At 41.4% G+C, this 1,153,433-nt stretch overlaps 7 protein-coding genes and 1 pseudogene across 18 annotated transcripts; 1 reads left to right on the forward strand and 7 right to left on the reverse strand.

Moving 5' to 3' along the window:
* Positions 1–38,855: 38,855 nt before the first annotated feature.
* Cdk14 (cyclin dependent kinase 14) lies at positions 38,856–656,546 on the reverse strand. 5 transcript variants are annotated; one of them, XM_057758883.1, is made up of 16 exons: positions 656,518–656,546; positions 647,563–647,656; positions 550,561–550,592; positions 441,277–441,522; positions 428,207–428,301; positions 384,622–384,701; positions 336,054–336,148; positions 301,496–301,558; positions 290,309–290,432; positions 258,192–258,312; positions 234,580–234,673; positions 175,899–175,962; positions 146,405–146,453; positions 117,947–118,086; positions 111,850–111,993; positions 38,856–42,183 (listed from the first exon to the last, which is right to left on the reverse strand). In XM_057758883.1, the coding sequence occupies exons 4-15, from the start codon at positions 441,505–441,507 to the stop codon at positions 111,878–111,880; spliced, it is 1,272 nt and encodes a 423-aa protein (XP_057614866.1). In that variant the 5' UTR covers positions 441,508–441,522; positions 550,561–550,592; positions 647,563–647,656; positions 656,518–656,546; the 3' UTR covers positions 38,856–42,183; positions 111,850–111,877. The 5 variants fall into 5 exon arrangements, with proteins under 5 accessions (XP_057614866.1, XP_057614867.1, XP_057614870.1 ...); XM_057758884.1 differs by lacking the exons at positions 647,563–647,656; positions 656,518–656,546 and adding an exon at positions 557,143–557,442; XM_057758887.1 differs by lacking the exons at positions 550,561–550,592; positions 647,563–647,656; positions 656,518–656,546 and adding an exon at positions 550,251–550,320.
* Positions 656,547–685,249: 28,703 nt separating this feature from the next.
* On the reverse strand, positions 685,250–694,906 carry Cldn12 (claudin 12). 2 transcript variants are annotated; one of them, XM_057758889.1, is made up of 5 exons: positions 694,767–694,906; positions 693,300–693,374; positions 692,806–692,942; positions 691,176–691,223; positions 685,250–688,625 (listed from the first exon to the last, which is right to left on the reverse strand). In XM_057758889.1, exon 5 carries the CDS (start codon positions 688,594–688,596, stop codon positions 687,862–687,864), a length of 735 nt encoding a protein of 244 aa, XP_057614872.1. In that variant the 5' UTR covers positions 688,597–688,625; positions 691,176–691,223; positions 692,806–692,942; positions 693,300–693,374; positions 694,767–694,906; the 3' UTR covers positions 685,250–687,861. The 2 variants fall into 2 exon arrangements, with proteins under 2 accessions (XP_057614872.1, XP_057614871.1); XM_057758888.1 differs by lacking the exon at positions 692,806–692,942.
* A 6,646-nt stretch (positions 694,907–701,552) lies between these two features.
* Gtpbp10 (GTP binding protein 10) lies at positions 701,553–724,855 on the reverse strand. Its single transcript, XM_057758873.1, has 10 exons — positions 724,747–724,855; positions 721,614–721,807; positions 720,248–720,339; positions 719,612–719,756; positions 714,898–714,971; positions 712,770–712,822; positions 709,556–709,663; positions 708,790–708,867; positions 707,735–707,858; positions 701,553–704,223 (listed from the first exon to the last, which is right to left on the reverse strand). Exons 1-10 carry the CDS (start codon positions 724,777–724,779, stop codon positions 704,015–704,017), a joined length of 1,110 nt encoding a protein of 369 aa, XP_057614856.1. The 5' UTR covers positions 724,780–724,855; the 3' UTR covers positions 701,553–704,014.
* A 14,037-nt stretch (positions 724,856–738,892) lies between these two features.
* On the forward strand, positions 738,893–740,552 carry Fam237b (family with sequence similarity 237 member B). Its single transcript, XM_057758293.1, has 2 exons — positions 738,893–739,016; positions 740,132–740,552. The coding sequence occupies exon 2, from the start codon at positions 740,133–740,135 to the stop codon at positions 740,550–740,552; it is 420 nt and encodes a 139-aa protein (XP_057614276.1). The 5' UTR covers positions 738,893–739,016; position 740,132.
* A 7,711-nt stretch (positions 740,553–748,263) lies between these two features.
* On the reverse strand, positions 748,264–826,645 carry Cfap69 (cilia and flagella associated protein 69). Of its 5 annotated transcripts, XM_057758875.1 has the most exons (23): positions 826,374–826,645; positions 817,011–817,070; positions 814,570–814,635; positions 805,806–805,915; positions 803,065–803,141; positions 796,961–797,059; positions 790,821–790,970; positions 790,543–790,720; positions 787,644–787,767; positions 779,184–779,232; positions 778,972–779,093; positions 776,227–776,443; positions 773,827–773,991; positions 769,145–769,263; positions 766,481–766,599; positions 763,646–763,727; positions 756,707–756,899; positions 754,656–754,793; positions 754,012–754,088; positions 752,394–752,591; positions 750,102–750,188; positions 749,094–749,198; positions 748,264–748,561 (listed from the first exon to the last, which is right to left on the reverse strand). In XM_057758875.1, exons 1-23 carry the CDS (start codon positions 826,491–826,493, stop codon positions 748,394–748,396), a joined length of 2,823 nt encoding a protein of 940 aa, XP_057614858.1. In that variant the 5' UTR covers positions 826,494–826,645; the 3' UTR covers positions 748,264–748,393. The 5 variants fall into 5 exon arrangements, with proteins under 5 accessions (XP_057614858.1, XP_057614859.1, XP_057614862.1 ...); XM_057758876.1 differs by lacking the exons at positions 749,094–749,198; positions 750,102–750,188; XM_057758879.1 differs by lacking the exons at positions 803,065–803,141; positions 805,806–805,915; positions 814,570–814,635; positions 826,374–826,645 and having other exon boundaries at positions 817,011–817,054.
* An 8,759-nt stretch (positions 826,646–835,404) lies between these two features.
* Positions 835,405–860,606, reverse strand: Steap2 (STEAP2 metalloreductase). 3 transcript variants are annotated; one of them, XM_057758789.1, is made up of 5 exons: positions 860,431–860,606; positions 847,826–848,347; positions 844,376–844,903; positions 842,872–843,036; positions 835,405–840,402 (listed from the first exon to the last, which is right to left on the reverse strand). In XM_057758789.1, the coding sequence occupies exons 2-5, from the start codon at positions 848,312–848,314 to the stop codon at positions 840,115–840,117; spliced, it is 1,470 nt and encodes a 489-aa protein (XP_057614772.1). In that variant the 5' UTR covers positions 848,315–848,347; positions 860,431–860,606; the 3' UTR covers positions 835,405–840,114. The 3 variants fall into 3 exon arrangements, with proteins under 3 accessions (XP_057614772.1, XP_057614773.1, XP_057614774.1); XM_057758790.1 differs by lacking the exon at positions 860,431–860,606 and adding an exon at positions 860,011–860,125; XM_057758791.1 differs by lacking the exon at positions 860,431–860,606 and adding an exon at positions 859,776–859,895.
* Positions 860,607–897,127: 36,521 nt separating this feature from the next.
* Steap1 (STEAP family member 1) lies at positions 897,128–907,183 on the reverse strand. Its single transcript, XM_057758800.1, has 5 exons — positions 907,120–907,183; positions 903,055–903,169; positions 900,763–901,269; positions 900,193–900,357; positions 897,128–897,385 (listed from the first exon to the last, which is right to left on the reverse strand). The coding sequence occupies exons 2-5, from the start codon at positions 903,136–903,138 to the stop codon at positions 897,128–897,130; spliced, it is 1,014 nt and encodes a 337-aa protein (XP_057614783.1). The 5' UTR covers positions 903,139–903,169; positions 907,120–907,183.
* A 41,841-nt stretch (positions 907,184–949,024) lies between these two features.
* On the reverse strand, positions 949,025–949,919 carry LOC130866781 (peroxisomal membrane protein PMP34-like; annotated as a pseudogene).
* Positions 949,920–1,153,433: the final 203,514 nt, after the last annotated feature.

Genomic DNA, 1,153,433 nt, shown 5'->3' on the forward strand with positions numbered 1-1,153,433 from the left:
ATCTTCCCAAGTCTGCTGCAGGATGGCCGCCCTCACTCAAGGTGGAGAACTGCACCTTGAGATGCCAACTCTCCTGTTGATGCTAGAACATTCGAATGTTCTTATCGCATGCACTGACCACAGCCGCACACAAAGGAAAGCTAATACATTCCATAGCCTTTGTAGCCTAATTAATGAAAGCTCATAATCAAATTTTTTGTCCCCAGGAATATAGCTCTGAGACAGTCATTTGAATTTTTAGTATAACGATAGCGAGCACCCTAAGGGCAGTGTCAGAAGGCTGTTCCACAAGACCACGACAGCAGCCGGGATACCATAGTGAGTCAACCGCAGCTTGAGAGAGTGTGCCTGTGGGGCGCAAACACCCCGTTCAGTACAGGGCTTTCCTGTGAACGGTACTTGCCAAGGGTAGACCGTTAGGTGATCTGCTCTCCATCCTCATGTTAATTCTACATTGAAAGGAAGGACGAAACACTAGAGAATTCTCACTGCGGGGATAACAGGCACGCAGTCTTCCATCACGGTGAGTGTACAGTATTTTATTCAGCCTCAGTTTCTCCGTGTGTTACTCCATGACCATTGCTTATCTTCTTACTGTCATTGCAGCAAGGTCTGTGTGTTTACATTTGAAAGCCAGACTATTAATGAACAGGCTAGGACTCTTGTAGCTCTCTGATTTCAGGAATTTCTCTTCATGGTTGGTCTGATAAGACTGAGTGATTGAGTGCGATAAGAGTCTGTTTAAACCAAGTTCTTTCATTTCCACTCAGTTCTCGGGAGCACAGAAGTAAGAGAAATCTGATTGCAGGAGCTGGTGCGCTTCCCCTAGAGGCCTCTCAGGTCATGTGACTCCGTGTGCTTCAGGGCTCTCAGATTAACACAGACCATTTGGCACAGACAGAAAACAAGCTGCAGTTACTACCAAACGCACATGGATTGGGAAGTGTGCACACAGATAAAGGTTTGTTCTGATGCTCTGATGTGCTGAAAATTTCCCCTTAATCTCATTATTGCCCCACATTCATTCATTTCCAAATGTTCTTCATATTTCTACAGAAAAATGTTCCAAATTTAGAGGTCAAACAATGCATCCTCTCATGTATCTCACAACTGCGGAGATCAGCAGTGTAGACAGAGATCCAGAAATTACTGGAAACTAACAGAGAGGACACTAACAGCCAAGAAGTGTCTTAGCCAGTCGTGAGTTCAAGCAAAGAAGGGCAGAGGGAGAGTTTCAGGGTTGACTTCCCACATGAACTGTTCTGAGATTGTCACCCAGAGAATATGAGTGACCTCACAGCGTGGCCATCTCTTCGTACACAGGAGTTCAAGGTTTCAGCAGACGAGGGGGAGCTGGGCATGCTTTCATAACTGAGGCATGGATATTGCATGGTGTTGCTTCCAGAGCGTTCTCATGACCATCCTTGAGCAAAAGCAGATGCAGGGAGCATGTACCATGTCAGTGGGAACACTGTACATGTGTATAGCAATGACAAAAATCTGCAGTAGCAGGAAATCCGAATTTATACTATATGATGGTGTAAAAGATGGAGCAGTGATGAAATATCAATTGCTTACTGTGCTCTTGTTGTCAATTTTTAATAAAATTTTTGGTATCACCATCTCTGTAGAGTGGGAATATGAAGCATCAAGAGTCTGAGGATCTGGTCACACCCTGATTAACAGGACAATGGAGTACAAGCCTGCCTGATTAGAGTCTAAAAGAGCTTAACCAGTAGGCTGAAAAATTTCTCTCCAGATAACTATATTAAAGAGCTGTTCAAAAAATTTAAAGATATGACTGCCTTTATGAAGAGAAATCTTGAATAAAATCATTACAAAACAGATTTAGTGGCTTTGGGCCCACATAAACTAAACAAAAATACCTCACCTCTACACAGACACCTGTACCTTGGCAGAGCGGTTTCCTGACAGGACTGGGCAAGCTGAGACTCACAGAACTGAAACCTTCCCCAAGAAGAATGAGATGAGTCACCAGGCCTGAGGCTTGCTGGCCTGGGACTGCTGGGAACTCAGGCTTTTGTCCTTGACTCTTAGTTGGATATCATTCCTTAGTCCAGAAATGGCTTGCATCCAGAATTGGGCTCTTATTGAGACATATTTGAAGGCAAAGTTACTGTACCTTTCAGGACAATTAGAAAACAGATAGCTAATGTTCAGAATGGCAAAGCCCCATTCTTAAACTCAAATTTACACAGAAAACCAAGTTATCTAGCAAGTTCACTTTCTACCTTTCTACCAGAAACAAAGTTACTAATAAATATCTTTATTGATAAATTAAAAGTCCATGTTCTGAGGGAGCCTGCTTTTTACTAAAATACCTCCATTTGCAGGTAGAAGAGTATAACAACCCTTGTGATGCCAACCGTGGAAGGGCTAGGGCTGGCGAAAAAAGGAATTCTTGGGAGCTCTGCATCTTTAGAACCAATTTGGATGCCAAAATTTCAACCCACTGGCCATTTTTCTCATTTTTCTAGTGTATGGGATTGGTCCAGGGAGGAAATGGTATTTTTCTTATCCCCCTACTCCAACACACTTGCTACATGTGGCTGTCATGGCTGCTCTGGCCACCATACATTGGAACCATCAGAGGCCAAAGAATATTCTGGCTGCCCTTTCATTGTTTCTGGAGTCAGTCACAACTTGTCCTGTGTTGTAAGAAGCCACTTGTTTGTTCCTGGTTGCTCAACCCTAAAATAATCAAACAGAATCCATCTTAATTAAATCACTGTTTGGCCTATTAGCTCTAGATTCTTATTGGCTAACTCTTACATCTTAATTTAACCCATTTCTATTAATCTGTGTATCGCCACAAGGCTGTGGCTTACCAGGTAACATTCCGGTGTCTGTCCCCAGCAGGGCTACATGGCTTCTTCCTGACTTCGCCTTCTTTCTCCCAGCATTCAGTTTAGTTTTCCCCTGCTTAACTAAGTTCTGCCTTGCTATAGGCCAAAACAGTTTATTTATTCATTAACCAATAAAAGCAACACATAGACAGAAGGACCTCCCACACCATTTCCTCTTTTCTGTTTAAATAAAAAGGAAGGTTTTAACTTAAACATAGTTAAATTACATATAACAAAAAAGAGATCAAGCAAGAATTAGTTACAAAATTCATATCTACTTTATCTTCTATCATAACTATATATTCTTTAACACTGATAAAGACTTTAGAAGGATATAATATTACCTAAGTAAACAGGAAGTGCATTATAAGCAACTTCCAAAACTCTAGAATTGACAAAGACAACTTGCTGCCTGGACAGTCACCCAAAGTTCTTCTATACTATTGCGGCATCCATCTTCAGCCTACAGGTCCATAGTATCTAGTAGACTTTTCTACAAAGCAGGAAATTTCAAAGACAGTTCCACATATATTGGCAGTTTGTCAGTCACTTTTTTCTGTGTTCTGCAGAATGTCCAGCAGACTCTTTCATGAAGTAAGAATCGCAAAGAATCATCTCATCTTTAAGCAAGTTCAGCAGTCATTTCTCTGTGGGTCCTGCATGTCCAGTTCATACAGCAAAACATCAAGCAGTTTAGGTAAGAATAGTTTCTTGCCCAAATGGATAGAAAACTCCATTAGGAGCCTCATCGGTGCCCATCTTCTTCTTGAAGTAGATTGGTGATTCCCAGGAGCAGATGTGTTTCATTGTTACAAAAAGTCCTGAGTTATTAAAACATTTTAACTGTCATATTCTGAAGGTCTCTGAAATATTTGAAGAATACCTATCTAAATGAAATATATCTAGAAAACCTAACATGACTACAAGCTTGACTATTATAGATGACTATCTATTAACCTATATTTCTTAATTATACATTACATTTTTAAATAAGTTTTACAAACACAATACTTTAATCAAGAACAGAAATATACATACAATAAAATTGACCTAAAATTTGCATAAATAAACCAAGACTCATATCAATGCAAATGATTCATCTCTATAGCATATCTCCCTTTAAATGTAAACAAACACTTATAAACAATCATTTAGGGAATTTGGGCATAGTTCTCTCCAAACTGCTTCCTGCTTTTTGTTGGGTGAAGAATTTTTGTGGGTGTTCATGGTGACCTTTTGGAGGGATCTTTGTCCATCAAACCACATTAGTCTGGAAGTATTCCACAGACTCTCATCCTCTGTGGAAACAAAAGAAGAACCTCTTTTTCAAAGAAACTTATCCATAGATCCAAATTTTGAAGTCAAGAGACTTTTAGAGTATATATGTTGGTTTAGTTTAACAGTCTGTACAATGAAATGTCTCTCTGTACTTAGCTCCTTCACGGTCAAAACATTCAAAGAAAACACAACAATATACACAATCAGACTCTTTGTGTATATTCCATCTTTACATGGATTCTTTTTCTTTACTCCTATTATTTTTTTACAAGTTTACTCTGTCTCTTGAAAGACTTTATTTTTGAAAACCACTTACTCCTTTTTATAACTCTCTATTTTTGTTTTCCTCTCTCTCTCTCCCTCAAGCCTATGTGCATTTACCCAACACTGTGACCCATTTAGAGGTCTTTTCTATCTGAATTTGTCTTTATTGTATATGTGTAATCCTTTTCTGACCAGGAGTGCTTCTTAAGATGCTAAATGCTTCTTAAAAACCTAAGTGGAGGCATTGCTAGGACAAATGCAGCCCTGCCTGCTTGCCCTGCACAGTCCAACATGGCAGAAGTCCGCTCACTGCCTGAGACTGCCAGATGGGAGCCACACTCACCACCTCAACTCTGATAACTAGTTGGCCCATGCTGACACCAAGTAACTCACAGCACACTGCCCACAAATGGCATTAAATGCTTGGCCTCCTGAAAGGGCCAGAGTTCATGATGGCAGCATGGCCCAGAAAGCCACTGTTTCAAAACTGTGCAGCTTTTTTTCTGCCGCTCCTGAATCAGAAAAACCTCCCTTAAAGGAGCTACAGTGTTAAGTTGTGCTTAACTCTGTTTTTTATTTGTTTGTTTGCCTAGAATTTCTTCCCAAACTCTCTCAGGTTTCAAGTGGATTTTAGTCAATCATGTTGGGCACCAATTTGTTGTAAGAGGCCACTTGTTTGTTCCCAGCTGCTCAGCATTGAAATAATCACACAGAATCTGTATTAATAAAACCATTGCTTGGCCCATTAGCTCTAGTTTCTTATTCACTAGCTCTTACATCTTAATTTAACCCATTTTTATTAATCTATGTATTGCCATGAGGCTGTGGCTTACTGGGTAAAATTCCAGCATCTATCCCCAGCAGGGCTACATGGCTTCTTCATGACTTCACCTTCCTTCTCCCAGCATTCAGTTTAGTTTTCCCTGCCTAGCTAAGTTCAGCCTTACTATAGGCCAAAGCTGTTTCTTTAGTCATTAACCAATAAAGCAACACATAGACAAAAGAACCTCTCACACCAGTCCTGGTTAGCTTCTTGTCAACTTGACATAGCTATAGTTATCCAGGAAGAAGAACCTCAACTGAGAAAATGCCTCTATCGGTTTATCTGCAAGCAAAAGTGAAAACATTTTCTTGATCAGTGATTTAAGTTAGAGGGCCCAGTTCACCAGCTTCCTTCTACCCCCTACAAGGTGGTCTTGGGTTATATAAGAAAGCAGGTTGAGCGAGTCACAGGGAACAAGTTAGTAAGCAGCATTCCTCCATGGTCTCTACATCAATTCCTACCTCCAGATTCCAGTCTTGAGTTCTTGAGTCACTTTTCCTGGTGATTGAGTGTGACCTGAAATTTGTAAGATGAAATTAAACCTTTCCTCCACAAGTTGTTTTTGGCCATGGCATCTTATCACAGCAGCAGAATCTAAACTAAGACACAACCCTTTGATATCCAATGCCTCACAGAGCTACCATCTCTTGCCTCTGTCCTACTTAAATTCAGAGACCTTTCCTAAATCCTGCAGGTAAGTTCCCTCAGCCAGTCTTGTTATGCAGAGGTCTGCAGGATTCACAAACCTCACTTTCTGCCTTTGGGTTGCTTCCCAGTGGACAGCGAATGAAACATCTAATTGGTCAATAGAGTTCATGAAAAATTTCAGTTCAAAGTAATACCATCATCCAATCCAAATTCACACCATCCCCTTAATTATTCTAACATATAAAATGACGTCTCATTTTTCCCAGGGACTTTTCAAAGAGCTATTTATATTCTATATTTCCACAATGTTTACTCATTCACTCATTCATTCACTCGTTCACATCCAACAATCATTTATTGCTTCAAAAACTATGCCAGACAATGCGAGTTACTTTCCTGTCTTTGCAGACCTGTCATTGTATCAAATGACACAGGAAAACAAACCAAAAATCAATATATCTATACTATTTCTCCACACACACACATAAATCCATTCCTATACACATACACATACATATATATAAATTGTATTAAGTTTTTGACTCTGGATACTTTCATCAAAGAAAGGTATGCATGGGAATGGCATGGCAATGTCTAACAGGATCTACGGAAAAGACAGCAAAGTGCAAGGACCGAATTGGCTAAATCTCTTTGAAGTAGTTTACGAATCTTTCTTTTCATATGCTTCATTCACATGACTTCATTATCAACAACCCCAAATCTTGCCCTTAATAAGGGGACTTCTCATGTCTCATTTGAGTGTAATGCCTGCTCTTGGGCTAATTAATGCAAGCTAGGGATAATAGTTTTAGAGGACAGCTGTGGTTGTCTGGGTCTGCCTCTGGACTGAGGAGTCAAGCAGACTCTGTAAAGTATTTGTACAAGAAAAGGAGGAATGTCTCAAGAGCATCTGACCTAGTTTTGGGAAGATGGTGCTATCAAAGTTTCACTGTGCATGAGAAAGGCGATCTTGCAATCCAAAGCAGGAAGAGAAATTAACACAGTCGGGAGGAAACGTGGGCTAAGGAGAAAGAGTAGGATACCATGGATAATGTCTGGGAGATCCCAGATGCAAGGAAGGGACTCATCAGAAGGCTGTTACTCAATGACTGAACACCAGAAGGTGACGATCTCACCTCAAACCCCAATTCCCTATCATCAGCTCTCCCTAGAAGCCTGTGGGAATCCTGGTGGCCATACGGGCAGTCAGGGCTGGGCAGCAAGAGCTGGACTCTCATTACTGTTAGTGAAAAGGTTAGTTGATGTCTTTGTTTTATAGTCTGTTTTCACCTTCCAGAAACACTCACTTTCTTACAGAAATCTATTGGTTTTTCTATTGGTGTGGATCGGGGAAGAAAAGGGTGGTTAAATTTTCTTTCCCTTTTTTCTCCAGATTTCATCTGATGCAGCCCTATATAAATTTGAACTGAATTTTAAATGGTTGTCAGGCAGCTTTTCAATCCCTGAAATTAGTTTTTTTTTCTAACCTAAGGCCGGAAATTGAGCCATTTTGTTCTTTTGGAGAAAGGTAATTACTATAAGTCATATGTGGTGAGATTCTGACCTATAATTATTAAAATTGTAAAGGGATAGGGGCAAATAGATACAGTGGTAGCTTCAGGGATTTGAACTGAGAAAACCAGCAAGTCGGAGGGGAAGTAAATACGATCAGACAGTTCTTGCCATTTCTCGAAAGCTGAGGTAGTTTATTTTCAAACCTCTTCTGTTGTGAGAGAATGAGGGAGAAGTGATGCTGCCCTGGATCCATTCCTAAGTCTTCACAAGGAAGGTAGAGCCCATGTTTGTGTCCTAGAAGACAGCTCCCATACTTTTAAGAAACTCCAAGGAACTACTGACCCAGAAAGGGAGCATGCTTAGTCCTACAGTGGGGTGCCATCTTGTGAATCCCAGTGCCAGCCAAACTCTTCTAGCTGAGTGGAGTTCATGAACTCAGACACACCGTGTGATGCAGAACTGCCCGCATGGGTCCAGTCCACCCACAGAATGGCCAGACACACTAAGGTTTTTCTTAATGGAAGCTGTTTAACTTGGAGTGTCGTGTTCTGAAACAGTAAATGTGTCAGCAAGATCCAAGGTAGGTTTCTTTTCCATTTCTTTAGAAAGATGAAATTTCTGTTATTTTCTTTATTTTGTGTCTTAAAAAACTTATTTAATACTTAAAGCATTTGCTGCTGATAATTATTTCCAGAAATTGTATAGAAAAAGAAGATTTCCTCTTAATCCCCTGGTCACTCAGTTCTAAATCCAGGACGATCACTTTTGGAAGTTGCTTTTGTTATTTTGAGATAGAATCTCACTGTATAACCCCAAGATGGCCTTGAAATTCCAATCTTCTTCCTCTGCTTCCTAAGTGTTGGGATTATAGGAACATGTCATCATGCCTGAGAAGGTATTTGAAGCACAAACATTGGCATCATCTTTTTTCATTTGGCTACATACCTCCATTATTCACTACTATTTTGATGATCGCTTCATATTTGATTTACATAAAGCTGCCTTCCTTTTTAAATGATGACATCATATTCTGTTGCACAACCTTAATTTATCTGGTGATTCTCCTATTCAATGCTGTTTGCTTCTAATCACAAATAAAGCTGTAGCAGGGCATTGTAACACATGCCTATAATCCCAGCACTTCAGAAGCAAAGTTAGGACCATTATGTGTTTGAGGTTAGCTTGGGTTTCATAATTGAGACTACGTTTCAACCAAACAAAACAACGAATAAGCAAAGTTGTAACAAATGTATTTGTACATTATTTTGTATATAGGCAAGTACATGAGCATAATATTACCAATAGAATTGTCTGGCCAAAGGGTATGTCCATTTTTAGTTTGACAGCAGAAACCAAATCTTTGAGCTAAAGTGTACCTAATTAAACTTCTTCCAGCGAACGGAGAGAGTGCTTACTTACATCAGTGCACCATGCTTAAAATATTCCAAAAGAGTCCATCTGTGGTTTGCTATAATTTTGCAGTTGATTTTTTAAGATTTTTGACAATGATAACTTTCCTCCTTTCTGTTATTATTTTATATTTCATTTCTTTCCCTCTTCTTGTATGTGCTAGCATTTTCAGAAGAATGCTCATCAGTACTGATGACATGGAACATAAATGCTTCATCCTTGATCTAATGAGAAGGATTTTACGGTTTTCTCACTAGAAGGCTGGTACAAAAAAAGACTGAAATTTGAAATGTGACACATTAATTTTATCTTGTTAAGAGGCAATATCCATTTATTCCCACCACTGAGAGCTGTTAGTTGGAAAGGATCTACCTTCAGCATCTACAGAAGAGCCAGGCCATTTTTGAATCTCTTTCAGTCTATGAATATACACAGTGGGTTAATATAATTATCAAAAAAATCATTAAATATGTATTCTATCCTTGCTTATAAAGATTACCCTTCTAGATTTGTTAATTTTTATTTTCTTTTTTAAAAACTTAGGCATTATGTCACATTTTATTTGGGCATTCTAAAAAGAAATTGACCTGTTGTTTCAAAATCTTCTTAAGAAATTATTCCACCAGACACAAAAGTGTAACAGTGTGACTAGATAAACCCCAAGGTGAGAAACTCCAGTGAATAGAGAAAATGCTAAGAATGAGGGCGACCACCTCTCTACTGAAAGAGAGCCTGGGAGAGAAAACCCAGGCATCCTAAGTGGGCTGGGAGGAGAGTAAAGAAGCTTACATCAGACTATTGAATTCTAGTCAAGTGGAGACAGGAAAGAAAGTCGGTGCTTGTAATAACAACTCATATTGGAGAAATGCCAGGTTGCATATGGAAGTGGGCATATTATGTATAAAAATATGTTTAAATTATATCTTAATTCACTGCAATTGTCCTGCACCTAGAGGAGAATAAGAACGAATTTTCTTATGGAAAATGTTTCGCGAAGAAAGTGAATGAAAGTGGTTGGTTCTGACCTGTAGGGTCATTGTCTAGCTCGTGCCTTATTCATCCCTGAGAAGTGTCTTTTCACTCCTTCTTTGGTGGAATGATTTCTCCAGCACAAGGTTTATAACCCAGCAGAAGGGACACACTTCTCCACAGGGGCGAAGTCTTTTGTTGAAACCTAGGACTTCCTGCATTAGGGCAGTGTGTGAGCAAGCAGGCAAGTTCAAGTCCTGCGTGTGGAAGAGGCAGCTTCTGGGAGCCCTTTCCTTATGGCGCTGTGAGTCTGCTTTCTGTTTTCTCACGGGAAAAGGAAGCTGAACTTGAAAATCATTGGATGTTCTCAAAAGTTCTGGGTGTCTACAGACTTGCGCAGGCTTCGTTCTGACTTTTATTTGTTTAAGTGTTTGAGCTGAGCAATGATATCACCAGAAGTTATTAAGCTTAAATAGGAGATGAGACAATTTACAGACTTTATTAACACACGACACAGACATGCTCTGTTTCTGCATCTCATTATGTGGGTGATGCTGGGAAAGCTTATTGAGTGATGCCGAGCCTCACTTTTCTCATCTGTGAAATGGTTGTTATGAAAACAGCTTCTGCAGTGACCTCACTGGGCAGTTGTGTAAGGACCAAATGAGATAATGAACATACATTATGGTGAAACTGCCCTCCCGACTCGAAGAACATTGCATAAGTCACTTGTGGAAAATAACTCTGCTAACTATGACTGCTTATCCCAATTCTAGGGAAGAACTTCGTAATTCCTTTTTTTAAAGCAAGAATAAGGAAATAATTTCCTTTTTAGGGGTATTTTGTTGGAGTCCAAGTGGAGTGGGGAAGTCTGAGACGTTACTGAGCTTTTGTTGGTCTGAAAACCGCCTGTCTAGTCATACTGTTAGAATTCTGACTAGCCATTACCTAGACTTTAAGAATCACCACCATGGACAAGACTGTTAGCTGATTAGACTGTTTCTCCCCAGAATGGCAACAGGCCACTCACAGGTATGGGGAAAGCCCTTAAGTAACACGAGGAAGAAAGAGAAAGTACATTTTCAACAAGTAAGTATTAAAAACCCAATGACTACAAAATATTTCTTAAAGGAATGCGCACAGGAGCCAGATTACATGGATTTGATTCTAGTATATGCCACTTAAGAATGGTGGGACCTGAGGCATGCTTCGAAACGTCTCTGCGCTTAGCTTCCTTACTATGTACGGAGGAGGAATATAAAGGTATCTCCTCCCCAGGGTCTTTATGGGGATTTAATTAGTGTTTACAAAGCACTTGAAACTGTGCACATGCAAGTTCTGTGTAAGGGTGTATTCCTGAGGTATTTGTCGGGTACTGGCTGCCGTGCTGGACTCCCGAGTGAAGCCTCCGTGTTTGTTTATCGGAGAAGGTATACACACCAAGGATTCTATTCCCAAGACAAGGTTTAAAGGGCCTTTGAATTTATAGACCTAAATGTAAAACTTTTAGAGGCATTTTTAGTATTTATTGTAAAAACTATGCCTAAGTAGTTCACAAATGCTTTCTTTAGACAACATCGAGCCAGTTTGAGAGTCTGGGATGTCAGATCTGGTCTCAGTTGAGACAAACCATTTAACTCTTCCCTGCCTCAGCTGCCTTCTGAAGAAATGCAATAAAGAATGCTGGCTTGACAAGGAAGTCATAAGATGGAAATGAGATAACGTTGGTAAATTCTGAGCGTTTGCCAGGAAAGGCGGCACCTAAAGCAAATTGTAATTATTAACAACATCTCGCATCCCACTGGAGGCTGCTTTACACATTATTATCTTATTAAATGACTAAAGCCAATCTTAGAAATTACAATGTTGGGGGTTGGATCATTAGGACCGTGGTGCCAGACAGCCTCTTGCAAGAAAGTAGTTGGGAAGGCGCCACAGAACTGCTGGGCTTAAACTCACATGGATCAGTACCAATGCACTCTGCTTGGGTCCAGCCTGAGGGGCGGGTCTAAGCGCTTCCCCAAATATGGCTCCCTCGGGTTTCCGTCTGTGATGCGATCCGCGAGAACAGAGCCGAAGATTGAGATGCTGCGTTTCCTACCTGGAGTTCATTAGCCGCTTGTACGGCTCCACATGCAGTGGAGCTCCATGGCTTTAATATTCTGACTATTCTACATTTTCCTGAGGATGCAGAGCAGCTGACAAATGCTTGTGGAAATTAATAAGCTGAGTTATGTATTTTCCTAAGAAATTCTACTACTTCTTGGGGACAGAATCTCCAAAGAAAATGCTACCAGCAAAACAATACAGGTAAGCCAGGTGATTTTAGGTAATGCACAGATAAATATTTTCTGCACATACATAAATGAGTATGTGTGTATATAAAAACTGAATATAGTACAAAAAACTACACATTCATAGATAAAATTACTTAGGGTCAAGTTTGTATTTGAAGAAGATGTTTGCTGGTGACGAATGGTTTTGGCTTAAGAAACCAGGCAATTTACAATAACAAAAATTATAACTAAATTTAAGGACACACATCTTGGAATAATGAGAGCATCCGTTTTGTGTTTTCAAATTTTTGCGTGTGGGATTTAGACCCTAGAGCAGAAATTAGAGGAAAATGATTTCTTCCATCTGGAGCAATCGGCACTGCTTGGGAAAAACTTTTTCATGTTTTCAGGTCGAACATAGTTGTCGCTGTGTAGTAGATGGAGAAACAGATTTACTGTCTTTGGAATATTGTGCAAGCTGGCAAGGAAGTTCGATCTGCATATGCTGTAATGTTGTTTAGGGAAAGGATCACATGCTGAGTGGTTTCTATGAAATAGAGACCTGTTTGCTGAAACCGGTCGAGACCTACTTAACTCTTTGTATACACACACACACACACACACACACACACATACATCTATTCATGGGCCTATCTTTCCAGGCAGTAGAAGACAGGGGATGGAGGTGCTCCAGGGAAGTCCAGCCTTGGCCTGAATCCTGGAGGGGGCCATGAAGCCTCCTTAACTTCAGCACCCACTAACTATACCATAGAATTACCGTTTGCTGAGACCAGGGGCCCAGGCTTTTCTACATGTATCAGTTGGTCATTAGCTATGTCTATCCCTACTAGCTTCCAGGGTGAGATGGTTGCTCTAATTGCCCAAGGCAGGTTTACCAGAAGCAGGGACATGTAATAAGTCTTTGGCATGCTACGTTCCAAACAGCTGGAGGAGGGTACACTAACCCAGTGAGTGGGATTTGGATTTGGGAGGGACCACCACTGCAACATCAGCTCAATCCTGAGCAAAGTTACAATGACATTCAACTGCTATCTCTGTACCCCAACACATGTACACACAAACACACACACACGCATGCACACACACACACACACACGACAGTAGCGAGTTGAGAAAATATATAAGGTTCCCTTCTCAAATAACAAAATTGGAAGCTAATATTTTTAGAACAAATACACAAAGAAGATATGAATACAGATAGACATACATAAACATGCAAAATACAATATGTGTTTAAATATAGATATGATTATCAACATTTGGAAAAAATATTTTACCGCAGAGAATGGAAACGCTTTCTATTCAAAGGGTTCAGAAAGTAAATTCTCCTTCCAGAGAGCTTATCCTCTTGGGCTTTGCCGTAGCATGAAGAAGACTTTTCAAGAAATATCAGGTTGTCCTGGTATATTCCCACTTTGTTCTGAGACAATCTAAGGACTACACGTCATCAAGGCTAGACGTATAGGTTTTGATAAAAGTGAACAGAAGAGGGAAAGGGAGCAGGGAGCTATGGTGGTATAAAGCGGGGGTCTGGTTTTAACCTTTAGAAAGATTGGGATGAGGATCCTACTAATTCTCCTTATCAAAGGATGTTAATTGTGGACACAGCTCTCATGGTGGGAGACATCAGTGGGGACCTCTGAGGCTGGTTAAGAAGAAAGGAAGGAAGGAAGGAAGGAAGGAAGGAAGGAAGGAAGGAAGGAAGGAAGGAAGGAAGGAGAAGCCCAAGCAAGTGGAGGTGGTCTTACTATCTTTCCTGATCTTGTCTCACACCGCCTTCCAGGAGATGTCATCCCAAAGCCATTAGCATAACTGGTATTTTACATAACAGAAAGCGCAGGCATCTCAGACCGTCTTCTGCATGACAAATGTTTAATTGGAAAAATAATAGGATGGAAATGAAATTGATATTTGCTATGACTGCAACAGAGGCTTGTCCTAGAGAAGAAAACTCAGTTTTCACTCGCCAAAGGCCAAATACAAAAGAGAATCCTAAATTCTATCTATCTATCTATCTATCTATCTATCTATCTATCTATCTATCTATCTACCTACCTATCTATCTATCATTTATCTATCTATCTATTATCTATCTATCTATCTCTCACTCATTTTCTCTCTGTGTCTTTAACTCCCCACAATAGTAAAAATGAATGCGACGTGTATTCTGAAAGTTCTTAAGGTAAGGAAGTCCATATTAATTGCTTATTTTCAAAGGGAAGGCTCTCTAAATGTTGTGTGTCCATCTATAGCATATATTTTATCTTTTTAGATAGATAACTAAATGCCAAATTAACAAGCAGTTCCATCCTGCATCACATTAATAACCTAATTTTAGCTGCAAAATAACTCGGTGTGGAGCCATACGTTAAAATATGGTAATTGATATTGTATGGTTTTGGAGAAACAAGTTGTGTTTCCCAGCGTCTCTTTCTTTCATTGTTGATCTGTTGCCTTTGGGTGTTGAGTCAGAGGCCATAAGACTCATCCTCATCATAGACTCTGACAACTATAGTAATTCCCCCTGCTGGCGTTGACTCGTAGACTTTCCTTTCTCTAACAGGAAATCCTGTCATGAAAAAAGGAATAAGGTTCTCCAGAAGTTGGGACCCTGAATTTTCTGCTCATTTCAGTCCAGCTCTGCTCTGGGTCCCAAGCTCCTGCATTTCTCTTCCATGACAATTGTTTTGATGATCCGTGCTAAAGGTCAGGATCCAGGGGTCAGGAGCCAGTGCCCTCGGGCATGAATAGCTGTCTTTCTGCCTAGATATTCCCAATTTGGCACTCTGTGGGAAATCCAGTGGTTGGTACAGGAAAGGTAATGGAACCAAGAAAAGAGAGGCAGTGGATGGGCCATCAGCTCAAGGGTGACAGCCCTCAGCAATGCCTCTGGGTCTTACCAGCAGCATTGCCCTCGGTGGCCACCGTGGAGAGGCCCTCCTCTGTGTTTCACTGCATGTGGATATGACTTCAGGTGTACTGACCTTTGGCAAAGTCCTCAGTCTCTATAAATCTGAAAAATGGAGCTACGTTACAGACAGCATCCTCCTCGTTTGGTACAGATTCACCAAGAAGATAACGGGCACCAAGCTCTCCGTTAACTGTCGTTCATGTATTTCTCATCTCATGCGGAATCCTAGTTCAAGGGCTATAGCAGGAGATCTTGAACATAATCTCACATGAATTACTTCAGATTTAAAACCTGTCACATAGAATAGGTTTACTTTTTCAAATCATATTAATTTATCATTCCGGTTACAATCCAGTTGATATTAAACATTTCATTCTTTTCTACTTCTAATCAGCAAAATTAATCTCATTTGGATTATTTAATCTCATTAGGATTTTTGATGAAAAAAATTAAAATTGAAACATTTCAGAAAAATGGAATGGAAATATTTTAAGTGGGTCTTGTGGTTGTATATCTTTGCCACTTTGATAAAAATTAAGACAGATGGCCAATACAACCGATAAAATCTGAATGGAATATATACATAGGTTTTTTTCAATTAAAAAACAAGCATACAATTTTTTTTCAATGAGAATATGTAGAAAGAGTGGGAAGCCCTGAGTTACTTCAACTCCACAGTTGCTACTTCCAGAAGTTCATCTTTTCAACATTTCTACTGCTTCAAGGGTCAGGGCAAATGAAGATCATCATCCAGAAGAAGCTACAGAAATTGTTATATGTGAACTGTTTACCTGCAAAGAGACACACAGTAGGTCCTCACGTTGTGTCTTGTGTGCACACACAATGCCACCTGCGACTGTGCCAGCAGAGTTTGGCCCAGTCAGTACCTCTTGGGGTGCTGGGCACAGAGAGCCAGGCTCAGCTGCTTTAAGGGAGCACAGTCACTGTACAGCCCTAACCCAACCAGTTCTGCTCTCTAGCTACGGGGTCTGTGGGAAATAAAGTTTGCCACGTGTTAAGCCCTTTCTGTCATTTCCAGGACAGAGGAGATAACACCGCATATCTCCCAACAGTGGCTGCATGGCGACGGTCAGGTGATTCAGATCGTGTGCTTGATGGCCGCACCTTCCCAGGTTCCCTGTCACCTTTACATGAAGGCAGCTACAGGACTCCTACGGTCAGGATCTCAGATAAAATTAAATGAAAGTAAAAACAGATGTGCTCACAGCCCAGTTTTCTTGTTACTGTTTTAAGAGGAGAGAGAGTTTCATTTACATAGCCCAGGCTGGCCTCTGACTCAAAATCCTCCTGTCTCAGTCTCCCAAGTATGGGGATGACACGCAAGCATCCACACGATTCATTGTTGAGTCTGTGGCGCTATCCTAGGCCTCTGGGACTTGAAAGGAGCATGGACTACAGTGGAAGGAGTGGGAGGGTGTGTACTTCTGTGAACCTGGGTGTCAGAGAGGAGGCCCCTTGCTCATGGGTCTGGGTGACAGGTGCACTTGATAACTGAGGTGTCTTTGAGCTGGTGCCGTACGGGAGAGTATCCTAGGGAGTCCCTTTCTGCCCTTATCGATGATGCCCCAAATCAAACCTGAACCACCTCGTAACAGAACTACTGACAGCAACGGGCTCCTAATGGCTCCTTGCCTTCGGTTCTGTCGTCTCAAATTCAGTCTCATAACAGCTAGGGTGAATGTCCTCCTGTCGTCCCCTTTGCATTGGGAACCAGAGAGAAGCTCCCGAGGGAGGCCTCCAGGAGCGAGCTCTGCCCGCCCCTTTGAAGGCTTCACCATACCTCACTCTCGGAGAAGCACACTTCTCTATGTATCTTCATACCACAGCGCTTTGATTCTTCCCTTTACTCCTGGCTCCCTAACGTCTGCAGGATACGTTTGCATCTGGAAGCCTCAATGCACGAGAGACAGAGCATCTAAAATTGGTGGATGCTTCTGGGAGGGAAGCAATGAATATATGAAACATAGAGCTCCAAGTATACATAGGAAGTTTTCAACACAGTTAACTATTTCACTATTGTGATATATATTTCTAAGACATTATCATGCATAAGTTTTCTTGTTGCTGCCTCCGATTCTACAAGGCATATTAAACCTCCTTCTCAAATGATCCTTACCTGGGCATAGCACCTATCATATAGCCCTAAACTCTACTCAAAACAAAGCTTCTCACTGAGACCCTCCTAAAGACAGGGGCCACATTGTCAGCCGTTCCTGTCAGCTACTCTGAGCATCTGATATTGTGCGTAGTACCAACGGAAGGCTGTGTTTGGTTTTGTACAATGAGTAGACAGAGCCTTAAGAAGGCAAGGAGACAAGAAGGAGTAAGCTTGCACCTGGCACAGGGAAGGGATGTTTCTGAGGCCACCACTGGGAATCCAGGTGAGGTGGCAGACTCACAGAGGGTCAGGAGTGTGACCAGTATGTGACCAGGTGGTCAGACTACAGAATTCTGTCAAAGGAGCCTGGGCAATAGGTTGCAGACTTATGCAATGGGCAGTAAACCTATGATTTCCCAGGAAACATTTGCTTTTGGTACCTCTAGGGTCCCTGGACTCATCCTCTCTAGAACTGAGACAAGAGGAAAGATACAGGATCATTTATCACTACAAAAAGGCAGTCATAAAAGGCCTAGAAATCAACAGATCATTCTCATCTCCATTAACATCCTTTTCTGATTTGAAACATTGTGGGAAAGAAGTGTTCACTTTTGTAAAACTCCATGCTGGTGACCCATGGTGGAAGGGACTTCTTATTGATGTGCTCTGAATCATACAAATTTCTAACCATCGTGAAAGGAAGTGTGGAATACCCTACAGACCTCTGAGGGTGCCAGCCTTGGCCCCGACCATATAGAACAGAGCATACTGAGAAACAAAATACAAAATCGATGGGTACCAGCCTCCTTCCTGCTTGTGAACTATAAGACTTACAGGCATGCTTATTGGGCAAGCTTTGTTGAGGGCCTTTTCCATGTAATCAATAGAAAGAAAACAGAATCCGGCAGACAGAAAGGTAGGAAGTTTTGAGTCTGCCTTATGGTTACTGTTACTAGGGAAACCAGTTCTTTAGTATTCATGTGTTCAGCTGCTGGCCTCGTGGAATCTCTGAGGCCAAGGAAGCATCTGAGGTGGGATAAAACGAAAGAAGGAATGAAAACCCACGTAGACAGCTGAGCAAGGTGTTAGTGATTTAGCCCTTAACTGCATTTCCCACTGGCTTTCACAGTGAGATCATGGCCAACATCAAATGATTCAGTGTGTGCTCAGGTCTTGCTGTCGCTGCTTTATGCTGTCATATTCGCACATCATCTGCTCAGAGGGAGGAAGAGCTTCTCTGAGGACAAAAGTTCTTGAAATCTAGTTCCATTTTTTTAAAATAAGTATTGCTTAACACAAAGAGCTGCCTGGATTTAGGCTGGTTTATTCTTATTCCAAATTGCGTTCCCCTTAATATATAAAGAAGGTGGTAAATGCAAATTCATCCTTAGTGACCTTGAGAGTGACATTTTCCCTACCAGACAATAGGTGCATCTATCACTTCCTGATCATTACCCCTAATATACGAAAGTAAGCAATGACACAGCAATCAGAATTCAAGGGGACACCTTGTAATTCCATTCAACAGCCTGTGGTTGATGATCAAATAATGAGCAACAAAGGTACTAGAATGTGAAAGGCCAAGCCAGGGAATTTAGAACCCGAGTCACAGATCAAAGATTGGGTGAAAGAAAGGAAGCACAAGGGATCAGGCGAATAAGAATCTACTTCTCACGGCCATATTGCATTCTTGAAATACCTGAGATATAGACGGGGGGGGGGGGGGGGGGAGAGAGAGACCATTTGAATCCAAAAGTACTTTGGTTCCAGTGCTTCTGAGGCCATGTACAGTAGAGCAGGACATCCCCATGGACCATCTGGCTCACTGTGTGTTAGATGTTAGGAGAGAGGAATGGGAAAAGGGATGATACATTTTTCAAAGGAAGGCATACTTGCAGTAATGTATTTCTTTCAATTAGACTCTATCTCTTAATATCTTGCTCATAATAAAGTTACCAATGGGTTGTGCTTATTGGTTAAAGAGTAAATGCCCCCATGATCCAATCACATTCCAATAACGTCACCAGCTGGGGCCCAAATCTTTAACATATATAACTTTTGGAGGGACACATCATTTTCCAGCCATAACACCCCCACTCCCTCCGACCAAACATTAGAAGAAAGCTCAGTGATATTTATAACCAAGATTGTGTCTGACCAGTGATTTTCCTACTAAGAATCTGGTCTAGGGGATAGCTAAGAACTCTTTACTTCTACAACGTATCTAAACTAAAATGCTTGCTGAGTGAAAATGATAGTGTCCTTGTCCCTTCATCTGTGGTCTGCAAGGCAAAGAAGAAATCAATTGATATTCTAGGGGTCACCAACTGGCTTGGGGTTGCTAATGTCCACTAAACTAAGTATATCATTCTTAACAGCCTGTTCATAGTCATGGCAGGATGAGGGAAGAGATGTAAAAATCATTCAAGTTCAACAATTTCATGGATGGTTCATAGCACTGAAGTATAAACATGAGCTAATAATATCCTCATTTAACACTTCACATGTAACATGAGCCAAACTAACATGACTCTTGCCCAACTCTTCCTCTTCATCAGCTTGGGTCTCTAGTCCATTCCACTTCAAAACCAGCTTCATTCAGTTTACTTGTGCTTCCTCTCGCCATGAAAGCTCAGTGAGAAGGCTCCTTCCTAAGAAAGTTTATCCAGATCTCCAGTTCTGGCACACTGCTAGGCCTTCTCACCATGACCTCCTGCTTCCTCAGTTGCAGGAATTGTAGTTTGGTTGTGCATTTTGGAGTCTGTTTCAAACTCGGCAAATTCGCTATTAACCCCAAGTGTCATCCTGGCTGAGGCAGAGTAAGCTTATGTTCATGGCTGAAAGTTCAATACCCATCATAGGGCTTAGCACAGAGTTGACAATCTGTAAAGATTTCTTAAATCAATAAATACATGTCCACAAGGACCTAAGTTAGAAGGTGAAAGAAACAAGATCCACACACCAAGAGTTCTTAGATGAGGTGACTGCAACAATTGTTTCTCCCTCACACATTTTCTGTATGTGTATGCCTTGCATACAAAATATTTCAGGAATAAATAAAATGAATGAATGATGGAATGAGTCAACACAAAACCATGTCTCATTCATCTTTGTTTGTTTACATAAATCTACTTTACACCAACAGTGAAGTTTAAAATACATTTGTTTCTGTGTGTCTACCACAGCTTTGTGAAGGGTGGGTTACAAAAAACAAATACACATACAAAACAAACACAAAAACCTAAGTTACAGGAACAGGGTAGAGATGGCTTAGTGGTTCAAGTACTTGCCAGGAAAGTTTGAGGTCTGGAATTCAGATTCTGTGAAACCCACATCCATATTAGATGGGCAGGGTGATTTATTGGTAGCTCTATCCTTGGAAGGTGGAGATAGATAATCCCCGGGTAAGCTGGCAAGCCGGACTAGCCATATTGGCAAGCTCTACATCAATGAAAATGTGAAACTATGATTGAAGATTCCAACCTCCTCAACCTTGGGTTTCTGCATGCACGTGGACATGTATTTATACACAGTGTGACACACACATTCAAAACATGCAACACATACACAATGGGAAAAGGAAAAGGAAAAACCTAACATGCAGCTGAGAGACAAGCATCATCTGTCATTTTTTAGGAAAAACAAGTGCTGAATATAGAAGAGATCAATTGGGGCTGCAATGTGTCAGGAGAAGGCTTCCAGATGTTCTCTTGGCTCCATTGTGAAGCAGGGTAGGGGTGAACCTTGTGTCTTACAGAGATAATGATTATACTCTGTGTTCTGTGAGACCGAAATGTTTTAATTTAACTGGATTAATCTCTATATAGCTTCAATCACCTTTCTACCCACAGAACATTTCATGCAGGTTCTGCAGCTATTCCTTTCAAACCCTCAGAGGCTTGTGTGATAGCCTTGACTTTGGTTTCCAACTCCAGGACCACAAAATTAAAACAAAACAAAATAACTTCTTTGGATATGTTCAAATTAAGTTGAGGTTCTTCTGCAGTTAGAAGATATTTTTAGTTCATGAGACAGAGGCTTTAAACAAAGATTTGGGAACTCCATATTCTCTTCTAAATCTCCATCTCTGCTTCCCAGTACCACACCCTTCCAGTGTCAGGAATATATTCTGGCCCTTCTTTGTGTAACATGATTGACTCTCTTGAACTTCCTCTGTTCTCTCTCCTATGACAAATAGGAGTAGATTTACTCCCTGTTGTCTTTCATGACCTTTAAACACCTATAAACATCCTGGTACCAGAGATCACATCATGGAGCCAATTCACACTAGTGGTGGTTTTAGCATCTCTCAAGATAGGGGGAGTGAGGTAAATTCATTAATAATTAGTGAAGATAGGCAAACTTACGTTTTAAAAATCAACCCAAATGAGTGTGTCTAATAATATACCTTGTTACTATCATAATGTATTTAATGAAGATCAATCAACCTGAGGAAAGGTTACCATGGAAAATGGGGCATTACAGAAGTTAAGACAACTCAGACAAATGTATTTTTCTCAGCACACAATCATGGATTCAAAACATTCTTTGAAATTTTCTGACCAAAAACAAGCTTTGGCCACTAGCCTTCCTCTTTCTGTAATTAGGTGACACATAAGCCTGTTCCAATTGTGCCATCATGAACAAAACTTTAGAGAGAAGGAGCAGCAGTTGTGATATGTCTATTTGTTATCTTGGTGGCTGAGCAGAAACAAAATGGTGAGGTCCTGAATTGTGACTGTAAACAGATGTTTATGTCCCACCTGATCCCATAGTCATTCAGTCCCAAAGAAACACAGAGGTTTATAATAATTATAAACCGTTTGATTTATTAGCTTAGGCTTATTATTACCTAACTCTTACAACTTAAATTAACCCATAGTTCTTATCTAGGTTTAGCCACATGGCTTGATAGCTTTTTTCCTGCCTGCCTACTGGCCAATCAGTGTTTTCTTAAACCAAAATGAGTGATAAATCTTTTCAGGGTACAAGAGCTTTATCCCACAGCACTGATGGAAGTTAGGAGCAATAGTGCTTCTCCCAGATCCAGATGATTAGGTTTGAGTTCCAATTCCTAGAGCTGAAATTCCAATTCCAGCTCTGGCCTGTGCCAGTGGCTAAAAAGTCTCAGGCAAAAGGCTTTTTAATAAAATTTTACCCCAAAAGTTGGATACCAAAATGAAGCATAATTAATGTAAACTCAGAGACAGATATTGGGTTCAACCTGAAGACTAGAAAAGCAAAGCAGTCCGCCAGTGGCTATTACCTTTACCTCAGTCCAACAATGGCAATCCTGCCTCCAGGAAACCTCAGAATGAGACTGAGATGGAGAGATGTCTCCTCCCAATTTATAATCCCCTCTAGCTCTGGGATTAAGGGCATGCACCACTACCACCTGGTTTCTATGAAAAGCTAATGTTGCTACTGGGATTAAAAATGTGTGTCATTGCTGCCCAGTCTGTAAGGCTGGCCAGTGTGGCTGCTTTACTTTTCTGATCCTCAGGCAAGCTTTATTAATTTATAAAATACAAATGAAACACCACTACATGTGACTTTCCTACAAGTGTGAATGAGTCTTTCCTGGTTGCTCCAGTTCCAAGAACTTTAGCTAACAAAATCCTAAATATTTTACTTTTGGAAGTTAAAGAAAACAAAACAAAACAAGGCAACAAGAATAACAGAAAAAGCCCAACCATCTTTGTGGGAAGTTGTTTTTAAGATCCCACTCATTGTATAACAACAGCAAATGAAATACCTGTTGCCATTGGCGATATTCTTAACTGTAGGATTTTAGCTGTAATATTGTTGACACCCAGGAAGGAAAGGTGTGAAGAAACTGAGACCCGAAAGTTGATCTGATTCACATGAGGCTTCGTTCCTGCAGTCCACTGTCCTGCTTCCTCCTTTCATGTTGGTTCTTCAGCTCTTCTAAAGAAATGGTCTCTGGAATTCATGATGCCTGAGTGTCTGTCAAAGTTTTGTGGACTCCACATGAGAGGGACTCTTCACCAGTGGGGAGGAGATGAAGGACTCCCCTGGAACAGGATGACAGGTACTGAGCATCCAAAACAGCGGTGTTCGGGCACTTTAGTCCACCCCTTCTGTTTCAAAATGCAGGCTCTTTGAATAACTCCAAGGTTGTTTATGTTTTTGTACAATTTAGTTTAATAGCTTAAATTATTCCCTGGGCCAAAAATGTAAATAAAGCTCTACTTTTTTCCTCTCCAAAGTCACTCTCTCTCCCTAACGAGTCAAAAATAGGATTTGTGTTTGTGTAAGTTATGAGAAACAAATCTTAAGCTTGAGGAATGAATCACATGTGGCCCTTATTCATAAACATAAATGAGTAGAGCTTGGAGAAGGGGAGACAGAGAAAATGGTCTACAAGGGAGAACAAGTAATGCATTTCTATGAACTCTAAGGAATAGTCTAAATATAGAAAAGAAGGCGCCAATCATCTCCCATGACTGAATATTTCCTTCTGCTGAACCATCCCTATGCTCATAGACACACTGTCATTTGTCAGTCAGCAAATAAATATCTCTGCACACCCAGAGTTTCTTCACACAGTTAGGATTTATTTCTTATCATCCTAGTAATGGTTACAAAGCTTACTGTTTCTAATATCAACAATACCTAATACAGATTCCACTGCCTTGGATGGGGTGGAGTTGGCATCTCGATTGTCTGTCCAAAAGGATGTTGTATTTATTCCCTGTGAGACATTTAAAGCTAGATGATATCTTATTTAATTCTATGGAAAGCAGTGTTTTAAAGAATTGATATTGAAAGCTCCTTGCCTTGTCTAAGGCAAATCCAAGGATTATGAGCAAGTCTCAGAGACTAAAGGAGGAGTGACCACAGTTTATGGGAAGGATTACTTTCCCTTGGGATAATGGCTACTTGGCTTTGGGATTCAGGAAGCCAAAGAAGGACAGAGGGTAGTGTTGGAGGGAGGCCTGTTTGTTGGTTTCTGGCTTCTCAGCAGCTCAGACCCAGAATAATCACACAAAAACTGTATTAACAAAATTACTGCTTGGCCCATTAACTCTAGCTTCTTATTTGCTAACTCTTACATATTAATTTAACCCATTTTTATTAATCTGTGTATCGCCATATGGTTGTGGTTTACTGGCTAAGTTTCATCTGGCTCTGGTGGGGCTACATGGCTTCTCTCTGACTCCTCCTTCTTTCTCCCATCATTAAACCTAGCTTTCCACACCTAACTAAGTTCTGCCCTGCTATTGGTCCAAAGCAGTTTTCTTTATTAATTAATGATAATCACAAAATACAGGTAGAACTCCCCTGTGTAACACTGAACTATATGTGAGGCAAGGGAAACACTAAGTAGTTAGCACCTTGGGATTCAAGAGCAATAAGGTAGGCAAAGGTTTACTAGGTGATGATGAGGATAATAACAATTGCAGACAATTTCAAAGACTTGAGAGATGCTCTCCAAAAGCACAAGAAAATCTCCATCTGCTTTTTTCATCATTCTGGCAAGCTCATCTTAAAGAGTAATCATGTACATTGCTGTTCAATGTGGCTATTTGGTGCTGCCACACCAAACAAATAAAGATATTAACTTATCTTCAAATTCTTTAAAACATTGCTCATTGAGGAGCTGAATCTACTTGGTAGCTCAATTCTAATCTAGGGAAGGACTCATTCTATATGACTTTCAAGGTTAGTTATAAAAGGTATCAAAACTAGTGGTTAGTCTCAGTCTCTCTCTCTCTCTCTCTCTCTCTCTCTCTCTCTCTCTCTCATGTTCATATATTTCTTTGGAGTATGGAAATCCCACATAATAGAAAACCAGAGATTGAGGAACCACATTGTTGGCTACAGAGTCCTCATGACTTACTATCATATGCCATCCTTTCATATGGCGTGAAGAGAGGTTTGGCTATACAGTCCAAGTGGACTTATAAAGTTACCTGCTCAAACATGAAACAAAATTTATTTTTGACTGGACATTCTATACTTTTGCTTATTCAGATATATATGTTACCTTTAAAGATTTATGTTTTCAGGGAAAAAGGGACCAAACACCAATGAAGACAAATAACCCAGATGATTCGGCCTCTCAGCATGATTCTGTTGCAGTTTCCTCAAAATTCTCCATCCAGAACAACTTCAAAGCTGGTAGTTGAGATGGTTCAGCCTCACAGGCTATCCAGTCAAGATTTCAGATATGTCTTACACTTTCCTATCACACAGACACTAGACAACAAATGATACAACTAGTTTTCCCAGGGACTTGACCATTATCTCAATTTTCTCAAGGTCCCCTAAAGATGCTGTCATCCACAGACAACAGGAAGCAGTCTAGAGAATATGATGCCCACATTCCTAAGAGGTGGGGTGGGTGGGTTTTGCTCATTTGGTGGGTTATAGATGTTTGCCATTTTTTAGGGGTGTTGGTTGCAAGTTGTTATTGGTCATGGTCAGGAAAAAAAGCTAAACAATGGAGATTAGACTCAGACTCAATCATCTCTTTCTGGAGGAAAATAGAAGGATATAGTATAGGAATGATGGAATAAAAAGGTGGATCATTGAGTCTACTTTTGAACTAAAAAAACAACTAATAGTCTCAAATCTTTTACATTGGTATGGATTTTTGTATATTGATACAAATTTAAGGCTATTGTTATACTGGAAATATGTTTCTATTCTTAGTTAAGGTATTATACTTATGCATCTTATTTAATAATGTAATGTAAATTTCTAGTCCTTACAAGCTATTTAGGATAATAAATACAGGTTAGTAGTTAGTCATTTGTAATGATCAAACTTATAGTCACATTAGGCACATTTTTGAGGTCAAACAGAGATATATTCTAAATAGATAGATGCTTTTCAAACACTTCAAAGACCTACAGAATATGACATTTAAAATGTTTTAATAACATAAGACTCTTCATGACAGTGAGACATATCTGCTCATGGCAGCACTAATATACTTCAAAAAAAGATGATGGGCATCAAAGAACCTCTGTATGGAGCTTGCTTTTATTGTGGTAAAGTTAGCTACTGGGCAAGAAACTGCCCTTGCCTTGACTGCTGACAGTATGCTGTCCAAAGTGGACAAGCAGGACACAAAATAAAGTGACTGCCAAACTTTTCCATGACAAGGTAGGACAGTCCTTCAAAATTCCCACTTCGCAGAAAAGTCTGTCAGATATTCTAGGATTATAGGACAAAGATGACTACCCTAACATTACAGAGGAACCTTGGGTGACTGTCCAGACAGCCACCTGTTTCTGTCATTTTTTAGTTTTGGAAGTTGTTTGCTCTACACTTTCTGTTTATTTAGGTAATATTATATCATTCTTGAGTTTCTGTTTGGGTTGAAGACTAAATAGTTGTAATTATAGTTTTCCTTGTTAATAAATTCAGAAAAGACACTCACAAAAAGGTATAAAGTGCATAAGCTTGAGAGACATAAAAACTTAAGTTGTTTATCTAAGAAAATGTTTTAAGGCCTAACAGGATATTTTTAAGATAACATGAGCAAGGAAGTCAGGACCACAAGGGGTGCACCCACCCACTGAGACAGTGGGGCTGATCTATTGGGAGCTCACCAAGGCCAGCTGGACTGGGACTGAAAAAGCATGGGATAAAACCAGACTCTCTGAACATGGCGGACAATGAGAGCTGATGAGAGGCCAAGGACAATGGCACGGGGTTTTGATCCTACTTCATGTTCTGGTTTTGTGGGAGCCTAGCCAGTTTGGATGTTTACCTTCCTAGACCTGGATGGAGGGGGGAGGACCTTGGACTTTCCACAGGGCAGGGAACCCTGACTGCTCTTCGGACTGGAGAGGGAGGAGAAGAGGAGTGGGGGGAGGGGGAGAGGGGCGGGAGGAGGGGGAGGGAAATGGGAGGTGGGGAGGAGGCGGAAAATTTTTTTTCAAAAAAAAAATAAATAAAAAGTAAAACAAAAACAGTTTAAAAAAGATGATAATACAAGTTATGATTAAAAGCGATTTAGCATAAAGCATTGCGATTATGTATAAAAAGCTGGAGGACCAAAGAAAAATCTGTGTACACCACATAGAGAAGTGCCTGTAAAGACCAAATAGTTCCAGCCCTAGCTGTTTGAGTTATTGTTGCCTGTATGCCAGAAATGGGTGAAGAAGGTTTGCATTGGTTCTGATCCTGGCAGTATCGGACAGCAACAGATCCTGATCCAGAAACACTCAAATCAGACGATTCAGAATGTGGCATCACTAGGAATTATATTAAAAAAAACAGTTGAATTATGGGTGTTACAGGCTACTGTTTTGTAGATGTTCTTTAACAAAAAGTAACTTTTATTACCTATGTGAACTATTGCCATGAGAAAATGGAAAACCTCTCTCAGTGATTTGGGTTCCAGGTCAAGGCTTTGAAAGAGCTGTGGATGAGAGATTAGGGTAAAATAAAATATGCTTGAAGCCAGAGAAAAGGAGACCTTGATGGAGAAGAGGTGCAGCATCTAACATCAATGTCTTCTGTAGTGGCAGAAAACAGAAAAGCACAGAAGAAAATGGTCAGGATTTAGTAAGGAGACTTCTGCATAAGATGACCTACTAATTAGGAAAAGAAAGAGGTAGACCAAATAAGTGTTAATTAATATGAAAGTGCCAAGACTTTGGTGATTTAAAGAGTAGACTATTTCTTAGCATCATCCTCTCCAGGAGGCAAATGAGGCTGAAGCGAAGATGAACGCAGCACTGTGACCCCAGAGTCTGTTCTGTGCCCCAGCTGGGTTGAAGGTGGTCCCTTGTGGGTTTCAAACAGTTGGAAGCTCCTCGACAGATTTTAAGGACATGGCCACCAGACGTGTCCATTAGGCAAAAATGTTTCTGTGAATCTAAATTAAAGGCACAATCTCACAGCAGCCTTTGTGGGACCTAAGAGAAAAGAGTTTTGACTGAAGGAGAAGTTTTGACTGTGGCTTTCATGGATGAGAGAGGCTCTCAATAAAATCGTCAGGAAACACGGAGTTTTAAAGTGATGTTACGCCCCGAAATGTTGCCAGTTAACACTAATGATTACAGAGTTCATATAAAATGAAGAGGGGCCTCAGCCTGAACTCACCTGAAAATCATTCAGTCATAATATTGGGGTAGACCAATAGGAAAGGAGTATATCTCAGAGGAAGAAACCAAGAGCTTAGAGGAAGAAACTAAAAGCCGTGGGGTTGTTGAGCCCTAATCAAGGAGCAGGCCACACTGTCTGCAAAACTCAGAGTGGTCCCAGACTGCTGATTACTGCAAGTGTTTGAACCATTTGTATGGGTCATCCCTGCTGACCCTACCAAAGTAAGATAAATGTGGAGCAAATACAATGGCCTGCACAAGAGCAGCCTCGGGTACAGTGCTTTGGCTAAATTTAGTGAGATTCCAACAAAATCCTAAGGCCAAGACAGATGCATGGCAGCTGATGTATCTGAGGACGCTGCGCATTGTGGAGTGTGATGGTTGATTATTATTGTCAACTTCACAACCTAGCATTGTCCTGGGAAAAGGGAACCTCAGCTGATGGATGTCCAGACAAAATACCCAGTGGTCATGTCTGGAAGAGATTGTCTACGATGGCTGTGGGAGGGCCCAGCCCACTGTGGGCGGCACCACCTCTAGGCCTATGTAAGAAAGTGGAATAAGCCAGTGAACGGGCTAGTAAGGAGTCATCGAGTTTTAGCTCTGAATTCCCTTCTGCAATGATGGAGTGCTGCCTTGAAATGTAAGACGAAATAAATCTTTTCCTCCTCAGATTCCTCCAGGTTGGTGTTTTAGCACGGCAACAGAAAACAAACTAGAATGTGTTTCTAGTAAGGGCGTTTTGTATACGGGATCAGTATCCATGACTTGTGATCAGCAGTGACCTGTGTATAGCTTTATACTATGGTCACAATTTCTATTAAGAGATAAGGTCTGATTCTCTTTCCTTTCAAGACAGATTGGCTCTGATTTGTAACAAGCCGGGTGCTACACCATAAAAAGCAGTGCAACTTCACTTGGCTGTCTTGTTTGTGTGTGGAAAGTAGAGCCCCGAGTCTCTATGTACATTATTCAGCTAACCCAACGCCATCGAGCTTAGGAGACCTTGTGGGGAGCCATGTTAATTTAGAGAGCTCTAATCCAGCTGCCGCTGTTCAACTCAGTGACCGGTTAAGATCAGGCACCAATAATAGCACAGCCTTAGCCACCACCAGATTGCAGCCTGATTTCATCAAATGTTGCAAGTCATAGTCATCAAGATAAGTCCTTCTGAACCCACTGAAAGTACGAGATAACAAATGTCTGTTGTGAGATATGTCATGCGGGAAGGGAGCTATCACGTAGAAATGCACGGCCGAACAAACAAAACACCATGCTACATTCTGCGGGAATGGAGTGATGGAGGAAGGTCACTGGTTAATTAAAAAAGAAACTGCTTGGCCCTCATAGGTTAGAACATAGGTGGGTGGAGTAAACAGAACAGAATGCTGGTAGGAAGAGGAAGTGAGCTCAGATACAGGGCAGCTCCTCTCAGAGACAGACGCAATGCAGCTCATCGCCAGGGCAGATGCCATGAAGCTCCGACCCAGGATGAACGTAGGCTAGAATCTTCCCGGTAAGCACACCTTGGGGTGCTACATAGATTATTAGAAATGGGCTAGTCCAGGTGAGAGAGTTAGCGGAGAAGAGGCTAGATATAATGGGCCAAGCAGTGTTTAAAAGAATACAGTCTGTGTGTTGTTATTTCGGGGCATAAGCTAGCCAGGCGACCAGGAGCTGGGGCGGCAGGAACACAGCCCGCAGCTCACACTACAATGGAGAATCTTGGAGCTCAGAGAAGCTCAGTGTGAATTCTCGCCACCACCTGTGGGCTTCATACCAGCACATTTTGGCCTCACAAGACCGTATCTTCCCATCCTCAGGTTTTCTGACTATAGGTACCCAGGGCACCCCTGTCAGCCTGCCCTGTATCCAGGCTTTATTTTTAGCCGGTGCAAACTGCCTGCCTCTCCTTTGCTGAAGAGGCTGCACACAATGGGAGCAAACATGATGTACTTTCAGAAAAGCAGGAATGAGGCCTACCCGGATCCTTTCACAGACTCGGGGAGGACTCTTAACTCTGACTTTCCCAACCCACAATGTGGGAAGGTGCCCGTCCCAGGAGAGTGAGATTGGGGCTCTCCAAGGTGCAGGGCCCAGAAAATGCTACCTTGATGAGTCCACTCACCAAGACTGGGGTAAATTCTGTGTCTAGTGCTCACTGAAAGCCTTAAGGCAGCTTAGCTAGAGACAGACTGTTCCCATCCATGAGTGGGGGGCAGGGGAGGGGGCACCGGGTGGTGAATCTTTGGGTGTATGGCTTATTGCTGCTGCAACTCTGAGAAACTGCTACTTGATTTCCTCTGTTGTTAAATTTGGGAGCATTCCATTGTCATCTCTGAAAAACATGACCGCTCTAATAAGGCCTTCTGGAGCCTTGAAGTAACCCTCAGAGGAGAGATAATTTCCCCGAGTTAAGCCCCCAACACAAAGGTGCCCATTCATGATCTCTGTCCCAGAGTTTGAATATGAGGCTGACATCATTGTCATCAGCAGCTCGGGGATTTAATTTGTGGCTGCAGTGGCAGCATTTGCATCACATTTCCACGGTGCAGTCTAACCCCCAAAGGATCAGAGGGAGACGCCAGCTGCACCCCATACCAGCATGGTGACCTTGAATTTTCTAATTCATCACTCAGGCCCTCATGTTGGCTTAGAGTGTGGGCATGCACCGGTCTTCCCAGTGAGCCCTCCCTCCCAACAAAACTGCAGCTGGCAGCCAGAGCCTCCGAGGAGAAAGAGCAGCAGCTCAGGCCACATGCAACTGCAGGCCAGCACGCACTGAATTTCAGAATAAGCATCTGGCTAAAACTTGAGCATTAACTGACACAGGATGGCCAGGAATGGGGGTCTTTAACTGATCCTCGAGAGAACACTGCATGGCTTACTATTTTGGCAGTGACTGAAAGCACGCGGGCTCACTTGAATATGAACCCAAAGACCGAGGGAGGATTCAGCCCCCTTTCCCAGGTACAGCTTTCTGCTAGAGCTCCAGCAAAGTAAATGTATCAAAACACACGTGTAACTATTCCACACAGAGTCGAAGCCTGAAGTTTGAGGAGTGCTTCCGTTACTTCATAGAAAACGAGAAAGAATTGGACCTCTATTTTTTGTTTGGCTTTGTGGCGATACAGGGAAGACCCTTGCCAATAGGCTCCTCTCTGTGTGTTTTCTATGTGCCTAAAGCTAAATTCTCTCACTGCAAATATCTGAAGACCACAGAATTATGCTAGGTACAAGCTATAGAAATGAAATAGGTAAGTCTTGGTGGAGCTCGGTGTCTTGAGGAACATCAGAAAAGTACTGGTCTAGAGAGTACAATGTGTGTGTGTGTGTGTTTGTCTATATGTATGTGTATGTCTCTCTGTGTGTCTGTTTATGTGTGTTTGTGTGTATATATGCATGTGTATGTCTCTCTCACTGTGTTTATGTGGGTGTATATCTTTCTCTCTGTGTGTATGTATTTATGTGTGTGTGTATCTATCTGTCTCTGTGTCTCTGTGTGTGTGTCTGTATCTACATGGTGTGTGTCTCTGTGTCTGTGTGTGTCTTGTTTATGTGTATATGTATTTGTATGTCTCTCTCTGTGTATGTCTGTCTCTATCTCTCTGTCTCTGGTTCTCTCTCTGTGTGTGTATGTGTGTGTGTGTGCAAGAGCATGGATATGGGAAGGCCTGTGCAGAGGGCCCTGGGTGGATTTGTTATTTTAAAACTTGAGAGTCACATTGAATTATAACACTTAGCTTTGGCAGAGGAAAGTCAGAAACCTCAGTGTTTCTTCTGCAGAATTCCAGAGTTGGGGCTGAACTAATAGGAGTGAAGGAGGTCATGGCACCATGCGCTGCTCTGTGTTTACTTTTCCTTCCTTCCAGAAAACCCTACCCATGTTCCCTTGGAGACTCTCTTGTGTCATTTCCAAGGCAGCCTCCCTTTTCCCAGCCCCAGTCCCAGCTCTGGAACCTAGGAGAGGTGACTGATCTTCCATAACTTTCCCTCATATCCCTGCTGCGTGAATACAATGTCTGCACAGTTGTTTGACCCATGGAGGCTGAAGGCAGGGCAGTGTCTCCCGGGTTCACTGCCTGATGAGCCCAGTTCAGTGTCAGACTCACAGGAGGCATTTCAAAGATGTTCGGAGGAAGGAATAACACGAAGCAACTCGGGCCAAGGTCATGGTTCTTGAAGGAGAGTCTTGATTGTGTCATTCTTTGCTGGGCAACTCAAGATACAATTCCTACCTTTTGGTACCTGCGTTCTGGCCAGTTTTCACCTCCTATTCCCCATTACCGCAGCTGAGGTCCTTACTGTTTCCCCAAGTACCCTGCACCCCTAGTGCTTCTGTTCCTGTGTTCCCTTCAGATCAGCATGACTTCCTCCCCTACTTCAGCAGCTCATGTTAAGATGGCAGTTCCTTTGTTGAAGTTCACTTAGGATGGTCATCCTTCAGGAAATCTTCCTAGGTACTTTCAGGTAGCAACTTCCCCGACTTTCTTTCTTTCTTTGAATTCTGTTTCATTCACCCTGCTGTCTTACTCTTGGGAATTCATTTACTCTAACAACATTGATACAAAACCTAGACAGGATAAAGCATTATTCTAGGATGTAGACATGGAAGCTGGAAAGGGTCTAGAACTCCCCAGGGAACTGGAGCCAAACATGTGGACCCAGGAGGAAGTAGTTATGGAAGATGGAAACCGTGCAACAGTGGAGATGCCAGCACTCGCCTCTTCAGCTCGTCAGTGCTGGAAACGGCTTCCTGTGTTTTTATTTATTTCAAGTGCCTGAGGTTGAAATATGGCCTGTGTATGCACTCTGCCACTCAGCAGCGTGGCCCCAATTCCCAGGGTTTGCCTCTTAAGCATTGTTGGAGAGAAGTGTTGTTGATAACCCATTTCCAACACTCAGCACATTTGTGATATACATTGTAGACCCTCAATTATTAGTTATCAAACACATTGTTAGCGTGTACTGTTTTAGCTCTTCGTTAGTTCATATTGATGTCTTGTTCAAAGTCACCAAAAGATCTTTTTGATTATTTTATCATTCCATTCCAATCAGACATTCTTTCATACTGTTCCCCTTTCTTCTTAACCATATGGCTTACAACACGGTCTTAGTAGACAAAGATCGGTTCTTATGGCCAGACAGGCCTTGCACATGATCCTCAACACTGCATATGTGATCCACTTACTACACTAACATATGTGATCCACTGACTACACTAACATATATGATCCACCGACTACACTAACATATATGATCCACCGACTACACTAACATATATGATCCACCGACTACACTAACATATATGATCCACCGACTACACTAACATATATGATCCACCGACTACACTAACATATATGATCCACCGACTACACTAACATATATGATCCACCGACTACACTAACATATATGATCCACCGACTACACTAACATATATGATCCACCGACTACACTAACATATATGATCCACTGACTACACTAACATATGTGATCCACCGACTACACTAACATATATGATCCACTGACTACACTAACATATGTGATCCATCGACTACACTAACATATGTGATCCACTGACTACACTAGCATATGTGATCCACTGACTACACTAGCATATGTGATCCACTGACTACACTAACATATGTGATCCACTGACTACACTAACATATATGATCCACCGACTACACTAACATATATGATCCACGGACTACACTAACATATATGATCCACCGACTACACTAACATATATGATCCACGGACTACACTAACATATATGATCCACTGACTACACTAACATATATGATCCACCGACTACACTAACATATATGATCCACTGACTACACTAACATATGTGATCCACTGACTACACTAACATATGTGATCCACTGACTACACTAACATATATGATCCACTGACTACACTAACATATATGATCCACTGACTACACTAACATATATGATCCACTGACTACACTAGCATTCATTGAACTTTCCCTTTTCTGAGAAAAGAAAATGCTATCTCCTTTTCGGTCTTACTTAGGCTACACTATCTTTTAAATTCTGCTAACCCTCTGTTACACCCTGGGCACTGTGTCTAGCCACAAGGATGTAGAGATTAAAAAGAAACCTCAACATTATCATTTTTGAAATGATGTGGGACATGAGAGGAGGCAGTGCTGTGTTTTGGTGAAAACCTCCAGGGCCAAGAATTCTAAATACGAGCCTGGTCTTCCTGTTCATTATGAAGTCATATTCCAAAGTTACAGTGTGGAATCCATAATAGTTTTATTAGCTAGGGTTGTATCTTAGGATTTACAAAAACGGTTCTTCACTTCCACTCCCATCCTAGATCTTGCAAATGTTAGAAGTGGTCTGATCTACCCCCTTGCTAGGGCTGACTTCTAAATCCCAGCTTCTCTAACTATAGTCTGTAACCTCAGTTAGGATCTTGTAGCTAAATTTAGTGTCCTACGAACTTGGCAATCGTATTAGTTTTCTGTCTGAGTGTATGATCATAAATTGTGTCATAAATATTCAGTAAATCCAAGATATTTTTGGCAGTGCTCATCTATGTTGCTCCACGTTCTGGATCCATGCACACTTTGTATGGCATAGGCCACTCTGCCATCCTGGCTAGGGATGGGTACAACAGACCATAGTGCTTTTACTATCCACAGAAAACTTCCTGCTTTTTAAGAGCCACATGGTTTCATTATGAAAAATACTTTTAAGGAGCTAGGAAAAGGTGTAGTGATTAACATCACATATTGTTTTTCCCAGCCGACCAAGTTTGCTTTCCTGCACCTAACAACTGTCTATAACCCCAGCTCCAGAGGACTTGGCAACCCTCTTCTCTCTTCCTGGGACCTGAATACCCACGGTGCACAGACACAGACAGCAAAGCAGCCATTTGCATAAAATAAAACTTTAAAAAATATTTTTAATAATTCCCTGTCATGATTCTTCAACATGTAAGTATAAAATGAGTACACTTAAAACACATGATGCTAAAAACATTGAATTTTAACAATTGATGTCCAAGTTGCTAATTTGAGTTTCATGAATAATGACTAAGTCTTGTCTTGGGATTACGGCAGACTTTCCTTTTCTGAGGTGCCACTCTTCTTAGCATTGGCAATGTAGAATCAAAACACTGATATCTGGAAGTCATTGAAGAAGCTCTGTGTCCCGTAATATCAAATATTCCACCAAAATGTAACTTTCACTGTCAAAATAACTAACCACATTCACCTCACTAGTATGCTCATTTCCTTTTGTTTTTAAGAAAAGGTAAAATTATTTTTATACTGAAAAAATTTAATTAATTTTTAATTACAATTTTTTGATATTTATTTATTGTGTATGTATGTGCAATAGTATGCACCATGGGCCACATGTTGAGGTCAGAGGACAACTTCAGGCAGTCGAGCATCCACTCCACTTCTTCCACACTTGAGTCCCAGGGATGGAAACAGGTTGTCGGGTTTGTCTGAGGGTACTTCTGTCAGATGAGTCACCTCTCCAGCCCTAAAATAAACTTATTTATGATGTACTATGAGCAAATGTTTGATTTGTGTATCTACTTTCTATACTTACATTTCCAAAGCACTGTAAAACTTTCTCACATAAAAGGGGTCGCAAATAAAAGGAAGCCTGTATTTAAATGGTGTGTTTTACTTGAGGCGCAAACGGGGAGACTCGCAGGCATTCCCATGAGTGAGAAAATTAGCTCCATCTTAAACCAAGATTTAAAGATTTGTTTCCATTGTATTTGCATGAGTATTTTGCTCGCATGTTTATGTGTGCACACTGTGAATACCTGGCACCCACAGAGGCCAGAAGAGAGTCACATCCCCTGGAAGAGGAGTTACGGATGGTTGTGGGCCTTCATGTGGGTGCTGGGAACCTGTCCTCTGCAGAACAGCAGTTGCTCTTTCTCCAGCCCCTATTTTTATACTTCTAAATGCCTTTTAAAAATCAAGACAATATTTCTTGTAGGTGAAAATTACATGAAACCCAAGTCTGAGTGTGCAAATCATCTCCTCTGAACACTGCCCCTTGTGTGTTGAGAACGGCCACTTTTGCACCACAGTGGTAAAGTAGGTAGCTGTGGCGTATTGAACAGGCTGGAAAGACAAAAGTTCTTACTGTCTGGCCCATGCAGAGAAAGTGCCACCTGCCTCTCCAGGGGACCACAGACAGGAGGAAAGCCAGCCTGGCAGTTCCCACGCTGGCTGCACAATACAATCACCTGTTGAGTTCCCCAAACAAATCCTTGCCAGGTCCCCACCCTCAATAGTTCTGGAATGAATTGGTTTGGGGTGGAGGCACTTTTAAAACTTCCTGGTAATTCCAGCGAGAGCCGGGGCTGAAAGCCACGGGATTAGTGAATGACTGCAGGAGGGTCTGAGCTTCCCAAGCGACTTCTAGGCAAGACAGTCGCAGACCCAGGTGGGCTTGGAGTACAGTAAACTGCAGTCTGTCTTTGGAGGGAGCCAGGCAGTTACTGAGGCTGACAGAGAGAAAGCATTGTTCCTCTCCATGGCGTTACTCGGAAAGTGCAGTTTTGAGCAGGCAGTTCACACGTGTCCCCGAAAGTCTTGGGACTGTGTACACGTGTCAGGCAGGCCCCCTCGGGCTGCAAGGCAAAAATCCCTGTGGGATCCCTGTTCAGGATGCACTCCAACAGGCCACCTCTCCTTTGTCTTTGCAATATGCTTTCCATAATTATTGGTGATCTCACAGGGAAGGGGGAAAAAGACAACTCTATCAGAATCCTATTCTCGGCTAACTCTGTGGGCACCATTGGCACAGGATGGTTCTGGGGCCGCGAGGCTGCTCTGAGCTATTATTGAGCCCGGCTCCTTCTCAGCACGACTCACCGCAGACAATGCAGCACACGAAGAGCATGAGGATGAACAGTAAATACGAGGCCTCGGATTTTTTTTTAATCTTGTCAGTTTTCTCCTGATTTGTGTCCTTTATCCTAGCCCCTCTGCTATATAAGCTTCTCAGAGCTAATGCCCATAACGCCACCACCCACTGGTAGCAGCAGGCTGCTGGGCCACTGTGGGGTCCTCATTGCAGGCATTTACAGTGCCTGCCATTATTCAGCAACTGTATGTGTTAACCCGGTGGCATAAGGTTGCTCCAACACCTTTCCCTCTGGTTGCTTTACACTCCGGGGGCCAGAAGCAATGGCGAGAGCGCTGTCCTCCAGACTCTACCTGCCCGGCTCAGAAGGCACACATCACATCCTGCCAGAGATAGAACAGCCCCTGCTGAAAAAGAAGGAATGCTGGGTAATTATGGAACTCAGAGGGTGCTTGACACCTCTGCCACCACTTTAAGAAAGTTAAAAATATTTCTCAGATGTATTTCTTTGCCTTTGGTAGACTCCAGTGCCGCATTTCCCCTTTGGTTTATGAAGAGCTCCCGTGATTACGCCAACGGCGGCAGGCAGTTAAGAGCTGCAATGGACGCTAGCTGCTGAGGCTGCTGGGAATGACTGCCGATGGAGGCCACAGAGCTGTTGGGGAGTGAAGATGGCCCTCTGCTTGGCTCCTTTGAATACCTCCCAGGACAGGTTATTCTTTTTACACTTATGTGACTTGGGTTGCTTTCCACAGTAACTTATGGATCCCCCAATTTGCAAACTAATGCTACTTTGGTTATTTTGAAGGCCACCTGTGCACAGACCCCTATCTCAACATACAGAGGTGGTGATGGAGCAACTGTCTCAAATAGAATTTACCCAGGTGCCTCTGTGCCTTAGAGGCAGCAGTGGGAGCAGCTGGGGGCTGAGGAGCTGTGGCTCACCTGAGCTGGAATACACATAGGCTAGGAACTGTTTTATTCAACTGTGGGAATGTGGCTTTGTGGAGGACTTAAAACAGAAAACCCAGGGGCTACAGAAGAGCAAAAGAAGGGGAATCAGCTGCTCCTGTGGTGTAGAGGGTCCTGGTCATCTCAAATGGAATGCAGCCTTGCAAACACTTTCAAATGAGCAAGTACCTTCTGTACACTGAAAACTGTATCTGCCATGACCCTCATTAATAACTTGGGAAACCATGTGGGCATGTTTGGGGGTGAGACAAAAGGGAAAGGGTGCATCTCCCAAGTTGTTGATATCCAAGTGTGGGCTCCTGGTACTGTCCTGGTCACGTGGGCCCAGGTATGTCACGTGGGCCTGGGTGGTGTCACAGAAACACACTAGCTCGGCCTATGAGAAACAGTACTGCCTCTCCCAGCATGTCGGCAGAGTCTGACTGACTGCTGGGGGGGGTCACCTAGTCATCAAACACATGAGGTCACATGGGGATATGTCGAAGGTCAGACAGATGTGGGTAAAAGATAGAGATGACCGCAACCAACAAACAAGAGAGGCTCCAGATGTGTGGGCTAGGAGAACATGTGGGAACATGAGCACGGGGCCAGGGGAAGCCCTGTGACTCACAGATTTGGTGCACAGGGCCCCCGAGTTTCTACCCCAAATTTGGCACAGCAAAGAAAGAAAGGGGAAGGCTTGCAGGATTTTTAGAATCCTCCAGGAACCCACTTGTTCCCATACACTGCACATGTGATCTCTTACGTCACTTTTTCAGAAGAACCGTGTTGAGTCTTCAGCTGCTTTGGACACACAGGGCTATGTACCAAGATGACATCTGCAGATTTGGCTATACTTTATTCCGTATCATGTTACAGAAAACAACAATGACAGTGGACAAACCATTACATCCTTCATAGTACAGACAAATTACAATTGGCAACACATATGTAACATGTAGTGCTCCATTCCCCTTGCTATGTGTCATGTTGAAGCCTGATGATTATCTGAGGTGCTAACCCCATTAGGAAGCGCATGACTCGGCGCCTCGTATAAACAAAGGCGGGGTGGGGGGGAGAAATGAAAGGAAATGAGAAAAAACCCGAAAGTCCACTCACAAACAAAGAGTGTCGATTTAATATGTGCCTCTAACACACGCTGCTGTGAGAGGGGGCGTGAGAATAGGAAATTGCCTACTTCGTTTGAGATTTAGAATTTTCCCGTTTGGTATATGAGGAAACGGAAGACTAACGTACGGTTCCCCCTGTGTACAAGCCGGGGATGGAGAAGGAAAGTATGCACGAGTATGCAGCATGTTTCTATGTATAGGGGCAGGCAACGATCTACCCCAGTATGTACAACCTAAACATCCTCTTATATAACAGAAGATTACAAACTGTACTATTCACAGATAGGTGTCTGCCATGGACGCACACATAGGGTACTGATTACAGTGGCTGTCGCATACACACAGGGGATAGGGCACCAAGAGGTCCTGGTTTTCCTACATTCCCATAGGCTCCCTCGGAAACTTCTAGTCACTTGAGAGCTAGAAACAGATTCTCATCCTTGCACGCTGGGAGACGACTGCCCCTGCTTCATACCCCTCTACTTTCTGGCCTAGCACAGCAAACACATTTTTGCGTCCTGTGTGTCTTGTATGTCTTAATTAAGCTGTTTCCCTTAAGAAGATGGAAACTCAGTCCCATACTTCCTTTCCAAATACTGTGTGCAGTGAGGTTGAGCTGATACAATCACCACGTCAAGGTGTTCGTGCTAATATCAGCTGTCCAAACTCAAGCGAGTCCTTCATAGAAAAATAATCTCTCCAGCATTCCAGCGCTTTCTCAGTTGTATACTAACATGCTAAAGGATGCCGTCTGCACAGATTTTCGTGATGCCCTCAGAGAGGGCAGGAGAGAAAAGCAGGGTATGGGGGACAGGACTGTGCCAGGTTGGGTTGGGGGACACTTTGGATGTCCTTCCTTGATGACAAGGACATGAAACTCAAACCCTTCTAACCTGAGAGGTGGGCGTGACTTGGGGCAGACCCCACACTGAGCAGCGCCATGCCTTCCTTCCCAGGAGACGCTGTCTAGACAAGGGCATGGATCTCTAGTGGCCTTTACATTGCTCATTCGAAACCTCCAGCATTAGCATGGAGCCCTGACTTTTGCTGGGTAGCATGGAGCCCTGACTTTTGCTGGGTGAAATAGACACACGATGCCTCCTCCCCGCCACCCAGATGAATGGAGGATTCTAAGCAAACCACAGGGGAGGCTGTTTTTAATTACATGTAAAGTTTTCTCCTCACTTAAAGAACTCCCAATTTAATTATATTTTAAGTCAAAATACCTGCAAAGACTTCCCGCGGAAGGAATGTACGAAAGAGGTATGAAAATGATTCCCAGGCAGCAAACAGTACACGGGGTCACCTTGAGAGACACTCTGCCTTCTTTCAAACCATCCGGGAAGCAATTCCTTGCTTTGTGTTTTCGAGATTTTAAGTACTTCTCCCTTTGGATAGGCTAGATGGTTGGTTATGCCTATTACTCAGAGACAACGCCTTTGAAAGTTTTAAGAACCTGGCCCTACTTCCAGGGACATACTGGGTTTGACTACTGGCTTTGATACTCATTCGAGAATCAGAAAGCTCTCATCAAACTGGATCATAATTCCTCATCTTGATCCTAAAAATGTGTGACACATCTCAAGCTTGTACTTTCTTCTCTTTTCTCAGGAGTAGTAGAACACAGAGCAATGTGTGGAGATTTGTGTCCAGAGTTTCAAAGGGCATGCTTTATGTGACGTTTCCTAACTGTCCCCCCCCCCCCCCAGCTCTTCCTTACTGGGATTCTGTAGTGAGGCTGATTGTGGAAGACGCCTGCCCTGGGCAGCTCCCCCCAGACCAAGGAGCAATGAGTGCCTGAGTCCTCTCTCCCAGCGACACAGACTTGCCTTCATCTTCCAAAGCCCCAGAGTGCCTTAAAACAAGGGAATCCAGGCCTTTCTTTGCCATTTCTATTTTTAAAGCAAAATTCCCGCATTGTTTAAGAACTGAGTTTGAACACTTACTACAGGAGAGTGGTTTAAAGTCTGGTACCCAGCGGTGCCTTCTGAGCGGCTTGGAATGTGTCTGAACAATCCGATTCAAAGGTGCTTTGTTGTAAATGAGCAAAATTTTAACTCTAGATAATTTTTAAACTTGCTTTTTAAGCATTAATTGGCAAAGACGGCTCCCAGGACTCGCCCTGACAGATTTTTTTTTTTTTTGCACCCAAGTTTTAAGAAAGATATTCCTCACTATTTTCTCCAGTTAAAAAGCACAGAGCATAACAGAGCTGATGGGGAAAAAAAATCAGATGTGGACAAGACCCAGAACACATGTAAAAACTGACTTGCTTTCTACGGGTTAAAAAAAAGAAAACAGAAGCCTTCATCTTCATCCTTGTTCTTGGTGCTTGTTTCTCTAGCTACGGCCTGCTCAGAAAAAGCCATGCCATTGGAAATGCTAAGCAGTTCTGGGCGCCCATAAAAATGTGGGGACAATTTCAATAAAAAAGGAAACCCCACATTTCCAAATGTCCTCGAAGGTAAGCAACAAGTCGCCGGGTCCTGCTATCTGGGACCATGGTGTCTAGTCAGTCAGAACATGGGGTTTGTTTTAGCAATAAGAATGCCCTTCCTGGTGGTTGCACAATGTATTCTGTTCTCAAAGAAAACACACATTGTTTCACGCTAGTGTGTGGCTTTCAAGTGCAGACATTACAAAGGAAGTGTGAACAGCAAATGTGTTGTCTTAATGTGTTTAAGACATGGCTGGTGAAAGCATAAAACCCCTTCACAGAGATACTGTGCAGCAGAGGGAAATCAAACAGAATCAAACACAAAAGACTGAAAAGAATACATGCCATGTATCAGTAAGCAAAGCGTAATCTTCACATAGTTCTTGGAAATCACAAGGTATCCAAATGCGTGCAAGGTTTTAAATAAATTGCAGAGAAAACAGGGTCTTGCCAGTTTCAATTTTCTTGTAAGTGAACTCCACCACAGGGGGCAGAAGGGAACTGGTCCAGGAGCCCAGCACTGTGGGCCACTTCATTAGTGCTCTTTTCTTTTTGTATTTTTTCTTCTTCTTTTTCTTCCCAGATTGATGACAACTTAATCCTGGAAGAAGGAAAAGAGAAAACTGTTGCATTAAGAAAAAAACTTACATCATTCATTTTTACTAAATTGCTTGAGACATTAAAATTGGTCAGGCAGGAGTGAACCACTGCTGCTCTCCGCAGCTCCGCCAAGCACATACACTGGAGGCAGAACAATTTCCTCTATGAAAACCTCTCTTAAAAATGATAAACAAATGTCCTGACTGTTTTCTTCCCTTGAAACACTGTATGTCCATGCATTTAAATGGGCTAAATTCCTCTCGGACTACTTAGAGATAAATACACCCAACTAAATTCCTTCCCTAACCTATTAGAGGCAATGCTACTCTGAATTAAGTGCCCGGAGCAGCAGATCATTAGAAGGACAGACCATCATGTTTGTTTGTATGAATGTGAAAGAGAAAAGTGGATCACACACACGCCTTTAAACCTTGGTTGCATATTTTTGGTTACATTAGATCACCAGCATGGAAGCGGGCCAGTGTGGCGCCCCTTCCCAACTTTCTGCACAAGTCTTCAAGCTTCCAAAGACATTGACTCGAGACTGGGAACCCATTGTAGGCAAGGTTGTCATTGCAAATGAAGGAATCTTCCTTGTATATCTCTCCATACTTTTAAAAAAAGCTCTTATTCATCTTTGTTGAACTCTGGGTAGGAAAGAGGACATCTGGGGGGGGGGGGTTCATTTCAAGGTCAAGTCCCACAGTTGAAGGAGTTAATGCTTCAGTTCTCCTTCACCCCAGAACAACTAGGCTTGGAAGCTTGTTGGTGATCCCTGCCTACCCAGGGCTGCCCCCAGAGATCTATTTCAGAGACCCTTGTGCTGATGCTGTTCCCATGGGCTGCAGCATTGAGGACATTCCCTGCCCGGTAGGAACTAGCGGTATATGAACCAAGAGAGCAACAAGTTCCATTCTTATACTTAAGATACACGAGAACATCACTCCTACCCCTCTACTGATCTTCACTTACCCTGAAGATGTTTTAAAATTTTACCCTCACCTTCAATTTTACTTTTAATGGAGATGAAATTCGTATAACACAAAACCAAGCATCTGAAGGTATAACTGGGTGGTACTTGGTCCAACCACAATCCTGTACAACTGTTTTCTCTCAGCACTTTCAAAGGAGGTGATGCCATTCCCAGCAGCCACCCGCATGGTCCCCCGCCACACCCATTGACTAGCACCAACTATCTGACTGTCTGTGGGGCTACCTGCTTCGAGAGGAGTCAGGCAATGTGTGATGTGTTGCAGTTGGCGGCTCTCAGCTAGCATTATGTTGTTAAGGTTCACCATGTTGTAGTATGGACCAGTACTTCATTATCTTATAAAATGTTTAGGTAATGTCTCACTATATGGCTATATCACATGGTCCTTACCCATCAGTTAACACAACTCGAACTGTATTACCCTGTGGCTGCTGTAAATCTGATATGGTGAGTGTCTGCTCTAATACCAGATCTGAATCTTTGGTTACACACCTGCAGGTGTAACTTCCGGATCAAACAGAAATTCAACTTTTCAAGTTTTGGGAAACGACACAACTTTCCATAGACAGGGCACTGTTTAGCTTCCCACCCACGGCAAAGACATGCTTGGATTTCACCAGGCCCTTGCCCACGCTTGTTATTTCTTTATTTTGAAATTATAATTATTTTGTGATGGCTGACTTACTCCTATTGATTAGCCTTTCCTAATAGTGAGTGGCGCTGAACATAGCTTTAATGAGCTTATCTGCCATATGGAAATGGTTCTTCAGAGTAATATCCATTCAGTCCTTTCCTCGCTTTATAATTCATTTTGTTTTGCTGCCGAGCTGCAGTTCTTCGTACACTTGGGACATTAATTTCTCATCAGATAGCTTTCTGGTACGGATTGCCAGTGACGCCATACTTTGGAATCTGAACGAGTTCAGCTTACATATTTTTATTGTGTTGCTTATATTTGGTGTCATGTTAAAAAAAAATGCAAAGTGGAACCGAAAGATTAGATCCTATGTTTTCTTCAATGATCTCCCGCAGTTTCAGTTCGTTCACATATTTTGGGTATGGCATGAAGTCGGGATCACCTTCTGTTCTTGAGAGTTCTCTGCCACCTGAGCGGATGAGACGTAAATCCTGTTTCTGGAGAGGCCTTGGCTGGCTGCACAGACACCGCACAGATGCTGCTCTGGCTAGCATTCTCTATCCATAGGAACTTGCCCCTCATTTCCACTCATAGATGCATTTATTAAGTCTCTTCTAGAAGAAGTCACAACCACAGCACAGCAATGATATGGAAACACCCCTAGAGCCCCACCCCACCCCCTTCCTCCCAGAGAAATAGAGAAAATGCACTTTGCTCCTTTGCATTGTTACGTCAGTATACATTCTGAGGTCCGCATGAAATTTCTTCCTGAGGTCCTTGAGAGCAAGGACAGAGAGCACGTGACCCTACGGTATTCCCACAACACTATCTCACTACCAATTCTGACCTTCTTATTAAGTGGATGACAGAGATGCCCTTTCTATTCCATGCATGGGGACTAATTATATTGCCGACTAAGCCGAGGTGTACCCGGAGCAGGGCACAGGCATAACCCAGGCACATGGTAAGCGGTTGATGAAGAACTGTAAACGAGAAGGAAGGGTCTGAAAGCATAGGGATGGGTAGGAATGGCACACTCCCTAAAGCTCAACAGTTCTTTCCTGTGGCAGCGACAGTCGATACTAGGCAGCTACTTCAGCCACAGTGCCCACTTGGCTCGGTATAGAGAAGAAAGCTATTGGCAGACACACCACCAGTCAGTCAGGGTAGAGGGAAGGATTTATTCTTTGGTATAGGAAAAACATACTTTTTTACTCTACTATATTATATTCAAAAGGAATGTTTTGATTTCAAGTATATGTTACTTTACATGACAATAAGTTATGTTAACACCATACACTTTACTATCCCCTTGAGTTCATTAAAGATGTTTTCTACACACTGATACTATTTATTTGGTCTTGCATTGACCTGACTCTGGCTGAAATCTCTAGGAGAATCATAAATGCCTAACCTAAGGTATAGCAGAATTAGATAGCAAGGGCCACACACTAGCACTAATTGGCTGGTAAGTGATCGATGCAGGGGTTAGTTTTGAGTTCTGATGTTTGGTGGAAGAATCTAAGAACAAGAAAACAGAGGCAGCGCCCATGACAGCACACCTCCCATCTCTGTGATGACTCTCAACAGCTCATATCGCACCATCTCCCTGCCTAATGCTTTCACAGAGAACGGGATGCTCATCCTCTTGCCTTGGGCATCGTTAGGTTCAAGTTTTACTGAAAGCACATAAAACATTTTTAGGAATCTAAGTGCAATCAGGTATTTCACGGGTGGGGATTTAGGCTGAAGGAATGAAGATTTGCTTTGACAGACAAATAACGATGTGACTGTAAATCTCCTTTACATTTGGTTGTTAATAAAGCACATCGGACGCACAATGCAAATGAACAGTGAATATGAAGGATAAGCTGGATGGATGGCCAGCGAGCACAGCCAATCCTAGTACGTAAATCACAAAGCAGGTGGGCGCCATTTTTATCTAGTTTCCACAATGAGCTTTCTCTAAAATGAGTGTTTTAAAGACGATTCGATTGACTCGATTGATAGAATCCTTACTCAGAAGTATCTACATAGAGAGTCTCAGCTATAAATATTAATTAATTGAATCACTGGTACCCATAATGCAACTTTGTTCTGACCCATGCGCCCTATGAACTAGATATTTTTTGGATTCAATTTTCTTAAAACCAACTGTCCGCGTCATGTGATGGAGGAGATGAGAAATGAAAATGAGAAGCCGTGCTGTGCAGGTGGGTGACCTGTGGGAGAGAGTCTGCCTGCTAGGATTTTTACACCAACCATCAGACACAGACCAATTGATTAGATCATCTCGTACCCGCCACCAACTAGGCTCAAGAGACTAATTAGAGAGAGTACTGCCTGCGCGGGCACCCCATTGACACCTAATTTGCTCAGCCAAAGCCTTTGGGGAAAATGTATTATCTCTGCAGCTGCACTTCATGCATTTCTGATTTGAGGCATAAGCAAGGAGTGCGCCATCACTCTTTTGAGCAAGCTGAATGTAGAAGCCCTTAAGTGCTAAACGCAAGCAAACAGACTCAAATTAAAACCAGGCCAGGCGCTTTCTAATTCCCCCTGTGCTCTCTGATAAATCTTTGTGTGTACAGACACACACCACTCAGTACACACATGCACACCGTTTCTGTGCCGGAGGGAGAGCAGAAGCAGCCGAGGCCCCAGACCAGGGTGTTCAGATGGCCTGTGGTTCACACTGGCCTGTTGACCTTCTCCATGGCTTTGTGTTTATTTTTACTGCTGGTTCTCCTGCTCCCCCACTCCCCTTGTCTGATCACCGTCCAGCCTCAAAGTAGTCTTTTCTTTACAGGGAGACTTTTAAAAATAATTTCCCTCTAAGCCTCATCAGAGAAAAGTGGTTATTTCGATTCAAAATTAAAACAACTATGTTTTCTTTTAATCACCCAAGTTATGGACAGGATGCTATCAGGTTGTAGATGTGGCTGAGGGGTGACTGCTCATTTCCTCTATTGCTAAAGACTCCTGAAGAAGTCTCAACTGAGAAGACACACCAACTTTTGACAGAAAGGAAGCTCCCTCATGCAGGATTTATCTGACAACTAAGTCCTCTTTTAACAAAGGAATATCATTTAACTGAGTTTCCTTTTATCTGCTTCAGAGGTAAAGTGTCACTAATGGTTACCCCCTCTCTGATGGAGAGAGCCACGTAGAGGCACAGGGACATTTAAAGATAAGTATCTAACTACTACATGTTTGGAAAAAGAAAGTAAAACAATTCAGCTAATATGGAAAAATTGGGGTGACTTGGCACCAAATCTGGAGGATTCAGGCAATGAACTTCTATGGTAGACAAAGGAGAAAAGAACGAAGCCCAAAGGGCCATGTTGTGGTGTGGTTTCCTTGGTGGACTCAGCGGACCCACGCCTCCCTGCTCAGAGCTGCATGGATTAATCTTCCTATACGCTCGGAGAAATCCCAATAACTGCGAAGTTCTTTATGTTCATTTAATTCCTAACTACTCAATAAATAATTTCTAATAAACTGCTTTACCTGCATGGCTTTTAAACATGTGTTTAAGATTGGGCTCCTGTCAGTGGAGTCTTGTGCCCACCAGACTCTTTTCCTAAGGGCATTGAGGGAGGGGCTTGAAAATATTTAGAAACTGGAGCCTTTACAACTGCACGTAACCATCTGTAGAACTTATTCTGGTTTTCTAGAGAAGAGAGATTAGAATCTTTCTTGTCTACAAGATTTCACATGGCAACTGTCTAGGAAGGGTTGATCTCTAAGGCTCTGTTTGTTTAAAGCACTAAGAAAACCAAAGTAAATCTTTGTACGCTATTCATCTTCAAACACAATGTGCTGTTGCACAGAATTAAATGCAAATGACAATAATTGCAAAGTACTGGGGGTAAGGCCAGATAACCACACACACACACACACACACACACACACACACACCATCTCATTTGTGTGCACGTACACACCACATGGACAGGTTTTATTCTGAACATTTTTTTTATCAGTGTTGGAATCAATTCAGAAAAATCTGCTGACAGTTTAAATAACTATCTTTTTGAGTGAGTTCAAGTTATAATTTAGCTAGAAATACAGGTTTTCTTTCAGAACATCTGAAATCAGAGTTTTCCAGTTTCTCTTGCCCTGTGCTGACTCTCCCGGGATGGGAGAGAGTGTAAAACAGACAGAAGTGGGAACTTAGCAAACCTACTTCAGAAACTTATTTCTGGTTTGTGAGAATCATGCTTCTCTCCTACAGAAGAGAACATATCTTTGAGACCAGCAAGATACTATTAATTAAAACGAATACAGAGAAAGACAGGCTTTGTTTTAAGCTCACCAGAAGGTCCATCATTCGAAATAGCCCAAATCCTTTAAGTTGAAAGCTGTTTGGTAACATCCATATGGACTCACAATTCACTAATTGCAGCAACTTTGCACATTTTAAGCTTTTGTGCCAAAGTGGTGATTTTAATTAGAAAACCTTCAGGCAAAGCTGCAAGTCTGACATCTCAAAACAAAGCATTTCTCAAATGCGGAGACGGGTTTAACATATCATTTTAATAATCATCATTATCAACAAACATTTACTGAGGTCCTCATTAAAGGCCAGGCATTATATGATGTATAATTAGTATTGATTGAAAGGATTGTGCTATTTTAATGGTGTGACTGTTTATTAAATCGAGTTTATGTAAACGTCAAACGCTGGTCATATTTTTGACACATATAGACAAAAGATTGACAGTTTTGGGATGGCTTCCCACCCTAATGAGAGCCAGGAGGGCACAGAAGTCTTGATGAGATCTCCTTAGAACCAAGTCATTATTCATGTCTTAAACACACATATTTATAAAAAGTAAGTAATACAAATACATTAAATTATAACTGGATGTATATAAAATGCAAAATATAAAAAACCCTGTGAGGCCTAAAACATCCCACTGGAACCATTTTAATGACAAAGCTGACAGAAAGGTCGTCACCAAAGTCGGCTGATTCTTCACAAGGATTTCTTGTTATTTGAAGCTTTCTATTTGCTCAGCAGACCTTTACAAGTGACTGGGTCCCAAGTGAGTGTAAGTTAATTAAGCAGGATTCTGATGCTGTAACCCTCCTCATACATTACAGACCTATCAAGATATGTTTAAACAAATCCAATGCAGCATCATGGAACTGAGCGATGTGAGCATTTTCACAACTTACACTGAGCACACACACAAATCCCATAAGACTGCTTATCGTATTTAGTGGGCAGACAAGCACAAAGGTGCGCGTTAAATTTTAATTAAAATAAAATTAATTTTATTTTGAGTAAGCCCATTATTTTTTTAGAGTACTCACGCAGCATTATTGTCAAAAAAATGTTTTCACGCTTAGGGTTCTGAATTTAATATGTATGATCATCTATAATTTTGAACCCATTGGGTGAACTATTATATTTAGTAAAACTTGCAAAGATAAAAATTGACTTCTGTAGCATATGATTGGTCAGCAGAGAACGATGCCAGTATACCAGGATCATGGGGCATTTCTTTCTAATTCTATACTTGTCAAGTATGAACTAACAACAGCCATGTGCTGAATACATAAATACAGTTGCAAGCCAGCCAACGAGGCACATGGCACTGTTCACCCCATCCTCCTATGCTGCGTGCCTCCTTTCTGCTTGCTTTGGCTAGAGGCTCTGTCTTGGGATGAGCTGTTAATTGTCCCGATTGTCCGAACCCTCTGGCATTTTCCCCTCTCTACCAGTTTTGGTAGCTCAACCTTTACTTCAAGCCCCGCTCACTTGTCAGCTGTGGTACTCTTTAGTCCTTGTCATGAGGGAGCATGACGCTGTCAAGTTGTATAAAGTAATAATGGTCTGCCTCCTACTCTCTCCCCAATGGCCCTACAGCTTTTGCTGTAGGATTTCCCTCAGCAGTTGGGAGCATGAATGTCACACTGCACTAGACATGTCTATTCTTACGGGAACACACCATGACACTGTCACGAGACACCAGGAAATGTTTGCAGAGATGTTTGCTGCTCACCTGCTCAGGGCTACGGACGGGGAACAGGTTGCTCAGCTCCCCAGCATTGCACCATGATGAAACTTCCTCCATCAAAGGCAGATCATTGAATTCGTGGGCGTCTCAGGCGGGAACCAGAGAACTACAAAATCCTCCAGTGTGCAGTCCCCACCAAGTCACGAGCTGTTAGGTTTAATTGTTCAAGTACTTTCGTATTTTGCACCATTAGTTGCTACAGTTTTATGATATTCAAGATCAACTATAAAATATGTCCTCTCAGAACATACACACTAGTGTGAGATATAAACACTAGTATTTTGTACTCATGGACATTGTCTCCTATTTTTATTCTAGAGAAGGAATCCAGAACGAAGACCATGACCCATGGAAGAGAAAGCTTCCATAAATGCGACTTTAAAAAATAAAGTTCTGGTCCGTTTCACCATCAGCTGCATGTCCTCTAGACCACTGTCTGCATGAAGCCTGTCACAGGGCTCAGTACTCAGAGCGCTGATGACAGGACTCACACCCATACAAAATGGAAGACACAGAGTCCAGTTTGCCCGGATGGAGGGGACGCCTATGAAGAGAGGTTTGTTTTTAAAACTGAGGCAAGTCAGAAGGAGTTGGGGACCCTCGAAAGAGCACCAGGATTAATAAGTGGGGGCCTCCAAGTGTACTAGGAAAAGAGAGATGGCAAGATTGGTTGGTACTTTATTATGGTTGGTACTTTATTATACTTTTGGTTGGTATTTTTTATATTTTATTATTGGTTGGTACTTTATTATGCTGAAATGAGAAACATGCTCATTTCTTAAGACTGTTGAGCATGTAGCAGAGCTGTATGGTACGTAAAGAACCTTAGAGTTTGGCCAGGACAAGGATGGATAAATAGGATGTGTAATTGTTATTCTAGAACTCATCTACACAATGAAGAAGAACTGTGCATGAGAAGATGGCATGTACCCCAGGGTGACCAGTGCCGCTGGACAAAGTTCCAGCATCTCGACTGTGATCACAATTTTTGGTACCTTTTACTTTCATTTTTAATGATTCTCGCTACACGCCTTTCCCTTTGGGAAATCTTGGGGGGGGGGTTTGAAGGATGAAAATGTGTACAATGGCAGCCTCTGTAAACAAAATAAATATTTAGAAAAAACTCCCTGCCACTGTGTAACCAAATAGCCCGATAATTCTGCCTGTTCCCATACAAGTTAACAACAGGCCTCTAGAAAATTTAGAAATGTAACATCTGCTTCATAAATAAAGTATCTTTGATAATCAAAATTATAAATTCCTAAAGTCTACTCAGGTTCATAGTAGTATTGTCTAGCTTCATCTTGCCTCACTTTGAGCTTTAGCTATTTTTGGATAAACTAAGCCATTTAAAAAACTACAATATTCCATAAAGGAGTGTCAGATCCTCCGAGAAAGCCCCTTTCCCAAGGTCTAGCATTTAGAACAAAGTCTCCATTCCCTGGGGGCTTGAAGAAAGTTCTGCTTGAGAAATAGGGACATTCTTGTCTCTGGCAAGAGGAACTCATAGCCCTCCATTAGTATACGACTGGTACCCATTAATTTGTCAAGGTCAATGCTAATTTCCTCAAACACTGATTTCAAGCCACACCCCAGTTCACATACTCCTTTCTCCCATTTAATCCAATGTACTGCTACAGAGTATAAAAGGTGTATTCTTTTTCAATCACTGGGCAGCCATCCTGATTCACTCTCCAATCCTGTGAGCCTCCTCCTTTCCCCTGCTGACCCGACACCTCCTGGTTGGAATTTGAACCCCACCAGAGTGGGTCTCCAGCAGAAAGACTGGGGATGACAAGATGCCGCAGCAGATAAAGTGTTGGCCATATAAGGACAAGGACCGGACTTGAGACCCCTAAAACTCATGGAAAATTTGTGTAGACATGGAGGCTGCTTGTAGTCCCAGTGCTTGGGGAGCAGAGACGAGGAATCACTGGACCAAGCCAGCTAGTTATGAGTAGCTGAAATCGGGGAGCTCCGGGTTCAGTGTGACCCAGCCTCAGCAAAAAATAAAAAATAAAAAAAAAATGGAGGAGAGAACAATTAATGAACACATCTGTATGTGTACACATCCGTGAACCCGCACATGTGAACATGTCTATACGCACAGGCACACCACCATACACATACACATAAAAACCAAGAAAGACAGGTAAGTCCAAACACAGTGTCTGGAGAAAGAGGAAGGTGTTAATCCTGCCAGTCAAGGACTGGGAGGCAGCAAGTGGCCACTGCCGCAGGCAGGTATCTGCTGCATGCCAGTCTGTGGATGCAGATGGAGGCAGGGGAGCTGAGAGGCTGACCAGGGTGGCAAAGCACAACTCTGTAAAGGCCTGCCTAGGAGTTGAGACTTAATGCTATGTGTAGTGAAGTGGTACAGGGCACTCTCATGCCCCAACCCAGGGAAAGACGCATGCTCCTCACACTTCTGAAGTCTTGGGTGACTGTTTTAAGGGCTGTAAGCGACCGATGTCCTCTTTAAGATGTGACCAAATTGGAGGGTTCATCTTCCAAGGACTACTGCAATTGCTAAGTACCAGGCTTTGTAACACTAAATGCTGAAATGTTTTATTGTACCCGAGAGAAATATTCAGTGTTAGGGATGAATGAGGACATAGAAATTAAGTTTCCTCCCAAGGACCATAATTTGTAAAACATAGCCCTTGGGGACAATTTGGAGATTTCCATGCCCTGGGAAGATGTATTAGGTGCTTGGTAAATAGCTTGTTCATTCATGTCTTTGCATTTGTCTGTGTAGTTAGGCAGAAACTACAAGAATAACTCCAATCTTTATTGCTCTGCTATCCTTCATAATTCATACACGATTGCCTGTTTTTGATTAACGCACAGCCTCAGACAGACTTTCAAATTGCAGCATTTGGAGTTCGGAAATGCCATCGCATCCTGGAAAGAGCAACTGCACCGAATTAGAAAACATCGTCACTTTGTCTTGATTCACTGTGGTTGTGCATCGTGCACGAGGAGTTGCAGCTCATTAGAAACGTGAAGCCTGTAATGTCTGGTAAGTGAGACGTTCACATTAGCGCAACTGCTTTCCTCCCGGCATAAAGCGGTTGACATGCTAACAACTCAGCGTTCTAGTGTCAGAGCAAAGAACAGCACTTGCAGACCTGGGGTCGATTTCCCACTTGCATTAGCAATAGAGCAGGAGAATGCAGTGAGCGGAGCAGCGTGCTCCAGGCTCCTGGGATTAGGGGATGCTCCGTGCCTTTGTACTGTCCACCGGTGGCAGACTGAAACAAAGCCCCCAGCGCAGGCCATGAATGGAGCTTATATTGTGAGAGTCTCTGCACCAGCGCTGCACACAATGCAGTGGGGCAGGAATGTGACATTTCCTCCTTCACACCTGTGAGTGGGGAGCACATCCCAGAAAGATCTCATTTCCTCTTCACAGAGATGCTGAAGAACAAAGCCACGTCTTGTCTGGGTTGCGCTGTTTGTTTTCCAGTCTGCTGGCATTAAAATGGCACCCTAAGCACCTAGCACGTCTCATGACTTTCTGCTAAGTCCTTTTCAAAGGCTCTGGCTTTTCAATACTTGGTGTCATTTGGAATTAAAGGGGAAAAAAATATAGTCGCTTGGCTGTTTCATGCTATCACAGGGAAAAATCATCCGAGTTCCATTTAGAAAACAATGATCAAACAGACAGTATATTGCAGAAAGTCTATTGATTAAAAAGAGGATGAGCCCAAGAAGCTTCAGGAGCCATATTGGTTTTATTCCTTTGGCAAACACTGGAGTCAGTTGTCCTGAAATGGCAGCTCAGAAACACTTTCATTTTTAATTACTAACCTCCCATGTTTCAGCACTACAGTCGATAGAATTCTCATAACCAATCTTTGACTATTTTGGGGCAAACAGGATATAACCCCCACATGTTTAGACTAATGTAGTAAAGCTAAATTTGTCTCACTCAGTACTTTCTTATCAAAAACCGACTCTAATAAGGTTGATTTTTAGACTTTGATGCATGTAAAGGAGAAATTCAGCCTTCTCCTAGACCGTGGGATCTGACAGAAAGGGCTATTCAGCTAAGAGAAGGAATCAGCATCAGGGGATTGCTCTGAGCCACAGTTCATACAAGCAGAAAAAATGAGATGCTTCAGAAACAAGAGAAAGAAGAGCTTTCTGTGAGAAGGGCAGTCGATGACATTGTACAAACACTACTGACCCCAACAAAACAGCCAACCGTGGTGAGTACTTGGAGGCCTATTATGCTATGGACATACCTGTACTATAAGAATATCTTTACCATAAATTCTTTGCCTCTGAAATCCAAGCATGTACAGCCTTAACCTCTGGCATGAATGGCTTCCAAAATGATGAATAAATATCCAAACTGCGAAATTGAATTCTTGAATATCATCTCCTTTTCTACTGCCACCAATACCTCAATAAAGTGACCAATAAAGCTGCTAGCAGTGAGCGAAAGCTCTCAGCTCAGCAGATCAATGACAAACATGGGAACCAGATGAACACAAGACAACTTCCTCCAGACAACAGCATGTTTAGCTACATGCAGAGTATACCATACAATTTCAGTTGGTTCATAGACCTTCTGGCACTATGAACCAACTAAATCTGTAGACCACAGGACAAGGATCTCTGCCAGGATGCCATCCTGCTGGAGCATCAAGCAGCCTTTCTCCTACTAGACGTCAGCCCCCAGCATAGCGCCAGGGAAATGTCACCATGAGATGTACATGAAGGGACCAAAGGGAGCATTCTAGGGACATTCCCCTTTTATGATAAAAAAAAAATACAATTTTAAAATCCCAGGCTGTGCAGCACATTTCCTTCTAGACTATTCTATCTAGTATAGGCGACAGCAAGCAGGTGAAGTGACAGGGGTGGCGTGGTCCCTGTTCACATGATCCTGGGAGTTTGAGGAGCTGAGTGGAAAACACCTTTCCCCAAGTAGAACCCTCACTCTCCCCTCTTTTCCTTCTTTATTAATATCAGTATCAGTGAGGAAAGATTGTAGTATTAGGAGCGGCGGGCTACGTTCCGCCACCCGGCCGCCCGCATGGCTAGGTTATGCCCCGAAATAATTACACGGAAACTGTATTCTTTTAAACACTGCTTAGCCCATTAGTTCCAGCCTCTTATTGGCTAGCTCTTACATTTTGATCTAACCCATTTCTAAAATTCTGTGTAGCACCACGAGCTGGCTTACCAGGAAAGATCTTAACCTGCGTCTGTCTGGAGTGAGAGAATCATGGCAACTCCTGACTCGGCTTCTTTCTCCCAGCATTCTGTTCTGTTTACCCCGCCTATCTAAATTCTGCCCTATCAGAGGCCAAGCAGTTTCTTTATTAATTAACCAATGAAAGCAACAGATAGAAAGATGACCCTCCTCCATCAAAAGATAAATGGAAATGAGCTTTACTAATGTTGAATCTCATTAATCACTTCCTTTAGCAAGCTGTATTTTGTACGTGCTTATAAAAATAAAAGGTTTTGCATAGTTTTGCCAATGACCCTGAACTGTTACTTTCCATTGGGGAGGAGGGGTAGACTCAACATTAGCTGAAACTTTTAGCTTTTCTGAATCTGCCCTCCATCTTCCTCCTCCTCACAGAGAAGCTTACAGACACAACTAACATGAATACTCATGGCGATCCTACAGAGCAGGGACTGCTAAGCCATTCCACAGCTGAGAAAGCAGGAAGCCAGGCAATGCAAACTGAGAAGCGTTCCCATTCATCCTCCTGAAGCTCCGCTTCAGTCAGCACCGCCAGGGCTTCTCCAGCCCTCAAGAACTCAGCTTTTCGTTCTCATCTGCTTCCAGGGGCTTGGCTGGTTTTCATGGCCTTACTTTGGTTCTGTCGTACCAGAGTTGTGGCGTATCAGGATGTGGCTGGGAAGCCTGGCATCTGGATGATCCTTGCTCACTCTCACTTCCCTCATAAACTTTCTCTCCATCTAATCTAATCCTGCTCCTCTCATGCACAGCATTAGCTGTGCCTTTCCCCGCAGGGGACAGCGACTTCTAGGTTCACAGCAGCTCTCTGTGAGGTGCTTGATAGCATGGAGACTCCAAGGACCTCAAACCTTCAGGAGCCACGCAAGAAGAAGGAGAATGTGGAGTCAGGTATGAATCACGAGTTCCAAAACATTTCAATCAGCATAGGGTTGCCATAGCAACCTCACCTAAGTGTTCCCCTATCTTGTCCCTCCTGCGGATCAGCTTGCTGGCTTGGGTGTCCAAGGTAATTTGCACAGGCTTGCTTCAGTTCCCTGATTCACACATTTTCTTTACAAATGTATTTCATCCCTTCTCTTGAACACGAGACTAAGAGTTTTCAGAATCAGAGCACACAGCCGTTTCTGAGTATTCTCTCCCAGCCGAAAGGCTCATTTCTCTTTCTCAAAGCTCCCTCCTCCTCCTTTCCTGTGACACACTGCCAGCCATTTCTACATGCCCATCCTCTGAACAAGTTTGTGAGGCGCTGAGGAAATACTCTGAAGAAAGATTCTAACTATGCAGATGGGGCCGCTCTGCACGCTCAAACATTGGTCCCTTCTACAATTAAGGCAAAGCTGAGGGTATTTAAGGGAAAAGTGGACTTTGCACAATGAAGTCTAAACTTTCTACACATTTCTTGCCTTGCTTTTCAATGATGGAGGCTTAGTCTTAAAAAAACGAATAAATAAACAAATAAATTTTAAAAAGCTAGAGGAAAACGGAGTGCTCTTTAGAAGTCCCGGCACAGGATTGGAGGAGAAGGGGCACAAAATTTACCCTGGTTGTCTTAGTGGTTTGTGCCTGACAGCCATGGTGTCCATAGCCTTGGACTGAGCCAAGAGGAAACACCAGATGCCCTACAAGGTCAAAAGCATTTTCTACTCCAGGGCTGAGGATATACCAGACACTGGGAACTAAGCAAACGGCGGGTCCAAGAGGCTTGCAGGATTTTTAAGATGGGGGGACTGCTATCTTTGATGTCCACAGGCACCTGGGGATGACGTCATTTAGGTCGCGCTTAGACCCTCTTCAGGCCTAAAAGTGTGTGACTGATGTCTAGTAACACACGAGACAGCTCACTTAGCCGTGGCGCCATCCTGCCCCTGTCCGCACTTCTGTTTTCACTGATACCTGCGGGCTATGCTCCTTTCCATGTAAGAATATGAGGTTATAGCTTTGTTTCCATATTTGTCTTCCTGTCTTGCTTTCTTGCTTTCTCTGAGATCAAAGAAAATAACAAAGAATGACTTTCTGCTCATTTCTAGAAAAGCATAATGTCACCTCTAGAGCCTGCTCACAGTTCTGTGCTGGTCAGTTGCGGGGAGCATAGAAAGTACTAAGTAAATGTGTATTGTTTGACAGGGGCATAGCCATGTCAAGAACCCATGAGAGTCACAAAGGCTTCTCTGAGTGGGGCTCAGGGGATGGCAAAGTCTTCCACTGATGTGGGAGTTCTCTGTGTATACACTGCTTTTATTGGTTAATGAATAAAGAAGCTGCTTCGGCGGCCAGAGGTTTAGCAGAATAAAGCAAGGCGGGAATTCCAAGCAGATAGATGAGGAAAGGAGGTGGAATCAGAGAGATGCCATGTAGTTGCCGCAGGAGACAGATGCAGATGGTGCACAGAACCTTACTAGTAGGCCACAACCATGTGGTGATACACAGATTAATAGAAATGGGTTAACTCTTTCTGTTGTTAAGATGTAAGAGCTAGCTAGAAATACGCTTAAGTTATCGGTCAAACAGTGTTGTAGTTAATACAGTTTCTGTGTTATTATTTCAGATCTGGCCAGTCAGGAAGCAAAAGAGCAGTCTCCACCTGCATTCCAGAGGTCTGAGTGTGACTGTTGATAGTGAAGAAAGTTATGTACACCGCAGCCTTTTCCCCTCAGATATTTCCTGCTGAAGACTGCTCTCCACAGAGACTGCTCCTTACCAAGACGACCTAAACCTGCCTGCCTCCTACGTAGCTGGATATAATAACCCTGCCTCCTTGTTTATGTTTGTAATAGCCATACCTCGTGGTTATACTATATGTAAAAACCTTGTCTCCATCCCTATTCAACTGTATATAGGAAACACACTGAGTGCTGTGGTCTCTCCAGAAGAGAGTCCAGGCCACCCAACCTCAGATTTCCTATCCATATATCCCCGTCTTTGTCTTTTTAATATATATATATATTTTCATTTCCTCTAAACCTCAGTCAGGTCAAATCCCCGAAAGCCATGCAATTACATTCAGTAATTCCCAGATCTCTGACTCCTGGATTCTATTGGATGCCTTCTCTCGGAAGTTAAGCAATGGACATTTACCTCCTAGTAAAATGCATTTATACACAAGACAGAGCTATGCACTTGTATCTATACTGGTAAATCTCATTCTCAAGGGGACAATGGCAGCACTTTGTGAAGATAGAGACTGAGCTGGTGTCTTCTAGACAACAATGAGTACTGTGGTATAATGATTCATCATCATAGAAAAGCTGAGGCTGTCTGAATGATTCAATACCCATCATGTATAATTGAGATCATAAATTCTTAGAGAAAAAATGCATCTTATCCATACTCTTGAAGTCAACTAGTGATGTAACTGTCTACTTTTAACCCAATGAAAGATAACATTGGACAACACACACAGTGTTCTTCGTCTCATAAGTGACAAAGCTGAAACTTATATTCCGGTTTTATTGCTCCAGATTCTACTTTTTCTACTTAAATATGATGCCAGCCAATTTATATTGTGAGTAAGAGGTTTCATTTTGCAAAGCAATAGACTACAACTATACTCAATATATCTGCTATGGCATTTTATTTTGTTTTCTTTGGTTTCTTTCCTCTAGCAATAGGAAGGACTATAGCAATCCATTAAAAAAACGGTTGAACTGCCTATGATTTGAATTTTAATAAAATTCAGGTAATGATAGTCAGAGAGATAGAATTGGGCCTGAGCAGAGAAAGTGGGACTTTGTCGGGTAAATGCTATTAGGACAGATTCTACTTATGAAGGGTATGCAAAGTCAGATAGCTGAGGGGTTCCTTTCATATTTCTGGGAAGGGACAACATTATGTAAATAGCACTTTGGAAGACTCATGTGACACCATTCAGGGCAATGGAGGGCAGGAGAGCCTGAAGTCAGCAAAGAGTCAGCATGAGCTCTTCAGTTAGTTTGGAGAAACTGGCAGGAATGCAGGAGCGTGAAGTCAGAATGAAGAGCAGAGCAAGGATTCAGGGGGCTGATGGCTGAGCCTAGGATGCTGAGCAGAAATGCAGAAGAATACAACAGCAGGGCCTCTGAGAGCCCAGTGGGACAGAAATGAGGAAAGAAGGGATGAGGGGGCAGCTGAAGCACAGATCAGCTCTGAGTATGCTGTGTGACCACAGAGACACTAATACAAGGCATGTCTGTGACACACACTGGGATCTCCCAGTCAGACCTCCGACCCACTGTGAGTCTTCTACCTTGTCACTAGATGAAATCCACTGACGTCAACTAGGAACAGAGGTTTGCAGCACGAATCCTAGGGCTGGTGCTTACATCTGTTACCTGTAAACTGGTGAGCGCTGAAGAGCGCTCCTCCAGCCAGGGCAGTGGACACATGCTTGTTTCTCTCGCTAGGGCAAAAGGGTTCCCTCAAAATTTTTCATGGTGCTAGTTAAAAAGTTAACAAAAACTAAACCTCTGGTGAACCTCTCAATGCAAAATTCGGTTTTCCAATAAGAATCTTACATTTGTATGGCTACTTGCCTCAAGGATAGAAGTGATCTCCACCTATTCTTCCACTTTTGTGTTTGCCAAATTCTTCTTCAAGTGCTGTGGCTCTTGTGCCACAAACAGAAGCATGCTGATGTTTGTCCAAGAAAGGAGTCACAAGTACAGACAGATCCACCTGTCCCTGTCATGAAGAAGTCCAACTCCCTTCCTTATATAACTTACTTTAACACAATTCATGGCTTAGTGGAATGCACACCATGAACGTATTACTTAGTAGAAATCTATCACGAAATCTAAGAAAAATGTACAGGAAAGGAGAGTCAGGAATGAACAGACTTTCTGAAGCTACCTTGTTTCATGGCTCTGACATCAAGAATATAAATGTATTTCACCACACAAGAATCCCATCTCCCAAGAGGGATATAGTTTGCAAGGCTTCCAGGGGACGCCTGAAAGTTTAGATCCAATTAAATTCTAAACATATTAGAATTTCTCCTGTTTCCAATAGCCTTACCATTCATGGTAGGATTAACATCTTTTCTGTTTTCTCTGGTGCCTACAGTGTCTCATTACTTCTGTGTTTTGTGACCACTTAACGTAAAGCAAGAATTAATTGGAAAAAAAAAGAATTAATTGAACACAAAACCTGAGATACTGAGACATCTGATTGGTAACCAAATGACTATTAAACCCATAACAAATGTTCTACAAACATAGTGACCATGTACAACACGAGGGATAAAATGAGTCAGGTGTAAAACGTTACCATGCTGGGCAGCAAGACACATGATTTAACACTTAGGAATCATTCCTGGAATGTTCCATTTAACACTGTGTTTGGGGGATTAGGTTGATCATGGGAAACTGGAACCATGGCTTACGGATAAGGAGACGCTACTGTAATAGTCAAGAAAAATATTAAAAGGCAATCTTTAAAATGTTAATGAACTTGTTTATGCATCTGGCAACATATAAGGGACATTGTTCTAAGTGATTTTAAAACAGAATTTGACAGTTGTGTTACAAACAACCAGTCTGAGCGTGTATGCTCCATTTGCGTGTCTGATTAAAACAAATAACCATAATATGGGGGATGAAGGAAGTGAAAGTCTTAAGCCATCTGTAAGAATCGCATTGCCATTACCAAGCTACTCTGCAATGTGGGCTGAGTGGATGATTGGTACTTTGTCTATAGTCCAGCATGTAGAAAGGACAGATTACTCTAAAGTCACATCTGACCATGAAGTCAGAAGGAAACTATTGGTACAAGCATTGTTTCATATTCAAAATGAATATGACACAATCGGAACACACAAACACATCAACTCTGTGTCTTGACCAACCCATGGGTAATGTGGACTTCCATACTGATTCCAGGCCTGATGCAGGAGAATTATGAGTCTAGGACATCTTGTCCTAGACTAAAGAATGGAGCCACTAGAAATCATCAGTGTCTTGTCACCATGAGTGACAAACATCCTGGAGAGGCTCACCTTGGGAAGATACATGTTTTGCTTTGTTTTGTTTTGAGACAAGGTCTTACTATGTGGCCATGGCTGGCATGGAACTCAAGATATATAAGATCAGGCTAGTCTCAAATTCACAGAGATCCATCTGCCTCTGCATTCCAAGTGCTGAGATTAAGGTGGAATATCACCATCTCTGAATGGTAATTCATTGCGAAGAGAAAGAAGCAAGCTGTTATTTTTATATATTTTTAAGAGTTCCTTAGGGTATCAAAATGATCAACAAAGATAAATTTTTATTTATGGAAATGTTTTTATTAACGAACTAATAAGAAAATATGAACTTACAATACCATTATTTTACAGTGGCTGATAAATATGATTATAAACAGCTATGGAAAAATACCATATCATTATCTCCAATACCATATCATTATTTTGCTAAAACATTACATCAGAGTCTGATCAAAACTCAGCACCAGTTTATAAAACCATGAGAGAGGGCAGCATGTCAAAGGTACAAGAACGCAAACAGCAAGCCGAGTGTGGGAAAGTCTGCGGAACAGCGACAAGCTTGGTCTTTTCAGCCAAATGTCAAACAGAAAGGATAAGAAAAGGGGATGATGCGGGAGGGGGGGCAGACGAGACAGAAAGAAATCTGATTTGACCCAACTAAAACCTGCCAGATATTTCTTGCTTTCCCCAGCACTTCCAGGGTTAGGATTTGATAATTTAATAGTTCTCATTTTTTTCTGTTTACTATTTTATGCATGTTTTTTTGTTAATCTGTTAGACATCTATTTAAGTATCTGCACATTTCCTAGTCAAAACAGGATTTTAAAAGTCACAGTTGTAAGTAGGAAAGACTGTAAAGTTTCGGCTTATTGAGAACATTGGTACTTTAAAACAAAGATTTTACACACTTCTCTAAAATAGGTGTAATAGCAAATAAAAATTGAACTCATTTTCCTCTACTCTGAAAGTGTATGAAAGTCATGCTTTAATCTCAAAACTCAGGAGACAGAAGCAGAAGGATCTCTGTGAGTGTGATCCCAGTTTTGTCTACATAGTGGGTTTCAAGTTAGCCAGGGCTACATACTGAGATCCTGGAAACACACACACACAGAGAGAGAGAGACAGAGAGAGAGACAGAGAGACAGAGAGAGAGACAGAGAGAGAGACAGACAGAGAGACAGAGAGAGACAGAGAAAGAGACAGAGAGAGAGACAGAGAGAGAGACAGAGAGACAGAGAGAGACAGAGAAAGAAGAAAGAAGGCACATGAATAGATTTATATGGCAACTCATGCCGAAAATTCAAACATTTGAAAGTTTGAGGCAGAAGCAAGACTAGGTCCAAAAAATAGAAAACATTAACAAATTGAAAGGAAAAACATATCACTATTATAGAAAGGGCAGAAAAAGAATTTAACAGTGGCTGGAGAGCTGGCTCAGTGGTTAAGAACACTGACTTTGCTTCCTGAGGACCTGAGTTCAAGCCCCAACACCCACATGGTGGATGACAACTGTCTATAACTCCAGTTTCAAAAGGATACAATGCTTCTTCTTGCCTCCGTGGAAACTACATGCATATGGAGCACAGACAATACACCCATATACATAAAAACATAAACAAATAAATTCTCCAAAATTATTTAAGAATTTAACAGTGTTCAGCATCCTGTCATGGTAACTTCCAACAGTTTCGGAATGGAAGGAATGTGTCTTAACACAACAGAGGCCATATATAACAAGGCCCCAGCTGTCATCACATTCAACACGAAACATTCAAATCTGTGTCTTACAAGAACGAGATGGAACCACCTATATTTTATTCAAACTAAAAGTTGTAGCCAGGCTGGGGAAGAAGTTCAGGGGTAAACAAAGTGCTTGCCTGGCGTGTGTGGGAGGCTCCATGTCTGATGTTCAGCACCATCTTATTTTTAAAAAGTTGGCGAGCAAATTATTCTTTAGCTATTGAAGAACTTAAATCACATATTCTTTCAACTAGTACTATCAATACATATCCCTTAACAGAATTGTATTCTAACGCAACACCCTTCCTGATCTGTAGAGACACAAAAGGCAGCAGGTTAGAAAAGCAGAACAAAGTCAGACAACATTATCTAAAATGTGAAATTCTCTTCTGGGTTGAATTACCATTAATAGAAAGAATTGATATATTACTTATCAAACATGTTTCAAAATAGAAAATAATAGTTGAACATGAAACTAAACTTTTCCCTGAAATCCATCCTTCTAATAAGGTAAATGAAGGTGGGCTCTCCTGCTCTCCAGATGGTCTGGGAAGAACAGTATCCAACAAGAGAGGACCCAGATGTACGTTGCGGGAGGCTTTCTGGGCACTGACAAGTAGATTCAATGTTGTATTTATTAACTCAAGGCTCATATGTTCGTAGGGTAGACACAACATCAAAGTAAAATGTGCTATCTGTGAAATAGCTAGTTACAAGGAAAGAGAGAAAGAAAAAGTTACCTCTTCATGGAAACTTAAAAAAAGACTTCTTAAAGAAATAAGCCCAAGGGAGTGGTAGTTTCTCCAGACATGAGGGAGATGGGAGAGCAGGCATGTCCAATGTTGCAAGCCCGTCCTTCACCAGAGCCCAGACTAAGTTTCAGTAATTAGTGGGGAAGATGAATCACAGCCAGTTCCTTAGGACTCCAAGTTCCCTAGGCATCCAGGAGATGAAGGCCAGTAGAATATGTCTAAGTAGGTTCCCACCCAGGATGCCAGGCAGAGAAGCTTCTCTTAGCAGTGAAAAGGAGGACGATGGCAAGGAATAGGGTCATGGGAAACAGGAACAACCAAGGGAACAGGAAGTAAACAAAAGGAACTCCAGGCAGGAAGAGAGTAAACTGAAGTGTAAGGCAACGTTCGGACGGCAGACTGGCAGCCTCGGTTTCTTCTTAATGCCAGGTTAAGAAGACGGAGGTCAGAGGTCATGGAAAATGCTGAGCTTGCTAGGTTTGGGCAATGTGTTGATGATTACATAATTCCAGAAATGAGAAAGGGCTCAGAAACTCTCCCAGCGGAGGGAAGATCACCGCCCCACTCCCGCCTGTTCCTGCACATGGACAGAGATTTCATCTGTTGGAGCTCTCAGCTCCAAGTTCCACAAGACAGCACTGGGTAAGCAGGATTTACATTCTGTTTTATGCTAAAAACTTGAGGATCACACACAGGTGATCTTCAGTCATAACTGGAAATCTGGTCAACTGTAGACAAGAGCATGTGCATTACAGAAGCTGTGACTGACAGAGGCATGGTGACCAAACGCTGACATGACACTGGCAAGCTTCAAACACGCAATGTGATGCGGTTCAATTCCTTGGGGGTAGTAGACGTTTATTTAATGTTAAGAGAGACAAGCGTTTATTCTGGAACATCCAGTAAGTCTAAAAACCTTAAATATACTCATAAAAGCATCTTTCCGGTCATATGGCTACACCAATGGTAAACATGGACATGGTGTCTGCAGCAATGAGAAAATCATCTAAAAACTGAACCAAAAATTGAGAATTCAAAATAATTGTGTGATAAACTTATATGGTTAAATAAGTTCACTTAAAATTGTCTCCCCTTTATGTGGCATATTACTCTTCAGAAATAATCCAGTACAAGCAACTGAAATTATTTTTAAAATTAATCAATCAACTGTCACTGAGGGGAAAGGATTCAGTTGAATCCTTTTATGTAAAATCCGTCTTTCGATGTGGAGAGCAGTCTGAAAGCAGCTAGTGCCGTGGCCTCCGAGCTGCTCCCCAGACAGCAATACTACGAAGGCCAGACACTTACCATGCCACATTCAACTACTGATTAGACAAGCACACTAATTTCTGAAGGGGATATTTTGACAAACTTAGTGAGGTCATTCACAACACTGAAATCAAAAGAAAAGTTTTCATTCTAAACAAGGTGTGGTGCTGTGCACCTGTGACCCCAGCACTCAGGAGTAGGGTGTGCACCTGTGACCCCAGCACTCAGGAGTAGGGTGTGCACCTGTGACCCCAGCACTCAGGAGTAGGGTGCAGGAATTCAAAGTCAGCCTGAGCTACGTAAGTCGTACGAGGTCAGCCTGGGATACATATGACCCTGCCATCCCTAGCCTCCCAAAGGAAAAAGAAACTTTAAGAGAGAGAGAGACCCAAATCTAGAAACTTCTACTAAAGTGAGAGCATTTGTCCTTATTTTTAGGCCTATTATGAAGTTTGGGCTCCAGCTTTCCGGCTCTGTGAACACACAGGGAGCAACTTATCCTAGCATGGCCATTCGACCTCCAAGGCTGGCTCATGTCATCACGCGGCAGAAGTGCTGGCGAAACATTTATCTAGATGAAAGACCTCAAGCAGTTAACCTGCACAGCAGAGGCAATGCAACCAGGCGACAGGATAATGACCTCTATCCAAATGTGGAAGGTGCATCAATTTAATACCCTGACAGCTCCACAAAAGACGCCGGCAGCTCGGCGGGAGAACATTAGCCATGATAACATGCCGCACTGTATGTGAAAAGAATGAATTAGAAAGCACAATGCTATTTGGGCCGGAGAGGGATTTTTTTTTTTCCTCCCTTAACCAACTTTATATTTAGGGCAATAGTCATGCCTAAAGCTTCCATTCTTCTCTACCTGAAGCATATCCTGATAAAAGTAAAAAGGCAGTGTGGATTAAATTGACAGCTTAAACACAATTGGAGTTTCCTAAGCAACCTAGGAGATGCTCCTGCGCTTCTCTGTAGCATCACTTGAGAACCCAGTCCCCAAGCATAGGTAAACTGGTCTAATCCAGAAGACAAAGACTGGTAACTAAAATGATCAGGTAAGTCCAGTCTTACCATGTGTGTTACTGTTTTATTTGATCACTTACTAATTTATTTTATTTTATTTGGGAGAAGCAGAATCTTTCCCTGTAGCCCAGGCAGGCCTGGCACTCAGATACTCGTAAGGGCTAGGGTGATTGGCATGCACCACCAAGCCTAGTTTATCTTACTTTCAACTAGGGAAGGTATCTGGCACATTTGGGGGCTTATAACCCCTTAGCTATTAAATGTCCCCACTGCAAACTTGGTTTATAAAAACAATCTAATTCTAAAGCAGCAGCATGCTCACGCTTGTATGTTTATCTAGGGCCCTTTCCTCTGCGGCGGGGTTTCAGCCTGTGAGGTTTTCTCCACACATGGCAGGCAGCTGTCAGAACCAGTGTGAGGGGTCAAAGGGCAGCCTGGTTGCTCTGTTAAATCATGGGGTTCCATCAACATCTCAGAATTCCTGCCGAGTGGGAGCTGGGAGACCACAGATTAGAGTATACTGGAGTGTGTATATTAGGTCACTCGGTGTCTATCAAAGCAATATCATGCCGGCGAGCTGTACAATAGATTTGACTGTGTTCTGTTCAAAGGCAGTGTGAGGAAAGTGGCCATGTGCGCAGCAGACCACAGTTGAACGCTGAATTCTTCTTGTCTTTAAATGGATGGATTTACTGTCCGCAAGATGAATGAAGAACAGGGGCACAATAAGTAGCCGTGGCAAACATGCAGGGCTGGTGGTTTTATTCAGCTCCTGGAAACTGCCTGTGACGGAGCTCACAGAAGGCTCCACCCAGCCCTGAGCAGGGAAAGAGCGCCTGGCCTGGCTGCTGTCCTGGACCCGCTTCAGATCTCTGGATGCTCCCTTTGCCCCAGTTTCACAGAACTTCAATATGCATACTTATAAACTGGAAAAAATACCACTCTTCTCTCCCTCCCCAAAAGGGGAAAAACAAATTTTTAAGTAAGAAAGGGCTTTGAAAAGTTTAAAGGAATTTAGTGTGAGGTCATAGTGGAAACAGGAAATCAAGTTTCATAAATATAATAAAAAAAGTAACAAGTGCTAATTCATATTTGATATACATATAAATAAAATACTTGCTCTGAATACTTTCTGTTCAATTTTTTAGTAAATTCATATTACACAAGGTATAATATGATCTTTAAGATGATAATATAAATAATGTAAAGAGCATCAGGTCTGGCAAGGAAAGCAAAATATTACAAAGTTTAAACATTTTTTACATTTGAGTTCCTTACTATATATATGGAAGGCACCCACTGACTGTGGTATGTGCCTGAATTTACATTAGAAACAATAGCTGGACACAGTTCTCATCATTTTATAAAAATTTACTTATTCAATATGACCATACATATGGTGACTACTGTAATTAGCTTTTAGCCTACATTACATTTATCAGGTTTTTTAATTTTTATTTTTGTTTGTTTTGAGATGGCATCTCATTGTATAGTCCATACTGGCTTGGATTCATAGCAATTCTCCTACCTTGGTCTCCTGGGTGTGGGGTTACAGGTAGGAGCTGCTGTGTCCAGCAGGGATCATTATTTTATAAAAATAAGAATGCATTACAGTTGCAAGTTGAGGTAGGTGCTTTCTCTAATCTGGCAAAATGCGAACCAGTCAACGACTTTCTATAAAACGAGTTTTTGGGGGGTTGAAACTATTCTTTCTGCAGTTCTTTAGAGGAGAGGCTAAGTAAAGTGCACAGCAACCAAGTGGCGGGTGTGGGATCTGTCCCCAGGAAGTCTGCTTCTGATCACACCGGCGGCCTCTTGGTGCCTCAGAAGGTCTGACACCCACTGTCGTCTATGGTCAGTGCCACAATGTCTGATGGACCTATTTAAAAACCCGAACTGAAATACTGAATTAAGATCTAATGAACAGCAACGGTCTGAGTGCTGGCCGAGAGGTTGGGAGTGCCGCCTGCGGAGCGGGAGGTCGCCGGTTCGAGTCCCGGCTTGTGTGTGTGTCTGTGTGTGCTTGTGACGTGTGCGCATGCGTCATAATTAATCGGGGGGGGGGGAGGGAGAGATCTAATGAATAACCTAAAAAATAGGTCAATCAAGAAACATGGCATGGAGTAAAGTCCTGGCCCTGTCTATACGATAGGCCACTGGCTGGCAGGACTCTGGCCCTGTGTACAGGATGGATAGATCACTGGTTGGCAGGACTTTGGTCCTATCTACAGGACAGGCCACTGACTGGCAGGACTTTAAGTATGAATGCAGCAAAATGTACATAAAAATGTACCTTCCAAGGGAGGAAGCAGAGAAGTGGAATTCTGGGCTCGCGTCCACCACCGGGTGAACTGGACTTGGAAAGCTTTTCTGACACTGGCTGTTGTACGTGGAGAGAAGACATATAGTAATTAGGTAAACATGGGGCCCTTGTCTTTTTTTTTGCTAAATTAGAAATATTTGCCATCATTTGGAAATAAGTCCTTGAGGGACAGAGAAGAAATTGACAGATTACGTTTCGTTTTGCCTGTTACTGGGCGACAAGAGAGGGTATGAGATTGCAGAAACAAGCCCAGACAGAGCTCATGGAGCAGCTTTGTAGCTTCCCCTTCGATAAATGCAGACTGTCTTTGTATCCAGTGACCTTTAAGGAAGGATTTAAAATAAAAAAAAAACCAAAAACCCAATTATAATTCTCAAATTCAGCTTAGGTGAACAAGAACTGAGAAGATTCCTGGTTTCTGGATAACATTATCAAATGCAGCGAGGCCCGGGCGTTCCTTCCTAGCTCTGTGCACGGTGGCTTCCACTGGTGACGGACTCCTAAGGAGCTCGGCAGCAGGCACAGAGGCAAACACTACCCAGCTCTGTCCTGTAACAGTGATCAATTCAGACAGATTGAGTGCACTGCGAGGACTGGCCAGAGGGCCACAGCATACTCTCCATGAATAACAAAACGGAAATGGAGATGCATTTGTAACAGCATCCACCCGTATTCAGACCTTATGAATAAAAAGCATAGATGTGAAATTTACTTGGATGGCAACTCCACTTCGGGGCTAGTTCAGCATCCTAAGAAAAACCTAAGAACCTGTGCATGATCTCATGATAGAATTTACTTTTTTTAATGGATTTTCAACTGGAGAAAAGAAATTATTAACCTCTAGTATACAAAATTGTTTAACTGATATTCTGCTTGAAAACTCACTATTGTAAACAATATACTATATATAATGTTTTATATGAGGCATGAGTAAACCAATCTAATGAACATATCCATCATCCATTTACTTATTTTTATGGCAAGATATTGGAAATTTACTTTGGGGGACACTGTAATATCTACATCATTGCCGACTTGTCACTGTAGTGACCCCGTCGTCCAACCCATCTCAGAACTTATTTCCTCCTGTCCTGAAACTTCCCATTTCACCCCCTCCCACACACACACACTGAGCCTCTAATAGTCACTGTTCAATTCTCTATTTTCACAAGGTGAATTTTATCAGATTCGTCATGGAAGTTAAATCATGTCACGTTTTTCTCTCTGTGTTTGACTTATTTCCCTTAGTGCAATGTCTCCCAGATTCATCCACATCATCACAACGACAGCATCTCCTCTTTAAGGCTGAACGGTATTCCACTGTGTAAATGCAGTACAGACTCCTTGACCAAACACCAGCTGATGGGCACTCAGGTGGATTCCCTACCTTGGGAAATGTGAACTGTGTGGCAATGAACATGGAAGTGCAGGTGTCCCTTTGGCATAGTGATTTCAGTTCCTGTAGATGAAGGCTCAGAAGCAGGACCACTGGTTTGTATCGGAGTTCTGTTTTATTAGGATCTTCCATATTTAGACTTTTGCCAACAGGAACAAGGGTTCTCTTTGCCCAAATTCTTCAGCACTCATGTTCCATCTTTACAACAACCACTGACTGGCACCAGGTGTCAGCTACCTCATCAGCTGGCAGCATGACGCTAGATGCATTTCTTCCATGGCATACTGACCGTCTGGAGATCTTATTAGAGTATTGTCTGGTCTGGCTCTTTGTGTATTTGGTTACCTTTTCTCTCCTGCTACTGGACTGCTTGAGCTCTTTGTCTGTTTTGGATGCTGATTAGCTGTGTTGGTCACAAATACTTTCTTCCATGTTCCGTGGGCTGTCTCTTTGTTGCGTATCATTTCTCTTATCATGCAGAATCTTTTAAGGTACTACAAACTCCTTGTCTATCTTTGCTTTCGTTGCCCATTCTTTCGGGGTTGTATCCCCCCAAAATACTGCCCAGACTTAGTCGTGGGGCCTTCCTGTCAACAATAATTATTGTTGTTACATATGTGCTATCACTTAGAATGTATTTTGGGTACATGTGCTATCCATAGCTTTGTTATTTTTGTTCAGGATTAGTTTTCCCTATCTGAGGTCTTTGAGGAGGTATTTCACGTGCATTTCAGAACTGATTTATTGATTCCCCCCCCCCTCGTTTCTATAAAAAGGACACTGGAATTTTTGCTGGGCCCACACTGAATCTGCTGGTCACTACAGGCAAGTTGGCCATTTCCACAATGTTAATTCTAGCCCATGAACATGTACTGCCTTGCCATTTGTGTTTTTTAAAAAAATTCTTTCATTGGTGTTTTATAGTTTTTAGTATGCAAATAAAAGATTGTTTTCTTCCCTTTCAGACAGTTTGATACTTGTATACAGAAACGCTAGTGGTTTCTGTATGTTTATCACTTGGATGTAGAAACGCTAGTGACTTCTGTATGCTGGTTTTAAACCATGCAACTTTACTACTTCGGCTTTCAGTTTTGACTGATTTTTAATGAACTCTTTAGGTTCCCATGAGTGGAACCACACCACCGGCACATGGACACCATTTTTCTTTTCATTAGAATGTTTTTCATTTCTTTCTCTTCCTTAATTCCGTTATAGGTTGGTTAGATTTTTCTAGTCTTAAGTGTGGATAATCTAACAGCCTTCTACAAATTATCTTTATTCCATAGATCTCTGCAGACATGGCAGCGATAGGCACTGCTTTCAGAATAATTAATTAAAAGGCACTTCAAGTTCAGCCTTGTCACAAGGCCATCCAACTTATTTATAACTTTTATTAATTCAGAAGTCAGTTGCTCCTCAATGGTGTATTTATGTTCAACTAGGTCAGGTCCGCTGGGACGGTATTTGGTCTTTCACAGAAGACACACAGAGCCTGTAAGGATAGCAGGCTAGAGCTAGCTACCAAATACACTTCCTGCTTCAAGATATGACTGCAAGGACTTGTTAGACTGCTGTGGAAAAACATATAGAAGTCCAGATATGCATTTCATAAGGTTGTCTACTGAGCCCTTCTATACACAAGGCTGCCAGTATTGGGAAAACAAGCATCTGGCAAACAGGCCACCAGTGACAGTTCGTTTTATGCAGCTTAGTGTAGAGATCGGTGAAGGGCGTCCACAGATAGAGGAAGGGAGAAACACTGAAAACAGTTTCCTCATATCATGTTAGCTTATTTTTAAAGTGTCTATTTGCTGACCAAGCCACAAATAACCATTTTTAAGCTTGCTGCAAATTCAATAAAATTTAGCAAAAGTCTACTTAGGTGAGATTTAAAAGTTGTGTTTATATTTCTGATAATGCCATGAAAGACAAACTCTGATAGTGTTAACAATGTAAAGATTGCTTCATACATGTGATACAGCAGATCCATCTGCACCTGTGCTAATCACACCCAAGCAAACTCCCTTGGTCCCCTTTCAGAAAAGTTGTACAAGGCTTGAATGCAGAGGCGAGGATCGCGACCACACTCCCCCACCTCTGGGAGCACTAGACTCGTGGGAGCATTAGTAAGCAGGCATCACTGATGGCACTGAGGGCGGGAGTTGAGAGCCAGGCTTGGTGGTGCATGTGGACCGCCAGAGCTCTGGACCGAGGAAGGGTTGTGAGGTGTCTGAGAAAAGACTGGATGAGGCCAGCCTGGGCTGCTCATGGGGCCTCTTATAATAAAAGAGAGGAATAAGGACTTGCAGAATTTGAGTGATACTCTCACGGTCACAGCAAATTGGCAGCAAGGTTAAATTTAGTCTGTACCCTTTGTCTTTAGATTCGTAATCACGTGCCCTTTCGCTCCGTCGCTGTAAATGTGATGAGATACAGACAAATCATACCAAGTGCTTACAGTTTCTACGTTGGCACTTGGCTAGCAGATGTGGGCTGCTGACTCTGAGTTGTCTGAGGTTGGGAGAACTGTGCGGCAATCTAAATGTCACAGGCCTGCAAGTAATCAAAAGGAAGCTGAATGCTAGTCACAACTGTGCATAACGCTTGTAACGTAGCTGTGGTCGGCTGCAATGTATTATTAGAGCGTGGGTTTTTGTTGTGACTGTATGAACCACGCTGCATAGGGAACGCTGAAGAGCGATTACAAAAATACCTTTCTTTCCCTACTGTCCCCTGAGCAGCAGGGATCAAATAACTGTTTCTCAGCTGTCTGTCTTTTAAACAAAAATATCTGCTTCGCTCAACACGCATCCGCAGCAAGTTGGGGTCTGCTTCTTCTCTGCGCTGCTTTATTTTCCTAGACCCCAACCATGGGTCACCAGGGGATACTGAGACTAGAAAGGGCCTGACACGATGTTTTACAAATTTATCTTGGATTCCTTCAGTGTGTCACAGTTTGCGTTCAGTAGAGGCAGGCAGTAGAGGAGAGGGAGGCAGAACTGCTCTGTGATTGGATGTGGGGTGAGAGGGATGGGATGCAGTCAGTCTTGGTATCTGACGGGCTACTGACTGGGTACGATGGCTTCCTTTCGCATTTGGGGTCAGATCCTGTTATGCCAATAATATAATAAGTGCTTTTTAATTAGCAGCAGCACAGCTAAGTCTAGCTATACTTCCCAAGAAAATCACAGAGTTCGGCAGGAGATCTTCCCACAAATCCCCCAGTTTCTTCCTCTGATTGTAGACCTGCTAACTTGCTACAAGGACATGTTTCTTAGTGTTATTTTGTCCTGACTGGCTCATGTATAAAGAGGAGTAGCAATGGTCGCTCTCTCTGAGGAATGCTGTACAGTTTTAATCTGTAATATGTTCGGGATTTACAGAGTCCAGGGTGTGTCATATAAATACCACTTGTTATAATTATTATTTCCACTACAGAGCATTAAGACTTTCGTGTAGTTTTGGGTATCAGGTGGCTGTGATTTCTTTTACATCAAGGAAGGAAGGATTTATTAAGCTCTTGAACATCGTATGGCTATATTATATTCTAGTCACCAATTCTATTACTAGATACAGTTTGTTCCCAAAGTTACACTATCTTTTACTTCTAGAAATCAAAGACTTCCTCCTGGATGTGGACACTAACTCACTTCATAATTTCTAAATGATTAAACTAGGATTTAGACAACATAAATACGGTGCCACCCCACAGCCAGTAAGCAGTACATGCAACCCTCAACCCTGTGCTTTTGGCTCTCCCATCCCTTTTTTGGCCATCTCCTTACATCAGCGGCTATAATGGTACTCAATCTGTGTACTAAAGGTTGCAAAGCCTACGTACATGCATTTTTTTTCTCATGAGGACTCTCTCCTTTATCAGTATTTTAGAATATTACTAAAGATGAGAGAGGGCAGGTAAGGAATGCAAAGGGCATGAACTTTCCCTTTGACAAGGGTAGCACTGAGATACGTTACTTACAGGACAACTACAGTCAATAGCAGCATACTGTGCATTTCAAAATAACTGAGTAGACCTTCCACGTCTCATTGTGGAGAAATTACAGGTGAGTGAGGAAGCCTAACTTATCTCACTGTATACATACATTAAATCCCTAAGTGGACATAATTATAATATTTCAATTAAAATAATTTAGAAAATAATATAAAGTAATTTCAGAGGTATTTTTCCTTGGACCCCAACTCCTCAACTTGAAATCTTGTTGAGGTCAATCACTGCATGTCACTTCTGAGTATCGATAGAGATGTTAACTGAGGCAAAACTCTGAAAGTATCCTAAATTCATGCTTCACGCACGTGTGACTCTGGAGATCACAGGTGCCCTAAAAGAGAGGGATAATGACAGCAGAGTCCTACATTAAAGCTGAGGCTATCTATTCTGACTGTGTGTTCCTTCTCCAGAAAGACCTATAATAACCACAACACTATTAATAATAGCTAAAGTTTACTGATCATTTAGTATGTGTTTGACAACACTCTAAGTACTTTAGATATATTAACTTCATCATTATAATAATTCTTGATGCAGATATAATCATCATTGCTGTAATTTTTCTCAGTTTGATAACACAGGAACTAAGCTGCAGATAGAGAAACTGTTATGGCTTCAGTGTGAAATTCCCTGTGCTGTTCGTGTGTGTTGAATGACTGGTAGTTAGCTGATAAACACGTGAGAAGCAAAGGCATCAGAGGGCTTTTCTCTCATCAGTAGGTGCCCCCCGAGAGTTCATAACTAGATGTCACTACTTGGTCTTTGTTTCCTGGGCGCCATGTGGTGAGTAGCTTTACTCTACCCTTCGTCTCATGGTGACCTTCTGGTTGACCTAAGGTCCCGAAGGAATGGACCAGCTGAGCTCAGGGTTAAGCAGTGAAGCTGTGAGCCAAGATAAACCTCACTTCCTCAGAACTGGCTTGCTCATTTCCTCATCTCTTTTGTTGACTGTCACAGTATGTCCCCCACATCACTGGGTCAGTACTGGTCTTTGACTCCAGCAGCCTGCCCTGCAGGGTCGCAGCCCTGGAGAAAGCCCTGGTGTCCTTGGTTCGTCCATTCCCCTCACCTGAGACACAGAAATTTGCTTTCACCCATTCTTTCCATTTGCCCCTCAACCTGGGGCCTTCATGCAGTCTCTCCCCAGTCTTAACTGGCCAGTCAGGTCTACCACCTGTCTCTCCCACTTTCAGTCAGTCTTCCTACTCTGTCCCAACAGCCTGGTGTGAGGGAAAGAATTCACACTTATCACTAAACAAGCAAACCACCTCCTTTCAACGCAAAGCTTCAATGATAACTAGGAATACCAAAGAAACATTTAATATAAATAAATGGGAAAGTATACTTGAGTGTAAATAAAATACTCTTAGAAAAAAATGTATTGCTTAAAGAGACTGTAGCATCCCTGCACCACCTTAAACAAAAGAGCCAATAAAAAAAAAAAATGGTACTTGATTGGACAAGTGAGGCTGACTTGGGACTGCGGCAAGCACTCTATAAAACAAAGCTTTGTGAAAACTCGTGATAATGTGTTTGTTTCTTTGAGAGGATGCTCAACTGAAAGGAGACCAGAATCACCGTATTCCATGGAGTACAGTCCCCTCCTGAGGGTTTTTCCAGACCGTCCATGCCAAGGCAACTAGCCAACCAAAGAAGGCAGTAATTGTTCTCCTATTTGCGCCTCTTTTCCATAGGTTTAGAAAACAATAAACACTTGGCATATCAAGAGGATAGGAAATGTTTTCTCAGCATCAAGCTTAGGGAACGCAGACTGGTTAATCTGCTATCTTGACTTCTTTGAAGATTTTATTACATTAGTGTTATACAAAACATGTACTTACATTTCATGTTTATATGCCATTTTACAAAGTGTTGATACAAATTATTGACTCAAAAGCTGAAGGAGAAACTAATATTTTATTTATTATGTTTATTCCATGTGCTGAATGCTAAGAAGAATTTGTTAGTATCCATTTCCTTCTGTCTGTTTCAGTATTTCACATTATTTTATTTTGCAACTGTAGCTTAGATTTAAAAGCCATTTTTGGGCCAGTGAGTGACTTAGCAGATTAAGGCACTTGCCTCCAAGTTTGATTCCCAGGACCTACTCGGTAGACAGAAAGAACTGTTTGACCTCTGTCAAGTTGTCACTGACCTACACACACACATACATACACTAATAATAATAACTATAATAAAAACAATTGAAAGTAAATTTTGATTCATTGAGTTTTATTTTAAAAGGTCTTCAATGTTTTTAAAATGTCAAAGGACTTATTTTTTATTTTTCGTGTATTTACTTACTATTCATGTGTTTCTGTGTATGCTCACCCTGATGTGGATGTGGAGATAAGAGGACAGCCTTCTGGAGTTGGTTCATTCCTTCTACCCTGTGGTTTCCAGAGGCCAAACTCAGGTCAAGTGTGGCAGCATCTTTACCTACTGAGCCATCTGGCCTGAGGAAGTTAAGGGTACACTAACAAGGATGTTCAGTTAGAGTAAGGAGGAGGTTGGTTACTGAAGGATTCTGGTGCCTTCACTCCACATCCAATTTCAGGATCAGCCTATTGTGGAGGCTTGTGCTGTGACCTAGTATCAAAACACAGTTATGCCCCACTTTTCTCTGGTGTTATGGATAAACGCACTGCTCTGAGCAGTACACCTTGCATTTTAGGAACACAGACCAGTTGGTTTTCTCTGTAAATGTTGTAAATTATATAGAGAATGCCTACGCTTCAATTCAGGCATTCAGCTCTACACTCATTGGTTTTTACCAATTTTGGTGACCACACCATTGATTCTGTGTGGGGCAGCTCTTGCTGGACTCTCTCTCCACTTACAGTATCCACAGCTTATCAACATGCACAAAGCCCACTCAAAAGCCACCTCCTGGGGGAACAGGCCATGCCAGAGCCAAGGTCTCCTGGTTCGGGATTCTGCCTGATTGCCTGTACCTCTCTTCTAGAAAAAGAACTTCAAATTTCCTACAAGGAAACACCCCACTTCTCTGCCCTATGGAAGGAAAAATCTCATTTCTAAGTACATAAAAAACATTTCCTCAGACAACACACTCTCTTACATGAAGGGAATTCTAATCTTGTCTGTAAAACAGTGTAAAGGTGTCTCCCCAGTGGGATCACACATTCCAAAACATGCTATATTATTAATAACCCGGAAAACAAGAGCTTTCAGAACCTATCAAACCTGCTGAGGTGCCTCTGAACTTGCTCGTTTTCTGTGACTGAAGATGCCAGGGCCTGAAAACAGTACTGTGGACATATCCCAGAATCTATCACAAGTCAAACTTCCATTCCAGGTCAGCTGACCCAAGGACAGATCTCGCTTTACTGTCACCTGTTTTGTTTTGTTTTGTTTTGTTTTTTTTTAAAAAAACAACTCTTCGTTGAGATGCACAATTCTCACTGCTGCCTTCTGTCCAGTTTTGAAACCTTCCCTCTCTCATGAAGACCACTGTGCTCTGCGGTCTAGGGGTCTAGTCCACTTCTCTGCTCCTAGCAAACGGCAAGTGTGGAGGGAGGCTCCAGGTGATCTAGACTCTCAGTACTGGCCATGGGAACTGGTAATTATATCTACTTCTCATTTCGGGTATCACCTCTAGTTTTCTTGTGCTCATAACTATCAGGCCACTCCTCTCCTCATGATGATGTCATCTTCACCAGGCAGGCAATAGAGAGGAAGAGAATTCTGTGTTACCTTGGATCATAGCAACAGGTAAGGGCATCATCATGGCGAGTCCTTAGCAGAGCAGTCTATGGCCATGATGCTGTTATACGTGGGTAACCAGAAGCACTCAGTTCCCTTTGTGCCTTCCATATTTTTCTTGGTAAGGTGGTCTTCTACAACTCGTTTTCAGTAAGGAAAGACAATAACTCACAGTCATGATACCAAGTTTGCCACACAAACATGAGGAACTGAGTTTGATATCTAGAATGCACGAGAAAAATCTGGATATGGTAATATATGTTTGGAATCCCAGCACTGAGAAGACAGCAGATACCTAGGGCTTGCTGGTCAGCCAGCCTAGTCTACCTGGTAGGTGTTGGGCAAAAGAGACACCTTGCCTCAATGGAGGTAGACAACAGCTGAGGAACTCACCTGATGTTGACCTCTGGCCTCCCATACATGTGCACATACACATGCATATGTATCTTCACATATATGTACACACACAGAATAGTACTTCAGTTACTGTCTATGCTGAGCATGCCGGAAATTACAGATATCAGTATTGCCTGCCAACAACCCTATAAGCTCAGCAAATAAGAGCGAAGAGAACTTTTCACATGTCTAGCAAGTACTAGTATAAGTGTTTGAAGAAGTCATATCAGTAATTTCCCAGCAAGTCTGTGGATTATAAATTTGATGCCCCTGTGGTCTAGATAAAGCATTCCCAAGGACAGAAAAATGAATGTTTCGGAGCTAATGCTCAAACCCAGAAAGTTCATTCTAGAAAGCTAAACAATTAAAGGGCAGGCTGCAGCGCCTCAATGCTTCTTCAGTAAGTGAGGCACTGGGATACGCCAGTGGCATAGACTATACAATGTTAATCTTTTTGTATCAAATATTACAATGCTGCCATTCACTGACAACAGCAGCTCTGTGAGGTCACTAGCTGGAAATGAAGACTGTGAGCCTGGGAAATGTTGGACCAGTTGGCCATGGACACACAGTAAGATGTGATGTTGCTGGGATTTGCATCCAGATATCTGTGGATATGGAGCACAGCTAGAAGCAGTATGTAGTTTGTGAAGAACAAAGCACAGAAGTCTTCTTGACCGTCAAGGACAGAAGCTGCCCGTAGTCAGAGTTCATGCGCTCATATACCAGTATCTCAGGTGACAGTTACAATTTCCCTTTCAGACTTATATGCTCATTCTCCTTGTAGAGAAAGAGGAAACACATAAAACAGAACAACCTTTCTTGTGAGCTTTATCCCTTCTTGCCCTAATTCAAATTTCTCTTTCTATATGCTTCAATGCTTAAATTGTTTCGAGCACTTAAGATATCTAGGTCTCGAGGATAGAAATCAATCACCAGAGACATATAATACACAAAATATGGAAACAATTGCAACTTAAAATAAAACACGGGCTGTGCCATCCGAATGAAGGCTGATCCAAAGAGTGCCAATTCAAACCGCCAACGTGCCCTCAGCTGCTACTTGCTATCAGTTGTGTCTATGGCGTTTTCAGAGCTCTGTCCAGTGCTCAGTGTGGATGATGCCAAAAGGTGCAGTGTGAATGGCTTCCAATGCATAGGATGTGATGTGAACCACCCAGAAAGCCATATGGCTTTTTGCAAATGCCCCGAATGTTCAAAGGTACATGATTGAAAAGATAACCCTGTCAATATTAATATACAAATAAATCGGTGGTGGCAATGCTTCCTTTTCCTTGTTAAATTCACAGATGGGTTGGGGAGTGGGAGCTGCTTCTGCTCTGTGGCTGATTTTCAGTGCAGATAACTCATCTTTATTCATTTCCTTTCCATCGCGATGAGCCATGTTGAGAGCAGCTGTAGGCAAAGAGGAAAAAAGGCTCTCCCCCTCCCTCCCCCAAATCCTTGTCAAACAGTGCTTACAAAGAATCCATCTGGGCTCAGGGCTGTGCAGTGAACCCACAAAATAATAGAGAATGGAAGGGGGAGCCCAGTTAGATCTAGTGTCAAGATTTAAAAATCACCTGGCTACACGTTTTAAGAGAAAAATCGGTTGCTCTAATTTCTAAATTATTTGATGCAAAGTCAGGTAGCGCAGGGCAACAGAGAAGTTATACGTCCTTCAGTTTAAAACCAAACTGAACACCGAAGGGAACAGGAATTGCTAAGAGCAAGGAGCTAGTTCCGAGAGGCCTGGGAGCCCATTCCAGTTAAGAGTTACAGAGAAAGCTAGAAGGTGAAAAATGGGTGCTCATAAGCTGAGCCCAAAATGTAAACCCAGGGAAAGGATGGCTTGCACAAAGTGGGAAAAAAGACATGATTAATGTCTGCGATTGAGGATTTAGATCTTAAAAATATTCTTTCAGGGTTAGGTAGCAAATGAATTGGGGATCAACACTTGGTTTCCTTCCTTCCTGTTGCCTTCCTTTTTATAATTTTGGGTGCATCATTATTTTTTTCAAATGTTTTTTGGATGAAGCTTCGTCTGAGCTAGGAAGTAAATGTTTTTAACATTTTATTTAAAATGATTTCATCTGTTTTAATATGTAAACCCAACAGAAATCTTGTTTATAGATCATTCTACTACCCTCCAATGACATAAAAATGGCTCCAGTTTCAAAGGGGAGACTTGGCAAGTGGTTATTGCATAAAACATTGCAGCCTTGTTTATTTTACAGCATTTTTGTTCATGCATTTTTAATGGTTACATGAACCAAATGCTTCAGCAACTATGCTCAAGACGATAATGAATGAAAAACAAGGATCTGTAGCAAGCAAGAGACTGGGTGGACGGCTCCACAAACCGCCTGAGCATGCAGTGCACTGCTGAGTGAAGGCATCTAGGCTCTGCTTGAAAATCACCAGGGCAGACAGTGATTACAATCAAGAACATTTAAGCTAACAGGAAGATTAATGGAAGATTTGTCACAGAAAACTCCAAGAGTGTTCCAACTTTGTAGCTTTTCTTAACTAGAGGTAGAGACTGTCCTCTTCCAGTTACCCTGAAGCCTCTGCCACTTGGCACTGCCAGCTGCCCCCTCTCCTATACGATCGCCATCACTACCTATGTGGTTGTCCTCTGCGATGGGGTCTTCTCTGTCTTCGGGGCTCGTCTGCTCCCGGGCTCTGTCTTCCTCGCTGCCCTTCTTTCCCCCTTCCTCCTGTGCTCAGGATTCTGAGCCCTGCCCTTATACACATCTCCTTGATGCCAAGAGAGCAATTTTCATTCCCAAATCTACACCGCCCTTTCTCAGTCTTTGCCCTGAAATCCTCAGGCACCAGCTGGAGTCCATTTCCTGCCGTCTACTTCAGCACAGTTAAAGCCAGAGGCCTTCTCCACCACCCAAATAGTCCTTCCTGTAGGCCCGAAAACTTGGCCACACTTGCAAGGCCTCTGTGATAGCCAATGAGTCACAGAGTCTACTGGCTCGCCCACGTGTTCTCTGTGCACTCTCCTCACTCATTTAACGATGTTGGGTTGACATGCCAGGCTCAGCCCCAACTGTTTCACGGGGGTTAGCCAGTTGCCTAGGAAGAGACCATGGCAGAGAGACGCATTTAGCTAGCCTACACAGCAAGAGGAAGCAAGATCTGAACTCAAGATATTTAGCTAACCAGGGCAATACTGAATTGTCACAGAATTTCTCACCCAAGTCCCACTCCACACCATATCACTTCATGTTCCTAAATAGTGTTTTAAGGAAAGAAATAACCAGCAACATCAACTAACCGCTCCTGTGGTTTGAAACCTAGTCAGTCAAAATTTTTGGAAACTTACCTTAAGGAATTAAAAGAATCATAAGAGGGCAAAATTAGAAATAACTTTAGTTTGCAAAGGTTGGTGAGAGATACTGAGATCTACTCATCAGAGAGATCACAGCATCAGGCCTGACTCTGCAGAACTGTCTATTATAAGGAAGAATATTCAAGTGTACTAAGGAGGAAAATATACAGCAAAATGTTAGTCAAGCCAGAAGGTATCTAGCAAAATGTTAACCAAACCAGACTATATACTTAAACATTAAGCAACCTGGAAGATATATACCAAACTGGAAGGTATGTACCTAAATATTAACTAAACCAGAAGCTATATACCAAAATATTAACCAAACCAGAAGAAATTTACCAAAAGATTAATGAAACCAGAAGATATACACCTAAATATTAACCAAATTGGAAGATATGTACCCAAATTTTAATCAAACCAGAAGATATATACCAAAATAGTAAAGAAACCAGAAGATTTTATCAAAATATTAACGAACCCAAAGATATATATACCGAACTGGAAGGTATATAGCTAATTTTTAATCAAACCAGAAGACATACAACAAAATAGTAACCAAACCAGAAGATATATACCTAAATGTTAACCAAAATGGAAAATATATAGCTATATATACTTAAATATTAACCAAAACTGTTTCTGAGGCATTGGGCTGAAGCTAAGGGATTTGTGTTTATGCATTTCTGTTCCCAGCCTTTTTCAATGACTGTATGACACATAAGATCAGGACTCCCCACCGTGAAAAACGTTATTTCAAACAGCATTGAAATGGCACTTCTCCGATGGTGCCTCTTCCTTGCTCAGGGATACATCACTGCTAACTGTCTGTTGCACGAAGTTGAGTTTCTTTAGCTTGAATTCCAGTCCCTCTGTCTAGGACCTCGTATTGGTTCCTCATTCCCAACCTTGGAATCTTCCAGAAGAATCTTTAAGTATACTCAGACTGGGCTCCTTGCTGCACTTTCTTTACCCAGGCCCCATCAGCCTGGCAGCAGGGAGAGGGGAGTCAGAGCTCTGCCTGTCCTTAGGTCATAGCTACAGTGCACCAATCTCTCATTGGGATTTTAGAGCACACCCTGGATTTCTTTATAAACTGGTTGGTGCTCCTGTTTAATTCTGACATGTTTAGAATGGCACTGAGCACATGAGCTGTGCATTTACTGCAAAGGCCATTATCACAGGCAGACAGGGTCACAGATGCTTCTTACACTTACATGCTGTATTTATATGTTGACCTTGGTGGTTACACTGTCTTCTGCAGCATACTGTTCACATGGTCTACACACTCACTACCTAGACTATACTGGTATGTCTATATGCATCTGAACTACCAAGCTGCCAGTTCCTTAAGCATAACAGTCATTCACTAGCTTCAGCACAGAGTACACAGTATTCACTCAACAAACATTTGAGTACTAAACTATATATTAAAGTATATAAATTTGTATGTAAAATAAGTTGCTTAGGGAAAATCCTAGAAGCATGACTTATTAACAGAATACACCATTAGCACCAGAAAAATGTTAGTGAGATAAAGGAATATTATAGTTAAAGGAAATGTCTAGCTTCACTTAGTTTTGTTGATGTATACAAATAAACTTAAAAACTCAATGCAGTGGGATTTCCATCCAGTATATTAATGTTTTATAAGACTATGATTCAGTAATAAGATGGGTGAAGGGAGAAGGAAGAAACTTTAAAGACTGTGATCTCAAATAGTAATCTTAGTTGGTATTTCCTGCACTATTCCTAAGTTACTCTTAACTTATTATGTGTCTATGGTGACAGAAGGGTCTACTATGACTCATGAGACTCGGTGTTGTATGAGTAAGTGGTCTTTTGGGGAGCTATAATTTTTCTGTGGGGCTCTGGAGAAGCTATAACCACTCAAGGAGAGCATGACGGGTATATGTAGCCAGCAAATTCACTGGTTGCAATTAAGGATACCATGATGTCAACACACAGGTTTGGTTTTCCATAATGCCTGGGTCTAACTCTGTCTGCATACCGCAATGACTACTCTCTTATGTCAGTCCCAGTTTTCATTCCCATAAACAACTTCACATCTTTCTTTAGAGCATGTAAGCCATATCCTTACCTCATGGATGGGCAAACTTGCCATCTTAATGGTTGTGATGTGTTATCAAGAGGCCAGTGATGATTTTATCTACCTGGGTGGAAAACTGAATCCAAAGGAGACTATTCAGAGAAAGGGGAGCACTTTTCTTATGTCCTGCTGGATACTGAATAAAAGTGACTTTGTAGAACTAAGTTAGAAAATCAGTGAGGGGGGTAGTTTAAAACCAGTATTGTTGTTGTTGTTGTAAGAGAATAACAGTTTATCTGGAGCCATTTTGAGTGAGTTACAGCCTGGGATCATAGATATAGGTTACCCCAAATTCTGTTTCAATGTGGAACCAGTTTTAAGATATTTCATAGTTTTACAGAACAAAAGAAAGTCACAAATCAAGGCAAATTTAAAATATATTGGTGAGAACCTCACAGACGCAGGTCTGGGGAGATGGAAGAAGCTTGTCCAAAGGCCCAAGATGCCATCTGATAATACTCTTAGCTTTCGGGTTGGTGGAAGCTAGTAGTCAGGTAAGTTAATGGACTGCAAAAGGTTTGTATCCATTAGTCACGAGAAGTTAGTTCAGAAGCAGAGGTGGGCCAGGAATGGCTGTTCTGCAGAACTAGAACTAGCCCAAGATAAGGCCATTACCCCTGGGACCTGCAACACTACAGTCTCTCCACAATACAGAATTGGAGTCAATCAGTTTCATCTGTCATAGCTTCTTCAAAACCAGTTTTTATTTGAGTGCTTAAAATCATAGCAGGCATGTTTTTAAATAGCATTTTAAAGAATTCAGAGAAATAATATCAAAGTATCATAGAATGCCTAGTTGTAAGTGGAGTCCTATATAATGCTGGAATCAGGGAAATTTGACCCTCTCACCCCATTCTGTAAGGCTAACGACATTTCCTCAACTTTCCAACTGGTGAAGTTTTGCAAAGACTAAGAGCCTGATTTGGTTGGTAGTTGCCAGAATCTGAACACTAAGCCATTTGTAATAGGCTGTTCTGCATCAAGTTCATGACTCTGTAATGAAGATGCCCCTGGCTGACTTACAACTGCTAAGTGGGACTTTTGAGTCCTCAGTCCCAGATTATAAAAACAGCCTGACTGCTGGGGTGTGGACACAGCAGAGACGGCACCACTGCCCTGCAGCAGAAGCACAAAGGCCTCTGGATTTAAAGAATAAATATATACTTCATGGGGTATACAATCTTTGGAATATTGTTGATTTTAATGAAAGATATTAATAATGAGTGTAGAGTTCTCCATGATAACACATTAAAAATGTTTTACCTATTAACGAGACAAAAATTTAAAAAAAAATCTTGTGTTTATTGTAATAAAACCTAGTCAATTTAGACTAACAGCCTAAAAGTTACATCTGAATCAAAATCTAAATTGTCCTACAGATGAGTACACACAGAATGTAGGCTACCCTTCAAGCTGAGGTCCTTCATGGGTCACTTGGAATTAGCAAATTTATGACAGTTCTACCATGCTTGAGAACAGTTTACTTAAAAACTCCAGCTTTTGTGTTTTACGTCTGAATACTGTTAGCTTAACAAACTACTTTCCAGATGCAGACTTAAAGCCAAATTCACCAAGCCATTTTATTTATTAACAATTATTACATACTGAAGTTTAAATACATAAGAACTGTATGAATTGACCAGTGATTGATCACACACACACACACACACCCCTGCACACTTAGACAGGGCGAAAGTTTTAGGTCTTGCTCATTTTCAAAGAATGCCATGAAACAAAATCTGTCAGTGTGTGAAAAACAATGCATACACAAACACACAAGAAGGTGTGGTGGACCGTCTGAGTAGGCTTTATTAAACATATTATTAATTAGTTGATCCAACAGTCTTTAATTGAAAGGAGACATGGAAAGGGCATTACACGAAATGTTTTAAACATGTAAACATCATCTTGTAAAGAGCCATTAAGCAAGAGCTAGTACACTGTGGCATTAAGAGTGTTAAATAAACTACTATCATCGCTCCTGCTTCTTTCAGGATAGAGGGTCCTGTAGGTTTTCCGGATTTATGAACTAGCAGGCTAGTTAGCATCCTGAAGACAATGGGCTCTGTCTAGATCTAACCCATACCTGCTGGGAAGAGACAATGTCCTCACACTCGGAACCCTGCAGTCCTTTAAGCTGCTTGCTCTGTAAGAGTGCCAGCTGGGCCCGATATCATTCTTCATCTCCGACCACCAGGTCTCACTAAATAAAGACCACGGTGCCTTGTTAGCCAACAACCAGGCGTGAAATCACTACACTGTGATCCGGCACTTTCTGCGTCAATCAATCCCCCCTCTCCCCCACATATAGGTCTGGGTACACAGGGTCCATAAAGAGAGGGGACGAAGCAATGGAACACCATGAATGTATCAGGGCAGCCGTAACATATCCATATGGCATATTTAATTCCATATGGGGAGATTAGTGTCTTCACATAAAGCAGTTCTGAGCTGGCTAATAAAAGCAAGACACGTGCTTTCAATGTCATCCTCAGACTTTGAACTTGCAGAGGATATATAATGGAGAGAACTGTAAAGACAGATGTATGGACGAGAACAAGCCCCTGTCAGCCTACAATTGCTAACAGATTCGAGTGTGTCTGACACGGCACTGGGGTTGGAACGTATGTTCTTCTTAAAGAGTATTAACACTGCAGGCATTAGCTACATGCCAAGGGAAGCGGGTTTGAAGTGCTAAACACTATTAGACTGTCACTCGCGGGCCCTCAGCAGTGCCCCATCACACCCAGAATCCTGTGTGTCTGTGCTTAAGAAAGGTAAAAGGTCAAAACAGGAACAGGAACGGGGCAGTAACGAAAGTGACGTTTTTAAAACTTGAAAGCCAGGATGTTCTGCAAAGGGGTTTGGGAAGGCAAATAAACGTTTTGAAATAAAGTTCTCAGTGTTTCTCCCCACCTGTTAGGGAGGGAGATGCTATCTGGCATCTGTAACTGTTGAAATTTCCTTCCTTTGAGAGCCTTGTATTTGGTGTCTTGAAAAAACTCTTTCTGCCTATATTCATAGATAGTTCTTCAGGAGGGAAATATTATTTTATGGCAAAGATCAGAGTGCTAAATGACAATTACTAATTAAAAGAAATAAACTAAGACTCTGGGCTAAGCTAAGACTCCAGAGTGTTCTAAAAGCATAAGTTCTTCAATGTAGGGCACATACATTTTCACATATGGCTCACTGTTTTTCGCAGGAAATTTCAAGAATTGTTGCTGCTAACCTGTAGGATATGATCACGGGAAGAAGCTGTATCTCGTCTTATACAGTGCTTAGAAACAGAAAGAAACCAACCAGCGTTTATTGACAGGCACTGATAATAAAGGAAATCAAATCATAAAATAATATCTGTAAGGATGGCAAGCTGCTGTCTAACTATACTTTCTCTGTGGTGCTGCCAAAAGTCTCCTCCAAGTAGCAGACCAGACTCACAGCTGTCTCTCCAAAAGGAAAGCTCTGTCTTTAGGAGTGGGCACTCTAATTCTACAGACACGGTAGCTTACAATCCAGGATAGGGTTGTGTTTATAGGGTCACTGTACCATCTACCCTACAGCATGAGTGTTAACTATTAACTTACAAACCTCAGCATCCTCAAAGAAGCTACCAGTACACCTTACAGAGAGGCAGGGGACGGCATTTTTTTAAAAAAATATGAATGAAATGTAGTTTTATATCTACTCTATTATTTGGACCGCAGATTACCTTTAAAAATGAACTTTTAATTTCACTGTTTATGTTACTTTGAGTTTTAAGGTAACTATTGCAAATGTGTGTCTGTGTAGATTTACACGTGTGCGTGTGTGGACAGACACGTGTACACGTATCAACTCTAACCCTAGATCTCTATTTGTTTCTTGACTAATTCCTTGATGATTTGAATGTTAAAATATGCTAATGTGAAGATCAAGCATAATCAGAATCATAGATTAGAAGAATAGACATTATCATACCAAAAGAGGAATAATTTCAGTTTGTTGCTACCCCGGATTATTTATTGCCCTTTCTAGTTTTTTTTCTTTTAATGCAGGAAAAAATAAAGAATGGTTTTGATCCTGAAACTCACAAGCTCACATCATATATGCATGCTGGTAATAGCCACACTGATGTGGAAGATAATTATCACCTTCACAATCACAGTCTGCTAGGGCTAAGATTACATGGCTTATATACAGAGAGAGGACAGTACACCAATAATTTTGAGTTCTTTGAGGGGCAAATAAGCAGTGCATGTCATTTATTTTAAACTTCTGGGATGCCCTTGACAAATTTCTACGTCAAAAAATGCTTTATAAATGCAGTAAACACATAGTTAGGAGAGAGTATTTTCTCATATGTGGACATTAGCTAGGTTTTCTACTCGACATACAAATTATCTTCACAGTGAGCATACTTGGGGAAAAGAAATCTGCAGGGTCCACCTGCCATCTGCCTTTTTCTGACAGTAAGATACCCTAAAACACAGTTCTTCCCCCTCCCCTGTAGATCTTCTGAAAATATAAAAGCAGCAAACAATGCTAAAATAGACCAATGAAAACAGGGAAATAAAATTTAATATTTTAAATTAATAAAATTAATTAATTTTTTTAAAAAATAGTATTTTTTAAATAGTGGGGGGAAAAGCTTCATTGGTTGTGTATAATTGTGTGTGTGTGTGTGTGTGTGTGTGTGATAAAAGAAAACCATGGGCACACAGAAGATAGAAAAACAAAGGTGTTTTAACATAACAAAGCAGGAAAGTTTGTGATGTCACATAGAACATGGGCAGATGTCACTATGTCCACTGGACAGTAAAGCCAGGCAAACCCTTCGGAAATTTAAAAGATCTACACAACTGGTGCCATTCAAGACACAGTGGCTACCAGACACCAGCCTAGGCTCAATGGCCCTGGGAAAGTAAGGGCAGCTCCCTCCCTGACAGAGCAGTAAAGGAAACAGGACTGTCTAGCTGCCTCCCACCTTTCAAAACTACTTCAAGACGGCCTTGAACTTCCTCATGGACAGGGGCTGTGGTGTGGCTGGCCTGGGAAGCCATTTCTTCATTTCCCGTCACTAACTCAGAAAACGGAATGTGAGCATGAGTATTGTATTAGCCATAGCTGTTGTCAACAGCAGCCACTAATGACCCAATTTGGGAGATGAGGGGTGGAGGGGAGGAGGTTCCAGACCAACAGCAGCAGTGTCTAAAGATGTGAAAGATCTTTCTAGAGGTAATTAAAAAAAACTGTTGGCAACTTTAAAGGCTGGCTTTCTCGTGTGCAGCATGGCATAGAACAGCTTGTAGGCTGCAGACCAATAAATTCCAGTTAACTTTCAAGTCATGTCAGCATGCAGCCCTGGCTGGCTTATTAATTTAAGGCTCAGCCCTCAAAAAGCTATGTCTAGAGGAATGAGGCACTCAACAAAGTACAGCAATACTGCTGGATCAGAACAGGTCTTCAGGAATTCAGGGTTACTGCATCAACTTGAAATCCCAAAATATGGAAGAGAATAATGGGTCGCCCCTCCTCCGGCATATGCAGTTCCTTGGGAACGAGAGAGCTCTGCTTCCGAGCACACGCTGTACCTGGGCAGCAGACACCAATGGCTTTCCTTGCCCAAGCTTCAGCAGTTTGCTACGCAGGCGTAAAAAGTGAACGTGAATGTTCAGAGCTTAAGCCAGAATGGAGCCGTTTCCCCTCTTTCTCTTTGTGCTGTCTCTAACAGCTATCTTTAGTGCACAATTAAAGTCTTAAGGTGGAAATGGCGTGCTAGAGAGCTTATGATTTACCTTTTGATCATTTCCGCCTTTGCATATTTTATTTTGATTCTTTACCTTTTATTTTATTTTTAAATAATTTTCAGAAAAGGTAACAGTTGTCAGAGGCTCCAAGGCATCGGGGTGTTCTGAAATTATTGATTAGTATTTTAAGAAATGAAAATTAATCTTCCTATCTGGTGATCATGCTAAAAATCACTATTATATCAGTTGGGGTAACCTCAAACCACGTGACTTCTGCTCTTTTGGTCATTCTAAACAAACAGGGATAGCTTCCTGGCCCCATCAGACCGGTCAGCGACTAAGGTTTCAGCGAAATTCTGCTTTTCTAATTGTATTTTTATCCTGAAAGAAATATTTATGAGATGCCAATACCATCCAAATATGGCCCATAGTGACAGCATCTAATACACGTGTTTCTTAAAACACCAAATGCTTATGCAGAAATCTCAGGTGCCTTCAGACCAATGTGCTTTCATGAAATTTACAAGGAACATTATCATTTTATTAATAACCAACTGTGATATATATTTGAGGAACCAACTAAAACAATGACACTTCTGCCACATTTTCATGTTGAGAATTTTAGATTAAAGACAGATTTACGCTTTTTTTTTTTTTCCTGACTGCATTCAGTTTTAATCAAGATTCCCCGGGCTTCTCACTCCTAGTGAAATTGTATTTAAATAGGGCCTTTAGGGTGTTCAAGTTACAGATTAATTAACTCAATTTGGACAGGGTTTGAGAAGCACTGTAGTTCCTGAATCTCTAATTTTATCTCCAGAGGTAGCCGAGTTCCTTTAGATATTAGCAATGAAATAATTGCATAGGCTTAGACTGATTATGATTGAAGCATCTAAAATAAAGTGGGCTTGTTAGGCTCAGAATAACAAGACAGTGATAAAGGCAGTAATGATACACTATTAGTTTACAGATACCAGCTCACTGCTGCTGAGCTTCCGCCCCAGACTCCACCCATGCAGACGAGGTTTAAAGACACTCTCGAGCATGCTGTGCCAAGGACTCCCTGAGCTGGTTCACGCAGAGTGCTCCACGGGGCTTCCGCGTGCACCAAGCACTCTGTGAGATAAGGGATCAGGTTATGACTCAGCCGTACAGTGCTTGCCTTGCGTGTGCATGCTTGCCTAGCGTGTGCATGCTTTGCCTAGCGTGTGCATGCTTGCCTAGCGTGTGCATGCTTGCCTAGCGTATGCATACTTTGCCTAGCGTGTGCATGCTTGCCTAGCGTGTGCATGCTTGCCTAGCATGTGCAGAGGGCTCTGGTCTGCATCCCCAGTGCTGGGGAAACAAAGGAGATGCTAATTGCCATTGTCACTACTAATCTTATTGGGCTTTATGGCATGGCCGATTCTAGAGTTAAGCAGAGTTTATGGAAAATGGTGTGTCTTCTGATACGTTTTCTGCTTTTCTTCAGGGACCTATAACCCTCACATCATCTCCTGCTGAAGCTACTGCATTTCTTCTCCAGCTCCAAATATACTCTAACCGGCAACCTTTCCGGGCTGGATGAACCTTCTTGGAATGAGATGTTGATTGTTAAGTACCAGGTCTGATGCTCCAACTTCATCTCAGATGCCACCTTCTCCCTGGCCACTGCTCCCCAAAGTTTGTTTCTCCTGCTAGACTGCATTTTAGTTCTTATTGTACTGGACGGTCCATTTCACATTTAACATGGAATAGAAAGAGCTACCATCGAAGGCCACTTACTGTGGAACTGCTGGAACCCGGGAGCTGTCTCCTACATGCCTGTATGGCTTAGGGAATCCCTGGGATCTGCTGATATCTGATACACGTTTGCTGGTTTGTCTGCTGGCTCTCACTCGTCTCTGTCACTTATTCCCATGACGATCTTTTTTTCTTCCTTGGAAATTCCCTTCACTACTGGATGCCCAGAAATTATATGAAAATCTTTGGCTTTGTGGGTAACATTCTGCCATGTGCCACAGAACAGGCAAGTTTACCTCAAAGAAACTTTATGTAATAATAAACCTGATTAACTGTCAGAAAACTTGAAGCACATCTCAGATGAGCTTCAGGAAGATTCTGGAAGACGACTTAAGTGAGAGATTTGTCCTAGGTTATCACCAGGAAGAAACGTCCACAAAATAAACAGAGCTAAAGCACACAGGGCGAGCGAGCTTGACTCATGGCCCTTCCAATGGAGGCTGACATTGCTCTGTTTTGTCCTTCTTTTATTTTGTTAATGAACTGCAGAAAATCTGTATTTTTACCTGAAATCCGACTGACTCTGATCTGAAAGCTTTAAAACACTGAGTCAGGCAAATGCTCCGTGGATGAGAGCAGTATCTAGCACACTTTTCCATGTTCCAACTACACACGTTTTTCTACATGGTTGCAGGTGAGGATGACCTGGCCGGTCATCAGGGAGGGAGGCAGGCATCCGGCACGCACCTGGCACTTCTGTCTTCAGGTCTGACCTCACGCTCTTTCCTGTCGGTGCTGACCTCTCCCTGCAGCTCAGCAACAGTGATGTGTATCTCATCAGAGCTCTCTCGTGTCTGGAGAGAGGAAATCTTCGACCTTGCTTTTGAATTCCCATCCTCAGGCTGCTGCTATCGGGCTCAGTTCTACCTTCCCAGACGTGGCCAAGTTGTCCTCCTTCACAGCTCAGCCCTCTTGAGCTCCTTGAGGACCCTTGTGTAGGGGCCATGTGGCCAGTGAGCTACTTGGGCATAATTTTATTAGTCTCCTGGCTACTGCCCTCCATTTCAACATATGGCTACGCCACATTGGTGACGTCTTTGGAACGGCTACTACTGATGAAATTGTAATTATCGCTTTCAGTGACTGTTTCCTCTTTATTACTTCCTCTGCTTCACACAAGCAAGTCTTAGCCATCTCCTGCACCCAGTCCTTCATTTATGCTTCTTTGTTACTAACGGGAAAAAGATCTCTTGAATGTCTCTTCTCAATCGCTATAGAACTCTTTACTTCAGCCCTTTGACAACTCATACCAACCCAAGCTCTGATCGTCCTTTCTCCTTTTGTCGCCTTTACTTATCATTTGTATCAACTAACAAGATGCATTCTAAGGTGTGTCTGTTTTTTTCTTTTCATTCTAGATAAAGAAAGCAGAGGGCTGAAACAAACAAACAAACAAACAAACAAAACCCAAAACTGGCATGAAAGAGCTCAAATAAATCTCTTGTGTTTATCACAGATGTTGCTGGGTTCTTAGAAAACACTTCAGTTACTGAGCCCTTTGGACTAAATATTCCATAGTCTACATTCTGGCTCCCCACAAGCCGATTGATGAGACAGGTAGGGCTTCAGCGCTGGGAAAGCCAAGGTTCAGAACTGCTGACTTAGCTCAGGATACCAAGCTTGTAAGTCATACAGTGAGGTCCCGGAGCTCTGGAAGCTAGGAAAGGCCTCCACAGGACTGCCCCAGTTTCAGAAAGCTGCTGCAACTCAGCGAAGTCCGAAGAGCAGGACTGTGTAATCAATGATTAACAAAAGGTCCATCAGAGCAGGCAAATATGGACGGAGCTCATAATGGCTCCCGTCTTTTGTCGAATAAGCACTGAAAAACTTATCATTAAATATAAGAGCCCCATAGAGGGTCTGGCTTTGGGGCAGTCTGTGTCACATAGATCTCCTCGTTCAATGTCAAGGGCAGGGAAAAAGAAAACAATCTCCGACTCTATTTCAACTTTCCAGAGGAAGTCACATAAAATACACTTTGAGGAAAGTCAGCTTGTTTTGTTCTTAGGTCTTTGTTCTTTTCGTATTTATCTTTGTTGAGGAATCTCTTCTCTTCGCGGTCTTCAGCTCTCTAAGGACCTCATCAGGGTACGTGAAGCAGTTCCCAAGTCCTCCATGCTCCTGTCGCTGCTGTATGATTCTCTCGAAGGAACCAAACAGGAGCGATTACGGAGAGGACTAACGGCTTCTCTCTTTATTCAGCTGTAAAGCTTTTAAAGTCTGCTTATATTTAGTGTTGTTCGGAGCTTTTTTTTCAAAAATGGAATTAATTAGAGAAAGAAGATTCAGCTTGCATGGAGGGAGGAAAGAGAGAGAGAGAGAAGGGAAGGGAGAGGGAGGGGAGGGAGAGGAAGGGGGCGGAAGAAGAAAAAAGGGAAGAGGAGGGAGAGAGAAACAAAACACAGGTCTAGCTGGCTCCCCAAATCTTCTCTAAAACAAAGAAACAACACAATGGCTGCTGTGGTTAGGTCGGGAAACCCTAAGGGAAACCTGAGAAACCATTCCTTCAATCTTCTGGCCATTGCATCTTTGTTAAAAAAACATCTTAGGTGTAAAGCAGATTAAAGTGGAATTACTTTGATGGGCACGTTCAGGGGCTGGAGGTCTGCCCAATGCTCCCCTCCCCCTGCCTCCCAGGAGAAGCAATGAAGGGGATCTGAGAAGCAGGGGCTGCTTTGAAACTTGTTTTGGTCACAGCTCACTGTGAAAGAAAATGCATTTTATTAAGTGACTTAGTGTGGTATGGCAAACACGTGCACACAGACACACACAAGCATCCACTTGGCTGAAAGAATCATTTCATGAAACCTAACTGACTCCTACTTGTGACCAGCGCAGGCAGCTCTTCTTTCCTATCTCCTTTTCTGCACCTAAGAGACACCCCTCCAGTCTAGCACAGTGACACCATGCTCCCTCCGTCAAGGGAGCCCTGCATTCACTACCCAGAAGAGATCTGCAGACACAGAACATGGCCCAGTCTGCACGTTCACCAACCAGTACTAAGGGCAAAACACAGCAAGAGGTGGTAGGTGGGACCCTTCCATCCTGGTGGATTCGCTTGTGGGACACTGCAGTGCTGACCTAGAGTGATGTCTGGTTCCTCCCTATGACAAAACACAGGCCAAGCTTACCTGGTTCCTATCTCATGAATAAGAACAGTAGGGAAGCCAGAACTGAGACCCCAGGACGATGGTGCAGGCGAGACCTCAAGCATGCTGCAGTCCCATCATCTCGTTTTAGTTTTGCTTTGGCTCCACAAAATATCCTACATCCTTGTGGTCTTCTCGTGTTTTATTAAACCAAGAGAAGAGATCACTGCAGTCATGATGAAGGTGATGAGATTGTCATCAACGTACATAAAGTCTCCTTGCACTATACAATCATCACCAACATGAGGGGGAGCGTCCTCTTTAAAAGAGCAATGGAGAAAATGCTTCTGATGAATTTAATGAATACTAAAAAGAATAAAAATGAAGAATTCCCAGTGCCTGTTGCTTCTCTCCTTGGGGTCCAGAGATAGTCAAAGGTTTTACTGAATTTTTCTCACTAATGTAAAAATTTTAAAAACAGAGAAATAAATAAATGTCACTATTTAAATGTTTGTCCCTTGTCACCTCCAATATCAACAAGAGGTTCTAAGAAACACACCCTTTAAAAAGAATCCAGACACCATAAAGCTACAGCCAGACTTCAAACATATGTGCTTCCACACCACATTACAAAATGGACTTTTATAAACTTCGTTCTACAAAAATAAATAAGTCGAAGTAGTAGAAAAAGATAAAGCCTTCATACAGAATTGCAGCAATTATATACCCACAGCTATGCTATAACCCAAAACTTTGCAAGGGCTTTGATTACTGAACCATGGCCGAAGTGAATAATTTGCTTTTCACTAAGAAAACAAGCACATTCATTCTCGCCACAATGGAGAGAGGCAGTTTTAATTAAACCTTATCAAAAGATGAATAAGGAATACACTCAATACCCATTCCACAGAGCTCTATTTTCATCTGTTTAGTTTAAGCTCGCCATGTTCATGCAATAATTATCCACTGTCCAAGGAATGCCGGAGTTGTGTTAATGTTGGTAAAGATTTAATTAGCTCAATTATCTGGAGAGTATTGAAGTGAAGCTCAGCACAGTACAAATTTCTTCAGGCTTTATGCATATCTCTGATCCAAAAACATGAAACTGCAGTCGGAGTGAACAAAAGCCTCTTACCTCTGCAAGTCCACCACAGAAACAGTTCCACACCTCGTAATTTTATTACTCCAATTAAACATGCAGTCTTTAGAAGCACAGCCGGAAGGCTTATCTCCGTGTGTGTGTGTGTGTGTGTGTGTGTGTGTGTGCGCGTGTGTATGTGTGCGCGCACGCGCGCACAGTACATACAGTCAACTTCCTCAATCTGTAAATACGTTCTTAGAAAGTTAATTAAATTTGCCATTTAGATAAATATTAACATCCGAAGTCCAACCCTCTTTTCTTCAACATGGCCTACATGTATTACCTTTTCCCCAGAAAGCAACACATTTAGACACTGTTGAAAGCTCAGCGATACAGACAACTGTTTCAATCTGTCAGACACCAGGGACAGACAGTAGGGTTCATTTCAGAAAACAGATTGGCCCCCAGCGACCTGACCTTCCTGGTGGGAAAGAGAACACAGCACCATGCTTGACAAGCTCAGCAACAAAGAGGTATATTCAAGTCCCCCCAACTCAGACGTGCTTCTCACAGGGAAATGCAAAGCAGGCGACAGAATGCAGCACTTCCAGCAAGGAGAGTTCACTGAGATCAGAGGCGGCGGCCCCACCATCACCAAACTGACATAGTTAGCAGAGTGGCAAGCACTGTTTCATCCTCCCACTCACAAGTTCAGAAAGCTCCCTCAACTCCTGGCCTCACCTACGAGGATTCCCACCAGCTTCAGAGCAGCAGCAGAAGCCCCCAGACAGGGGCTTCCTGATAAAAGGTGCCTCGTTTCTGTCACTGAGCTCATAGCCTTTCTCCCGGAAGCCAGAGCCTGTGAATCTCTCTCCTCACGTGTTATCAGTTCTGCCTTAATTGTGGAAATCAGACAGACATTCCCTGTTTTCATAGATACAGAAACATTTCTCATTATTCCCATTTTATGTTTGTATGTGGGCTTCCAAGAAAGTCTAAAGTGAGCCAAAATCTAGCTTTAAGATCAACAACTAAAAAGAAAGTGATAAGGCAATGGCCTTCATCAGGAAAGACTCAGGCTGCATTTGGCACTATAAAACAATGCATGTACTTTTTCCAACTTCCAATGTCACGTTTATTTTATATCCTAGTTCATCCGTTACAAGCAATGTTTAGTTCACATGTTGTAAATTTTACACACACACACACACACACACACACTCATATGAAGATACTAGATTTCTTTACTTAGTCATTAAGCTCTTTGTGGAAAATCGTCAATTTAAAAGGCAGTCACAACTGTTCATACTGCCCTTACAAACAAATACACTGACTGAAAACAAAGTAAGACTGAACATACGTTTTTATACACATTTTCCTGACTTACAGGGGTTAAAGACACTAGGGAAGTTGAAACAAGTCTTGAATTCAGGTCCCTATATACTGGGATGGAAATGGGTTGCAGAAACACAAAGCTCACTACAAATGTGTATATCATGACACACACTTACAGGGGAGAACACACCAATACATGCCACGTAGCACATTCCACGTTGGCAAGGAAGGAATCATTCTGAGAACTGGTCGTAGACTCAAATCACAAGCCCATCATACCAGATTAAAGATGAGGCTCCTCGAGAGTAGTGAAAGCTATACTGCAGAGCCTTTGCAAAGGGCTTATCTCAGCTAGGACGTGACCTTACAAGTGCAGCAAATCCTAGAAGGAAGCAAATGACCCATGCTACTCCAAACTGCTTTTTATCTTGAGGAGGGGAGCATATTTTTGGTAAGTGAGCTGAGACCTCCTTTGTGTTGGCAAAGAAAGATTTAAGTGAGGGCTGGTTTTGCCTTGTTTATGGACAGCAAGGAAGTGATGAGGGGGCCTATTTGGCTTGGACCTAAAAGGGACTCTCAGTGCTTCAGTGTTCTCTGCATAAGAACAAAGGGGCTTGGGTTCAGCCTGCAACGTGAGCCATTTTCACCACACAAATTTCCTTTTTTTTCCCCCTGCTGGTAGGAGGGGAGTCTTTGAGCCCTTTGGGTTTAGAAGATCTTCAAACAGACAATGGTGTGCAAACAGCCCTCAAGAACATAACTTCACTGGAGCAACCTCAAGGCTAAGCCCAAGGCTTTGAGAAAGGCTGATTTCCCTGTGTTCCTTACCCTGAACAAAGCCAGACCCACATTACTGACATCTCCTCTCTATGCATTAGGCCTTTGCAGGAAAAGTATGCAAATGCTACCCAGGCCCTCCTTTGAGCCTGTTCTAGGTAGCTTTTCTTGGGCTGACTCCTCCAGCAGACCCTCCACTGTCTGCCAGAGACCAGCTTCCAATTCTGCATCTTTGACACGTCTGACAGTCAGAACCCTGGCCTGCCGCCTCTTCTAAAAGGGGCTCACTTAGTCCTAATTAACTATTCCGTGCATTTCCTAAGTATGGTAATTGTACTAAAAGCCAACAAATGCAACACTCATTCTGCTTCCCAGTTAAATCTGTGGCCCCTCGGCAACCTCTTCCCTCTGACTACTTGAGCACATACCCTTCTCTTTTCTTGGCTCTTCTCTGGTAGCCTTCCACATGAATGGGTGGCATGAAGGTGGAAGTTGGAAGGCAGGCAGGCAGTTCAAAGGACAGACACACTGAGTGGTGGAAAGCCATAGAGAAGGCCAAAGGGGTTTTAAAGTGGCGCACAGTGGCTTCTGCTGGCAGAAACAGAGGCAGATACACACACAGACACACACACACACACAGACACACACACACACGAATGTATTTATGTAAAATAGCCAGGGAAGAAGCAATGTTTGCTTCCTGCAGATAAAAATCCTACAAATTCAGTTTTTCTCCATCTTGTTTTGATTTGCTACATTTTAAAATCTTTATTTATTTATTTTACATCCCTGCCACAGTTTCCCTTTCCTTCTCTCTTCCCAGTCCATCCACACCCACCCTCTCTATACCCACCCTCCAACTTCTCCTCTGTTTCTATTCAGGAAAGAGCAGGTCTCCCATGGGTATGAATCAAAAACATGGCACATCAAGTTGCAGTAAGTCTAGGCACCTCCCCTTGTATTAAGTCTGGGCAAGGCGACCCAGTATGAGGAGCAGGGTCCCAAAAACCAGCAGAAGAGTCAGAGACAGGCCCTACTCCAACTGTAAGAGTCCCACAAGTAGGTCAACTGTAATATGTGCAGAGAGCCTAGGTCGGTTTCATACAGGCTCGCTGGTTGTCTGTTCAGTCTCTGTGAGCTCCTATGAGCCCAGGTTAGGCTTCATCCAGCAACGGATGGAAACAGATGCAGATCCACAGGCAAAGATTAGGTGGAGCTTGGGGAATCCTGCAGAAGAGGCGGGAGAGAAGATTGGAGGAACTAGAGGGGTCAAGGGCATCACAAGAAAATCCACATAATCAAATTGATTTTCTTAATGTTTGACTCTTTGCAAAATTAAGTTTCAATTTCTACTACAAATAACTGATACAATCAGAAGACAATGGCTTCATCTCTCATCCGTAGCATACAGACAGGACAGAAATAGGTTCATGGATCTAAACGTTTGACCGCTCACTCACAGCTTCAGATGCTGGCAAGCAGGTGATTGTCCATTTAAGACTGCTTATGTTCTTACAGGCAGACCAACCCCACTACCATCAGGAGCCATTTAGGATGAGGTGGATGTTAAGAACATTATTTACCTGGAAGACTTTCCATCAGCCAAGAACTATTTAATTTTGTTCCCCAGAACAATCTAGAAAACAGGTCTTTCTTTCAACATTGCCATCTGTTCAGGCCAGTTAGTCTTGGCAGAGGAAAATACATTAAAATCTGAAAATGAAGATCTGTTGCCACCTGGATCCTGCTAGCTGAGGTAGTCTCTTTTGCTGACTCTAAATTCCCTGCCTTTTTCCAGAACATTCCTAAAAGAAGTTGAACTTTATGCCAGGGCTTTGCGTTGAGGCTTTGCTTTAGAATGGTGTTCTAAAGCACTATTCCTCTTCATGGGAGAGAGAGCAGAAGGAACATAAGAGTTGGGAGACAGGGAGAAAGACTCCGTCCGGAGTGTCATCTTTTGAGTAGGCTACAACCATGGCGATCACAAACCAACTGCAGCTGCTCTAGGCTTGCAGCAGACTGGTCCTGTTGACAGTCACAAACGGGGAATGGGAGCCATGCACCCCTGCTCTTCCCTGTTGGTAGAGTCTAGCTGATGGGGAATCATTGTCTTCAGTTGTGTACCCATTGGTGTGGTGAGTCTACCGGGCTCCAATAGTTCAAAACCCATGGTCACATGGATGGTCCTGGCTAAGCTGAGTGGGTCATGAAACAAAACAACAAGATGTGAATATGGGAAACATATTTTAATGGAAGAAACCGGTAGAACAGGACTGGAAGGAAGATAAGAAAGGGTAGGGCAAAAATAATCAGAATAATGCATTATATAAATACATAAATGATCAAAGAGCAAATTTAATTTACAAAAATAAAGAGAAAACACCATTCCTTTCCTTCATGACTTATGCAAATTCCAACCTCTCCTTCTGCTCAGAACCTCTCCCTTTGGCACTACTTGGGCAAAATCCTCTGGCAAAATTAGTTTATCCTTCATCTATTCCTCTGTATGGGAATAGATGCAAACTTCTGCTGAACCCATTGCATTTGTTAGCTAGAATTATGAATACCTTTTTTACTGCTGCCCATTACAACAGCAATGCTGTATTTAATTAATCTGCTGGGGTATGTTGTTTGGCTGAAGAAAATGACAGAAACATGCTCTTGCTTCTCAGAGATACACAGCTAAGAAAGGACACATTTTAGTAGCTTTCTAGTTTCCTACAGGTACTTTTCATCACAAAACAAACAGAAGTTTACTGTAGAGTTTTCAAACATTAGGATACTATACTATAAACAGAATTTAACAACAACAACAAAAAGAACAAAGAAAACCTCACTTACTTTTAGCACCACCAATCTTGATTGAAAAGATTTTCGGAAAACTACCTAGCTCGCAATGGATAATCAAAGTTTTCCATGCTTTTTTCAAACTCTAATTTTCTATCAAGAACTCTAATTTTATCAACAGCAACAGCTATTCTTGGCTACCTTCCATGAATGATGTTTTCTATGAATGGCAAACTTTTTTTTCCGCTTATGAGAAAATGCAGTCAAATGCCTACCCAAGTTTGAATTGTCATAGTTTGCAAGTTTGTTTCATCTAAAATCTAGATTCTGGAGATAAAAGCATCTAGATCAGCGTGTACCTCAAACAAGGACCTGTGACCTCCTTCCCGAGACAAGCATGACACCTAGGGACGTGGTAGACAGGATTTATGCACATGTTGAGCCAAGAGTACGGACTTGATAAAAATAAATAACTTTCATTTCTTTGTTAAGAACAGTACTGAGTGGAACTAGCCTTTAAGAAGCTGTAATTGGTGGCAGTGAAGAATGGAACTCCCAGCAACCATCCGTTGTTGCCACTGCCTTGATTCGCTGCATGGTAAGAAGGCAGCTCTGCTACCGGCTGAAGCCTCCGCTCACTGGTAAGAGCGCTAGCACAGGTGAAGGCAGCATTTCAGAATGTGTACGAAAGCCACGCTACTCTGTGGGGGCCTGGGTGGTAAACGCAGCACATGTGGACCAACATCTGTTTACACAGAGGACACTTCCTTTCCTGGGGCCCAAATCATCAAACCTGAAGGTGAGACTGCAGCAATGCTCACCTGGTTCATAGAGTTTGGAAGGATCAATATAAGGATGCCAAGCTCGATCAGAGGGGGGTAACAAAGAATTCAAAATATCAAAGTCCACAGAGGAAGTAAACACAGAGCTGACTTTGTAGCACTGAGCTGAAGAAAACGATAAGGAATGGGACCAGGCCTGAGCATCTCTCTCCTCCCCGTACAACAGCCACCTCTGAAGTCTGGGCCACCTGCCTAAAATGCAGGGACAGCCTGGGAACCCACTGTAGGCAACCAACCATTTAAAATGAGTTTTTATTTGCTTGTTTCTCTCTCTCTCTCTCTCTCTCTCTCTCTCTATATATATATATATATATATATATATATATATATATATATATATATATATATTGATTTATTTTGTGGTGGAAAAAGCCTTGGGAAAAAAACCAAAACAATATTCCCATAAAACTGATAGATCTGAGGCACACCTCCAGTCCCTAATTAAAAATTCATTTTTCTAATAAATCTGCCAATAAATTGAATTACTGTGATAAGTAATGTTCAATTTGGGTGAACCTTTTCTCATACAGAAATGTGGAAAACCATATATTTATATATTCCCTTTAAGGCCACTTTCTGGACTGTACAATAAAACTCTCAAATGGAGAAAGGAAAGGATTCTCACTGATGTTTCAATTTTCTGATTTGAAAGAACTAATGCAGTACAACTTGACAGCTATATGGGTAGATTAATGCTAAGCTTTTATGCGAGATACAGACGAGAATGAATTTTGCACTGGTGTTTTGGCGGGGAGGGTTTAAGAGTGTTATTCACTGCACACAGCAGTCTGGGGCCTCTTGATAAAACAGTCTTGGCTATTTAACAGTGGCCTCATAAAGTGTCTCAATACTTCGGAGGGAAAAAAAAAGCCAGGGCAAAAACATCTGAACACATGTGTCCTCTGCAGAATGTGGGCACTGAGGAAACACTGTCAGTGTTCAGTCAGGAAGATCTGCAGCTTGAGGCCTTCGCAATAAAACGACAAGATGCTGCTCTCCAAGCAAAAGACATCATAAAACTTCTTATCAAAAGAAAATACTTTCTAATGGAATTTATGTAGGTAAAGGCTCCACACTAAGACGTATTTAATTCATCGTAAAAGCTACTGGTTTTAATCCGGGGCCTAGAACAGGAGTACATGTCAGGAAATACCATTTTCTGCACCGCCACCACACTCTTTTATTTTAAACATGTAAATTAATTTACCTTATTTTTAGTTTTGTTTGTAAAGTGTTGAGTGTGAACTGACATCTAGGCTGTAGTAAAATTGGAAGCTTCCCCTTTAAGAAGAACAAGGATTAAAAATTTAACCGTGGACCAAAATATGATGCAATCATTGACTAGTGTACCTCACTATTTTAGCACAGGACAGATGTAAATATCTCAGAAGGCACTGGGTCTCCTGTACCAACGAAACTGCATGTAAATCGAGGACCCTGGTTTGATTCATGCAATTACTAAGCAGTAGGTAGAAACACACCAGCCCCTTCTGCTTCAGCATGCAGCTAAGCTAGTCCTGCACACACCAGCCCCTAGGCTTCAGTATGCAGCAAGCAGTCGGTAGAGATACACCAGCCCTTCTGCTTCAGTATGCAGCTAACTAGTCCTCCACACACCAGCCCCTTCTTCTTCAGCACGCAGCTAAGCTAGTCCTGCACACACCAGCCCCTTCTGCTTCAGTATGCAGCTAACTAGTCCTGCACACACCAGCCCCTTCTGCTTCAGTATGCAGCTAACTAGTCCTGCACACACCAGCCCCTTCTGCTTCAGTATGCAGCTAACTAGTCCTGCACACACCAGCCCCTTCTGCTTCAGTATGCAGCTAACTAGTCCTGCACACATCAGCCCCTATGTTTTGGTATGCAGCTAACTAGTCCTGCACACACCAGCCCCTATGCTTTGGTATGCAGCTAACTAGTCCTGCACACACCAGCCCCTTCTGCTTCAGTATGCAGCTAACTAGTCCTGCACACACCAGCCCCTTCTGCTTCAGTATGCAGCTAACTAGTCCTGCACACACCAGCCCCTTCTCCTTCAGTATACAGCTAACTAGTCCTGCACAACCAGCCCCTTCTCCTTCAGTATACAGCTAACTAGTCCTGCACACACCAGCCCCTCCTGCTTCGGTATACAGCTAAGTTAAAGTTGTCCATCTCTCTGTTTCTGTGGAGTCATCGCAATTGCACAGATAAAACATTTTAGAGTATGTCAGCTTTAATTAACATAACATGACCTGATCATTTTCCCAGTTAAGAATAAAGAAGTTTGCATTCTTGAAATCCGAAGCTCAACCTGCAGATTATGCTAAGTGGCTTCATTCTTAGTCCACGCTCCTCTGCTCATGTCAGAAGGACAGCATTTGTCCCCTCTAGTGATAAACAAATTATACATGAAATCAATTCCACTTCACAATCATTTTTCCTATTGGGTATTATCTTTCCTTCTTGCTCCCTCCAGTTAAGCCTGCATCCTGTAACTAGCTAATGAGCTGAGGGCTTTCTCTTCCAGGTGGCACCCCCTGCCTGGAAGTCATGACATTTCCCATTTCGAATGCTGCTGGCATTTTTCGACAGCTCCTGCTAACTAGCCTTTTTGACCTGCACTAAGAGGAACTCATCTGATCGAATCCTCTAACCTGCCAATCATTCCAGCAAATGATCTTCACAGTCACTCCCAAGGCAGGCATGGAAGGGGGGAAGAAAAGAAAAGCCAGGGAGAGAGCAAGTGAGTCGGCAAGGCTGCTGCCTCCTCTGCTACCTAATGAGAATACTTTAAGTCTCTGAGGCAGCCGGAACGCTGCAAAACTGGTGGGGAAATTAGGACACAACTGAATGCCTGGCTCTGTAATTACTGATTTCTTTCCATCCTGCGATCATTTTGAGAGCAACACCTCTGAGATGTGCCAGTTTCTAAAGAACACAATAACACCCCGCCCTACCCAGAGAAAATAGATTCATTTTCTCCTGCCACTGTCAATATGCAATTCTCCTAATCCCGCTCTGTCAAGGGCGTCCTTTGCGGAATTAATTATGCACTATAAGCTTGTTAAGTGCGCATCTGTAAACCAAGGATGATGAGAATGTTTGTCAGAGCCGAGACGAGCCCTCTTTTCTCCTCAGGCAGATCTGAATGTGGCTACTGCTATGGACGGTGAGATGGCACGTGAACACAAACCAAACAGGTAAAAAGGGACGCGGCGGTACGCGCTGCAAGGAGTAAATTCCCGAGACTCGCAGAATTTAGTACTTTGAACGTTTTTAGTCAATGAGGTGAAGTTTTCTGTTGCCTGTTTCTGTTTTTTTTTTCGCATTTAGATGTGACCGGCTTGCACGGAATCAGTGTATTCAATTACACTCACAGAATAACCCAATTACTTCACAAAGAAGGGTCCAGTGGGTGGCTTATTGTCAATGCATCGCAACTCTGTGCATCTCGCTATGGAGATACAACATAATTATGTGTTATCATTGTGCCAATGTATGTAATAAAATAAAATAAGTACTGTACATGATCTAGCTGCACATGGTAATCACATATCTTTCCCATTTATAGTAATTAAGCCAATAGCCTCATTTACAATAATCATGTAATTGAGGGCATTTTACTAATTGCATTGGAAATTATAATCCAGAGCAATTAAAAATCCAAGGGCACTACACAGAACACCAACTACTTTAAAACAATGGTGCTAATTCAAAGGTGCTAATTCAAAATTTCACCCCAGTGTGGGAGCTGACAGAATAGTATTTGGCCTATATGATGATATTAGTTATGGGATAAATTTCTGCCAAATCCTCTAACTTTATATTGTTTTAGTTTTTCTAGACTTTGTACCGTATTTCCAGAGGTGGAAAGGTAAGGCTCTAATCTATATGCTGTTACTTCAAAACTCTATGACTATTGTAAAATTAGTCTTTGATGTGTAGTGCTGAGTATGAGTGTATGTATGTGAGTGAATGTGTGTGTGTGTGTGTGTGTGTGTGTGTGTGTGTGTATTGGTAGAAACAGCAGCCATTCTAAGTTCCAAAAGAGACTCAGTAAATTATACATTTGCATAACCAAATTCATGTTCTTAAAAGCTTTATCCACAGTAGCATGTCAGAGTAATGCAAACATTTTGCTAATTATACCTGTAGTAATTTAGCTAAATGTTCAACTTTGCTTATTGGGAGACCTTTTAGGTGAGGTTTTTATTAAACCTGCTAGAACTTTAATCTGTTTAAGGCCCTCATTTCAGGCTTGAGCCCTAACCCTGATCCCACTGTCACTCAGACAATGCTTGCACAAAAGGACCATCTCGGAGGGAGTGATGAGGAGGACCTGTGGGACAAGAGGGGTGTCTGAGCTTCTTTCTGCCTTCCCCTCTCAACACTGTCCTTTATACCTCGTCCTCCATGTAGTACAATGTCAGCTCTGGCCATCACTCTCAACAGCGCCCTTTATACCTCGTCCTGCATGCAGTACAATGTCAGCTCTGGCCATCAGCCCCCTGCAGCTCAAACAGCCTTGTTTTATGCTCAGATACTTCTTAGAGTGCCAACAGACCACAAAGGCAGTCTGGTGAGGCTCGGCTGCTCTCTTGGTATTAATATTACAATACGGCGCAGTGAGGGCAAAGGCAATGCCTTCTGCACCCCCAAATCCACAAGAATCAACATTAGGTGAAAAGGAAAAATAGAATTCTTGAGCTGAGGACAACCAGTCAGGGGTGGGGCCATACACTGTAAAATACAGTCTGGTTATTAGTTACTCACACCTGTGCCTCCATCCATGCAAAAACTTTACTCAGATTATGCTGTTGGCAAAAAGCTTTGGGCTTTGCAGTGTTATTTTCTCTGCCCAAATTATAGTTTGAAGAGCTTCTAATCTGGAAATGCTAAATCACACACACACACACACACACACACAAAGAGGACAGAGAGAGAGAGAGAGAGAGAGAGAGAGAGAGAGAGAGAGAGAGAGAGGAGAAAGAGAGAGAGAGAGAGAGAGAACTTGTTTTAGGATCCATGGGCTAAGAAGCCAGTCTGTGGAGTATGAAACCAGTGTCTTTTCTTTCAGCCACTTCAAAACCAAAATCTCAAGCAAATTCTCAAAACAAAAAACCAGAAAATAATAAGTAAAACAGAAACCAACCAAATAAACAGAAAACACACCTAATCAGAGAATGAAATAAAAAAGACAAGATCAAAAAGCTTTCATTATTTTAATATTAAAACTATAACTCTAAATTGCTTTTTTAAATGCTAAGTACACTGTATTACTTAAACATAAAAGGTCATCAGGTGAATAACGCACAGTTTAAAAAAAATTAAATGTTTACTCATGTTTACATATGGCAGAAATGGGGGAGAAAAAGAGAGAATGGTATTTAGGAAAGTCAGGGAATGATACTGCTTTTATAACGTTTCTATAAGTCTATTATTTCAATACAAAACCAAGTGATTCATAAATACTCTCCTGAAACACTGTAGAACTCTTCCATTCTGCTTTTAGATAGTCGATCCCTCATCTGCTTGTGGAGTTGGGGTGGTAATGGTGCTGAGTGCGGATTAGAGGTGCCCCAAGAAAAGGAGGGAGGGAGGAGGGAACAGAAGAGGCAAACTTCCTCAGCATGGAAGAGAGCTAAACGTGCAGGGGTATCCAACCTTTCGACATTGCCACAAATGGCTGTGGTCTACAGCACAGTCCTAGCCATGCTGGAATTCATGTGATCACCCCATTACAGTAAAGGGTGTCGAGACGGGCGGTAGGAAACTGAGTAAGTCTGCAGCATCTTCTCAGGCCATTGCACGTAGCATGCAGCGTGTACCAGGCACCATGCATCAGGCACCACGCAACTTTACAGAGCAGATGGAAAGTTCTGTCTCAGTTTTCTAGACCAGTTGGAGCAATGATAAAGACTGGGAGGATGCTTGGGTTCCTTCCTCTGCTCCTACTATTTGAACAAATGTTGTCAACTACCCAAGACAAAAGAAACGATGAAACTACAGCTGCTTGAGAAGAAACATTTGCTGGACCGTGCAGAGTCCTGGCAACAACAAGAGAGACTGTGATCTTCCTTCTCCTGAAAGACCCAGATTTGCCCTTTGAATAAAGATGGTGATACATCCTAATAGCCATTCTCTCCATCTGCAACTGCTGTTGAGAAAATGCAACAGGACTTAGCAATAACAACAACAACAACAACAACAACAACAAACTTTAGCCAACAACCCCAAATATCTGCCAATGAGGATCTGAAATACCGCATGGATGTCACTGAGTATTCAAGTTGAGCCTTCCTCTCATGAGTCTAATTTTAACCTTGTCCCACACAACCAGATCAAAGCTCATTGTAGGCACATGGCTTGCTTCACAGAAGCTTTTGGGACAGACAAAACCAGAGTTGCATTCTGAAGGGTCCTTATTTATGAACTATGTGGCCACCCTACTTATAGCTGGGTGAACTGAACCAGGCTCAGTCCTGACCTTGAAGTGGCCTGGGATCAGGCCGTAGCTCATAAAGGGGTGGTTGACCCAGTAGTCTCACTCTCTTCTTCTTAATGATGGTTATGAAATATAAAAACTGGAGCTGCTTTCTAGGAGGGTTTTAGAATCCAAGGCAATAAGAGCCCAGCAGTCAACTCCTCCAGAAGTCGGACAAAGGGGAGAGAGACAAAGACGGATCCAAGAGTAAGCAAAAGCAGGCAGCAGAAGCCACAAAGGAAAGGGAAGACGAGGGCAGTACGAGCTGACAGGGACCAAAAGTGTGAAACACTACAATGTCACAGCATGGAGGAGAGCCATTGGTGGCTGCATATCCTGGAGCAGTTTCCAGAGTCAATATGGCAGACAGATTACGGCTACTGCTGACTTCTATCTGGTCTTTGTGAAGCTTGTCTGTGCCCCTTCTCTTGCCCACAGCTGCCTGAGGGAGTCACTGGGGCACTTCACTGGGGCCTCCCTTCGTGTCTGTTCCCAAGAACACCAAGCGCTGTGTCTCTCCGGTCGCTCTCAGTCTCCTGGCTCTGACTCTATTCCTCTGGCTTTGGCATGGTTCTCTTTCCCCTCTTCAACACAGAGTACTCTTCTGAAGTGATCTGAATCTAGCACTAAAACACACTCTACTGCAATAAATCCGGCTCATTTTTCCTGATTTCTCCTTTAAAAGATGGATAAGAGAAGTGTTCTCCATCAGTATTGCCCAGAAGGGCACAATGAGATGCGGTAGAGTGACCATAGCCTTCAACTATCTGGCACTCAAAATTCTACCAAGGAAGAGATAATGAAGGAGAACTGAACTTAATTAAAAATAATTGTAAATAGGCACACAGTTACTGTATTATATTACATGACACCATTCTTTCTTATGGAAAAGGAAGAAAGGGGAAAGGGACAGATTAATAGAAAGACAAGTTATTTTCGTTCATGTGATAAAATGCTATTTTCCTAGTTTATCTTTACCCTGTCCTGACTCAAGTAAGTTGTTTATTTTACCTTATAAATCTACAACCCCTGAAGACTTCACTATTTGTGGTCCTCTCAAGTTCTTAAATTAAATCAAATAATTTCATGCATGAGTATTGTACTTATGTCATTTCATCTCTCCAGCCCATCCAGCACCCTGCTCTACCAATTTTTGACCTCTTTAGTTAGTATAGTCACACACACACAATCCCAATAAATATATAAATCCAGTATACCTAGTCCACTTTGCTCCTATATATACGTTGTCTATGGGTAACCATTACCAGGTGTTAGGTAACCAATTAGGGAGTTCAACCCAGCGAAGATTGATTTTCTCTCTTTCAGTTATCAATTAATGACCCTTGGAGTTTCTTAAAATATAGATTCATGGTCCTAGAAAGTAAGTTGCAAGCATTTGGTATCCCGGAATATGAGATGTCTATTTTCAGAGAGTGTGGCACCAGCACACTGGGTCATGAAGCAAATATGGCAAACAAACAAAATACCAAATAAACCACCCCGATCATATTCAATGAAAGTTTCTTGAGCAATTAACTCTAATCTCTTTACTTAACAGACCACTTTTAGGAAATAACTATTAACTGACTGTGGTAGGCAAAGAGAGAGTAACCATTGTTTCATTACCACGTAATTCTTAAATCAGGCGGACGAAGAATGATAACATGCTGAAACAGAAGGAGGCTGCCAATGCCGGCAGAGTGAACCTCTTGCGATTGGACCAAACAGTATTACTCTGTGCACTAGATAGGTTCTTTGTGAGTTTACATTGAGATTGATGGAGTCTGAAGACCAACTGATTTGCTGGAAAAGGGATGTCTTATCCCTACACTTCATAAAAGAAAAATGTTTATGTACATTTGAGACTCCCTTAGATTTCAGTCAACTCTTCGTAGTGACCAAACAAGTGGGAACAAGCTCTGAAACAGCTGGGGTGTCTCTAGAGAATCACAAAATGTAGGGACTCTGCTTTAATCCCCAGTGGCGGTGACCCCTACTCTTAACCCAGACACTTGCAGCTTTCTTTTCAGGGCTCTTCCCCTCTTTCTCCTTCCCAGTCACTGTGGGTGTTATAAAAAAAAAAAGTTGATATACTGTTGTAAAATTTAATATGCCACAGACTGCTATAAACATGTGACAAATAAATAAAAAATCAGAAAATCAAAGACTAGAGGATTTTATCTTTTTTCTTCCTGAGAACCACTTATTGACATGACTTTTCGCTTCATAATATCTCTAGTTTGGAATTCATCTACTGGTCAGAAAGAAGTGCACCATATGCTGCAGGCGACCAACAGGCTGCATTGTCTGACCTCTAACATCAAAACATTTGGTAGTCATACTTGCAAAAATAAGACACTAAGATGATTTCTTTTTCTATTGACAGAATCCAGTTTTCCAAAAAACTTCTGAAAAGAATTGAGATCTTGCTTTAGTGGCCTACTGTATTAGATGTCATAGCTGGAGCAGCAGTAGTACTGAAACCTTCAAGGTTGATGTAACAGGGCCAACACTCATAGGGAAAGTCCATGTACTGTTATCAAACACTTGTAGAGAGAATCAGACACTGTGGATCCAACTCGATCTGGCATGAGGAAGCACTACAAGCTTTGTAAGGTCTGTGGCTGCAGTCCCAAGCACCTTTGTAAACATCTTTTCAACCAGCCCATTTTGAATCTTTCCAGGCAATGCTCTGCTCAGCCAGCTCTCTTTGATTTCTACAAGGACGAGTTGATCTCGAACACGCCATTGCAGCCTTGACTGCATCGGTCAGGGGCATTCAGAAGAGCCAAGAAGAAAGGACACGTATGGTCCTGGGGCGGAAAGACAGACTTGACTGTGTGCGTGTGTGCATGAGTCAATCAAACGGGACCCACTTTTTGTTCTCTTTCTACCTAATCAGCTAAGGAGTCTGCAATGTGGGAGCTAAACACTTTAAAAATGTGCATGCCGCATACAACTCTCATGAATCAAACCACTCTTGGAAGCATGAGGCTACCCGTGGAGCTGCAGGCTTAAGAGCAGGCTGGCCAGCCTTTACAAGCCATATTTTAAGTAGGAATCTTTTTTTCCCCTTCCAAATCAACATAAATCTCTACTGCATCCCTAGGCCAGCAAAATTAAACCCCATGCTGAGAGCATGAAAAGCTAAGTTCTAAAATCGCCGAAGACACTTGGCAGGTCTTTCACAGGGCTGGGTATATATTTGAGTTTACAGTCCTTGCCATCTGTCCACTTAGCTTCTTACCAGTTTCAAATAGAAGAAAATCAGGCCATTCCCCAAAACACATTTAAAAAAAAAAAAAGACAAACATGGAATACTTATAATCTTAATACTAGGGAGGCAGAGACAGAAGAATCCCTCAGGCTTGCTGGACAGCTAGTCTACCTGAATCAAAGAGTTCCGGGTTCAAGGAAAGACTCTGTCTTAAAAAGTAATGTGGACCTGTGGACAAGAGATTGAGGGAAGAACTTGGCATCAACCTCTGGCCTACATCCCCATTCCACCCCCTACATACACACATAAACACACACACATGTGTGTGTGTGCACAGTTTTTATTGTACACATCATTCAGCTCACTTGGCATTTATGAAACATAGAAGTGATGATCATGCTTAACAGGGACCAACATTAAGAAGGCTTCCTCACAAGGAAAGCTCATTCTCCATTTGCCGAAGACTGAGGTGTGGCCAGTGGAAGAGGCAGAGGAAGATAGATCTCTGAGTCTGAGGCCAGCCTGATCTACAGGGGGAGTTCCAGGACAGCCAGGGCTACACAGCAGCCCTTACTTGAAATGACAAACAAACGAACAAACAGAGGGAGATGTTACAAAGCCCAGACATTGCTCTCTGGTAACCAAGAAAGACACAACCTTCCAGACATTGCTCTCTGGTAACCCAGAAAGACACAACCTTCCAGACATAGCTCTCTGGTAACCCAGAAAGACACAACCTTCCAGACATTGCTCTCTGGTAACCCAGAAAGACACAACCTTCCAGACATAGCTCTCTGGTAACCCAGAAAGACACAACCTTCCAGACATTGCTCTCTGGTAACCAAGAAAGACACAACCTTCCAGACATTGGTCTCTGGTAACCCAGAAAGACACAACCTTCCAGACACTGCTGTCTTCCGCTGGCCACTGGGCATGTGTGATGACTTGGTAGTCTGACATGCCTGGACACCACCAAGTTAGTTTACAGTTCCTACCTGAAAACAGTAGAGGTCAAAGAACTAAACTGTGAAACCCAAAGCTTTACTATGATAGGTCTGTGGCAGGGGCCAGACAGGAATCAGAAACCAATGAGGGCCCAGTGGCCAGCTTATTTTAAAACAAGGACAGGTTATTCTCCTTATCACACATAAAATTTTATGATGGGATAGAAGGAGTATTGTCAGAGTTGCCGACACTTCATGGAATGCAAGAAATCGAGACTTCTATATGAAATAGCCTCATTTTAAAATGACAGTAAATAATTAAAAAACTAATTTTATTGGTCAGACAAAACAGCTTCATGCTTTAGGTGCAGCTCAAAGTGGAACTTCCCTAACATCAGTGATGAATTCAAGATCAGTTAAAGTAGACGCTCGTGACTCAACGGTTTGCATGTGACCACATCACTAATGCACATGACGCGGCAGAACTTGGCTCACAGCCTAGGTGGTGCCTGAAAACACTGACGCTCCTGATTGGTCTTTGCCTCAGCCAAGTGTTTGATGAATGCCAGAATAGCCCATGGAATTCCTAAGACAGTTTCTGGGGGAAATGAGGCTGAAAGACTTCAGTGAATAGGTCTATTCCATGTCTATTATGAATATTACTTTCCAGTAAAGCAGCGTCTCTTACCTGTGCTCTCCTGAGAATGCCAGGCTTGTCAGTGCTTGCTGTTTGATAGACTTTTGCCATAACTATTGTTTTTCCCAAAGGCCCTCATACTGTCTCCAGCTTCCGGTTGCAATCTCACATTTGGGACGGTAAAAATAGAAGACACTGAGGAGAGAAAAAAAAGGTTCCATTTTCATAGCTATACACACACTGACACCATTTTGTCTAAAAGGAAATGGAGATTGCAATGCAGTCTGGATTCCCAGCATGGGGTACACTGTGGTATGTGTTGGCGTTTGAAAGGCCAGTGGTCAAAAGCACACACACAACTATAAACATTTCCACACATACACATGTACACACATATACACTTGCACAACACGGAGCCACAGACCATGATTCTATGATCTTAGAACAATAAACCTGGATTTGGAGACAAGCATTTGCCATTCTTTCAGCCACTCGTGACAGAAGTGGGCTTTTACTCTAACATTTCCTGGGAATTGCAGATTCCTACAGCAAAGAAATCAGAGAAGGAAATGCTGGCTTGCCTTGGGACTTTCTGACTGGGAGGGGGACAAAATAAACAACTAAATACATCTAATAAATAATGGTAAGTGTTATGAAGAAGGAAAGTAGAGAAGAAAAAAACAGATGTTGGAGAGACAGATGGTCAGAGCCATCCCTGATAGAGAAGGGATGTTTGAGCAGCCATGTGAAGGCAAGAAGGCAGGCAAACCTGGAAGGAAAGCGAGCACAAAAATATGGAAAGACGAGAAGTCAGAGCTGACTTCAGGGAGGCAAGGGAAGTGGTCTGAGCAGCGAGGCTGCTCTTGTGAACATACAGGAGGGGAGCGGCAAGGTGAGCTGGGGATTGGTGTGGCTCTGTGGAGGCACAGGACAGGAGCCGAGGAAACAACAATCGCCTCCATCACCCAGAAAGATGGTGTTGCCATTTGTTCTCAATAGCAGGAATTCAGCAGGAGCAAGATGGGGTGAAAAGCTTATGAATCTGAGTCTAGTAACCCTAACTTTTCAGTATCTACTATGAGAGTCAGGAGAGCGAGGACTAGGAATGGGACTTCAGGGGCCGCCAGTGTTTGGATGATACCTAAATCTCGAGACTGGGTGGAATCACCAAGCTCTAGGGAGTGAGCCAGACAGGAAGGTCTAAGGAAGACACACTGGAACACTAACCGTGTGCCTCAGCCTGCCGACGTGGCCTGGGAGAAGAGCTTGCAGAGGATAGATCTAGGAGACGAAAAGGAAACCGTGAAAGAATCCTGTTCAGGAAACCAAGTGTCAGCAGAAAGAGGTGGCAGATACTGTGTGAAATTCCAGTGACAGATCAACGTGAAAGAGGGGTTGAAATGGTGCTGCAAGAGCTATTGCTGCCTGGGGGGAAACAGTCAAGACACAACGGAAAAGGAAACAGCAAAGCCGTTTAAAGTAAGTGCACTAGTGGGCCAGCACAGTGATGCAGGAGCTTAATCCCAGCACTGGAAGGCAGATGCAGGCAAGGAGCTCTGTGAGTGCAAGGTCAGTCTAGTCGATATAGTGAAACCCTGTCTCAAATAAAGTTATTAATAAACGAAAGAAGAAGATAGGTGTGCTCGCTACACTCATAAAAAGATGACATCACGGTGTTAAGGTATTATAGAGGACCACGCGGGTAAAGCTGCAAATATTACATCTGGGAGGGTCCCTCAAGACTACCATGCCTTCCTCAACTCACTCTCTGAATGAGAAGTGGAAAGCACAGAGGGACGAAGGCCCATGTCCACAGTTGCCTGACCAAGACCCGTGGAGCTGAGCTTCCAGTCTGAGTTCCTGCTCAGTGATCTCCACACCGGACCAATTTGCCGGCCTTCTTTTAGGAGATTTGAGCTTTATGAATTAGCAAATGAATGTAATAAAATCAAGGACTCTGTGCTGTGAAGTATATTTTGTTCATTTACTCTGACAAGCATAGTTCAGCTTCAATTATTTATGTAACTTTACAGTATACACAGGAGAATGAGCCGTGGTGTGTTTGGGGAAAGTAATGAATTTCCTCTAAATGAGCCCTCTACTTATTGCCTGCAATTAAATCTTTGTGAAGAAGTAGAGCAAGGCTGTTGGGGTTTGGGGACAGGAAGAGAATGCCCTTGGTCAGCGTTAACTGTCAGACAGATCCCTAGGCGATTGTTCAATTTCTTCCCCTTGATGTATTTATTTTATTTCCTACTTTGGTGACACTAATTCTTCACTTCTAAATTTTATTACATAGCTACAATAAATGTTCTGATGGGCTTCAGTGACCATTTGGAGAAGTCGGCTGAGTTCTCCCACACCGCCATCAGGGCTTGGCCATCCACAACACACTTGCACTTCCACATTTGCTACCCCTGTTCCCTATCAGCCATATTATCTGGTCCCAAACAGCTCGACCGACTCCATTGATTCTCACAGCTATGTGGGCCATACACCCACGGGGTCTGGTTAACCAAAGCATGCCAAGGCTGGAGACCAGTATTCTCCTTTTAACTTGGTTTCAGGTTCTGCCTTAAGATGTTTTGGTGTTGTTGTCTGGTGGACATTCTTCTATAAAGTGCTATGAGCCATCAGAGACTAAGAGCTTTGTGGAATGAATTGGGCCCCCTTTCAAATTGATGTTAGGGGCCCCAGCCCCAGTGTGTTGGTATCTGGGAATGGGACCTTTGGGAGGTAATGAAGCTTAGAAGTTTAGATGACCTTAGGAAGGGAGTGGTCCTCACAATGGGATTAGTAGCTTTATAGGAGGAAGAGCAGAGACATGTTCATCTCCCTATGAGGACCAAGCAGGGTGGGCCTCTGTCAGCGTGAGGACAGGAACAGAATCAAGCAGCACCTCTATCTTCATCTTCTGTCTATCCCTGGAACTGTGAGGATAAATATCTACTATCTCAGCCTCCCCCGCTCTACTATTTCCAAGCTGACCAAGACAGCGGAGTTCCACAGACTGGGGATCAGCACCACCACCTGTGGACTCCTCCTTCTGTTGGTTCTGCAGTATTTCCTGGAAGGTCCATCCTCCCCCAAATGCTCTTGAAATGGAAGACATGAGGGTTCTGTGGCTGTCACCAACTCTGCCATTTGTAGGACAGTGAACTTTACAAAAATCGACACAAATCTTAAGTTTGATTTGAAGACTGAGAATTTCTGAGTACAGTCAGTCAAATACTAACTCACACAAGAGTCAAGCAGCCTAATTCCTGAAGTCACATAAGTCTGGGGATTCTTTGTTTTGCAAACATGTTTACAAGGGCAGCCACGTTGTTCTAAATGGAAATGACTATAGTATTTAATACTGGGATTGTCCTTTCTTGCGAATGGATTTATCCTTCATAATGATTATCTTCTAGACGCAGAAATAGCATTTCTGTAACTCAAAATTGTTACTGGAGGCATTTAGTAGAATCTTGCTTTAAAAATATAATGATTTTTCACTTTATTCTCCCCCCTTCAAAAGGTTTCACTGCTCGTGATGTTTAACGTTATGCAGAGACGTGTTTCTGCCAATGAATATCGCCTTATGGTTATGCTTCTGCAAATGGCCTGCTGTGAGCTGATAAAGGGATTAATGCAGCCAAAATTCTTAATCTGTGAAATTACAAATTAAATTCTCATATTAAAAATACCACCCTGAGGTATTTTTTGTGGCTTTAATTCCCCTCTGGTGTTCTGCATACATTGCACTTGTTAATGACGGGGGCAAGGCTGTCTCGGTTGGCAGTCTGCTGCTCAGTGATAATGTGTAGGCATTTACTCCCTTACAGAAACTGCATTTAACCACCGGCTGATAAACTAAGTGGCAAGGGGGTAATAAGTCCATATTAACAGGAAAGTACTACTACAGAATTCAGAATTCGCAGACCCTCAAAATTTGACTTAAACCCAGTCATCAGGCTGACTGGGATTGAGATGTCGCTAAGGAGGGGTGAGATCAAGGTGGAAGCTATACCGCACGGGGAAAACAATCCTCAGTTCTGAAGTTCAGGAAGCCATACACTAGTGATCCCATTTGCACCTTTTGTGTTTGCCAGTTCAAAGATATGCGTGATCAATTCATTATTTTGTTTCATTTTTTTCATAGGTTTTAATCTTGAATTTTCTTTAAAAGGTTGGGATCAGTGCTATAATAGATGGTAGATCTTTGGAAAGGAAGTAGTATGGATGATAAAGGAAATATAGGTTGGGAATAACTGAGATGTTAAAGAAGATTTGTAAGCATAAGGAGAGAATTAGGTCAATACATCTACAATTACCTTAGGGCTAAAAGAAATTGGATAGAAATAAGTGTGAGATATCTATCTATCTTTATCTATCTGTCTATCTACCTATCTATCGATCGATCGATCTATCATCTATATCTATCCATCATTCTATCTATTTATATATCTATCCTATCTATCTATCTATCTATCTATCTATCTATCTATCTATCTTTTATCTCTATCATATCTATCTATCTATCATTTATCTCTATCATCTCTATGTATCATCTATCTATCATCTATCTATCATCTATCTATCTATCTATCTATCTATCTATCCATTTATCATCTATCTATCTATCTATCTATCTATCTATCATCTATCTATCATCTATCTATCTATCTATCTATCTATCTATCTATCTATCTATCTATCCATCTATCATCTATCTATCTAATTTAGCTTGAGAAGGCTCAAGGGAGTTGTTACATAGGATTTAGTGCCAAAATAGAGAGTGATTATGACTGTTGCTATGGAGAATCCAATCCAATACTGCAGGGGTAGTCAAAAATCTTAGAGACAAAGGCAGTAACTTCACATCTACTTTTTTTTGTTTGTTTTTTTTTGTTTTGTTTTGTTTTGTTTGTTTGTTTGTTTTTTCGAGACAGGGTTTCTCTGTGGTTTTGGAGCCTGTCCTGGAACTAGCTCTTGTAGACCAGGCTGGTCTCGAACTCACAGAGATCCGCCTGCCTCTGCCTCCCGAGTGCTGGGATTAAAGGCGTGCGCCACCACGGCCCGGCTTCACATCTACTTTTAAGTGACGTATGTACAGGAATTAATAAATGCATTACAAATATTTATGCATCTATGTAGTATGCTATTTTAAGGCAATCAGGAAAATATGTTAAGAAATATCTCTAATGGGTCTTTTGGAAAGAACATATCATCACTGAATAAAAATATTCCTACTGCTGCCATAGTGTATTTTAAAATTTCACAAGAATTCTGTTTCACACTTGGGAAGAAAGCTGAGATCCGCCCAGCCATAAATCCTTCCCCAAATACTTTCAATGTAATTGGAAAAGTCTGTGCAAATATGAGCACTTCTGTAAAAACAAAACAAAAACCCACCCAGGAATGTGTTTTGTTTTAAAAAGATCTAGAGAAGAGCTGTCTGTACAAATACCAAGAGCATGTGCAGTTAAAATGAATTACATGTCTTCAGTTCTTACATGCCAGCTCAGTACATCAGCCAATTGCCAGCTCTGCTCTTCGGCTCCCTGCCTAACAGTGCTCTTTAAGGTTATTGTTACAACCAAGATGGTCTCTGAAAATCAAACAGAAATGAATCATTTTTCCTCTGTGTACTGCAGCCAGTTAAAATAGCACTGTGTGCAGAAAGCACTAAATATGTAAATCATATTTTCCTTTGCCTTTATGACTGCTCAGATCATTTTTTGGACACACACATAATCAAATACAAAGACATGCAGCTGCAGACTGCAGAGTAGAGATAGCAAAAAATGAATCCATTTTCTTTTTGTGTCTGGTAAGCTAGCAATTGAATGGCAGGACTCCAATAAATATATATACACATGATCCCCCTTCTGGCTTGAGCAATGACATCTCTCTCTCTCTCTCTCTCTCTCTCTCTCTCTCTCTCTCTCTCTCTCTAACACACACTCTCTCTCTCTCTCTTTCTCACATAACGCATACACACACACACTCATAACACATACATGCACATACACTCTCATAACGCATACACATATATACATAACCTTAGGCTTATGCACACATGAATGAGGCCATCTGTCTATATGCAAGCTACATACTGAGGACAAAGTGCTCTGATTGGATGCTGCAGATGAGCCCTACTCACTATCAGTCAGCTCCCATAGCCGCGGGGGCAGATCGCTGAAATACTCGTGGCTCAAGGCAGCCTGTGCAGATAGCCTGTTCTTTGGAGAACACTGTAGAAGCTTGGAAGCCAAATCTTCAGCATGATTTACATAGCTGAGCCTAGAAACACAAGCAAAAACACAGAAATCAGACCAAAGAAGAAATCCACTAAACAGGACTTCAGGTTTATGGCATGTTTCATATACTTCAGTTGATTCCTGACCAGAAAAACAACTTAAATTACCTGCTGAAATAAACAAACCAAACTCAGATGCATCCTTCCAATATCTGTTACTCCACGCTGACCTTTTCTCTAGATATCCTAAGTATTGCTGACTGAAAGTATTTTGACTGTAAGCAAAGTACTGATTATTTCAGAATGGATGAAAGTAAGTCCAGAAGTAGAAAATTAGAGAAGACAGTTTATCAAATAGTTGCCAACACATATTCATAGAATCTTTGTACAGCATTGCACATATGGATGCATTTATAGGAAATTAATACCGAATAACTGGGAGAATTAAAATAGAGCGGCTATTAAATTCTCTAGTTACTAAAATTACTTTTCCTCTAAGAATTTCTATTTTCTTGCCTGAAATATAAAATTACTGAAGGAAGTGTCCTGCCAAAATGCCAGCCATTCTGATACAAGCATCCAGGTTAACAAATAGATATGCTTATATGATACGGGGCAGAATCAATTCAAGATGACCTTTAAAACAACAGTAGATAGAGGATCCGTGTCTCTTCAGATTATTGGAGAGAAGGCTAGAAGCGACGCCTTTGATGTGGTTTAAGCTTTCCGACGTGCGGCAGCCATGCTCCGTCAGCCCGGCTTTGCTTTCCATGGAAACTATTCTGCTGGTCGGGGCAATCAGACATGGCTAATTAACCTAACCCTGACGATACCCCCTTTACAGAGAAGAGAGCATATGTCAGGCGCTTTCCCAGGCACTGCTCCCATTCGCATACATATTACAGTCCAACAAGGACAGCGCGGAAAGTAGATAGGAAGTGGCGGTGGAATGCTCAATGAAGCGGTCCGTGCTCTCCAAAGGATTCAAGCCAGGAATCCCTGTATTTCTGCAAGCGGGGCTAACTGCACCGACTCTCAGAGGGAGCCAGGGGAGGATCAGGGCCAAGCCGCTCTGGGAGTATTTTTAAAAGTCTGGAAGGTACTGAGTATGAAAATTAGTGCAAGTAGGGCACTCAAGTATCTCTGGAGCGGGTGTGGAAGGGGAAAGGAGGTGATGCGCTTCAATCACAGGCTGGCCCATGAGACCTCACTAAATTCTCCTATCTGAAGGCTTCAGGAATGGATCCAGTGCTGCATCGCTGCTCATCTGTTTCTTTGTTTCTTTCATTTACAGATAGATCTGTGGACTGGTTTTAGAGTCTTTTTTGAGAGACATTCGTCCACAAGATAAGGAGGCATTTTCAAGGTCCTTCTTCTCCCCCTTACAGATGGGCCAGGTCACCAACACTGTATCTTCCTGTCTCAAGTCCTTCTCACCCTTACAAAGCTGCCATTACTATTTCTAAATATTAAGTCTGAAATAGACAGACTTCACAATAAAGACACAATTATATTGAAAGTACTGTTTATGTGTTAATATTACCACAGTGAACATTTCATTTCTATCAATTTTATATTACTTTGATAAAAAAGAGTGATCAAGTCCAACTGGAATCATATCTGATTTTGAGACCTGACACAAATTTGTGCAAATAGGTATCTTTTTTGTTTTGTTTTTTAATACAGGAAATCTTTCCATTTTTATTTTTTTCATCTTTTTCATTATTTTTATTGAGCTATATATTTTTCTTCACTACCCTCCCTTCCTTCCCCTCCCTTCCTGCCCTCTCCCATGACCCCCATGCTGCCAATTTATTCAGAAAATACTGTCTCTCTTAGGGTCCTCTTTGTTGTCTAGGTTCTTTGGGATTGTGAATTGTAGGCTGGTTTTTCTTTGCTTTTTGTCTAAAAGCCACTTATGAGTGAGTACATATTATATTTCTCTTTCTGGGTCTGAGTTACCTCACTCAATATGATGTTTTTAAGATCTATTCATTTGCCCACAAATTTCAAGATGTCATTTTTTTCTGCTGTGTAGTACTCCATTGTGTAAATGTACGATATCTTCTTTATCCATTCTTTGTTCAAGGGGCATTTAAGTTGTTTTCAGGTTCTGCCTATGACAAATAATGCTGCTATAAGCATAGTTGAGCATATGTTCTTGTGGTATGAGAATCCTTTGGGTATATACTCAAAAGTAGTATTGCTGGGTCTTGAGGCAGGTTGTTTCCTAATTTTCTGAGAAAATACCATACAGATTTCCAAAGTGGCCATTCAAGTTTGCACTCCCACCAGCAATGCAGAAGTGTTCCCTTTATCCCTCAACCTCTCCAGCATAAGTTGTCATCAGTGTTTTTGAACTTGGCCATTCTTAAAAGTGTAAGATAGAGGCTTGATTTGCATTTCTCTGATGGCAAAGAATGTTGCGCATTTCCTTCAGTGTCTTTTAGCCATTTTAGATTCATCTGCTGAGAGTTCTCTGTTTAGGTCTGTACCCCATTTTTTATTGAATTATTTGTTCTTTTGATGACCAATTTCTTGAGTTCTTTGTATATTTTGGAGATCAGCCATCTGTCTGACGTGGGGTTGGTAAAGATCTTAAGTTTTAGAAGTGTTTCTTTTACATATGAGGGTGCCCTTGTATATGGGGCATAGAGATGTTCAGTATTGCAGGTCTAGACCACTGTTCATATTCCACAATTCCAGTTCCGCGTGATGATAAAAGCTCAGTGATTCTGCTCAGCATTCATTCAATCTCTCTGAATGGCTCCTACAGTGACAAGATTCTGCCATGGGAACAGCTTTACAGATGTAAGCAGTACTACCTGGTTTCAGGAGAGCCAGCTGATACAAATGACAGGCTGGGCAGGAAGGAGACATACTTGCTGATCTGGGATTCCATTAAGCTTTAGGCCACAACACTGCCTATCACAGCCCATGGGTGCTCCATTGGGCTTACTCACCATGTGTGACGAGCTGCTATGAACATGACTAAGTGTCCTTGTGATACGATGGAGTGTCCTTTGGGCACATGATCAGGAGTGGTATAGCTGAGTCTTGAGGTAGACTGATGCTCAATTCTCTGAGAAGCCGCCATACTGATTTCCAAATCAGTTATAAAAGTTTGCACTCCCACCAGCAGTGGAGGAGTGTTCCCTTTGGTCTACATCCTTGCCAGCATGAGCTGTCGTTAGTGTTTTGATCTAGCCATTCTGACAGGTCTAAGATTGAATCTCAGAGTCATTTTGATTTGAAGTTTCCTGACGGTCAAACATTTTTTAAGTGGTGCTTGGCCATGCCATTTGAGATTCCTCTGTTGAGAATTTTCTCTTTAGATCTGTACCCCATTTTAAAACTGGATTATTTAGTTTGTTGATGTCTAGTTTCTTGAGTTCTTTGTATATTTTGGATATTAGCCCTCTGTCAGTTGTGGAGTTGGTGAAAATCTTTTCCCATTTTATAGGCTGCCCTTTGGTCCTACAGACAGTAGAGTCCTTTGCCTTACAGAAGCTCTTCAGTTTCATGAGATCCCATATATTAACTGTTGATCTTAATACCTTTGCTATTGGTGTTCTGTTCAGGATACATCTCCTGTGCCAATGTGTTCAAGGCTATTCCCCACTTTCTCTTCTATAGGGTTCAGAGTATCTGGCTTTATGTTGAAGTGTTTGGTCCACTTGGACTTGAGTTTCGTGCAGGGTGACAGATATGGTGTATTTGCATTCTTCTACATGTTGACATTCAGTTAGACCAGCACAATTTGTTGATGATGCTTTCTTTTCCACTGGTTATGTCTGGCTTCTTTATCAAAAATCCAATGTTCATAGCAGTGTAGATTTATATCCAGGATTCCATTTGATTCCTTTGATCAATGTGCCTGTTTTTTATACAAACACCATGTGGTTTGTATCACTGCAGCCCTGCAGCACAGCTTAAAATCAGGGATGATGATACCTCTAGAAGTTCTTTTATTTTATAATATTGTTTTCGTTATCCTGGGTTTTTGGTTTTTCCATATGAAGTTAAGTACTGTTCCTTCAAGGTCTGTAAATAATTGTGTTGGAATTTTGATGGGGATTACATTGAAACTGTAGGTTGCTTTTGGTATGACGGTCATTTTTACTATGTTAATACTACTGATCCATGAGCATGGATGAGCTTTCCATCTTCTGATATCTTCTTCAATTTCCTTCTTCAAAGACTTTAAGTTTTTATTATACAGGTCTTTCACTTGCTTGGTTAAAGTTATTCCAAGATATTTTTTATTATTTGTGACTATTTTTGAAGCGTCTTGTTTTCCTGATTTCTTTCTAAACCTGCTGGTCATTTGTATATAGGAGAGCTACTGATTTTTTGTCTGTTTGTTTGTTTGAGTTAATCTTGCATCCAGTCACTTTGCTGGAAGCTGTTTGTCAGCTGGTAGAATTTCTTGGGCCCCTTATGTATACTATAATATCATCTGCAAATAAAGATACTTTGACATCTTCATTTCCAATTTGTACCTCCGTCTTATTGCTCTAGCTAGAAATTCAAGAACTATATTGAATATATATGGAGACCGTAGACAGCCTTGTCTTGTTACTGATTTTACTGGAATTGTTTTGAGTTTCTCTCCATTTAATTTGATGTTGGCTATAGGCTTGCTATACTTTGCTTTTATTATGATTATGTATGTCCTTTAATCCCTGATCTCTCCAAGACTTTTTTTTTGTCAAAGGCTTTTCCAGCATTTAATGAGATGATGATGTGTTTTCTTTTCTCAGTTTGTTTTTATGGTAGATTGCATTGAAAGATTTTTATGCGCTGAGCCATCCCTGCATCTCTGAGATGAAGTCTATTTGATTACTGTGGATAATTTTTTGATATATTCTTGGATTCAGTTGCTTGTGAATATTTTATTGAGTATTTTTGCACCAATGTTCTTGGGGAAAATTGATCCTTAATTCACTTTCTTTGTTGAAACTTTGTGTGGTTTGAGTATCAAAATGACTGTGGCCTCATAAAATGAATTTGAAATGTTCTTTTTGTTTCTATTTTGTGGAATAATTTGAAGAATATTGGCATTAACTCTTCTTTGGGACTCTGGCAGAATTCTGCACTGAAACAGTCTGGTCCTCGGTATTTTTTGGTTGGGAGACTTTTAATGGCTGTTTCTATTTCTTTGGGGGTTATAAGCCCATTTAAATAGATTTTCTGATTTTGGTTTAACTTTGGTAAGTGTTATCTGTTGAGAAAATCATCCATTTCTTTTAGATTTTCCAATTTTGTGGAATATAGGTTTTTAAGTATGACCTAACGATTCTTTGGATTTCCACCATACCATGTCTGCTATGTTCCTCTTTTCATTTTCGATTTTGTTAATTTGGATATTCTCTCTCTTATTTTCTTTTAGTTTTAGATAAGGGTTTGTCTATCTTGATGATTTTATCAAAGAAACAACTCTTTGTCCCAGTGATTCTTTGTATTGTTCTCCTTGTTTCTATTTTACTGATTTCAGCTCTCAGGTTATTTTCTGCCATTTGCTCCTCTTGGATGTGTTTGATTCTTTATGTTCTAGAACATTCAGGTGTGCTGTTAAGTCACTAGTACGAGTCTCTCTTTCCTTTAAATGAAAACACTTAGTGCTATGACCTTTCCTCTGAGCACTACTTCCGCTGTGTCCCATCAATGTGGGTATGTTCACATTCCTGCTCACTGAATTCTAGAAAGTCTTTCATTTCCTTCTTACTTATGCCTTAACCCAGTAGTCATTCAGTGGGGAATTGTTTGGTTTCCATGAGTTTGCAGGTGTTCTGTTGTTTCTGTTGTTACTGAAACCCAGCTTTAATCCATGGTGGTCTCAGAGGATACAGGGGTCTATCTCAATTTTCTTGTATCTATTGAGACATGCTTTGTTACTGAGTATGTAGTCAATTTTGGAGAATATTCCATGAGGTGCTAAGATGGTATATTCTTTTGTGTTTGGGTGAAATGTTCTGTAGATATCTATTAAGTCTGTTTGAGTCATAATGTCCATTATTTCTCTGTTTAGTTTTTGTCTGAATGATATGTCCATTGATATGAGTGCAGAAGTCTCCCACTATTAATGTGTGAGGTTTGATACATGATTAGGATATATATATATATATATATACATATATATATATGTATATATATATATCCTTTTCTATCTCTTTTGATTAATTTTGGTTTGAAGACTATTTTGTTAGATATTAAAATACCTTGTTTCTAATAGTCCATTTGCTTGGAAAAAGATTTTCCAACCCTTTACTCTGAGTTACTATCTATCTTTGACATTGAGGTGTGTTTCTTGTATGTAGCAGATAGATTGGCTCTGTTTTCTTATCCATTCTGTTAGCCTGTGTGTGTGTGTGTGTGTGTGTGTGTGTGTGTGTGTGTGTGTTTAATTGGAGGAACTGAGTTCATTGATATTGAGGGATATTAATGACCAATGATTGTTAATTCCTGTTATTTCATTGTTGGTGGTAGTGTGTGTGTGTATGTGTGTGTGTGTCCCTTCTTTGGGTTTTTCTGGTGTGAGATTATTTATTGCTTATGTTTTCCTGGGTGTCTTTCTATATCTTCTGTAGGGCTGGACTTATAGATAGATATGGTTTAATTTGGCTTTGACATGAAATATCTTCTTTTCTCCATCTCTGGTAATGAAAAGGTTTGTTTTCCATCACCAGAGATGTCTGGGCTGGCATCCCTAGTCTCTTAGAGTCTGCACCATATCAGTCCAGGATCTTCTGACTTTTAGGGTCTCTGTGAGAAGACAGGTGTAATTCTGCTTTTTTAAAAATTTATTATGTATACAATATTCTGTCTACATGTATGCCTGCAGGCCAGAAGAGGGAACCAGACATCATTACAGATGGTTGTGAGGCACCGTGCAGTTGCTCGGAATTGAACTCAGGACCTTTGGGAGAGCAGGCAATGCTCTTAACCACTGAGCCATCTCTCCAGCCCGACAGGTGTGACCACAGCAGTGATTCCTTAATCCAGGGATGGGGCAACAGAGAACACATTCTGCCAGGTTTACCCAACTATTCAGAACTCTTGTAAAGATTGTTCCTGACTTTAATTCCATTATCAGGCGTCCTGGTTAGACCCTCGCATGGTGCTTCTTGGTGAGATAGTAACAAATTTTTATATGGCACTTTTGTCGGCCTTCATATACTTTCCAAACCGATAACCAAAAGCCTCAGCGTCACCCAAACTACAGCAACCAAATGGCCTCTCTGGGAAAGTCTAGCTTTTACCACGTATCAGAAGAAACTTCACATTCCTTAGCTTTGAATATAATTTGACAAAATTTGACTGCAAATTAAGGTTTAGAGTAATCTTTACTTGCCTGACAAACAATTCAAAAGAAATCAGAATACACTAATTTTAATGACACTACAATTATTGTCTGATATTTGCTTTCATTTTCTACTTTCTTAAAAAGGGCACATTTGATGCCCTTTTTGTTGATATATTACCACTTTTTTATGCTTATTACTTTATTAAATCACCTTCCATCTTACGGTCCAGTCATTCTTTGCTACCTTTAAAAAAATCTCATGGTTGCTTTACTTTTTATCTATTTATTTACATGAGCTTGATGTATGCACGTACCTTTCATTGTTTTCTAAACATCATAACCATCAGTTCTAGAAAAACTGCCCTAGGTTTAACCCTTTCAGAATCTTCTTTCTTTGTTTGTAACTGTTGGACAATCTCACCTCACTAAACTTTCAATGCCTATACCCACTCATCCATATTTCATCTGTTGCTTCCTGTTTCCCAGGCTAGGTAATCATCTCAGAACCACTTTTCATCCCAAGAGGTTTGGCACTTATTGGCATCTAATATATTGTTATTCCTGTTCAACTCTATGGTCTCTCGGGCTACTTTCAGATTTGACCTTTTCTTTCATTATATTTTTTGGATAGATGTGTATGTCAGATATGGACACATCTGACAATTCTCAATAACTGAAGTTGTGAGTCAGGAGAGAGTTTTATCCAGTTTCTTAGTCCAAATGAGTTTTCTCTAATTATTTGCAATTCTGGTCTGTGAGCTCGTGCTGGCATGCTGGGCCAGTGGATTCCTTGGGAGCAGCCAGTGAGAATGTGTTTCTCCATGGCAATTTTCTTTGACTCTTTTCAAGACCCCCCAGAATTGCCCCAGGACCCAGGGACTTTAAAGATTCCTGTTGCTGGCTTTTGAAACCCTTAAGTTGTGTAAATTTATGGCAACCCTATAAAAATTTTCAGGGGAGTGGTAGTGCACGTCTTTAATCCCAGCATTCAGAGGCAGAGGCAGGCGGATCTCTGTAGTCTGAGGACAGCCTGGTCTACAAGAGCTAGTTCCAGAACAGGCTCCAAAGCTACAGAGAAACCCTGCCTCAAACAAAACAAAAACCCTGTGTTTTTCATCTCTATTTAAAGGGAAAACTGCCTTGAAATTTTTTTTCTTGCAGTTTCTCTTTTCTAGAAGCAGGTTTGTTTGTTTGTTTTTAAAAATCGAAAAAAAAATGCAGTCTATTGCTGAAGCTGAGTTCTATTTCTGAAGCCCATTCCTGTGTGTTGAGTGCCTTTACTCTATGTGGGGACTCTCAATCCCTATGTCCTATCTTTCTCAGGCTAACTTTAGACAATGACTCCAAGAAAATTGCAACTTCATTACTCTTCATTTTTTTGTTCTTCTAGATTTTCACTTATTGATGCACCTGTGAATTTGAAAGAATGCACTGTAGGGAGCATTGCAGATAATTTCTAGTGTTAGTAAAGAGAACATACAGTCACGTAGACACACATGTTCACATATACAATACATATATACACATTATATACATACATATATATATATATCTATGCACACTCCCCACAGTCTGATAACTTGCTGTAAAGTCGTCTATAGTTGTAACTTTCTCATCCTCATCCCTGGAAAAATCACTCAGCTGATGTTTCCTCATGCCCCACTTCCTCTTTCCAAATCAGTTCTTGTAGGTCTCCCCTATGTAGGCTCAGTAGCTGGCCATGTGAAGTTGGCATGAGCTGCTCTCTTACCACACAGTATTTTATTTCCTCAGTGGTACTTGACCTCTCTGTCTACCTCTGACTGATGGGAGACATTCTACCTATCAGGTTGATGACGCTGTACTCAGCGAGACTCTATGCTCATTAAGGGTTAGAGAAACCTAGCAGCTATGTGGGGATGTTCACGTCATGTTCATTTTTAACAGTGATCGATTGGTGGAGGAGGAGGAGGTTAGGTACTCGGTACCAAGATGACCTTAGGACATGGTTGGGGGATAGAAGATAACCTGTGGGAATTAGGTCCCTCCTTCCACCACGTGGGTCCCAGGGGTCAAACTCAGGTCCCCCGGTTTGGCAAAAGAGCCTTTCCCACAGTCAGCCATCTCACTGGCCAATATGTATTCATATTCTCATATTTCCAGAAAGGAAAAAGACACTGCTGTTCGTAGAATTTTTTTTTATTTTTTATTTTATTTTATTTTATTAGAGACAGGGTTTCTCCATAGCTTTGAAGACTGTCCTGGAACTAGCTCTTGTAGACCAGGCTGGCCTCAAACTCACAGAGATCCGCCTGCTTCTGCCTCCCAAGTGCTGGGATTAAAGGTGTGTGCTGCCACCGCCCAGCGTTTGTAGGAAGTCTTTGGAAAAATTTTAGAAACTGAAAAATCTTAAGTTAAAATTATAAGAAATAATTCTTAGCGGATCTGGATCTTGTGTGTGTGTGTGTGAACAGAATCTTGCATCGTGAATAATTTTCAAGCAAATACTTCTAAGTCCACTAAAAATAATGCTATACTGCTATTTATATCATAGTCAGTGTTTCGCATTCCTCTTAACTTGCCCTGCCTCTCTCAATCTCTCTCTCTCTTTGTTTGACTTTTCTAATCTTGGGAAGAAAGAAACAACATGGGTCATCAATAGCAGGCAGTATTTTCTCTAAGTTATTTTCTTTGCAAGGGGTAATTTTGTGCCTCAGAGACAAGACTGAGAAGCAGGACAGACATTTACCAATGCTGTGGTTGTAACATTACATAACCTTGGATCTGAGAAGAACTGGTTCTGAGGTAGAGGTAGTAAAGTTAGCACTGGCTTGTCAGAGTGATCCACAGAATTTCCCCTGCCTCCCAGGAACAGAGCAGACGGTGCCCTCCATTTCTCTCCATTCACCGTGTACCCATCTGCTGCCAAGCTAGCTGGATTGCACATTCTTGAAGACGGGGAGCAAGAGAAATCCAGAATCTGCCATTAGCCTAAAGAAGACTGGCACACTGAGAAGACAAATGGCCAAACGTCTGATAAAGACTGAGCATATCGACGTAGATTATATCTACCGAGTTTCATCTTTAATCTCAGAAATAAGAACTTAAAAAATAAACATTCATTTTTTAAACACCAGAAACTCTATGTTCAAGTCCTGGCTCTTTAAACACCTCTTCAAAAATACATCAGACTATTGTTGGGCAATGCTATCTCCTTAGAGTCCCCCACCACCTATACATTGAGACAAAAACACAAGACCGCCATAACTCCATGACCTCACATCATGTGGCATTCTCAAGGACATCAAGGGACTCACAACTTCCCATCATCCAGATAAGTAAGGGATTAGCAGCTTTCTCCTACCACCCAGAGTTGCTGGAAAGACTGACATTTTCTATCTTTAACTTGCTTACATTGATCACAGATGTCTTACTATTTCACCTATCTCACCAGCCCTTAAAGGAATCAAGAGTGAAGAAAAAATTTGCCAGTGCGTGTGATGGTTATGTGATGCTCTTGGTATTTATACCAGTTTAGCCAATTTCTGTGACTTCCAAGGGGCTGATTAAAGTAGGATCCTATCTGATGAGAATAATCCTTATTTTTGATGATAAGGTAGAACTAAGAATTCAAAACTAAATCTTCACTTATGAAAAATAATCAATCTGCATTGAGCCTTATAAATGGCTTCTGTTTCAGATAGATCAGCTGTAAATATTTAGCTCAGATTGAGCGGTCAGCAGGACACTCCCACCATAAGAGGCTCTGCAGAAACCGTCCGACTTCGTGGCCTGTCTGCTTGAGGTGAAGAGTGCAGAGCAATGGCAGCTGCTTCTCAAGCCCCGAAGTCACAAATCCCACCTGCAGAGGATGTTCTGAAGGCAGAAACTGCCTCACCGGAAGGGAACAGACTGTCCTTCCGCTGTAAACAGGACTCAATGAGCTCCTGAAAGGCCTTGTTTTGTGGGGTATTATTTCACCAAAAGAGAAGGAAAAAATTCTCTAACCCTGAACAAAACCTCTTCAAAGTTTATGTTCTCAATAAAACGTTCACTGAGAACTGAAAATATAACTCAGTAATACAAAAAATGCCCTAACAAATATATCAAAATTTTCACTTAATGCCTTTTACAGGCTTAAGGCAAGCGGAGGGAAAGAAAATCCCCGTCCACAACCTGATTCCTGCAGGAGCCCTGCTTTGCTGCAGTCCTTTAAAGTAGGCATGGTGAATTCCTATCAACCCTGCTGAATCTTAGGGCATGACAAAAGGAGAGAGACTTGACAGCAGTTAATACTCCACAGGGCTCTTTCTTCATGTTTATTCCCTTACTGACCTGACACAGCCCGAGACAGTAAGGAACATGGGAAATCTAAAACCCTCAAGGTACAAGACACATTAGTGTGGTATGTTGACACGGAAGACAAGTATTTCCGCCCTTTAAACAATGTCACCTTGTTTGCTGAAGGCATTTCATTACATACAACAACAAATATTTGTTATGTCACATGGTTTCCGAGGGTTGGAAATCCAGGAGCAGTTTATCCGGGTGGCTGAGACGCTGTCTCTCAGAAGGCTGTGATCAAGTTGATGGCCTGAAAGCTTGTCCGCCCTATTCCCAATGTACCTCATTTACATGACTATTGGCAGAGGCCACGGTCTGGTCATGTGATATGGCAGCCAGTTTCTCCAGAGCCAGTGAAGACACACACACACACACACACACACACACACACACACAGAGAGAGAGAGAGAGAGAGAGAGAGAGAGAGAGAGAGAGAGAGAGAGAGGAGCTGGAGTCCATGGGAGGTAAAGTCTTTTACAACCTAAGCTCAGAATTAGTATTTAGTCAACCTCCACTACATACTACTAGCCACCAAGACCAAGGCTTGCTGATGTGGGACAGACAATGGCGGGGGAGATCAGAAGATCCATGGGGTCACCGAGAGTCAACATGGAGGCTGCTGACCTCCTTGATAATTACCAAAGATACATCGCAAATGCTAATTGTGAGTAGAATATCTCTTTGTCTGTCTGTCTGTGCGTGTGTGTGTGTGTGTGTGTGTGTGTGTGTAGCCTCTAAAATTGCCATTTGGAGCATGTGTAAATGTCCAAATCAGTAGTAGTAAAGTCATATATCAATCAACCACTTCTAATATTTATTTCCCATGATATCCACCTAAACAAAACCACTATACTAGTTAAAAAAATACTGTCCTTATAAAATGACAAAAATACAAAATAATTTTTAGAAGTTATAAACTAAATCCCTCAGAATTCTATCACCATGACAAAATTATGTTCATCCTGTAAATAACATTTTATTTATAGTTCAAAGACATTATAATAGTTATTATGGTAATGTGCATACAATTTCTTATTTTGGTTATTTTTAGAAACTTAAAGAGAAATTGCTTTTGTGTTTTTATACATATTATCCTAACAATGCTTTATAATATTCAATTGAGCTCTTAAGTTATGGGGTATTAAAACCTATATACCTATCCCCTTAATTTGGATAAGTTAGTGGAAGTCTTTAAAAATGTTTCTCAGAGCTTCACTTATTTATTTGGTGGGGTGCAGGGTCAGCAAACAACTCCTCAGTTATTTATTTGGTGGGGTGCAGGGTCAGCAAACAACTCTCGAGAGTCAGTTGTGTCCTTCCACCATGTGGGCTCAAGGATAGAGTTTGGCTGACATCTTTCCATGATGAACAAACTTAATGGGCCAAGACCAAGTCTTTTTACAAACATTAATCTACAAAATGGTGATAAGACTCTTGGCCACCAGTCTTCGCTTATTTATTCCTTTAAGTGAACACTGAAGAGGAAAATTGCTAAAACAAAATATAACTTCCAAGACTTTTTGATAAGTAAACTAAAATCCCAAGCGATTGTCCTTGAGGCCACTCCCCACCAAACGGCTCTCCTCACCGACCCCTGTCCCCCATCTACTCCCGTAGCTCTCTTCAGTCACCACCCTTCTTCAACAGCATCTACCGAATACCTTGTGTGGTGTGCCCTGCTACCGGTGCCTTCTTCACACGGCAGCCGGCCAATGTGCTTCTTTCTATTCACATGGCCTGCCTGCCTGACTGTACCAATCCCCCTCCGACATCACCTTATCTTACTACTGTTTGTTATTCTAGAGCAGTGGTTCCCAACCTTCCTAATCTGAGACCCTTTAATACAGTTCCTCATGCTGTGGTGACCCCAGCCATAAAATTATTTTGTTACTACTTCATAACTGTAATTTTGCTACTGTTCTGAATCGTAATGCAAACATCTGGCACACAGGACATGTGAACGTGAACCCAAAGGGGTCGTGACTCATAAGTCGAGAATCACTGCTCCAGAAGGTCACCTCTAGGAGAGCAGGAACCTTCCTGAATATTCTGAAACACATGCAGATAGTGATAAGTACAACTAATTAAATGTGCCGTGACATATTCATGGTGGTGTAGAAGGTCCTTCTGTCTATATGTTGTTTTCATTGGTTAATGAATAAAGAAACTGGCTTGGCCTTACAGGGCAAAACTTAGGAAGGTGGAGAAGACAGAATTGAATTCTGGGAGGAAGAAAGCAGAGGAGAGAGACACCATGGAGCCACCAGAATCAGACATGCTGAATCTTTCCTGGTAAGCCACTGCCACATGGTGATACACAGATTAATAGAAATGGGTTAAAATGAGATGTAAGAGTTAGCCAATAAGAAGTTAGAGCTAACGAGCTAAACAGTGTTTTAATTAATACAGTTTCTGTGTGGTTATTTCAGGACTAAGCTAACCGGGCTGCTGGGACGAACAAGCAGGTCCTCTCCCTTGCAACATCATGGCTTCCAACATACTTCCTTATTTTGTGTGAGTGTGTGTGTGTATGTGTGTGTATGTGTGTGTGTGTGCATGCATGTGTACACATGCATATGATTTACCATTTTCCAGGACCACACACAGTAATGAAATGGGCTGAGTTCTCCTCCACCTCCTTAAATTGATGTTTTTGAAGAAGAGCTGTAGTCCTGGAAGTGGTGTTAATAAAAATGTAGTTCAATGGGAAACACTGAAAACACAAAAAGTTCACACCCCCACTCAAGGAAAGCATCATTCAGTCCTCCACTAACACAAATTATGCAGTAGTTGAGCTTCCTGCATTTGGGGATCTTGCAGGGGTCAGCACATCCAGAATGCAACGGATAAGATTCACCCTGGGAACACCACCTCTCGGATCATGCCAGGTAAGTATAAAAATGTTCAATTTCTTTAAAAAAAAAATAAGTCACTTAAATAAAATGTTATAACTTGGCCACTGAGATTTTCTTTTTTGTACATTGTCTTATACTCTGAACCATGGTCAGGATCTTACATGCTTCAGCTCTGCCATGTCTAACACGATAAATGAGAAAGTCATTAGAAATCTGTTCTTGGGGCTATAAAATAATTGAAGACAGAAAAATAAAATTTGTAAAAGGGGCTTAGATGTGTCTGTGAGGAAAACATTTGAAAGCTGTTTCCAGAATTAAGCGAGGTGCTGCAGAGAAAGCGTTCCTTGTGCGATGAGGTGCGGTTAACGTGCGACCCAGCCTCCCACCACGAGCCAAGCAGCTATTGGTCTGCATACTATGGGACTGTTACTCTCCACTGTATTTATAGATGTAAAAATTCAACTGGTTCCTCAAGCAATATAAGAAGAGGATTTCAGGGGCTGGAGAGATGGCTCAGTGGTTAAGAGCACTGGCTGCTCTTCCAGAGGTCGTGAGTTCAATTCCCAGCAACCACATGGTGGCTCACAACCATCTGTAATGAGATCTGGCGCCCTCTTCTGGCATGTGGGCATACATGAAGGCAGAATGTTGTATACATAATAAATAAATAAATCTAAAAAAATTATAGTTACAAAGTAGCAACAAAAATAATTTTTAAAAAATAAAATAAAGAAGAGGATTTTAGGGCTGTAGCATTTTTCTCAAATCATAATATTTCCCTAGAAGTAATTTGCAGGAGCCAACTCACTGGACAATTTACAATTAATATGGAAAAAATCACAATACAACCCCCAGATTAAAAAAAAACAAAACAAACTAAACAAAAACCCCACAAGACAAGACAAAACAAACACAGAGGTCTAGCAAGATGGCTCAGCAGACGAAGATGCTTGTTTGCAATCAAACCTGATGATGACCCGAGCTCCATCCCTGGGACTCTGCTGTTCCCAGAAAATCAATCCTCACAAGTTATTTTCTGACCTTGCATGCATGCACTAGCATGTACATATGCATACATAGGTGCACAAATGCACACATACACACACACATATACATACACACACAACAAACAAACATGGAATATAAAACTAAGAATAACAAAATCAGGAAAGCTGAGATAAGAATAAATGTATATATAAATATTACATAAAGTTGGGAACACAAAGTGGTAAGGGAGATGGAGAGAAACTAAAGGGCAGGAAATGGGGCACAGATTTTGTTAAAACATGTTATGTGCACACATGCAATTCTCAAACAATAAAAAAAATGGAGTTCAGTAGTTCTGTGCAGAAGTGCCTTTTTTTTTTTACAGCCACCCCTAGAACAATAAAAACCAAGATGGGGCTGCACCTTGAAGGTGTGCATTTTGGGGATATATCTCCAGAGCCGATTCTAATCCTACCTATGACGAGACATGAAGAACTGGTCCCACTGGTATCGAAATCTTGGTCTATTTAGTTTCTTACTTCATGAACTCTCACCTGACTGCGCTATTAATATCAAGTTCCTAAAGTGCTGGAGTTTACAAAATGCTATTCCCAACATAGAAGTGCTTGTTTCATCACAGAGACTTCCACAAAATGATTTTTCTGCAGATAATCTTCGTTATGCGCAGAAAACCTGCCAACCTTAAAAGTGTCGGTATCTGGCTTTGCCCAGGGAAGGCCGAACTGCAAGGCCATTCATTACTGCATTACTGCATAAACACAGGGGTCCTCCAGTGCCTTACCTCACTCTGTCATGTCTTGTGAAAGGGGAGACACAGATTTTACTGAACAAGAATCCCACAAGAACCGACCTTGCATTCCTCTCCTGAGGAGGAGGCCGAGAAACTGAGGGCATGGGACCTGCACACAGGGATTAGAGAGAGGCACAGACTATGCTGAGGCAGTGTCTGAAGGAAAGCCTAACTTTCCAGGCATGTGCTATACGTGAGGCAGGAGAAGTGGCACGCTACACACCATAGCATGAAAGGTCTTTCAAAGTCTTGGGGCCAACAGTATCAGCACAAGGTAGAGAACTGAAGAGATGCACTTTCTGATCTTCTGTAAAGAGATGGGAGCATTTTAAAATGTGAGAGAAAAAAAATGTTATATGATTACTTGGGAACTCACAAAAAAATTTCAAAAGAATGTTGATATTATATCAGAATCAGACACAAGCAGGCCTCCTGCATAGCCACTGTGAACAGCTGTTTATACATAAGCACACAACCAACTTACAAAACACGCTAATGTGTGTCCAACGTCTACACACATTTTCTCACATTCAATAAGTCCTGTTTTTATCCTTGGAAGCCTAGACACAAGCAGGTGAGAAAGCTTAGGTACAAACCAGCCAGCACCCCCAGAATCAGTGTGGCTAGGATCCACGCTCTGAAACTCTGTTCCACATACCCAAGAGAAATGCACCCAATATTCAACAAAACTGAAGAATTGAAATATGAAAATCTCTTAGATGTTCTGAAGGAAACTACATCCTGGGGCAGAGTCAGTGATTTGGATTTTAGTCTGCAGCTATGTGAGACATTAATAAGTATGGAAATAAAAACCTGGGTAGTAGTTTCCCTGCTGAAGAACTTAGCCTACCACCCAATATAGTCTGCTAAACACTTGCTAAGAGCCAATCAGAAGTTATGCTGTGGTCTACCATCCATGGAGCTGCCGTTTTCCTACTCATAAATACTGAAATTAACAACAATTGCATCTCACAAAATCCTCAGATCTACGGTAGCAGCCACCTTCTAACTCATAGTCACATGTGGCTAGTAACTTCCATATGACAATGAAAACCTCCAGGATTCTCATCAGTGCATAAGGACCACTCTAGTTCCTTAAATATTTGATGTAACTTCTAGACATTTCCAAATTTCCTCAAAGGAACTGGGTAGGCCTCCACTGTCATAGCCTGGCTCTTCCGATGAACAGTGGAGCCGGGGTTAAGAAAACAAAGACCTTGGCAGGTAGCAGAGAGCAAGGCCCTGCAGATGTGTGGGCTGACAAGGGAAGAGGCTCTTTTCGGAGCCAAGGTCCACAGTAGGGAGAACGGCTTCCTAAATTTCCTATTTAGGGACAGTGGGATTCTTTTGGTGGTTACAACCTCAAAGTAATGGATGTGGGACAGTAGACTTCTTAGGAATCTAGGTGTAACTTTACTGCAATTGTAAAGTTTAGCCAGGGTGACAAAAGATGACAGACAAATGGGCAGTGCTATTTGTATTAATCCCATCTGTAAAGCACGCGATATGCTTAGTCCTGCGCAGAGGCAAGCACTTAAGACCTGGTGGGATCCTTAAGGAGCCTCTAAAGCAATAGCTGAGCCCATCCCTAAAAATACCCACTATCCGCCGACACTAATTCATCAACAAGGGCAGACAATCTAAGCAAGCAATCATCTGGATTCTTTACTGGAGACATTTTAACCATTTTGATAGTGGGAAAAAAAAAACATAGCTATTTATCTCTTATTTTATAGAGATAACTCCCTAATCACCTTGTAGCTTGACTGGGTTTGGCTTTGTTTCATCAGAACATGCTGCCCTCTGCAGGCCGTATGGACACACACCGGCCTCAGCTGGAGCCAAACTAACTGGACTCCTTTGTAAAGACGGAGAAAGGGGGGTAGCGTGCTTGTGTCCACGCGTCTTCAAGCTTTTAGGAACAACGTGAGAAGCAATCAACATATATTGTAAAGCTTAAAAAGCCTTACATTTTCAGGTGACATTCGTAAGAGAAGTCTTAAGTAGCGCTACAGTCCCACGGCATTTTTCTTAAGAAGCTTGTAAGCATGGTGACGGCCATTTCTGCCATTGTTTTAAACAGGAAGGACCGGGTGCAGAAGACAAGGAGGATGGTGGATGTGTCTTTACGGTGCGTAACAACGTCTCCAAAAGTATCAATGTCTGTTTTGACCTGAAATTCAGTAAGTGGAAACTCAGCTCCAAATGTGGACATAAAAGGAATAAATCTAAAGCAACATACATAATCCCATCCATCCTTCAATGTCTCAGCTTTTAAGCCCATATGCAAAAAGTGATTAAAATCTGACCTACGAGAGATCAGTCCTTCCTCTTTACTTTGAATGGACTCGTCTCCAACAGTCACGCCATACAGAAGTGCTCTCTTTCCTCTTTCCCCCTTTCTCCCTCTCCCCCCCCTCCCTCCCGTGCCCCACAGCTGGTGTAGTTATTAGTTTAGCCACTAAAGGATTTATCTGGACAAACATCACAAAGATGATGGCTGATTTAATTGAATTTATGATCAAATGTTTTTCACTTCAGGAAGAGTGGGAAATCACTTATGGGGAGATTTGAATAATTTAAGGGAAGTTCTCTGTTTGGCATGATGTTTGTATATCAAGTCTTCAGGGATTAAATGCGGCCGAGGACTAGCAAAGATTCCATATACAGACACACAGAGATAAGCAGCGCAGCTATGTGGGGAGGGGGGGCGCCATCAGCCATCAATCCTCTCCATTAGACTTCTTCCACGCACATGCTGTTTGCAGAACGAGTAATCACACACACACAAACACACACACACACACACACACAGATATTAGTTGTATACCACAAGTAAATTGTTTTGACATCCTCCTAATGGAGAAATTATATAGAGATTCTCTTAAGCAAAGCAAAAAAGAACGGGCCGGAAAGCAACATATGTGTATAAGGCATTTGTCGTTGGTAAAGACACGGAATCTACTAATGAAGTCATTAGTGTGGTGATATAAGAAACCAAGCGCAGGATTGGCGCCTAAGGGTATGGACTTGGCTCGGTGTCTGAAGAGAAAGGCCAGTTGCCTTGGGAATTCCTCTGCTTGCCTCTCTGCAGTGATGACAGAGGCAGCGAAGCCATGCTCCCAGCCATTGTTTGTGTTGCAAGAGATAAGTCAGCCACTCTCTGCATTTGAAACAAAGACAGTTATTTTCACTTTCAAGGCTGAAATAACAGACCAAGTGAAGACACCCAAAACCTCTACATCTGACTGAGGTCACCCATCTTTTCGTGTATTCAGGGTACCATAGAAAAAGTCTACTGCTAGGCATTTGAACTTGGTAACAATGGTCTGGATGTGTGTTTCTTTCAGTCTAATTGCCTAAAAGATGTGTTTCAAGATTTAGGATAAATCCGAGTTTTTCATTAATTATGTACAATGCTATTTGTTAACATATCACTCTTAGGAAGAAACTGTTGGGGGAGATAAAATCTCATTTCCCTACAAGTATTTACAAGAAGAACAAAATGGTGCGCAGGCAGTTCAGCATGTGCCCCTGGAAAGGGGCAAGGACCTCGAGCTGCCTGGGGACCTGTATAAAAGTAGGATTCATGTTCAAGGAAAATGCTTTATTTGGAACTAAATTAAACTGACTGGTAGGGGAAGACAAGGAGTATTGAAAAGCATAATGGAAGGTACAGGGATGCAAGGAACTAAGGCTGCTAAGGTATTGGGCAATTCATACTCAAACCTGCAGCAGCAGAGATCAGAGAGGCTAGTGAGCTTCCTGAAGTCATGAGGCTCATGGAGGACAGAGGACACCAAGTATGATCTTGGCTCCAGGCATTTTCTTGTCATGTGTGTGAAAACCTGGATGTGCAGCTTCCTTCCTCTTTTCTTTCTTTTTTTTTTTTTTTTTTTGGTTTTTTGAGACAGGGTGGTTTTGGAGCCTGTCCTGGAACTAGCTCTTGTAGACCAGGCTGGTCTCGAACTCACAGAGATCCGCCTGCCTCTGCCTCCCGAGTGCTGGGATTAAAGGCGTGCGCCACCACCGCCCAGCTTCCTTCCTCTTTTCTGCTTCCTCTTGGTTAGCAGTATTAATGGCAGCTGTTGACCGTATCCTCTCAGGTGAGCAGGAGCACCATGTGCGCCGACGCTCGACACCTGCACCAGCATGAGTAGCCGTGGGAGGTGAGCCCTGTGGGACTCCCACAGAAAGGCCCCCAGTGGAGGGATGACATGTTCCATCATGGCCAACTAGAGAAGAGGGGTGCTGGGGTGCCGGTGACTACAACACTCATGTTTAAAATCATCTTTCTCCATGTTCTTTATCATTTTGAGTCAGAAAATTCACTAAATTCATAAACATTTTCTAATCAATAAAAAAGGATGCCAATACGTGTTGAAGAAAGGAATAAATTACAGGAGCATCTAAATAAGTAATTTTTGAAATTTGCTGCATTTCTGTTTATGTGTGACATTATAAAAGTGGCAATTCCTGGCATTCCGAAGCTCACATACGTACATATGTATCCTGAGGGCACAGTGGGAGGGACCTGGCACTTGATTCAGGGGTTTATTTGGAAAATGGAGCCCTCTTCAACAGTATTTCCTCTGTGGTGAGCAGGAAGCTGGCTTCTGCCATAGTTGCTGAGCATGGTGAAGGAAGATCAAGGGAATCAGAACAAGAGCTGAGAGGTGAATTCTTCAGGGAGTTGAAAAAGGGGAGAGAGCTGTGTGTCTAACCCCTACCAGTTTTCAAGAGGGGAGGGAGAGAAGGGGCGGGGGGAGAGAGAGATGGAGGGAGAGAGGGAGGGAGGAGGGGACACAGGAGGAGAAGAGAAGCCAGTAATAGGCAGAGCCTGGGTGTGGGTAGCAGAAAAGCACCTGCAGTAGGAAGAGGTGGGGGAGGGCTATCTTCCTGATTCTCTTTGATACTATTTCCCCTGTGAATTTATTGCACTTATTGGGGACTCTAGAGCTGCTGTCTTCTCAGAGTGTTTACAAGAGAAAGATGGGGGGGGGGGGAGAAAGCTCTCCAGACATTTAGGTACAAAATGCAATGTCTTTTAGACATAATATTCATGCTTGTATAAGCCTGGAATGCATTTAACAAATGAGTATTTCATATATAGATTTGCAGCTGTGTTGCTCAATATGGTAGCCACTAACTACAGTGGCGCTTGACCTATCAATTAAGTAAATTCAAATTTAATTGAAGTTGAGTTCCCAAACCATACATTCTAATGATTCCGACAGTGGGTTTAGAAATGTCAAGTCAAACTTTCAGCTATTACCAGGCTTCCTGAGTATAATCTCTTTTAAAACTCTCTGCTAAGAAGAGACAGTGATTCCTTCCTCGTGCATAATTTTGAACGTATCTCCTCTGAACCATGCAAAGTGGATTATGTCTGAGCTGGCTAGGGCTGGGTTTCCTTGGCTTCACCCAGGGCTTGTGATTACATGGGGAATCCTCTCCCTCGTTGTAAACAGAATGGACGCCTAAGATGTCCTCTTCACTAGCAATTCCTCCAGGCTGTCAACAGGCTCCTTCCAGGTAGACAGACCTCGCCACTGTGACCAGTTACCCAGCTTACACCAGAGAGGTAAACCTGGGCCTCCTCTGCGGTTCCAACCAAATCACAGAAACGTTTTGAAACAGAGGACTTCCTCCCACTGGAGCCAAAAGAGATGGGGCAGAAGGGAAAGTCAGTGAGACCTGGAGGCAGCAATGGGGCAGGCAGGCAGGGAAGTCTTAAGGAGCTGTCCACGCTCCCATCTGATAAAAGGAAGGACCCAGAGGCCTTAGCTTTCGCCCCACAAGAAACTTAGCTGCTGACATCCTGGATGAGCCTGAAAGGAAATTCTCCACAAGGCCTTCTACGAGCGAGCCCAAACTGGTTCATATGTGATTTTGCCTTCTGCAACTCCAAGCAAAGGAACAAGCTGGATCCACTCAGAACTCTTCCCCACAGATGTGTGAGATAACACTTATACATCCATGCTCCCGTGTAACTGTGGCACGAATGCCCACCTCGCACTGGCGGAAGCAGAACCACCCTGCTGCCGTCTCCTCAGCGCACAGTTCAAGAAAGGCCTCTCCTGGCAATCCTCCTGCCCCTGGGAGCTCGGGGCTGCTTCAGAAACTGCTGCTGCGTTTCCCACTTAACGAGCTGCCCAGCAGACAGGCGGCATTAACCTCACCAGAGGCCTGTGGACTTGTGGATGAAGAGGCCAACACATAATCCAAAGGATGAGAAAACGATGACTGTTGCCAACTCCCAAGCCTGGCACCTACTGCCAATTAGCAAGAGAGAAGATGGCTATTTCCTGCCCGTCAGAAGAACAAAACCTGCCACCTGGCAGAAAGCAAACAGCATGGGACCTGCTCTTGGCCACCGTAGGAGCAGTTAATATCAATGGATTTTTGAAAAAAAAAAGGGGGGGGACAGACAGACAGACAAGAAATCTGGCTACAATGCAAAATAAAGGGTAAGTCCCTTAGGGCGGTGAGGACTTGTGAACAGGTAAGGAGTTTCACTCACAGGAAGTGAGTGGGTGGGCAGCAGAGTTGCCAACCCTTGTGCTCAGCTGTTATGAGTCCAACCTCCCTCCCCCTTCCTCCACCACAAGACACCCCGGTCATGGCGGAAAGGAAGCATGAGCTGGCGGACTGTGCAGGGAGCTGCTCACACTTCTTCGCCCCAGGACTCCAGCCTCCATCTGCTGCGTGAGGCCTGGGCCGAAAGACATTTGGAAGAGCTCTTTCTCCACAAAGATGTGCCAAGAATAAGCAAAGCCAGGCTATGTCTACGTCCGCATGACAACTGGACTGCTGGTGTCCACAACACTCCCCGGGGCACACACGCCAAGCTGGGGTTTCTCAACCCATTGATCGTTCGCCTCTCCCCTTCTTTTATACTGCTGTGACTCATCAGTAATTGGCAAACCCATTAGGTATTTCTCTTCATCATGGAAACTGCCCCAACTGTGTGTTTACGTATATCTTAATTCTACCTTTTATGTGGTTCTAGGACACCTGCCAGGACCCACACAGCATCCTTCTTTTTGGCCCTCCTCCCTTTGTTTTCTGGACTCCCCATCTGTAAAATCCTAGGTGTCAAGGGGTTGGCTGGATCTGCCTAACAAATTCCCACGCAGTCACTTTGAGGAGCTGAACTAATGATTCATTATTACGAGAACAAATACACACAGAAACTTCTCTGAGCTTTCTTTTAGCAAGCAGGGGAGCCTTCTGGGTCCAAGGTCAAACAAGAAACCCACTTGCTCACGTGTTGAAGGGGACATTTTCAAGGGAAATGAACATGGCAAGGAACTACTCTACACATCCTTCTATTGATGTATCTGAATCCACAGAGACAGACATCTGGCAATCACAGCCCAGCCCATTCTCGAATTAAGAGAGGATGAGATTCTAAAAGGTCTGGTTTAGAGCTGGTCACCCCAATAAACACCACACCCCCAAAGTCAATCAATGATGCAGAGAATAATTTCTTTGAAAATATTATGAAAGGAAGTCTCCAGGCACTAGATAAATTAAAACTGCTACTTTGAAGTAAATAGAATTATAACAAAAATCCTCAACAGTGAAGATGCGGCAAGTGGACAGCTTTAGGGCAGGGAATTTGGACTGCTCTTCAGTATCGAGAGGGAGGGGGAATGGACTGGGGGGAGGAGGAGTGGGGATGGGGGAGAGGAGTGGGGGGAGGGGGCAATGTGTGGGAGGAGGGGAGGGAAATGGGAAACGGGGAGCAGTTGGAAATTTTAATTAAAAAAGAATAAAAAAAAAAAAAAAGATCTGGCTTGACTCAACTGCTCCCCCTAGTGTACCGACAGTGTTCTTACCGTCATCGTATTTCTATGCCGGCCAAGAAAAGTAAATCTCTAAACTACTTTTACACTGTATTGTTTTATTAGGTAATGTTAAATCAAGTTCAAACACAAGAGAGTGGGAAAGATAATCTTTCTTTTTCGGGAGGAGGTGCTTATCTAAATCTTACTGACCCACATCAGATAATGACAAGAACAGTAGAGTCCCCAAACAGAAATATACACAGCTGAAGCTGCTTCCCCCAGCATTACTTCGCCTCCTAGTTGATGCTTTATGCACGTACAGTATGACTAGCTAGCAAGTCATTTTAAAAATACACTCTGGAGGCTAAGCATGGAATTGCATAAAATATTCAAGCAAAGTTCAAGAGTACAAAATTGGGTTCATGGAAGCATGGCAGGGATGTTCCCCTTTTATTTCCAGGACAGCCAGGGCTGTTACACAGAGGGAGACCCTGTCTCAAAAACAAAACAAAACAACCCAAAGAATTATGCCCACAGTTACTGATCTAGGTAAATAAAGGTGACTTCGCCGGTGCCTTTGTATGTACTGCACATTTAAAACTGCCAACTGCAAACATTCTTAAGAGAATCCAGTTTCCTTAATGAGCAGATGGATAACTCACCAGAACAACCTCAGAACAGGGCAGGGATGAGCCTGACCTGACCCTGTTTGATGTGCGTGGGCCTCGCTTTACCAGCCATGAGCTGGATTTTCCAGCTGTGTCTGTCCCCTGTGAGTTGGTGGTTTACCCTTTTACTTCTCACTTCTGAGCTTCCAAACCTCCCAAACTGTTCAGCTGTTAAAGACTTCCAAAGCAAGCAAACGTGTTCTTGGAATCTCACCCTTCCCTTCTCTGCAGAATATACACTAAGGCCTTTTCTCCAGCCAAAATAATAAAAGATCTTTAAAGTGGCTAAAATTCTTGGTGGATTGCACATACGTGCCAATGTCAGACAACTATAAATAGAGAGATTTGCAAGAGAAATAGCCTTCTTAATTCCAAGAAAATAAAACGGACTATTTCGAAGGCAGTTAAAAAAACAGGACATATTTTTATGAAATTCAGATTTGTCTCTATTTAGCCCCAAATCCCCTTTATGCAGGAAGAACTTCCTGGATCATACACTTTTAGTGTCTTTATCTTTAGTGATTATAATTTTTTATTTTCAGACTGATAATACTTTTCATTATGTTAAGGCTTTTTGGTTTGGATATACTGCATCTTTTGATATCTTCCTCTACCAATGCTTTGTTATTATACAATATTAAAAAATTTTTGAAGATAAATTATGCTTATGGACCTGGACATGGTAGAACTCAGAGGCAAAGGCAGGTGGATCTTTGTGAGTTTGAGGCCAGCCTGGTCTACAGAGTGAGTTCCTGGACAGTCAGAGCTTTTACACAGAGAAAGATCCTGTCTCGAAAACAAAACAAAACAAAAATTTATGCTCATAATTACTGATATAAGTGAAATCAGTTGAGTTTTTCACTGGTGTAACCTTGAGGAGATGTGGTCATTTTTCACTGGTATAACCTAGGGCAGATGTGGTCGCTTTTCACTGGTGTGATCTAGGGCAGATGTGGTCATTTTTCACTGGTATAACCTAGGGCAGATGTGGTTGTTTTTCACTGGTGTAACCTAGGGCAGATGTGGTTGTTTTTCACTGGTGTAATCTAGGGCAGATGTGGTCATTTTTCACTGGTATAACTTAGGGCAGATGTGGTCACTTTTCACTGGTGTAACCTAGGGCAGATGTGGTTGTTTTTCACTGGTGTAACCTAGGGCAGATGTGGTAGTTTTCTACTGGTGTGATCTAGGGCAGATGTGGTCGCTTTTCACTGGTGTAACCTAGGGCAGATGTGGTTGCTTTTCACTGGTGTGATCTAGGGCAGATGTGGTAGTTTTCTACTGGTGTGATCTAGGGTAGATGTGGTCGCTTTTCACTGGTGTAACCTAGGGCAGATGTGGTTGTTTTTCACTGGTGTGATCTAGGGCAGATGTGGTAGTTTTCTACTGGAGTAACCTAGGGCAGATGTGGTTGCTTTTCACTGGTGTAATCTAGGGCAGATGTGGTCATTTTTCACTGGTGTGACCTAGGGCAGATGTGGTCATTTTTCACTGGTATAACCTAGGGCAGATGTGGTCATTTTCTACGGGTGTGATCTAGGGCAGATGTGGTTCACACGTGAGCTGTATTACTTGTGAGAGCTATTTAGACTCAAGGATCTCTTTCTCAAGAAATCTCTGTTCACATTGGCTGGTTAGCACCCCCATAGTTTCCATGGCTTGGATAATGCCTACCTTTAAAGGCACTGTTACTTAGTTTTGAAACTTAATTTTGTTAATATTGTTACTTAATTTTATACCATGATTTTGAATAGCAATGTATCCATCATATATTAACCAAATAATCTGAATTCTTGGAAATTATTCTGAATCCATTACTATAGTACATCAATTACTTCAATTTAGTAATTATGCTCCAAATTAAAAAATATGGACAACAATAAAGACCCTAATAGAGACACACATGAATCTAATCTACATGGGAGGTAGAAAAGAGAAGATTTCCTGAGTAAACTGAGAGTATGGGGACCATAGAAGAGAGTAGAAGGGGATGGGAGAGGAAGGGAGGGGAGGGGAGAAAAACATATAGCTCAATAAAACAAAAAAGAAAAACTGATATCAATGATTCTCATGACCGAGGAAAGGTAGAGAGAGGAGCATTCCTTTTAACTGCAGACTTTCAGTATTTTTCAGTTTTATACCATGTGATTGAATTAAATTAACAAAATAAAATTAAAACCTCTTCCCTGAACAGTTAAAAAATATTCTACAACTTAAAAATAGATATTAGCATATATGCATTGTACAATGCGATAGGATTTCACATTTTCACTAAAATATATCATGTGCTTTACAACTCAGGTCCTAACAGCCAACTTAAGTCCTTGGTGTCCACCAATCTGTGAAGAGATAAAGGAAATGGGGTATGCAAACACAAAGGAGCTTTCTATATACATGAATAATGAAAATATAGGTACATAATAATGGACTGACACATTTTTAAAAAGTATCATGAAATTCATTGCTTTGTACAATAAACATATCCTAATAATTAAAAGAGCTACATGCATTACTTTTTTAAGAGAATGGTCATACTTTTCTAAATAATTAATTTAAAAAATGATTAAATCCTTCAAGTTATAATATATTCATCCCAAGGCTTTGTCACTATTAGGTGCCCACCAAGTCTGCTGACAGCATTGATTAAAAGCATTCTTGAATAAATTTTTTTTAATTCTTATTGTCATAATCGACAGTGCCCCAAATTAAAATGTCACAACAGTACAAAGACTGTTCTATCAGATTCCCTACAGACATGTTAGAATGGATGACGGCTTACTTCATCACAGGAGCTACAGTTTCGGCAGTGTGGCGTTTAAAGAGTAATTTAAAGCTACAGGGGACGACTCAGACTCAGCCTGTTCCAACTTCTAGTGTTCTAGGACCAGGCTGGAATGCAACAAAGACTCCTGGATGACTTGCAAACCCCAAGTTTTCCTTGTCAACTTCTCAGACCAACAAAACATTTCACTGACTTGTTATTTTGATGTGCGTAGGTATGTGTGGGCCACCACATGTGTGTGGAGGCCAGGGGACAACTTTATGGAGTCAGTCCCCTCCTTCCACCTTTATGTGGGTTCTGGGGATTCAATTAAAGTTGTTTGGCCAGTGTGGCAACCTTTGAATCATCACACTGACCTTCATACAATAAGATCAGATTAAATAAGAGAAATGAAAAAAGGTATCAAGGGATAAATTTACCTGTCCCCCAGTGTGCTTCAGAGGGGGAAATTAGGTTAACTGGGAAAAAGACAAAAGAAAGAAACATCCACTTTTGTCTACCTCAGTAATAGTCACCCATGCAAGAAAGCCCATTATTATAGTGTATTTTGTAAGTGTTACTCTGCCGATACTAAATGCCTCCCCGAATTTAGTTACAAGATGTACCAGAGTAGATTCTAGAATTTACAGTTCTCATACAATACCACATTGCTCTAAGAACCTGAACCCACACTGCCTGTTGGCTCTGTGTGAACATGGTGGACAGTACACAGTAAGGGTTAATTTGTGTTAAATGAATGGATGGGTCCAACATCAGTGAGTGAATCCATGCTGGGACAAACTCACTCAGTAAGCTAGAGAGAGAGAGGTAATGTGCACCATCTGTATACAGACTTACTTATTCCATGCTTGTCTGAGGCTTTTAGAACTGTACACGGTAAAGCGTTCTGAAATGAAAGAGAAAAACAGTAAGCAATCTTTGTATCAAGTGTATATATCACAAGTCTGTTGAAGAAAATAACTTGTTTATAATAGACAGCCTTACTACATAGCAAGCTTGTGGCAATCCTCCCTCCCGCCCCCCCCTCCCCCGCCTCCCAAGTCCTGGGTTCATGGCCATGTACCACCACACTCAAGAACATTCAGCTTTTTCAAGAGACACTGTTTGATTTGACTGTAGTTAGGCATGGAAGGACCATGCTCTTCAGATCAAGTAGTTTAAAAACAGTAAAACAGGAAGAACCTAATACTGACAACAATGGAATTGTTGTTTTAGGGGGAATTCTTTCATAATCTATTTTATTTACTAATTATTAAAGACTGAATTGAAAAAGTAAGTACAAATTACACTTTCAGAACCATATGCAGCTTTACAGACCAATAAATATCAGCACTGGACAAGAGAAGTTTGCTGATTATTCTACGGGAGTATCTTAGACCAAATGCAGTAATGCTGAGTCTCCGATCTTGCGCTACAAGGTACTCAGGCATGTTCAAAGCCAACCTGGGTTCAATGGTGTGTACTTTCAATGTACAATCAATTATGAGACTTTTAAATTAAAAATTATACCACGCTAAACAATGGACATGGAATTCACTCTAGTAATTTCAACTACTTCCTCTTTTTTTTCACTCCTGATAATATAACAATTGTTAGCTTTGATATGTCATTCCCCCTCCTCTCTGTCTCCTCTCTCTCTCTCATGTGTGTGTTTCTAGCTTTTTAAATAGGATATGTAGGAAATACTCCAAACATGTTTGGCATTTGATAACACCAAGTGAGTAGTCCTTCAATGAAGAAAATGTACAAACAATTGTTTTAAAACTGTGTAGCACTCCAGAGGACAAAGGACCACTGTGTATCTGCTGAACTCTGAGGTAGCTGTCCATTACACGTGATGCTTCAGTGGGCCCACTGGACAATTTCATTTGTTAGATGTACTCTGTAAGGCTTCATGGCATGTGGGGCTCATGTCTTGTATTTCAGCAGAAGCCGCACTGCTTTGCCCAACCACTGCTTCACAGATTTCACTTATCTTACTTGGTCATGATTTTAATTGGGGAACACTGGTTCTTATTCAGTCTAGAGATGGTTTTTAGGGTAAGTCAAGTTGCCCCATACACATACAGAGTTCCATATGAATAATAATGATTTGGTCAAGAATGGGTTGTGTAACATGTTAACAGTGGTGGTCTTGTCAACTTATAATAGAGGGTGAAATTCCTATTATCTGACAATGCTGTAATGTAATGTCAGTATATCTGTCACTTGTATACTTATGAGGACATTGTGCACACAAACCAACTGTGAAGACAGTTCATAAAACACTGCACATATATTACATAAAGTATAGATTCTGAAAAATGGCAGTGATAGTAACAGTAATAACTGTGTTATTAGTTCATATATTTACTACAGCATGCTTTCAACGGTTAAAGTCCTCCCTCCTTTATGCCCCTCTTCACAGCCTTGCTTGTGTGTCCATCTGTAGGGACATAGCCCCACCCATTGGGGGCGTGTTCGCCTCGGGCTAATGTTTACGGATAAATCTGCCGGGCGTGAGCCCAGCAGCCCTTTTTTGTCTTTTGCTCCGCCGCGGGAACCTGTGGTCCTGTAAGTCTATTTCCTTATTAAAGCTGTATATATCTATATAATCTGTCTACATTCATTTGCTCCGCCACATTTGGCGCCCAACGTGGGGCTATTTTGCCCCCGACCCGGCACAGGGGGGGCGCAAGCTCCACCTTTCCCGGCTAGTTGCCTGAGCTCAGGAAGGCGATTTACAGCGTGCTCCCTGCTCGCTTTCCCTTCCCCCACTCCAGGCCACTACGGTCGCAGAGCAGCAACCCCCACAGAGCAGTTAATAGCTCCCTGTTTCTTCCAAACCTTCACTGCCTGATTTAAGTGAAGCACCCGCGGTTTTGAAATAAAAGCCACCAACCCCTTTCCTTAACAGGCAGTACAATAATTTTTGTTTTGAGTTAATTGTTTCAGACCGGCTCTGGCTTAGACCACGTGGACTCAGGTGCATTTCTTTAGCCACCACTGGCAGGAAAACTTCATTACAGGTACATAATTTTCTTTTATAAATAAGAAAAATGTCTAAAAACATTACCATTCAAGACTTTAACAGCCTTTTAAGTTGTACCATGTGGGAGATTTTACAAAAAGTGTCTGTCAGCCCACAGATATGGATCTTTCTGGGATTCGTAGTTTTCCTTGGTACTGTATGGTTTGATAATAAAAATATGATAAAGTCTTTACGAGACGAGGTTAAACGCTTAAAAATAATTAAAAATGACAACAATCTTCTCAAAAATCAGTTTGAAGTTCTCCAGACAGAGAACAGATCTTTGTTTAACACAACTCGACAAACTAAAAAACGCTTAAAAACAATTGAGAATGACAACAATCTTCTCAAAAATCAGTTTGAAGTTCTCCAGGCAGAGAACAGATCTTTGTTTAACACAACTCGAGGAATAAGAAGGGGGATTAACTGGTTTTTTGGGATGATTGGTATTTGTGAATTACTGTTTATAGAAAATTGTACTGGTACTGTTTCTTGTATACTGATATGTTAAATATTAAATGTGAGTGTTCCTACCTCTATTTTTGTATGAGTATGCTTATAACTTTGTCTATATTGTATTGATACTTCTACCATATTACATTGTACATTTCTACCTCTGATACTATGACATTGTTTACAGTTGAAGATCATTGTCTTCATATATTGCACAGTTGTTTATTCTTTTAGTCTTCAAAGTTAGATAGGTATTGAGAATTATATGTTTGTCATATTTATTTTTAAGTTTATCAGGTCTTTTAGTTACATAGAGATTATATTTAGTATAGATAGTATGATCTTCAGCCTCTTCGAAGAGCTGTAAAAAATGGCCTTTAATCTAACCTAAAATTTCTATGCCAAAGAGACACAATTACTCCTGGCAACACCACTCTACTCCCGAGAGAACGTTGAGCACCAAAGACACTCCACTGGGAGTTTGTCTTCTTGGCAGAACTGGCCTTTGGGTTAAGAAAAGCCCATACCTCAACTTCTGACAAAGATACAAAATATCCCTAAGTGGATAAAACAGGATTGTCTTATCTTGCCAAGACAGGGTAGGATAGTCCTAAGAAAGTTCCTTGCCTTTAATAATGGTATGCCAGTTATGTTAGGCCTTAGCCAAAGTTGGTTGACTCAACATTACAAACGAGACTTTGGGTGATTGCCCAGGTAGTCAGTTGTCTCTGTCAATTGTTGCACATTTTGGATATCTCTCGATTGTTAAGTAATCTTTATTCCCTTCTCAGATCTTTGACGGAGTTAAAGATTATATAATTATAGTTACTCTCTATGTTATTTAGACTCCTTAAGATAAAATGTTTAGCAAAAGTTTTGTTCTCAATATTGTTTGTTATATTTATTATTTGTTATTATTGTATATAGTTGTATTTGGTTTGGTTCTATCTTATTTAGACAAAAGGGGGAGATGTAGGGACATAGCCCCACCCATTGGGGGCGTGTTCGCCTCGGGCTAATGTTTACGGATAAATCTGCCGGGCGTGAGCCCAGCAGCCCTTTTTTGTCTTTTGCTCCGCCGCGGGAACCTGTGGTCCTGTAAGTCTATTTCCTTATTAAAGCTGTATATATCTATATAATCTGTCTACATTCATTTGCTCCGCCACATCCATCCATGCAGATCTTTAGGAAATTGCACTGGCTAGTTTTATATAAACTTGACATAAGCTAGACTCATTTGAGAAGACGGAGACTCACTTGGGAAAATGACACCAGAAGACTGGCTGGCCTGTGGGAAAGCCCATGGTGTACTGATGTGGAAGGCTCAAGCAAGTGCCACCTCTATAAAGGTGGTCCTGGGATTTAAGGAAGCAGGCTGTGTCCTTTGCCTTACAGAGGCTTTTCTGTTGCAGAGGCCCCATTTATGGATTGTTGCTCTCAGTGTCTGTGCTGCTGGGGTTATATTTAGGAAGTGGTCTCCTGTGCCAATGTGTTCAAGGCTACTTTCCACTTTCTGTTCTGTCAGGTTCAGTGTAACTGGATTTATATTGAGGTCTGATCCACATGGACTTGAGTTTTGTGCATCGAAAAAGATATGGATCTATTTGCATTCTTCTACATGTTGACATCCAGTTATGCTAGGACCATTTATTTAAGATGCTTTTTATCTATTGTACAATTTTGGCTTCTTTGTCAAAATTCATGTGTTCATTGATATGTGGATTAATATCTGGGTCTTCAGTTTGAAGAACTATAGCTCTAGAGTAAAGAGTGAAGTCTGGGATGGTGCTATAAGACAAAATGGTAGCCTACAGAATGGGAAAACACCATCACCAAGCCCACATCTGACAGAGGTCTGATCTCCAAAATATATAAAGAACTCAAGAAACTAGACATCAAAATAGAAAATAATCCAATTTTAAAAATGGGTTACAGAGGACAGATCTTAACAGAGAATTCTCAACAGAAGAATCTCAAATGGCCAAGAGATATTTAAGGAATTGTTCAACATACTTAGTACTCAGGGAAATACAAATCAAAAAAACTCTAGATACCATATGATACCTGTCAAAATGGCTAAGATCAAAATCGCTGAGGACAGATGATGGAGAGGATGTAGAATACGGAGAACACTCCTCCACTGCTGACGGAGTGCAAACTTCTACATCCACTTAGGAAATCTAGATGGCAGTTTCTCAGAAAATTGGGAATCAATCTACCTCAAGACCCAGCAATACCATTCTTGGGCATCACCCAAAAGATGCTCAATCATACCACAAGAACACTTGCTCAACTATGTTCATGGCAGCATTATTCATAATAGCCAGAACCTGGAAATAACCTAGATGCCTCTCAACCAAAGAATGAATAAAGAAAATGTGGTACATTTACACAATGGAGCATTATTCAGCCGTGAAAAACTATGGCATCATGAAATTTGTGGGTAAATGGATGGAACTAGAAAAAATTATCCTGAGTGAGGTAACCCAGACTCAGAAAGACAAACATATGTACTCACTCATAAGTGGATATTAGACATAAAGCAAAAAGTGACCAGACTACAACCCACAGCTCCAGAGAAGCTAGCTAACGAGGAGGACCCTAAGAGAGATGTGTGGATGGTCCTAGGAAGGGATAATAGATGAGATCTCCTGGGTAAACTGGGGGGAGGAGGGATGGTAGAAGGGAGGGAATGGGGTGAGAACATGAGGGAATGAAATGGACAGAGGGAGAGAAATGAACGAGATATATTGATAGAGGGAGTCATGATGGGATTAGAGAGAACCCTTTTGCTAGGGAAATTTCCAGGAATCCATAAGAATGACCACAGTTTAGTCTCCTGGCAATAGTGGAGGGTGACTGAATTGGCCTGCTCTGTTAATAAGATTGGTGACTGCCCTAATTGTCATCATAGAACCAGTAACTGACGGAAGCAGATGTAGAGATCCACAGCCAAGAACTGAGCTCTGAGAGTCCAGTCAAAGAGAGCAAGGGGTATGGGGTAGGGGTCAAGATCATGACTGAGAAACCCACAGAGACAGCTGACCTAAACTCCTGGGAGCTCATGGACTTGACCCACAGCTGGGGAGCCCATATGGGACCAAACTAGCCCGCTGTGGGTGACAGTTGTGTGGCTTGATCTGTTTGTGGAGCCCCCTAGCAGTGGGAACAGGATCTATCCCTGGTGCATAAATTGGTTTTTTGGAGCCTTTTCCCTATGGTAAAATGCCTTGCTCAGCCTTGATGCAGAGGGGAGGGGCTTGGTCCTGCTTTAACTTGCTTTGATGTGCTAGGCTTTTGTTGACTCCCCATGGGAGGCCTTACTCTTTCTGGGAAGTGGGATGGGATTGGGTGGAGGAGAGGGAGGAGCAGGAGGAAGGGTGGGAGGGGCAACTGTGGTTGGTATGTAAAATGGACAAAATATTTTTAAAAAGAGAAAAAGAAAAAAAAAACAAAGAAAGCAAGCTGAACAAGGCTTGAGGAGCAAGCCAGAAATTAGTACTCCTCCATGATCTCTGTATCAGTTCCTGCCCTGGCTGAGTTCCTCCCTGACTTTCCTCATTGGTTAACTGTTACCTAGAAGTGTAAATGAAATAAATTAAAATAAAATTTTTCCTCCCAAGTTGTTTTTGATCATGGTATTTCAACACAGCAACAGAAACCCTAATTAAGAAAGAAATATTCCAGGCATTGTGATCACAGGAAGTTCCAGCTCCTTGAGCATTATGGCCTCTGAAGACCTCTGCAGGGACAGGATGTGGTGCTGAAGCCAGGGCTTCATGCTGATGCTGATGGCCCTGACCCTGTGCAGCTCTCTCAATGATCACATCTTAATTTGTAACAGGAACACTTGAAAAGCAACAAAACAAGAAGAAATGACTTTTAGGGCTGAGGGGATGAATCCTAGAACCCATTTAAGAAAAGCTGGGTGTGGTGGCAAAAATTGCAAACCCTTCATTAGAGAGGCAGGGACAAGCGGATTCCTGGGATTAGCTGGCTGGTCAGTCAAGCCTACCTGGTGAGCCCCAGACCAGAGAGAAACTATGTCTCAAAAAAGAAAAACATTGTGAATTGAGGAGTGTTGCAGGACTTCCTAAGGGTGCTCCTCTCTCTCTCTCTCTCTCTCTCTCTCTCTCTCTCTCTCTCTCTCTCTCTCTCTCTCTCTCTCTCTCTCTCTCTCTCTCTTTCCCTCCCTCTCTCTCTCTCCCTCTCTCCCTCTCTCCCTCTCTCCCTCCCTCTTTCTCTCTCTCTCTCTCTCTCTCCCTCCCTCTCCCCCTCTCCCTCTCTCCCTCTCCTTCTCTCTCTGTCCCTAAACACAAATCTCTACATGTTTGTTTGTTGAGATAGTTCCTCTGTATATAGCACTGGCTGTCCTGCAACTCACTCTGTAGACCAGACTGGCCTAGAACTCACAGATATCCACCTGCCTCTGCCACCTGAGACTGGGATTAAAGGTGGGTAGCACATGGCTACCCCCACACAAATGTTTTAAATAGACAAAATAGACAAAACTTCTAGGTAACTGAGAATAGAGTTCAGTTGGCACAGTACTTGTCTGGACTGCACAAGACCTCAGACTCAACCCTCATCAAGGCATAACCTGGGCATGGGGGTACATCCTGTAACCTTAGCAGTTGGGAAATGTAGGCAAGATGATCAGTAGTTTAAGCTATTTTAAGCTACTGATATCAATGCCAGCCCAGGATACATGGGCTTTTTTATTATAAACAAAATAACAAGGAAAGAATCTTTTATATAAGGATATGTATTGTGCCTTAAGTTAAGTATTATAAGTCTAAAAAAATGTTTTTAAAATGAAAATCTAAATTATAAAAGCTATAATAAACTGGTTTCTGTAAATTAGTGCAGCCTAAGTGTAGAGGACTGAGAAGCTCACAGCAGAGGGCTACCATGTCATCAGTGTTCACACTGCATTCACTCACTGACACAGAGGACAAATTCTAGTCGGAAAAACTTCATTTATAGTAAGTGTTCTACATAGGGGTATGTCATTTATTACCTTTTATATTACATTTCTGCTATACTTTTTTGTGTTATATACTCAGACATACAAATACTGTGTTATAATCACCTACAATGCTCAATATGACAACATGTTGTAACACATATGCAGCCTAACAGCGATAACAACATATAGTCCAGGCATAGAAGGTGATACTATCTAGGTCTATGTAAGAACATTCCATGATGGTCACACACACACACACACACACACACACACAAATTGCCTAGCCATTTCTCAAAATATATTATTGTAGTTAAGCATGAGTGTGTGTATGTATATAAATTTAAATGTACAGATCTGTACTAAATTTCTAATGTTGCATAGTCCTTGACTTGTTTGTTCAAAGAAGACAGACAATAATGGTAGGTGTGTGTTATTCACTAACCTAACAATCATTCTCCAGTAATTTGAAATTACTCCTTTACACTATGCTAAGGTCTGAAATACACAAGAGCCTAGATTTCTTCATGTTCATCTGTTTATGCTAGTGCTGTTTTATCTTAACCACAATACTTCATGCTTTTGCTTTTTGTTTTTCGAGACAGGTTTCTCTGTAACTTTGGAGCCTGTTCTGGAACTAGCTCTTGTGGAATAGGCTAGTCTTGAACTCACAGAGATCCGTCTGTCTCTGCCTCCCGAATGCTGCGATTAAAGGTGTGCGCCACCACTGCCAGGCTCCTCACGTTTTCTTTTAAAAGCTCTTTTTCTTATCAGCATTTGTCTTTCTTATATAAATAGCTACTACCTCATATAAGTATTGATAAAATAAAAGTGTTTTATGTTTTCTTCGTTTAACATTGTTATTAAATAACTATATAATATATCAAGTATGGTTTACAAAGGCAAATGCTTTTGAAATTATATTGTCATTTGGGTTTATTTGTGCAAATTGTCTATTGTTAAACATATCCAGATTTATTTTTAAATTGCTATGAAATGCTTAAGCAACTGCTTTACTTCAACCATAAAAAAACAATGCCAAATGAGTCTGAAGAATTGGGTATTACAGTGACCAAGTGGAGAGACATGTCCAGTCCCTGCAGAGCACGGGTGTGGATCGACTGCACAGAACTTCTTGGGGACATGAAACGTTCTCGATATGGACAGTGGAAATGATTCCATGTTGTTGCGAATTATGCCCCCATAGTAACTCAGGTAGTGATGTGATGTACATCAACACAACACTAACAGAAGCATACACTGGAGCCTGAGTCGCAGTAAGAAAAACTTAGCAGAAAAATCCTGAACATTTCTTTATTCGTCAGCTCCACACTACTCTCCACAGATGGCGCTCATGCTAGGAATCCAGAAAGGAGCACAATGGAAAAGACGTCATTCCTACCAGGTCGCCCTTTTCCTCAAGGTCAAGAGAGATGGGGAGTTAAGTGTCAACACTGTCATTCATGGCTACAAACACTACCACAAAGGAAATGAACATGCTGGTTTTGAAAAGTGTTTGTCAAACAAGGAGCCTACTGAGTGGTGTACCTGAAGGCCTTCTGGGTGGGGAGTGAAGGCAGGCCAGTCTTTTTTATTATTTATTTATTTATTTATTTATTTATCTATCTATTTATTTAGTTAGTTTTTCAAGACAGGGTTTCTCTGTGGCTTTGGAGCCTGTCCTGGAACTAGCTCTTGTAGACAGGCCGGCCTTGAACTCACAGAGATCCGCCTGCTTCTGCCCCCCAAGTACTGGGATTAAAGGCGTGCGCCACGACTGCCTGGCAGGCAGGCCAGTCTTAAACAAATCACTGAACCAGCCAAATATGCTGGAAATCTTTATGGAATTCCCAGCAGGGCGGAGTTGTCTGAAAGGACAAAATACAACCTTTGTTCTTGTGCACATCATTCAGGAACAGCACACAACTTATGTTTCCAGACTGACTGATTTCTTTTAATTGATTAATATTGAGCAGGTTTAATTTAGTTTAAGATCAGCTGATGCCTCCGTCAGTACTATCTTGTCAGCACTGTCTGTTTCTACTGTGACGGAGGAAATCTAAATGACTTACACTACTTGTTACAGGATGTTCCATGCCTAAGAGTACGATCAGATTAGAAAAGCAAACACACACACACACACACACAGAGAGAGAGAGAGAGAGCGAGAGAGAGAGAGAGAGAGAGAGAGAGAGAGAGAGAGAGAGAGAGAGAGAGAGAGCTTTCTATCTCCAAACCAGAGTGTACTAAAAAGGAGTGGCTGGAAGAACTGTACAGTTGTCTACCCCACATCCCCACATCCCTCTCTCTCTCTCTCCATCCATCCATCCATCCATCCATCCATCCATCCATCCATCCACCCACCCAACCACCCTCTCACCCACCCACCCACCTACCATTCCATAACCACAGTACCTCATGCTTTCTACAAAGAACATCATTTTCTTATTAGCATATGTCTTACATAAACTGCTACCCCGCTATATAAGTGCATGGAGAGTCAGGCAGACTTCTTTGGACTGAGGACACAGAAGGGAACCAAATAGAAAGGCTTCCTACTAATAGGGACCTGGCTCTCCAGGGTGGGTATGCAAAACTGGAGTGGGCTGAAGGCCAGGGCAGCTGAAGCAGAGAATGCGGAGGAGAGGAAGAAGGGAATATCTGATATCTGATAACAGCCCTAGCTGTCCTGGAACCAGCTCTTGTAGACCAGGCTGGCCTCAAACTCATAGAGATCCGCCTGCCTCTGCCTCCTGAGTGCTGGGATTAAAGGCACGCGCCACCACCATCTGACCCATTTTTTCCTTTAAGGACCACAGAGGCCATTCGATTCTTTCATTTGGAGAATGGGACAACAACTGTCTGGGAGTGAGAGCAAAAACAGGGTCAGAATCTGAAAATGCTCTGAAAGGAAGACCAGGGAGGTTTACTGATGGTGGTGCCACAGAGAGGTGGGAGTCAAGATGGCCAGCAGAGCACCTAACTGTCCTTAACTTTTCAGGATTTGAAGGCATTGGCATTTCGTGCAAAAGTTAAATAGAGCTTGGAGAATAGGTTTATCTCTCTGTAAGGATTCAAAATGTAGCGTCAGAGTTAGTACTCAAACCGGTACATGTGTTAGTGTCCTGTAGTGTATAAGGCACAGGTGAGCAAGAAAAAGAACAGGAGCCAGACATTAAGTTACAGTGGTGTGCAGAGCCAACCATCCTTCTGATTGCAGATATTCATTGTTCCGAAGACATGTTCCTCAACAGTATCTATCTATCTATATCTATATAGATATACAATGTATAACTTCTGATTTACTCTTCACTGGACAGCATTATAAAGGGCAGTGGAATTCAGGCACTTAGTGTAGTAGAACCAACTGAAGGGTTGTTCTCTGAGAATGAAATGACGAGGAAAGGAGACATGGGAACAATAGCTCTTTGTTAAAGATTTTAGAAAAACAGCATCTAAAGTCTGACATTAGGAAGGCAAGACATATTTCAAAAGTCAATAACACTAAATGACCTTGTAAAACAAATTTGATTATCTTGACTTTGTAGTCCCTACAAAGCAATGTGAATAATTCTCTATCTTTCAAGATGCACAGGAATTCTATTACAGACAAAACCAACACAATCTTGCATTCATTAGTAAATTATTATTCTCACCAATTAGTGACTACTCACGGACACTAGTTTTAAGCAAGGCCTCAATTTAGCGCTTGACAAGATTTTTTTAGAAATGTCATTTTCAGCTGGGTATAAGAGACACAGTGAAAGCAAAATGTGTCACATGACACAGGGGTAAAAACAATAAAATATGAAGCTTCTTTGGTACATCTGCATCAGCATTTACATAAAATCTCCATTCTGACAGCAGATATTTCCCGCGAGCTTGTCAGTGTGTCAGGAGATGCATGGGGCACACTGAACTGATTTCAGTTCAGACCTGTGTGCATAAGTGTGAAATTACAGACACGGGGTGGGAAAGCTTCCCCATGGATACAGACACAGGATGAGGGGAAGCTTCCCCATGGATACAGATACGGGGTGGGAAAGCTTCCCAATGGATACAGACAAAGCTCCCAAAGTCAGAGTGACTAAGCAGAGGTGCCACTTTTCCACACGAAGACAAAATAAACTCAAGAATCTGCAGTGAACCCAGCAATACGCAGGCTTTCCGGTACCCCACATCTTAACTAGTGAGATGCACAGCTTTAAGAGCAAGCGTATCTAGTATCTGGAAGCCAAAATAAGCTTAAATGAATGCTCAGGATCAGAAACTGGTGTATTTTACAACAGAAACGACCGTACAGAGAATGCTATCTGATTATTCGAGTATCTGCATATGCATGTGCTCACTGTTCACCTTCAGTGGAATGTGCTCACACTTTCTTCTGCCTGGTGGCTCGCTCTTCCCTATCACGTTTAGAGTGTCCTTAAAGCTCTGGCTAAGGCAGCTTCACCAAGGAGTGCAATTAATTTAAACCTGCAGGCTGATTTTCACCTTCTCCTCTTATTCCTCTTATTGTAGAGGATGAACGCAGCACAGCAGGGGACTGGGGGGTGGGGTGGGAGGGAAGAGCCCTCGAGAAGAAAAGACTTGCTAGGCAACATGACTCAGGGGACAGAGGACGGGAAAGGTCTCCCTCCAACCCAGTGCCTGTGCCCTACAACAGGAAAGCAGCTGGAGAGCAACGCTACATATGTAAAGTTCTACAGCTTCAAAGCACTTGACCTGACATGGCTTGAAGCAGACTCTAACCTTCCTGAAGACAAAGCCCCAACTAGATTTTATGCATGTGCTCACAGGTCCACATCATGTCATCCGAGCAGTTAATTCTCAGTTCATTCTTTCCTTGCTCTTCTCCTCCACGTTTCTGTAACTTACAAGATAGTGCTGTGTTTAGAACCTCAACAACACGAGGCTACGTTGAGTAAAAACAACCAACCAATTCCAAAACGTGCAAAAGATACGAATGGTGGAACGTGGGTATTTTTCTCTTGGGAAGAGTGAACAAGGAGAAGAGTAGCACAAAGGTCATTAAAATGTTTCACAAATGGATTTGATATTGTATAACATATTAGTACCACAGAATCACAACTTGACTATAACTTTATATAAAAAGAATATGCAATGTACATATGTATATAGTAGCATATATATAAATATATATTCCAATTAAACACAAAGGAAATCAGAAGAACATTAAACACAAATGAAAAGGGAAAAAGGCAACGAATCTGGAAGCAAGTGACGGTGAGTGCATGTGATAATTAGAAGGCGGGAAAAGGAGAGGAGATATGATATAATTATGCTATAATCTCAAAAGGTAATAAAAATGTTTAAAAATTATGTTCAAACTGCCATGTATCTGTTGTGCTAGTCATTCTATAGAATTGAGTTCTCTCCAACTATTTACAATCTGAATTTAAAATTATTTAAATTTTAGTAGATGCACTTGATGGAGAAACTCTGTCAATAGTCATCTATGCTTGTCATATTTATAATTAGACTAATCAGGTTAGTCTTTAGATACATAGAGATTGTATTCAGTATAGATAGATAATCTTCAACCTCTTCAAAGAGCTGTAGAAAATGGCATTTAATCTAACTTAGAGTTCCGTGGTAGTGAGACACAGTCGCTCCTGGCAACACCAATCTATTCCCGAGAGAATTTTGAGCACCAAAGACACTCCACCTGGAGCCTTTCTTCTTGTCAAACTGGCCTTTGGGCAAAGAAATGCCCATACCTCAACCACTGACAGAGATACAGAGTATCCATAAATGGATAAAACAGGACTGTCATATCCTGCTAAGACAGGGTAAGATAGTTTTGAAAAGTTTCTTGCCTTTGAAAATGGTATGTCAGTTATGCTAGGCCTTAGCCAAAGTTAGTTGCTTCAACATTGCAAATGAGACTTTGGGTGATTGCCCACGTAGCCAGTTGTCTCTGTTATTTGTTGTACATTTTGGAAGTTTCTCGATTGCACTTCCTGTTCACTCAAGTAATATCGTTTCCCTTCTCAAATCTTCAATGGAGTTAAAGATTAGATAATTGTAGTTACCTTCCTCATGATTTAGCCAAGCTTAATTTCAATGCAATATTTAGACTCCTTGAAATAGAATGTTTAGTAAAACTTTTGTTATGTGTTCCTTGCTTAATATTGTTTATTGTTTGTAATTTTATATTTGGTATCTGTTCCTATTGTATATAGTTGTATTGGGTTTGGATCGACCTTGTGTAAACAAAAGGGGGAGATGATGGGGAAACTCTGTCAACCAATCACATCTAGTTAAGGTGTGGCTACCTGGAACCCAGGAAGAAAAACTAGCAGGACCCAGATGCACCTTCTCTCTGCACAGCTCCCTCGGGACAGATAGGAAGTCGGACCTCCCACTCTTGTAGTGTGAGTTTCCCCTTATAACCATTAAGATATAATTGTTATTCTTGAACTGACCTGGTTATTTATCATACTGACCTAATTTGCAACATGCACTGTTAAACTGGTAACAAAGTGGCCAGCATTTAAGCAAAAATACAGGGCCACCCTGGAGGCCGCTCTCATCTGACAGAGACAGTGAGAGATCCCAGCTCTTCTCTTGGGATTGCTTCAGCAGAGGGAAACGGTTTGGCTAATTTTATGTTTGTATAACAGACAATCCCCTCAAATTCCTTTGCATAGGAGTCACAACGGCCCATTCATTCTCAGTCATCCACAAGCACATAGTGGAGGTCTTTCAAGTGTCAGGTGCTATACAGCAGGGAACAAAACAGTTAGAAGTAGCAATGGGCACTTACCCAAAGCAACACGGTGGGCCCCCAGCAGAGGAAAACAGAAAACCAGACTCACACGTGTTCATGAGTATCAGGATGGTTATTTTATATTCTGGTATTAGGAAAGCCAAGCAAGACATGAACATTTCAGTTGGGGTTCCAGTTCAGCTATTGTAAAAGCTATATCCCACAGTCTCTGGAGTACAGGTATCGGAAAATTCACAGATACCAGAAGAAAGCTCACTTTGAAGAGAAAGTGTCAGTCTACTCTAAACTCTGAGGATTATAGTTATATTAATGCCAAAATACCACAGTGATCACAAGAGGCATTCTAGAAACACTACTTTTGTTGTGTGACTATAATTCCTGTCTTTAAAGGACTTGAAATCCCCCAATATATCATGGTTGAGAGCTGACAGATGCCTGGCTAGAGCATTCAGAGGCTTTTACATGGTACATGCATTCTAACCTGACTGCCAGGCCTCATTGCTATGCAGAGGGCCATGGTAAGATGCTGGCACAAAACTCAAGTCCATACAGATTAAAGACCTCAACATAAAACCAACCACACTTGTTGAAATAGGAGCGGCAGGGCTGCGTCCCCGGCACCCAGCCGCCCGTATGGCTAGCTTATGCCCCGAAATAATTACACGGAAACTGTATTCTTTTGAACACTGCCTGGCCCATTAGTTCCAGCCTCTTATTGGCTAGCTCTTACATATTGATCTAACCCATTTTTAATATTCTGTGTAGTTCCACGAGCCAGCTTACCAGGAAAGATCTTAACCTGCGTCTGTCTGGAGTGGGAGAATCATGGCGACTCACTGACTCGGCTTCTTTCTCCCAGCCTTTTGTTTTGTTTACTCCACCCACCTAAGGGTTGGCCTATCAAATGGGCCTAGGCAGTTTCTTTATTAATTAACCAATGAAAGCAACAGATTAATACAAGACCCACCTCCATCATTTCCCCTTTTTCTGTTTAAACAAAAAAGAAAGGCTTTCACTTTAACATAGTAAGATTACATATAACAAAACAGTTATCAAACAAGAATTACAGTTACAATATTTATATCTACTTTATCTTTTATCATAACTAAGGAAAACTATAACTAACCATTCTTCAACTCCATCAAAGACTCCAGAAGGATATAATATTACCTAAGTAAACAAGAAATAAGAAAACTCTAGAAATGACAGAGACATCTTGCTGCCTGGACAGTCACCCAAAGTTCTTTTGTACTGTTGGGGCATCCATCTTCAGCCTTCAGGCCCATAGTATCCAGCAGACATTTTCATCAAGCAGGAAATTCCAAAGCCAGTTTAGTCACTTTTTGCTGTGTCCTGTAGAATGTCTCGCAGACTCTTTCATGAGTCAGGAACCCCGAAAAACCATCTCACCTTTAGGCAAGTTTAGCAGTCCTCTTTCTGCGAGTTCTCTGTGTCCAGTTTATGCACCAGTCCAGACAAGAGCAGTTTCTTGCCCAAATGGCTATCAAACTCCTTAAGGAGCCTCTTCAGTGCCCATCTTCCTCTTGAAGTAGATTGGTGCTGCCAGGAGCAGACGTGTCTCATTGTCATGAAAACCCTAAGTTATTAAAACATTAAATGCCATATTCTGCAGTCTTTGAAAGATATGAAGAATGCCTATCTAGCTGAAATATATCTCTATATATCTAGAAAATCTAACTAACATGACTACAAGCTTGGCTATTGATGATTATCCATTAGCAACCTATATTTCCTAATTATGCATTATACTTTTAAAATAAACTACACAATCACAATACCTTAATCAAGATCAGAAATACATATACATATAACAAAATTAACCTTAAAATCCACACCAATGCAAATTATTCATATCTATATCACACACTAAACCACACAGAAGAGAAAGCGGGAAGTACACATGAACACATTGGCATAGGAGACCGCTTCCCTAAGTATAACTCCAGTAGCACAGACACTGAGAGAAACAATTAATCAATGAGACCTCCTGAAACTGAGACGTTTCTGTAAAGCAAAGGACATGGTCAGCAAGACCAAAGGACAGCCTACAGAATGGGAAAAGATCTTCACCAACTCCACATTGGACAGAGAGGGCTGATCTTCAAAATATACAAAGAACTCAAGAAATTGGTCATCAAAAGAATACATAATCCAATAAAAAACTGAGTACAGACTCTCAACAGAGGAGTATAAAATGGCTGAAAGATACTTACGGAAATGTTCAACATCCTTAGTCATCAGAGAAATGCAAATCAAAACAACTCTAAGATTCTATCTTACACCTGTAAGAATGGCCAAGATCAAAAACACTGATGACAGCTTATGCTGGAGAGGTTGTGAGGAGAAGGGAACACTCCTGCATTGCTGGTGGGAGCGCAAACTAGTACAGTTGCTTTGGATATCAGTATGGTAATTTCTCAGAAAATTAGGAAACAACCTACCTCAAAACCCAAAAATACCACTTTTGGGCATATACCCAAAGGATGCTCAATCATACTACAAGGAGATATTTTCAACTATGTTCATAGCAGCATTATTTGTCATAGACAGAACCAGGAAACAACCTAAATGCCCTTTGATCAAAGAATGGATAAGGAAAATGTGGTACATTTACACAATGGAGTACTACATGGTGGAAAAAATAACATCTTACAATTTGCAGGCAAATTGATGGATCTAGAAAACATAATATTGAGTGAGGTATTCCAGACCCAGAAAGTCAAATAATATATACTCACTCATAAGTGGCTTTTAGACCTAAAGCAAAGGAAAACCAGCCTACAATTCACAATCTCAGAGAACCTAGACAACAATGAGGACCCTAAGAGAAATATACAGTGCATAACACATAGCTCACAAACAGAGCTGGGCTATGGACATATACTGTGGAGCCTACAGTGCATAGCACATAGCTCACAAACAGAGCTGGGCTATGGACATATACTGTGGAGTCTACAGTGCATAGCACACAGCTCACAAACAGAGCTGGGCTATGGACATATACTGTGGAGCCTACAGTGACAAGATTCCATCTTGACTTAAGGTCAAAGAGTTCAAGCTTGTTCTTGCTTCTCAAGGCCAAATAACAGTTCGTTTGGCCAAAGGCATGGTTACTTGATTTTTGAGAATTAAGGAGGTGATTACACTTGTTTGTTCTTTGAACCACGGTACAGAAGTCCTCTGCCCTCCCCCTTTTGCTTTGGGCATAAAGAGCTTTGGGAAATAAATTTGGGGTGCTGCAGTATTCGCTGAGAGCTCCCGAGTCTATTCTGTCCTTTGCTCTTTCTCTAATCCTCGCTCCTCCTTTCAGGTATTGTTTGACAAGTCGGCTGGTCCCGACAGTGTACTGTCCAGAGCTGAAGTCTATGCTCCAATCATTATACCATGAGGTGTGTTGTGGTTGTGAGAGGCTTGAAGTTTTACCGTGAAGTCACAAAGCCAGATCAAAGCTCCTTCAGCAGTAACAGGAAATCTAAATATAAGCAACCCTGCAACCTTTACTCATCTGTAACACCATCTAACTTCTTCCCAACTGCATCTCCAGAGTTAATAATAAGCACAGAAATACTCTATACTTCCTAGCCATGACTGCTATCATTATTATTATTAATAATACATCTTAGAAAAATGACCATCTTACAGTCAACCATGTATGTGTCTGGGAGACATTCAATATTAGAAAGCAAATATTATTCCAGAGAGAAAATGATCTATGTTAAACTTCATTTTTGAATCAATAGATAAACACCACAAACATGTTTTTTTCTAACTCCTGATAGGTAATTTTTTATTTCTTTTGGGAGGTGATGGGATTGAACCAAGGCCTCGAGCATGCTTAGTGAGTGTTCTACCACTGAACTATATCCCATGGCTAGATCTTTAAAGATGAGGTATTGTTATGTAGCCCAGGTTGGTTCACACTTGTGATCCTTCTGTCTCCATCTGAATGATGCCATTGCAGATAGAATGCACCATGCCCGGCAGTAATTCTCTGATTCTAATTGCACTAGTGAACAGTGAAAGTTGACATTCTAAGAAAATATTAGTTGTTCTAATTTATGGCAGAGGTGATTAATGGAATATATGAGGCCTCCTGAGACACAAGCATCTGTGTGTGTGTGCTCACGTGAATACCACCCCCCCCACACACACATCACAACTTTCTGAGCAATACCCATTCGAGGACAGGTGTAAATGAAGGAAGTTTTAGCAACCCTATGCTTTCATCCTGCTGTGGAATATTAGCTGAAGATGTGTTACACTCGTTTATGCTGTGGAATGTTTATTTAATGATGCAAAGATGTGTTGCGTTCTTTCATGTTGCATTTGTTTGACACTGCAATGCAGTATTACTTTGCCTGCCTAAAACACCGTAGTGGTCTAATAAAGAGCTGAACGGTCAATAGCTAGGCAGGAGAGGGATAGGTGGGGCTGGCAGGCAGAGAGAATAAATAGGAGGAGAAATCTAGGCTTAAGAGAAAAGAGAAGAATAAGGAACAAGAAAAGGAGAAGGAGAGAAGGCTACCAGGTGCCAGCTATTTAGTCACACAGCCAGCCAAGGAGTGAGAAGGAAAGAAAGATATAGGATAAAGATCAAAGGCAAAATATAGTTAGAGAAACAGGATGATTTGTTTAAAAAAAAGACCTATATCATCTACTGCTACAGTCCCAGGTACTGATCTACCTAGAACATTTGGGGTGTAAAAACACTACCTGTATCATAAATAAAGGGTGCCTACACTTTTCTTATATCATATTATAGCATAATAATAATTATTATTTTTAAAATATTCCGTGTGTGTGTGTGTATGTGCGCGCGCGCGTGTTGAGAGATGCACGGGTGCTGTGGCAAGCATGTGGAGGTCAGAGGAACACCAGGCTAGATGGTCTGGCGGCCATCCTGCTGTAGAAGTGCTGTGGTTACAGACAGGTGCTGTCACACTCAGTTTAGTGTGGTTCTGGGGATTTGCACTCAGGTGTCCATGCTTGTAGGGTGAGGACTTTACCCACTCAGGCATTTCTCCAGCTCAGTAGTCACTATTGCATAGTGGTGAGTTTGTCTTAAAGGAGCCCTCTGACGACAGTCTAATGAAGAACCTAAACCACAATGGAATGAAGTTGTTCCACGTCTCTTAGCCTGGAGTAGTTGATAAGCCAGGAGAACAAGAAGTAATCAATAGCAAATAATTGCTCCCTCCTTCATAATTACACACCTCAGTCCCACCGAACCCATGTTCACAGTGTGGTATAAGCGGTGTTGACACAGTAGAGGCTTGAGATGTGCCCACAGCTGAGTCTTCCATCTTTTCCTCTTGCTTTTCAGGAGGAAAAGCCAGACCATTTTTCCATAGCTGTGACTCCATGGTAGATGAGAGATACCAGGAACAAACCTAACAAAGCCAACTGGCATCTTGGAACCAAGAATTGTAAGAACCAGCCAAGATCAGCTGACCCTCAGCTTACCACATAGGGAAAAACAGTTAGCCAACAACACTCACTATGATTTGTGTGTTGCGGGGGAAGGAGGGGAGCTGTTTTGAGAACTATCACAGTCAGGATGACAGTTGCATCCAGATTCTGATTCAGTGCTACAGTGTGTCATCAAACATGGCTTTCCTCCAGGGCTTCAGCTTCGTCCCTCTACCTCGACTACCTGCACTGTTAGGAAGACCTCAGAGGACTCAGAAATGTATTGGTACACAGCAAACAGCCACAAAACATGAAGCAATATCCACAAACTAGCACGGAAAATGTTTGCATTGATTCTGGTTCTAAGCATCCTCAAATGCTACAAGATGCAGTAAACCCTCAGATTGCTGAGCACTGCAGTATACTTTGTGATTTCAATGCTCCTTGGGGCTGAAGACAGAAAACCTTCCCCACTGCCCTCTGTTCAACCACTTAGTCATGAATTTTTCACAGTGGCACGGATTTACTCACAAAGGCAAAGTGAGTCTGTGGCCCCAAGAGGCTCCATTCTGTTGCTGGAGAGACTGTGTTCTAGGATGTTAAGGTTCCACTGTCAAGTAGCAATCTGAAACCAAGTATCGTGTTCTCGGTTTTATGTCTAAGTACCCAAGTACCTTATCTTCCTCCTGAAGTTCTCATTCCCTTTTTTTTTCTTTTGAAAGTATATGTCTAAAACGTTAGACTCAGGGGTTATGAAGAATTTTCACACTGTGGATTTTCAAGCTAGGTACCTGCTGACATTTTTTTGTTTGTGAACAGAATAAATATAACACGCCCGTAACAAAAAACAGAAATAAAGAGTGGCCAATTAGTTTACAATAATGCTGCTGGCACATAACATGTATCCCAGGCCAGTCTCAAAGTCATAGAGATCTGCCTGCCTCTGCCCCATTAATCCAGGTGTAATCCTCTGCCAGGATTAAGGTGTGCACCACCACACTCAACTGCACTTATTTCTTATCTATATATTCAGGGTAATTTTTTTATATTCTTAAATATGACAGTAACCAAATCATACAAATCAGCTAGTAGACACAAGGTACATATTTTAATAATTTGGGGTGGAGGCTGCTGAACAGATAAGAAGTCTCTATGTGGCAAACAACATTCTATATTCCATTTGGTGAGGTAAAATGAGATAAACACCCATGTTGACAATTATAAAACTCCCAAGTTTCTTCAGAATTAAGAAAATCTACTTTTTTTGTTTTGTTTTGTTTTGTTTTGTTTTATTAATATTTCCACCTGCTCCCCGTTTCCCATTTCCCTCCCCTCCTCCCAAATATTGCCCCCTCCCCCCACTCCCCTCCCCCTATCCCCACTCCTTTTCTCCTCCCCCCACACCATTCCCCCTCCCTCTCGATGCTGAAGAGCAGTCCAAATTCTCTGCCCTGCGGGAAGACGAAGGTCTTCTATCTATGTCCAGGAAGGTGAGCATCTAAACAGGCTAAGCTCCCACAAAGCCAGTTCATGTATTAGAAGCTCATTTCCCCTTGAGAGTTTGTTATTTCATTTTTTCCGATACTTTCTAGACACTGTTAGTTCCCATCATTATTGACACGACTGGCAGAGCAAATGATAGACTCTTTAAGCAGACAAGGAAGCAGGTACTCACAGTTTCTGCTCTGCATGGAGTGACTGCTGTCACCCACACAGACAGCATCTGCTACTGGAGATGATTATATTTGGGGGCTTAACAAGACACCCAACTCCATTCTATTTATTTTTGTACCACTGGCTAAACCCCTGGGACGCTGTATCAAATCCTTGTCCAGCAACAGACACATGGGGGGGGGGGGGATCAGTGATGTCACTACTCACTGGTGTGACAAGAATTTCCCTCCGAGTCAGGATAAACTTTTATAGACGCACACACACACACACACACACACACACACAGGTTGCTGACAGAAAGAAAATCAAGAAAAATCCACATACATGAAACCCCCCTTTCCGGCTCTGAATTAAGTCTGTGACACCGTGTAGCCAGCAGCCCTTTGAGATGGTCTAACATCCACGCCCTTCCCTGCTCAGATCTCGACTACTTCTCCCACTTCAAATGAAACCTCCATTCCTCCCCAGAACCTTCCAGAGCCTGGGGCCTTCCCTGTGCTCACATTCCTGCAGCCACACTTGTGACTTACTATCTGTCATTATCTGGTTTCTCTCTGGCTTGTGAGCTGCTTAGGAAAAGGTTTGTGGGCCTGGGTCACAGCTGTGTCTCCAGCACCTGGGGAGCACCCACTCACAGTGCAGACAGTGAGAATATGCAAAGCATAGTTCCCTCTAGGTGAACAAACTGGCAGCTTCCTTAGCCATCACTCTCCGATTGATACCACTAGTGACCACACCAGCAGTAAGACGGCCAACAGTCAGACAGTAAGGCAAGTCTCCTGTCACTTTTCATATAATCCCCGCTTTCCCCAGCAGCGACAGGAAGTTACTGCTGCTCTCAGAGGGAAGAGACATTTTCTGCAGTAGTGCAGCTACTGTTATGTTGTCCGTCCTCCTATAAACAACCCTTCAGGACCCACATTCCTGTGAGCAATCTCAATTAAGTTCACTGGTAAACACACACACACACACACACACACACACACACACACGGTATTGTGAGGGAGATAAAAAAGGATTGAGGTGAATTTGACCCAAATATATCATATGCATGTATGGGAATGTCAAAATGAACTCAATTATCATTTATAATTAATGACCGCTGATAGACCGTCTACAAAGTTCATGAACTCACACATTTACTACTTGCCTAGCATTTCTACCAGGTGGATACAGTGGCATCAACTTGTGAGAGGAAGAACAGCAAAGTTGGCACAGGTTAGAAACCTAAAAGTCCCAAACCTGTTCCAGACAACCTTTAAGGTTTTCAGCAATGCAACCTCACCCGAGAACCAGATGGCTGTGGTTGCCAGTGCACACGCACACATGCATGCACGCATGCCAAGACCCAAAGCGCAAGGCAGCTGTCTTTCCATCACTCCTTTAAGAGAGGCTTTCTCTCTCTCTCTCTTAGTCTGAGTTCACCAACTTGGGCAGGCTGTCCGGTGAACGGCCTCCCCCCAGCAGTGGACAGAGTTACCAGCATGCACCACTATGAACAGCTTCTGGGAGCTGAACTGGGGTCCTTGTGCTGCTGTGTAAAGCGGGCACTTTAGTACCTATTGAACATGGTAAACCATTTTAATAACCACCACACCGTGTACCTAGAGCTAACCTACAGTTATGATTATGGCTATTCAAAGAGAGAGAACAACTCCTGGAACAAAGCATAAGAAGCAAATAGAAAAGGAAATGACAAGCAGAAGACGTGTCTTTAATGTTGAAAATATTATTTTGAAACTATAAACTAAATTTTGTATCAATTATATTATCTAGCTCATTCATCTTAAAAGTAGGTAGAATAAAGAAGAATGTGTAAGAACAGACGTTTGCATTGAATTTCCATAGAAGTCTATGTGCTGGATGGAGCAGGCACCCTGTTTTCTGAGGAATAGAGGAGGGCTCTCTGCAAGTCACAGGGGACCCTCACTGTAGGGTGGTCCGTGAAGGGCACATTATGACACTAAGATATCCCTCTCTCTAGTCTTCCTGCAAGGCATATTCCCATGGAATCCTGTTGCCTCCAAAGCTTTTCCAGTACCTTATAAAAGGCTTGAGAAGACCCAGGAGTATGACTAAAGCCAAGTCCCCAAACCTGCCTGGATATGGAAACGACAAAAGCGGCACTTCCTATCCCCGGTCCTGAGGACTGCAACCCCAGGCCGAGCACTAGCAGTGGACTTTTTGTTACATGATATGTCAAACTCTCATACTTGCCAGCAGTGCTGAGACTAAGTGTGTCTGGCTCCAGAATCTGTGCTCTTATTCCTATATCACATGTGACTAAAGAAGCTTTGGAATGGATAATACATGGAAGGATCAAGACTCTAATCACTCAAGGACAGTCCTGGTTCACGGCCATTGTCCCAGTGAAAGTATTCGTTGTATCCCTTTCAAGAAAAATACTGGAGAGTAAATCATCTGAAATATTTTTTTTAGAACTGATAACTTATTAGAAGAGCAGGTGAAGGGTTTAGAGCTGCCCCAGGGAGCAGGTGGTGGGTGGAAAGGTACCATAGGGAGAGAGTTCTCTGTGAAGACACAGTCCTTTACAGCGCTAGCTACAAGAGGCAAGCCCTCTTCAAGAGAGGGAGCAAGCTTGGGGCCAACACTCAGAGGTGGCTATTCCCTTGTCTATAAAATGGGATTGCAATATTAAGACAATAGTATAGTAACTCAGACTTATTGTGAATATCAATAAGATAAGGTATTATATTGTTTTGTAAGTAGAGATAGTGCTGTGCAGTGAGGTACCAAGGTAATACTGAGGTACCAAGGCACTTTAAGTCTGAAACCATTTACTTCCTCCCTTTGAAAACAGAAGGCTGGATCTACTTGGTTTGGGAAGGCCTGTCTGGGACTAAGTAAAACTTAAGAAGAAATGTTCACTTCATTGCAAACAGTATAACCAAGTCCACGTGTAAATGTTGACTCAAAGGTCAGTGTTTCTGCATGCTTGGTCTGGTGCATAATATGTTTTAAATATCACCATTCCTCACTTCGCCGCTGGCGAATCTTCTGTATTCATCTATCTCACTCGTAGAAGACATCCCATCTTCAACAACTGAACAACCTCTTGCACTGGGTAACTGACGTTTTCTGAGAAACAAAGTAACCACTGTAGATGTGCCCCCACCCTTTGCTTGATTTTGGAAAACAGGACTATTTTATTTGAAATTTCATTGCTTCTCATTGCTTCCAGTCTGGCAGTGTTGTTTTCTCCTTGAACTTTACAGTGTCTTCCTGTCTGGACTTCTGAATAATAATCTGTCATTAAACCACAGCTGAATGCCCCTTTGTTTGGAGAATTTAAGAGCTGGAAGAAAGTGCCGTACATCAGCTCTACATGCTATTTGAGATGACACTATTTTGTACAGAATTAGCTCAGGGTTTTGTACAGATTTTAAAAATACAGACATGAAATTTCCTCTAAGAGATGTAGCTGTCTAGATTTATATATGGCCTACAAGCCTGGAACACAACAATAATAAACTATTTGAAAACCAAAGTGTCCTTACATGAAATACAGACCCAAATTCTGTGTGAATGTGTGTGTGTGTGTGTAACAGGACTTGGTATTAAAAATCATGCATATACTGTTTTGCAAATGTCATGGGATATTTTTGAGGCAAACTTTATTGTTAAGCAAGTCAGAAAAGACATAACCTAACAGTAAGGACTATGTTTAATCTTGCTTAAAATTTTTGAGGGCCTCAGGCTTCTGCAGGACCAGAGAGCAACCTGTGGCCAGAACTCTAGAACAGTGGCCTCAGATGTGAGCACTGGGCCCACACTTCGGCCCAGCATCCTGTGAGAGTCTGGAGCATTGGTTCTAGTGTGCTCTGAGGTCATTATGTGTGTAGAGTTTCTGAGGTGCCAGTGGTCACTTCAGGATCCCTCTTCACTCTAGATGGAGGTGCAAGGTAATACAGCCATTGGGGGTTTCTCAGAAAATTAAAACTTGAACTACTTTATTTTACCCCACTCCTTCACACCTGGGCATATACCCAGAGAAGTACACAGAGGTATTAACAGAGGTACTACAGGAAAGAAATGGAATCAGTCTAGTTGTCATTTGGTCTTCTATCTATCTATCTATCTATCTATCTATCTATCTATCTATCATCTATCTATCTATCATCTACCTATCTATCTATCATCTACCTACCTATCTACCTATCTATCATCTATCTATCTATCTATCAATCTATCTATCATCTATCTATCTATCTATCATCTATCTATCTATCTATCAATCATCTATCTATCTATCTATCATCTATCTATCTATCATCTATCTATCTATCATCTATCTATCTATCATCTATCTATCTATAATCTATCTATCATCTATCTATCTATCATCTATCTTTCTATCTATCATCTATCTATCTATCATCTATCATCTACCTACCTATCTATCTATCTACCTATCATCTATCTATCTATCTATCTATCTATCTATCTATCTATCATCTATCTATCTATAGCTATCTATCATCTATCTATCACCTATCTATCTATCATCTATCTATCTATCTATCTATCTATCTATCTATCATACACACATATGCACATATATATGTGTATGTGGAAAAGGGGACCAGAAAGGCTACATACAAGGGTGTGAGGAAGGACTGAATGCAGGTAATGAGGAGTTATGAAAGAGGATATGAGGTCATTGTTTTTCTAGTTCTAATTCTGCTGTAGGATTTTTTGGTTGGTTGTAAACAAGTGCATTAAAATGTCTGATAGTGAAAGTAAACAATCCGTGTCGAGGAGTTTCATAGCATCTATCCTGAACAGCTAATTTAACCGAATCAGACAGTTCTCGGGGCCAGTTCATTTCAGTGCATTTTCTGTGCAACATTTTTAGTATGCACTTATGCAGTTAAATCTAGAGGAAAAATAAGGCTTGCATAGATAAAAGAGAAATTAGCTTAAATTATAAAATCTCCTAGAATTGAAAGGAGATGACTTATAACTTTCAACTATAAACTGAGCAAAGGCCATAAACAGGTCACAGCAAGGAAAAGCTGAAACAGTGAACGGTTGCCCAGCCTCACATTAGAGGAAGCGTGCGAACCGACATTCAGGTGAGATTCCTTTCAGCCGCTGATTGGTTGAGTCTGGCCCCACGCTCCAGCGCAGAGCGGGCTGGGAAGGCATAGCAAGCACTGCAGCACACAGAAAGAGACCACGGCTTTGCAGTGACAGAAGTGTTAAATCACAGCTGCTTATACTTGTAGACTCTTTAACCCCGTTTCTCCCCATTTTCTGTATGATGTAGCTGCCACTGCACTAACACTTCAAATAGTGGTCAGCCCAAATGTCCACAGCTAGAAAGCAGGTTAAATCTGAGCAGCAGGGGACAATGCAGCATTCGGAGACAAGAGGGAAGCCACACGGATGTACTCACAGTGACATGTGCGAAAAACAAGACACAACTGCAGTTTGTTTAGGAAAAATTATGTATATCTATCTATCTATATATATGTTCATAATTTGTTACATTTACATAAAAGAAAGAAACACAAACAGCTACCATATCAGAGAGTGATCCTGGTGTCAGGGAGGGCAGGGTGGTTTCTGGGGAAGCTGGCGGATGGGAGAAAGGGCATCGTTTCACTTCCAAAATGCTTAAATTTATCCTGTTAAAGGAGGTAAAAGCACTTGCCACCAAGACTGATGGCCGGAGTTCAATCTCTAGAACCCACACAGAGGAAGGAGAGAGCAAATATCTACAAGATTCCCTCTGATCTCCACATGTGCGCCATGGCATGTAAACACACACACACACATTCATATACAAGTGCGTGTATACACACTCACACACATATAATTTTTTATTATTATGGAAAGCATGTCCTTGTAAGCTTTCCTTCTCCCCTCTCAGAGTCTCTGTAGCCATCGAGTTTATAACCCTGCCTCTGCTAGTCGGGCCTTATACCATCTAGTTTAGAATCCTGCTTCTCCCAGTTGCGTGTTGTCCTTCTGGGTTCCCAGCACGGCTAAGTGTCTGTTGCAGAGCTCACACAGTATTTACAATGGTTTATATATTTCTATATATATTTAGTCTCATGAGTAACTGTTTTCAAATATTCAATATAACTCAGAACAACAGCCAGTCCCTGGTCTCCTGGAATTCACAATCTGCTATGTTGATTTGTCCTACGTCTTACAATTTTTACAAACTCTTAAAGGCTTACAGGTATTCTTTATGAAAAGAAGTTCTCTTCACATCAAGATAGACAAATTCCTCCATAGTTTTTAGTATAGACACTTGGCAGGTGAAATTACTATATGAATCGGTCCTTTACGTATAAATCTTTATTTATTTAAAATCTTATTTATTTGTTTGTTTGTTGTTGATAAATGCTAGGCAGGGTTCTGTCAGTGAGCTAAACTCTGGCTTCTCAGGATTATCTATTTTATTTCTTGCGTCTCAAAACTGTATATCTTAACAAGATTGCTAACCGTGAGAGCCTGTGCCTCTTAGAAAGAGCTGTCTTCTTGATTTAAACTCCACTAGGAATAAGTACACTGGTTACAAGATGCTTCTTGCTCAATTAAAAAAAAATCTTTTATAATAGATAGCTGTGTTTCTAGATTTTTTTTTTCCCGACCATAGAACTCATTTATAATTTTCAGTAAAAGTACCAAGAGCCTCCGGGGTTCAGAATAAGATAAAAGAATTCTCAGCACACTGTACACTTTCAGAACAAAACTATGAAGAATAAAAACAGTTTCCCAACTCAGTCATTCTCTGAGATTGGTCACTTATTCCCGGAGTTGCCAAAGAGGGGAAAAGGAACAGCAAAAACACACTAGTTCCCCTCGGTGAAATTATGCGGAGCTGGCCCTCTGACAGGACAGCGGCTGTCAGAACTCTGTGAAACTCCTTCGGAAACTCGATGGTGGGTCTACATTTCAAGAACCATGTTTTGTAACCCAAAAAGAAAAACAAGGGAACCACTGTACAATACTTCATTTTCCTAATTTCATTCAAGTTTCAAATGCAAATCTTTCATCCCTTCAATACAAATTAAGGACATCAGATCAGATTTTGTCACTGTTAAAACTGAAAGCTTCGCGGCTGCCCTCTCCTGGCGAATGAGAAGGTGACATCTTATTTCTGGAATACTGCACTCAAAGGCCTCCAGTTTAGAAGCCTAAGGAATTTCCACTGACTATCAAATGCCACACATTTGGAGAATCAGGACAATTTATATAATCAAGTTCAAATTGTCTGACCACATATTACTAACATAAGTCAAGAAAGGAAAAATGTAAGTTTTCTTTTTGTATAATTTACTACAATTTCTTGGTAGTATTCAGAAGCAGTGATATGTTTGAGTTGATGAGTTGTGATCAGTTTAAATTGTGCTCGTGTGCGTGTGTGCACGTGTTTGATACTGGGGCTCTTCTTCAATTTCTCTTCCCGTTCATTTCTGAGACAGGGTCTCTCACTGAACCAGGAGCTCACAGATTCTTCTAGACTTACCTTGTCAGCACGTTCCCAGGGATCTGCCTTCTTTGTCTCCCCAGGACTGGGATTATAGGGACCACCCACCATGCCCAGCTCTTTTCATGGATGATGGGAATCTGGACTCATATTCTTATGATAATGTAGTAAAAGCTTTACCATTGCTTTGCCATCTCTGCAGCTAAAGTTTGCTTTTATAAGCAGGTAAACATGTCTAATTGATAATGAAATTAATAGTTACTACGAGATCATTTAGACAAATCAAACATAGTTTATATGGTGAAACTCTCTTATGGTGGACGGGCAGTGAAGTCAATTAAAAAAATGAATGGTGCAAATAAAAAGACAACCCCATTAACACATAAAATATACAATAAAAAGACAACTCCATTAACACATAAAATATACAATAAAAAGACAACTCCATTAACACATAAAATATACAATGGCAAAGGTTTATAGGCGAGTTCAAGGCTGCATGTTGCTTGAATGTGCACATTTGTATAGTCACCTTTTTCATACCTTAAGCACCCAATATTAGCAATTAGTGAAACATACCTGGCTTAAAATGCGGTAAAGAATGAACTCCCGGCCATGTGTCCTCATTTGGTGTTCCAAGAACCTAGTAAAAAACAGGAAATTGTGAAAAGAGACATTATTTCCAAAGCACTCAAAGTTCTCAAGTGCAGGGTTTTCATTTCAATAAAAACAAAGCCGGGTAAAAAACAAGCCAAGGCGACTCTCTGCGTTCTAACAAATGCAGCTGAATGTGACAAATGAAGTCCGTTATATTTTATCAGTTCATACTTAATAAGTTAGTGAAGAATCACAGTGCAATGTCATCTTCATGGAACCAAATAGTGTGCCAGTGCCCCTCACGGCTCTCTCACGAGGGACTGTCCTTCACTCCCCTTCAGAGAATATCATTGCAGTTATGAGAGTTCTGTCATTTTGCTCCCATTCCCTCTGTCTCAGCATCGCAATGTTTCGAGGACTTCAGAGTCACAGTTTAACATGTTCAAAATCTCTCAGTACGCTTCAGTTTTAGCCACTGTGATTTACAGTTTCTTCTCCTCAAAATGGTCTTCTGCACGCAGAGTCTCTTTTTCTATCCTTGTTCCTGTTTCTCCCTCCTCTACTTTTGCTCTTGTGAAAGGAATTCAAGGACATTGTACTCAAGTGTTCCGTGCTCTTAATGATCACAGGAACAAAACTCAGTAGTTCTCATCAAAAGTGTGAAGACGAAGAGGTAAGAGCCTAGAAGACAAGCTCACTGGGTGTACACCTTTGCTGCTCTCCTCTCTTCAAGTAAACATGGGCAGGAAGGAGGCCCTCAGGGCTTCCCTTTCCACATTGATAAACCAGGAAGTGATGACATTTGTCTCATCTGGCTGGAGAATATTCCACGGCATTCAATAAGTAAATAATGTCCTACAGAAAACCAGATTGACTCAGGGATGCAAGGGGTTTTGAGACAGCTCCTAGCTCAGGGGAGTCACAGTCAGATGCTGCTATTGACATGACCCTGGGCAAGCAAGGACAGCCAGCAAGTTAGAAGGGTAAGAGACAATGGTAGAGAACTGAGAAGAGGGTAGAGTGGTGGGCACAATGAAGACAAGGAAGCCACACACTGCTCTATCTGAGGATCAGCAGGCACTACTAGGGAGAGACAATGCAGAGCTGGAGTGATTGGGGATTTACTAGTAAAGGGTTCCAGGGCTCTGTTGGCCGAGGGTGGCACACACAGTGTGCATTTTATTTACGTTTCCTACCCTGGTGAGTCAGTAACAAACACATGGATAGTGTCCTCACTGAGATATTAAATCAACACACGAGATGACAAAATTCTTCTTTGAAATTAGTTGGTTAATTTTGAAAACATTAATAAAATCTTGTCTTGGTTACTTTTCTATTGCCGTGGTAAGACACCACAATGAAGGAACTTATAGGAGAAAAGGCTTATTTGTGGCTTAGAGTTTCAGAGGGTAAGAGTATGTGGCCATTGTGGTGGAGATCATGGCAGCAGGCAGGAAGGCACAGTGCTGGAACAGTTGCTGAGAGCTTACACTTTTAGCCACATCCACGAGGCAGAGGGAAGTAACTGTGAATGTTATGGGCTTCGGAAACCTCAAAGCCCAACCCAAGTGACACACCTCCTCCCAAAAGGCCACACCCCCAATCCTTCCCAAACAGTTCAACCAACTTGGGACAAGCATTAAAACATATGAGCCCATGGAGAACATTCTCATTCAAACCACCACAGAGCTATAAAAACAAGGTTACATAATTGATGGACTATGTGGAGAGAGGCCAGGAGACAGACAAGGGGCCCAGAGGGAAGAGAAAAGATAACTGTATAAAGAAGTCTGGTAACAATGTCTCTGTGAAAGGCACTTTCCCACATTTTCAGATCTCTGTCTCTCTCTCTCTCTCTCTCTCTCTCTCTCTCTCTCTCTCTCTCCCACCCCCCCCCCACACACAGACACACACACAGAGAAACACACACATACACAAATAGACACACAGACACACACATGGCTGTCTGGAGATGATGTTCCTCTTTGATCTCACACTGGAGGTCAACAATACTATACTTTCACAACTGAAGAGAAGCACGTTCAACTCAAATTTTGACATGACGCAGTCTTTGCATCACATATGGGCCTCTGGATAGTCTATGAGCAGCAGTTTAGCTGGTCGAAGTCTTGCTGAAGAATGACTTCTGTCCTGGTGGTAATGCTCTCATAATTCCCACAGCAGCAAGGTCTTTCCTAGGCATCACCCTCATCCCTGTACGATGCTCTGTTTCATGGAGATTTGTAAACCCTATGGCTTCCACATGAAAGTCAACGGAACAGACAAAGCACACAAGACTGTTCTTTATGACAGACTTGGCCATCAGGTCCTGGACTCCTTTTCTTCTGTGCACATTCTTGAAGCCTTTGCTCAGGAAATGCAAAGTGGGCTCAATGTTCAAAATGGAAAATGAGAATGAAAAATTAATTTTGTCTCCAGTACAAGGCCTTACAGAAGGGGCAGCGTGGGTTAAGTGGATGATGGGCAAGGACAGGCATCTGTGTACTAGGGGAAGTGTGTGCCTTGTCTCTGGGCCAGATTTTTATTTGCATGAACTAATAAGTTCCAATGCCAAGACATTTCAAAGTTAGCAAAAGAACACTGCCTAAAAGTCAAAAACAATCTTCTGTTAATAACTTATGAAAAAATTCAGTTTGTGCTATCAGAATTTAAGAGTCCCCATACACATAAGTAAATGAGTTTATAGTATATGAAAGCCCCTGCCATCTCTAAATAACATGTCACAAAAGTTGAAAGGTCTTTTTGTTAACTTTTTCTTTTATATTTTGAAGTCATAATAGAACTGCATTTTACTACCCCTTCCCTCACTCCAAACCTTCCATATACTTCTCCTTGCTCTCTTTCAAATTCACAGTCTATTTTTTTCATTAATCATTGTTATGTGTGTGCACGTATGTACACACATTCCTAAATACATAAACAAAACATGCTCAGTCTGTATGACCTTAGTTACATGTATGTTTTCTGGGCTTAACATCTGGAACCACAGCAATGGCCAGCATGTCACAGTAACCCTCGTGGGGTTATTGTGCTGTAGGGGCACACATCCCTTGGCAATAACCAACAGCTCTATAACTGGACTTAAGACTCACTTAAGAAGAAGAAATGCATGCCTGGTACTGGAAACCCAGGCAACTACCCAAGGCTAGTGAAGTCATAGATGTCAAGGGAGTAACCCACAAGCAGCAGGCTGGGAAAACAGCATAATCCCTCACTACATCCCAAATACTTGCCCTTACACCCACAGGAAAGTGTAGTTCTCACCCGTAATTATGGAAACTTCTCTCCGCAGCAAACAGATCACTAAAGAAGACTACAACCAATCAAAATGCAGAGTTAAGAAGAACAGTCCCAACTGATACATAGAAAATACGCCCCTACACTGAAGGCTCGGAATCACTGCAGAAGAGGGAGTGGGAAGACTGTAAGAGGCAGAGGGATCAGAGTCTGCTGTGAGACTGGAAGGTCAGAAGCTACACCCATAAAGTCTCACCAACAAGACTATCTAAACATGAGTTGAACAAGGACAATAGACACGCTAAGGTGGATGTGGGAGAGTCCAGGGGGCCTCAACCCAACACCAAGAACTACAAGAATCTAAGCAATGTTGAGAGGAAGAAATAGTCTTCCCAGGGAAGAGCACACCAGTTGGTTACCCGACACTAACTGGTCAGCTCTTTTAAACACCCATTTGTGCAGGTCAGCTTTAAATCTACCCAAGCAGCCTGGGTGCCTCCAGCTTCCCACAAAAGATGCAAAGCCTGGGACTCCTATCCTGGTGAGGGAGGTGAACAGAGGAGAAATCAGTTTCCTTCTGCATGACAAAGGGTCTCTACAGGATACTGGGGTGGGTGTGGAGGAGGACACTATGCTTGGCTCCCCTGGGGAGGGGAAAAACCTCAGTGCAGTGGAAGTTAGTGAGACATGGAGTACTGAAGGCATGGGAGCACCAGCGGGCAACTGGGGGACAACTGCAGCATTTCATTTCTCAAAGCTGCTGGACTGCCCTACAGCGCTTTCTCTCCTTGCTTTCATTTCCTAAATGGCTGGCTTCTGCTCTGGCCAGCTGGACTCCCACATCTGCTTCACCTTTGCCTGAAAGAGTCTCTGGACAATCTAGTTCAAGGCCCATATTGCTTCTCTGTGATCCCAGAACACTTTCTTCAGACTTCTTTTTACAGAATACCTGGTGGTCGACAGATGGCTTGTTTTCCCATTGGACTGTGAGTCTCATAGTAGAGACCATGTTTACCCTAAGAGTCTTAGTGTTCACCACGTATCTGTATCGATACAGATTTGGAAAGTGTTGAATAACTGGATGGATGGATGGATGGATGGATGGATGGATGGATGGATGGATGGTTGGATGGATAGATGAATGAATGGATGAATGGATGGATGGATGGTTGGAGGGATGGATGGATGGATGGATGGATAGATGGAATTAATGGATTGATGGATGGAAGATGGATAGAGGGATAGATGATTGGGTGGATGATAGATAGGTGAATGGATGGATGGAGGGATGGATGAATTGATGGATAGATGTTGGGAAAATTATTGAATGGAGAGATGATGGATGATTGGGTGGATAATGGATGGATGGACAGATGGATGGGTGCATGGATGGATGATGGATGGATGACAGGTGGATGAATGGAAGGATGACGAATGCATGGTGTGTCTGGATGACATAATAAAGTACTTGGCGTCAGACTGAGAGGCTAAGATCAGGTAATGAATCCAAGGGGGTTATATTTATCTGTTGCATGGTTTAGTACCAATTATGAGAATATAAATTTTATGTAGAGTTGAAATAGTCCCCCAGGACAAAATGTAAGTTCCCTCACTACTTTCTGGGATAAATGTAATACTTGCTGGTCAAATGCTGGGGTAAACCAATAAATTAATAGTGAGATATATGCCAGCCATTATTAAAAAAGAAAGGTAGTAAATATCAGAGAGTGATCAACAGTAAAACATAGCACTTTTTGAAGCATATATAACTGTGTGTGCATATAGTGAGTCATGATGCAATAATGTTTATCTAGTGGTTAGAACCAATTTCTCTTCCAACAAGAAGCTAAAAGCATAAATCAAGAATGCAAGAGATAAAAGAAGTTTAGGCTGAAGGGCAATGGGTTTAGCTCTGAGTCTGTTAAATGTTAGGAATGCCTTCAGGTCAAGGGAGAGGTTGTATGCAGGGCAACTGGAATCAGATACGGGTCGTGGGGAAGAATTTCAGACAGGAAGAATTCTTTGGAACTCCTCAGCATATATGTGGTAATTGAAAGCAAATGTCAAATACAAGTTACGAAATGTTCTCAGTTTCCTGTGCTCCCACATACGTCAGAATCGTGTCTCTGCGACACACTGGAGTGTTTTGTTTGCCATCTGTCGAGACAAACAAGAGACTAGCCCATCTCTATCAGCAAGCTTAAAACAATAATCCTAGGTTTGCTTTTCTGGGATTGGTCCTGACATTACTGCACCAATCTTACTCTCACCAGCCTTAGTTGACAGGAATAAGAAGAACAGGGTCCCTCTGTAGAAATATTTGATTTACAAATTCATGAAGAAAATAACTGGAGCTCGTAGTTAAAAAAAAATTAGTGTTTGCTTGCAATATTTACTTATTCTCCCAAACTATTAACAATTACAAGAATGCTTATGTTTTTCCAACTTGTATTTGCATGAGTCTTGGGTCTGCTAACATGGAGCACATAGGCTTCCCCATCAAGAACACCCAGGGCTTCGGGAGAACAAGGACTACCAGAAGTTCTCCATAGCTTAAAAGGACCTAGAAGTCCCTAACAGAGACTCAAGCACAGGGTGATTCTGGGATATGGGTGTGGATAAGACACCAGTGTGAATAATGAAGGTAGACAGAAATGCTGGGTTCTTGCTTCATGCTTTCAGGCTTCATGGGCATGGCCATATTAGGACTGATAACTATAAGCTGGCGTAGCTATGAACCCCAGATGAACAGAGAACCGAATAATGCATTTTCACCTGAATCTATGAAAGCCATACGTAAAACATCTCTAAAGTAACACTGCGTCACGGCTTGTGTCTTGACTCATGAGTGTTTCTGGCTCCTCTGTGGGAAATCCTGAGGACAGTCATAGCAAAACTCAATGGGATTTTCATACACCGCACTCTGGAAGAGATGCTGAAGAATGAGAAGAGAAAAAGAAAGCTGATGACTTAAAACCCTTGTCAGGACAGTGCACTCTCCATCTAGGACTCCCACTCAAGTGGGAGTGCAGATACCTCATATTGCCCAGAACCACACAATGCTGTGCACTGTGGAGGAGGAGACAGGCGGTCAGAAGCAAGGGTCCAAGGAGCATGGTGAGACGGCAATCTTAAGAGGACACGGTGGTAGCAGGAGTGACAAAGAGAGTTACAAGATGAGTTAAGCTAAGAAAAATGGGCAAGGTGCAAGAAGAAGGAAGTCAAAGATGCCTGGGACAGAAGAAAATACTGCCGGCAAGTTTCTGTATGGAAATATCTAGAAATGTACCTTGCATGCTTAAATCAAATTGTTACTATGACGGTTTGAATCTGGCACTTCTCCATAGTCTTGGGTCTCCAGCTGGGGTGCTATTTTGAAAGGTTATGGAGCCTGGAATATGGCACCAGTCTAGATCTCTGCTTCTTGGTAAGCCACGTCTTGGTGACTGAATCTTGCGATTCGCCTCACACTGCCACCGACAGATAACACTGTTCTTGCTACCATGCCTTCTGAATCACCTCTAAAACGATGAGCCAACACATTTCTTTCCTTATGTTGCTCTTACAGGTATTTTTGTTGGAGTAAAATGGAATCTAAAACAGCCATTCTCTAATTATCTATAACTTCTGAGGCAGCCATGGGATTTTTGTAAGGTGTTGAGTAAAAGCAGCAATGTCTGTCTGCACAAGGATGGCTGAATGAGGTAGAAAACCTTTCACTCTTTGACTCTGGATCACACTCAGTGTCTCTTCACACCTGAGTTATGCTTTCCCGACTGCAGGGCATTGTCTAAAGTATGTTGGTTAGGGAAGACCCACTCTAAATGTGGGTGGCACCACTCCCTGGGCTGGAGTTCTAGTTGTATAAAAAGAAACTGAGCCGGGCGGTGGTGGCGCACGCCTTTAATCCCAGCACTCGGGAGGCAGAGGCAGACGGATCTCTGTGAGTTCGAGGCCAGCCTGGTCTACAAGAGCTAGTTCCAGGACAGGAACCAAAAAGCTACGGAGAAATCCTGTCTCGAAAAATCCAAAAAAAAAAAAAAAAAAAAAAAAGAAACTGAGTACCAGGGCTCATAGCTCTCTGCTTCCAGACTGTGGATGTACTGTGACCTGCCACCTCAAGCTTGTGATTATGTCAGGCATGCTGTCATGGCAAAAAGATTAGTAGTTAATGTACCCCTTGCGGTGGTTTGGATGAGAATGGCTTCCATAGGCTCCTATCCCCAGTTGATTTCCTGTTTGGGAAGGATTAAGAGGTGTGGCCTTGTTGGAGGAGGTGTGTCACTGGGGGTGCTCTTTGAGCTTTCAAAAGTCCACCTCTGGTTCTGTCTTTCTCCCTCCCTCTTTCCCCCTCTCTCTGCTTGCCGCCTATGGATCAGATATAAAGTTCTCATCTAGTGCTCCAGTCCCATGTATTTCTTCTTCCAACCATGATCATCATGGACTACCCCTCTAAAACTGCAAGCACATCCCCCTTAAATGCTTTCTAAGAGTTGTCTAATTCATGGTGTCTCTTTACAGCAAGAGAATAGTAAATAAGATACCATGCATGTAATGAACAGAAACATACTAAGGGCTGACAACATGGCCCTCTCTGATAAACGCTAAAAGTGGAGGCATGATGGGACCAGATTTATGACTCATCAAATTCCTGGAGACTCATGTGGACATGGTAGACCAGAAAGTGGCCACAGGAGGAGGCTGAGGAAGGGCTCTTACTTGGCACACATGACAACCACCAGGAGTGAGCAGCTAAAGCAGCCATGTTGCATGCTCACTTGCCAGATTCCTCCCTTCATGTCACCTGTTATCTTCACTGCCTGGTGCTGGCACGTGTGACCATGCCTGGCTTGGGATTAGAACTCAGGTCCTCCTATTTGAGCTACACTCTTAACCATTGAACCATTTCCTGAGCCCACCCCCCAACTTCTGGTCCTAAGGCCAGTGGTGGGATAATATTTGGTCTAGAGCAGCCTTCCCCACAGTGGGAGATACGAAACCTCACATACAAGTGGGTTTAGTTGACAAATAGAACTTGGCATGACAGTTACTCTCTTGAAGAAAAGTTGTTCCTTCTTTGGCTCTCTTTCAATTCTTTTGAGAACATTAAGAAAAAACCTCCCATCTTGCACCTTGGTGTTTGTTTTTTACAACCCCCAAACACTTGACATGCATCCCTTTGATGAGGAAGTGGGCCTTAGGTTTAGAATGCCGGGTGGGTAAGATCAAACTTAATAATATTTCTTACTTACTTTCATTGATTTTATTTTACTTTATTTTCTATTTTGGAAACTCCTAAGAGATTTCTGCTTTCTGTAGTGATACAGACAAGCAAAATTATTTGAAATGAGTTGATTGAAGGGATAATATTGAACCAGGGACAGCAGGCCACGGTGCTGCAGCAGAGGTCTCAGAAACGAAGACAGAGAAGCTGACGAGGGGATTCACTGTCCTGGTTGGGGAGGGCACTGCAGTGTTGGGGCAGCAAGTAGACCCCTAGGAGTCACCGCAGGTAGGCTGCTTGTAGAACTAAGTGCTAAGAAGCGGCGTATATAGATCTACCCTCCATTAGTAATAAAGAGCAGGGGACCAGGGACTTCTCAGGACTGCCCTCAGACAGAGCAGTTGAATATAGACACAACAGGATTTCCTAAGATATTTTTAACGTCTTCCTTGCTATTTTTATACATGTCTCAACCATACCAATGTTATTTTTCCTGATAGTTTCTGGTTTTAATTTCCCTGGGTAGTCTTAAATGCACCCATTTTCTCCTTCTATTGGAACATCCAGACTACACCAGGGTCCCATCTCCGGCTGAGCCCAGCACTGTCCCGGTGATCTACTTCTCAGTATTTGTACCGTTCTCCAACTAATATATCCATACGACTCTCTCTGCGACATTAGATTGGAAGTGCCACTCTGGGAGGAAAATTCTTCAACGGCCAAAGACTTTCCGCTGCAGATGAACTGTCTCCCGTGACTCGTGACTTGCTGTGACCTGCTGCCTGGCTGAGGCCTACAGACCTCTCTTCCCTTATCCACAATTGTTTACACATTCTTTTCTCTTTGCGCTCTGTCACACTGGTCTTCAGAGCCTGCATCTGGCACATTCTCTCGCTAACCACAACTTTCCCACATGCCATTCTGAAGCCTGGACATCTGTGTCCTCTCCATGTAATTAGCCGCTGCCTAGTCTCTCAGCTCTGTGCTGAAACCTCATCCTCAGGTCAAATCCCACGGCCTGGGTGTCAGGACAGGATTCCTGTAATATGCAATTGCATCACCACAGGCTACATAGCAACTGTCACAGGCTAAATTTTAGTAAATGTTTACTTTGCCTTCAATTACTTTTTGGTTTGTTTCTTCCTTTACTTTCCATTCCTTTTCCTACCTAAGTCAGTGGCATAAAGTAGGCCCTTAATATTTGGTGAATAAACTACATAGACTTGGAGAATCCCTATGAATGACTAACGGGTATCAGACGACAGAAACTTATTCTTAATAGTCTCCAAATAAAAGCTGTGTCTCATATACACAAGGTATATATTATCTGTACTTTTAACTTTATACTCCTAAAGAACAGAAATGCATGTTCAGATTTTATTTAGGAACCAGGCAGTTGGATGGTTTAAGTAAAAGGTTGTGTACTGGAATACAAGAAAAAAGGTTTGATATGTGTGCACTCCTGTCCCCAGGAACACTAAGTAGCTCATGGTTGTCAAAGCCACGCGGAACACAGGACAGTACCACCAAGACTTTCCTTTTACATAGGGGTCTAGATGAAGCCAAGATTTCCTGTGGAATTGCTCTAAACTTGATGAAGTTCAAATTTCTGTGTAAAAATTACTTAATTCAAATTTTATACAAAATAAAAACGAAATGGGTCCACGTCCTGAATTCAGAGAAGCAGGGCCACATTGAGCTTATGTAAGGCATGTTAACTTTAGCCAGACATTAGTAAAATTAGTTGTTATTCACTGGGGTAGCTTATTACCTCCGGGTAACACAGGTCAAGTCGCGGAGTGAGAAAATGCTGGTCACCTGACTAGAAAGCCAAGGGTCCTAAGGGCCATACTTCCTGTCTGCCGGGGACCAGGGAGTCATGAGGTTCAGAGTCTCTCTCAGGAACACAGATTTTGTCATTCTTTCCCCTCGGCACACATGCACACACATGTAAGTGTGTTGGTGCATGTATGTAGAGTGTAGGTGTGCCCATACGAGCACCCTCTTCAACATTTTAATCAATGACTTGACAGAGGCAGAGAGGAACTGCCTTACACTTTCAGCTGAAGGACAACACAAGAGACTTGTGGGACCGGGGAAGCTCAGGGCGCACAGTACGTGCTCAGCATGCAAGCGCCAATCATAAGCACCCCCAAACTGGTGAGGATGTTTAATGTATAGTACAGCAGAAACAACGGTCTACCGAACGCAGAGAAAGCTGGCAGCAATAAGCGTAACGTTCACGACTCGGGCCCCACTTAGCTGTTCATGATGGAAAAGAGACAGCAGACAGCAAGTGACATTTAAAAACTCATTGCAGAGCCGGGCGATGGTGGCACACGCCTTTAATCCCAGCACTTGGGAGGCAGAGGCAGGCGGATCTCTGTGAGTTCGAGACCAGCCTGGTCTACAGAGCTAGTTCCAGGACAGGCTCCAAAGCCACAGAGAAACCCTGTCTCGAAAAACAAAACAAAACAAAACAAACAAACAAACAAACAAAAACCCATTGCAGAACTCCCTGAAGCCCATCACTTGGTAGCCACACCCCTCTCCCAGAGTGTGGGAGTGGTCAGTGACTAGTCTAAACAAAGGAATGCAAGAAAGGTAAGATACTGCTTCTGTGACTATGCTGTAGACTCCTATTGTGTGAGAAAACTCGCTTCCTTCCTGGCTAAAAAGCAAACAGTCATGGTGGGAGGGTTTAGAGACAAGAAGCTGTGGTTGATCCAAGCCAACAGCCAGCAAAAAAATGGTGAGCCAGTACAATAGCCAGCAAGAAACTGTTTCCAGCAACCACATGAACTTGGATGTCTCTCCTTATCTAGTTTACCTTATTTAAACTTGCAAGCCCCAGCAGATTCCTTGATTGCATCCCTGTGAGACCGGGAAGCAGAGGAACCATCTTGTCCAACTCTGGAAATTCCCCCAACCCACAGAAATGTTGAGGTGGTAAACATGCATTGATTTGGCGAGTTTCTGGCAACACTTCATACACCAACAAGCAGCTTCTGCTGTGGCTGGCACGAGAAATACTATGCCAGTGGCAGATACCACACATGAAAATGGCTGGGGAAAAACAGGGCAGTCTTCAATGAAGGCCGGAGGATGGTGGGCCCGCATCTTGTGAAGGCATCTGGAAACGTTTACACGTGTTGAAAAGAGTGGTTTGGGCTCTTATCCCAAACGATGAAAAACTGCCTTGTCTCCCAGAGGAGAATTAGCATTGTGCCCAGGCAGATACAAACCAGCATCGAGGGAATAAGATATTCATAAAAAGAAAGAAATGAGAAAATCTGTGTAAAATGCAATGAGCATGTTCATGAGAGTTAGGAGAGCTAAGGGTTGCATGATCGCAGTCTGCATTCACATAAAGGTCAGATTCTGCCCCCAGAATGGAGCAGCCGTGATATAATACGGTGGCAGACAATCTGGATTTATGTCTGCTGTTTTTATTTAGATATAATTAAACTTAAATTACAGACAAAGGTGAGTTAATAAACAGGTTTGACTAATTAAAAAGATGGAGAAGTCATTCACAAAGGCTTTCCTTTTATATTTATTTATATAACTACCCAGTTACACATATATTTATAGCTCTCTTCTTTCCTCTGCAGGTCCTAAGCTGCCACAGATAATGATATAATGTTTTGAGTATTCGCTGCAGCAATGGCATGCAAGCTGGCTGTGGGATTTCATAAAGACTGCTCCAAGCAGAATGGATAAGCACTTGCGTGTGTGGGGGTGGGGGGGCATCCAGAGGCAGAGGACATAATGGATGGGGGTGGTTAGAACAAAGTAATATCATATGTACCCATGAAGATGCCATAATGATGCCCATTACTTTGCACGTCAAATTTAAAAAGTTAACTAAGAAAAAGTAGTGATAAGGTGAGATCATATTTCTTTAAAATCAAAAGGAAACAGGACACCGTTTAAAATGCCCGGATTCTGGGCTGTGGTTTGCAGAGCAGCAGAACCATGGTGAACCTCTGAAGAGCCACACGCATTACATAGCAAAGACCAGCAGGGGGAGCCTGTAGACCAAAAAAGTAAAAGCTGCGGGAGAAAAAGGATACAATATTTAACTGGCTGTTCAACTGCAAGAACTGGGTTGAAAGAGAGGATGTTTTCAAATATTTGCAGTGTTCTCAGCATGGCCAACATTTAGATGGGAAGGAACCCAGATAAGTAAGGACAGCTTTTGGAAAGTGTTCGGAGGGACATTCCCCCACCCCCTTCACTCCCCAGTCATTCAGCAGGGGCTGCTCCCTTCTGCTGGGGCCTCTCTCTCCCTAACCCATCCCAGTTTGCACCCAGGAACCTCCTCCCTTCTTCCTCCCTTCTGCGAGGTCACGGGATCCGCCAGCTCAGCCTGTTTGGGCGCTGGGACAGGGTGCTGAGGGCAAAACGACCTGCGGGAATTGCTTTGCTTCGATAGCCTGTCTGCAGCAAGGTAGGCCCTTTGTTAACGAGGTTCCTGGCCACCAAGGGAACCTGATCCTGTTCCATAAGATCCATAGGATAGCATTTGAAGGAAGAGATGGGCAGGCGCCAAGGCAAGAATTCCTCCACCAATCTGAAAAACAACATGAAAACACCAGAACCCAGTGATCAGACAACAGAAGGTCTTGAACACCCTAATCCAGAAGAAGGGGAAAAAATTGACATTATGAAAGTGATAGAGGCCCTTAAACAGCATGTAAAAAACGCCCTTATGGAAATGGATGAGAAGTATAACAAAAAGTTTGAAGAAATGAATAAATACATAAATGATACCCTGGGAAACCAAGAAAAAACAATCAAACAGGTAATGAGAACAGTTCAAGAATTGAAAACTGAAATGGAGGCAAGGAAGAAAACACAAACCGAGGGCTGACTGGATATGGAAAATCTAAGGCAACGAACAGAGACTATAGAAACAAGCATAGCTAATAGAATACAAGAGATAGAAGAAAGAATGTCAGACCCTGAAGACACCATTGAGAAAATAAATGCACTGATCAAAGAAAACAGCAAATTCAACAAATTCTCATCACAAAACATTCAGGAAATATGGGACACCATAAAAAGACCAAACCTAAGAATAATAGGGATAGAAGGTGGAGAAGAATTACAGCTCAAAGGGCCAGAAAATTTATTTAACGAAATTATGGAAGAAAACTTGCCCAACATAAAGAAAGATATTCTTATGAATATTCAAGAAGTATCCATCAGGCGATGAAAGGAGACAGAGACAAAGACCCACATTGGAGCACTGGACTGAAATCTCAAGGTCCAAATCAGGAGCATAAGGAGAGAGAGCACGAGCAAGGAACTCAGGACCGCGAGGGGTGCACCACACACTGAGACAATGGAGATGTTCTATCGGGGAACTCACCAAGGCCAGCTGGCCGGGGTCTGAAAAAGCATGGGATAAAACCGGACTCGCTGAACATAGCAGACAATAAGGACTACAGAGAACTCAAGAACAATGGCAATGGGTTTTTGATCCTACTGCACGTACTGGCTTTGTGGGAGCCTAGGCAGTTTGGATGCTCACCTTACTAGACCTGGATGGAGGTGGGTGGTCCTTGGACTTCCCACAGGGCAGGGAACCCCGATTGCTCTTAGGGCTGACAAGGGAGGGGAACTTGTTTGGGGGAGGGGGAGGGAAATGGGAGGCGGTGGTGGGGAGGAGGCAGAAATCTTTAATAAATAAATAAATTAATTAAAAAAAAGAAGCACACAGAACACCAAATAGACTGGATCAAAAAAAAAATCCCCTCACCATATAATAATGAAAACACAAAACATACAGATTAAAGAAAGAATATTAAGAGCTGCAAAGGAAAAAGGTCAAGTTACTTATAAAGGTAAACCTATCAGACTTAAACCGAACTTCTCTATGGAAACCATGAAAGCCAGAAGGTCCTGGATAGAGGTACTGCAGAAACTAAGAGACCATGGATGCAAGCCCAGACTACTATACCCAGCCAAGCTATCGTTCACTATCAATGGAGAAAACAAAATATTCCAGGATAAGAACAAATTTAAATAATACGTAGCCACAAACCCAGCCTTACAGAAAGTAATAGAAGGAAAATCACAACCCAAGGAATCCAACATTGTCAACACTGCCTATAATAACTCAGACAACTAGTGACCACCAGCACAACTCAAAGAAGGGAAACACACAAACTCTACTACCAAAAAAATAATAACAACCAGAGTCAACACCCACTGGTCATTAATATCACTTAATATCAATGGACTCAATTCACCTATAAAAAGGAAAGTGTTCAGTACAAATTCAGATAGCAACGGTCTGGTTCAGGGGTGCTGGCCCCATATGGGATGCCTCTATAAGCATTAAGAAAATATTCACCAAGACAAGAAGATTAGGAGGATAGCCATGTAAGCAAGCACGGACTTGAGTTCAGTATCATGTAAAAGCCAGGCAGCATAGTGGACCTGCAACCCCAGTGCTGGGGAGGCGGAGACACATAAGCCCTGAGCATTGCTGACCAGTTAGTACAGTTGCATGGGTGAGCTCCCGTTTTAGTGAGAGATCTGGTCTCAAAACACAAGGTAGAGACTAAGAGAGGAATGTACTCAACACAGACCTTTGTCCTTCTCACATGTGTGCACACGCAACCATGGACATGTGCATATATATACAGATGCACACACAGAGAAGAAATACGGAGAGAGCTGAGGAATTATCTCAATAAGTAAAGTACTTGTTGTATAAACATGAGGACATGAGTTTGATCCAGCACCCAGCTGGATGTGGTAGTGCCATGTCTGTAATCTCTGCACTAGGGAAGCAGGGACAGGAGGATGCCTGGGGCTTGCTGGACCGCGAGTCTAGTCTACTTAGTAAGACATCCTGTCACAAAAAATCAAGGTGGAAGATGCCTGAGGAACAACACTTGAGGCTGTCCATTGGCTTTCACATGTACAAGAATACACATGTATTGTACCAGTGTATAAACTGATACATGTGTGTATGTGTGCATGTGTGTGTGTGCGCACACCAGAAATAATGGCTGGGACACTCCCACCCCAATGAATCACTTTACCTGGCCCAGAAGAAACAAGGATATGTAAAATATTCTACAGCTCACTAATATACAACTAGGGCTGAGCCTCTGCCTGCTACCGTCCAACCAGGCAACCCTTAGAGGCTTCTCTGTTAAGTGACTTGTAGATTCATTTGTTTGCTTTTAACCTGAGCCCAGGGGCCACAGAAAATTCCCAGAGAAAAACAAAACAGTTGTTGGAAAACTTTGAGAAGAAACAAAAACCAACTTTTAAATTGTTCCAGAAAATGCTCTGTATAACTAGAAAGTCCTACAGTAAGAACCGTTCACTTAAAATGGTTTTCCCCCAAATGTTTTCATTCTTTCCATCTCTTTCTCCCGTTGCTTTGATTCCATCTGCCCAACCCTGATCCCTCACTGCTGTCAGCCCCATCTCAATGACTTTTGTTTTCTGAGTTGGTGAGTCACTAGGACAGGACCTCAGACTATCACTCCCCAGCTGTGCACCACGGGAGCCAAGGCAATGAGAAGAGCAGGTAGCAGGCAGTAGGTAGGGCAGCTGTGGGGGAGGGGGCGCTCCTCATGCTCCATCCAAAAGCAGCTTGCTCACTGGAGCACCACAGCAGAGCTTCCAAGAGACCCAAGAAAGGGACCTGGGGACAGAAGCAGTAGATGGGGGACTCTGCCACTCGGGGTGTGCTCCTTCAGTTAGCAGCACGAGGATGGCTCTGGAGCCCAGTTAGACTACAGCAGCACAAACTCCAAGGGATTCTGAGCATACTGGTGCGAGAACCACTGCTTTGCCAGCCTCAGTCTAGAGACATCCCACCCCAACCTAAAACACAGGAGCAATGCAGAGGAAGTCCTGACCACAGGTTCACCTTCCTCTGAAGAACCAACATACCTGGAGCAAGGGGCTGAGGCAAACTAGAGTTCAGCGTCAAGGGCATCTCAGGTGATGAGGATTTAAGAACTGACTCTGAGCTTTATGCATCAGAGCTCGCCACATTCCTTCCTGTCCTCCCTGGTAATGTCGCTTCAGAACACAAATAATGATCCTGGTCCACCCACGGAAAACCCTTCACTGTGGCTGCACACTTAAGACTAGTCAAATGATAAAAGTTAACGTTGATTTGGATTACCACGAAATCCAACATGATAAAGCTATAATTATGAAACATCAATATCCTCAAGACTATTATTTAAAATACATTTGTGATGATTCAAATGACATGTCCTCCAAAATCCATGGGCAGCTGGTGGCTGTTGGAAGACCATTAGGAGGTACAGTTTTGCTAGAGGGAGTTGTCACTGGGGGCAGGCTCTGAGGTTTTAAAAGCCATGTGCGGCTTCCAGTGAGCTCTGTGTGCTTCTTGTTTGTGGCTGGAGAGGTAAGCTTGGTCGCAGCTCCAGTGCCATGCCTGCCTACCTGCTGCAATGCTCTCCTGCCGATGGTGATGGCCTCCCATCCCTTAGAACCAAAACCCCAAATAGACTTTCCCTTCTAAAAGATGCCTTGGTTATAGTGTTTTAGCACAGCAATAGAAAAGTGAACTAATATGAAATCACATGCAAAAGCATGAAAACATGAATACATCACTTTCTTGTGACTGCAAAAATACACATTTGATACCTAAGAACAAGATAAATGTATCCCCTCTCAGTTCGGGGCCTGAAGCCAGCAACAGCTTCAGCGAGCTGGGCTGGAGATGTCATTGGGGCTTTAGTCAAAATACAGGCTTCACACAAGAACCAGTTTTGGCCTGCTTCAGCTGTTATTGGTGCCTGACATTCCTTGGTGTGTGGTCACATCAAGTCAGTTTCTTCCTCCGTCTTCATACTGCCTTCTGTTTCAACTCCACACATTTCTTTCATATAAGGCCACAACTGGTGGCCCATCTGGAAACTCAATGGGGTACTCTCCTTCTCAAGGCCCTTGCCTTAACAGCATTTACAAACATCAATTTTTCAAACAAGGTAAAGTTAAGGTTCTTCCTAATATCTTGGGATATCTATTTAGCCTACAATGGAGTGAAAAATCACCATTTCTGAAGTTTTCTTTATAAATGGTACTCAAAGAGCAGACTGTGCACTATAAATACATGAACTCAACAGAAGAGGGCATGGAAACACATCCACTTGGCTGCAGTAACTCAGAAGAATCTGCCTTGGTATTTGCCAGTTTACATATATGATTCCATGCATTGTTTATCAATCTAGTCAAATGGCCCAAGAATGGAGAATGCCAAGAGAAGACATCATCCCTTAAGTGCCCTAGGCAGGAGTCACACACAGCATCAGGAGCCTGGTTGGATCTATAATCCCTGATCCCCGAGTCTCTTTCCATCTCAGCATAGAGACTTATTGGGCAGACATTATTGATGTGACTGTAATTTGCCTCCACTGACTTGCATGCTAGCAGCTTATGCATGCAAGAACAGTCAAGACCCTCAAACCAAACCCTATGACCGCAACCCTTTTAGCTGAACCCCAACCCCAATATTCTGGCCCAACTCCAACCCTAACCCAACCCTAACACTTTACCTATGCTCCCTTAAATGGGTCACTAGTTCCAAGCAGCATTAGTGGGTCAGGAACTGGTATTTAGTTTTGTTATTCATAATCTAAGATTAATAAAAGCAGAGGCCTGCTTTTTTTAATAATTTTTTTTAATAAAATTGAAAGATCTGTGACTTAGAAGGGACAAGAGCTACAGTGGAAGGGTTGAGAAAGAATTTAAAAAGCAACCTCCCCATCCCCACCCCTGGATTTTTAGTACAGGTCTAGGACCAACACCTAGGTGGGACAAGGAGGCTTTGAGTACGCATCTCCACTAGGTGACAGCCCTGGGTTTCTCCCCACTCTTCTCCAAATTCCCATCTTCTTTTATAGAGGCATTTACTTGGACACAGGATGGGGCATTTCAGACACAGAATATGAGGATCTCGAGAGAGGTGGGGTATACAGAAAGGGGCCGTTTTCTCTGTACTGTGGTGTTCACGGGGGCAGAAGGGACAGCCAGAAGCAGAGAAAACCCTGAGGACTGGCCCAGGCAAACAATGGTCCTTAAGGCTGCTCCTACACTGAGAAAATGTAGGACAAGGCCTGTGTTTGCAGAGAAAATCCATACATTTCGTCACCCTAAAAGATGGTGCTGTTATTGTTAGAGCTGTGAAGGGGTCTACAGGGCTGAATGAATTACCCTAAATCCACGGCAGGCATACTGGCAGGAAGTCGCTACAGGGATTTATGCCAACAATAGCTTTATTAAAAACATTTATTAAAATGCATTTCAATTCTATTTTCTCATGTATAGATCCTCGCTTGTGGGGCTTCTTGTATGTATGTACCTGGGGATTTAGCATGGCTCTTGGCTATGGAGCTGGAAATGAAGCCAGAAGTGGACAAAGAGGTACTGAGGACAGGGGAGGGCAACAGGACACCCAAGACACCACAGCTGAGAGAATGATAGGGGGTGGAGGGGGGCGGGGCTCAAGCAGCGGACGAGGAGAGAAAGGAGATCAGTAAAGACGCAGTAATGACACCAGGCAGTGCCCATGCCAGGTTTTCTTAAAGGGCTGCATTTGAGACATCTTAGCAGTATATATAAAATTTAGATAGCTAAGATTAAAATGTTAATAGGTGTGTATAGTATTAAATTTTTATTTACTTATCACTAATTTACAAGAGCCTGTTTCTGTCCAGCGACCATGGGAAAAGACGGAGCCTGTATGCGCAACAAGAACCCTAAACTCTGGGGCCTAGGAGAGTGTTCTTGTCCAGGACGGACTTCTGTCCACAGTGTGGTGCTGTCCCGGCCACTCAATTCCCGCTTTACCTATGTTCCCTTCAGTGGGTTGCTGGCTCCTCGCAGTTAGAGGGTCAGGAACGGGTAATTAGTTTTGCTGCTCATAATCTAAGATGAGTTAAACAGTAAGAGGAGGCATTCCCAGGATTAGAGCTTGGGCCATGCCCTACGGTCACTGACACCCGAATTTCAGGGTTTCTGCAGTTCTCTGGACAATCCTGAGGTCTGGGTTCACACCCGTGGTAACAATACTTTGGCTGTAGCTTGGAGTTGCTGCGGCTCTTCACTGTAAGCGCTAAATCACTTTGCATCCTCAGTACCACCACGCCATACACCTTCCGACTGTAAGCTATCCAAGTTTAATAATACATAGGAACACACACACACACGGGTTCTCTCTCTGCATTGCTTGTTTGCGATGGGTCTGGCTTAGCGCATCACTCTTGCCGCTGCCCCCTGAGTGCTGGGATTGTGAGTGTACCCCACCCCCCCAGACAGCTTCCTGGTATACTTTAAAGTACTTCTGTATCAATAACACATCTGGACAATTATTTTCCAATAACTAGAAACGGTAATAGCACGTTGTAGATCACAGATGCGCCAGCTAAGACGCGGACGCCTAAGCTCATTCGTATTCATGCTTCCTTATCTTTTGGCTAATATTTTTGAACACTGACAGGGAAAGCAGCCAACAGACCTCTCTACCTACTTAAAGACACCAAGGAAAGGACAGTGGGAACCTGGCCTAAAGGAGCCTCTGGTAAGAAGCACAGAGCTTTTAACTTCTCCGATACCAGGAGAATGTAGACAGTCTCTAAAGACGGTGGGGAGAGGGCTTTATCACGTGCGGACAAGATGAACAATAAGCCCTACCCCTGCTATATGCTGACATACACGCACGGCATCGGAGACAAGCAGAGCGGCTTGCCAAGGGTTACACGGGTTAATGGTGACTGCTGGGGAAGGGAAAGCAGATGGCTTCTAAACTCTGGGGACATTCCCATTAGATCACACCAGAAAAATAACTTCACCTCACGTGCTGACCTTGGCCAGTTCAGGATGAGCAGGAGATAAAGAGCCTCAGCTCGGCCGGCCGGCAGGGTACTTTCTGAAACACCTCTGGAGGAACAGTCTGCCTTGTTATTTCTTGAAAAGCTGATTGCTCTTGGGATGACCAGGCAGTCATACAACACTCCCAAGGTGGCGTATCATGTGGGGTAAGGGATAACGTTTCTGCAAAGTTAGGGTCTGGGCTGCCCACAGCTTGACCCCTACCACAGCTCAGCCGCCGCAGGGTTCCTCACTGCTGTGGAAAGTAGCACTGTGCCCCCTCTCCCCGTGACAGGTCACAGGGACAGATGCCTGCCAGGAAAAGGGCCAAGGCCCGTCCCTCCATGGCTCAGGGGATCCTGATGCTCTGAGGTCCTAGAATAGCCAGCAAGTCTCCCTCCTAAACAAGTTTGCCCAGAGTCTGAATTTCTAGCCACTTAAGTCCTGTTGTTCAGTGAAACAAGCTGGGGACTGGAGATGGCACCGAGGAGACATGTTTGGAAGATGGACTGTCAGGACTGGGCTGTCATGAGGACCTGAGCTGGATCCCTGGAATCTGCGTGAAAATAACTTTGCATGGTGGTGAATCCTTGTAATCCAGTGATGGAGAAGCAGAGATGGGGGATTCCATGGGCTCCCTGGAGAGCTGACCTAGTCTACTCGGCAAGTCCCATCCCAGTGAAAAGATACCGTCCCAGAAAACAAAACAAAACAAAACAAAAAACAAAAAACAAAAAAAACAAATAAAAGTGATGGAGGAGAGACATGTGAGTTTGACCTTTGACCTCCACATGCATATGAGACATCCATGCACACAGGTCCAAGTATCCCACTTCTTACCCAAATCAGGGTTTACTTGCAATCATCTCATTGTTAAGAAATCCTGGGGACTCATTCTCATACCGCATAAAAAAATACATTAATAAGGAAGGAAACCATTGCCCCCCCTCCTGTTTTTCCACATAGCTGTAGAGACTGCACAGGCAGCTGGTGCTTGCTCTTGCTTTCACAAGAGCAGCACTGGCCTCACAGAAAATGCCTTTCAGACTATACTGAAACTAAAACGAGTCATTGTGTCTTTGCTTCTCTTACTAGCCTTGTCCCCAGAGAGACCAAGGTCACCCACAGTCCCTTAGAGTACGAGACCTGAGTCTAAGAACAGCTGCCCCCTTCATCGCCCCCTTGTTCTGCTCTGCACGCACGTGTGCGGCCATCTAGTGAGTGGAAGTCAGAAAGCTTCCCAGGCTGCTTCCGAATTAGCCACCTCCTGCTTGAACTGACCACCAGGGCTTCCCCAAGACACCTTTTAAAACTTCCATTTCTGTCTGCACAGTTCCCCGGGGAGGAATCTATCTCTCTCTTAGCGGGCTCTTCACAGCAGACTTCAGAATGAAGAGATCTAACAGGGTGACAGCCCCGACTACAGCAGAGCATGGCGGTGCAGCTTCACGGCGATGCATACTCGCTCTAGAAAACACGCATGCGGCCATGAGCGTGTATTATGAAGATAAGAAGCTAACATTGGAAATGCACAGCATCTCCCACCCCACCCCAAATTCTATATATTTCAGTTGACTCCAGTGGTAGGAGGGAGGTGGTTAAAGACACCCATAGACATATCTCCCCAGTTCCCAAGATGATTGGAGGTCACTCAGCTCTATCTGCATTCAAGGGCAGGTTGGACCTGTGAGGAGGGTAGAAACTCAGTTGGGGACACAGAAAGTTCAGGATGCTCGACTTCAGGAAAGCTGCAAGACACAAGCGTTAGCTGCACGCGAGGAGCTGCTAGGGTAGGAAGATGTGCTGTGGAAGTGTGGGCTGTGGGCTAAGGGGACGAGGGTTCTATACCAGGCCACCATGCACCTCACTCAACCCCTACACCAATCTGAGTAGGCCAGATTCTTCCACACTGCAGATGGAGAGGGTGAGCTTTGGCTGAGGATAAGCAGATTCAAGAAGCAGGACTTAAAAGGAGGGTCCGTTATAGGTGGGAATATAAATCAATAGAAAAATATCTAGAGGCCCTTTGCAAACTGAAATAGAATTACCAGATGACCCAGAAATCCCATGTATAGCATAAGGACATGAAATCAGTGTGCTCCTCGGAGCTGCTACGAAAAAAGCATGTATTAGTCAACAAAGGGTATAGTTCTGTGGTTCAGCTCTTTCCCAACACATTTAAGGTCTTGAGTTCAATATCAAAAAAGAAATACAGCAATCACTGTTCTACTCCTTGCTTCTTTTACATTCCACATACAAATAAATTGGGGTATTTCCGGGCCGTTTACTTAGGTTAAATCCTCCAAGTTGATTCATGTTGCTACAAGTGACCAAATTTCCTACTTTTGAAAGCTAATTTGTGGGGTGTGTGTGTATGCTTAGGCCTGTGTGGTGTGTGTGTGGGGGGGTGTATACTTAGGCCTATGTGGGTTGTGTGTGTGTGTATGTGTGTATGCTTAGGCCTATGTGGTGTGTTGTGGTGTGTGTGTGTGTGTATGCTTAGGCCTATGTGGTGTGGTGTGTGTTTGTGTGCTTAGGCCTGCAGGCAGGCATGCCCTTGCAGAAGACAGAAGTCCACACCAGATATCTTCATCTCTCCACACTTTATCTCAGCCCCTCCCCCAGCCACTCTAGCACAGAGTTATAGATGCGACCCACTATGTCCAACTTCTTACATGTGTTCTGAACTCAGGCCTTCTTCGTGTACATAACTACTTTAAGAGACACAGTTATTACATGTAGCCCGGAAGAGGACAAATACTCACATCCCGCACTACATGACAAAGAAGGAGAGAGCCATTTTCATTGGTCCTGCCTAGTGGATAGACAATGTCTAGATTTGGGTATGGGCCTCTAACTCACCAATCACACATTCATGGCATTAGAAATCATGATAAAATGGTGGCTTCCAAAACCAGTCTACCTATCAATCTGACCTTCCCAAGGTCTCGGTTCCCAATCTGGTGAAAAGGGATAACTCACTGGGACTTGGTAGGAAGACTGAATAAAGTAACAAATGTAAGTGCTGAGAACAGGGTGAGGTTTGCAGTGAGGCTCAGCCTGAGAACAGGGTGAGGTTTGCAGTGATGCTCAGCCTGAGAACAGGGTGAGGGATGCAGTGATGCTCAGCCTGAGAACAGGGTGAGGTTTGCAGTGATGTTCAGCCTGAGAACAAGGTGAGGGATGCAGTGATGCTCAGCCTGAGAACAGGGTGAGGTCTACAGTGATGTTCAGCCTGAGAACAGGGTGAGGGATGCAGTGATGCTCAGCCTGGGAACAGGGTGAGGTTTGCAGTGATGCTCAGCCTGAGAACAGGGTGAGGTCTGCAGTGATGCTCAGCCTGAGAACAGGGTGAGGTTTGCAGTGATGCTCAGCCTGAGAACAGGGTGAGGGATGCAGTGATACTCAGCATATTTAGTTGCGGTCAGCATCACCAATACTGTCAGAGTTATCGCCATGTCCTAGGCCACTCTTGAACTCAGTATGAGGATGGCCTTAACCTTCTGATCCTTCTGTCGTTACGTTCCAGGTGCTGGGTTTGTCACCATAACTGGTGACATGCAATGCTGGAAATCAAACCTAGACTCAGTGTATGCGAGGCAAGCACCCTACTGGCTGAGCTCCATCCCACTGCCTGGCTTCTTTAAGAAACATATTCGTGTGTACAGAATATGGGCTAGCGATGTACACACTTCCCAGCATTGGGAGATAATGAGAAAAAGCATGAAAATGCTTAGCATTGTACACTTTTTGTTATTTGTCACCTATACATCATCTTTTCTACTTAGAAATCTTAGGTCTTTATGATTACTTAGCAATTTGGAGAAGTCTAGTTTCTGAATCATTATACAAATACTCAAGAACTAATTGATTCTGTGGAATCACTGTTTTACCACATAATCATGTTGGGAGTACTATATTGCTCATCTTACTAAGAGTAGAAGGTATCACTTTGAAAGAACATCCTTGAATGATTATATATCATTCAAAAAGTCAAGGACATAAACTTTATATGAAAACTAGCACCATTTTTATCATCACCAAAACAAACAGAAAACACAAACAAACATCCAAAACCAAACCAAATAAACCCCAACCACAACTAAACATTTTCTGGTACTATAACATAAAAAAATACATTTATGGAATGGCAACACATTTCTTATGAAAAACGGTAAATCACACACATTGATAAATGAACATATTGTTATATGAAAAATATTCCACTATACAATAATGTGGTACTCTGATGTAAAAACTACAGCATTATCATGGGTGTGGTGTATTTGGTAGCACCAGGAAACCAATAAAAACTGAAGTCCTTGTACACCTAACAAAAACTAGCTGTTAGGATTCTTTTTTTGAAAGATTCAGTTGTTTTGTTAGATGCAAAATGCATATTTCAAGAGCTTAAAACATTGCTACCCCAAAGAGCCCCTTCTCACAGCTCCATGGCAGCAGTCTGAAGACAGGCCATGGTGCAAGGCTCCAGAGGCAGAGGAAATGCAAGAAGGAGACGCCAATCCTCAATCATGTGTGAAATCATTCTTCTTGAGATTCAGCTTCCTGCACAGAAATCTGAGCAGCCTTCTTAACAGCACAATGGAAACAAACTAAAGCAGAATTATTCTGAACATTTTACTTTCATCCCCACCGAACAGAAGTGTAAAAAAGTCACCAATAAGAAATATAAAGCACACACCTGTGTGTATTATAAGCCCACGGCCAAATGTGAATTTCCATAAATTTCAGAACAATTGGTGAACATCTGTAAACTAAAGGACAGCAGCCTTTCAGTCTCTGGAAGAGAAGAATGTCACCGGGCTGTCTGGAGTGAAAGACACAGAATTTACCACTGCTCCTTCTGTCCCTTTTGGATTTATTAAAAGCATGCATGACATATTTTAAACTTCACTAAAAATGTGTTATGTCAAATACAGAAAATGCACTGGGGATATTTGGCAGCGTTTGTAGACATTGCTGGTTATTGCTGGTTGTCACAAGCTGGGTTTAGGGTGGGGAGGGCCACTGGAAGCTGAAAATTAGAAATCTGGGCTACTGCTAAACATATTGCATGCATGCACAGGACACCTCACACCAAGGAGTGAGGCAGATCCAAAGGGCAAAAGCACTGCTGTTCGGAAACCTTTAAATGATGGGCCTCTGTAGCCAGGACAACACTAGCAACTACCAAGGCCAGCCCCTGTTCCCGACAGAGCATATCATTCAGTGATACAGGAGTGGAAGCAAGCCTGCAGATGGTGCCCTGCCAGAAGTTTCTAGAACATTCCACACTCCAGCAGGGCAGGAGTCATCAGCAGCTCTCAAGAAGGCAACAGGGACAGCGAGCACTGGACTCACTGTATTGCCTCGACGGTCTCAGGAAGATGACCATAAAGCCCTCTCCTGTGGACCTCCATGGGTACTCAAGTTCATCCAGGGGCAGGACTGCCCCAGTGACTCATGTTTAAAACTGGTAAAAGTCATTCACGTTTCCATAGCTCAGACACAGCATTGGCACCTCTGCTCAACTGATTACATTATAAGCCAGTGGCATCTGCCAATGGTTTATTTAAGACTTCAGGCCTCAATTAATTCAGGAGAGTATAATATCCAAAGGAGTATAGATTCTAAGAAGGTAGTACTTCTTTGAATGCTTTAGTTCCAAAGCAGGCACTTGAGAAGATATTCCCCCACATATCAAACCAGAAAATACTTCAGGAAGTACCACTGAGGGTAGCACGGAAGAGGATCGAAGCTTGCTTGCTCGACACAGACAGCTCGGGAGGCTGGCTTCACCAGGCTACTCCATCCCTCCCTTGCTGTTTCTTTTCTAAGAAAATTTTCTATTTTTGTATCCTAATGTACACAAAACAAAAACAAACAAACAAAAACCTATGAGGTTTGAGGTACAAGAGATCTTTAAAACCCTGTAGCAGAGTCCTTCCAGGAAAGAAGTAAAGTGAAGAACATACAGGGATTTCTGCTATCAGGTAGTATCTTAAGTACTTTACTTAATCTAATCCCTTAATTTTCAAAACTACTCCATGAGGATGAGAACATGATAGCAACTCCATTTTACTGAGGAGAAAATTGGGGCACAACACAAGAGGCTGAACACTATGGCAGCCAGACCCTAAGACTACAAATGAGCCAGGCCCTTGCACAGGCCTCTGCCTTGCAGGCTGAAACTCTAAAGCCATTCAGTCCACTGCATAGGGTGACAGACGGTGGAGTCACCTCCTGTGCGGCTCTAGCAAACAGGACTTAATACACTGGAGGTTTTCTCCTGCTGACTGGTAGCAACAGCTTGCAGGAGCAAATAATAGCTAGGAAAGAAAGAAAAAGAGGAAGGGGAGGGAGGGAGGGAGGGAGGGAGGGAGGGAGGGAGGGAGGGAGGGAGGGAGGGAGGGAGGGAGATAGATGAAGACTTCAGCTCTTTGACCACAAAGAATTAAGATCTACCAACAGCCGCATTAGACCGAAAGAGAAGGCCAGCTTCCAGAAAGGAATGCAATCCAGTTAATCCACAGACTGTAGCCTTGGAAGATCCTGACTCCAGGGCCTGGCTAAGCTATGCCCAGACACTTTACTCACAGAAACTGACATGATGTATGATGTATGTATGCGACACTGAGTCTCTGGTAGTTTTTATGCAGCAATAGAAAGAAGCACTAAGGCATACCTAAATGACCCAAGATCACAAAGGATCCAAAAGGAAAAGCACTGAAATCCCAATGGCCAGTTTTTAAATTCTGCAATCCCTTCAACCCTAAGGAAAAGCCATTAATAACCTCTGCAGCAGAGAAATGGGAATTATTTGCTTGCCCTGTTCATTTTTTTCATTGCATTTTTCAATCTTTATTGCACACTCATGCACGCAAGTGCGCATGCGCACGCTATTAACTCTTTCTCTCTCTCTGACTAGAATGTGAAGTCCACATGAGCAAAGATTTCTGACGCTCTTGGTCACTGCACCACCTGTCATCACTCAAGCAAAAGGCCTGGCAGTTCTCCTGTTTCCCTGTGTCTTCTGTGACAAAACACTCCAAGAAAAGTAGCAGGAGCAAGAATTTACTCTGGCTCACAGTTAGAGTCGACCACGGTGCGCGTGGCGCGGGGGGGGGGTGTGTGTTTCAGGGGAGCAAGAGCCTGAAGTCAGAGGTCACAGCACATCCTAAAATCAGAGGCCAAAGACACACACGAGTATCTGCTGCTCAGTTCTCTCTCCTCACTACAACATCCAGGCTCTGAGAACACGCAGCAGATGGATCTTCTGCTTCAGTTAACGTAATCAGGACAATCCCCACAGGCATACCCAGAGGCCTACGTGATTCCATGGTCTGCAAGGTTAAAAGCACAGACCATCACTGTGTTAAACAGCAACATGGAGCTGGGTGGTGGCGGCGCACGCCCTTAGTCCCAGCACTCTGGAGGGAGGGGCAGCTGGATATCTGTGACGTTGACACCAGCCTGGCCTACAAAGTAAGGTCCAGGACATTCAGGGTGTTACACAAAGAAACTGTCTCAAAACAAAACAAGCAACGTGGAATAGAAGAAATGGAGCAAGCAATCACTGAAAAGCTGAGGCCTGGTGACTGCTCCAAGTCCCTTGACCATCAGTGGAGTGGGAAGCCAGATGTGGTCAGCTGTGTTATTCATGTTGAGGGTGCTCATTCATTACCATTTTCCATAACTCTACCTTTCTGCTGTATGACTTTGTATTTCTGTAATGACAATTTCACTTACTCGGCCAATGGAATGGGCCTGGAAGTGAGAGGGTGGTTATATCCCCATGACTTAGGGGGCACCACGTTTGCATTCACAGTTCTTGCTGTGCTGCTCAAAGTAAGAAAAAAATGGCCATAACTCGCCTGCTGTCCCAAGAGGGATGAGGAATAGGCAGAGCAATGCCGTTCTCAACCTAGAGCTAACGAGCAGACTTGGATTTGCCAACCTCAACCAGTTCAGAAGCACCTGAACAAGAACAATTGCTCGGAGAAACTTTAGGAAGTTCTGTAGCAGCATGCTAACATAACATTAGCACAGAGTACGGTGAGTTCTCTGGCTGCCAGCTCATCAGAGACCTATTGCCACAGAATCTCATTGCACTGACATAATGGGGAAGAAGTTCCGAATAGTACAGGCAGGTACAATCAACGCCTTGATAGTCCTTTGTGTGTGATAAGATGGCTTGCAGCCACTAGGTTAAAAGCATCCTTTAGAATAGAATATTGTAAAACTTATGGTTTTGATAAGATAACAAAGCCGATGCATAAATATCCACTTGTGAAATTAAAGTAGTACAAAAAATGGATTCTATAAGATTAAAGGAAAAATTGAAGTTGGAGCCAAGAGTTCAACAGACAGCAGGCCCAAGCCACGGCAGAGCTGACAATAGTTAATCATTGGCTTTCAAGATCTGAAAGGGCTAGAAAGGTTTGGATTTTTGCAGCCTGAAGTTTCTAACTACTTGAAAATAGTGTATTATTGTCCATAATTCAGTCGAAATTGAAAAGAGATCAAAGTTAGATCTATTTGGGTGTAATTTCCCCAGGGCACAGAGGTAGCAGGAGTGTTAAAGCTTAATATTATAGACATGAAAGGCCCAGGAAGCTACGAGTCAGATGGAGATGTCCGTGCACAGAGAAGCCATGCTTACCAGGCTGAGATGCTGCAAAGGGAAACCAACTCAGCAGGGGGGCTGCTACTTCTGCCAGTCACAACAAAAATTATTCTTGTTGTCTGAAGCTTACTGGAGCCTCTGCCCCTCCACCGTCTCTCCCTCCTACAGTCTGTATTATCTTCAGCCATCACAAAGGTGCCAACAAGTCACATGCCAGCTATGGACTAAATGTCACTAAATTCATTTGTCACCCAGCTTCACATGCTGAAAACTACCCACCGCCGGGAAGGTTTAGGACATGAAGGCTAAGGATGTGGTTAGGTTGGAAAGACTGCACCATGACGGGAAGGATGGTGCCCTTGGAAGCTGCTAAGAAAATGAGGGTTCTTCCATCCATTCCGTGAGGATCCAGGGTGAAGATGTCTTCTGTGGGGAAGGGAGGCACTGTGTATGCTAGGGCCTTGATCTGGGACGTTCCGGCCTCCAGGACTCGAGAAACAAGTTTCTAGGGTTCATGCCACTCAGCACTCAGTGCTGTGCTGCCGCAAACATGCTGGACAGACCAAGATGGCACCTTCCTGTCCGCAGCACAGAAAGTGCCAAAGGTGCAGTTCACTGTGCCTGGACAAAGGGCTACTAAACTCCAGAGACAGAACAGCAGGCCCTGCAGGAGAGCACGCTGGTGGTTTCCCTTCCTTCTTTGATGGAGGTGGGTCTTGTATTTATCTATTGCTTTCATTGGTTAATTAATAAAGAAAACTGCTTGCCCCTGATAGGACAGAAAACTAGGTAGGCGGAGTAGACTGAACAGAATGCTGGGAGAAAGAAGCCGAGTCAGTGAGTCGCCATGATTCTCCCACTCCAGACAGACGCAGGTTAAGATCTTTTCTGGTAAGCCACCTTGTGGTACTACACAGAATATTAGAAATGGGTTAGATCAATATGTAAGAGCTAGCCAATAAGAGGCTGGAACTAATGGGCCAGGCAGTGTTTAAAAGAATACAGTTTCCGTGGAATTATTTCCGGTAAAGCTAGCTGGGTGGCGTGACGCAGCCCCGCCGCCCCTCCCACTACAGCACTTCTTTATGCTTTCTTTGTGTTGAGATTTCAAATCGACTCAGTCCTTCTCTCCTCACCATCAATGCCACAGATTACAGAATACATTTTATCAGAAATACCAATTCTTTTAGGAAACGCGGCCTCATCTGTGTGCTGCTTGCCAGCACAGCCTCCAGTTGATGCAAAGCCAATCTAAGTTGGTTCCACTCAAGCCAGGCAACTGCACGAAGCGCCATCCTTTAGTGATGGGAATAATCCGGAAGGCTGCGGTGCTCTTGCACCCTGGTGGTCCTGTAATTCAAAATGCCTTATCTCTGTGTGCAAATGCAGCTGTTCACAGGAGAGCAGTGACTGACAGAATGCACTGGCGAGCCTTCCTATCAGAACTCTGTGCGTGCCAAACCCTCCAGAAGCCCAGACAGTCATCCATTGTAAAGCACCGCCCATTTGCCCTGCTAATGTCAGACAAAAACCCTTCTTCTGGCATCTGAAGAGGTCAGCAACAGCTGAATAAAACCTCAGCATTCAGAGAGCTTTAGGGAGCATCCCACCTCCTGCCGAGCCAAAAGTTTACATCAACACTGGCCAAGAGATCCTTGTTTTAAAAGGAGACCTCTGAGAAGTCCCTAGGAAGAGCATCACAAGAACAAAATAATAATGAAAAGTTCATAAAAGTTTTCAGTTGAAAGTGTTTTTATTGGCACAGGCTCCGAAGCGGCAGGAAATTCTCCATACCGTCCCTGGACGTCACATCATGCCCATCTGTTCGGCCCCACTCCCCCTTCTCTCACTACAGGCATGGAGACCCAGCTTATATTTAGTTTTCTCTTCTTCTACATATCTTTAAAAAAATCTTTCCGTATTGGAAAAAACAGCAGGAGACTGTCACAGGTCAGTTTCCTTTGAAAAGAGGAATATGTCTCGATAAGAAGCATTCAGTTATTTTTGCTCCTTACGATGGATGCCAGCAGGGGAAATGAAGAAAAGAGACATCAGCAGAGACCCAAGAGCAGACAAACAAGGAGCACCCTAGGAGTCTCTTTATTATATCCTGCTCCTCTTTTGTGAACAGGAGTGGTAGGTACTGAAGCCGCCACGCTTTCACAGAAGTCTTGCTCAGGCCGCCTTCCGTTCCTCTGGAGTACTGGTGCATGTGATGTTACCACTGACAATGATTTGCTTAGTTTTGCTTGAAAGTTTAATAGAGGGGCGAAAAAAAAAAAAACTGCTGCTATCTCCTCTATCCCTCCAAAAGATTCTGGTTTCTAAGGCTGTGGGGCTCTCTGTGGATACTGAATATGAGAGGCACCCGGTATACATAGGCGTCTTGACTTTGAGCCATGGAAAGGCTCAAGGAAGATGATTCTTTCTTCAAGTTTCAGATGTACCCTTGAAGTCAGCTTCTGACCTAGATTTCAGCTCTCTCCTAGGTTCTCCCTGAACACTAAAGGAATGGAGGCTCGGAAGAATCTGTTAGGAGGAGGATGGGAAGGCGGGAAAGTGTGATTCACAATTAGAAGAGGCGGCAAGTCAAGGCGGGACACCTGAGCAGTCATCAGGCAACTAAGAGAAGAGTCTATGCACAACACAAAGTAAACGGGAATGTTCGCCTAACTGGCCTTCTTGCTCAGCCAAGTGGCTAGATGATTTCATCAACACTCCCGTGCATGCTTGCAACAGTCTGTCTGGAAGTTCATGCAACAGGAAGTGAAGTCTGCTAGACTTGAAAGGCTGCTGGGAACCCGGATGGAGTGAGGCAAGCGTAGGGCTGGCAGACACATGAGGGAGCATCAGGTTTCCGCCAGCAGAGCAAACATACCGGCTTTCAAACCTTCTCCCATCTAAATTCACAAGGGCAGAATCCTGAGCTTACGGCTTTCTTCTGCAGTGGCTACTGTCATGGACTACGTTCCTCAGGGGCAGCTATCTGCAGCTCCAAACAAGTCATTCAGTGCAGCTGCAGGCTAGGAGAGAAACTATTCACTTTAGGTCAACAGCCAGTTTTTAGGAAGGCGATGCACTATGTGCTGATGCTGAAAGCCTATTCCGCAGGACTTGAAGTGGAAACTATTTTGGTATGTTCCATTGATTTTCTGAAATGTATTTCAAGCATGGTTTTCTAAAATATAAGTCACCAGCTGTCATTTAAAAATGCATCTTGAAAACGAAAACAGTGCCCTATGGTATGCTCAGACACTTTTAATCTACGTATATATACCAAACGGAACCTGACCCATATTCTGTAAAATAGTTATGGAAAGTCAAGACAGGCTATATTATGAAAGAGGAAACGTGTTAGAAGATGAATGCAGGGGACCCATGCACCATGCAACTGTTGTGTGCAATACTCAGTCCCGACCGCAAGAGATGAAGAAAACCTGTTTCCTCCAGGAAAGGACAATCACTTTGCTAAGAAAACTTGAGGAGGCTGCAATCTCCACAGCAGTGGGGATATAAAGAACGTGGGTAAATCAGAGAAAACAGGGAGTGCCTTGAGGAAGGGGTCGGGGTCAATACAAGAAAAAAAAAAAAAGAAGTTTGGTTATTAAGGAGAAAGATCGGGTTTGGTGAAGAAAAACAATAGGTGAGTGAGGTGGAGGCAGAGATCAAAGTATCAGGCCTTCCTCTAAAGCTGCAGGGAAGCAGGGAAACCAAGCAGACGTCAAAGAACGCATCACGCATGATAGGCCCTGACAGACAGAGCAATGCGGGAAGGAAATGGACGGAGTATATGAGCAAGAGATGGGTGCCGATAGACATCAGGCTTGAGAACTTAGGTTTAAAGGAGTAACTTTAGGTTTCCATATGGACACGTAAGTAATCATAGACCTTGAGAATGCAAAGGGCTTTCATTGTTGCCCCAGATGACCACACAGCTTACAAATGGTTGGTTTAGATAGCTGGACATTTGGGCTCTGGAGGCTGAGATGCCCCCCACACCCAGGTTCCTCACCCGTTCTGGGCAAATACTAGGACTATACCTTAAGGACTGATCAGAAGCAAAACAGAGGGCAAATATTGCAGCTTAAAGACAATTAACTTCTGGTAAGGTTGATTAAATTATTAACTTGCTTATTTGTTACACATTGGCCCAGTGGCAATACATGATCTCCTGATAGGAAAAAAAGGGGAAGTTATTAGCAATATGTGCAGAAGAATTGGTAATGTTTGGCAAAAAGAGTAGGAAAAAGATGGGTTTGACCACTGTTTTAAAGATGCTCATGTTTTGTCCTAGAGAGACATTCACACACAGCATTCTTGATTTCTGTTCTAGATGTCTTGGTGTTTCATTTTCCCACATCTAAATAAAGTATTGCATCACAGAAGAGGAAATCCCTAAAATATAAACTATTTTAGGAAAGTTGGGGGAAAGAAATGGTGGGCAGTTTAAGACAGGCAAAAGGAAGTTTATTTTGCAGTTAAATTATGTCTCGTTATTCCACATTCCAACTACACTGGAAAGAAAGCATTAGAACCGTGGTTTTCTAAAGGATATCTTCAGAATAAAAAAACTGGACTATTAAAGAGGTAATGCCTGGTTATAGACACAACAGAAAGACACTCGTCTTGTGTGATGTCTTAATACCTTAGCAACTCACAAGAATTCCACTAGCTTTAACACCAGAGTTTGGGCACAACACTCGGGACACATCTGTAATTATAAAGGATAATAAAATGAGGTCACCTACTTTGTGGTTGGATTCGCTCATTCGGAACAGTTTTTCACCAGACACAGAGTCATACAGGATAGAAAGTCTCTGCAGTATTCTCTCCTGTGCTAGGCTAATAAACCACTTTAGACTGTGTTTTAATTACCCATTCCCTCAATTAATTCTGTTATATAAAATTTGTGATTATGACAGACACTAAGAATCTCTGAACTATTATTTTTACTTTTAAATTATTTATTTATTTATTTACTTTAATTCAAGACAAATCTAGGGGGCAAAGCAGAAAAATCCATAAGGATAATGAGATGCTATGATCAACAGAATGATCTTTTTTTCCCTAGTACCCGAGAAACACCATAAAAACTTAGTTTCCACTCACATTGCTCAGATTGTTTTCAGTGCCAAAGTGACACTTTGAAAAAAAAAAATGGTAAAACTCCATGGATTCACAGAGTATTGCTTACCATAGTTAGGAGGGTGTTGTCTCAGTATCAAAGAATTTACTTAGTCTAGATTGTGGGGACCCATAAATGTGAGCCTGTTCCACTGTGAGGTCATAGAGTCCGAGTTTATTTTTGCTATTTCAAAGATTTTGACAGCAGGTGTGGCTACACACCCTGACCTAGGCTGTGGTGAGTTGGAGTTTTGGACCACAGAGGTGGATCCGCTCCACCCTGACCAAAAGTCAGAGAATTCAAGCCTATTCCTGCTCCTTCATTTTTAACAGGAGGTCTGTCATAGGGGGTGGCTTCCTATAGGACACGTGGTCTAGGGTGTATTCACTGCATATCCTGCCCAAAGCATCAAATGCTTTACTCAGGAAATAATGGCTCCGTGTCTCAAGTATTGAAGCAAGTAACTGTTCTGGCTGTTCTTTGTGTCTTGTCAAAGCAGTCTTTGCCTTCTTCCCTCCTTTTTGTATTGGGTTATAAAAGTGTATGAAAAATAAACTTGAGCAAATTCTGTATTCTCTAAGTTGCCCTCCTGGTACAATTCTGTGTCTCTGTATTTCTTCCCTATCTCTCTTCCTCCTACAAACGTTTCTAATCCACACACCCCTACCCTGAAACGTACAGACCCATCGTGGCTAGACTGTGGCAGAAATCACCCCCAAAATGTGGCTTACAACACTAGATCAGTGGTTGTCAACCTGTGGGTCACAACCCCTTTAGAATTTAAATGACCCATTCACAAAAGTCACCTAAGACCATCAGAAAACACAGATTTTGCCCTCTGAGATAATAGTAGTAAAATTACAGTGATGAAGTAGGAATGAAAATAACTTTATAGTTGGGGTTCAGTACAACATGAGAAACTATGTTAAAGGTGTCATCAGGAGGGGTGAAACCACTGGACTAAATGCCTTTCCCCCTATTTTCCAGAGCTCCAGAACAAGGCCATAAAGATAAAACTCTTATGCATGATTTGAACTTGTCATAGAATAGTTGAAAATGACCCGGGTGGAAGTGGGGTTAAAAATAAGCAAAATCTGAGAAAAAATCCATGACCTATGCCACTGTATAAAAAAATATTGGGAATTTGTGTCAGCTAATTTCTTTTGTCAGCTAAGAAACAACCATGGATCCAGTGACAGGAACCTTTCCCTGTATCTGATATAGTATTACCAGAGTCTTGGGTGAAGGGGAGTCATCCAGAGGTACTGCTGAATTCATTACACAGGACAGAAGACACACCCAGACAGGAAGGGCCAATTAGGGAGTGAGGGACGCGAACTGACAGCTAGAGGTAGGAGACACGAAAGCAGCCTGCCAGGGAGGGAAAAGAGCAGATTGGTAGATGACTGGGCAGAAAGTAACATTTGTGTGAGGAAGCCAAAATGGCAGTCTCTGGAAAGTAAAAGAAGTGACCATAAAGTTAAAATTTGAAATCTGAGTAAGAGAGGATACTAAAGCCATGACCAGCAGGGGGAGAATCTGAGAGTCCAAGACAGAAAGTAACTGTTACAGATTGAGGCAGGACTAGCTGCTGTGCTAATCCCCAACCCTGAGAGTCTAGGACACAGAGCACCAGTTATAGATTCTGCAGGCAACTGAAGGAGTTGAAGTAAATTACAGACTCTTAAACAGAGAACCATCAGCTACTGAAAGAAAAGGAAGAAAATTAACAAACTTTATTAGAACAGACAAACAGCTCACATTCTAAGGGTGTGGGGAGAGGTCCCAGAGGAGAGAGTTGGAGGGGTCTGACTTCACAGGCTTCTGTGGGCCCACCCCTGATTCCCTTTCTTCCTTGACTGGTCCTGGCCAATACCTTCCTTGCCTAGGTTCTTTTTCTCTACACAGTTGCAGTTTTCTGCTGTGGGGTGAGCAGGTAGTAGCACAACCCTGGAGCAAAGAACTGGTTCTTCTAAAAGGAGTCAATCTCAGCTTTCCAGATCAGCCCAAATCCCACTGACTCTCCTTCTATGGTATTTTGTTTCAAGAGCCAATTTTTAGATCTTAAGAGTTCTTACCTGATCAACACATTTGTTCTCTGATGGATTTACAGTATGATGATGCCACTACTGAGAGGTGATGATGGGGAAAAAGTGAGACCCAAGCTACAGAAAGTAGGTCATAATGGCTACACCAATGGGGCTACAGCTCATCCAGCTCCTTTTCTCTTTGCTCTCTGACTCCTGTTCATCAAGTGAGAACAGCCTCTGACACACACACACACACACACACACACACACACACACACACACACCGTGCTGCCATGCTGATCTGCCCCTAGTGCACAGAACCAAGAAGTATGGATTAAAACCTCTGATATAACGAGCCAAAGGAAACCCTTCTCATCTTAATGTGTTTCTCTCTGGTGCTTAGTGCCAAGGATGCAAAAGTAACTGATTCAGCATTCAAAATGAAAGAAAATAAAACCCATAAGAATAGAAAATTAAACTGAATCAATCATACCAACCCATAAAAGACAAAAAAAGAAAGAATTTGTGAAAAAGAAAATTAGAGACATTCCATAGTCTTAAAAGCTACAGGAAATACTATGCATATTAAGTAGAAATATAGAAGACATTTCCACAAAGAAGACCCAAAATAAACTTCTAGAGAGAAAACCTATGATGTTTTTAACCTGAAGACACAGTGACAGACACCAGGGAAACATCCAGAGGGAAAGGAAAAAGTAAAAAGGAAACTAAGTATCAGTGACGTATGTGGCAATCAGTGAATCAAATGACCCAACAATCATACAATTGAAATTCCTGAAGGGGAGAAACTAAGTGGGATGGAGAATGGGGTAGGAATTCATAGCCTAAAAGTTGTCAAAACTCATGAAAATGATGGACACCCAAGAAGCTGAGGAAACGCCAAGCACAAGAACCTGGTGGGAAATGGGTGTCAATGCTATGTCAACCAAAGATAAGAACACATTTTAAAGGCAGCTGGAGAGGAAAGGAAAAATCTACACAAAAGAGAGGTGTGTGTGTGTGTAGATTCTTTTCCCTTCAAAAGTAGCTACTAAACAAACAAAAGACTGGAAAGGCTATTTTCAAGCTGCATAGCCGATACAGCTCTCTACCCTGAGCCCAGAGACTCAAAACCCAATGATTAGACAACAAATATCCGATTAAAAAAAGACAAAATATCTGAACAAATATCTGACAAATATAGGCACAAAAAGCTGTTTAACACCATGAATCATTAGGAAAATATAAATGAAAGCCACTATTAAATAGCAATACCTGTTTTCTAAAATTAGATATGAAATAGCTATAACTTTTAGATACTTTTGACACTCAGGTAGACTATAATTGTCACATAGTGCTGATGTCCAGGTAGACTGTGACTGTCACACACTGCTGATGTCCAGTTAGACTCTAACTCTTATACACTGTTGATGTCCAGGGAGATTCCAAATCTTGCACACATTGCTGATGGTTAAGTAGACTACAACTCATACACCGCTCATGGCCATAGAAAGGTATAATAACTTTAGAGGATGGACAGTCAGGATTTGTGTGGGTGTGCATGTGCCAAACTGCACATGTGAAATTCAAAGGATAACCTGGAAGAGTTGGATCTTTCCATGTACCATGCGGGTCCTGCAAGAACCTTTATCCACTGAGTCATATGATACAGCCTTTTTATTCTTACATATTTATTCAAAGGAAAGGAATGTCCTCAAATAATTTTGCATAGACAGCTGACTATTAATATCAATTTGATGTGTAATAGCTGGAAACAATAAAACTGGAATCAATGTAAATATTTACCAGTATGTATGTAAATGTTTAAAAAAGTGGTAAATCCATGCAATAAATAAATTAAATACTGGCAAGAGTTAAAACAAGATCAATGCCAAAATAGTTAAGATTCTCTGAAAGAATCCTACCACAAGAAAGCATGTAGGCTGTTTATCTACAAGGTTTAGGATATGTAAATTAATCTCCAGTGACAAAGGTTGCCTGGAATAAGGGTGGGGGAGCGGGAAAGGAGAAAAAAATGCAGAAGTGTTCAGGAGGCAGTGCCCATAAAACATTCAAGTCATCTATGGAATCAGCATCCTGGCTCAGGGAAACAAAGAAGAAAAATAGCCTAAGGGACTTTTGTACTGGTAAGTTCGCTTTTCCTCACTATAGAAAAATGAAACTCCATAGCCTAAGGGACTTTTATACTGGTAAGTTCCCTTCTCCTCACTATAGAAAAATGAAACTCCATAAGCTTTGATTTTAGGGTGGGGGATACTGTCAAGTATGCATTTGAAAGACGTAACGCATACGTAAGGGAAGGAAGATGAAAATGGAAGTGGAAAAAAGGGAGAGGGGAGGAAGCAAGACTAACAACAAACACACGAGGAACGTAAAGAATGACCCAACTGCAGGCTGATTGCGAGTGTTTGCATCTGGCCTCCTTTCTAAACTTAGCACAAAAGCTGTGATGTTTATACAGGTAGCTATGTGCTCATTTTCCTCGCCTGCCTGTGTTTCTCTCACCCTTGGTTATTCTGGGGATTCCACTTCCGACACTACCCACACAATTCCAGGTCATTTGTTGTCTGTGCCTCCAGTCAACAGAGCCCTGTGAAGTGCCAGACAACAGACTCCTGAGGGGAAGGACTGTCACTAGACGGTTACAAAATTCCACACCATTCTGCCCTTCTCCCCACCATGGCTGTGGAGATCTGAAAGGCTGCCCTGTGCTCAGAAGAAGCAATCAAAATCCCAACAGGATGGCTGAAGAGGTGAAAGTCTCTTCTGAGAAGACCACCCCATCCCTGCTTACAGACTGTCAAGGCTGAGACCATAAGACGGACTGTCTAACAAAACGCAATGTTTGGAATTAACAAACAAACTGGAACGTGAAACTATATTCATGAAGACATCAGTCACACGAAAATACTGACAGATGGCTAAAAATTAGAAAAACACATGCAAAAATGAAAATAAAGACATTGTAGGGAATTTTGTTTTTCTCTCCCATTTTTCCAGACTATCTTTATTGAAGCTATATTGTCTTTATAGAATAAAAAAGATTATTGACAGGCGGTAGCTTGAAGGCTTTTTCATTCCATCTAGCTGAAATGAATCTGAAGCTTCTATTCATCTGGGAGAAAAATGGGAAAAATAACATTTATTTTGTTCCAGTGGTGGGAGGCTGTAGCTAGGCGGATTTGCTTGACTGCCAATTACTGGTAACAGTTATCTGGTTGTTATACATTTTATAAATGTGTCTAGCAGTGTTCTGTCTATTATGAAGATGCTTATCATAACTTAGTATCCTAGTCCACAGGATGAAGAGTGACCCTCTTTAATTTAGCATGTAGCCCACACTGCACTAGAGAACAGTATGTGAAGAGATAAGTCCCAGGAAGGTATGGGTTGAACACTGTTGTCCAGGGAATCAAGTTACAATGGCAAATTATCTGGGACATGAAGAAGCTTCTGCAGAAGTGGGTGCATTGCATGCAGGAAAAGAATACTGGGCTGAGCAGGCCTACTGACTCCCACCACCCAGCCAGCAATGTTGGCATGGACATCAGATAGGAAATGCATGCTGATGAGAGTGCAAATAAGCTCAATGCTTTTAGAGAATTACTTAAGAAACACAAAGATGCTAGAGATGCACCACGGAGTCCTGAAACATTTCTGCACAGAAAGTGTAAGTGTAGAAAGCACTGGGTCTGATATGGGAGTGGACCCAATGGGCCTGCCTTTCATGACAGTGACATACTGAAGAACAACCTAAATCTTCAGGAGCCACAGGGATAACTGTGTACCCACACAGATTGGATGACATGTAGCTGCTGAAACAAAATTAAGGTTTATGTGAGATGAATAAGAAACATACTTATGACTGAATTATGCGGGAAAAAAAACAAAACAAGTTGGAATAATGTTTATATGACATTTTAAAAAATCAAAACACGTACCCCTTTCAAACATATGCTGTTTAGGACGCGACTGCACAGATATAAGAACAAGGATAACAAAGCGTTTTTAATCAGCACTCCTAAGGATTACAGTGGTGCTGAAGAAGCCTGGCATCTCAATTTACAAACTTCAGAACCTGGTGGGATTTGGAGTGCTTTTTAATTTAGGAAGTCATAAAAGGAGACACGGTCCGCAGGGCATGGTGTTGAGTGTCTGGAATCCCATTTTTCAAAAGGCTGAGGCTGGAGGATCATGGATCACAGTCATGGGATCCAGCCTGCCCTGCCTGGTCTACACAGCAAGGTTCAGGCCAATGGGGGCTAGAACAAATAAAAGACAAGACAGAAATAAATCAATTCAAGTGGGACAGGTTATTGAGGATGAATAACAATGGGATGTGACCAAATTAAGAAAGTGTTGGTAGCAGGAAATTCTTATTGGGGGGAATAAAGCAGACCACAGGCTCAGCAGCTTGCTCCCTTAGTCCTTTTACCTACCCAGCTACAGGCTAAGACTCTGGGCAGAGGCAGTTTATACAGCAAATGGAATGAAAAATGAAGATAAATAAAAGGGGAGTCTTCTGAGGAACAATGATCTCAGCATTAGGATTTATTTTTACAAATTAAGGAATGCCATGGGAAGAAAAACACCAAATTCTTTTTCACACTGAAATAGGCCTGGCTCTGCTTCTTCTGAGCACAGCCAGCAGGCAGAAACAAGCTGTCTCCAGCCACCCTTCTGTTCCGGGCACTGCCTGTCTGCAGGGTGCAGCAGGGTCCACCCACAGGGATGGCTGGCACGATCTTGGGCAGAGCTGTCTGAATGAGCTCGTAGCCATCACTGCCTCTAGGGTGGGCCAAGGATAAGACTGCACGTCTTTATGAACCGCTTCAGATCTTAAACCACAGCCGCCCACATCGCCATCTGTTGAGTGCCATGTGGACGAAAAGAAAAATTCACTTTGGTCCTAAAAATACTATTTGCCTTACAAGGAACAGTCACTGATGGCCCCGCTTCCCCAGCCTCTGTTTTATATAACATTAATTAGAGATGCTAATTCTGTGTCAGAATGGTACTGCAGCCACACCCTGGAATGTGAAATCCTAAACCTTAGAGTTCTGCCAGCATGTGCCCTTTCACCCAAGTGCAACAAACTCTGTTTAAATTATTTATATTCCATGGCTTCCTGACCCCAAGTCTACTGTGGAGTTGTAATGTTTCCTGACAAGTGGGATCGTCACCATTAACTCCTGGTACGTAAGCCCAATTTTGTCACCCATTAGTCAATAATAACATTATACATATTCACATGTTTGAAAATGAAAACGTTTCTGAATTTTTCAGTGAACTTTCATGCTGGACACTACAAACTGTCTCTACTTTCAAGGCAATGCCATTAAGTTCCAAGTGGCTTCCTGTGGCACTTCCCTCTTTCCAGAAGACATGCTACCTATCGGTTTTGTCAGGTCAAAGATGTGGAAGGGACCCTGGAGGAGGAAGGCTTGTGACCTGATCCAGGCAGAGCCAGGAGACCCTAGTAGTGCTCTGGTCACCTGGGGAGGCTTCACTTGCAGCCTCGCAGGTCTCTCCAGCAGGACTTCTCGGCCTGCCAGCTTCAGCCCACCAGAAGCCAGTCTGGCAGAGGCCTGGAACTCCTAGCTCCATGTCTGACCTGCAGCTGTGAACCAGCTCCAGCCAAGCGCCTGTCTCCCATCCTTTTGCCTTTTCTTTCCCGGTTCTGCCAATACCTCTCTTTTCTTTCTCGACCCAGTGGGTCTAAGTGATAACTGCTCTTGACTTTGCTGATGCTTTCAACTGGTTTAGCTTTCAATTTCATATCTCTTTTTTGACATTTATTATTGTTTTCTTTCTGCTTGGCTTTGATTTAATTTGCTTCTATTCTCCTACTTCATAGAATAAGCACATGAATCACTGATGTCAAACTTTTCCAGTTCCTCGTGTAAGCTTTTAATTCCATAAAGTACTTCAAAGTACTGCTTTAGCTGACTGCACACATCTGATGGGCAGTATTTGGAAGAATCTGTTTAATATTTTAATCAAAGTACAACACAAAGTTATTAAAGACTGGACGTAATTTGGCTTGGAACAACTGCCCTATGTGAAAGTTTACTTATAAGCACTGCTTATTTCTACTAGCAGTCAATCTTCTGGAACATTCTTTGGACATGTGGTAGTATTTTATCATGCTCCTATATGTCATATTATGCTGCAGGACTCTGGACAAAATTTGTGAGAGAGAGCAAGCAACTTCTAGGCCGTGCCCTTAAGAAAAGGCTCCTGAACGCTGGAACAGTTAGTGAGCTTTAACTATGGACAGTGGCCATACTCAACGGAGCAAGAGCTGTGGATATAAAGATGCCAAGGCTGGAGAACTCATGGAGCACAACCTCGGGACACCTACCAGTTGTTTTCTGAGACACGCCATTGCTGCTTCTTCTGAGATACACAAGCTAACAAGCTACTAATACACTCTGGATGCCAGGGAAAATGAGAGGAGCGCTGTCTAGGATGAAGAAGGCAAGATGGGCGCTGGGGTGGTGACCAATGAAGATATAACGGGATCTTAGAAAAAGGTATTGTAAACTGTGGGTCAAATCAGTATCTATTTTAGGACTAGAATGAGTATAACTATCTGATCCATTATATTAGGATAGGGAGCGGATGGGAATTCAGAATGATTCTTTAATTGCTGCCACTGGTTTCAATGGGTATACTGCCACTTACTAGAGAGGAAAATGTGGAGAAGAAATGTGAATTTCTTTGTATGTGAAACATCAAGAATCAAGACTGAGATTGTTTACATCTGATATTGCTATTAGACACTAGTGGATAGATTACTAAGTAGGCTACAGACACAAGGTCTTATTACCACATATAGCAACACATTTCCCGTCTTTCTCCCTGGCCACACTGTGAGGAGCCAGGATACACGGACAATGTCTTATTTATCTTTACATCATGATTCCTATCACAATAAATAATCGGAGGTAAACGTTTAGTAAAATATTTGTTGAAATAAACACCAAGCTAAGGACTATGAAATGAGATGCTATGGGATTAAAATACCTATCTATGCAGCCCAAAGAATTTGAATAATAATAGCTAAAGGAATTCAGAAGGTTGTAATAAACACTTTAATGAAAACTATGAATTGAGACATACAGGAATCTTTATGACTTCAATCTTAAATTAGTAGAGATTTTAAGACAGAAATCTAACTATGGTGGAGAAAGATGAATAATTTTGGAGAAACGTTAGGAATCTTCTGGTCTGGTGGCTCTCACGGGATGTTCCTGGCAGAGCCATACTTCTCCACACGGACATTTGCATGGTAGGGACAGGAGTCAAGAACATGGGATTTGGGAGTCTCAAGATTATTGGTGAAATTCCATTTTAGAGAGGATCTACACTAGTAAAGGATTCTTCCTTGGAAGTTGTGGATACTCTAACTTTATTTTATACGTGAAGGTGGTGGGCCCTGGTGTTATGTTTTAGGATTTCTCTTTTAAAATGCTTTGATCCACATTTACCAACTTTCAACTCCTGGCACCATGAATCTGAAGCCTTTAGCATGAATGGTTAAATAGCATCAGATTTTTCCCTGGACTTTAACATGGTGTAACAGAGGAGGGGCTGTCAACACCTCTCAGGTTTAAGTTCTGTCACTTAGCATATTACGACAGAAATATTTTAATACAGATAACTCATTATACTCAAGTCAGCCAATTTTGTTCCATGAACATGACCAAGACATGAATACACAAATTACTAAGTATAACCTAATTTCCTCCTGAGTGTGTAGTAGAATTACATACTCTAGGAGATAGACAGAGTAACATCTCTGAGAAAAATACTGCCTTTCCCAATAAAAAGTAAAAAAGAGAGAAGTGAAGTCACTATTGGAAGTCCCTTCAAATTGTGTTTTCAGGACCATTAGATCATTTATCCAGCAGGTTTGACTACAACATGCCAAGGAGAGAATCTCATCTTCTCCTTTCTTCTTCTGTCCTAAGCGAATGTTATATTTTATCATACAAAATGACAGGCTGGTATTATCAAAGCTATGTACCCTAAGAGCCAGGAGCAGGGGTAAATTTCCTTTTTTCATTATTTTTGGTAGAACACATAGACCTTAGGGGTAAGCTATCAGCCAAGATATGCCTTCAGACTCTCACCAGGCTCCCGCAGCAGGGAAAGGAGGTAATTAATCTGTCATTCTAGACAGTGTACTGTTGCTCCACAATATTTAAAAGCCAATTTCACTGTGATAAGATTTTGTCATAAATAGATGAACTAGAACAAAAGAAAAGGAGTGAAAAGGAGGATTTTTAACCCACGCTTGCTGAAGAGCACGAGGGGAGGTGATAATCTGAAGAGTTTTCAGATCACAAGACTACAAGAAAAATCTGTAACAACCAACGGACTGAAGCAATATTTGTGCTTGCTGATTTGGTTACATGGTGGCCTCTGCAAATGTCACCCATTTTTAGTGCTTGAAAGGCACTGATTCCTTTGCAAGCTGACACTATTTTATCTCTCTCTGGCTCCATGTCCCTTCAATTATTTCATTTTTTAAAAGACAGGGTCTCACTAAGTTTCTCTGGTGAGGTGGAGCTTCCTGTGTAGACCAGGCTGGCCTGGAACACACAGAGATTCTGCCGCCTCTGCCTCCAGAGTGAGCGCTGGGATTGATGGTGTACACCACAGCCTGGCTCCTCTGGAGTCACCTTCAACTCCAGAAACAAGGGGCTGATGAATAAACATGTTTATAACTTGGGACTCAAACTGTCCCCAAGCAACGGGAGCCTGCAGGCAATGATTCATCACCATAAGGCTGCGCTGTAGAGTAGAGGCAATCATGTCACGAGAAACAGAGATGCCAGCGCTGACTTCTGGGGAGCACTTTGCACTTTGCAGAGCCCACACCATGATCAGCATTCATCTCTGTTCTGCCCCAATTCTCTCTCCTCTTTAACTCAAGCTCACATGGACACCTGGAAGCACGAATTGTGGCTGCTGCATTACCTCATCTTCTCCGCTTCCCAGGGCGACCACATTGGCTAACTCTCCTCTCTCTGCTTTCCACCATCACTCATCTCTTAATTGGCCTGCTGCAGAGGCCTGGCTGGGTCTGTTAGGAAGGCAAAGCAGGAGACTTGGACAGGAAAACACCAAGAACTGTCGGAGAAAGACCCTCTTGGACAAATTTCTTTTCTTTTCTTTCTTCCTAAACCTTGTCCTAAGGATGGCCACAGGCTGGCTCGAAGCTCAGGAACACTGCCAAGGCATCAGTCAGGTAATGCAGAAGGAATAAACAATTCTGTCACGGTAGCGGCATCTTAAAGGATGACTGGCACTTACGCATCTCGGTGCTCTCACCTGTCCAAGGCTTTCCTGGATGTCATCTCAGTGCCGTGAGCACAGACCCCGGCCGGCAGCAGTGGAAACAACAGAGGAGTGAGCAGAGCACAGAGAAACACAACATAGCTGCTTCTTGGGAGGACCACACGATAAGAGATGGGAAGATGCCGACACGGACGCAGAGGACACTCCTTGGATTTGGATGCAAACCTCTGAACTCGAAACACAAATCCTTGACTGGATTCTCTAGATTTGTCAAACTCAAATTTTGAGCTGTGGGCCTAACAAGTTAGTCAAAAGCAGTTCTTGAACTTTATTCTGCTTGCTAATTTTCTGAGCAAATTGACAGCAGGCAGTTGGTTTATTGAAACACCCCCTCCCCATCAGCCCTCCAGGTTTCTTTTCTTTGTTAAATAGCATTTTCGTGAGCAGAATGACTACTTTGGATACCAGAAGTCAACAAAATACATTGTAGGGAAAGCCAAGTGATTTGAGTGGCTTAATGTTTTCCATTAAATTTGGTAGCTGCCCTTAGGCAACTGCTGTCCTGGAAATTAGCAACTGCAACTCCACAGTTCCCTGTACCAGTTCACCCTAATCAGGTGGGGTTCTGTTCCCTCAGGCACTGGCTCTATCCTGCTTTACCCAGACCTCTATCCCTCTACAGAACTCAGGATTCAAAGGTCGAGGTGAAATCCTGCTCACTCAGAGAGGTTGAGTAGCAATTAGCTAACTTTCTCTCCTAGCTGGAGTCTCCCCAAAGAACAGCTTATCCTTCTGCTCCACCCCCACTTAAGAACCCTAGCTACATATGGTTCCTCCCTACCACTTCCTGTCAACTAGTTGCTGATGGAGCCTCCTGACCCTAGGTTAATTTTATTTGATCAAACAAGTGTAACAAGTCTTTGCATCATTAAACAAATATTTCACACCATAAGCGAGTGTAACACATCTTAAATTAATTAATATTCCACAACAGTGGGGCTCACTCATTAGTCTTCAAATGCAACATAAAAGTGACCTGCAGTCTCAGTATTTGGAATATGGAGTCAGGATGATCAGAAGTTCAGTTTGAGGCCAGCCTGCTATACCTGAGATCCTGTCTCATAAGGAAACAAGAAATAAATGTGCAAACAATGGCCAGGACACAATATTTTATTAGTGACAATGACAACTCAGTAAGGGTCACATACTACTCATGTTTGCAAAAAGAGATAATCCTCATCTTAAAACTCAAAGGCAAGACATTATTTTCGATTAAAGGCACTGAGCTTTGTGTAAAGGATAATGGGGTTGAGCATATCTCTTCCTCTGTTGAAAGAAAGGATGATACAGGTCTGGGCAAATAAACGAATGTTCCCGTTTCGACCACTTCAAACCAAATTAACCACTAAATTCGAATTATCATCAGTAATATCCTCCCATCCTAAGCATGCCCCAAGGCACAGTGAATAGGGTTGCTGATTATTAGTATATTAAATTATAATTATTATTAATATCGTATTAATTTATTTAGTGTGTACCAAAGGGAGGGGGCACAAACATGCCAAGGCACGTGTGATGGGAGCACATTTTCCCTCCTCCGCATGGCTCTAGGAGATCAAACTCAGGTCATGGGCCTAGAGCCAGCGCCCTCTCAATGCCCCTCGATTTGCATTCAAAAGAGAAAACTGAATGGAAGGTATAGAGAGTCCCCCATGGATATTATTTTTAAAATTACTGCAAGAACTGAACTTAGGATTTGGAAAGAAATTGTACTGTCCTACATGTGCTTAGATATGTGCTTGAGAGGGCCATAATTTCCTAAGCTAGTGCTGCTAACAACGATATCCAGTTCAGCACTGCGGTAGAGCAGGAAGACTGGAATTTGGAGATTGGTTATTCAATTCACTTCCTGATTATTTAGCTCTACAATAGGGTTTTACTATAAGAAAGAAAATTTGTTAATATATAGTCATATTTAGTGTCCCCATAATTATAACTTCTTCATTCCCTCAGAGTAATACCGTCTTCAAAGGAAAATTTAATGGAAACTCTGTAAAAGCTTTTAAAAAGAGAAATTGTTACTTCTGAGCACATCACAGCCCCAAGTGATAAAGGAATTGGCTCTAATGTCGGAAGTACACAAGGTCAGGTGTGCATACGTCACTATTCTGTATGAAGTGTGAGCACTATTCTCATTTTGCCCTAAGTGTGAGGAAATATTAAGAAACGAGTCTAACATTGTTCTTCAAAATGGGTCTCTCAATGCCTACAGCGGCTTGCTTTCCACCCAGCAAACACAAAACATTGTTAATACTGGATTTTGCTTAGAGTGAATTGATAGTTATCTGTTCAACTGAACTTCAGTGAGAAGAACTCTGCATCTGAATGATAAATGTTATCTTTTTGAGATTGGATGCTATTAGAACCACGAACTCCAAATGGAGAAAGGGAAGAAAACAAAAACACATCTATTTTTTAAATCAGAAAGAAAGTATCTTCAAATTTTTATGGGCTTCCTAAAGTCATTCCCACGCAATTCTCCTAAGTATGTGTTTCAAGACGAGCAAAGAAGCTGAGCATGGTAGCGCAAACTCGTAACTTCACTCCCCTGGAGATTAGGTAGGGGGATAGCCATGAGTTTGAGACAAGGATGGGCTACACAGTTAAATCTTAGTAGTGAGGCCATAGAGTGTCACCGAAAAATCAGAAGACTGAGAAATAAGTTCAAGAAATTGCAAGGATCACTCCATGCATCTAGGCATTATGAGTTGCGATGGAGGCAGTGTCACGGTGTACACCAGGACTTGCAATGCACAAAGTCCCCTCTCCCTTCCATGCCTCCAACTGAGCCTTATACCTCGAAAACTGAATAAAGACAGCAGTAAAGAATGCGGTATAAAGAGGAAATTGAAGGGAGGTAGGGAGGTAGCAGACAGGTTGATGCAGGAACTAGAGGTGAAAAAGGAGAGGGAACTTCCAGCTGGGGATTCAGAGAACTCCACCAAGGCACTGGGGCCATTGCTAGTAGACAAATATGTAAGCATTAAGCACAAAGGCTGCCTAGCACAGGAAGTGTCCCTGTGATGGTGTGAATGAGGAATGGCCCTCCTCCAATGGACTCCTATGTTTGAAGACTCGGTCCCAGTTGGTGTCACTGTTTGGGGAGGTTATGAAACTTTAGGAGGTAGAGCCTTGCTAGAGGAAGGCTATATCTGGGATGGGATTTGAAGGTTTATAGCCTCATTCTTGGACCAACTTCTCCATCTCCCCAGACCCTCCCCACTTTGTTCCATGTGCATCAAGGAGTCAGCTACCTGCTCCTTCTGGCTATTGTAGATATACTTCCTTTAGAATCACAAGACAAAATAAAATCTCTCTTCTATAAATTGCTCTTAGTCATCCCACTCTATTACAGCAGCAGGAAAGGAACTAATACAGCCCCTCAGCTGGTTCTTGCATGGTCACCAGAGACTGGAAAACATGACTGCTAAACTGCAATCCTGGCATCTGTTCTTGTCCTGGAGACAATGGATTCCCGAGCGGAGCCTGAGAACCTGGACACATTGTATGCATATAGTCATTTAAAAAATCCATAAAACCTTTGTTTAGATCACTTATTATACTAAGAGAAAAAATACCGAATGGCACATTTACAGTGTACACTTCTTAACACTTTTCTAGTATGTGTAAGCTATCAAACAAAGGGAGTTTGGGAAGAATACAAATCGCCATGGCACCTACACAGCCTGGAGAACGTAAGCCAATCACTGTCTGAAGACAAGAGAGATGGAGGATGAACCACTTCCAAGGCCAGATGACTGTTAGCTTGACTTAGACAGAAATTGCTCTCCAAGGCAATGCTCCGATGACTTGGGTAGATTATTTTATAAGACGAATTTTAATCAAACAGCCACAGACTTTCTTCAAGATATTTAATAGAGACTTGAGAGATGAAGTGAGGGGAAAATATTTGGAGGAAGATTTGTTTCCTTGCAGGGGTTTGGGCAGGTGATGATTGAAGGTCCTCTTTCAAGTGAAGCTGTTCTTCACAAAAAGATTAATAGCCAAACTGACTCACTGTGAAGGGTAAGCTTTCCTGGGGAGTAAGAGAAGGGGAGTTACAAAATCAGTGTGGGAAACACATTATTAGTCAAGTAATGCCTGCCAGAGATCATCAGTCATGGTGCTGGGACAAGCTGATCCAGCTCTGCATTTCCTCGTGTGCACGATACTGGGTACACAACAGCATTACAGGAAAAGTCACAGCCTGTTTTGTTAAAAAGGTTACTTTTTAAAATTGGCATAATTGAATGTGTATGAATATCCTACCTACATACACGTGAACCAGATGTATGCTGGGTGTAGGTGGAAGGCAGAGGAGGGCAGCAGATCCCTGGAACTGGAGTTAGGATGTCTGTGAGCCACCATGTGGATGCTGAGAACAGAGCCCTGGTCCTCTGCAAGAGCAAAAAGTGCTCCAAACTGCTGAGCCATTTATCCCACCTTGGAAATAACAACCTTTTGCAGCTTAAACTAATTGTTAGAAACAACTCACTGTATCCAACAAGGAGAAACATCTCAGATGCTGTCTACACAAGAAGAGAAGTTCTGTTCTAAGGAAGAAAGATTCTTTTCCTTACATGTGGATATATACTTAGAATTGAAAGAAAGGCTTCAAAAAAGGCAGAATTTGAGTTATGTGACAATCCATTAACGTCCTGAGAATTTACAAAGTGTAATTTCCCCACTTGTCTCAGATCTGTTACACTACAGTAATATTTAACCATTTTCAGTCAAACACATCCATGAACTAGCTAGTGTAAAGGGGAAGGAAGGAGGGCAAGCAAAGGAAGTACCCAATGGCCTGAGAGAAATAAGGTGAAAGTTCACACCTGCACATTATCATGGCAAACAACACAGCAAGGGCTACAATGAGCCTTGGGGAAAATATGGAAATAAAAACAGTTTGAAGAGGAAGTTGGCAGAATATGTCTCCCGACAAAGTGGTGTGTCAGCCTCACATTATTTGATGAAAATTGAGACATCCAGAGTAGTAGTTCTAAAAAGTAGTCTGATTATATTTGATATTTCTCCCTCATAGAATTAGAGTCTGCATCTCTTCTGGACTTTGGGAAGGATAAATGATTGCTTTGCCCAACAAAAAGCTATTCTGTGACTTTTGAGGCTCAGTTAACAGATACCCAGTAGCTTCATTAGCTTCTTTTGGGATACCTGCTCTTAGAACCCAACCACTGTGTGTTAGGAAGCGTAAGCTAGTCCAGACAGAGAACCTTTGGGATAACCAAGACACTACAAAGAGAGACAGAAGTGTTTAGCCAGTCTGCTTGCTCCAACCTCTGCTCAGTCCAGCACTAGCTGTGACTTCTAATCAAATCCCAGAACTTCCCAGGCAAGCCCTTACTGAGTTACTTACTCTGAAACAGGAAAGATGAATTTATGAAATTATTAATATTAATTAAAACTCATAGTTTTTGGTTGGTTGCATGATGAAACATGATTGTAATACTGAGGTAGTTTTATACAAATAATACATCCCTGTATTGGCAAAATGGTAAAGTATTTATTATTTTCTTTAAAGATTTATTTATTATGTATACAACATTCTGCCTGCATATACACCCGCATGCCAGAAGAGAGCACCAGATCTCATTAAGGATGGTTTGTGAGCCACCATGTGGTTGCTGGGAATTGAACTCAGGACCTCTGGACGAGCAGCCAGTGCTCTTAACCACTTAGCCATCTCTCCAGCCCCTAAAATATTTATTATTTTATATTAATATGTTTCTTATCTATTATAATTATTTGTAATATAAAATGGGACTATATTAGTTTAAACTAAAAACAATCACTAGTAAATACTACTAACCACAGCCAGGAACCACATACAGGCAAGGGAGCTAAACTACTATAAAAATGACCATATTGATAAGAAAGTAAACAGTTATACATTTAGAAATTAGAAATAAAACCCTTACTGTTTTTATAACAATGTCTCAGATCATCAAAAGTCCTCAATAAGTGGTCAGCAACTGTCTCCTCTCCCGGTCAAGTAACAGTCACAAATCATCACCTGTTACTGTCCCTACAGTGAGAGAGTATTAGACACCCTGTCACTGTCTCCCCCATTTACATGGCTGCGCTGACTCTACCCCCCCTTTCATGTATAGAATCTGCGATTGTACTTCTGAATCTTTCATTATTCTCTACAGTATTACTCAAGTCTCTCATCTTCCTTTCAAGGCACCAGCTCATCTCCTCATCCTCTCTGGCTTTCTGCAAAGCTGGGATCTACCAACTATGCCTTCCTCAATCTCCAGTGTCATTTAAAAATACCCTAATCTACATCATTGAGAAATATTTATGATGACACTCCACCCATGGAAGCAGATCAGTGCCTTGCTCAGCCGTCACCAGAGAAGCTCCCTCCTACAGCAGATGGCAACAAATGCAGAGAGCCAACATTATACAGAGGGTGAGACACCTTGGAACACTCAGCCCTAAACAGGATGTCTCCATGAAATTATTTCCCAAAAGGGATCATAGAACTCCATGGAAGAGGAGACAAAAAGAGTGTAAAAGGCCAGGAGAGATGAAGAACACCAAGATAACAAGGCTTTCAAACCCAACAAGATCAACACACATATGAACTTAAAGAGACGGAGGCAGCATTCACATGGGGCTGCATCAGATGGGGTCCTAGAGCTGAACATAGAAGTGGACACAGGCCCCCATCCCTAACCCAAGACCAATCTCCAATTAAAACCACTTACAAATTAAAATTTAGCTTCCTCCCAGGGAGTCTCACTGGGGAAACAAACTACACTTAAGGGCAGCTGCAGGCCCAGCAGTAAATGGCCAGTATGACCAGTAGAAAAAGAACCCAAGAGCATCTTTGAAGGTTCCCTGTCTCAGAACATCATGTCGGAACTATCCCTTTCTTATTTTTAATTTTGTCTTATTATGCATATATATGTATATATGTACATATACATAAAACTCTTATTTTTACCATACAAGTACTTTGTGTATATACTATGGCTTCTAGTGTTTTTATGGGATCCTGAGTGTGTGAATGAGTGGGTCTCTTTCTTGTTCCTTCTTTTTGTTTGTATTACCCTATTACAATGAATTAATTTTCATTTTATTATTGTCCCTTAGAAGCCTGTTCCTTTTTCTAATGAGAGACAGAAAGGGAGTGATCTGGATGGGAGGGGTGGTGTCTGGAACTGGGAGGACTAGAGGGAGGGGAAACTGTAATCAGCATATATTATATGAGAAAAAAATCTATTTTCAATAAAAAGATACATTTATGATGTATCATAAAACATACAAATGTTGATGAAAAAGTACCTATAGGGTAACATCAACCCTCTATACTGATCCATGTCTTGGAGATGGCTATATTCATTGTTTTTCAGCTTTCACAGCCCATTCACATAATCCCCTGTAACTTGGCTTTGTCAATCTGTCATCATAGAAGTACTGGCTCAAGCCGGGCGGTGGTGGCGCACGCCTTTAATCCCAGCACTCGGGAGGCAGAGGCAGGCGGATCTCTGTGAGTTCGAGACCAGCCTGGTCTACAAGAGCTAGTTCCAGGACAGGCTCCAAAACCACAGAGAAACCCTGTCTCGAAAAACCAAAAAAAAAAAAAAGAAGAAGTACTGGCTCAAAAGCTACAAACAGGGCCTTTTTCTTTCAGCAGCGTCATTAACCTTTCCGTATACAAGAGGCATAAAAGAAGCCCCTCTGTCCCTCCAGCTCTAGTGCTGACACTACACAAGAGGCCGAGGAGAAACCCTTCACCTTCCAACGGTGCCAATCAACAGTGAGTGCAGTCTTGCTGCTCTGGGCATCTTCTCTCTTCTCTGAGCTATCACCTGTTCTCCCAAATAGAAACATTTCTCACTGCCTCCTCTCCATGCCAACTCTCATGGTGAACTAACTTGGAGGCCCTTATGGCCAACCATCTCATAATTTTGTCTTTGTAAAGGCTCTTTGTTGATTAGGTTTCATATTTGATAGTAAGCTATACCAGACCGGAGTGGTTCACACACAGCAAACATCCCGAGGGGAGAAATGCTCTTGTAAAGGCGGTCAAGTGGTAAGGGTGTGCAGCATCACTGGGAATACGAAGAAGAATGGCTTTCACTCAACAGACGTGGTCTTGAGGACTTTCACTTTAAGGCTGTGGTCATGAGCTATTCCTTCAGCCTGAAGTACTCACATTCCTAGTATCTTTATGCCTTCTGCCCACTACTTTCAACCAACAAGTACCATCTTCAGAGACAGCACCTGAACATGGTAAGAAAGCCAGTGCCTCTCACAGAAGCAACAGAAATACAGTATCTGCTTATTTGTTTATTGATCGTCCTCTCTTGTGAGAACAAAATCTCACCCAGCACCAGTCCTGAACAGCCCGCTGTGTACACATACAAGGTCCACTCCTACTGACCCTACCCTAGAGCTAAGCCATGACCTCCTGTGTATCTCCACATATCCCCCTTGTTTCCACGTCTATCTTCAGCCCTGTTCTTCCTTCAATGCTCAGTAAAACCTCTCCGAGAAATGTCTTCTTTAAGCATCTACAAGCCTGAGGCCATACATCTTTAGAATTAAAATTTTGGTCAACGAGAGGTAAATTAACACCAAGCATGATGGTCATACACAGCAGAGAGAACTGACTCCAAAAAGCTCTCCACATGTGCACTGTGGCATGCGTGTACACACACACACACACACACACCCTGAATGACACGTATACCGATGAAGGGGAATATTTTAATCAAATAATTTAAAGTTGGTTAACAACTGCAAGCTAGGAGACCTAGCAGGCAGAGATGAGTGAGTATCAGGGTCACCAGCATTCAAAGACCGGAGAAAAAGAACAGGGCTGTAGAACAGAACCATGTGCCCTCTCTGTCACCACTGCTGTGTTTTGGGCCATGAGCCACATAAACCCAGAAGCACCTGCCAAAGTTTCTGACAGCTGTGCATGCACCCTCTGCCATTTGCTCAGCTGTTTGGAAGTGAAAGGCATATATTCCCAGGGTTCTGCCATGTGGGCTTCTTTTTTTTTTTTAAGCCAGAACAACGTGCTCAGAATCCAAACTCTTATTTTATTAGTTCTGATTTTGCTCACCCACCTAAATGAACGTATCGTATGCTTATGCTCTGCAGCTAATAGAGGTGACGAGAACACACCATGTTGTGTTTTAAAATAGGCAATGCTGACGAAATGAGAACATATCACTCTGTCCGTCTATCGGCAGAGGCAGCTGCTCCTTGGAGAACTCGCTCCCTATTCACATGCAGCCTCACATGGGGGTAAATAGGCTTTGCAAAAACTCTGACACCTCTGTGTCTTGCATATGGACATCAGGAACCCAAGGAAAATGATTTCATGTGCGACTTCAGATTGCAGCAACGCCAGCTCACTTTGTATACCAAAGTGGTTATGATGCTCTGAAACTGAACTAATTGGATTTGTTTAAAATGTAACCAGCTTTCTCCCACCAAGTCAGTGAAACACAAAGAAAGAAAAATAGAAAGGCTTTAGCTGGCTGATCTTTGCTGCCTTGAATACTTTTTAATAAACACTCAGTATGTGCAAGCTAATTATATTGACTATTTTGAGTATTAATTTTGTGCTTCAAGGTCATCAACCACCTTTGTATATACAGTTTACAGGAAAATAAATGGCTTAATCTCAAAATTAAGATGCCAAATAAACCAAATAATGCCATGTTTCATGACTTTCAAAGTGCATTGTCTCCTTGGCAATGCTTTACCAGAGCCCAGATATCCAATTGCCACTTTAGAAAAGAGGTTTTGCAGCTTCAAGTAGATGCCTGGTAAAGGGGATTTAATCCCCAATTAACAGCCTTTCTGTTTAGGCCAGAAATAAAAGGTCACAGAGCAAAAGCAATCTTTCCCTTATTGAGTTTCTTCAATGTCCTTATCCAGCAATCACAGAGTCCTGAGAGTGGCTTCTGAACATGTTATACAGCCCCACTGACAAGCATCGACAATCCAGGAGAGATTATAAAATATTTAAGATTATAACATTTGATGTCCAAATTTCCTAGATTTCTTAGTTTGATTTTTGTCTAATTCTTCTAGGCAAAATGTATGATCATTTAATTCTGAACCAGCAATCTTCCGCAGATAATCTTCAGCTCCTAACAATCAAAGGATATTTCATCTTAAAGGGTGTTATGTCCCTCAAGTACATATGGGAAAGGAAACCATTATTGCCAGTAGTCATGATGTTATCTGTATTCACAGGTCTCTGTGCTCTAAGAAGAACCAATCATGACTTGCTACATCAATAATCCCATGGGAAATTTGTAATGATTTATTTTCCTGGCTTATTAAAAGCCTAGCCAGGGCTTAAATGTCTCTGGATACCCATAAAATTAGAAAAGCATTGCCATAAAATTAAGAAATAGGAGCTAAATATCCATACAGAAAGAGATCCAACAAATATTCCCTGATATGAATTATTTGCATTAGACAAACATTTCCAGTAAGAATTTGTTGTTGTGAAACTCAACTTTTTAGTTTTATTGCTTTATCACATAATTCATTTATATCACCATTCAGGTTGTTTTTTATCTCATCCTGAAATAATATACAAGAAGAAACTAGTCCTTTTTATGTTTTGTCATTTATTTACTTAATAGTTTTTTGAGATCGGGTCTCTGGTAGCAGTGAGTGGCCTTGAACTTGCTAAATTGCCACGGTTGGCTTTGAAATCCTGATCCTTCTGCTTCTGCTTCCCAAGTGCTGACGTTAAAAAGGTGATGCACCTAACTTTCTCATTTTTGGATTTCTGTTATGTTTAAGAGTGATCTGCTTGCATGTTTGTCTGTGCACCACTCTTAAACACAACAGAAATCCAAAAATTAAGAAAATTAAATTATTCACATATTATGATTCATACATATTATATGAATAATTTATTTTTAGGAGTAGCTCAATATTATATTGTTTGTTTCTCAAATAATCTACAGACCCAACAAAGTTCAAAGAAAAAAAAAAAACCCTAAGAGATTTTGAAGAGTACAAGCGGGTGAGGAGCTTTGTGTGTTTAGATGAAGTAACGGACATATAAGAATACTCAACAAATTTATGAAAATTTATTATATTAAGAATTTTTTTCAACTCTAATAATTAGTCTTAATAGGGATACAATATAGCTTCTAGTAGCTTTTTAAAAATAATAGATCAGATACATAGTGTCTCATCCATACAGTGAGACACTCTGTCATTAAAAATGATGTTGCTTCTAAATTTTCTCCAGTGAAAAGTGTTTGTTACATATTATGAAATGAAAATGGGAACTACAAAATGGCGGACAAGACATGATCAAATTGTAAAGCATATATGAAGAAATTCAATGACGTGTACGTATCAGAAGACGAAAGGCGGTTTTGTGAGAGAGAGAGCATGGAGGCACGGAGGCGACACTTCAGGGTTTGTGTGTCGGACATTCTGGAGGTTTTCCTTTATAAAAATTCATGATTTTGTAGTCATGAGAGTCCACTTCAGCCCTGTAGAAAGAGCGTCTAATAAAATTGAAAGAACGAGACAAAGATAACCTCCAGGAGAAAGAGAAAATTCAGCCCTTCAGCTCTTGAAGAAAGACTTCCTATTCTGTTTGTCATCACAGAGCAACTAGTAGAGAGGACGCTGCGAGACGGAATCCCATGTGATACCGTCCCTTTGTTTCCAGTCCCCTTGAGGGAGACACAGGGGTGGCAGAGTCCCAATCCATGGACAGTGTCCTCCTGTCCTTCTTCTACCGAGGGGAGAACGCCCTTCTCCATCACCTGACACGGTCGACACGAAAAACCCACCTCAGCGTTGTCACCGGGAGATTCGCAAGTAAAGAGAGTTATGGGAGTGTGTGCTATGGCAATGTGTTTAGTTTAAACACTTTCAATAAGATCTTCAATTTATCTACATAGTATTCTGGGTTTAAAGTAATATATTTATGACTACTGCCTAACATAAAAATTCCACCGAATGAAACTACTTGCCCTGAGAATGATATAGTTAACACAACCCATGCTTACTATATGGCAGGACTTAAGAAGCACTTTCTAGTCCTGAGTCGATGAGTCCTCAAAGTGACCTTTGAGAAGCATTCTGTTCACATACCTCTTTCATCTATGAGGGGACAATTTCAGAAAGTAAGGAAGGCCTTGTCCAAAGACACCAAGACAAAACACGACAGAGCAGGATAGACACAGACAAGCTGCCTTAATATAACAGATTTGCCTTCAGTTTCACAAAAAAACTCAAAATTATATAAAGATTGCAAAAATATTAGTAAGGGTTCTTGAATACCCTCACGCAGCTTCTCTTGTTCATGTTTACCCATACATTTGCAACAAATAAAAGCGCACATTTATACATGGACATTAGCTAAGCCCCCACTTGATGTACATTACTCTGGTTTCCCCACTGTGTTCTGCTGATCCAGGGATTCATCCTTGCCACCACTTTCCTCGGGGCTGTCACGTACACTCAGCGTCCCCCAGATCATGATAGTTTGTCAGATGTCCCTTGTTTTTGATGACCATGACAAGGTTTGAAGAGTGTACGTAGGGAATTTTGTAGAACGTCTTGTCTTTTGGTTTCATAGTTAGAGAGGAGTTATGGTTTGAGGAAGATGACAGAGGGGTATGCCGTTTTCCTCACCTGCCACCATGTGACTACTTCTCATACCTGAGAACAGTCTTAAAGACCTGGCTGTTTCTCTGCATGGTCACCGTGCCCCCCACCTACCATTCTCCATATTCAACATTACAGACAGTTCGCAATTGAAGCCTACTGTGCAGGCATGGAGGGAAGGGCCTAGATGAGCTCCATCTTTTTGGAAGTCTGTGGATCTCTACACACTTTATTTGAAACTATTATGCCTGCATATTAATTACAGCCCATCATTATATTCTCCTCTTATCTCACTCATTCTTACAGTTATATCATTTTATTCACATATAATTTAAAGACACACTTGTCAATGAATTCCTTTCTTCTTAAAGGCAAAAGCAAATGTGACAACATGGACAAAAATGTTTTAAAATATTTCCGGCAGATCATTAAGTCATTAAGTAACTAATTAGAGACACATTTTTTTGAGAAGCACTTTGCGCAAAACTTACCAGAAATATTCGTTCAAGTTGATCCTGAATGTCTTTCATTCCTGGAAATGCGGCGACTCCCTGGATCATCTCAACAAAGATGCAGCCGACTCCCCTGAAGAGAAAGGAATCATTACAAAAACTTCAACAATTCTGCTTACAAGTCCAAATCAGATATTAAACCCCACCCCAGGGAAGAGGCAATGAATCAATAACACTCTCAATGATCAACCCAAGCTGAGGCACACCTAGACCTACACTCTGCACCCCACTTTTCCTATTGTCCGGAAACGGCTCAAAACATGTGCAGCTACCCTGGCTCTGAGCACGATGGAAACCAATCAAGAAGCAGGTTTCAGTGGTCCCTTTACACCTGTAGGTCACAGTGAGAACGTCCTTGGCTTGACACAGGGGAGCCTCAGAACACGCTTTCCAGCTCCCTCGCACCTATATTTCACAGCTTGTAATGGGCTGTACTTTCAGCTACTTGGGGAACTCTGAATCAGCATCATCGGGGCAACTTTTAAAAACCACAAACGCTCTTACCACAAACCCCAAAGATTCTGCCCAGGCGTGAGCTACAGAGATGGCTCAAGGCACCTACGCACAGGGTTGCTGAGTCAGGTTCGCCGCCGGCCAAACAGAAATGCTGACATGGCCTTACCCTACAGAACCTATTTACTCTTGAGCTCCAAACACAATTCAGCCTCTGCAATCCTGCATCAATGTCATCTCCTCCAGGAAGCCTTCCCTGGACTTCCTAGCAGACAAGACAGTCCCCCGCAGGAGCTTACACTAGTTAAACCCTATCTCAATGAGCTCATACCCTATCCAGTGAGCTCAGCCTTGCCAGCTACCTGAACTGCCTGTCATGCTCACAACACAGTACAGGCAAACAGCCAGTCAGATGCCTGTGCTGAGATTTGGAAGAACAACTCATTTAGAATAGGATGGTGGGAAACTGGAATAAACCAGAGAAGTCATACTAATGGCAAAGAACTAACACAGAGCTCTCATTGCTGCACGAGAGACCAGAGTATACAGATAGCTCTTAATTCATAATCATTCGTTATCATTTTTTTCCTGTTTCCATGTTGAATGTGTTTAGGTTTCCTGACTCACCATACCGTGTCATTTCTTCAAATGCTGTATTTACTTTGATCTAGGGAAGGAAACCATTGGCTCTTTCACTTATGTCAGAATCCCTCGGGGTAAAAGACAGACGAGTGACCCACTTCTGTGCAGCGGCTCCAGTTGTCACCACAGTTGTGACCAACATTGTTCTGCATTAAAATCATACACTAGTAGACACTCCTTTCCCACAAAGCGTGCCACATAACCTCAACTTAAACACACACCAGGGTGTGTGCTGCCAAAACGTCTGCACAAAGTCCTGCGTTACATCATAAACACAATTTCACTTGGGGAATGGGAATTAGTTTCTTATCGTTCTAGACAGATGGAGTTCAGACGTCCGATTACATCTACTTAAAATGCTAGTACGGTGGTTTTCTAGATTTTTTTTTCCTGTCGAGAATTCTTTCCAAGAATACCAACCTGAGTATCCACTGTCTACATTGTGGATTTGGAATCCCACACCTTCCTGTTTGTACGTAAGAATAAACTCTCTCTTCCCTGCCTTCTTTCACAATGCCCCCACGCCCTGCAACTCTCACTCCGAGGAGCCCCAGCAGAGGCCAGCCACGTCCTGTCTGTGCAGAGCGGAGCCGCCTGGTGGGCTGGGGAGGTAAGGGTGACAACTGCCTACAGAATTTCTTTTACAGCTACATTTATTAGTTTACGTCATCTCCAAAATATGATATTTAGAAGATAAACCTACACTACAGTTCTGTTAAGTTGGAATAAAATGATAGTTACTCTGTAGGCTTTTAACTGCTTAGCTTGCTAAGGGATTTTGACTTTTGTTCCTAATGGATGTTTGCTATGACATCATATTCCTCAAAGGCACTGAAGGGTACATTAATGAAGTTGAAAGAATTATACTTAGCGACCATATAGAAATTATAATGCAAAAGAAAATGAAAAATAGGATTACACAATAGAATTACAAAATTATCCTTAGTGACGTTATAGAACTCAAAATAAAATCACATAGTGTATCAGTATTATTAAATGCTGATTCCTTTTTACTGGAACTGCCAAACAGCAATAAAAGTCCTTCGACTTCCCATGAAGGAACTGTTCTGTGTGCTCTCCTCTTTCTCTGCCCCATCAGTTGTGTACCCCTTCAACAGACAGAGTAAGCCGACTGCGTCAAACCGTTTGCTGAGAATGAATTCATCTCCTTATGCACTACACTTAAGAAATGATATTGTGTACGGGACAATGTCCTCTTGGCGAGTTCTTTTTAGAATTTGGACGATTCTATAATTCTTCACTAAGAATAAGACAGGCAACACTGCAGAGATGGCTCACAGTACTTGCTCAGCATGCATGAGGACCTGAGTTCAAATCCCCAGCATACACATCCAAACCTGGACACGACCATGCCTTCCTGCAATCCTAGCACTGTTGGGGCTGAGGCAGACAGGAGGATCTGAGGCTTGTTGGTCACCAGGCTAGATCGAGGTTATGTGGGAGACTCTTCCACCTGATATCGCCCTCCAGTCTCCACACGTGGGTGAACCAGCCCCTGCACCTGCACACATGGGCAAACAGCACATGAGTACACATAGCTATAAAGAAAGAACATGGTCTGGTGACGAAGGCCCACTTAAAAGGTCTCATATGATTCAAACTGACTGAAAGCCAACTTTAGCCTTGCTTGGCTGGTAAGGTAACTTGATACAGCCAGCCAGGTAGACATAGCTTTCACATTTTTGAAACTCAAGCTTTACAAATTTAACTTAGGTTACCAGTACATTAATGCTTTTTTTTTTTCTTTTGAGTTAACATGCACAATAGTGGATTCTAGTCAACACCACTAGCCAAAATCCCTAGCGGCTGGAGATTAGCCTTGGCAGTTAAGAGAATATATGTTCTTTTAGAGGACATGTCTTTGGTACCAGTGCCCACATTGCTGGGCTCACTGCTGCGTCTAGGGAGACCCGAGGCCTCTGGCTCCCACAGGTACTATCCTCACTTGTATATGTACTCCCATACCCACACATATACTAACAGAAAACAAAATCTTCTTTAAAAACTTGATATAGGACTTGAAACATAACTGATAGTTCTTTGATATAATATGCAATGAAAAATACCCTTTTAGGCCTGGATAGCTGTTGAAATATGAGCAGCAGGGCTGCTTTCCATCACCACCCGGCTAGCTTTACCCGAAATAATTACACGGAAACTGTATTCTTTTAATCACTGCCTGGCCCATTAGTTCCAGCCTCTTATTGGCTAGCTCTTATATATTGATCTAACCCATTTTTAATATTTTGTGTAGCCCCACGAGGTAGCTTACCAGGGAGATCTTAACCTGTGTCTGTGTGGAGTGGGAGAATCATGGTGACTCCCTCACTCGGCTTCTTTCTCCCAGCATTCTCTTCTGTTTACTCCACCCACCTAAGGGCTGGCCTATAAATGGGCCAAGGCAGTTTCTTTATTAAATGAAAGTAACTCCTCCATCAGATAGCTATAATTTCGTAGTATTCATTGTGAAGAAGGACTGCAAAATTAACCATAAAAATAAAGTATAAAATGAGTTCAAATAAACTTAGTCAAAAAAGCTACATGATTTTGAATGCTAAAATGTAATTTACAGTGTGGGAATAATCAGTATTGGTCACTAATGCCACAGAAATAGTACTCTATTCCTCTCTGCAGTTTGGCTGGGTAATCTACAGTGAATTCATACCTTAAGATAAAAATTCATTTCCCTTTGCTTCTCTTCCTTTATTGTTTATTTACTTTCAGTAGTGCTGGGCTCAAAGTCACGCCAGGCACCTATCAGGCAAATGGTCTATCTCCGAGCTGTACCTGAGCCCAATGTCTTTTCTTTTCTCATCCAGTTTGGTGTAGGGGATCAAATCCAGAGAACTTACACATTCTAACTAAGTGTTTTACCCTGACCCAGTAATGTCTCTTTGAATTAAGAGAATAAAACGATGATTTGTACTTCTCTCTAGCATGTGATATAATTTTCTACTATAGTTCAGGGAATAATGTTTTTCTTCTTTACTCCTGATAGGAAAAGGTCAAATAAAATTTAAGGTTCACTGACAATTTTCATAAAATTATATCACATTTCCATATACACAAATATGGCAATTTTCCTCTAGCATATGTTACACAGATCCATAGTAAGATGTAGAGCAGAATCTGAGAGCATACTCCACTCCAGGAGGAAGGCTTTGGGAGCTAGAGACCTGGAGGCTAGAAGGGCTAGAGATTTCTTTTTGGGGATTATGGGATAAGGGAACCACATGGATGGGCATGGGGTATTCCAGGCAGAGGAAACAGCTTCCAGCAAGTGGGGAAGCTTGAGAGAGCTAAGAGTGGAAAAGAGGAAGGAAGGGTAGAAAAGGTCAGAGATCACATTTCTTCCTATGACAGGTTTGCTTCACTCCGTAGCTAGAAACCCTCCCCATTTCTACTCTGAAAGAACCTGAACAGCTGGACAGCTGGACAGCTGGACGCAACCACCGGCACTCAGCTGGTGCTGATGACGAAATCACAGAGGGGCTGAAGCAGCGGCTCATTGGTTAAGAGCACTGGCTGCTTTTCCAGGGTTCTAGGTGTTAAGGAATCAGGGTTCTGTTCCCAGCATTCAAATGACAACGCAAAACTGTCAACTCCAGTTCCAGAGGACCTGATGCCCTCCTCCCGTTTCCACAGGTAATGTGTTACATAGGCCGCACAGACAATCATGCAGGCAAAAACATCCCTTGAATAAAAACAAAATAAAAAGTAAATTAAAATTTAAAAAGAAAGAAATGACATAGCTTTCATTGCAATGGTAGACCCCTGACAATCTCTAGTTGCTAAGTCACCTCGCTCTTCCCAGTTCTAGAGCGGCTGCAGTGAGGACAGTGTGGATAGTGTGGCCTCCTTCCCTGGATGCCGGGTGGGGGGTGGGGGAGACCCATGAGCCAACTGCTGCCTACTGTGGATTTTCATGTGGTCTTTGAGAGAAGAACCACTTAATTTCCTCACAGAATTATTAACTTTTACTGGCATACTAAAGTGTATATATAATTACGTATATAGTTGTATATGTTATGTAAGATATATTGTTAAATTGTTTACATTATATATAATAGACACACACATATATATATACACTATGTTACATGATTCTCTGAAATAGATGCGTGTAACAGAAAAATCTACCTAATCCACATGTTATTATTTCACACATCTAATTCTATGGCAAGAAAAATTGATATGCCCACTGAGTGTTTTTCAGTATTCCACTATACTGTCATTAACCTGTCACCATGTTAGTCGAGAGGTCTCTGGGACTATACCTCTCTCTGTTATTGTGCATGGGCAGTCGACTTCCCTTGGTTAAAGATGGGTAAAAGACTAACATCTGGGCCACAGAGAAAACATGAATGGGGGGTGGGTACTTCAAAACCAGTTCTCCAAAGATTTCTTCTCAAAATGAAGGGCTCGGGAGTTGGTTAGGAGTGAAAGAACTTCTCTCCACGAGCCCTTATTACAGAGCTTTTGTGTTCTGTTTAGAAGAGGTGGGGAGAACCTCTTTCAAGAATTTCTTGAAAGCATTACCATTTATTTTATAACATAAATGCTAGGAAATCCATTCTATTAAATTGAACTTTATATGTAAATGCACGGTTGCTGGGATCTACGATTCCAGGAGTTTTTTTTTTTCTTTCTTTTTTTTTTTTTTTATCTTCCTATACTCTGCCTATACCCTACATCACTGTATGCTGATAAAGGGGAAATTCACTGTTTTTAAATTATATCTTAAGATTTTTTTCCTTGTACTAACTTGCTGTTGTTACTATCATGAAATACACAAAGCAGACTAGCTCTATTTTAAAAGATATTTTATTTACCTCTCAATTAGGGAAGTTAAAAGTCCAAATAACAGGCAGACGTTCTAGAGAACCCTCCCCTTGGCTACATCATTTCATAGAGAAACAGGAGGAAGACAGGAGAGTATGGGGACACGAGAAGGGAAAGACCCTTCTGGTTAGAAGCAAGCAAGCATTCCAGCACAGTGAACTACTGCTTAGGGCCATGATTCCCAGGTGGAACCCTGCAATTCTGTAGAAATCCCACGAACAACTCCTTGTGCAATTCCATCAGATTGCAATCTAATCCAAAGTGCCCTGCCCCAGTCTAATCCCATCAGAATGAGAAGGATGACAAGGGGGGACATGGATACAGGGGTGGGGAGCTTCTTAGCAACCTACTGAGATGTAACTGAAAGCTACCAAATGGTATCTATAACTCTTAGACACTTGTGACTCTCCCTGGAGGAGCCCACACCACACTGACCTATGTCATATCCTTCCATTTCTCTTAACTCCTATGTTTAAGCTTTGAGTTTAGAAAACTATTGCTTATTAGACTGCAGCTCTCACTTGAGGGGCTCACAGCCATGCTGGAAATGACGTTTTCTGTCCCTGAGCATCTTCCTCTCTCTTGACCCTTGTGGTTGAGTATATAACCAAATTCTAAAACTAGATGGAATGGGGTGAGGTTACCAAAACCACCTACTGATATGCATCCTGAAATATCTGTTTATTAAAATCCTGATCAGACTTGATGTTAAAGTGTGGTGACATTAGCCTATACTCCCAGCACTTTGAAAGGCTGATGCAGGAGGATAATGAGTTCAAGTCCAGTCTAGGCTACACAATGAGACCCCATCACAAAACATAAAAAAAAAATAGGTATGAGGACCTTATTATATCTGTCACCAAGCATATTTGATCCCAAGCATAATATAAATGGTTGTCTCTAAAAGAAAAGTAACAAAGTATTATTCATTATTATTTCTCTGCTTTACGTTAATCTAATTTTGGTAATAGCCCAAACAGTTAAAAAATTAAAACAGTGTTTTTCTTCACTGGATTTCAAATCAAGTATTTGGTTCAATCTCAGTGAACAATGCAGAAAACCTCTTTACTATTCTATAATATGGTCTAGTTCAGAATTCAAAAAGTTACATATTTTGTTTGTACTTTTATCTATTAGCAAAGTCTTGGTATTTCTCATGTGGGAGCTCTTTAAAGGAGAAGTCAGAGTTTCAGTCTCGCGTGTCTGTGGCACCTGCCATGTGTGTGTTCAGGAGGGATCCTGACCCAGAAGCCTGTGCATTCTCTGCACAAAGACCTCAGGGACCCACTGAGCCTGCATGCAAAGGTGCAACTTCTCCCACTGCAAACTAAAGGAGGCCTCCAATGCAGTCTAAATACTTAGTCACAGCTTTCTAGAATGATCTGCAGCTCCAAGCCTTTCGGAAGAGTACTGCAAATCAAGAAGAAGATGCAAGCAGTTGAACAGACCCCAAACTCAATGCAACTTGATTGTTTTGCCTTTCTGCCTTTCAACATTACGTCGGCACCAGAAATCCCACAAGCGGCATGGGAGTAGCTTCTCCATCTAATGTGTATGCTGGTCCTGGGACGCAGTCAGAACCTGGGTTCTAGCTTTCTGGGTGAGGGCCGAGGCTGAGATTCTGAATTTCTAACAAGTTCCTAAGTGATGCTGAGGTGGCTTGTCTCCAAGTCAGACCCTGCAGCAGGAAGCTAAAATGATCTTCATGACTGTTTTCAAAGCAGTTTGGGGGGCTCGGATAAATCCTGTGAGCATGTATTAGAGCTGTGCAAAAAAAAAAAAAAAAAAAAAAAAAAAAAAAAAACACACAATGAAACAATGGACTAGTAAATTAAATCAGGTTAAGTGTGAAACACAGTCTAAATTCAACACTAACTCCCCAAGCGTCCTCATTAACTACCCTAGCAGGTAATTTTATTTAGCTATGGTTCGCTGAAATGCACCATTATCTAATGAAAGCTGGAGCGACTTTGTGCACCAAGGTGGCCATAAATTTATCCCACTTTTCTCTGAAGAAATGTATCTACTTGCAAAATGAACCTACTTCTGTTGTCTAGAAAACCAGCTTCTAAAAGACTAAAAAATAAAAAAAAAAAAGCAACTTACTTTTATTATACCTTGTAAGAAAATTTCTTATATATAACTGATGCAATCTTTTCATCCTGGCATTCTCAGTCGTTGAAAAGTGAAAGATTAAAAAATTACACTTCACCATGCCCTTGGCGGGCACTGACGGAACTGAATTGATTAAAATGTCACTCACCATTTACTGTGGTTAGGGCTTCATTAGGCACCGATAGGCACAATATATCTTTGTCAAATACTTCTATGGAAAACTTAGCTCTCAGGCCATGAAAACACAAAGCCCTAGACTGTGAGGAAAATCCCTGTGTGGAAAATATTCACGTCTGTATGATAGAGTTTTAGCAAGAAGAACAACTTGGAATTAAATTTTCAAGTATTTAACAAAATTACTTCTCCAACAAGATGTATTTACATATTGAGCAAGTCAGAATAAGAATGAAGCGAAAGTAAAGAATGGGTTCTGAAGAGTGGAGTTCCAGGGTGGCCCAGGGGGGTGGGGAGGGGTTGCAGGTATCAGACCAGAGTCCACATGTGCAGTTAAGAACAACAAGAAATATCAGGAGCCTTGACTACCCGCCTCAGGGTTCAGGATCTGAGGGTAAACCATTAACTCAAGTACATTACCTCTGCATCTTCTTTATTTTTCATGTGAGGGGAAAAAGTGAAGTGAAGGGGCACAGAGAAGAAGAAAAATAAAGGGAAGAATAAGGAAAAGAAAGAAGAAGGAGAATAAGGGGAAGAAGTAGAAGTAGCGACGAAGAGGAGAGTAAGAGTGAGGGCTCATCTCCACGAGGTTTCTAGTTTTCACAGAGGTAGCTGGAAAACTCCATAGGCAAGGACAATGATAATATGCATCTCGAAACCACAAAGAGGGCAGGTAGAAGCTGACAAAGCAGTACTCTGGAACAGATAACACCACCCAGGAAAGAGCCAGCCATTCAAGGGGAAATACCTCATGTCCCAAACCATTAGACAAAGTTACTAAGCATCCCTGAATCCTAGATACCCATTCTCCTCATCTAATCTCTTTTGTGATAACCAGCTTTGGGGACACCCAGATGTGTTTGTTAGCAAAGGTGAGGAATGCTGCCTTCCTGCTCGATGGCTATCTTCTACAGAAATTTCTATGTGGTCTGTTAGCAGGTAATTTTGATGGATTAACTCTATGTAAATTTGACTGTTAGAACAAAGAATGAGTGTTACAGCTCCCAGGCCTCACAGTGTGGAGCAAGGTCATTCCATTGCCCTGCAGAGGTTACACTGCTGAGGTGTTCTGGGAATGAATCCCATTTCGAAGGGAAGAATCACGGCTTCACAAGGTTTCCACGGATATGGCAGCGACTTTTCCAAATGACACGTGTTCCCGCAGCTCCACACAAAGGGTTGTCCCATAAGTTGTACAATTGTGGTTCTGCCTTTATGAATCTGTCAGCTGTACATGTACTGCAGAGTCTTGTGCGCTTGTGACAAAGACACACGGATCCCACCACCCCATAGTGCCCTGTGCTCTGTGCGCTTCAATGGTAATTTCTGCCATGTGCGTTCAATCACGTGCATGTCTGTGTTTAGAGTAGTTTGCATCAAGTGGAAAACGAATATTGTTGCTTTCTCGTTTATTTTTAGTTTTCTGTTTAACATCTCTGAGTTCCCAGCCATCAATGAAGGAATCATAGGAAACCTTGCCTTTCCTGGGATACAGTCAAGCTGTCGGTTGTCATAGCCTGAGAGTTCTTCTTTACTCTAGGTGCTTGCTCTTCCTTCGCTGCCAGCCCTCCGTTTTACCCCATAGCTTCTGGGTTGCTACCTGACATCTCTATCCACAAGTGCTAACATTTTATGTCCCAGCGATACCTCCTTCCAGGCAAGCATCCAGCATTGTCTAGTGACCTTCTTCTAGGCCAGCACCCAGAACAGTCAACTCAGAAGGGTGATGAGCTGGACAGTTTTATATCAACTCGACACAAGCGGGAGTCAGCAGAAAGGAGGGAACCTCAGCTGAGGAAATGAGATCCAGCAGTAGGACTTTCTCCTAATTAGTGATCAATGGGGGAGGGCCCAGCCCATTGTGGGTGGTGTCATCCCTGGGCTGGTGGCCCTGGGTTCTATAAGAAAGCAGGCTGAGCAAGCCAGTAAGCAGCTCCCTCATGGCCTCTGCATCAGCTCCTGCCTCCAGTTTTCTGGCCTGTTTGAGTTCCTGTCTTTGATGTGGGATTCCCCTCTGTATGCTGTGTATATATTTATTACCATTGGTTAATAAGGAATCTGCTTTGGGCCTATTGCAGTGCAGAATAGAGCAAGGAAGGAATTCAAAGCAGAAACAGGAGAAAAGGTGGAGTCAGGAAGATGCCATATAGCTGCTGAAGGAGACAGATGCCTGGGAACTTTATCGGTAAACCACAAGCCTCGTGGTAAAATACAAAATAATGGAAATGGGTTAACTAATATAGTTTCTGTGTGATTATTTTCGGTCTGAGCAGCCGGACGCCTTTTTTTTTTTTGGTTTTTCGAGACAGGGTTTCTCTATGGCTTTGGAGCCTATCCTGGAACTAGTTCTTCTAGACCAGGCTGGTCTCGAACTCACAGAGATCCGCCTGCCTCTGCCTCCCAAGTGCTGGGATTAAAGGCGTGCGCCACCACTGCCCGGCTTGCCTACATGTGTTGACTCTAACCCAGACCCCCACAACTTGCTTTTCAGTTCTGTTGATTCATCACAGCAATAGTGTCCCTGCCTCAGACAGATGACTTTCTCAAGTTAAGCTGGGGACAACCCTCGGGGCAAAGCGCCTTTCTGCCTCCACGTCTCCTTCTCTCTCTCCAAGGATGCTTTTTCTACCCTTTCCCTCAGAATCACCACTGTGCCAACTATATTCTTAGTAATAATGCAGGATCTTGGATGCAAGGTTGGCATTTCTCATTCTTGTGGCCAGCACAGGGACTAGTACAAAATCATCAGTAAATACTTTTAAAAACATTGAGTTGATCAGTGAGTCAATCAATGACATAAATGAGTTTGAGGAGTCAAAGGAAACATCTGATTGATAATTAATATTACAACACAAGAAAAAATTAATTAAAATTTTTTGACTGATAATTAATATTACAGCACAAGATAAAAAAATTATTAATTTCTCTCCAAATATCACCACTCCAATTTTGCTTACAAGATACCCCAAAGGAACTCCAACAGTTGTCATGGAAACCTCTCATTTTGGAGTGAGAATTGACTGTTAAAACCTAGAGATAGAATAACTTTATTAATGCCTCAAACAATAACTGTCTTTGATTTATAAAGGAACTGTATCTTGTAAGTGCATGTCCAGTTTCAATGTGAGGCCTGGGAGCATCACTCCTCAGCCCTGGGTGGATGACCGACCACTTTATTATGCTATGTTGCCACCCCAATTACAACAGTATGCCTTGGTCAGCTCACCACAGCCAGACAAAAAGATATTAAGATGAGAATTCTGTCTTCTATCCAGGAGACACAATGGTAGCTGGATAAAAACAGAGCTGAAATCAAGCGCTCAGAGCTAGAATTTTAGGCAGAGAGCGTAAAAGAATTAGCCTAGAAAATACTGTCTGTCACCACTGGGGGCACCCTCAGCATACGACAGTAAGGGTCTTTAACAAGTCTGGATATCTGAAGATGATAAGTATGGATAATGATTGATAACCTGGGACATCAGACTGCTGATAGCCAGTATATATTATATTGAGTGGACTGAGAAAATATCCCATTGCAGCCCACTCTGGGGAAAGCAAGACAGAAAATGCAAAAAATTACGTCAAACAGCAAGAAAATATGTATTGCATTTTAGAGCAATTAATGAAGGAAGTTATTTAAAATGCAACCAATAACAGTGCTTCTCAAAGGATTACGCACAAACCAGGCAGAACAAGAAAAACAAACCCTGAGGCTCCAATGTCTTTGACTTCTGCTTCTCTTACAGGTGATGAAGAATAAGGAAGCTATCTTTTAAGGTCTCTCTCAGAAATGCTTTGACTCCTGGACAATGTGTGGTAGGGGGTGGGAGGGCTGATCATGAGCATCTTAAAGATACAAGCGGATGACCTGTTTACGCCTCTTTTAAAATTATTATTTCATGAAACGCTATCTGGTATATCACAAAGAAAAATTACTAAAAAATTCTTGTAAATTATTCTTCTACAAGGAAAATGCTGAAATTCAATTGAAGTTACGAGTTACATTGATATTTAGGTCTTTTCATCAAGTGGCAAGGCTGAACTTTGATGTACTGTGATTATGAATATTACAATGGTACCACACTAAGGTATGTGACAGGGTAGCTGGTATTTAAGAATCATACAGTAACTCAGATAATATATACAAAACAAGGAGCCAAGAACCCTTTTCACAGTCCACTTTTTGGAAAAATCTGTGAACTTTTTGGAGCATTGGCCAACACTTCCCCTGCAATGTAGTTTACAACGACCTGAACGTAGGCAATGGACTAAGGCAGGAGGCTGTTGTTTAAAGAGGTCAGTTCCCGTACACTCCTGAATATCCTGCAAAGTGTCATTCGAAACAGGTGAATGAATGAATGAATGGGTAGATTCACTGCATGTATAAGGGAGATCTTCATGGGAGTGAGGCTACCCTGGGATTCTAGAGATGGAATTGTGTTGTCTATAGGTGTTGTCTCTTGCATTCTGTCTCATCTCTATGCCTCCACCAAACAGTGGGAATAACGTAACCAAACATCTCCAGATAGGGTAGGGTCCAAAATAGTCATAAAACAACACTAAAATTATAAATTGATTTCATGAGGTTTCAGAAGCAGCTTCTAAGTTAAACGTGTTAAATTAAACATGAAAAATAAATGTAAGTTTATATAGTTGCTACAATAAAGTTTTAATCTGTTGAATTTTCATTAGGTTATGATGTATTCGATTTCTAAAATCAAATACGGTAAAAGCGAGGAATAAAGGAGGAGCTGTTTGAACTATCAATCAGAAAGAATGATAAAAGCCTTGCTGGGCTCTGTAGGAAATGTAATTAGATAAGCATCTCACATGGGAATACAAAGAATACAAAACGCCACGTCAAAGATTAACTGCCAGCAACTGCCCCAGCAACAATACTTAGATCCCGCCTCTAGGAATCACTAAGTGCCCGACACATACACAAAGTTCTGAGTATTTTAATGGAATTTACAAGGTATTTCTTGACCACTGATAGGTTATTTTAGTTAAATTTTACTTTAATCCTTTTATTTTTTATTTTTGTCCTGGAACTCATTCTGTAGCTCAGCCTGGCCTTGAACTCACAGAGATCCACCTGCTTCTGCCTCCCAAGTGCTGGGATTAAAGGCATGTGCCACCACTACCTGGCTTTTTTTTAAATTATTTATTTCTATTTTTATATGCATTGGTGTTTTGCTTGCATTTATGTCTGTGTGAGGGTGCTGGACCGTTGTGAGTCGCCATGTGAGTGCTGGGAACCGAATCTGGGAGCTCTAGATCAGTCAGTGCTCTTAACCACTGAGCCACCTCTGTAGCCCTGCTTTAATCCTTCTAAGTCATGGGATGGAGGCATGGCTCGGTGGTTAAGAACAGTTGGTATTTTTTTTTTTCAGAGATCCCCAGAACACACATGGCAGGTCACAATCATCTGATAACTCTAGTTTCCGGGACTCTGGTGCTCTCATCCAACCTCTGCAGGCACCAGGTGTACATGTGGTGCATATACATAAATGTAGGCAAACGATTGTATACATAAAATAAATCTTGAAGAATTATTGTATTGTTTTCCTCATTCTTCTAATGACACTGTTTAGCAGTAATAATCAAAGAAAACTACACAAAAATTAAAAGAAACATAAGTATCTTTGTTTATTAATTATATGCTATAGCATCAAAATAGAAAAAATTAATACATCTAGAATTTATATAAGAGAATATTTGTGAAGAAAATATGATTATTACTTGACTATATCCTAGACAAAGCAGTAGCAAGATGAGTTAATACAGCAGGGCAGTGGTGGTGCACGCCTTTAATCCCACAACTGTGCAGTGGTGGTGCCGGCACTCAGAGAGGCAGGGAAAGGCGGATCTCTGTGACTTTTGAGGCCAACCTGGTCTACAGAGCAAGTTCCAGGACAGCCAGAGATACACAGAGAAACCTTGTCTCGAAAAACCACAAATAAATCAAATAAGAAGCAGGAGAGTTAATCCACAAATGTCAGAGTGCACAGAGACTGCTGAGCGGTGAAAGCAGGGCCGTCTCTTTACTGAGTACTGCCAACAATGGCATTCACAGTATTGCCAGTTGTTCGCCAATGACATTTCCATTCCTACCCAATTACATCATTCTCGTGCACACAACAGCATTCTGTCATTGCACATTGAATGACCTAGGAAGTTCCTATTGGGCAAGATATTTCTTGAAAGTCTTGCTTAATTAATTTTTCTATTGAGAATGTCTCACGTTATCCAGACTGACCTTCAACTCAGTTTGTACCAGAGAATGAACTTGAACTTCTGATTCTCCTGTTTCCACACAGCAAGCCTTGGGACGGCAGCTATGCACCTGTGTTTCTATGGAACCGGGACCAGGATGAGGACATCACACATGCGAGAAAGCTCTCTGCCAACTGAGCTACATCCCTGGCAAGTTTTGCTTGTTTAAACAGCAAGTTCATACTGGATTCCTACAGGATATAAATCCAAAGGACTGCCCTCTTCAATAGATTCTTTATATTCACAGAAAGTATTTATCTCTTAAAACTATGAATTCATAGTTTATTTTCTTTCATAACTGGCCCATAAATCAAAATGTGGTTTTCTTGTAGAGGTTGCTTTCCTATATAAAGTTATTTTTTACTTCACTAACAATTAAGTAAAAAGGATTATCTGTTTCCACCATCACACCCAGAGGCTGGCAATCACAGTTTCCCCCAATGCTATTGCTGTCTCGCTGGTTCCAGGACCACCTTAACAAGTATCCATGGGCAAGGACTCAAGCAGGCAGCTCTTCAGTGTTCAAGCCATGAGGATTGAATTATCAGCAAGAGAAGAGCATACAGTAAAATGTACAGTTCTTTTCTCCTCTCCAAGGAGGCAACGTATCTGATTGGGAAAATACAATTAAAACACAAACACAAAAAAGGCACACATGGGTGAGAGACAACCTGTTTTCAGATGTGCATGAAGCCATGGCTATCTATGCAGATTACAGACAACAATTCCAAGTTAGGTGAGAGCTGTGCGTTTAGCAACTTAGAAAAGGCTAAGCGCATGGAGACACAGGCTTTAAACATTGTGAAGATGAATCGAACAGGAAGTAGGGAGCAGGATTAGGAATTTGTAGAGACAGTAACTGCCCAGTAGACTTCTTCTGACTACCCCCTCTCTTCTCCACCACACACAGCAGGATATGTTAAACTGAATCAAAATAGCTTTAGACTAAGGGTAAAACTTGCAGCAGAGAATGGGGAGGTGCTGAGAGGAACAGAGAGGAATATACTAAAAACTGTGTAAACTGGTCTGTGTGATCATCAGCTCCGTCTTTTCCTGATCTGAGGACGACATCTATCAGCTGTCAACCTCTGAAGAAGGACCAAGAACAGCCCTCTGGTGCTGATCTTAGAGGATTTCCCACAGAAGAGTCCAGGCTTTCCCCACAGTTCCTCATTAGTAACTTTTCTCACTACTGCGACCTCTACTGGACAAGAAGCACTTCTACAAGAAAGAAAGTATTTGGCTCAGGGTTTGAGGCTGCCATCCACCGTGGTGGGGAAGGCCTGATGGCAGAAGCAGCTCTCAGACTTCACGCTTCACCTCAGACAGAGAATGCCAGTACTAGGCTGGTTTCCTTTCTTCTTATATCCACAACTGCCTCGAACTCGCGTTCCAGGGGATCTGACAACCTCTTCTGGCCTCTATTACGCATCTGCATATCCACGACATATACTCACATAGAAACAGACACGTATACACAGGGATTAAAAATAAGTCTTTAAAGTGTACACACACAAAGATTTAACACAATGTGTTCCTTAAAGATGACAAACTTAAAAAATTGTATGGGTACAGAATAACACAGTCCCACACTTAAGGCTCAGGGATTATTGCAGAAGGTGAGGGTCTCCTAGTAACATCAGAAGTGACACTCGTGAAGTCTCACCAACATGAGTGCCCAGAGGTGACCTGAAAAAGGAGGACACCAAGGGACATGCCACAAAGAACCACAGACAAGGAGAGCTGGAAGAAGAGGCGGCCTCCCCAGGGAAGAGCCCAGTACTCTGTTGTCTTGCCGACAGTCAGCCGTGAAAACTACATATAAGTAACATTATATGGACTTAAAAAGTTACATTTAGTAATATGTGTGTGTATGTTTGTGTGTATGCATATATATATGTATACATCTATACATAATACAATGTAATACACATGCAATAATAATTAGTGAAAACATGAGGTCATAAATTTGAAAAAGATGGGGGCATATGGGAAGGCTTGGAAGGAGGAAAGGGAAGGGAGAAGTGTTGTAAATAAAACATAATCTTGATAATTAATATATATGATTATTAGATAAAGCAATTTTGCAATATGTCTGAGCATTTGGATACATTTTTGCAAATAGGCTAAATAATCATTTTTAAACTTTAAATAATTAAAAATATGAATAAAGGCAATGAAACTAAAAAAATTAAAATATAATTAGAAAATTCAGAAAACAAAATGTTATACAAAAAGAAAGGGAATATAATGAATTCTACTAGACTTATTAATTTTTAGTAATTTTGACACACTCATATATAAAAATATAAATCAGATTCTACACAGGGGTACTAGGATAAAAGTAGAGGGGACAAAATTGGTAGACGAGTGTAAAGTCTTCATCCACCACAACACCCACTTAGTATAATGTCCAAAAAAGTAAACTGAGAGTGCTTGCATGAACAACGCCATAGATTAGCTCTCCACCAATGCAAATCAGCCAACAAAATTAAATTTATAGATAATAAGGCAAAGAATTATGCAGAATCTATGAAAGATATAGTATTGCCAGAAGAGCTGAAAAGGCATAGCTGCCCCTGAGAGAGTAAAGAGTAGCCATGGGTAAAGCTGATCTCGCAGTTGGCGCTGTTGTGGTCTGTTGGCTAAGCGGCTATACTCAAAACTGTCACAGGTTTTCTCTCTGGAAACTTAAAATAATAGTTAAAGCTTTGGTCAAATAAGTTGGACATAGCGCTAACGGTGGGAGATGGAAGTGGACTCGGGGCTTCAGTATGGTTTGGGTTAAGCATAGCCACTTCCTTAAATAGAAAAGCGTTGCATGTTCAGAGAGATGGTCTCTATGTGAACGTATATATACAACTTAAAACATGAAAGGGGGATGGGGAGATGGCTTGGTCAAACAGTGTTTGCAGCGCAAGCACAGGGACCTGGGATTGGACCACCTGCATGTGAGTAAAAAGTCAGGCACGGGGCAAGCAACTGCAGCCCGGAGCTTGGAGGTGGAGACAGGTACAACCCTGGACCTCACTGGCAAGCAAGTCTTGATGAACCTAGGGGCTCCAGGTTAATGAACAGACCTGTCTCTTAATAAATAAATAAATAAATAAATAAATAAATGAATAAACAAACAAACAGGCTGGAGAGTGATGTAGGAAGAGTCTCAACAATGATCTTTGAGTTTCATACATGTACAGGCACGCCTGGATAGAAGGACACATATATCACAAATTAAAAGTACTAATCTACACGCTCCATTCCTTCATTTACATATTTCTATGTTAAAACACAGAACCATATTGCACCCATGCCCTACTCTCCCATGTGAGACTCTTCTGAGTCAAATGTTCTAATTCCAAAGACGGTCTATACGTTTATTTCTTAAAATCAAATACAGCATCTTCCATTTCATTGTCATATTCCATGGCCCTCTTGGATGCTATAACCCAATAGAAAAAAAAAAGGTATTTAATTTGGTTGATTGACAGACCCAAAAGACAATATGAATACTACCTTCAACATTTAGATAGTTTCATATTTCCCAAAACTTTCTTTCTCTTCTTATAATCTGGTGAGTCAGTGGAGTGTACCACGGTTATAATACTGTCAGGAAACTTAGTCTCTGTGACGGCCATTTCAGAATCATTCAGAATCCATTTGTGGGTAGCCAATTACTTTGCTAATGTTGATTAAAAAGATATTAGGAGAAATTTAATTTGTTTTGGAAATATTTAGCAGGGAAGTCTACATTAAATGATTCATCCTATATGTTATCATTACCACTAAGTGTCCAAATATCCTGACTGAAATACACTCTTTGTTCCACAGCCACACGCTGATAAACAACGAGATGTGAAGACGATAAGCACAGATTTTGATAATAACTGCTTCCCTGACCACCCCAGAGGCAGCGCTGGTTTGGTATGTTGGCAGCTGTTCCCTAGTTTTACAACCAGACAGGATTAGAGGGCTGTGTTCACCAAGAAAGCTCACAAACAATGATACATATTCTGCAAGAGGTTTTTGTAGCCACCAGTCAGTCCTTAGGGGTGACTTAAACATTAAAACATAGCAAATCTCTTCTGATTTGAAAGGAAGGACCAAATACTGTTCTAGTGTATTCTAAGTCGGATGGCACAGTGAGACCCTCTGTACCCACTGTCCTTACAGAATTATTAACTCTTGAAGGTGTCATTATATATGGATGGGTTATTTGGTGACTAAGATTTTAAGAGCCCTCATTAGTTGCAATGAACTCAGAACCACCAGGGAGATGTGGATCTTTATCCTCAGTTCTTCTGTTCCGTTGCATTCCACTGCAGGTGTATATAGCAAGTCAGTTAGATCATGCATTATTTGAGCCCTGCTTAAGAGCTACCAGGCAAGTATGAAATTTGACAGTGACTGTTTCATATTTTCCTGGGCCTTATGGCTGCAATAATTAGAAAACATGCTAACAACACTGAGAGACGACTCTGCTGTAGTTCGGGAATCAATTCTCGTTCTTACCTAGTACTCCCTTTAAAAATGGATGCACTCACTTTAGCAGAAGTGATAAGTGAGTACTGATTAGGAGTTGGGAAAATGTATGTCAGCATAGACAGCAAGTACGCAATTCAACAGCAGTATTCAATTCAATGATTCATGTTCTGTTTGGAAAAAGTTTTCCTTGAATAAAATTATATAGTAGAAGCTATTGAAATAAAGTCACCAGGAGAAACAGACAGCACAGACTCATGGGGGGAGAACCAGAGCCCCCAAATACACAAATACACAAAAGAATTAGCATGGATTGAAGTGTGATATATTATCAAATACTTTGTGTTTCAAAGGTACGTTAGTAGTAAAAGAAGACCAATTTCTTAGAAACCATCTCATGAGACAGCACAGAATGTTGTAAGGAAGGGGTGCTGGGAATACTGCCCTAGACGGAATGTTGGCTATCTACTCACCATGTGACCTGAATTATATCATTTTCTCAGTGTTCTCTATTTTTAGGGAAGTAAGTTAAAAGCAAAACAGGACTCAGATAAAGTATATTGTCAGTAAAAGTATCTGCTGTTACTATTATTATCATTCAAGCTTTCACATTAACATAGACCTTACACAGAATAAATTTATGCCCAGTGTAACGGGTGTAGGAAGATTCATCTATGATTCTTTCTCTTAAAACAACAGTAAGTAAACCTGAGTCTTAAGAAATTTCATTGCATAAATTGCTTTGATTCAAGACAAAAAGATCAGTAAAGATGATAACAGAACACTGGATAATGCCAACATGTATGGCCATTAAGATATGTAATATGAAGCAATACCAAATGGCTTTATGATACTTAATGATTAGGCAATATTCTTTCTCATATATTAAAGATCAATTTTGATGCAGACATTTTCCTATATATTATGACTAGCACAGACTTTTTCCCTAACCACCCAGCTGCTATAATGTTAAATAAATTAATTTTAATCTTAAATCAGAGATGTAATAGAGACAGGGTGATTTAATATGCAATCTCATTATGGTTGACAGGCTTATTTATAAATGATCTGCTCATTTTGACAAGCATAGTTAATATGTTAATTAGCTTTAAAAAGATGATGATAGGAAGCGCTTGACAAACCATCATTCTTTGCACACTGTGTTGGGGGTGCTGCCGTTGATACCCCGGGCCCCCTCTAAAGCACAAAGCCTTTGAGGAGATAATCATTTATTAACAACAGATAATTTAGCTACCTGATATTAAAAATTATCTGGTAAAATAATCCCCAACAATGTTCTGCTTTAGAGAACCCGAGCAGCTGCAAAGGCAGGTGAGAGCATACAGAGAGGAAATGAGCTTATTTAAAATCCCAGCTCTGCAGACAGAGCCGTGCTCTCTAGTCAGCCAAGAGTTACACAGATATGCTGCCCTCACGTCCATGCTCCCTTCCTGTGTTCCTCAGAACCCATGAGTCTCTCTGGTTTAGAAGCTTAGCAAAGCTTTTAAATGCTCTGACGTTCAAGGCACTACGCAATCCAAGCATGAACAGATGCTTTATAAGAGGCAACGTTCAATTCGATTTTGCTGCTTAGATCTTCATTCATGAAAGGAAACAAAGGTACCAAAACTACCGTGATGCGCTCTTAACTTGTTCTTTGCATTCACACATCACCATGGTGCTGGCGACACACAGGAGAGGCTCCTAGCGGTGCCAGCTCTGATTTCCATCACATGCTGACACTGTTATTGCATATGTGTCTTCATTAATATCTTTAGTGCCTGTGGCTATTGAACGCTGTGTAGGGATCATCAGTTCTTAGTTACTCCAGCCCCAGGACAGTAAATGAACTGTAAAAATAGCCTGAAACTCCTGCCACCTGCCTCCCTACTGCTGTCCTTGGGTTAATATTTGTATTTCTTTTAGGTGCAGCTGAGCCATGACTCAATTACAATCCCATTTCCAGGTGTCTGAATAACCTGCATCGATGTCATTGATTATGCAAAAATCAGCTCCCTGTGAATGTCCCCCTCATGGGAAAGACACATACATTTTTACTTGATTACAAAATAGCAGAGCAGCTTTTAGAAAATTGCTTGGAATGAAATCAGATTCAGAATGACAGGCATGGCATAGACATCTTAGATTGTAGAGCTTGGAAGTGAACTGAAAACAAGCACGGGAAGCTCAATCCTAACACACTTGCTATTTGTGTCTGGCAATGAGGAACACTGGCATGGGGACAAGGGGGCATTTGGGGTCCCCTATTTTCTATCTGATTTCCCCTTCTTAAATAGCAGGCTTCTTCATATGCTTCTATCATGCCTCTGTTCAAAGTAAATTGGCAGCAAGTGCCCGACCATCTCTCACATGCAGGGAGAGGGACAAAGCAGGGCAGATTAGTAAACAGTGTGTGCCAGAAACAAACATACGAGAAAGCCAGAGCCCATCCTGTACTCGGAACTATTAACAGCACCCTGAGTGTGTGTGTGTGTGTGTGCACATGCGTATATATGTGTGTGTGAGTATGCATATGGAGGCCAGAGGTCAGCTTTGAGTGTTGTTTCTCAGGAAGCTCTCTACCTGTGCAGAGGAGGGCAGTTCTCTGACTGGCTAAGAGCTCTCCAGGTAAACTAAGCAGTCTGGACGGTGAGGCTCAGGGATCTGCCTGCTCAGCATGTTCACAATTGTCCATTGGTTTGGGGGACTGAACTGAGGTCCTCCAACTAAGCAATAACTCCAACCACTTAGACATCATTCTGTTTGTGTGCTGTACATATGTGTGAGTGTGTGTATACGTGACTGCAGGTACATGTATTCACAGCAAGGTCAATGGTGTCCTTGCTGTCCACCTTCATTTTTGAGACAAGCTCTCTTCCTGAATTTGACTAAGTTGAGCTCCAGGGCTTATTTTCTGTCCTGGGTTACATGCCTATGCCACGGTGCTAAACTTAGTAGGACGATGTAATATTGACTAAATGAAGCAACTAAGACAAAACTGGCTTCACACCACAAATGTTCTAAAAGACATTTTATTAGCAGAGAGCTTAGCTGAACTCACTGAAAGACAACTAAGAATTTCCATATGTAAAAATAAACAGAAAAATACTTTATGTCTCAAGACTATGTTATAATTATTACCTGCATAGCCAACACTCAAATAACAGCAAAAAGTAGTAAGTGATTAAGAGGGCAACTAAGTGGTACCCTGGTGTGTGCTCTGGCCTCTATCTCTAAATTTCCCCCATTATAATTAAGGATCTAAGTATCTATGTTACCCCCAAATAGGCCTATCCTTAGGGGACAATATTAACTACAGAAAGAGTAAATAATCATTAAAAAGTCAAGGCCAGGAAGTGTGATAAAAAAAATGATTAACTCAGCCACTCAGCAATAGATGGTGATATTTATTCTTGGGATTTCAGAATCATTAAAATGTGCTCAGATTTATTTTAAAGTATCCAACTTATGAGAACAAATCTTCGGGTGTTTGGTGGCCTAGATTCTTAGTTTTATTGAAAGCTACATATCTAGACCTACAATGTTAGTTACGTGTACACAAGATTCTGCAGATGACGTAAGTGGCTCCACAGAATACCAAACCCCACAGTTAGGAGTATCTTAAACATACATTAAGAAAGTACCTAATTCTTAAAAGCCAAGATTGCTCGGGGGGGGGGGGTAGAGGCATGAAGTAACTACACAAGAGGAAGATAAATAACACATGCTGAAGTTTTACTGAAGCCATAAACATTATATGATCAGTTGTAGCATAAATACGGGGGCATATTCATTCCAGAATGATGACTCTTTCGTAAATCAGCCACAAGCTTCAAGAATTATTTCACTTCAAACGCAATCATGAATCTAGAAAAGGAAAAGCCATGCTCAATGGCCATGTGTGACTCTTCCAGAGTGTTAAGAAAGAAATTTATTCCCTTCGATGATTATGACACTTAAACCTTACATAATTAGCAATGCAGGGTAGTTTGCCAGTATTAGCAAATATTTTGGATCATTCTTATCCACTAAAAAGACTTTAAAAACCCAAGGCATTTTATTTTGGGCAACTGTTATCAATAGCGTTCAGTCAAACCAACTACCGGAGCTATGTAGTCAATATAAATTCATTCCCTGTTACTTCTTAGTCTACTGCTCTTTGGAGATACACACTTCCTCATTATAAAATAAAACAATAAATTACGACCTTACAGTGAAACTTAAAGTACTGACAGAAAAAACAAACAAACAAACAAAAAAAAACAACAATACTCTGACCTTGTCCATCAAGAACCCTTAGAAGGTTCCACATGGAGCAGTCTCTGAGTGCCATTCCCAACCAGGCTTGAAAGCGGCAATAGCCCTTCCACACACAGGCTACACTCCTGCATCACTGCTCCTCCTCGGCAACAGCCCTTCCACACACAGGCTACACTCCTGCATCACTGCTCCTCCTCGGCAACAGCCCTGCCACACACAGGCTACACTCACTCTTGCATCACCGCTCCTCCTCCAAACGGTTGATGTTTGTCTAGGTTTGGCCCAGACCAAGCATGGCACACAGATCAGATAAAGTGTTCATTTCTTACCACATGTCAAGGCAGGTGGAATATTCTGTAGAGCCCAGGAGAACATCTGGAGGTCTGTACCACAAGGTCACCACTTCATTGGAATATGTGTGGCTAGGGACGGATTTTGCTCTTGCAAGACCTGTAGGTTACAGGAAACATAAAGAGGTTAGATGGGCATGAAAAGAACATGTGTTTTAAATTGAAATGTTCCATTTTAAAAGGTTAAACGACACTGCTGTAATTCACATTCATGAATGTAATGTCAAGATTAACACAAGATTTGAGGGGAATATATGCAGTTTTTTTATGTTTTTATCATGTTAATAACCATGAAATAATGCATATTGAAAATAAAGCATCTGTGCTAGGGCTCCGATCAAATAACACTAGACAAAATCAGAACAACCTCAGAATCTCCTGGTTACTGCATCTGTTTGCAGAACTTTAGTTCTGAGAGTCTCAAATATGTAAGTTGTATCAGTAAGGGTTTTTTGGTTAAAAAAAAAAAACTTGCAAAAAAGGATATATTAAGAAACCCAAAGTCTCCCAGCTATACAAAGGACCAGTAGTATCAATTTTACCTGTGTATTTAATCTGTAAGAAGAAACTGCAATACTTTTCTCAAAGAGTTGCCCAAAAAGTTTTTACGGTGTGAGTGTTTTCCAAAGACTCACAAGTGGATACACACTCAGGAGGTTTACCTGAAACCAATGAGCTACACAATTATAAAGCAATGATCAAATTGGAACATACAGGTGATGAAAGTTGATATCAAACCACAATGGGAAAGAATGGCAATATTACCTTAAAGACAATTTGACCTAACGACCAAAAAAACTCATACACAGACACAAGGCTGCAAAACAAAACACGTATTCATGTATTCCTCCATGGTTTTACCTTTGGAATATGTGACTATCCATTTTTGGAAAGATTTGTTTTACTCTGAATTTGATGGGTATGGTGGTATATGCACATAAGTATGGGAGCCCACAGAGGCCAGAAGAGGGTGTCAGAGCTCCTGGAGCAGGACTTCCAAGAGTCTGTGAGCTGCCTGGTGTAGTTACTAGAAGTGAACCAATGGTCCTCCGCAAAGCAGTAAGTTAGAACATGCTCTTACCTGCTGAGCCGTTTCTCTGGTCCTGCTCCTTTCATAATTTAATAAAGTTTTTTTGAGTGATTTCCCCTAGGTTTTATGTAATGACTAGTTCTTTTTTAAAATAATGTTTATTTGCAATGCTAAGGATTGATCACACTCCCCAGTATGTTAAGGAGGCATACTACCAACAAGCTATATCCCCAGCCTAATCCCCTTTGCAAAAAGATTTTACTTTGTGTGTGTACATGTACACATAAGTACATACATGCACATAATATTTAGACACATAGGTGGGTGCCCGTGAAGGCCAGAAGAGGGCACTGAATTCCCTGCTTGAGTTGGGTGCTGAGAACTGAAGTCAGGCCTTCTGCAGGAGCAGTAAGTATTCTAAACCACTGAGTCATCTCCCCCGCCCTTCAACTTCTTTAAAGGTCACACATCTCACAAGGTTGTTTCTGAAAGCCAAACAAGTCACGGTAGATCACTATCTGGCCATGCCATTACTGATCAGTGCAATATTTTAGATCTGAATGTCCCCTCATGATCCAATTTTTAGAGAACAGTTCAGTGGCCCAAAGTGGTACTGAGAGTCGATGGATTATCCAGGGGACTAGCAGGAGGAAGTTGGTTCACTGGGTCATGAGGGGGACATCAGGGTGACAGTCTTTCTCCCTTAGCTCCTACAAAGTGAGCATCTTCGTTCCACATGGGCTTTTTCCTGTGTTGTTCTGCCTCACCATAGATCCAAATACAACAGGGCCAGCCCATTCCTGGCTGAAACTTCTGAGACTATGAGAAAACAAACACCATAACTTCATTTAAACTGAACACTTCTGGCAGTTTTTCACAGCTATACGACAAATCAACACCACACATATAAAGGATTGTTTATCGGTATTATCCTTGAAGTACAATACAAGGCTTTTGCTGTGAACCTCTTTTAAACATGTTCATTTCAATGATATTTTAAAATTATCAGAGATGTTTAGGAATATCACTTCTTCCTGTTTTTTAACCATAGCTGTTAATTTTCTGGGTTATTTGTAAACTTATAATTAATAGGGTAAGAAAAAAGTTGATAATTCAATTATCATTATAATCCATTGTTCTACAGTGTAGTTGTTACAATAAAGTGATGCATACGGAATTGGCTAACGTTCTTATATATCCCATAAAAAATGTACAGCTATAAGAAATATACAAAAATATTAACTTACTACACCTAATATCTTGGACATAAATAGAGCTCTGTCCAAGCAGATTCCATGTAGCACATTCTCTACTTTGCAAGGTTTAACCTGCCTCGATTCAGACAAAACTGTACTATTAATATGACAGTAAGGCTGGGAAAGTGTCTGCAGGGATCGGCAATCCCTTCAAACGACAACATTTTCACATAGAAACCAAAGAGCTAAGGACGGCTCTGAAAATAGGTTCTGACGCATCCCATATGTGGCTGTCAAGTCAAATGGGAGCCAGACCATCCAAGCTGGAGCTTCTTGCTTTTCCTGAGGCCTTATTGTCAGACAGCTCAAACAGAGACGGGCAGATGGAAAAAGGTGAGATTGTGTTTGACGGTTCATCCAGTCAGGCCGGTTATTAAATAGAAAATGACAGTCTAAGATGAGAAAAAATACGAAACCTCAGAATTCCCTGAATACAATGAAAGCCCAACTACGGTATGTGATTGCAGACCAAGTGCGAGTTGTTAAATTAGTTAAGGATTTGGAGAAGACACAAAGGGAAGTTCCCAGTCCACATTATCTTCTCCTGTCTGACATACTCAGGTCAAGGACAGCCACAACTTCATTTAGCTGGGCTGCAATGTTCCCAATGAGAATGAGTTTTCCAAGTCACGAAAAAGGGCTTTTTTTAAGAGTGTTTGCACACAGAGATGTCATATAGACAATAATGGGCTGTAATCCAGATGAATGCTTTCTTCGCCTCTCTACAGTGAGTTTTCTTGTCACCTCACTTGGGGTGACATAGTCAGTTGGAAGCTGTTATTTCTGAAGGTGTACACACATCAATGAACAAAAGGTACTTACTCTAAGGATATTCACATTCATTCCATAAGAAAAGTGAAGCCTATGGTTTCTCAGAAAAGACCGAATTACTTCAACAATGGCTCATTTTTTTTTTACAAGAATACCTTGAAATATGATTTTCTAGTGCATTTCCCCCAACTTTTTGGTAAAGACAACACCATGTTTTTGTAAAGTTCACAAATCAAAACCTGCTTACTCATGCAAAATTTATGAAAGTGCATCTTCCAGCTAAAGGAAAACTGTAGGGCAGGATTAATTAGCACAGCATGCGTGAAAGCTTTCTCTCTCTGGTCCCTGTCAGTTGCTATGGTTACACTACAGGAAGAGAGCTACACTACCTTCAAAAAAAACCATGAAATTCATGGGTGATTATCAAAACTTCTTTTATTAATGTTTAGTCTGAGCTGAACGTCTTTAGGAAAGGCGAGACGCACACCAGATGAGGACAGCTTGTCTGCAGTGTGGCACACCAAACTGGTGCCGCCAGCTCCCCCGAGCTCCCATAACCAACGGATGGATATGGTGTTAATGTTGCCACTTCTAAGTAGGGCAGACCTGAGAGGAAAGGGGATGTCCTGCTATTAAGAACACTGCTACAGTTCAGAGTGGGGCTACCACCATTCCTGAATAGAATCTTAGACTTCAGACGCAAAGAAGTTTTGTAGCTAACAATTTTCCAATGAAGAATTCCTTTCCCTGTCTACAACATAGGCAGCTCACAGGTGATATCTGCTGCCACCTTGAGTTTGCTCCTGCCCTCTAGCAAGGAAAAAGAAGAAATCTCAGAACTATGTTCTCTGCATTTTTCAAGACAAAAGAGACCTTCACCACCAAACAATGGATATTCTCCTCTTATCTTAATTGTTCTCCCTAGGGAGTTACACCCTGCAGATCATTTTCTTTATTTAATTTTCCTCCTTTACTTCTCTCTTACAGAATAGTTAGCCAGAAATGACAAGATGTCCCTCTGAGACCTTATCATATTTGTCTCATACTGGTTTTGAATACGCCATACATTTAAAGCAGTATCCTCTAGTGTGGAAATTCATGCACTGAACACTGGGTGTGGAATGCTTAGAGGCAAGGCTTTTAGGAAGAGGTTGGTTCCTGAGAGCTTTCACCTAGTAATGGATTAAGTGAAGAGCACCTCTGGACAAGAGGCCCTAGATAGTGTAAGAAAGTAGGTTGAGCAAGTCATGGGGACCCAGTCAATAAGCAGTCTTCCTCCATGGTCTCGGCTGTGGGTCCTAACTCCAGATCTCTGCTTGGCTTCTTGCCTGGGCTTCCTTCAGTAACAGATTGTTCCCTGGAGCTGTATGATGAAATAAAGCCCTTCCTCCTGCAGTTAGTTTGCTCATGGTATTTTACCACAGCTACAGAAAGCAAACTAAGACACTTTCCAAAGAAAACAGAAAATGTTCATATCATTGAGTTTTAATACAGGACTTATAATTTCTTACATGTTTCTCTGAGAGATATTAATTGAAATGAAATGAATAGATATAGTAAGGCTACTTAGAATAATTGGGCTAAATACCACTTGACAAGCTCATTGTTGTGGATTAGTCTGTGTATTAAATGAAGCTTCTGCTGACATGGCAAAGCAAACTGCCTGATGTTGATTCCAGAACTGCCCAGGTAGTTAGATTTGCTCAAATTCCTAGGGCTCGCTAGCCTTTCGTTTTGTTTGTTTGTTTGGATTTTGCTTGTTTTTTATTTTTTTAAATGAGTGGTCTGAAATCTGTGGACCATAAATTGAACTAATCGATGGGCATCCATCATTCTAAATAAATTCTTTTGGAAAGCATCTACATCCGGTCATTCAGATGTGACAATGGGTGCATTTTTACTGAGTAGAGTAGCTGACAGATGCTCTGTGATCCAGAAAACAACTTTATTTAGAATCTGACACACGAGTAAGAAAGGTCTGCTGATACCTGCGACAGACTATGTTAATTTTTGTGCTCAACAAGTAATCAAATTCAGCAATCTTACAGATGTAATCTTAAAAAATTCTTCACTAGATATATAAAAATCATACACACCCTAGTTCCTCCAAAGCTTCCACCTGGGCAGTTCTGCATCATGGATCCTGGCCCATCTGCAGGAGCAGAGGGTGCAGAGGCATCTCCAATGGGGCATGTGTTAATAGGCCACCATTTCACAGCTCACTGTCTTATGCTTCTAGTTTCTCTTTCTCAGTTCGTGAAACTTGATGTATTATTTTAATTCCAGATGACAGCACCACACAGCAAATGAATGCACTGATCTGAGCAAATTGGCAGTTCTGATGGATTGCCATGTCCATACTGGCTTCTCACCAACTTTTATTAGTGCTATTTTTTAAGACAAGATTTTAGCCTGGACATGAATTTGCTATGTAGCTGAGGCTGACCTTAAATATCTGATCTGATGGGATCCATCTCTTGAGTGCTGAAGCTACCTACATATGTGGAACTGGTTTACTGGATGTTGTGGATCAAACCCAGGGCCTCATGAATGCTAGATAGAACCCTACCATCTTATTTGATTTGTACTCATTGTAATTTTTAAATTAAATGCGAAAACCACAAAGTTTGTCATAGAAAATCTAAGTTTTAAATCACGACATAGTACTCAACTTTCAAAGCATTGATTCATAAAGAGTATTAATTAATAATGTTACCTAGAACGTCATTGAAAATGCATGACTATACTGAACAAAAGATACTTATCAATAAGAGGGAAACTGCTTAACTGCTAAGAGAACTTGATTACAAGACTGACAACCTGAGTTCGATTCCCAGAAACCACATGGTGAAAGGAAAAGAGCACCCCAGCAAGTTGTCTCCCGACCCCACGTGCAGTATCTAGTGCACATGCACACACACTCACATACACACTTTAGAGATACTGATGGAAACAGTTACAGCTATAAGGTAAAATGGAGGGGTGGAATACAAACCAGAAAGGAAGAAGTCAAACAGTCTTTCCTTGAAGAAGATATGACAGTATACAAAAGTGACCAAATCTCTACCAGGCAACTTGTACAACTGATAAAGCACTTTCAACCAAGTAGCTGGTTGCAAAATTAACTCACAAAAATCAGAAGCCTCCTATATATAAATTGAGAAAAATATCAGGGAAACTACACCACCTTTTACAGTAGCCCCAAATAAAATCAAATACTTCGGGGTAACGCTAACGAAACAAGTGAAAGATTTGTATAATAAAACTTTGAAGCCGGGCGGTGGTGGCGCACGCCTTTAATCCCAGCACTCGGGAGGCAGAGGTAGGTGGATCTCTGTGAGTTCGAGGCCAGCCTGGTGTACAAGAGCTAGTTCCAGGACAGGAACCAAAAAGCTACAGAGAAACCCTGTCTCAAAAATAAAAAAAAATAAAAAAAAAACTTTGAAGAAATAAATTGAAAAATATCAGATGATGGAATGATCGCCTATGCTCATGGGATTAACACAGTAAAAAGTCATCATCTTGCCAAAAGCAATCTATGGATTTAATGCAATCAGTATCAAAATTCCAACACAATTCTTCAAAGATTTTGAAAAGACAATTCTCAGCTTCATATAAAAAATGTGGAAGAAACTAGGAGTATAGGGAGGGGAAACTGCAATCAGGATATATTGTATGAGAAGATTATCTATGTTTAATAGAAGGGGAAAATTTTAAGATACTCATTGAAATAATTGTAACTATAAGGCTAAAGAAAGTATAATTTTGTGCTAAAGGCATGATTTGCACACAAAAGAAATGACAATTTACTATCTATCTTTTATCTACCTATCTACTTATCATCTAGCTAGCTAGCTAGCTATCTTTCTACCTACCTATCTACCTATCATCTACCTATATATCTTTCTATCTATCTACCTATCATCTATCTATCGATTGATCGATCTATCGATTGATCTATCTTCCCATCTATTATCTATCTATTATCTATCATCTATCAATCTTTTTTTATCTATCTATCTATCTATCTATCTATCTATCTACTTATCCATTTAACTCACGTGAAATGTTATATGTCCTTACTTATTAATGCATTCATTTTTAGCTTTCAAAAGAATTTAAAAATTAAGGCAAATTTATGAAAAAAATTTTACTTATTTCCTAAAGTGCTTTGTGTTGAAAGCAGAGGAAAACAATGTTCTTGTCTTCTGGTATGAGAACAACATATCTGTGACTTAATAATTTAGAAAGAATAGAGGTGTGATGGCTGAGAAATTCCCAAGAATGATGCAGAGTCCCACAGCCCAACATTAGGTGGAACTTGGGGAAGCCTACGGAGGAGGGTGAGGAAGGACTGGAGAAATCAGAGGAGTCAGGAGTGCCACAAGATTATGTTCCACAGAATCAACTGAGCAGAACTCATCAGAGCTCACAGACAATCAGGAGCCTGTAGGGGTTTGACCTAGTTCCTCTGCAATTATGTTATGGCTGAAAAGCTTGGTGTGCTTATGGGGTTACTTGCACTGCAAGTAGCGACTGTCTCTGGCTCTTCTGCCTACTTGCAGGATCTTCCAACTCCTGTTGGATTGTGTCATCCATCTTTGATGGGATGGCATGTGCCCGGTCTTCGTGTAGCTGTTACGGCATGTGCCTGGTCTGACCGTAGATTATTATGGTATGTACCTGGTCTCATTTATTATAGCTTGTTATGGCATGTGCTTGGTTATTATTGTAGCTTGATACGGTATGTGCCTGGTTTTATTGTAGCTTGTTATGGCGTGTGCCTGGTTCTTATTGTAGCTTGTTATGGCGTGTGCCTGGTTCTTATTGTAGCTTGTTATGGCGTGTGCCTGGTCTTATTGCAGTTTGTTACGGCATGTGCCTGGTCTTAGTGTAGCCATTATGGTATGTGCCAGATCTTATTGTAGCTTGTTAGGATACGTGCCTAGTCTTATTTATTGTAGCTTGTTCTGCCCTGGTGGTGAGTGCTCCTGGGAGACCTGCTCTTTTATGAAGGGAGGCAGAGGGGGTAGATCTGAAGGAGAGCAAAAGAGGGGGAGGCTAGTGGAGAGACTGAGGGGGAGGGGATGGAGGGAAAACTGGTCCAGATGTAATATTTTTAATTAGAGTGGAATTAAAAAAAAAGAGTACAATGCTAAAATTGGTTAGGCATCTGGTAAGGGCTTTCTACGGTGTATCCCAACAGACCAAAGAGCATCACATGGCAAAACAGAGAAAATATATATTTTTTGTTCCTGTTCCTTCTTTTTTATTTTATTTTTTTAAAAAGGAAAACAAACTATCTTCTTTCGTTTTATATCCAATCCCATTTTCCTTTCAATCTTCTCCTCCCATTTCCTCCACTTTCTCCCAACCCACTCCACAGAGTAGGCAAGGCATATTGCTCCAAGAAAGGACCAAGACCCTCACCACTATATCCAGGCTGAGCAAGGTATCCATCCAAAGAGAATAGGTTCCAAAAAGCCAGTCCAAACAACGAAGACAAATCCTGGTGGCACTGTCAGTGGCCCTGCAGTCTGCCCCGGTCATACAACTGTCAACCACATTCAGAGGGAATAGCTTGATCCTATGCTGCATTCTTCCCAGTCCAGCTGCAGTCGGTGAGCTCCAATTAGCTCAGGTAAATTGTTCCAGTGGGTGAACCCTTCATGGTCTTGACCTCTTTGCTCATATTCTCACTCCTCCCACTCTTCAACTGGACTTTGGGAGCTCAGCCCAGTGCTTCCTTGCGGGTCTCTGCCTCTGTCTCCATCAATTGCTGGATTAAGGTTCTATAGTGACATTTAAGACATCAGTCTGACTACAGGGGGACCCAGTAGGGGCACTCTCTCCACTATTCCTTAGAGTCTTAGATAAGGTCATCCCTATGGATTCCTAGGAATTTCTCTAGTGTCAGGTATCTTGCTGACCCTATAATGGCTCCTTCAATCAAAATATCTCTTTCCTTGCTCTTATCTTGTCTATTGCCCCTTCCAAGGGGGACATATGTCTCTCTCAGGATACACATTGTTACTTAGCTTCTCTAGGTTCCTGGACAATAGGCTCATTATTCATTCTTAACAGCTAGTATCCACTTAAGAGAGAGTAATGTTCATCTTTCTGGGTCTGGGTTACCTCACTCAGGAAGAAGGAGAAATCACCCAGCTACCTGCACATGTGTAAACACGTGTGCGCGCGCACACACACACACATACACACATCCCAAATCTGACCAGACTAGAACAAATGACTGAATTCCCTAGAGAGCTGCAGAACAATCACAGAACACACTCAAGAAATCGAACAAGCAATTTCTCTTGGGAAATGCTCAGGAACCTTCAAGGTAGGCTGCCAGATGTGCACAGTTCTTACTGCTTTGTCTGCTGGATTGTTCCATGGCTGTGAAGGCTTTGAAGATAATTAGCTAGAAACTGCACGCGCGCACGCACGCACACACACGCACACACACACACACACATACACACACGTTCACATAAATCCCTACTAGGAGTTAGATGACCCGAGGGCCTCACACCATACTAAGCAATGTCCCAAGACCTTGAATCCTTCCACGGAGGACAGTGGGCGCTGTTTATCTTACAGGATTATCTGCAGACTCTGCCCGGGGGTAAGTGCTAATCAAAAGAACATGTAATAAATTATGTGGGAAACAGGCGATCTTTGACATGCTGTCACCAAATTTCATAAATGCTATATGAGATGTAAATAGCCAATAATATTTAAACAAACTAAGAATTTTTTTTACAACACCATCTAAACTACTTGCAAACTTATAAGTCAATTATTGAGGCAACTTAAGGAAGGAAAGTCTGTCCAATTGAATGAGTATAATACTTTTTTATTTTATTGGTGTTCCCCAACCTTTCTAATAGCACTGCCTGTCCTGGAACTCTCTTTGTAGAGCCGGCTGGCCTTCAATTCACAGAGATCCACAAGTTTTACTTTTTTCATATCATACTTTTTGAAGAGTGGTCAAATCACACATTAGGGTCCCAACAGTGAACTCAACACAGAATTTCCAAATAATTACGAGAAAATCTCTACTAAGAGAAATGCAGGTTTATCTTATTTTGAAGACCCTGGTTATCCTGAAAGTAGGATTGGATGTTGCTAATGTAGAAAAAAAAATCACATTTTCAAACCTGTAAAATTGAGAATTGGGGGAATATTTTACAAACCACATCAGTATACAGGTGTCATTCCCACTGCAGAGAAGAACCCACAGCCTTCCTTCTGGAAGGGGTGGAAATTGCCCTGTGTCTTCTTCAACACTCTCACTTTCTTTAAAGAGGAAGGAAGCTGAGGTCGCAACTGTATTACGATCCCCAGTCCATCCCCTTCCATGCTCACAGCACTCTACCCCTTACTCTTCAGTTCTGAGCATTAAGAACTCTCGGGTGGTCTGTCAGCCACAAGGTGCGTTCTCCATCTCCTCCACTGGTAAAGAAGCGGTGTTATGGTGTGTGTGACAGTTTCTCTGAGTCACGTGATACCACTTCTACAAATGCCATTTGCGGTCAAAGACAGCTTAGTGGCTTCTCTGATGTGCCATCGTATTCAATGCATATGGCAGTTCTCTTGGGTACTTATCTCCCCCCTGCCCCCGTGCTTCCTGTATGCCTCCTCACGCACCCGAGCCTATGCTCCCTACAGGCTGAACTGAAGGATCTCCACTAGAGTCTCCTGGTTTCAAGCTGGGTTTGGCCAAGGAAGATACACTGACCAAAAGGTGAGGAAGGAGAATGCCAAGGTTCCGCTACTTATCTCCCTGCCGCCTTCCCAGACAGACAGGAAGGCAGGCATGGTGCTCACGAGGCTCCAGCACCACTTTCTGCTGAAACCCCATGGCAGAGAAGGGAAAAGCCTGTGCTGTTGTGAGTCTGGAAATGTTTCCCATCCTTAACCACCCAGTTTCATACACATCACTCCATTGAGCTCTCCAATTGCCCATTTGAGTTGTCCTTTATCTCCCTGTAGGATCCTGATACAATCGCTGCACCTGACCCATTCATTCTGCATTCATGATGGCTAAACGAGATGAAGCATTGCAAACACTTAATTGTGCAGCTGACCTAAGCGCATACCCATTGCTCTCTGGCAAATGCTATTACTAATATACCCTCTCACACAGTCATTCCTCTTAGTGAGTCTTTTGACCATACTGTAAAAGGGTAAATTCTAAGGAATAAAAGCCATGATATTACTGTAGCCTTTGTGTTTAGGTCCATTCTGAGCAAATAATGAAGCTGCCTATTTTTCTCCACTATAGTGGCACAACATGCTCTCATTGTTCTGCAGAGCCTTATTTAACTGGTAAACTCCTACCTAACTTGTCCATGAAAATCATTCAAAAAAAGTCCTCTAAGAGCTCTGCAGACTCCCCTCCATCTCCTCCCTGCCAAGGACTGTTCTCTGAATGAGTTAGGCCCAGTGATTGCACAAGATGTCCTAAGTCCCTCATTTATGAGAAAATCTGTTAGGATCAGTTGGAACCACTTCCCACTTGCTTTGCAGTCGCAACTTCTGACTGAGTGGTGTCACAGTATCTGGTCCACAGGGAGCCTACTGCTGGTCTGACACATGTGGCAGGAGTGTCTGAAACACGGGATCCTTCATAGAAGCTTAGGCCTGCATTGCTGTCAGAGAAGCAAACCCAATGGACCCTCACCCAGGCACCTCCTCCTGCACCTGTTTCACAATGGAGATTTCAAATAAAGACTCTTCCAGTCTTTCAAGATGGTCAAAGTCCTGCCTGATTAAAATCTAGTCACATAAATATTCAAGATCCCTATGTGAAGAAAGTAAAAACCCAAATACTAAAGATTGTACTTTAAGGCTCAAGGGGGACACTGGGGCAGGTTTTTGTTTGAGGTAACAGACTTATTAGAAAAGCTATTGATGCCATAGACATTCAGACAGCAGCACAGTAGGCTCTGAAGAGATTTTAGCTGCATGTGGCAGAGCTGGGCTATGCATAGGAAGCAGGGAGTGCCTACAGAACAAGGTAGTTTAGTAGCCTATAGTATATGCTTGATAGTCAGGCTGTCTCTTGCCTTGTCGTATTCCTGGAATTTGGGGGACTCTTTTCATGGTTGACACATGATACCAGAGAAACCAGCGTCCCCTCCTGGAATTCTGAATCTAATTAATAAAAGATCCAGAAAGATTCAAATGGAAGCTTCAGAATAATTTTATTAGGATTTTTGAAGAAAGCTCTCCCAAGGCAGGTGAATCTCCTCAGTAATGTAAAGGAGGGGAGTGGAGAAGAAATGGACACAAGTCGTGTTCGGATCACTGGCATGGAGGTCCACCTGCAGCATCAGGCAGCCACGGAAGGGAGCCGGTATTTACCGAAAAGTGACGAAGCCCAATATGCCAGAGAAAAGGAACACTTAGGTAAATAAAACCTCAGAAATTAATGTTTCCTTAAAGATTGGTATTCCCTCATTTTCTCAGCAGTGAGCAACTAAAACTGTTTGGGTTCCTATATTCAAGCTTGGCTTATCTTCCAACCCACATTATAAGTGCCCTAGGAGTCATGGCCATTTCTTGTAATTATCTCTCTTCTTGCTAGTGGCTAGTCCCTCTGCATTCCAACATAATAGCAAATCGTTAGAAAAAACAGAGCTTACGTAACACCCAGTCTGTCAAAAAAATGTTCAGAAGAGCATCAATGTTCCTATTATGAGCTCACAGGCTGCAAACTACAATATTCAAATCTATTCAGTAAGCTAACATCTCAGCGGTGGCATTAACAGCATCCCTGATTCTTCCAGCCTGGCTTAGATGCCTCACAAATAGTTAACTAAGTGCCGTGCTTTGTTGTTTTTAAACAACACAAATCGGCAAAAGTATAAAAGCACTCATTTCAAAGCTTCCAGCTGTTCAGTTTCACCTGAACTTACCTTTGAAACTGTTGATTTGTTCCCAGAAAATTAGCTTAATTTCTGTTACGTAAATGTAAAATAAAGCCCTCATCAGTGTTCTGGAGCAAGCTGTGAAAGCAACCTACATTTCGCTGTTTGACATGGAGGAAAAGGGTTAGGGTAAACTGGGGGTAGCTTCTGGCAGAGCTGCTTTTGAAGCATGGTGGTTTCCTGGAGAAAGATGTTTGCCTCAGCAAAGAGCAATGATGCTTTCTCAAGTTCTCCAAGAGAGGTGTTCAGAAACCTGGGAACTGAGGAAAGGGTACAGAGTGATGGCTAGTCTCCACTCTCCAAAGGACAGGCCCAGTGAGTCTCGAGGGTGGTTACAATTAAGTCTAAATGTCACAAGAGTGCAGATGCTGGGGTATTTGCTGCATTCTCACTTAAATACTGGGCCAATGGAGAGATCTCCGTCTCGTGGCTGAGAGAAGGAGTTATCCATGAGATTTGATTGTGGACCCCTCAGGCTCTCGGGAAACAGAAACATCCTATTTTCCCAAGCCTTGGTTTTGGGAGCACAAGCTCTCAAACAGAGGCTGCCCTGGACTGAATCTGGACATTCCTCCTGACACACACACACACACAAACACACACACACACACACACACGCGCGCGCGCGAAAACTTCACAGAAGTAATACAGTGGTTGGCAGGTTGAAAAAGGATTAGAAGTCACTGCTTGTGTTTCCAAAGATCCCAAGAGTCACCAGTGGCAACTTCAGGTGCTCGTCTACACATTTGTAAACAAAAATACTTAAATGTCTGGGCATTGATCATCACAGCATAGGAGAAGACTACAATGATCTTAATGTATAGGTGAACACTAGCTAAACAAATTATGGTATGTACTTAAAATATGAGTGAGGCCAGTACATTTTTTAAATACTATTATGAAACGAAGAGTAATATGTTGTTAAGGGAAACGGCAAAATGCAAAATAAGAACATGCTATGTACTTATCTGTGCGCACAGCGTCTATGAAAGACAAATCAATAATTGTACAAGGCAACTAACCATGGACAAAAATGGGAGGAGGAATGAAACATAGTTTCCACTGTTCTCCCATGTTAACATTGTGGGCACATGTTATCTGCTTTAAAAAAAAAATAACTGGTTTTAGATAGAAAAAGAGAAAAAGTCAATGAATCCTGACCCAGTTCTGAGTCCACCACCATGAAACTTCAGCCTTTTCTCTTTATGCCACAGTCCCCAAATAGTTCTTCTTCATTCTAAATGACAGGCTACCTTTGCAAGACAATGGAACTAGAGCCCTCTGAAGTGAGTTAATGGCTGGGGGGGGGGGGGGGGAGAAGCAACAACAAACCAAAAGATCCACACATCCCTACCAGTACAACCAAGCGGCTCTCTAAAACTCACTTGTCTGCATAATAGTCAGAGATAAGTTTGCAGATAGAAATCTGCCTAGAAGGGAGATTTACTCGTATGAAATTACAATGAACGTCTCTAAGATGATGAGAGTGGTAAAGCTATTGAAACAGCTGGGAGTATATTTTTTATGCCTATTCATACCACACAGGGCATGAAAGATTCACTTTTACATCCAGACAAGTGTTTTAAATAACTAAGCGCTAACGGACACAAGAATACAGCTGGGGAGACTCTGAGATATTCCAACATAGAATCATCAACCTGCCAAGGCTGTTTTCTCGCTTGTCAGCAAACATCACACGTTCTCAGTGTAGAGGGCCCAGCGTGTTCCCAAAACGGTGCTCTGGTTCTAAGAGAGCTGTCAGCGGGAAGACAAGCTCATCCTGTACTACCATAGATAGCTTTCCTATCAGTAAAGAACTGCTCACAGAGACCTCACATCTGAGCCACACCCTGCTTCTGAACCTGGTAAGTATGCTTTAAATAGTCACATCTTGTCAGGCCAAATAATTTGTCCTTTACAGCACTTATCTTTCTTTAGAAAGCTTTGTTTGATAACTCACAATGTAGTTTAAGATATTTTCAAATAGAGAAACTTTCTTCTTCATAACAAATTTGAATTAATAACATATTTATTAGTGGAATGCAACAGGGATTGGGGATATTTCTAAGACAATAAAGCATTCTAAAACTTGATTTGTTCTTTAAAAAATTAAATGGTTGTAGAGTTAGTTTTAACATTAATTTAAGAAGTCACTGAATTTTAATATATATAGGTGTTAAAACATTGTGTGTGCATATAGATACATGAAAAACAGCACAACAGAAACATCAAATCTGAGGGCACAAAAGCTGAACCTTCAGAAGAACCTAAACAAATTATTTGGCGTTAGACACATTGCAAATTAAAGCAATGGCCATTCAACAATCCCGGAGACATTCATTACCTAAGAGAATGACTACAGAGTTCAAAGAGGAGTAATATCGACTGTGGAGCTTTCCCCAGCTATAGCTTGCTCGATTTAAGAACTTGCGCAGCACATTCAATATTGAGATTAAAAAGAGCAACATAGTATTTCCCTTGGAATGCAGTGTTGTTGAACTTCGGGATCAGCACTGCTGCCACTTCCTAGAAGAAAATGCTCCTCCCATTTCCTACCGTGTTGCTGACATCATGACTTTCTGATCAACATTTGGGATAGGTACTTGATGACTACAGATGGAGACATCCTCTGGCCTTAAAGGCAGCGGCACTTGTTAGTGCTAAATTTGGATCACAAATATCCTCCAAAGGTTCATGTGTCAAGGATATGGACACTAACTTGTTGTGTTAGTGATTGCGAGGTGGAGTCTAGGAAGAGAAAATTAGGTCTCAGGGTGGGTGGCTCTGAAGGGGGTTTGGATCCCTTCCTTTCTGATTCACAGCTACGAAGGAGGAAGCAGACTATATTAACCACACAGTTCCCATCATGACATTCTGCCTTGCCACAGGCCGCCAAACTGAACCGTGGGCCAACCCACCCATGACAGAAGACACAGTGAATAAAGCATCCCTTCAATTTTGTTTTTGTTATTGTTATTGCTGTTGGTTTGAGACAGGGTCTCATCTCACACCCCACACTTCTTTTGAACTTAATAAGTAACGAGGACAGAGCTGAAGTTCTGGTCCTCGAGTATCACCTCTCCTGTGCTGAGATCACAGGCATGCGCCAACAAACACACCTGGCCCTTTCCTCATTGCAAACAGGTTTTCTCAGGAATTTTGCAAAAGTGATGGAAAGGCAAGTTAAAAGTAAAACGCATTATTGTGTGATCTCACACTAAAAGCTATTTTAGTGATTATCTTAGGGATGGGATAACATGCAGAAATTTTCTTCTTTTTATAACTTCTAGTTTGAAACAACATATATTATTCACAGCTATAAAAACTAATATATAAAAACCTTTTGCTATGTTAGGGAAAATCAGAATCCATGTTATCAATAGCATAGTTGCCACTTTGTCAGGATATGGATGAAAATATCAAAGACATGAAGGTACTGAAAAGCAATAAAATTTTCCCATACACCTGTTTACAGGACAACGAGCAAGGACTTTTAGAGTATTTATTGGGTATTATTTTATTCTCAATATTTATTACAATGAAAAATGTGGAGGAATAGAGGAAGGGTTACACACTGTCTTTTAGTGTATAAAAAGAAACTTTTCATTGTTTGTCTACAGAGGCTGAGTGATAAGGCTCAGGGACTGGTGTGAGATAATTGTCTATATTCTGTCAATTATGTTTTAAATAAATGCTAATTGGCCAGTAGCCAGGCAGGAAGCATAGGCGGGACAACCAGACAGAAAGTAGAGGTGGGTCACTGAGAACAGGAGAATTCTGGAAAGAGGGATGCTCCCTCTGCAGTCCTGTCCAGACACAGAAGAAGGAAGATGTGACCTGCCCAGCTGAAAAAGGTACTGAGCCATGTGGCTAACATATACTAGAATAATAGGCTAATATAAGTTATAAGAAGCCTGAGCTAATGGGCCAATCAGTTTACAACTAATGTAGACCTCTGTGTGATTTTCTTTGGGACTTAATGAATGCGGGAACCAGGCAGGACAGAAAACTCAGTCAACAAGGGACAAAAGCTTGTCTATCATACCTGAGGTCTGAAGGCATAAGTCACAAACAATCCCACACCAGTTTGGAATTATGATTAATAGGGTGGTATTTATTTAAAGGGGAAAAAAACTTATAGATCACCGTCCCAGACAACAGCCCTCTGTGCAATCAGGAAGGAGTCTAGTCGCCGAAAACGGAGCAGGAAGCAAAGAGAGAGCGAGGAGGGAAGTGGCCGCTTTTTTAAAGAGAGAGACCACACCCCAATGGGCTGGTATCTCAGCGGCTATTGGCTGGAGGAGCGGAAGGACCTCCCGCAACAGAGGTCTTTGAACTCCTAGCACCAAAGACAGGGAAATGCCTTGTTTAGTTACATAATACTTTCTGCAAGTACGAAAACTTTCCCATTCTTTCTCTTTTTACAGAGTGGCAGTAAGCAGATGGTGACCGCCAGGGTTCATTTAAGTGCCACTAGAACAGGACGAGGTCAGGAGAATATGACAAGACTGAATGGCTACCATTGTTGAAGGGGCAGGTTTATGACAAAGCAATAAGTTCAGTTTCCTGCCTGTGAAACAAACACAAACACATACCCCCCCCACACACATATGCATATATATGGGCATGCACACACACACATGCAAACACACACGTGTGTGCACCACCCTCTTTACTGTTTCACACCACGGTCCTCAGTACATGCTGTCAATCTTGAGCTTGATCTTAGACTTCCTAAACCCCACAACTATGAAGAAGCAAATGTCTGTTCTTCATGAATTGTACAGTTTGGGTATTCTATTATAGCAACATGAAATGGACTAGAAAAATGTCACTGAAAATACAGAAATCTGCATTCCAAATGAAGCTGGCAGTCACAATAAATCTATATTTCTCATCTTTCTTGCATTTTTCCCCCATTAGGCAATGCAGAAGTACTTTGCAGTTGGCAAAAGCATGCTTGAGGAAATGACCAGACAATGTATAACGCATATACATCTGATAGGCAATGGAATGAGCTTAGTTTAAAGATAATTTTGTATGTGTAGTTGTATGTGTTGTATGTGTGTGTGTGTGTTAATGTCCATGTGCATATACCCATGCATGTATGTGAGTGAATATGGGTGCAGATGTGTACATCCACATGTGTGTTCATGTAGGTAGAGGACAGAGCACAACCTTGGGTATCTTTCCTCACATTTCTTCCTTCTTTTGCTTGAGACAGGATCTCTCATAGATTCTCTCACTTGCCTGAGCCTCTGCAGATAGACGAGGCTAACCAGGCAATGAACTCCAGAGAGCTGCCTGTTTCCATACAAGTGCACACCATCTTGCCCAACATCTTCCCTGGCTTCTGGGGATCCAAACTCAGTTACTCATACTTGGGAGGCACGTGCTTTACTAAGCTGTTGTCTCAACACAAGAAATATATTTTAGGAAACATTTCAAAATATTGTAACTCGGAACGGAAATATCTTTAATTTACAGATGTGAAGCTTGTTGAATGACTTGTCTTAGGTCACTCAGGTTGTTCTTTCAGTCTTGGCCTCTGCATTTGATAGCTAGGTTTGGCAGGCATCACCTGAGCTTGTCTGTGACTCAAGTTGGGTCTCACTCACAGAAACACTCAGAGCCAAAACTCTGCCATCAGCGTCGTGAGTTTGAGAGCAGCTACTTCCCCATTCTGATGACCCTGATTGACTGCAGCCTTGTAAAAGCCTTCGAAGCAGAGACCCCAGCTAAGCCATGCCTGGGTCCTTATCTTATCCCACAGAAACTGAGGCACAATAATGCATGCCTTTTTAGTTACGTTAATTTATAGAAATTGATCACAAAGCAATAGACAGCTCATTCAACAGTCTCTAAATTAACGTTCAAGAGCGTCTAAAATCTGGTCTTCCTTAATAAATCTAGGAAATGCTATGATACATTTTACTTTAAATTCAAAAAGTTCAAAAGTCTGAAATTATGTGGTAATTTACATTTGTATTCCCATGGGAGAAGGGAGCTGGGATGGGGGATACATACATGCAAACTTTTACTCCTTAAGTAAGTTTGACCAAGGTAATTTTTAAAAAACTTTTAAGATGTTTTGTTCTGGGAAAGAGTTTCAAATATCATAGGTTAACCTCAAATGGCTATGTAGACAAGGGTGACCTTGAACTTCTGAATCTCTTGCCTTCATCAGGGAATATAGGTATCTGCTAGCCTGCTTTATGCAGTGCTGGGGACTGAAAGCAGGGTTTTGCACAACCACTCTATCAAGTAGGCTACATGCCCTTTTTTTAACACTAATTTTTATTAATGTACATACCAGTTTTAGAAATAACATTTTAGCTTTTAGTTGTAAGTTGAAGAGAAACAGACACCCAAAGTTATCAAAGGAGATAAGAGTCACCCAAATAATTGGGGGGATTGTCATACTCCTCCTCCACGTCATACAAGGATGAAGACGTTCATACAAAGTATGAACTTAGTCATTTCTTGTCTTTTATCACTTTATAGCAAATAAGATAGTTTTGTTAGCAAAATAAATTATGTTGTATTTCTCAACAAAACAATTTCTACCTACAAACAACACAAAACAATAATACCCCTTTATTCCTCCATCCCTGCCACCATCACCTTGTAGAAATAATTTCTAGGCAGTATTGTCATGCCTAAGGTCTAGAGTGAGACAGAGGAACTTACAGAGAGGGAGAGAAAAGTGGAAGTGAAGTGTAATGAGGATTCTGCTTGATAAGAGTGTCACTGAGAAAAAAATGATTAAAAAGTATCTTGCTGATTTCTACAAAAATTTCATCTTTGGCAAAGAAAACACAAATCAGGCAAATATGAATGCCTTTTGCCTTAAGATATTAGTGTGTTCAAGTCATAGGTAACACTTTGTAGATTCTGTAGGTTACTTTCTTCATAAACCTATAGATCTGATGGGTAAAGGGTGATGTTTCACCCTTCCTTCAGTGGTTCAAAAAATTCAAGTTTGCAACAAATCTTCTATTTGGGTAAAGTTCTAAATAAATTGATATTATACTTGAACATTAAAATCACTGATTCTAATTGGTAGTCCAAAGGTTAACCCAGGAGAAGATCAAAGCAGCTATTCAACTAGCATGTAAATTAAGTGGTAAGTTGACTGTAAAAATTGACTTAGCTATAATTTTATATTTACAAGATCATAACACGACTTGGTACCATCTGAAGATTCTTCATGGTACTTGAAATATCTGAAAACAATCAAATAATCTTAAAGCATTATAGCAAGATGAATTATCCTCTATCCTGCAAAGTCAGCAGAAATGCTCATTTAAAATACTGTTCATTTTGATGACCAAATTGAGCTAACTTTGGCAAGCACGTGTCAGTGTTGTACCATTAGAAACAGAGCAATCAGAATGGTACTGTTGTCTTCATAGAGAATATGCTATGAAGCACTTCATAAAAATCACAAAGGGCCATCATTGGTATTAGAAAGAACGAAACTGAATGAGAGTCACTCTTCTGCCGTAAAAACAATCTAGTATCAATTGCTGCAGATCAGATGCCCTTAGGATTCAACAATGAGGATGCTTCCACATGCTGAAGTCAATATTCAGAAGAAACAACACTCAGTCCAGGCTGGCTTCTTCATCTCGGACCAGGCAAAGTGCTTGTGCTTTGTTTCAACCGCACAGCACAGATGCCCACAGCCATGCCACTCATAGAGAAGGTCAGATAAACAGGGCACACCAAGTGACACCACTCGCTATCCAAGCCAGGGATGAAAAGCTGCAGAACACTAACATTTTTTACTGCAGAGAAGTAAGTATATAGGACACAGATGACTTGGTTTCTAAATTTGTAGAGTAATCCATCATCCATTATTTCATATCATTCATTTTGACATTTTATGTATTTTTTCTTAATGATGGCATGGGTCTTAATTATGAATGTTTTTAGTTGTACACCTTTATCCTCAAGGTTTAAAAAGATTGGTCAATAGACTTTCAAAATTAATTAGATTAAATTATAAAACAAACTGCTCCCTAAAAATGCTCTAAAAAAGCAAGTCAGAATGCTCTTCATGTTGTTCTCAGTTAAACTTATTTCACTGTTTTACTGCACAGCAATCCACTAAAGATGATTAAAAATCAATATGCCATTACATTTCTGAGTTATTGTAGAACAGACATGGACAGCAGCAAGATTTATGCCTAGCAAATCACAAACCTGGAATGTGAGTGACAGAATGGGGGTGTGCTTCTAAAGGGTCTCCCCATTTCAAGACAAAACAGAAGAAAACTCTTTAGCATCCCCTGACATGCCCCATGTAGTTTTCTAGAATCCCCACATAACAAAATCTGAGCAAGCTCTATATCACATACAAAGTTCTACTACTTGCTTATAATCTACATATATTCTCTATAACTGAAATAAGCTATAGATTACTTAGAGCACCTAATTGTGTCAATATTTGTTTGTTCTTTGTTTATAGAATGATGACAAGAGAAAACTGTAACTATTTCTTCTTTCTAATTGTTTATTTATTTGTAGACATGGTCTCACTTTGTACCTGGTCTAGAATTCTTAGCAACTTTTGAGCCTCAGGCGTCCATGCTCTGGGGTTACTGATTTGTACTTCCATTTCTGTCACAGGTTTGTTTTATAAAATCTAATATAATAGAAGCTTCTTAAAATATATACATATATGAGAGAAATCTGAATTAAATCACCAAATAATGAGGATACAATACACCACAGAAATAACTGTCATCTCCAAGTGAAGTCTCCAGTGGCAGAAATGTGTTACATCTAATTAATGGATAATGGGGGCTTCTGAATAACCCCCCAAATAACCCAGGTTGGTGCCAAGGCTGTGGTAGTTCTCCATAAACTGATGGGAAGGCCCCACTATTGCTGAAGACAGCACCTATATAACTCATTGAAGATGGAGAAGCTGAGCTGGTGCCTAACTACAGTCTTCATCTCTACTCACTTGTGGTCCATGGCACTTGGAGGAGGGACTAACCTATCAATACCTGATTTTATTTAAGGCCCACACCATGATGGAACGCATCCCCAACACAGCCTGGGCAGCCAAGAACCTGAGACTACATAGACCGGGGCCCTAAGATCAAACCAAACACTAGAGTTCTGCTAAAGGTATCTAGCAAGGAATGACTTCTAAACATTCTGCTAGACTCATAGACCAGCATCTTGCTCAGTCTTCTGCTGCAGACAGGAGCAAAAGACAGAGAACCACAAGTGGACAAAGTGCAGAAAGTAAGAGACTGGAAACATTCAGTCCTAAAAGGGGTGTCTCTGTCAAATCCCTCCCTTCTGGGATCAGGGAACTGCAGAAGAGGAGACAAAAAGGTTATAGGTGCCAGTGGGGATGGAAGACATAAAAGAAACAAGGTGTAGAAACGACAGGACTGCGCACATGTGAATTCATAGAGACGGTGGCAGTGTGCATAGGGCCTGCACTACTCTAAATCAGATGGAGTCCGGGAGGTGAGAGGGGAAGTGGATCCCAGCCCCCAGCCCTAACACAGAAGTCATCCCCATTGAAAATCCCTCACAAAGAAAAAACTAGGTTTTTGTTTGCTTGATTGGTTGCTTTTTCCCCCCAATGGTGTGTACTAGATATTCAAACCACACTTAAGGGCAGACTCCATGGTTAGCAGTTGATGGCCAACACAAACTAACTCAACGGTGTGTGTGTGTGTCTCATAATGCTTTGCCTGGGCATATTCCCCCTACAGGTTTTTGCCTATAGTTTCTAGTTTTTGTTTTTATGAGATCTGTGTGTGTCTTTGTATCAATATGTATTTCTGTGATTTTTCTTTGCTCCTTTTTTTCTGTTTGTTTTGTCCTTTCTGGTTTGTTTTTATATCATTTTTATTATTTACTATTATTATTTTACATGTTTGTTGGTTTTCTAATGAGAGAGAGAGTGTTGTTTAGGATCAGTGGGGAGGTGTGGAGACCTGAGAGGAGCTAGGGGAGGAAGAACTATAATCAGAATATGCTGTAGGAAAAGTATCTATTTTCAATACAAAAAAAAAAAAAAACAAAAAAACCCTCGGTTTCTGTTCTTAGAAAAATGTCATAGTTTAATTATAAAAAAACAGTATCTTAATATTTTGCTACCATCATTGCTCAGCATATGAATAATCAAAGCAGTATTTCTCTGGACTATGTTGTATTAGAGTATTTAATCAGAAAAGTGGCCATTTGAGTTTGACTTAAGTTTCATTAAAAAAAAATCACTGAATAAAATTTAACTATAGAAAATGACAGCATATCTCTGTTATTTCAGACTGTATATGCATGTGAAGCTTGTGTTCCCAGCCTCAATTCTTATATATAAAGATCAAATATTGATCAATTCCAAAAAATTTTGAAGATATTTTACATTTGACAGTATCAAATATTCAGTCAAGATATAATTCTTCATTTAAAAATAAACTGCATTGATCTTAGTATATAAGTTGAATTTCCTCTTTGAAACATGGTAAAATCATATGTATACCAAAAGATTGTCTCAAATTAAATGTTTATGATTTATTATAAAAACTTCTAATTTTTTCATCCATGGATGGTTGAATACTTGGATGTAAAACCAGCAGAAAGAAAGGTAGAATTATTTATACTTTGAAGATCTAACTATGTAATGTTATTTTTCTTAGAACAAATTTTTCTCATGATCTTTAGAATTTACTCAACTCATAAATCACTCCTCAGGAAAACATCTGTCAGGGTCCCACATTCTGACATAAATGTGGAAGAGCCAAGTAGCCTCTTGCTTAAAGTGTTCCATCTCGTCAAGAAATTAGCATAGAGTGTGATCCTATAATGAATGCACACCACAGGGACATAGATCTCTCAGAAAGATGACATCACTGCATGTCGCTCCTTTGCTGTTGGTCCTTCTCCTTAGGGAAGGCAGATTGAGGAACTGTGGTGGAAAGAAAAGACAACAAAAAGGTAACATTGCTGAGTAAGTTTTAAAAGGCCTTCCCTTGTCACGGAATTGCAATTAAAAGGTCAATATTTTTATATAACATAATATGGAAGATAATGACATAAAAATGTAACCACTTAGGAAAATCTCACTAGTCCTCGGGGGGATCTCTAAAATATGGTTACCAGCATTCAAGAGTGATACCAATGCTAGAGAAAGGTCATGCGAGCAGAAGCAGGAAGGATGTGCCACTGCTTTGTATAGTCAAATATCTTTCAAGCTGAGGTTTGAGAAGTCAGTAAGGACCAATGATGAAGACCAAAGGATACGCATTACATCATAATGTCACACTGAGCAGATATGAAATGGTATAGCACTCTGGGTAGAGATGCAGCAGAAATACCAAATAAAAAGGAGCAAATCTAAATTTATTTGCATAAAAGCAAAGATTAGAAAAATATCACATTGAACAAAATACCACTTTAATTATTGAATAGGTTAATAATAAAGGTGAAATTTATATTTTAACCCAGAAACTGTTATGAGATGAATTACAAGTACTAACCATTTAAATTCTTGTAACAACTGGGTAAAACATACACATTTAAAAACACTGAGACACAGAATTTCAGCAAAGCACCAAATTATGTGCCATTTATAAGCAATAGAAGAGGATTCAACCCCAGCATTGGGCCCCAGAATCTTGCTTTTTGTGTTACATCTCTGCCTAGAGGCGGACAGGATTATCTCTAACCAGCATAAGGCATTATGATAGAAGTCTTTGCCTTTCGTTCTAATAAGGTTCCTAACATACTCTGGAGATTTCCTAGAGAGAAGACCTTGTTTAATAGTAATATTTGGTCTTAGTCTCAGTTCTTGACAATGAGTCCTCATAAGATCGCTGAAATCTCTGAACTCTAAGACTGTTTTACTTGCACACTAAGGAGATGATGAATGACTGGGGCCCCAAGACAAATGGCAAGCTGGAGAGAGCTCCGTGGTTGGTCAAAGTTTGATGTGGAGAGAGCTGGTGCCCCTGGAGAAGTGAATGCTGGGGCTCTGCACCACCCCCTTTCCTCTGCCCTCCATCTCCCTAGGCATTTCCCAGTTGGCTGTTTCCAAATTGTACCTTCTCCAGTAAACTAGTGAATCTAAGTGCGTTTACTTTTGTGTGTGAGCCATTTTAGTAAAGTGTTTGACCTAGGGAGGAAATTGTGGGAACCCCTATAATAGATATCTGGTTAGAATTAGGGCTTTGTGATCGGCAGCTGACACGTGAGCAGTCACTTGACATTCGGTTTTTAATCTCTGGTGACTGTGGGCGGTCAGTGGCAGAGCCGAGCTGAACCTTCAGAAAACCAGCTGAGATCTACGTTTTGACAAACTGTTTAATGGGATGCAGAAACAGCCCAAAGTGGGGTCTGGGAATGTTGGGAGTGAAAGGAAGCTCAGCTCCATAGACCGTAGAGGTCCTAGAATACTGCGCCCCCAGGAATCACTGGCATCTACTCAGTCAGAGTACATCATGGCTGAATGATAACAGAAATGCTGCTAAAGAAAATTCATCTTTCTATTGCCCAAGGGCTTCTCAATGTTTCAGTTCATCTCATGAGTTACTGAGGCTCCAATCCCAATGGATAACTCCAGTAAGATCTCTAGGCCTGTAAGAAATGTCCCCTTTCTCTCTTCTTACAGTTTCTGTAGGAGACATGGTTGGGTCTAGTGGGTCATACAGAGTGACATCTAACATAACGGATCCCATTGGAAAAGAGGGACCTTACTGCTGAACTTGTCTCAGGTCATTAGGTCAGTACAAACTATCATGTCAGGGACAGACGTCTTGTTGACACTCTTACCTTCCCATGTGTTTGGTGAACAGGTCAGAAATGGCTCGAAAAATTCTCTACTTGATGCTTCACTAAGGCTCTGATCATAATACCGGGAAATAGTAGCATGAGGCATCACTTCCTGGTGTAGCTATCACAAAGCAAATGGATTTCCTTCGCTGGGATACTGGGTCTATGTCTGACCCTCCATGGAAATGCAGAGAGGGGATGCAGCAGTAAAATACTTGCTTGTGCATTAGACCCTGGGTTTAAGTGCCACAGGGGAACATATCTACATGAAAAATCCTGAAACTGCAGATATGAACGATCTTCCCTTTCTCTTACAGATTTATAACTGATTTACCTTCATTTCACCTCATAGATTTGGGGCCTCTATTTTGAAAATGAGGTCAAAGGAAAAGACTCCTAATGATTTAGTTTACTGACAACTGGATGACGGCATTAACAACACATTGTTTTAGAGTTTTCTTTTAACTCTAGTTACAAGAATCGGTGACTTTTATAAGAGTTTAATGTTATAAGCCATCATAATCACATGGACCTGGAATTTCCTACTCTTTTCTGTTCTTTCATCTACTGGTCCATCTCATAATAAAAGCTCCCCGTTTAGCTGGCTCTTTGACCCTATTCACCTCTGGTACTCCTTTCTATCACTTCAAGGTTAGTCTAAGTAAAGTTCCCATATCAAGTATTATCTGCCAGTTGTTTTTCAGGAGAGATTTCCTCAGGCAAATTCCTGTGGTGAGGGTGGAAACACGTCTCTAACCTGACTGATGCTAATGTGTCAATGTGAGCTCCCCACATGGGTGCATGCGAGACGCTGAGCAAGAAAGAGCGAGGGCACAGCTCTGTCCACATTCCAGAGTGGAGTATCTCATTCGAAACATATTGCCTGTTTGCAGAGCTACATCAAAGCAGCTGCCTAAACTGTGCATTAAAAAATGCTTATATGTTTAATGGTCCAACCATCTTTTAAAAGGAAAGTGATACTTTATTGGGTAATAAAGTCATTTATTATGACATACTGCATAAAATAGAATCCTGTAGACCATGACAAATTGGTGAAGTTTAACCTTAAGTCATTATTATAGATCTAATAATAAATTTCATTTGTGAATAATACAAAATAGTTGAACATCTATACCTTTTGGAATAAAGACTTCAAATCTAGCGAACCAATTGGAGGGATGCTACTTTTCACCAGAAATTTATTTCTTTGTGTTCTACTATTTCCTATGTGAACTCCAAGAAGCACAGAACAAACAACCATCCACTTAGTATGTCCTCTACAAAGACACATTTCCAGTATGTCCCTTAAATTAATATAAAGTTGGTTTACAAAAGTTCCATAAAAAATCTCGGCGAGAACTGTTGACCTCAGGAAGGTGATGTTCTAGGCCAAAGAAGGAAGAGAACAGTGATTTTCCTTGACTGAAACCACACAGCTGTTTAACTCTCTTCCCCCACTGAAGAGTCAGTGAAACACACTATGACTTCAAATGCTGATTAGAGATTTCTTGGAGCTCTCTTTCCACCCCCAGGCACACACTTAGCCTAATGGTCTTTCAGTAGAGTGAGACTGTGACCCTTAAAGACGGAAGAAACCTGGGTGACTCCAACCCATGTTCCAGGAACCACATAAAAGTGGGAATCTAAAGTCTACTTTGCTATAATCTAATTTAGGTGGAAAATACTTTGAGTTCTTATACTGCTAAACAGTAAATAAACTTCTAAGTCTGGATGAACTCATGCATTTGCTGTCTGTGCTTCAATTGCTTTCTTTTAATGTACTCAATATATCAGAAAAGTATGACTGGACTCATCTGTCTGAATCTCAAGCAACTGAAGACATATAAATAACATGATATGGACTCTGCAGGTTGTATTTACATATTTAGGGATAAACACATATGCAAACATATGTATGTAACAACAATTAAAGAAAATGAGACCATGCAATTGAATGAGAGTGAGGGTGTGGAGGGGACATATGAGATGGGTTAGGGGAGGGAAGGGAAAGAAGAAATGATGAGATTATACTAATCTCAAAAAAAAAAAAAGAAGAAGAAAAAGAAGAATCAAAACTTAGATTCCTGGGAGGAATGGCGGGATACTGATTTAGACTTAGTGGACAGATTTTCAATTACTAGTAAGCCCCTTGTCACTAGAAAATAGGTTAACATGGTCAAAAATGTTTAACACACACCATCAACACTAAAAAGACCATTGTCTTTCATTTCATCCACTAAGCATGAACTTGGTTCAGAACAAATAAATGACTTCTTGAAAGACCAAAAATGAGTTGAATTCAGCAATGATCTCTTAATTCAATGTCTGATATACTCTGCAATTGATAACAGTTCACCTCAGTGATTAGCAAGGGTCTGCCAGTAACATCTGCTCAGTGATGTTTTTCTTCTGCAACCTGAAGTTACAGCGATGTGTGAGAGACTCATAGGAAACCTAAGACTCCACACTACCTCAACCCAGCAGTCACACCAGTACTATCAAGAGCTAGAACAACTCTGATAAAGAGACTAGTTATTTATAATTAGTTAGTTTTCTGAAGAAGAAGAAACAGAAATGAGTAGATTCAAAAGAGTTTTTATCTTTAGATGATTATTCATTTTGTCATGCATTTTATCCGTTCAAGCAATATTTATTGCTAAGTTTGTGTTTAGTATCTACTGTAGGGCTGTGCACATAGCGCAAATAATAGTGAGCAAGATGAGGAAAAAAATAAAAACAAAAAAGCAAGTGACTAGAATACCTTCAATGCATTGGAAATGTTAGTGAAGTGGCTAAGCTGATGAGAACTGGGAGAATGGCCCTATTCTGGGCAGGGTCACAGGAACTGTTCCTCTCTAGATAATAATAGTAATAAAAAGGACACCCACATGGGAAGCAGAAAGATGAGCAATAAAGGCCCGTAAAAGGTTGTGGTGCAGGGACAGGTTAGGGATTTTGTTGTTCCATCTGCAGCCTATGTCCTCATTACCATGGTGTTGCATGACAAGTTTGAACTATTTTCCCTGTAGATAAAGTGAAGACAAATGGAAGTGAGCCCAAATGGCGCAGGCGATTTTACCACACAACAACAGAGTAGCCCCTGCAACAAGGAATGTCGAGGTGCTAAGCCAGTCAATTCATTCATTCTAAATGCACGGAGAAAATGATGTTCAGGTGAGTGGTAAGCAAGACTCAGCTTCCGGAAAGCAGTTAAATTATATTCTGTTCCGAGGTAAAGGATCTACAAGTACAGCAACATCTGGTATACCTTACCCACGGACAAAAATTACCCTAGTATTAAAGTCCAATGTACCCATTACTGCTAAATTAGTCAAATGAAAAAGGAATGTTATGTAAATTCTGAGGTATATTTTATTAGTGTGATCTATAGACATAGCAATGATATCATATTTATTGTATGTAGAATAGATCTACACACATACATATATAGCATTCACATAATGATCAAGACTTTACCAAAGAGTTATAGAATTTACTGAAGAATTAGGTAGCAATTTACTCTAAGGAAAATGTGTGTGTCTATAAGTATAAAGACACAGGGCCATCTGAGATTAAAGGTTATGGATAAGGTCCCTACTGTCCCAGCTTTGTGGCCAGACACCTATATGGCCAAGGCTCCTAAGGTCTACCTCACTCCAAATGTCACACTTCTCTCAAAAGGTGGGCTGCTTGCCATAAGCCTATTTAGTGAGGAAACAAGAAGAGACTTGTGCACATACAAAACACAGGCTAAGCCTGATAAATGTTAGTGCTCTTATCCTCCAGCATATATTTTTTCTAATAGGGAAGCAGCATTTACAGCATAGGGGATACAGTCATTCAGAACATATTTGCCTCTTTTATCCGGATGTTTATGGCCTTTGTTCACAAGAAAGATAAGGGTAAGACAAAGAAAGAATTTACAAAGCTCTTCAAGTGTAGGGCTCAGGATGAAGACCTGTGTCTAATTGTTCTGTGCCTAGAGCTGTCCTGATTTAACTATTTAGATTCATTGTACTTTCCATGCATTTCCTTCAGCTCACACACACCTGTGCCCCAACACAGCAAATCACAGTTAATCACATGTCTTAGATTAATGTACAAAATAACGCACAATTAATTGGGGGGAAATTGTTAACTGGTGAACAAGTCTTGCTCCTAATCCTCCATGCACAGGCCCCACACCAACTGAAATGTCACTGAAAGTTCATGGGCCATGCTCTGCAGATCAGTGTGGACCAAAGAACTGATTCCGTTAAAACTCTCGTCACTGCACTGCTAGTACATCATTCTTTTACCACAAAGAGTGAAATACACACACAGGAGTGTGTATGAACAGAAATGACACTTTAGCCAATAACAGAGCAATCTCAGCCGATACAAATGATCTTTGCCATACTTCTTACATGAATAAACATTAAAGACATTAGATAAATACTTAGACAAGAGTACGCATCTATTTTGAGGATATGTAGTAGGTAAGTGAAACAGAGGTATAATAAGACAAAAAGAAACTATATAAAAATGTTAAAATATAATTTCTGAGTTATTCACTTTCCTAAATTTTCTACATTTAAAAAAATCACTGCACATTTTAAGACGTCCATCTCAATTTGTTACTGAATCTAATATAAAATGCTAATGTTTTGTTTGTAAACATATATTCCAAAATATAACCTATATAACGTTAGTCATATGAATATTTTCAGGACTGACTGGCTGATATTGGACAACCAGAAGACTTAAGGGAGTCTTTGAAGATGAACATACCTTTCTAAAATAATAACATCTTAAAATTTAAAACTAATTATAAATCACATTTAGACAATTCTACTGTATCTTTAGTTATGCAGACAAATAATCTCTATAATGCACATTGATTGAGATATTCAACACAAAATGTAAGGAGCAGGCTCAATTCAATTAAATGTTCAATGCAACAATATACTTCAACAGATGTCTTATACTGGCAAACTATGATTTAAAAAAATTACTGTTAAAAATTTAAATTCTTTTAAAGTTGACAGCAACAAACTTCAACATGACCTCCGCAAAGCTAGCTCCTTGAACCTGAGGAACTACAGAATTTCTCTCTACCACTCGCTCCCCATCCCCATTACTTGTTTCTGTATTGGAACAGACTTTGTATCTAGCTATCTCATATAATCCTGATGCCAAATCTGGCAATAAACAACACATGCATGAAACCATACAAAGCTTCACTGTTTATATTAAAGTAACTGATGAAGAAAGGTGTTTCATAACATACATCACTAATCGTGCTAACTTTGCTTCCTTTTCTCTCTGGAAGAAAGGTACACATAAAACCCAGTAGTGTAGATGTGTCTGGTAGTGTTCAACTACCTGACCTTGAAATAAACAGCCACTCTCTTCCCTCTTCTATTTATTCAGGGTTGGAATAGGGAAAAATAATTATTTTCCTGAAAAGGTTGCCTCAACCTCAGGCATCTTTATATCCCAAGGGTAATATTTTCATTCCATTTTTAATGGAACAAATTTCTAATCTGAATATGTATTCAGAAATGATTGAGGCAGTGTAGCGTCAACACAGCACACTGCCATCAAGTGTCAGTCCCACGGCAGAGACCCCAGTGAGCCAGAGCACAGCGGCAGAACAGAGAGGCACCAGACTGGCTTCCTTTGGATTTCAAAGATGTGAAAGGCCAGGCTTCAGATTTCTAAGAACATCTTCTAAAAGGCCTTCTCCAGAGCCTAGAATTGTGATAAGCATTCTCATCCACAGTGCTATGAGGAATGCCCAAAATAACAGTCATTCCTGGTACAATTACACTAGACCCTACATTATTGTGTCCTTAGAGGAACATACACTTTGGAGTGCTGTCCACCCAGGATGCCAAAACTGGTACCAAGATTTCACTTCACAGCTCCTCACACTTAATAAAATGAAGTTGTGTGGTAGGCCGCCCCGTTATCTGACTTAGGATTATTTTCATAATAAAAACTAGGAAAAAAAAACAGATCTCCTCGAGTATATTTTATGTTCAAAATTTTCCTGAGATTTTGTTTGATGTCCTGTGTGAAGATCTTGTGATTACATAAGGAAGAACAGTAAACAGTCTTCTATTTTATAAAAACCCACCAACCATTATGTTTTACTTTATCGTTTTTCAAAAGATGGAAATCATTTCTTTGTTCCAGAAAAAAAGGATTACCAGGCTCAGTGATGACAGAGAACGGTGCCTAAACAAAGACAGTGCCACCATCTGCCTGGCAATTGCACAGTGAGACAAATAAACTGGCAATCAGCTGCCTTCCTACCGAAGTCTGCCAGCTTCAGCTCCCCCGTGTCACTGATGAGAAGGTTTTGTGGTTTCAGGTCTCTGTGCAGGATATACCGCTGGTGGATGTACGACAGCCCTCGCAGCAACTGGAATAAAAACAACTGGAAAGACAGAGGGGAGACGAGAGTTAGAACCCAAATTCAGATAAATGCCACTTCATAATACAGTCTGACAAATACATCAGTGAGAATGGGCAACCACCTCTGGACTTCCTACCAATTATTAAGCAATATGTGCAATGTTAGCATATCAATCATCATTTCATTATTAATTCATTAGGAAGTAAGTCAGAGAATTTCTAAAACATCATGGTGTCAATCAAGATACTTCCTCAGCCACGGAGCTCTATAATCTATGAACTATGACAGAGAATATGGAAGATAAGGTGATTACAGTCTTACAGTATCAATCTCTCTAGACTAAAATGATGTCTAAGAGAGCAAAGTAATCTCTAACATTATAAAAGATAAGAACTTTATATTACTATTTATTCTTATTTGATTCTGTAGAAATGGCATGAGCAAGGCATCCACGGGTCTACCATTCACACACTTTAAGGAATGGAAAGATAAGATGACTCGAGACAGTGAAGACAAGACAGTCATGTCCAGCTACCAGCAAATGGTGATACAAACGGCTGTGGAGGTTGCTATTGCCTGAAGACACATGTGCACCTTCACTAATTGCAGAGCTGACCTTGCCTAGCAGAGCAATAGTTTGGGTGTGACAAATATTTACAAAATGACTAGAGGACTTCGCTTTGGCGTTTACATCAAGCGAATGCTTCTATTTTAGTAACTGGAGAATAATTTACTCGTTATCCAAAGCCCCGCTTTCGGGGAAGTTAACTTCAAATAATTTGCTTGCCAAAGTCACTCTCATTGACCTAGTATTTAAGCAATCAATCTCCCAAAACAAAAACAAAACAAATATATTTTACATTTATGCACCAACTATATCCTGCTCATAAATCCAACTAGTAACAAAAGGCTGTGCCAAGGAAATCCAACATGAGTTAAAAGAACGAAGCTGGAACCACTCTGAAATAGTCAAGTGGAAATGATTAGCAGCTCCTGGAGGGCTGGGAGCTGGCATTCCTGGAATGTTCCCACTAACCAGGGCTACAAAAGCCAAGCACACTTGTCTTCTGACATAACATGTAGCAATGACAGTACAATTAGTTCACCTCAAACATATTTATAAGTGGTAAATATGCATGGGAAAGAGAAGGCCTTGGTTCACTGTTTCCAGAGCGCAAGTAGACAGACGTGAGCATCTATTCTGAGACAGGATAGATGGAAATTCTGCCTTAAAGACTCCAGAAAACAAACATCTTTCCAGAATTTGCCTCCTCTTAATTCTTCCTACGTAGAAGATGGAAAGGCTGAACACTAGCATCACCCTAACTTCTAACCCTCTTTATCCTGGCACTTAACCAAGCCGTATGATTTCTATGACATTCCTAGTTCTTCAGTTCAGAAGGAAGAGGAGTAGGTGAATTAAAATGCATTAAGAGACACATGGAAATAGAAGCATATACTAAAATTAAGAAATAAATCTCTTGTTTAGAAAAATTTGGCATTGCCCAAGATGCTGGCTATTGTTTAGAACCTATAGGACCAAGGATTTGGCTGTTTAACCATGTCAATGTTTTCAACCTGATAGGAACAGCAGAAAGTATGCACTACCATTATCCCCATCACGGTGATAAGTGTAAGACCCAGGGCACAAACCAAGATTGCTTGATTGCAAAGCTGACACTCTTCCCTAACCTGTACAGGAACTAGAGACGAGGATCACCGTGTGTAGGCATGTTGACATAGAAGCTGCTTCCTCAACCTGATGGCATAGCATATGAACATCCAAGAACACGCCCTGGGAACCCAAGGAACTGAACTCTAGTTTCAGCCAGGTGCTCCGTCAGTAAGATTTTTTTATTCCTGACTCTAAGTAATCTTGCCACACCATAGTCAGAGGCATGCTGCTTTTCAACTCTGTACCCAGTCCCTGCTGCCTTCCCTGACTTCCTTTCTGTCCCCTTGCAGCCCTTCTGCTCTGGATAAAACATTCCTACTCTATGTCTCCACTTTAGTTTCTGAGCACATCACACAGAATTTACCCCAGCTCGCACAAATGGTATCCCTTATACCTCATCATAAACCAGACACACAGTTGGCACTTCTGTATCACTAATGATATTACCAAATGGATTAGAGACATCTGGATAAAGACAGATAAAAAAGATCACAGATAGGAAATCCAGGAATAGGATGCTCAAACAGCTAAGAACAAAAGTGGGTAGATTATGGAGGAGCAAATACCCTTCGTAACTAGAAAAAATATAGAATCCTGCTAATCCAGAAGCTACGCAACTAGGATATCATGCTTGAAGAAGATTAAAATCGGTATTAGAGATGGATGAGAACACATACTCAGCTATAAATGCACAAAAGCTCTAAACTTTGGGGGCTAACAGGACCCCCAAAGTACATAAAATGAATACAAGGCAAATCTCTACACTGCCAGGTACCATCATGCAAAGAGAGACTGACAGTTACATAAACAGCTCCTTGTCCCATAAGAGACCTTCACACCACAGTTCACACTCATTATCCTGAAGGTACAAGAAAGGAAAGATCTAGCAGCTGAACAGTAACAGACCTGACTCTGCCACTATGCGAAGATTAGCCTGTGAGAAGGAAACAACTCAGGAAATCTACCACTCTGAAAACGGAGCGGGGGATCAGGCTATGTATTCCCCGGTGTCAGAAACTGAACTAATAATGTGATAAACTGTTGCTTTTCTGAGGCGCAAACTTGAGGCCATGGCCATGAGTGTTACATAAATCCAGAACAAAGAAAAGAAGATAGTGTACGAAACTGTAAAATCTCCACAACAGTATCATAAAGGAGTCAAGATGACAACAGCAAACTCCACCAAAGCTTGGGTGTGCTAGCGCGTATTCTGCAATCCCTGCGCACGGACTGACGCAGGAGGATGGCAAGTTCCAGGCCAGCCTGAGCTATATACTGAGACATGACAAAGAAACAAATGACAACAAGGAAGGTAAGAGGAGAAGGGTTGCAGGGAGGGGAGGGCTGGGAAGGGAAAAAGGGGGAAGGTGAGCAGAGAAAGAGGGAAGAAAAGGAGAAAGGGCAAGGGTGAACGTGTGTATTTTACCAATAGCATCTGACAGTGGCTAACAGTCTATGCTCTGGTAAGCAGGGTGGGAGACACTAAGAACTCCACCCCTTGGTGAGCTACATAGAGCATCCTACGTGGTACTCCAGTAAGACTGGAGAACTCGGTTATGGGAAGTTTCTCCTTATGCAAACTAGGAAAGGACCTAACATTCTCATCTGAGTTTCCGGGAACACCACATCTCTCAGATGTTACATAAACCTTAACAGAATTAAGCTGTCACTTGACCTTCTACAAAACAACAGAGGATGTGGAGGGGAAAGGACCACCAGAGTGGCCCCACGGGCCAAGAGGAAGGATCAGATTAGCTTGGTTATTAAAATGAGCAAATGCCGGAGGAACCCCACAACATGAAAAAGAAAGGATAAAGGCTTACTTCTAAGATAGCTCCAACTCTGTTACATGTATTATTTTAACCCCTGTGATCTCAAAGTCTGTGTTTCTGATAAAGACCTGCCAACAGGGCAAGTCCGAAGCAAGCCTCCTCTGAGTTCACACGATGCTTGTGAACTTGCATCGCATCACGCTGTTGATAATGTAGTGAGCTGCACTTCTGACGCTTACTATAGCGTGGCCGAGCAACCAGACACCCAAGTAACTAATGTGCTATCATTATTAAAGGAATTCAACTTCATAAAAGATCCAATCAGCATAGAATAAACTAAAGGTTCCCAAGCTTCCCATTTTGTTCTATTCAAAAGTCTTTCTAGAAATAAATAATATGGCAGCAGGCAGGAGACTGCTAGATGGTATTAGGAATCACATTCCTAGCTGATTCCCAGCTCTCTACTGCAGTGTACAGGAGGCCTCCCCAAGAACACTCGGTCATGGAATATCCTACTTAATCCTTCTGCAAAGACTCTTCCACACCCATCCACACACTCTCTGAAGGTTTATGCCCCAGTATGAGTACATTCAATTTCTGTAACTGAAATACCTGGAGACAGCCCTTCCACAATGAACCAATGAGCAGGGATGCTCTGACAGGAACAGACCTCTAGCCCCCAAACCTTGCAGGGAACTGTTCACATTCTCAGTGCCGTGGCATATCCTTACTAAAAATACCCGCTTTTTGTTCTTTATCAATGCAACACTTACTAACATATATAAACACCTTGCTTTATAAGTACAAGAAAAGGGAGATTAAAATTCAGTAAATTTCATTTACAAGTGCCCTAATACTTTATTTCTTTTTGAAATGTGTCAAACAAGTTTTCAAAGCGAAAAAAGCAGGCATTTTAATCATAACTTTGAAAGTGAGCTGGTAAAGGTACACATTGTTGAACTTAATATGCTGTATTTGTTCCTCAGACATATCAGAGATACAGCAACAAGCTTTTTAAGTAATCCCTGGCACCAGAGTCTAAAATGTAACTTCAGATGCACTGTGCCTTACAATCTAGACTCATTGGGTTCTGTGAATGGTCAGAAATACAAGCATTCTTTAATATACAAGATTCTCCTTAATACAGGATTAAGCACGGAGAACATTTTGCAGATTTCCAAGGCATAAAAAATTCCCTTTAAGGAGTTTTGGGTCTCGGGGATTATATAGGACTTTCAAATCCTATATAAGAGCTATTGGCAACAGTGCACATCCCATGGCATGCCAGTAGTTTCCTACAAAGAAAACTAACCTATGTCGCTGTCGTCTGGAGGCTGTTAAATATTTCTCCTTCTTAGGTTTCTCAGTTTAAGAAGGACTGCTATAGTCTTGCATGGATACCTTTAACAGACACTTGAACCACTAAATTATATCATTTCACAACTCTATGAATAACAATGGAACAGGCACTAGGAAAAATGGACTGTAATATTAACCACTTACTGAGACCTTGTTATGGTGTGCATTGTTCTAGGTGTTGCTACATATCCATCTTTCTAGAAAAATAACTAGAAACACTGACAAAATATTCTAATACTTGCATCAGATAATACTTTTCTCGTAAAGCTAGCTCTTCAATGGGAAGTCTCTACAGAATGATTCATTATGACTCATTCCACTTAATTAAGCTTCAAAGACTCTAATATAAATATTGAGTCCTAATTTTCAATATAATATATTCAATCATGTCTAAGTAGTTTTACTTTACAAAGTGTCATTGCAATTTGATGTGTCAGATTTTCAGCAATAGCAAGAAGGTGATACAAGGATAACAAATAGGATGGAATTTTCTTAGAAACTAGCTTTTCAACAAGGGACGTTGCTAGCTACTCTGTGACAGTCCTTGAAAGTCTTTAACGCATTGTTCAGACAGTAAAGTACACAGGGATCCATGGCCGTGAATTGGACCACATGGATGCATTTTCTGCATTGCACTCAACATCCAGCTGGCAGGAAACATGCATGGCAGAAGAAACTAACCACACTTCCACCTTCTTGGATTTCTCTATTCTGTACTGCTTTGTTATATTCCAATACCATCTTGAGAAAGACAGATAACATGTTTCAGAATCCCTAGATAATATCAAAATTAGTTGACAGTTCTAAGATACTGAAACACTAATAAGTTTTGTTTTCTAACGTTAGCAGCTTTCTGAACAGGAATATACGGTTTTTTTGTTTTTGTTTTTTGTTTTTTTTTTTTTTTTTAAGTGAGACTTTGAGGTATAGGGCCAGCTATTGTGGGAAGAACTGTTTTCATTTGATTTGAAAGTTGGGCTCATCAGATCATCTGTCTTCCATCACAACTCAATCTAATGGGGGACACCAAGCAAGATAATGCTCTTGGATGGAAATGCCCAGAGTGAGCAGGTTGAAGCTGCAAGATCTAGAACTAGGAGACTCCCAGGGGATCAAATTTGTTTGCAAGATAGATCTGTTTTCTGTAAAGTTCTATGAAAGCAGACCTGACAGAATAAATAGGCTTCCAGGAGCTACAAGGCTGTATTTGATAAAAATGCGCAGAAAACCATGGGTCTTTATTAGGGTTTCTATTACTGTAACTGAATATAATGACAAAAAGCAACTTGGGGAGGTCAGGATATTTCAGTTAACTGAAACAGTAGCATACCACAATTCATCATGAAGGGAAATCAAAGCAAAAACTCCAAGTAGAAACATGGAGAAACGCTCACATATGGCCTGCTCAGTCTGCTTTCTCACACAGTCCAGGGGGCACCTGCCTAGGAAGCAACACCATCCATAGTAGGCTGGACCCTCCAATATCAATCTTTAATCAAGGAGTTGGACAGGCTTGCCTATCGGCCAACTTTAGGGAAAAATTTTCTCAGTTGAGCTATGTTCCCAAAAGACTGCAGCTTGTTTCAAGTTCACATAAAACTGACCAAACACAAGGATTCTTTAATGAATTGATAATGATCCCACACTTAAAAACTTAGTAGAAATTCTTTTCCACACAATGAAAATGAACAAGCACTTACATTTCAATGATTTTTGTGTGTATACCATCTTAGAGACTAAATCAGCATGAAATATCTTGATATGAATCGAGAAGGGTAATATAAACTTGTTTAAGAAAGAGATAAAAATACAGCCTGGAAGACTAACAAATAATGAATCAAGCCTAAAAGTCTTGGAGAATATTCATCAAAGGAAGCTGCACGGCAGAGAAAAATAATTCCAAATGAAATGTAATAATTAAAATTGTGAGTTTGGGTTTATATAACCAATGAGCTTCTTTCAATAACCTCCCAGAGGCATGTGAAACAAGAGAAACTTACATAATGAAGAGATAATACCTATGGGCATTCCTGGCTTGTCACACAAAAGCCATGCTTAGCCAAGACAATCAAAAAAGTGCTGAATACTGAATCCGGTGTGCAACTCCACTGTACCTGCTGGTTTCCCTGACGAACACCTTGTCCTTTTTGATAAACAAAACACTAGTGCACTGTGTTCTGTCCATTGCGGGATGCAGAGAGGCGGGAACATAAAACACTAGTGCACTGTGCTCCATCCATTGCAGATGCAGAGGCGGGAACATAAAACACCAGTGCACTGTGCTCCGTCCATCGCGGATGCAGAGGCGGGAACATAAAACACTAGTGCACTGTGCTCCGTCCGTCGCGGGATGCAGAGAGGCAGACAGGATAAACTGGATAAAGTCTGAATCCCAGGATGACAGCTCCCCTATTCCCAATGGGAACTTCCATTTGGCTGCTACTGCCTTATAACTACACATAACGTCAGCGACTGCATCCTACCGTGCTTTAAGTTTGAGTTTTAGAACACTGTAACTGAAGAATGTACTATTTAATTAGCTGGCCTTGATTTCTCTATCAGACCCAAGTGGATAACAAGTATATCAACAAATGATTCAATTGAATGTTGGCCTCACATGTTAATCATAAAATTTACTTCTTAGCCGCCCCTTGCATGTCTAATACACTATGGATTGATATGCACAATTTTATTATAACTTTATTTTCTATCAATCCTTTAATTTCTAAATAGGGAGTATAATTTCTTTCTACAAAAATAGTACAAAAGTGTTCAGGAAATTCCCGGGTAAGCACTAATAATGTATGTAGAATTTTCTAAAAAACACTAGGGATGATGAAAAATATATTTCCCAACGTATAGAATTAGGAAAAGCTCTATAATATTCCTGGCAATGCATCAGAAGGTGTCATTACTAGGTCAATGAGAGCTCTAATGAAGACTGTGGAGAAAATCAGGTGCCATTTGGTTTCCTCTCTAAGCATCAGAGAGTCTCATTTAGGAATCAATTCTCAGTGCCATCTGTATAAGACAATCTTAATTTGGCATAACATTATTTTATCCGTTATACACCTGCTTGTTCTCTGAACTACAGAAGAAAGGTAGCCACTGTTCACCACAATAAACTTCATATTTTAGCTGAAATGAAAGCCAGGAGCTAGTTTTTATACCAAGAGGATTGCAGATACTTCAGGGAATAGGGCAGGGAGTTCAAAATTACTCTGGACATTTTCAGTTACTTTTTTTAAGACAGGAAATATAACTTTGTAAAGAATCATCTAGAAAGGTCATTATATCACAGAAATGGAAATACATTACTTGAAACACAGGAAGATTCAATCTCATCATGATAATAAGATACCATCATCTATATGTATGTCTGCCGGCTAGAGACAGCATCAATTAATCTTTTCTTTTTTTCCATGAACCTTAATTTCCAGTCTCTCAGGCTTATAAATTTTTAAATACATGAAACCAGAATAAAAGGAGACATTTAAACTGTTTCAGTTGTTTAAAAAATTCAATGGCCAATCTATAACTCACTAATAGATATAAGATCATAAACTGAGACGAGTTTTGTGTGTGACTCAAACATGACCAAACTCTAATATGCTGTAAGGTAGCTAGTATTTAAAATGTGGAAAAATATGTGGTCTCCAAGAAAGCTAAGAAGTTCCCACATGCCAATTTCCGTGCTGTAGAAATGGGTTGCTATGTCTTTAATCATCATAAATATTTATAATAAGGCCCTGTCCTCAGGCTTTAACATCAGGTTTAAAATCGTCCTCTTGGTAACTAATTGCTGAAATTACTCATTTTTCAAAAATGTATATAATGCTTAGAAATGAACTGTTAGTTAAGAGTTAACATTTGTTTCAGAATGCCATATTAATAACAGATACATTCTGCAGGCGATTTAAGTAGCAGTACGGTTTGGGCAATTTAGTTAATACTGACTAATTTTCTTGAGCTTATTCCAGTACTTACCAGGAATGCTACAGAGGAAAAAAATAAAACTTCCACAAATTTTTCGCCTAAAATTAGTACCAAATGAACTTAAAATATTTCAGATGCTCCTGCAGAGTTGGAGGGCACAGGACGGTCCAGATGCCCCTCCTTTTTCTCTGTTCCCCCACAACACATTATGGTTGTGGTACCTGAAATTCTGCCCAAATCAAACAAAGAAAAATCCCCTCAATTCACAAGTGTATTGACTCTATCTATCAGTTATATTATTGGCATGTATGTTTATGGGGGATGGCAAGTGTGATACTATGTGTTTGAGAGCTTGCTCTCTCCTTACACCACGGTGGTCCTAGACATGGAACTCAGGTGCCTGGGCTTGGTAGCAAGTGCTTTTGCCCATGGAGCCATTTCCCTATCCTGACGTTGACATTTTATAACAAACAAATATGTAAGAAGTGAAAACAAAGAGAGTATGTAAATTTAAGATAAATATCTAAAACGTTTCTACTCATTGTCAAGCTGCAAACCGAGAAATCTGTATGCAAAAGAATTTGATCATTCCACTTCTCTTTTTTTTAACCATAATACATACTGAGCACTATCTTCTGATCATTTGAGGACATCTGACATGTTGAGCCAAACACTGAGCATTAGATGAGTTAAAAAGACACAGCCTTTCAGTACTTTGATTTAAATATTTTACTGTTATTATTACATGCAAACTGTATGTGAATGTGAGAACATGTTCGTTACAGCAGGGGTGTGGAAGACAAGGTTTGGAGTGTGTGCTGTCCTTCCATTCCAGGATACTGGGACTCTAAGTAGGTCATCAAGCCTGTGGCCGACAAGTTCTTTGACTCACTGAACCATCTTAACAGTCCAGGACATATTCTTTAAAGATAATAACGTTTCACCTCATTTTCAAATCTTCTAAAAATGTAGAACTCTTTCGGTGTCTTGGTTTTAGTTCAAATGATTTCCTTTTAATCAATCTCCAACACAGCATTATGAACAGTTGTTATCTTAGTAAATATTATTATTATGATTTTCATTTTGTGTTCATAGACTTAAGTGACAATAAATATTACCACATGAAAGAATATGTTAATACATTGAACGGAAATACCAATGGGAGATCTGTCACCATGCCATTGTCAGACATCTCTGAGACTAATTTCACGTGCAGTGTAAATCCTAACTGTAACCCTGGAGGAGTGACTTGTCTCTTAGTAAACAGTGAGGAAAAGCCAACATATAAATAGGTGAATGGCCTCCCAAGGAAATCCAGCTGTCAGCATCCATGGTCTGCATGTCATATGCCAGAACACAGCGCATTCAAACTCACTGTGTTCAGTTTCTAATGTTTTGTGACTTCAGAGAAGAGAACATTATTTTCAATACAAAAATGGGAATAAGATTATATAACCAATTGTTAATAAAGTCATAATACAGCTATCAACAGTAATTTAATGTATTAATTTTGGACCGCAGGGAAATAAACATTCAACAAAGAACTAAGGTCCTTTAACAAATGTCTCAATCTCAGTAGCTGTGATGTTTATTTTCTATGAAATGTGGGATCCAAATGGATCACATCTCTGTGGTGCTGGCATTATCCTGGGCACGACTACAGTTTACCCTCATTCTTCACCTGATGGTCAGGATGTAGTGCCAGGTTGCAAATAATTTTGCATCAAAAATTTCAAACTGTTACTCCACCACCACCCACCATCTTCCTTTGCTGGTGTGGTTCTTTCTTCCTTCTTTTTTTTTTTCTATTTGAAACTGATGTTTTATTTTAGCACAATGTTGAAAATGTTGAAAACATTAATTATACAAATCAATAAACCTCTGCATTTTAGCCAGTTTTTTCTCATCTTTAGCTTTTTATGAAAACATCCTTTAAACCAAGACTAAAAACTCAAGAAGAGCAGAATACAGTAAACATCTAAAGAAAAAACAAAGTATATATCTTTTTTGCTAAAACTTGAGCAAATACTCTCAGCTTATATATCACAAACACTCATTTAACTCAGTTACTGAAATTATCATGTAAATTATTGTATAAAAGATATTATACAAAAGTGACCAGAAAGTACAGAAAATAATCAAATGTTTTTATAGTAAAACTATTTAACATTAAAACACTATTAATTCCACCAACTAAAATAACGACTAGTTCTTTTTAATTTGATGTCCTACATACATAAGGTTTTTTAAAAAACTTTCAAATGATCATAGAGATGTTCGTCTTGAACTCAAAACTCCACATGAAGAATGTGAACCCTTGGTCCTCACAACCCTTTTCCTACCTTCACATTCTCTGGATGGAGTCCTCCAGGGTGCTTGTCCATGTACTGACATAAATCAGTGTGCTGGAAAAAAGTGGAAATGTATTAATATCCCTCTCGCTATAGCTCAACGGATCAATATTTTTCTACTTCAAAGTCACCGTTACCTCCTAGACAAAACAAACAGAGGACAAGTGAATGGATTTTTTTAGTGTATGCAATTGCATGCTCCACCACTCCCCATTTTAACCATAATAGAACATCTCTCGGTTTATGTCAAACATGTATGCATTAAAACAAACATATGTTTATCGTTTGTTGAGTGTCAATTTCCTCATTGACTATATATCCTGATGCATAACAAAGCTCTAATCACAAGTTTTTCACAAATGAATTTAAGTTCTTATTTACTTTAGTTGAAAACACTCGAAACCACATGACAGTGAAATTAAAAACTGGAATTTTCACATGTATACAAACAAATATTTTTTAGTTTTCAAGAACTGACTATATTTAAATACAAGTTATAAATTAACAAAAACATAAAGTAAAACTTTAAAAAGACAATTGTTCATTAAAGCACTAAGATAATAAGCAGTTATGTTTCAAGTATGAGATGTTAGCACGCCAATAACAGTACCTCTCCCTACCTCACTCGTGTTTATATGGGGAATAGCACAAAGCTTTCTCAAAGCACCAGTTTTCTCAACAGTTTGCTCTCTTACTGTAAGGCATCACCTAACTTACAAGACAAAACGTGTGCTCAAGTGATTCTGTGTCCGTTTGGCTTGGGTGACTGAAGGTCTGCAGGTTTTATAAAGCATTCAAGGATCTTGCTGTAACCATCATATCCACAATTCAGATTTGTGACTGGGATTTGAGTGGACATCAGACGGCAACCGCTTACGACACACGGCAGAGTAGCCTCGCCCGTCATGCTGAGCTTCTGTTGCCCATATGATGCCCTGCACTTAGGTTAGTCACCGAAAGAATGAAATGGAAAGAATGAAGTGGCTGTGGACAGGAGAGCCGAGCACCACAACAGAGTGCAGAGCATCCTGTCACGGCACCCTGTAAGGACCACCAGTTCAGCACGGGGCAGAAGGTCCTCCAGACAACTCAGAAAGCCTGCGGGAGAAATCAGTTCTGAGAAAGCTGAGCCCATCCAAAGACAGATGACAGTAGGCAGAGGAGCAGGTCGATATGCGTTCTTACAGCACTGTCTTCTATCTCGAACCACACAGGGGGTCAAGGATCAGTCAAACTCCGTGCTATTGGAACTACTTAATTTGGAAATTATGATCTATGAGATCCAGACAGCTGACACAGAGGACATAAACATACAGAGTCATACATACATATAAGATAAGCTCATTAAAACAAACTCAAAATATAACTACAGTGGGTCCATGGGGCTTTTCAGGAATAACTACATGAAAGTTTTATTTCAAGCATTTAGGACACTGAGGGATTTATCTTGATCTAAAACTGAAGGCTTTTATTATTTACTTTCTCATTCTTTCAAATGTAGCTAAGCTAACATCAACTTCAGAAAGGAGCAAATAAGTACTTAGGAACATTTGCTTTTTGCAGAACAAATAAAACTGTATACGAAAACTTTTAACCTATCAGGTTATGCATACAGTGTGTGTGCGCGTGTGTGTGTGTGCATGTGTGTGTGTGTGTGGTATAAGATCCAAGGGATAAAAATGATATCAAAGTGGCTTAATATTTAACACACAACAAGCAGAGTGATGCACAGAAGATGCGTCCAGTCACACTGACGGCGCCTGCTGTGGTTGGATGTGCTTTCAGAGTTCTTTTTCACCAAAGGACTCGTATGTTAGAAGTTTGCTTCAAAGGACATGGTTCTAGGCTGTTGAGATTTCAGAGGGGTGGAGGCGAGGGGGAGGTCATCAAGCCATTGTGGCTGTGTCACTGGAAGGGATAAAAATAGCTCTTGAAGGAGGGCCCTGAGTAGATCTGCAAAAGAGATTTGGGGTTGGTTTTTTTTTTTTTTTCCATTTTGTTTGAGATAGGATCTCACCATGTAGCCTACACTGGATTTGAGTTAGAAATTCTCTAAAGTGATAGAATTACAAACATATGCCATCGTATCAGAATGATAGCAAGCTGTTATAGGAGACCAAATTCCTTATGGCTTTCAGACTTGTTCTGTGATCTTTCTTCTCAAATACACACTACTCTGGTCCCATCTGTCAGGATGCACTCCAGCCAGAGGAGTCCTAACCAGAGCAGCACTGCCCTATTAGTAGTTGCCGCCCCTGAAAGAATGAGATGAAAAACCCGTTTTCTGAGTAACACAAAGAAGTGAATCAATCAACCTTGGAAAATCTGACTTCTTTTAATGTAGAAGATTTGGCCAAGATATAATCAACACCGAGAATCAGAAAAGGGGACCTCCGTGTGATGGCAGTCTTTGATATTCCTACTTCACTAGGACATGACCAACGTGAGGCAAGCTTGGACTATACAGCAAGACTGTCTCTGAAAATGAAGGAGGAATATGATGTGTCAGAGATGCACGATTTTAAAATACAGTACGGCTGTAGCACAGCCGACCAACTACTACAAACACCATTTATTCAGATATTTGACATCTAGATAATAATTAACTTTTTTTTTTTCTAAAACCAGTAAATTACTACATTTCATTCTGTAAGAAAAGAGAACTAGCCGGACTATGGTGCACTCCTTTAATCTCAGCACAGGCAGATCTCTGTGGGTTCAAGTCCAGCCTGGTCTACAAGAGCAGGACAGGCTTAAAAACTTCAGGGAAACCCTGTGTGTATTGTGGGGGGGGGGGGGGCTGAGAGAGAAATGAGAACTAAAGAGCCAAATTCAGGTGACTTTGGTGCAGAGTCCTTCAGACTTTAAAGTAAGCTAAGCAAATTACTACAAGACACAGAAACTTCCTGCTTCCCAACCAGTCTCTTAAAGGGTGGGGTCGATCCAGACAGAGGTAAGGGAGGGGAACTAAACCTGACAGTCACAGACACACTGCAGTCCCACAAATTACCATACCAGGTAGCAGGACTCAATTCTGAGCTGACAGACCAACAAAGCAAGCTCAAACAGGAAAAACATTAGGAATGAAGGAAGAGCTAAGTATCTGCTAATATGATCCAAACCAAAAAGGAAAGGGGTGGGGTGTTGGTGGTGCTAAAAAACTCTTAGGGCATCACATACAGGACACATGGTGATTCTGTATTAAAAATATAACAAAGGGTTTGCTCTAATATTGTTTAACTGTTGTGGAATTTTTATGACTTCTCAATTGTTTTCATCTGTTCAAAAATAAAGTATCTGTGAATGTTGTTTAAAATGAAAAAAAAAAAAGACAGGAGAAATAAAACATAGTAAAAATGAAGCAAAAAGTCCTGATTCTCAGGGAATGCAGATGACCTGTTTATGTCTGCCCTGTAACCCAGCATCATGAAATGCAGGAGAGGTTTTTCCAGATACAAGTTCTTAGGAAATGAGATCTTTTTAAGCCAAGCCTTTAAACTTACTTTATACTTTAAACAATATATCTTTGGTATGTTGAAAAAGCCCATATTTCCTTACACACAGGACACAGAAACACAGTCTGTGGGCATGTGTTCATGGACATCACCCACCCACACACACACACACAGGCCACACAACCTCTCACTGTCACACCTCTTCCTCTGTGTGATGATGTGATCAGCACACCTACCTCAGACTTCTGTTTGTGAGAACAGTGAGCAAACACCCACACTGGTTCCAGAGTGCCAGTGCACAATAGATAATATTAGTGATGAGGATGGTCGTGAAGTTCTGTCTTGTGTTTAAATTAGGGAGGGACATTTGGAAGGATTGAAACAAAACATGAGAATAAAAATCTAGTGAGAAGGAAAAAAAGCTACTCTTATGGGGTAGCCTTTCACGATTACGTGTGACGCTGGTCTGCACACACGTCCTCTTCCACACTATCCTGCTCTCCATGCTCAAGCACTCCGAGTGACCCAGTGTATACTCCATGGATCTTAGATTGTTCTGAGTGATCAAGATCAAGAAAGTGAAGAATCTTGAGTCCATGAGGGGCAAGCAGGACTGCCAGACCAGACTCTGCTGTCCAGTATAGCATTTGTGTTTCACAAACAGTTCTACCGACACTAAGACTTGTTTATTTCCCCCTTCCTATTTCCCAAGATTCCTTCCCATTACTGTAGTCTAACCCCCCCCCCTTTTTTTCCTAAATGGAGCATTCTGCCTAGGGCTGAATCAGATGTAGCAAGATTACAAATTTCATTAAATCTTCCATTAACTTCTTTCATCAGCTCTGGGTCGTGTGGCCTTTATGTTTTGGACTGCTGTGGAAATCAGGGGCTAAATAATGACATCCCCAGTTGCTTCTCAGTGCTTCCATCTTTCTGTTGAATCAGAACTCAGATTTGAGCAGGAGTTTCTGTGGCCAGTGGCACACTGACACTCTCAGGTCCACTCTCAGATCCTCCGGCCTGCTCTCTGGCAATGTCTTCCAAATTAAAGGGGCACTTGGAGCACAGCTCCCTGCTGACTGTCCCTCAAGAACTCAGACCTCTGCAGTCTCCGGAGCTGTCTGCACTGGGATCTCTTCCTCCCTCCCCTCGCTCTCCCCCTTCCCAGTCACATTCGCCACATCACTGCTGCTCATCTTCACGACAATGCCATTCAGAAGGACTAACAGATGCTTCTGTCTGACAGGTCTATATTTGATGCCTAGGAACTTCAAATCAATCTTCAAGGGAGTGGGTGGTTCCACGTGTGGTGAGATTGATAAACCGCAAAGAAAAACAGAGGAAGTGAAGACTTTGGCTCTAAAGATCTAGTCCCCACCTAGCTATCTTTGCCTCCCTTACTGCTGACTGCTCCGCGAACATTTCTAGGAGAAGGAATCTGAGACAAGAGCTGAAATGAGAACCCAATGAAGACTAAATGTTCACAACAAAAGCATCTGTAAGATATGGAATCTGCTGGTCATCCTGTCAGAATTTCTTTATGGCTGGATCAAACTAGAAGGCAGGAGAGAACTTGTGCTTTATAAAATGCAAGGTATGGAGAGACCACAGAAAATGAAAGGGCTTCACCCCATAAACTCTCTGGCAAAGTAGAGTCTTGGTCAATTTAAGCCACATGCAGACTTTCAAGTCACAATGACTGCCATCAGTCATATGCTGGTCAGTCATGAGGCCTAGCTCACAAGACGTGAATGAAAAACCACAGCATGGTAACATTAAAACATATCCACGTAAGAACAGCTCTTAAGAAAGAGAACCAGGAGAAAGAGAGAGAAGAAAAGGGGGGTGAGTGAGAGAAGGGAAGGGGAACAACACAGGGGAAGACAGTCAAGGGCTAGACACTCCACAGTCTGTTTTTTTCCAGTTTCTATTCCTTTGTCTTTTTAAATCTGTCCTGGCTCAAGGGACAGAAAGCAAAGCGCGTTCACAGAACACTGCTGAGAAAGCTAGTGGAGCTCTGGCAGCCTCAGACACGAAGATTTGCCCGTTCTCCACTGGCACAAATGATTCTCTTCAATTGTGAAGCTTGGCCCAGCATTCATTATGGATTTATGGATCTTTTTATCCTAGCTTATTCTTCATGAATTCAGGTTTCAGTGGTTGGCTCCAAATAATCAAAGTTCCTACTCAAAAGTCCTCAAGTGCTTCAGGGTAATTTTGCTTTTGAATGTCCTGGGCTTACAGAAGGGACTTCCCTCATTAGATGAACAAAGCCCCTTCCCAAGTGTACATGTCTGTCTCTGTTCACTTGCAATCTTAAGTATTTGTCAGCAAATTCGGGCGCTCACTGGAAGCACTGCCAAAAGACGGGACTGAAAATAGCATAGTCCTAATTTTAAGCATCTAGGCTAAAAATAAAGATCCCAGAGCGGATAACCAATGGAACCCATCATTTTGAAATTACATTAAGAAAAGCTTCCATAGCATTTACAGTGTTGATTTAACTTTCCACTTGACAGAGAGAGGAAAGTCAGCATACTCACACTTAGTAAAACTCTATAACAGTGAGAAGAAAAACAATCTGTGTCGAAAGCATAAGAATATGGAGGAATTAGAGGGGTTAAAAACTAATTCAGAATTTCTGTGTTCTTAATACATGGATTAATTTTGTGTTTAATCACCAAAGCTCAGTCATAACTCTATTATGAAATTAATGACATATAACATGAACAAAATTCATTGAAGCATATAGGAACTAATGGCTAAGATAGATAAACTAAGGCATCAAAATGTAAGGCCCTCTTCTCCCTCACTAACCTTGGAGTGTTTGAAAACTTTATTACACAACCAAGTTTGATTCTAGGCACCTTCTCTTCATCCAGGCAAAAGAACCATTATAGAGAACCTTTAAATGGTAATCTTGATTATACGAGATCAAGACACTGCAAATAAAAACACCGTAATTTTCTAAAGGAAAAGAGCTATTATTAACTCTTCAGTGGTATCTCATGTGGTCCCAAATTTAAAGCAATCACAATAACTCTGAGTGTGCCAAAGCTGGTAATTGTAGTGACTAAGGAAGGGTACCCTTAACACTGTGCCATGTCTAGGACATGAAACCCTGTAACTTTTTCCAAACTCTGATGATTAATTATCATTGTCAGTAGATTAAAATAGGAATTCCCAGTGAGACCTGTACCCAGACATGGCTAGGAGGGTGTTTCCAGAGACCCATGCTTAAAGTAGGTGGCACTACCCCTTGGGATGATGTTCTAACTAAATAAAAATGGTAAAAAAATAGGAAGCCAGATGAACACTACCATCTATCTCTCTGCTTTTTGACAGGAGAGGCAATATGACCAGCCACCTCACAGCCCATATGTTTTCCTGCCATAGAGGAACTGTATCTCTACAACTGGGTTGCAAAATAAATCCTTCCCTCCTTTAAATTACTTCTGAATAGATATTTGGTGCCAGCAATAGGAAAAGAACAAGATAGATTACAATTTTTTGGCATGCCATCCAAAGGTCAGAGTGAAATTAAAACAGTACTTTCACAACGGCTATGAACTTTGGAAGACTATCTAACCTTTTAAATCTATCTAACCTTAGTCCACAGCCTCACACAACTCTCCAGGGAACTGTCACTGCTCCACAGGAGGGCAGAAAACTGATAGAACGGAACACTCGTTTCTTCCACAGCAATCAGAAGCATTTTCCTCAAGGCAAAAATCTCAATTTTAAACAGCCCAGAGTGCTGCAAGAATTAAAACATCAAATTACTGAGCAGTTAGGCTCAAACTGCTCTTACCTGCAGCCCTCAGGTTTAAATTGACTGAAAGTGTCTTTTTCCCTGTGAAGTTCAACAGCACTCTCTTATTTCAGTCCTAAATCACAGCTAATCAAATCATAATGCTGCGAGTTCCAAAACAGAAGAATCATTCATTAATGAAGAGAAATGAAAAGAAAGCTTAACCCACAGCACTGAAGACAAAATTAGAGGCACCCACGCGTCTAACGAAGGGAGCTTGCACCCACTATGTATAAGAAAGGACTTTTATTTGGTAAACTGTGGTGTTAGGTCAACTTCAAGCAAGCAATCAACTATAGCACTAATGCATTATAACTCCCCAATGTCCTTAACAAAACAAGCACGTGTAAATGAGTACAGAGGTAGTGCCTCTTTCCTCTGAGGTCCTCGTTATAACTGAAGTATTGTGCTTCTGGTGACATTACAAGAGACAACACGGCCTTCCAATCTATATATCCTGATATAAGCAAAGATATTATTCTCAAATATGTCACTATTTCTGCACAAACTTATTTCAAATGTCACAAAGTCTATTTTCAGACTCTTTTATTTTTATCTGTTTTAAAACCACACAGGAAATGTTTGAAATTCTCTCAATAAACGACACATATACTCCCTAGGGAGGGTAAAAGTAATTAGGACAAAAGTAGATTATGCTACACAAAAATTCTTCAGTAATAACCAGTGTGGAACAGTTTACTTCTAATTGAATTACACATTTCTTTTTAATGATTTAACATTTTCTCCTCCTTTGTGGTAATAATAAGCCTATGTGTGACTGTCCATAATTCTGCCTAACTGCTTTCAGCTGTCATTTCCCAGTCCACAATGCACGAGCAGCCTGGGGCTGGTGCGCGAACAGAATTTCCAACCACATTCCCAGCATGCAAAACCAGCAACCTTAAATGTCCCTTCCATTAAAACAAAATACTTACTATTTGACTTCTGGGAATAACATCATACGGAGAAGTATTGGCCATTTTTCTCTCACAAAAGGAATGCAGACGCGCACGCTCCAATAGTTTGTGTCTTCAGCAGCTCCAATATTGCTAAAGCTAATTCGTCAACTCAAATGCATTTGTATCTACAGGAGAGTTCGGGAGCTTTCAAAGGGAAACCATCTTCTCCTTTGAAATTAAGCACATTCAATGTATAGCTTGGAGACAACTCAGGAAACCTGGGGAAACTGTACAAAACTGTACTGAATGTGCTCTCCTAAGCCAAGGGAGGAAAAGGCTGCCCAGTGTGTGGATCAGGGGTGATACAGCACACCACTCGCCAGCCTGAGCCACATCAGAAGAGGGAATGCGATCAGCCTAAATAATCCCTTTCTAAAAATGGTCATGGTACTTTGAGACAAGGTTGAGTTTGTAAAAGTAAATAAATAAAACAAGAGATAATAGAATATACTAAACATTGAATTACTACAAGAATTTAAGAAACAAAAAGAAGTTAAAATTATTCTCTTTTTTTTCTCATAGTGTATCCTAAAACTAATTATTTTTAAAATTAAAGATTATACACACGTGACCCTCACTGTGGTATAGTTGATTCTCTAAACTATGCATCTGTTCCCAGGCCAGCTCCCATGCGAGAGCTGTCAAAGCTCACACAGAAGAAGAGGGAGAGAGTTCAGTGGATAAAATGCTGGCCAGGTAAGCATGCAGACCTGAGCTCAAATCACCAGCACGCACATAAAGTGTAGGGCAAGCTTGGAAGCCTACCTCTAATGCCAAACGGGAAGCAGAGACGGGTCCTGGAGCAGGCCGGCTGTTTGGACTGGCTGCACTGGCCACCTCTGTGTTTGGTGAGCGATACTGACTCAGGGAAGAAAGGAGAGAACCACTGAGGGAGACACAGCTGGCCTCCAAATGCATATCCACGTATGTTACACATGTGTTCCCACACAGATGCGCTCACACATGGAAACACATGTACACACACATACACGTGCAAAACAAAGGGATCTGGAGTAGTACTCAAGACTGTCTTAATTCTGAACACACTCTCGGGATCTGCCCTCTTAGAAATACGGAAGAACATAAAATTATGGGTGTGAAAGCGACAATAAGCAAGCGGGGTGGTGAGAAGAGACCACGGCCAGAGAGAAGACAATGGTAAACAATGTGGCTAGTCTAGAATTATTTTGGTTTGGATTTGTTGTTGTTGGGTGTTTGGGGGGACAAGCCATCATAATGTTGTCAGGCGGGCCTGGAACTCTCCATATAGTTCAGCTGGTTTCACTTTCCCAAGTGCCAAGGTGACAGTACCTAAGCTACCACACCCAGCATGGATAGCTGGAGGCTACAGGATGAACAGAAGAGGCTCTCCATTGGCTTGCTCTGAGGGAGGACAGCACTCACACGGGAGCTTGTCATACAGAGGCCTGTAGCTCAGAAAATGAACGGCACTGCAGAGAGCTTCAAGAGTGCATAATTTTTTAATTTTAAAAATACTAATTTTAGGACACGTATGAGAAAAAAAAAGTATTAAACAATTACACTTTGCTGTTCTGGTTTTTGTTTTGTTTTGTTTTTTGCTGTTTGGCAAGTCACCTGAAAGTCTGTATCAATCTTCCAGAGCATTATAAACAAGTAAAAGATCATAAAACTCCTAAAGATGAATAAAACATCTTCACTACATAGGAATTTGCAAACAACTATGGGAGATAAAAATGGAACCACACGTTCTTCCTCTGCACATTTGAAGGGGAACATGCATAAGCTCGCTCACACACTTTCTCTGCTTGTAACACTTCCGGGAAGCTTTCCCAAGACAGCAGAGAAGAGCACATTAGAAGCAATGTTATTAAAATTTCCCCAAATACTGTAGAGTTCTTCTTCTAGTTATGAAGCCTGATTATCTGGGGAAGAAAGCCTATGGGCCACAAACTCCAAAATAGGATTAACCGAAACTCTCTTGAATGAGAGGTTTCTAGAAAAAAAAATGAAATCAAAAATGTATTTTCCTGCTGGAGTAACACACAATGCACAGTGACGCATGTTAAAGAAAGCTTTTCAGGCAGTCAAGTCTGCAGATGTCTGTTATGGCCACGGTGCAGGGAGTAACTCACGCTGCCCTGTGGTGTACGTGAACCATGTGAACTTTTAGGCAAAGATCTCGCACTTTTCCCCTCACGTTTTTGTTCTTAGTTTTGCTTTATGTTGCTTGAGGCAGAGTCTCACTGCATAGCCCAGGATAGCCTAAATATAGTGAAACCATGATTTCCTTCTTTTTTACTTAAAGTTTAGATCCTTGCAACACTGCCAACAATAAAACCCTTTCCAGGCACGTGACATACTTAGCAGGAATACTTGGTGTTTTAAATATGAACCTGGAGGTGGCTAGAAGCACAGACCAATGCTATTGCATGCCATAATTTGACTTAACTTCTAATGCCAACATCTAGTCAGTGAATTGGAGCTCACGATACCACTTCCTTTTCTCAATGGGTGCAATTTGTCAAAAAAAAAATTGTTGAAAAAAATTTCATGGAAAAGAATAAAACTTCACTGCCGAGTTACAGAAGAATTCATATTGTTCTTTCCTGATTCCAGGGTGCACACATTTGAAATTTTGCCTCTGCCAATTTTTAAAACACAGCACCAGCGTCCAGACTTGAATCAGTTATACCAAAAATAATCTCAGACAGTCACTCTGGAGAGTTTTGAGTACACGGGCTCTAAAGAATTAGTGGGCTTGGTGCACAATCACCGGACTCATCAACTGAAACTGGCTATAATTTCTACCAAGGAGATGAGCAGAAGACACGTTTGGCAAAGGAAGTGATCGCACACACAGTGAACACTTGGTACCACCCAGGATACAAAAGCCCATGATAATAAAGCTGAGTTATGGCCCCCAGTGAGAAAATGAGGTTACTGAAAGTTAAAACGGCAGAAACAAGTGAGTATTAAAATGTCTGAAGATGATCATCGCTCAGATTCATTTTATTAGGAATTTAACAATTATGCAAAATCTGAAACATGGATGCACAGAATGTTTTCATTTAAAATTAGGAATGTACACTACACAAACATACTTACTGATCTGGAATCTATGTGTTTACACAATCCTGTTCATTTAAAATTAGGAATGTACACTAACAAACATACTTACTGATCTGGAATCTATGTGTTTACACAATCCTGTTCATTTAAAATTAGGAATGTACACTAACAAACATACTTACTGATCTGGAATCTATGTGTTTAAACCATCCAAAAGTACAGGTAACACACAATAAGAATATACATGAAATGTACATACATAAACATTCACAGGTTACATGCACGTGAGAACGGATCACATGTATTCAGAGACAACACCTGGTAGCACTGTAACCTCTGGAGTGAGGGACAGACAGTGATGTGATATGTTAGTAAGGAGGATTGGTCAAGCTATACAAAAGCAAGAGATAAGGCTCTAATTCATTAGCTAAGCAAGGGGCGTTCAGTGTCCACGTTAGAGAGAAAATGCATATACTCTTCCTGAAAAGAGTAATATAGTATTTGATAACAGACAAATCTTACTCAATATTTTGTTCACTAGTGATATGGTAAAACATAGAAAGGATATTAATACATATAATATATATATTTATATTTGAATTATATTTCTTAAAAAACTATGATAAAAATTCAGCAACTTTAAAAGAATGCCACATTATATTAATTTTTTTTTCAAAATTAACTTTTCTTCAAAATCTTGCTATATTTGGACTTTCTGGCACTGTGTCATATATTTGGATCCTTAAATCAGAACTCCATATACTAATTTAATCTTAAAAGGTTATCACACCCTTTGAAAAGTAAAGGGTTAAAATCTATTTGTAACTTAGCATTTCTACTTCCTCAGCATGAAGAGGTTCTTCAGGAAGTAGAAGAATACTGAGTTCATTATATAGTTTGGAATAAAGTATATTCAGAACAAAATAATACATAAGGAAAAATGGAATCAAAATAAAAGATCAAGAATAGACCTGGATAAAGGAAGCCAACTATACTGGTGGCCAAGGCATCGGGGTGCACCAACAGAGTCAGGGCTTTAATCCCTCATAACCCCTCATGATCCCCAGTCTCCAAAGGGGAACAGTGTGACCATCAAAGTGGGTGATCAGCAGCTGCAACAATCTTGAAGTTGGTAACAGCTCCAAGAATTATTTCCAGCAGCTAGACCAAGTGCTTACTTAAAAGAGGTACGGTTACCTTTTCTCTGTGTCTGTCATACTCTCTAAGGTAGCTTAGTGAAAAGATACTGTATTCTGAAACACATATGCATACACACACATGTGCACACACATTCACACTGCTGTTCTCTGCTGTGTTGAAATGAAACTGGAAATTACCTGCTTGAAATGTTAGGATTCAGCACATAAAATGAGAATCTTGTTGCAGCCCTCAGGATGAAAAGCTGCCCATTTCGATGCTATTATCAAAAACAAGAAAGATCAAGTGGCCTTTGACCCCTTTACAATCTGCCTGTCAACTCACAGTACTGTTCAGTGGGCTGAGCTCTGATTTGTTTTTATAAATAAAGATTATTGGTCTTTTGTTTTCTTCTAATAAATACTCCACGAATAATTACTTTCTGCCCCGTGGCTCATTCCTCTTGCCTTCTGACTTTGTGTTATTGACAGATTTAGATGGCTTCCTTCAACATAGTCTCAAATTTCTAACTGGATTATAACACTATCTATCCTCACTGCTTCTACACCTTAGCCCAGAAAACCAGAAATAGAACAAGTGGTAGAAAAGAAAATTGACTTGAGCTTTTAGACGCTCCTGAAACAGAGAAGGCTAACTGGGGCTCCACGCTAGAAAGCAGGTCACAGATCAAGGAAAAATGAAAAATCCCATGTATGGAAAGTTTTTACTTAGCAAATAGTTGCCATGACTCATTAGCTTTTTGGTTCCTGAATTACGAAATGGAGACAAAGAACGGGCATCTGTTGAGGACTGAAAACTGGAGTAGGCGTCAGCTAGAAAAGAGTAAATTACTCGGTGAACCTGGATGTAACTCGAAATACTAAAGTCAAAAATAGGTTGTGAGGTATATAAATGATGGAAAACCAAAAGGCTATAGATTTTGAATAATTGTTTTAAATTGAGACCACCAGCTAGTTCTATACACCATAAATGCATATTGCTGTGTACACTGCCACCACACAACCATTAAGACAAGTCATAACAAACACCAATTAGCAAAGATAAATATGTCTACAGATATGAAAAATCCTAATAAAGACACACTTTGGATTTTGTTTATGCCTCTAAATTTTTAAGGATTTGATGGTAATGTAATCACTGCTAATTTGAGTATCTTCACTCCTGTGACCTTTGTCACATCTGATAAACTATTAATAATTGATGAACAGCAAAATGGTACATGCTTCACAGCATTAATGTGAACAAAACTAACCAACTATGCAGTGATTTATATAATCACAAGCTTTTATAAGATTCCAAGATCAAGATGACAAACAGAACATATATCTACTTTATACGCTGCCAAATCCACACATCACCACATTTTAGATGCTCCAAAACAAACAGCAGCTAGACATAGTAAAATACAGAGGAACAAGTATCACTGTCAGTGAGGAAAGTCTAGAAGCAATAGTTTACACACATAAGTGTCAGCAGGTAGTGACACCGAGACACAGAAAGTCTACACATGGAGGCTGGCTAGAAGTCCTCAGCTGCTCCTTAATCCTGAGATCCCCTTCCCAGCTCCTTACACACAGAACCCCTTCTGAAACACAGGGTATGGGGACTGAGAAATCAAATTAAGAACAGGTATCATCCAAAGAAGGATAATTAAGTGCAGTCCAATCACCTAATCTCTTTCCACAATATTCTTCATGGGCATTCCGTATTCATACTCTCTGTGACCAGCTCCAATGAATAGCCACACCCCAAGACTACACAAAATGCATAAATTTGCCTCCATAGGTTTAAAAAAAAAAGGAACACAAAGTTGAAGGGGTAAGGAAAGGTAGTAGATCATACATGAATTGGAGGAGGGGTATATGAAAATGATCAAAATATTCTGTGTGACATTCTCAAAGAATTAATTTTTATAAAAAAAAATACAGAACACTGGAAATCTAATAGCACCGTGGGGAAGACAGGCAGCAACGTCCAGAGCTTCTCTATAAAAGGGAACACTTCATTATTTTGCTGAAGTTCAGGGTCTACCAGCGACCCACACACTCAGAGAACTCAGTCGGCCTGTTTCTATATCTAGTATCTGACCAAAGTCTTTAAAATTAAACATAGCAACCACAACAAACTACAAGAAAAAATAAGTGCCGGGCGGTGGTGGCGCACGCCTTTAATCCCAGCACTTGGGAGGCAGAGGCAGGCGAATCTCTGCGAGTTTGAGACCAGCCTGGTCTACAAGAGCTAGTTCCAGGACAGGCTCCAAAACCACAGAGAAACCCTGTCTCGAAAAAGCAAAAAAAAAAAAGAAAAAAAAAAAAAAAAAAAAAAAAAAGAAAAAAGAAAAAGAAAAAAGAAAAAGAAAAAATAAATAACATGAGGCAAATATTTCACTAGTATTGAATAGTACTGTTAGTATTTTCAGTAGATAAAACATGCTGCACTTTGAGAAAAGGATTCACAAATGGGATATTCTGAGATAAGATATACCAGAAATTCATACAATTCAAAACAAGAAAGTTTAAGTAGAATACGTAAAATATAAAAATGAGAAAATGTTCATTAATCCTGAGCTCAGGGAAAAGAGAAGCAAAAAAAAAAAAAACCAATAACAAAAACAAAGAAAAAAAGATTGAAAAACAACCAAAAAGTCAGATATTTAAATTATACAGAGAAAGAATATAGAGAAGATGAAAGGGAGAATATCATACAAAATTAATTTATGAAAATTGTTTAAAACAAATCCCGCATTTAAAAATGTTCAACTCATTATTATTCAAATGCAAATTCAGTGACGACTTCTGAACAGTCAGAAAGTAGACAACAAGCAGTGGCAGGCAGTGCGGGAAATCTGTAATTATGAGCCATATGTTTCATATCTAAAATGGGGATCAACTTCATAAAACTGTTCAGTAGTCTCTCTGCAAGTTAAAGAGAAAACAGACACCACAAGCACAACACAATACACACAAACACACACAGAGACACACAAAAGGTTAAGGAATTAAAAAGGGAAAGAATTGAGAAGACTTGAGATTCCACCGTGAAAAGATGGACCCAGTGAGATTATAGCTGCACTGTGGTATCTTTTTTGTTTCCACATAACAAAAAATAACAATCAACATGAAGGGAAGTCCTAAAACAAAAATAATAGCTCTTTTTTGGGCGGGGGATTTGAAAGATTTCCAAACCTTGGCACTGACTGAAGCTGGAGAGATGAGTATCTGGGTTACCAGCTGGGGAACCCTGCTCTCTAAGCCCTAGCCCCTGGAGGCATATTCCATGCCCCACCCCCACTCACCGAAACCCCAGAGACATGAGAGCAGCTTCCCACAACCCAATCATTCCTCACCACATCTATGACCACCTAAACTTTGGCCCTGACTGCACCAGGACAGGTGAGTTCTGGGTTCCCGGCTGTAGTGCCCTGCTCTCTAGGTCCTAGCCCTTGCAAGCATATACCATGCCCCACCCACACTCCTGGAATCCCCATAGACCTGGAAGCAGCCTCCCCATGTCCCCAAACATCTGCCACTGCATCTGTGACCATTGGAGCCATGGCCCCTTCTACATTAGGAGGAACAACCACCAGAGCGTTGGCACTGCCTATATCTGGAGGAGTCCCAGAGACACAACAGTGACCATCAGAGGTGCAGCCCCATCTGTGACTGGAGGAAGAGCAACCACTAACCCAGAGGCCCCATCTGCACCAATGGGAGGGAGATGAACCCCCTGAAGCACAGGTGTTACCTGCACCCATTTGAGGAAGAAGTGGGCAGATGACAATGTAAGAACACACTCAACAACATAAAGAGCAATATGGCACCACCAGAAGCTAGTGGTTCTACACAATCAGGGCCTGAAGATTCCAACGCAGATGAAGCAGAAGAAAACGACCTTAAAAATAGATGTATGAAGTTGACAGAGGCACGTAAAGAGGAAATGAGAATTCCCTTAAATAAAAAAAAGGCAAAGAAAGCCAAGGAAAAACAAACAGGAGAAGGAAATGGTTCAAGACGTGAAAACTGAAATAGAGGCAATAAAGAAAACACAACGAAGGGAATTCTGGGAGTGGAAATCTGGGTAAATGATCAGGAACTACAGATGTAAGCATAACCAACAGAATGAAAGAAATGAAAGAGAGAATCCCAGGCGATGGATCAGACAAAAAAAAAATGTTAAATCCAACAAATTCTTAACACAAAATATACAGGAAATATGAAACAGCATGAACATACAAAACCTAAGAATAATAAGGATAGTGTGTGTGCTGCTGGGGTTATATTTAGGAGGTGCTCTCCTGTGCTAATGTGTTCAAGTGTACTTCCCACTTTCTCTCCTATGAGGTTCAGTGTAGTTGGTTTTACGTTGAGGTCTTTGATCCATTTGGACTTCAGTTTTGTGCATGGTGATAGATATGGATCTATTTTCATTCTTCTACATGTTGATATCCAGTTATGCCAGCACCATTTGCTGAAGATTCTTTCTTTTTTCCCATTTCATATTATTTGTTATGTTGTCAAAAATCTGGTGTTCGTAAGTGTGTGATTAATATCTGTGTCTTTGGTTCCACTGGTCCTCCTGTCTATTCTAATGCCAATACAAGGCTGTTTTCAGTACTGTATCTCTGTAGGAGAGTTGGGAGTCAGAGATTGTGATGCTTCCAGAAGTTCCTTTATTTTACAGGATTGTTTTGGCTATCCTGGGGTTTTTGTTTTTCCATATGACATTGAGTATTTTTATTTCAAGTCTGTGAAGAATTGTGCTGGGATTTTAATGGGGATTGCATTGAATCTATAGATTACCGTTGGTAAGATTGCCACTTTTACTATGTTGATCCTACTGATCCAAGAGCATGAGAGATCTGTCCATTTTCTGATATCTTCTTCCATTTATTTCTTCAAAGACTAAAAGTTCTTGTCATACAGGTCTTTCACCTGTTTGGTTGGAGTTACCCCAAGATATATTATGTTATTTGTGGCTATTATGAACCGTGATATTTCTCTGATTTCTATCTCAGACTGCTTATCATATTTATATAAGAAGGCTACTGATTTTTTTTTAGTTAATCTTATATCCTGCCACATTACTGAAGGTGTTTTTCAGCTGTAAAAGTTCCCTGGCAGGATTTTCAGATCACTTATGTACACTATCATATCATCTGCAAATACTGAAAGTGTAACTTCTTCCTCTCCAATTTGTGTTCCCTTTGCTCTCCTTCTGAGGGGAAGGGTGTGAGTAAGTTTGCACTCCTCCATTGCTGGAAATCAGTATGGCAATTTTTCAGAATATTGGAGATCAATCTGCCTCAGGACCCAGAAACATCACTCTTGGGCATATACACAAAGGATGGTCAATCATATCACAAACAAATTTGCTCAACTATGTTCATAGCAGCATCATTCATGATAGCCAGAAACTGGAAACAACCTAGATGCCCCTCAACCACAGAATGGATAAAGAAAATGTAGTACATCAAAAAAAAAAAAAAAAAAGGGAGTTCTACTCAGCAGAAAAAAAAATGACACCTTGAAATTTGCAGGAAAATAGATGGACCTAGAATAAACCAAACGGGGCATCCTGAGTGGGGTAACCCAGACCCAGAAAGACAAACACAGTATGTACACACTCATAAGTGGACATTAGAAATAAAGCAACGGAGAACCAGCCAACATTCCACAGCCCCAGAGAAGACTGGAAATAAGGAGAACGCTAAGAGGGACATATATGGATACTCCAAGTAAGGGGAAGTAGACTACATCTCCTTAGTAAACTGGCAGTGTGGGGGGGAGGGTGGAAGGGGAGCAGGGAGGAGAACATGAGAGACTGGGAAGGTAGAGCTGGGTGAAGGACAGGGAGGGAGAGCAAGGAAAGAGGTACCTTGAAAGTGGAAGCCATTATGGGGTTAGCAAGAAACCAAGCACAGGGAAATGTAAATAGAGATTGCAATTTTGTTTCCGGGACACAAAGACTTGAATAATCACACAAGCTACATTAATCACAACACCATTTGGCCAATAGCGCTCTTATATCTTAACCCATTTCTAGTAATCTACATATCACCATAAGGCTGTGGTCTACCAGTAAGGTTCCAGCATATTTCTCCTTCTGCAGTGACATGGCGTCTCCTTGACTCCGCCTACTCTCTCTATCTATTTCTGTTCAGATTTCCCGCCTGTCTATACTCTACCTTGCCATGTGCTAAAGTGACTTCTTTATTAACCAGTGATAATAAATCATATTGATAGCATACAAGGGGGAATCCAAAATCAGGGAAATTCCCATAAAACCACAAGGATGACCCCAGCTAAAAATATAAGCAATAGTGGAAAGGGTGCCTTTACTCTCCTTCCCCTCTAATAAAATTGAGGGATATCTCAATTGTCATTATAGAACCTTCATTCAGTAACTGATGGAAGCCGATGCAGAGATTCACAGCTAATCACTGGGCAGAACTAGATTCCAATCATAGAGAGGGGAGAGTGATATTATGAGCAAAGAGACCAAGACCATGATGATTATACCTACAGAAACAGCTGACCCAAGCAATTGAGAGCTCACTGACTCTGGACCTACCACTGGGGAACCTGCATAAGACTGAACTTTGCCCTCTGAATGTGGGTGACAGTTTGTAGGGTCATTAGCAGTGGAACCAGTATTTATCCCTAACTGTCTTTTTAGAGCCCATTCCCTATCGAGGGAGACCTTGCTCAGTCTAGATACAGTGGGGAGAGCCTTGGTCCTGCCTGAAGTGATGTGGCAGACCTTGTTGACTCCCCATGGGAGGCCTCACCCTCTCTTTTTTTTTTTCTTTTAAACACTGCTTGGCCCATTAGCTCTAGCCCTTACTGGCTAATTCTCATATCTTGCTTTAACCCATTTCTAATAAGGTGTGTAGCACCACGAGCTGGTGGCTTACCAGGGAGGATCTTAACCTGTGTCTGTGTCCAGCAGGAGAATCATGGTGACTGCCTGACTCAGTTTCTTTCTCCCCAGGCCTCACCCTCGCTGAGAAGTGGATGTGGAGTGTAGTAGGGAGAAAGTGGAGAGAGAAGAAGGACAGGAGGGGAATGGAAATGGGATTGGTATGTAAAATAAAATTGTTTTGAGAATAAAAAAAATTTTAAAAAAAGAGACACAGGCTAACAGATTGGATACAAAAACAAAATCCATCCTTCTGCTGCATACAAGAAACAGACCTTGACTTCAAAGACAAATATTATCTCAGAATAAAGGGTAGGGAAAAGACTTTCCAATCAAATAACCTAAGAAACAAGCTGGTGTAGCTATCCTAATATCTAGCAAAATAGACTTCAAATTAAAATTAATCAAAAGAGATGAAGAAGGACATTTCATATTTATCATAGGAATAATTCATCAAGATGAAGTCTCAATGCTGAACATCTATGCCCCAAATACAAGGGCACCCATATTTGTAAAAGAAACATTGCTACAGCTTAAATCACACATCAAACCCCACACCCTAATTGTGGGGGACTTCAACACCCCACTGTCACCACTGGACAGGACTGCCAGACAGAAACTTGACAGAGAAATAAAAAAAACTAACAGATATTATGATTCAAATGGGTTTAACAGACATATATAGAACATTCCACCTGAACACAAAAGAATACACCTTCCTCTTAGCATCTCATAGAACTTTCTCTAATATCAACAACATACTCAGCAACAAAGCGAACCTCAACAGATACAAAACAACTTGAATAACCTGTCTATCCTATCAGATCACTATGGGTTAAAGTTCAAATTCAACAATACTGATTTGCAGAAAGTCCACAAACCCATGGAAATTGAATAATGCTCAGGTGAATCACCTCTAGTTCAAGAAAGAAATAAAGAAATAAAGACTTCCTAGAATTCAACGAAAATGAATGCACGACATACCTAAACTATGGGACACTTTGAAAGCGGTGCTGAAGAAAGTTCATAGCACTAAGTGCCTACATAAAGAAAGTGAAGGAATCTCACACTAGGGACTTAATAGCACACCTGAAAGCTTTAAAACAAAAAGAAGTAAAAATACCCAGGAGGAGCAGATGCCAGGAAATAATCTATTTGAGGGCTGAATTCAATAGAATAGAAACAAAGAAAACAATACAAACAGTCAAAGAGACAAAGAATTGGTTCTCTGAGAAGATCAACAACATAGAAAAACCTTTATCTAAACTAACCAAAAGACAGAAAGAGAAAATACAAATTATATTCAGAAATGAAATGGGAGACATAACAACAGACACTGAGAAAATCCAGAGAATTATCAGCTCTTACTTCAAAACCTTGTAATTCACAAAATTGGAAAATTCAAAGTAAATGGAATTTTTCTGGATAGGTACCACATACCAAAACTAAATCAAGAACAGACAAACAATTTAAATAGATCTATAGCCCCTAAAGAAATAAAAGTAGTCATCAAAATTCTCCAAAACAACAACAAAAAAAAAAAACCCAGGGTCAGATAGTTACAGCACAGAATTCTGCGAATTTCAAATAGCTAATACAAATACTCCTCAAAGTGTCCCACACAATAGAAACCAAAGGGACACTGACAAACTCTTTTTATGAGGTTACAATTACCCTGCTACCAAAACCACCCAAAGACATTACTAAGAAAGAGAATTACAGACCAATCTCCCTCATGAACATTGATGTAATACACTCAATAAAATACTGGCAAACCGCATCCAAGAACACAACAGGAAAAGCATCCACCATGACTATATAGGCTTCATCTCAGAGATGCAGGGATGGTTCAACATATGAAAATATGTCAATGTAATCCACCATATAAACAAACTGAAAGAAACACATGATCATCTCATTAGTTGCTGAAAAGGCCTCAGAGATCAGGGATACAAGGAACATGCCTAAACATAATAAAGGCAAAATATAGCAAGCCAACTGCCAGCATCAAACTAAATGAAGAGAAATTCAAAGCGATTGCCCTAAAGCCAGGAACAAGACAAAGCTGTCCACTCTCTCCATATCTATTCAATATAGTTCTTGAGGTCCTAGCTAGAGCAATAAGACAACAAAAGGAGATCAAAAAATTGGAAGGAAAGAGGTTGAAATTTCACTATTTATAGATGATATGATAGTATACATAAATAACCTGAAAGATTTTACCAGGAAACTTCTACAGCTGAAAACACCTTCAGTAAGGTATCTCGGGATAACTCCAACAAAACAAGTAGAAGACCTGTATGACAAGAACTTTACGTCTTTGTGGAAAGAAATTAAACAAGATATCAGAAAATGCAAAGATCTCTCATGCTCTGGATAGGCAGGATCTACATAGTAAAATGGGAATCTTACCAAAAGCAATCTACAGATTTAATGCAAATCCCATCAAAATCCCAGCACAATTCTTTACAAACTTGAAAGAAAAATACTCGATGTCATATGGAAAAACAAGAAACCCAGGATAGCCAAAAGAATCCTGTAAAATAAAGGAGCTTCCAGAAGCATCACCATTCCTGACGTCAAGATCTACTAAGGAGTTATAGTAATAAAAACAGCTTGGTATTGGGGAAAAAACAGACAGATTGACCAATGGAACATAATCAAAGACTCTGATATTAATCACCACACCTATGAATTCCTGATTTTTGACAAAGAAGCCAAAATTATATACTGGGAAAAAAGAAAGAATGTTCAACAAATGGTGCTGGTATAACCAGATGTAGACATGTATAGGAATGCAAATAGAGCCATATCTATGGCCATGCACATGCATTCAAGTCCAAATAGATCAAAGACCTCAACAAAATCCAACCACACTGAATCTCATAGAAGAGAAAGTGGGAAGTAGCCTTGAAAGCATTGGCACAGGAGACTGATGTGGGATTTCATTGGTCAATAAATAAACTGCCTTGGCCCATCTGATAGGGCAAAATTTAGATAGGCAGAGTAAAAAGAACAGAATGCTGGGAGGAAGAGGAAGTGAGCTCAGAGGCGATGCCGCTCTTCTCCAGGGCAGACACGATGAAGCTCCAACCCAGGATGGACATAGGCTAAAATTTTCCCGGTAAGCACACCTTGGGGTGCTATACACATTAATAGAAATGGGTAATCAAGATGTAAGAATTAGCTAGTTCCAGGACAGGCTCCAAAACCACAGAGAAACCCTGTCTCAAAAAACCAAAAAAAAAAGAAAAAAAAAAAAAAAAAAAAAAGAATTAGCCAGTAAGAAACTAGAGTTAACGGGCCAAGCAGTGTTTAAAAGAATACAGTTTGTGTGTCGTTATTTTGGGGCATAAGCTAGCCAGGTGGCCGGGAGCTGGGTGGCAAGAATGCAGCCCGCAGCTCCTTCAACAGGAGACCACTTCCTAAATATAACCCCAGTAGCACAGACACTGAGAGCAACAATTAGTAAATGGGACTTCCTGAAACTGAGAAGTTTCTGTAAGACAAAGTACACGGTCAACAAGACAAAACGGCAGCCTATAGTATGGGAAAAGACCTTCACCAACCCCACGTTTGACAGAGGGATCATCTCTAAAATATAAAAAGAAGCCAAGAAACTAGATATCAAAATACCAAATAATCCAATTTTTTAAAAGTGGGATACAGATCTAAACAGAGAATTTTCAACAGAGGAATCTCAAATGGCTGAAAGACACGTAAGGAAATGCTCAGCATCCCTGGTCATCAAGGAAATGCAGATCAAAACACTTCTGAGATTCCATGTTAACACCTGTCAGATTGGCTAAGATCAAAAACACTAATGACAGCTTATGTTGGAGAGGAGTAAGGAGAACTGCTCTCCATTGCTTGTGGGAATGCAAACTTGTACATCCACTTTGGAAATCAGTAGGACAACTTCTCAGAAAATTAGGAATCAATCTACCTTAAGACCCAGCAATACTACTCTTGGGTATATACCTAAAGGATGCACACTCATACCACAAGGACATTTATTCAACTATGTTCATGGCAGCATTATTCATAATTGCCAGAATCTGGAAACAACCAAGATGCCCCTCAACTGAAGAATGGATAAAGAAAGTGGGGCTCATCTACACAACAGAGTACTACTCAGCAGTAAAAACACAATGACATCTTGAAATATGTAGGCAAATGGACGGAACTTGAATAAGCCATCCTGAGTGAGGTGACCCAGACCCAGAAAGACAAAGACGCACGTACACACTATGTATCACTAATAAGTGGATATCAGACATAAAGCAAAGGATATTCAGACTGTAGTCCTCAACCCCAGAGAAGACAGGAAACAAGAAGGACCCTAAAAGAGACATACAAGGATGCCCCAGAAAGGGGAAATAGACAAGATCTCCTGAGTGAATTGGGTGCAGGGGGAATGGGGAAGGGGACTGGACAAGGGGAGGAGGAGGAGAGATCAGAAATGTTGAGCTGTGGGGATGCTAGAGAAGGAGAGAGACATCTCAATAGAGGGAGGGAGTCTGTATGGGCATAGTGGGAAACCTGGCACTGGGAAAATTCCTAGGACGGTGGCCTCAGCTGAGGGAGAGGGAGCCGTAACTGCCCTTCTGTGTAATAAGATTGATAACTACCTTAATTGTCATCACAGAACCTTCATCCAGTAACTGAAGGAAGCGGATGTGGAGATCCACAGCTAAGCACTGGGCCAAACTCCTGGAGCCCAGTCATTGAGAGGGAGGAGGGATATTATGAGCAAGGGGGCCAAGACCATGATGGAAATATTCACAGAAACAGCTGACCTGAGCTAGTGAGAGCCCACTGACTCTGGAGTGGCCACTGGGAAACTTGCATAGGACCGAACTAGGCCCTCTGAATGTGGGTGACATTTGTGTGGTTTAGGCAGTTTGGGGGGCTACTCAGAGAGGAACCGGTATTTATCCCTAGTGCATGAACTAGCTTTTTGGAACCCATCCCTATAGAGCGTTACCTCTCTCAGTCTAGATACAATGGGGAGGGCCTTGGTCCTGACTAAAGTAATATGAGAGACTCTGTTGACTCCCAACTCTGAGAAGTATATACCCTCTCTGAGAAGTAGACAGGGGAGAGTGGGGTGGGAGGAGTAGGAGGAGGAGAGGGAGAGGAAACTGAGATTGGTATGTAAAATAAAAGATTGCTTTATAAAATAAAAAGGAGAAATAATAGCAAATAAGTAACACAGAGCACTCTGCTGCAATGTGAATGGAATATTATTCCCGACCATAATCATCACACCCAGGTGTCAACCAAGCGCAGGTGCTGAACTACATGCAAACACTCTCCCATGAATGGAATTATTCCCGACCAGAATCACCACACACAGCAAGCACGAGTGATGAACTATGTGCAAACACTCTCCCGTGCTTGTCCCTGCACGGGATCAGAATTTATGTTCCCCAAGTAAACACAAAATGGATAGGGTGACTCTCCAGACGATGCAAAGGCCAAGGGCATACCAGGAAACCAGAGACTTGCCATCTCTATGCTCTGAAAAGTTCTAAAGCAATGAAAAACATTAAAATCAGTAGAGGATTATTTCCGGGGAGAGACAGTGTGAACAGAGAGAGAGGCACAATCATAGGATGTCATCTGCCTCAGCAACAAAGACAGAATGACAAATACCATAAAAACTGAACACTAATATCCTCAAAATTACAACAGTGCTATTGGGAATGAAAGAACTGGAGGCCGACAGTGGCCAGGAGTCTACGTTTAAGTGAATGGGTAAAACAGCAAAAAGGACAAAACTCTTTAAGTTATATAAATAATAATCTGTTTTTAAGGACAAAGCAATGGCTGATCCCAAAGATAAATACCCAACCAGAGACAGTAAGAGGGGGCGAGAGAGATGGCTCAGCTTTTAAAAGCCCATGTTGCTCTTGCCGAAGACCCAAGGTCTATTCTCAGAGCCCACATGGCGACTCACAAGCATCTACAACTCCAGTTTCAGGGGGTCCAGCACCTTCTCTCATCTCTATGGACACTATACACACACTACACCTACACACTCATGCACATAAACACCTTCAGTAACAATTTTCAAAAAAGATATTAAGACACATTAAAAAGAAGTTTTATTGTATGTTTAGGAAGAGCAGAGTTGGTTTTCTTAATGTAAAAGATACGATGTGAATACCTCTGCCTTCCTAAAGAATTAAAACTGAAGGACTCGAAACTCCATGCAAGTTGACAATATCACCTCAAATACATGGCTGATACTGATAGTGACAAATATACACTTTACCACAGCAAAAAATGCACACTAATTTAAAATGCCATGTGACCTGAGCTAAATATTCACATTGAAAAAAAAAACAACAAGAAATAACAACTTTTAAACAAGGGAACCTAGGCATTCTGACACATGCCTGTAATCCCAGGGTTTGGCAGGTGGGATAGAGGATCAGCAGTTTAAGATCAACCTGTGAAACAAGACACTGTGTGTCAACACAAACACAAGTGTGCACACACAGAGAGGAGTGTACACAACAGATGCACACAAATACATCCACACATACACACATGTACACACACAAATGCATGCACATGAACGCATGCACACATTGGCATGAATGCATGCACACATTCACACACACACAGAAGAATGCATGTATGCACAATAAACAAATCAAAGAAGTACACACAAAAATGATACAAATTTCTGAAGTTGCTGTAGGAATTTTGGAATGTTATCTCTACTCCATTTTGTGGGCTACAGAGCAATGTGCACATTCCCACTTAGAATTTGACAATGATGCTTTCTACAAGCATTTACTGACCCAATCAGCCTGAATTCAGGTGATTGGAATCATTGATTACCTTCATCCTGACCTTGGGAACATTCATAAAATTAAAAATCTTGCATTTATAAGTAAAGCTTTGTCTAGTTCCTCCGAACTCACAAGCTTTGATAGTTTTATTCTACTTAATGTGTCGCTTTCCTGCCTCCCCCACCTCCTAACAAGCACACTCATGTAATACTGTTATTTTCTTAAGAAATACAACAGCATTTCTGGAGAGGAAAAGAAATTAAAACCGCCTTCCTCTCCCAAGAAACCCTCCTTTTTAATATAGCTTTTATCTTCCACATGATTTCTGGACTACTAAGCGCCTGTGGTTTTAATGATAGGATTCTAAAATAAAATGAGAATTTAAAATGAAAACGAACCAAATCCAAAGAGGCAGAATGTATTCAAACAGAATGGTTTGCGATAGAGTGGAATATGCATAGAACTGTTTGCAGATAATCAGGCATTCTCTTAAGCAAGTTAAAGATTAGACTTGCTTTCATCTTAGACTATAGAACTAAAATCCTGAGCTAGGAGCGGGGCATGCAATCCGGATGGCAACCACATGACAAGGCAGCACAGCGCAGAATATAAGTGTGATACAAGAACAAAGAAAAAGACACTACCATCCCAGCATCCAGCATGACAGTGACCAGAGAGCTGAAATGACTGAAGAAACCGCATGCCTTATTAGATCAAATCAGTCACCAGGGAAAGGAGAAAAGAGGAGCTAATTGACTTTGTTTTTACCAATTAGAGAAAACAGGGAGTTCATAAGAGAGCACTGATTGAAAGCTAGCCTGATTCCTTTGCATTTCTTCAATTTCTCCTTGTGGTTCAGAATCCTTGATTTCACACTGTCTGCCATTAGTCAGTCACAATACCTGCATCTGCTCTTCCACATTTGGTACTCCCATCTGAACGGCAGCTTTCCCGTGCAGAGTATGTAATCACTAACACAACTAGTTCTCCATATATAAAATAAAAACATCACTAAAACCCTTGATAAAGGAAAGTCTTTGAGTCCAGGCCAGCTTCCCACTGTTTTCACCAAGTGGCAAGGTTGCCATAGTCCCATCACACACCTAGAAGCGTGGCTGCCGTTTTAAACTCCAGCGGCTTCTCAACTACATCACCAGTGGAAAATCACCAGGCTTACTACAGACAGACATGTATGTAATTCGTTCTTTTGTGTGTAGGCTTTCTTGTTGTTGTTGTTGTTTAGAGGTCCTGGCTATGCAGTCCAAGTGGCGTCAAATTTGTATCATCCTCTCAAGTGTTGGGATCATAAGTGTGTACTATCATGCTGGGGTTAGGGCTATCTATCTGTATCTCTAGACTCAAGAGGGAAGGGCCCGTCAAGACAGTCGACTTACGCTAGAGGACAAATGAGTCAATTAATGATCAAGTGAATAACCAAAATTTTTAGTTTGTTTACAAAAAAAATGGTGCCAAATGAGACAAATTTATGTAATAGTTGCAAAACTTGGTCCTTTGTGATCTAACTTGAAGATACCTGAACTAACACTAAACCCAGCCTGCTTTGTGAATTCTGATGGGAAACAGGACCTGCCCATCATCACACAGACTCAGTAGATGGCAGGACACAGCTACAGCAAAGAGCAGGAAGTGCATGAATGAACCCGCTTTTCTTTATCAGCAAAACAGAGGGATCTTATGAGAACTCCAAGGTACCATGACTTCCATATACTAAGACAGTCACATAACATTTTAGTGCAATGCACACAGCACAGTCTAGGCACCTTCCCCACACACATACAAACGCACTGAATTTCAGCTGTGATTCTAGTCATCCTGATGAATAAACACAATTAGCAATAAAGTGTTCCTTGCACTCTAAGACGCCAAGTTTAGTTTACTAGTAACACAGGGCACTGGAATATTCTTTCCAAAATGAAGCTACAACAGGCCTCCTAGAAGTCTCTCCCTCGGCCTCTGCAGCCGCTCTCTGCACAGGCACTGCTTCCCTCTCCTCTCTGCGTTGCTCCTCTCTCTTACGGCTGCCACCCTGCCATCCTTTTAGCCGACCTGCGTCAGCCCTGCTTTGCTCCAATTCCTGTCAACATACGCTCTGCACTGGCTGCTGTCGTCTCCTGTCACATCTCAGTGCCAGCTCACACCGGAGCAAGGAAATTACCAGTCTTGTTTTACACGAATCATTTTTACGTAAATGTGCTTGCACTGTCTTCTTCTGTATTCAGCTAAACTGCCCTGTAGGAAACAGCCAAAGAGATTGTTTCACATGGAATGTACCTTGAAGGCTGGACTCATTTCACAGACTACTTTCTGACCCTTGATGACATCACTCTAACTGTTAATTATGGGTGTTACCACTTCTTCATAGAATCCCTAACTATGACACACGAAGAGAGAGGTGAAGGGCACTGCCCTCTAGCACTCCCCAGCTGACTTCCTGGCTCATGCCAATGCATTCATCAATGGGTTTGGGGGAAGCTGCTGACGCAGACATAAACAGATAAGCATGGTGACCTGAGAGGCAGACTTCATGGCCATTCTGTCAGTTCAGATTTCATTAGAGCTCTTGGAACGATCAAATCAAATCCTAGGGCAATTAAATAATACTTAATGAGAATGGAGAGTCTCAAAATTTAATATTGAACTATAGTTTGGAATTCTGCCAATATTCTGTGTCATGCTGTATATCTATAGATGTAGAGTTCTATCTTAAATCACATTTTTAAAACTATATTCACGCTCAACTACTTATAGTTTAGAGGATTTCACAAAAGTCACTAAGGGAAGATATGTGAGCATGCCCCCTGCAGTTCACCTCACATTCTTACCTGTAACTGAGTAATACAGCTGATGCAGTGACTGCTTATGAGACGGTGGGGAGCACGGGAGCAGGCACTACACTGGAATATGCACTGCATGCTGGAAAAACCGCCGCTGTGCTTTGTGAATTTATTTATTTATTTATGTATTTATTGATTTACGTATGTGTGTATTTATTTATTTAGATAGGGTTTTGCTATATAGTGCTGACTGTTTGAAACTCATAGAGATCTCTGCCTATGTCACCCAGAGTGCTAAAATTAAACGCATGCGCCACTAAGACCAGCTTATTCTGTGAATCTTGAAGATAAACAGGATCTGTCTGCCATCAAGAAACATTGGGCACACAGTCCTGTGGGCTCCAGTACAGTCAAACCATGACATGTGATTTCATTTCAGCCAACTATACCAAAACAATTCTGGCTCATCTTTGGATAGCAACAGATCAAAGACACAATGAGGCTGCAGAGGCTATTTTGACATCATTAGCAGAGTAGCTACTCTATTATCCCAGAAAAGCCATACACGCAATTGAGTATGTTTTCAACACTTCTGATGGCAGCAGGTGCTCAGAAAACACTTCCCAGCTGTAATTCTTGCTCTAAGTCTGACTGGCCAGAGTCACCTGATTTTTCTTGTTTTTAAAGTCCAGTTATCAGGCTGCCAGTCACAATAACTCTACAAGACTTTCATGTCTGAATCAGCCAAGAAGAAGAAGATCCATTTTGCAATAGGGAACTCTGATCGGCACATTTGTTTTGAGCAGAGAGTCTTTAATTGCTCGGACACAACTATGGATCTGTAGCCATGCCATTGTTTGAAGCTGCTATGCCTGCTTACGTAGCATGTTTGCTTGGGTGGAAAAAAGTTTAGGTGTGAGAAATCCAGCTGGAATGTCGATCAGCTAGGTGGAAAAATGAAATACGAGTTAAATGATGATTTATGAGTTAAAGTGATGAAAATTTTGTCTCTGCTGTTTGTCTCTCTGTTTCTCTGTCTCTCTCTGTCCCTCCCCGCCTCTCTCTCAGTGTGTGTGTGGGAGGGGTGAATGTGTGTGCAAAAACATTTAACAATTTCAGATGCACCAGATAGCCTGGTGTGCCTGAGAGAATTAATCACTGCCCTCATAAACCTTGGCTCATTTAGAAATCAGGCTGGGTTTCCGACAAGAGAGTGTGTTCAGCATTGTGACCACTGACGTGGGAGTGTCCCAGTTTTCAGGTCATGGAGTCTACATTAATTTATAACTGAGCCATACTTAATGATTAATGCGTGAAAAACTAAGCCAAAACTCAGAATGTTAAAGTAACAACCATCATAATATCACAATTTAATTGGACAACATTTATGGAGTGTTTTATAAAACTAATAGAGCCATGACATTTTTGGTGATCTTTTAATCATTTTATATGATTTTTGGTTGCACTGTCTTTTTCTCATGAGGCACAATCTTACAGTTTTAAGTTTTCAAATACGTTCCACATTAGTTTGGAGTATTTCAATAGTTTACATCATAGTAGGAGAAATAAAATGACCACATCAATTTTTATTGGGATTAGCTATGAATTTCTAGGTTTTCCTCCTGTCACTTTTTGAGCAGTAACTCACAGATTAACATTTGCATATATTCCACCTGCGCATTTTGAGGACTCATGACACCCACACATACCCATGTTACCATCACCACAATCAAAGCAACAAAGTTATTAGACATGGCTATCTCCTACATAATTGTATCCTTTTGCTTATGTTTATTCATGTTTTGGTGGCATGAATAGTTGAGGTAATGTCTGGTCTTTTACCAAACTCCTATATGCACAATATCATACATTAATCTCTATAACTTATATATCTTGTAAAATCAAAACTTTTTCCACGTCTGATAACTTCATTCAATTTTTGGTTTATTTATTTTTGACAGGGTCTTACTAAGTGGCCTAGAATGGCCTAGAACTCTCAGTGTAGACCAGGTCTCCATGATAGAGAGCTCTGCCTGCCTCTACTTCCCGAGTGTTGGGATTAAAGGCATTTGCTACCATGCTTGGCTTTTGCTTCTTTTTGTACATCGTTAAATATGCAATGAAAAATGATGTTCCAGATGGCTTGCTCTTTTGCAATTTAAAGCAAAACACAATGATTATGAAATTAATGGCAACATACATTTCTATAATTGTGTTTACTATTAATATTCTTATTCCCACTTATGGAATATGTCTTACATTTTTTCATCATACTGTCAAATACAATGTGGCACTCATTTGTCTTTGACAAAACCCAGCGAGCATAAAAACTCAATTGCTTAAGCTTTCTGTTTAAGGAGAAGAACAATTTTGTTAGCCTTGTCACAACTAAATGTATTCTGGAGTCAATGATTCCAAATGCTATCATATTTCTCTTTCAAGATTAAACCCATACCTGAAATACAGAGTGCTGCCCCCGTGTCTTAGACCATTAGGAAGTGGCTTCCTTCCCAAGCCTGCTTGTCCTTTCGGGATTAGAGGTGACCCTTACCATCTCCATCTATGAGATGAAAGCAGTTCCGGAAACATACTTAGCAGGGGCCCCTGTGACCTGCCACTGAGCCGCAAGCCACCCGGGGAGCCCAAGGCCAACAAACTCCAGCTTCCAAGCTTCCAGATCATTACATACGCACACAGGGAAAGTTGGTAAGAATTCAGTTTCACAATCTTTTAACTTTCCAAGGCATTTGAGAGGAACAACAAAGTTCTATTAGCCACTGGATTGCTGTGCTAATTAGCTCCAAAGTCATTTCCTTGAGGATTTTCCCATATCACTGACATTCTGTTGCTTATTTCATTATTCTGGCCTTCAGAAGGCTTCCAGAAACCTAAAATGTCACTTGTGGAAATAACATAAAAGAGCTAGGATTAGGGTTCTCTATCAAAAAAAAAAGGGGGGTAGAAATACATTATATTCCATGGGCATTGTCATAAATAAGAACCCTTTGTGTAGTGAGGTTCATGGGTGCACCTCAGAAAGACACTGAAAACAGTTCTAATGAAAAACAAAGATGTAGCAGTGCCCCCCAAAAAACTGTCAAACTCTCGTGTTTTAACTTTACATCTAGGGTTTTAAGAGTGTGGCATATTGATTTTTTCCCTTATATTATATAACTATGTCCTTTCATAAAATTTTGTTTTCTTGGTTTTTTTGTTTGTTTTGGTGGTGGGAAAGATTGATCCCACAGTCTTTTACAACTAGGCATGAACGTGTGCTGGTTTGAAAGAGTAATGCCCCCGCAGGCTCCCATACTGGACCGTTTGGACCCCAGCTGATGGCACTGCTGGGAAGGTTATGGAGCACTGTGGCCTGGATGAAGAAAGAGCATCAAGGATGCCAGACTTCGGGAGTTCACGCTCACCACTACTCCAGTTTGCCTTCAGCTTTGTGCTTGTAGTTCATGCTATTAGCCCTTAGCTTCCTGCTCCTGCCTCTACGCTTGCTGCTTGCTGCCGTGCCTCCCCCGCTAAAAATGGAATTCTAATATAAAAGCAAAGACACACTAGAGTCTAAAAAAAAAATGCCCAACTCTCTTGCTTCACCCCAGGACAGATTCACCCCTTCTGGAAACTTATGTGAAAATAAACCCTTCCATGCATTGCTTTGTTAAGGCATCCTATCTACCACAGCAACCGAGATCTATTGATGCAGCCCTCCCCCCCAGAGCCGCATTTCTCCATACCACTCCCTGTGGGCACAGGATCTCGCTAACATCACCAGGCTGGCCTTTAATTTTCTCTCTAGCCGGGCAGGCTTTGTATTTATTATGACTCTCCTGCCTCAGTTTCCTGAGAAGTGCCACCAGGACCAGCGAGAAGTAACATGAAACAGCAAAATCAATGCTGCTAATAAAATAAGATTGATATCATCAACTTTAAAATAAGGTAATATCATTATAAAGCTTGAGAACGTTTAGATTGCAATGTTTGATGCTGATCTCAGAGTATACTAAAAAACACAACCACAAGCTGATGTGTGCATATATGATTATGTGTATACATTAACTTAAGTAACATATACATATGTCTGTGTTTAACTTCACATCAGTGGACTGTACACGGAAATCAATGTAAGGTCTGTTAATATAGGTGTCCCAAACGTTTTGTTTTTTTTTCCTAATTTAACTGCCCAACTTGAGGGAGGGAATAAGTACATCTTTAAACACTCTTTCTGTAAAGCATTGTGGAAGACAATATAAATAGAAAAATCTAGATTTCATTGAAACATGTAAATCAGACATACTAGAAAACATGAATGGAAAGTTGCAAGCCTAAGTCAGCTCAATACATTATTGACTCCAACTCATGGAGGAAACAAAAGAAATTATATTTGTATTGATGTGTGAATCTGCTTCCATTCTTGGTAGCACGTAATATATGCAACTCGCTAGCTCTAGCTATCCTTGTAAGCACATTACCATATTATTCAAATGTATCTATCATTTATATGTCAATAGACAAGATGAATGGCTCCTTCAGGAGACAGCCATTTTCAAAGGAGAAACAGACACGGGCAGACATTAGGAAGATACAAAATGCTTCAAATATTCATTCTTTTATACTTTTAAGGAAAAATGGGAATTATTTAAATAAAACCCTAATTATAAGAAGAGACCTTAATACAGTCAAAATCCCAGTAGCTGTTCTTCACAATAAAAAGTCGGCACCGGTGTCATTTGTATCTTATAAATTACATGCTCTCAGATCCATCTGTGAAAACTGGGATGCTAATTATCATGGTTACATTTCATGATTCCACAGCTAAAGGCTGAGACGGCGTTACACAAACACCATATGTTTTAGTGAGGGAAATGAAGAAAGATTAATTACCAGTTGAAGTTCAGGTCTTCCCGCAGTGACACCCTCAACACAAGAAGACTGTTACATGGAAGCTTTAGTTAATGGCTGAAAGAACTAAGGAGGAAAGACTTGAAACCTGGATTTCAAGTATCTGGATCCATCCCCAACTATATCTATATCTATATATAGAAATAGATAGATATCTTAAGGATGCTTTTGTGAAACTACGTTATAAATTCCAAGGAAAATGCAACTTGACATTTTTCTGGACGTTCTTTTAAGAGGCATACTCAAAAATCTCTCACAGGGCCATGATTTTACGCAAAACAATGTCACATGTACTCAGAAAAACCACTCATCTCAGGATGGCCATTAAAACATCAAACACGGGCTGGAGAGATGGCTCAGTGGTTAAGAGCATCGCCTGCTTGTCTAAAGGTCCTGAGTTCAATTCCCAGCAACCACATGGTGGCTCACAACCATCTGTAATGAGAGATCTGGTGCCCTCTTCTGGTCTGCAGGCATGCATGCAGGCAGAATGCTATATATACACAATAAATAAAAAAATCTTAAAAAAAATAAAATAAAATAAAACATCAAACGCTATCACTGTAAGCTTTTGATTCGTGCTTAGCTAGATGGCACTCTGACCCCACTTACCACGTATTCAAAGACCAGCGTCAGCGTAATTTTGATTCGTGCTTAGCTAGACAGCACTCTGACCCCACTTACTTACCACGTATTCAAAGACCAGCGTCAGCGTCTCCTTGGTATGGATGATGTCATGAAGCAGCACGATGTTTGCGTGCTTCAAGCCTTTCAACAGCGACGCTGCAGGACAAAGTGGGCAGAGAAACAAGTGCCCGTTAGTAAGCCATGTCACATTACCCGTGTGCTCACTGCCAGATGAGACCCATCTATTGCCCACGTTGTACGCTACTAACAGTGAGAATAATGGCGGAAGAACAAGATTATCCTTCTCTCCCAACCGCTTCAGCTGTCGGTCGTCAGCAGTAGTAAGCTCCACTGAGTTCAGAGCACATGCTTGCTGTGCTTTCAATTCTTCCAGAGGAAAAGAACTAAAGTGTGTGTGCGTGTGAGTTCCTGTGTGCACAGGGTTAGTGCACGTGTGGAGGGTGGGGGAGTCTGCAGGATCTGGTTCTCTCCTTCTACCATGTAGGTGTGGGACAGATTCATGCCATCAGTCTCAGCAGCAAGGGCCTCTGCCCACTGAGCCATCACACTAGCCCTCAATTCTGTTAAATGCTTGAAGTTTATTTTCATGAGGACTATTTACTATCAGCATGGTTTATCATAACATATGTTCCACGTGCATGTGTTCTACCAGGACTGGATAGAAAGTCCTGTAAATATCAACTAAACCATATGGCTTCATATGAGTTCTTCTCAATCCTTATTGACTTTCTGAATAGAATAATAGTTATGACAGTTATTGAGACTGCAATGTTAATGAAATTAACAACTAAAATTGTGGCGTAATGAAATTATCTTTTAAGTTCTGTAGTTGTTGTTTGTTTGTTTTTTTGCTTCTTATTTTTTTTACATTTATTTACTTTGTGTATTTATTTATGTCCTAACTTAGTTTGTGCTGTCATCCTGACAGCTCACGTTATCTGAGGGAGTCTCATTTAGGAGGCTACTTCAGTCAAACTGGACTGTGAGGATGTCTATGGAGCATTTTCTTGACTGCTAACTGACACGGGAGGGCCCGGCCTGCTGCCAGCGGCACCATTCCTTACGCAGGTGTAGCTGGGCTCGGTAGAAAAGCTATGCGAGCAGAAGGCAGGGGCAGGGCAGTAAGCAGCATTTCTCCGCTGTGTCTTCCTCGCGTTCCTATCTTGCTGGGGTTTCTGCTCTGATTTCTGTCTGTTGTGGACTATTGCTCACATGATGTAAGGAACAGAATGTGCTTTTGGGCATAGTGCTCATCACAGCAATGAAAGGCAAGCTAGTGTGCATGCACATGTACACATGCGCGTACGTGGAGGTCAGATGTCTTCTTGCAGGAGTCACTACTCCTCCCCGCCTGTTGCCAGGCTGGATGTTGCCAGGCTGCATGGCATGTGCCTTCTATCTACTGCACCATCTCGGCAGCCCTGCTTCAAGCTCCGAAGTGCTGATGCTCACTGCACATACCCTTATACTATTTGGTTGCTGGAAGTATCTGATGCTCTTCCTTTAACCTTGTGTGGCCTGTCCAGTTTGAATGAGATTGCTGACATGGTGGATCTTTTATGATCCTTTTTAGTCTGTCTTACCAATTCTGCCATAATGAGTAAAGGTTTACCCACAGCATATGTTTTTGTTTTTGTTTTTTTGTTTTTGTTTTTTTTTTGTTTGTTTGTTTGTTTTTCGAGACAGGGTTTCTCTGTGGTTTTGGAGCCTGTATCACAGCATATGTTTTTAAATGCCATCCTGCCGATGTCTGATTTTCACTCGATGGGGTTAGGCCACTTACATTTACTGTAGATATTAAATGTATGGTTACCTGCCATTTACATTTCTCCTGAACACCCTGCAATTTAGTTTTCATTTATTCTGTTTTTATTTTTTTTAATCTTCTATGTTTCTCAGGAGTTCAACTAACACACACATTACTTCATTTTCTCCTTTCTTCTTCCTCGTTTTCTGCGGAGCTTCGGTATTTTCAATCCAACAAGGCTTTCTGTTTGTTTCATATATTCAAATGACTGAAGAAAAAATATTTAATTCCTATCAAAGTCTTCTATATGGTCTTCTTTAGTTTTATGGTGAGTTTCAGTACTACTCATCAGCTAAAGTACACAGATTCTTCTCTAATCATGTTTTAAGATGCAGACTCCTTTGTTCTTCCCTTGCTCACTAAATGGACTGGAGGCCTTGTTTGAGAATCCTCTCTCTTGACACTTTTATCCCCCTTTATACAATTGGTGTCAAGCTGAGAGGTGAGTGTCCTTTTCCATCTCCCGTGATCTTTCTTATTCCCGTCTTTCCTTCTTCATTTTCAGCATCATTCGAGTGGACTGCCCTTTCTTTAGACGGCGTCAGTTCCACAGAGGTGATGCATGGCCAGCACTCCTCTGCTGTAAACAGTGCTGCCATGCACACTGACTCTAGCTTCCTTCTTCTCCGGCATTATCCTGAGCTTCAAAAAATCCAACATCTCTGTCCCTTTTCAGTTTCTTAACCTTCTCTTCGGCCTCCCCAGCACTGGTCTCTGTACCCGCAAGCTTGCTATGGTTTCCTATTGATCCTGAAGGCATGAATCACCTGTGCTTTGGGTGAGTGTCTGTGCAATGAATCAAGAGCAGGCTACCAACCTCCTGCTCCACAACACAAAGGACATTTCTTCAATTGGAGCATCCCTATTGTACACAAGGCGGCACACAGAAGGAACTCACATTGGCTAGCGGCCATTCGTTTCTAGGAGCACTGTACACTCAACTTCTAGCCCCGATTCCTACATTCTCTCATGGAATTAGAAACATGTAAGAATAAATGCAATATTTAGATTTAACAAGCAATGACTTGTAAATATACTGATGATTTTGACCTTGTAGTTCCTTTAAAAAATTTGTTAATAGGGCCATAGTCTGAAATTATAAGAAATTCAAATATATCATTATTGTTCATCCTAGTAATTTATAATCTGTCTTTTAATTATTCAACTCTCTCGTCAGCTTTGAACCATTAAAGTCCTAATAAATTGCTAGGACTCAGCTATTAATCTGTAGAACAAACACACATTTCCTGGTTGTCTTCTGCAGCTTTTTTTTTTTTTTTTTTTTTTTTTGAGTTTTGAGGCTGACTTCAGGAGAGACTTTTATCTCTGATCACAGCAGGGTATTTGGAACTGATGGCCAGGACAGAGCTTAACACCTACTGTTCCCACACAGGAGGACCTCCGAAGGAAACAAACGAAGGAAGTCACAATGAACCAAAGGATCCTGTGTGAGGCGGGTTTCGGGAATATATTATGTCACATTCTTTGTAATCAATTTCATTTTTCAATGCTCTCCTGTGTTGTCAAGTTTAGTGATGACCCATCTGGAAGGAGAAAACTCTGAAACAGAACTGAGGCTTTGAGTGCATCAGGAATCCCACGCTCACCCGACCTCTGGCTTGGCTTGTTCTTCCCCACGTCCCCCATTATTGCCTTTCTTTTACCACTTCTTCCTCCAAAAGCCTTTCTTGTTTCTCAAAATAATATCTTCACACCCACTTTGTATTATGTACTGTGCTTTCCTCATGATTTCAGCAACAACAAATGCCTGCTAATTCTCACCTGGGGTAAAGCTTTTATTTTCCTTGAAAAACTCTAATGTCACAGAAATAAATATTTCTGTAATTTGACCAATGTCATATGATGTTTAAAAGCCTCAAAAATAGCTTTTAAATAGGTCTCAATTTTGACAGTTTGTAGATTCCAGACTATATTTATGTATGCTTTCTCAACATATTGGCAGCAAAGTAAGTATCACTATTTGAAAGTAAGTGCTCTTTTTGAGATTAACGTAATGAATCTGTAACTGGGAAGGGAAAGAGCCACAATTTCCAAAGGTGATGACAGAAAAATGGCATTTGACGGTGGTGACGGTGGAAAACGGCCAGCAATCTACCAATACGAGGACAGGTGATAGACACGACCCGTTTTGTGGCTGCCAAACCAGCAGCCACTGTTGCAGCAGGTGCCCAATGCTGTAGTTCCGGCTGCCATCAAGGCAAATAAGTCTCTTGGGTGCCAAGCCAATCCAACGCACCAGAGAGTTCTGGAGCCAGTCTCTCCTTCTCCACAACAAACAGTCAAAATAACACCCTTGTAGACTTAACTATATCATAAGTATACCATGTGTTATTTTCTCAGTTTGCAAACAAATCAAATCCTGCAACATTTGCACTGGTTACTCAGTAGACTTCCTTTCTGCACAAAGCTTAATCATCCATCCAGCAACACTTCAAGATCAGTTTACCAGGGAGGTTTGAAATGACGTAATTGTGTATGATACAAAATTTTGAATTAGGGTTGAGGGTGAAAATCATAGTTTTGGGGCTCTAATGTCACAACAATATGACGGAAAATTTTCCATTCTAAAAGGTAACTGTGGGATGCAGGGAACTCCACCATGGAGGGGTCAACTTCACACACAGTATCAGTCAGTCACACTGGGGACCTCCCACTCTGAAAACACAGAGAGTGTCCACTCTGATTGAAAGGGGGTAAATTTTATCTAAAATTCAATCTCATCATGATAAAAAGAGAATCTGAACCAATATATAAAATTAAAGTAGGCTGTTTTGATTAAATTTCCAGTGCAACTGATAAAAACTGTTTATAACAAGGAAAGGAACACATTTTTAGAATATGAGAATGTCTGCTTCTCCTCTGGAAGAAAAGACTGAAGACACAAAACCCATCTCTGTAACTTCAGCATTGGAAAAGAAATAGGACATTTTCCATTCCATTTTCTGTCATCTTTTTTGTGTTCTTACCAGTGGGTGAGATGTAGGTTGGTATCTGATTTTTCCCCAAAATAATAAATATCGATAAACCCTACCTCACTCTACGAAGAACAGATAAAAAGAATTTTCAGCTTGCACTCTGAAACTCATGTTTTTTGTTTTGTTTTGTTTTGTTTTTACTATAAACAGTAACAACTTTCAACTGAGAACTCCTATCTTACTTGCTAATGGATTCTGAATGTTTTATAAATTAAGATATTGAGAATGGGAAAATCCTAAGGATGAATTGGAGGAATCGAGGGGGAAGAGATGACTCATTGTTTTCTTGTGTCTGTGGTGGGTGGGGATGTGGTTTACACGGAATGAGAGCAAACACGTACCCTGAAGACTGATAGATGGCTCCTGACACTCCGCCTGCATTTTATAACGCATGCTGCCTACCTGGATACAAGCTTGAAAAACAATTATACATGCATAGATCCACTCATTTCTGGTTCTTCCCTTAGTGATATCCAATATTACACAGTATTACACAAATTACATAAATAAATATTACACAATAAATACACAATAAGAAAGAGAGAAAGAACCTCAGGCTAATAAAAAGTATGATTATAGCTTCAAAGCTATATTTGTCTTTTATGTGTGTGTGTGGGGGGGATGTTTGTGTACCAGTTTACACGATTGTGTATGCACATGTGTGTGGAGGCCAAAGATCAACACTGAGAGTCTTCCTTGGCTCTCCTTATTTTTTGAGGTAGGGTCTCTCACTAAACCAGGAATTTGCCATTTTGGTCAGACTGGCTGGACAGCCTCAGATACCCTTCTGTCTCTGTGTACTGGGACTACTGGCATACTAAATTGCTATTTTCCTTCCTTCCTTCCTTCCTTCCTTCCTTCCTTCCTTCCTTCCTTCCTTCCTTCCTTTCTTCCTTCCTTCCTTCCTTCCTTCCTTCCTTTCTTGGCTCTGGGGGAATCTGACTCAACGCTTCAGAGTAAGCCGTCTCTCCAGGCTGCTCTTTGCAGTTTCTACATACATACTGCCTGAGTTATATAGGAGAGAAGTCATAGTTCAACCAAAACATGAGGCTAAAGTAAATATGGCATCATATAGACATAAATCCCACACAGGCCTAAGAATAATGTTTTTGTGTCACAGATGTCCTTCAAGTGTGAAAAGGTAATGCTAGGTTAGGAATATCTGCCTTTGCCTCCAAAGTATACATTCTGTTTTATTTGTTTCTTAGCCTTGTTTTCCTGTAGGCACAAGGGCAAGATTCAATCCCCCTGCATATTCCAGCTGCTCAGCCTCTCTGAGTTCTCCAATGACACAAATGTGGAGCACGCTGTTGGACTATCCCTTTGACATCAATAACCCACTTATGCAGCCCTTGACTACTGCAAAGGTCAGTCATCTAGAAGTGACTTCCACACTGCAGCACACACACAATACCGACTACTTCCTATAACGCTGAATAACAGACCCCTCTATTAGTGTGGCTTAACCACCAAAACTGCCACGATATGAAGCGTGGTTCAACCCAACGAAGCCTAACTGATTCAAAGTGACTAAGAAGTCTTCGCAAATGCATTGCTGCCTTTTCCACCATTAACATTCAAATCAACCAAGTTGCCATGAAGGAACAAGGCTTTGGCTACAAAAAAGGGAAAGTACTCATCGAACCAATTTTCTTTTTTTCTTTGGTTTTTCGAGACAGGGTTTCTCTGTGGTTTTGGAGCCTGTCCTGGAACTATCGAACCAATTTTCTAACTGAGAAGAAAGAATTTAATTTTCTACACCCACTTTTCTGTATCATTTCACTTGCTTGTGACAAAGAAGCATTATTTTCATATTTAAAATGTTTCTGAAAATTTCTTTATTTTCAGGAGACTGACTAAAATAAGAAGCAATCAGATGCTTAACTGCACCATTAGCAGGCAACTACAGAGCAATTACCGAAAGGAAGCACCATAACTGCATCACATCTGTCCTCTGTCCTGCATCACGTCTGTCCTGTGTCCTGCATCATGTCTGTCCTGTCCTGCATCACGTCTGTCCTCTGTCCTGCATCACATCTGTCCTGTGTCCTGCATCACAACTGTCCTGTGTCCTGTATCACGTCTGTCCTCTGCCTGCATCACATCTGTCCTGTGTCCTGCATCACATCTGTCCTGTGTCCTGCATCACATCTGTCCTGTGTCCTGCATCACATCTGTCCTGTGTCCTGTATCACGTCTGTCCTGTGTCCTGCATCACATCTTTCCTCTGTCCTGCATCACGTCTGTCCTGTGTCCTGCATCTCATCTTTCCTCTCTCTTGCATCACGTCTCTCCTCTGTCCTGCATCACGTCTGTCCTGTGTCCTGCATCATGTCTGTACTCTGTCCTGTGTCCTGAATCACATCTGTCCTCTGTCCTGCATCACGTCTGTCCTGTGTCCTGCATCACGTCTGTCCTCTGTCCTGCATCACGTCTGTCCCGTGTCCTGCATCACAACTGTCCTGTGTCCTGCATCACATCTGTCCTGTGTCCTGAATCACATCTGTCCTGTGTCCTGCATCACGTCTGTCCTGTGTCCTGCATCACGTCTTTCCTCTGTCCTGCATCACGTCTGTCCTGTGTCCTGCATCACGTCTGTCCTGTGTCCTGCATCACGTCTGTCCTGTGTCCTGCATCACGTCTGTCCTGTGTCCTGCATCACGTCTGTCCTGTGTCCTGCATCACGTCTGTCCTCTGTCCTGCATCACGTCTGTCCTGTGTCCTGCATCACGTCTGTCCTCTTTCCTTCTCATCCCCTGTGCTGAAGAACTAGCAAAAGCAGTGGAAGGAGGGTCCCACTCTTGCCCTTCTAACTCAAGAACTCTGAGGATCCCTAAGAAATTCAACTTGTTTCTCACACCACACAAATGGCTGGAAGTAGTCCTTTTCTAAAGACTGACTTTCATGAAGATACCATTAATCCTCACATTGTAAACCATCTCAGCTCTTGGTCTAGACTACAGTCATTCAGCCTATAAATCTCCCATCCACTGGCCCACCACAGTCTGGTTGATCTTGTTCCCATTTGCCACAAGAACGACTCTCTCAAAGGCAGGCAGCACATAACTGTGGAGCATGTGGTTCTTCCCAGAGACGAACACGTCACAGGGAACTCTGCAGAAACTGCAGCGCACAGCAACGGGGTGGGAACGATGGCGACTGTGCTCTGGACCCCGGCTTCTGAGCAAAAGAGGCTTTGGGAATAGATTCTAGAAGGCTTGTTTTGTTTTCAAGACAGGGTTTCTCTGTAGCTTTGGAGCCTGTTCTGAAACTTGCTCTGTAGCCCAGGCTGGCCTTAAATTCACAGAGATCCACCTGCCTCTGCCTCCTTAGTGCTAGGATTAAAGGTGTGTGTCGCCACTGCTCATTGGCTTTTATCTGGCTATAAAAGCTATTTTAATTATTTCATGCTTTTTTATACAATTTTTACAAATACAGTGAGAACCGTGAAAAGTATGTCACAAGGAGGCAGTGTGTCTCCTATGTCCTCTGACTGAGAATAAACATTTATATCATATATGATATTATTATTGGCCAAGAATTAAATCAACCTCTTTTATATAAAACTATATTAATCGCTTCAGATGGCTAATATTAATTATCAAGTTGATGCCTATGAGGGATGCTCATGGGCACACATGTGATTGTCTAAATCACCTCTAGAAATTACATTGAGGGGAGATCTTCATTACTCTACTTGACATGGGGACTGTGAAGCTGAGCACCGGCATGGACTCATGCACTGCTTCCTGCTCTTGACTGGGAATGGAGCATGACTAGCTCTGCCATGCTCCTGCCACAGTACTTCCCTGCACTAAGGCCAGACGGCTTGGAACTGGTGACCAAAACAAACCGCATCTCCCTTAGATTGCTTTTGTCAGGGCATTTTATCACGGTGAAGAAAGAAACTAAGAAGCAGTTAATATTCTTTCAAACAAGCGAATATCAGTTCAAGGCCAACGCCTCCTTTGTTGTGGCTGTGTGTCCTAATGCCTTAAGGAAAGCGCTGAGAGATGCATGGCTGAATACACACACACACACACACACACACACACACACACACGGGTGGGGGAGGGGAGGGAGAAAACAGACACAATATCAGACTCAAATAAAAGTTAAACTCCTAAGCTAGAAGGTAAAAAAATTCTGGCTCTACACTTTTAATAGTATTTTGGCATACAGTTTTGTTATGTTGAGTTCAAAAAGGCAAAAAAGTCAACGCACAGGACCTCTATGTGAATAAAACATTAGCAAGGTCGTGGATGTATGGCCTTTGAATCACACCACAATTTCCAAAGTCAGGGAAACTGGAAGATGTGCTGTCAAATGCCAGAGGAGCATTACTTTGAGAAACAGACACCTCACTGTCTGGAGAAAGTACAAATAGATCAGCAGCCCAGGCAGGAGAAGCGGGGACAAGGGAAACCAAATGCTGATTTTGGTTGAGGCCACCCTGGGATTTCAAGTATGCTAGCACTTTGTTTGACGGGAAGAAGTTACACACGATAGCAAAGTTCAGGCCAAAGCACATTGTCCTGGAGTACACAACTCATAAACCATTTACTTCCCCGCCACCATCACTGCCAGCACAGGCACTGGCAAGACATCACAACAGCTACCTAGGTCTGGACAGACCACACTCACCTAATCCCCCAACTAACCCCAGTGATTTATTGCAAGGTCACTAGCACGGAGAACCTAACCAGGTTCCCTTGACATCTACACACACCCTCCTTTTCAGTGACCACAGATAACCAGCTGCAGATGATGCAACACTTGACCCACTCTCACTGTACCCGGATGTTCAAGTTCTTTACAAGACATCTAATGAGAGCAATAACAGCTTCGGCCTGCCCTCTAACCATGCTGGGAAAGACTGCAGAATGCCAGGCTCTCCTTGCTTGCATTTCTCTCTTCCTAATGCAACATTCAGAGACTGCAGCAATAAAAAAAAAAAAAAAAAAAAAAAAAAAAAAAAAAAAAGTTCTTGTTTATGTCAAGTCACAGAGAGCAAAATCTTATTTAATGACTTTGGGGAGATGCTTCTCCTGACTTATTCTGAGAAGAATTCTCTAAATCTCCTTACCACTAGCAAATCTACTTGGTTACCAACAATAACAGCCACTTTAAAAGCTTGCATTTGGGGCTTCTAGTTTCTCACTAAAAGCCATTTTCTCCTCATCAGGAGCTGCCAACGCTGGTGTTAGATTTCACAGAAGCACTCCACAGATGCCTAGCTGAAGACATTTGGAGGTATGATTTACTATGAGAAGCACATGAGTAAAAAGATAAGCTGCACATTGTATATTTTATGACCCGAGTTCACAGCATAAGTTCAGTTTTAGAGAATAGCAGCTTTTCAAGAAATCAGACACAAAAAAATAGGTTTATCTGCTACAAATTAAAAATTTCCAAAAATTTTGCATCTCTGTCTCTATCATTGGCAACAGAAGAATTGAAGGTGTATCTAGTTCCCAGGTCAAAACAATCCTACTGTGTACTGTGTGTCTCAATTACAGTGAAGAAAGCAGGGATATCTCAGAGTCTGTGCTTAGTGGCTGGGACCAACCACACTGCCTGCCTTCGCATACAGGAAAGACAGCTCCTGAGAAACATGGCAAGCATCACTCATTCACATCCCCACCACCTGTACAAATACATCTAACTTCCATGGACTTGCATTTCCCTTTCTAGAAAGTGCCATCATGTCTCATGTATTAAATTCGCCCATAATTTAGCTTCTACAAAAGAGACTGAATCAACAAACCCAGTGGAAGTAATAAGTAATCCTCACCGAATTAATAGGTGAGTGGCACCTTCCAGATTTCTGAACTCAACCTTTTGATTGAAAGTTATAAACACTCAGGCTGAGAAATGAGGCCACAGGCCTCAAAATCCAGCCTTCTCTGTCCTGATGTGGTACAATCAATGGTGCTTTTAGAATCCAGTTAAGTATTATCTGTTTCTCTGTCTTCATTTTCCTAACTTTGTTCCCAGATTTTCCCCCGTGGCCTTGGATTCCCTTTATGTTCAGGTTTCTCCAGGTGCTGGGGCAGAAGATCCTCATGCTAAGATGCCGAGAAGGATATCAACTATATCTTGATGGTTGTGAGGACTTCTCTTGTGTCATTTCCACTGCAGCAAAGACTTTTTCAGAGATAACAATAAGAAAAGAAGAACACTAAAGGGAAAATTGCTGTTCAAACCAGCTTTTAAAAATTGCTTTTATCTGATCAAATTCCCTTCTCCTTGTAAAGCCTTTCAATAGCATCTCAGCAGATCACAGAACAGGCACAACAGGCCCTTATTAGAGATCTCCTTACCTCCCTCAATTCTGAGAGAAGAGGAAGGAACCCCATCTTTCAGGTAGACTTCTAGCTGTAAGATAATACATTTCCTTTTGCCGCTAAATCATTTAAGGGAAAGACCTCCAGGACTCACAGCAAAAAAAAAAAAAAAAAAAAAAAAAAAAGTGCTATTGCACACAAGGCGGTGAGATTGTCTCACTGTGCCTTTGTTGTTTTCAAGGCTACAAACACACTGATCATAAACCTGGAGCTTAGAAAGGAAGTCTGATCACCTCTGCCAGCCTTTTCTAACCTACAAAACCGAAAGATGAGCACACTCCAGAAACAGATAGCTTTCCACCTGGAAGATCTAGGAAAATAATCTACCTTTATTTTAAGGCAGAATAGACCTAGAATGGGCATTTACAAGGCCTACTTTCTGAGTCTATAGCCAGTTCCCTTTACCATCTGCTAGGAGCCAAGACAACAGAAACCAAAAGGAAGCCTGCGGACTATCTGACCCAAGCCCTTCCTTTGGGGACTAAAACATCCTTCGTTTCTCACTTAAATGCCAAGAAGTTATCCTGCTGGAGTCAAGGTTTCTATAAAGCCTATTATACTCTGATTTCTGTGGGTCACCTCTCTCTAGGCTCTAGGATTCACAGGCAATTAACTACTGAAGTGCTTTGCTAATTTTTCAAAATCCTTCTGAACTTTATAGAGCCTATTATTGCTTTGTTGTATGCACGAGAGTAAGGGTACTCCACGGAGCAATGGGAACTTTTTAACTATAAAATAAAATCACAATGCAAAATGTCTATAAAAATATAATAGAAACCCTACCATTTCCTAAGCAAAATGCTCGAGGTGCTGTATTGATAGGATATAACAGGAAAACTTACACTAGAATACATAAATCAAATCAAGAACTTCACTACCTGGGGCAGAAACAACACAAAAGCCACCCGATTCAATCAAGGCCATTCAACTCCAGTGCACAATAAGTTTATAAAGGTTTTACTCCCTTAGTCCTGCGGCTGTAGCTCAATGGGAAAGTACTTGATGCCTGAGCATGGGCCCAGGAGCCACTGCTTGGAACAGTCCCACTTCCCACATGCATACAAAAAGATTTCTCTCCCTCCAATCAGGAAGTAAGCTTTGGTTTACTGGGCAGAAAATTGCCTGTAGGCTGCCCCTAGGGCCTGTATGCACTGGGGTGACACCTCTCACTTCTCAGTAAAGAGCTTCTGCCCCAGACATTTTTGCCCTGGGTCTGAGTCCAGAGGACCCACTGCAAACACAACACTGAACAGGCCAATCCCTTTCCAGGATGCATTTTATTCAATAATACCACAACATCTGATGTTTCTGCTAAGGACCATATCACATCTTAAGATTGCGAGATTCCAAGGCATTTCGGTATCTTTCCCATAGACAATATTGACCTATTGAGCCAGACAGAGTTAATTCTCAGTGGCATAATAAGTAACACCATCAACTTATTCAAACAGTTAAATTAACCCAGTCTAGGAGTTTGAATATATTTGGCCTCCATAAACTCACAGTGGGTGGCACTCTTAGGAGGAAGTGTAGTCTTGATGGAGGACGCTAGATGACACACACCTTTAATCCAGACCTTGAGGCTGGAGGGCACACCTTTAATCTGGGTCAAACACTCTGGAGGTAATGTGTCACTGTCGGGGCAGGCTTTCTGGTTCCCTATACTCAGGATACCATGATGGGGGATGGTCAGCTGACTTCCTGTTATCCGCAGGTTATAAACACTCGCCTGTTTATCCAGCACCATGCCTGTCTCCACTCAGCCATGTACCCCGCCATGATGGACTGAATCTCTGAACTGTGAGTGAGTCACCACAATTGAACTACTTCCTTTACAAAAGTCGTCATGGTGTCTTTTCACAGAAATAAGAAGAACCTAACCAAGACACAGCCATTAATCAACTTTCTGATAAAGCACAAAACTGATGTAAAGAAGATGAATCAATCTGTCATCAATCAAAGCGTGTTTCCCTAGGCGCCAAGTTCACGGGTCACACTGAGGCATATGCAATTCTTGAAGGGAGAAACTGAGACTAGCAGAATGGTGAGCTGAAATGGGTGAAAAGATGACTAGCCCTGCTAGGGCAAGTTCCTTGTGTGTGCCTGCTTCAAAGGACGCACACAGACGGCATTAGCTTCCATTCTCTCCGACAAAAGCAGCAATGGCACAAACGCCATTGGTGTCCCTATGGAAGATCTGTAGGGCACATTGAGAAATGCCAGGCTCTTCTTCATTTGCATGTTCAGATCCTTATTTAACTCCAACTCCAAGAGAAAGACTGATAAAGAGTTTCAGGAAGGAGGACTCTGGGTTTTAACATGATCTTCTCATTACCCAGAGTGCTCATTACCAGTTATCACAACCCACTGTGAATTGTGCACCGACTGTGCAAGCAATAACTGCTGTCTGTATATGTGTATGGATGTGTGTATGTGTGTGCGTGTGACCACACATGTGTGAGTGTGCGTGGGTGTGTGTGGGTGTGTTTAAAGTGGACACATGTGTATGCATGTGTGTGTAAGGGCATCTATAGGCACATGTGTGGGTGTGGGTTAATGTATACATATATAAATATACATGTTTATGTATGTGTGTATAAACAGAAACACATGTATGGGTATGTGCACAGACAAACATATAGATATGTGCAGGTATGGATAAGCACATGAATGCTCAGCTTCTGGATTTTTCCTGATAAACTTTGGTGATTCTGAGGAAACAGCATCCTTTTGTTTCAGAAACCCTTTCTAGTGATTTTTTTTTTTTTTTTTTTTTTTGCCTCCTCTAATCTGTGCTACTTGTACCAAACTCCCTTCCTTCTTGGCTTCAGTTGCCCAAGCTGTGGTATCACACTTTTCTGGAACACAGTATCACTGGCATCTTTTGCACAATTCTCTAATAAATGGCTTTTTCAAGCCCTTCACACACTGGTAAGGATTTGTGGGGATCCTTTGACAGGAACAGAGACCATGAAACTGACGCAGGGCAATAGTGCAAGCACAAGCAAGCGCAATGCAAATTCACAACGAATAAGCAAAACCGGCCAAAACAACCTGTCAGCGGAACCAAAAGCATGGTAACTAATGACGTGAGCTCCTAGCCAATCACAACACGCCAGCAGCAGTGGCTGTCAGTTTCAAAATGGCAAACCAAAAATGTTCCTGTGGAAGTTTACTTTCCCTAACCACATAAAACCCCGACATTTTAACAATAAAGAACTTTGAGCTTTTGCCCTGGAATCTCTTGGAGTCTGTATCATTGCCCCCTCATCCCCTCAACCCCTGCCCCCTGGGAAACGGGGATTGCACAAAAGGCAGCAACATGAAGCCAGGTGTCTATCATTATTGACAACATGCCAAATGACAGCCTCATAGGATCTAAATAGTATCTTTTTGGAAAATACACAAAAATAATGTGATAAGGTGACTAATACATAAGAAACAGTCATGTCACTCTTTCAGAGACATAGTCTCACTGTGTATCTCCAGTTGACCATGACTATGTAAACCAGGCTGGCCTTGAATGCATAGAGTTCTGTGGGTCTCTACCCCCCTAGTGCTGGGATTAAAGGTGTCCATCACCATGCCTGGCCTAAGATAAGTGAAAAAGATAGGTTCACAGTTGTGTAAGTTTTAGGCACCGTCCCTGAAGGCTTTCTCTCATCCAAGAGGACAGAACCTACATAGCAAGGACATACAAAGGGTACGTGCACACAAATAAAACAGCCAGGGCCCAGCAGACGGTGGGAACCCCACAAAAAGTCATCTGCTCTGTCCTATAAATGAGTAGATGATGGAGGAAGGTCATTGGTTAATTAATAAAGAAACTGCTTGGCCCTCATAGGTTAGAACATAGGTGGGTGGAGTAAACAGAACAGAATGCTGGGAGGAAGAGGAAGTGAGCTTAGATGCCATGCAGCTGCTCCCCAGAGCAGCCGTGATAAAGCTCCGACCCAGGATGGATGTAGGCTAGAATCTTCCTGGTAAGTGCACCTTGGGGTGCTACACAGATTATTAGGAATGGGCTAAATTAATACGTGAGAATTAGCCAAGAAGAGGCTAGATGTAATGGGCCAAGCAGTGTTTAAAAGAATACAATTTGTGTGTTGTTATTTCGGGGCATAAGCTAGCCAGGCAGCTGGGAGCTGGGTGGCAGGAACGCAGCCCGCAGCTCCTCCCAACAAGTAGAGCTATCAGGAACATAAGAAAGACACTGCAAACTTTGAAGTCTAAAGGGAGGTTTGATAGTGGCGTACCAAAACAGAGCCAGGCCAAAGCGATGCATGCTGCTATTTAACAGTATAGAGGAATGGCTGCTGTCAAGAAATCAGTTCCACATTCTACACAGACTGAGGAGAAAGAAGTTCGAGGCCAAAATCATAAATGACAATGAGAAGAAAAATGCTTTCTCCTGGTTTGACAGGCATATGCTCTATACTTGTGCGAAATCATTCAAACCCCACTGCTGTGGATGATGAACACACGTGGATAAAATAAAAACAACTACATGAAAGCAGCCACAATTCGACCTCCAATTCTCCCAGCCCCTGTATTTCCCTAGAGATGTCGACGCCACTACAGACGTGATGCAAATGCCATGACTCCAGCAGCAGCTTGACGCCCAGATGCTACTTCCGAAGTCTCTGCGAAGGCAGCCAAGTAGCACATTCTGTTAGCACCGCAAACTTAACAACTGACTGTGTGATTTCCACTTGAAAATTAATAGACTTTTGGCTTTAGAGTAGTATAAGGCTTAATTTTGAAAGCTTTGGGAAGTTAGGATACTTCCCATACTATTTTGTTCCACTTTCTCCTTTCGGTTCCCCCTCACTGCATTACTGGTCCATGATGTGGGATGCCCCTCTGTATGCTGTGAATAGATTTGATTATCCTCTGTTAATAGGGAGGCTGCCTTGGCCAATGGCAGGACCGAATATAGCGAGGTGCGCAATCCAAGCAGAGGGACAGGGAGAAGGAAGGCAGAGTCGGGGAAGACACCCACTAGCAACCACCGAGGAAGCAAGACATGTAGAAAATGAGGTAATGTAGAAATACACAGATTAATGGAAATACATTAATTTACATGTAGAGGTGGTCAGTAAGAAAACAGAGCCATCGGTCAAACAGTTTGTAATTAATATTAAGCCTCAGAGTGTTATTCGGAACTGGTGGGCAGGGCGAAACCTCCAGTTCCAGGGCATTTGCTACAGTTGATGAACTAATGAACGAGTGAATCATTTTACTAAAGTCCATAAATTATGTTCATTGCAATGCTGTACACTGTGTAGGTTGTGACAATCACGAGCTGCAACCACCATTATAGTTTAACAGTAACTTAATGTCTTAAAAATTCTCAGCAGCTTTTCTTTTAGACAGAAATAGTGGGTACTGATCTATTTGTGAAAAGAAATATACTTACTCAGAATCAGTTTACCATTCTTAAAGGTAAAAATAAGAGATACAAAGGAAAGTGTATTCTAATCCAGCTGACAGGAAACCACAGTTCAGCCTCTGGTCCAGTGTTATTTTCCTATTAGCAAGACCACAGTGGATGTAAGCTGATGGCTGTGTGTGTGTGTGTGTGTGTGTGTGTGTGTGTGTCCATGTCCACATGTCTGTGTGTGAGCGCATGAATGTGTGTGTATGTACATGTGCATTACATGTCTATACGGGTGTATGTCTCTCTGTGTGTGCATATGCATCTATGTATGTGTCTGTGTTATTTGTGTGTGTGTGTGTGTGTGTGTGTATGTGCTTTCTGGTACCTTTATTGATGTGAACTTTAAGAGGGAGCTGATAAAAAAGTAGACTCCCCAGGATTTCCACAAACACACTGTTTGCCTGCACTTTTTGATGGGGACTAATTCTTCTGTATATGAATATTCACAGGTCTGTCTCATCTTTTACTGAAAAAGTTCAATTATTTGATATCAGAAAATGTACCGAAATCCAAGTTAATAAAACATGAGGAGAGTAAGGAAATTGTGTCCTGGATGAAGTAGAATTTAAGCAACTCTTTTTTTTCCTTTCTTTTTTTTTTTAATTAAGAATTGCCGCCTCCTCCCCGCCTCCCTTTTCCCTCCCCCTCCCCCCACTCCCCACTCCCCCTCCCCTCCCCCGCCCTCTCCAGTCCAAAGAGCAGTCAGAGTTCCCTGCCCTGTCCAGAGCATCCACAAGACCCAGTCCTGACACCTCAATGTTTCCAAGTTCCCACACGCCAACTCTACCCAGCAAAGCAATGGATGAGGGAGACCACCACTGCACACACAAGGAAATACCGTAGTGTCACACTTAGTTTTCAGGATCAAGTCAAATCCCGGTTGTTCTATATAAGGAAAACTGATACAGAATCATATGCTTTTACCTTTATGAACTAACTTTCCCAGCATCACACCTCAATGGACAAGAAGAGTTCTGCTCATCGCCTACTTCTTCAAAAAGCGTTCTGCCAATCTCCTCAACGAGAGACGCACACTCACTACCCTTTTCACTCATTGGAAATGAAGTGGGGCTCAAAAGGCTGGCCAGCAGTGCCTGGTGGCAGCCACAAGTCCCTCTCAGAAGGCAAACATACTTGACCTGACCTGTGAAGTAGGTTATTTCCATGCTATCACCCTCCCAACTCAAAGTTCAAACGGCAATTGGCTCATTTCACCCTGAGTTCTATCTATCTTTCCAGACATCTCCATCCTAGGCATACTGTAAATGTTGACCTGAATGTTCTAGCGACCGACCTTTGTCAGTACACAAAGGAAGGGTATAGGACCTGGCTGTGCCAAGAAGCAATTTCAAAAAGAAAACAAAGATGCACTAGACAAAAGGACTTAGTAACAATTCTACTTATCTTCTGAATGAGAACTATGCATACAATTCCAGTGCTCGGCTCTCTTCCCTCACTGCTGTTCTCAAGAGTCAAGTAGGTCTCTGCCTCTCCCCCTCTTTCTCTTTTCGTGTCTCTCTCTCCCTTTCTTTCTTTCTCTCTTTTCTCCCCCATTCCTTTTATCTCAATAAAACTCCTCACTTAAAAAATTGATTGCTCATAAAATTAATATTTATACAACCAACAGTTCATATTGGAACAGGCAGACAAGTATAGTCATCAAAACTCAGATGTTTAGTCTCAAACTCAGAAGTCTGAGAATATAACTAGAAACATAAGTTCACTGGATGCTCTACCAGAGAACCAGGGTTCAATTTCCAGCCCCCACAAAGGGACTTACAAACCATCTGTAACTCAAGTGCCAGGGCATATGATGCTCTCTTGTGGTCTCCATAGACTCAAGAACACCCTTGGTGTGTAGATACACATGTTGGCAACATATCATCCACATGTAAGTAAATATTTATTTTTTAAAAAATAGAAAAAAAATAACTGCTTATTCTAACTAATGAGTTACTCTGTATGAATCAAGATATACAAACCAAACACTGAAAAAACATAAGGCTATGAGTACAATTTCAGTTCCTCACTATTTACTAAATAACCATAAATAACCCAATTATCTAACCTCTAGGACTTGATGTGGGTCTTCACCTCTTAAGTAAATGGTAAAGAAAAGTCTTGATATTTTTAACATTCAAACTTTCTACAAGACTTTCTCAATGGCCATGAACAAATTTGTTGTCTCAAAGGAAATTTTAATTCATCCATGTTATATAGTTTATACCATAAAAACAACGAGTATATGATATACATTTTTTCCAGTAACACAATCTTTTCCCTTACTACCACACTCTGGCCCACCTTGAAAATGACTACATTCGACAATGTTCAATAAGTCTTGTAGCATTAATGTTTTATGGAATTAAGGACTATCTGACAGAGAACAGATGGTATCTGCATATTCTTCTGAATCTGTCTTCCCAAGTAACCTTGGCCAGGGTAAAGAGAAGCCAAACAGGCAGAACCAGCAGTAAGAGTCAATGAAGGCAAAAGACCAGGCTTGACTCAGCTTCTGAACCTATCTATAATACTGTGGCAGGCTACTCCAGCCTCCACTCCTCCTTCTGTCCACATAGTTCATATAGCAATTATGGCAGTTAATGTTAATTGTCAGCTGACAGGACTCAAAATCACCTATGAGGTAGCCCTGAGTATGCCTGTGAGGAATTATCTTGAGTATATTGATGGAGGAAGGAAGACCAGCCTACGTGGTGTGTGCTGCCATTCCCTAGGCAGGAAGCTCACTGTGGGTAGGGCCATTCCCTAGGTAGGAAGCTCACTGTGGGTGGGGCCGTTCCCTAGGCAGGAAGCTCACTGTGGGTGGGGCCATTCCCTAGGCAGGAAGCTCACTGTGGGTAGGGCCATTCCCTAGGCAGGAAGCTCACTGTGGGTAGGGCCATTCCCTAGGCAGGATGCTCACTGTGGGTGGGGCCATTCCCTAGGCAGGAATCTTAGATGACATAAAATGGAGAACATTAGCAGATTACAAGCATTCACTGCACTAGTCATGCTTGTGTATTGCATGTGGATGCAATATGACTAGCTCCCTCAAGTCCCTGCACGATGGCTAAAACCTGGAACCAATGGAAACGGTTTATCTATTTCATTATGCTCTAGAACCTTAGAACCTACATCATAATCTAGGCTACTACCCCCACCCTCTCATCCCCAACCCCATAAAGCATGCTACTTCTCGGGATTTTGTGTTTCCCTGAAGGGAAAAGAAAGGTCCACTGCTTATTTGGGATTCTAAAAGAATCTTTGGTCCCCCAAAATTAAATATTCTTCTTTTTGTGGTTGGAAAAAACAGACACCACAAACACCACACACACATGCACACACACACACATACACACACACACACACACACACACACTGACCTAGCATTATATCACAACTGTGACTTGACAAGGGGTTAAATATAAAGAAGAAAGCAAGAAGTACTATAGAAAGTACTTGCAGAACGACAGATCATTTCCATTTATCTGAGTTTACAGCTGGCAGCACCAGTGGACCTTGATCCTCACTGGTTTGTGCAGTCTTGCCCACAGCGGGGACATTTGTGGTCACTCTCTGACCTTCCTTCTCATTCACTTGCCCTCGTACTACCTTCTAGTTAGTAACTCGTCTCTGCAGAGCCTTCCTCAGAACTGAGCCATTCTTAAGCATTTCCTATCAGAATCTTAAGAGTCTGTCTTGGCTTCAAGGTCTTCACACCTCTGCATTCTCAGCAACCCTTCAGCACCCCTCCTTGGTCCTCCCAGGATTCCCAACGCTCGTTATTCCTTCGGTTACCTGCTGATTTGTACGCAGCCTACTCTAGCAAGGCACACCTCTCAATCTATTGGTCAATTCCATCTTTCAAACACATCTAAGGCATCCGTCTCCATTTCTTTAGTGCCTTCATGCTCATATTATCCTGTCCCTTTACACTTGCCAGTCACTGCTGCTGCGCCCTTGCCCCATCACCCTGCTAAATGTTGGTACTAGCTGACAAAACCCACTGACAGTTCTCTAGATTTCCCCTCTATCTGGGCTACTCTCAGACTACACAGGCAGCAGCCGGACAGGGAGAACTGGATGGATGATACTGGTCTTTAAAAGAATCTTTCATTTTCCCAAGATCTGCCCCAGAACTGTTACTAAAAATGCCTCCTACTTCCCTAGAGGCTTACAAAGGACCGCCAGAAGCTGGCCTGGATTCCCACTGCTCTTCCCCCAGATCAGTCCCCCAGGAAGTCCCAGTGGTAGGGCCCCCAAACCGAATTGACACCATTCACTTCCCCATTTCCATAGGATTACTCTAATTCAAAGCACCAACAAGTCTTCCTGGTTTACTAAAAACCAAAATGCAAAATATATATATATATATATATATATATATATATATATATATATATATACCTTTTAAAATATATATCAAATTATAATATTGTCTTGCAAACAAACAAAAAACTCCCCCCAGTTTCCTCCCGATTACTCCAAAGGCATCATTTAGCACTAAATAAAGCTGTGAGGTTTACACAGGAAGGTCTACCTTTCACTAGCGCCCTACTTCAGTCTCCACGCCTCCTGCTTCACTTCCTTTCCAGTAGGCATCAGGGAATGAGTGCAGTCTGAACGCCTGCTGTAGCTGCACTGCTGTAACAGACTGCGTTTACGAGATAATCACAGCATTACTCTCACAGACCACCTCTTAGCAATGTTGACTAAAATCCCCTCCAAAGTAATTTCCAGGAATCCACATTAATTATGTATGCTAGAAGGGGAAAAAGATAGAGAAAAATGTTCTATAATGGAGTCCATCTTTTAGATCACTAATTTATAGAAGTCCCTATAATAAAGTTTCTAAAAGCCACTGATATTTGCAATTATAATCATGTAAGAGGACAAGACCTAACTTATTTCACCACTACCAGGGCACCTTGATAGCAGCGAGAACAGTTTTCTAACATGGTAATCAGGTAAGCTGGTTTATGTAGGATTGAACTGTAACAAGGACTATGAGGACTTCCATACAATATCCAGATTTAGTCCTGAAAGAATTTGGTAAGGAATTCTATCTAGTTCATTTTACCAAAACAGTGAAAAATAACTAGGCCAAAGTGTCTGGGTTTCTTTTTAGACCCTTCTTGAAAACTCTTGTCACCTGTGAGCCAGGAGACTACAGAGAAACCGCACTAATGACTGGCACACTCAGATGAACCCTGCTGCACTAACGCTCCTTCTGATGCTTACCCAGCAATAAATCAAGGCTTCGACCTGTGCTTTCTCATCTAGATTACCCCACATTTAGATCTCATGCACACATACACACACGCGCGCGCACACACATAACCCTCCCCCACAAACACACAAGCACACCCACACGCACGCACACACCACAATACATTGTCTAATCATGCCTTTCGTGTTCAGTTTCATTAACTACCTATATGAAAGAGTTTTGAAGGAAGAAACTTAAAACTGTTTGTACCTAATAGAGGAATGTTCTCAAACATGCAAACATTCTCAGAATCCCTGAGAAACTTGAAAAATGAGATCCCTGAATCTCAGACACAAGGGATCTTTGTTATCATTGTTATCTAGCATGTACATTCAGGAATCCTCCCAATACTGTCTGCTCTCTCAGCTCCTTTTCATGTTGCTATGCTAAAATCCCCTGACCACGGCAACTTAAGGGAGAAAGAGTCTATTTGGCTCACAGTTCACAATTACAGTCCATCATGGCAGCAAGGTCGCAGCACAGGGGCAGCTGACCTCATTGTGCCCACGGCAAAGAAGCACGGAGAAATGAATGTATGAGCTCATGTATGAGCTCAACACCCTTTATCATATAGTCCAGGATCTGAGCTCAGGAAATGTCACCCCTAGTGGAAGAGCCTTGCCAACTCAATTAATGCAATCAAAATAATTTCCCCCACAGCCCAAACTCCCCAAGAATTCCAGGTTCCGTCAAGCTAACAATTAACAGCATCATCAACTCTGAGGACTCTGGTATGCCAATATGGTCCCGAGAGGCAAGCCCGGAACCCAGTGTTCTTCATATCATATGAATCATTTGGCAAATGATTCTTCAATGCTAGCAAAGAAGTGGTTTCCAATGACAACAAACAGTTGCAAAGCACCCATTTTTAAAGAACATGAGGGTGATTTAAAATAAACACGGATCACGTGACACCACGTGATGGAATTAACATCATATTAGATGATTCTGAATACCGAAATCCCACTGTTCTGCTTCTTCTGGAGACAAAGGCAAGGGCAAGCAGAAGCACCAGCAGGGTTAGAGATAAAGAGAGGGCTAGGGAGGTGAGATGCATGCATGGCACTCTTGGGTTCAGGGGATATAACTTGGCAACAGTGCCTTTACACAGGGAAGACCTGACCTACACCACAAGTTTAAGAATTCCTTTTAATCTGAGTTCATTTTCACACATGCTAACAGTAATGGTGTAAGTGCTTTATGCCCTGAATTAGCTCTTCATACATAAAAGCTTATTTCATCCTAAACGACACTTCAATTTGGAGCAGTGGATTTTTTTGACTGATATTTTTAAATGTGATCTTACTTAGGGGGTTTTCAGATCTATTCCTCATGAACATACTTATCTTCCTTTAAATACTGTGAATTTTACTATAAATTATACTGTACATGAAATGGTTTATAAATGGCAGTGTTTAGTGTCAGTTTTTTGCCAGAGATGACAAGTTACTTTAGCAACTCTAAGCCTTCCAATCATTTCAAGTACTCCATCTTCTTCTTGGCTTTGCGCTTACATTAATTGTCTCCTGGTTTTCCTTGACATAAAAATGCAAGACAGAAGAAAACTCAAGTCAACAAGCTAAGGGCGTGATTTTAGCTCAGCTGTTCTAGTGTTAACTTACAGCAGATCCCACTGGCCACGCCATCAATGGAGCTAGGGAGATGAAGGCTCAGTTACCCAGATGCAGAAAGCATGATGAAGGGAATCTAAGACCAGGATTTGAAATGTGAGACAGAGATCCACACTGCAAACTGCTCACCATTTATTCAATAAGTATTTATTGGAACTTTGTATGGCTGAGACACTATAATGCAGCTCTATTATAATATACAAATATATCACAATGTACAAAGGCCTCTGCACTTCCACTGAGCTTTCACTGTGAACAGGAGCCATGAGTTCCTCCACTCAGCACGTACATCTGCCACAAACGCTACTGAACACATTAGTGCCAGGAAGTATTCCAGGAGCCAAAGTCATTGAAATGCACTTGGGACAATCAATAAATTAAAATGTAGAATACCAGCAATCGGGACGCAGTTTTCTATTGACGAGACCACAGAGTGGCAGGGAGTGGGGCAGAAAACAGTAGGGAACAAGAGGGAGCATAATTCAGAAGCAATGGTCAGAGAATACCTTTGAGGAGGCGAACCTTGAGCAGAGATGTAATAACATCTGTGAGAGGGGTGTATTGTCATGTGATGGCAGAAAGGAGAAGGATGTCCAAAGGTATTGAGGTGGGGACTGAGCTGAGCTTAGTGATCCAAAAACAATACCGAGGACAGTCTGGCTACAGACACACACACTGGTGGAATATGAAGCCAGAGAGAAGCCCGTGACCTAGGAATACAGGCAGAGATTTTCTAATTGAGTCCCTTGTGATTACAGCCACTGGAGAGACAATATTGATAGAATAACATTCTGGCTTATGTTTCAAGAATGACAGCTGTCATAGAGCAGAAAGACTACAGAGAAGAAACAGTCGAGAAGTATTTAACTGTTGAGCCCAAACTAGTGGTGACAGTAGCCACGAATCAGGTTAAGATGTTGCCAGATTCCTAGGGTGAAGCCAAAAGAATGCAATGACAGACTAGACGTGGGAGCTGAAAGGGGCCAGTCAGCTAACAACCTAACCCAAAAGCTGTTCTCCAGAGGGAAACGTTATCGAAAGGCTACATTTCTATCTGAAAGTCACTCTGGCCCTTACAAGAGTCACTCATTTACAGCACAGATGTTACACAAGAACTCATATGTTCTAAAAAGTCATAATTTGTCATTCCTTAATGCAAGAAGCTCATAGTCACTGCTCTTCCAGTGAGTCATTAAAACTAGCAGGCGATTTCCACAGAAAGTCAGACATATGTCAGAGATATAATAAAGAGGGAAATTCAAAATGACTGTTTTGCATCAGCATGAGGAGCTCCGATCTCCTATGTGAAAATCCTTGTGTCCAGGAAACACTGTTCCATGTATGGGAAATAGTTTCCTGCTAGCTGTCCGTCACCTGTCGCTCTTACAATCAGCTAACACGCCTCTTCCCTAAGAACCCCTGAGCCTTGGGAGGAAGGAATAATTACAGATGTCCCGTTTAGGGCTCAGCACCATGCAGTCTCTTATTTTCTGCATCTTTAACAATAGTGGGTCTCTCTGTTAATCAACATCTACTGCAATAAACAAATAAATACAATGACAAGAGTAGAAAGACTTGACCAGAGTTGAGGGATGTAATGATCCCTGGGTAAAAGATAAAGCATTAGAAGTCAGTTTAATACTGTGTCCTCCCAGCAGAGTAACAGTAGTAGGTTCTGCCCTAGGATGTACGCCCTATCAAGCTACAAGCTCTTGGCCCCAATATGGTGTCATGAATAAAAAGTGAGCGCAGGGACCTGCTCTTAGCTGAGTGGCTACTGGCAACTGACAGCTGCTGGAAGACACACACACACACACAGACAGACACACACACCCCTCATAGTTGAATGGGAAAGAAAAGGGCTTAAGATCTGGGAAGCATTGGAGGAATGGGGTGAATAATGATTAAAATACATTGTACAAAATACTCAAAGAACTCATTTTAAAAGTGGAAACAAAGAGTCCTGACCTCACCATCAGGAAGAGAAATAGGAAAACAAGAAAGCTTTCAAGGAAAAGGTGGAGGGTTAAGTTCACCTGACTTAAAGGGAAAAGGAGAGACTTCCAAGCAGAAACCTGGTTGTATGACCTTAGTGACAAGGGCTACCTCAAATGATCCCTCACCAATCCAAAAGAACAATGCCACTGGGCACAGATGGCAGCCTCCCAACTGGTCCTGACTTTCTAGCTGCGTAAGTCTCCAGCCTCACTTCATAACACAAGGCCACCACGACTGGTAACGGTCACCCTGGATCACTATGGATATCAGGACACTGTGAAGGTTTAGTTTTAAACAGCAACATCACGATTCAAATCAAAACCATATTTTAAACCATTGATGATAGGTTTAAGAATCAGTGTATGTCTTATTTAGGGACTCTATTGCCATGAAGAGACACCATGACCACGGCAACTCTTATAAAGGAAATCATTTAATTGGGGTGGCTTGCAGTTCAGAGGTTCAGTCCATTGTCATCGTGATGGGACATAGCAACAGGCAAGCTGTTGTGTGATATTTTGTGTTCTGACAGATAAGGCTTGCCTGGAGATCAGAGGGCAGAGCTAGTAGTCACCAGTTAACCATAGAAGCTTGGTGTGGTGGCACAAGCCTTTAATCCCAGCACTCAGGAGGTGAAAGAAAGGAAGTGATAATGCCAGGCAGAGACAGGATCTGGTCCCTTTTGGACTGAGGAAGGTCACAGGTAGGAAGCACAGCTGCTCCAGGTACTCTGATCTTCCAGGTTTTCAACCCATTTTCCGACTCCTGGTTTTTATTGATTGAGATTATTTAGACTAACGCTTCAGCAAGCAGACATGCTGCTAGAGAAGAAGCTGAGAATTCTACATCTCTGATCTGCAGGCAACGGGAAGTGGTACTAGGCATGGCTTGAACATTTATGAGACGTCAAAGCCTGCCCATATAGTGACCCACTTCCTCCAACCAGACCATACCTACTTCAACAAAGCCACACCTCTCAATAGCACCTATGAGGTTATGGTTGCCAATTACATTCAAACTACCACAATGTATACTCACAGGGACAGAATTTAGTAGTTAGTTGATGGTGTGTTTATTATAAGTTTCGTATATCAAAAGCTGTACTTACAATTTTAATTTATGTTAAATTCATATAAATGAAAACATATGAGAGAATTTTAATAGGTTCCCACCAATACTGAAATGCTTTAGATGATCTACATTTAAAATACATGTCTTAATAGGTTTATAAGGAGAGATTAAATATTTGCAGAAGTACTGGTTATAAAATCACAACGTCTGAATGCTTAAAAAGAACCAAGCATATTAACTTTACCAAGGCATTTAAAATATTTCCAGAGAACTGGAAAGAATTCAGTGGTGAAGAACGCTTGCCACTCTTCCAGAAGACCCTATGTAGGTTCCCTGTACACAGGACACGTGGCTCATAACCTCCAATATAATCCTCCAGGAATTTTCAGGATCTGACTCTCTCTGACCTCTGTGGTCACCTGTATGCACTTGACATGCACACACACACAGAGAAACACAGGGACAAGTACACAAATCATGTAACAAATCATTTCTGACAAAGGTTTTATAACTAGGGATTTAAGGACGTTTGAGATAGGACTTAAGCATTAGTTGCTGCTTCTCTAGGCTGCTCTGCAAATATTATAGGAAAATGTCTGTCCAGGGCTGGTGAGATGGCACAGAGGGCCAAGCTTGACAAACTGACTTCAATCTTCAGGATCCACATGGTGGAAGGGGGAACCCGCTTCTACAAGCTGTCCTCTGTCCTCCACACATGTGCCTCTGCACACCTGTGTTCACGAGCGTGTGCGCGCACGCACACACACACATACATAAAAATAAACAAATAAATACAGAGTTAATTTGTAAAACATTCTTCCAGGTTCTGCCTGACTCTTCTAATACCTTTTTATATATTCAATAGTCACTAATCTGCCATTCCACAAAAGTAGTAGGGTGCGCACGGGTGTTGTTTGGGCTTTATCCTAACATATACACTCAATGTCTACCTCATTTCAATGATAGAAGAAAGTAGGTACCTGTTATGGCTTGGAAGGGGAATACACCCTAGAGATTCCGATGCTGAAGGCTTATTTTCAGTGAGTGTCACTGTTGGGACACTGGGAAGTACTGGGGAAGTACTTCACCTTTAGGAGGTGAAGACTTGCTGAAAGAAAGAGGTCACTGGGCTGTGCCTTTCAGGGGTGTATTTGTCCCTCTGCCCTTCCTGTCAGTCTTGTCCACCTTGTCACAAGGTGAGCAACTTTCAGCCACCACGCCTTTCTTCTGTGACGTTTATGTTTCACCGCAAACCCAATACATCCGTCAACCATGGACCAAAGCCCTGAAACCATGAGCGAAGATAAAAGTGTCATCCTGGATATTCTCTCCCTTAAGTTCGTGTGACAGCGACAAAGCTGGATACAGCATCAAATGAACCAATACCTTATGTTCATTCAAAAACTTAGTAAGAATGTGCATAGCAATGGGCTGAAGACTCCGGGGTTAACATGGCTTGCCACCATTGCAGAGGACCTGGGTTTGGCTTCCAGCACACATGTAGTGGGGCCTAATAGTCTGTAAGTTTAATCACAGCCTCCACAGAAACCAGTGTGGTGTATTTACACATGTGCAAGCAAGACATTCAAAACAGAAATAAATATATATTTAAAAAATGAGAATATCCTTAGCCACTTTGTTCAGAACTGCCTAAACTTAAAGAAGCTTTGGAGTACACAAGCAGGTAATTTATGACACATTCATAAAATGCAATCCTATTTCATCTTAAATGAGCTGCAAAGCTACAAAATGATCTGCACGGCCTTTAACTGCACGTTGCTGAGTGGAGAGGCAGTTACACAAAGGCTCGCCACTCTGGTTCTACCCATACCATATGCTGGGAAAAGAAAACTACAGAGACAACAAATAAGATCAATAGTTGGCGGAGGTTGGTTGTATGTAAGACGTTAAGTAAATATGAAGATTAAAAGCTGTGAAACGCTGTGTGTGATACTGTCATGACGGACATATGACATCATTTCCACAAAGAGCAGAATGTACCCTAATATAGACAATGGTTTCAAGTCATATTCCATGTCAATATTTCCTCATCACACTCAATGCTGGCAATAGAGAAACTCCACGGCAAAGGAAAGAGGTTTATGGGAACTGCAGGCTTTTAACACATTTTTCTATAACATTTAAATCAGTCACAAATAGTTTTAATTTTTAAAACATGTATAACTGTATATGGACATTTATTGAACGTTAAAGTTTAAAAATAATGAGAAATTTAAAACTTTAAAAGTAACCCTTAAAAAGTAATCTCCCTTTGGTCCGGCTTTCCTACCAATACTTTTTCTACAGAGACAGACAAGCAGCCAGAACACTGCATTCTTAGAGAGTAACACAAGAACAGTCAAGTTTCATTGAAGAATTCAAAGTGAACAGATTAATAGCCTACAAGGCGTTCTTTGTTGTTGCTAATTATAAGCACTTACGCGCTTCCCCTAAGTTGCTAGAAGCTGAACTCAGACTCTCACACGTAAGTTGCTCTGGAAGCTGGAATTAATTAGCATTCTTACTCCATCTCTCTGGGAGGAATTCTTGACAGATAACTGTAATTGCAAAAGCAGTTTCTGAAATTTCTATGCAGATGACTAATCAAGTCTTTAATTTGAAAAACAAAACTGCTAGGAGTTTTGACTGGGAGAGGGATGAATGCTCTAGGTGGTCATTTTTGCATCCATATGTCCTCGAAGAGTCCTTCCCCAAGCGTGAGTCATAGCATTGGTAAACAATGACAGACTCGTGCCACAGGGATTATGTCAGTCCTAGTTAGTCATCTTAGTAAAAGAATCTATTAAAAACAATTGCCAAGTTCCTGGTATTCAGGCTCCTTCAACTAGGAAAAGAGAGAGAGAGAGAGAGAGAGAGAGAGAGAGAGAGAGAGAGAGAGAGAGAGAGAAATCGTATCTGTTACAATTTGCATACAAGACAATCTTTTTCTAAAATAACATTACCCCAAAAAGAGTTTAGCTAAAAACCATCACTTCTGCTGGGTGTGATGATAGCCTTGGCAGCAATCCCAGGATTAAGAAGGCTGAAGCAGGAGCCTCATGAATTTGAGGCCATTCTAAATTATGTAGTAAAATCTTGCTTCAAAAAAATATTTTTTAAGTTAAAGATAAACATAATCACTTCTGGGGTATGGTTTCTATGTAGACATCTCCATTTCTTCCACAGCAAGTCATGCGGGAGCAAAGGTTACAGAGTCTCCTGGCTCTGAAGCTATTTGAGTTTAGTTTTTAAAAAGAGTCATTCTGTGTTGTTAGTTGTGCTCAGGGGCATTTTCTTAAATAGAAGTATTGCCAATGACTGCACTGAGCCTGCTGTCTCCATCACTTACAGAAGAGTTCTCCTCGGAGGCTCTCTGGCCTTCAACGCTGCAGGTGCACTCTGTTCAATGAGCCAGTTGCTCGCAGGGATCAACACTATAGCAGACATAGAGCAGGTCAGGGGGAACAGGAGAAGAAATGAAGTCTCTTGCCCCTACTGTATTGCTAAATTCAAGCCCCCATCAGCTGTGTGCATGAGTTTTAGTTATGGATATGATCCCATTCCTCATGAAGAGACCTCCAGCCATTCACATGTTAATTTGGTCATGAATCCTGAGCTGAAGTCAGAAAGCTGGCCTGTACAACCAAAGGTAACCTTCCACTATTTCCTGAAGATAATTTAATCGCTTCTTAGAGGAAAAAAAAAAAAAAAAAAAGAACTGTAAAATTTACCAAAACAACTTAATCAGAAAATATTTAAAATATTGCCAGTAAAGGGCAATTTAATCCTTGTGTGGCCATGTCATTCGAAAGTATCATAGTCTATTTTTATTACATTTAAACACAATTATAATGGTATTATATCACAATCATAATGGATATTAACAGATGACTAACAAAACGAGTTTACTTTTTAGGAAGTAGAGAACTTCACAAGTCCAACCTGTCAGTAGAATAGTTCAAGAGCACGAAAAGAAAAGAGCAGTTTCCTGAACTCCCTTCTTGTGAAGCAGACAGAAGGTCAACTCTGTTGAGTAACTTCTCCACAGCACAGCATTTTAAGCCAGTTCTCACTCCACATCCCCATCCCTTACACTATACAGTGGGCCCTTTTAGTATAGGATGCCATTCTCTTGGGCAATAGAACAGTTAGGCTCACTGATTCACGGGATCATTGCAATGAAGTTGAAAAGGACACAGAGAAGTAGTTACATTGGTGACCATTCTAAAATCAAGTTGAGAGATTACCTAAGTGGAGAAAAGAAATCTGACAAGACCCTCAATATAAGGTGACAACACTAACCCTGAAGGCAACACGGAGAACATGGTCTGAGGCACCCAGAACAGAGGTGGCTTAGTGTCAAGGTGGAGAAACCAGGATATTCAACTAGAGCTACATTCCACTCTCTGAAATTCAGTGCTGAGAGCAAAGGTAAGGATGTGGATTGAAAAGTTATCACCAGGAGACTGGGAAAATCACCACAAAGAAGTGATGGGTGGCTCCATGAAGCTAATTTACTTGCATAAGAGAGTGAAGTTAGTCGAGGCAACAGAGTTCTGGATGGTCAGAGATGACCACCACAGAGAGGAAGAATTAAGATGGCCAACTAGCAAATAAGAATATAGGATGCCCAGCTATGATGTGGGATTCCCCTCTGTATGCTGTGAATATGTTTTATTACCATTGGTTAATAAAGAAGCTCCTTTAGCCTATGGCAGGGCAGAATGGAGCTGGGCGGGAAAACTAAACATTATGCAGGGAGAAAGGAGGCAGAGTCAGGGAGATGCCATGTAGCTGCCAAAGGAGAAAGATGCTGGAAACTTACCGGTAGGCCACAGCCTCGTGGTGACACATAAACTAATAGATATTGGTTAATTTAAGATGTAAGAGTTAGTTAGAAATATACCTGAGCCATCAGCCAAACAGTGTTGTAATTAACAGAGCTTCTGTGTGATTATTCGGGTCTGGGCGGCTGGGAAACATAAGCGCAGACTCCGTCTACACAGCTATCCTTTAAAGGCCACCCTTATGCTCAAAATTGTTCACTGTTTATCCGCACTGGCCTCCATACTCTATCTGGTGACCCTGGGGATGGGGGAAGGGGTATCTCCAGGAACATTTGGCACTGGCATTAGTGGCACCCCAGGAGAAAAACAATCAAAAGTGACAGTAGCAAATGGTGTCAAATTAAACAAAGTTAAAAAGAATAAAAGTTTTGAGAAGGTCATGGATTTGTATAACCTTCTAAGGAAATACTCTCATTTTTATTTAGAAAATCCCATAAAAGATTAGTCTTTATGCTTGAATTGTGTCTGTCTTAATGTAGTGACTTCTTGCTGTTCTTTTATGAAAGTAATCTGAAAGAGAAGAATTCTGTTGCTCACCCATAAAAGGGCAAATATCAGGCATGACAATGCTCCTTTTTCTATAGGTGAAGCCCAACAGATTGCCTCACCAAACTGAGAGTCCTCGAAATGGTGGCTTTCTAAATTAATATGTGTATTTTAGGTAATCATTCAAACATTTTTACAATGTCTTCTCCCTCCTCTCTAATGACTAGATATAGATTTAATGGACCCACAGCAACTAAAAAGTTTCCCTCATGTTTATCACTGTGAAATTTATAGAAGACATCATTTTCAGCAGGAAAATGCAAAACACAGAATGCACTTATGAAGAATGAATTGTCTGAAATGAGCATTACCCTTTCAGGGATGTATTGAAGGTACAAATGTGCACATATGCATAGAGTACCATCTATTGGAAATATAAGCCTCAAGGAAAGTATGCTGGCCACACTGTGAGACACATCCACAAAGCAAGTCATTTCAATTACGTCCTTGTAATGGAAAAAGAATACACACTTTGTATGAAAAATCCAAAGGTTAGGATAGTCTGTGTTGTGAGTGTCATCCTAAGTTAGCTTTTGCACTGTATTTCATCTCTGAAGTATAAAAAGTCACATGCTGCCCTTCAATGACACATAAAGCTTATAGCAACAATTCTACACATAACCTGCACAATATGACACTGTATTTATAGATTTGCCTATGTGCAAAATGGTATACACATTTATCGAGTCACTAAAATCGCATGCTCATGTTTTTCTGATCATGTCTTGCTCTCCATGTGCATAAGCACATATCCACTATTGCAGCAGCAAAGGAAAGCTGGGCTGAAAACTGTGCATGTTTGTGTGTATAAAAATGGCCTTTTGAAGTTCGAGGCCAGCCTGGTCTACAAGAGCTAGTTCCAGGACAGGCTCCAAAGCTACAGAGAAACCCTGTCTTGAAAAACCAAAAAAAAAAAAAAAAAAAAAAAAAATGGCCTTTTGTTCTTTGTAGGTTTTAATCATTTTTGTTTCAAACATTTTTAGATTAATATTGTACTTAAAGAAAGCAGGATATCATATTAAAGCACTGCAAATTCAATGATGATAATTTTCTAACATTCTCCCAAATTTTCAGGTCAAAGGAAAAAAATCAAGTTTTTAAATAATTTCTTGGTCAGAATAACTTTAACAGTTTAGGGAAATATGAAAATTAAAACAGTATGGATTTGTTTGCCATTTACTTTCAATAAGTTACCACCGAGGCAGAAATCTTCAGGAAACAGAAGAACTATCTAGAAGTATGGTACTCAAGTTGTAGATAAACCACCAGATCTTCAATTCTGAAAACACTGAATCATGCACTTAAAAACAAAGCTGCTGTACTGTCTTGTCTTCCATGTTCAGTGGAGTTTAGCTCTCAAATTTCTTTTGCATAAATTTTTCCACCATGAACACAGGTTCTGCCATATCAGTTGACTTTATGACACAGCAAGAGTCTTAATGGTGGTTAATCCATTATTCCACTATTTATTGGTGATGAGTGCTCCTGCCAGCCAAGCCTTGGTTGCTTTCTAACACCCCTGAGCCTGAGTGAGGGCTGCGTATATTAGATTGGTCCAGATGTTGGTCTGCCGACCCTGGCTGAGAGAGCAACAAAGCATGCTGCCGTCAACGTCACCATTGCTTGCGATCTCACAGTAAGAAACCACATATCCCAGTGTTCAGTCATATAGACCTTGTAGTGAATCCACTGGCCATCACTTCCACAGACTTATAAGTCATTTGCCTTCTGCAACTCTCAAGCCATATGCAGTACTCAAAACACATTACCATGAGGGTAGCAGAAGGAAAGACATATTCCAGATCCTGGAAGGCCAAACAACAGTGGAAATGCTATCTGCTTCTCACTGGCTTGCACTCTCCACAGTCTGGACAATGGCATTTAGACAACAGTGTGAGCGCAAGGTACAGCAGTGCATATCTGTAACCCCCACTCCCGGGGCCTGAGACAAAATACATGAGAGAGTGAAGACAGTCTGAGCTACACAGTGAAACCCTTGCAAAAGAGATAGAAAGGAAAGGGCAGAAAAAAGAAGCCTGGTGTAACAGAACAGGCTTGTAATCTCAGTACCTAAGAGGTCAAGGTAGGAGGACTGGTCTGAGCTCAAGACTAGATAATAAGAACCTGTCAGGCCAGAGGAAGAAAAGAGCAAAGGAAAGAGGGAGGGAGGTCACAGACAACCACTTATTCACTATATTTAGCATTTCCAAACATTAACATAGTCAGCTTAAGCAAACAAAAACCATTTTACTGCTTATCATGGAAATCGGCATAATTCTCTGATGACAAAAAAAGCCCCAGTATGCTGAAAAATCAGTCTTTGTCTCCATCAAGAAATTTTTCTAACCATAAAGACTTCTAAAAACCAATTCATCATCATCATAAAAGTACCCCACCTTTGCTGCTATATCCTGCCCACACTAGCCCTAAGCTACAGAATACACACACACACACACACAGGGAGAGGGGGAGGGAGGGAGGGAGGGAGGGAGGGAGGGAGGGAGGGAGGGAGGGAGGGAGGGAGGGAGGGAGGGAAAGACAACTGCCAAGTTCTTGCTGAGTATTTCCTTTAATTCTTTTTCTTGGGTCCCATTCAAAATGCTAGGGCTCCTTAAAAAGTCCTACTATCAACTAAATGCTCTTGGGTATGCTCAGAGGACTGACTGAGATGGCAAATATCCAGAAAATATAAATAACCCAAACCAGAGTTTCCTTTAACTTTGCACTTCTGAACTTCCCATGATATTCTATAATGGTACATTTTCCCCATATAAGCTATTAATTAGGATTTTTTTTATAAATTAAGATAGGGATTATTAGGAATTATTATTTGATGGTTTCATGAAGAGTTCTATTGCATTCTAAAATGTCACCAGAAAATGAGAAATGCCGAGAAAACTGAACGGCCTACTTTTTGGCACTTCACACAAAGCTGGGCTCCAATGTGAGGTAAGCAGCACTGGGAAGAGCTGAGTCACTGCCAGGGCTGGCTCTCTGCGGGGATGATGCACAGGACTCTCAGTCTAGGTCTGAGCTGCACTGATCTTGCTCATTTTAACACTTCTCCCCAGGGCTAGGCTGATCTTTTGTAAGTGATAGGACCAGATTACACACACAGTCCTTGGTGCTCTTCACAGCCCCCACAACTCAGTATTAAGCTCCTTCAAGGGTAAATGTCTTGAGCCCTCAGGCTGAGTAGAGTATGAATTCAGTAACTTGGAGCATACAAATCTTACAATAGATCTATCTATCAAGTCAGGCTCTTTATTCATAATAGCACTGAAATGAATGCATTCAACACCCAGTTCTATCTCCTTCCTGAAAACGTAGTGTTTTCATGTAGATCCCAAACATAATGGTAATAAAAAGATTAAAAGTAATCATAAAAACTAAGATGTTGATCAGAACAATGCTCAGGTTCACATTCTGAAGGAATCAGAGTGGACACCAGAACAGGCAGAGTCTGCATTAGATAATTTCTGGACAACCTACATACCCACTGTCACAAGACAGAATTCCCTCTAGGCAGGCAAAGTGTGGGGTTTGCCTGGTGTGTTGCAGGGAAAATATTTCTACTTCAGCTAGCTACTTAGCAACAAGTTCCCTCTGCCCATTTCTGACCAAACCCTACGTACCCTAAGACTATGCCAGTGATTACTGCCACTCTTAATTCTGAAATAATCATGGCCCAATTTATTTCAGAATTAATAATCATGGCACAGCTGATCGGAAAGCTTAATGGAATCAAGCACTGAAATGGAAGCATACAAAAAACACACAAAGCGCAGAGAAACAAAAAGGAAGCAGAGAAACAAAAAGTAAGAAAGACAAAGGGATGGCAGGGAAGAGGCGGTACTTAATGAGGTCTTACAAGAGGATTCAAATGGAGTTGCAGCTGGGAGGGCACAGGCCAGAAAACAGCAGGAGCAGTCATTCCTCACTCAACAGTCCCTCTGGCTGCTTCTCCCCTGCAAGCCATAAAAGTTGGACCTGTAAGCTTCCACAAACAATAAGCTCCTTGGCTGTACAAGTTATATAATTCTTTTCTCATATTGAGCTACTTTCTTACACTGATCAAATAGTATGCTGTATATCTGCTCGCCAAAAGCTGACAGCACCTGGGCCTGAAGGTAGACCTGCCACCCCAGCTTCTAAAGATGCCGCTCACCCAAAAGACCCTGACTTGCTACCAATGGGTTCTACCTCACTCTTCAACAAGCTTTGTGTGTGCAATTCTACAATATAATTTATAACATATGAGTTCCCTCATTATTGAATTTGGGCCTTTTATATATGTTTTAGATATCAATCCTTTATCAAATATATTATTTGGCAATATTTTCTTCTTTTGTAACTTGTCTCTTTGCTTTCCTAGATCTGTGTTCAAAGACTACACTTTAATTTATGAGCTATCTTCTACAAATTCTGCTAAACTCTAGTCCAAAAGTCATGAAAGCTTTCCTGCAGGTCCATGCTCAGAAATCCTATAGATTTTATATTGAACACATAAAGTTTGGGTTGAGATTTGTATTTGTTGTAAAGTATTAATCTATTCTTCATTAACACATCTAATTGTCAGAGCAATAGCTTCTGACAATATCACTTGTCCACTTATCTGATTTGCTGAAATTAAGCTGCTCATAGTACCCCGTTAAAGTCTCATCATTTCTCAAGATCAATAGTGATATTTTCTCACTGGTGTGGTAACTTATGCCATTTTAATTCTGTTTGGTTGGGTGTTTACTAATATCTCATAGTAAAGACGCAGCTTTCTGTTTAACTGGCTTCTCTACTGCTTCTGTCTTCCAGTCCACTGATTTCCACTGTGGTCTTTATTCTCCTTCTCTTTGCTGGAAGATAAATTTGCTACTCTTTTTCAATAGGGTTTAAAACCTTAAATTTTTTAAAGCTGAAATCATATTTTTCTTTTCTGAAATGCATGTTTCCAGCTCAGCCTGTTCTCCCAAATACTCATTTATCTGTACCGACAAATTTTCACAATGTTTTTATATTCATTAAGAACACAACATCAAATTTCATTGTTCTTTGGTCTATAGATTACCCAGAATATGTTTTTTTTTTAATTCCCAACTTCCCCAAATGTAGTTTTGCTCTGTTTTCAATGTAATAGTTCAGTAAACAGAATCCACACCTTGAAACATTTCCATCATTTTTCACGTACTTAGACTTGTCTTAAGGTTTAATCTGTGATGTACTTTTCAGAACGTTCAGTTTGCTCTTCAGTTAAATGTATACTCTACTGGAGTTAGGTGAACTATCTATTAGCCACGTTGGTTACCATATCATTTCTGTCTCCTATATCTTGGTTGACTTTTTCCAACTGATTTACTGATATTTGTGGAATAATATTAATTGCTGAATTATCTACTTTTTTCTATTAAGCATACAAGATTATTCTTCCCGTATATTTGAACTCTAATGTTGGGTTTATGTGTTCCTAATCGTGAAACCATCTTCACATGCTGACATCATCATGAAATGTCTCTGTCTGTAGGAAAAGTACAAAGGAGTCTGCTAGTGCCAGTCTAGTTTCTATCTTACCAGATTTCCTATGGATACATATCCTTTTACACTTATCTTCTTGAGTCCATAGAACTAAAGCTCATCTCTCATAGAATATATAATGTTGCCTCTTCTCTTTCTATCCAGCCTGAAAACCTTTTTCTCTGGACATCTTAAGTTCAGAACGCTGATGTGGTAGACTTTTATCTTTGTCTATTGCATTTTTGCAGGAACGCTCCACGTATTTTCCTGGGTTCTCCTTTCTGCCTTCTTGCATTGGTCTTTTTCATCATACTTTGAAATAAACCATATCACATTTTGTTGACTTTTAATCAGGATATTTTTCTTAGTGATTATTCCATGAATTATAATTCACAGCTTAATTTATTGCAGTTTACTCCAGGCTAACATCTGCTTAATGTTTTTAAAATATAGCTTTTTCTCTCGTTCACAGACATTAGGTCTGTATCTAATAATGTAATCTGTATCTAGAAATGTCAGTCACTATGCTAAACAGTCTAATATTTTACAGATTCTGAGTTTAGAAAGAATAATATCTTTATAAAATTGTGCATATTTACTCACAAGTTACCATTTCTAACATCCTATTCTTTTTTCTACTAAAACGTGGGTCTGGAGCCACGTGCACCCATCCTGACACACTTCCCTGAGTATCTCACTCAGGGTTTCCTCATTTGAACAAGACTTGCCTTCTCTTCTAAAGAGATGTATAATTTTAATTGACAGGTTTTCATTTTCTTTTCTTTTGTTTTTTAGAATATGTCAGTACCTTGCCTTCCTACATCTGGCAGTCTAGAGGTCAGCTCTTGAGTACAGTTTTCTCTGCTCTGATGACTTGCTTGTCTCTTCCTACCTTCAAGATTTCCATTTGTCTTTTGCTTTAAGCAATTTTACTTTCAAAAGTTTACCAGCGGGTCTCTTTGTGCTTCTTTTAATTGTAGTCTACCGACATGTTTGCAGACATGAAATTTTATAGGAATTTTACAACCACGACTTGCCCAGTCCTTTCTCCTCTTTCCAATACATATGGTGTATCTGTTTTTCAAAAGGACTACTAAAAAAGTCACATTATTTGGTATCTTTACTGAGTACTCACTAAACATATAAGAAAATATGACTTAATATAGAGTCTCAAGATATATAAAGCACCAAATTCTAACAGTAAGCATGACACTGGCCGTGAAATTTAGTTCACAGTTCACCTACCTTTTGACTCTTTCTATTACTAGATAGTATACATGGTATGTAGCATAACAATGTAATGACTTCCCAAATATAAAGAAATACTAAGTATTTAAAATAATTTAATAATTTTAAAGCAATACACAGCTATGTTCACAACTATCATATAAGCAATAAATATAAAATAAGTTTACATGTATAAAAATTTATTAATACAGGTTCCTGAGCTTGCAATATTTTTTAAATTTTCCAAGAAACTTTTAGGTGAAGAATGAATTATCTTTGAACAAACACCTCAGTTAAAACCTTTGTTTTCTAGCAAATGTGTGACAAAGAAGAATTCATTTATCCCTAGGCCTCATCTTCCTCTCTGCAGGATAGACGTTTGTACTGAGGTATTAACTCAGGACTGTCGAGAGAAAGAGATGAGGCAACACGTTCAACAGCATGGCCAGGTAAAAACCGAAGATAAACATGGGAATTTGGAGTCAAATTTAAGTATTCAGAAATTTTTCTTTCAAATGATAGTACTGGCCTCAATCTTTAACCAGCTGGAAAAACCCATAATTGTATCACCAGTGTTCTTTACACATACACATGCTATAATGAGACATGAGTTTATTGTGCTAAAATAGCTCTTTTAAACCATTAGTAATATTCCTTTATGTCTGTCACTGCAAAAATTAACATGAATTGCTGTAGAGCCTTTTACAATTGACAGGCAAAATTTTGTAAATGGAAGGGAAAAAAATCCATGAGTCTAGACTGCAATTCTAAGTAAGTTTATGTAAATTCGTCCAATTGTTATTCTTTGTAAGTCTGAGAAATGTGATGGCTGTCTGGCAGCTAATATCAACAAAAAATTGAAAGCTGTTGGATCATGTGACTTTAAAACCTATGAAAATAGTGGGTTTCTTTTATTTTCTTAAATTTGAGAATAAAATCTTATCTTTCAATTAACCAGCTGCTTTATTGGTTGGTTAAATTAGAAAAAGTATTATATTTCATCTTGTTTTGTCAATTGGTAATATAAGTTACGATATGATACATTTGTATTTAAGACAATTTAAGAAGGATTAGATAGCAACACCCACCTGAATGCATTTCTAATTGCTGAAAATTCTCTGAAGACATCTTCAGTTTTTACCTTGCCACGCTATTAAAGATGCTAAACTCATGTAACTCTCACAACAATCCTGTGCTAATATACAGATCAGAACTATCTCTAAGGTGCAGATAAGAAAGTTGGGGCTTAGTATAAGTATCAGTCCTTTATGACATAATTTCCTAGTAAACAGTTTAACTGGAGGCTGCTACAAAAGTGTTTATTCAAAGATAATGCATTTTAGAAGAAAGTTCATTTCAGAAATGAAGAAACTAAAGATACAATGAGTGCAGTATTTGCTGAGGGGCACAACCTCCACCACGTCGAGCATTTCCTGACTGATGCAGTGGTTTTCCAAGTCTCAGCTTGCTCTTTTTCTTAGCTGACTTACAGCAGATAGTCTGCACAATTCTGACCCTATGGCTTTCTGTCTCAACAGCAATGTAGAGAGGATCGGAATGCATTCAGGCATTTGGTCCTTGTATTGAGAATCTACTGTGTGACAGACAGTTCACCAGACTCTGTTGTTGGTGTCTTTTGACAAAACTATCTGGAGACTGCAGTTCTTTGATTGATAAAATGAAGATAACGTCAACCTTCCTCAGAACAGTAACATAGACCCTGCACCTGAGTAGTGAGGTCTTCAGTTGGGGTGTAATTGATCTGTCATTTCAACAGCATCACTATGTAAACAAACGGCACGTGAATGCCAGGTTTCAAATTTAACACTTGCAAGACTGAACTCCCTTAAATTTTTCCTAATCTCCATTCTTCTTCATAGGTTCTTTCTTAGCATAGGCTCTATTATCCAGTCCATGTCCCAAGAAGCAGCTTGGATGTCATCCCGAAGGTCTCCATGCCCTCTGGGCTCCTTGTCAAAACGCATACTTCACCCCACATGTTTTTCCTCTTCAGAACCACACATCCATGTTCTAAAATACACTTGGCTTTTTTTCCCCTAAGTATTTTATTACCTTCCAGTCTCTCTTACATCAGCTACAATCAAAATCTAAACCAAAAACTGGGAGATGAATAAAATAAAATTCTACTTGTTCACGGGGGAGAATGCCCTGTAACTTGTCTCTTTCTCGGTATCATACTGTGAGCAGCAAACCTAAGTCCTTCAGTCAAGAGAGTCAGTATCAATGTGAAAACCAGAGCCTCCCACAAAAGGACTGTCCTATGTTGGGATCTGATGAGCAGTAAGGAAAAGGAATGGGGGAAGCACTTCATCCCCATCACGTGTCTGGGCAACTCACCACACAACAGTCCTTATCCAAACACCCAAAGGTGCCAAGCAAGACAACTGATTCTGAAATGTAAGTTGATAGTTAAGATCTCAGGACAGCTGAGGGATATTTCCAATCTGAAAGAGACCAAAACAGCTAATCCACAAGAAATCTCATCCTTCTATCATTTACCCTCAGAGACATCAGAGAAAGTAGCTCTTCTTGGTCCTTCTCTTGGTTTTCTTAAATTTACCATGCAAATCTTCTCTTGAATTTTTATTTCCTAGTAATGCATCTTTATTTCCAAAAAAATATTCATGCTATGATTCTTTTTAGTTGATAGCATCATGAATTTAATGGCTACATCTTCCAAGATCTCTAAAACTGGTACTACTTCCATCCTCTTTAATAGAAGAGGAAACTGAGGCATGTAAAATTTAAGGCCTGCGCAATACTCAGGCAGGAATCCAAGCAAATTTGAATATATACAGTTAGGTTTGAGAATTCATACTAAAATACCAGATGAATATGCCTCTTGCTGGTAATCTCTATGGTGTGCCTTAGCTCCCAAATTAGTTCTTATAGGATTATTAAACTTCAAACAGTCACGGCACAGATTGCAGCTTTAAAATAAATCTGTTGATATAACAGCTAATTACAGAAATGCCTAAACTGAGCATGAAAATGATAAATTCTAAATTTATTAAGACAGGTGAGAGACAATTTATTGTTACCTACTGCACATGATTAAATGCTGTACTAATATAAAGTAAGACATAGCCAAAAGTTTACTTTATGGTACGTTATTAATTCTGAAATCACTACACATGGTGACCAGTGTTGACAAAGCACAGCTACGGATCCACAGCATCCTCCCCAGTCTCTCCAGCACTGGCTCTGGTTCTGCACAGAGGGAGACCATGTCTTCGGACCTCATCTTCCCCTCACTCAATGGAGTTCCGGAAACACACTTATAAGACCATTTGTGTCAGAGAAGAGCGATGGATTAGAAAACCCTGGGCATCAGTAAGAGGCGAGTTCTATCCACTAGGGGATGATGGGAGATGTGATCTGCCATCCGGGCATTTGACAAAATGACTTAGGTTATAACCAAGGATGACCACATACCAGCCCAGTCCTGTACAATGGAGAAGGTGTAAGTTTATTAGACTTTCTACCTAGATAAAACAGATTCTTGTGGAATGGACTTGGAAGTTAAGATTTAAAGTACTTTATCTTAGGAATTAATATCCGAAATCACAACTATCAACTTGAGGAACTGTCAAAATAGACCTTTATCATTTTATGTCTATATACTGGTATTGGGATCAGATCTCCCTGCTGCCAAACTCAAACTACCTACCAAAGTCTTAATCATGCTCACCTGCCGTGCACCGCACCCCCATGTCTGTGCTCTGTGCGCTGGCACCCAGTTAGCAAGCTTCGGGCAAGGGGACTGGAGGTTAAAATACACAGACACACACAGACAGAGAGACAGTGACACCGGTCATCCTTGAATTCCCCAAGAATGCTCCCTTTATTCTGTTCAGGGGCAGATTATATAGAGATAGCCACGCCCCAGCCAAACCCACCAGAAACCACTCTCCTGCCATCAGGAACTCCTGAAGGTCTTGTGCTCAGAGCAGCTGTAGGCACTCAGATCAGGGGATTACAAGAAATTCAGGATCTGGGGTCTCACTGCTCCCAACACTCACAGACATGACACAATTCACCTTATAAGAAACATACCTCAAGTCATTTAGTCACGGAGAAAAAAATTGAATTTTTCTTTAAAAAATAACAAATAGCCAAATCACCTTAGAGAATGCTAATGAATTCATTTGTCTAAGACAATATACACACACATTTTATTAAGAGAAAATGATCAGCAAATATTATCATCACTACATATCATGTCCCTCTGATAAACTTTTGAATCAAAAAATGCACCCCTTTCAAATGTCTCCATGAAAATAACAAGAATAAAGATCCGGAGTGAGTTGAACCATATTTCCCCACATTCCTTTCTACATAGGACCTCATAGTGTGACTTTACCTGCAAATACTCCACATAAATGGAATGAACTAAAATAAACCCACACTCAGCTAAGGTAGGCTCAGAGTACAATGACGAGCACCTTCCTAAGAAGAGGGTGAGACGCAGAGCAGGAGGCCACGTAACCAAAGAGGCAGAGGGCTGGGTACCATATACACATGTCACAAGACCCCAAGCATTGCCAGGAGCCAGCCAAAGCTAGCAAATGTTTCTCAAGCGCAGTTTTCACAGAAAGCCTGGCTTATCAATGTTTTGATTGCCACTATTTTCACCTATGCTTGCTTTGTTTACAGAGTATTTAGATTTCTGTAGATGCTTACCTTTGAAAACTACCATACATTCAAGAATCTATAGAAATGACAACTGTTCCCCTTGCCTTAACTGTAGGAAACTTTATAGGAAATGTTTATGCTATTAGATCTACAAAGTGATACCACAGAATAAGAACATCTATGTGATGAAGGTATTGAAAGGTAGCGTAGTCTAAGATACTTTATCCGCTCCCTTCCAAACCTTTCCTTGTGCTCAGACCCTCTATCAGAAGTGCCACAAGCTGAGGAGATACCACCCCAAGGATTCGAAATTAAAACAGGAACGCTGACCCTTGCCACAGCTATGTTAAAGCTGCCACGAAAAACACTGCAAGTTTCAAAGTTATCTAAACCTAAGTTAAGCCACTATATGTTCTCGAGCTCAACAAGATACAGTTCAGTCTATCTGGACACAAAGTCTAAGCAAGATTAGAGCTGCTAAGCATTTCCACTTTGGGTGAAAATTACATTAAACCCTAAATTCCAAGGTAATCCACTAAGTGGAAAGCAGGCACTTAAGATTCCCTTCCTGAGCATGGTGTGTCCCAACTCCCAGTCTTCACGCTGTTGACATTTTGTAAATGAAGAATTGGCCAGAATAGCAGAATAGAGGTGAACTATTCCAGCTCTCCCTCTTATTGGCCCAGTGTCCCGCCCTCCCAATGTTTCATGTTCTCCCGCTTGATCCACATCAAGTTACGCCTAGCCTGTACATCGAACGCTGGGATTGACAAGCCCAGCAGTAACAGCAGCTGTTGTTTCTATACATAATAGACTGTTCGAAGCAGGAAGAGAGGTCAAGAAAGGAACACACATCTAAAACTGACACACTGTTTCAATCTTATTATTATCATGAAGTCATTTTACTTCTGCTAACAACAGAGGGGATAAAGAGGCGGCTCGGAACTTTAGAACATTCGTTGCTCTTACAGAGTGGCCTAGTTCTGAGCACTCACAGGTGGCTCCCAGTCAGGAGCTTCAGGGAGGGACCTCACACTCCCTTGGGGCCTCTGCAGTCACTAAGCACTCACATAGTACATACACCTATATGCAAGCAAACATTATACACATAAAATGTAAATAAATCATTTAGAAGTCAGACTTTATTGTAGAGACTTCAGAATACTGTATTTAAAGGAAACACAATATCATTTTGTGATGGGCCATCCCATGCCTCAACAATTCTTTCACCATTTTCCATTATACGAACATTGAAAAATCTGAACTTCAAGAATCCTCAGGAAATCAAAAGAATCATGTCAATATAGAAAATCCATAACCAAAGACATAAGCCAACACCTACCTTCCGCAAATAAGGTTTCTAGGGTCCCAAACTGTTATGTGGTATTATGGGCTAAAATGTGCCCTTCCCCAACAACAACAACAACAACAAAACTGCATGCTGATGTCATAATTCCAGTATGTAGCTGGCTGTGAGTCTGCAGGGAGGTACCTAAGGTAAAATAAGATCTTCAGGGTAACCTCTAATTCAGTGTGACCAGTGTCCTTAGAGAAAGAAGACATTTGTATGCAGACAGGCACAGACTTAAACCTAGAGACACCGGGACAAGACACCTGTCTAGGAGCCAAGGAAGGATCTTAGGACAGATCATCTCTCTCAGCTTGCAGAAAGGGTGTCATGGTACCGTGGCTTTGGCCTTCCAGCCTCCAAAACTATGAGGCGATATCTACTCCTATGTAACGCGCCATCTAAGGTACTCTGTCAAAGAAGCCTGGCAGTACTGTGATGAAAGAAAGAAACCCAGAACCCCAGACTCCAAAGCCACTCTCCATAGATTGCCCCGACTAACAGTCAATCTCTCATTTGCACAAAAGCTCTTGACCTCAAAAACAAGAGGTATACTGTTTTTACTTCTGCTCTTGTTCTTCCTCTGCTCTCGACTGCCGCCCTTCTGCACCTCAGGTGCCACGGCCATGCTTTTTACACTTTTCATCTTCCAGAATATAGACTCAAATAAATCTCTGTTCTAAATTCAATTAAATAAAACTAAAGATTTTATGATTCTAAGGGTCTTACTAAATGTGTTGTTTATATTCAACTTCTGGGAACTCCATGTCCACACCACTAGAACTCAGCATGTACAAACTAAATCCTTCGATGGCACAATACCCCCTACTGCCACATGACCAGCCACTGAGACCACCTCCAATGGCACAGTACCCCCTACCATCATGTGACCAGCCATTGAGACCACCTCCAATGGCACAATGCCCCTACTGCCACGTGACCAGCCACTGAGACCACCTCCAATGGCACAGTACCCCCTACTGCCACGTGACCAGCCACTGAGACCACCTCCAATGGCACAATACCCCCTACTGCCACGTGACCAGCCACTGAGACCACCTCCAATGGCACAGTACCCCCTACTGCCACGTGACCAGCCACTGAGACCACCTCCAATGGCACAGTACCCCCTACTGCCACGTGACCAGCCACTGAGACCACCTCCAATGGCACAGTACCCCCTACTGCCACGTGACCAGCCACTGAGACCACCTCCAATGGCACAGTACCCCCTACTGCCACGTGACCAGCCACTGAGACCACCTCATGGAAACCATCCCCACTCCCGGCACAAAGAAAAGTCACTGAGTTTCTACCCCTGCTCAGTCTCTGTGCCAGTCCAGACACCATCTTCATCCAGACTCCACAGTTTATCATCGGATTTCTGCCTCTAGGTCCAGCCAACATCTTAGCACACTTCACTAGTGGAGAACCTTCCTGGGAATTCACGATACTTCAGAAATGATTTGGCATTTATATGGCATGGCGTGTTTTTCTTTGATGTATTATTCCAATCTTCTGCCTGCCACCTGGATGACAGATTCTGCAGGAGTACCATCTGTATCGAACACTCCTTCTTATTTACTGACTCAGCTGAATGATGCTCTGTAAGCCATTCAATAGCTGTTGCAGGGCGGGTGTCAAACAAGGTCACTAACCTCATTAAAGTTCTATATGAACAGAGTGGGGGGGGGGGAACAGTTCACATTCCAGTAAGAACGGTAATGGAAACAAACAGGGTTATCAGCATGGTGAGCTGCATAAGGTGGGTAAGGTAATAGCTAGCTGCAACTGTAGACAGGATGGTTATAGAAAATTTCTCTGAGACGAGAACATAAGAGTTTGTAACTGGTACCTAAACTGGTCAATGAAGAGTATTCTAGACAGAGGTAGAGAGTATATGAGGACCCTAAGATGGGACACTCTGGGATGGTTAAAAGAAAAGCAGCATACAGGTTTATGAAGGGATTAATTAAACATGGCTTACGTAATTAGATTATAATAGTTTCAAAATAAAGAAGAAACAATAGGATGGCAAAGAAGGGGAGAGTATAATGCAAAAGTTCCTGCAACAATCCAAGGAATCCTCCGACACAGTGAGGACACTCAGCTGTAGACAGACGTGGGCTACCTTTACAGATGGACCCAACAGAACCGCGTTTGGTTAATCCACTGGGCGTGACCTTCACGTATAGAGAATACTGCATGGGACGTGATGGACCAGAATTATGTTTGGATATAAGGTTTAGGTAACTTGTTATAATAGTCGTACTTGCTGGTAATAACTTATTCTTTTTAGAGGTTGTTGAATTCAAGGGAAAATTCCAAGTAGGCAGACAGATCTATAAAATGGACCCAAAGACAAGGTCTTAACTAAATAAACACATGTGTGGAAGTCAACAGCTTATACCTGCTATTTAAATTTAGGGAATGAATGAAATTATCCAGGAATGGGTGCTTACTAGAGAAAAGCAGGCTTTTTTTTTTTTTTCCCCGCTCTCCTTAGGTTCTACAAACCGAAAAGGCAAGACAAAGCAAAGAGAAAAAACTGACCCTGCCTGGAGTCTGCCGTTGCAGGAAAGATTGTTTCAACCATGTGCAATCTGCTAAAAGGTTAGAAAAAAAAAAAAAAGAACCAGAAAAGGGAGGATTTGGTATATAATAAAGAGACAATGGATACATTTTCTAAGATGTTTCAGCTAAACGGTAATGAAGAAAGCCAAACTGCAAGGAACTGAAAGGAAGAATGAGATGAGAAAATAGAAGAACAACCATATCCTGACTACCTGGCACAAGCCAGAGTCATTTTGGAAGAGGGAGCCTCAACTGAGAAAATGCCCTACCGGGCTGGGCTCTAGCCTAGCCTGTGGTACACTGATGATTGGAGTGGAAGGGCCCAGATCATTGGAGGTGGTATCACCCCTAGGCAGGTGGTCGTGGGGTATAAAAGATATCAAATAAGTCAGCCATAAGGACGAATAAGCAGCATCAGCTTCTGCCTCCACATTTCCGCCCTCTTTGAGTTCCTTGCCTAACCTCCTTGAATGATGACTGTGATACGGAAGTGTAATAAAAAGTTCTTTCCTCCCCAAATTGTCTTTGGTCATGACGTTGTATCACAGCAATAGAAACTATGATTAGGGCAAAGAGGAAGACTAGAAAGAGGAAGAGAAGGAAAAAGCATATCAGCATTATCATTATCAAATGACAAGCCAAATAATGACAGAGTGTACTACCTAATTTGTCAAAACACTGATACATCATTTGGATCAGCAGAAGATGTAGCTTTGGTCCCTCTGATGGGAGAACAAACTGAGGACTTAGGTAAAGAGAATTCATTTTGATTAAAAGATGTAGAAGTGAAGCTACTAACCCTAATAGTTATGACAGAACTGAAAATTCCCATGAATAAGATGGCTCTCATCAATAGCAGAAACCCTCTTATGCATAAATGAAAAAGGCAAAAGACAGTTCAATCTTATTTAATAAAACTAAAGCCTTATACATAGGTAAGGATAATCCTTCATTTTTAAGAATTTCCTTTAAAAATCATGAATCTATAATAATGCCACTCTGACCTTTTAGCATTTTAGTATTTAATATTTAGTAGTGAGTTATTTAGTATTTTAGTAGTGCTGCAAACAGAATCAGACATAAAAATATTCTCCAGTTACCTAGAGACCCCACAATGAATTCCCCCCCCCCATAAATCTGAATATAGAAAGATGGTCTTGTCTTGTTTCATATGACTTGGTATGACTCAGAAGGTACTGAATTTTTTTTATTTTAATTACAGTTTATACAATCAAATAAGACACTTAGCACTGTAACTAAATCTCAGCATGTCTGGACATGTACCATACTCACCGTGCTATGGAAAACACATAAATAAAGAATCAGAGAGAGGACAGAGTGCCTACCTTCCCGGATGGCCGTGAACGGCGTCCCCTCTTCCTCCTGCAGCCTGATCACCTTTAGAGCCACCAGCTTCCCGTTTACCCTGAAGGAAACCAAAGAAAAGATGAAAGTGATTCTGCAGAACTATACGTCTCTTGTGGGTCTAATTGAGCATCCTAAAATTTCTATTCCATGCAATTCTGCATTGAGAACATCAGTGACATACTGATTTCAGCAAGGCTGGGAGTCCTAGAGTACTGTAATTATTGTAAATACACTTGCAATACGGCTAAGGTTGAGCCTGATATTTCTATGATTTAGTCTTTCCCTTCCAGCGAAACTAGAGTTCAACAAAACCACTTGACAATGATTCTCAGTGTAATTAAAAACAAAGCAGTGAAAGGAATATTTTCCTTTGTTTCTCAAACTGCATCTTCAAGACAGAAAGTTGACACAGGTACTCCCTTCAACCCCATCTCCACCCCACCACTGCTACTCTCTAACTCTCCTCTCTCTCTCTCTCTCTCTCTCTCTCTCTCTCTGAGTGATACTCATCTTTCCCATTTTTAAAATAAGAGTTTCTGTGTTTTATATTACGGCATATCATCAAAAATTTGATGAATAGGGGGCTGGAGAGATGGCTCAACAGTTAAGAACACTGACTGTTCTTCCAGAGGACCCAGGTTCATTTCCCAGCACCCACTGTCTGTAACCCCAGTCCCAGGGGATCTGACACCCTCATACACACATACACATAGACAAAACACCAATGCACACAAAAAATAAAAATAAATAAATCTTAAAAATAAAGAATATACTATTACAAATTATAAGGACATACTCAAAGCAAATGGTTCTTTGAAACACTTTCTGCATGTGTGTGTTAGCTCTAATCAAAGGTAACATTACAATGCGGAGATAGTTCTTATTCAGTCAGCTCTGCTACTATAACATCAAGGCATAACCGTATATTCTGGTCCTCTTGATTGTTTTAATTTCTACTTTTACTAGGCCTGATGGAATATTTCATTTGGTGGCCTTGTTCGTTAAAATGTTTTAAAGGAGATACTAAACATAAAAAATACAAAATATAGTTAATGAAAAACCAACCACCTAACCAGGCGGTGGTGGTGCATGCCTTTAATCCCAGTACTTAGGAAACAGGCAGGTGGATCTCTGTGAGTTCAAGGCTACCAATGGTCTGCAAGAGCTAGTTCCAGGACAGGCTCCAAAGTAACACAGAGAAACCCTGTCTCGAAAAACCAAAAAGAAAAGAAAAGAAAAACTAACCACCCTGACATACCCATGTCCCATTCTCTGGAGCCAACATTGAGCACTGTTCAGACATACTCTCTGGTCTATAGCCCTTCCATATTTACATGCAAATTTTATATGTACTTGTTTATGCCACATAAGCTGACATATGGATATTTATAGACAGCTGCACAATACAGAAAACTACATATAGAAATGTTGGTATATGATACACTGTGCACTGCATCCCCTTGTAAAAGTATAACTCAATTCCATACTAACCTTCAACTAATAATCATCTAGCTTATTCACAGCTTTTTGCTACTAGAATGACATAATTATATCCTTGTATATTTTACCCATATTTTTATGTGAATAACAAATTCCTAAGAAAAAAAGAGTTGCAAGGTCAAGCCATATGCAACTCTATTATTTTTAATGAAAATTCAAATTTTGTATATACCTTTCCTACAGCAACAATGACAGTTCCTAGTCCTTCCCTCTGTCTCCTCTATGTTAGTAATATTTGGTTTGCTAATCTTATATGTCAACATGGTTTCTTATTATAATTGTGATTGCTACCAGAAGTCTTCAGAGGAAACAAAATGGAGGGATCATGTGACCCAGAAATCCCTGTGTCTGAGTCTGAAATATGAATGCTAATATCTTTCAAATAAGTAAGTAAAAATTAAAAATCAAACTCTCTAACTTATTTTTGTTCAAAAAAGCTGTCCCAGAAGGGAAACTAAGAAGCCAAAGTCCTCATCTCATTCCAACTGCCGGGTGGCATTTCTCCCTGAGCCCACTGACACCCCATCATTACTGGGGATGGCAACGGGAGGCGGACATCTTGTTACAAGGCTCCACCATGTGCAGTCTTCTCCTGGGAATCAGATTCAGGATGCGTTGCCTGTATCCCAGCTGGGAAGACATGCCTAACAATTTTCTGCTGGTCAGCCTCCTCTGCTGAGCATATTACCTTGAGTTCTCTAAGCCTATTCACTCCCTGGGTACCCAGGAGCAAGCATCCACAAATTCCTGCCCATGCCCTTCAGCTGGCTTCTCAGCCTGTGATCCTCACTTTGTATTTGAGAACTAAGGGAGCCTCTGGCAGGGACTGAAGCTGAGACTCAGAGACGACATCTGCACAGATTTCTCAGCCCAGCTGAGCTCATCGGTGGCTCCCACAGGAGGCTGTAACCGATTCCAGGGACACCTTGGAACGTTCCCCGCGCTTACAGACATTTTCCTCTCACCCATAAAACACACGCAGCACCTTCTTTCCCCAGAGCTTTGCACTTCCCTTGAGAGGATTGAAACTGTATGTACCAGGAACTGAATTCTGGAGTACGGGATCTCATGCTTCTAAAGGTCATGCACTTCAAACAGGCCCTGGGACCATAAACTATGACTAGTCCTCAGCACATGGAAAGCAATGGAGCCTTTCCTTGACTTAACACTTATTCCTGCGATGCATCTAAAGTCACTGTGGTTTGCACAAGAATGCCCCCATGGGCTCCAATATTTGAATGCTTAGACACCAGGGAGTGGAACTATTTGAGAGGAGAAGAATCAAGAGGTGTGGCCTTGTTGGAGGAAGGGTGCCACTGGGAGTGGGCTTTGAGGTTTCAAAAATCCATGTCAGTCCCAAGTGCTCTCTCCTGTTTGTTCCCTGTTCTCTCTCTCTCTCTCTCTCTCTCTCTCTCTCTCTCTCTCTCTCTCTCTCTCTCTCTCTCTCTTTCTCTCTCTCTCTGCCTGTGGATGAGAATGTAACTATCAACTTTGCTCCAGTGCCACCATGTCCTCACTATGATGATAATAATGGACTTACTCTCTGAAACTGTTAAGTCCCCAGTAAAATGCTTTCTTTTATGAGTTCTTTGATCACAGCGTCTCTTCACAGCAACAGAACAGTGACCGAGACAGCCTGAGCACTCCCAAAGACCAATCTACATCATTCCACGGTGATAAAAACATTTCCTTTGAATTTATTTTCTATAAACACAAGAGCCAGTTTCATGAAATTATGATTATGCAATTTCCATGAACTGAAACTCCAAGTGTTAAGGGGTCTATTTGTTTGTTTAAATTTTATTTTGTTTTATGTGCATGTTTTATGTGTTTCATCTGCATGTAAGTCGGTTCATCATGTCTGTGTCTGGTGCCTGAGGAGGCCAGAGACAGATGTCAAAGCCCCTAGAATTGGAACTACAGATGGCTGTAAGCCACAATGGGTGCTGGGGATCTAACTGCAGCCTTTTTGGAAGAGCCTGTGCTCTTGGCTTATGAGCCCCTTCCAGACCTAAGTGTTAGGGAACTTTGTGGGCTATGATCATTTCAGTTGTTGTTGACACTGATATTTTAGATATCATATCATATGAAACTAAAAATTTCTTTAAAGGTTATACATTAAAAGTTCCAGAAATAAGGAAAATGCTTCTTTCACTTCTGTGTGTCCACTATTCAGAACCTTACTGGCACTGCATACATTTTACAGAATAAATATTGATGCAGTTAATTCATGGATACTTTCTCTTTTATACTAAATAAACCTAGAATAAAGTAGAAAACTTATTCCAAATCTTTCAGAGACACAAAAATTTTATAAAATAGCAATATCTTCATTCATGTTTGGCTTAAGGATTTATTTTCCTTTTATCTTTTGTGATCCCTCCACAATACACCCCCCCCCCCCCATTAAAAGTGAAGTTTCTCTGCTTCTTATGCACATGGTGACAAGTTTTCATTTTGTGGAAGTTTTAGAATACTTTAACCTGAGCCCGCATCAGCCTCTCTCTCCTCCAAGGCTTCACTTAGTTTTCCACTAGGAATCATATCGATCATCAAATCCCTCTTTAACCTGAGTCATTGTGACTTTCTCCTTCCTTAATTAGATTTTCTCAGCATGTCTGGACACTCATCAACTGCTGGGTCCTACAGCTTCAAAGACCAGGAAAAGCATTAAGTCACAGGCTCAACCATTCTAAAAAGGATTTTTGGGAAGAATAATATTATAAAATTGTCTAATGTTCTAATTTGTGTACAAATATATATCATCAAACTTTAGTACTACTATCTGAAGCACTTAAAATTCTAAAGTACTAGCTATGCATGTATTTTACTTCTTAAGGGTATCAAATTAAGATGCTATCCCCTAAAAAAGCAAAAAAGAAAGTCATATTTTCTAATTAATTTGTACTTTGAAACTACTTTATGAGGGCTCAAAACATGTAATTCAAATACCTATTTAAATAAACACAATATTCAAATTGAATCAATAAATCAGAGCTGTTTATAGAAAAACATTGAAGATTCACCTTTAACAAGTCATATTAATTAAATCAAAAGCTAATGAATAAAAGGCAATCAAGGTGTGATTGCCAGTGGAAGCATTAATTCAGATAAATAACATGGTGAGGAAAGTATGCTTTAACTTGCATTAATGTTGCCGTAGAACATTCTCTTGGAGACATTGCCAGTTTTGACTCCATTCTTATAAGCCACACACGAAGCCATTTTCCTTCAGATACAACCCCCATTACCAACATGGCGTCCTTGCGAGGTGCAATCTAAGCCCCAGGATGAGGAACTCGGTGTTCTAGCCTGGCCTGTATGTCACAAGGAATGAGGTGTCGAACGCAGCACAAGGCAGAGCTGTATAAATTGGTATTGGGGGAACTCCAGTCACAGAGACCTGGGGACACGAGGTGGCCAGGCAGAGCCATGGTCAAGTAGGATTCAGCTTCAAACAGATTCTGAACAGAGCTTCAAAACTCTAAGTTCGGAAACTGTGTCTGTAATTCCATTGACCCTTGACACTTGCAGGTACAAAATTCTTGTGTGAGAGTAAAGCCTAAAGTGCAGAATTTTTAAACAAAAGCAACAGCCTACTGCTTTGTTTTGTTTTCTATCCACCCATTCGTTCATTTATTTCTAGTTCTACAAAACCTATAGACTCCCCCTTTGCTCAGGGCACAGTTTCCAGTTTCAAAAACTGATGCATAAAACCAATTTCCATACACATAAGTAATTCTCAAGGGAAAGCTGGGAAGTCTTCTATTCCGTTAGTTACCTCAAGTTAACAGGAGAAACTAGTACAATAAAACAATATTATCTAGGTCATCTTGGAAAGTAGTGTTCGTGTGCTAACACCTAGAAAAGACTGTGTCTGGAAGATATAAAGGAAATTAAAGCAGTATACCTAAAAGAAATTTAATATAACTGGGAAATTTAAAAATTTAATATATGATGTCTCCCTCATCCGTTATGATCTTGTAACAAGAGAAAGTGCTGAGGAAAGCAATAACCAGAGAGGCCAGGCACAAGGCTGTTGTCCCTTGCTGTGTTGACATAGGGCAACAGCAAGCTGTGGAAGAACCAGGCCAGTCCTTGAGCTGAGTTTGTAAACAGGGGGCAAAGTTAGTGAAACTATTTGGAAAATTATCCTAATCAGGCTTCATTTATTAACATCATCTTTCAAAACTAGTTCAAATGTTCAGTATCTAGCACTGAAACGTAAAAGTTATCCAGCTGTTCTGTGGCCTGACTGATGTCTTTAAATCATCTTTTATTTGGATGGGAACGAGAAGTCACCTCAGTACTACTTAACCATCGTTTTCTGGCAGATCCTGACAATGCTAACCCCCATCCTCTAAGGGAGAAAAAAATCTAAATAATTATAATTCCAAGGTAACTCTAGTAGCCCCTTGTCTTCACATCTGCCAAAATTATGTAGACAGAAATGGAGGAAGCTCATACTAATTCTTGTTAAATCTAAGGTTAATAAAAAACAGTATAAAGTCTATTTGCTAGGAGATGAGTAAGAACACTAAATCTGAGGTTTTAATACAATGAGCAAAGAGTACATTCAATCAGCAACTATGACCTATAAAAATAAATCGTAACTAAAGAATAGTTCATGATTTTAAATGTTTTATCAAACATACAGACACACACTACTTGAAACATAATTAGTCTGGATATTTTAAATCATTATATTCATGCCAGAAAACAGAAGTGTGTATGTTTGCTATCAGAGGCCATGGGAATATCCAGCATACGGCAATTGTTAACTCAGATGTCCACCCACCAGAGGAGAGAGTCTCTGCCGGAGGTTAATCTTGTCCAGGCAAGGCCTGCAGGACCATCGGCTGTGGCTCACTTTTGCTAAGGCAGCTTAGTGTCCCCCAATACCTGCACTGTAGTGTGTGATCTCATGTGATGTGTATGTAATCTCACAATTACATCTGAATCTTATGGGCACGTATATCTGTGGATGATCAGGAAGATGAATTCTCATTTAGCTGTATAATTCTGATATATAGAAAATATACTAGGACACGCTTAACAACTAAATCTAATTCGTTCCATGAGGACTGTAGACACTTAAAAGCCTGTCTTGATCCTTTTGCTCAGACTAACTGCACACAATTAGCTCACTTTTATCTCAGAGCAAGTTCAAACTAGACTAAAGGCTTTCTGTAAAAAGATCAAAACCTTACAGCTATGGAGTCACAGGTGTCCAACCTAGGCTGCTGCACAAAGCCCCCTAAGAAAAGAATGCCAATTCTTCACTTGTCAAGTCTGCCAACAATAGACCCATGGCTCAAAGTTTGTTACTGGGCACTATGACCCCCATCTGGTTACAGTCTTACTCCTGTAGCCTTGAAACCTTTGTGTTGCCATGGTAAATGGCTTAGCTCCTTGTCACTTACTCTGGGAATGTGCTTTTGACCAATAAGAGGTAACTCTTGTAATTTTTTTCATCGCTTGTAGCCCCACATGGGAAAGTTTTTAGGCTAGAGGAGAAGAAGCTAGAAGAAACAAGAATTGAGACAGGAGAAATAGAACAGAGGCAGAAAAATAAAGAGATTTGTTCAGAACAACATGCAGGTGAGGGAATTCATTTGCCCTCAGATAAGCTATGAAAAAAAAAATGGCTTTTGTTTGCTATAGCTGAACCCTAAAGAGGACCTCAGGGCTGGACTCCAAAGACCTTGATAATTTTCACAATTTTAAGTCATCAATTTTGTACCATTCCAAAACTAGAATCTGTTAAGAAAGGATTTGAGAGGTTTGTTGAGGAAGGCAAGCACAACAGTTGTTTTAGTGTCCTGGGAGCTCACCCTCCATTTGGTTTAGGATTATGCACGGCGGGGAGGGGGGGGTTGTAATGCTGTACCTGACAGCCGAACTCCTCCACCTGGACATTCTGTGCATACACAGCTCTCTCTAAACAATGCACTTAGGAACATCAGCACCCTTCAACGTCCATCTACAATGGACTCCACACATACACACCCCTCTCTAAACAACGCACTTAGGAACATCAGCACCCTTCAACACCCATCTACAATGGACTCCATACATACACACCCCTCTCTAAACAATGCACTTAGGAACATCAGCTTCAACACCCATCTACAATGGACTCCATACATACACACCCCTCTCTAAACAATGCACTTAGGAACATCAGCTTCAACACCCATCTACAATGGACTCCATACATACACACCCCTCTCTAAACAATGCACTTAGGAACATCAGCTTCAACACCCATCTACAATGGACTCCATACATACACACCCCTCTCTTAACAATGCTCTTAGGAACATCAGCATCCTTCAACACCCATCTACAATGGACTCCATACATACATACCTCTCTCTAAACAATGCACTTAGGAACATCAGCACCCTTCAACGCCCATCTACAATGGACTCCATACATACACACCCCTCTCTAAACAATGCACTTAGGAACATCAGCACCCTTCAATGCCCATCTACAATGGACTCCATACATACACACCCCTCTCTAAACAATGCACTTAGGAACATCAGCATCCTTCAACACCCATCTACAATGGACTCCATACATACATACCTCTCTCTAAACAATGCACTTAGGAACATCAGCACCCTTCAACGCCCATCTACAATGGACTCCACATATTCCCATCCTTGAACAATGGTATGAGTTCCTCATCCCAGGAGCAATCAAATTCAGGCAGTCTCCATTCAAGTATATCCCCTAACATACCTGAATTAAAGAACAGAAGAGCCAACCTGACCTGAACTGGTTTTGGGTTTTGGACAGTAAGGAAAAACTGTGGCTTCTAGTAACTTTTTAAGGGGATACCCCCTATTTACCATCTTATGCTTCTCCATAATTAGACATGCATATGACTAAAACCAGGCACATTGTGGGAAGAACATAAGCAATAGAAAATTTATTTTAACCTGATCTATCAGTTAAAATTGAGGACCACTCAAGTTATGTTTCTTTTTTTTTTTTTTGGTTTTTTTCGAGACAGGGTTTCTCTGTGGTTTTGGAGCCTGTCCTGGAACTAGCTCTTGTAGACCAGGCTGGTCTCGAACTCACAGAGATCCGCCTGCCTCTGCCTCCCGAGTGCTGGGATTAAAGGCGTGCGCCACCACCGCCCGGCTTAAGTTATGTTTCTTAACCGTAACAAACTCCCCCTTCTCTTCAAGTCCATAAAAGGAATTCCCTAACAATAATTGGGGCTCTTGAATATCCTCACTCATGTGGCCTTCTGTTAATTTTGACAGTACAGCCATATTTAATCTGTACTATATCTTTGCTCCATAGAAAATTTTAAGTACTTTGGATAGGAGTACCAGGATAACCTGGAAACACCTGGCAACAGTGGCATTGCGATCTTGCCATCAGAAGAAACTGCAGTGACAATGAAGCTTTCAAAGAAGAGTCAGCTCCTCATTGGCCACAGTTCCTTGAACTCTCACTGCCATGGTCAAAGAAATCCTTTAAAGACTTAGTGGGACTCAAACCCCTCTACAGACATCCAAACTAGGTCATTCTTTCTACTGCTGAGAAGAAAAAAATCTATCACCTGTAGTTATACTCGCTGCTTCAAGTTCTGAACCAACAACAAGAAGACCAAGTCCTACAGTCCAGCCCTCCCTTAACGTTTAAATATTTCTTATTCAACAAATAGTAATACTAATTGTGAAGTTGTGAGTTTGTGTTTGGGATAAACAATAAATAATGATACATCCCTGCGCATAAAGATCTTGAGTCCAGCCCAGGGGTCCAGCATAATGACCTAAAAATCAAATGAATGGGATACGATGAGAGGAGACCAGCAGGCTCTCACTTGTCAAGTGGCAATATTTGGTCATCTCTAAGATGCAACATAAAGACATCAAATATGTTTAAATCTATAACTATACACTAAAACTAATAAAACCCATTGGGTACTCTGTGGTAAAAGGCAGAAAAAGCTGATGTAGTAAATGCTTACTTTGCAAAGGTCATAGAAGATGCTACTGGAAAGTATGTTTTTCTGGTGGGAGCTGTCATGCTCCTTCACGGAATTAATAGAACCCTATTCTGAATCTGACCATATCTAGATTAAGAGCTTACAAAAAATATAATCAACAAATTATATAATGTTATTGGGTTATAATTTGAAAAATTCAAACTGTAAGACACTGTAGGAACTAACATGAACAAATAAATTTCAAAGTAACACTAGCTGAGGTCTTAATATTATTAAGACATTAATATTTGTTTTAATTTTGTAATGTTAGAACATGATGTGTGTGTGCATGTACGTGCGTGTGTGTGTGTCCTGTGCCTTCATATATCCTCAGAGGCTAGAAGAGGACATATGAAGGCATATAGAAGAACCCTGGAGTTGGAGTGATAGCTACTGAATGAACTCTGGCTCTCTGCAAAAGCGGCAAAGGCTCTACAGTCCAGCTCCATAGTTGTATTTTAATACAAGAGTCTTCATCTTTCAAATAATATTCTTTTTTAAAAAAATATTTTATTTATTTATTATGTATACAATATTCTGTCTGTGTATATGCCTGCAGGTCAGAAGAGGGCACCAGACCCTCATTACAGATGGTTGAGAGCCACCATGTGGTTGCTGGGAATTGAACTTGGAACCTTTGGAAGAGCAGGCAATGCTCTTAACCACTGAGCCAACTCTCCAGCCCTCAAATAATATTCTGTGAAACAATTATAGTTGGAGTTTTTCTCAAAACTAGTAGAAGAAATTAAATGACAAAACAAGATCAGATATGAGGTTGACAGTGTTTAAAGCCATGTGACAGGTTGTCAAGGGTTTACTACAACTATGATTTCTATTAATGATTTTCCCCACAAAGAAGTACAGAAAGAAGGAACGAGTTGGGGTCTTACTAAGTAAGGGGTGCTATAAAATGCTGTCTTCTGAACCTAACATGGCTCTCGTTTTCATGCACTAATAGCAGCTGTGATTATCTGCAGAGGACCCGCCTTAGATGGATGGAACCCATCAACATTCCCCCATGGATGGGAGGGGCTTATTAGACCCCACTGCTCTCCAAGGAGCTATTGGCTGCTGGGGGAGGTGAGGGAATTTCTTAGTGGTGGCAACCGCTGGGAAGTTGTCATTGCTCCAATACATTACATCACAACGGGAAGGGTGGGCAAGAAGCTGAAGCTGCAGTCCAGATGAAAGATGTTAGCATTCATATTGGGGGAAGAACAATGGAGAAAGGCAACATCTTCTGCAGACCAAACTGCGAGACTGTCAGGACAAATTCAACTGAGCCTTGGGAATTTAAAAGGATGACTTAAAATGTCTTGATTTCAGCATGAGGGTAGTTGGAGGTACCATTTGTTGATATGAACGGAACTAAAACTTGGAGAGATGGACATGTGTTCCAAGAATTTTATTTGGTAAGACATTGGCTGGGAAACATTAAATGAAGATGCAACTGACACATTGATATTTATAAGTCTGGATCTTGGTACAAAATTCTAAGCCAGACATAAATTTGTGATTCATTTGTACTACAGGGAACAGCCAGGATTCAGAGTTAAGAAAACACTAAGAACAGAGATGGGGAGTAGGGGATAATTTGCTGATCTGGGGGTGATGCTCTTCATCTGGAAGACCCAGAAGTGTGGGGGAAGCTACCACTAGAGTGCACAAAGAAACGCAAATGGGTCGTGAGAGTGGCTGACTGTCAAATGCAGGTCTTGGGTGGTGTCTGATGTAAACAAGGAAGTGAGGCAAGAGACTCAGTCCTGAAAGTATCTTGAAAGCTGAGGAATGAGGATACTGTTTGGGATGCTGGCAGAATAGCTGTCCCCTCGGTACACAGGCAAGGCAGGACCGGGTCAGTCTTTGCAACTGTGTACACTCCAGTACATTTTCTCAGCTCTCACTGCAGAGTAGACCCACCAAGGGGTTACACCACAACAGTGGCTGGTCATACCGCTGAGTTAACTGGTGTGGGCTGGGGGAAGAGGTAGAAGCACCTGTATTTGATAAACTTCCTTCGGTGATTCTAATGTCTAAGCATGGCTGAAAAACGCTTCTCGTGTCTCTCGTCCTGGGCCTGGTCTCTTACACCGATGTCTTTTTATCACCATAAACGTGCTAAGATATCCCGAGACACTGTGAGTGCCCTCTGCGTCTTAGCTGACATCGCCTTGCCAACCCTCACTTGCCTGCTCTGTCTCAAGCTTGGCTGTCAGGAAGCACAAGCTACTAGGTGTGCTGTATTAGGGCTGATCCGATCAGGACACGCCCCGTTCTAGAAACTAAACTGTGAACTCGCTGATTGTGCCCCAAAGTATACTGTGATGGTCGTCTTCATGGACCCTGAAATTGCAGTATCTCTCTCCTGAGATATGATTCAGAAGTACGTTTTCTCTCTAATAAAACTCCAACCTGTTACAGGTACCCAGTGCTCATGCCTCTAACCATTGATTCTGTATTTCAATCCTACTCATGACAGGCATTACCTCCTTGCCTCCCCTGTTCTCATCCTCAAAAGATAAAAACTCTGAACACAGAGAGACCAACACTGTGCTTTCTCGCACTGCACTCTGGACCAAAACCCCATCCTCATTTCAGTGCCCTTGGCTTCAAGTGTCTGTGTCTCTGTGTCTTTTTATCTCTTTGTCTCTTTATCACCTCTCCCCCGACTCCACTTCTCCACCCAGGCCTTGTTCATGCTTCCCTTGCAGGCAGGCCTCAGCTCTCCATCACTGGTAAGTACACTGGTGCTCTAGACTATGTACACTAGTACACTGTCACTAGACTGTGCAGGGAGATCTCACTGGTAAGTACACCGGTGTTCCACTGCCACGAGACTGTGCACGGAGATCTGTGCGTAGGCGCAGAAATAGCACACACTAGAGTCTCTACTGCTCCTGGGTCACCTAACCAGCCTTTATCAAATATCCTGGCAACACCAAATCTACCTTCTCAGGACTTTCTTTCCTGCTACTACATAATCAAATACACCTATCAACACTTATAGGCAAAGAAGTAAGCTTACTAGCTAAACTGGCTTGCTGCCCTCTTAGCACCACAGTTTAACTCTCAAGAAAAGAAGGTATTCAGGTATGGCACCATTGTTGCCAACCTCTTAACCTCTATTTTCACTTCAGAACTGCTCAGAACTATCCAAACAATATTCTTTTCCAAGTGTTCAAGGAGGGCGCGCAGTTAAAAAGGCATACCCATATCCTTAGGTCTGTTTCATCCATTGTTTTGAACATTCCGACACTTCAGGACTACTGGTATCTTGTAGTTTTTCATAATTTCCACAGAAAACTTACAGATAAATAAAAAACTGAAGTACAAACTTTCTTAAAATTCTATAGAACAGTCATCTCTGGTCTGAAGACAAGTTTTTAGAGAACCACCGTGCATCCCCCATCTGATGGTGAGCCACCATGCGTCCCGCATCTGACAGTGAGACCCCGTGCATCCTGCATGACCGTGCGTCCCGCATCTGATGGTAAGCCCCATACGTCACAATCTGATGGTATAAGTCTCTCCTGTGCCTGCTCCGCATTTGTTGACTGAATGGAACTCTCCTTGGGAGCAATGATATAAGCAAAGGGGGAGGTGAGTAATTGCATCTGTTCTTTGCCATCCTTCTAGGGCAGCAACATCTTCAATAAGTGGACTTGAGGCCTGAGCTCCTCAGAGGACTTCCTGCATCTCAAACTAGGCCAATCTGGGGCTCATCTGGTCTGGTTGAGTTTCAAGAGACTGTCATCATTTACCCCGATACACGACCTTCCGCAGGATTAAGTCAGAGGACGGTAAACTTCTAAGGACTCTGAAGACAAGTGTCTCCGAGATGCAATGAACCTTCTGGGGATAACAAGAGCAACCCACAAAAAGCTGCTGAAGAGATCCTAAGCTAATGGAGGAGACGAGACAGTACTCAGCAACCCAAACTCATGGCAGATAAAGGTAACAATTCTAGTTTGGTCTCCGCTCCTGTGATAAACACTGAGAGCAAAAGCCACTTGGGGGAGAAAGGGTTTATTTGTCTTATAAGTTAGAGTCACCACAGTGACTGAGGAAAATGTCTAATTTCATTAGAAAAAAAATAGTTCCTTATCAGAAAGCTGTACAGATCCCCACGAAGTGAGACCTGAAACTTACTGTGTGATATTCACTCACAAAAGCACAACATACCTGGACCGGTGTGCACTGAAAATTAAGAAAGAAGAGAAGAAGCAAAGTCAGAGAATCACCAAATAGAAAAAAAAACAAGCAGTGGCAGGGTTTGGTTTTGTTTTGCCATCTTCCTGTTTTCAAGCACACTTGTCTGGAGAAACACATCACAGAAGGCTTTGAAAACGCCGCATTTACACTTCTGGAGAAATCACATTTTCTCTTTCTGAGGTCAAGCAGCCACTTTAAATAGATTGTCATCTTCGGCAAGTTTTTTTTCCTCCCCTTCCATGACAGAAAACATTTCCAATGAGCTAAAAAGAAATGAGTATACTTCCTAATGATATTATCTCTTTCCCAAACCCTGAGTTGCTTGCTTCTTATGCTCTGGCTAATTCTTCTACATCACATCTCAACCCTATCTAAGAAGGAAAGGCAAGTCTATCCACCCATCATTTTCTCTGTGAAAAGCATTGCTACAGCCTCACAACCACAGCGAGTTGGGCTAACAGGAAGAAAGCAGATAAAATCTGATGCTCAACTTTACAGCACTTCAAGCCTCCCAGTCCTGTTTCCATGTATCTAACAGAGCCAGAAGAGCTCCCTGGCCCTGGCCCTGGCCCTGGCCCTGGCCCTGGCCCACACACTGAGCACAGCAAGAGTGAAGCCATGCTCCCACTCTCAGGATAAAAGCCTCCCTACAGAAAGCAGATGAAAGGCAAGGAAAAGCACATCGCTGATTTCCCTGCAAGGTTTTGAAGAGTCCCCAAATACCCATTGCCAACTGGTGTTCACCACAGAGATCTTGTTTTTCCCATTCAAAAAGAGCCATACAAAATTAAGCAAACTTTAGAGCCACAGGATAAAGCAATTAATGCAGCCCCAGAGAGTCATTATGACAGGATATTCAGAGATCAGGGTATCTTCCACCCATTCTAACGAAGACCAAAACACACACCCAGCCCTGCAGTTTATGTTTCTACCAACATAGAAAATCAGCATTTTCTATTTGGTGGTTGCCTGCAAAGACACAGGGAGAACGAACAAAGGAAACTTCACCTTAACCTTGTGAGAAGACTTCGTCCTGGAGCTAAGTCAGAGGACAGGGGAGAAGGGGTTTTTCTCCAATAAAAAGGAACTGATCTCATAATTATAGAACACATTAAATATATCCAAAATGAAATTTAAAATAGTACCAAGTGCAGGTACACTTATTTGCTATGTTTTAAGTCTTTTATGGTAAATGGTCTTCACAACAGTGCTATCCAGCACCATGAATGACCTCAAGCTAAAAGAAAGTGTCCCTTAAAATGGTTTGTTCAGAAATAAGGGGTCAACCTAAAGCTGAAGAAATTTCCCTACACCTGTTGAAGACAGAGACTGAATTTACACAACGATGAAAAGCAGATTAAGGAAAGATCATTATAAAAAACATTCGTGATCAGTAAAAATGGATAGATATAAGCTTGCCTTACTTCTAAAACCTAACAGTAGGGGCCAGAGGACAAGTTAGCGTGATTTCGGATGAGCTGGCTTTACACACAGTCAAGGCCCTGCAGTGCAGCTCAGAACAGGGTACTCCCTAGCCTGTGTGAGGTTCCAGTTCCACCTCCAGCACTAAAAACAAGACAAAGCTGAACCAGGAGGGGAGTGTCTTCAACTCAGAAACAGCCCTGATCCTGAACACTTTTATAAAATCTCATTCTGTGTGGCAGGTCCTGAGGGGAGACCTTCCTTTCCTTTGTCTCGTTCCTTCCCTGAAACACCTCAGTGTAACACACACACCATGAGCTCCCTGTCAGGAGAAACGAGGTACACGGTGACTCAAACGACTGGAAGTCAGATGTGAGCTTTGGCTCCAGGTCAGTCCTCTTGTAAACTTGGAGAAATGATAAACAAAACTGCCAAGGGCGGTCTGAGGAGCCCACATAGCTCTTCACTGATCAGAGAGAGGGACGCTGCTTCTAGCGCCATCCCTTCCCATGATGCTCAGGACCAAATTATTTATCTTCATGTGTTTGAGTGCATGTGTTCATGTTTGGAGGATATGTGCATGTCACGGCATGCACGTGAAGGGCAAAGGATAATCTTGGGTATTGGGCCTTGTCTTCCACACTGTTGAAGACAAGGGCTCTTGCTCACCACAGCGTACACTGTCTGTCCCACAGGCTTCCCGGATCCCCCTGCCTCCACAGGCCATCTGCATTGCTGGGATTACACACGTGGGCATTATCACATCCAGCTTTATGTAGTTTCTGGGATCTGAACCCAGATTGCAATTTACCCACTGAACCATCTCTACAGCTCTGTGATTAAATTATTCAACATAAAAGTTGTTGCTTTATTCCTTGGGATACCTTTTCTTTACTGTTGTTCCTAATAAAGTTTGTACCTCTAAAAAACTAAATGTTTTAGGATAACCTTAATGAGTTGTATCCTAATTACAACCTGATACATGTTTATTGTAGTATCTGCTAAAACACACTGACAGAGTTGAAACTGGTAAGAATCTCACCACATGTGTGTATATATTCCAGATCATTTTCCTATGTACAAATTCTTTTCCAAAATGGCACCCCACAGAACATTCATAATTATTAATGCATTTTATGTGAGTTATGGTTTACTTCATTATTTTTATCAGACATGACTGCTATAAGAAAGCAAATGGCCCCAAGTTCTCACATGTCCATCACTGCCATCCAGGAAAATGGGCCTGGCATGTCTTCTCATAAGGTAAAATCACTCCCATGTTTCTACCTCTTAATAAAAGCAACTGTGCCCAGGACAATCCTTAAAGGAATGACTAAGGGCATATACTGCATGGGCCTGGGGCCACGTGGGGACAAGAAGCATGAGGCTGCACGCCTCTGAGATGGCCTGGCTAGATATTACTCTAACGGGAGTACCCATAGACTCCGTGAGAGTAAATAAAAATCCAATTATTTTTAGGACAAATGTGCTAGCAGATTTTACTCCATGAACCCAGAGAGATGACTTACAAACTGCAGAAACCAAGGCTTAGTATCCAAGTGTACAGCTGAAAAGAACAAGTCCTGTGTGCTGGCTCTAAAATTCCATCCCCTAAAGCCATCATTCAGAGCCGGTGTTGCTATGGCTTGACCTTTGGGAAGCGATTGGATTTTAAAGGTTCTGGCATCATCGATAAAGTATCCATTCATGGATCGATCAGGTAAAAGGCTGTTGAAAACAGGGGTCCCTGTGGTGTACTGTGCTTTGTCGCCAGTCCCTTCTTCCCTCTGGTCCCCGGCTAACACAAGCTGAGCGTGTTCCTTCTACAGACACTTTAGCATTAAGTACTCCACCCCAACCATAGGGCCAAGAGAACTGGCAGCAGGCTCGGAGGCCATAAGTCAGGCCAGCCCTCCCCAAGGTGACTGCTGGTATTTCACCACCGTGACAAAAACCAACACAGAAACTCATCATCACAGCCTCCGATCAAAGCACTGTAGACACTTTCCTCCATCACCATAGAGTGACATTTACTGACTGAGGGACTGGGAGCACTGTGCCTGGTGCTCAGAATAAGTTAATACAGAGGAAGGAAAGGAGACACCAAGAAAGGCCGAACAGAAATAAGTATTAAATATCCCGACACAAGTGAAAAATAAGACTCTAATAAGAAGTGTCAAACTTCTGCAATGAGGGAGAGAACAAGGAAACAACAGGACAGCAAGAGGACAGGCTAGAGAGAGCAGGAAAACATATTAAGGCACCAAGGATAGGAGTTAATGGTCCTTGCTAAACTGGCCTGGCAGGATTCACGCTAAAGGCAAGCAGGTAACTGGTTATCTAGGTGCAGGGGTGCTCACACGCACTGGCTTGGCGGAATTCTTTCTAAAACTGTCCTATGTAAGCATGTGACAGACGGGGGGCCAAGATCAAAGCTTAAGCAAGAAGAACGCTTAAAGAAGCCTGACATAGAGATAAATTTCAGATATGTGGAAAGTTTCACGGTATGTCTGATTTGAATTAGCTTCCAAGTGTTATGACTGTTCGTCACCTTGGGAGACAAGCCGCGCCCACTCCCTCCCCCATCCGCTGAGGCAGGCTGATCTTCAGCTTCAGGCCTGAGCTCGCTCTCTTTTCTGTCTTCCTCTTGGAGAGGCAGCTTCGCTTCTGCCTCTCTCCCCACTTCTCCGCTCCCCCCTCCCCGTCTCTCTCTCTCTCCTCTTCTCCTCTCTCTCTCTCTCTCTCTCTCTCTCTCTCTCTCTCTCTCCCCCTTTTCCCTTCCCCCTCCATAACCCCCTGAATAAATATTCAACCTGACTCTGCAAGTCGTGTCTATGCATGTCTCTGCCTCTTGCCCGCCTGCCATGTGTCTCCCTGCTTGGGACCAGCCACTACTCGGGACCAGCAGCCATCTCTGTCTGGGACTGGCTACTCCCAGGACCCGCTGCCTCCCTCCACGTGGCCCGCTACCACCATTTGGAGACCTACAGCATTTCTGCTGCCTACTGCCGCCGGGGTACTTGCAGCATTTCTAGAAAATCATAACACCAAGACTTAACAATGTATAAACTTGTTAAAAGGAGAGATAAGGCCTTTAAATACTGGGCTGGGGACATCCTGTCACAAACAAGGGTTCAATTCACACAAAGCCTAGAGAAACCAATCAGGACGTGTATGCTTTGCCTGTGTAAACTGAGGATGGAATTTAGAATGAGAATACAGAGAACCACTGAGGCAATGGCCATCTGAAGAAGTTACATAGGATTTTGAATCCTAAGGAATATAAAATAATAAACCACATTCATAAAACCTATCCAAAAAAACTATGTGCTGAGTCCAGGTTAAACAAATCATAAAATTAATATCTTCATAAATATAAATTAACTACCCTAAAATATTTCATTAACACCTAATCTGTTATACATATATACTGTGGCTATACATACACACTATAGAATATCTATGAGTAACTTGGGTTTATTACAAAGAAATGTGAGCACACAATTTACTAAATTAACCCATACTTTGTTCGTCCAGGGCGTTTTCTGGACAAGCACACATGTGCTCCTCACAGTCATTCACATGGCTTCCTGCAGAGGTGCTCTGTGCTTTCACCGCTATGGCATGAAGGAAACCAGGTCCTACACAAACTACTCCATAATGATTTAGCTGCCAAATTTTGCTTCTGCTAAGAAATCTAAGTTCTTTTCATGTGAGACAGCGCAACTTAGTTCCTTTGAGAAAAATCCATGTTGTCTGGTTTCTTTCTTGCAACCTAGCTTCAATAATCAAATGAAGCCAACTATCTGAAATAAGGGCTGGAATAACAAACTGCTCGAGATGACAGATTACAATAAAGTTTGGTTTTGTTGCTGTTCACAGAACAAAGCATTTATTTAAGAAGTCTGCTGGGCACTGGTGGCACACGCCTTTAATTCCAGCACTTGGGAGGCAGAGGCAGATGGATCTCTGTGAGTTCAAGGCCAGCCTGGTATATAATAACTAGTTCCAGGTCAGGTTCCAAAGCTAACAAGGGAAAAAAAAAGAAGTGACAAAATCAGCCTTGCAGAATGTCTCTCTTTGTGTGTGTCAGCTGTCACAGTCACCAACAGAAAGCATTCTGGGGTGTTTCCATTTATCCTGAAAGAGAGCATCAAGGAGAAATGTCTCTGGCCACATAGGCTCAATACACTCAAGAATAATTAGATATTTGCTCATTTAAAATACATAATACGTAACGCGTACAACTGTCACACCACACTCCCTCTGCAGCAGGAAGGAAACCCTCAGTGGTCACTCCGAGGAATGATTTCTTTCACTAATGCATCATGTAAACATCCAGCCCAGAAAATAAAAAAGAGGTCACTTAGCTCCTGCTCATAAAAAGCTTTTCTTTTAAAGAAAATTAATCTGAAATTTGGTAATCTGGGAAGATACACACACCTTCTCAAGTCAAATATTTGGAAAGGGTTAAGACACTGGTCAGTAACTGTCTACTTTTTTGTCTCTTCATTGTTTTCTTTTATGCTTTTCTTATTAAAGTGGAATTCAGTCTCATAAAAATCACTGGTTTTTATATTCAAGTGAACACTATTAAAACAAAGATCCTATGCCTATGGCAGATAAATAATACTGTCTAAATTATCTTTCTTGTCTTCTTGGGTTTAGGCAGACACTCTCTATCATTTCTAGCATGTTTTCGTTTATTTTTAAAATCCAGATTTTAAAGAAAATGTCATTTATTTTCTTCCTTTACCAATATCTTAAAATCCAGAGTACTTCTTAGTCAACTGAACTTACAGACTTTGACTTTACAGAAGTGAGAAGTATGGCAAATATATATCTGCTGAAAATATGACAAGACCGCTAACTCTGAGTGAATAAGGAGACAATATGGCTGAACTGCATATCTGAAAGGGGCAGAAGAGCTGTGAATTTCCGCTGGAGAGACTGGCTCCCGCTCCAGAGTGTCGTGAAAAAGGAGCAGGTTAAGAAGCAGAGTCACCGGACTGAGCTCCCAAGGTCCTAATGAGGAGCAGAAGGAGGGAGAACATGTACAACGAAGTCAGGACCACGAGGGGTGCACCCATCCACTGAGACAGTCGGACCGATCTATTGGGAGCTCACCAAGGCCAGCTGGACTGGGACTGAAAAAGCATGGGATAAAACCGGACTCTCTGAACATGGCGGACAATGAGAGCTGACAAGAGGCCAAGGACAATGGCACGGGGTGTTGATCCTACTTCAGGTTCTGGCTTTATGGGAACCTAGACAGTTTGGATGTTCAACTTCCTAGATCTGGATGGAGGGGGGAGGACCTTGGACTTTCCACAGGGCAGGGAACCCTGACTGCTCCTGGGACTGGAGAGGGAGGAGAAGAGGAGTGCGGGGAGGGGGAGGGGGCGGGAGGAGGGGGAGGGAAATGGGAGGCGGGGAGGAGGCGGAAAATTTTTTTTTCAATAAAAAAAAAAAAAAGAAGCAGAGTCACCACTTGCAGTACTGGGCTGGTGCCAGTCAGCTGTGTAAAGGCAGCCCTATCATTCAACCCGCCAGCCCTGCTTCTCCAACTCAACAAGCACACCCTCTGCATCCTCTCCCATTTCCGCACCCTCTGCATCCCCTCCCATCTCGAGCATTCCTAAGCAGGGACCTGGCCACACCAGCTTCAAAATGGCATCTGTAATGCTAGCACTTACTATTCAAATTAACTATTCTACACTGGTACCCTTTGGACCTTATTAATAAAACAAGCTCCTCTTAGACCAACGTTAAGTCAGTTGAAGTCAGAACAGTCATCACAAAAATGATTAGCAGCAGCTTCAGAAAGAAATTCCCATAGGACAGTTTGTATAAACACGTACGATTCAAACGTGTCCATTTAAAGCACAAAGAAGTGGTTAAAAGTGAAAAGAAAGACCTTGAAAGTTTGGCAAGAGTTTCAAAGCACACAATAGAGGCAGAGAGCCATTTTCTCCTTGCAGCCCATTTTGAAAAATCACTTCAGTATGGTGACAATACGTTGTGGAGATATGCTTCAGGTTAGAGTAAAAAAAAAAATCTGAATTTCTAATTTACTCAAAATCCCATTTGAAAGAGTTTCATTTTGGAAGAATGGCTGTGTTACTATTTCCCCTCTATTTGTGAGGGCTATAAAAGGCCACAACTGTACCGGGAGTCGGGAGTTATTTTTTGCCATTTACTCATATGGCAACAATGAAAAGCGGCAAGAGAAATGGATGCCAGGAAACCTTGAGCTTGGGTTCACAGGAAAAGATGGCAGTAAAATGAAAGCCCTTCCCTAAAACGCAGAGCCCACCAGAAGGGAGAAAGGAGCAGCACTCTCTCCTCTTTCTCTCTCTCTCTCTCTCTCTCTCTCTCTCTCTCTCTCTCTCTCTCTCTCTCTCTCGCACACATCCACCACAGTGCACAGAATTTCACAAATTCCCAGGATGGAATAAGTGAAGAAATAGCTCTCGGGTCACTGCAGAGTTGCCTAAGACAGTGGAAACGTAGGTAAATGGCTAAAACCGAACCGCAATACTAACATGGGGGCAAGAGTTGAGACTATTATCAAATTTGTTCATTTAAGAAGGTAGGACAAGCACAGACTTAAAAGTGATGAATGTTTTTTAAAAAGTCCTGTCATATCTGGAGTTGAACTGACTTGTCCTGATTTATGGTAGAGTCAGCCATGTGACTGTAGAAGATTTTCTAGACTATGTTCACATCAGTTTCTTCCTTAGTAAAATGTAGGAAATTGTCTTATTTCAAATCACTTCTAAGATTTTTTAATGACAAATTAAAATGCACTCACTGGGCATGTACTATGGTGACACAGCGTTCCCAACAGAATGTGCTTGGCCAACCATAGTCGTTCAGATTGAGAGGAGTGATCCAGTGTGAAAATTTTACATATGTTGCATGAAGCTAAATTACACAGAAAAAAAGAAATAATGAGAGGAGAGGGGAGGGGAGGGGAGGGGAGGGGAGGGGAGGGGAGGGGAGGGGAGGGGAGGGGAGAGGAGAGGAGAGGAGAGGAGAGGAGAGGAGAGGAGAGGAGAGGAGAGGAGAGGAGAGGAGAGGAACACAACGCAGATGCTACTTTAAAAAATCACACTAGTGCTGGAGTGAAAAACGTCAAGAGTGTAGCCACACTTGGGCTCCGTGGCCTCTCTGCTGCTGAAACAATCATCAATACAAAGGCAGAAGAAACACTTGAGAACCATTCCCATACGGTCTAAGTCCTAAATACCATGAAGCTGACAACAAAAGAAACATTTGGGACCCACAAACTGTCAGAACAAAAAAGGGAAGACTGATTATCTGAGACATGTAGAAGGAAGTCTCAACTGACGTTTGAGAAACGGCTCAAATTTTTCCATCAAGAATATACGAATATACTTCCAGGGTTCCCTTAATCATTTCCTCCCTCCTCGCTACTAGCCCCTTCACTCCCTTAATCATTTCCTCCCTCCTCGCTACTAGCCCCTTCACTCCAGTCTCTCTATGTGTCTTTCCCATTGCTTTAAATCCAGAATGGTCTGAGGGCCTCACCTCTCACGCTCCCTGAATCAGCTCTCAGAGTCTTCAGGCACCATCCCTCAGAATAGGGGCTTTTCCTCTCCATCTTGTTCTTCCTGCTCTCAATCTCTGCTCCCACTGGGACCCTACAAACACTTTAAGAACACTTCTTTAACAACAAACTGTCCTGTCTTTCCAGAATGCCTCTGAACCTTTGACTTTCTTGTGTCACCTGATATCTCTCATGCTTGCTCACTCACTTGTGACCCCCGCACTCTCCTCTCTTGCTACGTTCCCTCCTATCCTCTGCTTCTCTCTGCCACGCTGTTACTTCTTTTTATTTCACTTAGAGATTAAATGCTGCTTTACTCAGAAAATCCACTGTGCATTTAAGTTGGTCATGCTCCCTGGTGCCCTCAGAACCCTCTAGAGTTTAGCACTGAAACATCCATCCTAAGATCCTGAAGTTAATGTTTTCGTATTGTTGTGTTCTTTTATAAAATGTATTGGTATTTAGTCTATCTCTTTCTTGTTGGGAATTCTGATCCCTAAGGACTCCCAGAGGGCTTCATCTTTAGTACTACCTGATGGAGGAAAGTCATCTTTCTATCTGTTGCTTTCATTGGTTAATTAATAAAGAAACTGCTTGGCCTCTGATAGGGTAGAATTAAGATAGGCGGAGTAAACAGAACAGAATGCTGGGAGAAAGAAGCCGAGTCAGGCAGTCGCCATGATTCTCCCACCGGACACAGACACAGGTTAAGATCTCCCTGGTAAGCCACCTCGTGGGGCTACACAGAATATCAGAAATGGGTTAGATCAATATGTAAGAGCTAGCCAATAAGAGGTTAAAACTAATGGGCCAGGCAGTGTTTAAAAGAATACAGTTTCCGTGTAATTATTTCGGGTAAAGCTAGCCGGGTGGTGGGACGCAGCCCGCTGTTCTTATCACGACAACCGCCCACTTGGTTTCTCAGTATCTCAGTTTCCCAGTGCTTCTCCTAAGAGGTTTGATCAGACATACAACCAATCCTCTGCTTCCTTCAGGGTTCTTCTATCCCTCTCTACAGATTCTGACTTCAATGCTGCCTCAAAATTTACTAACCCATCAGACCAATTAAAAACAACTTCTGTGGTGTTCTCTGCTGGATCACAACAGGACTTTCAATATTATCCAAAGTGCCCAAAGTTTACAGTTTCCCCCAACTGAGACAATGCAATCCCAAAGAGGCCATTCTGAACTTGATACCAAATTAGCTTTTATAACTTCAAAGGATTCATTTATGCAGGAAAATGTCTGTTTCCTTGGAATGTTAGAAAGAAAGAACATATTTGCTCAGGAATCAACCATAAAAAAATGACAAATGTTTTATGCCTGAGATCTTCAATTTCCTTTCTGTCTGAGACTTTTTAAGCTCAGTTATTTTGTTGGTTCAAAGCCAGTAAGCTCATATCATATTTCCAATTTTCAGATTCTACAGATAGAACTATACATCATTCCCATTGCTGCAGGATGAAACCATAGACACAGCCTTAAAGTTGAACTTCTCTGACACCCCATGCACATGTAGGAGAAGGGTCACTCCTTTCTCTAAAGCCCCTCTCCTCTCTCATCTGCTCTACTATGATATTCTGTACTTTAAATTCTCTGATGGAAACAATGTCTATAACACTGATTGTTCAATGTAAATATTAATACTAAAATTTCAGGGGCTTATCTATCTTTCTATCATTATTGCTAATGGCATATACATCTGGTTTTGAGTTCATGCTAAATAGGAAACATTGACTAAATTCATAGATGCTTCACCTCGTCGGCTATGGTCTCACGTAGAACCTGAGTTCCGCTCAGCTTCAGATTCCTATTTCAAATGTTCAGTTATTGATAGCTGTTGAGGATTTCTTTAATTATTTGGGACACATCATTAAGTTGTGAGTAATAAATGGTATGAGAGGTCCCATGAATTTTAGGCTGATTAATTTTCACAAGAATCATAAAGTTGGCATGTACACGTTGTTGTATAAGAAACCTTTTCAAACTTGTTGACAATTTTAAGTAGGTGAGAATCACACAGAATTCAAAATGCTTCTACTGAATCACTGAAATGAATGCTTTTCAATCTTCAATTTGGTCCTAGAATAAAGTACTTTAGTCCAATTTTATTTTAGGAAAAATATTCTATCAACTTTCAAGAAGCATTAGTACTATTTAAGTAAGCTTATCACATAATTTTCATGAAAATGAAGATGATATTTATAGTAAAAAAAAGTAGTGATGACTACTGGTGACCGAGGACAACGTATGTAAACCAGGACTCAAGCAACAACAACAAAAATCAGGAAGCAGGTCCCCTTCCAAACAGACCCCTCCTCTTCTACACAGAGTATTTACACACTTAAAGGAGCTAATCCCCAAAGTATAAGTGCTCAGAGAAGAAAGCTATGCAAGAGAAAGGGTAAGAAGGGAACTCAGATTAGGACAAAGCCCAAATCCACAGGAGGCTTTTAGACCCCCAGCTAATTCATGCTCCCCACTGAGGTGTAGCCTGTGTTCCCTGCCCTTGACTCCACTCTCTTTGAACACCTGTCAGCAGAATGGGTAAACAGGGCGCCACACATTTAACTGTTGGCCAATCTCAGTCTACACATCTTAACAGTGCTGTCCAAATCCTCACCCATCTGCCTGAGGAATGAATTATGGACAAAAGAGCAAAGGTCAGGAGGCTCTTCTGTCTCAGGAAGTTCCATCTATCCTCACCTCTCATACTTTGGAATTATTTGTGTTGTTTTCCAGCACATAGACATTTCTTGGGGAACTGGCCCTATTATCATTAAGGAGTGATCCCTTCATCATTGGAGATGATCTCAGTTACCAAAAGTTTCTGTTTAATACTCAAACAAACATGACTACTTCATCTTTCTATTGTTTGTTAACATGGTAAGTTTTCACTCTGTCCTTTCACTTTTAATTTGAGTTTTTATATTCAGAGGATTTCTTTTGACAACAGAGAACTTAGTCTTGGTTTTGTTCATTTAGTCTTTTAATTGGTACATTTTGACCACTTACATTATTTTGATTGAGTTGTATGAAAATCTATTGTGTTTGTAACTATTTTCTGTCTGTTGTATTTGCCCTTCTGATATTTCTGCTTCTTCTGATTTTAACTGGGGAATTTTATATGATCCTATTTTATACCTTCCATACCTTATGCTTGCTTAAATTTTCATGATTGCTCTAAAATGTATAACATCTGGTTTTAACTAAACTAAGGCCATTTTTTTTTATCACTGGATCACATCATTTATTATTGCACAGAAACCTCATTTCCGAGAATTCTCAACTGCAACCTCCTACTCTTTTGTAAGACAATCATGCTACCATCTAAATACCTAGCAGTTTATGGTTTCAGTGATTATGATGTAGGTAACCAGATGGGGACTACAAACATCTGGACACCCATGTCTCTCCAGAGATTAGGACAGTGGCTTGCCCTGTGACATTTTCTCAGTTATCAGAGATAAGAAAAGTCATTCACTTCTCCAAGCATGTTTTTCTTTATAAGGGCAATGCCCGGGCTCTTTATTTGTCAGCACTGATAACTTAAGTCTGTCTGTGTCATCGAATGCTCACCGTACTATAGGAAAACCCAAACCATGTGCAGAACCAGCTTTCAGCCAGATAGTGAACCACTATGCCAGTGATCCCTTGTATCGCAGTCAAACTGCACCAAGCAACCAAAATGAACCAAAAATAAACTTTTTATATCCAGTCCTTTCCCAACTGCAGGCACATGATAATAAATGACAGTCATTTCAAGTCTCATTTTGGATGACTGGTTTTTCAAGAGTTGCATAAACACAAATACCCAAGGATAATCCTCAAGGTACTGTAGACTTCTCAAACTGCCCTCTACCATCCCACGGCCCTCGTCACATTCCTTTCTCTGAGTTTGCAGAACAGACCCATTTCTGTCAGCTTCACCAAGGTCTCTTCTGCATTGAGGCCTGGTCTGCAATACATTCTTCCCTACTCATTACCTAGCTGGCAAAACAAAACCAAAAACACTTCTCTTTCAGATCATCAGCACAAATATCCCTTCCTCAACAGGGTTCCCAATGTCTGCCCATCTAGAACACACCTCCCCCTTACTCTTTCTCACTGCTCACATTTCCCACACACTATTTGCAAGTACAGACATGTCTGTCTACTGATTCAGTCATTCCTTCTCTCATTAGATGACAGACACCATAAAAAGAGGGACCATGAGTCTAGTTCGCTACACCTCCACTGCACACAGATCACAGCAAGCGCTTAGTCAGACACGCAAGGAATGAGTGCTTTTAGACAGACACTGTCTCTGCACATTCCATGGTTTAGAGCAGGGTATATCAGTCCCAGGAATACTGATATCTTGTCCAACTACTTCTTAGTTTCAGGAGACAGTCATGTTTATAACATAGTCGGGGCCTGCTTGTTGGGGTTTCTGTCCTGCCCAGTACCCCACAGCCAACAAGCCCCAAAGAAAATCACACAGAGGGGCTGGAGAGATGGCTCAGCAGTTAAGAGCACTGACTGCTCTTCCAGAAGACTCAGGGTTCAATTCCCAGCACCCACATGACAGTTCACAACTGTCTGAAAATACAGTTCCACGAGAACTGACATCTTCACACCAGTGCACATAAAATAAAGTTAAATAAGTCATTTAAAATTTTTTTTAAAAAAAGAAAAGAAAATCACACAGAGATCTCTCTGATTGGCCCATTAGGTCAGGCTACTTATTAGCTCTTGTAGCTTATATTAACCCATTATTCTGATCTATGTTAGCCATGTGGCTCAGTACCTTTTTTCAGTGGGGCAGATCACATCCTGCTGCTTCGATGATCTGGGCAGGAGTGGGAGGAATCAACTGCCTCCTTCCCAGAATTCTCCTGTTCTCATTGCATCATTTCTACTTCCTGTCTGACTTTCCCACCTATACTTCCTGCCTGGCCAATCAGCGTTTATTTAAAACATAATTGACAGATTACAGACAATTCTCCCTCACCACATGTTAATTTATAGAGCATTTCTTGGCAGTGTCCATGGTCCCTTGTACCTCTCAAGTGATGAAAACAAAACAAGCTTCCAGACCCTATTAAATGTATCCTGGCAGGCAGGTGAGGGTCGCTGGCTTCGAGTAGTAAGGTGCTGCTACCTAGCATCCTGATTCAAACTAAAAATGATACTGCTCGGGATAATGACTGAAGCAAGCAGCATCCTTGTAGCCTTTCTCTGCTTCTCAAACATGCCCTAAACAGAGACCCCTCACACTACGAAATGTAATCATTTCAATAATCAAAACTTTCCCGGTTTACTCTATCAAAAGAATTAGTGAAGACACTAACACTGACTTCAGTAAATTGTTTTGCGGGTGATACAATAAAATGATCAAAGAACTCAATCAAAAAAGGCTAACAGAGGCCACCACACTTAAGCACTGTCTAACAGAAAGTTGTTCCAGTACATGTTATTCTAATAATTGAAACCGTGCTTTTGGCTTAAACAATAACCTTATTGTTGCTTTTGTCAAAAAGATTAGGCACTGTTTGTTTTATCTGCTGCAAGCTAAGTGAAACCAGCTGTACCAATGAACTAAACTCTAAAGTCTGCATTCTTCCAAAGGAAATCAGGGCTGGAATCCGCAATTCGAGTAAGTTTTAGTGCTTCTAAAAAAAATAAAATTAGCAGATGTGAGTGGGTGGACTGTTATCCTCCTTGGACTAGGTAATGATAAGAGCCCTCTTTTTCAACTTTCCCCTATACACAAAGAACATTTTTTTTAAAAAAAAAAAATCACATGACAAACCTCACTTATTACATAGCTACTCTATATAAATCCCATTTCTCCTATTGTACATGGTAATAGCATTAGTGTACATTAAGCCACAAAACACACAGTTGCATGCTGTAGTGTTATTCTCATATCCTACAACTAATGTTGGTCCCCGTGTGACCTCTGAAGTAAGGTGCAGACAGCTTAGGCCCGTAGCCCCCAAATCTAAAAGGCATCAGGAAAATTTAATTAGAAACAGACAGGAGCATCCCAAACAATCTTCAAGATGAGATCCAATTTGCCTCTCTTCTGTGCGGAGCTCCTATCTATGGACAGGTGACCTCTAGAGATGATCCATTTATTAAAAGCTAAGGTTGGAATGCCAATAAACCTCGTATTCAGGGCTTTCCACCTAAGGATTTCTGACTTAGACAATTCTTCCAACTCCTCCTGATAGTTTCAATGGCATTGACCTGGGGGGCAATGGTAAGAACCAGGTCTGTAAACTCTCACGTCCTGGAAAGGTGGTCAACTGCCCTGCCTTTCTCCTCCAGTGCTTGTTTTAATTAAAAGCATTCCTTCCCTCCTGTGTCTCCCTGGGGCTTTGAAGAGCTCTTTGAAATGCATTTAGTATACATCAGTCTGGGTTTGGCTACCCTCTCGATTTATGAGGTCGTTTAATTTCAAGTTCAATTATTCAGCACAAATTGGCAGAATGCAATGCAAAAGAAGATCGACACTTTCAGGGACACAAATCTCCCGTTACATAAAAGGAGCAAATTCCTCTGTTGTTCTTACTGACCTCCGAGATAGCAATTCACTACTGGCAAGAACCAGTGTGGGCAGGTTCATCAGGAGCAGCTTAGCAAACTCCTGGGGAGAGAGGCCTTGGCACCTGCACCTCCACGGAAACCCGGGGACAAGCAAGAAAATGGCTGGGAGCATGACCATCTGTGGGGTGACTGAGATCAGAGGTGGAACAAGGGGCTGTTGTTCTTCCTCTGACTGACATAAAAAGTCCAGGAAAAAGCAGAAGCAGCAACAGTCCTACCTGCCTACTGCCCCGCCATCTCGGCTGCGGGGAGCAAAGGTTTAGAACTTTGCCATGCATGTGGGGCCTCACATTCGCGCTTTAGCAGAGTTCAGGGTTGTTCTGCTTAGCAGTGTCCAGCAGAATTTGGGTGTGCAAAAAAAAAAAAAAAGAAAAGAGCTGCACAGAAGTCAATCTGAAGCATAAGCAAGTATGATGGATGTCTTTGGGTCCTGTAAGCTGAGCACACCACTTTTGTTCATTGAGTACCTTTTTAACTTTGAACATGACTGACAGATGAACTAGGGATGTCTAGATGTGGGCATATGGTGGATATTTTCTTGAACATAAAACAACGTAAGCACAGCACTTCAAAGAAAATAATGGGCAGTGGTTGTTGCCAATGGTAAATTTGATGTTTTGTGCTAAAATTTGTGTCTGCTTCTGTCATATGAATGATTTCTCAGTCCATGAAACTTTTTCCTGGTTGGGTTGATGATGCTCTCAGTTAGGTGGTTTTCATAATGAGAAGCGTCAGTATTTGAAGTGGCTGCCTGATTCAATGTAACAATGAGCAATGGGAGATGTTACAAACTTGGGATATGAAGAAACATGTAACATGTTAGGCACACCACTGGAATTAAACTTAGCTGAGAACATAAAGTCCATTCAAAAAAAAAAAAAAAAAAGAATTTGGGTGTGCACATCTCGCGTGGGGAGCTGACATGGTGGGAGGCCTTAGCTCTGTTTACAATAACCACACCATCATGGTACCCACACAGGCCAACCAAATTCCACTTTAATACTTACTTTTGCTTAGTCAGAATCTCCACAATATCAAAGTCAATTCGGTTGCTTTTACTTTGAGACCTTCAGAGTTCAATAAATTTAGGCTTATTACTAACAGAATAAAATCCTGTATTTTGGTGGGGAAATGAGATTGACCATAAAAGGAAACAATGGAAAAAAACCGACGAGGAGCAGAGTGATACAGCAGACCTGGGTTCCAGCCCTGAAGCCATGGCTGCACACTTCAAATTCTGCGGTCAACAGTATCCTTTATCTTGTCCCCTTTTGAAATAACCATACCAGTTCACCCGGACCTGTCTTACTATGTATTAGTTTATATAGCACAGAGAAATCCTACCTTATATAGAATAACTTATGTACCTGTACCATCACTCTTAAAGACTAAGTTCCATCCGAAAGCCATTGGTTATGAAACAAAACCCTGATGGCCAAGCACAGCATACCGCCAATGAGTTGTATGGACTGTTGCCATTTCTCTCAGCCACGCACCTCCAGATGATAAGAGTCGATTGCTGGAAAACACCACACGCCTTGGCTGCACCACAATCAAGATGGAACAGAGCTGGCGGCTTTGCCTTTAGCTAAATCCTAGGAGCTACGATACCTACCTAAGGCCTGATATGTCCACTTGTTGCGGTACCAGCATGATGCTTCTGGGGATGGCCAACTGATTCAGACAGGTTTACGGCCTGTTCCACGGATGCAAACCCATGCCTATTACCTTATACCTGGTCAAAATCCCATGGCTAGGGAGGCCCTGGGCCCCAGCAGAAGGACTTAATACTATTTTTCAGCTAACACAGCATCAAACTGCCTTCTAAATAAATGTTCTCCTTTATACACACAAACTCTACCCTCAGTCTCAAACAAGTCTCTTTTCCTAGGGGCTACAGCAAACGAGTGATGAAACAAAACCAGACGTAATGCATCTAGCAAAGGACTGGTAGGAGGGAGGAACGGTATCGTAGGGAATCAGAGGGGGGTGAGGCGCTGGGGAGAGAATAATGAGAACATATTATATACACGTATGAGAATGTCAGCAAACTATGATGATGATGACAACGACGATGAGATTCCGTTTCCTAAGAGCAAATCCACATCTGGTACTGTTTTCTTCTGCCGGCAGCAAAGACCTGTATTTTGAGATCTGTATTTTGTTTACAACCATCTTAAGCCCTCTTCACTTAAGAAGGGGACAGACTGGGAGTAAGACTATTGCTCAGAGACTGGAGCTGGTGGTATCTAATAACAACAATGTCTGTCATTGTACTCTTACTGGAATTGACCTGATGATATTTGTAACTGCTTATAGATGTTGAGAAAAGTTTGACACACCCTGTAAAATGTTTGGGTTTAATGCATATATTAAAATTTTTAAATTTTGATCCCTTTACACTGTCTTAAAAGAGAAATGTTGTATTTATACTGATCATACCAGGATAGTCGGAGATAGCATGGCTAAGGTCAGAGAAGGATTAGAGTGAAAAAAAAAAAAAAAAAAACAGAGAGAGCAAGAGGAGGTTCAAAAACTGGTTCTCCACCTCCCCCTGCATCACCACCCTCTTACCTTCCCTTTTGGGACCCCCTTTTAGGATTTTTATTATTGATGGCTTTTGGACTGTGGGCCCTTAATAGGCTCACTAAGTTTGTTCATGAACAGGTGGACTCTGATATCCAAGCCCATTCTGTTCCATTATCACTGGCTTGATCTGGCTGATCGAGGGCTAGAAGAGCCCCTTGAGAGCGAGTCTGCTATTGGAGCCACATAAAACCCAGAGATACGTGTGTCTGTCCACGACAGGCATGGGCACCAGCAAGGGGTGGGAGGCAAAGCACTGCAGGGAGAGGACCATGCATTCTGTCTCTGGGTCTCCTGAGGAACACGCCTGATTGCATAGAGATTGATGTGCAGAGGTACTGACATAAAAACCTAGACCCTCTCCTCCCCAAAAGGACATCTGTAACTCTGAAAAAAAAAATTCTTCCAATGAGTTGGAAAGAAAATTCCCCCACCAATTAAACATGGGAGGAGTGGGCTTCTGTTCACCCCTACACACACACTGGTTAAGGCCTGCTCATCTTCCAAGATGACCTTTAACTTGCCTCATTCTAATACGGAAAAAGGCTGGCAGCAAAGACCTGTATTTTGAGATCTGTATTTTGTTTACAGCCATCTTAAGCTCACAAGATAAGTAAAATATTCACCTCTATCCCCTCTGCAGGGTAAATTTGGGTCTAGGAAATCAACTTGGTATCTTATCTCCTAGTGAGACCTGCAGGCCCCAGGCTTTAGAAACAATAGCATTTCCTTTGTTAGTCAACAATCACAGACACTCAGTATTTCCTTATCATCTAGGATGTTTCTAGAGGAGGTTTCCAGCAGACCTGGCACCCTCCCCTCCCCCTAGCCCATTTGCTATATAACAGCTTCTGAGAAATAATAAAGCAGGGCTTGATCAGAAATCCCGTCTTGTCGTTTTTTGTGTCTCTTGCCCTTTCATTCCTCTCCTCCAGGTTCATCAGGGACCCCCGTGCATATCTCACTGGCCGGGATATTCCTCCACCATGCTGTCATCAGCTTGACTGGACCTGGAAGTGCCTAAAAGGCATGGCTCTGGGAATTTCTGAGAATCTTTCTGGGACTGGGAAGGGGAGGCCCACCCAAAACATAGACAACACCATCCTGCGGGTTTGCACCCAACACTAAGGGAAAAGGGAACAATAAGGCCAGCAGCACTCACCACTCTCAGCCTCCCAACTGTCACATGTGTTGAGCTGTGAGTCAGACAGGTGGACCCTTCCTCAAGCTGCTTGTGTCCTTCTCTTGCCATAGCAAAGAGTAAATTAACTAATGCATCATTAAGGGAGATAATTATAAATAAATAAACATTGGTTGACTAGGTAAAGTCTGTAGTCACCAAGCCTTGCCGAGTTCAATCTTCAGGACCCACAGAATGGAAGGAATAAACCCTCTCCCTCAAGTTGTCCTCCACATACACACCATGGCATATGTGCCCGACCCCACCTCTTCTGGGCACACACACACTCACAAAAGCAAATAAACAAACAAATACATTATAAAATGTATTATCAAATCCTGGCCTGGGAAAGTGTGCCCACCTGAAATCCCCAGCATTTGGGAGCACAAGGCCAGAAGGATTACTGAAAGTTCAAGGCCACCTGGTCCACAGAGGAAGTTCCAGACTTTCCCCTCAGAGCTCAAAGAAACTCAGAATGGAGGCTGAGAGACTTTAAGAGCCAGAGGAGATGGGAGTCAGCAGGAATGAGGCCTCTGAATCAACTGTCAAGGCTCAAATGACTCACACAGACTGAAAGAAGCACAGGACTGACTCGGCGCTGCACTGAGTCCTCTACATATTCTGTATAGATTTCCGTTTTGTACTTCTATGAACTTCCCAATGTGTGGTTCTTGTGCCTGCTCTTGAGTTCTTTTCCTTCTTTTAGTGTGCCTTGTTCAACTTGGACGTGGTGGATTTTGTTTTGTCTTTGTATATTTTATTGAGCTATATTTTGTTTTTATATCTTAAAAGAAGATTGTTGTGAATGCACCGCCAAATTGGAAGACTGAAAATGAGTAACTGTTAAGGACTAAACAGTGTCCTCCAAGAAAATATATGTTTCCATTCTAACCATGCCTAAACTTAGAAAGAGACATTATATGACCACATGGTCTTGGGGATTGGGAAGATGGCTCATTGTTTAAATGCCTGGTATACAAGCATGAGGATTTGAGTTTGGATCCTCAGCACCAATGGAAAAGCTGGGAACAGAGGCACACAACTGTAATGCCAGAGTTGGTAACACAAGGACAGGTGATCCCAGGAGCTTACTGGCAAGCTACTCTAGCCTAAACGGAAGGCTCCAGTTTCAGTGAGAGACCCTGTCTTCAAATTAAGAAGAGCAACAATGGAGAAAAACATCTGATATTGCCCTCTAACCTATATATACATATGCAACGGATAGTCATCCATGGATACACATATATGCACATATACATATATGTATACACACACAAAGATGAAGAGTGAAACAAAACCCAGTCATCAAAGAGCCATCAGGATAAAGTGAAGTCACTAAGAAGGACATTCATCCCATAGGATCTATGTCCTGACTCAGAAGTAACACTGGCAGAGGCAGACAAGCATACTAAGCAGACTGTGGAGATTAAAGCAGAGTGTTTCCAGTGGGATGAATGCACAAGGGAGAAACCACAACATCACCACACCCTCCAAGGCTAGAGAGGGGAATGGAGCACACTCCCCTCAGAAGACCTGGAAGGACTGCTGACCCTTGACCTTTCGCGTCCCTCTCCACAACTGAAATAAAGACCCAACAAAAGTCTCATGTTTAAGCCACCAAATGGGTGGTTCTCTGTTTTGCCAGCCGTGGCCAGCAACCACAATCAGGCTGGTGGTAAAATCTAAACATGAAACCCATATATCAACACAATGAACATGTGAGTGAAATCCTCACAGATGGAGAATCACAGGAATCTCAAGGTTCAAGCAGCTTTTCTGGAAGATGATGAAAAACTGAGGAGAAGGCTAAACAAAATGTTCCAAGGTAGAGTCAGGGCTACTAACCTTTAGGAGGGAATGTTGAAGAGTGCAGAAACAAGCTCCCAAGGTTTAAAAGGCTCCTTTAATTGTGCACCACTCTACGAACGCAACAAAAAAACTCAACTCTTAAATTCTCCTGTAGGACAAGTGCATAGCTATTGTCATATCCAGACCTTGTTACATAAAAGGAAAGGAGCCAGGCAGCCTATCACTTCTTAAATCTGGTAAGGGGACAATGGTTTTCATCTCCTGCTGGAGGAAATTAAATTCTACCTGTGACCAGTAGTCTTGAGATTTCTCAAGGAATGCTCATAAGATAATTTAAAAACTGTTGGAACAGAAGCTATCAATGTCCAGAATCATCCTTCTCAAAGAGTAAAGGAACTGGTGACGTCTTTTTTACATTCAGGAACAATAAATGGGAAAATGTTCAATACTCTCTAGGATTTTGAAATAAATCGGCATGTTAAACATTTAGTAGTTATTCACCTGCACATTAGCTGAAGGCATCTTTTCTGGGCAGGCAGTTCTAAGAGCTTGCTTCCATACCATCAAATAGTATGTTTGCTTTTGTCTGAATCACAATTGAAACAAGTCAGAGCATATGTGAGAACCATCTGGATTATTCAACAAGGACCGAATCTTTCCAAGGCTTTACAGCTTGTATAATAAGAAGGAATGGTGTCGTGATTAGGAAAAACAAAATGTCTTACAGCCAAAAAGACATGAGCTCAACATGTGTTGCTACTAACTACATGTGTGAGCAAAAAAAGCTGATGAAAGTCCACGCAGCAAGACTGCTGACAGGTGAGATGGAGATGCTTGTGATGCAGGTATCATGTAGATCACTGCAAGAGGTAAATAAGATAAAAATAAGTAGTGTGGTTTATACCAAATAACTGCTTCATAATGGCTAGTTAGCATCCCATTATTGGTCTTAAATGTAAAATAGTTACATAATGACTACTACTAATTTTCTTTAGGAAAGAATAAAAAGCTTGGTATGCAACCTTGAAGTGATATCTTGTCTGTACTTCAACAAATAAAGCTTGTCTGAAGACCAGAGGGCAGACAGATAGGAAGAGACATGGCTGGGTAGAGAGAGGAATATAAGGAGGGAGGAGACAGGAGCTCAGCCCTTTTTCATCAGAGTAATTAGCAAGGTAAGAGTGGGCTGTGGCTTGCTCCTTTCTCTTTCTGATCTTTCAGCATTTACCCCAATATCTGGCTCCAGGTTGTGATTGCTAAGGCCAATTAGAACTCACGTAACACAAAAACTAGCTTCGCTGTACAAAGCATTACTCTGACCTTCCCTGCTTCAAGCTGCCTGGTTAAGTCATTAATAGTATAGTTCTCTAGCTCTACTTTTTCCATGCCCTATCATGTGACTCCATATTGAAAAAATAAACCCTTTAATAGCACTCACAGTTAGCACAATTACTACCCTAACAGTATATTTCTGCATTTCTGAGCACATAATCTTCATAAGGAATACTTAATCATCTTTATTTAAAAACCCTGAAGAAAAATGAATACACACACTCTTACCCAAATTAGATCTAAATCAAAATTTTCCATTACATGTTCTGTTTCAATTTTCTGTCATAGATTTTATAAAGACATTACAACAGGGATGGTTTCAAAATTATTTTTAGTATCATTTGGTAAGGTTATTAAGGTGAAACAAGGTTTTTGCCTTGGGTTACTCCTAAAACAGATGCCTCCTATAAGCTTCTTGTCACTGAATACAGTTGCTTCCTAACATTCAGAGATGGGAAAGTGTGGGAGAAGGGATCCTCAGAAATATGTCTGGGAAGGCTTTTTAAAAATCCAAATCTGGAAAAACCTGTGCTCCAGCAAATTGGAAAATCTAAAAGAAAAGAATAGTTTTCTTAATATACAACCACCTATAAAAGTTAAATCAAGGTCAAATAAGCAATTTAAACAGACCTAAAACCCCTAGTGAAATAGAAGCAGCCAATAAAATTCTCCTAAACAAAAAGAGTCCAGGACCAGATGGTTTTGGCGTAGATTTCTACCAGACTTTTCAAAGAGATATTGCCAATATTACTCAAATTATTCCACAATATAGAAACAGAAGGAACACTGCCCAGTTCATTGTAGGAGGCCAATTACTGTGCTATTCAAACCACATAAAGACCCAAAAAAAAGCTGTAGAAGATTCAAAATAGATGTGTATTTATCACCCTGCACAAAACTCAACTCCAAATGGATCAAAGAACTCAATATAAAACTAGATACAATGAACGACAGAGAGGAGAAAATAAGGAATATCTTTGAACTCATTAGAAAAAAGAAAAGACTTCTGAACAGAAACTATTAACACAGGCACTAAGATCAACAATTGATAAACAGGACATCAAGAAACTGAAAAGCTTCTGCATGACAGAACAGCAGCCTGCAGAACGGGAAAAGAGATTTACCAACCACACATCCATAGAAGGCTGTCTTAGTCAGGGTTTCAATTGTTGCAAGGAAACACCATGTCCAAAAAGCAAGTTGGGGAGGAAAGGGTTTACTCAGCCTATACTTCCACAGTGCTGTTCATCACTGAAGGAAGTCAGGACAAGAACTCAAAGAGGGCAGGATCCTGAAGGCAGGAGCTGATGCCAAAGCCGTGGAGGATGGCTTACTGATGTGCTTCCCCTGGTCTGTTCAGCCTGCTTTCTTACAGAACCCAGGACCACCAGCCCACGATGGAGTAGGCCCTTCTCCAGAGCTCACTAATTGAGAAAAATGTCCTATAGCTGGATCTCAGAGAGGCAGTTCCTCAACTGGGGCTCCTTTTCTGATGACTCTAGCTTCTGACAGATTGACACACAAATCCAACAAATACAAGGGCTAATATCAAAAATACAGTAAAAAGTAGATATCAAGAAAGCAATTCAATAAAAAATGGGGTACAGATCTAAAGGGATAATTCTCAAAGGGGAAACTCAAATGGCTGAGAGACACTAAAAGAAATGTTCAACATCCTTAGCCATCAGGAAAATGAAAATTAAAAATAGTTTCAGATTCCATCTTATGCCCACGAAAATTGGTAGAAAAACATAACACAAGTGACAGTTCAATAATACAGCAAGGATGTGGAATAAGGGAAACACTCTTCCATTGCTGGTAGGAGTGCAAACTTGTATGGTCATATGGAACTCAGAAGAGCAGTTCCTCAGAGAGATGGGACTTGAATTACCTCAATATCCAGCTATATAACTCTGGGAATATGCCCAAAGGACACTTCATCCTACCAAAGACACACTTGGTAAACCATGTTCCTTTCTGTTCTATTCATAGTTCAGAAATTGGAAACAACCTAAATGTCCCTCAAGAGGAATGGATAGAAAAAATATGGTACATTTATACAATATAGTAGTACTAAGCCGTTATTTTAAATGATATTTGCTGGCAAATGGTTGGAACTAGAAAAAAAATCATCCTATGTGAGGTAACACAGCCTCAGAAAAACAAATAAGATATATATTCACTTGTATATGGGTATTAATTGTTAAATCAATGATATACAAGCTAAATCCATAGAACCACAGAGGTTAGGTACAGAGTAAGGGACTAGCAGGAATAAATAGATCTTATTAGGAAAGGGAAATAAAATTGATAGTTATGGGTAGATGGGCAGGCTGAACAGGAGAATTAAGCAGGGAAGGGGAGGGATGTAGTGATATTTTATTTGTATTTTAATAAAGAAAGCTTGCCTGAGGATCACATTGCCAAACCAAGCCACTAGAGGCCAGGGAATGGTGGCACACACCTGTAATCCCAGGACTGGGGAGACAGAGGCAGAGGAATCTCTGTGAGTTCAAGGCTACCCTGGGCTACACAAGATGATACAGAAGCAGACCCAGGTGGTGGTGGCTTACACTTTAATCCTGGGGTTTGGGAGTCACACACCTTTAATCCTAGCACTAGGGAGGTGGAGACAGGAGTGATATGGCTGGGCAGAGAGAGGAATATAAGGGGAAGAGACGGAAACTCACTGGAGTGTGGATTCTGAGGTTTGGTGGAGACACAGTACAGTCTCAGCAGTCTGGAGATCGCCCCTTCGGTCTGAACATTGGTAAAAGGTCTCTCTAGTGGCTTACTACTCCAATTCTCTGATCTTCAGCTTTAACCCCTAAATCTGTATCTGGGTTTTGATTAACTAAGACCAACAAGGATTCATGCTACAGAGGGGAAAGAAGGTTGAGAGACAGGGAGAGACAGCTACAACTAAGGGTCATGTGAGGGGTGGTATGGAAACCAAATACAGCAGAAGCTTTCTAAAATATATCCCTCGTCATAGTTAGGGTTTCCACTCCTGGGAAGAGACACGATGGTGGCACTCTATAAAGGAAAACATTGAATTGGGGCTGTCTTACAGCTCAAAGGCTTAGTCCATAGTCATGATGGTGGGAAGCATGCAGGGACACATGGTGCTGGGGAGGTTACTGGGAGCCCTACATCCAGATCCAAAGGCAGCAGAAAGAGACTGAGACACACTTCCTCCATCAACACCACACCTCCTCCAACGAAACCACACCTCCTAACTGTGCCACGCCATATCAGCCTATGGGGAACATTTTCTTTTAAACCACCACATACATATATGAAAACAATCAAATTAAATCACCAAACAATGGGCGAGACGTAGCCCCCACTAGCTATCTGGGAACGGATTATATCTAATGGAGCTGTTGGTAAAAGGGGTCCCATCAGAATTCCCAAATGACCCAGGCTGTTGCTAAAATTATAGGCTGCTCTCCACAAACTGACAGCACAATCCCATTCCTGAAACAACACTCATTGAACATAGAGCAGTCGAGCTGGGGCGCTGGGGCCCAACTAGGGCCATCATGACCGCAGCCCAGCATCTTGATTATAAGAAGGTACTCCACACACTACCACTGAAGACATGTAAACACCATCTCGGCTACAAATCTTCCATCTACTATGATGGCCTGTCTACAAGATCTGCTAATACAATTGTGGCCCAAAGCTTGTGGGAGTAACAAATCAATATCTGATTTTCCTGAGGCCCTACCCCCACGAGCTGCAACCCACACCTTAGACTGCTTTGGGTGACCAGAACCAGAGACTAGATAGCCTAAGCACCTATGGTAAAACCAGATCTTTAAAAAACAAAACAAAACAAAATAAACAAACAAAAAAAACCCCACAACAATAAAATGACTCCAAATGGCATTCTGCTATCCCCATAGATCAGCGCCTGGCTCAGCCTTCACCAGAGAACCAGAGAAGTTTCTTCCTACAACAGATGAGAACAAATATACGGATATTTTGCAGAAAGTGAGAGACCTTGGAACATGCTAACCCAAAGCAGATGTCTCCATCAAATCCCTCTTCTCAGAAAACCCCACAGAAGTGTAGGCAGGAAAAGTGCAGGACCCAGAGATGATGGAAGACAGCAGGAAAACCAGGCCCTCTAAGTCAACAAGATAGACACACTTATAAACTCAGCACGCACAGGGCCTGAACAGGTCTGCACCAGATGGGGTCCGCGAGCTGAGAGGAGAAGGGGACACAGGCCTGCATCCCTAACCCAGAAGGTTATTTATAACCCCTTCTGAATGAAGATTTAGGTTTCTCCACGGGAATCTCATTAGGGAGAGAAATCACTCTTAAGGGTAGGCCTCATGCTCCACAGCAGGTGGACAACAGAAAAGCTAACTTAAGGCCCTCGTTCTTTCTCTCTGTCTCTGTGTGTCTCCCTCACTTGCTCTCTCCCTCTCTCCCTGTCTCTCTCTCTCCCCCTCCCTTCCCCAGCTCCTTTCCTCCTTCTTTCTAGTTAATTTTATCTTTTTACATTTTCTCTGCTTTTTTACCCTACAGGTCGTTACGCATATATTATGGTTTCTGATTTGTAGTTTTTATTGGACTCCTTGGTACACTATTGAGTGGGTCTGTATCTGCGTTTCCTGTGCCTTTTCTGAGGCTCTTCTCCTTCAGTTTGTTTTGCCCTATTCAGGTGTGGAGGTCTGGGTTTTTTGTTTTGTTTTGTTTTTGTTTTTTGTTGTCATTGTTGCTGTTGATTTTTTTGAGGGGAGGTGTATGTTTTATTTTATTATTATCCTCTAGAAGCCTGTTTGTTTTCTGATCAGAAACAGGAATGGAGTAGATCCGAATGGAAGGGAAGTTGGGGAGGACATGGGTGGAATCACGGGAGGGGAAGGAGTTATATTATAGGAAAAACTTTTCAATAAAATAAAACAAAAAATTCTAATGTAAAATCACTTTGAATTTTGAGAAAATCAAAGTATCATTATTCAGTCACTAATATTTGTGTGGAAAATTCATTCGAATTGAAACATTCTCTTCTGGATGAAGAGGCAGGCTCAAGAGATTCGGGGACTAAAAACTGCTTCACAAGGCTCCTCCACAGAGTAATGAAAGCAGTGAACAGTCGTAGGGCAGAGGAAGCTGAGCTCTCCAGTTGACTGCGAGTCAGCCTGAGATCTCCAGACAGGCATCTTTCAGGAAGCTCCAAGGCTGAGGGAGAGAGGGCCTTATAGCGATGTAGCTGCCTTTGAGGCACCCTTGTTCCTAAACAAAAACAAATATCTATTGCCCAAACTCCTGCAAGTTGTCCTAATAAAGATACTGGCACTCCCCCCCCCCGGCCCCCATGCACACATGCGTGCGCGCGCGCATACACACAATCTATCATTTAATCTTAAGAAAGTGATAGAGGAGGAGAACTGTGGGAAAGAGGAAAGGGTGCTTCTATGTGTGGAACTTTATACCAACGGAGACAGGTAAAAAGGAATAAATAAAAGCTTACAATTTCAAACTAAATGACTTGGGAAAGGTGGAGTAAATGTTTAATACAAAAGGATGTCAACAATGACAATACATTTGGATTTAGATCACTTATATTTATTCGAAACCCTAGAAGTCCTTTACCAAAGAACGGATAAAGAAAATGTGGTCCATTTACACAACGAGCTCAACTGTTAAAATAATGACATCATAAAGTCTGCAGGCAAATGGATAGAACTAGAGAAAAACTCATACTGAGGTCACCCAGACTGAGAAAGGTAAATATGGAATATATGCTCTTCCATATGGATATCAGTCATTAAGTATATGATAACCACACTATAATCTGTAGGCCCAGAAAGGTTAGGTATACAGACAGGGTCTAGAGGAGACACATAGATTTTCCTGGGATAGAGGAATAGAATAGACTTTAAGGGTGAACTTGTGGCAGGTGGGAGTAGGGGGGGTGAGGGGAGGGAGAGTAGTGGAAAAGAATGCAGGGAGAGACAGCTGAAATGGGGGGGGCATTTGAAGAAGGATATGGAAACGTAGCGTAGCACAGTGGAACTTCCTAAGATATATGCTAAGATATATGATGGCGATCCTGGTAATGGGGGATACGGAGTCACCTATCCACCTCTTGTTCCTAAGAACAGGGACTGGATTGCATTCAACTGACTTATTGGCCAAGGGGATCACATAAAAATCTCCAAACAACCCAGGCTGATGCTAAGACAATGGATTGCTCTCTGCACACTGACAGTGAAGTCTCACTGCTGAATACAACATCCATACAACTCACTGAATATGGAGAAGGCCAGCTGCTACCTACCGGGAGCCTTCACCCCTACATTCTAGGGTCTTTGATGCAAGAAGACACTCTCAAGGTTCACAAAAGAGAAGCATGAACACCAAGCCCGACATAAAACCTTTGACCTACAATGTGACCAGATACGCTAGGGCAGCAGTAGCCCCGAACCTTTGGGAGTAGCAATCAATGTCTGGTTTGACTAAGGCCTACTGCATTAGATGATCCCTGACACTGTTGGGTGATCAAGAAGTAGAGACTAGAGCGCACAGAGACCTACGGTAAAACATAACACTACTGATCTAAAAAAAAAAAAAACTCAATAAAATAACTCCTAATGCTACTCTGCTACTCTGCTATACTCATAGATCAGCGTCTCACTCGGTCATCATCAGAGAGGCTTCCTCTGACAGCAGACAGGAAAAGGTGCAGAGATCCACAGACAGACATTATTAGACACAGAATCTAAATGGGATATCTCCATTAAATCCCTCCCCTCAGAGCTCAGGGAATCCTGGGGAAGAGGAGGCCAAGAGTTAGAAAAAGTGTAAGGCCAGAGAGAATGGAGGCCAGCTGCAGAACAGAGCTGCTGATTCAACTAAGCAAAGCACCCGTGAGCTCACAGAGACAGGGCAGCAGCAGGCACAGGGCCTACAGAGGTCTGCACCAGGTTATCTGTGCATATATCACAGAGTTTAACTCAGTGTTCTGGGGGCCCTTTGAGTGTATATAGTCAGCATATATTATATGAGAAAATAATCTATTTTCAATAAATGGGGAAAATGAAAAAAATAATAAATGGCAAACCACCATGATTCTAATTATTCTCATAGTTCTCATTTGAAGATTCTAGCTCCATTGAGAAAAAGTAAGCTATGTTAAAAAAAAAAAACACTTCCATTAGCTTTTAGGCTTGTTTAAAGCAAGGTCACAAAAGTCAGGAAACCAAACAGCAGGAAAATCTACTCTGTAGTAAATTTGAATTTTTTAACTATGCTGCTATTTACTATTAAGAGAACAGATACCCTGCACATATGACTTGTTCTTTAAAACATTTAACTTACTTGCTTTTCCCTTTGTAGACTGTTGCATAAGATCCTTCGCCTAGTTTCTCCAGTTTTTCATAGGAATCAGCTTTTCCAAACTTGGGACTTGTTGGCTAAACATGGAACAGCGGAAAAACAAAACAGATTGTTTCAGCACCAATTTGTTGACAATGAATAAGTAACATTTTCTGATATCAGAATATTTTTTAAAACAAGGCAATAAACAATCATTGTACAAATTCAGAATACACAAACACACATAGAATTATATTTGCCCATAATCTAACCAAGGTAGACCTGTAAATATTTTGACATAGAATCACCCAAGGCTATCTTGCTGGAAACTCTTTTAATAGAGATGACATCACATTCAATGTACATGCTTTATGACCTGTGTTCTTACATTCAATATGTTATGAACATTTTCCATATTATGGCACAATATTCTAAATTATAATTAATAAAATAGTATATGCAAGTCAAACATACTCTGCCCCGTGTTTTTATACATCCCATTGACGTAGAATAATTTTTACCTTGTTTCAGTAGTAGGGGAGGGACCAAATGAAGAAAATTTTGTGATACATAGAAGGTTGTACAAAAATCACATTTGACTACCCACAAAGTTCTATTAGAATGGTCATCTTAACTATGACTTTCTACTTATAACAAAACTGTAGTTACTACATGAATTATACAGCCGCTGATGCTGGGAACACTACGTTACTCTACAGCAAATCATGACTGTATAACACTTAGTCAGAAAGTACTCCTCCAATGTATTTCATCAGTAAATCACATAGATAACGCATACTATCTAGAGATAACTGATCATTCTAACCTCGCATTCTCACAGGTCATAAAATTGTTAAGGACTGACCAATGAAATTGAGGAGTGTCTGCACCGCAAAGGGGACAAGCAGAGTGGCGAGATGGCCGACAGGATGGGAGAAAAGCTTTGCAACGGTATGTGGTAGAGGATTAACACAGGCAATAAAGAAGGTCCAAAGAATTAAACATGAAAACCCATCTAATCAATAAGTAGGTGAATAAATAGAACTGTTCTCAAAGGTAGAACTTCAGACAGCCAGTATGTGGAAACTGTTCAACATCCTTAGCCATCAAGAAAATGCAAATTAAACAACACCATGATGCCATCTCACCCATAAGACCGGCTGTCACCAGGAAAACAACAGGACAAAAATGCTAGAGAAGTGTCATGCACTTTTACGCTGGTGAGAGTGTAACCTGGTGGTTTTGCTACGGAAGGGAGGCACTCACAATACACAAGATGAGCAGCAGATTAATTTGATGAGAATGTGGTCCATACACACTGTGGAGTTTTATTCAGCCATAAAGACGGTGAAATATAGCATCTTCAGGAAAACTAATAGAGATTATCATTAACATGATAAATATGATGTAAAAATAAAAATGATAACATAAGCAGCACAAGTCAAACTCAGAAATACATGAACCATATTTCCTGTCATATATAGACACATATTTATGTGTGTGTGCGAGGCCATATGTAGGACATATACAGATATGAAATAAGAGAGATTATGATGAGGAAGGAAAGGGAATAAATGGGGGAGGGCAAAGAGAGAAAGAAGAAAACAATGCCCCATATTTTCCCTCATATGCAGAATCTAGACTTGGTCACACACACGAAAGCAGAGGAGAGACTACTTACAGGGAGAAAGTTGTACACTGAGGTTGCAGGGGAGAAGAGCAAGGAGGTCAAATACAGAAAGTACAATGATACAGATGAATGACAGGTCACAAAGAAGCCCACGACTTGCATTCCAACTGTAGCAATTAATTAAAAATAAAATTACTAAATATGTTCTCTTGTCCCCAGACCACACCAAACGCAACACAGTGACTAAAGATGCATTCTTCAAAATTAACAGTTCATGACCATGAAAAAAGAATTATCTAACCAGACATTTTGAGGAATCTTGAATGGTTTAATGCAATTGGCAGTGAAATTTCATAGAAATGCCCCTAAACCCATGAGAAAACTATTAGATTAAAATAGTAGAAACCTTTACATATACATGAGAAAGGTAAGGGGAGACTTAATTTTATAAAAACAGAAAGGACAGATGAGAATGAGGTCATTGAGTCAGAAAGACAAAGCAAAGACTCGGCCAACATCTACAGAAATGACAATGTACAATTACAAATGGCCAACAAATATTTAAAACTGCATTCAGCATCCCTAGTCACCTGAAAATGCAATTAAATCTAAGGGTATAACCATGGCTTTTTTTCTTAATAGTTTTATTTTAATGAAAATATAATTACATCATGGCTTTTTGATGCATTCAACAGAAGCATGTGACAGCATCAGAATAAGCTGACAGGTTTCTCAAATAAAAACATGAGTACAAATCCTAAAGTCACAGTTCACAAAAGATGAAACCAAGAAACAGAAGCATGGAGTTTAATGGACAGCGGAACTAAAACTCTTGGAACAGGGCTATCAGTGAAAAGGTAAGGATGACTTTGAAGTTACTGTATGATCAATATTTAACCAGCATAAAAAAATTTAATGAGTATTGAATGAGAAAAAAGATATAGTTGAAACAGCAATAAACTCGGGTTTGAAAAAAATTCTCACCAGACACTTCAAGGAGCGACTGCATCTACACAGAAAAGTTAATCAGAGATAACAAAATGGCAAAGAATATTTTATAAAGTTAATAAGAAGTGATTTGGCTGGGTGTGGTTAGCTCTCCAGAGACAGACATAGAGGCTTCTTTGTAAGTTTGAGGCCAGCCTAATCTACATTGTAAGTTCCAGGTCAGAGTTATGTAGAGAGAATCTGCTTCAAAACAAAACAAAACAAACAAAAAGAGGCAATGATTTATTTGTATCACTAATAGTGCAGCAGTTAGTGTAGCCAGTGAGAGATATGTAGACATTGCAACTTTTATCACCTGAGGCAAATAATCAAGGCATTAACCTCACAGTACTTCAACATAAGGCTTGGCTGGACCAGTGCAAGAAGTACAAGAAGGGAGAGAGAGAGAGAGAGAGAGAGAGAGAGAGAGAGAGAGAGAGAGAGAGAGAGAGAGAGAAAGAGAGAGAGAGAGAGAGGAGAGAGAGGAGAGAAGAGAGGAGAGAATCATGTTGAGAATTCTTGAATCATTTAGAACAGAGAGTAGACACTAATTAACTCCAAAGTCACAAATTTTAGTATTTTCCTTACATCTTAAAAGTATTTGCTACATTTATACAAGTAAGATGTATACATTTTAAATAAATTGAGGAATGAGGGGAAACCCAAGAAAGAAAGAGATAAGGAAAGGGAAATTAGACAAGGGATTCTCAAAAAAAAAAAAAAATACACTAAATAAATCATCATCAAATAAGGATAACTTAAAGCCCAACTAAATCAGAGATTACAATAAATATAAGTGAACCACCTTTGGCAAATAAAAGTTCACAGATTTGTGATGTGGGGGATCAACAATGTGCTACTGAGAAGATTCAAAAGCAGAATAATGAGTGTATCTGAACATAAAGAAGGGGAAAACCCTACCATTTGGAATTGAGTTTTGTACAACGTAAGGTGTAGGGATTGAGTTTCATTCTTTCCATGTTAACACCCAGGGTTCTCATGCCTAGTTTCAAATTCAGGTTCACAAACATGCAGTGAAAGTCCACTGGACACTAGACAACAAGTTAACGAATACATAAGAAAAGTTGTGTAGGGAAGGGGGTGTGACTGGCAGACCTGGAAATGAGGAGGACGAAGTAACCAGCATGTTTTATATACATGTTTGAAATTTTCCAAGATCAAAATTAAAAGAAAAAAAAGGAAGGAAGGAAGAAAAATGACAAATGAGCAATACATATGTTTAACAGGGTTCAACATCTTTAGCATCAGAAAAATGCAAATAAAAATAATTGTGAAATTCCATCTCACCCCAATCAGAATGGCTACCATCAAGGAAAAAGACATTTAATGCTAGTGAGGATATGGGAAAAGAGGAGCCCTATTCACTGCTGGTGGGAATATAAACTGGCTCAGCACTACTGAAATCAGAGAGGAGGAGGAATAAGAGGAGAAGGAGGAGGAGGAGGAGGAGGAGGAGGAGGAGGAGGAGAAGAAGAAGAAGAAGAAGAAGAAGAAGAAGAAGAAGAAGAAGAAGAAGAAGAAGAAGAAGAAGAATCACTACTACTTGACCCAGCTATGCCACCACAGTTCCTGCACCCAAAGCATTCTACATCCTGCCACAGAGACACTGGCACAAGTATTTCATTGTTTCTCCATTCACAATAGCAAGAAAACACAACAGTGTAGACATCCAATCACTGGTGAACACACACACAAAAAAAAGGAGGCACATATACAATGAAATTTTACAAATCCAGAAGGAAAAATGATGGCTCTGAAATTCCTATATTAACTGAGTTGATCCAATATCAAAAGACAAAACTACATACTCTCTCATATGCAGATTGTGGCTTCTTATTTTTATTATGTATATTTACATGGGAGCGAGCATGATTAAAGGTCGTGAGACTGGAAAGGGGATTTAGAGAGTGGAAAGAGGGTTTTTGCTTTGTTTTGTTTGTTTTTTGGAGACAGGGTTTCTCTGTAGCTTTGGTACCTGTCCTGAAACTTACTCTGTAGACCAGGCTGAGCTGCACGTGGGAGGCAGAGGCAGGAGGATCTCTGTGACTTTGAGGTCAATCTGGTCTGCATAGTGAGATCTAGGGCAGCCAGAGCTACATAGTGAGATCTTGTCTCAAAAAAGAAAACAACAACAATTCCAAAGATGGAAGGAAAAAATTCAATTTGTCAATTATGACATCAACTTTTTCCAAGTGTATATGACATGGTTGGTAACTTGGAGTTATGAATCTACTTTAAAAATGAGATAGGCAAATCCTGCTTCTTATTTCAATACTGATATAAAGAGAATCATTTTCTGGTCCCAATTATTAAACCCAGGTATCTCTAGATGCTGACAAAACATCTTCACAGGCAGAATGAATGTGTCAAAAGCAGCAACAAAGACTGCAAGAAGTTTTCCAGGTCAGTTATTCAATCTACCATAGCACTGAACACCATAGTAACCCATTTCTTCAACAAAGTATCCAATGAGAGGACAGTTCCACAAAACCACACCAAGCTCCATAGTTACATGTTGCTAAATTTTTAACGAAGCATGGACCAAAAATAGAACTCTTGTCTTCACAGAAATCAGAAATAACTAGGGCTGTACAACACTTTCGGCATCATTTACTCTAGTCTAAGTGTATAAATAGGAGACTTTCCCGGAAAGATGACTTTCTCCCAAGACTATCTGCTGAGTTTTAATTAAACGCATTTTTCCTCAAAGCAAAACTCATCTCTTTAATGTTCCCATTCAGCATATAGTGCGAGGGAAAATAGCAAAACTTGGTTATGAACAGTATTTTAAGAAAACACCCTAACTAATAACAAAGCATTGTTTTCTAGTTATGTCGTAGTTGCCCAGAGGTTTCCAAAATGCTGCACGGGTAGCATCAACAACAAAAAAGGCATTTCCAATTATGGAAGACAGCAGATCAGTTGGTGGAGACGGCAGGTTTGGTTCCTGCTGAGGCCTCTCTGTGGCTGGAGTCCTCATCCTGCTTCTCCTCTCTCTACTCTATCTCTGTGGTGTCCCTCCCTCAGCTTGTAAGACCATCAGGTAGAGGACCCAGCCCCGTGACTGCAAGTGAATTTAATTACCTCATCGAGGATCTTATCTGCAGATAGGGTCTGAGGTACTGTATTTAGAACAGCAACATAGACATTGCGGTGAGGAGGGGCAATGCAGGTCACAGAAAAACAGATAGTTTGATGACAGACTAACATACTTCAAATTTTAACACAGACAGGAAGGGAACGTGTAAAGGAGATCCAAGATTTGTTAATGGTATTTTCTTTCCACATATGTTAAATTACACATCACACTGAAGTTTTTACTTTTTCTTCTCTCAAAAAAGACATAAGAACCAAGTAAAATGTAGTGGACATTTGCATTCTGAGCTACTTGACTAGTCCTGTGTGGGTCTATTCGCACCCGTTTCTCATCACCAGGAAACAGCTTGTGAATGTCGCACTTCACCATCACCCTCCCGAGCTCAAGTTCTAAATAGAAATTTAAAACCTATATTAAACTTTGTATAAATGATCTTCAATGGAGAAAATATTGTGCTCACAGTTCCTCTCTAAAGTTTTTTAAATCCGAGTGAAAAACTCTTCACGTCTTCTGCTGGACTCCTTTAAGAATGAATCTGAGCTAAAGGAAAAGGTAGCTACAGAAAACCACCCCTTTGCTCCTTACAGGGCCCATCTGGCTACTGTATACTGACAGCAAGTACTAGGAGGCAGGAACTGGTGGAGATTGAAGACAGCAGTTTTTCGTCTCTTAGGAGAGGCACAAAGATTGACTAAACATTGTATGTTTCACTCTGTGCAATCTGCCTGGAATACGCGATTGCTTTCAAATGAGACATTGAAACGCTACCTAAAAACTGAGCAGAGGCAACTGTAAAAATGTGAAAGTTTTCATGTTATAAAAACCAATATCGACTTTATTTAAAAGAAAAACAAACAAGTAAGAAAAAATAATAAAGACACATATGGTCTATTTATCCAAATGGATTTGGATTTATTAACTGCTGTGGTTAAAGTATATTCTATTAACACTGGAATGGCGTAAAATTAATACTTTGCCCCGTTTAGCAGTAAAACAATCAGTTATTTGCCCTGTGGTACTGATCTGTAGACATTGTGGAAAGAGCCTGTGGAAATAGTCTGTAATTTGCAGATCAATCATACAGTCTTCCTAAGACAGATCGAAGGCATGTGATTCCCCTCTAAAAACAGCTCTGGTCTATGAAAGGATGGTTCCTTGAAACATGGACTATATGAGACGGTCTAAGCTTTGAGGATTAGGTTCTTACAAAGTGAGTTTTCTATTTTAAGCATGGAAAGTAGTCTGATGTGCAATTACCACGCATATAAATAAGGAATCCAAATGCCAAGCATTTAAAGAGGCCATGAGTAAAACCTCTCCTATCCAATGAACAAAACCAAGAGTAATGCAAGAGTGGAGCAGGGGTCCCTCTCTTAAAATTAAAGATCAGGTCTTTCATTGCCTTTCTCCACACAACTTTATTATGCTGTCCTGTTTAAATGAAGACACCAGAACACATAGAGATGCAGGCAACCCTAAGCATTAGCTCTGCTCTGCGACCTCGGGTGCATGAACGGATGGAAACAGCCTTATGGGAAAACTGTTCCTTCTTATCACTTCTCTACTTAGAGTGTGCACTCAAAAGCACCATGGTGACTTGGAAATACAGACGGCTAAGGTGCAGCTGCCAACAGACACTCCATGGAGACATTGAATTTAATGAGATAATGTTAATGCATTTTTCAAAAACAGAATAGAAGTGCAAAGGGCTGTCAATTGCCTGGCTCACTGGAGAGGAACATTGGTCTGGGTAATGGAAAGAGTGGATGCTGCAGCTGAACAGTGCTCGCCACCCTGCCACTCGCAAGGCAGGACCTTACAGCTCTACGTCATTGTTCGCACAGCAGTAACAAACATCAAGAACACTGAAGGCTTACTCTTATTACCTTAGTTTATAACGAATAAACCCATTGTAAGATTGATTCTATTCTACACCCCATTAGGACATGAAGAATGTAAAGGGTGGAACAATAACGAAACTTATCTAAGATTCTGTGGCTACTGGCAGAACCAGAATTAAAATAAACTGATGAGAACTGAGCATCTCTTTCCTTTATTACTACTACTCTAGGAAAACAGCCCCACGGATTGAAGTTCTGCCCAAATGGGGACACAGTCAACTGTGCTTAGTTCTCTCTTCTGCTGAAATCTCATCCCTAGAAGTAGGGATAGGTGTTGAGGCTGTATTATCATACACGACATGAGTATCCCGGAATGTGCATCCCAGTGATGCAGCCATAGCTCCACCGGCTTCACTGAAGACTCGTTTTCATTCTCCATGAGGACTATTTGTGTAAGGCTGAGAGCCCCGTGCCTCCTGACAAAATATCGAACACAACTCACCTGAGGAACGGCTTATTTGGACTTGTGGTTTCAGTCCATGGTCACCTGAGTCCATTGCTTTTAGTTGGGATGGCCCAGTACCAAATGACAGGAGCATACAGAAGGCCTGGTTACCCCATAGCATCTGGGATGGGGCAGGAGATAGAAGGCAGGGAAGAAAGAAGGAAAGGGGGCATGGAGAAAGAAAACTGAGAGACAAGAAAAACAAGAAGTAGTTGGGGTGGTCCAAATAATACCATTTAAGGGCACGTGCCCAGTGACCCAGTTTCCCTCCTCTGAGTCCTACTTTATGAGGCATGGACAGCATCCAAGCCTTTAACACATGGTCTTGGCCAGGCAGTCATTGAAGATCAGGACCATACCACCATTAACTGCAAGAAAGCCACAATTAAGGATGGCTGCAGTACTCTGTGTACACATGGTTATGCAAATGAGGGAGGAAGGAGCCAATCAGAACTCTGTGACCTCCAGTCATCTTGTTTCCCCCTGAGCCCCAGAACAAGCTCTATCTCTCTGCAGTTTTATTCCTTCACTAAAGCAATTCACAGTAAACAGATAACCGCAAGGAGGATCTAACTGCTAGACAAAGGAATAGCCCCAAGTACCAGACATGGAAACACGCTGACAAAGAGGCTTGGTTTGGGGGATCTTTCATTCAATAGAAAGGAAGCAATGCCAAGAGGACTCGACCCCAGAATGGGTATGTGAGGACTCTCCTGCAAACCCATACCTTCCTCCTCTCGCTCCAGAATTAGCACCGCCTATTACGGCATGGAGATTTTTATGGTATGAAAAGATGTAAAACTGAAGCAGTTTCTAGAGTGTTTGGAGAAAACTAACCTGAATATGAACTGAAAATAAACTCTGTTTGGGCTCAGCAGATGTCAGCCCAACTCAGGGAAATGCTTTCTAACCTGGTTCACCAAGACAAGCATCTACCTGTGGTCCTCCCGATAGCTACAACTGGTGAGAAGGGGGTGACAGGCTGTGCTGAAGGTGACAGAAAAGCCTAGTGCAAGCTTATCATGTCAGTGATTGCATCAAATACTGATAAATAGTATAAAAAAGTGGGCATTCAACAAAATGCTGGAAACTATCAAGTAAGTTTTAAATATGTTAATTACTATAATACTTTATTCTTTACAATACCCCTGAATTTAAGCACGTCATGGTCTGGGAACAAAAACACAAGAATGGACTAGCATGTAACACTGATACCAAGGTTCAATTGATTCCTGTACTTCAGCCATTGTTCCTAGCATATAACAGCCTCTACCCGGAAAACACACACACACAGGAACACACACGTGTACAAGAAATGAAGGCGTGACTAAGGTTTTCAGTGGTTTTAGTTTCTGGTTTTGTGTTGTGTTTGGTTTTTGTGTAGAGACTGAAGATGAAGCTTTTCTATCCATGACAAACAATTGTCCTACCCCCGAGTTACATCCCCATTCCAAGGTATGACATTTCAAAATAGCTCCCGCCACAGTCTGTATAAGAAATAGTCATTTCCTCATTATAACAGTAGAAATACTGCCACACTTCATCACGGTGTCTTTCCACTGTACTCCTAGGGACAATTCTAACTGACCAATAGTTGAAATAATGATGAGATGAAGGGTACAAATCAATACTGCTGTGCCAGGGCAAGGATGCTCGAACCTAGCAAACACAACTATACCATCACATGATTCAAAAAATAACAGAACCCTGTGCCAATGGTTTTCATGGGTCATGATTTCCTACGGTTATCACAGGTATAAAATAATCAAACTAACACATTGCTGTTGAGGTTGAAACAGTGTTACCAATCTTACTAGTCAGGGACAAATGAACAGAAAATGCAGTTACAAGTAATAAAACTTAGAAATGTAATCATGGTACAGTGTCCTTTCTGTATTATAATACACTACTCAATGCTGTGTATTAATGTAAGCAAAAATGTTATAGACATGTATTTATAATAATACACTGCTCAATGCTGTGTATTAATGTAAGCAAAAATGTTATAGACATGTATTTATAATAATACACTACTCAATGCTGTGTATTAATGTAAGCAAAAATGTTATAGACATGTATTTATAATAATACACTACTCAATGCTGTGTATTAATGTAAGCAAAAATGTTATAGACATGTATTTATAATAATACACTACTCAATGCTGTGTATTAATGTAAGCAAAAATGTTATAGACATGTATTTATAGACACAAACATAACGGAGAAAATGCTTTGTGTATTCCTTATTATCCCATAAATTACTAATTATCCCTAAATTCTGTTTCTCTATGTCACTTCTTCCTGGGCCTCCTTGTTCCCTTACTTCTATTTAATCTTCCCTATGCAGAATTTATTCCAAAACGTTCTACATAAGGCAAGAAAAGTAACTCAACTTGTCAGTTGAGAGAAGTCCCAAAAGAAAGGCATGAGACCACCTGCATCCCGAGACTTCTTGCACTTTCCTTGCTCTCCCTTACTCACAGAAGCCATGGAACTCTGAGGTGACAGTGCTGTGCTGGATTCTCAGTAAGCTGTCACATGTCCTGGTGAGAACTTCGGGGTCTTCGGCTTCCCCCTCAGTGACACTGCCCAGTTCTTGTTCCATCTTCCCCGTCAGTAACACTGCCCCTTTCTTGTTCCATCTGTTCCCTCAGTGTGACTGCCCTGAGCTTCATGGAGATGCTGTGTGCTTACTGGAGAAATTATCTGTTGGTTCGGCTTTACTCTACCAGTTTCTCTAATTATATGGTGGGCTTCAAAAACTATGGCATTACCATCTACCTAATCCTATCAAATTTGACCCTTAAACTATGTTCAATTCTATTACAATAACAAAAAAAAACTTCATGTGGAAAGAGAAGTATCAAATACAACCAGGTCCCAGCTTTTCTGGATAAGGATGTTTTAGCTAATTCTTGTTAAAACCTATAAATGCGTATTCACGGGACATTGTTGATGTTTACATCACGATGCACGCACTGACTTTTCACACTACATGCCCTCCACTGGCAATAAGCTCACACAGCAATCGAATCGTGGTTTCTAAGTTTCGTTCTGCAATTGGCGGGGGGTGGGGGGAAGATGAGGGTCATCTAGAGAAATGGCAGATTCTAGACCAAAGGCAGAAAAAGTATAATTATAAACCAGATTATTGTATAGAATCGGAAACTATAAGGATTTTCGAAACAAGGAATGAGGCTATGTTTAAACTGAAAACCAGAAACAACCTAAAGAGCTTGCACCTATAGGAACAATTGTAACAACAGGCAAAAGGAGTATTATTACCCACATACTGTAGCTAGCAATCCCAGAGACCATACAGGATGATCACTCCAATGAAACCAGATAGATAGCACGTTTTAGCATGAGATTAACTCCTGTAATATCTAGAATGGTAATTTCTGCAAACCATCAGAGGCTAACATATGGTACCAGGTAACTACAGAGTAGATTGTATACAGTTGCCTTAAGACGGTAGGAGCTTGACTGCTGTCTACAGCTCTCAGTTTCTCTTACATAACACTAGATCTGAAGGTTCTCTGGGAGTCAGTGGTGGAGCTGTGACACAGGCAAACCCACCACAGTAACAAGTAATGACCACAAGCAAGGGATTGGGGCTCCATAACCAAGTTTCAGAGGTGCTGCAGTACTACTTACTTCTGCTTTATTGACACTGGATCTGCTCCGTAGCACAAAACGTAATGAAACTTAAGTGCCAACACTACAGGAGCAGCTCAGTGGCTTTGCTGGGTCTGATCCCACAGAAACTTTGAGCTCAGCGCTTGTTAAATGCCATGTGTTTTTAGCAAGGTAACAGAATCAAGCTTCCTTATCATCTCCCTTCCACTCTCTAAACCCTTAGGGCATTAATGTCCAAAGATTATTAAGTGTCGGTAAAGTCTGAAAATTATTCCGTTTCAAAAGATCACAGCATATTTTTACAACACTAAGTGCCAGCCAGCCCTGAAAGTCTGAGTTCCAATTACATTTTTGTAAGTGAGAAGCAGCAAGCATCCTGGATGAGAATGCCTCTTCGACAAGCTGCATGTTGAAAAACGCCCCATCTCAGTGAAGCAGTACTTAGACAGAGGTGAGAGCTGGCGAAGGCAAGGGGCTCATTTGGTCATTGCCCTCATGAGTGAGACCGGTGTCCGGACCACAGGCTCACCACACGGCCAGGATCCTGACCGAGGACTTCCCAGCTCTGGGAGGAAGAAAGTAAACGTCTCTTTCTGAGGCCACACAGTCTACTGGATTCACTACACTCAAACTAAGGCAAACACTTTAGTCAAAAGCCAAGAATTGCCTTGGCTTTGAGCTGAGGGTTTCCTAAAAATGAGAGTGGCCTTTCCCTCTGAGGATCAACGCCTGGCTGTTAAATTCTACAATATTTCCATCGGGAGTAAACTGTGAGAGGACAGCTGACCAGCGCTCATTCTTCAGTGAAATGCTTTGTGAACCTGCCGACGTAGGAAACTTCTCACGAGCACAGACAAGTCCACAGACATCTCTAAGAGGGTGAAATACAAAGGGTTTGCAATGATAAATTTTTCTAACTCCCCCCCCAAAAATTTTTTGTGTGGTTTTCCGAGACAGGGTTTCTCTGTAGCTTTGGTTCCTGTCCTGGAACTCACTTTGTAGACCAGGCTGGCTTCGAACTCACAGACATCCGCCTGCCTCTGCCTCCCGAGTGCTGGGATTAAAGGTGTGTGCTACCACCGCCCGGCCAAATAATCTTATTTTTTAAAAAAGAAAAAGGTATTTGCTTTGTTTTATTTCTAAAAATAAGTTAAATGATTTCATATTTGCTTGCTGGGCACTCTTAACTCAAGAGAGTCTTTGTCTAGTTTTCTCTCTTCCAAAATATTCAACCATGGGAGAAAATGCATAAACTCTCTCTACAAACACCACCTGCCGTCATCCGCACAGGGTGCAGCCGTGTTGAAGGCTAGTCCTTCCGGGTACCCCATGATATATGGGGGGTCCTTACCGAGCTGGGGCTGGAGTGCCGCCGCACTTTGGGTGACTCTTTGCCAGCCAAGGAGGACTTGAAGTTAATGCAGGCATTATTCTCGGAATGCACCCTTTTGACTTGGTTGGCAGGCTTCTCGAATGGGTCGAAGGTGCTCTGCGTCCTCTGGACTCTGACTTTTTTGTCCTCAGGGATGGTGTCCAGGTGCTTGATCACTGAATCCGTCCCCTGGCAGTTCCGTGTAGACATCTTTGTGACACATATCTGGAAAATAGATGGGATGACTTGAGTGAGCCTCACTGAAACAGCACCATCACTACACACACTCATCTGGCCAGGGCGCGTTTCAGCTCAGAAAAGCCCACTTTATGAGCTATACTCACGATACAGAAAATTCCTTACAACTCTTCTGTGTAGACTCGCAGTTTGCACGTTAAAAAAAGAAATTTATCTACCTAATACAAACAAACAAGAATACCTTATGGCATTGGCTGTATATCCGACAAGGTTCTGGACTCTCAGGTTTTATCATCTGACTGCAAATGGGTATTTCTAAATCATCAAAAGAGTGGAAAACCCATTTGATAAAACAAACAAAGCCACAGTTAGCTGGGATGGGATGGGCACCTACTGACCACGCAGGAGCTGACAGAAGCAGGAGCTGAAGAAACCTAAGGAGGATGGGGCTACTTTGTTCAAACGTTTACCTCTGAAGATTCAGGTTGAAAATTTCCACCATCTTGATTGACTTCATGTCAAGTGGAGTGAAATAGTAGTTAGGTGATAGTAATGAGGACGATTGTGGGTTTTCCTTTTTGATTCAAAGCTAAGGGATTAGACTACCAGTGAAAGATAGCAACTTTATACTGTTTACACCATTTACAGGATGTTTCCCTTCGGCACCGCCGGTGCCCTCCCGCACCCGCAGTCGCTCGCACTGCCCAGCCTGCTCCACTCCCACGCCTCGCTTTAGTCCTCTGCTGCTTTGCCTTCCTTTACCACACTGTGTTCCGGCTCTCAGTCTCCCTAGGCTCTGGAGGTTCTGGAGTCTACTGTGCAACCTCTAGCTGTCCTGGGAGGACCTTAGGTGTCCCCCAAAAGCCATGTGTGAAAGTCGTGGGTGCCCACCCTGAACATTACTGTGAGGTGGTGGAAGTTTAAGTAGGTGGGCCCAGCAGAAGGAAGTCAGACCACTGGCTGTGTGCATTTCCTTCATTTCTGGACTCTAGAACATTCTCTCCTCCTCCTTTCTCTCCCTTTCCCTCCCACTCTGCTTCTCTCTCTGCTTTGCTCTTCTCTCAGCATGACCTGCAGCAAACATAACCACAATGTGAGCGTCTTTGCTCTACCATGCACCTTAGCTGTGCTGCTGCATGGCACACGCCCAAGCAACAGTCAACTGTCTGAAGGCTGGGATGTGGAAACCTCTGCTGGTTTCAGGTCATCCCGGGTATCTTGTCACAGCAACAGAAAATCTACACACCAACTCTAGAGAAACAACTTCAGAATGGAACTGCTTTTACCGCTTCTCTTAAAAAGCTTCCCTACATGATGTCAAATGAGCAAAGCTGGGAAACATTTAAGAAAAGTCCATATTGCTAAAGCTCAAAGACCAACTTTAGAATAACATGCAGCTTGAGTCCATTGGAGAGTAACTGTATCTATGTTACACACCGATACACACACTGCTGTAACCACACAGAACAGCTGTGGTGTCAATGTTTCAGAGCGTGTATAAACACAGTGGAAAACAACATAAAGCAGAGTATCAGATATCTGCAGACACAAGTAAAGGTAGTATTATTAAGTTTATAAACTTTTATTTGAATTATGCAATAAATATGCAAAATTGTATGCTAAGAAAAAAACAAGCAAAATGTGTGCATAAGCCAAGTACTTAAAGCTTCAGGAAAAAAATTAACTCGATATTCAGCATCTACCCTGTTCCAAGAATCTGCCACCATTGTTAAGTACAGGTTGAACTATGGTTAAACCAAATGAGACACTTCTGAGCACACCTCAGAAGAGTTGAAGATGTTCTGGGAGTTTGGAGTTTCTGGTTATTTATTTTTTATGTACATGTATATGTGTCTCTGTGCATGTGTGTGTGCACACACGTGTGTTCGTGTATGTGCCACATTGTGTAGTATCTTGAGAGGCCAGAAGAGGATGCTGAGTTACCAATGGTTCTAAACCATTAACACGGATGCTGAGAATCAAACTTGGGGCCTCAGGAAGAACAACAAGTGATCTAAACCACTGAGCCATTTCTCCAGCTCTGAAGGTATATATTTTTAAAGATTCAATATAGAATCTTCTACACATGATCAAAACTTAATAATATACCATAAATATGCTAAGTGCATTCAATATTTTAAGGATTTGTGTTCTTTTTAAAGATAGGAAAGTCAGTAAATAAAAAACTAACACCATCACTGAGTCAGTCAACAGACACATGAGCCTCAAGTGTCACTAAACCCTAAAGACAAGAGGTTCTAAGACAAATTCATAAACATGCAATGCTAATATATGTAATATATAGTATATATACATATAAAATACATATACATAAACATATAATACTAAATGAACGCAGGAAAGAAGAAAGATATAAAGATATAAGCTTGGAATCAATCTTAAGATCCTTAGAGGAGTGGATAAAATCCAAAATAAGAACAAAATTGAATAACAATTCAATATCAAAATGGAAATAAAAAACACTGATGAAAATGAATAAAAATTAAAAAAAAAAGAAAATGAATAAAAATTAAAAACAAAGTTAAAACTTGACAAACATCTACGTAGACTGATAAAGAAATGGAAAAGAAAACCTCAATTTATTTTAATTTAGACTACAGTTACTTGAAGTGGAAATAAATCAGCCTGCCATAGTAGTTTTGCAGTACCACGCTCTTCAGGCATCCTACCAGCAGACCATATGTGAGAGGCATTACTTCTTTAAGGTTTTTTATATTAGTTTAGATGTATGCATATTTTGCCTGCATATTATGCATATGCACCACATGCATGCTCAGTGCCCACTGAGCCCAGAAGATGATGTTGGAATTGGAGCTGCAAACACTTGGAAGCTGCAAAGTGGATGCTGGGAACATCCCAGGTCCCCTGCAAGAACAGCAAGTGCTCTTCACTGCTGAGCCTTCCCTCCAGCATCTGAGCTTCAACACTCCTTTGCCTAAGTCCATGAAAGGAAGGGCACACTATGGTATTGCAGCCTTTTTCCAGTCACGCTCAGTCTTCTTGTAACAAATCTTATACAAAAGATTCATCCAAATAACCAATCATCGCGTTTTATTAAAAAAAAAAAGAGCTAAGCCTTCAAGACATTCATCCAAAAGCTATTGTTTAAAAAGCACAGTGCTGCTACAAAAATAACAAATACATATGTTCATGAATAGCTATCATCAAGATTTTCCTGCTGAAGGTTTTAATAGGTGAATTCTAAAATATCTGAATCTCTTGCCTTTGAATAATCCTCTCCCTTTTCCATGCAAATATAATATGATATCATATGATAGTATTGTTTTATATACAAACACTAGATTACCTGGTGAGATGAACAAAGCTAGGAGAGCCCTCCAAAACCAAGAAAGACAGAAAGCTGAGGGCTGGCTAGTCTGAAAGGCAGCCATGACCACGCTGAGAACTCTGTGATACAACCATAAGGTATATCATAGTCTTGGCCTGACAACTGTCAGGAAAATGGGGACCACAGAACTGCACACACAGTAAAATTAGTTCTGTTGACAAGGAAGAGGACCTTGAGCTCCAGGTGAAAACCACCACCCAGACAACAACCTGACTTCAGCCTGGTAATCCCAGGCAAAGAAATGCTATTGAAACTGTGAATAATAAGCCAGTGCCTGTGAGGTACTACGTTACCCAAGGGTAGAAACCTATTATGTGCACTTAGCTGAAACAGCCTGGAGCATTCTGATACCTGAGCAGAATGTACAAAAAACAAAAACAAACAAGCAAAAACACTGCTGTATAGACCACTAAACAAATCTGATACACTGTATCAAATCCAGGCGGAAAGTAAGCAATGGTTGTCATAATTGCTGTCACTATATATGGCTATGTACTGGGCAGCATCAACCATAATTTCACGAGTTACAAAGCTCATGAACAAGTTTCTCCACATAATTAAGGTTATACCGAATTTATGCTGGTCTCCAGTTGAGCCAGGCTGCCACAAAACATACAGGTAACCATACCTTCTCTGGGCATGCATCTTCATCAAGGGAAGAAATGTACACTGAGTTTTCCACATAACGCAAAGAAACTCTTCTAGGTAGGTTTCATGTTTCCAGAATTTAGGACACAGGACTTAAACGTGATCTGCCCAACGTGATCTGTTGTCTATGAGCACAACAGAAAGCCAAGCTCACTCGGGTCCTCCTGACATACCTGGGCTCAGCTCCGCTGCCCTTACACACTCCTGTAGTTCTCCTGAAGACCCCAAATTAAAGAACTCTGGTTCAGAGAAGGAACCAGCAAGGTGAAATAATCGCAATGTCCATGCCTTGCAGGAAGCTGTAATTTCCACTAGCTCTAAGCATGAAACCATTGAGTGATACAGACCCAGCAGAAGAGGACTGGATGACAGATTACACGCAGGTGCCATTCCCCTGCACCCACATCTTCCTGTGAGCCCCTCCATAATCTGTTAGCAAGTATGAATCGTGATCACAGATATAACCTTCTAAGTAAGAAGAGTCAGAAACAGAACCCCACACCTCGCAAAGGAGACTTCTCCAGCCCTTTCATCCATTTCCAGCTCATCCCACTGCGTGCCTGTATTCTGGCTGATGTTATAGCTCCCACTGAAAAAAATAGCTTCCAGCTCACAGGACATAAGTGTCGGGGGTGGGTGGGAGAAAAGAATTAAAGAAGAATCAAGAGAAATGGAGCCTAGGAAACATCCAGCTATTGACTGCAAAGCTAGAGGCCTTTTTAAAACAGCAGAAGAACGTTAGTCGGATAAGAGAATCGGTCTAACAAGAGCTCCCACTGATGATACAGTAGTGGGTTATTCAACTATCAAAAAGAAACATAATATTGTGTTTAAATCAAATGAGTTACCGAAAAAGCATGGGTTCAATGTGATTTCAAATGGCAAAAGTCACTAAAGTAGGAATAGCAATTACAATAGGAAAGGATGAATCCAATACAACATAACCAATTTTAACACAGAAAATGCTGAATGGCCAAGTAGTGCTAGACCAAGCAGGAAATTTACTGAAGACATGGAAGGATGCTCACAGGTTGCGAGGGGTGGGGTGGGAAGGGGGGACAAGCGGGTGGTGCCAGTTTAGAAACAAGAGTAACATGGTCTGCTCTGGGGATAACGACCAGGGCAATATGGCAGTGCTGTGAAGGACAGGCAATGTTCCCCAAATGACATATTCCAAAGTGCACATCTGTGAGACAGACAACAGACTGCAAAAAGAAATGCCCACATATGGAAGGCAGTCTTTACAGCAAGTTAACGTTTTACAATATATGTGAAATAACCCCTAAGAAGAAAACTCAGTTTGACTTCCATTCTATGATTCAAGTCTGAGTCATTTAATTTAGATAAGACAACTAAGACCCCCAAATGATTAACAACTAAGATTGTATAACCTATGCTACTGTACAACTATAAAGATAACATAATCCCAAGAACACACAAGATAATGTTGTTACTAAACTTCCTGGGGAGGCATGCTAAGTGAGTAAATCTATAACGCTTAGAAAGGTTTCAAAAATAAAATGAATCCAACCCATAGTATCGGCGTTTAGAACAGGACATGCATAAGTATGGCAAACATATTTACAACAACCATCTTCATGTCATGTGCTTTATTTAGAGTATATGAAGTATGTTAGAATCATGGAAATTAGTCTTTGAAAGGAGGGCAATTTGATTAAGTCAGTAATCAGAGATTAAATATGTAGAAAGAAAAATGTTAAAGATTTAATTATTTATATATGTGTGAGAGAGAGTATGAGATACTGAGAGAACAAATGTGTGTGTGTGTGTGTGTGTGAGAGAGAGAGAGAGAGAGAGAGAGAGAGAGAGAGAGAGAGAGAGAGAAGACACATGTAGTATGTGGGTACCCACAGAGGTCAAGCACCTCAGAGCTGGTTATGGGCTGCCATGAGCCACCCAACATGGGTGCTGGAAAGCAAACACTGGTCCTACACAAGAGCAATAAGCACTCTTAACCACTAAGCCATTTCTCCAGACCTAAATTAATTTTAATTGATTGTATTAGCTACACATACTTTTAAGACTATGAGTGCTTGGCCATGTGCAAAGACAGCCGACTGAAGCTGCTCCAGGCACAGGAGACTTAGGCCATTCCATAGATCAGCAGCTTTTACCATTTGCTGCATAGACTTTGGCAGTGGCCTTCCTCCCAAGGGAAGCCACAACTGTGCTAAAAATTCCCTCTGCCCAGAAGCCCTTGATGATTCAGACACTTAGCCAGCTTTATTAAGAATCCCTTCAATGACTGCATTTAGTCTGCTATATTTTGTGTACTTATATTGCAACACTTCCTTTTAATTAACAATCTTAACAATCTATCTCCTTCGTAGGGCGATGACAACTCTCAAAACCAATTTGTCTTCAAAGGTCCTCTTGAAGAATATAACTAATATTTGCTTACAAAATCATGAGGAACAGGATGCTTCTATGGTTTAAAAATGGTCTTCTCAAATCTTGGGGCCAGGAGAAAACATCTTAGGTACATGCGCCTGAGGCGGATCACGGTAAACAAGCACACTATCGCCCCGTGTGAGAACAAGACATGCCAACACTAATGGGAATTAAGGATCTATTTTCTCCAGCTGCAGTGTTTCACACTGCATTTACAAACAGAGGTGACACGAGTTACATAAGCAGGGATGTGTGGTACTTGAAAACACTTAAAAAGAAGAAATCATCATCAATACCTGAATAAACTTATTTTCTTTTCTTCCAGTGAAGTCAGCAGAACTTAAATTTTTGATCTAAGTGAGAGATGAAACCACACATAGAGATATTCATCTGAGTAAGTATGGCCCACTTATCTTTTTTTGTTGTTCTTTGAGAATGTCATATCATATATTTTATCATATTCTCTACCATACTCCAGCTCCTCCCATCTCCTCCCTGTTTCCCTCCCCACCAACTTTGTGTCCCTCCCCACCAACTTTCTTTCTTATAAGATAAAAAAAACCACCAACAACAACAACCACACCAATAACAACTGCAGCAGCAGCAACAACACCAGCAACAGCAACACCAATAACAACAACAGCAACAACAACACCAATAACAATAACAACAGCAGAAACAACAACAGCAACAACAACAACAGCAACGCCACTACCAACAGCAGCAGCAAAAACAACAATAGCAGGAGCAACACAAACAACAACAACAACATGTCACTAGAAAGGTGCAATCCATTTGTGTTGATCAACCACTCCTGAGGATGTTGATGTACCCCGTATCACTCCAGAGAAGGAACCTGATTTTCCCTCACCCAGCAGCCGCCATTTGTGAGCAGTGGGCCTTTGTGCCCACTTCATCACCATGCTGGGCCTGTGTCTGCCTTGAGCATCTGCCCTGCTGTGTCTGGAAAATGCTGCTTCTTCCAAACTGTCCACCACCGCTAGCTCTTCGAGTCCTCCCACCACCACCCCCTTCTGCATAAATCCCTGAGCCTTGAAGAGTATGACAGTGACATCCCACTCAGGGCTGAGTGCTCCAAAGTCTCTCACCCTCTGAACACTGCAGCTGTGAGTCTCTGTGCTAACTGTCGTCTACCACAAGAAGAAGCATCTCTGATGAGGGCTGAGCAAGGCACTGATCTATGGGGACAGAGATACCATTGGGAGTCATTTAACCGCTTTGTTAATTTAGCAGAATGATCATAGTAGGTCTTCACTGGTTCCATGAATTATTTAGCCTCATTAATGATATCAGATATAGGTTCTCTCTCGTAGAGTTGGCCTGATCATCCTTAACAAAAGTTTGTTAATTTGGTTTAAGAAAAGGAAAGGTTAGATACTCAGTGTTCGGGCTCCAACAGGCAGAGTTTGACCTATGGTTTTTGCTTGCAGCTATGTAAACCTAGCCAGCTGTCTGCTGAAACCTCAGCAGTAGACGGGAAAGAGCGTAATTCGGTTAAGACTGGCATTCGTTTAGACCGAATTCATTCAGGTTGAAAATTGTCATTTTGAATCAGCCATTTTCTGGTGATTGGTGTGTCTCTAAGATCCCAGAGTGACCTTCTTTACTTGCTTAGTGGAAGGCAGCTACCAGAAAAGAATGGCTTTCAAAGATGCCAAGTTTACCTGTGTCAAATAATCCCCACATATGTAGCAGGGGCGAGGTCAAGGTCTTCTGAGGTTCATGAAGGGAGTGTCTACCACAGGGGCAGTACAAGCTATGCCATAAGTACAGCCTTAACAATATCATCTATTTCTAGCTATCTCTGTTTTGCTTTTTGCATTGCACATCACCCCCATGGAATTCTAAGTATTTTCTCCCACTCAACAACTTCTCTCAGAATTGCTCCCAATAAAAACCATCATTGGTCATCTACAAGTTTTTATGTAAAGTATTACCTCCACTAAAAATACCTGAATTTTAAAAATTATAAACAAAAAGATTCCTCATTTAAAAGGAATTTCAACAATAAAAAGACAGCTAGGAACAGTATTCTGAGGACTGAGAGGAATTATAACACCACTGGAATAATGCCCATGACAGCCACTTTTGTCTGTTATTTTAACCTACGGGGTTGATGAGGACGGCATCCACTCCCATGTTGTAGGCTGTGGTTTCTTCTCTCCTGAATTAGTGTGTGTGCATTTGCATGTCTGTGTGTCTATGCATCTGTGTAGATAGAGGTGCCTCTCAGAGCACACGGAACAAAGATAAAGGATGTGTTAACTGCATGTACATACAGTGACATGAGCATGGACATTCTGTTACTCACCATCTTGTTTTTACCAAACTCAAGCTCTGGGCAACAGCACTGACTAGCATGCACGACTTCAAACAACTTCACAACAGGTTTGCTGAACTCTCTAGGTCTGTCTTCTCTCCGGCGGAACGCCAGAGCTGGTGGACTTAGCAGCTCCTTTGACCTTTCCTGACTCTAGTATGAAAATGGGCCCCAGGTTAGAAGTGGCGAATGGTTCTAAATAGATAATTACCAAGCAGATAAGCTCACTTCTTTGTGTTCCCTTTGCCTTACAGACAATTCCTCCGCAGCAGCTGAGGATTCGGGGAGCATGGAGCTGGCACATACTGTGAACGTTTACCTTGGTATTTCGGGCCCCATGTTTTCATTAACTCTGAAATCAAAGACTCGTTTCTCAGTGATGGCAGCATGACTATCTGGCTAAGGAATCAGTCATGCAAAGCATGATGTGGCAAGTCACACTGTAGGACACTTGTCAACCTTGGTCTGGGAAACAGCAGCTCTGCCCCTGCATCAGTGGCATTACTGCAACCAGTAACACCCTTACTATGACCTATACCACTTTCAGATTGTGCCTCCAAACCTACGCTAAGTAACTGCTGCTCTCATATGCGCAGGTAAGCTACAAGCAGCCTGCTTTCATGTACCTGACTGGAGCAGCAGGAAGTCTCTCTGTTTGGTTGTCGTTATCTTTCTCATGTATTAATTATATTCCAGGCCCAAACTGTAAATACCTTGAATACATAAACTGTTTTCTGTGTCTTTAGTGTCCTAAAAAATAAGCACATGGCCAGGAAATACATGCTCTGCCAATAACTAGTCAATGATAAGCCTTTCCCTTTAACTAAAAGTAGGCCGTCTTAAAAATTACCCTCAGAAACTACATTACATGGAGACACGCTCTTGAGTTGAGATCTTTTCCAATGAAAATGCTTTCACCGGCTGTTCCTACTCACCACAATTCAACGTCCATTGCAGCGACCTTGTTTTAAAATGCCGTTTACTTTTCCATCCATTTTTGTACATATTAATTGTAGAGAGTAATGGGTTGCATCATCACATTCTCATATACGTATTTACACACATTCCACCACCCATCCTGCCCGCCCCCTTTCCGCTGGCCCCCTTTCTCTTCCCACTCTTCTACTTTTATGTCTTTTCTCCCATAATCCAGGCTCTGCATGGAAAAGGAGGAGATGTGATACCTGTGGTTCTCAGTCTGACTTATCGCACCTAACATGATCCCCTAACTGTATCCATTTTGCCGCAAATGTCATGATTTCCATTCTGTAGACACCACGTTCTCTTCATCTGTCCATCTACTGACGCCACACAACAGGCTCCTTAATCTTGATCCTCACATACAGTTATGCAGTAATTGTGGTATGCCTCTATCTCTGTACAGTGCTGACTTTAGAGTCCCCGAGGTGTACGGCTATGAATGACATCGCTGGAACACACGAAGCTCGTGTTTGAGTTTGAGGAATACCTATACTGACTTCCACTAAGGATGCACCAACCATAGATAAGGATTTCTTTTCCCCTGCATCCTCACCAGGATTTGTTGCCATTTTGTTTCTTTAAGGTAATGCAACATAGATTTCTCTACTTACTTGTTTCTTTGGATCTGACCTAATTTTACTTGATTCCTTCATGGACAAAGCTGAACCGTGTCATATTGCTTCAGGGACTGTAGTTTTGTTATATCCTTTCTGGGCTCCAATGTTTATAAGCTGGACAATTGTTTTTGGTTTGTTTTTATTTATTTATTTTTTTTACTTCTTTATATTTTTTTATTATTTTTATTCTTTTCTAATTAAAATTTCCACCTGTCCCCGTTTCCCATTTCCCTTCCCCTCCTCCCAAATATTGCCCCTCCCCCCACTTTGGTTTGTTTTTAATTCTGATGAGAATATTTACGTATGCTTCCAGCAGCTAAAGTTTTAGTAAATGTAATCAGTATAACGCTAAGTAGCTCTATCTACTGTATTACTTATTATATATATATATATATATATATATATAGTATTGGGTTTATTGAGATATAGTTTTGTCTACAGACGCATAAAGACATATGCAGATACTTATACAACTCTAGCATCTTCATTTTTGATTATAATGATAAATTTAAAGCAAACATCTCTATTGTCACATGAAGCCTACATAGGATCTTAGTCACGTTTTTATCTTTAGGGAATCACACTTCTCTAGGATACTCTATAGTTCTCTTGGTGCTCACAGTAGGAATGGCCCTGCCTGGGATGTCAGGCCACCACAGTCCCACCTCAATAGAATCTTGATTTTAACAAGATGTCCTCAGGATTGATATTTGAGACACAGTGTCCTAGACCACATAATAATATATTGTTATTATGGTCAAATAAAGGAGAAAAGTCAACTCCTTTAGAAACAAATTTTGTTTCCATTTCTTCAAACCACAGGGGTGACAAGTGCGTCATCATCTTTGACTAAAACTTTTGCTCAAACTTCCCACAAAATAGGATGGCAATTTCAGATAATTACTATTATTTTGCACATGGAAATAAAGTTTCCTAACAATATACGGCCAATGTGTATATAAATACTCTCTATTTGAAAACAAAAAGCAAGGAGATTAACATAAAAACGAATAATATATACAAATTATTACAGTATGCTTCCTGCCTATAGGTTAATGTACTTGTATATTTCTAGTAAAGGAGCATTTATATGTTCTAGTAAAGATTTCAACATTAACTATCATGACTATTTTCTTAACAGCATTAATATTTTTCTTAAGAGAATTGAATCCAAAACTGTGCTCTGCTTGTTTACCAAGGTTTATTCGGCATCTTTGGAGGAAAAAGTTTTAGAAAGAAGTTACTCCTAGATCTAGGAAGGAAACATTTTAAAGACATAGATGTGTACAAAGTACTGTGTACCTACCCTACAGCAAGCCCTGCCATTGGGAGGGAGCCCTCTGCCTGCTTGGCAGAATGGAATGATCCTGTCTAGACTGGAAAAGGACCTGGGCTCTGACTCCTATTGTATGGAAAGCTGAATGGAACACCCTTCAAACACTGGTCCCAGTAAAATTTTACCAAGCATCCCAAAAGGTCAAAGAAGGTATCATACAAATTCTGACTCCTGCTTGATATCCCAATTGTAATCTGGCTAAAATACCATCATGTAGAAAGAGAATTAAGAAAATAGCATTCAGGTAGGATACCCATATGAGTATCCACGGCTGGGAGCTCAAACAGCAGAACTGATGTCTGTGTTTTATCCCTGACCACATATCTGCAGTCAGAGGGACCAGAAAAGGCCTATGTGGGATGATGAGAACGCACACATGGCCAGGGAGTGACCCCGTCCTGCTGTTCCACAAACTGAAGCTCTACCAACTAACTAACAATCCCCACGGAAACTGAAACATTAAGCCATACAAACAGGCTTTCAATGCATGGCTAATTAGTTTCTTCATCAAGACACTGTTCCTTTAAAGCTTTCAAAAATATCTATTCCAAAAAAATATAAGAAAAAAGAAAAAAAATCTATTCCAGCACAAAAGGACCTTTTTCTCCGCTCTTGAAGACTCTACAGGTTGATATACAGTGCTTCTTTTCACTAAACTCTGTCTTTGGCCCTTCCTGAGAAGGGGAAGTCACTGTATATCTTCTAAAGATCCTCCATCACGCATTGGTGAAGGAACCTGGTCAGGAAGATCAACATGAGGCACAGCAGTTTAAACACCAAGCCCATGCACCATTTCAGGAGTACTCAGAGCAAATAAAATGAGCTGAGTTAGAAATCAATGGTATATCTTCACCAGGATGGCTTTTTGCCCGTCCTGGAACGCCTACTGTTTGAATTTCACCTTCTAAAAGACATCATAACGGACTCCAGAAGCCGTCATCTGCCGGAAAAGTTGTGCAAAGGTCAGTCCCGGGTGCCATCCGAATCCTCTTGTTTCACTTCTGAGCCTCACGGAATCGTCCCTGGCTTGTTTGTGCTGAACCAGGTCAGTTCTATCTTCACGAGTACACCTTTCAAGTACCTCTCTATTCTGTCCCTCACGCAAGATAAAGCGTGCAGGAAGCACAGTGACATTAAAGAATGGGAAATGAAAAGAACACGCTACTGGAGACAAGACCGGTTCAGTAGGGCCTGCATGCTTTTTACCTGGTAACTATAGAAATATGCAATAATGAAGATTATAAATACTTTAAAAATTCTTTCTTTTATTTGAAAATTCTTCCCTGAAGAAGAGATAAAATGCCATAATAAGATCTTATTCTGAAACACATAGGAAATGAACACAATTTCTATCATCTCACCTGGATCAAACATCTTTAATAAAAATGTAATGCATTATTAGTGCTTGGCAATTACAATGGTTAAAGTGTGATGTTTATCTTCCAATAAAATCCATCTAAATAAAACCCGACCAAAGAATGCTGAGAAATACAGGGCATCACTGAATATAAGAGAGACTTCTGAAGCTCTTGCCATTTTCAGAGACTCAAATGTGGGCCACTAACCACACAGAGCTCCTGAAGAGAAACACAGGGAACAATGAGCCTTTGGGAAAACATGGAAGTGTCCTTTAATGCAGCCCTCACAATTGGCCCATCCACGGTGAAGAGCTAAAATTTCAGCAATAATAAAACCAATAGTGACTCTTTAATAATAACACCCCTTGACTTCAGGAACCCGTTCTCCTTTCCCACACCAGGGAAGAGTCAATAGTGACTCCACACTAAGTAGGCCAAGGTGAAAGGAGCAGAGCAGCAGGATGAAAACCCCCTGCTGCTTGTCTGCCTCCTGAAACAAACCCAGAGCTTCCACAAGCATTTCATGGCCAATGTTTTTAGCAAGATCTCATTTAGTGGAGGAACTGGCTGCTGGTTGAAATGGGTTGTCGATTGGACAGAAAAGCATGTCTTTGCAACAGACACCCTCCCAAAGTCTGGTGGATGAGAAGCAGAGATGAGCAACCTCCTACAACCTCCTTTATCTTCTGTAAAACTAAGACATCCTCTAATGAGGCAAACTGGAGAAGGATCTGGGACCTGGCAAAAAAAAAATGTAGCTGTTAGAAAACAGAGGGGGAAATTGAGGGCTTCTAGATAAGGTGACAACGGCAGTAACGATGGCTCACCTACCGTGGAACTCTTCTTTAGCAGTTACTACAAAAACTACAGCTAACATGATCTACAAGAACTCAGGAGGGGACATCATTATCTCAGTTTCATGGGTAATTAAACTCAAATACACATGAGCTAAGCAACCTGTCCAAGGCCACGCAGAGAGTAAACAGTGGGAGTGGAGGTTCACTGCAGGACCAAACTACACAGCAGAAGCTCCTGACCACTGCGCATGTGTCCCCGGAGACCTACATCCCACGTGCAATACTGTCCATCCATTTCCACCTCATCGCTGCTGATACAAGAGAAAAAGCATGATCAAAGCAACGCAGATTAGCTGGGATGTGGTTTTCTGGCCTGCCGTTCCTTCCTCTCTTCCAACTCACCACCCAAGTAAACATTCATTTAATTAATCTAATTCCGAGTCTGCCTCATATGAAAAGTCAGGCAATAACAGAGGGAAAAAAACAACAGAAGAGCATGATGCATTAAGAATCATTAAGGACAGGATGCCAAGTGTGGTTACAAGCAAGCATCTGTAATCCTAGCACTTGCAGAGGCGGGGGGGTCTCAGCTATATATTAAGTTGAAAAATTCAGCATGTCAATATAAGATCCCATCCCCCTCACAAAAAAAAAAAAAAGACTAGGAAGATGAAGGCTACTTAGAAAGATGGGATGACTCACATAATAAACATTGTTCCTCTGTTAATGTTTAGGTGCCTTGAACAGGGAGTTGCAGACATAGACATAAAATTTCCAGGGATCCAGTACAGACATTGGCAAACAAATAAATGGCTCTGGGTGGGGCCATAACATGACCTTTTAAAAAGGAACAACTATTAGAAAAATATCTTGGGTGTAAGGGAAGTGGTATGTAGAAAAATCAAGAAAGGAAAACTTTATTGATGAAGCTAAGCTTGCCTATCTAATGAAAAACTGTTTACTGTGGTATCAAGCATATACCTTCTCTCCATTCTTCTTGACTAATGCGGAGGCAGGATTTCTGGTTGACTGTCCACTACACAGGAACTAGGGGGCAGAAAGTAGCCAGGGCACAACGTTCATAGGAAACCTGAGTGGTGTTCTGATGTCTTTGCTTACAGCTTGAATGAGCAACGCACTAGGGGCACAATGACGCGAAATCGTAATGATGACAAAAGTTGCAATCCCGCTTCACTATGGACATTCCGGCTGATCACTGCTCTCTTAGCAGCAAAGAATAGACGAGAAGACGTAAGCAGTCCAGGTACGATGCTCAATCGCCAGGCCATGGAAATAACCAGATATCAGTGGGTGGTTCTCGGGATGCATTGCTAGTCCTCATGCCTTGCTGTTTCCACGGCTACTACTTTTAGAAGCTCTTAAGTTATCTACTACAGTGTCCATATGGGAACTTGATTTAGTGACACCCTATACTAAGGAGGAAAACTGCTATCTTTTCCATATTAAAATCAAGCATACCCTCCACAGGATGAAATTCCAATGTATGGTACTATATCAGTGAACTGTGAAAACGTGCTAAGCGAAAGAAGCCAAATACGATGTCATTCCACTTGACAAGAAACACAGTACCTAGCGGAGGCTGACTCATGGGCACAGAAAGCAGAATCACGGTTATGAAGGGTGAGGAAAAGGGAGAATGGTAGTTATTACCTAACTGTTTGAGATGGCGGGAAGTTCTGGGAAGGGACAGAGGTAATTATTGCAAAACAATGAATCTACTCAATAATGCCGCTGTCCTATCAATCTAAAATTGGCGAGTTCTGTGTAATGTGCATTTTAAATATAGTTTTAAAAATCAAAGCAGACAGTATCTCTTTCACCATTACCAAAGTGGAAAAACAAAAATCTCCCACAGAATTTCTCCACGATGACAGGAACCAGAACGACCTGTTCCGCTCACAGTGTCTCACAACTGACTGTGCACAAATGTGTGTACGTAAGTGAATGCCTGCCTGCAAGAAAAAGGCTCTCCTCAGCAGTCACTACACCTTCTGCATAGTTCCAGAGTTACTTTCTGAGAGGACACATAGTGCGGACTGCAGGGGAAATGGTAACGCTTCCCCAGAGCCTTCTATCTCCCCTCTTCTTTCTGCAAGCTTCTCCCAGTGTCTTAGACACAGTGTATAGATAATAAATGTTGGCGTGACAGAGACAGGAGAGGGATACTGCAACACAATGTCGAATTACCGCTCTACTAGTCCCCTTCTTAAAATTATTTTTGGCAGATGCACCGTTCCTTCTGTCACAGGATGAGAAAATAAATTTCCCAGCTTACACAAAGTGAAGGTAAAAATATAAATAGCTAGAACATACCACTCTCAGGAAAAGTCAGAGCAAGCAGTGCATCGTCTCAATAGAATTAGGTGAAAACAACAGTTCATGTTTCCACTTACTTTTTGGAAAATAATAAGTGACCAAAACACAAGAAGATTCCAACACTCCTTTGAACAAAATCCAAATATTCATTCCTAGAAATCAAAGTCCAGTTTTACACTTAAATTTGAATAAGCACAGAAGCTCCTCCTCCAATAAATCACTTACTGTGAATCCTAAATTCCATCGATGTTTTTCCCAATTAGCTGATTCTTAGACTGTTTCGTATCACAAAATTAGATAAAACTAGTTTCTGGCCAAGATGCAAGTTACTGACAATTAGGCCAATGGATATTCACTGACTGCAGCATGCACAGTTCAAGTGAATTCCTATGTTGAAGCATTCAAAGTAAAATATTTTAAAGCAAAATATCAAACACTGACATCCTTAATATTTAGCACCTTCAAGAAAGGTGGACCCAGACAAATTCACAGGATCATCTAATTATTAGTCTCAATGTGAACAATATAAAAATATATCCTTCAGCTTCAAACCCCTCACTACTTAACACTACTCCTCAGTCAAGGAAACAAGTAGAAATTCATCCTCTGTCAAGGTTTATATCCCAACCTGGTTCTTCATCTTCTCCCTGAGCAGGCAAGTCTGATTTTGGATGGAGTAGCCTGTCTACTACCCCAGCCTCTCAACATGCAGGGGTTCTCCATCCGCGTCTACAATGGAAACAACCCACTAGCAGAGCCAGCACTTCCAGCAGAACTGCATGGAGAAATACCACTTCTATGCAGGAAACCAGAACCACTATAGATATAGTGATGCTAAATGACAGCGCCCTGACCTCTACTCGCAACATGCTTGAACCAGGTGCATTCAGGACTCAAGGAGGGGAGAGGGTGAGCAGAGAAAAAGCTGCGGATCTCTAACATAGTAGAGATATCAATTCCACTCAGGTCCAAGGCAGCTGAATTCACAGCCATCAGTTAACCCGGAGGAAAAGTGGTCTTCCGTCCTTCAGTCGCCTGACTCAGAGGGCATTCAGCCGAGCATAACCAGGCAAAACAATCAGCAAGGGCTCTTTAAGCTATATAAAAAAAAAAAAAAAAAAAAAAAAAAAGACGAGTTTCCAAGAAATCCGACTCAGCTCTGGCAAAGAAGCAGTCACTGAACATTTTCTTCATCTTATCTCTGCCACTGGTGTTTACAAACTACAAGCAATAGCCTCGGGAGCCTCCGGAGACTCCCTGAGTAACCCCCCATCAGATCCTTAATTTAAATTACCCTTTATCAATCTCTGGCGGTCCTGGCAGTTAAATAGAGGTGGGGAGTAAAATGACATGCATAAAATGAATCCTTTTCAAGTTGTAAATGAGTGAGTCAGGATTCAGACTTGCCGAGATGCTCCAAATAAAAACCCTTGCTAGGATTCCAGGCATGCTCCGTCTTACCGTTTTGCGGTTGTCTCTCTCAAGCTGGATTCACCTGGAACTCTTTAACATATCTCTAGCAATGTGCTTGCACCAGGCCAGCCTCACACAGCAACTGAATTCACATCTTTCTGCACTAGCAAGCTGAAATGGTACGGCCGTACTACAACCAAGAGAGGGGGAAGCATAAGCAGGGGGGAAAAAATCCAGAAATCACTCAGAGAAGCTGATCTCAGTGGAGCAGAACCAAAAAATGATTTCAGAAGAGCACAAAGGACATGCTAATGTTCAGTATCAGAAGCTTTCACAGTTCAATTTTTCCCTAAAATAATCTATTTTTTTCCTCCAAACACGATGGACTTGCCTGTGGAGTTCCCAGGAAGGCAGAGTAACCGCGCTCTGCAGCAGCTTTGCAGCCAAGGGAAGCATGCATATGCTATCCAGGCAATTCACAACACACTGTCTCTCCAGAAAGCTATTGATTTGCAATGCAGGGCTGCTTCAAAAGCATATGGAATAGAAGCCAAACAGCTAATGGTGATTGCAAAGGAGGAAACACATTTAATCAAGAGATGCACCTTATCATGCTCAATTCAATTTTTTTAAAAGCACTAGAGGAAGCCAGTAAGTGTCCTGAGTGACAATCCCATTAAATAATAATCTGAGGTCCTATAAAAGGCCAAGTTTAGGCTACTATCGGCAATGTTGCAAACGCTTGGAAAATGGTTTAATGTGTCTATATGCATACATTTGTCATATGTAAATGAGGCATAATGAGAACTCTAAAATTACCATGCCTCAAATACATGAGGTTAAAAAAAAAAAATAATCACACAGGTGTGGCATTTACTGAACCCAAGTGAGAGAATGCATAGCTATGAGCTTGAAGAATTACTGTGGGCTTAGGACCCACAACACCCTCAAAAAGAAAATGCCAACACAAACCAGAGTACACAATCTTGAAGTAAATTGTGCCAAGTCATGCCAGAAGGTGCTGGGTGGCAAAGGAGTACGAAACTGCTACTCTCTTAGCGCCCCCTACAGGAGAGAGGCTGATCTATCCCTCATATTTGTTTTAGGGTTTGCTATGCCTGAAAACAGGCCACCAAGGTTAAAAATTAAAGTGCAACAAAATTGGAAAATAATTCGCACAAGCAATTTTAAAGTGGCATGGCAATCTCACTTCATAAACGTTAGTTGCATGATGAATATAGTCATGAGAGACGGTAACCACTATGCTAATGGGGAGAGGGCCGTATCCCAAAGCTCTGGTCTTGAGTCTGTGTGTGGCCAGAGGCTGAGAAAGAACAATCTGCCCATCACATCCCCGCTGATCCAAATGAACTACCTTGCCTTCCTGCTACTTCACCCTCATCATTCTGAATGACTCAGAAATAATGACCTTGATTTTTGTCTGCAACACAAAAGAAAAGTCCTTGCAAAATCCTACCCAAATCAAACAAATCAACAGAAACAAAAAAAAACACTGTTAAAATAAAAATATTATGTACTTCCTTCTTTACCCAGCTAAGAAATAAGTTATAAACGTGTGTGTGTGTGTGTGTGTGTGTGTGTGTGCATTTGCATTTCAGAAGTCAGGCTCAAATGTCATTCTTTAGAAGCCATCAACCTTATTTCCCACGGACCTGGAACTCACAAATAGTCTACACTGCCTCCCCGTGCCAGGGGTTATGAGAATGTATGCCGTGCATGGCATTTTACATGGGTTCTAGGATTAGATTCAGGCCCCCATGTTTGCATGGTGATGTGGGAGTCCCCTCTGTGTGCTGTGATTACCATTAATGATTAAAGAAACTGTTTTGGACCTATAGCAGGGCAGAACTTAGCTAGGTGGGGGAAAACTAAACTGAATGCTGGGAGGAAGAAGGAGGAGTGAGGAGAAGCCATGGAGCCGCTGCCTAGAGACAGACATGGTAGAACTTTGCCAGTAGGCGACGAGCCTTGTGGTAAAATACAAAACACTGGAAATGGATTAATTGTAGATATAATAGCTAGCTAGCAATACGCTTAAGTGATTGGCCAAACAGTGCTTTAAATAATATAGTTCCTGTTTGATTATTTCAGGGCAGAGCAGCCAGGAACCAACAAGCGGCAAATACTTTAGGGCAGAATTGGCTCCCCAGCCCAAACTGTCGCCTTAATATCAGAACACTCTAGAACAGACTCTAAGTCCAAAATGTCTTTTAAGACTTGAGATTCTGTATGGAATTGCTCATCCCTCCTACCCAAAAAAACACTCTCTTTTGCAAAGCCAATGTCGCTTTGTATTTGAATCACTTAGGATTTAATTATATGCTGTTTCATAAAATGCTCTTTTATTATTGGTATCATCCCTATTTTAAAGTCCTTGAGTACAAACCATGCAATCACTGGCTTTTTTCATTCCCCTTTAACACACAGCGAGGCATCTATAAAATATTGACTATATCCTTAAAATAACTAATCAATTTCCCAATTCTATGTTTGGGTCCTAAAATTATCTTAGGCAAACTCCCTTCCCACATTCAGTGCTGCCTGAAATAATCCATGATTCAAGTCAGCTTGGTCACTTCACCATAATAATTCCTATGGTTTATTTTTCCTGAAACTGTTTGTGAAATATTCTTGTTTACTAAGGTTTACAAAATAAAGGGCTGATGAAAAAACTCTCCTTTATTCGTTTAGTTATTTATTCCACAAGCATGCATATAAATTATGTTCTCTACAGCCAAGGAGTAAATGAGTGATTGGAAATAAAGAGCCTACTACGCACAAGGACGTGAATACACTCTAACACTAGAAGAAGACATATAAACACATGGCATGCAAGGCATGAGACTATAATTATCAAATTTATGTTTGTGAGAAATTACATTTGCAACAAGATCAGATTAGATCTAACTCAGAAATAAACTTTAGACAATACTTTCCAGCACTTAACAAAATCTAGCAGAAGATGAAGCTAAAGAAATAAACCAAATTATTCTAATGTGATAAAATAAGTATGGTGCTGGTGTGTTAGGACAGGGCCCCACTATGTAGCCCAGGATGGCCCTCAGCGGCCTATGCAGATGTGACTTACGCAAACACTTAATCCTCATGTGCCAGCCTCCTGAGTGCCAGACACAAGCATCCCTGACGAAGCAGGTTTTCGACAGCACGTGTTAGGGTACAAGTAACCTCCTTTCGGTAGCGCAGAACAGACTCCACAGAGGAAGTAACGTAAATCTGAGGGTCAGGAAGACAAGGGCATGTGAGGGACAGCTTGCAGCCTCAGGTGGAAGCTGGCTGCAGAGATAGCCAAGCACAGTGGGGGAAACTATTCAAGCTGAGTGCCAGAAGGTTCCATGCCAGAGCATAAAGGACCATGGAAAGCACAACAAGAATTTAGGCATTTTACCCCATGTGAAGTTGCCATGGAATCCAAAAAAGAAGTCCTATGGGACAAGGCAAGAGGCGGGCTGCGTGGGGGTTTTCATTGTTCAACAAGGAAATGCTGTAGAAAATGAACCTAAACAAGGAGGGAAGGGGGAACACTCAGGAAGCAAATGTTTAGACAAGACCTTAAAGAAGGCAATGGAATTAGGGAAGGGAGATTACCTGAAGACTGAATGGACAGGAGACCAAGCAAAAAGGGGGAGCCCTAGCACAGCTCCACACTTCTGGTATAACGAGGAGGAAGAGGATCATAAACAAAGACAGACAGAGAGGAAAGGCAGCTGCAGGGGCGGAAGCTGCACTTTGGCGCATGCATATGTGCATGCTCAACCGCGTGCTGCCTTTTACACACCTGGGTCAGAACTTCCTAATATCTGACTCAACCAGGACGCTAGTCCACCGGATTTCTTGAGGGTATCTTCTGCGGGGGTAGGGGGGTGGGGGGGATGGGGTGGTGTTTGGAGGGAGGGAGAAGGCAGGACAAAGAAGAGGAAACATCAAAGAAAAATCTGGCCACAGATAAAATGCTTGTACCCAACCTTGCTCCACCTGAAACTCGAAGATAAGCCATTTATGGCCCCAGGCAGGCAGGCGGCAGTCATTGACTGGACCTGGAGAGCAAGGGCTCCAGGCAGGGCTGGTCCCCTCTGACAGTGCAGAACTGAGAGGTACTTGTAGAGCCTGCTGGGTTCTGCTCAGTCAGGGTGCTGTTCTTTGTTTCCTCAATGCTTACACCTGCTACAGCCATGTTCCTCTTTGCTCCATCTACCATGGTCTTGCCCAGCAATCCCCAGGTCATTCAGCTGACCCCGGCTTTATACAGCTCTCCACCAACCTCCTCAGTGTAGTCTCGCCCTTCACTCGCTGGTTCTATACACTAATGTGTCTCATTTGTTTATCTTCCCACAAACCACGCTATAAACCCCTCCGGAGCAGGGGCTTCTCTGCATTAGTCCTGGATCTCCCCCAGCACCTACATAAACAGGGACTGGTGACATGAATAGGGGCTGCTGACAGGAGTTCAAACTAAGTCTGTGGGTCCGTGTAGAAAGGAAATGAATAAAGAGCTTGGAGACTGTGTGGAAAGAAAAATGTGGTGTCAGCTGAGCGGTGGTGGCACATGCCTTTAATCCCAGCAATTGGAAGGCAGATGCAGACAGATCTCTGTGAGTTGAAGGCCAGCCTGGCCTACAAGAGCTAGTTCCAGGATAGGCTGCAAAGCTACACAGAGAAAGCCTGTTTCGAAAAACAGAAAGAAAAAAAAAAGGAAGGGAGGGAGGGAAGGAGGGAGGGAGGGAGAAAGAGAAAGAAAAACATAGTGTCAACTATAGTGGTTGACCATAAAATAGTAGTAAAGACCATGCTGGGGGGCAATACATCAGGAAATGAATCATTGTATTCATGCACTGAGGAATATCTTCATGAGGGACAGTGACATGTATCTGAAACCTCACTAGAACATAGTAGACGCTACAAAGAAGTTTGAGATTCAAAGAAAAAAAAAAGACAATAACTCTTGCAAACAAACATCTCATTGGATTTGAGGAACAATGGAAAATAAGACTGACATATAAGAAGGCATCTATGTAAATTCATTTCTGCAAGGAAAAGAAAGTTAATCCCCTGAAATGCTTACCCTTACACGAGACGGATTTTTTCAGTTCTGGAATGTATCTTGAGCACCTTCATTTTGAAGACGAGATTATAAACAGTCTTCATATTGCTTTAGCTGGCGATGGGATCCAGCTGAACACTAGGGAAGCACATCCAGCTTCCCCGTGCACATGTAGGGCCAAGCGGACCCTGCTCTCAATAACCCCATGTCTAAGCACTTCCCTGCTTCACTCAAGACTCCTTCTTCCTTGTCCCGAAGACATCCCTACACGCCCCTTCTGACAGCTCCACTCTCTGTCTCAGGGAAGCTTTTCTTCGCCATCTTTCATTGGGAAAATGTCACAGCTAGAGGGTAGGTGTGACTCTTCAAGGTGGAGCTGGGGACAGACATGAAAGCCTGTAGTCTATCCTACCAGCTTTGTAGGTGTTCTTGTCTATCCAGACATCCTGGTTGCACGTCACATGACCTGGAGCTAGTCCAGACACTGCAGAGGGGTGGAGCATAAGGAAGAAACAAGAAAGAAAGAGACCAATGGAAGACAGGAATAGAAGACTGCATTAAAAAATATAAAGGAGGGGCTGGAGAGATGGCTCAGAGGTTAAGAGCACTGACTGCTCTTCCAGAGGTCCTGAGTTCAATTCCCAGCAACCACATGGTGGCTCACAGCCATCTATGGTGAGATCTGGTGCCCTCTTCTGGCAAGCATACATGGAAGGAATGTTGTATACATAATAAATAAATAAATTTTAAAAAATATATATATATAAAGGAAAAGACAACAATCAACTAAGAAAACGGTGTAAAGACCGCGAGTGTACCAGAAAAGGCTACGTGATGCATTATAATGCTGCAATTCTATGAATTAATTTCATTAAACCTATATGAGAAACACTTCAGTATTATTTTGAAAGTTGATAAAAGATGGGTATTCCTCAAAAGAAGACGGTTATCAAATGACTACAATCCCACATGGCCCTGGCAATTGTTATGATTAAGCATTTACAATGACATGCTCATTATATGGACTGATTTTTAGATGTTGGTGTTATTTTATCAAACCTAAACATAACTTTTAGGAAACCTGAGAATTGTACAACTCAGTTCTTCTACATCAATGACTCTCGGTACCCACAGTTCCTATACTTGGGCAAAACCTTCCTCAAAACCCTGAAGCTCTGGAGTAGCTGCAGCTAACTGTTGAAAAGCCATCATCCCATAGCTGCACTCAAAGTGTCCTTAGGTCACGGTGCCATTTCAGGGAAACATCGGGATTGTTCACTTAGTCGTTTCTGAGTGTCCTCTGGACTCTGGAGGGAATCAAGTATGACCAGTTTTATCAGTGAACACCCCTCACTCTAGCAAGACTTGAAAAAATTGTTCTTGGAAAACTTTTTCAGTCTGTTAAACTGCACCTAACAAAGGAGCTAAGGAAGGAAGATTTAGGGCCCTCTCAGAATCCGTGCACTTCGAGCAGGAAACGAAACAGTCCTGGCAAACACACGGCGTCCCTATATTCTTTTTTCTTTTTTTTTTTTTAAATTTAACAATTATGTAACTTTTTAACTGATGATTTATGTAGTATATAGGTATGTGGTGCAGAGTGATGTTAGGGTTTATGAACAATTTGTAAAAACATTCAATCAAGCCAAATAACACGTCTATCACTTCAAATGAGGAACACTGGGGGTAAATATAAGCAGCTAACAAATGTTACAGAAACTACAAAAGTGAAGTTGGTCTGTTGCCTCAATGCTGGCCTCTAAAGGCCACTGGCCGTGGTAGCAACAGGACTCTTGCAAAAGTCACAGACGTGCTCTAGAGACATGTGGAGGATGTAAAGAAAAAGCTAAGGAGATGTTTATAGTGAACTATGTTTTGTGTTCCTCACCCCTAAGATATTTCTCTCCTTCTATTATTTTACCAGTCATTTACTCAGTTTTGAATTCCACATCGTGGAGGTAAAGCTGAATGGGGCACCCCTGCTGCTCTCACAAACACTCAGTGAATACAACGAATAAAACAACTCCCATAGACCTCATAACAGACGATACTTTGAGAGTTCAGGCTAAGGGAGGTTTCAGAGAAATGGACCGAGCAACACTGGCCTGCGTCCAGCTTAGGTAATCAAAGTCTGAATACCAGAATCACAAAGAACTCAGTGGGTAAGATGGTGTGAGGTGGGAGCTGCATATCCAAACACTAGCAGATCACACTTAACACAACAACAGTTATCTCTATCTGGACGCAAGCTGATAGCACAACAGCGAGGCTCTGTGGCTCAAAGCCTCATAGACAATGGCTCTTTGAGACTCTGGTGGAAGAGTGTTTGGATGGACTCCAGGCTCTCCAAGCACACTGCCTACCTACATGGGTTTTTTCCTAGTTGCCCCAGATGCAGACAACAAGGCTTTCCCCAATGTGTTAAAGAAAACTTAACTTTAGCAACGGTTGCTGAAGCTTGACTCAAAGACTTTGGAAGCCATCTTTCCTTCTCTAGTCCTCTCTCCAGCAGGGACTCTAATTCAGAAAACGTTTATGGTTTCACTTACCAAAATGGGAAAGTCAAATCAATTAGGTTGGCTCTGTGGACCCACTGCTAAAGCAGGCACCTCTTTAATTAATGCCCCACTCATCCAAGAAGATTCAACTCCTAGAAAACATAGCATTGCTTGCAAACATATCCCATCAACACCAAACTTCCTACGGGCAAGGAGTAAACAAACCACAGCTGCAACTGGACCACCCGACAACTTCAAGGGACCATAGCAGTGCAGAGCCACTGTGCTCCAAAAAATAAATCCTGCCTGGCACACCAAAGTGAGGTGATTCACCTTCGAAATCCTAAGAGATAAAACAAGTTCAATGAGAGGAGAAAAAAAAAAAGAGGCAACCTCATCAACGAACCCACATAAACAGGCACACTGGAGCACCAACTCAACATACTCTCAGACAAAACAGTCAGGTGAAGAAAGAAAGATCAAGAATGAAACAAAGATGAGCTCCTACCAAAGGCCTTCAGCAAGATACAGTACTTATGGAAATAATACAAATTCCTACACTTTAGAAGGTTCTCGTAAGACTAAGGAACAACAATGCTCAATAAACCAGGGGTTTTCAACACTAACGATCATATATATTTAGGAGTCACCAGGCACTAAACTCTTAGGCACCACAGACGTCCTGCCTCTTGGAGCTTACGCTCCGGCATGCAATGTGGTGCCTGTGTTAGCGCTCCTGCTTCAGTTCAGCCCACACACGCCTTCTGTAGGCGCTAAAGGCCTCCCAGGCTCATTTCCCAGTCACTACTCAACTCCCTCAGTTTCTACTGATTACTCCCCAACATCTTTGTCCCACTGCTATTGTACATTCCTTTCACATTATGTCAAGAAATTGAAAACCTTTTAGAAAACCTAAGTCTATCTCTAGGGGCTTTCTTGATACGTGCTTCAATTTCCTTGAACTTAAGATGGAAATGTCTATCGATAATTCAATATTAAGTTTATACTTTCTCTCCCTTCCTTCTGTCTTTTTCTCAGCCTTCTATTTCCCCATTGTAACTAACTACAAAGCTCCAGTGTGTAAGATTCAAGTCAGAACTGAAAACCTAGAGTTTATAGAGTTTGAGACCAGCCTGGTTCATACATTGAGCTCCAGGACAGCCAGGACTATAGAGAGGGACCCTGTCTCCACCCAGTCCCCCTACATACACACACACTACAAACAAGAGGTAAAACTTACATTTTCCAATAGGAAAATCAGATACACAGCATATTCACAGCTGAGTACTTACCACAAAATACTTTCAACGAGAGAACATTAAAAAATAATAGCTCATCAAGAATTAATTTCACTAATAACGGTCAAGTAACTTTTCAAATAAACGGTTTTAAATTGACAGGCACACATTTCTCAGAAAAGGAAAAGGGGGGGGGTGGTATTTTAATTCTATTGGGACCAATCAGAAAGCAAGACTCTGTCTTCTGAGACAGTCCTAAACAAAACATTCTGTCTAAGCACAGCAGGATTAAAATAACAAGGCATTGTTTTTTAATGCATACTCAGGTAACTGGCTTCCCACTAAAGCCATGGGAAGCATCCATGATGCATAGATCACTGCAGAAACAGAATCTCCCCACATGGATTAAATCTCAATGAGGAAGACCCACCGCAATGATGACCTTCCTCTCATGGACGAAAATGTTCTACTCTTTAGTAGTACAAGCAAGCTACTTCAACTAGGAACCAGCATTTTCATGGTAGATAGATCTCATTTGTGTACTATCATTCCAACTAATAGGAAATGAAAATAACAACAGAAGCATTAGTAAAAGATAATTATTGGTAGAACAACATACATAGACACAGGTAAAATGTCCCTACCCCAAGACTCTGCAGAAATTTTCTCCAAGACAGAGCTCTGCAGTTGGCTTTTTTTTTTTTTAAACTCTTTGGAGCATCACTACTCGGCTCCCAAATAAATACATGGAGACTTAATCTGGTTTATGAATGTCTGGCCTTAGCTTGACTTGTTTCTAGCCAGCTTTTCTAACTTAAATTATCCTATTTCTCTTTAAGTTTCGCATCTTATTTTTTTTTACCTTTCTTATTCTATATATTTCTTCTGTTCTTACTACGTGGCTAGCCCTTGGTATCTTCCTCTTCTCTTCTTCTCATTCCTCTTCCCTCCCCTAGCTTTCTCCTCCTGTATATGCTTTCTACACGCCAGCCCCGCCTATTTCTCTCTCCTGCCTACCTAATGGCCATTCAGCTCTTTATCAGAGCACTCAGGTGTTTTAGACAGGTAAAGTAACCTTTTCACAGAGTTAAACAGATGCAACAACACGGCTGCATCGCTAAAGCAATGTTGCGCAGTGTGAATGAATGGGACACATTGGCAACTGTCCCACAGCAGCGCCTTCACTGAAAAGGAAAACACACAGTGTGTGGGCAATAAATGTAAATTAGCCTAACCCTGCCCATGGGGACACGCATGAAGTGGCGTGTGTCAACTAATTTTCAGTCCCTGCTTAAGCTTGTCTTCACAAAAGCATATGGCAAGTCCATAAAAATGCTTCTTCCACAGCAATTAGTGCTTGAGAAATAATGACTGATTCTTTTAACCATATTTAAGCATCTCAAAAGAATTAAAATACTTGCACCAACTTTATTTCTGACTAGAAATCCTCTCTAATGGATTTACACTGAAATTATTTCTAGGTTTATAGAAAATCTCACGCAGGGCTGTTCGGCTTTATAGCAGCCCAAAGACACCATCTAACATCTGAAAACCTAGAAGAAGAAAGCACCGCAGTGACAATGGGATCTGACACCCTATAAAAAGAAAGACTGCGGCACCGCAGAGAAGAGAATGAGCTCTAACTCGTTCAGTGACAGCTTTCTCCTGTTTATAGGGCAGCCTTGTGTCCCAGAGGACCCTTTTTTGTTTGTTAAGACGGAGAGGAATGAAACCTATTTAAATCCCACAGTTCACTTTAACCTTAAATCTCGTTAATCCCAACTCTGTTTCTCTATTTTTTTTTTCTTTATACCAATTTAACTGTAATGTGCATTGGTATTGTGCCTGCATGCATGTCTGTAGGGGGTGCTGGGTACCCTGGGACTGGAGTTACAGACAGTTGAGCTGCCATGTGGGTGTTGGGAATTGAACCCCGGTACTCTGAAAGAACAGCCAGTGCTCTTAAATGCTGAGACATCTCTCCAGACCTACTAAATTTTTTTAAAAGGAAGACTTGGCCTTTCCCAACCCCTCTTTACATTTATTTTTTAATTCGTTAAAATCAGGCCTATCTTCTCCATCTCACTCAAGGTCATCCTTGGCCTTCACAGACCATTGCTAAACCTTAGCAGAACTGTGGGAGCGGCTAGCACAATGGAGCAGCTCCTCCGTCCCCAGGCCATCGTGGGGGCCCCAACTACCCAAGACCAGTTCTCTCCTATTGGACTGTCTCTGTCTCTTTGCAGTTACCATGAACTCGCTTTCTTCCCAAATGAAGACTGAGATATTCCAGTACTGGAACCCTGGACCTTTGCTTGCTTCTATTTGCATTCTCTCCAGAGAGAGCTCATCTTTCCCTGATGTTCAGACAGCACCAATAGACTTAGGATGTCATTATTTGTATCTTCAGGCCCTATTGTCCCTCATCTTCAAACTCATATCCAATGTTTAGTTCTGAGGGCTGGGTTTAGCCAAGGTTTTCCTGAGGCCTGGATGCATGGAGAAGGAACACAGCTCCTTCTGTAGAACCAGGATCATACTTGCAAAGTCAGTAATTGCCTGGGGCCAGAGCCTCAGGGAGCTATGGCTATCAGTCCTAAGACCACTGTATGCTTACTCTTCTCTGTTGTCCTTATGGCATCTTCTGTCCCCTTGTGCAACATTGTTTGATTATATTCTTACTGATTTCATCCCCATTGTATGATATTTTTTGCTAACTCTTTTTTTTCTGAAAATAGTATATAAAATGCTGTATTTTTTTAGTAAACTTGGTTGGCACAAGATATAGCTTGTGAAAGATGTACTGAGCCCAAACTTTTTGTCTCCTCGTCTTCTGATCCCCTGGTCCTCTCTCTCAGGACCCTGCCACTGAAGAATGACTGATGAATCAGGTCAATTCCCTTCAGAAATGGTGCACAAATCTCTAATTTACCAAATCCAAAATTTAATTCTTGAGTGTCTAACCTTTGAAAACCCTGCTCCTGCTCGCAATACTGCTCCATCTCTAAACCACCTTCCAGCTAACCCATCCTCTAGACAAAAAACTCCAGCGTCCTTTCTCCACAGGGAGCTCTCAAAAGAAAATCTGGGGGTCAAGGGAACAAGGCAAGGAGGCAGGTGGGAGGGGAGAGCTGGGACAAGGCAGAATGTTCGAGAAACAGAAATCGTGACAGGCCCTGTGCTTAGCATCGGAACTGTGTGTCCCTTTGGGTGTCACAAGCAAGAAAACACTAATCAGAATGCCATCTGGGAAAGGTGGCTGTGAACAGATAGAGGAATGCAGCCCATGTGATCATGTTTGTTCTCTAACTGCTCCAGAGAAGCACAAAGACACACAAGTCATCAACTAAGAGTGACTACTTAACCCCTGGGTCAGCCTTCTGCCGATCAGTTATCCCACTGACTGCCACAGTCGGCTCCAGGTGTCAACTCGACAACACTCTGGAAGGGGGAGCAACACTCTGGAAGGGGGAGCCTCAACTGAGGAACTGCCTCCATCCGACTAGCCTATGGACATGTCTATGAGGCATTTTCTGAATTACTACTTGATGCTAATGCTGGAGACTCCAGTCCACTGTGGGTGGTGCCCTCCTTGGGTCTGGACTGCACAAGAACGCTAGTTGAATGAGCCGGAGGAAGCAAGCCAGTAAGCAGCATTCCTCCTGGCTCTCTACTTCAGTTCCTGCCTGGAGCTCCTGCCCAGGAATGCCCTGATGATGAACCATGACCTGTAAGTATAATAAACCCTTTCCTCTCCACATTGCTTTTGATCATGGTTTATCAAGCACTGTAGCACACTCTACTCCGAATGCGTTCAGCTTATGATCAATTAGCTCAAGAACATTTGTGCTACAATCTTTAATTAATGCACAGCTTCCTGTGTGCACAGTCAATCATTTAACTTACTTATAACATTAAATGTTAATAAACCCTCCTTTCAGTAGTGAAATATTCAGGAACAGAATTCAGTTACAGCTGTTTTGATTTGTATAAATATAACATATAAGTAACTGGCACCTGATTATTAAAACACCAAAGTAACCTAGAATTTCTCCACTAAGCACTTTAAATCAAAGTAAGAATTTACAGGGAAACAAGCATTTTCTGTTACTCTCTAATGTGCATGGGTAGGAGGGACAGCGACCATCAAGAAAGGAGATAAAAGTGGGCAGAGAGAGTGAACACGATCTAAGAACATTACACTATGAGAATGTCACAATGACATCATTATTTTGTACAATATATGCCACTAAAAAATAGAGAAATTTCAGTTGGCCTCGACAAGAAACATGAGAAGTCCTAAATACTAATTTTAAATTACACTTGTTTCTTGTTTCTCTTTAAAGTTTCTTTTTAGTTATTCTGTCTTTTACATCATGTATCTTGATCCATTCATTTCCCCGTCCCTTCATATCTGCCCTCCATCCCTGCACACACACACACACCAAAATAAAACAAAATTTAAGAGAAAAAACAAAAAAATTAGAAACCTCCTCATGGAAGCTGCAGTGTGACAGAGCAAGTCACACAGTAAACCCCTTTATCCATACATCTTTCCTTCGCAATGAAGTCACAGAAAACTTGTTTTCATTTTAACTTTAAAATTAAAATCAAGCCGGGCGGTGGTGGCGCACGCCTTTAATCCCAGCACTCGGGAGGCAGAGGCAGGCGGATCTCTGTGAATTCGAGACCAGCCTGGTCTACAAGAGCTAGTTCCAGGACAGGCTCCAAAACCACAGAGAAACCCTGTCTCAAAAAAGCAAAATAAATATTAATTAAATTAAATTAAATTAAAATCAACATAAGATTAGAACATCAGGTTTGGTCTTAATACTTACTAGTTAACAGAATAGTAATATAGAGTACTTAGTGAACTTTTTTCAGTCAAATGTCTTTCAATTAAAATGAAATGGGTATTTTTTTTTCCAGTGTGTTTTGTTTTTCAGACATCTCCCTTCTTTTCTAGGCCTGTTCTACATACTTAGAATCAATAATTCAGTCGTCGAGTTCCTATTATACCTCAGAGCTACTATCTATGCTCCCATTTTCTGTGACTTTGTCTTCAACTGCTTCACAAAAATATAGATAGCACCTACTACTCATTAGCAACAATGCCAAGCACTAAAGATCAGAGTTAAAAAAGGATAAGATCCTCTATGGAGCAGACCCGAAAGCAGCCAGTCATTCATCTTCCTTACCATCTCTTGGGCATCCATGGGGCAAGTGGATCCTTCTAATGTGGAGGCTTACTTCTCTCTGCTTCTATTTCCGCATCAGAGAGATTTCACTCCGATAGTCTATGTGCTCTTCCTCCATGATCCTCCTGGCATTGGTCTACACACTACTGATCCAGAAAAGCAGAGTAGAGTGAGGTGTCTGGCAGCTCGTGACTATAACCCAACACTAAAAGCCAAGCAGAAGGATGCTACAAGTTTTGGGCCAGCCTAGGGTACGTGGTGAGTTTCAGACCATCCTGGGCTATGGTGCAGAGCCTTATTTCAAAAGAAAAGGGATAAGAGGAGGAGGAAAGAAGAAGGAAGTGAGGGCAAGGGGTACCACCACCACCAGAATCGGCAGCAGAGTAACAGAAAATGAACAGCACAGCATAAGGAGCCCGAGCCTTCTAAGATCACTTCCCTCGGTTTCACTAGCAAGTTTATGAATAACGCCAAGTGAGAGAGAATCTGGACAGAGACTCGTTAAGAGTATTAGGGCAGAAGGCTCAAAACAATGACAAAGTGCATTCCTTCCTTCACGGGGTTTCTCACAAGCATTAAGGAACAGAGGTACACAGTGCTGGTTCTCTGCAACAGACTCGCTGATAACTTCTCTCCCCATCCACTGTCCTGAGAGCCTTTCCTAGATGCCCCAAATACCACAACAATCAGTGTGCAGTACTACTGGGAGAGGCATCAAGACAGGTGTCTATATAAGCTATTCCTTCTAAAGATTCCTTAGAAAGTGACGGGGACACTCCTAAGGTGTCTGCAGGAGAAGCCCACGCCTCGTGCACACTAACCTTGGGTGCTCCTACCAAATCTCTGTTGGCATCATAACCCACGATCTATTCTAGGTCAGGAGTCCCTCACCAGTGCCTATGACTTATACAACTTCTGTCCAATAAATATTTAAATATGAAGGGGCGTAGATGTTTTAAATTTTAAAAACGACCTTTAGACATCGACCTCAATATTTATATTCCACAGAAGCAGTCACATTTTAAATACCTTCGGGAGGAACACACAGCACAACCATCTGAAAATGGAGGAAAAGCAAATATGTACAGATCCGAATGCTTCCTCTGACAGCACAAACAGGGAACCTAGGTTTTCGCACCAGGCTAAAGCACAGCTCCCATTCATGTGCTCCACATTTCTATGCACCTTTTCCTAGTAGAGACCACAAACTAGAGAATTCCACTGGCAAAATGCTGTTCCCCGGGGAAAATATTTTTAGCTTGATAGACAAAATGACTCGAATTTAAAGCAGTTTTTTTTTTCTTTCTCATCGGAAAGATGTGATGACCTCTATGCAAATATAATGAAAAACATAAGTGAATGCTGTAAGTTAGAAAATGAAGCCTGGGTTTGTATCTGTGAAGAATCAGATCTATGACTTTGGAATTCTTTCATGCAACTGAAACAAAGGAAATACAAATACGCTTATGCATGAGAAGTTTTCCCCTCAGAAGACACCACTGGGACACTGATTCCGACTGCCAGTCTTCTTCCCAAAGTCTCTAATGCTAAAGAAACGGATACAGATGAGGGGATGTGCCTAGCGTTATTGAAATTTGTTATGCTGTGTTTGTTTGATATTCTTGGGAGGTCTGCTCCCTTCTGAAGGGAAACAGAGGAGTGGATCTGGGGGAGAGGAGTGGTAGGGAAAGGGACCGGGACACGTGGAGGGACAGAAGGCTGCAGTTGGGATGTCATATATGAGGGAAGAATAATTTTTTAAAAGTTCAGTTACTGCCATTTTATTAAGAAAAAAAAAAGGGCTGGAGAGATGGCTCAGTGGTTAAGAGCATTGCCTGCTCTTCCAAAGGTTCTGAGTTCAATTCCCAGCAACCACATGGTGGCTTACAACCATCTGTAATGAGGTCTGGTGCCCTCTTCTGGCCTGCAGACATACATACAGACAGAATATTGTATGCATAATAAATAAATAAATATTAAAAAAAAAAAGAAAAAAAAACAGATACATAGAAAGACCATGATGTCAAAGTTAGTTAAAAATCCCCCATCATATTCCATTAAATTCCCAATGTATAGTAAATGCAAAATGTATGTAAATGGAAAAGGCACCAGACTGAGATTCAGTAAAAGCCAAGTCCAGTCTATTCATCAAGTATGAAGTGTTTTCCATAAATATATACAGGCCTGACTCAAGAGCTGGGTGATCACGGGGGGGGGGGGGGGGCTTGAGGTAACAGCTGCTCGGGGCTGCTCGGGGACGGATGTCCTGATATCAGAAGAGAAGGTGAGGGCAGAACTCCCACTGTCCTTTTCCGAGAGTGGGAACTGAAGCACAGAGCAGAAAATAACCACCTGGGGCTTACGCCTGAACAACAGTCACAAGGCAGCTCCCAGAGCACGAGTGTTCCGGCTCCAGATCAAATCAAATGCCTACGGCAAAGATGAACACTGGACGAGAGCGAGCAGTGTGGGGCATGAGCACACCGACACTGCTGAGCACACCTCATCAAGAATCATGGGAACAGATGCTTGGCCAGTCAGTGACACCAAACAAAACATTCCTGTAGGAATACAGGCGACAGACAAACATGAAAGAGACTTGAGAAATACATAGTATATGAAATCTACAAAGTAATGACGTAAAGAGGGGTGTGCTGCCACGCATATGCAATCAACGCTGTTACTGTAAAATGCACAATGTGCCAGTGTTTCAGTGGGCTAGCCATTAAATGCTAATTTGCATTATCCTACTTAATTCCATTTATTATTCAAAGAGATGGGTAGTGGCAACCCATATCAGTTAAGAGTGAAATGAAGTCTCTTGCCAACTCTAAAATGGCTCCCTTAATGAGTTCCCAGGTGTCCAAGGGGATGTCCCCAGCTAGGTCCATGGGCAGCAGAGGAGAGGGTGCCTGAACTGGCCTTGTACCATAGACACACTGATGAATATCTTGCATATCATCATAGAACCTTCATCTGGCGATGGATGGAGATAGAGACAGAGACCCACACTGGAGCACTGGACTGAGCTCCCAAGGTCCAGCTGAAGAACAGAAGGAGGGAGAACACGAGCAAGGAAGTCAGGACCGCGAGGGATGTGTCCACCCACAGAGACAGTGGGACTGATCTAATGGGTGCTCACCAAGGCCAGCTGGACTGGGACTAATGGAGCATGTGATCAAACCAGACCCTCTGAATGTGGCTGACAATGAGGGCTGACTGAGAAGCCAATGATAATGACACTGGGTTTTGATTCTACTGCATAAACTGGCTTTGTGGGAGCCTAGCCTGTTTGGATGCTCACCTTCCTAGACCTGGATGGAGGGGGGAGGACCTTGAACTTCCCACAGGGCAGGGCCACCCTGACTTCTCTTAAGAATGGAGAGGGAGGGAGAAGAAGGGGGAGTGGGGGAGAAATGGGAGGAGGTAAAAAATTTTAATAAATAAATAAATTTTAAAAAAGAGTGAAATGAAGCTCAGGGTTGCTAAGCAGCATGGCCAAAGTCACAGGGTAACAGGTGCAGCCATCAATGCTGCTGCCTATACTCCAAGCCTCTCAGGCCTCTGAATTCGAAGGCGACCAGAAAGCACTGTTTTCCCAAAAGCATCTAATTCTTAATGAAGCACACTAAAATCCCACACTGTCAATCGAATTCTGGAATCTGAGGACCTTGAGGAACTTGGTCTTTCACTTTATACTAACTAGTTCTTCACAGAGCACATGCGTGCTGTGATGGCTGCAGACATGAGGTCATTCCAGGCACATCTGAGCTCTATGGATCTGTATCGTGATAGATCTCCATATAAAATCACTTGGGTTCTTAGGAAGGGGTCACCTACATCCTCTCATTGCTTAGAGGACTTCCTGCCCCCACGTAAATAAAACTTGAGTAATTCCACTATTTATCTGCTGAGCCACGGATATAAAAGGGAACCAGTGATTGAGCTAGCTAGTAAAGTTTAATGTCTAAACCCCTCACCAAGAAAATAAACAGATGCCTCTGAACAGGGCCTCTGAAAATGTGCCTGGACCATTCCATCCTACTGACACAATGTGGATAATGACAGGCAGGAGGGAGTATAGAGATCTGGTCCCTAGGAAATGTCCTTGAGACACTTGAAGCACCACATCCTCTCCCTTCTGGTCAGCTCTATGTCTAGACAAGGGTAAAATCTCCCAGGTAGCCACCAAATCAGTGTGGTCACAGTCTGCTTTGAAGACAAACACCTTCAGCAGTGAGAGGGAGGCTCATCCCCATGACCGTGGAAACTGCAGCAGCAAAATCCTGGGTGTTACCCACTTGACACGCCCACTTTCCCAGAAGGCACACACAGGGCTTGTGAGGCTGATGAGACTTCTATTCTGGCATTTCTGCTGCATGAGCACTGACACATTCAACACTTCTTTCTTTCAAAGGCTTTTCTTATAATCGTCCACTCTTTCTGCAAGCACTCTAAGGTTCATCACGATGCAGGAAAAAACTGGAAAACTTTTATGAGTGTTGCTGACACAAAGTCAGCAGCAGCATCCTGGTCTTGGTTATTATTCTATCACAGTTTTATAGGCCATGAAAGCTGGGCTTAGACCGTCTGGGTCCATATCATGACCACTTTCCAAGTGGTCGACTCCAAGCAAGTTCCTTCACTCTTGGTGTCTGCTTGCCAGAGAAATGGCAACAGCACCGATTTCTGAAGATTGTGGCATTTCCTAAGGTTCTAGAGCAATGCTTTGTCACAGAATAAGCACTACATCCAGGGACCCCTATAGTGTTCATTGTATAAAATACAAATAATCAGACTATGTGTAGAGATTTTGCAACTGAACCAAACAATGAGATGGCTTTCATATCTACAAGTAACACCATCCTTCAAAGGGAACTTTTAAAAGTTTTAGACTCAGCCTCACTACAGAAATAATTTCAAGGTAGAATGTGAAATTCTTACAGCACAGCAGGTTAAAAATAAAAACCCAAGCAGCAAGGCTGGAGACAGGGCTCAGTGATTAAGAACATGTATTACTCTTGCAGAGAAACCCAGCTCTGTCCTATCTGTTCCTAGCATCCGTATCACACAGCTCACATACTACAACTCCAGCCCCAGAGGATCTGATGCCCTCTGCTGGCCTCTAGTGGCACCCATATGTACATACCCACAAGCCTATGCGTAACTTCAAATAATAAAAATACATCTCTAAAACAAAACACCCAAACCCACGTGGCTTGGTGGGACTGAGACATCTGGTTCTACATGGCAGACTGAACATAGACCTTTTTCTCCTCCTTTATCAAAACAAGATATAAACTCACTAGGACACAAAGTTAGAAACCTTTCAACAATGCTGAAAGGAGCAATCACTGGTTTGAGTAAGAAGAGGAATCTGGTTCGGGAACCAGCGACATGTGAGCTAATTTCTGCACCATATACAGACAGGGGAGGTAGGATAAGAAGCTATGCTGAAATTGGAGAGCTGTGCAGGCTCTTAGGTCACCACTTAAAGCTGTAATCCCTGCACATCCTTACCCAATGGACCAAGGATATTCTCTTAGATACAGGCGTCTGCATATTCTTACCCAATGGACCCAGGATATTCTCTTAGATACAGGCGTCTGCATATTCTTACCCAATGGACCAAGGATATTCTCTTAGATACCGGTGTCTGCACATCCTTACCCAATGGACCAGGTTATTCTCTTAGATACAGGTGTCTGCACATCCTTACCCAATGGACCCAGGATATTCTCTTAGATACCAACATCTGCACATCCTTACCCAATGGGCCAGGTTATTCTCTTAGATCCCGGTGTCTGCACCTGTAAACTGGAGACACCGTGAAAGGGAAACAGAACAGTCGCCAGTGCTAACTTCAAAGCACTCAATACTGTAACAGAATTTCTTCGGGATGCCAAACAGCTCCCAAGTCACGACTCAGAGATTTATTATTAGTTATTAATGCTCAGCCTTAGCTTAGGCTTGTTTCTTCCTAACTCTTATAATTTAAATTAACCTGGTTCATCTACATTTTGCCTCGGGGCTGTTAACCTCCTTCTGTTGGTCCTACTCCATGTCTAGGAGGCTGGCAGCTGCCTGGCTGACTGGCCCTGGGTTCTCCCTCTCTTTCTCCCTGGTTTTCTCCTCTCATTCTCTTCTCTTCTAGATTCCTCTTCCTACTTATTCTCTCTGTCCGCCAGCCCCAACTAACCCTTCACTGCCTAGCTATTGGGTGTTCAGATTTTTATTAGACCAATCAGGTGCCTTAGGCAGGCTAGATAAAACAGCAACACATCTTTCCACAATTAAAGAAATTCAGAATAAACAGATGTAACACATCTTTGTGTAGTTAAACAAATGTGCATAAACAAATGCAACATACCTTTACATAATTCAAGTAATATTCCACAAGAGAATACTAGGTTCACTAGGACCCTCACATCAAGTCCCTTAATCTGTTCACACACACAAGGCCCAACCTAACCCATCTGAGTTTCCCATCTGAAAGAAAAATGTCTCCAACAATGATTGACTCCTTTGAGGAAGCCATTCTGGTTGCTGGGTCATTACCATTAAGCAAATCAACTTGCTAATAAGCTTTCCAATCAGAGAAGGGCCAATCAGAGAGCACATCAAGACTTTTCCTTACACACTGGATAGGAGATGATAATCAGGCAAATCATGTATTTATGAACAGCTGCAAATATGTAAGAACAGCAAACAGAAGAAAAGATAGACACATACAACAGACTTACACAGAAAAGAAGAACACTTTAAAAGTAAGAAATCAGCTGGCTCTGGTGCCACACTCCCATAATCCCAGCACTCAGGAGGCAAAGGACTGAAAGTTGCAAGTTCAAGGCTATCCTGAGCTACATAATAAAACCCAGTCTCAAAATGCCAAAGAATAAAGGGGAAAAAAAACAATAGATAAAGAAACCTGGCAGATAACAGAATGATGATTTAAAAGTTCTTCGGGGAAAATATTTCAACTACAATTCTAAATGAAGCCAATATATCAACTGAATGTGAGAACAGAAATGAGGGCAGGAACAAAGCCTTCCTTAGGAATCCACTGGTTAAGCATCCTTCGAAACAAGGAGGCAAGCCAGGGATGGTGACTCACGCTTATATCACAGCACTTGAGAGACCTAGGGAGGAGGAGTCTGCAATCGGCATAGGCTGCAGAGTGATATCCTGTCTTAGGAAACAAACCTAGAGAGCAGGGGGCGTAAGATCTTGCTGAAAAGTGAAGGAATATAGGATTCTGCAGGATTATGGGGGTTCTTCGGGACTAAGTGAACAGGGAGCCTAGATCCAGAAAAGCAGGGACTGTGGGACAGGGGTCCCTAAGTGCATCCAGTCACAAAGATGACTCTGAGGAGAGGAGGACGAGCAAGGACACAGACAAAGGAGCAAGTGTGAAAGTGTTCGTGAAGTCAAGCTGAAACAGAAAGAAAGGCAATGTGCTGTAGTACACCTGCTGGCTCTTAAGGGCATCTCTGTGTGCCAAAGCAAAGTTTGCGAACTTAAAGTGACAACCACTAAGAGGTTTATAGACAATTTTTAAATCAACTTTTGAGAAACTTTAGAAAAAAGTATTTGGGCAATTACGGCATCATTTTCAAATAAAACATAGCTACTCGATATAGATTGTGTTTGAAAGTAAGTCTTCAAAAGATAGACATATAATAGAAAATCTGTGTGTATCTTCTAAAAACTGAAGCAATAAAACTAAAGGTACATTTTTGGCCTCCATAAGAAGTGTCTTTTGACCGATCGGCAACATAGAGTGGGAAGTCAGAAACAATTCCCAAGTATTTGCAATACAATGCATCTTTAAGCCAACTCTAAACACAAAATGCATCATACACTTCTCAGGTCAAAGCACACCACGCTTCCTTCACCTCTATTGTGTATATACCGACATGCATGGTGTGAAAATGGCACCATTCTCTCAAAGCTAGCCTATAAGTGAACCAGAACCATGTCTCTACTGCCCTATACCAACCCTGAAATTGGCTAACCACCACCTTCTGGATTCTCACTTACTGAGTCTGCTTACAAAATAAAGACCCCCAACCACCTCTCAGGACCTCCAGCACAGCTGCCCTTGTGAGGTAATGATGACATCACCATAAGATGCTCTTGACTTCTGCAGGAAACTGGTCTCCTGCCATCGCTGCCCTTTCTCAACATAACTGATAGTGTCCTTTCAAAATAGACATGAAGCCACGTCACTCTACTCAAATTTAGTTTAGTTTAGCTTTAGTTTTGGTAATGAGTGTTTTATCTGCATGTGTCCATATGTCCCATATGTGCCCTGGTGTCCTCAGAGGTCAGAAGAGGGGGCTGATTCCCCTGTAACTGAAGTCACAGATGGTAGTAAGTTAGCACATGAGTGCTGGGAACTGAACCTGGGTGCCCTGCCAGAGCAGCAAGAGCTCCTAACCACGGTGCCATCTCCCCACCCACTCACAAACTTTCTCTAGATGTGTGTGCAGGTTCACACCTGAAATCCCAGCATTCAGAGGGTGAGGAGGGGGATCTTAAGTTCAAGGGCAGCAAGCTATAAAGACCCTGTCTCCAGATCCCAAACTAAAAGCAAATCAGAACTTGTTAGATATGCAAATGGAACGGCTGCCATGGGATGATTCCCAAAAGGAGCTGACACACAACTGCATTTCAGGAATGGGCTTTATCAGGAGAAGGAGCCACAGGACATGGCTAGGTCTTAAGACAGAAGAGCATTATGAAGACAGCCTAACAGTTGAGAGGACTGCCATCGTGGGACCATTTACCTAAGAAAGATAAAGCCTCCAAGGGGGGGGGGGGTTGCAGGGAGAGAAGAGTCTTCAGAGGAATGCCATGAACAAAGAAAGGCATCTGGGTTTTCTGGGCTAGGAAGAAGTTTTACACCATGTGGCTTTGCCTGGGACAGTTATGGTGATCTGGATGAAAATGGCTCCATAGGCTCTTACAGAGTGGCACTATTAGGAAATGTGGTCTTGTGGAAGAAATGCGTCATGGAGTGCGATTGAAGGTCTCCAAGGCTCAGGCCCAGTATCGTTCTCTTTCCTTTTGCCCACTGATCCAAATGTAGAACTCGTGGCTCCTTCTGCAGCACCATGTCTGCCTGTGCAATACCATGCTTCCTGCTGTGATGATAATGAACTAAACCTCTGTAAGCCAGTTCCCGTCGTGGAATAACCTTCTTATATACTGTGAAGATGTGCCTTTATGATTGATTTAGTAAAAAGCTGAATGGCCAAATAGCTAGGAAGGATTTTCATATACACAGGACCCTGGGAAGAAGAAGAGGGGAGTCACCAGTCAGAAGGAGAGGAAGCAGCATAGTTAGTACAGAGTAAAGGTAATAAAGACACGAGACAAAAAGTAGATTGATAAAAAAGGGTTAAGTTGTAAGAGCTAGTTGTTAACAAGCCTAAGCTATCAGCCAAGCTTTTATAATTAATAGTAAGTCTCTCGGGGCTGGAGAGATGGCTCAGAGGTTAAGAGCACTGACTGCTCTTCCAGAGGTCCTGAGTTCAATTCCCAGCAACCACATGGTGGCTTACAGCCATCTGTAATGAGACCTGGCGCCCCCTTCTGGCAGGCACACGTTGAAAGAATGCTGTACACATAATATAATAAATAAATATTAAAAAAAAAATAGTAAGTCTCTCTGTCATTACTGGGTAGCCAGTAGTCCCCATAGAAAGGTCCTACTACAAGTCCCAATTAAATGTTTTCCATATTAAGAGTTGCATGGCCACTGTGTCCCTTTGCAGCAACAGAAACCCTAACGAAGACAGACAGCATTCTGACAAAGAACATGGGAGAGCCAGATACTGGTGAGGGAAATACATCAGGACTTGTAAAACCACACCACAGGATGATTCTTAACCTTGTCCCTTAAGCATTGCAGGAGGTGAAGGGATAAGTGGCCTGATGTTCATCCCACCACGGGGCCTTACTTCCCAGGGTAGCATCTTCTTAAAGAGGCAGGCTTCAATCCAACCTTCTCACAGTTCTTGTCTCCTACATTGATGTTGCTGTAGAGCAGCCTGGAATTTATACAATGTAGGATACGTTTCTGACTTTATCCCTATAACCTCCCCCTCGCTCACCATGTTCCACTAACAGTGGCCCCTTACTGCTGCTGGAAATCCTAAGCTCCCCGGCATCTCCATGCCTTAGCCCTCCTGGCCTCATGTCTACAGAAGTACCCCTTCTGTGAGTCCTGGGTGCTACTGCCTGCCTCACTCCACAGTTGAGTTCCAGGAGGGGGTACTTTCATCAGATTCATCCACTGCTGTATCCTCGTGGTCCAGAACAGAGACAAACACACATGCTATGATATTTGTGAATGATCTTCAGACCACTAGGTTGCATGCGGTCCATCGAGAGTACATTTTCAAGTTTAAAAAGGCAGTTTTAAGTAATTATAATGATGTTTTAAAAACTCACAACACAGAGCACACAAATGTAACCTGAGGGCCAAGAGAATAGTAGTCATAATTATAACTTACATATCATTTGTTTTATTTTTTTCTTAACTTCTAAAGTGATCTTTGTGAAAGGAGCTCCAATCAGTATAATTTTGATACGTTTTTTTGCTCTCAACAGTATCTAGATACAAAAGCAGCTTAATTAAAACTATATAAATGATTCCATGCATTTGTTGTATCACTGTTTTAATTCTGGATTAGCTACAATTTGAAGCAATGTTTGTGTTTCATCCTACAATAACACAACTTAAGAGTCCTAATTCTGAAGTTACAGAATGTCACAACATGAGAGAAGTCACACTACAACACTGGAGTTAGTGTTTCTAAGGAGACTTCTATTTAAGATGAAAGAAACTAAGTTGTGGCATTTTGTATAGTTAATAAATCCTTTATAACCTAAAAGTAAAGGAATTTAAGAAAATAATAATATTTAGTAACTATTGTTAATAATAATGGGAACTGCCAAATGCATTTTATGTCTACTGCAATACTAAATAGGTAGAATAACTATTTGAGCTCGGTAGGCACTATTGTTAATTCCATTTTGAAGATAAGGAAAGTAGGACACTGAGAAAATAAGCCATTTCAATGGGAACCAGTTAGAGTTACAATTCAAATCCATGCCATCTGACCCAAGAGCTCACACCCCTCACTGTCCCATGACTTTTCCTTTCTGAAACAACAAATTCCAAGTTCATCATTGACTTTCCTTTCCACAGAAGACCTTTGGTTCTCTTGAAGTCTAAAGCTATAGACTTACAGTTTTGGAGGACATATCACTTCATTTGAAATTAAGACACCAACCTCTGATTCCAGCAATCAGGAGGCAGAAGCAATCAGATTTCTTGAGTTCAAGGCCAACCTAGTTTAAATACAGCGTTGGGCCAGCAGAGCTTCACGGTTGCATCAACCCAGTAGCCATGTAAGTCAGCTACAAGTCTTAAGGACAACCAGGAATATGAAAATGTATAAACATTTCCTCAGAGACTAAAACCTCCCCTTTCCATTGGGTCATCAGAAAATTATTCTGAATTTATTAGCAGCTTCTAAATTCTTTCATTTATTTACCAACCAATTACAAACTCATAGAACCTTCCTAAACAGTAATTCAAATGTAGATAACTTTGTTTAATGCTTTCAAAATAACCTGAGCAAATCATGCATACATTTTTCATAGGTCATGTTGAAGTCAAATTCTGCCCAGTTATGTCAACTTCATCGATTCTGAATATACAAAAACCATCTCTCCCCAACAACCAAAGAAAGTTTTTAGAGAGCAACTAAAGTCTTCTAGGTTGACAAACCAAACTGCCCACCACTGTTCCTCCAGGGTCGGCATGGAGAAATGCCCACCACTGCTTCTCGAGGACCAGCGTGGGGAAATGTGTTCGTAACACCTCCTAAACCAAGGCTTCACAGACCACAACTCAGTTAACATCTCCATCTCTAAGGCTTCTCCATACTCTGCAGGTTTCTGCTCAACAATGTAAGGGGTTCTCTGTTCTCATCCAGCCTCCCAGACAACCCCTTAGATCCACACACAAAACAACAAGGGATGTTGGTGATGAAGCCAGGTGTAATCAAACCGAAAGCAAAGCCCTTATGTTCTAAGGCCAAAGCAATCAGGAAAGCCACCAGCAGCAACATCTGTGGGTCCTGAGAGTACCCACAAGTCTCTTCAAGAACTGCATATGTCTCTCTCCACTCCTCCAACCACATGGAGCCATACTGGTTTGTCCTTGTGCACCAGAAATCTAGATAATTGCACAAATACGACGATGGTACCATACCTCAACTTTCAGCTGACTGTCTGAGATCTAAGGCCCTGGAGGCGAAAAAGTGGAGCTTGGCAGAGCTCAAACTCCACTAAGAGAAACAGGGGAAGCCAGGAACCAGTTTCATGTGCAGTGCAACCACTGCGTGCCAGCAAGGTAGATTTTAAAAGCACGGTTGTGGGTGTGTGGGATGAAGGACAGGGAAGGGAAAGGCTGCCAATTCATTACAGGCTCCGGGCTGACGGAGTGATATCATCGTTGCAACCTCTGTTTGCTCACATGAATGCTACTTAAAACTGTCTGAAGTCAGCACTGATTATGCCAGTGTAGAAAGAAATGCCCGCAGTCCCAGGAAGCTCAGTTTAGGTCACAACCCCACTGGGACACTAAGGTGAGTCGTTATTGAATTACCATTGGACACATTTGCACTTGAAATGCACCACAAAAATGTTTGTTTTCCAGTTTACTTTTATAATAGTTTGTTAGTTGTGGAATTTTTTTTGTTGTTGTTAAATCAGTTACACTGTCAAGAATTCCTGACTTCATGCTTAAATATACATGACTGTTAAGTCATTTCCACATATTTCTTAAATAGTAACAAACAATTTGTTATCAGGAAGAAATAACTAAACAGATTTTTAACTGCATAATTTTATAATGATATATATGGAAGGCTAATTGTGTCCTAGGAATACAAAACAAGTGTTAAGGTTAGGTTTTTTTATATATATATATATATATAATTGCAAAACATGCCATTTATTTCCTCCCATGCTCCCAGCCCCTCCTTTTCTGTAGGGTACCATTGCTGACTTCACTAGAAATCTGCATTCGCTGGTCTATGACTGATCCCAGGTGTCAAAAGCAGATATTGGATTCCAGAGAAAAATCTCTGAAGCAATCATTTTCTGCCCTCATTTTCAATGCAGGGGTGGCCCACGGGGGTGTTTTATAAACATGCGGACTCTGACTGCTATGACCACCGCAGCCCAACCTTCATCTCTTCAACTTTACTCCACAGTTCCCTAGAAGTCATGGCCTTTCCCTTTGTATTCTGTCGTCCATATACTGTGAGCTCTGATTTATGGAAGACAGACAGACAGATGGGGGTGGGGGGATAATTCTGAGTCACATTTCTCATCAGTCAAATCTGACAGCTGCCTTGAACCAGTGCCTCTGTCCCGAAGCAGCTGCCATTGCTGTAGCTTCAATAATTGTTCCTAGTTTATATCACCATGGGAGAAAACTGCCACCACATCCCAAGGGCATTCCTCAGGGTGTCTCTAGATGGCTTTTATAACCTAAGTCTCTCCAGGACTAATAACTCCATCCTGTTTTAAGTTCCTTTGGGGAGCAAAGGTTAGCTATTTTTAAAGAGAAATCTTGTTTTAAATAAGGGCCTTTTTAAGGTTACAGGGACCCTTAGCCCCAAGGACCATGGGTAAAAATTTCCTGCCTGGGTATCAAAACCTTCTACAAGGCATCAATCCCTTTCCTTTTCCTACCTCCTCCCACGCTGTGTATAAAGGGCAGTGCTGCTCTCCGAATCCCATAATTATTTCTCCTTTCAATGACAGCATTCCCACTTATCCTCTGCTCCAGCAAAGAACCTTACTTGGCCCCTTCTGGCCAGCAAAACCCGAGTAATGTCCTCTAGGTAGCACGTCCCCCCAGTTCTTGCTTTGCTCAGCTTCCCTGAGTGCAGCAGTACCAAGTTTCTTCTCACCAGATCGGCCTGATTCAGTCAGTCACACAGGCTCAAGTAGGTCTTCTACAATGACTCGTATAAACACAACTGCAGCTAATGTTAGTAACTCCAGGCCTCTCCTAAACCTCCCACCCCTCGTGGTCACCTGGTTCTCTGTAGCCCTTTGAGATTGTGGAGAGGAAATGGCCGAATGGATGGACTAATCTAGCTGATAGTTCTGAATTTTATACGTTGCAGCTGCTCTGTAAAAGTCACTCATAACTAGACCATGCATTCGCTTATTTACAGGCTGTCATGACGAGTGGATTTTTAATTCTTTATCCTGCCATGGAGACTAGCTCACAAGCTGCTCTTGCTGGAGTTCCTGGACTGTTCCCGGTCATACGCTGTCCTGGAACCACATTACTCACAACTAAACTCAAGTACATCAGAATGTTGAATGCATGAAAAATTCAAAACCAAAACAAACAAACAAACAAAAATCCACTGATGCTCTCAAAAACTCGAGGTTAACGGCCACGAGTTGCAATTTGGATTCATCATTTCCCGGGAACTCTTATTTTTAGAAAATAATGACAGGTATGCACCTGGCTTGCCCTACATGCACCATATAATTTATGGTTGGTTCATTGACTTGACAGTGTTTAGCAGCATTTATACAAGGAAGTGGAATACACTGTGAAAACACAGTCTTTACTAATACAGTGCTGGAATTCTATCTCGGACTACGCCATTCTGAACAAAATTTATAGGCCATCTCTTGCAGGAGTGCATCAATAAAGCAAACACCACCATGTTGCATATTTAAGTTGATTTTCCAATATAGATAACATTTTTGATCTGTAAGTTGAAGGTGACAGAAAATGGTGATGACCCCAAGCTCCTTTCTCCTGGATTAAACTGGTCCTAAAAGGTATTCTTAAACTCTTACATGAGGGGAAAGAGAAGGCAAAGGTTGATTTAGAGATGAATGGGTGGACATTTCAAAACTAAAGTCAACCAAAAACACTGCTAAACACAGTAAGAAAATTCAAGAGCTCACAGACACTGAGGAGATCTCAGCAGTAGGGATGCTATTCATCAACTGAGAGCTACACACTAACATCTTTAAAACAGGGTCTTATCTTAGTGTTGAACACTCCCCTTGAGAATGCTATAATCTTACCCAGTTTAAAAATCAGACCAGTGGAACAGACAATTTGCCCAAATATACACAGTATGCTGTGCTTTCTTATGTATCAATACTTTTAAAAGGAAATATAAGTGAATAAGAGGAATCATCAGTGTCTCTCAGTCCTCTTCAGAGAAGTAGGAAATGGCAATTAATACGGAGAACATCCCCCTGGGCAGACTTCAGACTACAGGAAACTGTGGAGTGCCCAACCCTAAATGGGATGTGTCATATCATATCCATCCCTCCAAGACTCAGGGGTCTTCTAAAGACAGGGTAGAAAGGTTGGAGGCCAGGAATTCTGGGTAAATCCAAGAAAACGGTGTTTTCTGAATACATCAGGACTGCCTATATGAACTCACAGCAACCGCGACAACATCCACAAGACCCCGTACAAACTCACAGCGACTGTGACACCATCCACAAGACCCCGTACAAACTCACAGCAACGTGACACCATTCACAAGACCCCATACAAACTCACAGCAACCACAACAGCGTCCACAAGACCCCCGTACCACAAGCCAAACAAATCTGCAGCAGGGGAAGTGGGAAAGAAGCCCCAGCACTAGCTGAGGAACTGCTGGCATCTGGTGATGTCTGAGTAAAAGACAGTCACTTTGTAGACTGCTCACACTCTGGGCAGGCTCCCACTCCCAGGGCACTGCCACAGAAAAAAGAATGAGAGGCTGTAGGAGGAAGAGCAAGACCCAAAGTTGGGCGGGGAGGGCAATCAGGTGGAAAGGGTAAATCTTGGAGGAGTGAAGATGGGGGAGTAAATATGATCAAAATATGCCATAAAAATTAAAACTACTCTTTTAAAAATAAGAAAAAACATAAATGCCAGGTAGTGGATATGAGTAAGAAATCTACATGATAAAAACTAAAAATGAAAATAAAAAAGAAAACAAATTATTAAGTAATTTAAATTAGAAAAGTAAGGAAACCATCAGAAGAAAACATGGCTGAATATTTTTCTCATCTCAGCACAAAAAAAAAACTTCTTTTATATAAACCGAACCCCAGAAACCATAATAAGATTCAAAGATTAGATAAACGTGAAAGAAGAATGTGGATATAAAACATATGTATGTGAAAGAACTGTGATAAAATGGCAAAGGATTGCATGTTATATACATGTATAATACACAGATTATTGTCCCTGCCAACACAACAGGCTCACAAGAGAAAAAAAATCACTTTCTCAATACAATAATTGGCAAAAGATAAAAACAGACTACACACACAAATGACAAATGATTTGTCTGCTCTTGTAGTTCAGTCTCATTATAAATTAATTAGAAACAAAAGTTACAATACACAAGCAAACCAAGTTCAACACAGAGAATGTTTAATTAAGGCTACTCAGATTTAGGAAATACATAAAGTATTTTAGTACAATAAAAGGTCAATCAGAAAATAATCGCAGCATCTAGAGGAGCATTTGCTAATTTTCAAAACTGTTACTTTAAAAACAAAATAGGTGTGCTGTGGGTCCAGGCCTGTGGAAGATACTGGGTACCAGCCCACAGGGTCTGGGTCCAGCACATGTCCACTGAGAAAAGTCAGCTAGTCATGAAAGGAAGGGTTTTTTTTTTTTTTAACATAATGAAGATACATTAAGAAAAACAGTTCTAATCATTCCACGGGAGGACGTCCACCAGCAGAAAAGCTGCTGTCAAGAGGATAAGCATCTCAGAGCATCGCTAGAAAAGACGGAGTGGCTTTACGGTTAAGTAATTTTGAAATGACAAGTTGAGAAAGTTTCTCAGAAACTTTACTACAGAAACGTAGACAATATAAGCAAAAACACATTAAAAAGTATAGACGATTTGTGTGTATACATATGTCTATAACTATAATTGGAATTTGAAAGCAAACATGCATTGTGCAATGGATGGATGGATGTGTGGGTGGGTGGATGGATGGATGGATGGATGGATGGATGAATGGGTGAGTGGGTGGATGGGTGGGTGGATGGATGGATGGGAGCATGGATAGAGGATGGGTGGATAGTAGGTGGATGAATGGATGGGTGTGTGGCTGGATGAATGGGTGGATGGATGGGTGGGTGGATGGATGATGGATGGATGGATGGACGAATGGATGGATAGACAGGTGAAATGGGGTAATACACAGACAGTATTTGAAATATGAGTCCTAAATGGTCAAGTTTTAATTACATTGCTTCACTTAAAAACTCAGTAGAAAGTAGTACCTTGGGTTCAATCCCCAGCACTGAAGAAAAAGAAAACCAAAAGAATGATAGGAAGTAAAGGAAAATTTAGGAGCTGGCTTATGTTCTCTTGTTAAACAAACAAACAAAAAGCACCCTACATCTTCAAACCTGCATATGACAACAATACAGAGTTTGTCTCTTCACAGAACCCATGAAAGAGATGATTTAACTTTCCAACAGAGTTTGGAAAACACTGAACTATATACAAAACCATGTTCTAAAACACAACGACATATAAAACTGGGTTTGGGTTTGCCCCACAAAGTTTCAAACCATGAGAAATGAGTTCTTTTGTCTTCTAATTTGGGATCACAATGGTGTTTAGAGTACAAAAAAAAAATGTAGATAAAACAATGATAAAATCAGTTCTTCTCCCCCTAAGAGCCACAGGAACTGAAGTCTGCAAACACTCCGGCAGCTGATGTGGATCACGGTGCATGTGTAGTACGTGCGAGGAGACATGTAGGGCATCCTCCTGCTGTAAGTCACAAGGGGACCAGACACAGTAGCCTTCCACTGTCGGGCCATTTCACTGAGTGCAAGACAAATAAAAACTCATTCCACCTGACCCCAGCTTCTTCCATACTGTGGTTCTAAATTTATTATTCATGCTGTATTTTATTTCCCCAATCGACGCAGATATGGGGTTCTTCTATGCACAATTGTGTTGCAGATAACAAAATTTAATTATTTGAGTATTTGGTAACCTAACATAACAGAGTATTTTTAATTAAACATTGGAAACTGTTTAATAAATTCATCTGAAGAGACTGTCGCAAAAATCCAAGGAAGATATAAAATGATGCCTTCCTAATGCCATTAGCCGAGGCAATATTTCATAATATTAAAACACTCCGCTGCTACATAACTTGTGATCTTCATGTCTGTCAACTTGACACAAGCCAGAGTCACCAGAGAGGAAAGAGCCTCTGTTGACAAAATGCCTCCCTGAGATCCAGCTATAAGGCATTTTCTCAATTAGTGATCAATGGGGAGGGCCCAGCCCCTGGTGTGTGGCGCCATCCCTAGGCATGAGGTCCTGGATTCTACAAGGAAGCAGGTTGTGCAAATCATGGAAGCAAACCAGTAAGCAGCTCCCTTCCAAGCCTCTGCATCAGGTCCTGCCTCCAGGATCCTGCCCTGTTCTGAGTTCCCGTCCTGACTTCCTTCAGTAATGAACAGTGATGCTCAGGTGTAAGTCTGATAAACCCTTTCCTCCTCAACTTGCTTTTTGATCATGCTGTTTCCACACAGCAATAGAAACCCAGGCTAAAAGTGCCTGTCGAGTGTTAAGATTATAGGTATGTGCTATCACACTTGTCTTGGCTATAACACTCCTCTAAAGTAAACTGCTCTGGAGGCTGGTGTTTCAAGAGCTCCTCGGGAAAAACATATGCTGAACAATTTAACAAAATCACCTTTATTCTGTGAGGATGACCACCACTATAGGCCACTAAAGAGACAGTACACTGCCTATCCCAGCAAGTATTATGAGAAAACATAAATAGGAATGTTTTGGGTCAGTTATAAGAAAAAATTATTTGAAGTAACAAACTTTGAAACATTCTGTTCGACTATACAACTCAACTTACTTTAATTCAAGTTGCAATCAGTTAACAGATTTTGAGCTGATCACAAATCGCTGAGCCACACACATTCCTGCAGAGCTGCTCCCAACTCTTGTTACAACTCCTCCCGGTGTAATTCCTTTCGAGACATTTACATCTCAGTGACTGTTGCTCTCCTGACCCTTTTACCTTGAATAGCGAAGTCTGCCTGCCTTTCTCAAGGCACCGAGCTGTGTCTGCATTCCGAGCACAGACATAAAAGACAGTGCCGGGCACACACACTAACAATGACAAATGGGTGAGGAACCAGGGAGAGCTTCTACGCCTATACAATCCTTCATTAAATCCCGCACCTCTAAATGGATAGAAAGTCTGACTGTATGCCAAAGGCTTACAAAAACCTATCAAAGTAACACCTTACCATCAGCCCGAAGAGGGACATGAAAGAGAGAAATATGGTTTGCCTTTCAGCTCGCTTCAACAATGCTGGGATTAAAATGAAAAAGCATGAACATCTCCACTCTAGCGGGGGAGACCGAAACCCAAAGCAATAATACAGGCGGTAATGCTTCCCTCTTCCTCTCTTCTTCTAAAGCTTTGGGACAGGTTCTTTTGTTCCTGTGCCTACCAGTGTGAGAGGGCTGCTCAACAGCCTGAGTCAGGCAAACAACCTGCACCCTTCCCCCTCCACTGGTCCTTCTCAGTGCCCACTTCATTTCATCATAACAGCCTGAGTCAGGCAAACAACCTGCACCCTTCCCCCTCTACTGGTCCTTCTCAGTGCCCACTTCATTTCATCATAACAGCCTGAGTCAGGCAAACAACCTGCGCCCTTTCCCCTCTACTGGTCCTTCTCAGTGCCCACTTCATTTCATCATCACACTACAGTTTCACCTGCTACTCTATAAACACAAACGGGCTCCTTGGACAGCTGGTCAAACGCATCTACCAGCACTGCTCTCCAGCAGGGAGGAACTGTGGCTGGCCTCCACATTACCCTTATCATCAGCTAATAACTAGGCAGGGGCTCCACTAATCATTTAAACTAAGCAAATGTTTACACTCGCTGAGTCACAGCCACTCTGACCCAACTGTTGACTCTGCCCAAGAGACACCCAGGGACCAGCTGCCTGCCAGCCACACAGCTGGCACCAGTGGGCATCCTCCTAACCCATTTCCCTGGCAACCAAAAACAATAATCCTTCCAGAAATAGGGCGCTGGTGCATAACCCATAGAGACCTGACCTTCCCAATACTTGGTCCCATCTCCAACTTCCATGACACAAAGGCAAATGTTAAGCAAATGGGAAAACACCCAATCTTAAGCACTACATGAGTTTCAGAGGACACAGGCTTGATCATCCACTCGTCTATGTGCAAGCGCAGATGGTGGGCTATTTATTAAGGAAGAGCAGCTCTCAGCAAAGCACATCACCTACGAAAGGCAGAGCCTCTCAGAGGTTTCCCTTTAGCAGCTATGAAAAAGAGACCTCCATTAAGTGGTTAGGAGGGTGTACTTTCACAATAGAACTGGAATCACAAGTTTTCAAACAGCACCCCAATGGCTTTAAATAAGAAACAGCCTACAACACATGAAGACTTTGAAAATGATCCCAGGACTGCGAGAGCATGGTTTTAAAGTGCACTTGTCCAGAAGACCAGTAGGATTTAGAGTGAATCTGACATGACTGTTACAGCCACCCAAGCCTCACCGTAAGGTTTTAGGGACTGGATAACCTTGGGGTGAGGGTGGACGAATACAGGGAAGGACGCTTCAGGGTCAGCAGAAGCAGTCGAGGCTGTCAGAACATGATATAATGACAGAGTCCACCATCTCATCTTGTTACAGAGGGCATTTAAGGATTTGTTAGGCCAGTCGATCTAGGGAAATCTTCTGTTACTTGCTTCCTATTAAACAGCAATGCATCAAATTTAGAAGCACATCCTGAAATATCTAAGAAACTACAAAAGAAACGATGGTAAACACATATATCTGAACACATAGTTATCACTTCATTTCTTAAAAAAATATTGGAAACTTGAAGCACATTAATAAAGCAAATTTGATACACAACTAGAGGGGATTTTTTTTTAAGGATGGTAGGACTGGTTTCCTGGTTTTATGTGAGCCTTGGTACTTTTTTACTCAAATAACTTGACATTGCTCTAACTGATCCTCAGCTGCAAGCGGTCACTATCTCCTCACTCACTCCACCAGCACATGCCACCCCCTCCTACAAGCACATCAGAGCCTGTGCCCTGGCTGCCCCTTCTGTAGGGCATGCTCTTCTGGCACTCCTATGTTCCCCTCAGCCTGTGGCCTTTAGCTAACACCCACTTCTCAGGGATGCGCTCCTGGACCACTACCACCCCGTGTCTCCTCTCATCCTTCTCTCCTTAACGACTACTTCTAACACACTACGTAGACAGCACCACTTCAAAACCTTTCTCTTTACTAAAATGCAAAGTTGACGAAGGAATTGGGTCTGCTGCTAAGCAGATCACTGCACACCCGGTGTCCCCGAGGCCCAGGTATATGGTGGGTGCTCAGGAAACATCTCCTTGTAAGTGGGCAAATCCACTGCTGTTGGTTAGGTACACAGTACCTTCCGGGAGAGCCAGGCAGCCTCCCAGGCCCCTGCCTAGCCCCTTGCTCGCCTTCTTTGCCACTCTTCTGGCTTTCTTAGTCCTCCCTGTGCTTAGCTCCAGGTCTTGTTAAAAGGAGCTTCCGTGATAAGCAATCTAAAATCGTTCATGAAGGTAAGTAGGTTTAAGGAAATCGATGAGTAACAGACTCGAGGCCGGGGAGCCACAGGGAACGTCGACCATTTTCGTCTTGTGTGTTATTACAAACTTTGGAGCATATCACTGTAAGATCTTCTTTATGTAAGATCTTTCGAGAAAGAAGGCTGACAATATAGGAAATAGGTGACCGTTTTTATAGCTGTTTGTTTTGTAGAAAAGAGAATAAATTGCACAGATACATTAAATTGATTCGATTTGTGACCAAAACTCATGAAAGTGCTTTTTAAAGCAATGCATACATAAACTGCTTAACACAGATGCAGTTGGTTGGTTATCTCCTCGCAGCTTCATAATACCCCAAGTTAACTGCTGGGACTTTGCTAGGGACTGCCAAATTTCTATTTTAACACCAACAAAAAGAAAGTTTTGCATGGCCTATGCCAGCATTCACTGAGGAAGGCAATGCATTATCTTCAGAGGCTAAAGCAAAACATTTAAATAGGAGAAGATAGTCAGGTTTGGAAACGACGAATCAAAGGGCCACACTCGGTATGCAAACACGATAGTTACATGGTTGCAATGAATAAAGCAAGAGTTGGGCACAAGAATACATCCACTGAGAAATGGGGGATAATGCCTTAAGGAAAACAATCCCTATCTATCTGAAAATAGTCAGTGTACAGGAAAGGCCAGACCCACAGGACTCTGAGCACTTTAAAAACCATACCCTAGACTGTCCCTGAGCTAACAAGACAGGTTATGAGTTAGCCTCCTCCTCAGCCACGGCCACATTACTAGAAAGGATCACAATCAACAAACGCTCCCCAAAACCACCACTGGGGCAAGCATTATCTAAACCTTCTGGGTTATATATTGCCACATCTCAAATAGAGAGGGCTCGGCTCCACCTTCAGGCAGAAAAGGGGGAGAAGAGGACCTTTTGGTGGCCTGTCCAGCACAGCAGAGCCAGGAGAGGGCCGAGAGTGTCCAGCATGCAGGCTGGAAGAGGCTGTGCGGTCTGCAGAAGAGCAAGCACGGAGCTGTTGTCTCTACTCGCCATTTTTAAAGTTGCCTACAAGAAATGGTTTTTGGAAAGGATACTTGCACAAACCATAATTGTGCATTTTATGATTTTTTTTATCCTTCTGGGAAGAAAAGCCTCCCTAAATGTCTGAATGTGAAAGTCTAAAACAGGCTTTACCTTCCTATTTTCAAGTGTAATCATGGGTGCAAATTAAGCTGCCGAGTTCCTCTATGGCTCGCTCCACTCCTCACCTAGAACCGCTACATCGGCAGAAAGTCTCTCTTCACATTCTCTAGTGGATTGGCCTTTCCAGAGAGGCCATCTCGAGTGGACAAAGGTCCCTCTCGAGCTCTGGCTATCTTCTCTCTGCGCTGATAAGACAGACAGGTCTGACAGGTCCACCAAGTGACCCCTGCTACCTCCCTCACCAGCAAGACATTCCACACTACAGACTCCCCTCCCAACTCTACCCTAACTGACCCGCGCTTGCATTAGTCATCAATGACTTTGTTCCAGATCTTGTGTTATAGTTTTCTGCTGGAAACAACTATAATTTTTAAACTTTGGACACAGACTTTCCATAAAAGTTCATGCGGAACTTTTGTGTGATTCGATATTGTCTGCATTATGCACAACAAGGCTATCTGAAGATGGAGCCAGGGTCCAAGAGAATCAGCTAAGTTGAATGTCTGGATGTTAAATACTCCCATGACAATGCAGTCACCTCAATGCCATCAGCACTGAACATTAGATAAAGGGTGCAAGTGTGTATGTGGAGTGATACACCAGCTGTTAGCTCAGTTTAATGAATCTCTGATAGCCATAAAAAGCAAGTTCTACCCTTGATATAAATTAGTGGGAACCAAAACACTTAAAATTTATCTCTCATACTATTTAGCTATCTTAATGGTGTCATTAATGGAAGCCATGAAAACAAAAGTATAAATATGCTACACAGTAAATAAGTGGCGAAATTAATTTTTTGTGACTTAATGAACATGAATTTTTTATTATTAGTGCCCAGGTTTTCCTCAGTATAAGCTTTTTTATATAATAATGTAGGTGAGTTTATATATCTGTAAAAAAAATAATAATTTGTTTTAAACATGAATCTAATGTTTCAACTGTCATTTCTATTATGAAGATAGACCACAAAACATAAAAAACCTGATGCAAAACTTTTTATAATTGCAACGGTAAACATTTTTCACATTAATAAAACACTGTTTTAACACTAGGAACTCCATCATTCATGAAGCCATGAACCCATGTTCATGCACCAAGAAGAAGGAACTCACAACTTTGGACATAATCTATGGCCCATTGGGCTTCAGTTTTCTTCTCTATGAAATGATGCATTTGATGAATCCACACAGTAAGGTCAAACTAAGGTCAAATCCACGAAGGAAGAAAAAAGTATATTGCCCTAAACTCCTGGCCTTGGGTCTGTGCTAAGTCCCAGCTCCTTCAGGAACACACCTGAAAAGGAGTGTACAGACTCACAGATCTGGGATGTCCACAGTGGCCTGCGATCCACACACAGATACATCCTAGACTTGCATATTATTGTGTTTTAATAAATAAAGTTTGCCTGAAGATCGGAGCTCAAAGCAGACACACACTAGTCAGCCAAACAGGCCAGGCAGTGGCGGCACACACCTTTAATGCCAGCGGCCACACTAGTTAACCAAAAAGGCCTGGCAGTGGTGGTGCACACCTTTAATCCCAACACTACAGAGGAATATCAAACAGGAGGAGACAACTCTCAGCTCAGTCTCAATCTGAGGATTTGTGGTGGGAAGATCGCCCATTTTTGTCTGAGGTAGAGGTAAAAGTCAGTAGCTGGCTGCTTTGATTTTCTGATCCCCAATATCTGTCTCTGGGTTTTTATTATTCACGATATAAAAAGAAAGGCGTATCTCTGTATCTTAGCCCACACTTCTCTCCATGTTTGCTTTATACACAGACAGATGTCCACCTGGAGTGGTAAGATATCTATAGTTCTAGTCTATGGCAGCTTCCTTTCACACTCGTTTTGATTCTCTCTCATTATCCTTTCTCGGTCTGAGTCCATCTCTGCACTACCTACTCTTTGTGCAAAGACAATTTATAAACAAAATGTTAAGGAAGGAGTTCCACAGGGAACAGACCAGGCGTCACTGTCAGAGAAACAGAGCAGGAGAGAAAGGCGCAGTGCCAGATGTCCGCTGTGACTTAGTTGTTCATTTAATTAAACGTAATCGCATTTATAAGGAGACTTTGTCCTCCCTTCGATTCTATTCCTACTACTTTGAATTACACAAATACCAAATAATTATGTCATTATTCGTTAAGAATGGAGGATATGGGACAAGAACGGAAAGGCAAGAAGATAGAGGTAAGGAGAAAATAACTACCTTTCTAGGTCATCCTATAGCTGAAGGCAAATTTTATTCTTAAGACTGTGGGCTTCCCTTGCATCATATACAAAGATTAACTCAAAATGGATCACTGTCCTAAATATAAAGGCTACAACTAGTAAGTTCTCAGAAAAAAAAAAAGTGTAGATGAACAAGATCCCAAATTTGGTAATGGTTTCTTACGAATGAATTATATCTTAAAAAAAAAAAAAAAGGAAACGATCTAACTGAAACAATGGAAAGCTGGATCCAATCAAAATATAAGTGTTACTACTTCAGAGCACATCAACAAGGAATGAAAAGAAAAGCCAAAGTATGGGAGGAGATTTTTGCAGTTTCTGTCTCTGCAGCAAGGCTAGCAGCCAGAATCAACGACAGAGTACAAGTATGAGTCAATAATATAAAACAACCTAGATAAAAGTCAGTGCTTAAGACAGACGTAGTGGTGCACACTTTTAATCCCAGCACTCGGGAGGCAGAGGCAGGTGGATCTCTGTGGGTCTGAGGTCAGCCTGAACTACAAGAGCTAGTTCCAGGACAGCTAGGGCCACACAGAGAAACCCTGTCTAGAAAAGACTGATGGATGGATGGATGGATGGATGGATGGATGGATGGACGGACAGATGGATGGACACAGAAAGACAGATGGACAGACAGACAGATGAAGATAGGCAGGCAGACAGACAGAAGCCAGTGCTTGAAAAGACAGTTCTCCACAAAAGATATGCAACAGCAAATATCAAGATGAAAAGGTGTCTGCTCACGGACCATTACAGAAATGACAGTCTAGACCATATACACTTCCATGCCGCTGTGACTGACAACATCAGAAAGGGTGTGGAAAGTGGAACTCCCTGGCACCGCAGGTGGGATTTAAAGCGTGCACTCTACAACGTGCTGGGCTGTCCCACCGGCAGTCATACAGTTGAGGGATGTCCTGGAAGATCAACTTTCCTGATGTATGCCAAAAATGAGAACGTATGTCGACAAAAACCTACTGATGAATGTTCACAACAGTACAGTCACAGTAGCCAGCACGTAGAGACAGCCCAAATGTCCCCAAGTGATAAACGAAAAACAAAACGTGGTATGTTTGGAGGAACACAGCACAACGGGCCATCCAGTGTCCATAACAACCACGATCGAGACACAAAACTTACAGCAGCCAGAAGAGAAAAAAGTGAAAAGTTACTGCTAATGAGATTGGGCATATTTTAGCAGTGGCAATGATACATACTTTTATGAATATAGGAAAGAATGAATTTTATGGTATGAGATTATATTTCTGACTTTCCAAATGTGAATATTAACACAGTATTACAAAGTACACAAGAATTCCATCTTGGTAGGCACAGGAACATCACTGAGATAAAGTAACATCCCTTTGAGGATGCTCCCGGAGTCTGGGACCCACAGTTCAGGAACACCACAAATCCATATCTGCTATTCACAAGGCCCGCTCCACTCCCCATCCCCCAAGTCCTCCCAGGAAAATATGCACACACAAGATGAACAGCAAAATATTTCTCATTACACTCTAAAAAGAGTTTGGCCAAAGAAATGGTAAATAATATGCAATTTTGGTAACAGTTAAATTTGGATAATAGAATTGTCTTAACTTTTACATGTGTTTTAAATTTTTGAAATAAAAATTATTAGGAGACTGACGTAAAAAAATGCATTTCTTGTGCTTGAAATACAAGCAATTAGGCCAGACCTGGCTTTAAAGAAAATCCTCTGAAAATGAAGTAAATATTGAAACGTTGAAGTCAAGTCATGGAGAGAGATGAATAAAATCTGCTTGCTATTCCCATTACTTCTAGAACATTCTTAAGACGTTTCCTCTAATTAATTAAAACCATGTTTAGCACAGCATTTTCCTAAACTATACTTTGTGCAACACCAAACAATACTCAAGACAGAAACAGATGTTCTCCAACAGAAGTGACTGAAGGTAGGCAAGAAAGACTACAGGTAGCTATTCGAGACACGAGCTCTCAGGCCCTTCATACACTCACATGTATGGTAAGCCACCGGAATGAGACACAGCGCGCCTCACTGAGGAAGCAGGGAACTCCACTTCCTGCTCTAGACTATCTATTAAGCTCACGGAGTAATTTCTCAGAGACCCGGAGCAGAGGACGCACCATTTCCAGAGCAGCCAGATATGAACACAAACCCCAGAACACCCCCGTGCACTCTCTCATCCTCCTTTACTGTCAGGGATCTCAGTACATATCTCAGGCTAACACGAACTCATGAACCTCCTGGCTCAGTCTCCCACACGAGGGGATTATGGTACACCGCCCATGCCCGCTCTTGTCTGTCTCTTCAATCCACCCAGAGTCAGAGTTTATGACATGAAAGCTTAGAAAAGACGCTTTCCCTCGGAGAAAATATATTCGAGCTAGGCCTAGAAATAAAGCAAGAAATGAACTCTGCAGTGTTCTATCCAGGGCAAAGGTAAGAGCAAGCGCAGGGATCCGAGATGAAAAGGATCTGAGGAGCACACAAGAATCGATGGAGGAGAAAGGAAAGGAGCACGCAGATGAAGTGGGGTGCTGGAGGATGATGGCATGTGCCCACAAAAGAACTGCTCTATGATGTTGCCTAATACTGTTCCTGAAAGCCCCAAGCACGGGAATTATTATATATGTCCACATACCAGAAAGTAACTCTGGAAATCCTGCTTTTTTCTCTTATATCAACATTTCCTGAAAGAGGGTAAAACTTCTAGCATAGTCTGAGCCTAGAAAGAATCCCCATCATTACTCAGAAGCTTTCTCTCCTGTCGCTGCACTCTCTAACATTTTTACTTCATGTATTCAATGAAATTATGCTAATACCTAGCCCCCGTTCCCCACACCCAACACCATCATATAACCAGCAGCACATCTCACTCTAGCATCAGGTCTTGGGTTGCTGTTGTTGTTGTTGTTGGTGTTGTTGTTGTTGGTGGTGGTGGTGGTGGTTTGGCTAACACACTAAGTGTGGTCAGTGCTTTGTGTCACACTTGTAACTGCTCAGACTGTAACTGAGGTTAAAAGCCACCCCTGCTTTTAGCCTCCTTTCTGCTTTTTAATTTGTTTGCTGCCGTTCATAGAGCTGTTATGGAAAAACAGTACATGAACGCATCCAAAGACCTATAGGAATCAGGATTTCTTGGCTTCCTTGACAGTTTGAAGATCTGACAATGTTGAGACTTTAATATAACAGGATACAAAAGCTGGAGATAAAGTGAGTTTGCTTGTCCTCAACACAAGCTTGACGTACCTTAGATGGACCTTCCAGATATGTCCAGTGTGTGGACACACACACACACACACACACGAAGATACAGGAGCAGAAACAGAGGCAGGAAGACAGACAGAGGATATTATATTGTTTAATGTTGATTCTGATACTGATTTTGTTATGTTTTGTTTTTTGAGAGAGAGTTTTTCTATGTAGCTCTGGCTGTCCTGGAACTCACTCTTTAGACTAGGCTGGTCTTAAACTCATAGAGATCCACCTGCCTCTGCCTCCCAAATGCTGGGATTAAAGGCTTGTGCCTCCTGGCTGATAGTATTTTTATTAAGCGATAATTAAGCTCACCTAAATTTTATACACATAAAAATTGATGAACCACCACCAGTAAATTAAAAGGAAGAAGCAAAAGGGATTTCCAAATATGTAGTTGACATTACTTACTGCACAGGAATCCTGTCTTTTCTAAGAAACACAGAATGTCAAGTTACTTTTTCAAGTAAAACTTTCGGGGTTCCAAAGTAGGGCTGAGCTCACCAAAATCTGAGATTTACAAGAACACCTTCAAACCTTGGCAGTAAAACTGCTTCTTACAGAATCATATATAGGCACAGAAGAGCCTCCACGTTGCTATCGGCTTGCTGTGGATACATTAGAAGATAAAGGCTGTGAACTGGCTTGTGCATGGTGGCTCAAGCCTTTAATCCCAGCACCACTCCAAGGGACAGGCGCAGCAAATCTATGTGAGTTCAAAACCACCTGATCTATATAGAGTTCCAGGCAAGCTAAGGATGCATAGTGAGGCCTGGTCTTAAAGAAGAGAGAGGGAGGGAGGGGGGAGGGGGGAGGGAGTGGGGAGGGAAGAGAGGAAGGGAGGGAGGGGAGAAGGAGGAAGGGAGGGAGGGAGGGAGGGAGGGAGGGAGGGAGGGAGGGAGGGAGGGAGGGAGGGAGGGGAGGAAGGGAGCGAGGGGGAGGGAAGGGAGGAAGGGAGCGAGGGGAGAAGGAGGGAGGGAGGGGGTGGAGAGAGAGAGAGAGACAGAGCAGCCATGATCATTTGTGGTCACTGTAATCATTGTCAACTGTATTAAAGTCTCTTGGCTCTTGCTCTATCTACTTCTAACAGGCATTCCTCCTTGACCCTTCTGAATGAGAACTGCTTTGAGACTCCATCCCACCCCAGTCAGAATGTCTCTAAGAGGACAAAGGACAACAAAGGTTTGGGAGCATGGGGAAGAGGAGCATCTAGACATGCTGGTGAGAACCAGTAAACTGATGGAGCCCGGGTGAAAGGCAGTGTAGAGGTTTCTCAGAACACTGCGAACAGAATGGCCATATGAGTCAGCAAGCTACAACACGCCTGGGTATATGCCCCAGGGACTCTAAATCAGCACTGTACAGAGATCCTTGCACACCCATGTCACTGCTACACTACTCACAATCACCAACATCCAGAGCCGCCTACGTGTCCATGAGCAGACGAAAGGAAAAGTAAATATGATATATATACATGATGGAACTTTATTTAGCCATAAAAAAAAACTGGAACAATTATGTTAAGCAACAAAAGTCAGGCTAGAAAGTCAGATATCAAGTTTTCTCGGGTACAGAATTTAAGACTGTGTGTGTGTGTGTGTGTGTGTGTGTGTGTGTGTGTGTGTGTAGAACATCAAAGTAGAAAGGAGGAAGGAAGGTTTGAAAAGTAGTAGTGAAAAAGAATGGCCAAAGATGTATGTGGCATACAGCTGAAGGTGGCCTTGGAAGGAAGGCGGAACACCAGCATGGAGACAGGGAGCAAGGGAAGGTGGTGGAGCGGTAGAGGAAGGAGAACAAAGAATAACAATATCCGTCCAAAAGTGTCATTAAGAAACCCATTATAAATCCCAGCACCTGGGAGGCAGAGGCAGGCGGATCTCTGTGAGTTCGAGGCCAGCCTGGTCTACAAGAGCTAGTTCCAGGACAGGCTCCAAAGCAACGGAGAAACCCTGTCTCGGGGAAAAAAAAAAAAAAAGAAAAAAAAAAAAAGAAACCCATTATATTGTTTGCTGTCTTTAAAAAAAATAATTTAAAACCAGTATAAAATAATAAAAAACCGCTAACTTCTTAAGATAACAAATAATTGGCTTTTGCTTCTGAATTATTTTTAGAGAGACAAAGATATTAAGTTGCTAATAGACATTTCCTGCTCTAATTTAAAAAACAAAAAGGAAACCATTTGGCCCTGGGTGTGAGCACAAAGCTCTTGGCAGCATCAGACTGCAGACTGCGCTGCGGAGGCCTTGAAGGGGCTACAAGTTGTTGCTTGTTTAGCTTTGAGGAAGGTGGTTCTTCCTGCCATGACCTAACATGACCGTTCTCAGATAAACTCCCAGCGCACAGCGACGGCTCAGGCCATGGCCTGCCACTGCAGCTAGAGCTGGACGTCTTCTGGTGAAGACACAACGGGAGGGGAGCCCCGTCACTACTTGGAATCTTAAATTTTACAGAAGCCATGCTTTTTCTTCTTTCTCTGGATTTGCTGCACATGGAAAGTTAAAGCCTGTGTTTCAAGGCCTTGCATGCATGGAAGATCTCAAATGGCTGTGAGAAAATGACTGAGTCCCTACGATTTCAGTGACACATTTAAAAACTTAGAAAATAAAGAATTATAATGCTTATAAATGAAACGTTTCATGGGAAAAGTGCATTCATCCCAACCCAGTGCGACAATTCATCATATCTCAAATCGTGTTTGTTAGGTTTCATTCGTTTTGGAGCTAGCAAAATTAGAAATTTCTTTTGACTTTGACACATTCTTGAACATTATTTTATTTTACTTTTAATATTTATTTATTTATTATGTGTACAGCATTCCTTCCATGTGTGCCCGCAAGCCAGAAGGGGGCGCCAGATCTCATTACAGATGGTTGTAAGCCACCATGTGGTTGCTGGGAATTGAACTCAGGACCTCTGGAACAGCAGTCGGTGCTCTTAACCACTGAGCCATCTCTCCAGCCCCATTATTTTAATATTTTAGCCTAATTTCCAGTGCACTGTGAAGTCTTGGAGGCCAAACGCCAAGGCCACATCATTCACCATTCTGTCCCCAGACCTCATCACTGCACCTTTCCACATCGAGCACAGCAAAGGCAGAGAGAATGGCTTTAAATACTGCTATAGCAACTAAAAAAAAAAAGTCAATTTAGAAAGTTTTTAAGCAAAAGGTAGCAAGTATGAGCAAAGCACAAAGATGATTTATTTATATTAAAATATTATAATGAAACTCAATATTTCGCAGAAAAGATATTTTTAAATAAAATGTGAAAAGTAGAATGTACACATTACCCTTGGCAAGTATTATCTACTAAGGTTCTCATTGATACTATAAATAATTTTCACTGGCTTCAGACTATAAAAGTAAACTTATTTTCTGCAAAACTACTTCTCTTCTGTGGAGGGAAAGTACTGTAGAAGGCAAGCATTACCAAGGAGCCAGCTCTTCAGCCATCACTGACTGGAAATTTGGTTTTGTTATGCTGAAGTTGAAAGTGACTGGAGGGTACAACGGATTTCGAGAGAGACACTAAATAGAAGAATATGACCAAAAGCTTTAAGCACAGATTTGGTTACTAATGCTTGGCTCAGGAATTGAATCCGAAATTATGGAAACAAGGGAAATACTGCTGCTCCTCACAAATCAAAAACAGACACCCTTAATAAAAAGGGATTAATACTGAAGCAGGGTTCTGAACATACTGGCAAGAGACCTATTTTACTACAGGGAACTCAAGGTAAACTGCTTCGGCCTCAAACGTTTGGGGTGAAATCACCAGATATGTCTCACACCAGCAACCACAGAGAAGTAACCATGAGCATAAACAACGAGCGTCTAATTTACAAACTCCTAACTTACATGCGCAACAAATACAAGCCACAATCACCCCGCCATGACAGTTCCTTTTCACCTCAAAGTTAAGACAAGCCGAATGTATTCTTCTGAGTACCTAGGGCACTTGGTTAAAGCAAATAATATACTTTATAAACTTTTTCTCCCAAAGGAAGTGGCCTTGCGGGGACAGTGTCAATTTTCTCTGCCTTGTGTTGAAATTCAATTGATTTTGCTTCTTGAGCTGTTCTCAGATTCCTGCCAGGGAGCCCAGCGAGCAGCACACTTAGTCTTTCAGGCACACAGTGGAATTCTGCCTCTGGTCCTCAGAACTGGTTGGAGGTGCCGGAAACTGCCTGGAGCAGCGGGCCGCACAGCCAGCCTTGCTGCTGCTCTGGAGCCGCCTCCTAAGCTCCAGCATCAACACACTGAATAACCTCAGACCTTGGGGAGACAGCAGCAGGGTCGCTGGTCACCACCAGCAACTGCGGCTCCAGTTGACAAAAGACAGGCTGGAATGTGAAGGACTTCCAGGAGGGTGAGAAATCCTCCACCCAGGCACTAGGTGACTCGTGCTGATAAGGTGTGTCACAATAGCCTGGGTGTGAACAGTGTGAGTAGGGGGACAGCACTGGACACAGGCACTCGGTTAAATATAGGTTATCTGTAAATTGGGAGCTCAGGATCTCGTCCAGTTAAAGGCCCCGTTTCATCAATGAGACCAGCACACACTCTAAAGATGCTCTAAGAGCGTGACAGACCTCAGGACTCAGACCTCCATGTGCAGTAGTGTGCTTCACAGTTCCAGGGAACACAGTCTGCACTAGGCATCTGCGAGGGGCCCTTCTCAGCACTCTTCTGAGAGGACGGCAGAGGCCCAGGTGATCTTTATCAACCAAACTTAGTAAGGACGATTTGTTAGAGACTAGGCGCCTTGCACTGCACTGTGCTGATGGTGTCCACCCACACCAGTTCACGTTGTTTTCCCTTGGGGGAAGAATGTGAGCACGTCAAATTTTCAGGGAACGTTAACGTTTCCCCTGCCTGCATCACAGTACCAGGGGCATCAGTTACCACGCGCTAGGCATTTGCCAAGTACCAGGTACTGATCCAGATATTTTTGAGTATATTAACAAATCCATCCTTCACAGCCATTAAAAAATAAATACAAAAGACTTATACACACAAACATACACATAAACATATACACACGTACACACACACACACACACACCATCATCATCTCCAGAGTGTACCCTCTTAGGGCCTCAGATGACTGGGCCCCTTCTGAACCTCTGGAACTTTCCCACAGCCCTCGGCTCCATTACAGAGCACTTTCCTTCATTTCTGCTTCATGTCATAGTTTGTATAACTAATGAACCCTGATAAGAAGGGTAAATCAAAATACCCAAGTGTACAGGATCTTTTTCCCTTTTTTAGCTAACTGTACTACAATTTGGGGTCATATTCTTATATGGCTACATTTACCATATCCTTGTTTTTAATAAAACTATTTCTGGAAATATACAAGGAATTATCAAGCTATTTTTAAAAGCAGATTCATATTTCCGTCATTTCAGCCACAAATGTCCATCTGTTAAACAGATCTAACATGGTAGACAGACCAGCAGGAGGCTCTCAGCCTAACCCTTCAGGTCAGAGCAGAGGAAGGCATAGGGACACACTAGAAACTAAGAGGGATGTTTGTCCTGCTTTGAACTCAGCAAGTTCCCTGCACATTTCTCGAATATTTATGAAAAAGTGCAATTTGTTATTTCAACTTATATCCTACCAGCAGCCTATGGACTCTTCCTGTCCATGCCATAATGAGGATGCCACCAGCCAAACAGTGCAGACAGTAAAGAGAAGGATAAAGAAATACACAAGGGAAGTAGTCATATACTTTCTTAGATGACCAATGTTAACAGTGGCTGTACAAACTCAGATGTGCTGATTGTTAGAAACACAAGACTGAACCAGAACTGACAGAGAAATACTGGTGCTCTTCACTTATCCTTCAATGCGTCTTCTCTTAAATCCACAATTTGCTTTACCCCATCTGTCACACGGGATATGTGAAGGGTTAGTCACCTTCACCAGAACGAAAGCATCGCTGGCAGTACTCCGTAGACAGAGGCAGGAGGATCAAAGCACAGTCAACATTGCAAGCTCTAGGATAGGCAAAACTAGTGGAGACCAAATTCTGATGCATGAGAGAGAACATACCCCTGACTCAGAAACAGTAAAGAGTTACAAACAGTACAAATACAAACCAGCAAAATAAAACTGTACCCCATATGTACCTATATGAGTATCTTTACAGCAGCAACTGTTTTCCTCTTACTGAAAATGCTTTGCTTTCTCACACTATATCCTGATTACGGGTTCCCCACTCTCTACTCCTCAGTTCCTCCCCACCTGCCCTCCCATCAGGATCCACTCCCTTTCTGTCTCATTAGAAAACACAGGCTTATAAGGGATAATATTAAAATATTAAAAAGAATATATAATAAAAGAAAAATTATCACATCTGAGTTGGACAAGACAAACAGAAGAAAAAGAGCCAAAGAGAAGGCCTAAGAATCAGACAGAGATCCACTCATTCATATGCTCAGGAATCTGATTAAAAACGCTAAACTGGAAGCCATTATATATACTCAGAAGACCTGGTGCAGACCCGTGCAGGCCCTATGCATGCTGCCTCAGTCTCTATGAGCTCAGATGAACTGAGGGCCTTGCTTTCCCGATGTCCTCTATCCACCCTGGGTCTCACACTCTTTCTGCCTCCCCTTCTGTGGGGTTCCCTGAGCTCTGAGGAGAAGGATTTGATGGAGACTTTTAGGGCAGAGGGTTTCCAAGGTCTCTCACTCTCTGTACAATATCTGCCTGTGGGGTTCTGTGTCTGTTCTCATCTGCTGCAGGAGGAAGCTATAGCAGCAATTCTTAGGATCATGAAAAGGTTGGTAACCTAAATAATACATTAATTAATAAAGAAACAAGACACGGATTAGCTATACAAGGAGTATTGTTAAATGACCTAAAGAACTGAAGGACTTTGCCTTCAATGGCATACGTGATCCTTGAAGTTATGGTACATGAATACAACCTCATATAAAATCCTATTCAGTGAATGCCACGGTCTGAAGGTTTATGGCACAGATCTCAAAGTGCATGACATTCCAGTATAATCTCTGGTGGGATGGTAGTGGGAAATGGGGCCACTGGAACGCAAGTAAGCCATAGGAGTAGAACCCTCATGAGTGGCTCTGGTGCATTTACCAGGAGGACAGAAGACAAAGCATCCCTTCTATCTGGTCACTGCAGGAAGTCAGGAGCTCTGCAGTTAGAACAGCACTCTCACTGGAGCTGGACCGGACTGAGGTCCCCATCTCGGACCGCCAGCCTCAAAAACTGCTACTAGTAAATACACGACGCTTGTAAGACACCAGGACAGAGGATTGTGCGGCACAAGACTGGAGCAGCCAAAGTCGTCTCTGATGTCACTTATGTGAACTCCAGGAAACCTTTAGAGAAAACAACGGAGGAGGGAGTTGCGAGTGGGGAGTGGGGAAGAATGCCACGGGGTCTGGCATTTCATTTTAGGGCGGTGAAAACAGCAGGGACCTGGAATCTAATCGTAAAGTATTAGGAAAGCAAAAATTAATGGTGACTAACAAGAGATCCTATCGCTGGAGGAAAAAAAAACTAGACTCTGTCACTAAATAGGAGCAAAGACAGACACTGGACATCTGGCCTGGCCAAGCTTCTTACATTCTGTGGGCCCAGGTTTCCCTACAGTGTAACTGCAGTTCACAGCGGCTTCCTTACAGTGTAACAGGAGCTCAAGGTATTCTTACTTGTGGTAAAAAATGAAAGCTTCAGCAACATTCTTAGCATGATGTAAGCAGACAGACAATAAATTCTGGAGAATGCCTTGAGAAAGGAAATTACTCTCTAGAGCTGTTGCTAAAGCAGCCACTAGGTCCATGGTGTTTCCTAAAGGAACTGAGATGAAAAGTTCAGTTCTTCAGTCCCAAAGTCACCTTCCACAGAGTGGGCGGGAAGAACCATATAAGGGCTACATGATTGGACAGTACGGGTCTAGATCATCTAGAAAATGATCACGGACACGGATCCAGAAATCTCTGCTGTTTCCGCTCTAAGGGCTCCATGATTAAAAAGCACGGGTCTAGATCATCTAGAAAATGATCACGGACACAGATCCAGAAATCTCTGCCGTTTCCGCCCTAAGAGAAGGACAGATGCTCTACTGCATTTCCTGCTCACTTTGAGCCCTTTATCGTAGTTTCAGTTCCGAGCATTCTTATGGAAGGTTACGTAAGGAAAACTAAAATGTGAAGAAGAAGAAGATTGAATTAACAAATTTCACTGAAAGTATCTGAAAAAAAGGACTTTGAGCAGAAACAAAAATAAAGTTGCAACCAAAGTCCTAATCACAATGATCCTGATTGCTTAATAAGCTCTCTCAACATGTCAACCCATAATATTCTCCTCATTCCACAAGATGAAATTAAGTTATGTAAGCAAAGCAGCAGCGATCTCTAATAACCAAATGTCTATGGCATCAATTTTTATCAGTAAATTTCTTAGAAAATATTTTTGAAAGCCTGTTTCTGTATAGCATGACCTGGTTGATGTCAACAGGAGGCTTAAATCTCCAAGAGCAATGAAATATTGTCATTTTTAGCCAGTCATTTTCTACAAAACAGACTTTCCCAACTATTTCTAGTCATGTTTTAAGTGTAAAAACACTTCCTGTTTATAACTTTGAGTAAGTACCAGGAAATAGAAAGTTGTTCCCCACTGCCAATCACTTTCCCTTGGCCACATGGACAGCACTGAACACTGGAATGCACCTAGGAACTGGGCATGACCAGCTCAAGAACCTCAGAGCCCTCCACAAACCGAACAGGATCTTATTTACCTCATCTTAGGTTCAGCAAGATTCTAGGCCACTCTATATGACCTAATGAGCTACAGATGCCAAAATAATAACGTCAGACTTGTGGTGGAGTGTTGGATAATAATTCTAAAACTCTCCACTGCAGCTCAAAAGCTTTTCCCGCTCGAGATGAATTAGCCCTCTAAAGGAGTCAAACGGAAGAAAAGGGTGAGCATTTGATTTTTCAAGTGGGTGCACTCTGTTTGCTTTACTCCAGCTTTAATATGCCAGTAATTATGCCTAGAAGTCGCAAAGCATTTTCCCCTGAGAACTTTAAGAGTTCTAAAAAGATGGGCTAATCTATGCTTACACGATCCCAGGCAGTAAGAGGGGCTTGCTATTCTCTCAAATACTAAAAAGCTGAAGCGGCTTTACCCAAGATACGCCACTCCAAGTTGAGTTTTCTGCTGGGAATGTATGTGTTGGAAATGTATCTGGCTCACACCACAGGCAACAGACCAGAAGATTAACCGACCACAGGAACTCCAAGGATCTTTCAACATGAGTCAACCTCTCTGAAGAAAGGCTGGCAAGGTCCCAGGATGTCAACTCCCTTGGCAGAATTACAAATGGCTACAGAAAATCACCAAGAATGAATGCCCTTTTTGGCTGGTCCACAACGAGCAAGGGCCACATTAGCATCCCAAAGATGCGGTCACGCTCCAGATATGCATGTGAGGTGTGTGGAGAGCTCTCGGCCTGAAATAAATGACTCATGGAAGGGAATGAAGCAGGTAAGTGTGTGTGCTGATTTCTATCAGATAATCAGCATGTGCCTCAACTCTATCTGATGAATTCATAACTTAATTAAGCTTCGGGGTGGCTAGCAAGTAAGACAGTATCTCCCGATGGCTTTGACTAGATCAAAAAGCCCTTTTGCAGGATTAGGAATTGTACTTCTCATCTGAAAATAGATGGTTTGCTCCAAAAGTACTTCCTTTCCCATAGGACCTTCTGCTACAACAGTGTAGGCTTCCTACTAGACATGTCCAACCAGCCAACCTTTTTGTCACAGCTGGAGAGACAAACCGATGCTCTTTTCCAAATTCCACTCCCATCCTAAATCTAGGACATCGATCCAAAGCTCCTGTCATCACGAAACCCTATATAAGAAAGTTGATAGCCGTCTCATTCATGAGTGCCAGAACCTGGAAGTAACCAAGATGTGAATCCATAGGTGAATGGGTAAACCGACTGTGAAGCATGGAGACAAACAAATACCATTTAGACATTTTATTCTTAATATTTAGCCTTAAATGCTTCTTACTAGGTGAAATAAGCCAGTCTGAAAGGATGACATACCATAACATTCAAATATATAATATGGAACATTCCAGAAAAGGGTGAGCTATCGAGACAGGAGAAAGACCAGTCGTCAGCAGGGCTTCAGGGGCAAGAGGGGGGGATGAGCAAGGATGGAGCACCAAGAGCTCTCCAGGGCCCTTGCACCAGTCTGTTGATAAGGCAATGGGAAAGGTATGCCGTGTATTTTTCGTGTATTTTTCAAACCTCTGTGAGGCACAGAGTGGACCCTAAGGTGAACTGTAATTAACAGTAATAATCATGCCTGTTCCCCACAAATGGGCCACACTAAGATAGTAATAACAGGGGAAGAGGTGTGAAAGACGATGGGGAACCAGGTGAAGGTGGCACACCCCTTTCATTCCAGTACTCGGGAGGCAGAGATAGGTAAATCTCCGTGAGTTCGAGGCCAGCCTGACCTATAGAGCAAGTTCCAGAACAGGCTGTAAAGCAACAGAGAAATGCTGTCTCGAAGAAACAAAAAAAGGAAGAATGATAAAATGCTATAGTGTTATCTTTCTGCTCAAAATGCCTAAAACTGTCCCAAAAGATTAGCTCTCTAGTAAAAGAATAAAAAACTTGAAGCTTGACAAGGTGGCACACGCCTTTAATCCCAGAACTTGGGAGACGGAGGCAGCCAGATCCTTGGTCAGCCTGGTCCATGAAGTTAGTTCTAGTACAGTCAGAACTACACAGAGAAAACCTGCCTCGCTTAATTAATTAATTCTTTAAAAACAATTCATATGGATCATAAATATAGAAGCACCAATCAGGAATGTTATTAGTGGCTACCCCTTAAGGTAAACTATTTTTTTTTCTTTTTTTTTCTTCTTTTTTTTTTTTTTTTTTTTTTTTTTTTAGTGAAATGCATTCTGAAAACAAAGCTGCAGTTAGTTGCTTCATTTTAAAAGGAGCAGAAGGAGAGAGAGCACGAGCAAGGAACTCAGGACCGCGAGGGGTGCACCCACAAACTGAGACAATGGGGATGTTCTATCGGGAACTCACCAAGGCCAGCTGGCCTGGGTCTGAAAAAGCATGGGATAAAACCGGACTCGCTGAACATAGCGGACAATGAGGACTGCTGAAAACTCAAGAACAAAGGCAATGGGTTTTTGATCCTACTGCACGTACTGGCTTTGTGGGAGCCTAGGCAGTTTGGATGCTCACCCTACTAGACCTGGATGGAGGTGGGGGGTCCTTGGACTTCCCACAGGACAGGGAACCCTGATTGCTCTTTGGGCTGATGAGGGAGGGAGACTTGATCGGGGGAGGGGGAGGGAAATGGGAGGCGGTGGCAGGGAAGAGGCAGATTTCTTTAAGAAATTAATTAATTAAAAAAAAGAAATCAAAAAAAAGAATCTATATTCTCCTTGATAGTGTATCAACCTAAGCAAAGAAAATGAACTTTTCAAGACTTTGACCAAGTGAAAGTTAATCTACATGTTAGCAAAGGTAAGCAATTAATTTAGGAACTCCTATTTGCATTTCCCAGTAAGGAATCAACCAATTTCACAAACTAGACTGTTTTGCGTGCGTGGTATGTGCATGGTTCTATTCAAATGTGTGTAGATGTGTATTACAAGTGTGTAGTTGTACAAGTGTGCAGCTACATGTGGTTCCGGATACTCATGCGTGTATTCCATGCCTATGGAAGCCTGAGGATCCTACTGTGTAGGTTCCTCCATTATCTCCACCTTCTATACTGAGGTAGAGTCTCTCGCTGAACCTGGAGCTCATAGATACTGGCTTGGTCTAGCTAGCCAGCTTTCCCTGGGGCCCCCATTTCTGCGCCCCACGTTCTGGATTAGAAATGGGCTGCCCACTTTTCCAGGCAGGAGACAAGTGGTAAAGGAGAGCTGGAACACAGAGGGACACAGGGAGAGCTATAAACAGGCGGGGACTGACAAAGAGGAGCAGGAGAAAGAAACCTCCACTGTCCTGCACTCTCCCTCTGAGCTCCTGAATGCTTCTCATCGGTCACATCTGGCTGCAAGACATTGTGGATGGGTGTTCATTGGTGAAATCCATGTAGATTAGCCTCCAGAGCTCAGAGCAGGATGGAAACTTCAAAGAGGAGATGACATCAAGCCATTTCAAAACACTCACAAAAACAACCGCAGCCACAGGTCGGCGGCGTCTCCACTATAAACCTGACCAAGGCCAGTCCGAATTATGACTTCCATCACTTTGTGAGTGAGTGTCTTTGGGCAAATGAGCTGACAACTGAGCCTCAGACTCATCACTTGTAACACAATGAGCTTGCGGTATAAATACTGGGACAACAAAGTGTTCAGAGCCTGTCAGAGGAGGCACCACTGTCTTCCCCACAGCATGGATCTAAGATTTATCACATCAGGGCTCACTTTTCATTGTCCATCCCATTTCATTGTTGTATGTGGTTCCTCTCTTCCTAGCTACACAGTACGGTCTTTCAAGACAGGCAAGAGACAAGCCATTTCATTTCACTGCCATGTTCCAAAATGCACCTGCCTAAAACAGAGTCTTTTATACCATACAAAAAGATAAGTGTGCCGTAAAGACACATTTAACCCCTCTGGTAGACATAGAAAGGCTAAATCAATCTACTAACCTGAAGAACAGAAGTACCATTAATGACACTGCTAGCTGTTTCCTTGGGTCTATAATGCACTCATCTAATTCATGGGTTGATATAATTACGCTTCCTCATGCCATTACCCTTATGGAAAGTACATTCCACAGATATACTTCTCAGCAAGTGTTTCCAATTTTAATATACACAAACTATCCATCATTCCAACTGGGGGCAGTAAGAAAAAGAGGGAATTAGGGTTTGCAAACAGAAAGGGGAGCTAAAGCAGATGGCAAAGCAGGAGTAAGAGTCTTGGGGAAAAGAAAAGAAGACGAGAGGAAGGGAGTGTGGGCCTGGAGTCGCCCACTGGTGAGCCAGAGGCCACTGTGCAGCACACGGAAGAAGCCCAGCAGCAGCCCTCAGGTCAGGACTGGCGGCACGCAGAATTTATCTCGTGTGGCCAAGATGATGGGAAATGGCTTTCTTTAAGCTCCTTGGTTAAAAAGATTTACAAAACTACCCAGCATCACAGAATACCTGTATCTGTGAAGCCCTCAGAAGGAGACTGGAGGCCGGCTGCAGGAGACACAGACGAAGGGAAAACTGACGCAAACATGCCTCTGCAGTTGTCAGGGATGATGTCTCTGGAAATCTTAACACCTGCTTCAGTGTGGGGGAAAGCAAATACTCAGACGACAGGCAATTGTAAATGCAGAGACCGGAGGAAATCGGTCACATGGGTGTGGGGACTGAACGGTGAAAATGGGGCACTGATCATCAGACTGTAGCTGTTGGAAGCACCAACGAGAAACACAAAGGAAGGTAAGAAACTCCAAGATCTAGGTGTCAAAGTGGGAACCATACAGAGTGTAGCGGCTTCTCACACCTCAGTGAGGAGGGGTCAAGGCAGCACCGGCTCTTGGCGAAACTATGAGCTGGACACAAATAGGCGCTGAACGGAGCATTTGTGTCTGGTTGCTCCCCTTCCTCTAGGGCTGCGTCTCCATGGGGTGCCTCATCCTACTGGAAGGGAACAGAAATCCAGATGGGCAGAGGAATCTGGTAAACAGTCTGCAGAGCCCAGCCCCAGTCTCACGCAGCAAAGTCTAAAATGGCAGGTCTGAAGCTAAACCACACCTGGCAGCCAGCACTGCTGGACATCCATATTTCCCTGAATTCCAACTCCCTGGTCTGACAACCCTCCAATATGGGTTTTCCAGGAACCTCAGACTCAAATTTGAGAACCAACGAATGTTATATGTTTTTTCTGACTAATGTTAAAATATTGCACTAAGCATATATTCCTCTGCCATGATGATAAATATATTTTCTATTAATTCTGGCCAGAAATTCCATGGAACAGAACATCATTTCTAATTGAGAACACTGGGAATTCCAACAATTTCTTCCAATAAAGGAAAATTTTTAATGAATCCCTAGTTTTCGAAACCTGTTTAAACAGCTCCTGATCCCTCTCCAAGACATGGGCTCCACTGAGATGAAGCACGGGTCTTGAGCAGAGCGAGGATTTTGTCTGGCAGGAGGGAGAGATGAGAGGCTTAGCGTAAAGGGCGGCCATTCTCCAGGCAAATCCCCAGGATCGCACTTTTCCTGGCGTTAGTAGATACAGGCGTGCCCTCCCATCCTAAGCAGAGCTCATCTGTATGACCAAGGGGACACTGAAAAAATGACAGTGCATGATTTCCAGGGTCATGAACGACATGTGGTTTCCACTGGTCGGTCTCTCTTGGAAGACTCCCCTTGGGAGAAGCCAGCCACCACAATAGAATATTTGGACAGCCCTATAGGGACATCCATGTGGCAAGGAATCGGGGCCGTCTGCCAACAGCCAAGGGGTGAGTCACTGAGCAGACAGACCTCCCAGCTCAGGCAAGCCTTCAGAGCACTTCATCTCAAACGGCTGTCTTGTGGGAGACACTAGAGTCGGAAACATTAGGCTGGGCACTCCAGATTCCTGCCACAGCAGATTCTACGAGAGAACAGATGTCAGAGTTGCTTCAAGACATGAAGTTCAGGGATAACTTCCCTACTGAGTCTCAGCATATAACCAATGTACTGAGGGGTGCTGTGTGCTTATATTCTCTTGTTCTTCGCGTGACTGAATGAGACTCATAAAGCATACATCAGCCCTTGGCCCACAGATGGACCTGAAAGAATTCTGGGGCTCCACTAATGTCGTTCATTTAAAGAAGCTAGCTGCTGCCACATTCTCTATCCATTCGGCTACTCTTATAATATACCTTGAAATCTCTACCAGCTGAAGCCAACATGAATGAAACGCTATGGGGTTTAAGCCCCTTAATGCTGGGCACATTCCGGGAGACGATCAAAGATGAAGTCACACGAACCATTCCTACCCAAGGGGAAGGTGGGGGCAGAGGACCTCCAGAGCTCCCCGCAGCTGGAAGCGGGAAGACACCAGCCCTGCAGTGTCCTAAATCTTATCAAGTAGTAAAAGTAGTTCAGAGTCTACAGGGGAAGAAGCGGTTTAATAACAAAAAGGAGAGACAATTAGCTTCATTACTAAAGTAATTCACCCTTGAAACTAGGAAATCACCAGTGTTCGTGTGTCTAACTGGGAAATCTTGTAGTTTCAGAAAACAGGAGAGGAAAGGTGAGGGAAACGAACAGTGAGGTTCAGAGTAAGCACTTTTGGCAGCATACACAGGCAGGTACCTGGAACACGATGGCAGACTTGTGCACAACAGTGGCCCCACAACATATAACTGCACAGTAATGTCACAGCCATCAAGTTTGTGCAATGCCCATGACAATGAGACTGCCTAACACCACACTGCATGTCTTGGAACATGTTCCTGTCACTAAGTGATTCAGGAATTTCTTAAAGTTTTACACACCCATAGCACATGTGACTCAGCATTTACAAATGTAAACAAAGCCGTCCACTCGCCCACACTTGTAAGGAAGGACGAGATGTGTACAAAGGCTAATGTCGGAGCTAGAGTCTTGTAGAGGACTCAGGATGGATGGCCAGCTCCGCAAGGCAGCTAACAACAACTGTAACTCCAGTTCCTAAGGGTGGGGGAGAGAAGAGAAAAGGAGAGGAGAAAAGGAGGGGAAATGGAAGGGAAGAAAAAGGAAAGAAAAGGGAAGGAAAGGGAGGAAGAAAGGAATTTACAAGCAAAAAACAAAGTACAGAAGCAGTGTCTAAAATGTTGTTCACGGTCACCTACAGGGAAGAGCGACTGTAGACTAGGAAATAGCAAGAAATTTTTATGATCTGCTGTTGTTTTAAACTATATATTTTAATGCTTTAAAACTAGACCAGGGAGAAATAAAGGCTTACATTATAGCTAGTCTTGAACCAATTTATAATGTCATCCATTCAGAGCAGCCAGGACCTCGCTTTGGGCTTAAGACACTCACATGTACATTCAAGCGTTAAAAATCCCCATTTGGAGGCAAAGGTCTTTCACAGTCAGCGTGCCTCTCACTAATTAGGGACAGCACGCTGTCTCAATGTAAACTCAACAACGGGAGATGTCCATGAGCTGCTCACCCTCCTGCCAAAGCCAAGCGAATCATGGGAGATGATGGAATTGCCTTTCTCTGAGCATTTGGAGAGAATGGCAAGGTTAAAGACGTAAAGAGAAGTCAGCTTTCACTTCACTAGCTCTGCAGGGCCCTAGAAGTAAGAAGCTGTCAGAGAGCTGGCTGCTCCTGCCTGCCGACTCCACCCATTAATGTCAGCTATAATTTTCTTCTCCACTGACCAAACCCTTTCTGAGGCCAAGGGAGCGCTTCCCAGATCTGGCTGCGGTTAAGAAGTCTGGTGAGTGCCAGTTAATTCCTCTCAGTGTGCATGACACGGAAGGGAAATTTGAGTAGGACAAGAGAGAGCATTCCCTTTCTCTTCTGGCCAACGTGTCGACCATGGGCCCGTGTGACTGAACTAGGCAGAGGGGTAGCACGTTCCCGTTCGCCTACAAATAAACTATAGCTGTCTAAAGCATTCATTTGAAGCGCTATCAAACACATGCGTGGTCTCCTTTAAAAGGAAAGAAAATAGTCCGAATTTTCCTTACAAATTATTTAAGCAAGACTATCAAGTCTAGACAGAAAACACTCTAAACCACTTTGCCCACACCTTCCAGCCGCTCAAAACCTCTTTTAATTCAGACCTGGGAAGCCTAGACTTAAGGGGGAAAAAAACTATTAAAGGGAGATACCCATTTTTCAAGGTATCTAAAAAGACACATACTGCACTTGCAAGTGTGACTGAGTGTATGTGCGTGTGTGTGAGCGCGCACGCATGCATGCGTGCGCAGACACATGTATAAACAAATACACATAACCTATAATCTACACGTGTCTGCTCTGTAAGATTTAGAACTTTACCTGCAAAATGCCAACCAGATTCATATTCGAAGCTCACTAAAACCAGAGAAAGTCATCTTTTTTTTAGAACTATTTGATTGAAATAAAACCAAGACTAACCCTATCCCACACACACCAGCACATACACAGTCACACATGTTCCCTTCCCCCTTTCTCCTGTCCATGCAGAGCCACCTCAACCCTGATTCTCCTCATGATGACCTTGAACATGCAACTCTGGGGATCCCATGTGAAACGTGAAGGTGTGTTTCCAGCCCCAGGCAAGAGCTCTGTATCCTTCTAAGTGTGGCTTCCCTTCACACAGTCCAGGAAGACTACCTACACCAGCAAACATTCCCAGGGTCTGGGACACTTCATTTCAGGTCACCTCACCTGTCTTGGGAGGGGAGGCTTTAAAGCCACCCTTGAGCACTCTGCAAAGGCTCCTGGATCTGTACTATTTAGTAGGAGAAGAGCAACGGAGAGAAATTGAAAGCCAAATTCCCTAATGGCATGCCACAGAAAGGGCCACACTTCAGTTATACGGAGAAAGAGCAAGCCAAGCCCCGTGCAGGACAGAGCAGGGAGCGATGGCAAGGGCCCTGCCTTCATGATCACACGTCTTAACAAATACAAAATTGATAAAACTTTTCCCATCCTACTGCCTGTCTTCTCACTCCCTCTGTGTATTTTTGGAAGTATTCTATATATCATGGAGACTTTATTCCCACCATAAACCTTGTGAAATGTATGGTTAAAAATGGGGAATATATATATTTATATCATATAAATTTGTCTTTGAAATTACATTTCATTTCCCTCTCCCTCTGAATTTTACCCTAATGAAATAAACTCATATTTGTGTAGGAGCCAGCCATGATAAGCTAAATAGAAACAGACCAACTAAAGGAAGGTATTTACTTCCAACCATTCTCACCTGCCAGAGTAGGACTCAGTCATCGACAACTTTAATGGAGGCTGAGTCTCAGTAGTTGACCCTGAAGCAGCACCTGGTTACAGGAAGAACCACAGACTGAGATTACCAAGCACCACCCAAGAACAGACCACCCAAAGGAAATGCCTAACGTTCCAACCGCTGTAGATAGGATTACCTGCCAGTATACTTACCGGGACACCCCTAGACAAATGTCAGCCAATCAGGGGTCCTAAAAACCTCACCCCCACCTTTACTACTATAAAAACCCAACTCTGACTGAGTTCGGGGCTCTCCATTTATTCCAATACACTGGACATGAGGAGAGACCGAGTTTGCAAACTTGCATAAAATAAAGGCTCTTTGTTTTTACATATGGGACTCAGTCTCCTTATTGGTTTTGGGGGACTTCCCGGATATGGACATAACAGTTTATAAGTTTTTTCCTGAATTACACTGATTCGCTGCAACAAAAACAAGAGTACTTTTTTTCCGGCCTCAAATTTAAAAGTTTTTAGATGCCCCTGATTTCCTGTGACAATAAATAAAAATCTTGCATTTAATAGCGTTTTTATACAGTTAATTTAGTTAAACAAGGCAAATTAAGCATCCTGCTTCATATGATACAGTACAACAGATGAGTGGTTATGGCACCTAAAGATGTGCCTGATGTAGAAATGGTGGACTGGTATTTTAATGAGCAAGGCTTGGAAATCTTGAGTCAGCACACCTGAGTAAGAGCTAGAGAGAAGGCTCAGTCAGTATAGTGCTTGTCATGCAAGCAAGAGATCCCACCTTTAGATACCTCTACTCTTACAAAAAGTCAGGTGTACAGAGAGCATAGTAATTCCAGTCCGCTGGACACACAGAGACAGAATATTCCAGGGACTCAAGCAAATATCCATATATACAAAATAAGTGAAATATCCAAAAAAGACTGTGGGTGGAGAAGGATGGTTCATCCTTGCTTGTTTCATTGCAAAATAGGGCAGCAGTGCAGCGAAAGAAAGTGTGGGAAAGAACTCCCTGCATGCTGCCAGGACATGGTACAAGCATGTTCTCAGGCAACGCAACTTTGAGAAAGAGTAAAACAGAAGCTGACAGTCTAGAAGTCAATTCTCTTCCATCCGTCAAGCCGGCACAGCTCCCGGAAGGTCTTCTGGCCTACCGTGCTCCTCCTGGAGGAGACCTGCTTTCAAGACCTTCGAGATGATTGTACTGTATTGAAAGATTACAGATGGTGAGCTCCTAATGAACTATACAGTCTCTCTTTGCTAACACCTCATTCTCCATAGGACAGAAATAGTAACATACCAGGAAAGAAACTGAACTTTCCCAAATAGATCACAATAAAATACAGAAACAATCAAGCAGAAAGAATGCGCTCAACAGTTGGTGGAAAGAATTCCAAAGGCCGATGGATTTTCTGTCACTGTTACTTTCTACCCTAAGGGTTGATGATTTTATACCATGTGCTCCCTTAGACAGTGATAACCAAATAAGCCCCAAATAGCTACTTTTAAAATCAGACCTAAGCTTGACAGGAACTTATGACTGGATTAATATGGCTTGCAGTCATCTGAATGTCACTTTGACAAACGAAATGTTTGTCTTGATGACACCTCCCCCCTAGGCATATGGCGCTTCCATTAATTCCAGCATCATCTCTGCATCATTGTCCTCAGAATATTCATAATTTACAAGCCGACTCTCTGGCCATGATTGATAATTGCTCATAATGTTGAGGAGAAGATCCCCGCACAGATGCTATCCAGTGTGGAGGCTTTCTGTAATTACTGCTCATTTGAAAGAACAAAGAGTTCTCTTTGAGGCAAACCCCTAATGACCATGATTCACATATGAGATGGGAATATTACCATAAAAATATAACATAAAAAGATAACATTGGAAAACTAAAAGAAATAATTCTAAATTGTAGAGGGATATAAATTTATAATATTGACAAGTTCACCTATCAAGTATTTAAAATTTTGCCTTGTTTAAGACCCTGTAGTAAAACTGTAAAAAATAAACCTTCGTTATACTTGAAACTAGTGTGATAATCGCAAAATACATTAAAAATCCACGAGCTATAAAGAAAATCTGCAACCAAATATGTATCCTCAAATATTGATTGCCACAATTCAAAATTATTTAAGAAAATGCACACTTCTAAAATTAGTTCAACAGACACTCCCTCCATATGGGTTGCACTATGCATCACAGACCACGGCAACCTTGAAAAACAGATACAGTACTCAAGAATGAAAAAAAGCGATTGGAAAACTGCTTGAATAACATAAGACCACAAAAAATAAGAATGACAGGATTCTCTGTAATTCACAATTAAAGAGGGAAAGAACCCACGGTGGTAAATATGCATTAAGAAAATCAAAACACATGTGTAAAATTCTTTTAATACCTTATAAATAAAAATGAATGCGTAAAACTTTATAACTATGCTAAAGCATAGCAAATTATGTTATGTGGTTTTCATAGGAAAATGGGCCCCAAATCTTTATATCATTGTTTTTCTAAGAATTAGAAAATAATTGCAAGTAAAAAATGAGAATTAATTTCTTTTCATAGTTATAGATTTATTTCCAAGAAGACCCAAATTCAATCAAATTTTCTATGCATAACAGCCATGAAATTTTGATCTTCATAATAAGTGGGTTCACTATGAGCGACCTTTTATTCTTACCCTTGAGTGTCTTTCCATTTCCAACTAGTAAGCCGTATTCTAGCTACATCCAACAGACTGAAAGTATTTGTGCTTGACGGAGCTTTCTGCTCTGGCACCTACAAGAACTACTAGCATTTTCCCAACTCAGCCCAAGAGCCTTCCCTGGTGCAGAAAGGGATACTATGCACACCCCTTCGGCCTTCGGACTTTGTGTCCAACCCCAAGGTAAGCGCTGAGGGAGGCATTCTCTTAGGTCCGTAAGTCCCATTATTTAATCATTCTAAACAGCAAGCACAAAACTGTCAGAAGCTTCTTGCAGTACTGGTCCCTGGTCTAGGGATCATAACCTCTTCCCAGAAAGTCCAAACACACTGCGATGCTACTCACTGGACCGGCATCAGGTTTCACTCATGAGTAAGACCTCATCACCACGCCACCAGTCTGACACTCCGGCATCAGCCACGCCCCTTCTCCCATAGGGTACACAGCCCAGGCAGCACACCTGGCCGTCCTGAGCGGTCTGATGGTAAGCCACCTGGCAAGCACGGCCCTTGCCACAGAGGCATGTAGGAAACCTTTCCTCGGGAGAAACTTCCTCACAGTATTGGGAGAAAGTCACTAGTATTGTGGATGACCCAGTAGATAGATCTTGAATGAGCATTCTACATAAATAAACTGAATATATGCTACCAAAACACAGGATGTTCCTCCATTTTTTCTGTATATTTACTTTGTTTTTTTGAGACAGGGTCTCTCTATGTAGTCCTGGTTATCTTGGAGCTCACCACATGGACCAGGCTGCCCCCAAATTTTCCATCTTTTGAAAACAAATAGTTGTAATCTACACAGACAGTGTCTAAGCAGGAGGATAAAAATATTAAAATACATAAACTAATTCATAAGTGCAAAATAAGAGGAAGTTTATATTGCCTTTAAAACTGTATAATGTATATATGCAGTTGGTTTTTCTTCTTTTTACTCTTAGCTCTTTTGGGGGGCCTGTCACCCAGCTCCCAAATAGTCACACGAAGACTTATTCTTTGTTATGAATGCCGGACTTAGTTTGGCTTATTTCTAGCCAGCTGTTATTAAATTATACCATCTAAGTTTTACCTCTGGGCTTTTAACTTTCTCTATTCTGTATACCTTTCTTTACTTCTTAATCTGTGGCTTGCTGTGTAGCTCGGTGACTGGCCACTGACATCCTCCTCTCTCTCCTTTTCTCGCTGCCCGATCATCTCTTCCCAGACTTCTCTTATTCTCCTCTCTGCCTGCCAGCCCCTCCTATCCTCTCTCCTCCCTAGCCACTGGCCTTTCAGTTCTTTATTAGACCAATCAGGTGGTTTAGACTGGCGAAGAAATACAGCTTCATAGAATTAAACAAATTTAACATGAAGAAATGCAACACATCTCTGCATCATTAAATAAACATTCCACAGCATAAACGAATGGAACACATCTTCAACTAATATTCCACAACAGATACATACATATCTAGAGATCTATATGCTTGGGTCTAACTACACTGAGTGACTTAATGAGGTGATAAGATGTTTGTAGTTCCTTTTTAAGTAGTTTAAGTTTTAAAGAAATGAAAGTCCCTTTGCCGCACTTGTTACAGATGAATTGGAAATATGCCCCAAACACAAATGAGTACAAATACACATTCATAGCCACCACACCACCTACAGCTATATGTATTACTGCAGTTCATAAATGCAATGCTACAAGCCGTTCTGTGATTTCAACTAAATCTGCCTAAAGGAAAGAAATGTCTTTATAAAGTAACATATAAAAATGTTCCTAAAGTTTTCAGTGTACAATTGAAAACATACACACATACACACACAAACACTTTCACACACACACACACACACACACAAGCACAAACGTCTGCACTGTAAATGAACGTAGATCTGGTCAATCAAAGACGGGCTCATCATTAACTGAATCTCAAATAGGAGCGTTGAGAGACAATAATGGAGCCGAGGGCTAGTGAAGAAAATGACACTGAACAACTCTGCAAGTGCTTCCGTCAATACAAACGTATAAATACTCAGAAAGAAAATGATAAACATACGCTAATCTGGAAGGTAGGACAAATCAGACTTTAGAAGTTAGTCATGCACTATGCTCGTTCTGTTTTATTAACGCAGAACATGAAGTGTTGTTAGCTTTTGAATTCTGTCACGAAAGGTCATTTTAAAAACTAACAGCTACAATTTACAACAACCACGGTAACAAGGCAGAGAAGAAATTATCTCTGAATTATAAAAAGATATACAACCGGAGTACTTTCGGCCTGGAGGAAAAAAATCTCACTATGTTATTCTTATTTTCCTCTTTTTGTGGCAGGTTAGTGAAAAACCTCCTATTGCCTGGAGTTCTGTTACCATGGCACGCCCCATCATTGCTGTTCCCAATGCGGACTGAGGACCAGCAGTAAAATGTCACCCGAGACTGTGTGAAAAATGAGAACGCTGAGGCCCACCTCAAACCTCCTACATCACATCTCTCCTCATCAAAGCCCGAGATGCACTGTCTAGAGCATAGACCACGTGGAAACCCTCCAATGCCCGAAATTCCTCCACGACCACCTGCACTGGAGACTCATACACCTTCAGCACTTCATAATCACTGGCCAAGGAGAAAACTGAAGAGACACGGAAAAATCAAGGTGCAGTATGAAACATGAGGTGGCAAGCGAGTATCAAAATCCAATCCTATTTCCTAAAACTATATGACCTTGAAAAGGAATTGGGCAGCAAAACAGAACCAAGTGCTAATCACAAACAAACACAGGATTCACAGTGTTCAGCGGGTTTCGGGGCTTCTGAGTGAGCATATGCAGCAGGAACTGTGCTGGGTGACAGCTCTTGCCACACTGCCAGCCCTTGCCACAGACAGAGCACACTCCATCAGCCAGCCTCTCCTCTGCTGATATCACACACACGATGAATGAAATCATGCAAAGAAATCTTTCGTCCAAAATTAAGTCTCTCTACACATCTGTGTCCACTCAGGCCCAGACGCGGACTCTTACTTTGGTGTAACCACCAGTGTGATAAATGTTACCTCATGGATTGCGTGGACCAATAGGACCCCTACATGGTGGTAAGACCGTTTTGAAGACAGAAAAGAAACAGAAAAACAGTCCAAAGAATAATTTCCGCATTTGTTTTATGCACTATTATTCTACTTTTTGTATTCAGGGTTAAGAATACACAGAGCTAAGATAGCATTGCTCAGAGACACGGTACATGAGGTTGCATTGAGGCATAAATTTATCTATTTCTTTTATCTTAAAATTTGACTAATAGGGAAAAAAATATGTCAGTTACATTATACTTCTCTTTGACAGTCATGGCCTGGAAGCTCATTAAAATTATCTCAACACTTATTTTAGCAAGTGTTAAGTAGTAGAGCCCTTGAGAAATGTTTGTATGCGGGTCCCTAAATCCATTCCCTAAGGAGAAAGAACGCCTTTAATAAAAAATAAAGGGAGCCAGCACAGGGGCTGCCACGGTCCAAGAGTACTCCCGGGGATGCCCAGCTCTCTCACAGTCTAGGAATGCGGGAGTGGGAAAGATAAACAAATTCCATCCACAATGGCCGATCATTTCCTGGCCTAAGCCTTTCAAATGGCTACACTTTCCCACCTCAAAGTACAATGAGGAAATTAATGCAGTCTCAGATGCCAGAAGCAGCTCTGGGTGGCAAACAGTCAGAAATCGTGGGTATTAACTTGTACAAGAGGGGCGATTGCTCAAAAGTAACCCAATTCTTCCATGTTACAAAAGAAAGGGGGAAAAAAAAACAAAAAGGCGCCCCTGAAATTAGGGAGGAGACTGGAAAGCCATGTTTAACAGTAAGGCTTCTGCACACTAAGTCAAGGCAGAACTCCCGATGCTGGGAAGGGCTGCTCTCAGTTCAGCAGGAAGGTTTCAAATCGGAAGCCAGCAAAGCAACCCAAGCCATCTTCCAAACCTGGCAGATTCCTCTCATTCCTGGCCCAGGAACAATTCTGTCAGTCGGGACAGCTGGAGCCAGGCCAACACACTGCTTCAGCAGCCTGCTGGGGGATGGGTGAGGAGAGGGAAGTGTCTGGGCAGCTGGCTTTTGTCACAGAGCCTTCCCTCTTCAAGAGGCTTATAATGAATTTCCTTGACATGATAAAGACAATGCTTTAAAGTGATCAAGAGCATAAAAATATCCAAGGTGTGAAAGGCCAGTCAGTACATGAATTAAATCTGTCTCGAATAGTAAAATGTGATATTCTAGCCGTTTTTCAATTATTTTCATTAGACTAGCTTCAAGTGTCTATCTATATGGAAGAAAAAGAAGCCAAGACACTGAGACCTTAATATACCCACTAGGTAGGTGTTTCCCGCACTTTCAAGGAGCATTGGAGCCCAGTGAGCCCAGGCAGATCACCCTGGTTCAAGATACTGAGAGGCCTGGTCGCCACCACCACAGGCGGACACACTGAGGCTCAGTGTGACTCAACAGCTGGGTTCCTAATTTGGAATGCCAACAAGTCCTTTCCTCTTAGCCAAACTGCCAGGCCTCCCTCCATCGCTTGAATTGTTGAAGCTTTAAGCACCTAAAAGATTGTGAAATACGGTTTTCAACTATGAAAAACTAAGCATTTAGAGCCATGAATCTGTAACACAAGACACAGAAAATAAAATGCATCTGTCTAAATGGACAAGTTAGTGGATGGCTCATTTTATCACTCATAGTCATCAAGGAAGTAACTATCAATTTGAAAACCACATTAGTAAGGTTTGTAGCTATGGACAAAAGATTCCAAAAATAATCTAGACGACTTTCAAAATGAACTTTCCTTGTGGCTGATCACCTATCAGAACTGCAATGCCTGTAGAGTTCCGAATGCTCCAAGTCCAGAGACAAGTTATTGGAGCCATGTACCTAACCTAACAGCCTTGCAAGCCTGAAGCAAATCATTACCAATTTACCGGCAGAGCACTAGTTTCCTTTGGAACATATTAACTTAGCAGATGACTAGCTCCCATCCACCCAAAAGCTAACTAAGCCTGTCGTCCAGTAAGATCCGAGGCATATGGTGGAGATTTCTCCATCTCGCTGTGACCCTGCCCCTCTGGTGTTTCCAAGAGTGTATTTGAAAAGTGTCTTGATGGTATGGCTTTATTATGTTACTTAAGAAATTTCACTTTGAATAGGTAATGTACAGGTAGCCTAAATCTGTGCTCCTGGGCCATAGTCACTCATATCTGGCTTCAGAATAATCTCTTGGGCTCTTTTAGATAACAGCTACATTTATAACAACAATTATGGCACCCATTGTGGGACTTTCTGGTTTCTCGAGACAGGGTTTCTCTGTGTAGCCCTGGCTGTCCTGGAGCTCCCTCTGCAGAGACTTGCCTACCTCTGCCTCCCCAGTGCTGGGACTCAACACGTGCTAGTAGCTACAGCATTCCTAAGCTTTCTCACAACATAATGGAATGGGGATATAAATGTTCTACCTTTTTGTAAAACTAGGTTTCCACAGATTTCATGCAATTGGGTTATGTGTTGTTTGTGTCAAAAAATACATAATAAACTAGGGACACTGCAGTGTATTTTTTCATTCATTTTTACTGTATACTAAAATGATTTTTGGCATGCCCAGTTTAGATGCATGTGTGCAAATGGACCCCATACTTTTTGTGTGCTTTGTTGTGGTGACGTGGTTGTGGTCTGGCATTTTTCCTTTTTAGGTTTTATTGCTTTTTTTTGTTTTCCGGTTTTTTGAAGAGAGAAAAAGAATGTGAAGTTTGATAGATAAGGAGATAGGAGGAGCTGGGATGGCTTGTGGAAGGGCTTATATAAAAAAATTAAAATAATAAAAATATAAAAAAGATCTACATGTGAAGCTTTATGAATGTATTTTGGTCGTGCATTAAAAGATATAATAAATCCATATTACCTCATAAACTTGGGTACAACTAACATCTTAAAAACTATGAAAATGTTAACTTTGGATCTATTGTTTCATAAAACCTTAAGATGAGAATTCTTCCTATAAAAAAAACATCATTAGAATAAAAAGATTTCATTGAGCTATAAAATCAAATTTTATGTACATTGATCTCAGTAAGGATTCTCTTTATGAACAGACTTGAAATAAATACAAATGTCAGCTAAAATCATTTTGTTTTTACGAATCATAGGCAAACTGTTAAATGTCATGTTTTCATTAAGGCTGGACTACAAGTAGAATAATGGACCTACAGATTTCCTAAAGATCTTTTGTTTTGTGTTTCCTTTTTAAGGTAGCAGGAGGCATAAACTCAACTAACAGCATTCAGAATCTTCGGTTATAAAAATCTATCATACATATGTATATATGTATATATATATATATATATATATATATATATATACTGTCTCCGTATGCATACTTTTTAAAGATTTATTTATTTATTATGTATACAGTGTTCTGCCTGCATGTCTGCCTGCAGGCCAGAAGACGGCATCAGATCTCATTGTAGATGGTTGCGAGCCACCATGTGGTTGCTGGGAATTGAACTCAGGTCCTCTGGAAGAGCATCTTATGCTCTTAACCCCTGAGCCATCTCACCAGCCTCCTCTGTGTGCTTACTTTGTTTAAATATCATTTATTCAGTGTCAAATTATTTGTAAGTATGTAAATTAAAGTTGTTAAGTTGACCTAGATTCCCTGAGGCTCAAAGTTAAAACTAAAACTTCAGGGTAAAGTGTCAACTCCACCTTCCCCAAAAGGTAAGCGGGCTTGGCTACAAGTATACAGAACAAAAGAGTAAATGAAGATCAGAGGGGGGGTATTAAATCAAGTGGCCATTGTGTTAAAACAAGCAGAGGTGGCCAATGGTCCTACATCTTCCTTTGAGAGAAGTAACATAAGTTTTTAAATTTAAAATGTAAAAAGTATTATTATTTTAAGACAAGATAAAGATAATCATACATTCTGGTCAAAATGGCACCTCCTTGATCCTTGACTCAATTGTGGCTCTGGGACACGGTCCCTACTGTTTGAGTATGTGAATGAATTCTGAGAGGATTACTTCTGCTTCTCTTTTCCTATTGGATAGAACCCTTCCTCTTATTCCAAGGACTAGAAGGATGATTTATCTCCATGTCTTTAGTGAGTTATATAAATATAAGGATTTTAAGAATATTTTTATTAACCACTGCTGCCTCTTTGAAGCAAACAAGTAGGTTTTCAAGATCCATATCTTTGCTGGGCCTATGTAAGATATATTACTCTGAACATTTTTGGGAGGTGGGAGCAGATGGGGGAGGGTCATTCTAAAATCTTATGTCAAAATTTACAAAGCATCCTAAAGTTTACAGAAAATCTCAACGAGTTATATCATAATAACATCTGGAACAATACTCATCACTTTTAGTTTTAAAGAAACAGTTTATATAAAATATTTATTAAATGATTAACAGATACTTAATACAAGAGTAAACAGGTGGCTGAAAAGAGATAAAGTAAAAAGAAGTCAGACTTGATCCAGCTTTGAATGTCTTACAAACTTCGATGAAAATTTAATCCTATTTTTTTAACAAAAACAATCATTTTTAATTGAGAATAGTTTTTTGTGTACCATATTTTAATTATGATTCCCTGCCCCCTACACCTTCCTGCCCCACCCAGACCCACATCCTTTCTCTCTCTCTCTCATTAGAAAACAAATGGACATCTAAATAAAAGAAAACTAAAATAAAATAAAGCAAATGAACAGAAAAACAAGGAGTCAAAGCAAAAAGCAGAAGACACACAGCAGGAAGCAGGGCACAAACATAGGCATTCCCACCAGTCAGGGATGAGTGTTCCCCTTACTCCACATCCTCTCCAGCATGAGCTGTCATTTGTTTTATTGATCTTGGCCATTCTGACAGGAGATAAAAAAATCTCAAAGTTGTTTCCCTGATAACTAAAGATGCTGACCATTTCCTTAAGTGCTTTTCAGCCATTTAAGTTTCTTCTATTGAGAAGTCCCTATTTACATCTGTACCTCATTTTTTTTTATTCTTTTTTAACTGTACCTCATTTTTAATTGAGCTGTTTTCTTGCTGCCCAGGTTTTTAGTTCCTTATATATTTTAGATACTAGCTTTCTATTGGATGTATAGTTGGTAGAAACCTTTTTCCATTCTGTAAGCTACAGCTTTGTCTGAATGACAGTGTCCTTTGCCTTACAGAAGGTTTTCAGTTTCATGAGGTCCCATTTATGAATTGATTTTAGTGCCTGTGCTACTGGTATCCTGTTCAGAAAGCTTTTTCCTGTGCCCATGAGTGCAAGGCTATTCCCACTTTCTCTTCTGTCAGGTTCAGTGCCGTGGGCCTTGTGCTGAGGTCTTTGATCCATAAGAAGTTGAGTTTCGTGCAGCCATCAAGGTTGACCAGCACCATTTGTTAAAGACACTTGTCATTTTTTCAGTCTATATTTTTGACTTCTTTATGAAAAATCAGGTGTCCATAGGTGTATGAATTTATGTATAGGTCTTCAAATTGATTCCATTGATCAACATGCCTGTTTTTATGCCAGTACCATGTTGTGTTTTTTGCACTTTATTGTGTTTAATTGAGCTATACATTTTCCCCAATCCCCTTCCTTCCTCCCTTCTCCCCTCCCACCCTGCAAGACTGCTGTTCCACCCAGTCTCATCTGCATCAGATCCTAAGAATGACCCTTCATAGCAAGGGGGAATATGATTATAATATTTAATAATTCAGCATGCATAAAATGTGATGTTTGGCCAAGAAGGAGAAGTATGGATTAGAATTTCCAGAACAAACCTTCTGTGTGGCTGATTACCTATCAGAACTGCAATGTTCTGCAGAGTTCCCAACGCTCCAAGTCCAGAGACAAGTTATCTTTAGCCTCCTCCTCAGGCCTCTCAGGAGTCATGCATCATCCTCCTCTGTACCTAACCTAACAGCTTTGAAAGCCTGAGGCAAATCATTACCAATTTACAGGCAGAGCACTAGTTTCCTTTGGAACATATTAACTTAGCAGATGACTAGCTCCCACCAACCCCAAAACTAACTAAGCCTGTCGTCCATCCGGAAAGATCTGAGGCACACGGTGGAAATTTCTCCATCTCGTTGTGACCCTGCCCCTCTGGTGTTTCCAAGAGTGTATGCAAAAAGTGTCTTGATGTCTTTGTTCTGTTACTAATAAAAACTTGATGAGATTGCCTCCACATTGGAAGGTGCAATCTAAATCGGTGTTCCTGGGCCATGGCTACTCATATTTGCTCCAGAATCAAACTATCCCCTTTGAGGTGAGAGTTAAAAGTCTTTAAGGCCAGGTACACAGAATAACAAGAGTGAGGGATGGGGGTGGAAAGCCTATGCACCATGTCCACTCCTCAGAGCGCCCTGTCCTCCTCCACAAAACAGAGATGAAAACAGGAGCACAACACTTCACAGGATTGTCACCAGAAGGTGGTGATTAAGAAAAAAAGGAATTACTTTGGAAATTCCAAAGGCCTATGAAACTTGTTAGGGATAGACAGGGTCAGTTTGCGATGATTAGACAGCTGTCTGTCACTTTAATCCTGCACACAGCTCAACCTCCCAGATAAAACCGTTTCTGGATTTGATGGTGTGGGGCTGTGTCGTTAAGGACCCTGAGAGATAACAAGCACTGACTGAAGTAAAAGGCTTGAGAGCTCTGGGAGGCACCACAGGGCTGCAGCCGCCTTCTTAATCACCTCTACCCAGGAAGGCTCAGGGAAGTGCTAATAGCTAGACTGTCACCAAGTATGAGATGGGGGGGGAAACAGTATCGTAAAGTGACTTAAAAGGCAAGCACAGGCCCAGGGCTCCAGCGTTCTACTTTTTCAAAGCTGAATAGGATAAAAAATACAATAATAATAATAATAATAATAATAATAATAATAATAATAATAATTCTTGTACCTTAAATTCTAATGTTCAGAACATGATGAATTTTCATTTTCTGATTTTTTTTTAATTTCAGACAATCATCATGCCAAGACCCCGCTCTGGCATACATCTTGCCAGAGACATGCTCAAGCCTTAGACTCAGTCCCTGGCACTATAGAATAACAGTTACTACTAAAACAAATTTAAAAGAACTTTTTAAAAAAGGAAAGAGACAGACTCAAATACTGCTGTTTAGATGAGGGCCCAGAGTGGAAACTTTGATGGAGGATAAGATGGGGAGATAAAGAAAGAATTTCCTTACACTGTGTAAATAAATAAACAGCACAAAGTACTCGGTGACAGGAAGGGCTTCAGTCCAAACGGTCAGGGCAGCAGTGGGAACAGGGCCATCCAGCTCCCCAGTCACTAATAGAATCACTGGGTATTCTCCCCAGCCCCCCTCCCCGCTCCCCACTTAATGCAAGGGACAAGTCTAGACAAAACCCAACACACTAGAAAACCCCAATCCAAGTAAAAGTACCCCCAGTATATTGGCTTAGAAATCATGACTTTTTAAACCAGTTGCAATCTGGGGCTTTAGGAAAAAGGACTGTATTATCAGTTTTTCTGCAACTGTCAAGATTGGCAGAAAAAACTCACAAGCTAAAAATGATGATCTCACACACACACTCACACACACCCACTGGCTTTTAAAGAGAACCAGCCCACTATGAACAGTCATTTTATTTAGCCGGGCGGTGGTGGCGCACGCCTTTAATCCCAGCACTCGGGAGGCAGAGGCAGGCGGATCTCTGTGAGTTCGAGACCAGCCTGGTCTACAAGAGCTAGATCCAGGACAGGCTCCAAAACCACAGAGAAACCTTGTCTCGAAAAAACCGGAAAAAAAAAAAAAAAAAAAAAGAATATTTTTAAAAATGTAACCAATTATTCTGAATTGTTGCCAAACGAACAGGAGCAAAACTGCCATTGGTACTGGGTTCCTGGCATGCATATCTGACCTGCACTTTTTAATTAGGTAAGAAAGTCTCCTGGAGGCATAGGCGATAGGATTTAGAGTAAGTACTCCAAGCTGGAAGATCAATTTGTATGCAGCACTTTTGTTTGTGCTTTGTTTCTCGATTAGCCCCACACCAATGTACTCTTGGCATTAATTTGCAACTTGAAAGTTACAATTCAACAGAAAATGTAACTCAATCAACATTCAGAGAGAGGAATTTCAAGGCTTCTTTCCAAAGGCTAACCCAGCAAGCCTCTCTCAGTGCTAGGAGGCTCAGGACTAAGGCATGACTAGATCATGGCTTCCCTCCACCACTCATGACCCCTTTTACTGGGACAAATTGTTATGCGACCCTGGGAATACGCCTATGTAAAATAAGTATCGAGTCAGACATTTACCGATAATAAATCATGAGTTTTATCTTAAAACAATTTGGGGGCTAGAGAGACACCATTGCTGTGAGATATCCCAAAGGACGTGGGCTTGGCCCCCAGCACCCATATCCAGAACTCACAACCACCTTTAATTCCAATTCCAGGAAATCCAATGTCCTCTCTGGTCTCTGCGCGCATCTGCACACGCATGATATAATACAGACAAGCAGCCATGCACACATATTCCTCCAATAAAATAAATATTTTGTAAAAAAACAAAAACAAAAAACTTTTAAAACAAATGTTGGTGCATATGTACGCAGAATTTACTGCTTACTGAAGAGGAAAGAGAGTGTGCGCACTAATGAGATGTATGTACCTACTTATTTCTACATAAAGAAGGAATACCTGATTAACCCTTTAGCACAGTGAGACCTACAATGTCTTCCGCATTCTCAAAGCTGTCAGCGCTGAGAACACCATTTCACACAAACTGGGGGAGCTAAACTAAGAGTCATTCCAGAAATTGTTGGAAATCCCAGCCTAATCCCAAGCCAAAGTTCCTCTCATGGCTTTTCATGAAACTTAAGTCAGCATTTTTTTAAAAAAAAAAAAAATCAAACATCCTAATCCAATCCAAGGGGATACAAACCTGATACTTAAATGAGAAATGACTGCAAAAATAGTAACTAAATGCTTTCTGTAACTAAACCATTGTGTTTATATGAGGCCAGAAAACTACCTGTGTGCAGCTAAAACACACTGGTTCAAAGCATGTAATAGCCTTGAATTGTCAGGGGGTGATTTCTTTGTTTTGTTTTGTTTTTAACTCTTTTACTCTTTGTTCTTTGGGGGCCCACCACCCAGCTCCCAAATAAATACATGGAGAATTATTCTTACAAATGCCCAGTCTTAGCTTGGATTGTTTCTAGCCTACTTTTTTAACTTAAATTATTCTATCTACCTTTTGCCTCTGGGCTTTTACCCTTCTATATACTGTTCTTTATTTCTTATTCTGTGGCTTGCTGTGTAGCTCCTCTCCTTCCCCTCTTCTCTCTCCTCTCCTTTTCTCCTATTTATTCTACCTGCCAGCCCCACCTATCCTTGCTCCTGCCTTGCTATTGACCAATCAGGTGTTTTAAACAAGCAAAGAAACACAGCTTCACCAAATTAAACAAATGCAACACAAAAGAATGCAACCCATCTTTGCATCATTAAACAAATATTCCACAGCATAGAAGACTCTAACACATCTTGAACCAATCTTCTCCAGCACTGAATCTGGCCCCAGGCACTGGCAATGCATGACACAGGACCCCAAGACAAAGTTTAAGGAATTGAGGTCTAAATCACCCCTCATTCAGAACCTTCACTAGCTCTGAGCTGATAACTACTCTAAGTTTCTTCCTTATCTGTAAAACGAAATTAATGAAAACATTATTGAAAAATTTAAATAAAACACAGAAAGAAAAAGAATTAAGGTAAGACTTATCCCATCGCCATAGGCTTACCTGTGGCATTCTGGAGAAAGAAGGGGAGTGGGTGAGAAGAAGGTCCAAATAATGTAAGAGCCCTTAAAAGATATCAAAAGTGTTGGCTGGCTGGTCTTTCGGTCTTTTATGTGCAAGTGCAAAGGACTGTGCTGAACAGCCTGGAGAGGGGAATGTCCTGATGGCGCAAGTGGGTCGATTACTCAATTCAGGGATGCAGGAGCCAGGGAACTGGGGAAATGGGGCTTCTGTAGACAATAACTGTGTTCTAGTGAAAATGTCGGTAAAAACAGAGAACCAGGGATGCAGGGAGATGCGGAAAGGCCTCAAACCAGAAGAAGGAAACAATGGGAATTGTCTTCCTCCCACTCTATTAAGGATGATCAATGCTATCTGTGACATTCTTGTCACCAGGTGCACACTGGAGACGTGACATACGTGAACCACCCATTAGTGGTGCTCACAAAGGCTCCTGTCTGATTGGCCATAACTCTCATCTACCAAAACCCACTTGGTAGCCAGTGCTCACAGTTAGGGCCAGCCAACAGGTGTCACCAAAGGCTGTGTGACTGCAGAAGTTGAGACAGTAACAGGAAGAAGCCTCAGTGTGGATTTTACAGTATCGGTTCTCTGGTCTTTAAAATGAGGCAGTTTCTAAGGTAAGACCACTGGTGACCGTGCTGAAGCTAGGCCAGCACTATGTGGCCCTAAGCCTGTGCCCCTCGATGTGGGGCTCACAAAGTCACACCCATGAGTCTCCAGAAGTGAGACCTCACAAATCCAAACCCACAGCATACCACAGGTGTACAGGGTGTTGCTGGGAAGTGGCAGTGCAGGTTCTGTGCCAGGATCTTTGAAAGGATTTACAAGCTCTAGGTTTACCACTCTTCGCAACAACTTCTCCTGAGGACAGATAAGGAGAGGAGGCTCCCAGAAGGCTTTTCGGAGTCTGGAGGAAGGCAGGAGGAAGCTCCTACATCTCCTGCTCTATCTAGCTCAGCACCCAGCACTGCTTGCAGCGCCTGCTAGAACTGGAGAGTTGGATGCCGATCCATGCAGAAATGAAAAATAAATCTCAGAGGAAACTGCCTCGCCCAGTAGACTGCTGAATCTGTGATTCCTGTAGCTATTCACTGCCTTGTAGGTTCCCCAAATGACAGTGTATGTCCCAAACACAGTTAATCAGACTTTCTCATGATTCCAGATAGACATATACACCATGCTGGAATTACAAAACCTTGCAGGATATACTTGAGGCTTTTCAAATGGATGTGTTTGCTGAGATAGATGTGCGTGCGTGCGTGTGTGTGTGTGTGTGAATACACAGATACATTTGGAAGAACAAGGGTGCCAACTGAAGAATTTTGAGCACACACAACTTTCTCCTTTGACATAAATTTTTTAAAAGCTTCAAAACAGCCTCTAATAATGGAACATCATTGGCAGTTCTCTGACATAATAGGCTTGAAAAGTTTATCCACAGTGCTATGAAATGTGTCTAAAGACCTTTTGTCATTAATCCAGGGAGGATACAACAATCAATATGTTATGCTCATTAAAACGTTATACCATAAAAACTCATCTGAGACCTATGGAAAATTAATAACTTCCACTAAGAAAAACTACAGCATCAGAAAAAAATATTAACTTCATACAACACTAGAAAAAGAAAACGTTAAAAAAAATAATTTGTGGAAAGCCTGATTATTTAGCTAGGAAACCTCTGAAAAAAGACTGGGATTAATAAAGTTAAGTAAAATTACCAATATGCAAAATAAATTAATAAAAATGGATTCTGCCCTTTAACTAAGGATTATGTATTAAACAGCGTCTCAATATCACCAAGGCAGACCTGTGAGAGTAAATCACCACTGAGGCTAAGAGAGCAACAAGCCTTCGTGACAAGATCATCTTTAATTTAAAACCTCTAAGCTGAAGTCAATATTCTGCTTAACTGTTAAAAATAGGGAGCTGGAGAGGCAGACGAGCAGTAAAGAGTGGAAACTGCTCTCTCAGAGGACCCGAGTTCGCTCCCAACATCGCAGTGAGCAGTTGACGCCTGTGTGCTTAACACACAACTGTTACAGCAGTTACACTGTTGTAACTCCGGCTCTGGGCGATCTGATGCCAACTTCTGGCCTCCAAGGGCACCTGCACTCATGTGCGTAGACACACACACATACGCATGCGCACACACACACGCACGCACACACACACGCACACACACGCGCGTGCATGCACACACGCACGTGCACACACACCTGACTTTAAAAGAAATTAATCCGAAAATACTAATAAATAAAATATTGAAAAAGATGAGTTGTTACTTAGCAGAAACCTTTCTCCCTAAATTTCCAGTATTTGAGTGTCATCTGTATATTTTCACCTTTCCATGAGTGGTCAGCTGCTTCCTTATAATGCTAGCATGTCACGCTATTAGAATTAATAAAAAAAAAATACACACAATTTTCAGATCTGATCTTTAGTTCTCCACGGTTGGTCTTTAATCCAATGCCTGATCTTTTCATACATCAACACGGTTATTAGAAATGGGTTTACGGGCACAAGACATCATTCCATCATTTGATCAAGACTGGGCAGCAGACAGAGAAACAGGGAAAATGCGACTTGGTTTTATTTCTTCCCTGAAACCCAAGATGCATGAAATTTCAAGAAAAAGAACCCAGCCGGGTCCAGGACGTCACACGGGCCACCAGCTCTGAGTAAAGTGCCTGGTGGAAGTATAGTAGTTTGAACTCTCAAGTGCATGTTAAATTCTTGCCAAACAAACAGCAGGAAGGGCGGGCAAATACATTCATTTAGAAAGTAAATATTAACTTAATGAGCCCGGTGACTGGAAAACTGATTTTGCTCACTTGAGATTTTCACTTCCCTTCTCCTTCTCATCAAAAAGAGGGGGAGAAAGACATCTAAATGGCCCCGAGAAGAACCTAAAATCACTCCTCATGTGGGGGCACCCACATCTTCTCAACACAACTAGTGTTTTGTCAAAAGCAGAAGACAACATAAAAGACCTGTGTACACTGGAGCCTGTCAGGATCACAGCAGGGAGCAGCATGAGGCCCAGGCCTGGTTCTAGAAGCTGGCATCACAGAACTTCTCTATCTCCTGCCTGAAACATCCCCCTTCTTCCCCAGCCTGTACCCACTGTGCACACCCTAAAAGTACATTAGCCTCCATGAGAGGACGGCACTAAAATGCCCCTATCCCAAAGCACCAACCCAGTGCCTGGCCCATTAGAGTTCAGGACAGAGGAAGCTCGACAGCCACGAGCTCTACACATGTGCCCTGGAGGAGACGGCAGTGTGGGCTTCACCAAAGGCAGGCAGTGTTTAGAACAAAAGAGAAGACCGGTCAACCTATGAAACTGGGGTGGGGGGAAGAGAACGGTAGAGAAAGGCGAAGAAAATTTTCAAACATGTATATTTCTTTCTTCAGCACCCACAGCTACCAGAAAACAAACAAATAAATAAATAAATAAAAATAATGCAATGTCTCTCCTCTTTGCTTACTGAAGTCTTTCATCTTTCTTTCTAAATGGAAATGTTGTAAACTATCTGCTTATTTTCTCTATAGCTATCCCCTTCACAAAGATTCCAGGTGCCACGATATGAAATAAAATATAAAGGCAAAGTCCTTTCATAATGCACGAGCTAAGAATCCATGTATATATTCAGGACTTGAAGGAAAATAGATTCACTATTAACCATTCTGCCTTGTCCAATGAAGGCAATCTACACACACTGTCAACCGTTCCAACACTGCTTTCAGGACCTGACAGTTACCGCACCCTGGCATCTCTCGTCAAGCCTGCTAGTTTGACCCCATCTGTAGATCGTGCAGCTCACCCAACAGTTAACCTCCACCATCTTCAGAGCTCTGCATCACAGACATAAATGTTATCAAATAAAAGACGTTTAAAATTGAAAGCTGAAATGGAGCAAATGAGGAAAGAGACCCCTCTGGTTTCAAAACAACTAATAGGTCAAACTCTCTCCAATATCATTTTTATTGGTGTAATTATTTCATGTCCTCAGGCTTTGGTTTCTTTTCAATAGGCTGGGTGTAGCTTGATTCCAAAAACTGTCCTATCGGGGTCGGAGAGAGGGTTCAGTATTTAAGAGCACTTGATGCTCTTGCAGAGGACTTAGGTTTCTTCCCCAGCACCCACATGGCAGCTCACACCTGCAAGTTGCTGCAGTTCCAGGGTACCACCGCCCTCTTGTGGCCTCCTTGGTCCCCTGCATGCACATGGGACATATAAATTCAAGCAAATATTCATACAGATGAACAAATAAATAAATAAATAGGTAAAGCTTTTGTGGTGTCCTATTTACTGCAAAAAAAAAATCCATTTAGTCTTTTAAACATTTTTATTTAAAAAACTTGAAGACAGTATATTTGTTCATGTTTTCCCCTCCGATTTCTATCAGATACTCCCCATCTCCTTACTCACACAACTTTACATTCTTTCGTTTTCTCTTTCTCTTTAAAATAATCAAAACAAACAAAACTGAAAATCAGAGTCATACTCAGCATCAAGCCTTGTTGGGAACAGCTACGCAAACACTGGGATTGCTGCCAACACAGGCAGTCTCCATGGGAACTCTGTGTCCTTTACAGCGGTGTGCCATACATCACCCCGTACCTACGCAGTGTTTCTCCTGCAGGGCATCCAGAGAAGATGATACTCCGAAGGCGGACGCCAGGCAATGTGGTCAGAGTAATACGGGGATGCGGGACATGAGCACAATGGCTCAGCCAACAGTGAGGTCACGCAGTCAGTGTCAGTCACACAGCCTCTCGTGTTTTCATCTCCCAGTAACTACTCAGAAATCCGTGGTGCGCCTCGCAAAGTACATGTTTGCTTTTTTTCTCGCTATGACTAAAGCACCTTTGGTTGCACAGGTAACACCATCATTTAGACAGAGTCACGAGAACCTCCTGGGGAAGTCCCAGACTCAATTAAGGCGTCTGCACACAGGCCATGTGTTATCAAGTCTTTTGCACACCTGAACCCCAATATCTAATGACCCAAGGATCCTCATTTGTCAGACTTAATAGTCTGCCTTTTAAGGAGGAGAGGTGAGTACTATGGGACATTGTCCATCATAGCCACTTGAAAGCAATCAAAAGCGAGCCAGGGAGCTGAAGACGGAAAACCAACAACAGCCTATAACACAAAAGGATTTATAATCCTAACAAACAAGTTCATCTCATCAATCTTTATTTCTTCTTCATCTACAATTCATCTAGATTAATGAAAAATGTTTTCAAGAAAATAAGAAAATTCATTGTATCTGACATAGAATGATTTCCCTTTGTTAAAAATTTCTGCATAACTAACTGACTTAGCTTTTCTTTTGGTTAAGGCTCCTGGAATATTAATTTGGCATCAAACGGTATATACTGCAGCACTAAGAAAACCCTATTTTCTGAATCAAAACTCAAACATTGCGTTCTAAAATTAAGTCATTCTAAAAAGTTCAGACTGCACATGAGTGTAGCAACACCCACGTTCTGTTTCTTCCCAGTACATCAGAAGCATGTGCTTAAAGAAGACCCCTGGCCATTTTCATCACTTGCACACACTTAAAGGATACAAAAAGCCCCAGCACTGACTCTGGCTACCTCCAAGCATAGCATCAAGGTTTGAGTAGAGTCAGGCCCTGAGAGGCCTACACCCCAATCCTCAGGGCATAGGTAGAGAACTCTCTCCCTTCCTCCTCCCCTCTCAAGAGCCACTACGGCTTCATAGCCCCGTGCCATAAAACAGAATAAATAAATACCCAGAGAAAACTAAGTTAGAGTCACTGTCTGGCCTTAAAAGAAGAACTAAATTATAGGGACATATTTCAGTTTGTTTCCACCAAAGCATACGCTACGGTTGATAAGATTATGACGACACATTCTCATTGGCAAACCCTGGGATGTCGCAAGTTTGTGGTATTATAATTACAACTCTGTCCCCTTCTTCCCCTTCCCAAAGAACCATTAAAATGCACTGAAAGATATACCGGCGTCAATGTGCTATATTTTTTAAAGAAAATGAGTTGCACGCTCCAGCCTTTAAACTGACTGGGACACAGAGCGGCGTAACACGTTTGAGGGATAGTAGGACAGTATTATAATTCCTAAACCAACTATGAAGACACCGTCCAAACATCACACCATATAGACTCCTCACACGCGGAGGTCCTAGGACTGAGAAAGAGCTAATAAGGACACGGCATCGAGCATTCAAACACTCCCTGAGTTCTCCGCCTCAGTATGTATCTACATGTAATGCTTAAAGCTGAATGTGATATGCAAACCCAGCACTCAGGAAGCTGAAGCAGGAAGAGCACTATGAATCCAAGGCCATCCTAAGCTACAGCAAATACCATGCTAGCCAGGGCTATATAGTAAGACCTTGTCTCAAACAAAACAGAGGAAAAAGCATTTTTATCACTGAGAAGACAAATATGAACTTTCCTGGGAATACAACTACATATTGTTGAAGTATTTTTCTCTCTTCTATCTGCTCATAAAAACCATAAAAGATTTCTATACATAAATATATATGTGTATATGATTTAATATTGTACAATTTGGACTAGGTATTTGAAAAGTATATGAAGGGCTGGAGAGATGACTCACCAGCTAGGAACACCAGTTGCTCTTCCAGCAGACTTGGATTTAATTCCCAGCACCCACATGGCGACTCACAACTGTCTATAACTCCAGTTTCAGGGGCTCCAGCACCGCCCTCTTCTGGCCTCTCTGGGCACCAGACATACACATGTTGTACATGCATACATGAAGGCAAACACTCATACTCACAAAATAATAAAACAAATTTTAAACAATAAAAATACACGAAGAAAACTACCTCCTTATTTTAAAAAATTACTGTGTAATAAATACTACTATCATTAATTCACATCATTTGGAAAAACATTTAAAGAAAATCCCTAGGCTTATGTGCTCTAAAAAGAAGTAGTTAACAAAATAGCTAAAAAAAAAAAAATTAAGAAAAAATAAATGCTAAAACTAAATAACAGATAAAAATGAGAAATAACCATATATTAAAAATAAAAATAAAACAGACTCACCAGGGGGAATGTTTTGCTTTTATTGTTGTCATAAAATGTTGAAAATGCTCATTTAAGAAACTTTAAAATATGGATATGGCCTTAAAAAAGAAATTTGTGAAATAAACCTGCTGGTTCAAATGGTGTGTGATTATATCTTCAGAAATGTGAAGCATTGAGAATAAGAATAAACGCACTTGTTTTCATTTTAGAAATCAAATGTAGACTACAGATTCAAGACCTGAGAAATTCCTGAGACTCCTCACCCTTGACTGGTGACCATCGTGTTTACTGCTATGAGATTACACAGACACTCAATACTCTATAAATGGGTGTTTCAAACACCACCTGCTGAAGAAATACACAAGTACGTATGCAACGCGGAAACTCTTCCAGTGTCAAAAGCCAGCTTTCCATACACACAGTTGAGGGAGGCAGAAGGGGAGCACTCACCCTCAAGGCAGGAGCAGAGCACTCACCCTCACAGAGACACAGCTGCAGTCTGATGAGCCTGCGGGCAGGATGGTGATGCTCAAGGCAGAGACATGATGCTGCTTGGGCTTTCGATGCCTGTTAGCTCTCTTGGCTTCTCAAAATGAAGGTGACTAACTCCCCCAAATGTCATACATTTTGCATTTCATGGCATGTTCTTCCCCTCTGACTCGGTACAGCACTACTCAGGCATTCCAGCCACTGGCCGGGACGAGACATAATTATGGTAATTATGTCTACCATAATTAGGGAGATGGCATTTGATCTGATCAAACATTTTTAGAATAGAAATCCAAAAAACACAGAAAGTTTTAAGCATGCAAAATTTAAACTGAATTTCCAACCAGAGAATTAAAGGAGAGTTGAGGCTCTTTTTGCGAATGATGCAAGATGATATACTTGGGATACAATGACTTCTAGACCTCTGCTATCATCAAGCAATAGCTCGTAGGTTCCTGTGCGTCTCAGCTAGGCTTACTGTTGCTGTGACAAAACACCACGACCAACGGGACCTGAGGAAGGAAAGGTTTATTGGCTTATGCTTCCACATCACTGGAGGAATTCAGGACAGGAACTGGAGCCAGGAGCTAGTGCAGAGGCCATGCAGGAGCCCTACTTATTAATTGCTGCTTATGGATTGCTTTCTTATAGTACCCAGAACTACCAGCCCAGGGATGGCACCACCCACAATGTCTAGGTCATCCCTCATAAATCACTAATTAAGAAAATTCCCTACAATTTGGCCTGCAGCCTGATCTTATAGAGGCATTTTTCTTAGCTGGGGTTCCCTCCTCTCTGATAACCCTCACTTGGGTCAAGCTGACTTAAAACTAGCCAGCACACTGCGATCCACAGCACCTAAGGTGAAAATGTACTGCTGGGATTGGGGTAAACAAAAGCTGAACAGCCAACAGCTAGGCAGGAGGAGATCATCACAGGAAGAAGCCCATGAGACCTGGGGAGCTGGACATACAGAATGAAAGAAGGTAAAAAGCCACGTGCCTAAAGCTAGATTGATATACTCGGGGTTAATTTAAGCTATAAGAGCTAGTGGGACAAGCCTAAGCTCAGGCGAAGTTTTCATAATTAAGAAGAAGTCTCCCTATCATTATCTGTGAACTGGTGGCCCAAAGAAAAACCTGTCTACACAGGCATGATCACAGAGAAAAAACAAGATAATACAGAATATTCCTATAAGACAGAACAAGACTGAAAAATACCATGAGAGGCTGCCTGATAAACAACTCAACATTTACCTCTCTGAGTCAGACTAGATGGAGGCCAGGGTAAGCGCGTATCCAAAGGCTGACACAAAACAGGCATCCATAGCATCAGATGCGTGAGTCTTTACAGAGGGGACATTTGGGCAAGGCTGAAAGGGAGGAACAGTGGAGTCGTGGGAGCAAAGAGGAGCTGAGATAAAGCAAGTGGCAGTGGCAGCACGGAATTGACGCCGCGGCAGAAGCGATGACAATGAGGGCACCAGAACAGGGATGTGGCCACCAGGCACCACGAGGCAGGAATGGAATTGACTGTGAAAAGCCTTGAAAGTCAAACCAGGGAAGTGAACTTGGATTTGCGGCTGACAAAGACCTTTAAAGGTGGTGTATAAGGACACAATTTGTATTGGAGATCTTACATCAGGCTGGAACAGGAAGAAAGACACAGACAGGATAGTCAGTCGGAAGACAACCACAAGGCCAGGCAAGAGATGCCGAAACTGTGCGTCCGAATTAGTGGTGGGAAGCAAGGGAACCGAGGGAAGAGAGCCAAGTCAGTGCTTGCATGAGGGGCTGGAGAGCTTAAGGCTCCCAGCCTGGAAATCACACAGCTGGGAAAGCCAGTTTCTAAGTTACAGAAGAGAGAAAGTGTCGGGTTGGGGACCACAGGAATTACTAACATTTTGTGTGCACTGAGACCAGGATGTCTGGAGAATACAAAGGCAGAAACATCTAACTGTGTAGCTGGATATCCAGTGCAGAGTTTGGAACAGGAAGCTGAGCCAGACACTCTGGTGTGACTATAATAGCGGGGTAGCCAAAAGCAAGGCACAGACGAGACACTCAATGAGAGCATGAGAAATGATCTCAGAGGCTCCTGTTACAAAAGAAAAGAGGGCGAGAGAAGCACAGTCAGAGCCTTGGCAAAAGGGCTAGGAAAGGGGGTGACAGGAAACACAGAGTGGGAGACGTGGGCTGGGGGACAGGAGAGACAGTGGCCTGACGCAGGAGAAACAGAACACAGACAGTCCTCTGAAGTCCGGGCTGGTGTAGGTGTCTGTGGAGAAGCAGTGAAGATCCTAACAAGACTGAGTACTTCAAGAAAAGGAAGGGCTGCAACTGTTGATCTCTGTCCACTAAAAACTCACAGGTCTAAGCTTTGACTCTGTTATTTCTGAAGTGACCTTATTCAGGAAGGAGGAAAAAAGATTGTTGATAATATAATTACATTAAGAGGAGGCTACTCTGGAGCTGACCAGGCACCTGAGCAATCTGAAAGATGCCCAGATTTGTGTGTGTGTGTGTGTGTGTGTGTGTGTGTGTGTGTGTGGCGGGGGAATGAAAAAGTTAGTACCAGTGCTTGCTATGCAGAGGTAGAAGGATCCTGAGTCCAAGGATAGGCTACATAGTAAATCCCAGTGGAAGGAAGAAGGGGGGGAAGGATGGAGGAGGGAGGAGAGAGAAACACTCTGAGGGAAGATGCCATCTAGAAGCCAAGGAGAGGGAGCTAAGGAGAGCTCCTTCTCTCACAGCTTGTAGAAGGCACTAACTTTGTCAACATCGTGATTTCAGACTTCTGGTCGCCAGAAACGTGTGTTGTTGAAGCCACCCAATTTGCCTCACTTTGCTCAGACAGCCCTAGGAAATGACTCTAGAGTGAAAGACATCTAGAGACAAGGAGCAGGGCTGAGGGGAGCAGGAAGGTCAGCGACACAGCTACATGGACAAAGGGCTGGCTGCTCAGCTGATTGAGGTTGCAGCAATAACAGGAACTGATAGATGTATTTGCAGAGGGATTTCCTCGAGCAGTCCCTGGCAGCCACGAGGTGAGAGGAGAAGACAGGTCAAAATCCACGCTCAGAGAGATTACAAATGACAGACAAAGGGGCACACCACTGATAGCACTGTCAGGAGACAGAGATACCCAGGGTGAGAGGCAACAGGCAGAGCTGCGGCAGTGAGGCTGGTGCCAGCAAGGACGGGAGAACCGCAGAAATGCGGGAATGAGCAGGAAAGACTGGACCACTTCCTCTGGAAGCTAGGTGAGCAGGAGGTGGCTTGGCGCTCCAGGCGGTGAGTGTGGACTGCCGAATGCCAGCTGTGGACCCACAGACACTGGGAGGCCTTGACAGAGAGAGCTACAATGACTGGAAAACAGTGTGCAGGAGCACCCCCACACCCCAGCACGCTGTTCTCATGAAGTCAGTTACGGCTGCAGCTATGATCTCGAGCATTGTGTCGTTATATAAGTAACAGGGACCATGTTCTAGACTGGAAGTTAACACAGGCGTACACTGTCCCCATCTATCCGCAAGAATTATTACAGTCAATATATATATTGTAAGGTGGTCTCTAAAATAGACTTCTGGGTACTCACAGGTAAGATTTTTTTAAAGGAAGATTTTTATATATTTTGTATACATTTCCCTTGGATTTCAAGAGTGAAATAGGTGAAAATATCAACATCAGTCCTGGGAGCTCCTGCAGGTTACAAACATGACAAAAGAGGCACGGCGAGAAGGCTCGGACACAGTGAGGCTTTCACCACAAAAGAAGAGATGAATTATTTGGATGGGAATACCATCCTCAAAATGAAACGCTTCACACCTCAAAGATCTATCTCAAGCATTCAAGTTTCTATACCTCTCACCCAAAAGCCAAGGAGGGGCAGCATTTTGCAGCAGCACAAAACAGAACTACACAGCTTTTCTCATTAATCAATAACAACTTATGAACTGCTGTAACTTCGGAAGCTTCCAATCCTTTCTATGTGAATTCACTCACGTTTACTGAAGCTTTTGTCTCCAACATGCAAGACTTTGTATATGTTAGTTTTGCATACAATCATTAAATGTAAACAATGCATACAATTATTGAACAATATTAGTGAATAATAATAATTGTATTCTCTTATCTTTTGTATATTAGGCATCATAATTTGTCAAAAAAAATCATTAAACATAAAACTGAGATTCCATATGAAGGCATGGTGTAGGTTCACCAAGACATTCCAAAGTTCTACAGACTCTCCCAGACTGAGTGACAGGTCATCACAGTGTCACCACCAGGCCCAGTAGAAACAATGGCATAAGAAACCAGCTTTCTTTTACCTTCTTTCTAGTTGGTTTGTTCCCCTAGTATGTACCTATCTAGTTCCTTTGTTTTAGCCACATATCACACCAAACCCTGTGGATCCAAACTTCCGTTGGTTGTGGAAGTAAGCTTAAAACTTGAAGGGGGAAGAAAGTCTCTGGAAATCCTAAAACTAGTTAGTTCATTCAAAACTTATAGATTCAACTCACAGTTCATAAACTGGCTACCATTTTACTCAGGGTCCAAATAAATGCACAACGAAGGAAGGGCTGATGATCATCCTGAAAATTTCCTGTCTCCAACTACGAGGGGTTTCAGCCACACCCACTACCTGTCATCGCAAAAGTCTGAAGTCCTCAACACTTAACTGCAAGCTAGTCACATGTAAACACACACACTCACACACACACACACATAAATATACACACACATGATCTACTTTACATAACTCCTGAATACAATTTCATGCTGTTTTGAAAATCAGCAGAGTATCACACTCAGAGAATATAAATAACTAATGCATATTTTTTCTCTCCATCATTCAAGGTCAGGTATTCCCACACACCGGAAAGAAATCTTCACACTAATCTTGGAGTAGCACCCACACTCCTGTATCCAGGCACCCTCTGGCGCACCCTCTGATAAGGAGCCTGAAGCTCGTAAAACTCCGAGTAAGGAGAGAGCAGCCACACCTTGCCGCATAGCTAAGATACTGACCCAGCCCTCCAGCTGCCGGACTCCAGTCTCAGATGAATTCCAGGAGACGATAGAGACTGGATTCCAACAGGAGGCGAGGGAAACAGCCAGAAACCCACACATTCAAGAAAACTTCTACTAGACAGTCTGAAAATGATCCTCAAAAAACTGTTACTTCCCATTTATATGATCATATATCCAGCTCCTCTTAGATTCCAGGAAACTTTTTTAAATTATTTATTTTATTCTTTATTTTATATACATTGGTGGTCTTGCCTGCATGTGTGTCTGTGGGAAGGTGTCAGAATTCCTGGAGTTGCAGTTACAGACAATGGTGAGCTTCCATGTGGGTTCTGGGAACTGAGCCAGGGCCATCTCTCTACTTCCTCCACATGAAAGTCCCCGGCAGAGGTAACTTTGATACTTAGAATCCTACACTAGAGCCCAGAGCACTTTTGAAGAGTGCAGTCTAACTGTTGGTTTACAAATGAGAAGACCAAGACTAAGACTATGTTAAGAACCTGCCCAAGTAGCTAAGAAGTGGCAGATAGAAGCCATGACGTCTCAGCTCATCCCTCTGCTCCACAGCAGACAGTTGCCCATTCCAACGCACACTTACTGCACTTACTGAATGGGAGCCGCATGCAGTGTGCCCAAGGGTGACAAGGGTGAGTGTGGTATCCCCTTGGAGAGGATAAAAAATGGTGGATTTTAAATAGTGCTCTCACCATCTTAATTCAAAAATCATTACACAGTCTTATATAAAATTTTAGTGGTATATCTGAAATGAAATCTCCTCCATAGCCTTAATTTTTAATTGAAATCTTCCATTGCCCTTGTAGCTCTTCCAACTAAAGAGGGTAGATTATCACAGTTAGCACATCAGTGAAGATGCCCTTGGTGACAGCAGCGGAGAAGATCCACACTCTGCCAGTTCCAGACAGTCTTCTAATAGCTTTATATACATTAATTTATGTAATCCACTCAAGCCGTCTGAACAGAAGCTGCCAGCATTGTGCAGACCTGTGCAGAGAGGAGCAGTCGCTCAGCTGCAGGTGCACTAGCATCGGCCCCGGGGCCCGCCTGCATCACGGCTGCCCTCCTAGATCAAGACCCTATGCTTTCCTTAACGAGCTGGAAATTACTCCGGCCCTCTGCAGCATAATGTGCTCATCTGTGAAATGCTGAAATGCCGGGATGGGGAAATGATGGTTTCTGTCACTCTTCTGGGTCTAGCATTCTGTGACTTTTTTAACAATGTTAAAAAAGAAAACAAACAAACAAATCTCTGTGCCATGAAAGAAGGAAAGTACTGCGTGGGAGCTGGTGACGATTTTGTTCCAAACGACAGGACGACTGATTCTACAGATGTTTCAGAATAAGATTACAGGAGTATTTGTAGCTTGTGCCATCCTTATACACTCCTCACCCACTTCTCTGTCCAGACTCTCGGTTTGTGCGCTTGTTTACACAGATGTTAATGCGGCTGTGAGACAGACTAACACCATACAACCACGGTGTAAGCAAGAAAGGAGGTGGTTTGTTTGTTTGCTTGTTTGTTTGTTTTCTAATTCCGTACACTGATGGGAGGAGCCTATGAGGACATGGAGAAATAGGCCTTGGCTTAAAGGAGAAAAGGGGGTTTAATAATGGGTTATGGTTTTAAAACCTGGAGGAAGAAGCAAGAATATTCAACAGTGGTTATATCTGGAGAGCAGGGCTGAAGACTTTTAGCCTCCTCTCTTTCCTAACGTCTCTCTTTATGTAGACTTAAATTACTCCCATAATTATAGGGGAGGTTTTTCTTTATAAAGAAAGAAAAGGTGCCCAATAGTCTCACTCTGACTCCTGAATAAATACTCCCTTGAAAACAGATATCTCAGTAACGAAACGGTAGAAATTCCAGAAATACAGGTTTAGGGGAAACTAGTAATATCTACGAGGATGGAAAAGGAAATTTTCTTCTCTTCCTTCAAGACTAGAGGAATTAAGCTTAGGAGGTTGTTCCAGGAACGCTGTCTGGGAAAGTTGCTTTGGACTCCAGTAACCCGCTTTATTGAGTGCGGACCAGGAAAGTCGGAACAGGTGCAGCGATGAAGCAACAGACCATGAGAGCCAAATGGCGCTGGCCCCGTCCAGAAATCCTGGCCTGCAGCAGGCTCACCCTGAGTGGCCCTCCCTGTAGAACAGGACCAGCACGTGGCCAAAGGGACATTCCCTGAGCACATATGTCCTTGCCTCACTACAGTGGAGGAAGGGAGGATTGCCAGCACCTTTCATGGAATCTGAGCGTGTTAAACAATCAATGCCAACCACTCTATGCATTCATGAGGCTGTGGGGTAAGCACGAGATGTAGACACATCTCTGTTAACATGTAACTACATACAATGGACACGGCACAGCCTGTTCATAACATCCACGTGACTGGCTTTATATATGTACCGTGAAATATTTCCCTTGACGACGCCCTGGAAACAGTAACAACCACTCAGGAAAGTACAATTTTAAAATCCTACTCAGAATGCTTTGTTACCTAGGCATTTTCTTTACCACTTTGTAGCGAGTGAAAAGAGACCCAGCTGATCCAGAAAGAGCAGGGAAACGAGAACAGAAAAAGTCACCTCCTCCTTTGGGAGCCTTGCAGACAATCTGTGGCATCGGCACATCACGCCCTGATTCAGCAAGGTCTGCGAAGGAGCCTTACTGCCCGACTTACCCACAGCTCTGGACTGGCCCCAACGTGCGCGTCAAAGAGGGTTCCTCAGGCTCCACCATGAGCAGGAAGACAGCAACACAAAGGCAGCATGTGTCTTTTGTTTACTGATTCAGATACACCTCTGATGATTACTACAACATTCAAATGACTATTTGAGATGGGAGACTAACATGGGGGTAACAAAAGAAACAAATGTTGTCTCTGGTTACTTAGGGATTTTTTTCCTGGTTTCTTAGGTTATCTTTTCTGTTTCTAAGCACGAAGTTGGCCCCTAGGACCTATACACCTTGGTGTGAGAGATTCGGCCTACCTCGTCAAAGGCGCTGTCATCTTTCTTCAGAGCTAAAAAAGAAAGAGAAAGGAGACCATTATTGTGACGCCTCCCAAAGAGAATCTAAGTCCCGGGAAAGAGAAACGGGGTGCAGTACAGTGTTTTCATCTCAGAAAGCAAAACTGTGCCCCCCACCTGAGTAACGGTGCCATGATATAAATACAAAAACTGCAAATGAGAGCGGGAACAGCACCGCATGCATCTGTGAAAGACTTTTCATAAATATGTAAATGACGCATTCTTGGAAATAAGGAAGAGAAGCCGGCATGACTTTCACTACCGCTTCTGCGGCAGAACATGCTTTAATGGAAGTATAAAAGGAACACAAAGTAATCTCAAACAAATTTCCTCTGCCACACCTGGTGTTTCCTCCTGTGTGCTGTGTGGACCTCCCACGCCTCTTGTTAGGATGACAAACACTCTGCACCGTGTCAAAGTGATATTTTAATGCAAAGGAAAGTTTATGCGTGGTAATAAAAAAAAACAGGCATTATCAAATGAGTACTGTATGGGATAGGAGACATAATTCAAATTTTAACATGATGAATTTTTTGAAAACGTTTCACAGAAACTAACAAATACCTCAGATTTATCTTAAATACACTTAACCTTGGACATGAAATTTGATCTGACTCTAAAGAAAAAGAAAAGAATACAACACGTAGTTGTCAAATACCGGTTAATTAAGTCCTGTAGTTACAACGTTTCAGAGTGATGAAAAGGCACAAAATAGCTCCTTTCTCTGAAAGTACCAGTTGCAGAAATGTTTCAAATCTACAAAATTCTGCCTAGGTGTTTACAGGCCTATACTGGATGGTCCTAGCCTGGATGAAAAGGCTTGGGTAGCCGTTGCTTGAAAGGTCGCGCTCTGACAAAAGCAATGAGAAGCAAATTACTCTGGCAATTAAGTTCTGAGAAATTAGTAAGTCTAAGCAGAAACTCCTTAGTAAAAAGTTAGATACTCTAGCTATGCGGCGTCAGGTGTGGTGTGCTGCCATGCGACTTTTGAGACAAGGTCATATTCTGGAACCCAGTTCGGCCTGGAACTAGCAGCAATCCTCCTGCTTCAGCTTCTCAAATGCTGGGACGACAGGCTTGAGCCACCATGCCTGGCTTTCTAGCAATCTTAAATATTTCTAGCAATCTTGATCTTGCTCTGCTTTAAAATATCATAAATTTGTCTTTGTAAAAGGTCCAGAAGAATGTAGCCGTGGTGCTCAGCCAGCAGGGTGCAGGCTGACCAAGCCAGCTAAGACTAAGCACTTAGTTCTTAGTCTTCCCTTTCAGCCGAAAACACACTGCCCACCTTCATCACTAGGTAACAAGCTGCCCTGAATTAAAATGAAAGGACGATCCTTGTCCCGGCCTCAGTGGCTGCTCCTGAAATCAGCCACATGCATATTTTCACCTCAGATTTGTCTCCTTACACTAAACCTGAAAGAGGGAAAGGAAGAAGGCCCTAGCTGACTCTACTGACTAATTTTCACCAGAATGTAACTCCTAATCTCAAAACTCTCAAGCCCAGCCAGCAAAGGTGAGTCTTTTAATTAATATGCTTGTCTGGCAAGGCCATTACCAAACATTAGTGACATAAATATAAACAAATTTCTCCACTTGTCAAAAGGATGAGTATTTTAGACTAGCACTGCCTTCACACACAAAGTACCATACCAGCACATAATTACAGCTTCGGCTCATCCATCAATCAGTTAGCAAGAGGGAAGAAGCCACGTGACGAGCCTTGCAGACGCGTGACTCAGAAGACAAACTTTCGAAAATATTTTATCTACTGTGGCCACTGCAAAAGTGCTGGAAGTTTAGACACCTGTCTTCTCGGGCAAAGATGTCCTGCGGCCGATGCTGTCCCATCGGGGTCCGAAAACAAGGAGTGAAGGCGAGAAAAGAATGAAGTGGGGTGAGGGGTTCTCAAACATTCACACCAGCCCACTTCTCCCTTCTTAGTTCTGACAACTTCACACCATCCTTAACTATAAAGGGTGGGTCTAACATTAGACAGAAAAGGGGGAATAAAGAAAAAATTATAGGTGCATTTGACAAGCAACAAAGGTCTCTCTGCTGAATGATACGCTCAGGCCCTGTGTGCCACAGGGAAGAACAGATTTAGACTCAATAGATACCTTACATTATTAGATTAATACCTGACACAGTTTTTTCTAAGTATTGCATCCTTGCCTTAAAAAGCAGTTAATAGTAAAACAAAGACCACGGTGTCCTTGCCAGATAGTTATCAAGTCACTGCTGATAAACTCTGTCCTACACATGCACACAACATCTTGTTATTGATTACATTCTCTGATTGTCATTAATCATTTATGTAAATGTAAAACCACAATTGTCCTCAAGGATATTGTGGGACAACAGGCAGATTGTGCTACCATGGCTTAACAAAAGGATAAATATGAAGTCATTTAATATGATCAGACGGGCTATCTGGTCCTCAGTTCAGACACAGCTCCTAAAAGGCTTCCTGCTCCTCCCTAAGCACAGAGGCGCGATACTGCGGTGTCCTCCACTGGCGGGTTCACTAACCTCCACTACAGAATTTCCCACTTAATAGTGGGACTGCCCATTCACGAGCCTGTCTTCCAGCCACACTGTTCACTAACTGCAGAATCTAGCACCAGAAGGCACACGGTAATATGCGGGGTTAGCGAGTTCTACCTCAGAGGCAAAGAGAGAGAACCTCATAACTTGATATACACTAGCGTTTTCATAAATAAAAACCATATGTATTTCTATGTAAGAATCATAAACACAGATTCCATTACCATGATATCCCCTCTCCCCGCCCCTCTCTCATGCTAGGCACTGAGCTCAGGGCCTCACACATCCTGGGAAAGCTCTTACCACTGAGATAAACTCCCAGCCCCAAATTAAAATCTCTTATAGCTTCTTCGGGAAAGAATACAGGACTACAGTTAAAGTGTATGTCTGAACTTTTAACTTGGTATCTCTCCCTCGTCTCAGAACGGCTCATCACTGACAATCAAATCTAGAAATGTACACCTATGGCAGAAGGCAACAAACCCACAGGAATTCAGCCTAACCACGGCTTCCTCTTTTTACCCACCACATCCTTTAAAGAAATGGCATACATGGCTTCGTCTCAAATATCAAACATAAACTTCCTTTCTCTGGGGAAGGATCCAAACATATGTGAAGGAACGTCATAGGACCCAATCACATAGACATGTGTAAAGGAGCGTCATAGGACCCAATCATACAGACACCTCACAGCCTTCATCTGCCTGAACCTCCCTGCAAACTTCAGGGAATCTCTGTGAGTTCAAGGCCAGCCGGGTCTAGAGCGAGTTCCAGGACAGGCTCCAAAGCTACAGAGAAACCCTGTCTTGAAAAAAAAAATTCCAAGGGAAAGACATAGGTTGTAGTGGAGTTCAGCTATTTAACAATGAAGCTCCTGTTTGTTCAGCTAGCCTAAAAGTCCTAAGTGGGAAACAGGAGGGAATCGTATTAGACAAGAATAGCGATTCCTAAATAGTGACCACACTGACGTCACTGAGCAGGAAGCTGTGAACACTCACTGTGAAACGGACAGTTGACCGTAGAATTCAATCACACTCGTCTTATATGGGAACTCCAGCCACACTGGAGTCATTGCCTAGCAGATGGCATACTTAGCGCCCTGTGGCTTGAAACCCAATGTGTTTGATCTGACCTTTTATAATATAGTAATCTCAGATCAGTTATGTTTGGGGAAGATGGTAACCAAGTTAGCATCATCTATGATATGTGTCAAATTAAGCATTATTACTTTTTGTATTCGGAACTACTGTTAAGAATAACCATTGACTGCATATCATATGCATTGTGAAATTTCTAGATAAATGATTAGTGATTTTTTTTAATGACTGAACAGTGATAATGGACATTTCACCATATACGAAAGCTACACCTGAATTGTGCTAAGAAAAGGAAATAAAGTCGGTATGTATAGGTAAAAGTCTCTCTTGGAACATGACAATGAAAGGGAACGCATGGTACTGTTGGGCTGTCCAATGGGAATAAACCATTTATTCTTCTACCTCTCCGTTGGGGGGGGGGGGACGAGGACAGGAAGAGACAGAGAGAAATCAGAAGAACTATCCAGAGCTTCCAGTACCGATGTCCACCATGCAGCAGATGTATCAGATAACGTTATTTTGTCTTGTTCAATCTCCACAACAAGCACACAAATGTGTGGAGGCGAGAATGCAGGCCTTTAAGAGGATTACTGGTTGCCCAAGTCGAGCGGGACAAGAGATGGCCAGGCCCAATTCTACCCAGATTTCCGGATGCTATAGTACAAATCTGTCAACACTTCTTTTTCTTGCTTTCTATAGAGTCACGCCAGTATGGTCTAGTGCCTGATGACGACAACACGGTGCAGACATTTATTGAGTCCACACTGCACGTCACACGAGACATTGAATCCTTATTTCACTAAATGCAACAAACAAATTGAAAACTAAGACTTAGAAAAGTTAAGGGACCTATCCAAGGTCACTGAGCTCAGACGGGCAACACCAGGAACCCCATCTGATACACAGACCACACTCCCTGCACAAACTCTCATTCCATTGCCTTTAGCTCCTCAAAAACTCATTCAGTCATCAGAATGAGTTCACTGCCTCTGAGTGTGAAGAAAAGCAGAGGAGAAAGATATATGTTCGGTAGTGCTGTTTCTAATAAACACCTGGCCTTGGTGCACACCCAACATTAAAATCACCTAAAAATGCCAATAATTTCTTCCACAATACACCACAGTATGATCTCTCTTTTGAGTCACAGATCCTCTTTCAATACACGACATGACGTGTTTCCTTTACCGAGCTGTACTGTTTCCTGAAGCCTGCATGTAATCGCCACATAATCATAGAAGGCATTTGTGAGAAGGGTTCAAGTCAAAAGGAGTTTTCCCATCACTGAATCTCAATAATCTAGGAAGCCCAATTAACTATAATACCCATTTGCCAATATTGCAGTTACCCCAAATTTTAGTGATTTGCCATCAAACCCTAAAATTATTTAAACATACAGTATTTTTCTATTAATGCCCTTCGTTTCTGACTGAGACTCAACTGCAATGAATTATTTAACATAAAACTGGAGGGACTCCAACAGAATCATTAGCATTAGTAAACACCTAGTTAATGCGCTTTAGAACAGGCCCTAATGGACTCCAGAACCCGCATGGGTGGTGATTTGGGCCCAGCACGGAAACATCTTTGTGAATAATGCACAGGACTCCACACCTCACTCTCCAGTCCTCTGGGCTTCAAACTTCACTTCAATGGAAGACTCCACAATGGAATGCCTAATCCAGAAGAGTGAGTTTGTGTGCACTCAAACACAATATGGAAAGGCTGGGTTAGTCTGGCTTCTGCACATAACTTAGTGCGCTCAGAAATAATATTGACAAATTGGACCGAAATAATGGTAATAATAATTATTATTAACAATAATAAGCTTGACTAAATGTTTTCTTTCACTTAAAGACAGTTTGCATGCATGGACAGACAACTAACATTCATTGGCACATCAGGGATTTAAGGAATTAGCTTATTTATGATTAATTAAGACTTTCATGAACATGATCACAGCGAACCAAAGGCCACAAGGTACACTTGGACGCTCTGATAGGTTTGTCTGAGGCTCTGTAGGAATCCCTTGCTTGGCACAGTTAATTGTGCCAAAGAAAGTTGTGACAGTTGAGGAGGCAGCTACACCTCCAGGTTAAGAGGTGCACTTCCTGCCAGTAAACTCAAGATTTAACAAACCCATTCCACATGACACTGTTGTCATCTTGCTGTTCCCTAGAACATGGATCTATCTTTTTAAGTATCCTAAACATTCTCTGACCTTGTTGTTGTTTGTGTGTTTGTTCTTTGTTAAGTCGGTTGCTCTTTCTCAAAGACAATACTCTGAACTGTACTGCTGCAGCAATTCAGGAGACTGATTCATAGAGTCCCCACAACTTCATAGCTCACTTTTCTCTACAGCAGCTGGAAGGTTCAGCGTCCTAAGAACTGAACACCCAAACCTCCATTTATAGGACCCGAAGTAGGGAACAAAAGGTCTCAAGGTATCTGTCCCACTTCCTTTAGGTTGGCTATGTTAAATAGCTTCAGGCACACGTCAACATTTCAGCGATTCTCAAAGCTAAATTACTGGTTAAACACCTAATACCAAAGAACTTTAAAAATAACAAGTAACCTGGGTGGCCGCAGAACCCCTATGGCGGTGAGGACCGGGTGTCCCCTCGCGGTCCACTGCGGGTGCAAAAGATACTAGTGGCTGAGAGAAGGAACCCAAATTAAAGGCTTGGGACGGTCCACAAATGAAGCCCAGATCCTGGGGAAGAGGGGGCGCCTCTCCGAGCGACATCCTCTTCCATCCCTGGTCCACAGTTCGCCCGGAGGTGGTAGCTGCCTGGCTGGTGCTCGGAGCACGGGTGTGGGCGCGGGGCCGAGGGAGCGAGCCCGGGGACAGCAGTCCGCGCACGGGGGTGGGGTGGGGTGGGGGTCAGCGGAGCACACTCACCGATGCGGCTGAAACTCTCTGACAAAGTTCTCCTCAACTTCTTCATCCTGCCGATCTTCTCGCTCGGCTGCGGCTCAATGAGGTCGCACATCTGGGCGGCGCGGGGCCCGGGCAACTTCGCGAAACTGGTCCAGCGCGTAGCGCAGACAACGGCGAGGGCGCGCGGCAATGCGCGGGGAAGGCGGCGCCTCGTCCTGCTCCTCCGCCTCCTCGCGGGCCGCGGGCGACACGCAGCGCTCGGCCGCCTGCGGGGCTCGGGCCTGGGCCGAGGCTGGGCGCGCGGGGGCGTCTTAGGTGGTGCCGGGGGCGGCCGCCATCCCCGCCGCCCGGGGGGCCCCGCGCCGCGCCGCCGCCCGCCTCATTCGCCCTCCTTTGTAAGGCAGAGCGGCGCGGCGGCCGCGGCCGGCGAAGGGAGGTAGAGCGGCCGCCGGACGAGGCGCGGGCTGCTGCGGGAGACGCGCGCGGGACAAGTTCCCAGCCCGAGACGCGGTGCCGCCCCGAGAGCCGTGGCTCCTCTGGCCCCAGGCCTGGCGCGCAGGACCCCGGCGCGACCCCGCTGCCTCTCCGACTCCGAGGCCTCCGCCGCCCTCCTCCCTCCCTCCCGGACCCGCCGCGCCCCCTCCCGGCCGCCCGCGCTCCGGCCGCCGCCGCCGCGCTCCTCCCGCGCGCTCCACCACCCCGGCCGGCGCACTGACGGACAGATGGACAGACGGACGGCCACTCCGGGCCCCGCGCAGACCCAGCCCACCCGCTGCGGCGCGCTCCGTGTGGTCCCCCTTTCCCCCCGGGTACGGAAGGTTTGGGGAGGGTGCAAGCCCGTGCTCGCTGACCTCGGGGACCCAGTCGGGTTTAGGACAGACTTGCTTGGTCGGTTTGAATTTACAGAGAAAGTGAACGCTTTGCTCCAAAGGGAGGGAGAGGCCCCGTTTTAATGGGGTCAAGCGCAAAAGCTGAAACTGCTCCCTGGAACGTACAGAAGTCAGGACTCCTGTGTGTCCGCCCCCCCCCCCCCGTCCTGTCTCTGGGTGACAGGGATATCACTGTAGGTGACTCCTCAGAGGAATACCCGTCCGTCGGTAAACAGAGTCCGAGGTCCTTGGGCTCCTTAGAACCTATGTTCACAAATGCCCGGTTTCTGAATTGAAGACTTAGAGGCTAAAAACCATGTTCACCCCTTTTCCCCGCCTCAGCGAATAAACTTGAAAAATGACTAAGAGTGGCTTTTTCTAAAACCCAGGACAAACAGTTCCGGCAGAAAACACAGAGGCTTTTTTCTAATAAACTTAGTACTCCAAACGTCAGTCTCCCAGGGGAGAGTGAAGGAAGATGGGGGAAGGCCTGGTGTACTGATTACCGGCCAGCAAAGTTCTTATGAATAGAAACGTTAAGTAATCTTGAGTCATCTGGCTGTGTAAGTAATAGGGGCTTGTGCGGGTTTGACAATGCTGTTTGGTTTAGAGGAAGTTTTAGGGAGTTTGTGTTTTGTCAAAAGATTTTTATCTTAAAACAAAAACTAGCCCCCTGCCTTCCTTAAATTGTGAGGTAGAACGCTGATGTGTCCCGCCCTGTGCTGAGCGCATTACAGGGTTTTTGGTAGATTGCCATCGATATGAGGCAGCTAGTCAGGTCGAGCCCCCAGCGGAGGAGAGAGCCAGGAATTCATGAGAAAAGTCAAGATAACTTAAACGCAAGGACGTTGAATCCTGACACCCGTATCTCGATAATAACAGAGAGCACCAAGTGTGGCCTCATACAGGAAAAAGTTTTGGCGTTTACCACTTCCTCAGATTGGTTAGAAAGTCAGCAGTTACAACTGAGTAGCGAGAGAGAGACTCACAGGAAGAGAACCATGCAAAGAGATAAATTCTTCCAGTTAACAAAATGAAGAAATGGTCACTGCGTGTCTTCGGCCACGCTCTTGTTCTCGTTGGAAATGGCTGGTTTGAATACAGCACACAGGCCCAGCGTCGTGGCTCAGCGGTGTTTGCTCTCAAATGCTGTGTGTGTTTGTGTGTGTATGTACCAGCACATACATATGTTTTGTATCTGCGTGACTTCTCCTATCCTTCTGATTTGTTCAAAAATGCAATTACTTCTTAAATTACCATCTATGCATACAAAGCTAATGGATGTGACCATTTTTTTTAAATAACATAAACTTGCATGGGTATGTCTAGGGTTAGTAGAGAATGCATATTTTAAATTAAAATGAGGCAAAAACCTGCATAAATATCGACATTTCTGTATGATAGGAAATTTCTGGAAACAAAAGGAAAACCTAGATGGGAGAGAACTTTGTCTTTGCAGCCTATACTTGCAAGTGGAATCTTGCAATACTCCCCAGACGCATTCACTTTACGTAGCAAAAATACTAACTTAGAACATAATGGAGCTTTATTTCCTTTTCCCTTCTTGACTACAAACTTTCAGTCGTCTTGACGGCCAGACTCCTCACCGGATCAGAGTCGTTCATCTGGAGGCAAAAGCCTCCAGATGAAGCTCGGCAACTGCAAATATCTGTGTTTGTCTGTGGCCTTTCTTGGTTGTGTGCTACACCGGCAAATTCTTCAAGAAACCTCCAGACTAGCAAAGGAAATTATCTTCATGCTTTTGAGATGTGTGTACGTCCCGTTAAGAATTCAACATGTGTATGGGGGTGGGTAAATGTATTTGTGTGGGATATGTGTGTGTGTGTGTGTGCAGATCTGTGTGTATGTGTGTTTGTGTAGGGTATGAGTGTGTATGTGTTTGTGAATGTGTGTATATATGTGTGTGTGCAGATCTGTGTGTATGTGCATGTGTATGTGTGTTTGTGTAGGGTATGAGTGTGTATGTGTTTAGGAATGTGTGTATATATGTGTGTGCAGATCTGTGTGTATGTGCATGTGTGTTTGTGTAGGGTATGAGTGTGTATGTGTTTAGGAATGTGTGTATATATGTGTGTGCAGATCTGCGTATATGTGCATGTGTATGTGTGTTTGTGTAGGGTATGAGTGTGTATGTGTTTATGAATGTGTGTATATATGTGTGCGTGCCATACTGCACACATGAACGTCAGAGAACATGTCTCAGAAGTTGACTCTGGAATGCTGTCTTGTGGGATCCAGGAGATGAACTCTGATTGTCAGGCCTGCCAGCAAGTGCCTCTACCCACTGAGCTATTTCACCAGCCAGAAAGATTCAACTCTATGAAATTTCTCACATTTGCCTTCATCATGTCTTACAAGTTCCACAAGGCCTGAGACCCTACCCTGAGAAAGGCGCAGTGCATGCTCCAGAGCGGATTACTTGCTCATCCGAGAGTGGAGAATGGATTGCCGTTGCTGTGAAATGACCTATGGTTTGTTTAGAGAAACAAAGATATGTATCCAGCATCTGGGTGGCATATGTTTTTGCAGTGGGAGGATGGATCTGTGCCAGCCCTCTGTCTGCACTTGTGGTCCACAGACCTATAATTGGGGTGACCTAAATTGAAAGTGCAGCATCTGAGAACAAAGGTATCTAGGGCCTGCCCCTCAAGTGTTGACCCGTTCCAGATCCACCAGTGCAAGTGTGGTAGGGCCTGGAGACGTAACTGTGCAGCCAGGATCCATCCGTAAATGCTGTGTAGCCTTGGACTAGTAACAGCCTACTTCCTTATCTGTAAAAGCAGAAGTCTGAGCGAGAGGGAGATAACCCTTGGGGTCATTAGCTACAAGAATCTGATTCTAAATTTAAAGATAAAATTACCCCACTCTCAGCTTACAAATTAAAACTTGATAAACCTTTGATATATGAAGGTTGATGTATAAGGTACAGGGTATTTCCTAAATAAATAAGGCAGAGATTCATTGACAGAAATTCCATGTGATGAAATGTCCATCATTTCTAGTCACAGTAGACAGCCCATGAATTTGTTGTACAACATTGTGGGTCTTATTACAGATGGGCTGCTGTGCTGCCAGTAATTAGAAAGGGAGGGAATTCTGATCCTAATAAGCTGTAAATGCAGGATTTGATTAGGATCAAAGAACCAGCAAAGCAGAACCACCGACCCATAACAGTGTGCAAAAAGAATCAGGGGAAAGAAATTCACCAAATCAGGAAGCCAAGGACATGGATAGCAGAGATGGAAAAACAGATATACTTATTAATGTAAAGTTTCACAAAATTGACATCCAATCAGAATAATTACTAAAGTAGTAGAAGTTTATGGAATTAAATATCCTTCAAGAAGTCTGAAATGTTCGAGTTAATTATTCTTAGGATCAAATGTCTTTCATTTCTGAACACATTCAGGGAATGAAGGAACACACAGTTTAGGTAGTTTGTATAATTTTTCTGAGTCATCAGTGAAATTGGTACATGTAATTCAAAACACTTAACTGTTCCTGCTGCCTTTTATTCCTACTGATGGATAGGTCTGGTTCATGACAGTTACCTCCCTCCCTCCCTTCTTTCCTCTACCCACCATAAGGAGAGCCATGAACCCAGAGAGGAGAGGAACATGGTTGCAGAGTCTAGTGTAGCTGAACTCCTATAAAATGAGGCTTCTTGTCTTTCTTCATTCTGTCACCCACTGTTTGCCCATTTCTCATTCAGATTCTTTTCAGATTATCAGAAATCACTCCTTTTTGACACAAACCTCCAAATTTATCCAGAAATAAGGACTGCGTTTGCCTGATTATTTTGTGGGCAGGCCTGAGCACTTTCATTCTAGAGTTGAAGAATCCCAGTGACCTAAGCAAAATGGTCTGCTTGCAAAGAGTTGGCGGAAGAACAAAGAAGTTGTGAAAGCATCTAAGTAATGTTCCATATAACTCAGCTCAGAGCAGGTCTGAAAGCCATAGACTACACAAGTCAAAGCATGCATCCAAGACTAGCAATAGTGCCCATCCTATTAAAGCATTCATCAGAGACTAGCAATAGTCTCCATCTTATTAAAAATGTACTTAAAGACTATAATTTGCCATGTTAGTTAAAATTTTTTTTTTTTTTTTCTTTTTTGGTTTTTCGAGACTGGGTTTCTCTGTGGCTTTGGAGCCTGTCCTGGAACTTGCTCTGTAGACCAGGCTGGTCTCGAACTCACGGAGATCCACCTGCCTCTGCCTCCCGAGTGCTGGGATTAAAGGCGTGCGCCACCATCACCCGGCAGTTAAAATATTTTTTCAGTTGTTTAAATAATTTAGTTTGCAGAAACTATCTATATGAGAAAATATCTACCACTATTTCTAACAAGATACAATTTGTTTAATCCCATCCTTTGGTGCTGCTTCTGTGTGTTATACAGATGCATCATTGCATAAGAGTCTTCATTTATGGATGGCATCGGCTTCAGTGTTTCATGTTCCATCCATGATAACCACGCTTCAGAAGCCAGGCCTGTAGCCGAACTCTGGACGTGGATGGTTAGAAGCTGTTGCTTCAGAGAACCAAAACCTTAAGCCTTTTTAATCAGTAAACACAAGTCCTCTTAGGAGCAATTAAATAAAAAAAAAAAAAAATCCTATCTTTCCTTCCAGGATGAATGACAATTTGTCTGCATTCACGTGTCTGTTCCAACCAAGTACCTACAAGTCAGGAGAGGTTGTCTACAAAACCGTCAGCGATGGTGTCTTCATGTGACACGGCCCCTAAGTGCAGCGACTTACTACTTATAACTTCAAAGTGTAGTTGAAGTAATACATGCTGTTATAATCAGCAGTGACTTGAATCGGTGGTCCCATTTTATTCTAACCTTAATCTTTATTTATCCCCCTCGGAGAAGCATTATTAACCCTGTGTTAACATGTAGAACCGAACCTAAAGAGGGCATGAGAAGGTGTCTTAGTTAGGGTTTCTGTGGGTGTGAAGAGACACCGTGACAACAGCTCTCATAAAGGAAAACATTTAATTGAGGTGGTTTACAGTGACACTTTCAGAGGTTCAGTCCATTGTCATCATGGTGGGACGTGGCAGCATGCAGGCAGACATGGTGCTGGAGAAGGAGCCGAGAGCTCTACATCTTGATCTGGCAACAGGAAGTGAACTATGCCACCGGGTGTAGCTTAATCATAAGAGACCTCCAAGCCCGCCCCCCACAGCGTCACACTTCCTCCAAGAAAGCCACACCTCCTAATAGTGCCACACCCTTTGGGGGCCATTTTCTTTGAAACCACCACAGTGTCTGAGATCATCACACACACTCCAGACTTCCACTGAGATGCTTTCAGTTTTCAAAAGAGTTTGGTGTAAGCCATCTTTGTAGCATGGTGTATGTCTTTCCCATATCTGAAACGTAGTTGCACCTCTAATATAGAATGACAGAAGAATTCAAAGAAACAAGTCAGACTTTAAAAATTTAATGAATGGGTCAAAATTCCTAAATATAACACTGTATGTCGGCCTTCCCACATATGGGAAATGAACGTGCTCTTGAAAGACATACACCTGACCTTGGAAAGAGGGTCCTCGCTACTCAGATTGGTGCTTAGAAATGAACTAAACATTTTTAAGTTATAATTTAAGTCATTGCTACATGCTAGGCATCCAAAGGCTCTGCCTATCACCTCACTAACACTCTGAGGTCTCTTTTATTATTCAGTTTGGCAGGTAAAAAAATTAAGGCCCATGGAGATCAAACTGATTGCTTAAAACTAGCTTGATACTAATATTATAAGACTCAGAGCAGAATTACAAAAATCTTTATTTTGTAAACCTGAGGTAACAGTCGATGGAGGCCCCAAAACCACTAAAGGCATGAGGTAAAACATGTGTTCACCATTCCGACCTGTTTGGGCTACTTTAAAAAATATGATACACTACGCAGATTATACATAATAGAAATTTGTTTCTCAGAGTGCTGGAGGATGGGAAGCCAAGCCAAGGTTAAGGTGCAGGCATATTTCGTGCCTGACGTGGGGCAGCTTTGACAGGAAGTGCTTCTTACTGCAGTCTCATGCAGGGACAGCAGTCGGTGTCAGCCAGTAAAGGCTGTGTGTTCTTTCATTCTCATGAGAAATATCAGACTGCATGCATCTGATGTTCTTTACGTTCTTCTGAAAACTCATTAAAAACATATAGTGACTGGGTTTATTTATTTTATTTTTAAAGAAAGAATCTTGGTGTATAGCCGTGGCTTATGAGGAACTTAGCCTATGTATCCTGACTGGCCTTGAACTCACAGTGATTCTCCCTGAGTCTGCCTCCGAAGGGATAAAAGTACAAACATAAAAGATAAATGAACAACATGATTTGGGAAGTTAAAAGACAAAATCACCACAACGTATTAACTGAATTATCAGTCTTAAGAGAACTGAAACTTTACACTAGCCACTGGCTAGGCTGAGAAGGAATCTTCCAAAAGATGAAAGTGATGATGGAGAACCCTGCCTGTCTTTTTTGCTCTTTCCCGTGGTCCTGTCCAGTAAGTGGGTTCCACAGTATATGCCATGGCAGAGCCAACTATATCATAAGTCAGGCTTCCTTGAGATATTTGATTGCCTCCGTCCTGGATATTGGCAGGCATTCATGGATCTTCAGACTCTGAGTTGAGTTTGCTAGTAAGAAAGATACAGGCCAAAGCAAATTAACATAGAAAATCAACTAGAAAGCACTAAAGATTATACAGGGGAAGAAAACAATATTATTAATATCTTAAAAGACTTAACAGCTACTGAAATGTTATAAGATAGTATAGCCACTAAACAAGACATAGATACTAAAACTTTTTCATTTTTACTATAGATTACTATACTATAGATTACTTACAGTAAAAGTAACCAGGTGGCCGTGGTGCACACCTTTAATCCCAGCACTAAGGGGGAAAAGTCAAGCAGATATTTGTGAGTTCAAGGCCAGCCTGGTCTACTTCCAGTGCTAGTTCCAGGACAGGCTCCAAAGCTACAGAGAAATGAAAAAAACAAAACAAAAGATAAAAGTAAACCCTTGTATAGTAAACTTTTCAGTTAAAAAAAATCAGATGAAAATTAAAAATATATATAATGAGAAAAACCTCCCATAAGTCAAAGCATGATAAGGCATTAGAAAACCAAGAGAATAAAGCACAAGAGAGGTGCAGTCTAGTACAGGAAATTCCCTGTCTGAATAATGGGAGTTTCAGAAAGGAAACAAGTGGAAAACAGAAGAGGAAATTATCAAAGGAACAATTCAAGAAAATTTCCTGGAATGACAGGACATAACTGTACAAAGTGAAAGGGCCTATTGAGTTCCAAGACAATGCCTGAAAATAACCCCACACTGAAACACATCATTGTAAAAACCACAGAACCACGTGGACAAAGGGTATTGTAAAAGCTTTCAAAAGCCAAACCCAAGATTCCAAGTAGAACTGGGTACAGAATGGCTTTAGGCTTCTCAGCAGCAACACTAGATGACAGAAAGGAACGCAGGGCATGGCTGCTACCCTGGATGCCCATCTAGACCAATGATGCATTCAGTGAAAGGCTAATCAAGCTCTTCACACACCAAAAGTAACCAGAGTCACCTCACAGGTCCATTGCTGAGGCAGGTATCAGCAGAGCTGTTCAAACAAGAGAAAATAGAATTAAAATAAAAAAACAACAGGGTTCTGATATGCAAGAAAAGACAGAGAGAGAAATAAGAGAACCCAGGACCATAGGCCTAAAGAACACTGGACAAGAACTGGAGCAGAGTAAATGACCTTAGGAGAAAGCTCGTCCCAAATGTTTAAAACACATCTGGGAAGAATTACAAAGCTAGAGGTGAGGATGGGCTGGGGGCATAGCAGTAAGAACCAGAAAGCTCTTCTGGTCCATTCACCCAGAGCTGGGCACAACTGCCCACTCAGGACTTAGATAACTCAATGGATCCAGCCGTGAATGTAAACAGAGCATACTTAGTTCCCACCCAGGCTCCCAGCAGTGAATACTCTCCGGTTCTAACATGAAGGTAGTAAGCACTTGGCTAAGGCAGCTGTTTTTACTATGGTCAAAGGCCAACATAGTGGGCAGTTCTCCCACCGTGGCCTAGAATCCAAACTTAAATTCACACTGATTCTTAGAGACAAGGCCTGCACAGCTCTCCTTTCTTGGTTGTCCAGATACGTGGGGATGGGGAGCAACAGGGGGTGAAAGCTAACCACATTCAAGCACAGCTGGAGCCAGCCTCTTCCTCATAAGAGACAAATTACAAGGAATCCGGTAGATAGTTAGAAATTATTGTCTCCTGGGAACTGAGAAACAAGAACTGGCGGAGTGGTGTAAGAGGCATATGTTGGACAATGGCTGGTGTGTGTGTGTGTGTGTGTGTGTGTGTGTGTGTGTGTGATCTTTACTTTCCCCACAACTGGTATGGTTCTAAAGGCGCTGGAAGTGACTTGTTGCCTTGAATGGATGGAACGATCTGATCTGCACATTCTCTGAATCACTCTAACCCATTATAAAGAATTAAAGGGATGGGAAGGTAGGTGCTGGGTGTATGAGGAAGATGTTAGTGGTCAGGAGCCTGGAATCTGGACATGAAGTGATATTTGGCTTGAACTCAGGTGTGGTGGCCAGGTTATCTAAAGGAGATTTGTGGCTATTTGGAATCTAGGATGGGAGAAAGGAGCTCAAGATTGACACTGCATTTTCTGAGTTGGACAATGGTTAGGTAGTCGCGCCATTCATTTAGACAAGAAGTACTGAAGGGGTATATAGTCTGGAGGAAATGATTTCAGAGTTGGGTATCCAAGGCCATCAAAATTGTGAATCTAGGGCTCCAGAGAGACTGCAGGGCTAGAGAAGTGGATTTGGAATTAATATGAGACTTGGCAATCGTAGACTACCTAACAAAACTCCCAATACCAGGCATGAGACCTTTCCAGTTGTTGGTCTGGGAAGTGAGTGCAATACTCTCAAAACAATATCGGCTATTGTTGTTGCCGTCGGTTGTCTCCAAGAAACTGAGAGTAAGCTCCCAGTGCTGAAGACATCCTGTGGTTTGGACACAAGACCCCGAGAACCTGAAAGGGACTGCACTTGTGGACTATCTTTCCTAGCCCTCAAAGATGCGATGACAGCTTCAATGGGAGGAAAGCCCTCAATAGTCCTACACAGCTACAATGCCCACAAACCACTGTGATGACCAGCATTGCCCAATAGCCCTAAGGATGCAATAGGCCCGTCATGTCTTGGCAATACCCGGTAGCTCTGATTGGACTTAGGGCACACTCGATATAAATTTTACCTGGTACTGGAAACCTAACCAACCACTTAGGACTAGTGAAGTCATGGATCTTACTACCACTTCACTACACCAACAAAATGTCTAAATGCATTCTAAATATTGATCTGTATAAACCACCAATACACCTAGCTCTCACCACTCATCAACCAAACTTCTCTTTGCAACATATAAAAAAAGCCCAATTGGCCAGGTGCTGGTGGCACACACCTTTAATCCCAGCACTCAGGAGGCAGAGGCAGGCGGATCTCTGTGAGTTTGAGGTCAGCCTGGCCTACAAGAGCTAGATCCAAAGCTACAGAGAAATCCTGTCTTGAAAAAAGAAAAACAAAAAAGACAGAAATGGTCAAAATACAGAAAGCAAGTATCTGAGTGGTAATTAGTTCCCATAGATACATCTACAATGTGGCTCCCACACCTAAGGCTCATGGATCATCGAGAAAAAAGAGGCCTAAAGATTGTAAGAACCAAAGGACCAGGAAATCTGCTGTGAGATTGTATTGTTTAGATATAATAGGGAAGTTTCACCCATGATACCTTAACAATATGGCTTCCGGAAAAAGACCTGAGGAAGTGCAATACCAATACATCCTATGTGGAAGAGATAATTTCATGGGGTTCAATCCATAAACAAATAAAAACAGACAACTAGGGAATGTTGAGAGAGAGTGGAAGAAATAGTGTTCTCCAGGGATGAAACTCCAATGCCAAATGGTCAACCCCAAATCATATACATACAAGTAAAGGGAGTAAGCAGGTTGTATTCATATTTATTGTGTGTGTGTGTGTGTGTGTAGCAGCAATAAAGAAAAACAGGTCATGATTTTAAGAGGGATCCATGAATGATACATGGGAGAGATAAAAAAGACAGAGGTCATCTGTGGAAAATTATATTTTTATTCAAATTTTTAATAAAGAAAGAAAAGACAGCCAAAGTTCTAGAGGTGTGTGAGATTGCCCAAGGGGTCATATAAACAGGAATTAGCATCTACGTATCTATTATCTAGAACTGAAAACAGAGGCACAAAGAGATACCTGTGCACTCCATGATCCTAGCAGTATTTTCCACAAATGGCGGCACATCTACATACTAGAATACTATTCATCTTTTAAAGGAAGAAAGCTGATATGGGCTAAAATGTGAGTGATGATGAGATTATGCTGAGTACAATATAAGTCAGAAAAGGACAAAGACTGTGCAGTTCTTCATATATGAGGTACTTAGAGCAATCAAAAACATTAGGATAAATGGTAGAACTGTGGGTGCAGGGTCTAGGAGGAGGGAGCTTAGAAGGGGTATTTAATGAGTATAAAGTTTAAATTTTACAGAGTGAAGAGTTATGAAAGTAGATACAGCATTGCCATATTTGACACCACTAAATTCTGCACATAAAAATGTTCATGAGGTTTGATTTTATTTTTTTGACAAAATGGAAAGATGGGTGGGGGCGGTGCTTATAAAGAACTCAAGGCAGACGGGGAAGGATGATAAAGGGAAGAGGAAGAAAGGGGAATGACAGGCAGGCCTGGGAGTAGAGGGAAAGACTGTGTATTACAGGGTTTCGAGAAGGGTGTTGAAGGTAATGGGATGCCCAACTATGAACCAAGATAGATATGAGAGGCAAGAAGGAATGGCTTTTACGAACCATAGCCTGAGCTCTGGGTGTCTGAGTATGTAAGGAATCTCTGTAGCCACAGATACTACATTTCCTCGAGAACTTCCTGTGGAACACATATAATATACTTCACCTCATTAATCCATGAAGTAATGCCAGTTTCATGAAATACATGCTGTTACTAATATCCACATTTTTTAGATAAGGAAACAGAGTGGGGAAGGGCCCAGCTCACAGGAACCAAGCTGGGCAGCTGACATCTGGCTCCAGAGGACAAATTCTTGAACACTGCACTCATCTTGCAAATGGTTTGCCCCAAATTGCACAACTCACTCATTCATTCGGCAAGCCTGCTGTGTGCTAGGTCATTCAAAGCAAAGCTCTGATTTCATGGATTTGCTAGTGGAAGAGGTCTCAACAAGTGAACTTTAAAATGTGTGTACGTGTAGTAATGAACAGTAAGAAAGTGGAGTGGGCAGTAAAAGGCCGTTAGAAAGGAAAGCCATCCTGAGAGGGCATCACAGAAAAACCCCGACGACTCCCAGGCTTGTGACTTGAAAAGATGGAATCCAGGCTAAAGGAACGGGAAGTACATTGACCCTGAGGTGAGGGTGAACGTGACTCAGCAGCAAGCCTGGGACAGAGGCAGAAGGAGAGGGAACTAGGGAGGTAATGAAATTCCAGGGAGATAGGGCTGTACCACCTTCAGTCTCTAAGACTTGAGTCATTGTTCCAGCCATGGTAGGAGGTATTCGAAGGACTGTGTGCAGAGTGGTAATAAACCATGACTCACACTCCCAACTGTGGTTGAGTCCAGACTCTGCATTCTGTGACATTCGCCCCTTTGTGCTTGTCATGTGGCTTCTAAGCAACTGAAATGTGAGTGGTCAAACTGAAGTGTGCTTTATGTGTACCAAGCACACAAGGTTTCAGACAGTGAAAAATATGTAAACAGTTGCTTATATTCCTTGTGTGTTTAAAATGAAAATATTTTAGTGATGTTATGTTAAGTATAGCATGGGAAGTAATTTTACCCATTCTCCCCCTCTCCCTGTGTGTATATGTGTGTGTTTGATGTAGCTATCAGCAAATTTTTAATTAAATACATGACTCTAGTTCTATTCCTACTGGCCAGCACCAGTCTGGACAACTTCCCCTTGGGTTGATGAGTTGTTCTCAACCTCAGAAAGCTGTAACAACAGAGTAACATGCATAGGGCTGTTGAGAAGTCTTACAAGAACATCTTATGCAATAACTCACATTACTCAGATGACAATCATCCCCCAAATGTGCTGGTTCCCTATAGGTCAAAGATAATGTTAAAGTCTGGTTGTGGTTTTGTGTTGTTTTTCCTATAGAGGGAATGAGGTTACTGAAATCATCTGACCCTTCTGGTTTCCCCTTACTCTTCCTTATGTCCCTAGCAGCATAGTTTTTAAAGCATGGCCCATGCTAACAGAGTTCTCAGAGAATTCTCTCTGTGCAGTGACTGATTAATTAAGACAGATGCTCACAAGGAGCCAATCTCAGAAAGAATCTATAGAGTACTTAAGCACAAATGGTACTTATATAAAAACACACACACACACACACACACACACACATGCATGCACCCTTGCCAAGACTCAGGGACCATTTCAGAAGCTGGAGTTGGAAGGGTATATAAGAGCCACAGGTCAGGGAAGACCCCAGCTGAAATCGTGTCTTCTGGATGTGACAGGACCATTATAGTCATGAGCTCCCAGGAGCTGAGGTTGCTTGCACATGACCTGTACAAGAGCAAGCCAATCAACATTCTAGCAAGGAGGAGCAAGGCACGCCTGAGCACTGGCCCCTAGCTGAAGGGCTACAGACAGTTGATGACTTTTTGAGAAGAGAGTCAGTTTTCTTTAAGGGTACAGTCACTCGTAGGTTAACCATGCCTCTAGGAATGACTCCACAACCCAGAAGAAAATGGGGCATCACAAACTGGAGATGTGGGATTCCCCACTGTATGCTGTGAATATCATTGATTAATAAAGGAACTGCTTTAGGCCTATAACAGAGTTATAGGGGAATAGAACTAGGCAGGGAAAACTAAACTGAATGCTCAGAGAAAGGACGCAGAGTCAAGGAGAATCCATGTAGCCCCACCAGAGACAGATGCTGAAACTTTAGCTGGTAAGCCACAGCCACATAGAGATACACAGAAATGGGTTAAACTAAAATGTAATAGCTAGGCAATAAAAAGTTATAGGTAACAGACCAAGCAGTGTTTTAAATAATATAGTTTCTGTGTGTTTATTTCAGGGTTGAGGGGCCAGGAACCAACAAGTGGCCTCCTTAATACAGTTGATATACTAACATGGTGGACTAAATCCATGTAAAACCTGAGAAAGCTTAAAAAGGAATCTTAGACACAAAAGAACAAAGTTAAGCATGGTTTGGTAATGGCATTTTCTTGGGTGGGCTCTGTTTGCTAGGAGGTTTTTCTGATTCAGTGGTAGCAGAGAAAAAAGCCATGGCCATTTTGAAGTGGTGTTGGAGGTCCTTCTGCATTTGTGTTGATTTTATTGGTTGAAAAAAGAAGCTGCCTTGGCCTTTTGATAGGGCAGCCCTTAGGTAGGTGGAGTAGACAGAACAGAATGCTGGGAAAAAGGGAAGTGTGGCAGACACCATGCTTCTCCTGCCCAAGATGGATGCTGGTTAGACTCATGCCAGTAAGCCACAGTCAAGCAGTGTTACACATTAATAGAAATGGGTTAATTAAGATGTGAGAGTTAGCCAGTAAGAGGCTAGAGCTAATGGGCCAGACAGTGTTTTGATTAATACAATTTCCATGTGATTATTTCAGGTGTAAGCTAGCCAGGCAGCAGGACATGGCTTTCTGGGCCATGCTGCCAGCATGACCTCTGGCTCTTTCAGGAGGCCAAGCATTTAAATGGAGTCTGTGAAAAATGTGCTCCAACTTGCTTGGTGGTAAGATGAACCAACTGTGTGCCTAGAGACGGAGCATTGTGCATGGTTCTCAGAGGCAGCGAGCAGCCTCACCATGCTGGACTGTGTGAAGCAAGCAGGAAGTACTTTATATACCCCAGTAATGCCACAGCTTAAGTTTTTAAGAAGCACTTAGCATTTTAAGAAGCACTGCTGGACAGTAAAGAATTATAGATACACAATAGGGCAGATTCAGACATAAAAGACCTCTAAATGAATCACAATGTTGGATAAATGTATGTAGGCTTGGGAGAGAAGAAAAAGAGTATAGAGAGTTATAAAAAGAGCTAAAAAACCAAAATCTTTAAAGAGACAGAGTATAGTCATAGATTAAAGTAGTAAAGATAATAAAATAAGATGGCTCAGTGGTTAAGAGCATTGCCTGCTCTTCCAAAGGTCCTGAGTTCAATTCCCAGCAACTACATGGTGGCTCACAACCATCTGTAAAGAGGTCTGGTGCCCTCTTCTGGCCTGCAGACATGCACACAGACAGAATATTCTATACATAATAAATAAATAAATAAATATTTTTTTAAAAAAAGTAATAGAGTAAAAATAAATAAGCCATGTAAAGATGAAATATACATAGAGAGTCTAGATTATGTATATTATTGTGTTTTCTTTAAATTTTTTGACTGTGAGTACACTAAGCACAGAGAAACATTTCATTGTATGGGCTGCTAAGCTAAACCAGCATGTATATTATAAAAGTATCTTGACTTTAGAGTTTGGGTCTAAGAATATGATGCTTTGGAAAAGAGGTTCTTCTTTTGTTTCAACAGAGGATGAGAACCTGTGGATTCATTCCAGGTTAATGTGGTTTGATGGACCAAGAGCCCCTGAAATGTCTCCTTAAACATTCCTCAAAAATGGAAGATCATTGGTTAATTAATAAAGAAACTGTTTGGCCTCATAGGTTAGAATATAGGTGGGTGGAGTAAACAGAACAGAATGCTGGGAGGAAAAGGAAGTGAGGTCAGATGCCATTTCCTCTTCTCTCTGGGGCAGACACAGTGAAGCTCCAACCCAGGATGGATGTAGACTAGAATGTTCCTGGTAAGCGCACCTTGTGGTGCTACACACATTAATAGAAATAGGTAATCAAGATGTAAGAATTAGCCAGTAAGAAGCTAGAGCTAATGGGCCAAGCAGTGTTTAAAAGAATACAATTTGTATGTCATTATTTTGGGGCATAAGCTAGCCAGGCAGCTGGGAGCCGGGCGGCAGGAATTCAGCCCGCAGCTCCCTTCAACAGAATGGCGCCCAGATGTGGATAACTTAGTCCACAGAAAGCCTGAGAAAGCTTGGGAAAGAATAGAGTAAAGCATGTTTTCTTGGTAGCAGCAATTTCTTGTGTCTGCTCTGCTTCCTAGTGGCAAGCAAGCGCTCTGATCTAAGAGAGGCTTCCTGACTCAGTTTTAGCTGCAAAATCCTGTAGCTCTTTTAAGAAGTCCTGCCATGAAATACTTAAACGGTGTTGATGAAAAGCTGAACGCATGCTTTTCGGTTTTCAGCTGTAGCAGGAAAAAAGCTGGACCGTTTAAAAATGCTGGCTTTCTGGGCCATCCTGCCAGAGCAAACTCTGACTGTTTGAGGCAGGAGAGCCGACTACAGAGAGAGGACTTGAGTGTTGTCTGTGGATATAGTGTTGCAGCTTGCTTGCTGGCAGGGACCTTGAAACACGTGGCAATAAAAATGGCTATAGCTGTTACCTCTGCCATGAGGATGGAAAGCTAAGGAATTGGCTGGATCTAGCCAGCAAAGCCACAGCTTTAATCCTACCCATATTGCTCAGTAATTTAAAGGCTTGTGTGGTCAGAAAAAGAGAGATATACAGTAAAGAGAGATCCAAAGACAAAGAAAACCTTTAAATGATTTATAGTGTGTTAAAAATATATGCAGGCTAAAAGTTAAAGTTCTTAAAAGTAAAAAAAGGAAGAAAGAAAGTAGTTGGGTGTGGTAGTACACACCTTTAATCCCAACACTTGGGAGGCAGAGGGAGATTGACCTTTGTGACTTCAAGGTGTGGTAGCACACGCCTTTAATCCCAATGCCTGGGAGGCAGAGACAGACAGATCTCTGAGAATTCAAGGACAGCCTGGTCTACAGAGTTATTCCAGGTCAAAGATATACAGAGAACCTGTCTCAAAAAGCAAAAAATAAAAGTAAAAATAAACAAAATAGAGGTTAAAATAAAGTGCACAAAGATGGAAAATATACAGAGACTCTTGATACTGTATGCTATTATACTCTGTTTGAATTGTTTGAATGCTGAGAAAGGAGCAACAGCTGCTAAAAGATATTTGTTTATAAATGCTGCTGAACTAATCCAACATAGATATTTTCAAAATACCTTGACTTCAGAATTTGGATCTAAAGATATGATACTTTGGAAAAGAGTTTCTTCTTTTGTTTTCACAGACGATGACACCCTGCAGATTACATCTATCCCAATATGGTATGATAGACCATGCCCTCCTGAAAGGTTGCTGTGAACACCCTCAAAAAATTACTTCACTCAACTGCCAACGAAACTAGCACACAGGTTATACCATGAAAGACCTGAATAACAGCGCCCCCATTCAGCAGGAAGCAGTTTGGAGAGAAAAAAATGTGCCCATGTTCCCAAATATTGTTTATAAATGTTCTTTTTTTTTTTTTTTTTTTTTGGTTTTTCGAGACAGGGTTTCTCTGTGGCTTTGGAGCCTGTCCTGGAACTAGCTCTTGTAGACCAGGCTGGTCTCGAACTCACAGAGATCCGCCTGCCTCTGCCTCCCAAGTGCTGGGATTAAAGGTGTGCGCCACCACCACCCGGCTTATAAATGTTCTTTTACATTTAAAGGGGGAGATGATATAGATGTGAATAATTTGCATTGATATGAATCTTGGTTTACTGATATTAATTTAAGGTCAATTTTATTATATATATATATATATATATATGTATGTATTTCTGACCTTGACTAAGGTATTGTGATTGTGTAGTTCATGTAAAAATGTAATGTATATAGGTTGTTAATGGATAATAATTAATAATAGTCAAGTTTGTAGTCATGTTAGTTAGATTTTCTAGATGTACATAGATATATTTTAGATAGGCATCCTTCATATCTTTCAAAGATTATAGAATATGGCATTTTAAATGTTTTAATAACTTAGGGCTTTTATGACAATGAGACATGTCTGCTCCTGGCAGCACCAATATACTTCAAGAGGAAGATGGGCATCGAAGAGGCTCCTTATGGAGTTTGATAGCCATTTGGGCAAGAAACTGCTCTTGCCTAGACTATTGCATAAACTGGACACAGAGAACCCTCAGAGAGAGGACTGCTGAACTTGCCTAAAGGTGAGATGGTCTTTCAGGGTTCCTGATTCATGAAAGAGTTTGTGAGACATTCTGCAGGACACAGCAGATAGTGACTGAACTGCCTTTGAAATTTCCTGCTTCATTGAAGTGTCTGCTGGAAACTATGGGCCTGTAGGCTGAAGATGGATGCCCCAACAGTACAGAGGAACTTTGGGTGACTGTCCAGGAAGTGAGATGTCTCTGTGATTTCTAGAGTTTTGTAAGCTGCTTACTTCTCATTTACTTAGGTAATATTATATCCTTCTGGAGTCTTTGATGGAGTTGAAGAATAGATAGATAGTTATAGTTGTTTCCTTTGTTATGATAAAAGATAAAATAGATGTAAATATTGTAACTGTGATTCTTGCTTGATAACTGTTTTGTTATATGTAATTTTGCTATGTTAAACTGAAAGCCTTTTCTTTTTGTTTAAACAGAAAAAGGGGAAATGATGTGGGAAGGTCATTGGTTAATTAATAAAGAAACTGCTTGGCCTTATAGGTTAGAACATAGGTGGGTGGAGTAAACAGAACAGAATGCTGGGAGGAAAAGGAAGTGAGGTCAGATGCCATTTCCTCTTCTCTCTGGGGCAGACGCAATGAAGCTCCGACCCAGGATGGATGTAGACTAGAATGTTCCTGGTAAGCGCACCTTGTGGTGCTACACACATTAATAGAAATAGGTAATCAAGATGTAAGAATTAGCCAGTAAGAAGCTAGAGCTAATGGGCCAAGCAGTGTTTAAATGAATACAGTTTGTGTGTTGTTATTTTGGGGCATAAGCTAGCCAGGCAGCCGGGAGCCGGGTGGCAGGAATGCAACCCACAGCTCCTTCAACAAATTACTTCACCCAATAAACAGCAGGAAGCAGTTTGGAGAAAACTACTTCTATATTCTCAAATATTGGTTGTAAATGTTTCTTTACATTTAAAGAAGGATATGCTATAGAGATTTGCATTGGTATGGATCTTGGTTTATTGATACAAATTTAAGGTCAATTCTGTTATATGTATATTTCTGCTCTTGATTACGGTGTTGTGTTTATGTAGCTCATTTAAAATGCAATGTATAATTAAGAAATATAGGTTAAGAGGTAATCATCTATAATAGTCAAATTTGTAGTCATGTCAGTTAGGTTTTCTAGATATATAAAGATATATTTCAATTAGATAGTTATTCTTCAAACCTTTCAAAGACTAGAGAATATGGCATTTAGAATATTTTAAGAAGTTAGAACTTTTCATGACAATGAGACACATATATACTGCTGACTGCTTCAAGAGGTAGATGGGCACCAAAGAGGCTCTTTATGGAGTCATTTGGCCATTTGGGTAAGAAACTGCTCTTGCCTGAACTGCTTCATGAACTGGACATGCAAGACCCAGAGAGAACTGAACTTGCCTAAAGAAGGTGAAACATCCTTCAGGGTTCCTGCTTCATGAAAGAGTCTGCCAGACATTCTTCAGGACACAGAAGAAAGTTACTGAAAAACTGCCAATATAAATGAAACTCTCTTTGAAATTTTCTGCTTCATAGAAAAGTCTGGGATACTATGGGCCTGTAAGCTGAAGATGGATGTCCCAATGGTACAGAAAAACTTTGAGTGACTGTTAAGGCAGTAAGATGTCTCTGTCAATTCTAGAGTTTTGGAAGTTGCTTACAATGCATTTCCTGTTTACTTAGGTAATATTATATCCTTCTAAAGTCTTTGATGTAGTTGAAGAATTTATAGTTATAGTTTTCCTTAGTTATGACAAAAGATAAAGTAGATATAAATATTGTAACTGTAATTCTTGCTTGATATTTATTTTGTTATATATCATTTTACTATGTTAGATTTAAAACCTTCCTTTTCATTTAAATAGAAAAGGGAAGGTGATGTGGGATTCCCCTTTGTATTCTGTGAATATCATTGGTTAATAAAGGAACTGCTTTGGGCCTATAGCAGAGCTATAGGGGAACAGAGCTAGGTAGGAAAAACTAAACTGAATGCTGGGAGAAAGGAGATGGAGTCAAGGAGAAGGCATGTAGCCCTACCGGAGACAGACACTGGAACTTTAGCAGTAAGCCACAGCCATGTGGCAATGCATAGACTAATAAAAACAGGTTAAATTAATATGTAACAGTTAGCCAATAAGAAGTTAGAGCTAATGGGCCAAGCAGTGATTTAAATAATATGGTTTCTATGTAATTATTACATGAGTCTGGGTTGCCAGGAAATGAACAAGCAACCTCCTTCCTAAAAACTGGACTCTGTGGGTTATTAAAAAAAGAAAAAAGCAAGCCAGACAGTGGTGGTGCACGCTTTTAGTCTCAGCACTCAGGAGGCAAAGGTAAAAGGATATCTTTGAATTTGAGGCCTGAACTGGTCTACAGACTGAATTCCAGGACAGGCTCCAAAGTTACACAGAGAAACCCTGTCTTGAAAAATCAAAAAACCAAACCAAACCAAACAAAACCAAGAACAAAAGCCAAGGGTGAAATGGAAGAGTTAGAGGAGAATATGATCAAATAGTAGATGCATCTCAGAAAGTCTCAAAAGTTAGGAAAACTGTAGTTTTTAAAAGAATATAAATCTTTAGCCTTGGAATATTTTTTTTATTGCTGCAAAGCTCTCTGTACAAATCTGAACCTCAGATATTTAATATGTTATTATAATTATCTGGTCTACTCAAGCAAGAAGATTCCAAATGCCCGTAATTATATCTGTAATCTTAATTATATCATCTTAATTGTAGTCAGTTAGAATGTTCTTATATTTTAAGAATTTGTGCATATGTTCTAATGGAGAGATTTTTCTTTGTGAATTTTTATGGTCTGACAATGCTATAACTCAATGGTATTTTGAAGTACTCATAACAGCTTTGTAAAAATAAAATTATAGGAGGTATTGGCAGTGACCTTTAATATCCATGAAGAAATAGAAGCATCATATAGAGACTCCTTCAAACACTTTGCCTCCCATCCTGGCTTCATTCTGTTGCTGTGATAAAACTTTCTGACCAAAAGCAATTCAGTGGAATCAAGGGATAATTTCAACTTGCAACTGCCAGGTCACAATGTATCACTGAGGGAAGACACAAGAGGATCTCAATGCAGAAATTACAGAGGGATGCTGCTCAGCAGCTAACTCTCCGCTCTTACCGGCTCATGTCCAGGAAATGACATCATCTACAGTAGACTTTTCCCATCACCTGAGACAAAACAACCACAGCCCACAGACCAGCTTCTAACGACCATCACTCGGTGACTTTAGATGTGTCCTGCTGTCATTCAGTGTTAACTAGAACACCCGTGTGACTGCATCCACCTTCTTTTCCTCACCTGATCTGCCCATGGCAGACCTTCATTCTAAATTTACATCTGTGTTCTTAATTGTCTCCTTTCTTCTATCCAGGAACTGACTTGCTTTCCTCTTCCCTCTTTCTACATGTCACAGCTGCCCATCCTACTTAGTCTTCTTCATGAACAGACGAGCAATAGCATTGCCTATCTTTCAGCAAGCAGATGTGTGTGCATGTGGAAGTGCATGCACATGCCCATATACATTCATTTGTCCTTCCCTACTCCTTAGTTTCTCATCTCCATCTCTTCCTTTTTGCTCTTGATGGTGATGTCTTTTGGGGAAAGGGTCTCCTGTAACCCATGATAGTCTTGATACGACCATTCTTTGCTCGTCCCCACTCACTATTCAGTGCACTACAATTTTCTTTCCTTCTCTTTCTGTAATCATTCTTACTAAGAATACATTGAGACTTCTGTGTGACAAAATGCAGACCTCTCTACCCTCATCTCTATGCTCTGCAGAGCCTGTAATACACAGGGTCCCTCCTTCCTTGAAATACGTTTCTCTTGATTCTCTCATGCCACACTCTGATTTCCGTGTGCCCGTTTGGCAACTCTTTCTCAATCTCCTGTTTAGCTTCTCAAATTCTATCAGACCCCTAGACTCTGAAGATTTTCTGATTCCTTGGGCCTACTAGCTTCATCCATTCTATTCCTAGGGGCTCTCATTCGTTCCTGTTGCTTTAAATACCCCCAATAGCTAATTGATTCTCAATTTAGATAGCTCCTTTAGAGTCCAGGTTAACCTGTCTCTTAAGCTGAACATCTACTATATGTCTTGAACTTAGCATCTCTAGAAAATACACTAAAATCATCTGGCCTTGGGCTTTTTTTTGTTTGAGAGACTTTTAATTGCTGCCTCTATTTCACTAAGATTTATAGGTCTGTTTATATTGGTTATCTTATCTTGGTTTAATTTGGTAAATAGTATGTATTAAGAAAATTATCAATTTCTTTTAGATTGCCAAATTTGGTGAAATATAGTTTTTAAAATATGTCCTTATGATTTTCTGGATTTGCTAAATTCTATTGTTATATCCTTTTTCATTTCTAATGTTATTAATTTTGATATCCTTTTACTTAATTTGGATAAGGGTTTGTCAATCTTATTGATTTTCTCAAAGAAGCAACTCTGTTTCTTTCATTCTTTGTATCATTTGTTCATTTATTTCTACTTTACTGATTTTAGCTCCAAGTTTTATTACTTCTATACATCTGCTTTGGGTTTGATTTCTTCTTTATGTTCTAAAGCTTTTCAGGTATGCTGTTAAGTTAGTGGTATGAGATCTCTCCATATTTTTCTTTTTTATAATACAGGCAGCTAGTATACCATGAACTTGCCTCTTAGAACTGCTTTCACTGTACCCCATTAAGCTTGGGTGTTGTGTTTCCATTTTCAGTCAATTCTAGGAAGTCTTTAATTTCTTTGATAATTTCTGTCTTGACCCATTTTTCATATGGTAGTGACTTGTTCAGTTTATGTTTTTTTAAGCTTTCTGCTATTTCTCTTATTATTGATATCTAGCTTTAATCTGCACCTGGTAGGATGCAGTCTGTTGTTTCATTTTCTTGTATCTGCTGAATCTTAGTTTGTATTTGAGTATGAGGTCAATTTTGGAGAAAGTTCATGAGATGCTAAGAAGATAGTATATTCCTTTGTGTTTGGGTTAGGTCCATTTGGTGTATAACATCAGTAGACTTCAGTCTTTCTCTGTTTAGTTTTTGTCCGGATAATCTATATATTGGTGAGAGTTGGGTAGTAAGTTGATGTGGGATTCCCCTCTGTATGCTGTGAATACCATTGGTTAATGAATGTTGATAGGGCAGAGTAGAACAAAATTGAATGCTGGGAGAAAGAAGGCACAGTCGGGAGAAGCCATGTAGCCCTGCCGGAGACAGACGCCAGAACTTCACCTGGTAAGCCACAGCCTCATGGCGATACACAGATTAATGGAGATGGGTTCATTTAAGATATGATTCAGTCAGAAATACATTTAAGCTACTGGCCAAACAATATTATAAATAGTATGGTTTCTGTGTGATTATTTTGGGAGTTTGAGCAGCCAGGAATGAACAAGCGACTCTCTACAACAGTAAGCCTCCCACTATCCATGTGTGAGGGTCAATATGTGATTTAAGTTATAGTAGAGTGTATGTATGTATGTATGTATGTATGTATGTATGTATGTATGTATCTACTGTGAACTTGGGCTCCCTTGTGTTTGATGCATAGATGTGAAGAATTGCAGTGTCCTCCCGATGAATTTGTCCTTTGATGCATGTACAGAGTCCTTCCCTGTCTCTTATGATTAATTTTGGTCTGAAGCCTATTTTTTCGAATGACTTTTAGTAAATGGTTATACTAGCTTACTTCTTAGGTGCATTTGCTTATTAAACCTTTTCTATTTTTTTTTTTACTGTGAATTGATATCTATCCTTGATGTTAAGGTGTATTTCTTATGTAGAAGAAGGATGGATACTGTTTTCATGCCCATACCGTTAGTCTGAGTTTTTTTATTAGGGAACTGAGACCAGTGATGTTGAGAGATATAAATGACCAGTGTTTGTTGATTCCTGTGACTTGTGTTTTGTTGTGGTGTCTGTGAGTGTGTGTGTGCGTGTGTGTGTGCGTGAGAGAGAAAGAGAGAGAGAGAGAGAGAGAGAGAGAGAGAGAACATGTGTTTCCCCTCTTTTGATTTGATAGTCTGAGATATTATTTATTCTTTGTACTTTGTGGAGTGTGTTAACCTCTTTAAGTTTGAAATTTCCATCTAAACCCTTCTTTAGTGCTGGATAGACATTGCCTAAATCTGTTTTTAACATGGAATGTCTTACTTTCCCCGTCTATTATGACTGAAAGTTTTGCTGGGTATAGTAGTCTGGGCTGGTTCTCTTAAGGCCTGTAGAACATCTTTCCAGGCACGCTGGCTTTTAGAGTCTCCCTGAGAAGTCAGGTGTAATTCTAGTACATCTGCCTTTATATGTTACTTGATCTTTTTTCCCTTTCAGCTTTAGTAGTCTTTTTTTTTATTCTGTACATCTAATGTTTTGATTGGTATATGATGAGAGGGATTTATTTTCTGGTCCAGTCTATTTGGTGTCCTATATGCTTCTTCTACTTTGATAGGCATCTTCTTTAGGTTAGGAAAATTTTCTTCTAAGATTTTGTTGAAAATATTTTCTGATCTATTTCTTTCTGACTTTGACCTATTTCTTCTTCTTCTATTCTTATTATTCTTAGATTTGGTATTTTCATAGTGTCCCAGATTTCCTGGATGTTATTTGCCAGGATATTTTTCTTTTTAGATTTAACACTTTCTTTGACTGAGTATCTATTTCTTCTATCATGTCTTCAAAGCCTGGAATTCTCTCTTCCATTTCTTGTATTCTATTGGTGAGGCTTGTCTCTGAAGTTCTTGCTCGAGTTCCTAGATTTTTCATTTGCACATTTCCCTCAGTTTTGGTTTCCTTTATTGATTCTATTCCCACTTTCAGGTCTTGAGCTGTGATGGAGGAGTTACTTTCATTTAATAAAGAAACTGCCTTGGCCCATTTATAGGCCAGCCCTTAGGTGGGTGGAGTAGACAGAACAGAATGCTGGGAGAAAGAAGCCGAGTCAGGGAGTCGCCATGATTCTCCCACTCCAGACAGACGCAGGTTAAGATCTTTCCTGGTAAGCCAGCTCATGGTACTACACAGAATATTAGAAATGGGTTAGATCAATATGGAAGAGCTAGCCAATAAGAGGCTGGAACTAATGGGCCAGACAGTGATTAAAAGAATACAGTTTCCGTGTAATTATTTCGGGGCATAAGCTAGCCATGTGGGCAGCTGGGTGCCGGGGACACAGTCCTGCCGCTCATATTACAACAGAGTGGCACCCAACGTGCTAATGAACTCCACGTAAAACCTGAGAGGGCTTTAAAAGGACACAGAGAGAATTTAAGACAGCTTTTTGCTGTTTATGGATTGCCTGCGGCAAAGAAATTGTCCTGACTCAGCAACAGGAAAAAACTGGCTGTTTTAAAATGCCGGCTTTCTGGGCTGTGCTGCCATCGTGATCTCTGTCTGACTCCTGCGGGAGACAGAGCTTTTGAATGGAGCATTTGGAGTAAAGTGCTACGGCTTGCTTGATGGCAATGTGGACTGCTGTGTGCCTGGAACTGTGTGTGGCTCAGGGGCACCAAATGGCTCTTGAGGCAGGAGTGGCTCAGCTCCGCCATGCTGAACTGTGCTGGTCTCAGGCAGGAACTACCGTAATTACCATAATAACAGTGCAGTTAAGGTTTAAACTGAGCAGGACACAGGCAGTACCTGTACATGTTGCAACTTAAGTTTTTAAAAAGTGCTTAACATTTTAAAAAATGCTCCTGGATAGTAAAAAAATTACAGATTCACAATAGAACTGATTAAGACACTGTTGGATAAATGTACGTAGGCTTGAGAGAGAAAAATATATATATAAAAAAAATAAAGTTAATGTCTTAAAAAAAGGGTAAAGTCTTTAAAGAGACAGAGTACAGATAGTTATAGATTAAAAGAAATAAAAAAAATAAGCCATGTAAAAATGGAAAATTCACAGAGAGTCTGGATTCTTTGTATTATTGTGTTTTCTTTAAAATTTTTAACTGTAAAGGAGCTAAGTACAGAGAGACATTTCATTATATGGGCTGCCAAGCTAAACCAGAATGGATACAAGGGTATTATGATTTCAGAATATGGGTCTAAGGATATGATGCTTTGGAGAGGGTCTTCTTTTGTTTTCACAGAGGATGCGACCCTGTGGATTTCTTCTATCCCAATATGGTATGATAGACCACGCCCTCCTGAAAGGTTGCTGTGAACACCTTCAAAAAATTACTTCACTCAACTGCCGACTGAGATGACCCTGTCACACAGGTTATACCATGAAAGACCTAATTAACGACGCCCCCATTCAGCAGGAAGCAGTTTGGAGAGAAAAAACTGCGCCCATGTTCCCAAATATTGTTTATAAATGTTCTTTTACATTTAAAGGGGGATATGATATAGATATGAATAATTTGCATTGGTATAGATTTTAAGGTCAATTTTGTTATATGTATATGTATTTCTGATCTTGATTAAGGTATTGTGATTGTGTAGTTCATTTAAAAATGTAATGTATAATTAGGAAATATAGGTTGCTACTGGATAATCATAAATAATAGTCAAGCTTGTAGTCATGTTAGTTAGATTTTCTAGATGTGCATAGATATATTTCAATTAGGCATTCTTCATATCTTTCAAAGACTACAGAACATGGCATTTAATGTTTTAATAACTTAGGGCTTTTCATGACAATGAGACACATCTGCTCCTGGCAGCACCAATATACTTCAAGAGGATGATGGGCATCGAAGAGGCTCCTTGTGGAGTTTGATAGCCATTTGGGCAAGAAACTGTTCTTGCCTGGACTGTTGCCTAAACTGGACACAAAGAACCTACAGAGAGAGGACTACTGAACTTGCCTAAAGGTGAGATGGTCTTTCGGGGTTCCTGACTCATGAAAGAGTCTGCGAGACATTCTGCAGGACACAGCAAAAAGTGACTAAACTGTCTTTGGAATTTCCTGCTTGATGAAAATGTCTGCTGGATACTATGGGCCTGAAGGCTGAAGATGGATGCCCCAACGGTACAGAGGAACTTTGGGTGACTGTCCAGGCAGCAAGATGTCTCTGTCATTTCTAGAGTTTGAAGTTTCTTATTTCTTGTTTACTTAGGTAATATTATATCCTTCTGGAGTCTTTGATAGAGTTGAAGAATGGTTAGCTATAGTTATAGTTTTCCTTAGTTATGATAAAAGATAAAATAGATATAAATATTGTAACTGTAATTCTTGCTTGATAACTGTTTTTTTATATGTAATTTTACTATGTTAAAGTTAAAGCCTTTCTTTTTTGTTTAAACAAAAAAAGGGGAAATGATGAAGGAGTTACTTTCATTTAATAAAGAAACTGCCTTGGCCCATTTATAGGCCAGCCCTTAGGTGGGTGGAGTAGACAGAACAGAATGCTGGGAGAAAGAAGCCGAGTCAGGGAGTCACCATGATTCTCCCACTCCAGACAGACGCAGGTTAAGATCTTTCCTGGTAAGCCAGCTCATGGTACTACACAGAATATTAGAAATGGGTTAGATCAATATGGAAGAGCTAGCCAATAAGAGACTGGAACTAATGGGCCAGGCAGTGATTAAAAGAATACAGTTTCCGTGTAATTATTTCAGGGCATAAGCTAGCCATGTGGGCGGCTGGGTGCCGGGGACACAGTCCTGCCGCTCATATTACAACAGAGCTGCTTGATTCATTGCTTCCCATTGGTGGTTTGTGTTGTCTTTGTCTTAGGCCTCAGCTATGTTGCAATACTTGGGCCCTCTTGTGGTGGGGTTGCTGGGCTCTAGAGGAGATATATTATCCTGCTGCTTTTACGATGGTGTTCAGACATCTGTGTTTGGGGAGATTGTAATTCTAAGTGCTGCTATCTGGAATTGTCTTTGTTGGGCGGGTATATTTAATTTGGTTTCTGTTGCCCTCCCTAGTTCTTAGTAGGTTGTGGTGACTGTGTGTTGCTTGGTAGGAAATTCTTCTGGGACCCTGATAGGTGTGGCCACTGAGAATTCTGAGAACAATGTGTTTCTAGATATTGGGAACTGATATTTAGGAATGGGAATGAGCTGGGGGGGACTGTAGGGCCCCACAGGAGGGAGGAAAGCATGATGCTGCATTAGGGTCTTCTTAGTCTCATGGTAACGGAGGCAGAGAGTGTAGAGACGCCACACGTGTAGACAGCTACAGAACTGAGGACAAGACTGGGGGGATTGGATATGGAGGAGAATGATGGAGGAAGGTCATTGGTTAATTAATAAAGAAACTGCTTGGCCTGATAGGTTAGAATATAGGTGGGTGGAGTAAACAGAACAGAATGCTGGGAAGCAGAAGGGAAGTGAGCTCAGATGCGAGGCCGCTGCTCTTCTCCAGGGCAGACCCAATGAAGCAAGCTTCCAGGTCAGACATGCTGAATCTTTCCCGGTAAGCGCACCTAGTGGTACTACACAGATTATTAGAAATGGGCTAAATTAATACGTGAGAATTAGCCTAGAAGAGGCTAGATATAATGGGCCAAGCAGTGTTTAAAAGAATGCAGTTTGTGTGTTGTTATTTCGGGGCATAAGCTAGCTAGGCGGCTGGGAGCTGGGTGGCAGGAACGCAGCCCGCAGCTCTCCACACTAGGAGAGGAGGAGAATGAAGATCTAGCTAGCCTACCGGCCCTGCTGGTCTACTTGCTTCTCTATCAGGTTTAGCTGGAGGTTCCCGGAAAAAGACTGCTGAACTGGGGGTTTAGAGAATTGGGAAAAGAGATTGGAGAATATCCACATGATCAGCCAGAGATAGGGGCAGAAAGGAGGGGGAGGCCGCAGCAGGGGCCTACTACAGAGGAGAGGAAGGAGGAGTGAAGATCTGCAGTTAGCCTACCTCCTTCTCTGACCTGAGTGGCCTGTGGGTTCCCAGGGAACGGCTGCTGGAGTTGGGGGAAGCGATAAAGCCATGAGTGGAGGGAGGAGTGGATAGGGAGAGGGTCTACACTGTACTGGGAGGCAGAAAGGGGAGGCCACAGCATGGTCTGCAGCAGAGCTGGGATGAGACTGTGGGATTCGATCTGGAGGAGTCGAAAGAAAGGTGAAGATACACAGTGAGCCTACCTGCTTCCCTCGCGTTTCAAAACTTTTAAGTTACACTAATTTATGTATCTGTCTCAATTGCTTTGTTGTTTGTCTGCTTATTCTATGTGCCGTGGAGGGGGTATGCACCAGGAAGCAAGTATGGAAGTCAATGTTAACTTGTAGAAGTTGCTTTTTTCTCCTCTCATGGTTTAGGACCTGAGATGGAACTCAGGTCTTCAGCCAAAGTGGCAAGCACCCTTACCCACAGAACCATCTCACTGGGCCTCAGTTACCCTTCAGTTGTAATTCCAGAACTGAGCAACACCTACAAAATACAGTAAATATTCTGATGAGGTGCATGGATGATGTTAGTTCCAAAAAGCAGAGACATGGGTACCAAAAAGCAGACTGTCTTTAAAGTCTTTTCCTCATAGGGGTCTCAGCAGAGAGAAATTTGACCACTATAGCTGCATGTTTGGGAGTTTGTTTAATCTCTCCTTCCTTCCTCCCCTCTCCTACTCTCCCGTGTGCTCCTCCTCTTTCCTCTCTTCCTGTATAAATCTTACTTGGCAGAAGGCAAAGAAAGAAAGAAAGAAAGAAAGAAAGAAAGAAAGAAAGAAAGAAAGAAAGAAAGAAAGAAAGAAAGAAAGAAAGAAAGAAAGAAAGAAAGAGAAAGAAAGAAAGCAAGAAAGCAAGAAAGAAAGAAAGAAAGAAATGAAAGGACAGGAAAGAAGAAAGAACACAGTGCATTTTTGTCTCTAGCGAATTATTTGGGTCCCTGTCCCTTACTTCCTGTAAAGAACACCGCCTGACCTGGCTCCATGATGAGACTGGGTCCTGTCACCTTGTGTATCTGAACTGTAACTGCTTTATTCCAGGGCATTGCTCTCTCCCACCTAGATGGTTAATATTCTCCCAGCTGACCTACATTTAAGCATCCTTGACTCACTTTGAGAGCAATCTTAGTGATCTCACAAAGCCACAAGTCGGTTCCTGTCCCTCTCCGGTCTGATGATCCCCAAACTTGCCCTTGTGCTTGGTATAAGATACTGATGCCCAATCATTCCTCCAGTCTCTGCCTCCTCTCACTTACTTTGTGTGTCTTCCCTTGCTCTCCTCCGCCTTGGGAACTTTGTTTGTCCCTGACCTTTGAATCTATAGTAACTTTCCCTCCAACTTTCTTCCACATTTTAACGTCCTCTTAATCCTCCAAACCTTGCCTCAATGTCTGCTCACAGCCTTAGCGAACGGCTCCTGTTAAAGCACTCGCTTGCTTTGATTTTTCTACACTGCCATACTCCTGCCTAGTGTTTGCCACAAACTGGGTGGCAGAGTACTTTTTTTTCTTTGTAGATTTTAACTTAATTTGAGGAAAATCGCACTTTTTAAAAATGTGCTCTCGACCTTCTTGCTCGGTCTTTCTCTTTGCCAATGGGAAGATCGGCAGACAATTGGGTCAAGCCAGTGGTGCCAGTCGCCCCTCCTCTCCCGGGTCTGGCTGTGGACTGTGCTTCATGCTGTGTTCTCATTTCTAGAGTTACTCAAGAAACTGGTTCAGCAGCGCGTGCAGCAGACTGCAGAGGCCACAGACGCCTCGGGAAGCATGGAGGGACCGTCCCTTGGTAAGAACCCCGGCACTAGGCTGGAGCTCCATGGCTGTGGTGCAGGAAAGAGAAAAAAGAGGCCTTGCGTGGTGGCCCCATGGGTACACAGCAGCGATGTCCTTTCCCTGGCAGGGGTGAAGACCTTGGGTTTGTCTCTTTTCAGCGTGATTAGAAATTGTAATCTGTAATTAAGCCATCGTGAATATACACACATGCATGTACATGCATGTGTGTCTTTGTGTGTGTATGAGAAACAAAATGTGGAAACAGTCCAGTAACTATGGATAATTGTAAAAATTACCATGTTTATGTAACTTAGAGACTGTTTCTAGAAGTAAAAGATGCCCAACTCAAAATCGCAGACAATAAGAAAATTCTTCTTCTTTGTATTTTGGGTTGTTTGGGGCATGCGTGTTTCTCTCTCTGTGTGTGGTATCTATGCATGCATGTCTTTCATTCATGCTATTAAATCTATTACAGGAGGCCATTGTCTTGGACCTAGAGTGGACGTCCATGAGATCCAATCAAAACGGACTCCTCCGCGCAGCTCCCTCTCACTAACATGCCCGTCTGGTCTGAGACATCGGGAGTAGAGGCTGCCCAGATGCCCAGGCGCGGTGATGTCACCCCAATAGCCTTAAACATTTCACATGCAAAAATAACCTAAAGGAACCTGGCCTAACCGGTCAGCCCTTTTTCCCTATCGTCCTATAGCTCTTAAATTCATTTACCAGGAAAGTAACTTTAAACTGATCAATCTGGTTTTAAATTTCTATTTATTTATCTATTTATTATGTTGGTCTCCCTAACCCTTCCATATCTTATATTTTATAAAACCGAATCCATCTCCTCCTCTCTCTGGAACACATGTTCTATTCCATGGGATGAAGAGTTACTCGATTCCAGAATCAAAAATAAAGGCAACCTTGATTGCGAAGCAAAATGATTTTCATTGTGTGCTTGGACAGTTCACTTCAGTCCACTGGATGGCTTTATCTGGATGAGGTAGGAATTCCTCCTGGACCAGTGACCCTGACTGACGACAGCCAAGCTTCTTGCTGTGCCAAGTACCATGAAAACGTAAACAAAGAGAGAAATTGCAGTTTATACAAGTAGTGTTGCATCTGTTTTTGGACGCTTTTGCTCCATAGTTACAAGAAGCTATGTCACCCTGATTATGTTCAGCAGCCTGTAGAAACTGGCATTAATATATATTTAAAACTCTTACATGGCTTATTTCCAAGCAAAAGCAAAAGCACAATTTCTTATACTAAATTGCATGCTAATGTGAGCTGACCAGTTTCTGCAGCGATCAGTAGAGGACTACTGTAGGTTTTCAGCCAGCTAGAGCACAGCCCACAGCCAGCTTGATCCCACCCGCACAGTGAAACGGCAGCATCCACACTACTGTCTTAGTTACAAGGCCTGATGAAGCCCCGGGGAGATTTAGTTTCACAAAATGTGGGCTAAAGAGAATGAGGAAGGGGACCAGGCCTTTGTGACACACAGCATGATACATAGCTGCTAATGCTAGATTATATGCAGAAAATTTGCTTAGAGAGTACATTTTGGGTGCTCTTATCACAACCAATAAAAAGGAATTATAGAAAGGGATACATGTCTATTTGTTTTGCTATAGTAATCATTTCACTATATATAATATATATACGATATTATATATGTATGTGTATATATATACATATATATATATATATAATGCTCTATACCACAACTGCATATAACAAAAATAAAATGACTCCTGAAACCTCGGTGGAATTCTGAAACACAGCTTGCTCCAATACTAAGGGGACTTAAGAGGTAGGTGAACAGCCACACAGCAGGACACCAACTCTCTAGAACCTCCACAGTGGGACAAAATCCTGCACCTCTCCCCCAACTCCCTTGGTTTTTCTAGCCAGCCATTAGGAAGTTTCCTGTGGGTAAGCTCCCCCAAAACCCAAACCCATTCACTGACCCCTCCAAGATACTAGCCCCACCCTATCTAAGAGCTGAGAGCTTGCTACAATACTGAGGGGACCAAGAGAGAGGACCAAGAGAGCAAACCAGGAAAGAAGACCAAGAGAGCAGGCATATAGAGACCTCAGAGACTTTCTGAGACACAGACATTGATAGTACAGAGAAGACCAAGAAAAACTCCCAAACACTCAGACAGCCATTGCAAGGATTGGACCAAAATGCAAAGACTACCAGCCTCATTTGAAGGAACACAGTGGTCATACAACAGGAAGACTTGATCATCCTAACCCAGAAGAAGTAGAAGGAAATGACTTAAAATGTAACTTTATGAAAATGATGGAGACCTTTAAAGAGGAAATGAAAAACTCCCTTAAAGAAATGGAGGGCAAGACAAACAAAAAATTGGAAGAAATTAATAAATCCCTCAAAGAAACCTAAGAGAAAACAATCAAACAAGTGATGCAAACAGTTCAAGACTTGCAGACTGAAATAGAAGTAATAAAGAAAACACAAACCGAGGGAATTCTGAATATGGAAAATCTGGGTAAACAAACAGTAACTACAGAGACAACTATAACCAGCAGAATATAAGAGATAGAAGAAAGAATCTCAGGTGCTGAAGATACTACAGAGAAAACAGACTCACTGGTCAAAGAAAACATTAAATCCAACAAATTCTTAACACAAAACACCCAGGAAATCTGGGACACCATGAAAAGAAAAAACCTAGGAATAATAGGAATAGAAGAAGGAAAAGAACTCCAGCTCAAAGGCACAGGAAATACAATCAACAAAATCATAGAAGAAAACTTTCCCAGCATAAAGAAGGATACTTCTATAAAGGTAAAAGAAGCTTACAGAACACCAAATATGTAAAACATATAGAATAAAGAAAGAATATTAAGAGCTGCCAAGGAAAAAGGTCAAGTAACATATAAAGGCAGACCTATCAGAATTATACCCGACTTCTCAATGGAAACCATGAAAGCCAGAAGGTCCTGGGCAGATGTGCTGCAGACACTAAGAGACCATGGATGCAAGCCCAGACTGCTATACCCAGAAAAGCTTTCGATCACCATCGATGAAGAAAACAAGATATTCCATGACAAAAACAGATTTAAACAATATGTATCCACAAACCCAGCCTTACAGAAAGTACTAGAATGAATACTCCAACCCAAGGAAGCTAACTGCATCCAAAAAACCCACAGGCAACTGATAACTCCCCACCAGCAAAACCCAAAGAAGGGAAACACACAAACACTACTACCGAAAAATATCTGGAATTAGCAACCACTGGTCGTTAATATCTCTTAAAATCAAGGGACACATTTCACCTATAAAAAGACACAGGCTAAGAGAATGGATATGAAAACAGGATCCAGCCTTCTGCTATATACAAGAAACACACCTCAACCTCAAAGACAGACACTACCTCAGAGTAAAGGGTTGGGGAAAGGTTTTCCAATCAAATGGACCTAAGAAACAAGTGGGTATAGTTATCCTAATATCTAACAAAATAGATTTCAAACAAAAATCAATCAGAAGAGATGGAGGACACTTTATATTCATAACAGGAGCAATACTGAACATCTATGCCCCTAATACAAAAGCACCCACATATGTTAAAGACACGTTACTAAAACTTAAATTGCACATCACACCCCACACACTAATAGCCAAAGACTTCAACACTCCACTCTTGCCAATGGACAGGTCACCCAGACAGAAACTTAACAGAGAAATAAGAGAACTAACAGATGTCATGAATCAAATGGACTTAACAGACATCTATAGAACGTTCCACCAAAACACAAAAAAATATACCTCCTTCTCAGCACTTCATGGAACCATCTCTAAAATTGATCACATCTTTGGTAACAAAGCAAACCTCCACAGATACAAAAGAATTAGAGTAACCCCCTGTGTCTTTTCGAATCAACATGGGTAAAAGTTAGAATTTAACAATAATACTACTCTCAGAAAGCCTAGAAACTCATCAAAATGAACAGTAAACTACTGAACCACCCCTGGGTCAAGGAGAAAATAAAAAAAGAAATTAAAGACTTCCTTGAATTCAATGAAAATGAAGGCACAATGTATCTAAACCTACGGGACACTATGAAAGCAGTGCTAAGAAGAAGGTTCACAGCACTAAGTGCCCACATTTTAAAAAATGGAGAAAGTTCACATTAGTGACTTAACAGCAGACCTGAAAGCTCTAAAACAAAAAGAAGGAGATTCGCCCAGGAGGAGCGACAGAAGATAATCAAATTGGGGCTAAAATCAACAAAATAGAAACACAGAAAACAATACAAAGAATCAATAAAACAAAGAGCTGGTTCTTTGAGAAAATCAACAAGATTGACAAACCCTTATCCAAACTAATCAAAAGGCAGAGAGAGAACATCTAAATTAACAAAATCAGAAATGAAAAGGGGGACATAGCAACAGACACTGAGGAAACTCAGATAATCTTTAGGTCATACTACAAAAACCTGTACTCCACAAAATTGGAAAATGTAAATGAAATGGACAATTTTGTAGATAGGTACAGTATACCAAAATTAAATCAAGACCAGGTAAGCAATATAAATAGACCTATAAACTGCAAGGAGATAGAAGCTGTCTTCAAAAACCTCCCCCCCCCCCCCCGAAAAGCCCAAACTGGATGGTTCCAGTGCAGAATGCTACCAAAACTTCCAAGAAGATCTAATACCTATACTCCTCAAAGTGTTCCATATAATAGAAACAGAAGAAACATTGCCAAACTTTTTATGAGGCTACAGTTACCCTGATACCAAAACTACACAAAGACTCGATCAAGAAAGAGAATTACAGACCAATCTCACTCATGAACATGGATACAAAAATATTCAATAAAATACTGGCAAACCAAATCCAAGAACACATCAAAAAAATCATTCACCATGATCACGTTGGCTTATTCCAGAGATGCAGGGCTGGTTCAATAAACAAAAATCTATCAATGTAATTCATCATATACATAAACTGAAAGAAAAAATATTTCATTAGATACTTAAAAAGAATTTGACAAAATCCAACACCCTTCATGATAAAGATCTTGGAGAGATCAGGGATACAAGGAACATATCTAAATATAATAAAAGCAATATACAGCAAGCAGACAGCCAACATCAAATTAAATGGAGAAAAACTCAAAGAGATTTCACTAAAATCAGAAACAAGACAAGGCTGTCCATTCTCTCCATATCTATTCAACATAATTCTTGAAGCTTTGGCTATAGCAATAAGACAACAACAACAACAAAAAAAAAGATCAAGGGGATTCAAATTGGAAAGGAAGAAGTCAAACTTTTGATATTTGCAGATAGTATGATAGTATATATAAGTGACCCCAAAAACTCTACCAGAGAACTCCTACAGCTGATAAATACCTTCAGTGATGTGGCAGGATATAAGAGCAACTCAAAAAAACAGTAGTCCTCCTATACACAAATGATAAAGAAGCTGAGAGCGAAATCAGAGAAACATCACTTTCCACAATAGCCACAAATAACATAAAATATCTTGGGGTTAACACTAACCAAAAAAGTGAAAGACTATTTGACAAGAACTTTAAGTCTTTGAAGAAAGAAATTGAAGAAGATACCAGAAAATGAAAAGATCTCCCATGTTCTTGGATTGGTAATAAAAATGGCAATCCCACCAAAAGCAATCTATAGATTCAATGCAATCCCCAATAAAAATCCCAACACAAATCTTCACAGACCTTGAAAGAACAATAATCAATTTCATAAGGAAAAACAAAAAAACCAGAATAGCCAAAACAATTCTGCACAATAAAGGAACTTCTGGAGCTGTCACCATCCCTGGTATCAAGCTCTACTACAGAGCTATAGTAATGAAAACAGCTTGGTACTGGCATAAAAACAGAGAGGTTGACCAATGGAATCGAATTGAAGACCTAGATATTAATCCACACATCTATGAACATCTGACTTTTGACAAAGAAGCTAAGATTATACAATAGAAAAAAAGTATCTTCAACAAATGGTGTTGGCATAACTGGATGTCAACATGTAGAAGAATGAAAATAGAGCCATATCTATCCCCATGCACAAAACTCAAGTCCAGATGGATTAAAGACTTCAATATAAATCTGGCTACACTGAACCTGAGAGAAGAGAAAGTGCGTAATGGTCTTCAATGTATGGGCACAGGAGACTACTTCCTAAATATAACTCCTGAGAACAAAAATAAATAAATTGGATCTCCTGAAACTAAGAAGCTTCTGTAAAGCATAGGATACAGTCGATAAGACAAAAAGGTCGCCTAACTGAATAGTAAAAGATCTTTACCAACCCCACATCAGAAAAAGGACTGATTGTTGAAGGAGCTGCGGGCTGCATTCCTGCCACCCAGCTCCCGGCCACCTGCCTAGCTTATGCCCCAAAATAACAGCACACAAACTGTATTCATATAAACACTGCTTGGCCCATTTCTGTTAATGTGTATAGCACCACGAGGTGTGCTTACCAGGAACATTCTAGCCTACATCCATCCTGGTTGGAGCTTCATCACGTCTTCCCCGGAAAAGAGCGGCATGGTGTCTGAGCTCACTTCCTCTTCCTCCCAGCATTCTGTTCTGTTTACTCCACCCATCTATGTTTTAACCTATCAGGCCAAGCAGTTTCTTTATTAATTAACCAATGACCTTCCTCCATCAACTGATCTCCAAAATATATAAATAACTCAAGAAATTAGACATCAAAATTCTAAATAACCCAATTTAAAAAATGGGGTACAAAACTAAACAGTGAATGTTCAACAGAAGAATCTCAAATGGCCAAAAGATACTTCAGGAAATTTTCAACATCCTTAGCCATCAGGGAAATGAAAATCAAAACAACTCTGAGATATCATCTTACACCTGTCAGAATCGCTAAGATAAAAAACACTGATAATAGTTTATGCTGGAGAGGATGTGGAGTAATGGGAACACTTGTGCATTGCTGGTGGAAATGAAAACTTGTACAACCACTCTGGAAATCAGTATGATGGTTTCTCAGAAAATTGGGAATCAACCTACCTCAAGATCCAGCAATACCAGTCTTGGGCATATAGCCAAAAGATGCCCAATCATACTACATAGGCATTTGTTCAACTATGTTGATAGCAGCATTATTTGTAATAGCCAGTGTTAGGTATTTTGTCTTAGATGAGCCTCTCCACAGACACCAATAATTCCAATCAGACCAAATTAAACCAAATTAAAAGATGCCCATGTTTAATGCAGTGCTCCTGGGTGGCCCCAGGAAAGCATGGAGAGGGAAAGAGGAAAGGGAGACCACACAAATCCCAGAGACCACGTGTTCATTCTCTTGGGGGGAAGTTTAAGTAGCCTGTGGGAGTGGTCCTGACCTTCCCTGGGGAGAGGTTATCATTTGGTGGGCTTGCTTGATCCTCCCTGGGAAGAGGTCTTATTCCAGTAGCTGGGGTGAAGCACCTAGGCAAACAATCTGGACTTTTTATATAAAGGGGTGTTAGGGAGCTGGGGTGATGTTTTTGACAAAACATTCCAGGCTTTTGGGATAAAGGGGTGCCAGTGAGGTGAGGTGAAGCCCCTCAACCAAACAGCCAAAACTTGGAAACAACCTAGATACCCCTCAACTGAAGGATGGATAAAGAAAATGTGGCACATTTACACATTAGAGTACTACTCAGCAGAAAAACAATGACATCTTGAATTTTGCATACAAATGGATGGAAATAGAAAACATTATTCTGAGTGAGGTAACCCAGACCCAAAAAGATGAATATGATATGTACTCATTCATAAGTGGATACTAACTATAAGCAATGGATATTGAGCTTATAGTTCATGATCCTAGAGAAGCTAAGTAATAAGGGGAGCACAAAGAAAAACATATATAGATACACCTAGAAAGTAGAAACAGACAAGATCGCCTGACAAAATGGGAGCATGGGGGTGAGGGGAGAAGGGAAGGTGGAAGAGGAAGAAGAGGGAAGAAGAAGAGGGGTGAGGAGAATTTGAGAAAATACAATAGTTGAGATGGAGGAAGGACAGAGATGAGAACAAGGAAAGCGATATCTTATATCTTGATTGAGGGAGCCATTATATTGGTTAGCAGAAACCAGGCTCTAGAGAAATTCCCAGGAATCTACAAGGATGACCCCAGCTAGGACCCTAAGCAATAGAGGAGAGGGGGCCCAATCTTGACTTGCCCTGTAGTCAGACTGATGAGTATCTTAAATATCACCATAGAACCTTCATCCAGCAACTGATGGAAACAGAGGCAGAGACCCACATCGGAGCACCCGACTGAGCTCCCGAGGTCCAGTTGAAGAGTGGAAGGAATGAGAATGAGAGCAAAGAAGTCAAAACCATGATGGGTTCACCCACTGAAACAGTCTACTTGAGCTAACGGGAGCTCACCAATTCCAGCCAGACTGGAAAGGACCAAGCATGGGACTAAACTGGTCCCTCTGAATGTGGTTGACAGTTGCACGGCATACTGAGGGGCCACTGGGAGTGCCACCAGGTTTTGTCCCTACTGCATCTTCTGGCTTTTTGGGAACCCATTCTCTTTGGATGAATGCCTTGCTCTGTCTGGATATAGTAGGGGAGGGACTTGGACCTTCCACAGGGCAGTGTGTCTTGCCCTTTCTGAGAATTGGATGGGGTTGGGGTGGGAGGGTATGTGGAGGGAGTGGGAGGAGGGGAGGGAGTGGGAACTTGGATTGGTATGTATAGTGAAAAAGAATAGTTTGTTTTCTTTTTAAAAAAAATAAATAAATAAAAATAAAATGATGGGGCAACTAAACTGTTTTGTGTTTAGTTATTATGTGCAAATATCAACTAATGATGTGATGATTTAAAATATCATTTATAGGTATTAGAATATAAACGTGTTTATAAATATGCACACATGTGTTTCTCTTTTGTCATACGATAAAATATTGGGGTCTCAATATTGAAACACAAGGAAGAATGTATTGCTTTTAAAATATCTTAGGACCATGTGTATAACTTCTTTGCAGACAACACAAAGAGAAAATTATGTTAGAAAAGCAAGCAGGAAAGGGGAGAAGGGCGCTGTTGGGGCTGGTTGTAGGATTCAGTATGATGACAAAGGACCTGTCTACTCACATTTTGTTTTGTATCTGTTAGCAAGGAGACCTTCTAACTAAGAATGATTGAGTGGGCATTGATAAAGGGAAAGAGTAGCTCAAGATGGGAAAAAAAATTGTAGCAGTGGTTTCCCTCAGGAACCAGAGAGAGCCGTGAGAATAGCAAGCATTCAGTCAGCTGGGATTGACTCTGAACTGAGTGTTATCGATGGCCTAGAGACAAGATGCTAAGCTGGGCTCATCCGCATCATGGACGTGATGTGATTTACCACAAAGTTAAATTTAATACTGGAGATCAAGTGCTTTGCGTAGAGTCAGGTACAGCAAAACATAAACAGTTAGCAGTTGTAATTGATGTCACCGTGGGCCCTGGGACAGTTTGTCATCCAGGAGCTGCACTTCCTCCCCTCTAATACAGAATAAGAACCTCTACACCCAGGATGCTGTGGACATGAAACTGCTAAAATCAGTGTTTGTGAGGCAAACAGGCTCTCCGGTCAGTATTAGCTCTTTCTACAATCTTTGTCATATTGCTTTTGGATATTGCTGTGGTACCCTGATGGGCCGCAGCGAAAAAGACTCTAAATACATGCTTATAGAATATTACTGTTCTTGGATTTAGGATCCATTAGCTAAAAATAAACAGAAAAACAAAGTTCTTGCTGGAAGAGAAGAAAAGAGACCAGGGTCTTACATCATAAATGACTCTGTCTTTATGGATAAGACCTTTGGGCTTTGCTCTCAGGTCTCATTGATGACAAAATTATTTTTATGAATGGTGGAATGTAATATATGCTGCACTATAGCCTCACATCAATATTCTCATGGAAAGGACAGCCTCACAAAGGAAATTTACCTTGTGTTTTCTTCTCTCATGCAAGTGAAAAGATAAAGCGCTTACTAGTCTTTGAGAAGAAATGTTGTTGACTGTCAAGCTTCACTTATTTCTGATGGTAAGAAGTTTGTTCCTGCTGCTGTTTCTGTGTAAGGTAGACATGCTGGAAGATGAGCCAAGATGCCCAGTGGGAAGCTAGGGAGCCAAGATTCCCTGAACCAGCAATGAAATGCCCTTAAACCAGACATTTCACTGTCTTAATCTGAGGCTTTATTTCATGTGTAGTGGTAGGTTTCCAAGTTGCTATCACCTGCTAGAGTCAGGAATGCAGTGACCTTCAATAGTCCAATGATAGCAAAAGACCTTCTTCTCTTGGCCAAGATCCCAGCAAGAAATAAATGGCATACTTCCAGGGGTGACAAATTATTATAAACACTGTGTAATGAGTACCTAGGCTTCTGTTAAACTATTCTCTCCATTCTCTGGGTTTGAACGGTCTATAATAAAATATGAGCAGAGGAGAGAGGGGGTGAGGTGAAGGGGAGTCTAAGAAGAGTGTATGCAGGAACCGAGGAGAAATAATGGAAAATATGACGTCTTTTTTCATTCCCTACTGAGATGCGCTCTCCCACCTACCCCAGGGCTGGTGACGGGAGTAAGTGCTATCAGGACCAAACTTGAGGGGGAAGGGCACAACTCTAGATCTCAGGACACTCAGAGGGCTCTCTTCAAGTCTTTGACCATGGAGGTAAATTGCCATTGTCAACCAAAACTCACTACCTATCTTGGAGCCCAGAGCAAAGTGAAAAAAACATATAGAAAAGTGGTGGCTAAGTGCCCTGAAACAGAAAGCATTTGCTTACACACACACACACACACACACACACACACACACACCACCTTTAATTTTGGAGGGCTTTTGTTGTTGTTGTTGTTTTGCTTGTTTGTTTTGAGACAATGTCTCCTTAACTAGTTCTGGTTGGCCTGGAACTCACAGAGACTCATCTTCCTGACTCTGCCTCCCAAGTGCTGGGGTTAAAGGTGTGTTTCACAATGCCTGCCCATCTCCCTTGTTTTTAAATATTCCTGTTTAATTATCATTCTACATAAAGGAAAATCACAACTTTAAGTTAGTAATAAAATATTACCTTTTATCTTAACATTCAGCTATTACAAGGCTCTTTATCATACTCTATGAAATGTGCATGATATAATTTTGGAGCCATGCAAAAGAGTTAGACTGTGTTTTCTTCATATGGACACAGTAGAAATACTACACAAAACTAACTCAACTGTTCTATTTCACTTCTTTACACGTACAGGTCATACCGCACTTTACCTTGGCTTACCCAGTGAATAAGAATTGACTTGAATGGAAAGGGGCTGGGCTTGCCCTTGGCTTCCCTCGCCCTCTCTGTTCTCTATGTTTCGTTTAGCATTTTTTTGATGTTGTTTGCTTTGTTTTGAGACAGTATTTCTCTGTAGCATTGGAGCCTGTCATGGAGCTCACTCTATAGACCAGGCTGGCCTCAAACTCACAGAGATCCACCTGCCTCTGCCTTCCAAGTGCTGGGATTAAAGGCGTGTACCACCACTGCCTGGCTCCATGGTCTCAGTTTCAAAGGAAGCTAATTGAGTAGGGAAAGTATGGTTCATTGGCTGATAGTGTTCCTGAGAATCCCACTTTTATGAATTTCTAACAATTTTGGTTGACATAGGAAGCAAGACTTTATGAGTTGTTGTTGTAATGGGCATACCTTGAATTTGTTGTTAACTTTCTTTTTTGGTGCAGAAGAATTGTCTGTATTCTGTCAATCATGTTATAAATAAACGCTGATTAGCCAGGCAGAAAATATAGGCGGGAAAATCAGACAGGAAGTAGAAATGATGTAATGAGAACAGGAGAATTTTGGGAAGGAGGAAGTTGATTCCTCCCACTCCTGCCCAGACCACCAAAGCAGCAGGATGTGATCTGCCTCACTGAAAAAGGTACTGAGCCACATGGCTAACATAGATCAGAAAAATGGGTTAATCAAGATGTGAGAGTTAGCCAGTGAGAAGCTAGAGCTAATGGGCCAATCAGCTTATAATTTATGGAGACCTATGTGTGATTTTCTTTGGGGATAAACAGTTGTGGGGTACCGGGCAGGACAAAAACAACAACAACAAGCAGGCCCCTGCTCATGTTACACTTTTTGATATTGCAGAAGAATAATTTTTTAAAAATTTATATTACATAACTTTAAAATATTTATTTTCCTTTTTGGGAATTTCATTCTTGCGTACTCTATTCACATATTTTCCCCCTCTTCCTCCTAAACTCCTCCCAATACCCCCACTTGCTCTCACTCCATGGCTTCTTTAACTATTAGTTACATATGTACACATGTGTAAACAGGCATATGTATACAGAAAGACAACCTGCTGAGACAATTTATTGTTGTTCCTATGTATGGAGTTAGGAATGGCCACCTGGGATTGGGTGACATACCAGGGGGCTTATCCCTGGAGAAGACTGATTTCTGTCTCATAGCAACCATCAGTTGCTATAGCTCTTCATCTGGGGGATATGAGATTTGTGAGGTCTCTCCCACCCATGATGGGATGTCAACTGGCACCATCATTGTGCAGGTGATGGAGGTGGGTCATCTTTCTATCTGTTGTTTCATTGGTTAACTAATAAAGAAACTGCCTCGGCCCATTTGATAGGCCAGCCCTTAGGTGGGTGGAGTAAACAGAACAGAATGCTGGGAGAAAGAAGCCGAGTCAGTGAGTCGCCATGATTCTCCCACTCCAGACAGACGCAGGTTAAGATCTTTCCTGGTAAGACAGCTCGTGGTGCTACACAGAATATTAGAAATGGGTTAGATCAATATGTAAGAGCTAGCCAATAAGAGGCTGGAACTAATGGGCCAGGCAGTGATTAAAAGAATACAGTTTCCGTGTAATTATTTTGGGCATAAGCCATGCGGGCGCCAGGGACACAGCCCGCCGCTCTTATTACAACAGAGTGGCACCCAACGTGCTAATGAACTCCACGTAAAACCTGAGAGGGCTTAAAAAGGAGAGAGAGAAAATTCAAGACAGTTTTTTGCTGTTTGTGGGTTGCGTGCCGCAAAGAAATTGTCCTGACTCAGCAACAGGAAAAAACTGGCTGTTTTAAAATGCCGGCTTTCTGGGCTGTGCCGCCATCGTGATCTCTGTCTGGCTCCTGCGGGAGACAGAGCTTTTGAATGAATCATTTGGAGTAAAGTGCTAAGGCTTGCTTGATGGCAATGTGGACTGCTGTGTGCCTGGAACTGTGTGTGGCTCATGGGCACCAAATGGCTCTGAGGCAGAAGGGCTCAGCTCCACCATGCTGAACTGTGCTGGTCTCAGGCAGGGACTACCGTAATTACCGTAATAACAGCGCAGTTAAGGTTTGGACTGAGCAGGACACAGGCGGTACCGTATTATCTGTACATGGTGCAACTTAAGTTTTTAAAAATTGCTTAACATTTTAAGAAATGCTCCTGAATAGTAAAAAAATTACAGTTCACAATAGAACTGATTCAGACACTGTTGGATGAATGTACGTAGGCTTGAGAGAGAGAAAAAAATATATAAAGAATAAAATTAATGTCTTAAAAAAAGGGTAAAGTCTTTAAAGAGACAGAGTACAGATAGTTATAGATTAAAAGAAATAAAGAAAAATAAGCCACGTAAAAATGGAAAATTCACAGAGAGTCTGGATACTTTGTATTATTGTGTTTTCTTTAAAATTTTTGGCTGTAAAGGAGCTAAGTACAGAGAGACATTTCATTATATGGGCTGCCAAGCTAAACCAGAATGGATATAAGGGTATTATGATTTCAGAATATGGGTCTAAGGATATGATGCTTTGGAGAGGGTCTTCTTTTGTTTTCACAGAGGATGCGACCCTGTGGATTTCTTCTATCCCAATATGGTATGATAGACCACGCCCTCCTGAAAGGTTACTGTGAACACCCTCAAAAAATTACTTCACTCAACTGCCAACTGAGATGACCCTGGCACACAGGTTATCCCATAAAAGACCTGAATAACAGCGCCCCCATACAGCAGGAAGCAGTTTGGAGAGAAAAAACTGCGCCCATGTTCCCAAATATTGTTTATAAATGTTCTTTTACATTTAAAGGGGGATATGATATAGGTATGAATAATTTGCTTTGGTATGGATTTGAAGGTCAATTTTGTTATATGTATATGCATATTTCTGATCTTGATTAAGGTATTGTGATTGTGTAGTTCATTTAAAAATGTAATGTATAATTAGGAAATATAGGTTGCTAATGAATAATCATCAATAATAGTCAAATTTGTAGTCATGTTAGTTAGATTTTCTAGATATATAGAGATATATTTCAATTAGATAGGCATTCTTCATATCTTTCAAAGACTACAGAACATGGCATTTAAAATATTTTAATAACTTAGGGCTTTTCATGACAATGAGACACGTCTGCTCCTGGCAGTACCAATCTACTTTGAAGATGGGCATCGAAGAGGATCCTTATGGAGTTTGATAGCCATTTGAGCAAGAAACTGCTCTTGCCTGGACTATTGCATAAACTGGACACAGAGAACCCACAGAGAGAGGACTGCTGAACTTGCCTAAAGGTGAGATGATCTTTTGGGATTCCTGATTTATGAAAGAGTCTACGAGACATTCTGCAGGACACAGCAGATAGTGACTGAACTGACTTTGAAATTTCCTGCTTCATGGAAATGTCTGCTGAACACTATGGGCCTGAAGGCCGAAGATGGATGCCCCAATGGTACAAAAGAACTTTGGGTGACTGTACAGGCAGCGAGATGTCTCTGTCATTTCTAGAGTTTTGGATCTCTTGTTTGCTTAGGTAATATTATATCCTTCTGGAGTCTTTGATGGAGTTGAAGAATGGTTAGTTATAGTTATAGTTTTCCTTAGTTATGATAAAGGATAAAATAGATATAAATATTGTAACTGTAATTCTTGCTTGATAACTGTTTTGTTATATGTAATTTTACTATGTCAAAGTGAACGCCTTTCTTTTTTTGTTTAAACAGAAAAAGGGGAAATGATGGAGGTGGGTCATCTTTCTATCTGTTGTTTCATTGGTTAAGTAATAAAGAAACTGCCTTGGCCCCTTTAATAGGACAGAAAATTAGGTAGGCGGAGTAAACAGAACAGAATGCTGGGAGAAAGAAGCTGAGTCAGGAGTCGCCATGATTCTCCCACTCCAGACAGACACAGGTTAAGATCTTTCCTGGTAAGCCAGCTCGTGGTACTACACAGAATATTAGAAATGGGTTAGATCAATATGTAAGAGCTAGCCAATAAGAGGCTGGAGCTAATGGGCCAGGCAGTGATTAAAAGAATACAGTTTCCGTGTAATTATTTTGGGGCATAAGCCATGCGGGCGGCCGGGGACGCAGCCCTGCTGCTCCCATTTTCAACATGCAGGTCTTGTTCAGGCGACCACAGTGCTAAGATTCCACAAACACTGTCACATATAGAAGACACCGTCTCTCACTCTTAAAGTCGTCCTTGGGTGAGGAGTTGTGTTGTAGAAAGATAGTGACCATCCACAATTGCTTTGAATCTTTTTTTTTTTAACCCCAAAGCATTGTACATGTGGGTGCTCAGAAATTCCGAGACTCTATTAGAATATCTATTGTTACGGGAATCTATCCAAATGGAGAGAGCAGAAATGGCAGACTCATACATGCAGGAAGTTCTTCATGTTCTCATTTGCTCTGTTCTCCCACCTGATTTCATTTATAAACTATACACTCAAATACGAAGCTAGTAATAACTCCAGGACAGTGACGGTAGAACACCAAACCAAGAGCAGGAGTCTTCCCCTGTTCGCAGTACAGATGGCATGGTCCTACTGTCACCCACAGTCTTCCTCTTGTCCTCTGTCTCCTGCAGACAATTCCTAAACTGATGGCAAGGGAGTTGGGGATGTAGTCACAGAGAGCAGTCTCCTGGATCACCCATCACCGTCTAGGGGAGAGAGAAGCACAAAGCACATGTTGAGAGGCAAACCAAAGCTCCAGCTAGGCCTAAATCTCCTTCCAACAAACTCCATTCCTTTGTAATTGGGGTAAGAACAGCCGGACAGGCTACGGAACAGTTCCTGATTTTTGTAGAGCCAATACTTAAGCAAATTTGTGAATTCTCTTCCCCCAAAAAAATGCAATTAGTAAAACAAATGGCAATTCTAAAGTAAGTAGGTGCAAAGCTGGCTATCAATTTAGGATGAACAAAACAAAATTCCGTGGGTCTCTTTCCTCTGAAGAGACCTCATGCACATGCTGGCTTCCCCTCCCCCATCCCCAGCACACAGGGTTCCAGGGATGCACACCACTCATGGAGATGGGGGGGGGGAGTAGGAGCCCTGAGGCTTATGCATTTTCATTCAATAATACATTTCTGTGTTGTCCTGGCTGGCTTTGTGTATCAACTTGACACAAGCTAGAGTCATCAGAGAGGAAGGAGCCTGGGCTGAGGAAATGCCTCCATGAGATCCAGCTGTAAGCCATTCTCAATTAGTGACCAATGGGGACGGGTCCTATGGTGGGTGGGGCCACCCCTGGCTGGTGGTCCTGGGTTCTAGAAGAAAGCGTGCCCAGCAAGCCAGGAGGAGTAAGCTAGTAAACAGCACCCCTCTATGACCTCTACATCAGCTCCTGCCTCCAGGTTCCTGTCCTGACCTCTTTTGATGATGAACCATCATCAAAATAAGCAAACAAATAGATAAATAAATACAATGTAACATTTTTTAAGGCTGTGCTTAAGAACATGGATTCAAATCTGCGCCTGAGTCTGAGAAGATCAAGGCCAAGGAAATCATTGTCTCTGTCCAGGTCTCTTCGTCTGTAGAGCAGAGGTGCATATATGATGTCTTGTCACTCCATCCTAAGTCACATCATATCATATGGATGAGCTCTTTACAGCATTTGTGGAGCTTACCTCAAAGTGTGTAAATAGCAAACAAATCAATATAGAAGAACCATTTAGTATAATTCTTGGTATGTAATTAGTGTTCAAAGTGAGAAAATATTGCAAAACTGACTCCTCCATTAAAACTGTCATAAAGAATGAAGCCACTAATCCATTTGTTTTTATTATATTTAATTGTATAAACGTATCGTTTTGAATTAATGGGTATTTTCACATTTAATGTCCAGTTAAGGATCAGTCTTGTGGAGTTTTTGTAAACAAAACATTCCTTTACCTTTTCTAACCAGAAAACAGATCCACTTTAACTTTTTAGCCCCTGCAGAGAATCTGATTATCACCAGACAATGTAAACAGAGTTGTTTTTCTGTAACCTTCCAGTATAAGGAGTTCTGCTGATCTGTATACTATGGAGTAAGGAAATCAGAATGCGTCAAGCAAACAGCCAGGGGAAAAGAAAAGTAACCTCAGATTAGAATTAGGTTTGATTAAAGTACAGTTTAAAAAAGCTTACAGTCTTGGTCATCGCTCTTCTTTGATTTTAGAAAATAAGTTGAAACCCACGAGGGGCTTTCTCTTCCTCTGTTCCTCTGAGCGAGTACATTGCTCAACCTCCCTGTCTTCAATGTTCTCATCTGCAGAAGAAGCCCGAGGAAAAGAATGCTGAGCCTAACTCCAGAGAGTAAAGTGTGTGTGTGTGTGTGTGTGTGTGTGTGTGTGTGTGTGTGTGTGTGTGAATACAGGCATGTATAGCTGAAGATCCCGAGATCAGGGAGGACCACTCTACAGAACCAAAAAGCATTTACTCAAACACTTTATTTATCTCTACCTACTATTCAGCAGCAGGTAGACTGATGCAGCTGCCAGAGAACAGCCCCAAATTAATCCCATTCACGCATTTGAAGTGCTCTTACCCATATCTGTAAGAGAAAGCTCACACTTCATTAATCAGCTGAAGTTTTGTAATCCTAGTTATAAACAGAAAGTATCTGGCACTAGTACACACTCAATAAATGTTTGTTGAATGAATTAGGAAGTGCTATAATTTAAAACGTTTGACAAGATTCCACTTCTGAGGCTGCTAAAAGTCAAAACAATGGCCAAACAACCTTGTTACTAGGGAGACGCAATTTTCATGGAGAGGGAGTTGAGTAATAACAAGAACCAGAGCCTAGTGACAAATGCTTTTCTGGTAGAACCCACAGTTGCAGAGACAGCCCCACATGGATGCTTGGTTTAATATTCCTATACATTAAAAAGGTGGAAAGCCATGAGGACAGCATTAAAGTTTTCCTTAGAACACAGCACAGAGAACAAACCACAAAGGACTCTATAGTTTCATGAGAACTGGGAAGAGGCGGAACCTTTGCTTTGTGTATGTTCTTAGAACAATGGCTCCCTAAGGTAAGGGTCTTAAAAGCCTTAACGAATATGCTGGAGACTTGGGAAATGAGCTGGGAGTCTTCCTTGAGTCCAGACATATGGGAAATGCTAGCTACAGTCTTTGGAGAGGGTGGGAAAGGATTGTTTTCCTCGTATCTATTACTATGGGCTTCTGCCAGCTGTCTTTTCTCAGCCTTTGTCCCAGTATTTTGCAATTATTTGCCAGCATTTTTTTTCTTGTTTAGTAGCTTTGCAATCCATTCAACTTGGCGTTTAGTATATTTGCAAGGTGGATTGTCATCACCGTCTAATTTGAGCTTGTCTCTAGCACTCATAGAAGGAGCCCATGTTAACAGTCATTTCCCATTTCCCTTCTCCCTAGGGACAACCATGTCTAATCCAGACATTTCCCATAAAGGGAATGATGTAATGTGTGCTGTTTTGTGACTGGCTTCCTATACTTAGTGTCTTTAAGAACTGTCGCGGTCCCCCTTGTCCAGCAAGAAGGACGCAAAACTGGAGCTCTTCCTGCTGCAGTTTATTCAGAACCTTTTGAAAACGCGTTTTCTCTCTCTCTCTCTCTCTCTCTCTCTCTCTCTCTCTCTCTCTCTCTCTCTCTCTCTCTCTCTCTCTCTCTTCCTCTCTCCCTCTCTCCCTCTGGGCAAACCTCTCCCCGCCCTTAAGTAGGCCTGGGCCGCCAACCCCGGATTCCCAGATTGCCAGGTGGGCACTGCCCATAGGTCCACACATATGCAAGCAGCTGACTATCATTGCGTGATAATAGCATAAGTCAGGCCTAGTTGATATTAGGAGTTGATTATCACAGAGAGCACTTGCTTTCGGGATCGTGGAGGGCGGGAGCCAGCACCATCAGGTGCGGCTCCACGCAGCTCTCTACACATTGCCATCAGGTGTGACTTCATGCAGCTCTCTACAAAGAACTATCTTTCTCGTATTGCTGTTGTGGAATAGAAGATTTATTTAGCTATGCAAAGATATGTTGCATTTCTTTGTGTTGCAGAATATTTATTTAACGATGCAGTGATGAGTTGCTTTTGTTTATGCTTCATTTGTTTAATTATGTAAAGATGTGCTGTTGTTTCACCTGGCCTACCTAGGGCACCTGATTAGTCTAAAAAAAACGCTGATTGGCCAAGCTAGGCAGAGCAGGCTTTAGTGGGGCTGACAGGCAGAGAGAAAAGGGGAGTCAGCCAGCCAACCAGGGTGCCAGTCAGTCACTGGCCAGACAGACAGACACAGAGGAAGCAGGAAAGCAGGATGGATAGCATATACATGAGGTAAACTAGCCTTGGGGAAGCACAGAGATTGATAAAGATGGGCTCATTTAAGTTTTTTTTAAGCTAGCTAAGAAACAAGCTAAGGCTGAACATTTATAATTAATAATAAGTCTCTGTGTCTTTATTTGGAAAATGGTTGGCGGCGCAAAGAGAAAGCCTGCTACACGTCACATATGAGTTAATCTTTTAACTTCTGAAAAATATTCCACTACGCAGTAACACTCCACACTTTTGCAGTTCATAAGCCTTTGGTTGTTTTGATTTTGGAGTTATTACAGATGATGGCATACAGGATTTTGTGTAGGCATGTAAAGAACTCTGAGCCAATTCTTTTTGCTTGAAAAGGTACAGTTTACATACTATAAAGCTTACCATTTCAAAGTGTGCTTTTGATATACCCACGAGACTGTGTGGCCATCACTATCATGTAACTCCAAACTGTAGCCCCTTCCCTGAGACCCTGAGTCCAGTAGCTTAGAACCAGTCAGCACTTGTCCAGGAAGTTCACGGTCCCCTGCTCCTCTGGGCTTCAGGAAAGTGATTTAAAGATCTGTCCTTTTGGGCTGGAGAGATGGCTCAGCGGTTAAGAGCATTGCCTGCTCTTCCAAGGTCCTGAGTTCAATTCCCAGCAACCACATGGTGGCTCACAACCATCTGTAAAGAGGTCTGGTACCCTCTACTGGCCTTCAGGCGTACACACAGACAGAATATTGTATACATAATAAATAAATAAATATTAAAAAAAGATCTGTCCTTTTTATTTCAGTTAAAACACCATCTGCGTACTTGAAAAGGAAACATACTGACTCTCTAAAAAGAATTGACTTATTGTTGTGTAACCCAGACACCATAAATTTGCCCTTTGTAGTGTTTAGTTTGTGGCTTTTAAAACTGTTTTTAAAAACAATTGCACAATTGCAACCATTCTCACTGTCTAATTACAGAACTGGCTTACTGTGCCCAGAATACACGCTTTATTTACCCATTAGCACTCAATCCCATCCCTGCTTCCCCAGTGTCTGGCATCTGCTGGTCTCCTTTCTGCCTCAGTGGATTTGTCTACACTGAGTTATGTTTGAGTTTTTGGAGTGAAAAAGGGTTGAGTTTGAAAGTCATCAGATTTTTAGAACAAATTACAGTGTTGCAGTTCAATATAGAGTTAAGATAGATCTAGTTTCAAGATATTAGGGAGGGAGGGAGGGAGGGAGGGAGGGAGGGAGGGAGGGAGGGAGGGAGGAAAGTATTTTATGTTGGAAAACGTACAGATTTTTAAAGGGAATAATTTTGCCACTTTTGAAAAATACTGGCGCCAGCTGTACCCTGAATGAGATGCAGAACAGCCTGTCACAGCAAGAAGGTTCCTCAGCCGCTGGAGCTGGAGTTAAAGGCAATTGTGAGCCACCTGTGATGGGTGCTTGATCTGAATTCAGAGAGCAGTGTGTGCTCTTGGCAGAGCCGTCTCTCCAGGCCCTGTAGGCACGTGATTGCGAGCCTGTGGGTTGTTTGCTCATTCTCTCCCCTTTGAAGAGGTTCAGTTTACATGCCCCTTCCCCTTGAGTAGTAAGTGTTGCCTGTCTTTTCCCTAGAATGTACTGACCACCGAAGCTACAAAGAGCCCTTCCTATCGTTGCTTTCTGGGGAGGTCTTAACTTTTCTGTCCAGGTCTATCTATGGTCCTTCTCAAATCACTGCTGTGAACAGCGTGAGATCTGAGCAGAGGTCTGTCTATCGTTTTTCTCCATATGAACACTGAATTGCTTCAGCTAGGGCTGATGAAAAGGTTTTGTTCTAGTTTCACTTCAGTAAATTGTGTCAAGAAACAGGAAACTTTCGAAATGTTACAAGGGAAATGAGTGAAATGAGGACTTGACTCATGCCTGAGTCATTCTTGGAACTAAGACTGCAAACGGGCTTGAGCCTTTTTTTTTTTTTTTAAGCCAGCCGTTACACATAGGGATTTCTGACAGGAAGATCAATTTTCTGAATGAACAAAACTATTTGATGTGGAGAGAGAGAGAAAGAGAGAGAGAGAGAGAGAGAGCTCCATTTGCTGATAATTGGTTTTATGGAGGGTGGGCTCTATCTGCTGATAATTGGTTTTATGGAGGGAGGGCTCTATCTGTTGATAATTGGTTTTAACTTGCAGCATTTTTCTCTGTAACTGAATCCCTTTAAAGTCAAGAAAGATGTACTTAAAGAGACATGGGCTGGGTGGAAATCTCCGGGGGGACCGTTCAGTTATGTAAAGATCAAGCCAACTTTCTTTTAGATGGAGAGTTTTGAGCTCTTCAAAGAGTTAAGGACAAACGCTGATGCACACTGGGCTGGCAGACTGTGCCCAAGGCTCTCAGAGGGAGAGCTAAACATTTTCAGAATTTTTCTGCTGAGATGGCTTGCGTTCTGGGTAGGCAAGAATGTGGAAGGAGGCCTAAGCGGCAGGAAGGAATAGGGTCAAAGGTGAACAGATGGGCGGCATTTTTCTAACCCATCAAGGAATAAAGACAAAGGTCAGAACCTTCTTGGAAAGCTATGGCTTTGAACTCTTTTTTTTGTCCACATTTCTAGTCTGTGGAACCTAAGCCTTCAGCAAGGCAGAAACAGGACTTGGTTTGCTAATTAAGAGGGACAGTAAACCATACATCTGTTTGTGGTGAAATGGGAGGAATGAAGATGGCAACTTTTAAAATTTAGCCTTCAAAAGCTTAAATAATAAACTGGAAAAACTGCAAGCAAAATGCATGACAGAGAATATCAATGTGTTTAACGGTTATGATCTGATTTATGGGAAACATTATGCATTTATTAGGATTTCCGTCTTCAAGAAGCTTAGGCTCCAAGACATGATTTGACTCTTTCAAAAACCGTCTTGAAGCACAGAAGCTAAAAATAAATGCACCAATTGTTTTATAGAAGAAAAAAAAAAGCTGTATGAATGAGGGGGATATGGGCTTGGGCCAGACTGCTAAAGAAATCATTTCAGTGTTCCTCAGACTTTAATGCTCACCCGAATACACAGAATTTGTTAAAATGTAGATTCTGATCTGTTAAATGAGGTGGGCCCAAGTTCTCTCTCTCTGTCCATATATATATTATATACGGGTACATGTGGTGTAGTGTGTGTGTGTGTGATAGATTAACTTGTCGGAGCATGTGCCTATGGAAGCCATAGCTCTCTACTGTATGTTTGTTTCTGAGACAGGGCTTCACCATGCAGTCCTGGCTGACTCAGAACTCAGTATATAGACCAGGCTAGCCTTGAACCCAACGAGATCCACTTGCCTCTGCCTCCGAGTTCTGGAACTAAAGGTGTGTGGCTAACATACATGGCTCTCTACCTTTCATTATTTGAGACAGGATCTTTCACTGAGCCTGAAGCTCATCCATTTGACTCGGCTGGCTGACCCAGGAATTGGAAGGGTTCACTGTCCTCATTCCCTGCACTGGCACACATCACCACATCCAGCTGTGCAATCGGGTTCTGGGATCCAAACTGAGGTACTCAAGCCTGGGCAGTGAACACTGTACCCCTGGAGTCGTTTCCCCAACCCGTGCTATTAAGTAGACCAGAGCAGTAGCTCTCAGGAGTGTGGTCCCTCAACAAGCACCATCACATCCCACTCGGAAAACGTTAGAGCACAAATCCTGACTCTACTGCAGAAGTGCCATATTGGAAACCCCATGAGGAAAGGGGAAGCCTTAGTAATCTGTGGCTTGGGCCCTTCTGGTCATTCTGATGTAATATGAGATCCACTGCTCAAGATCTGTATGTCAAAGGCCCTAATTACAGGTGCCATTTTCCTTAAGTCTGTGTAAGTTAACACATATAGAAATCCATTTCTTTGATTGCACTAGTCACGTTTATTTTTCCTTCTCAACTTTTATTGATTCTCTGTGGATTTTACACCAATCATTCTGTATCTCCCCACTCCCTCACTTCTACCCTCTGCCCATGCAACCGCACCAAAACAAAACAAAATATAAAAGAAAAACCAAAAACCAAACCTTCCCCCACAAAAAAAACCAACCAACCAACCAACAAACAAACAAAAAACACCAGAAAAGGATCTCATCGTGGATGCTACAGTGTGGCCCGCTGAGTCACAGTTTACCCTTTACTGCATTCATCTTTACTTGCAAGAGTTTGTTGCCAAGAGTCATTGGTCTGGTTCAAGGCCTCTGCTTTCTGCAGGTTTGTTCCCTTCATAGATGCAGTGGATGTAGGGGCGGGCAAACTCATACCCTGGTCTGGGCCTGGGTGGTAGCTGGGTTGGTCAGCCTGCCAGCTTTCCCTCATCATTGCTACCCAGACCGGCTCTCCAGTGCCACCTCAGCTAAGTCACTCAGCCTGCAACAAGGAGAGGGTTCTCAGATCCAGGTCACCCACATTCACATCGCCAGGGCCAGCTCTACTGTTCTTGGGTCTGGCATACCTGCACCCCCAACACACAACAGCATCAGCTCTAGTGTGCTACCCAGAAGTGGAACAGAGCCCACTCTCCTTTGCACAGCAGCTGGTGAGGGGCGGGGCTAGTTCTCCCACTTTTGTGACCCCAGAACCAGCTCCACAGGTGGCAGTAGGTGAGCAAGGGGGAGGGCATCTTTCTCTCTCCCGTGCCACTCCTTGGCAGATGAGGGGGTGCTGGGTCAGCTCTCTTCTTAGGCCCTCAGAGTGGGTTCACCTGCATCCTGGAACACAGGGTCAGCTCAAATGTGCTGAGTTGCACACCTGTGGAGGTGAGGGTGGGGCAATCTTTCCCAAGTGCAGGTGGTGGGACAGGCAACTCTCTCCCAAGAGCTCTCCTGCCTCAGTACCCATAAATAGGCAGGGTCATCCATCCCAGGGCCAGCGAAGGTTGGGACTGGCTCAGCATAGTTCTCAGATTTCCCAAGGTAGTTCCTATGACCCACTTTGTTAACACCAGCTATGAACATCATTGCATACCCCAGCTGCAATAGGGCCACGGACCCACACATGACCTTCAGCAGCAGCCAGTAGAAAAGATGGGGGAAGAGGATGGGGTGAAAAGGGGTAGGGAGGGAAGGTTAACCAAAATGAGGGGTCTATGAAAAAGCCATAAGGAACCCTACTATTTTGCAAGCCAACTGACACATGTTAAGAGGCTGGCTAGATGGCTCAGTTGCTGTGGGACAATGCCCTTGTACACTGTAAAGATTTGTCACTTTGTTTAATAAAACACTGATTGACTAGTAATCAGACAAGAAATATAGGCAGGGCAACCAGACTACAAGATTCCTGGGAAGAAGAAAGGCAGATATGCAGTCATCAGCCATAGAGGAAGCAAGATGAAAATGTCTTAGTGAGAAAAGGTATCAAGCCATGTGGCTAAACGTAGATAAGAATTTTGGGTTAATTTAAGTTTTAAGAGCTAGTTAATAATAAGCCTGAGCTAATAGGCCAAACAGTTTATAAGTAATATAAGCCTCTGTGTTTTTCTTTGGAGCTCAATGGTTGTGGGACTGGGCAGGACAAAAACTTCCATCTACAGAATAACATTTATTTAGAGAGATGGGAGTCAATTTGCTACTTTCATAGTTATGGCAAAAAATGTCTATGTACCATGGTCTTTGACTATTATAGGAAGAAGAAAAATGACATAAAGATGAAGAGAGCAACTAATGATAAAATTAGTTCTATATTTTGCTGAAAAGAATGGTTGGATGCTTGTGTCTACAGCTTGGGAAGCAGTTCAAGCTATCAATATGAGATCCATTTAGGAAGTGAGTTTACCCAGGTGTGGTATAGCTTTCCTAAATGGCAAGATGACCATCCAGTAAAGCTGAGTCACTGTGGTGACTAGAGAGCAAGGTGGCTGTGGTAAGGGCAATGAACTAAAGATTACACTACAGTGGAGTGAGCTGCAGGCAAACGGGATGAAGGAGAGATGCTCTGTGTAGAAAATCCAACTGTGGCTCTAGAGACGGGGGAGATGCATAGCAGGAGAATGAAGATTTGGAGGAGTCTCCTCTTGTAAGCATTGCCACCCCCATGTTTCAGGTTACAAGGGAGTAGAAAGAGACTGGTGGTGTAGAAAAGAGAAAGGGGTAAAAAGGGTTCAGAGCATAGATGAAGTCTGCATTAGCATTTACAGCTTCATAAGAAACAGCCCAACATTTAGCTGCATACAATGCCAAACGTAACTGGACATGGCGATGCATGCCTTTAGACAGGTAGATTCCTGTGGATTCGAGGTCAACCTAGTCAGTCAGAGCAAATTAGTGAGACTCTGTCTCAAAAATTAGATAAAATAAATACCACACATTATCTCACATCTTTTAGGGCTCAGAAGTCAGTGCCCAGCCTAGGTAGGTGCTACAGACCAAGTTCTCTCATGACAGTCTCAAGTTCTCCTTAGACTATGGTCTCATCTGAAGACTCAACAAGGGAATCTGCTCTTAGAGAGATTCAATCCCTACCAACTGGTAGATGGTTGAGAACATACACCTCTCAATAAACCAGCTCTCAACAAGCCAGCTGGCATCCTCAAAGTAGGGAAGAGAGCAAGAAAGACCCAGAGGGGCCCCCAAGACCTTCATTCTGTAACCTTCTCTTATAAATGACATTATGTCATTTTTTGCTGAATTCCATTTATAGGTGTGGCTCCCTATATCTAACCCTTTGTGCAGAGGGGGTAACACAAGGGCAAGAATAACCAATGGGAGCCAGCTGGCATGTGCCTCCCACAGACTAGAAGGCTTTAGACCTCTGCTCATAGAAAGGAGGGTCGAGAGTTGGGGCTGGTGATGTGGGAGTGTCATATCAATCTGTTGATTTCATTGGTTAATTAATAAAGAAACTGGTTGGCCTGATAGGTTAGAACATAGGTGGGTGGAGTAAACAGAATAGAATGCTGGGAGGAAGAGGAAGTGAGGTAAGACACCTCAGACAGATGCCATGCTGTTCCTCTCCAGGGCAGATGTGGTGAGGCAAGCCGCCAGGTCAGACATGCTGAATCTTTCCCGGTAAGACTGGTGCTACACAGATTACTAAATATGGGTTAGGCAAGATAAGTCACCACCTCGTGGTGCTACACACATTAATAGAAATGGGCCAAGCAGTGTTTATATGAATACAGTTTGTATGTTGTTACTTTGGGGCATAAGCTAGCCAGGCAGCCAGGAGCCGGGTGGCAGGAACACAGCCCGCAGCTCCCTCAACAGGTTGGTTTCCAGTAGTGTTGTATAACTGCAGTGAAGAGAGAATACCGTTCAGGTGGGTTAACTTCTCTATGTACACTGCAGTCCTTCTGAAAGTGAAGGAGGTCTGGAGTTGGATGAGGTTTGATTGTAGAGAACCTGTGTCAAAAGGGGGCACTGGATAAATCATGGCTGACATCGAGAGAAAGCAGTGAGCTGGGAATGGGTCAGTGGGGACTCTGCTGAAGCAGCTACATGAAGACTCACAGTGAGAACCTTCCACACTGCGGCATGACCCTTTTTCCAGCAAGTTAGCAAGGGGGCCTTCCATGGCTATGTCTGGATCTCTGCCCACCTGCCTTGGGGGACACGGGAAGAATGAAAAGTTGACCAAGCTGAAACCCAGATCCATGTGATCACAAGAACTGAACAAAATAGCTCTCCCGGGTAGGAGTCTGAAAAGGAGACTTGACATATAATGTTGCATTTGCTGCAAGGAATCCCAGAGAGTCAGGGAAAAGAAGCCGGGTCCACACCACCAGGTTTTCTCTTTATTGGCCTTCCCTGGAATTCATGCTTGCTAATGAAACCAACACCAATCAGAAGAACATAAACGTTTTTCATTGATTATACTGGAATGTATCTTATGAAACATTCTCAAAATAGAATTTTAAGAAATAGATACACCTTTCCTCTTCCTCTTGAAAAAATATAATTAATACCCACTTTGATTGTTTTATGTCCCATACATAAATCTTTGTCTCATCTCAGAGGGGATAAGAGCTTCCCCAGACTAGAGGCCTGACTACTGGCAGAATGTTGATAACGTTTTCTGCTGCTCTGTCCTGTGAGCTAATTGCTGCCTCTGGTGCCTGATGATGCGTGCCTCCTGCAGCAAGGAAAGGCCCTTGCATGCACATAAATGCATACACCTTACCTTGGGTGTACTTGTTGTCTGTCCCAGCAGCTGAAACAGGAAAACGTTGTAACCTGCCTTCACTCCGCCTTACCTCCTCAAGGGGCTCTCAATGACTGCAACTAACAGGGGAACAAGGAGATAAAGATTTCCCATAATCCATATAGCCCCAAACCAGGACACGCATGTGGAGAAAACAGGCAGATAAATCTCTATAGTGGACAGATTTTCTTAGGCTCTGAAGGACAGAAAACAATTACTCAATGCGAGTAGCTGGCACGTTAGTCACTGTGGGATAGGACACGAAAGCAGGAGTGGCTGCGAGATGTGGGAGGGACAGAGCTGTCACCAGGAGTGGTATGTGTGTGTGTGTCTGTGTGTGTCTATGTGTGTCTGTGTGTGTCTCTGTGTGTATGTGTGTGTCTGTCTGTGTGTCTGTGTATGTGTGTCTCTATGTGTATGTATGTGTGTCTGTGTGTGTCTGTGTGTGTCTATGTTTGTCTCTGTGTGTGTCTGTGTATATGTCTGTGTGTATATGGCTGTGGGTATGTGTGTCTGTGTGTGTCTCTATGTGTATGTGTGTCTCTGTGTGTGTACATGTGTGTCTCTGTGTGTCTGTGTGTGTATATGTCTGTGTGTGTATGGCTGTGTGTCTGTGTGTCTCTATGTGTGTGTGTGCCTATGTGTCTCTGTGCATATATGTGTCTGTGTGTGTGTCTGTGTGTGTCTGTGTATGTGTATCTGTGTATGTGTCTTAGTGTGTCTTTATGTGTGTCTGTGTTTGTCTCTGCATGTGTATGCATGTGTCTCTGTGTGTCTGTGTGTGTCTGAGTGTGTCTCTGGGTGTGTCTCTGGGTGTGTATGTGTGTGTGTATTATAGACAAGCAGACCAGAGAGCTGAGAGTTCCAAAACAACTAAGGTCAGAGAGGAGGGTTTTTGTTGCTGTTGTTGTTGTTGTTGTTTACCTAAAATGGCTTAATCTCACAATGCCTGAGTGTTTTAAGACCTTTTCATGGTGCCGCATGCATAACTACTGTACACAGAATGACTAATGAGGGAGCATTCTTTCCAGCTATGAGTCTGCAAAGTTTTATTCATGGTCTTCAGTGGTAGAGACCTCATTAGATAGTGCAAGAGGAGCAAGGCAGTGAAAATAGTCCACAGTATTTGCTGGTAGATACGACACCAGGAGGCTTGGTCACAATAGCGGGCACAGGTTGCTCTTCCAGAGGCACACCCATGCCACACACTTACCCTGATTCTAAGGGGAAGTACTCATTTTAGAAAACTAAAAAATGGGATCCTGTATATATACACTAAAGGGACACACACACACACACACATTGTGGGAAACACTAAATCAAAAAAATAAATCTAAGAAGTAGGCCCTGCTTCCTAGAAAGGCTAAGCAAACAGCACAATCACATAAAGAAGGAGACCAGGACCACACAATGGAGAATGACTGCTGGGTAGGGAGGAAGCTGCCACCCTAGATTTGATGCTCAAGTGACCCATCAAGAAAGATGACAGCTGAGGTTGGACAGGTGGCCCAGCCTCTATGAGTGCTTGCTGCTCTTGCAGAGACCCTAGTCTGGTTCCCAGCATCCCAGCTACAAGTGCTTGTTGCTCTTGCAGGGGCCCAAGTCTGGCTCCCGTACCCACACCAGATGCCTTACAACCGTTTGCAGCTCCCCCTCCAGAGAATCTGGTGCCCTCTCCTGCTCCGTGGGTGCCCTCTCCTGCTTCCATGGGCACTGCACTCATATTTGCATACCCCACACACACATGCACACATACACACACATGCACACACACATGCACACACGCACATACACACATGCACAATACACATAATGAATCAAACAAACCTTTTTAAAAACAGAGAGTGACAGTTGATGTGTGATTTGAATCATAGCATCTGAAGAGGATTATGGGAGAGACCTGAGCCTATGCCAGGAACTGACCAAAGCCCAGCAAGGCTGCAGCTGGGCAAGGCAAGCAATGAGCTGAGAGATGGCTAGCATCACCAGCAGAAGAGGGTAGTGCAGGCTGTGGGAGTGTTTGCACTGCTCCAAGTATAGTAGAAAACTCTGCTGGCATTTCTGCCATGTAGCTGATACATGTAACTCGACCCACACTTTTTAAAGGTAGCGCTGGGGAAATGAATAAGGTAAGGCATATTTTAAAAGATACATCTACGGATATTTCCAAAACTGTAATCCTAATGAGTACTTTTTTGTATATACTTTTAAAAGTCTGTGTCGCAAGGACATAAGCATATCACTGAAGATCATCTGGCAGGATAAACAGGGTGGTGCAGGCCTATAATCCAACTACATGAGAAACGGAGGCAGGAGACTCAACGGAAGGTCACTGTAGGCTATACAGCAAGCTCAAGGCCATCATGGGCTTCATGAGACCCTGCCTCAAAAACCCTTCACTGTTCTCAAAAAGGAACTTGTTATAGAAAGAGCAAGAAATGTATTCCTTTATTAATCCATTCACCCAGCAAAAACAGAGCAGCCTTGGAGTCCTTGTGAAGTCATCTGAGGTAATTTTTAAGATTCATACCTTGTCTGTATTACCTCAACTTCCTTCACCATTTGTATACTGTTGGGAAATTGGGTTATCTCTAATTTTATCTATTTTAATTATGCCAATTATATAGTTGGTATTTTTCAGTGTGTGCGCGTGTGTGCTGGCTAGTTTTATGGCAGCTTAATGTAAGCTAGAGTCATCTGAAAGAAGGTAGCTTCAATTGAGAAAATGCCTCTATAAAATCCACCTATAAGGAATTTGCTTATTTAGTATTTGTTGGGGGGAACAGCCCATTGTGAGTGGTGCCATCCTGGGTTCTATAAGAAAGCAGTCTGAGCAAGCCATGAAGAGCTAGCCAGTTAGTAGCATCCCTCCATGGCCTCTGCATTGGCTTCTGCATCCAGGTTCCTGACCTGTTTGAGTTCCTGTCCAAACTTCTTTCAATGATGGACTACAATGAGGAAGTGTAAGCCAACTTGCTTATTGGTCATGGTGTTTCCTTGTAGTAATAGACATCCTAAGTGTGTGTGTGTGTGTGTGTGTGTGTGTGTGTATACACATGCATATGGGTACAAGAGAAGACCAGAAGAAGGTATCAGATCCCCTAGAGCTGTGATTACAGGTGATTGAGAGCCATCTGATGTGGAAACTGGAAACTGAACCTCAGGTCCTCTCGCAAAGTAGCCAGTGCTCTTAAGAATGGAGCCATCTATCTCTTCAGACAGTCCTCGTTTGATTTGGTTTTGAAATCTTTGGCTACATGTAAAGCTTTAGCAGATGTCATCCCAGTTATGAAATGAGACCCCAGGATCAAAAGATAAGAGGTCTGCATCGTTCTATTGTCAGCTTGATAAGGCTGGAGCTCTGTTTCCCACAATCCTTTCCTTGTAGTGTAGATACACAGTTGACCCTGAGAGATTGGTCCAGTGGAAGCAGGCAGTGGGCTCCTCATCTCTCTGAAGTCCTGACTGCCAGAAGAGGGCAGGATGCAAATTGTCATCCCTTTCTCTTTCTCTGTTGGTAAACCATCAGCTCCTGGTTGCCGGTCTCCAGCTCACCAGCCTTCCAGAGGCTTCACAGTGTTTCCCTGATGGGGAATTCCACATCTGTATCCACAGTGAGCACTCGGATTTCCCTGGGAGTACTCTGTCTGCTCACCACAAAGGTCCATGGTTAATGACTCTCCGATTCAAAGTCCTCTGAGCTTTCACTTCTCCAGCTTTCCCCACAATTGTGTGATGTCTACTCATATTAGGATTGCTTCTTCGGTCATACCTCCTCCCTGTTGGTGTAGTGAAGTTTGATGGTCTAGTTACACATTGCCAGGCTGCTTTTCTGAAAACTCATAGCAGCTCCACACTGACCTGAAGTTTACAGAAATGCTCATCTCTCCATCATTGTGCCAGTATTATGTTGTAAATAACCTCAATTTTATGATGAGAAGTCAGCATGTAGTTTTGTGTCTCTTATACCACTGATAAAATTAAACTTTATTGAAATTCTAATAATTGCTTTTTTAAAACATAATTTTTAATTGATTCTTTGGGAATTTCACATTATACACCCAATCCCACTCATTTCCTAGTCTTTCTGCCCTCCATCCTTGTAATCTCCCCCCAAAAGAAATACATAAAAATGAAGATTAAAAACCACCCCTCACTGACCCCTGTGCACAATGGCCTGCTTCTCTATCCTTCGCAGCCTTCTCTGTGCTTGTACACTCTGCTCCTCCATCTTTTCTGCCTCTCCATCACATGTTCACCTGTCATAGTGGCCTTGGGTGCTGCAGTGTGTCACATAAACAGCTTTCATTGCAATGAGTCATTGGTCTGATTCAGGGCCTCTGACTTCTGCTACACCGATCTATACTGGACCTTCACCAAGAATCCTCTCAGGTATCACGCTGTTGCCCAGAGTCCTGGAGATCCTGTGGCTGTGGTTACGCAGGACCATCCCCTTCGCACTCTCCAGCAGGTCATAAATAGGGTAGGAATTAGGGTGGGCCCACTCAGGAGCCTGGATCTGGGCCACGGTGGGGCAGATGGAGGGGATGGGGCCAGCTCACCAGCGCCCTCACCACTGCCTACACCACTGCACAACAATCTGTGAGGGGCTGGGCCAGCTGTCCTGCCAAAGGCAAGGGCTGAAGCCTGCTCAACTTGGTGCTTGGATAGCAACATGGCCTCAGGTGGCAACACAGACCACAGACATCCACATGGCTTTTGATAGAAACCCAGATTTCAGACATTACAGACTCCAACATGGCACCCAGTGGCAGCCCAAACCAGGACACTCAGACCAGTTTGACCCTTTTCAGCAGGACAACCCAGGACATCAACACGGACTCAGGCAGCAGCCCAGACCATGGACATCTGAATGGTTTTAAATGGCAACACAAGCTACAGAAAACACAGACCCCAGCTGCCATAGGGCCACGGGCCCAGATGTGGGCCTTGGTGGCAGTCAGCCCAGATATCACTATGGTTTCAGGCGGTTGTGCAGGCTCCTCTATCCACCAGGGCCTCGCCACTGTTGTGTCTCCAGATCTACCTCCATCCACGGTGCGCAAACCCCTCTGCTTCACTTTCTCTCCCAGGTCTCTACCAAGTACCCATCTTTCCCATCTCTCCACCATGTATTCACTCATCATGGTAGTGCCCACCATGGGCCCAGGGCAGGCACTTGGGTGACCTCTGGCCTTGCTGTGGGCCAGGGGTCCCCCTTTGTCTTTCTTTTGGGGAACAATTACCATACTTATGGAGAGTTTTTTGAAAATTAGGAAACTTTTGTAACAGCTTTTTCCAGGAATCCTTTTTGTAATTCCCACCCCCACCTTCATTGATGGTTCCTGCTTAAATTCCATTGCTGTTATTGTTTTAAAAGGTCAAGTTACAAATCAGTTAATAGTCAATCAGATAGGGCTTTTGGGTTGGAATACTATGAAGACCAAATATTGTGGACTTATGAAAGATATGGTGGTGGTGGTGGTGATGATGATGATGACAGCAATGACCACAATGATTTTGCAATAAGCTCAGTGAGAGAGCACCAGAGTAGAAATCAATTCTGACAAACTGTGTTTCTTTTTCACTAAATTTAAATCCTCAGAAGTGAGGCTGGTTGACAAGTCCGATGCTGCCCTTCAGTGTTTGGTCAGAAATATCACCTCAGCTCCCTGGCACCCCTTTATACAAAAAGCTTCACCCAAGCTCTTGACATAAGCTCCCTCCCCTAGGAGTTGCCTCAGACCAAATTCCACCTCCGAGAAAGCCCACCAAATGGTGACCCCTCCCCAGGGAAGGTCAAGACCACTCCCACAGGCTATTTAAACTGCCCCCAGAGAATGAACACGTGGTCTCCGGTTACCCATAGTCTCCCCTTCTCTCTCTCTCCATGTTTGAGGTTTCAAAAGCCCACACCATTTCCAGTTGGCTCTTTCTTTCTCACACTTGTGGATCAAGATGTGACTCTCAGCCACTGCTTCAGTCCCATGCCTGTCTGCCTGATGCCATGCTCCCCACTGTGATGACCTTGGATTCTAATCCCCGGAAACCAAGAGCCCAAAGTGAAATGATTCCTTTCAAACATTGCTTTGATCATGGGATTTTGTCACAGCAATGGAAAAGTAATGGAGATACAAGTCTAAAGTATTTTGGGGAAAGAAAAAAATATTTTTTTCTCAAGCAAAATATTTATACTAGGAATCATTTTCATATGAGTCCATTGAAACCAAAGTAGGCTGCTCACTATTGTTATGTGTGCTGATAATTTCTGTCAATGTGGACTTGCACAATTTGTTACAAATCTAATTTTCCCGAGAAACAAAGGAGAACTCGAAACTCTCAAGGTCATTGAAACTTCACCATTCATGTTGTCCACAGTCAAAAGAAATCCTTCAAACAGAACTTTCTCTTTTTTTTTCCTTTTTAAATATAACTTTCTTATGTAGCATAAAAACAAATTCTTGTTCAAGTGACAGTAATGGCAGACTCTGGGCATCCTCAGATCCCTCCCCCACCAAATTATTTGTTGTTTGTTTTTCAAGGCAGGGTTTTTCTGTGTAATAGCCCTAACTGTCACGGAACTAGCTTTTGTAGACCAGGTTGGCCTTGAACTCACAGAGAACTGCCTACTTCTGACTCCTCAGTGCTGGGATTAAAGGCGGCAAGCACCACCACCACCACCAGGCCAAAAGAGTCACGCTTAAGGTTTGTTTTAAAGCCTAATGAGCTAAAATCCATGAATACACAAGTTAGGAGAGCAACTTTTTAAATTAATTATTTCTAGACCAATGACAGTGTCCCCTCCCTCCCTTCCTCCATTCCTCCTCTCCTCCCTGTTCCTCTCCTCAGCCGCCCTTCTTCCCCTCAACCACTCCTCTTCCTTCCTAGAAGAACAACTTTTTAAAAGTCCGTGTTCTTGCTGATAATTTCCACTGAAGATAGCAAAATTCAGGTTGAGCCTGACAAAAGAGGACAAGCATCATACTGTGCTGGGAAGTGAGTGACTCTTTTTCAGAATCCATAGGTGAGGAGGTGAGTCTCTAGGAGGAGGGGCTGGCTGGCAGTGTGAGTCCACAAGTGTGGAGTGTTTCCACTGCGCCCTTTTGCTCTCTGTACAAGCTTGTTGGAGGCATCTTGTTCTGCCATCTCTTGCCTTTGCTCCACCATATCCCTGTTCCCTCTCAGAGTCTCCTCATAGCCGAAGGGGAGAGGACTAGGGAACAGCTGTGCTACAGGCACAGGGCAGAGGCCCCACCATGGCAGCAGGCATTTATCAGAGAACCAGGAAGGGGCAGTGGTACAGCTAAAATGATTGCATATTTACTTTTTAATCCACCTATGTTGTACAACTTTCTGTCCTCAAAAATCTGGTTGATATGAAAGCCACACCTTTAATTAGGGCATAATTTTGTAACAAAAATTCTGGTATATCAAGTGTCATGCAATATTCTAAATGACCTCCAAAAGATAGTTTCTGAGTATGGGGTCCTGGCTAAGGAGCTAGGATTTTTCAGTGAATTAGTGGGCAGGCTTCTGGAATTTTGGAGCAAAAAACTTTGAATACGCACATACTTCTTAAGTTTTGGGTACACCCTGCACCCTGTTAATAAACAGAAGCATCAGTTTTCAAAGCAAAAATATTTCCTTCCCTTACATTTGAACTGCTGTGGCAAAAAAAAAAAAAAAAAAATCATGAGGTGTTGTTTCCAAGAAGGTAGAACTCACTACATTTATAGTCTTTTCCTACGGTTTTCATTGAGATATATTTTCAATTTGTTCAGTTGTTGATCGTTATAAATTTAGCAGCATTTTCAAGATGCTGTCTGGGGTTGACAGCTGCTTTCCCTCGCAATCAAAGAGGGAGTAGCTATGAGGCAGGCTGATACCTTAGGCTGACAAGAAGGGTCAGTGCTGAACATGAAGCCTGGGGAGCGAGACTGAGAATCAAGTGCAGATATTGGTTAAATCATGGGCAATCCACCATGTTAGGATTGGTTCTAGTTTTGGTGTCTTATTGACAACAAAAGGAGGTCCCAAGTACTGGGACTAAAGGCTTGTGCCCCATGTCTGGCTCCATTTGTTATTCCTTATGGCAATGTGAAGTGTTACAATTTATCTTTAGCAACATTTTTACCACATCTTTACCAACAACTGATACAGTCAGTGTTTTCATTGTTCACTTTCTGGTGAATATAGTAGTTTGGCTATGGGTTTCATTTTCCTAACGAGTAATAGTGGTGAAGATTCATTGATTTGTAACTGTGGCTTCACCAACCAACAAGCATAAACTGAGATATTCTTGGGCAAAGCAGAATAAAAGAGAGTGAAGGGAGGGTAAGGGATGGGGACAGGGAAGAGCTTGTCTTACTGGGTTAGAATGCTGTGTGTGACATTTTGTTAGCATGAGGTTACAAAGTATCTTTTTCTTGCTACTGTATAAACTAAAAACTCTAATGCAAATTGACTTGTTTTATCCTGAGAAGGAAAAAAATAGCAAAGGGATCTGAGGGGTTAACATTTTTGTAAAAGGTGGCAGAATACATTTAAAATTAATATATGTGAAATACATTTGTCTTTAAAATGGTGTATACAAAGCTTCAAAAAGTGTATGTGAAAGAGCACAATGCTGCACCTGTTTGATAATGTATTCAATATGTCTCAATTTTAGAGAAATTGAAAGTGGTTCCACCCCAGCCTTCATTTTTCTCTTACTGCACAAATGAGAACGTGTAAGGTCACAGACAGCTATGGGCTCTTTTGGAGACACTCTGCCAGGCCTGTGAGGAGTCAGAGGATGAGACACCTGATTGAGCATTGGGAACCACAGATGTTTGTCCTTCTGCTCTATTTTCATAAAAGGAGACACTGTCAATCAGATGTTTATAGGGAGCCCGTAGGTCCTTATCTATTGTCACTGTCTTTTTAAGTCAGACAGCGCCAGTCTGTTTCCTGCAGGCTAGAGCAGCAACTCTGCCTTCTCTGAGTCAGTCTTGGTGTCCACAGATCACAATGTCCACTGGAATGTTATAATATTTTATGTGCAATATATATTGCAATTGATCTCAGCAGCACAACGTTTTATACACAATATGGTCATTTTTAGGATTAAACATCAGACACAAAATCTCCTACAAGCGGAACTGGAGTCTCCAGGGCTTTAACACCTAACTAGAAGATAACCTTTAAAATAATCAACTATGCTCACTGGGTTTTCTGTGATGAATAATATAAACATTTGCTCTGCAGACAACTGGAAGAATTTGAGCCCAACAAAAGACTGATACGAGATAAAAGTCTCCTTAACTTTCATAACAAGCATAGATTTTTCTGGTTAACCAGACACAGTTGTGGTAGCATTTGCTTCTACAATTGTTTTGTTTCACTGACATGGGAGCCTTTTCTATCAGGATAACCTGTTCTAGAATGATTCTTTTTCAAATTTAAAAGAAATTTTGGGCACTTATCTCACAAAGTAACAGGGGAAAATAAAACTGTGTGTTTCAGATCCTAGCTCCACATCTTACTATGACCTTGGGCAATTCATATTGTCTTCACTGGCTTGAGTCTTTAAAATTCTGTGCAGAACAGAAGCTCTGAATGATTCATTTAGGAAATGAGAAAGCCACCATTTTCTCAAAGTCGTTTGTCAAGATCACCAATAAATTTGTCATTGCTGAACCAGGGTGAAGCCTAATATGTCAGCCCCTTGATGTTCTATTCTGAGAACAGCAGTTAGCCTCTTGAATAGAGCCATGAAACGAGGAGCTGGTATGTAGCTTCAGCCAGCGGCCGGGATTAAATAGGCAGTTTTGATCCCTTACCAGACTGTATCTTCCTACCATGAAAACTGTCCAGACTTCCAGTTCATCTGAAGCTGGGTGCCATCTTTGGAGTATTATCGATGTAGCACAGGAATGCACAACAGGTCAACAAAGCCACAGAATCAGCAAAGTGAGGGCTGACCCTTTGGGAGAAACCAGAGCTAGGTAGACGGCAGGGGCTTAGGAAGAACTAATCAGATTCAGGTTTAATTTACTGTAAGTCCCAATGTGGATTCGTTTACTGGACGTGGAAACAGAATGAACGTTTATAAAATCTCAGTGTTTCGTGGGCTGTCAGGAGATAAGTGCCACTGTAAAATCCTCACACTTCCCACTGTCGCTGAGGCCATTCGGATTTCTCTTTGCCAGTTGCTGTCATAGAGCTCTCTTCCATCTCCTTCTCACTATTCATTCCAATTTTCCTCTCACAAACACGTGACTTAACCCAACTCAACCAAAAATGGATTATCCGAAACAACCACTTTACCTGTTCATGTTTTATGGTTCTGAATGCCTTTCCACATGCTTCAAAAACAAACCCTTTGCCCTTGTTTCTCAGCCATGCATGCGGACTGATGACTCACACTGCGGAATAGTTACAGACTGTGAGTTTCCCTCAGGTTGCTAAGGTCATTCCAAAGGGAGCCAGCTGAAGACATTTCAAAGATCAGTAGCAATGAAATAAGTGGAGAATTCCCAACAGTGAATGCTCTCAGGGAAGAACATCACTTGGATACTTCCTCTTAAAGTGTGTGTTAAATGGTGAGTCAGGTTAAGCTAGATAGCTGTGTTTTGGATGTGCAGATGCTCAGTGTATGTGCTTGGTCTCTTGCACATCTTAAAAGGAAAGCTCAAATTAAAAGAGAAAGGCAGATAAAAATTAGCATGTAAAATGCTATGGGAAGAAGCACTTGTTGGGAAAATATAGAGAAATTTGACAGGTTTCCTAACACAGAAAACATCAATTTCCAGTAAAGAAAATGTTGTGAAAAGGTGGTTATATTTCAGTATTTCTAAAGCACGAAAAGGCACAACGAGAAGTCACATGTCAGGAATCTGATCACTTTAAAAGGTCTTTTGTCCTACAATCTCAAAATATATTTTATAATAATTTTAGTTTGCAGAAAAATTAGGGTTCAGTTTCAACTTTGTCAACTTTAAATTTTATGTCTTCTGAAATAGGCCTAAAACTACACTTATGCCCCATCTGGACGCTTTATTTTGCTATATGTCACTGAAAATTCAGGAATCATAAATGCACCGTCCTTTTGTCCTGCAGCGTAAGTGCAGGCACTCTTTAATAATTCAGTGGCCTTCTGGAATGATGAAGTCATACTGATGAGCTCAACAGAAAACATTCAAACACCAAGCAAAACCTAAAGAGACTGGTAAGCATAATAGAGCAATAAAAATAAATTCTAACTGCTCAAAATGTTTTGCTTTTTCTTACATTTATGCATATTTCTTAAATCATAGTGACAGCTTTTCGTTTCTTTGTTGGAATACATGACAGCTAGTCATATTCTGGAGCAGGTGCAAGACATAAATGCTTTCGTATTCAAGTCAAGACTATCAGTATTCCATGTACGGTGATGGGCAGGCCTCCATCATTTTGCATAAGTTATCTCCTGGGACAGCTATCACTGTATCCTGTTACTGCACTGTCAATTTATTCTCACCTCAAGCAGTTACTCTTCAAAGGCCGTGGTAAAAGGCACTTTACTTTTTAGATGCACTGATAAGGAATAAAAGAAAAAAGTCCAACATAACAGAGAACAAAGTCACTAGTAAGTTTAACTTAATAAAGTCTAATACTTTTGAAATGGTATTTTGTACTTTTGAATAATGATAAATTGATAAATATGACTATGTAGAATAACTCATTGAAAAGCTGGAGAGAGAGAGTAACAAGTGCTTTTCACAAATTAATAGGTATGGCAGATTATAAACTAAATTACGATGAGATATAAAGAGGTTCATTCAAAAACCTATACTATAATCAGAATAAAATAAGAGTTCCCACTGTAGTTTCATATCATTTATTTCTTTTGCTGTTTTGTTTTTCAGATAATAATGAATCAAAGTCATGTTCAAGGTGCATAATTAGAGAATAATTTTGACAGTTTATTGACAGTGGCATGAATTACAGCACAGTTGTTTTGAACTGAGATACTTGGAATTTTTTTTAAATGAAAGGACAAAAACCATTAAATTTCTCCAAAGACATCAATTACTGAGATTTTCAAAGGAATGTGAAATGGCCGTTATGTAGAGAATCACTTAGCAATTGACTGTCAGCATTCTCACCGCTAACAGAGTTTGTGATAAGAGTTCTTTTAAAACAACATATTTAAACCTGGCAATTATAATCTTATAAGTGGTCAAAGCCTTTCAGTTATTCTTAAGTTTTCTACATTAAATAATCTTGCCATTGCCTAGAATTTTGAGAATAAAGCATTCATTTGTGGCAAATTGTATGATTTACTGAATTCCAGTTATGATATTTCCTAATGAGGGATGAGGCCAATTGATTTATACAGCTGGTGTAAACCCCCAAGAGAATTCCTACTAAGAGAATACCCCCATCGAAACTAAAAAGACTAACCAAGAACCCTATAACATCCTTCTCTGCTGATGGGGTTTGGGACTCACTCTGTGACTTCAGACACCAGAACACCACTCAAGTCTGAGAAAATGAGGCAACAGAGCAATGGCCTCAGCTGACTAGATAGATGGCTTCCTCCTCAAAAGGACAGAGAAAGTCCCAGGATTCTGATTGAACAAACAAGATGACTAATTTCCAAATGACTGTTTCTGTCCATCAACTAATGTTCAAGTTTCTGCTTGTGAGCATTATAATTTGGATCTTGAATATTTCCCAAAGACACTTGTTGTGGAATATTAAAGATGTGTTAACGTTCCTTTTATGCTGTAGAATATTTGTTCAATAATGCAAAGATGTGTTGTGTTCTTTTATGTTGCATTTATTTAACTCTGTGAAGTTTTGATTCTCTATCTAAAACACCTGATTGGTCTTATAAAGAGTTGAACGGCCAATAGCTAGTTAGGAAAGGGAATAGGCAGAGCTGCCAGGCAGAAATAACAAATAGAAGGAGAATACATATTAGAGTACTACTCAGCAGTAAAAAACAATGACTTCTTGAATTTTGCATACAAATGGACGGAAATTGAAAACACTATCCTGAGTGAGGTAAGCCAGACCCAAAAAGAGGAACATGGGATGTACTCACTCATATTTGGTTTCTAGCCATAAATAAAGGACATTGAGACTATAATTCGTGATTCTAGAGAAGCTAAATAAGAAGGTGAACCCAAAGAAAAACATATAAGCATCCCCCTGAATATTAACCTTCATCAGGCGATGAAAGAAGACAGAGACAGAGACCAACATTGGAGCACTGGACTGAAGTCTCACGATCCAAAGGAGGAGCAGGAGAGTGAGCACGAGCAAGGAACTCAGGACTGCGAGGGGTGCACCCACACACTGAGGCAATGGGGATGTTCTATCGGGAACTCACCAAGGCCAGCTGGCCGGGGACTGAAAAAGCATGGGACAAAACAGGTCTCGCTGAACATAATGGACAATGAGGACTACTGAGAACTGAAGAACAATGGCAATGGGTTCTTGATCCTATTGCACGTAATGGCTTTGTGGGAGCCCAGGTAGTTTGGATGCTCACCTTAATAGACCTGGATGGAGGTGGGTGGTCCTTGGACCTCCCACAGGGCAGAGAAACCTGCTTGCTCTTTGGGCTGAGGAGGAAGGAAGACTTGATTGGGGGAGGGGGAGGGAATGGGAGGTGGTGGCGGGGAAGAGGCAGAAATCTTTAATAATTAAATAAATTAATTAATTAAAAAAAAACCAAATAGAAGGAGAAAAAGAGAAGAGGAAAGAGAGAGATACGGAAGATGCCAGGGGCCAATCACCTAGTCACACAGCCAGACATAGAGTAAGAGGGAAAGAAAAGACATTCAGAAATAGAGAAAGGTAAAAGCCCAGAGGATAATATAAGAAAAGCTGGCTAGAAACAAGCCAAGCTAAGGCGGGTAAGAATAAGTCTCCCTGTAATTATCTGGGAGCTAGGTGGCAGGCCCCCAAATAGCAAGAGTTAAAAACAACCAACTCCAGACATTAGTGTATTCAAAGGTGGGAGTCACCAGACTGTATAGCATGGGAGGCGGTGGAATCTGCAGAAGGTGGTCTTTATAGGTCTCTGTAGAAGTATGTTCTGAGCTATTGGGACATCGCACCTTATCCAGTGAGACGTGAGCAGCTTTCCTCTGACACAAACCCTTACCTTGATGTCCCAAAAGCAAAGGAGTCAAGTGACCATTGGCTAATGACTTCAAACTGTGCACTAAAATAAACTTTTCTACATTTAAGTCAGTTTGTATTTGAGGTAACTTGCGACAGCAACAGAATGTTGATGCAAAAGGAAGTTGGTCAAGCCATGCTGGTGGCACACACCTTTAATCCCAGCCCCTGGGAGGCAGAGACAGGTGGATCTCTGTGAGTTCGAGACCAGTCTGGTCTACGCAGTGAGTTCCAGGACAGCCAGGGGCTACTTAGAAAAACCCTGTCTCTGAAAAACAGACAAACAAACAAACAAAAACCAACCAAACAAGCAAAAAACCAAAAAAGAAAAAAGGAAAAGAAATTCCTAAAAGAATGACGCATGATAAAAAGATCAGTTTTGATCCAATGCAAGACCCGTCCTGTTTCGCACGCACATATCCAGGTTTCCCTAGCTTAAAAAGTCTGGCTTTGTCACGTTGGATAAAAACTTTAAATATATACAGAATCAAGCTTCATTTAACCATTTTCTACAGTAGATAAGTTTTCAGTTCTTGATGTTGCATTCTCTTGATCCTGGAGCTGAAGACTGTGAGATTTTATATTGAAGCAATACTGCTAGCAGAAAGGATTTTAAATCTTTGCACATTTTGCCTAACAAGTGGAAATTTCAAAACCACAAGAACAGTTGTTGCTTTTAGTCACAGATTTGTTTTTCTTGTGACAGGCATCCAGGGCCCGAAGGATAATCTGTCACGGGGGCCATGGAAATTTTGGTAGCACGATGTTGGCTATCAGGGTATGAGTATATGGGGCATTGTGAAGACTGGAAGCTACACTCTCCCCAGTTATGTCCGTGTCATTGCTACCTTGCACTTTCGCTGACAATGTGGTCTGTGTCAGCATCTATCTGCCAAGAGGAAGGCCCTGAGGACAAAAAAAGGACCTCCTGAAGCAGCTTATCAAGACACGAGAGTACAGTTCAGTGCGAGCTTCATGTAGATAACAGGCCTCCATGACTAGTGGTAGGTTGTGAGCACAGCTGTGTTCTTTGAGGGACTCACTGCCCAGCTGGGATCCGGGAGGCTCCAGCCACACACAGTGACAAAGGGTGGGTGGCCATGCAGATGAAAGGGATGTACCATGCGGTCAGCCTCATCTCAGGTTCTCTGCCCAGAGGGATTCGGGGGAGGATTCAGGGAAGTTGCTCATTCAACCGTTACTTCACAAAACTCAGTGCATTTCCTGGGAACTATCATGTCAAATACTACCAGAGCTAATACATCACCAGCCAATGGGGAACAGTTCATAAAACAATGGTGAGTAGATTTAGCTGGTTATCATCAAATGTTAATGAAGAAATTATTTAGCATTGACACTAATGTGGTGTAAGAGCTTTCATAGTTTGTATTTTGGAAAAAGAAATATGTACATGTATTTTAAACCTATCATTGATTTGATCAAAATTTCATCAAATTCTAATAATATTAATCATTTCAAATTTAATACTGGAGGGAAACTGAATAATAGAGCTTTTTTATAAAAACAAATGTGAACAAAATTAGGAATAAAGTATTTATTGTCATAGCCACAATGGGAAAATAGTATCTGACATGATCATAAGGTAAGCCAATAAAGCTGAGTATGGAAATTGGTGTGTCAGATGCATGAATATGTAATATCTATAACACTCTGTTTCCAAAAGCAAGAGTAAAAAGATTATCAAACTAGTTGGGATAAATATTACTCAAAATTTAAAAACAAATGAAAAAGAAAACCCAAATCTTAACTAATCACAATCTTTTTCAACCCCTACAATCTCAAATTAGTAGACAAGTCTAAGTAATAAAATACTCTACAAAAATGTTCAATAGAATTAAAAACTTTTAACATAAAGGAATTTTGATGTTCAATCAATCCCAAAGAGTCTGTAGACATCAATAAAATCCCAATGGAAGCCTGAAAGAAAAAGGATATGATAATTACTGGATGTTAACTCTTACACTGCATGTTCTGACTAGAAGTCTTAAAAGTTCAAGACAACACATCACTTGTAGTGTTTGTAGAAAGGCAATATTTTCCAAGCCAGAGGTCGTTACGTGAAAACCTTGTATATGGCACTTGGGAGGCAGAGGCAGGTGAATCTCTGTGAGTTCGAGACCAGCCTGGTCTACAGAGCTAGTTCCAGGACAGGCTCCAAAGCCACAGAGAAACCCTGTCTCGAAAAACCAAAAAAAAAAAAAAACAAAACAAAACAAAACAAAACAAAACAAAAAAAAAACCTTGTATATGGTCACAATGATTATAAACTCAAATTAGTCCTGGAGTGAATTGAATGGAAGGCTCTACAACTACCCAAGTGAACATCAATGATTTGTTTTCCTTCTGCTGACAGGAAAGGGAACAAACTGAGCGATCATGAGGATGGCGTTTCCCAAGCCCGCACTGACCCAAGCCCGCACTGAAGTCTGAGTGCACACCCACTATAAAGATTCTGGAGAAAATTTCTAGAACATGGCAGAAGAGAAACCTTGTACTCTGAGTGGATGCGATGAGGAAATTCAGGAATGGGCAGGCAACAGTGAAGGAGCCATGGCGGTCTCCCATTCCCAGTGCAGCGCCTCAGCTCCCTGACACTGCTCTAAACCGCAACCCATGACTTTCCTTTTCCACCTGAAATGTTTGCTTCCAAATAGTCCTCAGTTCAGCTGAAAAAAGAAATCACTCCTCCTGTTATGTGGAGGGCAACCTTTGTTTATTTTTATTATTATTTAATTAATGCTTTTTCATTTATTTTATATACTGGCCACATTTTCCTCTCCCTCCTCTCCTCCAGTTCCCTCCCCTTCACTTCCCCCCTTCCCGCCTCCTATCAACCCCCTTCCCCATCCACCCTCAGTGTCCACGCAGAAAGGAGCAGGCCTCCTATGGACTAGAACAAAGCCTGGCACATCAAGTTGAGGCAGGAACAAGACTGGCAAGGTAAGCTGGATCGAGAACCTGTAAACCCCAACACCTTCAGATGGCTGTCTGTCCGGGGTACACACCCTCTAGGCATCCTCTCTTGAGAACCACATCCGCTGTTACACCCTTCCCAACTCCCCTCCTGGATGACTTTCATATCACAGTTAGAGGTATTTTTATTGTTGTTTATACATAACAATACATTTATTTATGAGATTTTTTTCATACACATATCCAACACCCTTTGATCACATTTCCCCCCATTCTTTGTCCTCTCCTCCTCTCCTCTCTCCCACTGTTCCCCAAGAAGCCCCATTTCTACTCTGATGCCTTTCTAAAAGTCTAGACTCTGTACATGCGGAAACGCAAGGTGTGTGGTATTTTGGGCTCTGATTAAGTCCCACCCCTTCAGGGATGCCTTTCTACTTATCCCAACTGGAGTCCCTGCTTTCTGTTCCTTTTGATCTTCCGGTGGTGCTGCAGTTTTCAGGTATTTTTCTTTGCACCTTATTCTTTTTGTAACCACACTAGAAAATATCTGCTCCCTACAGTTAGAGAGGTCTGCCTGTCTTGTCTAAGTTGCGTTCCCAGTGCTTGGCATACAGAAAAAAAAAAATCAATAAAATATTCAGTCAGTTCCCTCCCACTCTGATCTAGCCCACTCCAGCTCCCTTTAGTCTTATCAATTCCACAGCGAAAGAAACTCACTATCTACTCAGTTTTCTTATTGTCAATACAATCGATATGCAGAGCCTACAGGGCAGGGTTTGTGAGGTGCTGTGTCACGGCTATCGTGTGCTCTGAGCTTCTGGTGTGTGCGGTAGTTATCAGACTACCACCTCAACCATGTGGACATGGAACTATCCTAATCCCGATCTCACAGGCAAGGGAAGAGATACAGAAAGGTTAATACTATATCTAAGACCTCACAAGCGGTGAGGATTCCACACTCCACAGGGTAAAGTGCATTATCTGCCCTACAGTAAGTACATGGAGAGAGGGAACGATAACATGAGCTGGGTATTCAAGAGGGAAACAATATATACATACATACTTACATACATATTTACATGGGTTAGGTTAGGGTAAAGGTTAGGGTTAGGGGATGTATGTATGTATATATGTATGTATGTTTCAGGGAGGCCAGGATCATCGTACGAAGAATTGAGTTAAACTTTGAGAGAAAAAAGATTGGAATTTTAAATAAATGAACACCAAGAACCAGTGTAAGGGCCCTTATCAGAAAGTAAATAGTGAGAACAAACCTACAGAGGAAGAAATACTAAAAGAGAACAAGAAATTTAAAAAATAAAGAAAAATGAATAAAAACTGAATTAAGGTCTGAAGATTATTGTGATGGTTACTGTAGGCCCTTTTTCTAGTAATACTACTGGCTTTATTATCTGCTTCTGGTGACTACTTCAGCAATTTAAAATTTTCTGATGATAGGCATGACCAAAGTCTTACACTGTCATAAGCAACACTGTGAAAGAGAACTCTGAAAATGTCAGCAGGCAGGAAAAAAGAGCAGCCAAGGAGACACAGAGAGGCCAGGCGGGGACCAGTCCAAGCCAATGGAGATAGAACACTATCCCTTGCCTGCAAGGGGCTTATATCCAGACACAGAGATGATGGCCACTGTACGCTCTTGCAGTGGAGTAAATACAAAAGCTTACAGTTCCCAAATTCTACAAAACAGAATTATTTTAAAAAGATATTACTGGGGCTACGAAGATGGCTCGGCTGGTTATAGTGCTTGCTGGTGGTGGAGGGGCATGGAGATAGACAGATCCTCAAGGCTCCAAAGGCCGACACTCCAGCTGAAATGGCGAGCTCCAGGTTCACCGGGAAACCCTGTGCAAAGCTAATGTAGTGAACAACAGAGGAAGTCACCCAGCTGATGTGGGAGCTTCCTCTGTATGCCGTGGTTACCGTTAATGGATAAAGACACTGCTTTGGACCTATAGCAGGACAGAACTTAGGTAGGTGGGGAAAACTAAACTGAATGCTGGGAGAAAGGAAGCAGAGTCAGGGAGAAGCCATGGAGCCGCCACCGGAGACAGATGTGCTGAAACTTTGCTGGTAGGCCACGACCTCGTGATTAATGAAGCCGGGTTAAATTAAAATGTAAGAGTTAGACAGTAAGAAGCTAGAGCTAATGGGCCAAGCAGTGATTTAAATAATATAGTTTTTGTGTGATTATTTTGGGAGTCTGGGCAGCCGGGAAACAAACAAGTGGCCTCCTTACTATAACACCCAACATTGACTTCCATATATCACACACAGGCAAGTACACACATGTTCACACACCACACACAAACACACATACACAGAGTGTTTAAAATAAAAATTAACTCCAGGACTGGAAAGATGGCTCAGCCATTAAAGGGTAGACTCAATTAGTTTCAATAGTTATTTAATTCAGAAGTATTTATGCAGAAATGTCGATACTAAAACAGGTACATTCTATGATAGTTGAAAATAAAATAAAAAATAAAAGCTGCACGTACTTATTTATAACATCTCCTCTGAACCTGTGCCCTCAGCAAATCTTCTCACTCTGCTCTCGCCTTCTCTGGCCCCTGCCTGCGGTTGATTGTAATGAATTTTCTTGAGCTGAAAGAACACTTCTCCTCCTCTTTCAGTAGGAAGCAATTCCTTAATTCTCCTTCCACATCCCTACCATCTTCCCATAGAGTATTTCCCTCACTTCTGAAATAACTAAAGCCGCGCAGAGAGAGGAGAGAGAGAGAGAGAGACAGAGAGAGAGAGACACAGAGAGAGAGAGACACAGAGAGAGAGATATTCAGAAAAGACCTCAGTGTGCACAGTTTTCCTGTGTTTACTCAGCCAGACACAACGGTTTTCCCCAGTACTTTAGGAAGCTTGCCATCACCCTGTTTATGGGAAATGAGCCCTGGAAAACGTCGCTGCTGCAAAATTAGGGAGACTTGCCTGCTGTTCTCCCTCTGTCTCCCTGTGTGGCTGTCTGTCTTCATCTCTCCCTCTCTCTGATAATTATCCAACTGTGGAGATCTAACAGTGCCATGGGAAGCATCAAAGGGTGGAGGGGGCGTGATGTGGTGGAGGGTTCCCCTTTCTACCACCCTTGGGCAGAAGATGCCAGATCACAGTATTCTTTCCCATAGAGCCTAGGCATTGCTTAGAATCCCTTACTGTCTGCCCGATGCTTCACGTAGCCAATGTCTTTGTAGATAAAGCATTTATTGTGTATGACTGACCATTCTCTTAGTACACAGAATGCATGCTGTAACTCAAGACACTCCGGGAGAAACTACAGTCTATTTTCAGCGGCCGTAGAACCTATTATTTGGCAAAGTGCTTCTTAGTAGCTTGAAACACTAATAGTTTAAAAGCATTATTGTAGTTTACAGAAAAGAGTGTATAAACAGCTTTCGCCTGTGCCGTCCACTCCCTGCTCTTCAGCGCTGTGCTCACTCACTCTAGGATTCCCCCTCCCAGGCCCTCAGAGAACTTCACAGCCTCTCTCAGCGCTTGTAGATTGGGGACCCTGAACTGCGCCCTCCCATCCTCTGTTCTCTCTGCAGTCTGCAAGCATCCCTACCCCCATCCAGGGCTTCGTGCACTGTTTCCTCACTTAGAGCCGCAGACCAAACATCACTGGTTCCAGTCCCACCCCTATAGCTTCTCATTGGAGCCCTTCATTCTGTTACCACAACTTCAATGTAAGAATTTTATTCTTTTGTCTTTTTCACCGGGACCACCAACACGGGCGGGGGACTGTGAAGAAAACAGTTTGGGTCACCCTGTGCCGGGGATAGCAGGCTACGTCACGACTGAGGACGCAGACCTAGGGAGATCCTGCCGCTGCTATTTCCTTCAAGTTGCAGGAAGAGGAAAGAGACTAGGTAGTTATGTCCCTGAGGTCTCAGTCCCAGTTCAACTCCCTGAGGTAGACCGGGAAGCAGCCAAGCAGCCGAGGAAATGCCGAGGCCTCTGGACTAAGGCAGTCTCTCCAACCTACATGTCACTCAGACTCAGCTTACAGCTGGGATGGATTTCAAACCACCAGCTGCAGCCTTTCGAATCTGTCCTGTAGTATTTTTAATAAACCTGGGGATAATTCAGAAAATTCTTTCTTTTCATGGAAATGTCCTCATCGTCCCTGACTTTTCTTCATATCCACAGCATTCTTATCTTCCGGCAGGCAAGCTAGAAGCGTTTCTCCATAGCTCCTTTCAACCCTCGCTACTCCATGACTGATTAGTGTGCTTGCCTCTTCTGACCTCAAACGTAATCACATCTTTCTTATTTGGGCTTTATTTCTTATTCACACCCTTATTTGGGCTTTCTCTGGTGCTCATTTTAACGTCTGGCAGGCTCCTTATTCTTTCTGCCTCAACCTCTCCTCTTTACTCACAACCTAAAACCCCAGCCCTTCAGGAACACCCTCAAAGTGCATTCACTTACAAATGCGGTTGCTTCCTCTTACCCACTGAGACTTCACATTCCTTCACATTCAAGATTGTGTATGGCCATCACCTATGAAACAATGCTTAAGTCCCTAGGTGTAGATATTGAGGTTTACTGCAGATCTGGACCAAGTGCCTTTCTCAAAGCACAGTACCGTGAACGACAGCTCAGGTCCCGGAAGCAATGTGTGTGGCAATGAGCAGGGCCCACGGGTATTGGCTGAGGTGTCCTTTCTACCTGAGAGGTAAGCATCTAAAAGCAGGTCCCTGAACCATGCCCATGCTGAATCCCGATTAGCTGGGCTGCCATGGTTACCTGCTCTAAGCGGTACCCAACCCCTCTTGTATACATTCTCTACCCTTTAACTTAACCCTTGGCACCTATAAACCTCGTCATGGAACTTTACCAGAATGCTGTCGGTATTGAATAAACTTGTCTTAACGTTTTATGTTCCTTGAAGGATTTTAAGTGTCTTTTAAATGTTTCTTCTAAATGTTCTCACAGAATTACAGTGGCATAATAGGCTCTAACAGCTAAAATAGTGTCATTTATAGAGTGCCCAACGTATCAGTTCCAAACTTTCTCAACATTTTCAGGGAGAATTCAATGGTGTGCTAAATTCTCCTAAACTACAAAACAGAGAAAAAAAAACTAACTGAGGCAAAGATAACCTGAGTTCTTCCCAGCTCAGACCATGTCCTTCCCCTGACCAGAGCCACCCTTTACTGCTTGTGAGTTACAGTCGAGGGGTGTTTCCTTTAACGTTACTCCCCACTTTCCTAGCGAAGTTGTTGTTCTACCTTCCCTGCAGGTAAGGACTCAAGATCCAGCAAACGGAACAATCGCCTTAGATGTCTCGGAATTAGTAAATTCCATGTAACACTAAGAAATCTGATTCTAGAGCTGCACCATCCACCCCTCAGCCCTCCCTCAGACAGTGCTTGTCACTCATAGTTATTCATAAATTCTGCCTATGTAACTTCATTTCATTCACCTAGGAGCTGTTTCTACAGGACTAATATTTACATTTATATTAAAAATTTATAAAAAAATTTATTCCTACCTAAGATTTGATTAATTTTGGTCTTTATATGGAATAAAATAAGAAGTGATTCCAATTACTTCAATATAAATAATGTGGCCAGTTGCTGTTTCTCACAAGAATTTGATGCAGGCCTGGAGAGATAGCTCAGAGGTTAAGAATGCTTATTGCTCTTGCAGAGAACCAAGTGGTTTCCAGCACCAGCACGCGCGCGCACACACACACACACAATATATATATATATATATTAATAAAAATAAATCCAAAATATGCATCTCTTTCAAAAAAGAAAAGAATTTGAAGGGATTTTTACATGAGAGTAAGCTTAACATTAATGTTTATATAAATAAGTTATTATATAAACAACTGATCAAGAACATATGAGGGATTTGTAGTTAATGTTTATCATTATTAACTTAACATTAATGTTTCTAGAAATAAGTTATTATATAAACAATTGATCAAGAACATATGAGGGATTTGTAGTTAATGTTTATCATTATTAACTTCTTTAAATCATTAAGTTTTATTTTATACTCTATTGTATTCAAATGACTTGGAAGAGTCAGGATAAAAATGCAACCCACAGAAATAAGTAGGCACCAGTCTGATCCCCCAAAAGAATCTTGAATTAAACATTATTCCACAAAGAACAGGGGAGAAAGAAAGCAACAGAGTCAGAACTAACCACTAGGTTTTAATTTAGTATAAGGATATAATTTCAGGGGCTGGAAAGATGGTTCAGCAGTTAAGAGCATTGCCTGCTCTTCCAAAGGTCCTGAGTTCAATTCCCAGCAACCACATGGTGGCTCACAACCATCTGTAATGGGGTCTGGTGCCCTCTTCTGGCCTGCAGGCATACACACAGACAGAATATTGTATACATAATAAATAAATAAATATTAAAAAGGTTTTTTTTTAAAAAATATAATTTCAGAAAAGCGAAAAACGGGGGAAAGTTTTAACAAAAATGAGTATGGCTAACATATATGTACCTAACTGAGATGTAAGGCGCTACCAGGGCAATGAAAAAGTCCTTAAAATACACATCATTTTACCTGACATGACTTTAACAAAACTGCTATTCAGTTTTGCCAATGTCTATTACTTGATTAGACAAGTTCCACTGCTTTTTAAGATTGTGTGTGTATACAAAAGAATTCCAAATAAATTACCCCCAAAATCGCACTGCTGGTTATGACAGTACTAGTTTCCAGAGCTCCCTAGTGAGTAGAGTCAGCCTGCGATGCAGTATAAATGGGTAACTAACATCCACGTGGAGAAAGAACGCTGGGGAGTGAAGGAAGGGCAAACCCTTTCATCACAGCTACCACAATGCCAGCATTTCAGACAATAATAATCGAATTTACAGAGCCTTGTTAACGAAGCTATTGTCATTCTGCCACTCACCCCCGTGTCTTTAACTGGTACCAACTACCAGAGAAAACAATAGCTTGGGTCTCTCTTCGTGATTTTGTTCATTAGGCTCAGGCATACGCAGTGTATAATTTCATAGCATCCATTTATCTACAGACAGTCAAGGCCTGGACAAGTTTCTCTTTAATTCTACTTTTAAGTGAAAATATTGTTATAAGATTACATTTAAATGATCATTTTTGATCATCTGAACAATGTGCCCACAAATTATGGCTCATGCACCAAAACCATGCACTTGGTTGGAACACAGACACGTATATCCATCTCTGAATTGTGTGTGGGTGCTTTCTCACTAAGAGAGCAATGCAGATGTGTCAGGATCAGAAAGCTCCAACAGGCTGATGCAAAGTTTGCCAGTTATCTCTTATTTTTCTAGGTGAAAACTACACCTTCTGGGCTTCATCTTCTCTTCTCCATTCTGAGCCACCACATCTGCTTTCAATCTTTTCCCAAAATATCCCAGTTGAAAAATTTTGATTCCTGGTAAATCTCCCAGCTTATACATGGAATCAACTCAATAATGACAAAAAAAAAAAAAAAAAAAAAAACCAGTAAGCACACTTACTAAGAAAATACTAAAAGGGGGAAGGAAGAGTATGCCTTCATGGATGGCACAAAAGCACTTCCATCATGCAGAGTCATTGTCCTCCACATTCCCTAGACCAGTGGTCCTCGCCCTTCCTAATGCTGCGACCCTTCAATACAGTTCCTTATGTGGTGATGACTCCCAACCACAAAATTATTTTTGTTGCTACTTCATAACTCTAATTTTGCTATTGTTATGAATCGTAATGTAAATATCTGTGCTTTCTGATGGTCCTTGTCCATCCTGGAAAGGGGTAGCGACCTACAGGATGAGGACCACTGACCTAGATCAATGCCAGCTACTGTGGTGCGGACCACGGCACACCGCTCCTGTGTCTTCCTTCTCCAGGGACAAGGCATTCATTCTTCCAGACGCCAGGTCCTTTTTGCAAACTGACCTCATTTGTGGTTTGCATCCTGCACATAAGGATTGACACCACTGTCTCTCCATGGGTCAGTCCCCGAAAGCCTGGCTGGTTCCAGAGCTCCTTCTACAATTTGCTCTCTCTCCGGCGTCTCTACGTCAGTTCGACTCTTCCCTCCGCCCAAGACTGTTTCTGTCTGCCCCTTACACGCGGTGCTGTTCTTTTGGAGACAAGGCCACGCATGCGCAGAAAATAGTCTCCAAGTGGACTACAAACCCCAGTGGTACAATGAAAAACCACGCACGCGCAGGACATTTTCTCCCAAAATGCCCAGAGCCCTTTAAAAATGGGCGTTCCAACCCGCCCCCCCCTCTCTTTTCCCTTCCGTCTCTTCACTCCCGCTCCTTGTATGTTACCCTCCCCCATTAAAGTTTACCCACGTGGGACCCCGCGTGTCTCGTCTCTCCTTCCCCAACCCCGCGTGTCTCGTCTCTCCCTCCCGAACAACAACCCCGCATAAAAAATAATAACACGCGGGACTCCTGCCAACACCGCTGCTGAAATCCAGCAGGCTTGTGGGCCTCTTTCAGGGAGCGGCACCCCACATGGCTGTTCTCCTTCTGTTTTCCTGTTCCTCTGGACCTGGACTCTTGACCTCCCTGCTTCCTCCTCCTTCCAATCCTACTTCCACCATTGCTAGATCAATGCTTTGTTTTTCCTCAATAGTTTATTGTCTTTCCTTTAAATTTATCAACAAATATAAAAAGAAGACTCGCACAGCTCCATCTTCCCTTGCCTTCGGGTTTAGTGCCCTTCAATCCGGGGATTGAAATTTGTCTATGGGATTCACAGATTCAGTGTTGCTTTCTCAACAATTCTAACAATGTATTCTTGAAAAGCTGTTTCCTACAAATGGGTCGGGGTAAAGAAATTCTCTGCAGTATTTCTAAGAAGCTTACCATTGAAGAACGTTCGCCTTTTCTCTCCGAAAGAGCTGTCTGTTCAGTTATTTATTCATAATATGCTATGGAAAAGGAAATAAATTTACCTTCTCAAAGATCTTTAACAAAATCCACTAACAGCATTACAGTTTTAATCTTTAAATACATCAACCATAAAATGTCCACGGGTGCCATAAATACACTACTGTGATCTTAATACTACTGCTATTGAATATTCAGGAGTCAAGGAACATAGGGTAGCATTAGCCTGGTGAGAATCTGACAAAGAGGAAAAAGGCCAAATGTTTGAGGAAACTACCAGACTCGTTGTCCTCAGTGACAGAAAATCAATGGCCATCAGTGACTCCCTAAGCCAGGAAATCATCCAGATACATTTTCTAAGAACTCAGTGTGGACCAGGACTGCTCTTTCTCCCACCTGCTTTGTGAAATAACATTGTATAAACCCCATGTTTTCCTACTCCTCAGACCTGAAGCCTGTTTATTCTCTGCCTTGTGTAGATGAAGGTGACCAGCCAGAGGAAGCCACAAGTGAGGGAGGAACTAAGGGAAGTTTGAAGAACCCAGAAAAGAGTCGCACAATGGGTAACCTGGAGGACCGGGTGAGATGAAGGGGGAAATCCCCAAGAATTCCTGAAGACAAAGGTCTCCTTGGGTTTCCTCAGTTAAGTGGTAAAGAAGGGAAAGGGGAAGTATTTTTTTTTTTTGGCTTTGCAGTCACTTCTTTTATTTATTTATTTATTTATTTATTTATTTATTTATTTATTTCTTAAAGATTTCTGTCTCTTCCCTGCCACCGCCTCCCATTTCCCTCCGCCTCCCCGAATCAAGTCTTCCTCCCTCGTCAGCCCAAAGAGCAATCAGGGTTCCCTGCCCTATGGGAAGTCCAAGGACCACCCACCTCCATCCAGGTCTAGTAAGGTGAGCATCCAAACTGCCTAGGCTCAAGGGGAAGTAATTAAATTCCCAAATAGTTTAAAATTTTTAGCACTCCCCTGCCAGTACTCCGATTATCATTTCTGTTGCTATTTTGCAAATCCTAGTCTAACTACTGAATTATTAATGTGTTTTGCAAAATGAGGATAATGACATCTGTTGTCACGTTTCCCACATGGACCTTAGCTCTGTGGGCCTACAGTAAGAGCCTGACTTATGGCTGTCAGCCACTGAAAAGGTCTGAGGTAGCCTATCAAATGGAAGAAAGCACTTGCCGATAGCATTCCAGTCGCGGTAACCAGGAACTGGTCCATTTCTTGCATAATAAAAGGCCTGCCGCCTGTTCAAAACGGTGGTGAATTTAAAGTTTAAGATTGGTTACAGTTGAAATTATCTTAATTCATGGTATAGAGTATAGTTAGAGTTGCTTTCTTAACATGAAATAGTCTCATCTCTTAAAATGCATCAGGAAAACCAGTGCATTTTAAGAAAAATGCAACTGAAGTAAATGGAATATCACATAAAAATCAATTGGCAATAAAACCAACAGTTGCTTCTTTACCCCTCTCTGTCCCGCATGCAGGCACAGGGTTGGTCTTTTCCTTGTAATATCTCTAGTGACGTGGATACTTAGTGCGTATCAAATCATAACTACTTTGATAAAGAACAAGCACTGGAGAAAATGAGTATATCAAATATCTATGTGTTATTAACATTTAAAACTTTTAAAGTGCTTTAAATTTTTTTTTTGTTTTATTTTTTGAGACAGGGTTTTTCTGTAGCTTTGGAGCCTGTCCTGGAACTCGCTCTGTAAACCAAGCTGGCCTTGAACTCACAGAGACACACCTATCTCTGCCTCCTGAGTGCTGGGATTAAAGGTGCGTGCCACCACCACGTAGCATTTTTTTTTTAATTCAAGACAGGGTTTCTCTGTCTAACAGTGCTAACTGTCCTGGAACTCAGTTTGTAGACCAGGCTGGCCTCAGATTTACTGAGATCAGCCTGACTCTGCCTTCTAAGTGATGAGATTAGGGGCGTGCGCCACCACTGCCCGGGAAAGTGCTTTTTGAGGTAAAGACTGATGTTTCTCTTAGAACCTCTGTTCAGCACTGTGACTTGAACCCAGGGCCCTCTGCATGCTAGGCAAGCGCTCTGGTGCTGAGCCACATCGGCTCTCGAACCCAGCTGGGATGACTGGATGATCAAGGACAACTTCTTTTCATAGAATACTCTCTCTCATGAATGCTCTGCACACTCAATTAGCAAAGGTAGAGAATGTCTGTAAAAGAAATTTAAACTGAGGATGGACAGTGAAGTTAAACTAGAACCAAATCAGTTGTCAGATCGCATTTCCAAATCATTTTTTAAAATGGAAATAAAAGAAGCTTCAGCAATGGGTGCTTGCTATGGCCTCTGTTTCTATGCATGTCATCTGTTATTGTGTTCATAAGCACTACACAAAAAGGTAATGCTATAATACACCATAATCTTTTAAGGAAAATACAAAGAATGAGCCCCTTGCTACGCATGTACTGTGTCCCATCAGTTCTCCGCACAATTATTCTTTTGTTTTTGAGAGGAAAGGGATACGGCCATCTTACTTTGTCTTCTACTGACAAAGTGTTGTATGTTAATAAGGGAAGGACACAAACTCCGATATCAGGAAAATATAATCTCCTATACAAAATGGGGGTGCCGAACAAACTGTATTTTGGGCAACCATATATATATGTGTGTGTGTGTGTGTGTGTATACACACATAGACACATAAATCACTTTATATGCAGATAAGCCCATTTGTATGCATTCATTTTTGGTTGTTTCTACCTGTCTTATCTTCCTACCTTATCTTATAAAAGGCATATAATCTGACAAAAAAAAATTCCAAACTATAAAAGAGTGGAGAAAGAGAAATTGGGAAGGAACTACGAGCTGTATGAATATTTTCCAGCTCTGCAAAGACACTTTGGAAAAAGACACTCTATTCTCCAGGAGAAGAAACAAAAGGGAAAGGCTCGAAACAGAGGAAGACAGGGAGCCAAAATATTCTACTTCAGTTGTGAAAAGAAACTAGTCTTTGTGAATTACAACAGAATGTTCTTGCAAACACAGTGGAGGCCTATTGGATGCGTGGGGGAGAAAGAGCCAGGTAAGACACAGGGGCAGGGAGAGTAAGGACAAAGTATAACAACATATACTTACGAAAAATGTCATAGGAAAATTATTATTGTGTATGCCAACTTAATTAAAAACTCACTCAGGAGAGCTTCAGAAGAATAACTATAGGAAAAATATTTCGTCAAATGTAAAGATAAGTGATTATTATTAGAATAAATATTATTATTATTAGACTAAGGATGTTTTTTGTTTGTTAGTTGGTTCCTTGAGAGAGAGTCAGTCTCTCTCCTGGCTATCCTGGACCTTGCTCTGCAGATCAGGCTGACCCTAATACACTAATTCACCTGCACCTCCCGAGTGGCGGGATCAAAGGTGTGTTGGCACCAGGCCTGGCTTCATGTTTGATGACAAGAAATAGTGAAGCTATCTCAAAACTCCACGGGAAAAAAGTAAAACTCCTAGAAAAACAGGGGCAAACTAAGAAAGATACAGAACATAAATGAAGCGAGGTGTGGTTTTAAGATGAAGTGTAATTTTAAGAAAGAGAATTCCATCGGCTTGGACATTGTTGCTTCTCCCTCAAGTGATGTGGATCGGTTTTGAGTTTGCACGCTATGTTTACTCCTCGTGTGTGAATTATCCAGTCTCTTGAGTAGTTAAAAATTTCAGACTTGAAATGTGAGCCTTCTGAGGTGGAATTACAGTTGCAAAATGGAAAGTAACTTCTACATAAAGTCAAACGAGTGTAAAAGCTTACAGAACCCGGGGCTCAAGGGAAGAGAGGATAAACGATAAGGTCTACAGAGCTAGTTCCAGGACAGCCAGGGCTACAGAGAAACTAAACTCTTCTTTGAGAAACAACAATAAAAGATTAAAGGAGAACATTGCCACTCCTGGCCCTCAAATTTCTTTATCTTAATAGAAAATTTTCTTATCTTATAAAAACAGAGGATTAAATGAACTAAGTAAATTCCAAAAGATAAGCAATAGATAAATACTAGTAACCTTTAGGTTACTAAAAACAAACAAAAAAATGGCTAAAAACCTCAAAATAGCACATAAAATAGCAAAATAATAACAAGATTATTGGGACAGCTCAAGATAAAATATTCAGCTTTCCGGATGGGGCGCTAAGTGTAATAGTGTGTGATGTTAGTGCAATTTGAAACATTCAGCCATGTAATTCAGCGAATGAAGGTAATCAGCAGGACCACAAACAGCCAAACTGCAGGATGGCTTCAGCAGAGGCATGCTGGCTTCAGCAGAGGCATGCTGGCTTCAGCAGAGGCATGCTGGCTTCAGCAGAGGCATACTGGCTTCAGCAGAGGCATGCTGGAGGTGGAGGTGGGACAGGAAACTTGGTTAGTCTTTCTTTTCATCTTATTACAGTGTATGTACCTTTCAGTATTTTCATTAAGCATTTAGCTAAACACTTCCTGTTAACTGTCTTAGTATTTTTCCAGTGCTACCATCCCAAAGCAGACTCTTAGGAAGGGTAAAATGACATACTCCTGCATGTATAAGTGGTAGGCGAGGCAATACCATAAGAATCCTACTGCTAATAGTGCAACCAGTATCAGCATCGTGATTCCAAACAGGTCAACTGAAATTGATGAAAAGAGACATATTTTAAAAACAGATCAAAAAACTCTTATGTTTTTAACTCTTCTAGTATCATGCAATCTGAATTCCTAGACATACAATTCTCTGTCGGAATGAGGCTACAAGAGCCCTGCGTGTTCTAAGGCCACCATTAATACGACAGTCACTGCTGAAACCCGCATTGTAAAGAGCTTAGCAGCCTACTGCACCATTGCCCCTGTATTTGGCCTCTGTTTCATTTCTGGTACTTTCTCAGCAGGTAAGATAGTAAATGCCCGGATTTCTGGGAAGGTGCCTGCAGACACCAGGGGGTGGGCTGTTGTCTAAGCACCAGTGTTCTGTTGTCAGAGACAGCCCACACTGGCTGGAAGAGCAGGTGTCTACTCTGGTGAACTTTCCCCTCCTCCAGACCACACAGCTCATTAGCCTGGGGTGCGGAGAAATGAACTAGAAGGGAAAACACAAACGAGGAGACCAGAGTTTCTCCTCCTAGTGAATGCAAGGTGTTTGTCTTTATAAGGTCCAAATACAGACGATTTAAAAGACCCGTAGAACCTGAAGCAAGCAGAGATTTAGGCAGAATTATATATTTTCGTTTCAGTTAAGAAAAACACCAAACAACTTGTTGATAGATGGGCTTTTCTTACCAGAGTCGTGCTCACTTGGAAAATCACCTGTTTTAGCTTTTCTAGAAATTTCATTGAAAACTATTAGTAATTTTTTTCCTGCTTTGGTAACTACCATACAGCATGTCCAAATTTGACATTACAAATAGAAAGATTCTTTTCGGCAAATGAGATTTGCTATCCGAAGGAGTCACCATTCTTGCAGCAGGAGCTGGGGGGGGGGGGGGGGGGCGTTTGTGCTCTCTATCGGGACAGTCCGCCCCAGGATAGCACACACTCACCCATCCAGATGGGACTTCTCAGCACCAGGAGTCACCATTCTTAATGGTAATTCTCCATACAGACTCCATTCACCGAGGAAGTGTGTTACAGTAAAACCACTCGGCTCAGAACATCTGCAGTACTAACATGTACATGTGTACGTACATACACATACATACAATCACATGTGTGCACCACACACTCACACACACACACAGTCAAGAGTTTCTAACATCACAACACAAACATCCCTTAACTAGGTTGTGAACATCCTACAATAGAGATTTTTACAAATGAAATCTAAACTGCCGAGTATTACAGCAAGGGTCAATTCCACCTGAAACAACCAACAAGGGCAGCACTGAAGAACAGCCCTGGACTAGAGAAATTTACTAATGCAAATGCAATCATTTTGAATCCCTCAAATGCAGCAAATCTCTACTATTGCAAGTCAGAGGCAATGAAGTCACAAAAATTGAAATGAGGACCACTTACCTCTACAGTTCGCCCAGAATATGGAGTTGAATTTGCAGTCGGAATATGGGAAACAGTACTTTTTGCAGACTCTTTCTTCTCGGCACCAAATGCACTGTGTACAGAAGGCGGAGATAAAGCGTCAGAGTAGGTAACAACAGCAGCAGGTTTGCAGAACTAGTGCAAGGGAGTGGTGGCACACACCTTTAATCCCAGGGCTCATGATCTTTGTGAGTTCAAGGCTACCCTTGGCTACACAAGACCGAGCCAGAAACAGGTCCAGGTGGTGGTGGCTCACAACTTCACACACACACACACACACACACCGTGTTTAGGAGCTACACATCTTTAATCCCAGCACTAGGGAGGTGTAGACAGGAGTGACATGACTAGGTGGAGAGAGGAATATAAAGAGGAAGAGACTGAGTGTGGAGTCTGAGGATTTGTGGAGAGAGGATCTTGCCCTTTCAGTATGAAGATTTGGTAGAGGTAAAAGATCTCTGTAGGGGTGGCTGGTTTGTTTTTCTGATCTTCATTTTTTTGAATCCAAACATTTTTTTTTTAATAAATCCCAATCATTCTCAACACTGTTAATGTTTTAGTAGAAGAAGTCATTAGAAGCCTGTGAAGAACCCTTTTTATCTTTTTCTTTTTTTTCCAGACCTGTGTTCTCACAACAGAAGCAGTGCATGCTGGCTGCCAGGGGTTCACAAGTTCCCTTTGGGAATATCTACCCTTGGGGACCACCTTGCCTTTGAGATTCCTATCCTCATGGACGAAAGACTGACTAATACAGAGCTCCAAACAGTCTCCCAGTGAACATCTTTGCTTTTAGCTAAAAGACTACTCTGCTATGTGCTTTTCTTTTTGTTTTTTAAATCACAGGTGATCCATAGGTCGGAGCAAATGCACATGCTGAGCTCTTATCTTTTCTTGACTCTCGTCCCTTGTCTTAGGATCCTGGGAATCCTTCGTGGAATTTTCCCTACTACTCAGTCACACAGATGTCCGCACACTTAAATCCCTTTCTCAGATGCTGCATTTTGGAGGATTCAACCCAAAACCTGTGTCAGGAAACAGTGTTGAGAAGCGCATGAGGTAGTGTTTGAAATGTCCTGAAGTCCCTATTCTGCGGCATCTACTCTCCTGGGGGGGGGGGGGCTGTCTCTCTTACGATGGTATTGGTCGTGCTGGCTGTCAATCAGCCTCGCGTCAGTTCCTGCCACCGTCTGCTCAGTGATGATCAGACGGTCCCATGGAAACAGGAAGTCTGAACGCAAACCCTTGTCAGCATCAGGTGCAGAAAAGGCCAGTGATGAGAACGACTGTGTGAGCAAAGACCAGACCCTTGAAGAAGACAAAAATGCCAGGAGTGGAGCTGAGAGATTGCTCGACCGTTAAAGGGACTTGCTACTCTTTCAGAAAATCTGGGTTTCAGTTCCCAGTACTCAGCTAGCTTACAACCACCTGTAACTGCAGGTCTAGGGGATCTAACTCCCTCTTCTGGCCTATGAGGGCTTCAGGCAAGCATGTGGTACACGTGAGCAAACCAACACAAAATATAAACATAAATCCTTTCTGCAGATGTTCAAACTGATAAGCGGCTGCCACACAGGACTTAGCCCGTGACAGGCACTGTTCTAAGTCTTTCATATGAATTAATGCATTTCATTCACATAACACTCCTGTAAGCTAGCTTCTACACAGACGGGGACAATAAAGCACAGAACGGGCCAATGACTTGCATAATAGAATTGCACAGCCAGTAAATATGGCAGCCCAGTTCTGAACTTGTAAACCATAATGGAAGACTGAGTCTAGATATACTCACATCACTCCTTGCTGTAGAATCCCAAAACTATTGAGGAAAAGAATCACAGAGAAGCTTTTGTTCCACACTTGCCAAGATCAAAGTTTAGATCAAGTTGTTAAAGAAAACCCGAGAATGGTGTCACTTGGGTCGACAGACCTGTTACCTTAGGCTACGGCTTAAAGACTGGCACTGCAAAGGCAGGGCCTAGACTCAACGCTAAGGGCCTGCAGCTAGCCTTAGCTCTTAGTTCTCGGAGCTCTGAAGAGTCAAGCTCATGGCATACTGCAGTTTGAGGAGAAATTGCCTCATGAATGTGAACCTAGCAGAGATGAACTTGTTATTTAAGTGCTATGCTGGTTGACAGGACCCAGTAGCCATCACAGGTCCACAGTATCCTCTAAAGTATCTCCCTCTGGAAAATGGAGATCTTTAGATCTTTAGATCTCCATTACTTGGATGTACCTCTTGGCCAAAGAGCTCACTGCTCGGCCTGGGAAAGTCAAGATGAGCACACAGCAGAGACTCTGTCACGATACCACTAATGACTGTCCTCTTTTCTGAATGGCCATTTTTACTATTATTACCCTGATTTTCCTTTTCTGTTGATTCTGGGGAGTTGTTTAATTCATTGTGTAACTGACCTGATGGAGCGTGGCCTATGGGTACTCATTCATTTCCATACACAGGATTTGTGCATGTCTGTGTGAGACTCTAGACTCAACTGGGAGCAGAACTCACGGTGACTGTGATGAAATGTCACTTTTAGTGAGGACTGATAGCGTTATTTTGCCTGCGGCATTTTTTAATGACATGTATGTCCTGAAGAGGCAGAGGCTGAAATGGGGCAAAGGGAAGCAGTTGGATTTTTCTAGTGTTGACCCTTCTTGTGTTTCCACTTCTGATAATTATACCCTCTGTCCTTGTGGGTATCTTCACTCAATGCTGTGTGGCTCTGCAGCTGTCAATCAGCTCTATCAGCTCTTCTCTGTTCCTTTCTTGCATATAGAGCGGTTGCAGTTATTTGACCCAGGCAGTTCATCCCTCTGGCCAGTCTATTGTGCTGGTTTGACCTGAAGAAGAGCAATTAGAACTCTCTAGAGCCACAGACATGTGAGCTGTAGCAGTGATCATTCTCCTTAGTGGTTTGGAGAAGATCCACATTCTGTGGGAGAAAGTGAGGTCACTCTACAGGGAAGAGGAGTGTGACAGCTTCTGAGAGTGTGACAGCTGAACATGAGGCCACGCCCACTCAGTTTTATGAAGGCGTGAATTCTCTCTTCTATTAAATCAGCTTGAGATGAGTTTCTACCGCTTAACCACAAAAAGATACCTTAACTACTGTAACTATGTCCAAAAAGTCTTCAAAGCACAGAACCTCATATTCATTGCCTAGGGTAACAGTATAATATATTGAGTGTCCCAAATTGGTAATGTATAATTTAAAACTAATATAACATGAGATTTTCCTTGTAGCTAAGGAGGGTGAACCATGTAACTATGAGAGCTTTACAACCTCAACTTCTTATATGACAGCTGAGAGTCTAGCTAAGGGCTTTGGAGTGATGGTTACTATTGCTCCACAGGTCAACTGGAATATTCATTTTGGAGTAGAACCTATTTTAACAACTTTATGCACATATAGAAACTGCTATTTTATATGGAAACATTATTAAAATGTAAAATACAGGAAGGGCAGAGGTACATAATGATGATAAGTGCTGGGTTAATATTGTGCTTAAAAGGGTGTAATATTATGCTCCAAACAGAAAATGAGTGTTAGGATGCAAAGAACAAAAGAAAGTTTACAGCCAGGTGCAGCAGAGATTGTACAGATGAACAAAGCATTGTTTCTGCTTCCTGGAAGGTAGAGTGTGCACACTTTAGACAAACAGATTCACATCTCTGAATGCAAGAATATTATAATTTCAAGGTAGTCAACATTTAAAATGTGATAACAGGAAAAAGTATCCCTTCTATTCAGAATGACCAGACAAGGTTTCTTTCAAGCAATGTGAAGAATGTAGTGTGAGTCTTGAGGACCAAGCAGATGTGTACAGGGTAGGGGAGAGATGCAGGAGACACCACAGAACACTAATAAAAGGACCTTGGTGGCAAAGTGAAAATCTGTACTGGTGGGTCTTTGTAAAGTCATTCAGAAAGATAGATGTCTCTTGCATTGTGATGGGCTTTGACTGTCCAACTAAGGGGTTCATATATTGTATTTTACTTAACAATAGAAACTGAATTGGATTATTTGGGAGGTAAAGGTGACAATTAAAAATCTAATCATAATGATTAAAGCCTGAGAAGATACTGAAAGGTCAGAGGTACGCAAGTGAGGGATAGGGTAGCAGCATACGATGTCTAGGGCCGCTTCCTCGGGAAGAAAAGAATAGACATGTTTTCTGGAAGGCAGAGAAGTCACAGATTTTTAAAATTAGAACTCTGGAGGAATGATGCCAGGAATAAAGAAGACAAAATGATCAATTTAGTTAAAGGCATTTTAAGTTTGAAGTGAGGAAAACAAATACCAAGAAATGTTAATCTAGCAGCCGTGAGCATCACTCTTAGAGATCTGGTAGGCATAAGGGTCTCCGGTAGAAGCCATGACTGCAGGTAAGAGAGCACAGGGTGAGCATCCATCGTAACAATGTTCTCCTTGCAGTAGGTGATAATAAACACAGAGACTCACAGCCAGACAATATGCAGAGGGTGAGGGGCTTTAGAGTGCTCAGTCCTAAATGGGATGTAGTTACCATATTCCTCCCCTCAAGCCTCAGGGGCTATGCAGAAGAGGAAGCAGAGAGTGTAAGGTCCCGAGGTGCTAGGTGATGCCAAGGAGGCAGTGTTTTCAAGCTGCACCAAGACTGATGCACATACGAACTCATAGAGGGACAGCATGCACAGGACCTGCACAGGTGTAAACCAGATAGCATTCTAGGAAGTTATTTGCCATTGATGAATGCTGGGAGAGGGAAAAATCACTTTTCTTCAGTTAAACACATTCTTCAATATCAACCTTGTCAAGGGCAAGCCTCAGGAGCTCAGGAAGAGTTGGTCCACACAAAAGGGACTCCAAGTTTTATTTTTGTCCTTTTAGCTTTTATTTTTAAATGTGTGCTTTTTGTTTGTTTTGCTTTGTTTGGGTGGGGTCTTTTTTGTTTTTTAAGAGAGAGAGAGCATTAAGTTGGGTGGGAAGGGGAGGATCTGTACAGAGTTGAGGGAGGGGAAAGAATGATCAAAGTACGTTGTATAAAAAAGTTTCAATGAGCCAGGCGGTGGTGGCGCACGCCTTTAATCCTAGCACTTGGGAGGCAGAGGCAGGCAGATCTCTGTGAGTTCGAGACCAGCCTGGTCTACAAGAGCAAGTTCCAGGACAGGCTCCAAAACCACAGAGAAACCCTGTCTCGAAAACATTCATGTTACAAAACCAAAGATGAGTATATTAACTTAGGGATGCTCTCATTTAGGAAGATGAAACGAGGAACTGGTAAGGGAAGGAGAGGTGGGTGAGTAAAGAGGCCCCTGGGAAGGGCAAGATGACCAAAGAAAGAGCTAACATCTGGAAGAGTGAGTGGATGACTTGAAATGCCATGGCATTTGGTTACAGGGAGACTTTAGCAACCTGCAAGTCAGTTTGCTAAAGACGACATGACGCTGTGCAGCAAGCAGTAGTAAAATACATACATTGCCTACGAGAAAGAACAAAAAGGATTTCTTTTTCATTTTATCTGAACCAAAGGAAGAAGACAACGCAGAGAAACAGACGGCAGCTCTAAGCGATCAATGAGATGACAGCACCTCTGAGTCTTTAAAGGTGTGCGTATACTTATGCGCTTTTAAAACTGTGTTTATTTCCTTATCACGTATGTGTGCACACGTGTACAATACACAGCCGTGGCGTGCATGAAGTCAGAAGACAGCTTACAGAAACCAGTTCTCTCCTTCCATCTTGTGGGTTCTAGGAATCAACCTTGGGCCAACAGACTCTGTGGTAAGAACTACTACCCACCGAGCCCTCTCACTGGCCTGCTTCTGAGGCTGACGCAAGAACAGAGGCAAGACTACAGAGATGCACCTTGAAGTAAAGATAGGTTTCTAAAAGAACATGTAAGAGAGAAAGCACTGGCATCATTCAGCCGGAAAGAGAGAGCACAAGGCCTACCAGATGGCCTTAAACACCCCAAGGAAAAGCATCCTCCACAAGAAGGGTCATGCCAAGAGCATGCACTGTGTCAGGAATACTTGCCCTGAAAAATAATTCATATTTCTGGCTCTTGTTAGTTTTCAATTGGAGGACTTTACAAAGGCGATACACATAAGTTCAATGCCATGTCTGGATCTGAACCCATCATCTCCTAGTATATATGCCCTACACACTTTGTATGTGTTCACTATCGGAAAAATGAGTGTTAAAATGGATCCCTTGGTGCATTGTGGGTTCAAGCATTTATAAATGCATCTGATAATCACATAACAGCCTTCCCACATAAACTAGTCAACACATAAATTAGGCCATGAGAGGTTTACAAGTCTCTTATAGCTTTCTATATGTTATTCTTTTCCATCCTGAACAATATCCATATCAGGAAGTGATGAATGAGAAAGACTTGTTTGTAGAGACAACCCAGGATCTACTCTGGGGCACTGCTTTAACTCACTGCAGAATTCAGCCTTGTCACTCCAATTAAGAATAAAACTTACTGAAGACAATCTCACTACTGTGACCTCAGGACTGAGAATCCTCATTTCAGAGACTGAACAGTAATACATAAAACTCTAAACGGCAGCAAAAGACCCGCAAAAAATGCTTAACCTATTTTAGTTGGCATGGTCTTCTTAAAAGTTTACTTTCAATGGAACAAACACATCAACGTTTCGGTGATGCGTGAGGGCATTAGTGTGTGTGTGTCCAAAGTATGAGTGTGTGTATGCGTGTGAAAGCCAGGAATCAAGTTTAGGTGTTGATCCTCAGAAGGCATCCCCTTTATTTTCCACACAGAGTCTCTCACAGGCCCCAGGTTGGCCAGTTTGACTAGGTTAGCTGGCCAGAAAGTTCCAGGGATTTGTCTGACTTGGCTTCCCCAGCCCTGGCTTTTCTCATGGGTCCTAGGGATCCTAATTCAGTTCCGTGTGCTCATAGCGAGCGTTTCACTCATTTAGTTCCCCAGCCCCCACATTTTCTTTCTCATATGCTGTGTTTACGAGCAAGTTAAATAAGCTTCTTTTAATGGATTTGTTTTGGCCAGAACATTTTCTAATTCTAGAAAGGATGGCCTTTGCTATCCGACTACAAGGAAAATATTCAGACAGAATCTAAAGATTCTCTTTCACCTAAGAACATACACTATATGAACTCAAACTATAATGTTTGGGGGAAATTAGGTGCTGGTGTGATAATTCTCTTGAGTTAAGTGAAACAATGAACACAAAGTAGGGCTTTCCAAGATATGCCAAACATCTGTCCCTCCTGTGTGGCTCCAAGGAGAACGCAAATACTTGGTTGCTGTAGGAATTGCTGCTTGTAAAACAGGTCTTTGGAGCAGTGTGGGAAATAATAAAATCTACGAGTGGAAGTCACTGTCCTCTCAGTTAGCGTGAGGACAGAGGATCTTCTCAGACGACAGCACCCTGATTCTACACTGACCATGCATAGTTGCCCTTTGATTAATCCTAGGAGAGGGTGGGAATCGCTTTCACATCGCCCTCAAATACACCCATCTCCAGATGTGTCATAATGGCTTATGTGTAGAAATGTTTCAAGATAAAACTCTCTACCTTGTTACATTAGAGAGTGTATTGAATGTAGTGTAAGCGTCTTCTAATAGCTCAGTAGTTATTCAATGCTTTCCACTCGATCACTGCAAGTGTGTGCTGGGAAATGTGTGAGGTGTGTTGACGCAAAGGTGGCGAAAACCCTGCCTTTGTCCTAGGGAACTGAGAACAGAGGAAATATGACAGCAAAAGAGCAACACAATATATATCATATGAAAGAATGTGATAACGCATAGGTGTAAGTCCTATGGAGTATAGCAAGACTGCAGCAGGTATTAATCCTTTAAGGAAAAATGATAAGGATATGTAATTCTGAATAAAACTGAATAATAATTCAGTGATTGAAGCTAATACCCAAAGTCTCTGTCTTTGTCTTTAAAATTAAAAGATCAAGTCACCTTTTGAGATTGAGATGTGAGGGGTGTGGATGATATTGGCATTTTAAGGATGGTTACAATGTTCTAGAATTACTACTGTGGGCATTCTTAGGAAATGTTGCTAACCAAAAGAGCAAAGAATAGAGGGACTGGAGAGATGGCTCAGTGGTTAAGAGCATTGCCTGCTCTTCCAAAGGTCCTGAGTTCAATTCCCAGCAACCACATGGTGGCTCACAACCATCTGAAATGAGATCTGATGCCCTCTTCTGGCCTGCAGGCAGACACACAGACAGAATATTGTATCCATAATAAATAAATAAATACTTAAAAAAAACTAATGGAAATGGGTTAAATTAAGATGTAAGAGCTAGCCAATAAGAAGCTAGAGCTAATAGGTCAAGCAGTAATTTAATTAATACAGTTTCTGTGTGACTATTTCGGGAGTCTAGGCAGCTGGGACATGACCAAGCATCTCCTACTACAGCTGTGCACTATTGGATACTATCTGCTTCATCGCTGTTGGGATTTTGTTTTTTATTTGTTTGTTGTTTTCTTCAAAGCTGGAAGTAAAAAGAAATTATACAAAAAAAAAGACATTTAATCATCTGAGAAGGGGACCTTAGTTACACTGAGGTTATGTTTCATGTGCCATTCTTTCTAGCCTTTAGAGGTTATAATGAAAATATTGCCATATTTCAAAAGCTCTACATTTGCTTATAAAAATTCTTCCAACATTTTGGTGTGATTTCATTTTTTCAAGCAAAGACTTGCTTTCTTTTCGATGTATTATTTTCCAGAAGGAAGCACAAGTCTGCACTGAAGTATTTCCATTATTTTTTAGACCCACAAAGGATGGTTTGCAGTAAAGGGACATATCTTCAGAGCTGTCGTTACTTGTTTCAGCTGTCAAAGTGTAGGAAAGAAAACTTAGCACATCTTCCAGATGACAACTCTAAGCATGTGAATTCATAACCTTCCCAGGACAATTTATCCATAAGAAAATTAACTTACTCTCTTGTCTCGGGTACAGGATGGACAAGTTTGTTTTTGAGCACAGTCTACAAAAAAATAAAAAGCATAAAAATTAAAACCAAAGCCAATTTATTGCTCAATTTATTCCTGTTTCAAGCTCTATTCATCATATTCAAACAGCTTGCTTTTTTATTTACATACACCTAGATGCTGTCCTCACGTGGTGGTCTGAATACTATCGGCCCTACAGGCTCATGTTTGGAGGCTTGGTCCCTAGTTAGAACTGTTTTGGGGAAGGATTGAGAGCGGTGGCCTTGCTGGAGCAGGTGTGGCTTTGAAGTTTAGAAGCCCACACCAGGCCCATTGTTTCTCTTTCTACAAGCCTCCTGCTTGTAGACCAGCTGCTTGGAGAGCCTCCCCTACTGCTCCAGCACCATGTCTGCCTGCCTGTTGTCATGCTTGACACGATGATGGTTAGACTCGCCCTCGGAAACCATAAGCAAGGTCCCTAACTAAGTATTTTCTTTTATAAGTTGCCTTGGTCATGTTGTCTCTTTACAGCAAAAGAAAACTAATGAAGACACACTACCATTACAATTTAATCCCCAATTCATTTCCCCTAGTTTCTGGGGAAAAAATATGGGATGGCATTATTCAGTGTTGATTAGCCAACTTCTACAAAACAACTTCGACAAGATAATCAAAATAAGCAAATTGTCAATTGCACCACGCAATTTTAATATATCATATCATACCTTAAAATAGTTTAGTAACTCCTTTGTTGTCAGAACAGTTTTACAAAGACATTCCTGGCTAATTAATTAATCCCTTATTTAAAAAAGAAACCTGAGCCATGCAGTGGTGGCACACACCTTTAATCCCAGCACCTGGAAAGCAGAGGCAGATGGATTCCTGTGAGTTCAAGAACCAGCCTGGTCTACAGAGCAAGCTCCAGGACTGCCAGGGCTGTTACACAGAGAAACCACATCTTGAAAAACCAAAATAACAACAATAATAATATAAATAAAAATAAAAAAGAAACTTGCAATTCTCCAACCTGCTTTGCCACAAAACTTAAAAAGCTCCTTCCAGATGGAGATATTTTTTCCTTTGTAGAAAAGTGATAGCATAACAGTTTCACTTACATTCGAAAGTTCTATAATGAAAACTGAGTTCAAATTCAAAAACCCATTTTGACGGCTCATGTTATTACTCTGATGGCTTCTGAAAAAACGAAGTTTATATCTGATATCTGGTGCTCATGTTTTATAACACAAGAGTAATCAAGTTATTCTAGCTATTATTTGGTGGCTGAACTCACAGGCTTTGTAAGAACAATCTATTTAGTTTCAGATTGTTTAATTAGATGCAGAGCTCACCCGGCAGAGAAAAAAATTACAGTTCAGTTCTTGAATTAAATCCTATTGATCATTAGTTCTTTTCCTACCCTTGAAGAATGTTAAAATTCCTACAGGAACATTAAGACAAAGTAAATAGAAAAGATTCTAAGGCTTCAAGAGTGTCCAAGACGCCGCTCCAGGTTTATTTCAAGACAAATGACCTGGTCACCATTATCTAAACTCTGAAACCAGGGCCAGCAAGCTGGGCTCAGCGAGCAAAGGCAAAGGCCTTGCAAGCCTGAATGCCTGAGTTCAGAGTCACAGAAAGGTGGAGGAGAGAGCAGACCACACAGAGTTGATCTCTGACTTCCACAGGTGCACTATGGCGTGTGTGGATCTGAGATACACACCACCCTCACAATAATAATGAATAAAGTTCAACTTCAAAAAGAAGAAACCAAAAATGTATTGCTTTGAACTAAACTCCAGATTTTCTCCGGATTTCATTCGATTTTTACACCAATGTCTTATTTGTTCTTCAAGGTCTTATGGGATTCCATATTGCCTTCAGCCATCATGTGTCCTCCATCTGCAACAGGGCTTAGTGTCTGTCCTGGTTTGTCATGACCTGGGGGTTTCTGAGAAATATGGATCAGCATTTTATAGGATGCCTCTCAGTTTGTATTTGTATTTGTAACTGTGTGTGCATGTGTGTGTGTGTGTGTGCACATGCGTGCATGTGCAGGTTCACATACACCAAGGACGTGTGTGGATCTCAGAGTATAGCCTCCAGTGTTGGGGCTCACCTTCTACGTTGTTTTGAAGCAAGTCTCTTGTTAACCATTGCATATCCAAGTTAAGCCGGTCATGAACTTCTAGGAATAAACATGTCTGTCTTCCCTCTTGCCGCAGATGGGGATCACGGATGTGTGTTACCATATCTGACTTTATATGGTTTCTGGGGATATGATCCTAGTCTTCAAGCTTAGGCTCAGCTTTAACCACTATACTATCTTCCAAGCCCCAGCCTGGTTTTTATGTTTGTCTCCAGTGTTTATTTCCTTCCATGCAATCACATTTTTCATGACTGCTAGAACATGGCTCTTGGCTAGTTTTTGTGGAATTATTGCTAGTCACTCTCTCTATAATATCCAGAGTGTTTCTGGTCCAGAAAATCACATCTTCTTCCTTGAGGAATATAATTACAAATGTCTAGCTGGTGACATCAATATTTATAGCCAACTTCTCTTAGGGTTTCTATTGCTGTGAAGATACACCATGACCACAACAACTCTTTGTTTGTTTGGTTTAGTTTAGTTTTGTTTTTTTGAGACAGGATTTCTGTATGTTGCTTTGGAACCTGTCCTGGAACTAGCTCCTGTAGACCAGGCTGGCCTCAAATTCACAGAGATCCGTCTGCCTCTGCCTCCCAAGTGCTAGGATTAAAGGCGTGCGCCACCACTGCCTGACCACATCAACTCTTATAAAGGGAAATATTTAATTGGGTGGCTCACTTACAGTTCAGTCCATTATCATCATGGTGGGACATGGTGACATGCCGTCAGACATGGTGTTGGAGAAATAGCTGAGATTCTTACATCTTGCAGCAGGAAGTGGTCTGGCTCAATGGGTGGCATTTTGAGCATATATGAAACATCAAAGCCTGCCCCTAAAGTGACACACTTGCTCCAATAAGCCACACCGACTCCAACAAAGCCACGCCTCCTAATACTGCCACTCCCATTGAGCTTATGGGGGCCACTTACATTCAAACTACCACAAACTTCCTTTTTATTGCCATTATAGTAAGTAAATTAACAATTAAAGTTACTTAGGGAAGAATTCTTTTTTCAAGGACAGCTAAGAGAGAAAAGATAAACAAGATTCTATTTACTGAATTCCTAGTTGCTAAGAACCTAAACTAACTCCTCACTTAGAAGCTCAGGGGCTTTCCTGATGTACAGCTCCTTCGGCTGCTACTCTGGAACTCGTGAGCATCTAGAATGCTTCTGAGCAGCAGCACCTGCCACAGTGCTGATAGGTGAGCCTTATCTGGACTATAAACGTCTTCAATTATCTGGTAACTCCTTCTCAGGATAGAGAAAGGCCTTTCCTGCCCTGACTGAAGAAACTCAAGAAGTTTCCGTCTATAATAATCCCTTAGCCTCTCTCCTGAGATCTTGAAGACAAGGCTGCTTAGACTTGTGAACTATTAAGACTTAAATTTTTCTTCAATGATAATGGTCATAACTTACAACCTCATATTGTTCTGCTTTTAATATATTCCAAGATTGAATTCCTTCATAGAAACCTTTTATAGTTTCCCCATTACTATTTTTAATAACACGATGTGGGATCTTATTCCTAAAACTGGACAACTGTATCATAACACCTGACGGCTCCAGACATGTGGACAGCAACCCAAGGAACTTGCCAAAGGCTCACAGAAAAAAAAATTGTATTTTCTAGATCACAGAAGTTTCAGACTAAGATTTTTGAAATGCAGAGATTCCGGTCAACCACCAGATATACAGAGTATTCTGAGGGGATGCTATTGATGAACTAGCCTGCCTCCATTCTAGGCTTAAAAGCCATCTTATAGTAAAGACAAACTGTGTTCATTTGTATTTATGATTAAATCTCTGTTTCTCAAGGATTGGGCTGTGTCCTACCTTGTAACCTTAACTACAAATGGTTCTGTACTGCCTTTTCCAGGATGGCAACCATACCTTTGTTTCCAAAGGTTATTATGACCACCAGTTGTTATGACAACCTTGTTATGCCCACCTTGCAACCATGTCTTTCTTTCAGTAGGTTGTTATGGCTAATTTGTTATTCTTATGTTCTGCTTCTATAGCCCCCCTATTTGGCCACCAAATTATCCATTTGGGAACCCCCCACCCCTGAGCTACAAAACCGTATCTTCCTCACATCCAATGCTGACCTCTTGAACCCCACCTTAGAGGGAAGCCATCCACGTACACAAATAAAAGGCTTGCTTTAATTAATTGCTTGGTTTAATTAATTTGGCCTTGATGATTTGAGCCAGTGATCTTTCTCCTCGCATCTTTGGAAGCAACAGTTCTGTCCTGCATAGGCAGGGATCATGTAGAATATATAGAAATAATTTAAAACACAAGTCATTTTTCAGCTCCCCAAAGAACTTTGAGACCCTGGCCCTGAGGGCACATTTGAGGCAAGAGAATGGGGCAGGCAATGAGATTGGGAGGCCTCCGCAGAGGCTGCAAAATTAGCATATGAAAAGAGCAAGTTGGCAAAAATGAAGGCCAGAACAGCCTCCCACTGGCACTCACCTCATCCCCACCCCAGAGACTAGGGCCAACTAGAGCGCAGAGGTGGCCCTCCAGGGCATCTAATTCCTCACAGTAGAGAACCCAGTCCCCAGGTGAAGACTTAAGAAGCTAATGCGATAGGAAGCACACGAGGTGGGGCCCAGAGCTGCATCATGCCATGCGCATGACACCCAAACATGTGCAGGCTGGCATAAACACCAGCTCTTTGGAGCTCCAAGTGCATCTTGCCTTAATAAACTAACTGTCCCTGCTTCTGCTGGAAGAAACTCTTCTCGACCCCAATTCTCTCTACTTTACCTGTTGATTTCTCACACAAACATGTAATTTGTTGAATATTCTTTTTTAAAAAAAATATATCTTTTGCTGTACAGTTTAAAAAATATAGCCGGGCGGTGGTGGCGCACGCCTTTAATCCCAGCACTCGGGAGGCAGAGGCAGGTGGATCTCTGTGAGTTCGAGACCAGCCTGGTCTACAAGAGCTAGTTCCAGGACAGGCTCCAAAACCACAGAGAAACCCTGTCTCGAAAAAACCAAAAAAAAAAAAAAAAAAAAAAAATATTTTAGGCAAATAAAAGTTTATTTGGATGTCATCGTTGTTTATTGTACTGTGTGTAAAAATAAAACGACACCAGCTCCTCTGTTTGATTTTTAATTTGAAATTTCTCTTATTTAATATTAATATTGGTTCGTTTGCCTTCTTTAATAGCATTTGCAAAGAATTTTTGTTTAGGCTCAAGACCTATTTTATTCTTGTTTAAAAGGAAAAGAGAAAACAAAACTCAAGGCAGGCAAGCTATAAATCTCAGTAGTTATCAAAAGGGCAATGAAGGACAGAACAACAACAAAGAAAAAAAAAAACCCAAGCTGTGTGAGTCAGCGTGGAGGTCAGATACACGGAGAATAAACAGCTTCACGGTGAGAAAGGGCCCGAGATGTTGGGGGAAACCCACAGTGTTAGAGCAAGCGTGTTCAGAAAAGAGAAAACGGAGACCAAGTTAGACAGGTGCTCAGACTTGAGCTTCATGGTCGCAGCTGGGTGAGCTCCTGCGCTGGGGGCACGGATTCTGGAGGGGCGAATACATCATCACCTCCGGAAAAGACTAAGCAATCCACCTGTCTCTAGCTCGTCTTCCTAGGGCTGGCCCCTTGTTATGATGGGTGATCCCTTCAGATGGACTGGAGCCCTGCACCCAAGCCCGGAATTCCAGTCTCTTGACCAGAAGGAGTTTTATCTTAGCCCATCATCCCTGCTTCTCTGACATGTCTTCCCTCTGAAGAGTTAACCCTAAAATCGTGTAAGAGCCAGATCAGGCACGAGAGCCCCCACGAGAGTCCGCTTCTGGCATCTCTGGCCCCTGGCAATGAGGGGACTGCCAAGAAACAGAAACTGGTCACTTTCCTTTGGCGTCTTTCTATACTAAACTGCATAGCCGGTTTCTCCTTCTGGTTCTCATTGATAGAATTTAGGCAGTGGAAACTAGTTCAGTTTTTACTAGATTCCCTCAAAACGTAAAAAACCTTGTTAAAAAAAAAAGTCTCTCCACGCCCCCCCCCCCCACCACCACCACACGACCAGTTTTGAAATGAACACATGAGGCAGCTAGGACGCCCCAACCGAGAAGCCCGTGGGGGACCGCCACGGCACCCCGCCTGGCGTCACAGGCCACTCACCCATTTCGACGTGTTTTGCTTCTAACTGCCGGTTCCAGAGTTGGAGGGTTTTCGTGCTTTTATGGTCGGAGATAAACAGCTGGGTGAGAGCTAGCGAGAGGAACAAGGGCAGGAGAATGTGGCTCCAGGCCCTCAGCCAGCGCATGGCTTGGGTCGGCCTCTGCACGCAGGACACTGGACTCTATAGGAAGCTCCTGCGCGGGGACCCCACCCAGGGGCCCCACCCAGCCCTGGGCCCCAGGCCGTCCTGTTCTGACCCCTGCACACCAGCATAATCAGCAGAACCTTGGAATGTTAGGCTGGAATGAGAACGTTGAGACTGCCCTGCTGGTGCGCACCGGACTCAAGCCCTGAGAGCCGCAGGCTTGCTGTCCGCTGGACCTGAGGGAAGGCTGGCTCTTTCTCTACCCCCGAAGCCTACTGCCTTTTCTGCTATGCTGCTGATTTTTGATGAGAGGAGTAAGTTTTAATTTCCAGTGTCCGTCGCATATAAAGTAATCGGCCCTTCTGGAGAGACGTAAATGAATCCCCATTCTCTCGTATCTCTCAGGAGGGTCACGGCAGGCCACGAAACACATTGTCTGAAAACTTCCAGTCCTGGCCTTGACTTGGCTGGGAACAGGTGATTACTCCAATACAGTTGCTCAAGGCGTGTGTTTTAGAGTAAATAAATAAGAGATGAACCTCTCTTATTTTCATAATCATTTGTTTAGTAGTCACAATATAGAATGGCAACAATGTAAACTTGCCTTTTAAAGCAAATCTCTTTAAAAGCTACAGAGAAACCCTGTCTCGAAAAACCAAAACCAAACCAAAACAAAACAAACAAACAAAAAAAACCCTCAACTTTCAGAAATACAATAGCTGTACACAAAGGATATGGGCAAGAGTCAGGCAGGTGGGACCAGAATGCTGAACCCGGAGCGCTACTGAGCTGAGCGACTGCAGAGAACCGGAGGTGGACGCCAGAGAGATAGAAAGTGCCCTTAAGTAAAGACCATTTTGTTTTGTTTTTAAAGATTGTTTCCATATTCCTAGCATGCTGATCTATACTGTGACTTGCCAGTGAAGTATCTAATACTGGCCATAAATACGGAAGACGGAAAGACACGCTCGAGAGCTCAGGCTCCTTTCCGCTCATCTGTTGGTTAGGTTGACAGCAAACAGAGGATTATTTGTTGTAACATGAAAAGTGCTTTTACAAACATGAGAAGCACAAAGCTAAATGGGAAAATGAGCAGAGATAGGAGGAGCCCATTTAAAGAAAAGAAAGTCTATGAAAAAAAAAAGATCATCGCTAATACGAGACAACTGTGAGTCACTGTAATAAACCACACGAGCTCTCACGGCGGACCAATCAAGCAGCCGGCATTCATAAAGGAAACTAACCCAGCTGGTGAGGATGTGGGGGAGTTACCTTTGGCACAGCTCTGAATTGCTCCTGCCTTTGGAAAGCACCCTGGGAAGCTACAGGAAATAAAAATACTTAAAAATAAGTGTGTTCTGGGGATATAGAATATATATTCTCAGTAACTGTGCTTCTTGATGCCCATTAGTTCTTATGATACAACTCAGCATCGAAGGTAAGCCTGAAATATTAGACCGGAGAAAAGCAACGCATGGAATTTTTCCTGGCTCAGGGGTGGGCAAAGGGTTTAAGTGTATCCGTTTCAAGACCCTCTCGGAGCTTTTACAGAAGCTTGGGGCAAGGATGCGCCTTTCCTCTGGTTTCAGACTTGGAAGGATTCGGTCTCCATGGCTGCTAACGCCAGCTTGAGGTAGAGTATGGCTGAGAAAAGCCCGGATCAGAGCTCGAGTGACGGACGGCTCCAGCTGTTGAGGCCCAGATTCCTCGACATTTTCATCCCAACGCTATGATTCCTGCGAATTGTTCAGTCAACACTAAACATCGTGAGTCACCAATATGAAAAGCCTTCGGCGGGAGATTTTGGATAACAGATTCCCCGGAACTGTGCGGTGCTCTGAACCGTGGTCAACCACCACTTCTTTCTCCTCCCTTCACAGGTTAGAACTGTATGAGTACTCAGAGAGTCTCGCCTTCTGTCCAACATTTCCCTAATGAATATCTTATACATATAATCCATATGTACTCTCTCAGATGAATCTCAAAAGACCCAAACCAACGGAAACACTAAAGGAAAAGTTCTGGGAAATGGTGTTAGGTTACCCCACATGTTTAGCCTCGCTCTGGATGCTGGTTGCCTGGTGACTGGAGGCTTTGAGGAGAACACCACAGATGGTTGACTTGAACGGCAGACTTTGTTGCCCTTCTGGAGGGGCTGGCAAGGACGGCCTCTATGGAGGCTTCTCTTTAAACTATGTGAGCAGTGCCTTCTGGCTTTGGTCTCACATCGTGTGTGCTTTTCTCTGTGCACACAAAGCCCTAGCATCTCTTCTCCCGTGAGGACTAAGTACTCAAAGCTTAGCACCTCGCTTTATGACTTCATTTATCCTTAATTAGCTTCTCGGAGTCCCTGTTTCTGAACTGCCATCCTGGGGGCCAGGACTTCATCGCACAAATCTCGAGGGAACACAATTCACACCGTAATAGGTTGCCATGGTTTGAAGGATTTCTTTGTTATCATTCAGCTTTCTATTTTGTTTCCTGTATGTTTTGTCTTTCAAAATTATTCCTGGTCCCCACCCCGCAATGTACAAATCCTATCTTCTCTCTTTCCCGGCTTCTTACATAATCTCTGTTCTCGCCTTAATCATAAGCAAATGTGTATTCATTAAAATAGTTTCCAAGCACTTTCTTAGACATTTGCATTTATCGAGTACAGAGTTAATATCTAAACAATTTCAAAAGATGGAACTAGTCAACAAACTGAATCCTGTCCATGTCTAGGTGTGACTACCAGCGCCACCTGTTGGTGGCCACAATAACGGCATGATTTCTAGTTAAAACAGTTTGTTCTGGTCCACGGAGGGAATGTGCTCAAAGCCTAAAGGTGAAGCAGCATCTCTGTTACTCTTCGCTCTCTCTTAGCCCCTCCCCCTGCATCAGTGAAAACACAGAGGTTTGGCAGGGGTTACAAGAAAGGCCGGTGACAGGTAGCAAACAGTGAAGGAAGATGCCGCCAGAGACCATCAGCAGGGACTGCACGGGAGGCTGCTCCGCTGCAGCACAGCTGCAGTCTTAAAGCTGCAGAGATGAGCGTGTCTAATAGAGTAGGGTAATCGCATATGACTTCTGTGTCTCTCTCCTCCCGTTGTCTTTCCAAACGCGGAGGGGCGGAGAAACTCAGGCAGCACAGCCGGCAAAGGGTAAGGCAGAGCAGAGGAGGATGGAGGGTGGACTTGGACGCTTCACCAGCATAGCCAGAGCCGTATCCCCTCCTACACATGCACAAAACCACTTTGTATTTTGTGCATTTACTTTACATGCTTGGTACCTATATTAACCGAAGATTAAGTTATCAATGTCTCATCTATGATGATAAAACTCCCATACCCCATTATCGGAGGAACTCATAAATAAGCACTTTTTAAAGAAATGAAAGAACGAACGCATACTGATTTTCTGTCTTCACAGTTTAATATCTTGCTGGAGGAAAAGGGTTGATGTAACCCATTTCATAATGTGTTTTAATGCTCAGTGAGCTTCTATCTCAAGTTCAACATGTTGAATTCCAGTTTTGAACAATACTTACATCAGCAAAGTGAATAAGATAAATTCTCTGGGTCTCTGATTGTGTAAGGAGCAAATGTGAACACCATTTTTTAGGACTGCTTCCCTAGCTGTTTGACTTTTAAACAAAATATAAGCATATTTTAAAAAATAAGCCTACTATATTGATTTCTGGTTTGGCTAAACGTTCGAAGGAAGGCTTTAACTGGAAGTGGAGAGTCACCTTTATCTCTGAAAGCAGTGCTAAGATCAACCCTAAAGGCATTCAAATGTAGCCTGACAACTGAACTTGTAGATAAACAGCCTGTGGATGGTCAACAGATAGAAAGTTCCTCTCTGCTGCGGTTAATAAGCAAGTACCGCTCCAGCCGGTGCCTCCATCCCTTCTGAAGACACACGGAAACCATGCTTGCGGTAACTGATGCCCTTCCCTCCACTCTGACCATTGTAAAAGGACTCAGCAAACTGCAGAGGTGCCCGATGAGACATTTAAGACAAACAGACAAGTGTTCTCATCGTGGCTGTCTAATTACTGCGTTGACGGAATGACAGGGTCACATCAATATTTTAGTAGCGCTATCAATCTCTAAGCCTCAGAGCAGCTAGTTCTTCAGACGTCACAGTCCCTGTACATTCCTAAGAAGGGAGCGGGGAGCATAATGGAAATTGTTGGTATTCCGTTGTTACAGAACAAGGAATGTTTATAATCTACATGACATTTCTGAGGGCACACACAGAGCATGAAAAGGCATCTCAATGGAAAACACACACGTTCTGGCTGGTGAGTGTTGCTAAGTGCACCATTCAGCAAATGTTCCACTATATTGGGTTTCAGGCATCGGCTGAATTATATTATGGTGAGAGTTGTGATTAAGGTATGCTAACTCAAAACGACAAGCCAAGGGCGTTTTAAAGCCTGCGTCGCAATGAGAGCTGGCAGCACAGAGACAGCTGCCTTAAGCCCGCTCCTCTAATATTTCAAAGGAGAGCATCAGTGGGTTTCTGATACCATATGTGCCAACTGCAGAAATTCTAGAACAGCGTGAGAGACCGTGGGTGAAAGGTCACACTGCCTTCTACAGATGGCATGTTTAATTATTAAAGAACAATTTCCAACATCTAATCATGTCAGGCTTGAAATAAAAGGTCTTCTTGGGTATCCGAAGTTTGTGGCGACCTAAACTCCACTACTCAACTTGTATGAAGCCGGTAAGTAGCATATGTTATTTCAATCCCTAACGTGATTCGCATTTTCACGTGAGTTGGATTTGTTTTTCAGGCAGGCTCTAAAAGACCTCTCACGGGAAAAAATGAAGGTCATATCTTTGATAGGGGATTTTTAAATTAAATCAAAATCTTTGCTTTAGTCTTAAATCTGGCTCAAATTCTCCAGGAGAATGGAATCTCCTTCCATCAGTATCTCTTATACTTCTGCCAGACAACTTCTCATCTAGCTTCAAAAATGTTCTGAAAAATATTTTTTAAAAGTGTGATTAAAAAAAATACCCTGACAAAAGCAACTTCAAAAGGGAAAGTCAATGCTGGTTCCCAGTTCGAGGTTACAGTCCATCACGCTGGGGGAGTCACGGCAGGGATGTGAGGCGGTGCCAGGCATCCACCCCAGGAAGCAGAGAATAGTGGAAGCTCATGGTCACCTCCTCTCCTCTTCTTACACAGTGCAGGACAGGGAATGGTGCCACCCACAGTGGACGGCTCTTTCCCCCTCAGTTAATCCAATGAAGATAATCTAGCCCAGGCTAGGCCAGAGGTCTATCTCCCAAGTGATCCTAGATCTCATCACCTTGACAACAGAGATTAAGTATCTCACATCCAGCAAGTGCTAGGTTCTCTTCTCATCAGTGCATTCACAGGTTTGCATGCATGTGTTGGGTTTCACACCGATGCAACTTAAGAAGGAACAGGTAGAATAATTGTGTGTGTGTGTGTGTGTGTGTGTGTGTAATCAAAATCCAACAGGCAATGTCTGCCATGTAAGACAGGTCCAGAAAACATTCCTAAAAGACAATGGCAGCTCCTCCTGGAAAACTGAGCAGCACTGAATTTACAGAGCTACCCCCCCACTGCCCCATGAAATGAAAGATCAATCAATACACTTTGTGAAAATCTGACTGATGTCCTATTTCCAGTAAGGGGTGGGAACAGTGACTCAGTCACTCACATTTAAAGCCCAGAATTGTTACCAGTACTTGGGCCGAAGGCCACCAGGGTCTGAGCTGTCGTTGAACGGTGGGGTTTGTTCCTTGCTACAGAGAGAAAGAATTCACAGCATGGGAAAATGGAGGCTGTCTCACTAAGAAGGTGTTGGAAGAGTCTATCACAGAATTTAGACGTGCATTAGAGATGAGAGAGAAGTCTTAAGGAACCAGGACTTTCTCCTGAATTGATTTCTAATAGGGAATTGGTTCGTCTTACCTAGGAGGAAGCCTAGAGAGTGTCTGACCCTGTATGTGACAAGCAGCAGTCACTCTTACTAGCTGGAATAGGACAGATACTATCAACCAGAAACGAGGTAGATGAGGTAGGATTTGAACTGGGAGCCTAACCAGCACTTGCCTATTTTCCTGTTTTCCAGACACTGGCCACACAAGCAAAAAAGAAGCAAAACAGTAGGCAAGGTTCCAAGAAGCCTCAGTTTTACAGTCAAGCACAGGAGGAAAGTAGGGTCTCAGTGAATAGATTCTCATCAACTCTGCAAAGTCTTTGCTATAGAATACATGCCTAAGACAAGGTGATTTAGTCGGGACCGACATCTGCCATGCTAGCCAGATTCCTCCTCCGAGTTTGCTTTTACTTTGGCCATCTCCCTCAGGGCTCCTAGATCTTTTTGGTACTGTGTGGGAAGGCTCTGTCAGGAGAGGGTTGCATTAATTCTTGATAAAAAGCACGCCAGGAGGGGCTGTGCCCTCAACAGTGGGTCTCTCTGCTCCTGAACATGAAAGCCCTGGGCTCTCTTGGACCAGTTTGCCTTTCTCCGCTACACACAGTCCTGGAGGATGCGAAAGTGAAGGTGTCTTCCCAGCTTCCTTCCTGGCACAAATGGGCAAAGTGGTGCGTGGTGTCATAGCATTGAGGAGGTGGGGTCATAGCATTGAGGAGGTGGGGTCATAGCATTGAGGAGGTGGGGTCATAGGATTGAGGAGGTGGGGTCATAGCATTGAGGAGGTGGAGTCAAGAGGGTCAATTCAACATCCTCGTGGTTACAGACTAAGTTCAAGGCCCACTGCGCCACATGAGACTCTGTCTCAAAGAGTCACACACACTTCTCTTGGGGAAGAAAGTGTCCTCCTACCCGGAGCCTGTGAGAAGTGACAGACGAGGTGTCAGAGGTGACAGAGGCCATTCTCTGAGGAGACTCTCCCTTCCCTTCACCAAGAGCCCTAGAGCTTGCTTTCTTTAGGTTTAATTGCTCAGTGTGTTTTCTGAGTCTTTGGTTTGCATCCAAAGAACCCTATTTGACACAGATTTATTTGGCAATGTCTTCTATTCCACAGAGTTTGGGGGCAATGTCCTTTATGTCACCTCATCATAATGAGAAAGGACACACTGGAAGCTGTGACATTCCAGCTCTTAGGGAAACTGGACAACATTCTCTCAGGGTCTCCTGACTTATGACACTATGGGGCTGCTCCCCAAGCACTGAGAGGTGGTCAGAATGAACACCAAAGAGACAATGGGTCTTTGACCTTGATTTTTTTCTGTTACTCTTTTCAGTGGGAACAAATGCAGTTGAACTCATCAGAGTTCTGATCCAGCTTGTGTCTCTGACGAACGAGGAGGTGGCCTCTATTTCCATCTATTTATTCAGAAATCTGAAGAAAAGCCTTCTCATTCTGAAAAGCTCTCTCCAAAAGCTCACTGGTATATGAAATTAGAGCTATTCCCATGTGAATATTCCATGTTTTTCTTTTTTAAAATAAATATTTATTTTATGTGCATTTGCGTTTTGCCACGAGTGCCTGGTCCCCTGGAACTAGAATTATAGACAGTTCTGAGTTCCCATATGGGTGCTGGGAATTGAACCCAGATCCTCAGGAAGAACAGTCAGTGTTCTTAACCACTGAGCCATCTCTCCAGCCTCCCAGCATGTTTTTCTGAAAACAAGGTCAAGCATGTGTTCCCAGGTCTGTGGCTTTATGGTGGGCATTTGAAGCTGCACCAAGCAACCCGTGGGAAATGAATGTTTGGATGACTGGCACGGGCAGGGAAAGACACACTCCAGCTATATCCCTTAAAAACTTCAGGGTGGGAGAGAAAGAATCTGTGTTGGAACACAAACACCACGAAGAAGTTTTAGCTTAGAAATCAGGGGTCCAGAAGCTTTTCATCCTGCAAAGCCAAAGTCATGATGAGAGAGACAGCCATTCTGAGAACACTCGCCTGATGTTTCCAGATGATTGCCCACATCGCAAATCCAAGGAAAGCGGCCAGCACTTCAGACTAATCAGAGAGTTCAGAAAGAGTCCTTGAGTACAAGGCTTTAGGGACTCCTGTGTGTTAGCCATGGTCGTGACCAGAAGTGTGGTTGGGACAGAAGCCTGTTGTTTACAGCGCAAATCTCAAAACAAGTGGACGGAACATAGATGCAGAAATGATACATTTGTCATTTAAAATAAGTGCAAATTATTTCCTTTATGTGCACGTGCAGGTGTGTGTGTGTGTGTGTGTGTGTAGCACACACATGGAGATGAGACAATAGGTGTGTGTGTTTGTGTGTGTAGCACACACATGGAGATGAGACAATTTGCTGGAATTAGTTCTCTCCTTCCACCACGTGGGTTACAGGGATCAAACTCAGGTGTCAGATCTGGCGGCAACTGCCTTTACCCTCTGAGCCATCTTACCAACCCAGTGCAAAAATTGTATTTTTAAAAATGCTAAATTCAAAGGTATTATGTAAATATTTATGGATTAATATACAAAATGGAGATTGTTAGTTATCTCTGGCCAATGCAATAGGATTTGAGACACAATTGTAGGAATTTTATTGCTTAGAAAAAATTAAATAAAAATCTATGGTACATGTTAAGGTGTATTGTATAATAGCAGGGTGGAAGCAGCACTATCCTTTTCCTTGTTTTCTATAGTTGTACCTATATTTCATTATAAAATGTTTTTAAGTCCTACTTATGAGGAGCAGGAGAAAGATGTTCCTATGGTCTCTTATTTAAACTAGAGAATCACAACATGAAATAAGATTAGTTTAAACACGCGCATGCTTTCGGTGTCTGGTGGAAACTTCTTCCACACTTTGGCCGGTAGATTAAGCCATGCTTGAAACAAGCTGGAGCCACACGCCTAGGGTCGGTGCTCTTTGTGCAAATACTTCCTCTTCCGGAGAAACTTCTCGTTCACGTCTCTACTCCATGTAGTGCCTGTGGGCTCCGGAGGAAAATGTCACAAGTCCAGGCTCCAATTTTGCCCGCTACTTACCAGAAGTTAGGCTCAAATCTGGGCAGGCTGGATACACACACAAGATGAGAGGAGTGTTAGACTGCTCTCTGTGTAGCAATGCTGCAGGATGCTCTACACAGCCTTCGATTTCCAGGTGGAAGTCCATGAAAAGTCAAACATGATTTAGATGCCAGGGGGTGAAAGCAGGCATATTTTGGGGGAAAGCGGGGGTATCCATGTAATAATGAAGGCTCCCAACCTGTTCATGTGAATGGCGTTTAACCCCAGGGTAGGCCAGGTGTAGCGGTGCGGACTCTTAATTCTCGTACTTGGGAGGCAGAAGCAGAAGATCTCTGTGAGTTCTGAGTTCCAGATTCACCTGTCTACATAGCAGGTTCTAAGACACCTAGGGCCATAGAGAGAGAGCCTGTCTCAAAAACTCAAAAACCAAACCAAAGCACTATGTTCTCACGGATAAACTAGGATTTCTGATCTTAGGGCTCTTAAGGACTAGGACTATAGAATGTGCCACCAAGCCCAGTTCCATGCTGTGCAGAGCACAGAACCAGAGCTGCATGCTTGCTGGGGAACACTCTGCTGCTTAAACACATCCCCAGCCTCCAAATCTAATCTCATAGGAAAAAAATCTGTGAATTATCATTCTTGTTGTCATTGTATCTCCTTTTGTTTTTTTAAATGCTATCACCATTTACATAGCTCAAATATGCCTTAAACTTGTCCTCCCCTTCAACTCCAGAGTGCTGGGGTTGCAGATGTGGGCCAGCACCCCTCAGGGGGCCACCGTCTAAGGATAAAATAGTTAGCTGGGTGGGGAAGAGAGAAAATGGTGTGCAGTATTTGGGGAAACGCTATCTGAAGTTAAAGCACCCCCCAGAGATCTGTGCATACATCTTAGTAAGTAGTGACTTCCTTTCCCCTTTTCTGCTCCCAGATGTCACACATTTACCATAAAGTAGTTAGAAAACAGAGACTAGTGCGGCAGAAAACAAATTCATTCAGAGCCTTCCACTCCAAAGTCACCGACAGCATTTGATGGTGTAGATCCACGCTGCACTTTTTCTTTACATAGGGATCCTTTTGTTTTCTAGATCAGGGTACTTTATTCATTGCTTTGTAACTTGTTTTGCAGGTAAGTAAAGTTCCTGACTATTTCTTGTGTTGAGATGACCCACATCAAAGAGGGAAGGCTTTACTTGGCTCACGGTCTTGGAGGCTCCAGTCCTGGGGTCAGGTAACGCACTGCTCTGGCATCTGCTGCAAGCTAGGGTATTACGGCAGGGGCCCATGCTAGGGGAAATCTCCACAGCCATAGGCAGATATCAGGAGAAAAGAAGGACCAGGGCTAGAGTCCCACTGCAGCCTTTGAAGGCATGCCCACATGCCCAAGATCTTCTACTGCACCCCATTTCTTAAATTTTCCACCTTGCAGTGCCCAGTTGGGGATTGTGCGTTCATTTAATATAGGGCACAAACACAAACCATTACATCTCCCCATACTATAAAATGTTCTTTAAAAAAGCAATTTCTATAACATAATATATGCTCATGATAATATGCTCAAATGGTAGATAACCATGTAGTTGAAGGTAAAACTGTGCTCCTCTTGCCACTGTCCAAGACGTACTCCTAGAAGAACTCACTAGTAGTTTTTTTAAAATTAATTGTTATGTTTTGCCTGCATGAAAGTCTGTGTACCGCCTGTATGCAGTACCCATGGAGGCCAGGAGAGGGCGGCAGATTCCCAGGGACCAGAGATATAAATGGTTGTGAGCTGCTATGTAGGTGCTGGGAATTGAACCCAGGTCTTCTGGTTAAGTGTCTCTTAACCACTAAGCCACTTTCCAGCCCCACACTAATAATAGTCTTACGTGTACATAACCCTGACATACCTGTGTGCACCCTTTCAGACATTTTCTGTGCCCTTGGAGGTAAATAATTTTTCTGCATAAGTGGAATTAATATTGCTCTCACTTATATTAATTTGTTTCCCATCACAGCATATGGCCACACATCATAATCTTTCTTCATAGCTGTATTTAGATTTGTGAATCATCTTTACATTGCTAGGGAAAAATAGTGTTCTATCTTTCTATTGTTAAAATATCAGGATAAAAGGTTTAAATGAATAAAAATACTTGATTGTACACAGCATGTGACCTAGGTAAACATAAATGATTTTTTTATTCTTATTCTCTGTGTGGTGGCTTGAAACAAAATGACTCCCTAAGTGAGTGGCACTATTAGGAGGTGTGGCTTTGCTGGAGTAGGCGTGGCCTTGTTGGAGGAAGTGAGTCACTGCGGGGCTGGGCTCTGAGATCTCCTATGTACGAGCTACTCTTAGTGTCCCAGTCCACTTCCTGTTGCCTTCTGATCAAGATGCAGCCAGCACCATGTCTGCCTATATGCCGCCATGCTGCCGGCCATGATGATAATCGACGGAACCTCCCAACTACAAGCTGCCACCTCTGTAAAGTGTTTCCTTTATAAGAATTTCTGTGGCCATGGAATCTCTTTACAGCAATAGACACCATAACTAAGATACTCTGAGAGGAGAGGCAGTCATTTCATATGTGACATGGAAGTAAATTCCCTTTATAGTCATAAAGGAAAGTGTCGTTACACCTCATTTCATGAAAAATCACAACCACATAAAGCAGAGTGCGCCCCAGTAGTAACACCTGCCTGTCGTGCACAAAACCCCAGAGTCTACCTGCCACAACATGAACTATAATGCATGCTGGGTGCAGGGGTGGTGCAGTTAGGAGTGAGTGTAAAGTCATCTGAAGACTGACCTGGCCTGGAGATCTTGCTCAAACAAAAGACCCACTCCCAAAATAAAAATGAAAACCAATAAATGACAAATTGAGGTGTTTTTATGCAAGAGATGATAAATGGCATATTTCTTCAATATAGAAAATCTTACAATGGCAGGATACAGATACGAGCTGGCATTTCATGGAAAAGTACAAAGGGAAAAACAAGGAGAATGAAAACAAGGGTCCTTCTTAGGAAGAAATGAAGGTTAAGGGAACTGGAGAAATGGCTCAGCACTTAAGACTGCTTAGTACTGCAGGGGATGAGTTCAGCAACCACACCAGAAGCTCACAACCACCCATGCCTCCAGATCCGTGGGGTCTGACACCCTCTTCTGGACCATGGGCACAGCACTTACACATGCAATTCCCACGCACAGACATATACTGGATCTAAATCTTAGTTTCTTCTTTTTGTTTTTTGAGACAGGGTTTCTTTGTGTAGTCCTGTCTGTCCAGGAACTCTCTCCATAGACCAGGTTGGCCTCCAACACAGAGATCTTCCTGCCTCTGCCTCCTGAGTGCTGGGATTAACGGCTAAATAAATGTTTTGAAAATATGAAATAAAGATTAAAATGAGTCTATAGTTGACGCAGGCAGACACCTGTCCTAAGCAGTGTCAGAATAAACTGGGACCTTAAGGTGAAATGGCACTGGCAGCATCCCCAGGTTTAGTGCACCCTGATTTCTCCTCACCCTGTACAGATGGCCCTTAACAAGAACTTAGTAAAGAAAAACAGCGCAAGAAAATTCCTTGTAATTACCGAAGTCTTCCACTAGATGTCAGGGTTGTTCCACACACAGAAAGCGTCAGGCACGCACGAGGCGGGTGTTAAAATGTGCCGCTGTGTAAAATGTAGCTGTGTCACACCGCACTTTGAAAAACCACATTTCTTCAAATTTTAAAAAGTGTCTTCGTCTAAAGAGATTTCCTCTAAAACTGGGTAGAGTTACACAATATTAATTTGGTGGCTTTTAAAGCGCCACGGAGTTTTAGCACAGTCCCCCTGTGAACGAACCTTAGGACAGCCGAGGGGAGAGCATATGAGGTCGACCTGACTCGTAGCTGGGGCTTCGGGGCCTTCCAAGCTGAATGTTTTGTAAATGCTGTCATTCAGAGCCGTCCTACCACTGGTGCGTCCGAGTATCTCAGGAGGCCACAGGCCCCAGCTGATACGCACCTTACCACAATCCTTAGAGTCAAGCGTATCATACCACTCATGAATACATATGCATGCTTTATGCCGATCTAAAATGCATACTGACTAGATATCACTCGTCCCAGTATTAACAGACCCATCACTAAAGCAATACTGAAGCCGGCTGCTGATGAAGGAGCTCCACACTTGAGAGTTTCTTTTTTTTTTTTGCATTCAAAATTACTGATACCTTTATTGAATTCCCCTGTTCTTTTTTTTTCCATTTTTTTTAATTAAAATTTCCAACTGCTCCCCGTTTCCCATTTCCCTCCCCCTCCTCCCACATATTGCCCCCTCCCCCCGCTCCCCTCCCCCTATCCCCACTCCACTTCTCCTCCCCCTAGTCCACTCCCCCTCCCTCTCGATACTGAAGAGCAGTCCAAATTCCCTGCTCTACAGGAAGACCAAGGTCCTCCCACTTCTATCTAGGTCCAGGAAGGTGAGCATCCAAACAGGCTACGCTCCCACAAAGCCAGTTCATGTGTTAGGATCGAAACCAAGTGCCATTGTCCTTGGCTTCTCATCAGCCTTCATTGTCTGCCTTGTTCAGAGAGTCCAGTTTCAACCCATGCTTATTCAGTCCCAGTCCAGCTGGCCTTGGAGAGCTCCCAATAGATCAGTTCCACTGTCACAGTGGGTGGGTGCACGCCTCGTGGTCCTGAGAGTTTCTTGTACACATGAGGCTAAGTAATTATAAAGCTGGCCAACAAGAACTTCTTTCAGGACAGAAACAGAGATTAGACAGGGCTACAGAAGCGGTGCCTACCGAGTGCACGGTCATATCATAAAGATCCTCTACCATACCTTACTCAGCCTCGACATGGCATGGCTGGGCTTGGTCCTGCGTCAGCTTGGTACGCCAGACTTTGTCGACTCCCCTTGGGAACTGCACTGGGAGAAGGAAGATGACTGTTACTGGTCCTACGGAAGACCAAGGAATACCAACAGGGAGTTCCAGATGCTGTAGAGAGCCGTGTGGAGCCACACCTGATGGCAATGTGTAGAGAGCTGCGTCGAGCCGCACCTCATGGTGCTGGCTCCCGCCCTCCGCGATCCCGAAAGCCAGTGCTCTCTGTGATAATCAACTCCTAATATCAACTAGGCCTGACTTATGCTATTATCACGCGATGATCGTCAGCTGCTTGCATATGCGTGGACCTATGGGTAGTGCCCACCTGGCAATCTGGGGTTGGCGGCCCAGGCCTACTTAAGGGCTGGGAGAGGTTTGCCTAGGGGGAGAGAGAGAGAGGGGGAGAGAGAGAGAAAGAGGAGAGAGAGGGAGAGGGAGAGGAGAGAGGGGAGAGGGGAGAGGGGAGAGGAGGGAGGAGGGAGGAGAGAGGAGAGAGGAGGGAGGAGAGAGGAGAGAGGAGGGAGGGAGGGGAGGGGAGGAGAGGAGAGGAGAGGAGAGAGGAGAGGAAAGAGAGAGAACGCGTTGTGAATAAAGTCCTGAATAAACTGCTTAGCAAGAAGAGCTCCGGTGTTGCGTCCTTCTTGCTGGCCGAGGAGGACCGCGACAAGATGCCAACCCAAAGCCACTCTGCCATCAGGACAGAGGCTAGCATCAGAGAGTTCTCCCCATTTCATAGGTCCCCTGCTCTGTCCTCTCCAAAATAAAAGAGATATGGTTCAATGTCACATAGATGGGCATTTATTTTTGAGACAGGGTGCTCCTGTGTATCCCAAGTTAGGTTTCAACTAGTAATCCTCCTGCATCAGGCTCCCGAGTGTTGGGGTTACAGGAACAAGTCAGTGTGCTGCCATGCCCAGCTTACATGCATCTTATACAACACTAAATTCATTTTCTGCTCTAGTCCAAGGCCTTGGAACTGTTGCCTCTCAACTGCATTCTCCACTGATCTTTACTCTACCAGATCCCGTATTTATGAATTAGCCTTCTTACAAAAATCCGTTTATGACCCGAATCAATGCGTACTGTGCTTTCATAGCTTAGATCAGACATCTGCAGAGTTGGAAACATTTCTATGAGTGCCAAACCCTTGATTCCATGGGGGGACCAACAAGCAAGCTCTGCCTTTCTATCTCAGCTCTCACACTAAGAACAAACATCTTTTCTGTGGTATGCTTAGCGCTGTGTTTCCATGATGTGCTGTGTGTGGTGTGTGGAGTGAGTGTGTGGTGTGAATGTGTGGTATGGTGTGATGTGGGGGGGGATGTGTGTCTTTGGTATGGTGTGGTATGTGTGTGATGTTTCTGGTATGCAGAGGGTGGGTGTGTGGCTGTGTGATTTGTGTGCGTGGTGTGTGAGAGGTTGGGGGTGAGGGAGGTGTGTGTGTAGTATGTGTGGAGGGTTGCTGCATAGGTGTGTATGGTACATGTGTGTGTGTGTGTGTTGATTTTGCTAAGAGCCCTGTCCCCAGGATAATCTGGGATAGCTGTGCAGTGTTCACAAGCAGAAGAGTGTGTATGCATGAAGGGAAAATGAATGTATTATGTAACTTTACTCTTTTATTGACTCATAGTGCTGCCGACCGTGAGCTGTGTTCGTAAGTCAACACTGCTCATACAGAAGGTATTTTTAAGCACACATACAACAGTCTGAACGGATCAACTGATTAAAATTTAACCAGAGGTTCCCAGGCATCTCCTGAGTGCAATGGTTCAGGGTTTGCTAATCTGGCACTGTGGTGACCACATAACATTAACAGCCACAAAATAATGAAAATAGGCTATTTAGGCAGAATCTCCTAAGTTGGCTTGGGGCACGTGATCTAACTGTATGAAATGGTGGGGGTCTGTATTGGCTCCCTGCCCTCTTCTGCGGGGGACTGCACAACTGATCACGGTAACACTGAAGATTTGGTGTCTGTGCAGGACAGTTTGTCAACTTGACACAAGCTAGAGACATCTGACAGGAGGGACCCTCAGCTGAGAAAACGCCTCCATAAGACTGGGCTGTAGGCACGCCTGCAGATCATGTTCTTAACTAATGATTGATGGGGAGGGCCCGCTGTGGGTGGTGCCATTGTTGGGATGGTGGGCTTGAGTTCTGTGAGAAAGCAGGCTAAGCAAGCCATGGAGAACAAGTCAGGCAGAGCACTCCTTCATGGCCTCTGCCTTGGTTTCTGCCTCCAGGTTCCTACCCTGTTTGAGTTCCCATCCTGACTTTCTTTGATGATGAATTGTGATACAGAAGCATAAGCCAAATAAACCCTTTCCTCCCTACTTGCCTTTTGGTCATGGTGTTATATGGCAGCAATAGAAACCAAGGACACTTTCTATTTGGTAAGGTGGTGCCTCAATATCACTCTTTGAAAGTGATGGGCAATCAAGGCATAGTTCTTTGGTTGCAACTATCTGGGGATAGGTTTGAAATGAGAAGGAACCTGTGGTTTTGATAATGGGAACAGGGGGAAATCCTCTATCATAGCTACAAGGAAACATGAACACACACACACACACACATTTGAATCTCGTGATCTTTCTATTCACTTCATTTCCACTGACTTGTTTGTCTAATAGAATCATTAAAGTATGACTACATTATAGGCAGAAGCTAACATTAAGAGGACTGCTTACTGTCTTCATCTCCACGGCCGCTGATGTTATAGTCATTAGGAGCTATGAAGATCCTGGTGATGGCAAGATGACGTAAGCCGCAGCTTCCTGTAAAGATGTGTATTTTTGTGATGAGCACTAATCTCAACGGGGGCTGACTATACAGATTTGCTTGTCTGAGTAATCATCATAATTAAAGCACACTCTCCTGCGCGTCTTTCCTGCGCCCCGGGTGATGTCTAACCTTCACGACTGCGCCAGTAGGTAGCTGAGATTGTACTGGCTGAAGCTGAGAGCATGGTTGCTGTGGGACATGTAGCCTTCGCGCTGCACGGTATGTGTGGGAAGCAGTTTGGACAGAATCCCAAATCTGCCTGGCTCCAAAGCTTGTGTGTTGCTTTCCCCAGAATGTCTTCACATAAACAGTCCACATACTTTATGTATCCCTGGTCAAAATGAAAATTCATGGGCTCTTCTGAGATAAATGTTTTAGGGCAGTAATCAGAATATTGCAACAAGGTTCCCTGTTGCAGGTTGTGTGACTGAACAGGTTATTACGTTTTAAAAGGATTTTTGATAATCTTACATATGAGCACTGTATCACACCGTTTCCACCCTCCCTCTGCCTCCTTCTTTGCCCCCCAAAGTCATTACCTCTTTTTCTTTTTTATAATTTATTTTTATCTTATGTGCATTGTGTTTTACCTGCATACATGTCTGTGTGAGGATGCCAGCTCCCCTGGAGCTGGAGTTACAGACAGTTGTGAACCATCATGTGGGTGCTGGGAATTGAACTCAGGATCTTTGGAAGAACAGCTGGTGCTCTTAACCGCTGAACCATCTCTCCAGACCCCCCTTTTCTTTTTTAAATGGGATTATAATATAATAAGATGAAACAAAAACTAACACATCAGAACTGAACAAAATAAACAAACATAAAGAACCCAAGAAAAGCCACAAGAAAGAGACCTTCTCATTCACACATTCAGGAATCTCGTAAAAACAGTAAACTGGAAGCCATAACATTTACACAAAGGACCTGAAGGGTAAAAAGAGAGAAGAAAAAAAAATACATATAATAAAAATAATAGGATAAAATAGAAGAACCCTGACATTATGCGGTGAAGAACCTCTAAAGATGCCATTGAGTTCATTTTCTACTGGCCATTTATGGTTAAGCATGCGGTCTATGTGGAACTCGCTTGAACAAAATTAAATTTTCACTTGCAACTGGTTATCAATTAGAGATCACTTCTGAATTAGGGACGGGGCTGTGTCCACTTCTTCCAGCTCTAGAACCCCATCTGGTGCAGACTACATGTGTGCTGTCTCAGTCTTTGTGAGTTCAAATGTGCATTGATCGTGTGGATTAGAGGCCTTGTTTCCTTGGTGTCGTCCAGCCCCCCCTGGCTCTTACTCTTTCTGCCTATTTTGCAGGGTCCACTGAGACCTGAGAGGAGGGTTTGAAGAAGCTTCTTTGATGATGGCTGAACATCATTGGTACTGTTTATTAGGAGTCACTTCATTGCTTTTTTTTTTTTTTTTTTTTTTTTTTTAAATAGTATTTGGTTTTACCCTAGGTCCCTGGTCTCAAGTTCTTGGTCATCCAAGCAATGTCAGGTATGAATACCTTCTCATGGAGTGGGCCTTAAATCAAATCAGATATTAGTTGATTTCTCCCACAAACTTTGTGCCCCCAGGATATCTTGCAGACAGGACAGCATTGTATATCAAAGGGTTGGTGGCTGGGTTGGTGTCTAGGTTTCTCCTTTGGTAGCCTGCAAAGTACCTGTACCAAAGACGCTAGAACACAGAGGTCAAGGTTCCATGTAGGCAACGGCTTGATACAACCACCGTGTTCAGTGAATTGTGTAGGTGCCATCTTCAGTAATGGGGCCTTGCAGTTTGTGGACAGCAACCTACAGTCTTGACAACAGCCTTGGTTGTGGGCAGGGTTCCCATGGGACCCCTTTGACTAACGACTTAATTAGATGTAACCCAATCCTGGTATTGGAAGCTTCATTTGGTGACAAGAGATGACTCTGTCTCCTCAGTATTTGGTGATTTCACTTAGATCACCGTCATATGTATATACTTTAGGAAACCTCTACTTAATTAGGTTTCCATACTACCCCTCACATGGCCCTTAAATTTTTGCTGTCTCTCTCTGTATTCCCTCCCTCATTCTCCTCTCCCTCCCCCTTCCCATCTGACCGTCCTGTTCCAGTCTGCTCTTCCCCATCCATCCAAACTATCTTTTTCATTTTCCCTGAGAGTTCTATCTGCTCCACCCTCCCCTCTCCACCCAGTCCCTCACTCTATACCTACCCTCTGTGTTCTGTAGCTTGGTTATCACTAACGTAGCTAATATCCACATATAAGCAAATACCATATTTGTTTTTCTGCACTTGGGTTACCTCACTCAGGATGACTTTTTATAATTCCATCCATTTTCCTGTGACTTTCATGAGATTTCATTTATTGTTGTTTGGTTTTTCAAGACAGGGGTTCTCTGTAGCCCTGGCTGTCCTGGTACTCACTCTATAGATCAGGCTGGCCTCAAATTCAATTGATCCACCTGTCTCTGCGTCCTGAGTGCTGGGATTAAAGGCATGCATCCACAGCTGAATAAAACATTGTGTAAATTTACATTTTCTTTATTCATCCATCTGTTGAGGGACATCTAGGTTGTTTCCAATTTCTGGCCATTTTGAATAGAGCAGCAATGAACATGGTTGAGCAAGTGTCTCTGAGGTAGGATGAGCATCTTTTGTGCATATGTACAACAGTGGTATAGCTGGATCTTAAGGCAGACTGACTTCCATCTTCAGACTAACTGCCATATTGACTTCTATAGTGGTTGTACAAGTTTGAAGTCCTACCAGCAATGGATGAATGTTTCCGTTACTCCACATCCTTGCCAGTATGAGCTGTCACTTTTTAAAAATTGATCTTAGGCATTCTGATGGGTGTAGGATGAAATCTCAAAGTAGTTTTGATTTGCATTTCCCTGATGGCTACGGTGGTGAACATTCAAGTGTTCTTCAGAGATACCTGCTTGGCCATACTTGTTGCTGCTATATTCATAATAGCTAGAAAGTAGAAACAACCGAAAAGTCCTTAAACTGTGATTCCCCCACAGAGAGCGCCAGTAGAGCTAGGGACGTGTGTAGCAGCGCTTCTATTTGGCATTGGCATTATTCATGCTACTGCCATTCACTGTTAATTTCTTTGGCAGTCTGAGTGCTTTTGTTTCTAAAATAGATTGCAGAGGCATCTGTCAAAACGAAAAAAAGCATTTCAACATAGAAACACAGGCTGCCAGACTCGTAACACGTAACTGATGATGGTGGGGCTTTTACCAAAAAAAACAAAACAAACAAAAATAAAACACTTCAAAATCAAATAACCAAAAAACCCCAAAAAACCAAAGTCAGGACAACTTTGTTCTTTGCCATGTAAATTTATTTATACTTACCTGCTTTTAGCTCTTTGAATAAGTGGAATTTGCATCCATAATTCACTTTAGGTGCAGATTTCCTTTGAGCTGAGCTATAGAGAATTCTCCCTTACCACAAGGTGTCAGGAATGAATTCTTCTGTTCTTGGTCCAAGCCTATTTTACCTAGCTAACACCACTGGCGCTGTGGTTCTTCCACTAATCGCATCCTCTCCTACCAAGGGCGCTCTGTGTCCTCTCTGGGGAGTGTGAAACCCTCTGTTAGGAAAGTAAGGAGATTAAGTGTCGTGTAGTAAAGTCAGGATGTCTCTGCTTCCTTCTTCACCGCCTTAGTTCTTTTATCGTAAGAAAGCTAGTCAACTCAACCGCTAGTAAGTTCTAGAATAAACTATTTTCGTCTTCCAGCTGAGAAAATAGCCACGGCACTTTCAAATGAGTGACTGCAGATACAGGTGTTTAGATAAAAAGTTATGTATTTTAAAAATAGGAATTGCACCGGGCAGTGGTGGCGCACGCCTTTAATCCCAGCACTCGGGAGGCAGAGACAGGTGGATCTCTGTGAGTTCAAGGCCAGCCTGGTCTACAAGAGCTAGTTCCAGGACAGGAACCAAAAACTACAGAGAAACCCTGTCTTGGTGGGGGGGGGGGGAGGAATTGCTTCCTGCTCCTGTAGCGGCACAGCATAGCTGGCCACAAACATGGGTGAGAGGGGATGGCTGCTATGATGCCGAGTAGCAGAGACCACCTAAATTTTATTATTTCCTTATTAACTCATCTGAAACTCAGCAATTTAATGTCTTCTGGGAAGGAGTATGCTGGTAAATGTGCAATAATCAGAGGAAAGGACACTGACTTATAGCACTTGGTAATTTCAGAGGCACAAATGCTCCCTCCATGACCAATTTCAAGCCACCAACTTGTCACTCTTCAGTGTATTGGGAAGCAATGCACAGTATGTCGGTTTTCAGGGACCACTACCTGGCACCAGCATTCCATTGCTTACCTTTGAGCTCTTAAAGCAGCCAGAGCCTGGTGTGGTGGCACCCCTTAATCCCAACACCCAGGGGGCAGAATAGGTAGGTCTCTGTGAGTTCAAGATCAGCCTGGTTTGTGTGGTCAGAGGTTACAAGGACAAGGTGTGCCTTCCGGGCACCTGCTTACCCCAGAGGAGGGCTGCTAGGTCTTGGGGCAGCCTTTTGGCCTTTCCACTCCACAGGTTTATTTTCTAGAAATACAGGCAAGAAAAAGCATATGGCAGGGGCTGGGCTGGTGGTTCAGCAGTTAAGAATACTGATTGTTTTTCCAGAGGACCCTTGTTGGATTCCCAACATCCACGTGGCAGCTCACAACTGTCAGTAATTCCTGTTTCAGGGGATCTGATGTCTTCTTTTGGCCTCTGAAGGCTCCAGGCACGCAAGACATTCTTCTCTATATACATAAAAAGCATTGGGGAAGAGAACCCCACTTAAAAGATGTTGGTGCCCGATCTTGATTTATCAGTGATTTTTTTATACTTTTTTAAACTGTAAGAAGTGACTTCTTGTCATTTCTATCGGTGTGATCATATAGCTGAGTCTATTCAGTGGGCCACAAACTCCTATTACTCACTGTGAAGCTCAGGGTTTCAGATTTGCCTAGTGGGAGCTCCTTGACTTGACTGCTATGTAACTGAATGCACCTTCAGGGTGCTCACAGCAGGTGTGCTGGGCTCCTTCTGCATTTTTCTTGCCTCAACACTGAAATAGCTGTTTTTCAAGAGACCCTATGCACATCCTGATAACGGATGTAATGATGTGTATTCTTACTTCTGGCTAAAACCCAGACTCTTGTGATCTGGTTAGCATAAAATGACTCTCTAGTACTTGTTCACCTTCGGCGAGTCTGTGGAACTGAGTGCAGATTAGTACGCTTTAGTATCATTAGCCGGGATGCTCGATTTGAAGCTGCCAATAAACCGTGGGTTTCAGTGGGGAGTTCATGTCTGGAATGGTTCCAGATGGCTGTAATTCCAAAACAAAAGCTCACCAAAAACTTTTAAAAGAGGACACCTCCATGTAACCTTTCTCCTTTGGATGGAGAAAGATGCCCCTACCTAAATACTTCAGATTGCTGATCAGCCTAAACACAGAAGTTCACTGATGAAGAAAACTCGGCCGTCATCTTTCTCCAGAGCATTTCTATAGACTGGCAAACAGCCCAGAGACTACAGAGGATGAGCTCCGTCAACAACCCCTTGCACCGCAGTGACTCTACTTCTGGACCCTAGTCCACAGTCTTTAGGAGTGCCTTAATCTCACTGACATATACTTGAAAAACATTTCTCAAAATGTTTTACCTTAAAGCTGAGAAAAGAACAGAGACAAACTTGTAAAAATACATCTTTTAATAACCATGAGGCCACGCCCACTGAGGTTTTTACTCTGTGGTTTACAGTACACACTAGCCACCACAGGGCACATACATAAGCAGAGTGAATTGATTCTTTTCTGAAGCTGGACAACACAAGCCTAGTGTTCCATCTCACATTTGAGGCTGTGGACCAAGCTGGCTCCTTAGAAGGCCTTTAAAATGAACAGCTTTTAAACAACAAAAGAACTTATCCACCCCATCTCTCATGGCCCCAGGAGTGCTCAAGTGGCTCGGAAGAACTGTGAGTGCATGCTTTCCTTTGATGGCTTTACAAAATAGCTATTTACGTCAAACCTGCAACACCAAAATGACAATAGAAACAGCTGTTTCTCTTCCTGAGTGAATTCATAATAAATACTAATTGGAGGCTATAGATAATGATGCCAAAGACTCTCCTAAGAAAGCTTCACGTTTGCAGTGAAACCCTGGGAGCCGCAAACTGCGTATTCTCACTGCTGAGTGAGCCCTGGGAGCCGCAAACTGCGTATTCTCACTGCTGAGTGAGTCAGTCCGCTTGCTTTCTTTTCCTCTTTTTTAAGTTTTCTGAGACAGTGTCTCACTGTATACCTCAGATCAGTTTGGAACTTGTTATGGAAACCAGGATGTCCAGAGAGATGCACCTATCTCTGCCTCCTGAGTACTGGAATTAATGTGAAAAGCCACCATGCCTGGCCCTACTTTTAACTCTTTACACTACAACCAAGGGATGGTGGAATTCTTGGCCCTTTTGAACAACAGTTTAGTGAGAGAAAAACCAAGACTAACTAACAAAAAAGAAAAACTAATACTAATCTCGAAATTCAGCTGCCATTGTCTTGGAATGATCAATACTTAGCTATATCTATGAATGAGAACCAGAGGTGATAAAGATTCAAAGTGATAATTTAAAAAACCATAGATGTGCATGCTTTGTAATGACAGCATTTAAAAATTATACAATCGGCTTTACTTGCCTACATGAAGTAGTGTTGGACTTAGGGAAAACTACTACACATCACTATAGAAATACTCAGATTTGCAAAAGAGGCATCATGAACTGTTTATCACAAAATCAGCCGCTTGTAAAAATCTGTAACTATAATATACCACAATCCTTACAAACACAGTGCTAGTACACTGAAATTATACCGGCTGAGCAGCTCAAACCACTAAGAGTTAAGACCAACAACTCTTAATGTTACTTTGTGTTACTTTAGTATCAACATGCTTTCTTCCACTTGATATCACATCAGGAGACATTTTTAAAACCCGTCTCTCTCTAATGCATCATCTTAATCTCCGAGGTAGAAAGGGCACAGTTGAATGTCTCCACTGCCTTCCCGTTCTCCTTATCTGAAACTGTTATCACAGCCTGGAAGCTAACTTAGGTAAATCTCTGTGTCCAGGACATTGCTGCTGGTGTGCCATAGGCTGGCTGTGCCAGGAAGGCACGGCTCAGCTGAAATATTTTCCTGGATCAACGCTTGAGAAGTCCACCAGCTGCCAGGAAAAGCGGCCTTTTGGCTGGTTGTCAGTTATCAGTCTGATCTGTATTAGATCTGAATTTCTACAGATGTAGCTACATCCTCCTTTGTGTGTCCTCTAGCGCACTACCCCAGAGGAGGCAGACTAAAGGCCGGCTGGGAGGGAGGGAGCAGGAACTGAGCGGTCCGGCTGCCACCATGCACATCACTCATCGACACAGGAGCCACCATGTGACTCGTATGCTGTCACTAAGAACGGGCTCCTGTGCCCTGCCACGTAGGTCTCAAAAGCAACCATTTGGCTTCAACAACCTTTTGCTCACTTGTCTCAGCCGCTAAGCTTGTGCAGAGCATGAGGACTACCTGATTGATGGGTATCTGGAAAGGATTTTATCTTTCCTGTCACGTGGCACACTTCAACTCCAACAATATAACTCTAACTAAAAATTCTGGTGCGCTAGATGTGGTTGGGCATGTCTGCAGTCATTGCTCAGGAGGCAGACAGGAGAACGGTGAAAAGTTTGAGGGCAGCCTGGTCTAGAGAGAGCAAGAGCCTGTCTGAAAACCAAGAAAGAAGTCAAATGTTAACCTTACTCTGACATCATTTAAAATGCATATCACTTTCTACTGATACGAGGTAGAAGATAGTAATCTTCAGTATACTGGTGCCTATTCAATTAGTCCTAAGAGAGAACAAAATTATACCCTCGAGCTGGCAGAGTCCTGGAGACGAACTGCAATCCTCTCCTGACTGAAATTCCTTGTACTTAACTGCTCTTCTCAGTTTAAGTCATCAGAGACAAACAGGATCAAGCACAACAGCACTGTTTCTCACTGTGCTGTTTGCATGGCCTCAACTGCTATCACAGACATCAACAGGGAGGCTAAATACCCTCCTAGGATTAGAAGCAAGATAGAAGGAATGTTTCACATTTAGAAGAACGTAATATATACCTCATAAAATCTAGCAGCATTTCATTCTACCAAGATATATAAATTTGGCTCCACTGACTAGTCAAGAACAAAGGAAATAAGTATACAGGTCCAAAAAGGCTCTTTACGCAGGGGACCGTGAGGCCACGACAGGGACTTGTGACGGGTGACTCTATCTCTGTTAAGTGCTATGTGACACTACTGGAATGTCGATCTCTATGGCGGAGAGGCGGGAGCGCGATGAATAAGGCTGGGAGTAAGTGTGCATACTGGGAGGATGAGAGTACAGCGGCTGCCAGAAGGGCGAGGACAGAGATTTGCACGCGCAGTACCAAATGAACAGAAGAAGAGCGGTCATAAACAGACCCCCTGAGCTAGCGATAGTGACAAACACCGCATAGTCAAAGGCAAAGACAGGCTCAAACTTCCTGTTGAGATGAGTGTTATAAAAGATGGCCCAGATGGATGGGGAGAGGCTCACAGTGCCGGCCAGGAAAAACAGGAGTCCAGACACCAGATGGCAGCCTGCACTATTGACCAGACACTTGGCCAGTTTGATGTTAGGCACCGAGGAGTTGAAGGCCGTGTTACACATTCCAATCAGACAAAGCAGCAAGGCACCCATTGCGATCAGGATGCTGAGAGGCAGGGCAAACTGGAGGACACGCAGGTCCAGCTGGTCCACAGACAGGTACCAGGTGCGGTCGTACATCAGGCAGTCACTGCTTCCATCGTACCGGACACACTTCACCCACAGGCCGGTGTACACAGTCAGGTTCTTCTCGTTTCTGTTGAACGTGATGAGTCTCAGTTTCCTCCAGTTGGGAAGCAGAGTCCCTGCGAAGAGGCCTGCCACAGAGGCAATGCCACACAGGAAGGAGAGCACGGTGGCCGCATGCACATCTCGGCAGCCCATGGCAGGTCGGCGTGAGCAGTCCGGTCAAACTAGGGGTGACACGGGGGCAGGTCAGACACAGCAGGAGAGAGCAGAGCTACAAGGGCCACCGCCTGGCAGCATCAGTTCTGCAGAGCTTGCTGGCTCCTGCCTCTGATCCCAGCCTTCTGAGGCAGGAGGACTGCAGTAAGTCTGAGGCCAGCCTGGTCTCTACGGTGAGTCCTAAACCAGACCCCATCCCACCCCTCTGGAAAGAAAGAGAGGAGGGAGGGAGGGAAGGAGATAGAACTTCATCACCTCCCTGTACAACAGGAATGCACATTAGTATGTGTGTTCCAGGTCGGGCGCACACATGCACGCGCGCACACACACGCGCGCACACACACACACACACACACTTTGTCATCACTGTGTCACACAACAACTACAAGTTTTGGCCACAATGGTTTTTCTTTCAAAATTAACTTGAGTAACATCACACCTAAAATTTTCTCTGCTGTTAATATTCATTTGGCATACATACATGGGCCAACCTGCATATCAGGTGTACATTGAAAAAGCAGACATTCAGCACAAATAATTCAATTTACAGCAGGAGCTACAACACTCAACAACGAATAGCCAGCTACAAGCGCTACAGATTGAGCGTAAGCGCCCCAGCAAACACACAGCGAGACTCAGGCAGCAGGGGAGTAAAGGGTCTGCAAAGGTACGGAGAAAGCATGGCAGAACAGCAGGCTGTTAAGAGCTGACTCTGGGCCACACAAGACGGACAGACATTCCCTGTGCCTTTAGTCTGCATCCGCAAAATGGGTACGAAAGCAGTGTCTTCCTCACAGGTTCCCCCAGGGATCCAATGTGTTCGTGTAACATCAAATGCTTAGAAAAGCGGGATGCGTTGTATGAAGCCACTCAGCGACTGCCTTTGTGCGTGACCGTGCTCAGGACTCGGCACACCGGAGAGCTTTGAGCAACGTGTGCTGAACAAATGCTAAATGAGGAAAAGGCTAATGCATCTCACTGCTAGAATTCTGGCACGTCAGGAAATTATTAGAAGTGGAATGAGCTCATCTCCAGGGAAATCAGGCAAACAGAACAGGAGAACAAAGTCCTGGGTTTCTGCTCACCTACCTTCTGGATGATTCAATTTGATCCAAGTGCTTTTCAGGGAAATCTCTAGACTTGGGGGTTACAGAGCTATTAAGGTTTGTGGACGATCAATGGAGATTCTGAAGTAGAACACCTCTCTCTGCTGATGCTATTGTAACAGAAACAACAGCAAGGCTTTTCTTGCTTCTCAAAGTAGTAGGCTGTATTCTTTTCTCATGTACAATTAACTATATAAACCAGTATCTGATTCAGATTTAAATTTTTTTTTTGAGAGTTTGCAATGTATCTCAAAGCAGTACTCAAATATATTCTCCAAGGAGGCCACAGAGCAGACAACTTCTCATGGCTACATTTCCTTTTCTTGTTATTTAAAGAAGGTGAAGGGGTGAAGTTGAGAGTAACTTTTATTTCTGATACATTATCATGGTGCTCACAGAATCCATTATCTTTTCCAAAAGCAAATATTCTCTACTGAGATGGCACAAGATCATTCCCAGAAGTCAGGATCAGAAAGATAACCATGACAAAATGCTAAGAAACTAGGTCAGCACATGTCTCAGCAAGCAGGTACAATGTTCTTTAGAAAACTACGCTACATGCATAAGTTATATGGTCATACAAATTAGGAATAGTTTTACTAGCAGAAACTCTATGCCTGTGTATTCAAATAGTAACACATTATTAAGTGTATAATATGAAAATCGAGTTTGGCCATCTTAGAGTAAAGAGGGCGGTTCTAAGTTTCCCAGAGTTACTAGCTACTACCTGTGCTGCCTTCTGTTAGTGTCAGAAGCTACAACTGCCCCAGGAAATTTTCGGAATAAAATGACAGATTATAGTTTAGTTTTCATGCAGGTAAAAAAAAAAAATCCTCCTCTCTTGCTTAATTTTAGCACAAAGGATGAACACTTTGGTGCAGGTTTGAGAATGCTTGCATTAGGAATGCTTACTGATGCCAAGCTCCAGAATTTGGTTCCAGGAGTGTTTTGACCTGTTTCCCCCATATACAATGAGTACATGCATAGCACCAGGCATACAATTCATTCCAGGGTTGTATGAATGCATAGTGGGCCCTGTACCAAGACCATATAAAGTAGTTCACAGATGTGGACTAGACAAAGAAATGGCTGTGACTTATTCAACAAATGTCTTTTGTTGCATGTGACACATATGGAAGATACCCTGTGAAGACACCCAGGTCACTGGTCCAGTGTGCTAATAAAATATGCTGCTTCAGACAAACTCAAAATACTGATGGTTAATCAACTGCATAACTGCTGTGCATTACGTGAACATTGTTATATATTAAGCAACATAAGCCAGTAAACCACTTATTAAAAAGTTATTGCCCTGGGTTAGAGAAAGACTGAGCAATAAGGAGGTTATTCCTGTTTCTTCTAAAGCTCCAAGACTCCTTCAGCTACTCCTCTCAAACTCTTCACTCAACCACAGTTCCATCCTTGTTTCCAGAAATGGGAACAAATACTTACAATTTCAAAGTAATCAGTATCTCTCCAAACAGTGTCCTGTGCCGATTCCTGCAACCCAAAGGCAACGAGGAACAGGATCAGTATATGCAGTTATTAATCCTCTCCTGTAACCCTCAGCCTACAAACCACACTAAGGAAGATGAGGGAACAGGATTAGTATATGCAGTTGTTAATCCTCTCCTGTAACCCTCAGCCTACAAACCACACTAAGGAAGATGGGCAGAGCCACATTTACTGCAGTCCTGGTGCATTGAACCACACCCTGCTTCAAGTCAATGTAAGTTTTGCATCGTTCTCTGAGCTTGCCATGGTGACACAGCAAGGACTAAAAGTTTTAAACAGAGTCAACAAAGATACCATAAAAAGTGTTTCAGAAGCAGAACATGAGCAACCTCCAATCTTCAGCCTCAACCCCAGTGCTGAAGTTAATGTCTAGCATCTCACAGCTTCCTTTGGTGATTTCACTTTTTGTCCTGTTATTAACTCTACGTATCTACAATCTGATGTCCTACTCCACTTTGAGGTAACATTTTACACGGCGATGGCAAGAGGATATATTTCTTTTGAGAACTGAAAAATACTGCTGTCTTCCAGAGTAGGGCTTTTCATGTGTGAGAGAGGACAGATTCTACTCTTGTACTTTGTCAATCAGCTCTGCATCCAGAATATTGTTTCTTGAGACGCAGATCTGACTGTGGCTTCATTTCCTTCCTCTCAGTAGCTTCCCATTTCCTGAATAATAAAGACTCCGAGTCAAACCTTCCCACAGTGTACACCACCCAGTTTTCACCCCAGTTCTCAGCCTCTCATGGGCCACTCTCACCTTACAGGCCTCACGGTCTATGCAATCACTCTGCCTTTCCGTTCACCTGTCCAAATTCCCCACTTCTGAATTTAATTAAGAGCTTGGTCACATGCTAATCCTCCACACTTTTTAAAAGAGTTATTTTCATTTGCTGTGTATGGATGTTTTGCCTGCATGTATGCCCCACACGCAAACAGTATCTGCCAAGGCCAGAAGAGGGTGCACCTGGAGTTACAGCTGGTTGTGACCTGCCCTGTGGGTGCTGGGAACCAAACCAGGTCCTCTGCAAGAGCAGCAAGTGCTCTGAACTGCTAAGTCAGCTCTCCAAAGCTCTAAGGCCTTTCATAGTCCCTGCCTATCCTTTGTTTACCTGATGTCAATCATATTGCAAGGGAAACCAACCTAACCCTCTCGCTTTCTGAACGACGGCCTTCCTCCATCCCTGGCTGCAGGATGTGAGCAGCACTCCCTGACGTGCTCTTCGGCAGCAGTGAGAATGCCTACCACTCCTGGTTTACAAACTCTTCTTTCCTACAGGCTGAACTTCAGGCCAGAGATCCTTGCTTTGTCCCTGGTGTTTGTTACAGGCACACGGGAGGAACTCTATTACTCGCTGACTGAAGGAGTCAATACATAGCTCCTAGCTGGGCTACAGAGAAAATGACAGCCTTGGTTTAGTGTAAATTCTGCTCACTTCACTCGGGACAAGTCACCACACCCTGTTCCCGGAGGCACTCGGCTGTTTCTAGATCGTGTGCTTGTTTCCTGCTCCATAGTGGCCAAAAGTCTCTCTAATTTTGTAAAACGAAAAACAAAAACATTTACCTAGCAATGATGACAGTCTGGAGTGGTTACTGACCAAATAAAATACTCTGTTCCAAAACTACCACTCCACATCTGTCACCCGTGCCAGAGGGACTTTCAGAGAAGAACATCTGGTACACAAATGTTATCAATATCACCTGGAATAAAAAAAATATTTTCAAAAGGATGTTTTCTCTTGCTTTGAAGAGAGTTCAAAGAAGGCTGATGCAAAACAGTGGCTAAGAGCTTTGCGAATTCACGAATCCATTATAATCTTTTTCAGGGACAATTCCAAGGAATCACTTCAAAAGAATGTATGTCTCATAGTCACTAAATTAATTCTTGATGTTAACAACGGCCATCCGTTCTATCTATAATTTGGGTTTTCTTGGAAAAACCGGAACCATCAATCACTGTATTACAAGGGTTCTATACTGCTATTTTGTTGAAGAAAATCACTGCTCCCGGCTGAGACAGCAGAAGGGAGACGTTATATAAGCAAAGGAAACGCTCACCTGTTAGTGTGCCTGCTCCTCCAGAATCAGATGAAACAGGTGCACAGCTGCACACAAAGCAGAGCTAATGTGGGCCTACGGAAACAGGAAAGGCTCCAAATTACTACAGCATTTCTTTAGAAACTAGAGAAGCAGAAAAAAAATAGCAATCGTCTAGATTTAATGAAATGCTACATCAGAAAAGGCAAGCAATACGCTTTTCAAAAGGAGAGTTTAAGGTTGAGGATGTACCTCAGTGCTAGGATGCTTGCCCACCATGTAGAAAGCCCTGGGTTCAATCACCAGCACCACTACAAAGCAAACAAAACAACAAAAACAACACAGGTGATCGATTCTTATAGTCACTGTTAGATGTGATTCGCAAAAGAAAAATAACACTCGCTTTGTGATTTGAAAGTTCAGGATAATTAAGGCTAAAAATAAAAATCACTTTACTGGGTTAGAAATCTATGAAAAAAAATTAATGGCTTTTTTTTCTAAGATTCAGTTCACAGCTATCATGAAATAATGAGAACGATGAAGAAACTATACAACTGCCTTGGAATGGAAGGAAATGCACTGTTTTTTAAAGTGTTTTAAGAAACGGTGCTCACAATAAAACCAGGCAAAACGGATCTGCATTGTTCATAGTGAAATTTGGACCAGAATGTCCTTTTTAGTTTACGCCGTAAGCTATCGCCCTTGGCCTCAACCTGCCATTTCAGGAAGTTTCCCTATCTCTAAACAGGAGTGACTTCCTCTTTAAATACTACTTAGCTCAAACGGGTAGGCTGAGTGAAAACTCATAAACGCCCGCGAGCTTCCTGGGTCGAGGCGTGTATCACTGGTCGCATTCCAGTAATTACGCAGGACGTGGCTCTGGGAGCTGACTTGGGTCAAGGTTCCCCACTCCAGTCTATGATTCTTGAACTGACACCAAGCAAGCAAGCATGACTGCTTCACAATCAGATGGGCCCCTCTGCCATCAATGACACCACTGGGACCCCTGGAGACCTCTTCCAGGGGGGTCACCGAGGGTGGCAGTGGCGTGCTGCGCGGACTGTCCCTCCCCTCCCCCAGTGGAGCCGCGTCCTCAGGAGACCCCGAGCGGCCGCGCAGGGAAAGGGGCGGCTGCGCTCAGCCAATGGGGCGAGCCCGCCACACGCGCTCGCGGTGCGTGGGGACCGCCGCGGGTCAGCGTTACACAACCGGGCGAGTCAGCCGCTGCCGCGAAAATAGCAACCGCAGCTCGCGCCTCCACCCCCGCCCCCACCCCCGCCTCCCCAGCAGCGCGGCCCCGCATTTCCATGCTCCTCGGAAGGGATGAAAATGTTTTAGCGCTCAACCAAATACCTCCCCAGCCAGTTTCCCCAGCCGCACATGTGGGCAGCGTTTAAAATGCCGACTCGCCGCCACTTGGCCGTTCCACACGACACCCTCAACTACTTGCAGAAGATTCCGAGACGGAGCGTCCCTGACCACACCTACCGGGTCCCCACGGCCCGAGCACCCTGCTCTCCCACTCAGAGCAGCCTCTGGCCGCGCCTCCCTCCGCGGTCGCGGAAGTGCGTCCCGGCGAAGCCGCCCCAGCGGCTTCAGGGAGCCAGTCAGGCTCTTCCCGGGCCTTGCTCAGGAATACCTTGCGGGCACGGAACTACAGTTCCCAGCATCCACCGAGCCGCGGGCCGCAGGCCATATCCCGCGACCACCCCTCCTTCCGGTCCCGCCTCTCTTGCTTCCTCTTGCTCCGTTATGGCCTGGTTTAGGAACTGGCTTATAACGCTGTCATGCACTTGCGTGAGAAGCGAAATCGAGAATCGCTTGAGTACTTAATCAAATACAGTAAATGCAAAAGAATAACCACACAAGTTTACAAGGGGCCCTTTGCATGTTACTTTTGTGGTTATCTAACAACAGGCAAAAGATAATCTACTGCAATTAGGTAATTAATCTAACTTCACTCTTCTACACATCAACTGTCCTCTCTCTTCTTCTCTTAAAAATGAGTCCCTTGGCCGGGCGGTGGTGGCACATGCCTTTAATCCCAGCACTCTGGAGGCAGAGGCAGGCGGATCTCTGGGAGTTTGAGAACAGCCTGGTCTACAAGAGCTAGTTCCAGGACAGGCTCCAAAACCACAGAGAAACCCTGTCTCGAAAAACCAAAAAATAAATAAATAAATAAATAAATAAATAAATAAATAAATAAATAAATAAATAAATAAATAAATAAAAAATGAGTCCCTTGCAAGTAAGCATCTCAAAGAATTTCTGTACACTATGTATCCGATTATTTAAAAAAAGTTTAAGAAATGTGATGCCTACGACTTCTAAAGGATTCCACACCATATAAACATGCGCCGATGGAGAAACAAAAACTGTGGTCAATGTTGAAAACTTTTTTAATTATATTTTTCATACATTCCGATTATATTTTTCCTCTTCCTTAAGTCTTCCCAGATCCTCCCCACCTCCCTACCCACCCAATTTAATTTTATTTCTCAAAAACAAAACTCAAAAGAATCAAAACAAAATAAAAATCTCAGTAAAAACAAATGTGCCAAACAAGATCATGACGAAAAGCACACAAAACATATGGTGTCCTGCTTTGTGTTAGCCAACTACTCTTGCGGTTGATGCCATCTGGAGAAAACTGATCTCTTTCCCAGCCACTGTCAACTGCAAAGAGCCTCTAGGTTGGGGCATAATTTTGACTCTAAGCAAGGATAGGAATGTTTCTTGTATTAGTCATTTAAATGTTCTGTAACTTCTCAATTGCAATTTCTCAGAAAAGATGGAAAATGATCCCATTTGACACTACTGTAGAAGATCTCATCCATTTCTGGTCTGCTCTGCCCTGGTGCGACCTTGGACAAGGAGACCCATGGGGCCTTATGGTCTCCATTTGTAGATCTGGGTGTCTACACCAGAAACTCATGAGAATTAAATTCATCTAATCCTGATAAGGAATACATAGAAAGGTACAACAGTATCTGACACACAAGGACTTAGCTATTAATAGTTTCCATTTTGTGTTGCTATAGTAACAACTGAACGGTTACTCAAAGCGGGGGATGTCTGTTATCTGTCCACTGCTGTCCTTTCCTGATCAGTGCCGTAGTGCAGAGACCCTGAACAAGTCTACCCAAGGCCAGAACCCATCCCACCCCCAACCAGAGCTGGAGGGAAGGTGCCTCTCACACAGGCCTTGTTACCCCACCCGCTTCTGGCACCAGATTCTCACTCAGGTGCCTCCTGGCCTCTCTGCTCCCATGCCTGTGCCACCGCAATGATCTCAAATGTGAGAGAGTAAACCCTTCCTATGCTCCTCCTGTCAGTGACAAGGCAGGTGGTACAGGCCATCTTGAGAACGAGCAAAAGTTGGTTAAGGCTCTCTCACACCACACCTTCGGAAACTTCCTTCCTTCTTCCATCTTAACATCCTGTGATGACCTGGGCACACCTAGATAATACAAGATATCACAATTCTATAGACCTGATTTGTAACTTAAATTTCACCCCAAACCTTAACCCCCCACATACACACCTTGCCATGTAACATGACATGTCCAGATTCTGGAGATGTGCTCTCCTTTAGGAAATATTCTGGTCTATCATATTCTAAGAACCTCTTCCATGCCGAATCAAAAAAATCAGGGTTTTGTTGTTGTTTTAGTTTTAATTTGCTCTACTTTCTTCTTTTACCACTTTTTCAAAAAAACTTTTCCTTGCATTTGAAAATGCTGCACTGCTATTTCTAATTTCTCTAGTTCCTTGCCAGCCATTTGCTTTCATTTTCTCCTGTCTCTAATACAACTGGTAAGAGGTTTGCTCCTCTTCTCCTCCCTCAGTCAATACACTTCCTTGGAGAGAGGAACAACCTGTTTTCTCAAACCCGCATCTGTGGCTCAGACTTGCCACCACTTTAGAGTATAACCGCCAGCCCATCTGCTTGACTACTATTGTTTGAATTTCAGCATTTGCTAATGCCAATTAACCCCAGAGACAGATACTGGGGTTCAAGACGAAGACCAGAAAAGCAAAGCAGCTAAGCTACTAAATAGCTCTTACCTCTATGAAATCTTCTGACTGAAAGTGAGCAAGTTCCTGTCTCCTCCCGTTTTATATTCCTCTCTAGTGTTGGGATTAAAGGCATGCACCTCCACTGCCTGGCCTCTATGGCTAACTAGTGTGGCTGCTGGGATTGAAGGCGTGTGCCACCACTGCCTGGCCTGTATTGCTGAGTAGTGTGGCTAGCTTTGCACTTTGATCTTCAGGCAAACTTTATTTTTAGTAAAATAACAAACAAAATCTCTATAGTACCCGCTGTGGATTCACAGATTCTCTACCATGAGAGTGGTTTCACTTTATTAGCCATTCAATGATGTATTCTCCACACTTAAATTAGGAACCACATCTTGATTCCTCCTTTAATGAACAAAGAAAGCAAGGTTAGACAGTTCTAAATAAGTTAAACAGACAACAATTTTGTTTTGTTTTTGGGTTTTCGAGACAGGCTTTCTGTGAAGCTTTTGGAGCTTGTCCTGGAACTTGTTCTGTAGACCAGGCTGACCTTGAACTCATGGAGATCCACCAATCTGTCTCCCCAAGAGCTGGGATTAAAGATGTGTGCCACCACTGCCCAGCCCACTTTAGAACTCCTTAAACACCTAGGAGTGGTGAAACATGCCTATAGCTACTTGGCTGAGGCAGGAGGATCATTTAGGCATGGAATTCAAACACCTGCCCAGGCAGTGTAGAGTGTCAATTAAAAAAAAAAATACAGGACAGAAAAAGAGAAAAGTATCTTTTGAAGCATTTTCAAAAACGGTTAGGAATCCATAGTATAGTACGGAACAGGAAGTATGACGGCGCGTTTCATGTACGTAGGTATGGTACTGAGGATTGAACCTATGGGCTTACAGTGCTGAGCACTCTGCCACTGAACCATATCCCCAGTCTTAAAAAACAAAGCCCAATTGCACTCATTCATTTTCCAGTCAGGATTGTGGGGAGCCCAGGCTGGCCTTGTTGCCCAGCAGCTGGGGTTACAGAGCTGTGCGTCCACACCTGCAGTACGTTTCTAATACCGAATAAAGTGACCACTCACAGACAGGGACAGGGCATGGTAAAGAGGAACTTGTCTAGACGTGACGCAATGTTTTCTGGTTTTTAAACCTTTTAGTGTAACCATGACAACCACCACCATTCCCTCCTATCCCAGTTTTTAAGAGAAACTTGTGTCTTAAACTTTTAAAGGAATACATCACAAATTTGGAATTATAACATGAATGGCTCTTAGAAATAAATTAGCTGTTGTGGTCTATGTTTTATAGGAAAATCTGTCTGTATTCATCATACAGTTTTTACTATTGTTCCTGATGAAAATGGCACCACTTCTGGGAAAATTTTGTTTTTGAATCTGAGGTTCAATTATTACGTAGTTTTCTTATCCCCCTAACCCCCACACACACCCACAACGCAGCTGACTGGGGCTTTGGCTATTCTATTTAATCATGTTTCAGATCCTTCCAGTCAGAAGCTTTTACTCAACATCTGTCCTTGATTTAAAACAGGCTCCACATCCTGTAATTTGTGACAAACCACACACAAATAGAAATAAAGGTATATTTTAGCTATATAATTATGTTTTCTTACTTAATATAATAAAAATATACTACAGTCTTTTAAAGTCTTTTCATATATAAATAATAGCAAAATAATGTTTGATAACCAATAAAAAAATAAAGGCATTGGTTAGAAAACACTAGCAATTTTAGAAAAACACATTGGAATATGAGGTCATGAACAAAGGAAGCTTTTGTCCTTTGCTTTCAACTTTGAACACACTCAGAGTTTACAAAACAGATGGGAAAAATATTTTATCATATATTGCTTCAAAATTAGTTATAATATAAACCGCATATCCTGTTCTTCAAATTCCAAGTATTTCAAAGGTCATGATTCAGACAGTAGCTATGCTTCACATGGCTTGTATCTGGGCACTCCAAAGACTTCATTTCTATTGTAGACACTTTTAATGATATGTACAAAGAGAATAACTTCCTCTCCAGTTGTCCAAGTATCTGGTAACTATTAATTAATAAACTGTCACACGGTGAAAACATTTGAAAACTATAATTTACCCCAAATGAGTGGGTGGGCACGGCAGGGATAGGAGCCAAAATCACCCCTGTGCTTTTCACACTGGTCATAGCCAACAGAGACAGTGACCTCTGTTTCTCCTAAGTCAGCCACGGAGAATTTCCAACATTCATTCCATTTCTATCGTGTGCTTTCTATTCTCCTTCAACTAGTTAACAACAGCCATGCAAAGATAAAAATGAAACCCCTGGTAGATATGTTCCCTCTACTTGCCAAGTTCTAATCAGGAAACAAAAAATCAGAAATAAGAAATAAAATAAAGATACCTCTTTAAGGGAAAACAAAGACCTGCTTTACTTCTCATCGATTTTACAGTAAAAACTATATTGTCTTAACTGCCAAGCCCTGATGCCAACTACCACCTGCCTGGTTTAATCCCAAGTTATAAAATGTTGTAAAGCAGACTATTATTTCAAATGTCTTTAAAATTAGACTATTTGAGACTCGTAACATGACATTTCTCTGCACTTACTAACTCTTTTTGAGACAGTATCATTTGGGGCCTTAGTTGACCTGGAACTCACATGGTAGATCAGGTTGACCCCATTCGAAAAGCCCCACAGCCTCTGCTGGGATTAGAACTCATGGACCACCTGCCCATGTCTCACACCTCCTTCCATGTCCCAGCCAGCATCAAAGAGAGGAAAAACAAAAGGACCGGGAGGAAACGCACTGAAGTATTCAGCTAATACGTATGTCTAGGTGCCTAGCCTATGGTGACGTACATGTTACTCAATCAAAAATCCCCAAATTTGTTCCGTGTGTTCATTCGCCAAGGAAAGCCAGACTTAAATCAAATTTGTAGTATTCTGAAGAACTAAACATATATATTAAATTTAATACGTTCTTTAAACATGTTCCCAAATTTTCAAAATAAGGTATCTTATGTGTATTTGTATGTTGTTAATTTCTGTAAACTACAGTAAGAATGTTTATGCTACTGCTTTGAAACATTTCCATCTTATAACTGAGCACCTGTGGTGCTGGGAGTCAAACTCAGGGCACTGCACGTCAGGTAAGTGCTCTACTGCTAAGCCACACCCACAGCTACTGAAACATTAGTAATGTGGCCTCTCACTCTGTAAGTTTCTGCACGGAATGTACCTTTGCTAGCTGGCTTTTCAATCTTATCTTAAGAATTAGAAAATATTTCATGCGTTTATGGACTTCTTTTTACTTGTCGAGAGATCCTTAGCTTTCATCTCCTACATCAAAAGAATCTCTAACTTCTGTCATTGCAAGGCACCGAGCTCAGTGGGAACTCAGCTTCACTAGAGCCTTGATGGACCTGATGCAGTTCACCCCTGACATAAGTTGTCACACTATGAATCAGACTTGGCACTGAGATGACCAGTGGGTAAAGCACTTGCCCATTTAAAGGTGAAAGAAAAAAACAACTCCATGAAATTGTCCTCTGATACAGTGGTACACATGTCCCCAACACTATTTCAAATAAATAAGATATTTGAAAAGCAGACATGTCTCTTTACATAGTAAATACATATTTATCATTTAAAAGAAAAATATCTAAGAGTAGACACTTTGAAAATCCATCTTGAAAGGTAAAATGAATAGCCTTGGAAAAAACCCAAAATTTTATTTTAGGAAATGTTAAAGGCACACGCCTTTAATCCCAGCACTCGGGAGGCAGAGGCAGGCGGATCTCTGTGAGTTCGAGACCAGCCTGGTCTACAAGAGCTAGTTCCAGGACAGGCTCCAAAACCACAGAGAAACCTTGTCTTGAAAAAACAAAAACAAAAAAACAAAAACAAAAAAAAATGTACTTTTAAAGTAAATAAATTAGCCACAGTGCTGTTCTGTAAGTGAGCATGACTCAGGCCGGGGAGATGGCTCAGCCATTAAGTGTTAGGCTCACAGCTGAAATGAGTGCTTGCTGCACCATCATGAGGATCAAAGCGCAGATTCCAGCCTTCAATGTAAGGGATCCTGCAACATCTGTGAACTCCTGCTCAGAGGGCCAGACCCAAGGCCTCTCTGCACATACACACTCGAGTGCACACACACACACATGCACGCACACCTTAAATTGTTATAAGAAATCTGGTATTTCTCTTTTTATTGTGAAAAATAACAGTTTTGAAAAAAGGGCAAGTGGAATACACCCTCAATAATCATAAAATCCCAATTAAGTGGAACATCCATTTTAATAATTACACAATAAATCATGAACTGCATTAGTGGTTCTAGGCATCACTGACAAGCATATTCCTCCTCATCTTCAACAACTACATCCCTCACAAAGGACACAATCAGATTAGAGCACGGACTCCTGAATTCACCCCATGAGGCTGTCAGGTGGAACAGGGACACTGATGTGATCATGTGTAACAAACCAGGCCTCGACACGGAAGCTGGCCAGTGCAAACTCAAAGGCTTTTCCTCGGCCTCATTCCTGTGCTATAAAGTAGGCCATGCCAACTCCCTGCAGCTCAGCTATCAAGCATGGGCAGGATCTGTCTGTTTCTGGAGCCCTGCAAGTGCAACACCCTGCACAGTGCTCAATAAATACCCGTGTAATGAAGGAAAAGAGATACAAGGAAAACTAGTCCAGGAACTAGTGAGAGGTAGGTATAGAGAACAGAAACTAGAGCCAAATTGAAATAATAAACGTACCCACATTATCAAGTCAGAGAAAACTTGTCTAATCAATATACAATTAAAAAATGTTTTTATAAAAGGGATCAATTACCACAATTGTTATTAAGCACTAAATTATCAAGTGATTTTTAACAAAATGTATTATTAAAGAAAGGGGCTGGAGAGATGGCTTAGCAGTTAAGGGAACCAGGGACTGACTTCCAGCATCCACATGGCAGCTCACAACAGTAGGTAATGCCAGTCCCAGGGTATTCAATGCCCTCTTTTGATCTTTACAGGCACATGGTACACAGACTTGATTGCAGGCAAAACAAAATAATAAAATAAAATATACTATTATATTATACATTTTTGAGACATGGTCCCACTATGAAGTTCAGACTAGCCTACATCTTGTTAAGTCACCCAGGAAGCCTTCAACTCAAAACCCCCCACTTCTCCTTCCCAAGTGCTGTGGTCATAGGCCCATACCACCACAGACTACCACACTTGCCCAGGAATATTTTAAAGGTCATGAATTTGCTGCGACTTTGTAAAAATAAAGGACAGAAAAATTACAATCAACTCATTTGAGTTCTACAAAGAAGTGTAAAAATACAGGCTCCTTACAGGGCTTCCTTTGAGAAAGACTGGCAGTCTCAGGAAACAGAAATGTCTGCGGCCTCATGCGCCTATATAATGCTTAAATTTGTTCTTTGTTGTTGTTTTACAATTTTATAAAGTGAATGTGTACATTTTATAACAAATTTCACCTAAAGGAAAAATCACTATTTGTAAGTATTGTTTAAATCCTTTCAAAGGAATTAAGAAAATGCATCTTCCTGGAAGGCAGGCTCACCAATCAATTATATAAATCATTTACTCTTTCTAGAAACTTCCAATGGCCAACATGTGATACCTAATTTGAAAAACACTGTAATAAAGAGGGTGGTTGTGAGAAACTTTAAAATCTAAGTATTTAGCCATTGTTTCCTGACAGCCCCTATGACTCGACAGCCGTTAGTCAGACCAATGGGAAGAGACCCAGTCACCACCCACATCAAGATAAAATACAGGAGCTCTGTTGCTCTCAGGCTGTGCGCTAGCCCAGTTTTGGTCTTGTGGACGCTTTTTGCAAAATGAAATTGCTTTGCTGAGCTAACACTAGAAGAGGGGGAAGAAGAAAATTTCTCTTCCTGATAATGCACATATATCAGGAAACCTACTGATAAAGACTATTTTTAAAATGTGAAAACACTTTAAAATTAATTTATATTAATTTGAAATATTTTTCCTTAATACATAAAAACTATACATGCATCTTTATCATACACAGTGTTTTGAAATAGACTCAAGCTCCTTTAAAATATATTTTCTCAGATTTTTATGGTTAGAACACTTAAAACCTACTTTGTTACAAATTTTCAAAATATGATACATTGTTCTAACTATAAACCAGCTACACAACAGATCTGCAGAGCTTAACTGAAGCTTTGTATCATTTGAGCAACATCTCTTAATCTTTTATCTCCCTGTCCTTAATGATCATCACTTTTCAGGATTTCCACCTGTCTAGTTTTTTTTCTTTTTAAGATTCCACATGTAAGTGAGATCATGTGACATTTGTCTTGTTTCCTGGAACATAATGCATTCCAGGCTCATCTGTGGTTTTTTGTTTTTTTTTTAAAGATTTATTTATTTATTATGTATACAACATTCTGCCTCCATGTATGCCCACATGCCAGAAGAGGGCGCCAGATCTCATTACAGATGATTGTGAGCCACCATGTGGTTGCTGGGAATTGAACTCACAACTTCTGGAAGAGCAGCCAGTGCTCTTAACCACTGAGCCATCTCTCCAGCCCTCATCTGTGTTTTAAATAACATGATTTCCTTCTTTGTTAGAACCGACACCTTACACTAGGTTTAAAAGCTGCCCTCTCTGTAAGAGGACAGCACACTCTGGCGTGCTCCCTCTAAGATGCTCCACTGGAAACCTGCAAACGAAGCAACTGCTTCTGATGATGTGCATCGCTGTCTTTGCTGTCCTGCTGCTCCAGCGACTTCCTTACACAGCTCTTCAGCTCCTCAATCCCTTCCCCAGTAACCGTGGAGATGGGGACAATATGTTGGAACTCCACAGCCTTCTCTGGAAGCATGCTTTTTTCAAATAAATGCAGAAAATCTGAAACAAAGAATAGGTGGTTTCCACAACCTTTTTAAAAAATTAAGTAAAAATTACGCAGATGTTTGATCTGAGAAGCAAGAAACTGATAACTTAGCACCAGGAACTCCTCCCCTGCTCTGTCCTGTCTCACTGGCTCTTGGGATCTTTGTGTTAGTACTGACAATGGTGGTTCTTAGCATAGAGCAAGTACTTGGTTAATTACTATTGGAGAGATTTATTTTAAGCCAAATAAAGAACAAGTATTAGATAAACCATGACAACACTTAGTTCCCATAAAAACAGTGACATCATTTGGAACATTCTGGCTTGCTTTAATGTCCCCCAGGCACAGCATCAACATTTAAAACTGCAGCAGGAGATCGAATAGTTCAACAGTAGATTTTTTTATTTAAAATTTTTTTTTTTAATTTTACATACTAGCCCCAGTTCCTCCTTCCTCCCCTTCTCCCCCACTCCCATTTCCTCCCTTCCTACATACCATCCACTCCTCAGAGGAGGTAAGGCCTCCCTTGGAGAGTCAACTAAGTCTGGCATACAAAGTTGAGGCAGGACCCAAACCCCTCCCTTGCCCCCTATCAAGGCTGAGCAAGGTATCCCACCAGAGAATGGGGTCCAAAAAGAAGGGCAGATCACTTTATCTGAATCCAATCAATCACCTAGGGCTACCAAAGCTGCATGACTTTATCTTCTCCCTAACACCATGGCAGTGGGGTGTGAGGTGAATTGGAACAGAGAACTGACTGGATGGGTCAAGCATCACATAAACTAAAATGGGCAGACTAACGTCATCGTGGAGAAAGTCCAGGGAGACAAGCTTGAGAACTGTGGTGGCTCCTGACTACCTCATTTCTAGCACCGCCTCTTGCAAGGTCAACAAGAAACAGAACTACTGACCTGAAAAAGCAAATGCCATTAGGGAATGAACACTATTAGGGAGTACATAAGTCCCAGGACTAATGTCCTGTCTCAGGGACAGTTCTAACACGTACACCATGTGGGGGATTGATTTTCAAGAGAAGAAAAATGACCTTGGTGCTGTCTGCTCATCCTAGAATATTAAAGTCTGTTTTCCTCAATTATCAGTCCTGGAACAGAAAGGAGAACAGTATTCTTCAAAAGAGGAGGCCACTTGTCATCTGTGCCACTTCTATGTGCATGGGCCTTCTCCTAGACCCAGAAGCTAAGACCATCATTGCTACAGGATAGCCGTATTTACCACAGCCAGTTCTCCAAACTGTGGAGAGTCTCTGGTGTCTGAATCAGAACGGCCCCTGCACGCGCACACATTAGAATCTTCAGTCAGCACAAGTGGAACTCTTTGCTAGGATTAGAAGGATCAGGAGGTGTGGCCTTGTTGGAGAAAGTACGTGGGCTTGGCATTTCAAAAAGCCCAGATAGGGCCCAGTGTCTCTCATCTCTGTTTCTCTTTCTGCCTGTGGACCAGGATGCAGCTCTCAGATACTGCTCTAGGATCATGCTCCTTGCCCCATGATGATATTGGACTAAAAGCTTTCCTTCGTAAGAGTTGTCTTGGTCACAGTGTCTCTTCACAGCAACAGAACAGTGACTAAGACAGACCCCTGAGTTTCTTTATATAGGGGAAATATTTTCATTTAAGAAATTTCAGACAAATCCTTTTAGTCAGAGGATGTATTTTCTGTGTCACATAAACACAGGACTAGATATTCTTTTCTAAAAATTGATATTCTTCAGAGTTACTAAATTAATGTAGTAAAACAAAATACCTCTTAAACCTTAAAACTACTAGGTCTCAAGCTGGAGAAATGGCTCAGCAGTCAAGGGTATTGGCTGCTCTTCCAGAGAACCCAGGTTAAGTTCCAGCGAGCTAACTAACAACTGTCTGTAACTCCAGTCCCAGATCTGACACCTTCTACTGGGCATGCACAAGGTACACAGACAGACACACAGAAAAAACACCCAGACATGTATAAAATCTTAAACACAGGTAAAACCCTATTGGGTTTGTTAAAGTGCAGTGTGTACTGGAGAGACAAATTGTGGAGTTGATAAAACCTGCTCACGCTTCATGGTTAACTGTTGACTTTTCCCCCTTTGTAATGACAGGAGTGGCGGGCCGCTTCCCGCCACCCGGTTAGCTTTACCAGAAATAATTACATGGAAACTATATTCTTTTAAACACTGCCTGGCCCATTAGTTCATCCTCTTATTGGCTAACTCTCACATCTTGATTAACCCATTTCTAATAATCTGTGTAGCACCACGGGTGGCTTACCGGGAAGGATCTTAACCTTCGGCCATCTTGGAGAGGAGAGCTATAGCATCTGCCTCACTGCCTTCTTCCTCCCAGCATTCAGTTCTGTGTTCCCCACCTACCTATGTTCTGACCTATCAGGCCAAGCAGTTTTCTTTATTAATTAACCAATGAGAGTAACACATAAACAGATGACCCTCCCCCATCACCCCTTTTACCCACATTTCCTCTGTTTTGGTTTTGTCTTCTTTTTCTTAAAGTTTTATTTTATTTTTAGCTGGTTATGACGGTACACAGTTTTAATCTCAGCACTGAGGAGGCAAAAGCAGGTGGATCTCTGAGTTTAAAGCCAACCTGGTCCATACAGTGATTGTTAGGCTAGCCAGGCATACATTATAGAACCCTGTCTAAAAATAAGAAAAAATAAAAACAAACAGACCCAAGAACCAACCAACCAAAAAGATTTATTTTATCTTTAATAACGGATGTCTGGGTTACAGATATGTGTGAGCACAAGAGCCAGCAAACCCTTTTGAGGCTGGAATTCAGGTAGCTACAAGGCCCTGACATGGATGCTGGAAACCAAACTCTGGTCCTTCACCACAGCCTGTGCTCTCAATGGCTGTGACATCTCTGGGCCCCCTCCCATACCCTTTAAAGGTCCATATAAATTGTAATTCTTTATAAAACTTAACCTTTTTGGATCAAAGAATCTTTCTTTTCTTTCTCTAACTTAACTGTATCACCCATTTTGAGATTTGATAATGACTGGTCAATGCTACTTCAGTGCTTATACATTATGAGTTCAAATATAGTTTCTCAGAGTAGAAACTACCGATTTTCCTTTTTTTTTTAAAGTTAAATTTTTAAATATTCATTTATTTATTGTGTATACAATATTCTGTCTGTGTGTATGCCTGCAGGCCAGAAGAGGGCACCAGACCTCATTACAGATGGCTGTGAGCCACCATGTGGTTGCTGGGAATTGAACTCAGAACCTTTGGAAGAACAGTCAGTGCTTTTAACCTCTGAGCCATTTCTCCAGCCCCATCTACTGATTTTCTTTCCCACCAATCTTTGCTATCATTGGTCAGGATATTCCATACCTATAACCCCAGCACCTGGGAGGAGGAGTAGGAATTCAAGGTGGCAAATTTGAAGCCAGACTGGGTTACAGGAGACCCTGTCTCAAAACCTTAACCCCTTCACCAAAAAAGTCCCAACATTCTGTGATGCAGCTAGTACCGAGGAACAGAGAAGTGAATGACGCTTTACCTGCGGGGTTCTGGAGCTGCTTCATCAGTTCGTCAAGCTTAACCTGGGCATTGGGCAAGTCCATCTTATTAATTGCCAAGAGTGCAGGTTTTGTCTGCAGTTCCTCTTTGTATAACTCCAACTCCTTTAAATAAAAAGAAAAACCAAGTAATTTTATATCACTATGTATATAAATGAATACTATGGAGATATTTCTTTAATGACCTGAAAAATCTAGGGCTTATACATATCACCACAGGGCAATAAATCCCCCAAACTATAAAACCAACAAAGGAAATTCAGAAAATGCTTTTTACTAAACCATGTGAATAAGATGTTAGCTCACATGACTTCTCAGAAGCAGCTGATTTTGTGCCTAGAGCCAAATGAAAGTAACTAGACTCAACAGAGAAAAGACTCATAGGCCAAAAATAACAATTCAGTATTGTTGCATTCTCAGAAAAGGCATATGTACTTAGTAAATCTCAAAAGCTGTGGGGGTCGCTAAAGAATTAAAACAAAACAGATTGGGTAGTTTTGCTTCCGACTGTGAGTGGTTAACATGTCACTCAGTCACAGATGCTTAGTAAGCACCCAGTCTAAAGCAGGAGCAAAGAGCTGGTCATTGGTTACAGATTTGGCAGTCAAAGCTACATTCATTGTAGGCAATGGGAAATAATGGCAGTGGGTAAGATCACAAATAAGTCTCAGTAACCTTGCTTAAATGGTAAGACAAGTGCTGGGATTATAGCTTAACGGTGGAATGCTTGTGCAGCATTCATGGCTTGACCATCAGTACCTACACAAAAGGAGAAAAGAGTGAGCAGAGTTTTTTAATGGGGAATGCTTCAAGAAGAGAGACGCCAGGGCAGAAGCAAGGTCAGCTGAGAAGGGACATGGGGCACGAGAGGGCAGTACCCACATAATAATGAAAAACGGGGAATACTGAAGAAGTGGAAACAGCAACTTTGATTCTTTAACTGGATAAAATCTTTAAAAGGGTGAGTATTCTGATTACTATGTGACTCACATAAAAGAAGAACTAGCTCCAGAACACAGTAAACCAAAAAACTTACTTTTGTAAGAAGTATTATGGTTTCAAAGGCAGTTCTGTACGGAGTTACAGAAGAGAGCTGAAATCCCGAAATATCAACCTAAAGAGAAGAGAGAACCCAGAACATAAAACGGTTGCTTAGTTCTATGCTTAGCAATGTCTTCTCTCTGAATCATTTCTCAATTTACATTTTACTGGCAACTTAGTCATGAAGTGCAAGAACAGAAATTGAGTTGTTATGACAGCTATAAGCATTACTATAAAATGAGTCATTGGTGAAAAACTAGTACAGATAATTGATATTATTATAAGCAATCTCATCCATAACTTAAGCATCACCAATTAAGAATATAAGAGATACTATAGAAGAGCATGCCAAAATCTCCAGGAATCAAGTATTGCTAAGTATGGCCAAACATACACATAATACAGTAGGAACAGCATTTCCATCCCCACGCTATAAACAGTGATCTACTGACTTGTCCCTGTTGACACAGACTTACTGGAGTGATATTTATTAGTACAGTCATGTACCTAATGCCAGAGCTACATTCTGAAAACATGCCCAATGATCTTATCACGATGTGAACTTATAGAGTATGATCACATGTCTAAGATGGCTCTGATGCCACCAGGTTGTAAAAGCCTTTGATGCCTCTACAGGATGAACAACAGACCAGCAATGATGAAAGTGGGGTTTGTGTCACATTATCTTTAATTTTACTTACAAAGTATTTCTAGGGAAACCAAGCTAACTCATGTGAATATCACAGGAATGTATTACTTACAACAAAGAGCAGCTGTCTGGTTCGCTCTAAATGCTTGAGGAATTTGTGGCCCATTCCTTTGTTCATATGTGCTCCTTCTATCAGACCTGGGAGGTCGGCTACTGAAATCTAACATAAAAGTAATGATTTGTTGAAAAAGAAAAATAGATGAGAAAGAACCAAATTCAATTATTCCTAAATTTTCATATTTCATAGTTTCTAGTTAAGCACCCTATGGTACCTTTGAAATAAACATGTTAAAAGGTTTAATCAGATATCCGAATCCCGTTTTAACTCATGAGTCTACCAAGCTATAGATATTGGGGGATTAGCTTAAGATTTATTACTATAACAGTTATTAATAAGGTAAGTTTGTAATTTTCTTTTCACAAATAACTCAAATAATTAATTAATGTGTGCATATGTTTTAATGTATCTTTTGGTTTCTTTCACTGAGCAATATGAACTCAAGATCTTCTATAACTTTTCAAGGCTTCATAATCTATTAATTTTTAGAACTATTTCATTCTCCAGATGTAACAGTTTATCCGTAACCATACTGAGATGGTGTAGGAGGTCCTTCTGCCTTTGTGTTGCTTTCATTGGTTAATAAAGAAACTGCTTTGGGCCCTTGATAGGGCAGAACTTAGGTAGGCAGGAAAAATTAAACAAAATGCTGACAGGAAAAAAGCAGAGTCTAAAAATTGCCATAGACCCATCACCAGAGATAGAGGTGCTGAGACTTTGCTGGTAGGCCACCACCTCATGGTGATAAACAGATTAATAGAAAAGGGTTAAGCTAATATGTAAGAGTTAGCCAATAAGAATTTAGGGCTAATGGGCCAAGCAGTGATTTAATTAATACAGTTTTGGTTATTTCAGGTGTAAGCTAGCCGGGTGGCAGGGACAAACCAGCAGGCCCTCACATTGTAACAATTGGTGCTCCAACGTGTTCGACTGTATCAACGTAAGAATGAAGGTAAAATCAGGAAGAAGCCATGTAGCTCGCCGGAGATATGTATATTTCTGCTATTGATTAAGGTATTGTGTTTGTGTAGCTCATTTAAAAAATGTAGTGTATAATTTAAAAATATAGGTTAATAAATAGTCATCTATAATAGTCAAGTTTATAGTCATGTTAGATTTTCTAGATATATAGAGGTATATTTCAGTTATATAGGTAAGATTCTTCAAATCTTTCAGAGACCTTCAAAATATGGCATTTAAAATGTTTAAAAACTTAAGACTTTTCATAAAAGTAAAACACATCTACTCTACTTCAAGAGAAAGATGGGCACTGAAGAGTCTCCTTATGGAGTTGGTTAGCCATTTGTGCAAGAAACTGCTCTTGCCTGAACTGCTGAACTGGACATGCAGGACCTACAGAGAAATGACTGCTCAACTTGCCTAAAGGTGAGATGATCCTTCGGGGTTTCCTGCTTCATGATACCATGGGCCTGTAGGCTAAAGATGGATGCCCCAATGGTACAGAACTTTGGGTGACTGTACAGGCAGCAAGATGTCTCTGTCAATTCTAGAGTTTTAGAAGTTGCTTACAATGCACTTCCTATGTACTTAGGTAATATTTTATCCTTCTGGAGTCTTTGATCGAGTTGAAAAATTTATAGTTGTAGTTTTCCTTAGTTATGATAAAAAATAAATAAAAATATTGTAACTGTAATTCTTGCTTGATTCCTGTTATATGAAATTTTACTATGGTAATGCCTTCCTTTTTGTCTAAACAGAAAAGGGGCGGGCAGTGGTGGCACACGCCTTTAATCCTAGCACTTGGGAGGCAGAGACAGAAGGATGTCTGTGAGTTTGAGGCCATCCTGGTCTACAAGAGCTAGTTCCAGGACAGGCTCCAAAGTTAAAGAGAAATCCTGTCTTGAAAAGCCAAAAAAAAAAAAAAAAAAAAAAAAAAAAAAAAAAAAAAAAAAAAAAACAAAACTAAACAGAAAAGGGGAAATGGGGTAGGAGGTCCTTCTGTCTTTGTGTTGTTTTCATTGGTTAATAAAGAAACTGCTTTCGGCCCTTAATAGGGCAGAACTTAGTAGGCGGGGAAGACAGAACTAAATGCTGGGAGAAAAAAAGGTGGAGAAAGAGAAAGACAAAATGAAGCCGCCAAAATCAGACATGCCAAATCTTTCCTGGTAAGCCACTGCTTAGATTAACAGATATTAATTAATTAACTGATATTAATAGATTAATAGAAATGGGCTAAATCAAGGTGTAAGAGTTAGCCAATAAGATGTTAGAGCTAATAGGCCAAGCAATGATTTAACAAACATAGTTTCTGTGTGGTTATTTTGGGGCTAAGCTAGCTTGGTGGCCAGGACGAACAAGCGGCCCTCTTCCTTGCAACACTGAGATTCTTGATTGCTCCAAGTTCTTGTAATTATGAATAGAGCTGCTAGAAACACCTACGTGCAGGCTTCTTGTATAGAGAAAGAAACTCTAGGGCATAGTTCTTCCTTTATGAAGAATGTAAAGCAAACCTCAAAGCAGCTGCTTCCCCAAAACCAGAAAGCTGGAATCAGTTTCCACAGAAGCACTATAGTTTCAACTGGAAGTGCTTTCAGGAACTGGAAATTAACAATTCACTGGGGAAATACGGGTATATACTGACAGGAGACAGACCAGGAAGACAGAATTCCATAGGGATGAATAAGCACAACACTTCCAAGAACAGGAATTAAATTCTTATTTCACTCTAATAATGCTGAAAAGAATCCATACTTATACTTACCATAAACAACATTAACAAAAACCTCTGCTTTTTCCTCCAAGACCATAAACACATGTAAATATAAAAGTCCTATGTCTGGAGAGATGGCTTAATGGCTAAGAACACATACTGTTCTTGCAGAGGATCTAAGTTCAATTCCCAGCACCCAAATCAAGCAACTCACAACTGCCTGTAATGCCACCTCTAGTAACTGATATCCATCTAACCACACACACATAAATAACAATAGTCAATATTTTGTTTTGTTTTTAATTTGTTTTTCGAGACAAAGTTTCTCTGCAGCTTTGGAGCCTGTCCTGAAACTCGCTCTTGTAGACTAGGCTGGCCCCAAACTCACAGAGATTCACCTGCCTCTGCCTCCCGAGTGCTGGGATTAAAGGCATGTGCTACCACCACCCAGCAATAGTGAATATTTTTAAAACTCTTACTACCAAAAAACCCCTAAAACTTCTAAAGATGTGTGTGTTTTACTTTAAAAATACCAACCTGTTTGAAATCATTGTATATAATCTTTCCAAGTTCAGGCTTTAGTGTTGTAACTGAAAGGCAAAAGGACAGCAAATTAGGGAAAGAATAAAAGACGAATTCTCTAGAATAATGTCAACATTGTATAGAATGAACAGTATCTTCCTTCTGAATATTTAATCCCACTTTAATTTGCTGAAATGGAAACTACAGTTATCTCTATCACTCACGCTGTATTTTAAAAAGACAGAGACTTCTGTTCTCTGGCCTGAAGTCCTCCTGTTCCATGGCCAGGGGCAGCTGGAGAATGTTTAGAGGCTCAGAATTTAGGTTCTGATCACCACCACTGATTCTGCAGTAAAGATTTTCTTTCTTTTCTCCTTAAAATTGCATTATCTTTATGTATGCATTTCCTTACTTGGGGAGGGCTTGTGCATGGACGGGTATGCATGTGGGGTCAGAACAACCTCCAGATCTCAGTTCTCTCCTTCACCCAAGGTAAAGAAAATTCAGATTTTAATGGCAAGTACCTTTACCCACTAAGCCACCTCACAAGGCCAAGTAAAATTTCTCTAGTTTGTTCTCATCTGAGTTGTTCTTATGCCTTACCATTTTGTACTAGCTCTCTCCTGGGATTGTTTTGTCCTTCCTTCTGTCATGGCTAATCTGGCCTGCACTGACAAACCTGGGGAAGGGGAACCTCAGTTGAAGAGTTATTGGCCTGTAAGCATGTCTATATATGTCATAAATATATGTGAAATGCACATACATATATATCACATGTATTATATATATTTAAGATTGTATATAAACATAGATCTTCATATACAATATTTAACTTGCTAATTGATGGAGAAAGGCCTAGTCTACTGTAGGCAGGGCCACCCCTGAACAGGTGGTCCTGGGTTAAATAAGAACAGCAGCTAAGAAAATCAGAGCAGCAAGCCAGTAAGCAGCACTCCTCTGTGGTCTCTGCTTCAAGCTCCTGCCCTGAGGTCTGCAGTGGCTTCCCTGGGTGATGGGTTATTACCTGTAAGTCAAATAAACCCTTTCCTTCCCAAGGTGATTTGCCCATGGTGTTGACCACAGCAAGAGAAAGCAAACCATAATACCTCCATTCTTCTTCTAAGGGATCTCATGTTATAACAAACACTGATCATGTAACTAATAGCAATTAGCTCAAAAGTAACCACTTCATCAGGTTCTAAGTTTTGAATGGCTCAATATTATTTTCCAGATTAATGCCATTTGTGCTTTTTTCTTTAATAATGGCAAATATTCTATTAGATTTACTTAATACCATTAACCTACTCCTTCATTGTATCTCACCAATCTACTGCACTGTCATACTAACGAGATTTATTAATGCTTTGTGCCGATCAATTCCTGTAGTATAGGCTAAGAGAACTTTCAGAAAGTTCTATTCTATTTTATTCTTTGCATGTCTTCCAAATATTCTTAAGATATTTAATAAGGTAAAAGATAACCCACACAGTCTATGCAATTTCATCTGATTTTAATCTCATTTCTCTGTCTCTTACTCCATTTTCTCTAGACAAACTTCCTTGTAACTACTAAGCTGTGTCCAGGCTGTTCTCATGACCTAAAGGTCCTTTACCTCTGAGGCACTGATTAATCAAATTATTATTCATATATCAGCCAAACACATTCTATCAAGAAGGTCTACACTTACCTACACTCTTCAACAGAACACTTTTATTCCCTTTCATTTATCAGTGAGACACACACACACAAATGCACACATTCTTTTCTCCCCTAGTATATGTATAATTATAATAGTCTATAAACATAATTGCTGGTTTTGCTTCTCAGTTTTCTGGCAGTTTAGCCTAATATGATTCCTATACATAAATCCTTATAAAATTAATAAAAATGTTCATCTCGGTTTTCCCAGTATTTATCAGTGTGTAAACCAAATAAGGGCCTGTGCAACAGAGAAATAAATGCAGCAAAGTTCCTCCTAAGGAAAGGAAACTTGTGTGAGGACTGTAGTGGCCTGAAAGAGTAAGAAGAAAAGCATGGAACCTAACTGCTGGAAGCTTTCAAACTAAAGCTAACTTCAGAGCTTTATTATTCTTATGTAAAGAAAACTTACCCTCATATATTAAAATACATCAATTACACTTACATGCATAATCTGCAATCACAGGTGTTGCATGGGAAATCCGAGTCAGTAAAGAGGATTTTCCAGCATTTGGGAATCTGAAATGACACATTATATGTATGTGTGTGTTATAACAACATAAAGCATATGGCCATTATAACAAATACCAGAACTACTAATATTTATATATTTCTGAATTCCCAATATTTCAAGTATTTACTGCTTTAGTTGGTGGCGTGAACCTGGAGAGTGGGGCCTAAAAGTGAGATGGATTAAAGTCTCATGCAATAGCCAACTTTATTCAAATATACTCTGAGAGACAGGAAGCATCACATGTGTAAGGCGTCCAACACAAGGGCAAGCCACATGCGGCAACACCAGGGTTTCCATAGAGACACAGGAATAACAACTCAGGTCAGCTCACTCGTGTCCTACACCTCAGAGGAGCAGGAAACACACTCGAGAACAGCTCTGTGCTCTGAAGACAGAGGTCACGGACTCTTGGCTTGTTTTCTTGGGGTTTTCTCACATGCGCTCAGAACTCTCCTACAATATCAAGAAATAGATTTCTTGCCCGGTGGTGGTAGCACATACCTTTAATTCCAGCACCTGGGAGGCAGGAGGCTCTCTGAGTTCATGACCAGCCTGGTCTTCAGAGCTTACACACAGAAACCCTGTCTCAAAAAGCACCCTCTCAAAAGAAGTAAATTTCTTGAATATTTCTGAATTAAGATTAGAATATGGAGTACAGCTCAGTAGTAGAATGTGCACTGTGCACTTGAGAGGCCTGTGAGTCAGTTCCTCAGTCCTTCTCCACAGAAGATCATAAGTCCAAAATAATAGAACACTTGAGAAAGTACGAATAAAGATATGAATTTAAGAATTAAAAGAGTGGAGTACCTGTTTTTTGTTTAGTTACATAAACAAAATAAATAATTCAGGGCTGGAGAGAAAGGCTGAGGGTTAAAAACAGTTTGCACTGCTTCTGCAGAGAAGACGAGTTTGGTACTCAGCATCCATCCTGGGCAGCTCACTAGTGTTTGCATGTGACCGCAGCTGCAGAGGGACCTGACACCTCACTCCTCCACATGCACTGGACTGACATGCTCACACCCCACAGACACATGTGCATACACACAACTACAAACGAGTTCTTGGCGCTCAAAACCTTGCAATTCACTATCTCTCTTTTCTTTTAAGTAATTAGTCTTTCTGTATACGGGTGTTTTGCTTGTATCTATATGCCACATGTGTGTCTTGTGCCTGCTGAAGCCAGAAGAGGAAAGTGGAGCCCCTGGGTGTTACGGAATGATGGGAATTGATCTGGGTCCTCTGGAAGAACTGCTGGTGCTCCTAACTGCTGAGCCAGCTCGTTAGCCAAACACTGACAAAACAGTATTTAATATTTTTTGGATTATGAACATTTTCAAACACAGACAAAAATACAAAATTAAAAAACATAGTAATACACTATTAACAAATATTTTTTACTTTTTCAAAAAAATTGAGATAATAAAATTAAAATTTTTATTCCTTGCTTTTTCTCCTCCCAAAGAGTTCCATATACTCCTTCCCACTCTCCTTCAAATTCATAACCTCTTCTTTATCTGTTATTTCATGCATGTGTGTATTGTGTATATACACACACACACACTCCCAGATATAACCTGCTCAGTCCATATAATGTGACTTTTATGTCTGTGTTCATGCACACAGTAGTTGCTTAAGTTTCCAGTACCAGGCATGTTATCCCTCTTGTTAAGAATGTCTTAAGTCTAATCAGAGAGTTGCTGGTTCCTGCCAAGGTATGCAGGCCACCATTGCTTCCTTAGGGTTACGGGGCCATGCTGCTTATTGATACGGTTCATAGGCATCAAAGCTTGTAGAACTGGGTTGTCTTCCTCCTTTGGAATCTTGCATGCTGCTTTCTGATTCCATGAAAGCTAATCCTCAGGGAGCAGGCATTCAGGTCAGTTGCAGCTCAGGGGTCTCCAATTTTTAAAATCTGATTGTTTGGATACAAATTCAAATAAAGCTTTGGCATTACAATTAGCAAGAGCATCTCTGAAATCTCTTTTTCATATGTTTTCCTTCTCTTTTGCAATTTATTTTGTTTATATATTTTTTTAAAGATTTATTTATATTGGGCTGGAGAGATGGCTCAGTGGTTAAGAGCACTGCCTGCCCTTCCAAAGGTCCTGAGTTCAGTTCCCAGCAACCACATGGTGGCTCACAACCATTTGTAATGAGATCTAGCACTGTCTTCTGGCCTGCAGGTATACCCGCAGACGGAATACCGAGAATACTGTATACATAATAAATAATTCTTTTTTAAAAAGACTTTTGCTTCTCTTTTGCAATTTATTTTATTTTATATTTTTCTTCTTTTAAAGATTTATTTATTATTTATACAGTGTTCTTCCTGCATGTCATAGGAGAACACCAAATCTCATTATAGATGGTTGTGAGCCACCACATGGTTTCTGGAAGAGCAGTCATCTCTCAAGCCCATACAATTTATCTCTAAAGAAACTGGGTCATTTGTGCTATAAAGTTTCCTTTCCATAGTTCAGAATTGTCTGCTGCCAGTCGAGCAGTGATGGCACTCGCCTTTAATCCCAGCACTTGGGAAGCAGAGGCAGGCGGATCTCTGTGAGTTCGAGACCAGCCTGGTCTACAGAACTAGTTCCAGGACAGGCTCCATAGCTACCGAGAAACTGGTGTAGGAAGTTCTTCTGTTCATGTGTTGCTTTCATTGGTTAATGAATAAACTGCTTTGGGCCTGATAGGGCAGAACTTAGGTAGGCGGAGAAGACAGAACTGAATGCTGGGAAGAAGGGCAGAGTGAGAGAAGCAATGGATGCTTGCTCAGATGGACGCTGGTTAGAATTTCTGGTAAACCACTGGCACGTGGTGATACACAGATTAATAAAGATAGGTTAAACTAATATGTAAGAGTTAGCCAATAAGAAGTTAAAGCTAATGGCCAAGCAGTGTTTTAATTAATACAGTTTCTGTGTGGTTATTTCACGGCTAAGCTAGTCAGGTGACTGGGAAGAACAAAGGGGCTCTCCTTGTAACACTGTCTCAAAATAAAATAAAATAAAAAATAAAAATAAAAAGATAAAAATGAAATTTTCTGTAGCAATGTCCACAGCATCATTTAATATTCTAATATACTCCTTTGCCCTGATTCTATAAGCTTTATTCCTCTAGAGAATCCCAACTAATACAGTATGCCTTGAGGTTGGTTTTTTTTTTAAAAGAATATTTCCTAACTGACTGACTTTCTTTTAAACTGCATGACATGACATTAAGAACAACTTTTCAACAGTTATTATACAGCTTACCCAGCCAACTTTCTAGTGACAAACATTTACATAGCTTCTAATTTTTTGCAATTATAAATAACTGCAAAAATATGTATATTACAGTCATCAAAAGGTCTTCGCAATGGCTCAGGGGGTAAAGTCTGACTTCTGTTTGATCCCTAGGATTTACACATGTGCTGTGGCAATTGCACACTCAGACATATATACACAAACACAAATGTAATAAAAATGCGTGTACAACTGGAGAGAATACACTATTAACTGATATTTTGGAGTGGTAAGATTAATAACTAAATTATTCCTTTATTTTCTCTCTGTAAAAAATTGTATGCATTGTCTTACTTTGTTTCTAAAAATTTAAACATGGGGCTGGAATAATGGCACAGTGGCTAAGAGCACAAGATGCTCTTCCAGAGGACCTGGATTCAATTCTCAGAAACCACACATATGCCTTCTTTTGGCCTCAGAGGATATCAAGCATACAAGTGGTACAGAGATATACATGAAGGCAAAACGCCATACATATAAAATAAAATAAAAACTAAACAATATGGTGACTATCTTAAATCTTTGTATCTTTGTTGTAATAAGTGCTGCGGGGCTGCGTCCCAGGCACCCGACCGCCCGCATGGCTAGCTTATGCCCCGAAATAATTACACGGAAACTGTATTCTTTTAATCACTGCCTGGCCCATTAGTTACAGCCTCTTATTGGCTAGCTCTTACATATTGATCTAACCCATTTCTAATATTCTGTGTAGCACCATGAGCTGGCTTACCAGGAAAGATCTTAACCTGCGTCTGTCTGGAGTGGGAGAATCATGGCGACTCACGACTTGGCTTCTTTCTCCCAGCATTCTCTCTGTTTACTCCACCCACCTAAGGGCTGGCCTATAAATGGGCTAAGGCAGTTTTCTTTATTAGTTAACCAATGAAAGCAACAGATAAAATACAAGAACCACCTCCATCATATCTTTAATTTCTTTATTAAAATAAATTTCTACATGAGTAAATATGGGTTTAAAATACATGATCACTTTAAAAGCTTTTGACTTTACTGCTAAATTTCCCTTAAGGGCCCACTCTGTATTAAGTACTAAACAAGAGCATTAAGTAAAAGAATTAAAATAAGAGTCACTTAAGAAAACATTTCCTAAGGACCCATCTTACCTGCCACCACCCACAGGTTCCTTCTGTCATTTACCTAACCTCTCTACCCAGCCAGATCTCCTGCTTCTGCCTGCTAAGTCTCCTGACTTCCTCACTCATGACTTCTCCCCAACCAGCCACAGGTAGCCTGGGTCACACATCCAGTGCTAGCACACACACTTCCCTAAATTATTGTTTACATTTATTTTGTAGTATTGGTCTGTTTGAACGTTTTATAAGAATATAAACGATACTTACCCTACTAGGCCAACATCAGCTATAACTTTTAGGTCAAGGTGAATTATTCGCTTCTGGCCTTTCAAAGGTAAGAAATTTGTGTGTAATTTACCACCAAGGCCACCTTTAGCAACCAAAATTCTATCTTCTTCTTTATTGAGTTCTCCTTTAAGAGGAAAGACAACAAATATTAGTAAGTAAAACCAGTAATATGTTGTTTTGTTTTTGTACAAATACATGTCAAGAAATTCCAATTGAGAAATCTAATAGGCTAAACTTAAGATTTAATGCCTTTATGAAAGGTAGCACTTTTAAAAGCAACTCCCTGGGGCTGGGAGCTCAGAAGCAAAGTGTTTGCCTACTGTGGACACAAGGCAAATAAATACTGACCCCAGAAAAACATTCTTGTAAGCAGCTAAAGGGGAGCTGATTAATATGTTTTAAAACTAAGTATCCTTACTTCTTTAAAGTCATGTTAAATCTAGCAGGAAGTTTTAAAATATTTTATGTACATTTAAAAAATATTTAATAAGCCAGCAGCTAAAATAATAAATGTTAAAAATTTTATTCTTTAATTTATGAAGCTACTATACTGTTTTCTGAATTATTTTGGAAACTGCTCACTTCTCAGCAGCTCAGAAGCTGCAGCACACCCACCTATAACTCTGCCATTTTCATCAGTTACTGAAACACCCATAGGCACAGGAATTTCACAGTCTTTTCCTTTGGAGCCTTTCAGTGCACTAACTCTACAAAAAAACAAAACAAAAAAGAATCACAAAATTAAATGACTTACAAAGGCAACTAGCAATAAACCCTTCTCACTAATACAGTTATTAAAAGGTTAAATACTAAAAAGAAATTATTCTTTTTTACATTTTATACTGTGTACCATAAAAATAGAAATAAGTCTTTACCAAGTTAAGCACTAAAAATCATTTCAACCTGAAATGAATATACTGTACATTTGAAATATAAATAATGATTGCTACAATACAAAGTAGAAAACCCCAACAAACCCATTATGAATCTTCTAAAAAAACTGACCATAACTGGCAGTATGTAAATCTTTTTATTTTTTTATTTTTTTTTGGTTTTTTGAGACAGGGTTTCTCTGTATCTTTGGAGCCTGTCCTGGAACTAGCTCTTGTAGACCAGGCTGGTCTCGAACTCACAGAGATCCACCTGCCTCTGCCTCCCGAGTGCTGGGATTAAAGGCATGCGCCACCACCGCCCGGCTCGGTACGTAAATCTTACATGAAAATAAGTTGGTATAATCTTCTAACAGTAACTCCACTTGTAGTAATTTATCAAAAAATTGAACATAAGCATATGAATTAAGAAATAGGGTCACTTATTGTAGAGAATATCTACACAGGATATCAGTCATACATTGCGGCTAAAGCAAAAACAAAACAAAACAAAACAAAACAAAAAAACCCAGAACTGACAGTTGCCTAAAAGCTGGCAATGATAAAATGTTAATCGTGATACTGTGACACAGCTTTCTGAATAAATGTTAATCTCGACACTGTGACATACAGCTTTCTGAATAAATTTTAGGCATGAAGGGCTAAGGAAAAAGAGGGAGCTGTAAAATATTGTGCTCTTTCATCTTATTTCTTTATGCTGGATTTTATACACATACATATAATTATTATTTATATAAACACAGATAGCATTAGAAAAGTTGATTCAAAGCAAATACTGGTTCTATTTGGGTGGAAGAGTTATCAAGGAAAGACTTCATGGTGGTGAGCTGCAGTGGCACTGGGGAAGTTTCGCTCAAGGTGAGTTTGGAGAAAAGTAGGGATTCAGATAACATCCATTTTCAGAGAGGAAATGCAAAAGGGACACTGGGAGAATAAGCAGATAAAAGTACAAACCATCAAAGCAGTCATGTGAGACTTTTGCTTGTTTGGAATCACAAAAAAATAATTTACTTTGAGTTATTAAGTTCTGTATTCTGTTTCCCCAGGAGGTTTGCTTTTCGTGAAGCTCAGATCATTCCACAAGTACTTACCGACTGTTAGCTCCTCCTCCAGCCACAAAGCGTTTCTGAGGATATTTGTTCTTAAGTTGTTTCAAAGTCATATGTTTATGGGCTACGACCCAGACGTCACCACCTCTTCCACCTTCTCCACCTAAACGAGGGTAACCCATTCCACCACTTCCTCCCTTGGCGAAGATTCTTAGGTTATCAATGAAATTTCCATACTAGAGAGAGAGAGAGAGAGAGAGAGAGAGAGAGAGAGAGAGAGAGAGAGAGAGAGAGAGAGAGAGAGAGAGAGACAGAGAGAGAGAGAGAGAGAGAGAGAGAGAGAGAGAGAGAGAGAGAGAGAGAGGATATTTATACACCAAATGTTTTGATCAATTTAAAGGTGCTGGTTTCATTATACTGAGGCTTCTTTTAAGAAAGAACCAAAGGTTTTTATATAAATATTGCAGAGCCTTTCCTTAGATCACCTCCCTTTCCAATTCCCCTTTCTTAGGATTGATTGCTTCACTGATCCTCAAGGGCTCTGCCCTTTCTCCTGTTTAACACTCTAAACTCTCCTGGGAGAACTTAGTAGGTACCAGCAACTATCCCCCAGGAAAAACGGAAGTATTTACAAGATTAAGCCAACTGAAAGGTGGGAGTGTATTGCACTTATATTTGAAACTCTTTAAGTAACTTGATGGGTATCAATTGAATCGATGTCCCCTCCAAAAAAGAAATGTTATAAAAGCAACAATAAAAAAATCTGTTTCCATCCTTAGTCATCAGAGAAATGCAAATTAAAACAACTCTGAGATTCCATCTTACACCTGTAAGAATGGCCAAGATCAAAAACACTGATGACAACTTATGCTGGAGAGGTTGTGGGGAAAAGGTAACACTCCTGCATTGCTGGTGGGAATGCAAGCTGGTACATCCCCTTTGGATGTCAGTGTGGCGATTTCTCAGAAAATTAGTAAACAACCTTCCTCAAGACCCAATAATACCACTTTTGGGTATATACCCAAAGGATGTTCAATCGTGTCACAAGGACATGTGCTCAACTATGTTCATAGCAGCTTTGTTTATCATAGCCAGAACCTGGAAACAACCTAAATGCCCCTCAATTGAAGAATGGATAAGGAAAATGTGGTACATTTACACGATGGAGTATTACACAGCAGAAAAAAAATGACAGCTTGAATTTTGCAGGCAAATGGATGGAGCTAGGAAACATTTTGAGTGAGGTAACCCAGACACAGAAAGACAATTATCACATGTACTCACTCATAGATGGTTTTTAAACATAAAGCAAAGAAACCCAGCCTACAAACCACATCCCAGAGAACTTAGACAACAATATGGACACTAAGAGAGATTTACATAGATCTAATCTACATGGGAAGTAGAAAAAGACAAGTATCTCCTGAGTAAATTGGGAGCATGGGGACCTTGGAGGAGGGCTTAAGGGGAAAGGAGAGAAGCAGGGAGGGGGAGCAGAAAAAATGTAGAGCTCAATAAATATTAATAAAAAAAATCTGTTTCCTCAAATCCTGATCAAAGTTGATTTGTTCACTGAACAAATGGATGGCTTTTGGCTGTAATTGTGGCTTTCCCAGAAGCCTAACTTTTTCCAGTACCACTGTCCTCTTACAACCTGGACTGTTCACCTCAAATGGTCTTTCAATGTTTCATCATTTCTTCTTAATGCATCCACTACCGTGAGACAAGAGCTCTTTTCTTTTTCTCTTAAGTGAAGCTGATGTCTGTATTTCCCTCTACACAGAAACAATCATGACTTTGGGGTTTTACTGCTTATGAAATAACGTAATACTCACAGAACTGTATTCAAGTCCTTCACGCTATCACTAGAGTATTGTTTATTGGTTGTAACTTTCCCCTTCCCCTCCCCTTGCTCTTTTCTCGGCAATGCTCTGCTCACTCTCTGCCACTGTATTCGTGTTTCTCTACTTAGATCATTTGTTCTTTTCTATCGTAAACCCACTTCATGGTGTCAGACTGCCAATGTATCCTCAAATTACATAACTAAAATATGGCTTCACATATGGTTTTATGATCTGAGGCATCCTTGGACTGTTGCTCTCATTGGCTTTTACTCACTCTGCCTTTGCAGGCTTCCTCAGAAACTGGATTACGCTGGAAATCTTATTCTGCACTTAGTGTCTCTGGTTCCCTCACTAAATTTGCACTTTTTTTTTTGGTTTTTTGTTTTCAGAGACAGGTTTTTTTTTTTTCTGTAGCTTTGAACCCTGCCCTGGAACTCACTCTGTAGCCCAGGCTGGCCTCGAACTGAACTCAAAGAGCCAGCCTCTTGTGTCTGGAGTGCTGGAATTAGAGGCATACACCACCACTGCCTGGCTAATCAGCGACTTCTTATAAAAATCCTGTGTGTTAATCCCAGGCTTTCAAATTACAGAGTAATTTCTTAAGTATCCACATTTTTTATAATCTACGATATTTTGATAACCTGCAAACTTTTAGGTATCCGAAATAGCTAGGAACTTAGAAAAGTGAAGATTGACCACCCTGGTATAGCAATATTCTTGGTAAGGACTTTTAAAGCTGTGTTCAACATGTGACTTTTTCTTTACTTTCTGGATTAATCAAATGTATTAAGTATCTTACAATGGCTGTTAGTAGCAGGGAATGGCTTAAATAAGATGTCTTCTAGTTTCCAAAGGCCATTACTAGTAAGTCGATTGTGATTTATTTTTTTAAGTCGAAACAGCTGGTTGCGAATTGTTATGAGAATGGATTCTAAAACAGACACTACATAAAAACTAAAATCTCTGTAGGAAGCACAACAATTACACACTTTTCGTTTCCAGAAAAATCTTCAGAAAGATATGAAAAGCAGAACAAGGGAGGAAAAACGTATAAGAACGGGTTACTTTATGAGTACTACTTTAAACAAGCGTGAAAACAAACAAACAAAAAGCAAAAGTCGCTGTACACCACGTACACCGTAAAACCGTGTCTAAACTGCAGCCAGGTACCCCAATTTCCCTCCCACGTGCTTTGCGGAATTTTCTAGCCATTCCCCAAAGCCGGACCCAAACAGGCCTAGCCACGTCAAGGGGCACGTGAGGGACCTGAGGAACGACAACCCGGCAGAGCGGCGACAGACCCCCGCTGGGGCAGGGCCCACGGCACGGACCTTTCTCAGCCACGCGCAACCGCAGCGCACCATGACCGCGAAGGGGCGGACTCGCTCCCGCAGAACCCGCGCCGACTCGGGGCGGGCGCGCCGATGACGTCACTGCTGGTCGCCGAGGTGACGCCGTGGCGGGCCGGCGCGTGCGCGCTCGGGGCGGGGTGCGCGTCCCCGGGTGGGGGAAGGAGCCAGGAGACGGGAGGGCTCAGGACGGAGCCTCTGCAGGCAGCGCTCTGAACGAGAAGCGCCAGAGATTGGCCTGACTCACACAAAGTGTTAGGGGTCGCCGAGGAAACTGTGAGGGGCCAGAATTCTCTCTCACTGGAAAAGCTCTTCAACAGGAGCAAAACCAAACGTGTGAAGGACACGAAGACTCTGCCTGACTGCTGGGTGACGACCTGAGTGAACCTCAGGAACCAATCACTAAAGACTTGTGATCCAGACGTAGTGCAAGAAATGCGACGATCTTAGTCTCTAAGGAGAATCCTCTGTGTGGTGGAGGCAAACCAAAAACCCCAACCTGGAACTGTCAGCATGTGAGATCAGGAGATTACCGTTCCTTAGTTTGGGGAGGAAGCATCAGGAAGAGGTTGGGTATCAGCCGCCTTCACCTCCTCCCCGCGCTCTCAGTGACAAAATGTGGCCAGGCATACTAGAGGGGTCTCCCCACACTGCTCCTTATTTTCCCTCATGAGATTTATCAGGTTTAGAATCCTTCCTGGCGGAATGTGACTCCCTCAAGGTCACCCGCTAGGGTGGTGCAGCGGAGAGGAACTGTAAGAAATTGTTACGTTCTGTGTTCAGTGTGAGATGTTTTAAAGTTAGTGATGGATAGCAGGAGGCCCCGTGCCTCCAGGCCTCTCCCCTAGCTGGCTCCTGGCAAAGGTTTGCCTCAGAACTCTGAAAATTAGAAAGTTACAGGCAGTCTGCTACATGCCTGAGTCCCAAATTATTCATTAGGAAGGGGGCAAGCCTTAGTCTATAGAAAGAGAGGATTTTCACCAGACCAAGTGATTTTAAAACAAACAAACAAAAACTCTTCTTGTGCAAAATCACCAAGTATCCATATATAAAGTGCATTCTGATTATTGTGACCTTTCACCCCCTCTTACGTACTTTGCACCCCAGCTGCCTCTCTTTGCTACAGGACTCTCCCACAGTCGTGTCCCTCCTATCATCCTTCGAGACCCACTGAGTTTCATCACAATTTCCTGTGACAATGGCTTTGCAGCTATGTATTGAGCCTGAGTCTTCCTCATGGGTACACACTGAAGACGATGACAACTCATCATTAGTAGCTTCAGTAGTTCAAGGAGGCATAGAGCCCCGCAAGCCCCGCTTCCTCAGCTTTCTGACCATGATTGATTAATAGACCCATTGCAGGCAGTCACAGAAGCTTCGAGGTAATGTTTGCAATGGTGCTGCCATGCCCAGAAGACAGAATCTCATAGTCTTTCCCCCTGTCTTCCAGGTCTTACATTCTTTCTAGCCCCTTCCGCTGTGATTCCTGAGCCTTAGCATACATAGGCTGCATCAATGTTCTGTTTAGAACTGGGCATTCAACACCCACTGTTTCTCAGCACCTTGAGCAGCCACGAGACTTCAGTCACTGCATGAGAGAGAGGCTCCTCTGATTAATGCTGGGAGTCGCATTAGCTTGATGCCATACCAGTTTAGCTAAAGAACAGCAGCAAGCTTGCCTCTCAGACTGCTACCGCTATGGATTTTGACTGCGTTTAAACTACCATTTTGCAATATTTTATAATTTACAAGAAAATTGAAAAGATAGTCCAAATTTGTCTGGCAGGTCCTAATGTGAATATATCAGGTCACCATCAAAATGGAAAAAAAAAAAGCCTGGACATAGTGGTGCGTGCCTGTAATCCCAGCAGTTGGGAGGCTAACGCTGGAGGATTGGGCTACAAAAAGAATTCAAGGCTTTCCTAAACTATAGAATGAGACCCTGTCTCAAAAAAGCAAGGAACAAGGGGCTGGAGAAATGAGTTAGCAGTTGAGAGCACTTGCTGCTCTACAGTTCTCAGTGCCCACATGACAACTACAACCGTAAGTGTAATTCTTCCAAGGGACTCAACCCCCTCTTTGGAAACTGAACACATGTGGTGCACAGATATACATGTAGGCGAAACACCCATATACATAAAGTAAAAATAAACAAATCTTTAAAAAATGAGTTTGGGTATAGTAACATTAATAAAACTTCCAAGTTCTCATTTGTTGAGAATCAGTTTCTTGTGCCTGCTAGACATGCACACCACTGTTCAGCTACATCCTAGCCATAGCAAAAACTATTTGCTTTGACTTTTACCTGTCTCAGGTTCAATTACTGGACATGTATTTAATCTAACATTTTAGCGTGGATATATTTCAAAACATAACATGGACAAATATAATTAGAATCAAGTGTACATTGTATAATTTTATTAGCCAATTGACATTTAAGTTGTTTGACTTGGTTTCCAACTTTATAGACTGCCTCTACCAATCTGTTGATTTCCTACCCACTCTTTATTCGATTCCCACCACTTATCAATGATACTCTGGGTTGTGCTTGTACAAGTCGACCTAACAAGGTTTACGTGACTCAGGCCCTGGGCTCAGCAGAAACTGGATGTTTCTTGCTGGTTGTTAATTTATTTAAAAGAAAGACAATCGCTATAACACTGACTCTTACAGCCTTATCTTTAAGACCTGCCAGAGCAGCACAGTAAATAGCCTCTGTTGGATGCTGTTCAAACGTTGTGAGTCCAGGAAATCTGTAAACTGGGCGTCTGAAAACTTAGTATGAAATCATTTGAATCCTTGAGCATTGGAACTAAAGGCATGCACCACCACCACCTGTAGCATGGATAATGAAAACCGGGAGAGGTTCAACCCCCAAACCAGAAAAACAAAGCAGCCAAGTCACTAGAGAAGTTTTACCTCTACCAAGGCTGGGCAACTGCAGGCTAAGCAGACTAAGCAGCCCACACCTCTCTCTCCTCCCATTTTATATTCCCTCTAGTGCTGGGATTAAGGGTGTATGACTCCCTAGTACTGGGATCAATTTATTTCTTCATTGATCTTGTGTAGCCCAGGCTGGCCTTGAACTCACAGAGATCTGTCTGACTTTGTCTCCCAAATCCTAGGATTAATGGTGTGTCACCATTGCCTGACCTGTAGTAACTTTAGCTTTGCCTCTGGTATTTGGGCAAGATTTATTTATCAAATTACAAAATATATACCATTACAGTCACCCAGCATAGAAATCTTTTATATAATTCTTATTAAGAAAAAAATAAGTACAAGCCTTAGTATGTAACAAAACATGAAGGAAACTCCACAGAATTTTGAAATTTAGCCTGTGTGTCAGCCTCCCATCACAACAGAGTGCTAGAAGGTGGCTAATGACTCGAGCAGGGATCAGGAATTGAGCAACAGAAAGTTTCTGCCTGTGTTTAGTAAGGGACACGCGTTTGTAGACGGCAATGAAGAAGGATGGATTTACAGCCCGTCTCTGTGAAACTTTACATCCACTAAGCTACAACCCGGAAGACCTGATTGGAAATCTCTTGTCCCCTATTATTCCCTTAAATCCTTCTGCTGGATTTTCTCTGCCACTGAATTCGAGTGTTCACTTCCAGATGATGAGCACCCCTAAGATGTTTTAAGTGCACAGAGACTGTACAGCTTTAAGACACTGTGTAGATTCAGTGGGCCAGTCCACTGGGAGGCTGCAAAGCTCATCATTTCAAGATCCACTCGCTAAGAAAGTTGGAGATTCGACTGATCATTTGAAAACACACCTAGCATAATTCTTCCGTTGACATACTTCTTTCTAGGTCATATTTTTTAGGTTTATTAAGTGAGCAAAATAATATTTTCTTGGCACCGGCTTTAGAGAGTAAGCAGTCTGGAAAGTCTACAGCTCTAACCTGTGTTTGACTCACATTTCATTCTGAATCTGGGGGTGGAGTGTAGCATCTTGATTAAGTCTTTTAAGATCTGGGGGTTTGGATTGTAGTTACATTTTATTATTATTATTATTATTATTATTATTATTATTATTATTATTCCTACTCAGTTGCTTTATGTTGCATTCAGCATCTCATTTCTCACCAAGTTTATAGACAATTTTTTCTACAAGTTTCTTGCTATGAATTCCTGTTTCTGATAAGGCCTCAGAGGGTTCTTGTTCATGTTTCATTTTCTTGCATGATCCCCTTTCTCTCATTTCCCCCTTTTCCCTACTAGTATTACTATTTCTGAGTGTTCTAAACGCTGATTTTTTTTAATACAGTTGACTTGTGTTAGCCTCTCATACTTGAGGTTGCACCTCCTTCTATGAAAATGTTTGTAATTACCACTTTCCCCTAATGGGTTTAAACTTCACTCTTATTTACCAGAAATCATAAAAAGTGTTGCTTCTTATATAATAACCAATAATAACTTAAAGGTACATCTTGACTTCTTGTTAGTTATCCCTGATTTAAAGTGTAAACATATTAACATCAGCTTGAGGACAATACAGATTTGAAACATAAAAGAAAATTTATGTTTGGGTTTGTCGCTAGTAGACTAGGTTTGAGTTTCTGGGATTTTCATGTTGAAGCTAAGTCTCTCGTGGGTGGTGTTTTGAGTCCCATGCCTGGGGCCTCTCATCTCTGCTACCCTGGCAGACAGACAGACATTGTCTGGATTTAGGCTGCCTTTGCTCTCCAACCAGTGGAATGACACTTGGAGGGATCTAGTTCACATCCTTTGCGGCTTAGGCGTGGAGGACTAGAGAGGCCCAAGGATGTGGTAGTCATTTATAAACCTGAGTTCGCTTTTCACACATTATTTTAGTTTGAAACATCTACTTAGACACTCCGCTTGATGTGCCATCTGGAATTTGTCATTCACTGACTGAGAAAGTTCTTGTTTGGGAAAATGTGAAATTAGAGGCTAAAATTAAGTCTTACTAAAATACACATTTGTAGGCAGAGACTGCTCATTTGTTTCCACGCTGCCCAGACCTGAATAGTCAAACAGAAACTATATTAATTACAACACTGTTTGGCCTATTAGCTAAGGCTTCTTATCAACTAACTCTTACATCTTTAATTAACCCATTTCTATTCATCTGTGTGTCACCACGAGACTGTGGCTTACCAGTAAGGTTCCAGCGTCTGTTTCCTTCAGCAGCTACATGGCAGCATCTCTCTAACTCCATTGTCTTTCTCCCTGCATTCAGTTTCGCTTTCCTGCCTAGCTCTATTCTGCCCTGCTATAGGCCAAAGCAGCTTCTTTATTAACCAATGGTAATAATAAGACATATTCACAGCCTACAGAGGGGAATCCCATATCACACCTTCTTTTTTTTTGCTTCTCTGAGACATCAAAAACTTATCATTTATCTTTTCTTAATAATTTAGTATGGGTAAAGGCTAGAAAAGGTATTAAATTTTTCTCTTTTCAATTGTATTAAAATAATATGTATTTGAAAATGATATCTCCTAGCTCTTTTTTCTTTCGAAAGGGAAATGAAGCAATAACCCTTCAAGTAAACCTCCCAGGGTTGGTCTCACACTGTAAGAACTGTCCCCTTGTGTGCTATTAATGTAACTTTAGACTTTTCTTTTCTAGCTGTATGAATTACCTCCATGTCAAGAATGACTATACCTGCTCATCAGTGAAATCATATCTCAAAGAAATGTCATCTTCAAATGTTATTAATGTCAATCCTGCTATGCCAAATAGGAAACCCTGTCCTAGATGAAAGATGGTTGTTTATCAAAGGAGTAATGCTGGGTTATTAGCTGAAGGGGCCTCTTCAGAGGGGATGAGCTACAAATGCACGATGGTGACTTCAAGTGCACAGAAGAGAAAAGCCAACATCCACCTCAGTTTTGCATTGCTTCCTCCTAAGATATTGCAATGGTACAACAAAAAGGCAAAGATCACATATAAAACATACCGTCAGTCTAGATACAAAAGGCTACAGGAGGAGTAGAAATAGATAGGACATAAAATGGAGTAATCATGACTTCTTTTATTTTTTATAGTTACAAAGAATTGCCACTGAATCAAAGCCATGACTCATCCAGTCCAGCACTTTATTAAAGTGGTTGCTGGGACACGGGTGGGACCAGAGGACATCATGTCAACTGGAACAAACAAGGCACAGAAAGACAAGCACGGCATTCCTCACTTCGTCGTGGGATTTACAACCTGATTGCACAGACATGGAGCGAAGAACAAAAGTCCTTCTTTTTAGGAAGAAGTTGGGAAGGGCAGAGGGGCTAGGGGATACTGAGAAGGTAGGGATGGGTACCAAAGCACAGAGGAGTGAAGTTCTTCTAATAGCATACCAGTCTACACTAATTAACTACAATGTATGTGCTGTTAGTTAATAAAAATTCAATGCTTAATGTTATGCTTACTTTCATATAATAAAAGCAAATAAAAAGGGTCTAAAGAGATGATCAGAGTTTAAGAACACTGGCTGCTTTTTCATGGAGCCTGGGTTTGATTTTCCAGCACCCACATGGTGGCTCACAATTATTTCTAACTTCATTTCAAGGGATCTAGCTCTTTCTCCTTGTGTCTGTGGGTACCAAAGTCACATTCATGTTCACATCTAAACATGCAGACCAACCTATGCATATAAAATTAAAAAAAAACAAAAGTAAACTTTAAAAAGTCAAAAATGAATGAATGAAAGGAGAAAGGCAGAAGAGAAGACATCAAGTCTGCTTAACTTCCTTTTTCAGACCCAGCTTTCAGATGCAACTAACAACTTAATAAACGTTGTGCGTGTTCCCCACCTGAGCGCCATGGAAATCTACACACAAATCTCCCATTCCATTCATGGGCATCCAAAAGTTCCACATAAGTTTAGAATAACAAAGAACTGTATCCACAGGACCACATGGTAGCTAATCTTGGTTGTCAATTTGACTGCATCTGGAATCAACTCCATCTGAAGTTGCTGGGCACTTCTATGAGGGCCTTTCTTCATCATATTGCTGGCAGCGAAGTAGACTCACCCTAGATGTGGGTAGCAGCTTCTGGCGGCAGGCTATACTAATGAACAGGGAAGATGGAAACTCTTCCTTTTGTGTGCTTGCCTTTGTTCTTGCTAGCATTCCTTCACTGATAGTAGAACCAGCTCTTTGGGGCTAAAGCAGACTGAAAACCAGCAGCTCTCCAGACCTTGATGAGACATTCAGCCTTGTTGACAAAGCAACTACCAAGTTCTTGGCTTCTGTGGAATGAGGCAGTCACTGTTGGGCTACCCAGACCATATCAAGGAAACCAGTCTCATTCAGCTCCTTATTCTATCAGCTCTGTTCCTTTAGATAGTCTTGACCGCCACATGAGGCTGTTATCATCTACAATGTTTGTACGTCTTTAATATTTCAATTGTTATATCCTAATAAAATCTCCTTTTCTTTCCTTCCCTTTAAAAAACAATTACAAAGTATCTTATACTAATGATCTTCTTCCTCCTTCTCTTTTCTTCTTCCTCCTTCTCATCCTCTTCTTCTCTTTCTCCTCCTTCTTTTGAAGAAGCAGGAATTGAAAATCTTTTTCTTACCATTGTCCGGAACGTTTTCTCTTGTCTCAGAGTCAGTATTCCATTCATCATCCTCTCCTATGTTCCTGGAAAAATAGTGCTGTTTTCCCCTCAATTATCAGACAAGGGACATTTTTTGCTTCTACAAGGTCCCTACTTGTTTCGGCCTCATTTCCTGTTCTCTTTACCAGCAAGGTCATTGAATTACACTCTGATCAATACATTGTAATTAGGATTAACAGAGGGAATTGGAGGTGTGGATGTTTAAAATTAATGTCTTTCATTATAATGAGTCAGAAAGTCAATAGCTTGAGAAATTATTCTTCTTGTAGGTATTCAGCACGATTATGCAGTCAGCCTGCCCCCACTGTGTGTGTAGGGCTCTTCTGGACGCCGTGGGCAGTGATGATGGCAGTAATTCCTGCGGGAGCGTGCTGTGCAAAGCAGAGGCAGGATGAACACAAGCATGACAAAACTGCGAGTGAGCACCTGGAGGCGAGGAAGCCGGGGGACAAGCGAGCAGGCGATTGTCTTGATTAAATCAGAGACTCTCTATAGTCAGCACGAGGGTTCGGAAGCACTCAAGGACTCTGGCTGCTGAGATGCTGCAAAGTTCCTAAGAAGCTGAAACTTTCCAGCACAGAAAGAAAAACCAGCTAGAAATACCTGAGTGCTCTTCCTAGTGTATGACAATTACTAGAAAAGTCTCTAATAAGTGTAATTTTTGATAAATGATCTCGATGGGAAATGGCATATAGTAATGTGCAAACAAACAGCATACGACTTAGTGAAGAATGGCATCTAATTATACCAACAAGCCTGACCTTTGTGAAAGGGACCTTGGGGTGGAATCAGGACCTAAAGTGGCAAAGGGGAAGGGAGAGACATTCTTGATCTAATTTGGGAATGAAGTGTGGGGACACTGGAAATGGACTGGGAACAAAATGATCATGATGGTAGCATGAGGAATACTTTACTTCTGCTAAAAATAACTTTGATAAAAATAATGAATGGCTTGAAAAACACGCTTGCTTATAGGATTTTTAAAAAGAACTTATTTTCATTTATTATTTGTTTGCGTGTGTGTATGTGTGTGTGTATGTGTGTGTGTATGTGTGTGTATGTGTGTGTATGTGTGTGTATGTGTGTGTGTATGTGTATGTGTGTGTTTGTGTGTGTGTGTGTTGGGGGGATGTCCATAGAGACTGGAAGAAGGCACTGAAGTCCCTAGAGTTGAAGTTATAGGTCGTAGGGGAAAGGTGCCAGCCAAGAAATCCTCCCTGGCCCTGAAATCAGAAACATACCCTGGCTCCGAGACTTGAGCAAGCAAAAGAAATACTTTAGCCCTGAACCCAGAACCAAAGAAACATGCCCTGACTCTGAAAATAGTACCAAAGAACACACTTTGTCCCTAGGGAAAAAATGCACCCTGGTCCCAAAACTAGAGCCCAAAAGCTTTAAAAGGCTAGTGAGAGAAAAAAAATTGGCTCTAAAATCAGGGCCATCTCTGTCCCTGACCTGCTAAACTAACCAATCCCTGAGAAGGTAAAACTAACCAATCCTTCTCCTCCCTGGGAAAACCCCACCCCTATGAAGCCCTATATAAGCCCTGTACCTGTTTAGTTTGCAGCTGGTCTTCCACCCTGGTAGAGGAAGCCAATCTCCTGGATTCTTTTCTTCCAATAACTCTCTTGAACGACCTTCTTTTGCCAGAGCAGAGATGGAGCAGAGCAGAGCTGGATTGTAACACTTTCCACTTTGGCTGTAGAAACCTTCCCCTAGCAGAACAGACTTGCTACACTCTGGAGCACCGCAACCCAGCTGTAACAGCTTAGCTGGGGAAGCCCTCTCCGGTCGGTGCAGAATTGTTATATTGGGGAAACCTCAGGCCTTCAGAAGAGTAGTGATGCTCTTAAATGCTATTCTTCTCTTCAGCTCCTAGAGGGTTAATTTTTGATTAAAATGGTCAATAAGAAGAATCTGTTAGTTATTATTAGTACATTTGATTTTATGAATAATCAACCCTAAAGTCTAAACTTGTGCAGACTTTATTATGCTTTCCCCCTTTTTGAGAGCGAGAGGATTTCACTACATGTATGTAGCTCATGATATCCTACAAATACTAATTCTTTTGCCTCAGTTTCCCTAGTGGTGGGATTACAAATGCACATTACCAAACTAGGCTTCGTGGCCATTTCGGGATGTGTTGTGTGCTTTTGGGTTTTGCCACTGTACTCCATTTTTGCCAGATCATTTGTACCCAGTTCTCCAAGTGCTGGGGGAATTTCTAAAATGTTTGGCCTCACAGCAATCTAATGGGCCAACTGCATTCTCTCGTCCTTCTCTGGAGACTGTCCAAGCAGATTGGTCTTAATCTTCTTCCTTCATTGATCCAGGTTGCAGTTCAGGGTCCCTAAAGTTGAGCACAGTGCCCCCAGTCATCTAGACTTTCTGTTGTCAAAGTGTACATCTTCTGGCAGCAATGCGTGTTTCATCAAAAGAAAATCACCTCAAATCTAATTATATTTCTAGGCAGTTTTCAGAAATCGCAGAAGGCTAAGGGCCAGCTCTCATACAGCACGTCAATCGACCGGCCGCCATCTTCTCCCTCTTCCGTGTTCGTCGGTGCCACCGGGAGCAGATATGCTGGAAGGGGCTCTTTGCTCCCCACCTCCTGTAAGTTCTGCTAGACACCAAGCATTCTCTTCCTACCATGGAAATATGTCATTCTTATGCTGTCTTACACATTTTGAGAAAGAATGTAATTAACTTATACAAATTTGGAGCCATAAACATAAAGATACTACGGGCGACCACTTTCTGATTGGCTTTAAAGCCCACACCAGAAGGCAGAACTCAGTCTTGATACTGTTAATGGGGCCCAAACCGTGGGGCTGGGTGGGTCCTAAGCCTTGGAGAACCTATTGCTGTTAGTTTGCTAAATGGACATAGTAATACACTGCTTCTTAAGTTTTCATCTTTAATCTCAAAGATTAGTACATTTCTTAACCCTCACCAGGGAAGCTTCTTTTCACAATAGAGAGTGATTAATACAGAGATGCACAACTACTCAATCTGCAGAAAATAAGAAAATCTAGAGTATTCAACTCTACATGGGATCATTACATCACAGGACAGGTAGGAGGAAAGATCATAAGAACCAACAGCAGCGGGCGTCTGCAGCAAAACAGTGTACCAGACATGACAGTGAGTACCATGGCACACATGAACTCACAAAAGATATAATTGCAGGCTCAAGACCTGTACAAATATCAAGTCAGCCTAAACCCCTGTCTGGGTGGAGGAGTAGTTCATGAAGTTCCACCACTAACTGAGGAGCTACTGACCACTGATGGCTTCTAGGGGAAAGAAAGTCTTCCAGAATGCAGCCTTTGAGGGTCTTATATACCCATGCACACCAAATGCAATTCAGTGAATTTTAAGAAAGAACGACATGAAGTTGGGGGAGAAAAATTGTTGGGGTTAGAGGAGAAATGGGAGGAGAAAAATGGAGATGGATTTGATCAAAATGTATTGCAGAATGTTTAGGTTTTCAAGACAATAAACGATTGTGTGCTTGCTATGACTTAGATTATAGTGCCAATTATGGTCTAATTATGTAATTTACAGCATCCTTAGTACTGCTGCTTCATGAAGCGGGTTACATGTGTGAACTTGACCATGGGTTGTCCAAGAATTTGGTAAACGTTTCTGGGTGAGTCTGTGAGTTTCATTTTGAATGAGATTAATGTTTGAAATGGCAAATTGAATAAAACAGATTGCCGTATTGTTCCAGTCAGTTGAACGGGCATCACCTAATCCACCAAGGGCCTGACAGAACAGAGAAACTGAGAAAGGGAGTTGGTTTTCTTCCTGACCTCGTGGGCTGGGTCTTTAGTGCTCTTTTAGCTTTCAGGCCTTTGGACTCAGGCTGGAACTCTACTGCCAGCTGTCCAGAACCTCTAGCTCCACAATGATTGGCTCAATTAGTCACATTTATATCTTTGTGTGTGTGCACGTGTGTTCTGGTTCTTTGGAGAACTTAAATATACTTGCTTGCTCACCATCACTTGATATTCTAAGACTTATTAAGTATATTATCTGCTAGATATGAATTAATATCTCATTGTAGTTTTAATTTGTACTTACTTGCTTACCATGCCATTATGAATATGCTTCTGTGTTCATTTTTTTTTTTTTTTTTTTTTTTTTGGTTTTTCGAGACAGGGTTTCTCTGTAGCTTTGGTGCCTGTCCTGGAACTAGCTCTTGTAGACCAGGCTGGCCTCGAACTCACAGAGATCCGCCTGCCTCTGCCTCCCGAGTGCTGGGATTAAAGGCGTGCGCCACCACCGCCCGGCTGTGTTCATTTTTTTTTTGTGTTATCTGAGAAATGTCTCTTTAAAACCTCAGATTTCAAGATGGGCAGAGGTAGCCCATGTCTTTGATCCAAACACTAGGGAGGTAGAAACAGGTGGATCTCTGTGAGTTAGAGGACAGCCTGGCCTACAGAGTGAGTTCAAGGACAGCCATGGCTACACAGAGAAACCCTGTCTCAAAAAGCAAAACAAGTAAGCAAACATAAGAGATCACAGATTTCTATTGGGACATTTATCTTTTTCTTGTAGATTCCACAGAAAGTTCTTGTTTTGGCTCCTAATTACAATTGCCTTGTGGTTATATATGCTGAAACATCTTATTCTTTATAATTAAAAAAAAAATCTTTGTTTTGAATTTTGGGGGAGGTATTTGAAATTGAGCCCATGGCCTAAGGCATGGTAAGTAAGTATTCTGAACTACAACCCAAGTCCTACTTTTTATATTTATTCCAGTATCGTAACAGTAATTCTAAATTAGTTAAACACTACTTTCTTTTATCCTTACCATTAAAAATATTTCCCAACTTCAAATCATAAAGATATTCTTAAGTCTTAAAGTTATGAAATTTCATTTTTTACGTTCCAGTTTTTAATATCCCTGGGATTGAATTTGGCGATATTATGGGGAAGTAATCTAAATTAAATTTTATTTTCTATGGATCACCAAGCCCCAGCTTCATTGATTGAAAAAGCCACTGTTTTCATGCTGTTTTTATATATATTTTGCGATACTTTATATTTCAAGTATTTTGCAGTGATATAAGTGGAGTGAAACAATCCACAAAAAGAACTGGAAAGAGGAACACCAGCTATAGCCTGCCTCTTATGCTTTATGGCTAGTCTATGAAACATTTGCAATATCTACATATGGGTATGGTAATTTTGGAATGTTATTTTTAACAAAGATATAGAATTTTCATGGTTCTTTAGCATAAATAATAGCTAATTCATTTGAGAAGAAACTATTGAATAGCTAACATTAATTGGAAAGTACAAGAAATTGCTACCTTAAGGCACTGTGTGTATGTAGAATCATGTGAAATTGGACAGCAGTTTCGGTTAGTGAGAGAATTCCATGGAAGAGTACAAATTTCAGATTTCAGACGAGGTATTATATAGTAAACTTTTGATCTGTCTACTTTGAGAGAATAGTTGTGGACTGAGACACCTGAATCACTGGGGAAATATATTGGCGTGAGATGGATTTATATGAGTCCTACAAACTCTGGTAACAAATACGCCCTTTTTATCAACTCTGTTTTATGTGGGAATTGGTCCTGGAGGCAGAAGGGATGCAGGAAGGATTTAAGATCAACACACGAGATATTATGATTAGCGGTGCTAAACCTCCACGCATGTGAGGAGGAGACCAGGAAAGAACTGCTATTTTACTTGATGAGGCGTCTTTTTAGTGTAGAGGAAGGAACAGTGAATTCTCCATCCTAGCTCAACAAGTTGCACGCAAAGGAGTCCTGCCTAAAGGGAAGGATGGATAAATCGGGCTTTGGTTTGATTTTCTATCCCATCCAGTTGACTATTGTCATGGAGTTTGAGCATAGGAAACAGGCATAACCTCCCATGATTGTGCTAGCAATGCCCCAAGGCTGGAACCACAGGCAATAAAACCACAAGCATACCATAAAACAGACTTTCTGAAGTCTTCCTTCTACTGAAGGCTGGAGAAAACCGTTCCCAGAGTTAAACTGTGCTTAGGTACAAGCGAGGTCATACTTGAGTTAGTGAACATGTTAATGTTCATAATTTAAATGGTGATTAGCTTAGACCCCATCAGGGAGGCTTAGGATTTTTAACAGGTCTCCAGCCTTAAGAGAATTTTCCTGTGGACACAGGCGCGGTCGTTGGGTGTCTAGGGAGGGAAGATAGCTCGGGGATGATGACTACCTACCGGCAACAGGAGTCTCAGAGAACAGAATGAGGGAGCCAGGAAGAAAGACAGATGTGATCACGGTGGAGCCAAGCCTGGGTAGGCAGTGGCAGGAGGAGTGGCGGGCCCGGGGACCCCCGAGGGGGCGTGGCCATCCACTCCGTGGGCTTGCTCTGTCTAGAAAAGGAGCGCGATCCTGCCAGTCTGTCTCTGGTGAGGAGCGCGGAGCAGAGCCGCCAGCTCAGCGCAGAGTTCCACTCCCAACCCCTGCGACCCGGGGTCTTGCAGAACCGTCTCCACCTTCCTCCTGTTTCCTGGGGCGGGACGTCCTGAGCCGGCACTGACACCTCTGGCCACCCCCAGTCAGGAGCTTGCACAGACACGACCGGTCCCGCAGCCGGAAGCACATTTGGATACCATCGTGCTGGGACGCGCCACGGACATTCACGGAAGGTACTCGGTTCCCCGGTTCCTGGGAAGGGTTACTCTTCTACGTCCCATCCAGGCAGCCATAGGTGGAAAGGGCGTTGGTCGGGAAATCAACCAATTGCGGGGGAGAGGGGAAAAATCTTGGAACTCACTCCTCACACCCATTTTAGGATTGTCACTCGCACTGTGAGCTCACTCTGCACGCAATCTGCACAATTACCGATAGTGTAAAACGACCTGAATATTGTTTAAATCTTTCCTTTCTTAAAAAGAAATTAGTTTATTTTAATGAGGGGAGGAGAAAGGCGGTATGCAGAAAGGAGATGTCTTGGGTTATGGACTCCAGGTTCTTTACCGTATCTGTCTGAGATGACTGTTGAGGTGGCAGAGTGTATAGGAGCATTTAGAGAACCCACAGTCTGCATGAACTCTTGGCAAGTTAGTCCTCTATCTTACCCATGTGTTCTAGGTCGATTTGCTGAGGAACCAACTGACAGGGAAACTTTGCAGAGAAGCCAGTAGAACAATGCAATATTTGCTGGGCAGTAATTGACCCTGTACCATCTCACACTAGCTGGTACCCACCTTATTTTTCTGCTCATTTTATGGATATATCTTCATCTCTAAACCAGTCCCAAACAACTTAAGAAAAGTCAGGATCCACAAGACAGGAGGGCTCAACAAATGCTTTTCAGTGGAAAACAAAACAAATAAACAGGAATATTTGAGATATCCGATGCCATTGGGTAAGTAGATTTCTAATAATACAATTAAAACCCAACAAAACCTCTCACAACCACATACAGAATGAGCTGCACTTTAGTCCTCTTGGACACCGAGACAGGAGAGCACATCACTGAAGAGTGTACTAATCTGTCCAGGGGAAGAGAGGGAATGCAAGTTTTTAAGGTTTTGTGCAGCTGTAAGGGTCTGTGATGAAATACACATCACATCTGCACAAACATATAATAGATTTCAGGGACTCCCAAAGACTCTTGAATGTCAAGCCAGAATTCTAATATCCCTTCAAAGGAAGGTCTGAGAGTCATCAGCTCAGAGGAAAATCAACAAATACACATTCACTATACCATTTTTCTTTTGTGTGTGTGTTTTTAAACTTCTCCTTTTCCTCTCTATAGGATGGGTTCTGCCGCAAGGAGATGGGTCTACCTTCCCCTGGGCTGCATCATGCTGTTCAGTCTCACGAAGGCTAACTTTGAGTTTCAAAAGGGAGTCCTTGCCAGCATCAGCGCGGGCATCACAGAAGATGTGGATCTTCAGTGCTGGAACACATGCTCTCTGACACTCATAGACCTCAAGGAACTCAAGATAGAGCACAATGTGGATGCTTTCTGGAATTTCATGTTGTTCTTGCAAAAATCTCAGCGGCCCGGGCATTACAGTATCTTCTTAAACATAGCCCAAGACTTCTGGGACATGTACATAGACTGTTTGCTTTCAAGGTCTCATGGAATGGGCAGAAGACAGGTGGTATCTTCCAACTATAATTTTCCACAGAAAATGACAAGAGGTGATTTGAAGGTATACCTACGGAAGTAGCGAAGTGGCATTATTAAAAATTTGATATTTAGTACTTCTGGTTATTTCAGGTTTATTTAGCTAGCAAGTTTGTCTTGTTTATTTTCTTATAATAATTATAAAAATAAAAGAATAAGAAAATTATAATTTTCTAATTAAAATAAATAATGTTTACATTACTTAGAAATCATGAGAGTGATTGATTATAAATGATCTTGGAATATAAATATTGCTAGATCATTAAAATCATCTTATTGCTCCCCCATGAGTAGTTCATAAGAAAGTCTTACAGCTCTGTATTCATATTGTAAGACTTAAATACCAGGCTTGTTGCAGCCTTTTGAACAAAACATTTTCAATTGGGTTGCATAGAAGAATGGAATCTTATATTAAGAAATATTAATTTTCCTTGATACTATAGAACTAGATTATAAAACATGTTTTACATTTAGGAAGGAAAACACAAAAAAATACCTCAAGCAAGATGCCAACTGAGAGCAGAATCCTGTTAGTACTTGCCAAATCAAATCTTCTGCTGTAATTAAAATTCTGATTTCCAGTTTCTTAATCTGGTGATTTTCTTTCTCTAGCTATATAATTGTTTTATTAATAGTTATTGGATTATTTGCATATATTTAAGTAACTTGTCAATAATATGTTATTTAAAAAGCATTTTGTCAATTTGCCTTTGTTTTGGAACTATTTCACATGAAAATATAATTTTTTAAAACTCATCAGTGGAGTGAAGTTGTAATTAATTTTATAAAGTGTCTGGTACCCTAATATTGACTTTAAAACTGTGCCCCAACTAATGCCAGTATCTAAAATTACATTTCAATACTAATCCATCTTATATATTAAATATTTTTCTATATATTAAGACTAAAACCTTTATGGTACAGCTCTTTTTTAAGTGTATGGACATGTTTCCTGTGTGTGTGCACGTGCGTGTGTGTGCACTGTGGGTGTGCAGTGCCTGCAGAGGCTAGAAGAGCACAGTGGATCCCCTGACATGGGGGTTACAGACAGTTGGGACTTACAGTGTGGGTGCCAAGAATTGAACCCAAATCCTCTGGGAGAGCAGTCAGTGCTCTCAACCTCTGAGACATCTCTCCAGCCCTGTGGTATAATTCATACCATCACAACATTCAAAAAGGAACAACAAACAAAAATGAAGAAGCTACAGTTTAGCAAAAGCACAGCATGATGGACTTTTTGCCTAGGTATTATGTCAGTCACATTTCATACTCACAGTCATTTTTATATTATTTACAACTCACACCCATATCCATCAACAGTATCAGCTTTAAAGGAATGTGCCAAACCCAAGAATGGCACACAGTGGATGAGGAAATTGCCGTGGTAAGGAATGCTACCAATGCTATAGTAATGACTTGATCCTATGCTCCAAGTCAGTACTTCTATGGTAATGACTTCATCCTATGCTCCAAGTCAGTACTTCTATAGTAATGACTTGATCCTATGCTCCAAGTCAGTACTTCTATGGTAATGACTTCATCCTATGCTCCAAGTCAGTACTTCTATGGTAATGACTTCATCCTATGCTCCAAGTCAATACTTCTATAGTAATGACTTCATCCTATGCTCCAAGTCAGTACTTCTATGGTAATGACTTCATCCTATGCTCCAAGTCAGTACTTCTATAGTAATGACTTGATCCTATGCTCCAAGTCAGTACTTCTATGCTAATGACTTCATCCTATGCTCCAAGTCAGTACTTCTATGGTAATGACTTCATCCTATGCTCCAAGTCAATACTTCTATAGTAATGACTTCATCCTATGCTCCAAGTCAGTACTTCTATAGTAATGACTTCATCCTATGCTCCAAGTCAGTACTTCTATGGTAATGACTTCATCCTATGCTCCAAGTCAGTACTTCTATAGTAATGACTTCATCCTATGCTCCAAGTCAGTACTTCTATGGTAATGACTTCATCCTATGCTCCAAGTCAATACTTCTATAGTAATGTCTTCATCCTATGCTCCAAGTCAATACTTCTATAGTAATGACTTCATCCTATGCTCCAAGTGAATACTTTGGGGACTTGAAAGGTGGCTCCAGTTGGTAAAGTGCTTGTGGCACAAACATAGGGCTAAGATTAGATACTCAGGCAGAGGAGCATGTGTCTGTAAGCCCAGCACTGGGAAAGAGGAGACAGGAAGATCCCTGGTGCTTCCTGGACACCAGCCTAATAAAATTGGTGAACGAGACTCAGTGAGAAGCCTGACCTCAGGAAATGAGAGAGTAGTAGAGGAAGATACCTAATGCTACCCTCTGCCCACCACACCCCTGCCCACCCCACCCCTGCCCACCCCACCCCTGCCCACTCCCACCCCTGCCCACTCCCACCGCTGCCCACCCCCACCCCTGCCCACCCCACCCCTGCCCACCCCACCCCTGCCCACTCCCACCGCTGCCCACCCCACCCCTGCCCACCTCACCCCTGCCCACCCCACCGCTGCCCACCCCACCCCTGCCCACCCCACCCCTGCCCACTCCCACCCCTGCCCACCCCACCCCTGCCCACTCCCACCCCTGCCCACCCCACCCCTGCCCACTCCACCACTGCCCACCCCACCCCTGCCCACTCCCAGCCTGTATCTTTGACAAAAAGGCCTATAAACTTGGTGAGGTTTCTAAGTTCCAAAGTGAGAGGGACTCAAAGCAGTTTGAAGATTTTCATATTTACAAGAAGAACCAAAGCAGATGTTTAGGAAATTTCAACACTTTTCCAGGACAAAGAACCAATAGAAATCTGCCCTATAGATTTCCTGAGTAGCTATTGTGAAGACATTGTGAAAAACATTGTTTTCAAGTGTTTTGATGATTATGACACATTTTTTCTCTGTGTAAAATGATATAGGCACAATCAAACTAAATATAAGCAAAGTTAAAAACAGCAAAAATAATACTGGATAAAAATGTAATTGTCTGACAGTTTGACTTGATTCAAGAATAAACCTTGAAATAAAAGGGGGTGTATTATCTGAGTTTGAACCAATCCCAGATTCTCATGAAGTACTACTAGGGCTTTAATAAGGGTTTATATACATACACAAATTTAAGGAAGGTAAACAAACAGCACACAAACGGCAGGATAAGAACCTTCAGTGTTGCCGGGCGGTGGTGGCGCACGCCTTTAATCCCAGCACTCGGGAGGCAGAGGCAGGTGGATCTCTGTGAGTTCGAGGCCAGCCTGGTCTACAAGAGCTAGTTCCAGGACAGGAACCAAAAAGCTATGGAGAAACCCTGTCTCAAAAATCAAAAAAAAAAAAAAAAAAAAAAAAAGGAACCTTCAGTGTTAAAGAAGGAACAAACCACCTGCAGTGGCACATGCCTTTAGTCCCAGTATTTGCAGTTTGGAGGCAGAGGCAGGCAGACCTCTGTGAGGTGGAGGCCAGCCTGGTCTACAGAGCAAGGTCCAGGACAGCCAAGGCTACACAGAGACATCTTGTCTTGAAATACAAAAAGAAAAAAGACAAAAAAAAAACCACTTAGCTTTTCAAATATGACTTGACAAGTTGCCTTAGTGATGGTTCTGTTTCTGTGAAGAGACATTATGACTACACCCATGGCACTCTTAACTGGGGCTGACTTACAGTTTCTGAGGTTTCGTACATTATCAACAAGGCGGGGAATATGGCAGACTGCCGGCAGGCGTGGTGCTGGAGAGGGTCTGAGAGTTCTAAATCTGGATCTTCAGGTATCAGGAAGAGTGAGCTACTAGTTGGAGCTTCTGAAACCTCAAAGCCCATCCCCCAGTGACGCGTTCCCTCCAGCAAGGCCACACCTACTCCAAAAAGGTCACACCTAATAGTGCAACTCCCTGGGGGTCTATTGGGGCCATTTTCTTTCAAACTATCACACAGGTATTATTTCATGTAACCGAGTATTGCATAGACCAGTTGGGTGGGAAGCAGAGAGAGACTGCAGGGCCAATATATTTTTAGGTTGAAAGTATTTTGCCCATTAAGGGAGGAGCCCTGAGCTCTGGCAATCAGCTGGTACTAGTGAGATGATTGAAATCCATTTTCTATAGGCAGGCCGAAAGGTGTCATGGCTTTCCTTGGAGACAATTTAATAGCTCATAATCGGCACACGAATGATGACAGTTCGATAGTACAGTGCCATAAAGCGAGACTATATGATTTGAGTTTAAAAATTGAACAGTTGTCATAGTAACTGTGAGAATTGTATTCAGTCAATAATAAACAAATTTAATAAAAATAGATTACAAACGATCTCCTCATTCTCCTAAATTATATTCTGCTACAGTAGATTACTTAAAAATAATGTCATCAGGCTGGAGAGATGATCAGTGGGTAAAGGTGCTCACCACCAAAACTGGTGACCTGAGTTCCAACCCTCGGACCTTGGTGGAAGGAGACACTCCTGCAAACTGTCCCTTGCCCCTATTTGCACGTGGCACACACGTAAACACACACAGAAATGCATTTGAAAGAAATTTTAAAATAAGAACACTTGCTAAAATGAACACTGTTTTAGAACAGCTCATTGCAAGCAATTTTAATGATTTTAGATATGTTAAAATTTCTCCCAGGAAATTTACATATCTTGCATTGCTTGGTCCTGGAAACCTGACTGGGGAGATATGGGAGTGACAGACAAAGTTCATATCAGGTGGGATGTTTTCCCTCTCTGCAGCCAGGAAGCTCATTTATTATGTCCAGCATAAGGAAGAGGGGTCAGCTAGTCTCAGTGAGAGGTCTCTGTCCTGGAGCAGTCTCAGGCTGTAATCATCAAGAAGGAGGAAGCTGTGGTTGATGCTTTCTGTATACACTGTGTTTGGTCAAGGAAGCATTGCCATTTGCTTGAGCCTGACCCAGGGAAGGCTTTGCCATTCCTGTAGGTCTGAATCATTGCGATTCATGATGCTGTGCTAACATCAGCAACACATATTCACTCAGTACCGCATCATCTGTCCCCACAGTAAAAATGAAACATGAAAATGAACATGAAAAAAATCATGTCCTCAGGCCTGGAGAGAGGCTCAGAGGTTAAGAGCAGTGGCTGCTCTTCCTAAGGTCCTGAGTTTAATTCCCAGCAACCACATGGTGGCTCACAACTATCTATAGTGAGATCTGGTGCCCTCTTCTGTCGTGCAGGCACACATGGAGGCAGCTTCTAATGTGCAGGCACACATGCAGGCACACACTGTATACATAATAAATCTTAAAAACAGAAAAAAAGAAAAATCATGTGCTCATCTGTATAGAAAACCTCACTCCTGTTTGTCCTTCCTTCATTTAGCAAACACTCACTGAGGTAGAGGGAACACTGGTGACGACTAGACACAGTCTTTGGTGCTCAGAGTTTTCATCACAGACAGACAGAAGGCTGAAAACCAGTGACATAATAAATAACTCAAAAGAAGTTCTGTTCTGCTTTGTTGTTTTTATTTTATTATTATTATTTTTTATTTTATGGTTTTTTTGAGACAGGGTTTCTCTGTGTAGCTTTGGAACCTGTCCTGGAACTTGCTCTGTAGATCAGGCTGGCCTCAAACTCATAGAGATCCGCTTGCCTCTGCCTCCTGAATGCTGGTATTAAAGGCATGTGCCATCGCTGACCGGCAAAAGCAGTTCAATGACATCAAAATGAAGCTGAAAGAATTCCAAAAATGGTGCTGAGTAGCAGGGGTATGGAGACATACTATTTCTCTTTCTCTCTTTGTGCAAAGTTATCTAATGAAGCTAGCTATTTTTTATTTTTAAGGTCAGCATATTTTTTTTTGTCATTTTACTACTGCAGACTCAAAATCTGTTTCATGGGTTTGGGTTTATGCACAGTTCATTTAACTTAATGCATAACTGATGAATTTCAAGAGACCTTAAGGGTACAAACCAGCTAATTCTGATTCCAAAACACAAGTTTTATTTATTTGATTAGTACACGTTTCAGTTGGAAAGCTTGGAATTTCGTCTTAGCTGACTCATGGAAGAAAATGCTGTCCACCCCTCAGGCAGTGAAGCCTAGACAGCAAATCCACTAGGAATCCAGAGGAGCACGAAAGCAGAAATGTTTATGATGCTATCAGAGAGGTGGACTCACTTGCTCACTGTACAGTGGCTGGAACTGTGCCAGACAAACGCATTAGAGATCTGCCTACTGTCTGTAAGGTCTCTGCAGCAAGCACTACTACTGCTTCCCGTCAGTAAAATAAATACCATGTGGTACAAATCTGCTAGAAAATAGCCTGTCTTATTCTGCCGTCTCTCTTCCTAATGAGGAACAGAGCAGTGATCAGGCCAAGTCAATCTGGAGATAGGACTATGTACTGTGTGCAAAACTGGTGCTCAACTGAGTCACAGCAATTTTTCTATAACTTGTCTATGTTTATACCATGGTACTTATGCCTTATAACTGGAGGAAAGCATTAACAACGTTGAAGTATTTATATTCCAGCTGCTTTCACATGCTGTCCTTGCTCAATGTCACATGCATAGTATCCTGTGGGCTGATTCTTCTTTTTGAGGACAGTGCCTTGGTGCATTTGAAGACCTCAAGGGAAAGGCTGCAAAAGTCAAGGCCAACATCACTACCTCATTTCCTGAGGTGTTGGTCATAATAACAAACTATACATGACCTTGCCGTTGGGGAACTAAGAGTCTGCGGAAGTTCACAGTCTACAGATGCTGAGAAGGTTCATTGCACTTAGCTCTGGACATGAGGACTATGGTGTGTCAGAGAGAAAGGAGACGCGATTTAGTGCTGCTTGTCTGAACATCTCATGCTGCGTTCTTCTGTTTCCTCACACACTGCTTGTCACTTCCACAGTAGGGAAATAGCACTAGAAATAGCTTCAAACTTTTATTTACTTAATTTTAAATTTTTGTCTATTGTGTGTGTATGGGAGTGTTGACGGCATGTATGTCTATGTATGTGAGTGTCTGGTACCTGAGGGGAGCAGAAGACGGATATGATCCTCTGGAACTGGAGTTATAGATGGTTGTGAACCACCATGTGAGCACTGGGAATTGAACCTGGGTCCTCTGGAAGAGCAGTCAGTGCTCTTAACCACTGAACCATCTCTCCAGCTCCACTTTGAAAATTTATATATTAACAGTAAAGGCACCTGTATCTGTATTTTTATTTTTGCCGTTTAGCTTGTGACTGACATTTGCATTTTATAGTAGATAAATTTATTTTCTATTTTCACCAACATATTTTTGTTGCTCCTGATGTTCATGTATCGGTCTGATGATAGCACCTTGATTCCTGACTCCATCTAGGAATTTTAGATGATTTTGGACTGTTTATGGCTCCAAGAGCAAGGAGTACTCAGATCTAGCCAACTTCAAGGTGAGGAGCTCCAGAGTTGTCATGTGACCAATCAAGGATCCCAAGATGTGGAGAGCGCTGCACAAATTGCTGAGAAAATGCACCCACTCTTCTCCATCAGAAGAATGTAAGGAGGACTACTGGAAGGAAACCTCTCCTGAGTCAGTGTCAGCCTTTGACCCAATGGTACCCACAGTCTACGTTACTCAGGAAGGACTTTGTAGCTACAAAGTCCACAAAAATGTCCTTTAGGGTAGACTATTTGAAGTGGTTCATATATAGCCAAAAGTCCTAACTGATAAATAAACTTTACAATTTCAGTTAAGGGACCAACAGTTTTTCCAAAGAGAGTGATGACCACTTTTCTGATAGATATGTTGATGTTTTTCATAAAAATAAACTGTATTATCCTGACTTTAATTTTATAATATTTTACTAAAATATTTATTCTAAATTTTGCCTTATAATTGTATACAAATATACATTTAGCAGAAAAATGGTAAGTAGAATTTATTTCAGAAACGTTATGAAGCGCGTCACACAGGGACGGTCTTTTTCGGCTCACTCAGGGCCTTGGCTTTCACCCGCTGCAAAGCTCCTCCTCGGATAGGCAGCTTTTTCAGAGCAATGTCTGTGTCAGCCAGAGGTCCTCCCAGTAACCGGGCAGGAGTGCTTTCCACTGTCACCACCCGACCAGAGGGTACCTGGAACAGGAGAAGACAAATATCTAAAAGTCTACTGACAAACATTTTGATAAGAGAAAAGCCCACATAATCTATGGTTTGCTTTGAGAAAGATTCCAGGTATAACAGAGACAGTGTGACAAAAGAGGAAGATAAGGACTTTGGGGACAAGAAAGCGGGCTTGAATTATTCTGTCACTCGTTAGTTTTGAGGCCAGGGACAAACTGAAATCACTACGAAAGCTGGTATGTGCACAGGTCTACTGCCAGGCAAAGGAGAACTGTGCTCATCCCTCAAGCAAGATGTGACCAACGCACTGACCAGTGCTGGCAGCAACTTCTTAGGAAAACCTGGGGAGCTGTGTCTGCTCTAACCTTGCACTGCAGAGTCGGGGGAAAAAGGAGGGAAAAGTATTTTGGAGATAGCCTTAATGATGGAAAATTTGAGCAACAAAAAGCAGAATATATGAGGCAAAAGTTCCCATAGAAGCAACATTTTGGCAGCTTAAACTTCATATCTATTAAGAAAGAGGCATGGGGAAAAATAACCTTACCGTTGTGTTAAGACCTTTAATAACTGTTTGGTGAAATATTGCATTTTGTGGTCGTTCACTGTATTTGGAGGATTCTATAGCCTTTTCCTGGAGCCTTTTTGCTTTCTGGAAATTTTTAAATTAGAAAGAAAATGGTATTACTTGCTAGTAAAACATGGTGGGTGGTCCTTACAGAGAAGGAACATGGTGGGTGGTCCTTACAGAGAAGGAACATGGTGGGTGGTCCTTATAGAGAAGGAACATGGTGGGTGGTCCTTACAGAGAAGGAACATGGTGGGTGGTCCTTACAGAGAAGGAACATGGTGGGTGGTCCTTACAGAGAAGGAACATGGTGGGTGGTCCTTACAGAGAAGGAACATGGTGGGTGGTCCTTACAGAGAAGGAACATGGTGGGTGGTCCTTAAAGAGAAGGAACATGGTGGGTGGTCCTTAAAGAGAAGGAACATGGTGGGTGGTCCTTACAGAGAAGGAACATGGTGGGTGGTGCTTACAGAGAAGGTACATGGTGGGTGGTCCTTACAGAGAAGGAACATGGTGGGTGGTCCTTACAGAGAAGGAACATGGTGGGTGGTCCTTACAGAGAAGGAACATGGTGGGTGGTCCTTACAGAGAAGGAACATGGTGGGTGGTCCTTACAGAGAAGGAACATGGTGGGTGGTGCTTACAGAGAAGGAACATTTACTCTCCTATTCCTTATGCTGCTGCTTACAGAAATGGGATCCTTCAATAAGAAGGTTCAGAATGGGGAGCAGGGCATTCTGTCCTTAAGACTGGCTAGTTGTTGTGTATACTGTAGTGCTTTAAAAAACCACCTTTGCCGGGCGGTGGTTGTGCACGCCTTTAATCCCAGCACTCAGGAGGCAGAAGCAGGTGGATCTCTGAGTTCGAAGCCAGCGTGGTCTACAAGAGCTAGTTCCAGGCTCCAAAGCAACAGAGAAACTTTGTCTCGAAAAAACAAAAACAAAACAAAACAAAAACAGTAAAATAAAAATAAAATAAAAACCCTACCTTTAATGTTTTAACATTTGATGTTCTGGCTAGGAAGTTTTGCCATGATTTGTTAGCCAGTTCTCTCTGCTTATGTGTGGCCTGTATCTGGAACAGACGAGAAAACCAGGAATTTCAGTTTCTATGAAACATACCAGAGGGCTTGGAAGTCCCCATTTTAAAGGAAGTGCCTCCATTTTGCTAAACTTAAAAATTTGAGGCTGACTAAAAAATTAACTATAATATATTACTTAATTTTAAAAACAAAGAGGAGTTTGGAGATACAAGCCTTTAATTTGAGCACTATAGAATCAGAAGCAGGCAGAAATCTTTCAGTTTTAGGCTAGCCTGCTCTACAAAGTGAGTTCCAGGATAACTAGGGCTACATAGAAACCTTGTCTCAAAAATAATAAATAAAAAAGTCTTAAAATGAAAAAGGTAACTCACTCTTTACGCAATGTAAAGCAGACTGCTGAGACACGTGAACGCTAAGTGTTCCCAGCAAGACTGAATACTTTGTGCAGTTCCTGCTTGTGAAGACATTACAGTCTAGAGAAACCTGAACACGGGATTTAAAGAGAAAGTCATAGGTGAAAATAAAGAGGTTCTGCTGCCACTGATCATAAGTTCAGACAAAATTAAACTAAACTATTTTCATCGTGACTGCAACCATGTTGGCAGTCTGTAAGACTGCTGGCTTGGCGTGATGCTGCGGTCCAGGGGAGCTGCTAATCTAGATCTCTGTGTGTCTTAACAGGCTCACCACCAACTGCATGATCAGAGACATGCCATCGGTGTGTGTGTATCATAGACACATGCATAATACCATTATAAATACGATATTCCTAGGGCTACTTAAGAACTGCTTAAAAAGTGGGGACAGAAGTATGACAATAAAAACCTAGTCAAAGCAACAAAGGTTCTGTAATTCAAAAGAACTCGTGCTCAAGAGGCAGTAGTATAAGGTCCATCTTTCTTCCCAGTTCTGAGCAGATCAACAAGCTTACACTAATACTCATGTCATAAAAACTTTGAGCAAGCACAGCTTTGAAGCAATTAGCTGTGGAGTGGCACTGCCCAGTGAATGGACACTGGCCCTAAGCTGTAGACTCAAACATTCATTTGTCAAGGGATGACACTGTTTAGAAGCCACTCAGATGGTCAAACAAACTACGCTGCAGTTTCTCACCTGTGCAAAGCTTTAGGGAAAGGCTGCTGTTTTCCGGGTTCATTCTCTGTTTAGCTAAACCAGGCCTGTTTACATAGGCATGTACAGACTCAGTGCTCAGAAGTGTTTTGGAATTGAGGGGAGGATGGATGGATAAGTCTATAGATGGCAAAACAGTAAAGGTCTGTGACAGAATGAGGTGTGAAAGACGGGTTTATCTTCCTCTGAAGTTATGTGCTCCATTACAGATAAACCCCCAGAATATATTAAAAGTATATATTTAATTTTTTATTTTATGTGCATTGGTGTTTTGCCTGCATTCATGGCTGAGGGTGCTGGATCCCTTGGAACTGCAGTTACAGACAGTTGTGAGCTGCCATGTGAGTACTGGGAGTTGAACCCAGGTCCTCTGGAAGAGCAGTCAATGCTCTTAACGACTGAGCTATCTCTCTGGCCACCCGCCCCCAAAGTATATATTTAAGAAGGTTACAACTTTTAGAACCACGTTGGGCATGGCTAAGAAAGTGTGTCAAGATCTCTTTACTCTGTAAAATATATGGCTATGGAAATCAAATTACAGGGCTCGGGAGATAACTCAGCCAGTAAATTGCTTGTGTGCAAGCACGCAGACCTGAGCTCGCATCTCCAGAATCTAGATAAAAAGCCTGGCATGGTGGCCTATGCCTGTAATTCTACTGATGAGAGAAAGAGACAGAAGGATCTCTGGACCTTTCTGGCTGTCAATCAAGCGAAATCGGTGAGCTCCAGGCTCAGAGAGAAACCCTGTGGAGAATGGTTAAGAAAGATACTGAATGTCACCCACCTTTGGCTTCCACATTTATGTGCATGATTTCATGCACATAAATGGTAAATAACCATACACTGCAAATACACACAGAAAAAGCAGGAAATTAAATTATAATGCAAAACCAACACTGATAACAGTGATTAGATTTTAAACTCTTAACTCCATAGTTTCCTTTAAAATTGCACAAAGACATTGACAATAACTATTAGAGAAAGGAAAACAATTCAATGCTCAAATATTAACATATAAGATAAATCCTTTTATGGATAACTTCATCTACCTTATGCACTGACATTAACAGCTTGGGCCTCAGAGCTCAATGGTACCCTCAGCTTACTTTTGCGTATACTCTTTGCTCATTTTGCACATCTTGGCGTGCTTGGCTTTCAATCATCTCACTTTGCAGGGAAGCGACCATCTTTCCAATATTTTCTGTTGCTGCTGTAATAGACTCCAAAGACAATTTATCGGAAGTAACTAGTTTTAATTTTTCCAATTTTATTTCTTCACATACTTCATTCCATATTTCTCCAATCTGTCACGGCAAAGTTTAAGGTGAGAAATTTAAATTAACAAAAGTAAGGGAAACAATTTTACATAATTCCTTAGGTAGTGGTCATCTTGTTAGCGTTTAAGCTTTTCCTAACTTACTTCTCGGACACCAGCTCCACCTGAGAATTCTGGTTTATAGTTACTTCTCCTCACAGCTGCAGAAACTGCTTGGCCTTCTGAGGCATTGATGCTATTGCTCCTTACAGTCATACTAAAGGCTAGGCCATGCTGAGTCTGGAGGAACAGACAAGGGGCACTCTGGGAACCTGGAATGTGGGACTTCTAGAAAAGGGGTCCTGGTCTTCCCCTACTTGCAAAGGGATATACTTGAATCTCAAGCTTTTACTCCACAGTTTCACCATGCTATATCTCCATGTCATATTCTGCAAGTAAGGTACTAGAGTATATTGCAAACTAAAGAAAGAGTTATATCATCTAAAACAGGAATACAACTGGATTTTGTTTTCATTTGAAAAAAAGACTTCTTTATTCTCAACATCTAAATACATAATATTAACAGAAATAAAATGTTTACTTCAGATTTGCCTGAGACTTCAGAGACATTTATTTACTCAGTTAACTTGGCAGAGAACTAAGTAACCTAGTCACTTCTAAGTGAGATTTGATTAATGACATAAAAAAATTGTAAAGAATATTAAGGTAGTAACACCTTAATAACCAATAATTTGCTTAACTTTGGCTCGGCTGCTTTCCAAAGAGCAAAGATTCTGGTTTTAAAATCCCATTAGTCTTCAAAATGACTCTGTAATTTTCACCTTCTCTTCTAAGATAAGGATTGGGCTGACAGAGAATTTCATTCATGCATATAATGTATCTATCAAGTCTACCTCTATTTCACTCCTCTTAGTCAACTATTCCCCCCAATACTCCGTCTAGAGTTCGTGAGTTCTCTGAGAAAACACAGCCAAACCATGGACTCCACCTAGTGCTGTCAGTTGAGTGTGGGCATGCGGCCATCTACTGGGGCACGAGGAGCTGCTCCAGAGACCTGTCCCGGGAACGCAGACCCTCCCCGCCAAGCAGCTGTCAGGAGTCTAGAGCTCCTGTGCTAGCGGTGAGATTCTCCTACCACCTCCCCGCTCCACGCTGGGACTTTGGTTTTCTCTTGTACAAGTCTTTTTGCATGCAGTTACAGCTACTGGTCAGTTTATATGCACAAGTACTCTGTTGTATGTCTGTGAGGCATGCGGCTCTGTCGGCTGCATAAAGACATCTTCTCATGGAAGAAATCCAAAGAATGGTTTGGGTTTGGGGTTGTATATCACAATCATATGAAAAATAGAAAAAAATACTAGAGTGTGTAAACAATTGTTATGGACACGTCTTTTATTTCTACATTTATTTTTATATAATAGATTTTAAGTTACTAAAATGGTACTTACTTTAAAATCAAGGTATCTATGTATTATACAGAGGGTGACAAAATCTTCAGCAGATAGGCCAGGTAAGTTTTCAAAATCTATCAAAGTTTGTTCAGAGAGAATTATTTTAATAGGAGCAAATTATTTCAAGATTCATATTTCTACTATAAAAACAAATACAAACAGATATTCCCACAACCAATGCTTTGGCAGGTTATCCTTACACGGTCATTAGCAAGAACTCATTCTTTCTGGACCATGGTCAGACAGCATTTACCATTAGAAGCCAAGGAGCAAATGAGAACTTTTCCCTTACTAGAAAGCAAAGACTGTAAAAACTGAGATGATTCAGAATGCTACTGTTTAAGCCTAAACATCTGAATTAACTGCTCACGGTCCTGCTACACACTGAAATTGCTGGAAAGCAAAAAAGAACTGCTCTTTGAACACATTCCAAAGTTCTAACTTTAAAAAGCATTATTCTCCCATATATTCCTCCTAGGCACAGATGACCTGGACACTGACTGAGGTCACGAGGCAGCATGCAGTTACTGCACAGAGGGAGCTGGATGTCTCATGTGTGTCAGTGGACTCTGCAGCAAAAGCAAGCGCAGCGAGCCACACTCTTCACACAGAAACTCTCGGGAATCACAGGGGTTTCTTACCCAGTTTTCCCAACACAGCATAGATTTTTGCTCTGATGTTCTCAGCGACATCCATAACTGCAATGGATGGGCAGTTGGCAGGGAGGGGCATGATCTTCTGCTCTTCTTGGAAACTAGTAAATAGAGGCTTCTTTGTATCTAACCATTGGGCACCATGAAACATGGAGAGAAGAGATAAAAACTATAGTGACTATTTGATATTTTCTCTATATAAAACAGATCAAAATATAAATATATATTTAAAATTTAAAGCAAAAATATAGTGCTTTGGTCTTTCTTTTTTCCAAGTTTTAGGGATCCACCCCAGGTCTGGCAAGTAAGCACTATACAGCCGAGCTCCCTGCTACGCTGCCAGGCCACGGACACCATGAAAGCATAGTCGGTGTATTTTCCCGTTCTGCCACAAAACTTGTGGCTTTCACTTTTCTTATTTATGTAACATAAAAAAAAAATTACACCTACTCTGGGCATAATGGCATATGTTTTTAATCCCAGAAGCAGGGAGGCAGAAGCAGGTGAATCTCTGTGAGAGCCTCAGGACAACAGGGGCTACACAAGGTAATCCTGTCTCAAAAAAAAAAAAAAAACCACAGCTATAGTTTTAATTTTTAAAAAGATTTATTTATGTGTGTAGGCCTGGGTGTGAATGCCTCATGTGTGGGAGTGCCAACGGAGGCCAGAAGAGGGTGCCGACTTTCAGAAACTGGAGGTACAGGCAGTCGTGAGTCATGTGACCTGGCTGCTGCGATTCAAACTCAGGTCCTCTGGATGAGAGCAAGTGCTCTTAACTGCTGAGCCCTCTCTCCAGCCTATAGCCATATCTTCTCTAAAGATAAAAATTTAATGTAAAAAAAACTTGTCAATTTAAAATTATAGATGAGATGGTGTCATCAATAATGGTACAACAATTTTGATTGGTGTCTATAAATTATGCCACAAAGAGAAAAGCTGACTGATGATGTTTTACTTCAAAACATAGATAGCAAAAGGGAGACAGAGATCATTTGAAGTAGCTGCATTTTTAATAACAGATATTACTAAGAGTTTAGCTAAAAAAAACAATTTGAGTGTGACAGGCTCAGAAGACATAGCATGCATGGTGTTACAGACTCTACAAGTAGATTACACTCTGAGTCCATCAACCTCAATAGAATAAGGCAGTAAAAACTGATGGACATCTAACATATTTTTACTAGATATCACTTTCTTTTGTGTAAGAAAAAAACATAGAAATATCAGTATACAAAAGACTGTAAATATTGCTGTCAAACACTTTATTTATATATCAAATTTTATTGGTAAGTGTAATATCATTGAACCAAGTTTTATAAAAGCAAGAAATCCAAATACTTATTTAGGGAGCATCATTAATTTCTGAGTTAAAGAATATAGTCAAGCTGGGTGGTAGTGGTGCACACCTTTAATCCCAGCCCTCAGGAGGCAGAGTCAGGCAGATCTTTGTCAGTTCGAGGCCAGCCTGGCCTACAAGAGCTAGTTTCAGGATAGGCTTCAAAGCTACAGAGAAACCCTGTCTCAAAAAACCAACACACACACACACACACACACATTACTATTATTTGAATATGTATTCAAATTCTAGTCAAATATCATGTTTTAAAATATTCTATAAAAACGAACCAACTACTAGCTTATTTAATTTTCTTCTAATTATTCACAATTTGTCATTTTCTTAATGAGAGAGAGAGCAGGCTAGAGACAATCTATCCTCTTTGCTGTTTGTCTCTGAGACAGGGTCTGTTTGGCCTAGGATATGAGGTTTTGTGAATCTGACAGTGAACCTGCCTCCCCAGAGCCGAGATTAGGCCGGGGTTGTTTTGTGGTTCTAAGGTAGAACTTGGGTCCTTCAAGTCCTTCACTGACAGAACTATCCCCTTGGACTCCAGTTATTTATGATATTTATGATAGAAAGTCTTCAGTATCTTGTTGGAAAAACCCCGTAAATGGTATAAGTATCCTCATATTCCTATATTCTTTAAAACTCTAGGGATACACCTCTAAATGTTTCTACAAAAAATTATGAACACACTTACCAACAATCTTGCCATTTTTATCACGTTTGACTCCCAGTTCCTTTTCCTCCTTCCTCCACAGTTTGATTAGGAGACTAGCAGCACTGAGGTCTTTCTTCCCTCGCCAAGCATTGACGTGAGCAGACGTTTTGGGATTGTCACAAAATTCAACCATTATTCCAAGGATCAGATTACAGAATTTTTTTTGGTTCAACTTTGCAAGGAAATAGAAAATGACAAAAAAAAAATGGCAATAAATACTAAGAATGACTGTCTTACTGAAAGGGATACTTGGATTATCAGCCAGTTCCTTCTGAGCTGTTTGGCGGTGAAAATGTCATTCATGACCATTCTCAAATATTAAATTTAAAATAATAAAGAGATTTTAAATAATTCTTAAGTAGTATGACTACTACACACTTTATAGTAAAAATTTGGTGAAAATGGAGTTTTCAAAAATGAAAGGATAATATATATATATATATATATATATACATATGATCATGGTCATCAGTAACAGATCACTTGTGAGTATAGGATCATTCTCATTTACATTGCTTTACTGAGGGTTGAAAAGATTAATATACACTTTGTTATCAAGAGATTAACTTATATAATTGTGACAGTCAAATATGAAAAACCTTAAACTGATGTGTAAATTTGTGCTCTATCAGTAACTATATGAGTTTTTAAGAATTCAAGAAAATTTCTCCTATCATCAAGCACACATATTTTATGTAGAAAATCCCATCTAACCCTAACTTTGAAGGTTCAGATTTGTACGTTTAACTTGGACCTGTAGCTAGTACACCAGAAAAGTGCCAGCTGGGACTAGGACGTCTTAAAGGAGGAGGCTTACAGACCACAGGTGAGATGAAGGGACAGGGCATGATGGAGACAGGAAGGAGACAGAAAAGATGGAGAAGAGAAAGGAGTGGCGAAGGGTAGAGAGGGAAGGTCTATAAAGAAAGCTATAGGGAACCCTACTACTTTGTAAGCCAATAAAACATGTTAAGAGGCTGGCTAGATGGCTCACTTACTGTGGAATAATGCTCATGTACACTGTAAAGATTTATCACTTGTATTTCTTTAATAAAACACTGATTGGCCAGTAGCCAGGCAGTAAGTATAGGTGGGGCAACCAGACTAAGATTTCTGGGAACAGGAAAGGCAGAGACACAGTCATCAGCCAGACACAGAGGAAGTAAGTTAAGAATGCCTCACTGAGAAAAGGTACCAAGCCACATGGTTAAACACAGATAAGAATTATGGGTTAAGTTGTAAGAGGTAGCTAGTAATAAGTCTGAGTAATAAGCCACAGTTTATAATTAATATAAGCCTCTGTATGTTTCTTTGGGACTGAACGGCTGAGGGACCAGGAGGGACAGAAACTTCTGTCTACAAATGGTGCCCAAATATTTAGCAAAAATTTCCATATAAAGCCTGGGAAAGCTTAAAAAAAAAGGGAGTCTAGACAGACAAGAACAGAGTCAAGCGCAGCTTATAGGTAACCATCTTTATTCTAATAGGCTCTGTTTGCTGGCAGCAAGTGGAGGCACGATCCTTTAAGAAAGGCTTCCTGACTTAGTATTAGCAGCAAAAACCACATGGCAGTTCTTTTAAGAGGCCCTGCCACCAAACACTTAAATGGTGTTTATGAGCAGTTGGCATCAGGCTTCTTGGTGGTGGCATGGACCTAGAAACTCCACAGAGTTTCAATAAATGTGGCTCCTGCTAGTACCTCTATCATGAAGCTAGACTTAAAAAAGCTAAGGAATAGGTCGCAGTCAGCCGCTAAAGCTGCAGTTTTAATCCTACCCATATTGCTTAGCAGATTAAAGACTCATGTGGTCAGAAAAAGATAGAGATATACAGTAAATAAAAATTCAGAAGAGAAAAACCTTTAAATGGTTACAGGGTATTTAAAAATATATGTAGGCTTGGGAGATAAAAGAAAAAGAATAGAGAAAGTCCTTAAGAAAAAAAAAGAGTAGTTGGGTGTGGTAGCAAATGCCTTTAATCCCAGCACTTGGGAGGCAGAGGCAGGCAGAACTCTGTGAGTTTGAGACTAGCCTGGTCTACAGAGTTGAGTTCCAGGACAGCCAAAGATATACAAAGAAACCCTGTCTCAAAAATCTAAAAATTAAAAATTGAGTAAAAAAAGTCACATAAAGATGGAAAAAACAGAGAATCTGGATACTATATGTTATTGTTTGTCTTTGAACTGTTTGACGGCTGAGAAAGAGGTAATAGCAGCTAAAAGACATTTGATTACAAATGCTGCTGGATTAATCCAACCTATATATTTTGAAAATGACTTGACTTCAAAAATTTAAGTTAAAAGTTAGGATAATTTGGAGAAGAGGTTTTGTTTTTGTTTCCACAGGAAACGAGAGGCTATGGATTCATTCTGGGTTAAGAAAAATAAGGTTTGATCAAGGAAAACCCCCTGAGAAATCTCCAATAGGAGCAGATGGCCCAGATGTTCTAGCATCTATTACAGTTTCCTCTGAGTTCGACACCCAGAACAGCTTCAAGACTGCTGGATGAGATAATCCAGTCTCAAGGAAAACTCCATTTAGGACTTGACCATAGTCCTAAATTTTCTTTGGGTCCCCATAAGATTATCAGTGTTCCCAATCAGCAGGAAAACTATGCCCGCATTCCCAAAAAATGGATTATGGATGTTTATCTTTGTCTAGAGTATTGGTTACAAATTGTTTATGGATAATGGTCAGGAAAAAAATGATAAACAAAGGTGATTAGATTCAAAGTTCTTGTTTTTGAAAAGAAAATAGAAAATGATATGGGATAATGCTCTTATACACCATAAAGACTTGACACTTGCATTAGTTTAATAAAATGCCGATTGACCAGTAGCCAGGCAGGAAGTATAAGTGGGGCAACCAGCCTAGGAGAATTCTGGGAAGAGGAAAGCTAGAGATGCATACATTGGCCAGATGCAGAGGAAGAAAGATGAGAATGCATTACTGAGAAAAGGTACCTTGCTAAACATAGATAAGAATTATGCGTTAATTTAAGTTGTAAGAGGTAGTTAATAATAAGCCTGAGCAATAGGTCAAACAGTTTTTAATTACTATAAGCCTCTGTGTGTTTATTTGGGACTGAATGACTGTAGGACCGGGCAGGACAGAAACTTCCATCTACACTCAGTGGTTAAGAACAATTGTTCTTGCAGATGGCCCAGATTTGATTACCATCGTCTACACGGTAACTCACAGACATCCACAGCTCCATCTACATGGTAACTCACAGACATCCATAGCTCCATCTACATGGTAACTCACAGACATCCACAGCTCCAGGTTCAGGGGATCTAGTGCCCTCTTTAGAGCTCTGTAGGCACCAGGCATGCACATGGTGCTTGTACATACATGCAGGCAAAACACTCATATACATAAGATAAATCTATAAAAAAACAAAAAACAAAACCTTAAAGCCACGTTTTTAAAGCCGAGGATGGAGATATCTGAATGGCTGGATGATGCTTCTCCTAGAAACTGCTGTTTACTAAACAGAGAACCCAGTGCCAGGTGAAGTTCCTTCATGAATCATTGGCCAGTAAGGCCCCAGAGGTCCTCAAAACAATACAGACTCCTGAGAGTCTTTCTGGTTGCTCTCCAGCACCAGATGATAAGGTCCTATTGCTTAAGATCCTATACAGTTTTGGTTGCAAGATCTGCAGAGACTAAGCTAGAACTGAGCTGGAAGTCTCTGTCCTGCTATGGCTTTTATAATGCCAGAAGCCACCATACTGGCTGCTAGGGAGAGGAGGCATCAGTGGTCTAACCTAGTTATGAACCCTATAAACTACAGTGCTAACCTTCCAGGCAAGATGTGTCTGCCAGCGCAAAACTGGGATCATTTTTATGGAGTAACCAACAATGCTCAAATTGAATTTGAGCATTCTCCACAGAAGGTACCTGTATGGTACAATAAAAGCGGAGCGCAATCATGGCTGAGAAGATCATATGCCTGAGGGGTAACTTATCACTGTAGTTTATGTATGTGTATATATATGTATATACATATATATAGCTAATATAAATAGTGTCTAACTATATCCTAAACATTGATGTTTTTATTCATAGGCAAACCATTTCATTCTTAAATCAAGAATCTTTTCTTTGTAGTCAGCAGTGGTGAATAAAGATATTCATAGATGTTCAGAGTGCTAAGAACAAGTGATAGTTGGATGCTCATCTTTAAACTGGATATTGATATCATCTCCTCTAAAAGAAAAGGAAAGAGACATTAGAGGAGGTGGGACACAGGAAGAAGAGCTGCAGAATACCATCTTCAGAACACGACAGTCACTGCAGACATAACCTCAGAGTAGCTATGTAATACCATCTTCAGAACATGACAGTCACTGCAGACATAACCTTAGAGTAGCTATGCTTGCCTGCACTGGACCTGCACCAAACAGCCTGTCGACAACCGATCAGAGATCAGAGATGTACCCATGGGACCCTACTCTTAACTGTTGAACTACTGATTACTGATGGATTCAGGGAAGGACAGCCATTGTCTTCAGTTGTGCACCCAATCTTGATTCTACCACACTTCACTGAATTCAGTTCCAAACCTGTGGCCATATAGATAGTCCTGATTAAAACCAAGGGGTCACAGAACAAAATAAGACACAAATATGGGAAAGAGATTTGTAAGAAGGAGGGAAGGACGACAGGACAGAAAGGAGGCAAGAGAGGGAGGGATGAGAGAACAGAGGTTGTATCACAATCCATGCAAGGAACTGTCAAGGGACAAACCTAATAAAATCCATCTACAGTAATAGGTTCCACAGTAAATTTTCTATGGAAAATATTCTTTGTTGACAACTCCTCTGCCACAGAAAACGTATCTTTTGTCTGAATTGTAAATGCGGTCAGCTTCTGTGATGGTTATTTTTGTCAACTTGACTACATCTGGAGTTAACTAAAACCAAACGACTGGACACACCCTGGAGGAATTCTTTTGGAATTAAATATTTGAGGTGGGAAGTTCCAAGTCTAGTCTGGTTCTTTGAGGTGGAAAGACAAACTTTTTAATCCAGATCTTCCGAAGTGGTAAGATGCCTCTTTAATCTGAGCCACATCTTCTGCTGAAAGTCCACATAAAGGACACGGAAGAAGGAAGCTTGTTCACTTGTCTGCTTACTCTTGCTAGAAAGTCCATTCATTCACAAGCGTTACAGCCTCCTTCCTCGGGATTCTGGTGTACACTGAAGACCAGCAGAGACATCTGGCCTTGGGAACTGAATAACTACTGACTCTTGGACTTTCCATGGGTAAATTGGCAGCCATTGTTGGATTAGTTGGACCACAGCCTGGAAATCACTCTACTAAATCTTTTTTTTTTTTTCTTTTCCTTTTCGAGACAGGGTTTCTCTGTGGCTTTGGAGCCTGTCCTGGAACTAGCTCTTGTAGACCAGGCTGGCCTCGAATTCCCAGAGATCCGCCTGCCTCTGCCTCCCAAGTGCTGGGATTAAAGGCGTGTGCCACCACCGCCCGGCTCAACTAAATCTTTCTATGTAGATAGATTTAGTCTATAAGTTCTGTTCCTCTAAAGAAGCCCGACTTACACAGATTTTCTTTATGATAGATAGTATCACCTGCAATGGGCTTTAAGAAACTGTGATACACAGTAAGTGTTCCATACTATCTAACCCTTTTTAGCAGTATTATTGCACATTGAATAAATATTTTAGCAGAATTGTATTAAAACAGAACCTTAAATGAAATGAAAATTTTGTGGGTTTTTTTGTTTGTTTGATTTTGATTCCTGTACTTTACTTTCAGGAGAAAGACACAAATGTCAGTGATTGAAGTTGGTCACAGCATTTGAACAGTTACGGACTAAATCCACACTAAGCACAATTTAGTAACACGATCATTGCAATCATGTATGTAGGCATAATCTAGGTCAATGTGTTTATATTCACATATGCATAGCATATTCCTGTGCGGACACACTGAGTGCTTTTACACACCCGCACTATGACACTCATTCAGCCCTCTTAATACCAGGATGAGACAGCTACTGTTACTCTGTTTTTATAGATAAAAACATTATGAATGGAGTAATTTACAAATTCTCTTTCAAGGACATGATGGGACACAGACAATTTTGGTACGCTTGTCAGATCAAAGTAGGTTTATTATTCTGTTAATAAGAAGTATGGTACTTATACTGACTTGTCTGTGACTCTCCATGAGGCTTTGAGACTTGCACTGAAACTAAGTCATGACTTTGTTCCCTATAAAACTGACTACTCACCTAGTTTAAATAACCAGAACTGAGGGCTGTTTTCTCCACAGCTGCCAGCTGGTGACTCCTAGCTCATTCCGTTCACACCACAGGCCCTCATATTACCTCTGAGCTGCAGACAGTTCCTTAAAAGGTCATCTTTCTCCAGTGCTACTGTAACTTTAATATGGGGGAAAGCTAGGAGTTATTGATTGGTTGATGGAAGTTTGATACAGGACACAGGGCAGCTTGTCATATACTGTTCTCGGCTGGTTAATAGAGTAGTAGGGAAAACTTTGCAGACACTGACCTGCACAAACTGAAGGAAAGTTCAGATCCTCACTATGTAGTGTTTCTAGCATAATCTCCAGGAGGATTTTATTTAAAAGAATGTATCTGGCTGGGCATGTTGGCACATGCCTTTAATCCCAGCACTCAGGACGTGTAGATAGGAGGATCTCTGTGAGTTCAAGGCCAGCCTGATCTACATAGTGAGTTCCTGGACAGCTTGGACTACATAAAGAGACCCTATATCAAAAGAAAAGAGCCCCAACAAACAGAAACCTTCAATTGCTGCATACGACTTGGGGGACATCTATTCACAAAACTCTGTTTTCTGGGACTTCGTCTGGAAAAGGTTAGCATGGACATATTTATCTTTTGTGTTAAAGTTCTGTGGAAACTACTTACTGCCAATATATCCAAAAGGAGAAAAATTCCTTCCTTTTCAAGAAAATAATCTTCAGAAGTATAGCATCCCAAAATGCAGCACCTTCAATGAAAAGAAGCCAGTCATTCCACAAACGTCACTGGAGTTAACCTGTAGACCCGTCTTCCTGTCACAGCACCGCTAGGCAAGGCTTTACTTTACTCCTTTAAATCAAGTAGCCAGTTTGTCTTTACTTTATTTAGAAGTGTAGTTTAATTGTGGCATTTTTTTCCCAAGAACTTTGTGTGTGTGTGTGTGTGTGTGTGTGTGTGTGTGTGTGTGTGTGTGCATGGAGGCTGGACGTTGGTGTCGGGTGCCCTGGAGCTGCAGTTACAGGCAGGTAGGAGCCACCTGACCTCGAAGCTGGGAAACAACTCGGGTCCTCTGGAAGAGAACACGCACCTTTAACTGCCGACTGTCTCTCCAGCCCTAAGTTCAACTACTTTAAAAAACTAATACCTGGAAAAAAGAGAGCATCTTCAACAACTGTGCTGGCAAAACTGGATGTCAATCTGTAGAAGAATGAAAATAGATCCATATCTATCACCATGCACAAAACTCAAGTCCAAATGGATTAAAGGCCTCAATATCAGTCCGAACACACTGAACCTGATAGAAGAGAAAGTGGGAAGTACTCTACAACACATGGGCACAGGAGACCACTTCCTACGTATATCCCCAGCAGCGCAGACATTAAGGGCATCATTGAATAAATGGGACCTCCTGAGACTGAGAAGCTTCTGTAAAGCAAAGGACACTGTCACTAAGACAAAAAGGGAACCCACTGACTGGGAGAAGATCTTCACCAACCCCGCAACTGACAAAGGTCTGATCTCCAAAACATATAAAGAACTCAAGAAACTAGACCGTAAAAGGCTAATCAACCCAATTATAAAATGGGGCACTGAGCTGAACAGAGAATTCTCAAAAGAAGAAGTTCAAATGGCCAAAAGACACTTAAGGTCATGCTCAACTTCCTTAGCGATCAGGGAAATGCAAATCAAGACAACTTTAAGATACCATCTTACACCTGTCAGAATGGCTAAAATAAAAAACACCAATGATAGCCTCTGCTGGAGAGGTTGTGGAGTAAGGGGAACACTCATCCATTGCTGGTGGGAATGCAAACTTGTGCAACCACTTTGGAAAGCAGTGTGGCGGTTTCTCAGGAAATTCGGGATCAACCTACCTCTGGACCCAAAAAAAAAATAAAAAATAAAAAATAAAAAAAATAAAAAAACTAATACCAGCTGGGTAGTGGTGGTGCACACCTTTAATCCCACTTGGGAATCGGAGGCAGGTGGATCTCTGCAAGTTGTAGGTCAGCCTGGTCTCGAGGAGCTATTCCAGGAGAGCTGGGGCTGTTGCACAGAGAAACCCTGTCTTGACACCTCCCTCCACTCCTGCAGAGATAAACTGATACCAATGAATTCCCCATGATTTCTTTGTTTCATGGGCGACTTTCCTTTCCTTTCACGACACTGATGATTCTTAAAGACCACTAGTTGCGGGAATGATGATTTTTCACGTTCACCTGTCTATCAGCTCTTTCATGGGCTGGTGCAGCTGGAATGCCTGACCATTCTTGATCACATTCGCCTTGCAAGTGACCTTTGCTAAAGTGTCTACTATTCAAGTCCGTGTAGACGGCATGGACTGAAGGCCTGGGTCACTCCAAGGCTGCTTTTACTCTTCTCCTCAGATCTGAGCTATCACTAATGATAGGGACGAGGGTCGTCATTAGTAACAGACTTATATCTGTTTCTTCCAAGCACTAAAGACAGCTTCTTCCGTCCCTTGGTTAAATATAGCTTCCTTCTGAAAACAAGAGACCAGGTTGGCTTGGGCCAGTCTGTAGGATTATGCTGATTACATATCTGAGGTGAGAAGACCATCCACTGTGGGGCACCATTCTCTAAGAGTGGAAGAAACAGGCTGAGCACAAGCATGCATGCATGTCTTTTCTCTCTGCTCTTAACTGTGGATGGAAAGAGATTGGCTGTTCCAAGTTCCCCACACCTTGACGGCTCCTGCAGTGATGGGCTGGGACCTGGAATCAGGGAGCAAACACACCGTTTCTCCCTTGGCTTCTGGTCAGGGTGTTTGTCATAGCGGTTAGAGAAGAAGCAAAGTCAGATGTTTTCCTAGCTTACAACTTTTCAACCTTTATAACTGAGTCAATTCCTATAATAAATATTCCTTTCTATATAACATATTCATTTTATTACTCTGGAGAACTCTGACAACATTAGTGCATCTAAGTTATCAACAAAAGCTAAGAAGAACAAAGAACAAGGAAAAGTAATTGTTGCACCAAATGTCCAGGTATATTTGAAAGGTGTAATTATTAAAACAACACACTCACAAAACAGTTAGAAGAATGTCATTGGAACAGAGCAGAGAGCCTAAAGGAGCCAAAGCAGAAGTAGCACCTGCATACGCAAAGCAGATCCTTCCCTAGGTCACACCGAAGTGGAGTGACATTAAATCACAGAACGGTTAGAAGACTGTCAATGGAAGAGAGCAGAGAGCCTAAAGGGGCCAAAGCAGAAGGAGCACATTGCATACGCAAAGCAGATCTTCCCTAGGTCACACCAAAGTGGAGTGACATTATATCACAACAAGCCATTGAGTTTAGAAACAAGTGGCTTTTCTACTTGAGTGATGACTTCGTTACTTCTCAAACTCATGTTTAGGTCATCTGCACAGAGAAGGCACCAACTCATCCCTCCAGTGTGATTCTGAGTGGAGAAAGTTGACAGCTGTAAATTTAATTTTCGTATGCGGGGTGTTCAGCTGGTCACAGTCATACTCACCAAATGCTGTCTAACGTACTGAAGAGAAGGACATTGTAGCCTAAGCCACTCTGTAACTTCTTGGGGTCTGTTTTCATTACATGAAGAATTATGTCAACTCCTTCAGTTCCAAACATTTCCTGTTGAAGAGAGTTGTTTATATCACTTCTTGGAATAAAAATATAATTGTTCTTTTCTCGACCTCACCCTATCTCTTAAGTGTTTTGTTTTGTCTTTCCTACCAGAAAAATCATGCTAGAAATGGGGCAATGGATTGGTTTTTTCCAAGCTAGGCTTACTAGTTTCTAAACTAGGAATTTTAATACAATTGAACACTGCGCTCATTTGGAGCCTGAGGGGTGACTCAGCAGTTGAGAGCACTATGGGTTTGAGTCCCAGAACATGGAGCTGACAATCATCCGTAACTCCAGTTCCTGGGAATCGGAAGCTTTTCTCTGCCATCTGAGGGTACCAACACATACAGGGAGGCAGAACACCCATACACATAAAATAAGCAAACAAATCTAAAAAGTAGGTTTTTAAAATCAAATTTGTAATCATTCATTCCTAGTTCTTCATTATAATGCCAACCACTTTACAAGGGTATCAAACAATGTGCTAACTTAATGTCTTAACAATTTTTTTCTCTGTGTCTGAATAATGTAAACCATATAAAACTTGCCTATGACTTTTTCCACATTAGGCTGAATGCAATCTGGAGTCATGCCAATTGAAAAGAAGCCACCAGTGTGTAACATGAAGTGTTATAATGTTCTCAGAAAAGGAATGAGTGGATGAACGGCCATGGAGCCGTCAGTGATTGACATGAGATCACCTCACTGTTTATCTCTTGCTGCCACACTGTCCTGTGCTAATTCCCATTTAGATCAAGATTACGTTTCTAGACAAGCAGGCACGGGACAGAAAAGAACAGCACATTATAGGTCAAGACTTCGAACTAAACCCTTTCTTTTCTTCCTATGGCCTCTCCTTAAACATCTGTCCAGGGTGCTGGAGAGACAGCCCGACAATTAGGAGCACGAGTTCTCTTTCAGACCCAGATTTTACTCCCAGCACCCACACGACAGCTGCTGTGGAAGAAGGCTCTTGTACACCGCAAAGATTTGTTGTTTGATCGGTTTAATAAAATGCTGATTGGCCAGTAGCCAGGCAGGAAGTACAGGGGGCAACCAGACTAAGAGAATTCTAGAAAGAGCAAAGGTAGACGCAGTCAAGACCCAGATATAGAGGAAGCAAGACGATAATGCCTCACTGAGAAAAGGTACCAAGCCACATGGCTAAGCATAGATAAAAATTATCAACTAATGTATGTTTAAGAGTTAGCTAATAACTATAGCTAATAGCCTAAACAGGTATGGGACCTGGTGGGACAGAAACTTCTACCTACACATAACTCCAGTTCCATGGGATCCAGTGCCCTTTTCTGGCAGTGAGTACCAGGCATGCATATGGCACACAGGCATACCAGTGAACAAAACACTCATATACAAAAAGTATATAAATATAAAAAATTTAAAAATCTACTCAAATCTAATTTTTGTTTTTCTAATTCTATTTCCTCCTGTCTAAATTATCAATATATGACACTCAATAGTTTTCTACAGAGCTAATAAATATCAAAGGGAATTAAACTCTTGTTTGGAAATTCTAGTTTTAGATATAAAGACATTTCAAACTTCAAGTGATATTTCTGACACTACAGCCTAGGACGGAAAGCTATTTGCCTACTTTGGGTCTTGTAATTCTACTCCTAGGTTTTTACTCAGCAGAAATGGAACCATTACATCTCCCAAAGGACCAGGTCAAGAATGCTCACTGAAGCTTTAGCTTTAACCCATGCAAACAGAAACAGTCTAAGTGCCTATCAATAAGGTAAATAATGTACAGATGCTGACAGTTCATAGACTACTACTGAGCGATAAAAAGGAGTGGTACATGCAACAATATGAATATATTTCAGAAATACCTATTTCTGTCTGGATAACAGAAACACACCCAGAAGAGCACATAAAGGATTGGCAAAACTAATCTGCAGGTAAATAGGCATGTGGCGGCAAAGCACATGAGTAAATGTGAGACCTGTATGAGGTTGTACGGAGAGATGTACACTATGTGTTCCAGTTTGAGTATTGATAAATATGTTATATATGTTCACCAAACCTACTGAAATATATATACAAGCTCTGTACATTTCACTGTAAGCAACTACACTTCTATTACAGCAAGTATTAAAATTTAGTTAGGTTTTTAAATTTTATTTATTTATTCATTGTGTATGTATGTGGGCAGTCGTGTGTCATGACAATTCTCTCCTCTGTCATGTGGATTCCAGAACGGACACTCAGTTGTCAGGCTTAGCAGCAATGTGTTTAGCTGCAGCAGTGTGTTTACCTGCAGCAGTGTGTTTCACTGCAGGCTTAGCAGCAGTGTGTTTAATTGCAGCAGTGTGTTGGTTTAACTGCAGTAGTGTGTTTAACTGCAGCCGTGTGTTTAACTGCAGGCTTAGCAGAAGTGTGTTTAACTGCAGCAGTGTGCTTAACTGCAGGCTTAGCAGCAGTGTGTTTAACTGCTGAGCCATCCCAGCAGCCCATATTCTACAAGATTAGGAAAAAGGAAAACCATTAATGGACAGCCATCAGGTGCAGGCTCACAGGGATCACACACCTTCCTTTGAATGTAATGCTCGCAGAGCCCCGACAGGATGAGCAATGCGTCAGACTGGATCTCCAAAGCAATGGCCTCTTCCTTTTCATCATGTTTGCTTGCCATATTTTTAAAGATTCCTGGCATGAGAAAAATTGAAAAGTCTAATTATTAGATGTATTTTTGTTATTTACTGTTAGGAAACCCCCTTTAAGAAGAATCTTCAGCTAAAGAAAGTATTTTATTAGAGGGAGCTGTTTTCACTGCATAGTAACCTAGAAGCTGTGAACAGAGGGTGCTAAATAGATTTCTTAAGCACTTAGGCCAGCTGGCGCACAAAGAATTTCTACATACATACAGACAGAGCCCCATGGATATAGAATATCTCAATATCTATGGCAGTATCAGTAGCAATATCAGTGTTACACATGTAGAAATGTCAGTCTAATGGACTGTCACTAAATGATGACCTAGCAACTTCTTACTTTGACCAAAAAGTTTTGTTTAAAAACATGTAGTTTCAAGCAACACCCCCGTCACATGCCATATAGCTGGGGCAGGCGGGACTCAACCAAATGCAGATGGGGGTTTCTAGCCCTGGCCTGCAAGTGTGGCCCACCCCAGCATCCATCTCATCTGTGATCTGCTGGGTGGTCCACCCCAGCATCCATCTCATCTTTGATCTGCTGGGTGGCCCACCCCAGCATCCATCCCATCTGTGGTCTGCTGGTCCTACATACCCAAAGCTGCAGGAACCCTAAAACAAAGGGTAACAACAGATGCCCAAGAGGAGTCCCAGTGAGGGCTCAGCATCTATAGTGTGGCAGAAACCAGAGGCCTAGACCAGGCCAATGACTCTTTGCAATGAACACTTGCAAGTAAAGATACATGGATAAAAAGCTTTACTGTGTGACTCCCTGTGTCACACTACAGCTTCCATGATGAGATTTTTCCCTTTTTGTTCTTTTCTTTCTCAAATTTTATTATATTGGGGGGGTTGCAAGGGCACAGGGTGGATACAAAGGGACAGGGAAATGAATGGGCTTGAGATGCATATTTGAAAGACACAAAGAATAAATAAAGAGAAGGTTAAAAACATGTAATTTCATGAGGTAAGGATAAATACTTCTGCTAATTTGTTATCAAAATGTCTAACTATAGCTGGGCGGTGGGAGTGTACACCGTTAATCCCAGTACTCTGGAGGCAGAGGCAGACAAATGTCTGAGATTTCGAGGTCAGCTTGGTCTACAGAATGAGTTCCAAGATGGCCAGGGCTACACAGAGAAACCCTACTCAAAAAACAAAACAAAAACAAAACAAAACAAAAAAACAAAATGCTAACTGTAGGTTGCCCTATCTCTCCCTTTCTCTGTAGATAACTGGTAACAGATTTCAGAGAGCTCTCTAAGTGTGGGACCTACCTGCTGTTCTGTGTCTTCTCTAGGAGAGCTAAGCGTGTGATCTTCCTCTGCTCTGTGTCTTCTCTGGGAGAGCTCTCTAAGCGTGTGATCTCCCTGCTGTTCTGTGTCTTCTCTGGGAGAGCTCTCTAAGCGTGTGATCTCCCTGCTGTTCTGTGTCTTCTCTGGGAGAGCTCTCTAAGCGTGTGATCTTCCTCTGCTCTGTGTCTTCTCTGGGAGAGCTCTCTAAGTGTGTGATCTCCCTGCTGTTCTGTGTCTTCTCTGGGAGAGCTCTCTAAGCGTGTGATCTCCCTGCTGTTCTGTGTCTTCTCTGGGAGAGCTCTCTAAGCGTGTGATCTCCCTGCTGTTCTGTGTCTTCTCTGGGAGAGCTCTCTAAGTGTGTGATCTCCCTGCTGTTCTGTGTCTTCTCTGGGAGAGCTCTCTAAGCGTGTGATCTCCCTGCTGTTCTGTGTCTTCTCTGGGAGAGCTCTCTAAGCGTGTAATTGTACAAGCCTGCTAACTTGTGTTTGATCCAGGAAGCCTACACAAAGTGGTGAAAGGAGAGAAGTGACTCCACAAAGATTTCCTCTGACCTCCAAATGTGGATCGTGGCACATTCACACACACACACACACACACCCACACACACACACACACACCATGCATACATACATATATATATACACGTAAAATTTATATTAAAATTAAAAAGCCCACAGCACTACACATTCAGACACTCTATCCCCATGAAGGATGGAATTCAAACTCTGCTATTTACCACTCAAAGTTTTTTCCAGCTTCTTTGCTGCTTAGGCAATCAAGTTTCATCACATCATCTTTATAACACTCGGGCTCCGATCATGCCTCTCGAGCACATTACCCTGCTTATGTCAACACTGCACCTCCGCTCCTGACGCCTCACCGCCTTGCTTTTGAGAACACCCACTGGAGCTCCGAGACTGCCTGAGTTGGAAAATAACTAAGACTCTCTAGCTTTACGGTTTCTGCCACTCATAGGCGTCCAGGCGAGGGTGCGAGATATGACAGGGTATTTTCTTTGGTTCTCATCAGGGCAAGGTTCCCAGCATTCTGATGGATACAGCTTTTACTCTCTCTAAGGAAAAAGTGTATCTACACAGACACTGTATTTGTAGTGCACTTTCTATATTTTTTTTAAATATTTATTTATTTATTATGTATACAACATTCCTTCCATGTATGCTTGCAGGCCAGAAGAGGGGCACCAGATCTTATTACAGATGGTTGTGAGCCACCATGTGGTTGCTGGGAATTGAACTCAGGACCTCTGGAAGAGCAGTCAGTGCTCTTAACCTCTGAGCCATCTCTCCAGCCCCACTTTCTATATTTTTGAGGATGGAACTTCTATAAAGCTCTGCTAGGCTAAAAAGGACAAGGTCTCTGCATCTAGAAATTCTGTAACAAAGACCAGCTTTGAATAGAAGGAAAAATGTCCTGGGAGAACTCGTGCTGATTGCTAGGCTTCTCCCTAACACATTTCCTCAGTTCAGGCAGGATTATGATTTCTCTCTGGGTATACGACTGTATCTCCAACCACAATGGGGCATTTGGACTCAGTTTTGTGCAATGGAATGCACAAAGTTGTGATTAAAATGCATTTCCATGCTGAGTTGCCTTAAGCTCGTCTAGAATAAAGGCAAATGTTTTCACATAACTCTGCTTCCAATTAATTGGTTTTTAAATTGGGCATGGCTTAAGCCCAGTAAGGGATTAAACATAAGGTCAGGCTTGTCTACACAGCGAGGTCCCCTCCCTTCTCTCTATATATTGATATGTATGGATATACATATAGATAGATAGATATAGATAAATGTTTGGTTTTTCTTGTGAGTGTTCTAATTGGAGGGCACTATTCCTCTTCTAATGATGAATGAAAAATATTTTAGTAAGTAGAGGATTCTTTTTTTTAAAGCGTATTGCAATTAGCAGGGCTTCAATTTAAACCTTGAATGTCCCTCAAGGCCCATGTGTTGGGAAGTGGTGTAAGGTTTAGGTGGTAGGGTCTACTGGAAGAGAGGGGGATGGCAACCCGGTCCCTTCCGGTTTCTCTTCCACTTCTAAGCTCTAAGACAATGCTTTATTTACCACAGGTTCCAAAACATTAAGCCAATACCACGGATGGAGACCTGTGAAACTGTGAACCAAAGGGTTCCTCCCAGGCGTCTGTCACTGTGACAGACATGAGCAACATGAGCAGAACGCAGGGAAGCCTAGGCCCCTAACCTGCTGCAGGAAGGCTTATCCGCCTACTGGGGCGTGGCCTCATAGACTATTTACCTGGATGCTGAAGCAAGTCCGGCCCCTTCTCTCCTCCCCCCTGGTTCCCGTTTTGCTGGTCCAGATTGTTTAGATCTCATCTCCATCCACCGTTCAAGCAGAGAATCCTGATTTCTAAGTTTTCCCCCTAAATAAATGTCTATCTCTCAGTTCTGAGCCAATGTGAGATTTCTTTTAAGCGCCTGATATCTCTGCCTTCACTAACACACACTGCTGTAGTATCTGCACGTGACACTCTACATCCGTGGACGCTGGAAGTCACCTCCGAATCGCATCCAATCCTAATCCAGTGGGAAGGCTAACATTTGTCAGAAACTGCTACTTAGGGAGTGATGATGAGAAAAAGTCTTTCTGCGTTCCACACACTTTTTCTTTCTCTTTTGTAATTCTGGCCTGTGGTTAGTTGAGTATGTAGATTCAGAAAGCTGGGCCACACAGGGACAACTCCACGAAATTTACCTGAAGCGATGCCTGAGACAGCACTTTCAAAACCAGGAAGAGGGAGGGCTGAGAGACTACTTACAAATAATAAAGGGCAAGACAGCTTAAACTGGAAGTTGAGATTCATGAATTCTCTAGTATTTATGTTAGAAAAGAGACTCCTGGACACTGGTCTCTATGTACCAACGCTCGAGTGTTCTAAATGGACCGGAAAATGTAACTTAGATCTTTTTGGAAAATGGCTCTACAGTACTTGGCCAGAAGTGGTCATCTCGTCACCAGAAAAATGAAACATGACAATAGTTCCTTTAAATTAAAAAGATATTATTGATGAAGTAGTCTCTAAAGTGTGAGAATAAACCTTAAAGCATTGCTGTTCCTGATTTCAGTAACAAGAGAACTGGTTGGCCTCAACAAGATGAAAGAAAAAGCAGGAAACCTTTCGGGATATGGTCACTCATAAAATCAATTTGTAGAGTATTTCCTATGAAACTTCTAGAATTACAAACACCCTACTTGCACCAGGGAGCTGCCACGTAACACCTTACCTATCAGTTGATGAATAACCCCCCTTTCACAGAGATCGGTGTTCACAGTCTCATCTTCAAGATAAACCATGGCTCTGAGGAGTCGCAAGGTGTACCGCATCTGGGCAAACTTGTTTCCACGGCCGCCTGTCCCATGAAAACTGTTACCGTGAATAAAGAAGGAATCTGTGGGGAAATTAATAATTGAATTTATAGCTAAGAAACTTAAAGCGTAAAGCGTTTCAAGTAAATGTTTTTGTTTAAAAACAACACATCAGATATTTTAAATATCTATACATTTAAACAGATGTTAAAATTCAGTAATGTTTGTTTGTTTTTTTTTCTTTTTTTTTTCTTTTTTTGATTTTTCGAGACAGGGTTTCTCTGTAGCTTTTGGTTCCTGTTGTGGAAGTATCTCTTGTAGACCAGGCTGGCCTCGAACTCACAGAGATCCACCTGTCTCTGCCTCCTGAGTGCTGGGATTAAAGGCATGCGCCACCACTGCCCAGCTGCTTGTTTTTTTCCTATAGAAATATTATCCCTTCCCTTGCTCTTTCTAGTCTCAGAACGAAAATATGCCTTTTAAATTTTTCCCCAAAGGGATCAGTGTTTGTGTCTTTAACAGCATTCTTCCTTATCATTTTTTATGCTCGAGTATATTTTTAAGAATTGAATAAAATAACATTTACAAATTGAGGCTCTTCTCTCTGATAGACTATATTCTGGAGCCAGTGCTTCTGGCTAAAAATTTGGATTTTAAATTTTATGAGGTTGTTTAAGGATTTGTGTCCAATTGAAGCCTAAATGTGTTTTCAATAGCTGAAGTAGTATTTTGTGCTTCGTAGATGCTCAATAAATGTTTGTTGAATGAATATATTAAACTTGTCCACATCCATTTCCTTCCTAAGTATAATTTTATAGACCTCAATATAATAATTTAAATAAAATCATATATAATTACTTTCAAGTGTTTATTAATTATATTTAAGATCTTTGTTACTATCTGACTTTGAAATCTCAATGTTTCTAAAAGATTTGTTTTGAAGAGTCTAAGAATAAGAAAATAAAAATGTAGATTCCAAAACTGAGAATGTAGAAATAAAGAAATATAAAGTTCTAAGTCTAGGAGAATGAGAACAGACTGTCGGCAGCTTTCTCAGCAGATCAAGGCTCAGTCACTCACAGTGAGATATTTTCCTGGATGCTTGGGAAGAAGCCTCCGTCAGCCTAGGTCATTTCATTTTACAACTGGCTGTTTTATTTACAAGGCCAGAGCTGCTCCCTGCAAACTGAGAGTAGTGTCCTGGCCATCCTTGATAAACGACAGACGTGAACTGAGTTAACCTTTAGGAGACAGAGATACGTGACCTCTGGGGTAGGCCCTGTCTCTGTTTGGAAAACTGACACCATTAAGGGGAGACATGAGGGGGGGTTCAGTATACACAGCCTGGAGGTACCAGGAGAAACAGTGGACAAGGTAGAAACATGGGTTTGACTAATGATCTCTGATAATGGAGGTTATAAAGTATGGCAGTCTGTATCTGAGTTTTACCTTGAGATGGTGTGGAGAACTTTCTGCTGTCTTCTAAGTTTCCAACCTAAGAACCAATTAATTCTAATTTATTAACTGTCTAGTATTACTAGCAGTCCTTTTCTGACTAATTGCTAAAGCCATCTGTTTTCTTGCAGTTAGTGACTTTTACTGTAATCTACTCTAAAACATATTTCATGATAGCTGCCTGTTACCCATTGACGTTAAAACTCACTCCCCTACTTATGGTCTATGTTGACTGACCCACGGGTCAGAACAAGATCATAAAAATTCCTTTGTTCAGAGCTGATGCTTGGTGCCCCTACTATAAAAAGTGGGTCCAGAAAACAGATTTTTGCCACAGCCTAACAAACACCATCTCCGGCTGTGGTCTCAGCTAGCTGATAAGCTTCTGTGCCCTGAGGTGTCTTTTTATTTTTTATTTTTAAGTTTGCTTCTGGTTTTCCTAGGATCTGGTTTCTGGAATAAAGGTTGCTTCTGGTTTATTAGACTTTGTGGTGTTCTCATCTTTGCACAACCCCCCTGGACCCAACAGTTTTATCTTTAATTATGTGTAAGTGTGTCTCTGTGGGGCATGTGCACATGAATGCAGGTGCCTGTAGAGGCCACTGAATCCCTGGGAGTTGGAGTTAAAGCATTTGTGAGCTCCGTGGCATAGGTGTTTGAAGAAAGAACAGTATATGATATCAACTGCTGAGCCAGCTCTCTAGCCCTAAAATCTCCATGTTTATGAAGACATATAAATACACTAAAAGAATGAATTCAATGTTTTTATTTTCTTCAATTTAACAATTGCTTGTCTATGTAAATACCACGCGTTCATCTGAAATGCAGACTGGAATCTTGACAGGGCCCTGAAGGCCACTCACCCTCGTGGTCACACCATTCCAGAAACGCCAGGACCCGAGCATTGCCCTGGCATGACATGTACTCTTCTATTAACAAAGGAGCCACTGAGGACAAGGTGGCTATCGCATGCAGTTGTAGCTCTTCATACTGCGCTGCAGACCACTCGATAATCTTGAGCCTCTCGGGCTTTTTCACATAGGTTAGTAAGGCCAAAATAACTTTGCCATCGATTAATAGCTATAAGAAAAGGCAAAATGGACTTTGTTAGCAGCATAATTAAAATATCTGTACTTATCCTAGCAAAATTAAATACAAGGTTTCAAACTGATGATTTAGTGATAATTTCAGAACATTTCCTTCCTATCTGTGACAGTGCTCCAACACACGGAAATAAAATAGGTAACAATCGCCGCCATCAACAGCACCTGGCGACAGTAAGAGCAATGATTCCCTTTCCTGGGGACAGAAAACGCATTAATTATTTTTTGATACAGCTCATGCATTTGTTTCTACATATAATAAACTCATAGAGGTAGGAAACCGGAGGCAAATAAACGGGTAGCATTTCTTTCCTCCTTGGTTTCTCTTTCGTTACAGTGCTGGGAATCAGACCGCACCTTGTGCATACTCATCAAACAGCCTACTCTAAGCTGCACTTCCAACCCTCAAAGGAGATTTGTAAAGTCAAGAGCAGGCCAAAATGAACTGTTTCTTAAGTACAAACGAAATAATTTACACACCATATCAAGGACTCAGTCAGGTCACAAGCTGTATTTAATCAGGCACCTTAAGATTTTATAACTTTATTGGACCTAGCATTTCAACAAAAATTAAAAAAATGAATTATAAAAATGGCCAGTGGTTAACAGCTGGCACTAACTGATGGATATTTCAGTTCACAGGAGTATCAAGCATACGACACCGTCTTCCTGCTTGCTTAGCATTACTCTGTAAACAGGGCTTCCTAACAATTATGAGGTTTTTAAAACATCTCTACTCAATTCACTAGTGTGGTACTTCATGGTGTACATTCAAAAGGATCAAGATTTGAAGTTGAGTAAATATGAACAAGAATATTGGTTCTAGCATCACTGTGAAAATTCAGTGGAGCAGGTGTGAAATACTCCATGAATTATAATAGTGTATATACTGATTAGTCCTACTATTGTTGGGTCAAAGACATGTAACCGCAAAAATTAACTCACTATTGTACACAATATATTTAGAAATCTTAGGACAACCTTTGTGCTGTTTGACTCCGTTGCCTATAAAATAATCAACCAGTGAAAACTGTCTGACAAAATGGAGAGTAAGATTTAATTATTGACTTTATACTTATAAGATATTTAATTCTCCACTGTAATAAAACATTTTATGAAAGGATTTTTCTGTTAAGCACTTCAGAAAAATATGTAAGCTATATACATTGTATATTTGATAGAAATCATAAAATTATAACTTAAATGCAATTAAACTTTCTCTGATTTTGCTATATATTATATATTGACATTCTCAAAAAGAAGCCAAGTCCATTTAAATTATCATAGTCTAACAATAACAACAATTATACTAACCATATCTCATAATAATCCCCAAGGCAGGTGTTCCCCTCTGCTGGGGCTGAACTACCTGGGATTTAGAGAAACTAAGTATTCCACTTGAAAGCATACTCCTGGAAGGTGACCACATGAGATTGCACCCATGTAAAGCTTCCTCACCACCCACCCACTTTTTTTTATTTTTTTTTATTTTTCGAGACAGGGTTTCTCTGTAGCTTTTGGTTCCTGTCCTGGAACTAGCTCTTGTATAACAGGCTGGCCTCGAACTCACAGAGATCCGCCAGTCTCTGCCTCCCAAGTGCTGGGATTAAAGGCATGCGCCACCACCGCCCGGCTCCACCCACCCACTTTTATATCCTCAGTCCTTCCTTGATAAAATGACAACACACTTCCATGGAAAGAACACCTAAGAATTTCAGGTTAGAAGGAACTTTCATTTAATGCAGCAAACATTAAATGCAGTAAAATATTTTCAAATACTTTATGCTTGGGAAGGCCTCAAGCTCTTAAGAGCCCTGTATGCAAGTGTTCTGGGCTTCAGAAAGGAAGCCTAAGCTCCAGGTGGGGAAAGGGTCTTGGCCAAGGTCACACAGAAGGTGACAAGCAAGAAGTGGGACTTAATTCCAGTGTTCCTCAAATTACATCACACATATGAAGTGATGAACACAGCAGGACAAAGGAGTAAGTAAAATGAAAGATGGAAGGCTTGTGTGGAGAAAACATGGGCTCATCAGGTCTGAGACGGGCCTAACAGAGGCTAGAAATTACCTTCAACATCAGTCATCCCTCAGCTTGACAGTCAGAGGAGAGCAGGAGGCCAGAGGTGGGAACCCTGTCTGTGGTGCAGTGGGAGAGAGGGGGCTTTCCTTGTTTGCACAACTGGAAAACAGATGGGATTGTCTGGGATGTTCCTAGTTAGGAGATCTTCATACACTGATAGATCTCTTAGCTCCTACTATTTTTGTGTGTGTGTGTGTGTGTGTGTGTGTGTGTGTGTGTGTGTGTATGTATGTGTTTCAAAGTTAGGTCACTTGTTTCTACTGTTTGCAAAGGACATTTAAATCGTTATAATTCAAACTGATAACTTAGCTACTTTCTATGATAAAGATGAGTTGGTTAATAAAAGATTTGTGATTGCAACTTTAAAAACTGGGCTATAAACTAAAATGCTTTCATTATTAACTTTTCTGTTTGATTAGTCTTTACCTGAACAGTAGTTAAATCTTTACATAAGATCACAATTATATTGAATAGCAATTTCTTCAACTCAAAGTCTTCATAGGAATTAGAAAGCTTAAGACCTTTTACCAAAGGGTTTTGACTTTTAACTGTGAGAGAAAAAAAGAGAATGAAATGAAAGCTAAACTTATAAGACTTATCAAGAGCTTACAAAATGCTTGAGGTGGTACGACTGTTACCTTCACTAAACGTTGCGAACAGTATCAAATCCCTGGTAAAGCCGCATTCCTGTTACACACACACAACAAGCAGAAAGAAGAGCGGTTAGAGCAGGACCTGAGCACAGGGCCCACATTTGCCTCCCACTCCACGGCTGCTACGTAACAACCCTATGGTAATTCATTCGAATCTGTAACACTAATACTGAGGAATAAACGTGGAAATGCAGCCCTGCATGGTGAGGCAACTCTAATTTACTCAACTAATTTGCTTCTGAAGCATCTAAGAAGCTTTTACACCAGTCTGTGACTATCTGGTGTGGCATTTGAAGGCCAGATGCCAGCACAACTACTTCTGTGATTCACTGTCTGCACCTTTAAATGATACCACAGAGAGGAAAGTCCAGTTCTTTTCAGGAACTATTCCTTCTTTATCCCATAGGACAGTCAGGAGACTGCACAAACAGTGCAACTTACCACAAAAAGTCCTGAGGAGTTATCAGAGCTGCAAATACCTCAGCACAAGGAACTCACTCATGAAAGAGTCACACAATTGGACTTTGTGTAGTAAGGAAAGAACATGGGGAATAAAACTGCACTTATGGATAATTTTCCTACTTCTTCAGGGTTCACTTTGAAACTGTAAGAATGTTATTGCCCAGATTTACGCTCATGGAATTACAGGAACGTTCACAGTGACTGAACTGAGAACTCGCTGACTGGTCATAGTCGGACAGTCAATCATTAGGGTCTACATACACATGGCAGACGTAACTAGGTGCTCTGTTGGACAATGTATACATTTTTGTAGTATAAATTCCATGACATTTTTATGTGGACCTCTTGATGTACACTGACTTCATAGCAAATCCTTTGAAACCCAACATATAAAGTAATATGGCGGATGTGTGGATGTTGCTGCAAAATCTCTCTATTCTGTGATCCCAGTCAATGATTTGTTCACTATAATGTACAGGGCGGGGCTGGGGAGTTAAGAGTGCAGGCTGCTCTTACAGATCATCTGACAGCAGCTTCCACAATCCGCTTCAGGTGGATCACAACCATCTGGGATTCCTACTCCAGGTGTTCCAAAACTCTTCCGCCTCTATGAGCAACTACACTCACAGAGACAAGCCCACACTCAGACAGACATACATACACGCAATTAAAAATAGTAAAATAAGTCTTTTAAATATAGTGCAGATTAGCTTCTGATATGGCTGGGTAGTTATGATAAAACAAGTCTTTGAGCAAAAAGATAAAAAGTAGCAATCTTGGGCCTATTCTCTTACAACCTCAGTGGAACTCTGAAACACAGTTTCCTCCAATACTGAAGGGACCTAAGAGGTGAGTGAACAGCAACATGGCAGGACAGCCCACTCTCTAGGAGTTCTACAGTGGGACAAAACCCTTAACTCCTCCCCCAACTACCTCGGCTTTTCTAGACAGTCAGCGGGGAGTTTCCTGTGGGTAGGTACCCCCCAAATCCATCCCCATCCAGTGGCCCCTCCAAGCTACTAACCCCACCCCATGTAAGAGCTGAGAGCTTGCTACAACACTGAGGGGACCAAGAGAGAGCCCCAAGAGAAAGCCCCAAGAGAAAGCCCCAAGAGAGTGAACCAGGAAAGAAGAAAGCCACTGCAAGGATTGGAACAAGATCCAAGAATTGGACAAAGATGAAATTTGAAGGAAGAAATGGGTAGGTGCCAATGCAAGATTTCCTCTAACAACCTAAAAACCAACATGGTAACACCAGAAAGAACCCAATGGTCACACAAAAGGAAGACTTGATCATCCTAACCCAGAAGAAGTAGAAGAAAACAACTTTAAACATAACTTTATGAAAATGATGGAGACCTTTAAAGAGGAAATGAAAAACTAATCTCTTAAAGAAATGGAGGAAAAGATGAACAAAAAATTGGAAGAAATTAATAAATCCCTCAAAGAAATCCAAGAAAATCAAGAAAAAACAATCAAACAGGTGAAGCAAACAGTTCAAGACTTGAAGATTGAAATAGAAGAAATAAAACACAAACCGAGGGGATTCTAGATATGGAAAATCTGGGTAAACAAACAGGAACTACAGAGACAACTATAACCAACAGAATAGAAGAGATAGAAGAAAGAATCTCGGGTGCTGAAGATACTATAGAGGAAATAGACTCATTGATCAAAGAAATCATTAAATCTAATAAAATCTTAACACAAAACATCCAGGAAATCTGGGACATCATAAAAAGACCAAACCTAAGAATAATAGGGGTAGAAGAAGAAGAACTCCAGGTCAAAGGCACAGAAAATATATTCAACAAAATCATAGAAGAAAACTTTCCCAACCTAAAGAAGGATATCCCTATGAAGGTACAAGAAGCTTACAGAACACCATATAGACTGGATCAAAAAAAAATCCCCTCTCCATATAATAATCAAAACACAAAATAAAGAATAAAGAAAGAATATTAAGAACTGCAAAGGAAAAAGGTCAAGTAACATATAAAGGTAAACCTATCAGAATTACACCCAACTTCTCAATGGAAACCATGAAAGCCAGAAAGTCCTGGATAGATGTGCCCCAGACACTAAGAGACTATGGATACAAGCCGAGACTACTCTACCCAGCAAAGCTTTCAATTACCATCGATGGAAAAAACAAGATATTCCAAGACAAAAAGAGATTTAAACAATACGTATCTACAAACCAGCCCTACAGAAAATACTAGAAGGAAAACCCCATCCAAAGGAAGCTAACTGCACCCACAAAAACACAGGCGATTGATAATCCCCTACCAGCATAACTCAAAGAAGGGAAACACACAAACACTACTACAGAAAAATAACCAGAATTAACAACCACTGGTCATTAATATCACTTAATATCAATGTACTCAATTCATCTATAAAAAGACACAGACTAAGAGAATGGTTACAAGAACAGGATCCAGCCTTCTTCTGTATACAAGAAACACACCTCAACCTCAAAGACAGACACTACCTCAGAGTAAAGGGTTGGGAAAAAATTTTCCACTCAAATGGACCTAAGAATCAAGTGGTTGTAGTTATTCTAATATCTAACAAAATAGATTTCAAACTAAAATCAATCAGAAGAGATGGAGAAGGACACTATACTCACAACAGGAACAATCCATCAAGATGTAGTCTCAATCCTGAACATCTATGCCCCAATACAAGAGCACCCACATATGTAAAAGAAACATTATTAAAACAAATCACACATCAAACCCCATACACTAATAGTAGAAGTAGTCAACACTCCACTCTCACCAAAGGACAGGTCAACCAAACAGAAATTTAACAGAAAAATAAGAGAACTAACAGATGTCATGAATCAAATGTACTTAACAGACATCTATACAACATTCCACCCAAGCACAAAAGAATATACCTTCATCTTAGCACCTCATGGAACTATCTCTAAAACTGATCACATACTTGGTAACAAAGCAAACCTCCACAGATACAAAAAAATTGGAGTAACCACCTGTATCTTATCAGATCACTGGTGTGGGAGAATTATCTGTAATCTGTCAATCATGTTTTAAATAAACGCTGATTGGCCAGGTTGGAAGTATAGGCAGCAAAACCAGACAGGAAGTAGAGGTGATGCAATGAGAACAGGAGAATTCTGGGAAGGAGGAAGTGGCTTCCTCCCAGTCCTGCACAGACCACCGAGGAAGCAGGATGTGACCTGCCAGCTGAAAAAGGTACCGAGCCATATGACAAAAATAGATCAGAATAATGGGTTAATATAAGTCATAAGAGCTAATCAGAAAGCCAGGCGGTGGCGGCGCATGCCTTTAATCCTAGCACTCGGGAGGCAGAGGCAGGCGATCTCTGTGAGTTCAAGGCCAGCCTGGTCTACAAGAGCTAGTTCCAGGACAGGAACCAAAAAGCTACTGAGAAACCCTGTCTCGAAAAATCAAAAAAAAATCAAAAAAAAAATCAAAAAAAAAAAAAAAGAGCTAATCAGAAGCCTGAGCTAATGGCCCAATCAGCTTTATAACTTATAGAGATCTCTTTGTGATTTTCTTTGGGGCTTGCTGGCTGTGGGGTACCGGGTGAAACAGAAACCCCAATAAGTAGGCCCCATTAAGGTTACAGATCATCATGGAATAAAGTCAGAATTTAACAACGATACTACTCTCAGTGAACTACTGAACCATGCCTGGGTCAAGGAAGAAATAAAGAAATTAAAGACTTCCTTGAATTGAACAAAAATGAAGGCACAACTTATTTAATCCCATGGGACACCATGAAAACAATGCTAAGAGGAAATTCACAGCACTAAGTACCAACTTAAAGAAAATGGAGAAAGCTCACATTAGTGACTTAACAGCACACCTGAAAGCTCTAGAACAAAAAGAAGATTCACCCAGGAGAAGAAGAATATGGGAAATAATCAAATTAAAGGCTGAAATTGACAAAATAGAAACAATACAAAGAATCAATGAAACAAAGAGCTGGTTCTTTGAGAAAATCTACAAGACAGACAAACTCTTATCCAATCTAATCAAAAGGCAGAGAGAACATCCAAATTAACAAAATCAGAAATGAAAAGGGGGACATAGCAACAGACACTGAGGAAATTCAGAGAATCATTAGGTCATACTACAAAACCCTTACTGTACAAAATTGAAAAATGTAAAAGAAATGGACAATTTTTTAGATAGGTACCATATTCCAAAATTAAATCAAGACCAGGTGAGCAATTTAAATAGACCTATAAACTGCAAGGATATAGAAGCTATCTTCAAAAACCTCCCAACCAAAAATAGCCCAGGGCTGGATGGTTTCAGTGCAGAATTCTACCAGAACTTCCAAAAAAAGCTAATACTTATACTCCTCAAAGTGTTCCACATAATAGAAACAGAAGGAACATTGCCAAACTCTTTTTATGAGGCTACAGTTACCCTGATACCAAAACTACACAAAGACTCAACCAAGAAAGAGAATTACAAACCACTCTCACCCATGAACATGATGTAAAAATACTCAATAAAATACCAGCAAACCGAATCCAAGAACACATCAAAAAAATCATCCACCATGATCAAGTCGGGTTCATCCCTGAGATGCAGGGCAGGTTTAACATACAAAAATCTATTAATCCATCATATAATAAACTGAAAGAAAAAACATATAATTATTTCATTAGACCTCCTGAAACTGAGAAGCTTCTGTAAAGCAAAGGATACAGTCAATAAGAGAAAAAGGCAGTCTACTGAATGGGAAAAGATCTTCACCAACCCCACAGCAGGCAAAGAATTGATCTCCAAAATATATAAGAAATTAGACATTAAAATTCTAAATAACCCAATTAAAAATAGGGTTCAGAACTAAATAGAGAATTCTCAACAGAAGAATCTCAAATGGCCAAAATACACTTAGACTTAGCCATCAGGGAAATACACATCAAAACAACTCTGAGATACCAATTTACACCTGTCAGAATGGCTAAGATCAAAACCACCAATGATAGCTTATGCTGGAAAGGATGTGGAGTAAGAGCAACACTGATCCACTGCTGGTGGGAATGCAAACTTGTGCAACCACTTTGGAAATCAGTGTGGTGGTTTCTCAGAAAAATGAGAATCAACCTACCTCAGGATTCAGCAATGCCACTCTTGGGCATATACCCAAAAGATGCTCAATCATACTACAAAAACATTTGTTCAACTATGTTCCCAGCAGCATTATTTGTAATAGCCAGAACCTGGTAACAACCTAGATGCTCCTCAACCAAAAAATGGATAAAGAAAATGTGGCACATTTAAACACTAGAGTACTACTCAGTGGTAAAATACAATGACATCTTGAAGTTTGCATGCAAATTAATGGAATTAGAAAACACTATCCTGAGTGAGGTAACCCAGACCCAAAAAGATGAATATGGTATGTACTCACTCATAAGTAGATACTAGCTATAAACAAAGGACACTGAACCTATCGTTCATGATCCTAGAGAAGCTAAGTAATATGATGAACCTTGAGAAAAACCTATATAGATACACCTGGAAAGTGGAAACATACAAGATCACCTGACAAAATTGGGAGCATGTAGGTGGCGGGAAGAAGGGAGGGTAGAAGGGGAACAGGAGAGGAGAAGGGAAGGGTTGAGGAGAACTTGAGGGAATGGGATACTGGAGATGGAGGAAGGACAGAGATGAGAGCAAGGAAAGAGATATCTTGATTGAGGGAGCCATTACAGGGTTAGCAGAAACGTGGCTCTAGAGAAATTCCCAGGAATCCACAGGGATGACCCCAGCTAGGACCCTAAGTACTAGAGTAAAGGGGGCCCAATCTTGACTTGCCCTGTATTCAGACTGATGAATATCTTAAATATCACCATAGAACCTTCATCCAGTAACTGATGGAAACAGAGGCAGAGACCCACATTGGAGCACTGGACTGAGCTCCTGAAATCCAGTTGAAGAATGGGAGGAATAAGAATATGAGCAAAGAGATCAAAACCATGAAGGGTTCATCCACTGAAACAGTCTACCTGAGCTAATCGGAGCTCACCAATTCCAGCCAGACTGGGAAGGAACAAGCATAGGACCAAACTAGTCCCTCTGAATGTGGTTGACAGTTGCATGGCTGGGGCAGACTGAGGGGCCACTGGCAGTGGCACCAGGATTTATCCCTACTGCATGTACTTTTTGGCATCCTATTCTCTTTGTATGTATATCTTGCTTAGCCTAGATACGGTAGGGAGGGCCTTGGAACCTTCCACAAAGCAATGTGCCTTACCCTCTTTGAGGATTAGATGGGGGTGAGGTGGTACAGTGTGTGGAGGGAATGGGAGGAGGGGAGGTAATAGGAACTTGGATTGGTATATTTTAAAAAATCTAATAAATTAAAAAATAAAAATAAATCAAAACAAAAAAAGTAGCAATCTTTTGGTCAAGAGAGAGTAGACACCGGGAGAAAGTTGGAACTTTGACAAAGACTGAAGAATAAGTCACTGTGTAAATTACATATCAACTCCTTTTAAAAATAATTTTTAGCCTGGCAGCAATTCCCATTATAGATCTTATGGGATGCTAAACTCGAAGATAAGCCTGTAGTCTACATGACCACTGAATCAGAGGACTAAGGCAGTCACAGCCACTAGAACGAAAGGTACAGTCTCCTAAAGGAGAAAGCCAGAAGGGGATCTCAAATATACAAATGCTTCACCTGTTTCTGAGCACTGCCTGAGCTGTCCAAATACAGAGAATTCCACACACCATAGCTATGGCTAGAGGAAGCACACTGGGACTGATGGATCTCATCACAGTTGGAACACATGGATGGATGAATGCACACTAGTCCAACGTCCACTGACGACCACACTGAAAAGTGTTCTCCAGAGGCCGAGGTTAGAATCCACATAAGGACACTCATAATGATTGGGAACACAGGAATGCTGCATAAAGGCAGAGACTGTACAAAGGAATCGAAAAAGCCTAGGGCTATAGATTATGAAAGAACCCTTGTCTACCATGAGAAAGCCCTGGGTTTGATCTCCAGAACTGAAAATGAGAGATACTCTAACACCTGAAGTAAAAACACAAGAAAGGACGACCAGGGCAATGGCCGTGACAGCAACAGTCAGCTCATCTAAATATATGGACCAATCCAATCATCCAATCTGAGGACAAAAGAGAAAAACGCTGGAAACTGTGACCAGACGTCTACACCCATATGTGACAATGTAAAAACTGTGACCAGACGTCTACACCCATATGCGACAATGTAAAAACTGTGACCAGAAGTCTACACCCATATGAGACAATGTAAAAATAATCACATGTAAGTAATTGGAGTGCTGGAACAAGGAGGGAGAACGAACTAAACCAATGATGAAAATAATGGCCCAAATTTGATCAAATTTGGTGACAAAATTACATACGTAGGAAACTCTATATAAAGAATAGACACAAAAGGAATCATGCCTTGGCCCACTGTAGTAAAACTGCCGAACACCAAAAATCGAGGGGAAAAATCTTGAAAACAGAATTAAAGACACTTTTCATATCAGGAAGGAGGAATTTCAATGACAAGTACTTATAGGAACAGCCGAGAGCAGAAGACAGAGGAACATGACCGTTCAAGTGCTAACTGGGGATTTTTTTCAACCGAGGAGTCCATATTCAATGAACATAAATTTCAAGAATTAAGGCGGACTTTAGATATTTTTAGATAAAAGAAACCTTAAAGACTTTGTTGAGAGCAGGCAGCACATTTGTGCCACATGCAATAATCAACAAAGTCCTTTTATTGAAAAAGAAATGAAGCTGGATGGACAGGAAACCAAGAAAACTGCCAGAAAGAATGAATCTCTAAGCGGATGCCAGATTTGCGCAGGAGCACAACAGAATGGCAGTGTGGAAGAGCGTGGTGCCTGTCCTACTGAAACACAACTTACAGCACCCTTACCACGTTCCCCATTAAAGTGAATGCAATCCGATGCATACTTACAATCATTGGGGCTCCAGGGTTCTGAGCTATAATCGTAGTGATAACTAATATATCATTTCTAAGCTGACGGTCGTAATGACTATGGCCCCTCATAAACAGATTTTTAAATACTTCCTTCAAAGCCCTGGAAAATAAAATATTAAAAATGACATTGTTATAGGCAGAATGTTTGTGCTTTTTTCAAAATTTGTTTGTTGAAATCCTTCCTTGCATGAAGTTTTGGGAAGGTGGGTTTAGGAGAAGCATTTAGACCAACAAGGCAGTCTAAAGGAATCACTGTGCTCAGACCAGGACCGCAGGGGGCTCTCCTGCAGCTTCACTCCCCAGGAGATGAGCTGTCAGCGCCCTCTGGTCTAGAAGAGCGCCTTTGCCAGAACTGCCAGGCTGGAGCCCTGAGTCCCTAGCCTCTAATACTGTTTATAAAGTACAGCTCTCTGACACTTCTTTAAGGAAAGCTGAACTGAGACACATTCTATGGGAATACTTACGTCTCTACCAACAAAATCCTACTCTTAATTTTAGACCTTTGACCAAAGTGTTCCTCATGCTTTTTATCCTCCCCAACCTGCCTCTGATTCATGGCAATGTACCAGATAAGAACCTACTAATCTAACCACCCACAGATGTACATGGGACTGTGTTACAAGATTTAACCATGTTATGCCAAAGCCACTGAAGCTGCTCTTTGTTCTCCGGATAAAGACCTTTTTAGCTGGCTTCCCAGGGCTCATACGGCCCGGCTCTTGCTCTCCCTGAAGCTTCAGCTCCTAACAGCCTGCCTTACTCTTCTGTTCTTGGACTAAACTTCTTGCAGGTTTCATTTTATTATTTTTTCTGAATCTGATTTTTAGTTCTCTTTTCCAGTGTGAGATGCTCTCTGCAAACGACTGTGACTGTCTCCTAACTGCCGAGATGGCTGGGGTTACTGAGAATGAGGGTCATAAACCATGCCCTCAACTCCAGGGCAGGTGCCTCTGTAGTGGACAGCCACTGGTTTGCCTCTTGGGGCCCATGTGCAGCTTCTTTGTAACAACACGAGTCTTATTTTTCATTTAGACATTTGCTCTCTCCAGCTTGTGGCTACAGCAGTGGTTCTCAACTTCCTAATGCTGTGACCCTTTAATACAGTTCCTCACGGTGTGGTAACCCCCAACCATAAGATTATCTTACTTGCTAATTCATAACTGAAACTTTGCTACTGTTATGAATCTTAACGTAAACATCTGATATGCAGGCTATCTGAAATGTGATCCTGGTGAAGAGTTGTTTCACCCCAAAGGGGTTGTGACCAGGATTGAGAATCGCTGCTCTACCAAGGATGAAGGCAGAAGAGTAAAGACAGCGCCAACAGACAGGGAGGCTCTAAGTCCTCACATTTGCGGAACTTTCAGTAACGAGGCTCATGAAATCAGCTTATTCCTTGTTTTTTAATTGCATCCTCATCAGTTGATGTTCTAGTTTCTTCTCTGTTGCTGTGGTAAATCACCAACCAAGAGCAACTCGCAGGAGGAAAGGAGGGCTGGGCCATCTCAGATCAGTTCCAGTCCCTCAATGATGACTTCCTTCTCAGTACTTACAGACTGTGCCAAGTTAACATTTAAAGATAACTAGGACAGTAGGACTGGGGTTGGTGTCACTTGAAAACAGAAACATGTTCATCCATCTTATTCTGCAGAAAGATGCAATACCTTGCAAAAATCTCTTTCATTATGTTATGTTTATTATACTTTTTAAAAATTTCTTATATACTTGTTTTTCTCTGCAAATATAAGAGGTCCATGAAATGTTCCAGTTTATTTTTTAATTAAAATTTTATTTTATTGGTTGGGATGTAAAAACAAAAAATAAACATACAAAATTACTTTAGATTTATTTATTATATATATATATATGTTTATGCCCTACATGTATGTGTGATGCCCATGGAGGTCACAAGAGGGAACTGGATCCCCTGGGACTGGAGCTATGAGTGGTTGGGAGCTGCCACGTGGGTGCTGGGAATCAAACCCACATCCTGTTGAAGAACTTCACTGCTGAGCCAGCTCTCGAACTCTTATATTTTATTTGAGTTTTTGACATGGGGTCTCACTGTGTAGCTGTTTAGCCTGCAGCTCACTCCTGAACTCACAGAGCTCTGCCTTCCTCTGCCTCCCAAGTTCTGGGGTTAAAGGTGTGTCGCTAGCACACCCAGTTTTTAGTTACATTTTTATGATCTCAGACAGACCATAGCAAACAGACAATAACCATTTATTGAATATGAATAATTTAGCAACTTGAAAACTTACATTTAATTGACTAATTATAGAACTAGAAATGTGGTAAATACTAATCAGAACTCTAATGAATAAATAGTTATAACATTCTAATTTTACAGCTGGGTGGTGGTGGCACACGCCTTTAATCCCAGCACTCAGAGACAGATATCTGTGACTTTGAGGCCAGCCTAGTCTACAAAAGATAGTTCCAGGACAGGCTACACAGAAATACTGTCTCGAAAAAAGCCAAAAAAAAAAAAAAAAATTCTAAGTTTACTTTAACCATCTGTAAAGGCACAATTAACTCCAGAGTTCGATACTTTGAGAGCACCCTACTCGACAACTGTGGCTTCTCCAGGGCACGGCAGTACACACTTACATGTAATCCCAGTCCTGGGGAAGAAGAGGAGGGAGACCAGCCGCACTCAACTATACTGCGAGTTCTAGGCCAGCTTACTACACGAGACCTAGTTCAGAATTCACAAAAGAACAAAAAAGTGTAGCTTTTTCTATTTCTGCAATGGCATGAGACACAGCCATCAGATGAATCAAAAGTTCAGTCAAACATAGATTCAAAGTTTAGTTATCTATGACTGGCTGTGGTTCAAGGCAAATGACATTCCTATCTACCCACATACACTTACAGCAGGCATTCCAAGTTACTAAGCTGTTGTATAATTTCGTCTTTTGAAGATTTTTCCAACAAATTCCAAAGTATTTCTGAGGAACGAAATAGAAGTTGTCCTGAAGGATCTGGGTCATTGAGGTGAGCACAGATTCTGCCGGCAGCTTGGGCTTTCACCATTAAAGTGCAATTAGCTTCTGAAAATGAAATTTAAAAACTATTTATATTGCATCGTCTTTTAGAGAAAAAGAAGCTAGCAGACAATGGAATGTTTAAATTCAGCAACACCATACACACCGGAAGTCGAGAGATGCTGGAGAACTTTAAGAACCCAAAGCTTCTCAACAAGCTGGTTTTCGATCAGGAGCACGGACTGGACCATTGCTTTTGCCAGACCTCCAACTTCAGCCATCTTAACCTTGTACGATGAGCTCACCTGCTGGTACCCTAACACCACAACAGGGACAACTATTTCACACAATGATCAGTTACTATAGAAACAATGTAAAAAACGTTTGAAAGAACATACGGCATCTAAAACGTGTACAGTATAGGGATAGGAAAGTTTCCTATAAATAGATAGACAGTATATATTTAATCTTTGCAGGTTATTACAATATGTGTCTCGACTATCTAGCTCTAGATTTGTAGCATGATACAATAGCAAGAATAAAGCCATAAATAAAATGAAAAAAGGGACATGGTTGTGTCCAATAACATTTAATTTGCAATATGCCATAGTCTTTTGTCCTTGAAATAAACCCACAGATTTTGGAAATACATCTTCAATTCTAAAAAACAAAATCCAAGATTGTGTCAGTAAGTAATAACTTTCTATAAAGGCCAATAGCATGGTTCCAAATACATTACATTTTCACTATATGTGACAATGAACTGCTTCAACTCTTTGAAGAGATAAGAATTACATCATATCAGCAGTAAGTAAGAGGGGAGAAGTAAATGACTGTGAATGCAGGGGTATTTTAGGGGAGCTGAACAACATAACTTACAAGAGTTTCCTTCTGCTGTAGGTCCTATGAGACACACTGTCACTTTCGCTCTTTGCACGGGTGCCTGCCTCATTGTTTATAGCCACAGGGAGTAAATGAACACCACAGTAAGGTGAAGCTGTTTTCCCCAGTGGTCTCTCTTATAACTCCCTGACATCGTGACTTTTGAAACCAACTAGATTCTTTAACCACGACATTGTTCTAGATGTCTGTCAGTTTGTCCTAACTTTCTGAGTTTGGTCTCCGGGCCATAGACAAGGTCCTGTCCATTTCTGAGATGGGTTATCTGGGGTGTGCCCTGCATGCTCACCGTGAGAGTTTAAACAGGCATTCACGGAGAGATGGCTCACCACGGAAGAGCATGAGAATTTGAGTTTGAATCTATTAACACAAAGGTGAGAAGCTTGGCACGGGCTGGGCCTGGTGGTACATGCCTTCCGTTTCAGCACTCAGGAGGCAGAGGCAGGAAAAGCTCTGTGAGCTCTCTGCTAGTCTGGTCTACACAGATAGTACCAGGCAGCCAGGGGGACATAGAGGCACTATGTCTCAACAACAGTAGCAACAACAAAAAAACCTTAAGAACAACAAAAACAAACACAAACACAAAAAAGCATGCCATGGCTACACACCTGCCTGTGACTCTAGGGCTTGTGGGTAGTCTGGAAGGTTTCTGGGGCTTACAGACTACCAGTTTAAGTCGAGGTTTAGTAAGAGACCCTGTCTCCAAGGATTAGGAAGTGACAGAGCAGGACTCCCAATGTCCTTAGCTACCTATACACATATATGAGCATATACTACACACACATGTACCATACACATATACAGCACACACACACACAGATACATACAAAATTTAAAACATGAAAATACAAAGGAGAATAAAAGTTGCTTATAATTTTACCATTTAAAGGTAATATTAACAATCAATATATTTCTTGTTGTTTATTTTTAATATATGAACATAATTTTCATAGCACATTCCATACAGAATTCTATATTCTACTGTATCTCACCAACAAAATACTTTCCCAACTCATGGTTTTAGTTGTATAAGTCTTTCATAGGGTGACCTGAAGTGCTTTACACTTGAGTATACATTGAGTTTACATTTCTATAGAAGGACACAGTAACAGCCAGTCTCATGGACCTAATTTCTGTCTCGTGGACTATATATATTTCCCAATCACTCTGCTGAGGACTTTCTAGCTCTGGTACCAGACATCCAGCTATGACCATGACTTGGAACCAACTGAGCAACACTTAGTAAGGGCATTGTCTTCAACTCCCAATTTCCAGGTTACACTCACTTCCCTGTACCTCAAAACTTCACTGTCTTAATTCATGTACCACTCTCTCCCTCCTTTTCTCCCTCCCTCCCTTCTTTCCTTTTTTTCTTATTGGTTTTTCAAGGCAGGGTTTCTCTGTGCATCAGCCCTAGCTGTCCCCTGGAACTAGCTCTTATAGATCAGGCTAGCCTCAAACTCATAGAGATCTGTCTCCCTCTGTCTCCCCAGTTTTGGGATTAAACGTGTGCATCACTGCTGCCTGGCTTCTTCTTTTTAATAAAGTGTTTTTTGTTTGTTTGTTTGTTTTGAGACAGAGTTTAGCCCTGACTGTCCTGGAACTTGCTCTGTAGACCAGGCTTGCCTTGATCTCAAAGAGATCCACCTGCCTCTGCCTCCTGAGTGCTAGAATTAAAGATGTGTGCCACTACATTTGACTCTAAATTAAGTTTTAAGATATTTCTGTTTTATTTGAATTCTGTTTCTTTTGGTTCATGTTTGTGGCAATGTGTGCCATGACCCATGTGTGCCAAGGCAAGTGTGTAGAGGTCAGAGGACGGCCTAAAGGAGTCAGTTCTTTCCTTCCACTAAGTGGGTCCTGAGGATTGAACTCAAGCCGCCAGCCTTGGCAGCAGATGCCTTTACCCACTGCACCATCTTGCCAATCCTGTTTCCTTTTCTTTAAGAGGTCTCTATTTTGCTGAATTAATTCTAAGCTTGTGCTTACAACTTCTCATGTTCACTTTGAGGATTTTGCTTTTCCACTTCCACTTAGGAACTTGTAGTTTATCTGCCTGCAAGCTTCATTTCCACATCCTAAAGCTAACTACAAAAGCCAAACAACCATTCACTGATCTTGCTACCGGCTAAGCTGCTGGTTCCCCATCGTCTTGTTTGCTTTACCATTTCAATTCTAAATACAAGTTTGTATCTATGAGCTGCTTCGCTCCTAAGTGACTGCTTCTGTTCTCATGATCCTTTCATAATGCTACAGGATCACCACTGTCAGCAGACCTCACACGTTCACCACAGCTTTCTAGGGATGGCATTAGCTTGGTTTTTCCACCCATCATTACAGAAATTTCTTCAGTACTGATACCAAGACCACCTTTCTTCACAAAACGTTTCATTCACTAATTCATTTTATTCATTCATAGGTGTCTTTCGGCTTCTTTCTCTGTAAACACAAATTGATTTATTTCTTACTTTTGGTGAGTATTTTTATAGAAGAGGCTACACCAATTATTTTGCTTCATGCTCGTCCAAGTACACCGACAGGCTTATTCTGCCCTAAAGTCTTCATGGGCCTTTGACATGACTTGTGACAACTGAAAGTTTTGAAAATATTTTTTCACACCAACACGCTGTGGAGTGCATTCGGAAACAGGACTCCAGTGAGGACTGTTGCGTATTTTTTTCTATGAAGGTGTTTCACTATAGTGTTCTATAAATTGAATCAAGATAACTAGAGCTGTTCCACAGTTATATTAACACAAGTTCTCTAGATTTGGCATTCTCCTGGGTCAGGAAAAGTCAATCATGTGATACTGAACATGCTTGCTGCTCACGGATTCTTTCCAGCAAGGGTTCTCTCATGCTTGTGAGAGTTCTGGGTTTAATGAAGGCTTTCCCACATTGCTTACAACACTGAGTTTCTTTTTGTTTGAGCAGCGGAAGCTTTCACCACAGTGCTTAAACAAGAAAGGATTATTTCGTCTATGAATCTTTTCACAGCTGCAAAGGGCCCTGAACCCCTCAGGCATTTTCCACATTGCCTACATATACAGTTCTGGCTCCAGTGTGAGTTCTTTCACGTGTTTGAAGCTATTTTTTGTGACAGTCACATCGTTTTATCACAGTGTTTACAAACATAAGGTTTCTCTCCAATGTGAGTTCATTCACACACTTGAAGGGAACATGGACGGCTGAAGATTTTCTCACACTGCTCACATGCATAATTCATGCATGTCTCCACACAGAACTAGGTAAACCACATGCTCCCCTGACATGGCTTACATAATTCATGCATGTCTCCATACAGAACTAGATAAACCACATGCTCCCCACAACATGGCTTACATAATTCATGCATGTCTCCACACGGAACTAGATAAACCACATGCTCCCCCGACATGGCTTACATAATTCATGCATGTCTCCACACAGAACTAGATAAACCACATGCTCCCCCCGACATGGCTTACATAATTCATGCATGTCTCCATACAGAACTAGATAAACCACATGCTCCCCCCGACATGGCTTACATAATTCATGCATGTCTCCACACAGAACTAGATAAACCACATGCTCTCCCCGACATGGCTTACATAATTCATGCATGTCTCCACACAGAACTAGATAGACCACATGCTCCCCACAACATGGCTTACATAATTCATGCATGTCTCCACACGGAACTAGATAAACCACATGCTCCCCACAGCATGGCTTACATAATTCATGCATGTCTCCATACAGAACTAGATAAACCACATGCTCCCCCCGACATGGCTTACATAATTCATGCATGTCTCCACACAGAACTAGATAAACCACATGCTCCCCCCGACATGGCTTACACTCAGACTTTCAGCCCAGAGCAACTTCTCTTACGTATTAGAAATGAAGCGGACAGTCAAAGGCTCACCACACATTTCACACGTATGAGGCCTCTCCACCGTGCGTCACCACGTGTCTCTGAATGCCTGGAGCGTCATACAAGCTCTGCTTATCTCTGTAAGGTTTCTCGCCGCTCTGTGTCGTTTCAGGTTTGGGGAAGCACAGGGACGGTAGCTCCTTTGTGTTCCTTACATTTGTGTACATGGCTGCTCTTTCCTGACACTCCTTTGGTCTAGTGTGTGAGCAGACTGAGCTTTGGAGGGCGAATATGGAGATGAAAGGCAAGCTCTACTTCTCCACAGCCCAGGTTTCTGATGGTTACACAGGAGGCATATTCAGTTCAGAATATTCAGTCTGGCTCAGCAGCTCTCCACATTGGTCACAAAATGTATGTTCATAATCTACCATTGGCCTTTAAGTTTCCTATGAGGCTTTTGTACTTCTCTCTGATGTTCTGGCTTTTTCATGTGTCTTTTTCCAGCTTTCTGGTGTCCCAGGTCCTCTCCATGGCTGTTCTCTCCTGCAGCCTGGCTAGGTGACAGTGCACCAGAGGTGAGCAGCCTGTGATCTCAGCAGCACATGTGGATCTCAGTGATGGCGACACCAGACAAACCTCTTCCGCTTTTGAACATTTCTAGACTTCAATGTTTCCCTTACTTCTTTCAAGCATGTTTTCCAGCTCTCCGTATGAACACTCACCACAGTGTTCCTCTTGCTCCCTTGCTCGTCACATGATTTATTTCCTGACTAATTCAATCACTGACAGCTTCAGTTTTCCTTTGCACTCAGTGAATTTCAAGTCTGTTTTTCTGATCTCTGATGATTTTAGTATTCAATGTCTACTATCCACTAAATTCTCCAATCTGTCTACCTGAGACTTCATAATGTATATTCAATAATCTCCTTGCATATTTCACTAACTCAGAGATCTTGTTATGTTCTCCTTAGCCACACACTTTTACTACCATAGAGTGGTTTTTATCTATTTAAAAACATATAACTTCAAAATATCATTTATTCCCTACCTTACCATATTGATTAAAAATTATATAATCAACGAAGAAACATTACATCCTCACAATACTAATGCTTGACATAATCTACTCACCATTATATATTAAGATTGCCTAGCTATAACATACAGTTCTCCCCAAACACAATAGAAAATGGCACCAGTATTACTAATTTAACATCTACTTGAATGTATTGATATTGTGGTTAAAATAATTTTATTTACAATCTAAGAAATACCACAGGTAACAAACTCAACTGGCTACAACTTTATCAACTGGGTCATAAATATTTAGCATTAAGACAAAAATTTGATGTGAATCCCCAAACTAAAATAAAAATACTTATACAACTTTTAAATGTAACTGAAGAAGTCAAAGTTACACAAAAATTTTATTTTTATGTGTTAAAAACACAAGCCCCTGTGTTTTCAAAGTTTACTGAAATAATATACGATGAATTTTTGTTTCCCAAAGACAAGCTGTCACTGAAAGGCAAGTGAGAACGCTACCTGGAATGTGCTTCTTCGGAGGCTCCGCATGATAGAAGTCGACGATGCACTTACAAATTTGTATCCTTAATTTAGAACTCGGTATTTTCATCAGTTCACCTGCCAGGAGGATAAAGGAGAGTGGTGTAATAACATAAGTTCATTTAAAAATGTAAGCATATAATACCAAGGTTATAATAGTTATTTTAAAATCCCATCAGATATTCATTATGGGTCTTCTAATTACATGTGTGATCATGTGGAACACACACACTGTTCCACCGCCACCCATAACTTCATATGGGGTATTTTCTGGGAAATTCCTTGTTACATAATAGAGTATACACATTGTATACTCACACAAACAAGACATTAAATCAGCCCAAGAGAGAGCAACTATGGTGCACAGTGAATGTAAGATGTAGCAGTGGCTGCTGGCAGACAGTATACTGTTGGACAGTTAATTCAAAAATGGTAAGTGGAAATACATTTATTTATCCAAATGCTACAATACAGTAAATCCACAATGCAGGGACAGTCACGTGTCACTTATCAAGTGTTATGCATTGCATACAACTGTGCCGCTGTGTTTTCACGTATTTTCATATAACTGGCAAAGGAGCATTGCTTCTACCACCATCAATCACCACAAAAATGTGATAATGAGTTGCTCTATGGAAAGTTATGCCATCAATAGGTGATATAATTTTTTGGCTCAATGATAGATTTATAAGACCATCATCTTTTTTTTCTTTTTCTTTTTTTGGTTTTCCGAAACAAGGTTTCTTTGTAGCTTTGAAGCCTGTCCTAGAACTAGCTCTTGTAGACCAGGCTGGCCTCGAACTCACAGAGATCCGCCTGCTTCTGCCTCCCGAGTGCTGGGATTAAAGGCGTGCGCCATCACCATCCGGTCAGGACCACTGTCTTACATATGTTCTACTGTTGTGTGAAATGAAGGGATATAGTTCAGGATAGTCTGTGATCATATGTGCATATGTACATACATGTCCACATAATACTTTGATTCTATCCTTACATATTTGACATCTCAATCATGTCAGCCTCTTCTTTCCAGAAAGAAGAGAAGATACTAATAATATAGGTACTGAAGCCAGATATCCAAGAGTAAATTCCAGCTCTGCTACACACTCCACGTGTGAACTAGAGCTTTGATTTTTATATCTGTAAACCAGGCATAAGTTACCATCTAAGAATGCTGGGAAGATTGATTTCACATGAGACAAGGCTGAGAATAATGCTTAGCACACTGGTAAGTGCCACATGTGATAGTCACTGTTGACAACAAATAGGCTAGCATTTTTTCTAACGAGAGTCAGAAACTTGTCTTTCACAGTGTGTTCTTTCCTTAAAATTCCTGTTAGCTTTGTTCTCAATTTGCTGGCAGACTGAAATAGAGGAATTTGGGGGCATTCTTTGACTCAAAGGCAATAATTGTATGTTCAAGATTTCTAGTGCGGATGAAGGACACAGGGTTTCTTTTCAGTGGCATCTATACTATTACTGAGTCTGATTTAGCTAATTCAATAATCCAAGCTAGGTTGTATTCATTCCTTTGAAGTCCAACAAGAATGTTCTCTGCTCATTTCGGAGGGGAGGCAGAGGGAGGTGAGTCTCAGGGAAACTATGGTTAGGATGTAATACATGTAAGACTAAGAGAGAATGTTCCCTAGGAGAATCTGAAGATAATCTGCGGGACTCTGCAATGACCTTTGTCATCTGACCTATGCTGTCTGGTTGCCTAAGGACAACTAGAGTCAGCAGGATCAGCTTGAGGAGTAAACTGGAGAGCTCGATTCTCTGAGGATAAAAGAGTAAAGAATTCCATCAAGACGGGGCTTTAATTTGGGCCTACTGGAAAGTTCAGTTCACCTCCAGCAGGAGTGGCAGAGCCTGAGGGAGCACAAAGACGGGGTGGAGCACTGGCCAGTGGGTGAGGGAGCACAAAGACGGGGTGGAGCACTAGCCAGTGGGTGAGGGAGCACAAAGATGGGGTGGAGCACTGGCCAGTGGGTGAGGGAGCACAAAGACGGGGTGGAGCACTGGCCAGTGGGTGAGGGAGCACAAAGATGGGGTGGAGCACTGGCCAGTGGGTAAGGGAGCACAAAGACGGGGTGGAGCACTGGCCAGTGGGTGAGGGAGCACAAACACGGGGTGGGGCACTGGCCAGTGGGTGAGGGAGCACAAAGACGGGGTGGAGCACTGGCCAGTGGGTGAGGGAGCACAAACACGGGGTGGAGCACTGGCCAGTGGGTGAGAGAGCACAAACACGGGGTGGAGCACTGGCCAGTGATCACTGCTGGTGGAGGGGCAGACTGACTTCTCGAAGAAGACACGTTCCAGTGAAAGAACACACACTCACAAAATGGTCTGGATAGGCAAAAGTACACTACAAAATTGGGGGGTTAGATCTAGGAAGAGTTGGGTGAGGTATCAAAATATGTCGCATGAACCTCTCAAAGAACTAAGAAAAAAAGGTCAACAAACCCATCACTAAACTATACATCAAATCAAATATGGAAGTAAAAGCCTGCCTCAAACACCTCAGGAGAAAATAGTTCCAGAATCATCATTGCGCACACCCTAATAACTCTCAACTATAAAATAAGGGAAGAGCCTTGGGTGGAAGAGATGGTTAAGAAGAACACATTAGAAAAATTAACCATTATGATCAAGTAGGCTTCATTCCAGGGATGCAGGGCTGGTTCAACATACGTAAATCTATCAATGTAATCCATCATATAAATAAACTGAAAGAAAACAACCATATGATCATTTCATTAGATGCTGAAAAAGCATTTGACAAAATTCAACATCCCTTCATGATAAAGGTCTTAGAGAGATTAGGGATACAAGGGTCGTACCTAACTATAATAAAAGCTATTTATAGCAAGCCGACAACTAACATCAAATTAAATGGAGAGAAACTCAAAGCCATCCCACTAAAATCAGGAACACGACAAGGCTGTCCACTCTCTCCATACCTCTTCAATATAGTGCTTGAAGTTCTAGCGATAGCAATAAGACAACATAAGGGGATCAAAGGGATTCAAATTGGAAAGGAAGAAGTTAAACTTTCATTATTTGCAGATGATATGATAGTATACATAAGCGACCCCAAAAACTCCAGCAAAGAACTCTTACAGCTGATAAACACCTTTAGTAGCGTGGCAGGATACAAGATCAATTCCAAAAAATCAGTTGCCCTCCTATACACAAAGGATAAGGAAGCTGAGAGGGAAATCAGAGAAGCATCACCCTTCACGATAGCCACAAACAGCATAAAATATCTTGGGGTAACTCTAACCAAGGAAGTGAAGGATCTATTTGACAAGAACTTTAAGTCTTTGAAGAAACAAATTGAGGAGGATACCAGAAAATGGAAGGATCTCTCTTGCTCTTGGATTGGGAGGATCAACATAGTAAAAATGGCAATTCTACCAAGGGCAATTTATAGATTCAATGCAATCCCCATTAAAATCCCATCAAAATTCTTCACAGATCTTGAGAGGACATTAATCAACTTTATATGGAAAAACAAAAAACCCAGGACAGCCAAAACAATCTTATACAATAAAGGAACTTCTGGAGGCATTACCATCCCTGACTTCAAACTCTATTACAGAGCTTCAGTAATGAAAACAGCTTGGTATTGGCATAAAAACAGAGAAGTTGATCAATGGAATCGAGTAGAAGACCCTGATTTTAACCCACAAACATGAACACCTGATTTTTGATAAAGGAACTAAAAGTATTCAATGGAAGAAAGAAAGCATCTTCAACAAATGGTGCTGGCAGAACTGGTTGTCAACCTGTAGAAGAATGAAAATAGATCCATATCTATCGCCATGCACAAAACTCAAGTCCAAATGGATTAAAGATCTCAATATCAGTCTGAACACACTGAACCTGATAGAAGAAAAAGTGGGAAGTACTCTACAACATATGGGCACAGGAGATCACTTCCTATGTATATCCCCAGCAGCACAAACATTAAGGACAACATTGAATAAATGGGACCTCCTGAAACTGAAAAGCTTCTGTAAAGCAAAGGACACTGTCACTAAGACAAAAAGGCAACCCACTGACTGAGAGAAGATCTTCACCAACCCTGCAACAGACAAAGGTCTGATTTCCAAAATATATAAAGAACTCAAGAAACTAGACTTTAAAATGCTAATTAACCCAATTAAAAAATGGGGCACTGAACTGAACAGAGAATTCTCAACAGAAGAAATTCAAATGGTCAAAAGACACTTAAGGTCATGCTCAACCTCCTTAGCGATAACGGAAATGCAAATTAAAACAACTTTGAGATACCATCTTACACCTATCAGAATGGCTAAAATCAAAAACACCAATGATAGCCTTTGCTGGAGAGGTTGTGGAGTAAGGGGCACACTCATCCATTGCTGGTGGGAATGCAAACTTGTGCAACCACTTTGGAAATCAGTGTGGCGATTTCTCAGGAAATTTGGGATCAACCTACCCCAAGATCCAGTAATACCACTCTTGGGAATATACACAAGAGAAGCCCTATCATATGACAAAAGCATTTGTTTAACTATGTTCATAGCAGCATTGTTTGTAATAGCCAGAACCTGGAAACCACCTAGATGCCCTTCAATGGAAGAATGGATGAAGACAGTGTGGAATATATACATATTAGAGTACTACTCAGCGGTAAAAAACAACGACATCATGAATTTTGCATGCAAATGGATGGAAATAGAAAACACTATCCTGAGTGAGGTATCCCAGACCCAAAAAGAGGAACATGGGATGTACTCACTCATAGTTGGTTTCTAGCCATAAACAAAGGACATTGAGCATATAATTTGTGATCCTAGAGAAGCTAAATAAGAAGGTGAACCCAAAGAAAAACGTATAGTCCTTCGCCTGGATAGGGGAAGTAGACAAGATTGCCGGGCAAAAATGGGAACTTTTGGGTGAGGTGGCATGGGGCTAAGGGGAAATGGGGTGAGAAACGTGAGAAGGGGAGGATGAGGGGAGCTTGGGGGAATGGGATGGTTGGGATATAGGAAGGGTGGATACGGGAGCAGAGAAATATATATCCTAATTAAGGGAGCCATCTTAGGGTTGGCAAGAGACTTGACTCTAGAGGGGCTCACAAGTGTCCAGGGAGATGTCCCCAGCTGGTACCTTGGGCAACTGAGGAGAGGGAACCTGAAATGACCCTATCCTATACTGATGAATATCTTGCATATCACCTTAGAACCTTCATCTGGCGATGGATCAAGATGGACAGAGACCCAATTTGGAGCAACGGACTGAGCTCTTAAGGTCCAAATGAGGAGCAGAAGGAGGGAGAACATGAGCAAGGAAATCAGGACCATGAGGGTGCACCCACCCACTGTGACAGTGGAACTGATCTATTGGGAGCCCACCAAGGTCAACTGGACTGGGACTGAATAAGCATGGGATGAAACTGAACTCTCTGAACATGGCGGACAATGAAGGCTGATGAGAAGCCAAGGACAATGGCACTGGGTTTCGATCCTAATACATGAACTGGCTTTGTGGGATCCTAATACATGAACTAGCCTGTTTGGATGCTCACCTTCCTGGACCTAGATAGAAGTGGGAGGACCTTGGACTTCCCGCAGGGCAGGGAATTTGGACTGCTCTTCAGTATCGAGAGGGAGGGGGAATGGAGTGGAGGGAGGGGGGAGAGGAGTGGGGAGAGGGAGAGGGGAGTGGGGGGGAGCAGGCAATGTGTGGGAGGAGGGGGAGGGAAATGGGAAACGGGGAGGAGGCAGAGATTTAAATTTAAAAAGAATAAAATAAAAAAAATAGAGATGGGGGCTGGAGAGATGGCTCAGAGGTTAAGAGCACTGACTTTCCTTCCAGAGGTCCTGAGTTCAATTCCCAGCAACCACGTGGTGGCTCACAGCCATCTGTAATCAGATCTGGTGCCCTCTTCTGGCGTATAGGCACACATGCAGCCAGAATATTGTATACATAATAAATAAATAAATCTTTAAAAAAAAAGAGAGATGGTTAAGGAAACAGTGAAAGCAGACAAGCCCATTTCCCCACATTGGTCCTGCCATCTTAGAGTCCCCATCTAAGACATCTTAACTTACCCAGAAGAGCAAGTGAATTAGCAGTGTCTTCAGTATAAGTTATTTCATCTGATACTTTCTTTTTCAAAAATGGCAAGCTTCAATAAGAACAAAGATGTCAGAATTACTAGTCAGTGGACGCATCACTTACAAAGGGGGGATATTCATTTTCTAAAGAATAAAGTGATACTCTCTCCTGGTCGATTGTATTCTTTAGTGTGAAGCAGGGACAACAATCAGAAAGAAAACTATATTTCTAACTAACCAACCAGAGAGAAAAACAAAACAAAAAACCACTTCCATAAGAATGAAGAGAGGCAAGCTGGATGGTGGTGGTACACACCTTTAATCCCAGCACTGGGGTGGGGGCACAGAGGCAGGTGGATCTCTAGCAAGAGCTAGTTCCTGAACAGGCTCCAAATCTACCGATAACCCCGTCTCAAAAAACAAAAACAAAACAAACAAACAAAAAAAGAATGAAGAGAGGCACAAGCGAATAAAGTAATCGTCCATCCCTGTTGATAAAACACTTATGTATTAGCTTTCTGAGGGCAAAGTCATAGCAAATTATAGTTATAATCACAGTTAGGAAGATTCAACTAAAACTTAAACATGTTTAATGTCTTTCCCTGAAGTTTGTAAAGTAGGATGCACCAGATTAATGGGTTGTTTCTTCTGGCAGGTCAGGGCCCCTCCTTATGAACTGAATTGGAAGTATTTACAAAAGAACAGAATGCTTTGGGGAACAACAAGGAATTCAACTTTAAAAATATTGATTCTATGAGACTTTCAATTCAGAGTTACCATAATCAAAGTTATCTGAAAATACTTATTTATAAATCACAGAAGATCAAGTTTATGAATTGTGGGTCATTATTCTAAATTTCAAGGGACAGATGAAAGTTAATTCTTAAAATATAAACTGTTTGAATATCCTGTGCTATTTGAAATATAACATATTTATATAAATGACTCCTAACTCATGTCTTCCAAAAGCATTTACCCAGTAGTTGGAAAGAGGCATTGAGAATTATCATATGTAGATTTAGACTACACAAGTTAATTTGAATTTAAAAGTATATCAAGGCAAGCTACAAAAAGACAATTCTATAATTTCTATGGGGATTCATTCCTTTAGAATTAAATTAGGAAAAAATAACATTATTTATTATCTAGTCAACTGATGGACAGCTAAAGATCTCAAACCTAAAACTCTAAATATCTTGTCCCATCTTCTCATTTTCTACCAAAGGAGATTCATATAGGATAAAGAGTCGAGGTGTGGGATGTCCAACTTAAAAGCTAAACAGAAAATAAGACATACTCCTGGTGCAATGAACAAGCATATTAGAGACCAAAGAGGAAAAACTTGATGTATTTTCAATTTTTTAATCTCCAAACTTTTCTTGAGAAGACAACCAAGTGAGGACTGGGTGTAGCGAAATGATGAGCATAGGTGGAAACTTGAAACGTAAAAAATTAGTGATGTGAGTAACCCTAAAGGGAGGGGAAGGGAAGAGTGAGGTGAGCAGAGCTGCAGCATGGCAGGCTGAGACACCGCACAGACCAAGGAGCAGCACTGCAGAGCAGTGACCCTGCAGGCCACGCTGTGAACCCAGTCCTTTAGGACCTGCAAGCACCCACAGTGAAAGGGCTGTCCACAAAACAGTCAGATGCCAGCATGAGAACATATAGTTAGTGCCTTGAAAGTGCTAGAAGAAACTTATTTCCTTATTTATTCGATCTCTATTTAAAAGGCCAAGTGTAAGCATTTGGGAAATCATTTTTCATTATTTTAGTATAATACAGAAATTGCTCCAGAATTTTTTATTTGGCTTCTGCTAAATTTAAGACTTGGAATGTCCCTGTATATATACATAGTCCTACTAATAATATCACTTTTCTATTTAAAATATTAAATTGGTAGATAGCTTTAGAAGACAAAATAACCAAAATGACTCATTTCCAACTAAGAAGTTTCTTCTACTAACAGTTCAGGAAGCAGAAAATGGCCACTGAAACAGTCGTCAAGAGCAGCCACTGTGTGGCAGCAAAGAAGCATTCTATATGTGTTTGTGCTTCCAGCGCTGCTGCGGGAACTGCAGGAGAGGAGGGTGAGGCAGGGTAATTTTATAACTCTTATCTTTAGTTTATATTCCCATATAGACATGAAACAGATTTTTCTCCCTCATTCAAAATTACAAGATCAAATGAAATCTGACATAGAACAAAGTATATTTGTGAGAGTCAAATTTCCCAAAGAAAGAGAAAAAAGAAAATCAAACTGAAACTAAGTAACACTAAATTTATTTAAAGATCTCAAAAACACTACAATCCATTAGTTTCATCTGCTTACCAATCATGTAGGAGTGACAACTTTAAGTATTTTACACTTCAATATAATCTCTTCTGGAGCAATCTGAGACTGCAACATTTGAAATAATAACTGTCCAAATCCTGCCGCCAACTTGTTTAAGTTTTGTTTTTTAGTTCTATATTACACACACACACAAATCTTTTCTCCAGACAGAGTTTCTCTGTGTAGTGCTGGCGGTCCTGGACCTCACTCTGTAGAACAGACTGTTCTGGAACTCACAGAGATCTGCCTGCCTCTGCTTCCTGTGTGCTAGGATTAAAGGTGTGCACCACCACTGTCCAGCTAAACTTTATATTACTGATACACTCTATATCCAATACCTTTGCAATAAAAAATAAAACATAATATAGTATATAGCAGTACAAAGTAAAGTTAAACAACTTACCCACACAGTTTTATAAGGTCAGATGCAGGTTCCACAAAACAGGGCTGCTTTTCAATTTTTTCTGCACACAGACCCAGGATTTTAAACACCTGTGCCAGATCCCTTAGAGGCTTCAATGTTTTGTTAAGAAATAAAATCATCATAGATTTATAAACACGTCTATAGGCCTTTCCTCCAGAGAGCTTATGAAATTCTATCTTGTTAAATGTGGTAAGCATTATTTTAATTATTACTTTCAAGTCTAAAGAGAAAAGTGTAACTATATTTTAGCAACAATATTTTTGTCTTAGTAACCTTTATTTCAACTCAAAACACAAAAAGATACAGCTCAAATCTTATTTTAATGTATTTTGTTCAGGTGTGTGTTTCAAGACAGGGCTTCCTTGAAGCTTTGGAGCTTGTCCTGGAACTCGCTCTTTAGACCTGACTGGCCTCGAACTCACAGAGATCCACCTGCCTCTGCCTCCGAAATGCTGGGATTAAAGGTGTGCGCCACCACCGTCCTCCCAGATGCATTTTTTCTAATTAGCATTAAATTGGTTGGGATTTTATTTTATTTAAAACTCACATAAGAGCCAAATGTACCTCTTCTGGATCTTCAGATAAAAACATATTCTATTTTGTCTGTTTAAAAAAGCATGATTCCTACAAAACTAAATTTCCTTGATTTTGCTTGATATCTGAGAGGTCATGGTGATTATGACTTCAGGATCTGGGTTGCATCCCATTTTCTCTAGCTTTGCTGTGAGCTTCTTAGGCAGGGGTGGGAACACTTCTGTTAACTTCTGTTATGTAGCAATCACCTCTGAATTAAAACACTCACTCCTGTAGGAAGAAGTGGCTCCTATGCCTTAGAAATTAAAAAAAAAATCTTACAAGCTGGAATTTATGAGGGGCGGTAAAGACAGGCTGTAAGGATGCAGCTTTGTGAATTCTCACTGTCATTAGTGATGGGTGTGCTTTTTAGTAAGGCAGCTTCCTTTGAGTCATCCATGGTCCTGCAAGTAACCCCAATAAAGTCACTAAATTAGGCTTGGGCAGAACTGTTTATTTGGTTTGTCATCAGTGCTTTTTCTGAGTTAAATAGGTCTGTTCATGTCTCCCCAGGAAAAGTCAAACAGGAACAGACAGAAGCGAAGATAAGTTGGGACAGAGAGATTGTATGGTCCCAGAAACGTGTGATGAGACACGCACCTGTGGCTCATCAGTTTGAAGGCAATGTCCGTGGAGGACAGTCCCAATATGGTACCTTCCTCCGTGTGGTAAGGGGTGGTGTCTTCCTTGTGGTAGTGTGGCTGCGTGCTCCTTGAGATGTGTGCTAGGACATGCAGCCAAGTCTAAGCTGTCTCAGATGGAACACCTTAGGGTGGTGGGGTGGGAATCCAAATTTGGTCATCTTCTTTTATGCAGTATAGGAGTGATGTGTCTCCTTGATAAGTGGGATCCCCTGCATGAGTAAGTAGACGCTCTGACAACAGTTCACGGACTAGACACTGCATGGCAGTCCACCACAGTCCACGGACTAGACACTGCATGGCAGTCCACACAGTCCACGGACTAGAGACTGCATGGCAGTCCACCACAGTCCACGGACTAGAGACTGCATGGCAGTCCACCACAGTCCACGGACTAGACACTGCATGGTAGTCCACACAGTCCACGGACTAGACACTGCATGGCAGTCCACCACAGTCCACGGACTAGAGACTGCATGGCAGTCCACACAGTCCACGGACTAGACACTGCATGGTAGTCCACCAAGAGCATAGCACAGGTGATGTAGCACAGGTGACACAAGGCGGTTAGCAAGCTGTGCTGATCTTGGCATGACCACTGCTATATGTAATGGCATGTGCAAATAAGGCAGACATAGCTACTTAAAGAAAGTGCTTGTTTAAAGAGGAATTAGAATGGGAAGGGACATGAAACTATCGCCCTCCATGTTAGCCTCCAATTTGGTGGATAATTTCTAAAGCACTCCTGCCAAGCGGCTAGAAATGATCGAATTCAACCAAGAGCCATAAGCCATGATGGAAGGGACAGAGCATAAGTCAGAGCAGTACTAGAAAGCCTTTCCTGAGGTCCAGAAACTTAGAACTCGTGGGAAGAATCCAACAGTGATAAGGACAGAAACAAAGCAGAAGTGATGTAAGACACCCCTCAGGTCTGATTGTTAAGAGAAATGAAGGAGAAACCCAAGATCCAAGATGCGGGGGGGGGGGGGGGAGGCTTACCAATGGACAAGGAAGGGCATGGTGGATCTGACCTTTAATAGAGAAGAAGGGAGAATCCAGGATTTAACATGTCTTAAGAATGGGCAGTGAGGAAGTGGACATGGTTGACATGATAGAAGACATCCCTCAGATCTGACCTTTAGAAGAGATGGAAAATCCCATCACTCAACATATAGACAGAAGTCCTAATAATGGCCCAGTAGGAAGAATATGATAACCGTGTGCTCCTCAGCACCTGAACTGCTTGAATTGGGACTCTCTTCAATGAGTAGCGGCAGAGCCTGTCACTGGTTCTCAAGGCTATGGGACACGGCAGTGGATAGTTCAGCCTGAGCACCCTGGCTGTGGAGAAGCTGAATGATAGGACTTCCCTCTTAGAAAGAAAAGCAGCAGGATCTGAGGCAAGGCGAGGAAAACCAGCTCCTGATGGCTGACTCATGTACCACTATTAGGGACACTTGGGGTTATTGCTGGCTCAAGTTTCCATGAATACCAGGAACTGGAAGATAATAAAGAGACAGACACTACTGAAGGAATTGAGCTCACACTCAGCGGTGTTACTCAGTGACTAGTTCACCTGGTCAGGTAGACATGTGCTTGATAACTAATGTTTTGAAAAGGTTGATTTAGGAGGGACGTCATGTGACTTTCCTGAGCCCTATGGTGAATATAATCTTATTGATTATATACTCTTATAGAGATTATAAGATTCTGGTGAATCTGACCTATATCATCACACTAATGGGGTCTGGCATCCAACTCAAGTATGTAAAGTGAAAAACAAAACGGAACCTAGAAGAGATGAAAGAAGGGCAAAGCAGACAAAGGGTAAAGGGCAAAGGTGCGCCGAGTGTACCTCGGTTTCTGTAAATCAAATGTGGCAAGATTTGTGTCCAGCCAGAGTTCCTATGGAAAAATTGACAGAAGCTAAATTCTATGCTAGTAAACTTCCAGAAGGCTTGAAAGTCTGAAAGAAGTTCATAGAAGGTATAATTGATAAAACAAGATGCAAGAGACCAAGCTTGTACTGGCAGATGTGAGCTCGGCTGTCAGGAAAGCTCAGGGGACGTCCCACGGTCCTCACGCAGCTCCCCCTTCTTCATCTCAGGACAGCACTCCTTCAGCCTGGACACAAAAGACTGCTCAAGACTGACGCACAGCCATGCGGGCAGAATTTGTCTTGTAAAGGGTGTCATCAACCAAATCAGTCTATTACTATTTTAGAGTTCCCGATAATATTTAAAAATAACTATTATTTATAATTAAAACTTGGATACTTCTCTGTTACGAGACAATGTATATATAAATGACATTGTTTCACAAATGTCCTCATTAAATGTTCCATGCTGTGGATGAAAAAATTCTACACTGGTGGGAAAAAAAGTCTAAGTTTGTTCGAGGAGGCAGAGAATTGTGCCTCCAGATTAAACGGCATGCCCTTCTCTCCCGCAAACAGTGTGCTGGGAGGGAAAGTCATTTGCCTACCCTGAGCCCGGACCTACACCCAGGGCTGGCCTGAGGAAGAGGCATATCAGCAGCTGCAGCCACAGTTTCAGCCTGGAGCCTACAGACCTGGGGAACCCGCTTGAGCAGCAGGAGAAGCGGACCTGAACGCATACTGCTCCTATGTGACTTCACACAGGAGGCCTCTTAGGAATGGATGGGGGGGGGAAGGTCGGGGGAGTGGGAGGAGGGGAGGGAGGGGGAACTGGGATTGGTATGTAAAATTAAAAAAAATTTTCAAAAAATAAATATACATATATTTATGTATATTTATGTACATATATGGTAGATTTTAAGTCTAAAAATTTTACATATCAGAACACACACACACTGTTTTTTTTTTTTTTTTTGAGACAGGGTCTGTGGATCCACTTGGCCTAGAAGTTACTAGTCAGCACAAGTGATTTCCAATTTACAGTAACCGTCAGTTTCCTAAATGCCAGGATTACAGTCATGAGGCACCAGACTCAGCAATATTCTTTCTCTCTCTCTTTTTTTTTTTTTTACTTTTTTTTACTTTTTTGGTGTTTTCAAAACAGAGTCTCACTATGTAACCCTGGTTGTTCTGGAATTCACTATGTAGACCAGGTTGACCTTGAAGTCATAGATCTACCTGCCTCTGTCTTCCAAGTGCTGGGATTAAAGGCATTCGCCACTATACCCGGCAATACTCTTAATCTTTAGCCCATATTATGGATTTAATATTGGTGTCCCTCAAAGTTACATAGTGTGGTGGTTTGAATGAGCAGTGTTCCCCATAGACCTGATCCTGAGCTATTGACACTGTCTGCAAAGGTTATGGATGGAAGCCTTCCTTAGAGAACTGCGGGTGGGCTTTGGGGGCTGACAGCCTCACCCCACTTCCAGTCCTTGCACTCTGCTTTCTGCTGTGACTCAAGGTGTGCTCTCTCAGCGGCCTTCTCTGGCCTCCCATTGCTGTGCTCCCCCTCCATTGTGAACTCACCCTCCACAACTGAAAGCCAAAATAAACCTTTTTTTCCGGAAATCTCTTTGAGTCATGGTTATCACAACATGCAATGTTGATGCAAAAGCACAGCTCTCACCTCAGCAGGGATAAGAGACAAGTTTATTCTGGAGCAAATCTGAGTGAACATGGCCTGGGAATACAGATGTAGTGTCAAATTCCATGTTCCAGTGTGGAAGCAGTTTATAGTAACGGAACAAAGAACACTTTCCAAACGCGTGAGTAAAAGCATTAAGTAGGTGCTGCAGCCAAGCAGGGCGGTATTGTCTCTAGGGCCAGATAGCATATGCGGACACCCAACCTTTCAGTCGGGGGAAGACACAGCTTTCTAATATCTTCCAGAAGGTTTTTGTCTGTTATTCACAGGATGCTAGGTCCACACAGAGATGGGAAGGAATGGCTATTTAGGGAGCTAAAGAGAACCCAACATAAACTGCAATTAGACTCTGGACCTATAATGTTCAGACCGCTTCAGGGCCATTGAAGGTCTAATCCATCAGTCTTGCAGATTTGAAGGAACTTTTGTTCAGAGTTCCCTGTTTGTCAGTATCACATTTCGTCCATGTGGAAACCACGCCTCATACCATTTATTAAATATTATAATATGTCCCTCATAGCTAGGAAGACCCATTCCTCAAATCTGATGTAGACAGGGCTGGGTAGCAGGCAGAACAATAGTTTTCGGGAGAGAAGAATAGGTGGTAAATGCGTTAATAAAGAAACTCCTGGGCTGTATGAGAACTATTAGCCATGATGATCTGATTCTCTTCCCCTTTCCACTTCTGTGCAGCTACAGATGATGTAACATTTAGTTATTCCCCAAAGCCGTAAGATTGCCGGATGAAAATCTAATGATGGGGTGAGCTACTTCCCTGTGCGTTACTGGCCAAGGAGTCTTCCCAAAGTCACCCAAACCATAAAGGCCATTACCACTGCTACTGGTTGCGTGCCAGAATTATGCCGTAGGTCCCTACATGGTGTCGATACCACATGCTTTGGTCACAGGACATGAAGAAATTGAGCTGTGCCTGGACTGGAAACTTTCTCCCTGCTCGCTGGGTTTATAGTGCCAGAGGCATTAGCAGGCTGTAGAAGGAGAACAGTTGTCAATGGCCCTCCCTAGCTATACACTGCAACTACACAGTACCAACCCACTAATGCAACCAGGGCACAACTGTTTCAGATGCAGTCAGTGTCTGTTCATCTTGAAGGCCTACTTCATAAAAGATCCACATCTGGAACTGAGAGCCAAATGGAAAGCTCATGACTGGAGAGGTCATGGTCTCAGTGGGGATGCAGCTACCACTGCCTTGTTACACAGATGGAATCTGCTTGGTAAGCACCTTCTAAACACTTCTGTTGATACCTGTAGACTGCTTCTACTATCAGCCTGGGCCTCTTCTGTGATGGGTGTTTTATGAGAGGCTCATAAAACAACTTCCAAGACGACTGCTGCTCAGGCATCTTGCTCAATACTCAGTCACAGATGGAGGAAACCAATCCAAGGTCTACATCAGCCCCTCCAAGACTCAAGGGAAATGCTGAAGGGAAGGCAGAAAGAACGGAAGAGCTGGATGAAGGGGTGCAGGGCTGTATAGAAATTTCCTTCTAATTGAAGCATTCCCTCCTGAAAAAAAGGACTGAAGGTCCTAAGGCTTAGGAAGTAAACAAAACTCACAAGGTTTAGGAAGTGGAAACTTACAAGAGTCCTAAAGTCCCTCTCTCCAGGGTTGTAGAGACCCACAGCTGCTGGGAAAGGGGACTCTGGAGCTGGCACGCTGCCAACGGGCAATGCAGGAAGCTTGAGTGTGAAGCGTTTCTGAGTCATCGCTCAAGTGGGGTGGGCGCTGCAGCTGCCACTGAGTCACCTATACTCCCGTTAAGAAATGGTGTGTGTATACTTCAGCAACTAGCCACAACAGACTCACTGGCTCACCAAGCTAGACTAGGTAGGATTGTTTCTCTGGTCTGTTATCAGTGATAGCTAGGTGAATAGATATTTGCTCCCATCTCCCCAGGAAGTCTCATAACAATTTCCTAGGGAAGTGCTATTTCCCTAATTTAACTCCATACAGTCTTACAACATCTAAAGCCAGCCTAGTAAAGGTGTTCAGAAACAGAGCCACTTGCAACCAGCTGTCTAATCATAAGGAAAAACAATGATGGAGGTTTCAGAATACTGAGGTGTCAAATTAACCAGGGAGAAATCACTTGCTAGTACGCTTTCTTGGCTACCAATAGGTAGTACTTAATACGCAAAAGCTCTCAGATTGCACTTACAGATCCTCATAAAACAAGGCTACATAAAGAAAACATTTAGAGAAAGTTCTACAATGTTTTGACCTGGAACAAGTTGTTCTTAGATGGACATCTTCTTTAGACCAAATCAGACAACTGTCAGCAAGAGTCAGTCCAATTCTACCCACAGCCGAATTTGATCTGGAGCTATGTTACCAGTCTATGGCAGATGAAAAAGTGAAAGCTGACTTTTGTTTCTGTTTTGAAACAGGTTGTCATTTAGCCCAGGCTGGACTCACACTTACTATGTATGGAGCCAGGCTCTGAATTCTTGATCCTATAGCTTCTACCTCCTAAGGCTGAGGTTATATGGATGCGTCACCACACCAGGCTTGAGAGTAGACATTTTAAAGTATGTATAACAATCTAATGTAACTGGGAAACTTTTTTATGATTTACAAATCATATATATATATATACATATATATATATATATACACATACACACACATTTATAAATCAAATAGCCACCAGCATAAAATTGGTTATTGCACACAGATAGGTCTGAGGCTTGAGTACTGGCTCCTGTCTGTTGTCATAAGGGATTATCCCATCTGATCTTAATAACTTATTTTATAAAGGGAAGAGATATAAGATGGTAATCAAGGTGAAACTTGCTCTGTATATTGGTAGAAATAAGGCTGACTTGGCCCTCCTAATTCTATTGATGGCCTCTGAATCTAGAGATAATAAGGCAGAGAATAATGGCTTCTCAATGATGTCCGTGTCTTATCTCAGAAACCTTTGAAGAGGTTACCTTAAATGGCAAGGAGACTTACAAATGTAGTTAAGAATCTTAAAAGGAAATTGTCCTAGTTAGTTTGTGTCAACTTGACTGGACACAGACAGTGTTGTCTGGGAAGAAGGAGCGCCAACTGAGAAACTGCCTCCATAAACAAGCCTGTAGGCAAGCCTGCGTGGCATTTTCTCCATTAATGATACCTGGGAAGGCCCAATCCATGGAAGGCAATGTCACCTCTAAGGCTGTGGTCCTGAACTGGAAAAGAAAGGCAGCTGAGCAAGTCACGGGGAGCAAGCAGTGTTCCTTCAAGATCTCCGCTTCAGCTCTGCCTCCAGGTTTCCGCCTTGAGTTCCTGCTCAACTTCCTTCCACGATGAACTATAAACTGTAATCTGAAATAAGCCTTGAGTTCCTGCTCAACTTCCTTCCACGGTGAACTAGAAACTGTAATCTGAAATAAACCTTGAGTTCCTGCTCAACTTCCTTCCACGATGAACTAGAAACTGTAATCTGAAATAAGCCCACTGAGGTTTTACTGGTCATGACATTTTATCATAGCAAAACAAAAAGTAAATGAAGACAGGAGTATTCTACTAGAATACCCAGATGGGTTCAGTGTAATCATTAGGACCCTTATAAGGGGCAATGGGAGTGAGGAGTGTCAGAGACAGGAGGAGGAGATGCTAGAACCAAGCAGAGAGGAGAGTGACACCACTGGGAGGCGCCAGTTCATGAGCCAATAGTCTGCAGGAAGCCTATAGCAGGTGGGAAAGTCAAGGAAATGGGCCCCTCACCTCCCTCCTGAATCTTTGTTGTACCAGTCCCTGCTGGGACCATGACATTAGCCAAGTGAGCTTCTGGTCTCTAGAATGATCAGATAAGAAACTTACCTGACCTGGTCTGTGACACCTTGTTAATGGGACAAGAGGAAGGAACCCAGCACATTTTCTAGTGTTTCCAGAAGAATGAAAGGAACATGCACACACATATATATAAAGGATACAAATCCATTCTGATAACAATGTACCACTTTCGCGACACTAATAAGTTGTTTTTCTTCTAAGTCATCCTAAAACAAATAAATGATCTGTTAGTTCTTTTGTGCCATTTATTTTATTTTTTATTTTTTATTTTTTGGTTTTTTTCGAGACAGGGTTTCTCTGTAGCTTTGGTGCCTGTCCCGGAACTAACTCTTGTAGACCAGGCTGGCCTCGAACTCCCAGAGATCCACTTGTCTCTGCCTCCCGAGTGCTGGGATTAAAGGCGTGTGCCACCACCGCCCGGCTTCTTTTGTGCCATTTAATAGGTTAAGATTTTTAAAAGTTTAATGTATATAAACACATTGAAATAACTAAGTAATTCTTACATAAAAAGCAAATGTATATATGGATACAACATCACATAAAGAAAAGAGAACGAGAAATGCTAACTATAAGAGGATAAGGAAGAACTGAATTCAGTGATGAACATGAATTATCAAAGAAGAAATAAAGCACATTGTTTTTCTAGTTATCTGTAATAGAGTTTTTATTTTGGTGATGGAAAAATGCGAAAAATATACTAAAAAGGGAAACAAAGTTTCACGTGAAGCCTCACAGCTTCTGTCCTGAACAAATATAGAAGCTCACTGGATGATACAGACTTTCAATATAGTTAATATGCCTCGACACAGTAATGTTTCCAAAACTCATGTGTCAACTAAAAACAAGCCCCTGATATATGCCTCTCTCTCATCTCACACTTACTGTATGTGTGTGTGTGTGTGTGTGTGTGTGTGTGTACATTCAAGCATCCTATGGCACACATGAGGACATCAGTGGACAACATTCGGGAGTTTGGTTTCTCCTACCACCATGTGGGTTTTGGGAATTAAAATCAAGTACTCAGTTTTTTTTTTTTTGGTTTTTTGAGACAGGGTTTCTCTGTGGTTTTGGAGCCTGTCCTGGAACTAGCTCTTGTAGACCAGACTGGTCTCGAACTCACAGAGATCCGCCTGCCTCTGCCTCCCAAGTGCTGGGATTAAAGGTGTGCGCCACCACCACCCGGCAAGTACTCAGTTTTGATAGCAAATACCTTTACCCAAAGAGCTACCTTGCTGGCTTCTACCCCTTTTCAAATTAAACTGTCCATGAAAAGTTCTTGCACTGTCTATATTTTCCACTCTAACTTCAAAACAAAAACAAAAACAACTATAAGGACCTTTCCATAGTTGTGTTTTATTTTTTTAATGCAGATATATTTACAATTTAAACACTTAAACTTCACAAAAACCAGTCATAAAAAGATAAATTACTCTTGGTAGTTGCTTATTTTCCTTCTCTAAAAAAGTAGAGACTAAAAATGTTAAAGCAATGGCTAAATGTTTATGTTTACTAATCATAGAATGTTACTTTGTTTAGGTGGCTATACCTGAGTCAATCTATTTCCTGTTTATTAAAAATGTGCATTTATATTTGAAAATGACTACTGGTAATTCTATAGTGAGTGCTAGCTCTGAGGCACTTACCAGTACCTGGGTAGCATTAGGCGAGTGTTGGTGTGAAAACATATGCAAACACATGTATACAAACACAATATACATACACATGTATACAAACACAATATACATACACATGTATACAAACACAATATACATACACATGTATACATACACAATATACATACACATGTATACAAACACAATATACATACACATATATACATACACAATATACATACACATGTATACAAACACAATATACATACACATGTATACATACACAATACACATACATATGTATACATACACAATATACATACACATGTATACAAACACAATATACATACACATGTATACATACACAATATACATACACATGTATACAAACACAATATACATATACATGTATACATACACAATATACATACACATGTATACATACGCAATTAGTACATCTTTTCCCAATACATTCTTTTAGTCTTATAAAAATTATTTTCTTTGTATTCTCATCATTTTTCTCAGAAAAATCATATATATATACATATATATATGTGTGTGTGTGTGTGTGTGTGTATGTATGTATAAATCTGTTTACATGTCCTGACTCAGATTAGAAATTTTCTCTAGTTCTTCTGTGTCCTTTTGCTACTTCTCCAGTCCTATTTAGCACAGGATAGATGGCTCTTTCTCTGCTCTTGAGGTATCAACCCAGAATTGAAAGTCCATTCTCTACTCTTGCAGGCCCTTCTGATCATAGCCAATATAGTTGGGTTTGACCTTCTTATGAAAACAAATTGGTTCTCATACTAAATTTAAGTTCCTTGACTATAAAACATATATTGTAGGGAAAAGTTTCAACAAAAGAGATAACAATATTTATGTTAGAGGGAATGCCCATTACTGTTCAGGGACATACGAGTTTCTAAGTGATAGAGCAAAGTAACTTCTTCTCCAAGATTACTCACCTTATCATTCTCTTCAAGAAGTTTGATGATACGATTAAGGTCCATAGATTTGAAAACACCCTAGAAATACACAGCAGTTACTATTCCACCCACACCACCACCCACAACCCCACACATATGTTCTTTGCAATTTTCACACAGTGCATGTTAATCATATATATATATATATATATATATATATATATATATATGCACCCACTCCCTCTCTCCAGCTTCCCAACCCCCTTTTACCCATTATATCTTCCTTCTTGTTTCCAGTTCTCTTATTTTTTATAACCCACTGAGTCCACTTAAAGCCACCCATATGTACGTGGCTATGAAGTTATTAAATCTGGCATGGGCAACCTGCCAGCAGGCTGCCCCTCAAAGAAAAGTGACTCTTAGTCCCATCAATTGCCAACAGCCCCTTGTCTGGGGGTAGGGTTTTGGAGAACCTCACACTTATTAACTATAATCATTAAATTGTTATATTTACCATTAACAAATAGTTTGGTAAAAATAACATTGCCTTTGGGATTTGGAGTTTTAACAATGTCTGTGCCCTGTGGTTACTTTAACTTTCTCTTTTCTTCCTGTGTTTCCAGAATTTATGGATACAGATATAGCTACAGGCAAATAGGGTAGCCTTTCATGTTACAACTTTTGAAATATTTGCTTTGAGGGTTAGATAAAGGTATTGAAATAAAAACTTGGTGCATGATTGTTTTGTATCCAATTTTTCTTCCCCAGATAACCTTTCATAAAAAAAATGGAAAGCAGCAAGGATTTCTTTTGTATTTACCCGCACTATCACTGTATGTTGCTCTGGATTCTTTTGTATTTACCCGCACCATCACTGTATGTTGCTCTGGATTCTTTTGTATTTACCCGCACCATCACTGTATGTTGCTCTGGATTCTTTTGTGTTTACCCGCACCATCACTGTATGTTGCTCTGGATTCTTTTGTATTTACCCGCACCATCACTGTATGTTGCTCTGGATTCTTTTGGTTTACCCGCACCATCACTGTATGTTGCTCTGGATTCTTTTGTGTTTACCCGCACCATCACTGTATGTTGCTCTGGATTCTTTTGTGTTTACCCGCACCATCACTGTATGTTGCTCTGGATTCTTTTGTGCTTACCCGCACCATCACTGTATGTCGCTCTGTATACATTCTACTCCCCAGCTCTCCATAAGCTTTCATTGGCAGGCTCTAAGTTTCAGGAGTGACAGGCTTACTGTCCCGATCTCAGGTAGCTATCAGCAGTAATACAGAAGGCTCTGGATGTCATACAAAGGACTTAGGAAGCCATTGAATGTTTTGAGACTGAATACATAAATGGACAATGCCCAGACTTGTCTGTTGACAATTACTTATGTAGTCTAGCTTGAACTCAGGCTCAGCCTGAAAATTCCACAGCAATCTATGAAGGAAAGCCATAACTTCTATAGAAGCAGGCTTAGAAAAATCAAAGTTTGATCATTGACTTCCAGCTGCTCCACTGTTTTACCTCCTGATTTCAACTTGGGATCAATCATAGAAAGCCAAAAAGAAACAGTCAGCAAAAAATACACAATTATGCTTCGCACTGCAATTACATCGGATGTCCAGCCTCCAGCATGCTTCTCAGACAACCATTTCCGATCATCACAACCTACCCTCCACATCAATCATCACAACCTACCCTCCACATCAATCATCACAACCTACCCTCCACATCAATCACCACAACCTACCCTCCACATCAATCATCACAACCTACCCTCCACATCAAGCTTTCACGCCAGTCTTGCACTCTCTGAGAAAAGTAAGCAGTGCTGCATGACTCCTCCCAACAGCAAGTGTTGACTAAATAGTGTCTGTCTTTTTGGGTGGTCTTCCTTAGGGTTAGCCAGAAGAATGAAATAACAAAATGATGACCTTTTTCTGCAGTGTGGTGACCTAATTAGAAGGAACTAGCTCACGGTAGAAGTGTGTACTTCAGCATTGGATACAGACCACAGAAAATGGACTTAATACACCCAGGAGGTTGAATTTGTAGGATCTAATAAGGAACTGGATGTGGCGGGCGGGGGTGGGGGTGGGGGGTGAGGGTACGTTGTTGGCTTAAGGAACCATAGGAGACAGATAGTGCTGGGAAAAGAGGTGTGTACTGGGGCTGAGGATGAGCTCTCACAGGTTTCTAGGGGAATCACGCTACTGACTGAGCACCCCATTCCCACCTTGAATATCAGCTGCAGTACGGTGTAAGCATCAGGACATCTGATGAATCAAACTGGGCCACAGGATTCTGGAGCATGGGCTCAATGGACTAACTGGAGGTTTGGGTTAAATTAGGCAACTAATCACAACCATAACATTGAGTGTCCTCGTTGTCTCAGGCATTGTTATAGGTGCTAGTAGTATGAAAAGGAAAGATACCAAATCTGCTTACATAAACAATATGCTATGGAGGGCATTAAGTGTAACATTACAATAAGAGATAAAGTAGAGATAAATATTCTAACTGTAATTCTTGCTTGATAACTGTTTTGTTATATGTTTTACTATGTTAAAATTAAAGCCTTCCTTTTTGTTTAAACAGAAAAGGGGAAATGGTGTAGGAGTTCCTTCTGTTTGTGTGTTGCTATCATTGGATAATGAATAAAGAAACTGCCTTGGCCTAGTTGATAGGGCGGAACTTAGGTAGGTGGGGAAGACAGAACTGAATGCTGGGAGGAAGAAAGGCAGAGTAGAAGAGAGACACCATGGAGCCACCAGAGACAGACATGCTGAATCTTTCTTGATAAGCCATGACCTCGTGGTGATATACAGATTAATAGAAACGGGTTAAATCAAGATGTGAGAATTAGCCAGTAAAAGACTAGAGATAATGGGCCAGGCAGTGATTTAATTAATACAATTTCTGTGTGGTTATTTTGGGTGTAAGCTAGCCAGGTGGCCGGGACAAACAATTAAGTCAGTAAGTTATATAGCACGGGGTTTGATTACAATGTTCTAGAGAAAATGAAATCATTATAAAGTACTGGCTTGCTTGAGTAGCCAGTGAAGGACTGACTCACAGAGAGGGCCCCATTTCAGCCAAGTCTTAGAGGAGGTGAGTGAGTAAGCTGTGTCTAAGGAAGAGATAATGTCCATGCAATGGGCACAGAAAGGGCAAAAGTCTGGGGACTGGAACCCTTGGCAAACTTGAAAAGTCAGGAAGTCAAGAGTGATTGGACCATGGAAGAGTGTATAAGCTAGGACTTATGTTTCCACTCTGAACCCAGAGTAAAGGAGCTCAGGGAAAGGCATGACAATATTAAGATATATTTCCTTAATATAAACACAAGGAGAACCCTAAGAGAGGCATACATGGATCTCCCTGGAAAGGGGAAATAGACAGAACTTCTGAGAAAATTGGGATCATGGGTGGGGGAAGAAGAGAGGGCAGAAGGGGAGGGGGAGGGAAGAAAGAATGGGAAGAGAACAAGAAGAAATAGGATGGCCGAGATGGGGGAAGGACAGAGGAGGAGAGCAAGGAAAGAGATATCCTGGTTGAGGGAGCCATATGGGGCTAGCAAGACCCCTGCACTAGGTGAACTCCCAGGAATCCACAAGGATGACCCAGCTAAGATACTAAGCAACAGTGAAGAGGATACCTGCACTGGGCTTCCCCTGTAATCAGGTTGATGACTACCTTAATAATCATCACAGAACCTTCATCCAGTAACTGAGAGAAGCAGATTCAGAGATCCACAGCTAAGCACTGGGTTGAGTTCCCAGAGTCCAGTTGAAGAAAGGGAGGAGCGATAATATGAGCAAAGGGGTCAAGACCATGATGGGGAAACCCACAGAAACAGCTGACCTGAGCTAGCAGGAGCTCTCTGACTCCGGACTGACAACAGGGGAACCTGAATAGGCTTATAGTAGGCCCACTGAATGTGGGGACAGTTGTGTGGCTGGGATGGTTGTGTGGCTGGGGCAGTCTGAGGGGGCCACTATTTAACATCACCTCCTATGTGCTTAGGCATTGTACTGGGTATTACACCAAAAATGCTGCGGAAGATCCTGCCCTCTCGGAAGTGACGTAAGCAGTGAATCAGCTAAATAGGGAGAACTGGGGCTCAGGCTTCCCAGGCCAGCGCTGAGCTTGGACAGCGGCAGCTCAATGGTTCTGGTGTTTCTGTGGGGCTTGAGGGAGCACCGTAAGGCCTTACACTGGTGATTATAGCTGATTTAACATGCTGTAGGGCCTAGACATGCCCAGTGTTTCCCAAAAGCTCCTCGTAAGACTGCGATGGCCATCTACGTTGCGGGAATACTCAGCAATACAGGCCGGTTTTATAGAATAGGAAAAAGCCCAGGGAAGGTAAACAATTTTGAGGCAATCATATTAGTTATGGTGAGCAACAGTATCCTGAAAGGAACTGCAGTGTCTAGGGAAGGAAGAAGCATGACAACATGTGACACGGCATCTCAGGACAGCAGATTGGGCGGAGATGGGTGTGAGCCAACGGACAGGCTAAGAGCACTGACCATCTGGGACTGATGCTGTCTGTGGTGAGAGAAAAGGAGAGCCAGCAGGTCTTTCGAAGCGCCACTTGCAGCCTCTTACTTTTTCTAACATAACATTACCTGATCTAGTTGGGAGGCTGGAATTGTGCTTCAGTGTTATTGTTTTGCAACTGGAAACACAGGAAACTATTTCTAGCGAGCTTTCCAGGAATTAGTTATGAAACTCCACAGCACAGTTTATACCTTCCCGGCGCTATAGTGCACTGAATTGCTACTCAGAGTGGGAAATAATGGGTCCTTCACCTAACAGCACCAGCATTCCTGGAAATCTGCTAGGACAGGAGACACGGAGGTCCAGCCCGCACTTCATGCTCCCATGTTCTTCATGCACACATTGAGTGTGAGAAGCTCCGCTCTAAGGAGATGTGTGGTCCTTCAGAACGAGGGAGGGAGCTACATCTGAAGCAGACAAAGGGTAATTAACAGATGAGAAGCTCCGCTCTAAGGGGATGTGTGGTCTTCAGAACGAGGGAGGGAGCTACATCTGAAACAGACACAGGGTGACCAACCAGATGCTCCTGATCTCCATTTGAGCAAGGAAAATTGCATCGTTGCCCTTATTTCTTTCTCAGAAAACAAGGACTTTATCTTTACTGCCCAATGTCGCTACCTTCCAGAGCTAAGAGCCCTGGGACTCTTTCTAGGAAAGCCCCCACAGCACCAGACCTCATGAAGGTTTAGTTACCCTGTAAACATCATCAAAGTTAACAAGAATAGCAGAAGGAAAGGAAAGCTGTCGTGGTTAGAGATATCAACAAAACTACACAGATTCGTACAATACATGTGATGGGCGTGGTGCTAAATGCTTCACAAATCTTTCCTAAATAATTGCAGGACACAGGAGTTACAAATCTCTTTCACAGATGAAGAACACAAGACATTTTTGTATGTTAGTTTGGTTGGTTTGGGTTTTTTGTTTTTCTTTTAAAAGCTATTGTATTTTGTGGAGGAGGCTGCAAGGGCAGAGTAGATATGAAGGATGCAGAGGCTGCAAGGGCAGAGTAGACATGAAGGATGCAGAGGCTGCAAGGGCAGAGTAGACATGAAGGATGCAGAGGCTGCAAGGGCAGAGTAGACATGAAGGATGCAGAGGCTGCAAGGGCAGAGTAGACATGAAGGACGCAGAGGCTGCAAGGGCAGAGTAGACATGAAGGATGCGGAGGCTGCAAGGGCAGAGTAGACATGAAGGACGCGGAGGCTGCAAGGGCAGAGTAGACATGAAGGATGCAGAGGCTGCAAGGGCAGAGTAGATATGAAGGACGCGGAGGCTGCAAGGGCAGGGTAGATATGAAGGACGCGGAGGCTGCAAGGGCAGGGTAGACATGAAGGATGCGGAGGCTGCAAGGGCAGGGTAGACATGAAGGATGCGGAGGCTGCAAGGGCAGGGTAGACATGAAGGATGCGGAGGCTGCAAGGGCAGAGTAGACATGAAGGATGCGGAGGCTGCAAGGGCAGAGTAGACATGAAGGACGCGGAGGCTGCAAGGGCAGAGTAGATATGAAGGACGCAGAGGCTGCAAGGGCAGAGTAGATATGAAGGACGCGGAGGCTGCAAGGGCAGGGTAGATATGAAGGATGCGGAGGCTGCAAGGGCAGGGTAGACATGAAGGATGCGGAGGCTGCAAGGGCAGGGTAGATATGAAGGATGCGGAGGCTGCAAGGGCAGGGTAGACATGAAGGATGCGGAGGCTGCAAGGGCAGAGTAGACATGAAGGATGCGGAGGCTGCAAGGGCAGAGTAGATATGAAGGACGCAGAGGCTGCAAGGGCAGAGTAGACATGAAGGATGCGGAGGCTGCAAGGGCAGAGTAGATATGAAGGATGCGGAGGCTGCAAGGGCAGAGTAGACATGAAGGATGCGGAGGCTGCAAGGGCAGGGTAGATATGAAGGATGCGGAGGCTGCAAGGGCAGGGTAGATATGAAGGATGAGGAGGCTGCAAGGGCAGGGTAGATATGAATGATGCGGAGATGAATGGGATCAGGACGCATGATGCGAACCCCATAAAGAATCAATAAAGAAAAGAAACTTCACCAAATGAAAGAATTAAAAACTGATCACTAAATTCTAGTGGATTTTATTGTTTTAAAATCTAAAAAAATACCAATAGTTTTCTTAAAGCTTTAAGAACCGTTCTTGTAAGCAAAGCCAAAATCCCTACACAGAACAGTTTCACTTGGAATGCTCAAGTAGAATGTCTATGCAAATCACAACAATAACATCATACAACTAAAATTCCAGATTCGGAAACCACTATTTTCCCTGTTTACAACTGCCTTCAGACATACACTCTACATTTCCCATAATTCCATTCTACGGTGAGGAAGATGATTGTGGTTTGGAGAGTATGGACAGCTACCCCTGCCTCCTGCAAAGGCTGTTTCTATGCTGACTAATGTCGCTTGCTGTAGAAGAGAAGGATGCCCTTCCAAGTGCACAGAACAGGGTTGGAGAGAAGGTTTAAAGTGTGAAGGCACTTACTTCCAACTCTGATAACACGAATTCAATACCTGGGACCCACCCAGGCGGGAGAGCGCTAACTCCTGCAAGCTGTCCTCTCACCTCCACACAGGTGCTGTGGCCCGCAAACCAGCTCCAATGCCCCTAAACATACACACACACACACACACCACAAGTACATAAAATATGTACAAAATAACATGCATATTTTATCTGTTCCTAGGTAGCTCTATTCAAAAGCCAATTTCTCATATATACATATACTCAGGTTAGGGTGATTTAAATGCTTCAAATTTTGATCTATAATAAGACAGCCCTTAAAAGAATAGGTTGATAAAATAGCATCTTTATAGCAGGAAATCTTTGGCTGCTATTTTAATATTTCAGAGACTCCATGAGTTTTAATGACAGATGATACTGTAAGCTTTTGTTGCCCCCCTGAAGAAAGAACGGCAGTGATAACTGCATATTTTCAGTACAGGGACACTCTATATGCTTTCTGTGTGCATTATTTCAGCTGTACGAGATTTTGCAGTCAACATTTTAAAAGGTTTCTACATCTACTTATTTATTTTGGATGGGTAGGCAGGTGTGGAGGCGAGAGAACAAGCTGAGAAGTCAGTTCCCTCCTCCTGCCATGGGGATCCTGGGGAATGGAAGCCAGGCTCTCTGGTGCCCAGACTCACTGAGCAGTCCCAGGACTGACACTAAGCTTCATACAATGGACGTCAGTACTATCGTCATCTCCATTGTCACCACCACTTGCCTTTGACTTCACAGCTCCATGAGCTGTGGTGTGTCTGTCTCTTGAGAAGAAGCCAAAGTGGACTGTTTTGAAAGAACTGGGAATATTAAGTGTCCAAAGATCTTTCTCTGCTGTCTTGAGCAGAGGGCCTAAGGTTATCACTAAGTATTACTAAGAACACCGGGCCTCACAGTGAGCAAAGAACCAGAGTGCCTGGTCAGGCTGTGGTGGGGCATGCTTTAATCCCAGCACTCCAAAGACAGGCAGGCAGAGCTCTGTGAGTTTTTGAGACCAGCCTGGTCTACAGAGTAGGTTCCAGGACAGCCAGGACTACAGAGAGAAAACCGAGTGTCGAAAAACCAAAAGAAGAAGGAAGAGGAAGAAGGAAGAAGTTGTAAAACAACTACAAAAAAATCCAAGAGTAGACCACTGAGATTTCTAATTCTAAATTGTTTTCCATTACATTTATTTAAGTAGAAATTCCTTCCCCACCCCTTGCAGTACTTTCTAAAAATGTGAAGGGGAGACAAACACACAAGACACATACAGCTATGTTACTTCCTATGTTGCAGACTTTTTCTTTTGCAGTGATCCATTGAAAGTATTTTTCTCTGTAAACCCCTGTTCATCTGTCTCATGTAATTAATCTTTGCCCAAAGAAACCAATGAGAGTCAAACTCACCTACTTAGTGCCCAGTACCTAGCAAGAAAGTGGCAATGCTGAGCTTCCCTGTAGCCCAGGGAGTGGAGAGACTGTGGTCGCTTACACTTCTTCGCTCTTGTACAGGAATACCTCCACAAAACTGATGAGGTAAATTCCCCCGGCATTCTCCCTTAATGTAAAAGTGCTGTACTCTGTGGACTGTTGCGTAAATGCGTGACTGCCTCCAGAGACCTCAAGACAATTCCCACAGAAGTCCCCAGCCAACTGGCTGCTCCCAAGTAACTCTCCAAGGGTCCAGGACGTGAACGCAGGAGACAGAGTTCCTGACGCAGCTTGAGACTTATGAAGCCCCAACAGGAATTCCCATGGAGTCCCCTCATAACACACACACACACACACACACACACACACACACACACACACACACCATTAGTGTTGGGTGAGGCAGAGAGGTTCCTCAACCCAACTCTAAAAACTTAACTTTGCGTTTATAACAGAAGCAAACCCCAAACTAAATATAAACACAATAAAGAAAAGCAGTTCTGTCCCCAGCTCTCCAACAGCATCTGCCTACCACAAGCTTCAGCAGCAGTATATTTATACCAAGGGTACGCCCCCTTTAAAACGGATCTACAGTCAAAACCCCATCACCAAAAAAAAGCGATCTGGTTATCAAATAAAATGTCACCAAGAAGGATTCCTTCCTTTCGTGGCCACAATCCAAAGAGCAGCTAGTCTCTCCAGGAGGACCACGCAGCTAGAGTCCCCAGACAGACTGGCTGACGACATCCAACCCCCCTCGCCAGCCGCCCGCCCCCCCCCCCCCCCCCCCCCCCCCCCCGGGACGAACTCCGCTCCTCTCAATCCCGCAGGCTCGCCCTGATCCTGGATTCCACCCGGTTGCCCTGGGGCCTCACGCCCTTCCCCGCTCCTGCTGCCCAGCGCGTCGGTGGTACCTGCGTATCCTCATGCGGGGTCACCACCCCAATCACCGGGATCGTGCGGGGACTGCTGGACTTCGTCCTGCCGCCCGCCTCGGCGGCGTCGGCCGTGGCCATGGCCTCCACGGTGGACATGGCTGGGGGTGGGAGCCTGCGGTCCTAGGTGTGCCACGAGCCCCGCCGGATGTCACGCAGCGCCACCGGAGCTAGGGAGGCGACAGACCCGGAAAGTGCGGCCGTGGGCCCCGCCTCAGCAAGGCGGCGGACACCCAGCTGCTGCCGCTGCCCACACGCGGACCAAGCCACCGCGCGCCCCAGTCGTTAACACAAGCCCGAGCGTTGCTAGGGGCGGGGCCTACGGAAGCCGGGAGAGCCAAACTTTGTCTACGGTGGTCTGCAGGTGTGCAATGGTAAGAGAAAGGAGACCAGCGAGTGAGATCGCGGTTGCTCCAAGAGTTTCAGTCTGGCGGCGACGGCCCTTGCTTGATAAGTGCCTGTGAGGGGCGGACGAGTAGGAGCTGGATGTGGGATGCGGTCCGAGACATGTGATTGGCACACTGTCGAAAGCCGACCTCTTAAGCTTTCTCCAAAGATGGAACGAGTCAGTTTAGCCTAAATTCCCAGGTTTTTACCTCTTTTGTACCTTAGTGGCCGAACTTGACAGTTAGACAAACAAATGAGGCATCGTACAGTGTTGGAAAGCTGTCAGGCAATAGCGTGGTTGTCTAGAATGCCAGAACCCCTGGTGTTGGATGTCTAGTATGGCCTGGGGTGGGAACTTCAAATTCAAAAAACACTAAATTCTTCACTGGATGGGTTCTCCGACCTGGCAAATCAACAGTCCAACTTTGTTTTTGTTTTGTTTTGTTTTTTGGTTTTTCTAGACAGGGTTTCTCTGTACCTTTGGAGCCTGTCCTGGATCTCACTCTGTAGAACAGGTTGGCCTCAAACTCAGAGAGATCCTCCACCTGTTTTTGCCTCCCTAGTGCTAGGATTAAAGGAGTGTGCCGCCACTGCCTGGCTGTTCCTTATTTATAATAATGCAGACACAAATGGATAAAAGGACTATTGAGATGTCCAATTACTTCAACAAAAGATAAATAGTATAAAATATGAGAAATAAGTTCCACCTTGAGAATATGAATTGTTTTCTTAGAACCAAGACAAAGTTTTAATATATCAATCTATATACAATTTGTATATTTACAAGTAATGAAGAAAGTTAAGTATATACTTAAAAAACAAATATCATATTAATGTAGTTTTTCTGATTTTGTCTACACCCTGCCTAATTAACAAGTTAGCAAAACTGCAATTATCCATCATGAATTAAGAACATTTTGTAAGTACCTTAAAATACATATGAATTTAATTCTCTCTAAACCAATGCTGCATGCTCAACATGTTCAAAGAAACATTATTGCTTACAGAGATGGAGTAGTTTGTTTCAAATAAAGAAACTTTATAGCTTATAAATATTAATACAGTGGGTTAGCTTTGGAGGAAATTGATAACAGAAAAAATACACATAAACTTGGAATTTAATTTACTTCTGAGTTTTAAATAGTCTTTCAGATTGACTTACTGTTGCAAGCCTAGAAAGTAATCTCTCTTTGACAGACCATTCATACACATTTAGGCATAAGTAGTGGAACAGGAAGGACTAGTGGAACAGCCCCCCTGAAGTCAGTTACTCAAATGAAAACTGCATCAACAGTAATCCAGACTGCAAGTAGAAGTTGGTGAACTCTTCATGTGTACTGGACAAATGAAGTAAGTGATCAACTCTTTAGTTTTTTTTTTTTTTTTGATACAGGGGTACTACTATGAAATGAAAAGATTCCTGAGTGATGTGGAATTCCCCTCTGTATGCTATGAATGTGTTTTATTATCAGTGATTAATAAAGAAGCTGTTTTAGCCTATAGAAGGGCAGAATATAGCAAGGCGGGAAATCCAAGCAGAGATAGAGTAGGAAAGAAGGCAGAGTCAGGCAGACACCATGTAGCTGTCCAAGAAGCAAGAGGTAAAAAACCACAAGCCTCGTGATAAAATATAAAATAATAGAAATTTAAGATGGGTTGATTTAAGATGTAAGAGCTAGTTAGAAATATGCCTGAGCCATCGGCCAAGCAGTGTTGTAATTAATATAGTTTTTATGTGATTACTCAGGTCTGGACAGCTGGGAAATGAAAGAATAGTCTCCCCTTACACCTGAGCATTTGGAAGTATCAACTATGTATTGGGTTTACATGATACAGGTCTTTATTGTAAAGTAGGATTCACCAATGACATTAGTTACTCAAATTGTATCATCATCTCACTTGTTTTGATCCTATGGTCCTTGTATTTGTTACTGAAGTCTGTAATAACAAATGCCATGGATCAGGTAGCTATAAAACAGGGATTTTCATACAGTTCTGGAGGCTGAAAGATTAAGACCAGGGTTTGTGCAGAATTTTCTTCTTGACTTGTTCTTTTCTTCCTTTTTCTTCACATGGTTTTCCCTCTGTCCATGCCTATATTCTAATTTCAACAGGATGCCAGTCATGTTGGATTAAGACTCACCCATTTGACCTCACCTCAACTATTTCTTCAAAGTTCAATCTCCAAAAACAGTCATATTCTGAGATAGTGGGGGTTAGAACTTCAATATGCAAATTTTGGAAGATACAATTCAGTCCATAATAAATCCCACCATCTTTTAAGTTAAAATCTGAGTTCTTATGAACAGACTAAGGAATACACTATATCCAGTTAAAGCCATGTTGGTATTATCACCTGTAGAACACTGGTATTTTTCAGAGTGTCAGATATTAAATTGCTATGCTAATATCTACTACTATACATTTGATTCCTATGAATCTGTCGTCAGATCTCTCAACTCAACACATCTGGACTTCGAGCTTGAATGGTCTTATGCCTAAAACTGCAAAAATCATTTACTTGATACTTCATTTCTACTCGTGTTCCTCTGTCTCCCAAGATTTCCATAAACACACAGCAGTCATCACTTTATTTGGAACAGAGAAGGGGAAGAAGAGATGTTCCTAAACTTGCTGTGACTTTTGAACATGTATAGTTAATTGCTTGGTTTTATAGACTATTACCACTGAAGGTCTGCCGAATCATACTTTGGAACATTCCATCTGAAGGAAATGAATGGATGGTATATCTACTAGCTCAATTTTATGTTGCATCTCCTTGTTCAAAGTTTATCCTTCATTTGGGTTGACACATTAAAAAAAAGACCATGTAATACTTGTACCATACTTAAAACACTAACAGTAAAATGTTATTTGTCTGCGATTGGAATTTAACTGAGAATCTTATTCTAGGAATCCTGTCAGGATAAACACTCGGGCATCTTCAAGCAGAGCCACAGATGTCGGTTTCCCCTGATGTGCTGATGTATGGAACTGCTCAACATGAAACAGTATGTCTGTGGTGATGGCAGCACCCTAGCAACTCCTTCCTGGGAGGACAGGGCAGCCCTGGGCCACAGGCCAGGAGGCAAGCCAAGAGGAGAGGCAGTGAGAGGGATAGATGTGAGGTCCCGGCAGGAAGAAATAGTCACAGAAGAGATGAACAGCAGAATTTTCCATAAAAATGAGTTGTGTCTCTTTAAATATCTGCTATAGCACAAACTGTATTAGACATTGGAGACTTAGCAACAGCTAATACTATATCCCCAGCTTGCAGAATAGCTTAGATATTGTAGGTATCCGGATCTAAAAATGTTCAATGTAATGAAATAATCTTCATTACATAGAGATTTTTCTAAATGACTACTTGTGTAAATACAGTCCTCTACCCTAGCAAAACTATCAGCTTGATTGCTTTCTGGGGTCTTTTTAAAAACAAAGACCAATAACTGGTAATGCCTCCCTCATCTGTGTTGTGGTATAGGAGGGAGAGAAAGATGTCCTCTCCCTCCCCACTACCACCTTCAGAAGGCCAGAGAACCCCTTTTCCAGCTGAAACAGCTGGGGAAGCAGGCCTGCACCTCATCTGAGCAGCATAATGTAGCTGACCTGGCTGACGAGGGCTCAGGTGAGCCAACCCTGAGAACATGAGCAGGGGTGACCTAGTGCTCCCCCATCAATACCTGAGGCAGGTGGGAGAGCTGGCTCTGCCCCTGGCCAGCTGCAACACCCAGTAGAGCAGACCCTGCACCTCCTGGGAGCAGCCCAATAGAGCCAACCCTGTTGGCAGAGGTGTGGAAGAGGCTGTTCCCTCTACTCACCCATAATATAGCGGTGTGGGCATGGGAGAGATGCCTCCCCGTTACCCCCTGCCCCCCACTTCACTACCTACTGTTGAGGGAAGTCCTTCTGTAAATGTGTTGCTTTTATTAGTCAACGAATAAAGAATGTGCCTTGGCCTAGGGTAGAGTAGAGCTAGGCAAGGAAAACTAAACTGAATGCTGGAAGAAAGAAGGTGGAATTGGGGAGAAGCCATGTAGAGGAGACAGACGCCAGGGACAGAACTTTACCCGGTAAGCCACAGCCATGTGGCAATACACAGATTAATAGAAATGGGTTAAATAAAGGTGCAAGAGCTAGCCAAAAAGAAGCTAGAGCTAATAGGCCAAGCAGTGATTTAATTAACAGTTTCTGTGTTTCCATTAGGAAGATATCTCTTTCGTGTTTCCTGTGCACTGTCTGTTCTTCAAAAAAATTTCTCAAATTTTCTGTTTCTCTAGGGCTTGGTTTTGCTCCCTCGGGTCTGTTAGTTCAACATGTTTCTCCTGCTCCATTTCTATGAGCTGACCGATCTTTTCTTCAACATCTATTTTGAGAATTTTAACTTGATTCTGGAGTTCACTGTGTACTTTTTCCGCTTGACATTTTACTTGGAGTTTTTCCTTCATTAGCTTTTCTGTCTCCTATAGAAATCCTCCTCCGGGAGCTGAAGCAACTGCAGCATTCATTGGCCACTGCGCCGCTGGGCCTGCCCCCCCCCCATGGCTGCCTTCTGCCTGGACAGCAGCTCTCTCTCCTCCTGCACTTGCTGTTGCTCAGCTTCCAGTTCCTGCAGTCTCCGGTTCGCATGTAACAATTGCTGCTCTAGATGATCACATACTTTTTTCTTGAATTTCTCTTTCAAAAGCAAGTTTTTCATCTGAATATCCACCAATAATATTTTTGGCTCTATTAGCTCCACAGCCAGCTGCTCTCTGGCACTGGACTCATCCTGAAATCGCTCCTGGAGTTCTTCTAGGCATCTAAGTGACCCCGCTGCTTCCTGGTTTTGACTAACTGTTTCACAGACCAATTGGGTCTGTGTAACTTTTGTATATTCAAGATGTTGGAATTCAATCTATAATTTTTTACTTTGTTAACTTGGAAAACTCTCTTATTGTCGCTTCCTTTTCCTTGTTTATCTGCTGCAGGTTAGCCATCAGCTGAGAGATAATGCCATCTCTCGCTTAACAGCAGCTTCAACTTTGTATAACCTTTGTTTTCCTTCAGGCCCACAGGTGGCTCTCCTGTTTTCCCGTTCTCAAGTTAGTTCTTCAATCTTAAGCTGTTTTCCAGCCAACTCATTTTCCATCATCTCAAGCCGGGTCTGACTGGGCTGATCTCCTTCTCGAGAACAATTACCAATGCCAAATTCTTCTTTTTTAACAAAGATTTGATTTTGTTTCCCTATTTGTCCAGCTCTCATTTTGGTGAAATCAGGATTCCCAGCTGATTCTACACATTGTGAACTATTTGCTGGTGTTTCATTACTTTGTTGGTTGATATTTAAGCTGTGGCTCCTGCCAGTGCCTCCACCATGAAGCTAGATTCTCAGAAAGCTAAGGAATGGGGTGGATCCAGTTGTCAAAGCCATGGTTTTAATCCTTGCCATATCGATTAGCAAATTAAAGACTAATGTGGTCAGAAAAAGAGAGATATACAGTAAAGATAGATTCAGACAAAAAAAACCCCTCTAAATGGTTTACAGTGTGTTTAAAAATATTGTAGGTTTGGGAGAGTAAAGAAAAAAAGATAAAGTCTTTGAGAGAGAGAGAGAGAGAGAGAGAGAGAGAGAGAGAGAGAGAGAGAGAGTAGTTGGGTATGGTGGCACACACATTTGATCCCAGCACTTGGGAGTCAGAGGCAAATGTATCTCTGTGAGTTTAAGGACAGCCAAAATACACAGAGAAAAAAAATTAAAAAGAAAAGAAATAGATTTTAAAATAAAACCACATAAAGATGGAAAATACACAAAATCTGGATACTGTATGTTATTGTGTTGTCTTTGAATTGGTTGACTGCTGGGAAGGAGCAACAGCTGCTAAAACACATTTGATTATAAATGCTGCTGCATTAATCCGACATATGTATTTTGAAAATGTTTGACTTCAAAATTTAAGTCAAAAGATATGTTACCAGCCGGGCGGTGGTGGCGCACGCCTTTAATCCCAGCACTTGGGAGGCAGAGGCAGGTGAATCTCTGTGAGTTCGAGACCAGCCTGGTCTACAAGAGCTAGTTCCAGGACAGGCTCCAAAGCCACAGAAAAACCTTGTCTCGAAAAACAAAAACAAAACAAAACAAAAAAAAAAAAGATATGTTACCTTGGAGAAGAGGTTTTGCTTTTGTTTCCACCGGAAATGAGAAGCTGTGGATTCATTCTGTTAAGAAAAATCAGGTTTGATCAACGAAGATCTCTTGTAAAATCCCCAATAGGAGATGGTCCAGATGTCTGAGTTCTACATCCAGAAAGCCTCAAGACTGCTGGCTGAGATGATCAAGCCTCACAGAATATTTGTCAGGACTTGACCATAATTATCAAGATTATCAGCTAATAAAGAAACTGCTTGGCCCTCATAGGATAGAACATAGGTGGGTGGAGTAAACAGAACAGAATGTTGGGAGGAAGAGGAAGTGAGCTCAGACTCGATAGCTCTCCTCTCTGGGGCAGATGCGATGAAGCTCTGACCCAGGATGGACGTGGGCTAGAATCTTCCCGGTAAGCACACCTTGGGGTGCTACACACATTATTAGAAATGGGCTAGTCCAGGTGCGAGAGTTAGCCGAAAAGAGGCTAGATATAATGGGCCAGGCAGTGTTTAAAAGAATACAGTTTGTGTGTTGTTATTTCGGGGCATAAGCTAGCCAGGCGACCAGGAGCTGGGGTGGCAGGAACACAGCCCGCAGCTCGCACTACAATCAGCACCCCCAACCAGCAGGAAGTAGCCTGGAAAACTACGCCCACATTCCTAAAAAAATGGATTATGGATGTTTGTCTCTGCTACAAATTATTATGGATAATGGCCAGGAAAAAAAGCTAAATAGAGATTAGATTCAGAGTTCTTGTTTTTTAAAAAAGGGTAGGGAGTGCTGTGGGACAAGGGTTTTATATCCTGTAAAGGTTTGTCAGTTGTACTGGTTTAAGAAAATGTTGATTGGCCAGTAGCCAGGCAGGAAGTATAGGTGGGGCAACCAGAACAAGAGAATTCTGGGAAGAGGAAAGGCTCAGTTTGCAGTCGTCACCCAGTCAGAGTGGAAGCAACATAAGAATGCCTTGCTGAGAAAAGGAACCAAGCCAGGTGGCCAACACAGACAAGAATTATGGGTTAATGTAAGTTATAGGTTTTAGTAAGACACCTGAGCTAATAGACCAACCATTTATATTTAATGTAGACCTCTGTGTGTTTATTTGGGACTGAATGGCTGCGGGATCGGGCGGGACAGAAACCTCTGTCAACAGCCTGCCACAGACAAGGGGGACGATCCTCTCCTTACCATCTGCAGCTCTCCAGAAAGTGGGCCCTTGTTCCTTGCCATAGTGGAGCTGACTCTGTTGACAGAGTCAAGGGTGAGGTACCTCTGAGTGCATGAGAGTGGGATAGCTAGCCATACACCCCTCATCTGCCATGTGGTGGTGAGGATGAGGGATAGGGACCTCCCCTCTTTGACCTGCCACTTGTGGTGGGCGGAGCTGATCCACCTCCCATCGCCGCTCCAGCACTTGGGAAAGTGAACCTGGGCAGCACAGTAGACCCGACCCTGTTGACAGAAGGTGTGTATGAGCCAGCCCCGAAGTTGTGAACACGGGAGAGCAGTTCCCATTAGGCATCTGTTATGTGACAGCATGGGGGGAGAGAGATGCCCCTCCCACTTGCCCTTTATGGGCAGAGAGATGCCCCTCCCACTTGCCCTTTATGGGCGGAGAGAGATGCCCCTCCCACTGGCCATCAGTGCCTGAGACAGGTGGAAGAGCTGGGCCTGAGATCATAAGAGCTGGAGAGCTCTTCCTTCCTCTCATCAAGTGCAACACTGGGGAGAGCGGCCCCTATACCTCACCTGGGCAACACAGAGTTGGCCCTGAAGGTGTTGGTGTGGGAGAATTGCCGACCCTGAGGGTGAGAAAGCAGGAGAACCAACCCCACCCCTTACTCATCACTGCAAAAGGTGAACTAGGCAGGGCAATGCTGGAGAGCTCACCCTGGCAGCGAAGATGGGAGAGCTGGTGGGCTGACCAACCCTGCAACTAAGCACCCACTCCCAGAACCAGGGTTATATGTAGCCCACCTCAACATCCACCCCTTCTGTGATCTGCTAGAGCACAGGTGTGGCGGGGAGGTGAGGGGGGAGGTGTGGGGTGTCGGTCCTGTGGACCCAGGGCTGCAGGATCTTCAAAGGGCAGCAACTGGATTCCCAGGACGAGTCCTAGTGGGGGCCCAGTGTCGAGGATGTAGCAGAGACTAGAAGGCTTGAACCAGACAAATGAGTCTTTGTGATAAATGTCTGCATACAAATATGGACAGATAAAGGGGTTTACCGCGTGACTCACTGTGTCACACTGCGGCTTCCATGACAGGATTTTCCCCTTCCTTTCTTTTTCAGATTTTATTTTGTTTTATTTTGGCGCGGGGGGAGGGGAGATTGGTGGGATCAGAAGGCATGATGTGAAAGACAAAAGAATAAATTTCAAAAAATCAAAGATCAAAATATTAGATGAATCCTATCAAATATTTAAATTACTCAGTAAGAATAAAAAAGCAAAATTAAAACATTAAATAATACTTTTTATTGAAATGTTTATAAGGCATATCTAGGAGAATATGACAAAATTATGGCACATAATTTGTTCAAACGATATTTTATAGGACACAGGCCATTAGCAAAAAATGAATACAACTTACAAGGAAAATTTGTACAAAGAAAATCATACAAGCCAATACAAAATTGCTAATGAAAGAAAAAGGCAAAAAGTATGATTAACAATAGAATATTAATTTGATGTAAATTGTTCATTATTATTTAAAATCTTTTGAAAGCATCATTACAAATCTAACCTACTCAAGAATGCTAAATTAATATTGTGACAAAGACTGGGAAAGGATAAAATTTAGATTTCTCAGAACACAGAAAGTCAAAGTTAGAATTGTTTAAACACAGGAAGAAGCAGGGAGTTGTCTGTTTTCTAGTAGCCTTGCTTCTGCCTCTGAGTGTTGCCCTGACCCTCTGGGGACAGCTGTTTATCCGCAACCTCATTAGTCAGACAGAAGGGGCCATAAAGAACACATGCCACTTCCTTGGTAGTCCTCAGAGGCCAGCACTCAACACAGGGACCAGTCACAAGGACACCATGCTCCAAGAGGTGTGAACAGCAGTCAGCAGCTCTGGAGTGGGGAAAGCAGGCGCAAAGGAACAACACGCACAGTTGTGAAGATCTTCCGAAGCAAATCCCTGTGAGAATGCTTCCTGCAAGTAGGCCATTGTACCTGCTTTTGTGAGTTACCTTAGCTCATCCAGCCACCAGGAGCAACCCTAAGCGACTGGGAAGTCTCCTGGTCTGCCTTCACTGTGGATCTGTGCTGGGGAAATAGGATGATTTGTAAAGTGAAAAGTCAGCCCAGCAATTCCTAGAATGCGTGTTGGGTTCAACAGAATCACTGTTTTAGCAACATAGGACTGGAACCCCGGGAAATTAAACACTTCACAATTCTGTTGCATCAAAAGTACGGGAGAACCTGTTAGCTCCTGTGACGTTCAGGACGGAATCACTACCCTTTTGTTTCAGGTAATTACAAAGATTGAATATATGCCAGGATTTGTCCTACTGCGTTCTGCGCCGTGCAGGGGTGAGCGACTGTAACACGGGGCTGAGGTGTGTCACACATGCGATATTGTTTTATCGTGAATTTACAAAGCAGTTTCTATTTTACTCTGCTTGCCCGTTTCGGAGCAGCACTTCATAGACTGACACAGTATAATCAGCTGCTTACAGTAGAGTTATGAATACATTTAGAGTAGCCATATTTTAAATGCCATGTGAAATACTTAAATTTTATAAATAAACCTCATTAGGAGAGGGAACACTATAGAATAATTACGAAATAGCTTAATGGCATAAAAATTGAAATGAAGACTTTTGTCATATTACATAAGAGATAAATAATAGAAAAAGTATGCATATATAGGATTTTTGAGACAGGGTCTCTTTATATAGCTCTGACTGCCCTGGAACTCACTATGTACATCAGGTTGAATATATTCGTGAATAAAAAATCATTTTCATAATTTGAATGTAAGTAGGAACATATTTTTATCATTATCAAATTAATTTTGAAAGTAAAATTCTTTAGTCAACTTGAAGTTACGCTAATTTATAAGAAAATAATCAGGTAGTTTAGCATGAACTCATCAGCCACCTTCTGTATTATACAAAATAATTATTTCTGATAAATAATCATAATTTTATTCATGCTCTGTGTTTTAAAATTTAAATCAAAATCTCATGTAGATTATCTGAGGTAAATTTCAGCATATTTTCTTTTTAAAAAGATGCTAATATGATTACATTTATATTAAAATGTGGTTTTAAATATTCCTAATAAAGGAGACATGAAATCTGAAGAAAGGCTAAGTAGCATGATACATGTTATGAGTTTTTTCCTTATAGGAAAAGTTATTTGACTGTCTTTACAAAGGATTAAGACAGATTATGTTTTCTACATTCCCATTTTCTCACTCATACTTCTCAAACCATACGTAAGTAAACAAAGTTTTGCTCCTCTTTAAAACCTCCACCCCTAAAAATTTAAAATTGTATTTCCTTTACTTTGTGTGTGTGTGAGAGAGAGAAATAAAGACAGAGGCAGCAAGAGGGAGACGAGAACACGGGTGTGCATGTCATGTCCGAGGACAGCTCGTAGGAGCAGTGCCGACCCCACATTCGTGGTGGGGGGCAGACACAGTCAGCCATCAGGCTCCCACCGAGACGCCTCACTAGGCCTGCTCTTTAAATACTCATCTCCTGCCACCTTCTCAGTTTTGTCAACCACAAGATTCAGTCTACTTCTGAAGCCAGAAAAATGCCTTTAGGGGAAATTCATAAAAAGAAAAATTACAGAAGTAGTAAATTAAGCAACCAAAAGTCAATAAACAGATATGCGTTGTGAGAGAGGCCTTTAAGCATTTAGAAATGTAATGACAGCATTACACTTATTCTAGAACTAAAATTATTTCATTGTTTGTAGCATTCCAGGAAAAAGTGTCATTTGAAATATATTTGTAGCCTTTATGTAATTTTATATTCCCCAAAGTCCTATGTATGTATAACAGCAGTGACTTTATATTATGGGCTACCTAACATACATAACAATGTAGTTAATCATCTAACTTTTAAAAATATTTCATTGTATTTTCACATTAAATTGTCTTAGAGTGAAGTTTAAGAAGTAAGCAAGGATTGAAAACACATTGCTACTTCCATTAGCTCATGACAGTATCGGTATATATGCATGATCGTATCTACTCAGACACAGTCTCCGTGGAGCTCTGGCTGTTCTGGAACTCACTCTAGACCAGGCTGACCCCTCCCTCACAGAGATCTGCCTGCGCTTCCCTCCTGAGTGCTGGGATTCAAGTTGTGCATCACCACACCCAGCTTGTAGGTATTTACTGTTAAAAAGCCATCAGTATACTGAATTCCTACTAAGAATTAATGATTATGATCAATATAATGAAAATGGGGTGTTCAATATTACAGTTCACCATTGAAGAGCAGTGGCTGATTTCCCAGACTAGCAGTGCAGGAATAGAAAAACACTGGAGGGAAAGACAGGTTCCACAAAAATAAGTCATTTTATTTTTGATGCTTGGATTCGGGTCAGTAGGTAACTTTGGAAATGGTACAATTTTAGGAAGAATACACATAATTACATCTCTTTTCTAACTTTGTACTATGATACATAAGGAACAAATGGAGAAAATGTGGTATATCCCAAAGTTTGAACAAAATGCAGTTCACACTTGGAAGACTAGTACTGAGAAATTTTATGAATAATCTATAAGCTTCTATGTCTCTGGAGTAGATTTATAATGAGCCACTTGTCCTGTTGTCGTGCATGCTCATAAAGTGCTTCCCAATGAATGGTAGTGAAAGCAGGAAGACTTCCCAGGAAGAGCAAAGGACATGGCCGCCGGATGGGAATGTCTGAAGAGCTGCAGGACCTCAGCAGTTCGTCCACACTGCCAGGATCCTCTCCCCGCACAGCCCTTCACTGCACAGGGAGGTGTCGCACTATTGTGGGTTCCCAGGCAATAATAAAACTAGGACTAACATATATCTATGCATCTTTTGATGCACACAACATACTCGAAAGACTGCCAATGGCTATACAAGAATGGAAACATCTCGCTTGATATCATGAATGCAGTGCATGGAGATGGGGCAGGGGTTGTATATCCTGAGGTCTCATAACGCAACGGCTTCTGCACGATGACTATCCGGCCATGACTGCTCCCCTGCCACCTACTCACCGTGGGGCCTCAGGCAAACTGAGCTTTTCTACCCTTCCGTTTCCCCATATGTAAAACAAAGATAACATAACCATTTCATAGATTTGTTGTAAATACTAAAGGGAACAAGACACATGTTCAGAACCATGCCACATTCCCTCAGTGAACACCAGTAAAACCCCACTCAGAAGACAGGCCAAAGACGCACAGACGTGCAATGTGCAAACTTGGCACTCACTGCAGTGAAGGACAGTGCTACAGTTCCTGGGGCTGGAACTCCACTCAAAACAACAGCTTGAGAACCAAGTCACTGAGTCTTCCCTGACTGACGCAGCTATGAAAACGACACTGCTCTGTAACACAAGAGGACAAAGCTCTCAGGAGCTGTGCATTAGCAGCGTCCACTCCATGCCTGCAGTGCACTTTAACTTCGATTTCAGGTTTGTCTTTAATGTGTGTGTGCTCACTTTCTCTCGCGGCTTCGTGTAATTGATGGCATCTTTCCAGTCCCATCTGATGAAAGTATACGATTGCTCCTGTGCACCCTACATACTATGATGGTGTGTCCCTCAATCATACATAATTATGCATTTCTGCTTCTTAAACTGGGTGATAATTAAAATCTTTAGCCTCAGGGAAAAAGTATACCCACTCAGTAATATTACAAGTTTCAGATTCTGCTGGTTTGCCAAGCATTCCAAATGTTCTATATGATCAACTATAAATATTTCTGCCTGATTGTGCAATATAGTTAAAATAATGATTCCGTTACGGTTGCACAAAAGAAAATATTCCTAGATTGGAACAATACATGTGGGCTACAAAATTTCATGTTGGCAAAATATGACACTTATAAAAATTAACTTGGAGAAAACCCTATCCCCCTTCAGCTGACACCTCGCTTCCAGGTTTCCTACTGCAGCAGACAGACAGTCCACGTACAGGGAGCGTGGAGGGGGTGCACATGACGGCATGAGCGGAGGTGGGAGCGGTGTCAGTGAGCACCCCTTCTCCTCACATCACTGTGACCCTCTCTGGGGACAGATGAGGAACTGTTCCTCCCAGGCCTTCTTCTAGAAACTGGCTCTTTTCCCAGCCCTTTTTAATTCTTTTTAGCTTCTGGCTTATGCATGGGAGGAGTAAAATCATCTTCCCCACAATTACAACCGAGGGTAAGACAAGCGCCAGGACGAAGTTTGGCGGTGTGTAAAAGCGGTAGTACTCTTCGGCAAAAGCGCGCTTCCATCCGTAGATTAACACGTGGAAAGTACTGATGAGCAGGGCGACGTAGCCGAGCGTAGACTTGAGGCAGAGGAAGGAAAGGAGATACATTACTCTCCACATAGCAACCTATGCAGATACACTGTTTATGTTTTAATCTTGGGACTGACCTGCTATCATCACTTAAATTAAGCAATTTAAGACAGTTTCATAAATTTCATAAGCACTTATCTGCAGTGCTCCAGTCTTGCACATATCAGACCACAGTGCACACACTGAATAGTCTCATTAGTCAGTCTAGTTAACACAAGTATTTCTATGCCATTAAAAATAAAAGCATATCATTAATATTGTGTAATGTTTTATTGAATGGCTATGTATAATCATGCCTTTGTGTAGATTACTCTGATCCCAAATTTATTCAACCATAAACCGTACCTTTTATATTTTGGTTTATGTTGTTTTATTTATTTAGGGCTGATTCTGCTGCTGGGCTCACTGATCAGCACGTCTAGCTTTTCTCTAGTGGTGAAGATGTGCATGGTGTCCAAATGCTTTGCAGCTGTCACAGTGGCGCATGGCTGCGACCTCAGCACGAGGGAGGACAAGGAGAGAGGATTGCAAATCCAATGCCAGCCTGATCTACATCGTGAGTCTGAGGCCAGCCTGGGCTAGACAGCGAAACTCTGCCACAAACAAATAAGCAAAATAGTGATGGGGGTTATCCACCACTATTGTGTATAAAACCACGACAATGTGTGTATAGGTACATACAGGTATGTGCACAAATATAATTAAATACCAAAAAGTGATCTTTTGAGAACACATATAATGGTCTTATATGGATACTAGTTGATAAGAAAATTTACTAAGACTAGTAGCAATTCAAGCATGTGGGTACTGACCACAATAAATTAGATGACTAAAAACAGCAGTTTATTCAGTCATCTTATAGGTTAAGAGATTACTTTCACTTCTCTAAGTGACTATGTTTAAGGTTACTTACTTTGACAACTAGTTTACAGCTCAGAAAACTAACAGCCCATCAGTATAGTGATGTAATATCTGAGTTCACTAGGAAAATGTCGGTCCCTAGAAGGCAAGATGCAACTCGTGGTCTAGCTTTGTGATGATGGGTGTCTGGCCAGAACTCCCATCAGAAAGCCTTCTCTTTTCTTTCAGGTGTGTAACTAGGGGTTGGGAAACTGCCCAGTCTCCTTTCTTCAAAGGGAGAAAATGAATTCGGACAAGGATTGTCCTTGATTTGAATAAGATTTTTGCATGACTGTGAAAAATGGGTGAGCTGGAAGGAAGTAGCAGAGAGCAGATATAAGAAAAATACATCTTGGCTCTTTCAAGGAATATATAAAAATATTCTTTAAAAATTTCCTCATGCTGAGCGATGGTTGCACACGCCTTTAATCCCAGCACTCAGGAGGCAGAGACAGGCAAATCTCTGTGAGTTCGAGGTCAGCCTGGTCTACAGAGAGAGATCCAGGACAGGCTCCATAGCTACTGAGAAACCTTGTTTCAAAAAACCTAAAAAAGAAAAAAAAATTTTCCTTAAGCAACCAAGCACTGGGGAGGTAGAGGCAGGTAGATCTCTCTGAGTTTCAGGTCAGCCTGGTCTACAGAGCAAGTTCCAAGACAGCCAATACCACATAGAGAAACCTTGTCATAACACCTCCCTGCTCCTCTGGAAAAAGAAAAAACAGACAAACATATCGCTAGGCAAGGAACAAAATAAAACAGTACGGTCAAATGACTCTACTATGTATATTGTATATATTGTGCTATACACCATTTGGATCAGAAAGTACAGATTGTGACCATATCACTAGAATCCAAATTTTATATATATTTAAAGTATGTATACAGATATTAATGGAGGCTAACATTTACCTTTTAAAGAACACAAGTGTTCTTTGATTTCTTGTGCATTGATTTAAGACTGACATAGTAAAACATTAACGAGACCCACAGATGCAGCTGGCTGTCACAACCCATTAGCAGCATTATCCAGTTTAACTGTGTTTGTGATCGCGTATGTGCATGTGAGTTCGTTTCACTAATAATAAACTGACTTTTCGGGACTGGAGAGATGGCTCAGAGGACCTCATTTGATTTTTAATACCCACAAGGTGGCTCACAACTGGTCCAAACCTTCATTCCAGTAGATCTGACATCTTCTGACCTTTGTGAACATGACATGCACATGTTACACAGGTAAACACGTGACCAAAACGCTCGTCGAGGTAAACCTTTTTTAAAAAATAAATCAAAGGAAATTGACTTTGAACATTAAATTTGACCTAAGCCCACTTCTCTCCTTTTATTCCATAACATAACAGACACTGCTCTGATGTCCTTCTGATGCCTTTCTGTTTCTAACCAGGATATATAGTCGGGCCTCCAGCCATGTGTGCTGCCTGAACTGGATGGGCAGCTATGACCTCAAAGGCACTCCTTTTAGATGGAGCAAATTTAACATTGAACTTAACAGTGAAATTCTATGCTGTCCGATGTGTTACCAAACAAAACCCCACATACCTGAATAAAACTGAATTCCCTCCAGTTTAAGGCGTTGCTCACTGAAGGGATTGAAGTGACTGCCAAGAGGGACAGTAAGCCCAGGCTCATGATGCCAAAGGAGATGTACATTTCAATTCTCCAAACCTCTTCCTCATTCCAGGCATTTTCAATATTTGCATGAACCTAGCAAGAAAAGAAATGTGAGTTTCCTTTACTTCACGGACTATTAGCGGATTCTACGCACGGCTTACTCTTGGCCTAAAAAGAACCAGGCCACTTCTGACCATGTTTAAGACTAATAGTGTTCATTCAGCATAAGGAACCATTGTGGAGAATTTGCTCTTGGTATTATCCCCATGTAGAAAAGGGGAGAGAGAGTTTTAAATCAAAACAGGACAAAGACCCCACCCCCACCTTTTCCAGGATGTAAAGAGGGGAACAAGCCTATGGCATCATGTCCAAACTGAGTCACTACTGCAGAGGCCCTGAGCCCAAGGCCATGGAACACCAACTGACTGGTTCTCAAGTGACAGAAAAGAAGTCTTTGTAGTCAGATGCCAGGATGCTTTTTCAGGTTCATATACATGTGGCTGATGTTTGGGGTATGTTCTACGACTTTTAACTAGGGAGTCTACACTACTTTCTTCTTCACCCAGTGTCGATGCCTCTTTCTTCTTAACCCTTCTCTCCTGGAAACCAAAATTGCTTCAGGATAAGGTTGTGTGAAGCTGAACTCGGTCCACTTGAACGACTCACTGACACACCTTCCCAACTCCCAACTTCTTCCATTTGCAGTATTTTTCTCCAAACCCTACCCGTATGTTGCTACTGCATATTAATCAAGTCTGACTTAACTGTGAATTTCTGGCAATTTGCACAGTAAATACTTCTAGTATTATCTGTTTACCTATAGAGAATATAATTAGGGCATAAGTTAAGATTTGGACTCTTTCCACTGAAGATTCGATTTAAGTGTGTATCTACTGGTGGAGAAAAAGCACATTCTTATTACCATCTCAACTCTGTCCAGTTTCAGTCAACAAGGCATAGTCATATTTAAAAAAAAGCTACTCCCACCATCATCACAAAAGAGCTCCTGAGCTTCTGTGTTGAAAAAGCTCTAGCCAAATTTCTGGCCACTGGGTGTGGTGGCTCATTCCTTTAATCCTCACACTCAAGAGGCAGAGGCATGCAGGTCTCCGTGAGTTCAAGACCAGCCTGGCTTACATGGCAAGTTCCAGGTCAGTGAGGGCTACATAGTGAGACCCTGTCTCAAACAAAACAACCCCTACAAAACATACTCCTCTCCAATACCGGGCCCAGCTATCCAGAAGAGCAGCATATGCTGATATATAGAAAGACCCTGTGTCAAAAAAACAAAAACAGTACTTCTGCTCCCTAAATATCCACCAGAGAAAAATGCCATTGTGAAGTACATATAAATTCACACTGTCTTAACTCAGATTTTACAGTTCCTAAGGTAGGCTGCTAGAGCCAGATGAGTAACAAGCATGTTCAGTACCTGCTGATAAGCCATGTTGAGAAACAAGTATCGTTCTGACCTTCTCATCGGCAAGCAGAGGCTGTAGGCCACATGGACAACAGCAAAGAAAAAGCCCAGCAGTCCCAGCTGCTTCCTGCACTGCAGCCAGGTATCCAACCACGGTGGGAATCTGCGGTACTTGGTGCCGTAGTAAAGCTGATACATAGCTGCCAGGAGGCCTGCCAGATACACCAGGGACAGCAAAGTAATGGCGACTATAGGCAAGGTTTTGTTCACAATCTCAATAGGAATCTTGTAAAAGTCACTCTGCTGGTTCCGGGCATATGGATGTATCACATCTCTGACAAAGGAATAAAGGAAGAAAAATGTGGCCAGGCTTATGGCTACGACCACTGGTCCCCTCCAGAGAGTAAACAGTCGCAGGGGTAAATTTTCAATCTCCTTGGCTGATGATAAGGATCCCAGGTCAACAGGAATAAAATTCAACTGACGGGCAAGTTCAATAACCTGTTGTCGAGCCTGGATGTTGTTGCTGCATATATAGACCTGTAAGAAAGCCCAAAAGGCTTGTTACTGCCGCTGTTTGTAGAAGTCGCAAACTGTCCTCTATCTGTGGTGCATTGTTTGATGACTGCTAACGATGCCAGAGAATGAAGATGAGAAAAGGGGATTATTACCTGTAAGTTATTAAACAGATAAATACTACCATAGGTATTGTTTTAAAACAGTATCTTAACAATAAATTAATCAAAAGTACCACATTATGGTTAGATATATTAGTATCTTAAAAGACAGACTTAGAACAGTGCCATAAAAGCACAAAAGTCTTTACCCCATGATGAAAAAGTGCAGAGAACCTAGCTGCAACCCAGAAGGTGCAAAGAGGTTCTCACGAGAGGGAGGTTGCTGGAGAAGGTCTGCTTTCTGGGGCACGTGGGTCAGCAGTAGCTGTAAAGAAAGGCATACCCCTCCCCAAAGAACTCTGTGGCCATCTCCTCCCAACCCAGCTTTCTAAGTGTGAGGCTGGATCTCCTTGCTTCTGTGGGCACCTTTTAGTTCTAGGAATGTAGAGATTCTGCCTCAGAGAGCGACGGAAAGCACTGCCCTTCACAGTGATCCAGCCAGCGTGCAGATGGGCACGGGCTCAAATTGTGTCGTGATGCCGGACTCCTTATAACATTTATCTTTAGGTTGAGAGGTCAATTCATTGAGTTTCTGTAAACAATTAATTCCAGGTACACTGTTTTATTGATGAGCATATAAAACTTTTTCCTTTTTTTTGATAATTCTTCACAAGTAAAATGATGATTCTGTCAGGCTACTGCCTTAAACATCATGAGTCTACATTTGTCTAAGAATAAACACATCATCTCTATAGGAGGAACTCTAATGATGTCACAGGTAGGGTGAGGAGGCCGTCATCTCTACAGGAACTCTAATGATGTCACAGGTAGGGTGAGGAGGCCATCATCTCTATAGAGAAACTCTAATGATGTCACAGGTAGGGTGAGGAGGCCGTCATCTCTATAGAGGAACTCTAATGATGTCACAGGTAGGGTGAGGAGGCCGTCATCTCTACAGGAACTCTAATGATGTCGTAGATAAGGTGAGGAGGCCGTCATCTCTACAGGAACTCTAATGATGTCACAGGTAGGGTGAGGAGGCTTTGAAACCCCTCTGATACTGTGATATAGTAAAAAATTCAACAGGTTTCTGTTGCTGCAAGTTCAGTGCTAGAGTGAGCTACTACTATGAACAGGAAGATCATCTCACTCAGAGCTAGAAAAATATTGATACAAAGCATCTGGTGTAGTTTGAGGAAAACAAGTTTCCAGATATACCCTGAAGACGTCTGTGCACAGGCTCTGAACAAGGCCATATGGAAGTGTTTGCCTGCTAAACCAGTTTACACGAAGGAGTCAATATGGAGCTCAGCTTTCAGGTTTTGACTCTCAGCTGACGGTAGCCAGTTTTATGAACTAATGATAAACTCGGTGCTGTTAAACAAATATGGATTTCCAAAATGGGAACTCTTTTATAGCAAGGAAATAAGAAAAACCTATTAGTTTATTGCAGGTGTAAAATAGTGGAACAAACCCTTTTTTCCTACATGGAGAAAAGTCTATAATATAAATAATAACATTATAATGACCCTTTTTCTTGTCCGAGAAAAGCCTATAAATGATAACATATTATAATAACTCTAGAGCTATAAGTGAAGCATTCAAAACTGATGACTGCTCGTCATCCAGCCATGATGAAGTACCAATTATCTGGCTCTTGTCATGATGGAGCTTGTAGCTCATTCTGAATTTGAATTTAATCACTGTTCCATGAGAGTTTTTCCCATTAAAAATTAAAATGATCATGAATATGAGCAAGGGATTATGTCAACTTTGTCTCTGAGCTCAGATTTGCCAATTTTACGGGATATGTTCCTTAAAAAGAAAGGAAAAACTGTTTCTAGAAGTGGGAGTATGGTCGACAATCAGGTCCCTGATCGGATCTCTGACACAGAGGGATGGGAACAGCATGTACTGCTTTAAATACTTGAGTCGGGTGTGGTGGCTTATGACTGTAAATCTCCGTCTTTGGCAAAGCACCACAAGGTGGAGGCCAGTGTCAACCAAAGTGTGAGACTGTCTCAAAAAACTGAAAGCAAGAAGGGGGGAGGGGGAGAGAGGTAGGGAGGGAGAGGGAGAAAGAGAGGGAGAGGGAGGGAATGAGAGAGAGAGAGACAGAGACAGACAGACAGACTTGAAGTGAGCGGTTAATGTAACGGCCAGTTTTGTCAACGTGCTTGAACCTGAAATCACTAAGGCCAGGCGAGGTGCACTTCCGGATGTGTCTGAGGGCATTTCCAGTGATGGTCAATCAGGGAGGAAAAGACTCACCCTGAAGGGTGGGTCAACCATCCCATGGGCTGAGGGCCAGGATGAATAAAAGCAGAAAGGAGGGAGCCAGAAGGCTGGTGGCGTCACCCTTTCTTTGCGTTCTGCTCTCTATTGCATGAACAGCTCTGCTCCATCATTCTTCCCCAGCATGATGGACTGAGCCCTCTGAAACTGTGAGCAAAGTAAATCTTTCTCACTTAAGTCCAGGCACTTATGTCATAGTAGTAGCAGGTATTCAATATGGAGTCCATGACCCTAACACGTAGAATAAAATGATCAAGCACTCACCAAATAAGAAATGGACTTGACAGTCTTTTAAAAAGTTCTGTTGTGCGTGTTTGTGCACATGAGAACAGGTGCCCTCAGAGGCCTGGAGTTGGAGCTACAGGGAGTTGTGAGCTACCCAGTGTTGGTGCTGAGACCCAAACTCCTGTCCTCTGCAAGAACAGTACCTTCTCTAAACTGCTGAGCCATCTCTCCAACCCCATAATTGTCTCTTGGAGTGAAAATGAAAAGGTCCTTTTCCCACAACCCTCAAATGCCTTTGAACTTGGTAATTCAAGGCCACACATACCTGGCGGCTGGCATCCTTGGGCCCTAACTGAAGAGCCCAAGCTGAGATGACATTAAATCCTTTGACAATCAGCGAGTCCGGGAAGAGTGAAGCCAGGTATTCGGCGTTGGACTCTGGGTACTGATTTACCCTCATATTGTTGCTGACGTCAATCAAGATTTTGCCCACAAGCAGGTGTCTCAGGTCCCACAAGGAGGTGTAATGTTCTCTATGGATGGCCACAAATATTATATTTGTTTTTGTTAATGCGTCTTCATGGTGGGTGACATCTACCACATGAGGAAAAAATTCAGACGCAAACTTAGGATTTCTGCTTCCTATGACCACGTGGTAGCCACACCTAATAAGCCGAATGGTGAGAGACTTGGCAAAATCCCCACTTCCTATCACGCCCACAGTGACCTTCCTGGCATCTTTGATACCATTTATGCCATTAGGCAAAAAAGTCTCCAGGCTCTTGGGGCTTCCCATCATAGAGATGGATTCCATGGTAGAAACGCTTCTAAGCTCTCCAGAAATGTCCTAGAAGAGAGAAAAGAAAATGTTCACCAATTAAGCCTACTGACAAACACTAAGACACCTCTAGACATTGTAATTATGCTCTGCATCTCTAAAGGCAAAATATTTTGACATGCTATAAAACCCAGAACACAGCAAGCACAATTTGGAAGCGAGAGATCTCTAAACAGAGAAATGAACACAGAGGTGATTAGTTAGGTGAGGCTTCACGAGTTCACACAGATAACCTGGGAACCTTAAGTGTGGATTCTCACTCAGCCAGTCTGGAGGAAGGTTCGTGAGTCTGCATTTCTAAAACACTGGTGTGGATGCTGCTGGGCTATGGACGCACCCATGTTTGCCAGAAACAGTTCTAGCGAGCAGGAGCTGAACAGACCAGGTCGCAAATCAGAAATGACACCAGAAGCAAAGGAAAGAACCTTGATACCAAAAGATAACTTAAAAAAAAAATCCATCAAACAAATTTCCATACTATACAACCAAAATGCACCGTCATTTGGGGGGTTGAGTCTATGAGCCATCTGGTATACCCGATTAACTACAACTTTTTAAAGGCAACTAAAATAAAAAAATCCACAGTAAAATTAATACCATTACTTGAACTATGCTGAAAAACAGGCACCAAAACCTATTGAAGAGACAGGCATAGTGGTACACGTCTTAACCCCAGCACTCAGGAGGCAGAGACAGATGAATCTATATGGGGCCAGCCTGGTCTATGTGGTGAGTTCCAAGGCCAACCAGGGCTATATAGTGAGACCCTGTCTTAAATAAGAAAAAAATAAGAAAAAGAAAAAAGAAAAGAGAAAAACCAAACAAAAACCTGCCAAAGGAATAATTAAATACTATAGACATCATATCATTTGCCCCACAAGCCTTAACAACACTTCCCTATGTAAAAGGGTTTAGTCGTGTTTATGGGTTCAGATACACAGTGTGTGTCTTCTCATTTTCTCTCCCAGCCACTGGCTCTGGAGACTACGATGCAGTTTCCCTCCCCGGGGGGGGGGGGTGGGGGGGGGGGCTGTCAGATTATTTTTTATTGACTGAAGTTTGTATTTGTAACAACTCGCTCACTCGCACGGGTCACATCTGTGTCAGATGTCTGCATCAGTGATGCACAGCCATGCATCAGGGTCGCTGATGGCTCGAAGGAAAAATGCTACTCCATCTGCCCTCACCGTGCCATCTCATTCACATTAACAGCAAATACAGATCACTGCAGAAGTTAATGGATTTTACAGGCCTGAATGGAATGTTTCGAAACGTGGACTTTTTTTCCAGTTTTCGTTTTTTACTAAATAAAATGTTTGGAGATAGGGAAATTCAACTCTCCTAGCAATAATAGATCATACCCAATGACCCTGAATAGATCCATAAACTAAATTTTAGAAGGACAACACTGATATTAATATTGCTTAATTCTTAAATAGTACAGGTTCCAGCTCTGCTTGATATTTTTACATGTTAATCAAATCCATACAACTGCCCTGATGAAGTAGGGGCTAGTATAATGCCTATTTGCAGATGGGACAGAAATAAATGCCATCAATTTGTCCAGCGTTGCCTGAGAACAAGGAAAGCCAGGATCAGAATGCCGAGGAAGGCATGTGCCATTGGCTGGGTGTTTCGGCTGCTGCCGCTAGCGGAGAACCGGCTGTGGGGACAGGGTGGAGCAGTTCATGGTCGCATCTGTGGCACTCTTTGGCTGTTTCTCTACTCTCCAGCATTACTTACTGATTTTAACGTCTAACCTAGGTGAGCGGGGAAAATTCCCCGTCTTTACATCTATTACACGTCTCCTTTCACGCCTTTTAAGTCAGGAATGGTGATTATACTCTCAGACCGTCCTAGGCAACCACGTACTGCAAAGCCATCCTCACATTCCCGGAATACCCAAGGAATCAGAAGTTAAAGGAACCATAGGCTGTGAAACCAGTACTCAGTCCATTTATAAATCAAGGGTGAAATTACCAACGTACTCCCCCCCTCCCCCCCATATACACATTACCTAAGGATGAAAGGTCTTACTAGATCCACTCGGAGAGCCAGGGATTCCCATCAACCCCAGCTATTCAGCATACACTACAGCAGCCCTCACGTAAGAACTGCAAAACCTTCCAAACTAATAATCATGATGTTAAGGCCCTTTCAAATTAAAAATAAAACACAAAGAAATTAATGACATATCTGCTGTTTTTAATACAAGTTCAGACCTCTCTAAATCAGGGTGTGAAGAAGTATATAAATACCTTAGAGCCTAAAAATGTCACCAGTGGCCTTTCATCACACCACAAGTTTTGTATCTATTAATGGGCAACCCTTGTGTTAACGTGTTTGGACCTTATTCGCATAGTGTTCCTAATGACAAGTTCTAACTGGACCCTAACAGTGCGGTGTGACTAGGAATAAAATTAACCTAATAAATAATGAAACTCTTTCCTTATAGGGTTAGGGGATATGTGTGTGTGCGTGTGTGTGTGTGTGTGTGTATGTGGGGGGTTAAATTTATTACCTACTGTGTGCATTTCACAGAGTATTCTCATGCATAATATTATTTTGTTAAATCCTCGGGTGGAGAGAGAACATATATTACCTCCATCTAAATGAAGCATAAGCTCAAAGAACTAAGCAATTTGCCAGCAAGAATTCAAATAGAAGTCTTCTAACCCCCCACGGGGCTCTTCATCCCAGCACTCTGTAGGCAGACAACAACAACAAATCTTCTAACTTCTGCTCATTCTGAGGCTGCAGAGTAAACCTATAGGGAAAGTAGCAATTGGTTTTCATCTCCAAAGGTCATCTGTATGTTTCTAAAAACAATAGTAACTTTAATTATCTTAGCTTGGGCTATCTCATAACAAATGATCTGAACTTTTTAACACCGTAAAATGAAACATGAATGTTCTCTAAGTAACGTCTGGCAAACTTCAGGTGAGGGGCCATGTGCCTTCTAGGGAATCTGTAACCACCTTGAAGATATGTCTTGCTTGTAGAGGGGGGCAAAAAGAAAGGGCCCAAGAGTGTGTTCCTATCCTTTCGGACCTTAGAGTAGGCCATCTGGCACAAGCAATGCATATATGTGGCGTTCAGACAGCAGGGCAGAAACTTCACTCATCTGTAATTCGTTCATCTAGTATTCTGGATCGTTTCCTTGGTGTCTCTGGAGTGAATACATGGGTTATTAACGACATCCCCTCATTCATCTGTAAGCTCCACAGCACACATCTCAGCCGACAAGGAGGGATGCAGTTACAGATTCAAGGCACATCTGCCCTGCAGTGACCCAACACAAATGTATCCGGGTCCCCCGTGTGCGCGGTACATAAGAGATAGAAAGCCAGGGAAGCCACAGTACGCACACTCAGAATCCAGGCTCATTAGGAGGAGACGGGATGTACCGATAATAAAAAGTATAATAAAAAATTCATCAGCTTAGAATAAAAAACTAAATTGTATAGTCAGAGCATACCCTAGACAGTCAGCATGTACTCGTTTCCTTACTTCAACACACACACACTCACGCTTTCTCTCCTCTCTCTCTGTTTTATTTGTTTTAAGACTTATTAATTGTTTATGTGTATGGCTGTTTTGTCTGTGTGTATGTCTGCATACCAAAAGAGGGCATGGACTACAGTTATAGCCAGTTGGAAGCTACCATGTGGGTGCCAGGAATTAAACCTGGGTACCTCTGGAAGAACAGGCAGTGCCGTTAATCACTGAACCATCTCTCCAGTTCCCCATGTTATATGTGTGAAAGATAATAAATTTGTAATTACAAATGACTCCCTAATTCACGTATAACTTCTGCATCATTTTGATGAGAGTGTCCCATAAATGCAATCTAGTTTAAAACTAGGCATGCCTCAAAGGGAATCTGGCTTTCTCAGCCTTACCTGCTATGACTCCTGAATACCAACAAAAATCCATAGAGAAAGCAAGGAGATTTTCAGTTATTCCACTTTAAGAAGCATCCTTCACGTTGTGGAGTGTATCTTTCCTACTTTTGTGTATCAAATGTTCTTTTTTCAGGAAAGGGTAATGCTAACAGCTGTCTGTCTGTTTTGGCAATCTTGTACAATCCCTTTCTCTATTCCTTATTTTATTGGTTTATAAAACTACCAAGCTTCCAAGGGCCATAATTTTCATAGCCAGTAGGAGGCTCCACGTAGGAACGCCCCAGTAGCTGTTAGGAGAAAATGCCTTTCCCCAGAGGGAAGGTACCCTGTACTCAGCCCCAGGCCACACCCTCAGTTATCTGCTTAGTCATCCTCAAAAGGCAGGAGCACATTCCAGTAATGGAATGTCAGATATCCCAAACCAATTTTCTCTAACTCGATGATGACTTTAACCATTGCAATTCAGCCTGTGCTAAGACAGTCCCTAAATTCTCTTGACATTTAAACAAACAAGAAGAACCCAACTTCTTACTCTTGGGCCATAACATATTTCTATGGGTATAAAAGCGGTTTTTTTTTTTTGTTGTTGTTGTTTGTTTGTTTGTTTGTTTTTTTCGAGACAGGGTTTCTCCGTAGCTTTTTGGTTCCTGTCCTGGAACTAGCTCTTGTAGATCAGGCTGGCCTCGAACTCACAGAGATCCGCCTGCCTCCGCCTCCCGAGTGCTGGGATTAAAGGCGTGCGCCACCACCGCCCGGCTTATAAAAGCGTTTTTGTTTCATTTAGGGATTTTGAACATTTTTAGAAATGGCCAGAAAACTCCAAAGTCAAGGCTATGGCTCCTCTTGAAGCAGGCGTGCGATTTCCCAATGCAGTGGTGTTCCAAAGCGGTTTCAAATTCCCACGGTCCAATATGTGTTCAATAACTTAGGTTCAATATGTATTCAATAACTAACTGGATGTAGACGTGATCTCATGACATTTCTAGATACTGAGCCACTCACACGAAGTTTTAAGTTCACCGAATTGCAATTCCTAGGACAGACGCTGGGCACAGCGGCACACATAGTAACCTTAGGACGTGGTGGGCGGAGTCAGCAAGATCAAGTGCCGGGCCTGGCAGGCAACTTTAAACCCCAAACTTAGAAGGCAGATGCAGGCTCATGAAACAGTTCAGTTAATCTGAGGAACATTTCCAACAAAAAAGGATTTCTGGTTAAATCTAATTCCATAAATTTAGTTAAGACATTTTTTTTTCTCAAAGGTTTTAGGTGTGAATGCGTGTGTGTGGGTACCTGTGGGGAGGTTCACGTGCATGTAGGTGCCTGTGCATGTGGAGGTTAAAGGTCAACGCTGGGTGACTATTTCAATCAACGTTCACTTTATTTTTTAAGATAGGGTCTCTCAGTTCCAACCTCCTGCCTCAGCCCCCCTAGTACTAGCAGTACCGGCTTTCTACGTAAGTGCTGGGTTGGCTCGCAGGTCCTCATCGAGCACGTGAGCATCTCAGCATCTCGTCAACCCTCAGATCCTCGTCAGTAAGTTAAAACATCTCCCTAATGCTTCCTCAACTATGAATGTCAGGTGTTCCTGGTGGGTGCTGTCGGGTTAGGAATCAGCACAACACCAAAGGTCCACGTACCGACTCACCCGGCCCCAAGCAGCCAACCAGGTGCTGACTTTGCAATGACATGAAACAGGCACTGGTTTTCTGGGTTTTCCAATCAATGAAATTGTGAATACTGAAGCATACACAGAACTTAAAAATACACCTTGACTGAGGTGTGATTTACACAAAGAATGGCTTCATTTTAATTTATACAAATTAATAGCTTTGGGTAAATGTATATTGTGTGCCCATTTTTATCAAAAGCTAGCATCACCCACTCTAATTACAAACTCCCTTTAAAAAGAAATCCTGCATCCCTCAAAGTCTGAAAAAGCCACTGACACGTCAATACACCCATCCATCCACCTATCCTCCTTCCCTCCCTCCCTCCCTCCATCTCTCTCTTATGTCTCAGCTCTGTTGTACAATGTGGGGGTCCCACTAGTGGGTAGGAAAGCAGAACTAATCCCAGAACTGCCTCTTCTCCCAAGGGTCTCAAGACAGTTGTTTTCAGTTCTCGCTCCACTGAGTGACTGGGGAGATTTAAAAGACCTTGTCATTTGTTATAACAATCCTGATGTTTACTTAATTGGCTGAGGGTTGAGCCTGGCGTCAGAAATTTTATAGGAGATCATTAGTTGTGAATAATAGGTTTCCAGGATCAAAAGCACCTCTAAAAGGTCAGGATTCAAGCTAATACTTCCTTTGCTGTTCAGAGACAGCCAGTTTGGCTGATTCTCATTTGTGTCTATTTTCATGTTGTTTCCAACAGTGAAAAATGGCCACCCAGAGAACAGCTGCCCTTAATAAGAAAAGGTGAAGACTATGCATGCAGCCGGTTCCCCTCCCCTACTCAGAAGCCGCATCAGAAACCCCACTTGCTAATTTGTAATATCTTCCTTCACTTTCTGGGAAGAGCAATGCTATGCCTTAAAATGTGTCATCACACCACAAAGGACACTGAGTTCCTGTTTCATAACACTCCAAATCCCAAGTGTTCTGTTGATATTAACTCTTCCTATCCTCCCATGAGGAGGGAGCGCTTTTCCCTCGGATCTCCAGGCTCCATGGGCCCTTGTCTGAGTAAACCCAGTCATGAGTGGAGAGCCTGGCAACCTTCAGTGCACATGTGAGCACAGGGACAGTGATTCTGCTGAAGCAGATTCCGAGAGTGTCCAAGTCTGGGCGACTCTGGTTTCTGTCTTTCTTAAGCTCTCGGGTAATGGCCATGATGCTGGCCCAAGAGGCACTTCAGCTAAAAGAGTCTTGATCTTCCCTAAATTTTTATTTAATTTTCTTGAAGGTAATATAGATAAAGTACTTGATAAAATTATTCCATTTATAGCAAGTTTTAATTTTGTGCTGTTGAGGTAAATGGATTGGTGTAGACTTCTGGATCCATCTTGATTCTCAGTCTGTCTGTATTATATTTGTTAAATGAGAAGCAATTGTACTTGGTTCCTATGATCTTTCCCAAATGTTAAACTTCTCTCTTTGTAAGTCTTGAAGCAACATAAAATGTTACATCATTACCTTATATTTAATACCAACTATAGGAGTTCCAGTTCAAAGAATTTCAAGTAGCATGCAGGCTCCTTGAGATCTCAAGTTTCATATGGGTATTTAATGTGGCCTACGTATTTAATACTTAAGGGAGTATTAACACAGTAAGGCAACGCAATAACAGTAAGCTCAAAGCCCTTGTGGTAGTTTGAATAATAGGCTCATATCAGTGTGACCTTGTTGGAGGAAGTGTGTATGTGGGGGTGGTGGAGTCGGGGTGGGGTGGGGTGGGTGAGGTTTCAAAAGCCCTTCCCAGACCCAGTCTCTCTCTGCCTAAAGAAGAAGGTACATAATTCTCAGGTAATTCTCCAATACCATGTCTGCCTGTGTGCTGTCATGTTAAAGATAACGTAAGAACGGACAAACCTCTAAAACTGTAAGCAAGCCCCCATGGTGTAGAAGGTCTTTCTGTCTTTGTGTTGCTTTCACTGGTTAATAAAGAAACTGCCCCTGGCCTGTTGATAGTGCAGAATTTAGGTTGGTTGGGAAGATGGAACTGAATTCTGGGAGGAAGAAAGCAGAGTCAGAGAGAGGCCATGGATCTGCCACCAGAGTAAGCCATTGCCACACACAGATTAATAGAAATGGGTTAAACTAAGATGTAAGAGTTAGCCAATAAGAAGTTAGAGCTAATGGGCCAAGCAGTGTTTTAATTACTACAGTTTCTGTGTGGTTATTTTGGGGCTAAGCTAGCCAGGCAGCTGGGATGAACAAGCGGGCCCTCCCTCCTACACCCCCAACTTTCTTTTGTAAGAGTCAGATTGGTCATGGTGTCTCTTCACAGCAATGGAACAGTGACTAAGACAGCCCCTAAGGATTCTCAGTTTAGGATTCCTTGACATTCCTCCAGCAAAATGGTAGCAGTTGTGCTAAGTTAATTTTGAAAAACAGGGCCTAATTTATTCTGCATGAAAATGTCTAGGACATTAATTATTATATGACTGAAATTCTGAAAAAGCTATCCTTAGATAGCTTGTGATTTTCACAATCTGATAATTGCTATCAAGAAAATGAAACCCTCCAGAAACATGATGGGGGTACTGTATTCTTCACAAGCTCATACCCGAGCCTCCTTAACTCATCCTGCAAACATCCCACCCCTTTAGGACGACAGGCAACTCCTAGCAACCTCTCCCTAACATCCCTGCTCTCCACTAACTTCTAGATTTCTGCTTTTCCTGGAGATGCTGTTCTTTGTCCAGAGTAGCTGCCAATCCTCTCAAGACCTCATTATCCCAGGAGATAAACCTTTCTGTGGTGCTGTTGTTTTGCTTTTGTTTTTGGAGACAGGGTTCCCTGTTGAGCGGTGGCTGTTCTGGAACTCGCTCTGTAGACCAGGCTGTCCTCAAACTCAAGACATCTGCCTGCCTCTGAGAGCGGGGATCAAAGGCGTGTGCTACAGTGGTCCTGCAGCAAAGGCATGCATCACCACCGCCTTGCACCGGCCTGCCTGGAGACCCTGCTCAGGGTCTCTTGTCTTTTTGAGCTACTCATAAAAGGCAATGAATCTCTGCCTCCACCTGTCACTCACTTTCCGATATTTCTCATATTTCAGACATTCCAGTGCCTTTCTAAGAACCTCAGCTTAAATGTTCACACTGTTATGTCTATTGTAAAATAACTTTTGTTAAAGACCTTGAATTCTATTTCATTCTCCATCTACTAGTTCCTGGCTCGAAATCCTGTCTAGACTTCACTGTGTATAATGAGTTATTTCCTTGAAAATATCCTCCACTCTTACTATCCACCATATACACTTGGTAAAAACTTACGATAAACCCAGCTACCCATTTTATCTGTATCTTCACTCAGCTTGGCACAGAATGCTAAAAAAAAACTCAACCAAGTTTATTGACCCTATCATACATTTTTTTTTTGGCTTTTTCGAGACAGGGTTTCTCTGTAGCTTTGGAGCCTGTCCTGGAACTAGCTCTTGCAGACCAGGCTGGTCTCGAACTCACAGAGATCCGCCTGCCTCTGCCTCCCGAGTGCTGGGATTAAAGGAGTGCGCTGCCACCACCCGGCCTACCATACACTCTTGATGGTCACCTTCACTCTTCAAAGGCCAGTCTACCCCACACCGCCCTGGAGACCATCCTTTTTGCCTAAGGGTATATAGGTATGGCCTTTCTCATGATATCTCAAACTTAATAGGTTCGAAGGTCAACTCTTTTCCTGCAATAGACCTGCTTCTGCTCCTCTCAACTCCTTCACCTCACTGAATTGGTCCCATTTCCCACCAGTTGTTAATCTTTATTCTTTGCTTTCCTTCATCTTTGATATAAACTCCCGTTCTCCAACATACGTCTTGGTCACAGGATTGCCCTGGCTGGTCTGGAACCTGCTATGCAGACCAGGCAGGCCTTGCCTCAGAGGTCGGCCTGCCACTGCTCAGAGTAAAGGCAGGCGCCGCCAAGCACAGTCCCCTTAAGATATTCTGTAAGCTTTCTCCACTGGCACTGGCACACCAACTAGTCCAGCTGTTTATCCTTTCTCACTGCAGATATGTATGACTCCCCCTCCCCCCTCCGCCCCATTCAAACTCCCGGGCTCAAGAGATCCTCCTGCCTCAGGATCTGGCACTCTAAGCACGCGTCACCAATGTACGCACTTTCTAAACGGTCAGCCTATCTTCATCTTTATCTCCACCCTTTACCCAACCATTCTCCACCCAAGAGCTAAGGTCATCTTAAGACATAAACTACCATAAATGCTTCTCTTCCTTAAAACATCAGTGGCTCCTTAAACTTAGAGACACAACCACCTTCCTGACTGTGTGACCTATGGCCCCAGATGTGACAGCCTCTGCCTGTGTGACCCTTATTTCCTACTACCCAGCACCAGAACCCTTTTCAGAAGTAGAGAAGACTGAATCACTTTTCCATACTGGGAACCTTCTCGTCACCAGAACGATTCACTCCAGCCCACCCCCATCCTCTTTTAACCCTTGTTAAGTTCCCAGGGAGTTAAACAATTATTTATTTTGCTTTTTTTTTTTTACCATTGGCTTACTACACACACACACACACAAACACACACACATCCATCCTGCCACCACATGGCCTGGCACATACTGACTACGTATGCAATAAATATTCTTGGTTACTAAATGCATTTTTGTAAACGCCAAGGCCAAAGAAAATGTAACAAGCCTCTAGGTCAGACCTCTCTTTTCTGGGAGTCAAGCTCTGTGAGCCCCATAGATTAAGGGATGTGTCTGTGTCAAGGCCATCAGTGTCTTGCCTACCTCAGAATCATGGGAATAAGCTGAGCAGGCAGTCACTGTACTTCCTGATATCAGCCTGCCCCTTTTCTCACAGGCCTCGCCTTTGCAGCTTTTGGTGTATCGTTATTCTCATTTTTCTATATCATTTATAAACATTTTAAAATTCTGCCTTCATCTGTGTTGTGTTCTAGTATTAAAACACAATTAGACTCATTCAGTAGAAGTACATTTTCCACGGTACCGGCACAATGAAAGTAATTTAGATGAAGCTTCTCATTTTCATCTTTCACAGTTAGCTAACCGAATCACTGCTGAAACTGTCTCCTTTCTCTCCCCCATCCGAAGGACTAGCTGGGAGGCAGAAACTGCAGCCGCCACCACTACCTCACTCACACCGTCTGGTAGCTGCTCAGATGTTGCTGAATACTCAGGATGCACATTTTCCCCTCCAAATAGGTTATCTTAAGTGTGAGGAGAAGTACAGTGCCAAAGAAAGAAAAATGATGAACTAAATAAAGAAATACTAAAGAGATCGAAGGGGTGGGGTGGTAGATTGGAGACAGAAGCTAGTAAGCAGTGGGGCAGTTACCTGGAACTAGAGGCTAATCAAGTCATGAGGGTGAGGTGGGACAGGAGTCTGAATCTATTTCACCTACAGTGATGGAGCGATAATTAAACGTGGCACAGAAAAAGTTTTTCTATCTAAAAAAAGAAAGAAAGAAAAAAAAAAAGAAAATTATCTGCCAGCATATAAAACTGGCACCAATCCTGTCCACGGGATAGTGGCGATAATAAATGAAAACCTCCGTCCACCCCCCCCCCAAAAAAAAATCTCTTTATCTACCTATGTTATTTTAAGAACAAGATTTTTAGGGCATAATTTTCAACAAGTTTCAGCCGAGGGTGAACACGGGACGCAGAGATAATTAAGGACACTAAAAGAACAGACCAATTACTTCTAACACAAAATGGCCTGAACACACCAGGATTACACTAGTGAGCAATAAGCAAAGCCACTGCTGGCATTATTTACCTGTTTGCCAAGCAGCGCTTCCTAACAGCGAAAAGCGCTGCATCAACCCAAAGTGACTGGTAAAAGTAACCTGCGGGTCCTTTCCCTTTCGGGCACATCCTACCTGGGACAAGGTCTCTCCTGGCCTCCTTTCTGCTGGGCCTGACCTGAGGACTACCCGGGGGCTCCGGGAGGACCGCGAGGGGAAGGGGGCGGAATGGGTGCCACGGGCGCCCTTCCGCACCCCTCCCACCTCCCACCTGGCCAGCTCGGCGCCCGCCGAGTCCCGGAGGAAGGATGCGGCTACACGGCGACCCCGGACGATCCGCGAGCCTCGGGCTGTCCCCCAGCCCGCTCACCTCCGCGCCCTCCTCTCCGGGCCTCGCAGCGCCGCGCCACGGCTCCCACGCGCCCAGGGCCGGCCGAGCTCCCGGGCCTACGGAGCGCTCCTCCTGCCCGCCGATCTCCCGCCCCCCAGCCGGACCGCGCCGGGGAGGAGGAGCAGGGGGAGGAGCGCAGAGGCGGGGGCGGGAGGGGGACGGTGACGCGCTGGGGGCGCGGGGCGCAGGGAGGGCCAGGGACCACCCCGGGCCGCCGTCCCCACGTCTGCGCGCGCTCTCGCCGAGACCCCCGTGCAAGCAGCCCTTGGTGAACCCAGCCCGCATTTACACCCCACTGCCTCCGAGACGCTCGCCACGCCGCTGGGGACTTGGCTTTGCAGAGTGCCCCCCCCTCCCTTCCCACCCCGTTTCTCCAGAGCTACTCTGTTCCATACAAACCTCGAAGAAACTGCGCTTTTTCTTCGGGCTCGATTGTGTCCTTGAAAGAGAATGATCAGAAATGCCCTTTCAGGAACCGCATTTTCAAACTCCCCGGGACAGGAGGCCGTTCGCAACGGTCGACTGCAGGGGTTAGACTGCAGACCCCGACCTTCACTGTCGCCCGGGCGAGCGGGCGAGCGAGCGAGCGAGACTCGTGGGGACTGGAAGGTTAAGCCGCGAGTCAGGAGACCTGCGTGCCTGCGGAGAGCTGCCGACCTCCAGACTCCGCAGTGGCCTTGGAGCATCCAGGGTTCGCTGAGCTGTGTAAGGGCACCTTGGGTTCTGGCTTTCTGTAATTTCCCCCTTTCTTTTGGATTACCAAGTAACTAGGTATCCTTTACCCTTTCGGTCAAAAGTGGAGATCTTTATTTTTTAATCAATTTATCAAAATTTCTCAAATTGGTGCTTTTTTCCCCCCAGACATTAGTAAATCTCATTTTAGCAAATTAGGTTTAAAAATTATCTTTCTTGGTGGTTTATTAACTAGGCAAAACAGAGCAAAACCAGAAGAGGGTCTTGGATCGATCCCGGGGCACTGCACTTTCCCCTTTGAAAGCCACACATAGATAAACCTCTGCAAGAGCCTTTTGGGAAACATCCTTTGTTTGATCCTTGTGGCAAGCATCTCTTCCCCACCCCCAAATAGGGTGAAGGTTTAAAGTCAGCGGTTAGCGAAGTGTCAGGGTCCACGTGGAGGCATTGACAGCTTATGTTTTGTGTCAGTGTTTATTTTTTCACTTCAACCACTGTCAAATAATGAAAACCTCAGGGTACTTCTAACACTTCCGGGGTACCAGTGGAGAAAACTGTTGTGACTTTCGCATTTGATGAGACGATGTAGCTTTTCTGTCACTTAAACAAAAGCATTATGTAATATCTAGCAAAGGTTATTACGAGTTTTTTCTAGCTAGCATAAACCATAAGTTATCATAGAAAACACAAGTACACTATACATTTAAAATATCTTTAAAAGGTATTTAGACATGGGCTCTGCTTATGTAAAAAATGAAGTAATATGTGAGATCATTTGCCTCCCCAAAAAATGAGTCAACAGTGTACAGTTTCCAGAAGGAATATCTGCTTTTCATACTTGAACTATTAAAATAAGCAAACATCCTCCGTGGGTGGAAAATGCCGTGTTGCCAAACACGCCCCAAAGATGGCCATTGCGGCTACAGAGCAGTGCGTCTTCTGGTCCACTTCATGAGCCAGCGGTCATTTTCCACCAGTGCTTTCTGCTTACAGTTTTGAAGTATAGAAAGCCAATTTCGCAAGCCTTTTCCAGGTCATGAGCAGTCTCTGAGAAATATCCTCAGTTCCCTGAAGTAATTTATTCCACTGAAGTACAGCAATGATTCATTAAATGGCTCTCTAGTGGCCTGGAGGTGTTAACATAATTTCTGCTTTGAAGTTAGTAGACAATTGAGTAACTTTGAAATGACAGTGCCTAAGGAAACCTTCAGCACCTGCAGCTCTCCGACAACTCATTCACTAAGACCACGTTTGCTGAGTTCCTGCCATGTACGCTGATGGCCTGCACTCTTGAACAGTGTGAAAGACAGTGACCGCGAGTCTTCCAAAGTGCCCGTTGGTGGGGGGAGATAAATTATTAAATAGGTGCAAATAAAATGTGCACAAGTCCTTCCCGCGTGTGAGGTAAGTGTAAAGCAGATGAAAGCAGCAGACTTTGGGGTGGATAACAGGGAGGCTCTTTGCTCTAGGGACCGTCATGCACATTAGTGGGCTAAAAAGGGTCTGTGACTTTCTACACTAACGACATTCATTTGGCCCATTCCCAGCAAATGCTGTTTTTTGACAGTACAGAGACTTTGTGAACAATGCATATCGATAGAATGACCTTGGTATGAAATTCTTTTTTTGAAGTTAAATTTAATAAATAAAATAGCTATTATATTTAGTTAATAATATTACCTAAAATGTATTAGTGAATGCATATTTATATACTTCAAGATATATGTGTGTGTGCTGTATGACTTTCATGAAATAGATTTTGTCTGAAGACTGGTAATTTGAATAGGAATGACCCCCATAGGTTCGCAGTTTTGGATGCTGGATCACCAGGGAACAGCACTAGTAGGAGATGTGGCCTTGTTGGAGGAAGTATGTCATTCTGTGAGGTCCTAAAAGCCCAAGCCAGTCTCTCTATACCTGCAAGCTGCCAAATATTCTCAGACTCTTCTCCAGCACCATGTCTGCCTGCATGCTGCCATGCTTCCCACCATGCTGATAATGGACTGGAGCTCTGAACTGTAGGCAACCCCCAATTAGATGCTTCCCTTGATAAGAGCTGTGGCCATGGTGTTCCTTCACAGCAATGAAATGTTGACTAAGACAGAACAGGAAACATTTTTAAAGCAATTAAACAATACAAATGTGCATCTTCACAAAACAAGTATTTTGTAGCTAACATTATTTCATGAACGTCTTTCCATCAATGTAATTCCGGGGCTTTATTTTTCTTTAAGTTGGTCTCACTGCATAGCCCTTGCTATTCCAGACCATGCTATGTAGACCAGGCTGGCTTTGAACTCTTCTGGAGTCCTGGGACTAAAGACATGTACCACCACACACCCAGAGAAAATTGTTAGTGCCTGTGTATTCCATAATACGATATAAAGTAGTCTAACAGAAAGCTTTAAGAAAATGCATTTTTCAGCTGGGCATGGTGGCACATGCCTTTAATCTCAGAACTTGAGAGGTAGAGGCAGGCACATCTGTGTGAGTACAAAGTCAGCCTAGTCTACACAGAGAGTTCCAGACCAGCCAAGGCTACATAATAAGACACTGTCTCAAAAAACAAAACAAAACGAAAGTTTCCAGTTCCCTTTGTGTTATGAGTAATTGCTGTGGGATAACATTCTTGCACACTGTAAAATGCTGATTGGCCAGTAGCCAGGCAGGAAGTGTAGGTGGGACAACTAGACTAGGAGAATTCTGGGAAGAGGCAAGGTAGACACGCAGTCACCAGCCAGACTCAGAGGAACCAAGATGAGAATGCCTCACTAAAGAAAGGTACCAAGCCACATGGCTAAACATAGACAAGAACTATGGGTTAATTTAAGTTGTAAAAACTAGTTAATAATAAACTTGACCTAATAGGCCTAACAGTTTATAATATAAGCCTATATAAGTTTGTAATATAAGCCTCTATGTGTTTCTGTGGGACTGAATGTCTGTGAGGCTGGGCAAGAAAGAAAGAAAAATACTGCTTTAACATCTTTACATAATTTACTCTTTAGGATATTAAATGCATATATATATGATATATTCCAAAATGTAGGTTTGTTAAGAAAAATACTTTTATGGGAATGTGGAGATACTCAGCACTTAAAAGCATTGGATGCTCTTCCAGAGGACCCAGGTTCAATTCCAAGGTAGTGGTATTGGGAACACACAAGAGCACCTTGTCTTAAGAACTGCCGGTTTGACTTCAGACTCCATTTTACCTGTAGGGTAAAACAAAGTTTAGGTTCCCAGGCCTTAGGGGAGCAGGGGACCTTCCAAAGGCTGACCTACCCCCTCCCTAAACCATGGAAATAGTCTTCTGCATCTTTAGTTCTCTAGAAACGTTATGGCTGTTCCTAACAACAGAAGGCACAAATGAATCTGATTGGTTGGACTGAAAAGCTTGCATTGTATCATTGTATGTCTGCTGACAATGATGGAACATTGAAGGAAGTCCCCATCTCTAAATCCTGATTGGTAAAAACCGTAACTGTAATTTGGCAACAAATGTTTGTGATTATTGGCTTAAATACTTGCTTCAACTTGACTTCAACATTCGGGGCTGTAGTTCAACTCCTGAGTGTTCTGTGGCCCTGATAGATCAGCCCCCTTCCCTCCCTCTTCTCTTGTGCTTCCCTGCCTTAAGTCTTGCCTTGTGGTAACCTCTTGTGTCTGCTTGGGTTGGGGCCTCAGACCACAACAGTGGCTTACAACTGTCTTTAACTCCAGGTCCAGGGCATTTGACACCCTCTTCTGGCGTCCCTGGACACCAGGTGTATTATATCTATGGTGCACAGACATACATATAAGCAAAACACCCTTGAAATAAAGGTAATAAGATTCTTTTAAATTATTTTTCTGATTATATGTCTTAGTTCTTTCCATGACCTTCCACTAGTTATGGAAAATATGAATGTACATTTGTCTTTAATTTCAGTATGTTATTAGCCATGGATTTTATTTTTTATGCTTGTTTAAGCAGATTAAGAACACTTTAGAATATATGTAATTAAGATGGATGCCTAGGCCGGGCAGTGGTGGCGCACGCCCTTAATCCCAGCACTCCGGAGGCAGAGGCTAGTAGATCTCTGTGAGTTCGAGGCCAGCCTGGGCTACAGAGCAAGTTCCAGGACAGCCAGGGCTGTTACCCTGTCTCAAGAAACCAAAAATAAATAACTAAATAAAATGGATGCATAGAAAACAGCACAAATACCTGGAAGAATCTGGTTGGGTAGTGTTGTCATCAACTACTGTTTACCTCCTAATATGCATCTCCTCCGTGAATCATTTTCCGTTAACTTTAAGGTAATGCAACAAGAAGCTATGAGTTAATCGAGATGGCTCTGCTGGTGGTAACTGCTGCTCCTGAGAACCCCGAAGAGGTTCCCAGCACCCATAGGATGTCTCACAGCAGTCTGTAACTCCAGTTCCAGATCACCTCGTGCCATCCCCTAAGCACCAAAGTATGGATACGGTGCATAGACATACAGACAGACGAAACACTCATACACAGAAAATAAAATAATCTAAAGGAGTTTAAATTACAATAATGCTTAGAAAAGTCTAAGCTGACCTAGGCCCATGTCACATAAAACAGTCAAAATCTGGGTAGAGTCCCAGCATAAGAATCTTTGTGGTGTTCTGTAAGAGGTGAAATCTTTCTAAAGTTTCAAAAGGAATAAACAGGCAATATAGCAGCAAGGCTCTATTTCTTCATAGCTTTCAAGTGAGGAGAAAGCCATGGAGACACAAGGTACCTTGACCACATGACTTCCAGGCCCTGATGAGCTAGGTAGACTTCATAGACACAGGCAGCCCCTTAGAGAGTTTTTCTGGTAATGATCAGGCAAACTCTACATAGAAAATAAAAAAATAATCACATGTTCATGTCTTGACTTGTTGATGCTTAAAATTTAAATACTAGTAAATGCTCCCTGCACTTATCTAATGGGGCATGGTGGCACACCCTTTAATCCAGCACCCAAGAGGCAGAGGCAGGTGGATCTCTGTGAGTTCAAGGCCATGCTGGTCTACAGAGAGAGTTCCAGGACAGGTTCAAAGCTACAGAGAAACCCTGTCTCGAAAAACCAAGACAAACAAGCAAAAAATCTACAATTTCAATTGTTCGGTATGCGCACTAAATTCCCTATAATTCAAATTAGAGGGTCTTTTTATTTTGGGTTGTTTGAGATGCGGTCTTCTATAGCCCTGTTTTACTAGTCTGGAGTTTAAGGGCTGTGTCAGAGACTGGGCTTAGATTTGGGAGCCATGGGGGGCGGGGCGTTAGCTCCCTTCAGCACCGCAGTCAGGTGTAGCCTTGAGAAGAGGAGCTCCTTTAAGAGGAGAAAAGAAAGAAACAGCAACCAGGAGCCTCCAGCAAGGTCGTTCTTGGACTGTTGCTTTGGGGCCCCTGCCCTCCCTGACCAGTTTCTAACCTCTGTTCTCAGCAGTGAGATTGGCTGGAGAGCAATGGAAGACACCAAGGTCAGAATTGTGTGAGGGAACCTTTTACTGAGAGAAGGGAGGCTGGTCATTATCCGTCCAGAGCAATTTTCGGGAGTGAGTAGCTGAGAAAATGAAAGGAAACCGTGAACAAGGTCCAATACAGCACGGAAAGGCTGCATCATTTCCGTTAGCCATTCTTTCAAAGGGGAAAACTTCGAAGCAGCTATGTGGATGAGAAAACCTCTCCTGTTGCCCTTGCGCAATCCACAGTCTCTGCGTCGTCCCTCTTTCTCATGCAGGACGCAGCCACAGGGCTGCCTCACAGCCGGTTGTTAGCCTGGCCGAGGAGCCTGGGGAAGCAGGACGGCGCTCTAGCCTGCTGTCCCCAGTGCCCGGGTTGGCTACGGCTCTCTCAGCTCTTCCTTTCTCTCCTTTACTCACTCACTTCTGACTGCCTGCCAAGACAGCTCGGTGCCGAGCAACAGCTCTTGCCGGCTATGGTGTCCGTTTTAAAGTCACACGCTGTGAACTCTGTACACTTTGTATAACGTATAAAGTTTAGAGATGCCACTATACACGTTTTTAGTCACAGACACATAGAGTAAGTGCTAAGATCACTAAAATCACTTTCAAGCAGTTACATACAAACGTTGGCACTTAAATGAATCTCAACCTTAAGACAATTTCCTAAGCTAAACGTCTGATATGTGAGCATAAACAGTTTTGAACAAAACATAGATTAGATGCTCTCCGTGGTTCTGGTCGTCTCCGCCACCGAATGCAGCCTGGCACCATGTGACATGCAGCAGATGCTGTATGGCTTCCAAGGAGACTGGTAATTCCTGCCTTAGCCTTTTGGAATGTTTACCCCAGGTGAAGCAAGAATCTCTTTAAAATTTTTACCAAGACCTCCCTGCTGTGAGGAAGCCCAAACTAGCTTTATAGAGTGGTTACTTAGAAAGAGAGATGCCAGGTGGGCCGGCCCCTAGCCGTTCTAAGGAAGGGGGAGGAGGCAGGGAGTGGATGGGGGTGGGTGACCTGGGAGAAAAAGCTACCTTGCTCTTTCACTCTTGAGAGGACTCAGATGACTTCCGCTCCCCTGCTATGATCCGAATATAAAAATTCTAAATGACACTCACTGTGCTGAGGGTAGTAAACTCATAAGAATATGAAAGAGCTGGGCACTGGTGGCCTTTAATTCCAGCATTCTAAGGCAGAGCTCTGTGAGTTCAAGACCAACCTGGTCTACAGAGCTAGTTCCAGGACAGGCTCCATAGCTACTGAGAATCCCTATCTTGAACCCCCCCCCAAAAAAAAAGAGAGAGAGAGAGAAAGCATATAGTTTTAAACTGTCATTTTGGAGTAAGGACACACCTCCCCACTTTCTGATTTGATTAATTATATAAAACATGGTCTAGATCTTCCTCAAACAAATGGCTCAACATCTTTTAAAATCCGAATCTGAGCCGATCTTCAGCAAAGCGATCTCTTGCACTGTTATCTCAGGTCGTCACACAAAGACATCACTTCATACTTTCTTACCATTTCGTCATCCTCATGTGCTCGGGTTAAGGCAGCAGATCCTAGAGATAACTAAATTGTTGACTTTCCAAATCCTGTTGTCAGAACCGGACGGAAGAAGCAGGTCTAGGAAACAAACCCTGTTGCAGGTTCCATAAACACCAATGTTTGACGTCTGTGGCGGCGCCATCAGGGTGGGCTAGTGACGGCTAGAGGAGTTGTTAAAACTGAAGTCTGTCTGAAACTCTGTTTCATTAACCTTTTTTATTTATTTAATTTGTTTTTATTTCATTACCGTGTATTTGACCATGTTTTTCTCCCACCCCAGTTCCTCCCAGATCCTCTCCAACCTCCCCATTTTATTAACTTTTAAAATTGTTTTAGTTTTTACATTGTGCTTGGTCTAGTCCACTTATCTTAAAAATACAGTTAAGTAAATTGTTCAAATTTCATAAAAGTAGAGCATCATTTATTTCTTTAAAAGTTACAAGAATTGGTCACAGTGTTTATAAATAGCAAATTTCTTTATACCTGACTTTATACAATGCGTGACTAGTCTTGACGTCCCCGGAAGAGGAACTGTATTGAATGACACGCCTTTCCACATATTAGGGCTAATGATTCAGCTGTAAGGATTGAATAGTGTGTGTTCGAGCCCAGCCTGGTCTACAGAGCTAGTCCCAGGACAGCGAGGACTGTCACACAGAGAAACCCTGTCTTGAAAAACAAAAACAAACAAAAGAATTGAAAAGCACAGGTTTAGACAGAAAAGGGAACAAAAGAGACAGCATTACAATTGCTGTATGTGTAGAGAAAAACCTTGATTTATGATTGAACTTAAGCAGGAAGAAAGAATTGTCATGCTGATTTATGAAAAATAATTTTATTAAAATTTGAAATCATATATTAACTGTCCCAATAATCAATGCTATAAAGTGAAAGGAAAACTGGAAAACAGGCAAATATCTTTAAAGAATAAAATATAAGAGAATATCTGCAACTTTTAAGTAATGATACATTTATTAGGATATAGGTCCATATGGACATAAACCAAAAAGGAAATGATTATATATCTTATATAGAGATTGAAACTTCTTCATAATCTAATATTTATATATAAAATAAAAATAAATCACACTGTGAAAAGCTGCTTCATATACACAAGCATATGTATAAATATATGTGTATATGTGTACATAAAGACTTGTGTAAATTGAGTGTTTCTGACAACAGATCAATTTTATCCTAAAATAAATGCCATATTTTCACAAATTGCTATTTTTCATGCTATGTCCTGTAAGGGCTCGCACGCTGTCTGAAACACAACCTCACTATGCACCTTGAACTGGCCTCATGCAGCTTTCCTTACTTCCAGGAATATTTTGTTTTTCTATTATTTGTGACAGGGTCTTATGAACGTCAGGCTGGCCTCAAACTTACTATGGAGCCTAGCAGAGGGTGATCTTCAGCTTCAGACTCCTCCTGCCTCCACTTTCTGGGTGAGGAGATCACAGACATGTGGCACTGTAACCAGTTTATGGTTTGTGTGGTGCTGGGATCGAGCTCCTGGCTTACTACATGCTAGGCGAGCACCCTGCCAACTGAGCAGCATCCCCAGACTCCCATCCAAACATTTCAGCTTGGCTCAATTTCACAATCAACTTTGAAGATCCTCGTTTTCCTGCTTGGCTTTTGCTACCTGGATTTGTAGATGTAAAGCAGAGGCCTAAGGTTAATTTATCCTCTAGACATTAGAGCTTGGTGTTGCTAGAAGATGTTTGGATTCAGGAACCAGCCTTCCTTTTAAGTCATGCCATTCTGACCAGAGTAGTACTAACATTGAAGTAGAAGTCTTCTAGGACTGTCTTTGGTATTCCAGGTGCCGCTTCTGGAAGTCACAATTGTGGACTAATTTTTAATATCCTCTCCGCTTTTCTCTTGTCACTTTGCTATTTTTTCATATTTATTCCAATTTTAAGCCATTAATAAACAGTTGTAAAAATTAAATCACTGTAATATAGAACTTTTCTGACCTAATTATGATGATCACAGTTTATTATTTATCCAGAGTAATTATGGAATTATTTACATAATTTGAAATTCCCCCTTTAAGTCTGAAGGCTGTTTTATAAAGTTATTCTTGTTAATAATCTCTCCAAGGCCTTCCGCATATTAAGTCCTGAGAAACTTTGTGTTCTCATCATGATGCAGGGTAATTAGGGCTGTTAATTACTTCATTAGAATTACAGTAATTTTCAGTACAAGACGTTTGCTTCTGTACTGGTGGAGAACGCTCTAACCAGTGCACGTAAAGTTTTCCACACCAGCTTTAACTTTTAAGGCTACCATATACCTTCACCTTGGAGCAGAATTCTCCTTAGCTGGACTATGTGCTCAAAAGTATAGCCAAATATCTATCCCTGGTAAAAGTATCTGTAAAATGGACTCTGAGTGAAGTTTTTACTCAAAATGCTTGAATTTCTGATATTCCTATTATATTACAAAACTTAAATTTTTGTGTGTTTGTTTGTTTGTTTTGGCTTGGTTTGGTTTGGTGAGACAGGCTTTCTCTGTGTGACAGAGCCTTGGGTGTCCTGGAATTCACTCTGCAGACCAGTCTGGCTTTGAACTCACAGATCTACCTGCCCCAGCTTCCCTAGTGCTGGGATTGAAGGCATGTGTTACCACCACTACCGCCACCCCCTCCCGAATTAAAAATTTAATTATATTGTTTCCCCTGAGCTTCCAGGTGTATTTTCCAAAGTCTGTAAGATAAGAATTCCAGCCAAGACTGGATTCTCGTGGAGTCAGGAAAGAATTAGAAGTGATACAAGGGCTCAATGACTTGTTTATCATGCGCTGCTTTGTGATCCAGTCGCCATAGTGTTTAGACTGTGTCTCATTCCTACCCCCATTGAGTTGTGTTAACGCCTTCTCAGGCTACGTGCCATAGCTACTGAAGAGGATTGTTTTCGAAGCACAATTTCTATCTTACCTTTTCCAGGATGATGGTTTTTCCCTGGTCCTTGAGGGCCCAGCATCTGTGAGGCTGACACCAGTGGCTCTTAAACCAGGTGTGATAGTCTCTCCTTTCAGGGACTGACCTCTGTGCGCCTTCCTGTGAATGGCATGAGTTTTTGGAACGTTGTAGCTTCGCCGGGTTTGGGAATAGCATGGGTGTTGAAGGCACATTCCTCCAAAATGTCCCTGAAGCCGAGAGAGAGAGAGAGGGAGAGAGAGAGAGAGAGAGAGAGAGAGAGAGGTGTTGATGCCAGAAAACTAAAAAGGGACTGTGAAAGGGGGAAGAAGCTTTCAAGGAAAGGGTTGGGACAGAAACAGAGATAGGTCACATGTGACATCAAAGTGAAAGGAGGGACAGTGGGAGCAGGGGTGTTTAAATGGAGGTGGGAGTCGGGGAGATGGAGGGGACGAGAGGGGTGGGTAGCTCCAAATCCAGTGCATATGAAAATGTTGGAAGGAAATCTGTTATTTTGAATGTTAAAAAAAAATGAAAGAAAGAAAAAAGAAGAGGAAGAGGGGAGGAAGGAAAGGAGGAAGAGAGGAAGGTAGGACGGAAGGAAGGAAGGAAGGAAGGAAGGAAGGAAGGAAGGAAGGAAGGAAGGAAGGAAGGAAGAAGGTAGGTTTCTGATATGACTGAGGTGTGGATCAATGGTGGCGTGTTTGCCTAGCATATGCAAGGCTCTAGATTCTATCCCTAGCATTGAATGATAAGATAAGAATGTTGCCAAAGGCTGCGTGTTCTGCTGTGTCCAGTGTAACTTCTCAATAGCACTTAGGCTGAGTCACATTGGTCACAGTCCCCACAGTGACTAGGGCTCCGTAGGCTGCGGCACTCTAAGCACAACCACTTCTCCTCTTTGTCTTCAAAGTAAAGACCTGTCAGACAAAAGCATCTTCAATTACTTATCTCCTTTCCTATGGAGTTATTTTAACAGTTTAATTATTTGATAATTTGATAATTAAAGCTTGCTTAAAAACTCAAAAGTGTCCATCATCTGTAGCGTAAACTAGAGAACATTAAAATACCATTCTAGTGCATTTTCCTGCTTTCTGGCTTCCTCGTTCACGCATGTGAAAGCTCTCATTTTGCATTAAGTTGTCCAGTAACGAATCCCTGTGGACCCCGCCTCTGTTTAAAGTGGCCTGCTCTCCTCAATTGTGCACTGGCCAAGTCCCCTTCTTTCTGAAACCTATTTTGGACTTTCTTAGCCCACACTAAACTCTACCTTCTCTAATTACCCATGACACCCGTATCATTTCCTTTGAATGTGCATACTATTTTGTGTCACACACTGTTTAGAACTGGGTAACTTGTCCATCTGCCGTACCTGGCATGGTGTTTATTCACAGTCTTCAATGCTCTCTTCGTGGGCCGTTGGCAAGGAAGTGGTAGATGAGTTGATTTCATTGAGAGTGCCTGCTTTTACTCTAACACAGTTCTTTCGCTGTGACAGTCAGTGTGGAGTTCCTTTTGGCAACCCTAGAGCCGGGCTTCTACGAGTACAGCATCTCTACTAGGAAAGCAAAGAGAGACTGGAAGCCAAAACTCAAGGAATTCTGGCCAAAGACATACAACAGCCAAATTCTCATAGAAGTGGATTCCTAGAAGCAATTTGCATTGACGGTGTTTTGGTCCAAGTAGACTTCGTTGAAAGTAACATGGCAGTGTGAGGTAAAACCGTCACTCTAGGCTGCCAGCGTAGCATAGAGGCAGCAAGTGCTGCTAAAAAATACCCAGACCATTGCTCCAGTCATTCCAGCCCTTTTTGGAAATCAGTAATTTATTTCTACAGAGATTTCATAGAATGCTCATATTGCTTTAGAATCAGAATATATTTTCAATTACGAAACATCTCTACTTCTTGTAGAGATTTTGGCTAAAACAATTGTGCTGAAGGGATTTCAAAAAATGTAAAAATTGTAATATAGTGATTAAAGCAAGAAGTCGATAAATAGCATTTTTCTTTAATGTGTGCTTTGGTCAGAAAGCCTTGTAAGCAGGGCTAAGGTTATTTGCACCTACAGTTGTCCATCAGTGTACCATCAAACCTTGTAGAGTTGTTCACTTCTTTGCAGCCCAAGCGGTCAGAAGATGAAAATAAATATGGCCAACAATACTGCCTATAAGATTATCTCAAACTGCACAAAAACCCAGCATGGAGGTGCTGGGTGAGCACAAAACTCTTCCCTGAGCTAAAGAGCTATTGGCATTTGATAGTTATAAGGACAGTCAGTTTTCTTTTGGGCGGGGGGGCGTTTTTCAAGGCAGGCTTTCCCTATGTAGCTTTGGAGCCTATCTTGGAACTCGCTCTGTAGACCATGCTGGCCTCGAACTCACAGAGATCCACCTGCCTCTGCCTCCTGAGTGCTGGGATTAAAGACGTGTGCCACCATTGCCTGGTGACAGTCAGTTTTTCTAATGGTGTAACCTCTGGTAGGTCAACGACATGCTAGGGCAGGCCCCACTCTCAAGAGCAGTTGGGCAACACAAACTGGAAACAAAACAAAACAGAAAACTCAAAGTTGGGTGTGGGGAGCTAAGGATGAGGAGGGAGGATTGGAGGGGTTGTGGAAAGGGATGAATATGACCAAAATGCATTGTGTGAAACTCCCAAGCTAAAAACATTTTTAAAAAGCATGTTTGAAATACGTAAGATATAAATTACTTATTGAAATTTATATTTTATTATTATTTTATGATAGAATAAGATAGTATGTCGTTATTTGCCAGTGTATGATATAAAAAAATATTGTCATCAGAATGGGAAGAAGTTCCTTTTGACTAGGATGATTGCCGGGGTTGCGTACAGGAGTAAGCCCAGTAACAGAAGAGTACGTGAGTTATAGGTAAGGAAAATGCAGCAAGATTTTCCTGCTGAAAAAAAAAAAGAATCTTAATTTGAATGTGGTTATGGAATCAAAGCCATCTTTGCAAAAGCAGTGACAAATTATTTTTTCGGAGAGATAAAAATGATAAATCAATTAGAACATGAATTTGGGTTCAATTTGTGTGAGAGTGTGAAATCCAGGGTTAGAGCTAAGGAATTACCTTGTGAGTGGTTGTGGCCCATCTATGAAGATTTGGGCATAAACAAAAGGCTTAGTTCAAGTTGGGTTTTGGAAAACTTAATTTGTCAGGTATGAACTACGTGGAAAAAAAGGCCAACAGACAAGGCAATTCAGATGCCTACAGGGCTATCATGGCTATCCATGAAGTGCTATACTGCAGTAGACTAAAGAACATAAGTGGTTTTTAAGTTTCTCCCTTTTTATGAGTTAGTGTCTCAGATGGTAAATGCTGCTTTCTTCATGAGAAGCCCCAGACAGAGCACACAGACCAAGCTTGTGCACCAGAGTCAGTTCCTGTGATGGTAATTTGGCTCATGGCATAGAAACTTTCTCCACTGAGCCAATCAGGATTACCTGTAGTGCATCTTCCATTTTTCCCATTGGGAAAACTTCCCTTTTTTTTTAGGGATGTTAACCTCATCAGCGATCATCTCTCCATTATTTGGTACCCAGCCTGGCACGTGGTCTTCCTATGTTCTCTTCTGGTAGTCATGCTGTTGAATACTCTGCTGCACTTTTGCATTGTGAGTCAGTGTGATGCATGAGCTGAGTGTCCAGCAGAAATGATGGTATGCTATAAAACTGGAAGGCGGGGAAAGATGCTGCGATTCCAAAATAGAATCAACAACCCTTGATCAGTGGTTAGTTTCAGGTGTAAGAGAACACAAAGATTTTGTGCTCGACGGAACAATTACTTCCGTAACAGATATAATCATGTCTGGGAGGAAGTTGTTCATGCTGTTGTTGTGAGAAATTCTTAGGAGAGATAAACACCACATTTTCATACCGAGCCTTACGAAAGCAATATTAGAAATGATTCGGAACAATAGTGACTTACACGTAATTTTCTTGACGATGTTGGAAACTCGAGCAGTTACATGGCATTGTGTCAGTTTGGGTTTTCTTACTGTGAGAGACACCATGACCATGGCAACTCTTATAAAGGAAAACCTTTAGTTGGGGATGGCTTACAGTTTAAAGGTACAGCCCATTATCATCAGAGTGGGAAGCGTGCTGGCATGCAGGAAGACATGGTGCTGGCATCTAGATCCTCAGGCAACAGGAAGAGACAGTGAGCAACTAGGCTTGAATTGAGCTTCTGAGACCTCAAAACCTGCCCTCGGTGATTCACTTTCACCACACCTACCTCAACAAGGCCATACCTCGTAATACTGCTCTTCTCTATGGGCCTACACGGACCATTTTTCTTTTCTTTTTTTTAATTTATTCATTAAAGATTTTTGCCTCCTCCCCGCCACCACCTCCCATTTCCCTCCCCCTCCCCCATCAAGTCCCCCTTCCTCATCATCCCTAAGAGTAATCTGGGTTCCCTGCCCTGTGGGAAGTCCAAGGACCACCCACCTCCATCCAGGTCTAGTAAGGTGAGCATCCAAACTGCCTAGGCTCCCACAAAGCCAGTACGTGCAGTAGGATCAAAAACCCAGTGCCATTGTTCTTGAGTTCTCAGTAGTCCTCATTGTCCGCTATGTTCAGCGAGTCCGGTTTTATCCCATGCTTTTTCAGAACCCGGCCAGCCGGCCTTGGTGAGTTCCTGAAAGATCATCCCCATTGTCTCAGTATGTGGGTGCACCCCTCGTGGACAGACCATTTTTCAAAGCACTACAAACATCAAAGGCATAATAAACAGTAAAAAAAAAAAAAAAAAAAAAAAAAAACAACAACAACAACAACAAAAAACTTGATTATCCAATTTCAGTTAACACACACACACACACACACACACGCACGCACGCACGCACGCACGCACACCACAGGGGGCATTTAGCTCAAAGTAAACGGAGGCGATTGCGATTACCCAAAGCCTGCTGCTCTAAGCATGCTGCTATGTTCCTGTCTATTTTTCCTGTTGTTCAGACAGATTCTAGTCTTTGCTGGTGCAGTGCCGGCTGTCCTGGAAAGGCGGTTAGGGGATCTGCAGTCATATGGTCTCTCAGCTTTGCACCTTTCTTCCGTTCTGTGCTCGGAAGAGTCTAGGCTGTGAGTGCTGACTTACACAGGAAGTGCTCAATGGAAGTGTCTTCAGTAAACCAACAAAACCACGTGCTTTTGTTTTTAAGCTTTGACACATCTCTCTCTGTATTGTTCTATATATTCCCATTTTCTTTTCCCTGCTTTTTAAAAAGTATCATTTATTCCTTGCATGTAGAAAACAATATTAAGCAGTACCAGTAACCACAAAAGCCTTCATTTTGTTTAGTACACTCATGAAGCAAAGCTCAATTTTACTTGCAGAAAATAAAAAAAAAGGGGGGGGGGGCTGGAGAGATGGTTCAGAGGTTAAGAGCATTGCCTGCTCTTCCAAAGGTTCTGAGTTCAATTCCCAGCAACCACATGGTGACTCACAACCATCTGTAACGGGGTCTGGTGCCCTCTCCTGGTATGCAGGCATACACACAGACAGAATATTGTATACATAATAAATATTAAAAAAAGAAAGAAAATAAAAAAAATCCAAAAACAGATCAGGTAATAAGCAATTGTTTGAATTTCTTTCAGGTCATAAACTTAAATAGCAATTAAGTACTTGGTATCTTGCTTTAATGAACTTGAGTAATAAAGTATTTTTAATGATATCATTATTCAAGCCATGTGTTCTGATGCTTTTCATCATCAAATTGTTTTGAAACTCAATGTGTGTAGAAGAGGTTTGTGGGCTTGAATAAGCTCACATCCTTGTCTCTGAGTGTCTTATTCATATGAGGCCAAATCTTGACATTCAATAGGGTTTGTGTAACACAGCAAACAAGGAAGCGAGACAAAGCAAAGCAAATCCACCCAGCAGATCTGAGCCTCTTCCCAGCTCCCCCACCCAGGAGATCTGAACCTCTTCCCAGTTTCCCCCACCCAGCAGATCTGAGCCTCTTCCCACCTCCTTCCACCCAGCAGATCTGAGCCTCTTCCCAGCTCCCCCACAGTCTCCCTTGTCACTTCGTACTCACTTTACATTTTTCCTTCAATTCTGGAAAATTCTCTTTGGGTTTCAGTATTATCCGGTTGCCTGCCTTAGAGTTCTGTCATTTATTTCCTAAATATCTAATTAACCTTTTCACAAAAGCAGAAACTTCTTCAAAAACATTTGTTTTGGCAATTGCAAAAAATCTAGGGGAAAACATTGATCATTTTGAGATTTTTCAGAAACCACGCCGGAGACTTCTCGTTACTTGGAATGAATTTAGCCATTTAGAAATGTCAAAATGAGTACACTGATGTGCTAACCAAGCATCAGTTTTCTGATGCCAGCCCAGGAATTCCTACTTGGCCATTTCTAGGCACACTACATCTGGCTGGAGGGCTGCGGGATTGATTAGTTCTGTTTGCGTAAAGGAGTGCAAACCAAGAGTCAGAGGCTACTGACTTCACAAGGATGCTCACTTCCCTACTCTCTCTCCTCTCTCTCTCTCTCTCTCTCTCTCTCTCTCTCTCTCTCTCTCTCTCTCTCTCTCTCTCTCGGTAGTTCTTTTTAAGATGGTCTATTATACCAGAGAGGATTTTCTCTTTCTGGTTTAAGGAAAAATGCCAAAGAAGGAGGCAAAATTCCAGCAGTAATCGGGATTTTCTTGAGACAATGCATATTTGTCTTCTACCCCCCTCTCTATGACGGAAGAGATTTAGCAAAGCCTTCAGGTAAGCACACTTTTTCTTTTGCCCTATCAAGGAAAAGATTCTCAAGCCCTCTTTGTACAAGCTTGGTTTTTTGTTTTGTTTTATTTCTTAAAATGCTTTCCTTTTTCCCTTGGTATAACGTGTTCGGAATGAGTATAACTTTATAAAGTGATTCTGGCTTTTAGGCTACGAGTCTGGCAGCCTAGTTTAAAATTATATGTTGAACTATGAAAATCAAGTATTTGGTTGCCACAGTGTAGAGAAGAGTTTGTCTGGGAGTTGTCTGAGTACATAGGCCTGCTGGATTTCTAGCTAGTATTTCCATTGCAGAGAACTGTTGGGAAGGCCACTGCAACCCCACTAGTGGTGTGGAAATATTAAATGTCATGAAAACTTGAAGTCATTTCATCTTGTGGATTAGTCTAATTTTCTGAAAAGGACAAAAAAGGTTGATTTTGTCATAGCTAATGTGAGAAAGGAAATGTGGTTACCGTTTCAGATCAAATAATTGATCGTGGAAATTCAGATACTAGATTTGGATTTTACATGTAAAGACAACATGTTAATTCTTTAGTCTATGCAATATAGATTTAGGAAACTCATATGTTGAAAATATAGGAGTTACTAGTCTAATTTTCCATTGGACATCAGGTTTTTAAAACATTAAACAAATTTCAGGTTTATTTATCCATGTATGAAACTAGGAAATTTACAAAGTGGTAAGTGGTCCACCTAGCTGGAAAGTGTATCTCACAATTTGGGCTAGATCATGCAATTTGAGTAATATTTCAGGGGCTGCTTTTGAAGAGAAACTATTTCCAAACTTGTTGCTTACATTTCAACCACAAGGCCCAAGGATCTAAGAATTGGAGCGATGCCTGAGGTGGGTGAGGAAGTGCTGATGATGGAGGAAAGGAAAGCCTTCGGCCCTCCTTTCTACCCCACTGGGAGAAGACGGTTGCCACACAGCATTCATTAGCAGTTATTGAACAATGCCTGGGCACGGATTTTCACATGGCACATTTCCCAGTCCCGTACACACCCAATCCCTGTGGTGACCTGAAGCAATCTTGGAGTTTACTGCCCCTGCCTGCTGAGGTCATAAAGCCAAGACTGAGGGCTTCTGCAGAAGGTGAGGAAGGTTTGCCCCGTTTTGAGTCTTCAGGGTCGCTTTCCATCCTTTCAGGGGCACAGGTGCCTGTCCTTCTGCAGTGTTAAAAGGCAAGTCTGTACAAAGAGTAGAGCTAAGTTTCTGGCTACAAACTCAAGAGCCCTGGATTCATCTGCCAAGAACGTGTGTGTGTGTGTGTGTGTGTGTGTATGTGTGTGTGTGTGTGTGACTTGGGGAAAGGCTCCCCCCTCTGGCCTGAGTCATCTACAAAATGAGCCTTTATTAGGTCTTAATAAACTGAAATGATGCTACGTGGAGCTTACAGAAGCGATGAAGGCCCATAGATGGATGGAATGTGGAGTTTACAGAAGTGATGAAGGACCATAGATGGCTGGAACATGGAGCTTACAGTGATGAAGGACCATAGATGGATGGAATGTGGAGCTTACAGAAGTGATGAAGGACCATAGATGGATGGAACATGGAGCTTACAGAGCAATGATGGATCATAAATGGATGGAACATGGAGCTTACAGAAGCGATGAAGGACCATAGATGGATGGAATGTGGAGCTTACAGTGATGATGGACCATAGATGGATGGAATGTGGAGCTTACAGGAGTGATGAAGGATCATAGATGGATGGAACGTGGAGCTTACAGAGCGATGAAGGACCATAAATGGATGGAACGTGGAGCTTACAGAAGTGATGATGGATCATAGATGGATGGAACATGGAGCTTACAGAAATGATGAAGGACCATAGATGGGTGGAACGTGGAGCTTACAGAAGTGATGAAGGACCATAGATAGATGGAACGTGGACCTTATAGAAGAGATGAAGGACCATAGATGGATGGATGTTAGGACGCATGTTAACTCTGCTTCTTATGAGAGATGGATGTCAGAGCAGTTTCAAATGGAAGTTGGATGATGATGTCAGTCCATTGATAGCTGGGGCCAGGATTATAATGACTTTATTCCTTGCAGAACATGAAGCATTCTGAGGGAAGTGAGAATTGAGCATCCTCAGCACACTGTTAATGACTTCCCTTATAGTGATCCCGCCTTCCACTAACCTTTCTTTAGCAAATACATTTTAGCAGCTTACATTGCTGCCTACTCTGTCCTCAAAGACTTGGAGTCCACCTCCCCATCCCCCACACAAACAGATTGGCCCATCTGTGTTTTCCCCACAACGGAGGTCCCCTCCCCAGAGAAATGGTATTTGTTTGAGTTTTAAAAAGAAAAATGAAGCCTCTCCATGGGCTTTGCTAGCTGTGTCAAAATGTGTCTTAAGAAGACATATAGTTAGGAGCATCAGATTTGCAAGTTGTATTTTATGCTTTAGATATAAAGGGTCTGTGCAAATATTCACTGCATATTATGCAGTATTTATTTCCTTCTATGTAAAACTTCACCTAGTTTCTCTTGCATTCATCAGTGTTTGAGAGTCAATTCATTTGATTTGCTAAATCTTAAGAGTCTCATTTTCTAGACATCTAATTAGCCAGTTATTTGTGGCAAGAAAGAAAAAAAAATCGTAAGTTCTGAGTTGTCTTTTGGAGCTGCAGGTTTTGAGGTATCCGGTCTCCTGTAGGTCACAAACAGAAACCTCTGGTTTGATGATTCCTTCTCCAGTCTCAGTGATTATTTTTAAAAGAGGATGATCATCCATGGCTCATGATACGGTGTGTAGAGTACTGAACGCGCTCTCAGAGGGTTTTGCAGAAACATGTTTAATGATGGAAATGAGGGAAAACAACAGAAGCTTATTAGTTTAGTGTGGCCCTGGGCTGCTTTCTGGAGAGTTGTGGACATAAGTGACACTATCTGAAATTTGGGGCTAAATATTTTATATAAAAGCATTAAGAATCACATGGCTTGCATTCACTCCATTTCTATCTATGCAGTGTGGTGCATTTCCATAGTGTTCAGGCTTTATTAAATAGTTATTTTTTCATATAGCTTAGAGATTCTTCATATTAACATTAATTTTTCTCTTATAAGAACAAATATAAATTAAAGAACATTACATAAAAAGATTTAAACTTTTACCAAGCTGCTGTGAACTACTACTTTGCTTGCCAAAGTTTTTCTCTTTTTCTTTCCTTTCATATCCATCTATGACAGTTTCTAGAAGTGTTTTGAGATCATTGACAAACAGTAAGCCATGTTCCCTTTAAAAGCCCAACACTTTCTTGCAATTTAGAAATGCTGAAGTGCATGACTCCAGTTTTCAGTACAGTTTGTTTGTCTTCTCTGACTGTGATTGATGGTTTCATTTATAAACACTAAATTCCGTCACCTGCTATTATATTTGTTACTCATCAAATGTCTTTTTTCTTATGTATATTATAAAAATATTTTATGACTGCCTACATAAATAGTTGTAAAAAATAAAAAAAAAGAAAAATGAAGGCAGCTCTTTCCAGTAGCTGAAGAGGCCTAACATTTTATTATCAACAACAGCAAACAGACATTTCTATTTTGTATTTCAGAAAGATTTGCCTTTCTTTTAAAGTAAAGCTGATGCATGTTGCAAATACTCCAGACAGGCACCACAAGAGTGTGATTGAGATGAGCCTGCTGCCCACTCACCCCACAGTGTGCACAGCTTCTTTGGGCTGTGGCCATAGGAGGCTTTCCTTTGTTTTGTTTTTGTTCTCATCCTGCTGTGAACTGAATGCAGAGCAAGTCATGCTACACAGACTTGCAGAGGGTTTTTCTTTTCTTTCTTTCTTTTTTTTTTTTTTTGCTTTGTTTTGTTTTTTGTTTTTCGAGATAGAGTGTCTCTGTGTAGCTTTGGAGCCTGTCCTGAAATTCATTCTGTAGCCCAAGCTGGCTTCGAACTCACAGAGATTCACCTCCCTCTGCCTTCTGAGTGCCAGGATTAAAGGTGTGTGCCACCACCGCCCAGCTTGCATAGGTTTTAAATGAACTGCTTTGAAAGATTCGTATGACAGGAACTCAAGATATCAGAAGATGGAAAAATATCCCATGGCCATGGATCGGTAGGATTAACATAGTAAAAATGGCCATCATACCAAAAGCAATTTGCAGATTCAATGCAATCCCTATTAAAATCCCAACACAATTCTTCACAGACCTTGAAAGAACAATACTCAACTTTATATGGAAAAACAAAAAACCCAGGATAACTAAAACAACACTGTACCAGAGGTATCTCCACCCCTGATTTCAAGCTCTACTATAGAGCTATAGAAAAAAAAAACATGCTATTGGCATAAAAACAGACAGGTAGATCAAAGGGATCAAATCAAAAACCCAGATGTACATCCATACACTTATGGACACGATTTTGACAAAGACAAAATTACACAATGGAAAAAAGAAGGCATCTTCAACAAATGGTGCTGGTCTAACTGGATGTTGGTGTATAGAACGCAAATAGATCCATATCACAATGCACAAAACTCAAGTCCAAGTGAATCAAAGACCTCAAAAAAAATTCAGATACACTGAACTTGATAGAAGAGAAAGTGGGACATAGCTTAGAGCACATTTGGACAGGAGACAACTTCCCGAACAGGACACCAATAGCACAGGCACTAAGATCAACATTTAATAAATGGGATCTAATGAAACTGAAAAGTTTCTGTAAGGCAAAGGACACCATCAGTAGGACAAAACAGCAGCCTACAGAATGGAAAAAGATCTTCACCACCCCACAACCAACAGAGGACTAATTTCCAAAATAGATAAAGAACACAAGAAACTAGACATCCACAAACCAAATAATCCAATTAAAATTAAAAATGGAGTAAAGATCTAAAAAGAGAATTATTAACAGAAGAATCTCAAATAGCTTAAGGAGATGTTCAACACCCTTAGCTATCAGGGAAATGCAAATAAAAATGACTCTGAGATTTCATCCTACACCTATTAGAATGGCTAAGATAAAAAACACAAGCCACAGCTCATGTTGGAGAGGATGTGGAGCAAGGGGAACATCCTTCCAGTGCTGGTGGGAGCGCAAATTTGTACAGCAACTTTGGATTTCAGTGTGGCAGCTCTCAGAAAATTGAGAATCAATCTCACCACAAGACCCAGCTATACCACTCTTGGGCATGTATATGAAGGATGCTCAGTCATACCACAAGGACACTTGCTCAACTATTCATTCATAGCAGTTTTATTTGTCATAGCCAGATCCTGTTTCCAACCTAGATATCCCTCAAATGAAAAATGGATAAGGAAAATGTGGTACATTTACAGTGGAGTATTACTCAGCTATTAAAATACAAAGACATCATGAAATTTGAAGGCAAATGGAAGGAACTAGAAAAAATCATCCTGAGTGAAGCAACCGAGAAAGACAAACACAGTATGTACTTACCCATAAGTGGATACCAGAGGTAAAGAATAGCCATGCTACAAACCCACAGACCCAGCCAGAGAGACTAGGCAACGAGAAGGGTTTGTGTGGGGGTGGGGGAAGGAGAAACAGAAGGGACTTTGTGAGTAGATTGTGGAAGGGTGGGGTTGGGGGAGAGGGGGAAAGTACTGAAAGAGACTACTGGAAAGGAGAGCATCTTGGGATCAGGTAAAAACCCAGAGCAAGGAAATCTCCCAGGAAACTATAAGGAAGACCCCCGCTTAGACCTCTAGCAATAGCAGAGACATAGCCTGAACTGGCCATCTCCTGGGACCTTGCAAGACTTCAAGTGGAGGAATTGGGAAAACAACCCAGGCACACAACCTTTGACCTACAGTCTGTCCTGCCTATGGGATGTGCTGGGGTAAGGGTGGTGCAGAGACTGAGGGAGTGGCCACCCAATGACTAATCTAGTCTAAAACCCATGTTAGGGAAGTAAGCCTACCCTTCACACTGCCTGGAGTACCAGGACGTACAAACTGGATGACCCAGAGACTTAGGAAAGAACCAAACATGACTGGAGGGAAAAAAATTGTCAATGTAATGATGCCAAATGATAGTCTACTATACACACAGATTCCCAGTTGTCATCGGAGAGGCCTCATACGCCGAATGATGGGAACAGATTCAGATCCACAGTCAAAGATTAGGCAGACTTTGGGGAATCCTGTAGAAGAGAGGAGAAGATTGTAGGAGCCCGAGAGATCAAGGATATCACAAGAATACCCACAGAAGCAACTAACATGAGCTCATAGGGGCTCCCAGAGACTGAACTAACATCCAGGGAGCCCGCATGGGACTGACCTAGGACACTCTGCACATGTTACAGTTGTGAAGATTGGTCCTCTTACGGGACTCCTTGTTGTGATCTGGTGTCCCTTTAAGAGAAAATCCCTGCCCTCTCCTGACCCTTCTCTCTTCTACCTAGGGAATCTGATACCCCGCCCTGCCTCCTCCAGCCTATCACTATTTCTCTCTCTCTCTCTCTCTCTCTCTCTCTCTCTCTCTCTCTCTCTGTCTGTCTGTCTGTCTCTCCCTCCCTCCCTTTCTCCCTCCCTCCCTTCTTCTCTCCTTCCCTCCCTCCCTCTCTCTCTTCCCCCTTTTCTTTCCCCCCATAACCCACTAAATAAACTCTATACCCATACTCTCTCTCTGCATGGCACATCTGTCTCTCATCTGCTGCAGTCTCCCACTGGTCAAGGGGACTCTCAGAGGCCTGGGGGACCCTCTGAGGCCTCGGGTCACCTGCCGCTACCCCTCATGGGACCAGCCTTTCCCATCCACTATATCTTTAAAATAGAATACCACTCCTAATTGTGGAAACAGGGCCTTTCACTGACTCTTTCACTGACTTTTGGGACCCTGCTCCCCATACTGGATTGTCTTGCCCAGCCTTAAAACAAGGGGAGGTGCTTAGTCCTACTGCGACTTGATATGCCTCATGGGAGACCTGCCATTTCGGGAACAGAAAGGAAGGAGGAGTGAATTGGGGGTGGGAACAGAGGGTGGTTGGGGAGGGACTGGGAGGAGAAACTGCAACCGCGATGTAAAATAAATTTAAAAAAATCTTTATTTCTTTGTCTTCTAATCATTGAGGGAAGGTGGGGAAAGGGTAATCAATAAGTTTTAAGCTGGAGTTAGAAGCGATCATTTCTGATGAAGGATTGCATAGTAGGGTAACTAGTATGTATATACATAGCAGCTATGTATGTTTTAGTTCACAAGATAAGAGAAATAAATATAAATGAATAGGCAAATTTAATTCTGATTATTTTACAGTATGTAAGACTATATCAATATATATATCAAAGTCCCATGATGCCTAGTTAATATGTACATTTTCGTAGAAAAATAATAAAATAAACTTAATTTGAAGGCTAGAAAAATAGCTCAGTCAGTAACTCTTGAGGAATAACACCCCAAGTTGGCCTCTGGCCTCTCTAGACACATATACAAATGTGCAGGCACACCTGAACACCAATGTACCCCCACTCACGCATGACCATATGTGTCTACACTCATACATACCCACAGAAAATAAGTAAATACATTCCGAAAAAGAGTAAAAGATGTGTTTCTAATCGTTGTCCTTTAGCTGATTTAATCAAACTGCTCTAATATTTTCCACAGACAACTGCAGCACATACCAAAACTCCATGAAATCCGAATGAGCAATTCAGTAGAGATTTTTTTTTTCCACATGGTTCTCTGAAGTGGTTGAATTTCTGGGCCGTGAAGAAGCTGAACATTGTCAATGATGGTTTGGGTTTTTCCTTAGAAAAGGTCCTATCCATTTGGCCTGTGGTACTGCCAGGAAACAGCCACGGTTGAAGGGATTTTCTAAGGACTGAGCAGGTTCAGCCCGTTGCCTAGGGAACGCCTGTCAGGGCCAAGATTTTACACTCACAGCCCACTTTTCTTGGGAACAAACGTATAATTCCCTAATGCTATGTGCAGAAACCCTCCCCACTACAAGCTGCTTCTTGTCTTCCTCGCAGTCTGAGGAAAGCACCCTTCCAGGCCCAGGGACGGCACTGGGATCTGGCCAAGCTGCTCTAAGCTCAGAGCCTGGGGCCACTGTGGAGTCCCCTCTTGGTGACAGCAGGGGCCATGTGGATGAGAGGGCTGGAGCATTAGTCTCCCAGGACTGCCCTAATAAACCTTGAACTTGGTTGTTCATGGAAGTTTCTCTCTTGAAGTTCGGAAGGTTGAAAGTCCCGAGTCAAGGTGTTGAAGAGCCCATGGGTGTCGAAGCCTCCAGGCTTCCTTTGCATCTTCAGTTTCAGGGTCTGTCTTTACAGGGCTGCCTTTCCTGTACCAGTGTGCTTCTGGGTCTTCACATGGTCTCCTCCTGTAGCCCTCTTCGGTGCCTACGTCTACCAGTCATATCAGATTGAGGGGCTTGCTCCATGAATAACCTTGCTCCACGAATAACCTCATGCTAAGACATTCTATTCATTGGGTGTTTCTGTCCCACCTAAAAGCCCACAGAATCAATCAGGTGCTTTTTAATTGTAAATACGTTCTCTAGCATTTGGTTTAATGATACTTGGCAAAGTATTGTTTCTCCCACCCCACCCTACCCCACCCCCGTCATACGCTGGGCACAGAGCAGTTGGGGATGCTGGCTTTACTTCCTTATCTCGCGTATTGACCTGCTTCTGTAGGCCCAGAAGCCACTGCGCCAGTCTCCTGCCCCACTTCAGAGACCTGCACGTGACCAACCCTCTGATACCACCATGGAAGTCAGCTTCTCAATCCCCAGCCCCAAGGCCGGGAGTGGCTTCCAAAGCCTTCAGTCTATGTTTATCAGCAAGTCTGTCTCCAGCTCTTCAGGTCTCTGGGGAGCACCAGAGCCAGCTGCATCTTCTGACTGGGCCTTTAAGGATTCACCCTGTAACTTTGCTGGGGCTGATTCAGTTTGGTTGACTAGGAGTATAAACTTGTCTAGGGTTTTCTCGGCCATTGCTGCTTCCTTCCGCTACAGTCTCTGCTTGGCGCATAGTAGGCAGTTTCACCTCCACGTTCTGCTGGGAATCTGCTTCCGCGTCCCCCAAGAGCCTTTTCTTTCCCCCCAATTCCTCATATTTTCTGGCCCACTGATGCTACCCTTTCATATTTTCCAGTTGTTAGGAATCCTTTTTTGTTTTGTTTTACTTTTGAGACAGGGACTCACAGCCTAGATCTGCCTGCCTCTTCCTCCCAAGTGCTGGAATTAAGGATGTGAACCACTGCATCCAGGCTACTATGGCTTCTTTTGAAGTCATAACTTTTACAGCATTTTAGAGGCTTCTGAAGGATAAGAACAAATGTAGGTGGGTGTGACTTGAGAGACATTGTTTGTTCTCTTCCCCTTCAGTGTTCCAACCAGTAGGTCTGGGGTGATGGCCATTAACTTTTCCTGGGGAAGTTCAAGGGAACATCTCTCTAGTAGGCACTAACAACATACCAAAGTATGATCAATCAAACAGTTTTCACCTCAGCAAAAGAAAGACATGGTTGATTCTGGAACAAGATACCATTGGCTATGGCTCAGGAGCTGACATTTTAGGTCTTCCTAAATACCATGGTCCAACCAGGTAGCAAATTCATGATGTTTTTATAGAAACAGAATAAAATAGGTCATAAAGCAAGACACTTCAACTGTATCAGAGGAACCAGCAGGTAGGTTCCAGCAAAGCTGGCCAAGGAAGCTACTTTTCCAGGCTTCGGATGCTACCTGATGGCATCCTTAGCTTTTAGGTTGGTGGAAGCCAACGGTGTGCTAAACTGAAAGATTCCATAGGGGTTCACCCGACAGTCACAAGGATGTTAGAGGTGGGTAAAGAAGAGCTAGTAGCGGTGTGGGGGGGGGGGGAAGATAGCACAAGATAAATTCTATTTAGGTATTCAAGGAGATCCACTGATCCCCCTCAGACCCATCTTTGGGATCCCAAAACGAGGTTAAACTTCAAAGCGGGGGCAGCAATACACTCTTTTAAGCACTCTAGATTGAGGTGTGGTTCTACCCGCCCTTTATCACGGCGCTCAGTCTCACCCACTAAGGTGCTCTGACAAGTTGTTGGACTGTATGAAATCTCTTTTCTGTGAGACAAGTCCCCCCTTTGTCCAGTACCCTTCCATTCTCCCAGCATGAGACTCCTGGGAAAATCCCCATAGCTGGGGGTGTCGATTGTTTCAATAATCTGATAGTCAAATTGAGAGACACAAATGTCTCTGTACACTATTTTCCTTTCTGTTAGGCCAGTTTCAGAGTGATGTGATAGGATCTACATTTGGGAAGAATTGCTTTGGGTGCTGAATGGAAAACACACTGAGAGCAGGGGTGGCCCAAAGGGGTAAGGGCTTCGACCAAGATGGCTTTGGTGGTAAGGTCACTGTGTGGACAGTCAACGTAGAGATGAAGGCTGTAGGAGAGCTAAATATGTGATAACTGAGGTGTAGGTTGGGAGCAGATTTATTTTGATGCTACAGGCAAGGGAGTTTGCTGATGAACTGCCTGGGGGTGTGAGGTAAAGAGCGGGTTGTTAAAGATAACTCCTAGCATCTGTCTTGAGCAACTAAATGAGAAAGGGAAGGAAATTAAGCCTTTGTCTTTAGCACTTTATATTTGATGTGTTTTTCAGATACCCAAGAAATGTCAAAAAGGTTAAGGCTCTGGTCACAAATGCCTGAGGATCTGGCTCACTCAAATTGTCCTCTAATTTTCAGACATGCACTGTGGCATGAGGACCTATCTTCCTTCCCCCAATAAATAATTAGCAGATGTGTGTGTGTGTGTGTGAGTGTGTGTGTGTGTGTGTGTGTGTGAGAGAGAGAGAGAGAGAGAGAGAGAGAGAGAGAGAGAGAGGAGGGGGAGGAAGATGTAATATACTGCTCATAATAGGAGCTCAGGGGAAGGACTAGAAATATAAATTTGGAATTATTAACATAGTCTTCATGTTTTATATTTGTGGTAATTGAATTTAATTATTATACCCTATATTCCTTATGTTATGGATGACATTAGAGATGAGGAGGAAGTTGAGGGGGTTAACCTTGATGGATAGAGATGATGGGGTCCAGGCTCATTGAAGGAAGTAAAGAAGACATATAGGGAGACATGCAAGAATCCCAAAGTTCGCCAGATGTTATTTGTGACCGTCTATGATGGGGACTGTAGCTTGATCACCAGGTGATACGGAACAGAAGAGATTTTCTTCTTCTTTAAAAATAAAAGAGCATGCTTCCTGTCGTGATTGCAGTCAGAGAGCAGCAGTCATGGCCCTGAGGGACCCCAGAGCTATGGGCATCAACAAGGGCCACAAAGTGATAAAGGACACAACTGGTACCAGGGATGCCTCTCCAAGCACAGCAAGTTCCTGTAGGACATGATCTGGGAGGTGTGAGGCTTCAGTCCCTATGAACAGCGAACAGCATGCCATGGAGGTGCTCAAGCATCAAAGAACAAATGCACACTCAAGTACAAAGAAGAGGGTGGGCACGCAACAAGAGGAAGCAGGAGGAGCTGAGCAACCTGCTGGCACCCAAGATGAGCTTCCCCCAATGAACATTTATGCTTCACAGGTTAAAAACAAAAACAAAAAAATAGACAAAAAAAACCCCAAAAAAACAAAAACAAAAGGGCTTTCTACAAAGTAAATGCCAACCTCCATTTCTAAGTACCCAGAAAGGCAGTCTCCTATAGTGTATAAAAATAGAGACATTTCAGATGGGATTGTTTTCCACACTATGCATGCTTTATGTACCTGAAAAGGAACTTTAATTTGTTTGCTTGTTGTTGGTGCTTGTTTTTCTGGGTAGTTGGGAAGAGAAGACCAGCAGAAGCTTGGAGACACAGGGAAGAAGAGCAGCCAGAGGGGTCTTCTGAATGGGTCATGTATGTGTGTCTCAGCAGACTCCTGTTCTATAGGGAGCTGTAGAGTAGGTAGAGGATTTCATGTGAGCTTTCTTGGATTCCTGCTGGAGTCAGGATAGCAAGGGCATGGTTTCCACCCATCAAAGCACACTCTCTAGACCAAAGGCCACCTCCTCTGACAGGTCCCCCGTCACCCATTCTGGGGGAGAGGTGATGCACAGTGGTTTGGTGCTAAACTCTGCTCAGCAAACTGTCTGAGCAGCAGGCTGTTCTGTGAATTCAGATGAGAACCATTTCTTTGGAGCCTCCAGCTTACGCCCCAGCACATCCAGAAAGCCCCATCCCTCCCCCCCCCTTCCACACCCTACCCACTCAGAGAGTCTCCAAGCAACATCACATTTTTGAAGGCTACTTCAGCTTCCTCCCCTGAAGTTGCCAGCTGCCCAAGTCCCCGCCTAAAGTGTTTAGGCTTTGGCTATACTTGGGCACAAGCCCAGCTTGTGGTGGACACAGTTTTACCCCTCGCCTACGACAGTTTCACCGGCCTCGATCTCTGGGATTGGAGAACTCCCCAGGAGTTGCCTTGCTCAAACAAACCTGTATACTTTTTTCAGTGCGGCTTGACCTGGCTTATTGTGTTGGTGGAGAAACTGTTATTGGAGAACAGAAACCTATTACTGCTCAGAACCTTTGCTTCTCAGCTACTACCCTAGTTGCATTATTTGGGGGAATGTGGAGCTCATAATGTCACAGAGGCTTGTGAGCGAAACAGAGGAAGTTAGAAAGGTGGGGCCCCAGCTGTGGAAGCCCAGTCCAACTTTAACATTTCCTAATCCTGGGCTTTTGTTATAGATCTGTTTTAAAAGGTTCTTGATATTAAACAAATACAAACAAACCTATCCCTCAAGTCTTAACATTTAGTTCTACTGTGTAAATCTATTAATATTTATCTTTCGTGGCAGTACAATTTAAATTTACAAAGTGAAAGTGAGTTTGAAATCATTCTCAGGGCCCTATGCTTTGTACCTTCGTGTGTCTAGCATCCATCCCTGCCCCCATTCCACCCCCGTACCTCCACCTTTGCTTCCTAGTTCTCTGACTCTCAGAGGGTCTAGCAGAGTACAGAAGGAGTAGCAGCTCCAGGGAGATTCACGGGCTAAAGTGGCCCTTTTATCCTGTTCTTGCTCTCCAGTGCTGCGCCGGGATCCAGACTTTTGCTGAGCCAAGTCTCATTTCACCAGCAGTCTCGTCTCTAGGCAGGGGATTAGAGAACTCAGGTGATTTCGTCCTTTTCTGGTTCAGTAATTTTATAGCTACAAGAACTGGCTGCTTGCTCTTGGCGTGTTTCAGATGGGCAGCCCTGAACTATTCTGTTAACTGTTATTAGCCACAAGGAACAAGAACCCCTGGTCTTCAGGAGGGGAAGGTCCTGGACTTTACCTTCGGGTCATGTGGAATGATCACAAGTCAGTGATTTACTAATTTAATTAAGCATTGGGATTATTTTCAAGAAGCTGAAGAGAAATTACTGGCTTCAAAGGGCCGCTCACCAACGCCTGGAAAACTGGCAGCAAAGAGAGCGCCTCAAATGAACTGAATTCAACAGCGTTCCATCCACACCCAAGGGTTTCTAGCACCTGTGCTTTGAAGATGGGTTTTAGAGAAAAAAGAGCTTTTGTAGTTGGCAAGTGGAGGAAAATTCTGAGAGCTGGTGATACTGGAGGGAGGTAGAGGAACCGAGGATGTAACTCATCTGCAGAGCTCAAGCCCGGCATACGTGAAGTCCTGCTTAGGGGCCCCAGCACAGGCTAAACCGGGTGTGGTAACATAGGCCTGCAATCACAGTACTTGGAGACAGAGGCAGGAGGAGCAGAAACTCAAGATTATGGGGTTAGTGACCAACCTTGTCTATAAGACTGTCAAAGAATGCTCCCGCCCCATTCCAAGCCAAAAAACAACAAAAGAAACATTTATAATTTTAAAATGAATTTGTATGTTAATTTCATGGACCACAGATTCCACACCATTATGCCATACCTTCTTAAATATTCTGTCAGATATGATAGTCTAGGACCAGAAAGTCATGTCAGCATCATACATTTGTTTCTTATTATCATAAAATGATGTTAAATGTACCATTAGAATAGTAAAGACATCCTTATAACAGGTTTTAGTCATCCTCCCCGAAATGATAAGATTCTCACTGAGCAAGTATTTGAGAGGATAGGCCCGGGTTGACAGCTTTTGAATAGGGTAGAAGATTTGCTTAGGGAAGAGAGTGAGTCTGGGCTCATGGTCAGCCGTTAGCCAAGCACAAAGAGACTCCTAAAAGTGACCAGTTTCTTTCTTGACTAAAAGTGTCAGAAATGCTAGAAATGTCCTTAGGTCTCATCCTTGCCTTGGGTCAGAGATGCTAGAAGTACTTGTCAAACTGCCTGGTTTTGCCCTGGTCTTGGGGCGTCAGGAAGGGGCTAGGAGTCTGGTATGTCCCTCTATTTCCCCCTCTCCTGGAGCCCTACAGAGACTGTGATTAAAACTACATGGCCTGGATACCTGGAATAGAAACTGGCCTGACCAACTTATCCCAACTTCTCCATCCAGCAATGCCTTATTAACTCCAGGACAGCAACATCAATGGTACTCCACTTTTGGGGATCCCTCCAGCTACAAAAGATCTGCTTTTCTTCCTTTTCTTAAACTTCATGTAACAAAATTATTTCAAAGACTTAACATCCATGAGTCATGAATCTCATCTGAGTTTTCAAGACAAGAACCCAATGAGGAAAAACAACCCGAATCTATAGCTTTAGGGTGACTTTGAAGGTCCTAGCCCCACATGCTCACCAAGAGCCCCCTAAAATGGTGAGACTTCCTCTCTCGAGTTTTCTCTTGTCAGATATGTGGTTATAGCAATGGGGAAAATGACTAGTGAACCTAACGTCACCCGGCACTTCCCACATCTTTCTAAAATGCAATTCTAAAGGTGCTGAGCCCCTGCTTGCAGTGGTTTCCTGAGACCCGGAAGGATTTTGGTAGAGACAGCTTCACATCACAAAATGATCCTAATAGCCTGTATGGCCTTTGTCTCTCTCCAGAGTGTTGTTTCTTCAGACGCTTGGTTCCAGTAGGTCTGAACTAGACTTTCTTTCTTTTTTTTTTAAATATTTTTTATGGTTTATTTAACTTTATTTTATGTGCATGGGTGTGAAGTGTCAGATCCCCTGCAATTGGATCTTCAGACAGTAGTGAGCTGCCATGTGTGTGCTGGGAACTGAACCCAGGTCCTCTGGAAGAGCAGTCAGTGCTCTTAAGCACTGAGTCATCTCTCCAGCCCTGAACTAGACTTTCTAATCTATCAGACCTCACCTGGACTCCTGTTCTCCCTGATGTCTTCCTACTTCCACTTAGCATCCAGTTCAAGTTCCGCGTGTTCTGCATCAACCTTACACCACATGACTCGGCTTCTCTAAAGAGCCGTTCCTTCCTTAGAGATTCACAGTACGCTCAGAATCCAGTGAGCTACTAAATCTGGTTGGTCTTCTGAGACTTAGAAGGAATTTGGTCTTTTCTGTCTTGTGCATTCTTTACTGCCCCTGGCTTGCTGTCTGCAAAGTGTTAATGAATAATTTTTGAGGAAAAAGAAACTCAGGACTACACCAAGGAAAATACCTTCTTTTGTTGAAAACAATTTTGAGTAGGTGCATGTGCATGTGTGTGTGTATGTGGGGTGTCTTTCTCATCTGATCTCTACCTTAGTTCTTTTTTGTTTGTTTGTTTTGTTTTTTTTTTTTTTTTTTGAGACAGGGTTTCTCTGTAGCTTTGGAGCCTGTCCTGGAACTAGCTCTTGTAGACCAGGCTGGCCTTGAACTCACAAAGATCCGCCTGCCTCTGCCTCCCGAGTGCTCCATCTTAGTTCTTGAGACAGGCTTTCTCACTGAACCTGGAGTTTGTGGATTTTGCTTGTCTAGCTGGCCCTCAAGTCCCAGGGATCCTTCCAACTTCCCAGCACTAGAACTACAGGAGGTGCACACCGTACCTGGCTTCTTACATGGCTGCTGGGGATGCACATTCAGGCCCATGGGCTTTGCAGCAAGCACCTCACCGAGATGTCTGCCCAGCCCCAATGTTGTGGTAGTGGTGGTTGTTTTAACTTTTGATACATAAAATTTAAGAGATGAGAAAATGGAGAAGAAAGAAAAAGAAAAATCTCATCGTGGAAGTTATAGTGGAAATTGAGTCACACAGTAAACCCTTTAGTCCAAATATCTTTACTTGCAGTGGTCATTGAAAGTCATTGGTCTGGTTCGAGGCCTCTGGTTTCTACTATGCTATCCATACTGGGCCCTCACTGGGACTTTTCTTGGGTATCCTGATGTTGCCCTGTGTTGTGGAGATCCTGCAGCTTTGGGTCTGCAGGACCAGCTCCTTCACAAGTTACCTAGATATAGATGGGTCATGTTGGCGTGGACCAGTTCATAACCTAGTTTTGGACCTGGGTGGTTGTAGTGTTGCCCTCTCCGTTAGCTCTGCTCCATCCTCACCACTAGTGTGAGCTCTCCAGCATTGTCGAGGCTTGTTCACCCTATGCAGCAAGGAGCAAGGGGCATCACTAGTTCTCCTGTGTTCGAGCCCTCAGGGCTGGCTCACCCACACTACACCACCAGGGCCCGCTCCACTGAGTTTCCCAGGGAAGGTGCAGGGGCCCTCTCCCAAGCACTGGACCTGGTGAGGGGCAGGGGCAGCTCTTCTACTCTTGTGACCCAGGGGCCAGCTCTCCCAATTGCCACAGGTGGTGAGGGCTGAGGCATCTCTCCCTCATCAGCACCACTGCACAACAGGTGAGGAGTAGTGGGGCCAGTTCTCCCTCCCTCCCTCCCTCCCTCCCTCCCTCCCTCCCTCCCTCCCTCCCTCCCTCCCTCCCTTCCTCCCTCCCTCCTTCCCTCTCTCCTTCCCTCCCTCCCTCCTGCTGGCCCGGAGGTCAGCTCGCATCCCTCCCCCCACTTTCTCACTCTCCACCAAAGGTGTAGATTCCACAGTGCTGCCCCTGCAAGGTGCAGGGCCTACTCTCCGCTCTCAGGCCCACAGGACCAGTTTTCCCTTCCACCACAGGAAGCAAAGAGCAGGGCTTCGGGGGGGGGGGGGGGATTCTCTCCCTTGCCCACACCACCCTATGGCAGATGAGGGTCCGGCCAGACCTCCCACACTCCCGTTCTCAGGGTTGGTTCACTAATATTGTTTTAAAAGCTTTTACTGTTTCTTCTGCTTGTAACAATACTATTGAATCGCTGTAAAAAGCCTTGGAAGAACTACAAATGGAATCTAGAGACCCTCTGACTCACAGCTAAGTCTGAGGCTGCTGTAGTCTCCCTTTTCCTAGCACAAGAATTCCTGAGCCTGTGTGGTAGCATTAGCCATTAATCCAAGACTTGAGAGGCAGAGGCGGGGGAACTCTGAATTCAAAGACAGCCTGCTCTACATAGTGAGACCCAGTGGTTGTTTTTTTTATTTTTATTTATTTATTTATTTTTAATCGAGGAGGTAGGTATTTGCTGTTTCAGAGGAGCCCCACTGTTGCCTGTTACAGAGATGGAATTTTAAACCCAAGCCAGCCGGAACTGAGTTGTTGCCCTTGCAGGCCTCTCTGTGGTCCCATTGACTGCAGTGGTCTCTGGGCCTGAATCCTCTATGGTGGTGTTAGACTCCAGCGTCCAAAAACACCGAGGAGGAGTCGCCCCCAGAGACGCATTTCACACACGACAGCCGATGCAAAAGCATGAGGATTCTATTAATTCTGTCATGACAGGGTCCCCCAGCATTAGGGAAGGCGAGGGACCCGAATAGCTGGTACAGTCTACTTTTAAAGGGGCCACAGAAGCAAGGGGGGGTTGTTCTTTAACGATTCTGATTGGCTTATTTGAAAGGGCTATTACCAATAATTTACTGGAGAGCTGTTGCCAGATCAGATGAGGTAAGAGGTCATTTTGACCCCGTTTCTCAGGGGACTGAATCAAAACATGGTTCCCAGCGGAGGAGGGGAAGCACTAAGGCACAGAGGCTGAGAGGATAAAAATGGCTTCAGAATTGTCTTAAAGTCTTACAGTGGTTGGATGGCTGGAGCTCAGCTGCTGCCTCTTGGTACTAAGGGTTGTGACATCTTGTTGTTTCCCTGGGGCTGCAGGTACTGGCAACCTTGGCTGGTTGGCTGGCGGGACAGACACCACACGTGGATAAGTCTTGGCTGGTTGACTGGCGGGACAGACGCCACACGTGGATAAGTCTCGGCTGGTTGGCTGTGGCAGGACAGACGCCACACGTGGATAAGTGGTCCCATATTTACATCTCCTTGCTGAATTTGGCTGTGGCTCTAGCCCCTCACTTCCCTTTCCTCCCACGATGAACCACTGCCCAAGGCCACACCAGCAAACACGTCTATGTGTTTTGGAACTCAAGTTCACTGAATTTAATTTATCCATAGGATAAATCTATCCATGGGATAAATTGCATAGGATATCCATAGGATAAATTTATCCATAGGAGCCTCCTCACTCGCTTCCTATCGCAAAAGAAACATTATCTTTGTAAAAGAGCAGAAATATTCAAAAGAAACCTAGAATCTGGCTGGAGAATGAAATGCACTAGGTTTTTTTTCTCCTCTAATTTTCTGCATCAGCGAAGCTCTACTGTCTATAATTGTATAAATGGGCGTAAAAGATAAAGTCGGTCACGTTTTCTGATCTCAACAATCTCGGAAGTGTAGAGTGGGTAAGGGAGACTTGGAGATGATCACTCTCTTTTTCAGGAACTCACTCCTGGAGTATTTTTGTCAAACTATGAAAGTAAGTTCTACTGACCTGCCCCCAACTAAAATAGAAACGCTGAAATTTACTTTTTCTTCTGGATAACGGAGTTATTTTTTGGCTGGATGTGTATGCGATATTCCTCTGTTGCTCTATTTCTGTAGACACACCTCTGTAGTTAAGTCAAGTATTTCATAAATAAACCTGATTACATCAGAATAAAGTTCTTCAACAATAATCATAATATACCTCATAGACATATACAACTATTACATGTTAGCTGCTCTGATTTCACCATTACTCATTGTCTGCATGAACTAGAATAGTCTTCTGTATTCCATAAATATGTAACTATTAAAAACCCAATTTTTAGATCTAGCTTAGTAGTTAAAACATATGCTCTTGTTGGAGATATGGCTTCAGCTCTGAGCATTCACACCGTGGCTAACAATTACCTCTTAGCTCCAGCCTACGGAATCTGACTCGCTCTTCTGGTCTCTGAGGGCACAGGCATGTACATGGTGCACATACATACACACATACATACGTATATACATACATACATAATGCAAACACTCATACACATAACAAAACGAATCTAAAAATAGACGGTAAAGACTTGTATTTCAAGGCATTTAAAAATTTATAATGATAAATCTGATAATTTGGTTGTTTAGCTATTCCACATAGAGAAAATATGCTAAAGACTGGTTCAGTTTTTTTTTTTTTGAATCACATCTGTCAGAACATGAACAAATTCAAAATGCACCACCCATGCACAGATAAAATACGATACTGAGGTAGGGCCCATGGGAGTGAGATGGCTCAAAAGGTGAAAGTGCCTGCCGACAAGTTCGACGACGTGGGTTCGATTCCTGGCCTCGCGTGTCTTAGAAGAGAACTGACATCCACATATATGCCCTGGCACCCATGTGCTTACACACATACACACCAAATACACAAACAGTGGTAATACAAACTAAAGCATTATCTTGAAGTATTCATTTTATTAACAAACACAAACGTGAGATGTTTATAATAAAACATATCAATATTGAGAAATCCTACAGCCTGGAGGCCATGTCCCTCCTGTTTGTCTTGCTGGCATCTTCCCAACCACATCTGATCTTCATTATCTTCCTCCTCAAGCAGGGCAAGGAGAGCACGACTTTACATATCAGGACCACAGTTGGAAGGACAACAGCTATCATAAAAGTCGGAGGCGTGTACCATACAAACTGATTGATATCCACCCATTTATTCCAGGCAAAAATCAAAGCGTGCACTGTGCCCAGAAGAAGAGAGACAATTCCTAGTTTGCTCTGCAAAAGAAAATACATTGTGATCCTAAGTGAAGGTTGATTCAGTAATAGTCGATTCGACCCTATCCCCTTGGGACTTGTTCTGCTGCTTGGAAATCCTTTCATTTGGAAATCCTTTCATTTATCTACTGCTATATTCTCAACATGGTCCATCCACACCTTTCTATTCTTTTTATATGTTGTCCTCATCACATGACTTTTGGGTAACTGTTCTTGTTTCTAAGGTAAGTGGAAAAGTCATTATCTTTCTCTTAGGAAGTGGTCAACAGCTCTATCTGTGCCTTCTCTGCCATTCTGCTTAAGACAGCTTTCTTAAGGTGTTTCTGCTTTATTGGTGGTGGCGGGGCTCAAAACCAGGGCCTTGTGCGTGTTAGCTGAGCACTCTGTAATGGGTCAACATCCTGGATTCATTATGACATTTTGTCTTATTGATTTTATAATAACTCTGCCTACCAGGCAATAAATAAAAGTGGACGCTGTCTTATAGCAGGGTCCTGGTAGGAGCAACACAATATTTTGAACATGTTAGGTGTTCAATGAATATTGCTGATTGATTAAAGTATACTGTAAAAAAAAAAAATCAATCTGACCTCAGTGGTCTTTATCAATTGATGTTATTCTAATTATGTAAATGAATAGAAAATGGACTTTATGTGGTGTGTGTGTGTGTGTGTGTACAGTTTTCCATGAATCATTTTTTAATGTCAAGCAAAAGGTTTTAGCAAGGGAGGCTGGGAAAATAATTGTAGAGGTTTCCCTTCACATAGAAAAAAGTCATCCTGATGGTGTTGCAAATCTACAACTTTTTTTCTTTTTCTTTTTCTGATGCCCTATGCTGGAAAAAAAGAAGAGGAATAAAATCACTGGTCCACGTACATTAGAGAAGGTCTATTGATATCACAATTGTAAGTTCTAGAGGACGCTAGAAAAAGTAGTGAGGAAAATCCGAGGCCAGTCAAAACACTTGTTCTTTATATATATTTGAGACAGGGTCTCCCTATGTAATTCCCATTAGTCTGGACCTCACTATGTAGATTAAGATGGCCTTGAACTCATAGAGATCTATGTTTTTAAAACATTATATATTCTGATAGGATGGAAGAAAAACCGGGAATCATTTCAGTGATTGAAAAAACTAAACCTAGAAGATATGAAGAACAATTTCAATTTGTTGAAACGCTTTGACATTAAACAGAGAAAAAGCTGTCCAGAGCTGTCCACTGATAGACTGTAGAGACATAGCCCCACCCATTGGGGGCGTGTTCGCCTCGGGCTAATGTTTACGGATAAATCTGCCGGGCGTGATCCCAGCAGCCCCTTCTCTTTTGCTCCGCTTTTCCTGTGCTCCACGGGAACCTGTGGTCCTGTAAGTCTATTTCCTTATTAAAGCTGTATATATCTATATAATCTGTCTGCATTCATTTGCGCCACCACAATAGACTTTTGAGACATTCTGACAAGATTTCTAGATAGCTATTATTGGAAATGATCATCAGCCTGACAAAATGAAAATATCTCCACTATTCAGCTGTAATCTTATCCCTCAATTAAACAGCTAGGTTTCTATTTTTAGTATATGAACTGTGCAGGTAAAATGGTAGTGTTACCAAGTCTCCGACTCCAGGTGAAGTTTCTAGGTTAGTAACTGAAAATGCTCTTGAATGTGTGCATTAACTTCCCTAAATGGGTATTATGTACTTACAGCCCCAGAGACCAGGGAGGACTTGCCAAGGTGCAATGTCCAGATTCAGATGAACACTGAGAAGGACTGCTCAGTGCACACGTGACAGAAAAGCAGTGTCAGGAAGTATTTCACGAGGGAGACAACTCCATGGCTACTGGCTGAACACGAAGATCAGAAAACACTTTTCTGAGAGAATGTGCTACCGAGTCTAAGGCATGCAGGAATAAAAGAAACTTTGCGGCCTTATCAGAAGGCCACGCTGTCTCTCAGAGACACATATGGACATGTGGAAGAGATGGGAAGAACGCCTCACTGTGGGGAAATCTCCAGAACTACCTAACCATACAAGTTAAGACTATGACTTTAAAACATTTCCCAGTTACTTATGACTGAATTAAGTTGAGCTCCTTGGCTCTTGCTGCATGGAGCCTTTTTAAGTGTGGGCCTCTACCTAGAAGCTGTGTGAGTTCATGACAGGATTCTGAATTCCAGAAATATTTAGAAAGTTCAAGTGATTAAGCTAATTTAATTGTAACTTAAAAAAAGCATCTTTAAAAATGAGATAACAGAACTAGGTGTGGTGGTTCAAGCCTATAATTCCAGTACTTGGAAGCCGATATAGGACGATTGCCTTAAATTCTAGGCTAGCCTGGGTTATATAATAAATATAAGTGTGAGATTCTATCAAAAAAATTAGGTATCAGAATACCTTCAGTCAATAAAATTTTGTACTTTAAAGGAAGATTTGTTTTTCTTCTAGAGAGCATAACACTATGTGTCTTCAAAGGCCATAACTAAAGTCAAGGGATAGAAAAAAATAATGTTTTTATTGGGAAGACTAGTAAACAGTTGATATTCCTCAAACATATTTATAGTTATTGGATGGGAGCAGCAAATTGTCTAAAATGTTTTAGATGTGAGAAACAATGCTTTTGTTTTAGTAATGTCTCATATTTGTCTCTAAATTGCATCCGATAATTTATAGAAGCAATAGAAAAACTAAGAAAACATTATTAAATGGAAGAGTATGGGATCTTTACTACTGGGAAACATGATTTTTCTAGAATAAATCAATATATTTAATACTCTAAGAAGAGTAGGGTCACCTTTACACATCACTTACCTGAATATAGTGAAATTCTCTCCATGTTAAAGCGTCACTCACAGACGGGATAGACGTCACAGCCAGGAGAGCCAGGATGGCCAGCCCTACAATCCCCAGGGACACGTAAATCTCCATTCTCCAAACATCATGCTCAATCCAGGCATCTTCTTTGTTTTGCTGAACCTAAGTAAAAGAGGAACACAGCCAGACCTGTTGATACGTGGGCTTATCTGATGGCTAATTCTGATAGAACCAGAGAGTGCACGGGATCCCTGGGAATAAGCAGAGGGTAAAACAACCAGTCCTTGCAAGGTCACACTGCCAGGAAGCCAAGAGTGAAATAGGACCCTGTCTTTGCAAAGTATTTTTATGTTGAAATTGCTATTTATTTTCAATTAAAAAAATACTCCTTGATATAAGACGGCAGATGCTCTTGAAATTACAATAACGATTTTTAAAAATGAAAGATAATTTCTTAGAGTGTGAACCGGGGGCTGGGATACTACTGTTACTACAACAAGAGGGTGTTAATTCGTTAGGTCATTTGAACCTTTCAGTTTGTTAACCTTGCAGGGTGACACCTCCTACCTGCTTGTATGCCCAGTTGAGCAGCTTGTATCTGTAGGAGCGCCTCATTGGGTAAGACAGACTATAGAGCGCGTGCAGCACAGCGAAGAAGAAGCTGAGGAGTCCGAACTGCTTCCTTGCCAGCATCCACCTATCTAGCCACGGGGGGAATTTCTTGTACTTGGTTCCATTGCGAAGTTGCACAACTGCGGCTATGACCCCTGGCAAATAGACCAGTGCCAGGAGTGTGATGGAGACCATCGGCAAGACTTTGTTGATGACCAGGATTGGGATCTTATAAAAATATTGTTCACGGGACGTTACTAAAGGGTAAATGATTTCCCTCAGAACAGTGTACAGGAAGGTCAGAGATGAAACAATGGCAGCGATTTTAATTGGCAAGCGCCAGTTTGGGAAGAATTCCTCCGTGTGCTGAAGCTCAGAGGGGCAGTCAAATGCGTCAATGTGGACCATGTGCGGCAAATGCGCCTGTCTTTTCAGCATGCTGGTCTCTCCCGTGTCCTGAGACTACAAAAGAAAGAAAGGGGACATCTTAATGGAAAAAGCAATGGATTTCTTTCACTCTAACTTCCTGCTCTACCATTGTGCTTCTCAGTGAATAGGGCACACAGAGATTTGCTTGTGAATACCACTCAGCTATGGTACAGTCTGGGTATGACTGATCAAAGGTGCGCCTTGAGACACCGGTGTACTTCCTTCTTTGTGTTTGAGACAGACTCTCCTGTAGCCCAGGCAGACCTGCTCCCCACATAGCTGAACTCATCCGCCAGGTTCTGTTGAGTGTTGCCACCAAACTGGATTCCAGTTCTCTTTAAAATAAAGAGATGCGTGCTGACATGCTAAAGCTTAGACAGCCATGTCTCTTGAAGATTGGAAATAATGGCATAATCTTAAGAAGCCAAAATAAAAAATCGTTTTTTAAAAAATTCCAATTTTCTTTGGCAAAACCAGCAAACTTGTATATCACATTGGGTGTTCTGCAATGTTTCTGTTGGTTCCTGGGCACTTATGCAGAGCAGTGACCATAAACTCAATAATTCAGATGCCAAGGAGCAGGAGGAATAGGGTCGTTACCCGTGGAGAAGAGCATGGATTTTATTATGTAGCTAGGCTGCTGCTTCCACACAAGTTCACACCCCTTTGTCCATCGCGTTTTTAGTAGTCAGTAATTCCAAAGAAGGTGGGCTGAATCATTTGTCATTTCCACAAGGGATACACAGAAACAAACTTACAAAATTCAAATTAAGACTATAGAGTGTTTCATATTGTGTTCCTTCATGAACCGCTGGCTTCCTACCCCTTACGACTGTCTTCATTTTCATAGCTCCACGCATGCCGAAGGGGAAGCCTCCACTGCTTGTCCCAACGGTCACGGTTATCTCGCTCATTGCATTTCCTGCAGACCCCATAACTCCCGGTGATGGAGAACGACCTCTCTAACCCATCTGGATTCTCCTTTGAGTCAGAAACCACGGTTCTACCCAGCATCTTTCTCATTATTCCACAGGGAAGGAAATAAGCTCTGCAACTCCTGTGTGCTAACACAGCTCAAGTGCATTAGCCGAGAACAATTTTCTGGCTAAGAGTGAAAATTAGGGGACAGCAAGTAAGAGAGCTTACTTGAAAAATGAAAATGATTTGTCTTATGGGGTTATTGTTGTAGGATATATGCTTGTAATTCTTAATCTTTCCCCCTTTGAATAATTAATAATCTATTACAATTGCATTTTACATATTTTAAAAAGGTAATTATTTGGAACCGAAAATTCCTAACACTTTTTCAAATGTTGTAGTAAGAAACATCTAACCCTGTGGTTGGCCTAGAGTGGGATAAATGATTCTCTGCACGAAAAGATTTATCTGTTTAAACTCTGAGTCATGGTCCACGTGGAGGTCTCTCCCGTGAGCTGCCACAGTGCCTATGAAAATGTTTACAAAACTACCAGTAAATGGGACATCGTAATTTTTGTTTTTAAACTTAGAACCAGAGGTGTTGCAAAGGACTTAAAGGGCTCTGGAGATGATCTAGTCCGGTTCCTTCACTTTCTACAGAAATACAAGACCTCAGATTCTCAGGAACCCAATAACAGCTATTCAGCTAAGCCCAGCTAACCAGTCAAGTCAGCTCACCCATACCACACTGCCCCGACTCAGGCCGGCTTCAGCCACAGGCACCCAAGCGCCGAGACCAGCAGACGAGAATGGAATGCACTTTCTCAACAGTAGCAGGTTCAGAATACACTTGCAGTGTGTATAGATTTTAATTATTAGTTATAATACTCATTATTTTACCGAGTAGGTGTCATCTTCCAGATTTCTCTCAGGCTTCATTTTCCAAAGTTCTTCCTGCTTTGTAATATTTTTACCGATCTCCATGAATGTTATAAAATAGTATGGATTCAGCTACCTAGAAAAATAAAAAAGTCTATTCCATTTATGATAATATTGTTTGATGGAAGGATATAAAGTATTTATTCACTTTAGAATAAGAGATGATAGATACAATTAAGGTTTAAATAGTGAAAAGGCTGGACATTTAGAGAGTGGCAAAGCATTAATGCCAACTATTTGTTCAATGGATGACCTATAGCTATAGGAAACACAAAGGATTACCTATTACTTTTTACTTCAAGAAGACTTAACTCCAGACTCCCAGTTAGAAGAAAGCTCATTCCCCTTAAGGGTAAATGGAATCAGGAATGCAGTCTTCAGTTTTGACAATAATGTTATCAATGGAGGATTGAGGTAGCTGATACAGAACTTCAGGAAGACATGTTTCACAGGCTTCTGGGGTTGAAATCTGAGACAATAATTCACTTATTTGTAAGTTGAAATGTTCCCGAAGGCAGTGAATGGAAGAGACAAGATTATTAGGGTGAATCCCAACAGTTGCTTCAAGGTCCAAAAGATTGTATTGTCAGAGTGCCCTTTGAACAAGTCCTGTTGGTAAAACATGGCTGCTCATCTATTTCCAATGGGGTACTGAGTTGTGTTCAACTCCATGGAGAAGAAGCTAGTCAAAAAAATTTCCCAAACAAAGAAAATTATTCATTAAGGGTCTCATGAAGACTAATCCAGCCTTGGTTTAGCCTTTTTTTTTTATCATCCAGGATAAGCAGGATGTCATATTTATAGTGGCATTTCATTTGTATTTTAATAAATAAAGCTTGCCTGAAGATCAGAGAGTAAAACAGCCCCACTGGCCATCCTTACAGACCAGGGGGTAGTGACACACACCTTTAATCCTAGTAGCCACACTAGTTTGCCATAAAAACCAGGCAGTAGTGGTGCCTGTCTTCATTTCCAGCCCTAGAGAGGAATATGAGATGGGAGGAGACAACTCTCAGACACAGTCTCATTCTGAGGATTCGTGGAGGTACGATTGCCATTTGGGACTGAGGTCAAGGTAAGATCCAGTGGCTGGCTGCTTTGTTTTACAAATCTTTAGGTTAACCCCAGTTTCTGTCTCTGAGTTTTTATTAATCATGCTTCACATATTATCCATTATTCTGAGTGAGCTCTAGCATTACCCTTAGGGGATTACACCTGCAATTTGTACTTTCTCAAATGCAAGAGGAAAACAAGTTAAACACACAACAGCTATGCTGTTGGAAACCATTCCGAACACTTTGGAAGTCTGGACCACCTGTAACATTCTACTAAGTGGGAAGTTATTTCCAGGAAAAGGTTGTAATACTCAGAATGCTTTCCAAGTTCTAAAGGTCAAGACTTTACAAAGAACAGAGGGGTCACCTTTCCTTAACACCAACATTTTATAGTTAAGGCACTTTGGGAAATATTTCCAGAATTACCTGTCTTGAAACATTCACGATGAGAATAACTGTTGAGCATCCCTCCTGCGAAAACCACAAAATTGCTCCAAAGTCCAAAACTGGAGTGTTGACATGGTAACACAAGTGGGAAATTCCACACATGGCCTCATGGGAGGCCATTCACTGAATCCCAGGAAAATAGTAAATATATTATATTGTACACTTTCTAGATAGGGTCTCACTATGCAATCCTATCTGACCTGGAGCTTGTTATATGGAGCAGGCCTCAAACTCAGCGAGACATCTGCCCCTGCCTCCTGAGTGCTGGAATTAGGGGCACATGCCACCACCTCAAGCAGTAAGTACATTAGAGAACATCATCCTCAGGCCAATCACATACATACGAAGTGTATACGAAGCCTGAATGAGCGTCCTGTTCAAACTTGTATCGTATCCTCAAGGTACCTTATTGTGCTTATGTGACTATTAGACTTCTGGTTGCAGGAAGATGACCCAAGGTTGATTCCTGTGATCACATCGAGTAGCTAGGATGGAGCCAAGTCTAGTGGGCACATTAAGTTCTCTTCTGATATCCTCTCCAGGAGACAGAGAATGCAGAGATACTCTTAACATTCTGTTAAGTTGGGGTGGCATACAACTACCATGCCACTCCCCGTGTAAGCTGGAAGACTTCTTCATTTGGACACAAGAACGCCAACACAGAAAAACCAAGTAAGAAATAAAGAAGGACAAGTCCTGGTGGCTGGTGGCAATAGTTTAAGTACCTGAGACTAAATCTTGGATTTCTCAAATACATCTTAATACTTTCCTTTTTTTTTTTTTTTTTTTGGCTTGTTTGTTTGAGTCGGGTTGACCATTGTTATTTGACATTTTTGGGGTAAAGTATACACCATTCAAGAAGCACTTAGAAGGCCAAGCTCACATAGACACTAAAGAGGAAAAAGAATGAGACTTCATGCCTTCCTTAGAGGGACTTACAGTCTTCCAGGAACATTATTTCATGCCATTTGGTAAGTTTAATCAATATTATAAAGAGTAGTTTGGGAGGGGTGTCTAGGACTAGAGGAGCATGCACGTGATAAAACACAAGAAATGACTGGCCAAAGTTAGAGTGTATTTTAACTCTAGCGGTTCAGTATGGTAAAGAAAGTGACGTATGCATGAATCTATAGTTGCTCAGTGTTAATTCATGAAACGCACTGTGAACAATGACGTCAGATGCGGAAAATACAAAGTTAAATGAGAAAGCCTCCAAAACCTTTGGTTTAGGACAGGCAAACACTCCAGCAAGAACTGTGTGGTAATGCGGTGCCAAAGGTTTATAGACGGATGGTGGCTTGGGAAAGGAAGCAGAGGAAATGGACAAGAACTCCCTTCTATACCCAGTCCTGTACCATGCAGCGAGATGCCAGTGCTTGCTGACAGAGAACCACTCCATGGAGATTCTGGGTAGAAAGCCAGCGTGGCCCCAGGAGGTGCCCAGCCACTTGTTTGCACGGTACGGTACCACGCTGAGGAGCAAGGCCAAGGAAAAACACTCTTGTCAGTAAGGGTGGTTGCTGACTGCGTGCCCAGAAACCAGGAAAACAAAATATCAGTTAAATAAAACATGCTGGTTTCCATTAGACAGCAGGTCAACACATAATTGAAGTTCGGCAGGAGGAAAGGTTATGTCAGACTACCCAGCGATCTCAGCAGGAAACAGCGCAGAGTGAGGTGTCAAGCACTCCAGGATTTGACCCAGTATCCACCAACTCTTCCCCATTAAGAAGCGAAGCACAGATTCTGACATGATTTCTGTTTTGCTGAACTAGGATGGCAGGTTTGCTGTTCCTGCTAAATATTGACACAGCCCAACTGACTCATGTTTATGGCCAGGGGTTTAGAATCCGAGAAACCCAATGACTGGAACACATTGTCGGTTGCAGTGTTTGTCCCATCTTGGGGACTTTCAAACTCGTTTTGGCTTTGCCACAGCCAACTATTGGGAGACGGGGGTATTCTTCACAGTGCCGATTCTTAAAGCCTTGCTCTGAACATTAATGCAAAATGAATTCCCTTGATTAAATACTGAGATGTGGACACATCCCTACCCTAACCAAACAGTGAGACCAAATGCGAAGGGTACTTAAATTATTTGTCTAACAAATGCCAGTCAGTTAATTTCATCAGAGTAAATTATTAAAAGCCTTGACTGACAGTTTTGGAGAAAAATCCGAATCCCACCCTGGTCCCGAAAGACCGGTGTTCCAAAGACTTAGAATGAAAAATTCCATTAACTAGGAAACCAGAAACCCAAACAAACAGCACAAGGTACCAGCCATTCATTAATGCAAACTCAAGGAGACTTTGCCAAGTTGGCAAACTTACTATCTGAACCCAACCTGACTGCAAACTTGACCACTATCCTAATCCCAAACCCTAGCGCCAGGGCCTCGGAGTCCAGCCGGCTCGCGGGGACGTCCCACCCCCAAGCACCCCTTTCCCTCCCCCAGTCCCGCAAAGTTTCTCAGGGCCGGTGGAGACGAGAGGCAAGTGGCCTGCGAACCACACGAGGACTCACCCGCTCCTCCGTGGGGACCCGACGGCGAGCGGCTGCTGGGACTCCCAGCCCACGCGGAGCCTGATTCCCGCAGCTCGCAGCCTGCGTCTCAGACCCCGCCTCTCGGCCGCCGTCGCACAGCGCCCCCTGCCGGCCGCCGGCGTCCGCTCACCCGGGGTCGCTAGGACGGCGGTGGGTGGCGCCCCCGCAGGGGCGTGGACTTGGCCTTTGCCTGACCCTTCTCAGGCTCCCACCAGTGGGCGAGTCCTTCTCTGCAGCACTCCTGGGTTGCACAGGGCGAAACCGTCACCTGGAGGGCTCGCTGAAAACCGACGCCATTCGGGATGAGGTCTGGACGGAACCTGGAGTTGTGGATTTCGCCTGTTCCTGGGTGAGACTGCAGGGAACCCAGGTCTCCATCTGCAGGGCAGCGCTCTCGCTGAAGCATATTAGTTTCTCTGAGAACTAGCGGTTAGTACAGCCAGAGAACGAGTCTGAGTTTGTGAGTGACTTTCACCTCCTCATCCCATCCTCAACTCAATCAAGTATTACAAACCAACAGGAAAGTTACTGTCAATATTCGAAAGTTTCAGCAAGAGAACATGTCAGCGGAATCTACTCCTCGGAAGTGGAAGTCGACTCAGTAATTACTGAGTTCTCAATTGCAACATCTCGGGAATTTCGTGCACAGCGTTTTCAGAACGAGTCTGGTTAGGAAACGTAAAGCAAAACAAACTCCCATCCATTTCCTGCATGATCACCCTTTATCCGCGGGGCGCCAAACACTGCATGTTTTGTTTTATTATTTTATTTCCATTGAGACAGGGTCTCACTATGAACTCTGGCTGGCCTGGAACTCACTATGTACAGCATCCTTTATTCATTCATTCATACTAGGTCTGTGGAAGAATGTTCCATATTCTATTCGAGGATAACTAGATGTGTGTGTATGGGAGGGGGGCACACAAAGCAAAAGGTGAAAGGCGTTCGGAATAAACCAGTAATGCGTGAGTTCTGCAGCTTGAACTCAGTATTCAGAAACTAACTTTACCGACTGAGCTGAGTCTCCGCCCTGTGGATTGGTTATAATGTGGAACGGGTCACAAACCTCCCATCTTACAGAGATTCCCCCGCCTCTGCCTCCTGAGTGCGGGGATTTAAAGGCCTGGTTCACGACGCCTCACTATTCTGCACATTTTAATGTTCTTTATACACTTTTTCGGAGTCACTGACTCAAAAAAAAAAAAAAGTTCTGTAAAAAGAGGCCTTTGAAGATTAAATTATCCTGGGCTGACACCTTGTGGTACAACTAGACATTTGCAGCTTTTATTTCTAACGAAGGTAGAAATCATTAAAACCACCTTTAGAGAAAGGGCTGGTTAGTGGATTAAGACCCAGAATCAAGGTTCCCTGCCCTGTGGGAAGTCCAAGGACCACCCACCTCCATTCGGGCTGACGAGGGAGGGGGACTTGATTGGGGGAGGGGGAGGGAAATGGGAGGTGGTGGTGGGGAGGAGGCAGAAATCTTTAATAAATAAATTTTAAAAAAGAAAAAAAATAATATTAATAACGGGCATCAATGAGGACTTGAGATGAAAAGGAAATGTTAATTAGTATAACCAGTATGTAAACACAGTGTGGCGATTCTTTTTAAAAGTTACAAAATATAACTAGCATAGGAGCCAATTATCTCTAACAGGAACATCTAAAAGAAATAAAATCAGTATGTCAAAAAAAAAAAAAAAAAGGGAAAAGGGTTTGGTTCCTAGCGTCCTCATTGTCGTTTCACCTTCCTCTCTGGCTGCCAAAATCTTCAAAAAAAAAAAAAAACGTTGCATAAAGCACAGGCTAAATAAATTAGGTCACATAAATAAGTCTGTATACTCAAGTTGCAGCAACACACCTTTACTACCTGTATATATGTATGTACTTAGTATGTACTTATTGTAGGCATGTGGATGAATGTTACTGTATACATGTGGGGCTCAGAGGATAACTAGATGTATGTGTGGGGGTAGCACAAGAAGTAAAAGTTAAGAGGAGTCCAAATTAACGCTGTAACCCCAGCTCCAGGGACTGTTCTTGCTTCCACCCTGTGAGCTGTGCAGGCTGAACTCGGACGGAAACTGTAACTCACGAGGCAGAGGAGACAACTGCACTTTAGCAATTGGGCTGTGTCTCCACCCTGGGTATTGTCTTTAAGGTGGCCCTGGGTCAAGAACTTCCCCACATACTGACTTGATGAACCCACGTGCCTTTGAAGAATGGGTCTGGTCCACTGGACACCTTCATATGGCCAGTGTAGCGGCAAATGGGATAACACGCTGTGACAGAAAAAGTGGGGAGACCCAGCTACTGAGAATGACTATAACGGGGGGGGGGATAAAGAGGTTGGGTGCGGTCAGTGTATGCTGTATCACACGCTGAAGTGTCACACTGAACCTCTTGATATGTACATTAATGTGGCTAAAAAATAAAATAAAAACTAACCAATGGGCACACCTTAGCTACACCATGGGTCTCCTGGCTCTGAGAGAAGCGGACTTTATTTTAGACACACACAGAGAAGTTGTTAAGACAACTGAAAACCAGCAAGGATGTATTAATTTCTCTTCCTCCCTCCCTCCTTCCCTCTGTTACCCTTCCCTTCTCTTTCTTCCCCTTTCCCCTTCCTTCCTTTTTTCCTTTTTGTTCTTTCTCCTAAGTCTTTGAGCCCAGGGCCTCATGCTGTACCACTGATCCAGAATAGGAAAGTGTTAAGAAGACCAATTGCACTTGTGTTCTCTCATTTTGGACGACTTCCTGACGATAATGTTTTGGCTTTTATTCTACTTTAGCTAGCTTCTATTGATCTCCACACATTTCTGCTTGTTCAGGGCTATCTCATCACCAAGAGAGGATCGTTAATACACAGCCACACAGACCTCATTTCTGCAGCTTTCCTGAGTTCTCATAGCACCTTAGATTCCCGGTTCATTTTTTTTTTAACACAACATACCTAAATGCTAATGCATATTGTCATACTGTACAATAAGGGTCACATAGGAAGTTTTAGTGGAGGAGGAGAGAGAAGGGGTAGACAAGGGGGCAGAGAGGGGGGCAGAGACCAGTCTTTGGGGTCAACATAAGCAGAAGACAAAGAGATAGATAGATAGATAGATAGATAGATAGATAGATAGATAGATAGATAGATAGATAGACAGAGACAGAGAGACAGAGAGAGACAGAGAGAAAGAGACAGGAGATGGGCAAGGCCCACCTTTTAAAAGGAAACATAGTGTATTTGCACAGGAGGTGCTCTTAGCTGCTGGAGCTGAGGACATATTCTGTCAGGAGCCTAAGGACAGGCCAGTACAGATGCTTGAATACTAACACATACTTCATCTGATTAATAAGTACTTATTAAGAATGCTGTTATATGCAGTGTTGTGCTAAAACCTGTAAATGCAACTTTGATTCCTGTAAAGACTTTGTACTTGGGAGACAAACCTCTGTAATAAAAGCACAGGCAAATAGAAAGAGCAGCAGGACGGCCATGTTTTATTTTACTCCAAGTATAATCTTTCTATCAGCTTCATTATAGCTTTTGAAAGTCATTCAAAGGCCATTTAATGTGGATGTATGTCCAGCATACTAAGGACATAGTCCACCGCATGTGTGGAGATACTAGCCAATGATTGTATAAATGTATGTATTTATAAGTATGTGGTAATGAACACATGGCTAGGAGCACGGTCAAACACTGGACAGACTTATTAATGAGAAAGCAAAATGGTGGTACTCTGCTTCTCCACTAGTTCCTTTTGACGTTGATGGGAAGCCAGATTGATATACGAGGGAAGAGCCAGGGAAGGAGAGAATGAATATCCATCATGGTTCCCAGGAAATAATGAAGGACAGGGGACAGGGAGGCAGATGGTTGGGGCAACAGTGTAACACCTGGCTTAGGATAAGAACGTGATGAGACAGGGATTCCAGAAGGAAGGAGAAAAGGACAAGTGGACTGGAGAAGTGGGCAGTGGAGAGAGGTGAACAAGGTTGGGATAAAGCACAGCTTCCCAGGGATTAAAAGAAAGAAGTGTCAACTGGGAAATACGCAAACTGTGGGGAATGAGGGCGGCCACAACTGAGTTCAGAGCTCATGAGGTCAAGACCATTTAGCTGGTGTGAAAAGGACAAACTTTGAAATTGCTAAAATGAAGATTTGCTTCCTGTCTTTGGTGAATACATTACCATTTATGTGGATGAAGCAGAGAGGCAAGGCTTGTCGTTGGTTGAATTCTCTGGAAATAACATATTACTTAGAAGCAAGAATTAGATAATAGAAAAAGGATTGAGGGCCCACATTCATAGATGTATCCCTGTAACTTGGAATTTATGTGGTTAGAAATAACAGAGAGGGGATGTTTTAAACTCAGAAGAAATACGGAGCTTGTGTCAAGGAGTTACTTTTCTAAACACCGTACGGTTCTCCCCCAGATCTACTGTGTGTTGTGACAGTTTGTGTTTTTACAAATAAAGCTTGCCTGAAGATCAGAGTGCAGAGCTAACCCACTAGAGGCCAGGGAGTGGTGGCACACGCCTTTAATCCCAGAACTTGGAGGACAAAGGCAGAGTGAACTCTGTGAGTTCAACGCCACCTTGAGCTACACACAAGTTTGAATCTGTCTAAAGGAGAAATAGAGCTCACACAAAGGTGATCCCAGCACTTGGGATCCCACGCCTTTATTCCCAGCACTAAGGAGGTGGAGACAGACGTGATATGGTTGGGCTGAGAGAGGAATATAAGGGGAAAGAGACAGGGGCGCAGCACAGTTTGTGGTTTGGTGGAGACCATTGTAGTCTGCAGTCACGTTGAGGACAGTAACGCCCCTTTATTTGTCTGACCTTTGGTAGAGGTAAGGATTCGCTGGTGGCTTGGCTGCTTTGCTTTTCTGATCTTCCACTTGAACTCCAATATCTGTTTCTGGGTTTTTATTATTTGTGCTACAACCATGTTTGTGGGCCAAGCATTGATTCTGGAAGATTACACATGGGTAAGCATCTCAAGTATCTTCACATCTCAAGACCTCCAGGCAGATCATGACTTCTAGTAGCTGGAGACCAAGAATGTTTATTGGATTGGATTTATTCTATTCAGCCTTTGCTACAGGTCTGCCCTCACTTTGCAGTTTTAAAATCCCGGGTAGTGTCTCAGAAGCCACCACGTCTATCTCCGTATCACGTGTGTACCCCTCTTGCGGGTCTTCTGTGATCCTGCGCCAATCATGGAAATGCTTTTTCCTTACGACGGGCAGCGGCAGAATCCTTAAGATCCCAGGGGAGCTATGCAGGGAGATTGGTTAGTTGGGATAATTCAACAAAAAAGGCACAGCGGCGTGCTTGTGGGAAACAGCAAACTTAGTGTCCTGTTTCCTCTGGAGAGAGAGGGTACTAGTGTCTTTTCCCGATTGCTAAGCAAGAAAGCCGCTCCTCATGGCTGTTGCTCTTTGTGACCACCAGGTGGCTCCAGAGGCTTTTGTACTGAAAAATTAACCAAGTCTGGTCTCTGGTGTGGCTGTTTTTTTTTTGTAAAAAACAGAAGTTTGACATCTGTAGTTGGGTTGGTATTGTGAGTATTACGGCACTTAATGATATTTCATTATTTCATATTTGGAATATGCATTAAGCTCTGTGTGTTTAAGATCACTTCTAATCCTTCCAATCTACCCACTCGTCTTTCATTTTCTAGCGTCTGTGTATTTACTAATGTATAAGCGTATATTTATATAATAGTTATCCTTAGTCTTCTGCATTCATAACTGTAGTTTATATTTATTTAATGCCTCACCGTTTCAAACGGATTGCTCTATTTAATCTTTATTGAAACAAACAAATAAACCTCGAAAATAATTATTTTCCTCATTTTACCAATGAGCAAATTGAAAAATGCAGAGAATAAGTAGCTGCTCGAGGCTGCAATGCATTTTTATTCTCCCTAACCTCAACATGCTTGTTATAGTTCTTCCAACTTCCACAAGAGCTACATTGCTTTTATTTATCTATTTACATCTTAAATTTCTAAAAAAATTTTATCTTAGGTGTGTGGGTGTTTTGCCAGCATGTGTGTCTGTGTGCCATGTGTTTGCCTCGTGCCTCAGAGAGCAGAAGATCCCAGGTTCTCTGGAAGAGCATCCAGTGAGCTTAACTGCTCAGCTACTTCTCTACCCCCTATATTGTTTTTAAACACAAGGAAAGGGGGCTGGAGAGATGACTCAGTGATTAAGAACACTTATTTCTCTTACAGAGAAGCTGGATTCAGTGCCCAGCACCAGCATTGAGTGGCTCACAAGCACAGAGGTTCTGACACCCCCTTTTAGCCTCCGTAAGTACCTGTAATAAATGGTTTGCATAAACTCACAGAGGCACATACACACATACATCGAAACAAAAGAAACTGCTCTTTAACTACAAGCAAATGAATTTATAGTTAATCATCAGGGGAAGAAAGTCACTGTGGTCTAAACACAGTGGTAAGAGATCTATTTATTCTTAGTTCTTGAGTGCAGAAACCTTGGTTTTGGTCCAGATAAACATGTCATGCCTAGACTGTAATTACTACTGGAGTATCCTGTGAGCCACGTAGGCCATTGTAGGGAGGCTCGACTCAAGCATTGCCCGAGGGACTGGGCAGGTTCAAGAACCATGAACAACAGCAGTGTGCTGAGACACTCAAATGGTTCACTTGCGTGATATTTCTTTTCTTACCATCATAGCTATGGACTTCATTCAAGGTGTTCAATGCTTAGTCTGTTGTATACCCTTGAGTACTGCAGTCACAGATGGTGTCTTGGTTAGGATTTCTATTTCTCTTCAGAGCCCACCCACCCAGTGACACATTTCCTCTATCAAGGCTTTACTTCCTCTACCAAAACCACACCTCCTAATTGTGTCACTCCATCTGAGGGACACTTTCTTCCCAACTACCACATTCCACTCCCTGGTTCCCAAAGACTGGTAACCATATCATCATGCAGAAACACATTCAGTTCAACTTCAAAAGTCCCAATAGTCTATAGCGGGGGGGGGGCGCATTTTCTTCCAAACCACCCTAGCTTGGATGAAGGCAAAGCCATTTTCCCATGCTCTATGCTCATGGGCTGTAAAATGCGAAAGTGCTTTTGTATGTGTCATTGAATGGTTGTCAGGCTAAGGTAAACCATCAGACATGCTCTGCATGCCTTTTCCCAGAGAAAGGGTCCTCTGTGTACCTTTGCAGTGATTGTTGGAGCATGGTGGATAGTGGGGTGTAATGAAGGAATTGGGAGGAAGATGACGAGAAACACCCTTGTGTACCAAGAGAATGAGGCAGGGGAGGGGTCTCTTAGCTGCGCTGCTCTAGAAAAGCCTGTTTGCTTCTTAGTCCTTACTGCCACCGGCCACAAAGCCATCGCATTTCCAGCAGCCTTCGAGGTCATCCACTTTAGCTATGTTACAAGAGAGACGCAATCTCTCGGATTTACTGAAGGCCAGCAAGTGGCAGCCAGGTGGAGAACTGTGACCCGGAGTCTGATTGCTGTTCACAGCTATTCACACTGATCCATTTTTAATCAGTCATTTGCAGTTCCGAGATCAAGAGAGCTTTCGTCTGTATGATATGAGCTCACTTTAGAGCTCTGAGCTGCCATATGGAATCAAGAGAGGGCAAGGGACTATAACTTTAAATCAACTTACATGGAGACTTACTTTTCTTGGCATGGTACCCTCACGTTCATGGTACACTCTCTATATCTCTTTCTTGAAAGGCTTCATGGAATGTGATTTTTCCCATTAGCAGAGAAATATGGCTTCTTTTTTTGTGCAATCTTCTCAAGATGCTTTCTGTTATCTTTACTCACACTATAACCTTATAAAGACTTATTTCTCAGTAAGTTCCCAAGTAAGAGTAGCAGCAACTTGACTTTATGAGCTAATACATTTCCAAAGCTTTCAGAACCTATTTTAGAGAAAGGCTTGATAATGGAGGTATATCAGCATCTGTCTTTTATATACATGGCTATTGGACAAATGCAAGGGAACAACAGTTCACTGGACAATTCCTTAAGTTTTAGAAGCTACTCAACAGATACTATCTGCCCAGGTTAGCTTCAGCTAACAATTTGACACAATCTAGAGTCATCCAAAGGAGTCCCAGTTGAGAGTTTGTCTAGATTAGAATTGTTGGAAGCTGCACCACATTGGGGTGTCATATTTCGGGAGCCACCTTTTCGGGGTGACTTTTACTGTAGTCCTAGCCATGGTGAGCTCATATCTTCCAAGGTAGAGGCATGAGGATTAGAAAATGTTAAGTAGGAGGAACAGAGATAAGAAAGAATCACAGGATAACAGTAGGGAGGGCAACTCAGCAAATACTGAATGCTGACTTCTGACTTCTGAGTTCACCTGCATTTAATTTTCCATACACTTTTATGCCGCAATACAAAAGGGGGGAAAGAACACAAAAGACTACTTTAATATAATACAAAGAACAGTTTCTTGCCCTAATACTTGAGACATCAAGTCATTATTTCTCAAGGAAAGCATTCTGTTGTTCAGGTAGTGAACCCACCCTAGACCAAGTATCCTGAAGGCAGCCACTCTCTAGGTCAAACCTCTTAATTCAAAAGAAGGAGAGAAGTATGCTTGAATTCTCTGACCTTTGATAAAGGTGACTTGGATCTACCTCTAGGGACCATCTTAACGCCCCAAACACCGCACTTGAAGTCAGGGTGTGTAGCCACAGTTGTTGTCAACAACTTTGAGCAAGCAAAATAAACTCAAACTCTCTGTCCTTCAGACAAGGTGGAAATAGGCTCACACTTTTGGGCCTCCACACAGAACGACCCATGGCCTTGTCTGTGAGGGTTGGCCTTGGTTGATGAGGGAGGGCCCAGTCCATCCTCAAGCAGGAGCATCTTGGCTCTTTAAGAATTAGTCAAGGTGTGAGCCAGGGAGCAAGGCAGCAATCAACCTTCTCCATTGTTTCTTCTACAGTTCCTTGGTGGGAGTGGGTTTCCGTGACCTGGGAAGTCTTGGTCAAGTCAACCTTTGTTGGGGTGTTCTACCACAGCAACAGGAAGGAAACAGGAATACTTTCTTTACATATTATATTTAAAAATTTGTTTGTAGTTCCATGTATGGAGTGGTTCTGCCATTTCTGGGTTTATTGTTGTTTATTTATATTTTCTCTCTTTCTATCCTTTATTTCATCATTCAAATAAATACCTTAAAATTATAATCTGCTTTCTAGTTCATTACACACACACACTGATATGAGTAAAGGGGAAAATTGGAACTGTAACAATACTGGTTTAAAAGTGCTTTTATTTTACAAAGTACATGTTTAATCAGTGAAACATGGAAATCACAGAGCAGAAAGAAACGTTTTCTTCTACCAACTGGGACATAACATGTTGAGAATTCTGTATACCTTTCCAGGGAAAGATAGGTAGATTTTGTTATGTGTGACTGGGATTATGCAAGGTATCTCTGCCTTTTGCTATATACTTACCATCCAATATCCTGGAATCTCAAGGCAATATCTTCGTAAAGGATGCATGGTTTAATGGGAAAGAATGCATCCACAAGAACAGTGCTGAGTGTAGAGAATATAAACAATCATTTGTGTCTGGTGCAAAGCTTCAGATAGCAGGCTGTCTTGTTGTATCAGGGATTTTCTGGTATGGGTTTTAGAGATTTGACAGTGTTTGGGATGGGTGAAATCAAGAGAAAGGTTGCAAAAAAGAAAGTAGAAAGAAGGTATTAGCTCTCTTGAGGCCGGGGAAGTAGATTCCTCTGTAGGGCACTTGGAGTTCAACCCATAGAACCAGTGGGCAAACCCTAGCCGAGTGTGACACAGGCTTGTAATTCCACAAGATGGATGTCTGGGGTTCACCGTCAGCTAGCGTGGTCTACTTTGTGACTCCTGGGCCAGTGAAGAGGCTGTCTCAAAAAACTAGTGGACAATGTCCAAGTAAGGATATTTGAGGTTGTCCTCTGACTTTCATATGCACACATGTGCACATGTACCCATACACTCACACACACTCGTTCACACACACACAACACTGTCTCACACTCACTCACACACTCTCACATACACACTTTTCACTCACACTCTCACAATACACTTTCATACTCACACACGCTCACACACACGCACACGCATACATACACACTCTCTCTTATACACACTCATACTCAGTCACATACTCACTCACACATAGTCTCTCACACTCACTCATACTCACACACATACATACACACACTCTCTCACACACATACATACACACACTTTCTCATACACACAGTCTCTTACACAATCTCTCTTACACAATGCATACCTGCACACACACAGTCTCTCTCTCTCTCACATGCACACACACACACACACACACACACACACACACACACACACTGTCCTGACAGCAGTGTTTAAATGGGGCTGAGTGTGTCGGTCCGCTGAGTTTGCAGCTAATCTCGGTGAAGCAGCTGTTTTCATTGGTGGGACCATTAACCCCCTCTGTTGCCATTATTTATCACTTCAAATAATTCTTCAGAGAAAAGTCTGTGCACTGATGCACTCTCTCAAGATAGCTGATCTCAGGCAGCATTGCTTTTTAACTCCGAACAAACTGCTTCTTAAAAGCAGTCCAAACACCTTCCTTACTGTCAGCGATGCCTTCTGGAGCATCACTAACCAGTATCACCAGACTCAGAATTTGCTTATCTGATGGATAGATAACTGCATAACTCGGTTTTCTTGGACTACCTGAAAGCTCCAGAAAATCTTTGTGGATTCCTCACCAGTTATGATCTCCCTCCTGTAAATTACAAGATCCTAACAAATGCTCATGTTTTGCTATTTGTGACTTCGCTGTCAATTTCAAGGACTCCTGATATCACAGACTAATAATTTCTTCAATGTTTATGCTGCAAGTACTTTTTTGCAAACTTGTTATTTCTTTTACTTATTTTCAGGACATTTTTCCATTTAATAATTAGTTTTTATGAAGTTAAATAGGTCAACTTTTAAAAATGTTAATACACAGCTATAAATCTCTTTGCAACCTTCAAAATTTACCCTAAGTTTAGAATTTCTCACTCTAATGTTTCTCATTTGATAAGAAATTTATTTTATATATAAAATTAGACAAGGGCGGAATTTGTTTTCCTTAGGATGAATGATAAATTATGTCTGTCTTGTCTTTCCCTGTGGCATTTAAATATTACTTTTTCTATAACTAACCTATTGTTTTTCTATAGCTCACCTTTGTGAGCTATTTCTAGATTTAAGCTATTTTGTGTTTTATTATTCACAGGTAGTGACACAATGAATTGAATACAATGGACTAGTCAGTTAATTTAATATTCAATACAGAAAGTCCATTCTTAGTCTCTCCTTTTAATCAAATTATTCAAGCACACATTTAATGGTCAGATAGTTTTATGATTTTTTTCTCCAGTCAAAAACTAAAAGTTCTTGTTGTCACTGTTGCCTCATAATTCTCTTCAATAAGCAGTAATTATAACTTGTATGTAACTACATTAAACTGAATTTTACACTGATCTCCCATTGCATTAGATGAGACCAGAGTTTTATTTCTTTATTTTGTTTATATCCCCACCAATAAGCATTCTACCTGGCTCCCATTTCCTCACTGTGGTTTTAGGTTGGCAAATTTACTCATTTTATTATTGTAAATCCAGAACTCTCTCCAGAAATGAGGAATTTAGCACAGTGTCTTAGGTTTTTGTTGCTGGGAGGAAACATCAAGATCGTGGCAACTCTTATTAAATAAATCACTGAATTGAGGTGGTTCACTCACAGGCCAGAAGTTGAGTCCATTATCATCATACAGGGAAAGGTGGTGTGCAGGCAGACATGGTCCTAGCGATGGAGCTGACAGTTTTACATCTTGATTTACAGGCAACAGGAAGTAGTCTAAGATACTGGGCATAATTTAAGTATATATAAGACCTCAAAGCCCAACTCCACAGTGACACATTTCCTCCAACAAGGACACACCTCCCATTAGTGCCACGCCCTCAGAGGCCATTTTGTTTCAAACCACAGTGAGATCATGTTGAACCACTGCACACAGTGAGATCATTTTCCCTTTTTACACGCTTTCATTTTCCCAGCAATTAATATATTTGTTTGGTTCCTGCTTGTTTACCTGTTCAGGTTTTAATATCGCTATCTATTCCCTCCCTACTTACCCACTAATTTCTAAGACTTCTTTCCAGATACTAGAGATATTTGACCATCTTGAAGACTGGAAATGTTCCCTGGCATGGTCCACCCTGGACTGGCTGTTCCCTAGGTCGGATGCGCAGTTCCTTCCCTAAGAACTCCCTTCACCATCATTTGGAGATTCTTCTCAATTTTTAAAATTTAGATTTATTTATTTTTATGTGTAAGACTGTTTTGCCTTCATGTATATATGTATGTATGTAGGTAGGTAGATATGTACCACATGCGTGTCTGGTGTCCTCAGAGGCCAGGAAAGAGAATCAGATTCCCTGGAACTGGAGCTATAGATGGTTGTGAGTCACCATGTGAGTGCCTAGAACTGAACCTGAGCCCTCTGCAAGAACAATAAGTGCTCTTAATTGTTGAGCCAACTCTCCATCTCCTTCCTTTTGTTTTTATTAAGTAAACTCTCTTTATTAAGCATATTCCTTACCGAATCTCAAGATTTCTTCTTTCTCATTTAAACCATTAAAGTTAAGTTCCTGAGGAAGAGCTTGAGGAACAGGTGGCTAATTTGCATGCATGACATCTTTGATCTGTATGCTTGGTTGACAGTTTGTATGTAGAACTCTACTTCAAATATCACATCACTTTTCTTCAGGACTGAAGGCATTGACCAATTGTTTCCAGTTTGCATGTTGCTCTGAGAAGTCCAAAGTCATTTCTCTGTTTAGTGTGTGACTTGTTCTACCTCTGTAGAAAGTAGTTGATCTTTGAGGTCTTATAGTATTCTGAAGTTATTCACTATGTGCGTGCTGGTGAGACTTTTGTTCTGTTTACTTAGCAGTTGTTGGGTGATTGCAAGGAGTTGACACATATATAATTCAATATTTTGAAGCTTGAGACAGGTTTCTTCTAGACTGCAGACTTCCAGATTTCTCCCCATTTTCTTAAGGCATCCACTGGATGAAACCTGGAATGGAAATTATTTCACTGTCCTTTCAAAATGTAATATCATGTTTAACTTTTGTCTTGAGAAAGGATCTATGGTGCTTTCTAGAGCCTGGAGTGTTGGAATTGCAGGTGTGCTCCCATGCCTTGGAGATTTTACAGCACTTGATAGTTTTTCTAGATGACTTGAGAATGGGGACTTTGAGGTGGAATAGTCAAAGAAGACACTGCTTTTCTCTGTCATTCTTTGAGAGGGTATGGCCTGACTTTGTTGGACTGACTGACTGACTCCATAGTTTGTAAAACTCTCTCTTTTTTTTTAAAGATAACAGAGAATTTGTTTTTCCTTGGGTGAAGACCAATTAGCAAACCCAGGTGATATATGATCTCCTGATATGAGCTTTTTAAAACTCTTTTGAGGTTGGTTGTGGTGGTGCACATCTTTAGTCCCAGCAGTTGGGAGACAGACACAGGTGGATCACTTTGTGTTCATGACCAGCCTGGTCTACATAGTGAATTCCAGAGATACATAGTGAGATCCCATCATATCTTAAAGGCAGCAACAACAATGACAACAATAATAACAAAAACCATAACAAAGCCTCAAACCAAAAGCAGCCCCCCCATCTAAAGGGGAGACATTTTCTTCAGCAGTATGGTCACTGCTATGATGCCCACATTCCTGTAAATAACCTTAATGAAACTCACTCAGTCACAAAAAGAAAAGAAAAAGACACGAAAGTAGAGGGGATTAGTGGGAGAGGAAGGGGGATAAGAGAGAGCAAAGGGGCAAATATAATAGATATGCATTGTGTATATGTATGCAAATTTAATAACGAAACCCACTATTTCACATAACATATGTTTCTAAAATTAGAACTGGAAAACCCCTCTCATTATTTCTTTCAGTGGAGTTAAGTTCAGAGTCAATTTGAACTTCTCTGTTTTGATAGTCCTGATAGCTTTTTGCCTGTCTCCATTTGTCTGCTACCAATTTGCTTTGACAGACATTATATCCCTTGGTTTTAGAAAATGTGCTTACCTTCTTGTCAATCATCTTTACATCATAATTTTTTTTCTTCTTTTTATAGCCATACACGGAATAAGGTGTTCTGCCGTTTGCTTTATTTTTTGACATCACCATCTCCAAAGCCTTGGAACTCTCTGATCACTGAATCTATTCAGAAGATAGGAAAGAAAGGAAGAATCATACTGGGAAGCTTTAACAATCCCAGCTTACATGTTCATGGCGGCTTAATGGCCAAATGTGGCCATGCTCTGTCCCTTCAAAATGTAAGACAGGTCAGGAAAAGTGGTCCAGCTTGTGCCCAGCAGGCACTTAGTAAAAGGGGGCTCTGATGAGTATAGAACAGTCTTTGCCATCGCTAGCCTTGATGGCCACATAGGATCCATCTCACATTTTTCCTGTTTGTAGAACATATCACTCTAACTCAACCCTAGGGCGGGTAGTCCATCGGCTTTGCTGTGCCTAGTTTCATTTTTGGGATTTCTGTCTTCTTTAGTGGGAATAGAAGTGTGTAGTTGTGGAACACTGACATGAAGCAGGAGGCAAAATAGTCGCTCTCCACTGAAAGTGGGGCAGGAATAGGGACGCACAAAGAAAAATTCTGCTTAGGAGAGACCCAGGGAGGAGATATGTAGCAGATTCAGACCCTGTGGATTCAGATCTTCTGTTAGGGAAGCATCATGGGGCTTTCCTAACCCAGAAGTGGAAGACTGTTCTGTTGGGCCAGATTCTTCTTCTGGAGAGGGACTCCTTTGATGTCCTCGTGGCTCTTGGGTTCCCTACTCCAAGACTGCTCTACTTCATTATCCTTCATGTTTGCATCAACTGTAGACTTTGGGGGACGGACTTTCTTTGGCAATATGTATGACTTTATCATTCTTTCGTCCTAGAGTTGTATTGAGACTTGTCTAAATCAAACTTTAAAAACAACCTTGTTTTTTGTCAACTCTATGTTTTTGTCAGTATCTACTTTGATATTTTTCATGATTTGCTTTCTGTAAGTTATATTCTGGTTATCATCCACATAGTTGTTTCCCATTAGGCAGAATTCTTCATGTTTCCTTATTTATCTCTTCACTTTCATACCCCTAAACTTCAGTGGCTTAGATGGAAGGGTGAAACCCTTACTTCAATATATTTCTATCTTTGGAGATAATGGTCAAATACATTTTTAATAATTTTTAAAATAGATGTGGTCTAATGAAAAGGTTAGCTCTTTGCCTTGTGATTCAGAGGTATTTCCAATTCAGTGCTTTAAGGAACAAGCAAGTGATTAAGAGAAAGTTGATTTTGGAATGATCATAATCAGTGAACGAGAGAGGATAGAGCTGGCCTGGGTTTCACATACAATATAGACAAGTGTAGATTCATATTCAAGAAGCAAAGTAGAGACAAGACAAAGTACTTGGAAATTCCTCAGAGGAAATAGAAGGGTTGTAAAGGACAGTCTGGCCACCTGGCTTCATAGTATGCTTTCTGCACACAGGCCAGGGTGATCAGACACAGAAGTGGAAAGAGGACCAGAAAGCAAAGATGAGGATTCTCTCGATTCTTGCAGGAACCAAGTGGTAAAGACCCAATGGAGATGGATACTGAAGTCTAAGCCAAAGTCGAGTTGAGGAGAGGGTTAAGTTTGGCTAAGAAAAGTGTCATTGCCAGTTGTTAAATGATTAAATAAGAAGGTATGTGCTTCCTGCATTTAGGATTAGATTCATAAAAGGTTTTAATAAATTAGTAGTAGGATCCTTACTGCTGTTCTAGAGGTCACTGATAATTATGATGAACACTAGTGTATCGGCCGGGGTTCTCAAGAGTGGAAGAGCTTCTAGATTGACTCTTTCTACATACAATGGGGATCTATTAGTATGACTTATAGGATGTCATCCAGCTAATCCAACAATGGCTGGCTGTGAAAGGAAGTCCAAGAATCAGTCCACAAGGCTGAATGTCTGAGCTGGCCTTCAGTATAGGTTGGAATCCTAAAGAAAACAAAAAACAAACAAACAAAAAAATACCAGGCTTCCAGTGATGAAATGGCCTTGCTACTAAGGTGAGGGCAAGCAAGCAAAGAGCCAAAGCTTCCTTCTTCCATGTCCTCATTTAGGCTTCCAGGAGAAGCTGTGGCCCAGATGAAAGGTATGTCTTCCTGCCTCAAGATCTGGATTAGAAGTGAATCTTTCTACTTCAGATTAAACAAAAATCCCTTACAAGTGTGCTCTCCAGTTTTGGATTTTAGTTAATTCCAGATGTAGTCAAGTTGACAACCAAGAAGAGCTGGCACAACTTGCAAAGATAGGAAGAGTTTTGCTTGTCATGGTCCCGTGACTGACCATCCAGACGCAGAGAAGTAATCCAGCTACAGGGCAATCAACATGAGACCATATGCCTGTTCTAATACAGGAAGATCAGCTGGCAGGCATGGGTTTTAAGTGCTGTGGACTTAAATTTCTGTGCAATCAACAGAATTTCCTTTTGTCCTTGGGCACAAATTAGGAAAATTTCCTGGCTTCTGTATACTGCTGCCATGTTGGGTGCACTTTTAACTTGGATTAGTGCAGCGCTTTACTTTGATAAACTGAAAAGAGTCAGGCTTGCCCTTTAATTAAAACTCACATTTATTTATCTATACTGCGTGTATGCCATTCGTGCATGAGGAGGTGAGAGGACATGTGGGAGCTGACGCCCCCTCTACCATGTGGGAACCAGAGAGATAAGTGAGGTCATCAGGGCTTGGAGGCCTCATTTAAACAGAAGTCACACAGTAGGCGCCAGACATTGTCCATCCTGAAAAAAAAAATAAGGATGTTTCAGCCAAGTCAGAAGTCAAGAAGGCAGAAGGCTCGATACTGCTAGCGGCTTCTCAGGTCTGTTCCTACACGTTCCCTGCCAGCGAATGTCATAGTTTAACAACCCCTGTGAATCAGGAGAGCTGCAACGGCAACTCTGCTAATAGAGGGGACCTCTGGCCAGAAAAAGAAGAAAAAGAACCCTTGGTGTCTAACTTGAGCAGGCTAGCAGAACTTAGGAAAGGCCACCTCCCTCCTGTGAGGTGACAGGACTTCTGGCTTGCCACCAGTGTCATCTTTTTGAGCAGGCATATCCTACTTAAGGGCTGTTCAAGCAACATACTGTGAGGTCAGTACAATATCAGCTAAACTCATGACAAGAGAACAGATACTAGAATGATGCCGGCTCTCAGGTAGCTGCGACGGGGCCTGGTTTACTAGCAAGAGTTACCCAATGCCACTGCCTTTTGCCTGTTTTCCTCTCCTTCCAGTTTTAGTGTTATGTGTTTAAATCCTTGTTTCAATAAAAGGTTTCAGAAATATGCAAAAATAATAATTATATTACCATTTAAAGTATTTTGATAATTTATTAAAATTTTATACTTTGATATTTTGTTTTCAAAAGAGGGAGTATAGTGTTCTATTTAAAGATGTAGGTTGTGGAGCCTGATGGCCATGGTTCTGACACCATATCTGTTACTTATTCTCTGTTTCATCTGGGACCGGGGAGCTAACTATACATGTCCCAATTTTTTATGTATGTATGTATTTATTTATGCATCTTTCTATCTCTCTATCTTTCTCCTATATATTTATAATACAAAATGGAGCTAATGATATATGCTAGCAGAAATTGCTGTCAGGATTAGGTGAGCTCACATATATAAAGAGATTACCGCAGTGCTTAGTAAATGTTAAATGCAGTGATGAATACGTGTGCTCAAATGAATTTCCCTGTGACGGTAGAGGAAAGATACAAAGAATAGCATATGCACCGGTGCTCTTGACTCTTCATTAATCCTTTGTTAATGACGCCAATATAAAAGTGTAGAGAAGGAGGAACAAAGATCCCACACATTGGGAATCGTGATGTTCGTGTTATTTCCTAAGTGTAAAATACAAAATCAGCAGCAATAAGACAGTCTAATAGAGATTAAATCTTCTAGAACCGACACCTACTTAAATCGAAACAGGAAGAGGCCCGGTTTTAGGAGTGGCAAGAGGGGATCTGGGGAGTCTGAAAGGACTGGGAACAAGGACTAGGAACGTGGCCGACAGCGAGAAGACAGCCTTGCTCCTCAGGAAGCGAGGCAGGCTTTCTCATTGCTGGTATTTATGCGTGCAGAAAGCTATAGCATTTAATAAGCTCTCTATGTGGACCCCCTCTTGCTGAAATTTTAACTGCAGTTTATTGGGAAATATTTTTTCCTATGAAATCAGACGGAAGACAATAAGGTAATAAATAAGAAATATAGGATTCTCTCCACGGCTCAATTTAAAAGAAAGCATTATCTGTAGATGAATCTCCCCAAGCTGTGCCCCTGCAAGTGAACTAAGTGGAGAGGAAACCCTCCTGGTGATACAGGCCAATAAAACCACTGCTGATGCATTGGGGATTTAAATTATGCGCACTGACTTTTTACATTTATCCAAATGTATTGTTAGCGGCACCACACACTAACTGGCTATCCTGGAGTATCCGAATTATATGCTAATAAGATACATATGCCCCAGTTCTCAGAAATCATTAAAACACAAATAGATCATTCTTTAAGATGCTTTAATTTCAGAGGGTGTAAAATACAATGTTTTGTCTTCTTACCTCAAGGAGTTTAGTACAAGGCTGGGCCGAGATGGAGGAGAGACTTCAGGAAGTGAACACACTTTCCTCTGTCCTAGAGTTGCTTCTGATAATTTCTAGATTCTGGGTCATCATTCAAATGGGAAAATATTTGTCTGATTCTGTGTAAAACATTTTATAGAATTTAGTGGAAGATTATGAGATTTCAGAAGAGCTGAAACCTAGTTTTGGAAGCCCATTATGTGTAATGATGACAACAGTAGATATAAGAGCCGTATTATTTTATTTAGTACATATAATCTAAATTAATTCTAAAAGGCAATAGAGAATTCAAACAAAGTCTCTAAAAGAGTCAAAACCACACAGTATTTTGGTGTTCTGGATAATGACATGATTAATTCTACCCAGGAGGACCAGGAAAGAGATTTTAGCTAGGTCCTAAGGATGACTAGGATTTGGGGACCATCTAGAAAGTTTGTCTGTCAATGGCATAGTGTATTGGAGACACAACACACAAAGGTGGTAACTGGATGCCGGTGCAGTGTGGCAGTCTTCAGGAAGACAGATGCTCAAAGAGGATGCTCCTCATTTGCAGGGACAACAAATAAGCCAAGATTGGCCCCTCCCAGTTGTCCTGGGAGGCCAGCTCAGCAGTGTGCAGAGGCTTTCTAAGAAAATAAGTAACTGCACAGCTGAAGACATTCCACAAACAGAAGGTTGAAACAATGTGGGCACTTCTTTCCTTCCTTTCCCCATCTCTGCTGCTGAAGACCAGGCCCAGTTCCTCCCACATTGAGGCAAGAGTTCTCCAGCTACATTAAATTTCCAGCTATGTTAATGCATTTCCTTAGCTGATTGCTTTTCAGGGCCGTTACAATGCTCATGTTTAAAGTAATCTACCAATGTAAACTTTCGCCACATAATATAAAGTGTTTTGAAAACATTGCTTAGCTTGTCTTCAGTACTGATTTTAACACTAGACCCCTGTCATGGTAACTTTTATCTCCTAATCCTTTTCTTGGTTCTTTTCTTCTCTCTCTTTTTTCCTCTTTCCTAAACGTTCATGTTTGTTAATTTTTCATACTAAGAAATTTGAAATTAAATTAAAAATTTAAAACTCATGTGTGACTTAGAAGTCTGTATTGGTTTAAAATGAATTATATTCTGTAAGAAACTTATTATGGAAGACTGGATGGATGACTAAGTGGTTAAGAACACTGATTTCTCTTCAGAGGACCCAGGTTTGATTCCAAGCAAACAAGTGGTGGCTCAAAAATAGTTACCACTCCAGTTCCAGGGGGTCTGACTCCATCTTTTGGACTCTGCATGCACATGATGTACATGCAGGCAAAACACCCACCACAAAAAATAAAAATAAAGGAAAAATATCTAAAAAGAAACTGATTATGAGTGCACTGATGATAATATTTGCTACTGTTGAAACTCTGTTATCTCAGTTCTTGCATACTTTCTAAAAGTAGAAGATAGTTACATCTAATAGTTGTTGACAGAGGTTTCTGTCCCACCGGATCCCGCAGTTGTTCAGACCCAAAGAAACACACAGAGGTCTACAATAATTATAAACTGACTGGCCTAGTAGCTCAGGCTTCTTATTAACTCTTTCTTACATTAACCCATAAATCTTGTCTGTGTTAGCCACGTGGCTTGGTACCTTACTTTAGGGAGGCATTCTCATCTTGCTTCCTCTCTGTCTGGGTGACAACTGCAGACTGAGTCTTTCTTCTTCTCAGAATTCTCCTGTTCTTGGCACCCTGCCTTTACTTCCTGCCTAGTCTCCCCACCTTTAATTCCTGCTTGGTCGCCCTGCCTATACTTCCTGCCTGGTTACTGGCCAATCAGCATTTTATTAAAAGACTACTGTCCCACAGCAAATAGTCTCTTTTAAAAAATACTTTATTTTTTCCTTATTTTAATATATGTATGAGGGTTTTACCTGCATATATGCCTGTGTACCATGCATAGTGCTCAGAGGCCAGAAGAAGCCATCAGATCTTCAGGAACTGAAATTATAGATGGTTGTAACCATCAAGTGGGTGGAAACCAAACTCAGCTCCTTTGGAAGAACAGTGAGTGCTCTTAACTATTGAGCCATCTCTTCAGTTCCTAGTTTTATTCTTAAGTGTAAAATGTGTGTGTGTGTGTGTGTGTGTGTGTGTGTGCAGGTACTTGTAAAGACTAGAAAAGGGAATTGTAATCCCAGAATTTGAAATTACAGGTAGTTGTAAGGCATCTGACATGGGTATTGGGAACCAAACTCAGGTCCGTGCAAGAGCAATATGCACTCTTAACACTGAGCAATCTCTATAGTCCCTGCGTCTAGTATTCTTGATGTAAAAACAGTCTTTCTGATTGTAGAATATCTTTCTGTTTTTTCCTTTCTGTAATTTAAGAATCTAGCTTCTGAATTTGTTCAAAGTCCACCAATAGACCAGCTGAACCACTACAGATCGGTGGATGATGCATCTGAGCTTCTCCCCTAAATTTTTGGTTGCTATATGCATCCGTCAGAAACTAAGAATTTGTCTTTGGGTTGGAAAGATGGCTCAGTGGTTAAGAACATCTGCTACTTTTTTGTTTAAAGGACCCAGACTCATTTCCCAGAACCCACATGGCAGCTCACAACTGTCTACAATTCCAGTTCCAGGTATCTGGTGTCTTTTTCTGTCCTCCTTGGATACTGGTCAAGTCATGTAAAAAAACACTCAAACACATAAAATAAAATAAATTATTAACAAAAAAAAGAACTTTTCTCACTGTCATCCAACCTATAAAATAGGTAAAGCTGGCATTAGAATCTAGAGATATCTGATTTCAAAGTAATTACATTTTATAATCTGCTGTTATGAAAATTAGAATTAAAAAAACATCAAGGGGATACTGCCTGTAATGGCTATTTCTGGTTGTCAACTTGATTACAGTTGGAATTAACTAAAATCCAAAAATGGAGGTTACACCAGTGAGGGATTTTTGCTTAATTGGAAGTAGGAAGAGCCACTTTAAAAAATCTTTTTATTGACTGTGGATTTCACATCATGCATCCCAATCCCATTCATCTACTCACCCATTCACATCCACCCTCTGGTCCCGCAACCTTCCTACAAAACAAAATAAAATTAAATTTAAAAGAGAGGAAAGAAAATAAAAGAAAAAGACCTCATCAAGGAAGCCACAGTAAGACACAGTGAGTCACATGGTGTACCCTTCAGCCCATACACATTTGCTTGTAAGTGTTCACTCAATGACTCATTGGTATGGTTTGAGGCCTCCGGCTTCTGCTTCCCTGGGACTCCATGTGGACATCATGTTGTTGCCCTGTGTCATGGAGATTTTGCAGCTTTGGATGCTCCAGGAGCTCATAGATGGGGTGGATGTTAGGCATAGGCCAACTCAGAGCTCTGCTTCTGGGACTGGGTAGTAGCTGGGTTGATCAGCTTTCCAGTCTCCCTTTGTAGGAGGAGAGGTCCTGGCTGCCCAGAACCAAAATAACCATACAGAAACTGTATTATTTAAAATACTGCTTAGCCCATTAGCTCTAACTTATTATTGGCTAACTCTTACATCTTAATTTAACCCATTTCTTGTATTCTGTGTATCGCCATGTGACAGTGGCTTACTGGCTAAAGTTTTGGCATGTCTGTCTCCTGCGGCTCCATGGCATCTATCTCTGACTCTACCTTCTTCCTCCCAGCATTCATCCAGTCCTCCCTGCCTACCTAAGTTCTGCCCTATCAACAGGCTAAGGCAGTTTCTTTATTCACTAATGGTAATCACAGCACATAGAGGGGAGGGTATTCCCACATTACCCCTTTCTCCTCATCATCAGGTCCAGCTCTTAGCACCTCCCAGAAAGCAAATTATGATAGAAAGTAAAATTGGACTCACCAAGATAGGATAAATATGGAATATTTCTCTGAATTTGTCAAATACAAATGGACAAGACATCTTTGATGTATTTATTGCCTGTATATATTGTACATAGTTATTGTACTTATTGTATATAGCTTTTCTTATATTAGCTATAATCTTTTTTTTAAAATTTTTTTTTATTAATTAATTTATTTAATTATTAAAGATTTCTGCCTCTTCCCCGCCACCACCTCCCATTCCCTCCCCCTCCCCCAATCAAGTCTTCCTTCCTCCTCAGCCCAAAGAGCAAGCAGGTTTCTCTGCCCTGTGGGAGGTCCAAGGACCACCCACCTCCATCCAGGTCTATTAAGGTGAGCATCCAAACTACCTGGGCTCCCACAAAGCCATTACGTGCAATAGGATCAAGAACCCATTGCCATTGTTCTTCAGTTCTCAGTAGTCCTCATTGTCCATTATGTTCAGCGAGACCGGTTTTGTCCCATAGCTATAATCTTATTTCTTACTTTAGACAAAAAGGGGAAATGTAATGGCATTTCAATTGTATTTTAATAAATAAAACTTGCCTGGGGATCAGTAAAGTAAAACAGCCCCATTGGTCAGTCTTACAGCCAGGCAGTGGTAACATAACACCTTTAATCCTAGTAGCCATACTAGCTTCCCTAGAAAATGAGCACTGCATGCCTTTAATACCAAGTCTAGAGAGGAGACAACTCTCAGACACAGTCTCATTCTGAGATTCCTGGGGACAGGGACGCCATTTTGGACTGAGGTCAAGGTAAGAGCTAGTGGCTGGCTATTTTGCTTTTCTGATCTTCAGGTTGAACCCCAGTTTCTGTCTCTGAGTTTTTATTAATCATGCTACATTCCCAGTTGGTGGTGCTGTTTATATTGGTCATGGACCTTTAGGAAGTACTCTCTTGCTGGATGAAGTATACTCCCAGATAGAGAGTGTATTTTTGAGTGTTTCTAGCCTTGCTTCTACTTCCTGTTTTCACTCTCTACATGTGAATAAAAATGTGGAGAGCCCTGCTCTGCCGCTATGCCATGTGTCTTAGGCATTTTTCTGTTGGTGTGAAGACAACACAACCAAAGCATTTATTACAGTTTCAGAGGGTGAGTCCATGACCATTATGGCAAGGGGCATGGCATCAGGCAGACATGACTTTGGAGTAGTAGTTGAGAGCTTATATCCACATCCAAGCAGGAGGCAGGGAGAACTAACTAGGAATGGTGTGGGCTATTTAAACCTCAAAGTCCAAGTCAGTGACACTCCTCCAAAACAGTTCCACCAATTAGAGACCAACATTTAGACATAGAAGCCCATGAGGGCATTGTTGTAGGAGGCTGCTCATTTGCTCCGAGCTGGTTAGACTTGAAATAATCACTCAGAAACTATATTATTTGCAATATTAATTGGTCAATAGCTTAAATGTCTTTTTAGCTAGCTCATATCTTAAATTAACCCATTTCTATTAATCTGTGTATCACCATGTGGCTGTGGCTTACCATCAAGGTTCCATCTGGCATCTGCAGGGCTACATGGTGTCTCACTAATCCACCTTCTTTCTCCCAACATTCAATTTAGTTTTCCCCGCCTAGCTCTACTCTATCCTATCACAGGCCAAGACTGCTTTTTTATTCATTAACCAATAAAAGCAACACATATACAGAAGGATCTCCCACATCAGGGCATTCTCATTCAAACCAGCATATCATACATTCCTCTCCTTTATGGGCTCTACTTCTTTGGAACCATAAGTCAAAATAAACTTTTTTTTCCTTAATTTTGGTCATATTTTATCCCAACAATAGAAAAGTATCTAATACCACAAGCTCCTTGTATTGTATAAAGCATGGTGAAAAATGGCTTCCAGTCTTTCTCTGCCAACTGGCTCTTTTCATATATCAAATTTAATCTTTTAGTCCCTAGTCCCTGTTTTTCCTCCACAACATCACTTAGTATATGAGCAATAGAAACAAAAACATCTTGGAAGCTCTCTTCAGATAAGGAAATCTTCAGATTGGCATTCTTGTTAAAAAAGGCTTAGGAAAGGAAAGTGTGGCTAAACACTGGTGGCATTGAAATGTATAGAATGCAACTTTTTTTTCCAGAATTGAACATTTTAGGAATTTAATGAAATATAAAACAGCAATAATAAAACTAAAAATGAATAACTTTCATTTGTGAAGGGAAAAGAACCCAGTAAGTGTAACAAAGTGTAATACCGAGGAGCCATCTTTAGAGGGAGCACTGGGAAGCAAACAGTCTTAATCACAAGCTCGAAGGGGACTCGTGACTGTTCAGTGCACACTCCTCAGGCTATTCTCAGATTGAAGGCATGAATAAGGAACAGGCTGATGTGTGGAATTGATTTTTTAAAAATGTGAAAATGCTTGAGGTTGACATTTGTTAAAACCCATTCCACTAAATGGTATAATATTTAATAACTACATAAGAAACCAAAATGTCAAAAGACGGATCAGTCCTCTCTCTAGGATCTTTAGGAGCCTGCTCTCCTCACCCCTACTGTGGCTCTTTTGCTTGGAAATTATTGGCAACAAAAGGACAAGTCTCATTTTTGCAGTCATAAGGGGATAAGGGAGATGGTATTTGAATTGTAAAAGCCCTTCATAAAAATGCTTACTTTCAAATGAAGATGGTGCTTTAGTCTGAAGACCAATTCTTTTGCACTTTTACTATCTAATATACTGGAGAGTTTCGGTTGATAATCTTCATAAGTCTAATTATTAAATATGAAACGAACCCCCTGTTCTCCATTAGGATGCTTTACTTCAATTTTCATAGTATAATGCAGTAGAAAGGGCAAGGGTTCCGTTCTTAAAACTCAAGCAGGAAACGTCATTTGTCTTCTAGGCAAGAGTGACTTTAACAATAGATTAAGTTTCACAGATATTTAAGAAAATGGGTTTTAGGAGGTAGTAAAGGGCCTAAGGCTTTTTGCAAAGACTTTCCAAGACTTAAACGTTTCCACCCTGACTCTGAACTTGATTTTCCTAACTTCTTTCCTGCCTGTGAGGGGACACTGTGCTGTGGGCAGCAGGAGTGATAAAACTTGCCTTTCCCTGGGGAGGGGTCTTCCAAGAGTTGATCCTACTTCAGATTCACTCAGTTCTCACCACTATGATGGTGCAATTAAAAAATGGATTAACTAAAACAAAAAAGTCTTTGTGATGTAAAAACAGCAGAGATCTATGTAGGGCAGTAGTTCTCAAACTTAAGTATGTATTAGGACTGCTTTTAGGAAGTTTTAGTACATCAGAAACTCCAGCCCCAGAATTATTTCTAATTCTGTTGGAATGAACTAGACAACTTGCATTTTCCAAAAAGTCCTTTGAGAAGCACTTGAGAATTCCGGCAAGTGGGCGCAGACTCACCTACATGCCTCAAATGAGTTTCAAATAAGTTAAGACATGGACTTGATTTGCCTCTACCCATTGGTGTATGTGGTGAGCCATGGAGAGGCCGGAGCCATAGGCCTGTTGCCTATAGTGGGGAACAGCCTAGCCTAGTCATCCCAGTGTGACATAGAACTATTATGATTCCCTAGCAATAAGTTTTATTCTCTCTGCTGCCCTATGGCACAGTGCCCCTCACAGGCAGGGGAATATCATCTCTGCTGCATCACGGCACAGGGTCCCCTCACAGGCAGGGGAATATCATCTCTGCTGCCCCTCAACACAGGGTCCCCTCACAGGCAGGGGAGTAACATTTCTGCTGCCCCATGGCACACTGCCCCTCACAGGCAGGGGAGTTGCTGTTTGCAGGGAAGAGATTAGGAAAATCACATGCAGAGCCAGGGTGGAAAATGGTTAATTCTTGGAAAACCTTTGCAAAGAATCTTTGGCTCTTTACTACCTCCTGACCCCCCCCCCCCTCTCTCTTTCTCTCACATTTACACACACACGCCACACATACACATATATTCAGTTGTATAGAGCCTTAAGATTTTAGCAATTTAATTATTTCATGGGAAAACTCAGTAGGTATACCTTATCTTGGTAATAGATTATTTAAAATATTGCAAAATTTTCCTTGAATCATTATCCAAACAGTTCCTTTCATGAGATGAGAGAATGATAGCCATATACAGGATAGATGCTGGGAAACCACCAATATGATAGTGAGTGATCCTACAAGATTATTTTATTCAAAATACTGTATTTTGATTTTTTATCATGTGTAGTATCTATGGAGGACCAAACTGGGCATTGGGGACAGTTATGAGCCAACTGATGCGGGAGCTGAGAACTGAACTCAGGTTCCCTGGAAGGGCAGCAAGCACTCTTCATTGCTGATGCATTCTTATCCCAATCTTGATTCCATAAAAGTATAGTTTGTGTTGTCTAGGTGTTGCTCATCACAGTTTTAGGCATTATTCACACACATTTTGTCAGTCATGCTGATATAAACAGCTCACTGCATGGCCAATCATATAAAAGTGTACCATATAAGATTACATACAGTACACAAGGCTGGAGAGATGGTTCAGTGGCTGAGAATGCTATTGCTCTCACAGAGGGCTGATTTGTAGCGTAGACGCTTGCAACCATTTGCAATTCCCACCCCATCTAAGATGCCCCAGATGCCTGTACTCATGTCTAAATTATTCCCTTCCATATACATATAATTAAGAAAAAGATTATGTATGGTACACACTACTTGATAATAAGAAATTATTATGCTACTGGCTTACATATTTACTATTTTTTAATTGTAAATTAAATAGACCAGACTATTTTATGGTCTACTCTTTGTATATACACAAAAAGTTTACTTTAGAAGCTCGGTATAGGGAGCTGGAGAGGTGGCTCAGAAGTTAAGAGCACTAGTTTCTCTTCCAGAAATCCTGAGTTCAATTCCCAATAACCATATACTGGCTCACAATCATCTTTAATGATATCTTGTCCCTCTTCTGGTATACAGGCATACATGTAGGTAGTATACTGTATATATAAAAGATAAATAAATCTGAAGGAAGAAGAAGAAGCAGAAGAAGAAGAGGAGGAGGAGAAGGAGAAGAAGATGAAGAAGAAGAGAAAGAGGAAGAGGAAGAGGAGGAGGAAGTGGAGAAGGAGGAGAAGGAGGAGAAAAAGGAGGAGGAGAAAGAGGAGGAGGAGGAAGAAGAAGAGGAAGAAGAAGAAGAAGAAGAAGAAGAAGAAGAAGAAGAAGAAGAAGAAGAAGAAGAAGAAGAAGTAGCAGCTGGGTATCTGGTTATAGTGGTACATTTTTGTCATCCCAGCACTTGGGAGGTTGATGTAGAAAGATAGCTGTAAGTATGAGTACAGCCTAAGCTATACAGTAAAGCCAAGGCTAGTCTAGGCTACATGAATAGTGTAATTCCCCGCCCCCCCCCCCAAAAAAATAAAGATCGAGAAGGAAAAAGAGAAAGTTTGCTGTAAAACAGTATGCTGGATTCTGCCCGCAGCAACCTTCACATATGAGTTTGTGATACTTAAAAAGAAACTAGCCACTGATAAACTTTCTAGAATGTATCCTTGTTCTTAAGTGGCTGACTATAGCTGATGACCATCTCTTTGTGGAAGGCACATGTTAGATGTTTAGTCTGTTATTGTGTTTATTTCTTGCCACAGCCTAATGCAGTAGGGTTTTTTTCTACTTATTCTACCCAACTGGGGCTTAGAGTTCATAAGTCATTGCTCAAGCTCATACCACACAGTTGGTAAGTGGAACAAGAGTCAAACTGAGTCATCTTTGACTTAAAGTTCCAAATTGAATCACATATTAGAGGTGAAGTAGATTGAGGGACTCCTTTATCTTGTATCATGTGACACTGAACTGTCTTCAGAAAAAAAGTTGGGTCAAATTGACTTTGTCACTAAATCCTTGATGAATAAGCAACTAAAAAAAATTTTTTTTGTTGGCTTACCTATTTCAAAAACTTTAACTTTGCAGGTGATTATTTAGTTAGAATATTTGAATGTGTTTACCAAGCCTCTTTACAAATCTGTATATGGTTTCCTTTGATCCTTTGTCACAACTGATGCTAACAGTATTTTATAATATTTTGCTGTATCATGTAACAATAATACAATGATGAACTGGTTAATTAAATGATAATTAGAGGGCTTTGTCTATAGACAGTTTCAATGTGGTGATTAGGTTTTATTTTTAATTTTACAGGACTAATAAATGAATAGGAAATGAATGAGAGACATCTTGAAGTGTGTCAATGAGGGCATTGGCAAAGAGGATTAACTGAGGAAAAAGATCTTTCTTTCTTTCTTTTTTTTGTTTTTTGAGACAGGATTTCTCTGTAGCTTTGGAACTGTCCTGGTACTAGCTCTTGTAGACAAAGATCTTTCTTAAATGTGGGTGGCATCATCCTGTGGGCTCAGATCTGGGTTAAACAAAAAGGGAAAAAGAAAACTCCAGCTGAGCACCAGCAGCATCACTCTCTGTTTCTTGATGCACTGCGATGTGAGCAAACAGCTTCACATTCCCATTACCTCCTCTTCTGCTGTGCTTGACTATACTCTCTTAAGTTATAAGACCAAATAAATCGTCCTCCCTAAGTTACGTCCTGTATGATATTTGGTTATAGCAATGACAAAAATCAAAAATCAAATGTCAAATGTTTCAATTGTGGCAAACAAGGCCACCTTGAAAGGGATTGTAAACAGAGCATTCCTAGAAACAATGTTTTTCTAAGCATAATCCAAACAGAATGTCTCTCCCTTCTGGATTATACAGAAGTGTGGTAAAGGCAGACATGGGACTAATGAATATAGATCAGCAAGAGACAATCAAGGTAACCTTTTGCCATCAAGAAACTCCTTGCAGGGCCTCTCGCAGACCCTTGTGCCATATTTGATTCAGTTATTTACTGTCATTGTGGAGGAAGTTCCTTCCCAGAGCAATTAAAGAACCTAATGCCTATTGTAAGAAACCATACTGCTCTGAATATTAGAACAACTATAGAAGAGAGAACAAAAAAATCAGGAAAAACCATGAAGTGAGTATTCTGGCAAGCTTCTACAAATGAACAAAGACCAAAATTAAAAATACAAATAAATGATGTTGTCATTGAAGCTCTAGTAGACACAGGTAAGCATGTAACAATAATTTCATCAGAATTTTGACATCCAGATTGACCTCTTCAGAAGGTAAATGTTAAACTTTTTAGGGATTAGACCTTTATCTCAAGTAAAACAGAGCTTTAGATGGATTGAATATATTGGGCCAGAAGGACAGAGAAGAAAATTAAAGCCATGTGTGGCTAACACAGCAATGAATTTGTGAGGATGTGATTTGCTATAGCAATGGAATACTCAGATTAATATTCCTCCAGTCTTAGAAACAATGATAAAGAGATCAACAACAAATATACCAAAAGCAAGAGATTTCAACTTATAAAGAGAACTAGCTGGATGCTTCCTCACATTGTATGTGAGACATCAATATCTGGAGCATCTATATTCTATACTGATACAAATAAATCAAGGAAGGTTACAAATCAGAACATTTAAGTAAAGTGGATCTAAGCCCTTATGATTCTTGCCAAAAGTGACAATTATATGCTATTCTCATTATATTAATGGATTTTATGGAAGCTCTCAATGTAGTTACTGATTCACAATATGCAGAAAGGGTTGTTTTATATATCAAAGCTGCTGAATTTATACCAGATGATACAGAGTTGACTTTAATATTTATTCAGTTACAAGAAATAAACAAGAATAGGAATCATTATATCTGATCACATATGGATCTGCCAAACTCTAGCAAAAGTTAATGAAGAAATTGATGAGTTATTGATTGAAAATGATAGTGGCCTCAGAATTTCATTAAAAACATCATTACAATAGCAAAGGTTTGAAAAAACAACTTTTTCATCACGTGACAAGAAGACGAGACAGTTATAAGGAAATGTCTACAACCAGACACCACTACCTGAAGGAGGTAACTCAAAAGATACTCAAAGGGATGAAATCTTGTAGTTGGATGTGTTCCATTTTGGAGAATTTGGAAATTAAAATAGGAACAGCATACCATTGATCCCTATTCAGGATTTCAATAGGCAATTGCTTTGAGTTTGGAAAAGGCTGGTTTGGTAATCACACATTTGCTAGAAGTTATGACCATCATGGGTATACCTGTACAAATTAAGACAGACAATGCTCCAGCATATGACTTTCATAAAATGAAACCGTTTTTTTTTTTTTGCTTTTTACAATATAAATCATACTACAGGTGTGCCACACAATCCTACAGAGCAAGCAATTATTGAAAGATCAAATTGAACTCTAAAGGATATGTTTAAAAAGAGAATGGGGTAATAAAGACCCCCTGAAACAGACTGTATAATGCTTTATTAATTTTGAATTTTCTAAATGCTAGTGAGGATGGAACAACAGCTGCAGAGAGACATTGGATAATAGAAAAAAAAACTATGGAATTAAATCAGCTGGTATACTTTGAAGATGTGTTAACCTCAGAATGGAAACCAGGATATGTGTTACATTAGGGAAGGGGTTTTGCTTTTGTTTCCACAGGAGAAGAAAAGCTACTGACACCATCAAAACTGATAGATTCAATTTGAACAAGAGAGACCCTTAATTAGAAGTGTTAATTAGAACTAATTAGATAGTTCATCAAGCAACATGGTCATTTAATCTAAACTAACATATAAAACTAACAAATGCTTTTCATGTGATCAGATATAACCTCCAAAAAGAGAACATCTCTAAAATTAGCGATGGGGAAGGGTTTTGCTTTTGTCTTTCAGGAGAATAAAAGTATCCAGATAAGGAATCTGAAGCTCATTGGACACATAAGGCATCTGAAGAAAATGGATGAATCATCCAGAAAAAAATGACTCAAGAGAAAGAGTAAATTGGTCTATTGAATTTCCAACAGGATAAAATTTCACAAATATTCCCAGATATTTGTTTTAGCTGTTCTTTACAGACATAATGCAAATGGTCCTTTTGTAGTCCCCGTCAATTGAAAATTAAAGCTGGCTTTGGAATTGAAATTTGGCTCTCTCCTTTTTAAAACCAAGCAAGCTTGTTAAAGTAAAACCCCAAATCTCTGTCTCATGTAAGAAGAGCCACTTGATATGGGACAAAAGAAAAATTAAAATTAAGGGACTATTTTATTGCCACTGATCTCATAATCCTTTGGTTTTATTTTTATTCTTTAAGGCTTTTATTAAGATATATGTCTCGGCCGGGTGGTGGTGGCTCACGCCTTTAATCCCCGCACTCGGGAGGCAGAGGCAGGCGGATCTCTGTGAGTTCGAGACCAGCCTGGTCTACAAGAGCTAGTTCCAGGACAGGCTCCAAAACCACAGAGAAACCCTGTCTCGAAAAACCAAAAAAAAAAAAAAAAAAAAAAAAAAAAAGATATATGTCTCAAACTTTATAAGATTTATATATATATATATTTAATTTTTGTCATGATAGTAATGGTCATAGAGGTACTAACTAACTGTAGAAAAAGACTTCATCTGTCTACCTGTACATGATTTTGGCTTTGAGCCTTTATCAGTTTCCTGCAGTGAACCATGGTTATGCCTAACAGTGACCTAGGAAATCTCTAAAAGGAGGATGGGACCCCAGAATGATGATGCCACTGGGACCATGATAACAGCAATAAGCTGAAAGCACCATCTAAGGATCAGCTTTGTCCTACAAACTGCTTAAGAATAATCTCAAGGTGGCTGGCTGAGATGGTCCAGCCTCAAAGGCTCCTCTAGCCAGGACATGCGACAAGCCCTGCGCTTTCTCATGATGCAGAGACTGGCCCAGGGCTTAAAAATTAAGTCCAAGTTTTCTTTTAAGGATCCCCTAAAGATGCCACTGCCCCCTGACAGCAGGAAGAATGTTTAAGAACATGATGCCCACATTCCCAAGAGGTGGGGTGAGTGATTTTTGGTCATTTATTGGATTATGAATATTTATCATTGTTTAGGGGAATTGGTTACAAGTTGTTCATGGTAATGGTCAGGAACAAAGCTAAACAAAAGGGATTAGGTTCAAGGTTCTTGTTTTGAAAAGAAAAAAAGAAGGGGGAATACAGATATAATAGGATAGAAGGACAGATCATTGAGTCTACTCTGAAAAGTAAAAAGAGAGGATATGGATATAAGACAAAATTATTATTGAATCTACTTTTAAAAAGCAACTACTAGCTTTAAATATTTTTCATTGATACGGATCTTTGTATATTGATACAAAGTTGAGATTATTTTTTGCTAGATCATACTGTACATACATTTCTATTCTGTTCAAGGTATTGTACCTAAATAGCTCAATTAACAATATGATGTAAATTTCTGGTTCTTGAAAGTTATTATTACCAGCTACTTAGGATAAAGAAAATGCAGGTTAGTAATTAGTCACCTATTACAGTCAAACTTGTAATCATATTAGATATGTTTCCAAGGTCAAACAGAGATATTCTTTAGATAGATTATCTTCAAACACTTCAATGATCTACAGAATATGGCATTTAAAATATGATCTTTTTTATATAAAGTGAGACATATTTGCTCCTGGCAGCACCAATTTAATTTAGAGAAGATAGTGGGCATCAAAGAAACACCACATGGAGCTTACTTTCTTTGTGGCAAGAGTAAGCCTCTGGGAATAAAAGTGCTCTTGTCTCAATTGCTGACAGTATGTTGTCCTAATTGGACAAGCAGGATACAAAAGAGAGTGACTACCAAATATTGCCATGACAAGATAGGACAGTCCTTCTAAAATTCTGCTTTATAAAATAACCTTTTGAATATTCCAGGCTTGTAGGCTGAAGATGTATGTGCATCATTGTAGAGGAACTTTCGGTGACTGTTCAGGCAGTCAGCAATTTTTGTCATTTTTCACATTTTTTGGAAGTCACTTACTTTCACTTCCTTCTTACTTAGTTAATATAATTTCCTTCTCAGGTCTCTGAAGGAGTTGAAGACTAGATAGTTTTAGTTATAGTTTTGTTTGTTTACCGGACTCAGAAAAGGAACTCAGTAAAGAGGTTTAAAGTATGTAAGGTTGAAAGACATCCAAAGATAGTTTGGATAGTAATACAAGTTATGATAGCACAATAGGTACCAGACTTTGGACTCACCAAGATAAGATAAATAATGGGGTATTTCAAATTTGTCAAATGCAAATGGACTAGACATTGTTGATATATTATTGCCTGTATATTTTTATATAGTTATTATATTTATTGTATATAATTTTTCTTATATTAATGATAGCCTTTTTATTTTATATGAAAAAGGGGAAATGCAGTGATATTTTGCTTGTAATCTAACAAATAAAGCTTGCCTGAAGATCAGAGTGCCGAACTAAGCCACTGGTTAGCCATAGAGGCCAGGGACTGGTGGCACACACCTTTAATCCCAGGACTTGGGAGACAAAGGCAGATGGATCCCTGTGAGTTCAAGGCCACCCTGGGCTATACCAGATTGAATCTGTCTAAAAGAGAAACAGAGCTCATACAAAGGTGATGTCAGCACTTGGGATCACTTGCCTTCAATCCCAGCACTAGGGAGGTGGAGATAGGAATGATATGGCTAGGTGGAGAGAGGAATATAAGGTGGGAGGAGACAGGAGCTCAGATGCAGTTTGAAGATGCAGTCTGAGCCACTGGTCTGAGGATTCAGAGACAGGATTGCCCCTTCAGTGTGAGGATTTATAAGAGGTAAAAGTTTCTCTAGTGGCTCAATGGACTGCTTCTCGGACCTCTGTTTTCACTCCCCTAATATCTGACTCCGTGTTTTTAATTAGTAAGGCCAATTAGAGTTTGTGCTATACCTTTTGCTGAGTCATATACATATATAGAAAAGAAAATTATTTGACTGAATTCTAGCTTGTATAATATATACGTGTGTGTGTGTGTGCCCTTAAAGATTGCCATTCAATAGAGTAGAAGACCAATATCTACAACATTGGCTATCAGTACTACTAATGGAAACTGAATAGGAAAGCAGTCAGTCCTAACAATTCCTTGGTTTTGAGCAATTAGCATATTTCTTTTTATAAAAGATAGGCTTGTTAATACAGACAGATGCAGATTTAGTATATTTTCACTTAGGACTTTGACTTCATGATGGGAAGAGTTGCTCCAGACACCATTCACATAACCACAAACTGATGCAAAAGCAAGAGGATTTTTATTCTGTCATGACAGGGCCCTTCAGGTTCGGGATATGAAGGACATCCGATAGCTGTTACAGCCCATCTTTTAAAGCGAAAAGCAACACACACAAGGGGGCACCTGTAGGTTGTTTTCCAACTTATTGGATTGGCTTATTCAAAGGGTTACTAATAGTGATTGGTCTCTTTCAGGGCAGGAGAATAGCTGCGTGGTCAGGTGATAAGGGAGAGCATCTGTGGTCCATCCTGACCTTTGGTTCAGTGACTAAATCAATACATCAGGAACTGAGTCAACATCTGTGGGTTGTCTTTGCCTCAATTCCCAAGATGGAGTTACATTTGAAGAATATTCACAAGGACACAGGGGGATGAGCAGTCCAGCATGTGGGTGTGTGGGTGACTGTCCCTTTTCCAAGATAGAGTGAGTGTAACATTTTAGGAAAATGTCTTAGGATTGAGGGGGCTTACAAATGCATTTAGAGTCTTTCAGCTGGAGACTGGGGAGAAACTATTCTTTAAATGCTTCCATTTTGATCTTTTCCCCAGGCCAACAATACCCACAAGACAAAATACATCATGTGTAGGTAGAGACAAGACATTGTTCTATGTTAAAGGGGCAATCCAGTTGGGGTGGGTCAATCACCTGGGCAAGGGACCAACATCAGGAAGGGGTTCATTTAAGCTACACTAAAGAGATAGGGGGACTAATTATCTCACTTGTGAGATAATGCAAATTTCTTTTCCAGAATATTTGCTCCTGGGACAGTTCCAAGTTGCCATGAGGTTCTGTGGAGTCTGCCGGGCTCTCTGAACTAAGTCAGTACCCATGAAGACATTACTTCCCCTCCCCCTTTCCTGTTGCTTCTCTTTGTCTGCCATGTGGCTGACCTCCTTGCTTGCTTAACATGTTTTGTTTTTCCCCCCCTCTTCTCTTCTGTATTCTCCTCTGGTACTGCTGTGATTAACAACAACTTGCTTGCTCTGGGGGTTTTCTTTAAAAGCGCTAAAAAAAATTCCTTCAAGCATATGTTTTAGTCCATTGTTAAATTATTTTATTAATGAGAAAAAGAACCCCCGGAAGGTACCCTGATTTCCTGATATCATATAGCAACTCTGATGAAACACCCCCAAATTTTCAGTAACAACACTGTAGTTCACTTATAATAGAAGACTGCTGATCTCTTGATTTGATCATGCTTTTTATATAGCTCTTTCTACATTGGATCTAATAAGGAATAGAAAACACACAGTGACAAGCAAATATTGAGAAAGTTAGACAGGAAATACGTCTTTATTACAGGTTATTATAGCAGTATACAGAGGCCAGAACTACAACACCAATTTAGCTGAGCTGTGGTAGAAGGAGAAGAACTTTTAGATGGGGGAATTGTGGGGACAGGTGAGTTGATGAGAAGAGGATACCTGGGTTTGCTATTGGCCTTCTCTAAACAAAAAATAAATGTTCTTATAGCTTAAATTTTCTTGCATATTCAAGATGAGAGGATGTTTCATAATTCGATGAAAATGATCCTAATGAAGTTGAGTTCCTATCCTCCCATAGAGAAGGGACGTAGCGATCTGTCATCTTTGATGATCCCATTTTAGGTGTATGGCTCTTGGGAATTTTAAAAGACAGTCTTAGGTTGTAAAAGGGGTGGAAGACTTTTAAAAATATTGATCACACTAGCAGGGTATGGTGGTATATGCCTATAACCCCACAAGCACGAGGCTGAGGGAGGAGTACAGTGATATCAAGGGAAGACTGGGTTAAATAACACAATACGGTCTCAGAAAAACCCCAAGAAAACTTTTTTCATTTGCTGTAAAAGATATTTGTTATAAAGTCTATTTCTGTGTTGTGGAATTGTGGCGTGGTGCTCATTTTCCTTGAAGTGTGTGTGTGCGCGCCCGCACTCGATTATCCTCAAACTACAAGAGACTTTTGAAACATTTATGTCTGCATCACAAAGAGGCAGAGAAGAGATTTACAAGCTTTTTTTTTTTTTTTTTTTTTTTTTTTTTGTAAAGAAAAAAGTCAGAGCTCCAGGGTCAGAGGAATTCTCTGTGGAAGTCAGTAGAGTTGAGGCCCATAGAAAGGCCAGGTTGGTCAGCACAGTCTCCACTTTTTGTTAGATAAGAAAAGAAACTTTTATAATTCTTTTCCTGAGCAATATGAAAGTTAGGTTCAATTGTAAGAGAGATTCGGCAAGTTTTATTTGATTTCTTTCTCTGATTATGAAGACAGAATTGTCAGGTGAGATGGCTGCCTAGAAACAAATTCGATTTCCTATTTAATCAAAGCAAAATGGAATGCATTAAAATCAATACAAAAGAAGGTGCAAGGAAACGGCTCTTTCACAATTTACAATACCCTCCTGGGTGATGCTAGCAATTATTCAATTGTGCAGGTCAACACAGAGGGAAGAGATTCATTCTGGTAAGAATTTCTGCCTTCTAGACAGATCCAAGAAAAGGAACAGAATCCTTTGAGCACCAAGGCCAACACTATTCAGTTCCTTTTGTCGCTGTGAACAAAATGACAGTCTGCTGCAGGACAATCCTCCTCGCTCCTCCCCCTGTTTTTCAACTACATAATGAAAAAGTATAATAGTTCATGTTGGTTGTCAGCTTGAGTGGGTGGAGAGAGACCTAGACAAGTGTGACACTGGCTCGTGGATGTGTCTTTGACCATCAGGCCTGAGGCCCAGCTAGCTGAGGCGAAGATCCTCCAGAGAGGTGGAGGTTCCAGTCCACAGAGTGTGAAGAGTGATGTCATGTGGCTGCACTCTGCTCTTTCGGAGTGGGCAGGCTTCTACCCCTGCTGCTGCTGCCCTGGGAGACAAGGCTTTATACCTCCAGCCTTTGAACGTGGGCTCACAAGAGCCAGACAGTCTGTGGGTTCTATGTTTTTAGAGAACTCTGACTGAGACAGTTATGTCAGCATTGTTCATTATGGCCTCAAACAGTTAAAAAATTAAAAAATACAATTAAAAATATTTGTTTTTAAATTTTGTTCATTTTATATTTTATATGCATGCATATTTTGCCTAAATTATCTCTGCATGCCATGTTCATGTCTGGTTCCCATGGAGTCCAGAAGAGGGGGTTGGATCCCTTGGGGCTGAGTTACAGATGGTTATGAGCTACCATGTGAGTGTTGAAAATTAAACATGGGTCCTCTGCAAGAACAAGTGCTCTTAACCACAGACCCAACTCTCCAGCCCCTCTTGATAAACTCTTACCAAGTGAATTAATTTTTATTACTTATTATGCAACAGAAAGTTATTGTATATAGGATTTTAGAGGACCGAGATTAGCTGCACACATCAGTCAACTTTGTTTGTAAGGTCATGGGACTGCAGACCTCAGAATGTCTTTTCCTTCTGCTGTGCCTTTACATATTTGCGGCAGCTCTCTTTCTCTCATATCTTGCATGGTGTGAGTGGATGTGGGGAGAGCTCCACTGCCTGAAATATAGTGTGTTTATCTCTTGGAAACATCTTCTGGGCATTTTTATCTGTGGATTGTCAGGACGATGACCCCTCCTAAGCTGTACTGCCTAATAATGAGAGCTTGGATGGAAAAAGATAAAATAAAGTAAAAATAAACACAAGGATATGTTTCATAGCTAAGGCCTGTGAGTTCCATGTTGGGAGCCACTCAGATTAATGATGAAAAGGAAAGCACCTGAGTCCAGGAGCCAGGCTGGCTCTAATTCTCTTAGTGTTGAAAAGACTCAGTCACGTACCATTAGTTAAAACAAAGCTTCAAAATAACTTCAGGGTAGACCAGACGTCTTGATAATAGTTTTAAGATAAATTACCCCAGAAAACAAGCTAAAGTTCACAAGGACACATAGTTGAGCTGTCTGACTCATTAGGCTAGGGTCGAAAATACAAAATGGCCTGATTGTTGCTAGCTCTCCTTGCTAGGTCTGGTTGATGATCAAAGGTGATGATTAATTTCTTATACCCATTTCTGCTGTCAATATCCTGATGTAAAAAACTATTATGAGTGGGTATGTACCCTAAAGATTTAAAGTAGAGCTGATTGATTCTTTTTCATGTATAAAAGCTTAGGTTTTGATTCCTTTAAGATTCCTTGTAAGATTACCTTTCAAGATAAGGAATAAAGTAATTGACCCTTTCTTTGTAACAGCAAAAGGCAGCCTGCCAGTAAAAGACCAAGCTGACAAGAATACCTTGCTTGCCCACATCGTTAATCTCTAACAAGTTGCTTGGGTATGAATGTATGTGGGTGTTTGGGATAATTTGTTTTTCACTTGTAGTATGTAAAATGTTTAATTATGTAAGGGATGTAGAAAACATGCTGTTTGTTTTATATGCATTGTAATCATCTGCCTGAAAATGTAATCACATGGTAATTCCTATACTGCCTGAAAACTTTGTTGGGGTATATAAGTTGTAGATAAAAAGCATCCAGTAAAAAAGAATAGAGAAAACAGAGAAAGAATATGAGAGAACAGAAGAATAAAGAAGGAAGCCATCAAGAGAGTGTGTGAGTGTTTATTTTCTTATAATCCCCTCAGACAGAATAATCTGTCTTATGGTGACTCTGCTGGATTCCTTTTAAAGCCCTGTGCTGCTGGAGGTTGGTCACCACACAGCAGTACTAGATAAAGGTGACTACGAAGTTGATCTGAATACAAGGAAGAATGAATTCGTTCTCCACTCTAGTTAGGGTAAGCACAGGTGGTTTAGGAGGTCCTTTTGTTTATGTGTTGCTTTCATTGGTTGAATGAAAGAAACTTGGCCTTTTGATAGGGCAGAACTTAGGTAGGCAGAGTAGACAGAACTAAATGCTGGGAAGAAGGGCAGAGTGACAGGACGCCATGGATCTCCTGCCTGGGATGGACGCTGGTTAGAATCTTGCCAGTGAGCCACAGTTATGTGGCAATACATAGATTATTGGAAATGGGTTAAATTAAGATGTAAGAATTAGCCAATAAGAAGCTAGAGCTAATGGGCCAGGCAGTGTTTAAATGAATACAGTTTCTGTGTGATTATTTTGGGTGTAAGCCAGCCAGGCAGGACAGAACAAAGGGCCCATGCTCCCTGTAACACACAGGCAATATCCTCCACCAGGTAAATCCAATTTGGTGTTGTGTGAGGTCATAAAATCAGCACAGACTCTTTCCTTAGAATAAAATCTCCCTCGTGATATGACATTGAACCAAGAGACATGGTTTCTTTCCTCACTTCTTGGGACTTTTGAGACCATGACAAACTTGTAGATCCTCAGACAGGAAAAAGCTCAACTGTCCATGAATGAATGGGGTTGTCCAGCTTTCAAGTATGTAAACATGTGTGTGTGTGTGTGTGTGTATGTGTGTGTGTGTGTGTGTGTGAGAGAGAGAGAGAGAGAGAGAGAGAGAGAGAGTGAGAAAGAGAGAGAGAGGCACAGAGAGGCACGGCAGGGCTTACAAAAGGTTCTGGACAGATAATGCATAGAATTATGAAGTCATGACCTTCAGACAGCAAGTATATTCTTCCACAGTACTCAAGGTTTCTAAACTAAGGCCCTTTCTAGGAGGGGTGGAAGAGCCAACAAGGTTGGAGAGTGTTAATTAGCTTAGTTCCTGTGCTAATGTCTGGGGGTCCTGATTAGGTCAATTTCCCCTGACAAGAATTCAAAAACAGGAACCACCTCGAGCACAGCAGGTAGGGCAGGGAACGTCTCAAACACAGTAGGCAGCTGCAACAGGTGCCAACTTTTATTAAAATTCAAGACCCACAGGAAGGCATGCAGAGAGAACAGCCCCCTGCAGAGCAGAACAAGCTCAAGTCCATTTTCCACAGGTGAGCTGTGGGTTTTATGTGTGGGGGACTGGTCAGTTTAGACAAAGAGAAGCTGGTAGGTTTATGCCTTTGGGTAAACATGTCCAGGTCTGGCTTTAAGATTACATGATCAGCCTGGCCCTAGTTACCTGGAAAAGGGACAGGGGAGGGGCACCTGCTGGTGGGAGAAAATTGCCAAGCCTTTGCCTCAGATCAAAAGGGTGAAGAAGCGAATGGATTCTGCCTAGGTTAAGAGTTGGTTGGCTGTCCCCTGTGCATTCAGACACTGGTTGTGCTTATATTCTTAGACCACAGATTCTGTGAGTTCACCCGTACCTCCTTAAACGTTGAATGTTACAACAGAAATGTTAGAGCCCATACCAATTTTCCCAGCATATGGATGGCTTGATCTCTTTTCCACCTCGCTCTATATTCTCAGTATATTTCTTAATTGTATTTGAATTTTTACAGATTTTGAGGTTGGTTGTTTTTGGATTTATCTTTTCCAGGGGAATGACCTGTCATCTGACAGACATGTTCTTGTAATTCTTAAACTATATGTCTTAACAATTGTAATACTTCATCATGATATTTGGTGCATTCACCAAATATTTGATGAATTCTTTATATTATATGCTATTTGGTGCATTCTTTATATCAGTGATTTTTGTGTGTGTGTGCCTGTGCTGACAATTTATCGAGGCTTGTCTGATTGGAGCTTACATGAGTGGACATACAATATCAGGACTTTTTTGTAATAAAAGACAATTCAAAATAAATATGTATTAAAAACTATGCCAAACACCAAGGAATAATGAACATTTACAAATTTTAAGAAAATCACTTAGGATTAATCGTTTTCATTTTCCCCACAAAATAAATAGCTCCCTTAACTCCTATTATGCAGAGGAAAAGAGTCAGACAGAAATAAAGTCAGGCCCACGGCACAGTCACCATGTTATTTTACATGAGGAAAATCTTTACCAAGATTAAGGCACATAAAAGTATCCGAGGAAAACCAGGGGCAAAGTTGAGAAAAACTTCAGATGGAAAGTCCATACCCCTTGCGAAAATTAATAAACACCCACAAACTTGCATTTTCAGGTTTTCAGTCTAACCTCCAGCCCCAAATCCAAACAAACACCATAAAAATTAAGTTGGCAACAGGCCTAGCCAACTCTACTCCCTGTTTAGCCTTTGGAGCCTTTCGAGCCAATGACAGGAAAGTCTGTGGTGTGGATGGAACCAGAGCGAGAGGAGAACCCCGCTCTTCTCTCTGTGCGGCATGCGCATCTCCACACTGCTCTGTGGAGGACCTCAGCGCTTGTGTGTGCTCTTCAGGCCCATTACAGTGAAGGTAGCAGCCGCCAGTGTCTCATACACCAGGAACAGCCGTGAGTGCTGTCTGGAGCAGCTTGGCGTCAAGGCCTTTGTAGAGTCCCATTATTCCAAAGCGCTTGAGTCCCTGGTGAAGAAGGTAGAGAACATCCCCAACACTCCCCAGGGTCTATGACGACCAAACCTCAGAACCAACTGTGCCGTCTGCATGGGGTAAGCGACTGTGGTGCAACCGCTTTGTCTATTGCACCAATGATGAACACATCCAGCGAAGAGAGCTTCTTCCGCTTCTTTAACAGCTGCCGTTTTAAGCCTTTGTAGAACGTGACCTGGATGGCAGGGTTGAAGACCAACAACAAGGAGAGGAAAGTGCCATTGCACAGAGCCAAGAGTCCTTCATCACGAATAATCTGGTGGAATGCCTCGATAATGCCTTCGTAGTTAGCTGGTTTAATGTCTTCATTCCAAAATTTTGCCCCTTGCAGCTTCAGCCTGGTGTTCACCACCCAGAGTGGAGTCGTCAGCAGCACGTTCGCCACTCCTGCAACAAATCCAACTATCAGACCTTTTCCTGCAGAAGAACGTTGACCTTTGACCCATACTGCTTTGAGGCTATTAAAAGTGTAGAGACTGACAAAATTGGAGCAGCAGAGACTGGAAATAACTGAAAACCACTCTCGGTATGGTGCCAGGAGGCCTCCTTCTTTAATAATTTCCAGGAACAAGTGCATGCGTAGTTTTTGGCTTTCTTTTCTCATCAACCTGAAGTCGAAGTCTAGCGGTATCCAAGGGAAAGAACACGGTCATAACAGTCACACTTCCCACGACTCCGCACGGCGTGTGCCAGACTTTCGTAGGACAACACAGAGACCATAATGCCACACTTTCTCCCTCAGATGCCGCAACGTGGGCTCCTCTATATCAGTGTTTTCAATTTAGCTAAAGAGAGACTTTCCGAATCTTGTTTTCTTTGTTACGGTTCCCAGGTTTCCAACAGAAGAGGAAAATCCCAACACTATGTCACTGGATTCAACCTGGATGATTACAGGCATCACCTAAAAGCCCTCTCAAAGGAAATACAAATAGTTAATTTTAATATTTAAATTTTGGACATCTTATGCAAACTTAATGATAATCTATTTAGTTAAAATGGTACAAAGCATATTGAATCTAGCATTTGTACTGATGTCGAGGGGATAGGAATGTTTTCACACAAAATGTACAGTAGCTATGAAATAACAAAGTTAAAATCTGTAATAAATGTTAGTTGATGTTGTATAGGGGTTCCCAGACTTGACTGCATATCACAACAAACACAAAATATTTTTTTAAACATAAATATAGGCTGTTCCTTTTTCGAATCTCTGATTTTATAGATGGGCTTAGGTTAGGTTCTTTACTTTAAAAAATTTGATAATTCTATTGTCTCCTGAGGATGTTGAAAATGTTGTATTTTATTAACAGATGTGAGAAGTGATTTCCTGTTATTATTATCATTATTGTTAATTTTCCAGAGCTAAGGACTGAACCAGGGCCGTGTGCTTGTTAGGCGAGTGCCCCACCACTGAGCTAAATCCCTAACCCTAACCTCTAATTATTTTCTAGAGTGTTCTTTTTTCTCTGTGGCTTTCCAGAGGGTGTTGCATGGACGATTCCTGGGGCACAATGACAGTTTGGATTTGATGGAGAATCCACGTATGGGAGTGTATTGGAACATCTGGGCCGTGGACTCCAAGCCAGGTGGTGTTTCATGATTACTCCTGATCACAGCCATCCCATCTGCCGTGAAAGACAGAAACACAGTGCATAGGTGGGAACAGGCAGATGTAAGCTGTTTGGGAAAATATTTAACCACTCGAAATTTTTTTTTAAACAAAGCAATAAAATGTAGTTTTGCTAAAATCATGTGAGCGATTCTCCTTGGCAGCAGTATTTTATAATTAGGTGTGATTTTCATTCAAAAAGCTTTTTGGTGTGTGCAATCTTCCATTAGGATATAACAGGTAAAGGGTTCTAACGTGAATGCTTTCTTTTTGTCTCTATATGCCAATGAAAAGCATTCACTTTATTGTAAAATACACCTAGAAGATAATTAGACCACTTTCTACTTTGGATAAATGAAACTTGTTTCTGATGAGAAGTGTTTGTATTTGATGATGTATGTGCTATAAAGTGGTTTATTTATTGAAATGTTGCTGATGCAATGAGCTTATCGCAAGTTTACTCCAATGCTTTAAAAAAGGAATTAGCTTCTTATAGACTTCTTATAGGTCATTTTAGGAACTCTAATTACTTCTTATATACTAACTACTTCCCTTTATTTGTTTGAGCAGTAAGAAAATGTACCTTAAAATGTCTGTATAACAGTAGAATAATAAGATAAATATAATCTTGGATCAAATCTTTGTTGGGACAGAGAGTTAATTCAATAATTTCCAGTTATTTTTTTCAGGCACAATTTAAGCTCTCAAAGGACAAACTGTTACTCAGTAATTTTTCCCCATAAAGTAAATTAAATTACAACTCTGTTCTTTTCTGGTTAAAATAATAATCAATATTATAAAATGTTGACTATATAGGTGATTTCCTGTAGCAATTGCCAATGTACTTTATTTATTTATGTATGTATATATTTATTTTTACAGTAGTAACCCCTCACATGTTGCAATTGCCTTTCTTTGAGAGAAGTTAAAAACCATGTTGCCACTGTTGAAATGTGAGATATTAATATGCCAAGGGTCTGGGTAAATTTGTAGCCAGTGGATTCTGGCAATAACACATTCCAAAGCCTGGAGGAAGGGCTGTGCATGTGTGGTCTGCTCTCCTTGCCTGTAGATTCAGATATGTATGTCACCTACACTTAGCCAAGTCTCACAGCCTGCGAGGTGGGCGTCTCCTTTGTCACCGTCACAGGCTCCACTCCCCGGCCTTCTCCTTATCCCCCGCCACCCAGTTATCTGATTTGCTTCTTCTCCAGTGCTTGAGTACTGGAGTTCTGTATTCTACATAAATCTTAAGACTCAACTCTCACGTGTCATTTTTTGTGTTTATGTTTGTGTTTATAGTTCACTCCTTCATTTATTATCACTTATTGGTAAAAAGGCATATTAATTTCATTATTATTGGTGTGTGGTGTGTGTGTGCGTGCACACGTGCATGGGTATGTGCATGCGTGTATGTATGTGTGTGTGTGTAGGTCAGAGTACAACTTTTGGGAGCTGCTTTGTTCTTTCTATCACAGGTTTCAGAACTTGCATCCTCAGGTTTGAATGGCAAGTGTCTCCATCTACTGAGCCAGCTCCATGGTCCTCTTCAGCACTCTTCCTCTAGTCAAAGGTGTCCCTTAGGAATCCCCAAACAACCCAGGCTGTTGCCAAGACTATAGGTTACTCTCCACAAACTAACAGCAAGGCCCCATTACTGAAAACAATACCTATCAAACTCATTGAACCTGGAGAAATTGAGCTATGCCCATACAGAGCCTTCATCCGTATGTCTTAGACTCTTCTGTACAGGAAGGTACTCTGCACACTACTAAAGGAGAAACATACACTGTAGGAAGTTAAGGCCTACCAGGCGAAAAGGAGCCAACCTGGAGTCTGCCTGGAGCAGTCAAAGGTTCTGTCTGTGCCTAGCCAATAAGGAGCGACCATGCAGTGTTCCCTGAGTGCCTAGCAACAGGCGCTGTCAGGGGTCCTGATTGAGCCTAGCCAATGAGAGACGAGCATAAAATGTCAACTGTCAGGCTCTGAACCTGGGTGCTGAGAGGGTATATAAGTTTTCCTGGCTGTTAAATGCATGAGACCTTCTGCTTGACTCCCGGCGTCTGTCAGTTCTGTCTGTTAACACTGCGCCTTTTCACCCACTCCCCTGGGGAGACGTTAGGACCCAGCAATAATAAACGCTGTTCTTTTTTTTTCAAAGAGCAATCAAGAACTTTAGCTTAGATGTTGCCTTTTACTTTCTGTTTATATATATATATATATATATATATATATATATATATATATGTATATATATAAACCAATTTTGTGGAGTACAGGTTTGCTATGACCTGATGATGCTCTAGATTTTTCTCAGATTCTGTTGTTATGTCCCCTTTTCATTTCTGATTTTGTTAATTTGGATATCCTTTCTCTGCCTTCTGGTTAATTTGAATAAGGGTTTGTCTATCTTGTTGATTTTTCTCGAAGAATATTTATTTTTTGTTTTGTTGATCCATCCTATTATTCTTTTTGTTTCTATTTTTTTTTATTTCAGCCCTCAATTTGATATTTTCATTGTTTTTGACTTGTTGTCCTCTGTGTACTGTTGGTCATTTTTATCTTCATTTATATCACTTGTTTAATTTTTCTTAGAAAGAGATGTTCAATTTTTATTATATTAAAAATAATAAAAAATAAAAGATATTTCTTGAAAGGAACTCTGAAATTCAAATTTCATCCAGCAGCTTTAACTTCACTTTGTTTCACCCTTGGATTCTGTTTTTCATCGTTTGCAACTTTTACTTCTTTTAGAAAACAAGATTTTATTTAATTTCTCCCAATTCCCCTAGACAATCATTCTTGGAGGATGCTTCTTCATTTTTAACTTGTTTCATCTTATGCTTTTCTTTGGTGCTTTTGCTTAGCCGCGTTCTTAGTTTTCTCCTTTATTCTTTCTTATAACGATAGGTGCCATTTGCTATGTGCTTAGGCACCACGTTGGATATTTCCACAAGTTAGCAGCTGTCATTTGCATTTAACTGGGGATGAAGTTGAGGCTCAGAGTAGAGAATCTTGGCCTAAAAATCTCTATGTAGCTTGAAAGACCTGGCTTTCTCCATAGTCTCTGGGATGATGAGAACTTATTTGATATAGAAAGGTTCATTTTCTGATCCTAGAGAAGCTAAATAAGAAGGTGAACCCAAAGAAAAACATATAGGCATCCTCCTGAATATTAACCTTCATCAGGCGATGAAAGGAGACAGAGACAGAGACCCACATTGGAGCACCGAACTGAAATCTCAAGGTTCAAATCAGGAGCAGAAGGAGAGAGAGCACGAGCAAGGAACTCAGGACCGCAAGGGGTGCACCCACACACTGAGACAATGGGGATGTTCTATCGAGAACTCACCAAGGCCAGCTGGCCTGGGTCTGAAAAGGCATGGGATAAAACCAGACTTGCTGAACATAGCAGACAATGAGGACTACTGAGAACTCAAGAACAATGGCAATGGGTTTTTGATCCTACTGCACGTCCTGGCTTTGTGGGAGCCTAGGCAGTTTGGATGCTCACCTTACCAGACCTGGATGGATGTGGGTGGTCCTTGGACTTCCCACAGGGCAGGGAACCCTGATTGCTCTTAGGGTTGATGAAGGAGGGGGACTTGATTTGGGGAGGGGGAGGGAAATGGGAGGTGGTGGTGGGGAGGAGGCAGAAATCTTTAATAAATAAATAAATAAAAATAAAATAGAAAAAAGAATGTAAAAAGAAAGGTTCATTTTCTGTTATGCTTTTGGAGGCTTCATGGTTGGTTGGTTTCATAGCTTTTGAGTTTGCGGTGAAAGAAAACAGTGGTTGGAAGCGAAGTTGTTCATTTTATGGATCGAAAGTAGAACAGAGCAGCAGAGAGAGCCGAAGAAGCTGAGATTTCAGTACCACCACCGAGCATGGGCTCTTCCCACTCGGCCGTACTTCTCAAATGCTTCACAATGTCAGCCCCCAGCAGCTGACAGATGGAGAACTAAGCTTCTTTCCATTCTTCCCCAACTATGGGCAGGTTAAATTCTGTGTAAACTCCTAGAAACTCGGTGATTAGCAGTTATCAGTCTATCTCCCAGTGTCCATGTGTTGTATTTCTTTGTTGGACTAAATGATACATGGCTTGTTCGTCTAAACTTCCATTTTTTCTCTAAGTAGTGTTATGGAGTAGTAGAGCTAATTTCTATTCTTACTCAGTTATCATGGTGATAATTTTAATTCTTTTCCTGTGGTTGTAATCAAGAGGAAACTGCTTTGATTCATCTGAAACACGTTCACATCTCATTTCCGCTTTATTTAAGTCTGTCTCCCAATACCTCCTAGATAGCTTTCTCCAACTCCTTTCCTTAACAGAAGAGCCTAAAATAATTGATTCAATCCCCATATTCTGAAAGGCAGTACCTACAATGGTTCCAGGAAGTTAGTAGCTATTTAAGAAATAGCTACGAAAAACAATAGAGTTATAAGACATATTCTGAATCCGTGACTGGATTCCATACTGCTTTGCATTGATATAAGCTAAACAGAGAAGAAAATATGATGCCCTCTTGATGCATTGATGGTGTGAGATAGCACTATTGCAAAACTTTTTGGGGAGGGTGGGGGGGGGTTAAAAAAGTCTCCTTCCAATTCAAAGTTAAAAACACTTGCATCCAATTCAAACATCAATCAACACAGATATGGCAAAAGAACAGGATAAAAGAAAACAGAAGGAGAGCAACAAGATTCCCCAGGCTTCCAAAATGTGGGAGGGTATATTCTCAAGGTAGCTGAGGAGAACAGGGGAGCAGAAATGCAGATGGGAGGCATTACACAGACGTGGTTCCAGCTGACCAGTCATATGACTTCCCCAAGTTAATTAACTTCCCCGTGCTTCAGCACAGATCCACGAATGCACCTAGTACTGGTTTCCTGTTTCCAACGGAAATGATAAAGTTAGGATTAATGAAGTGGTGCCGAGAAATGTCTCCAGTTACAGGAAGAGCGATTCAGCAGAAATATAAAATCTTGTAATTGTCCCATTGGAGATCCAAGGGTTGAGCAGGAAGGGCATGAGTTACAGCAAAGCTGCCTTAATTGAGTCTGCATAGGCCAATTAGAACAAAAATCAACACATTTTAAGAATTTGATCCATATAGATAGGCAATTAAATGAATTCAGATGGACCAAAAGAATTTTGTTCTTTAGTTAAAAAAAAAAATTGGATCTAAATTATTCTTGGACCTGTCTCCACACCCACCTTATCTGAGCAGCTTTATTATTTTGTTGTTAAAAGAACCAAGAGGAAAATTTTAATCCCATTTTAGGTATAACACTAAATTGTTTTCAATTTATTTGTTTAAGTTAGGACGCGCAGTTGCATTTACAGCATTTAGGACTGAAGATTTTAAATTGCATTTTAGAGGAACCACACTGGACAAAATGTATTTCACGATACAGATCAAAATTGAAAAAGTTTATGAGCTATATACATCTGATGGTTTCATTGCCAAAGGAAAGGCCAAAGCAGATGGGGAATCTGAAAGGCATGTGAGCGCTAAACCAAAACTCAGCATAAATGATGTGCAAGTCACAGTGCGCAAAGCACCCTCGGCACATTGCAGTCTGTGCCTTTGAGAGACGCGAGCATGCGCGAGGAACGGAGCACCATTTTTCCTGCAATGAAGACTTTGCCAGTAGGGAAAAGAATAGAGAGGAGAGATAACTTTGCAGAGTGGTCAGCATTTACCTGCAGGAGTCACAGGAAATGAGTTTGCAGTTTTCTCTCGGAGAAAACCCGAACTTCTCTTATCCTTTCCCTTACTCTCACGATCAGTCTTTTATGTCAGTGGAAGTAAGAGGCTCTGTGGACAGGAGCGCTTTCCAACAGTGCGTTTTCTGTTGTGAGGTTTGCTATCCCAGGTTATAAGTTATAATGGCTCTGGTGAAAAATGCGGTTGGGAGAATTTTATAACCTACCCTGCTTATTAAGGAAAATGACTTAATAGTTGGTGTTTTAGATCATAAGAACCTATTTCAGTACATCAAATATTAAGACACAAAGTCCGAAAGAATTTCTTTGGAAACTCTGATGAGACCACTTCTGGCGGCCTCTGATAAACAGTGATGTAACCCACGTTATCTTTTGATACTCACCTAGCAACATAGAGCACACTCCCAGTCCGTCACAGAGTCAGCAAGGTGTTATATTTTTTTCTGTTTTTAGTTTATGTTAGTGCAAAACAGTATTGTGTAGATGTGATCAATAGTTTTAAAAGCTATTACGGAGTGAACATTTATGGTTTCAGGACTGGACATGTCATCTACACGCGGATGGCATTGCAGAGGATAAAAGATAGAAACATTTTAACCACAAGGTGGCAGTAAGAGCTATATAAATTGAACAGGGGATTTCAACTGAACGCTAACTTCAGGCCGATCTCCGAGGACATGATTGTCAGAATAAATAGCCTCTCCTAACGCGGCGCACGCAGCAAGCCTCAGCAAAGCTGCTTGCTCTTGGCCTCTGCGGATAAGCACCTTCCAGATGGCAATCGGGATAAGCGGGGCTATTCCCGGGTCCCCAGTAAACGCCTGTTTTTGAATTGAGGAACAAAATTGTGATGTAATATTTGTTTTTGCTTTGGTTCAACCCAAGGAACAATTAAGGTAAAAAGGTACAGATAAACATTCCCAAGACCCTAAGTCCAGAACCTTTGCCGAGTGCCCCCATTGCATATGCTTAATTTAAACTGCCTTATTTTTTGTATGAACAATAAATTTATGTAAAGTTTTGAAAATGTTTTACTGGCGTACTATTTTGAAACTCTATTACTACCTTCTAATCTTGAAAATATGCTCTTTAACCTGTCTATCTTTGTCATGAAGATAACAGTGTTGTCTACTAGAAGTTAGACAATTGTGTTGTGAGAGTCTGGTCAACAGAACCAGAGAAAGCCCGCTGAGATTCGGCTCACCTAAACCATGCCCAAGTGGAAACAAACATTGCACAGGCCAACAGATTTCCAGGTGAATGAGATTTTTCTTCTCTTTCTGTTAAAGGATAGGAAGGTCCTTCGCTGGAAATGCAAAGGACAAGAAGGTGTAGATTGAGGAGTCATTAATGTCCGAGCTGTTTAAATAACGTTCAAGAGGGGAGCTAAGTTCCACATACAGTTAGAACTTGATAATGTTTCAAAACCACACGGCAAGCCAAAACTCATAATGCAGACCGGTGAAGGAAACTTGCTTTGGCTGGAATAATGGATGGTTCTCCCATTCTCCTGGTGGCAGTCTGCCTACATGTCAAAGCTGGGGCCAAGAAGCTGAGGCGAGCCATGCACCTGCCCAACCCCGCCTTCCGCCGCAAACCTTGTGCGAGGCAGTGGTGACTGCACTTTGGTTTGTTGCGGATATTGCTGAAATGCTGGGGAGCACTGGGTAAATTACATATGCCTAAATGTAGTCCGGTTCCCTAAAGCTGCTGCTCAAATATGTGGCGGTAGAATCTCTGGAATATATAGGTAGTAAAGAGAGCAGGCGGATGAAGTCTGCCATACCACGGCGTTCTCTCAGCTGCTCTAGTTTGAATCTCCTAGCACTGTTGTTTAAACTAGCTCGAACAGCGGACTAATCAGTGTTACACAAGGATGCGAGGCTTACAACGGCTAACCGGCAGAATCAATAGCAAGGGAGAGAAAATTTGACACCGACTTCACAAATATTTTAGAACAAGGACTGCTACTGGAGGTTGAGACCATTGACAAGGATGAAGCATTTAAGAAAAAAAAAATCCCAAACTCTAGTGGACTGCTCCACAGGGATGTAGTGGCTAACAGAGCATCAAAACCTAGCTGCATTTTCACACCGACCTTCAGATTAAACATGAAACTGAATTCAGCGTAAGCGATTGCATTTTTAAGTCAAAAAACCATTATTACTTAGTTTACTATTATTGCCCTATTCATAAAAGGCAAGATCAAAAACATTCAGTGGGGAAATTTGTTTGGCTGTCTTTAATTTAGGTTAAAAAATATATAATACAAGCCAGTGAGATGGCTTAGTTGGTAAGGGTGCTTGCTATCAAACCTAATGGCTGAAGTTTAATACTGGACCCACAGGGTGTCATCTGACTTCCACGTGTACATCAAGTGTATGTATGTGTGCGCACACACACACTCACACACTAAATAAATGAATAAATAAGCAAGGAAATAAATAAGCATAATAGAAAAAGTTGAAAATTTTAAGTACCTATTTTATTATTTTTCTCATAAAACTAAGCTATTAATCTAAATTTAGGCTGACTTGAATATTAAAATTACGATAGCAGCAGACCTATATATTTACAAAGTCACTATCATGTGACATGTGGAAATGCTTGTGTCACATGATTGGCATGGGCACTGCATGGTGGTGTTGTTATTTAGCCAGGAAATAAAATCCAGTAACATTAGTGACACCATAGTGTGAAATGGCAGCAGATACTGCTCTTATGCCCATATCCACTCACAAAGGCACACTTCAGAACGAGGCTAAAAGTTAGCATCTCCCAGATTTTCTATCTACCTTCTCACTTTCATAAAATATCATCATATAAACTATACATTGAATCTAGGAAGACCAACTGCTGAGAAGTCAGTAATAGTCTATTGTTTGAATGTTGATCGACTATGCATCATAGTTTGTTTATCCATTCATTATTAAGTGATTGGAGTGTTGTTGTTTTGCCTATTAATATTATTGTAGGGTTGGAGCTGTGGTTCAGCAGCTAAACACACTTGCTGCTCTTCCAGAGGATGAAAGTTTGATTCCAAGGGCTCACCTTGGGCTGCTCATACTGCATGGGGCTCCAACTTCAGAGTCTTTGACACTTTCTTCTGGCCTCTGCCAGCACTTCCACAAGTACATGCTTGTGTGTGTGTGTGTGTGCACGCTCACACACATGCAGTAAAATAAATACATCTTCAGAAGAAAAGAATAAAGTGGTTGTCAACATTTGTTTTCAGGTCCGTATGTTGCATTTTGGTTTCTCTTGGATAAATATTGAGGAGGAGAATTCTGGGCTTTCTGATGAAAGTATATCTAATGTTTCAGAAAGGTCTGGCAAGCTTTCTTTTGTAACTTGTTTGCCATTCTTGGTACTTATGTTTTTATACCCAAGTCACTTTGGTTTTGAATTGGAGACCTAAATATAGTTGGTGCATTTATTGTCAATATTGCTGGTACATGAATTAATAAATGCCATTGAAACAGGAGAAAATATTCCTCCCCTTTCCACCTTGCCAAAGATGGTATATCTTCACGGGACTGCCAGGAAGGTTACTGCAACAGAGGCACTCATGGCACAGAGTACGGTGCCGGGCACACAGTTCATGTTGAGTGTGTCAGCTGTAGCTATCACCTGACAAAATGTTAGGACGGAAGAGAAGATGCAAGCCCAGAGCTGTGCAGGTGGAGGCACCATTGTGCTGCCCGGCTGCCATCTCTCCCGAGGAGCACAGCTCTGACAACTGCCGCCGTCGGCTGCATCTCTGGCTAATCATATATTTTCACGTACACTAAACAGATGAAAGCCAGTCGGAAGGAAGAAAGCACAGGAAAGCGCAGAACCTAATAATATTCCAAACTGCAAAATGAGAAAATAACATAAGGGCAGACTCCTAAGCTGGAAATTATAACAATTTAAGGTTGGAAATACTTTTCTAAGCACTTTTTTTTTTTTGGTGGTCTTCCCCAAACTGTGATTGTTTAGTTTAAATCTATGATTGTTTTTAACTCTGTCCTGTCGGCTTCAGTACTTAGCCCTTCCTTCTGATAAAAGAGCAGTGATGACAGCATCCAGGGACCCAGCACCCCGTTCTTCCCCCTCCTCCTTTTGGTTGTTAAATGCACTAATCTTTAAGGCTCCTTAATCTGCAGGTAGCACTATTAAATACAGGGATGGAGAAAAGGGAAAAAGATGATCAGGTTTGTAAAAGAGTTGAATTTTTGCAAACAAGCCAAGTGTTGTGCAAATGTGTGATTTACTCAGAATGACCAACACCTTAGCAAGAAGTCCTCTAAGCACCCTCTGGGTGATCTGAAACCTCAACGTGTCCAAGGTACTGTGGTCAAGCTCTGTTCCCAGTCCAAAAGTATTACACGAGGCCCTTCATTTCCACAGCTCAGAAGGTCTTCTGTGCAGTTAAGTGTCGGTTCTGATATGGAACCATATCGATATTAAATTGACTTGGTAGAAATGCATAGCGGTTCTGTCCAGAATGAAACTGGATTAAGATCAAGAGGAGTACAAGGCTTACCCCTCATTAACCAAGCACAGGCTGAGAGAGGTTTAGTGTCTGGAATGAACTTCACCAATTCATCAGCTGGAAAAATGTGCACATTCTCTGAATGGCCGTTTGGTTTAAGGTAGATGCTAGAAAGTTAATTAGACACTAGAAAGTTGGGTTTCACAAAGCCAGGGATTGGTCTGAAATATGTTCAAAGGCTCAAGTGAAAGAGGCCAGCTGTAGGGCAGGGTAATCTCAAGCCTGGAGGAAATCGTGCGAATCGCGAGAGTGTGCGCTAATATAAAATTTTTACACGGTGGAGATGGTGTGCTTCTTGGGGGCCATTCATCATCAATATATTGACCCGACTATGCTTGCCCTCTCTGCATCACAAGGTAAAAAAAAATTACACATTTCCCTTTGTGCCTATTTAAAAACCAATACTGCAAACACAGGGAAAGGAAGACAAAAATCAAAACTTTATAGGTCTTAGCGGTCCCACTGGATGCTGCTCATAGGCTTCATGTTCTTTTACATTTCATTCACACTCCCAAATGATATCCACTTACCTTACTCATCTGGTGTTCCTGATAAAAACGCTCGTTTAACCATGGTGTGAATTTCTTCAGGTGTTTTTCCTTTCCTGGTTTCCATACACCATAAAGAACCTGTAGCTAAGTGTAGGAGGGACAGGGAGAAACCAAACATGTTTTGCCAGGAGCTCTGGGGGATAGCATGGTCGATTACACACAGAGAACACCACACTCTGCCCTTTCAGCCTTTGGACAAGGCACTAGCCCAGGTATGTATTTGTTCATCAGAAGGTGAAATGCATTTCTCTTTCCTCTGGTTCTGTCTGTCTTCAGGGATAACTGTGAACAACAGGTTGATGAAGAAATGGCTTTTTCTGAGCTCCAAGTCTTTACGCTGTCTGTTGTTGTAGTCAGCACTGCATCTTGGAGAACCTGGACCAGTTTCCTTGAGGATGAAGACCACTTGGAGACCGAAGTCCTGCTCAGCACAGAGATTTTGCTCATGGGCTCATTAACACGCCAAGGGGAGGTTGTCTTTTGACTGTTACATAGCCATAGGTGATGTGGGACCATTGTCAAAGAAGACACCATGCTTGCTTGAAGATCTAAAGGAAAAGAACACATAGATCACAACAATGGCTGCTGCACCATCTACCCAATCTTCAGGGCAGCTCGTTCCTTTCTGAGAGCTGGGTGGGGGTGTGCATCATTAGAGGACTTTGGATTGCCATATGACAGAAACATCTAGTAGAACATTATGCTTTTTTCAGTCTATTTTGTTTTTATTTGTATGTATGTATGTATGTATGTATGTATGTATGTATGTATGTGTGTGTCACAGGCACACGGGTGTCTGCCCAGCCCAGAAGAGGGTGTCAAATTCCCTGGAGCTGGAGTGATGCGTTGTTGTTAGTTTCCTGACAGAGGTGCTGGGAACTGAATTGGCATGCTTTGGAAGAGCAGCAATGTCGGGTCCAGCCTGACAAAATTCATGTTCCTGGGTAGGAGCATGAGGGTTAAAATTATTAAGTAAAAGGAATAGAGATAGGAGAGAAATAAAAGGCAGAAACACAGAACAGTACTGGGAGGGACATTCAGTGAATACTCAATCTGCCTGCGTTTATTTTCCACACACTTATATACTCCACTCCAGAAGGGGTTGGGGGAGGCAACAGACTTCACTAACATGAAAGGAAGCATAGACCAAGTATCCTGCAAGCAGCCACTCCCCGAAACCTCCTGCCAACATAAAGAAGCAGGAATACACTTGAGTTCTCTGCCTTTTGATCAAGGTAGAATGGATTCACCTCTATACTCAAAATATTAACTAACCACACTCTAGGTCAGCATCTCTTGTTTGTATCCACAAACAACTTTGTGAGAGCAAAAGCAAGCTCAAGCTCTTGACCTTTAGTCAAGGTGGAGCAGGACTCACATCTGTGGGCCCTGGCAGAGCAAGTTCTCTTAACCACTGAGTCATCTCTCAGGCACCCGTGCACAGCTTTAACCCTCTTGCCTGGAAGCTTGACTCCCTGGATACACACCCACCTCCCCCGACCACCGTAAAAGCTACTTGGGTTTCTTTTTTGTTTTCATCACTCAAGAATTCCTTTTCTTATTTCTTTGAGAGTTTCATACGATGTTTTTAATTGTTCATTATTGGAGTTATATTCTCGTATATTTTGGCCTTTATGAAGAAACGTTTTTAAAATGATCTTTCAAACTTTAAAATTCTTTTCCTCTCAAGAATTGAAACAGCAATGGTAGTAACACACTGAAACATTGGTCGTTGGTTTGAGAATGAAATGACAAAAATTAAATCTAATTAATTTCAATTCAAGTGAGAACAATGGCTCCTTTATCCCTCACCCACAATGCATCCTGGCATATGCACGGCACTCATCTGCTTTACTCAGCTCTATTCGCCCTGATGATGTGGGGAGGATCTGCTTGTAGGGTTATGGGGGTGGCTGAACACTAACACCCTTCACGGAGCAGGTGGTAGCAGAAGCTCTTGGAATCGGTGCAGTGTCAAGAGGAAGTCTGGAGCAGTCTCTCTGAAGATGAAAGGACAAAGAGTGGGGGCAGATGAAAGCCAGTTCCAGCATCAGACAGGCAGATCCGAATCTATAGACGCATTACGTGTGGCTCCCGTGCTCCTAGCGGCTGCTCTTAGGAGCAGAGTGAGTGGCCAGGGGCTGCGTGCCGCATGCTTTGTAGTGACAGGAGTGCATGTGGTGCTTCCTGGTTGTGGAGGCGGATCAAATGGACTTGGGCGAATAAATTATAGGTTGGAAACTTGCTGCTCCAGGGTTAGCAGACACTACCCCTATCATTTGATAGTGAGTGTTGTTTGGCTCGGAGGTGTGTGAGAAGAGAAACTTGGAACCAGGCCACTTGAGGCCTTCTCAGGTTCACCAGATACCAACACAGCACTTAATTGTATATTTTTTTTTGATACAGGGTCTATGTAGCTCTGGCTGTCCTGGAACACACTATGTAAATCTGCCTGCTTCTGCCTCTATGTGCTGGGATGAAAGGCATGTACCATTCACTACATCAGGCTTTAATTGTTTAAGTATTAGGAACACTACCCAACACAGGCCCTGTGCTACAAGCTGATGGTAATTAATACCAATTATCTCATCTATGTGTTTCAGAAACACAGCATTCAGTAGAAGGATCCACAGAGGTAAGCACTAAATGAACTATAGTAGATACATAATTAGGACCTGAGAAGACAAGGGAAGTCATCAGCCTTATGGAGGTAAGAATAATCTCTCAGCAGCCCTGTTTTTTGTCTCCTTTTGTGAGTGAAAAAGTCACAAAGAAAGTTCTTCCACAAGAGACTCCACCATGATCCTGGTTGTGGTGGCACATGACTTTAATCCTAGCACTCAGGAGGGAAGGCAGAGGCAGGCAGATCTCTGTGAGTTCAAGGCCAGCCTGGTGTACATAGTGAGTTCCAGGACAGCCGGAGCTACATTGTTTTGAAACAGACAGAAAGACAGACAGACCTACTTATGCATACAACAGGAGTTCTGTACCTGTAGGTTGTGCAACATGGATAAAAAATAGTCAGAAAAAACTTGAAACTGTATTAAATATATACAGATGTTCTTTTGTTATCACTTCTTGAATACTATTGTATCATAACTGCTAATGCAGCTCTTACATTGTGTAGGATATCGCAGATAATGGCTTAAAATATATGGGAGTGCACATGGTCTATATGAAAACTGTTATTTCATATAAGAGATTTGAGACCCCATATATTTTACTATTCGTGGAGGACCTTAAAACAATTTTCTGTAGATGTTGAGGGTGGTTTTTTCATTTTTTTGGTTAAGGTTATATTGAAAGCCTTCACCTAGCTCAGTTAGGTAAGGGGGATTTAATAAAATGATGGAAATAAGCCAACATCCAACTGCTGGATCTGGAGACTGTTAGCTGCGTTTGTTAGCTTTCGGACATTGACAGAATGCTTGATGTAAGCAACCACAAAGAAGGTTTATCTTGACTCATGGTTTCAATGTTCAGTCCACAGTTGTTGGTCTGGTACATCTGGGGAAACACTGTGGTGGCAGGGGCCTGTGGCTGAGGACAGTTCACATCACTGTAGACAGAAAACAAAGGGCCAGGAACAATACCCTTTAGAACTGCTGTCAAGAACCCATTTCTTCCAAGCAGGTCCTGAAGGGACCAGTATCTGCCCAAGACACCCCAACACCAAGTTCTCAGCACAGTGAAGATTTATTTGTCCCATAGAGAGAAAAGAGGTAATGAGACAAAGACAGGAGATAGAGGACAAGAAAGAAGGGGACAAAGGACCACCTCTGGATAGAGGGGAGACAGACAGAGCTCATAGGCAAATGGCAGTTTATAAAGGTAACAACTGTGTTAGGATGAGTTGGTTAATTTTGATTGGACAGGTTAATTAGGGTAGCCAAAAGGAGGCTTTGATTGCTGGACTTTAATACTTTAATAGCTGGACCTTGACAGGAAGCCTCAGGAGGTGGGGGAGTGGCCAAACAAAGGAATAGACCTTAACCGTTAGCTCTAGGTGTGCAACCTAACAGTTTTAGCAAGAAAGAAGAAGTGGGGGAAGGACAGGGCTTGCCAGAGCCATGTTTGCTAGCTGGGCTTGCTAGAGCCTCTTCAGGTTCCACCTCTCAAAGTCTCTAAAACCTCTCAAAATAACACCATCATCTGGGACAAACTTTCAGTGCATAGCCTTGGGGGATCCTTCATACCAAAATCATGGCAGTAGTGCCAGGCACATGGCCACTCAGAAAGTCAACAAAGTCTAATTATACTTTAATCATTTTGGCATCCATCCTTTTCTTTTTCCTATATCCCTTCTTATTTCACAATCTGGGAAGGATTCAATTTGAGGAAGAAGACATTTACTGATTTTTGTCCCACTTCCCCATCTTTGACCTCTTATTGAATCCTGCCAAGTCCTCTACCTCCAAAATATTTCTGTTCCACTAGTCTGGCTGTCCATTGGCACTCACACAGCTGAAGTGAATGGAGCTTTCTGCCAGGGTCTGGTGCTTTAGAGGCCTGTGTTTCACAATCTATTATGAAGGACACACGGGTGCCTTTTAAAATTTACTTTCGTGTTCAGTGCTAACACAGTGGGTTTCTTTACCTCAAACATTTGAGCACATGATTAGCATGGTTCTGTTCTCAGAGAACTGCTTCTCCACAACTCTTCCACTTCTTATTGTTATGCAACAGTTACTTCTGAGATTAAGATATTCCATTCTGCGGGCAAACTCTTTAAAAGGGAAGGCAAACAGCTGAAAGGAGCTTCAGGAAGTTCCTGAAACTGATCAGATCCCTAGTGTCCTCCATACCCCCCCCCCCAGCCAGAGTAGACAGGACAAGGCAGAGAGTCACACTCAGACAGGCCAAGCTTCAAAGGAGACTGATACCCTGCAAGCAGCCTGGGAGAAGCAGAAACTAGCGAGGCTGCCTGGAGGAGGCTTACTGAGGCCCGGAAAGGACACTCTGCAACGTGTTGAGCTGCCTGCTGCAGGCTGCGCAGTATGTTCCAGGTTTCCAGTTATGGTGAACTGTCACCCATGCTGAGGTGCGCCTTGGTGATGCAATTTTCATTGAGTCATTTCTGCTTCCGTAAGAAACCCTTCACCCACATTCCTATGAGTAACTCAAATAAAACTCATTGGTTCATCAAGCGAGACTTTGGTAATATTCTTACTTTAGTCTGCCATGCAATCCCTATCTGGGGTGAGTAGACACGTGTATGATGCATCTTCCCAGAAAATGTTTTGTCACACAATGCTTGTTTAAGCCAATGAAAAGCGCATTACAACAAGCCATGTAGACTTCAGAGTTATTCCTGCACGAATGTGGAGACTTAATATATTCAAAGTGTTGTGTAAATCCCACTTCAATCTACATTTAGAATATTTCCATTATCCTCAAGAGAATCTTTAACTTGATTAGTAATCATCCTTCATTATTTTTTTCTATTCTGCAAATCCTTCCAGTGCCCTTGACAAGTGGGATTGTGGAAGGGACCTTGAAGTTGGCACAAGACACCCTGGGACCAAATTCTCAGCACAAAGGAGATTTATCTGGACCAGAGGGACAAAGGACAGGGAATTAGAGACAAAGACAGGAGATAGAGGACAAAGGAGAAGGGGAAAGGAACAAAGGAGGTGGGAAGAGGGATATTTGCCCTGGAGATAGAGGAGAAAGAAGTGACCCATAAGCAAATGATAATTTATAAAGGAAAAAAAAAACCCAGATATGCCCCTGTTAGGATAAAGTGTTTATTTTGATTGAGCTTATTAATTAGGGCAGTCAAAAGGGGGCTTTTGATTACTGGACTTCAATACTTTGATAGTTGAACCTTGGTAATAAGTCTCAGGAAAAGGAAGTAGCCAAATAAGGGAATAGACCTTGGTGGCCGGCTCTAGGAATGTAACCTAACAGTTTAGGAAGGCAGAGGGAATGGGGGGAAAGGGCAAGGCCTGTCAGAGCCATGTTTATCATGCTGGGGTCTGCTAGAGCCCCTTCAGAATGTACCTTATTTCTTGACAGATACGTGTATTTTTGATATCTCATATAAACAAGATAATGAATACATAGTCTCTTTTAATTGGCTTTTTTGCTTAATTGCGATAGGCTCTTGTCCAGTGTTATAATGTTCTCCAGTAGGGCTTAATGTTTACTTTTTTGCTTATGAAGTGGGAAAATTTCCAGATATGTGAAATGCATTCAAAAGATAGTAAGTATAAATGAGACAAATGACCACTAAAGTGACTGGCTTTTTCTTACTGTTTAGGTCGTAGTTTAAATATCTAACTAGATATCTAACTAGAGCATCCCAAGTAAAGAGCACCAATTCTTATTTTCATATTTTTCGGTCCTTACTGTATTTCTTTCAAAACTTTCGGATTTACTCTCTTGATGTGGGAGTGTCTTATATCCATTGCTTTCATTGGTTAATTAATAAAGAAACTGCTTGGCCTGATAGGTTAGAACATCGTGGGTGGAGTAAACAGAACAGAATGTTGGGAGGAAGAGGAAGTGAGCTCAGATACCATGCCTCCCCTCTCCAGAGCAGACATGATGAAGCTCCAGCCCAAGATGGACGTACGCTAGAATCTCCCTGGTAAGACACCAACTCATGGTACTACACACATTATTAGAAATGCTTTAGTCAAAATATGAGAATTAGCCAGTTAGAGACTAGAGCTAGTGGGCCAAGCAGTGTTTAAATGAATACAATTTGTGTGTTGTTATTTCGGGGCATAAACTAGCCAGGCCACCGGGAGCCAGGTAGCAGGAATGCATCCCACAGCTCCTTTAACACTCTCTCTCTTTCTCTCTCTGCGTGTTCTCATGCATGCATGTTTGTGTGTATAGCTTTATTACTAGACCATAGACCTCATGAATATATGAATCATGTCTGTCTTGTTCATCATTGTCGCTCAGCTTGTGAAACCATAGTTCAAAATGTACTTCCAAATTTTGAAGAAATGAATAAATGAATGAGTTCTTGAATAGTGAAAGGATTGTAGAAGTGGGCAATGATTATTGGGGGAATAATGATGAATTTTTAATTTTTAAAATAAATCTAGGAAGCAATGTTTCTTTATGGCATTTTATATAATACAACCTTTTTCTTATTCTCTTCTTTACTGTAAGAATACTGTCTTTTGCTTTCATCAACATGGAGTGTGTGTGTGTGTGTGTGTTCTGGCATTGACCCCACCACCTGGTGAATGCTAGCCAAGCACATTAACAGTGAACTATAATCTCTGGTCCAATGTGGAGATTTTTAACTGTGAGAAGCTGTGAGACCTCCAGAAGGATGATTGATGCAGCCTAGACACACTGTTGGTAGTAATATTTTAAGTTAAAAAGTACAAAAGTCTTATAAGAAAAAACAATATTCTATTGGTCTATTCAACCTCAGTTTTGTTTACAATGCAAATGTTTAATTACATTTAATTACTTATTAATTCCTATTAATAAAGTGGTTATTGCCATGGTCTGTGTTGTTAAATATTTTGCCACAGTCTTCTTAATTTATCAGTTCCTTATTATTTATTGCTATGCAACATACATGCAGCTTTTCCCATGGTCTACCCAACTTTCCATTTCTTCCCACCCCCTCACAGTACAGTTTGATCTTTTAAACACTGCTTCATGAACAAATCTAAATAATTTGCTCGAGTCTGTTTCCATCAGCTCCAAAGTGCTTCCTAGTTCGCCATTTGAAAGATGACGATCCAGGTGTGTGTGGTCTTTCCCTGTACCTGGGTGCAGTGGTGTAAGTGAGAGATGCCCCATATACTCAGGCATTTGAACACCAGTCACCCGTTGATGGCGCTGTCCGGGGAGGTTGAGGAGGCTTGGTGTTGCTGGAGGAATTATGTCACTGTGGGCAGGCTTTGAGAGTTTGTAGGCTCACCCTCTTTCCATTTCAGTCTTTCTGCCTCACACTTGGAGTTAAAGGTTTGAATTCTTCTCCTCTTTATCTTTCCTGTAGCTTGCTGCCATGCCGTTACACTGCTGTGATGAATTTTTATGCCTCTGGAACCATAAGCCAAAACAAACTCTCTCTTCCTTAAGTTGCTTTTGGCCATGGGTTTTATCGCAGCAATGGAAGAGTGACTACCATGCCATTCCTTGTTTCCGGAAGTTGTAATTTTAGTCTTACATAATCAAGATTGATAACTTTTACTTTCTCCTGTCAGACATTCTATTGACTGATAAAAATCCTATCACATTTGAATTAGTTGCACACTTGAATTATATTGTTTCTATCATTTTTTATTAGCTTTCTCAAAGTAGCCAATCCCTTTTTTGACCTACTGGATGAAAAAGCATGCTTTAGTGATCACTGCTATCTATAGTATTCCACTTAGTCTCTCAAATTTTTAAAAAAGATTGTTTTCTCAGGTCCCAGACTTCCTGTTTTGAGTGCTTACACACATTGTAGTTTGACTGCACCATGTTGTTTTTCCTAGAGTATTGAATTTCTTTATTTTCCTTTTGGTCTGTAAAAACAGATGTATTGATACAAAATTCACATAAGATAAAATTTTAGGTTAAAATGGAACAAATTTTTCAGGCATATAAGATACTTTATGTGATAAAGACAGAAAAGTAGATCTCAGAATATATGTATATATTCGAGATAGGGTTTCAGTATAGCTATTGTGCCTCTCCTGGAACTCTGTAGACCAGGCTGGCCTTGAACTCACAGAGATCTGCCTGCCTTTGCATCCCAAGTGCTGCCCAGCCTAGAATTCTTTTTTTTTTTTTTTTTTTTTTTTTTTTTGGTTTTTCGAGACAGCGTTTCTCTGTGGTTTTGGAGCCTGTCCTGGAACTAGCTCTTGTAGACCAGGCTGGTCTCGAACTCACAGAGATCTGCCTGCCTCTGCCTCCCAAGTGCTGGGATTAAAGGCGTGCGCCACCACCGCCCGGCTCCAGCCTAGAATTCTTTAAATGGTTTATACCATGATTTTTATCACATGGCAGACTCCATAAATATGGATAAGTCTTTAAAATTAGCATGGTTCTGGACTTAAACCAATATAGTCTCTTATTCTAATGATCATTATACTGTAAACAAACAAACAAGAAAGAACACAAGATCTGGACAAAATTACAACCAGAGTCAAAGCTATGGCCAGAAACGAAACAGCATTTCTTAATAAATGCTGTTGTCTTCTGGGATATGAGCAGGCAGTGTAGGTGATGACCTGATATTTATCACTTATTAAATATATGTAAACACTGTAAGACTAGAAAACTTGCTTTGGAGATGGTGCAAATAAAAGTTAAACCCCAGAAAATACAACATAATTTATGTAGTTTTCATGTTCTTAGAGGCAAAGTATGAATAATTAGACAACTCAGAAGTAAACAAATTTCCCAGAGCCTTTCATTTTGGTAAATAATACATAGTACTGTAAAACATACATTTATAAAGGACACATACACTTGCACACAGGCATGTGTGTACCTGTGCGGGCACGCAAGATTGTCACTGAGACCAAACTGACATCAGGCACCATAGTTGTGCCAGTAAAACCATAACCATCCTTATCTTACTAATGTACCCCATCATGTGGTGATCAAGCTTCTCCATTCATCTAGATCACCACGGTGTTTGCAATTAAGCAGAAAGGAGGATTCTAAATTGTACTTAGGCGGGGGAAAGCTCATACTGAAGCAGTTATGACAGCCGTAGTTCACAGTGCATAGGAAGCCTGCACACAGATTTGCTTCTCTGATGTCGGTAACCCAGAGGGATGCATGCTGCTGTGTTGGTTCCACTTTGTTCATGACACTGTGGGTCATCAAGACAAGCCAGGAAAGTGTTTATAAGAAGCAAACAGAGCAGGAGGATTCAAACTCACAATGCAAGGTTGCTTGTCTCATTACATATCAGAAATGGTTCATTCGTCACCCATTGGTGCTTATTTTTCAGTCACTATCAGCATAATAAGGGAAATACTGGGCATTTGTAGGCGTTTAAATTCTCATATAAAATGTTCTTTATACCCCATGGACAACTAAAGATCAAGGTGAGAGAAAATGAGCAGACTTGAACTTCACTCTTGTGTTGTCCCAGGAAAGCTTGCAGTTAAAGTGAGCAGTACTGTGCACGTTTAACACTGTCTGCCCATGGTCCAGACAAACTCCAGTAAAAGTATCGGGGATCGAGACAGAAAAAGGATCGAGACTGGCGAAAAATCACATCAGTATAGCATGTTCCTAGGGTCTGCTTCTCTGGTGGTGTGTGAGTTCTATTACTTCATTCCAAGCTCATGTTTTCAGAAGCTATCATGTGTCAAAATGAAGAGAAGCAAAAACAACAAAATGATCACCTGCAGTGTTATATAAGAGAACCTTGTGGACAGTGTACGGAGTCTGGGTTTCCTCTCAGTGCAGAAACAACGTAGCACAGTCTACATAGAAGATCAATGTAGGGGTCTGCCGAGCATGGGCAGGAAAACAAACAACAGGGAAAACCTGTTCTACTTTTCTGCTTTTGTTTTATTTCGTTTTAGCTGGAAGACATATCCTTGAGTTCATTGCACCAAGCAGATAGTCGATATTTCTTCACCCATCCCTGATTCTTTTACAAAATTTTGGTGTTCTGGTCTCTTTTCTGTTGCTGTGATAAAACACCTTGAGGTATTTTATTGAGAAGAATGTGCATATTTTATTCACAGTTTCAGGGTACAGTCCATTATTGTGGGGAAGTCCCGGTGAGAACCTAAAGTATCATATCCATAATCGAAATTAAAGAAGAACAACATGGACTGGTGTAGATCTAGGGACAAGGAACACTTACCTGATGCTGCTGGGACTACAAGCTGGTGCAACCATTGTGGAAACCACTTGGAAGATTCCTCGAAAAGCAAGGCATAGCTCTATCACATAATCTAGCCACACTACTCCGGGGTTTATACCTAATGCACTCTATATGCTACCACAGAGATACCTGCTTATCTGTATTCATCGCTACTCTTTTTGAAGAAACCAGGTATAGGAAATGGTAGGTGTCCATCAGCTGATGAGTAGATACTGAAATTTTCAGTATTTACAGAGTGGAGTATTATTCAGCTGGTAAGAAAAATGAAATTTGCAGATAAATGGATAGATGTGGAATAATCAGCCTTAGTGAGGTAACCCACATCTAGAATGACAAATGTCACTTATTTTCTTTCATTTGTTGATGTTAGCTTTGAGACCTTAGGCATTTGTGATTCATGTGGGTTCCCATAAAGTTCAGGAAATAAGGCTACAAAACTCACAGCTAGTTTATTTCAAGATTTTTTTAAAATTTATCTTCACTCTTCTGTTATTTCCTAGGGGATACTTTTAAATACAGTTTTTATTTAATTGTTTTAAATATTTATATTTCTTTGCTAAGTACTTGAGAGTAGATATTGTTTTTGCTTGGGTTTTTCTGCAAGTGACTGACATTTGAGTGGATCACCTTAATTTGCCATGTAAATTTTCACTGAAAAACACTAAGATGTTTTAAATTTTTATAAAATTTAAGGTTTAAAGGTCAGTTCACATAATTTCAAATATTTAAGCATCTTCCAATAATGTGTGAAGCATTGTTTTTTAAACAAATTAAGTAAAGATTAAATTAATTATAATTGAAATCAATTAGAATAAAATGTTATTTAGAATTTATTACGTTTAACTGAAGTCAAACATTGAGTCCATTAGTTACACCAATTATATTCCCAAATCCACGAGTGACTGGTCTAGGAATGCATAGGTTTGGGTAGTAGGCTGCTATTACAAAGAACCACAATTCTTTTCCTAGCAACTTTAAATACAAGGTTTACTTATTCATTGTTTTCACGTGTGTGTGTGTGTGTGTGTGTGTGTGTGTGTGTGTATGCACATGCACTTGCTTGTGTGGACATGCATTGTGTTTATGCACTTACTGCAAAGACATTTCCCCATCCTCCCTTTGTAACATTTTTTAAGTTTTTATTGCTTTGTAAATCATACCATTCAAAATTTCCACTTCCTCCCCTCCTCCCATTTTCTTCCCACTCCCCCACTCACCCTCCTCCCCTCCCCTCCAGTCCTAAGAGAGGGCAGGGTATCCTGCCCTGTGGGAGTCCAAGGCCCTCCCCGCTCTACCCAGGCCTAGGAAGGTGAGCATCCAAACAGACTAGGATCTCGAAAGGCCAGTGCATGCAGTAGAGACAAATCCCAGGGCCATTATCATTGGCTTCTCAAGGAAGTCAGGACTGAGGGGTTGGTCCACCCACTGAGACAGTGTGCCTGATCTAATGGGAGCTCACCAAAGCCAGCTGGACTGGGACTGAACGAGCATGTGATTAAACCTTTATAACTTTTTAACGTCTAAAGTACTTTAAAAATCCGTATTTGGTGTGTAATATCACTTTTCCTTTCGAGTAACTTTGAGTCTGGACGACCGCATTCTGCTCCCAGCAGAATTATGCTATCGCCTCCTCAAGTTTCGGGGCTCTCTAAGCTGCCCTCTGGGAACGCAGTCTCCGCATTGCATATAATATTATCAATAACCCATGACGCTGGACGGCTCACCCTAGGGATGGCATTTTCATCCGCTGACTAGTGACTAGTTACGCTTCCCGTTTGAGTGCACACAAGCTTGTATTGTTTGAGTATGTGTTTCAGTGTCAAGGGCATATCCAGAGTTTTCCAGAAGAATTTTAAAGGGCAGCGTTGGGTACTTTTGATAGGTGGCATTTCGTAAGACGTCAGGATCCTTGACGTGTTTACTGCTAATGAGTACACATGTGTGATGGAGCTTTAGTGTGGAATTTACTTAGAATGTTTATACTTAATTTTGTGAAAATGAGTCCATGTTGATTGAAGGAATTCTCTCTCTCCTTTCCCTTCCCACTCCCTTCCCTTTCTTTTTCTCTGTTTTAAACTTTGTACTGTCTTTGAATATGGGCTATTTTTTTTGTGTGTGTTTCAGAATATTTCTCTGTTTAGTGGTTTCTTTGCAGTAGAGTTAGGTCAAATTCTTGTATATTATAAAAATTCCACATTTAGATTAATTAACCATTATTTATTTGTTGATTTCATGTGCTATATGTTTGTGTTCAGAACAGTGTGTTTTCTGAGGGATCATCCTGCAGGTAACTTACCTTTTGCTGATATATGCCATTTCTCATGGTGAGCATGCTGACATACTAGGTAGGGGAGTTGCTACACTTTGCTAAGTGATCACCTTGGCTGCACACATGCATCTGTTACTATTAGAATGTAAAGGAAATAAAACAGTGGAGTTGAGCTTGTTTGCCATTTTCTGTGTCCTTGGAAAACAAAGGATATTAACCTGTGTTTCTCTCTTCCTCATCGAAAATTAAGGCTTAATAGTAAGGATCAGACAAACCTTGATTATTACTAACATGTTCGGTGTTAGGGCACAGAAAGTGTGGCATCTGAGCTTGAGAAAGAAGAGGAGGGATTATGCTATAACTGGATGATTTTACAGAAACTGCAAAGTCAGTTTAAAGAGGAAGAAGAAGAAAAGCAGGAAGCACAAGCAATGAGCAATGTTAAAGGCAGAGCAATACAAGTCTGTATGAGCTGTGCTTATCCCTTCTCTTAGTCGGGTACAAAGAACAGGTCCTATGAGTCAGTTGCCAAGGCAACTGTTAAGTTTGGGTGGTTTATGGCAGAAGCATAGTCCTAGGAAAGTGGGGTTAGAGGTGGAGCAACAGTAACTCGAGGAGGAGGATGCTCTGCGGAAGTAGCCATGACCCTGGGTGACGCCATGTGACCCTTGGAAAATGCCGGGATGTTTTTCTGCCGTATTCTTGTTTGTAAAGTCTCACCACTTCTTGGCTAAACAACATCTTATGGAGTGACTGCATTTCTGGCTCATGAATGTATAAATGTTGGCAGGTCCCAGAGTGTCCTGGGCTGCAATATTGCACCACCGAGAGGCTGATTTGTGTATAAAAGACAAATTCATTATTCAGTGAAATTATGAGTGCAGAATTGAGAGTATACATAAAATCTGTAATATCTTGGCTGAATAATTTTATATTCATTGAGCCTAATTAAAAAAGCAAAGCCGAAATAAAACAAATAAGCAAAAAACCCTAAGGAAAACAACAACAAACAGGGTTTGTCTTTTTGACAAAAGAATAGTGAATTTAATTAACTATGGTAAAACTATTGCATAATGATATATGTAAAGTAATACTTAGTGATTATATTATCAAGGATGTTAGCATTTATTTGTAATAATTATTTAATAAGAAATATGACATTGTTCTATGCATTAGTTTCTTTTCCTACCAACAAAATCAAGTTTAGGAACAGGAATGTGTCCCAGTAGCTCAAAGTTACAGGATGGAGTCAGTCCTGGTGCGGACGTCTTGAGGCATCTGCTCACATCATACCCAGTCAGAAAGCCGAGAGGGATAGACGGTGGTGCTCGGCTCTCTGTTCATTCAATTCAGCACCACAGCCTGAGGGATGGTGCAGATGGTGCACAACTGGGGCCGGTCTTCTTTCCAGTAGACTCAGCTTGATAATCTTCACAAGCAGGCCCAGGGGCTAATCTATGTGGATAACCTCTTATAAGTGTACCCAGAGGCTAACCTGTGGTACATAACCTCTTACAGGTGTGACCAGAGGCTAACCTATGCTGTGTAACCTCTTATAAGTGTGCCCAGAGGCTAACCTGTGGTACATAACCTCTTACAGGTGTGACCAGAGGCTAACCTATGCTGTGTAACCTCTTATAAGTGTGCCCAGAGGCTAACCTGTGGTACATAACCTCTTACAGGTGTGACCAGAGGCTAACCTATGCTGGGTAACCTCTTATAAGTGTGCCCAGAGGCTAACCTGTGGTACATAACCTCTTACAGGTGTGACCAGAGGCTAACCTATGCTGTGTAACCTCTTATAAGTGTGCCCAGAGGCTAACCTGTGGTACATAACCTCTTACAGGTGTGACCAGAGGCTAACCTATGCTGGGTAACCTCTTATAAGTGTTCCCAGAGGCTAACCTGTGGTACATAACCTCTTACAGGTGTGACCAGAGGCTAACCTATGCTGGGTAACCTCTTACAGGTGTGCCCAGAGGCTGACCTATGCTATATTACCTCTTACAGGAGTGTCCAGAGGCTAGCCGATGCTTGATAACCTCTTTCAGGTGTGACCAAAGGCTTGCCTCCTGGGAGATTCTTGAACCTGTCCAGCTGACAATATCAGTGAATGATCACATTGCACATATTAGCAAACTTCTCTAATGTCTGGCTTCATAAAGAGAGCAGGATTCCTGTATCTTCTGCTGAACTTGTATCACATAGAAAAGAGAAGTCTTTATCTAATAGGTATTTTGGTAGTAAGACTAAATATTAATGATATAAATATGAAGGAACCCTACCATCTTCCATTTGATTTTCAGTTAGACAAAAGCAAATTTGAGAACTAAGGCATGACTGTATGATGCTGTAAGTGTCCCGGTCTACGACAGTGTTCTGAGGGACCCAGTGTAAATGCTCTTGTGGGAGGAACTGGTGTGATCCATGGCAGACTATGTCGCCAGGTAGAGCAGGTATATTTAAAAACAGAAAGGTCACACTTGTGGCGGAGGATGGAATGTTCACACTTTACCAACTCAGGACTGGTGACGTGGGGCCTGAAGGAGAAGGCATGAAGTAAAAAGAGCCTTTTTTTTTTTTGTTTTTCTCGAAGGAAGGGTGGAAGAAGGACTAAGAATGGAGGAGAAAGAGAAAGACAGAAAATGGTATCAGGACAAGCCCGGCGTGAAGGCAGCTCCAGAGGTGGCCTAGTTTCTACAGTGAGGGCATTAACAATGCTTTTAAGAGGTACAGGGATTTAAAAAATGAGGACAAGACAGATGTCATATATAATTTATTACCTAGAAAACCGTTAGTTAGAATAGATATAAAATTTCAGGGTAGGAGAGTCAGGTGTGGGAAAAAAGGTGCCCTCGTGGAAGTTAATGCTCTAAAGCAATGTGCTTTCAAAGTCAGTTAGTCAGGATGATTGAGAAATGGGAGATGGGGGGGGCACCTGTGCTCAGAATTTATGGGGTTACGGTGAGAAAGAAGAGGGAAAAGAAAAGCCACCAGCTTAAAAATAAAGTACATTGCCAGAAAGGACACATTAGCTAAAGGGGAACAATGGCTACCACGGACAATCACTTTGCAGTGTATTGTACCTAAAACATTCTATTTTGTCGTACAATAAAACCCTCGCTGAGAAGATAGCTTTAAGGCCTGGCAGGAGACCAAGGAGCCAGAGCAGCACCAAGTTGAGTCCCCAGCCCCATGTCGGGTGGCTCGCGGCCACCTGCAACTCCAGCTCTAGAGGATCCAGTGACCGCTCTGGCCTTAGTGGGCACCTGCACTCGTGTGTACATAGACACAGAGATGCATGATTAAAAATAAATCTTTAAAAAGGGAAACTAGCTCTACATGTGCATGTTATAAAGTACTATATGCCATCATTAAACGTTAACGGATGTAGAAAAAAATCTCCTTTATTTGACCATTTCAGTACTTAAACATGTTTTTCAGTTTCAATTTACTTTTCAGTGTGTGCTTTTGTTATTTTGGGGTTGGGTAATATGTTGTTAGAGCCACATGTGTCAGTAACTTACTGTGACAAAATATCTAGTAATACGCAGTTTGAGGAAGGGAAGAAGGGTTATTTTGGCTTTCTTGCTTGACGGGATCCTTCCCATCATGGCAGGGAAGGCATGGATGGAGTGGGAGACCAGTACCTGCAACAGGAGGCAGAGAGTGAACAGGAAGTGAGGCAGGGCCATACGATGTCAGTGCCCCTTCCTAGTCACCCATTTACTCCAGAGCGGCTCTAACTCCTCAAAGTTCACGGCCTTCCCAAGCAGCGCAAGGAGTTGGGGACCAAGAGTTCCCTCAGAAGGGCCTACAGGAGACATTTCATGTTCAAACCACACCCATATAAATCTAACTAAGTTTTAAAATTAGTATGTAGCATAAAATTATGAACACAAATAGTTCACGTAATATTTTAAATGTTTTCTTTTATTCTGTGTGCATATCTCTATGTATACATGTGTTTCATGAAAGGCATGTGAAAATTTGTGTGTGTGCACATGTACTCCATGGAGGGCATACAGAAGTCAGAGGACAACTTTTGGGGGTCAGTTTTCTCCTTCCACTGTGGGATCAAGCTCAGGTCATTGGGCTTGTGTTCATCTTTTGGGCTACCTCTCTTGCCATAAAAATTTTCTGTATCAACTGAAGCTATAAAAGTGAAATGGAATTTTATATCTGCTATGCCTTATAACATAGACCTATTTGTGTTAATATCTGTCAAAACCAGCTCAGGTACTTATTCTTAAGGAAGCTTAGCTTATTATAGCAAGGCTGGAGGATGTTTCTAGTGGGTTCTGATAGTTTGTATGGAGTGGGAATGATGTGTGCCGTGTCTTTCTGTAGAGTGCATGGGAAATCAACAGCGACTGAGGTGTCATACTTTTATCTTCTCTTCATGAGCTTATTTGATAACAGCGTTTAGATCTTTGCTTCCAGAGGAAGGGAGGACAGATCAAAAGTCCGCAGCTCTCTCTGTTTCTGGTAGAAGGAACTGACTCAGTGGGATGGAGTCATAGCTGAGCTTTGATCTCTTATTTCAAGAGAACCTCTTATTTTAAAGTAGTCGCGTCTATGTCTTTCTACACTCGATGCTATGTACCACCTCAGAAAGAGCTGGATGTTCATTTTTAATTATTTTAAAATCAAAAATAGATTCTTCTCTCATACAAGAGATCCCAACCACTATTTCCTCTCTGTCTGCTCCGCTTGGCTCTCCCCACTCCACCCCTTTTCCCCTGATCCACTTCCCCTCTGTTTCCTCTTCAAACAAGAGCAGTCCTCCCATAGATGACAGCCACATAGGACAAAACAGATATACTAAGACAAGGCAAAAGCTCTCATGTTGAGGACGAACAAGACAACCAACTAGGAGGAAAGAGTCTCAAGCAGGCAAAAGAGTCAGAGATACATTCACTTCCACGTGTGGCATATTTTAAATGCTTTTATTACTTGGTTTTCGCAGAAGTTGAATTTTTGCCCTGAATTTCTGTTTTAGTCATAGTGATGTGCTCAGCCTAAAATGAGGTGACTCTAGACTGGATGTCACTATGTCCTTTGTTCTTTACTTTTTACTCCATTCTTTAGCACTGGATGTGGCAAGCAAACAATACAGTAACTTTTGACTGAATAATAATTTTCATTTTCTCTTGTGTCTTCCCAAATGGATGACAAGCGAGTGTTGTGGGATCTTCCCTTTGAACTTGAATTCTGGATTTTTCTGTCTGAGGGTTTCCAGTCTTCTCACAGGATTTCACATAGAATAGTGTGCACAGGATCATCTGGGTGAACTTGTTGGATATTTAGACTCTTTGGCCACATCTTTCTACCTGCAGTTCCAGCAATTTCTTTGAGCTTGTATGGTAGGTGGCTATAAGCCCACACTTTTTGAATATTGTTAAAATGTTGGGTTGAGGAAGACACAGGCAGATCCAACTTAGATCCATGTTTCCTTAATTATGTACTGTTGTGGAATGTTAGTTGAAGATGTGCTACATTTGTTTATGCTGTGGAATATTTGTTTAATTATGCAAAAATATGTTGCATTCTTTTATGTTGCATTTGTTTAACTCTGTGAAGCTGTGTTACGTTTCCTGTCTTAAACACCTGATTGGTCTAATAAAGAGCTGACTGGCCAATAGCAAGGCAGGAGAGGGACAGAGAAAAAATACAAGAGAGCGAGGGAGGAGCGAGAAAAGGAGGAAAGGAAGACACTAGGGGCTAGGTATTCCAGCCATGGAATAGAAGTAAAGAAGGATATAGAATAGAGAAAGGTAAAAGCCAAGAGACAAAAGGTAGACATGATAGTTTAAGAAAATTTATAAATTTAAGAAATGGCTAGAAACAAACCAAGCTAGGGCTGGGCATTCAAAAATAAGAATAAGCTGCTGTGTATTTATCTGGGCAGCAGACCCCCAGAAGAGTTTAAAAAAAAACCTACAGTGTCCCACCTATTTCAGGAAGGGCTTGTGGAAAGCATGTTCTAGAAAAATCTCTTTGGCAGTCTTTAGCTCGTCAGTCTATAATGATTTCTAAAGACTGTCTAGTCTCAGTTGCGGTGTTTCTACACGTTGATAGTTTGTGATCTTTCTCTTGTCGTAATTACGTATCTGTGGATCAAGTCTGCAAATGAAAACTGCCTTTATTTTGCGCTATTGCAGCAGAAGGTCTGGCTGGCTACTCACAAGAGGGTACGTTTGGCTGCTTGAGAATAAGACTCACATGCTCTTGACATATTTGATGCTCTTCCTTTGAGCTGTGTTTTGTATCTTTTGGTGACCCTGAGACTTCTCTTTGACACTTCACTGAGAAGTGGGCATCTCCATGGCTACTCTGCTTCCTGCTCCCTGGGTTTAAAAGCACTTCCCATCTGGAGCGGCTGCGTAGGCAGGACTATTGGGGCCAAGAAGCATGTGGCCGACTGAAAGAGAAATGAGGATGAATAGTGTGGTTGCAGGACTTGGGGCACAGGTCACTTTGTTACAGTTACTAAAACCTCCTTTGTGACTTTTGTATAGAGAGCACAGCACAGAGAATCTAACAAGTGTTACGGTTACTCCTGACTTCATAAATAAATCTGTTCTTTTCTATGAGGGTATAGTAAGAGTCCTAACGTCCAACCAAAGCAACCATCTCTCTAGCAAATGAACTTTCAAATGGAATATTTATTTATAAGCAAGTATGTAGAAAATGCCATTATACTTATGAGAATTTTGAATTATGACTAGAGACTTAGAAATGATCATAAGGCTCACCGTATTAACTGTTAAGTTCTGTGGTTCAGTTGGTGTAGGGTAGGGGCACACTTTACCTCTCAGTCCTGTGAGTGCTCCCCATGCAGAGGGCATTCCTGGCTTATCTCCATTCCACACTTCCTTACAGACAGCACCATCTTTTTGATGAGGTGAGAGCAAAAGTTTGGCATTTGTACTTCATCTCTTTCTGATTTATTCTTAAGAGGCAGTGGTGTGTGGGAGATACATTTTCTGGGTCTGCATCTCTATGCTGGAAAATTCCAGGAGATGATTCTGTAGAAGATCTGCAGTTACTTAGATCTACCCTTCTCTAGGTGGGAAATTTAGTGTTGGGCGTCATATTGGAAAGTCTACAGACACGGTCCACCTTATCCATATTCTCAGAACTGCTCCAGTAGACATGAACACACACTTCAGAGTCTGTCAGGAAAGGATACGCTGTCCAATTGCGAAGGGGGTGGCCAGCAGAGTGTTTTCAGTTGCTTGCTCCTTTAGGGCCAGCTTTGGCTGAAAAGAGATGGATGCTCAATGCCTTGCCCTGTCCAGGGCAGCCTACATCTGGTGACGGAGCTAGAGTGACCGAAAAGGTCCAGCCATTTCAATAAATGATGTGATAGCAGATGGATATTGCTCTATTTTAGAGCTTTGGCCACGTCAGTCAGTTCTGTTTAGACTATTTCTTTATTTATTCAGTCTTGTCTTTCTTCTCACCTATCTGTTAAATACACCTTGGATTCATAGTCTTCTGGTTTCAAACATCTTTCTCTCTTAAATCTTTAGTTTTCCTAGGCCGTTTCAGAATCAAGATAATTCTGGGCTCTCATCAACCATAGTGGATGAACAGAATCTAGGCTAGGAAAACTGGTATTCTCTGTCTGTACAAATCAGAGAGGTAGGGATACAGATGAAATGGGAAGGCTCGAGTAGGGTTGTTTCTAGTACCTTTGTGTTTTCTTTCTTTCTTTCTTTCTTTCTTTCTTTCTTTCTTTCTTTCTTTCTTTCTTTCTTTCTTTCTTTCTTTCTTTCTTTCTTTTTTGGATTTTCGAGACAGGGTTCCTGTCCTGGAACCAGCTCTTGTAGACCAGGCTGGCCTCGAACTCACAGAGATCCGCCTGCCTCTGCCTCCTGAGTGCTGGGATTAAAGGCGTGCGCCACTACCACCCGGCCTAGCTTTGTGTTTTCTTAGTGAAAGGACTGAGCAGACACCGTAACAGGCTGCTCAACCTTCTCTCAGAGATCAGGCCTCCATTTCAGTTTCCTGAGACTGAGCAAGCACAGATAAAGGACGATCAGTCTCCCTCATCCCCCGACAGCTAAGAGGAGGCCTGGTACCTGTAGGGCTAGGCCAGGCCAGCCTGAACCAGACTCCACAATCAATAAGCTCAAGGTGATAACCAAGTAAGGACAAAGCCTGTGACTTGTTCAGACCAGCCCCCAAACAGAAAACTGTAGCCCTGACTAGCCAATTAGAACGTACCAACATGATTGCTACTTGCTTAAGCCAATCATATCTGAAATGAGCTAATTGCCTTAGGACCTCCCCTTTGTTGAGCAGACTGTGAATGCCTCTCCAAGTTTTTGCCATCTTGCCTTCCTATAAGATGGTCGCACTGAAATAATAAACCGTTTTGCTGATTGCATACACGGAGAGTGGTCTTTTGTGGGACTTCTCTAGGACCCTAACATTAGACATCAAAGACAATATATTTTCTGACTTTCAAAGTGGTAGGGGAGCCTTATTTTTAGGGAGACATAAAGTACAACTGATGACCATGCAGGCTTCTTCAGAAAGCAAGCAGGTTCTTGATTACCAAAGAAGAGTTAAGCATTCAACTTTCCTTGAAAACAACTATTATCCTTCATTTTGGACTAAATCATTGCTATCCTTTCTTATTTCTTGTGAAAGTTTTATGTAAGTCTTCAACATATTGTCAAAAGCATTTCTCTAATGAGAAGTCACACACTTCTTATGTGCAATATTATGCTATGGCAACTGTTTGCTAGTAATCATGAAATTAACAATGGTTTCTTGAAGGTACTGCAGATTCTACTTGGAAACATTGAAGTCAATAAAATTCTTTCTCCTAGGGTCACTATCTTATGATAATTTTCTGCCTCAGGCAGCCTTGAAAATTATGGGTATATAAAAGACAAAATGAGTAGTGAACTGAGAGTTCAGTACATTAAAAGAATCGGAAGAGTATGACTTTAAGGCAGAGTGATGAATGTTTTAAAATTAATGGCTACAAAGTGAGCTATTTTACATCAGTTTTCTTTTAGAATTCTAGGTTTGGCCAGTCTTTGTAGTATATATTTACTTACACTTGGATTGTGTAGTCATAACTTGATAATGTAGGCCATAGTTTTTGTCTGTTTGATAAACGCAGACATTCCTAGGAAGAGGATATCTCAATTGAGCAACTTCCTAAATCACATAGGCCTGGACCTTGTCTGTGAGGCATTTTCTTGATTGTCAATTGATGTAAGAGGGCACAGGCCACTGTGGGGAATGGCGTCTTTGGGTAAGTGGGCCTGGGCTCTACAGAAATAGCTGATCAAGCTAAGTGGAGCAAGACAGGAAGTTGCACTCCTCCATGGCCTCTGCGTTAGCTCCTGCTTCCAGGTCCTTCGTTGAGTTCCTGCCCTGGTTTCCCTTGATGGTGTACTCTAACCTGTAAGCAAAACAATCCTTTTCCTCCCCAAGTTGCTTTTGGCCATGGTATTAATCACAGGAGCAGAAATCAAATCAGGACAATCTATTAAGGGAAAACGGGTGCCCACTTTTATCTGAGAAGGCCCTGATTTGGGAAGTTTTCTCTCCTGGAGAAATCCAGCATTTACCTAGTCAGTCAGATTTAACCTGTGGGTGACAGGCACACACTGGGTAGTACCTATATCCAGGGAGGATTTTCAGTTTGCTTAAGTTTGTGTTTCTCAACCCTGTGAAGATATTAGAAATGCCTGTATTAAATCAATTCTGAAAATGAAAGCTGGGCTTTCTGACACAAGAGCGTGAGGTTTACCAGAGCACAGATATACCATGCTTACGAGAGAACAATGTCCTCTAAGTGACCTCTGTCAGCATTTCTTAGTCTTTGTCTTCCGAGGAAGAAAATCCGGGTCTCCCATCACTAGTTCTCTACTATTTCTTGACGCCCTTCATTTCCAAACAGTTGTGTTTCCCTACTCCTTCCATAAAACCATCCAGTATCTTCCTTCTTACTGAGAAACTCCAAGTTCTCCCGGTGTCTCTCTCCTTTATCACTCCTTTAGGTGAGTGAGCCTAGCTTTAAGTGACTGCAGCCCTTTTTTGTAGTCGTGTCTGATGGGTTCTGGCATTGAGCTGCAGATTGAGTTCACCCAAAGAGATTATAGCAAAACCCTGATGCTCAGGCTGTCGCTTGAGGATCAATTAAATTAGAATTTCTGCAAGTTTTAGAATTTCTGAGGCACTTGAATTTTAAAGATGTGCGGTGAAGGCTGAGAACCATGGTTTGTGGGCACTGTCGGGTGTGCAGAGGCACCGTGTAATTGCCGAAAGCTCCTCGCAACCTCATGGCATTAGCCCTGCTATTATTTCACATCGAAGCTGCTTGTTGATGCTTGTGAAGTTTTAATTTATTGAAGGAAGAGAGATTGGTGAGCTGGAAGAAATGCTTGATGATATTTATGATCAGACTGCAAGGGGGCGAAGTGGGATATCGACAGCAGTCCTGGTTCTGTTCTTTGAGCGAAAGTGAATGAGGTTATTTGGAAGGCCCTTTCAGAATGATTAAAATGGCAAAAGCACATGCTCGCCTCTCCACATTACCTTGCTGGACCATCTAAATGTTAATGTTTTGATTAAAATCTCACTTTTTTTAATCGGCTCCTTTCAAACTGATGGTTAAACATTTAAATGTGTTTGTTTCTAAGTACTTCCGTTAACAATGTAAATTAATTTCTCCTTCAGGGAAACAGTAATTATGCCATCATGGTTTAAGGAGGAGCATCTGAAACATTTATATTAATACGATGGAATATAATGCTTAATTAACTCGTGTTTGCCATGTGTGGGGTTTAATGTAGGAGAGAAGAATTGGTGGCAAAGGCAGGAAAACAAAGCGATCAATTCTATAAAAGACGCCTCAAGCTAAAACATCAGAATAAAACCAGATATGCTTTTGTTTTCTTCCTTCCAAGCTTCGTCTGAGGCCTGCCTAATCTTTGTTTCTGGAGAATGGGGCATTTTAGTTTTTCACATGGAACTGAATTTGGTGGCTTCAGGATCCTTCTCTTTGTTTAACAGGTAGTCCAGAGTTAGAATACATCGGCCAAACACTTAACATTTGGCACAAGATATGATCTAAATTGACATTTGACCCAAGAAATTTCAGTCTTGCAAGAAGGCAGTGTGAGCACCTTTGTTCTCCTGCTGTATGGGTTGCTTTACATGAGAACTTTGGTGGCTCAGTTCCCTAAAGTTCCCTATGGCTCAGTTCCCTAAAGGTCCCTATGGCTCAGTTCAGGATCAGCTTTGTAACCTTGGCGCTAAAGTTGAGCGAGTTACCTGACCCATTTTTGTTTACTACTTTATGCCAATTGGAAAATGCTATCTTTCTTACTTATCTCTGAGGTTTGAATAAACCTAGACTAAATTTTATAACTCCTTGAAAAGAGAGGTAGAATTGAGAGTCAATTGATACATGTTAGCTTCCAGGTAGCTGTCGTGGCATTTCAATTGTATTTTAATAAATAAAGATTGCCTGAAGATCTGAGAGTCAAACAGCCCCACTGCTCAGCCTTAGAGACCAGGTTATGGTAACACACACCTTTAATCCCAGTAGCCACACTTGTTTCCACAGAAATTGGGTGGTGAGTGCCTTTAATCCCAGCGGTGCATGCCTTTAATCCCAGCCCTAGAGAGGAATATAAAACGGGGGTGAGGGGGAGAGGAGGGGAGACATCTCTCACACAGTCTCATTCTGAGATTCCTGGAAGCAGGATCACCATTTCAGACTGAGGTAGAGGTAAGAGCCAGTGTCTGGCTGTTTTGCTTTTTGGGTCTTCAGGTTGAATCCCAATTTCTGACCTTGAGTTTTTATTACTCATGCTTCATTTAATCATGCTTCAGTAGACAACAGTGTAAGAATATATTGAACAACACAAGAACAATATGGCAGCACCAGAAACTAGTGGTTTTACCACAGCAACATCTGAACATCCCAACGCAGGTGAAGCAGAAGAACATGAGCTTAAAAATAGCTTTATGTAGATTGTAGACACTTTTTTTTTGTGGTGTGGCTACAGGAGATTCTGACTTGATTTAGACTTGGTGTATGAAATTTTGCTTATGGTTTCCCTCAGTATCATAACATCTGAGCTTGATAGTTGTCAGCTAGACATGATTAAGAGTTGAGTGGGAAAAGGGCATCTCAACTATGAAAATGCCTCCATTAGATTGGCTTGTAGGCAAGCCTAGGGGGTATTTTCCTGAGTAATGATTAATGTTTAAGGGCTCAGCCCACTATGGGTGATCTCTCTGGGCAGGTTATCCTGTATATGAAAGCAAGCTGATCAAGCCAGTGGGTAGCATTATCCCATTGGCTTCTCTTTCAGTTCCCGCCTTGGCTTCCTCAATGGTTGTCTGATGTGGAAATGTAGCCAAGTTGCTGTTGGTCAGTGTTTTGTCTCAGTAATGAAAGAAAACTAGAACAATGTCTAAAACTGTCAGCCATATTGCTTGGAACACCATAACCTGTGGACAGATAACCATGGCATTTGCAGTTCTAGTGATATAGTGAAACAAACCCGTTTACAGCTCATGTATGATTACAAGGTTGCTTAGCAATTGACACAGATAAAGGGAGGAGTCAACTTTTCAGTTTCTATTTCTCCCTTTGCTAATCTCGTGTCTGTAGCATTGACATGATACACTCATAAGACCATCTATTTTAGTTGTTCTCTGTCTAGCCTTTTTTGTTTTTCCCTTTCCAGGGGGGCAAGATTTTAGGATTCGGTTCCTGTACAGGACCAAAGAGAGTCATAACTCTGTGATCTAAAGCAGTAATTCCTAGCCATGGTCCCTTAAACGGATTTCAGTAGATCCAATCTCAAGCAGCGTTAGACTGCTTTTGTACACAGTTACTCTTGTCATGTCTAGTGAATCTGAATAAGTAAGTTGGAGATAGGCTCATGACTGAAAGGTTGTAGAAATTTTCCACTCTGTTATGGTAACTCCTGGATCAGGGTTTGAGGATTGGGACCTCCCATCCCCAGCACCAGTTCTGGGATACGTGAAGCAGAGTGAACACTAGTCAGAGAGTCTAGGAAGGGCAGTTCTCAAACCAGCACATTCCCTTAAGTTGCCCTGCTACACAGACATATAATTCCAGCTTTTGCACTTTCAGTTTCTTAAAAAATTGCCAAGATACTTTGGTCTTATCTTTTCATTAAAAATCTACATACTTCTCAAACATCAGTTTGAGTATTATGTATACTGGAATAGAGGGGCTACTGGTACTTAATTAGTCCAGAAGGGTTGAAATACCTCAATTTTAGTTAAGGATCAGTACTTAAATAAATTCTAATTCTGATTAACTAGCCACAGAGATGAGGTTCTAGATATATAAATTTGTGAATTTTGTATCTTCCAACCATAGTGGGAGTTAAAATAAGTGATCACAACATCTGTCTGATTGTTCTATACAGTATATAATTTTACAGTGGCAGCCTTGGCAGTTATAGATATTTAACTATGAATGGTTTTTGATGCATTTCCCTTCTCTATCTGAATATGCTTAGTATTAAGAAGTTTTGATCTGTTGATTTTCATTGTTGGGAAGGAGTGAAGGAAAGTGTTATTTAGGGCACTGTATTAACATTCATCAAATATTTGCTTCATTTTCTAAAGCTATGTCTTTAAAGACAGAGAAGAAGCAATTTGACCTTTAGTTCTTTCTGAAGGACGGGGGTGGGGATGCTAAGCATAGTTCTGCTTTTTCTTGTCAAACACGGAAAAAAAAAAAACCTTTAAAAATAACCCACCAATTTTCAACCATTATATTTTAAGCCACAGGAGCTTGTGAGTTATCTTTCATCTCGGTTCTATCACATAACCAGAGAAATTACACAGCATCTCCCATAGGAGAGGTCTGGCTGGGAAGCAATTCAAGCAAAAATATATTATAGAAATGTGATTGTTCAGGGTGTCATTATAACAGCTATTCATCTTTGCCCCTTCATCTGAAGCTTCTTACTCCTCTTCTCATTTTATCTTTTGTGTATCTGTGTTTTTCCATGGATGTCTGTGGCAGCAGGAGTGGCCAGGAGGCAGTGACCCCTGGGGAAGAATGTTCAAGAAATTTATTAGACTTAAATATTTCTGAGTAGTGTCTGTAATATCTCTGCAGATAGAGGCAGTTGAATTTGATTATTATTTTCCCTCAATCTTGATTTGTACTTGTAGGAAAAAAATCTAGATGTGTTCAGGTTTTAAAAGATTTCAGCTCAAAAAAAAAAAAAAAAAAAAAAAAGATTTCAGCTCTATATATTCTACAAGGCAGGTGGTGTTCCTTCAGGTCAGCCATCCCTACTGAACATATTTTAGTCTTTACTTCCTGCTAGGATTGTATTTCCAATTAAAAATAGCATTTACGGATTTTCTTAACACTAATCAGACCGATGATGTAAAAACTTGATTATGTTGGAAAATCAGAATGCACTTGGTTTTTTTTTATCAGTTATTTATTAATGAAGAAGGAACCACAGGCAACAATAGTTCTCTCATTCAGGGGGTAAAAGGTGTGCTGAACTCCATTGGATAGTTCTGCCAACCTCTCCAGACTTCACCCACACAGTAGGCTCCCTAGACCTAAAGGGTTGGTTAGTGAAACATGGCCTAGAGGGTACGTGTGAAAGTTGGTTGGGTGGTGTCTGGAGGGTCTGACGGTAAGAGTCATCCCTGCCTCATGTGGCCCTTTATTCTTCAATGGACAGTAACGGTTTCTTTGTGTTCGTCTTTTATCAATAGTCCAAGATCGCAAGTGCAAAACTTCTTGTGGTCCCTGATTTAGATCTCTTAAGTCTTGGGTCTTTGGTTGGAGCTTCCAGCCTACCATTGTACATGCTGGAAAACCCTATCTTTACTCACAATGAGAAAACTCTGTACAAAGGAATGGCACCCAAGTGCCTGCCCATGGGCTTATCTTTTGACCACACTTGGGCACAGTTCCAGCTGCCGGATGGTACATCATCAGTTCTTGCCTAAGGTCTATAAAACCACCCTGCCTTGGCTCAGGGTGTGCCTCCTCTGGTCTTGGTCTCCAAGCCAGTGAACTTGCCCAGGAGTTGCTTGTTCTCAATAGGCCTGCTGATTTACTTGTAATTTGGCTTGTTTCAGCCTACTGCATCAGATGGGAAACTTACTATCTGGGAAAAATGTGTCATTGAGGTCTGCCCAGTTTCATGGGTAGGAAATTCCCATCTTTGGAAGCACATTACAACAAAGTCACATTGAAATGGTGCATATATAATACAAGAGTTAGAGGGATTTTGGAAACTTTTTGACTTATATCCTACCATAATCCAGTCCCTGGCTTTTATATATAGCTCCTATCTTTCCCACATGAACATAAATTCTCCCCCCTCCTCTTCCCCCCCTCTTTCTCTCTGTATGTGTGTGTGTGTGTGTTTCCTATGTGTATTTGTGTGTTGATTCAAGCAAGAATTGTATCCACAAGGCTTCCAGAGAAGTCATATATCCATGTGGATTCAAGCCTGAGGACCAGAATTTTGTTGTCTGAATCAAGTATATAGGTAAGAATGAAATTCCTTACACCAGGTCCTTGACTGTCACTTCTTCATCTAGAAACCTGTGCAATAAAGAGGATAAGCTTTGTTTTTATTCCACACACAGCTACAGTGAAAATCTAACAGGATAACTGAAAAACAAAACAAAAGAAAACAAAAAATACCAAAAATAAACTAACCAACCAACCAGCAAAACCACCCACATAAACTTAAAAGGGGAATAATAGGAATAACTTGTCTGTGGACCATTGCAGAAATCTAAGTGGGCCCACACTTCCTCATTCTATTGTCTAAACATGTTCTTAGCTTAGAGACTAACTCCAGTATAATAACCTGGCTCCGTCTTCTATTGTTTCTGACTTGACTCTTTTTTTTTTAATGTTTCTGACTTAACACTTTCTTTTGTTTTTTTCATAGATGAGGATGTATTCATAGCTGAGGGTTTTCTTTTTTTGAGCCCAATTTTTGTCAGTGGGACACTGTTAGTCCATGAGTCTATTTTTGTCTTGACTTGCTTAGTTCACTTTATTACATGCTGAAATTATACAACTCTTAAAATCTCTGTGCATTTAATTATCCAGGCATGGTGGTGCACAACTTAATCTCAGGATTCAGGAGGCAGGGGCAGGTGGATCTCTGTGAGTTCAAGGCCAGCCTGGTTGGGCTATATAGTGAGTTCTAAGATACCCAAGGCTTTGTAGGAGAGACCTAGTCTCAAAACTATGAAACAACCAGAACTCTGCATTTCTTATCTTACCAGGGTTGAGTGGTTGCATGCAAAGCTACCTTCCTAACTTTTTGAAAGGACCTGTGTGTGTGTGTGTGTGTGTGTGTTTGCCTATGGAGTCCTGAAGAGGGTGTCATGAGACCTCCTAAAACTAGAGTTACAGGTGGTTGTGAACCTCCTGATATTGGTGCTGAGGCTCAATGTGATTCCTGGACGAACAGAACTCTTAATTGCTGAGATGTCACTCCATTCTTTTTTTTTTTTTTTTTTTTTTTTTTTTTTTTTTAGGTTTTTACGAGACTTGACTTTATTAGTACATGTAAAATGCTTACAGCAATATCTTCACAAAGAAAGCACCCAGGATGTGACAGCTGTTCCTAACACCCATACGACATCAATCTCAGCTCTGACAGCTGAGTATACTTTTAAATTTGATCATCCCATCCAACCGCCATTCTTAAGATATATATCTGACTGCATTGCCAGCTCCAAAGACTAAGGATAAGATACATACCAAGTTCCAATTTAGCATATTCCTTTAAGTTCTGTTGAGAGACCCAGGTCCCAGAAAATCTCTGATCTGTAGCTGCTACACAGACCCTGAATGGTTTGACTCCAAGCCCCAACCCAGTGAAAGAAATACACCCTGAAAATGGAACCAAAACCAGGGGAAGAGACACGTTGTCCTCAAACTAAGTGATGGAGAAAAGTCCTTGAACCCTAAAATCAGGACCAAAAGAATGTACTAAGCCCCTATCAAAAGATATTCACCTTGGTCCCAAAATTAGGATAAAAAAGATAGAAAGAACCAAAAAAGAAATATAGTTTGGCCCTAGAATGAGAGCCATCTCTGCCCCTGATACAAAACCAACCAATCCCTGAGCAGGGAAAACTGACCAATCACTGAACCCCTAGAGGCTTGGCATTCCCCTCATGCATGGAAAGCCTCCTTACATCATAGGGGCCAGTCAATCCCAAGACTGGAAGTCTGGCATTCCTGTCATCCAACTAGGGGACAGCCAATCCCAAGTCCAGGGGTTTGAAATTTCCCAAACCTCTTCCCCTATATAAACAACCCCAATTTGCTGCTCCGGGTCCCTCTCTGGACTGTTCCTGTTGCTGCTGCTGTTGCCACTTCAGACAGACAGACGGACCTGAGTTAACTTGCAATAAAGACTCTTTGTTTTTGCATTGGAGTTGGTCTTGTGGTGGTGATTTGGATTCCAGATTTCGAATGCAACACTGTTTGTAAATAATAAGTTAATTCTTTCATTATTTTTCCTCCTTATTTTATCATATATAATTAGACATTTTATGATTCAGTTTTGAATATACTCACCAGAGATAGCCCAAGGTGGAATAATAGGTTATTTAGGCACATTTTCTAACTTTCAAGTTTTCGTCTTTTTAAAAGGTAATAGTGTGACCCACTGCTATCATACAGTAGTGTTTTCTCTCAGAGCAACATGAACAACCACTTTACTACTTTTCTAGGTCAGTGCACCTCCTTATTTCAAAGCCAATGCTAAATGTCTAAGTTTGTTGTACTGTTCCTTTCCTAGTGCCAGTTATTTATCAGTTACCTGTGATAGCACAATTAAAAATTGCAAAATGTAATATTCAAATGCAGTCCATACTTACGTGCTCATTATTCTGTGGATAACAATTTCTGTTGGAGACAACAAAATGGCTCTTCTTGCCTAACCTGGAATAGCTCATGTAGCTGTCTAAGTGGTAGTCTGGATGGGCTGGATGACCTTGGAGGACCTTGCTTTGGGGCGGTTTGTTATGGAGGGCATTTGCCAGGGTAGCTAGGTCACTTGTTTTTCATGCTATGAGAGTCTGTTCTCGCAGTGACACTTTCAATATAACACCATGAAAAGTAAAGAACAGCTACCAGAATTTTTCATGAGGCCGAGATTTGGAGGTTACAAACTGCCCCTTCTTCTCTGTTCCATTAATCCAAGCAAGTGATAAGGACAGCTCAGGAATGGTGTGGGGAGATACCCTCCACTCAGTGTGTCAAGCTGCAAGGACACATTGCTGAAGGACAAAGTGCAGAGGCAGAAGGGATTTTTGTGGCCTTTTAGAAACAACCTACAATAGCCATTTAAAGGGATATTTGGACTCTTTACTGACATTTTATGGAAAGTTCTATCCTGTTTTGATAATTGTAAAGAGAAGACAGGAGAACAGTATACACAAAAAAGAGACAGTTTTATTCATTTGAGAGATGAAATATGTAAATAGATGATTCAGGATCATATAAAAACTGCATGTATACTATCTTCAGACAGAATGTTTGTGAAAAAGCATTTTTCTATTACACAAAGCTAAGAGATTCAGTTCCCTCAATATACATCTTAAGATATCAGGCCTGCTATTCCCCTTCTTTTCAATTTATGACTTTATTATCTTTTTATTTCCTAGACTATGTTTGCTTGAAGCCAGGAAACTTTCTTCTATAGCATTGTTTAACAGTTTTTTCCAAGAGTGAAACATTCCATCCTACAGAAAATGCCTCCCTAGGCAGGTGAACAACTCAAAGGAGCTTCAGGAAGTCTCTGCAACTGACCAGATTCACTAGGCCCCTCTCTGCCAGAGAAGCAATAAAAACTGAGATGAAGCCAAGTCCAGCTGCAAATACCATTCTAGCTGTCTGGAAGCAGTTAGGGCAAGTGAGGTCTCTGGACCGGACACTCTTCACCCTGCTGAGCTGCCTATAGGCTGTGCTCTGTGATCCAGGTTCTCAGCTTCCTGAGCTGTCACCCATGCTGGGGTGGGCTTTTCTGATGCAGCTCTGTTGGAGGAATTTATCCTCTTCTAAGTACCCAATAAATTCATTGGTTCACTAAACTGGACTTTGGTGGGATCTGTACTTTGATCTGTTGTAGCTCCCTATCTGGGATGAGCAGATGTGTGTGTTGTATCTCCCCAGGAAAAATTTTGTCAGACAACCTAGGGTCTCAGGAAAACTTGCCATTTAGTTTGGGATAGTGTCCTATCAAAGACAACTGAGTGAGACCTAAGAATCTGGACTTCTGCTTCTTACTACATAGATTGTCACTCTTGAGAAACCCAGACTGAAGTTCACTGAGTGATAAATTCATTGGTTCACTGAATTTTCATTACTGGGGAATAAAACCAAATCTCTTTGGTCTAGATATAGGTTTACAAATCTACATGACCTATCAGCAATGGAGTACAAATGTTTATGCTTTTCGAAAGGGGGATTTAAAGAGACTGGACTGGAAAAGAAGGATTCTCAGGGATGGGGATCTGTAGAAAGGGATGAAGTGAGAAGGAAAGAGGCAAGATGAGTCTGAATTTACTGTCCTGATTATTTCAGGGATGTGCCTCGGGGTAGCCTCGGCATGGCAGGGAGACCAGCAGTCTTAATTTATCCTTCTGTAATGATAGACGTGCCTTAAGAATGCTCTTAGCTCTGAAGGTAATTATGACACTCACTCTCGAGTGAGTGCTTTATTCGCCTGAGCTCTGTGTTAGTATTAAAAGCCTGCAAGTTGGTGTCAGAGCTTATTCTGTTCTGATGAGAAACTCTGATAAGTCAGTTGCTCTTTTCCCTTGAAATATGGGACCCTTCATCCTTCATTTTATAACCTTGCAGTTTTAAGAAAAATAGGAAAGGTGAGAGACTGGGAGACTTGATGAATTTGAATTTTCTCGGCACAAGTAACATTAGGACGGCACTGCAGCCCCAGAAATGGCTTACTTGGAATTATTTGTTGTTTGGTGAACTAGATGGAAATCATGAAGGGAGCTCTCTTCACCGCCGCACCCTCCGTAATGGTGTTTACTCCGCTCACAGCAATCGTTGAGTTTCCTCCGATGCCCTCTGCCTTCCCCTGCTGATTAAATTCCTGTTTGGTCTCCCTGCCAAGTCTGTTGGATTAAATTAACAAATTCTGTTTGCTTTGGTAGGAATGACCTGCATCAACCTTCAGCTTGTACAAAATAATAATCTTGTCAGTGATGTATTGATTCAGTGCTCTTTATCTGCTGTTAAGGAGATGTGCGGCCGAGAATGCTGGCTGTGGCTTGCTCGAGTCTGCAGGCCTGCGAGGCTTACTCCAGTGTGCTGGAGACCTTGATCTTCTACATCTAATATATCCCTTTTCTTTCCTGTTTTTAATGATCCGGGTTTTTCTAACAGATCACCGAGTCTTCATCACCCCGAGGGAAGGCTTTAACATGATCTTTTAGTCTATGAATGACCTGCGCTTAGAAATTATCTACATCAAAGGACCAATTTGGGAAGATTAAAAGCTCCCCTTTGAAGGAGCAAAGCTAGTTCTCAGTAAATTGTTTTCTCCTGCCCCCTTTCATTGCTTCATAGCAAATAGCCGAGAGGTAGTCAGACTTTTTTTTTGTTGAAGAAAATGACTTAACAATTTTATATTATAAGATTTGAAAGCATAATAAGATTTAAAAAAAAAACTGCACAATGCCAATCCATTAAGCATTCTAGCAAGCCCTAGAAAACTAAAATGACATCTGAGCTTCAATTAAAGCTCAGAAGTGAAGCATTAGTACCCATAGAATAATCACCAGACCGCAGACTGAGAGAATGTGGGATGAGAAAGCAGCGGCAGTCACCTTCTGATGATGATTAGGCCGTAGTATATATTCTGTTTATATTTTCAAACATACTAGCATACGCCTCCTTTTCATGTTGTTGCATTTCACAGGTGAGATAAATGAGGAAGAAAAGATTTAATAACTTGGTTAGCATCAAGGTAACCGGGGGTCAAATCTTTGACCCTGTAAAATTAATGCTAAAGAAATTCTCTCTTCTGTTTATATATTTTCCTTGTATATATTAATTGTATACTTTACATAAGAACATTTTAATTCAATTATGTAATGCATTTGGATATATTCCTCTCCTGTCCCTCCCGCTCTGCTTTAGTCCCATTTGTTCCTCTAGACAATTCCCCTTCTGTTATCATATCATATATACATACAAGATTTTGTGTATCTATATAAAATCTAATAACTATATATAAGAGAAAACCTGTGATACTTGTCTTTCAGGAACTGTTCTGATGGGCTTTATCCCCACCAGATATGCTTATCTCTAGTTACATTCATTTTGTTAACATTGTTTATGATTGAAAACATTCAATTGTATATATGTACAGTGTTTCCTCTATGAATTCCTGTGTTGGATACCTAGGTTGGCTCCCTAACATATCCATTGTAAATCCAGCTTCGATAAACATCAATGTACAAGTATCTATGTGATTTATTGACCTAGAATTTTTTGGATAAATACCCAGAGTGATATATATGAGTAACGTGGTGAACCTGCTTTTAATTTTGTGATGACCCCCTAATGCTTATTGACATAGAGACTGAACTACTGTACATTACCTCCAGAAGTGTGTATAAGGGTTCCAATTTGTCCATATTTTCATCAGCATTTGTCGTTATTTTCTTAATGACTTTTATTCTGACTGGAAAGACAAGGGATCTCAATGTACTTTTAATTTGCATTTCTCTGAAGGTTAGTAAGGTTGAGCACTTCTAGTGTTTATTGGCTGTTTGTGTTTCATCTTTTGAGAACTCTCTGTTTATTTCATTAACTCATTTATTGATTGGGTTGTTTGATTTCTCATTGTTCAGTTGCGAATTCCTTGTATATTCTACATCTTAGTCCTCTCTGAGCTAGTTAGGTAGCAATTGTTTTCTCCCACTCTGTAGGCTGCCTCCTCACTCAATTGACTATTTCCTTTGTTTCTCACGAGCCTTTCCATCTCATGAGGTCCATTTGTCAGCTGTTGACACCACACCCTGGGCACTTGGAGTCTATTGTTCTGTTAAGAAATTCATTATTTGTTGCTTATGCTTACAGCTTGAAGTGCTTTTCCTACTTCTTTCATTCTTTTTTTTTTTTACTTATTTATTTTTATTCTTTTTTAATTAAAATTTCCACCTGCTCCCCATTTCCCATTTCCCTCCCCTCCTCCCAAATATTGCCCTCCCCCCACTTCCCTCCCCCTATCCCCACTCCTCTTCTCCTCCCCCCACTCCATTCCCCCTCCCTCTCGATACTGAAGAGCAGTCCAAATTCCCTGCCCTGCGGGAAGACCAAGGTCCTTCTATCTACGTCCAGAAAGGTGAGCGTCCAAACAGGCTAAGCTCCCACAGAGCCAGTTCATGTATTAGGATCGAAACCTAGTGCCATTGTCCTTGGCTTCTCATCAGTCTTCATTGACCGCCATGCTCAGAGAGTCCGGAATCAACCCATGCTTATTCAGTCCCAGACCAGCTGGCCTTGGTGGGCTCCCAATAAATCAGTTCCACTGTCACAGTGGGTGGGTGCATCCCTCGTGGTCCTGATTTTTTGCTCATGTTCTCCCTCCTTCTGCTCCTCATTTGGACCTTAAGAGCTCAGACCGTTGCTCCCAATTGAGACTCTGTCTCTACCTCGATCCATCGCCAGATGAAGGTTCTAAGGTGATATGCAGCGTCCTTTTCTTTCTCACTGTATGCATGTATAATGAATGTGTGTGCATTTGTAGATGTGAATGTGGGTTGCATGTGTGCTAAGGCATATGTGCAGAAGATTTCATGTGTTTGACTTCCATCTTGTTCGAGAACACAAGATATCTTTGTTATTTGCTGTTTGTTATGCATGCTAGCTTATACAGCCTGTGAGCTTCTGGGGATTCTATCTGAGCCTCCAATGTCACCATAAGGCACTGGTATTACCAATGAATGTGACCATGGCTTCTTTTGTCCCCATTGTGTACTGGGATCACAGATGTATGTGACCATCGCTGTTTTCACTTGAGTTCTGAGGACTCAAATTTGGGTCCTCATGATTGCACAGAAAGCATTTTACCCACTGGGGCATCTTCCTAGCATTTTTCCTTTTCATTTAGTTTCAGAGTTTAAGGTCTTATAATAGGGCCTTTGATGTATTTAGAATTGTGTTCTTATACAGCATGAGAGATAGGGACCTAATTTATTTCTTCTATCTGCAAGTGCCCAATTTTCCTCGCTTTATCATAGTTTGTCTTTTCTCTAGTGCATTTTTTTTTTGCATCTTTCTCAAAAATCATGTGGCTATAGGCATCTAGGTTTAAATCTGGGTCCCTTTTTTTCATTTGTTTGACTCAAAATCCCAACACTACTCTTTACAGAAATAAAAAAACCCAACAATGTAAAAATGTGTATGGCTGTGCAGAGCAGTTCACATATTTAAAGTGACCCTCATAAAAAGCTGGAAGTACCTGATTTTTTTCTTTTTGTTGTTTTTTTTTTTTTTGTTTTTCGAGACAGGGTTTCTCTGTGGTTTTGGAGCCTGTCCTGGAACTAGCTCTTGTAGACCAGGCTGGTCTCGAACTCACAGAGATCCTCCTGCTCTGTACCTGATTTTAAGTCAACTGGCCATTCTCTTTTCAACAAAACACATTCCATCTTTGAGAAGGAAGCTCTCCAAGTAGCCAACTCTTCATTCTACCTTCAGCACAAACACAGTCAATGATTGTTCCTACTATGTGGTAACCATGTCACAGCGTAAGTTACGTGGGGAAACTTTCACGAAGCCCACTTATTATTTCGCCTCTAGCTTTGCTCTTTCATCTAGTTCAATGAAATCCAATTCTTGTTGCCAGGGGGAAAGTGGAAAAAAGTCGGGAGAACCTCCTCACCGGCATGGTCCTCAGGCTGCGTGCAGGCTGTATCTTCCGGGTAATGTTGTGAGGACAACTGCCGTGGCATGAGTTCACTCTGTGCTGATTGTTGACTTGTTCATACTTCTCTAGCCTTCCCTGCGTCCTCATCAATTCTGCTGCTTCAGTGACACTTTGGGAGCATGGCTTTGTGTGTGTGTGTGTGAAGATGCACCATAATTCACACAGTCTTTTTAGCTTTTCTTTTTGAGATCTAAAACTTCTTAAATGAGGAAGAAACAGGTCTCTATCTTTGGCGATATCCATAGACTTCTTATTTTTCCCAGTTTGAAATAGCTTCTTTATTAGTCTAGAGAAAGCTCCACCTCTTTGGAGCACCGGACTGAGCTCCCAAGGTCCAAATGAGGAGTAGAAGGAGGTAGAACATGAGTAAGGACATCAGGACTGCGATTGATGCACCCACCCACTGAGAGACAGTGGGGCTGATCTATTGGGAGCTCACCAAGGCCAGCTGGACTGGGACTGAAAAAGCATGTGATCAAACCAGACTCTCTGAACATGGCGGACAATGAGGGCAGATGAGAAGCCAAGGACAATGGCACTGGGTTTTGATCCTACTGCATGTACTGGCTTTGTGGGAGCCTAGGCAGTTTGGATGTTCACCTTCCTAGACCTGGATGGAGGGGGGAGGACCTTGGACTTCCCACAGGACAGGGAACCCTGACTGCTCTTTGGACTGGAGAGGGAGGGGGAAAGTAGTGGGGGGAGGGGGAGAGGAGTGGGCGGAGGGAGAGGGAAATGGCAGGCGGGAAGGAGGCAGAAATTTTTTCAATAATAAAAGATTCTTTTGGATCACATTAGTTCTAATGTTTTTGAAGGAGTTGGTGTCACATACCTTCTCTGACACAGGGAAACAAAATCTACTTTCTCTTTCAACTGGATGAGGATGGGGAGGAGCACAAATTCATATTTCAGATGTTTCCTGTCATGATACAGTCCTAGCATAGGGCAGTTCTGAACCAGTTTTCTGCTTCTTACTCAACACTATCAGAAGAATGAAACATACCTAGTTTAATTCAAGGAAGTGATGTTCTTTAGTTGGCTAGGAGTTGTAACACAAACTACAGCTGACTCCAAAGTGGACCTCAACAGATAGGCTGATACAGACCTACAGGAGCATATGAAACTGTGGCATAGACTGTGATAAGGGTCATGGACAGCATTTAGAAATACTGGTGAGTTGGCAGTGGATGCACTTTGTGCCTCGTGGAATTGTTCTAAAACATTGGTCATTTCATCTCCATTTCCTCCTCCTCCTCCTCCTCCTCCTCCTCCTCCTCCTCCTCCTCCTCCTCCTCCTCCTCCCTCTTCTTCCCACCATTCCTCTTCACTTTTAAAAATATTCCTTTATTCTGTAGCCCAGGCTGGCCTTGAAATATATATTTTTTCTAGTGAAGAAATTAGTACTTAGGAAAAAATCCTATAATTCACTGACTCCAATTTAACTATTAATGTACTTCTGCAGGATCTACTAGGGTGTGGTTGGCATCCCAGGAGCCACATTCTTAAAGAAAATTGTCTCTTTCTCCCCTAGAAGGGTCTCAATACAGCACTGGCTGGTTGGGAACTCAGTATATAGACCACGTTGGCCTTGAATTCACAGAGATCCTCCTGTCTCTGTAACCTGAGTCCTGAATTAAAGGCATGTGCCAACATGCCAGGTCCAGATTCTATATTCGTTTTCCAGCATCCTAAGCCCTGAGATTTTAGGTATGTCCCATTATGCTTGGCTTTGGCCACATATTCTTAACAAATTTGCAGTTCTTTCTTGGGACGGATATCAAGTGCTGCATTTTTGCTGGTTTGTTAAATTTCTAAGTGCCACTACTGCCACTTGGTGGCATTAATAACCTCTCAGTACTTTCATTTCTGTCTGGAAGAATAGCAGCTTTGTGTTCTCATGCTGTGCGGAGTGCTGAGGTTATTAGGGCCAACACTTTTCTACAGCCCCATTTATTACTATTCTTCTGCTATCCCTCGGGTAATCTACAAAAGAATTTCAATCATTCAACCTTTCTGTTGGACGTGAACATAGCTCTTGAGAACATTTCTTTTTCTCCTCAAGTGAATAGTGTTTTTTCACTGTCATTTTCATTGACACCACATCAATATCAAAGAAATGATTTCCAAGCAGTTGTGCATAAGTTGAGATTTCCCATTGATCTCTGTAGTTCTTTCCCCATAAGCTGGGGTTGTGGCACAAACAAACAAATGGACAAGTAGAATGGTTGTAATACATTGAATCAGAAAGTAATGGGGCCTAGAACCAGCCCTGTATTCTGACCAATTGATCTGAGGATGACACCGAGGGAGGACTGTGTTCTTTAGCGAAGAGTGATGAAGTAACTGGCTGTTACACAGCAGTGCCTTTGTCCATTATTGCTGTCTGTGAGCAATGATAAGGACTGAGGCGGCCTTCCAAACTGGGCTGTAACATTTGTTGTTATTGCTAGGCCTTGAACAGCCTTATTATGGCTTGGCTATTCATCTTTCACAGAGCTCTGAAATACACCTAGGTTGTGTACTATGATTAATTTTTTTGGGGGGAGATTTCCATGTTAAAACAAGCCAAAATGAAAATAAAAGAATTACTCAATGTGTGAGGTTGTCTCAAGGAGCTGTGATACCTATTTTTTTCTTAAATGGAGAGATTCAGTGTCAAAAATGTAGAGATGGAGTAACAGAATGTAATTGTTTTGATTTGTGTACATATTTTTTCATCTGTTTTGAGATAAGAGCTTTCTATTACTATTTCAATAGAACGTCAGTGGTAAAATGCCAGAAAGCTATTAAATCTTATGGTGTGGAAATGTTAGCTAAGATGGGCTGATGGATTCGTTGACAGTAGACATCTCCTCATCATTTCTAGGGATCTTTGCCCCCAGCATTTTACTTTCAGCTATCTCTCTCCTTTTGTGATTTTATGATTTCTCCTCTCCTTTTTTTGACATGCTCATTTCTCATGAAGATGCCATTGCTTACTGCTCCTCAGCACGTGCAGACACTATCCTTCCTACTAGTGCTTTGAATGCTGTATGGTTTCCATGTGTTACAACCAGGAAGCCAGTGGCTGTCTAAAGCAGGCTCTTGAAAACGTTGCATGCCCTTATTGTATGTATATACTTATGACTTTATGAACGGTGGAACTCGTATTTCTCCTTTTCTGTTCCTGATTGAATTTTTGTATAAATGTGTAATGTGGTATGTAGTGGGAGCGGTGGGCTGGGTCCCGTCACCCGGCTAGCTTTACACCTGAAATAATTACACAGAAACTGTATTCTTTTAAATACTGCTTGGCCCATTAACTCTAGCCTCTTACTGGCTAATTCTCACATTTTGATTAACCCATTTCTAATAATGTGTGTAGCACCACAAGGTGGTGGCTTATCAGGAAGGATCTTAACCTGCGTCCATCTTGTAGAGGAGAGCTATAGCGTTTGCCTGAATCTCCTTCTTTCTCCCAGCATTCTGTTCAGTCTACTCTGCCTATCTAAGTTCTGCCCTATCAGGCCAAGCAGTTTTCTTTATTAATTAACCAATGAAAGCAACAGGTAGACAGATGACCCTCCTCCATCAGTGGTATCTTAGTGTATATATGCATAGTGAAATACTTATTATAATTAAACAATTGGTATATTATTTATTGTATATACATTATTTCCATAGCTGATGCTTCCTTTCAAAATATAAAGCTATGCCTTTATTTAAATAAGGATACACACATACACATCTCATACACTATCTTCTACTATTGTGGCAGAAGAATGTGTCTGCTTTTCTTCTTTTTTTTTTTATTCTGAGTAGTGAAACAATACAAGTATCATTAGTTTAGAATAGTCATGAATTTTTAAACATAATATGAATTATATATACCTGATTCTCAAGTCCATGCATGGCCTATGTAGCTTACAGGATTCTGAGGGTAAAATGCATGAATGATAAAGACTCTAGTATGTCATTACTTGGAAAGATGGTTGAAGTGTTTCTATGGAAGATCAGGAGCCACAAAAGCCGAAGCTATTACTCTAAACAAATGCAGGTTTCTCATAATAACAAGTTCAAAATGTCCATTCTGACTTGGTCATTAGGAGACAATGCTATTTCCTCAGAGAGGCTATCACTGCTGTAAAGCATACATTTGAAGTCCACCCGCAGAGACAGAGGGCACTGGGTAACATACACTGGGTTATGTATGTTAAGAGTACAGAAGAATGTAAGCTATTTGGTGTAATACTATTGAATTTCTCCTATCCATTTGCATTCTAGCCTGCCCTGCTAAAATTCTTCCCTTTCCAGGCTGTCCAAAATATGTCTGTTATAGGAAACTGTTGCTCTGATAAAATATTATTACTCAAAGTACTGAATTTGACCCTTATCCACTGAAAAAGAAGAGAAAAACTGGAAACTTAAAAATCTTTAAGCTCATAGTGTGTGGTTGTTATAGTCACTCAATGAAAAGTCACTCTGCCAGATTGCTGTGAAGCATTTCTAGGATCACTGTGCATTACTGGTTTCCAGAGGGAGGACCAGTGTGCTATCAGCATACAGTTCTCTTGTTTTATGAGGTCACACTGAAGTGTGCTCCTCCAGCATGTGGTTTTTCTCTCTTATGAGGTCACACTGAAGTGTGCTCCTCCAGCATGTGGTTCTTCTCTCTTATGAGGTCACACTGAAGTGTGCTCCTCCAGCATGTGGTTCTTCTCTCTTATGAGGTCACACTGAAGTGTGCTCCTTCAGCACACAGTTCTGTATCATGAGGGCCTGCTTGTGGGGTTTCTGTTCTCCCACCAGGTCAGAAAATCACAGAAGTATACATAAGTTATAAACTAATTGGCCCATCATCTCAGACTTTTTATTAGCTCTTATAACTTATATTAACCCATTATTCTTATCTATGTTAGCCACATGGCTTGGTACCTTTCTCAGCAGGGAAGGTCACATCCTGCTTTGGTGTCTGGACAGGACTGGGGAAAGAGCTTCCTTTTCCCCAGAATATTCCTGTTCTCATTGCCCCATCTCTGTTTCCTGTCTGGTTGTCCCGCCTATACTTTCTGCCTGGCTACTGACCAACCAGTATTTATTTAAAACATAATTGACAGAATACAGAATTGTCCTACACCACTTTCCCCTCTTTTTTTTTTTTTTTAAAGGAAAATACCCGTAGTCCATGTTTGGGGAATGTGGGCATAGTATTCCAGGCTACTTCCTGCTGGTTGGGGGCACTGATATTCTTATGGGGACCTAAAGAAAATTTAGAGTTATGATCAAGTCCTGACTGGAGTATTCTGTGAGGCTTGATCATCTCAGGCAGCATCTTGAATCTGTTCTGGATGTAGAACTCAGACATCTGGGCCATCTGTTTCCACCAGAGATCTCTCAGGTAGTCTTCCTTGATCAAACCTGATCTTTAACTCATTTCCTATGGAAACAAAAGCAAAATCTCTTCTCCAAAGTAACAGACTTTTTGACTTCAATTTTGAAGACAAGGTATTTTCAAAATACCTATCTTGGATTAGTTCAGCAGCATTTATAAACAAATATTTTTTAGCAGCTGTTGTTCCTTCCTCAGCATTCAAACAATTCAAAGAGAGCATAATAACATATAGTATCAAGATTCTCTGTGCATTTTTCAAATTTACATGGCTTTATTTTAACATCTATTTCTTTTATTTTTACTTTTACTTTTTGAGACAGGTTCTCTGTATATCTTTGGCTGTCCTGGAACTCTCTTTGTAGACCACGCTGTCTTTGAACTCACAGAGCTCCACCTGCCTCTGCCTCCCAAGTGCTGGGATGAAAGGTGTGTGCCACCACACCTTGAATTCACAGAGGTCTGTCTGCCTCTGCCCCCCCAGGCCTTGGGATTGCAGGTGTGTACCAACTACCTCTGTTCTCCTGTCTTATGAGATCACACTGAAGTGTTCTCCTCCAGCATGTGGTTCTCCTGTCTGATGATGTCACAATGAAGTGTCCTCTTGTCTTCAGTTCTTATCACTCATAAATGTAGGCTGTTTTTTTTTGCTGTGAATCTCCATTTTTTGATGTTGCTTCATTCAGCCTTTGTTGCTATTTATTCATTTATTTTAATGTTGTCTCTAGCCCAAGCTTATTTTTAACTCACTATGTAGCTGAGGATGACCTTGTACTTCTTGATCATCCTGCCTCTTCCTCCAGAGTGCTGGGATACATGTGTATTACCATGTCTACTTTTCTCAGTCCTGAAGTTTGAACCCAGCTTTGTGTGAGCACTCTAGCAACTGAGCTACATTCTAGTCCAGATATTATTTTTTTCTATCTTTTTAAATTTAAAAAGTAATTTATTTTATTTTTTTTTATTGGCATTTCATCTGTGTGCCTGGTGCCCGTGGAGACCAGAAAAGGGTATTGTATCCCCTGGAACTAGAGTTATAGACAGACGTGAGCTGTTCTGTTTGTTTGGCTTACAGGTTGCGGGAAAGCCAGGGCAGGAACTCAAGGTAGGAACGTAAGCAGAAACCATGAAGGAAAGCTGCTTACAGGCTTCCTCCCTCTGTCATATTTAGTGACCTTTCTTATATAGCCCCTGCTTACCCACTGAGGAAAGGTACCATCTCCAGTGAGCTGGGCCTTCCTACATCAGCTAGAAGTAATGCCTGAAGACATGGTCACAACCCAATTTGATGGAGGCAGTTCTTCAGTCAAGGTTCTCTCTTCCTGTCAAGGTGACAACCAAGGTTAGCCATTACAATGTCCTTTGTCCTGAATGCATATTTGGCATCAGCATAGGAAGAGGAAGGAGAAATTCCCTTATCCCTCTTTACTGCCTTCATGTTTCCTCCCAGAGCTTTTTCCTCCTTAGCCGTGCCTGGCACAAAGTCAGCCGATGAAGGCAGAGTAGGGTTTAGAGTTTCAGTTGCAGGATCACAGTGACTGTAGACCAGCACAGTTGGCCACAAACTGAGAGCCTTAATTATAACCCAGTACTGGATTCATTGAAAAGCATTTCTGAATTTACAATTTTTGGCTGTGTTACAGTTTAGACCATGAAGAGGTTTTCATAAATGGCTGACAGTTTGATAGACAGCACATGGAATAATGAGAACAATAATTTAGTTTTAGACCCTTACTATTTAGGCTGAAATGTAGACTAGCATGAACTGATAATCTCAGTCCAGGGTTGATTGGGTTCACCGTTGCTGAGTCTATGGTGACTCTACCTGATGATGGAAGGGTGTGGGGAACCAGAGGTGCTCCTCTTCTCGTGACTGGCAGCAGTGAGTGAGAGAATTGCAGGATCCACGCTTATTGTCTTCTATCAGCCCCATCTGTTAAGGTTTCTACCACTACTTAGTAATGCTGTCATAATTCTTGGGGTCATGTTTCATGAGTCAGGGATCTCCTGAATCTTCATGTCTGAGTGCTGCTGCACTGGGGATAAGCTTACATTGGACTTGTCTCTGCAGGGGGAGGGGCACTTAGATCTAAACCTCTGTGACCCAGAAGAATTGAGACATTTTGCTGTTGTTGGTATTTACCCTCTTTCTTTGTGTTTCTGCTTAAGCCACTGGCTTCCTAGTGAATACATGAGATATTTGTGCATATCAGTAAGAGGAAAGAAAGGATTTAGAAAGATTTTAGTTACTTTGTTCATGGTGTTTGTCTTTTTGGGCTGCCTGATGGTGTTAATTGTCAGTTTGATGAAAGCTAGTTTCCTGGGAGGTAGATGTCTATGTGTATCTGTTGGGGACTATCTTGATGAAACTAATTAAAGGGAAAAGGCCTGCACACTGTGGGCACTGCTCTGCTGTGGAATAGTTGTGTACACTGTGTGAAGATGTGCCACTGTGATTGGTTTAATAAAGAGCCGAGTGGCCAGTAGCTAGGCAGGAGAGAATAGGCGGGATTTCCACACAGAGAAAACTCTGGGAAGAAGAGAAGTGGGGAGACGCTAGTAAGGTGTGAAACAAGGGGTACAAACAGCACAGAGAAGAGATAACCGAGTCTTGGAGCAGAATGCAGATTAATAGGAGCACGTTAATTTGAGTTATAAGCAGTAGTTGGGGAAAGGCTAAGTTAAGACCAAGTTTTCATAATTAATAATAAATCTCCATGTTGTTATTTAGGAGCTGGCGATCCAAAGGTAGTCTGATAAGAAAGCTAACAGCACCACTCCCTTGGCAGGAGATGCTGGACTTCAGTATAACATAGGGAGAACAAGTTGGGCATTAGACTGTGTACAAACATTGCTCTCTGATCCTGAGTGTGGATGTCATCTGACCAGCTCCCTCAGGTTCCCACTGCTGCAAATACCACACTGTTGGTCTCTAGCCTGGAGCCACAAGCTAAACCAAACCCTTCCTTTCCTTACATTGCTCTTGTTGGATTATTTTATTATAGAAACACAGAGGAAATTAAAAGTTGCCATGGCAAAATATCAATGACAGGGTAATTCCATCAACAAAACTTAATTTTCTCACTTCTCTGGAAGCTGAAAGTTCAATACTGTGGAGTCACTATGGTCTGTTTGTTGTGAAAATATCCTGGGGTGGGGGAGGAGGGAGATAAAGAGAAAAAAAAGAAACAGACAGACACTCTAGTATCTCTGCCTCTAAAGACTCTAATCCTATTAGGTTGACTTTCACCTGAATGGATACATTTGATGTTGATTCGAGCTGCCTTCCCCAAATAAAGCAGCATTGAAATCAGTGCTTTAGTTAGTATATAGAAATTTAAGGACCCAAGCATGTAGAAAATTACACTGATGAAGTCTCCTCCTTTGATAGTCTCAGTTATAATTATTGGGTAACTCTGGTCATTTTATATAAAATTAAAGAGAAAAACTTAGGACAAATGATACAACAACCCCCCTGAAGTTAATTTCTCTACTGATAACCTCTATATCTGTTCCCAGTCTTTTTCTGGCGACATCTAGTTCACCTGCAAATCAAACTGAAAGGTGAATGTATTTTTGGTCATGTATTCTCTTAGTACAAGTCATAACTGTATACAAAACACTTTTGTGATATAAAGGTCATATATGTGTGAAACACTAACTCCCCTTCTAATGTTAACTCTGGTAAACACCATGGTGTTAAATAGACTCCAGGATACTAGTGTGTCTATGGCATTTTAAAAATATATAGCTTGATGGTTTAGTTCATGGCACTGGGTCTGGTGTGGTTCTGAAAGCAGATAAACTACACGTTAGAGACGTGGAATGTGCACACAGACATACTGACCCACCTACCATGCTCTGGTGAGGAAATGAGCGAAACATACAAATATATTCTCCTCCACGTCGTTTGCATGTTATTTTGATATTTTTCCTGTAGTATCTTTAGACACCAATTCAAATTGCTTTCTGTGCTTTTACTTTTGTGGCTTATAATCATGCCCGGAGGCTATTTAATACACTGCATAAATGAACTATAATTTAAATCAGCACAATAAATGCTCAAGTTTATATTCCCAATAGGGAAGATCAAATTGATCGCTGGAGAGTATATTATTGACTAGAATGAAGGAACCCCAAATTCATATTTTTAGTTAAATACCATCCCATTACTTTTCAAAGAAGGGAATTTACTGAAATCTCAGGACTGTTGAATGTCATTACTTCCCAATAGCATATTTTTCAAATTTATTGAAAGAAGAGGTTGGAACCAGGAATTTCACTTTTGAAATTTAATTTGTATTTTGTGCAAATTAAAATGCCATTCAGTAAATTTGATTAAATGAAGTCGGTAGCTCATACTATATGTCAGAAACCAGACTATGTACTGAGAATTATACTAATAGCCACACATTCACAGCATATGGAGTGTAGACATGAATGTGAATCTTGAGCAGTGTAGAATATCAGAATGCCCACTGAAGATCAGAGCTGATATAGTGCATGAATAGTTAGCCAAGGTTCAGAGGGAGTGGAGGGTCCCAAGAAGAACTTTACAGAGAACGTGAAGCCTGAGTGAAAGAGTATTGAATACTGTTGTTCTCAGCAGCCATTTGCTTGGCACTATCTTATAATTTTACCCAGGTTGCATGATGGCTAGCTTTTATTGTCAGCTTGACAATTATATATAATGATATATATATATATATATATACACACACATAAACACATAACACTTATTCATTTGTACTCCAGCAATGCTTAGGCACGCACGGGCAAGCCATTTATGGTGGTTCTCCAGTTGTTCCTAGATGCTTGTGTCATTTTCATACCCAAAGTCCCATAGTCTTTTTTTTTTTTTTTTTTTTGGTTTTTTCGAGACAGGGTTTCTCTGTGGCTTTGGAGCCTGTCCTGGAACTAGCTCTTGTAGACCAGGCTGGTCTCGAACTCACAGAGATCCGCCTGCCTCTGCCTCCCAAGTGCTGGGATTAAAGGCGTGGGCCACCATCGCCCGGCCACAGTCTTCCTTTATGCTATTTATTTAGTTTTTTGGGGCCTTCCTCTTCATCTTATCTCGTACACTCCTCCAAGCAATGTTATCTTCTGGTATCTGTTGTCATTCGTTTGCATAACATGGCCAAAGTATCTCAAGCGCTGTTGCTGTATCCTGTAGTTTATTTCCTTCTGTAGATGGAGATGTGTCTTAATGTCATTGTTGCACAGCCGGTGTCTTCATGTGACGCCTAGAATCCTCCTGAGACACGCCATCTCAAACACATTCAGTTTCGTTGTTCAGGTTTCAGAGTTATAAAGAAGGCAGCTCAATACAAGTGTCTCATATACTTGTAATTTTGTTGTTGTCATTATGTCTTTTGCTGACCAAACCTTTGCTAGTGCCTGGAATGCAGCCCTCAATCTGCCTCTTGATATCTGAAATCGTTCCTTCCTTTGAACTGAGGATTCCTCCAAGATAGACAAAGTTGACTGTTGGCTTGAGGTTCTTTTTATTACGAGGTTAAAATCCTTGTGTGCCCTTCCCATGTATTGTATCTCTGTCTTTTCAATGTTGACTTTCACACCAAGGTTTGCACTGACTTCTACCACCCTATTTACCATGGCTGGCAGCTCACTTGGACTTTCAGCAAGTAGTGCTGTATCGTCAGTAAAACACAAGTTATTGATTTGCACACCACCTGTCTGCACGCCTCTCTCCTTATCCTCCAGGGCTGTTGCTATATTAATTTTAGGAATATATTAAAGAGTAGCGGTGAAAGGATGCATCCCTGCAACACTCCTACGATTGTCTTAAACTGATCACTTAGTTCTCCACAGACTTTGACTGATGCAAAAATATCTTTATAGGTATTTTCTAGTATTTTTATGGTTTTCTCTGGGTACCTGTAGAATTTCATTATTTCCAAAAGCCCTTTCATCCAAATGCTATTGAATGCCTTCCTGAAGTCGATGTAACAGATATATAAGTCTTCCCCAAATTCTTTGCATTTTTCTTCCAGTTGCCTCAAAGTGAAGACCTGATCAATTGTGCTCCTGTTAGCTCTGAACCTGCACTGGGCCTCTGCTGGGATTTCCTCTGTTCTGCTCTGAATCCTTTTCAGGATAATAGAGGAGAAGATCTTGTTGCTATGACACAACAAGCTAATGCCTCCATAATTTGAGCAGTCCATCTTGTCCTTCTTGTGCATGGAAATTATGACTGAGTGCTTCCATTCCGTGGGAATCACTTCATGTTTCCATATCTCTCTGAAGACTCTGAGAAGCACCTTGGTCCCTAAGCCTATTGTAGCCACCTCCAACTCCTGCCCTGTGATGTCAGACACTCCTGGGGCCTTCCTAGGGTTTTCTCTCTTGATAGCTTCCTCTATATTGCTCCTGTCAATATTTAATGTTTTCTCATCGTCTCTGGTGTTTGAGTGGCTGTCGAAATGTTTCTCATTGTAGTCTACATTCACAGCATTAGGGCCATTGTAAAGGGTATCAAAGTTTTGTCTCTGCTTTACTTCTGTCCATCTTTTTTTTTTTTTTTTTTTTTTTTTTTTTTGGTTTTTTGAGACAGGGTTTTTCTGTGGTTTTGGAGCCTGTCCTGGAACTAGCTCTTGTAGACCAGGCTGGTCTCGAACTCACAGAGATCCGCCTGTCTCTGCCTCCCGAGTGCTGGGATTAAAGGCGTGCGCCACCACCGCCCGGCCGACCTTGTCCATCTTTAATCATCTAAATCTGCAGAGCAAATCTGACAGTTATCCATCTGATAGCTTTGTAAACAAGATGTGTTTTATTATGGAGTCTAGCCTCTTTGATTTCTCTGCATATACCTTGTATATATAGCTCTCTCTCCTCTTCCACTCTTCTTTTGACCTCCCTGCACAGATAGTTGTGGTGTTTTGCTGCCTACAGATTGCCTCTTCATTTGCTCTTTAGCTTCCTTCTGTCTTCTGCCAGGTTGATTGTCTCTGCAGTAAGCCATTTTACTGGTGTTTCCTTTTTTGCATAACTGAGCATCACCTTTGAATCCTCTTTTGATTTTCTCCCATTCACTTTCTAGGATTGTAAAGGGTTGCTTAATGATTTCCCTCATCGTTTTTTTTTTCAGCGGTTCTCTTATACTCTTCCCACACAGCTGGGTTCATCAGTTGTTTATGATTGATCTTCTGGTTCATCTTGTCTGCTCTCCTAAGTTTCAGTTGAATGTTGGCCATTGCAAGTTGGTGATCTGTTCCTAAGTCAGCACTAGGAAATGATTGGCTGTTTTGGATGCTATGTAAGAGTTTCCTGCTGTCCAGAATATGGTCAATTTGACTGTGTGTGCATTTGTCAGGGATTCCCACATCCAGCATCTTGATGGCTTGGCCTGCTTGAATTTTGTGTTGGATATGGACAAATCATTTGCATAGCACAGGTCAAGCAGTCATTCCCTCTGTCATTCCTTTGTCCGACCCCACATGTTCTGATGACATTGTAGTCCATTCTTTTACCTGATTTCACTCTTGCACTGAAGTTACTCATAATGATTAGTATGTCATTCTGTTGTGCCCTGATGACTTCGTTCTGTAGATACTGTTGATGACATCCTCTTCTGTTTCCATTGTTGGCGCGTATACCTGGATGACAGTTACTGAATGTGTCATTGTCTGAAATCTGGCTGATATAATTTGGTCATTTACAGATCTGTAGCCTAGCATGCATTTTTGAGCCAAAGTGGATAGCACTAAAGGTACACCTGCTGCGTATTTTCTCTTTCCTCCTGAGTTTATAATCTTGCATCTGTTTACCACATGTTCTTATGTTCCTGTCCAATGTGTTTCTGTCAATCCAGTGACATCCCACCTGAGGTGACTGAGCTCATGCATGAGCAAGCCGGTTCCCCCGACAGTGTTTAGTGTCCTCACATTCCAGGTCCTGGTTGTGGTGAGTCTTTTCGGCATGAGGAAGTGTCTTTCCTATCCACTTCTGTCAGCTCCCCTCCCCTGCCATTCAGCTTTAAAAGAGAAACATCATCTGTCCAGCACGTAGGACATGGAGGTACTGGGGTGCTCTGGGACTTTAGCCCAGGGGTTTCTGTTAAACTTGTCCACATTGGGTTTCCTGGTCTGAGCTGATGATGACGACTGACCAGGTCTCTTCCTCTTCATGTGACAGCCTTTAGCTGACCAGCTGGACCTCTTTCCACCCATGTACTAAATTCCTCAGGTTTCCAGAGGACCTAGCTGGTCATTTTGAGTCTCGCCATCGAGGAGGCAGCTGCTGGGAGAACACATTATTTTGATTCCTTTGACTTATTTGGGAAGACCCAGCCTACTCTAGCTGTATCATTTCCTAGGCAGGAATATGAGCTGACCATGAGTAGAGAAATTGTGCTGAGTACTAGGGATGCAATTATCCATTCTCTCTGCTCTTGACTCCTTCATATTCCTGTTCCTTGACTTCTCCACCTGTGTAACATGTAGGCTGTGGAATATGTAGGTTGCGTAACATGCAGGCTGTGTAACATGTAAGCTGTGTAACATGTAAGCTATTTAACATGTAGGCTATGTAACATGTAAGCTATATAACATGTAGGTTTTGTAACATATAGGCTATGTAAGATATAGCCTGTGCAACATGTAGGCTGTGTAACATATAGGCTGTAACATGTAGGCTGTGTAAAATGTAGGCTGTGTAACATATAGGCTGTAACATGTAGGCTGTGTAACATGTAGGCTGTGTAACATATAGGCTGTAACATGTAGGCTGTGTAACATGTAGGCTGTGTAACATATAGGCTGTAACATGTAGGCTGTGTAACATATAGGCTGTAACATGTAGGCTGTGTAACATATAGGCTGTAACATGTAGGTTGTGTAAAATTCAGAGCTAAAATAAACCTTTTCTTCTGTGAGTTGCCTTTGGTCATGGTGTCTTATCACAGCAACAGAAATGAAATGAGGACTGGCTGGAAAGAGAAAGACTCTAATAAGATGCTCTGGTGAGAAATACCCAAGGCAGGAGGAGTAGAGCTCGTTTCCCCTTCCAGTAGCTGCAGAAGCTGATGGAAGCGGGCATTGTCTTCTGCAGTGCTCCCACTCTTTGTTTTATTGTCTCCAGCCTCAGTTGCAGTGGCAGATGAGTTAGGTAGGAGCTCCTGTAACTGTCTGATCTCTGCATGTCAGCAGCCGCCCCACTTTCAGAATTGCAGTCTACACCGTGTGGATGCTGATGATGGCTCCTGACTTGTTTTCCTTTAATTCTTTCAACAGCTTTGCCAGGGTTTATGCCTTGCACCCAATGCCTTTCTGTGTGACATACCCAGAATGATTTCTGTCTACTGCACTGAACCCCGCTCGGTAGAAGGAATCGGAAAGAGTCTAGGTAGACCAAGTCAAACTTTGGTTGGATGCTTGTTAGAGCTTTGCATATTAAGATAGAAAATTTTATAGATAAATTTGTCAAAACCTCAGTAGTTGATTGATGGAACATTGTCTGTCCTGCTTTACCGATGACCACGCAGACCCACGCATTTAAAACGAAATTTTCTGTATTTTCCATGTTGAGTTGTGAGAAGTGTCAGTTTCTTTTTACATTGATGCTCTCTGGCTGTGAACTTTGGCCCTCTCTGTGTTTTGTGACCCCTCAGATCTGTGAATCCCCAGTCAGTCTCTTACTATCTGCTGTAGCAGGAGATGCTGCAGTTCAGGCCTGAAGGTGACCATTATCTGAATATGTATGCCCTCTTCTCAGTGCTCAAGCCATGGCTTAACAGTCATACACTGGGTTATCAATAGATCCACAGTGCTGAAGCCACAGCTTTACAGTCAGACACTGGGTTATCAATAGATCCACGGTGCTGAAGCCGCAGCTTTACAGTCAGACACTGGGTTATCAATAGATCCACGGTGCTGAAGCCACAGCTTTACAGTCAGACACTGGGTTATCAATAGATCCACGGTGCTGAAGCCACAGCTTTACAGTCGGACACTGGGTTATCAATAGATCCACGGTGCTGAAACCACGGCTTTACAGTCGTACACTGGGTTATCAATAGATCCATGGTGCTGAAGCCACAGCTTTTCAGTTAGGCACTGGGTTATTAATAGAGCCATGGTGTTGAAGCCATGGCTTTACAGTCGGACCTGGGTTGTCAGTAGATCCAGAACTATGGCATCTTGGAAGGATGCTGTTTAGTCATCTCATGTCCGCTTCTCTACAGACAGTTTTAGTCCCAAATCATAGCACAGTCTTTGCTCCGTTTGATCATATAGTTCCTTTTGCCTTTAAATATTTGAACTTCACTTTTCTCATTCTGCTACAAATCCTTTGAAATGGAGCTGAATTGGCTTCTTCACTAACTTCTTTTCTATCCAGATACTTCTATTGTAGTATGGAGGTGGTATCCTAAGCCTTAATTTTTTGCTTACTTTCCTTAACATCTTTATTATTTTTGCAAAGAACTTTTTGGTTTTCCTGTAGAAGATGTAAGGGAGCATTCTTGTTGGAGATAGGCAACGGGGAACAAAATTCTTATATCTTACCATATTGATGGTCATAACTGATAAATCCCAGAACTGGAGTAGTTAACACAACTTGACCTTATTCTCTCTCTTACAGTACTTTAAAGTGTTTTCTGATAAACTAGTTTCAGCTGGAGGAATCCTGACTCACTCTTTCTTGGGGCTCTGCCATCTTCAGGATGTGGTTTCCAAGAGAGTGTGAAAAAGGCTTATCTTTTATCTTCTTTATCTACATTGGTCCAGAGTGACCTGGCCTTTTCTAGGTGCAAAACAGAATAGGGAAATACTGCATACGCCTAAGAAGACCCTTCCTCAGGCACTTAGGGATAGGGACATAGGTGTCAGTTGAACAGGTGGTTATTACAACTACAGAGGTGGTCATAGGTATTGATAGCTACTTTGCCCATAGAGATACTTGATATACACTTAGGTATTAATTAATAGCTAATAGTTAACATGTAAGCATTTGGTATCACAGCAGCAGTGAAGGCAGCTGGAAGGCGAGAGACACAGTCGTGTTTGTTTTGTTTCTGTTGGTGCAGTGCCTTATTGCATATGATGAAGGAACCATTTGATCTAAGGCAGAAGCGAACCTGCTGGTACATACCTATGTCCCTTCAACCAAGCCCTGTCCAAAGGTTACTGTACTCTATAGAAATATGAGCATTCTTATGAAAAATCACGGCTGTCTTTTCTTCTCAGTGCATTTTTTATGTTTTATGCACCTTAAAATCATTTATTTGCTTGAAGAACTGCTAAAATGTGTTTCTGTTTTCACAAGTATTTGTTCTCCTTGTTGCCCACACATGTATTTGTTCCAGTGATGAAAGAGTTGTTCTAGTCCCTTGGCTGAGACTCAGGTATTTATCAGGCAGTGGTAGAATGACATCACTTCTAAGGGAATGCATTGAATTCGTTGAATCTTTTGCTGTTTTTCCCCTCTCAAAAGGCTGTAGATGAGCTATCATCTATTCAAAAGCGTATACCGTTACCCAGTGAAACAGTATCAGATACACAGGCTAGGGAAGATCATCTCTCAATGCAATGTGGTTTCCAGATGCTTCTGCTGTTCCTGAAATTGTACGAGTGAGCAACACCGATAGCAGTTTATAAAAAACAAGGCTTCAGCCACGGTGTGATTAGTTAGCATCTGTAGGTAAACAAAATACATTAGAGCTCAACTTCCCCTTCATTTTATACGCGTTTCCCAGGAATTGCTATGCCTTATCACTTTATTGTTCTTTTATCACAGCTGTGTGAAAAATTGCAGTTGGGGCAGCATTCATGTTTTTACCAAAATGCTTTTTATTTCATGCCATGAAGCAGATTGCTAAGGTTTGCTACTTTTATTACTACTGCTGCATGGCTCCCTCCATTCCAGTTAAGGTTGTGCCAGTATTTCTAGGAAAAAAAATAATCTTTCTTATTTATGTATTTGTTTATATTCTGTGATTGCGTTAGCTAAGGTGAATCTCAGAACTCATGTTAAGTTAAAAAATTAGACAAATAAAACTTAAGCACCAAACACTGCCTGTAAATCCCACACCACAAACATTGCAGCTGACGGGGAAGTGAGTGCAAAGAGGACGATTTCCACAGGGGTCGAGAGAGGGGCAACTTTAAATGGTGAGTTAATTACTCACTTTCGAAACAGAGATGCATAGTCAAGATTTCAGGAAGTTCATTGAGTGTTAGGAAGTACACTTTGGGCTGAAGCCTGCTGGGAGGGACTTCTCGCTGTGTGAGGCACTCTGGGTCGGAAATTTAGTTTTTCTTTATTTATTTTCTCATGCTTGTGTTCAGAAGGTGTGCTGCTCGCTTGGTTTTACTGGAATAAAATTCACCATTGCTGCATCATTTTAATGTTTTTGTGTGTGCTTGTCACGGAAAGGATAGATTCTGTTTCACATGTACAAGTTGGGTCACTCTTGAAACAACTGAGCGGGCTGGAGAGGTGGCTCAGAGGTGAAGAGTGCTGGATGCTCTTCCAGAGGTCCTGTGTCCATTCCCAGCACCACATGGTGGCTCACAACTGTCTGTAATTCCAGTTCTGGGGATCTGACATCTTCTTTTGACCTCTGTGGACGCTAGGCGTGCATGTGGTACATAGACTACCCCAAGTTAGAGTCCACAGGACTGAAAAAAACCTTTATGTAAAAAATCTAGACATCCATAAATAATGGGTAGGCGCATGCCAGGGGAAAGGGGGAAAATGACCCAAGGCAGTGACATGAAGGTGAGGACATAAACACGGAAATTCTGTACTTATTTTGCTAATATTCTAGTTCCTGTCTTGCTTTTCAAAGCAATCCCCACCAGGACTTTCTTGTTCCTTGGTTCTTTTTTACTTCCTTTTGTCCTGTGCATTTCATGAGGACTAAGAACAGGAATAGGAAAAATACAGAGCACAGACTCAGGGCTTAAGGCATCTTCTGTGGTCTGTGACCCTGCAGTCCCCACACCTTTGGTTGCTGTCCCCTGCACACAGATTCTCACTCTTCTGCCATCTGTCTTTTGATGACTGATTTCCAATGACAGCGCTGCTACACATTCCCTAACTGCAGAGACTTCGCATTGATGGCTCCACAGAGGAACTTGAGTAAGGTTCAGAAACAAAGCCACAGCAGGGCATGGGGTCAGAATTCATCCCAGGCTCCCCACATGGATGGCACCATTGTTTAATTATTAATCATGTCTTGGGTCCCCCAAACAAGTAAGATAGGCCAGTGAAAATGCATAGCGCATATACGAAATCTTGAGAATCTATGGTTATTTTCAACTATTCTGGTTCCAGTTCTAAAATGATGAAAGTTTCGCAGCATTAGAGAATAGCCTAATAACTGTGATCAAGCAGAATAGCCTGTTGGGGACACTTGCAGCGCAGATTCAATTGTTTTCTAAGGTAAGAGGAAGTAATATGGCCCCAGGCTACTTAGGAAAGCTCTGTAGCAAATATAGATAGATAAAGGAGGAAATCATTGCAGAGGCATGGAATGCCTTCCTTTACATTAAGGAAGGGGAAGCAATTCTGTGTGCATTTCAAGTCCACTTCTCTGGGCTGCTTCCTTGCATCTACACTGAAAACATACTGCATTGAAGATTTGCTGTACAGATTAGGGGGGAAATTATGCCCTCTGCCTTGAGGCTGTGAGCTAACCAGTTACAAATAGATTCATCTGGGCTGTGCTGGAAGAAGGTCCACTCAAAACTGTCCAAGGAGACGGAGAGAGGCCCATCTGTGCGTAAAAGCCAGAACTGGGCTGCTTTTTTTGTTGTTGTGAAAATCGATTCCATTCAAATCCCAGCTAATGAAAATGTGCATCTGTAAATAAAAAATAAATCAAGGGAATGTATTAATCCTGCAGCTGCTGTCCACTTAACTTTTCTTATAAAGAATAAATCAATTTTCTGGGCTGGATATTCTTGCTCTTTAGCAATGTGATGGCAATTTGAGGGGCAACAAAATAAATTCTGAAATCTATTTATGTATAAAAACCTTGGCAGTGAAAGCAGTTTGGCTGTAACTGTACAGTCATTTGCTTCTGTAATTTCGTGAATACTTAGGACTCAAGGTCTGACCTCATAAACCCATTACTGGGTTGTTTAGATTGTGACTGTATTTGCCCATGCCATTTATTAATTTGTCTCTTTAACCTAGGACTGATATTAGTAGGCATAGACCAAACATGCCACATTCCATGACTTAACATAATTAGACAATACTAGAAATGGCCCTTAGCCAAAATTTTCTTCCTACTTGTATTTTATGGTGACTAAATTACTTGTCTTTTAAATTGTTAGAACATTTTTATGGGAAAGACATAGCTAAAATTATGTAAAAATTAATTCATCTCATCTATCATAATTCATTAGAACTTGAAGCAAGATTTTAAAAAAGGAAATGAAATCCTTAAGTCCTGTTGAAACTTATGAAAATCTTTAGGGAAAGTTTTATACTTGAAAAGATCATTTTTCTCATCTACATATGATGACCCATACTTGTAAACCCCCCCATACTTAGGGGGCTGAGGCAGGAGGATTGCCATGAGTTTGAGGCTAATCTGGGTTACAGTTTGGGACTCTGTCTCAAAAAATTAACAAAAAACAACAAACAAACAACAACAGAGATAATTTCTTTGTTGCTAGAGAGAAATTCTGACAGATCCTGGCAGAAAGCTCTTGGGTACCATGACTTTGGGGTGAAGCTATGGTGTGGGTAGCTTATTAGGACTGATTTCATTCTTGTGAAATTCAAAAGCTATAGTGTCTGGCTGGGGCACAGTGAACGTGAAGTTGAAGAAACAATCTGAAAGAAACATTGAAGTCAAGCACGGAACTAAAGCAGGCATGGCTTTGTATTACCAGAAATATCAACAAATTGCACAATTCTTGAGCTTTTTCTTTGTCCCTCTTCCTCATCTTCCTTCTCCTTCTGTTTGCTAAGCACGCTTCCACTGAGATACGCCTCAGAACTTTAATTTCAGTTTTTAATTTTCAGGCTAGACCTTGCTAAACTGTCCCAGTTGGCCTACAAGTTGTGATTCTCCCAGTCTTCAAATACCCGGGACTGCAGGCAAATACCGCCGTGTCTAGTGCTGCCTTTCCTCTTAGTAGTTTGGCAATTTACTATATATTAGTCTTTGTATTAATAATGCTAACACACACTTTTGATAGTAAGCGAGTTGCCCGGTAGTGAACATATCTACTTGCGTCTTCCCATTTTTCAAGACACGCTTACTGCATGTGCAGTTCAACCTTGTTGACTTTGACTGGTAAGTGCTAGATGAAACCAGTCAAAGAGGGGGGCTTAGTGCCCCACCCCCTTTTTCTTTTCAGTATTTTAAAAAATAATCCTATTGAAGTGGCCTTTCAGCTGTCACTTGTAGTCCTCATGGTCTGAAAAGTTTGTTCTGGTGGAATTTTGCAGTGATGGTAGAAACGTCAAGTCTCCAACATCTCCCTTCTGTCCCTTAGCTTGTCATTGCAGGTGTCCCTTAGAGGAGGAGTTTGTTGCCTGGGGCAGTAAAGGATGCCACTTGCCGCCTTTTCCTTGCTACTAGAGCTTGCACCATGGAACTGTTTCTTCTTTCCCTTAGGCCTCTATGTCCTCTGCTCCTTGAAACAATGAGATTAATGACAGGATTTCCTGCTCACCTGTTCCCACCATAGCCAAGAATTCATTTTCATTTTTGTGTCTTTTCATTAGAGGCAAACAGAAGAAATCAAATAAACTTGCATAGTTCCACGTAGATCATAATGACCATTTGATTATTCTCAGTTTAAAGACCAGCAACTAGAAAACAAGAGAAAGCTGGCCAAAGTCCAGACTTCGCTGGGTGCTGGCAGACCTGAGAATGTGTTTGGTGCCCTTTGTTCCTATTTTACTAGATTATAATTGATAACGGTAATTAAATTTTAGATGGGTACTGTGGATGATTGATTGCATTGTTTTTCCATATGAGAAAAAATAACGGTATAAATGGAGTTGTGATTAATTACATTATTTTCTTTTCAAAGATGGGAAAAATATCCTCATGTAAACAGGGACTTTTCTTTACCAGGCTGTGCTATTAATATGCTAATGTGGATGGATTTTCACAGTTGACTTACACAGTGAACACAAACCTGTAAGAGAGCAGCCTGATTCCTGTTTATTGCACAAGTGTTTATCTCACTTGCTAAGTGGAAACGCGCTACACACTCGGGTTTATATCTTGTGTACTAGGAGGTTTCACAAGACTCTTTAGCGTTCTTGAAAAAGAACCTGGGGCCAGGCTTAGGTTCTGCTGCTTTATTGGTAGAATTAACCCTGGGACTGTGAGAATGAGCAAAGATTTAAGAAAGGAAGCAAATGCAAGGTCGTGTGTTACTGAGCTGTAGTTCATAGGGTCAGGTCATAGGTCATCTCCCATCTATATGAGATCAATTGTTTATCCCCGAAGGACTCCTTATGGGGACACGAAGGAATTTGTCCACTAGCTCTCTCTTGCAGAATGCCGGGTGGAGCTGGCATTCTGATGATTTTGAGTCATGCCACTGAGCTGTGTACTAGGAAAGTCAGATTCCGTGCCAGAAAGCTGGGCAGTTCTTAAGAATGATGGGAAGGGAGACCGATCATAAGCTTTGGTAATGCAGTGTGCAAACTCACATTATTGATCCTACCGCTTATTTTATGAAGTAATGATACACTGAGACAGATGGGTCACCCAAGACAGCCTAAACTACTATACCTAGCAAAACTTTCAATCACCATAGAAGGACAAAACAAGATATTCCATGACAAAACCAGATTTAACCTATACCTAACCACAAACCCTACCCTACACAAAATATTAGAAGGAAAACTCCAACCCAAGGAAGTTGGCTACATCAACAAAAACACAGACAGTTGATGGTCTCATAGCAGCAAATCCTAAAGAAAGGAAAAATGAACAAATTAACATCACCAGCAACGAAAACTAAATTAACAGGAGATAGCAACCACTGGTCATTAATATCCCTTAATGTAAATGGACTCAACTCATCTATAAAAAGTCATAGGCTAACAGATTGGATATGAAAACAGAATCCATACTTCTTTTGCATACAAGAAACACACCTCAACCCCAAAGGCAGACATCATCTCAGAGTAAAGGGTTGGAAAAAAATATTCCAATCAAATGGACCTAAGAAACAAGCGAGTGAGATATCTTAATATCTAATAAAATAGACTTCAAACTAAAATCAGTCAAAAAAGACAAAGAAGGACATTTCATGTTAGTCACAGGAAAAATCCCTTAAGAGGAAATCTCAGTACTGAACCTCTATGCCCCAAATATAAAGGCACCCTTATATGTAAAAGAAACACTACAATAGCTTAAATCACACATTAAACCCCATGCAATAATAGTGGGAGACTTCAGCACCCCCCTCTCACTACTGGACAGGTCTGTCAGACAGAAAATTAAGAGAGAAATAAGAGAACTAACATGTTATGACTCAAATGGACTTAACAGACATCTATACAACATTACATCCAAACATAAAAGAATATATTTTCTTCTTAGCACCTCATGGAAGCTTCTCAAAAATTGACCACATACTTGGTAACAAAACAAACCTCAACAGAGACAAAACAATTAGAATGACCGCACGTATCTTATCAGATTACCATGGCTTAAAGCTAGAATTCAACAGCAATACTAATTCCAAGAAGCCCACAAACACATGGTACTTAAACAATGCTCACCTGAAGCATGAATGGGTCAAGGGAGAAATTAAAGACTTCCTCAATGAAAATGACCACACATTTATGGAAGAAAATGAAAGCAGTTAATGTTAAGAGTAAAGTTCATAGCACTAAGTAAATGCCTACATAAAGAAGCTGGAAAGATCCCACACTAGTGAGTTAACAGAACATCTGAAAACTCTAGAGCAAAAAGAAGCAAACTCACCCAGGGGGACTAGAAGGAAATAATTAAGTTAAGAGTTGGAATCAACAAATTAGAAACAAAGAAAATAGTACAGAGAATCAATGAGACAAAGAGTTGGATCTTCAAGAAAATCAGCAAAATAGACAAACCCTTATTCAAACTAACCAAAAAGCAGAGAGAGAATATCCAAATTAACGGAATCAGAAATGAAAATGGGGACATAACAACAGACATGGAGGAAATCCAGACACTCATCAGGTCATATTTCGAAAACCTGTACTCCACAAAGTTGGAAAACATAAAGGAAATGGACAATTTTATGGATAAATATTACTTACCAAAACTAAATTAAGACCAGATAAGCAAATTAAATAGAACTATAATTGCTAAAGAAATAGAAACAGTCATCAAAAGTCTCCCAACCAAAAAAAAAAAAAAAAAAAAAAAAAAGCCAGGACAGATAGTTTCAGCTTAGAATTCTACAAGATTTTCAAAGAATAACTAATACCAACACTACTCAAATTGTTCCACACAATAGAAACAGAAGAAACATTTCCAAACTCTTTTTATGAGGCTACAATTACCCTGATACCCACCCAAACCACACAAAGACATTATTAAGAAAGAGAATTACTGACTAGTCTCACTCATGAACATTGATGCAAAAGTACTCAATAAAATATCATCATCCACTATAATCAAGTTGGCTTCATCCCTGAGATGCAGGAATGGTTCAATATATGAAAATCTGTCAATGTAATCTACCATATAAACAAATTAAAAAAAAACATGACCATCTCATTAGATGCTGAAGAAGCTTTTGACAAAATATAGCATCCCTTCATTATAAAGGTCTTGGAGAGAACAGGGATACAAGGAACATACCCAAACATAATAAAGGCAATATACAGCAAGCCAACATTAAACTAAATGGAGAGAAACGCAAAGTGATCCCAATGAAATCAGGAACAAGACAAGGTTGTTCACTCTCTTCATATCTATTCAATATAGTTCTTGATGTCCTAGTTAGAGCAATAAGACAACAAAAGGAGATCAAGGGGATACAAATCTGGAAAAAAGAAGTCAAACACTCAATATTTGCTGATGATATGGTCATTTACATAAACAACCCCAAAATTCTACCAAGAAACTTCTACAACTTATAAGCACTTTCAGCAATGTAGTAGGATGCCACATTAACTCAAAATAAAATCAATAACTCTTTTTTACGCAGATGATAAATAGGCTGAGAAGGAAATCAGAGAAATAGCACCCTTTACAATAGCCACAAACAGCATAAAATAACTCAGAGTAACTCTAATCAAATAAGTGGAAGACCTGTATGACAAGAACTTTAAATCTTTGAAGAAAGAGATTAAAGAAAATCTCCATGCTCTTGGGTAGGTAGAATTAACATAGTAAAAATGGCAATCTTAGCAAAAGCAATCTACAGATTCAGTGCAATGCCCATCAAATCCCAGCAAAATTCTTCACAAACCTCGAAAGAACATTGCTCAACTTCATATGGAAAAGCAAAAAACCCAGGATAGCCAAAGTAGTCCTGTACAATAAAGGAATGTCTGGAGGCATCACGGTTCCTGACTTCAAATTCTACTACAGAGCTACTGTACTGAAAACAGCCTGGTATTGATATAAAAATAGATAACAGGACCAATGGAACTGAATCAAAGATCTGGAAATCGATCCACACATCTATGAACACCTAATTTTTGAGAGAAAAGCAAAAACCGTAAAGTGGAAAAAAGGAAGCATACTCAACAAATGGTGCTGGCATAACTGGATAGCAACATGTAGAAGAATGAAAATAAATCCATATCTATTGCCATGAACAAAACTCAAGTTTAAATGGATCAAAGACCTCAACATAAAGCCAACTGAACTGAATCTCATAGAAGAGAAAGTGGGAAGTACACTTGAATGCATTGGCACAGGAGACCACTTCTTAAATATAACCCCAGTAACAGACATTGAAAGAACCAATAAATGGCACCTCCTGAAACTGAGAAGCTTCTGTAAAGCAAAGGTCACAGTCAGTAAGACAAAACAGCAGCCTACAGAATGGGAAAAGATCTTGAACCTTACATATGGCAGAGTGCTGATCTCCAGAATATACAAAGAACTCAAGAAATTGGTCATCAAAAGAACAAATAATCCAATAAAAAATGGAGTACAGACCTAAACAGAGAATTCTTTTAACAGAGGAATCTAAAATGTCTGAAAGACACTTAAGGAAATGCTCAACAATTAACCGTCAGAGAAATGCAAATCAAAACAACTCTGAGATTCCATCTGACACCTGCAAGAACGGCCAAGAACCCTGATGACAACTGATGCTGGAGAGGTGGTGAGGAAAAGGGATCACTCCTGTATTGCTGGTGGGAATGCAAGCTGATATAGCCCCTTTGGATGTCAGTGTGGTGATTTCTCAACCTTCTTCAAGACCCAGCAATACCACTTTTGGGTATATATTCAAAGGATACTCAATCATGCCACAAGGACATGCCATCAATTATGTTCATAGCAGCATTGTTTTCCATAGCCAGAACCTGGAAACAACCTAAATGCCCCTTAACCAAAGAATGGATAAGGAAAATGTGATACATTTACACAATGGAGTAATACACAGCAGAAAAAAATAATGACATATTGAAATTTGCAGGCAAATGGATGGATCTAGAAAACATCATATTGAGTAAGGTAGCCCAGACTCCAAAAGACAAATATCATATGTACTCACTCATAACTGGCTTTTAGACATAAAGCAAAGAAAAACCAGACTTTAATTCATAATCTCAGAGAACCTAGACAACAATGAGAACCCTAAGAGGGAAATACATGGATCTAATCTACATGGGAAGTAGAAAACAACAAGATCTCCTGAGTAAATTGGGAACATGGGAACCATAGGAGAGGGTAGAAAGGGAGGGGAAAAGAATGGAGGGGAATGGAGAAAAACGTATAACTCAATAAAAACAATAAAAAAAGAACACACCAAAATAGAATGAAATAAAATAAAAAGAAAACAGAAAATCAGTTTAAAAATATGGGAAGCACAAAATACCTTCTCTTTTCACTTAGTAACGTCCAATGGAAGATTTGGTACAAAGCACGGCAATAGATCACTTGCTTAGCATCTCACAAGGCCCTGGATTTACTCTCTAGAATTGGGGTGAAAAGACACAGAAAAAGGCATCGGAACTACTGGACCTGGAGTTACAGATGGTGTGAACAGCCTTGTGGACACTGGAAATCAGAAACAGCAGCGAGTGCTTATAACTGTGTTTTCTTTTTGGTCCCATGACAGTGTTTCTTAAGATAATTTTCAGAACCACACAGAAGCTTGTTAAAGCATCACTGAAGAAGTATGCTAAAATGATATCCCACACTAGCTCAGAATTGAGTATAATAAAGGGTTATTTATTTAGGGGTAGACTCATAGATCACAGTCCTCTGCATGAATGGGGGAAATAGGAACTGAATCCAGCAGCCAAAAGAAAGAGGGAGTGCATGCCTCATGCTGGCATTTATAGTATAAGAGGCCATGCTCAAATGGGCTGGTAACTACTGGCTACTGGCTGAAGGAATTCCTACAATTCCTCCCCTTTTGTTTAAATAAGAGAGTTCTAAACCTAATACAAAATTATATACAACAAGAACAAATATCAAATATAAAAATTAAAATTACAAGCAGCATAAACAATATCAAGCAAGAAACTTGATAAATGTTTCAATAATTATCCTATCCTAAAGAACCTAAGTCTTGTACTATAAAAAACATGGCCAAAAAATTATAAGAAGAAAGTAACTATGACTATCTAGTTTTCAACCTTATCGAAGACCTGAGGAGGGAAATAATATTATTTGAGTAAGCAGGAAATGCAATCAAGCAACTTCCAAACTGTGCAACAAATGACAGAGACAACTGACTACCTGGGCAATCATCCAAAATCTCACTTGCAATGTTGGAACAACCAACCCTAGCTAATTCCTGACCATATAGAAAATGTGCTAAATCAAGAGTCTCTGCATGGATTTCAAATCCTTTGAGAGATTTGTGTCAATAATAGGCTTATAGAATTTTACTTATATGTACCCATGTATGTCTGTGTGAGAGTGTCAAATATGTACAGGTGTTCATAGAGGTCAGCAGAGGGCATTGGGTCCTCTGGAACTGGAGTTACATTTGTCTGGATGTCACTAGATTGGGTGCTGGAGATCCAAGGGTCTTCTGGACGAGCAGGATGCATTCTTTACTACCAAGCCTGATAGTTCTGTAGAATAATTGTATTTTTTTTCACTTTTAACCACTAAATCTGTAAGGAGACAGTAAGGTGATGGGAATACCTCATTGCTCACCAAATGTTGAGTTGTTGACTTGGATTACTGCTTCGTTACAGGATCACGTGCAGCTGTCTTACTGTGTCATTGCAACAGTTTGGGGTGACTTCCTATTTATTTATTTATTTTGCATTCTGGTCAAATCTGGCTTTTATCACATGTGGTCTGTTTAGTCATTGTCCTGGGTCGTTCTTCCGAGGCATCTGGTTTTCCAGCTATTCCTATTCCTATTGTTTTCTCCTTAAAGCTCAGACCTAGATAAGTTGGGGTTTCTATGGTGATTTTTCTGTTTCCTTTAAGAACAGAGTGCCATGTGTCTGAGGTGTGGAGACAATATAATAGGAAGATATCTCAGGACCTTCAGGCGCTTACTCTTCTTTTTGGAGTCAAAGCACACATCACTGAATGCTGTCATTTTATAAAAATGCTCTCCCAATGTTTCATTAACCGTAAACAATACAGGAAGAACTGAGCATTAGAAGTGAAGATCAGCGTCAGGGCATTTCCAGTTTAGCTAATGACCTAGTTGGTTAGGAAAACAAGTTGTTTCTGAATGTTTCAGAGCGATGCTAACAAGGATCTTCTGGAGACACAAAAGGTATAAAATTGGCTGTTGGGTTGTTTCTAGATATAATTCAGTAAAGTAATATCCAGGTTCTTAACACAGGTTTTGAAAAACATGGGGAAAGTAACCTCCCAGATTTGCAAAATGAGTTACTACCCCTTTTATAATTTCTCTTTTTTCATATGCTTGATGAATAAGTAAAATAGAGGCCAGTTTTAGCAGGTTTTATATTTTTGTCCACATTGAAGAAAACAGTTTGCTCTTTTCTAAGGGGACAGTCATATGCTGATGCTTTTACACAATTTTTTAACAGGACTGTTGGGAGTGAAAGGTTTCAGATTGAAAATCCATAGGTAATGCAAAGAAAATACCACTGAGACGATGTAAATCGCTCAAGGTTGGCATTTTATAATTTTCAGAGACATATCATCCAAGTGAATGGCAGTGTAGCTTAAGGGTCGTTGGGGGAGGAATACCGAGTGATTATTTAAAAGAATTGGCTAACTACATAACTTTAAAACTGCACTAATTTTTAAATGTTTTCTGCTTCCTGAAATTCTCACAATATCATCAGTTAAAAGATTCAGTCAAACAGCACAAACGTTTATACTTTACAAACTATTTTGAGCTGGGTGGTGGTGACACACGCCTTTAGTCCCAGCACTCGGTGAGGCAGAGGTAGAGGGATCTCTGTGAGTTTGAGGCCAGTCTGGTCTACAGATCGAGTTCCAGGACAGCTACGGCTGTTACACAGAGAAACCCTGTCTCAACAAACAAAAAACAAATCCCAAAACACTGTTTTGAAATAAACCAAATGACTATGCATACCCTCCCCCAACATGGAGATGGTAACATGAGTCTCCTAGCTCCTAATTTTATTTTTTTCTAAATATGGCTTTATTTTAACAGTTTTTTTTCAATTGTATGGTTTTGTTATATTTAGGAAGCTGAGTTAGTTTTCTAGGGCTGGACTACCTTAGCAATGATCATGGTTTAAAACAACACAATCATGGGTGATGTGAGGTTGATGACAAGATGGGCACCCCTTCCTCCATAAACGTACCCCATAACAGCAATAATTCACAAACAAGTTCTTCTGTAAGAAATTGGAAAATAACTTGTTTGTTGATATGGAAGTCTTGGCTCTGCTTTGTTGAGTGGGTCTCTGTTTCCTGCTACGCCAGATTATCAGTTTTTTGGGCATTTGGGCTCCGTATTTGGTATCCGGGCAATTCAGTGTTGATGCTCAACTGTGGTATCAGAAGTAGTTCTGGCTCACCTCAGGCTAACTGAGGATTATAAATCCAGAAGCAGACCTTCTGCAAAGTTATAAGATTCCCAGAACCAATCTTCAGTTATCTGGGAGAGGTGCTCAGGACTTTCCTTAGGCATTGGGTGCTGGTGTTGCCAGTGTAATTCTAGGGTCCCTGAGGAGATACAGGAGAAGGAGAGGGAAAAAAAAAACATGGGACATGTATTTCTCCAGAAGGTTCTGGGGGCTGGCGAATGGAATTGTCATTGTGTGTCTAGTGACCTTCCTCAGAAAGAGGCAGTCCTCAGTCCCAGGGACGGGTAGAATTTGTGGCATGAACTTAGTGTTTCCATCTGGAGAAAAGGGCCATGTGTTTGCATCAGGGATGGGCCGAGTTGGTGGATGGGGTGTAGGTGAGTTGTTGGTGTAGCTGTTGTTGGAAGAGTCTGCCTGCCTAGATACAGGGGTGCAAGGCACTTGGAAGGGATGGATGCAGTTAGTAATGTGACTTGGGGATCCAAATGTTACCACATACCTCAAGTCATGGAGAAAGCAAGCTGGGCCTGAGCTGGAAGCTTCTCCCCTACAGGCTGACTTTCTTTTTTTTCTTTTTATTGTTTATTTATTTATTATAGATTTCTGCCTTCTCCCCGTCACCACCTCCCATTTCCCTCCCCCTCCCCCATCAAGTCCCCCTCCCTCATCATCCCTAAGAGTAATCCGGGTTCCCTGCCCTGTGGGACGTCCAAGGACCACCCACCTCCATCCAGGTCTAGTAAGGTGAGCATCCAAACTGCCTAGGCTCCCACAAAGCCAGTACGTGCAGTAGGATCAAAAACCCATTGCCATTGTTCTTGAGTTCTCAGTAGTCCTCATTGTCCATTATGTTCAGCAAGTCCGGTTATATCCCATGCTTTTTCAGACCCAGGCCAGCTGGCCTTGGTGAGTTCCTGATAGAACATCCCCATTGTCTCAGTGTGTGGGTGCACCCCTCGCGGTCCTAAGTTCCTTGCTCGTGCTCTGTCTCCTGCTCATTATTTGGACCTTGAGATTTCAGTCCAGTGCTCCAATGTGGGTCTTTGTCTCTGTCTCCTTTCATTGCCTAAATGTTTTTTTTTTTTTGGGTTCACCTTCTTATTTAGCTTCTCTAGGACCACGCATAATAGGCTCAATGTCCCCTATTCATGGCTAGAAACCAAATATGAGTGAGTACATCCCATGTTCCTCTTTTTGGGTCTGGCTCACCTCACTCAGGATAGTATTTACTATTTCTGTCCATTTGCCTGCAAAATTCAGGAAGTCATTGTTTTTTACTGCTGAGTAGTACTCTAATATGTATATATTCCATACTTTCTTCATCCATTCTTCCATTGAAGGGCATCTAGGTTGTTTCCAGGTTCTGGCTATTACAAACAATGCTGCTATGAACATAGTTGAGCATATACTTTTGTTGTATGATAGGGCATTTCTTGGGTATATTCCCAAGAGTGGTATTGCTGGGTCCAGGGGTAGGTGGATCCCGAAATTCCTGAGAAACCGCCATACTGTTTTCCAAAGTGGTTGTACAAGTTTGCATTCCCACCAGCAATGGATGAGTGTACCCCTTTCTCCACAACCTCTCCAGCAAAGGCTATCATTGGTATTTTTTATTTTAGCCATTCTGACAGGTGTAAGATGGTATCTTAAAGTTGTCTTGATTTGCATTTCCCTGATCGCTAGGAAAGTTGAGCATGACCTTAAATGTCTTTTGGCCATTCGAACTTCTTCTGTTGAGAATTCTCTGTTCAGCTCAGTGCCCCATTTTTTAATTGGGTTGATTAGCCCTTTACGGTCTACTTTCTTGAGTTCTCTATATATTTTGGAGATCAGACCTTTGTCTGTTGCAGGGTTGGTGAAGGTCTTCTCCCAGTCAGTGGGTTGCCTTTTTGTCTTAGTGACAACAGGCTGACTTTCAAAGTACTGAAGGGTGTGTAGGATGTTTAGAATAGATGGGTGGGTTAGGGAAAGGAACCAACAGTTTTATACAGATGTGACTTCTACGAACTATAAACCCAATCTTCCTGGTAGGATGTACCCATCTCTGCACTGGGGGCACAGATCTTATGGGGGTGATGAACTACTTCCTGATAGGAGTTGAGAGTTGCTTCACAGGAGTGCATCCATGCCTGGTACTATGAAACTGGTCAACAATTTGTGCCTAGGGAGGCCCAAAGGGGGAACTTTCCTACTGTTGTTCAATTAGTTTGCCACAGTGTCAAATTATCCTTTAAATACCCGTGTTTAAAAGCAGAGACAAAAACTAAATTCTTTACAGTGAAGGGTAATGAGGGCAGAGACTCATAGCTGGCTAAGATACTAAAACTAAGTAGCAGTCAAAGGCTCATCTTTATACACAGCATTTATAAGCCCTCTTTAAATCTCAGGGAACATTGTGGAAGATGATGAGGAGCAGGAGATATCTAAGAATAGATTATAAGGATGACTGCAAAATGTCACCCCATGTCACGGCATAAGCTCTGGAATCATGAGATCACAGCTCCTGTGGTTACCTCTGTTGTCTTAACCCACAAAGATTATTAGGTTTAATTGCAATCAAAAGAAACGAATATAGGAACCTTGAAAAATTTTATGATTCTGTTTTATAGGTTATGGTTGAATTGTTTCTTTTCTATGAAAACAAGCAATTTCTGACCAGTGAAAGTTATTTGTAAAACTAAATATTCATCATTAGTAGAAAACAAGAAAAAGAACAAATAAAAAATAATTTTTTTCATCCAAGTATCTTCTGCTGTTGTAAATAAATATTGTACATATCTGGATTTATTTATTTGTTTGTTTTTATTTCCCTGCCAAAGTTTCTCCTCCTCTCTTCCGAGTTCCTCCCCCTACTTTTCTCTCCCTCATCCCCCAGTTCTATCCACTCTTCTCCTCTCTACTATTTCTCTTCAAAGATGTGACTCTAGCAACATCTTGCAACTCATCCGTACTTCATAAAGTTTGCATTATCTCCTTAAAGAACATTATGTATTGACCAATGTTTGAGCCTGTGGGGACATTTGATGCTCAAACCATAAGACAATGTAGTGCCAACACAGTAACACAAAGAGGTAGATATTGCTTCTACGACTCAGAAAGCAAATGGGAGAGGCTGAAGTTCTTACTGCTGAAAAGTTCAGAGGGGAAAACCTATGAATCATGTGTGGCGCCTCTGAAGTGACAAGAGGTGACTTGATTGGGTCTTGGAATATAAAAAAGAAAGGAAACTAGAGCCGGCTGTTACAGAAGCTAATTGCTGCTGCAGAGGAGAAGCAACTAAGCTTGGCAATAGTCAACAAGAGTGAGCAACTCAGGCAGAGCCGTTTGAGGTCACCTCCAACCTAAGGTTAACTCGACAGAGGTGAGATATGGTTTGCATAGTTCCTCTCTCAGCACTGAGTATAGAGGGGGAGGTTTGAGAGTTCATAGCTTATAAAGACCTAAGACAGAAAACGATTGCATAGAAACTGAAATAAAATTGGCAACAGACAGACATTTTTACAGTAAAGATGAGCCCTGTTTTCTTTCCTAAGTCACTTAACTCATTTGGAGCTTCTGAAGAGCAGAGTGTCTAGAAATGGATGTTGTTTGTTGATGGAGAAAACAGTGGACTGTCACTCCTAACTGTATGTGGCTCCTGTGCTGGACCACTGAGATGGAGCAATAACATTTTCAGAAGAGCGATCCTGGTTTTTCTTACATCTCTGGGGTCTATTGGTGTGGGATAATTGTGGCCAGAGGGATGCCGTGAAGTGTTAAGGTTGTAGTAGTGACTGCATCAAAGGAAGACATTTTTACCCAGGAGCCAGTCATTTTGCTAAGTCTTGGGAATAATTTAGAATGGCTGCCAAGTGCCCCACTTACTCATAAAATTGATGCAATTTGAGAGAATTGCGTTCCTTGGAACTATTTTACTGGAACCAGAGCACAGTTTGATGTTTTTCAGTTATGTTTCCTCTTGAATGGGGACTTCTTTTAGAAAAAAAAAAAAAAAGCCTCGCTGCTGACTTATCTGAGGAAGCCCCTCACCCCTTTACGTTTGCATTAACATCTGACATGTTGTAGCTCCTTCGCACATGACTGCAGCGTGCTCATTTGATGTTGACTTTACAGTGGTACCTGAACTCTTAGCTTCTTGCCCCAGGTACATTTAGTTAAGACAGCACAAGGCTGTTGTATCAGTTATTTCCTTGGTGTGTCTCCAGGATAGTGGAGGACTCTCGTGAGAGCTCTGGCTCTCTCGGGACCATCCAGTGTGATGGGTGTCGGGATTTGCCTCAGCTGCTGAGGACTTTGGGATGTAAGCAGCTATGATATATGCTAGCCTTCCCGTCACTTTCTTCTCGGTTGTTCTGTTTTATCACACTACTTACAACCCCTTTATAGGTTGAAATTCTGGAATTTGTCATAGTTTTTATTCTTTTTTCTTTCATGTTCACCCATCAGGGTCTGAGCTTGGCTGAAAGGACAAGAATTTATTTTCCAGATCTTTGCCCTGATCACGCACACTAGAGGGCAGCAGCATCATGCCGTCATTATGCAGTGGATTTTGAAATAGTGCCCGATAATTGAGAAAGTTATTTAACCTCTCTAACCTTCAGTTACTTGGTCTTAAAAGAGGGATGATGCTAGTTCCCATCTCGTGGAATTAAAGAAAAATGAAATTGAAATAGTGATGCACTTAGGACAGTGACAGGTCACATAGCAAAGTAATTAATAAATGCTAGCAATTATTGTTAGATTTCATTCCTATAGTGAGATTCATAGAGACCTTTTCTACTCGATTTGACTTCTATGATCACCTCTTTCTAGCTCTACAGGAGAAAGCATCTACAGCGGCTCCCTTTGGAGCACAGGGTTAAGAGATGAAGGTACTAGCAGCTTTCAATGAAAACTCTGCTGACCAAGTAGGGAAGGAAAGTGTCATACTGCCAAGAAAAGCGTGCTACAGCTGCTGGCTTGACTTTGCTTCTTCTGGCTCCAGCTGCCTACTTCCAGGTGTAGCACACCCGGCCTGAGACAGATGCTAAGTTTCTGTCTCCCATAGCACCTTGGTCAGTGCAGCGGACAATTTCTAGGACTTATTATACAAGTTCCCGCACTTAGTTCAGGAAGATGGCTCTGGTTTTTTTTGGATGTTGTAGCACCACAGAGAGTCTCAATAAGGTTGAAAAACCGTGGCTGATGTCAGATTTAGGGATATTGGGAGAGAGAAAACTAAAGTTGAAATTGCACTGGATAGATGTGAATTGCTGTGAATTTCTTTTATTGGATGAAAGCCATTGGGGATAAGAGTAACTTAAGTTGATAAATGGGAGTGTAGGACAGTTTGGGATGGTCTCAAAGTTTTCTGTGTCACCCGTACATAAGGATAGATATATATCCCAGCCCTACTATCGAGGTGAGAAGGATACATTGGGTGAACTGCCCATTGGACCCAAAAGGTACAGAGAAACCGTGACAAGATTATTCAGGTACAAGTGTCTCGATCATACTCAGCCCCACTGCACCTCTCCCACTCCAGGAAACAACAACAAAGAATAGATTTTCCCTTCTTTGACTTGGCTTCATTTTTATGTTTTTTTCATTATGTGAAAAATCACTAATAGCATTACAAGTTTTCCAACCAGAATTGAAAAGAAAAAAAAAAAAAAACCAAAAAACTTGGTCTCAAAATCAACTCATCCCTGCTCACAGCCCAGGAAAGAAGATAAGCTACAAAGAGAAAAACAAAAACAAAACAAACAAAGCAAACCCCCCCCCCCAAAACAAAAAACAAACAAACAAAAAAACCACAAAAAACAAATCTGCAACCAGGCTCTGGGAAGCATCCAGATGGGCAGGAGTGGAGAAAAGCAGACACTGGTGATGCTGGCCTTTCAAACTCATAACCTCTAAAGTGTAACTCAGGCTCTCCCATAATCCTCCTGCACTCCCCTTACTCCTTTGATTTCTACTTTCTTTATTGTCTTACGCTGGTACATCTGCCTTTGACATTTCAATAGGAGAAACAGAAAAATCAGTCTGGAAAATTTCTAATTAGTCATTCTTCTTTAGTGATGGAGGAGAAACCTCCATCTTATCCCGGACTCATGTTCATACCTGCATCATACCTTATCTGGACCATGCTTTGACAAGAGGCATGGGTATCACAGATAATATGATACTATTAATTACCAATATAATGAAGTTTGTAATAGTCTTACCTGGACAGCTGGAGTGGATGCAGTGCCTACACTATAAGGAGATGAAGTTAAATCTGTCATACGAGGGTTGGGATATATACCACCAGCACTCCAATTGCTTTTCCTACTCCAGTCGCTCTTCCTACTTCTCAGAGCATCTGATAGGTGCCGTTGGCTGGGAGTAGACTGTTATGGCTGAAGCAGTTTTCATAATTTACCCCCTAGGTTGCTTAATGTTTTTCTTCAACTTCTCAATCCACGTGGGAAATTGCCTTCTTTCACTAAGCAGTTCATTTCAAAATTTTATTTTTCCTGCAAAATACTTACAAACACTCTAGAAGGTCAATTTGCCTAAAAATGTGGTGTCATTCTATGAATGCTGCCAATCCCACCAAAAGTTGTGACTTATGTGCCTTATTTAAATAATGTTTTGGTTAAGAAAGACTTTGGGGCAAACTATACACCCTTAATTAAACAAAACAACAACAACAGCAAAACTAAAAACCACCCCCCAAACCCCAAATACCCTAGATTAAAACAACTAAATTTCCATTGAAAACAACTTTTGAATTACTGTGTGTGTGTGTGCACACATGCATGTGTATGTGTGCATGTGTGTATGTATGCATGTGTGCCAGAGTGAAGATGTGCAAGTCAGGGGATAACTTGTAAGAATTAATTCTTTCCTTTTATTGGCTGCATCTAGTCATATAATTCAAACCTTTAAACATGGAAGTAGGTACATTTTTCTGCTGAGTTACCAATCTGGCCTTAGTTTAAAACAAACAAAACAAACAAAATTAAGTTGTAATTCATTTAAATTGAAATGTAAACAAACTGAAAACTGAATCCTAATGCACGTTCTAGCCTTCCCGGAACAACTACAAGGAGCTACGAAAATGTTCTCAGAACCAATTGGGGATTTTATTCTGTGTGAGACTCAAAGAGAAAACAGCATTTAAGCATTGGCTCGCAGTTGTCTGGTGTTGGGAGCCACGTGGCCTAGTTCTATATCATGAATGCTTGTCAGTCGAGTCTCCAAGAGGCAAGACCCGTGGTCACGGTCTCTCAGTAGGCAAGAACCAGTGACCTCGGGACAGCGCAGAATAACGCTGACCCTGTGCAGCCTGCATCTTCTCTTCTCATAACACTGATGATTCTTTGGGTGATTTTAAATTTCATGTTGTCAGTCACACGTAGGACAAATGCAGTCATTTTCAGAAACCCCATTTTTTTCTCTGATACTTTCCTTGTGAATGGATGCTTCTTGGTTTCTTACCTGGAAACACCAGCTGTCACCCCAGACCCTGGGAACTTTCTGGTTCAGTGCTGACAGGATGGAAGTTAATAAAAGTAGTGGGCACATATAAGAAAGCAGCATGGGGGACATTAACTACGTCTCCTCATCCATTGCTGGTGGGACTGCAAACTTGTGCAACCACTTTGGAAATCAGTGTGGCGGTTTCTCAGAAAAATTGGGATCAACCTACCCCTGGACCCAGCAATAGCACTCTTGGGAATATACCCAAGAGATGCCCTATCATATGACAAAAGCATCTGTCCAACTATGTTCATAGCAGCATTATTTGTAATAGCCAGAACCTGGAAGCAACCTAGATGCCCTTCAATGGAAGAATGGATGAAGAAATTGTGGAATATATACACATTAGAGTACTACTCTGCGGTAAAAAACAATGACTTCTCGAATTTTGCATGCAAATGGATGGAAATAGAAAATACGATCCTTAGTGAGGTAACCCAGACCCAAAAAGAAGAACATGGGATGTACTCACTCATAATTGGTTTCTAGCCATGGATAGGGGCCACTGAGTCTATAATTTGTGATCCTAAAGAAGCTAAACAAGAGGGTAAACCCAAGGAAAAACATATAGATATCCTCCCAGCTATGGGAAATAGACATGACTGATGGGCAAAAAATTGGAATCTTGGGGGTGGGGTGGGATGGGGATGAGGGGTGATGGGGAGAGAAAAGTGTGAAGGAGAGGATGAGGGGAACTGGGGGAATCGGGGTGATTGGGGATAAAGGAAGGTTGGATAGGGGAGCAGGGAAACTCATACCTTAGTTAAGGGAGCCACCTAAGGGGTGGCAAGAGACTTGAACTTGGAATGGCTACCAGATGCCCAGGGCAATGTCTCCAGTTAGTTCATTGGGGCACCTGAGGATAGGGAACCTGAAATGAACCTATCCTATAATCATACTGATGAATATCTTGCATATCGCCATAGAACCTTCATCTAGCGATGGAGGGAGATAGAGCCAGAGACCCACACTGGAGCACCGGACTGAGCTCCCAAGGTTATAATGAGGAGCAGAAGGAGAGAGAACATGAACAAGGAAGTCAGGACCATGAGGGGTGCACCCAACCACTGGGACAGTGGGGCCGATCTATTGGGAGCTCACCAAGGTCAGCTGGACTGCTACTGAAAAAACATGGGATAAAAAGAGATAAGATGAAAAAAGAAAGCCTTATCAAAATTTTCCCTTTATAGAGAGGCTTAGGCCTGCAGGACCCTCTTGTAGGACAAGGGAACAGTTGGAAAAATACAAGCTAACTCAGTGGATGCAATTCATGGTAAATTAACCCTATTTCTATCACTATGCTTTGTTAAGTTTTGAACAATATTGTTCTTGAGAATGTGTGTCTTATGTCCATCAGCTTTTAGCTTTGTAAAGACAGAATGTGCCTTGCTTGATATTTTGCCAAGCTAACAAAATGCTGAGCGTGTGTTTGGTTTAAAAGTTATTTTGATGGAAAAGTTAGAAAATGTATGTTTCTTCTGGAGGTCAGTGCTGGGGGATGGGAAAACATGCTTGTTTTTGAAGTATAAATAAAGATAGCGTGAGCTATTTGGGGTCGACAACTTGTGTGAAGCTCAGCCAGTTATTAGACACTTCTCTGCATGGATGCCCCTTCCTGGCTGTGGCAGGACTGTGGGAAGTCTGGTGTTTGAATTGCAGATCTAACAGTTAACTGAAGTTTGATTTCCAGCTTGTTGAGAAGAAGGACCTGCAGAGCAGAAGAACAGAGATTTGAATGGGCCTGCATTGTTGTGACAGCTAAGGATGAGAAGCTTTCACGAGATGCTTCATCTCATTCTGGGCTAAGCGATCTGCTGTAAGTGTTTTTATGTTCCGCTGATGTGCCAGGATTTTTTTCCCTTAAGAGAGAAAGGCTAATGATTTGGTTCTCTCTCCTTGTATCTAATTATTCTTCAGGTCGCCAAGGATGGAGGAGCCTTGCCTCCTAATGCTGTGTTTGTGGGGTAGCAGCTGTGGGGACCTTTGATTAAGAGTGATTCATTTCCAGTTCTTTACGAAGTGAATGGTATTAGTTAATGAACAACATGAAACATCCTTCAAGAAAGACATTTCCCTGGAGCACTCCAGCTCCATCTAGTCAAGGGTAAACCACATAAACTAACGCCAGATCACTCCACTGTCAATACCCTTGAGATTTTCACTAAATAAACAACTTATGAGAGTTCTGATCTGTGGGTCTGGGGTTAGCGTGGGGTGCTTTTCTGGACTCCATGATGTATTGACTCCTGCTTCAGGACAGAAGCGTGCCACTGAGAAAGGCCTTTCTATGCAGCCAGACTCAACTCAGACTCATGCTTCCACCTCCTGAGTGCCGGAATTACAGGCGTGTGCTGTCGAGCTAGGATACGTGCGGTTTCTGTCCGCATTTCCATGTTGTTTATTAATAGCAGTGTGACTGAGATTTACTAAGTTTGCATATGACACAGGAGAATTCTGCTGTTGAAGCTATTCTGTATTTGTGGACAGAAAGTTAGGAAGTCAACCATTGATGCTCTCCTTTATGTTTTCCAGTTACATGTTCTGTATGCACACAAGTGGTTTACATCCAAGGCAAGCAGCCTAGGCAGAGATGCGGAGCGTGACTCAATTGCCGGGTCACATCTTTAGGAAGAACTGTAAGCTTAAGTACTGTCATTACTGGTTCCAAAATCTTATTTAGGTACCACACCTTATTTGATAACCACTGTGTGAGCAAGGCTATTTGCAGTTTCTTTGTGTCTTTCCATGTTATATACAATTAATCTACTCATAATGTTTGACACCTCATTGTTTTTAAAAATGATGTATACTAGTGTAACTAGACACTGCGCGTTGGTTTCCTAGCCGCCCAGACCCAAATAGTCACACAGAAACTGTATTAATTACAGCACCGCTTGGCCAATGGCTTAGGCATATTCCTATCTAACTCTTTTATTCCTATCTAACTCTTATATCTTAAATTAACCCATTTCTATTAATTTGAATTAATATGGTATTACCATGAAGTTGTGGCCTACCCATAAGGTTCTGGTGTCTTTCTCCTTCGGCAGCTACATGTTGTCTCTCTTACTCTGCCTTCTTTCTCCCAGCATTCAGTTTAGTTTTTCATCCTAGCTCTTTTCTGCCCTGCTATAGGCCAAAGCAGCTTCTTTATTAACCAATAATGATAAAACATATTCACAGCACACAGAGGGGAATTCTATATCATACTAGTGTACTGCTTTTAAACTAAATTAAAAAATAAGAAAATTTAAAATCAAACGTATTTTATAGAGTTTCAAAGTTTGTAACAAAACTCAAAATTAAAAAAAAAAAACAGTTGTGACAGTTTTTGGTACCTCTAATGAAAAAGTATTTTTTAAAAATATTTTCCAGGTCTATTTTTCTATGTATATGAGTGCTTGACTAGAATGTATGTCTGTTTATCACACATATGCATGTTGCATGCAGGGGCCAGAGCAGTGTGCTTAGGTGATCCCTTATATCTGCAGATATAGGAATATGTGAACTATTGGGGTGGGTGGTTTGGGGATCAAACTCAGGTCCTGTATAAGAGTAACAAATGCTCGAATCCACTGAACCACATCTTCGGCTGATGAAAAAGTGTTTTAAATCAAAGATAAAATGTAAAATTTCCAAGGACTCAACTGGCTATTGTATCTAGACCCCTTTGAATAATATTTGATATATTTCGTATGTCTCCATCTGTCCTCTGACCTGCCTTCATTTTTAAAATTCTTTCAGAATTTTCTTTAGATTTGCAGCTTGAATGTGAGGTCCTATTGTTGAAGATACCAGATACTTGAGTCATAGAACATGGAGTAAATCTAGCTGAGAGTTCACTGAAAATTTTCACCCACTGGCAAGTATCCATAGTGCTTGACACTGCTAAACATACCACTGCAAGAGAAAACTAATCATCACTCTCACCGCCTATGAAACCTGTAAGCTACAGTGGTGACATTGGCATAGTAGTGGCATGGATGCTGTGGATATTAACTAGCCACTTTATGATTAGATTTAAGACTTGCTTTATGAGAGGGAACCCATACCTCACACTGTTAATGACTCCAAGAGCTGAAATTTGATAGACTATCGACCCTAGGGGAAAACCTACTAGTATTCTGATAATGAATATAGCAACAGAATGCTATAGCTGTAGCTCATTGCATCACCCAGCTCTCATCAGAAAAGCTTCTTATTGCCTTAGAAGGTAGTTAATATAGATGCCCACAACTGGACAATGGAGACAGTGAATAATTTTGGAGTACTCAGCTCTAAATGATATATCTTAATTACCACCTCAAGCTCAGGGATTCGCGTGGAAGAGGAGACATAAAGATTATATAAGCAGAGGTGGAGGATGCCTCCTAGGAAGCAGCATTTTCCTAAGGATGGTGCACACATCAAATCACACAATCTGTGAGAACATGCTAAGACCCAAACAAGCTTAAGCCAGACAAAAATTCTAGCATAGAGGAGGGGAAGTAGGCACAAAGTACCATCCCCAGAAAACAAAATATTTGTGACTGATAAAATCTAGAAGAGGGGAAATAGTTTTTCCTCAATGGAGTGACATTGGGCATATATCACATTCCAGGGCGTGCTCCAATTTCAGGGTTAGTTCACCAGCACATATGGAACTTCATGTTTTCCCTCCCCCCTCCCTTCTTTTGGTGCTTTCTCACTTTTGCTTTTTGATATTGTTGTTTGAGACAGGGTTTCTCTGTGTAGCCCTGACTGTCCTGGAGCTCTCTCTGTACATCTGCCTTTCAAATAGTGGGATTAAACGTATGTGACACCATCACCCAGCTTTTTTTTTTTTTTTAAGAGACAGAATATTTAGGTGAATAGGTAGTAATGCAGGGAGAATCTGAAAGGAGTGGGGAAAAGGAAGGAATATGATCAAATTATGTTGTATGAAATTCTCAAGAATAAATATTAAAAATTCCAACAAGCAGAGAATGAAAAAAAATCTTTCAGATGTTGTGCTCAAAATGCTTATGTTTTGAATTTGTAAAATGAATAGAAAAATAAGTATATTCAACCTATTTAAGAGGGTATTTTAAAAATGGTACTTTAGGAAATTGGAAAATAAACTTTAAGGATGCTTTTTCAAGTTATTAATAGTAAGTTGATATTTACAGATCATGATACTTTAAAATGTGACTACATTATGGAGTGGGTTAACAAAATTGATTAGTATACATATCTCTTCATGTACTTATTTATTTGTCATGAGAACACTTAAGAATCACAGTCTTAGATAAAATGTATTGCCTTCCACAGAATCCACAAGATTGATATGGGATTAAATAAAACAGCGATGAAAAGACTATGCAGAAAAGTCCAATTCTCTTGAAATTAATTGTCCATTGTATTTGGCTTCATTACTTAAGGCATCAGGTGAAGTTCTAAAAATTCCCCAATTTTTTCTTCAGCAGACATAGAGATGGTTGTATGGCTGACTTCCTTCTTGTGATTCAAGTTAAAAGTGATTGTTTTGCTTATCCAGAAACATGAGTCTTTGTTAGAAGATTGGGCTGAGAGTAAATTAAGAGAGTCCTAGCCAGGAAGCAATGTGTAAGAGTGGGGAGGTATGGAAGATAAATGTTGGGTAAGGAGATTGAAAATACGACAGGGGCCCAAGCAGACAAGTTCTACTTTATTATGATGATTTACCTTGCTGGCTTTGTTTCATTATTCCAGCACTTTCTCTCATTGTAGAGAGATGGGGGAGAAAGAAAAAGAAAGAATAGGGGATGTTGGGCTCTGCCCTCTTGTGCTGTGTAATCTGGATTTTACAGCTACTGTTGTTTTTGAAAGCAGGGCCAATTGCTTTGTTTTTTTCCCCACGCCATTTTCTCATTTTTATGATTTTTCTTGTGGAACTAACTTTTAAATTCTAAGTGTAGAAATGCATTCATGGTTCAGTTGGCTTTTGACAGAACTTCTGTCCAGTGGATCAAAGGAATGGTCTCTTCTTATGTGTATAATAATAATCTCCTACCTTTAGCAGTTCTTTAAAAATGTCTCTGTGATATGTCATCCAGACTGCTTAATAGTGTCTGTCGTGGTGTCGTGTGTGTGAAGGGACGTTTGGAGAAGAGCCATTTCGACAGAAGCATGAAGACAAGGCCCCCTGAAGAGCTTCACAACAGAAACTTCACAGCTAGAAACTGAAAGGGCAATGAGGGTCTTAGGGCAGATTTGAGAGTCATCTAGAATTCATGAATACCGTCAGTAGGAAGTATCAAAGAGTGACTTAGAGGAATGGTGATTTTGTTCCTCTGAGTCCTTGTTCATTCAACTGAACTTCCACCTGAACATCTGCTACAGAGTTAACTCTGTCTGGGCTCGGGAGGCCCTGTGGAAAGCGAACTGTGTCTCTCTCTCTCCTTCAAAGACTGTTAGGCTAAGTTCCTAGAGGAAAAAGATACTGATAAGAAGTAGGAGTTGACACAGAAAATCATATGTTTGATCCTCACCGCCATCTTCCACATTGTCTCCAAGGGTATTTTCACTTTCTAGAGTTTTCCTAGTGGATACTTTCAGGAAGGATTCGAGAGACTAACAGAACTTTTACATCCCAATAGGAGGTTGTCTGTACCTTTTATATTTTCAGTTTAATTTAGATGGATATGAAACCCTTAGCTCAACTTTTCTTCTTCAGTATCCTACCTCATATGATTTCATTTTCTTCCATCATGAGACATCACTTTTCTTTTGTTTGAAAGCTGTCTTCTGGGAGACTTTCCTGTTCTTTGACGCCCAGTTGTTTGATGAGAATATGCGTTGTTTCTGTCACTGCATTTGCTGACTGTCGTGTCATAGTTTCTGATGATTTTAATTCCTGATTATTTCTCTGAGTTGCAATTCACAGTACTTGTTTTAGTCTCCTAAGCTCTGCTAGAGCATCCCCTTAGGCATTTTATTATCTCTGGATGGGATAGTCTCTGCTACTTCTCAACATTTTCCATTTGCTTTTGATTTAGAACACATTAGTTTTCAGGGGCTAGAGAAACAGCTCAGTGGTTAGGAGCACTGGCTGTTCTTCCAGAGGACCCAGGTTCCATGGTGGCTGACTTACAACCTGTGTAACAACAGTTCCAGGTATCTTATGTCCTCTGCTGACTTTTGGTAGGGTCATGGCGCACATACATTCAGGCATGTGTTCACATGTAAGGTAAAAAAATGAAAAGAAAATATATTCTTTCTGATGTAGTTTGGGCTTACCAAGCCTTGCTTCTCTGCTCACTTTCCCTTTAAGCATGCTATTCCCTGTTTGTTCACTTGTCTTCCTGCTATTTGGTTCTTCTGTTTTAAGATGCCCTTTTCCATTTATTTTCCTGTTTTGTCTCTTCATATCTGAATTGTTGTAATTATGATCTGTGTTCTTTTTCATCTCACCTAATTTACTTAATGCCCATTATCTTATCTGAAATGCAGGATCTCAGCTTTGATCTGTCTTGTGGGCATCTCCTTCTGCCGGAGTTTCATTGTTCAGATTTGATTCTGCTTTTCTTTGTTCTCTTTTATCTTATAGTAACTCCATAGAGGTATTGACCTTAATAATTATCTATTGTTAATTTTTATATGAAACTCATTTTCATATTCTTTGAATAGGAGACAAAGTTAAAGGTAGCTTTTCCTAGTACACAAAGCTTTCTAGCTTTTTTAAAATAATGTCCATCATTTGAATAGCAGACTTATAGTGATGTTTTTAAAACTTTTGACATTAGCTATGCCCACGATAACAAAAATGTAGCTCTCTTGTGCCTTCCCAATTCTTAACATGTAGCGGTTACCCATTCTCCCCATGTGGTTACGCCTCTGATCTTATCAGTGTTTAACATTTACACTATAAGTACTGTGAGAACCCTATTTGCAGTTGTATTAATATTATTTAGGGCTCTTCATAAAAACAGAAACAATAGGATTTGTAGATGGTATTTGATTATAAAAAGTTAGTTTATGTGATTAAGGAGACTGGTAAGTTCTGGATTCACAGTGCGGATTAATTTCCTGGAACCTGGGAGAGTGGAGGGTACAGATACAGCCAAAAGACTGGAGGTTTTGCTCTGGCTCTTGGAGGCTGTCTTTTTATCTTCTTTGTACCACTAACAGTTGAAATCCATTCACATTACAGAGGGAAATCTGCTTTACTCAGATTTACCCAGTATATATTAATCAAATCCTAAAGTGCTCTTCAAAATGAACATGCTGTCCTCGGAGCCAAGCTACAGGTAGAAGATGTTTTTTTCTGTGTTCTTGTGACTTTGCTCTCCCTGACTTTATACTCTCCCTTTTCTTTCCCACTCACATTGTTTACTCTGAACCTCAGCTTCTCTCTAACTGTCTGTGTTTCTTTTCAACACATCAGATGCTTTTTGTCATTCTGTTGATTTTGTCTCTTCATGCCATCCCCCAAGAGGTGTCTTCTCTGCCCCCGTGTGGACTGTTTTCATTCAGTTCCCATCTTCCAAAGATTCCCCTCCACTATTGGTGTCAGTTTCCTGGGACTTCTGTGAAGAGTATCACGAACTTGGGGCTTTAAAAGACCAGAAATGTACCTTTTTCTAGTATACTAGTCTAGAAATGCAAGCCAAGGTGTCAGCAGTTTGACTTATTTTTGACTCTGAGAATCTTTCATGCCTCGCTCCTGATTTCAGTGGTTGTCTCAAGTCCTTGGTATTCATTATTTCAAGCTCCGTCTCCATCTTACAGTATCATATACATGGTAGTGGATCTATCACTCGGTGTGCCTGACCTTTTTATAGAGAGATTCCTCATGTTGGACAGAATACCCATTCGACCTCATCTTAATCGGCTTTCGGTCCCACAGACCCTGTGCCCACATAGGGCCACATTCATCGTCTGCGCTGGTTAGTGCTTCACTTGTGGGCTGCGCCAGCCTTACCATCTTCCTCAGACAGCCCTTTGCCTTTAGATTGAGTGGAACGTTCTGTTTGCACCTCGCTTGCTTTCTCCTTTCTTAGCATTCCCATTTAAAGAGTCCTTCCTCCAGTAGTCTCTTGGGAAAAGAAATTCTTTTTCTCCCTGTGATCTTGCATATCCTAATATAGCTTTATTATTCTGCTTGAGTTATTTTTATTTGCTTTAAGTTTGTTAAAAATTTTGGATGCCTCTCTCCGTTGCTTCTTAGCTTCAGGAATGACTGAAAACTAAGGCCATTCTGAATGTTGATTTTTTTATATTTGTTTTATTTTTCCTCTGAACACTTGCTGTATCTTTTCTTTACACAGAGTGATCATAAGGCATTATGGTGATTTGTTCTTTATGTGCACGCCCGTTTTTATCTCTTATTATTCACTGCACAGGGAAGTAGACAGGTTTGTTCAGAAATAAAGCCTATTTTCTTTTTAAGTTTTGGAGAACTCCCTTCCTTGACCAATGGTGCCTGTCTGTCACACTAGCTGTTTGGAAAGCAGAAAGGTCATGAGTTCAAAACATGCTTTGGCTATGGAGTAAGTTCAAGTCTGACTGCTTAACTTAGTGAGATACCATCTCATAATTAAAAACAGAAAATGGGAAAGGACTATGGATGTAGGTCAGGGTTAGAGTGTAAGATCCCAGGTTCGATGTCTAGTATGCTCCAGCAGAAGTTCCCAAATGATGCTATTCTGTCTTCTTTGCCTCTTTCTCATCTGTCTCAGAGCTCCTGTTGCTCTGACGCAGCTTCCTGAACCAAACCTTCATCTTCCTCTTTTCTCTACCACTTCACACTGCTTTGTCTTTTTCTTTCTTTCTATGTTTACATGTGTTGCAATTTTTATTTCTGATTGTCATATTGTAACGCTAGAAGCCTCTTTCATTTGTTTGTATCCTTATTTCAATGGAAATCTCCTAGGCTTCTCATTGGTTCACTTATTTATTCTTTCAGCAAGCATTTCTTAAGTACTTCATGCAGCAAACATCGTTTACACATGCTCTTATTCCAAACATGTATTATGCATGTGGAATATGGAAGTAAACAAAACAGACATCCAAGAAAGATCCTTATAGTTGGTTTATAGTTAGTTCAGCAGGGAAAAAGCAAATAATCAAAATTAAGAAATAATTACAGTGGTTAGATGTGAAAAACATGAAGCAGAGTAGAATTCTTTGGGAGGGCGGTATGTGCTGAAGCTGAGGGAGCAAGTTATGTGCACATCTTTGGGGGATTATCCTGGGTGGACTGTGCAGCTGTAGTGAAGGCCCTAGTGTGCAGAATCAGGAGCAGCAAGGAGCCCAGTTTGCCTGCAAATGGGTGAGTGAGGAAGAGGGAGGTAAGAGCTGAAGGAGGCAGAGATGAGCTCTGTAACATGATTCAAGTTTTTATACAAGGATTGCTCTGGTTCTTATGTTGAGAAAAGAGTGAGTAAGTGGAACAGACAGACATTTCTGAGGGCATCTATGTATGATACATCATACACACACACACGTGTGTATATATATATATATATATGAATGCACATACACATACATATATGTAAATACATGTTCCAATTAAAATTAGCTTTGAGCATGATAGTGTTTTAGTCACAAATTGCCGTGGCTTGTTTAATTCTTCAATCAGAGTAGTCTGGTGCTCGTAACTCTAAGTAAACACACACTGCTGGGTTTATGAATGGATATATTATGGTTACCTGTGTTGAGTTATTGTTATTGAGCAGACTATTCTGTTTTTGAGGCAGGGTCTTAGTATGTATCCCCGACTGCTCTGTAACTCACTACGCAAACTAGGCTTGCCTGGAACTAAGTGAGGCCTACTTCTGTCTCACTAACGCTGCCATTAAGACTTGTGCCTCCATGCTCAACTGAGCAGAATATTTTGGTACTCTCAAAATTTTAATATTAAATCTCTGAAATTAAGATAAAATTAATTGGAACTGTAATTAGGCAAACAAATTTTATTTTTATATGCATTATATATCAAAGGGCAGTTTTACAGTCTTGCATCATAAATGCTGGTGCTTCCTGGTTGCATTTTCTCTTTGCTGCTGCCTCTGCATTGCATGGTTTCCACAGTATTTTCTCAGGGATGCTGTACTGACTGCAGTCCCGGTGTAGCTGGCGAAGACTGGAAGGCTGTGAATACTCTTGGGTGTCTGACTGTAATCTTAACTAAGGAATTTCTTGAGATTCTTTCCTTCTCCTCTTGTGAGATTTAGTACAGAGAAATTCACCCTTGTCTGCCCACAAGGTGTGATTTGACTTAGTGCTTGGGAAGACATTAGAGATGAGATCTGAAAATTTTAGTAGCAGCCGGAAGTCTTTCTGATTTCACTTGATTTTCTATGATAACATCTGCCAGTCAAGCTGGTGTTTTCCCAACTTTTATGTTTGAGGAGGGGAGCGTTGATCACCCCACCAAGAGCATCCTGGAACTCTGGAACTCTATATCTCAGCTGGTCTTTTAACCACTCCCGTGTGTGCGCGTATGTGCGCACGGTTTTCTGTCTGTCTGTATTCTTCCCTTCCGTCCTTTTTCATGTTTTTGAGAATTATGTCACTCAAATTGGATTACAAATGACGCTTTCATAATTTGGCATTTCTTTAGACATTAAACCACTTTACCACTTATTGGCTGCTTTTTAGCTTCTAAATTAAAAATATTTTTGAAATTATGATCAATTACATCATTTGCCTCCAATCTTTCCTTGTGCCACCCCTCATACACACTTTCTAACTCATTAGCTATTTTTTTTAAATTACTGTTACATACACACACACACACATACGCACATCTGCAAATGTGTAAATGAAACCAGCACAGTCCATATGATACTTGTGTGTATATGATTTCAGGGCTGACCATTGGGTACTGAAGAGTCAATTTGAGGGCCTTCTCTAGTGAAGACTATTTGTTCTATTCCTTGCATTTCTTAGTTGCCTGTGGTTCTGTAAAGGCTTGGACCCCATGGGATGTCCCCCTCTTATGTTACCTTATCTATTTTTGTCATTGTTTCTGTTTTCTCATGCTCACTCCTTAGATTTTTTTTATGCTGTAATTATTTAAAAACCATCCTGCCACTATTGTTATTGCTTCAGAGGGGTGGAGTTGAATATGTGCGTCCACGATGCCATACTTTCACGTAGGTGACATGTACTCCATTTGTCAAGACAGACAGACAGACAGGCTAGTGTCCTTCGTGGTTAACAGGTGGTAAAATAGAAGTATGCAGTATCTGACAGAACTTTCCAGCATCAGACGGCGTGAAGAGGATAAAACAATAAAGATGAAGAGTCATGAGCTTTCATAGGTCCTTGCTTTCCCTCTTGCTATGCAGTTCTAGTTAAGGCTCTCCAGGGAAACTCAATCAGCAGAATGTCTGTCTGTCATCTGTCTCACTATCCACCTATCCTCTGAGACTGGCGACTACAAGATGTACAGATAAGAAGCCTCCGTTCAAAAGCTGGAAGCTGCTGTAGAATCAGGAAGGCTGATGCTGCAGGTGAAGGTCTGTAAGTAGAGTGTCCTCTTCTTGGGCAGGGCCAGCCTTCTGCTCTGTTTTCCGTGGACTGCTGGCTTGAGGAGGTCCACTCCCAGTAGGAAGGCCATCTTCTTTACTCTCTTTCCCAATTTAAACATGGTTCTTATCTGAAAACACCTTCACAGAAATAACTGAAGACAAAAAAGATTCTGCTAGCATTCTTTTATTATACTGTTCTGAGCTCAGATCTCTCATCTTCAGAAACCTTCCATGTAAACACTACATGGAAACAATATGAAATGTTTATTTAAACCATGTAATCCAGAAGTCACAAGAGAGCAACTGAGTGAGAATCTTTGGAGGGAGCCCTCCATTACTAGAAATTTAAAAATTAGCTGTATTTGTTATTATTGTATGTATGTATGTATGTATGTATGTATGTATGTATGTATGTATGATGTAGGTGTGTGGACACATTGTTATGGGGCTCATGTGGAGGTCAGAAGGCAGCTTTGTGGGAGCCAGTTCTCTTCTTCGACCTTTATGTTGGTCCAGCATATCTATATAACTCAGGTCGCCAGCTTTAGGTAACAAGTGGTTTACTTGCTGAACTCTTGCCAACCCAGAATTTAAAAGAAAAACAATTGATCAAATGACTTCATTTGATCAATAAATATTACATCTCATAGAATAAGACTTCCCTAAAAATTCAGTGCTTTTCCTCAGTGGTACAGCTTTTCTGAAGTTTTGTTTCTCTGTCCTTTTAGCTCTCTGATTCTCTTGTCAAATGGTAAAGAGAAAATGCCTTAGTGTGTGAGTGCTGTTTGCTTTCTGAAGCTACGTACTGATCTTTACAACAGCACAGAGAACTTGGTTGTCATAGTCTTCTCTGTTAAAATATAAAAGTTAGTCCAAAGATTTCTAGCCTCATATATAAATCAGTGGCCACCATGCGCAGTTCCTCATAGTTAGGCGTGGACACCGCCAGTTTACCAAGTTCACATAGGATTACTCACAAGAGCCTGCATAATTGAAGATAATAACTTCTGGCTATAAATGATTTGGAATGTTTTTAGTTCAAATGCATTTGATGTTAATCAATTTGGTTTACCTCAGTCTTCAAAAGAATCAAAATTAATGAAATATCCCTCTATTAGATTCTCACTACTTTACATTTGGGGAAATACAAAATAGTGTGAATAAAATAGGACCAGGTGTGAGATGCACTCCACAAAAAGGTTGTATATTTTAATTCAAATGCTAATCAGATATAGATGAAAATTTATGCTTGTTCAAAGTCAGGCAAAAGAAAAGTTCCTGGCGCTTGTGCCTGATAATATGTATCGGGCTAAAAATCTCATAGATGCCTGTCTTCTAGAACTTAATACTATTGTTCTGCCAGTTCCATCCAGGAATAAACTGCTCCCTAAGTTCTTCTCTTCACACCTATACACTAGTGCATCTCTCAACCCTCATCAGAGAGACTTCTTTTTGCAGTAGATGGTGATTAATGCAGATAGACTGGTCAAGGTGCAAAGAATAAGAGTGGAGTGTTCCATTCTAAATGGGACATCTATATTATACCCCTTCTTCCCAAGGCTCAGAGGTTATAATAGAAAAGGGCAGAGAGATTATAAGAGCCATAAGTAGCAGACATCTGTAGCAAAACAGTATTCGCTGGCAGGGCGTTGCACACCGAATTCACAGCAGCTGTGACTGCATAAGATCAAATCCATGAGGAAGGGCTCAGGAAGTCCCACGCCTAGCTGAGGAACTACTGGCAATTGATGGCTGCCAGAGAGGTCGTATAGGCAACCCTGGAAGGTCTTACACCCACACACATACAGGCAGCTCTAAGTGGACTCTGGGTACAAAAGCAAAGCACATGAAATTGAGGGCGGGGGGAATAATTGGTGGTGGGGTAGGTGAGGAATAGGAAGGGAGGAGTTGGGGGTTGATTTGATCAAAACCCTTTATATAAATGTATGACTGTTTCAAACATCAATGAATTTTAAAAATAAAACTAAATGTTCGATGCTGAGGTGCAGTTTTGTGTTCTTTTAAATTCTAAGTTGATCCAAACTGGATATCACGTTATTGTGGTGATATTTTCTTTGTGCTATAACACATAAAGCTTGCCTGCGATGTTTACAAACAAAATTGGCTACATTACTAGCAGGTTCCGAGAATGGTTCTAGAGTCAGACACTCTGTGGTGGAGTCTCATGAAGGCAATTGCAGTTAATTTTTCTTGTTGATATAGCTTTTGGACAGCAATGTACATAAATTTCTGATATCAGTAGTTTCGTTCACTCAGATAGTTCAAACGATTTAAAGGTAAAATAGCCTCAGAATATTTAGTAATAAAATTTCATTCTTTATCCCAGAAATTTAATGTTACTTCAATCCAGTAAAAATTTTCGTAGGAAGAAAATATTGTCAGGAGGAAGCTAATCATCAATTTGCTACAACTGAAGCCAACACAGCTGGTGGATGAGTGTTTTAATGTATTTCCAGACTAAGCAAGGCAGTTTAAGGAAAACATCATGCAAAAATTCAATCTGCTGTGGCGTCAAAATAAAGTCGTCATCTGTGTTGCCGCAGAAAGAATAGCTGCCGTATGTTTTGTCATATTGTAGTGGGTTATCTTTAATGAAGTGCATATCTCCCGAGCACTGTTGTGATCGTCTGTGTTTGTCTTGGTCTACACTAATGCAGTGGTTCAGCTTTGGTGAACAGCAGCACGGATTTGACTCCTAGTGTTGCCGTGACAGGTTGTCTTGGCTGCGTTTGTAAATGAAAGCAATCTGCACACATTTGGAAGGAGACATTTGCTGTCGATTTCGGTGGTCTTTAGCCCTGGTAGATGCTGCTGCTGACTTGACCTCTGCAAAATGAAAAGAGGCTCTTATAATGGAAGTTTCTCATGTCTATCTTTTCTTTTTCCTCCTTCCACTTCCTCCCTCCATCCTTTCCCCTTCCCTCCATCTCTTCCTCTTTCCTTCTTTCTCTCCATCCCTTCCTTCCTTCCTTTCTATTATTATTTTTTTTTCTTTCTTGAGACAGGTTCTCACAATGTAGCTCAGGTTGGCCTAGAACTTGCTATGTAGACTAGGCTGGCCTTGGCTTCAGAGATTTACCTGTTTTCACCTCCTCAATGCTGGGATTAAAGGTGTTACTGGATGTACAGCCTGCTCATATTTTTAAAAAATCACATTGTATTATTATTTTTTATTTTTTATATTTATTTATTTATTTATTTATTTATTTATTTATTTATTTATTTATTATGTATACAATATTCTGTCTGTGTGTATGCCTGCAGGCCAGAAGAGGGCACCAGACCCCATTACAGATGGTTGTGAGCCACCATGTGGTTGCTGGGAATTGAACTCAGGACCTTTGGAAGAGCAGGCAATGCTCTTAACCTCTGAGCCATCTCTCCAGCCCCACATTGTATTATTATTGAAATAGAAAAACAGAATCACTATATACTATTTAATTTTATCATTGTTTATATTTATCTACCATCTAAGATCTATTATTAGGTTTATTAATCTAAATTTCCATCTGCATATCTAATGCCTATCTTATTTGTCTCCCTGTGTAAACACAAGTGACATGATCATGGATGCTAATTATTTTATCACTATTCTTTTGCTTCACTAATTTTCTGCATCTTTTAGTTTTACAATAATAACATCAGCCTATTTTTACTTAATAAAACAGATTAAATGTTAATTGCTTTTTTGAAAGGAAAATAACAAAATATTTAGTTATTATTTATATTAGTTTAGCATGTCCAAGAGAGCAATTAAAAACAATGCATATAACTAAGAAAAAAAACTGTGATTTCTACCATATAATCCAGTTTCTTAAAACTGAGTCCTTTTTCTTTCTATTGTTTCTGTTTCTTTTTTCTAATTGTGAAGTCACAATTTTTGATGACATGTAGTCATCATAACATTACTGTTGCCCTGTGATGATTCCTCCATGCTCTTTGTATCTGAGAACAAGATATTACTGTTCATAGCACATTCGGTCTTCCTATCAATCATCTGGCCATCTATCTATCATCCATTATCTAATCTCTCTCTCTGTCTATCTGTCTACCATCATCTGTCATCAATCAATCTGTCAACTACCTATCAGTTACCTATCACTTATCATCATCCATTTCTATAAATATGCTACCTTTTATTTCCCTATACTTGTCATCTTTGTTATTATATTCTATTTATCTAGTAACTTACCGTACTTTCTATTTCCTTCTATTCTTTCTTAGACAGTAGTAACTTGCACATTCTTACTCTGTACCTTCTGTCTGTCACATGACAGTATATTGTAAAAGTGTGTTTTACAAATAAATGTGATGCTTAGAGTTTTTTCCCTGTAAATAATGCACATTTTTATTGTATCTGATTCTTTTTGGTCCTCTGGGAACATTTTGTTACTGTGAGTTCCAGGCTGACCTTCAGCTTGCCGTCCTCTGTCCTCCTTAGTGTTAGGACTGCACGAGTGTGACACCACGATAGTATTAGTCTGTCTGCCTTCAAAATGTTCCATTAGTTTGGTTTTCATAATTTTGATCAATAGTTTTCAAACATTTTCATTATACTATAAATATTTGGCTGTACTCACTAAAAACGTCTTTCTTCTGTTGCACTCTGTCGTTGCTCCTGAGATTCCAATGACATACACACTGTTTGCTGTCGCCTCACAGATCCGGTGCCTTACTGTTCTGCTCCCTTTCCGTGTTTGTTTTGATGTATTCATCCGCATGCTGTTGTTCAAGTTTATGGATCCTTTTTATTTGCTTTTTCCGGTGTGCTGGTCAGCCCATTGAATGCATTCTTATTATTCTGTATGTTTTAGTTCAACTTGGTTTTGTTTATACTTTCCTTTTTTGCTGAAATTCAGCATTTATTTATGATTATGTAAATCTCTTATAGTATGTTTTAAAGTAATGCATGTTAATTACTTAGTTAAGCTTTCCCAAGTATATGTATGTTTCAAAATGCTGTGTTACATGCAATAAATATACAATTCTTATTGTCTTATTAAAAATGAAAGATGTTTAAAACTTAAGAATTAGTTCTTTTGGTTGTTCTTTTAACCACACCCAGTCTGGTTCTGACATGTCTGTTACATTCTTTCTATTTCTTCTCACTATCCTCCCTTTTCACAAGGATTGGGATATTTTATTATATATTGGACGCTGTGTGTACAATAACATGATTTTTGGGAGTCTGATTAGCTCTCAGAGAGGCAACCTCCCATCCTCTAAAGGGTGATATGTGTCTAAGCTCCTAGTAATTGTTTTATACTAATATCCTTAATTAAAAAACATAATGATTTTATGTGCTGTCCATATTCAAGAATTTACTCTGAAAACTGTTTCTGCCTTTCCTTCTATTTTCTGTTGTTTACTTTTAAAGTGTTTATTTATGTGTAAGAGTGTTTGCCTGCTTATGTGAATGTGCTCCGTGGATGTGTGGCTGGTACCCAAAGAAGAAGGGAGAAGGCACCAGATCCCCTGGAACTGAAGGTACAGATGATGTGAGCTGCCATGTGTGCTGGGAAACCAACCTTCGTCCTCTACAAGAGCATAAACTCTAACCCGCTGAGCCAACCCTTCAGCCTTTCCAAAATCTACTTAAAAAAAAAGAGCTTAGTGTTGTGTATGCTTTTAAATATGGCCAAGATTTGTCAACTTAAGTACTATTTTACCCCAGTCACAATTCATAAGACGATTGAGGAACTGATTGTTTCCCATTCTCCTGCTCCTCCAGTTTCTCTTCAGTGATAATTTGACTCGGCTGAGTTTTGTCTGACTCCTGAGTGCCACTCTTCGGTGCTGTTTCCTTCTTTCTGGAAACATCTTGTAGTTAGATATAATTGTCGTGTGCTGGGATTGCATTCAGTGACCTTTCTCTTGATCATTTAGAGCCAATCCCATAATAAATACTCCAGGAAGAGTAATTTGAGAACTCTCCATTGAGCAGGTTTTACTCAAACGGAAGTAGATGACAAACGTTGCTTGCCACCTCCCATTTTGCTATTTTGAGCAACTTGTAGGCACTCTTCCACGGTTTCCTTTAGTGATGCTGCAGCAGGAAGCCTTCTTATGACTATTTTTATTGGTTTTAGGGGCTCCGATGGCAGCACTTGGATGTCTGGCACCAGCCTGTGAAGTCAGATACAAAATGCTCAAGTGTGACAGGTGGTTACCAGCTGATGGGTTTTGAAAGTGATTGGATCATGAAGACTCTCACTTACACAATAGTTTAATCTACTCATAGGTCTATAATTTGATGACATTAGTGAGAGATGAAACCTACTTGGACGAACAAAGTTGTCAGAGTGTCTGTTCTCAGCCTCTTTGCTCATTATTTCTGTCTCCCATGAGATAAACAGTTCTCTTGGCCCTGTAACAGTACCACCCACCAACACTACTATCCACAATCACCACCACCACCCACAACCAGCATCACCACCGTCACCCACACCCACCACCACCCACAACCACCACCAGCATCCACCACCCACTATCACCACTATCAGCACCATCACCATTACCATCACCAGCACTACCTCCATCATTTTCCACCACCTGCCCATCAACCATCACCACCACCCACCCACCAACCATCACCACCCGCCCACCAACCATCACCACCACCCGCCCACCAACCATCACCACCACCCGCCCACCAACCATCACCACCACCTGCCCACCAACCATCACCACCACCCGCCCACCATCACCACCACCAGCAGCAGCGGTAGCACCATCACCACAAGCACCAACATCATTACCACTACCACAATCCACCATTATCCCCAGCACACACCTTTGCCAGCACCACCACCAACACCCACAATCACCATCCACCACCAGCAGCACCAGCACCACCAGCAGCAGCAGCACCACCACCATCACCACCACTAGCACCACCACTCTCTTCCTGGTTTTAGGCAAAAACAAAATATCCAACTGATAAGTACCGAAGCAGATCTCTCCTTCGCTTCCTTAGGGGTTCTGTTACAGTGCTTGAAAGTGTTTGACCCAACCGCAAGTGGTTTCTCAAGAACCAGTGTAGCATTCCAGAATATTTTTGATCTATTTTTCATATCACTCTACAATCTGTCACAGGCTGTTTCCTGTATGAGTTTCAGGTATTTTCTTATCATATTTTTCCTTTCATGCATTAGAATTTATGTAAGATCTTTGGATGCTTCCTTTGCGAATGTTCATTCAGTGTCCTCAGTAGATTCTGACATTCAGGGAAGTCACTGCTGACGTCAGTTAAATTCTTTTCTGATACTCAGGGAAGTCATTGCTGATGTCAATTAAATTTTTCTCCTACATTTGTAAAATGGTAGTGATTTTTCCTACTTCATTATTCATTTTTCCCCATATGATTTCAGGAAGAGAATTGAAAGGTTTAATGTATGTCTATCACAGTTTCCCCAGAAATTTGCTATTCTTTTTGTTTCAGCTTCAGTAATCGTAGAAGCAGATGGTCATGTGATGTGAAAGGTGGCGAACTTTCCATAATCACAGCAAAGCTAGCAAGTGCCCTCTTGGCGTTCAAACATTTGCCACATCCCTATGGAGAGGACTGGTTGTAATCACCAGCTAGTTGACTTTTTCAAACATTTGGCACATCCCTGTTGAAAGGACTGGTTTTAATCACTAACTAGTTTGACATCTTCAAATGTTTGCCACATCTCTATTGAGAGGACTACTTGTAATCACTAACTCGTTGACATCTTCAAGTCTTCTGTGATTGTTCAAGGATATTATTTGTACATAAATTACTTTTTAGTGTCTTCATTTATTCCAGTTTAGAATGTGTTTTTAAATGTGGTACAGGGACTCGATAGCAACTTGGGAAATTTCGTGTTTGTTTTTTTTTTTACATTTACATTTTTAAAAAAATTTTTACTTAAAAATTTCTACCTCTTCCCCACCTCGCATTTCTCTCCCTCTCCCCCCTCCCTCTCCAGGTCAAAGAGCAGTCAGGGTTCCCTGCCCTGTGGGAAGTCCAAGGTCCTCCCCCCTCCATCCAGGTCTAGGAAGGTGAGCATCCAAACAGAATAAGCTCCCACAAAGCCAGTATATGCAGTAGGATTTAAACCCAGTGCTATTGTCCTTGGCTTCTCAGTCAGCCCTCCTTGTCCACCATGTTCAGAGAGTCTGGTTTTATCTCATGCTTTTTCAGTCTCAGTCCAGCTGGCCTTGGTGAGCTCCCATTAGATCAGCCCCACCGTCTCAGTGGGTGGGCGCACACCTTGCGGTCCTGACTTCCTTGCTCATGGTCTCCCTCCTTCTGTTCCTCATTTGGACCTTGGGAGCTCAGTCTAGTGCTCAAATATGGGTCTCTGTCTCTAGCTGCATCCGTCGCCAGATGAAGGTTCTATGGTGATATGCAAGATATTCATTAGTATGGCTATAGGATAGGGCCATTTCAGGCTCCCTCTCCTCAGCTGCCCAAGGATCTAGCTGGGGACATCTCCATGGACACCTGGGTACACCTCTAGAGTCAAGTCTCGTATTTGTTTTTATAGCCTTCTATTCCTAGTTACTTGATTTGGCAAAAGTCGTTTAACCTCTTGGTTGTTGAAATTTTTATGGAAATGGTTTAAATTTGCCTTCATTCTGTCAAGTGATTAACAATGACAAAGTATTCTTGAAACAAAATAATATATTGTGATTACAGGAACACACAGACATTAGAGTCACAGATAACATCATTCTCAGCTGCATCATTTACTGTTTAGCCCTGGCCGAATCAACTAGCCTCTCTGAGCTCAATTTCCTCATTTGTGAAAGGGAGAGAGTGACTATGTCCTGCGGTGCTATGACTAATTAGATGATACTATCACAGTGCATGGTACTTTATTTTGGATTATATAACACAATGGTAATAGAAATCTTAACTTGATTTTATTCACTGATTTTAGCCAGGATGACATGGGCATTATATTTATCATTTTATACATCTATTTGAATGCCTTCTAAATACAGGCACCATTGTAATATAGCATGAACAAAAAACAAAAGCAAATCTCTGTATTTATTATACATTTTAAAATCACTTCACATGTCTACAAAGATATACATCATAGACATGTATATATGAAAAAGAGAGAGGGGAGGTAGAGAGAACCCTATGTGCTATTGACAGGAAAGTTTGTTTTGGGGCAATTCTGACAAACTGTCAGAACTGTTGAAAGTTTGGGGAAAGTGTATTGGACTTGTGTATTGGAGTTGGCAGTGTACATTAATACATTTTTTTTAGGATTCTGAATTTTTAACAAATTTATTTTTATTTTGGTGTGTGTGTGTGTGTGTGTGTGTAAGTCAGAGGTCAATATCAGGTATTGTTTTAGGTACTCTGTACCTTGTTTATTTCATTTTAATTAAAAATTTTTTACAATGTATTTAGATCGATTCTTTCCCCTTTCTTTGCGGATCCTCCCCACCTCCTTACAACAAAATCCAACAAAAACCAAAAAATGAAAATCTCTCTCTTCTTCTAAGATCAACCAAGTCAACAAACAAAAACCAAGAAAATCCAAAGCCAAGAAAAAAAATCGAAAGCAAACTGATAATACAAGCCCTGTACCCATATGCATGTCTTCTTTCCCTTCTCAGTGCTGAGATTTCCCCTGGTTCAAGCCTGTGCATTCCGCTGAAGTCTTTGTAAGTTCACACTGCTACCAGTGCTGTTGTGTCTGAAAGATACAGTTTGCTTGGAGCCATCTGACTCCCCAGTCTTTCTCCTGCACACCCCTTTCACATTTAATTTGAGCCTTGAGGGGAGGGTATTGGATGAAGACTTCCCATTTAAGGCTGCGTGCTTCAAAGTCTCTCATTGGCTTCTCTGAGGCATGCTTAACAACGCTCTGAGCTATGGGCACAGCACTCTGACGTCAGTAGTCATTTTCTATCTGTCTTGTTTTTGTCATCAGGCTCTCAGTGGTCTGGGACATGCAAAGTAGGTGAGGCTGGGTGGCCAGTGAGCCCCGGGATCCTCCTGTCTCCACCTCTTCAGCACTGAGGTTTTAAGTGCATATTGCCACGCATGCTTTAGAATGTGAGTTTCGGCTTCTGGGCTTGGCCTCATGCTTCCAATGTTGACAAAGTGCTTTGTCAACTGAGCTATATTCTGGCCCTGGACTCTGAAATTCTTAGAGCTAATTATTTTGTATGTGTTAGTGGAACTGTATTTATAACTATGTGTGAAATACTAAGTTTATGTTTTCCTTAACTGAAAGAAATGTTCAAATTGACATCAATTTATGGAGGAGGAAAGGCATTGAAGACTGAATGATACTCTTGAACTAGCTCAGTAGTGTTGTTGTATTTTGGGATCATCATTTTCATAATTGCCATGTTTTCAGAAACCTGTTTTTTATAAGCGTGGTTTATCAGATAAAACATAACCCTGGATATTTGTAGCTTATTCCTGATAGAATAAAATTATATGACTTTTAAAATGCTAACTTCCGTGGGTCATTATTTTATTATTTTCAGGATTCAAAGACTGTACTGGAACATTTATTAACTCTTTTCAGGAACATACCTTCGTGATCTAGAGCTACTCAGAGCTATGTCGTACTCCTTACTCAGTGTACAAAGCTGCGAGAAAACAGATATTGTCAGATTGTTAGAAATGACAGTAGTAAGGAATAAAGGGATAAGCAGACAAGCCAGTAGATATAAAATTTAATGTTATGTAGTGATACCACATAAGGTTATTCTGGTAATCCATAATGTTTACATTTAGAGTGGTAATTCTAAACCAGATGAAGGTAAGGGTTTCGAGGTCAAGAGACCTCCCTACTGATCTCCATTTCTATACTCATACTGCCTAGAACAACTCCAGATGACAGGTATATGTAACTAAATAATTGAAACAACAAAAAATAAACTAAACACAAAAGTCAAATTGCAAATAGATTGTTCCTATCAAAAATGATAAGCTCAGCAGAAGAGTTTCAGGGATTTTAGCACAAAAATTAATAAAAACTTCTTATTACATTTAAGAACAAAGAGTTGGGGCTAGGGAGATGGCTCAGTGGCTAAAATGCTGAATGAGAGCTAGAATTAAGATCCCTAGAACGCTTATGTAAGATCTATGTTGGTGTGGCGGCCACCTGTACTCTCAGCACTCAGGAGGCACAGAGAGATATTTGCATAGCAAGCTGACTGGCTAGGCTAGCTGGAATCTACCTGCTGTGTTCACAAACAGACCCTGCTCCAATATGTGAAGTACAGAGTTATAAAGGAAAGCACCCAATAGCAATTTTAGGCCATATAAGTGTGCTTCAAGCTTTCCCATTCATATGCATGCACTTTCACTTGTCTCCCTCCATGCAGGTGCTCACATGATGAACAAGGAATCTGCGTCTCCTTAAAAGAACAAGGAACCTAAGTTATGATGACTAAATTTCATCTGTCAGCTTAGCTAGGTTGGTGCCCAGTTGTCTGATGCAGTACTAGTTTAAATGTTGTGAATTATCTTGTAGGTGTAACTAACATCTGCAACTAATTGACTTTAAAGAAGCAGGCTAGTTTGATAATGTTGATGGTCCCCATCCAATGACAAGAAGGTCTGAAGATTTAAGAATGAGGTTTCTTGGAGAAAGGTTTTTATCTGAAGATGGACACAAACATTTTTCTGGATTTCCAGCCTACTGGCGTTCTCAACAGATCCAAAATTGAAGACCCCCAACAACAGCACTTCCCTGAGAGGTTTGCTAGCCAATAAAATCTGATGAGACACATCCTTAAAATCAGTTTCCTTTCCCTCTGCTGTGTATATCTCTTGGGTGAGATATACACAGTGAGATCCCAGAAATGTGTCTGGAGAACTCTTCCTGATATACTAGTAAAACTTCACAATTTCTTGTAATTGCAAACAATCATCATTTTTTTTTATAGATAATATTTTCAAATTTCTGTTTAGGACATTCCAGGCTTTCCTCTTCAGGCACCCCTGGTGCTCTGAGATGGTGTCTCACAATGAATCTCTTCTGGTCTTGAACTTACAAACTTTAACTACAACATCTCAAGTGCTAGGATTACAGGGAAGCTCTTCAAGTTTAGCCCAAATTCTATTTATGTATGTAGGTATGTATTTATTTATTTATTGTAACTGATAATAGAGGTATGATACTCCCTGTGTCTTATAGATTACTGCATTTTCCAGGCTTTCCATTTCTATGAGGGCGTAAAAAACGCCCTCATAGAAATGGATGAGAAGTATAACAAAAAGTTTAAACAATCATCATTTGCTTTCATTTCTGGGACTGTCAGTTTCTTTTGCTAATTTGGGAATACACAGTTAAACAAACAAACTTTAATGAAAATGGTAGTTTCATTAACATTGAGAGGAGTTGTGCCACGATTATCTCAATCCTACTTTCACTGTTTCTTCCTCCCTCCCTTCTTCCCTTCTTCCTTCATTCCTTATATTTTTGATACCACCAGTGTTACAGAACCACTCATGGTTCAGTGGTTCAAGAGCCATGGTTTGTTCAAGCCCTCTTCAGTACGGAGGGTAAGAGACACTAACTAGAATATAACTAAAAATCCAGATTGCATATGTTCTTGCTCACCTTCTCTCTATGGTTAGCACTCAAATAAATGCCAGGAAGCAGTCATCAAAATGGCAGAATTTTAAGATGGATGTGGGAGAAACCTGGAATAGAACCAGATCTTAAAATTATTTTAAACACAGTTTTTCTTAGGCAGAACAAGAAACTTTTAAGAAAGCAAAACTATCTCAGAGAAAAAAAAATTTGAAACTTTGGAGTTGAGACATTGGAAGAGACCTTGCTAGGACTCCTTGTGTTATCCTCACCTTGGGTAGTTGGGGCCCTTCTGAAGCACATTTTGAAGACTTCTCAGAAGGGACAAGAGTCTACAGCTCTCCTTAGTTATCCTTTCAGAATTAAATAATTCCTATGATTGAGAAATCTTCCTTTTATCTAACATATTTTTCCTCTTGTTCTGGTCCAAACTGAAGTTGAAGAGAAACTGGTGATCATTCTGTATGTGAGAGCCTTTCATGCATTCATTGATTGTGATTAAATCGTCTCAAATCAGCCTCTAGTTTTTAATGCTCAGTAATATCCATTCTCTTGACCTCTTTTATTAGAACTTTTCCCAAATCCTTCAGCCACCTTTTTTAGCTTTCTGCTAAAACACTTCATTTCTCCTCCCCCTTTTGTTGTGAAATGCAGAGCCGGAGAGAATATATTTGAAAGTCTAGGAGTTGGTGAAAGGGTTCATCCTTTGTGTTATGTATGTATGCCTTCCAATACACAATAGACATTTGGAATAACATCTCTGTAAACCAAATGCTATTTTAGTACTCCTGGGATGCTTACCTTCTGAAGGGCAGGGCGAGTCATTTGCAAATGAATGCTTTTGTTTGGGATGTGTATAAAGAAAGCTGATTTCTTCCTCAGAATTTGATGCTTTCATAGAGCATTCTTAATGTGGAGCTCGTTTCTGTTATTGTGGCTTCTTCGTCATTTTGTTCTACAGCAATTGTAGCTCATTATACTTTGGATTGGTGTCTCACTGCTACATTTGCACATATAGTTTAGCATTTACTTGACATCGATGTTAATGGTATTTGTAAAAATACAAAGAATAAATGACAGTCTGATCCTTGGGGGACTACAATCTACAGAAGAAAGGTAAGGTACACAGAAGTATAGATTGAAAGGAATGTAAACACTTTTGAATGGGACCTTCAAAAGGGGGGAGATTATCTAGAAGCATGGCACATTAGAAGTGGCTACGTTTGGGTAGAAATAAAGAGAGAAAAATATTAGCAGAAATAACTGCCCAAGAAGAGCAATGGAACCAGGGGAGGATCAACGTTCATCAATTAAAAATGTGCAGAGAAGAGACAAGAAAGCTGGAGAGAGAGTACAGGGGACTGTGTGATGCTGCGTTAGGAGTGCAGATCTTCCAGTGTGGGGAATAACTAGTTAGCTATCAGTTTTAGTAGCAGGGTTGATAAGGTTAAGGGGCTCCTTTAAAGAAGATTACTGTTAATATTTATTATTTTTCCATTACTAAATCTCTGGGTCTTGCTAATTTGAGAATGCCCTATTATGTGGTTTTAATTGGAGTTCTGTCTATTACTATGAAAACCATAAAGGGATAGGTTCATCTTCCTACTCCTAGACCGAAGGGCAAATCAGAAACATCTATGCTCCTTTTTGGTTGGAGAGATTGATCCAGTAGCATAGGGACACATAGGATCCTATTTTATTAGCAATCAGTGTAGCTGGGGTGGTGGTGAGCCTCCATGGACAGTGATTGTGGCCTCATCACCTGATTCTCCTTTGGACATAATTTTGTGTCCCTCAATTCCTTGACTCTTTGAGTCATTACAATTTCTTGAGTTTAATTCTATGACTTCCAATGGACCTGAGGATATTCTGATAGTCGCGGCACAATTCATTTTCTGCTCACGTTCGCCCAAGTCAGTTTCCAGTGGTTTTGCGCTGATTAGACAAACATTCACCCAGAGTCTTTGTACAGGGTGGTAAGGAATGGATTTAAGTAAGATGCCAAAAGAGTTAGGCATCTTCAGTCAGTCAGGTTGAAAATGATGTCACTTGACTTAGGGCAGAGCAGTCATTGGGGGGAGGGGATGGCTACGTCTGCTGAAATATGATGGTGGGATTGATACGAGCTTAAATCAGCACCACGTTAGTGTTTCAGTACCCCAGGTTGCTCGTGCCTGATGAAGCTGGTACTGTTTCAGTACCCCAGGAGGCTCATGCCTGGTGAGGCTGGTATCAGGGATATCTTGTCTCCTTTCTGAATGACGTGCACTTTGCTCCCAAAGTTTTGAGGTTAAGCAGATTCCTTTAGATAGATAGATAGATAGATAGATAGATAGATAGATAGAGAGATAGATAGATAGATAGATAGATAGATAGATAGATAGATAGATACTTTTATTATAATCAAGGATAACTCACCAGGGTGTTGCTCCTAATTAAGATGCAGAATAATACAGTTATAGAATGAAATCTCATTGAAACATTTCAGGTTAAGGGTTTGGGTAAGCAATACTCATAACCAAATGGACATGGTGAAGGATTAACCAACCCAGGAAAGTCAATGAGTTTCTTTTCTTTAATTAAACTTTTATTCTTCTTGAGTATTTAATAAGTGAGTACTATGTTTATAGCATTTCCCAACTTCCCTCCCCCAGCTCCTCCCATATCTTTTCCAATCCTTCTTAAATTAATGACATTTAAAAAAACTAATATACACATATGTATATATGAGAAATATGTATTTGCGCATGTATATATACAACCAATTGCGTCCACTGTGTATAATATGTATATATTAGGGGTGCCCTAATTAGATAATGTATTGAAGAACTCATCCTTGGAGAAAACTTATTCTTCTTCAATTATGAGTGGGACCTTGTGAAATGTCCACCTTCTACACTGGTGTGTCAACTGATGATGTCATTAGGCAGGCCTTCTTTAGGCAGCAATATTGTTGAGGTTTTGTGGAGCAGCTTCTCAGCCATGTTCAGAAGACACTAATCAGCAACAGACATCTGATCCTCTGGCTCTTCCATGATTTTCCTAAGCTTTAGGAAAGTTGTACTGCTGATGTATCAGTTGGGGTCAGGCACTGTTGACTACCTATTCTCTGCTTCTGGACCATGTGTATCTCAATAATAGTTTTCTTCTTTTGAAAGAAGAAGCTTCTGTGATTATGATGGGAACTATAGTTATTTGTGCATATAAAGAAACAAATTTAGAGTTTATTTGGAAGCTACATTGGTGTAATGATTACTGGACATCATTCAGATGCTTTCACTCCTAGACCTTCTTTGGTGCAGGATAACAGATATTCTTATCTTAGTTTGGTTATAATTCTGGCAGGAGATCTGAGCTGTGTAGCTTAGAAGGAACAGAAGTCTATTTCTCATTGTTCTAAAGGCTGAGTGTCCAATGCCAGGGTTAGTTAGCTATGCTCAACTGTCTACCAAGAACTAGCCTGCTCCCAACCCAAGCATCCCAACTTAATTGCTTGGAGCTGTGTTCTTGGAGTGAGCAGTTCTGTGTTCTCCAGTGGTAGAAAGGATGGAAGGGTGAAAAGTAAGATTAATAAATAATACAGAACTATCTCTGTCAAACACTTTTACAGTGATCTTAAACCACTTGTGTTACAGACCTTGTAACCCAATCACCTCCAAAGGCCGCCCCTTCCAATATTGTTTTTTTACAGATTAAGTTTGGACAGAAAATTTGGAGGGGGTCATTCAAACCACAGCAATCTATGTCTTTTTTGTATTCTTTCTCTTTCTACTTCCCTCCTTATTTCCTCTTTCTCTGTGTTCTCTGTCTCTTCTTTTATTCTTCATTTTTTTCTAGCTCTCTCCCTTCCTTTCTTATAGTAGTGACCTCTTCCATAGTAAAACAAGCTGAAAAACAAAAACAAAAAACAAAACAAAGCAAAACAAACAAAATCACAAAACAAATGGTCTAAAAGCACACATGATCCAGCTGCTGTCTGTACTCCCCAGTGCTGGGAATGGCAAAAGGCAAGCTCCACTCTATTCTCTAGCTCCTCAGCTTTCACAGAGTTCTGGGAAATTCAAAACCTTCTGTTTTCTTACTGTTCTTGTTGCCATCTCCACACCCAAGGCTTTCTTCACCAATGACCGTTCTCCATCTATGTCTTACTCCCAGGGCAACTGTCCCTCACAGACTTTTATTCCAAAGACTGAATTCCCACAGAGTTCCTATGCTGTATTAAAGGTTTTGGAATGTACTTCATTCCACCAGGAAGGGTTATACAGGACTCCTTTCAGAGATTTCCTTTGTTCAAAGCATGTCTTCGCCATATCCCCACTGAAATGTGTGCTGTTGCCTTTCCCCGGCTGTCTTCTTAATGTTCTTGTCATCTTCATTGTTCTGCCACTCTCGCCTACTCTAGAATATTACTTTCTTGGATCATCATGGTGATCTTGTCCCAGTCTCTGAAACCTTTGTATGAACCGATATTTGTCCTCTGAATTTTATTATTATTTCAAGGAGTTAGGTTAGTTTTCCAAAATTACTTTTTTCTACAAAACAAATATTGTTGTTAGGGTTAGATTTAGTTCTTCAATGCCACTTACGTTCTATAGAGATACTAGGATGCTATCTGTATTTGTCTACCACAAAACTCTTTATGTGTACTGTATATGCATCAGTTTGCATCTTTTTATATATGTATTTTGTAGATAAATGAGATCTTACCATTTATATTTTGCCAAAATTTTCTTTGGAAGTACACATATCTTTCTTTTATTACACATGTACCACATTTTTAATGCTGTAAGCAAAATAATTAAGTAATTATTTTTATAAAAAATAGATTCTTCTCTCATACAATATATCTGGACCACAGTTTCATCTCCCTAAATTCCTCCCAGCTTCCCTCTACCCTCCCTCTCCCCCAGATCTACTCACCCTCCATTTCCTCTTCAGAAGAGAGCACACTTCTAAGAGACAACAATCAAACAAGATAAAACAAGATACAATAAGACAAGGCAAAAGCCCTCATACTAAGGTTTGACAGGGCAACCCAGCAGAAGGAAAAGAGTCTCAAGAACAGGCCAAAGAGACAAAGGTACAGCCACTCCTACTGTTAGGAGTCCCACAAAACACTGAGCTAACAGCCATAACTTATATGCAGAAGACCTGGTATAGACTCATGCAAGACCACCCTTGCTGCTTCGGTCTCTATGAGCCCATGTGAGCTCTGCTTAGTTGATTTTGTGGGCCATGTTTTCCTGGTGTGTTCCATCTCCTCTGACTCCTTTAATATTTCCTCTCCCTCTTCTTCCTCTTCCTCTTCCTCTTCCTCTTCCTCTTCCTCTTCCTCTTCCTCTTCCTCTTCCTCTTCCTCTTCCTCTTCTTCTTCTTCTTCTTCTTCTTCTTCTTCTTCTTCTTCTTCTTCTTCTTCTTCTTCTTCTCGATCTTGGAGGGGAGAGGCTCTTTCTGTATGAAGTCTGGCTGTGGGTCTCTGGACCCATCTACTGCCAGAGGAAGCCTCTCTGAAGATGACTGGATAAGGTGCCAATCTATAAGTATAGCATAATATACTCATTTTATTGATTTTTTTTCTTTTTTACCCCCAGTTGTGTTTAATTCTACCCTAGGTCTATGGACCATGCAGTCTCTGGTTTCTGCCATCCAGTATAAGGCATGGGGTCCCTCTCATGTTGTGGACCTCTAGTTGAACCAAACTTTGATTGGCCCCTCCCATATGTTTTGCACAAACACTGCCCCATCACATCTTGCAAACAGCATAGGTTGTAGGTGAAGGGTTTTGTGACTGGGGTTGGTGTCCATGATTGGCTTTCCATAACCTCCAGAGTATCATCTTCCACCAAGAAGACTAGAACACAGGGGTGGAGGCTCCAAGCAGGAACTACTGGACCCCTCAGTTCAATGAGCTGTGTGGATGTTGTCCTCAGCTATGGGGCCCCACTGTCAGGTTTCAGAGAACAGCCTGCAGTCCTAGCATTGACGTGGATTGTTTAAGATGCTTTTTTTTTGTCCAGTGTGTATTTCTGACTTCTTTATAAAAATTAGGTGTCCATAATTTGTTTGTACATATTTTTAATGTATATCTAAGGGTTAGATGGCTAGAAATAAAATGCTGTGACAGAAAGACTTACACTGGATTGTCCTGCATAGTCTTGGCCAAAGAGTTTAAACACAAGTAGTTTATACAATGGCTGAAGCATTTTGGGAACTTCTGTTGCTAATAAATATTTAATATTTAAGAATTTTTAATAAATATCTTGGTCAAAATGATATTTCATTACCATTTATTCTTTTTTGGCCTCTATTATTTCATCTTTCTAGTTCCTTATTTTATTAATTTTCATGCAATATATTTTGATCATGTTCTTTCCTTTTCCCAAATCCTCCCAGATTCTCCCCATTTTCCTACTTACCTAAGTTCATATTTTTTCTTTTTCTCTTTCCACTGTTCACAAAACCTCCAACAATCTCACATGAAAACAAATTAAAAAAGAAAATAACAGAGGGACGGAGACCATTAAAATGTAACCCCAAAAAGTACACACACACACACACACACACACACACACACACACACACACACACCAATCAGCCAAACCCAAAAACCCAACAATAACAAAACATGGAGTTCTTTTTGACTTGGTCAGCTACACATGAACTCCCAGATGATATCAATTGCAAATAGTGTCTTGGTTAGAAAGAATACTTTTTGTTCAATTTCTCTTTTGCCTGCTGGGTTTTTTTTTGACAGGCTTGGCCTTACGCAAGTCTATTTTTTTTTCTTTTTTAAAAAAGAATCAGTGAAGAATCATGTTGGAATTTTGATGAGGATTGCAATGAGTTCATAGATTAGTTTTGGTAGGAAAACCATTTTTACACTATTAATCTTATTTACCCATGAGATTGGGAGATCTTTCCACCTTCTGATATCTTCTTTAGTTCTTTTGTTCAGAATCTCAAAGTTTTTATTATACAAGTCTTTCACTTACTTCATTAGAGTTAGTCCAAGATATTTTCTTGTGTATCTCGTGAAAGGTACTATTCCCCTTCTTTCTTTCTCAATATATTTGTCATTTGTATATAGGAAGGTTTACTGAATTTTTGTTATTTCTGTATTCTGAATTTTTCTCAAAGTGTTTATCAGATGTAGAAATTTATTTGGCATGGAATAATGTGTTGTATACTGTAAAGATTTGTTACTTAAATTGTTTTTTTTGTTTTTTTTTTTATTGAAAAAAAATTTTTCTGCCTCCTCCCCGCCTCCCATTTCCCTCCCCATCCTCCCGCCCCTCTCCCCCTCCCCCCACTCCTCTTCTCCTCCCTCTCCAGTCCCAGGAGCAGTCAGAGTTCCCTGCCCTGTGGAAAGTCCAAGGTCCTCCCCCCTCCATCCAGATCTAGGAAGGTGAACATCCAAACTGTCTAGGCTCCCACAAAGCCAGAACCTGAAGTAGGATCAAAACCCCATGCCATTGTCGTTGGCCCCTCGTCAGCTCTCATTGTCCGCCATGTTCAGAGAGTCCGGTTTTATCCCATGCTTTTTCAGTCACAGTCCAACTGGCCTTGGTGAGCTTCCAATAGATCGGCCCCACTGTCTCAGTGGGTGGGTGCACCCCTCGTGGTCCTGCCTTCCTTGCTCATGTTCTCCCTCCTTCTGCTCCTCGTTAGGACCTTGGGAGCTCAGGCCGGTGCTCCAGTGTGGGTCTCTGTCTCTATCTCCATCCATCGCTAGTTGAAGGTTCTATGGTGATATGCAAGTTATTCATCAGTATGGCTATAGGATAGGTTCATTTCAGGTTCCCTATCGTCAGGTGCCCAAGGAACTAACTGGGGACATTGCCCTGGGCATCTGGTAGCCACTCCAAGTTCAAGTCTCTTGCCAACCCTTAGGTGGCTCCCTTAACTAAGATATGAGTTTCCCTGCTCCCCTATCCAACCTTCCTATATCCCCAATCATCCTGTTTCCCCAAGTTCCCCTCATCCTCTCCTTCACACTTTTCTCTCTCCATCTCCCCTTACCCCCATCCCACCCCACCCCCAAGATTCCAATTTTTTGCCCGGCAATCTTGTCTATTTCCCATAGTCAGGAGGATAACTATATGTTTTTCCTTGGGTTTGCCCTCTTGTTTAGCTTCTTTAGGACTACAAATTATTGTTTTAATAAAACATTGATTGGCCAGTATCCATGTAGGAAGGATAGGCAGGGCAACCAAACTAAGGATGATGAAAAGGAGAAGGGTGGAATCAGGAGTCACCAGCCAGATGCAGAGAGATGAATGTGCCATGCTAGTAAACGTACAACCACATGGCAGAGCATCAGTAAAGAATATGGGTTAACTTAAAATGTAAGAGCTAGCCAGTAATAAACCTGAGCTGTTGTCCAAGTATTTATGATTCATATAAGCCTTTGTGTGTTTATTTGGAACTGGGTGGTTGGGACAGGAAACTTCTGTTTACATTTGTTGGTGGAGATTTTAGGATATTTTATTATTTATCATACTGCCTGCAAATTGGAATACATTGTTTGATTTTTTTCCTTTCCTATTTGTATTTTTTTAATCCCCTCTAGCTCGGACTTCAAGAACTATAAAGAATAGGTATGGAAAAAATGGACATATTGTCTGGTTCCTGATTTAGTGAAAATACTTTGAGTTTCTGTTCAGTGTGATGGGTGTCATTAGATTTCTGCAAGATCCCTTTATTTTGTTGACATATGTCCCTGCAACCTTGCCAGAACTTTTTTCATGAAGGGATGTTGGATTTTGTCAGATTTTTTTTTCTGTATCTAATGAGATGATCATGTGTTTTATAAACTTTAGTTTATTTACATGGTGGGTTAACTTATTGATTTACATATGCTGAACCATCCCTGCATCTCTGGGATTAAGACAGCTTGATCATGATAGGTATTGTTTTTGATGTGTTGTTGAATTTTATTTGCAAGTATTTTATTGTGATATTTTTGCATCTATATTCATAAGGGATATTGGTCTATAATTTTCAATTATTTTGAGTCTTTGTGTGGTTTCGGCATCAGAGTAATAGTGAGTTTGTGAAAATTTTCTGTAGCTCCAGTTTCTATTTTGTTGAATAATTTGAGGAGTTTTTGTCTAGCTCTTTCTCAAATATCAGTGAAAACTGAAGATCTTTTTCAGTGTTTGTGTTTTTCTTTCTATAAAGCCAATGTTTAAATGTTGTCTCTCTTTAGGTAAGTGTATTGATATTTAATGGGCAAGGAGGTTGATATTTAATAGACCAGGGGGAAGGCATTTTCCCTTGCCCTCACCTCCACATGGCAGATGAGGGTATGTGGCCAGTTATCCCACTCTCACACCCTCACATTTTAGAAAGAAGTGAACAAGTGATGCACAGGAATTCACTCCAGTGCCCAAAGCTACCCCAGAGGCTGACTAGGCCTGAACCCAGAAGTCTGAAGGCAGCCTTACTAGGCTTCCTGAGCCTCCTTCTTCCCCAGGGAAAGGTGACTGCTCTATCTGCCATTTTGCAGCCCCATGATGCAGGATAATCAGATACAATAGGGAGTTGAGTCAAAGCAGGAACTCAGTTTATTTCTGAGCATGCCTGCCAGCTTGTATATGTCAAGTGACATCCTGTGATGTGGGGGTACCTCTTGCTAATGAGAGGCAGCCAAACCCTTCCTCTGGCTGGAGGGGTGTCTACCTAGTTTTGGCTGTCTCATCCTCATTTAAACTCAGCCAGGCTTTTCTCTTTCCTATAGGCCTCGAGGTATAGACCCTGAGATAATTTGGCCCAACACAGCCTGGGCAAACTGTTTTTAAACAAATAAGGAAACAAATGGTAGACAGACAACTGCTTGAAATGAAAGAATGTAGTGGGTGAGAGAGCTGACCCTCCCCATTGCCCACTACAGCACTTGGGGAAATGGGCCCTGCACATACCTGGACAGCACAGTAGAGCTGACCTTATTGATGGGGAGTGCTGGCAAACCACCCTGAGGACATGAGCATAGGATGTCTGGCCATGTCCATCATCTGCCCTATGGTTGTGTGGGTGGGAGAGAGATGCCCCCCACCCCTCACTGTCAATAGCAGGTGGGAGAGCTAGCCTTGAGGCTGTAAGTGCAGGAGAGCTGATTCTTTCTCCCCAAGCTGTAACACTAGGGAGACCAGGTCCTGCACCTTACCTGGGCCTCTCAATAGAGCCAACCCTGTCGGTAGAGGTGTAGGTGAGCCAATCCAAAGTTGGGAGCATGGGTGAGCGCTCATCTGTCAGGTGGCAGCATGGGTGGGGAGGAAATACCCTTCCCCACCCCACCCCACCCCACCCCTACATATCAATGCCTGAGGCAGGTGGGAGAATTGGCCCTGAGGTCATAAGAATGGGAGAGCTGTCCCTGCCTCTCATCAACTGTAGCACTCGGAAGAGTGTCCCCTCCCCACACCTGGGTAACACAGTAGATTTGACCCTGAAGGTGAATGTGTGGAAGGAAGAACTGACCCTGAGGACATTAAATCAGGAGAACTGGCCCCAACCCTTGCTCATCTCTGAAATAACCAGGGAAATGCAGGAGAGCTCACCCTGGTAGTGAGGAGAAGAGAGAACTGGATGGCTGACCAACTCTGCAACTACCCAGGCACAGAACCAGGGTTATGAGTTGACCCATCCCAACATATAGCCCATCTATGATCTGTGAGAGCACATGAAGGCACTGGTCCTGCAGACTCAAAGCTTCAGGATCTCCATGACGCATGGAGCAACAAGGTAACCTAGAGGAGTTCCAGTGAGGGCCCAACATTGATAGTGTAGCAGAAACCAGAGGCCTCGAACCAAATCAACAGCTCTGCAATGAACACTTGCCAGTAAAGATATATGAAGGTTTATTGCATGACTCACTGTGTCACACTACAGCTTCCATAACAAGATCCCTCCCCCTTTTTCTTTTTTTCCCTTAAATTTTATTTTGGGGGTGAGTCTGCAAGGGCAGAGTGTTGTAGAATATTAGTTAAAGATGTATTACATCTGTTTATGCTGTGAGATATTTGTTTAATAATGCAAAGATGTGTTGTATTCTTTCATGTTGCATTTGTTTAACTCTGTGAAGCTGTGTTACTTTGCCTGTCTAAAACACTTGATTGGTGATGTGAGATTTCCCTCTGTATGCTGTGATTACCAGTAATGAATAAAGAAACTGCTTTGGACCTAGAGCAGGGCAGAACTTAGGTAGGTGAGAAAGACAGACCTGAATGCTAGGAGAAAGAAGGGTGGAGTCAGAGAGAAACCATGGAGCTGCCGGAGAAAGACATGCTGAAACTTTGCTGGTAGACCACAACCTCGTGGTGATGCACAGATTACTAGAAATGGGTTAAATTGAGATGTTAAGACTTAGCCAATACAAAGTTAGAGCTAATGGGCCAAGCAGTGTTTTAGTTAGTACAGCAGTTTCTGTGTGAGTTTCTTCAGGTTCAAACTTGCTGGCAGCTTAAAACCAACAAGCGGCCTCCTTCCAACAAATTGGCCTGAGAGAATGTTGAGCACTGCAGACATTCCTCTGATAGTTTGTTTTCTTCTTGGCATGATTGGCCTTTGGGCAAGGAACTGCCCATGCCTCAACCACTGACAAGGTACGTGGTATCTGGAAATGGATAAGCAGGACACAAGGAAAAAGACTGTCAAATCTTGCCAAGACAGAGTAAGATGGTTTTGAAAAATTTCCTGCCTCTGAAAATGGTCTGTCAGTTACTCTAGGCCTTAGCCAAAGTTGGTTGCTTCAATGTTGCAAACGAGACTTTGGGTGATTGCCCAGGTAGCCAATTGTCTCTGTCATTTTTTGCCCATTTTAGAAGTTGCTTAATTGCACTTTCTGATTACTCAAGTAATACTATTTTCTTTTTCGGATCTTCGATGGCATTGAAGACTAGATAGTTGTAGTTACTTTCCTCTCATGACTTGGCCAAGTTATTTATTATACAAGACTTAAACTCATTAGGATAGGATTAAAACATTTATCACATGTTTCTTGCTTGATATATTTGTTCTTATTGTATATAATTTTGTATTAGGCTTAGAGCTCTCTTATTTATTTAAACAAAAGGGGGAGGTGTTGTAGGAATTCATACTGCCAGCAGCCTTTCAGTTACCTGCCCACTTGGGCATGGCCTCTTATACTATTTATGCCGATGTAAAGCACACATCTGACCTCTTTTTGGCTGCGGGATTCAGTTGCTGTTCTCTGTTCAAGCAGAGGATTGTGATTTGTGAGTCTATCCCTAAATAAATAACTCTCTATTATTCTCAATACTGAGCTTGTGTAGGATTTCTTTTAAGTGTCCTTTTTCAGATTGACACTTGGGAGGCAAAGGCACATGGGTCTCTGTGATTTCAAGGACAGTCTGGTCTACAGAGCAAGTTTCAGGAGAGGCTCCAAAACTATACCGAGAAACCCTGTCTCAAGCCAAACAAACAAAACATGAAACAGCTGATTGGTCTAATAAAGAGCTGAAGGGACAACAGCTAGGCAGGAGAAAGAATAGGCTGGACTGGCAGGCAGAGAGAATAAGTAGGAGGAGAAATCATGGAAGAGGAAGGAGATTGAGGATCAACGAAAAGAGGAGGACATCAGGGTCCAGCCACCCAGCTATACAGCAAGCCATGGAGTGAGAAATAAAGGTACATAGAATAGAGAAGGATAAAAGCCCAGAGGCAAAAGATAAATGGGATAATTTAAATTAAGAAAAGATGGCTAGAAATAAACCAAGCTAAAGTTGGGCATTCATATGAAAGGATGAGAATCTGTGTGGTTTATTTGGGAGCCAAAGAGTAAATAAAAAGCAACTACAGCAGAGGGAAGATATGAAGGGATGGGGAAATGAGTGGGATTGAGATGCATGATGTGATAGACACAAGGAATAAATAAAAAAAGTTTAAAAAGTGAGTTTTACACACCTTGTTTAGGAAGGCATTCCTTTCTTTCAGATTGAAAATATTTAAAATGTAGATTGAGTTTTGCATTAAAACCAGATACATTTTATTTCTACGAATGCTGTGACAGAAGAATTTAATAAAGCTGTCCCAACCATGTGACTTATTGCCCAGGCATTTTTTACTGTATGAATTCATGACTGATTCAAGTACCTTTTAATGTCTTTTTGAATTGTTTTGAATTGTTTCTTTTTCATTAGTCAATATTTAATATTTCTATAGTAATATAACTAAGGTTTTGTGATTATACTTTAGAGTGCTATGTTCTGAGTATCAAAACCCATTTTTATTATAGTTGTACTTAGTTGCAGTTGTAGAATTTGTAGGATTTAATGATTCATGTAGGTAAAACAAATATGTCTGATATCAATTAATCTACAAAAGAACACTGTAATACTCAATGTGAAATGAGAACATCCGCGTGAATTCATGACTTTATATAAAAACACGTTCCTCTAAGAGATATGGAAAAGTTGTCCATTCCAACAGCCCTTTTAGAATCTTAATTCTGGTTTCTGTAAGGTTCACCACAGTGATACTGGTGGTACAGCAGTCCTTGGGTGCACAAGTCAGATTGCAAATGAGCCAGGAAGAGCTAGCTGTTCTAGAGAGCAGAGAAGCTCCCAGACATCAAGAGTCCAACTCAGAACAGTCCAGGAACCAGCCTAGAATGCTCCTGACCCAAGGGAGGACAATTGAAGCCAAAAAAAAAAAAAACAAACAAACAAACAAAAAAAAAAACAAAAACAAAAAACCCCACAACAAAGCAAAGCAAAATGGAAGTGACTATTATATACAATTTAACATATGCATTGGTAATTAAAATGGAAGAATTAAGTATTTAGTCCTTTGTTCTAAGTAGGAAATTCTTTTTGGCATAAGCAAATTGTCTCAAGATTTTTTTTTCCTAAAGAATGCATATAATCAGTATGGAATAAATAATACAATTAGAGGAATCACTTTATTTTGTAATTTATAATGAAATAATGGATTCAGGAAAAGATTATCAGCACAAGCTAAACCATTAGGTTAAGGGCTGATAATGAATTGAATGTTATTTGGCGGCAAAATATCAGGCTGCAGATTATTTTATCATTGCAAAAGAAAAAAAAAATCACCTCAATCGTGGAGTCTGAGGAATTGGTGTCATTCCATTTGATTCCAACATCTAACCACTAGAGTGGAAATGGAATAATTTGTGCCTGCAGAGACATGAAGATAACATAAATATAAAATTTGATAAAATTTTAGGAAGCAAATATAAATGTAATAGAACATTAAATGACATTATTTAATACATAGTATACAATAAACATAAGTGGAATCATCTTACAAGTAACAAACTGAAAAAAAAATCCAGCTTCCAGAATCTCTTGCATCTGTTCTAAATTGTGTTTTCCTAAAGTACCAAGCATCTCAAAATAAGCTATTATGTCATATTTTTGCAGTATATCCTGACCTTGAATTTTTGCTCTGAAATCTGTCATTAAAAACAGAGTAAAAATAGTGATCCTTTTCTCCATTCTTGAAGCCTATTTATTAGATTTACATGATATATGTTGCTTTAATCTATAATGTTAGTTAAATTTCTGTATCTTTTCTCTGCATGTATATACATGTATAAAAAGAAGGATAAAGGAAAAGACTATAAATGTAAATAAATAAGTACAAACATCAGGTATTTATAAGTTAATTTTACTTTTTTGTTGTTCTGTGGTACATGTCAGGTTTGGGAGTAAACTTGATTTTTAAAAGCTTACTATAAGGTAACAATTCAAGTACTTTTTTCCTACTAGATGTAGACAGTACACGGATTTGAGTAAAATACTGCATCTGAAAGTTACACTTTTTGAAATACACAGGTATTTTGAATAAACTAAAATTTTATTTTTCATTAGTAATTTCCAAAAATAAATCACAGTAAATCACCCGCTGTTAGAACACGGTCACCGGATTAATCAGGTGTAAGTGGGAAGCAGAGCTGAATTGCCACTTGTAAACTGTGAAGAGGCTTTGTAATCATAATGTAAACACTGAATCCTATGGAACTTCTTAAAAACATCAAGATCACTATTTTGATTTTTGCCTTTTCCAATATTCTCATCCAGATGCAAATACATGGCACTTAGGACTTCCTAATGATGCTATTAATCATGTATTCAAAAGCAGTAGCATTTTAGGGGTTTCCAAGTGGGAATTAATCAGTCTCAATCCCACAAATCTTGAAGTAAAAGGAGGTGAGGTCAGGGATACAAGGATTACCTCAGCTTCACAGTTTGAGCAAAGGCTTGGGAGTTCACGCTGTGCACGGAGCTGGGGAGGCACGAGTGGCTCTTTCACAAAGTGCTCTTGTCAAAGATTTTGCCTCCAAAATATTCCTCTAAGGAAGAAGTCAAACTGGAATCACAAATCCAGTCCACAGATTTCTCCTGTGAGTGTGACTATTTCTTTAGCAGCTCACTCACTAAAAAATATTCATTTAAATGTATTCATCTGTATAGTATTATTTAAATTTAAGTAAATACTTTGAGATATTTGATTTATTCGTTGCTAGAAAAACTTCTGTTTCATAAAGGTTTGCCCTGTAGCTTTGCGATTCCATCTTAGAATATTAATCTGTGTGAGGTGATTTCTCTAGTTTCTGATACTTTATTCTGCTTGCCCCAAACCATGTGGCCAGTCTTTATTCAGTCCTTGTGTTGCAGACAGCATTAAATGCGTTAACTTATCCCACTGCAGAATTGACTTTCTCTAATTAAATTGATGTTCTGGTTTTGTTTTGAGTTTATGGAGAATTATTTTTATGTAATGGAAGCTTATATGAGTAACTGTGATGCTCTCAACAATTGTTCATGTTTTCTTGGTGCAAACCATGAAAGGTTTGTGATGTTCAAAGCAATTCAAATTGTCCAATACTAGCAAACATTCTAGAATCTACCTTCCTACTTATTTACCTTTCAATCAACTATTTAAACAAAGTCTTATACAGTAGTTTCCGAGTTAGCATTTCATTTAATTTTTAATAAATGTTGTTGATATTTGACAAGTTTCTGTCCTTCCATTGCTTTCTAACAGGACCATTTTATTTATTTATTTATTTCCAGTCTTGGGCCTCATGGGTTTGATAGGGAAGACTGGAGTCGAGGTAAACCTAATGTGGATGAAATCATGATTGATGACAGGTTTTCTGTGATGAGGAGTGGGCTGCTAATGACAACAGATTATTTAACTGAATGGATTTTGCAGCATATGGGAAAATTCTGCTTCCTGAAAGAGCTGACTTGCATTTGCCTGCTGCAGGCTCAGTCCAGCTTGCACACAGCACTTTATTCAGGTCCAGTGGTTGCCTATGCCCAGCTAGCAGAAAAGTGGCTTTTCTTGCTAACTGAAACTTCAAAGAGTAACCTAAGTAGACAGTGAATGAGCCATTGGTTTGATTGAACACTTTTTATGTGACTAAAATTGTTTTGCAATATTCCCTTAAAAACAGAAAAAAATTGAGTTGAGGTTGTAGATTATAGCATAGAGACCATGCCCCAAATAGTAAATCTGTATTATAAATGAATAGTTTTATCCACCAGAGTCATTAAAATGCACCATATATTTTCACATTGATTTAAATACTTAAAATCAACCACTTTTATATCTCTTATATGCAGAAGCCTCATTATAAAGCTCTAAAAGCTTAATACCATTTTTATGGCTAATTGTGTACTGAAGAAAAGCCCAAAATGAGGCTTAGGTAGTCATACCAGGTTTGAGTGTTTCCTGTATTTTAATGGATTTCTTACAGTGTTGAATCTGAAGGAACGTTTAGAATATAGACATGTTAAGTAAGGATTTGGAAGAGAAGATTCAGACTTATATAGAGAAGGAGATGAGAAACTTACCTACTTCTGAGTGATGCTTCGGCCCTGAGTTACTGCCGTGGACAAACTGGCAAAAGTTCTTGACTTTTTGTGACTTGCATTCTGATGGAAAGAGATGGATGACCAAATTGAAACCATATTGTACATAAAACTCTGTCAATGTGCTGCTGAAAATAAATAAGAAAGATGACACAGAGTTTTGTGGAGTGATCCTATATGAAATTTTAAGCAATGTGTTTAGGGATACCTATAAAAAGTTGCCACGAAAGCAAAGACCTGAAACAGGTGACTGATTCCTCTAAGTACCCGAAGAGCATGCTGGTTCAAGGAACGGCAAACGAAAATGCCGTAAATGAGAGCTAGGGTTGTATCTCCCAGGAGTAGCACAATGGCTAACATATTAAAAGCTATCTACAGAAGATGGGTGGGCACGGACTGTGTGAGAGATGAGTATGCCAGACTGGCCTCGGAAGAAGTGCAGAATTTGAAGTATATTTTGAGAGAACTAGAAAGAGTTGCTTATGAATCACTTCTGAGCCATGAGAGTTAAGCATGGATAAGACATTTGACTTCAGCCACCAATGGTTGAAGCTTCCACTTCCTGATATGGGACGATTCCTCCGGAAGATTAGGGAGTGACACCAGATGAAGAGGCCTTGACTGGCCTCTTGGAATTTCTGTGTAGAATATTAGGTTATGAAAGTAAAGATATTTGAGGCAAAGGGATAGTTATACAAAATGAAACTGAACACTGGCATAACGACCTGAGAGAAGCTGAGACAGTCCGCCTGGTGGATGCAAGCACTGCAAGGGTTTGCGACTCCAGCCTTGTGTCCTCAGAGAATACACATATCTGCTCTATAACATTAAAAAAGATACATTTCTTTTATCTTGAATGCTTTAAACTAACATACTTATTGATGAAAAGCCACTTGAGAAAAGACACTTCATAAATGCTGAGCGAAATTAATCGAGACATTATTTTAATAGCGACTGACTCGAGTAGAGCCGAGATAGGTGGACTCTGACCCTGTCATCTGCTCTTCCTGATCCTTACTTGAGTCACTGTTCTCATCCCTCTCAACTTCTAGACAGTTCAAGAGAAGTGTAAACAACAGCCTGCCATACATGTCATTATCATTGTGGATTCTTTTTTAAATTAAAAATTCTCTTAATTTTTGAGATTATAATATTATTACATCATTTTTCTCTTCTCTTTCCTCCCTTCATACCTTCCTATATACTCTGCTTTCTTTTAAATTCATGTCCTCTTTTCATATTAATTGTTGCTATACACACATATACATGTTACATACATGTATATACATATAGACTCCTAAAGACATTAAAAAACATTAAGAATACCCTGCTCAGTTTGAATGATGTTACTTAGATGTATATTTTCAGGGCTGACCATTTGATATTCAATAATTAAGTGATGTGCTCTTCCCCAGGGAAAATGATTTCTCCTGCTTCCAGCATTCCTTAGTTACCCATAATTCTTTGTGTAGGGTTTGAGGCCTTGTGGACTTTTCCGATTTTACTGTAACATGTCCATTGTTGCTGTGGATTCTTGAATTGCACTTTTCGGAGAGTCTGAGGTTGAACCTAGGGCCTTGAGCATGCTTGTTAGGATGGTGACAAGTCACTGACTAATTTCTCCTGAATGGGAGAGATTTTAAGGGTTGACACCAGGGACTGAGGAATCGTGATTCCAAAAAGCATTACAACCTGGTGCATACATCAAATATGATCATGGAGACGACACCTTACTTTAAAAGCTGAAATGGAACCCAAACATTCAATATTACCAGTATGTTCTGTTTTGAGGTGCTCTAGGATCGTTTCTGGATAATATTTATGGATCACTCAGATGCACTTGAAAGTACCCCATACCCAGTTGACAACATCATAGAGCGTGTGGTGGTTTTCATTGCAGACGATTTTTTCACATTGAAGAGATGCCATGCTTATTAAATATTTTCAGTGGCTGTGGTAGCTTGATTTGCAATGGTGCTTCTACACTGGATGCTCTGTAGAAACTTTTAGAGATCACATTTGGGTCCCGAGTCAGTATCCTCTGGTGATGAGGAAAAGAAATGATCATTAGCCCTCATCTAGACTAGAGGGTGTCTCCCCCCCCCCCAAATAACTGGCTTCTGAAACCACTGTGAATCTAATAAAGCTATAAATAGATGAATTAATTGGATTGTTATTCTATGGAAACACCATAATCACTGGCAATTCTGGAGAGAGATTGTACTCTCATCTAGAAAAGGTTGTCAGATATTCCGACTGGTACTGAATCTGATGTTTTCAAATGTCAGTGGCTGAGAGCATTCAGAGAAAAGACTGGGAAGATGCACTGTGTTAATCCTAAATTCTGATTGGCTATCTCTGGATAGTGAAGCTCATATCACTGTTTTGTGGTGAGTTAGGCATTACTGATATAGAGTAAAATTCTCTGGATAGAACAGATCATGAACACACAATATCATCATGCCTATGAGCTATAGAAGGAGTAATAATGATACATAGAAATATGTAGCTATAAATCCATGTATACTGTAGCTGGCATGTAGTTGTGTAAGAAAAACTTACAAAGTCCTAAATGGTAGCATCTACATAATTGGGAATATGTAGCACTTGGGGGAAAATGTCATTTCTGTTGAGGAGGAATGAAGGATGTCACCACAATTTTAACTAATTTCATGGTGTGTTAAGTGGTACTTTAATCTTTCTGTCACAGCTATGAGGTGGAACAAATGGTTTGCTAGTTGACAGAATTAGTCCACGATTAGAGGGTATTTGGGGAACTTAATTTGAGGAGCACAAATGAAATGTACAGAGGCTAAGTGGCCAGAAATAAGAATGACTCTGGCCTTGTTTAAGAAATAATTACACAATTAAGTGTTTTCTTTAACACACGTAAATGGTTCAAATACAGACAGGCAGATAGATATCCTACTTGGTATGTTTCTCTGGAGATGTCATTGGTATACCATTGGAGGAGAGAAAAACTGATCACTCTGAAAGCCCAGAACTCTTCATTCTACCTAGTTTTATTATTGTTAAGCTTTCTGTTATTGGGCAATTCTCTCCAATATTTTATTCTTCTGTTTTCTTACCCATGGGGGAAATATGCCTGTCTACTCAGTGGATTGTGGTAGTTTGTCACATACTTGAAGGAGACAAAGGATTAAAAAGAATATTCAGGCCAACACACACATTCAACCCCTGAAAGCTCATATAAACATAGGTGATAGAGAAAAAAGAGCAATAAACTGTGAGTGAATATCAAAGAGACCCTCACAGAAGGCATGATTCTAACCAGCATGTTTTATTTAGAAGAAATGCATCATACCCATTGGGTATTTCAAATCACAACTACTGTCAGGATGTTAGTAGAATTAATGTTATGTATAAAATATTGGAAGACAAATAATAAAAATTATTCCTGCAAAAAATATTGAAAGAGGTATCAGCCAACATCGGAGTGGAGAGTGGAAAGAAAATGTTAGCTGTGGACTTACAAGTCGTTCTTCCTTCAGGATTGTGTGGTGGGGAAGGAAAGATTCGCCCTAGAATCTTGTCAGCGTTCTATAGGATGATCACCTGCTGTTCACTGGGAGCATTCTTGTATATTGGGTGCATGTGGTATATGCCTCTGGTTTTCTTATGTTAAAGAACTTGGGAATGTATGCCTTTATGAGACATGAATTCCTGTAAAATATCACACCAATAATGAAAATCCTCCAATCTAAAACAGATGTCTTATGACAAGTACATTTTGAGATGACATGCTAAGGCTTGAGGAAGGCAGACACTTGTGTATTAAAGAAAGACCCATGAGTATCCAGGCTTTCCAGATTTCCCTAGCCTTTTTGTTTCTCTTCTTTTTTCTGTGACCTCCTCTCTTGATGATGAGATTCTGGGTAGTTCCAGTTTCAGTCTTTCTGATCCCATCTTCTCCAAGCCTTACAATGATCGCTTTAAATTCCTTTGTAGATCAGATCGTTCCCCTTTTACAAGAATATGGAAACTTGCCTATTACTTGACTCTGCTTCAATTCAGACTTATTTTCCACTGATTAAATTAATCAATAATAATCCATATATACTTCTTTTTGAAATTGATGCATCTAAAGATGCTGGCCTAAAGCCATATGTCTGACTATAGAATTGCAGTCACAGGAAGTGATGGTTCTTCTTGGTTGACAACTTGACATCTGAAATTATAGCTAAAACCCAAGTGACTAGGTTTATCCATGAGGAATTTCCTTAATTGAATCATTGGAAGTGGAGAGACCAACTTCTAATCTGGTTCTTTGTGGTGAGAAGATGTGCCACACATTATGATGACAGCCTATATAAAGGACATAGGAGGCAAAAGTTTGCTTTCTCTCTGCCTGCTTGCTTTGGCTCTCACTAGCAAGTGTATTCCTTCATTGGCATCACAGCCAACTTCTTCAAGATTCTGGCATATACTGAAGATGAGCTGAGACATCCAGGCTCATGGACTAGATAACTACCAGATTTTTGGAATATCCTTTGGTAGAGAGACACTGTTGGACTAGCTGGACCACAGCCCATAAGCCATTCTAATAAATCCTCTCCATATGTGTGTGTACACGTACTCTTAGAATAGACATAATGTGTATATATATATATTCTTTCAGTTCTGTTCCTCTAGAGAACCCTGACTAATACAGACAGCATACCATTTTCTGTTTCTCTTCAGATGGACATAATCTCTTTTACTTTTTAAATTTTATGTAGTTAAAAAAACATAAAATATTTACTTTAGAATGTGCATGTGCATTTCTCTCTCCCTCTCTCTCTCTCTCTCTCTCTCTCTCTCTCTCTCTCTCTCTATCTCTCTCTGTGTGTATGTGTGTGAATGTGTATTTAAATACCATAGCAACTTATAGGTGCCATTCTTGACTTCCATGATGTGGAAGCCAGGGTTGGAACTCAGGTCATTAGACTATTTTGATGACTTTTATTACACATTCAATCTTAAAATAATTTATAAACATGTCTTATTTCTACAATTAGGACATAAGCAAATGTGCCAGTGTCAGATTATTTAAATCGTTCCAGACTGTCATGAATATTTGACAGATCAAACTGAGTGAATAGATGGGGCTTTTGGGTCTTTTCAGAGTGGGGAGATTGTAAGGACAGCATATTAACATAAATGCATTTTGCTCTGATTTATTTTCTAAGATCCCTTCTTAAAAGAAGAGATGAAACATCTTCTCTCTTTTACATTTCTTTTTATTGTGAGGAAAAAGACAAAGATCCCTGGGTTTATTTTCCTTTTGATGTTGTGGGGAAGCAACTTCAAGGAAATCTTCTTTTTAGGTTTGTCTAGCTGGTTTCAGAAAAATCCCTCCATTTTCTAGTCATCCAAAATTGTAGTAGAAAGGAGGAGTTAGGGAAGTGGGGAAGTTAGGAAGTCCATTCTGTATCACTGATTTGACAGGTCAGTGCCTGAGGTTTAATGAAGAGTTGCCAGAAAAGCATCAGTGGGAGAAATCGGTAAATCAGAGCATCAGCTTGTCCCTTGTTTTTCCTAGGAAACATTACACTGAGGTGCAATGAGGAGCGACTGGTATTTGGTGGTAGTCCATTACACCAACAGATGTCAGTGACTCTGTTGAGGGAGTTGCGGTTTACAGGGGAGGGACTTAACTGAGACTGTAGATGCTCCAGGGCTGCAGGGCACCTCTTCCCACAGACTCCTCCCTTCCTCATCCCTTAGCATGTCAGCCACCCTGACAGGAGCAGCAGAGGAAGGGATTTAGAGGCCAGATCGTTACAGTCTACTGTACATCCCGGCTTCAGTCACTTACTTTCCTTGAGGTACTTCTTACGTCTAGCTGTGAATACAGATAGGGATCCATGTGTCTGCATGTGTGTGTCAGGGTGTGGATGGAGGGATTGGTGCACTGGAAGAAGGAAATAAGTATATTAAAAGGATTATCTTCATGCTCACTGTCTAAAGTTCTTACTTAAAAAAGGAAAGCAATCAAGATAAGAGCAGCAAGGCTCGCCATAGCCTTTTCACATACACTTTGATTTTGTTAATTCTCTCCCCTTCCCTCAATCACTCTGCTTGCCTCCAAGCCTCTTCCCTTCTTCCCTGAAATAGAACTCTTGCCACTTCCATTTTACATGTGTTCTATTACCCACCCCAACAGCCTTCTTCAAAACCCATCTTCTTTCCTGGCCACTGTCATTGTTTCATGACTGGTACCACTCCCACATAATCAATACAATTCTTAATGAATGTTTCTGAGCATATAATAAGATGTCTTAGAAGAAGAGTCTTGACATGTAACCTTATACATATGCTATGTATGTACCTGGAATTAACAAAGCTCCCTAAGAACATAAAATATCTATGTGAGATATGTGTGTGCTTGTAAATATGTGAATATCTAAAATTACCCATCTTCATTAAACAGAGGCAATGTTTTGAACCATTGCTGAACCTTATCTTCCCCCACCCCTTTTTAATTTTTTTTTTAAATTTTGAGTCAGGGTTTCACTATGTAACTCTAGCTGTCCTGGAACTCACTATGTAGATCTGTCTGCCTCTGCCTTCCTGAGTTCTGGGATTAACGGTGCGGGCCACCACTCCCCAGTCAAACTTCCCTTGTTACTGGCTGTTAGCTGCCAAGGATGCAGATCGTCACATTCCTCCATTGGCTCAGTATTAGTAGTATTTATTAAAGTTGTTTTTCCTGAGTTTTAGGGAAAGTTTCCTCAGTTTGTTACTTCTTTGCCAAGATATCTTAGATCAGGTCATTTTTTCTTTCTTTAGGAAGTGGCTTTTGAATAGTCTCTTTCAGTATCTCCCACTCCTGCAGTGACACTCAGGAAATCTCTTCCGTTTCTCTTTCCCAAAGAGATCCGTGCAGTCCCCCTCTGAGTCCTCCTTGTTACCCAGTCTCTCTGGGTCTGTAGATTGTAGCATCTTTATCCTTTACAGCAAATATCCACTGGTCTGGAGGACGTTTCAGGGTCAGGAAAAGATCTGACTAAAGGGAGTCTCTCAGGAATCTACAAGGATGGAGCCCACCTAAGACTCCTAGCAACAGTGGATATATAGCCTATACTGGTCGTCTCCTGTGACCAGGCAAGACTTCAAGTGGAGGGAGTGGGAAATGAACCTAGCCACATAGCCTTTGACCTGCAGTCTGTCCTGACTGTGGGATGTGCTGGGGTAAGATTGAGGGAGTGGTCAAACCATTGTCTAGCCTAAACCACTTGCCAGGAGAGTAAGCCCATCGCCGACACTGCCTGGAGTACCAGGACCCACAGGCTAGATGATTCACAGACCTAGGCCTAGAACCAAATATGATTGGAGCAACAAACTGCCAAATGATTTCTGCTATACACGTAGATTCATAGATTGGTGCCCAGTCCAGTTGTCATCAGAGAGGCTTCATCCACCAACTGATGGAAACAGATAGAGACCCACAGTCAAACATTAGACAGAGTTAGGCGAAATCCTGAGAAGAGAAATCCAGAGTCGTCTGTAGTCAATTAGTATGGGAATCTTGTGGAAGATGGAGAGGAAGGATTGTAGGAGCCAGAGAGATCAAAGACACCATAAGAAAATCCATGGAATCAACTAACCTGGGCTCATAGGGGCTCACAGAGACTGAACTGAGAACCAGGGAACCTGCTTGGGACTGAGGTAGGCCCTCTGCATATATGTGGAAGTTGTGTAGCTTTGTCCTTTTGTGGGACTTCTAAAAGTGGTAACAGGGCCTGTCTCTGACTCTTACTGGCTTTTGGGACCCCGCTCCTCATACTGGGTCACCTCGCCCAGCCTTAATATGGGAGGTTCTTAGTCTTACTGTAACTTGATATGCCTTGTTTTATTGATATCTATGGGGGACCTGCCCTTTTCTGAACAGAAGTGAAGGAAGAATGGATTAGGAGGTGGGGACAGAGGGAGATTGGGGGAGGGACTGGGAGGAGAAGAGGGAGGGAACTGCAGCCTGGATATAAATAAATAAATAAATAATAAATAATAAATAAATAAATAAATAAATAAATAAATAAAGTGACTTTTGGTTAGCATAACTTCAGGGAACTTAAGTTTAGTGTGATGAGCTCGTTTTCATTTGGAAGTTAGATTTTAATGTTATTGCCTACTACTGAAAAAAAAATCCTTAAAATTTAGGCTCACAGTAGTTTTGGAATGAAATACTATAACCAAAAAATAATTTCAAACTTGTCTTTCCTCAAGTATTTCTCAAATACCATGAACAGCAATTATTGTGTTCATGGTAATAACTTATTTTTCTTTTCACCTTTTCTTATGTAAAACAATTGCTTCAGATCAAGACTACCTTAGTGTCTCACTCACCTTGACTAACTGATTAAATAGACTTCTTCAGACTGTTAGGTTCTGGACCTTGAATTCTAAAGCATTTACTAAAACAATAACAACAACAATAAAGCCTTCATAAGTTTATGCTATATCTTTTCTTTTGTGTGTCTTTTAAAATAGCTTCCAGCTGGATTTCCAGCCTGGGATGTCCTTCTTTGGAAACTAGGGTCATCCCTTTGATAGGTAATTCTCAAAGAAGACTGTCTTCTGCTTCAGGCTTTGTGGGAGGGTAGGAGCCTAACTGGTGGAGGCCATCTTTAAGTTGTTCTGTTATTTCTAGCCCTAGAGATGCAAGAAAGGTTGCTTGTGTTGAGGTGAATTGACAAAGACATGGTCTAAGACTCTTTTCATCCTCCTAGTTCTGAGAACTCTTCAGCTCTCATTGCAGCAGCCTTGAACTTGGAACGAAACAAAACTCATCACCTTTTAGACGACATCTTAAGTGAAGATGTCTTTCCATCTCCGGCTTTGTTCAATGCATTTTCTGCATAGACTGCTGTGCTTTACTATCCTTGCACAGAATGGATTGTGCTAGAATTCCCTTTAGTAAACAAAGGAGTGAAGGACTGGAACACTGATATAACAGTTCTTATTTTGTTCCTTCATATGTAATGCTGTCCAGATGAGAACATGCTTTTTTGCTGTTTTGCTTTTGTTTCTCAAGACAGAACAGAGCCTTCGCTGTCCTGGTACTCACTTGGTAGGCTGGCATCTAACTCAGAGATCTACCTGCCTCTGCCTCTTGAGTGCTGGGATTAAGGGCATAGACCAATGCACATGGTGAGAACTTTCTTGTCAGCGGCTTGTGTCATGTATTGATGCAGACGTGAAGGAAGGAAAGGTACCCTGTCTCTACAGTTTGTTGGATGGTTGTCTCAAGAGCATGGACTGCTGGCTTACTGGTCTCCAGTCTCACTAATGTGCCTTTTTATTAAGAACTAACAGACAACACAAAATCAAAACCAGCAAACACAACTGTGTTTACATACAGCTTTTATCAGATGACTTCTAACTTGGATTTTCCAATGACTTCATTCACATTCTGTTATGGATACATTTCTCAGGTTGGCATTTAAGCCTGTCTATCTTTTGGCTACATTGTTAAACTCCAAATACCTTTTCTTCAGTGTGATCTCTTATTGTTTTATGAACATGCCCTGTAAATCCATCCCTTCCCAGATGTAAGAATACTGTTTTCCCTTCCCAGTTCAAGAATACTGTTTTCATCTTTTCAAATTTCCCAAAAAGAATTTAGTCACCAGAAGCTTTGGAAACCTTCTCTGACAACCGTAGGAGTGTCTGAATTCTCTTGAAGTGCATAGATGTTTGTAGAGAATTATGTAAGATATTTTAATCAGTACAACATTGTTTCTGCTGTAATTGTACATGTTTTTTCTTATGAGTAAACTTTCCCATAATTAATGCACTGGAACCTTTCCTTTTTATGTAATTTTTTATAAAATACTTCTGTCAAGTATTTTGAGTATTATCTGCCTAATTAAATGAAGAATTCAGAACATACTTGGAGCCATTGTTTATTAAGGATCATTATTCTGAATGTCAGTCCCTTGACTGTGCTACGAAGACATATATGTCAAGGTGTAGGGATTTCTCCATGACAATTCTTAATCTGAGTTCATGCTTTCTTTAGTTTCTTTTTTTTTTTGATAATAAGTGTTTAAGTGCTTTTTTTCTTTCTGTAACCCATATCTTTTCCTTCATCATTAAATTGAGCTTTCCAATCTATTGCTCTCAATGCTTTTGGGTCAATGGACCCTTCCTGGATGGTAGAAAGGGCATTACAGAGTAATAAAGGGAACTTGTCTGATATATCTTATCAGCTGAGAGTTGAGATTCCAGGACAATTAACATATACTGAAGTTTGCTACATGGAGGAATTACTCCCCTCAATAACAATGAATAATGCTTAAGGCCTAAGTATGTGGCTCGCTCCTTTTACAGCAATAAACCTACAATTTAATAGGACCCTCATAAGAAACACCATTATAGTAAGAAATGCCATTATTGTACAACCTTGAGACAATTAGCAATTGTAAAGATATTTCTTCTTAGTGTGTGTAAAGTGTAAAATTTGAAAACTGTTACATATTGGAATAAGATGCCAAAGAAGCCACAGTTGTGGAGAAGAATTGCTACAAACTATGTTCAGTGAGTATATGAGGGATAATTGAAGATAGGTGATGCACACCGAGGATGGCCTTTGATGCCTTGCCGAAGACAATGCTCTGAATCTGATTTCCCATTTCTGGAAGACTTGGGTTGATTGTGAAAGTAATGGGGTGCAACACAGTAATGAACTTCGTGATGGAAAGTTGGGATCAGCGGGTAGGGGTTCCTACATATGAGGCTGAGGTCGGCCAAGTTGCTTTTGAGGTTAACATTCCAGGGAGCATCTGCTCCTATCCTCCGCAGGATTGATTTTCATTTAATTCAAAGCCTTGTTTCTGCTCCAGATGTCCACTCTGTGAAACAATCTCCAGGGAAGAGCTCAGCTCTGCTGTGCAGACCTCTTTCTGGGGCTTTAATGAGAGGGAATGTTGTATTTACAAAGGAGGTTGTTCAGAATTATTGATTACACAACTTGGCTTCATAGGAAATAGTCTTATAATCCTCAATATTCTATTTGAAAGATGAGTTTGCACTCATTTTACTTTGTGTACACACACACAAGTATATCTTAAAGATTTTATTGGCCAACTAATTACTTTAAAGACTTATTTCTCAAAGTTGTTTTGATTTGCATTTCCCTGATTGCTAAGGAAGTTGAATATGACCTTAGGTATATTTTGACCATTTGAACTTCTTCTGTTGAGAATTCTCTGTTCAGTTCAATACCCCACTTTTAAATTGGGTTATTCAGAATTTTAATGTCCAGTTTCTTGAGCTCTTTATATATTTTGGAGATCAGGCCTTTGTCTGATGCGAGGTTGGTGAAGATCTTCTCCCATTCAGTAGGTTGCCCTTTTGTCTTAATGACTGTGTCCTTTGCTTTACAGAATCTTCTTGGTTTTAAGAGGTCCTATTTACTGAATGTTGCCCTTATTGTCTGTGCTACTGGGGTTATACATAAGAATTGGTCTCCTGTGCCCATGTGGTACAGACTACTTCCCATTTTCTCTTCTATCAGGTTCAGTGTGTTCAGATTAATATGAGGTCTTTAATCCATTTGGACTTGAGTTTTGTGTATGGTGATAGATATGGATCTATTTTCATTTTTTTATGGGTTGACATCCAGTTATGCCAGCACCATTTTTTAAAGATGCTTTCTTTTTTTCCATTGTATACTTTTAGCTCCTTTGTTGAAAATCAGGTGTTCATAGGTTTGTGGATACCATCTTACACCTGTCAGAATGGCTAAAATCAAAAACACCAATGATAGCCTATGCTGGAGAGGATGTGGAGTAAGGGGAACACTCATCCATTGCTGGTGGGAATGCAAACTTGTGCAGCCACTTTGGAAATCAGTGTGGCAGTTTCTCAGGAAACTGGGAGTCAACCTACCTCAGGATCCAGCAGTTCCACTCTTGGAAATACACCCAAAAGATGCCCAATCATACCACAAAAGCATTTGTTCAACTATGTTCATAGCAGAACTATTTGTAATAGCCAGTACCTGGAAACAACCTAGGTGCCCCTCAATGGAAGAGTGGATAAAGAAGGTGTGGCACATATACACATTAGAGTTCTACTCAGCAGTAAAAAACAATAACATCTTGAATTTTGCATGCAAATGGATGGAAATAGAAAACACTTTACTGAGTGAGATAACCCAGACCCAAAAAGATGAATATGGTATGTACTCACTCATTAGTGGATTCTAGCCATAAACAAAGGACATTGAGCCTATAGTTCGTGATCCTAGAGAAGCTAAATAATAAGGTAAACCCAAAGAAAGACATATATTTATCCTCCTGGAAATTGGAAGTAGACAAGATCTCTGGGCAAAAGTTGGGAGCACGCGGTGGGGGTGAGGTACGGGGAAGGGGAGACTGGGAGAGAGAAGGGAGAAGGGGAGGATTGGAGAGAGCTTGGGGGAGTGGGATGGTTGAGATGGAGGAAGGATGGATATGGGAGCAGGGAAGAAGATATCTTAATTAAGGGAGCCATTTTAGGGTTGGCTAGAGATGTGGCTCTAGAGGGTTCCCAGGTGTCCAAGGGGATGTCCCCAGCTAAATCCTTGGGCAGCTGAGGAGAGGGTGCCTGAACTGGCCCTATCCTATAGCCATACTGATGAATATCTTGCATATCACCATAGAACCTTCATCTGGTGATGGATAGAGATAGAGACCATCATTGGAGCACTGGACTGAGCTCCCAAGGTCCAGATGAAGAGCAGAAGGAGGGAGAAGATGAGCAAGGAAGTCAGGACTGAGAGGGGTGCGTCCACTCATGGAGACGGTGTGACTGTTCTAATAGGAGCTCATCAAGGCCAGCTGGGCTGGGACTGAACGAGAATGTGATCAAACCGGACTCTCTGAATGTGACTGACAATGTGGGCTGACTGAGAAGCCAATGATAATGGCACTGGGATTTGATTTTACTGCATGTACTGGCTTTTTGGGGATCCTAGTCTGTTTAGATGCTTACCTTCCTAGGCCTGGATGAAGGGGGGAGGGCCTTGGACTTCCCATAGGCAGGGTACCCTGACTTCTCTTAGGACAGGAGAGGGAGAGGAAGGGGGAGTGGGGGGCGTAGGAGGGAAATGGGAGAATGTGGAAATTTTTAATAAATAAAAAAGACTTATTTCGTTAAAATAAATCATGAAAATTAGCTACTTGATTGGCTTGAGGGCTTAACCTAGGTAAAGTGGACTATTTAACCTCTCATAAGAAAAACAACTCTGGAGGCCAGCCTGATCTACAAGAGCTAGTTCCAGGAGAGGCTTCAAAGCTACAGGGAAACCCTGTCTCGAAAAACCAAAAACCAACCCCCCTAAAAACAAAACAAATTTCCAAAAAACAGTCTAAAAATAAACCCCAAAACAAAACAAAACCCCTCTGACCTATAAAAATCAAACACCCACTTTGATTCGGGCAAAGGGATATACCTGGATGTGGTGGCCAGCACTATAGTTCTGGCCTATGAAGTTTTTTCTAGTCTCCTTTCACGTTGTGAGGTGATGTTGGAGGCTATGTATTAAAGACATCCCACAGGTTAAAAGGAGACAACGTTCTTTATTACCTCTGTGAAACCAACTCCTTTCCAAACTAGTCATATTGGTGTGCCTTGTGTATAAGGCACACAGTTACAGTTGTAAAAGTTACAAGCTTAGGTCTTACATAGTCCAAATCCAGCTTTTACCTTTGTCTTGGCCTCAGATACGCTGTTTCTTTCTTCTAATAAGTTCAGAAAATGAGAACACTAGTATCCCTCTGCTTGAACTCACCTCCCATGCAGATATAATCAACAATACTACCTTTCCTTCAATCAGGTATTGCTGCAAATGGCACTTTTTCCAGACAGCCCTTCTATGACTTTCCTTCTGAAAGCAGGCACTCTGAAAGTGTCTTCTGGCTACAGTATTTATTTTAATAAGTCTCCTTGGCAAATGTTAGTACCTGGAATTGCCCACCCCCCTTTTTAAACATAGATCTCACTGTATAGCCCTAGCTGGCCTTGAATTCATACAAATCTGCTAGCTAGAATTGCAAGTACCACCATGTCTGGCACTAGAATTGAAACACTCATCTTTCAAAATGGTCTAGTTAACTGACTAGTGTATAGAGGTGTGTGTGTGTGTGTATTCAGGGGCATATATATATATATATATATATATATATATATATATATATATATAAATGTAAATATATATTCAGGGGCAGAATCTACTTTGTGTTTCTAGTTTTGAGCTTATAGACAATTGTAACAAATTAATCTTTGAGGCTCCTTTTATACATTAAATGCTATACTATATGACTGCATGTGATTTCATGCGGAATACTGTTTATGAATATGTACCACAAAGCATGCAGAATTTCATGTTATGTAAGAGCTTTCAGAACACTGACAAAATACCTTGTCGGTAGATCGCTTATGGCGTCTAAATATTTTTTGGATAAACAACTGATAAGTGCTATGCTTGCTAACCAGCCATAATATATCATAACAGCACAAGATTTTGTGTGGTGTATATACATTTCCTGATCACTGCTATTTCTCGGGGCTTCAGAATAGAGAACTACTGGACATTTGTCATGTAATTCGTGAGCTTCTCCTCAAACAGTCAGTGTCTTCTAGAGGCTGAAGGATTAAAGGTCACTGTGACATCTGAGAATCTGAATTTCTTTTTAAGGACAATGGTGACGTATTCCACAGTCATTCCAATTGGTGTTGCTCTGAGAGACCCTTACTCAAATTGCATTTCATTGACGCCAAATCTGCCATAATTCAGCAAACAGAGAGCAGTGTTGTTGGAACATGTTTGTTTCAGCTGTTCATAACCAAGCCTCACAATCAAACATGTATCAAGCTCATTTTTCTCCAGACACATCAATAATCATATCAAACAGCATGTGCACAGTGCTTACACGTTTTTATGAGAAGTGTTTTCTGGGAAGGTAGGCATTTTTTGTTGTTTAATATTTCTGTTACGCCGGGCGGTGGTGGCGCCCGCCTTTAATCCCAGCACTTGGGAGGCAGAGGCAGGTGGATCTCTGTGAGTTCGAGACCAGCCTGGTCTACAAGAGCTAGTTCCAGGACAGGCTCCAAAACCACAGAGAAACCCTGTCTCGAAAAACCAAAAAAAAAAAAAAAATATTTCTGTTAGAAGAGGAAGGCTTGTCCCCTGCACCTTCCTTAGTAAACAAACGAGTTCTGTCTGTTATTACAGTTGCTCCTGGCTCTGCTATGAGGTATGCGATAAAGTGATCTCATATCTCTTCCTCCCGAGGAGTGTTTTCAGACGAGGTTCAAGTTGTAGGAATGCCTCCCCAACTCTCCACTGTCAAAGCTAAGAGGCCTTTTCAGCTCAGGGATTGGGACTGCAATGTCCTAAACAGCTCAGAATTTTCTCTGAGCAGCAGAGGGCTGAGGTGCAATGTGAGATGTATCACAGCTGGAATTTTGGAAGCTTTGTCCAGGGGAAGAAATGAGAGCAGAACACAGTACTGCTTTGCCTACTGTCTGTTTCCTGTTGTGCAGAAACATCCATCAATTGTGCATTAAAAATATTCAAATCGGCCTATCCCTGAGACAGGATTATTTCTAATTTTGACAAGGTCCCCAGACAAAGTTGCCTTTATACACCATTATGCAAGTTTTCACAAAGCAAGCATTAGCAGCTTTGTCCCACTTTGTAATACCAGCAAAAGAAAATATTCTCAATATTTGTTAATGAAATCTACAAATCAAGCCACATTTGAATCGAGACCTAGGAGAGCACTTCTATTAATGTTTTATGGGACTTATATAAAAGAACATAAAGGAACCTGAGAGATGTTTGTGTCAGGATGAAACTGAAATGCATTATTGCTCACCAATGAGAGTATACAGGAATCTTTTCACAAATTGGATTCTGGCTCTCTTAATACCCTGCTATAAGAGGTCTTTTTACCTTATGGATGTGTATTATTAGCCAACTTTATGGTACTAAGTATATTGCATTTGTATGTCTAGTGAGGCCTGATCCAGCTTTTTAAAATTGTACTTAATTAAACACTAGTGCCTCATTGAACCTGCTTACTCTGGAGGGTAAGAAGAGTATAAGATCACATGGGCCATTGCTGTGAATATAATATGAGTCAATTATAAGCAGTTGTTTATGCTTGGGGCAGGCAGAAAAAGAATTCCCAACCATGGCTAACTTGACCTTCCCATACTTAACAGTCTCTACGGCTGTTTCTTTAACAACTTTTTATCAAGAAGTTTAACAAAGCAAATGGAAGAGGCCTCAAGTCTCACCTGTGATGGTAAGTTCCACAGAAACTGTGGAAACTGTTGTGTGTGGAATGTTCATAGTTAGAATGGGTATGTGGTAAGGTGGATGCACAAGGAAAATTAAAGCAACACTCTCCTGCTTACGTTCTGATCCACACCTGGAGTTTAGCACTTTAAAATTCTTCTTGCTATATAAAACATTGTATGCATGAACTTATGCATATGAAGATATCCTTATGTATCAACAGGAAGATATGATCTAAAATTACTCGTGAAAGGAACTATCACAGGAAAGAACATTGAATTTAAATTTAGTTGGATTGGAAGGTTTTCTTAGTAATGAACACAGCTCTAGCTCAGTCTTTTCAATGATTGTCTATAATTCTATTGTATGAATGGGTCAAAATTTATTTTTGTCTTTGTTGTTGTGTAATTTTTTTATTTTCTGTGACTATAAATAATGCTGCCTCAAATGTCCACATGAACATTTATCCAGGATATGCATTAAATAAATCTCCAAGAGACTGAATTGATGGGTCAAAGCTAGGAGGATTTGATGATGGAGGAATTACTTTCAATTAATAAAGAAAACTGCTTGGCCCTGATAGGACAGAAAATTAGATAGGCGGAGTAAACAGAACAGAATGCTGGGAGAAAGAAGCCGAGGAAGGAGTCGCCATGATTCTCCCTCTCCAGACAGACGCAGGTTAAGATCTTTCCTGGTAAGCCAGCTCGTGGTACTACACAGAATATTAGAAATGGGTTAGATCAATATGTAAGAGCTAGCCAATAAGAGGATAGAGCTAATGGGCCAGGCAGTGATTAAAAGAATACAGTTTCCATGTAATTATTTCGGGGCATAAGCTAGCCATGCGGGCGGCCGGGTGCCGGGGATGCAGCACCGCCGCTCGTATTACAACAATTTGAAATGTAGATGATTTAACAATTGGTTGTATGATAGATTGGACCAAGTGTACAGCCCTGTTTACAATACCTCCCTCAACACTGCCCCACAGTGACTCCTTCCTCATACTTTACCCAAAGCATACTTAGAAGCCCGGGCTAGTGTTGTCTGCCTAGAAAAACTTAAATAATTGAAAATGAAAGCAGTATTATTATTATTATTAATCATATATCCACAAGGGAAGTTAGACTGCCTAGAGGATTTGAAAGCTAAATTAAACAACTTATCTCTGAGATCAGTCTAAGTAATGTATTCGAACTTAAGGTAGCTAGACTTAGTGGTATATAGCAATTTGTTTACCTGGAACCTCCAGAAAGACCCTAATTGTCTTTGGTTAGTCTCAGGCAAAGTGTTCCTGGCGTTTGTTCTGAATTTTTCCCTCAGAGGAAGCGTGAACTCAGGTGCTCACTGTCACAAATTATGGAGTGCCATTTCCCACTTTTGGGGACATTGCAGGGGTCAACACATTCATAGAACAGGTGATAAACCCTACCCTGGGAAAACTACTTTCCTGACGATGTCATCTCCCCTCGCAGGTTTTAATTCATTTTTTATCTGTGGTTGTTCACTTTTTCTAGTTAGGCATTGTATGTTCCCCAAATTGGGCAGTGCTGATTGGACCTTTCCGCAATGGAAGACGGGTTCTGGATGGTCACACAGTCCTAATGCTGTTCTTTCTCCACGGTGCTTTCTTGCCTTCGACTTTTATTACTATTTTTGTTTGTATTTGTATATTTTAGTTAATAATTGGGAAAAAGGCAGTAATTCTCATCCTGACTATTTCTGCTCAAAATTTTCATTAAAATCAGAAACCGGTGAAGTATAAAGTGATTTCCTCTTAAATCAAATTGAGTTTCAGAGTTGCTTTTGTCTCTGAATATTGTGAATAAGTTTCATTTGGATTTTCTAAGCGCGGAGAAGGCTCTTTCATGGAGGGCATTTGCAGTGCAGTCACTGGGAGGGCTGGCCTCCCAGATCAGCTTTTGTTCTTCCTTAATTTTGGTTGACTCTTTCAGTAGCCCTTATCTAGACAGGCTTTCCACTTGGTGGGCATCTATCTCCTCGTTTATCTGGCTTTCATTAGACCTGGTTGACCTGAATTGGCTCTGTTCTCTGTCTTTTATTCACACTGGCTCCCATGACTCTGCCTGTCAGTTTGTACTGGCAGTAGACATTCATTTTGTTCTTGGCTGAGTTCTCCATGTGGAGTTGTGGTTGAGTGCCCAAATCTTCTGATGGCAATGCCGACTCCACCTCATTATCTAGTCAGCTGCCCTTCAGTTACCCTTCACTTTTTATTTAGTGGTAATTACATCACTTTATAGTGGGAGTGTTTATTTTTTTTAAGTCAACTCTGGTACTGATATAAATAAGACATAATTGTAATTAGCTAAATCCCTGTATTATCTGGGTTCATTTATACACAACAAATTTAGTATTATATCTAGTTTTTAACAATACAAATAGTACTATTCTTTTAGAGAATAAAATTTTCTCTAAATATAAAATGTCTAGTTTAAAGTTATTTAATGCACTGAAATACCTGCATGGAAATTCTATCTATCTATCTATCTATCTATCTATCTATCTATCTATCTATCTATCTATCTATCTATCTCTATCATCTACCTGTCTATCATCTCTCCATCTATCTTCTGCCATGCTTATTTTCCCCACTTACTAAATTTAACATGAGACTTTTCTTATTTCGACTTCAATCTCTTAATTTCAGTTTATTGAATGATTTAGTTTTGAGTGAGTTTGAGCACCAATCTGTAACTTATGGGATAATTGGGCTTGATTATTCATGTACCCTTATTTTCATTTTCTGTTTTCTTATTAATAAACTGGGGAAAACAATTCTTATTTTAAGACTTGAAATTTCAAAGTCATGAACAAAAATAATAGGACTATCATGCTTTATTAGTAAAGTTCAGTGCAAATGTTTAATATTCTTATTTTGGGACAAATAAAATAATTCCAAGTTTTATGTCTTTAAATATTTCTTAAAATCAGCCTACAGGATTGCAAATGGAAAATACTTCGTCTGTCTAAATTTTCCAGTTCTTTTTACCCCTTCAGTGACTTTTGACAGTATTCAGGGACCAGCGATCAGCTGTGAGAAACTTCTAACAAGAGGCTGATGTAATTGGATACAAGCTTTTGAAAGGTCACTAGTTTCGGTGTGGATGTGAAGTGAAGGTAGACAGACAGCAGGATGGTCATTCAGGAGGCTGTTGGAGTGACCACACAAGAAGGCAGTGGCATTTAGATGGGCAGCAAGTGACACGGGCTGATGGAAGTGTCACGGTTTTAGCCTGATCAACTAGAAGAAATTCTGCATGGTTTTCTGTGTTGAGAAAAAGGAGCTTTGTAAGATTTTTGCTGCATCTTGTTCAGATGGGAAACAGTGAAGAGATTTACAGGTCAAAATTTGTAGCTTTTCACAGGGATAGGAAACACAGGAAGGGGAACACGTTTGGAAGAAATTTTAGGTTATTTCCCTACAAATTACAAGTGATCTATTTGTGGGGTAAATTATCTTATGACTGTGTATACTTTCCTGAAATCCAAGAGGAGAGTAGCCTAGAAATGATAATTGAGATTGTGGAAGTAAATGACATTGTTTAGAGGGAAATTTATACTCCAAAAGAGAAAAGGTTAAAACAGTATCTTTTAATCAGTAAACAGAAGAGGTCTGTTCTCTCAGTAACAACTAGCTGAAACTGCCAAAGACTGTGGCACTGCCTTTATCTGGGGAAAGCAGAGCTCCACAGAAGAGGGGTTTTTACAACTGTGTTGCAAGCTGCAGCTCCACAGATATTAACTAGGATCAGATGTGCAGAGGCTATAAGATTTAGCAAACTGGAGGACATTATTCCTCCCAGCTAAAGCTGCATTAATAAACTGAAGGTGGCAACCTGGATAAATGTGGGCTTAAGCGCGGGAAGTGAGAAAGAAGGTATAGAAAATAACAGTCTGCTCCTGTGGAGAACATGCTTAGTCGCTTAAGAAATGTGCAAAACATCCAAGGAGAGACAGGACCATTTTAATTTTGTGATAGTTGAACTCTCTGCACATTTGAATTTCACTTGGATGAAGGGTATAAGAAATGAAAATAAAGCTAACAGGAAAAACAGAGACCAGATAAGCAGCAGGGAAGGCAAAGGAGGCAGTGTGGATGGTATCACAGCACTGATGGAGGCATTAGTGTTGGGATTCTGACACCTTTCACTGTGATAGGAAGAAAAGAAAAGGAATAGGCAGGTTTTCAAACAACTGCAGGTTGTTTCCATTGGCAGTATATGTTTTCTCTAGATCTGGAGGGAAAGCAATTTGCTGACTCATGGAGAGGGAGGTTTAAGATAATGGAGATATTTGTGGTTTGCAGAGTGAATGAAGAAGCTAAAGAAGAAAGCAGAAGAAAATTTGTCAAGTTTTCATTCTTACCAATAATGGATTAAATTTTCTGTGTCTTCAACCCTAGCTAGTACTTGTTATGTCTTATCTCTTTGGAAACAGGTTTGCTGACACCTCATTGTCATTTTCATGTGCATTGATCTAATGACTAGTGATGTTGACAACTTGGTTTAAAACTGTGTACTTTCTGAAGTCTTTTTTTTGAGAAATGTTTATTGAAATCCTTTGGCCATTTAACTATTGTATTGCTAACCAAATTGAGGTGGTGATTCCTTATGAGAGGTATGGCTTGCAAACACTTCCTCCCAATCTGTGGAGTGTTGCCATTTCCATTAAGTTGAGGATTTCCTGCTGTGCAGAAGCTTTTAAAAGCTCAATGCAAACCTACGTGCCTCTGTTTTCACTTTTGTGGCTTGTGCTTTTTGTGTCATAGTCAAACAATCATTGCCCAAACTGGTGTCAAAAAACATTCCACTTGCTTTCCTTTTGTAGGTTTATGGTGTGGTAAGTCTTTAATCCATTTTTTAATTGTTTTTTTGTGTATGGCTTGAGTTAAGGTCCTGATTTTCTTTTCCTGTAGAGGATTAGGTGTTTTCTCTAACACTATTTATTGAAGAAACAAAACATTCTCCCACTGTGAATCTTGAAGGATACAATGAACGTTTCTATAAACAATCAAAACTAGACTTGTCAATCTCAACTTTGACAGTATATATCTAAAAACAAAATCAGAATCTTGAAAAGATACTGGGCTCTCATGTTCATTTCAGCACCAATTACAAGACTACCTAAGTGTCCGTGGTGGATGGATGGAGATGAAACACTTAAAGACCTATGGAATATGGCATTTCCATGTCTTAATAACTTAGAATTCTGTTGACTTGAGACACGACTGCTCTTGACAGCATTGATCTATTTCCAAGAGGATGATGGGCAGTGAAGACACTTTATATGGAGCTTGTTTTCTTCTTGGCAAAACTGGTTTACTGGACAAAGAACTGCCCTTGCCTAGACTTCTGACAGTAAGCACGCTGTCCAGTACGGACAAGCAGGATACAAGGAGAAATGACTGCTGAACCTTGCCAAGACAGGGTAGGACACTCTTTCAAATTTTTTCTGCTTCTGAAAGTAGTCTGTCATGTATTCTAGGCCTATAGCTAAAGCTGGATGCCCCAATGTTGTAGAGAAACATTGGGTGAGTGTCTAGTCAGCCAGCTGTTTCTATCATTTCTTGCATCTTTCAGAAGACATTTGCTTGCACTTTCACCTTACTCAGTAATATTACTTTCCTTTTCAAGTCTTTGATGGAATTGAAGATATAACAGTTATAGTTATAATCTTAACTAAGGGCATATTAGGTACAAGACTTGGACTCTTCAGGCTAGGACAGCTATTGGAGCATTACCTATAGCCTGGACATTTAGAATATGTTTCTTGATGTTCCTGTTGGTTGTAGTTTCATTTTTATTTATATTATCAGCTTTTCTTTCTTTTGGGCAATATTTGATAATTCTTATTATATATAGTTTATGTTAGGATTAAAACCTCAATTAGAAAAAAAGGGGAAATATCGTGAGAGCTTGATCTGTTTAGCCAATGATTTTTGGGTGACCTGCGATGGGTGTGTTTTTCTCTGGAGATGTGCCCGGATAAAGTAGAGGAGAAGGGTCACATGCTCTCTCTTGGCTGTAGGGGTTAGAGCAGGTAGCAGAGAGTCAGCTGTGGTTGGTCCTCTTCACCCCTGGGTAGAACAACAGGAGAGCGGTAGCTGGATGAGCAGCAGTGTCTGCCTTGTTCTGTATTTGTGTCTGTTTCTCCAGTGCACCTGTAATATATCCTTAAATAGAAAAAAGGATGAAGACACACACACACACACACACACACACACACACACACTCACACACCCTTAACATCCAGTCTTTAAAAACAAGTTTGCAAAAATGTAGACCAGTCTGCAGTGAATTATGCAGAGGAACATCTCCCAGACATAATTTCACTTAATATGGAATCTAAAATGTCATGTTTGTGGAGACAGAGAGCAGAGCTGTATGGCCATTGTTAACAGTACTAAATATTATGCTTGAAATTTGATTAAAAATAGATAGTTTATTTTTTGGGGGGGGGATATAGGGTCTTCTTGTTTGTCCTTGGCTGTCCTTGAACTTAGTATGTTACCCAGGCTAGACACAAACTCACAAAAATCCACATGTCTCTGCATTCTGGTACTGAGATTAAAGATGTATGTCACCATAATAGTCATAGGTACAGTTTTATGAATAAAATATGATTTAATGGTAACAAGAAATTCAAAATTTATCTTCTTGATAGATAATTATTGGGCCTTAGATAACATTGTTCCAAAAATGGCTTTGGTCTTAGCTAAACTATTTACTGTTTTATTTTTTGAAAGGTCATAACATTCTTAGCTGCTCTTGGCCTTGATTCCTTATGGACAAAGAATTTTCAGAGAGTTCCTTTGCTTTGTTTCTTCAAGATATCCCCTCTTTCATCAATTAACTTTACTGTAAAGATAGATTACTGTTGAATGTAAGATTTACAGTTTTATTTTTCCAAAATTTTTCTTAGAACTACATTCCTGTGCTCTCTCCATGAATTACAAAGTTGATGTTTTTATGTATTTCTAACACCAGAAAAATATTGAGACAGTTTGTTCTCTAAAATTTAAAATGTCATATATCAGTGTGTGGGAGGACACTGATGGTCAGCACTGCTTGTCAGTCTCACTGGGCTGGAGTGTGGATAGTATCATTCCCAATGTGAGTCTCATCTAATTAGTTGAAGACGTAAATTACTCCCAGATACAGTGCAATGGAGCTCCTTCATCTGGCTGCTATTTTTCTTTGGACTAGAACTAGACTTCATTTTCTTTGGGATCTCAGCCTGGTAGATTTAGGCTAAACTACCCTACTTATTCCCCTGGTTCTCCAGCTGGCTAGCTATAGAACTTATTTCTCAGGCCATACAACCATAGGGGTCAGTTGCCTATAATCCGTGTCTCCCCCATCTGCATCTCTTGATCTCTCGATCAATGCAGGGCATCAGGTAGCTTCATAGTGGTGGCAGCTTACTCATACCTTGCTAGGTCAGGAGGCAGAGAGTTCAGATGGGCCATAATCTTATGGTATCTCCCCCAGTGAAGCACATCTTTGAGCGGGGCTTCATCTTCTAAAGTTCATCTAGCTTTCTACCTACTCATCTACCTACCCATTTCTCTGTGTTTCTAATGGCCTTATTTCACTGGAGAACCTTAACTTACACAGATGTGAAATGAATATTAAGTATTGAAAATGTAACATTATGAGCTCAATTGGGAGAGTGCACGCCTAGCATTCATGATGCCCTTGGTTTAATATCAGGCACTATATAAATTGGGCATGGTGGCACATACTTTAACTCTAGCACTAGAGAGATGGACTGAGAAGGAGCAGAAATTCAAGATTTGGCTGGAGAGGTGACTCAGAAGTTGAGAGTATCATTTGCTCTTGCAGAGGACATTGCTTCATTTTATAGCACTCATATGACAGCTCACAACCACCTGTAACTCCATTTCCAGGAGACTCAATGTCTTTTTCTGTTCTTTACAGGCACAAGGTGCACATGTAACACATACATACATGCAGACAAAACCTTTAGCAATTAAATAATAAGTCTAAAAATTATCAAATATGAGAAATTCAAGATCATCCTCAGCTAAATAATATGGTGAGGCAAATCTGAAATAAATGAGACCCTAGCTCAACAAAAGAGAAAGAATTTAAAAAGGAGAAAAGGAAGGAGAAAAAGGAAAACATTACACTGTACTTAATGAATATGTATATTGCTATATATTAAAAAAATTAAAAAAAGGATCAAAGAGAAATTCTAAGTACCTGATTTGTTTTTTGTATGCTGTATACATGTAATTAATTATCACATGGCACCCTGTAGAATTAAAGTAATAATTAATAAAAAATAAAAGTATAGTGCTCATAAAAATCTGTTCTTTTTAGGAGCAGAGGGCAGGAAATGACAGGTATCTATGGAAACAGCTGGAACACAATCTATTTTATAGATCCAATTTTTGGCATATGTATTCAGTGGTTTGCATTAAATTATGGTAGTTGCTTATGTTTTCAAATTGAACTTTCATTTGTTTATTTGGAAAATGCAAAGGTTATCCATAAATATATGTTATGATCATAAATTTACTGTGCTACTGACCTGTTCAGTATGTCTCATCATTTATGATTGCTTCAGATAAATAACTAGATGATTATTTTCATAAGAACTATGTTTTATTTTTTCTAGTCTTTATAGCATTTATTTCCCCTAAGGTCAGGGTATGCAGTCAACATTCATTGTAAACTGCTTCAGTTTCCATGATATTGGATCAGATATCCATGGGGCTGTAATGTTGTTCTTATGGTGTAGATACAGAATGTCCCCTAAAATCATCTGCTAAAAGTTTGGCTTTTAGGCTCTGTACTATGGACTTTTAGGAGATAAACCCTACTTAGAAAAAGTACATCTTCAGAATCATGTCCTTCAAAGGGCTACTGGAATCTTGACCCATTCCTTTCTTCTGTTTTGCCTCTGGGTACCATGAGATGAGCAGCCCCTCTGTCAAGTGCTCCTCTGCAATGATGCTCTTCATCATAGGCCAGAATCCAGTAGAACTAATCAGTGGTGGACTAAGATCACTGAAAGCATAAGCCAAAAATTTTCTTCTTTAAACTATTTTCTGCTGTATTTTATAATAGCTGTGGAAATCTGATACAAGTGTCCTTCTTAATATTCTTTTTAACCAGTTATGGTTTGACAGTAATTTTAATACTTTGCATAAATAACTTGTAATAGAATTTGTCAGGCATGAAACACGTTATTCAGTGAGTAGGTAGTTTGACAAATCAGAAGTCTGAAGTTCAGTTTTAATATAAACATTTTCAAATAGATAATAACTTTACAAATTGTTCATCTGACCCATCTTTTTGTGGTCTACAGATTTCATGTTGAGTTGATTTTTTCACTGATGATGAACTGATATTGCAAACACAGAATTATAGATAGTTAAGGTGTTACGTATTGTTTTTATTTTAATTTACTCATTTATTTAAGTTTTTTGCACTAGGGTTTCTCTGAGTAGCCCTGGCTGTCCTAGAATTTGCTTTGTAGGTCAGGCTGGCCTTGAACTAGCGGAGATCTGGCTGCCTCTGCTGCTTTAGTGCTGGGGTTAAAGGTGTGTGCCACCAATGCCAGGCCTCTTGTTTTTATTTTTATATTTTGTCCCAGTGTTCTTTTATTTCCTAATTAAAAATGTTTAAGGTGTAGAGAAATCATGTTACAAAAATTTAAGAAACTACACAAAGAAAACTTCTCTTTACTCTTTCCCTGCAATTTTGTTTTTAAATTTCAGTTCCAATCATAAATACTATGGACTGAGTTGCGTTTTCTCTCAATTCATGCTGAAGATCTAACCTATAGAGTGGCTGTCTTTGCACTGGCTTATAAAGATATGATTAAAGTTCAAAAGTCAAGTGAGTAGTGTCCTAATCCATTATGACTCATGTCTTTTATTAAGGGAAAAGCCACACGAGGTCTTATGTGATGTAAAGATACAGCTAGAAGGCAGTCATCTGAAAACTAAGCAGAGAGGTGTTAAACTACCTTCTCTGGTACCTTGATCTTGGGTCCCTAGTCCCCAGGACATGGAGAAATAAACTTCAGTTGACTACAGCACAGAGTGTGATGTTTTGTTATGGGGATGTAAGGAGACTAATAGACTAGGCAAATATTTTTCAAACTGTCTCTTCAGGTAAAGTATGATGTTCCTTGGTAATTTAATATCTCAGTAGAAAAAAAACCAGGGTAGCAAAGCTGTATCTACTCACAGTGGCATGGCTGTTGGCATTGAAGCGTTATAGGTCTTACCGCCTCTGTCGTTTCTTGATGCCATTTATTTGACTTTGCTTATACCATTACTCACGATACTACATCATCCATCATGCCCCCTGTGAAAGCGGCTTCCCAGGATGCTGAAGGTTGTTTCTGTGCTTCCATAATAAGACCCCAAGTGCAAATCTTGCTCACTGTGTGAAGAAAATATGATTCACATTCAATCTATTTTCTGGACGTGCTAATTTTATCTTTTCAAACCTTATAGTATACACAGAGAGCTACATACCTTCTTCCATGTCTTATTTAAATTCTTTAGGTGCCAGTCATTGCATTTCCTGACTCTGTGGGCACCCGGCTTGTATGTGGTATACAGGCATACATATAGGCAAAATGTTCAGATATGCAAGATAAAAATAAACAAGGAAAAGGACATTTAAAAGACTATTAAAAAGAAATAGTTTTAAAGTATTAAGGAGGGCATAAAACTGAGAAATACAGATACCGTGACTTCCTTGTGTCTAAGGGTGATAACAGGCCTTTACAAAATGCAAATTATTATCTGTCTTGTAAGTGGTTAAACAAATGTCCTTTCCTAATTTCCTTTGGTTGTTAGAATTCCAGCATTATTCTGGCCCTTGTCACTTGTCAGGATGCACCTAGGCAGTACCCTGGCAAGCCCAGCTTCCTATGGCTGCTATATCACTATGTCGTCTGTACCCAGATGCAGACCGTCCCTTTAAGAGACAAGCTCCTCTTACTCCCAAGCCCTCTCTTTCCCACTGCTGTTTTGAAGAGTCAGGCTGGTCCTTGCTTCTTCTTCCTCTTTCTCTCTGTATGTCTTTTTCTCTTATCTCTCCCCACTTCTTTTATCTCAGTAAAACATCCACATCCACGTTAGCTCTGCTTGCGTGGCCCGTGGGCCCTTCACCCTCATGCGCTCTCAGCTGCCACTTGGCCCCTTGGCCTACCAAGATTCCTCTCCTGTTGTCACTTAGTTTTCAAGGATGTTTGATTGGTGTTTCCTTTTCCAATATAAGCAGGTTTTGAACTTGGGTTTACATAACATGAAAATTCTTCCCTATTGTGCCCGAATTAAGCAATTATTTGATGCAGTCATACTATTTTCTTCTACAAACCCACCATCTTTCTGTATCGTCTTTCTTTAGAAGTAGAAAATACCATTGCTAACATTTATTTAATCTCTTAATTTGTCCATAGAAACACAAGGGTTCTAAATTTCTTGTCACTGCAGCTATATGGAGAGTTTCAGCTCTGGTGAGAATGGTTCTACTCCATCACCTAAAGCATAGTGATGGTTACTATCTGTCAACAGCCCATGAAGTACCCGACCATTTGGTCAAATATTATTCTGGTCAAATGTATCCATAATGGACACATCTCTGAATGTGTCCATGGAAATAATTAGTTTTCAGACCAATTGATTGAGTAAAGTAATTACATACCTTGAAGTGGGCAGGCCTCACCCAACCAGTCAAAGACCTGAAGGAGAACAAAGCTTTACTCCTAAATGAGAAAAACATCTCCTGCCTGGGTGTTTGAACTCAGGCATCACTTTTCCTTCATCCCATTGTGGCTAAAGATAGCTCTTCTTTTGTTCTGAGCCCATTAACTTTCCGAACAGACTATACCGCCAACTGCCTTGACTCTCGGGCTGTGGACAGATTGGAATTTTGCCATTGACTCTACTGGCTCTGTGGCTCGCTGGCACAGTGTCTTGAGACTTAGCTCTATAATCATGAGTCAGTGTTTACACACACACACACACACACACACACACACACACAGAGAGAGAGAGAGAGAGAGAGAGAGAGAGAGAGAGAGAGAGAACACAAATACACATACGTGCTGTTGGTTTTATTTCTCTGGAGATCCCCGACTGATCTTCAGATTTTGGGTACTGAGAGTCACTCTAAAAGAGTTTAAGGCTCTGTTTCCTAAATTGGTTCTGGGATTCTAATGAGATCTCTAATCTAATTATATTTAAAGATGCTAATGACTTCATTTATAGTAGTGAAGAGACCCACCAAACCATAAAGTTGGCACGAGTAGCAGGGATATCAAGTGCGATCAGCACACACATGATCTCGTTGGAGCAGGTCTTAAATGTGCAGAGGTGCTACACTAGAAAGTGATCCACGGGCTCCACCATGGCTACATTGCCTTCTCTCTCCCAATCTTCACCATGCCTGCAACAGAAGTTGACAGAGGAGAAGTAGACTTGAGCCTGGTTTATAATATTCTGCAAGATATATAGGCACCACCCCAAAGTGGACAGCAGAGGTTCTTCAGCCTTGGGAATATCCCTGAAGCTTGGTGGCATAAGAAAATTCTTCCAATGAGCAGAGCTTTAAGCACTGATCCTGGTCATTCACTTTGCTTGTAAAGAAAAAGGATAAGATATGTGATTAACAGTTCATAGGCTGTAGCAAATCATTTGGTAATCAGGAACTTCGAAGTAAAATTATTTAAAAATTTGTGACAGAGAACATGGAAAAAGACATTTGTGGGTAGATCTACTTATGGACAAAACTACAAATATATTCTGTTTCACGTAAATGCTCACCAAATGATGTTATTAGCAGACAGGTTGCTTAAGAGTGATCTAGAGAGGGTAAACAATTTTGTAGTTCATGGTTAGTTTCTTTCTGCAGCTACCTTACCACTGCCTGGTGTGCTGATACACAATGTGATCATGTTACGAGGTAAGGAGGTTATAGCAGGGCTCAGCAACATGGCTTCAGCCTACCATGGCCAGGATAGCTTCAGGGACCACTGAGTGACTAACCTGCTAGCAGTGTAGACAAACAGGGTCTCTACCAAAGCATCATTCTCCAGAGAGTTTAGCCAGCTGCCTACCTGGTGGCAGATTGATAATGTTGAATCAGTGTCATTACAGAAATTGAAATATTTTATTCTTATACTATTAGGCACTTACTGTGGATACATACTTGTCTTTTTCTATCCTTTTTATGAAGAATCCCATGCACAGACTCACAGAATGTTACCTCATATACATATCTAGTATCATATACAAGGCATTACATTTGACCAGAAATTTCATTTTATAAGAAAAAAATACAGTGGTAAGATAGTGCTCATCACATTCAATCATTGTACCATGATCTCTGCTATCCAGAGGTAGCTGGATTGGTAGACCAATGGAAGTGACAATATCATGAAGCATAATGATACATTCTCTATCAGGCTGAGTATTCACTGGATCAGTGTGATCCTTTCTCTCCTATATTCAGGTTTCATAGGACCGGGATTTCAGGGACAGGAGTGGAAAAGTTACTACTCAGCATTAGTGACCTAATAACAAAAGTTTGTTCCTAGGATCTTAGACAATTTTTTTTGGCTTATACATCTTGGTTCTAAACAAAACAATATGTCTACTAGAGACACACAAATTTTTCTACTAGACTGAAAGTTAAGACGACTGCTAAAATACTTTCTTTATAACTAAACCAGTAATCAAAAATGCTAAGCTTACTGGCCGGGGTGGTTGTTTCTGAATATCAAAATGAAAATGATTTCTATTCAACAGTGAAAGCAAGGAAGACCATGTATGTAAGGAAGACCACAGTATATCATTTAGGGCATCTCTTAGAGTTATATGCTTTGTGATTATGTCAGAGGGTTATTATAAAACAGTTCTGGCAGGATTGCTAGTGGTCATTTGGGCTATTTAAAATCCTGTTTTAAAACCATGGCTGGTTGAGATCCTTGCTAAAGACAAATGGGAACACAGATCAATTTGTGGAAGATAGTTAGAAACACAGGCGTGCTATGCTTTTGTTAAGGTTGTGATTCAGTTTGAGCATGGCCCCCAGGATTCATGTGGTGAAGCTCTGCCCGCGTGACTGCGTTGGAAATGGCACTTGAAGAAGTGGACCTCATGGGAGGTTGACAGTTCGCTGAGCTGTCGTCTCCATAAATGATCAACGCTGAGTCTGTTGAATGAGTTTGGTCTTGCAGGAGTGATTGTAAAGCGAGGCAAACCCATATGCTTGGAATCTCCTGCACCTGGTCATTTCCCTTTCTGCTCCTCCATCAAGCTAGTTTTCTTTAGCAGAGGCCAAGCATATGAAATTGCCCTCTCTTGGACTTTTCGCTTGAACATCTAAACAATCAAACAAACACATATAATATTCTCTGAATGACTTCAAGTAATAAGCATGAATTCAAGTATTTTCTTGATGTAACATAAAGTGGACAAACTTTATTATTTCTAAAAAAATAGGAGTGGAATTGTCATGAATATTTCCTACTTGATTTAACTATTTGTGTGTAATATCTTTGTTTGCTTTATACCACTACTCACTTATCATAAGATAAATGGTTTTTAGGTCACATTTTTAAAGTACTGTTTGTTTTACACCATAGCATGTCAGTTACGGGAACAGTAGAAAAATATCACTGAAAAATTTTATACCATCTTTTAGGGAAAGGTTTATGTTGGTTCAGGAGAATTGTCTGTATTTTGTCAATCATGTTTTAAATAAATGCTGATTGGCCAGGCAGGGAGTATAGGCAGGAAAACCAGACAGAAAGTAGAAATGATGCAATGAGAACAGGAGAATTCTGGGAAGGAGGAAGTTGATTCCTCCCAGTCCTGCGCAGACCCCTGAGGAAGCAGGATGTGACCTGCCCTGCTGGAAAAGGTACTGGGCCATGTGGCTAAAATAGATAAGAATAATGGGTTAATATAAGCTATAAGAGCTAATAAGTAGCCTGACCTAAAGGGCCAATCAGCTTTATAACTTATAGAGATCTCTGTGTGATTTTCTTTGGGGCTTGCCGGCTGTGGGGAACTGGGCAGGACATAAACCCCAACAAGCAGGCCCTGTTGGGGTTACAAACAAGCCGGCCCTGTTCATGTTACATTATGTATTATATGTTTTTCATTCTCTTCATTTGAAGATTAGGTATGGTTTAAGAAAATGCTTATGGGCTCTAAATGAACAAGGGGGTAGGCATGTGAGGGTAATTGTGTCAGCTTGCCTGAGCTATAGGGTTCTGACACTCGGGTAAATATTCTACACGGGTCTGTAAGGGTGTTCTGGAAGAGATTAACATTCAAAGTGACAGCTGGAGTAAAGCAGATTGCCTGATCTAATTTAGGCATTTCTCCTCTAAATAGTTTAAGACCCAACTTGAACACAGTGATGAAGCCTGCACTCAGTAAGGGAGATCCCTACCGCCAGACTTCTTGAGCTATAGCTGGATTCCAGCCTTCACTTCAAGCTTCCTTTGCTTTGTGTCTGTTGTCTACTAAGATGAAAACTGCCTCACCTCTTTCTCAGGCCTGTTGGTTGGAATGGGAAGGATATGTGTTATGTGCCTTAAATTAATGCAGTAGAAGACTGCTAGATGCCTCTTATCCATATTGGTGTATCTATGTATTTGTTTTATGGCCAGCTCTCTTTTTTACTGTTTCTTCTGCTTCTCCAAGACAGCACTCTTTGCTGTGTCAATATGTCTTTAGAAATAAGGAAAGCAATTGCACTGTGGTAGATCCTCAGTGAACACTTTTTGAATGACTCCGGCTTATTACATTATTATCTAAGTGCATCCTACCTACACCCTGTAGTCCACTGAAATCATTTGCAGAAGAGTTCCATAAGTAATGTTAGTTAAATTACACCTCTTTTAAATGTATGAATATTTATAATTTAACATTGTGTTTGAGAAGTTCCAAACATAAGGAAGTGGTTTAATTCAGTTGATTCTGTAATTTAACATTCACTAGGTTATACAACTGTTTAAAATGAAGATGATGGTTCATACAAGATCTTCTATGAAGTAGTGCATTAATGAATTAAGCACAAACTCCTACTACATATGATTTTTGATAGTTTTGAAAGAATTTCAAGCAGTTAAAATGTGCTATATCAGTTATGATATAATTTTTACTTGTATTATCTTAACTATCCCTCTATGCATTAATACTCATTTTACAGGATTTTCAAACTGGAAAAGAGACCAGGACCTTTGCACCACCCTTCCTGTGTTCTTAGACTGTTCTTGGCTCAACCTATTACATGTTGAAGACCCTGTGGCCTGTTGTTTCCTGAGAAAAAAGTTTCTTCTCGCTTGTTGATCCTTGTTAGTTACATGAAACAGCCTGTAGATGGCCTTGTCTAATGCTTATCTTTCTCATTTTACAACATCAGTCATGTACATTTTGCTGAGCATTTTTGCTGTCTTCTAGTCTACAGCAGAAGCATAACAGAGACAGATATGTTTATGTGATAACTATTTCTCTTCTTTACATGGTAATTGGCATAAATTCAGGAATTTGTGTTTGTTTTTTGTTGTTTTTACATAACCCATCAGTGAAATAAACAGCATTGAATTTGCTTGAAAAACAAGAAAACTAGTTATCTCGTTTGTGGATGAATACTTGATTCCTTTTATATCCCTTCTATTATTATTATATATAAATAAATAAGTATTATTTATTAGAACAACTTAACTGGATGAATACTAGAAAATAGGGTTTTCTGTTGCTGCCTTGGGTTATTTTAGTTCTACAGATGGAAGCATGAAAAGAGAAAAATAAAGCAAAATGAATTGTCTGGTTTATCTTCTTGGTTTATAGCATAGCAGAATGGAATGTCACCAGAACAGGATTTAAATATAAATCTGAGCTTTAGGAGCTTCTTCTTATTCTATTTCTATAATCAGAAATTCCTCTATGGTACTGGATGGTCAGAAAGTAGAAAATAATTCAGAGGTGTGGGTATTTGATTACTTTATCAAATATTTATTAAAACTCCAAGGAATTTTGTAGTGTTCAGATGGACTGAATATCACTGTGGACATCAGAGGCACAAAGGACTATGGATTATTTGTCATTATTAAGAGTTAGAGCAATAAAGACAAGAAAGTACCAAGGGACTCATACAATTATTTCCTTCCTTCCTTCCTTCCTTCCTTCCTTCCTTCCTTCCTTCCTTCCTTCCTTCCTTCCTCCGTTTCTTTTTTTCCCCTACTTTAAGCCTCAGAAATCTCACCATCTCTGAGTGAGGTGCAGCATACAATGGGTTAGTTCTTGTTAGCATTGGAAAGCTTGAACCCAGTGAGTTGTGGCTTTGTTCTCATCAGCACAGCTTACAGGTTCAGCTGGAAATAGCCCTGGATCTGCTGACCTGTGCTTTCTCTGGGGTGAGAGTCTTTCTTCCTTTCCCTCCCTGTCTCTGATCAGCTTGGTTCGTCAAAAAATACTTTATCCTAAAAGTTTAGACAAAGAAAGTTCAGCAGCTTTTATTTCAAGATGTGTATCTTGGGGTAAAAATAAAAGACTTAGAGGAGGATTTTACTTTCATCAGGGAAGTTTTGTGAGGCAGCTGGGAAAGTGGAGAATGGATGAGAGTAGAGGCAGGTGCCATGTCTTAGGCCTAAAACCAATCATTGGGAATGAGTGCAACTCAATAAAATGTCTAAAGCAGTTTTTAAGACTCGAGATGAGTGAAGTGCAAATGAATATGCAAAGGTATATACGCAAAAGAGGTTAAAGACAATCTGTTCCCCATTTCTCATTTCTTTCCTTAAAAATCTTTGAGGCTTTTAGATAGCTGGTGTTCTAAATGTTCTGTGCACAAAGACATAGCCTCTTCTCCAAGCAGTTCCTTTGTCTGAGGCTTGAGGACAGATAGTCTGTTACTGTTTTGCTCTAAATTGCAGCTTCTTATCTGAGTTCATTCATGAAGCAACTTTTGGTTTGAATGTGCTTAATGCTTGTTATCACAACCGATGTCTCATTATCGGCTCAGAGATAATCAAAGTCTTTAAGAGGGTTTCCATTGCTTGTCAAAGTCATCTGTTCTTTTCATAAACACGAGCTCTGGCTATATGATAGGCACTGATCTGTACTGGCTGTTCTATACCAAATAAAAAAGACAGAAGGCCTGTACTCCTGGAGCAAGAGAGGAAAAATATACAAATCAATCAGGAAAAAACAGGTCTAAAATGTCAGGTAAACACCGACTGGAACACAGATTTCTATAGTGAAGAAGTAAAGAAGGTTAAGCAGGTGACTTAGCCTTGTAACAAGATTATATTCATTGAGGAGACAAAACTCTGAGTATGTAAGGGTGCTTCTAGAGGTATTTCAATAGAGTGGGAGGTGCACTCTGCATTGCAGTCCCATTCCATGGTGGGCTGCGGACCAAGTAAAAAGGAGAAAGTGAGCTGAATACCAGCCTTTATTTCTTTCCGTTTCCTGAATACATAGTCAATGTGATCAGTTGACTCAAAATTATGCCACCATTTCTTCTCCCCAATGACCGCCTTTCATCTGTGGGTCACAGTAGACCTTTTCTTTCTGAAACTAAGTCTTTACAAGTTTTTGTTTGTTTTGTCATAAGAAAAGTAAAAAAAAAAAACCAGTAAATAGCTCAAGAGCAGTCATTAAAGAAAATGGAGGGCAGGCAGGCGGGCCCAGGCAGCGGAGGCACCAGCGCGCAGGCAGGCCCAGGCGGCAGAGGCATTGGCGCGAAGGCAGGCCCAGGCAGCGGAGGCACCAGTGTGCAAGCCAAGCTGCGGAGACACTGGCAAGCAGACTCGGCGGATGCAGGATAGTACAAGCATGAAACAGTAAAGCCCACACTGAGAGCAGATCGCCCTGCTACAATTAAATCAAACCCATTAGATAGCATCGATAAGAGGAGATGGGCAGAAGCCAAGGCAAGAATTCACCCAACAATCTGAAAAACAACATGAAAACACCAGAACCCAATGATCTTACAACACAAGGACTTGAACACCCTAACACAGAAGAAGAGGAAAAAACTGACTTTATGAAAGCAATAGAGTCCCTTAAACAACATGTAAAAAACGCCCTCATAGAAATGGATGAGAAGTATAACAAAAAGTTTGAAGAAATGAGTAAATACATAAATGATACCCTGGGAAACCAAGAAAAAACGATCAAACAGGTAATGGAAACAGTCCAAGAATTGAAAACTGATATGGAAGCAAGGAAGAAAACAAACTGAGGACCAGCTGGATATGGAAAATCCAGGTCAATGAGCAGAGACTACAGAAACAAGCATAATCAATAGAATACAAGAGATAGAAGAAAGAATCTCAGATTCTGAAGACACCATAGAGAAAATAAATGGACTGATCAAAGAAAACAGCAAAACCAACAAATTCTTATCACAAAACATTCAGGAAATATGGGACACAATAAAAAGACCAAACCTAAGAATAATAGGGATAAGAAGAAGGAGAAGAGGCACAGCTCAAAGGTCCAGAAAATATTTTTAACAAAATTATGGAAGAAAACTTTCCCAACATAAAGAAAGATATTCCTTTGAATATTCAAGAAGCACACAGAACACCGAATAGAATGGATCAAAAAAAAAAAAATCTCCTCGCCATATAATAATCAAAACACAAAATATACAGATTAAAGAAAGAATATTAAGAGCTGCACAGGAAAAAGGCCAAGTAACTTATAAAGGTAAACCGATCAGACTTACACCTGACTTCTCTATGGAAACCATGAAAGCCAGAAGGTCCTGGATAGAGGTACTACAGAAACTAAGAGACCATGGATGCAAACCCAAACTACTGTACCCAGCCAAGCTATCGTTCACTATCAATGGAGAAAACAAGACATTCCAGGATAAGAACAAATTTAAACAATACGTAGCCACAAATCCAGCCCTACAGAAAGTAATAGAAGGAAAATCACAACTCAAGGAATCCAATATTGCCAACACTGCCTACAATAACTCAGGCATCTAGTGACCCTTCAACAGCACAACTCAAAGAAGGGAGACACACAAACTCTTCTAACAAAAGCAATAAGAATAACCGGAGTAAACAACCACTGGTCATTAATATCACTTAATATTAATGGTCTCAATTCACCTATAAAAAGGCACAGGCTAAGAGATTGGATACGAAAACAGGATCCAACATTCTGCTGTTTGCAAGAAACTCATCTCAACCACAAAGATAGGCATTTACTCAGAGTAAAGGGTTGGGAAAAGGTTTTTCAAGCAAATGATCCTAAGAAAAAAGCAGGTTTGGCCATACTAATTTCTATCAAAACTGACTTCAAACTAAAATCAATCAGAAGAGATCGAGAGGGACACTTTATGCTCATAACAGGAACAATTCTGCCCCCAATATAAAAGCCCCCACTAATGTAAAAGAAATATTGCTAAAACTCAAGGCAGACATCAAATCACACACACTAGTAGTGGGAGACTTCAATACACCTTTCTCACCAATGGACAGGTCAATCAGACAGAAAACTAATAGAGAATTAAGAGAATTGTTGGAGGTAATGAAGCAAATGGACTTAACAGACATCTATAGAACACTCCATCCAAATAGGAAAGAATACACCTTCTTCTCTGCAGCTCATGGAACCTTCTCGACAATTGACCACATACTCAGAAACAAAGGAAACCTCCACAGATACAAAAAAATATCAGTGTCCACCTGTGTCTTATCAGATCACCACGGATTAAAGTTAGAAGGCACCAACAATGCTACCCCCAGAAAGCCTACAAACTCAGGGAAACTGAACAGTCAACTACTGAACCACACCTGGGTCAAGGAAGAAATTAAGAAAGAAATTAAAGTCTTCCTTGAATTTAATGAAAATAAAGAGACAACATACTCAAACCTATGGGACACGTTGAAAGCAGTGCTAAGAGGAAAGTTCATAGCACTAAGTGCCCACTTAAAGAATACAGAGAAAGCATACATTGGGGACTTAACAGCACACCTGAAAGCTCTAGAAAAAAAAGAAGCAGACACGCCCAGGAGGAGAAGAAGATTGGAAATAATCAAGCTGAGGGCAGAAATCAACAAAATAGAAACACAGAAAACAGTCCAAAGAATCAATGAAACAAAAAGTTGGTTCTTGGAGAAAATCAACAAGATCAACAAACCCCTATCCAAACTAATTAAACAACAGAGAGAGAACACCCAAATAAATAAGATCAGAAATGAAAAGGGGGACATAACCACAGACACAGAGGAAATTCAGAGAATCATTAGATCTTACTACAAAAGCCTGTGTGCCACAAAACTGGAAAATGCAAAAGAAATGGACACTTTTTAACATAAGTATCATATACCAAACTTAAACCAAGACCAGGTGAATGATCTAAATAGACCTGTTAGTCGTGAAGAATTAGAAACAGTTATCAAAAATCTCCCTTCCAAAAAAAGCCCAGGACCAGATGGTTTCAATGCAGAATTCTACCAGAACTTCCAAGAAGAGCTAATACCTATACTCCGAAATGTATTTCACAATATAGAAACAGAAGACTCATTGCCAAATTCCTTTTATTTTTTATTTTATTTTATTTTTTTTTGGTTTTTCGAGACAGGGTTTCTCTGTGGTTTTGGAGCCTGTCCTGGAACTAGCTCTTGTAGACCAGGCTGGCCTCAAACTCACAGAGATCTGCCTGCCTCTGCCTCCCAAGTGCTGGGATTAAAGGCGTGCGCCACCACCGCCCGGCACCAAATTCCTTTTATGAAGCTATAGTTACCCTGATACCAAAACCACACAAACACCCAACCAAGAAAGAGAATTACAGGCCTATATCACTCATGAACATCGACACAAAAATTCTCAATAAAATACTGGCAAATCGAATCCAAGAACACATTAGAAAAATTATCCATTATGATCAAGTAGGCTTCATCCCAGAGATGCAGGGCTGGTTCAACATATGCAAATCTATCAATGTAATCCACCATATAAATAAACTGAAAGAAAAAACCATATGATCATTTCATTAAATGCTGAAAAAGCATTTGACAAAATTCAACACCCCTTTATGATGAAGGTCTTGGAGAGATTAGGGATACAAGGGTCATACCTAAATATAATAAAAGCTATTTGCAGCAAGCCGACAGCTAACATTAAATTAAACGGAAAAAAACTCAAAGCCATCCCACTAAAATCAGGAACACGACAAGGATGTCCACTCTCTCCATACCTCTTCAAAATAGTGCTTGAAGTTCTAGCAATAGCAATAAGACAACATAAGGGGATCAAGGGGATCCATATTGGAAAGGAAGAAGTTAAGCTTTCGTTATTTGCAGATGATATGATAGTATACATAAGCGACCCCAAAAACTCTACCAAAGAACTCCTACAGCTGATAAACACCTTTAGTAATGTGGCAGGATACAAGATCAACTCCAAAAAATCAGTTGCCTTCCTATACACTAAGGATAAGGAAGCAGAGAGGGAAATCAGAGAAGCATCACCTTTCACGATAGCCACAAATAGCATAAAATATCTTGGGGTAATTCTGACCAAGGAAGTGAAAGGTCTATTTGACAAGAACTTTAAGTCTTTGAAGAAAGAAATTGAAGAGGACACCAGAAAATGGAAGGATCTCCCTTGCTCTTTGATTGGGAGGATCAACATAGTAAAAATGGCAATTCTACCAAAAGCAATCTATAGATTCAATGCAATCCCCATCAAAATCCCACCAAAATTCTTCACAGATCTGGAGAAGACAATAGTCAACTTTATATGGAAAACAAAAAACCCAGGATAACCAAAACAATCTTATACAATAAAGGATCGTCTGGAGGCATTACCATCCCTGACTTCAAACTCTATTACAGAGCTACAGTATTGAAGACAGCTTGGTATTGGCATAAAAACAGAGAAGTCGACCAATGGAATAAAATAGAAGACCCTGACTTTAGCCCACAAACCTACGAACACCTGATTTTCGATAAAGGAGCTAAAAGTATACAATGGAAAAAAGAGAGCATCTTCAACAAATTGTGCTGGCAAAACTGGATGTCAATTTGTAGAAGAATGAAAATAGATCCATATCTATCACCATGCACAAAACTCAAGTCCAAATGGATCAAAGACCTCAATATCAGTCTGAACACACTAAACCTGATAGAAGAGAAAGTGGGAAGTACTCTACAACACATGGGCACAGGAGACCACTTCCTACGTATAACCCCAGCAGCACAAACACTAAAGACATCATTGAATAAATGGGATCTCCTGAGACTGAGAAGCTTCTGTAAGGCAAAGGACACTGTCACTAAGACAGAAAGGGAACCCACTGACTGGGAGAAGATCTTCACCAACCCCGTAACTGACAAAAGTCTGATCTCCAAAATATATAAAGAACTCAAGAAACTAGACCGTAAAAGGTTAATCAATCCAATTATAAAATGGGGCACTGACCTGAACAGAGAATTCTCAACAGAAGAAGTTCAAATGGCCAAAAGACACTTAAGATCATGCTCAACTTCCTTAGCGATCAGGGAAATGCAAATCAAGACAACATTAAGATACCATCTTATACCTGTTAGAATGGCTAAAATCAAAAACACCAATGATAGCCTCTGCTGGAGAGGTTGTGGAGAAAGGGTTACACTCATCCATTGCTGGTGGGAATGCAAACTTGTGCAACCACTTTGGAAAGCAGTGTGGCGGTTTCTCAGGAAAGTCGGGATCAACCTACCCCTGGACCCAGCAATACCACTCTTGGGAATATACCCAAGAGATGCCCTATCATACAACAAAAGTATATGCTCAACTATGTTCATAGCAGCACTGTTTGTAATAGCCAGAACCTGGAAACAACCTAGATGCCCTTCAATGCAAGAATGGATGAAAAAAGTATGGAATATATACATATTAGAGTACTACTCAGCAGTAAAAAACAATGACTTCTTGAATTTTGCATGCAAATGGACAGAAATAGAAAACACTATCCTGAGTGAGTTAAGCCAGACCCAAAAAGAGGAACATGGGATGTACTCACTCATATTTGGTTTCTAGCCATAAATAAAGGACATTGAGACTATAATTCATGATCCTAGAGAAGCTAAATAAGAAGGTCAACCCAAAGAAAAACATATAAGCATTCTCCTGGATATTAACCTTCATCAGGCGATGAAAGAAGACAGAGACAGAGACCCACATTGGAGCACGATCCAAAGGAGGAGCAGAAGGAGAGAGAGCACGAGCAAGGAACTCAGGACCGCGAGTTCTTGGGGATGTTCTATCGGGAACTCACCAAGGCCAGCTTGCCGGGTTCTGAAAAAGCATGGGATAAAACCGGACTCGCTGAACTTAGAGGACAATGAGGACTACTGAGAACTCATGAACAATGGCAATGGGTTTTTGATCCTATTGCACATACTGGCTTTGTGGGAGCCCAGGTAGTTTGGATGCTCACCTTACTAGACCTGGATGGAGGTGGGTGGTCCTTTGACCTCCCACAGGGCAGGGAACCCTGATTACTCTTTGGGCTGATGAGGGAGGAAGACTTGATTGGGGGAGGGGGAGGGAAATGGGAGGCGGTGGCAGAGAAGAGGCAGAAATCTTTAAGAAATAAATAAATAAATTTAAAAAAATGTAAAAAAAAATAAAGAAAATGGAATAGCTGATGCCATGGTCAAGAAGTGGGGCTTCTCTTATTTTCTTTGAGGAGCACAGACCATGCTGGTTCATATGGGGTAGTATGTGTGAAGATTTGCTGCAAGAGATGAAGTCATCCATAGCATGGTCTTGTGTTGGGTCTTGGGGCAATTGGGATCTATACATTTCATTTGTCTACAGAGATTAAGACATTCCCCAGATTACTAACTGATGGCTATCCCCAGTTACTGTTGCATTTGGAAGCTATCATCAGCATCTAGATTTGAGACCCTATAGTAAGTAGTAAGAAGACATGCTCTAAACAGTATAATTGGAACGTTCATTTTAAAAAGTTCCCTCTAGGACACAGTTAATGGATTTTCTGAAGAGGGGAGAGAACAGAAGTTACAGCAGTGGCGAAACTCTAGACAACAAGAGGGTTTGAACTACATGGACATATTTTACACTCTGCAAGGTTTCTGTCCTATCTGGTTCTGCAGCCATTAAGTCTCAAAGAATGACACAGAGGTCTACATTAATTATAATCTGATTGGTCTGTTAGCTCAGGCTTCTTATTAACTCTTATAATTTATAGTAGCCCATAATTTTTGTCTGTGTTAGCCACGTGGCTTGGTACCTTTATCAGCGGGGCAGTCACATCTTGCTATCTTGCTTCCTCTGTGGCTGGGTCATGACTGTAGACTGAATCTTTATTTTTCCCAGAATTCTTGTTGCCCTGCCTCTATTTTCTGCCTGGTCACCCCGCCTATACTTCCTGCCTGGCTACTGGCCAATCAGCATTTTATTAAAATGCAATTGACAGGTACAGACTCTTGTCCACAGCACCCCCTTTTTAAAAAACAAAAATTTTGAATTGAATTTTCTTTGCTTAGCTTTTTTCCTGCCCATTATCCCTAACATCTCATAACCAACATTCTAAAGAAAGGTAAACATCAATAATCCACATTTTTGGGAATGTGGGCATAGTATTCCAGGCTACTTACTGCTGATTGGGGGTCCTGATAATCTTAGTGGGACCTAAAGAAAATTTAGAATTATGATAAAATCCTGACTGGAATATTCTTTGAGGCTTGATCTTCTCAGCCAGCAGGCTTTGAACTGTTCTGGATATAGAACTCAGACATCTGGGCCATTCCTCCTATCAGAGATTTCTCAGGGGGTCTTCCTTGATCAAACCTGATTTTTCTTAACTCGGAATGAATCCACAGTCCCTCATTTCCTGTGGAAACAGAAGCAAAACCTCTTCTCCAAAGTAACATATCTTTTGAATTAAAATTTAAAGTCAAATCATTTTCAATATATACATTAATTATAAACTGATTGGCCTGTTAGCTCAGGTGTCTTATTAACTCTTACAACATATTAGCCCATAATTCTTGTCTGTGTTAGCCATGTGACTTGGTACCTTTTTTGGTGAGGCAGTCATATCTTGCTTTTTTGCTTCCTCTGTGGCTGGGTCACGACTGCAGACTGAATCTTTCCTCTTCCCAGAATTCTTGTTTCCCCACCTCTACTTCCTATCTTGTTGTCCCACCTATACTTCTTGCCTGGCTACTGGCCACTCACCACCCAGACCATATGCTCTGCCTAATCAAATGCATTACCCTTGTGAAAATTGTTTTCCCTAATAAACTCAGTGTAGCCATATTTCATTTTCTTTCTAGGATTTATTCTAGGCATCCAGTCTAATTAGCCACACTAACATTTAATATATTAAAAACAGTCTTGATTTTCTAGTGTTCAAACATGAATGTAGAGAACAATGGAGGTTTTTCTGAGAAGTATTTATATTTTTGTTCATTTGAATACAATTTGGTAGGTTCTAAGAATGTGTTTTGTATCGATACTTTTGATTTTAAAGTTTATTCCTTGAGTTTATTAACTGTTTACCTTGCCAGTTACATAGAGGATCCCAAACGAATGAAAAACAGAAGCAGGATGTTTCACTTCAATTTTTACACAGTAAAACAAAAAGCAGGTTTTTGTTTGTTTGTTTTGTTTTTACTTCTATAGGAACAGAACTTGGAGCATGAAACCTCTGTGTTTGAATAATATTAAAGTTAATTTCTGATCTTATAAAATTTATAAGCATCAATGACTCAGTTTCCAGTGGTAAAAGACACTGGCATGCTGGGCAGTGATGGCACACTCCTTTAATCCCAGCACTCAGGAGGCAGAGGCAGGAAGATCTCTATGAGTTCGAGGCCAGCCTGGTTTAGAAGAGCTAGTTCCAGGACAGACTCCAAAGCTACAGAGAAACCCTGTCTTGAAAAATCAATCAATCAATCAATCAATCAATCAATCAATCAATCAATCAATAAAAAGAGATGCACTGGCAGCCCAGCATATATTGCTGTATAGTGAGTGTAACGCTCTTCTTTAAACAATTCTAAGTGTCCATGAGAGAAACAAGGATTTGGGTATCCAAGTTTTTGCTACCATTGAGAACTCTTGTTACCCTTGTTGTAACACAGGGCATAATTCTTTTGCACAGCTGTTTCAAAACACAGAAAAGTAAAGTTATGAAAATTATGACTTCAAATCTCAGGATGCAAGGAATGGACTAGAATCCTTCTTTAACTGCCCCCAAATAAACCTTTTTCTACTCAACTCCCAAGGTCAGTAGATTTCTGAGCACTATTTCTATGCCTAGGCCCAACATTGTCTTTGTTTTAAAGCAAACTGAGTTTACAATCTTGCAGAGTTTCACATGTTGAAAGTATCACACTGACTTGGACATAGTAGAAAATAAAACCCATCAATATGGCCTCATGGAAAGACTCTGAGAGAGCTTGGGACATTGGACTTTTAAAGTTTTGCTGGCTGTCAGAGTAAGCCCTTCCTAATTATCTCTGGGCTTAGTCTCCTTGTTTCTGAAGACTATGAAGTCTGTGCCAAGAGAAAAACCTCATAAAGAATGGCATGGATGCTGGGCAGCCATCTCAACTTATGGTTTTTCAGATATATCACTAGACTAAAACCCATGAGCTATCCATGCAGGTGGGGTAGCAAACACAACACATAAAATGGTCCTTCATATGGTAAGACAGGTTGCATTATTTTTCAGTTTATAGTGACAAAATCATGGAGAACATCTACAAAAATTGATCCTTAAAATAACCACAACAGTGTGCAGAAAGTGCAATCTTGGGTTATGCTTAATGTAGATGAGCTAAACAGGGACTCTGGGCCTGATGCTCTAGCATGTCAGCTAAAATGCCTCTGAGTTTATCTGGCCTGTTTATTAAAACTTCGGCCATCAAATGTTATATGGTAATTGAAGCAGAAATCTTGGATGTCCAGTAGAACAAGATAGTATTGATGGCTAAGGGAGATTGAATGTAAGAGTATATATGTAATGTAAAATTTCTTTCTTTCTTTCTTTTTTATTTATTTATTTATTTTTTTTATTGAAAAAATTTCCGCCCCTCCCCGCCTCCCAGTTCCCTCCCCTTTCCCCCACACTTCTCCCCCTCCCCCCACTCCATTCCCTCTCCCTTTTCAGTCTGAAGAGTAGTCCGGATTCCCTGCCCTGTGGGAAGTCCAAGGTCCTCCCCCCTCCATCCAGAGCAAGGAAGGTGAGCATCCAAACAGGCTAGGCTCCCACAAAGCCAGTACATGCAGTAGGATCAAAATCCAGTGCCATTGTCCTTGGCTTCTCATCAGCCCTCATTGTCCTCCATGTTCAGAGAGTCTAGTTTTATCCCATGCTTTTTCAGTCCCAGTCAGGCAGGCTTGGTGAGCTCCCAATAGATCAGCCGCACTGTCACAGTGGGTGGGTGCAGCCCTCCCAGTCCTGACTTCCTTGCTCGTGTTCTCCCTCCTTCTGCTCCTCATTTGGACCTTGGAGCTCAGTCCGATGCTCCAATGTGGGTCTCTGTCTCCATCCATCGCCAGATGAAGGTTCTAGGATGATATGCAAGATATTCATCAGTATGGCTATAGGATAGGGCCATTTCAGGTTCCCTCTCCTCAGTAATGTAAAATTTCTGTGTGCAACACTGAACTTTATTTGCAAGGAGAGACTAGATACTGTCTTCCCCAAGTTGTAGGAAATGAAAACACTTCCTTATCTGAAGCTGTAAGAAATGTTATAAATGAGCCCTGCATCTTGGAGCGACCTGGGTGATTCTTCCTTCTAGGTCAAGGTTATAAGTAGTAAAGCTGCCGACAAATTGGACAGTCTTGAGTTCAGAGGAGGGAACGACATGATCCCAGGGTTACAGGGCCCGAAAGGTGTCAGTTAATTGACAGAAATAAGATGAATGTATTTCTCTTACTGGACAGTGGAACACAGCAGTCATCAGATTTTGACTGTAAAGAGACCCTGGATCATTACACTATGTGTGAGAGTGAAATATTTCTTCAGCCTTTTGCAGTCACACTCCAGTTTAAGTTGACCTCTCCAGGGCTGAGAACCAGAGTCTGATTGGACCGTCACAATAATGTTATGTTCTCTCAATTGCCAGACATGAGTCAGTTTCTAGACCCAGAATCCCTTGGGTGAATGTGAGGTGGGATTCCCTTGAAAGAGGACCTTAACCCAGCTAGCCTTTTATTCTGAAATCTTAGCATTCTTCAAAGGAATCTATTTATATTTTAGCAGAATAGTAAATTTAAAAAGTAGAAATCATTAGTATTTTAATGTCTTTTGTTTTCTTCAGTTTCTTTTTAGTGTTTAAGCTTGTCTTTGCTGAGATCTTCTTATGTCCTGGTTTAGGTTTATTCCTGGGTAATGTTCTGATGCAATTACGATGAGATATTTTCCCCATTTTCTTTCTCAGCAAGTTTGTTATTGGTATGTGTTACTGATTTTTATGTGTTGCTGAAAGTGCTTATCAGAGTTAAAAGTTTTCTGGTGGTGTCCACATAAAATATAAAACCATGTTGTCTTCAAATGGGGATGATTTGAGCTCTTCTTTTCTTATTTGTAACTCTTTTATGCATTTTTCCTGTCTTGCTCTCAGTATGACTTTGAGCACTATACTGAATAAAACCAGAGTGTGAACCCTTTACTTTCATTTTCAAAATTTCTGTTCAGTTATTTTTTTAGTGTCTCAATTTCATTACTGAAGTTTTCCTCCAAGTTTTTCATTTCTTTTCTCAGTTATTTAGTGTTTTGTTCAGTTTGATAACTTTCTAGTCTAGTTTCTGAAATGATTTCTTATCTCGTTCCTCTACTTCTGAGTCTTCTATATGACTATTGATCCTTTTTAAAAGTAGGACTCTGAATTCTTTCTCTAGCATTTCAGCCACTTTAGTGTCTTTAATTTCTATTGCCAGGAAGTTGTGAGTCTGTGACCTTGTCATAGCAGGTTGCATTGCATTCTTCACAGTACTTCATTGTGTTCTGTGCATCTGTGGAGATGGACATGTTTTCCAGTTTCTTACTTTTGTTTAGTTTTATGTGCATGCATTTGGAGGATTGTGTTTACTGGAACCCATCCCAGCATTTTCAGCATTGACTTGGTCAAAGGTACCTGTGGAGTGCACTGTCTCCTGATAAGTCTCTGGGATATTGAATGGGGAAAGTGTACTTTTATCATTTTTAAGAGATAAGGTATCAATATTTAAATATAAAATTGAAGAAGGAATGGGGAAGTGGAAAGAAGCATTGAAAGATTTTTGAGAAGGAAACTGTACACCTGGAGATGTAAGTATGTTTTGTAGGTGAGAAAAGAAAAGGATAGTTGCAAAACTCTCTTCAGTTAAGATTAAAGTTTAAAACACAGCAGCTTAACATTGAACTAAAAATTCAATAATCAAAAATTAAAGATATAGAATAACAACTAAAGTGCTAAACAATAGCACAAAATAGGAGGTATTATTTTGCTTTTAGTCAATTTTCTTTCCTTGCTGGGGTTATACTGTTTTTCTTTCTAATTGTATTATCATGCACATCAGTCTCCATAGGTGCCCGGATCAGGGAACTGTTTATCTGGGTAGTTTAGCAAATTAAGCCAGTGTTCCCTTTAAGTGAGAAAGATTTCTGTGACTTTAGACTATTTTCTGTCAGAATTAGCCATCCAGAGCCCTCGTGCTTTCCCTCTGATCACAACAAGTTACAATATTGCCCCTAGTGAATTAGGAATTGAACTTTCTCAGAGACAGGGTCTTCTACAATTTAAGGACTCGGAGTGACAGGAAAAAATCCACAAACCCGTGTGAGCGTGGCTGTGTCCTAGTGAGCGCTGCACTGGGTTCCACAGCTCACTTTCATTGGTTCTGTGTAACAATATCTTGTATCTTGTCCCTCCAAGAGGCAGGAGTTGGGCAATCATTTTCTCTGGTTGAGTGTTCACCACATTCTGTTACACACTTTGGTAACAGATGGCTGTTCACTTGAACAGACAATTAATACTGGTCAGAAAGATAGCCACAATGGCGGTGCCTCAATGATAGTAAGAGTAGTTGGTGGCATCCTTGATATAGCCCATACCCTAACATCTTATTTTGATATGACCTTAATCAAATATATAAATTGTTTTCTGTTCCTTCTTCTGTTCTACTTAATTTATGCTGTAGAATATCACATAAGGAAGACCATGTTGACCTGCTGGCTTGTGTAGTTTGCCTTTTAGCTTCCGAGTCAGGACAAGGCAGTTTTGTGATGGGGATGGGGGCAGCCTTACCTGCAGGTCACTAATATGATGACAATTGGAAGTGTTCAATCAGAACACATATTTCAGTGTCATCATTGATTTAACTTTGTCTTTGCAGATTTTGGTGCATATTGCTCTACCTCTTTCTATATTGAACGTTTCTCCTCCATGCCATGGGCTCCGTTGACTGACATAATGACTTGGGCTTACTGACAGGTGAAGAGTCAATCGCCATCAATGGTTTCGTTCTTGGGCTCTTCCTTTATTCAATAGATCCAATTGTTAAATTCTCTTTTTTAGATAATTTAGAATCTGTCCTCTCACACAGTGGGTAAAGCTTTTTTGCTAAAATAAATCTCTTATTGATAGTACTCAGCTCTCTGGCTCTCCTAAATACTGCTCATCTTTTTTTTTATTATTTTTATTTATTTATATTCTTTTTTAATTAAAATTTCCACCTGCTCCCCATTTCCCATTTCCCTCCCCCTCCTCCCACATATTGCCCCCTCCCCCCACTCCCCTCCCCCTATTCCCACTCCTCTTTCCTCCCCCCACTCCATTCCCCCTCCCTCTCGATACTGAAGAGCAGTCCAAATTCCCTGCCCTGCGGGAAGACCAAGGTCCTCCCACTTCTATCTAGGTCCAGGAAGGTGAGCGTCCAAACAGGCTAAGCTCCCACAAAGCCAGTTCATGTATTAGGATCGAAACCTAGTGCCATTGTCCTTGGCTTCACATCAGCCTTCATTGTCCGCCATGTTCAGAGAGTCCAGTTTCAACCCATGCTTATTTAGTCCCAGTCCAGTTGGCCTTGCTCATCTTAATATTAACTGTTATTTCCCCCCTTAGTCTCAACTCTATTATTATTATTATTTTTTTTTACTTTAAATTTTGTGATGGAGAAGTGAAAAAAATGTGGTGGATAGGGAAAGTTAAACAAGACCTTTTACATTTATATGAACATTTCTACATTGTCAGTGTCATTATTTTAAATTTTCTCTGTCTGAGGTCTCAAATGCTATGCTGCTGTACTGACCTCCCAGGCAAGATGTTCTTAATGGGCTTAATGGTCATGAAACTGTTACGGAGCAACTACTTGCTGATTGGATTTTAGGGCTACTTTACAGGAGCAGATACCACACTTGATTCTGCTCAAAAGAGCACATGGCTGTGAGGTCATGGAATTCTCTGTGTATGCTTATTCTGTGAAATGCTTGTGCTATCAAATCTTCCTCTAAGCATCACGTTTCTACCCACAGAGTCAGGCTGCTCTCAGCCGTGATTGGAGAAACTTCTTTTCGCAGTGAAAAACAATTGACAGAGAGGTGAATAATTAGTTGAAGAGGTGAGAATGAGTGCTCAGCCCTAAATAAGACATCTGCATTAACTACTCTGCCTAATGGCATCTCAGAAAACATCTGGATGATGAAGCAAGAAGAATGCAGGAGTCAGGGAACAGAGGGGTGCTGTGAAGTGCACCTTCCAGATGCCCCGTGGCTGTCACAGCCAGAACACACAATGACTGCAGTCACAAGGCTAAAGAGAAATCCTGGTTAGATGGGTGGATGATCTCTAGACCCATCACGTGTGGAACTGCTTTGTCAGAGGACAGCTTCTGGAGGAGGTTTTCTCTTTATTGAGGGTATGGCAACTTTATAGGATTCTCGTGCCCTCACGGTTTCTCATACTCATGCGCATACGGAGAACGCTAACTAGATATAGTAGATTATTTTAAAAAGCCAAGTTATGGGGAGGGCTGAAGGGAAAATGGTAATAGATGATCATATTTCATTGTATGCATGTATGAAATTTTCAATAATAAAATATTTAAATGTATTTTAAGTATTATATCAAGACACTGGTTTAAATTAAGAAAAATATCTTTGGGTTTATAAAAACATTCAGTATTTATTATCAAGAGACTTAAATTGGCTTGTTACTATTTTCATCCCTTATCTGCTAAGCCAAAGCATGATCCTGAACAAAATTCAAAATAGATAGAGTTTTTTTTTTTCTCTGTCTGTTCTCCAGCTGTGGGCCATAATTTTCTTTTTTTAGCAATGCTGCTGAGTTTTGGGTGAACCCGTATCTTCTGTGCATGTTTTTTGAGGATTGGCATTAACAGTCGAATACTTCAGGCTTTTGGGGAGAAAACTTCAGCTTCGCTGTAGCGAGTTTTGTAGTTGAGCTGCTACAACATTTTAAACTTTAGTTATGTTTCTGAGCACTTTCATTGTGTGCATTTCCTTATGCCTACAGCATCATGTTTTTGTTAGACCATGGACCACACTTTAGAAATAAAGATGAAGAGGGAGAGTTTTTGTCCAGGTCTACCTATCGTAGGTTTAAAACATCACATTCCAGAATTATTGCATTTGCCAGTGAGTAATATACTCTCTGCTTTGCCATACATCTTGGAAGAAATCTAATGAAAACGTACCAACTGGGGTCTTGCAGGAGACTTCCAGGAAGATTCATGGCTGTGGAACTGACTTTTGACTTAGGATGATTGCCTGTGCATTGCTCTGCCGCCAAAGCACAGGCTACACACAAGGTACTGAGCAAAGGTTCAGTGCTGGGTCCTGATGAGGGCCAAAGCTGTGATGAATTGTGTATCATGATGTCATATTAGCACAGTACCTATGATTTGTGCTCTCTGGCTATGGTGTGGACCTCTCCTGTTCACGTGAAATGTAAACTTAAGAAAGAAATTAAAATTAAAATTAAAAAAGCAAATGTTACATGAGTGGTATTTTTTTTGTGATACAGTCTTAACATACAGATAAAAAATTAAGGAGACATCCTCGTTTCTTGAAAGCTAAAAATTGAGACCATTATTAAGAAGTCAGAAATTGCTCTATTTTTTTTTTCTAAAAGGAAAATGTGTCCTTTTCACATTTGAAATGGAAGCCATTCAAAAGACAGAAGGATGGAAGAGGGGCATTGCTTGCTTGAGCTCTGGCCTGAGATGGTGAACCTGCCATTTAATGTTGCTTTCAACTAACCATTCACTATGAGCACCTGTCTGGCATGTAACTGAGCTAAAAAAATAAATGTAAAATGAAGCCATAATAGTGGCCAGTAATGTTTATTAAATGGTGAAGGACTTAAAAGTAATATATTTGAAAGGTCGAGTCATAAAGTTTCTAAATTTGACAGTTCCCTTAAGAGGATAACGCAGTCTTCAGACAGTTGCCAACGGTCGAAGAATTTCTATCACTGACTAATCTTACCCTGTGATTTAGGAGATGCCAAGGATTACATGCGACTTAAGTCAGCCTGGCTTCCATTACTTTATCTTCTGTATCCTCTTTTAAGTATTTTGCTGCCATCACATGTTACATAAATATTCCCAGAGTATAATCAGTCAGATAGCCCGTTGTGTCCTTTTGGCTGACTGTCAGAGCATTCACAGTAGAAGGAAGCATTTATGGGGAAGGGTAAGGTTATGCATTGCTGGAAATATAAAAAAAAGGATTTGTGATAAAATACATTTCATTACTCTGATAAATACCATTTCTCAAATTGCAGATGGAGGGCTTTATCGTATCTGGCATCTATAGGATTGTGGAAACATAGCTCTGGCTAGCCTTTCAGGAACAACAAATGGAAAACTAAAGCCATCTTTTCTCTCCATTCCAATTCTAATGTGTGAATTCTTTTACATTGCATTAGTATTCCAAAAATTAGTCTCTTTCTCTCCCTTTGAAAATAAGGCCTTATTGTAACAGCTGTTTTACACATGGCTTTTCTCTGTTTCACATACGTGTGCTTGCTGTGTATGTACCCATTCCCATCTAGTCTCCTCTCCACTTTTCTTTAAAAAAAACTATAGGAATCCCCACTGATGTTTGTTTTCATGAATATAATAAAATGAAATCTGAGCTAGTATGGATCTGATTGATACAGTATGAGCTTACTGAATCCACTTTAAAATTCAAATAACTTCAAAGGTAGACAGAAGTCCATCTATGGATTTGTAAATCAACTTTAAGAATCTAAACTGTTATTCTGTAAAAAGTAAAAGGAAAATAGCAGGAGCTGTTTATGAAGTCAGAATTAAAATGCCTCTTTGGGATAAGGGTCAATAATATAAGTAAAATTGGACATTACATAAAACTTGAGAGAGTTTGGGAAGGAATTCTACACACACACACACACACACAGACACAGACACACACACACACCAAAAACAAAAACAGAGTTTAATGCAGTTTCTTGCTGTGTTTGTTGGTGATATGCTGCAGCTCCTTTAAGTGAGGCTTCCTGACTCAGTGGTAGCAGCAAAAACTACTCAACTCCTTTAAGAAAGCTTCCTGGCTAGCCAGCACAAAAGGCTCTGACTCTTCAGGAGGTCAGGCTATGGAAAATTTAAATGGGCTCTGTGAGCAGAGTGCTACAATTTGCTGAATGGCAACATAGACCCACTGTGTGCACATAAATGGGGCAATGTACATGGCTCTCAGAGGTAGTGACCATACCTCCACCATGTTGGACTGGGCAGAGCCAAAAGACAAAGTAGCCTTAGTCCTAGAAATGCTGCTTAGCATTTTAAGAAGCACACCTGGACAGAGAAGGATTCCAGATACACAATAGGACAGATTCAGACATAAAAGACCTCTAAATGAGACACCCTGTGTTTAAAAAATGTGTGTAGGCTTGGGAGAGAGAAGAAAAAGAGTAAAGAGGCAGTAAATGTAATATAAAAGAGTACAGACAGTCATAGATTAAAGGAGTAAAGATAATAAAATACGTATTAAACTTGTAGAAAAAGTAATAGAGTAAGAAAAATGTCATGTAAAGATGGAATATACATAGAGAGTCTGAATAATGCATATTATTGTGTTTTCTTTGAATTTTTTGACTGTGAAGGAGTTAAGTACAGAGCTCTGTTTCATTGTATGGGCTGCTAAGCCAAACCAGCACAGATATGTTAAAGGTATCATGACTTCAGAATTTGGGTCTTAGGACTTGTTGGTTTGGAAAAGAGGTTCTTTTGTTTCTACAGAGGATGAGAACCTGTGGAATCCTTCCAGACTAATGTGGTTTGATGGACCAAGAGCCCCTGAAGAGTCACCATAAATAGTCCCCAAAATTTCTTCACCCAACAAAAAGCAGGAAGCAGTTTGGAGAGAACTATGCCCAAATTACCAAATATTGTTCATAAATGTTTGTTTACATTTAAAGTGGGATATGCTATAGACATTTGCATTGGTATATATCTTGGTTTGTTGATACAAATTTAAGGTAAATTTTGTTATACGTATATTTCTGCTCTTGATTAAGGTATTGTGTTTGTGCAGCTCATTTAAAAATGTAATGTATAATTAAGAAATACAGGTTAATAGATAGTCATCTATGATATATTATAGTAGTCATATTAGTTAGGTTTTCTAGATATCTAGAGATATATTTCAGTTAGATAGGTATTCATCAAATCTTTCAGAGACCTTCCAAATATGGCATTTAAAATGTTTTAATAACATAGGAATTTTCATGACATGAGGCACATTTGCTCCTGGCAACACCAATCTACTTCAAGAGGATGATGGTCATTGAATAGACTTCTTATGGAGTCTGTTCACCATTTGGGCAAGAAACTACTTTTGCTTAAATTGCCTTAGTGGACTTGCAGGACCCACAAAGAAATGACTGTTGAAGTTGCCTAAAGAAGGTGAGACAGTCTTTTAGGGTTTTTGCTTCATGAAAGAGTCTGCCAGACATTCTGCAGGACACAGAAGAAAGTGACTGACGATATAGGTGGTACTGTCTTTCAAATTTCTTGCTTCATGGAAAAGTTGGCCAGGTACTATGGAAGGTTGGATGCCTCAATGATACAGAAAAATTTCGGGTGATTGTCTAGGCAGTGAGATGTCTCTGTCAATTCTAGAGTTTTGGAAGTTGCTTACAATGTACTTCCTGTTTACTTAGGTAATATTATATTCTTTTGGATTCTTTGATGGAGTTGAATAATAGTTACAATTATAGTTTTCCTTAGTTATGATAAAAGATAAAGTAGATATAAATATTATAACTATAGTTCTTGCTTGAAACCTGTTTTGTTATATGTCATTTTACTATGTTAAAGTTAAAACCTTCCTTTTTTAAACAGAAAAGGGAAAATAGTGTGGGAAGTCCTTCTGTTTATTTGCTGTTTTTATTGGTTGATGAATAAAGAAGCTACCTTGGCTTGTGATAGGACAGAGTAGAGCTAGGTGGGAAACACTAAACTGAATGCTGGGAAAAAGAAGGCAGAGTGAAGAGAAGTCACATAGTTGCCACCGGGGACAGATATGCCAGAACCTTGCCAGTAAGTCATAGCCATGTGACGATACATAGATTAAGAAAAATGCATTAAATTAACATGTATGAGTAAGCCAGAAATATGCTTCATCTATTGGTCAAACAGTATTGCAATTAATATATATATGTGTGTATACACACACACACACATACACACACACACACACACACACACACACACACACATATATATATATATATATATATATATTTTCTGAGTGATTATTTTGGGTCAGAGCATCTGGAACAAACAAGCAGCCTCCACCAATATATATACTAGTGACTCAGCCTTCTGCTGCATGTATCAGAACTTTGATCCCTTTCATTGTTAATTGCCATCCTATAATTTGTTTACCTGTTCCACATGTGAGGGAAAATTGAATTTCTTTTTATTTTGCTATTAAGAATGTGTATAGCAAAGTATATAGTTTGTAGTATGTTTTGCAATAGTAAATTAAGCTGGATACTGTGTTTAATAGGTTGGGGGCTCAGAGTTATAAAGCACTTGCTGCACAAACACAAAAGCCTGCATTCAGATCCCAGAACTCATGCCACACATGAACCTGCAACCCTGGTGCCATGGGGAGTGGAGACAGGAAACTTGCAGGGTGTGGCTGACTGACAGCTTAGCTCCACGTTTAGGGCTGGACAGATTTGCCTCTGGTTCCAGAGAGCCTTCATTATTGTCATCTTTTATCCAGTCTCTCAGCACTGATTGCTGCGGGTGCAGGGTGAGCACCTTATAAAGATTCACCCAAAGGGTTGTCAGGTGATATAAAGCAGCATGAACCTACATGCCTCCCAGCAGTGGAAAGAACAAACTTCCTATGAAAGCCTGCAGAGTTTGTGCCGCCCATCAGAAAAGGAGCGAATCCAGGTACTTATGTAAATTTTGTTTGGTCCCTCTTCGTAGAGGAACATGTTTTAGACAGTACCATATGTTTACTACTATGTACAAGGATGCACAAAACATGGGCTAATACTGATACCCATACCATGTGTTTTGTCCTCTTGGCATAGCAAGTGGTTCTGCATACTGTATGTTCAAAATCTCTATCTATATTCAGAGATATGATGTAAGAAATGTCAATGAGAAGACACAACTTTCCCATCTATTTGGTTTTTTGTATATATGTTTATAATAAGGAAATGTTGCCTTATAGAAAATTTCAAGCTTATGGAAAAGTTTCTAAACTGTTTCCAGTGTTTTCCACTATTTCCTTCAACTTTATTTTCTTTGACCGAATCTTCATGTATCAGTGATTTTCTAATTCTAATTTTGATAGAAAGAATAACTACTAATTTGGCTTTACTCTGGGGAAACAGAAAAACTTTAATGTAAATACCTGTATGTATTTTTGAAGCTGATGAGTTTATTAGCAATTCTCTAGAAAGATATTAAACTGTAGCCAAAAGCAAGTGTCACTTGCATTCTTTCCTGTCTTCTTAGCAGTAGTACAAAGCAGCATAAATGCTTGATTTTATGAGAGGCAGGAAAATGTGATGTGGTGAGAGGAAAGGAAGGGGGCAGACTGACCTGCAGTAGGGTGGCTCCTGCATGGTCAAGGTCAGAAATGCCTGCCCTTAAGTCCCAAACACTCTGTGGCAGATGCTGAGCTAGGCTTGCCTTTCATATTTCTAGCACTGAATGAAACAATATAGGCCAGTCTTGCTTTCTGGTCATAAATGTTGACCAGGGAGGCACACTGTATATTATGTTGAGAAAGAAGACACTTTGCCAAAGTGAGCAATGTTCTTGATAAAACCCATGAACTTCATTGAGGCTTTTTTTCCTTATCACCTGTGCAACCTATAGGTCTTAAAAAGCAATTCTGTCACATCAATTTATAGAGGCCAAGTGATGCCGTATAGGTAGACTGCTCCCTTGGATGGCCCATTTTAACTTAGTGATAAATTTTAAAACTCCTAGAGGAGAGAATAGATGGCTCATGTTTGGAGAAGCCTACCATAAATATTGTTTTCCATTCAAGTTCTTGATAGATCACAGGTTGCCATGAACTTGGGGTTTCGCTCACCAAAGCTTTTGAAGTGATGTTCTTTCTTTTGGAGCATTGCTAATCATGCACGTGGTTGCTTGCTCTAACACACAGCCACCCTGAGTATGAGAGACATCTTTCTTGCCATGTGGTTGAGATGACATTGTGGTAGACAATGCTTTCCTTTAGGCATGTCTTGGAACTGTACTGACAAATTAATGATTAGTGGAAGTCTTAAGTTTCATGTCATAAACTATGTACATAGAAATTTAATGTTAATCTATTTTAACAAGTATGACTAAACATCTGCTGTCGCTGTTTTCAAAATTCTCAACAGAACTTCCTTCTGAGTGCCGGTTTTTCTTCTCATACTTAAGCCTGTCTTAATTTTTTAAAAGATATTGTCTCTGACACTGCTTCATATAAAAAGGGAATTAAAACATTTTTATGTTAAAATAAGGTACAGCTTTATGCCTCATACATTGAAATTCACAGTTTCAGTGGGTGGTTTTGGTAAATACTTTCAGCTACTCAGTCACCTTCGCCATAATCAAAGCATAGGCTAACCCTATCACCTCTAATGCTGTCCATCTCCCCACGCTGTCCACCCCCCACGCTGTACACCCCCCCACGCTTTCCATCCCCCTTCTGACCCGTAGCCCTGGCGACCGCTGATCTGTGTACCATCTCTATCATTCTGCCCTTTGCAGAATGTTCTGTGAATGTACAGGGTGTGATTGTGTTGAGTGGTTTCCTTCACCTAGGTTAGTGAACTGGTGACTCAGCCTTCCCCTGCATGTATCAAAACTTTGTTCCCTTTCATTGCTAATCACCATCCTATAATTTGTTTACCTGTTCCACATGTGAGGGAAAATTGAACTTCTTTTTATTTTGCTGTTAAGAATGGACCCAAATAGAAAATATTTGTGTGCAAATTTGGATGTAGTTATGCTTTATTTCACAAATTGATGTGTCTTTTTTAGAATTAATAACTTCTTCAAGTAGCACCATAACACAGGTGTAAGGAGTTTCCAACACTGTGCTCCCAGCCTCCACCTCCCATCTTCTTTGCTGGTCATGTCATCCATTATACTGTTTTGATGATAAAATCCCACCAGACATTATTGTCATGTTTGCTTTGGGTAACTGGTGATGTTTTATATCATTTATTTGAAACTAAAGTTTTATATTAATTTCACTTGTCATTTTTACTTTTCAATTCTTTGTGTTTATCAAAGTTTCTATTATTATTTTACTTAGGGGATATGTATTTCATCTGCCATGTATAAATCTCCTGCTGGTAGTAAATTCTGGCTTTATTTATTTGAAATATATTTTTCTTTATTTTATGGCTTCTACAAGAAGATATTGTAGGGCATTCCTATTTATACAATTCCATTCACAGTTTCACAGTTTTTTTTCTAAACTATAAAATGTCACTTTATTATGTAGGAAATATTTTATACAAGCAATCATTCGTTTGTCAAAATAGTTGACTTCTAAAATGTGTAGCCTAGGACTCTAAGAAATTGAGTGATTATTGGCTCTAGGGCCAAGGAAGTAGGGCCAAATTGAAAACCGAGTTTGGGGCTGTTCTCTTTCACCACAAAAGTGCAATTCAGAGCCCGTGGGAAACGTGAGGATAGGAGTTGCTGGGTATAGAGGTCCTTGATGACATAAAGGGATGAAACTGATGTGCAGCAAGCTCACACATGCCAAAGAAATTGTAGGAGAGTAAGCAGCTTTGGACCTGCAACATTCCACCGAGCAGCAAGGAGAAAAGCCCAAAGGACAAGGAGAGGAAGCTCTTACCTCTCACCTCTGTGCTCACTATCGACAAAGCCCAGAGTTGTGCAGTTAACAGAAGAGAAATGTTTGTACACTCCAAGATTATTTCAAATGTAAGACAAACAGATGTGGATTTGGAGGTAGGAGGCAATAGAGTGATAACTGGTGCACATGTCAAGATGGACTACATGCAGAATGCATGCCCAGATACTGCGTGAGACATTCTATGAAATTTATATTCATTTTTTATTATTGCTTGATCACTATAGATTGACCTCCTGTGACAACTTCAGGGAAGAGTCTTTCCTTGCTCCTTTAGGAGTCCATTGGCCCTGGACCTCACATTAATCTCAGCATCTGTCTTCTCATGGATGATGTGCATCTTCCTGTATCCTCGTTTCCTTACAGGCCACCAGGTTTTATATTCAGGGCCCATCTGAAATAGAGGACAAGTCCATACCGATTTTGTCTGTAAAACCTTCCATTTCAAGTAAATCATCTTCCAAAGCTCTGGGTTAAAACAGGTTTCTAAAAAGACACTATTCAACCCACAATGGCCATTATGAAGGTCCAAGTACATGCTAATGATAAACAGTTGGAAAATTATAACCATAATTGAGGAAAATTCAACAACAAATATGTGAACCCTGTAAATGAGAATTTATTAAGCTTTGCTGGGAGAAGTTAAGGGAGGCACAAGTAAGTGGAAAGATTTACCATGCTGTTACACTGGGAAATTAAAATTTTATATCAGCTTGCCTCTACTTCTGTATGTTCAATTTCATCACAATAAAATTTCCTAACGGTTGGGGTTTGAAGTGATGGCTCACTGGTTAAAGAATAGTCTACTTTCCAGAAGGTTCAGGTTCTATTCCCAGGCCCCACACGATTTATCCCAGCCATCTGTTCCTCAACTCCCAGGGGTCTAGGGTCCTTTTCTGACTTCCAAGGACATAAGGCATGCATGTAATGCCTGTGTGTACATGCACACTCTCTCACACACACATATATGTGCAAGAAAAATATCCATACACATAAAGATAAGTCTTTTAAAAAGTTTTGAGAATCAGTTTTGTTTGTAGAAATCAATCAATTTACATTGAAATACCAGAAATATAGTATAACAATGCATGTTTTTAGGGACTGAAAAAATATTGGTGCACTACAGTATATGACATCATTTATGTATGAAACAAATTTACTATATTTAAGGTTATGGCAATTGAAGAGGTTTCTTATTATTAATGGAACAGAATAATGACAGAGATAGTACAAAGTATGTGGACAATTGATCTTTTATTAAAAAGGGTAATTGAATGGGAAAGGTATGTTTTAATAAATGACTTAGACACATTAGAATAGCCACATAGGAAGAAAAACTAACTTTAACTTTTATCCTTGTAATTAATAAATAATTACAAATGGATTAGAGACAAATATAAAAGCTTACAGCTATAAACTCTATAGGAGAAACAAGAGGCACTCTGTAACCTTAGAATAAAGTCCTTTGCTTCTGTGTATTCAACAATACAGAATGCACAAAGAAATATTGATAATTTGTAATTCTTAAACAACTCTGCCCTTTGATAGCAAAGAAAGGGCCTCAATACTTCTCTCAGCTTGACACTTCTCAGGACCTTGTTCCAGCTCCTGACCTTTCTTCCTATCCTTGACTGAATTATGAAGATCTGGAAGTGGTGGCTTCCACTTTCCCTTCTGTAGAGCATTTGCTTTAGATTGCATTTCCTGTCAAAATCCTTTAAAAACTAAATCAACTTCTGAGAATTTTATAGTTTGCATCATTTCTACCCTTCCTCTTTTCCCTTTCAAATTCTCTATCTACATTTGAGATGAAACCGTCTGAAAAACAGCTTTTCCAGTTTTATAATAGAAGGCAGTCTTAAGGACCTGGGACTCATCTCTTCCAGGTATTGTCGTTAAGGTGGGTAGCCACATCTCTGCCATTCTCTGCATCAGAGTCGGTGTGGGGGACTTCATTGAAAAAAATACCTCTTGTCCCAAATGTATGAGAACATTTGCTTTTCACTAGGATAAGACCAATTAGCAAACACAGTTGGCTTCTGGTTTTCTCCTTGGCCCTGAAAGATCTTGGTTTCAGCAAGATTGCATTTGATTTTCTGTCATATACATGACTGTTGAAGAAAGTCATCTTTACTGTCTCAAATGTCCAGCCTCATATGTGCGTTGACTCTGTAAGTTATTGAGAAGATTAAAAGGAAAATCTCTTAGCCCATATAGGAAAATAAAGTAAAACAATGAAATAAAAGAAAAGTATCATATAGGGAGACAGTGTTACCAATACAAATATTTTACCAAAGATTTCTATCAAGAAAGATATTTACTGTTCATGTTTACAAGACAACACCACAAGACACATGGTCAAAAAAATAAAAATATCCTATCTATCTATCTATCTATCTATCTATCTGTCTGTCTGTCTGTCTGTCTGTCTGTGTGTATGTGTGTGTGTGTATGTGTGTTGTGTGTGTGTTTGTGTGTTGACCAACTTATCAGGGAAAATTTAAAACAGTAACGATAACTAATTCCCACAAAATGGTAAGCATCAAAAACATAAATCCCTAAAGATAACCACAAGTTCTGGCTAAGAGAGGAAGCTAGTGGATATTGTATACATTACTAGTGGGAATACAATGTTTCAGACACTTTGGAGAACCATGTAAGCAGTTTCTTAGAAAGTTATGTAAATTTCATCAGTTAATTTAGAAGTTCTACTTATAAAATGGTCTGAGAATAAATGCTTATGTAATGAGTTATCTAAAAATTCACAGAGAAATTAGTTCATAATCCCCTGAACTACAAACAGCCCAAATGTCCCTTACCAGGTGATTTGATAAACTGTAATATCCATGCATAGAAAACTGCCCAGCACCGAGAAGACATGAATTATTGATAATAGATAACATAAATGAGTCTCAATGACATTAAGCTCAATGAAGTGTCAGCACAAAACACCTAAGTTTGTAATGATTCCATTTACATGCTGCTGTGGAAGAGATAAAATTAATGTATATAGATAACGTCAGATCGGTTCTTGCTTGGAGTGAGGTTGAGGGTAGAGGAACGACAGGGAAAAAGCATTAGGGAATCATTAGGGATAATGAAAAGCTTCATTGCTCGATGGTTGCACTAGTTACACTGATCTATGTAAGTCTTGCAAACCCCATTACTCTTCACTCTTCAGATAAGAGCGTTTTATTTTCTGGAAAACACATTACTATGAAGTTGATGAAAAACAAAGCGTGAATGTGAAAACTTCAACATGATGTAAAGCCTGAATTTCAGACTGAAGGATGTTTTGTCAGTAAATTAAAGAATTAAAAATTGTTTTTAAAAAACTATCTTTTCTCATTTTACATACCAACCCAGTTCCTACTCTCTCTCATCCTCACACTCAATCTCCCTTCACCCCATCCCACCACTCCATCCTCTCTTCAGTGAGGGTAAAGCTTCCCATGGGGAGTCAACAGAGTCTAGCACATTGCTTTGAGGCAGGACCAAAGCTCTGATTACTACATCTAGGCTCTGCAAGGTATCCCTCCAGAGAGAATGGGTTCCAGAAAGCCACTTCCAGCGGCCCCACAGTCTGCTCCAGTCATACATCTGTCACCCACATTCAGAGGGCCTAGTTTTGTTCCCATGCTGGTTCCCTCACTGTCAGGCCAGTGTTGGTGGGCTCCTACTAGCTCAGATCAGGTGTTTCAGTGGGTATCCGCATCATGGTCTTGACCTTTTCGCTTGTATTCTCACTCCTCCCACTCTTTGAATGGACTTTGGGAGATCAGCCCTGTGCTCTGCTTCTGCTTCATTCAGTTGCTAGATGAGGGTTCTATAAAGATATTTAAGGTAGTCATCAATCTGACTAAAGGACAAGGTCAGTTTAGACACCCTCTCCACTATTGCTTAGAGTCTTAGCTGGGGCCATTCGTAAAAGGATACTAGCTGTAAAGCAAAGGATTATGAGCCTATAGTCCACAATACCAGAGAAATTAGGCAATAAGGAGAACCGTAAGAGAGACACAAGGATCTCCCTGGGAAAGGGAAATAGACAAGATCTCCTGAGAAAATTGTAAGTAGGGGTGTTGGGGGGAGAAGGGATGGTGGACAGGAAAGGAAGGGAGAAGGGAAGGAGGGAGGAGAACTTTAGGTAACGGGATGATCGAGATGGGGAAAGGACAGAGATGGAGAGCAAGGAAAGAGATATCTTGGTTGAGAGAGTCATTACAGGGTTAGTAAGAAACCTGACACTAGAAAAATTCCTAACTTTAAATTCTTTATTAAGTTGGAAGCTGGAAGTGGATGGGACTCCAGTTATGGTGGTATCTGTTAAATTTGATATCAGTATTGGACACATTAATAGGTCACGTGACTAAAATTTACATGGATCTACAAAGGACCCAGAAATAGTCAAAGTGACCTTAAGGAAAGTGGAGACATCATACATTCTAATTTCAATAGGTAATATGTTGGTATGACAAAATTAAATTAAATTTTATTTAAATTAAAATAATAAAATTAAATTAAATTTAAATAATTTAAATAGACCTATAACCCCTGAGGAAATAGAAGAAGTCATTAAAAGTCTCCCAACCAAAAACAGCCCAAAGCTAGATGGTTTTAGAGCAGAATTATACTAGACTTTCAACATACGAATACTCCACAAATTATTTCAAAAAATAGAAACATAAGGAACAGGACCAAATTCTTTTTCTGAGGCCACAGTCACCCTGATACAGAAAACCCACAAAGAGTCAACAAAGAGAATTACAGACCCATTTCCTTCATGAATATTCATCCAAAAATCAAATCCAAGAACACATCACAAAGTTGTTTCACCATGATCAAGTCAGCTTCATTCCAAAGATGCAGGAATGGTTCATCATATCTAAATCAGTCAATGTAATCTACCATATACATAAACTGACAGAAAAAATCATGTGACTATCTCATTAGATGCTGAAAAAGCCTTTGACAAAATCTAACACCACTTCATGATAAAAGTAGTGGAAAGATTAGGGGTATGAGGGACATGCCTAAACTTAATAGAGACAATAAAAGCAAGTGACAGCCAACATCCAATTACATGGAGAGCAACTCAAAACAATTCCACTAAAATCAGGTAGAAGACATATCAATTTAATATAGTATTTGAAATTCTAGCTGGAACAATAAGACAACTAAAGGAGATCAAGGGGACACAAATTGGAAAGAAGAAATCAAAGTAACATTATTTGGAAATGATATGATGGTGTGCACATGAGTGACCCCATAAATTCTACCAGGGAACTCCTTCAGCTGATAATGACCTTTGGTGAAGTGTCTTGTAGCAAGGGGGCTGCTTGTTTGTCCCAGCTGCCCAGAATCAAAAAAAAAAAAAAATCACATAGAAACTGTATTATTTAAATCACTGCTTGGTCCATTAGCTCTAGCTTCTTATTGTCTAACTCTTACATCTTAATTTAACATTTCTCTTAATCCGTTAATTAAACTGCATGCTAGGAGAAAGGAGGTGGAGTCAGAGAGAAGCCATATAGCCCTGCTGGAGACAGATGCTAGAACTTTAGCCAGTAAGTCACAGCCATGTGGCGAAACACGGAATAATAGAAATAGGTTAAATTAAGATATAAGAGGTAGCCAATAAGAAGCTAGAACTAATGGGCCAAGTAGTGATTTAAATAATACAGTTTCTGTGTGATTATTTTGGGGCTGAGAAGCCGGGGACAAACAAACGGCCTCCTCTCCAACAGTGTCTGGATACAGGATTAACTAAAAAAACAATAATCATGTCTCTCTTGTATGCAAATGAGAAAGAAATCAGGGAAACAATACCCTTCACAATAGCCACAAATAATATAACATACCTTGGGATAACTCTAACCAAGCAAGTGAAAGACCTGTATGATAAGAACGTCAAGTGTTTGAAGAAAGAAATTGGAGAAGATATCAGAAGATGGAAATAAGCCGGGCTGTGGTGGTGCACGCCTTTAATCCCAGCACTCGGGAGGCAGAGGCAGGCGGATCTCTGTGAGTTCGAGGCCAGCCTGGTCTACAAGAGCTAGTTCCAGGACAGGCACCAAAGCTACAGAGAAACCCTGTCTCGAAAAACAAAACAAAACAAAACAAAACAAAACAAAACAACAACAACAAAACAAAACAGAAGATGGAAATATGTCCCATACTCACGGGTCGGTAAGGTTTACATGGTAAATAGGGCTATCTTACTATTGAAGCTACAGATTCAATGCAATCCCCATCAAAATCCCAACACAATTTTTTACAGACCTTGAAAGAACAATTCTCAACTTCATATGGGAAAACAAAAAATACAGGATAACCAAAATAATTCTGTGCAATAAAGGAACTGCGAGAGGTATCATCATCCCTGATTTCAAGCACTACTATAGAGTTACAGTATTTAAAAACTGCATGGTATGACATAAAAGTAGACAGGTGGATCAATGCAATTAAATCAAAGACCCAGACATAATTCCACTTATTTATGACACCTGTTATTTTGCAAAAAAGCCAAAATTATACAATGGGGAAAAAAAGCATCTTCACCAAACAATGCTGGCATAACTGGATGCAGGCATGTAGAAGAATACAAATAGATTCATACTTATCACCCTGCACAAAACTTCTTTCCAAGTGGATAGATACCTCAACAGTAATCCAGTTACATTGAGTATGATAGAAGAGAAAGTGGAAAATAGCTTTGCATATGCTGGTACAGGAGATAACATCCTGACTAGAACACCAATAACACAGACACTAAAATAGACAATTAAATGGGATCTCATGAAACTGAAAAGCTTCTGTAAGACAGAGGACACAATCAATAGGACAAAACAGTAGCCTACATCATGGCAAAATCTCTTTACCAATCCTACTTCTGACAGGTTGATTTCTAAAATATATTAATAACTCAAGAAAGTAGACATAAAGAAACTAAATAATCCAATTAAAATATGGGAGTACAGATCTAAACAGAAAATTCTCAGTAAAAGAATCTCAAATGGCTGAAAATACTTAAAGAAATATTCAACATCCTTAGCCATTAGAAATATGCAAATCAAAATGACTCTGAGATTCCATCTTACAACTGTCAGAATGGCTGAGCTCAAAAACACAGTAATAACTCATCTTGGAGAGAATATGAAGCAAGGGGAACACTCCTCCACTGCTGTTGGGAGTGCAAACTTGTACAGTCACTTTGGAAATCAGTATAATGGTTACTCAGAAAATTGGGAATCAATCTACCTCAAGACCCAGCAATACCACTCTTAGGCATATACCCAAAGCATGATTCATCATACCACAAGAACATTTGTTCATATGTTCATAGCAGGTTTATTTGTAATAACCAGAACCTGGAAACAACTTCAACCAAGCAATGGATAAAGAAAATGTGGTACATTTATACAATGTAGTAATCCTCAGATGATAAAACAAAAACATCTTGGAATCTGAAGGCTAATGAATGGAACTAGGAAAGATCATCCTGAGTGATGTGACCCAGACCCAGAAAGACAAACATGGTATGAACTCACTTATTACTGAGTATTAGGTGTAAAGTATAACCATGTTACAATCAGCAACCCCGCAGAGGCTAAGTAACAATGAGGACTCAAGGAAAGATGCTTGGATCTCCCTGGGAAGGGGAAAAACAAGAGATCTTTTGGGTGGTCAGGGAGTGGGTGGGGATGGGACCATGAGGGATCAGGTTGGATGATGGATGGAGGGGAAGAGTACTGAAAGAGATGACTGGAAAAGGTAGAATCCTGGTACAAGGGAAACTTCAGAAATCTACAAAGATGACCCTAGCAATAGCTGATATGTAGCTTGAGCTGGCGATCTCCTGTGACCAGGCACAATCCCGGTGGAGGGATTGGAACATCAACCCAGCCACATAACCTTCAACCTACTGTCTGCCTTGACTATTGGATGTGCTGGGGGTAAGGATGGCACTGAGATTGTGGGAGTGGCCCACCAGGGACTGGTCCAGACTGAGTCCCACACCACTAAGGTGAGCCCACCCCTGATACTGGAGACCCAGGTCCACCGGCTGGATGGCCCAGTGTCCTAGAATAGAACCCAGCATGATTGGAGAAAAAAGTATCAACATAATGATGCCTAATGATATTCTGTTATACTCCTAAATTGGTGCCTACCCCACTTGTCATCAGAGAGGTTTCATCCCATAACTGATGGCGGCTGAGCTTAGAGACTCCTGCTGAGGAGAGGGAGGAAGAACGATGGGAGCCAGATAGGTCAAGGACATCACAAGAAAACCTACAACATTAACAAATGTGACCTCATAGGGGATTCACAGAGACTGAAGCAACAACCAGGGATCCTGCCTGAGGCTGACCTAGGCCCTCCACATATATGTAACTGTTGAGTAACTTGGTCTACTTGCCGGACTCCTCCCAGTGGGAGCAGGTGCTGTCCCTAATATTTTGGATGGCTTTTGGGAACCCCTTTCTCATACTGAGATCCTTACCCTACCTTAATAAAGGGGATGTGCTTAGTCTTATTACGACTTGATAGGCCAGATTTTGCAGATATCCATGGAGGCCCGCCCTTTTCTGAACAGAAATAGAGGAGGAGTGGATAGGGGAGCAGAGGGGAGGAGGTAGGTGGAGAGAATAGGAGGTGAGCAGGGAATGTAAACTGTGGTCAGGATGCAAAATGAATAAAATTTAATAAATATTTTGGCACAAAGACAAACATATAACAATGAAAAAGAATCGAATATATAAACCTACTACTACAACGACAGCCAGTCCGTTTCTGAAAAGGATTTTAAGAACACGTAACTGAACCTCTTCCACTAATGTTAACTCAAATGTATTAATGACTTAATTTTAAATGTAAGACTTGCTGGAATGATAAAACTTCAGAAGACAGTTTAGAAGAAAAGCTTCTTGTTTGTTTTCCTCTTTCTTTCTCTTTTCTTTCCTTCCTTCCTTCCTTCTTCTCATCCTCCTTCTTTTGCAGCAAAGGCAATGATAGAGTGAGGGGCAGTTCAAAAGAAACATCAGAATAAAAAGGCAGTTATAGAACGGGAGAAACTATTCAGAAACCTGGTGTCTATCTGATAATAAATTAATTTCCAAAACAAATCTCTATAACTCAATAGCAAGAACCCCAAATAGTCTGGACCAAGGATTTGCGAATAGATTTTTTTCCCAAAGAAAACATATAAATTAATTAAAACACATAAAAAGTACAAACTCATTAATCACCAGAAAAACACAAATCTAAAACTCTTATGAAACACAGTTTTGTATCTATAAGGCTATACTAAAAATAAATTGAAATAAAAGACAAATGTTGGTGAGAAAAGTCAAGTCTCTTGAATTTCACTGATGGGAATATTAAATAGCACTGTGGTATAGAAAATGGTATGGAAGTTCCTCAAGTTAACATGGAACTTCCATGGTGATATTTCTTGTGGGTTTGTATCCAAAAAATTATTCCAGTATTCTTAATATTTAAGATCTATGTAGAACTTGAGTGCTGATCAAAAAAAGATGAATTAAAATGATGTGTTACACACATACAATGTAATATTAAAATCAGCCTCATAAAAAATTTTGGCATTCATGGCAACATGGTTGTCATGGAACCCAAAGGATATTTTACTAAACATTTTGAAAAAAACAAACAAATGAACATCAAACAATACCCTCCAAAAACCCAAAACAAAGAAAAAACCCTGTTCTCAGAAAGATAAATACTGCACAATTCTACTTATATATGGTATAGAAAAGAAACTCATGAAAGTAAAAGTAGAAAATACAGTGATGTTGTCCTCAGGCTAGATGGTAAGGGAAATTATTGAAAGATTTTAGGTATACTAGATAACTAAGTTCTGAGGTTCTGCTCCCCAGCAATGCTTAGATTAAGTAAATATGGTTTTGTGCACTTCAAACATAATTTTTATGTTGTTTGGGGTTTTTGTTTTTTGTTTATTTGTTTGTTTTTGTTTTGTTTTTAGAGACATGGTTTCTTTATGTAACAGTTCTGGTTGTCCTAGAACTCACTTTGTATACCAAGCTGGCCTCGAACTCACAGAGATCCACCTGCTTCTGCCTCCCAAGTGCTGTGGTTAATGGCATGTGCCACAATGCCTGGCTTTCAAATCTTGTTAAGGGACAGATCTCATATTAAGTGTTCTTATAAAACACAAGCACGTCTTAGTTCTCGCATAAACAAAAATTGGGTGAAAGATACACTGGGAAAGGTAGCTATATCTCTTACTTTGTGTTAATGATATCATAGATGCTTGTATATGCCCAAACCTGAGAGATGATGTATGTTTATTGCATGCAGTTTAGCTCCTTATATATTGCTACCTTAATAAAGGTTTGAGCTATTAATGCATTTAGTAATTATAAAGACAGAAAACGGAAAGGAAGAGCTGCATACCTCCCAACTCTTTCTTTTAATATCAGTTGGAATTTACTTTTTAAAAAATGAAGCTCAGGCCCTGGCCATTGAATCTGAGTCTACAGCATCCATTCTGCAGCTTTCTGTCCTTTACGACAGCTGTGACACATTCTCTTCCTGGGGAGGGGACAAAATGGTGACATGTAAAAACATTTACTTCTCTAGGCGGTGGCGGGTGTGTGTGTGTGTTTGTGGAGGGTCTGTGCTACACCCTAGCCTTCATTTCCTTATTAAACATCTCCCTGGTAGTCAAAATCACATTTATTTTATGTGCCTTGGAGAAGTAAAAGAAGTCATCTCTGTCCTAGCTAGTAGGTGGCTCTGGCCATTTCTGAATCCCCCGTCTGTCTCCAGAGCCCACGCAGGCACTTGTTGTAGCTCTTTGTACCACTACACTTCATGTTTCTTTCCAGAATGGCTCTTTCTTCACATCCCCTTGTCATTGAGTACAATTCTGTGCTCCCCAGAGACTCTGAAGATCCTTTTCCTTATTTCTTGTCTCAGGGACCTGTTTGCCTCTGGTCAAAGACTATGGATAATTAGCTCACAATATACAAGGAAAAGAATTCGCCTTACAGATTTACAACCTCGGTATGGACTGGAAATAATCTTAGATTTTAAGAAAGTTGAAGTAAACCAAAGGCAAAATAAATTGCTTCGATCTAGGCTGAGTTCTTTCCCCATTAGTTTTAACCCCAAAATCATGTTTATAAGTTTTTTGATATAATCTAAGCTGGCCAATCTATTTTGGGGAGCAGTCAGTGTTTAACTTGCCTGACTAAGAATTCTTTATAGTTCGCCTTTTGATCAAATTAGTGCAATGAATTGTGATTAGTGCGGAAGAGCTGCCTTGGAGAGGAAGCCTGTAATATGCGCTTGCTCCATTTAGCTGTATTTTCTACCACAACTCTGTTCTAGAGACCGAAGTAAAGGCTAATTCCCTTGTGGGGGAAGTTCATTCACGATGCTGGCAGCAATCTGCAGAGTTTCATGACTCGAGCTCCGAGCTCCGAACACCTCGAAAGTGCACAGACAGCGATCTCCTGGAGCTTTATTGTGCCAGCATCAAGGTCAGCCAGTGAGCCTCAGCTCGCATTTGTACAGCTAAAACTTGGGCAGGAAAGAGAAACTACTTTTTTTGGGCAATGTTCCAATAGAGCCAAATGTTTTGCCCTCTAGTATAAAAATATAGGTGTGGTACACACTTCTTGCTACCTACAAAGATTCTTCCGTCTTTGCTAACAATATTCCGATGTCATTCTTAGATCGATTACCCAGTCCCGGGATGTGAAACTGGTTTATCTAAACCATGAGTGCAATCCTCCATGATCGATTCAACACTGCGTGTGCATGTGATTATTTGACCTTCACAAATGAAAAGCGTTGAGAAGATAATTCCCCTTTGATTAAGAGAGACAGAAGGTGCTTTTCTGTTCTTTGCTTTCTTTCTGTTTTGGAAGCTGTTGTCTCGGAAGTGCTTACTCTACCCTCGCTGTGACACAGGGTTTGAGGCATGAGACAGCTAAGCAAATGTCTCACAGTCCTACAGGAATGACCCAGTTGCACTCCTGAACTGACTCCAATTGGTTCTGTGACTTTAAATTTCTTGTCACATGAGGAAATGGAGCAGAGTTATCACTTCAGCTTCAAGTGATCAGGAACTTTGTTACTTGCTGTGGAAAGCATCGTGGCTATTGATCCCATGCCTAATACAGATGATTTTTTTCTTAAATCTCTCCCTTCTGCCCTTAAACCAGATGTCAGCATTGCCGTGGTGCAGTTTCCACATGGGCGACTCACTGAAGAGTTTTAGGGGCAATACTGTTATCTGCTAACATTTTTAATGGTTTTTAATTCCTAAGAAGACAGTCAATATGAAGTCATCCTTGAATGCATTTCTTAGGTATCTGTTATCACTCACAGAGAAAGGTTAGGATGATGGTACCTTGAGACACTGCCTACTTGGTTGCTTACTTATAAATGTTTGTATTTGTCATTTACCAGACAAGATTGCTCTGATTTGAGTTTAAGCCAATAATAAGTCTTTATTAGTTGGGATCTGAATGTAGCATGGAGACTTTCTTAGAGTGAGCTTTTAAGCATAAAAACTATGTCTTGGGTTGACATATTTCAGTTAATAAGAACTAGCCATAATCAGAAATCAGAACTATAGAAGTCAAAAAGCAAGGTTAGTTCCTTCAGAGACTTTCCCAGAACTACAGACTTTGACGGATTAGGTATTTGTTTTAGTTTTGGCAGGTGATGCTGTCTACATGCTGAGTTTGTCAGCCAGAATGGTACTCTCATGGAGTCAGTCATGCTAAGATCTGGAGGTTTACTAAGGTTGGGACCCTGTTACAGTATTGATGACCCAAGAGGAACAAAAGAGGAACAAATAGCTGAGTAATTAGAATCTGCAGTTTAATTTGGTCCTGGTAAGAACACATGTATATGACCATCTAATCAAGATAAATTAATATGCATGCTATACCTCTGCTCAGTATCTCTTTTCTATAATATTTACTTCAGAATTTCTTTTTATTTTCTTAGTAAGGATATACAGTAACATTCCAGAGGCCTTGGAGAACATTGTAAATAATTTATACTTTGAAAAATGCCTGTTCAGGGTACGGAGAGCAGGGCGCTTGCAGGGTCAGATAGTGTATTATTCTGACTGTTGACAGTTCAATTGCACCTGGGGGTCCAGAGACCAGAAACTTTCTCCCTTATTACACATACTGAAAACACGACTGTACCTTTTGCATATTCTGAAGATTTATTCTTCTGCCATGACTAGACGGCCCCCACTGCCATCTTAAACCTTGGCCAGAAAGCTCCGCTACCCTTGGCATTGCTATGAAGACAGGTATTTATGTCAAGGCATATTCCACTTTATTTGCCTCCTCTTTGCTTTGCATGTCCTCGGGTCAGGTGACCAGTGTATTTCTGCACTATTCTCTTTCTGCATAAATACTTGATTATGGTAAATAGTCACACCCAAGACTTTTTGTGGGTCAGGGAAATGTAACTTCGCATGGGACCTCACACCAAAGGACAGAAGGTTCATCAGGAGAATGGAGTAAAGTTCATGGTAGTAGGACATGATGCTTGATACTTCCTTGCTCTGAGGTTGTTTGCAAATGGCAATTCCATGTCATTCCAAGTGTTCTCATATGGCAATGCTGAGCACACAGACTTAACTGTTAATTTTAACTTACGAGCTCATGCATGTAGATCTAATATAGATTTGAAATGTGTAACATTTTCTTAAGAAACGTTTCTTTTTATTAAGTGATAAAAACCAGTAACACCAGAATAATTGTTATAATACTTTTGTTTCTAGTGTTTTACATATAAAAGTTAAGTATTGAAACTATATTGAGCATCTAAAATTTGAGTATCATAAATTCTATAACTCTTTTTTCTTGATTGCTTTAAAAGGTAAACATCAATATATAGTTAAATGTGAATAGAATTTATTAGGGAAACACTTACTAGAAGAATTGAGTACATAGTAGAACATCAGACTACTGCCAAAAGGGGAGATATGCCAGGCAGTGGTAGTGCACGCCTTTAATCTTAATAAGTGGGAGGCAGAGGCAGGCAGATCTCTGTGTTTAAGGCTGATCGGGTCTATAAAGTGAGTTCTGGGACAGCTAGAGTTGTTACACAAAGAAACCCTGTCTCAAAAAAAAAAAAAGAAAAAACAAACCCCAAAATATAGGAAGGATGGGGAAACAGTTGGATGTTAGTATTTGTCATGGTGTTCAGTCTAAGGACAGCATTGTTTTGTGACGAAATGTCTGTGGATCAAAGATGGCTAGCCTTGTATGCCTGTTGAATAGGGTCAAGGGCTGAGAGTACTTTTGGGAAATGGCTTCAGGATCAGTCCTGTGGAGTAACCTGTAAACCCAATGCTTTATAAATTAAAAATTTGTGTCTTTAATAATCAGGAAAATTTTATTTTGAGCTCAAGAAGACTTTTAGGTAACAGGATAGTTGACGTACCTGAGAAATAGTCATAGAAAACCCTGGAGGAGAAAACATCTGAGTTTTCCCATTCAAGCATGAAAGTTTATGTTTAGCTGATACTGTAAATGAAACAAAAATGTGGATAATATCAAAGTAGAACAGTTCCATGGAAGAGAAGCTTGTTGGAAGACTTTTATTTTTCCTATGTTTTGTAGACAAGACAGTTTGATGCCACAGAGGTTTTAGGCTGTACCAAATATAATTTTGGGTGAAAACTTTTAAATAATTTATATTTTATTGAATATAGTTTTGGCTTAACTTTTTTGGTTTCCACGAGAATTTGAGAAACATGTAGTTATGTATGTATTTTTAGCCCTTGTATTGCACAGAAGAAATATTATTTACTTATTTATTTGTTTATTTATTTACTTATTTATTTAGTTTTGGCATTTCTATTTTATTTTTTTAAAACAATCTTTTTATGTGGGAGGAGGGGGAGGGAATTGGGAAACGGGGAGCAGTTGGAAATTTTAAGTAAAAAAGAATAAAAAAACAAAACAAAAAAAAAACAATCTTTTTAAATTTACATGCCAATCCAAGTTTCCCCTTCCTTCCCTCCTCCAGATACCCTTACCTTCTCCCTCCACCCCATCCACTCCTCAGAGAGGCTGAGGCCTCCCATGGGGAGTCAACAAAGTCTGTCACATGACTTGAGGCAGGACCAAGGCCCTCCCCCCTGTATCTAGGCTGACCAAGGTATCCCACCATAGGGAATGGGCTCCAAAAAAAACCTAGTCAAGCACTAGGGACTGATACCACTGCCAGTGGCCCCACAAGCTACCCAAACCACACTACTGTCATATTCAGAGGGCCTAGTTCGGTCTTATCTTATGCAGGCTCTTCAGCTGTCATTCCAGAGTCAGTGAGCTCCCACTAGCTCTGGTCAGCTGCCTCTGTGGGTTTCCCCATCATGGTCTTATGTTGTACAGATATAAATTTTAAAAAATAAAGCTTTATTATTAAAAGACAAGATAAAATTTTGTTGATGTTGCTGTTAGACTGGTAAGTTATAGTTAGCCATTAAAATCACCAGTGATCTTAGAAAGATGAACTAGAGAAGGAAGTATACTCCAAATAATACAGGAAGCCTTTTAGTAAACATTTAAATGCAATATTCAGTAGCTCATTGAATAGTTTGAGGACCATCTATTAAGTATACCTGATTTTAACAAATTCTACCGGTTTTAGTTACTTTCTTTAGGGCATTACCTCCAAAAGATATACAGAGGGCTAAATAAGGCTTGTATTTATTATAACTATAAACAAAGTTTTGGGTACATTAAAGAATTTGATCATTTAAAAAGTGATTAACCATTAGCTTGCATGGCTTAATTATTTTTGACAAGTTAGGAGCTTTTGTAAAATTAGGATTTTACAACTTTATCCCTGTTAGGTTTGAGCCTTAAAATTGGAATAGAGGTCCCTCAGCATTAAAATAAAACTTTAGACCATAAATACAGTCACAAAGGCAAAGAGGTCAAATGTATATCTATAAATTAGTTTTGATTTGTATGAACAGACTTTAGGAATGGAGACCTTATTTATTAAACAGATGCTGTTAGCTATTTTAAGTTTTCTAGAAGCCTGCTGTTAGCAAAGATATAAGTAATTAGACACACTCCTCTAAGTCAGCCTTTGTTAGCTTGATTATGCTTTTATAACTTTAGAGATTTATCATCATATAAAAATCCATCCTAATTCAAAATATCTTGGAGACCTCCTTCATCTAACAAAATATAATAATAATCATAAAGTTTTATACCATGTGTTATATTGATGAACCTGGTGGTGAAGTTACATGGCATGTGCTCTTTAACCTTAGTAGAGATGGATGCTACCACATGGTTCCTTTCACTGTGATGAGGCACCAGCCAAGACTGAGGCAAGCCACGTGGCTGCTATTAAAAAACATCGACCTCATGAAACTGAAAAACTTCTGTAAAGCTAAGGACATGGCCACCAAGACAAACAACAGCCTACAGAATGGGCAAAGATCTTCACTAACCACACATCAGATAGGGGTCTGATCTCCAAAATATACAAAGAACTAAAGAAATTGAACACTAAAAGATCACATAATCCAGTAAAAAAGTGTAGTACAGACCTAAACAGAGAACTCTCAACAGAGGAATCTAAAATAATTAAAAGACACTGAGGGAAATGCTCAACATCCCTAGTCATCAGAGAAATGCAAATCAAAACAACTCTGAGATTCCATCTTCCACCTGTAAGAATGGCCAAGATCAAAAACATTGATGATAACTTTCGCTGGAGAGGTTGTGGGGTAAAGGGAACACTCCTGCATTGCTGGTGGGAGTGCAAGCTGGTACAGCCTTTTTGGACATCAGTGTGGAGATTTCCCAGAAAATTAGGAAACAACCTTCCTCAAGACTCAGTAATACCACTTTTGGGTGTATATCCAAAGGATGCTTCTCATGCCACAAGAACATGTGCTCAACTATGTTCGTAGCAGCTTTGTTTGTCATAGCCAGAACCTGGAAACAACCTAAATGCCCTTTGACCAAAGAATGGGTAAGGAAAATGTGGTACATTTACACAATGGAGTACTACACAGCAGAAAAATAATGACATCTTGAGTTTTGCAAGCAAATGGTTGGAGCTAGAAAACATCATTTTGAGTGAGGTAACCCAGACCCAGAAAGACAGGTATCATATGTACTCACTCCTAAGTGGTTTTTAAGCATAAAGCAAAAAAACAAAACAAAACAAAACAAAAAACAACAAATAAACAAACAAACAAAAAGCCCACAAATCACAATCTCAGAGAACCTAGACAACAATGAGGACCCTAAGAGAGACATCTAATCTAATTGGGTAGTAGAAAAAGACAAGATCTCCTGAGTAAATGGGGACCATGGGGATCTTGGGAGATGGCTGAAGGGGAGGGAACAGGCAGGGAGGGGAGCAGAGAAAAATGTAGAGCTCAATAAAAATCAATGAATAACCTCTCCAGCAAAGTCTATCATTGGTGTTTTTGATTTTTGCCATTCTGACAGGTGTAAGATGGTATCTTAAAGTTGTCTTGATTTGCATTTCCCCGATTGCTAAGAAAGTTGAGCATGACCTTAAGTGTCTTTTGGCCATTTGAACTTCTTCTGTTGAGAATTCTCTGTTCAGCTCAGTGCCCCATTTTATAATTGGGCTGATTAGTTTTTTACAGTCTAGTTTCCTGAGTTCTTTATATATTTTGGAGATCAGACCTTTGTCAGTTGCGGGGTTGGTGAAGATCTTCTCCCAGTCAGTGGGTTGCATTTTTGTCTTAGTGACAGTGTCCTTTGCTTTACAGAAGCTTCTCAGTTTCAGGAGGTCCCATTTATTCAATGTTGCCCTTAATGTCTGTTCTGCTGGGGTTATACGTAGGAAGTGGTCTCCTGTGCCCATGTGTTGTAGAGTACTTCCCACTCTGTCTTCTATCAGGTTCAGTGTGTTCGGACTGATATTGAGGTCTTTAATCCATTTGGACTTGAGTTTTGTGCATGGGGTTTTGATCCTACTGCATGTACTGGCTTTGTGGGAGCCTAGGCAGCTTGGATGCTCACCTTACTAGACCTGGAAGGAGGTGGGAGGTCATTGGACTTCCCACAGGGCAGGGAACCCTGAC

Source organism: Chionomys nivalis, chromosome 26 (assembly GCF_950005125.1).
Source record: "Chionomys nivalis chromosome 26, mChiNiv1.1, whole genome shotgun sequence".
In the NCBI taxonomy this organism is placed as follows: Eukaryota; Metazoa; Chordata; class Mammalia; order Rodentia; family Cricetidae; genus Chionomys; species Chionomys nivalis.

Coding starts and splice junctions, on each gene's coding strand:
- Gtpbp10 (XM_057758873.1), bottom strand. CDS start 724,779: ATGGTGCGCTGCGGTTGCGCGTGGCTGAGAAAG. Junction 720,340..721,613: donor GGAGGAGGAGCTAACAGTCG/GTAAGTACTTGT, acceptor GTTTTTTTGTAG/AGTTAGTGCACTGAAAGGCT. Junction 709,664..712,769: donor TATACAATGATTTCAAACAG/GTTGGTATTTTT, acceptor CTTTTATGTTAG/ATTTCAGTAGCCGACCTCCC.
- Steap1 (XM_057758800.1), bottom strand. CDS start 903,138: ATGGAGATCGGTAAAAATATTACAAAGCAGGAAGAACTTTGGAAAATG. Junction 900,358..900,762: donor TCAACTGGGCATACAAGCAG/GTAGGAGGTGTC, acceptor TCTTTTACTTAG/GTTCAGCAAAACAAAGAAGA. Junction 897,386..900,192: donor GAGAATTTCACTATATTCAG/GTAAGTGATGTG, acceptor TTTCTTTTGCAG/AGCAAACTAGGAATTGTCTC.
- Steap2 (XM_057758789.1), bottom strand. CDS start 848,314: ATGGAATCCATCTCTATGATGGGAAGCCCCAAGAGCCTGGAGACTTTT. Junction 844,904..847,825: donor CCAAGGATGCCAGCCGCCAG/GTATGTGTGGCC, acceptor GCTTTCTTACAG/GTCTATATATGCAGCAACAA. Junction 840,403..842,871: donor GGGAATTCAGTTTTATTCAG/GTATGTGGGGTT, acceptor CTCTGCCTCAAG/TCTACGCTCGGCTACGTCGC.
- Cfap69 (XM_057758875.1), bottom strand. CDS start 826,493: ATGTCCACCGTGGAGGCCATGGCCACGGCCGACGCCGCCGAGGCGGGC. Junction 763,728..766,480: donor AGTACGTTAGACAGCATTTG/GTGAGTATGACT, acceptor TTTTCATTGAAG/GTGCTGCATTTTGGGATGCT. Junction 749,199..750,101: donor CAAATGTTAAAACATTAAAG/GTAGGGTTTTTA, acceptor AAAAATTTCCAG/AAAGCAAAAAGGCTCCAGGA.
- Fam237b (XM_057758293.1), top strand. CDS start 740,133: ATGGGTTCTGCCGCAAGGAGATGGGTCTACCTTCCCCTGGGCTGCATC.
- Cldn12 (XM_057758888.1), bottom strand. CDS start 688,596: ATGGGCTGCCGAGATGTGCATGCGGCCACCGTGCTCTCCTTCCTGTGT.
- Cdk14 (XM_057758884.1), bottom strand. CDS start 557,233: ATGTGCGACCTCATTGAGCCGCAGCCGAGCGAGAAGATCGGCAGGATG. Junction 146,454..175,898: donor TTTACCGCATTTTAAGCCAG/GTATGTTTCACT, acceptor CTTTCATTTCAG/AACGCTTTACCGTGTACAGT. Junction 118,087..146,404: donor CTCAGACAAGCATGGAATAA/GTAAGTCTGTAT, acceptor TTGTGTTTCTAG/GCTCAGCTATGTAAATCATG.